General features: G+C 38.4%; 5 protein-coding genes across 14 annotated transcripts; 2 read left to right on the plus strand and 3 right to left on the minus strand.

Annotated features, from left to right (window-relative positions):
- Positions 1 to 322: 322 nt before the first annotated feature.
- On the plus strand, positions 323 to 65,717 carry DNAJB6 (DnaJ heat shock protein family (Hsp40) member B6). 2 transcript variants are annotated; one of them, XM_074831705.1, is made up of 10 exons: positions 323 to 440; positions 10,309 to 10,417; positions 11,789 to 11,898; positions 14,618 to 14,677; positions 15,043 to 15,153; positions 29,297 to 29,428; positions 30,331 to 30,472; positions 32,650 to 32,720; positions 55,906 to 56,112; positions 64,091 to 65,717. In XM_074831705.1, the coding sequence occupies exons 2-10, from the start codon at positions 10,353 to 10,355 to the stop codon at positions 64,171 to 64,173; spliced, it is 981 nt and encodes a 326-aa protein (XP_074687806.1). In that variant the 5' UTR covers positions 323 to 440; positions 10,309 to 10,352; the 3' UTR covers positions 64,174 to 65,717. The 2 variants fall into 2 exon arrangements, with proteins under 2 accessions (XP_074687806.1, XP_074687805.1); XM_074831704.1 differs by lacking the exon at positions 64,091 to 65,717 and having other exon boundaries at positions 55,906 to 58,416.
- A 93,773-nt stretch (positions 65,718 to 159,490) lies between these two features.
- PTPRN2 (protein tyrosine phosphatase receptor type N2) lies at positions 159,491 to 842,880 on the minus strand. 2 transcript variants are annotated; one of them, XM_074831706.1, is made up of 23 exons: positions 842,615 to 842,877; positions 770,618 to 770,668; positions 672,663 to 672,776; positions 608,555 to 608,672; positions 603,473 to 603,635; positions 584,231 to 584,705; positions 576,489 to 576,743; positions 575,892 to 575,932; positions 573,710 to 574,083; positions 551,218 to 551,304; positions 534,617 to 534,696; positions 408,210 to 408,274; positions 267,116 to 267,328; positions 246,337 to 246,531; positions 222,722 to 222,869; positions 214,685 to 214,758; positions 206,535 to 206,612; positions 194,804 to 194,923; positions 193,593 to 193,759; positions 187,919 to 187,972; positions 185,825 to 185,889; positions 169,594 to 169,667; positions 159,491 to 164,199 (listed from the first exon to the last, which is right to left on the minus strand). In XM_074831706.1, the coding sequence occupies exons 1-23, from the start codon at positions 842,730 to 842,732 to the stop codon at positions 164,128 to 164,130; spliced, it is 3,201 nt and encodes a 1,066-aa protein (XP_074687807.1). In that variant the 5' UTR covers positions 842,733 to 842,877; the 3' UTR covers positions 159,491 to 164,127. The 2 variants fall into 2 exon arrangements, with proteins under 2 accessions (XP_074687807.1, XP_074687808.1); XM_074831707.1 differs by lacking the exon at positions 267,116 to 267,328 and having other exon boundaries at positions 842,615 to 842,880.
- An 18,148-nt stretch (positions 842,881 to 861,028) lies between these two features.
- On the minus strand, positions 861,029 to 913,237 carry NCAPG2 (non-SMC condensin II complex subunit G2). The gene is made up of 28 exons (XM_074831709.1): positions 912,988 to 913,237; positions 912,211 to 912,305; positions 908,695 to 908,892; positions 907,561 to 907,675; positions 906,916 to 907,073; positions 905,905 to 906,039; positions 898,394 to 898,488; positions 897,462 to 897,531; positions 896,804 to 896,890; positions 893,934 to 894,029; positions 889,035 to 889,160; positions 887,973 to 888,152; positions 886,763 to 886,915; positions 883,153 to 883,375; positions 881,809 to 881,921; positions 881,141 to 881,314; positions 878,753 to 878,823; positions 878,324 to 878,477; positions 877,978 to 878,151; positions 877,375 to 877,491; positions 877,114 to 877,257; positions 874,366 to 874,465; positions 873,528 to 873,712; positions 872,631 to 872,774; positions 870,639 to 870,739; positions 867,450 to 867,547; positions 866,933 to 867,035; positions 861,029 to 861,252 (listed from the first exon to the last, which is right to left on the minus strand). Exons 2-28 carry the CDS (start codon positions 912,286 to 912,288, stop codon positions 861,201 to 861,203), a joined length of 3,444 nt encoding a protein of 1,147 aa, XP_074687810.1. The 5' UTR covers positions 912,289 to 912,305; positions 912,988 to 913,237; the 3' UTR covers positions 861,029 to 861,200.
- A 10,426-nt stretch (positions 913,238 to 923,663) lies between these two features.
- Positions 923,664 to 1,015,268, minus strand: ESYT2 (extended synaptotagmin 2). Of its 5 annotated transcripts, XM_074831798.1 has the most exons (25): positions 1,010,312 to 1,010,391; positions 986,630 to 986,680; positions 981,497 to 981,538; positions 980,444 to 980,578; positions 978,511 to 978,587; positions 972,075 to 972,147; positions 971,139 to 971,228; positions 954,607 to 954,662; positions 950,294 to 950,414; positions 949,549 to 949,725; positions 949,053 to 949,135; positions 947,720 to 947,768; positions 946,924 to 947,013; positions 946,294 to 946,389; positions 943,292 to 943,393; positions 938,823 to 938,885; positions 936,775 to 936,849; positions 934,942 to 935,028; positions 934,017 to 934,166; positions 932,616 to 933,004; positions 930,251 to 930,349; positions 929,518 to 929,649; positions 928,007 to 928,112; positions 926,975 to 927,024; positions 923,664 to 926,851 (listed from the first exon to the last, which is right to left on the minus strand). In XM_074831798.1, exons 4-25 carry the CDS (start codon positions 980,564 to 980,566, stop codon positions 926,806 to 926,808), a joined length of 2,334 nt encoding a protein of 777 aa, XP_074687899.1. In that variant the 5' UTR covers positions 980,567 to 980,578; positions 981,497 to 981,538; positions 986,630 to 986,680; positions 1,010,312 to 1,010,391; the 3' UTR covers positions 923,664 to 926,805. The 5 variants fall into 5 exon arrangements, with proteins under 5 accessions (XP_074687899.1, XP_074687863.1, XP_074687871.1 ...); XM_074831762.1 differs by lacking the exon at positions 986,630 to 986,680 and having other exon boundaries at positions 1,010,312 to 1,015,268; XM_074831770.1 differs by lacking the exons at positions 938,823 to 938,885; positions 986,630 to 986,680 and having other exon boundaries at positions 1,010,312 to 1,015,267.
- A 978-nt stretch (positions 1,015,269 to 1,016,246) lies between these two features.
- On the plus strand, positions 1,016,247 to 1,062,703 carry DYNC2I1 (dynein 2 intermediate chain 1). 4 transcript variants are annotated; one of them, XM_074831718.1, is made up of 24 exons: positions 1,016,247 to 1,017,274; positions 1,021,522 to 1,021,575; positions 1,023,132 to 1,023,561; positions 1,024,141 to 1,024,193; positions 1,024,806 to 1,025,126; positions 1,026,808 to 1,026,866; positions 1,028,678 to 1,028,735; positions 1,032,343 to 1,032,420; positions 1,033,627 to 1,033,822; positions 1,035,370 to 1,035,472; positions 1,038,215 to 1,038,344; positions 1,038,859 to 1,038,970; positions 1,039,333 to 1,039,427; positions 1,039,750 to 1,039,879; positions 1,040,772 to 1,040,944; positions 1,041,509 to 1,041,671; positions 1,044,429 to 1,044,542; positions 1,045,454 to 1,045,515; positions 1,046,575 to 1,046,626; positions 1,047,897 to 1,047,957; positions 1,048,209 to 1,048,305; positions 1,048,560 to 1,048,691; positions 1,050,246 to 1,050,469; positions 1,062,622 to 1,062,703. In XM_074831718.1, exons 1-24 carry the CDS (start codon positions 1,017,260 to 1,017,262, stop codon positions 1,062,686 to 1,062,688), a joined length of 2,979 nt encoding a protein of 992 aa, XP_074687819.1. In that variant the 5' UTR covers positions 1,016,247 to 1,017,259; the 3' UTR covers positions 1,062,689 to 1,062,703. The 4 variants fall into 4 exon arrangements, with proteins under 4 accessions (XP_074687819.1, XP_074687811.1, XP_074687812.1 ...); XM_074831710.1 differs by lacking the exon at positions 1,062,622 to 1,062,703 and adding an exon at positions 1,051,575 to 1,052,033 and having other exon boundaries at positions 1,016,250 to 1,017,274; XM_074831711.1 differs by lacking the exons at positions 1,021,522 to 1,021,575; positions 1,062,622 to 1,062,703 and adding an exon at positions 1,051,575 to 1,052,033 and having other exon boundaries at positions 1,016,250 to 1,017,274.
- Positions 1,062,704 to 1,102,455: the final 39,752 nt, after the last annotated feature.

Here is a 1,102,455-nt window from a genome sequence, read left to right on the forward strand (position 1 = left end):
AGAGGGCGTTTCCACCCAACTGCCGGCCTCTGGGGGCTGAGAAACTCCGGGATAGGAATAACGACGGTGCAGTGAGCGGCGGCGGGCGCCCGGAAGGCCGAGGCCGGGCCGTGCCGGCGGCAGCCGGGGCCGAAGCAGGCGGCTCTGCGGGGCTGCCTGACGAGGACGGCGACCGGGCCGCGAGGCGCGAAGCCCCGCCCCCGCGGCAGCGCCGCCAGCCGCCGGCAGGGGGCAGGCTCCGCCCGCGCGGCGGGCGGGCGCGCGGCTGGCGGGCGGGCAGCAGCACGCCGTTCGAGAAACTTCCGGAAACAGCCGCGCGGAAGTGACGTCGCGCGCTGACGGCGCTTCCTGTTTGCGGCGGAGGTGAGCTGCCGCCGTTGCCGTTGTCCCGGGCTGCTGGCGGGGAGAGTAGCGGCCGCGCTGCGGAGGCACCGGGGCGGGTGAGTACGGGCGGCGAGGCTGCCCCGGGACGGGCCTCGCCTCCTTCCGCCGTGTGAGGGGAAGGGGGGAGCGAGCGGGAGGGGGCGCCGGTTTCTGGGCCAGGCCGCGGATCTTAGCAACAGTGTTGCTGGTAACGGGGCCTGCCGGCGCGGCTTGGTGGAGGCCTGGGTCCGCGCCGCCATGCTGCGCGCTGGGGAGCGGGCGGCGGGGCGTCCCCGCAGGCAGCCGGCCTGCCGCCCGCCTCGGGGTTCTCTCCTCGGCCGTTGGGGAGGCGCGTGGCGGCGGCCCCGGGGCGGCCGGAGCGGGGTTTGCGTGGGGCGCGCAGGGAAGCGGAGCGGGCGGCGGGGATCTCCGGTACTCGGGGGGGGCGGGGGGAGCGGGCGGGCGGGCGGTGAGGAGCCGCCCCCGGGCGCAGTGGCTGCTTCGGGCTTGTCCCGTAACTCGGAGCGGAGGAGATACAGTTTGGGATCCCCGGGCCGTGCCATCCCCGATGGGATTTGTCTTGTTTGCCGCAAGCAGCGAAGGCCTAGGGAGGAAAAAAATCCGCTTTTCCAATTCTGCTTTCCGTTTCGAAAGGATGAGGGAGAGCCTCAGTTCACCCTCGCTCTTGAATATGTTGAACAGACCTTCATCTTAAGTCCTTTTCTTCACAGCGTACTTTTTTTGGCATGCTTGTAAACTAAACGTGCTTTTTTTCCCCCCGATAGAAGTGGTTTAGTTGAATTCTGCTCTGAGTTTATTAACTCACCGTAGAGTCAGTAGTAAGGTTTATTGTGGGTGAAGGTGGTAGCAGCCAGGTGTTTTGAAGTTGCTGTTACCAAGTTCCAAGCTGGGTTGAAAATTGTCGCTGGCAGGTAAGGAACGTAGTTTGTTGATAGTTTTTGCTGGATTTGGGAGAGGGCAGCCAGTTGGGAAGACATTTATGACCAGCGTTCCTGTTTGTAGCAACACTTCATACTGTGTTACAGTTTTATTGTCAGAGCTCTCCTTGGCTGTTGAAAACCTGTGCTGCAGGCTTGACCCATTCTCATGAAGGCATTAGAAAAGATTATTCAAAATACTGAGCAAATTTGGTTTGAATTCTGATAGTAATAAACTAGTTCGATTCTCATTTGGGCACAATAACTCCATAGAAGCTAAATTTATAACAATGCTAATGAGCAAATGGTCAAGCTTGTGACATTGCATAGTCAATCAGTGATCAAGCCCCGAGTTTTTAGGATATTAAGTGTCAAAACCTGATAAGAACAAGGTGTTGACATGGAGGGAACAGCTGGAATGAAACTAGGCTCTGCCTCTCTGGTCCTCTGAGATGGCAGTTACCGCTGCCTGCTGACCTTAATTTTGTTTACTCTTTGGAGATCCTTGTACTCTAGTTAGGAGGGATTTTACATTCAGCAGATGATCAAGAGCCTGGTGGTTAAAGTACCATTTAGTTTGCTGGATTATGTTGTCAAAGAAGATTTGTTTGGACCAGTGAGTAAATGTATTTACAGATCTTGTCTCTGTGATTTACTTTTTTGTGGTTTTTTATTTTAAGCAACCAGAATGCTAACTAGCGCAGAATACTGATCTGACTTTGTTTCCTCCTCTTGGCTCTCATGCTGCCTTTTCAACGGAGAACAAGAGGCCGTTCGAAATGGAAGATAATTTAGGATTAAATTTTCTTAAATAATCTCAGACATTGGAGGCAGAATTTAAATTGCTACTCTTACTGGCAGTACTGTTTAAATTGCAATGTTACTAATAATTTCTTTATCTGTAAACTGCAGAGTTCTCCCCCTCTTCCATCAGATTTGTCTTTTTATGACTTGTGCTTTCTGACTGCAGCACGTTCTCACCAAAACAGCTTTTCTTTCTGGTATTTTCTTCTATCTTTCCTAGATTGATGCAGTTTGCTAATTTATCTTGGCTGGACTTTGGGAGAAAGCATGCAAGGCTTCACTTTTGCGTAACTCAATTTTTTTAGTAGATATATACATTTCTCTACCTACTGTATTCTTTCTTTCATCCACTAGTAGTTTTGGAATGTACATGGAGAGAGGAAACAATTTACGTTAAATCATCATCGCAGTAACAAGGATATATGAGTTCCTAATAGTATCTGGACTGTACTGAGGAAAGAAATACCTGTGGGGTTTTTTTAAACTGCGAAACTTTCAGGACCCCTGCATTTGCACATCTGTGCTTAACGCATTGGCGCAGTTAGGTCTTTGAGCTGAGGTCGTGCGGGATGAGAGTGATGATTGTGATTACAGTGAGTCCAGAGGCACTGAAGTTCTAGCCTGGAATTGACTGAAATGTCACACCAGGTTGAACAGTAAGTGCAGCCACCTGTGTTAGCCATTTTCTGCTCTTGTGCTGCTGGCTATAGAGCACAGTGCATCTCCATCATGTCAATACTCTGGACTTCCAGACTTGAGCAGACAATCTGTTTCTTACCAAATAAATAGTGATGTTTTGAAGGGAATGTATTGCCTTAATTTTCAGCTGAGTTGTGTGAGGTTTAATATTCTAGTATTTTTCTCCTTAAGTAGGAAGTGCTCCATTTATCTAATAGCATTTATAAAGAACCTCGTCAGTTGTGTCCCAAAAACATTTCTGTCAACAGCTTTCCCTTTGTCTTGATTTATTCAAGGAATGGAAGGATTAGTGAGAAATTACTTAGCTTTGTCAAAACTTGTTGGATCTTATGTATGATGATTGTTTATTTCAAGGTAACTTTAAATTAAAACCGTAGTTGATTATATTAGCAGGTTTAAATTATATTTTCTTTGGTTTTGGATGAAATACTACATTTGAATGGATGTTAGATTTTTTTCTTAAGTTTAGACTTAATGAAAGCATTATTCTGCTCCTGTTTATTTGACTACTAGGGAAGAAATAATGCATATGAATTTCACTTCTGCAGTTACTAGTTGTAGGTTTCATTTATGTTTTCTATTTGTTCTGAGTAGGTATTGAAATCCCCCTGGTATTGGCAAGGGCTCAGCACTTAACAAGGATGTTAAAGCTCATATAATAAGTCTGAAGCCATTCATAGCTAGATTACAGCCAGTTTTTGTTAAAACTTTGTTAATTCTTTTGATTAGGAGAAATTATTTTCTCTTAAAATGTCTGAATCTGACAGCTTGTCATCATTGTTCTGAAAAAGAAATTGTCATTTGTTTTAATGTACCTTTTTTTTTTTTTTTGCTGGTTGGCTTAAGTATGACTCCAAAAACTATTTCAGAGGAAGTACATAGAAACTTCAAACTATTTTCTTTTCCCTGAAGGATCATCTGGTTGCATGTGATTATTTGGCTGAAACTTTCTGGATCTGATCTTTGCCAGTTGAGGCTTTCACTGTTTTTAATCGCTTAATCAAACACAGATCATACATTTTTTAAAATCAGTTAGGAATATTTTTACTTTGCATAAAATAGCCTTTTATGGGTAGTTTTAGGAGGGTGCCAGTGTTCCAGATATTTGTATGACACAATTCCAAATTTGGACACCTGAGTTGTTGTGTTTTGGAAAAATGCCCCTTTGCTTTAAGGAGAGATGATGAATAAGTGCCCCTTGATTTAAGGCATGCTCATAGATCAGATAGATAAGCGGCAGAATATCAGCTAAGGGTGCAAGGATAGCTTATTCACTGATCTACTTCCTTCTCCAGTTTTTGTCAGCTAGTTTATGTTTCTTTCACATATGAAGATTTTCGATTTCTTCTGTTTCCATTTGTGGTAGGTTAATTGTTTTTTAAGGGTCTCTTACTTGTTGTCCTCTACAGGCTCTCCATGTGCCAGGCAGAAATACAGACCAGAAAGTCCTGTGGTTCTTGCCACAGTTGCATCTTGCTCCCCTTGGGGAGGAGAAGAATGGACGGGGTTCTTTGTAACTTCTTGCCTTGAGGGGTGAGGGAGCCTTGTACAGGTGGCTCTTTTTTGGTTGTGTTGGGTTTTTGTTATTCTTGGGTTTTTTTTAAATAGAACTTGAACTGCAAGGTAAAGTAGTCAGCTTAGCTACCTTTCCCCCTATATGAACTGCATCCTCTCATAATAATCACTGTATTCAAATCCAGTCTGTTTTCTAACGTAGAATCAGGATGTTTGGTGTAAACATGAGATTAAGCTAAGCTTTTTGGCATGTTCATTTTATTAGATTCATCTCATGGGGATGCTTGGTAGTATTAATGTAATGAGTATAAACATTGTTATTTAAGTACATTTTATTAACTTTAATTATATGGTAAATTTACATTTTTCCATGAAGCAATAAATTTCAGGAACCTGTGAGGTTAAACTGTGACAGCTTTTCTAAGCTTAGGTAAGTAGAAGTTAAAAGTACAGAGGTTTTTATATACCTTAGTCTGTACCACACTGTGCATGTATCAGTGGCAAGAAAAATTTAATGTTGGTGCATTGTTTAAATGTATTTGTCAGGTTAATCACAAACTTTATACAGGTTTTATTGCTCTGTATTACTGTACTTGTCAGAATTAAAGAAACTTCCTTTCAGTTCCTTAGCATTCTTAAACTTCCTATTAGAAAAAGATTTTCTGATATACAGTGTGGGTGTTTGTTAGCACTTGTACAGTGCTAGTACAGCCAAGAGACTTGGTCATGGTCTCAGCTCAGTTACGTGTGGTGCATCCCAGATATTGTTGCTAGAACTGACAAAGATCTCTAATTTTATTTGGGAATTGGCCAAGGTTTTGAAACTGGTGTGTCTTCCTGTGTTGCTGAGTTGTACTAGGTAAAATGCATTTGATTGTTGCCTGAGTGGTGTTGTGCTCTGAAGAGTTGTGGTGTGAGGTTTGTCTTTTTTTGGTTAGGGCGTAGAATGACACTGGAAGGCAGTTTCTATAACCAGTATCTGTGTGTTAAAGCAGTGACCTCTTCAAGCCAGTGAGAACCCCTTGGGCCACTGGTACAAATGTGTCTTGGCAAACAGTGCTTTATGGTTGATCCTTGTTTACCCTTCTTTTAGATGGGTAACTTGGAAAGGTATAGACAAGTAATTACAATTCATGAATTGCATTTGAAATCCGTAGCTTGTGAACAAATGAAGTGACTGAACTTCTCTGAAGTATGTTACTTTAAGACTGGAAATATTTGTATATGTCTCTGAATTTACTGTAAGTAATAAAAAGCTTAGTAAAGGTGTTTTAGCTATGTAAAAATCAAATGAAGAAATATTAGAAAACTTCGAAAGTGTGTGTGTGTTGCTTGGTGTTCTTTGTATGGCCCTGGATCCATACCAGTATTAACGCTACTTGTAGTTGTTCATACTTTGAAGCAGTGTAAAATTTCATCAGGTCCAGCTGACATACTGCTTTCTAATAAAACTCCTGGAATGCGAAAAATCGTATTTTCTTAGTCAGTTGCAGTTCCCAAAGATCCTTGAAGTGTGTGCATCATCTATTAACATACCAGAGACATCTCTGAATTGCGCAGTTGCTGTTGAGTAGGTCAGAGGCAAGCTCAAGCTGAACTGGTATTTGGAAGAGGGTATTCATTCTTCCTGTGTTAGCAGCCGGATGCACTCCTTCAGGTATGTTCATAGAAAGCAGGCAGGTACTAGGAATTGGATGGCTGTGTGACTTGCACAGGATGGTGATGACTGGCTGCTTCTGTGAATTGCATGAATCAGGAATTTGGAACTCCACGTCCTACCCAGGTGACTGCGATAGTCACTAAGCTTGAGCTATTCTGGCATCTGTCAGGACTCTGTGCTGCCTCACTGCTTCATGGCCAGAAATAGAGAACTTTTTCTGACCAGGCTGACTGCAAAGGTTGCATGCCCCTCACTGTCTGATACAAGAATTTCTTGTTTGGATACCTTCCTCCCTTCTGTATTTAGTTGGGAGTGCTGCTTTGTCATCCCTGCAGGTTGTGCATCTTGATTACTTTTTCTTTCTTTGTCATCTGATCTTATAAAAGTTTGTAGCTCTTTACATATCTATCTTCTGTAATTCTTCTCATGCCTTTTATGTTGCCAAGGACTTTGCTGTAAAGAGAGTTTATGAGCTGGGTTTCAAGATAACTCTAGACTGGTCTAGCTTTGGGCTGTGGTGTAAGAGGGAGGTCTCAAGCCTGGTGATGTACTCCTATCAGTTGCCTTGAGTGAGTATGAGCATTCAGGGCTTCTGCTCTGTAAACCAGAACAAAGCTGACTACTTCTGTGATGACTGAGAAATCTATAAGCTATGGAACCTTTTGGTTCATATAAGCATTTGGATGTTTGATTTATTCATGCTCCAAAGAAGGAATTAGAGTAACTGATAGCATCCTATAATATAAACATAGTGCAATTATGCATGCAAGTAACTGTAGATTTTTGCAAGCAGACGCAAAGGCCGTGAAACAACTTCTTTCATCTGGGGTTTTTTTGCTTGTTTTTCCTTCTGAGACTTTGAAGATTTTTCTGTGGTTGGAGGTGGGAAATTAGCTAATGTGAGCTGGCTTCCTTGTGGCTTTGGGAAAAAAGCTCTTGAGTGCCTAGTTAATGAGCCTTGCTTGTGTATTTGGAGACAAATTGTTTGACAGATTTGAGGGTTGGAAGAAGATTTTTGTCAGTGTCCTTTTGGTTAGGACAGTTGAGTATTCTTGTTTTTAATTTTGCAGGAAGGTATATGGCTTGCTTATTTGAGGCATTTAGGCATTTTCACCATGCAGGTTCCTACTAGCCTTAAAACTACTGATATTTTTTTTTTTTTTGATCAGCTGTTTTCTGTTTTGTTACAAGTTGGTGGTCGTTTTTTTGAGTGAATATTTTGATTACTTTTTTCCTGGAAAGACTGGAGTCTTTTCTAGTTTGTGAGTGTTGGGCTGGGGCTATTGTTTTGGGTTTTTTTGTGTGTGTTGTGGGTTGGTTTTTTTGGTTTTGTTTTTTTATTTATTTTGGTCTTACTGGATGTTGAGCAAAAATCCAAGTATTTTTAAGGGGCTAAATATTAGCTGGCGTGGTTTCTTGTTTTTGCATGTTTTGCTTAAACTGGACAAAAAAAAAGCTGCAGATGATTTTTTTTCATGTAAATATTGCTAAAACCTTTTTGCACACAAGAAAAAAGTTCCTATGATACCTGAAATTGTAGCAATGCAGTTTATCTTTTATGGTAACTAGCCGATAGAAATAATGATTAATTAGAGATGAACCCTTACTGTCACCTGAATGTTTAAGGATAACATCAGCAGTTTATTTTCTTTAGAGATCTGCTGGTTTGTCTTAATTCAGACTTTATATGGCAGGTAAAAACCGAGCAATAACACACTTACAAAAGATAGAATATGAAAGCCCCAGACATTTCTTTGAAACAAATAATTCTTCTGTTCTTGGAGTTGCTTCTTAGGGTCAAAGTAATCTATTAAGAGCCGGTCATGTTGCCTCAGCAGTCATTTTTGGTCCCAACTTCAGGCATCTGTTATTTAGGATATATTGCTGTATGTATTGAGTCTGAACTTAAAACACTGCTGCACTGCTTTTAAACAGCTGAAGTGTTTGAAGAAATACATGTTGAAATCAGTATGACTACCAGTGTGCACAGAGTTCTCTAGGAAGAGATGTGATTTTTTTACATCTAAGTTGGTTTTCCTACCTGCTTATTCTAGCTGGAAGCTAGAGTTTTGAATTTTCCCCTTAAGATATCTGCCTAAATTGAGAGGAGTGCTAAGGTGAGTCTTGTGTTTAAGAAGGAAGAATATGGAAAAAACACTTAGCAGTATGTGTGCGTGTGCTCTTACGTGTTGTGGCTTCCTGCTGTTAGCTCACTGGTTTTAGGCTCTTGTTAGGAGGGGCTCTGACCTCTAGCTTTGAGCTTGACTCGTACTGGATTTCCATCACCGCCCTCCCCCCCCCCCCAATTTCTTTCTGTAAACTATATGTTCCATATATGTTATTACTCATAAGGACTGGCTACAGAATTTGATGATATTCTTAACGCATCTTAACCTTGCTCCTCGCTTGTGTATTCATAGAGCTGCTGTTCTAACCATTGTTTGGGAAACAGCAAAACTAGTAAGGCCTAGTTGATAGCAAATATTCTGGGATATTTTTGGTAACCTGTATGTTTACATATTGAATTCTGCCATTGCTGTATTAGTACTGGCAGTTTTAATGTTCATTTTAATGTATGTCTCCTAGCTTCCCTTGGTGTTGGTCACAGTATTAACTATACCCTTACTATTTTTTTCAGTGTGAAGGTTTCTTCAAAGGGCAAAGTCAATTAGAGGTCTGTTTACCTGCTACACTTTAATTTTGTAAGTGTTTGTGGGACTGTATGGTTAACTAGATTGCTGAAACCACCCAAGTTTTAAAAACATGTAGCTCCTTCAATACATTTGCTTCTGTAAGTAGTTTGGAGGGGGGAGGTAGTGTGGCAGGGTATCTCTTAAACTGGTTTTGCCATTTGAGGAAATGTGTGTGTAACCACGTCCCCAATTAAAGTTAATTAAGCTTTAACCTACAACAGCAGTGTATTTTGAAGATGTACCAATTTATTTTAAAAGGCAGTCTCTCTTTAATGTTTATATCCCAGGATGTTGAAAGATATGTGTAATACTAGCACCATAAATCAATTTCATAATATTTCACCAGGCTATATCATGCTTGATTCTTTCACTTATGTGAAAGAACATGAAAATGAGACTTTTCCTGGGCTGAAATGAAAAACACTGAATGATTTGAGGGGAGGAAAAAAAAAAGTGATTTCAATGAATTTTTGTTCTTGATACATGGGATAGGAAAATGTGACTTAACACATTGCTGTATTGTTATGTTCTAAGTACATTTCGGTGACTTTGCCTGCAACGAGTTGATAACTCATTGGAAAGGTCAGTGTTGCCTTGTTCATAAAATAAAACGAACCAGCAGCAGCAGTAGGATGGTAGGGTGGTTGGAACTTTTGTGAAGAATGGACACTTGTTACAGTGGTGGGGAGAAGAAGGCTTTGCATGAAGAGATGAAATGTTCAGGAAATTTTTAGAAAGATTCTTTAATCTTAGTGGTCATTTAGTTGAACTAATGGTTAGTATAGCTGTTCCGTGTTACTATTCTCTAATACTGACAAGAAACTGTCGGTATTTGAATTGAGTAGGGCAAATGCTTTTCTTCTAACTTGTAGGTTTCTTAGGACTCTTGTGAAAACTTATTCTCTTATACTAAGAAACACGAGGTGCCTCTGTACTTGAGTTGGTTGGTTAACCTTGCAGTTTGAGCAGTCTTGCCTGGCTATGTACTTTATGTTGATAAACATAAAGGAAGTAAATGGAATTCAGTAGCTTTGGCAATATGTGCATTTTCTGTCAAAGTTTGAGTACAAGAAAGTCTTATTGGACCTTATAGCTGTAATATTAGATTTCTAAGACCTGCATACATATTGCTTTTTTGAAGGGAGCATCTCAGTGGAAGTAACGTTCTGAACAGTAGATGTGAAGGATGTGGCCCTTCTGTTTATGCTCCTATGTGTTTAAGTCATGACATAGGTGTCAGAGATGACATAAAGTGCATATGATACGTGGTTTCTTTTGCATTCAGAGTTATTAATGTATATATCAAAATGGTCACATACTGTACATACTCTTTGTAATGTACTGATTAAATCTACCTTTTCAGTCTTTTGTTTCAGGAACCTGCTGTTTACCTATGTCTCTGTGCACTGTGTTCCAGTGGGATTAAAGAACATAAACAAAAATCAGAATCTTAAGTAATTGATCTGTCAACCTAAAATAAAGCATTTTTATTTTGGGGGGTTTGGAACATTCGAATTTCTAAAACCAAGCAGCTTTCTCTGATCAGGTTTGGTACTGGAAGATACTAGGCTCCTGCCTGACTTTTATGAAGTAGCATTACTGGACAAGCTTCATTTACAAGTTCTTGTTGTTACAGGACTTGAAAGACTCAGCTGTTGTTAACAAGACAACTACTGAAACATGGTGGATTACTATGAAGTTCTGGGAGTGCAAAAGCATGCCTCAGCAGAAGATATTAAAAAAGCGTAAGTTTCACTGGTATATATGTCAAAAATAAGTTATATATTTTAAGGAACAAATATAATCGCATGATTTCTGATTTCTCACTGTTGTCAATGCTAGAATGAGTAGTAGCCATCTGAGGTGATACCTTTGTTAACAGATAAATATTCTGACGAAAAGGATTTGCTTATTTTTATGAAATTAGGAAAAGAATCTTGAGTACTGCTAAAGTGAAAATGCCATCGGTCACTGTTTTTTGATCACTGTTAAATACATTTCCGTACAAGTGTGCCTCCAAACTTGATATGGTACAGGCAGTGACAGCCCCTTCTTCTGTGGCTGAATTGCAGTAACTAGTCTTCCCCTCCACTTGCAGAGGTGCTTTTTTGGATACTAGCTCTTTCTTAACATGAGGTCTGGTTTCTGTGCTCAGATTTTGATGGACTGAACATCTGTTACTATTAAAAAGACCCCCACTGTTTCAATTAGGAGTGTTCAAAGGAATTAAATACAGTTCTTAGTTTAGATTTACTGTTTATGTACTGTTTTAAGATGGGTGTTTGTAACATTTTCAGAAGACACCATTTACTTTTTAACAAACAATTGAGAAGAAACATTTCTGTAGTACACAATTCTAGTATACCAAAACTGTTTGACAATAAATTGCAGTTTCAAGAGACCTGGAAATACTGTGTTTCTCTCTTGCCTTCTTCTGGTGCCTGAGCTTAATTAATCAAATTGCACCGATGCATAGAAGTTTGATTTATGTTTTTCTCCTCCCTTGTTCTTTTGCAAATTCCTGCACGTACTATTTTATCAACTCAAATGTTTGAACGGTGATCTTGGATGTCTGTAAAATACTCCAAATCAAGCTAAGCACAGGCTTAGCTTTGCCCCTCTAAGTAGTTATGAGCACTTTGCTTAAAGTATTTCATTTGAGGATAGGAATTGTGTGCAGCTGTAGCAAAGAAGCCACTGATGTTAGGATGCTGCCAATTTGGTATCAGGGTACTCTTGAAGCTCTGTCGTCTTTGTACCAGAATACTCTTAATGCTTCCCATGGTTGGTTATAGTATTGAATAATTATGGAGCTCTAAGGAGAAGCCCATAGCAGAAGTGTTATGGAATGTTTTGATTAGACCTGCCAGATGTTGATCATCAGAAATGAACAGGAATAACCTCAAAATAACTAAAGAACCCGAAACCTACTTTTTTAAAGCAAATCTGAGTAGATGGTTCTTTGTGTATGTGCAGAATCTGTTGGTACTGGTCTAGATGCAAGATACAAAGCACTGGGGAATTTCTAAATATTTTAATCCCTGACAACTTGTTTTAAACATTTAGCATATTCCTTCATTTCAGAGTAAAATATCCTTTGTTTTCCTTCCATTTAGGTACCGTAAATTGGCATTAAAATGGCATCCCGATAAAAATCCGGACAATAAAGAAGAGGCAGAACGGCAATTTAAACAAGTAGCTGAGGCTTATGAAGTTTTGTCAGATGGTAAGTGTATTTTAAAAGGGCTTTTGAAATGCAGGGCTCTAGTCTGGGTGTCAGACTGGAAATGCTGATGTGTATGATGCTTTAAAAGGATATTGTAACTTTGCTTTACCATCCAACTCAACTATTTCCATTTTCAGAAGAAAGGAGAGAAAAAGAAGCTGCAGATAAGACAGAATGAGCAGAAATTTTGAAACTAAAAATTCAGGATCTCTCTAGATGAGTAATCAAACCAGTTTCCTTCTAGAAATTGAAATCCTGTGTTTGCGAGGCCCATTTCTGAAGAGATATCTGTGAATACCAAGATTAATTTTATCTTAGGAGGTAAAGCCAATGTTACCATCGGTATAGGGGAGTTCCTGTGTTTCTCCAACAAAAATCAGGATAGACGAACTATGAACTATCTACTGCTGGGTCTACTGCTTCTAGTTGTAACAGTAAGCTAGTCTTGATAAAGCCCAAGCATACTGTAAACCCTGAAAATTTGGATTGCGTTTGGGTGAATTCCATAAATTCAGTCAACTGTGATACTGAGGAGAGTGTTTATTTTGAATTGTTCTGAAATAGTTGCTTAGCCTGACACATGTGGTACAGGAATTCTGCTTATAGTTCACCCGTATCTTTTTGCTTGAAAATTATCATTAACTTTTGCTAGTGTTCTGGCAAAAGCAGTCTGAATCATAACAAAGTGACTTAAGCTACTTTGATTATTTTCCCCTGTAATTGACTGCAGCTGTCTCTGCTATTTCTGAAGTGTCCTTGATTTCACCTGAGGCCAGTGAGCATGGGAAAGCTATATTTAAAGCACTAGCGGCATCTAGATTACCTTTCAGAATTTGGCCTGGTTTATCAAGCTGCAGTCTTGCACACCCTGTTTCATTGTTCGGTTTTGATACTTAATTGACATGGCAGAAGCAAAGCTTAATTTATGGGCAGTTCATTGTATACTTGTCTTTGAGAATAAATTAACCTTCTTAGGCAAATTTTTTGAGCAAGATAAAAATAGGATACTAGTCTGGTTGTTTTACAGATCTTTTAAGTTCTTCGGAAACAGTACACTGCTAGAATTTTAGAACATCTAAAAATGCTGCCTGATTTTGGATCTAGACCAAATCCTAAGTTACTGGTGTCTTAACAATCATTTGTGCAGCAGGGTTATCTGAATCCTGAGCCCCGTGGTTGAGAGGCAATCAACTGTTCTGCAGACTTAATGAAATTTTCTGACACCATTACAGGCTTGAATGAAGATAGATTTTTGGCAGAAGAATAGTTTTGTAAGGGGTTACATAAGCAAAGAATACTGAAATTGGGTGATCATAGAACACACTTCCCTTGTGGTTTCAAGAACGTTATATTTTTCAAGATGAACTTCGGGCTTTGTGAACCCTCAGGTCTTTCTCGCTGTTTCCTGCTCCTTCTGACAGTTTGTCTGCCTTGCTGCTTTAATCTTTTTACATTGGTGGGTAGGTTAACCTCCTTTCTTTAAAAATTGCTTTCTAGAAAGGCAGTATGGGTAATGTTCCAAGCTTTGTGGGGATGTGTGTGTGGGAACCTATTGCAAGTTTCCATTATTTGGAGATGATGACCGGTATATAAAATTTTAATTCCTGTCAAAAGTATTTTACTTGTCAGCAGCTGTTTGATGTAACTGCATGTTCTTTCAGTGATCTATTTAAATTTCAAAAACATCGTTCTCTGAAGAGATTCCACTGGGAATAGCATGTTAATATTAAGAGTCTAAAATGAGATGCCCTGGCTGGTTTTTGACTGATGCTTTCACACCAGTGTAAGCAAAATAAGCTATCTGCCTCTTGAAGGTCTTTAGGTTCCCTTCCAGTAGCAAAAGTTCAGTCTGATCTTATGTAGTAATGTAAGTTAATTTTTTTTTCCCTTTCTCACAGATACTGGAAGGCTGGTCTGCAATGAAATTAAGAAATAGCCATTCCATGCCTTCTAAAATAATAGAGAGCAAGCAGTTTGAGTAAAATCCTTCCACAGCATTTTTTTTAACATCACTTCATTCCCCTTTATTACACTAGAAGTGGCTGTAATTAAATTGAGAGGTTTTGCAGTCATTCATACAAACATTGTCCTTCCATTCTCATAACTCTGTCACAATGGGCTTGGTCTTGTGCAAGAAAAGGAAAAGAGGCAATGGTTGAGGTTTGCAACAAGGGAAATTCCAGATGGATAGTAGAAAGAGAATGCTTACAATGAGAATGCTTGAGCACTGGGACTGTGTTCCAGAGAGACTGTGGAATCTTCTTTCCTTGGAGATTGATGAGGTCAGGGCTTTATCCAGGCAAGTTTTAACCAACTTTGAGATTAGACTTGTTTGGAGGAGAAGGTTGAATTCTAGAGGACCTTTACAAGCTAAAGCTTTCCATGGTACCTATGTAAAGATGAAGACTGCAGTATTCTTCTTAAAGTCAAACTTCCTTGTGAAGATTTTTTTTCTGCTGCAACAGGACCTGAGCTTCTACAGCTAAATAATGAACTGAACTGTACTAAGTCTACAGTTCAGTACCTGTTCTTTCTGAACCTGAATTGCTTCGTCAGTCCTCAGCAAAAATTTTCACCAGTTACCTGCCAGAACTTCCGTAAATAGACTAGCTTTGAGAAAGATGTTAAGCTGAGAATACCAGTTAGTCTTTTTGTTTGTTTTTTTTTTTCAAATTCAATGTGCCTATTTACTGACGTGATGTACAACTTCTCCTTGTAGCTAAAAAACGTGACATCTATGACAGATATGGAAAAGAAGGTTTAATAAATGGAGGCGGAGGTATGTTGATAACTTAAAATTGCTTTCTCTATTCTGGAAGCTATTTTCTTCAGCTTTCTTTTTAAGACAGGAATCTAAAATACCTATACTAAGGCCTAAAACATAATCTTCTGAAAATTGAAATTACAATTGTTTTGACAATTTTTTTTTTAGTTGTTGTAAAAGGTACTACTGATATCTGGAAACAGAGAAAAGAGAATTAATTATAAAAAGTATTGTGTGTACTTAATGAGTGATAACTGAAAGGGAAAGAAAAATTTTAGAAATGTTTTTATATTTTTAAATGACTTAAATACCACATAAGCCTGAACTTTCTTGTTAGCAGGAATGTGTGACGGTAATGGAAATGTAACTTCTTTTTGCAGGTGGAAATCATCATGATAATCCGTTTGGATTTGGATTTACATTCCGTAACCCAGAAGATGTCTTTAGGGAGTTTTTTGGTGGAAGGGACCCCTTTTCATTTGAGTTCTTTGGTAAGTACTCCACTGATTTTAGTTATGTGTATCTAAAGTGTGGCTAAAACTTTACACTTACAAAAAAAACATAGCTAATGCAGCTTTATTAGAAATAACTCTGAAGACTGGAGGTAAACCTTGGTATTTTGTATTATATTTAAAATGCTTGTTTCCTACCTGTTTCTTCTTGGTTGATTTGATAGTACAGAACAGATATGGCTTGCCAATTCATGTTTTGTTGGAAGACCTGGTTTAAAGAAGTACCCACTATAAAATCATGGTTGCTATGTCTCTGTAGGTTGGAAGGAACTAACATTCAACAGAAAAACTATACACTGGAATTCCCTCTTGAGAATTTGCAATAGGCAAACTTAGTCTTTTGAATTTGATCTCTTTTGATCTGTAAATATTTAATGTAGCTTTGAGAGCTTCTGAACTGGACAGGTTAACTGTAATTGTTACAACATAGCTCTCAGTGTGAACTGGTATCATAGCAGGAATGACTTTCTTGTATCAAAATAAGAACAGCTGCATACATAATCTAGACACTCTCCCAAATTCATGTCATGTTTGCTTGGGGGATAGAGCCCCTAAAGGCTCAGACAACTTAAATAGTTCTTGAAGCCTGGATGCTTCATTTAGTTAAAGGAATCAATTACGTGATGAAGTTGTCTCATCTTTTTACCGTAGTGCTGATAGTCTTTTGGCTTGTGATTTTGGTTGCTCTAGTGGATTGAAGGTCTTTTCAGAGGTGCTGGATTTCTTACTCCACCTCTCTGTGTATGTTCTACTGCATAAAATGGTGACCTATAAAGTGGAGCACATCCTGTGTCCAGTATTTACTTAGAGAAAGTAAAAAGTCCCAAACTGCAAGAAGTGTACTTGAAAAACAAAGCTCTCTTCCTATTCAGTGCATTGATACTGATTAATCTCTATAATAATGTATGTAGATGTTTTAATATTTTTAAAGGTATTTTTTTATCTTTGGCAGCATTAAGAGGCAAATTCAGCTCAGATTTTCATTACATCTTTAGTTTGCTATTCAGGGATCATCAGTTGTTGGATGACTGTAATGAAGGATTAGAAAGGGGTTGCAGGGTTAGAGGTTGACTTCAGTAGAAAGTTAGTTGATGCATTAGATGAGTATCTGATTTATTATTATTAGATGAGAGGAAGAATCTGATAAGAGGATAAACAGCAGAACTTGAGTAATTATATCCAGTGGGAAATCAGCAGAAGTAGTAAAGGGCAGATTGGAGGGAGCATCTAGCAAAGTACTGATGAGTGAAATGAGGACTGAACTGCCCGCAGTAGAAGAAGAAGAATCTTAAGGAATACTAGATGAGGATTTCGGTTTAGTGGAGATGAGTGATCTCAGCACTGGTTAGGCTACATTTGGAGTACTGTGTCCCGTTCTAGGCTCCCCAGTACAAGAAACAGCTACTGGATAGAGTCCAGTGAAGGACCACTAAGACAATTAAGGGACTGGAGCTTCTCTCACATGAGGAGAAGGCTGAGAGAATTGCTGGAATTTTTCAGTATAGAGAAAGCTCAGGGTGAGGGTCTCATCAATGTCTCTGTGAAGGGAGGGTGTAAAGAAGGTGGAGCTCGGCTGTTGTCAGTGGTGCCCAATGGCGGGACAAGAGACAGTGGGCACAAATGGAAGCACATCAGGTTCTGCCTGAAGTTAAGGTAACACTTTTCCACTGTGACGGTGACTGAGTAGTGGAGCAGGTTGCCTGGAGAGATTCTGGAATCTCCATGTTTGGAGATACTCAGAAGCTGTCTGGATGTGGTCCTGGGCAACCAGCTCTAAGTGGCCTTGCCTGAGCAGGGGATTGGACCAGATGATCTTCAGAGATCCCTGCCAACCTCAACCATTTTGTGACTGAGTGGTGGAAAACCTAGGAGAATCTGAGCAAGATGTTGAGTAGAAAGCTAGTGAGGTGGAGCTGGGAGAGAGTGTTTAGCTCTTTTCTTTATTTTTTAATCTAAGATACTTGAAAATAGTTGGTTCTCAGTCAAATATCTTTATAGTAAATTGTATAGGTAAGGCATGTTCTAGCTACTGGGAGACTGACATAAGGTCTGTTTGATTTTGATTGTATTTCATCAGCACTCGCAAAAGATTTAACTTTTGCTGTCTATGAAAATGTCAGTGTTCATGACTAACCTTAAAGCCATGAAGTTAAGTTCTGTATGTTAAATAGTCATGGGCTTAAAAAGAACCTGAGGACCTACCTTTTGGATTCATTAGAGGGAAGGCTGTACAACATAATGCATAGAGCTATCAAGCTTATCAAATGGAGATGCCACTGCTGCCAAAGTTTTCCTTGGATATTGCAGCTACTGTAGCCTCTCCTGTAGAGGAATAGTGATACATTTTACCCTATGGAAACAGTGGATTTATCTCTGCACCAGGGACATCGAGGCATGCTTCCAAAAACATTCTGCCCCTGCTTAATGCCTGAATTTATTTATTCAAAAGCAGGTTATCTACTTCATGCATTGATCACTGTCATTGTCAGCTTTAAGATATGAGTAATGTGGCACAGGCTCCACTTCTTGCAGAGTAAGGTTCTGGCACTGTCAGCAGTGTTATGTCTATTCCAGTTGATGAAAACTAATTGTTTAAAGCTGCCTCCACTTTATATGGATAGTTGCAGTGTCAGTGACCAGAGTTCTAAAACCTGTGTTGAGCTTTGGATTTCGAGTAAAAGCCCTTGTAATATTTTTCTGTCAAAAGGCTTCAAAGTGAGCACTTTTTTTGTTTTGTTTTTGCTTTAAAATGCCCAAGACATTCTCTGTTATGGGGAAGTGCAACTCAAAACCAATTTTTCCACAGCTTTCTATAAAAAGTGTATGCAACAATCTCTGCATTTATGTGAATGTTTAGGATAATACAACTTGAAAATATGGGTGCTTTCAGCTGAATATAGTGCATTTAATAATGCCAAAAGCAAGGAGTAGAATTGTGTGTATAACATGAATATTTATATTGGTGAACTAGGGCCTTTGTAGAATCCGCTGTGTTGAAACACTGGTGGGACAGCTTGTGTCCTGAAGAATAAGGGAATTTGTCTTCTAAAAATGAGGAATTTTCAACTTGTCGATGAATTTTCTGTGGAACTAGTGACTTTTTAAGGACCTATTCAGGTTATAATTGTTTTATAAGCAACTGAATAAGGACTGAGGTCATGCTTTCTAAAAATGTACAGTGGTGGAATCAAAGATGAAAACTTAATAAATAGTTTGAAATGTTTGTACTTTTTATACAGTTTGAAGTGACAGGTAGTGAAGCCCACAGAATGCAGGTGGGGCTCCATATCCTGATTGCCACTGAATATGTAAAGAGCAGCATTCAGATGCATAGTCCCTATAAATTTATGGATGTGAAGAACTTCTAAAATTGTGCTATGAATTGAGTATGTTAAACTCCACTGAGCTATGTTGCACTACTATTGCAGTTACAGAAGGTTTTCTTTATAAACAGAGGCATCTTTATTCATCTGTAGAAATGAGGAGAATGTATGAAGACTTCTGTGGTGATTTTTAACTGATAAGTGCCTTCAGACTTTTAAAATGAAAATTTATAATACTGTTGAAGACAGTTCTGAACACTTCAAGTGAAGCAAAGCTAATGTTACGTGCTGTGTGTTGCACATATTTCTCTTCACTGAATTTCAGGCAAATGCTTTGTAAAAATAAGAGTGCGTGAAGGCTAGTACTTTTTAAAGCTTGATCTGATAACATGACAGGTGGTTAACTCCTAATTTTTGAGCCATGTGGGCTTGCTTTCTGTGACACCTGGTTACAGCAGGATCTGCTTTTTCCTGGTGAGTTCTTCCAGTGGTAGTTTTCAGTCTCTTGGATATATAGATAGATGGTAATCCATGTAACAGGAAGAAAAGAAAAGGTGATGCTTCCCATGCACTACTACTCTTTGTATTGCAAAGTACTGCCCTGGAATATGAACGTCTGTTTAACTGGTATTCAGCGCTCTGTACTATATGTTTCTTCTAGTCTCTGACTGTCCTTTGACATTAGAACTGACTGTTTATTCTTAATATAGAGATTGATTTCTCTTTTCAGTAAGTTTGTTTTATACTTAAACTATATCCTACTCAATTTATATATGGTGCTTGACTTGAGTTGGTTTATTTGTGTTCCATGCAGTGTTTTGTTTGTATTTTACTTGTAAACTTTTCAAGGATGTTCTTCTGCTGTATTTTAACAGTTCATAGTGATGGAAGGATCACAATGTTACCACTGGTAATGGAGGTGTACTGATTAATTTAAAGACTGCTGCTTGAAGCATTGTGAGGAACAGAAACTGATGTGTTTTGGTGTAGGCAAAAATGCTTGACTGATTCTGGTTTGTTAAAGAATTGACTTAGTTTTGGTTTAGAGGCTTTTCAGATTCTCACTTCAAGCACGGGTTATATGTTGGAAGGGATTATCAGTGAGGAATTATATTGAAAGAGGGAGTAGATATTACAAGAGTGTAACGTTACCCATCAGGCAATTTAGTAGTTCAAACAACTCCTTAAGTAGTTAAGTCATCTTTTATATACACTGAGCTTCATATACACATCTGGTGAAATTTGAGATGGTTTAGGGTGTCTGAGATGCCTGAGTAATTTCTGTATGGGCTAGAAAATACAACTCAGGACCTACAGCAGACCACTATCTGCCCAGTATCTAGAAGCTTGACAGGATGTTTCAGGGCATTTCAAACCATTTTAGATGCTTGTATGTCCATTTAACTGAATCCCAGAAAGAACCATGCTTTTCTCTGTGCTAGAATGTGTTAATAATGCAACATGATAAATTGCTCCAGATGGATGCCCTCTCTAGACTTTGATGTCTGAGAGAAGTCTCTTTGTGGAGTCTCTTTCAATATAGATTATAATCTTGACAGTTTTGCTATAGTTCCTTAACACTTTAGTGTTCTCAATGGACCTTCCGGGATGGTATTTTATAAATCTCTCAAATGTTTTTGTGAAGTAGAATTCATGATGTATTTTACCTAAATTTAATACCAGATGGTACATATAAACCCATATCCATTCTGTGGAGTTTTCAGTTGAGAATTCTGGTTACCTGGTGTATGTGGTATTTAAAAATCTATACTCTTGGAAACCAAAGGCAAAATTAAACTTAACACCTTTATATCGCTAGCTAGATGTAAATATTTGTCACAGAGAACGTCAACTAGGCAGTTGTTTGGTTCCATCAAACAACGGAATTACTGTAGATAGACTACTGTGATATCGATTACATAAAATGAAGCATGAGCATTCTGGAAAAGAATAGTGAGTTACTTTGAGCATCCAGGCTAAAAGAGTCTTCAACTGACAAAGAGGAAAATCTATGTGCAATAATCATTGCAGTCTCTATTTTACATGATCTGTTTTAGTGTGTTGTTCAGGAATGGGATAGCTTTATCAACCTTTTTTGTCTCAAGGACAGAAAGTTGTCCTGCTTGGGCAAAAAGTTTGCATAAGAGTCAGATCATGGTTTTAATCCACATGTAATCCCATTTCTGATAAATATGATGTTTAGGTGTTCTAATGCAAAATTACTCAAACGGATTCTTAAAACTGAAAATGGAGGTGGCTTTAAATTAAAGCTGTCTTGTACAACATTGTCCTCTTTAATCTTTTTGTTGACATAAACTTGCAGTTTTTGGTGCAGGTTATGAAAAGTGCTCAGAGATTTCCATGTGCATTCATTGTTTTGGTATGAATGTGCACAGTTGTATTTAGTAAGCACCAGTTTTAGATCATAATTATCCACTGAATGGTCCAAATCTCACTACTGTGATTTTTTCAGAAAGAACTTCATAAGTTCAGAGGAGGTTTTTGAAACACAGGAGTTGTCTCATCCAGACAGCAGTATCAAACATGAACAGGTAATGATGTGGCTCCATGGGTAGCTAAGCTAATATATAGCTTCTGCTGCTGAAGGGGAGGAGCCCTTGCTGCAAATTCCCATGTCTGTCTTAAAACTTCAGTCCCTGAGTGATGTCCGATTAGATACATTGAGAAGCTGTTTGATAGCACACTGGCCAAAGAGGAAGTTTGTCTCAGGCATCCCAAGGCAGTTCAGGTTGTTAGTTCCCAAGAAAATGGTTTGGTTTGGTTTTCTTGGATGGCTAGTTGGTTAAATTGGTCAGAGGACAAATGCTGAACATAGCACAAGGGGAGCAGGTCATACTGGGTAATGTTACGCTCTTGTGATATCCACTTCGTCTTTCAATGCATTTCCTCACTGATAATCCCTTCTACTTCCATAGTGGAAGAAGTGGTGTGCCTGAACATCTGGGCATTAATTTGAGAAACATGACATGCTGATTAGAGTTGGACTTAATGTACTCTAAGATCTTTGTAATTATGGTATAGATGGCATTCAAAGGTAATGTTTTAAGTCTTGTTTTTCAAGAAATTACTAATCCCAGGGTCTCTGCTGTATATCATTAGAAAGGCTTTCAAATGCTTCTGCTGGTAAACTTTCTTAAATAAGTGGGGCAAATGTGTTTGACATCTGATTTGTGGAAGTGAGCAATTACAAAAGACTGTGCTGAAACACTAGGCAGGTGAATCAACAGTGCTTGCAACAGCATCTTAGTGTCTCTTCTGAGTAAGTGGCATCAACAGTATGCTTACTTTGGAGTTAAGGAAGAAAATAAATCCCATGCAGAAGTGCTTACAGGTTACTGTGGCCTGTCGAGTTCCGATGACACTTTTTGTTTCTGGGTACACTCCAGAGCTGTGGTTCTCTGTATTTACTGCAAATGTGCATCTTTGAAACTTCTTTCAAGTAGGAGACAATATAGAAACACCTACTCCAACAATTGTATTTTATTTTATGTATCATATATCGCCCTTTGTGTAATCACATTATTCGGACCCATGTTTCAGACTCTCTTGTGGCATGATCTATGAAGTCACTTACAGTACACTTTTGATATAAAAGATAATGGCAGGCAGCCTTTGCTTACAGAAACACTGCAGACTGTAGTACTCAATGCTGTTGAGTTTGATTGCCTCTTAGGTGGATGCAAACATGGACCCACCATCAGTGAAGGAAGGGTTGGTATGTGAACTGTTACAGGAACTTGACCCCTACAAATCGATGGGCCCTGACATTATCCATTAAGCGAGCTGGCTGATGTTGTTGCAAGGCTGCTCTCCATAATCTTTGAGAAGGTGTGGAGATTGCAGGATATCCCAGAAGACTGGAAGAAGGCTAATGTCACTCCCATCTACAAGGGCTTCAGTCCCTGGGGAAGTTCTGGAACGAATCCTCCTGGGTCTGTCACAAGTCAAATGAGGCACGTGATTGGGAAAAGCCAGCACAGATTCACCAAGGGCAAATCGTACTTGACAAATCTGACTGCCTTCTGTGACAAAGTAACCTGCTCGGTTGATGTGGGGTGAGCAGTGGACATTGTCTACCTGGATTTCTCCAAGGCTCTCGATATGGTTCCCCACAGCCTCCCCCTAGAGAAACTGATGTGTTATGGTCTAGGCAAGTGGTCTGTGTGGTGGGTGGGTAACTGGCTGTCAGGCTGCACCCAGAGGATGGTGGGAAATAGCTCCTTTTCAAACTGGTAACCTGTCACAAGTGGGGTCCCCCAGGGATTGATAATGGGCCCAATGCCTTTTAATATCTTCACAAGTGATCTGGGTGATGGGATCAAGTGTACCCTGATGAAGTTTGCTGGTGATACCAAACTGAGTGGGGAAGTGGACACTTCAGAAGAGAGAGTCACCCTGCAGGGAGACCTGGATAGGCTGGAAGAGTGGGCCAACAGGAACCTTATGAAGTTCAGCAAGGACAGGTGTAAGGTCTTGTACCTGGGAAAACATAATCCAGGAGTGCAGCACAGGCTGTCATCTGCCTGGCTGGGGAGCTGCTCTGTGGAAAGGGACCTGGGGGTCCTGGTGGACAACAAGCTCAATATGAGTGAACAGAATGCTGGGCTGAATCAACAAGGGTATCACCAGCAGAGATAAAGAAGTCATTATCCCACTCTACTTGGTGCTTGTCAGGCCACACCTGGAACACTGTGCTCAGTTTTGGTCCCTGCTTTACAAAAATGATGTGGACAGGCTGGAGAAGGTCCAGAGGAGGGCCACAAAGATGATCAAGGGACTGAGAAGCCTGCCATATGAGGAAAGGCTGAGAGAACTGGGTTTGTTCAGCCTTGAGAAGAGAAGGCTTAGGGGTGACCTTATCACCATGTTCCAGTATTTAAAGGGTGGCTACAAAGAAGGTGGAGACTTCCTTTTTAGAAGGAATCACATGGAGAAGGGGTGATGGGTGCAAGTTACTTCCAGGGAGATTCTGACTGGACACAAGAGGAAAGTTTTCACAATGAGAACAATCAGCCATTGGAACAGGCTTACACCAGGGAAGTGGTGGATTCCTCAACATTGGATGCTTTTAAGATTCATCTGGACAAGGTGCTGGACCCTCTTGTCTAGATCGTGCTTTTGCTAAGAAAGGTGGGACCAGATGATCCTTGAGGTCCCTTCCAACCTGGTATTCTGTGATTCTGTAGGGGCTGAGCAGCCTTCCAACATTATTCTGCTCAGTGCATTGTAGCTACAGTGTCATCCTCCTGCATCTGCAGTAAGGGCATTCAGCTCATGTGTCGTGTTTTGGCAGAGGCAATAGCGTGGCTCTGATTGCAAAGAGTAAAAGAAAGAAAGTTCACGGGTTGGGGAAGTAGTCCAGTGAGTGGTGACTGAGCAGTGATGCTGTTTTTACAGGGTAATGTTCCTTTGCATACTGACCGTATAAGAGTATCAACATTTCTGGCTGCAGCAGTGCATACATGTAAGAACATTTGCTGACAGTGCACAATTTATCTCAACACTTCTGATTTTTCTGGAGGTGAATGATGGCATTGCACTGGAATGTGCTCAACACTTTCATCAGGGATAGCATTGTTCTATAGCTGAAAGCATCTTCCTGAGCTGCTTTTGACTCTTGGGCACTTCTTTCTGCAGTCTTACTTTTAACCAGCACAGTTGCTTTTATGGTAACACTGTGAACTCTATTGTGATTTCAGCTAATGCCTCAGACTGATTTAATGAATTTCGTGAAGTTTAACTGAACTTGAAAGGTGGGCCTGTGCAGACCTCATGAAGTTCAACAAGACCAAGTGCAAGGTCCTGCACACGGGTTAGGGCAATCCTAAGCACAAATACAGGCTGGGCGATGCGTGAATTGAGAGAAGGACTCGAGGGTATTAGTGAATGGAAAACTGACTATGAGCCAGCAGTGTGTGCTTGCAGCCCAGAAAGCCAACTGTATCCTGGGCTGCATCAAGAGAAGTGTGGCCAGCAGGTCGAGGGAGGTGATCCTCCCCCTCTGCTTTGCTCTCCTGAGACCCCACCTGGAGAACTGTGTCCAGCTCTGGGGCCCCCACACAAGAAGGACATGGACCTGCTCTAGCGGGTCCAGAGGAGGCCATGAAGATGATCAGGGGGCTGGAGCACCTCCCGTATGAAGAAAGGCTGAGAGAGTTGGGGTTTTTCAGTCTGGAGAAGAGAAGGCTCTGTGGAGACCTTATAGTGGCCTTCCAGTACTTAAAGGGGCCCTGCAGGAAAGATGGGGAGGGACTCTTTATCAGGGAATGTAGGGATAGGACGAGGGGTAACAGTTTTAAACTGAAAGAGGATAGATTTATATTAGATACAAGGAAGAAATTCTTTACTGTGAGGGTGGTGAGACACTGGCACAGGTTGTCCAGAGAAGTTGTGGCTGCCCCCTCCCTGGCAGTGTTCAAGGCCAGGTTGGACGGGGCTTTGAGCAACCTGGTCTAGTGGAAGGTGTCCCTGCCCATGGCAGGGGCGTTGGGACTAGACGGTCTTTAAGGTCCCTTCCAACCCAAACCATTCCATGATTCTATGAATCATGGACTGCTTCAAATGTAGATATTCTGGGTTTTGCCTCCTTTCCTCCCTTCCCTATAGTATGGTGCTTTCCTGTCCGTTTTCTTTCAGACATGCCAGTCTTTGCCAATACGTCTTGAGTCAGATTAGCTCATGGATGCAACAGAAAGCTAACAATACTAACATTCAGTGTTTTCTTTTGGATCAGTGAATTAATGCAACTTGTCATTTGGTTCCATGATCACAAGGCAGGAAAGGGGAGCAATCACATCTTCTAAGTAGTATCCTGCAATTGGCTTATACTGTTGAAGGGAGAAAATCCTGTTTCTGTGTTACAGCTGAGGACTCCTGAGAGTGGGAGGGATCATGACCTACCTTATTTTGAACTGCAGTGCGATATTTATTATAGTTGTTGTTGTTATCTGACTTGTTTAGAGGTAAAACTCTTTTCCTGTGACCACAGAAAAGCAAGGTAGGATTCTGTGGTTCGCAGTGAGCAGGTTTAATGTTTTACCCAGAGGAGCAAGACAGTTGCTGCATTTGAATAATCAAAGATTTTTCTAAATAAAGTAAGTTCTTTTGGAAACATTAACTCTAATGTAATTATTTTCAGATGGGTTTGTTAGTGTACAATCTTTTATGTTGCTGGGCGCCTTGTGTTCCAACCTTCACGTGAACTTTTTGGCTTCTGTAACTGCAGTCTTCCTACCAAGTAACGGCAAGAGTCCTAAGTCCTTCATTTTGTCTCTTTTTTTTGGTAACAGACTACTATGAGTTCTTTCCTTAAGCATTTTCTTTTTCCCCAAAAAGCTTCATGTCCTCTGCTGTTGTTGATAGAATAGAAGCCTGTCTCGCTGACTTCTTTGAAATTTCTTCTCACCTTTGATCTCTTGATCTTTGCTGTTTTGACAGCACCACAGGTTCTGTGTCAGAAGTATACCCCAACATTTTTATTGAAAGTGAATCTGATACTCCCATAATCTTCTGGTAGTACCCAGATTAGAATAAACTGTAAATTTATCTCCAAGCAGTATTTAGTAATACTGAGGTGACACTAATCTAGCATTTCAATTTTCTGAAGCCTTTAAGTTGTATAGTATTTATATTTTCCCTTTCTTAAAAAGGCCTTCACTTGTGGGGTGTCTTTTACTGCTTAGTTTTGTTGATCTGATATGCCTCTTAACATTCAATAAGAAAATTACATGGATTGTAAGCACCAAAATAACTATCATAAAAAAACCCAACACGCTCATATTGTGATATTCACTGCATTTGAACAGTTTGGAAAAAGCCATCTCTGTGAAAAGGTTATCATGCATGGAAAGGTTCTACTAAATCACAAAAATAGACCTACCAGCCTGAAATATTATTTTGCTGAGCAGTACTATTAATCATCCTGATTTAGGGACAGCATAAACAGGATCTAAGTAGTTGTGAGGTTGCTATATTAATGTGTATTTGGTGGTAGATACAACAAATGATAGTGCAGAAGCCTCCTGCTGCCTTCCCTCCTCAATGTTGTCGGTATTTGTTTTACCTGCGTGCTGTACCTTGATGGCTGTCAGCATAGTAAGAAATACTCCCTCAGAGAAGTCCTACCCATTTTCCTGTCTCTGCACAATCCATCTTGCTGAGATTCCACAGTCTGAGTGTCTTACTGGTTGGTTCGAGTGTCGTGTCTTACTGGTTGGTTTGAATGTCTTACTGGTTCGAGTTACTGGAAGAGCTCTGGAGGATTATTAGCACGGCTGCTAACAGAAATAACTGAGGCTAGAACATTTGCTAATACGGAGTGCTGACCTCTTTCTTTGGTGTGTAGGGTTGCCAAAAGCTAATAAGGCAAGGCTTAGTTAGGCTTCTGTGTGACTAGGAGTAGGCAATAATCCATTTAGAAGCTGGGTCGATAGTAGGAATCTCTGGGAGACTTTGTGATCCTCCCGTAAAAACCTTTGCATTTCTGCTTCTGTTGTGCTGAGGATGAGAGATTCATTTGAAGAACAGCCTGACAGATTGTGGAGGCTTAAAAACTTAAAGCTTACATGATAGGTTGCTTTGTTTTTATTTGAACTCCAGGTAACAAGAAAAATTGAACTATAAATAGAAAGCTTAACAGTGGGAGTAATATGATATAGATCACTTGTACACGTGAGTGAACGACCTTCATGACTAACTTGTGAGTCACTCTAGCGAGAATAAATTGGACTACAAAACAATTAATTGCGGTGGTTTTACTTGCTATCTGATACACTAGTCTGACCAAAAAAAAATCGCCTTTTTTCAAAATGGGCATAGTGCTTGTTTTGGAAATAGTAACTTTGGTGGTAGGTTCCCATGCCTAAACGTTGGTTTAATTTCTGTTGTTTTAAAGGTAATAACAGGTCACTTTGATGTTGAAGAAAAACTTGTTCTACATTAAAAAAAAAAGCACAAAACAAAAACCATCTGAGGTAGAAAAAAAATCTTACCACTTGATTGTCTAGCATATGTAAGGTAAAAGTTTGGTCTTGACTTGTTTTATTCAATAACTGTGGAAGGTAGGGGAAGGATAGGGTTATTTTTTTGTTCTTGACATTTTATGTCTTTGCTTACGGGAGTATGTGCCTGAACCAGTGGCTGCCTTTGAGCATAAATACATTGTGACGTTTCACTTCTGTTAAGTAATTGCACATAAACCAGATGGTAACTAATATTTTTTTTAGTACCATATTGATTGCTTTCTTTAGTACTGTCCCTATTGCATTAACTTGTTGATTTATCATAAATCAGCTTGAATTTTTGTGGGGGTACAGAGGTGGAGTAAATACTGTGTTTCTGACCTTCTCTTTGTCAATTTGTAGTTCTGAACAGTCATGCAGTTATAAGAGTCTTTCCTTGCTTTCATACTTCTACTGCTGCTATCTCCAGTTTCTGCACTTTTCAGTAAGAGCTTATTCTGAGCAGTGTTTCAGACTTATCTTTAACTATTGAGTCTCCGCTTGTAAAACTTAGTAAAGTAGTTGGTACTGTACAGCTCTCATTCTGGGAGAGTTGTGGTTGATGAAAAGAGTAGTTGAAGTTTCTAAACTTTTCTGATTTTAATGCAAGTAATATGTTTATTGAGTATCTGTTACATTGTTACATGGTTGCAATTATATATATTGTTCTTACTTGTAAGAGCACTAGTAAAAAGCAGTTTTCAGATAATTCCAGTAATAACTATTTTTTAGGAAAATGTGATAAAGTAAATAAGGATTGCTTCTATGTGTGTCCAGTTCATGTCCCCCCCTCCCCCCCCCCCTTCTTTTTTTTCCTTTAAAAGAGACTATTGCCTTCCTGATGGGGATGGAACAATTGCTGTTCTGAGTGACATAACAGTTGTACGTGAATTTGAAATATCTTTATCCATGACACCCTTTCTCTATCTCTCTCTCCTGCTTGGTAGGGACCAAATGTCTCTTTGGGACACTGTGTAAACTTTGCTGCCTAAATGTGCATCAGAATATGTGTTTGAAGTACCTAATGTGGCAAGTGCTAAAATAAAAACTTTGACACATTATGAGTCATCAATCCCTGGCTGCTGTTTTTCTATTTCAATAATTGATATAACCTATCTGGAAGTTACTTTCCAGAGACCTCCTCACAGTGATTGACAATAAATCTTGAATAGAAATAAGCTAGAAAGTTCAGGTACCTGTGTGCAGTATTTTAAGATTTGTTGAATTCAAATTCTAAGAGTTTAATTTGTCTGTCGTGCTACTCTTTATTCTACACCTTGGAAGACCTTAGTCTGACAAACAGGGAGTTCTGTAGAACTGAAGGGTTTGCCGTATGGTGACTTGGTGTATAGAGATCATGATTATGCATCTGAAGAGCGTTAGATCTATCAAATGCTAACTGACTGGACATAGCTTCAAATAAATATTCTTTTCATTCTTTATCATACCTCCAGGGTATTGTGCTGTATGAGCACATGCTGGAAATACTATTTCTATAGCTCTTGCCACTTCTATTATACTGAAAAATGTAAGAGCGTTTACTTTTTATGAAGTAATTTTTATAATTACTTTTAGGTTCAAAAGTGAGACAGACTTTAGTCTAGAAGGATCATAGGAATTGCCTTTTTGGTGGACTATTCAGTTTAGGAGCATCCAGTATTTCAAAGGAAGAATCTTACCTGTAACAGGAACTTTTTTTTTTCATGAAGAACCCCTAATGATTACAGACAGAATCACTCAGTAATATTGACCTTTTAAATGTTGTGTTCTGTTTTGTAGAAGACCCTTTTGAGGACTTCTTCGGGGGCAGGCGGGGTCCAAGGGGAAGCAGAAGCAGAGGTGGTGGATCATTTTTCTCTGCCTTTGGTGGATTCCCTGCTTTTGGAAGTGGTTTTTCTTCATTTGACACAGGTAAATATCACAACATTTAACAAAGAATGCAGTTTTGGTTCACAAAAGATCTCTGTAAAAGAAGCTGATAAATACTTTTAAAAAAGTTGCCTTCTTTCAGGAAATTGAGGCTGCTTTTTTTTAAGTTAAGCTGCTCTCTGTAAAGTCTGAAAGTAAATAAAGCTATAGTTACAATATTTGGTGTACCTAAAAGTTCACGAAAAGTAAATAGACCTCCAAGAGGTTGAACTTTTTGTGGTGTTAATTTTGGTTTCTTTATAGCTTTAGAATTGGTTTTGTTCTGTTTGATTTTAGGTGTTGGGGGGGGTCTGATGGCTTTTATTTAAGGTCCTGAAAACACAGTGGAAAAGTGTGTGTCTAAAACCCATGGTACTGCTTAGTGTCAGTTTGAATGCCGATCTCTGTATCTCAGAGGTTGCCAAGGATTGCTGATAGTCCACATCCTTTCAAGTGTTAAGATTCTGGGTATTAGTTGGGATGTTAGCGATACAAAACTTGATCTGTCTGTTAACTCAGGGCATCCCAACATCTACATTAAAGCAAAAAATCAGATTCATTAAAGTTACTAGCTTTACCTTGAGTGAAAAGAATGATATAATGGTTGAGTTCAGCAGACAGGCTTGAATGCCTTTTCTTCAGGGGAGGAGGTGACAAATGGTTTTTGGGCAGTGCTGTGCATTTGGAATTTGAACTCTGGGGGTCTCTATATGGGAGAAGTTGATGGGGCTGGAGCCATGTTTTTATTCTCACACTGGTGTTTAATGCCATCTGATCACTGATGCTGTGTTGATGCTACCAACTAAGGGCATCCTGAAGCTAGGATGTAGACTGAGTGGATGATAAATTTGGATCCCACAGTCATGCAAAAATAAATTTTCAGTCAATACCTTCTTTCCCAATAGGCTTTACTTCATTTGGTTCATTGGGACATGGAGGCCTTACTTCATTCTCCTCTACGTCATTTGGTGGCAGTGGGATGGGTAACTTCAAATCAGTATCAACCTCAACTAAAATAGTTAATGGCAGAAAAATTACTACAAAGAGGTAAGTGATATAAATATATTTGTATGAAACTATGCAGAGACATACATAGCTATAAATACATGCATATAAATATACTATATATATACACACATAAACACATTGATACATCTGTGTATATGTATTTTTACTTTTGGTGTTGTGGTCATCACATTACTTGGATTTCTCTGCTTTAAAAAAAAATTGAAAATATGAAAAACTGACTCTTCTTGGCATTGCTGAGTTACCTAAAGCTGTAGCATGTGAAGATGGTGTTTTTGTCTAAACTCCTGATAGTTGAGGAGGGTTCAGATGTGTAAGACATGCTTTCAGAACTGCCCTGATGAAAAATGAAGGTTGGAACTTGTTTGCTGCTTGGAAGGGACCTGGCAATGGAACTCTTCCAGGCCTTCAGAACCTCCCGTGTAGTGATGCATATTTTATTATGGTCCTTGACTACTGTCTGCCAAGTCAGCTTGAGCTTCTGGAAGGGAAAAGTGTGCTTGGTTTCTATTGATTGTGAAGCTTTTAACTGGGGATTGGGAGGACTTTTAATTTTGCAGACATTATGAAACGTGAAACAGTTTTCCTGAACATCTGCTCTCATTTGCTTTCCTAGGCAGTGTTTGAGTGAAGTTTTTGTGTAAAAAGTAATTTTCTTTTATCTGTTAAGTGAAATAAGCAACTGAAACCTGCTTTGGAGAAAATATTTCCTGTCTGTTGGAAAGTGAATTTTTAAGTACTATATGCAGTGTAACTTCTCGCTATTTCATGCTTGTGATGGGGAAATCACTGCATTTGGGAAACCCAAATATTAGTTAGCTATAGAGTAATCTACATGGAACATTGTGATCAGTAAGTTATAGTAGTACCAAACAAGTAGTTAAATGTAATTTCAGTACTTAATAAAAATCTGCGGAAGAGCAAGGGAGAACAATTTTTTGTCTGGTAACTTGTGTTCCATATTACAAAGTGCAAGGTTCTTCTGTGTCCTGTTGTGCTGGAGAGATCCTGTCATCTTGACCACTTAAATGCAGCCTTTGTCATCACACTCTGGTGTGGTCATGACATTTTTCTGTGAGTGTATTCCAGAAAAATCTGAAAACTGCCCGCTTTTGAGGGAATTGTACCAGGTGAGAGAGGTCAAAGAAGGTGTTTATGCAAAAGAAGATAAGGCACCATGTTTGTTCTAATATTTAAAAATAGGCTAAATCAGGTATGCTGCTGTCATATCTTCTGTTATATTTAGAAAGAGGAGGGGAGAAGCAAGAAATGTGGTTAGCCACATCTTGGAGGTAGCAAACATAACTTCCTAGAAGTCCTGTTATTTTGTAGAATGTCTATCCACAGGGTAGCTAAGTCTAAAGAAGTTTCATATCCCAGCATACCCAATGAAAATCTCCTCTGAGTAATATTTTGCTTCAGGCAGGAAGCTGTGCCCTCTGTTTTTAATATGGATATATTCTCTTCAATAAGTCTGATCTCCAGAAAAATCTGTATTCATCCACGTGGTTTCCTCATTTGAATCATGACAGGAGAATTCCCAGATAGTTAAAATTTAGACATAAATTAAATGTTCTAAAAATAAAGATTCCTTATCTTCCCGTTTCAAAAACAAACAAAAGAAGCCCAAACCCACAAAGTTTTTCAGTCTCCTTCCAGTCAGGGGTGCTTAAATTTTGCAACGTATATGGTGGTCATAAACCTGGTATACAGTAGGTCTCCAAATTAATTGCTTTGATCAAATTAAAAGTGGATTAAAGACTGTCTTGCGTGCCTTACATCATGCAAAATCGTGATTGGGTCTAGATTGTTACGTGTTTTAACAAATGGGTAGGTACTAAATGCAGTGTCAAGATTGTATAGTTGATCTGTCAAAAGACATTTAGTTCTAGATAATAGTGTGTTAGTGTCAGTACAACTGTGACAGTGTATGAGGTGACAGCTGTAACTGTGAACTCTACAAACTGGAGGATTCAAAATCTGAAAGCAATTTTCCTGCTATAAATAAGCAATATCAGTGGGGGAATGCAGATGGTTACTAGTTACAGCTTCTGCGCTGTTAAATGCAAAAGCTTGCCAACTACAGTTGCATTAAACAGACAGTGCTCTGTTATAGTTCATTATCTGAAAGCCTAGGTCTGGTGTGTGTTTTCAAACTGCTTACAGTGCTTTAAAATGGCTGTGTTTTTGTCCTACAGAATTGTTGAGAATGGACAAGAGAGAGTAGAAGTTGAAGAAGATGGCCAGTTAAGGTCGCTAACAATAAATGGTAAGGAGCAGCTGCTACGCTTGGATAACAAGTAATTCAACGCACGCATTTAACAGAAATTTTAAGCTATAACAGCCACCATTTGAGGATTGACAGGAACATTTTTTGAAGATTTCAGATGAACTCAACTTTCTGTATATCCGTACTTAAGTAGTATAAATAGCTCACCGAAGCTCGTATTTGTCATAGACTTTTGAGTTAATTGTTGGGACCACATCAATTGGACCATTTTTTGTCCTTAAAATTGTTGTAAATTTCTGTATGCACTTTTCTTTTTATTATATATGATCAAGGTGAACCATGATCCTTCAGTAGTGCTAGGGCAAGATGTACACTAACACTAGCATGAATCTTGCTTTTTCCAATTTGAAATGTGAGCCAATTAGTAGTTTAAGTCTGCTGTGAAGTTAACATTTCCAGGATAACCTTTTTAATAATTTCAACTTTTTTTAAATGTTTAGTAGTGAACAATGTTAATACATTTCTGGTAATGCATTTCTGGTTTAAATAAATTAAGGATGTTTTCTAGTTGTGCATGAATGCAGACAACTTAGTAAGTTTTGACAAATGTTTAAATGTGTAATGTAAGCAAAAGGTAAACAGAAGTGAAGCCAGTGAGCTGAGTCTTTTGTCATTTGCTAAAAAAAAAAAAAAAAATTCAAAATGAATAAATGCTGATGTTTGTGGTGCATTCTTTCATGAATGGCATTTGTAACCTTCTTGTGTCTGTGTGTGATTTGGGCAACTTGGGAAAACAGTGCTTTTTTTTTTCCTACCACCTCTTTCTTCAGTCTTAAGGATGAGGGCCTGTTTTCTTTGCAGATGTTTTCTTCAGTGTGATTGAAAACATGATATTTAATTGCTTTTCTAAAGCTCTATTTGAAGCACCTATTTTTTAAGAAGCATTCAGAGGCTGACTCTAACTCCATCTTTGCCTTAGTACATATTTTTTTTTGGTCTAGGCCTAAAGTAACACTCTAAAAATAAAAAAAATTTTCTAAAGTTTTAAGTTCAGAGATTGCTTCAAAAAATTAATCTGTAGTGAACATAAATATACAGAAAAACATTTAATAATTTAAAAAAAGCATTCTGAACAAGATTTTTTGCTTATTTTGAGAACAAACATAATTGCTTTCAATAAGATTTGTACAAAGTTATTGATGTTAAAATATCTCTCTCAATTTTAGTCATCAACCAAAAATTGAAAGATGGATTAATGCCTTCTGTTAAATTGAGTTAAGTAAAGTGTTAATTTGTAGCTAAAACCGGATTTTCAAAGTTTAGTGAAAGATGACTTGATTTTTGTATGTCATAGCAAGAGCATGCAAGTAATGATTGGCATATGTTAACACCTGTCAGGCTCTGGGTAATTTCATGCATAAGTCATGGATGTGCATTTTTTTATCTGTGCACCAGCTTTGAACATCTGGCCTTCATAAAAGTCTTTAGGGTGGCTTAGTGTTTTTTTTAAAAAAAAAAAAAGCATGGTGTTTTCAAATGATCACTTAATGCCTTCTTGCTGAACACCATCTGCTTTGTACTAACAAATGCGTTGATTATTAAATAGATTGAGAACATTTGCTCTTGTTTATCATGCAGGAAAACCAATTCAACTTAACCCAAACCAACAATCTAACAAACGGCTACAACAGAATTCATATTTGCAGCAAAGTTAGTGTATCTTACATTTGTCCCTCTACCATTAATGCTAATTTCATAGAACCAAACAAAATAACAGGTAGAAGAAGAAATAAATACGTACTTTGGTTTTGGGACTACAGAAGTTATGTACCTTTTCAAGTTCTTTGCAGAGTTCTTGTTACTTCAGTGTTGTGTTTTTGGTGTAGAAGCACAAATTCAGTTTAGAACTAAGCAGTGTTTTCTTGTTAATGCTGTTTCTTCCTTCCCCATGTATGTTCCTTCTTGATCCAGATAACTAAACAGACAATTTATTTTAAAATCTGGCTTTGTTGTGATGTCTTGAGTTATTAAAAAATGTTGATTTATATTTATAGGACACAGTGTGCTCCTTTAAATTATGTAAACTGTAAAAAAGTGCTTCAAAATTGGTTAACTAAGTCAAATAAAATTAGGACAATCTGGAGTTGAGTTTGAATTCCTTCCTGTGGATACCCATAGGTTTTATGTTGACCTGCCAAACTTCACCTTCTATTTTAATCCCGGGTAATCTTCTTTAACATTTAAATTACCTAGCTCAAGTTAAGAACACAGTTACGATAGCATAGCTGCTAGTGGCAAATCTGTACCCACGTGCTTGCCTTAGATGATCTTACTCGAAAAAGTGTGGTCCTTCTCATGGCGTAATATACAAACAGTTCACTCCAGGGTTCTGTAACGAAATCTTTTAACACTGTAAATTTGCTGAAGATCCAGTGTTTTGGATAGTCTCTCATCTACCTTCAGATCCCTGAAGCTGGATCTTGTCAGAGCTAGACGAAATGCAGTATTAAATGGCAGCGCTGCACTTTTTTCATAGAAAGAGAAACTCAGAACACAAAAACACACAAGAAGAAATGAGTCAGCAGAAAGCAGAATTCATCAGTAAAGTTTTCTATAGTTGTAAGCAGATACCCAGACACCAGTGTTTGAATAGGCTGATGGCTGAACTGGATGGGTACATGGTCTTAGTCCAAGTATACAATTGGATTGGCAGTTCCAGTTCCAGATGTAAAAAATTGTCACCTCCTTACACTTGACCTAAGCCTGATACTTTCCACCTGTTTCAATATGTAGAACATGGGCTTTTTTTGATATAACACTATATCCAGCTTCTTTTTTTAATGCAATTTCTTGCATCCAACTTCATTTTTAATACACAAAATGAATCATCATTCTGTTTACTGTGGATCCAATTTAAGTTCTTCCTATTATGTATTATATATTCAGAATTTCCTCTTATTCGTGCTGCTAAAGTGAGTTTCTTTTCTCTTGAAAAACCACCTATTAGGTAGCTCTGGAAAATTTTACGTCATTCTTTACTAATATGTAATTTGTATCGATGTACAAAACCTACTCACTAGAAGTAATGGATCATCAAGGGCAGCAAATTTCCTTAAACTTCAATTTTGGCCAAAATAGCACAAAACACGTAATAACAGAAAAGGTTATTAATTCTAGCAAATGCTAGGCATCAAATGGGCAATGGAATGAGATGGCTTTCAAAAACAGGTGCTGTTTGATTAAAAGTACCATTTCTTCATACAGAAGGGATTAATTTTGACTGTTTAGGGATGCCATCCAGTTTAAATTAAGCTTCCTCCAGTGGTTTGGAAAAACTAAGATGGAGTTCTTGAACCTTCCAAGTCACTTACTCTTTCATGCACTGCTTCAAAGTTCATTGGTAGAGTACAATAACTTTGTAACGCTTTTTCTTGGTGCAACCTCTTTGTGGTCTCTTGTGCATGGCAGTAATTTCAATGCAGTATGCTGTAACACAAGTTTCTCCTTAGATTGCATGGCACCTACCCTTTTCACTTGGCTTTACTGAAGAAGTTCGGGATTTTGCTTTGGAATGCTTCACATTTCAAAATGGTTGCAGCTATTGCTTTCAGTTCTTACAATACTTTTTCCGTTGAGAATCACAGGCATTGTTTTGTGGTATAAGTGACAAAGTTGCTCTGCAGAGAAAGTGTACATAACATTTGTGAGATGTATACGGTATCAGCTGTGATTAATTGATGGACTGAGTCTTAGAATGCTGAAAACAAGATTGTGAAAGACTTAAACCCATCATCTCTGAGCCCGAGGGTTTTATGTCTCTATGTCAGTGTTTGTGTTCAGCTGTCACGTTCGCTTGCCTCCTGGGGTGTATTGGTGTTAGGTGTAAGTGGAGGTTTGTCTTCTGCATTTAGCTGTGCTGTGTGGTGGTAAAGTTATTTTATTTTTTGTTTTATAAACATGAGTTCTGTTCCTCAATCTACCTCTGCTCTGTTTGAGAAGTGAGCTTGTTTCCTACTTTGCCTTAGTTCAATCTGTGTTTGTAACAGGATAGTATTTACTTCTAAAGATGGTTTCATTGCAAAATGAATGCTACAGCTGTATGATGCTCTTGGGCACAGACCTTTTGAAAAGTGCTCAATATTAGTGCAGGGCTTTAACTTAGTATTAGAATATCATTAACCTTTTTGTGGAAGCATTTCTTGGTACTTTTGGAAAACCTGTCTCTTCGGTTGTGGTTTTTGGATGCCTTAGTATTTAGGCTCATTTTTAAGTCATGGTGTTCTCACAAGGTACTTGCAATACAGACATCAGTAATCTGCCAGTCAGCAGTAACCTGAACTTTGAAACTTTAGGTTTTTTAACATAAGAAAAGGAAGTTCATTTGCACTGTCTGCTCCCTCTGGTCTGGTTTACTTTGGGACTGAATTGTGACCACAGATTTGCTTTATGTAGTACTCAATGTAGACACTTTGGGTTTCCTTGTTATTGCTTGTCCTCAAGTGGTAAGTAAAAAGCTTTTTGTCTTCCACCTGAAATGGTCCCTATGCTGCAATAGTGTTGGAGTGAGACATACTAACTTTTGTTAGTGTTACAAACTATACCTTTTGAATTTATAATTTTAGTGGATTTACTGCTTAATCTGCTTTGGTTTTGGAAAAAGTACGTCAGCTAGAGTTGGTGGTTAAGTGAAGTGCACTACTGAAAAGTTAGAGCAGAAGATGGTTTATACTCTGCTACATAAGTCATGCATTGACAAAACAGTAAGCCTCGCTTTTGAGATGGTGCTGTCAGATTTAAAAAAAAAATAATTAAAAAAAATGCTGTGACCACCTGAGCCTTAATCCCGAACCTATGCAAGCTGACTGCTGATTCACTCATTGAAACTTCTCTGAAAACTATGTTCTGGCAGACTTAGCACTGGGTTAGGTGTTATCTTACTTACAACAGCTGGTAGAAAGTTAATTGAAAACCCACGTGAGTACTGTATCCCCTGTCACGCTTACCATGTCTAAAATACATGCAGTAGTTTGGATGTGATAGTACCCAAATCTGAAAGCTATGAAGTCCTGGTGTGAGGTAGATTGCGCTGGTGGCCTGAGTGCTAATTATCTTCCAGATAAAGGAAGCTGAAGACTTCTGCCTGAGAAGATGTCAGCTTCAAAATGTAATGGTGGGGATTAAAAGTATATTTAATTTGGAAGATAAGTAAAAAGTTTATTAAAAAGATGCTATTAAATACAATTGTCTCTTTAGTTCTTTGGCTTTTAAAATAATGCTAGCTTTTGCAGTATAGTGGGTTCAGTTTAAAATCACTAAAAATAGATAATTTTTGAGCTTGACTTAAAATTGACAATTAAGGAAACAGATTTTTAGAGGCTTATGATAATAACTCTTAAAACTCTGCTTTGTCCTCTAGCTTATCCTTTATACTGAATCACAAATGAGAGCTCTTTCACCTATTCTTTTCAATGCAGCCAATTTCAAATGAGCTTCATAAAAATAGAAGAAAAACCCTGCAGCTGCTAGTTTATCAGTAGTCAAAATAAAACTGAATCATTTCATACAACTGAATGTTAATTCTGAGAGAGATTAAATATTAACACCTAGTTTGTAAAGACTACATTAAAGATGCTGGTCTTTTACATGGTATAACAAAACCATGTAAACCATCTCAACACGGTACGTTGAGAAGGCTTCAGCTCCTCCTTTCTGACTGTTAAAAATCAAATACAAAACCTCCTGCATTGTTTCTTATTTGTTAATTTATTTGAATGAGTTACTGGTATGGGAGAGGAATCCAGCCTGGGTGACTGGTCATAGAATTCAGATTGTGGAACACACATTCCTGATGGCCGGAAGGGAGAATTATTTTGGCTGTGTCTGTGATGGATTAGATTGAAGCAGCTAAAGATGCAGAGCAACAGCTCTGGAATAGGATTATTCTATCTCTGTTGCAGTCATGAGCTCGACTGAATTATGGTTCAGGAGGGGAGTTTACCTGGAAAACAAAACCATAAGCCTGCAGAGGCTTTGACACATCTGGTAGAGAAGCTGGGCAGATCCAGCAGTCTTTCAGTTTCTCTCCAGAAATACATGCCATGTCTGTGTTAATCTTTGTAACTGATACACAGAGTAAGATTTACTTGCCTATTTATCACACATTTGCATAACTGTCACCATAGCCACCTCTGGCAAACTTTTCCTAGGCATATAGTTGGAGGCTACTTTTTACTCTTTACAGAAACTAAATCTGAATTTGTGATTCTGTTGCAATATTTGTCTTAATTCAGCAACGGAGTACTGTGTCTTGCTTTTGTGAAAGGGCATATTCTGTAGTATCAGTCTCTGTCATTTTTCTTCCAAAGGGAGCTAGACTATGGATGTTTTAAAATTGCTTCAGACTTCTCTGTGAAAGTACTTCTGGAGGAAAATGGAGAAAACTCACATGGCCAGGGCTCAGCCTTTCCAGTCTCTCTTAACCAGAGTCGGAGGACTAAGACTTTTGTCTTCAGAGGACTTTGGCCAGACTTTCTGTAATAATACTGTCTCTCATCAGAAGGCACTTTGGTACTTTGATTTATTTGGACATGCCCTATTAAGTAGTCACTCAGACACCTCCCAGAATTAGTCTGCTAATCTTGACGTATACATTTCTTACTACTGGGTCCTTACGGGAAATACGGTCAAGTCCTTATCACCAAGTGTACTGTGCTTCAAAAACGAAAGGGCATTATTCAGCTCTTCCATACAAACTGGGAGCTGGATGTTCAAGAGAGCAGTAGAGAGCTGGAAGTTCACTTAAAGCTGTTTTGGATGTCTGGTATCGCCTGCAAGCATGAGTAATGTTCATGAACCTCCTGCCCTCAGTATTTGTGCTCCTGAATGAGTGCAAAAAGGTGGAAGATTTTTCTGTTGGGGAGATTCACCTTCCAAGTTAGGACAACCACCAAAGTGTTTCTTTCATTAAATACTTCTAGTGCTACTTCCATCTTTTTTGGGCTTGGATGTTTTAGCCCCAAGAAGAAAGGCAAATCTTAACATCCCTGATAAGCATGATGCTGCTTCTCAGTGTAACTTGCATGGCATGAAACCTGTAAGGGAGAAGCAGGAAACCAACGCAGCCTGGTTTTGTGCTGTTGACATAAATTTCAAAGACTTTTTTCCTCATTTGGCCTTGCCTTTCTCATCAGGGAGACCTCATGACCAGTTATCGCTGCAGCAAATGCAGAAGCGGTGGGAATTTGCCAGTGTCTCCTCTTCACTCTGCCCGTTTTCTGCTGGTCCAAGCTCTGTGCTGCTGTGGAAGCTTGTTTCCCTGCCAAGGGAGGTGCTTCTGCAGCCTGAGGATGGTGTGCCAAATTCCAGTTTGATTCTAAAAAAATGTGTACACCACTAAGATAAAACTGTTCATATTAAAGGTCACCTTGTTTGGAAGAAGGGTATAAACATTTGTATAAGGCTAGACAAATTCAAATGAGCATATAAACATACATGGATGATTTAACTGCTGGAAGAACTTGCCAAGAGAAGTAGTTTCTCCAGCTTTCAGTGTCTTAAAAGAATAGCTTTCTGAAAAATAGTTTCAGTGAGGAGTGAGTGTTTGGGCTCTACAGAGAAGTAGCAGAATCCCAGGAGCCTGGGGCACAGATTAAGATGCAACATAGGGTGAAGCGTTCCTTCAGGCCTTCTCTCAGAGTCTTCCCTCCCTCTCCTGATGTGTTAACATTAATGCACATGACATATTCTCTTACTGTGGTTTTGAGGCTGGGGGATGCTTTTGTGATGAAGGAATTTGAGGGGTGGCTGGGGCTGTGTACAGGGGCTGCCTTGCTTCTCGGGAGGTGCTGGGGAAGGAGGGTGGCTGGGAAGAGAGGAGACAACGCGTGCATCTAGGGCACAGATACTACTGCCCAATGACTATTGCCCTAAAGCATCCAGTTTGGGATGTGTAGGTGCTGAGAGTGGACTTCATGTGGGAGAAGACATTCTGGATCTATTAAGGTAAGTAGTTGCCTTATTGTAGTGGACAAATCAGGTGTTTAGTGATGAGGAGGAACCAGGGCGAGGGCTGTGATGACTGTCCCAGGGAATTTGATTTGGAATTTGCATTACAGAGCGCCCTTGTACATCTCCTGTCTTCTCACCAACAACAGACTGCAGAGTTTGAGAGCGCCTAATTTCAGCTCCTGAGATGAAGATTAGGAGGTCTCTTGTTAATGAATATAATGTTATGACAAAGATTCATTTGGCAGAATGAACTATTCCTTTTCTTTGATGTGGGCAACAATTTAATGATGTAAAGTTTTTATTTTTAGTGTGTGTCAAAATACACATATTGCTATCAATGTAAGATTTAAATTTTGAGTGACTATGATGAGAAAAGCTATCTTTTGTTAATTGGATCATCTTTGGTAGCGTGCTAATTGCCTGAGACTGCAATATGTCAGAAAAATATTTTTACAGGGAGCAGTCAGAGAAGTGTCCTCCACAGGGTTTATGCGCGTAAAAAAAACTCTGTGGATGCTTATTTGGGTTTTGTATATACACAGAGCTGCATTTGTTAATCAAGTTTATTTCTAAGAGAAGCTGGAGGAAAGGCAAATTCCTGGAATTATAACTCAGCAGCATTTGGGTCATATAACCATCAAACATAGTTTGGAACAAAAACAAAATGTGAACTCTTGTATGGCAAAGTCCTGGTATCTCTCAGGTCCTTCCTAATTTTCTGGGGAAGGTATCCTGCTTGGAGAGTACTGGAACTCCAGAACTAAGTCTTAGTTCCTCTATGGTCAAATGAACCCAATTCTGAGATCTCAATATTCAGCCTTTAAAATAGCTTTTGTGCAGTCTCCTTTCTGTACAGATAATAAAAACTGTAAGGCTTTCACCTTACAGCAGAGTCAAGGAGTACAGTTTCACCAGCACAGACACAGCCAGCTGTAGTGACAAGGAAACTTGCTAATGGAAAAGCAAACAAGTGTACATGCTGTACTGCTCTGCCCTTTCCTGGCTTAAAAGAAGTCTTGGACAGAAGTCTGTCTGTAGTTGGCGAAGTATATAGCCAGTGTACACCTTGTATGTGTTGACTGTTCACTAACAGCAAACCACTTCAAAACTAGTTATTTTTATATGTGTCAGAACTATAACTTGTGAAAGCAAAAGAATTACATCCATTTGTCCATGTTTTCCAAGTAGCTTCAAAGTTTTTGAGTCACATCCCACATGGAACCTATTTCAGAGTTAGGAAATGCAATTCTGTTCACTGTACAACTCAAGTCCTCTATTACATCGCTGGAAGAGACATTACCAGGTGTTCTTAGGTGAAACACAGCAATTTCTCTAGGGGATCAGGTAGAAAATGACAAAGCAGATGATTGTTTTTACCACTGTTAAGTAAAAAGAAAATTATGTGTACTTCACTATGCATATTCATATTTTTGAGGTGTTCTATCAATGCCAGCTACTACTATACGGTATATAAATTGCAGTATCTATTGCAAGGGGGGCTGTGAAAATAATTTCCAAAGTATTTCTGAAACATTGATATTGACTGACTTTTGATCCATCTTGAAAGCACTAGCCCAAAAGAACTGGAAGATAGTCCTGTTTGAAAGGTTAAAAGAAAATTGTAATTTGTAATTTGCCCTGAGTCCTATCCATAGCAGTTCTGTAGGCATTAATAATTTCTTTATTAACAAATAGTAACTCTGTCTTGAAAAGTGTCATAGAACAGAAGGTGAATTTTAAGTGTTTTCTAATGCAGTGAATAATCTTGTAATCACTCCTTAAAACAAGAAGCTCAACTCAGGAAAGTAAAACATTTTTCTGAGAAGACAGGTATTTAAGCCTCCCTGCTTTTCTTGATGAACAGAATCAAGAACAAAAGTTTAATTGATTACTCTTGTGTGGTTTCCACTCTTCCCTCTCCTCTAGCACTTGCTCTGTGATCACGTGTGTGCTTTGCTCCCAAAATGTTTATAGAAGGAGATGACTACATCCCTGGTAACCCTTTTCATAGAATAAATCATGAAGCCGACTGCATGCCCGTGCTGTGTGCTCTGTTGCAGGGGAGGTGCTTGTTGCCCTGGACAGAATAGTTTCCAACAGTGGAAAGCTGCCTTTTACGAGACCTGTTTGAGGGGGAGATTTTGCCTTACGCTTCCCAGCTTCTTATGAAACAAAAAACCAACCCTTCGTTCATGCCAGGCTCCAAATTCAGCTAACTTGTGTTTTCTGGGTGTGGTGGCAAAATTTCCCAAATTATTGATGTCTCTGGTGTTGAGTATGGACCTGTAAGTGGCCCAGAGCCAAGCTAGCAACTTGAAGTGCAGTGTTAATGTAAGTTAGATGATATATTGATAAGAGAGGTCAAAGTCCAGTTTTCTATTTTTGTGATAGATCTGGCTATTCTTCCCTTAAAATATAGGCCCTCCCAAGTTTTCAGCTGAAATGGACACTCTGAGGTCCTAGCTGAACTGTCATCAATGTCCAGTATATTAGTGTTACAATGGTTTTATTTATCAGTTTATCATCTCAATAGAAATTCAGTGCTTTGAAGGCTTTTGCAAACAGATTCCACCTCCTGGAAGGTGAAATTACTGCCTTCCCTGCTGTAATTTTGTTTTCAGTCCACTATTCTGTCTTGAGTAAGCAACTTTTTCGTTAGAAAAACAATTGTTCTTTTATTTAGTGCTTTAAAAAATTACTGTAAAAGGAGATTGTTTCTGCAGAGATACCAGGCTGTATCCAATACCGGGAGTTCAGGCAAGGTCAGAATTTTAATTGGAAAGTGATGAAATGTTCTCAAAAGTGCAAAGTCTGGGACTTTTTATGTCAGTTGCTGACTTGCATGATAACAAATGTAGGTGAACGTCAGTCTTATCTGTTGTGCATCTGTTCTTGGTTTCCTTTCGATACCACAGTGGTGACTGCAGGACATTTTCAGCCCTGCAAAGGGAGCAATAATGGTATTACAAGGCTGAGGAGAAGTGCTGTAGTGTAAATGAAGTTTGACACCTTCAGACTTAGTAAAACTCTTGGCAAGTGTTTCTGAGAAAATTTTGAGTTTGCTGGTGTTCAGGGGGGAGGTGGAGTAGTTTTGCTGGATCCTGCACTTTGGGCTGCTAGTAGTACAAAATTGTCTTTGTAGTTAAACAGTTCAAACCTCTGCAGTTTTGATGATTTGTGTTTAAAGTTTTTCAAATATTTATACCATGGTATTATGAGTCCACTGACAAATAGTCACTTAAATATTTGGAAAAGCTTTCACTGCCATTACAGAATTACAGGACGTTGTGGGTATGTCTGTACGCTGGGTGATTTTGAGCTGGAGCTCATTACGGCGCCTTCAGGTGTTGAGTTGTCGGGTCACACGGTTTCAGTGGGTGCATCCTTTCCATGGGCACGTCCACCTCTCCACCAGGAGCCAGTGGGTGTTCAGGTGCTCTTTGCTCCTTTATGGAATGTGCTGCTCTCCAATTCCTCTGCCTTTGTGGTAGTTCTTAAATACTGGTGCACTCCGTTTTTGCTTTGGCCCTAGAGATTGTGGTTGGAAACAGTTGTTCTTGTCCTTGGTGCTTCATCCCATGGATCTCAGAGGTGTGTTAAAAGAGGAGAAGGTGGCATGGTGCTGCTGCAGCAGCATAGGATGGGAACAGCCATCACATCTGCATGGGCAGCTCTGGGTTGGCCTTCCCAGGAAATGTGTGGCCATACTGGATACACTGAGCAGGTACTAATGTCACTGTTCAAACTCTCCTGTTTCCAAAACTGACAAAGCTCTCTTGATAAAACGTTCCCTGTTCCCGCTGGATCTCTGCAGAAGGAGCATATAAACTGACTGACGATACTGTTCCCAGGCACAAAAGATAATTGTAAGTATTGTTATTGTTGGATGGTAGTCATGTTTCTGGTTTGGTGTTTGTTTTTTTTTTAATTGAGAAAATCTTAATTTATTGGTTGTTTTGGTCAGAACTTCAGTTTGAGCAGTATACACAAAGCAATTTCTTTTTGTGTGTATAAATATATGTATGTATGTATATGTTTGTGTGTATACATTTGCATGTATAAACAGTTATTGATAGGTCTTGGATTTGAAAAATTACTTGTTGTATTCCTAAACTATGGTGGGTTTTAAGGCACAGGCTGAAAAAAGATTGGAAACTTTGAGAGTTCCCTGATGGATTGGAGATGCCAAACAACAAAAAGTGGTGCAGCTTGGGAGTTACGGCCCCTGTAAGGCCAGTGTACGGGTTCCTAATTAAATACAGTTTTTAGTCAAAATTAGTATTGAATGTCAACTCGAAACACTATTTTTTAAAAATCAGACTTCTCATTAGTGTGTTAGTATCAAACTGAATGCCAACTAATGGCTTAGTGCTCTTGTCAGGAAGATGTCAAAAATAGGATTGGGTTTCGTGGTGAACGTTCATAAACCACGTTGAAACCTATTGAGTTGTCAGAAGAGACATCCTGTTACTATGAGCATGTGTTGTTTTCAGGGTCAATTAACAGATGATGGTCTTTGTATGTCAATTAAAAGATGATGGTCTTTGGAGCTGTGTAAATCAGGGATGTGTGCAGGCACTGGGAGCTGGCATTTACTCGTCCTAGTAATGCAGGGACAGATAAGGAATGAATTACATGTTGAGGGGTATAATTGGAGAGGGCGGGTATCTCTTTTTTTTTTTTTAATAATTAATATGTGAAACCCTTAGTATCATATTTAAGGCTCAGGGTAGAAGGGAGAATATTTTTCAAATGATTAACCTGAAAAGATCAGAGCTTACAAACTGTCTTGTGTCTGTGAGATTTCAACAGCGCTAATAGCCATTTGATGAAATATAAACTTGGTGATTTTGTGCTTTTGCCAAATTACTATGGAAGTGTTGACAAAACAGCTGGGGAAGTCATTCGTTACATTTTTCTGAAGTCACTCATGAGATTCTTTTCTTTTTAACTGCATGGCTTTTTGCTTTTTATATATATATATATTTTCTCTTACGGTAATCTGGATTTGCTGTACATTAAGGTTTTGAAGACTGGTTTAAAGCTGATAATCAATGGGAAGATGTGTAACAAAACTATATAATTTGCAAATTAGGGCTTGCTCAGAACTGCTCTGGAGATGCTCCTTGTAGTGAGGGCCACTAATGGAAATATAAGACATCTTGATACTTAACTTGTTGGTTTTTAAGAGTTATAAAGAGCTTTTCATTGTGAGAGTAGAAGAGCACTTTTCCTCTGCTTGCTGTCTGAAGAGTTTTCTAATTAGAAGCCAATTTTGTTTGACCTGGGGGTGGTAACTCTTAAGAGGGTTGAAGGCAACACGCAAAGTTTTGTCTTTTGGGACAGCGCAGTGGCTGTTTCATCTGGCGCTGGGAGGTTCTGGAGCACGAGTGCGAGAGGCGCGAAGGTCTGCGGGGCTCTGCTCGGGCACAAGGAGAGAGGAAACGCCAGTGGAAGGCACCTTGTGTCTGGGTGCACAGTGGAGGACCTAGGTGGGCTGCATGTAGTTGCACTGTGGATTTTTTGTTTATTTGTTTTCCTCTTGTAGTATTAGGTTGTGTTGCAAGGGCTGGTTCTTTTTTTTCTTAGTAGGATTTTGGTTTGCACTTCAAATCTAATTTCAAAGTGAAATGTGAGCTTCAAGGCTTCTTCATGGTAGAGATGAAACCTGCAGGGATTTTTGCCTGTGGCTGAAACGAAAAAAACCCTCTGAACGTTGAACCCTATCAAGTATTTTTATGTTAGCGATACCAGTTCTGGAGGAAGAGGGGCTGTGTAAGAGGGGGAGACAGTTAAAGTGATCTGAGCCCCATCTCACCTGCGTGTTGTGTAGGGAGTGTGTTGGGGAGAAAAGCCCCGAGAGTAGAAGCCCCTGGTGCAACTTTTGAAGGAGGTCTGGCAGGCAGCACTGCAGCGTAGTGGCATACAATGTGACTTGCAGAAAACTATGGTAGAGATCTGACATGACCCCGAAAAGTGTAGAAAGCATCATCTTTTAAGTAATCTCAATTGCTGTTAAAAAATCAGGTCCATTTGTTCAAACTCTAAGCTTGAAATCTTGCTAATTTGTATTTATGTATGTCAAGCTGTGAAGCTTATTCCTTGTTCTTTGCTTTCTTTCAAAATTCATGCAGAAATGAATAAAAGGCCCCTGTGTGATAAAGTCTTTTGATAAAATTCATTTTGAGCAGCAGCATGCAAATGGGGTCACCTCTCTGCTTGCTGGAAACGTGGGGATTTGTGTTACCTCCTGCCATTTACATTTCCCACATCCCAAACCTTTAAGATGAGAGCAGCTGGCGTAATCTATACAGATGCCCTGGTGTGCTTCGACAAAAGCAAAATAACTGCAAAAGCCTGGATGGGCTCAGCCTGCACTTCTCTCTGGCCTCAAATTTAATGTAGGACCATCCATTGCGCTGTAAAAGATCTTCTGATGAATAAGTTTTGGCAGCAAGGAGGTAAATCCAGGCTCTCTCAGCAACCCCCCTATCTATATGTCAGGCTGCAGAGCTCTGTACCACCCGATATGGTCAAACAGGAGTGGCTTTAGCCATCGATGACCATTAGCCACTCTGGGGAACAGCATCATGATGTTTCCTTTCGAAGTACCCATTTGCAGCGCCGCTGTAGTTAGCGTATGCTGTATACTCATTTAATTTTCCCAATTTGTTGCAGATTGGGGTATCTTTGTGGTGAAACCGTCATCTTGAGTGGCTTGATGTCCTGGGAATGCAGGATTCGTGTTGGTACATGCTGGGCTGAATACAGGATATAATGGGGTTATTGGGCATGTATGGGGGTGGTAGGTAAAATGCAGATGGCTAAAAAAAGAAAGAAAATCAGAAGGCTGAGCTTTCTAAGGGAACTGCTGCGGGGGCGGGAGGAGGGTGAGGGGACATCGTGTGGGGTTTTTCCTGCCCCTGCCCTGCACCACAGGGGTACGGGGTGAGTAGGAACAGTGTGAGCTGGCACTGGAGCAGCTGGATAAGAGGGCAAAAATAAAAGGAGTAAGTCCATTGCCAGCTTTTAAAGCCAGAAGGGCAGAGGATTGCTATGTGTGTTGAGCAAAAAGTATTGAGCCCTGCCCTTTCCCAGATACTGGACGTGCTGCAGCCATGGCTCTCCCGGGACAGAAATAGCACTGTGAGAGTCGCTCCATCAGTCTCTGTCCTTTTTCCCAAATCCCACCCCCTCTTTTTTCCATCACTTTCCAGGACTTCGCCACCACCTCCCTTGCTGTCTCCTGCCACTTGTGGAGTTTTTTTCTCCCTTGCAGGAAATGCCTGGCTCCCATGGCAGAGGAAATAGTAGTGCTGGTCGTGGCCTGGGAAAGCCTGACCCAAATCCCCCAAGTTAAAAACTTAATATGATGTTTTGAGTTGGAGCAGGGAGACATAACGCATGTCTGAGCATGGTGACATTGGAGATGGCAGAGCTGCGCTGTTGGAACCAGCACAGGGTGTGAGATAGGGAGAGGATGGGGTGGGACATGACAGCAGGTTTCTGCAGAGAGCATGGATTGAGAGCTGACAACATCTTTAGTTTCTAACCAGCTGAGCATCCGGGCACCACCTAAACTAAATATTTTCTAGCATTTTGCAGGAGGGATGTCTCAGACAGACATCAGTTTGCTGCACCAGAGGAAACTCAATCTCGTGCTCTCAGTAGCACTGAGGAATGTGCAATTGCTCTGGAAGAAAAATGATTGTTGTTAATTGGTGAAAGCCACTGATTTGTGTGAGATGACTCAAAACGTCGTCCTTCATCCTGTGCTTTAGCTGATAAACTTCAGTGTTGAAATAAACTCCCTTTACGGCTTACAAAAGCTCTGCCCCTAGAAGCTATGGCGCAGTTGGGGCAGCTGCTCTGGCATTCCCCGGATAGTTTCTGAGTGATTTCAGGCTCTTTCGGCTTTCGAGACTACTTGTGGGTTTTTTGTCAGTAGATTTTAAAATGGCTGCTTTGTCTCATAAGCATCACATCAAATAGCAAGAGGGAGATTTTTAAAGGCTGTCACTGTCAAACTCAGCATTTTCCGAAGAGGACTTGATGCAAATTTTAGTTTCTGTCAAGTCTGACAAACCTGAGAGAGCACAGACTGAAAGTGGGTTTTATAACTCCTGCTGTTAAGCGTTGCAGTATTAGTGTTTCCTGGCATTTAGAAACAAGTTTAAGAACAATTAATCAGAAGAACTTGCTCAACATAGCCTCCAGTGATGGTGAGGGAGTATTTTCTTGACTGAGCGTGTTGCCTACAATTTCAGGAGGGGTGGGTGGGGGGTGTGTGTGCGCACATGTGGTTTTGGAAAATACCCTGGGCTTGGTGTCTTATAATGAGCATCCCTCACTCCCAACAGAAATTAAAAGAAACTGTGATGATTTGGCAGCTTTCTGAAACAACTTTCAGGTTTGGTCCCCCAAATTAGACCACTTCTTCTATGTTTTAGTAGAGTTACTTGGTCTCCTGATGTTTTCTCTGTTCTAAGTATAATATATATCTATAATGTATTCTTCTCTTTTAGAGAAGAAACAAAAGAACCAGTTAATCTCCAGGAATTTTTCAGCCCAGGGTAATCCAGGTCTGTAGACAGGTCATTTCCATTAAGTTCTTGGCTCCAATGAGCTCCTCTAAAGTATTAGATTTCACAGCAAATGTCGGACTTGAGTCTCAGAAGAACCCCGGTATCTTCTGCTAAGGTAAGTATTAATACTGGAGCTGCTGTAACAGCAGAAAAGTTTATCAGTACAAAAATCTTACGAACAGATTACAAAGATCATAGTGCTATTGACTTAAGATAAATGTATGTAAATAGAGATTTTTTTTTTTCTTTATCTTTGTGTTGCTCCTTCAGTTGCAGCTCATCTCACGCCAGCAGCAGCGGATGTAGCTGAGTCATCAGAGACTTCGGGGCCCTCCGTAGGCACAGGGTAAATTCCAAGCCCTTGTAATAGGAGGGGGAAAAAAATCAAGCAAAGCTTTTTTCTTTGCTCTCTTGTTTTGTTGTCAGTCAGCATTGGTAGCACTCAGACTAACAAAGAGACTTCCAGCTGAGTCTTCTCTGGAAGCAGCAATACAGTGTCCTGCTCTGAGCTGCAGAAAATATACCACCTCTTAAATTTAAAGTCTTAAAAGTATTAGAAAGACACTTTGCTGGCCCTCATTCAAGGAAGATTTGAATGGAGTCAGTTTCCTGCAAGCCATCCTTGCACAACCAGCTCGCTGGAGCTTTAGCTTGAAGCAGTCTTGTGTCATTAGATAAAGGCAGATGTCCCTCACCAGTTGCATCTTCTGATGCTGGTTACAGGAAGGGCTGTGTGGTGTTCGCGGCCTTGGGGAAGTCTTCCTTTGGACTGAGCAAACTGGTGCGCCTACTTTTTGTTTCTTCATACAGGGGAAGATCCTGATTATATATATTTTTTTTCTTGGTTAGATGTGTAAGAAAATAACATGCAAGCAGTAGGGCTGCCATGTGGGAACCATGAAGGCTCCACTTCCTGTTGTGCGGGAAGTGACATGGTAAATGTAAATAAGTAGTTTGATATCCTCAGGATGTTTACCCTGGTTTGTTTGGCATGTTTCTGTTAATTACTATCTTGCCATTAATTACTGCTGATTCCTGGTAGGATTTCAGTTCAATTCCAGGATGTACACGGATGCTACTTAAACGTAACAGAAAATAATAATGCTAGGCCGTGTAGGGCTGCTTTTGTGTGAAGTGCTCTGTGACTTACCTGTCCCACCTCACCTGGAATATCCTCTGCCTTGGTGGTTTTATTCCTGTGCTTTATCTCAATTTTCCAGGAGCACACGTGGACCCCTTGGTGTAGCTGGTGGCTCCCTAGATGTGCCCACCTAGTCCAAGAATTGTACTCATGGTTTGCCTTAGACATAAAATTGATGCATTACTGAAAAAATACGAGTTGGCGGTGACTTTTCTGATAACGTTGCCCCTCACGATAGGCAATATTGCCCTCTACTGGTTAATTACAGGTTAAAGGATCCATATTTTCCCCTTTCGTACAGCAGCACTTTGCTATGAGAAATTATTTTTCAGCCCAAGGACCTTATAATATTGCTTGGAGCAGGAGGTAGGTTTTGGTCCTAATGCAGCATTTTAGGATGCTGCAGCTCGTGTTTGATTTCTGTTTCTCCAGAAGCTGCTTTTCATTTGGGAGAACCTGGTGCACCAGGAAACAAAACTTTAATTATTGTTTTTAAATGTTGCTAGTAATGCTGAATCCTCATTTTCAGAATTAACCCTTAGAAATGTAACTTCTCCAAACTGGTTTTGCAAGTGAAATAACTGCAAGGTTTTTAATTATTATTTGCATTAGTAGAATAAGACCTTTTGCTTAACACTGTAGTCTGGATGCTGATTCCAGCAGCCCCCAGTAATTGCCCCCTTCCCTGCCCCAGCTAGGGCAGCTGCATGATGAGCTGAATCCAGGCACTGAGCTGGGTTAAAAATAAGATCGCAAGAAGAGTGTTATTTTTAACCTGGGTCAGTCCTCTGCTTGGGTTCATGGTGTGGCTGCCCAGGCTCTCACGTGGGTGTGCTGGCTTGGAGGCGCGGGAGACAGCAAGAAGGAGCTGTGGGGGGAACCGAGGGCTGTTTAAAGCCAGAGCACCCCTGAAAGTTGCTTCTCAAGTGGATATTCCAGCACTGAACTCAGCTATGGACTTCCCCTCCATACAACTAGTCTTCCTAAAAGCCTTTTCCAGGACAAACATCACCACTGACAAAGCTCCAGCAATGTTTAAGCACTTTTTGGTGGTGATGCCCCGTGCGTCTGACCTTTCTCAGAGTAAATTCTTTTCAAGTCTGGTATTTGCAATTGGTACAGCTAGCTTTATTCAGAGTCTGGCTTGAATGTTTCAAATGTGTTTAAGTATGTAGAACAAGAGAAAATAGTTGATGCAAATGACACTTTAGTTTTGCTTTGCAAGGTGTATTAAAGATAGATGATCAAAAATTTAGAGGATCATACCATGCATAGCACCATAGATAACTCAATATTTGGATCACAGTCAATGTGATGTTATGGCATTATCTAATTTGTGGTGCCATCGTGCTCTCCTGCAACTCGTAAAGGGGAAAAAGTTTAGACAATTATTTGTGGTCTACTTTTTGAACTAGAACTTGTCTTTACTTTGGGGGAGATGGAAAACTGAATGACTGTTGGGTGATCAAGGTGGATTTAATCCTTTCAATACTTAATGGGGGCTTATAAGAAAGATGGAGACAGACTTTTTAGTAGGGCCTGTAGCGATAGGACAAGGGGTAGTGGTTTTAAACTAAAAGAGAGTAGATTCAGATTAGATTTAAGGAGGAAATTTTTTAGGATGAGGATGGTGAAATATGGGAACAGGTTGCCCAGAGATGTGGTAGATGCCCCTTCCCTGGAAACGTTCAAGGTCAGGCTGGATGGAGCTCTGCGCAACCTGATCTCGTTGAAGATGTCCCTGCTCATTGCAGGGGAGTTGGACTAGATGACCTTGAAAGGTCCCTTCCAACCCAAACCATTCTATGATTCTATGATTTAGCTTCAAAATGTGCTGCCTGTGTAGTGGTGGGGAGCAGCTCTGTATCCCCCCAGGGCTCTGCCATGGGGCAAAGGACAGATGGGGAGCCCAGAAATAGGAAACACATTTTATTTTTCTGGAGGAAAACCGGGTAACTTTGTAGTCTAATCAAAGTAAGTAAAGTATTTGACTTCAGTTGCCACTGTATTATGTTTTGTGGCATGCAGTGCAGCCCCTCTAGTGTGCTGATGCTTTCACCACAAACAGCAGAGTAATGGTGATGGTGGCTTAAGAGGGAATTTTCTTGCAGTATAACACAGGTCAGGTCAGCTTAGCAAAAATGCTAATTACAGATCCTTGATGACACAAAGTTAAGCAGCTTACAAGGAAAGATTCAAGACAAATTCCAAAGGGATGTGGGTTCCAAGTCCAATACCAAGGAATTGTGCTCTAGGTTTTAGCATAGATTGCCACTTCTTTTGGGGCAAGTGGTGGGTTTGAACAAGCTTGCAAACAGCCCCTTCACCATTTGTATCTCAGTGGACGGTCTCTAAGTGTTTCATACTGATTCCCACCCTCAGCCACATTCCCCTTCCTTGCGCTTCAGCCACAGCTGCGTTGCACAGGTAAACCCCAAGCAGGAGCAGCTTGATCCTGCATCTCAGACTGGTGCTGGCAGAGGAGGCAGCAGGCAGGCAGTGTGCTGGCAGCACCAAGCAGAGACAGGGCTCTCCTGGGTTCATTGGGCTGGTGCAGCACCTTCAGCTTTGTGATGGTGCAGTGCAAGGTCCAGCTTTGGGGGTTAGTTTTGGATCATTTTTGAAGGAAAGAGAAATATGCGTTACAGGAATTGTCTGTGTTGGTTTTTTTTTTTTTTTTTTTCTTGCAACTGAACGGTTCAACTATGAACCCTGCTGGATGAGGGGACAGTCCTTGCTTTGGGCTATTTGCAAAGAGCTGCAGGTGGAGGACACCCCAGGCAAAGCCTTGGAGAAGGCGTATTTGTGACTTTTCATAGACAAAAAGTGGCATAGTTGTAAGGACTTGTCCCAAAACTCACAGGAGGTGTGTAACAGGCAGGTACTATCATCTTCCAGAGTCAGAGCCATGCTCATACTGTCAGAAGCTGAAAGCTAAAACCTGCTCTGGAGAGCAGCTCTCACAAGATTTGACAAAGCAGGACAAGCTCTCCTGCCTCTTCTCTAGATTGCAGTTGGTTTAATTGGAAAGTTTGGAGTATGGAATGTCTTTCACATTTTTATATTTTAAGTTGGACGCAGGCAGCAAGTGCCTGCTGGAAGATCTTTCTGCGACTTCATTAGGTGCTCAGTGTTGTGGCGCTGGTGGCGCATCTCAGCTCCCAGAGCAAGGGAGCTTTGCAGGAGTGTTCACTGCAAGCAAGGAAGCATCAGGGTGCAAGAGGGCCAGCATGCAACAATGCTGCAGGTACATCACCAGGGAGGAGCAAGATTATTTTGAATTCTTCCAGTGTTAAACTGTACCTTTCACACCAGCTGAATTGGACTAAAGGTGTCGACATTGATCTCTAGTGTAGTTAGGAGTTATTTATTGAGGTGTATGTAGAGCATATGGTTTAATACTTAACTGCATTGTTAGTGTATCTTGTCAGGGTGTCTCTGCGATGCACACACACACATGCACACAGATCTTCGAGAATGGCCTCAGCACATTTCTCATTCCTGCATCTGCTTGCCAAAATAAAATTTAAACAGGCATCAAGCAAGATTTTGCACATCAAAAAGCCATGTAGTTAGTGTTTCCATGGGAGGGATCTCCTATTTCTGGTGCACTATAATTTGTTAGGAAGTGAACTCTCTTGACTGGTTTTTGTATGTGCAACTGGTGTACATGGGTTTCCCTATGCTTTTTCTTTTTACTCCTGGCATTTTATAGGCTACATCTTCATAGACCTGGTATCATCAGACAGATACATGCTTCAGTGCTGTTTGTATAGTGTGTAAAATCCTGTAGTGTCTTATGGGAAATGCCAGCAGTTCTGCCTCTGGCATTTTCCTTGCCCACAGCCCCTTGTAGCTGAAGCGCTGTGCCCCATACGAGGGGAAAAAAGCCGTCCTGCCAGCCCTCTCCTACTGTAAGGAGAACTGGACACCCGGAGTTTTACATTGGTATGATGCAGACAAGCAGTGTCTAAATGCGGAAATCCGTGCCGTTATCATCACTTGTGTTTTTGTCTTGTTTGCTTGTGCCTTCGGAAGAGCAGGAGACTCAAGGGTAAAAAAGCGTGAGCGTTGAGGGGCGGGGAATGGGCATTTAATCGCCTGGGAAAAAGGGTCCTCTGCGTAATATCCATGCACATCAGGTGCTCAAACGCACGGTGGGGTGATGTGAGGCATGTCTTGGGGAGTCCCCTTCTCCTGTGAGACCTTGGGTGCTGCACTGCACTGTGAAATGACTTTTTAAACATACCTTGCCTCCTTTTCCTCATGCCCTCAGAAGCATCTCCCAATGTATGATTACAAGGTAAAGACAAAGCAACCTGTTTTGTTTGAAAGTGTCCGTGGTTTGGTGCACACAATGAAGTGGGTATTACTGCTCTTGTTCCTTACTGCATACGTGGTGCTTTTTCCATCTTCAAAGCATTTTCCAGCCATGAACTAAGAGCACACGCATTAGCTGAGAGCACACACCCCTCCCTAAGCAGCTGATGCCGGGCACATCCCAGGAAAAACTTCCAGAATGTGACACACCACTTTTGATGCAAATAAAATGACGCTGTATTTCATCAGCTCTATTAAAAGTACTTAAGTAATTGAATTAATGAAACTTTAAAAAGCCTTTAAGAGACTAATGTGGTACACACCTTTCTTCTCACTCCCCCCCCCCCCCCCCCCCCTTATTTGGCTTTTTTATTTGTTATCTTACTGTTTGCTTTTTGATGTGTAGTTTTGCTGTTTTCTTGGGTTTTTGTTATTTCTTTGTTACGGTAGCTGATTTCTCTACTTTGCAGCATTGGTACTATTACAATTTCTGCAGCAAAGGAAAGTGTCATCTGCAAAACAGCATGAGTATGACTGAAGTACCTCATCTTTCATATTAATTCTTGCAAACACTTCCATTGTGTTCATTTGCCTTTGCTGTGCTTGCCTGCTTTATCCCCCAGACTGTGCTTAACTCTTACATCTTCAACCCAATTTCCCACCTTCATGTGGTCCTTCACATGTCTCTATCATCCTTCTAGCTGTGGATGTCCAACATCTAGCCCCTCTGAACCCACGCTGGCTTTTTCTCCCACCTTTCCTGTAGTCAGCTTGGGTATTCCTCCCTCCTTTCCCTATAGATTTTCCTTGAGCAGGGCCAACCCTTCCTAGGGAGACAGTCCAGGTGAGGTGGGATGAGATGACATGCCATTCAGGGCCATGTGCTCAGCTCGCTCACACTGCCTTTTGGGAAAAAGGAAACAGTGGCCCCACAGCTCTCATATCTAGCTGACTTTTTTGGGTGGCTTCAGTGTGGTGAGAGGCTGTTGATGGAGCTTTCTGCTCCAGACACTCCCTATTCGGCAGATAGACAGGATTACGTGTGAACTAACCACAGCCAAGGCAGTACTTTTGTGACACCCAATTTCCAGCCCAGTTTTGAGGGTTTTTTCAGGCTAAGCTTAAGCATTTTGGGTGCAGCTCACTTTTCTTGCACTCTTTGCTTTTTCAGGTGAGGCAGATGAAGAAGCCTTTGCCGAGGAGTGCAGACGGAGAGGACAACACGCCCTGCCTTTCCAGCCGACCAACCCTCGCCTGCTGAAGTCTCACAAGCCTGCCAGTTCCCCCAGATATACCTATCATTATAATAGTGATGAGGTGGAAGAACAAGATAGAAGCCGGGTTACAAGCAGCTTGGAGACCCCTTTTTATTTATCAGGTGTGCACAAGCATGTTGATGAGAAATGTGCAGAAAAGGATCCATCAGCTAGTAAAAATCCAAAACCAAAAAGCCAAACAAGAGGTTGTTGCTGTGTGTTGACTTAATGTTAGCTCCCTGGTAGATAATAAATGGCAGCTTGTGTGCCTTCATCCTGTATTAGCTCTGCTCTTCAATTTAGTCTAGATTCATAAATGCCCTGGGATATTCAAGGATCCAGGGCAAATATTGCTATGCTGCTGAAGTGCCTGTGCTCTTTGTTCTTAAAAGTGAAGGCCTCTTAGAGATTAACTAATCACAATACTTTGCACATTCATTTACTTAAATTGTGCTTAGCTTCCTTGTCAAAGAAGAGGTTCAGCAGCTTTATACTATTTCTGGAAACTGCAATTTTAGGTGCCTAAATCCTAATAGAGAAGGCTGAGACTGTTCAGATGAACATGGAAGCGCAGCAACTGTCCCAGTTATTTTTGGAAATAATTAGTCCTTTGATATATTTCCTGTCTGTAATGTTTTGGCAATATAGTCCAGAGGCTATCTTGGACAACAAAGTCCTCATAACTACTTGATTTAATTTGAACTTGTGGTCAAAGATCATCCAAGACTGCCAGGACAGGTTTTTCTGAAACATGAAGATGCCTTTCTACTTGGATGCCCAGACCAAGGGCCCTTCTCAGTAGTGCTGAATTAGGTGAAGTTCTGAGAAGTGTGAACATGCAAGGTTCCTCAGGGTAAACACAGTGCATGAAAAATATGTACTGTACCCCAAAACATGTGCTCACGTACTCCCAGTGCTGTACCAAACTTCTGCTGCGTTTATGAGCCTTTAAATCTAACACTGTCTTCTGTAGGGAAAACCTAAAGATATCATGTGGGATGACAGTTTGAAAAAATTGAAACATTCAGATAAATGTCTTACTGATAAGTTGCTGGAAGTTTTGTGTCTTTAGGGATGACTAAGTTGAATCTTTTCTTAAAAAAAAAAAAGCTTAAAATTTCTCTACAGAAGCTTGAATGTAACCTCTGGGCTGACGTCCTGAAATCACCCATGCAAGGGTTACAGGTTTTGTCTCCTATGTCTGTAACTGGCAAAACAAAATCTTGGCTGTGCATTTGGAGACTTGAGGTTCTTTGCAATCATAACCATACTTTGTAATGGTTTCCAAAGAGCATATGAGTTTGACATGCACCTTGCAATTTTTGGAGCAATTTTTAAGATTGTTTAGGACTTTTTGCTGTGAATCTATTTATGCTCCAAGACGCACAAGTTTGCAATTAAAATGAATTTCCAGAAGTATTTGTGCAATCACAAAATCCTCTCTTCTACCAGTAGATTGTGAGTTGCCATAAAAGATTCAGGGTGAAAACTTGATTGCAGTAAGACTAAGATTTTACTGTTGCTTTAAATATTTTTGCCTACTGTTCCTCTGATGGACAGGGCTGCTGAAGGACTGGTCAAGTCAGTCAAAAACCTATGTGAGTGTCTTAATCCCTCACTGGGCAGTGTGCACGAGCCCTGGCCAATAACGCCATTGTCCTTCATGGGTGTTCACCTCTGCCGACTGCCTGGCCCAGCAAGCAGGCTTCACCAGAGCAGCTCTGTAATTATACAGACCACTTACTTGCTCCCACTTGGCTTCTCATTGATCACTGCAACAGCTGCCGTGCTTACACGGGCCAGTGTTGGGAAAGAATAGCATCTTTTTCTGCCTTGGTCCAAAGCCCACTTAATTTGGTGGAAAATAATTAAGGTCACTGGCCTCAAACCGGGCACTGTTCCACCTTGAATCAGACGTTTTTGCTACCACTGGCGTGTGGCCCTTGGCAGCGAGACTGCATGGCAGTTTTAGACATTGTCCCAGTTAGAGCACCTCAAGCAAATCCTCAGTTGTTAATGATTCACCTGCAGTGAAGTGGTTTTCTTTTCCTACTGCTAAGAGTGGGAATGTTTGAGTTTTAATTTTTAAGTCTGTAGCAAACTTAAATGAAGGAAAAGGAGATAGGTTTCATCTTGACTACGTGGTGGGAATCCCTCTGGATGTGGCCATCTCTCTCTAGCACCCAAGGAGAAAGGCTGGCCAACTCATACAGACTGGCAACCAATATCAGAGGTGAGATGAATCCTCTCCGTAGTCAGGATTTCCAGTCATTACAGTGGGTATTTAATAAAAAATTTAAGAGTTTAATTTGATTCTCCATCTAACATTGACACTTTGCATTTTAATTTTAATTGCTCTGGGTTTCATACTATTCCTGGTTTTGTAATGGCCTTTTAGAATAAAACTTCACCTCTTGTGCTCTGAAGTGACTGCATATCTCAAACAGTTCTCTAGCTCCAAACAAATAACTTTTAAATAAGAATTCAGATACTGCAAGTAATGTGCTCCCCAATCATATGATGTATGGCTGACTGGTGGTATCCAAGCTGTGTCAAAGTGGTATTAATGCCAGCAGAGACCTGGGGGTTGCAGCCATTAATGGTAGAGGTAGGGGTAACTACCCCTAAAAAACGACGACTCTGGATTTGAGAGTGTTGACCTTTATCTAGCAAGAATGGTTGAAATGTTTAATTGTTAAAATACTGAAAAGTACATGATACAAAAGATTATTATTTGGAAGATAATATTGCAAGGTTTGCTCTTCTTTTTGAATGAAATAGCTTGCATTAACCTAAATCTTACAACATTAATAATTCATTTTTGCTGCATTTTCATCTGCTGGCATCCCTGAAGAGGAAGCCACTTTAAAAGAACTAGCTTAACTAATCATGTCCTTCTGTGGCATGGATTCCTCTGCTGGAAGGTTGAGCTCTTTGTACTTTATTTCATCTTTAATGCAGTGTCTGTTCTTTTTACTGACATACGGTTTCCTGAATTACACTTTACTAACTAGTAAAATCGATATACTTGGTTATCTGAACTAAGTACGTTATAATTTCCTCACATACTTGTATTTGGGCATGTAATGGAATGAGAAAGGAAAGCAAAGCCACTGTTTTCTGTGGAAATCTAATATTCAAGGAATGCTGGAGGTGCAGAGATGGGAGGGAGTTCACTCTCCCTTTGCTTCACATCCCCTGGCTGTAACCGCGTGTGAGTGGGATGGGGTAACAGCCACACTCTTCTGCAGGCAGAGGGTGGAAAGATTGGCTGGTGGATTTGGAGGCTGTCTGGTTGCTCCCTGCCTTAGCCGGAGCTGCCTTCACGCATGTTTTTTTGCCTGCTAGTATGAGAGCATCCCGTTACCCATTCACTTCCCTTAGAAGGTGTCTGTGTTGCATGTGGAAGGGCCTCCAAGGCTGCAAAGCCTTGCAAGCTTTTGCTTGCCATGTGGGAGTAGAACCTTGGACTCTCTTCAGTAATAGCGTTGCCTTAATTAATAGCAGCAAGCAGGTTGTATCTGGCTTGGTATGTTCTTGTAGCAATTCTAGGCAGAATTGGTAATGAAAATAAGTATGGTGAGAAAGCATGAAGGAGGGCCCCAGTAAGTTGCTAAAGCTTTTCAGTCCCCTAAAACATCAAAGTTGGAATTACATCACTGGGTTGGCCAGTGAAACTGGAAAACTCGCCCCTTGGATTTAACAGTGCAGATAATTAAATAGTGGAGTGGCATACCTAGATGGGGTGGGATGTTTTGTCACCTCAGGTCTTTATGTAAAGGCGGGTTCTCTCTCTGCAATGCTCAGTGGTATGGGCAGGAGTGTGGATGAGGTGAATTAGTAGGTCAAATCGTGGTGTGTGTTGGGCAGTGGCTCGGGCTGAAAGGAGGGAATGTGAAAGTGTAGTGTAAAGCTGTAATTGCAAATTGAGTCACATGCATGAAATTATACCAAAGCTGTGATCTGGGGTGAATTTTTATAATGGTATATGCAAGTGTGGTCAGTCTAAAATAACAGGTGGTGGCTGCAACTCAGAACTAAGCTAGCTACCTTTGAAGTAGCAATTTATTGTTTTGACTAGAGAGATACTTCTAAGAGCAGAAAATTAGAAAGCGCACTACAGAACCCAACTTGCACGTGCTCCACTGCCCTGTTAAAGCTCTCCATCCATGTTGGAACCATGACTGCTTTCATGGTTCGAAGGGCAAAAGAATGGCTGCAGTCTTAGCAAAAAGTTAGTAGATCTTGAAAACTATTTTCTCTGGGACTTCAGCAGAAAGCATGAATCCCTCCCACTCCCAACCTCAGTGCTTCAGAGCCTTAAAGTGGAAGGTGGCCCCTCCAAAGTTTTCACCTTTGCAGGACATCTATAAAAATCAGGCCATGACCTTTCTTACTGACTGATGTGGGTCGAGAAGCAGCAATGGTGCAGGTTAATCATCAGTTGTGACTGAACACTGTGTTTCCTTCTGCTGACTCCTGTGCTCTTCTGTGCTGACAGAAGGAAGGTGAAGCAGACCTGTGGCTTCTCTCTGCACCCTGGTAGAACAGACAGATGTCAGGCAGGGCAGGAAGAAGTAGGATGCCACAAATGGGTTGGGTAGGAGTGTTTTCCCCAGGACGCTTGTCCCTTTAGATCGATCACTCAATATGCACACCTCCCTTTCAGCTGCTGCCCAAGAATGTGATGAGTTTCATAGTCAGTGACTGAACAAACCTGTGACTTTGGGAGGTGCAGAAGGCAGAGAAGTAGAAAGCCAGAAGGAAAGTCAGCCTGGGACACAGCAGAGAGGCTTCCCAATTTGTTTTGGTCCCTGCTGACTGGTTGAGGGAGTTGCTTCTAAGTGTTGTTGGAAGTTGGTTTCAGCTTTCAGCAGCTTTATGAAAGCTGGAATAGCTTCTGTGCTCTTTATGATTCTTCTGGAAGTAGAAGAGAAGGGGATGAAATGGGAAGAGCGGGTCAGCAGATGCTGCTTGTTTTAGACAAAAATTATCCAGGTTGTAAACCAGGTGTAATTCCAAATGGTGTGGATTCTTGCTTCGTCCATTTCTGCTTCTTGCAGCTGACAGACCCTACCAAGTTAGGGTGATAGCTATCTGCATTTGGGTGAATCTGTTTTCCAAATGTCAAAGCTGGGGGAAGCTCTCAGCAACCTATTCTCCCTTCATCCTGTAAAGCATTTCTAGAGCTTAGGTGGCTAACAGTTGCTTTTATGGGTGCAAATTTGCAAAGCCCTTCCAGAACTGTTTGGCTGAAGCCAGTTCAGCCAGGCACTAACTATGGAAAGTTTCTATGACTGCTTTGTGATGCTGGCAACACACCAGGACACAGGTTCACTGCAAATTAATCAAATAGTAATGGGGTTGCTACTTTCTAATTCAGATTTTGTCCTCTTGTAACTTTGGGGCTAGACTTGTAACCAAGGCAGCTAAAATATGTTTTTAATTAGTGCTGGTTGAAGTATTGGAGTGAAATCAGCACCAAAGAGTTACATCTTCAGTGTGCAATTTTAATTTTTATTAGGAGATGCTTCTCTTGTTTGGATCAGGCTTTTGGCTGTTATCACCCAGCATAGCATTACTGGAGCTAACAGACTGGCAAAGTTTGACCTATCTTTTTTTCTTAGCTGGGGGTAGAAAAGAAAATGGTCAAGAGTGAAATTATTTATCACAGCAGGCTTGAAACAGAAAAGACCTGGCAGTTTTCTCTTGAGGAATACTCTGTATTTGTGCGTTATCTCCTACTTTGGCCAATCTGCGTTTCTGTGTGTCAGTGATAACACTTGAAGGATTTCCACTTTTCACCCTTATCATTCCAGAGGCTGGTAGGAGACCATGTTGTCAAATGCCTAAATATCTTCATACCACATTATTGTAACATTTGAGTTGTTTCATTTATAAGACAATGAATTACATTGCATTCATTCCAAGTCATAATTTACATTGATTCATAGTATTTTTAAGGAAGAGTTGCCAGAATTGCTTTCAAAATCTCAAACATTTGAAGAAAATGGACTGTTGCAAAAAACCAAAAAAAGTATTATGATCTAAAATAGCAGTATCAAATGCACTCATGTCTGGATGTGGAAGATTTTCAGAAATACTGACAGTGTTTTGAGAATGAAAAATGAGAAAATTATGAAGCTAATAAACTGTTAGGGTTTAATGATCCTTTCCCAAATATCTGTGTTAATGATTCATAGTTATTACACAAACCGGTTCTGATCAGTTGATATGATGCTGCTTCTGCCTCTAGTAAAGGGAAGAATCCTTTGAATAACACCCCTCGAATGACTGATTCTCGAGTCAGCATGTCTCTTCCACCTCCATTGGCCTCTGTGGGAAAGCAAAGAGATGCTTGAGCCCTTCTGGGATGTGTGCCTTACAGCAGTAAATTAAATGCCAAGGGATCCAATTTTTGACAATGTATAGGTTACCAAGCGGCTGACATTGAAGTAGACTTCATGGATGGAGTTAGGAGATGTTCATGCAGTGTTCCCAGGGACAGCATAGCTCAGGAGGGTGGCAGGGTGCGGGGAAAACACAACGTCATCTCCAATTCTGCAAAGCACTGCCAGTTTTTCTCCTTCTTGAACAATAAAACTGGTTTCCACTCTAACTTTGCGCAGGCTAATCACTCATGGCAGAATTTCTAAATAAATATCCTGCTTCTTGACTCAGATGATTGCAAAAGATGAAGTCATGCTGTTGATACAGCGTAGGAGCTAGAATGATAACCTAGGAACAGTTTCCCTTTGCTACAAGGGAGTGTATTTCCTCTAATGCTCAAGCTTTTGATAATGTCTTAAGTGATTTTGGCCCACAGACTATCTCGTGGTTCTCCCTAGGTCTTAAACTTGAACAGAAGAACTGCAGTTCTGCAGTGGGCACAACCCTAATTGCGCTTGGGAGGAGCTCCAATCAGGAGCAGACTTCAGCCACAGCATGACTTCATACTCCTCTGACCTCCCACTGCTTCCTTTCCCCATCTTAATTTTGCTATTGGTGCGAAATTGGTGGAGAACCAGGTGCAATGGTGACATGGCTTCCTTAGGGTCATCTCTGCCTCCCTGCCACCAGAATGGGGGAAAGAAGGAGACTTCCAGACAGAGAGTGCTGTGTCCTTCCTTGGCTATTCCTCTGACTCCCCGCCCTGTCTCTCAGCTGGCTTGCAGGGGCTCCTCTGCTCCATGCTGGCCCCATTCACTGGACCGTGCTGATTCCCACTGGCAGAGCACCACTGAACTAAAAGATCACTCAAGCTAACTCAAAGCATCACAGAACGATTATCTGAGGGAAATGTTTGCTAGCTTTGAGTGTAGATTTATAAATGCACTTGGGTAGATGTGGTGTTGGTTTTGCACAGTTCACTGTCCATGCAAGTCTGCTAGCAAGTTGCGTTTTACTGCAAGTTTGGAGGAAAGGGTGTGATGCAGAGCAAGAACTGTTTTTCATGCATCTTTGTCGGGGAAAAAAAGCATTGAGATGATGATGACATGGCTGGAAGCTTGTGCCTATGGAATCTGTAGCAAATAGTTCTTGCTTGAACTTAGTGCTTCCATGCACCATTGGAGCTGCAGTAGAATATAACCTATGGTGCATGGTTAAACATGAGCAGGCTGATGACCTGCATAAAAAATGCATATTGGTAAACACGCAGCATCTTATTCACTCAGGATTCTTGGGATTCCCTAGTATTAAAATAGAAATGCAAATATCGTGGTAACCGACTACTGTGAGAAGAAAATGCCAGTACTTAAATAGTTCCTGCTGTATAGTCTTATTTATTGCTTCTGTTTTGAAAATTATTCTGGTTTTGCATGTGCTCTAATTTTGAAGCTTTTCCTGAATGGCTTTGAAGTCTTTTGAAAGTTCTCCAGATCTTTTCAAACTTCAAAGATTGTTAGTGTTTTCTTTCTATCCTATGTAAGGGATATAGTAGAACTGGGGATATAGTAGAAATGATAATTTAAAAAACCACATTAGAACACCAGACCTTTTCTTTAAGATTCCTTAAACCATTCAGAGAACATGTGCTTTTGCTAGAGGGAAAAGTCCATGAATGATGTGAATAGTGTTTTACAAGCCATGTTTCCTCAGGACACAAAGAAGGCAGCAAGAGGAGGAAGCAGAAGCAGAGAGAGGAACAGAAGAAGAAGAAGTCAACCAAAGGGAGTTACTAAAATGGACTTCTCTGCTATGCCAATACCTTTATAATAATGACAACTTAATGTTACATTTGAGCACACCTCTTTTGTGTATATTTTTTTGATTGTTCACACTGCTAGCAAGGAAGTGACTCATGTTTAAAACTGTACTAAAATTGCACTATGTTATTCTTTTTAGTTTCATGGAGTGGCTTTCTTGCCAGTCAGGTTAGGGAATTCAAACGTGGCTGATCTCGGTTAGAAGTGTGTTATTTTTGAAGATTGGAAAGCGTTACAGAATTTCTTACCTCTTCCTTCCCTGGGACTAAAACGACTCTAGTCTAGTGTTTGTTTATTTGTCTTGTACGATATAACGGGTTGTGCAAATGCCTGTTTTGGTCACTCTGGCATCATCATCAGGCCTGTTGAAAGAAGAGTCCTATTCACTCATGTCACTGGGAATGGGATTGAGACATGAGCTCTTACAGGGTAATTTATGCAAGCTTAATAAGTGACTTTTATGGTTGGTTGTTTTTTTAATTTTATTTTCCCCCAAGCTGGGCAGCAAAGGTTTGTCCCTGCTATTGAAATGTTCCTTCATTTTAAATTGTATCATGAAGTTATATCCTCTGATTTTAAGAAACTTAGTGTAATGATGGTCTCCTGTAAGCACTCCTACTGATTTCCTTAAGCATAGTCGACTCCCTATGAATCATTTAGTGAAATCATTCCTTATTTTAAAAGTTTATTTTCAGAACCTAGAGACAAATGATCTAAGTGCTACTTTAAAACCGCTCTTTGTTTCTGCTGAGTAGGTTTTAGATAACAAACATTTTTTTCAGCATCCGTATAAGATTTTATCCAGTTGTTTCTGCAAAGAACTTACACCTTTATGTACGAAAGCTTTTTGCATCGGTTTTATTGCAGGACTAATTTTTTTTAGCTTGAAGAGATGTCTTCAATTTAGAAGAAATACATATTTTCTAGCTATATTACTTCCTTGCTTCCCATACTTGTCTCATGTGCATGACACATTGCTTCTCTTAACCTTTTAGTTTGTACAGAGCCCTTCCGTTGCCTTAAGCATTTACCTGCATGTTTCTTGTCAGTGTGTTGCCTCCTTTTTTTAACCTCCAGGTAGGAGTTAGCAGCTTATGGTTTTGTTTTGTTTCTTTTATCTTCCTCTTGCCAATATGTTGTTGATGTAACAGACTTAAACCTGGCAATATTGAAAGTCCACAGTTCCTGGAGAAACTCACTCATCCTAACATTTAAAAGATGTAGGAATGCACATAATGGTGTAAGGAAGAAGCTAAACAGAAAAATCAAGTCTGCATTCTAGCATGGTTTGATATAACAAATTCTGGTGTCTCTGGTATCTGAACGGTTTAGCTTCGAATACTTATGTTACCCAGTATAACCCTATGCAAACATATAGCCATACATGAACTCTGTTAGGGTATTTTAATTATGGTTAATATGAAATAAGACTGAGTACTGGTTTTCTGTCACTTAAGTACCACTTTTTTTTGTTTTGTGCAGTGTTACTAATATTTAAAAATAAAGAAAATTCTCCTTTATACTTTGTCCTCTTGCACTGTACTGTAGACTACAGCTGATATCAGTTCATGTTTAGTTTCAAGTAAAGTTTAGGCTGTAAGCACAATGGGGAGAATACATGCTCACAGAACACCCACAAGCATACCAAGTTATTCCTTTTCCTAAATCCATGAGCAAGTCTATATAGTCCCTGTGTCAAATGGCTGATACTGGAAAATGAAGGTTTCTTCTGGCTGGAAACATCACTGTAAGGATCATCCTGGATAATACACAACACTTTGAATTGCATCCTATTTAGTGCACTTTCCATAGTCTGGAACAAGCCCTCCCCCCAGTACATATGCCAGTTTGAAGCTATTAGTGCTCCCTATTTGTTGGGAAAATGGTGCATGCTTTGGAAACACAGGAGAGGTGACACCAGCATAGGGCTTGTCTCCCCCAGGCTGTCCCTGTGCTGTGAGCAGCCTCACGTCATAGGACAGAGTGGCTCTGGATCAGGAATGTACCTCGAAGAGTTGGGGCAAACCGGTATTTGATACATAAATATCTTCTTGACTCTGATCCCTGTGTTAGGCTTGAAGGAGGAGGACAGAGCATTAATTAGGAGACCTGAAGGTAGGCTCTAAATCAGTTAGGAAGCCTGTCTCACCAAGGGCATCTATCCACCGGGAAGGTGTTGGTGTGCTTGCAGCTGGGCTCCTACACCCTGTGCCTCCTGCGGGGAGAAACTCCTGGGAAACACAGAGTCCTCAGAGGAGGGAACCATGGGCACAATCTTTCCTATAACTACCTAGAATCTGCCTAAGCTTGCCCAGAAATTAAGAAATGTGGGCCCATGGCCATTGAGCTTAATTTCTTCTTTCTCAGCCTGATTATTTCTGGATTTTAACTGAAGAGTAACTGCCTAACTGAGCACCGTGAAGCAAGGTTGTCATCCTGGGTGTAGCGCTGTGCTCACATGGCTGTGCTACTTGCAGGACAGCCAGGACATGGTGCCATGTCTGCCACGTATGTATGAGCAGGCACATATGTGAGGTCTTGTATCCCAGTGCATCCATCTGCCAGAGGTGAAGGCCGCATGATGGTATGATTACTTAAAGTATGTGTTGGGGCAGGAAAAATGCAGGTGGGTGTGAGACAACACAACTGGTAACAGATGATGCTGTCCCAAGAGTGGCTGTGGATAAACGTATTGTGAAAGTTGGGAAAAGATTCCTGACCATCCTACAGCACTTCTGTGGAAGAGCTGGGGACAGAAACAGAGCTAGTTTAAATACAGTCCTGATGAGATTTCAAAAATGTATTTCAAAATGATTCTTTACAGAGCAGATACCTGGGCTCAAAGACCCAATGTGTTTTCAATCCCCTTAGTATCCCATGAGAAAATTAAATTATCAGGGTAGAGAACACACAGTGAGTTGAGTAACAGCATAATTAAAAGGATACACTGAAAACAGAACAATTTTATCTCAAGATACGGGACACAATCACAAACTAAATACCAACAGATAAGGATTCCTGCTCCTCACTTGGAAGCTGCCACTATGAAAATGGTTTAAATTCAGTTGTTTTTCCACACCTCCTAGAGATGTGCACAGTCTGCTCTTTGAATTAAGGTTTGGCAAGACTTTGATCTTAAATAAATGATCTCAGAGTGTGTAGGTGTCAAAATGATAAAAATGTATTTTTCAAGTTTTTGCCCAGTCTCTCCTCTGTGCTGCTGCCCACCCCCGTGAGCAGCTTGCAGACCTGTAAATCCTACTTCTAGAGGTAACACAACACTCTTTTTCTCTGTCAGCTTGGCTGCTTTTACAGCAACTTGCTTTTCCCCCAAATTTCATAACTATCTCATGAGCCTTTGTATGTATTTATTGAAACAACACACTGAAAACATGCTTCTTTTGAAAAGAAGAGAGCCAGATACCCAGAAAATGTGCAGTAATCATGAGGAAAGCACTAAACTGCCTGTTTTTCCAACCGCATCTGAAATGTGTGACTCGTACCCACTTGTTCTTCAGGAATGTTCCTAGACATGTGCCACCAAGTTGATGCCTATCAAGTGGTGGGATTAAATGTCATTGTTTTATTCTGCCTATACAGAAATGTATCAATTTCTATTTTTTCCCTTTGTTTTCTGTGCCAGTTGCACAGGACTGTTTATTCCTGGGATGCACAGGTTAGTCCTTCCTGCATTTCAGATCTCAGTTATCTTTCTTCATGTGGAGTCCTGCTCCTTTATATGCAAACTTAGATCACATTTTAGTGCTCTCTCACTTTACCTTGCCTGGGAAGCACCTTACTCCCCTGTAACTCACATTTTGATGGGAAAGGAGTGTGGTACAATTGCCCATGATTAGGTATATTTAATTCTCTTCTCAATGAGCAAGTTGGAATCTGGTCCTAAGAGACTTTTTATCACTATTTGCAAAACTTTGCTCATTGCTACCTGTAGCACTGAAAACTCTAGGCAAGGCAAAGCAATTTTCCTCTCCACTGATGAGAATTAAAACAGGGCACTTAAAGTCACATACAGATCTCAATTTTAATAAATGTTCATATTTGAAGCTATGATCAATTCAGCTGCCCTGTGTTAGCACACTTTGACTTCTCACAAGTTTTTCTAGTCAAATAGGATTAGGCAGGGTGTTGGGAAGTGTCAGGTTTGTTAAGTACTTTGTTGGTGCCCTCTTAGCCACCAGCTGTTAACTACTGACAGTGGGAGAAGCACTTCCAAAGTGGCTGAGCTGACCCGAGATGGCATTTCATGTGGGGTAGGTTACGTTGCTGCTCTCATCACAAGTGGAGACTGTTTATCTTATTTTGCACATCTTGAACTAGAGAGTGAAGCATCCCAGACTTTCCTTCTGCCTCTTCCAGAAGGCCTCATGTCACTGCAAAACCATCCCAAAAAGCAAGAAGTGAGTGCAAGAGGAAGATCAAAACACATGCTCTCATAACAAGTCTGAACGCTTTGATTTCAAGAGAATGCCTCCATGTCGCCTGGAAGTGATCACAGATTTCCTAGGGTGTCTCCAAGGAGGGAACAGGACCTCACTGCACTGCCTGGATGTTTAACTGCATCTCTTCAATGCCTGTTTCCATTGGCATGCACACACACCTTTCTACTTAAACAGCATACATAATTTTTACCACCCCTTGGTAAAAATTGATCTGGGAAGTGCTCGTCCTTTGGTCAATACAGACAGAGCAGCTTGCTTGTTCTTTAGGCTGCTGGTGGTTATAATTTAATAAAGTCTTATGATAAGGCAGGTGTTATTTTTACATTATCAATATTGGAGAGTTGCAGTTGGGAAAATTTGTTTAACTTAAAAAGCAAAATTTACTTCTAGGTTTTTAAGATGAATGTTAACAGTATGAAATGGTAGATCATGCCAAAGCCAGTATGCAAATATACCTCTTAAATGTATTAGGTTAAAACTTATGAAATATGTGTTTCTGCCTGATTTTTGGAGTCCCAATGTGTGACGTCTTTGGGTGGTTTAATAGGTTAAGCTGAGCAGTGCTTGTTGCGTATTGCTACATGAAACCAAGAAACAGTTTGAAGCTTCTTTAATAGACTGCATGCTCAGAGCTGAGGAAGGGAAGGAGCTCTAAGGAGGCATTAAGGAGCACTAAGAAAACACTTCCCACAGCACCTGGAAGGGACACTCACCAAAGGTGCATGACTTGATCCTGGCAGCAGATGCAAGTTAAAACCTGCCATACTGGTACTGTTGTGGCAACATGGGTTTTACTGCTTTGGGATTCAAGGTGAGGAGGTAACCAGCACTAGAGCCTTCCCAGTGCTGTGAGTCACGCTTTATACCCATAAAAATGATTTGTCAGCTACCTGGCCCACTGTCCTGTCTTTGATAGTGACTAATGGTGGATGCCTGAGGGAAAGCACAGAAACAGGCTAAGCACGTAATTATACCTCACCAAAATGTTTTCTCAGCTGTGGATCTCTGTGGGTCAGAGGCTTCTGGATTTGGAAATGGTTTTTCTGTTGCCCAGTATTTTTTTCCATTGACTTGTTCAATTGCCTCTTAACCTAGAAAACTGCGCAATACCCACTTTCCTATGGCAAGGGATTCTTCATCTGATTCTGCTGGGTAAAGAGATAGCCCCTGTGTTTTAAGCCTCTCTCCTACAGCTTCCTTTCATTTCCTCCCCTCCTCCATCCTGACATTGGAAGAAACACTGAATACCACATCCTCATTCACCGTTTCCATGCCACTCATGATTTTACACATTTCGGTCATGCTAGCCTTTGGTTAACTCTTTTATCGTTCAAGAGGTCCAGCATATTGAACCATTCCTTGCAGGAAAGCCTTTTTCTACCTTTGATTGCCCTCTCAGTTAGGTTAGGAAAGTTCGTTAAACAGTGGCTGTCACTCATCTCCATGAATTGTGATGACCATCCAGATGAGCATGACTAGCATTTTATCAACTTGCTAATACCCTGCTATCAGTCTGACAGAAAGAGAAAAAGGCCACACAAAGCCTGGGATGCAGGAGGAGCAGACCAACACCTGAGACCCAACTCTGATGCCCTCAGTCTCACCAGGCTCTCACGGGCTCTGGAATGAGAATGCATGAGCTCATGGCAGCGATGGTATCTCCAGAGCATGGTCCCACACACCTTCACCCTCCTTCCCACCCCCTCAGCCAAAATCGCGTCACGGGACATTCCTTGGCGGCTGACAGGACGTGCACCTCCTGACTCAGGCACAGCTCCTGCCACCACTCATCGTTCTTCAGGCTGCAAACATTAACTGTCTGTAAGTCTGCTTGGCTGGCAGGCTGGCAGCACACGGACTGTGGAGTAAGTGCTTTATTATAAGAAGTGCCTGTCTACTGCCAGTTTGCCTGCTCCCACGGAAAAATGTCATTGGCTGTATGATCCCTGTGAACCAGGGAGATGGGTCCAGTAACCTTGGGAAGACACCTTGCTCCTGGTGTGACACATCCCTGCAGGCAACGCCTGGAGACATGGGCAGCGTGACACCATGCCTATGGCAGTGCAACAGCTTTTTCACTTCCAACCCCTTCTTGTCCAATACGCATATGATATTTCCCATCTGTACCATTCTGGTCTGTGATTTTTTCCCTATTCCCCTCAGAATCTTTTGTGCAGGGAAGTGTTCACTTACTGGGTTTTAGGGTCACTGATGTCATTGGGGAAATCTTAAATGTCTGGGGAATTAGTTAGGAGGAAACATCAGTGACTGTAGGAAGGATCCAGAGAGATGGGAGGATGCAGGACATCAAAGAGTGATTCTTAAAGTGCAAAGTCAAAACTGGCCCATTGATCCAACCCCTGAAAAGGTTGTGTCAGGATCTGTCAAAGCTCAGATTGTGTCCGGCTCTGCAGTTCTGGTTCAGATACAGCTTCACTTTAAATACGCTTTTGCCCAACTGGTTTTCGATCTAAGTGCGGACGCAGGCTCGAGTGACAGGTAACCTCTGCTCGCTGTGCCTCTGCCCCAGCAGATGGTCCTGCTGCGGTTTGCAGGAAGGGGTTTTTTGGGTGCACCTGAGCTCATGGCTCTTTCTCAGCAGGATTCAGGTTTGGTGGTGGTGGTTTTTTAATCAACAGAATGACTTCCCTTGGAACCACAGATTCTTCTATCATGAATACTTTGGAAAATATTATTCAGCTCATGTGTAATGCAAGTCTCAGGTTGCATTAGGAGATGGGATGTGATAGAACACGATGGTAATGAGTCACCTCATATCATGTTTTATTGTGATGTGTCAGCTGAGAAAGCTAGAGAGCTATAGGTGTTTCTACCAGCCCAATTATGAAACAACTGCTGGTTCATGCAGAGATTACTAAGTTTTTCCTAGGCTAGTTAGCAGATAGGTTGAGATCTGTGGTTTAGCAATGTTTTGTTTAAGTTGCCAACAATGAGCTGCCTCGGAATCTATTTTCTACCCAGAAAAGTCATCAGTCTCTTGTTAGCAAGGGTTAACCTTGCTCAAAAACTGCAGCCGTCAGGATGAGACTGTCTCTCTTGGCAGAGGGGAAAGTCTGTGAGATTGCCTTTATTTTCTGCTGACATTGACTAGAAGAGGGTGATGATGCCATCGCCTGTCACTGCTGTAGAACTGAGAATATGAAGGCATGATTTGGAAAATCAGGAGGTTAGAGACTGGCCCTATACTTCTCAATTTAATCCAGAGAGTGACAGATGCCTAGACACAGGCAGAAAAACTCAAATGGTTTTCAAGGTAGGCACTTCATTTCCATTACTGCTGGTTGCATTGCTGGTAGTCATTAAGAAGCAGCACACAGTTTCCTTCAGGACATTTGCAGCAGCCCTGGGTATGAAATTGTGTCTATCGGATGTGGGTGATGGAACTGATGGAGACTAGTGCATCTCAGTCCCCTTCCATCACTGGTCTGGTGAGACCTTTGGCCAGTTACTTTGCCTCCTGTTGAAATGCCCATGGATTTGCCAAGGCTGCACAAGCAAACAGCCACCCAGCTGGGCAGTCTGGAAGTACCTGGTGTACATCTGGAAGTGTCTGCTGTGGTGATGGTGGATGAGGGTTTTTTTGTAAAAGTTTGGGTAAACTTTGAGAATAAGCTTTTATATGTTCAACTTTTCTTGCTGTGTTATTTACTTTGACTACAAGTGGACTCAGCAGTGGAGAGGGCTGTAGTTTCCAGCCCCTCACACAGGGGACAGATTCAGGGCAGGTATAAGTGTCTCCTCTCCCACAGGTCTGTGGCTTCTCCTGACTGTGACTCTTCGACAGTCCCCATCCCTTCAAGTCCTATGTCTCTGCAGCAGAAAAAGACAATTCAGTGAAATGCTCTGGAGCTTTTGCTGTGTCAATAAACAGAGACCAGGTTAGGACCTTTTGCTTCACTTTTATACTATCATTTGGATGCCCCTTCTCTAAGTGTCGGTCTCGCACCATTAACCCCTTGCAGCCCCGATTTGAGGAGATTTCCTAGAGGCGTTGTAAATGCTTCAGAGGAGGCATCGGGGGAGGGAAGCTGAATAATGGAGATGTTAACAGACCTTTCATTACACACCCAATACATCATTACTTAATTTCTTTGCTTTTGTCTCCTGTTTTTATAGGGTCTTTTTTTCCCTGATCAATAGCATTCATCCTACTCAGTGAACAGGCTTGATACTGTTTTTATGGTGCGAAAATTACTGTTGCTTTGACTGGCTCCTATTACCAGGTGACACTGCTTGGCAGAAAACAATGAATCTTCCTATTATTTGGAAAATAAATGTGATTTATGGGAGCAGCAATCAATAGTGGTCTGCGTCTTGCTGTCAGAGTGCTTGCTTTCTTGAAATAAAGCTTTTACCTTTGGAGTGTGAAGGCTGTTTGTCTACTTCTGCAGAGCAATTTATAACACATATATTTTAATCTCAGTTTTTATTAAGAATTTTTTTAAAGAAGATGATAATGAAAACATCTGCTGTCTTTTTAAGGGTTTGATGCCTATGTGGAAAGCAGTTGTGTAGGTGTGAAGTTAAGCATGCTGGCAGGGAAGGACATGTTGTGGGTGCTGGAGATGATGGAGGGAGGAGGAAGAAGGGGAAGGCTGACCATTGAGCACCTGCTATCACTTCACTCACTGGAGAGATGATGGTCAGCCTGAGCATTTATCATTAAAATCCCACAATACTGATAGCAAAAAATTGACCAATTTAACTGCAGGGAAGCAGAACTGCTTCACCTGATAGCTGTGCAAGACATTACCTAGAGATGTCTGGGGAGGCCTACGAGGCTGTTCCTGTTTTTTCTGTTCATTCTTGCTCTTTTGCAGCAACGTCTCTGCTGACTACTAGTTGGCCTTAGCTATTGTGGGACAACTCTGCTCCCAGACAGTGCAGGTGCAGGCCCTCTTCCTCTGATGCCTGTGCTGAAAATGTCTTGTGCTTCTTGAAGAACTAGTGAACTAGTAAATAAAGAGCTTGCCTATTTGGGGACAGGTTTTGTGCCTCCCTTAGGGCAAAGGAACTAAGAAAGCTCCTCATTGCTTTGGATTTTTCTTTTTTAATTAAAAATAGACAAGGTCTCCAAGTCCCCTCAACTCTTTGGCTTATTCCAGGCTTAACAGTGATTTAAACTACAGTTCTGGTATATTTACAAAGAGAGAGGACGTTGTCTGGCTAAGTACATATATCAGCACCTCTGCAAGTAATTACAGTTGAAGCCAAACCCTGAGCTCTTCCTTGTAATTGGTCTCCCATGCCAAGGAAGAGCGGACACAGCCCCCAGGGCAGCAGAGCTGTGGGTCACCTCAGCTGGGCACGGGAACCCCACAGCTCCAAGGATGGATGCTCTGGGAGAACTGAAATACCCCAAACCCCCAGATGTTGGAGAGCCACTCAAGTGATTCCAGTCCAGGGGGGAATTTTTCACCTCCTAGGAATCAAATTTAACCTCAGCAAACAATTCTGTCCTACAACACGCTGCATAAGGGGCCATGCTTTTTGCAAAATTACTCATGAAAGAAGTCTTGTATCCAAAAAGGTACATCTGTGTGTTTGAACAGGAAAGGATGAACACTGAATATACACGTGTTACTGCACAAAGGGCCAAAGACACAGGGCCCAAATTATTTCTCTGTATAGAACTGAGCTGCTCAGAAAAATAGTTAACCAAGAGATTTTCATTAAGGTATTTTGACAAAGATGAATGTTCCCTTAGGAAGCAGGTACATCAGATGGGAAGAGGCTGATCATTAATTTCAAAAAGTCAATTTTCTGCCAGGTAAAGTTTTATTCTGGAGATGTTTTACTATCCCTTCCTGCTAGCCTTATCGCTCTGCTTTGGAGTTGATTTCTGGTCAAGATGAAGTGAACACCCAAAAGTTGTTTATTTCTCCACAGAAATAAATATGCATGCATGCATATACATATGTGTATGTACCTTAAGCACCCTTCTGGATATTTTCAACTACTTTTCTTAGTCGAAGAGGATGGATACTGTACTTAGCAGCTAGGAAGCTGAAGCAAACTGGAATTGCCTTTATCAGTCTTAAAACAGTGGAATCAGCAGTTTTCTGAATATCTTTGTGCAGAGCCTTTATTTTTCAGGTCTCTGAGTTCATCTTCAGGTAGTGCCAAACACTGGGGTGATCTAAGTCTGATTTGGGTCTCCTCAGTGGAACTCCTTTGTTTTATGGTCAAGAGGAGAATATTATGAAAATCTGATCTGCTACATTATGTGGGACCATATAATTTCACTTAATGATGCCTGCACTGAAGTTATGATCTCATGGCAAAACCAGAGTGTGTCTCATAGAGAAACACCCAGCCACAACTGGAATAATTAGCTCTTTCAGGCATCATCCCTTACAGAAGGTACTTCAGTTTACTCAGTCCCTCAAACAGCAGCTTCTTCCAAGCAACTACCTGCCTGGCTGCAATGTCTTTACACAGGTAGGACCATCTCTGGCCAGGACTAAACATAGTGTTTGTGCTGAGTTAGCTACAAGGAATGGGTTTCAGTGGGTAAAATAGCATAAATACAGCTGCCAGGGTGGCTATAATTGTATAGATTTTGATAAACATAATTACACTGTTGTTAAAGGGACTTTGGTGTCGTTTATTTCTTCAACTTGGAAGAGCTGGATAGAGAGAGAGCTGTCAAAGGGAGTCCACAGTTTTGTTTCCTTATCTGAAATTAGAGCCCCAGGACACAGCTGTATTCTTATACTTTGAAAATTAATTTAAAATAAATACCATACTTTTTATATCAGACTCTTTCCTTCTGGCTGGGATTTTTGTCACATGGATGTACTTATTGCAGTGCAGCTTTTCCTGCTGTCTCACTTCAGAGAAGATGTATTTGTGCATGTTTACCTGGCTATTGGTGCAGGATTCAGCACTGTGCATTTTAGCAGTGTATTCCTAGTGATAAGTACCTTTACTGGGATAATGACACATGAACTTGAAGAGGTGTTATACATTAATTATACCAACACAGATAGTCTGAGGTAAAATTCTGGATTTATTGAAGTTTTCATATATGTAACATAAATAAGCTATTGCTATTATTACACTGAATCTTACTCTTAAAGGATATTTTATTTTGATCAGGAAACAGGCTAGCCAAGTAACAGAAGTACCATGTTTCTACCTCAGAATCTGGTCATAATTTGATGTCCTCTATAAAAGATCCTGAAAAGGTCTTCCTATTTAAATTAAGCCTTGTGGAGTGCACAATGCTTTTCTGAATGGAGCTAACCATTCTTTAATTTAGACCTGGCAGTTGCTGTGCTATTTGCACTAATATATACTGCTATTCAGTGAACTAAATCACGATGCATCCTTCCATGTGCAGTGGTGAAGAAATCCCATCAACCCACATTACCTTAAAGCAACCTTCGTCAACTAATTTGTATTGTTCAAAACGTGGAGCACTTTACTGTGATGAATTCACTGCAATACTTACATAGTAAACCCCAAATCCTGCTATCATTTATGAGCCTAGAAGGAGCTTTGATCCACAAAGCTTAATGTACTCCCATCGGGTTCCTGACTTCATAAATAAAGCAGTGCTCTGCGTTCCCCCTAGGAAGAGGTTGCTGTGTTCCTGACTCTCGTCAAATTGAAGCTGTTACTAAAACAGCTTTCTGGCATGAGCCAAGAGCTTTCTGCTATGTAAGCTACCTCATCCTCATTTTTGATACAGCTGAATTTCCTAGCACATTAGCCTGATTTATCAGCTTTGTAAAAAAATCTGTTATGATTTCTTCTTTGGAGTCCTTCTGGTTTTCTGCAATTCCTGAGAATTCGGGGCTGCAAAGCGTATTAATCTGGAAGCACAATTTTTGCTGGAGGAATTTGGCCCTTACAGATAGGAAGTTTGGAGTTGGAAATTTGCTGGAGTGAGGGTGGGCTGGAGGCAGAAAGTGGTTTGATGTACAATGTATGGCCACATTACAAACATAAGTCTGTACCTGAGAAGGTGGTTTTCATGCTTAAGGGAGTAGCCTTGGACCTAGAGCATCTGCATGCAGTTCTTGACTCTGTTCCTGTTCCTGAGTCAATTTAAAAATGTTTACCACTCAGCCTAGCTCTCTGTTCCCCGTGCATAAAGTAAAGTAATTTAATCCCTTTCTCTTGTACTTCATTCAATCCATTTAGCTCATTAATTCTTCAGACCAGGAACTCAATCATGCTGTTTCACAAGGCAAGCACACAGAAAAGTAATGTGGAGCAATACAGATTAAATAGTCCTATATCTTATAAAAATGAAATTCAACCCTACAGAGTACCCCCTCTTACTACCAATACAGAGACAACACATTTCTCCCTCTCTCTGAAATCTAGGCACGCCAGAGATGGAGATGGGTGAGGTCTGCTAAGTGCCCTGCTCAACTCTTCTACCAGTGGTTCTCGGTGCATCCCCTCTCCTTCTGCCTAATTGTATTTGCAGTGCAAGTATTTGTACAACCACAGCCATATCCGAGGGCTTTCCCCGAGATAAGGGGTTTTATTTCACTTCCACCCACAGGTATGTGCAAAATAATGTCATTAGTTTATCCTATGTTTGTCAAGAGAAAACAAAGCTAAACAGCTTAAATGGTATTTGGAGGAACAACAAATTCCTGCCCTTTGGCATAATTCAGCCTATAACTCTTTATTCAGCTGTTCCTGTGCTATGATGTCCATCACTCTGAGATATGACACAGAGCAGGGCTATAGGAAGATACCTTCTTGATTTAAAGGAAAATTTCAGCATATCCATCACAGAAAAAGCTATTAAAGTCCTTCAGTTACTTATCTTCTGCATTTGTAACCTGCCCTTTTGTAGGTACTCACATTTTCAGGGCATGGGTTAGTGCAGAAGCAATGTAACGAGTTCTCTTTTGGCTTTCCTTCCGCTCTGCCCCCAGCATGATGAATGTGAGTCCTACTGGACTGGAACAGACCCTGTAACTGCCCTCTGTGAGAGGTTTAAATATATTTTCCCGCTTGTTGGACAAACCTAATGTAACCCTAACTATCCAAGCTAACTAGTATGGTAAAAAGATACCATAAGATCTCAAGAACCCAGAGCAAAAGGAGGAATGTTTAAAAAGGCCCCCAAACCAGCTACCTTTAATGGAATTACATAGCTTAGCTAAATAAATAAGAAGCTATTGCTTGTGTAAAAAAAATCTCAGTGATTTCCCTTGAGGTAAAATCAGTAGAGCAAAAAAAAAAGTCTAAGAAAAAAATCCCTCACCATAAACCCAAAGGGACTTGTCAGTTCTACGGCAGAAATTGGAGAGACCACTCAAGCAAGAAGAGGATTAGGCTATCTCCTATCAAAGCACGCATGGACTGGATTTTTACAGCAACTTAAACAGAAAGTGGTGGGGTTTTGAGTTTGGTTTTTTTCCATTTCCAGCTGTGGCAACAATTGGAAGAAGAAATATACACAATACAATCCCTAAGGTAATGTCTTTCCAGCGGGACCAGTGTCTACGTTCTCCTTCTAGGTCAATCAACTTTAACAATTCTAAAACTGCTCTGCTTTGCATAGTGACCCCAAAGGCAGTGTGAAACACTTATACCTTTAGTTAAATCAATAAAGACCCATGTCCCATGGTGCTAGACATGAGAGTAAGCTGGCCTGGCTGTGAGAAGGAGGGAACATAGTTGGTGACGAAGGGTGCTACCTGATGCAGGAGAGCTGGAAGCAGCTACGCTACAACGAATCATGCCTCTTAATCCCTTCTGATCTGGGCTCCTGATCCCAGACACATCAGCACTCAGCTATTTTGAATCTGCTCAGGCTTCCAAAAATACCAGGCATGCCCAGAGCATACTCACATTAGCACAGCCTCCACCGTGAGAACGTGGTACAAGCTTGTTTGTTCCATGCTAGAGCACTGTGCTCTCCCTGCCGCTGCAAGACAGTGTGACCGCATTTACAAATAGCAGAAATGGGGCAAATTACTACTGGAGTGTAAAGAAATCATTCCTCATTAAAACTCAAAAGGTTTTCACTGAGCCTTCAGCTTTTCAGACTGTGCCTTTGCTCAAGTGTGTAGTTGACTCTAAGCACTGAGGGGAGGGGACAGATTACATTAATGCTCTATAGTCCTCAGCTCTGGCACAAGTCACCTTGTTGCTCTGGTCCTCTTCTTCTTTATAAGATCCTTGCAGGTACCATCTCCTCTAGGCTCAGTCCAGCTCCAGCCCTCTCTTCTTCATTCCTGCAGCTTCTCAGGTTGGGCTGGTGGCAGCTTTCAGGAGGCCACCCTCAGACAAGCTCACTTCCATTTGGTGCATCCCTTGCCTTTCTTATTATATGGCTCCTGCAGTCATTTTATAGTAAATTATGCCAGGACAGCAAAACTGGGCATCTTCACTTGCCCATCTTCAGACCTGCTGGTGTACTGTATGTTCGGTGACTGGTCCTTCACTGTCACACTGTGCTTCAACCCTGCTCCCACCATCTGCTTTGTGCCTTTAACCAGTTTTCCCCTAAAGAGAGAACAGATAATGTTTTTAATTTGGAGTCTACTTCTGGGCTTTCAACTCACTCTTCTAAAAGTTATTCATTCCAGAACAGATACGATTTTCTCTCTTTTTCAGCTTCAGATTCTGGTGCTGTTGAGGTAATGTGTCTCTGTCTGTCTAGCTTTTAGTTATAAAGCCTCTGCCACTGTATAACTGTCTCCCTTTCTTTTTCTATTTTTTTTTTTTTATTTTCCTTGCCAGTCTATTACCGGAGAAAAACTCTTATCTCCTTCCTACGGGCAGGGCACAAAGAGATAAAAAAGCAATTCCAATGCCAAAGCCCAGCCTTCAGCCACCACCCTTCCTTGGCTAAACCTGACAGTGCCCTAAGCCTGGAGCCTTCTCAGGTTCTCCTTGGAGACTTCCCTAAACATCCCCACATGTTCTGTATTCAGAGACACACAACCACCAGGCCCATGCAGCAACCTGCATTCCTGCTGGTAGTCACCAAGGAGGTGCTCTGTGCCCATTTTCACCTTCAGAGCCTACCCTGAAAAGGGCTACATGCCTACAGATGGTCTCAATTTATGCTCAGCAGATGAAACTTTCTGCTGGGACAGAGTAGTTGCAGGTTCACATCCCTCAGCTGCCTGAAGGCTTCACAGCATTATTTTCTGCCCACAAGGCTCATCTCTTGGAAGGAGGAGAATAACTGGGCATCTTTAAAACAGCTCTTCAAGGATTTCATACAGTGTGGGAACGCTTCAGCACAAGAATATACCCCATGTCAGACCTGGTGAGCAAGACTCCTACAGCCCATGAGCACTGTGAGCACCATGTAATGGGACCCATAGGTCTGCAGCAGTAACCTTGCCTCTGAGATGTCACATTTTGTAAAAAACAGTAGACTTGACCTTAATGTCTACCATCAGTAGAGTCCTCTCCATAGGAGAGCTTCACATGGAAGTGGGTTTTCTTAACCCCTTCCCCTACAACACTTTGTGAGGTCAGTTTACCTTATCTTGATGCCGTTCCCTAAGGTGTCTGACTTGCAACAGTGCTCTTTTTAGGTATTAGAGCGTCCAAGTTCTGCTTATAAATCTCACTCACCCAAATTAAAACAGGTAATTTTTTCTGAAGCTAAGATATCAATCCAGTTTGAATTTCCATCACCACTTTTTAACCTCAAGACTTCTAAATATGATTGCCTCAGTATATGAATATTATGTTATCAAATAGTATTCAAGGATGCTGTTGATCTATATATGGCTGTATCAAGGCTAGCTGTAGTTCCATTGCTCAGTATGCGATTAAAATGGATTCCATATCTTTACAAGCTTATACATTTAGCTTCAGGCATTTTATTGTGACTGGCACTAATGATAAGCCTTCAAAATAAACATACATGTATTGTTCTATATTGTTAGTGAAGTGACCATAACCCCTAGTCTGCCTAGTTTTCCTGTTTTAAAAGTTCTTCTAACTGGGATTTTGTAGACCAGTACTGCCTTCCTTGAATTATTTCAGATGAATAATTCTGATGCCAAGGAAATATTTTACTGGTACCTCCCTCACCCCCCTGGAAAATCCATTCATTTTTTAAAACTTAGAAGAAAACCAGAAATTTGCCAGTTCCCAACTGTCATTTGCTCCTTATAACTTACTTTTGGAGCATTTCCAGAAGCTCTCATCAGTCTGCTCATGATGTATACACAGCTCTTTCAGCATAACGTATGGCTGTGGACAAGAAATAGGCACATGAAAATAATGGCTGCTGATTTTGTTATCAATATGCTCTTTGACCTTGACCCCTGGCTGGAAACCACTATATTAGTTATTCAAGTCTCATGTTGTCTCTTCTCTTTACTTGTAATATGTGTTCTGTGTAGGTTTTATTACTAAGTACAGGTTACAGATTTCACAAACTGGGAATAAAATCACACCGTTAGCATGACACCCCCAAATATCAATCTGGCTGCTAGTTTTCTCATGGGAGCTAGTTACTTTTTGCACAATCCCAGCACCTTCCTACCGACCCAGCACAGGAGCAGAACTAATATTAGAAAGCGCTAAACTCACTGTTAGTGTAGAATAATTTTATTTAAAACTGCTAGCCTAAATCCCAATTGAATTTATTTGTCGAAACATGAGCCCTTGGTGTAGCACAGATACCATTTTTTTCTGTGAAAGCACAGATTCTTGCTTAGAAAGATTTATCTGATATTAATGACATAGCTGCATTTAGATTGCATGAATCAGTACGTGCCATAAACTGCTTGAACACTCATTAAACCTGATGAATTAAATAACCCTCCTGGGCTGGAAAGAGATGTTGCTGTTATAGTTTATGACATATCATATATCACATCTGTTTGTTATTGTTCTACCCATGTTATTTTATGCGCAAAAGGGATAACGCCAGCAGGACTAAGTCCTGCTTATTTTGGAAGAAACAGATGTGTCGCAAACAGGAGACAGTGCAAAAAAGCCTGGAAATGAGGAAATCTGCTGCCAAGCTCTCTGATAGCCCAAGGAAGTACTGGAGGACTTGACTATATGAAGAAAGAGCCTGGAGAATATTATTACGGAGTAGTTATTATACTGTGGGTTGCTTTTTTTTACAGTAAAACAACTTGTATTCTGATTTGAATTCCTTTCATTTTGAGTGCTCTCCCTTTGGAAGTGTTGCCATGGGGGCTGCTTATCCACTGCTTGGGTCTCTTAGGTTGGAATCTGGTACTCAATGACACTGATATGCGTCTCTTCTTCTGCTCCCAGGGAGCACTGGACTGGGGCCCAGATCTGCATTTCAGTGGCTCTCTAAACCGTTTAAGGCTTGGGTGAGGGTAAATCCTCTTATAATTGCAGGCCAAACTTAATTTGCTTGTTGTTATCTATATAAGGCCTTTTTTTTTTTTTTTTTTTTTTTTTTTTTTTTTTAATCAGCTGGTATTACAATTCCTCCAGTTCTCAGGTTTACACTTTCGGTCAGTCATGTGTTGGCTGGCTGAGAGCAGCTCCTATCAGCCTGAGCCAATTCCCGATGGAGTCAGTGGGTTCTGAGCCAGGCCAGCTGCCCTTGGCTGTGAACTGTAAAATAAATATTTCTCTTAAACACGGAGCATCTTGAGTATTCCAAGAATGTCTCAAAAGCCAATCTAGGCTATGTCAGCTCTTCTTCATATGCAAAGGGGAAAAATCCTTTCAGAACTGAGGCATGGGAAGTATGTAACGCTGAGATGTGTCATTGTCTAAACTTTGGGCAGGGTGGGATGTTAGGGAGGTTTCCAGGGAACCAGAAAAACTTTCACAAACTTATTGGCTGACATCCATGGCAAATGTCATTCCAGATATGGCAGAGAATTAAGCAGCTCTATAGCAAAGTAAAACCACATCCAAAAATAAAGATCATAACACTTGTAGTTTAATGTTAAATGCCAAAAATCCAAGTGCTGTAAAAGTCAGTGACGCCGGGGAAGAGACTTATGATCTCTGGTAGTATTTAAATGCGTAATTTTCTGTGGTTCTGGTTAAAAACAAGAAGTTAAGTGTTTAGATGCATTTAAGTGTGTGAATTATTTCCTGGCTTTAGGGTGACTAATCTTTAAGCTACATACAATGTGTTTTGCTAAACTGTGGACAAAATTTCTTTTACCTGGGCAGTGATGGGTTATGCTGTGATGAGAACATAGTGTCTCTGCTTAAAGTCTCTGTTTTAAATCCAATACATAGATAAACAAAGAAAAAAGCCACTTTTCAAAGAAGTCTACCTAGGACTCCAAAAATCTTCACTCAGGCTGCAGAAAATTATAAAAGTAAACAAATATTCAATACCTCTGACAGCCAAAGCTCTGCTGACCTAGAACCAACTATTTAAATATTAAATTGGTCCTGCTCCATGCAAGACATTGTCCTCTACTGATTCTCCACTTATACATCCATTTGCTCCTTTCTCAGCTCTCTTTCCATCCCTCTCTGGGACATCATTGGCCTTGATCCCCAGGTCCAGTATTCTCTCAATGCTGACAACTCTCCAAATTACTGGATTCCTTGGGTGGCAACACCCATAGGGAGCTGTCTCCACAGAGCCTGTTGTCTAAACATCTACTGCAGACAATGCAACCCATTGACTCTCAGGAACGTTTGAGCTCATCCTAAAGTACTCACCCACCCTTTGGCCTGCTGACTTGTCCTCTGGGCTCCAGTGGTCAGACTGACATTGACTGTAACAGGTCCCTACACACCAGCCACCCTGGCAGACACCTTGATTTCCATGTCCTAAGCAGAAGCTGAATCCTGCTTTTGCTGTCCAGGCTAAAATACTGTCAGGTCTTAGTTGAGTGCCCAGCTGGTTTTGGTTCAGTTTTGAATCTCTCCTCCTGATGTTTCCTCTTTCTCCATCCTTACCTGACTGCTCTCCTTGTCACTCAGACTCCCAACCCAGCCATCATATTAGCTGGGATTTAACTGAGCTGTGATTACTGAAATCTCAGTGGTTCTTGATTTCTGACTTCTCTAACAGCCAGTTCTTCCCAGTAATGCACACAGGTAAAGCTCTCCTCCAGACACCCACTGTTTCATACCTAGATCCTTCCAGGTTCCTTCCTGTTGTCCTTGAGAAATTCAATCCTGCCCTGCTCCGACCCACAATCAAATGTCATTCTCTAGCCTGGACTGCCTCTCACCTTTCTTTCTCCACATGGACACCTTTTTCTCAAATACATTGAACATAAGCTTCTTGCTTTGGCTCTCCAGGTGCAGCTTGGCTGGTTCCCTGCCTTCTGCATCAGCTTTCATTGCCTGTCAAGGTGGTTACTCCCTGCCAGGGTGCCATCATCCCCTTGTTAAATTTTCCAACAAGAACCTGTATACTTTCTTCCATCAGGCCCTTGGGCTTGGGAGAGACATCTTGCAAACAGCCACAAAGCTACATCATTACCTGCCTTCAAAGCTCTTATTTAAATTCTCCTTTGCCATAAGGCTTAAGAAAAAAAACCCCTTTGACATTACACAGACTACAAGAGTATATTATACTAAATAATACATTTTTTCATGGTTTCCCGTATTTCCTGTATATTTTTTCTTACACTTTGATTATAAGTTCTTTGGGGTAGGAATTACATTCAGGTGTTTGTTATTAGAGAAGACACAAATACATCATAAGAATAAATAAAGGAGAGTAATAACTCTTTTTCATTCAAGAGAAGGACACGCCTAAATTTCCTGTCAGTCAGATGTTGTGAACGCCATTAGAAGCCATGAGTGTTGACATCAGTTTGCCTAATTCACTGCCACTTTTCCTAAGGTAATAAGGCATGTTTAGCTTTGGGAGATGTAAGAGCACCTCATTTCAGTCAGCACTATAAAACGCCAGCTTCTTCTTCAATGCTGCATTTTTTTGAGAAGCCACTGGAGGGACACCTCCACTACAAAACTAAAACCAGCCGCAACCTGCTCCCTCGCTTCCAGCCTCGTCGGCTCCTGTTCCCTCTCGGGTGGAAGACTCCAAACACGAGCGTTATTTTGCTGGTTATAAATTATTCCTGATTTAAAATCAAAGATCTAACGTGACCTAAAGTTATTAGTTCTATAGACATAAGGGCAAAAGAAAGGAAGGAAAAAATGTTCATGTCACTTTGGACCCTTGTTAAAGCCCAAAACTTCATGGGGGGATGTCAGAAGGTCTGCTCCTGCAAAGCCCAACTTGCAGAGCGCCCTGTGCTGAATTGAGGCCGGCTCACACCAGCAAAGGCTGCAAGACCGGGCCAGGAACAGCCACAACACAAGTCTGCAGCCACCGGACACATTTAGGCGGCCAAGTCATCTCTAATGGCCAGGCTCTTCCATTCACTGCTGTGGGTTTTTGGGAGTGATGGTCATAGCAAAGCTGAAATCATCTCATACTGTGTTCCCAGGAGCTGCAGAATTTCCCTTTTCCACAGCAAGTCTGCTCTTGTTATTGCAAGCTGATTCTTGCCGAAACACTATTTTTTCTAAGCTAAATAAACTAATATTTATGGCTATCCACTACTTTTCTGTAAAAAATAATAGTCACCGAGAAAGTGGCAAACTGGGGAAGACATGCCAAATGTGTCTAAAACATATCTCTGTGCAAATATGATTCTATTTTTGTCTGAAACAGAAGGCAGGAAACATTTATGTTTCTGAGTATCTAAATTTATCTTGAAAAGAGTATTTATTAAAGTCACCATAGAAACAGAAATTTAGAAGTATTAGACTTATTCCAGTTGTTACTATTACTATTTCCCCCACAGCATGATCTGTTATATAGCAAATAATGAACAGCTCAAGATCTGTTATAATCTTATTCTAGAGATTTTTGATCTCTGATGGGAAAAACCCCAACTTTTGTGGCATGCAAAACTGCCCCTTCACATCCCTGCTTTAATTTACTGAACAGAAAGAGAAAAAAAACTTGAAATATTTACCTGGAAGTAAACATGGAAGGAAAAAGTTTGAACTTGCAGCGTGTAATTTAAGACCAGTATCCAGGAGCGTTTGTCAGATTAAAAAATGCTTTTTTATTCACTGATTAATAAGCAAGCTCCATGGCTAACTGTACACAGCTAATGAAGAGTCTGCTCTGCCTGGTGGTCCAGTGATGTCTCTAAATCATGTCAATGGTTGTCACAGCTACTGCTTTTAGAAACATTTAAAAAATTACCCCATCACCAATTTTCAGGAGACCACTTTTGCAGTGTGACTTCTTTAACCACAACATCCCCTGGTCGGCCCAGCGATGAGCTGCAGCCCACGCTCTGTCCTTGCCTGCAATGGTTCCCTCTGGTTTACAAAGGGGATTACACACGACACGTTCCTGCCAGACTGCCTCGCACTGACCACTGCAGTGCGGATGTCCTTGATATGGGAACTATTTTGGTTAGAAAACTTTTTATAAAAATGCATTCTACAAATGCCAAACTCTGAAATAACTGGTTTTGTGTGTTAAAAAACAACTTTTACCATGAAAAATATTCTGTAAAGTATTGAGCAGTCTATGCTCCCACCCTTACTTGGTGCAGCCTTTCGTGCTAGCTATTTAGTGCAGTAGCTACTCCAGATTAACAATAAGAGTTTCATCGTTTACATATGGTTGATATGAATGTCCTACCATGGAAGCTTCACCTTTTCTTATTGTATGTATTTTCTAAAAGCGACAGTGTAATCCTGTATGTACAGGTTATATTTATCACAGCTGGCTTAGGCAGGGACACAATTAATTAGCAAGTACCTCAAATGTCAGATCATTAAATGAAATTGTAAAAAGGTAAATTGTAGTCTTCAGCAAGCAGATATCTCACAAAATGATCCTTGAAACAAATTGCAATTGCTGTAAAATATTAATTTCTTCTTCACAGTTGCTTATAGGGACAATGTGTATGGTTCCACACAAACACTAAAACTTTCTAATTTGATGTGAAGGTCAGCATAGAGGTCGTGATGAAGAATTCCTTTTAGTCTCTGAAGAATGACTAAACACTGAACAAATATTTAATTTGCATTTTACATTACTATTGCATAGACTTTTCTTCTTCAGAAAGTCCCCCTAGAGTTTCCTTTTCTTGTAAAAAATTTACAGAAATAAAATGGAAAAAGCAAGATATACATAACAAACAGCTAACTGAATTACATAAATTCTTCCCTTTTTACTATTTTAATACCAAAAAAGTACTGTAATACTGAAAAAAGCAAAAATACAGCACATTTCTCTCTTTCCATCCTAAAGTGCCAACTCTTCTAGCCTGAAATCAATATTTAGACTCAGTAGTAGAAATGCATTTTAGTTGGAGAAACTCTTGTAATATAGCTTTAAAATCATTAATGTGAGGTCTGTTATTTTAAAGCACTATTTGATTCCAGGGATTCGCAGGAGATTTCTGTATCAAGATGCTCCTACCCACATTACAAGAGGTAACAAATTAAGACAGAAAGCAGAATGTGGGGGATAGCATATTATTTTCTTCCTTTCTCCCTCCTTCCTCCCCATATCAATCTGTTTAGACTGAAGCAGTTTTAGCTGTGGCATCAAGGCAACATGTTAGGAAAACAGATGCTTTGAAGGGGCTCCCATCCATTTGCTGGGGTATTTTGTAGGGCATTTCGGGCACATACAGACCTTTGTTGCAGTACTAACAGGATGCAGAACGTGCCAGCGTACATGTGAAAACACAGGCAGGTAAACAAGCCCTTCTTGCTGCACAAGCTAGTGTTACTGAGCTGCAGTGAGGAGGAAAGTCTCACTAAAAACAAGTGTACTCTTTCCTCCCACTGCTTCCAGCGTACAGAGGATGTTTCAGATCCAGAGGCAAAGGACATGAGTGGATAGCAGCAGAGGCAGTTAGTATGTCAGCAGTGTTGAGGTTGTATTATATTAAACATAGCTCCTATAAAGAAGTGGTTCCAAACATGCCAGAATTTATTTAAGGGGCTTGTTTCTTCTTAAGATTCCCCCCAAATCTGCAGCTTTTCTGTGGGCACACAGCTGCCTGGCCATAAAATCTCTGTCTCACACTTCCCACACCGGTAACTGATAAGAGGGACAGGGGGTTGGCCACTTCCACAGGGATCCTTCCCTGGGATTTCTCCCCAGTTGTCTCTAACCCCTCTCCTCTGCAGAACAGTTTGGAGAACCTGTTCCTGAACTTAGTGAGTGCTTGGAAAGCGAAGCCAGCTATGTGGAAGGCCTCCAATATTTTTTCCCTGTAAAACATTTTTGACAGTGCCATTGCTAGTCCCTCCCACAGTCCCAGTAGACTTTGGAGGAACAAGTTTTCAGCAGAAAAGTGACCACAGATTTCTGTGCTGCTGTCTCTGTCTCCTTTGCACAGTGCTGGAGAGGGGGACTAGGCTCTGTCCCATCTGCTCTCCCAGTCCTAAATTGTCCTAAATTCACTAAGCAAGAGGCGATTGTGGCTTGGAGCAAAGACATGCCTCTGCACTTGGCACATCACTCCCTGGGACTGCACTGGAGATGGGAAGGGAAAAAAGCAGCCAGTGTACTGTAGGTGGCTCTGAACTGATGCTCAGATGCCAGCACTTGTAGATATGGGTTTCAATGCTGCCCTTGTGACTCATCTATGTTAGACTGTGTCAGCACATATTGGTACCCACAGGCATACGTACGGTAGCTTCACCTGAGGTATGAGATAATACTCGCTACTTCATAACCTGCTGTAACAGAGAAAGTGTTTCTACCTAGAATTTGGCAAGTATCCATTATGCCATCAAACTCACAGTGCTCAGTGAGACTGGCAGTATATGCCACTAAAATGTCTGTGTGCTTAAAGGAATCCAAAAGGGACTGACCATCAGCCTCTAATCTTCCACCAATCTTGCTGAATTACTTTCATTCAGTCTTCCTTTGTGTTCTTACCTGACATCACTTCATGAACGTTCCTCCTATTGAAAGCGCAAGCCTTAGTCATCTGTTAAGAGGGTGCAGTGAATGTTACATGAGTGTATTCTAGGATTTTTTTTCTTTGTGAACTGTTAAAATTGCTTCTTGAGGACATGAATGCCTTTTCTGGCTGTCTTCACTTCTTCGTCTTTGTCTCTGATGCTGAGGACATTTGAGAAGTACAGGTCATGTTGCATGGGAGCATGGGATGGAGGAAGCTTAATGTATGAACCACAGATGTTCTGGTTTATTCATAAAGAAGAAATAATTGGGGATTTTGTTTTCTCTTAAATGAATCTTTTGATTAACAGGCTGATGCTGGGCAACTTTTTAAAAAGGAGTATTTTTTTTTTTTGAGACAGCAGTAATAATGAAAAGGTCTGTCTGCTTTTTGTTTCATATTATACATTGATTAGCCTGAAAGAGATATCAATTATATTTGTATAAGAACATTTTTCCTCACTGTTTTTAGCCCTGTGTGTTGCACTGATTAAGGGGAATTGATCTTTACTGCCATACAAAAATGGGAAAACAAACATGAACTCAGTGATTGTATAAGATGTGCTTGAGGGCCATAATTTGAGCCAAAAAGCTTTGTGGCTTAGTCAGACCATGCAGACAAGTCTATCAAATGTACAACGTGTCATATACAGATTTCTGTTTAGTAGACCTTTCTGTCCCAGCCTCCACATTTATCATTGTCTTCCTGACAGGAGCTCTGCCCTGTTATCCTGACTTGTATGTCATTTATCAGTGTTAAGTACAACAAAAGAGTATCTCTTTAAGCCCCCTTTACCCTTTCACATGCTTCTACCCTTGAATAATGATATCTCTCTCTGCAGCCACAAATATTCCATTTCATCCTTTCCTTTGTATTATGTTAGTTGCTCAATAAATGATTAGTGCACTTTAAAATGAAAATTATTATGTTACTGTTAAAGTCATGTGTAAGAGAAGAGATAAAGCATTTGGGTGTTTTTGCCCCCTTTTTAGGCCTGTCAAGTAAAAAGAATTTTGTATAAAAAAACCTCATCCACAAAGTTAAAACATGGCAATGCCAACTCAGCCCAAATCACACAGCCCCAGGCCCAAATCTGAATTTTCAGCCATGGGTATAAATCACTGTCTCCAAAGCAAAAAGTGTGAATTATGACATAAACACAGTAATTAAAATAGCATTAATGGTCTTTGAACATACTTTCACATATGACTATTGCATTTTACTCAAGAACAAAGGCTAAGGTGGGGGAAATGGGCCACAGAAACCTTGAAAAGGTTACACAAAAAGTGAAAACAGTTGCTGGAAAAAGGTGTTTCCAAGCAGCATCTCACGACTTTGTCTGCTGCCATGTTTTACAACAATGGACTGTCTTTACAGAAAGTTGGTAACATGCTGGAAATCATAAGCCTCACAGAATTTATGTCTAGCTAGACATTTCATAGAGATGTGTTAGCAACTCTGAATAACAGGTACCGTCTAGGCTCAGATTATTAATTATAGCTTGGAGTTTCAATTTATAATCAATAAAAACCCCAAACCAATTGCCAGTTCAAAACTTTGCTTCTCATTCTCTCATGTGTACATACACATAAATCACTTGGTTCTCACCCCTCTCCTCTTACACCTGCCATTCTATTTTTCAGACCTATTTCTCTGTTCTCTTTCTGAAAACCAGAAAACACCTCATCCTTCATGTTTTGCCCAGCCTCCTCATGCTCCTGCTCTCCTGAGCACTGCACTGGTCGGACCTGGTCCCTGGCACTCCTCACCACTGTGCTGTATCCTTTCAGGCATCACTTAAAGGATGCTGAGACCTGCAGATTTGGGCACAGCAGTAAAGGAGTATCTGCAGGGGGAGAGAGTGCTGCATGGCATGGCTACTGAAAAGTGATTACACGGGCAAGGATGAAAGGATCCCTCTTACTACTCTGGATTTGGGTCCTGAGAGAGTCATCAAGATTGTTTACATTTGTGTAACATCTGACAAAGCCCCTCTGACAAAGATGGGTAAGTGGCTGTATGGGGAAAGATCTTGATGCTGAAGGGATGCCCAGGAAGGGATTACTGGATGAAAACCAGGTCACCAGCTCCTGATGCTGGTACAACACCAGGAATATGAATAGAAATGGAAACGGGGGAGTTATCTGGAAGGCCGGGTGTCTCCGGAGCTCTTGATTCCCAGGTCTGGCAGCTGAAAAGGCTCTTGTGGAGTCTAGGTGCTGGAGGTTGGTTGCCATCCCTGAGTACATTTGCCTTTTGTATTTGTTTCATTGTGACCATTTCCTTTCAATGTGGTAACTAAGAGCCTGGCCATATATCTTGCTAATTGTGTCCTCTCTTGTTTTGCCATTGATCCCCTGTGTACTCTGGTCTTAAATACACTTAGCTGAAAATCAGTAAATTTTTACCAAGTAGAGCAATCGGGTTCTGGACCAGATTTTCAGTAGAAGGAAAAAAACCCCTAATGGCTTACAAAAAGGACCACATAATGGTGTTTGCAGCACTTGCGTGCTGGCATGCTAGACTCTGTGGAGTCTGAGACTTCCCTGGAGGTAGGGCACTGTCTGCTTCTTGTTGACGAGTTGCTATCACAGGCTAGAGATCTACGAATAAGTCTCTCACAGAGGCTGCCACCTGGCAGTATACATTTTTCAACTGGCAAGCAAGTTCCAACCTCTGACCTCCCCAGGAGCATCTCTGGAGGGCAGTGAGATGATCTAAACACCCTTTCTCTGGCTGCTCTGCAAAGATACCACCAAAAGATCCAACACTGTGTGACCACCACAGTGTACACAATGCTTCAGATGAGTCTGACTCAGAAAAAGCCTTACTCAAAGACACTGTGGCACTTTTCCCAAAATGGGATGCAATGACCTAACAGCCACTTCCCAGTAGAAGGACCTACTCCTTTCCCTTTCCCCCATCTCTGCTCCCTGCTACACACTTTTGTCATTTACCATGTGGCAGGTCTGGGTCTCTCTGGATCCCTCCGCAAATGGATGCAGCTCATTAACTCAGCAAATAATTTTTTTTTTTCTTGGCTACCAAAAATTACAGGAGACTGGACTGACAGGCAGCAGAAGACCATGAGAAGGGTCTGAGGAAACTAGAGATGGTGCACATGAGACAGTGGGAGCAGGAGGCTGAGTGTAGGGAAAGGGCACAAGACTCGTGTCTCCATTTTTTAAGGCAGTAGCAAGCCATTAGATCAGCCCAACAAATCACAATACTTAGCTTAATACATCCTTAGCTCTCCTAGAAATACTACTCCTGGTATAACTGAAGACAGCCTTCTCACTCAGAGTGCCCCAGGCTGGTGGCTCACAGCTGCCCTATGATCAACTCATAACCTTTCAGTCATTTTCTAACGATAAGCTCCCATCTTACAGGAGGCATTTTGGGTGTTAATTCCAGATGCATCATTTTGCTTCTTGAATTAATTTCACCCTGTTTCCATTATTTCAGTCCAAAGTGCCAGGCAATTCCTTCTGTACAACATACCAGTTCTTCTCTGTTTGGGAACACCTCCCAGCTTTGTGCCATCAACACACATCATCAACATGCTCCTGACATTTGTGCCAATTTAGCATTTGCATTTAGGCTACATTTTCAACAAACCACATGCTACTTCATATACCCTGACAGAGGATGACTTAACCCCACGTTGCCACTTAATACAGCATTTGATGCTAAACACCCTCCTGGCAAGATTGTTATAACTCCTACTGAAATCAAAAGGGGTCTTTGCACTGATGTTAGTGTGCCAGGCCACCACACTGAATAGGCTGAAAAGTTCAAGATCAGTAAGTGTAAGTTGTGAAGAAAATGGTTTGAATATGCCAGTGTTTTTTCAGGGCAAATTTTGTAGCTTTATATTGATCAATACAATGGGAAAAAACCACCCTGTGTTTAAACAAAATTACAGTGAATTGCTCAAAGGCAAAACAAAATTCTCTGCTCAGCTGTTTGGCTCACATTCATCTCCCTTTTCTCCTATAGAAGTGACATTTTAATTAACTGTGTCAGGTGGATATGTAACATCTCTGCTGAAAAGCCTGTATCTGCTCAGCTGTGTGTCATAGTTTCTATACTGCTAACATCTACAAGAGGTCACACTTTTGTGGCAGAAGGACCCAAATTCTGAACAAATACTCTATGATACATAATCTGTCTAAGCTTTTCTTCTACTTGCACAAATCTATGGAAAGTAGTCATTTCTTGGATTATTTAAATACACATTTTTTTTCTACAAGCAAGCAAAAAAATTTCTATAGCAGGATCAAAAATCAGTTCTTTATGGATAATAAACAGTTTTGCATGGGACTGGCTGGCTAAATGGTAGTGATTTTGTTCCTCGAGTGAGTGCTTTTAGCTATGAATACCTAAGTGTGCAAATGTAAACCGCTGCTTCTGCAAATATATGTGCAGCTCTGAGGTTCACTTTCTGTGAATGTTAATGGACACAGAATTCAATCACATGAATATTCAAAGAAAGTGAACACAAAAGCAGCACAACTGTGGTTGAAGCAAACAGATTTAAAAATGTAAGCCCAGAATCATGGCTTCTCCCTGTCCCGTTGTGCGAGTGCCTTAAACTTTGAGAGCTTTACAGTATTGACCGAACTCTGAATTTTTCAGGTAAATATAATGTGATACAAGCCATGAGACTCCACAGAGTCTTATGAGGAATGTATTGGTTGTGTCACAAAGCCTGATTTGGATCTGAGGCTTTCCTAGTCAAATGTCAGCTTAGACCTAGATGGGAACGCTGTGGTGCGGGAAATACTTCTGCTGGGATGACAAGGAGATGGTCAAAGAAGAGGATCACTAGCTTTATGAGAGTCCCTTGTCAAACCAGGAATGAGGGTGAGCAAGCAGGGAAACAATGTGTGAAATTCTGTGAAAGGTGAGGGATGAAGGTGAGCAATATTTTTTTTTTTTTTTCAAAACAACAATGTATATTGGGGTTTAAATTGCAAGTGTGTGATTTTAACATCAGTGAGTGGGAGGGAGAAACAAAGGAGGAATGGAAATCTATATATACACTTATACATGTACTTGAACATATATTCTCAATCTGTCACCTTAAGACGTGCCCACTTAGCTGCAGCTGTGAGTGGGAACCTCTGAAAGAGTCACTGAAGCAGGAGTGGGCACACAAATATAATTAAACTCCAGGAGGCTGGAGTGCTGCATTTTGTTATTCAGGAACTTTCCTGATGCATTTTAATTTTACTGATAAAGAAATCACACACAGATGCAATCTGCAGGGAAAGAACGTTGGGAGGTTATGAACGAAACCAGTTAAAATTAAAGAGAGGTGATTCAGACCTTTGGAAAAGCTAACGTCATTCTTCCAAGCGCATCATGAGCACACAGTCAGTGGGAGCTCACTGCACAACAGTAATGTGAGTAAATGGCATCTCCCCAGTAATAATGGGGAAACTGAGGCACAAAGCTGACTGGGGCTCTGATTCTGCACTTAAATATATGCTCCAGACACAGACAATTCTCACTGATGGCAAACGCCGCTTTCCTGAACTTAGTAACTGTCTCAAATCCCTCCTCCTTAAAACAGGGATAATGTGATGGCTATGCTTAGAATTATTCTATGGTTAGAAATATATATGTTTACTCTGCTGAGACAAACACTAAGGATATGGCTAAAGACCACAACAGGAGATGGTCGGAGATGGGCTCGGGATAGGAGCCCTGTTGAGAGTATCAGGCACAACTGCCACTGGTTTGATGGCAGTAAGAAGTGAGGAAGAGCAAGGACTGAGGCCGATAGGTGATGGAGAAGATACGAAGGTATGTAGGAAGCCACAGACAGATACACTGTTGTATCTGTATTGCTTCAACGGAAATTAGATGCAGCATGCTTACTTACCATGCAGAATGTGCAATAACAAGCTTGGGGCTTCCTAGGTACCCTTATACTGCATCAACATAAGCAGGGGATGCTGGGGAAAGGCTCATTTTCTCCCCTCATTCACTTTGCAAGATGGGCAAGACATGGCGGGGCAGAAATCGGCCCATTTCTTTTCAGTACATTCCTTTCTAATCCTCTTCTTAAAAACTAAGGCAAAACTGCAGTGATTAGTGCAAGCTCTATGGTCAGAATCTTCATTTCTTCATGCCACCTTCATTTCTGCCACACAGCAACTTGATTCTTCAATAGCTTCAATGGAATATGGATTATATTTATTTATTTAGCTACTAGGAAGGGTTTGGGTAATGCAGTCATTCTATTAGGTCTTGATGCCTGTTCTAGTGGCTTAACAGCTGACGACAGACCCTCAATAATCAAATCTAAATGCATTTTCAAGGAAATTAAACACTACCTTTCATTATACTATCTTATTGGCACTGTCAACTGCTGTTTTACTGATACTCCTCCAGAAAAATGAGATCTGATAAAAATTTGCATTTCAGTTTACATTATTTATCAGATTTTTAATTTTAGTGTTCTGTGGCTGACTTTATAAATGTCTCATAATGATAATAACTGTAACTCTATGAACAGTTGCATTTAGACATACCAAAACTCTAGCACACAAGGTCACTTCCTCTCTGTGTGATTCCAACACGGAACAACTCTCTCTCTATTCCACTGAGTGCCAGCACCTCCTGCCTCTTCTGGAAATGCCACCCAATGACTTGGAGATGCTATAAACACATCACTGACATCAATTTGCTTAAAAGGATTTGTGAACCTTGATATATGGGGATATTTGCTTTGATAATTTATGGAAAATTGCTGGAGAGGCTAGTACTGCCTGGCTGCTTTTCCATTTTTCTTGAATGAGAGGATCTGGTGAAAAAGCAGAATTTGAGTAGGTTTTGTCTCCCCTAACTTGAGTCATCTAGGAAGCAAGCACATAGTCTACACCAGCCACGTGGGGTCCCTCTACATTCAGTGAAGAGGAGAGACACCTTCATCGCCCTTATTGTGGGGTCTCAGAGCTTATGCTGAGGGGCCACTGTGATTTTGGACAGCCCCTCCTCAGGAAGACTTCCTTTTCCTAGGCTGTGGTTTGCCAAAAATGTTGCCTTAAAAAAAAAAAAAACAACCCACAAAACCTAACAAAAAGAATCTCTTTAAGTGTCTTCTTCACAAAAAACCTGTGTTCTTTGAAAATTTTCTGATCCTTCACTTTGAACAGTATCCAAACACTGAAATAAAACCTAAACAATGTCTTGTTGCTAATTTTCTTTTTCCATATTCCAATGCTCCCTACTTTCTCTCAATTTTCCTCTTTATTTTCCTTTGCTTTTCCAACAGAGGGAAAACAGAACAGAAAATACAGAGAGAGGGGAAGATTAAGCCTATTTAACTACACTGTTGAAGGCTCTCTGAACGCAGCCAGGGACCCACTCAGGACTCTCGGGGAAAGTATGGCTTTCACCCATAGGATATTCTCTGCAGAGCTGTATGGGATTAGGTGAGCAGGGTTACCTCTTCACTTTCTACTCAGCCATTAACCCCTAGCAATCTGCTCTTCATACTCCTGGGCTTCTCCGAGTTGAAGGGATAAGAGAGAATTTACGGTAATGGCTCATTTCTGCCAGATTTGGACCCTGGTAGCAGATAGTCTGCTCCTTTCATCAACCTGGTGACTCAAAGCAGGCAGGATGCTGCAAGTCAGACAGAGCAGGGCAGTTGATTATTCTGCAAATATTTTGCTCTTCCAAATTTGCTTACATATCAAAATATGGGTTTAGCTGATAAAAGCCAACAGCTTCATCAGAGTCCATTACAATCTATCAGGCAAATACTCAGTAATTTCCAAATTAGTCCATGGACTACAATACATTCAAGTGATCTTTATAATCTCTCTCGCAAAAAAAAAAAAATCCACCGTTATAAGAATTACCTAAACATGGGTTTACCAGGCAGATAGCTTGCAATGTAAATGACTTGTGTTTGGATAGGTAGAATGCATATCAAAATGCATGCTCAAATGAGAGACTGTATTGACTCTTTCTGAGCTGTTATGGTCTATTAGATAAATATTATCTCAGTTCAGGATTGTGGTAGTTTTCTATATGCACAGTTTCCTGATAAGCCATATGGACTCTCAGATAAAATTCTGTCTTCAGATTTAGAAAGTGATATGGCTGAATAGCTGTAATGAGTATGGGGAAGCTCCTGTTAACCAATTAATCAGAATGTGTCACTGAATGCCCCCTCTCCTTTTTGTGTTAGTATGTGCTACAATATATACCCAGCAAATATGCATTGCTCAGTGGTATTTTGACAAAAAAACACATGCCAAGGGCACGGCAATCAGTCCTTATACCACGGTTGTGGCTGTATTTGTATCCCTACACTACTGTGATCCCAGTCATCTTCTTGATTATTTTCCATCTTATTCACACAAATGCATATATACTTACAACCACAGCTCACCAATATTAACTGAAAGAACTTCACTGATTTCAAAGGCAAGGATTTCGGTCACGCATTGCCTTTTCTCACTTAGTAATAATGTACTAAACACATTTTTCAATTCTCAGTGGCAAAAACTCAGTGGATTTACATTTCATCTATATGGAATCTGAGTTCACATGAACTGACCAAGGCTGGGACACAAACCAAGAGAAGAACCATCAGCTGAAGCCAGGTCCTAGCTTTGTAGGTGACACACCAAGCAACCTCCATCTTTAATAAACATGGGGATTTGTCCAGTGCATTTGTACACCACACTGATGTGGGAAATTAGGTGGTGAATTCCATTTCGTTTAAAGTGACTGTGTATCTTAGAGCTCACTATTTTTTTCCTTCTTTGTACACCTTTCAGAAGAGGTCTCTTGCTACTACCTGAACAACTGCCTGAAGAGGACAAAAAAAGACATGATTTCTGGATAAATCAAATTTTGTCCAGCTTCTCCTCATGGTTAAAGGAGTAGATTTTCTCCTGAAGAGCAACACAAAGGTGTACCTACATAGCATGGTTCAGCACTAGGCAGAGATAACCAAGGTACCCTAGGGTACCACAGGCCTTATAAATGACCCCTGGGGTGCTTTCCCGTAACTGTCACTCAGAAGGGGCAGCATATCAGTGCATAAGTATCTTGTAAAAAGTTTTTGAAAGTATCTAAAATTTTCTCCCAGCGTAAAAAGTGCCACATGGCTGCTGGGTAGAATGGTCCTACATAGCTGGGGAGGGCAAGTCTTGCTATGGGAAAGGGATGGTCCAGATACAGGCAAGGCCATGAGTGCCATTACATTAGACCATTGCTTATTTTACCTCCAGACCTTGGAAGCTGAGGCAACAAATGGCATATTAAGAAAGTAAGTTTAGCAGGTGAGGAATGTAACTTCATTTGGTCCTCTGTTCCATGACTTTGTTGTTATCTTAATGTTATTTAAAAGTAGCTCTGCTTTGAATGGTTATTCTCTGAAGCACGCTGCTGAAATGTAAACATCATACAACTTTGATTTCCTATGAATAGAGAACACATGCTGTTACTGAAAAGAACATACAAGATTGCCACACTTTTCGAAATTAAATGTTAATTATGAGTCGGGACTGGAGGACACAATAAGCTTTTGCTCATTCATTGTGGCCAAAGATCATTTCCAAGCTTCTACAAAAATCATACTTTGCAGGTCTGTTTGCATTTTTGTATTTTATCAGGAGAGCAGTATTTCCAGCTCCTAGTCCTTGAAGAGGGAGCTGTGGCTGCAGGTATTGTCCTGATGCTGTTGCCTACCTTTGCGAAGAGGACATCAGCATCTTGCCTGTGCTCATGGTCACAGCTATCCTCCATGAATCAGTGTGAAGGTGTTCAGCTTTAAACAGCTCTGCCATGTTGTAAATGTGCTGTTGATGCTTTCACAGGCCAAATTACACAATGGTTTGGTGGTTTTTTTTAATGAAAACATACCTTTTCCTGTGTATACTAGTCTGTATGTCAGGCTTGGAAAGTGAAAATAATGCAGTCATGAGCCCGAAGCTTCAAGAGGTATCAAAATAAAACCAACTGCAAACAGCTGCTTTATCCTCCTAAAAATCTGACCAGAGGCAAGTGAAGATGAGGCCTAGTTTTCAGCAGTGACATGTAACTTACCAAAGCAAAGTTGCACACTTAGTAGAAGTTTTGGCTTCCCTTTGCTTTTCCAGGCTCTAATATTTTATGCAGCTTATTTTAAATAATTAAAAAAAAAAAAAAAAAAAAAGGAAAGAGCTGACCATTGATAATAACGTTTCAAAGGTTCTCCTAAAAACCACTGTGACTAAAAATGTTAACCTGTAAAACCCTAGATAAGGGCATAGCCTCCCCCATCTCCAAGATGTAAGTCATCTGGGAGGAACTCTCAGTGCTGGGCAGAGCGTAACTGGCAGGGAATAATGCACACTTTATTCTTTCTGCCACAACACAGGTTATTACAAGAACTCGGCTCCCTTTATTCAAATAACCGTTTTAGAAATAGGCTACATTCCTGCACCTTGTATTTCAGTGCACCTTTGGCACTGTCAGACTCTAAAACCAGCAGAGCACCCTGTGGCCGGCTGTTCTGAAGAGAGCTATCCCTTCCATTCTCCAGGAAATGCTGTTCTCATGAGACTTCCAGCACAGCCCATGCTCTGTTCAAAAGGCTTGGATAGGCTTGAATAAACATCTGACCTTCTTGAGGAAGAGAATGTAAACGTCCCTCCCCTCCCACCCCAGCTGTGATTCTTTTGAGCTTCTTTTCTACTATTTGTCTTTATTTATCAAGCAAAGACAATATGATTGATCCTACATAAGAACAGAAGACTTTCAGACTTAGAGAAGCTTTGAGCTATAATGGAAAAAAGTGAAAACGTTCAGAATTGTGAATAAATATGAAGTTTGTAGGAAGTTTTTATTTTGAGCTTTTTACATTGTGAAGAATACACAGCATAAATAAAACCACTCATGCTTCTAGGTACACAGCATATGACGAGCCCCATCCCCAGCTCTGTGTGACAACTGCTCCTATAACCACATTGCAAGTTTTGTGGAAGAAGTGCAGAACTGTGTGGCTTGATCAGCCAGGATTTGGAAGGTCTTTCTGTTTTTATTTTACTAAAGCATTGCTATTTTCAGCCAATTTTAATGTGTGCCATCAAAACCCAAAAGTAACTTAAATAGATGCGGGTTTTCTTTTTTATTAAATGCATGTCTTTTCACTTGCCTTTTTTCCACTGATCATTTCATGTCCTCCTTCAAGTTGTTCTAGGTTCAGCCTCCAAGAGAGTAGCAAGGGAAAATCAGGCCATTTAAAAATAAAATAGATTACTTCTGCACAGCTTTCTTTAATCAAAACCATTATAACTGATGGCTCAGAGCCTTGATTACACCTCTTCAGAGGGCACCCCTTGATTTTGCATGACATCCCTGATTATTTTATTTACTTATTTATTTATTTATTACCTTTTACTTTCTGCCTTGATTTCTAGGTCACCGAGTTGAGGCTCTTTCTTGCTTTAAATGGACTTGCTTGTTTTTCAGTGGCAGGTTATTTTTCTTACAGGGGCTATGAAGTAAACATGACCCTTTTTCAGAAGAAGACAAAAATTCCTGTGATCACATATTCCTAGAGTTCCTTCTCTTCCCCCCGTCCCAGCCCCTGTGGAGAGCAAGATTGGACCAAGAGTCATTCCTCCCGACCTCTCCCGAGCCCCTGTGGAGCTGAGGGCCAAAAGGTCATTTTCTCAGGTTCCCTCTGGAGGGAGAATCCAAAGGTCATTCCCTCCCTCCCCAACTCACCCCAAGTGCATCTGAGAGACATTTAAAACTCCTTTGAAGAGGGAGGGGAGAAACTGAGTCCATGTGCTTTACCTGCTGCCCATCAACAGCCAAGAGATGTGAACCAGGGCTGTGCATGAAATGTTTACCTTGATTCTCAAACCTACTCAGGCCTGGCCTTGGGTTCAATGTTTGGCATTCTGTGAACTTCAGCAGGAATGGGCAGAGATTGCTCACACAGCTGTGAAGTGGCCCTAACCATTTCTGCTTCCTTTTCTATTCCCCAAATCAACTTTCTTCCCACAGTCCCCAGGATCCTCCTTCTCCTCCCAGATCTGGGTTTCACTAGGAATTAACCAGATGCCATTAGGGAGTGTTGCTCAACAGCTCTGAACCTCCCGATGTTCCTGGTTCTTGGGAACGGAGCTGCAGGGATCATTTTATGAGTCCCCTAAGAAAACAAACCCAGATAAGACTCACAAAGCCTCACCCGGAGCTCCTGCTGCTGCCCACTGCCTGTCATCCAAGAACCTTGTGGACCGGTTTGGGAACTACTCTGCATTTCCCAAGACAGAAGCAAATAGTCAAGGTTAGCACCTCTACACTTCCTCCTCTTCCCTTTCAAGGGAAAAGTCTCTTTTTTTCTTGCTCTCCAAATGATGAAGTAAAAAAGAGAGATTTCTCATCGTTAATTTCTTTGACCTGCCTGAGGAAGGAAGGAAGGAAGAGCAACAGTTATTTCACAAGGTCCCCTGCAGAAGGGGGGCACCAAGGGTCACTTCCTCTCAATCTGTCCCCTCCGAAGGAGGGCAGTTAGGCTGTGTCAATGCCACGGCCCCTTTGTGGTGGTGAGGCAGCCGGAGGTCATCCCCTGCCCCAGCCCTGCTCTCACTGTGGACCCACACGCTCTCCTGCGCGCTTGCTTTCTTTCACACAGGGAGGGGGTGAGTGGGGGGCAGGGGAGATTAGTTCTTTTTTCCTCTCTCTGCTTTGTATAGAGGGACTCACAAGTCACTACCTGGGCCCCTTTCGGAAAGAGACAATAACAAAAGGGTAGTTCCTAGGGTTTTTTTCTGAGGATTTTTCAGGCTGCTGGGGCATAGTAGAAAGCAAAGCTGAGCAAAGCTTTAAAATCCAGATAAAAGTGAAATGCTGAAGTATAGGTTTTAAGCCACTTGGAGGTTTTGATGACACTGCCCAGCGCAGCTGCAAATCCATGGCAAAATTTCTAGACCTTTGGGTACAAGGCCTAAATTTGGGGAAAACACTAAACTGTGAAGCACTGTGAGAAAGCACGGACCTTGTGAAATACACTGGAAAATTCAGGTTCTGTGTTATCAGACAGGAAACAATAAATAAAAACACCTATCCTGCTTGTTATTTGGGGTTTGAACTGTTGCAGGTTGACTCCTTTAGGGCCTAATCTGAATCCTTTGAAATAATGCAAGTGTTCTTGCTGAATTTCATGGACAGGCCAGGCTTCCGTCTTTACATTAGTCTCTGGGAAGATCTTTAAGGAGCTAATGTGGAATTAAGAGTTCTTGTCAAGAGCTACCTTTTCAGATATTTGCTGATTCTTTCAAGTCTTGGGGTCAACTTTTGTTGAGATAGGGGTTTGTAGTTCCCACTGAAGTCAATGAGCTAGTCTTTGCCACCTCCAAAGCAGAGCCAAGGGAAATAAGCATTGTGCAGCTGTAGCTGCTTACCTTGGAACAAGAATTTGGCCCTAAGATTAAAGTAGAAAACACACTTTTACATTGTTAAAGCATCCTACAATTTCAGCCTTCACTATTTTAAATGACAGGAAGAGCAAGCAGCTCAAAAAAGATGGGCAGACTTGGTATGTACTCATAAGACTGGCTGAGTAGAGAAACTAATTTGGTAGCATAAATTAATGTGTACCCAGAACCTCCATGTGAACTCCTTAGCAAGATTCAAATCTCTTTTTGACACACCCCAAGACCATTTACAGGAGAACAAACTGTAGTCAAGACTTCTTTCTCTTCTCCTCCTCCCCACTTCTCTGCAAAGTCAGAATAATTTCTTTTAAGGCAGAAGTTCACCCCTAGTACTGTGATTGCAGTCTGCACATTTCAGCACACTGAAATAATTCAAGACTTTCCCATCCAGCTCTTGAGGTAACATATTGTTTCTATAGAAGCAGCAGCACTTAAATGTGGGACACATAAGTTTTTATGCCCTAGGTGAAATGTATCTCTGTGATGCTGTGAGGCTTGGGCGGTAAATGGTTACAAAATGCTCTGAGACCCCTGTGTCAGTGTGCAATATTGTTATTCTACAGCATCTCACCACTGTGGAGTTCAGGCCTGATGCCATTCATCGCTGCTTCAGACGACCCCCCTTACAAATGAAGGATTTAGCCTCTGCAATAGAAGTGACATATTATTCTATACCCTGGGTTGCACGTAGGTGGGACGCTGGTCCTCTGCACAGCACTGAGCCTTTCTGCCCACGCCCAGAGTCATTCAAGGATGTGAGGGGGAAGAGGATCCGCTCTCCTGCACAGACTCACTTGACTCATTCAAGCGTGAGCTCCTATTTCCACTCGTGCCCGTGGATCCATGGCTCTGCCTTGAAGTATTCCACACTTGAGATTGAGCATGTGAGGATTCTTTATTAGTTGTGATGATTTTGCTATTGCCACACAGTGCTGCTTGTTAAGAAGGACACAATGAATTTAATTCATTGTAGTATCCTTTCCTCCCCTCCCTCCCCAAATGCAAAGTACAAATCCACTTAAAAAGCAGAGATCTTTTGACTTCTAACAGAAACTTTTATCCGCATAAGAGGATAAGAAATTCATTAGCTTAAGTTGTGTGATTGTAACAGCTCATTAGAGAGCACTGTGCCTTTCAGAGTGAGCATGCCTCCAGCCCTACGTGGAATCTGTCAAAGTTAAGGATAAAGGTATGGGACAACTTAACCATCTTGGAAGGCAATTTCTTACTTTTAACTATGCAGACCACAGGGTTCATTAAATGATTTTAATGAACAGTCATCACATGCAAATCTTCATTCGCATCTAATTGCAAGCAAAATATGAAATAGCTAAATTGATCTTTCTTGACAAGAAAAAACCCCACAAATTTTAATTTACGGTCACCAGTTATGTTTTCAGATTAATTTTGACAAATTGTTGTTGTTTTTGTTTTTGTTTTTTTTAAGGTAAAATAAACATTTTGATTTCAGTTTAACTGCTACAGAACACTGCTGTAAAAATCTTAACATGGCTTCTCTTCAAACAAGGGAAAAACTGCCACTTCTAAACAGAAAACATAGTAATTAGTCCTACTAATTTGTTGAAAGCAATGAATGATAAAGCAGAGTTCTCAGACACTTGTCAGATCAAGAAAGTTAGTGATACAGTGTTTTTTCATTTGTGGAATCTCAGAAGGCATGGCCTTGACAAAGCAGGTCGTTTGCAACATTTCATAAAATATATGAAAGGAGATTGGAATGTATTTTTCAATCTTCCCTTGGCAGCCTTCACGGCTTTAGTCAATTTATGCATCATCTGCTAAAGTTCAATACGGGGCGCTGGGTCCCAAAATGTACTTTGAAGCATCCATAGCAAATCTTCTAATCTCCGCTTTCACTATCTGAGCAACATACGTGTTAGAGCGGAATTTGGGATCAGCTTTTAGGTTGAGGGGTGAAACGCTTACTTAGATAACCTACAGTATCTCGGCTTCAAGTGTAATGTTCAGGTTTGGATAAATGATTGCTTTTCATTTTCCCCAAAGATAAATGATAAAAGATATAGTTTTATACTAGGATTTATAGACCTCTGTACCACATATACATGGACATCAAGCATTTCTTTTAAAATGTACATTAAATACAAATATTGCAAAAGCAAGTATTTCCTTATGCCATTCTGAGAAAAATGATACTATTTTACAGAACATGAGGGTTGTAGTAAGCCTCCATAGCGTGCCTTCAGCGATCAACGAGCTTTACTGGCTTCACTATTCTTATTTAATCTAAACAAAGCTCAATACCTCTCCTCCCCCTCAAAGAAAGGAAATTACACATTTTTGTGCGTGTATCAGTACTATGACTTTACAAGAGTTAACAAAACTTCACAAAAGAATTGCATGCAGGAAGGCTCAATGCTTTCTGCACTTTTGTTTCCAAGTACAGCTTCTACTACAGCAGATTTTTGGTTGTTTTTGCAACTATTCTGTTTCCACACTTCCTGCATTTTTGCTCTGTTCCCCTGTATGTCATTTCAGAACAATGACTGTGTCGTATGAGGTAAAACAAGCTATTGGCATGGAAGGGCAAAGTCACAAAACTGTGATTACTGATGTAAGGTGCAACTGAGAAAAAAAATGATCTGATTTTTTAAGCTGATTCTTTCAAAAGTAATCTCTGTTACAGAGTATGGCAGCGAGTTGTAGCAGTTTCTGCTTCATAAAGCCAAAACGGAATACAAAACTATGTTTTTTGAATTATGCAGCTATTTGCAGTTAAGAATCTTTATTAGGAAAAAAAAATTACGTAGGTTTTGTGCTAAGCAGGTACAAAGCGTTTTGCCTCAGAAAAGTCCCCCTCAAGGTACAAGCGTTTTAAAATATATACGCTTGTCTGCCGCCAAAAAAAAAAAAAAATCATGATTTCACTTCCTACTGATCAAAACCCACCGCGTCTTTTCGCGTGAACGCACACTGTTAAGGTCTAGCTGGACAGACTTTCAACATCCCCTGCTTCCTGCAAAACAACTTGGGCCGCCCGCCCCGCCCCGCGCAGCCCGCGCCCGCCGCCCCAACAGCCGTTAACGGCGCCGCCGCGCGCAAGCTCGCGACCAGCCGCACGCCGGGCAGCGCCGCCGGCGCCCCCGTCTCTGCCGCCCCGCCGGATTGGCTAAGCGGCGCCAGAAAGGTGGCCGCCGATTGGCTGGGGCCGGCTGCTGTTGCTATGACTCTGTTGCTAGGGCCTCGGCCGTCTCCAGGCCCTGCAGGAAACATGTAATGAATTATGGATGGTTGATTTTCTCAAAGAGGCCTGATCTGTAATGCAGATGAGCTGCAAGGCCCCCCTTTTCTTCTGGGTTCTTAAAAAAAAAAAAAAAAAGAAAAAAATGAAAAAAAAGAAAAAAAAATAATCTGAGTTTTAAATCAAAATCTGGCATTTGCGTCGTCCCCAGTCACAGCAGTGACTCCTGAATACTGATGTTAATTCTCATGCAAAGACAGGCCCAGAGGTCACTATCTGTTATTTGTTCAGGAAAAGCTTGTAGAATTTTCACTGAACTCTGTGACCCATTGGGGTATTATTTTTTTCCCCCGTTTTTGGTTCAGAGATAAAATAGGATACAAACACCAGAAGTGGTATTTTCTAACAGTTGGAGAGGAAATCGTCCCCTTGGAGCACGATGGAGCAGGAGGAATCCAGCAGCCAGGCTGGCCAGCACGCTGTCTTTTCTTGCCTCGTAAAAGATGTCTTTGCCCAAATATGACCTAAGACCTTCTGTCGGCATAGTTCATGCAGCTCAGGCCTTCATTAATGGTTTCAATAGCCTTTGGCTGAAGAGAGGGTCCCTGTGAGTGTCACATCTGTAACATGCCTGCCTCACACAAATGCAATACTGGATGTTGTTACCCACAGATAACTCCCCAGCTGGAACCCACATGAACAAAGCCTCTGATGCTTCATACCTGAATAAACAAGTTGCTACAATTCATTTAATTTCCCTAATCTTCATCTAGTAAGAAGTATGGTGGATGCTATGATACAGAAATTATAATATTTTCCTATACCTAGTGAATACTGATGTCAGAAGAGACATCTCTCCTGTGCTCATGCAGAGTTTAGTTTTGGGTTTTTTTCATACTGGTGACAAATTATTTCAATCCTTTCTGTGGACAGGTGTAAATTGAAAATTTATTAATTTTAGAGAAAGTAATGAAGCTGATCCTTATTTTGAGTCAGATTATATAATTTTGGCCAGACTCAGCCAACTGTGGTCATCCCCAGCTGTCCAAATACTGACCGCAACGGAGGTCTCTTGGTACCTTGAAGGTTCATGACTGATGTGAGGGACGAAGCAGCCCCGCTCCTCCTCAAAGCCCTGTTTTTAAGGCAACTGCGCACTATGCGATTTACTGAGCAAGGAAATGACTGAGCAATTAGATGATTTTCTACAGATTCTGTATCATAGAATTTATGCTTTTTACACCTCAAATCCTGACTGGTTCATGGTTCTTCCTCAGGGAGAAGTAAATGACTTAAGCAAGAGCTCTGAGATGAAGATGAAATATATCCGACCCTCCTGTGATTCAGAGTAGAATGATACCTTATTTCTAGGATTATTAAACAAAATGTTCTGTTGTGTAAAAGCCAATGAGCACTGAAAAAAAAAAAGAAAAGAAGAAGAAAGTCTGTGAAACATTGTACTCAGGAGTAGAAAACACTTACACTCAACTCTAGCCATCAGACAGTCCCTAAGAGCTTCAGCTGCAATGGCCCTTATGTTTTATTATTTTCTAATATTAAAATATTTTCTATTGAAGAAAATGGTTAAGGCGAAACTGTATTACCTATCCCACCCATTCCTGACAGAGCATTCATCAAACTCCATTAAAAAAAAAATCCAGGCTATAGATGTGTCATTAGAGACCCAATGATGCTTAAAGCTCAGAAATGTCTGAAATGCAGTTTGCTGAAAATACAGTATTAACATTTGTGTATATGGATGTGTTACTTTTTTTTTTGTGGTAGTTCTGTGCAACATACATTAAAATGAGAAATATGTTAACAGTTTGTACGTGCAGGAAATGTAGGTCATGTTTTTGTGAACCAAATAATTGTGTTTTAAACTTGTCATTTAGTGATCTTTATTTTTGTATATAATACTCTGTGCCTAACCTATTGGAAGATGATTATTCCCACACCTGTATAAATACAGCATGCACCATGAGATTTGGAATAGTTTAAATAGTCGCAAAAGAGACAGCAAATGACTTCTTAAGCTCAAATGCAATTTAAACAAATACATATTTCCAGTGCTATAAATGGCTTTAGTATGTCCCCATGCTTTCTATTGAGGAGGCACAAGCAATTCAACCACCAGCAGCCAAGCTCTTTCTATAGCTATGCTGTCGGGTTGTGGAAAAGTCTTAGTAGAGCTGGACGTCGTAACGATGTCTGCAGCATTTGCTTCATGCTTTTTGCCTTCAAGCATTGGTCCTAACTTTACTAAAAGAGTGCTTGAACCTACAGGGCAGAGAGACCTCAACTCCAGCAAGCCTTGTGTCTCCCCCAGGACATTTTGTAGGCAGCTCCTCAGGAGGAACCTTGCTGAGTTTTCCTGATTAAGATTTTATAATTCCCTTTGCTGTGTTTGTGTGTTGAGGGGAGAAGGAGGGGCTGGAGGCCTTTATGGTATGGACCTAACAACCTGACTCAGACGGATACAATACATAGTGGACAATAGTTCAAGTGTGAGAAGGTCTGGAGTCATCAACAGGGAGAAAAATGATGCAGGAAGCTTTGACAAAAGAAGCAGTTCTTAAGAAAAGAGCTGAATGAGGAAAGGGAACTTTTTGGTGCATGATGAGTGAGAGGTTGGTGTGTGGCCAGGGTGGAGCAGGAGGCAATCTTCAGAAAGCAAGAGTGGTTATGAGAAAGGACGGAGAGGAAGTAAATTGTTTTGTATTTTTTTTGGTTTGGTTTGGGTTTTTTGTTTGTTTTTTTGTTTGTTGTTTTTTTGTTTTGTTTTTGTTTTTTTCTTTATATCTGTAGCATCTGATTAAAAAAAAAATCAAATCTATTTCCACAGAAAATATCAAAGTTATATTTTTTTCCCAAATTTTCAATGTTATTGTTTCAGTAGAAGTTTATTTCTTTTAGAAACAAAGAGCTTCTTTCAATTTACTTATAAAGAATAAAAACTTTCTAAGGCTCCTTTTCTATTAAGGACTGTATAAACAAAAAAGCTTTGCATAGTTTTAAAATAGTGTTTTAGCACAAACATATTCTTCACAAATATCCTTCTATAACTTAAAACATTTTCTGCTGAAGTAATTTCAACTGATTTATGCTATCAGTAATCTTCATAGAGTTTACATTAATCCACAAACATTGTATAGTGTGATGAAGCTGATGAGAATCAACAAAGGATAAAGTAGAGTATCGCAGCCCAGATAAAGAAACCCACTGTTTAATGCCAGCTGCTCAGGAAATGTCAAAAGTAAAGTGAGTTTCAGGTCAAGGGCACTGGGAACACTCTGTTAGCAAACCCTGAGATGGGCAGCTCTTGTTATTAGTATGAACAAGGATATGGTGAGTCCTTTTTAATCTATCTCTGGGCCTCCTTCTAGCTTCTCAGACACGAATCTGTCCCATTTGGGCTCACCTCTGTGGGATTGCTGGGAGTTTTTCAAAACATACCCTCTTTGGTCTTTCTAATGTGCCCCATCAGGTTTGATAAAGGCCAGGATTTCAGTGAAAATCCTGCTCCTGGGAGACATGTGGGCTCAGTGCCAGGCCTTGAAATTGCAGAAAACTGGGCAACTGCTCTTTTTTTAACTTTCCACGACAGCAACGGTCTTTCTTCACCCCTTGTTTTTCTGCCACGGCACTTAATAGTGTATGTGTCAAGCCCATTTCCATCTTGCACACCTTTGTCTTTGAGCACTTTGGTGTGCTATTCTGGAGCATTTAGATGGTGGATGGTGAGTGTACCTTGTTTATCACCAGTTAAGGGATTTTTACCTCTTGCTACAATGCTAAATTGGCAGGTGAAACTTCTGAAGAAACAGGACCAGAGTGTGGGCAGGTTAATAGCTTGATGAACCTTTCTATAGGTAGCCCTTTCATGGAGGATGGGACACTATTTTATGTAACTAGGAAGTAGAGGATCTGATTTGGGAGGACTAACATGGTATGTGCTGATACTGCTTGACACAATGTTCCAAGCAAGGTGCTGCAAAATTAGAAGAGTGTTGACATCCACTCTGGAACCAACAGCAAAGCAGCTTTGCCCTGTAACTTCACAGTTACAATAGGCACTTTCTGTACTTGAATCTCCTGTAGATGTCCCATAGATGTGCACCAAGTCTGCTGTGAAATATAAGGAGTTTTGCAATGCTTGTTCAGAATTTTGCAGGTTAACAGCATGGTTTGACTGTTTCCTTACTGATGTTTCTACCATCTCTTTGAATTTTCAGGGATCCCCTAAATGCATATTTAGTCTTTGAACGTTATGTTTTGTACCAGAGGAAAAATCCTAATATAACACTGTGCAATGTGTTTCCTAACATGTGTGCTGTTAACATGCTGTGGGATATGGCTTATACATTTTTATGATAGAGCACTAGCATACCAACATCTTCAATACAAAGTCTGTAAGCTCAGGCAGGGCATTGGTCAAACTGATGAAGCCTACTCATTTAAAAGTTGTCATAATATACAAGTGTGATGTCACATTTGTATTGTTTGAATAGTGGATATTGGAAGATAGAGATGGGGAAGAGACAGCTGAGTGACTCAGAGCATACTGGTGCCACAGAGCTTTTTTGGTTATTAGAGCAAGGCAGTGTTTCAGATTTGGTCTCGTTTGCAGAGTAATTGTCCTGTGTGTTGGCAGCAGAATGAAAGAAGAACAGCTAATATGATGTCATCTACTATGGATCCAAACCTTCCTCTTCATGGTGATGGAATTTATCTCATCATACGTTAGATATTTACAGAAGAAACATCTATAGCAGATCTAGTGAACCAGCCATTGGAGATAAACAGGCCCTTTCGAATATAATTCATTTGATCTATTTAGTTCTGTCTTCCTTAGGTTGAGACAAACCCATGTCCTGGAAGTATGTGTGTTGGGATCACAGAGCCCAAAACAATATGCTGTCATGATGAGTTGTGGTGACCCAGGCTCTTAGGAAACTCTCTTTATGTCTCCTTCAGAAGAGCTCTGTACAGCACAACCAGGCCATCAGGCCCAGTCAACATGGGTTTATGAAAGGAAGGTCCTGTTTGACCAACCTGATCTCCTTCTATGGCAAGGTGACCCACTTAGTGGATGAGGGAAAGGCTGCAGATGTTGTCTACCTAGACTTTAGTAAAGCCTTTGACATTGTTTCTCACAGCATCCTCCTGGAGAAGCTGGCTGTTCATGGCTTGGATAGGTGTACTCTTCACTGGGTAAAAAACTGGCTGGATGGCCAAGCCCAAAGAGTGGTGATGAATGGAGTTAAATCTAGTTGGTGTCCGGTCACAAGTGGTGTTCCCCAGAGCTCAGTATTGGGGCCAGTTCTGTTTAACATCTTTATCAATGATTTGGATGAGGGGATCGAGTGCACCCTTAGTAAATTTGCAGATGACACCAAGTTGGGCGGGAGTGTTGATCTGCTTGAGGGTAGGACGACTCTACAGAGGGATCTGGACAAGCCGGATCAATGGGCTGAGGTCAATTGTATGAGGTTTAACAAGGCTCAGTGCCGGGTCCTGCACATGGGTCACAACAACCCCATGAAACGCTACAGGCTTGGAGAAGAGTGGCTGGAGAGCTGCCTGGTGGGAAAGGACCTGGGGGTGTTGATTAACAGCCAGTTGAATATGAGCTGGCAGTGTTCCCAGGTGGCCAAGAAGGCCAATAGCATCCTGGCTTGTATCAGAAATAGTGTGGCCAGCAGGGACAGGGAAGTGATTGTCCCCCTGTACTTTTGGCACTGGTGAAGCCGCACCTTGAATACTCTGTTCAGTTTTGGGTCCCTTACTACAAGAAAGACATTGAGGGGCTGGAGCGTGTCCAGAGAAGGATAACGAAGCTGGTGAAAGGTCTAGAGCAGAAGTCTTATGAGGGGTGGCTGAGGGAACTGGGGGTCTTTTAGTCGGGAGGAAAGGGGGCTCAGGGGAAACTTTATAACTCTCTACCACCACCTGAAAGGAGGTTGTAGCGAGGTGGGTGTTGGTCTCTTCTCCCAAGTAACAAGTGATAGGACCAGAAGAAATGGCTTCAAGTTGCACCAGGGGAGGTTTAGATTGGATATTAGGAAAAATTTCTTCACTGAAAGGGTTGTCAAGCATTGGAACAGGCTGCCCAGGGAAGTGGTGGAGTCACCATACCCTGGAGGTATTTAAAAGACTTGTAGATGTGACACAGGGACGTGGTTTTAGTGGTGGACTTGGCAGTGTTAGGTTAATGGTTGGACTTGATGATCTTAAAGGTCCTTTCCACTCTAAATGATTCTATGATTCTATGAAATGTGTCAGCCATGCTGGTCTTCGCTGTCTGCTGCACAATCCTCTTCCACACAAAACTTATTTCTGAGCCTGAAAGGACCCTTTTCCTGAATGAGCCAAGAACAGTTACTCCAAACCAACTGGTTACTGTCCTTCCCTTCCCACTCATGCATCATCTGTTGGTAGGATCACTGCAAGTGTACCACAGAAATTGCTTTAAAAGCAGCTTGGTAGCTGCTTCGGCTGGCTTGGAAATATGAAGCCAGCCGACAGTGAGATGTCTAATACATCTCTAGAAACCGCTGTGTATTTGCAGTGATTACGATAGTGACACACCACCCTTTTTTGTCCATGTTTTGTGGTCAAATAGAATTGGTCAAAATGTTGCTATTTAGCCAAAACTGAGATAAACCATTGACATAAGAAGAATAGTGGGACTTTGGATGTGGATCCCATATGCCATAATTCTCCTGGATTACAAATAGCTTCTATTATGTACTTCTGGAAAGAAAAGGTAACATGATAGGTAGGATCTTTCTGGAGAAAGATCCATGATAGCAGAATTATGGGTGTTTCATAAGGAGTAAGTGCCCATGTTGCAGAAACGTTGATATGGTAGCTGGTTGTGTGAATAAAACTAGCATAGATAATTAGTATGTAATAGTTAACATTACTCAGTTTATTTGTAAGCAAAAGCTCCGGTTCCCCTTCAGCAAACCCTGTGCAACTCAGTGGGCTGCTGTGTTGTGTACTGTTTGAACTTTTCAGGGAGGTTTTGAAGTCACAGCTATTAGCAAAGTTGGTATGTTTGAATCTGCCTATGCTAGCTTTGAATTTATAGGAATTTTGTTGACATTGGTATTAAAACTCATATTGTGATCAATGGAAACAACATTGAGCCTTGATTTCTTAAGAGTAATTTCCTGTAAGGTAAGAAAGCGCCATAAGATCATCTAGTTTGATCTCCTGTATAAGACAGTCTATTTGATTTCACATGATTCATGTATATTTTCAGCATGATGATTTTAGTTAGATTAAAGAATTTATGTCTTCAGGGGTAACAGTTACATGCCACAGGCATAGAACAGAAAGAACAAGCTATAGTGCCAAGTATGTGTGAGGCCCCAGTGCTGATGGAGAGTTTATTAAATGGGACATGCCTAATTGATCACAATTATTGAAAGTAATACCTTCTCCCATCTTTTAACTAATTTCTTTTCAATTGGACTTGAGAAATTCTTTCCAATCTTAAATCTGCCAATCAATATGATTCTGTGTATGTAAGCCAGAAATACAAACGTAGTATCTAGGAACATTTGTCTCTATCTGTTCAGCACACAGATCTAGTTTGTTTGGTGCCTTCTTGTCAGATATGGCAAGTCTGTAATTTTGAAAAAAACCACCCTCAACAGGCAAATAAACAAAAAATCCCAGTCTCCAAACCCCCAGTCATCTCCACCTGGCCAGCTGTGCATGAGAGGGAGAGGGAATCCTCTCTATCCTGCCTTGCTCTGAGGTGGTATTAAACCACATCTTTTAGGAAGGTATGTGGTATCGCCTGAAACCTCCAACTAATAGAGAGACCCTCACCTTCACTGATCATCTTTTAGTGTTTAATTACCCTGTCTGCAAGAAAATTACATCTTGTTTCAAGGCTGAATTTGTCTAACTTCAACTTTCAGTTATTCAATCTTGTTCAAGCTCTGTCAACAAGATTGAAAGCCCTTTCTTAGGTATCTTTCCCACCAGGAAATACCTATAGAAACTGATAAGAGTCATTCTATAACTCACCTGAAGTTCTGTCTCTAAAAAGCACTTCCCAACTCTTGCTTTCCCCCCATCTCCCTGACAGAGCTTCCTTTCTTCTATATGCTACATGGTCAGAAACCAACACTGTCTTCTAGTAAGTGATGAGGAAAGACGAAGAAATAATCTAAGGAAGAAAGAGGAGAGGTTCAAAAGGATGATTGATCACTGTTTGTGTATTTGGAAGAGGCATTTTCTCTTGAAAAACAAATCTCTGCTAAACATTCCCAGCTTACCTCTGAACAGGCTGTCAGCTCGTGTCTACAACACTGATACTAAATATTTGCAGATCAATGCCCTGTCCTGGACCATACCTGATGTAAATCAGCCACCCTCCAGTGAGGTCAGTTCCTGCCAGTGGAGCTGTTGCTCTTTATATCATTTGAAGATGTAGGAAGTGCTTTACAAAGAGGCATATGGATGTTAAGGAACACTTGTTAAAGCAGTGATAACCTGTAGCATCCTGTATGGTTCTCTGTGTCCTTAATTCTCCTACCTTCACTAAAAATATAGGGCCCTCCAAACCTTGGGTGGGGAGTGGAGTCACAGTGAAATCATAGAAAACCCCAACACTTATCAAGTCCATATTAAACTTAAAACAACAGTAAAAATTTCACTACCGGTCTTCTGTTGAGAAGTCTAGTTTCTCACCTTACCCATCCAGTTGTTCATATATTTAATTAGCACTTAACTTTTACATTATGAAAACATCAAGATAGACCTGCCAGTCTAGGACATCACTAGATTAGGACAAAAATGTCATGCAGTCCCTATCCCAGCAAGCTTGTGGGACTGTAACATAAGCTATTTATAGCTGACCAGATCAAAGTGCTTAGTGTAGAAGGAATGAGGGCTTCAAAGAAGAAGGTGAGTACAACTCTTCCCCAAGGAGGAACCATAATCAGAATTCAACATTTGCTAGTGGTGTAGTTTCTGTATGTACCCTACAGGGGTAAGTTTTGCAGCAGTGATTTATTTCAAACATCTTCATTTTTTTCTCGCAGAATGAAGCAAATGTTTTAAATTACAGCTATAGCATGGAAAAGAGATTTTAACTAAAGCACAAATATGAGTCATGAAAATATTCGTGCCTTATTTTCAGGGTAATAACTAAACACCTGCTGAATTACATTTTAAAAAATTACCCAGTATTTCACAGTGGGTTTTATCTTTTTGTTTGTTATTTTCTCTCTTAAGCCCCACTCTCAATCCTTGATATGCATGGGAAGATTGTCTCATCCATGCAGAGGTCCCAAAACTCAGCAGAGCTCTGCAGGTACAGATGCTCTGCCCATGTGGGGCTGATTACAGGACAAGGACCGAGGTTTGTGCAAAGGACAGCAATTCTTGGGGTATTTAGGCTGAGTCCTGGCATAGCACTGGGTGCACCAGCACAACATTAGAGAAGAGATCATTATCCCCCAAAAAACATAGACTTTTTTTGAAAGCTTGTGCAACAGAAATAAGAAATTAAAAGTGACTCATCCATGTTGATTGTCTAACCTTTACTTTCCCACATGTTGCTGTTTTCTTCTGTTAGCAACTTTAGTGTAGTAAAAACATCTCGCCGAGGAGGAGAATGCTGTAGATGGACATTATCTCCCCTGAGATGTGGAGTGTATATGCGGTTACTCAGCCTCTTGGGAACATGGTGGAGGGCTCATGCTCAGATGTCTGTTTTGCTTTTTATGTTTTCTTTAGTTGTTTTTCATTTTGGCACTGAGTGGGCAGACAAGACTCTTGAACAATCTGTAATTACATAGTGTCACAGTTGATGAGGTTACAAAGGAGTAAATATGTAGTTGGTACTAGAGAGGATATTTTTAACAATACTCACTCTACATCTAATAGAGTGCATCTGTGTCCTCTGTGGGCACTTTGCCTTAGATAATATAAAAGGAGAGCAATGGGGAAGAGAGCAGCATAATTATATCTGCATAGTCTTCAGTGGAATCAGTTTCTGCAAATACACACTTGACATTTGAACTCTTTCATACCAGTGCTGCTCCTATTGATGCCAGTGGTATCTTTGCCCTTGAATAGGAATAGGATTGAATTCTGACTGTTGAATCTCTTATGACAAGAGAGGTGGAAGTTTCCCAGCGTGATCTGATTGCCGTAGTCACAGAAAAGTTTTATTAGACCATCGTGTCAGAAATTCTTGACCTGAGGTCATGACTGTGTCTCAGGGAGGCACGACAACTCTCCCTTCTTTTTGGCTCACAAGGAGACAACAATCTGATATATTTTTCTGTTGTAACATAGGTCACAGCGCAGAACAGAATAAAATAGTTTCATCAGCCTGCCTCTGCTGGGTTGTTACCTGCTGTGTTTCTACTTCCGCTAGCCAAATTTTCGCATCTTGGTGATACAGAACATCCTGCTCTGGACGTCTAAAGTAATGAAAACATATTGTATTTATACAACTGAGAGCTGAGGGAAACAACCTTTTAAAGAGTCAAAGGCCAATTTTATTTTATGATGGCAATGTGAAAAGATTTGTTTAAAAGGCTTTTGCATATTGATGCTTGATATTCTGTGGCTGAAGCAGTTATTAAAGACACTCTTGGTCATCTTTATTATTTGTACTCCAACAGCATCTGTGAATTCATGTATCTTGTCCATATTAGAGTGACATTACTTGAAAGTCCATCATTTCAAGCTTTCAGGGCAAATGTGAGAACAAGAAGACTGACTTCCATGAAATGGTGTCAGCTCACCTTGGTTGGCCATTGCTCTACTTGTGCAACCTGAGGATGTAACTCAGACTGTTGGGAACATCCCCCCACCTCTCAGCTTCAATATTCAAGGTATTGCAAGCATACTGATCTTCAGCAACAACGTACTTTCCCCTGCATTTTACAATGAAATGTCAGGACTCCCTTGTGTGTAGGGATATTATTCCCTGGCTTATAGGGAAAAACACTTTTAAAATACCTTTAGGAAAATGAGACAAAATTGAGAAAAGGCAACAGTATGCTCAGTTTGCCAAAACCTGGACAGAAACACAGATCTGCACTATCTTCTAGAGTGACTTGCTGAATTCCTGAAGAAATTACTAACAATTTGTTTTCATTTTCCTTGCCTTTCTCTGTCTCTTTCTTCCTCAAATCCTGATGGCTTTCATCATCTGACAATAGCACCACCTACGCAATACAGCAGAAATGATCAAGAAATAAGAGGAGTGGTTAGATGATCTGCTTCTTGAGCAGCCTACTAAGAACCATCTTCTGTATGAATGGGAGAAGTCAGTCATAGCATAGGAGAAATCCATCAGACTTTTCGCCCCCTCTTTTCCTCTAGCCACAGGAGTAGACTGAAGCAATCTCAATCCCTTGGGCCTGTCGTGGTGTAGAGGGCTTATCCCTTCCCCCAGCATGAAGGGTTATTTGTGGCTACTTGTTTTTGCCTGCCATTTACTCTATTTAACCTGTCTTGAGGTTTTCCTTCTCTCATTTAAACAGTGTTGCTCTGTTTTTGGCAGCAAGGTGTGCAGGACACAGCAGAGTCAGGCCTGCCTTCATCTAAAAGGCAGAAAGAAAACAGTCCTTTTCCCTTTGGCTTTAGCATATTATGTGGGTTCTTTGCCTGACCCGCACCATTCCCTTTCTCCGCCTCTGCTCCTCCTTTGGTCTGTCCACTCCAACGTCCCTCTTGCTACTCTTTTCCCCCCTTGTCAAGTAAAACCTCAACATTCAGGTAATGAATGCCATCTCACTTCTTTCTCTCTACTCATATTTCTGAAAGGTGAACGAACCCGCTGACAATGGAAGGAGGAGATAAGAAATCCCCCACGGAAATATCACAGATACTTAAAATAATTTGGAGCAAAAATCCCTGCAGGTTTATTGAAAACACACCCCACCCGCCCCCCCTCGACACACCAGATTTATTTATCTGCTTTACTGCATTTTGCTTACGTCAAAAGCTGGATTGCTCCTGTACAGCCCCCTCGCCAGGCAGATAATTGCTACATATTCTTTTGTATTGCTGCCACCACCTCCACCATCGGGCGCTTTCTCAAACAATCGCCTGCGCAGCCTCGGAGCAATCCATCTCTCTGCAGACAGTAGGATAACAGTGCTTTGATATTAGGGGTCTCCCAGGAGCAGGTGAGAGTCTTGCCTCTTTTCTTGAAAATCAAATGAAGTAAATTCCGTACGTTTCTCCTTCCTTTTCCAGATCATTAGCAAAGATGTTAAATAAAACCAGGCTAGCTCTCTGACAGCTCCAGCCTCTTCTCGATGGTATCTCGTTGGCCGTCACTTCCACGCAGACACACCGACCTGATGCAGTGTCATTTATCATTACCTTTTGTTTACAGCCACTCAGCCAGTTGTCACTCTGTGTGACAATGCCCGTATTGAAGCCAATATGAATTTATTTTTCAAGAAAGACTTTCTGAGAGTGAAGCTTATGCCTCACTATGGATCCAGCTATACTGCGTTACTGGCAAGACCTTTTCCTTCACCATCATCCATTATATTTCTGATTAAACAAATCATAGCATAGCCTGGCCTTTCTCTTCTTGTTATTTACTGCTCAGGGTTTCTTCCACATGCTCATGCTTATCTTTTCAGCTGGATATTCATTACATTCTACTGCTATGCATTTAGGCAATAACAATTTTTAGGCTTTCTTTGATTTCCTCCATCTGTCTCCAGCTTCTGAAGTCTGGTTTCTTTCTCAGCTCCCTAAACATGGGACTGTCAGACTCCATCAGCTGCAGGCAGCTGGAGACACCAGCAGTTCCAGGACTAACCATGGACCCCAATTTTTGTCCTAGGAGGAGGATGCCTCTGACAAACATGACATCAGTATGTGTGAGGCAGGAGATAAACAGCTTTTTGTAGGTCATGGTAGCCAACATCAGTGGATCTTGGTTTTGAGTTTCTTCCTTTTCTACCTCTCCATTGTCCTTCACAGCTCAGTGAAGGTGGGAGGAGAAGAGCCAGATGCAGGGGCAGCATCCCAGGGAGAGCTGGGCCACATTGGGTTATCCCTCCCCTCCCTGCATGGGTGTGGCAGCACAAGTAACACCCTCTTTGCCACGGTCATGGATGGAGGCAGGACAATGCGTTCACCCGCTGGGTTTCCTGAGTTGTCTTCTGGACGGAGGCAAAGCTGAATGGAGAAATCTTGCAGGGACTCGTTGGCTGTGATGCATGTCAGAAGCACATTCAGCAAAAGAGTTTGCTACTGTGGACAAGTAATGACTCCTTTCACTTTTTTCCTATCATTAATACATTCACTGTCAAAATAAATATTTCATTTCCCAGCACTAATGCAGCCCAAGTACCATTTATGACATATGCATTCCCTCTCCTATTGTCTCCTACCTGAACGGCACAAAATATATAATTGCACAAAAAAGATTCGGGAACTAGGGACGTATCTAAAACTTCCTCCAGTCTCTCTACAACTTCAAAATTGCAACAGGAACCAGATGCTGGGCCCAAAAGACAGAACTGGATGCACTATTTTATGTAAGATTTCTGGTGAACCAGGAGGATCCCATGACAGTAAATATTTATTAAAAAAAATTTTATCTTACTGAGAATTTTTTTTTTTAATTTCATAGAAAGTATGCTTGTTTGTAATACTGTCAGGGTGGTATATTCTATTTTTGTATTGGAAAATACATTTCAGCTAGAAATGGCATGAAAATTTATTTTTAAAAGGTTTTAAATTCTTAACATCAAACAGAAAATAAATTATTTTGATATATGAAGCATTTTGTTTTACCTGATACAATGATTTTAAATGTATTTGTCTGTTTACTGATAACTAACAAACCAATTTGGAATGAGACACAGTTATTTCAATGACATTTTTTCAGAGCTACCAGTAAGATAAAAATCCATTATCTGTAAAGCTCAGAGTAGACAGTCTAAGTCATGAATGTTATGTTGGAAGCATCTTATGATCTATAGATAGTAGATTCTGTACACTTTTATATATATATGGCATATATATATGTCTGTGTATGTGTTTATATATATACATATATGAATGTGTGAGTGCGTATCTGTAAACAACAAGTACACCGTGCCATAGCAGTTTTGCCTTCAAATATAGTAGCTCAGTATAGCTTATGGAGAGGCATGCAGTCTGCATTATTACGGATATTATTTCTTTACAGCTTTGGACCCAGTCCAAGATTTAAGCACATACTTATGTTTGAGTATGTCAGTAACTGCACTGAGCTTTGCTTGAAAGTTTTCCTTAAGCCTTTCCTGAAAGTCTTCCCTGAATACTGGGGGATTTTGTTGCTAACCCTTTTAAAAGTACCTGATAGCCCTCATTTTCTTCTGTTTTGGAAACCACCATGGTGTGATGTGTGTGTCTGCAGCTTAGACTTGTGGGCTGTATGTGCTAAGTATTTGGACCCCGGGTTTCCTTTGGTTCCCTCAAACAGGACCTCTTCTAAGAGCAGATGAAACAAGCAGGGCTGTAGCAAGCTGTATAACAGCCACAGTCCAGATGCCTCGAAGAGCAGATCTGCCACTGCTGCTGGCAGTGTATAAGGTGTTGAGGTCTCTTGGAGAAGGTGTGGTTGCTGCCATCCCTGGCAATACCAGGATCGGTAAATTCAGCTCCCAGCCTTCTATGGTGGGCCCTGATCCTTCACCCTCAAGGCCAAATCTCAGTTTTGCCTGCCGCCTGAAGTCAGATTGAGCCACCTTTGTCTTTATATATGGATAGCGTGTGTTGAGCAAGAGGCACAGCAAGAACAGCACAACCTGCTCAGTGGTGCTTAACGTGAGCGTTCCGCCAGGGCGCAGGTGCCACCTCGTTCTGTAGGTGACTGGAAAGCAAGTGAAAACAAGCAGATCAGCCTTTGGCTGCACAGAGCTACAGATCAGGTCCCCAATGCCCAGCTCCCCACTGACGGACAGAAACGCGTTGTGGAGGCAGTGTAGCATAGCTTGTTTAATGCTGCATTATGTTAATGCATACCAGAGAGCCATTAACATGGGAATCTTAGATTTAAAATATAACGAACCACACAATTCAATGTTTTGTAGCAGTGTGTACTCTGGAGTCATAAGCACATAATTTTTTTGATCAAGTGTCAGCCCAAAGCAAATTTTCTCAGCTAAGTAGCTCTCTAATCTATCTATTCACATATATATATATTTGTTTTTAATAAAATTTGTTAATATTTACCAGACACATAATGGTACTGTTATTTTTACCCAGGGTGCATGCTTTAACTATTAAATGTTATACAACCTTTCTAAAACCAAATTAAACAAAAACATTAGCATCAATCCATTGAATGCAGGCTCTATTTAAAAAATGTAGATGTTTTCAAACACTAGAGTGAATGGAAAAATATTGCTGCCTTGATGGTCAGATTACATTTCTTTCCTATTGAAGCTAAGTGGGTTAAATGAAGTGATTAATTAACTATGGATCTGCACAATTAGGAGGGCATTTTTATTCCGTTTAACTTGTATATTTATCTCTAACTTGGGAAGAAAGGAACCGTAACAAGACAAAGGGAAGAACATCTACCAGAATTAGACATTCCCAATAGCACTATTGTAGTATGGATTTTACTATCATTTCCATTGTAGCATTGTTAATTCACTGGGTTTATAACTCAGGCATGAAAATTTGCTCCACGATGAAATTTCTCAGAAGAAATTTTGCTCAGTTTTATTTATTGTTGGTTTTAGACTTGAAAAGCTGTAACAATGTCTAACAAAAGTAACTGCCTTTGTTGCAGGTTTCCTGAGTTTCTTCTTGTTGTGAGCTGACTTGGTGCAGTCTGTTATTGAGGTGCCATTTCCACAACCAGCTCTGAGCTGCCCCCTGGACTTTTTTCTGCGGTGTGCATGAAGGTGAGTAAAGGCGAGTGCTGCTTTGCAACTAGGGAACTGCTCGGATGCCCAAGCCAGTCTGGGACAAAAGCAACCATCGCAAGTTTGGTTTCCTTAATCCCCCTTCCAAAGTGCGTGTGGATGCCCATAAACCTGCTGCTAACATTTAGTGGAAGAAGGGCACCTATGCCTTCTCTTGGGGTAGAACATTCTCCTAGCACCCCTTGCACTGCCCCCCCATAACTTCAGCTGGGTGCAGCCTTGTGCTGGATTTCTTGTCGAATTCCCCCTGCATGGTGAAAACAGAAGTGTTTTTCAACACTGCTGTTAGCCAAACCTCCTCTCCAAGATGGTTTTTATCTCGGTCCCTGCCAGAATCCTGGTCACTGGCTGGTACAAATGCTGTAAATGGACTAATGTGGGCCCAGCAAGCGCTAGGCCTACTGCTTTGAGCTGTGCCTTTGAAAATAATGAGCTGGATTGTCAGAACCCTCAGTCAGCAAGGCGAGAGAATGAGAACCCTGCTGCTCCCCTGCTCAGTTTGCAACTCCAGCTGCCGGCAGTGGCAACTATTCAACTGAAATTCCCTCCAGTGAGAAAGGTCTTTGGCAACATGGAAACGTTGGGATTTTTTTTTCCCTCCCCTGTAACTTTTGTTTTTTGGCATCAGCTGCCTTGTGTCCTCATACAAAAGTTCTTTTATTTTCTTTTTCTTTTTCTTTTTTAAGCTGACATTTTGATTCTGCTTTAATTAAACCACTTTGGAAGCAGCATGACTCTGTTTTGGAATGAGTTGCGCTGGTACAAGCTTTGTGCGGAGGCATCTCTATTTCAGAGTGACTACATCCCTTCTGACAGTCCTCCCACAGCTAGCCCACCTTGCCTTGCTTCAGGCCTCCATCAGTCCAGTTTTATTTACCTGCATGAACCCTACTGCTCTACAAGCATCCTGACCAGATGTCACAGGGCAGTTTTTGTGCTGAGAGGCAAGCACTTCTGCTCCTTTGCTTTTCTGCTTGCCTGACACCCCTCTTGCTCCTTTCTCCCTCCTCCCCTCTTCCACTCAATTACTGACCCAGTGGGGATGCTGTGCCCCAGGATTTCTCAGGGCTTTTTTCTCTCGCGGGAGAAGAGCATGTCCAGTCCTCACTGAATTAGTCAGTGCTTTGCTGTGACCTACCAGTGTCTGGGACAGAGCATGTGGGAGGAAAGCACCTGCAGGAACAAGGGCCAGCACCCTACTACATCCAAGGAACACGGGTCACATTATTGCAATACAAAGGTGCTCTCTTACTGCTCCTTCTACCTAAAGTTCTGCACCTGATTTTGCAAAGTTTTAAGTAGGTATAAATAGTGGTCATTATAAGATCAGTGATTCTTTTTTTTTGCTGTTTCCCTTCAAATCCACCCTCGTCCTAACCTGCTCATATGGTGCTCCTACAGCTTTATACTTTTAACAGCTTTGTTTTGTTTAAAGTGTCTAATTTTGCAATAATTGGCCAAATGTCCCACCTTTTCCACATGTCCATGTGATTTAACTTTGTCTGTCTTGCCTGTTTAACCACTCTTCTCTTTTTACCCTCTCTTCTCTCTTCACACAGCACAGTAGGCAATTAGTATCAGTATTTTGCACGGCATGTTTACCAGGGTAGAAAAACCCTGGTTCAGAAAAAACATGAGTGAACACTCTCTTAGTTTTTCAACTGCATGTATAGAAGAGGAGGTAAATTGCCAAAATTAAACCATGACAACATTACAAAAATCCGTGGAGACGATAAGGCAGAAATTCCCAGACATCCTCTCTTGCAACTCTACTTCCAAGTCCATGAGCTCATCCCCACCAGCATTTCCTGCTTGGGGCGCATGCCTCAGTCTGGGAAGCACCATTACAAGGAATGCTTGGCTATTTTTGGTCAGATCCTTGGAATTTTTAACAATTCAGATTCAAATCTATTATTATAAAGTCTAGTTATTTGGAAGTGCACTTGTATGATTGAAAAGCATATGGGGGAGAATTTAAACAAAGAAAATTAGTAATCAGTTTTGCGCCTGGATTACAGAATAATACACAGCCTCCTTGTGGCTCAGTGTTCATTCAGCGTTTCCTTCCTACCCCAGCAAGGCCTTTCCGAGCACTAGTCTCGTACATGAGCATTGCTTCATTTTCCAGGTCTTTTAGAGTCTTTTAAAGCATGTTTGCAACCAAACATTTCCAGAAAGCATCCACTTACAGAAAGGAAATCCGTGGAGGTTAAGGAATAATTACAAATATGGGCAGAACTATTATAATTACAAATATTTTCACCCTGTGCTGTTGGTTAGTGGACTGAAAATTGAGCCCACTTGGATGAACTAAATGAAATACAGGAAGAAGACTATTGGGAAGTGATAATTGGTCCTTGTGTCCTGGATGTCCTGTAGTGCACTACTAGAAAATTCGTAGTTTCCCCAAAGTCAAATGACTGAACGCTGGATCATAGGATATCTTCCTAAGACACTGCATGGTTATTTTGGAAAAAATTCAGCACTACAATAAACTTGAGAATGCTCTTAAAGTGGGATTAAAAATCTCACTGACTATGGTTAATAAAAATCTTATATCAAATACATTTTCTTAGGGATGGGGCCGAACTGGATAAGATGGCAGACAGAATTATGTAATTTGTGGAGTCCTGGCTCTGTGATCCCTCTCTTATAGGAGAGAGAGAAAAGAAGCACAGTAAATGTTTCTCCTTTGAGCAAGTAAAGAGAGGAGGGAAACTGTGATCATTCCCTGTTCTGTCCCTGCTGCAGGGCAGCTACAAGCCGTCGCCTGTTCAGGGCAGACAGTGAAATGACAAACTAGCATAGCCTAGTGGGTTTGCTCACTGCCATAACAGCTATGTTTAGTGGTGGGTATTTTCAGAATCAGGATTTTGTGTTGTAATCCACGTCACACAGCACCTGACTGGCAGACGTCTGGATATATAGCGAGGCTTGGAGGAATTGTTAGTTTGGAAGCACTGAAGATTTTTTGGGCATGTCTATTTTGATCATATATTCTTTATTCCAAAAGTGAATTTCTAAATGCACCCACAGTTCTGGGTCAGAACTCACATAAAAACAATCTCTTTTTTTAAAGTTGTCAAAATAGCAATATCTTTAAATATATGTCAGCTCATTAATATATAATAATCCCATGCCAACTTGCCTTGAAGTAATTTAGCAGATAAGATCTCATTTTGTTGATAACTAAATGAATTTTAGAACTTTCAAGGTTTTTTTTTTTTTTTTCAAAATCTCGTTTTCATTTATGATTGCTTGTAACTGTTTGTATGCATTTAATAACTTAAAAAGCATGTCCACAATCTGTCCCTGGCTGAATTTCTCTGAATAGTTCACTCGTTCAGAGCAGTATTGGCTTAGCTTGTTGGTTCAGTGATCAGCATGATTTTTGAATCAATGTAACACAGGAGAGGCTTTACATTACTGCTGCCACAAAATGTAATCAACTGCCTAGCATATTTGTCTGAAGAATTATTAAAGCATAGAATGCAAACTGGCAGAAATAGAAGTATAATTCTCGTAAAATCATCAAAGGATGCAATAACTGAGTTAGAAAATGCAGTGACAGATCTAATTAACGAACTAAATTACAATTCAGTCCAAAAATAATTGTCATTAGAAGTAAAATCACATTTCTGTCTGAAGCGTCTCAACATGTTTGCCATAGTGATTGGTAAAACTAGAGAGAAACCCACTCTCATTATTTTTTTAATGCAATTATTACACACAAAAATCAGTCATGAAATTGAATATGCCAGTTTAGCAAACCAGTCTCAACTAAGAGCCTTCCCTCTCACACTGCAACATAGAGGTTTAGGCTAGCGCTGCTGGCTTACAACACTCTCCTTTTGTGCTCATGTTGGAGTCAACATTATTTTTGGATTGACTCCTTCCTCAGAAAGACGTCTTAATTTTCTGAATTAAAATAACAGACCATTTAATTTTAATATTGACCTAATTGCACATCTGAATCAGTTGCAAGCTGTCTAACAAAAGGAAAATACCAACAGGACATGTGCCAACTGCAGTTTAAGTTGGGCTGCTTTAAATATAATCTGAAGAGCTTTTGTATTAAGCTCTAACAATGGGTAATACAGCCGCCAAGCTGATTACTTAAGCAACTTCTGGATATATTCACACAACAAATTTGAATTCTAAGTATTTTGCATACTGTTTCCACCTATATAATTGTCTGCTGGCCCTTATCATTATTTATTATGCGAAACTGAATTTTTTTTGAAGCATGAAGAATGAAGTAATTTAGTATGCAAACAGTTAAAACTCTCATGTGGATTCCGATTTCGTATGTGTTGATAAATTCACTTACGATGACTGACAGTGTGAGATTTTTTGGGGTCATATCGGTCACTCTTTCCATGACACTGATGAAAATGATAAACTAAATGCCAGAAGTGTCCCTGGCGCATCATAGGATGAAATGTGTAAAATGTCAGTGTCTAGCCGGTGTCTATTAATAACTAAATATGATTGCGTGTAATGAGCAGAGATTTTCATGTTGATTGAAGTATGATTTCTTTTGATCTTCCAGATGTTGCTGCTTAGAAATTCATATTGCTCTTTTGCTGCTAAATGCATAATGACCTTTTAAAACCTTTTAACTGTTAAAAACCCTATTATTTTCAACAACAGAGTCAAGCTTCCAGCTTTTTTTATGTTGATTGGAAGTTCCTGTCTCTTCCTGTCCTCACCTTTCCTTTTTGCTCTCTCCATTCTCCTCTTCCTCTCTCAGTTTTCCACCCTTCTTTTCCTCTAATACATTTCTCTAGGAAAGATCCTGACACCACACTGACTGCTATGCTCAGAGGGGCAGACGGCATAAAACGGCTGGACCCTGTTGCCACTTGTGTCACTGCTACTCCCTTAAAGTCCCGAGGAGTTACCCAGCATTGCTGGGAAATTTGGCCCAAGCAGCCAGTTCAATCGAATACCCAGGTCACCCCATTTCTGAGGTAGAAAAGAAACAAAGGCAGGTGTCAGAAATAAAGAATTGTGTAGCTGATGCTGATAGTGGAGTGATCTGCTCTGAGAAAGGAATCGTGGAGCATTGTAAGCTTTCTGCATGAATAATGCATTTGTGTCGCTCATTTTTGGGCTTAGTCACACCCTGCCTTCCACATTTGGCCCCTTTATGGTTGCACCTGTGCATGAATGGTGACTGCCTGAGAGCCTGCAAGAATAAAATGAGTCCCAGAGTAAAGGCAGCAGCAGCAGGGTAAGCTTCTCTTCATTATTCAGCTTTTGTGCCAGTCCTGCGTTAGCGGAAGGCTGTCTCTGGCCTATGTGACTCAGTCATGTTAATGCAGGGAGCTGCTTCTGCATCATGAAGGTGTTTTAAGCTCTTAACTGATTCAGTTAGTGGCTACTGTATGAAGATAGTGAAGAAGGGTGTCTCTACTCCTGGCACTTTTGGCCATATGAGCTTTAGGGTGCTTCAAGACCTCTGAACATGATTCACAGTGCCCAGGTTTCTTCCTCAACACAGCACCGTCCCAGCATCATTCTCACTGAAAAAGGCCTTGGGAGACCACATAGTCCAAACCTCCACTCCAAGCAGGACCAGCATTGGCTTGAGACCTATTTTGTCCAACCCATTTAGAGTATTCTGGATGGGTCTGGAAGGAGAACTGCATCTGGCATGTTATGTTTTGTATGGTATATAATCATGAGTTAAGGGCCAAATCCTCTTCATGGTCTCATTCTGAGCAAATGCGATGTCTTCAAGCAGTATTTACTCCTGTAAGCTAGCATGAGTACAAATCTGCTTGGAACAGTCTGACTGATTTGCTGTAAAAGGCTTGTCCTACCTAGTTACTTCCCAACCATCCTTTGGGCCCACTTCCATCCAGCCTAGGAATCAGTTCAGTGCTTTTTATTGCCTGGATGCTGGTAAACAACTGGAGGTTGCCAAGGGTGAGGCTGAAGTACAGGACCATCCTGAGGAGTTTTGTGGTCACTGAAATGGGAACATGGCTCATGGATCTGTTTTAGCTGTTATGTAACAGCAGGAATATGTACCACTTCTGCACAGGCAGTATGTAGATGGAAAAGAATAAAGAGATAAAACAAAATAAAGCACCTAACAAAATAAATCCCATCTCACAAAGTTTTTTTATACCTAGATCTGTTCCTGGAAATGTTCAATATGAAAGAAATTATTCTGGTTTTAATTGCGGATTCTGTGGCAAATATGCCACACAAAGCCAAACTCAAGAAGATCCTAGACCCTTGGAGGACCAGACCACGTCTACCATGGCACAGGTAAAGAGTGGCTCCAGTGGCTGCTATACCAGATTATGCCAGATTTTTGTGTTTGCAGGTGAAAAATGCTGTCCACCATATGGCATCTTTGCAATGTCTTTGTGAAAATGGCTGCATCTTTTACGTACTTCCCTGTGGATCTGTTTGTCAGTAATGCAATAGTGACAGTCCTGGGGCTCTATTGCTCTCAGCTACTCCTGGTTCCTGTGCAATGTACTGTGTCATTCATTATATATGCTGGTCCCATCTGGTCTGACAAGCCTTCTCCATCCTCAGAAGTGATTACAAATAATAATGATGACAAAACCCAGAGAATTTTTGCTTTATTTTGAAAATGATTGTTTTGTGTTGCATGAGGGCGCTTCCCGCCTATCTCCAGGGTCACCTGGCAACCATTTCATAGCCTCCTGCCATCAGATCCATATCAAGCAAGGGCATCTGGAAGCTCATTTGGGATGGGAGCTGCTCCCTTTCACCATCACTGCTGGTCTTCTATGGACAGAGGTGAGGTGACTGTGCGTATGATGGTTTCATGACCATTACTCTGATAGAGGCTATTTAAACATATTGTAGCAGTTTCATTTGTGTGCTGCCAAAATATTAAAAGAAAAGCTGATGCTAATACAGTATCAACCACCAACACTGAATAATTAAGCCTGCATTATTTGCAGTTGATATTTGTCCATTTAATAGAATTAGGGATAATTAAGAGAAAATAGTGAGAAGATATCACTGTACGATATAACAGAAAGCAAGGGAAACAGTGAAAGCAAAGTTTCTGAATAGGATTGTTCACCCTGTGTGTTGTTTGCTCCTTTGTTTCTTTAATAGGTCCCTTAATAATAAAAATACATATATATATTTATATATGTATATACATGCATATGTGTGTGTGTATATATATAGGGATTAAGTGAAAAAGTGATAAAACATGGTTGGGGCACACTAGGCATTTAAAAGCTCCCTTTAAGGGGAACACTCAAATCTGGAGAGAGTAGAAGCATTTGCCACATGCTAAGATGGACATGTCCCAAATTTCTCTCATCCAGCATTCTTTCTTTTTGTTTACAGTGAAATGCCCTGACTGTTTTTGTCTGATCACATTTCCCACTCTCACCCTGAAGTTAACATCTCTGAATTGACTGGGCTAAGTCCAAAGCACGTTAAATACTCATTTGGCCACTGGGTTTTGCTACAGGAGTGAAAGTGGATGAATGTCTTGTGTCAGTCCATACCTTGGTAAAAACATCTTCTTTTGATGTCCCACCTTGCTAAGCCTTCTCCCTGGCTGTGGTGTTTCAGATATAAATCACCTTTCAGTTGTTGTGTATCTCCTTGCTTCAAAGGTCTGTTTCTTTAATCAAAATCAGTAGGGACAGCAGAGGGAGTGTGGCTAAGGATGTATTTACTTGAAACATCCAGAGCTCTGAATATATCACCAACATGGGCCAGAATGGCCTGGGGAACATCTGTGCTTCAGCTTTGCTCAACAAAGACAAATACGTCTCACTCGGTGACGTATTTGCTCTTATATAAGTTTCCATATCTGTAGAAATAATTCAATGTATCTTGGTAATTCAGTTAAGGTAGGCTCACCAGTTCCCCCACTTCAGATTCAATAGTAATTGGGTTGATATTACCTGCAGGTATCTTTGTAAGAAGATGCTGTTAATGTCACTACTCCAGAAGCTTTATCAATACATTAATTGGTGCTAGAAAGTGGACAGCCTGCCTTATGAGTGTCTGGCTTTAAGCAACCTGAAACTTAAATTATTATTTGAAATTATTTTTGTTTTGGAAGATAATGCACTATACAGGGACAGTAAGAATCAGCATCCTTAGATGGCACCTGGGTTTGATGACTGGATACCTAATCCAATCACTATTTTTATTTGTTCCTGTAGTGAAGGCACACCCAGGGGCTTTGGTGAGGCTTAGGGCCTCTGTGCTCAGAACCATGTACAAACAGCTTGCAATTGAATGTGGATTCATATATAAGAAAATGAAACCAGCCATTCCCTTTCAGAAAAATTGAATTCCCTTCCCAACAGGTCGATAATGTGAGCTCAGATGGTGGTGGCTGAAAGGGATAGCTGCCACGGTGCACAGTGGAGCTTCCTCAGGAAGGTCCCAAATCTCTGTAAGGTTCCATCAAGATGAATCTCTGCACCAACACAGAGCTTTTGGGAAAAGTTGTGCTTCAAGATAGAAACATACCCCTCTGTCTTCATTCCTCCCGGGCTGCCTTTACAGGCAGGCACAGTTGGTGGTTCCCTGCAGTAGCAGGGGCTGGCAGACCGCCTCACTTGGACAAGGCATGTGGCATAGCACTGTCCCAGTCCCCCGTCTGGCCAGTCTCTATTTGCACAGCTGCTGGCAGAAACTGTAGGAGACACCAATTACTATTCTGGGGGTCAGCTCCCCTCTTTCTTCCTCCTCAGCAACAACTAAAGAAGCAAATCCAGTTCTCCTCCCCATGCCTGTCCCTTCCTTCTTTCACCTGATCCAGCATCTCCTGTTCCCCACTCACAAAGCATTCAGGCAGATGGTCCAGTAGCCCAGAGAGAACTAAGAAAAGCAATCTTCCCCCAAACTGGTGTCTCCAAGCTTTTCCTACATCTTTCCTCTAAATCTTCCCTTTGCTTTTGCAGAATTGAATTTTACTTGTAGTAAGGATCAGCCTTGAGCTGGCATTGTGCTCTTGAGATCTGCTGGGAGCTGATCCTAAAATGAATCTTTCTGCCTGGATTTTGCAGAGGTCTCTGAGGTCTGGTCCTCCTGGCACTGCACAGAAAAACCTGATGGGATACCACAAAGGAGTGATGAGGACTATTGCCAGCGAGCTGAACCCAATTGGTCTAATTTGCATGCATGATTGAAATTTTAGGGGTCTGGGAAGAAGGAAAAAGAGACGGGTACAGCTACATACATCTCTTTGCCGGTCAATGCAAAGGCATAAGCAACTGTAAAGACTTGCAGAGGTTACTTCTGTCCCCTGTACTGGGTCTGGCTGAGCCGGAATTGGGTTTCCCCTATAGCAGCCCTCATGGTGCTGTGTTTTATGTTGGGAGCTGGCAGGGTGTTGATAGCACACTGGTGGTGTGGCTACTGCTGAGTAGTGCTTACACAGCACCAAGGCTCTTTCTGACATTTTCCCCCCCACAGTGGGACGGGGTGGGCAAGATCTTGGGAGGGGACACAACCAGGACAGCTGGCCCGAACTGACCAAAGGGATATTCCATACCATATGACGTCTGCTCAGTATAAAGCTGGGAAAAAGGAGGAAGGGGGTGGGGTCACCCTTGGTCCTCCGAGGCAACCACTACACGTATTGGAGCCCTGCTTCCTGAGAAGGCCTCACATCACCTGTTCATGGGAAGTAGAGAATAAATCTGTTTTCTTTTTTTGCTTCCATGCGCGGACCTTTGCTTCGCTTTGCTAATATTAAAACTGCTTTTGTTTTACCCACAAGGGTTGGGGTTTTTTTCCTTTCTTATTTTCTTTCCCCTCTTTGCCCTGTTGAGAAAAAAAGAGGGAAGGGGGGGGAAGTGATAGAGTGACTTGGTGGGTACCTGGCATTTATCCAAGGTCAAACCACCACATTCCCTTATTGTGAGGTGTAAGCAAAGTAGAGGGGAACCACTAGAAAAGTTATTTGTCTTCATGCATTTGAAATGTGCTTCATCACCCTTTCCTAAAGACAGGAATCTAGTACTGGATGGTGCCATTTCTTGTGTTTTGAACTATGTGGCAGTAGTTAGAGCACTGACTTAGGATGGGGAATGTCTAGCTCTCAGCTTTCCTCTGATGGAGGTAGAAATGTTCTCCTATTTCCCAGATCTCCAGAGTGATCAGCAAACCACCCTGTATCCTGGACAAGAGCAGTTGCCAACTCTTCTTTTCAAGCCAAGCTACGGTACAGCCAGGCTGTCAGGATTCACATGGAAGAGACAGCAAGCAGGAGGGAACCAACCAGCAGCCAGAAACCAAGCACTCATTGGGCATGCAAGAGCAGTGCTGTTTTTTGCCATGGCTTTTTTCTGGTTTTTATCCAGTGATGCTGAATTATAATAGCAGAGACGCCCCAGCATGCTGCAGCCATAACAGCAACAGGGAAATGGCTGCACCACCTCGGTGGTACCAGAAGTCCTGACTCATCTGGAAACTGAGGCAGGGTGTAGGTCCCTGTTTGCCTACGCTTGGCTTGCTTTAGGACCAGTACGCCCAACCATGCCACTCACTCTAGCAACTGCAGCAAAGAGCCAGGGCAAGATTCAGACTAAACCTGAATGGATTTAGTTGTCAATGTCCAAATACACGATTGTTGAAAAGAAACAATTTTGATGAACTGGACCAATGTCTGATATTTGTAAACCAGAGTGTGTCAGTGTTCATATTTATTCACACCATTCTCCAGTGTTCTGGTTCCTAGATTTGTGTGAGGATAGTTCCTTGGAAATTAATAACTGTTAGAGCTCTATGGCTCAGTGAATTGTTTACTTCCTTACATCATTAATACTACCCTTGTAGGGAGAAGGAGTGTTGAAAATAATAAACACTCTTTCCTTCATTAATATTCTGAAGACTATGGGAGCAAAGGCAAGACATGACTGCTAGCTACCGTGGGGCCTTGAAATACACAGCTTCCAGCTGGTGCTTCAGTCCACGCTCAGGTCTTTTCTCGCCACCATAATAAAAAAGTGGTGTAATTACACAAGCCCAAGTTTGCATCTTTCTGGCATACTGACTCTTCTGTTGTCTGTTTCTCTCTCTGTATATGTGTTGTATACACATCACTCAGAAAGCACGCTGGATTTCACATGGTGGGCGTGGGGATCACTACTGCGTCTGGCTGGGAAATCACCCCTGAGCGCTGGTCGTTGGTGGGGTGATGGTTCAGTAGGTGGCACTATTTCCTCTTGATTTAGGACCAAACCCGAGTCCCAGAACGATGGGTGGGGAGCGGTAACAGAAGTGCCCTGCTTAAGTCCGTTATCGGGGCTGGTTGTTTCTGAACAAAATGTGAAGCTGCTCTTCCGGCCTCACATGGGAGGAGGACTGGCCTTGGCATCGTAGTTAAAATTTATTTGTGTAATTTCATTCTGATTCTGTAAATCTCTTTTGCACATTCATCTGGGTATTGTATTGTTTTTTATTTTCCAGCCTAAAAACTGCCGTCTGGTATTCAATATGTTGTAGTAACTCTCTTAAACCAGTTATTACTATCTACCCCAGAGATGACTTCATTCCTACAGCGGAAAAGAAATGTGTCCCTATACATTCCACCCCTCACAATGTTGAATCTTAATTAATCGCCACTTATAAAGTGCTTTGAGATCCCCAGAGGGAAAAAAAAAAAAAAGCATGGAAGTGCAAAGTGTTGTTAATTGTTATTTTATCGCTTTAAAAGCATGAATCTGGCCCTGAAAACTAGCCAAACAAATGCACTAATTCCAAATTCTGCATGAGAAAACTCCAGGCCACAAGGGAATTTCAAAGGTTCCTAATTAGGCAGAATTCACAAGGCAGACAAAAACTGGAAGACAAAGGTTAAACAAAAGAGGCAAGAATATATTTCATAGGAATCTTAAAAGACAAGTAGAGAAATGCAGTGACAGACAGATACTTGGTCTAGACCACAGACCAGGTGCAGATCCACCCTGGGAGAAGCCTGTGCCTTAGCACATACTGCACTTGTAAATGTACTGGCCAAACCCATGCCTGAGGTAGCTGAAGCAACTTCCTTGGAGTGACACCAGGGATTTGCTTGGCCCCTTTTGTTTAGCTGATATCACAAGAGCAGAGACAGGGAATTAGACTGACATTGATAACTGCCTGCTGTACAGTCAGTGGAGAGAGTGATCATTTGTGTGCTGCTGGCTCTGCCCCATAGGGTGTTTGGATCTTGTTGTTTTTTTCCCAGTATTATTATTATTATTACTATTTTTAGAAAATCCTGGAAAGAAGGAGAAAGTGGTTAGAAACACTAACTTAGAATAAAAAATGAGCAACAGCCTTAGGCTGGATTTACAATGACAGGTCGGGATACTAACAGCCATTTTATGTTCTAAGTCCAAGTGGAAAATTTCTAACCCTTTCCTCTCCCCTCACAGGAAACATTTAATTCCCTAAATACCAAAGTTTCCACTGGTAGTTTGCCAGGTGCCTGGCACTGGGCTTGCACAGATAGACCTTCACCTGCAATTTGATGACCCTGAGTTGCTTGACATCTGCTTCATTGATAAATTGTTGCTCTTTCCCAGAGGAGGGGATCCTGCGGCCATGCTTGGAGCCTGCTTGCCCCCCACCTTCCTGCATCTTCCCACAAAATGCAGCCAAACACTCCTACAAGCTACACACCCTTCTACCAGTTCTTCTGATAATCCTTGAGATCAAATCCCTGCTTTGTCTGTTTTGGGACAGAAACTCACAGCCAGACCTCCCCTCTTTCTACCAGTGGGGTACGTGAGATAGGATGTAGCTGTCTCAGTCAATCCCATAAGTTATTTCCAATTTCATAGATGCCCATTCCTTTGCATTTGCAATTCAGTATTCACAGACTAAGGGACCCAGACCTGCCTCTCCCCAGTGCAGGTAAGGATCCAGCCCCCGAGGCTGCAGAAACAACTCTTTACGGCTTCTTGTTCCCTGTGACTTAATGAATATTTATGTCTTTATTGCAGCATGGAATAGCTCAGGTCCCATGAGCACAGCAAGCAGGGGAATGTTTGATTTGTGAGCCTGAGATAGGGAGCAGCAGTAGCTGAAATTAAGGTGCCATGCGGATTTCTGTAGAGGAGAGGAGAGCTCTGGTATTTGTGTAATTTAGGTACCGAGGAGGTCTGGAGGATAGTTGTTTTGAAAGTTAGCATATAGAGCAGCACTTAGACACCTCCAACACCCCGCTGAATCTAGTTCCAGAGGCTCCAGCACAATATGCAGTCCATATTTTGATTATCCAAAAAGGTTTTTACCTTCCCTGAAAATTAAGCACAAAGGGCCTAATTCTAGATGCTGCACTGATATAACTCTCGATAAGTATCACTGAAGCCAATCAGCAAAACAGCATTTCACATTTGCCTCTTTGAGAATCGAATTTGTTCCTTACCTAACCAGATAATAGTTTTGTCATCAGACTAATCCATATGCCTGCCTCTTGTTTTACCATTGCCATAACATTTCCTCTTTGGACATTCACTGCATTTCTAAAGTCTCCACAATTTACACAGAAAATAGAGAGCTTCTCTTTCCTTGCTAGTCTTTGGCTGATTTTACCTGTGCTCAGGATGCAGTAGTGAGTGTTCATTTTCTTGACATAAGATACAGCAGATAAGTGTAAGCAGATAAGCAGATAAGTCCTTAACAGAATACCACAAATACTCTATACAACATCTCCCTTTTGGGCTGGATCTTTGCTTAGTACATGCAGGTATTTAATATTAAATGTTCTCAAGAAGATTTAAAAACAGAGTTTATTTTCCTTTGTCCCCAATGAGTGACAGCCCAGGTACTTCTTAGGATAAGGTTTTGTTAGACAGCTCAGCCTTACAGCTCATAGTCTGCAAAAATGTAATGACCTCACTACCGATCCTGCAGTCTGTTTCCCTTGCATTCATTCAGCTCTTTGGACCTCTTAGCAACCCGTCTGTATCATTAAAGAGAAAAAAGATTAATGTGAGGAAAGAAAAGAAGAAATGAATATTTAGATTAGTGAGCTGATCTGTCTCGCTGTATTCCTAGCTGAGCCGGTGCGAGGAACACGATGGGGCAGTGCTGCCAGCAGTGGGGGGATGTGCAGGGATGGGGGCTGCTCTCCAAAGCAGTGAGTTGTGAGCTCGCCCCATCTGCCTGTGAAACTTCACTCTTAGATGTGAATAGATGTCACCCCTCTGTGTGATCCACCCCACAAGCCTTCCATCAGAGCTCCCTATCTAGCATGTATGCAACAAACTAGACCCAAATGTCTTAATTAGAGCATGCTACTATTGCACGTACCACAAAGGAATCTGTGATGGGAGAGAGAGAGGACATAAGAAGCGATGCTAGCTGTGGCAGGAGAAAATAGACTGCTTTCCTTCCGTGTTTGAGCCTAATTATTGTACTGAGAGTCTGGTGTCTTGGAGCTTTAGGCCTCTCTGCTGAAAGCAGGATAAGTGCCAGTAGCAAAGGAACAGGGTACTCAGTACCAGAACAACAAAAACATCTTCATGAAGGCAGTGACCTGCAGGACTCTAATTAGCTCTGGTAGCAGCAGGACCCAGCTGTGATGCTGAACACAGATCTGAAGCTTGAAGAGACTCTGGCCAGCCACAAGCAGGCTCCATAACTGTGCCAGAAGAGAAGGGAACAGAGGAAACTTCTGCCACGGTGACATGAAAGAGTGCTCAAAAGGTATCTCGGGGTCTTGTGCCAGCTGGCTGAGTGGCTGCAGGGCCTTGGTATAGAGACTAATTTCTGGGAAATGTAAAGACATCTATGTTTAATATTAGAGCTTGTGACTCATTTTCTCTATTTGCTACTCCAACTGCACAACCAAACACAGAGACTCCAATCTTCTTCCCTATGACCTTCAATCATCTGTTGGAAAGTCACATCATTAGGATGAAACTGGGAAAGTTTATTTCAGAAATTTCACTAACTGAGATGAAGGAACTCCTGTGCTGCATTTGCCCATCTTTCCTTGAAGACCAAAGATGAGGTGGGTCACCCAAGAGACACATTTTTACATCATTCTGACCTTACAGAACAATGTCCATATTTTCTTCAATGCAAGAAGCCAAATAACCTTACCCTTGTCATATTTTCACAGATCTGGGCCTCTTTTCATCATATTCCTCTAGGCAATTCCAAATCTGTTGTCTTCTTGACCCTGTAGTTTTGGTTTGCATGGCAGGTTCACTATTCCTTTGGTTTTGCACATTTCTTTTGTTTAACAAAGAATTCCATCCTAATCCCTTGAATGTGCCTGTGATTCTGCCATTAATCCCTCAAAAAAAAAAAAAGAAAGAGTACAAAATGTGCAGACTCTCCCAGAACCCAGGGAAACAAGTATCATGAGGAACATCAGTGGTAGATACTGTTGTTTACCCATGCACTCCAAATGCATTAATAGGTTACAAAATGGAGATGAATTTAGGTTAAACAGACAGCTTTGTCACTTTGTAGATGACAAGACCTTTAGACTCACAAGATAAATAAGACAATTCAAGCATGGCTTTACCACTGAACATACTTCTTATGTTCTTACAAAAGCTTGTGCAATTGTGTATTAATGTAAAAAGCACTTTCCTTCCTGTGATTATTTATGTAATCAGTAGGAAAAAAATCATGATGAACTAGACTCTGCGGGTCAGCCTCTGATCACTCTAATTTGAATGTTGGATGAAGAAAAATGTCACAGGCAGCCAATATTCTGAAAAAGAGAAAATCTGCAGGGACACTGACAGGGGACTGGCAGTGAGTTGTCACAGTAGACTTCGCTGGTTATTTGCTGTCTTTCTCTCTGTGTATCATCTGGTCTTTTGCCCCTGAATTACTAGCTTAGGCTCCCCCGTGTGCAAGACAAATGCCTAATTTGTGGATACCAACAGGAGTCATGTCCAAAATAGATGGTGAACTGCTCAGACCTGTTAAAATAGAGAAACTTCTGGGCATGTCTGAAAATACAAAATTAGTTGCCTCAGGAGCACTGGTGCTCAAGACTGTGATGCCCGCAGACTTTTAGGTACCACCAGGTTTCATGAAGGAATTCTTTTGGGGGTATGACCTTCTTGGGTCTTAAATCTTAAGAAGATTTAGCTGTGGTGTGGGCCCATAAATCCTAGATATTTCTGTACAACTCACAGGGAATCACCTCCGCCTTGCCATCTGCAGTTCTGCTGGCTCCCTGGTCGGGGTGGTTGGTGGGTTACAGGGATACAACATTTGGACTCCTGCTGCTCCTGGATGTTGTATGGGGAGCCAAGATGTCTGACTTGGGGGTGGCCATTCCTTTGTCTGGCAGGGTGCTCGGGTGCAAGACTGCACCGGTGCCATACTGAGACAAAGCCCTCTACCCCCTTTCAGTGACAGAAAGCATAAATTACCCTTTGGCTGCCACAGAAGTGGTTCCAAAGTGGCCACAGCAGACTATATACTCATCGTTTGCCCAGTGATAATATACAAAACTTTTCCTAATCCCACCCTTATGTTCCTCTATCATAGAATCATAGAATGGTTTGGGTTGGAAGGGACCTTTAAAGGTGTTCTACTCCAACCCCCCTGCAATGGGCCGGGACATCTTCAACTAGATCAGGTTGCTCACAGTCCTGTCCAACCTGGCCTTGAATGTTTCCAGGGAAATGTTTCCACCTCTCTGGCCAACTTGTTCCTGTGTTTCTCCACCCTCATTGTAAAAAATTTCTTTCTTACGTCTAATCTGAATCTACCCTCTTTTAGTTTAAAACTACTACTCCTTGTCGTATTGCTACAGGTCCTATTAAAAAGTCTGTCTCCACCTTTCTTATAAGCCCCCTTTAAGTATTGAAAGGCTGCAATAAGGCCTCTCCAGAGCCTTCTCTTCTCCATGCTGAACAACCCCAACTCTTTCAGCCTTCACTCATAGGAGAGGTGTTCCATCCCTCTGACCATTTTTGTAACCCTCCTCTGAACACACTCAAGCAGGGTCATGCCTTTCCTGTACTGAGGGCTCCAGATCTGGACTCAGTACTCCAGATGGGGTGTCACCAGAGTGGAGCAGAGGGGAAGAATCACCTCCCTTGACCGGCTGGCCACATTTTTTATGTGGCCCAGGATATGGTTCTATGATAAAACTAACCATGGTGTTGATGCTCTCTGTCCTGAAGCTCTCCCCAGCTAGAGTAGGAGGACTCAGGTACGCCAGTGGCAGATTTTCACAGGATCCTTATTGCAGTTCAGAAAAACAGTTTTATAGACACTTCTCAAAGGGGAGTAATCAATGTCTTGATGTCTGGCTGGTGACCAGCAACGAGCAGAATACTGGGCCTTGGTGAGATCCCATCTGTGATATTGTGTTTGGTTTGGGCCCTCAGCTGAAGAGGAACAAGAAGAAACTGCAGCAGGTCACATGGCTCACAAGGAAAAACTGAGGGATCTGGACCTGTTCTGCCTTTGTGGAGAGAAAGCTAAGAGACAAACTTGTAACTAAAATGGCTTGATGGGCAGCTGCAAAGGTGGAAGACCCAAATCTTTCTTGGTAGTGCCAGGCACTATAAGAAGGGTGAAGACCACAAAATGCGATTTGGGATTTCAATTTGGACATTAAGAAAACATGTTTCAGCAGGGGAATAGCTCAGCAGAAGTGTTGTGCAACCTCCATTTTTTGAGGTTTGCAAGTCTCAGCTACACAAAGCCACAGACCTGGTCCCTTTCGGATGCTAGTTTAGGTGAGTAGGAAGATGGAGACTAGAGACCTCCAGATGTCCATTCCAACCAACATTTCTGTGATTCCATGATTTAGACAATTCTGGGCATTTTTGTAGCTGTTATTTGTAGCAGAAATGCAGTTCCAGGCTTCTGAAATGAGACTGAGTTAGACTAGAATGAAATAGTCTGAGAGCAAAAGTTTTGCTCTAAAAACCAATACACCAGAAACTCTAAGAATTTTATCCATATGCTGGTATAAGACAAAGAGCTGCGTGTTTGCCATTATGTTGAATGGACTGATTGTGGATCTCCTGTCATGGTACAAAGAGCTGAGGATAACTTCAGAAGGAAACCGCTGGAAGAAGACTCTGCATGCTGAAGTGGTGAAAAGCTGCCTCTCAGCTGGCAGCAGAGCAAAGTCTGTTTATGCTCTGAAATGATTCTTATAGAGACCGAGGAGCTATTATGTGTGGGGACCCCCATCCAGCTCTTGACAGTGGTAGTGCTCTGGATTAAAATGTTAGGAAGGGAGAAGGAAATACCCTGAGGAAAGAAGTCAGCATTAATTTTACTGTTACTGGGTTTGGGAGTGAGTAATACCGAAGTCTCTCAGTCATCCATCTAGCAATAGCCCCCAATTTAGTCTGCAAAAAAGAAGTCTGCTGTCAACACACACACACACATCTACACCATCTTTCAAATAACTTCTAGCACCACTCACCAGTTACTTCCTATGTGATTAACACATTCCTGATGAGTGGGCAAAAGTAACATTTCCAGTTTTTGCTGTATGACAAGTCTTTGACCGTATGGGCTGGCTGCTGCACAGAGAGCAAATAGTGCACTGCCATTTCACTTAATCTCATGTGTCAAACCAAAGAAGCAGACTGAAGCTATGGCAGGCACACCTCACTGTGCATGGATATGAAACCTAGAAAAGAAAATAAACTTGTAGATCTCCACAGATCTATTTAAATACAATATTTTATTCAATTCCATGTAGCTTTTTATATAGTTCTCATCACCATAGCAACAGAGGTACAGCTCCTCAAAGGGTATTTAGGTATCCTTCAGCACCCAAATCTACCAGCTGGGTGCTATTGCAGTCACAAAAGTCTTATTAATCTTCCACACACTCCTGTGTGTGTCCAAGGTGCCTGAATACAAATGCTGCCCATAGCTGAGAAGCTGCTAAAGGCTCCAGCTCAAGCTTGAAGTCAGATCTCCAAAGTGAGAATTTCTCCACTTGATTCTCCAGTGCCTTGGAAACACCCTGGGAAGATGGTTGAATGAGCTGTGGCTCACCCAGTGGACAGGTAGGGACAAGCATGGCCATATATTAATTTCTGTACCTGCCAGTCTTGCAATCCTGGCAGCCCCATACAGTTTGGTGGTTAAAGCACTGATGTGTGACAGACAGGTTCAAATTTTACTCTGGATCATTTGAAGCAGAGAAGTACACCTCCTTCTCCCACGTCCTACCATAACCCTACTTCCAGTTCACCCTGTTTGAATGAACAGGCTGAAGCAAAAAAGATTTCCTCTGCAGAACACCTTTGCCCCAGGGGAAAAGTTCGAATTTTGCCTCAAATGAAGCAAGAACAGGGAACTGAGCTAGAGTTTCCTGCAGCACAAGATTAACAATCATCTGTCATGGTTTGGTTCCATTATTTTTTTGTAAAGGGAGATAAGTGTGCAGGGGGATTTTAAAAATATACATATTTCTGTGCATATAAATTGTGTACTTCTTTGCATGCTTCTACTTAGATGAATAGCGTGTGTATATTTAGCAGCATTGTACAGATATTGCATGAATAAAGGTTGTTGTGTACATTTTTTATTTCCCCTCTCTAAATACCTCAATATATGTTGCACACAGTGATGTTTATGTTCAGACAGTGTGCAAGGCTGTGCATGTATGTGCCCTGTTTCATGGGGGAAGGGGATTTCCTTGGTACAATACTTATTAGTATCATCAATCATCGGGGGTGTCATTTCCAAATTCCCTTTCCCTTATCTAATTTGCTAAACCTAATTCTCTATCACACTACAAAACCCAGCATGAGAGATGGAAGTGATAATGGGAGGTGGCTTGCTCATCCATGCTCTACTGTACAGAGGCAATGTTAACCTGGCCTCTTCTAGAGGGATTTCCTATTTTCTTTCTCTTTCCATGTAGGGTCCTCTGTATCTGCTCAACCCACAGCAATTAGCAGCCCATTGCATCCCTGTTGCACTGTGGCTTTATTTACTTCTGGCTCCCAGTGTGCTCTTCAATTGCCGGAGTCCCTAAATCAAGCATCTTGTTTGATCTGTCTGCTGGTGCTTTCTTGGCTTAGATACATTTGCTAATGCATCCAGTTCAGGACACCTCCAAAACGCACTTCATTAATCTCAACAACCTAAGGCTATGTAATTTTTTTCCAAGTCTGGTACTAAATTAGCAAAACACCTTTATCAAAAACTTGCCTTATTGAATTTGCCAGTCCTGTTCTACTTGTGCAAATAATTGCATGTCTTTAAAACTTGGAGGGAGGAAAACAACAAACCCTGAGTGGAATCTAAACTACTGATTCAAAACTCCCATCCTTGACATGGACAGGGCCAGGATTTCATCCTGTATGTGCTGTCACTCCCATCCCACATGCAAGTCCTGTTCTTGTCAATGAATTTAACTCACCAGAAGTCATTGATTTCCCTGGGTTTATTCACAGGATTGTCCTGCACACAGACTCCCAGTGGAATTAATGGATCTGCATCCTGCCCACATAGATTACAGCACTGGATTGGGGCCCAATTATTCATGGACGTGACTCTGTTTCACCAGCAGAGTTTTAAAATACACAGCTTCTTCCCTCCGTTGTTATAAAGAGGATGCCATAGAAAGAAAATAGAAAAATATAAAAACAGTAATAAGGCAGGTCAGGAGCCCTAGCAGGAAATGGCCTTCAAAATCTCATGCATGTTAAGGGAAGAAAAAAATACAAGCTCTGGTTTTCAGAAGATGGGGAAGGTACGTCCAGTGAGTAAAGCTTTTAACACCAACACAAAAAATCAGTGAAGCCTGACTCTTCTATTTGATGAGGAATGAGTAAGACTCAGAATAAAAAGATGTCACTAATTAGCAGCATCTCAGCTAGAAGTGTGAATATTTTTAGAAAACTGGAAGAATGGGAGACATTTTTAAACAAATAAGAGATTTTAATCAGATAGAGAAACAGACATTATGGAAGATGCTTTACAAAAATCCTTTGGGAATTAGTTTGCTTAGTGCCAGGAGGAATGGTACTTATCTCTTTTCTTTTTTTTTTTTTTTTTTTTTTTTATTTTGGACGTCTATGATTCCCCCAGTGACAATACAGTCCCATGAGCTACACCATTTGGGACTCCCTGTTCAGATGCTGTCACAATGGCATCAGTCTTTGTAGGAGCACCGGAAATAACATTGTGGATCAAGGCACACAGTACAGAAGTTTCACTAAAACCAGAATCTTTACACAAGTCCAGTAAAACAGACCACTTTGGAAAGGACCTACTCAAAAGGTGAAAAGTCACATCAGTAACTCAGGCCGACAGCAGTCAGGATTTATCAGAAAATTGGAAGAGAACGTTTCTGACACAGAAGTTGCGATAACAGGAGATGTACAGCAAAGGGTCTACTTTGATAATGGGATTCACAGTAGTGCACCTTACCCACCCTGCGTGTCCCCCTGAGGCAGACAGGCAGATACGCTGCAAAAGCTACATTACTTAAATGCCCCATGTGCAACAGCAAGAATCCCAACCATGAACTCCGCTATTTGCTCAGAGGCTCTGAGACCCCAAGGACTTCTTTTCCTTTACAGAGGAGGTACCTGTTTGCTCAGCTTCCTGACTGAAAGCTGTGTTCAGACAGCTATAGCTAAAAATAAAAGCTTAAACAATGGTATTTGAGATTGTAAAAGCTCTTCTGAGCAGGGGTTGACTACTATACTGACCCAGTGTTCATTACTCTATTCTTGGTTAGCTTTTGGGCACTTCTGTAAAATTTATTCTCCAAGGAAAAGATAAAAATCTTAAAGGCTAGAAAATTGCAATATCCCTGTATGAGAAGTATCAAACATAAGGGAGAACCTATGCTTGCTACAAGCTAGACTTTTATGGTAAATTGTGCTCTGATCTGGTCATTTCACACCCAAAAGGATCATGCTAATGCCAATGTCCAAGGAAAGGTACCATCAAACTCCTTGTGTCCCACTGGATGGCCTGTAAATTAACTCGCCTGATAAAGCCCTCTTTTGTGGGATCTGTAAGTACCTAATGGAAATGGCTTTTAGCACAGGGAGGATACAAGGAATGAAGTAAGACTGCCACTGGAACTGCAAGTTGCTGGTCAATGGCTGTTTGTCTTCCCGGAGCCAGAACTACAACTCTCCTCCACAGTAAATGCTCCAATATTCAGGCTGTCTGAGAAGTATGAGTATTTTGTTAACCTTTTGTAGCAGACCTGTAGAGAAAAGAATCATAAAATAAACTGTAAATGTAAAATTAAATGTGATTAGACACAGGCAGTAAGCCTCAATTCCTGCATATTCCCCACAGGCTGGGAGAAGTCCTTTTCCTCCCTTACACCCTAAAGCTGTCCTGTTGTCTGTGTCCAGCTGCGTGCCTCGCTGACACATGTTGTACAGCTACTCCCTGGAGGAGCTGAAGGACTCACAGCTTGGGCTCACAAGTTTTGGCAACTCATCTTGTCTCCATGTGTGTGTCACTTTATAGTACTCTCCACACAAGAACAACGTAGTAATTTCTCTGATACAAAGTCAGCTGGTTGCTATGACAAAACATGGGTTTTGTTTGAATGGTATTTTGAGGCTAATGTATATGTCTTGCACCAGCATCTAAGGAGGTATCAGTAGAGATTTCTTTTAGGCTCCATATTTGAAAGGACCTTCCCTAATGGGTTGGCCATTCCATTGTATCTAATATTTCTATGGATTCTGTCAGTATGGCATGTGAGTTAGCTCTCCTGAAGTTATCCTACCCACTAGCAACATCAGGAATAACCATGCATATAATCTGCTATGAGAAAACATTTAAGAAGAGTTTACTGGGGCATGTGTCCATTTTCTCTCATATGTCTGTCAGAGGCAAAGGAGCAACCCCTGTACAGATGACCAACTGAAGAGCTACTTAACTTAGACCATAACAACCAACTGCAAAGATGGACAAAGCTCTTACCCCCAGTGGCTGGGTTTCCACTCCACCAAGGCAGGTGGATATTGGCCAGGTCTCAGTTTTTTTCAGTCTGTAGAATTTTAAAGAAACCACCAGATTATTGCAGGAATAAATCTTTCTTGCATACTTTGAAATTGAAAAATATTATACTTCATGGCAGACAGGTAAGTACCTTATGATTCACATTTGACTTTCATCAATCATAGTAAAAGTCAGGTAAGGCCAGTTAATACTGTGCCTGGTAGTTTCTCAATAAGTCTGCAAGGCTAAATGTTTCTACTATTGTATTTAGGTAACTGCCACAGCTACCTACAATTGGATGGTCTGTACTAAGAAAATTACTACTTTTGCAAATCCACCAAGTTATGCACTGAGGTGCTATTCAAGATAGGATGGTTATGAAGGCAGTTGTCACAATCATCCTCCTGCTCAAAGGGCTGTGTAACAACTTTGGTCCAGGAGCCAACTGTACGCTGGGTTAAAACACCAGCAATTTTCACCTTGGTGTAAGGTTTAGTGGAACTCATTGTTTTTAATTTGCAGCTTTGAGAAGTGTAACCATCTATGTTTTATAGATTTTTCTTTTCCTACGAGGGAACTCATCAACTTTGATGTCTGTATCTATTGATTCTCTGTATTAAGGGATTGGTAAAACAGATTAAACACAATAGCATGTTAATTAAGACCATGTTTCAACTTTCCAAAATTACTGTCTTTCTGCAGAAAACTGATTAATTGACTGGTATTAGAGACCATTCAAGCCAAGGAGACAGAAGGTACATATCACAAGGGAAGTCATCCACATACCCAAGAGAAGGTTTGGAGACAACACAGTCCCATTTTCACAATGTCCTATGTGGGGTTGTTGTATCCAAATCTTTAGTGGTGCTAACAAGATACTTCCCATAGACAGAGCCCTGTCAGATCTTCAACCAGGTTGACACTGGATTTGCTGTGTGTGCAAATCCCAGAATGAGGAGTCAAGACTAGGAACAGGACCTTGTCCCACAAAAAGGTGTTCTGTCAAGCAAGCCCAGCCCATCAGACTGGGAACCTGTTCAGGTTTTCTACATTACCTTCAGTTAAATCAATCATTCGGCTCCTTCCATCCTTGACTTTCATCTGTCTCATGCAGTTAGGCGTCAACCTTTGGAGCAGACCCTTGTGGTATCTGGTACAGAGGGTGCTAATATGAGCTGGGGATATTATGGCTACCCTTGGATAAATAACAGTTTTCAACTGAAAAGAAAATGCAAATATCTTGTGTGTTGTGTTCTCCCACTTTGGTGCTTCCAGACCACTGCTCTGGAGGAAGGACCCTTTGCCCGCCTTTCACTTCGGCTTTGCTCTGCCTTTCCCAAGCCCCGTTTCTGACTGCACTGTCACCAATTATTTTTTTTCAGAGGCTGTAAACCTCAGTGTCAGCTCAGCTCGCATTAGTGTCAGAAAAGTATCTCTTGGCAGTTTACAAAAGAGAAAATGGAAAGTCAAGCATTATTTAATGTGAAATGTGGTGGAGTGCCTATGCTGAGCTTCTCTGAGAGGCCTGAGGCTCCAGCTATCTGAAAAAGCTGATAAAAGCTGCTGTCATCCGGTGATTCAGCTCTCCTCTCTACCATGGCTCTGGCCTTGCTCTGTGTGGATGACTCACAACACACATGAACTCTGTTGTTTTTTTTTTTTTTTTCTCAGCCTTCACTGGCAACCTCTCTTCCCAGACCTCTTGAGTAGTGGACAAAACACAAGGCAGGGACTGGGGTGCAAAGACCCTCCCACTGTAAGAGAAGATCAGGTTCGGGACCACCTGACGAACCTGAATATACATAAGTCTATGGGATCTGATGAGATGCATCCCAGAGTCCTGAGAGAATTGTCTGATGTAGTTGCCAAACCACTCTCCATGATATTTGAAAAGTCACGGCAGTCAGGTGAAGTCCCTGGTGTTTGGAAAAATGGAAACATTGCATCCATACTTAAAAAGGGTAGAAAGGAGGACACTGGGAACTACCGACCTGTCAGCCTCACCTCTGTGTGTGGGAAATTATGGAACAGATCCTTCTAGAAGCTATGCTAAGGCACATGGAGAACAGGAAGGTGATTTGAGACAGCCAGCATGGTTTCACCAAGGGCAAGTCCTGCCTGACAAACCTTTTTGATGGAGTGACTACATCAGTGGACAAGGGAAGAGCTATGGATATTGTCTATCTGAGCTTCTGTAAGGCCTTTGACATGGCCTTCACAACATCCTTCTCTATAAATTGGAGAGATATGCATTTGATGTGTGGATTGTTCAGTGAATGGGGAATTGTTTGAATGGTCACATCCAGAGTGTAGTGGTCAAATGGCTCAATGTTCAGATGGAGATTGGCAACAAATGGTGTCCTTTAGGGGTCCATAGTGCTGTTTAATATCTTCATCAGTAACATAGACCACGTGACTGAGTGCACCCTCAGCAAGTTTGCGGACGACACCAACCTAAGTGGTGCAGTTGATATGCCTGAGGGACAGCATGCCATTCAGAGGGACCTGGACAAGCTCATGAGATTCAACAGGGTCAAGTGTAAGGCCCTGCATCAGGGTAGGGGCAACCCAGGGATACCCTGGTATCAATACAGACTGGGAGTTGAAGGGATTGAGAGCAGCCCTCTGGAAAAGGACTTGGGAGTGCTGGTGGATAAAAAGCTGGACATGAGCCAGCAATGTGCTCGCACAGCCCAGAAGGCCAACTGTATCCTGGGCTGCATCAAAGGAAGTGTGGCCAGCAGGTCAGGGGATGTGATTCTGCCCCTCTGCTCCACTCTGGTAACACCCCACCTGGAGTATTGTTGGAGCGGGTCCAGAGGAGGGTTACAAAAATGGTCAGAGGGATGGAACACCTCTCCTGTGAGTGAAGGCTGAAAGAGTTGGGGTTGTTCAGCCTGGAGAAGAGAAGGCTCTGGAGAGGCCTTATTGCAGCCTTTCAATACTTAAAGGGGGCTTATAAGAAAGGTGGAGACAGACTTTTTAATAGGACCTGTAGCAATACGACAAGGAGTAGTAGTTTTAAACTAAAAGAGGGTAGATTCAGATTAGACGTAAGGAAGAAATTTTTTACAATGAGGGTGGAGAAACACAGGAACAAGTTGGCCGGAGAGGTGGAAGCATTTCCCTGGAAACATTCAAGGCCAGGTTGGACAGGACTGTGAGCAACCTGATCTAGTTGAAGATGTCCCGGCCCATTGCAGGGGGGTTGGAGTAGAACACCTTTAAAGGTCCCTTCCAACCCAAACCATTCTATGATTCTATGATTCTAATGCAGACTAGAAGTTAGTGGGGCTATTCACCCAAGTTTCACTTTCACTGAAGTGTTGAATTTTCAACTGCCTAGTGCTCTTTTGAAGACGTATTTAGTCAGGAAAATGATGAGTTTGCTTTTTATGCAGTGATGTGTATTGCTTTTTAGCTATTCCGTCTGGGAGTGAGAAAAATTGGATTGATGCCCAAGGGATGTCTCTGGTGCTAGTTTGGGCTGGTCTGATCCACTCTTAGAAAAAGACAGTACCATGTGGTCTGAGATTCACCTTCTCCAGCAGGCAAAACCCCCTCTCCATTTGTCCACCTACCCCATTACCCATTACAAGGGTATCCAGCAGACTCTTGTCCCTCGTAGCTGGAATGTGGGTTGGATTTCCAGAAGGACATATTGTCAGCTCAGCTCTTCAGGGTCATGTACATGCTTATACCCAGTTAATTTCATTTTAATTTGGGTGTTGAAAAATTGTGGAGCATGAGCTGTACAGCTTTGGAATATAGTTTAAAAATACATTTTTCCTGAGTAGATGGGAGTATGCATAATGTGGATACCTTTATAGAAGAAGCCTCAATTTTATTATTGCTATGATTTCCTGCTTTCAACATTTTCTGGAATGAAGAGGGATATTTGGTTCAGAGGTTATTTTAGCTGGTTCTACCCATTTTGCTGAAATGAATTCCTCCCCCCTCCCCAAAAGGCTTTCTTTTTAATAACAGCTGTTATTTCTTTCCAAGTGATGGGAAGAGGAGTCCAATAAACCTCTCCTTGGGTTCCTTCCAGAAAAAGAAAAAATCGGCTGTCATTCAGGCCTGCCTTTTCATTAATTCTATTTCAATGTATTTTATATGACCGCACGTCTGCCTTTGCAACAGCAAGGAATCTCAGTGGGATGGAGCAGCTTAATCGATCAGCAATCCTGGTCACCCAGAAAGAGTGTTAATTGGCCTTGGTACTTGAAGCATGTGACACTGCCTGACCTAATCATCAGAACTGGAGAAGTCAATAAATTAGAGGAGAAATGCAGATGGATAAAATAAGGACCCAATTCTATACAACATGCTGTGAACATCATTCCTGAAACCAGTAGCGTTATATGGAAAAGTCAAGTCAAGCATTTGCTGGATAAGGCCCAGGGGAGCTAAGAACAAGAATAATTTTGTTTTCAGAGTTTCACCTTTTAGTCTTCCGTCACGTACATTTCATATGTCTTAGCAATTTGTCTGAAAGCTCCTAACTGAATCTGTGAAAATTATTCATTCTCCCACTCTAATAACCCAGCAGTGCAGCTTGCCTTGCCCCTGCACTCCCCAGGGATGGATTGAGGCCAGCAAAGCCAACGTGACCTGGTCAGGGGACTGGCAGGGATGTACCAAAGCTCACCTCCCTCTAAAAGAGGAGCACCATTCACACAAAATTCGGCGTCTTGGTTAAATGTTGCAGGTGAGACCTCAGCTCCCTCTGCGGCAATGGGAGCAGGTTTGCTTAGCCACAGGGTCCAGCATTTACTTCCAACCACTGATGAGCTAATAACTTCAGACTGCTAATTTAGCCCTGTAATTTAGACACATGAAGAAGCTGGTGAGAATACCTCCCATGGTGCCTGTAGTATTAGCTATCAGCAATGGCCGGGTGAGGGCTGAAGGAGAGTGGATTGCCTTCATAGGCAGGGCAGACTCCTTTTAGCCTTATTAAAAGTGCTCCTGTCCCTGTGCTGCAGATGAAGGACTTCAGTCCCTGGAGCTGGCAGGGGTGACTTTCCAAGCATTGACTGTAAAGGAATTAGCATGTGCAAGCACATGCTGTCCTGACAAGCGTGGGGAAGGATTACCCTACATACACAGCCAGGGTTTGAGCACGTGGGCTTTTGGCAGGCAGCTGGGTCAGGCAGAGGCTGGTGAGACAAAAGAGTCCAATATCCCAAACCTGCACAGGAGCAGAGGCCAGCTCTCTTGTGCAGTATGGCTGGGTAGAAATAGAAAACTTAACACCGCTTCTGTGGGACTAGGTGGTGTCAGGGTAATAAAGCTCTTCATCCTGCCTGCTTTGAAGGCAGCGAGTGCTGTAGTGAATATTAAACCTTCTCTTAAACATTCAGAAAAAGCAGACAGTAAACAGTAAATGCATTTGACAGGCAACGTGTTAAATAGAGGATGGTGCAAAGAGTATCCCTCACTGCTCGTTGCGTTCACGGTGAAGCATTAGCACACCAGCAGCACTGGACTGCACAAGCCCCTGCAGAGGAGGAAGTCTGGATGGGGAGACACAGCTCTGGCCTCATCTGACAGGGCTGTGTCTGCCCTGTTGTGTCTGTTGTCAGGGCCAACAACCTGGGACCCTTATGGGAAGGATGCAATGAGAAAAACTCATGCAGACCCTGCTTGGGGTATGGTCCTCCCAGCAGCCAGCTATGGATGTGAGCAACTCGTTGGTTTTTAATGCCCACTGCTGGCCTGTCCTGTTAGGACATGGCAGGTGACACAAGATTCTTAGATGTGGAACAGGAAACCAGGGGACATATGTCAGCCCCAAGGCATGGAACCATTAGGATTGAAGCCCCAAGGATAAGGATGTTTAAAATGACATCTATCACAACATTTGAACACCTATTTGGGTTCTGAATGATCTTCTAGTTTTTGTCTTGAAGGCTAATGGTAGGCAAAGTATTTGTGACTATCTCTGCAGCCATGAAGCTCCTCAAAGGCTGAGGTGATTTTGTGATTAAATGTTTCTGGACATGGTAGGTGGTAGAACCCAGCAGGTGGGAAATGCACAGAATCCAGCCTGAATTTTTATGCAATGAAAACCAAAATAGAGAGTTTCTTACTCAAACCAGAAGCTGTGAGGACTGGGCAAAAGTCTAAGTCTGGGGTAGCCAAATCAGAGGGTCCTGAAGAGCAAATTTTCAGTGACAATTTTTCCAACAATTTTTTATCAAATATTTATCTTTTTCAATAGAAATCTGTTAGTTTTGCAGCTGACTCTCAAGCTAGTTGGAAAGTGGACATCTTCAATTTTTTTTTCAAAAAAATCCAATTTAAAATTTTTCAATTATTTCTTAAATTAGCTCCAGGAATCCTTAAAGCAACTCAGGTATCTTGATTTTGTATTTTGCACCCTGACCCACTCTCTATAGCCACACAAGGGAGGGAGAAAAATCAACTGCAGATTGAGCCACTATCTACATGCACATTGCAGTAGTCAACAAAAATGAACATCACCATCCCTATTTTATATGTGGCACAACGAAAGTATCCTTGAAGTTCCATTATGAAACCAGATTTACTGACCTCCTCTTTAGAACTTTTTTCTCTAGCCACCTCCCTTTTATTAATTTCAACACAACAATAATCATAGCTACAGTGAGAGAGAGCTTACTGGGAGGCTTTCAGGTTTGCAGTTTCCTTCCAGTTAGAACCACCTTGTATTGGTGGAGGGAGCTGGTGGGAGAGACACTGCTGCCAGCCTGGTGCAGGGACACCAGTACAGGCAAAATTATTCCCAGCTCCTAGCAGAGCCAAGATGGTAGAGAAGGGGTGGACATCTCCTACACCTAAAGCTATAGATGCCCAATCATGAGTAAGTGAACATGTGCCTGGTAGGAGTGCTGTGACGCTATTTTATCCAGCACAAATGTCTGGAGGTACACTTATCCATCTGTTGGATATCCACATAGCTGTGCTCTCATTTTTTTTTGGTTGTTGTTTATGTATATATAGATCTGTGATATATATATATCTCACAGCTCCAGAGGTAGTTGCACAGATAAACATCTGTAGGCAAAGTATGGTCCACAGTGGGAAAAAAAATACTGTGTTAGCAGACAAATTAGCATAAATTTGCAGTCAAAAGTCACAGGCACAGTCCTATTAGTTGCAACTGTCCAGCAAAATGCATTTTCAAGAATAAGCAAAGGTTAAAAGAAATAAAATACCAGGAAGAAAGTTAACGAGGCACTACAAACTCATTTTGTTGCCCTTCAAGTGCCAGAAGGTGTTCAGAGACAGCGGAGCTATTGATGTTAAGTCAAATACGGAAGGAAAGTAGACCAGATTATAGTAGCCTGGCAGACAGGAAGGAGAAAAGACATAAGGAATAGGAGCAATAAAGTCTCCAGACCAGCCAGGTGAAAAGTGCAAACCTCTCTTGTCCCCTCCTTTCCACAGCTCACTTTTTCCCAGAGCCAACAAAAGTGATTTTTGTACCACATCCTTTATCTGCTGGCCTTTCAGTGGGGAAGACAGGGGTTTTAAATAACAATAATAAAGCTTTCCATTTGTATTTTAATAAGGAAACATTTCTTTTTATCAGATTACCAAGCCTGTCATGATTCACCTCCAAGCCCTTCATTTGGCTAATGAATTTATGCCCTTCTCTCTAGGGGCAGAAGATCTTGTCATTCACAAAATGATGGAATTATCAGCATATCTCATGCCGAGGTGAGGCAGGAAAAGAAATCCCTGATCAACTTCTTCAGTGATGGTCTCTCCTTCCTCCTGTGCTTGGTGCTGAAGAGGGCAGGTCATCACTTAGGTCTGACGCTGCTCTGCTCAAAGGCTGCTGCCCTGTCTCTGAGCCTTTGAGGTCAGGAGGGACCATGGTATGCTATGGAAAAAACCCACACATTTGTCCTTTCTCAGTCCAGGAGCTGCTTACCCTGTTACAGTGCAAAAAGCTCCTTCATTGATTCAACTTGTGTGCAAACTGAGTGGAATAGGCTCCCCCATCCTCCACCTGATGGTTAAACAAGGGTGAAATTTTGGCCAAAACATGGTCAAAGGAAGGCTGGACTTTGGCTGCAGCTGGGCCAGGAGATGATTCTGTGTTTCTGGTGTGGACAGGGTGCTAACCCATATAGCCACAACATCACTCAGGTGGCTTTGAACTTTGTTAAAGACAGGATGCCTTCCATTGCCATCTCCTTCTGAGGCATTTCACACCACACCAGGGCAGCTTCTCCGCTCTGGTTGAGGACCCCAGAGGTACTGCCCACCAGCTGCACTCCCATCATGAATATCTGGCAAACTTAAGTTTGAAGGTTGAAGAAGAGTAAACCTGTAGCACAGCACATGAGACAGCCCTAAAAGCTGGAACACCACCTGGTATTGTTTTTATAGTCTCTGGCTAAAAAATGCCGTTTCAGAATGTCTATTATTCGTAATCCTCACACAAATTTAGCCTATACATGGGCAATCCTCACTCTCAGCTGTGTGCTGCAGTCCTTCTGGCACATCAGGGAGGGTTTATGGGAGCTGGGTCTAGCAGTTACCTGTTGGCAGTGCAACGCTCCCATAAGAGGTGCAGTTTCCCTGGCCCGAGGCCCGGGCACTGTGGGGAATGGCAACTTTCAGGGGAGACCTAAATCTCATAGCCAGGTGGGGAGTCCTTCCACATCTTGTGATGTTTTCCTTCTGCGAGATAGTCTATTTCAGTAATGTCCTGCCTACCTAATGCCCAGCCTGTATTTTCCACTGGGAACAGTATTTTTCCACTTTCAGCCCCTAAATGATTCTGGGCTAAATAACTCACCATTGCTACTCTCTGCTGATTTGGGAGGAAGCAGAAAGGATTAGTGGAGACTACCACTTAATTTTTAGCTGGCTGGATTAGGGGAAGCAAATCCCACCCTCTACGCCTACGTTACAGACAGAAGGGTTGGAATGGGGAGAAGAAAGAGAGTATGTGTTTGGTGTATATGTGTGTAAGTGAATACTTATTAGAGGGTTTATAAAATTATGTTAGTGGTGCACTGATGTACTGTTATCTGTCATCTGCTGGATGGCCTAACCTGCACAGTGGCACAGTGGCACTAGGCCTTCCCCGATCCTGGAGTATCAAGATCCTAGTGCTTCCTTTCCCTCTTGCCCAACACTCCGTACATTAAACGGAAACTCAGACCACTAATTAAATTACTTTTCTCTGACATAAAAAATGTAATAATATTAAATGAGCTTTCACAGATGCCAAAAGTAAAAGCTATAATGGCATTTTCAGCCAGCATTGAATTGCTAATTAATTGACATACATTAGAAATAGTGTAACACATGCAGCATCAGCCATCTATTCAGAACAAACCTTTAAAATGTGAGGGTCTCAATGCCTCATGCTGGTCAGATCTAGCTAGACTTGTATATATAGTGGCAGGAGTCTGCTTTAGGATGGGGGAAGAGCATTGGTTATGTATGGCAGGACTGTTTATGGCTGCCATTTACATGAGTCCTGCTTTTACAGGACTGAAATTCACCAAGGAAAATGACAAAAGCTTTTACAAGACAGCATTCTGCTAAAGGAGCTTTGTGGACATTTACGTGGTTTTGTACATGTTAAATGTTGTGTTAGCAACTTACAGAAAAGCAGGTTTGCGTTGATGCAGAACAGGAAGAGCTGTGAAGGTCTCCCAGGGTAAATAGCTACCGCACCGACAAAACACGTGTTCTTTTTCTTACTGAGAAGAACAACATTGTCAGAGACTGGAATGTGCCCAGGCAGTGAGATGACAGCACTGGCAGATCACTACAAAGGTGTCCATCCATCCCATTCCTTGTCAAATGTCACAATATGGGGTTACTGCTGTAATGTCTCTCCTATAGGGCAAGGACCCACATTTTTCCTGCAGAGACCATGTTAACAGCAGTCTTACTTTCAAGATAAATATCTTTATGCCTTACAATCTCCTGTCAGAGGGGCACCAGCCTACAAACCATGTCCATCTTCATTTTGCATCTTGGCCATGGTAGATAAAGAAGGTGGAAGTCAAGCAGGGCAGGAATTTGGCACAATTGAGACTCCAAGCAAGACATGGTATAGAGCCTGGTTCAGCAAACACAGCTATAACAAAATCTTTCAGAACAAAATGCCTGACCATGTACAAGCCAGCAGTGCATCAAAAATGTTTTCTTTCCCCAAGTCATCTCATTATCTCATCATGTTGCTATAGTGTCTTTATTCCCTCAACTTCAGAGAAAAATAAAGAAGGTCATTTAACATAACAGACATAACCCAAGGGTTTCTCCAAAAGTCTCAGCATTTAGTGCTGAAACTGTAAGGAAAGCCAAGTTCTATCTAACCACTTAGGAATACAGTTTGGCTTGGTTTCCTGTCTTGTGGGTCTTTGCAATGGAGGTATATAGGATGGCCAGAACTGTAATTCTTTACAGATGAATCCTAATAGATCCCAACTTATTACTTCAGCTTCTGTAATACCTTATAAAAAATAAAATAAAATAAAAATATGGGATCTACTTAGAATGAACAGTAGAACAGATAAGTCAGTGCTAAAGACCTTCTGTTCTGTAAGGAATGGCTCGCTGAGTCAGGTCACTTACCCAGTTCCTTCAACCATGCATGGCTAGACACACCAGATTGTAAATTAATCTCCCTTTTCAAAAAGAGATGTGTATTCCTGCTCATAGAAACATATATAAAAATAATCAAAAGGTAATTCTGGAAAAAGTGGTGATTTGTTTTTCCCCTTCAGCCACTCACAAGAGCACTGGCTTCCTTTCAGCCTTGGCAACGCTTTTATCAGGATTGAAAAGCTGTGGGTCCACTTTGGCTTCTGCCCAACAGGTTAGGTGTAGCATCAGTAACACTGCAAGAACTGGTCTTGCTCATGCTCACTCTCTATCATAATATCCGTATGCAGGAACAAACATTTCTAACTTGGACAACACAAATGAAATCTGCTGGAAAATGGAGCAGATTTCCTGTGTGAAGGAAATGGATGCCACATTTAGAAACAAGTGCTACAAGAACACTGCTGTTCACTAGTTTTTTTATATGAACTCAAAAGTCTAAATGCCATGTTTTTGGCCACTTCTCCCTTTTTTCCCCTCTTGTGCTGGAAAGCTACAGTGTCTATGTTCCCACACAATGCTGTCGCTGTCTGTGAGGTACACAAAGCCATTAAGCACTACCCAACATAAAGGCTACTCTCCAGTTGTGCCCTGCTGTAGTCATTGCAGCACCTGGTGCCAGGGCTTGGTGTACACTCAAGAAATGATGTCTGCTGCTGAAGTCGTAGCCCTACCTTAAATTCAGTACTGATGGACATTCAAACAGGCATACTGAGAGTTTTCAAAAGGTGCTGCCAGTTTGGGAGTGGTGGGTTGTATCTGGGAAATTACTGGTCTGTGAAATTCCCTCCCATACACTGAATTTTGGTAGAAGCTACAGAATCCAACTGGTAGACACATGATGTGGGATTCTGTTCCCTGAATGTAGGCATCCAATGTCATTTGAGGCACCTCAGGAGATTTAAGCCACCAGCACAGGGCTGGCAAACAAAACACAAGACTTCAGACCCTCAGCTGTTTGGCATGAGTGCAGGATACCCACAGCATCTGCAGTGACATCGAACACTTACAAACAAGCACTGAATCCTGCCCAGAGCGTGGGATTCAGCTCATGGATTAAGACACTTAAATATAAATGCTTCCATGTGTGCTACATGCCTGAGTGTCCACTACAGTAAATGACAACCTTGTTGATGAAGCCTAGAGAGGGATTTGTCTGTCCAAGTGTAGGTGTCTCCTTTTGGGGAGCTGATTAGTAATCAATACGCATCAAGGGAAACTTCAGTTAGGACTTGAAAAGAGATTTTTCACAAAAAGGACCCAGAGGAATCTGCATGTCTGGAGATACTCAAAACGTGTCTGGAAATGACCCTGAGCAATGTGGTCCAAGTGCTGCGTTGCGTGGGGATTGCATTAGCTGAGCTGCAGCACTCCATTTTAAAGTTCATTCAGTAGCTCTCTGCCGACTCCAAAAGGATACCAAAACTATTTTAGTAGGTACCTTTCTTACTCTATAAGCTGCATCCAGCCCCTTGTGTCTAGATCCTACATAACTGATAGTGTAAACGGGAGGGAGAAACAACATGGCTTTTGCTGGAGGAAGTCGTGTCTCAAAAGCCTACTAAGAGGCTTTGAAGGTATCAGTGAGTGCGTTGATGAGGGTGATTTACTTGATACCCTGTATTTGGCTTTCCTAAAAGCCTTTGGCAAAAGCTGTGTCATGAAAGGTTCTTACAGAAACTGAGATGCCATTGGATTAGGGGGAAGTTTTTTGTGAGTTAATGAGTGATTAAAAGATAAGAAACAGGTTGTGAAGAAAGGGACAGTGGTGGTGATTCCTCAACATAAACAAGTGGAAAAGGAGGAGGTGATAGTGAGGTGCCAGAGTGTGAATGACACATATTATCCAGGGTTGTAAAAACAAAAGTACTGTGAAGTGTCATGAGGAGACCTTGTGATAATGCGGGACTGTGAAGATGGCAGATGAAGTCACTGATGATAAACATAAAGGAATACACGTCATGAAATCCACATCCCTAACAATAAAGACTTAATGATGACCTCTAGGCAAGCTACTGCCCTGAAGAAAAGCACTTGGTATTGCTGTGAATGAAGGTGGTCTGTGAGCGCCAGCTCAGTGCTCAGCAGTGGAGAAGGGCAATAGAGCATTAGAAATTCCAAAGAAAAGGGAAAAATATGAAAACATCACTACATGACAGTGGACTGCAGCTTGGGTCCTGTGCACCTCAGAGCCAGCATAGTAGAAAAAGAAATGGGCAAGGTAAGGTGAAGCGTAGCAAAGGTGATCAAAGGCACAGGGTAACTTCTGTTAGAGGAGAAATGAGTCTTCAGTGTGGAACAGGAAAAACTGGGGAGGAATAGGATAAGGATGTCTATAAATTCGTGGTCTATAAAATCAGAAATTACTTCCGTTTTTCTCACAAATGATTCAATGCAGTTATTAGGGATTAGGTTTACGATATCAAAAGGAAATGCTTTTCTACCTAACACACAGCTGAATTTTGAAACTCCCTGTTCCAGGGTATGAGGTGAATAGGGTGAATCACCTTGTGGTGAAGTAGACATCCAAACCAGATCAGATAAATCACACCCTGAAAACACTTATTTTCCTTCACTGACTACAAAGGAAGCTTATGAGAAGCTGCTCGTCTGTAGAAGTCCATGTAAAAGCTACTCAGAGGTTGGTTAAGATGAATCCTACCTCTAACATCTGCTGCAAATGATGGAGTAACACATTCCTGTATCTTTGAGAACTGTGGCCAAAGCTCCTGCATGGAAAAATCTGGTGCAGTACATCAGTCATATAGCCCCAAACTTAGTTTAAGTCTGTATGTTCCAGGATCATCATCCATGTAATCTTTTTTTCCTGTCTTGCTGATTTACCTGCATGTGGGGTATAACTGGTGCATTCTCAAGGCGGGGATAATTAATCTTTGGCTTAACTCCACTGCAGCAAGAATTTTCCCAAGGATTCAGTTGTTTCAAGCACACAGTGTGCTGGTCCTATCACTAAACAGAGAATAAACCCAGCCTACCAGTCACCTGTCCCTGTGAGTGCGCAGTTCTCTGTATATGCTCAGAATGCAAAACAGAAATACCACTCCCATCAGCACTGAAGTTTTAAAACAAGTTCTAAAAACCCCAAGGAACTTTGGGCAGCTCGAAAAGTTCCTGGTTTTTACACTGTATGAGGGGCTGCTGTAGTGCAGCTGGGAGCAGAAGCAAGTATGTCCCTTTCGCCCTGGCACCAAGCAGGGCAGCAGACGGGCAGCTCTTTTCTCCTCTCCTCAGTTTGCTGAGTGCTGTGTCCTCCTGCTTTCCCAAAAGCATGAGCAGCTCAGGCTCAGAGGAGGTGCATTATCACAGCACGGGCTGTGCAACAAGAGTATTCAGGTGTGCTGGGGATGCTCCAGGCTGACACTCAAACCCCGCTCTTTCCTGAGCCCTACCACAAGCCAATACACAGGCTGCCATACTGTTAACGAGCTAGAGCCATAAATAGAAAACCAAGGATAACAGCAACAAGGTAACGCCCCTTGGCAGCACCTGAGACACTATCCTACAGTCTGAGAGCACCCGAGAGAGAGAGGCCACATGTATCTGTGTAGCATGAAGCAAAAGAGCACTGGCTGCGTGAACCAATGTATGCACAACTGATGGCTTTTTGTGTTTGCCTAGAAGATACACAATGCTCTAGTAGTTATATAGTTAAATGTATTTCTCTTTTTGTCCTCCATCTGATGTTACCAGAGGCCTCAGAAAGCTATCTAGGAGATGAAAGACCTCCTAAATTACACCACCAGAAAAATAGCTATAATGGTGCATACATTTTGCTTCCAAGATGAAAGTCACCTTCTTACACAGAGAAAGGCATAGATATTAAAACATGCAACTACATAAACAAGGTTAAAGAATGTAAAATGTGATTCTTCTGATGGGAAGGGAGTGAACTGGGACCAGGATGGTTTCTACCTTTCTATTTACATTTTTCTAGTTATTACCAGGTAAGCAGCAAACTTTTTAAGTCTTCTTCAAAACACAAGTGAAATTTTAACACACAATACAGGACCATGAAAATTGCCATACCAGGGCTGTCTAATGCTAGACTGCCTCCAATAACAGCTAACAATAGGTATTTCATGGAAAGATACAAACCTTCATTATAACGGATAGTGCTTATGGGAAAATTACTTCCTATTCCCAAGGGAAAAGACTGGTTATTTTATGCTGTGCTTCTGTGGGAACCTTAGACTTTATCCCTCTTAACCTTATTTAATATAACAGTAAGTATTTTCCATTACCTGTTCAAATCCTTCTGTGAATCCTGCTACCATTTTATGGGCAGCCCATAGCACCCATTATGGATACTCTAATCCACCAGCCTTTCCTCTCCCCAAATTTTCCTGCCTTTAATTTTCCTGAAAGAGGGTATCATTTATTCCATTATTCCATTAACTTGTACGCTCTGTGACACAGACTGTAGGCCAAATTTTTTCACTTCGCAGGTGTACAAGGGGGGTTGCTGTAATTTAGTAATTGTTTTTGCCTGCTTCACTTTCTGGTCCGAACACAAGAGCCTGCCTTGATCAAAATGTTGCAAGCTGCAATATTACAGGCCACACATCCAAGCCAGAAGTGGCTGCAATCTGTTCTGCTCAGGGCAGATTAAACGTGCACGTCTAAGCCGTCACCAGGATGTTTGTGCCCCTGTCAGCCCTGCGTGCCCACCTCAGATATTCAGAATCCAGCTCTCCAGCAATAGATGGAGGTACTACTCCCACCCCCCAAATAAAAGCAAAGCACCAGCTGTTAATGCTGTATTCACAATACCATACTCCACAGACAATGTGACTTTATTCACAAATATGATTTTTACAGAGGTAGAACAAAATACTTTGTATAATTTTTTTTTAAACTATATACATATAAAGAATATAACAGAATGACAAGAAAGGTTGTAAACAAAACAATATTATGCCATCAAATACAGTACAAACAGCATGCAAGAACAGCTTCAAATGAAATCTTGCTGGTGTAACTTTATTTTATTTCTCATGTGGTAAATGTGGTAAATGCGGTAAATGAAGAGTAGTAAAGAGTCATGCTCTAATTGGATTGAGTACGCCACAGCTCTGCAATTTTGTTTCCATTATTTTTTTCTTTTACAATAAACCAACAGGATAGCTTTCTTTTCACTGTGGTGGGGAATGCTTTTGTAATGCCCAATGTAATCTTAACAGAAAAATATAATAATCAAATCTACAAAGTGTAGTCTCATTTAAAAAGCAAAACCATAGAAACTGTACAGTTTTAAAAAGTGAATTATCTGCTTCTTAAGAGAATTTTCTAAACAAAGAATAAAATATGCAGAATAAAAATTAGGAGAGCTATTGTTCTGTAACAAAGCTAATCAAATACTTGTTTTCTAGTTTTTTTAATTAATGACTATTCTGAAAATTATGAAGTGGGCTGGGTTTTATTAATGTTCCACTTGATTAATAAAGCATGAACTCCTTACAGGTACTATAGCTGTCATTCCCCTGGGGATGGATGGAGAATGGTTCTGCGTGCATGCTAGAGACAGGAACAAGGTTTAGTCATTGATGCAGATTTTAAAAATATTTTTACATGTTTTAAACATTTAGTAGCATCTATAAAAATATTCTTGGTTGTTTTGCTACTGGATTGAGATTTGGATATGGGTTTTTTTTACTGAAATTCATTCATGGCCCTCACAATTGCCAAGGTCTTTCACTGGATGTTATCTGGGCTGCACTGGGTCCCACAGATGACAGTCAAGAGCAATGGTTAGAGCTCACACCGGGCACATGTGAAGTCAACAGCAAACCCCACACTGTTTTCCCAGTAGCTAGCACTGAACCTCAAGAATCTGGGCTTTGGTGAACGGTGCTGTCCTGCCCCCCATGCATCCCTCTAAATCCCAGCCCATGCCATGGGAAGGGTGTTGCTGCTACTCATATCAACGCTGGTGACAACCACCTCTTCGTCCCCCCTGTCTGCACACACTGTGACTACGTAAGCGTGGGGTCTGGTCAGGTCACTGCCCTGCTCAGGGCCAGCAGCCATGCTCACTGCTGTCTGTGGGAAAACACGGGTTCTAGCCCTCTGCTGCAGGCTTTGACCAGCAAGGAAGAAAACTGTGAGCACTGGGGTTAAATCGCCCTCCTGCAGCTCCCTCCCTTAAATGTCATTTAAAGATTCAACTATACAAACAGCACCTGTAGATTCAATTTGTCTTTATCAAGAACACGAGGATGGTCAATAGTAAACACACGCTGTTTAGGCTACGTGTCAGGCACCGGCCCAAGCTTCAATCACAATGAGTTTACCAAAGACCAAGCAGAATATTGAACAGGGAAGGACAGTGGGTCTCATTTGACTCTGGGCTCTCCGGTGATCCTGGCTTCCAGGAAGAAGCTTAACTCAACCTGCCAGTGAACACGGGGCAGGTCTCACATCCAATGCAAGTGGCCAGGGGTAGCCTGAAAAACATCCTTTGTCAAATCACAAGGAATAAATTAACTGCAGTGAAAAGGGTAAAAAAATACCTGCTCCACATGAGAAATCCATCTCTGTGGCTTCATCCATGGCTTTGGCATCTTCCTGGGAAATGGACTGTCAAACAAACCCCTCTGGATTGCCCTGGTGCAGCTGAAACCTGAATTTCACTAACAGACCCTGCAGTTGTCACCTGTCACCCCTATCACCCCCAGAAGCAGGGCATTTATGCAGAGGTGTTAACAGTACACTACCTGCACAGATGAAATACTCTGTGTGACAGTTTACAGTCAACAGAATAAGCCTTGCACCTCTTTGTGGAAGAACTGTACAAAACATGGCTAAAATAACAGGATTGTCATTGACATTCAGTGGGATATACTCTAACTTTCTCAGTAAGATGGCATCCTTCTGTTGTGTAAACTGGTCTACAAGTATGAATAAAACAATATATCCCTGCCCCATTAGCCTTGGGGAAGATTAATGCCCTCTAATCTATGCTAAATAAACTCCGAAGCATGAAGAGCAATATTTAAGTCCTACACTCAGCTGCTTGTGAATTAATAGGGATCACCCTGAAATTGCTATTATGAAATGCAAATATTTGAAAAAGAACAATTAAAAAATATTCCTGAAGTGCAAACGAAAGGCGTGTCAGCCATGTTTGTGGTACGCACAGGGACAGTCAGAAGGCGAACACTAATGAATCCCAGGACAGAAATCTGTGCTAAAAACTCATCAGCCCACTCGCAGTAGGTAATGGCACAGCATCTTGCACTGGGAAATAATTCTACCCGATAATCAGAGGGCTTGGCTTAGGATGCCCTGATTTTGGTTCTCTGGACAGTTTGTTTGGATATAACTACCTGTATTTTCAGAAAGCTGCAGTACATGGCTCACAGTAAATCTACTTCAAACACTTGCTGATACTGCTCAAACTGATCTCATCTGCCCTGATCTGCAATTTTGTGTTAGCTAAAGTAATAAAAGAATCCTGTTAAACCTAAATTATCAAATGAAAAAGGCAATTTTCTCATTCATACTCCATTAGTTTTTTTAGTTATTGCTAGGAAAGCTCTAAAATGCTTAGGCCATAAAATAAACATGTGGCTTAATGTACAGTATGTGTACTTAAGAGGATGATGGCATCTGCAGTAACTTCTCTGTACTGCTATAGTAATGTAATGCACAAATTAAGCAACAGCACATACCAAATAAAGCATATAAAAATGTAAGGCAAAAAGTAACAAGCCTTCTGCTTTTTTTTTTTTTTTAAATAACTCTTTAATTGATAAAAAGAAGAAATCACCAATATTCACATCTACAACACAAAATTTCAACATGGTTGATTTTGATAGATACCTGTTACCTCTGTGCCAGCAAAGCTCTTTGATACTATCTTTAACATTTCACTGATTAGATGTTTATAAAAGCTTCCCCTTCCCAAATTAAATTCAGTGATATATTTTCCAGTGCTGAAGTCAAACGATTAGCCTAATATGGTCTCAAGCACACAACACTGTTAAGATTTTGGAAAAAAACCACCCCAGATTCTTAAATCATGGAGATGTAGGATAACATATGAAAAAGCATCCAAGTATTCACTTTTGAAAACGAAATTAAGAGCCTGGATCACTTCAGTACCTTTGATAATTTTACTCTCAGGCCCTTCATTCAAACATATCAGAGTACTTTCTAGCAATAATTTAAATTCCTTCAGAAGAATACCATAACTAAACCTGTGAGTTCACATAAGCAAGATTGCATAACCAAACCATTTACAGACATATTTTAGCGTTACTTTGCAACAGTAGGCATTAGGATTTTGAGAACACAAGAATCTCTGAAATTCAACCTGTGTGCTTCTTTATCCCTTAATGGTTAGTTAAAATAGGTATCATTCAGAACAAGGAGCAAGCAGAGCCTCTGCAGAAAGGTGCAACGAACGTCTGGATCAGACAAACTCAATGAGAATCATAAAATGCAGATTGGAGATTTCTCCTTCAGCCAGGCTTTTACAGAAATATATTTTCCTGGCTAAAAAGGATGGCACAGCACAGTTTCACAGAGGAAAATGCAAAAATATAAAGAAGGGAGTCCCATTTTCTTCCTCAGTAATACCATAAAATCAACAATCTGTCTCTGTAACAGCTCTGGACATTTACCTGACTGCTGACAGTGCCTTTCCCCATCACCTGAGGTGAGCCTATGCTCTCCTTTTTTGCGCTGTCAGTGGTAGGTACACAGTCAGAGTTGTTGTGCTCGTTATCCCCCAGCTTCCCATTAACGTGACCAACTTGTTCTCCCCAGTTGCAACAACTGTGCAGTCTTGTTTACTCATAGTCCATTCATGGCACAAAGCTGAAAAGTAAACAACAGTTAAGAAAACATTTGCTTGCCAAAGCCCAGCATGAGAAGGTGCAAGCTCTCTTTGCCAGAGCCTGGACCCATGTTTACTCACACCGTCATCACTGTTTCGTGCTCTAGCTTGGCATTGTATAGGAACAATCACCATCCTCTTCAGGCCCCCCCTCTTATTCAGCCTTTGAGAAGTTACAAAATATAACAGAACACTGTTTTCTGAGACTATATTGACTGCACTAATTACCCACGGTACTGTATATTTGCTATTAAGAACATGAATGTGTGCTTTCAAAGTGTGACATTCAGGGCTTTGAGGATGTGAAAGGAATTAGATGGATTGTTCTGTCACTTAATCCGAGGCTTCAATGTACTTTTAAAAATTTGTTTAAAACCCCCAAAAACAGAATACACATTTTAACTGTTGAACTTTTACCAGCTAAAGGAGTTTTTAAGGACCCTATCACTATGTGGTTACAACAGAAGATACACAGTTAAGGTCAGGTCAAGGTTTCCAAGAACATTCACAGGGACTGAGGATGAGGAAAACAAGGGGCAGATCCTGCAGGAACCTTCGGGAGACTGAGCCGTTCACTGGGGAAGTGCCTTAAGTATTGCATTCACTTCCTCTGCAACCGCTGTCAAAGCAAACTCAAACTGCTCCTGTGGAGAGAACAAACGCATACTCTGAATAATAAAACAAAACACTTTCCAAAAGCCTGGTGCACTATCCTGCAGCTGAGCATGCTCTAGACATTGTTAAAAATATGAATATGCAGGATGAACTGTACACTGCAACAGAAAGGAACAGAATGTTCTGGGATTATGGATGCCATACAATATGTTTGACAGCATCCTGAAGCCGGAGTCATTTTAATGGAGAAAAATGTTGGTAGCAGAAACTAAGCGATTGGGACACAATGATGTATTGCAATTGTGTGGTCAGAAGGGTTTGGGAGTAGTTGATCACCAGCCATTTCCTTCTGACACAGAGATGGAAACTTGTTAACATAATTGAGGTATGAAATAGGTGAGATGCTGAAAAGCAGAAACTTTGGCTTTTCTCAGGACTGTTTCTAGTTGAAATCCACTAGAATAAATATCTCTTCACCTTACGTCTATTATATAGAACAATATCTGCTTTTTGGTTTACCTGTTATTGTTCTTTTTCAGCCTTCCTATTTGATGACCTTTCTGCACCTACAAATTACCTAACCATCTTTAGACCACTCCTATTTAAGAAATACTTGGGAAAGCTTTTCTCTGCTATTAATTTACTGTAAGAATAAAACCAAAATTACTAACAGGCTTCTGTGCTGTGTTGGCAGAGGTGTGAAGGACACAGGCATGAATGGCCACCTCTTCTAAGTGCAACTCTAACACACTCCTGAACTGTGTAGTACTACAGAAGGACAAAGGAGTTTTACTTCCTCAAGGTTAACAGGTGTTATATTTTCTAAGCAAGTAATTTTTCTCAGAAATTTAGCTTACTGAAATATCTGACAGGATGATTTGGTGTTTGCGACTCTTCAGATGGAAAAAGAAATGTGGGTAGTTTACTCAGAATATAGGCAAATCAAGGACACAGACAAGGACTGTGGAGAAATTTCTGGATTTTCTAGAAGTACTGCAGTGGTTTAAGCCAGACAGGCTCAGGAGCTGCTGAAGAACCAACTTTGAGAATGAAGGTCTGAGATGCACCCTGCAAAGCACCCTGAGATCACTGCTGGGATACTATTTGTGTCTCCAATTAGAAAACTAGTGGTCTGGTAGGTACCTCCAGCCCCTCAGTTTGTGCTGCCAGGGGCTGTGGGGGATGGCTCCAGGTATGTGCACAACAGTGCTGGATGGCTGCAGAACACAGCCAGCCCCCAGAGGTGATTACTGCACTAATAGCATTCATTTTCCACAGTGTTTCACTTTACTGCGGAAATCTGCAGGAAGGATGAAAGTACTACAGATGTGCAACTCATAGTTCAGAAAGACAGCTGACTTCTAATTCCTGCAATTCAGTGTCAGTCTTCTCTGCCTTGTCTTACCCCACTACAGAGTCATCTCCCATGTGGAGATGCCTCAGAGAGAAGCAATGATGGGCACAGTTCCTGAGCAGAAAAAGAAGAACAAAACTCAGAATAATTTCTCAGACGCTGACATTCAAGAATTTTGCTGTCTGCTTGGTGCTGTCAAAGTGGCATCCTTGTACATTTGCTGGACTGCAGCCAATAGCTTTTAATCAGACATCAATTCACCCTAAAGAGTAGGACTCATCCTCATTAGGCACAGAAAATGGTGTATATGCCTGCCTGTGCCTCCCTGCACTCCCCAAGGTCTCTGAAATTAAAGAAGAGATTGAAAATGCTGGTGGCCACCCAGAAACATCAGTTGTATTTTAACCAGAGCACACTGAATGTGGGAGAGGAACTGGAGGGCAGCGGAGGCACAGAGGGCATTCATTTGGACATGCCATTACAGAACCAAACGTAGTACCTGTACCAGCTCAAAAAACGTCAGGAAAGTTGGGCTGATGCATGAGAAGTGCTCGTCTCCGGGAAAAAGAGCCTTGTCAGGAAGAGCCAGCACTTGCTGGACCCCAGGGGTGCAGTCCTGTGAGGTGAGAGACCTGTGGAGCAGCCTGGAGTGGGAGACCCTTGTGCTGGGGCTGGAAGGAGAGGGGCAAAGCAGGGGCTCCCAGGATGCTGGTGCTCAGATGTGAGTGGGACAGCTGGTCCCCGTTGCTGCCAGTCCTTGGAGCACGGGGAGCACAACAGCAGAAGAGGCTGATCTGAGCACTATGGGGTTGATGTGGTGATGCAGCCAAGTTTCAGAGATGTGCAGATGCCTCTTCCAAGATGTGGGCGTCAGTTCGGAAGAAGGGAAGCTGCCCATGGTAATGAGGCTACCTACTTCATCTGAGTATTTTACAGTCAGGAAAAGCTTGTAAGATTGGGGACTACAATACTTTAATATTAGTTCCATTGCTGAAAATATATTACTCTAAAGTTATTCACTGCCCTTTAACCTTGTTGGTCTGAGACATGTTTACCTTATTGTGAAGATGTGTCAGGCTGCAGACCATCTGACCTGCGAGTGCCTTTACCCCTCATGGAGAGGTATCCCTCACATGAGCACAGGGCATCATTGCACCGCCTCAGGAAAAGTGTCTATCTCACCTGGGGACCGTGGACTGATCAACATGAACCCCAAAGTTCAGTAGGGATTTTGGAGACAAGGTCAGTGGAGACCACCAGCTAACATTAGCTGTGACCTTAAATTACTGAGGCAAAACAACTCACAAAGCGAAATCTTTACAGCCACAGATCAAAACTGACTGTGAAACACTGCAATAAAGGGGAAAGTAGAGCAGACACATGGGATGTGTAAGGACGTGGTCTTTCTGGGATGGTGTAGCTGAGCTCTTCCTCCTCCTTCATTTTGCGTAATACGCATAGGAGAAATGCAGCTAATGCAATCTCTATTGATGTGTACCACCACTCTTCAAAGAAAAGCCTTTACACACCTTCCACACCTTTCCATGAGAACAACCACAGTTAGAGCAAATTAATTTCAGTAATTTTTAAAGGAGCTCCGTTTGTTGCTTTGTACAGCTACACTGTCATTCACACATGCTATTTGTGTATACAAGATTGACTTGGGATGAATTTTAACGTCTAGCTTTGCCTAGAAAACAGCTGGACAGGCATTTTGTGGTGTCAGTTCACCTATAATACAGAGATGGAAAGAATGTATTTAGTAAAAAACAATAAGCTATGTTTCATTAAGTCTGCATATAAAAATTGCCAGGAAAAACATGTAGCATATATAACACAACAAAGAACCTTAGCTAAATATTACCGATTGCAAGAGGAAAGATACAGAAGGAGAGACAAAAAAAGGAAATATATTTTTCCCATCACAGAGAATACACTTCCTCCTTCATTACTTTTTCCTCTCACATGTGGCATATCAATTCTACTTTATGATATCCCTGCAAAAAAACCCCACCACCACAAACCGTCTGTTATGCTTCTCAGAAATGCAGAATGTCCTTATGATAATTTCATTACCACTTATTATATATAGTGCTTTTGAATTAAAGAGCTCTTCCAGAAGACAAAATGTTGCAAACAAATCTTTCACATGCTTATTGAAAATGTGGAGCGCTGCCTGCTGGAAACACAATAACATTGCTTAAGTAAGTTGGTGTTTATTTTGCTTAGGGATATTCTGTAATTGGCATTTCTAACCTGACTTTTAATCCATCGTTTTAAATTACTCCAAGAGTCTAATATTCCTCATTTGTATTCAGTTGGGAAAGCACAGGGGTTTGTTTAAATCCATCAGAAAAATTCTCTGGGGATCATGCATTGCTAGCATGTAACCAGATATTTATAATTTGCAAGACATTAGCTTGAATAAGTGATTCGGGTAGTTTTGAGAAAATGACGAAGATGGAAGAAGGAGCAAGAGGAGAAATAAGCAATATCCTGAGAAAATTTTTCATCTTGGATGAAAACACAGGATACATTTCTTTTCTGGAGCTCTTCCAGATAAATGTTTGGAGGGAAAAAACATGTTTTGAGTGAGATTTTCATGGGACTCGGGTAACTATTTCTGAGCTAAGTAAAAGAAGTTGTTTGCATAACCTCATTCTTTGGTTCTGGAGCTATGTTTTTTGTTTTGTTGAAGGCAACAAGCTGTAATTTCTCTGTCCTGAAAGGGAAACTGGAATATGAGCTCTATATTTCTACAGAGCTGCCATATATTTTGGATGCATTTACAGAGCAGTTCAGGACTTGCATCTTCCCTCAGAAGAAATATATGTGACACTGGATACCATGTGCTATATGCACTTTTTTCCCAGTCTGAAGAATCAAAGCAGAAGAAAGATTTGTGCAATTTTATGTCTTACTTGCAGATAAAGATTACTTAGCTTTGACTGGTTTATCTTTATTTTTCATGCACTTAATTGGTAAATAATAATTAATATCCCCACAGCTGTTCTTCAGCACCACTTCTCCTAGTATTAGTGGGAAGATAAAATGATTAGAAAGAGATGCAAGGAAAGTCATGAACCAATGATTCCTGCAATATATATTCATTTCACCTTTGTTCCTCAGCAATTTCAACTCCCTAAATGCTGCAGACTTTCCTACTAGTTCCAGCCTGGCCAAGACAGCACGCTGTCACATTGCTCTTGTTACTCAGTTTGGGGTTGTAACTCTCATTTGACATTTTACAATGTCATATACAAATTTATTTGGTCTCCATGCCATGAACACGTTTCTTTATTAGCATATTTGTAGCTCTTAACTTGCAGCAAAGACCCCAAAATTTCATTCCATCCATCACTGAAATTGTTAATAATAGAAAGTTTCATTTCTAATTTAAGGGACTCCAATCACACCATCAGCTATCTTTAAAAGTTTTACATTGTGGAAAAATGTCAAACTATTACAACTGCCAGGAATTATAGAGCAAGATGTTCACCTCACCAAAGGGTACAAATATAGTTACCATGCTACATCCGTAAAGGACATGGCTTTAGGCACAATGTAAGCTCTTCCATTCAAAGATACTAAAACCGACTCGATTTCCTACAAAACTGTATTTCCTTTAATTCAGAACTTTTTTTTAGAAAAAAAAATCAAATGCAGCAGTTAGATTCTCTTTAATGAGTTGGAGCTTTAAAAAAAAATTACATGCACAGTTAAGCATAGATACTCTAAGAAAATAATCCATATTTCAGGATGAAAGCAAGAACATTCTTTCAAATGCACATTTTCTTTAGTAGGCTATAGATTGTTGTCTTGACTGCCCTTCATATATGGTAATCAAGATAGATGTTGGAGATGTTACAAGAAAGAGCAGTAAACACCAAAGAAAGTAGCATAGATAAATCTTCAGCATAAATAAACCTCAGTTGGTAGGGAGCCAAACAGAGTAATCAGCAAGCGACCTGCGTTAAATTAGGTCATACTCTCTCTCTTCTGTCATGAAAACAACTACTGTGAAAGACCTTTAATGTATTTAAAATCCCAGTGGATTTATTGACAGTACCTTTGTCTGGACCATGCCTGGTCTCTGGTCCCTCAAGTGCTCCAGGGTAGCAGCAATATCAATCTCTTTAGCACCTGCAACAAACCACAAATTGGGCTGAGTTCAGAGCACAAGATAATCCATGCTGCATCTGTCAATCTCTTGCTATCGGGTTCCCTTTGGGCTAACAGTCCAATTGAAAATTATTACATCCATCTCTCAGCAGACTTGGCAGGCAGCTGCAATTTTTGTGCTCATATAGAAAAATAAGAGGTTGGGGCAGCTTTTATTAACATTAATTCAAGAAAAGCCAGAGAAAAACAAATTCTTAAAAATGCCTCTGCACCTAGAGCAGAATATATTTTGCAGAACCTAAGTGTCCATCGTGGCAATGCCACCAAGTGCCCCTTTGCAACTTCTAAGAGTATGCACTGAATTAAGGGCCTGAACCACACAAAGATTTATGCTGTTAAAACAAGATTTAGGTGAACTTTTGTCATCTGCAGCTGAGATCCAGAAAAACTGTGGCTTCCTTGTTCAGGACCTGCCACACCATCTTGCTGTGTGATCACTGTTTCACCTGGCAAATCTATGGCATTGTCTTTACGTTATACTTTGGGTGTCTGGATACTGCTGCTGTGTAGTGATTGGCAGCACCAGGATGCAGAAAATACACATGCACAGCCTAAGGGCTGTGGGGACTGGCTCCCCTCCTCAGTGCAAGTGTAGAGATCAAAGCAAGTCCTTGTGCTTCTCACTTTTCTTACAATAACTCAGAGCCTGGAAAACCAAAGGGGACAGGGAAATGCTGATTTACTCCTCAACTTCGTCCAGCTTGTTTCAAGACCACCCTCTTCATTTTCCTTAAGTGTCTAACCTGATACATGTTTTTTGAAGGGATTGAGAAGAAATCAGGATTTTGGTCCCTCCTGTATGAACTTCAAGAGTAGAAGCCTGGCTGGAAATCCTTCTAGCTGAGTTCAGCTACAGAATTTGGCTCTCTTGCATCTATTCCCTTCTGCATCTTTCAAGAAGATCACACAGTGCCAAAGCATCAGGCAGATGGGCAGAGGGTCATCCTAGCCTAAGAGTAATTGCCCCATCTCTGCTCCCGTATCCCCTACTGCTCTGGTTGTCTATGTATTCTCCTAGGGCAGAGTGGGTCCACAGCTTGTGAAGCTTAGAAAGATGCTGACCTCAGGTCTCTCCTCTTTTGTACACTTTAATCATTAAATGGTTTATTCAGGACAGGGATTGGCTAAAATTCTGAAATCTGCTGTACTTTAAAGGATACTCTGTGACGTGCTCTGAAGACTGTGGCCTATTGATGTGCAATTTGACAACCATTTCCTATTGCAAGGCCCTAGGAATCTCCTGGCCCAGCCTGTAACAATTTGGGACTTCCTTCTGGAGGCATTTAAATCTCCCCAATTATTCACAGGGGTCTCGGTGTCTAACTTGTGGGCCATGCACCTAAAGCATTGCTGCTGCAATAGCAAACTTGTACACATCTAGAACATATACTTGTTTAATTCTCAGGACTGGATTTGGAGGATTAAGCCCAATGCTTACGACTCTTTCCACAACCTCTGTAATTTAAGGGCTTAAGTCTAAGTGTAATTAGGTTCATGTCAATGTAAACGTCACGCACCTCCTCATTTACCCAACTCGACTTTATAACTCAGCACCAGCTTTTAAAAAATTCAGAAAAGCAACTAATAGTGAATGATTTAATTTGGTTTCCTTTGATAAAAGATATGAGAAGATATTTAAAAACATCAGCTCTACAAGAATAATTGATTTGCAATATGTTCTTCATATTAATGAAAATATGTTCTTCAACCGTATCAGAAATTAAATTAATTCATTCAGTAAATATAACAGTGACAACTTAGAAAAGGGATCTGACAGATACTTTTGCTAATTACCATGGGTTGGGGCACTGTATGGATTTTGCTTCCTTCACCATCCCCCTGCATTGTACAGGAACTTACATGGATGAGCTTTGGGAAAAATAGGAAGTTTTATTTTAAAATAAAAAAACCCAAACCTCCTTACAGTGAAGCAAAGCAATGCATACTCACATATGCTGTAAAGTCTGATAACAGTGACAGCAATTATACCTGAAGTCTGTTGCAGGTTTTGCAGTGGCAGTTCATCTGGAAAGCATCAGTAACGGTACACTCTTTGTAAACCCTAGCACTGGTGTAACACAGTAGCTCATTTCAGTGTTTAGTCTCACACAAGAACATGCAATTAGGTGGGATTTTCCTGTTCCACCACAGATGCCCATGGGTGCAGAGTTGTGTGAGTACCACATACACTTTACAGCCTTACTTGTGGCCTCATTAGATTACCAGGAATTAAAATGTCACAGTAGCATCTTGTCTCAATATAAGAGGAATTCTCTCTTTCAGAATTAAGATATGAGAAAAATTTAAGACACCGACATCCAAGGATGAGGTTAACCACAGTCGTGAGCTGGCCTCCAAGGTGTGCTGCAAGGATGAACTTGGAGATCCTCCCAGTGGAGCTGTCAGGCTTGAGCAGCACGTGGGCTTCCCCATGGCTGCAAATGTGTATGTCCCCCCTCCAGTGAGGGATGGTCTTTATTTGAAAATACTCTAGCCTCCAGACAAAAAGGGAAAAGGTTCATGACAAGACCTAATAACACCCTTTAATGGCCAGATGGGCTTCTGAGCTTACCTTTGAAAGAGTTAATTCCTCCATTTCTGTGATGCAGATTACAGGCATTTACTATGAACTGATGCTTGCTTTTTTATCATCATTAACTGAATGACATGCCTAATAGTATGAACAATGCCTGATTATAAAATCCTGATTTAGCAAAACACCAAAGCATATGCTTGCACTGGAACGTAAGAATAGTCCTAGCGGGCCAGTGTGCTTAATGAGAAGCTTGTTTTCAAGTGTTTTGTCAGTAGAAGTCCCTGAAACATCAGTTTTTACTGAGTAGTGTCCCCTAGCCCATAGGTTGTGATCAGCATGTCACCCACAAGCACTCTGATGTCCTCAGCCATAGGTAATTAAAAGGAAAAGGAGAGCAAAGTATGATTTTGCCCAAATCACATGTCTTGTTGAGAGGCCACAGGGTTAGATGCAAGGCGAAGCAGAGGCAGAGATTGGTTTGCCACCCCCTTTTTTCTGTTTCTGAACGCCTCTGATACTATGGTGATTGGAACTACCTAAGTGCCTAGAGAGGCTGATCAACAGAGCTTAGTGCTGCAAAGATGGGCAGCTGTTTTGGAAGAAAAGTATCTTGGAACAAGAAAATTAACAGGAAAAAGGATGAAATAATGACATAGGATAAAGCCAGCACGACTTGTTTTCTCTCTACATGAGCAAATCTCTCTTCCTCTTCCGCATCCATCGCTACATGTTTTGCATCTATTCCCTTACTATGCCTAAACCAAACAAATTCAAGTATATATTACTAGTCCACTATTAAATCTCATTTTGTGATGTGGGGTTTTTTTTGTATTCAAACTTATGCTAGATTGTTGTTATATTATCTAAATTCAGCTCACTTCCACTGATGTAGAAGGTTCTCCGGTGACAGAAACGGACAAAGGAAGAGATTTTCAAGGCAAAAAGGGATGTCTGAACCTAACCTGCCTTCAGAGGTGAGAGGAGCTCAGTTTTTAACTGCAGTGTGAGCTTTCAACTCTCTTTGGCATGATTTTGTTGAAATTTGACACAAATTCAACATCTTCTTTGCCATGCTGAGGCTTTCCCTTTAATCTGAGAGTACAACAGTATGGCATAACATTCTATAGTATTCAATAACAGTTTATTTATGCTTTTGAGCCCTTCAGGTGAAAAAAAATACAACGTATGCTACATGACATTGGGAGAGAGGGATATTGCATCTAAGGACATGAGTGTCAAATCATGCTCTTACTGAGCATGATTTATCCCCACACTGCTAAGGTATTTTAAACATTGCTTATCTGGAAAGCCCACATACAAACTAAATTTGATGCAGAGGTTTAGAGTGAAAGCTGGAAGAACTTGATCCACTGATTCCATGGATGTGTTTTGTTCAGGCTACTAAACTAAGAAGTACAGTAACAGATGAAGATGTCAATTCATTGTCATACAACAAATATCTAGAGGAAGGGTTAAAAATACTAGGCTGGAGAGCACTGAAAATTGGAAAAGGGAATACAAAATATGTCCAAAAGGCAGTATTTTCTATCTTTTCTCCCCACTAATATGTATCTATCTGCTTAACAGTACTACTGGTTTCAGAAAATAAAGAGGGGGATAAAAGAGGAAGCATTTAAAGAATAAAGAACTGCCTTCTCACCTTTTGACTGTATTTTAAGCGGCAGGGAATAAATTTGGCTTGTGTTTGTGACACGTTCCTTTTTCACAATGGATTTCATTGCTTGTTTTAAATGAACGTAGGAATGTAACTTAGTGTGAGACTGAGCTAATGTTGTACCAGCAGTATCGTGAAAAATGACTGTACAATGTGCAATGTGTTTTTTTTTTTAAACAGAACATGCATTTGCAGTAATTCACCGTGAGCCAGATACTAGCCTTCTCCCTGCCCTTAGCAGCTCAGTGAGCTAGCTGAGTAAATACCTCCAAAAGCACTTCCACACCAGTGCAAGCCAGATTTTAACTTCAGTAATTAACTATCATCTTCCTAAAGGCTTGAAGCATTCACAGTAAGCGCACAACAACTCACATCAGGAACATTAACTGGATAAACTAAAAGAAAACAAGAGAAGATGCGAGCTGAATGATATTTTGCCCCCAAGGAGAGAAGCGGTTTCTGAAGTTTACGGTCATAATCTTTGCAACCCCTTCTCTCCCCGCAGGCCACCAATGCAGGATGCACACTGGCACTTAACAGCTGGTGCTCCTGATTAGCAGATCTCAAGGGGTTAAAATGTTTGCCCTTAGATAGTCGCATAAGTGGAGTATTCACCATGTCATAAAAACATGGGTAAAAGTTGAATTCCCTCTTCCTCCTGCAATAAATAATGAGCTAACCAAACCCTTCTCTGCTGCAAAATAGGCTCCATGAGGTGACCAGCAACAGTTCTCAATATTTAAAATCATCATGAATTACCTAATGTTAGTTTTATGACTATAATAATGAAATCTTCCCTCTCTTCTTGTCCCCCTAAACATGGCAGGGGGGACAAGACACATGAGAAACGTTCTGTGGAGGATAATCCCTTCCACACTGTAGTAGCATTGCTGTCACTGTGATGGTACAGGAATATGACAGACAAAAGTTTGTTGAGAGGGGTATTTAATATATCAGCTGGAAGAAAAAATGAAGGCGTATCATTGAAAAGTGGCTTTCAGGTTCAGCTTGTGCACCTGAAAACGCGCTGGGTTCTTTTTTCCCAGTTATAAGAACAATCAGCGTTTGTTACATAAATGTATGAAAAATTTGGCTTAATTAAGGTAAGCTTTGAGATTTTATTTTATGTAATAGGCTTGAACATACTTGCATTGAAAGCAAAGTCAAAAGTCCTATTTTATTCATTACTAAGGAAAACTGCAGAGTAGATTCTGTGAGACAGAATTTTTTATTAAAGCACTGTATTAAAAGGAATATTTTAGATTCTAGATGCTCTGAATTTTCTGTGTATTTATAAAAATAAAATGATCCTTAAATACTTCATCAAAGCAGTTATTTGTGTGTGGGGGTCTTTTTAAATAACCCAAACTGAAGAGTTTTCTTTGTGAATGTTTCACAAATACATATAACTCATAAATATTAAATTAAAAAGGATTTTTCTATCTGGGAACAACTTTCAGATGTACCGGCATATATCCTCAAAAAGATATGATTATAACTCTGCAGAACAGCTATAAATTTGTTACTGTGAGTCCTAAAGGATGGCTTGGTCATTAGGGGGCTATGTTTAGATACACTTGAATTCTGTTCCAAACTGAGACTCTGACTTCCTGCACCACTTTGGTTATATCATTAAAATCACCCTATGTTTCACACCATCATTTACAAAATGAACCATTTTTTTCCTATCTAATAAGTTGTTATGAAGGCAAATCCATTAATGATTACTAGCTACTTGGACACTAGAGAGGTGCGGACCTAGACAGATACTCTATTTTTTTCCAATATCCTTTGCACCTTTCTCAGCCCTCTTTCTGTTCACAAAGCTGAATATATGATGTAGAAGTCATGCTGAGTGGTTGTAAATGTGGAATTATTAGCACTGTTACCACTTCTCCTTAAGGAGATGATGATGATCTGTGTGGGAATAAGCATTTATCCCAACAGAAAAAAATGGAGTACGAAGGGGAATACAAAAATGACCTGTCAAGTGCCTTTCTTTTTGCAGCAGTAAGTATTCAGTTTCATTCTAGTCAGATATTACCTGCTTAATGCATCTTTTTATATTTATTATATTGTATAGATTTTGAATTAGGCCTTGAAGGGCAAAGGGACTTGTTAGGTCAGATTAAAAACTGGCTTGTTAAAATCTCGAAGGAAGAGTTCCTAATACAGTTCTTTCTGCTGCTTTTGCTAGAAGCTGAAAAAGATCCAATTAGTATTTGCAAGATGCTGCTGATCGGCAGCCTTTTAGCCTCAGAGTCATGCACGGCGCAGTATTTGCAGGCTGTCAGGAGGACTGTGGAAGAATCACTTGTAGTATTATGAAATAGCAAAAATACACGTGAGAAAGAAAATAAGGGCAAAAATACAGTGTCAGCAAGGACAATGAGCTGTCTCATCACAGCGTGTCTGTGTTTAGGAAGAATACAAGTGTTTTTCATGTTTGGGTGATGACTGCATGACTCATGCCTAAAAGTGATGCTTCATGGTCAAAACACACTCATGTACAGTGGCTTTATGTTGCCTTTCTTCCCTCCCTGTTTGAGGACTCTGACAAATAGGCTTTCTTGGATTTGTACAACATTTTCTAGCCCTTTTCTGTGTTCAGCTTTGCCTTAGCAAGGAGGTAGACAGCAAACTGCGGAGACCCAAGGACAGAAACCTCCTAAAGAAGGACAGACAGTAACTAGATCCAGATCTGCCAGGAGCCTACTACACAAAAAAGGCCTATCTATACTGCTGGCTGTGATAGTGTATAGAAACAGAAGTGGGTTCTCTGGGGAGTTAGGAGGGTAAATCAGCACTCATGGACTATGACACGGTCATAGCTATGCCACTTCCAATGCCCAAGCTAGCTGGACGTAGCACAGATATGATACAGATTTGCAATGCTCCTGAAGCCCTAGATGCCTCCAGCTTCCCACTGACAACTTCTAAAGGATGGCTCATGTAGCTGCTCCAGCAAGTGTTTGCCCCATTGAGTACTTAATGTTGCAGTGAAACATTTAATCACACCATATGAGGGGCAAACTCAATCTGATTAAAGAAGAAAGGGTCATAACTAGGGGGAGTGTAACACCACTTCTTTACTGACCATTAGTTTTAATGGCATACTGGTAATATTTACTAACTAGCTTAGTCTCAAAGGCCCAGCCTCATCTCATCTACTCCAGCCATCCTTGAAGTTCGAATCGGAGTTAGTCATCTCCTCTCCCAACAGCTAAGAGAGAGAAGTAAAGCTCTGATGGGCAATTCATTTGCCTAAGAATTATCCTCCAGAGGTGCATATCGTTCTCTGTTGGTGACTGAGGAGACCTAGACAACTAGGTTAGACGAGATGCTTAACGCTAGATGCTTTATATGGCTAAAGTTAGCTGGAATGAAGCTGGGTTGAAAAGAGTTGAGTTTCTGCTCTGCAATTTCGGGCTCACAAATGCTAGAATGTGCCAAATCTAACAGTGTTTGAGATCTGTGTTTTGGGTCTGTTGCCTTCACCTCCTCCCTCCCCTCCCCAGTTGTTGGGCAATTTTGATGGAAATGACAAAAGAAAAAGCAACATGGAAACACAATGTAAAGATAAACCAGTTGCAGTACAGTGTAGGGAAGGCCAAAGAAGTGAAAAATGTGTTATAAGAGTAACTGCTGTTTGTATAGGGCTCTGCTGCAAAGAAACAGAGTATTTTCTTCCTTCAACACACATTGTCCCAGTGCCCACTAAATAAACCACTTGTAAATATTAGAGTCAAGAAAGGGAGCTGAACAACAGATAGAAACTACAAAAATAAAAGCAATTTTCATTTGTAGTTATCCAGATGCCTGCTCCTGTAGCTGCTGGAGTTCTGCTACTGGCCAGGAGGATCATTTGATGCTTTTCACGGAAAGAGAAAAGTGTCAGCAAAAACCTAGTGAGGGACACGCTTTTAAAGATAACAAAAAAGATAAATGTATTCAGGCTGGCATTTTCATTAAAAGCTTATTCTCCCTCTGAGATGAACATCATCAGTGTGCATACGTGTATGTAGTTAGGGATAGACCCAACATATACCTGAATTGGTGAACTGTCTGTAATTTCAGACAAAATATGTAACTGCTTCTATACACCTAACAATGACCCAAATTAAAATTTCACTACCTTTGTTAAAAACAAAACAAAACAAAACAAAACAAAACAAAACCAGCACAACAAAAGAACCCAACAGGCAAAGCAAGCATATAAATGGAGAAGTGACTACTTAAAGTAATAAAAATGAAGTAATGAAAATTATTGTGACAGTCATACACACAGAGTATACATAACATAATGTCATTGTTCACACTTTTTATATTAATACTTGAAAACTGCATGTTATAAGTGTATAAATGTAAGTGATATGGCTTAGTCAGTATACAATCCAAAGGAAGGTGATACTGAAGATGAAACACCTAGGAACAGCCCAGTATTTTAAAAACTGCTACATGCTTCTAAGCTCACACTGATTTTAACAGTCTTGCAGGAATAGACATTCACTACTGACATGTCAGCTTTTAAGCTAATATCCTTTGTCAATGCAGAAAAAACCATGCAGAAACCACTCACTGTAACTGAATGCAAAGGGATGTTAATTTGAGGACCAATCCTTCCTCACTTCCACTGTGCACGAGAATATGTCACATCACATTCTATACCATATAGGAATTGTTTCTCTTTTACATCTAGATTTCCTTCACCCTTCTCAGAAGTTAAAAGTAAAAGGAATATGCCTAAATTACTACATGCAAGAAATAGAAGTTAATGAGTTATATTCCATACGGAGTAAGATATCCCATAATCACCTATGGTCACTTCACAAAATACAAGTGAACACATCAAAATTCAACTTAGACACGCACACTCACGCACACAATACGAAGTGTATACATAGTAAGAATTGTATATGTGCTGCTACTGCCTACTTACAGGTGTTTCCCAGTATCAGCTCCCATAGAGTTCTACACTACTTGCTTTAGTACCCCTTCCAGAAACTACCAGTGAATTACCTTAAAGGCACTTTATCTCCACATGCCGAATCAAACATGAGCAAAGTTAAGAGGCTGATTGCAAAAATGACATTTCTGAAAACATGCCCCAGTTGGTCCTAAAAAATCTTGGGAGTCCCCTTTGGAAAATGTGACGTTTCTTTACAGGGGACACAGAAGCTCGCCCACATGAATCTATTAAATTGTAAGAACTACATTTTACATCACTTTCATTTTACGTTGCACGTAGGTGGCAATGCTTTCACAAGACAGTATATAGAGTGACCTGAATAAAAGATGCAACTATTATGGATTCATTCTTTAACAAAGTTTATCCTTAAAAGTGACTAAACTGGTCCGGCTATAGAAGTTGTGGAATAATTACACTTTAGTTAGGTAATATACATTGTACCCTTTACAGCCAGAAGACTACCATCTGGTCAATTAAAACACTTCTCTTCAAATCATTCTATGGACTGCTGCATGAGATTAGCTACAAAAAAAGTAGTTCTTCACTCTGTGTATAAACCTCCTTTTCCAAACATTTGCCCAGCTGCTTCTCAAACTGATAGCACAGTACTTCTATGACCAGCTTTTTCACTTTTCCATATTCTAACCTACCTATTGTGTGAAAAAATGCCATCCAAATTCCTTATCTGCTTGTCTCCTCCTTAGTTTCAGTCAATGACCTCTTGTTTTCAAATTAGTCACTATCTCAAGCTGCTTACTGACATCAATACATTCCTTTCAGGGTCTTCTAACGCTCTATGGGGACCCCCCTTCGTGCTCCCTTTCCCAAGGAATAGCCCATGTCTGATCAGTCTTTCTTCACAATTCATTTGCCCCAAACCCTGAATAATTAGGATTGCTTTCTACCACACTTTCCTAGTCCCAATTCTTTTCCAGTAAAATCACCAAAACAGCAAATTACTCAAGAAATATGGCTCCTGTAATCCCTGACCATTAAACTATATAAAAAAGAAAAAAGCCAATGAAATTACATCAGTAACTTGTTTGCTTTTTGTTTGAAATCTCTATATACCATATATACCATCTAGAAATGCAGTCCATACAACACACACTAAGAAACATTAACCAACACCACCCTCCCTGTGGTCACTAATTCATTTCAGAACAGAAGCTTGTAGAACATGCTACATTTCAATCTTCATTTTATGAACTATTAATTGATGACTATAGAGTGTCAATAATGGGTCAAAAGCTTTAAAGCTTTATATGTTAAAATGTGTCTTGCAAAGAAAATAAACACAGTTTTAAACAGCTTGTTCTAAATAGTGAGTTTGCTGAGCATCACAGGCTGGACCGTGAAAAACTGTCCTATACATTCCCTATACACTTTTGCATGTAGCTGGGGGCCCAGCTCTCATTGTGATTAATTATCTGCTGGGAAAGGCTGCAAGAATGAGCACTATTTGCCTAATTGTGTTTCCAGGGTAACTCATTACATAAAAGTTACAATACATAAACGCAGCTCATTTGAAAAAACGGCCTTATAACATATGATATGTTTACATGGACACTAAGAACTTCCTTCAGAAACTGAAATAGCAACATTTTAGATTTACATGGTTAGCATTATTGTTGCTGAGAACTGGGGCAGTCTTGTGGATAGCACAGTAGTGCACAAAGCAAAACCTAATTTTTTTTGCTTTACCCGCCTGCATTTTTTCCCTTTTTCCTACAGATAATAATCTATCTCACCCAAATCTCAAAGACCAGCAATGCGATTGATTCAAACTTAGAATATGAAAACAATTAGATTTTTAGGTCCTGAATTTTTCTGCTGTAAAGTTTTCTCCAGAATACCACCTATTTCTAATCTTGCTCTCTTACCATTAAATACCACTTAAAAAAAAAGTAATCTCTCTTTTACGCTATATATTCTCTCAGCATGTCACGTAGTATGTTGTTTTATTTTCATGGGAGAAACTGGATCCTGGGCTGAAGAAATATTCCCTTGTTCAGCAAGAGCATGTCAGAAATAGTCTGCTCTAGACTTGTATCAGCACAAATGAACAATAGAATTTTCTCAGACTTTGCATAAGGACTCAAAAATAAGCAGATTGAATCCATTTTAACACGAATATGGGCAAGCATTTTCTTTCATAAAATCCTTTCAGAGAGGAACTAACCCCACAACTTCATTATGATTGTTAAATCCACACAGCAGATAAGCAAAACCTCAGCAAGGGTTCAGATTAGCCAAAATCATTTGATCACGATGAGTCAGAAGGCGAATTAAGGAATCTTTTGTTTTGCTTTAAAATGTCACGGTATAAACTGCATCTGCTCAGGAGCTGACTCACAAGACCCTCAGACAATAGGGTAGCAGGGGCAAGGAAAGGACTTGGGGAGATAACCTTTGCAGCCAGCCCTGGCCAAAGAGTGTGTGCTCATCAATTATAATCCAAGCTTTTGAATGTGAGAGAATAAACCGTTGGTTTGGCTTTGCTAAATCAAACCTTTTTGCTGGGTTTTAGAATTTGGAAATCAATACTTTAAAAGGCTTTTAAAATTCATATTCGCCTTCTCTTTGACTCATCTCATTCCAGCTAGTTCAAACACGAGAAAATGGATGGTCAGCAAACCCCAAGCAGCTGCTGGCTGGATTAATATCTAAAAATCAAACTATTATCTATACTATCCAAGCCTCTCAGTTCAGAAAAATGAAAGTGGGAAGACCCATAATCTCATTCTTTTCTTTTTCGTGCCAGAAACAATAAAAATGTCTTGCAATATATCAAACTTCTAGTCACTACAATAAGCCTGCAGGAAAGACAAGAAATGAGAAAATCCTCAACTTTTCTCTAGATCACACAAAAAGAAAAAACTTGATCAGATCAGTTACTGTGACTTTGGGGTGAGGAAGGAATATCAAGTAGACTAAATCTAAATCAGTTTATCTTCCCTGGTAACAAAGGATAAAACTTGTAAATACATCAAGAACTCTGAAATCCTCAGCAGAAATTAGCCTCAGAAAAACAGTCTCTGTCAAAAATCCAGCATGAATTGTTATCTACAAAAACAATCCATTATCATTTCTGTATTTATTTAAATCGTGGAAGTGCACATAGAGTTGAAATAAATCATTTCTCAACTTCTCACTTAAAACTAGACCTTGTCCTAGCTGTCTGTCAGGGAAATGAGAGGTGACTTGGTAACTGTCTTAAAGTTGTAACACCCATGTAAAAATAGTATCATAGTTAAATAGCTATCATAGTTAAAACACCTTAAATAGTATTTAAATGTTCTACTGTAAGGCCCCATTCACCACCATTTAGTTTTTGTTATTACTTTGATGGGTTTAAGTTCAGGGTCTTGTAACTGCTCTGCATATGAATTTAGCAAGAAAAATAATTATAGTAATAAACTACATGATAAATAGCAGTGTTAAATTACAGGAACAACTAAACAAAAGGATACACTTGCATTTAAAACTTTCCACTGACACAACACAGGAATGGTAGCACTGAATAGACACCGTTGTTCTCTGACTGTTCCAGTATCTAATAAGATTATTTAATGTGGCTGTTTGGAGTGAATACACAGATGCAGTCATTACATTTACTGCACAGAGGACAGTGAAATTCATTAAAAACCCAACCCAACAGGAAATCCTTCCTGACGCTGTGCAGAGCCGGACGGAGTCCCGCAGGCTGGCACTGTGTGGCTCTCAGAGGTAGCTGGGGGCTGGGGAGGTGTTCGCTAAGCGAGGGCTCCTGCGAGCTCTGTGTGAGCTCTTGCATGCCCTCCCACCTGCTCAACCCCCTCTACCAAGTACACCAAGGGGGCATTTCTATCCTTGGTACCGACTTTTACCATCCTGCAGGTGCACTAAAATAGGGTGCTTTGCTTTTTTTATATTTCATTCCTGCCTTCTTGAAGGGATTGGGGCCATCAGACTGACATGGTGGCTGTCAAGCACAAAATCCTCCCCAACCTGATTTCTTTTTCCCTGGTTTAGGCTTTAGGAACAGTTCCTTTGCTGGTGGTTCTCTGCATCTAAAATAATATGAGGGATGGCAACAGGCAAGACAGTAGAAGATATGAATTTATAACGTGTTTAATAGACTAAGTATTAGCCCTAATTCAATGAGCAGTAGGAGAAGAAATTGTAAATGACAAAGGCATTTACAGTCTAAGAGAATGCAGGGAAGTAAATCATTACATGAAAAAGGAGCTCCTTTTCTCAACCTACCCTATTAAAAGCCCCACTAAAGAGCCAAGGCATTTATTGATTGCTTTCTACTTTCCCACTGCCGAAACTAAGTACTCCTCTATTTACTTTGATTTAAAAATGCATTATTGTCTACTTTCTAATAAACCAGACAGTGGAACAAGAAACTCAAATTATTCTAAGTTTATTCTTAAAAGTCCGTTTTTTTTTTTTTTTTTTTTGGAAAGTCTGAAGGCCTTAATCCTTAAAAGCCTTTTTGAAAGAAATGTTACTAGATGCTGGCCTTGCAGCTGGGCCCAGATTGAAAGTGCACTTACATTTTTATGTTTAGTGCTGAAGGACTCTGAAGTTAGCCCTCGCACTCCACATAAAAGCTTTGGAAAGGGCATTCTTTGCCACTCGTGCAATTCATTCTCTAAGAAAAGGAAATGGAAAGAAAGATTTCATGTCCAGGGCTTCAGGCCTTTGATCATTTGATGAACATTGGATCCTCAACCTGGGCCTCCAGCTTCTCAGGCCAGACAAAGAGGGCCCCGGCCGCACAGGCTGGGCCTCGGTTCCCGCCCGAACAAAACCTTTGGCGGCCGCACAGTGTGACAGCCTGGGAAAGGCCCACCTCAGCAGGGCTGAGATGCCCGCTCTGCCCTTTGATCTTTCATTTAAACCCCAGCCAAAGCACCAGGTCAGGGGATTTCGCGTCGCACACCCCCATGGGCAGAGGGGAGCAGGTCAAGAACAAAATGGGGGTGACCGATCTCCAAAAAGCCCTGTGACGCCTTTCTCTGGCCAGTTTCACATGACTTGTCTGGTATTGTGAAGTGCTAAGCCCACACTTAAAATGGAATTTGACATTACATGGTACAATGGAGTCAATAAATGGCATTCTTCAGTGCTTTTACAACAAAGTCAACCCTCCCTTAAGTGGCTGAAAGCCCCAAGCTAGAAAATACTTCTCATTTACTTCTTTATGCAAGTAAACTGCATATACTTTAAATCTAGTTTTCATTATGGCTTCTCATTGCTGATGACTGAAATGAGCTGAACAAATACCTAACAAAGGTCTACATTAATTTTATGACATACCATTGCTTCTATTTTTAAAGACTAGGTTGTCACGTGGCACATAACAAGCATTGGAAATATCTCCATATTCCTTCACAGAGTGAAAACCTATTTTCCAACTAGCATGAAAGACTAATCTCATCCCACTGAAAAATTTATTTTCAGTACAGTGCTCAGGAGAAGGCAAACACACAATTTCTTTTAACATCAGCAGCAAATTTCACATGATGCTCACGGCCAGAAAATTCAGTCCACGTTTGACGAGACATGTTAACAGAATTTAGAGAGGAAAAAATGCTAAACTCTAAATTTCTAAAGGGACAGGATGCCACTATGTCCCACAGAACTGGCATTTGCAGGATGCAATAGCAGATGACTGCAAAGCATGTCATTTTTAAACTACATATAAAAATATGTCTCTGTTAGTGTATTTTTAAACTACATATAAAAATATGTCTGTTAGAAGATTTAGAACAACTGTAAAGTGATTAGAACTCAAAGAACTAAATATTGTTTCTCTATATAAATTAATATATGTTTTTATAATTAATCCTTTTTCTTTAAATACTCATATGTGTATAATGTCAGATTAAGGTGGCTTAAGAACTCAGGTTAAGCATTAAGAAAGGCAAACGACTATTTTTTATTTATTTTTAACCTCACGAGACTTCTCTTCCTCTTAAAATGCAGTTCTATGAAACTGTGACACAAATATAGCCAAAGGCATAAGGAAGGGGTACAATATATAAATAAAGTTGACCATTATGCCTTTTTAACATATGGTCAGGTTTACATGCCCACTTTTACCCTCCTTCCTTTTGAAGACAGTATTAGTATTAAAAATGTGGTTTAGTTCTAACATACAAAGATTATTTCAGGGTATCTCAAGTACTTCCCACCATGAAACACTCACCAGTCAATAAAAAGTAAAGGAATGGTCCGAATCTCTAGAGAATCTATAGACTTCATTTTAAACAAACAACAGTATATATTTATCTTGACAGATGATTTCCCACTTCATAAAATTACATCTCACAGATAAACTAAGGAACAGAAAAGTTAAATAAAATTGTTCAATATTGAGCCGATAGTGGCAGAACTGGGAACAGAGCATTAGTTGATTTATTCTCAGTCCTCTGTCCTGTTCACTACAGTCATTTTCCTCCTAAGAGACAAATCTGTGCAGCACATGAGGCCCTGTCTGGTGCCATCTCTTCAAGGCACTTTGGTGGCAATAGGCAGCTACAAAAAGCAAAGTAATCGCGTTTGACCATCATGGCTGGGTAGGTGACAGAGGAATTGGCAACAGTCATGAAGCAGCTCAGGACCTAACTCACGTAACCACTAAGTAAGGATTGTGCAGCTCCAAGGTATCTTCTTTAAAAATCTGTAATAAGTATTTTAAATGATAAATTTAAAAATTCAAATACTTCTCAACAGCACAAAACCACCTGCTCAGTCACAAAGCATTTATGTTTGTGTCTGTTGTTTGAAATTGCTATGAAAATAAAACTTAAAAACGTTCAGGAAAGAGTACCATTTGCCTTTAATTTATTCTCAGATTTTCTGTGAATATTGCTCCCCACGTTGTCATGGTAACACAAGCACACTTTCAGTACCAAGGAAGTAACAAGCCTTTTGATTCTCACCTTTGGCCATTTTATTGAGAACCATGTCAATTAGAATGTAGGTTCCACTTCTTCCCGCACCATCGCTGCCAACAGAAAGGGAAAAAGAAAAAATGAAGCCCATCAATGTGCATCTAGACTCAACACAAAGGTACCTGCCCTTAATTTTCTGCTGTTACACATGGGGGGAGAGGAAAGAACGAAGGGCTAAGGTAGGGTACTGAGAGAGGAAGCTTGCACTGAATTAACACAAGCTGTTCATGGAAGATTAACTATTAGCCTGAATGGATAACAGGCCTTTGTTTTGATTTTTTAAGCCACGTTGTGTTTATGCAAGAAAAGCATTTTAAACAACAGTGGAAGAATCACTAACCCTAAACCAAGATACCATTCCTGTTCAAAAAGTGTATGTATAACGAATTTATAGTCACTTGTATATGAGATCAAGAATAAGCTAGACCAGAAAATTATCCAGAACAGTCCCAAAATGTTGCAGATAGCATTTGAACACAGTGGTCAGAGGGAATGCATACAGAGACCTGTTAGAGAACCAAAATATTTGATTACTGAGGGACTGTAAACTTTCTTCACTATACGTCATGAGTGGCTTGTTTTTTCTTTTTACCTTTCCCTTTAATTCCTCCTTAGTTGCAATGTCTAGAAAAAATATTATCATGCAATTCCTGAGAAACAGCTTTAACTTTTGTCTATTCCTCAGAGATGTAAGACCAAGCCTTAGGAGGTAGAAAGCTCCCTAATCTGAATGCAGCTTGTGTCCCTTTCAGAGAGCAACGTGTAATTGCCAGCGTGATGCTCTTTTAGAGCTGCTGTTAGCAAACATAATTAAGACTTTAAGTAAAAGCTTTTCTTCTTTCCCTCCCCAAAATTTTTACAAAGGTGCATGTGTGACCAATTAGACTGGTATGTAGTTTTATTAATTAAGCCATTATTTTTATTGATAGCTCAATTTGTGTACAAGAATTAATGAAAGGAAAAATAATAGAACAGCGTGAAGCACGTTATTACATTCTGTTTACAGGCAGGCTATGAAACTCAATTTTTGTTAAGTCTCCGTAGACACAGTTTTTTTTCTTTCAGTTACTAGAAAAGGAGGTAATGGTAATAATTTTTTTTTCTATGTCTATGAAGGGAACAAAGACACAATCTTATTAGTTAAGCTGAATAATGAGAGACAAGGCAGTGATCAGGCCCAATAAAAACAAAAACTACTGAGCCAATGGATCTCCATCCATCACAGTAAGCAAAGGGCAAAAAACTTGAAGGCTCTTCATTCTGCATCAAATATTTCTTTTCTCAGGCTTACAAAACAGCAATGCAAACAAGTCTCCTCCAGAGCATTCACCTCTGCAGAGGGCCTGCTCGCATCCAGTGGAAGGGGACTCTGCTGAGCCACATGTGAGAAACACAACCCCTCCCTCCTCACTCCCACCCAAAGTGGAGTGCCACATGTCAAGCCACCTGCCTCTTAGCAGGGCTGTTTTTCTGTCTTCCTTATCTATGAGAATATCTTTGATAAATAAGTGCAATGTTCTTCTTATATCTTAGAACCTTCAATGGCAAACCCAAACATTAACGTTATTATGGTAAAGTTTTCCATTGACCTGCACGATAGCTTTTCTGTCCATCTGTCGGACTGTCAGGACTAAATATAATTCGTGTTTAAAGGATTACTCAATCTCTGGGTAGGTTTTCACTCCCTGACATTGCCCTCTTCTTACCATCATCACAAAAAGCAGGGAAAGAAAAAATAAAACATAACTGAGTGTTAATAAAATAAAGAAGACTAAATTGGGAGGAACCACTATCACTTTGAAGATTTATGAAATTGAAGTGCTACTTATAATGGAAACGGTAGCCATACATTGTTAAGTCGTGGCACAACAACTACAAAATCATAGGAAAGGATAATTTTATTATGAAAACAGATCCTAAGTATTAATTAGCATTAAAAACCAGTTTAATTATATTTAATACCTTCAGCCTACCTCACTATCTGTTTAGTGATTCATCTAAAGCTTTCATTTCCCCATTTTGTTTATATTAAATTTTTACACACACAAATCTTTCTGAAGCTATTTTAGAAATTGTACTTGCCTGCAATGAACAACTACTGGACAAGAGCGACCCCTGTAGCACTTGTTTACTTTTCTGAAATAAAACAGACACAAAAAATTAATTAAGCATATTACATACTGTTTCTTTAGCCAACTGTCAAAAATAAGCAATAAGAAAAAGAAATATTGCAGTCTTTTAAGAAATGGTCAGGTTGATAATTTCCTAATATAACAAGCAGTTGTTACATACATAATCTTGTTTAAAGTTTGCTTCTGCTTTGCTGCTGTAGAAATCCCAGAAAACATCCCATTATCACTGTTGGCTAGGCATGATCTCCTTTCTCAAATGTCTCATGTCTTAGCTCCAAAACTATGATTATCCTGAGATGCTTTAATTTTAAAGCCAACTTTGAGTTCATGAGCTTGCTCAAAGAAATATCAAGGGGCATCAAACTGAATCCAGAATTAAAAGTGGCTATTTCAGTATACTTTGTACAATGTGTGCTGATTTGTAAAACCAGTTCTCCCCAGAAAGGCAAATACCAAATCTCCTGAAAAGCTTCTCACAATTCTAAAATGTAATCTATTGTGGTTAAAATAACTAAGATGATCAGTAAGCTTTCCTGCTTTAGTTCTAGTGCAGAAGTCTTATATCTTTTAATATTTACACATTATTGTCTTCTACAGCTTCCTGGTTAAACATTCTCAGTGCCAATAGAATATATGTGAAGTCAATCAATAAAAGTACAGCTACAGAGCAGGTCTGCTGATATGTAAACTCAGTGAAGGAATTAACTAGTGCTGAAGCAAACCAAGATACTCAGTCTAAGAATAGAGCCCACAAAATTGGTTTAAATCTATTTAAATTGCCTTACAAAAACCAAAATCCCAAACCCTCTCTTCTGCTCTAGGATATATTTTGCATGTCAAGTATGTTACAGGCCCAAAAAAACATAAAATATGCACACATATGTTAACAAGGCAAGCTGAATAAAGGCTAAAATGGGAAAGCATTGCTTCAAGAAATCAAAACCTTTCATTCAATTTACTTGATGAGATGTTTGAGTTTACTGGAGCTAGGAGGTCTCCTATAAAACCGTTTCATAGGGCCGCTTCCAAGGGGTGCCCAGACCCTCTAATCATCCCCAGCTCAGCGCAAGCATTACATATGATCCTGACTGCTAAACTGAAGTGAGCTGCTGGAATTTGGCAACTGTGGTACGATGTTATTATGAATTTTAAATCATAACTAACCTACTGAATCATTTAGTTTTTGGCTGTTCATCTATTCACTAACATCTGTGCTGTGAAAACATGCATATATCTTTAAACACTGCTTACAGTATAGCCTGAAGATGCCTAAACTTCTAAATCTAACAGGGAGTCAGTATACCTGGAACTCAACCCAAACAGGCCACCAAGATGTTGGTGATGTCCTAGGAAACTGTGTTTTCACATTCTGCTTTTTATTATTTAAGATTTTAACCAAACTTGATAACAATATTAAGTCCTTGTAATGATTCCCTTTAAGCATTACAATTCAGGAATATTTCACAATTCTTACTCTTTTGCTTACTGATGTAAATCATATTTGCAGAGACTTTCTGTCTCTATTTATATTCCTTGGATCTAAGTAATTAATGCAGTAGAACAACGTTCTATGAAATAAGTGGTAATTCATTGAGAAGCACCCAACTTTAAAAGTTAAATGGACCATTTACATGTCCATAAATGCATATATACGCAGGCACTACCAAGCCAAACTTCAATGACGTAAGCTGCAGTAAGAGTTTTCACATGAATGAACCATTCAATTCTTGACGGTCATATCTGAGGCTCTACTCCTTCTATACAATATAAACCCTGATATTTATTTTTTTGATTGTTCAGTAAATTATATTTGAAATGTCTGTAACAACATCTGATACAGTCCACATTCCCCTATGTGCAGATGGTCATCCTCCCCCCACCCCCCATCATGTGCGTTAGTAAAGAGTAGTTTCTGCATTTAAAGTATGAAATAAAAGCTAATCACTACAGAGGGTTATTTACCGTTTTTTTGTTTGTTTTTTTTTTTTTTTTTTCCCCTCTGCTTGTGTGGGTCTTTTGTTCCTTGTATGGCACCACTAATATATTTGCATGTTGTAACTAGCCATTTACCAAAGTCCGAATATAATTTCAGTAACAACCTCGATCTAAACCTATCAGTAAATCAGACCTCTCAGTAAATCAGACAGCCAGAGACACATGTTAGGGAAAGACACCTTATGTTTGTCAGTTTTATTGAAGGCGTTTCAAACATTTTCATTATCACACATTTCAGAAAACACATTAAAACAAAGGGATTCAATCCAGCTGGTTCAAAGCTTTGTCTATATATAGTTTATGAAAATATTTAGAAGTGCAGCAACATCTCATTTCATTCTTAGTTCTGGCTAATGAGAGTGAGCTGAAAATTCATCAGTAAGCAAAGTTCTTGAATGTTGAAGAAAATATATATTATATATATATACATATACAGGAAGAATTAACTTAGAAAGAATGATTAGTAATACAAACCAACCCTTGGCTCATTGAGTGAAAAAGAAAACATCATGCAAACCATCAGCAAGCAAAGGTCAGAGGTCGTTAGAGGCTCAGAAAAGGGGTTTCCCACATTGTCCCTGCAGCAGAGTCACAGTTTCCAATGATCACTTTTGTGACTATGCAACTGGGCTCATATTACTAGCTGCAACATCACAAAAATGACACTGGCAACCGCTAATTAGCTGGCAAAATAAGAATTTGTCCATTTTTAAAGTGAGCAGTGTTAGTAAATGCCATTGCACACAGCGAGAAGTGATAGCATAATAGATATATATTTTAAGCAAAGCCCTCACATGTGATGCTAATTATCTTTTAGCTTAGCAGTCCCTCTTTAAAGTGTAAATGTGCTCCCTCTGGGCTCAAGAAATATTTAATTACACATATCAGTGCATGACTAACAAGCTAGTCCAGAGCAATAATGATTGGTCTATTGTTCAAAATGAAATTAGGACTCCAGAAGCATTTAAAACTGACCAGTGGTTTCTGTAGTAGCCTCACCTCTCAGGGACTGTCTTTTGCACAGAATTTTTAAATATATAGAATAATCTCTTATTGGCAATTTATACCTACATTGTGAAAGTATGATAGATTATTCTGCAAGGTTTAATGTATCTGCTAAATGCAAAATCATCTAAAACACTTTCTGATACATAATAACGAGAAATGTAAGCTTTAAGTTTTCAAAGAGACTTGCAAAATTTACTTCAATAAAAATTTTAAGGTCCATATTTCCACAGACTCTGGGCAAGGTAATTTTGGGAATCCAATTTTTCTTGGTGATGAATTATAAAAAATAGAGGGTTGGTTATGTATATGCTTAATTTCATATATGTATGTGAATATATAAATATACACACATATCCATATATATATATACAAACACACTGAATGCACATAAAACCAGATAGATTAAAAGAAATGAGAGCAGCCCCCTCCTAGCACTACCCTACTACGAGTATGGTAGCACCGTCAGACATTTATTCTGGGGGCTTTATGACTCAGCTGTCATAATCCAGCAGAGTTTGTACTTTAAACAGGAAGCTTCAGGTGCAAAACATGTATTGTATAAATGAATTCCAAAGACATTATTTTAGCAATAGTTCATTAGTTTTTTTGTCATTAAAAAACCAGCAACATCAGATGACCAAGAAAACTGAGATTCATAGACCAGCTATTGTGCATGCCAAAATTCCTTTTCAGGCGGAATTTTACTATGCATTCAGTATTATGAGTTCATTGTACAAAATCTGCACGTAGCAAATGATTACAGTACCCTACACTGGACTGTGAATACATATGAAATGAACACTCAGAATTCAATTAAATCTTAACAGGTTCATTCCCATATTGGCTTTAAATACAAAGAATGGCAGCTCCACTACTTTTCTCATCTAGTTATAATTTTTCTTTTTCAAAGTATTGCACAACAGTTCTTCAACATGGCTATTTAACCCTTACACAGTGTCACTCTAAGAAGTGCTTTCTTGGTGATGTGAACTGTGACTTACTGTAGATCTAATCCTGCAGTTCATGCAGGGACCTCAATTCTTACTGAAGCAAGTCGGAGTCGAGGTGCTCCAAACTTCAGATGTCCTGGCTGTATAGGCTCATTTACAGTCTAGTTAGAATTGCTAGCAGATTTCCCACTAACTTCCAAAGGAGCAAAATCGGATGCTGTGTTGGCTCCGTGCTGCAGCCTCGCATGGCTTAATGGAACCAATTCAGAATTTTCACTACAGAAATTCACTACAGGCAACTTCCTTGGTACCACAAGTAAAGGGAAAACAACCTATAAAAAACACATTAAAGTTTGAACCCAGAGAAGAAAACCTTGAAAATTCAATTACAATTTCAACTCCTACGGCTGTGCTTCCTTCCTCCACTACTGCTTTTGCATTGCGAGTCTGTAGCATATCCTTATATTCTTACCTAGCCATAGCTCCTAGTGACTCAGTACAGCTGTACTCTGTCACTTGACCTGCACCGTGTTAGATGACTCCCTGCTTTGAAAAGCCTTAAAGAATACTGATGGATGTAGGGTGGCATTTAGTCCTAAATTTTTGAGGGTCAAATCTTGCCAACAGACAACTGTGCAACCAGCTCCCGTTGGATATAAGCCAGCTTCTCCCCTCAGGTGCAGATGCGTAATTCCGACTGGCATCAGTCAGAGCTCCCAGCACTTATTGGAAGAAACAAGTTTGGACCTTTTGAGCACTGAGCCCCTTATAATCACTTTGGGGGGGTTGTAGATAATATGGTGGCACAGAGAGGGAAACACGCGATCCCACAAGCCACTTGTGAATTGAGAACCAACTCCCCAAACCTCCCGGAGATTCTTTTCATTAATCGTAAGCGCATCACTGTGGATTAGCTGATACATGCTAACACCTACACATGATGCACTGGGCACGGTTTGCAATCAAATGAAGATTATTTCACTCCAGTATTTATCATGCATGGCTTTAATTTTGAAATTAAAATTTAGATAGACACAGCAAACATTAGAGAAGGTGGCAAGGACTTTCACAGGTTTTGCCTTTGTATATTTGTATTTTAAAGTCATGTTTACTTTCTTTAAAATTCCAGAGGGCGTGCTTTGTCAACATTTTCATCTGCTTTCTCAAATTCCCACCTTCCTGTAGCCAAAGAAGGTCTAAAGACCTCACTGTTTGATCCTTATGAGCAAACGCTCCCAGAGGAATGCTGTTATTGCCATACGTCTCCATTGCGATTTTTTTTTTTTCCAACCGTGCTCATACTACATGATTTATTTGTGAGATTCTTGCAGTAAGGATCATAGGGGAGCCAAACAAAATGCCTGGAAGTTGCAGAATGGATAAATACTTGGAAAACAAAGAAATACAGAAGCACTGAAGAGCTGTACAAAGGGAGGAAAGGTATCGATCTCTAAATGGGAAATGAGTATGTCTCAAAACCAGGCAACATCTACGTGTGAGGCAACACTAAACATCAACCTACTGCAGATTTTTGTGTTAGTTTAGCATTGTGGCATCACAGGCTGAGGAACCCCCTTTCAAACCAGAAATATTTAAAGGACAATTAAAAGGATTAGTTTAGTTCCTCAGTTCTGTATCATCTTAAACAACCTGTCATACTTTGTGCTTTACCTGCGGAAATCCAGAAGTGATCTTGTGGAAGCAGGAACCCTCTGATCGTTCCAGCTGAGGAAGTGGAACTGTGTCACTGTGCGGGTCTCATTTGTCTGCAGGTTCTTCAGGTAGAAGCTCCTCACGAGGAAATCCTCACACCAGATGTGCTCAGAGACAAGGTTTACCTACACCCCACAGGAAGGAACAAACAGAGATCAGCAATTTCAGTTGCAAGCCACATCTTCAGGACTGCAGGTGTAAGACATCTGGGATGAAGGAATTGCATGAGTTTTATTTTTATTAGAAAAGTGGCCATTGCTGGGAATTTTTTTTTTTTAATTTAGCAGTCAGTGTAGTTGTCAGGAAGGGGTTAGCTGCCACTGCTATTTTATTGAAAACGTAAAAAAAATTCTTGACAGTTTTAGTGCAAAAGAAAAAAATCACTAAATTGAAACTTTTTATCGTTACGTGACTACAAAAGACAAACCTGAGTTGAATTCACATGAGAAGTGAAAAGTCAGTTTCTTCTGCTATGTAGAAACATAAGCATTAAAAAAATGCAGCTTATTTGCAGAGTTCATCTTTTCAGAAAATGAGTTTGTTCACATTTTAGTTTAAATAACAATATTTCTTTGTATTTCCCTATTCTTTGTATTTGGCATTGTGGTATTATTTTCTTCCTCTACTCAGCTGAACAACTGGAAAAATCTGACAAACACTGCCAGTGGTATGGTTTGACAAAACGGGGGATACGATATTTTGAGCTAGAAATGTAAAGCAAAAACTACAAATATATATTTATTGTTGTGGCTGAAGCAAAAGGTAAAAATAGATAGCATTAATTAGCTATATAGAGGCTTTTCTACGAAGATATACATATGGTTTTCCTAAGGCAAAATCCACTAGTTCTAAAAATACTATTTTCCTATAAAATATAAAGACACAGTTTCACATTTCAACCACTTGCAAAACCGCTTGAAAAACAAAATTGCCCTTTTTCATTGTAGTGCTTGGCTCATTATTTACTAGATTTTATTCAGCAGAAACTACCTTGCTATTAAAACTGCACTTGATTTTTTTGCAAATCTAAAACTAGTCGAAGGCACATGAAGAGTAAGAGCCCTGAGCAAAACCTCCAGGTTAGATCAGCTTAAACACCATTTTGCCCCCTATGAAATCAAGCCACACACTTACTGTCACGTTTACAACCAGATACTTTGTTTAGGTACCTCATAGATGTGGTAGAGGTTTGACCCTTCGTCTGGCCAATAGTGGTAGCACTGTTTGACTCCGTTTTCTGCGAGGGGTGTCAGCATGACAATAACGACACAGCCGTTCTCCCAGACCATCTGCAGACAAAGAAAGACACCGTGGCCACATTGTGACTGCCTAATTACTGCGTGACATGTATAATTACTGCACTCAGACACACAATCAAAATTTATTCCATTCACAGGAAATTTATTTCATTTTCATTAGACACTTTTACTCTGCAGCTGCTTTCAAATCCCTGAATAAACTGGCACCATATTTTGCAGGCGTCCATGAAATATTAAAGAATTTCCAGCGATTTCAATTCGGGTCTTCCACAAAATCTCTCCTCGTTCCTGGTACCGTGATCAGCTGCTTTTCTGTCAAACTTTTAGATCCACAAAGGGAACACTGAATGATGCTTGCAGAACACGCAGCTATTTGGGGTCTGATATTTAATACTAAAGCAGTATGGACCTACTAAAGTCTCATGCACTGAAACCTGTTTGTGTTCTCAGCCCTCTTACTTTTCACAGTTTGCCATGTAGCAAAAGCTACTAAACTGCTGCATTGCTGAAACAATCATAAAAGTTGCAGCTGAATAACAGTAATGAGTAAGAGACAGGAAAAACCTAACCCAAATCTGTTCTTCCAGAAACATTTCAGATGGAGAAATCGTCCCTCCAAAAGCATATTTATAAAAGATCTGTTACAAACGTGCATGACTTTATTTTCTTCCTTCTCCCTTTTTCTTTCTTTCCTTTAATTTTTCCTTCTTTCCTTTCTTTCTTCCTTTTTCCCTCTCCTTTTTCTTTCCTTTTTCTCTTCATTTTCTTCTCTTTTCCTTTTTCTTTCCTTTTTCTCTTCCTTTTATTTTTCTCTTCCTTATTTTTTTAATTCTTTCTCCCCCCCCCCCCGCTTCTTTCCCCCCTTTACTTTCCTGGGGGTTTTTTTTGGAGGTAGGAGGGAAGTCCAACTCCTGCCGCAGACTGTACACTCACAGAGCACAGGTACAGCAGGAACAGCGGAAAACTGTGTATCTTCACTACCAGAACGATCACTTAATAATTCAGACTAGCTACAGGGTAGGATACAGGAATCCAATGCATCCTCAACTAAAGGATTTGTAGATGTCTCCCACAAACAGCAGAACAAGCAATGATGTTCTGGTCTGGCGTATCTCTGTTCCAAACACAGCCCATGGCTGAATAAAAAGGCTCCTATGAATTAATACCAAGCAGCATAATCACTAAAAACTGTTATTATTATGCTGTACATTGATGTTATATTTGCATACAACTTTCATTGTCTTTTTGCTAGCATATAAAATTACTGAATGAAGAGTAAACTGCTCTTTTTGTGAAGGGTTATGTTTATTTCACAGAAATATTTATAAGCAACTGTATTGACATGTAAATTCTGTAAACAAAAAAGGCCTTTGTCTAAACTGTGCAAAGATGAGATGATACATTCAATTCAAGGATTATTTTTTTTTAATTACATATCAAATAAAAAGGTTTCCCATTCATGGATAATGATGTTGTCTTCTCTTTTAAGAATAGCTTGCCTATAGAGAAACAAATAAGATTTTTCTTCCTTTTTTTTCATTTTGCAACATAATTAAAACAACTTTTAAAACCAGCTTAGAATTATTTAGAGAAATGAATCTAGGGTTTGCACAGAATAGGCTTATTTATAATTTTGAACAGAAGTGGGGAAAAAATTACTATTGAATGGGACAAATAAAAATAATCTTTTTTTTCTCCCTTTAAAATATTTTTTAACTAAAAACATCTGTAATCCACTCATCCTCCTGTCAAAAACTCACAGTGCCACAAAACCAGCAAAAATACTTTAAGCTAATAGATGATTTATTTTATAGACAAATGTAGATTTGTCATTTCTATCTTTTTTGTATTGCATTTGTTTCAGGCCACAGCTGGGCACCTTCTTTGTATGTAAGGAACATGATACAGATTTCATTCATTCTAACGAAGTTTCATGTTTTTCAGTCAGCAGTCAGACTAAGATAAGAATTCAAAACATGTATCTTACTTTAAAACTAGCCTCACTAAATCAGTACTTTCATCACATAACAATTTAATGTGCCTCTAGAAGGTATAGAAGCTCATTGAAGCCATTACGAAAATGAGGAGAAACACAGTTTTTATGAGTGTAATAAAAATACAATGATCTAGACCATAAACTAATCATCTAGCACTCTGCTTGTGCCACCCAAGTGTAACATTATAAAAGCCCACTCGTTTAGAGAGGAATCCTTACAGTTTGGCAACCCTGTTCATTGGTTCAAAGATACAGCATTTCATTAGAGAGAGGCTGTCTGCATCTCTGAAGATTTCATTAAGCATAAATCCAAATGAAAGTTAATTTAAACAAACAATTTCAAAGTTACTCTGGGGTATAATATTTCTTTTAGGTCATTGTGTGAAAATGTAGAAGTCAAATCTACTAAATCAAGAAGGCAATACAATCTAGTGCTGTCATCCCTGTTACAAGAAATTGTCACTGCATCTCCTGTGCTTACCATTGAGACGGGATTTTCACCAAGACTCACAGCCTGTGACTGGAGGACTACAGCATTTTCTCTGTTTCCTTGATAACTTAAGTATTACACCATCAGGTTGTTATCTGGATTTCTTCCAAATAACACAGAAGCAGGAAGATTCAAAGGCAGTTCACAAAGTTTTATACTGTTACCTGTTCACCACCCCATCTTCAATTTGGTGATGGGTTTTTCAGAAGCCACATCTCCCAACACCTAACACTCTGCTGTGCTCAGAGTGTCCAGACATGGCCACAAGCTAGAAAGCGGCCCCAAGGAGTGTGTCTTTGTAATTAATGAAGGAACAGGTAGCATGGACCTGGTCTGCATAATCCCAGTACAGCCTTCGGAGAAGTGCCTCTGGTTACCAAAGAGATATTTCAGGCTGGCTTCAAGAATAAAGTACAAGGTTCAGTTGCAAATCCATAGTAATTCACATAATTCTGAACTTTATATGCTTGCACAATAGAAAGTAAGTCAATGTATGTGATATAAGAACAAAGAGAATATCAGGTCCTCAGGGCAGAGATTTTTCTTTATAGGCAGAGCCCAGCAAAATTAAGCCTTAAGACTCTAAGTGTCTATAAAACCTAAATATATTCTATATATTATATACATACATATATTTATAATATGTAAAACTAAACTTATTTAAATAACTTAGCACAGGCAGTTTCATGTTTTTAATTTACAGTAATACTTTCAGAAGGAGAAGAAATGTTGAATGGAGTCTTCTGAATGAAAGTGATAAAGTCTGAGTTACATATAGGAGTTCACTACAGAATTTGCAATGCATCCTTTGCTGAAAAGCGAAGACAGCATATAATTTTGCGTGACATGTCTACCTTCAGCCTATATGCCTAGAGAGTAACATGTTAATGATCTTTAATGAGGTTCTGTTGTATGCATCATTCTCAAAACGTTTCTTAGACAAGAATAATACCATCCCGTTCTATTTATTGCAAATTAAAGGCCGAATCCTACAACCCAAAGATGAGCAGTGCGTTCGATATCCGCAGGATTCCCTGTTGATGAAATCCACCACGTGTAGAGACCTCATGCTGTGGTTACCCAGCATGTCAGTCCCATACAAAGGACTTCCACACTGGGATAAATTATATTTAGTATGAACTGCAAAGGAGCACAGAATCGGTTTTTCAAGTAAGGAGAAAAATAAAGTCACAAATAGGAGAATCAGTGTTATACCACTGCCACAAATCTGATAAAACACCACTTTTTGACAGCTTATATTTTAAAACGTCCTTGTTTACTAGCTTGTAAATAAAATGGTTACTATGAATCCCCTTATTTTTTTCAGACACTTCATCATTTTGAAGCTTCTTTTTATAATGAATGATCCTCCCCAAGCCCCTTTTTCAGTCATTTTCTTACTTATTTTAGTGATGGGGAAATGACAAGATATGTACTCCTACCAGACACTCTTCTTTTGATGGGGCTGGTGGAGAAGTTTCTAAAATGTGATGATTTAAAAGTAGAAAATAGATGGGATAATCAGTTAAATCCAGCCTGTTCACTAAAAATAACAGGCTAATCACACCAGCTGCTTTCTGGGAGAGATCTCCAGTAAACTAAAGAATTCACCTTTTCAGTCTTTTAGGCTTCCCAAATATTGATAAATGCAACTATTTGGAAAAACAGACAAACAAGCAAACAGAACCCAAATAATTTCTAATATAATCAAAACTCAACATGAATAAACACAGCTCCTAAAACAGTAACAAAGCAAGGTACTAACTCTTGCTGTATCAGACAATATCCATCCCACTACATATCTTGAAAATAATTAACTCAACTGTGAATTCTTTCAAGTTCTCCATGGGAAATCGGAAACATTGTATTGAATGGAGACAGTCAGAAAATGGTATTTTCTGGAATATTTTAAAACCAAATCCCAATTTTTTAATGGGTTAAAAAAAAAAGGTGGGAGCTTTTAACTGAAAATAAAAATAACTGGGGGGAATTTAGCTTTTTGTTATCAACCAGAACTTCACAACATATGCCAGTCAAAAAGCAACCTCTTTTGTGAAACCTTGTGGTTGAAAATGACTTATCATTTTGACATGAAAAGGGTCAAATCTGGCACTCAGAGTTGTCATTTGCAACGTCATAGCTGTGCCAGGCAGCTAACCAAATCTGTAGGTTGAAAAAACAATGATCAACAATCTATGTTTAATTAAAAAAAATATCTGACTCTTGCACTTGAAAAGACAGCTTCAGAGAGGACCATATATAAATACCGTGGTTGTCAGACTGGATCCATGTGTTATGTCCTGTTGTTGCAGCAACACTTGTTTGGAGGTCAATGGGAAATGCAAACTGAAGATGACTGTATGTGTTGCAATAACTTTGCTTTCTCAGAGAGACATAAACTGCTCTTATTCTCAGTAGACTCCTAACTCAAGCCAAATTATTAAATAATTTAAACATGAGCGCTACTTAGTATTGCAGTGTTGACAAAACCACGTTAAGGAGGGACAGTCCACCAAAATCACCAGTAACTAGCTTTTCACTTCAGTATTGGAAAGGTGGAACCTAAGCAATAAAGGGACAGACATTTTAAAGGGACCACTTCTAAGTACCTTCTCCAACCAGAGCCATAATTAGAAGTGAGCATGGTAAACACACACTCCTTTACTGAATGCCTATGGAATTCCTAATGCTATATTTATTTCACATGGTTTGACAAGTTACTAGAGCTCTAGGGGCTACTGTTCTGTGCCTATCTCTCCCTTGCTGTTTTTCTTTTATTAAATTAAAATATGCATATTTTACACGTTGAATTGCTTTGTGTCACGTTTCATCTGTTCTTCTTTCTGAAGGTGAGAACTGATTATATACGCAGGAAGTCCCATTCCAGACAAGGAAAATAAAACTTGGGAATCAAGACTGACTGAAAGCACTGTGTTCTGCACAGAAGAACAAAATGCAGAAAAATAATTTAATCTGTAAATTAATTTCAGCACTCACAAAACATGCTGAACTGGGAGCACAGAAAACAGCAATTAGAGCAGGGGAGGGTTTGGTACAGTTGTTCTTACTCAGCCCATGGGCTTGGAACACCGATTTTGCAGGGAGACTCATTCAGCTACAGAGACATAGTCTTTTGCCCACTGGGATTTGCCCTTGGAGATCAGTGATGACTAATCCTTTTTACACAGGAAACAATCAACTGACAGTATTTTGTATGTCTTTTGTTGAATTCAAAAACTGGAAGAGAAAAGCAAATGCTGCCAAAAAGACATGCAAAGATTTATCATGTTCTGAAGACCGCAACCCAGGAATTGGGTTCTTAACATGCTGGTGTGATCTGGGAGGAAAACAATAGTCAAGTTTTTGAACTGAGTGTGATAATATACTGCTGAATATGGATAGAGAAAAATAATTCTAAGAATAGTTTTAGATTAAGAAATGCAGGATTGACAGCAATGAAAAGCAAATGGCAACCGAACTCCCTGGCTCAGATTAGGGCTCTGGTCTTTACTCTTGGGACTTTTTCTGCACTTTACTTTTAATAGTCTTGCAATAAAAATAGAAAATAATCAAAGGAGCAGAGATGAAGTCTCCCCACTTCCCATAATCACAACAGTGTAAACCTCCACTCCAGTGAGCTTTCTTTTTGTTTGTTGGCAATAGATGCCCAGCTTCTGATCCCTTCCTCTGTTTCACTTAATATGGTAAAATAAAAAAACATGAAAATGCACTTCCCTCCAACAAGGGTGAGGGAAAGAAGGGCAAATGTGGGTAGATTTATGAAAGCAAGGCATAATGTGGGGTATCTTCCAGAGGGAAAAATTATGGCCTCCTACAGAAATCTCTATTCGGATACAACAAACCTTAGCAGACATGCAATTTATAAAAATCCATCCTTTTCAGTGCAAGGACAGTTGGTTCTAAATATCCTAACTCCTAGGGACAGTTTTTTGCATATTATTATCCCTTGCTTCTTAGAATACTTTGCAAGTTAAGACATGTACTTCATGTCAAATACTTCATGGAATTATAACCCAGCACATACGGAAAATAATAAAATTTTATGCCTCCAGAATTATTCACAACATGGAACTCCTGCTGCGAAAACTTGTTATAGATCAGAAATGTTCTGCATCCTCTTTCTTTTGAATTATGTTCAAAGAGATGTTGAATTTTAATAGCGTTATGTGAAAGACCTGAGTGAAATCTCACTGAAGCTGCTGGACAAAATCATCACCTTTCATTCAAGATAAATGTAAGAAACAAGCAAACTCTTTTATGGAGCCTGATAACTGAAATTACAGAAGTTATCATCAAAACCAAGAGAAACGTGAAGCATATGGACCCATGAGTTTCTCTAGAAACTGATATGCTTAATGCAGAGAGGCATTAATCAAGGCAAGATGATTAATCCAGATAAGCAGCAAAAACGTGTAAAAGGAATAAAGAAACCACCAGCACAGCTCGACAAACTAGCATTGTGATCCTGGCAGAAGAAAAGCCGAAAGAGAGGTTGGGGGTAAAAGACTGGGTGAATGAGGTTTCGAAAAAGGAAGTTATTGCCTGTTATTTGATTCTGCCTTTGTTCAAGGAAATAAAACTCTGTACCTTCTTTCTAAATAAAATGGAACTGTATCAAAGCAAAACCTTATCCTAAGGATGAATTCTCTTTCCAGCTGAGAAGAAAACAACTCACAGACCTGGCAAATTGTTTAACCACTCAGGTAAAAATGGATTAATACATGTGAGGAGAGGCATCCAGTTTTCAAGAAAGGGAATCGTGAGGTGGAATTCCCACTGAACCAAAATAGAATCAATGAAGGAGGTATCTCTCAGAAATAGTAATTGGTAAAAAGAGATGAAAACAAGACCAGATGAAATTAAAAGAAGACTTAAATCAGCTGGAGGCTTTTCAAAATTAATTAAAGTAGTAGCTGGAAAATTTCCAGAGCGGTCTAAGAGATGACATGCAGGCAGAGATGAAATCTCTGCTTGAGCTGCAAACACAGAGTATCCAGACAGATTAGGAAGCCCTGTGGCAAAACAGATCAATGAGATGACTGACAACAGAACTTCTGCAGGCTAGAAAGTTTTCAAAGAAATAGGTAAGCCAGGAAAGTTAGAACTAACTTGGCATTTGTTGACTTAGAGGAGCTATGCCAAGTATATAAGGAGCTGGAGAAGTAAACCAGAGGGACACAGACAACTGTGCAAGTTTGATGCCTGGAAGTGGTCTTACACCATTAAGAAAATCCACAGTAAGACTCTTGTCTTTTTTATCATTATTATTTTCACAACATACAGAAATTTGAACACCATTTGAAAATGACCAATATACAGGAGTTTGGACTATCTCCAGCTCAAAGATTGCATCTTTGAAAGAAAAACTTCCATCAAGCTGATCTCTCTCAGGTCAACATGAAAACCCAAATGAATAGAAAGGTGTACAGAAAATGCTGAATCTAGTGGCTCAAGTTAGATCGTACTGACGAACAATACCTGCTCTTCTTCCTCACCTTACCAAAAAGGACGTAATCTTCCAAGAAGTGGTCACTAGTGAGATGATTGAAACTGGTCCCCCTCCAGTCCCATAGTGGTACCAGGCATGGATCTGCTAAACAAGACGAGACTGGACAAAGCATCATCAATATTTTCTGAAAAAGCTTTGCCCAGTTTGGGAAAGATGACACACTGAGCTGACCATGATCCCTGTTCAGATCTGGGCAACTCGGAAACAGTAAATGGGAATTTGATTGCTAAGTGTCTAATAGCACTTGCACAAAAATACTGGGCGGTGGATCAACATAACAGGTTTTAGAGGGGTGTGCCAATAAAACTAGGAAAAAAGATTATCCAAAACTACATTGCCTGTTTGGTCTTAAATAGAGATAATGGATGTGACCACATGATTATGCAGATGACAAACATGAAGAGCAGCAGACACTGCAGAGCAGTGTTAGAGCTCAGGAACTGAGCTCCTTTCGGAAGAAGCTTCCTCCAGATGCATGTGTAGCCCTCTCTTTCGCCAATAGGCATTTGGTCCGTTGGACCACTGAACAGTTGGTCTAAAGTAAAACCTACAAAGTAAGTACTGTGACATTCTACAAATCCATTCCTAGTGGGCCACACTGCTTACTAATGTAGACATAGTCACTGGTGGGTGGAAGAATCTAATGCAAGTTTAAGGGAAACTAAGTTTAGAAACTCTCTCTGGAATTTGAGCATGAAATCTAGACAATCAGAACAAATCAGCAGCAGTTTGGATTTCATTATAGGTATCAGCTGTGTTGTAAATGCCAAGAAAGTTGTCTTACACTTTCAAGTAAAACAAATGCTTTGTAGACGATTTTTTTCTAGAAATCAGCTTGAAATGCCTACAGAAGTGGTTATAGTAGCTTCTTGCTGGGGCAGCCTTTCAGCCAAGATAAAATGGAGTGACTGATGCCCACCATTCAGCTAGGCTCTTGGGAATATTAGCAGCTAAGTCTCTGCAAAAATAGGAAGAAATACATCTATTAAATATTGCCATAGAAGGTGATGCCAAGCTCCAAGAGTTTCTGTTGGACTTGCTAAAGCATGACATTGTGCATTTAGACAAGAAACAGCAGAATAGTCCCAGGTCTCTCTGGAGTCAGTCACTCTTCTCACTATCAGTCAGAAAACTGCTTCACTGAGTACACAGAAGGGGAAAAAAGCAACACAGTTCAGCAACAGCTGGTATTAAGTGGAGGAGGGAGAGGGAGGAGAATCACTGAGAAGATGTACCAGGAATGAATAACTGAATCTTTAAACAATCCCTGGTGGCAGCACCATGGTCTGTATAAACTACAGAAAACTGTATTCAAGTAAACATCAAAGGATTCTGCCCTGACTGGAGTTAATACTCTATTTTCCATAGCAAGTTCAGGATTCCCTGCTTTAACTTAAAATAGGTACTATTAGTTGAAAAATGGATGTAAACTTTGCTTCTGCATCTGGACATAAACCTCAACAACTTCAAGCCATGGCTTTTGACTTGTACAAAGGACTTACTACATTTCAGCAGTTATGGATGCAGTGTTCTCTAAGGAGTTAATCTCTCCTGGCTTGTTTATTATGCCTCATTGATACCCTCGGCCATATAAAAAGCTTGGGACAGGAACCAGCACATCGATATGTGATCTGTAGGAAGTTTAAGAACAGTGGGTGATGGACCAATCTGACACAGGTAGGTTGTTATGTTCAAGTGAGAGACATCATAAAAATAAATGCAAGAAACAAACTTTTCTATGGAACCTAATAGAAGAAACAATAAAACAGTATCACATCAAAAATGGACACATAGCCACACTCGAGCAGAAGCTGAACCATGGTTGCCAAATGGTTTCTGTGGAGATATTTACAGCAAATCTGGTGGGGAGATGGAGTGAACTTTCACTGATGGATAACTGGGAGGAGAAATCGCTAAAAAGAGCAGAAGGAAAGTGAAGGAAAGTGAGGACTCTCCACTCACAAATAGTACAAAGAAAAAAAGTCAAGAAAGAGACCTTCTGAGTATGAAGTTTGAATGAAGAAGGCTGGATCACAGAACAAAGAAGTAACGTTTCAGTTCTAGTCTCTGTGTCTGTGCAAAGAGGTTGCCTAACTGTGCAAACTGGAATGGGAAAAGAACAAAATATATCCTTCATACAATGTCTGTATGATTAATTCTCATTTCTGTGTCAGCAGCAATGCTTAAACTGTGTTTTTTAAAAATGAAAACACACATTTTTTCAACATGTAAACGTACACTTTGGGTAAAAATGTACAAAATGTAAAAATACAAATACGCAAAAATATACCATTAAAAATATGGGCCTTAGGAATCATAAAATGTCATTACAGAATATCTAACATGGTATTTGATTTTGCATGTTTAACTTAAGAAACACAGTTTCAAGTATCATGCCTGTTACAAGGAATCCACTTGCCAAGGGAAGAGATCAGTCTTCTCAACTATGTCTAATTACCAAATAGTGAAGACAAAAATCACAAGTTACTTGAAAATTTAAGCCAGACCAACAGCTCAGCTGACTTCAAGCAGAAATCATTTGCTCTGCACTTCTAAAAACCAGTCTCAAAATATCTCAGACTAAGCATTTAAATATCCAGGCACCCAAAATCAAACAAGCTTTTTTAAAATGTCCCGATTCCTCATCAGAAACAGTAGGAAATTGTGACATGAAAAGCATCTTCCATAGGGATCAGTTAACATTTTCTAATCATAGACCAAGTGATACAGTTGAAGAGAGATGGTGATTTCAACTGATGCAAGCTCCCAAAATACAATGGCACTTCTGAAATTTTTACATAGATATTCTTTATCTTGAGAACAAATGTTTCTAAATTCATAATGCAGAACAAAAAATAAAAACATATGTTCATGTTGATAATAAGCCCCAGTTGGCCTCTTCCCCAAACAGCTTCAGTAAGCTCTCAGGTGCACTTTTACACTTATAAAGGAACATCTAACACAGCATATCCATCACACAATTGCACACACCTAGCCTGGCAGCGTGTGTATCTCCAAATCTGAGAGCTGCACGAGCACATAAAAAAACCTGCATGCAAAGTAAGCTCACATTTGTGCACCAGGAACTACTGCCTTTACCCCCGTCCTGCAAAAAATTATGCACCTACTTAACTTTATGCAGCAGCGTCTTTAACTCAGCCTTTTACTCAGCTACCTGTGGTAGGGAAAATACATAGCAATTCAAGCATTTTGGGGAACTGGGACATGTGAGAAGTAGGTTTCAATGGAAAAATTCATGGCACATAGTGCTAGGTCCTTTTTGATCTGGAGAGTGACAGTGAATTCTGTCTACGCTCTTAAGAAGGTCAGGCCCTCTGAAAATCATCTAGTCCTTGGCAGTAGTTTAATTATAGAGATCTAGCAGTAAAATATGAATACTTTGGCCTGAGGTTTTCAATATAATTTCCAGATCAACAGAGCTTGTCATATACATAAATGGCTTGAATATTCATGTGCTAGATTTTAAAAAGACATTTGAATGTAGGTTTTTCCACCTATTGTGACTCAAGCACAACATATTTTTATACACCTTACATTTCTACAAGCACAGGAAAACGTTTGACTTGTGACATAAATTCAGTTTTCAAAGAGAGATTTAACTTACCTGCCAGAAGTCAGCAACAGTAGCAGGGAGAGGGCCCTGGGTGGCAATATACGCAGGGTTTCGGGGGTCATGGTCCATCTGGAATAAGGAAAGAGAACACAGATTGGATTTATTTAAAAGAAAATCCCTTGCTGTCTTAGAGACAGAAAGTATGTGAGGGCAGAAACAAGGGGCTTCCTAAAGGACTGTCGTGTCCCTCCATTCTTTATTGGCAAGCAAAGAATTTTATTTCTATTTATAAGCTCAGAGAACTTTTTCCACAAAAGACTGATACTACCAGATGAATATCAGGACACATGATGAGCAATGTCTTAAGCCCTCAATATGCAACGTAAGATCATTTATGGTGGTTGACAAAGGCATTTATTTGAGATCAGTACTCATGGTTTCATAGCAACCTAGGAGCCATTTGAAACATTTTTCTACACTGAGTGTTAAGAATGCTCCACACATCTAAATATGTTCTCCATTTCCACCGTGCCAGTCAAGGGCACATGTAACTAAAAAACAGCAAAATTGGGGAACAAATTCAGTTTCTGGCTTTTTCTGGTTAGCTGATTTATCTAAATGCATGGATTTGGCCTCAATAGAGGAAGTTCTGCTTAAAGACCTTAATTATTACATTTAATTCAAGGAGCAGAAAATTCACTGAGCAGAAAAAATAAAGAATCTAAGAAACAAAGCCATCAAGAGTAAATAGGATTAGTGTGTTACAATGAATGTTTTTGAACTGATGGGTGGTTTTCTTGGTTCTAAATCTTAGGACCCATTCTGCTGAAAAAGAAGATCTGCTGATAGGATTAAAAAACTAACAAACTCATTCTAACCCTGAACTGGGCAAGACAAAACTTTGAACCTAAAGAAAAGAGACCTAGTTCAGCTCTCAGATGTGCGGATGTGACTCAGTGACAGTGAAGTCGGCGAGAGTTAACTTATACCCATGTAGCTGAAGGCAGAATTTGTCTCAATACACGAATCTGTTCTATAAGTAAAGATCTGAATAAGAATGAATGTGAGTCACATTTGCATTAACAGGCGTCTACTGAATTTATTCATAGCCTATCAAAATTTTCAGTGATGGTACATGTCAGCGTAAAAGAAGGCACCTCATAATTATGTGCAACATAAAAGAGGGAAGAACCATAAAAGAACAGATGTAAGTTATTCCAACAGAACAACAATATGATGAATGTTGCAAAAAGGAAGAGAACACTTTTATGTTTCTAATTTTCTGATGTATAATTAAGCTGGACTTAATATTAAAATTCTCCATGACAACACAACACAGGTAAAATGAAGTCACTCAATCTATTTAGAATAAAAGCATACTTCTGATTCACCACCCATAGTTATCCTTGACCAGGATGTCTATTATACTATCATTTTATTCTAAGCTTCATTGAGATGCTTCTCTTATCAGCAGAAAACTCTTACAACAAGCAATTGCTCACAAATTTCAACCTTTCTTTCTTTGCCTTTTGCCAAAAGCACTTCCGATAGCAGGATATTTACTACTATAGGTGTTTTGAGATCAGGGAAAAACTAGCTTTCTTCAGAAAGCGTATTAGCAAAAAAACCTTACGAACCATTTAAAATTGGGCAACTTGTTTGTGTAAGAATTGAGACACTGATCTAAACACAGCTGAAAACAACTGCAAATGTGATTAAGCAAAGTCAGGCTTAGAGGATTTTTTTTTCTCCATTATGGCTGAAATAACTTCTGTTGTTTTGCTTTGAATCCCACAGAAATCTATAAGATTTAATCATGTGCCTAAATGTTTTCCTATGCTGGATCTACAACTCTTAGCTTAGAAAACTGCCCTGCACCAAGGAGGACTTGCTACTCCCAGGGGAAAGTGCTGTAGGCTGCATCCACTTGAAAATGGTGTCACTTGTCTAACAAGAGCCTGACTTGGAAATGTGACCAACAGTGAACACACCAAACTTTAGAAAAATAATAATTTACTTTGAATTTCTTCCTAAACTAAATTCTTTTGTATGTAGACATGCCAGAAAACAAAGGCAGAAGAAATCAATGATGATGCAAATAGCTCTGTCATGGAGGAAGTACTTCTCAACATTCAGCTGATAAATCAGGAATAGGCCAATCTTTGCATTTTAGCATTAATCAACCGCTGTCACAAAGGTGCTGTTGGAATGTGGCAAACATTACAATAAGCACAGAGTAGTGAAGTGTATCAGCAGTTTAACAATAATTCAAAAGACAATTATTACATTTCAAGCACATTGTGTTGCACAGAAAACAATTATGAGCAGAAACTCACTTGGAGCAAATAGAAGATGGCAGAAAGCCCTATCACACTATTAAATGATATTTAACTGAACAAAAATAAGAGCAAAGATTAAACTAATTAAATGAAATTCATGGTTTCATCAATTTTCTGTTATATGTACTGTTTTAAAGGGCACATATTTCAAGAAAAGTGTGAAAAATCACTACTCTGGTCACATTAAATTAAACGTGAGTAGGTGCAAGGGACAGTTCTTGAATGTTTGTGCTATGTTTTTTATTCTGTCAAGGTCACCAAGAACACCAAGGGCATGTTAATCTATCACAGTTAACAAAAGTTTGAATAAAGAAATAAAGTCAGCAATGGGTTTTAAACTAACTAATCAAGGAACAACTAAAAGGCTTTTTTTAAATGTCAGTAGTCATTATCTTCTTTTAGGGATCCTTCAGTTTTCTCACTTCATGAAAATAGAACAGAAAATGTATTCTCCAGAGAAGAATAGAGAACAGCAGGCTCCATACTATCAAGTATTAAAACAAAAATTGACTGTTTGCTACATTTTACCTTCCAAAATCACCCTAATAGTAATTGTTCAAAAAGAACAAGATTTTTCCCTCTATGTCCCCATCAAAGCATAAATTTCACAAGACTTACATCAGAACTGGATCAAACAGCCATTTTTGGAAAGAAAAGCTGCAATTATTACAACTATTCTGCTATGGTGGAATCCTCATTTTCTGCTGCAGTACAACAAAGGCAAGTCTGGTGATAATGTTTCAATCTATTTTTCCATGATTTTGTATTAGGGAAAGAAAGGGACCAAGGATTACTATAACTGACCATGCAATTGACTGTGGTGATTTCCATCACTACCAATATCAAAAGCAAATGGAAACAAAAAGGAGGAGCATTCAGATTTCTTGTTGGAAAAGAAAAACTACAGAAAACTTTAGCTGCATGACTTGTGTTTTTCTACAGGCCTTTGTAATATAAGTTGACTTACAATTTCTTAAAGTAGGAAGATATATAAAGAACACGGTATCACAATTAGTTGTACCTTTGTTAAATTAGTACCAGGCCCCAATTTCACCCTTGCTTTACTAGAGAATAAAAGCTACTCCTTTAGTTTTCCTTGAAGAATTCTACTATCCAGTTGCCTTATCCTAGAATTTTGCAAGGATTCCCTGCAGAACTCTGATTATTTTTCAGTTTTTAGATAGAGATTGTGCTGCTGCATGATTTCATCGATAATGCTGACGAAATCATGCAAAATCAATACGTTATGCAAAATCCTGAAATTTATTGTATTTGGACTTGAGACTGGTAGATATTGATTCTTGTTAAGTAGTCTTCTGAAACTGTAAGTAAAAGTGTCAATAGGCATCAATGACCATTCTGAAATCTCATGTAAATGATACAGTGATTCATTCCTGCCCTTTACCTTCCCTCTCAGCTTGTCAGATCCTTACTGTCCACACAGAAAGATGCTGGGTGAGATACAGTCTCAGTCACACCGTATTTGCCTTGATCTAAATCCTCTGAGTCCAGCTGAAATAGTCCTAAATCAGAATGAGATCCAGTGTTTCCAGACTTAATGTGTTTATAATACCAATAAAATCTACTTTGATGCATGTATTTATTACACAGAGTATATAGACAGTCTCTAAAAGTAAAAAAGTATATTTGTTTTTTTAAAAGAAAGCATATCCAGAAAATACAGATGAAATTTGTAATCGCATTCATCTCAGCATTAAAATTAAAACTAGTCCTCATCTTCATGTTTGAATTAAAAATTAAACCAATTTTTAAATCCTTCCTTTAAAACCCCTAATGGAATGAAAAAAGTAAATCTGGTTGTGAATGCCATTATGAATTTCAGAGTCTATTCTTGGTGATGAAATTTGGATGCTGTGTTTGAGCAAACTGTCATGCTAATGACATTCCTCAGTCTGGTGTCTTCAATAATAAGCAAACTGAGTTTTTAAATGTAGTTGATGGGATTTTTTCTCTCTCAGACACCCTATGAGGAAAAACAGAATTCCCATTTACTTTCATGACCTCTGATTTAAAAGCAAAGATTGCACATTATTTACTACTGGATGATTTTCCCGAAATTTAATGAGGACTAAGTACAAATATGACAGATGTAATTATCACAGTTTTATTCTGCACAGTCAGGGTCTTCTTGTGCTGTAATTGCAAGCCTTTCATTCAGCTGCCGATAGCAGAGTTATTATCATAGTACTTTATGTTATTTCAGAGAGGGGGGAAACAGATTTCTACCTCGCTTTTACTCTGCAGATTTATCCTAAGGACTCATTTTGCCTGGCCTCACGCTACAGAAAAATTAAAGACCTATGGGAAGAGTTTGGACAAAATCTTTGCTGATTCTCCTCACCCACTCCCAGCTGTGGTGAGGCCATCAATCTAACCGCAGTTTTCACAACATATTGGAGGGAAAGGAGGTCTTGAGGGGGGTAGCATTTTTTAAAAGGAAGAAACGTGGGCAGGTGGCCAGCTCATTGTCTAGCACAGGGATTTTTTTATGGTGTACTGCTGCACTCATTTAGACTTAAGTTAAGGTTGAGTGAGCCGCAGCTGGAGACTGGACCAGTGACCCAGAAGCTGGAGATACCCAGCGACATGTACACGACTGGAAGCCTCCCCTTCTGAAGCTCAAATATAATTACTTTACTTTACACTCTTCCCCTACCAGACAGCTCACACGTGCAGGGAGGAAAAAGCCTCTTCCAGTCAGTCCAGACCACACTGATCCTGTGCCATTAATGCCCATCTTGCAGCTCACTACAATGCTCACTCCTAACCCAAGCGCTGCAAGGCGCAAATGCACCAGGAACATCACTGTATTGGCATGATAATTACTGAGGTTATTTAAGTTGAAAGGCAGCAGTCAGAAGGAAAGAAATGGCAGAATTTTTGCAAGAGCGAATAAAGGCAGATTTACTGGTACTCCACATCCGTGGTACACTTACAAAGATGTTGATTAAATGTGTGTCTGCTAACAGAAAAGATATCAAATAAACAGCAGTAGTAATAGCATGTATGTCCAGCTCAGGCTGAAATAGCTGTACAGCCACAGTAAATATTGCAGAACCAGGTGCCCAATATTCCAGTAGGCTTCTGAGGTGGGGAGAACAGAGACTGAATGCCTCTGGTACTCCTATATTCTACCTCATTATACAAAAACTATACCAGATTAATAAATACGTTTACACTAACCTGAAGATATTTAATTTCTTTTGATATAAAACAGTTTGCAGGGAATCTCTGCAAACTATGGGCTTGCAAAGTAGTGATTTCCTCCTACCAACCTCCCACAGCATCACCTTCAGGAAACACACATTTTATCTATTGCTTTCAAAATAGCAAAATGACTGTTGACTTAGTGAAACAAACTCACAAAACCATCTGGAGCATCTCTTTCCTTGGAATAACAGGTCATCTACAAAATGTGGGCTGTGGCACTCCTTCCCACACAGTAGGGTCCCTATCCTACCATGAAGAAGAGGAACTCAAGAGTTTATCTTGGCAGTTTTTTCATGGCTATGCAAGATATTGGGTGCTCGTCCCAATCCAATGAAACACTTATGCTCCCACTTATCTCTGGGCATAGAAATATTTCTGTAAGAGATATAGAAACAACCATAGAGAATTTTTGCTTTATCAGTGTGACTTGTTTTATTGAACAAAACTCTTAAGTCTGGGAAAGCTACAAAAAGAAAATACCTTCCAACCTTGCCGAAGAAAATACCCTTATTAAGTGCTGGATAGAAAGGCAAGTTTTACATGACAGTTAAAGCTGTGGCAGCAGAGACCCTCTGCCTGCATTAGCTTTGGGCATCCAGACAGAGCAAATCTCTTCCCCGCTAAATCAATCCTAGTCCTGTCTCTCCACCCCCAACACTACTTAATCTAATACTTTTCTCTTCCATGTAATTAAGGGAATAGATACACTATAATCCAGAATTACAACTGCAACAGGCATATACACACATGCAAGAATTTACCCCCTCCCCAACCAAATTTGTGTACTAAAACTAGTTAAGCTGTGTCTACACAGACTTTTGGGCAGGTTGCAGAAGCCTGTATTAGTTATTTGGTAAAACCACAGCATCTGTACTGCTGCCACCATTGAACCTGGCTTAGTACTGTCTAAAGATGCTGTAATTCCCTTTCTGCACCATGTTGAACTCATGCAAATTACAACCAAGCTCTTACAATAATAAAACATCTCACTTCCGGTTAACACCTCCCACTCCTGTGCTTGCTACAAAACCTCTCAGCTTCTACTATCAAATTAAGGCTTGACCAAACATAACCCACGGACTGTGCCCTGAAGACAGGCAAACAGAGCACTGAAGCCCTGGAGCCGGACCTCTGTGCATGACTTTACAAGCAGGATGCATATTCCCTGGAGTGCCAAGTTACTCTGATCTCCTGATCCTGGGGCCAGCTAGAGCTTGGTCTATCAGAGACATACTTAAAAGTAGTCCAAAACTGGCTCTAATCTGTGAGTGTCTACCCCTGTCCTCTAAAATGGCAGCTGGCAGTCCTTGAAGCGTGCAAGTGGTTTCCCCTCTACCCTAAGCCAAAGACAAAAGCATCCCAAAGATGTTTGTTGGGTTTTGTGTATTTTTTAACTCTTTGAATAAAACATTTTTATATGTTCAAGGAAATGAAGCTTTTGAACTCTGCTGAAAGTAACAGAAACAAAGTTCAGAGAACAGTTTCTATGCAGTTGTGGGATTTTTTAAGGAAAAAAGTATTGTCAACAACATTGGAAGGAAGCAGCCTGTAATTTCATGCTGTTGCAAATTGTCAGCTGCCTTGCCAACACAAAGTGATTTAACTGGGGGAGTGATACTCCCCAGGAAAATGAGCCAGTAATGGCGTACACAGCCCACTGCAGTGGTATCTAATTCTCCATCCTAAGTTCTTTCTCATACTTTCCCTGTAATAACTTTTTAGTGCCTAATTAATGTGAATAAGAACCATGAGCAGAAGTGACTCCAATACTAGCATCTCATAGAGGTCAAGGACACAGTGCCTTTTTCCCCCTTCAAATGGGTATCATGACACTTCCATTAAGATGCTATGACAGGGCAATGCTACTGGCTCTATCATACCTGCTTTGTGTCTAAAAATAAAGACCTTTTCTCCCTATCACCTTTCACAGACAAGAAAGAATTCATGTTCAGCTTACATAGGGTGAGAAAGGGCAGCTGGGCCACACTGGAGTATTTGGAGGCAAAAATTGGATTGACCTATTTTGCAGTTTGAATGAATATGCAAGTGGTAAGGCATTTCTTTCTCGCTTTCAAAACAGCAAGCTCAGAGAAGAACCAGGAGAACTACAGAAACACCAAGCTATGCATTGGTACGGCAACAGAGGAAGAAAGGCAAGAGGAAATGTTGCTTCCTGCTGCAGAAGTTCAGAACCCTGTGGAGCTCAGTTCTCCATGCCTACTGAAACCATTCCTCCTATGACTGTACCTAGTAGGACAAAGCAAAAAAAACCAAGCAGGTTTTAAATCCTCAGAGAAAGAAAAGCTCCACCAAGGGTATATAATTTAATTTTATAATCTGTAAGTTAATAATATCAAGTACAGAAAACCTGACAGTATTACAAGGTAGAACAAAGACTACCTAGTGACTTTGTTTTCTTAGTATATAAACTTTAAGGGTATTGCATGTACACGTAGAAGATTTATTTCTCTTCAATTTGAAAGGACAGTCTGAGACATCAGAGTTGTGAGGAGCTCACAACCTGAGGTTGCACAACCTCAGCAGTCAGGTGCCTCAAGTTAGCATATTTTAACAACAAGGAAAGACAGGGACTCACTATTTGGATTATTTCTCATAGGTTTCTGTACTTACAATTGGGCTAGCATTGATGTAGTCTGAATTGTCGTGGCTATTTTCACCTTTCAGACATATCCTGGAATGATCATCTGCAAAGGAGAAAATAAGAGAAGAAAGTTTCTATACAAGTATTCTATACATTTTAAGTTAAACAATTCAAAGTCAGATTAATGTGAATTTCAAGACTGTAATGGTAAATATCAGAAAGGATATTTTCTTCTGACTCCTAACCTAGCATAGCCTTGATACAGCCACAGCATCACAGCCTGACTCAGGAATGAAGGACAAAGATATTTCAGAGGCTGAGTATCAGAAAGCCTGTCTTCATGAGATGCACCATAATGTGCTACAACTTCTCATAGGAAAAAAGTGGAATCTCTACTGCTCAGGGAGTTTAAGATTTAAACTAGGCAAATCACTAGATAAAAACAGTATTATAAAAAACACTCCTGTGTTTTCAGGGTCATGGAAGAAATAAACTGATGTACTTTGTCCATCTGGCTTCTCTATAAAATGAACAGCAGCAACATTGAAGTACAGTTGAGAGGTGGACAGTAAGTGAATCTGTCCTGATCAAAGACCAGTGCTGTGTGGTGCTACGCTAGTGATGTGGGGAGACAATATGACTTGGAGATGATCATGGGAGAGAGAAAATGCCATTAAAAACTGCACCTGAAAGTACAACTGGAGCACATACAGGTATATTATACTGCTGGTAAGATAGCTACTTCAGACACCACTACTAAAGAAAACAGCAGCTCTGGACAGAGGAGACTTACTCATGTTGTTTGCACATCATCAAGATTCTTTTATCACTTTTTAACTTGTATTTTTACTGGTGCTATCTCAATTATGTTTAGAGCTGGTACACCTCAAACTCTAGTCTATTGTTTTTAGCTCAGGACTATGTAATGGATGGTTTTATTTGTCTGTATTTAGACAGTGACAATGTAGACGTCTGCAGCTCGTCCAGTCATCTAGACTCACTTTCTGCTAAGGGAAAAGAAATATTTTTATGTCATGAATCATCTCATCCTGATTTAGCTGTCTCAAACAGGCCAAATTGCACTCAAGAAGTGCCCATTTCTTTCCATTGACTAAAGAAAGACAGACCAGACCACGTGCAGATAATTTACGCAAGATGTCTAGTCTTTACATATGAAACTCAAACAACTTGTACTTGATACATAACCAGCACAATTTATACTTCTCAGCAAACCTACCCTGCACAGTATATTGTGGTGAGAGGTCATGGAGCTGCCCTTTCTGTAACCCTCTATAGCTGAACATGGATACTGATGTTTTGAGAGGACCTTTCCACCAATTATTCAAATAGACAAAATAGGAGTACAGGAATACACCCTGTTCCCCTTTGTACCTTTTCTACTGGCCCGTGACACCATTCTTAACAGCAGAATTACAAGGTGACTTTTTAAACTACTAAGTACCAAACATTATTTTAATAATGAGGAACAATAAATGAGCTATCAAAGATTGTAAGTACCACACAGGAAAGTAGAGACAGAGGGTTTGGGCTCTGCTTAGGTTTATTCACCAACAATGTCATGGCAGTTCAATGTCTGAGCAAGACAAAGGTGTGCTTATATGAATGTTGTTTATAGTCACTCATCTCATCAGCAGTATTTAAGCCCACCAATATGAGCAACCTTCTCCTGGAATAAGATCAGAGGTGAACAAGTCTTGTCAAATGAAGAGCAATCCTTTACTATTCACATAAAATAATTTCCTCTGGTAAGCTTTCAACACCATAGGAGGATGAAGAAGATGAGAAAGGGAACACGTTCATGCACATTATTCACGTGCACTGTACTTTGACACCACTGCACAAAAATCTGAAACATAAAAATGAACTTGTGACTTCTGAGATTTTGGGGCTACCCAAGCGTTTTTATAGAAGCTTTACATTGAGCATTGTCACAGAGCTTGAAGAACTGCAGCTCTGAAACCTTTTGGCTATGCAGGAGATATGCAGGTTACATGCACCAAATGTGGTCTCTCACATATCTGAAGCTAAGTAAGCACTCAGGATAAGCCCCATTCATTGGATAGCAAAAGTGTTTGAACTAATCACCAAAGAAAATGTGTGAAATGTTTTCAAATGGATGAGGGAGAGAAAGCAGACAGTGATTCATCAGTATTTAGCAAACAGATGTCACTGTGACTGTCCAATACAAGTCAAGTGTCAGATCAGGAACTTCGGGATCTTTGTTGTAACACACAATGTTTTATCCAGACCTTCTGATTTAGTGTGCCATATCATTATCCTGCTGTCTTGGAGGGTGAGACATGTTAAGGCTCTGGTAGTGAAAAGGTGGTGAGACTTTGTATTTGCACTCAGAAAAAAAAAGTGTGCAAAAAAGGTTGTACATGTGTTTTCTGCATATATCAAGAGTTTGCACCCATGTGTGCTTCAGTTACAGCATCAAGCGTTCATATTGACAGTGAACAGATTGTGCTTGTCTATGCCTGTTATCACCTCAAAGCTTCTAGGAACTAGCATAATAGCTCTTCAGAAACAGGCAGAAAAAGAAAAAAAGAAAGAATGCCATGGACTCCAGTTTGTTATGGTAACAATAAGCAACTATGGGGAAAATGCCGAATGTACAAGATTTTTTTTTTGTAAACTGCATATTGATTATGCTAGAAGCAAGGAAAGAAAAGCAGGAGAAGCAGGAAATAAAAGGAAGGAAGGGGATGACAAAAAAGGAAGATATATAAGATCAATCTAAAAAGCAAGAAAGAAAGATGAAAAATAGAGGAGGATAGGGACAGTAATAAGGAAGGAAGTGAGAGAGAAGACAAATGCTGTTACTAGCTACTGCAATCTGACCAAGCTACAGCTAGTCATCATTTCAAACATCTACAATAGCTACTGCTGAATGATGAACTACTTTGCATTTGCTACTGCTCCAGCCAAGCCACAGCTGAAAGAAAAGCAAAACATATAGATGGATATGTGTGGCAGAGAAAGGCTTCCTAAACAAGGCTGGTATTAACCTATAGCTGAAGAGAAATATAGCACAATGTTGTATTTTATATACATATAAAATATAAAGTATAAATTATAAAGTAAAAAGGATAAAGGACAGAATATAAAGCAAACACACATGAGTTTGCAGTTTATAAAAACTCAATTTATAGACTGAAAAACTGAAGTTTTGATGTCTACATATAGATATTTTCATGTGGACTAGGTTATGGTTAATGAAGCTTGATTTAGCTGGCTAAATATGAACATGTCATACTGTTTGAGAAACTGTAGAGTAGATGAGACATAGTACAAGGATAACACATATGATATAAGACCTAAAGACTTGGACCCTACTGGACCAGCATCTGAAGCTCACACAGGGTATATGAGGGCATTCTAGAGCTACTAATTCCACTGTAAACAAAATACCAACTTCCGGCTATTGCACAGCTCTCTTGAAGCCACTGACTAGCTCTTCACTGGTTGTTAACGGGTGCTCTGACACCTGTCTCATATGGAGGTAGCTACATGGAGACACTTAAATTTAGGCATCTTAATCTACAATTTCACAGAATCATGCCCAGAGAACTTGACTCAATGCCTCAGTGTAGGTTTCTAGTGATATCTGAGGTGCCCTAAGGACACTCAGGCTAGCATCTAGGAGGGCACAGGTCTCCCATAGAGCCTGTCTTATATCTACTAGCTCTGCGTGGGTACCCTGAATACTTTAGGCATCTCAAATGGCACTGGATTCAGTTGAGCGCAAAACATCATATCTAGCAGGAGTGACCAATAGTACAGTAGCATGCCATCTCACAGTCTTCTACTTATCTCACAGTGGCCTGGTGATTTAATGATCTATTACCTTTGTTGTTTTACAGGTGGGGATTGAAAGCTTGTAAGACTCACATGTTACCTAATTCCCTCTGTCTTCTGTTTCCTTTTAGTCAGATACTTCTGAAGGAACAGAACCAACAAGGAAAGGCTGGAAACAAGGCATATGGGTGACTTTGGGTTGTCTGAATCTAGGCATCACATTGCAGAGTGAATCTCACAACATTCAACCTTGCACATTCTGCCCGGATCATCATTCTCTACCTTCTAGATTTAGACTGATTTTTTTTTTTCCATACAAACCACTATACAGAACTACACTGAAGTAAGAAAGTGAAGAACTACTGAGGAGCAAAAGAGGAGCAGTCTGAAGACTGTGAAGAATCATAATTTATTGATTGTCACTATTTTGCCCATAGGTTATTTGCACAAAACAGAACTCTTCTTGGGTCTGAACTGAAATCAAGTTCATTTATTCCAGAGTACTATTTGTGCATGCATTACTGACAAGGATAATGAACATGCCCAGAGCAAGTACCCTCTGCTCAGGTGTTCCTGTCCTTAGTGCACATCCCCTGGCTGTGCTTTGACTGCACACAAGCCTCAGAGCTGGGTGCACACTCTGCCCCCAAATGCTTTGCTTTCCTTTGGAGAAAAACCAAAGCACAGAGGTAACCAGGTTGCTCTAATATATACCATAACCCATCAACACAACTGCAGTAGACAGCTTTTGACAGATGTTCACTGCAAAAACTTGTTTGCCAAATGTTTAAATACCTATATGTATCTATGGTATACATAAATAACAACATACAGTATTGACCCTGTTGAGATGGATTTATTTTGCAAAGATGTAAGAAGAGAAAATAAAGTCTGGAAAGCTTTTTTTTTTGGACATCAACAAATTGAGCTGCCCATGTGTTCATACAGAAAAAAAAGTATCCCATTTCCCTAAATTATAGCAGTCTGCTTGTTGGTTGGCTAAAAGGATGCAGTTTTGTTAATCTAGAAGGTGCAAGTTCAATTGTTAGAATTTTTTTAACCAGTAATTAATTAAATACAATGTCAAGGTGTTCTGCTACCAAGTACTTTGAAAGCTGTTTGTAAATAGAGCAGAAAGGTGTAAAAGTAAGCTTTGATAAAATTGTGAGATTAAATATAATGTTAATCTAGAAATTACATCAGTTATGTAATCAGTAAACAATATCATATCATTTTAAGACTGGTTAAGAAAGGAAAATGCAAAGTAAATACAACATGATATTAAAGTTTCCTTGAAGCCTTACTAAAATGAAATCTTTTACATGAATTGGTAATCTTGTTCTACCTTGCCAAGGTGATTATGAATATGAAAAGGGTAAGGAAATGCTAACAAGGCATTACTCCATGAGAATACTTTGAATGTAACATAACAACTTTGTAGCATATCAAAAGCATATCAGCTTTGCATCTTAATTTATTATGAAGCAAATCTGTGACTTCTGCTATAGTTTTAATGTCAAACATAGTCAAAAAAAGGTGGGCAAACTGGGCTCTTTCTCATCTCAGCCTAATCTTAGAGTCTACAATAACCATCACCATATCAAAATTTAACATTGCTTAAACTCTATGCCACACTTTCCATCCATCATCAAAGTAGTTTTAAGGATATAACAGGACAGCTGTTTACTAGTGCACAGTAACTTCAGAAAGTGAGGGCAGGTAATTTTGTTCAATTCAGTCAAAAAGGAAAGTTCCCACTCTGCTAATAGCTGTAACAAAAGTTTCCACGTTGTAACAAAGCCAAAAAATATCATTTTACTCTTGTAAAAGTACTAAGGGATTTTAAATGTGCTAAAATACTTCTAATTAAAGCTTCAGCTAAATTGCAGCCACCCTGTCCGTGTCCAAATACTTTCCCAGGTAGTACTGATTCAGTCTAGACTCAGCAAAGGGAAGAACAGGCATAACAATATGCCATGGAAAAAGCAATGGCACAGACTTGTCAACTGAAGGCTGATCAGTGTTGGCTGATTCATCCACATGGTACAATATGATGAAAAGAGACAGACTATCTTAGCTCTAAAAATAGTTCAGCTCTCTAGTGTGGCATGACACCCAAGCTAGAAATCTCTACTCTTTAGCACTGCTGCAGCTATGTTACTTACGGATTCAGAGCTTGAATGGTCTAGTCTGAGGGTCCATATCTTACTGCTTGTTGTATCATGCAGATGCCTTTCCTACGGTACTGGTAAGGCCGCACCTCGAATACTGTTTCAGTTTTGGGCCCCTCACTACAAAAAGGACATTGAATTACTCGAGCGTGTCCAGAGAAGGGCAACGAAGCTGGTGAAGAGTCTGGAGCACATGTCGTATGAGGAGTGGCTGAGGGAACTGAGGGTGTTTAGTCTGGAGAAGAGGAGGCTGAGGGGAGACCTCATCGCCCTCTACAGCTACCTGAAAGGAGGTTGCAGAGAGCTGGGGATGAGTCTCTTTAACCAAGTAATAAGCGATAAGACAAGAGGTAATGGCCTCAAGTTGCGCCAGGGAAGGTTTAGACTGGATATTAGGAAGTATTTTTTTACAGAACGGGTTGTTAGGCGTTGGAATGGGCTGCCCAGGGAGGTGGTGGAGTCCCCATCCCTGGAGGTGTTTAAGAGTCGGGTCGACATAGTGCTGAGGGATATGGTGTAGTTGAGAACTGTCAGTGTTAGGTTAATGGTTGGACTAGATGATCTTCAAGGTCCTTTCCAACCTAGATGATTCTGTGATTCTGTGAATAACCAGCATCAATTTCTGGCAACACCTGTAGCTCCCATGCTGTCTTCAAGGCAGTAACCAGAAACAATCTGTCTTAATTTATGAGCAGGGACTTGGGATAGCTTAACATGGTCTGACTGTCCATACCAAAAAGAACACTTCAAGCAGGAAGATTAACTTGGATCAATACACATTATCATGGAGCAATTTTCACTTCCTATCGTGTTGGCTGAATGCTATTTTTTCAGGATGTAAAAGAGCACAGAAGTCTTGCACATACTTTCATGATGACTTCTTTAGAACTTTTCAACAGACCTGATCCCAAAACATATGGAAGTCAGCAAATTGTTGCTGTTGCCCCAGAAGACCAGCACCACATTTACACAGGAGAATTCATACTGCCAAACTACTGTACTCCTCTTCTAAGCAGCAAAGTATTGCAAAAAGAGCCACTACATAAACAAGCGAGCCAAACCTTGCTGAAGGAAATATGCAAGGACTCATAGGCTCAGTTAAATTATCATGTACTTTCAAAGAATTTTCACTCTAAATCTGGCTCTGACATTTACTTAACGTGTTACCTGTCATTTCCCCGTTTCCAAAGGAGGAATAGTACTTACTTGAGACTCTCATAGGGAAAATTAATGTTTTCAGGGCACTTTAAAAATTAAAATAGCTATATATGTTTGCCAAACTACCCAGCTGGATTGTGGGCACACTGATTGAGAGCATTTTTGTTGCTGTGGACTGTGCATATATTCTCAGTTTCAGTTTTGTTTCATTGGTTGCTTAATAAAATGTGTGGCCATAGAGTACCAATGTAATCTATGAGATACATATATTTGCATAGGAAAAATATGTTGCTTTTATTTCAAGCTCAGAAAGGTGGCTGCTTACAGGAAAGAGCAGATTCTAGGAATATAAACACTGGGTGATTTTTTTTTTTCTTTTTCTCTTTTTATTCTAAGCATAGCAGAGAGAGAAGCCAGTTTGCAAGCTTATGCACTGAAACCTAAAGGGGCTCATTCAGTACAGCTGAGTATCTGATGAACAGATCATCTAGCTCTGATTATAGACTGCTGGTATTACTGTTGGATGGACATGATACCAACTTGTCTAAACACAAGCCAAACTTCTTTCTGTTGAATGGCTACAGATGCCACTCTTGTACAGAAAGTATATTCCAGCATTGAAAAGCACTCTGGCTATTGAATTTCATGAGACAGCACAGCTGCAGTAGCAGTGTTATGTGACATAGTTGTGCATTTTTGTAACATATATGCAACTTATAAGGAGAGAAACAGTGTCTGATATGACAACAGGACATGCACCCAGCCCATAGTTGCAGCTACAGTTTTATAGTACACATATAAGCTACTCTGGATTCTGTTTGCCTGTCATCCGTAGCTTTCAAACCACTGTGCAAAGGATATTGAGAAAAGTATCAAGAACTTAAAAAAGAATCATCCAAATTAAAGTGTACATACATGGTACCACAGCCTGTAAGCGATTCTTCTGGGTATTTTCCTCCTGCTGTGCAACAGTGGTGGCATTGGGTTCAGCCTGATAAGCACAGAGAGCTTCCCACTCTTTCTCCAGACGATTCTTGTTTTTCAGATGATCTTCCATGTAGGACTGGAATTAAAAGAATACTACATTAAGCACTGACTTAACTAGGCTCAAAGCTAAGCGAAAAGGATGTATCTCAGGATGGCAAGCATGGGAATCCTGAGCTTTGGGGACAAAACACACTCAGTCTTATGGCTAATTCATACACTTAAAAGAGAGTTAACTTCAAGCTTATTTGTGCTATAAAAAATAGAATGCTAACATGTACCAGTGCTAACAAAGAAATGCCTGAAACCCCGAGCTACCGAGCTTCAGGAGAAAACTGTTTCTTCTTCAGTACCTAGAAAATATAAGTCCAAATGTCTCTAACATCAGGTAATGAAAAAGATACAAAAGCCCACTGATAAAAATTACTACAACAGCTCACATCACACCAAAGGCTTTTAAAACTGAAGTTCAAGCACATATGCAAGTCACAACAACAATACAGCTGTTGAGGAGAATTAAAAAATTGCCAAGCTGAAGTGTCATGGCTCAAGTACTGGGGCATTAGGAACTCACCCTGCACATGGACTGGCACAGAGAGTGGCTTGAACTGAGAAGGTGCTGTTAATTAATACATGTTGTTAAAGATTGTACTTGGCATTCAGTGAAGTCAACAATGTTAGGAAAAGCATTGCCAAAGAAAAATTAACTGGCCGTGGCAGGAATCATGGCCCATCAGAGTATATTGGTGCAGGTCTTAAGTTCTGCAGATGTCCCAAGGCTAGAGATTCAGTACAGCAGGGCATCAGGAATTCGGTTCCAAAGGTTTTCCAAAAGTCAACTAAAACCCTATTCCTTCTACCCCATGTACCCGAAAATCGTCCAAGCAGGTGAGGGAACAGAAAGAAGTAACGGTGGTAAACACCAGAAATCTTCCCCTCCCTTTAACATGAAAATTAATAAAGTGAACACTTGGTACTGTAAGCCTACTTATACAGCCAAATTACCTTTCAGACCCTGTCATCTTCTCCCACAGTAAGCAACAGAATAATCTGACATTATACACAGTTCGTACTTGTAACTTAAACTCCATACTACCTTTACAAGGTACGTTGAAGTTAACATCCTTAAACAGATTAAAAAAGGGACAGACTGTTTAGGGGACAGGGTCTGGATGGGGGTCGGAAGCAGAGCTGGGGGTGCCTGTGGCCCAAACATCAGTCAAAGCGGTTCCTGATGGAGTATTCATTAAAACAGCCCAATCTGTAGCAACACTTGTCTAGAAAAAGCTCCTAGAAAGGATTCACTGAAAGTATAAAAAGCAGTTTGCTTAGAAAACCTTTTCCATAGACAATCTCTGCTATGTTGAATAGTTCTTCCCAAACATGCTTTAAAGAAGAAAGACTCTCATGCCCTCTCAGCAGGTTTAACAGAAGGTGCAAAAAGCTTGCAGCTTGTCTTCCGCCAAATGGGAGCTCTGCTAAAGCTGTCGTTCCACCACGCTTCCCACCCGACCAGCGAAGCAGGATACTGCTCTCTCTTGCAGCCTGAATGTTTTTTCAGTTACAAAAGAGCCCCTGACACACAGCTTTGTTTTGTGCAGTGTTTGTCGGGTGTGTGCGTCTTTACACGAGATTTGTAAATCAAACCTGTTACTGAAAAGCAATTCAAGAAGTGACGCTTCCAGAAAGGATATCTTTAGGGACATAGAAATATATTGCATTAGAAGAAAGGTTTCTAAAGAAGGTAAAAAATAGTGGTGGCCTAGATACAATCAAAACACCTACTGTGTGATCTTTTCTATAATGAAGGAAAAAGCAATGCAGTGGACAGAGCTATGACCTGATGGATGGGGATCTGGAAGAGTTGCACAGCCCCATAGTGTGTTAGGGGAGAGGGTCAGCTAACATGTTACTAGTCTTAACCGGAAAGTTAATGGGAGGAAACCATCCTCTGATAGTTTGCTTGTCCTTGCCAAGAGGCTGTTGCTACTGGAGAATGGAGGGAGGCTAAAGATCCTGTTCTTTTCTCCTAGAAAATCTGTGCCTGGATATGCATACTAAAACATAATAAAAAAAAAAATCCCTCCTGAGCAGAGACTAGTTGGTATACAAGAATTTTTATGAGGCAAAGGGAAAAAATAGCAAAATCTTACAATACCACTGAGCCAAGGCTCCTGGCTTCAGAGAAGAAGCTGTTTAGCACACAGCAGGCAGAGATCAGGCAGTCAAGGACCAGCCTGTAGCATCTTCCTATTTTAAACAAGAGTTTTATAATCTGATTCATTTTGACATGCCCATCACCAATGTCCCATAGATTTCAGGGACATTTTATGCAGATATATAGATCTGCCACCACTGAATCTCTCCAAAATACTATGAGATCCACAAACCTGTAGGAAAAGGGCCACAAACATTTGATTCCTAAGGCAGGGCTGTATGTAGCAAGGAGCTTCCTGTTGGCTCCAACTTGGCTATTTGATGATTTCAAGGATTGTATTTCAAAAAGGAATTTTATTTTCTTTTTAAATCATCAAATGTGACACAGTTAAGGTAATCAGATTGGGTTTAGTGCACACGAATTTTTAAGTAACCCATCTCTTTAAAAAGGAATAATCTTTTTACTTTTACCTTCCTTTTCCTGAGTGTAAAGAGAAATAAATGTTCAAATGAAAACACACTGAAATCTTTACTTTAACCAGAAAACCACTTTTTGTGTATTGCATGTATCAGATTCACAGGGCACTTCCTGACAGATCTCAAAAAGGTGTTTGACTATTTGAACAGATCCATGGAAGGCTCTACACAATACGAACATCTGCTTTACACACATTTAAAAAAGCTACTGAGAAAGAAGCTTGCTTTAAAACATTCAGGAGTCAGACAATTCCCTCAGAGTTAAGTAATCTTTCATTTACAGGCCTTCAGAGCCCCTACGCTCATCCCCATTTTGCTAAACAGAAGCTTAGTGGTTTTGAAACACTCTCTTGGGAGCTGCTGGATGTACATTAAATTGAGTGGAACTTCTGATATTTTAGAGATTGTATGTCTACTCAAATCCACTCCTTAATTAGGATGTTTTCAGGAGACATTCTGCAGTGTTTGCCTGGTACAAAAGAAATTCATTACCAACATGTCAAACACGCACATGATTTTCCTTGTCCCAGAACAGCAGGTAAAATAAATAGAGGTTGTCACCACTGTTATTGTAATGCTCCTCAAAGCCTGATCAAAATGGTAGAGGTCTGGTCTCACCAATATGTCCATATCAAGACAAGTCCTGTAATCCCAAGTATATGCTATTATTTAAACAAACACTGTCTGCTTGGACAGAACTCCTGATGTACCCTAAATTTCATTAAGTCTTAATTTTCCTTCACAGGGCCTTACCTGCAAGGACAATTGCTAGCCCAGTTCACACTTTCTCTTGTACACATCGATGAGATACTCTTGCTACCAAACATGTTATGAGGATAAGGAGGATGCATCAATGTTAGGTAGAGAGAGGGGATGTGTTGTAAAATCTATTATTATTGTGTGAGACATGCCAGTTGTAACACAAAAAACAAGCTTTCAGCCAGAGGATGAAAAACTGTCCCAGGGACAATGAATCTCTGGTGAAGAGAACCAGTGCCAGCGGCAAATATTAAGACAGATTCAGCGTGCCTGAACACAGGCACAAAGACAGAGCACAATGGCCTGTCTTGGCTTTGGTAAAACTTCCTGAGCGCTTGGTTGATGTTGTAATATGGTGTCAAACCACTTTGTTTTTCTTTACTTCTTTCTTTACTCAAGGAGTGGCACCCAGTGCGTGCTCTGTGACTAAATTAAGGTTAACAAATATAACAATTAAATTCTAATTGTTTGGTCAATCTCCAAATAACTTCTTCACAGATGGTATGGTTTGCATCTGTCAAGATACTTGTTTTAAAACCACCTATTTTATTAGCTGATGTTCAGCTATTACAGAAAAACCCGTTATTTTTGACAACACACTTCCAATACAGTACTTGATCAGACACTCTTTTCACGACGGAGAATGTCTCTTTTAATGAAAAGACGGGCAACTGTTAAATTGACAGACCTCAACAGGTCTAATCAAATCTCAAATGTCAGCCAAAGAAGTGGATGGGACGTTATCTTAATCCTTGTGAATGGTGACCACTCAAATCCACACCTTTCACCTAACAGTGTGAGAGCCACTGCTTTCAAACTGCTGCTGCTTTTTCCCAAGATGCAGAGGGCCAGGCAGTGCCGTGGTGCTTCACTGGATTCCTCAGAAGGAATTTGGAGAGGAGAAAATTGGCCTTAACTATTATATAGCAAAATGTGAACTAAATGACTACACTTGAAACAATTTGTTTTGTTATTCTCTCCAACTGACTTAAGTAAAGGCTTTTTTTTGCCTGTGTTCCTTGCTAACTTGTAGGCTACATTGTTCTGGCACAGGACACTCCTGCATTTTTGCTATTCTGCTTAAACTTGTCTTCTTCAATACATATTGCATTGACTATATGTAAGAGGAGAACTTTTCTGCACAAATCCAATTTACTTTCAACACAGCACATGATTTTCTCTTTCCTTTTTCTGGCTTAATACCTTATCATTAGTGGCCTCACAGTAAATTTCTCTGTTCCCACTCATATTATGTGCAGTGCTACGGAAGTTAGAGATAGAAGAAGCCTATCTGATTACCTGTTTCCAGGCCTTCAAATAATGTTTTGTTTCTCATACTTCACTAAGAAACTTTCTAACATTTAGGTGCCCTCTATCTAAAGTAGAATTCTAAAACACAGTTCATTACTATTTCCTGGGATACAAACTGCTCTGAACTACACATTGTATTCCTGGAAATACTCAAATTTTTTTCAGTAACAAATAGTAGTCCTCATTTGAGATGGCTTTTTTGTAGGGATGCCAATAGTATTGCTTTTCTATTGCAAACTTAATTTGCTACCCATTGTCACCAATTCATTTATTTCAAGCTGAGTCTGCTTACACAGAATACTGCTGTTCTGTATAATTTCCAGTTGTATTTATTTCAGTGTCTTCACAGATTAATGGATCTATGCAAACTATAGACATCTATTCTTGTGACTCTTTTCTTCAAAAATAATTTAACTTTATTTGTGGTATGTGTTTTCAGGTCTACAGTTTTCAAACTTTTGAATTACTCCTTTGTCATCACTTTTGTGCAGAACTTTACACTGTGATACCACTTGTAAAAGTCATTGTCACTTCCATCCACTTCCAGATCATTATTTAAAAAGTTAAATATAACTGGATCTAACAGCAATTTCTGTACTCTGCCAGACACTCCTGTACATAGCTTTTGATCATTACTTTTTGTATATCATCCTTTAGCCACATTTCAATTCACATAATTGTCTTCTGAAAAATTGACATTAATTTTTCAATTAACTATTCATGAGACAGTTTCAAGGCTTTATTAAAATCTGAATATATTACATCTGTTGTTTTCACTTCATCTACTGGTTTTGTAGTTTTAGTTAAATAAAAAGCAATCAAGTTTGTCCAGGCAAGATTTATTCTTTTTAAAATTATGCACATTCTTACTTATTGTGCAGCTATCCAATGAAAAGGATGGAGGAGATTAACAAACGCACAAAGGAAAGACTCCAGCCTTCCCCATCCTCTTAAATGAGAACCTCACACTTATCTCCTTTTTATGTCCTTGAAAAATCTCTCGCTAGATAATCAGCAATTTCTTTTTTAATATGTGCTCCATTATTTGCTAGGGCTGGAGTCTGGACTCAGGGAATAGCAATAGAAAGGTTCATTTCTCTTCTCCTCTTCCCTTCTCCCCATTCCTCTTCTATAAAATTATGATTACTTTATTTTTCTATTTTGGTGCACCCACACTTGTCCAGATCTGCTCAAAGCTCCCCGAGATAAGTGTCACTATTAGAATCCTGAGCCATGTTCAGACCACGCAGAGCACCAGAATGTTTCTTCACATTTTCTAAGCATTTCTCACACTTTCTAACACCACTTCATAGCAATACTGAAGTTACTTTGGGCTCTTCCTTCTTTACAGAAGGTTGGTCTTTCTCTCTGAGCTGCTGTGGTGTTCTCGCAGACCAAAAGCTGGAAGCTCATCACATGTGTGTCCATGAAGAATGCTCTCAGTGGTGCCCCATGTAGGAGAAAACACGGAAGCAAAGCCAAACTATGCCCATACGCTTTCTACCTTTCTTCCTTAATAAAGCAGACCTTAAATAAAGAGAGGATGCACTATCTCAACCAATTTAAGTCTTTCAATCAACTAACATGTTAAGAAAATCAGTTTTCTCCAATAGTTATAGATCTGTTAAAGAAGTTTCTGATGCTCTGATCCAACCAACCCGCAATAATGCAGAGACTATAGCTGTTACCAAGACCAGCTCCATCTCTGACATGTCACTCCATAGCTTTAGTCCTAACATGGCAAATAAAGTTTACAACATTAACTGTAGAGAAATGTGACTTTATTGGGCTAGTTACATTGAGTTTTTATATATACATATAAAAATAAAAATTCTGTTGTGGCAACTCATTGTCAGTATCTCACAGAACTTGTAGCTGGAAGAAATCTCAGTAAATTAACATCTGGCTATAAAGTCTCACATACTTTTAATCCTGGGGAGCGTTCTGTAACCAGTACTGTCAACAGCAACACTCCTGACTTTACTGAGGCCAGGATTTCACCATCTGATTAGTCAGTCTTTTCAAGCTTAAGGCTCCTTTCTCTTTCCTAACTTGCCCTGTGCCATCCTGGATCTCCTGATCTTATCAGCATCTGTCTAGGGTAACCACAAATGAAAAAAATCTAGGAACTAAAAACCTGGGAATTTGTATTTTGTCTTTATAAAATACACTAAGAAATTATTTTTCCTTAGTGTTTGCAGCCATATTACTACCATAATGTGTTTTGATCTAATTTTTCTTGTATTTTTCAGTACCTGATTACACCACTGAAAAGAGTAGTTTTGAAGCCTTTTCAATTAAGTATTGAAAACTACTGTGAAGCTTTACTAGTAATTTGGCATAAACCACTACTAATATAATACATAATATGGTAGGTGATGAAGGAAAACTAAAAAAAGAGCGAGGCAATTCTCTGACAAAGCAACTATTCAGCCTGGTTGAGAATAATATCCCTAGATTATTTCAAATAGGTTGTATTATTTGGAAATAAATTAACTTCCACAGTGATGTCAGCCAACAATAAAAAGTGACATTCCATAGTTTCAGTTTTATGTTTTTTGATGTAAAGATTATTGTAAACAACTACGCATGTACACAGAAAGCAGTTGTGCTTTAAGTATGCTCTCTAAAATAATTTTAAATCATTGTCCTTGGGTTTCTAGAGAAGTATCATCTTTGTATGAGCAGTGTATGGCATTACCTCCCAGACTAGACTATCGTGCAATTCACGGGATCATTAAATAGCAACCTATGTTCTGTTTACCTAAATTAATATACCCTTGATGTAGCGTATATCACTGCCTCCCCCTCTTTTAATGCTCTGATAATAGAGTTTTGTAACTGGTAAAAGGATTACTTCAATCCAATCAGCAGGTGCTGGGATCAGTGTGTGTCAGACAAACACTTGCTAATCCCTTTTCTTACTGCTCCCAGCTGCCAAAGGTGCTCAATGAAATCCCAATGAAATGGCTGGATACAAACTGGTATGGACCAACGCAGGCTTTCAGCTCTGGAGGAAATCTTGGAACATACACATGATGCTAAACATTGCTTGAATCGAAATGATGGAGGCAGGTATACTTTTGAAAGGAAATACAGCTAAGAAATTAAGCATTAAAAAAAATTAGAATGCTTAATTATGAAATATTTACTCTACCTGGCTCTCTAAATATAGCAGAAGATAAAGAAATTCACTCTACAAAGAATCCCTTCTCAAGGATTATCAGCTACTTAATAGTGTCTTCTAGGTCTTAAAATACAGCCACCCCCATCTCCTCCTCCTTACCCCCTTTCTTGAAATCTAAATTATGCCTATGAAGTTTCACCCCTGCAATTACTTTGCTTTAAATAAACCTCAACAAAAAGGAGAAGATGATTACCATAAAAGGAATATAATTTGCTCCCTTACAATCTCTGCATTTCTATAGCTCCTTCTGTCCAACTGTCTGAAAGTACTCACATTACTTCTGCAGGGGAGGCAAGTATCATTGCCGTTTCACAGATGGGAAATGAAAGGGCAGAAACATCGCAGTGAATTTCCCAGGGTCACAGAATATGCTCCTAAAACACTTATTTTGCAGGGGAATTCAGAACTCTTCTTGACCGCTGTTTTAAGCTTTTCCCATGATGATGTTTATAGAGAGGGTTAAAGGCTGTACAACCTTCATGAATCCATATCTGACAACATTTTCGTAATTCGAGCATACCCAATGTTCTGAACAGGTTTTTGTTTGGGGGTTTTGTTTAGAAGTACAGGGTTTAAGTGGTTGATGACTAGAGGAATTTAACTGATGCACATGTTAGATTCTGTTTATACAACGGCATGCCAAACTAAATAATAAAGATTAAAAGATAAATTAGCCAAAATCAGTTTCCAGGCTTTCTGTACTTCTTATGGTAGATTTCACAATAAAAATCTTAAATAATAAATAGCCTTTAAATAAAGGAAGAATGTTATTTCAAAAAATGGAAGGCTAAATCTCCTAGCCAAATACTGCTATTTCACAGCACGGGATATGTTGTGACATTTCTTTAAAACAAAAATAAATCCAAAACAAAACCCCCCAAACCTCCCCATTAAAGGCAACTCTGCAGTATAGGAACTGATGCCAAGCATCGTGTCAGTTGAATTCGTCAACTGAGACATTTTGGGAAGTGCTTCTGGTAGCTTTGTTAAAAAGTAAAAGTGCAAGCTACATAGCTGTATAAAAAGAAGCAAAAAAACTGCAAAAAAGTATACAGATCAAGTCCTTTGAGTCTTTGTGATAAATATTGACACCCAATGCCATTCTCACAGGAAACTGCTATTTTCTTCTTACATATTGAACCTGTTTTTCAGATGATCCCGTCTCACTTTGTTTTTTAACTAGTGGTCTGAACATCGTACCACAATCCAAGACATATTTGTGATTCATTTATATGCCTGCTAATGATGTTGTATGTCTGAAACAAAAATTTTAAAAATATATTACGACATACTAATTACCTAGCTGAAAACACAAAACCAAATTCTCTGACTTCTTCCTCTCCAAGCCCCACTAACTCAATTAAGCATTTAAATTTGGGTTCCCGGTTGGGTACTATATTTGCAAATTTAGATTTTAATGAATTAAAGTCTGTGTTTCTTTTCAGAGCACTTGTACAGTCATCTTCATTTACTATATATAAAAATTACCAAGAGACAAATATAGAATTCTGAAAAACGTCATGTTTAAAAATAATCTTCTCTTCAAGCGTGGTCAAGTTCTTCAGAGATAATGAGACTAGGAAAACCCAGGCAACCATGACCAAGTACATCAAAGTGATACAGCACATGATGTGATTTATAGATAGTCTGGCAAATTATGCCTCTGCTAGACAGTGGCCATCTTGAGGGTAGAAAGGAAAATATTATTTCTACAGACATAACATCCCTGCTAGAGCAAAAGGATAAGCAGTAATACTCTTACTACTCTTCTTAAAAATGTGAATAAAAGTGAAAAGGTGCTTCTCCAGGAGCAAATTACGACTCATAAAGGAAAACCCCTGTTTCCTGTCTCTGTTACGGGAGTTTTCTAAGGAAAAGGCTGATTATCCAGTCTGTTCTTTCGCTGCTTTTTCTCACAGGTGACCATATGTTCTCTTGTGCTTATGCATATTCTGCCAGTAGGCTGTGGGTATAACATGGATTGCAAGACTTCTTGGATTCTGTATTGCATATTCTCCATTTTTCACAAACCTCTGTGTGTGTTTTTGGACAAACTCTATTAATTTTTATACCTTCCCCCCCCCCCCCAAACCAGTAAGCAGTGAAGAAACTTTTTCCACAGAAGCACTTTTAGGACTTAATGGAGACAACTGTGGGAGAAGATATGCCTGACTTCTGCCCTATCTCTTGCATGCCACATTGAACCAACATGCAGCAGGAGACTGAGCAATGCTGGCCGTAATAAAGATGCAGCTGGCATCTACCGAGCTCCCAAATCTAGAGGAAGTGTCCCATTTTTTTAGGCAACCTTTTATCTATGCTCCATGGGTTTTTCAGCTAAGGTTGGCCTAGCTCAGTGATTCTCAAATTCTCAAATATTTTCCTCACGAAAGCATTCCAAAGGGATTGTGAAGTGATGGTAGAAAAGCTTTAGAAGTTTGTAAGCTGAAGACATCCTACCTACTCCTGGGACTCTTGGGTTTCCATGGAAGCCAGTAAGGGATAACACTTTAAAGAAGTTTGAGGAACACTGGCCTAATCCACAGATGAGAATATTTGAAGTGATAGAGGGCAAAATAAGAACAAGGGAAAGTCAGTGTGAAAGAGGACAGAAAAAGAAACCAAGAAAAGACTGTAGAGATCAACAAAGAAAGGAAAATATGAAAGAAAACACTGTACTGCAAAGAAAGAAAATCAGAAAAACAAAAACCAGAACACAGCAAATGAAGAAAATGCTATGGGAAGAAGCAAATTTTGGTCATAACTGTTAACTGTCAACATTTCCTTGTGTGCTGTTTCTTTTCCTTGGAACACTTCCCCTCACATACTGAACCAAGGAGAAAACATTGAGAGAGTGACAGTAGTAGTTTTGAGTAGACAGTACAAGTACAGCTTACTGCTAAACAGAAGGAAAAAGCAAAATAAAGAACCTAAAATTTCATGCATGTGTGCAAGTGCATGTGTGTGATAGCTAAGGATCTAGCAGACTGGGAAAATAGTCTCAAAGAAAACTGTTACCAATTCAGAAGAGACTCAAAAAATAAGTAGATGTCATCTTTTTCCATCACAGAGGTAACTGACTATAGACTGCACATCCTCAATTTGGTTTTCACAAGCTTTTCTAATGTGTATTTAACATCTTTCAGCCAGCTCTCCAAATATGGAATAGTTTGCTCTTAGAAAATGAGGCCAAAACTAAACTCACAGAATCAAATCTGACAAACCCAGGTACAGAACTCCTTTATACTTTCTTGTCTTAAAGAAGACTAATGAGGGACAAAAAGGGGCAAAAATATTACCCTTTGATACGATCCTCTTTGTATTAAAGCCAGTATGATTAGCTGTGAGAGCAGAGCACTGGGACACCAGAGAATGGAGGTCTACTCCTGGCTCTGCTTCTGACGTTAAGGTTAGTCTTGGTCAAGACAGTTCCTTGTCTGTGCCTGAGCTTCCTGGACTAAAAAGACAGGATAATGATATTGACCTTTAAAAAGAGCTTTGAACCTACTGATCAAAAGTGCTATGTAAGAGTTGGCTTATTATTATTTTGGTTACTGAAGTGAGTTGAAAGTCTCCCAGTGACTTTAATCAAAATTTCTTATATCAGGACCCAGAATCCTAACTGAAGGACAAAGTTTCTCTAAATTCAGTTGTGAAAATACACATATGGTAAGTCAAAGGCTGGTGCATACCCTCAAATACTGCAGAGTTTTCCTGACTCCAGCAGAACTTTAAATGACACAAAAGTAATTTCTGGAATTCCAGAAGAAATAACATATTAAGCACTATTAGTATATTCACTACGTGAACAGTAATTAGACACTACTGTAATGTTTTCAGTCAAACTGGTCTAATGCAAAGACACCAATAGGTGAAAGGAGGCAATGAGGAAAGAGGCAAGCACTTTCTTCAGGCGGGTATCACAGGTGCCCACCTGAGCAGTAGCTGGACATCCCTCTCACTGTGAGTCAGCGCTGCCCTGGGGATTTTATGTTACTGTTTCTGTGTGGTTGCTGTGGTTAATCAAACCAACTCTTCTGGGTGCCTTCCTATGAAAGCAGTAGATAAATACCTGCATGAGAAATACTCTCGCATTTAGAACAGCTTTGCTTTTGGATTCTGCATTAGCTTCATCCTTGACAAATTCTGCCTCTTAACTACACCAGTCTACCAACACTGGCATAGTGACCGTCTCTAACTGTTGTGGTCTACATGGATTGTTATGACTCTTACAGATTAAGAAGAACCCTTGATGTCTTTCACCTAACACACGATTATAATACGTACAAAACTCGATTTTATAATATAAGTGCTTCTTCAGGTATTGTTAGTGCATGCTATTTAACAACTATGTTTAGCTATGTTTAAGCTAAAAACCCTTTGATTCTGTCTGATGAGTGAACATACAGTCTATGGCACTTTCTGCTACAATACCACTCTGTCTGCAAGACTGCTGCAAAGGAACATTTGTAGGACTAGAGATATAAGATTAGTTCAGTAACCTGTAATTTTCTGAGTGAACCCAATGAAGTGCCAACGTGGTCCACACAGAGGTAAAGCTTGGAATAATCTCATGATAGAGCAGGTACATGGGGGTTTGTTGTGTTGATGGTATCTTTACACAAAGTCCATCACGCAAACAATGTCTTAAAGCATTTAAATGATCTCTATCTGCTCTGCTGGCAAGATTTGTCACTGACAAAGTCATGCGACATCTCTTACATTAGCTTTTTTCTGTAATGGGACACAAGCAAATTAATAGTGTTCTTTAACGTACATCTTCTCCAGTACTTATGTGGCTGAGACCACTGCAAATTAAATTTTGTAAATTATCACTGCTTTGCTTTTCACCATTTATGTCACTATATATTCACAATTTCCTCATCCCAAGGAGTGAAAACAGCCTCGTCAGCTTCATTTGTTCACTCCTGTAAGAGATGAAAATTGCAAATACTGCAAGGAAAAGTTTTAAAATTTAAAATGCCAAGTAGTTTTTCATTAACACTTAAAAGATGTGTATATTATACCTCTGCTCACAAATATTTATCTATACTTACATGAGGATACCATTGCTGTACATAGTATTTGTACACAAGCATACATGTGGGTATAAAGCACACATGAGATGAGAATACTCATCTCAAGGCACATGACACTAATAAAAATATATGAAAACTGAAAATACACCACCATTTAAAGGAGTAAGAAGGCCTAGCTAAACATGAAGTAACATTGTTACCAAACATAATTGTAGGCTTTGTCTGTGTCATAAAAATATCAGCAAGATCTAGGGCCCAATTCTGAGCAGGCTCCCACCTGCTAATCAGTCGTGTGCAGATACAGCCTTGGGTGCAATTTCAGTTCTCAGATATTTCTGTAGCTTTCTTCCGTTGTTATCTCAATAGACATCTTCACTTTGGTAAGATGGATATTGAACTACCATCCTGCTACACATTCCAGGAATATGCACACAGCAAGCAGCTCGGCATCAGCTCACACATGAACAGCCTTAGCTCCCATAAAATATTCATTCATTTAAAAAATATTTGCACCCTGCTGTCAAACTTAGACAAATTCATACCGAGCTTCAGAAAATAGCTGTTTTAATGGTAAATGATGTTCCAGAAACCTCTTTCAGGCTAAACACTCTCGTCAAAATTATTTTAATAAGAAAGATTAACAATTTCAACATTAGCTGCTAATCCCCTTTCATTTGAAACTGTGCTGATAAAATTCTTTGCTTGTCATTCAAATAGTAAGTAATAATTATAGATTTGGGGCCTCCATCTCTTGCTTCATTAATAGTAAATTGCATGGAAGTCTGAAGCATAAAGTCAGCTTTGATACATCTCAAAATGCAATTTCCATAGCTTTCCTTAGCTATGTACAATTAATTACAGAGTTAATAAGGGGAATATGTTAATGAAAGGGAAATTATTCACTCAGACCACCTGGTCTTATCAAATTTCTTTAATATGTTTCCTTCTTTCTGTGAATTTGGATGACAGCAAGAACACAAATCATTGCTAGTGCATTGCTAGTCCTTCAGTATTTTTATTTGCAACCACCTAAAGTCCATTTAAATTAAATATGAAAAGAATGTAAGAACAAGACAGTACTAAATAACTGACTGTATTTGTTTTCTCAAGTTCAGTACCTTTTTAATTTTAAAACAAAAATGCTTAAACAACTTTATAATTACCAGACTCTCTTCAGTGCTCAGAGTATAAATATATCCAGTAAAGAGACATTGTCATTTTTTGTTTATTTTCTTTAAAGAAACATGTTGTGTGTGCACATATTTAATAAAAGAAGTACAGAAACATGCTTCAATTCACTACACTCTGACAGCCACTAGACCTTAGTTGCCATGTGCAGTAGCGTTATTGGATGTTCATGGGAATATTTTAGATAGTACAAACAGCCTGGGCAGAAGGAGACAAATCTTCACATAATTAATCTTAAAAATAACATAGTTGTGATACATAGTCAGAGAAATATTTTTTAAAGACACATCAAATCCAGGAACCAACCATCTTCGACAGACATTAATGGATTTACTACTAACCAGACTGAGGACAGAAACATTTTAGGACCTGGATGCCAGTCCTCATAGACATTCCAGAAAACAAAAGGGCAGAGAAAAATTCCCAGAGCAATAGCAGGTCATGTTTGAAGGAGGTGATGCTTGTGAGCAGTTTGTCACACCTTCTGTTCTTAGTTCAGTACAACGGTACAGCAAGCAGTCAGAAATGAAAGGCAACTTGTAATTCTCCCCAGCTATGAACACAGTTTTCTTGGATAGCTGGGCAACCTAAAGCAGCATTAGTACATGAGTTTAGGACAATAGGATGAGGGAGACACAACGGCACTAAAGGAGAGCTACCAGCTTGAAAAAAATTAAAAGATATTACTCTAGTCTAAAATAAAGGAAGAGTTATATAAAAGACAGAAATTCACAGCAAAAGTATGTATTTTATAAAGACATGCTGGAGGGAGGGGGAGTTGGAATATTTGACGGTAGTAGACTTTAACTTTGTCTGGTTTTGACCAAAAAGTAACCTAGTCCTCTTTTATGGAACATCAAATACTATGTCATCCACAAGTGAACTTCACAGATTATTTTAATGTTTATCTCCTTATTTAAAAATGTTTCCACAGCTGCGTCGTGGGTGCATATGTAAAACTTGATCGTCACAGAAGCATTTTGTCTGTGTCCTACACATTAAACTTTCCAAATACCACCCAAATTCTGATACCATACTCAGAGAACACTGCCAAGTTAAGGCCTAATCCCAGAAAGATTGCACAAAGCAAAATATAAATTTTTTTATCTTTCCCTGAAGATGAGAATAAACAGACTTTGTTGAAGCAATGGTGGGATTAAGCTAGCTTAAGGTGCCAGTAGCACCTTAACCAGAACGCTTCCAGTAACTTCTGCTGGTGTAGCTCACACGAAGAGGAGCTCTCCAAAATACCACTGGAGTTCTCCTGGGTATCTTAAACTGCAGTTGGTATCATGGTGCAAAAACACAGTGCCAGTACGATGTCCCTTCTTTGTAAGTACCACGAAGAAAGTCCCAGTTTCATCCTGGACTGATACGTATTTTCAGAAGGTCTGAAACTGTAGTCCCATTTACCACACATCATTTGACCTTAGTGGTGCATCATGTCTTGCAACCTACATGAGACATTTCTTTATCCCACAGTGAGTCAAAGCTCACCTCCTTCCCATGTCTGAACTCTGCCACCAGCTCAGAAATAGATCAGGGGTAACATGTATTATCATCTTGGCCTCCTGCCTAAGAAGTCCTTCTGAACCACCCTCTTTCTAGTGTCCTTCTTCTAAATAGGCACTTCCACCTGTTAGATCCAAAATATGATTAACTGCTACATCAACAACTTAATGCCTGATGTAAGTGTACACAATGAGACAAACACAGAGAAGAGCACTTCATTACTTAGGATGCATTTGGAGCCAAAAGACAAGACCAGTAGCCTCCTGGACAAGAGTTAATTTTTGGTTTCTGCTACTAATGAGACTCTCAGAAGCAGCTGAGGGCACAGTAACATCCATTGTCTTCAACCTGAAGTATCAAACCCCAGATCTTTTTCATTAAATGGCCTCCTAGCATCTTTTGCTGCTTGCTACAGCTGGTACTTATCTTGCCTTGACACTACCTGGATGTTTTCTAGAAATGGAAAAAAGCTGGGAGAAACTGAAGAAAAGTTCAGATAGCCACCAAGTTTTGTTTCAGCCATGGCAATGATCCTTTCTTTTTATTTTGTGCACATAGTTGCATAAGCTAGTTTTGTGTCAAATATCTCTCCCAATGTAACACTTCAAAAATTAGTACTCTAGAATATTAATAGAAATGTTTTCTTCATCTTTCTACTAAAAGCCTTAGGGAATGATATAAGGTGGCTAAAAGTATTCAACCAAAGCATCTTAAACAAAGCTGGAATAAACACCTCACAGTCAAACAGCAGACCAAGATGTAGTCACAAGAATTTGGCAAGTTATTTCTAATCATGAATATATTTGGGGAAACAACTGACAGGCAAGAATTCAGGAAAAGGAAAAGATTTTGAAATTAATTTCATACCATGTTCAAGAAGAATGTTTTTCTTTAATACTGACTGTGTAATTGTTATTTCCTAAGGCCCATTCACCAAGATTAATATAGAAAAAGGGAGGCAACTGAACATGAAACAAACAAAAACGGAAGAATCAAAGGGTAACCTGTTCATTAACATTTTTTTTTGAGTTTTATTGATGAAATAATAAATTGAGATTGAGATTAATAAATTGGATTGAGAGCAGCCCTGAAGAGAAGGACTTGAGGGTACTAATGGATAGAAAACTGAACATGAGCCAGCAATGTGCGTTTGCAGCCCATAAAGCCAACCATATCCTGGGCTGCACCAAGAGAAGTGTGACCAGCAGGTTGAGGGAGGTGATTCTCCCCCTCTGCTTTGCTCTCGTGAGACGCCACCTGGAGAACTGTGTCCAGCTCTGGGGCCCCCAACATAAGAAGGACATGGACCTGCTCTAGCGGGTCCAGAGGAGGCCATGAAGATGATCAGGGGGCTGGAGCACCTCCCCTATGAAGACAGGCTTAGAGAGTTGGGGTTGTTCAGCCTGGAGAAGAGAAGGCTCCAGGGAGACCTTCTAGCAGCCTTCCAGTACTTGAAGGGGGCTACAGGAAAGACGGGGAGGGACTCTTTATCAGGGAGTGTAGGGATAGGATGAGGGGTAACAGTTTTGAACTGAAAGAGAGTAGATTTAGATTAGATACAGGGAAGAAATTCTTTACCGTGCGGGTGGTGAGACACTGGCAAAGGTTGCCCAGAGAAGCTGTGGCTGCCCCCTCCCTGGCAGTGTTCAAGGCCAGGTTGGACGGGACTTTGAGCAACCTGGTCTAGTGGAAGGTGTCCCTGCCCATGGCAGGGGGGTTGGAACTAGATGATTTTTAAGATCCCTTCCAACCCAAACCATTCCATGATTCTATGAAATCTATGTAGCGCATACATCCATTTATTAGATTTATGGCTCTATTAGTAAAGCTGTTTTCATATGCAGTGAGAATTTTGCACTTTTCTTTGCTCCTATGTCTCAAGTCCTGGCTTTAAACAGAGGCAAATGTTTCAAAATAACTTAAACATTTAGGGATGAAAAAAACCCAACTAAAATGTAGAGATAAATGCCATTTCATCAGCAGATCTCTCAGGAGGCAACCAGCTCCACTTGTCCCTAAAAGCATGACAACTCAGGGAGAGAGGGGTAAAGATTTTCCCATTCACCGTATTTATGTCTTTTTGGGATACTGGCTATCTTGCCACTGAGTAATGCAATACACAACAGCCTTTTCCCCTGTGACTCCTCTTGTCTGGCTGTTCCTGATAAAATGTCCTTTAGGGCCAGAGCCTTCATGGGACTTATATTTTGTGAGACTTCTACAACTATTTATACTGGTGCAGTTGAAAGATAAGTTGGGATTTAGATCCACTTAGTACATGTGTAAGGAGTTTATGTTTTTAGCTAAACTTTGCCACTGACTTGTTTCCCTTCCCATGTGAGGGAGAATTTTCTTCTTTGTTTTCTCAGTTGTAAGCTTTTTTTCCTAAACAGAGTATTTCTGCTCTTGAAACTCGTAAAGAGTTAAAGAGAAATTAATGGTGGTAGAAGAAAATGGTGGAAAAAGAAAAAATTTTAAAACCCACTAAATAATCAAACACACTATAATTGTGACAAAGACCTTGTTTTCCGTACCTGCAGTCCTCACCTTTGTCTCTGCTAGCATTAAGTACTTCTGTTGCACGTGTCCCAGGCAGTGCACTGCACTCACATACTGTGCATCACGCTCCTTTGCTCAGGAAATGTTTTGTGTGCACATGGATTAAGCTCAAGGTGGAAAGTACACATGATCTAGCACAGTGCTATCGGTCCTCACATGCTGGAGTTTCTCTATTTATTTAGAAAACTCTGTTTAAATGCCTTTTGCTCATGCTTTTATTGCAGATTTAAGAATAAAAGCAAGGGATCTCAGCAAAATGTGGTGCATGATTTAAAAAGTATTTTTTCTTGTTAGAAAGTGTCTTCTATCACACAATCCCCCACTTTTCCACATTCAATTAAAAGAAAATCTATAGCAGCTATCCCACAGAGTTCTTTTCAAACAGAGCTTATTTTAAAAAATGAGAGTGAGGGAAAATTACTTAGAAACCATCAAAAAGTTACTACGCAGAGACTACAGGATACCAATGTTAACAAAAAACCCAGGCTCAACCTTGGAAACTATTCCTTGCTTGTTACCCTTCTCAAGTCCCACATCAACCCTGCCACTGATTCAGCATTAAAACTAAACTGGATGCAAAATTCAGTATCTTGAGTTTGACTGATTTCTCAGCAGCAGGTCTCCATCCGATTTCCCCCAGTTCAGGTTGCGTCACCTTCTGGGACACCACCTGTCCCATAACCTTCTTTTGACACAAAGTTCTCCTATGAGGCCATCCTTTGCCTCTCTATAGGAAACATCTTTTTGGTTTTGCGGGCATACTGCCAAAGACAAGAGGATCAAGCAGACTTACATCTCCTAGATGCAAGGCCCTAGATTTCAGTCTCTAGCTCATTTGTTCCCACTGACTTGTTCAGCCCAGTTATGAAACTTTCTTCTCCTTCTGAAAAATACAGTACATACAAACTATCACAGACTATTGTTATTTCCAATGCATACAGCAGTTTCATACGCTCAGGGAGAAGACTCCTCAGACTTCCAGCTTCAACAAGGACTGAAGAGGACCTTTTGTATATTCACATGTTCTGAAATGCTAATTTATGTATAATGCTCCAAATTTCGCATGTCTGTCTTTATAAGGATAAAAAACCCAAAACACAGAAAATCACTTCTGCTTCTGCAAATTCCCTCTCATATACAGTATTCAGATAACAACCTCAAAATGTTATCATCAAAAGCATACACTCTCTTCTTGCAGTTCTGTTTTTCATTTAAAAACTCGTCAAAGATTATAATTATTTTAGCCAAACAAGTGTGGTAATGTATGACGCAGATGTGGGATCCAATCTACCTAATTTACGTGCTGAACTTGTGCTTCAGCCTGAACAAAAGAGGCTCCTTTATCTAAGCTTCAGGTGTCAATGGGATGGTGCAGGCACAACAGGAGGCCTCCCAGAAGAAATCCACTCTCTGCCTAATTCTCTGGAGACCTTCATAGCCACCCACTCACTTCACTGACTAGAAGGGGAATTTATGGACTCAAGTCAACATCACCTCTTCATTAAGTGACTAAAATGTAGCTGTAAGCAGCCCAAGTCGGGGAGACTAAAACTCTCCTGGACACCTTCAAACCCTCCTGGTTTTCTTGCTGGACTGCAAAGGGAAGCGTTGCACTTTATTAGGACTTCTCTTGGCACTTGAAATATAGATGTACACATGTGAATAAAGTGGATGAAAATCTAATTGTAAGTTCCTGCTCTTTCCCCTGCTGTAACCTTCTGAAAAATGATTGTTTTCTTGCTAAACCAATGGTGACTGAAATGAGGGCACTTCTTTGTTGTTGCTCATGCTGAAACCAGCCAGTCAGTGCCACAAACATGACTGCATAAAACATGCTCTTCTAATTACACTTTCCAAAGTGCTTGGATCTTTTAGAAAGACAGAATCAAAAAGTGCCATATGGGCCATCCTCCTGCTATAAATGTGAGGAAAAAGAATGTGAAAAGGAAAAAAAAACTCTGAATGTTGTTATCGCTGTCCTTCTGGGCCTCCTGAGTCCTCCCTGCTTCCTCCTGCCAACAGTACAAAGTACCTCATGCTACTGTCAGCAGTGTGGAGACATTGCCTTTGCTGTACAGGAAAGTGGCAGAAATGCAGGATTGCAGTCTAAGTGAGGAGACTGCCCCACAGCCACATGGATTTGGAAGATTCCTGGTTTCTCCAGACCTTGAGTACTATAAATGATGGACTAACCACAAGTAACAAGTCCTCCAAGAAAACAGTACCTGTGGCCAGCCTCAAGCTCCAATAAACCCAAAGCTGAGGTAGCTTGGATATCACTTTAGGTATGACCTGCTAGCATTTTCCCACAAATCAAACAGCTTTACAGAAATGTTTCTGACCAACCCTACCTCTGAGCAAGATTACATGGAGTCATTCAGCAGTGGCAGACACATTTCTTCTGACCTACTTTCACTGAAGATTTATTCTGTTTATAAATCAAAATAAAATATTTCCTGCCACTTTATACAGTAATCCATTGTTTGATTTTCTCTGTGGAGGTTCTGGCACCTATGAAAAATAAAGACTGAGGAGCCTTGGCTCAGCTAACTGCTACTTTGTGGCACACTGTGGAGCTGAAAAACACATTTACAGACCTGTAAGTACATTTACCCTGCAAAGCAGATGGTATTTGCCATTCTTACTAGGCCCCTTGGTAATATTTCTCATTGCTTTCTTAGGCACTGAGACATTTTTCATGGAAAATATCTACAAAATTTAAAAGATAAGAGGACTGTGGCAGCAGGAAATGGGAAGAACTGGAAAACTTCTTGTACTGAATGGTATTAAAAGTTGCAAAGTGGCCCTTCCACTTGTAGCTGCAGGGCAATAGGAGGAAAAGATCACGTCTGGCAAGTCTCTTCTATTGCTGAAGTCCAACAAGCCACAGCATCTCCAGAGCAAGAGAAATCCAGGTAAATAAGATATTACAGATACGTGCATTTATTTTTGAGCAAAACATAAATTGGGTCACCTCTCCGGTTTCAGTGTGACCCAAGGTGACAGAAAACATGAGCATTTCTGATCAAGTCCAATCATCTGCTCCAGTGCTGTAGTTGAGCGATGCTGATCTTCCCATGTAAACCTAACCTAGCTTTGCCTTCAGCACATCTTAAATTTACAGTTTAACTAATTCCCTTAAGTAAACATCCCACTGCCTGCCTGATCCTCCCATTAGGCTTGCCCTGATATCCAGGCTAAATGCTTCCTTTCGATTCTAACCTGTATTTTCTTCCTAATTGTATCATCTGCGTCCATTAAGAACAATTTTTCCCCATCCTGTATTTCAAAGCACATAGGCAGACTCTCCTGAATCACTGATTTTTGTTTGCTTGGTTTAAAGTAAACAAATAAACTATTGTTACTCTCTGTGTGGTTTGAACTCTCAAGACACTACAGCATTTCTTTTACCCTTCTTTGAACCCTCACCATCTAAGATATAACATATGCTGTTCGTTAGCTAACATATGTATGAGTTCATCCAGGGTTAAACAGGATTGACTGAATTATGGACACTGAACACTGTAACAGTGATCCTGACCAATCTGACTATTTTTTAAAATTTATTTATTGCCATACGAAGACAGTTCTTTCTTGCAATTTTGCAGAAATTCCCAGAGTCAGAATAAGTGGTTGCCATATGCAACCTTCTCTCTTTTAAGCTTGATTTTGTGATTTTTTTATTTTTCTCAATAATATAATGAAAACAATTTTGCTCAATTTGAAGTAGTTGAAACTGTTTGCAAATGTCAAATGCATATTTCCATCTACATAGGAAATTATGCTCTTATTTCCATACAAATATATTGCCTTAGAGCCTTATGACAAGAATTTGTACTTATTTTGAGGTTGGGCAAATGGAGACGTTCTTTTTTCCCCCAAGCATTTTAGTTAACTATGAAAGGAAATCAAGTGAATTTTAATTCTGGTTAGGCAAAAGTGGGACAGTAAAAACAACAAATGATTTTCTGTCATGGGAGCAACCCGTCCAAACTGCACTAGTATGCCAGATTTTAACATAATACTTAATTAACTCCTTTTTCGGGGGGCAAATAGGCAGGGGCAGGGGAATGACATACTTTGATAAAGCATCTGGTTTACAATGCTGTCCTGCTTTTGCTCAGTTTTATAGCTGACCTGATCAAGGCTGAAGGAGGTCAGTAACTTGGCTGAGGTCAAATTAGCTTTTGGGTTTTGCCTGCCTTCATTCCTGTCTCCGTTATGTGAGATGGCTTACAAGAACTTGAAGAATATCTGAGATGATAGTACTTTCAAATATAAGTCCAGAAAAAGAGAGAAAGAAGTTGAAAAATTATGACCCAAAAATATGGCATAGTGGAAAGAAGTTTCCTTCTGAGAGACCCCACTGGTGAGTCTTCTCAGTGGTGCATACATAAAACAGGGAAGTTTCCAAAAGCACAGCAACACTACCAACTGGAAATTGTGCTTACTTTAGATCAACCATACTAATAAATAGCAGAAATCAAATATAGAAAGCAAACTCATCACCTTCACCATCACCTAACTTCTCCTGTAATTTCAATGCACTCTACAGAGACTGCAAATATTTAAAGGAGGAAAATAAGGCACAAAAATGGGGGACTACTCTACAGCTCTCCCAGCAGGATGCTAAGAGAGAGACAGAAACAAGCTGCAGCCAATCCCAACCACTGAACTCTAACTCTCACATACACATAGGCATTCACGTGTCCATCTTCCACACTGATACTGGTTGCAACTCGTGTTTGAAGGTAACCCAAGTTTTCCAATACAGACTCCATCAATAGAAATTATATGGATCATTTCAAACATAGAAGACATCCAGCTTGGAAGAAATTCAGCCAAGGACAACAAAATTCAGGCAAGGCTTAAAATTCAGATCCCTTTTCTTTTGTGAGGATAATGGAAAACAAATTGCTCCATATCACTAATACACTGTTGCCTTCTCATCTCAGATACTTCCACGCACTGAAAATACATGAGAAAAAGCAGCAAGCTGATCAGAAATTTAGCAGGTTTTTTTCAGTTGTCCAAGCTGAGGTAAACATAAATTAATAGGACAAAAGGACAACACATGGCTTATCTTTTTTAAAGTAAGCGTGCAAACAATTCATATGTCCAAGATAAAAGAATGTTCCCCAGAGAGAAAAAAACCTGATATAACGGAAAAGAAATGGAAATAAAAATCCGTTTACTTCTAATTATACAAAGCTTAGATTACCAATGAAGCTCAGGAATATTTTTTACCTTCGAAATGACAGCTTTACTTTCTTTAAAAGTTATCTCTTGCCAAAAGCCAAGCAGGTACCCTAAATTCTGACTACGCTTCTCGTGCCGAGAAGACAAAAACGCCTTACCAAGATCATGTGACCGGTGGAGATGTCCATGTTGGACTGGACTGGCTCCTCACACCAGGACGACGTGCTGCTCCGGGCCGAAGGGCTGGGAATGGGCCCATCACTAAATTGTGAAGAAACGCTATTTATTCGAGAAGCATGCAGGGGCTCTGGGTGATCTGATGTTTTCACTGCCATGCGCTGACGGCATAGCTCCTAGAGAGAGAAAGAGGAAGAAACAACCTACGGTTAAGAGTAATTACAGGATACAGTCTACTAAAGACATATGATTTACAATATGTTTCCAGGGCTGGAAGTGTTCTCCCCCTCACTGCAGCGATTTTTGGGAGGCTGTCTGTTCTGTTACGCACATCTACAAAGACATATTCAATGAAATTACTACACGATGACTACCCTAACCTTTCAAAAGTGTAATTATGACTGCATGCACATCTCCTTTTAGATAACCAAAAATAATATTTTAGAGCTTGACTTCTCTAAGATAGCCTTTTTCCCCCCTTACATCGCCCCACATTCTGCGAAGCCACTTTTGAACTGCGCAACCTCCCGAAGTTAATGGGGTTGCGCAGGAGTAATTGAGAGCGCTGCTTGGCCCTGGATATGCAAACTCAGCAAGCTCAAGGCAACTGAATTGATGTGCTCTCCAGTATAAATCCTAGTTGATAGATGCTTCATTTCTCTTCATTAAAATAGCAAACTCACAACACTTCCTCCCTGATGTGGGGCAGAGAGGATGAAGAATGACATTAACAAAGAATAAAAGCAGAAATCTGTCATTGTATTGTTTAAGCAGCTTTGGCGAAGAAAGAAAATTCAAGCTATCACACACGCTAATGCAAGCCATGTTAGAACACCAAAATAGATCACACTGGGAATACATATTTTCAGTTGCTCCCATGCATAGAATTCATGCAAAAATACAGAATTCTGGTTAGGTAACAGAAAATCCTGCTGGTAAAACCAACTCCTTACAGTATAAAATTCTGACTCTAATGGGATAAACAGACCCACAGTTACACTGCCATTGTTATAATGCTTTTAGAATCAGTTATGTGTCGTGAAATCCCAGACAGTATAATAAAATTATCATTTTTTAACATATGTCTATTGTCCATGAGAGATACTTGGCTGCCTGTGGCGCACAGCAAGACCGGCTAGTCCATAGTATCTGGACATATTGCACACGCGGTGTGGTTACACATTTGTCTCAGATTACTCATTCTGCACAGACGGGTACTAAGAGCACAGTCTCTTGCCTCAGGCTAACAAAATAATACAGTCTGAAGAATTCATACTGTTGAAATGCCATGGCTTCTGTTTTCTTATTCATTGATAATATAGTTGCAGCCCAAGTGCCATCAGTAGGATGATCTGAAAACCTCCAAGTATCAAGTGCAATAAAATCTTCAGACACAAATTAGAAATATAACTTTAAGAATATGGTTTTTTTTTTAACCTTGCATACTTTAGGACACTGAAGAGGGATTCTAATCCATGCAGTAGCAAGCATGCAAACCCACTGAAACCATTATATTGAGTCTCCTCTTGCCACCACATGGCAATAATTAAAGATCCATCCAAACATTTTCTTCTACCAAAGCTTTTGTTTGACTTGCCATTAGAGATGCTTATGTGGAATTTTACTATTTTATGGTGTGTAATACATTTTTTATATATATATATATATGCATGTACAAATTAAGATACACTGAGACAAAATTTGTATCTTGTATAAACAGGATATATTTTGTCATCTGTTACAAAAATACAGTCAACAGAACTTTGGGAAGCACAGATTACTCCTTGTGTGTGGTGTCAGCTGTTGAAATAACTGTACAAACTGTCCAAAGTGAAACTGCTACCTGACTCCATCACTGCATTATGTATATTTATTAATTTCATCCATGCCAGGTAAGAATTTTTCAAATTTTTACAAAAAGTACGTTTTTTTCCACACTTGACTAGAATGTTTTCTGTCACTCAGTACCTTCGTTACTTCCTACTGACCTTAACAAGAAAAACAGGAAAAAAAATTAAACTTCAAAAATACTTTGAAATTGAGTCACATGTATTAGTGTTAGATAGGTAGGTTAAACTATCAGTATTAAAACCAAGACTTTTTAATAAAGGAAAAAACATTATTGTATTTTTTTTTTAAATATAGGGACAAAGAAAAAAATCTCTCCTCCTTTTCTCTGAAGGATCACACACATCATAAGAAAAGATAGCAATAGTCCAAAATGGCTATTACTAACCTCAGAATGACCTTGCAGTAGTGTATTTTCAAATCCCTGCTTTTAGCAGATTTTAGGAAAAGTATAACAGTGCAGAAACTTTTTAGACAGAAAAATAAATCTACGGAAAACCAAAAAAGCTGTTCAGATGTTTAGATATCAGCCATTCTCAGAGGGAATGGTTTATTGGACTAGGCAAAAGTATAAGGTACAAAAATATGTAGCCTATCACATAACTGCTAAAAGGATGTGTCTTCTGGCTTAGCATGCCATGTAGATACGAATTTATTATATGCTAATAGACATCCTGCCACTTGACTCACCCCAACTCTGTGCTAACAATAGCATTTGTACTCAAACAGGATCTTTGTTTTTAAGTTGATCTGTTCCTGCTGCTCATATCCTGCCTCAAGTCATAATCCTCTGCTTTCACAAGTGGTTGCTGTGGAAAGGATTATAGACCTCTGCTAACAAAAAAGAATCTGGATCAAGTGAACTCTAAGAAATTAATATACCATTTTTACACAAATGATAGTAACAAAAGAAGCAATATTATAGCTAACTGGTTCTAGAGTAGATTAACCTCCAACTAAAAAGAATGTTTTGAATGTAAAATATTTAATATGTTACTAAGAAATGTTGTTTTTAACTCAGTTTAACATGTTCATGGTCCTCATGGAAGACAGTAAAATTGAGAAACACAATAAATAAGTTTAAAAAAAAAAAGTAACCCAATCTCAAATATTAACATATTTCTTTCCTGACATATATAGAACCAGACAATTATTCCCAGAACTGCTGTAACTGTCAGATACCTTAAACAAAGCAACCACGTCACTGTACACTGCCATAAAAAATGTTTAATGTAAACAGGAAGGTCAAATCGTAGTTGCAGAAAAAATACCACTGAATTTCTTGATTGGTGTTTTAAATCTCCAAGACAATGAGTTTTCCCCTGCCTGTAAACAGAAGTTTTTTGTTTGAATTTATTTCCAGGTTGGTCTAACAGCCCTTGACAGCTCTTCCTTCCCTCACTCCCAGCCAGCCCAGCCCAGGCTGAGGAACATGCCCCATTCCCACATGCATGTCAGCAGTCTCAGGACACCTACAGCTTCTGCTTCTTCAAGGCCACCTCTCTGTTAGCCTAACCATTTCAACTCCTGGTTGAGTTTTTAGCCTAGCACTACAGGGATAACACAGTTGACACCACCATGTATAAAAGTTTTGATGTGTGGGGCGTTTTGGGGAGTCAAATGGATTTCTCTAGGACTTAGGGGTTAGGGAGGTCCAGCTCAGAGCAGGGAAATGCCTAAATGTGATTTGGGTTTGCTTCATCCTTGAGATGGTCAGCAACGTCCCCTTCCCATGAAAGGCATTAGGAATAGCAGGGTCTCAACATGTGGGGTGTTTCACACTGGGTGCTCTCAGGAAAACACCATCCCTGGTCACTTACAGAAGTGGCATCACTTCACAAGTACACCAAGCCCTAGATGGTTAAGACCCTCATTAATATGATTTCTGTTATCTGTACACTTCTCTGCACACTCAGGTATGCTCTTCTCTGCTCTCCAAAATCTTTAGTCTCAAAAGCATTTAGCAAATCAGCCATCTACCAAACCACAATTAGAATTTAAACTTGACTAAAATGTCAAAGCTGCAAACTGTGAGAATGACATGAGCTGTATTTCTGTACTGTCTCAGCACGTACGCCATTAAAAATATTTTCTAAGAATTAATTCAATTTGCTGCTGCACTTCTATATTTAGCCGAGTGGCTGAGGCTATTTCTGCCATACTGCGACTCAGTAATGTCTAGCCCTTGTTTGTGTATAGTTTGAGTGCCATTCTTCATTTAAAAACATCATTTACACCTAAAAAAGCAATCATAATGCATACAGTGAAATATGAAGAAATGATTCTCCTGACCCTTCAGGCTATGATCTAATGGATGGGTTGGACGTAAACATTTATTTAAAAGGTAATTTGAAGTTTATGACATTATTTCCCATCACATGGGAATTGCTATCATACTGAGGCACTTACTCTGTTTTTTATTTCCCAACATTTATTATCAAACTTATGTGGTGGTCACATGCAGTATATAATGGAAAAGTAATATTGCTGTGTGACAAAAACTGCCATAACCGAGATAAATATTCTGTAAATAATGTCCAGTTAAATGAGTTCAAAGTACAGCACAATGATCATCTGTAGAGAGCTTTTTATTTGAGACATAATTGATAACCTTAAACAAACCATAAACAATATTCTCAGAAAACCCCTGGACCTCTTTCAATGAGGTTTTAAAGTGTTCCTAATACTTGGCTGTCCTCACAGAGACAGGGAGAAGCATGAAGTGACAACTATTTCCTCAGGTGCAAAATGGATTTTCAAATCCATACAGTCCACTTGTGAATGAACCACATCATGGCATAAAGGTAGTTTATCCACATTTAAAGACAACCCACATGGATGGAGAGCCAGCCTTACCACTATGTTTTGTTAGATGGGTCTCTGAACTTGAAGAGATAAGAAACTCCTCTCAACCATCAAGGAGGCATCAAGTCTGTTCAGAAATGAACCCCACAGATACCTGTCCAGGTCTGGTTTAGAAATGCAACCTGCTTAGTACCAGAAGTGTTAGGCCACCTCTTCTGGATGGCCCCAGCAAGCGGCAGCAGCGGCATTTGCTGCCACTTGGGTTTCGTGATACACGGCAGCTATCGGCACCACAGGAGGGCAAGACAGCAAATGATAATTTGGAGGAATTTTTATCTTCCATCAAGTTCAACTACTATAGTACGTATCTGGAAAATCCATTAAGACCACATAGTTTACTAAAATGTTTGGTTTTGGAGAGAAATCTATGTATACACCGTGGTAAGGATTAAGAATGTAGGCAAGCATGGAACTAAAATCAGCTGGAACTGAGGACTGAATAGTCAATATTGAATCTCTTCCCTTGTTTTTATTTGCAAAAATATAATTTGAAAACTTCAGGGTGGCACATTACAGGCAGGAGACCTGACCTGAGCGTCCCAGTTAAGAGATGGCCAACATGCACCTCAGCTTTCCACTCATTACTTTTAAAGATGAGCCACTCCACCTCAAAGCTGCCTCCAGTGAGGATCTTACTGTTTATTAAAATATACCTACTTAATGCAAATGCACTATGCAATAGCTTCAGGTAGTCCACGTCCAGCCACTGACCATGGCATGTGAATCGTTGTCATCTAGCTGGTACTAGGCACATTATAAATGAAGTTTTTCAGTCCAAAGCAAATTAAAATAGCTTCATATCTAAAATACTCCTTTTCTTCTCCAGTCACATTCACTTCAGATCTGCTTAATAGGAGCCTGGGATCTGAGTGAAATTCCAACTTTCCAGTTAATTTAGAAAAAAATTTCATTACTATATATTAATGGAAGGAATCTATTTTTGTAACTGATCCCCAAATTTACATAATTCCAAAAATAAAGTCCAGGAAATAGGCCTCACATTTCCGTGCTTTTAAAAATCTTTTGCTTAACAAATTCAAATGGAAATCATCTGAGCTAGCCCAGAAACAAGTGTGGCACAACTATTTTCAGAATTAACAAAATATAAGAGAGAATAAACCCCTCCATGGTATAATGATTAAGAAACTGCAGAGACATTAGACAAAGAAATTATGTTTATTAAAAGTGATAGCTGAGTGTACACCAAGCCATTTCAGCCTGACCTGCCTAATATTCTATCAGAAACAAATCTGCTTAAGCAGGCATGATCACAATAGCACTGTGTTCATTTTACATGCAAAACAAAATTGTTTTGTAGAAATTTTAAATAAAAAATGTTGACTTAATTCTAAAGGATTCAAGGCTGTACTTTATAACAAAATATATAATGAAAACAAAGAATATATGTAACCTTTCATATGCTAGGTATGGAAGAATAAGATCTTTAAAAATACTTTTCTTCTCAGCTTTAATACATTTAATTAAATAGTGGCCTCAGTTTCCTTTAAACTAAGGAGGCATTATTCACAGGATGAGCTGAGGTCTGCAAGTACAGCATGGATTTAACTGTTCTGCTATGGATGCAGTCATAACACAGTGAGATTTTAAAAATGAAAGAATAAGGTAAGCTCATTTTTTTAAACAAATGAATCTAGGACTACAAACATCATTATTCTCTAACTAAATTTGCTTAGTGTTACTACAGGGTGAAGCTAAAGTCATTTGGCTGCCTTTGTTTTGCTTTTGCATACTTAATATGCTTGCAGGTGTTATAAATTTAACTTTAACTTATTTACTGTGTTTGTAGCTTTGGGGATAATTACAGCTTTATTACCATTTATTTTTGAGTTATTGAAACATACTTCCAAGCTTTAGTTTCATTTTAACATACTTTTTGTCCAGGAGTAAAAGAGCTGTTTACATATGTGGAATATTTGTACATATATTTTCTATCCTTGCTAGAAAAGGCAACTACTGAGATCAGTGTGCTTTCAGAAAAGGAACAAAGGGAGACATTGGAAAAATCTTTTGAGAGTAGTATTTTGAGAGATACAGCATCAAATGTATCATTACATAATCCATACTTTGTACAATTCATATTTATCTAGACTTATATGTGATAGATCTTGGAAGAAAAATAATTTTAAAAAACTAGAATGTATTTACTTGATTGTCAAAACAGCCTTAATCTCTCCGGTTCAGTTTACTATCTCCCCTCTCGTACTGCACCACCCTCTGTATATCTGGATGTAACTCTTGAGTCTCAGTGTAGGGGTTTTGCTTTGTTTGGTTTTTAAATGACCCAAAAGGTAGGGCTGCTGCTTCTCTTTGAGAGCACTGTAGCCAAACACAGGCTCCAGCCTCATTTTCCTAACAAAATCCCAATTTTGATTATGGTTTGCGAAATTAAAAATTTCAATTATTTTAGCATTGCAAGTGTTTCCTGGTGATGACTCATGTAATTATGATTCCCCTTGCTTCATGTACATAAAGAAACTAGAGGCCATGCAGGAGGGGAAAGGCAAAGAAAACATGGTTATCTTTATATGGAAAATAAATTTTTCTTTATTTGTATGTATTTGCTTTATTCCCTCTTTTAAATTCAAGCATTTGCACAATCTTATCCTACCAAATCAAGAAAACAAAAAGCCATCACAGTCTTCTACACATCTCTAGAAGTCTAGTAGATGTGAAAATTTCTGGCGTGCACAGAGCCGAAGACTCTGACTATGCAATACAGCTTAAGGAAATGTATTTACTTTAATTCTTTCAGTAACCTCCCATCAATGAAGTAGACATCTAAACAGCCCAGAAGCTCCTGAAGGAGGGAGAGGTCTTTTATGTGGCTCGTGTCGCCAAGGAAGACATGAGAGCACAGGTCTAATGATATTTCCCTGAAGTAATGGTAGTGTGCTTTCCCTGCTATCCATGCCAGCAAAGCACAGGCATCTTTGGGGATAATACTGTTTTCCAAAAGATCAGTGAAATTTGAATACCATGTTTAAGTTACTTTACTAGAGATTTTTTTTCCTATACAAAAATACAAGAGGCCACTCTAACTAGGACTGTGTAAGTAAGTACAACAGTTTATATCCTTGTTCTAAAAGAGGGAAGAGTTTTATGAAACAGATGCCTGACTTAACATGACTGCAGTACACTGGACTTCACAGATAGAAGATATACGAAGAAAGTTAATGTTTCTTTAAACTGATTTGGACTGGTATGTTCCGTGCATAATAACATCATGGTCATAATGACATCACAGTGGTTTCTCTCAAGATTTAAAAAGACTACCTGGATACCTCCACAGAAACCAGGGACTATTTCTAACAGGAAAGGTCTGCAAACCATAGACCTGAAGTCACCTGAGATCTACTGGTATAAAAGCACACAGGTTTTTCTCAGGGTGTCCCTGACAGCGTCTGAGCATTACCGGTCTTGCAATTCAGACAACTGTAATTCTGGAAGCAGCGGGATATGAGACTGACCTACCTGTCACAAAAAACCAAACCAAACCAAACCAAACCAAAAAAACACCACATTTTTTTGGTGGTTTCAACCAGTGCTGGTTTCTAAGTTGCATTTCCCACATTTCAGCTGTGGTTGCATGCGGTGTTTTACAAGTATATAGTAACTATGAAGCTGAGAGAGGAAAGATTTCTTAAGGACTAACTAGACAGAGAAAAATAATGTGTAAAACAAACTTCACCTTTTCCATATTTTGTTCATCTTAACTAACTCAAATACATGCTCATGAGGGCACAGCTGCTTCTTAATATGAATCTGCACAGTAAATTCACCACTAGCACAGCAAGAGCCATACAGCACAGTATGGGCTACAAATAAACTGTCGTAATGATTGAATTAACCTGAAAGGCCATGCAGAACCATGTGCAAATTCCTCATGTATTTTGACTTTGTCTAACCTACCCAAAGCCTGACCAGCTTCCAGCAGATGCCAGCGCTCTAAAAGATAACTGCCACAAATGTTTCCTTTTCGACTCCCAGCGTTTATAGTTGCCTGGGGCCCAAAGTAGACAAAAAATGCAGTCCCAAGCCAGCTGTAGTTTCTCAGGAAAGCTATACATTAAGGCCGTGTAGTCCACTATTTTATTGCCCTGTAGGACTAAAAATGGGAAATCATTTCTGCTAGAAATAGGAATTCCCAGATGCCAGCAGGACTCAGCATGCACTTCCAGCCTGGAAAGAAACAAACACATAGCCGCAAGTTTATGTCTAAAAATGTTATTTTACACCACTGCAAGGATTATTATTGCTTCTCCTTAAGTCTGTGTAACTGCATTCATGGTAACAGAGGTACTAAAACCAGTCAGAGAAATACAAAAAACAAGTCCTAAAAACTTCTAGAAACCTCAAATACTTTTTTTCGTAGAAGGCGGCTATACACATAAGAAGTGATGCTGGGATAAGGAAGTATCTGTCAAGGATGGCCATCAGCGACAATTTTTTTTTCATAACATCATCTATCATGACAGCTGAAATTGTGAGTCCTTACCCTCTCCTGATTTGAAAACTAAAGTCATTGCTTTCCACCCATTCCCCAATGAAAATAAAAATGAAAGCACTCTTTACCTCTGCAAGGAAAAACAAATGCAAATTTTGTGAACAAGGGAACAGTGTAAAAAAAGGCTCTATAAAGCACAACGTTGCTCATAAGTCAGAGCAGGTTATTATGAGCCACATCTTTGGTAACACAGAGAAACTCTACTTAACTATGGGATAAAACAGTATGTATGAGTTCCATTGTGTCTCTGAGAACAGACATTCTTTCTATCACACACCACAGAAGTCTTCAAGGATCAAAAATGTTGGTCAATATACCTACATGTTTGCTTTATTAGCGTTACGGGAGATACTGGAAAATCTATACTTAGTACTGATGGTCAGAGTTGCACGGAGACTTCATATTTTGGAGAAAATGGCAAGAACAGCAAAAACGCACATTTCTCTTGGGCTCTCCCCTGCCTCTTCGTACAACCGCACTCTCAACTGAATCATGGTCATGCCCTGGCACTGCCTGCCCAGAGGAGAGCTGCAGACCTCCACACCATCCCTAACCTGCTTCATGGCACCACTTCCAATAAATATCCTGCAGCAGCAGCAAGGAGTTAATGTGTGTTCAAAGAAAAGAACTTCCTTGGCCATTACTGCAGCTCCTGGGTTTCCCTTTGCCAACTCATGCAAGCACAGGGGTCATCACTCCACCCTGGACCTCTTCACCAGGCACCAGTTTGTCTGCAAGAAGCACCACGGGAACAACACAGGGGAACACATACAAGGCAGGCATATTCCTAAAATGGCCACATCTTAATTTTGGATTATTTTAAAACCTGAGGCATGAAGTTACAGACATGTTCTAAAACATCATCAAGTATTTTATTACCTACAAGATTTTTTTCTCATGTGTTTTTTTGGTTTTTGACATTCCTGCTAACAACTGGTGCATCAACAACATTCTGCACAAATAGCGTTGCACATGGCAGTATGCAGACAGCTTTTCCTCTATTAGACTTCTATGTATCTAATATAACTGAACATCTTTGCCCTTGTGCTAGGCAGAAGACAGAATAAGATTTTCACTCTTTCTTCAGTTCCTCATTTTATATGCTTTTTTCTTTTCTACACTGCCACTTGTTACTGTTTTAGAAGAAATAATCTGTCTTTTCAATCCCTCTTCATACAAGTTTTTCCATGCCCTTAATCAGTCTTGCCACCTTTTCCTCACTCCCTCCATTTCTGCAGCATTCCTTTGGCAATGGAGTGACCAGCACTCACAGAAGCCTCAAGCATCGATTTATACTTAATTAACTTCTAAAGCCCTCAAACAAGCAAACAAAATTATTAGTCGACAGTGCCTGGAGAGCCATTGGGTTGACCCAGACCTTCAAAAAGAAGCTGAAATTTGGAACAGCTTGCTAGGCAACCCTTCTGTATGCTTCAACTTCACACGCGAGAGCTTTTCAGTGAGGTTAATTAGGAATTGCAGCTCTTTATTTCACTCTTGTGGGTGACAGTATATGGAATTTACATGCTCACATTCCCATTTTACTGTACATATTATTTCCCTAGAGTACAGAGGGAGATGCTGTATGACGTAATTTCACTATATAACATGAATTTACATTTGCAGATTGTTCTTGCTCCCAAAACTACATTCAGCTCCATCAGATTTCTCCTCCTATCTTACGTGGACAGCCAGCCACTGGCACGTTTCCCTGTGATCCACTGTAGCAAAACCTCTTCCAGCAAATCACACCATATCACTCCACACGAGGCATTTTTCTTTCCCAGGAAGCCAGGATGAACTCCAGTTGAGAAGTTGTAAAAAAGTAAAATCCAAGGGTTTTTTCCCCACGCTGTCAGAAAAGCAGGAGCATACCAAATTTTTCCTTTTCACCTTTCCCTTGTTCTTCTATTAATAGTTAGTGGGAAAGATCAGTATATCTCTGACGTGAACATTCTCTCCGATACATTTCTGAAGATTAGGGGGATGTTCAGACCAGCAGTACTAGAAAATGTGTAGGGTTGGTAGTTATAGCTCTACTGCAGCCCACTTCAAGCCATATACCTCTGCTGCTGTCAGACAGCATGACCAAGGAAAAGCCACCTCACCTGCATGAAATGCATATATCCCCAAGTTAGGTAACATCCAATGAGGGGAAAGGGAGTGATTTTAATCAGCCGAGGTAAGCATGTAAACCCAATATCAAAAGTGAGTTTTATCACAATCATGATGAGCTGTTCCCACTTTGGAGGGCAAGATCAGCCACTTCTGAGATCTCCCAGATGCTGCCAGAACATGGTTCTGCAAAGCAGCAGCAGTCGAATGTAGAAGGAAAAAGCAGGAATCACCAAGAAGCCTGCAACTATGTTTGCTAGACAGGAAAACAAAAAAAATAAGAACTGCACCAAAACTGAATAGGATTTTATCAGTCTGAAATATTAAGAATTTAACAAACTATTTCCCTGATCAAAATCTGTCCTTGTTCAGAATGCAGTCATCCCAAGCAAACATCAATAAAACACCACTCATTTGTCTTTGGCAAAAAGTCTAGAAACTGGTCAGCAAAGCTTAGAGAAAACCTCATGCATTTTCTCCTCTGGATAAGCTACCTACACTAAATTTCATTGTCTCCAATTCAAAAACTATTCTTTCCCACCCTCCTTCAAATTAATTTTGGTTCTTTGAAGGATTTAACTTCTAGAAGTGTCCTTTTACAGTCTCCCTTCTTCACTGTCTTGGTTTGGTTGTTTGGTAAGAATGCAAGTGACAAAAACTGGATCTGTGTGCTGAAAGCTGAGAACCTGAACTGGAATACGAAGAGCTGCAGGGGTGTCCCAGCTGACTTACACTGCAGTGACACACACTGGTGCCATGAGAGCTTAGAACCTGTAATAGCAAAAATCACAGTACAAAGAAGTCAGGTGAGTTCTCTCAGTCCTTTACCATACCTTGCTGGTGTGCATTAAACCACTCAAATTTTCTTCTACAGTTATTTAAACTGATAGAAAGCATTTAGATCTCTGTTGTGCATGTAAGCATATGAAAAAGAAAATATCCTGGATAGGAGGTCCTCATGCCTGGAGCAGCAGCTTTGTCCCTGTTGAGAGGAATGAAATGAGGCCTCTTGTCCAGTCAACGCAAATCACATCCTCAGCATCCAACTCTTTGTAGCTCTGCACACAGGCCATCCATGGGTCCCCCGGCCCTCATGTGTCATGCATGCTCTCAAGGCTGTTCGAGACAGCACCTCTCACTTGTGCCTTTGTGAAGACTGAAACAATTGAGCAGCATGACCCCAGGCGAGCTCCAGTCTGCTTTACCCAAACTTCTTCTCTTATAGTTTATACTACAATAAAACAAGTGAAAACATCACAGTCCACTCAGAATATTCAACTTTGTGACATCCCTGCAAGAGCTGGGATTTGAAGCCTATTTTGTTTACCTGTCCCACAAAACAGCCGAGTTTGTATGGGTTTACCAGTGTAAAACCTTAGGTGGCTGCGATCAGACTCAAATCCTTCACTAAGGCTAAGCACAAACACAGTGCAGGAAGGACAAAGACCTCTGAAGCTGAGATCTCACTGGCTTTGGGCAGGACGTGAACCTGCTCTGCCAGCACACTGCCAAGCACAACACATCTCTGCCTGCACGGAGAAGGAGAAAGGAAGCGATGCTGCCTCCCCCACTCCTCTCCCCCCTCACTGCCCACTGTGTGAGACCGGTGTGCAGGACGAACAGATGCACCCAGAAGAAAGCAGTAGGAAGAATGCTTTTTATGTACCTTACAGACTTCAGAGAGTAAAGTGAAACCTGTTCCTGTTCGCAGGCATCATGGTCCTACAAGAACTGACAAACATCGTCTACAACAGTTCTTTATGTACACACAATTAACTTCTACTCTCTTCTAGGAAACGTGACCCTGGTACAAGATTCATTCTGCAAATAAGAAAGCTTCCCAGCTAAAAACTTTAAAAAATGTATTTTTTTCTTCTAGTGCAGCACTCTGAAGGAATATGAAAGGCTCAGCAAGCCAGATAGCAGTGTTAGCTGCTGAGCGTTCAGAGAATATACAATAGAAGAATGTGTCAAATCTGAAACAGGATAACAGAGCTGCTCCAAAAGAAAAAGGAAAATCCTAAAACAGAAAAAAGGGCAGAAGTGTGTGGGAAAGACAGGCCTGATTATCCTCTACATTACATCAGAAAAAAAATGCCACTGAAGACAGTATAGTTATTCCAGAAAGAAATCAGGACACTTGAGATGATGTACTGCCTGGGACTGCAGATCAAATACTCTCCAGCCCATTAGGCAAGGCTGTGGTTATCTTTGGCTTCTTTATAACATACAGGCACTGGGACATAATCAATTTACCAGAGGGAGACAATCCATTGTACTTATCCAGAACCAGCCCACGCTCAGCTGGCAAACAGCCCGCAGCACGGCAGGGACGGGTGGAAGGGGCTCTGAAGCAGAAGCAGGATGCGCAGGAGCCAGATGCTTGGGAGCAGGATGCTCGGGAGCAGGAGCCCAGACCTTGGTGGTCCAGGACGGGGAGTTAGGGCAGATAAAGCAACAGTAATTCTCACCCTCTATAGCTGGGTGGCCACAGTCAAATTATTAAGAAAACTGTCTGGTGAATGAATATATGTCTTTTTCTTGGCCTGTGCTAACTGTGCTGAGAAACTGGGAGAAAGTTGGGTGGCTTGGCCTGAAATGGTGCCAGAGCCATTTGAACAATTTACCGGTTTAATTTACCAGGCGAGATGCAGCCTGCAAGTCCAGAGCACCTCCAGCACATTTTCTAAGAAATGCCTGTTTGGGTAGGGACTCTGGATTTCCCAGTAATTAAAAATGAGTCACTAACTGAATTTCCCCTCCTACTGTTTTTTTCTTAGCATTTTCTTACACCCTAAATACACAGAAATTATACTGCAAGATGCTTGGAGCACGTTTGTCCTTGTTCCACAAAACACCAAGCTCAAACACCATATTCTTTAGACAGGGAACAACAAAGTCACGTAAGAGGAAAGGGTCAACATCACCTTCTCTCTGTTACTCTGCACTAGTCCTATGCAGATAAACTGACAACTGATGGAAAAAGATGGTTTATATTACTCAAACCTAAACCCACATGGCACCTTCTCATCCAAACACTCCAGGAGTTGCATGTATACTCATTTTCCTTCCATACCTGCAAAAATCCTCTCTCTCCGCTGCTTGCTCTAATGTAAAGAGTGTTTGACTCAAAGTGTTGCTGCACTGCCACTGCTGCAGCAGCCCAGAACCTGGGCTGCGAAGGTAAAACCCTCTCTGGTCAGGGCAAGTCCATTTCTCCAACACTGAGTAATTTATAAAAGTTATTTTCTCAAATAGGAAAAGCTTGAGTGAGAGCCATTCGTAACAAGCCCAACACGCCTCCCTTGCACAGCCAGCGTGGTTCCCCCAGGGCTGCCCCACTGTGGGGCCGTGCGTGCTGGAGCAGTGGGCAGAGCAGGGGAAGGGGCGATGGGAGAGCACTGCTCCTCGCAGACAGACACAACAAGCTCAAATTCAGATTTCCTGAAGTGCCCTCTGAAATCTGTGCCATTGAGCTTCGGCATTTATGGGCATTTCTCATTAAGCAGTATTTTGAAATTGATTTTAAATGCTAGGGGTTTGTTATTTATACCCCGATTTATCAAACGGGCATGTTTGATACATTTCTGCTGATTTATAAATTCATACAGTATTTTGAAATGCTATTTTGAACATTACTACCATTTAACTCAATTTTATGGCTACCACAGGAAGCAAGGTTAGGGAATTACATAGTCCACTGCACCACAGGAATTGTGGATTGTTCTGAACACTAATCAGATAAAAAACAGATTAAAAGTTAAATCCATATTTGTACACCTCCTGTTTTGCCTCATTCTGCTTTGGACATCTACTGTCTGACTTCAATGAAGTGTTTAAACATAAGGTAAACTCTTTTCTAATCACCTTAAAACACTCCCCCCTTCTTTATCCTCTCCCATTATTGCTATGCATGACTATTGTGTAGAATATATGTTTTGTATATCGTGAAAACTGTCTCACCCTAAATTACAGTGGTTTATGTAACAACATTACACACAATGTATTTGCAGGTTCCTGAGAATTTATTTTAAGACAAAATTCTAATTAAAGATAGAGAAAATTGTTCACATAATACACAATAAGCAGCCTTAAATGGACAAGAACTCTTCTAATACATATACCTCCCCATGTATGTTTTATTACAGACAATTACAGTTTGCCCTGGTGTTTTACATGGTCACATGAGATAATCTTTTTTTTTTCCCTTTTAATAAGGACACAGGAAAAGAAAAGATTAAAAATGCGTTATGTCCTTTGTTTTCCCAGAAGAAAACACAAGCAAGCCCTTCGTAGCATTCAGCCTTAAGGCAAGATTTTCAACTATCCAAAATGCTTACTAAATGTATTCCTTACTGAAAAGCTTACTAAATACTCATGTACTGAATACACTTCGTCCTCAGTGGTATCTTTTTTGCTTAACTGTAGTGAGGGTCCTTGAAAATGAAGCTTTACATAGATAGGAGGTAATACTTTTTGGTACTGATTATCCCCAGTTTACCAGTTTTCTTTGGTCCCAACCCTGATGTTAATTGGAATATTACCGAGAACTTGACAAAAAAGAGCAATTTTTTTTTCTTTTTTCTTTCCATTTCACTTAGTTCACAAAATACCATTTTCTAATGAGTTTATATACAGTATTATTATAACATTAAGGTGTAATACTGTAATAACAAGTTTGCTTATGAAAGTCAGTCTAGAGTGTAAAATATGAAGTCGTATTAAAGGTAACGAATTATCTGTATTTAAACACACAAACTAGGCATGATGGTTAAGTAGAGAGTATGTTTCCAGTGGATTCTTTCAATTCGAGCCTTTTAAAATATTTGCAGCAAAATATTTAATGTAATTGTCATAAATAGTGTTCTTAACATCTCTAATAAAAAATACCAGCAGGATCAAATCTATAAAAGCACAGAGAAGTTCTCAGTGGCTTTGAATTCAGAAGGATCATGTAATTAATAAGACTGCATTTGACAAAGGCATATATAATTTATATATAATATAATACATGTAATAATGTAGAATTTACATATAATTTACAATTATATGCCTGCCAAATCAAGTTATTTGAACAATTTTTTTAAAACAGTTGATGATGTAATCCAGCTGCACTGACAGTGCACAGCTCATGTAACCTTGAATACTTCAGGCAGTTTAAGAAGGAACTTCACTGTAAATTGTTTGGTCTTTGCCCCTTCACTTTTTAAAGAAAGTTCTTTTGGCTGAGATGAGGGAATATTAAAAAGAACATTATTGACATAAAATATTAAAAGGCAGGCTTTCTGAATGCAGCTTCAGTGCATTTTAACTTTTGCCTTTAAATTCCGTTATGGGCAACATTTTGCAGAGCATTATCAGTGATGCAGAAGACCATGCTCATAGGAAAGTTCTGCAGAGCAAAGTATAAAATATGCTGATGATTTAACATCTTGCACAACCCAGCATTCCCTGCACAGGGGTCAAAAGCCAGGGTTCAGCTGGACTCTCAAATACATCACCCTGAATCAAACAGAGCATCCCTAAATAGTAGCAGTCACTAACATACACTCATTACATTAATAAATTGCTCGCTAATGGGAGTAGTGACAAGTACGATGTGCACTTAGTGGCCCTGTTTGCAGCCCGCCCCTGATGTCTGAATGCCCGTTTTTCTCTGGGTTATGTTCTAAAGGCTTCAAAGTGCATGAAGAAAATCTGCTCAGTGTTGTGAAATAAATCAAAGAGCGTCTGCTGAAAATTCCTAAAACGCTTCTGCCCTAATCTCCTGGACCAGAGAGTGGGCTTGCAGAATGCTAAACTTGCTTTTCAAAGAAGATCAAAGCAACACGAGCAACAATTAAAAACACGGGTGCAGGTGCGCGCATGCGCAGGGGCACCGCGGAGGCAGTAAGAACCTCTTTTTAGTCATCCCTGAATGCTAACGCTGACTTATCTAATCATTACACATGTGATTTGAAAGGACAGGAGATGTGTTTAAAAGGTGCACAAAAACTGTCCACCTTTATGTATAAAATGTGTTTTATGCACGTGCAACATTTTATGAGATACGCTATTTCCATTAATTTTGAAGAGCTCCTTAGCTGATGTCTAATTAAACTAGCCTGTAATTTTGTTGTTTACTCAAAGATAAATGAAGTTGCAATTGTGTACCTATCCCTCCTAGTGTTACTTAGTCTTTCAATAAGGTTTAGTCTCCCAGACCTTACTTTAACACTCTGAAGGCCAGCTGCTTGCCGTACCAGCCCCATGAAGAACCAGATACATCTTCAGGAGGTATTGGGCCATTTGGCAGCTTACCAGGGGCACCGCAGAGATTTTATTTGCCTGCTTCAACTTTTAAATGGTATTGGTTGTCCTGCCTAAAACTGGTCACTTCTACATGCATTTACACAAGAAGTACTTGTGTTAGTAGGTAAGTGTGCTCACACAAGAACTGCTCCTGCTAGCAGGTGAGCGCCCGAGGGAGAGTGAGGTTGCATGACAAGTGTCACACCGCCGGTGTGTGTGTGTGGGGGCAGACTTAGCAGCCAGCCTGCTGTTTCTTTGAGAATATGGTTTGTCTGTTTCCCCCTTCCCAAAATGAGAAGGGGGGGGGGGTGGGGGTGGGAAAAAACTCTTCAAAGTTCACAGGATGAGTGAGGAAGGAGTAGAAGCCCAAATGAACTCTCCTGGCTGAACTGGGTTAGGATGAAAAATCCTTCTGCTAAATGTTGAAAATTTAGGTCAGTCTTGTTTATGTGAAGATATAAACCACTGACATTTTGAGAAGCATGTGAATCAAAGTGGTATTTCAGTGCTCTCTCTGATTCACACTGGGCGACCAGGCCCTTTTATACCAACCAATTTCTTCCCCTTCAAATTAAAAAAAAAAAGAATTGTCACTTAAGCTGTAAACAGCAACATATTGGGAGTATGGTGCTTTAAAGTCTAGTGGCAGCAGCTGCTGAAATATTTCATATTTTTAAAATACACTGAGCTAACTGAGCAGATACTTGGGAAATATTTAACAGAAGAGAACAAAGCAGGTACAATTTTGAAAGCTATCTGCTTTTTTCTTCCCCCCGTATTAATACTGATTACATTATTTCCCTATGAGAATCAGAGAAGATGAGGAAAAAGATAATTGATGCTTTTCTGAGACCTAATTCATGTTATCCAAAACATGCATCACACCAGATATCCATTACATTTAACACAGCGCAACATTAAGGCGATTTTGACGATGCGAATAGGGTTCAATCCTATTTCTCTTCAAATCCATGTGAATAGTTTATTATATACAGAACCAGGCTCAGTGATTCATTTTGATAAAACGCTACTTAGCATCATCAAAACTGCCCGAGTATTTTGTCTGCCTATACTGGGGCCTCCTACTGCTGCCATTGAAACAAATGGCAAAATTCCCATTTACTTCCACGGGAGGAGAGCCAAGCCCTTAGAAACCTTTGTATTTAAGGAAAAACATTTTTCCTCCCACTCCTGACTGCAGTTCCCCTGAAAAACCAATGGAAATGTTTAAGAAGTCAGGCGGTTAGGACTGGGCCCAAAGGTCAGAAACAAAGAATATTAATACAGTCTTGCTATTGAAAAACTGAGCAGCATCCCTGAAGCGTTGTTGTTGTTTTTAAACAGAAAATGTCACTCTCAGATCTAACGAGGAAGATTTTAAAATATATATAAATCTGGCAAGAAGAAATGAAGCACACATTTCATTTAGTGTCTGGATTACAGATTCTTATTAAACAAACCAGAGCTCATTATAAAATCAATATCAACTTAACCACTATACTCCCAGGAGAAATGGCAAAAAAGGTCACTCCAAGAAATTCAAACAATTTTCCTGCTGGAAGGGCACGATTTTAATTACAGATACTATTAATTAGAGCTGTCAGTAGGAAGATTGTCCTGTTAATTATCACAAATTCAGTTTCAAGTGTGATTTTGGAACCTGGAGGGCTTTTTTTTAAAATTAAGAATTCTCGTATTCATGTTTCACGGAAGAAAAAGACTACCTAGCGCTTGTGGTTTAAATAAGCCAACAGCGAGTTCCCTGTTAAAACCAAACAAAAATATTTACGGCCACAGTCTATTTGGCCAACAAAACTGATTTGACAAACTGCTGTTTTGTTCACATTTTATCCTGGGGGACTCTCCTTTTTTTCGCTGAAAATGCTCTTGCTCTCGCTCTCTCTTGCTTTGGAAGCCATTAAATTTAAAGATCTAAACTAATTTAAAGATTTTTTTTAAGTAAACATTCCATATAAGCTGAAAACCAAAACCATTCCTGAAGATACTAATTGGTACAGAAACATTCGTATTTATCTTTCTGTACTAAAATCTCCCTGGACCCAGCCTGTGGAGACATACTTAATATATTACATCTTTAACATGTAAGAGGTACAGGCAGACCCAAACTTTGGGAGGAAGCATGAGTTTATTCCCGTATGACTCCCAGCTGCCAATTTGAATCTATCTCAGCTCCAGAATACAGAAGGGCCATAATGTCTGATCCTAAGCAGAACAAGAAGGTGAAATAAAACTTGACAAAAGAGTGCCATTAGCGAGACCCTACGAGTGCACAGCAGACATGGATAGTACAGCAACAATATTTATGCATTTCTGAATTCTTTTTCCTGGTCTCATTCCAAATATTTTGGGATAACAGAGGAAGGTTGTGTGGTATATGACCATAACACACGAATTACCACACCAATAACACACCACAAAATAAGTGCCACGATCTAAAACAAACTTCAGGGAGACGCAGAGTGTCTCTCCACCCAATACTCTTGAAAGAGAAAGCCTGAGGTTTCTGATTTATTTCAGGAAACCTGAGTGCAGTCCTCCCGTATTACTGGGTACACATCTGCTACCATTGTTCTCTCAGAACCAGTCCTGGTTTACCTCCCCATCTATCAGCATTAGATTTCATTTTATCTGAATAATGGCAGAAGGTGGCAACAGATCAGGTCAAAGGCTCTTTTCATATCAGACCCCGAAGAAGTCGATTACTCAAAAAGAGAGACATCTTCAGATAACCGTGCAATCCATTCCTCATAAATGGTAAAGATTTTTCGTTATTAATAGTGGCAGGGGTGACAGATTATGGATATTAATGTTATTTTTCAGAGAATTTCAATGGCAAGGGCTTTTTTTTTTTTAATGTTTCTAATTAAGCACGAATTTACAGCAACTCCCAGAATAGCCAAGATTAATACCCAGCAGTAAAAAGCTGCTACAGTGAATCGGCGGGAACATGAATGGAGCCGGGGGGGGGGGGGAGGGGGGGAGGGCAGCGTCGGAAACAAACCCACCCCCTCGCCTCCCGATAGGAGAAGGGTCCCCCCGGGCTCTGCCGGGCACCCCGGGGGGGCAGGGCCGGAGGAGGAAAGCTTGGTGCTTACCTGATAAGCAGCGGGGGCGTCGGAGCCGGCGTCGGCCCCCAGGGCCGAGAGCTTCTCTTTCAGCCGGCGGCGGGCGCGGTGGCGGAGGCAGTAGGCGACCCCCGACGCCGCCAGGACCCCGGCGATGCAGGCGAGGGAGAGGAGGGTGAGGAGGAGGAATTTGGCGGACTCTGCCTCTTCCCCGCGCTGCGGGAGCGGCGGGACGTTGCTTTTCTGCAGGGAAGGAGAGAGAGGCAGCGCCTGAGTTGCGTGGTCGCGGAGCAGCGCGGAGGAAGGGGAGCCCGTCGGGGGAAGACACCCGGCAGCGCTAACTTTCAGCCAAGGATGGAGGCGAAGGGGCGGGCAGGGACAGCACTGCTGGCATGCCCCCCTCCATCCCCTCCTCTCCCTGCGGTTTGCGTTTAACTACCGAGAGGCGGAGGCGGGCGCGCTCGCTGCGCGCAAACACCGCGGTGCGCCCCGCAGCTCCGCGCACCCCCCGCCGCCCCGCCGGACCGCGGTCAGGGCCAGGGGCTGCGACGGGGGCAGCCAGGGAAAATCCCATTTTTTTTTTCCTTGGAGTGAAAAATAAAACAAGGAACGACGGAGAGAGGAAAAAAAAAAAAAGTAGGTGGCGGTCCTTCCTTTTGTCTGTTGTAGAAGGAAAAGGATAAAAAAAAGCGCGATAGTTCCAAACTCCTCCAGATTACTATTATTTTTGCAGCAATAGGAGAGAATCCTTCTAGTGCATTTCACTTGTCTCCATGTGCTAAAAAGTTGTACAATAATTTCCCCTCATTAGCTTCATTATAAGCTATATTAGCAACAATTAAAAACGCAACATGAAAATGAAAAGACCAGGCGCGCAAATTGCAGCAAGACTCATTTGGCCTGCATTCCCCCTTTCACAATTACCAGGGAAATGAATTGAAAAGCACGCCCCTGCCTCAGTCCTGGTTGCTACAAGATGAGAACAATTAGCAAACTCCTTTCCACCACCTAATTTCGCGTGGTAACAAAATGGATTTTTCCCCATGAATGCCTAGCCGGCCTATTCATTATCTCTCCTCTATTAGTAATTTTCTGCTCCGTATTCAGCTAGCCAGCTCTTAATTTCCTCCTGTCTTGCAGTGTACACAGTGGCTCTTATGTCAGGCCCGGTCCATTTTTATCTTGTAATCATAAAGGCCACCAAAGCAATTATCGCTGGTCTTGACTGTAAAAGCTTGTCATTAATTAGCCTCCTCGCCTTCAGTGCTGCGGATTAGCCGGGGCTGAGGCCGAGTTAATGGAAATGCAGGTTCAGTAAAACTCCCGGATTTTCTTGCCTGGATGCGCCGAGCAGAAGAGGAGGAGGAGGAGGGAGGAGGAGGAGGAGGGAGGAGGAGGATTGCCTTGCCGGGTTTGTAAACCCTGGGCGGCGGGGGGCGGGCGCAGGGCTCGCCCAGGCCAGGCATGTGCCACCGCCTCCGCGCCCGCGCAACCACCGCCGCTCCCGCCAGACCCGCCGCCTCCCCCCTTCCCTCCCCTAAACCGCAGCCGGCCCCTCCTCCAAATCCCAACAGCCACCAGGAGGACAGGGCTGCCAGTCCCCCCCCGCCCGCCCCGGCCCCGGGGGGCTCCGAGGCCGCCTCCCCGCGCCCCCCCCTCCCCTCCACCCCCCCCCCCCCGAGCCGGGCACCTGCCCCGGCCGCCCCTGGGGGAGCGCGGCCGCGGCCCGCCCCGCTGCCCGCCCTGCGCCCCGGGCAGGGGAAGGGAGGGTTTGCGAAGGAGACCCGCGAGGGGCAGCACCGACGGCAGCCGCCGCCTGCTCGCAGCTCCCGCCGCCTCGGCCCTGGGGGCCCGGGGGGGTGGGGGGTAAGGGGCTGCTGCGCTCTGCCATTAGCATCTCCGTGAAAGGCCGCCGTCCCCTCGGGGCCAGAGGTCGCAATCTGCATCTAAATAGGCAGCTCCCGCGAAAGTGCCGGCGCCCCCTCCCCGAGCGCTGCGCCCCGGGACGTTAATCCCCCTCTCCGCGGTGCTGGGCCTCCCATCAGCGAGGCCGGGACAAGCCGCGCCCCGCCCCCCCCTCCCCCCCTCCCCCGGCCGGGACCCCCCGCGGACCGGCCCCGCTCCCCGGGCGGCTCGGGCCGCCCCCCCGCCGTCCCCGGACCCCGGGTGGGCACAGGGGCAGCGCCGCCGCCGGGGAGGCAGGGGCTGGCGGGCGGTTTCGGGCGCTGCTCCTGAATCTCTTGATTCTCGGCTTTCGCAACGCCGGTTTTAAACGCTTTTCTTTCTCCGGTTGCCGCGAGAAAGGGCCGCGCAAGCACCCGGGGAAAGGGCTACACGGGAGAAACGATGAGGACGATGGGAGCAAAGTGCTGTCAAATGCCCCGAGTAAAAGCGGGGGAGAGAAAGAGCGCGCTGGCCTTTCTCCCCGTGTAGTTACAGTGGTTTTAGGTGTCGCTTCCAACTTCGCCAGGCAGTTTTCCCCGCGGAGCCGGAGCTGCCCTTAAGAGAAGTGCTCGCCGAGACACCCCCCACGTCCCCAGCGCGCGGCTGCACCCGAGGACGCGACACCCAGGGAAGAGTTAGAAACCTTCCGTGGGGTGTTTAGCATTGCTTACTGTTCGGTAAGCATCTTCCGTGGGGAGCCGGTGTAGCCGTGTCCCTAGCGATGGGCTTCAGGCAGGCGAGGGCTTGCAGAAGCTCTACACGCGTCTGGGGGGGAACGGGACCAGCCCTGCCCCGACCCTCCGCGCCCGCAAAGGGGGTGGTGGCCCCGCGGGAGGGAAGGGGCCACGGGGCGAAGGGGCCCGGCCGCTGCCCGCCGCTCTCCGCCTGCGCCGCCGCCCGGCCGTGCCCGCCCCGTCGAGGCGGCTGATAGGGAAGGGAGAGGGGCTCCGCCGCGGGGCCGCCGGCCCTTCACCCCGCTCCTCCCCATCCCCCCCCCCCCCCCCCCCTTCACGGGGAGCGCCTCCGGAGCCGCTCCGGTCGGGGTCCCCTCTCCCCTCCCTGCCTCCGGGGGGGTTGGTGCTTAGGGCCACCTCGGCCAGCCCCCACGCCGCCCCCGGGAAACACCGTGGCATCGGCGACTGCTGCCAGCTGCGCCTCCCCGCAGAAACCGCCGAGTAAAGCCGACGGCGAAGTCCCGCCGCCCGGCTCTGGCTCCGCGTCCCGCACCGGCGGTGCTCCCGGGCCCTGGGCTGGGGACACCCGGCGCCGCAGAGAGCAGCGGGACCCGGCCCCCCCGGGCGTGTCCCCTCAGGGGACCTTTAGGAAACAGCCCCCACTGCCCCCAACTCAGCTGGAGAAACCCGCTGCCCTTTCATCCTGCTTGATGTCTGACCGAACATCATATTATGAAACGGGTAAAAATTAATCCAACGAGTTAGTTACCAGCTCCCTCCCTCTTCCCCCCCACCTCCTCCAGCCAGGAGCACAGATTCCCCCGCCTCGCTTAAATCCCTGATTCTTCCCTGCAATAAGGCCCCAGCCTGAAACGAAGCCCAGGGTTAATTAGAGGCGTCCTGTCAGACTTGACTTGAAATTGAAAGAAAAATGTTTAAATATTTATGAATTTGACATTTACAGGCGGATGTCTTTTAAAGCAGAACACCTCTGCCTGTGCTGGTTGGGGCTGCCATGGTGCGTGTGCCTGGGGTGGAAGGGGAACAATAGCTGTTGCATAACAAGAAAAACAAATCACCTTCCCTCCCCCCCCCCCCCCCCCCCAGCTTAACAAATAAATAGACCCCATAAATTACACATAATTAATTATTAAACTCAGCTACATGTAACTATGCATTTTTTAAACTTTACGTAACTGAATATATTGACATTCCTCTGAATGATTTTCTCCTTGGAAAATTGTGTAGTATCACAGAGTCCCAGTGAAGGAAAAACAACTTATTCCTAAATGGATAGCTTAGGAAGTGACTCTAAATACAGAGGCTTTGGAGATGTTCAGCCAGTCTTTACTAGCTTTGAAACGGCCCGGCCTGAGCTTAAATGGAGAAGGCAAAGATTTACCCTGTCTCAGAACAACATCACACCTACCACTTACACTCAACAGTGTTTGCTTGAAGTACAACGCTTCTGTGAGGGTTTGTGGTTGGTTGTTTTTATTTAAGAGGGAAGAAAAAATGCTTAGGATCTGATCTCATGTAGGCTTTCCTGGTCCCCTGACAGAATGTGTTTTATATACACCCAAAAGTGAGTCAGTAACTAGAGCAGCCATAGCGCTGGAGTCACAAATCACTGTTCTAATCAAAGAGCAGCGTCCTGTTCCGCGGTGTCATCCCATGATGCAGCAGAACAGCCGACATTTCAAACGAATTCCAGGCAAATGTCAGTAAATATTTAATGTACGCTTTCATGTAAATAAGTTCTCACACCTATGTTGGAAGTGTGGGAGAAAGTCTTTGTAAGAGCAGAGAGGAGCTCCCCATGCAGTGATGTGAAAGCTCACCTTCCAGATGCCTCAGCAGAATTACACTTCATTATTTTCTTTAGGACACGGGGCCTGATTCTGGTCCTTGCTGAGGCAAAACTCTAGCTGAAGTTGATGTTTTGTTTTGCTTCATAAATTAAAAAAGATATTCCTGAGTTAGAACCCAGTTTGCCAGTTAACTGTAGCCGACCTCTCTTCCAGTTTGCAAAGGAAAAATCACTACAATTCATTTTAAACCAACTTGACACTGTAATTTTTTTGCAATTCTTGCATGCCTTGATTTTTACATTTATACTACACAGATTTGTCTCTAAGCAATAATAAAAAAATGCAGATTTCTTAGTAAACATGGGCAAAAAGAGGAACTTCGGAATATGATTTGTTTCAAAATATTAGAATGTTAAAAAACTCAAGAGGTGCTATTTTTAATTTGGAATTCACTATAGAATCTAATAAATGAGGGAAGTGAGGCGGAAATAATCATGTATTAATTCTGTGCATTACAAAATCTTTTCAGAAGCTATTATCAGAGCAAGAGGCATTGTGGTTTGGATTCAGGGTGGGAGAAATCCTTTGTGCAACTGAAAGCTATTGTTCCTCTGTGCAGATGAAATTGTACTTGCAAATCTGCCATTCAAGGAGGGAAAAAAAGTGCCTAGGCAGAAGAAAAGAATTCTACAAGAAAATCATTATTCTTAAAAATAAACTTCACTAAAAGAAGTTTTAGTTCATTGGGGGATTTTTTTAAGAGGATCCTTTGCTAATAGTCTCAGCCAGTGACATTAAAACAAACCATAAAGGATATGTGTATTATTTCCTTAACAGAAAACATGAAGAGAGAGGTGTGTGGGTGTGTAAGGAGATAGATATATATACAATATGTATTCATATATACATACACACACATCTGTGTATGTCTGCTCGCTTAGATAAATCAAAACTTCAATTCACTTCTAGTCATTTCCCTCTTTAAGGTTTTCTGAGACACAGGTTGAGATACACTGCGCTCGTTAAGTTTTGATAGGTTACTAGAAAACCAGAGAAACGCTTTACATCAGGAGGAGTCTGGCTGCCCTAATCTGTCCCCGGGAAGCCTACAGATAAGATTTTTTGTTTCCTTTAGTAAAATAAGAAAGCAAACACAAGGGAAAGCAGCATCTCCCTTGGTTTTGATTCCTCCTTTTCTTCCCCTGCTTTGCGCTCCCAGTCAGTTTAGGCTGGGGCAGCAGGGCCTGGGGATGTTCACCTTCAGAGCATATAATGTTCCTTGCGTTCACCACGAGCTGCATGGTCCGGGCTACTTGTTGGTGTTTTAAGGTACTATCTTTACAGTTAATAGGAGATTTCTGGGGCTGCTATCCTCTGCCTCCCTCTTCCCCCCTCCGCCCCGGAAAGCTCGCCTGATGCCAGGATCACTTTCAGCAGATGTCAGTTCATCACCTGAAATGAGGTCAATTTAACGCTTTTACTCGGGAGGATGAAATCGGATGGGAAGGTACTTTTTGCTTCTTTTAGGGGTCGGAAAGATTAGACAAATCGACAAACACAAAAGGCAGATGGATTTCTGGGAACTGCAGCTTATTCAAATCACTGAGAAAGGTCACTGCAAGAGCCACAGATCTATTCATCTGTAGGGGTACAATGATCTTTCCGCAACCTTCAACACCACAAAGCACTCTGGAGCGTCTCTATACCTTTTAGTGGGATTAATACCACAAACAATGACTGAATACAATCAAGAATTCAGTGAGTTCAAAGATCCCTTGATCAATGGTAGATATTTTCTTCTGGCTTCCTAAAGGCAAACAGAAGTGAAGTTTCTGGTTAGAGTTACAAGAAATTATAGCTATTATCCTGAATCCCACTACAAGGAGATGCTGAAATGCCAAAATATTCAAGAACCCCGAAGAAGTTTGTGACGTGGAAGGAATGAGGCGGCAAAAGAGGAAATTTAAAGAGCTTCAAGATCTTCCTGAAGATCTGGGGGTTTTTTAAGTCAGCATTTAGTTAAAGAGTACAGCAGAGGCACAAAAGCCTACATACAGCATCACTGAGACGCTGCAGGGATAACACACGACTCGGGAAACCGGACAGCCACATCCATGCCTGTGGAGGAGGTAGGTGAGAGCCGGCGATGGAGGAGCATGGCCCGTCCTGCCCGAAGCTGTGCAGCGCACCTCTGGGGTGGCAGCAAGAAGAGAAGGGCGCAGAGACACCACGGTGAGAAACTTCCATTCCCATCTCTAAGGACTCGGGAGCAATTTGGGGAAAGCAGCAGAACGGGAGCACCAGGAAGCCGGTTTCCTCCTCAGCCCAGGCTTTGTAAGCCAGAGTGAAACAGCTGAACAGAGGGACTCAGCAGGTCCAAGTCACAAAGTGTCAGCACCGAGCCAAGAGGACAGTCAGCGATAGCCGAGCTTAATCAAGTATCTCCAGCAAGCAAGAGAAACACAGGCCGTAGTGCCAGCGCTGATCTAATGCTGATGCTGAAGGCACATAATTTCGGGATTAGATAAAGCGCCCTCAAAACCCAGCGCCAACGAGCGAGCCGTCTCTCGGTAGCACGCCGGCAGAGCCGGAGGCCCCGCCGGCCGAGCAGGGAGCGGGACCGCCGGGGGACGCGGCTCCGGCGGCCGCCTCGGCGCTCCCGCCGCGGGGGGGCCCGTCCTGCGGGCACCAAGCCATGAGCGGGCCGAGGGGGGCGGGGGGGGCACGTCCTCGCCCCGCCGGGCCCGCTGCCCCCTCCCGCCCCGCTCCAGTTTGACGGCCCCGCGCCCAGGGGCACCGCTCGGCCGGGGCCGCCCGGGGCTTTCGGAGCGGCGGGGCCGGGAGGTGGCGAAGTGCCGCTCCCGCCGCCCCGCCCGCCGCTCGCGCTGCTTCGCGGAGACGCGGCCCGGCCTCGACCGACGGGGCGGGCGGCGGCGGCTGCCCCCCATCCCGCTCGCTCCTCCCGCCCCACGCCGCGCACACGCCAGCCCCGGCCGGGCCGCCTCGAAACGCGGCGCTCCCCCCGCAACCCGCTCCTCCGCCGCATTTACCTGCTGCCATGGCGCCGCAGCCGGCCTGCCGGGCCGGGCTCCTCCCGGGGAGGGCTCGGCGCACCTCGGCGGGCTCTAGCAATCCTCCTCCGGTGCCAAAACTTCCCCCTCTCCCCCCCCCCTCCCCTTCCCTCCCCAGCGGAGACAAAGGCGGCGGCGGGCACAAGCGCTCCCGGCAGCCCGCGGCGCAGCCCGGCCCGGCCCGGCGGGGCGGGGGGAGCCGGCGGCCCCGGGCGGTCCCCGCGGGGCGCGGGCGCGGGCGGAGGATGCCGGCGCGCCCCGGCGCTGCCCTCCTTATATCGGGCCGCTGGCAGCCCCTGCCGGCTGCCGCACATGGCCCATCCACCGGTTGCTATAGCGATGCCTCCCCTCCACATGTTGCTGGCAGCAATTGGCTAAGGAGGTCTGGGCTGGCGAGAAACCCTTCGCCGGAGTGAGGCGGTGAATGGACACGGGCTGTGTCACTCATTTGGAAAAGCTGTTTGGGGTTTTCTGTTGTGGATGGGGGGGGGGGGGGGGGGTGTTGGATTTTTTTTTTTGTTATTTTTTTTTACGCGCTCATCCCCATCTTTTTTTCTTTTCCTTTTATTTATTTTTTTTTTGGTGTCACTCTTGCAAGATGGAAGCGCAGGGTAGAACAATGACGGAAAGCCAAAAATAAAATCAAACAAGGACAGCAAGGAAAACCTAAAGATCATTTGCATGACAATACAGCAAAGAAGCCCTCAACGTTCCTTCCTGAAAAAATCTCCCTCCATAAAAAAAACCCCACCACACAGTGCTAAGCAAAGGAGGTTCAAACTTTCCACCCTCCCGTCCTGGTTCTCCAAATAACACACGAAATCAGGAAGAAGCGGTGTGCTGCCACGGGACAGTGGCGGAGCCCGGTTAAATAAATCACGGCAGGGACTGCTAAGAGCGGGTGCAGTGCCGGTGCGGGCGAGCGGGGCCGTGCTGTGCCCGGCGCTGCGCAACCCTAACTCCCAGTTAAAGCCGCTTTTCCACGCAGGTGCCCGGAGCAGCGCCGACCCTTATAACGAAACGGACCCCGCACCCTTCCCCGTCTCCCCCAAATTACAGCACGCCGCCGATAAACACGCTGCGGGGGCACCCCCGAAGCATCTGCCCGCGGAGAGCCCCGGCTGCGGGAGCGGGACAAGAGCAAACGGGAAGCGAGGGGGGGTTGACGGGTGCAGGTGACAGGTCCTTGGGAGGCCCCTTCAGACACCCCCCCCCCCCGAAGTGCCCTCCCGCTTCCTATTCCCCATTGTTTCCCGTTGCCACTATGTCTGGGGATGGCAGGCAGAGCAGAGCCGTCCCTCCTCTGTCCGGGGGGTGAGGCACCCCCCCGCTCCCCTTCCCCTTCCCCTCAGCAGCCCCCACTGGCCGCCGCCGCTGTGCCCCAGCTTCCCCCGGCTCGGGCGGCAGCAGCCCCTGCGCACCCACCCTGGGCAGACAAAACCCTCCTGAGCCGAGAGAGCCGCAAATCAGGGAGGGGGGGGGAACTGCTGCCCCGCGAAGGGACACCCCCCGCCCCCCGCCCGGTCCCCAGCCGTGGGGCGGCCCCGGCGGCGGCGGGACGGTGCGGAGGGGGCGCCGTGCGGGGGGTGGGATGGGATGGGATGGGATGGGATGGACGGGGAGGGCCGGGCCGCCCCCTACCCCACACCCTCGCTGCACCGGCAGCCGTCGGGGGCACGGCCCGCTGCAGCCCGCCCGGCCCCGGCTCGGGCTTTGCCTTCCCGGCGGGAGCGGACGACTCGGGCTCCCCGCGGCTGTCCCGGTGATACTGCAACAACTCCATGTAGCTTCGCCTTTTTTTCCCTCTCCGCCCCCCCCCCTCCGGACAGTGTTGATCCTCCCAGCGCCCCTCTGCAGCCGGCGCCCCAGTGAGCGCACGGGCCTGCCCGGGAAGCCGGGGGAGGGCGAGGGCAGCATGTGTCCCCCAAAGCATCCCCCGCCCCAGAGCGACACTTCACTTAAACCTGTAGGACAGCACCAAAGGTGTCACCACCATCCGCTGTACAGGGGCGTTCTGCCATGTCAGAAAGCGCAGAGGAGTTGTGCCATAGGCTCCCCCCCCAACCATTTCAGAGTGAGGAAGATGCTGTTTACATCAACACCATTTTTGACAATAAGGTCTCCAGGGAGAAGAGGGACTCCTCATGCTCCCACCTGGCTTCTGCTCGTGGAAAATCCTTCACGGTCCCACAGATTAACACAAACTTGGTTTCTCCAAACGTTTAAACAGCTACATTTTTAGTGCACCGTATCAACTTAATACTTTGTCAGTCTGTCAGCCTGATAGCACCCTTCTTCGTCTGATATTATCCTGCCCCGGTAAGAGCCATAGCATACATAATTTGCTCACTAACCTGTATTACTTAAATTGAAAGATAAATGAACCCGCCAAGAGATTTCATTAAAAGACACGTGTGTCTGCATATTGATCCTTCTAATGAACTGTCTGAAACTGATAAATACTTCCATTAGCTTTGTAGTTTGTATTTCTTATTTACAAATATATTCATTATAATTTCCTGAGCAAATACTGCATCTTTTCAGAACTGTCAGATGATGAACGGGTTGAGCACGAAATTGACTGGCCAAGTGACATGAGACAGCAAAGTACTATTTAAAATACATATTTTTTTAACAGTGAAATTTTGAGTAATTTGTAGTGAAATTTAAAAAACTTTTCATTTTTATGTACTTTTCATTACTTTAATCATTGCTACATACAACCTTTGAAGGGATGGCAAATATCTGTGAGGCTTATGTCACACAGATGAAATTATTGAAACACAGATTATTTAATGTGCTGTTCATTAAAAACATAGGATGTGTTGCCAGATGGAAGAAATAATTTTCAATAGTTTACTACTTTAAAACTTAAAACCTGTTTTTAAAGTTTGCATAGTACTGTCACAGCCCTTATTTGTAAATCAACTTACTGGTACTTGCTAAAATGTCATTTTCAATTTAGTAACTCACATATAGGTGATCTAAATACATTTTCTCATATGATTTAGTGCATTTGTAAATGGGAAAACAAAAAAATCTTGCCATGAGCAACATTTCATCATAGCATTTCTAGAAAGTTTCATGTCTTTTTCTTGGAAAATATTTGAAATCGAAAGTAAAATGACTTTGAGACAGTTTCTGTGGTTTTAGCGCATCTAAAATACCAGTATTTTGAAGATTCACATTAACATTCATCCAAATTCAAGAGCTGTATTTGAACTACACTTAAACTCAAAATATCGTGAATCTTGCCATTTCAATGAGAATGACGCTGAAACATAGTTCCAGTTTGCACAGAACAAAACTCTGTCTGGACTCCCCTAAAAAAAACCTGGGTGCTGAAAACCACAGTGACCTTTTTGCCTTGATTTCTGACTACAGATCTGTCTGCAATTTTAAGTTTAGTCACTTCTTTCTACAAATGCATGCACAATGTATAGCATGAAATAGATTTTCATTCTTTTAAAGGATGTATGCTAAAGCTAAAACACCATTTAATCTCATTTGTTGTTTTGCTTAAAAGTTTTATCTAACATCCTTTAGAACCTTCCTCCTTAAATACAAAGCCAAGTATGTTGCAGAGGATTTTCCCTCAAATTTTCTGCCCGTGATGATCTTAAGATCAAAGTTGAATTTCCTTCAGTCCTATGAACAAAAAGTCATTTCCAAATATTCACTTCCTATATACATTTTTTCAAAGTACCTTAACTTTAGGAATACATGTATTAAGAAAGAGACAGAGCCCCCATGTCTTGAAATCACCACGCCTTTCTTATAAATAAAACCAATACCTAGGAACATAATTTGAAAATGGGCTTAGCAGTATTTGAACCACTAGACTCCACTGAGTTTTATGTCTTATCTTATGCTCATCTGCAAACATCAACACCAGACACTTTCTACTTCCAAGTAAATTCTAGAGCTCTTAGCTTTATTAAGAAAATGATTTCATTCTGGCTAAGATTTGAATCTAATTAATCTGTCTTGCATTTTAAAAATGATAACTAAATTCAAGCTGCATACTATTCTTCAGAGACAGCTTAAAATATTAATTAAGTAAAGAGTGCATTTTCCATTTATTTTAATTACATTAATACAGTTTCAATAAATAAAATAGTTCTATGCTTCATCAAATCAAACAAACTCGAATGCAGATTTTTCTAGTGATTAGTTCTCTGTTCACATTGTCCCTTTTGACTGTTTATTTTTAAACAGGAAAGAGATGCAGAAATATTTGGGGGTTCCCATTAGTGAAATGAGGTCCAGCTGTCTGAAAAGGTCAGCTCAGCCTTCTAGGATGCTGATCTAGCCCTGTAAAATTGACATTCTGATAATGTATTGCTTATAAAGATAATCAGTGATATAAAACTGGATGCCTTTATAGCCATTTTTAAACAAATGAAGATTTGCTTTTATTACATTTTCCCAGGTGAGTTCAAAAAACCTACTAGATCACTCTGATCCACTTGCCTGTGATGCTTACTGATCCACAGACAAAATATTACAAGACAACGGGATGAACTGTGTTTTTAATATTCAATTTAATTAAAGCTGACATGTTCTAGATTTGCAGGTGAGCCTCTTTCTTGGGATAAACCACCGGACAAGACAGAGGCGGTCTTGTTAGTAGCTGCGTCAAAAAAAAGTGTCATTCTACCTAATTCAGTAATAATTCTATCCTTCAAGTATTAGAGCATCAGCTGAGGGAAAACTAAATATTGAAGAAAAAGTTTCAAAATGCCTCCGGAGTCACAGCAGGTGTTTTTAAACATGTCCTTTATACATTTCAGAACAGTTTGAGTCTCTTTGCAATTTAGGGCCCAATCCTGCCCACCTCAATCTGAGAAATTAATTGTACATCAACAGAACTAATCAGAATAGCAACCAGAACACAACAGTAAACGTTTTCAGAGTCAGGCTGTATGTAAATCAGTATGTCACAAAAAATACTTGCAATATTGAAACCTTAATTGCATTGTGATTAGGTTTATATTAACAGACTATAGATAAAAATATTAATTTAAGTTTTAACATGAGACTAAATACTGTTATTATGAAAGCCTGATTACAAGGCTTCTATAAAAATGCCAACTCAAAACCTGTTTAATGGCAAAAAATTATAAGAAATGCATGATTTTACACTGTGATCTTGTTATAACAAAACGTGGCTATCATTGAAATGCTGAACTTATTTTACGCATCAGTACTGTACGTGCCAAGAATTCAGAGAACTGTTATCAGTTTTCTCTACTGTAATATCAGCAGATTAGTTTTGTTAAAGTGCTATTTTAATATCGTCGTGAAAAGGGTATTTATTTCTTCTTTCTGAGATGAAAACAAACTAGTACAGTTTACATGTGAAAAAGTATTTTCAGAATAGTAGCTAGTGCTGCAAATCAGTATGAGATCTTAAATCAAGATGTGTTTTTTCCACCTTCGACACAAATATTGCTCTTTCTATCTTATCTTCTGATGCTGGTAGCCTCAGGACAAACAGATTAAGTTAGAAAATTGTCCTTCATTATATTGATCGAAATTCACTTCCAACCTACCTGAATCTGATGTTAGAACATTTTTATTAGTTTTAAATTGTTTGCATTATAAATTTAAAATAACAAAATGCTTTTATAAATAGTTTAAAGTTCTAAAGCAGATGGTTTACAAAGTTCTTATGTGCTTTGTGCAGTCCTATTGAGTTTCTGTTTTCATCAACCTCCCATTTCTGATTGCAGAGAAAGACCGTCTTTGTGAAAAACAGAGCAATGCCTCTTATGAAAGCATATTAAGACAGCATTTAAATTGGTACACAAATTTTTAACAAATGTCAGAATTACAGAGCACAGTCCGACCAACTAAAAGTTCATGCAGTGGTAGTACTCCACTTTAAGATTTCTAGTTGGTGCAATCATTGCTTTTGGGTCCCTGATAAGGGTCTTGCTTTTATGTTGTGATACACAGAAATGGTGGAAGTCTGAACAGCATTAGCAATGTCACCAGTAATATTGGTCCTGGAGCTGGGCTTTAATGGATAATTTGGCAAAGATGGCAGACACCCAGTAAAATCCTTCTTATACTTTCACTCTATTTAATAAAGACGACACTCCCACTCCCACCCCAATTCCTTATTTCAGAAAGCAATTTGTCAGGGTTTTCCTCTTCTTTTTCTACTCCTACTGAAGAAATGACAAAATGCCCCTTGATTGGAAGCAGGCCCTTGGTCAGTAAAGCAAGTAGGCACTATATGTGTGGCATTTTTAATATAACTAGATTCCTGAAAATATGAACACTTACCAAAAACTGAAAGAAGACCCTGACACTTATAGGAAGGAGGGTAGAGGCTAGATAACTTTCAGAAAGTCTCTTTACTTCTCTGAGTCATACAAGCATTCAAGAACATAGAAAAATTTTGCCTTTTCTGACTACAGAAACAGGAAGGTGACTACATCGGTTTATGCAACCACAAGCTATAAAACCTAGACAAATAATCACGTGTGATAGCATGCTAAAATGAATGTGTCACACAGTCATTTTAAAAATACGTGCTTTAAATTTATGCCTTCAGATTACATATGAAATCAGAAAGATTGTTGAAAAAAGTACTTATCCTATGTTTTGCATGTAATGAGGCATGCGCACACACTCATTAGATTTTTTCAATTAATTTCAAAATAAAATTATATAGATTTAAAAATCCATTTAAACCCTTAAGACTTTAGAATCACTAATCACTGCTTTACTGACACAGGTATGTCAATTTACACTAAATGTAGGTATAGTCCCTAAGCTTTTCCCTGAACTCAAGACACTTGGTGTTTGAAGCAATTATCACTGAAGTCTCATTTTTTTAAATGAAAGAAGAAGAGCAATGGTGCTGATTTATATGAACAGAAGCTTTCACCCTTAAACAGTGGTTTTACAAGTGGCACTGGAAGCTATGTCCACATGCCTATCACTGGATTCCCATAACTTTGTCAGAGTTTTGGAAGGGTAAAGAATGAAGGGGTCATGCCAGAGCTTGGTAAGAAGCACACTGGCAAGCCTCTCATGCAAAGCTAATTGCAGAGGGAAAGTCAGAGCTTCTGAAAAGATCTGTTTATCACTTTTTTGTGATTTGCTCGGGCTTTTGAAAGAAAAGGCCTTGACTCTTCCCTCCTTTTAGTCACTCACTGTATGCATGATATCTTTGTTCAAAACATTTGCCAATAAATCTCAAAGATTTCTCTTAAATCAGTATAAATTTTTAAATTGTCAGTAATATTAATGATACAACCCTTTCAAATGCAGAGCTCAGGAAAATTTAGGGATTCTTGCACCATCTCAAACTACATATAAAATTTAGTTTTCTACAATGAATAAGATACTCTCCAACATAGCTGCTCCTAAGTTTTATGTGTTAAATTTCCTTATGAATTCAAGGAAATTAATGAGAAACAGTACTTATGGAAAATTTTCCTCTGGAAGTCCTTCCAGCCTCCCTCTGATCCTGTCCTCAGAGCTCCTGAAGTCACTGGGGGGATCTCAGGATGGACTTTAAGCATACCCAGGGAAGAGCTGCAGGTTTGGCGCTTGGATCAATTGCTTTGTGCATGAAAGTGTAACTCTCACCCGAGCACCTCGGAGGCCAGGAAATGAGTGCCATGATCAAAGCTTACACCTTTTCCTACTACCTAGCCCTGTTTGTAGGACAAAAGCACACTAGCGCCTGACTTCACAGGAAAAAGGAAACTATGCCTTAAAGTATTGCATTGTTTAAAATGTAAACGTGCTGAAAGTTTTTAGAGTTATAACTATGATTAATAGAAACATTCTGCTGTTCAGTTTTTTGAGCAAATGGAGAACATGCTGTTGAGAAAAGGATGTGTGAAGGCATTCTTTAAGGTCTTAATTTTCCTATATCATTATCTCAAATTCACTGTTTTTAACAGTTTTGTTCCTTTAGCTAAATTACACCTTGTGATTGATCACCCTGTCTTCTGTTTCACTAAGCCAAATATTTGACCTGGCACTACTGGGGACTACTTTGCTGTAACCCCACTAACTATGTGCCCTGGTATATGCTTGTGCCTTTCACCCTGCTTTCTTGCTTCCAAAAATCCAAGTCAAATCCATGAACCACAGAAAGTTCTTTAGGCCCCTAGTTAAGGTCTTAAGTGAGGTGTAACTGGTCTCTTGGTCTCCTGCTGATCTGAAAGGGCTCATAACAAATATAATTTCTTTTCTTTTATGCTCAATATATTCATTACTCTACTGTTGATCACAATTAAAAATCAACTGAAACAAACACCATCTCTTTAGAAAAGTTACCATAGAAACAACACCAGAGAATTCCCTTTAAAAATGTCAAGATTTCCCTCACATTTAAATACGGACTCCCAGGCATTACTCATGCACCATTAAAAACTGCAACATATCCAGTGAGTCATTAGTTTAAAAATATATCCATAAACATACACTCTTTCAAAGATAGAGATGTTTTTGTCTCAGTAAATATGTATCACGACATGGCCCAACTTTTGATTTTATCTTGTTCTGTTTTACATCCCCAGAGAAAACTTGAACAGTGTCGTCTCTTGTTAAAACACCTGATTGAGGAAGGAGAGAACAAAAATCAAGAGTGACAAAACACACAGAATGTAAGAAATACCAGCAAAAGCTAGTCAGAGAGGGAGAATAACTTTGAATACATATTTAGGTGGTAGTAGACAAGATGAATGGAAAGAAAAATGTCTGAAATGAGGCACAGTGCAGGTATTCTCCATACACAAAGAGAATTTTAATGTTGTATCATAAAGTAAGAAAATTTTAAATTGAGAAATTTCCTAATTTAAACTAATTGAGGCTATGGTACTGTGCTATATCAGTTAATTTCCATTTCTTTGTGCCAATCTGTAGTATAATATTAATCTCACATACTTTTCTACTCTATCCTCCTTCTGTGGGATAGCTGGCAAATTCTGACAGATTTTGGCAGAGTAAAAGAAGGTCCTTCTGCATAAGACACTTTGATAATATGGAAGCAGAAGAAAATATTCTGGAGTCAAAGTGGAAGGTGCTTCGCAAGTAATAATAATGCAAATTTAAAGAAAATTCAGAACTGGTCACAAAGAAAGCTGATAAATAGTTTATTCATAAACTCTTGCATATTTAGAGAAGATAATAATATAAAGGCATTGTGCCTTCCCTTTGCATTACTGGCTCTGCTGTAGATAAATAGCATGGCTGAATGGAACCAGATTAATGATAATAAAGACAGTTTTGTCATTTTCTTTGTAGTAGAGCCAACCTGAAAATGAGGAAAAACAACAAAATTGAACTAATTTTTGTTCTGCAGGCTCTTATAGAAATGTTTTATTTCTAAGGAGTCTTAGATATTCACTGCTGAATTTTTAGTGGTAGAAGTCCTCCCATTCCTGCTTAGTCCTAGTTCCTCCTTTTTTATCCCCTTCCTCCTCTTTTCCCTCCTGTTTGTCACTTACTCAGAGAGAGAAATAAACACTGAAGGACAAATATAAGAAAAACAATAAATCCAGTTTAAAAAGAAAGCCAAACAAAATTATTTTTTTCTTCCAATAAATTTCTGCTGAGTATTTAAATTTGTCAAAAATGCTGCAAACATTTCCCATATTAAAGAGAAATTTCAAATACAGTATTTTATCAGTTCTTTTTAGCCAGTTATTAATTTATATAATCATCATACTATGGTAGTTAAAATATACTTTTTAGTTTTTTGCTGTCAGAATCGTGTTTTCTGTTCCCACTTCAACTGAATGACATGGAAAAAGAATAAACTCAAGGAATGAAACTGAAATTGTATGAAGGTGGGGAGAGGTGTGGTATCAGGGCAGATGTAGGTAGGAGACACCAACAGAAAAACATATTCTGGAAGTGACAACACATTTTAAATTAACTTAGAGATTTTGATTGTAAATTTCCTGCCAGTCAGAAAGATAAACACTGGTACTATTTTTCCTCCTAAAACCTGTAACTGAGGTATCTTTGATATCTTGCTTCTGATTTAATTTCTTACTATTTCTAAAAAGAAAGAGCAGGTTTTGGAGATATTTAGATATCACTTTCCACCAGCATTGATATCATGAAGAGTCATATTCCCACATTTAGCTGAAATTGTGCCCCAGACACACCAATAAAAGGCTTTGCTCTACAGGCATCTAGCAAGAGGCAGAAGTATACCACTGCCAGCAAGGAGTGCAGAGAAAGGTTTAGATATGAAACACAGGCATATCATGACAAGTTTTCAGCTGGAAGTTGATTTTATTTTGGCAATTATGCTTATATTCAGTGCCACAGAAGGAGTTTCACATAGAAATAGATCTCTCTGTTTCAAACCCAAGTTGTTCAATGTTGTCTGGATCAGCAAAACACATTTATTGGTTTATGGACTCAGTGCCATAACATTACACGTGCTGAACTTTGCATCTGGATAGCAAAGGTAAGTGAGGTATGTTCTGAAGTTGTCCTGGCAGAGAGCTCCCTGCTGACCACACATCTGAGCATGGGTTATTTTTATGTGAAGTGTGAGATTTGCTAAAGGGAGGTGCTAGTTTCTCCAGCAGACCTTCTCACCTTGTTTCTTCAGCAGGATGTATTTACTTTCTGTATTGTGAGAATTTTTCCATGTTCACTTCATCATTCATCTGCCTTTAGATAGGAACAAATATGAAATGGGACAAACACAAAGGCCTGAGATTCAGCCCTGAAGCCCCTTCTGCACTGTCCTGTAGCTTTGCCATGTATGAATAACACAGCTCGCCCTAAAATCATGACAAAAATCTCTATACCACTTTCCCTGTCTTCTCTCTGAAAGGCGAGTTGCTGGAGCTGTAACAGTTTACACCGGGGAAGGTCTGTCCTCATCTATTTTTATTCATACGTATGAATCACACTTCCATACACAACAGCTAGAAATAAAACAGTAGTCCACCTCAAAGCTTTAAATTACTTAGGGCTTAATTAAGAGTATGATAGAACAGATATGAAATTTAAGATGCAGTCAGTGGGTAAATCAATGTAGACAGGCTCATGTGTCTGCTGTGCACCTCAATCTAGTAGTTTCATGCAGAACAAATTTCCCACTCATTTTTCCCCCTAGACATAACATAGAGTAGTGTAATAACTATGATTACCATTATATGAAAATTAAACAATTTTGAAATTGCAGGGTTTGGAAACATAACGATCATACATATGACAAAGAAAAATGATATCTCTCTACATCAGTTTATCTAATACATGGATGAGGGTTGGATCTTGGCCCACTCCAGTTGCTTTGTGACACTCTGCAGTTTTCAAGCAACTGCAGGGCTGCAGTAGGCAGTTCCCCGAGCACTCCCCTGCATCAAAGAGGCAGAAGAGTGCCTGTGTATTGACTCCTCCCAGCCTCTGTAGACAGGCCACTCCTTCAGGATAGGAACACAACATGAGTGCATTAAAACAAGAACATCAAGCTTCTTTTTAGAAAGCCCCCTTTCACTTTTAATTAGGGTGATGCTGCATGAGTGGTCCCTCAAAAGGGGAAATGTCTCACAAAGATGACCAAAGCTGTCCTGTCTTATCCGTGTGGGACAACCTATGAATCCTGTGCACTCTTCACAAGTTTGAGCATTCATTGACATGGAAATGAGAGATGGAATAAGGTTGCAAATTACTTCTCATCCCAGCCATTTGATCTGGCACTTGTTTTCAACAGGACTCTTGGATGAAATTGGGCTATTTTACAAGAAATTTCCCTGTTGCACTTGGTTGCTTGCAATAAATGCACAGCTGGGCTAAAATGCAGCAGGTTATCCAGTTGCCTTGATAGCGCTTTGGTTCTACCAAAGTGTTTACTCTGTATCCCAGGTTGCTTCAGTTGATGGGGCAGTAGAGGGGAAATGCTTAGGAACAGTGTCTCTTTGCCCCAGTATCAGACCAGCTTCTAATTTCTCTTTGCAGTCTCCATTTTGTCTCACCACTTATAATCTTTGAAACAACTTCTCCATACCACTTTGGATTTTAAAAGGCAGTTCATCTGCCTGAAGGATAATGAGCAGAAACCCAAACAAACAGATCGTCAAGATCATTATTTTTAAGCTGCTTCCTTTCTGTGGGTTTCCCACAGAGTCCTGACTTTTGCTCTCTGTTGCTGTGTAGAACAGGGTTTAAGAAGACCATGGATCTGAGATTAAGAAGGCTCTGTTGATTTACACCCTATTACAACACTAAATGAAAAGATCCAAAAGTTTGGCTTTAGTCCTGGTTGTGTAAGTGTCAGTGATGACATGTGGTAAGGAGAGGAAGAGAATTTCTTAAGAGTATATTAACAAAATGCAGTTTTAATTGCAATTTTGTTAACACATTTACCAAAATAAATGTCAAACAAAATAAATTATACATTTGGCCAGAGAGCTGGACCTCATTGTAATCAAGAGCTAGAGAACAAGAATATTATAAATTGCTTTTCAGTGACTGAGAAAGGGAATAAATTCAAAGTCCTTTTTATGGGAGAAGAAATCAGGCGACTGTACTATTTCACAGTTACAGTGTATGGTTTAGGTCTACAATTACAAATCATAGTTTTCGAGGGTGAACTCCCTGAATGGAGAAAACAGGCTGAGTGACCGTGTCCCTCAGCTGCATGCTACGGAAACGTGCCTGGACTGACAGCGACAGTACATCAGCTGCTGTTGCTCCCCTGCATCAGCAGGTCACTGCTAATTGCAGGTTTGAAGAGCAAGCTGCGCTTACCCTCCTGTGTGCTCAGAGCTGGGGGGCACTCCTTCCTTCCCGCTCCCTGAAGGTGTCTGGCTGGGAAAGAGCTCCTTAGATATTTGAGTGTGTTTTTGCAGGAGAGAGAGAAGACTGCTGGAAGCAGACATGATGCTGCTTGGAGGGAGGGGGGTCACGACTTCCAGGAACTCGCACACCTGAGATTAACATGGTGCTGAACACGGGAGGTAGCAGGGCTGAAGGCAGGGTCTTCAGCCTCCAGCCTGCTCCTTCTCCCTGCACATTGAGACCCTGGGAGCAGAGAAGCAAAGAATTGCCTTGGTGCCATCTCTGTGCCTCTAAAAGAGGCTCGCAGCTCATGCTCAGACCTAGAATTGACTTTTAATTGCATGTTAAGGCTTGTGCATTGCAAAACTGTTTAAGGGTGGAGCAGGGAGAGCTTGGGCCTGACTGGTAGCCAACCTGTGCCTTAGCACATCTCCAAGCTCTCACACAAAGAGGTGGCCATGCCTGAGCACTGGAGCCCATCACCACCTCTTTGCAGAAACATTGCATGACCATCACAGGGCAAACAGGCCAGCCAGGCTTACTTGTAGAGAGACCTGATGTGGATGACACAAACCATTGCAGCTGGCAGAGTTATTAAAGTTGATATTTTCTTATAAATGCACAAAATCAGAGTGGGTGCTGTGCTCTCGGCTGCTGCAGACAAGCTTTCCCAAAGCACAGTGTGTCCTGGGGCAAAGCCCAGGCCCCCAGGTTCTGTCTGGAGCCAGGTACCTGGCTGCCCTCACCAGGCTAGGTCTGCGTGTGACCACTGAAGAAACCAAACCCAAGTGCTACAAGACCTTCACAATCAGAGATGTGTGTCATGACAGGCAATGACTACAGGAGAGAGAAGTGAGGGCAGTTGGATTGCAATTTTGGATGTAGGCACTTCTCACTGAAGGCTCCTAAATCCTGCATTGAATTTAGCCCCAGATTGCAGGGGCAGCAGCTGCATTATGCATTTTTCCTCAGAGTGTCAGGTCTCAAGCTTCTAAGAGCAGGGATATTCATCATCTACAGAACAGCTGGATTATTTATCATTCAAGAAAATCAAGCACTCTTACTTATACATTAATTTAAAACATTAATATGAATCTACATCTCAGCAAAACTCTAAATGGTTATGAAATGTGTGGTGCAGCAGATTTTACTTACAGGAACACCAAACCATACCTTAACATCTCTTTTGTTGGAATTCAGCTATAAACTCTGTGATAAGATGTGCTTTGACTTTAACACCTCTCCAGTGGCTTGCTGCTTTTCTTTATTAAAAAGGATCCCAGCAGAGTATTTTCTCTTATTATAGATCACTTTTTGCCCCTCACAGTAGAAAATGTGTGCTCACACTAATTTCTATATACCAGATTATTATTGTTTTTATTTTTTGTGATGATCAGATCTGAACAACTTGTCCTGGCAGAACGATTTATGCATCTCATTTCAATAAGACTCAATTTGATTTTAAAGGAAACACAGGAATTTTTTTTTTAAACAATTGAAGTAAAAGAGGATTACAGAGGCCTCTGGAAAAATAAGATGCAAACATTTGATTTATTTCCTTACATTTGGCTAATAAGATCATCACCACAATAACAGCAACAGGTTCATTTTATGGAGGATTTTTAACACACTGGTATCACAGACTTTTAATGGTAGGTATAAACTAGAGCTGCTAGCTGGGAGGATTTGGGCAGATGGGAGGGGAATTGTGGATTTTATGGACTGATTGGGCCAGTAGGAGGAGAAATTAAGATGTCTGCCTGGGGGCAGGTCAGGACACCTTAATGGAAAGCCCTGTTCATCCTTTTATGCCTGGCCACACAAGGAAAATCAGCATAAAACCATCTCACAAGCTGGACCAATAAATCCACAATTGCGGTTGGTATCAGTGCACTTACTCCAGGTGAGGGAGACAACCAAAAACTGCCTTAACTATAGGGCTTATCAGCCCTCTCTGAATCCTCCAAGGTGCTCATCCCCAAATTAAACAATTTATTTTTAGTACTGTACTGGGTCTGGCTGAGCCGGAATTGGGTTTCCCCTATAGCAGCCCTCATGGTGCTGTGTTTTATGTTGGGAGCTGGCAGGGTGTTGATAGCACACTGGTGGTGTGGCTACTGCTGAGTAGTGCTTACACAGCACCAAGGCTCTTTCCAACATTTTCCCCCCCAGTGGGACGGGGTGGGCAAGATCTTGGGAGGGGACACAACCAGGACAGCTGACCCCAACTGACCAAAGGGATATTCCATACCATATGACGTCTGCTCAGTATAAAGCTGGGAGAAGGGAGGAAGGGGGTGGGGTCACCCTTGGTCCTCCAAGGCAACCACTACGCGTATTGGAGCCCTGCTTCCTGAGAAGGCCTCACATCACCTGTTCATGGGAAGTAGAGAATAAATCTGTTTTATTTTTTTGCTTCCGTGCGCGGACTTTTGCTTCGCTTTGCTTATATTAAAACTGCTTTTGTTTTACCCACAAGGGTTGGTTTTTTTTCCTGTCTTATTTTCATTCCCCTCTTTGACCTGTTGAGAAAAAAGAGGGAAGGGGGGGGAAGTGATAGAGCGACTTGGTGGGTACCTGGCATTTAGCCAAGGTCAAACCACCACAAGTACATAACACTCTCCTTTCCAAACTACTTTTTATTTTTTTCTTTTTTGGGCATACAATGGTACAGACAGAGATAAGACGATGAGTGGGAAGAGGAAAGGGTGATCTCCATCTTCAGACTCATGCCAGATCTCATTGGAGTGGCATACAAAGCCCTCCAGAGCTAACAATGACAGCAAAGTGTTTTGCTCTACAGATTTCCATACATTCTTGGACCTTGGGAAGGTGAAGTGATAGGTGGGCATAGTTTCTAGTTTTCTTCTGATGTCTGTCCATGATACTTGGTATTATCTTTTGCAAGTCATTACATTTATCAGTTCCTGAGTTTTCTTATTTGTAAAATGGACATAGCAGAACTTCAGTCCTTCAGAAAGCTGTTGTAGGGTTCAATTAATTAAACTCTATAAGATGCATTCAAGCTTTTAGCCAAAAGTTGCTGTATAAATTGCAAAACTTGTAACATCTGTTTCCCTACACAGCTGAATACAAACCAGAAGAAAAAAAAAATTATACAGGTTTCCTTGTGCTACCATAGATATTTTCTATCTTTTTCTTTATTGCCCAAGCTGAAATGTTATAACTAGGTATTCACAAGTGGCACATCCATTTTGAATAAGGTGTGACTCCCCTTTGGTACCACGAGAAGAGACCTGCATCCAGATTGTGTGGATTTCTAGCTAACAGAAGTAGCATGAACTCACTGACTGGGGTCAGATCTCCCAGCTTGCTGCAAGACTTTGATACAATACTGCTAACAAGAAGTTGAAAATCAGACAAGGCACTGAAAAAATAAAATTAAATTAAACAAGACGTCCAAGTATTTTTACCCTGGCTTAAAAATAAGCAAGAGGGGCACAATGCAGTTAATTTAAATATCACAGCTGATAGACAGATGTTCAGACAGATTCCTGAAACCAGTGCCATAAAGCAGGAATAAACAAAGGTGGCTTTGTGAAAAATGCCAAAACCAGAATGATAAGGGACAAAAATTAATCTGTTTTTGTGGGGGGAACAAAAATTCTAACTGGTCTTCAGAATGGCTCGAAGTTCACTTACAGTGTATATGTATATATACGTGTAGTGTATATATATGTAGTGTCAACACTGCAATTTCATGATCTTTCTAGGATCTTATAATATGCCGTGGACATGCGAAGTCAGACAATCTATCTCAGCTCCACCCATAAGACATAAAAAAATCTAGAGTTTAATGAGATGGCTGCTAAGGAATAGCTTCATTAAACAACAACAACAGGAACAACCTCTTGTTTCAATGCAGTCTTGGGGAGAAAGAGGAAAAATTAAAAGAGATATGACTTGGTTGGCAAACCCCAAATATATGAATATCTGGACGATGGATTTGTTACCTGCAGGCTGGTCAGAGCTTGCCTGCTCTAGCTAGGACAGCCTGGTATCTAATGAGACACTTACATTCAGATGAGACATTCTAATGAGACTCATATAGTATCATGAAGAAAAACCCAGCCCCAAAGCAGAGGAAACACTGCATACAATCATTTGCAAATTTAAGTAGGGACCAAAACTCCCAGGCTCTATTGCTAGCTCTTGACTTCTCTTGGGCATGCAATTTAACCTCCCTGTGAAAGATTTTTCATGAGCACCAGAGGGATTCAGAAATGTGAGTCTCATTAATTTTCATTAGACTTGTGCAACTCCACCCCTTGGGTCCTTTGAAAATCTCCCTTCCTGTGTTTTGTAGTTGACTTCGCTGTTAAATAGGGATAATAATTACAGCTGATCAACCTGTTTAAATAATACAGTTATAATATCACTATTATCTTCATAGATTATATTCAGCACTGAAATAAATGCATCATAATAAATAATGCAGAACTTTAACATCTGTTCTGGTTAGTAAATAATTCAGAAGTCAATAATTAATTTTCTAGCTGTTCATTTATAATTCATAAATATTTGCCAAATATTCAGAATCTGAAAAAAATTATCTGAACTATTATGTGAACTTTTCCTTTTAATTATTACATACTCACTATTTGTGTCATTTAGTTTGGCATTTAATTAACACAGTATTATTTTCTTTATTCTGACTGAATGAGTGAAGTTTTTCAAATGTTGGAAAGAATGTCACTGTCAACACTGAATCATGAATACTCAATTAGTATGACTTTTTAGTGCCCACAGAAATTCACAGTGCTTTGAGGACTCACCAGCATTTTCACGAACAGCATGATTTGTGGAGTCAATCTCAGTGCATATTCATATTACGTACACTTGTACTATTTGACTTCATCTGCCAACTTGACTACTTTCCAGTTGTTCCATTAGCTGGTTCTCCAGTTTACTCCCAGTGCTTACCTACTTCAACTAATTAATATCTGCATGATAATTTGGAGTTTGATGATCAAAATTTGGGTGGGAATATTTTTTAAACAGTACCAGTATTTACAGAAAAAATATACCTTTAAAGTATTAATTCAATAATTCTCTAAGAACTTAAATGCCTTTTATATCCCTGTCACATTAGAAAATGTGACAAAGGCATCTTTGACACATCAGACTGTGGCTGTATTAACAAAAAAAAAGACCCAAAGCTCAATCACTGCTTTTAATTCTGCAGAACATGTATCACTAAATATTGCAAATAATCATTATCATCAGTGTGCATTTATAATGGAGTTTAGCAGCAAAAGACCTGAAAGACTGAGATTATCCAACCTGAGGCACCTTCCTTGGCTAGTTAAATTGGGTAATGAGTTTCTATAGGCTATTTGGGCTACAGAAAGTAATGAGTCTGATCCACAGGGCAATTCTGTCTGTGGGCTGAAATGTTTTGAGGAGACACATCTTGCTCTTTCTCTGGTGACTACACACATTGCCAGAGAAGCTTTGCTCCTTAAATGTTTCATGGAGAGATCAAGCCCTTAACTACTGAGGGAAGATGTTCCTGTTGTTTTAAAAGCAGGACAAATAAATATTCACTTGCTACTTTCCCCTTGCAAGGGATCTCTGCATTCACCAAATGTTCCTGATTAAACCTCTGAAATAGTCTAGAATCAAAATAGATAGTTTTAGTCTGGTTCTCCAGAGGACTCAAAATATGAAACTAATTTACATCTGGATTGAAATGCTTGGTCAGAGTAACATTCTGCATGCAGACATATCCAAGCTCATGCCTGTGCGGCGCAATGGTAAGGGTACGGAAGTTAAAAATGGGACTGAAAGACAGGCTTGGGGCATAACCTTCTGTCTACAGCACCTACAGCTGCACTTCTTTCACTAATTACACCTTGATCAGATTAATCATGTATGCAGTCCTACTGAATGTAATGGGACTACTGCTGGGGACAAAAATAAAAAAGCAAGTTTAAGTGCTGCAGGTGGTTAGATTGTCAATAACTAGAGCCAGAACCTCAGCAACTCAGATAGGGAGAAGCTATCTTCCACCCAGAATTTCCATACCTATTACTTCACCAGAACCATTAGGATTGTTATACAGTGAATATCCCTGAAACAGCAAAGTATCATTATAATGGATTTTTTGTTAAGAGTTCATAGCATCCATAAGCCTATTCACACAGCAATGTGCAGCCATACAGCTTTGAAGAGTGGGGTTTAGAGAGTGAAAAAGTAGCACAAAGGTAGTTCAATAAGATGTTGGTCTCACAAACAGTATCAAAAGACTAACTTTTACATAGATCGTGTCAGTTACTTTTAAAGATAAGAAGATTTTTCTTGTTCATATTATTTTCATTAGGAAGCTACACTTGTTATGGATTTTTTTCCCACTCAGGAATAGATGAATGAGACAAAAAGCCGGATATTTAAAACATTAATATAATGGCCTGATACCCTGTAAATAAAGCTTTGTCAATTATCCATTTGCTTTAAGTGTCTCTTTTGTTAAGCCACCATTTTTTAGGTCATCTCTGCAGTTTAATCCAAAATAGCTGTAACAGATACTAGCCCTTGAACATAAGCATCACCCACAGATGTAGGAAGCAGACAGCAGGTGTGTTCATTGTACTCTGCCATGAGGATCTTTGCACCTTTTAAAAGGGATTTGGTGCAACCTAGGATAGGGTCTACATTGTCATTAATACTAAAATAAATTAAATTTGCTTTGAAACAACCTAAATATTCAGGGACATCCCACTATAGAGAGTGCCAAAGGCACTGCTCTCCATTTCCTTATACTTTATACTGGTCTAGTCATTTGTACACTTGTTTAGCAATGGACACATACAGATCAGGGGGCTGGAACACCTCTCCTACGAAGAAAGGCTGAGAGAGTTGGGTTTGTTTAGTCTGGAGAATAGAAAGCTTTGGGAAGACTTTATTATGGCCTTTCAATACTTGAAGGGGGCATTTAAGAAAGGTGGATAAAGAAAGAACTTTTACTGTAGTAGGTACTGTAGAATTAGGACAAGGGGTAATGATTTTAAAGTAAAAAAGGGTAGATTTAGATTCGATATAAGGAAGAAATTCTTAATGATGAGGGTGGTCAGATACTGGGACAAGTTGCCCAGAGAAGCTGTGGCTGCCCCCTCCCTGGAAGTGTCGAAGGCCAGGTTGGACGGGGCTTTGAGCAATCTGGTCTAGTGGAAAGTGTCCCTGCCCATGGCAGGGGAGTTGCAACTAGACGATATTTAAAGGTGCCTTCCCAACACAAACCATTCCATGATTCTATGATTTTATGATGTTACCCCCTTCTAGACCAATTATTCCACGTACGATGCAGCAACTTTAATAGAACAGCTTGAAAGAACACATCTGAGAATGTGCTGGTGAGTTACAACCCCTACCAGGAGACTCGACATGTCAGTATAATTCTCAAAGCATGGAAATTGAATCTGGTTGTCCTATGTCCTTGGTGATCTACAGGACAGAAGATAAGGCATTGGCCATTGTCAATGTTTCCAACTACTGCTGTTTTCTTTTTACTGAAAACTGGCTGGTGAATAAAACACTACTAGTAGAAGGTTCAGGGTTTTAATTCCCATCCAGATCTCCTGATTTTCTATATTTCCTGATAGATATATGCCTTAATCCTCTTTGGTCTCCTTAGGCAGTTCCCTGCTCAGCATGCTAGTTTTATGGAGGATCTATTAAATATGCAAACCCTCCTACTCACTGAATGGGTAACCTGCATGGTGGAATTTCTCTGAGACAGTGGACACCCAAACAATACACCCAGAAGAACCTGTCAGAATAGGAGGCTTATGTCATTTTATAGGGTTAGCCTTAACAGAGTTCCCTGAGTCAGAACAACATTTGAATTTCAGACTTGTGACTACTGTCCTACTGTCATAGCCAAAGGACTATTCATGCTTGTCCTTTGGAAACTCCCTACCAACATATATAGGCTTGGTTAATGAACGAGTTGATATAACAGTGTGTTTTTTAACTAATAATGACTAGAAGAAAGTTACTTTCAGAAATAGTGCTTATGAATCATGTTTCCATTATTCTAACCACATTGGTGAGTTAAGGCTAAAACAGGATACACCTCATTAAACCCATGTTGTATCTAAAGGAATAATCTAAGTCACAAATAGGTAACCTACTCCAAGGCCCAAAGTATCAGGACTTTCGGAAAGAATTGATGATAAATTCTGAAAGTATGTAAACATTCATAAAGGTGACTATTTTGGATAAAACTATAGTCAGGCTGATGTTGGGAGCAAAGGAATTCATGACAGTTTGCCCAACCTCTTCCTCTCATTTCTTAAATAATGCATGATTTGAAATGAGAGTAAGTCAACATCTCATTATCTGATGTTGCCTCCTCTCACAAGTCACATCAGCATGCAGATTCCCAAAGATGCAGCAGATTTGTCCAAACTGTTATGAGTATCAAGGAACACTTTATACAACATGCTATTGGAAATAATTTCACACAATGTCAAATTCATCCTAAGCATATTTGGTGGCAAAAGTGCCTAATAAATTATAAGGCTAGAGAAGCCTAAGGAAAAGAGGGCTGTGTAAGTCCTTTGCTGCAAAGGGACTAGGGTTTTCTTTTTCTAAAGTTATGACATTTTGCCTTTGAATGATTTTCTCGGCAAATGCTATAGACCAGTGTCAGAAGGGGAGGAGAAAAAGAGAGACTGTACAATACTTTCTATTATATGCATCACATGGTGTCTTTTGGTTCAGTAGACATAAACAGCTTTAAAGTTCAAGGCTAATTCAAATTGGATTTTAGAAACACAAAGTCTTAAAACATTTGCACCAAACTAAGGGATTACACTCTTATCTCATCCTTAGAAAAGCTTTTGAAAAAAATATGGTGGCTCAGATTTTAAATTGGGTCTTCAAACCCCTCTTGTCTGTAGCTGTGTCATCTGCTTGGTTGCCTATTGTCAAAAGGTAAAATGTCTTATAGAGAGAAGGATTTGCATAAATTGCTATCACCTGCTGGCCATCCCAGGTTAATGAAAGTGGGGGAAAAAAATAAATACATGAAGCCTTTGAGCCTATTCTTTCTTGACTGTTTCTGTGCCAAAATAGATGAGCAAAATATTACTGTGGTTGCCTTCTTAACTTGTAGATCATTTACAATCTGGGCCCAGTCTTGCCCCTTGCTATCACTGAAATCTTTATCTCCACCTACTGAAATAGGTCTCAGAGGGTGGAGGAACCTTTTCATAGTACAGATGTTTTTAGCCTTCTGCTCCACACATACACCAGAAAACATGTAGTACAGGATAGTGTGGGAACAAGCTGTACTGAAAGAAAATTATCCCTTAGTGGTTTGAGTAGAGCAAACACAGCAATTGGACAGTCAGGCTAGAAATAACACATGAACAAACAGCATATTAGGCAAATGCTCATACTCTAAGTTAATTGTACATCTGGTAAAGAAGAGTTGAAGGGGCAATCTATAGCAGTCTACAGCTATCTAAGGGTTAGTTACACAGGTGGCAGAGCCAAACTCTTTGTAGTGGTGTTAGATGACATATCAAGGACAGTGGTCATCAGCTGTGGCCTGGAAGATGAAGATAGCCCAAAGAGGCTGCGGAATCTCCACCTTTGGTGGTTTTCAAGACTCAGAAAGGACTATACCATGACTGACCTGAGAGTGTGTTGGCGATAGTTGCACTTTGAGCTGGAGGCTGGCCTAAACCTGCTCACGTTCCTCCCAGTCACCCTTTCTGTGATCCTATATAATGCTAAGTGTGAAAGTTAACATAGTGAATGTAACTATTTACACAAAAGATAATAAAAAAGTATAGCAATTGTGAAAGCAGTGATTTTGTTCAGAGGGATAAAGAACAGTTCTGGCAATTTACTACAGCATAAGGTCTTTTATCAGTCATGTCAAATGAACTGATTTTTATAGTGTTTGTTCTTTCCTGTTTAAACATTTCACAGGAACCTACCATTAATACTCATGGGGATTTTATATTTACATCAGAAGAACAGATCACAAAATAACAGACAACGCTCACCCACAGTTGAGTCTCATTTCAAAAGGAGTCTCCACACTGCACTCTATTGTCTAACAAAGTTTCCCAAGTATTTAGACTTTCCAAAGTTTACTCTCATTTGTGCAGGAGAAGAAAGGGGAATTTGGCTCATTGTTGAGGACTTTTAAAGAGCTGCAAGAATGACCAAAGCATTGCCTGGAAATCTCAGAGAAAAAGTCATAGCACGTGTGCCAGCTTATTCTGTTTTATGTGCTATAACAAATATATTACCACATATATTAAACCACATTGAACTATGAATTATTATAATAGTGAAACCGTGGATTATGCACTATATAGTTGATCTATCCATGAAAAAGGTGTTTGATGAACATCTGCATTACTGCACAAGGGCAGATCAACTATGCTATGTTGATATTGCTGCTCAGTTCATCCAAAATGCACCCAGATCTCTGCACATGCAGTGCAACGCAATGCACATATTTCTTCCATGGAAATCTTTGATTGATTTGTAGGAGACATATCTGACTGTATGAATGTGCCTAAGAAGCAGTCTTGTTATACATGCAGTGCAAGGGATGCCCACAGAAGGTTAATCCATTCTCAGAAGTTGCTAAGTAACAGTACCCTGAGCTAAAGATCACTAATTACTAGACAGCTCATCTCCAAAGACTTTGACTTGTGTTTTATTGGCTGAACATCACTATTTCTTGATAGTCTATTTGGGCAGTACGGGTCGAGGGGGAAGAGAAAGCACTGAGTTGATTTAAATTGGCAAAGAATCTGACTTGTCTCACAATTCTGAAGTTTGAATTAACACCTCAGTAAAAAGTCCCTAGTCATGAGAAAACTCATTGACTTCTGGACTGGTATATACTAATATGCCAAACGTTATTCAGTCCAGCTACAATAGCACTATCTGTTTAGAACGCTCAAAATTCATTAGAAGGCAAGTGAAGTAAATTTGATTTTGTCAAGCTATCATGTGAGTGCAGAATTACAGAGAGAATGGAGTGCGCTTATGTTTTGCATATCCTAGGTACATAATTTCTGTTTGCTGGGGACTATTTTCTATCTGCCAGGGATTTTCTTTTCCCCCTTTTTAAGCAAGAATCAATCGAGTCCCCTCCCAGCACACAGGTAAATAAATTTGTACCAACAATAGGATTAAGGTCAAAAACATAACCACCATTCTTCTGTAAATACCCAAGATTAAAATAAATGTATTTTTATTAATGCTGTTGGAAACCTTTCCAACATTTGAATGCTGTGACATTTGAACAATAATAATCTTTCTGCCTCACACTGAGATGTGCATTCTTGTCAGCAAATACTGTAAAACATGGCTTTAAAATTCAAAATAAAGTTCTAGCAAACCTTTACATAAATTAAGAACAAGACCAAAGCCAAAGGACCTCATTTGATTCACAGATGCCATTCTAATATTAGGGAGTAATGATGTACAAAAAGGAATATTAGCTAAAGCTTATCTGGTGTAAACATAATAGCTATTTCAAAAGCATTTAAAACCAATAAAAAAATATAACAATTCATGTAAAACATAGTGAACATGCAATTCCTTGTAGCGAAAAACATATTTTACAAGAGTTTGGCAGAGAATGCATCAGTAACTGAAATAAAAATCAATAGAATTTGTTGCATAACTTAGACATAGCTTTATCCTCTTCTATTCAAATTAATATATGGGTTAGCAATTTATATGCCAAGTTTCAGCTCTCAGGGATTAGAAACAGCTGAGATATACTGCAACATTGAGGTTTATGATGTGAAAATGCTGACAGACTCAAATAAAATGGCACTGCTGCTTCATCAGGTGGGAAACTTTGTCCATGAACCATTACTGGTTGGGTGTAAATGTCTGAATCCACAGCTTTAGTCCAAAGGGTTCAAGTTTGCCCAGGGGATGTTGCCTAGCCCAGTGGTACTCAACCTGTGGTGCGCAGACCCCTGGGGGGCCCCCCAGTGTCATCACAGGGGGTCTGCGAAGGCTTAAAGCAGGGGTGGGGAATGTCCAGCCTGGAAACATTTGGTCTGGCCTGCGGCAAGCACTGTGCCTCCTTTTCCCACAGCCCCCTCCCCTCAATGCTTCTCTCACAGTCAAGCCCCGCCCCCCCCCGCCCTGACACACTAGTATATTCGGTGCTAGTATGGTTGGTGGGACCCACTTTAACTAGGCGGTTTTTCTCTTAATGACATTTTCTTAACCCAGCGGCCCTCTTTAGGGCCACAACGGGACTGAAGTCTGTTCCTCCAAGTGGTGGCCCTGGACCCGTAAACAAAAATATATGGTGACTGAACACAAACAAACAAGGGGGGAGGTGAGAAGAATTGTAAAAACTTCTCATCAAATTTTAATGTAAAAATTGGCATCAAATTCAGAATTAGCATGTTAAAATCCATAAAATGGTCCATTTGAGCAAGAAGAGTGTTGATGCTATTATTTTAAGTTCATATGAAATCATTGCAATAAAGATATCATAATAAGACTGTGTGCATTAACAGATTAATTTATTTCCTCTTCTCTCCAAATTTGAAGACCCTTCATGAGAAAATTCAAATAAATATTTGATGCAGTCTAGTGCTTTATATCTTGAATTAAGTCTTGGTGGTCCATGGCCACAAAAGGTATTTAAAGGGGGTCTGTGGTGAAGGAAAGGTCGAGATCCCCTGGCCTAGCCTATATCTCTTTGTTTACAATACTTTTCAAAGTAATATCGTACCTTAAGTGAGCTTCAAATCAGCTACTTCTAGAAAAAGTATGCTGTGTTGGATCACCAGCACAAGGCTTGCATGACAGCTGAGCCTGCTTAACACCTTAAAGAAGGGATTAACAGATGTATTTTCTCAAGTACTGTGTGTGAGCCTCCTTCCTTCTCTTTCATTTTTCTCAGGATTTGCAGCACTGTAGTCCCTGCCCTGTTCTGATACCTTCCGTGCCTGGCACACCTGGTTATGGCAACCAGCTCTCCAGTTCAAAGGCATCCCAATGGAAACAGACATTCTTCCTAAATACAGTTTTTTGCTGTGGCCTTTCCCCAAAGCTGGAATGCCTAGATTATGCAGAAGCTCACACCTAGACTTTAGGCTAATTCCTCTGGATGAGGGTGTTGTGGTTTTCATCCAGTAAAAGCTTGTTGTCAAAGACATTTTACAGTGCAGCGTGTTACTCTCACCAAGAAGCTCTTCTCAGCTAGTCCTGGCCATTCTGGGCAGTTGGAAAGGAAAAAAACCAGCTGCAGTCACTGAATTTGATCCCCACAGAGATCATTACATTTTACTGTTTCCTCAGGCCTCAGCTAAATAGGGCTTGTGGTGCCTTGGGACTATAAAGATGCATTTTTCTTTCATGGCACATCTCTGCTTCCTACAATACTTCCCCAAAGTACAAAAAAGTTGCAAAATAAAAACAAAATATAAGGAATTAGACTCTGAATGCTGTACTAAGCATGAAATTCCCCAAGGTGTGAGGTAATTGCAGCGCCTAGCTGTCATGGTAACAGGCATGACTGCAATTAATAAAATTTAAAGTGTGCTATATGTGGAAGATGTTAGGTAGAAACCTCCACGAGCCTGTTTGTTTAAAGCCACTCCTGCCTTCCTGCTTATCCTATCTGAAAACTCACCTGATGCATCTCAGCCGGGCATCAGATTTTCTTCAGATTTCAAACCTTTGTGCAAAGCCACTGCCAGCCGTTCATAAACAGAATGATGCTACATTTCTTTGCCCTAAGGAATAATACCAAACACTTACAATTTGGAGAACGGAGCCTTCAGTTTTCTTTAACGTGTGCTTTTGAATACCACGAACTAATCTAATATCACGTAAACCTCCTTTCGCCGTTTGGCTTTACAGCTGTCATATCAGCATGGTTTTTTAGCCAATGTCATGCTGCCCTGGAACTGAGAAAATCAATGAAGGTTGAAATCGTACACATGAAGGCATTGCGTTGATCTGCACTGCCATTAATTTAAACCATTTGGGGAGGCTAAAAAGCAACCCAATTATTTTCTCTTTGCAATTCTAGTGTAGGGCTAATACACAGAGCAATACCTAGTATATAAGGAAATGTAAACCTGTCAGTTTACTGCTAAGTGACCCAGCGTATACAGATGTAATTAGAAAGTTATTAAACCAGAGTCCCTTTAGCCATGGCTTCAGCTGTACAGCTCTGCAACTAATACTGTCCATTAAATTGCATCCATTTATAGCTTGAGCACTATCACTTTTTAATAACATTACTCCTAACAATCAACCAGCATATGCTATTTTGAGCATTAATCCTTGCCTGCCATTGACTACTTATAAACACAATATAAATTAAAATTAAAAGAGCTGTAGCACTATCCTTGCAGGTTGTGATTAGGAGGCACACGCTCTCTTTCAGGTGTGCAGGTGCCAAGGGTCAGACCTGCTCTCTCCTGATCCTGAGAGCTGGTGGGACCACATGGCGTGGCTGGACGTGGTAGCTCACCTGGGGTGACATCCCTCCTGGGGTGCAGGACTGTGCCGTGTCACCTGCAAGCAAGCTGGTGAGCACCTTGCCAGCTTGGTGGTAACAGCAATGCCTTCTCCAGATGCCTTCACACCTCCTTTCCAGTCTGTAGCTAAGAGAGGGCAAAGTTTCACAGAAATCAGCCAGGTAACCCTTACATCAACGTGCAGCTCATTTTCTTCTGGGAGATTTTTTGCCCCATACCCATACTGTGAACAGCCCATAGGATCACAGAGGGAACTGGATGCAAAGCGCAAGTTAAACATAGGGATTTGTGCCATGTAACTAGATACTGAGTCTTCTCTGTCTAGTCCTTGAGAAAGGTTGAATCCTGTCCCTAGGAAAGATGTTCTCATTCCACTGACCCCTCCAGACATTTCTGAAATTCACACCTCTACACAGGTCCATACAAGAGTTCATTAGAACCCCAAAAAAATCTTCAAAAGAGGTTCAACTAGAATGCAAAGGAAGGCCTGTGGCAAGAAGACAAATACTCTCTTTTCTGAGTTGACCTTTTCTATTTTCATCCATACTGACTAATCTGTATTAGCATGAGAAACCGTTTAATTTCAGTTGCAGCTCTTTAAAACCAGGTATTTTCCTAACTCCCTGTTCTATCTGTGGAAGGTACATTTACTAGAGATTAAATCTAGAAGCATCCAGGCTTCTGAGGTTGTACTGCATGGAATAGTTTAATTAGGTAATGGTACATCAGTATTTTTAGGAGAACTTTCATTTATTACATGGAAGTGATCATAAAAGTTGAATGAGCTCTGGAAATAACTTGTTCTTTTCTGAGACTATTCAAGACCTCATCTTTATTTTTAGATTTAAAATCTATCTTAATTTTAAACTGTATAGATACAGTGTACTTAGAACATATATAATTAGAAATGAGAAGTTTAAATTGCTCTAGATCAGGAGCGGTAAAATTTTCCTTAAGACTGACAGTTGCATTGAGTGTGGTTTACTATTGGAGACAAAATATTTCTTTATAATAAAATGGCTTGCTTCTCAATTCTTTTAGGGACAATCATTGATCAACTGGGTCTGCTGGTTCTAACCTCAATTCTATAGCTATCAATACAAACAGAAATGGAGGAATTCTCCTCCTTTAATAGCCTCTAGTCTTTTCTCTCAGCCTTCCTTCCTGCATAGGATGTGCTATTGAACTCTAGGCCCAAAGGTTACATCAACTACTTGTGACTGTACCCATAGGTCCAACGCACTGACAGTCCCCCTCTTCCTATACATCTGTGGAATTTCTTTCACTTTGCTAGATACTGTAGAAACTATGTTTCTGATCATGTGGCTTTCTACACAGATTTTATCTGAAAGCTTGCTCATTTAGACCTAGGCGTTTTTAAAATAAAAGTATTCAGCTCCTATACCCCAAAAGTATGAAACACTAAGATACAAAGGGAGAGTCTGTGTTTCTTAAAGCATTTCTAAGAAAAGGCCACAAGTTCCAGCAGGCAAGGCTCCCTGGCATTATGCAGTGGAAGATCTTAGAAGTAACAAATCCAAGAAGTTATGCAGTGCTAAAATACTAATAACTGCACCAGAACCATAGGTTTTGAAGCATTAAGAAGTATATGTGCACTTTCTCATCAGAAACGTTCAAGTGTATACCGAAAATATTAATGTGGAAAGAATCAGTATAGAAAAGCCACAGCGTATGCATGACTTTACTGGAGTAGGCTGTCTTTAACAGTGGGGAGAAGCAATCTTTAAAGACAAAGGTGAGCAATTTTAATTGCCCTGACCTTTGAAATAACAGCAAAACTACAGCATAGACCACAATATGGCATGATTTTAACTAAGCTGCATAAAATTCTTGCACTGTCAGCTCACCATTATGTGCTCTAGATGAGGCATGTATCAGAAAAGAAAATTTTTGTAAGAGAAGTCTCTTTTTCAATTTCTATTTGTTGAATAGTGATTGCATTGGCACTAAAGATGCTAAGTGTCTTGCTGGATTAGATGTTTTATGATTCCTCATTATAACAGTTGACTATATATATAAAAATGTTTTATAAGAAAAGGACACAAAAGGTCCTATCTGAAGAGAACTCCTGAGCCTGCATATTACTCCATTATAATCCATATAACCAGGTCTGACCTAGCGTGGCAGCTTGCTGATATATAGCTGTAACAACTACGTATACACATTGTAATACAGTTCAGGCTATTACCAATAAAAGTCAGTTATCTGGCCTCTGACATTTATACAAGCCATAAATATCCAGAAATAAAAAGCTAGATATTGCTTTCCTACTTTTTGTCTTCCTAATGATGAAGTTTTTTTCAAACTGTTTAACAGTCCTGTGTCCAAGAGCTGTTCATCTCTATGCAGTCACTGTGCACATTTCCATTTGCCTAAAATAAATGCAAAACTTTCACTGAAGTTCTTTAACAACAACTTTTCCCTCTGTGATTTTAACACCTCAGTTATATGCTCTCTATGTTGTAAATTGAAAATTGTTAGATGACCTGACACAAAACAGTCCAGTTTTGATGTTTGCATCAGGATCTGCTTCCCTCCCAGAAATCACTTATATTATAAAGCCAAAAGTGGTACAGGAGATCAAAATTATTTTTTTTTTCATACTGCAGATAAAACGTTGCAAAATAAAAAATAAATGTACAATAAAAATACATTTCATAAAGGTAAGGTGATTTTTAAAAAAACCCCAAATGTCCTCTATATTGGGCACACTGCGACATATTCTGTTTTACATTGACTTCAGCCACTGCAACTGTCTTCCAAAGTCTGCACAGGCATCCATGAAAATTTTAAATACTTCTATTCAGCCTTGGCACAGCAGGTCCTAATAGATGCACTTGGATGGTTTAATACATTTACTAAAACATTTTAAGTCACTTGGTTCAGGTAAAATCTGCATTAACAGAGACAAGCCTCATGTGCCATCCTTAAACTGTTCAATCTCAGCAGTTTGATCTCAGCACCAAAACTCACACAAATGTGCCTGACTATCCTGATTTAAAGAGCTGGTGGGCACATGCAACTCATCCTAACACAAGGGATGGAGTAATGAGCACTTGGAGAATTATACGTATTTTAACACTTAAATACAAGCTGTGCTGCGTAACTTGATTGCCACAGTTACAAATGTGGGCTTGTAGCTGGAAACCCCATTGACTAGGCCTGGCAAAGCCACAGGCCTAAGGACAAAACTTCACTCCAGATCAATGGGGATTTACTTAAACATAAAGCCAGTGTGTAAGGGTGGTGAGCAACAACCTATTGCCCAGCTGGGGCTGACATACCTTTTCAGGTGGCCAGTCACGCTCTACCAAGTTAGGTAGCGTGGATGTCACCCAAACACAATTTTAAACTATCAGACAAACACAAAACAAGTATCTGTATGAAGATCACCCTATGAATTTGTGTCCTGCTTTGAAACCTGATGAGGCCTTGACTGCTAGCTTCAGACCCTAATATTTCCTCTTGCTGGTAGCTCTGTTCATGTGTCACTGGCTTTTACATCTTGTCCTGTCTTCTGTGCTGTCATCCTCATGTTTTTTCCTGCACTGCCTGCATTTGTTCCCAGGCCTCATCCTGCCTTGCTGGTATCTGAAATCTTCAACTCATACTAGTTGAGGTTCAGGTAACTCATACTCAACTCATACTAGGCTCAGTTTAACTCTTTCATGACTTCTCCAGTTCTTGGTCTTGTTTGTCAAGATTTGTCTTGACGTCTTCTTTCACTCTGATTCAACTGAGTTTAACCAACAGGACCACCTGTGTACCAGTCATGACAAACTGAATCAGACTACAGCTTGCTGCATCTGCTTCTACCAAGTTTGAGAGCCCTGACTACTGTAAACATATAATAAAAGAAACTTGTTGAGACTAGAAGGCTCTACACTCTGCTTGGTGTCATCTTTTTTATTGAATGTAACATGATGAATTTTGGGAATGGCACATCTGCTCTCCTCCACAATTTCAAGGGGAATGTTGGAGGCAAGCTGAAGGAAGAAAAATATATCAAAGGCTATTAAACACAAAGATACCATCTGTGGTTCAGGAAGTCCCTGGACTGCAAATCACTGAAAGCGGGGGAAATACATCAGCAAAGTGTCACTACACACTGGCCCTACTCCATCCTGCTGTTGCCTGCAGTTGGACGCAGACTTACATAGTCCAAGAAAGATGCGTTTATGTTGTCAGGTAGCCAGGGGAAAAATCATCATCAACATTTATAATCAACTCTATGTACTGGGGGGGAATCTGGAAAACTGAAGGTGGGACTCCTACCATCTGCTTAGTAGAGTCACTGCTTCAAGTACCTCTGCAATTGCCTGAACACCAAAGAACTGACTGATGGCACTAATGAACATCTTCTAGAACAGCAATATCCCTGTATGAGTGTCTCCCCATAAAGTATAAGGTACTGCCTTTCCAAATGACCTGCCTCCTGGTCAGAGAGAAGATAATGGGCGTGGGAAGAGGGATGTAAGCCCAAGTACTCTGTGAGAGGGAAGGCAACAGGGGACCTGCAGAGCCCGCTGGAGTAACTGAAGCTGGGAGAAAAGGGGACAGCCAGGGTGAAACAACCCCCTCACCTCCAGCCAACAGCATACGTGTCTTTTGTATGGCTCCACAGAGCAAGCAGTGCCCCAGGTGTGGAGAAAAAGCTGAAGTTTTAAGGCCTGCATAAGCAGAGGAGGCCTAAAAGAAGAGTCCCTGAGCTGGGCCTTGAGCTTGGATGACAGATGACCCAACAGAGATGAATCTCCTCATAGATGGCAAAACTCACCAGTGTCAGGAGATGTCACTTAACAGGGGGCGCAGAATTAAATAACATGCTGTGGAGACTTGCTAAAAGGCTAAAGAAGATTGCTCCATTTCTGAACAACTTGTGAAATACTGAGCTGCACTGTAGACTGATGGAGTGGTGGAGCCTGTTTCTGCTTGTAGCAAAGAAGCACAAGATCAGACAGGATTCAGGCTGGGGTAGCACAAACTCTGATCCTTAATCCTGTTATTTCTGAAAGCAGATGTGTTTCTTTTATGCCCTGAATGTGCTTGCTCCTCAGTTCAGGCCCCAAGTACTGAGGAAGGGAGCATGCCAAGGGACCCAGACATGTGAGCAAGAGGTGCTGGCTGCAGGTGAGGAGGCACCACGGCACGGGTGACTGACACATACCCCAGCCTGGAGCTGTCTGGGGATAACCCGAGCATCTGGCAAGTCTATCTGCAGCAATGTTCTACACCATTTGTCCAAGATATTCTCTTTTTTCCCTCCAAGTAACTCTGTGCAGCGACCTAGTGGACCCCTAGGAAGAGTCCAGCTCCAATGCAATTAGCACGAACATCAGAAAACGCCTCTCTGTCACACAACTTCATATAGCCAGGGCACAGCTTGAGCACGTTTTTTCTATGCAAAGCTTATGAAGAATTTGCATTAGAAAACAGAGACAAATGGAAATTTTGGCTTTCGCTGCTGTTTTTAAAGCAAATGTCACCCAAAGAGCTATTTACCTATTATCTAGATTCTGTTGTTGATAATGCTAGCCTCACAATATGAATTTTAAAAATTTATTTTAAAGCAATTTTAGGAAATGCATTTTGCACCATGTAATTATATTAATAAATAAATTTGTTTGATGTTAAATATTTATTCTTCCCTCACTGTAATCATACTTTTGATGCTGCATACATTTACAAAAAATGCATTTTCAAATGTCTTCAACCTGGTTTTATGATGATTTGTTAATCACAATTCATTAAAACCTTAAGGTTTTGAGTGGAGGGTTTGGGGTTCTTTTTTTCTGTTTTTTTTTTTTTTTTGAAGAGTTTGTTTTGCTTTGGTTAGCACAGTGAAAAGAAAAAAAGTAATTTGGGTTTAGCATGTAGAATTTAACTAAGCTTTATTTATTTTATTGTCAGAAGTAATAATAGGGAGTAATTTAAGTACTTTGAAGATGTGCATTTAGTGGTCTTTGAAGCATAATCCCATTAAGATTAATAATGAATTACATCTGAGAAAGACTATGTCCCTTAATGCTAATGTCTTTTGCAAGGTGGATAAATCGCTCAATTTAACAGCAAAGATGAATGTGTTGAGGAGCTGTAGTTGCACTGGCCTATTTGGTGTTGGGAGGTTCTAATTTTGGTGCATTTTGTTTGTTTTGTTTTTGTCTAGAAGATCGAGAGACTCATGGTCATTGAAAAAGTTTGAGTAAAGCCATACCTAGGGATGTCCAGCTCCCTCGAATAATCACCATCCACTTCCCATGACCACAAACCTTGCTGGTAATAGTTCCACCATTGTCAAAGACTTCAGTTTTTCCAGCAGATCTTGGTCATGGTGTGCACAGAAAGCCTGAAACAGCCAAGACGGGCTGAAGGGCTAAATGATGGAGAATGTAGATGGCCTAGTTCTAATTTGGCTCAATAAACTGTGCTCCTAGGTGTCCCATGTGGTCTTTCACAGAAACGACAGTTCAGGATACCAACTTCAAACTTCCCTCAGTGGTGCCACGGTGCTCCAGAGGGGAGAGATTCTGCTTCTTTGCCTGGAATGGCAACATTTTGTGCTGCGTGGATAGTTATGAAGTAAAAGGTAGATAGATGTGAAGCGTGGCCTGGCTCATTCAAGAGCAGGAAGGATGTACCCAAGGACTGAAGCAGAGCCCGCAAAGTAAAGCATGAAGTTATGGCTCAGACTAGCCAGACTATGCTGTGGAAGAAGCAATCTCCCTTTGGTCTCCTTTCAGGTCCAGCCTTGTAGCAGAGACCTGGTGGGATATATCGCTGTTCCCTCTCAGGTATGATAAAAACCACTGGCAGGGCACCAGGCAGAGCATCTTGTACCCTGCCATTACATGTGTGTCAGTCAGCTAAGTCTTCATCCTGCTTAATTTATAAGAGCTAAAGAGATCACATTACACACTGGTACAACCACAAAATCAGCACTGCTTTGCCCAACAAATAATGGTATATGTCACTTCTGATTATAACTGGTTCAAGGGGGCAACAAACCTCACAGTATGTGCAGTCTTCAAAGAACTTATTAAAAATACATTTTTATGTTGTAATTGCTTACTAAGATAGATGCATTGATTTCTTTCCCTCACATCTGAGGAGCAATTGCACAGACTTATATTCAGAAGAATGCACATAATAAACTTGAAAAACTAAGCATGAAGAATCAGTTTAGATTTCACTGAGTGTGAATTTGGGGAGAAAAATTATCCTTCCACCTTCTCACTACTAATGCAGTAGGGTTTATTTTTGAATGAAGGCAATATGAGCTTAAATTAAATGTCAAATATAATTTAACATTAAAGCATGAAGTGGCTGAGCGTGTGCGTGTCAAAACTAGCAGTTCTTCTGAGTGGTTAATTGCTATCTACAAAATAATAACCTATAAAAAGATCTCTCATTTTCAGTAGTGAGGCTTAAATTTACTGTACTGGAATAATTCTAACAAAATAGAGCTTAGAAGCCTTTTTAGTCACCCATGCCTCATGAAGACACACAATGCCAAATAAAAACATCTGCAATCTGGCTGCCTACTTCTCTGGGAGATGTCTAGACTCCTTTTATAATCAGCAATGAGAAATAGACACTTCTAGGCTGCAGTTCATCTTGTCCTAAACTAGATATCTAAAATAGGCCAGAAGAATCACAACTGAAAAGCGCCTATTTCTCTCCACTGACTGTAAAGGAAGCCAGGAGTGATTAATTCAGGGACAGAAAGCTACAAGGCAATGTGTAGTTTTGATCATTTTCTCCCAACAAGATCAACTGACCAATGCTGCAATTATTTTGGTTTGGGGCTGTTTTTTTTTTTTTTCATTGGCACCTGATAGGTAACTACTATTAGTGCTAGAAATTGGTTGTTTTATGCAACATGCTGCCCACTTCAGAAAGTAGTGAAATCCTACTTCAGAATCCTACTTTCAGTAGTGAAATCCTTCAGAAAGTAGTGAAAAGAAACTCCAAGTCTGAGATTTTAGCTCTGGGGCTGAATTCTGGAAAGACATTACAACAACAAAACCAGACAAACCTGAGCAAAACCATCCCAACGGACCTAACCTTCCATGCATATGTACAACTGCTTAATTCTAGACATACAAATAGTCCCATAGGGCAGATCTAGATGGGTTTTTAAATAAGTTGTTGGCTACCATTAGGTAAAGGTCTGCATGCTGTAGTACAGTGGACTGGCTGGAAACCTCCACTGAGGAAAACACCAGCTGAGTTCTACTTGAAGGGACAGTTTCAACAGGGGAAAACAAAACAGAGAAGATAACACAGGCTTTTTATATTGTATACTTCCTTCTCAAGGTTATGACTTAATTTTCCTTTTTTTTTTTTTTTTTTTTTTTTTATGATATTCCTAAATATGTAAGAGCATTAGTAATACAGAAAATCTGGCTCAAATGCATTAGGAACAGCTACACAAAATCCTGATATGTGTGAAGCTAACAGCAAAGCTATCGCTGACTTAAATTGATTCACAACTTCAATCCTTCAGCATTTATAACAACTAAAACTCTAAGGTGGTTTCCAGAATATGAAATAACAATACCTCATTGTAATGTGTCTATACAAATATTTCTGCTAGAAGAATAAGGAGGAGATTTGAAATAAGAGTAAACAGGTAATCAGTTTTGTAAAGGCATTATCATGGGGGTCAATGAACATAAAAACAATAAACTATAATTTTCATCATGATTTCTTGTTTGTCTTCAAAGTTACATTTCAGAAGCATAAAACAGTTGTCCAATTTTTGTGGGGTGACAGGAACTTGCCACATTCATTTGGGCATATCAACTGGTACAGAAATTTTGCTATAAAAGTTCACAAGGGTCATGTAAGTCACATGATGGAGAGTGTTGGAAAGTTAAATTAATAGATTAATCTGAATATTAAATATACCTTAGATAGTAAGAAAAGCATTGACTTAGATTTCTAAATGTTAGGTATAATATGGAGGGAGTGATATGGATGAAAGAAATGGAGGGTAAGCAGCCTGGAATCACAAGGGAAGGAGTAAGCAATTCCTGTCCAAACCTTTCTACGAAAACAGATGCATCTAAGCCCTACGGAGCTGCCTTTTTACTTTAAGATGAAAAACTTTGAAATGTACACAAGGCTTAAGTCTCACTGAAAGTTACTGTTTTGTTTGTTCTCCTATGTCCAAAGTTAGCACTGACAGCAGGCAAGCAGCCCCATATGGGACGAGACCAGAGACGGCTCATGGCTCTGGTAACAGTCACACTCTGCATCGCCATTGCCAAATGTGCGGATCTGCAAGGGTTTTTACACAGTGGCACAAGCCTCAGGCATGGTGCTGACATCCTAGACTGCCTGCCAGCTTGGCCATGGCTTGTCCTCCCTGCGGATTGTCGGGTGCCAGCCATGAACTGTTTTGAGTGGCTCTCAGCTCCTTCTGCCCGCTGTGTCTGAGATGAGGTGCTGCCATGTTGGCAATGGCATCTCAGCATTGTCAGAGCAGTTCTGAAGTACCTCATTTGCAGCAGCGGGAGCAGAGGTCTTCATTTGCCAAAGCAACAGTCTGTCTTTGTAGCTGGGAAGGTTACAGTGGCCATGGAGGAGGTTCATCACCCCTGTGATCTCTGTTACTGATAAAGACAGTGAGAATCAGAGTGTTGTTTCAAGCCTTAGCACAGCGTGCACAGGACACACCTCCTCTGCTTCCATCCCTCCCCTTGACATTCCATGGACAAGAACAGAGGCACTTAGGGTTATATCATGCTCTCAACTGAGGCCCAAGGTACAGGATGTTGCTGTATTCTTGATATCCAGTTTGGCTACAGGTAGGAGCTTGCTGATGTGGCTCCTCCTCCACATGTAGCTTGTCTGAAGCCTTTTACAACCTCAGTGTCTTTCCTGCACTTTGACTTTCGCTTACCCTCCGCTGTCCTGGCAGAGGTCCACACAACAGAAAGGAGAAGCAGAAGTAGACGGCCACGATAATCATATCTTCTTCATTTCAGAGGTATCCTACACATTGATGTGCAACTATTTTGTCAACCCAAGACAGAAAAAGCCAAAGAAAGACTGGTGCTTTGCTGCACTGGGTAGAAAAAACATCTCTTCAGATTACTGAAAAAGATAGTGCAACATCCAAGGGATGCTGGAGCACTATGTGGAGTGACTTGCATTGAACTCACATTGAAAGAGGGGCAAGAACATCCTTGTGCAGTAACTGCAGTGATTACATTGTGAGAACAAAAAGTGGGTCAGAAGAAAAGGCCTGTGTGGAAACAGCAGCAGATGCAGTAAAACTCTGGCATAGGCAAATGTTACTTAATCTGGCATAAGGCCTGCTGACTTCAGCCAGGAATGTCATCTATTTACATGTTAGCGGTGCGGTGTGGTGTAGAGTAATCACTGATTTCTGTCACCTGGTTACTCCTTTTTCAGCAAAGCACCAAGAGCCCTCTTGCTATTGTCCAGCTACAGCCTTTTTTTCTTAGGCTCCTGTAGAGACCTGGAGGTATCTACACCTGCTACGTAAAGTCTGGTAACCTGTTCCCATCAGTGCCATGATGCTTCATTAACATAATCATTCACCAACAACTCTGCATTCTGTACATTTGAAATCATAAAGAATGTTTTAAAATAAGAAATAATCACTTTTCCCACCAAGAGAGGATCTGAATACCTTGTAATACTGGTCATCATATTAAAAACCTACCTGCAGTATTTTTTGTATTTTTCCTATTCTTCTGCAAGCTAAACTCCATCACAAATAATGAAGAGCTTTCTCTGAAACCTCAAGATTTGCTGCTTTAGTAGAAAAGATGGGTTGTAACAGATGAACTGCCGATTTTGCTGAGGTGGTTTAGATGTTACTGCTCTCAGTTATTTTTCCCATACTTCTGCCAAAGTTACTGCCCCCGGGCAGAAGGGCAAACTAAAATGTGGGTCCATAGCTCACACAGCCCCTTCAAAGTGCTGAGATATCAGTCTGCAAAGTCACACCCTTTAAGTACAGATGTCCAGTCTTTTTTTTTATTGACCCTGTTACAGGGCATAGTTGAAATAAATATCTCCATCAAAAGCCTTAAAGACAAAAGATGGCAAAATGAAATTATATCAAAACTGCCTCAGTTTTCTCTCCCACTTGTTCTCTCAATGAATTCAAGTCACAGCCTTGTTTCTCTACAACTATCCTGTCTCTGCTAGCTGCTAATTTTAGCCAGGGTCCTCCATTACACGGCAAGATGAAAAGGAAGTTATGAAAGGATGTGAGCCACAGCTTTCCAGAACGTTTTATATTTCTGACGTTCCTCAGCCAGCTCCCAAATACCTTTTCTGGTTCTATCACAAGTCCAGCATGCAGAATGGAAACACAAAGGGCCAAACAGATGCAGCTATTTGTAAGAAAAAGCCCAAACCTTCTGTCCTCTCTCAACGATCTCTGACTTTCAGAATCTTGCCCGAACATTCATCAAATATTCCCTTTGTCTGTTGTCATCCCTCTTAAATACATAAAGAACTCATTCATGAATGTATAAACTTTTGTCAGTCTCTAAAGTAAACGGAGTTTTCTTTTAAAATGCTTTAAATCTAAATTGCTCAGTGCATGGCGCTCTGTACTCTTATCATCCTTTCTTCAGAGAGTATGTCTGCTTTTGATCCTTTATTCCAGACTTCTCCGCAGCACTGATTTCTCTGTCAATCTGGGAGCTGTGCCCTGTGTTAATGTTTAGATGGTGTATTTTGATGTTTTTCCTGTCTCACTTTTTAAAAATCTCTCTCTTAAAATTTGTGCTGGTAAAGGTTAAAGATGCTCAAGGATAATGTACTTGAGGCTTTTGTTCTTCCTTCCCATTCCCTCACTATTATATGAAGAAATTGCCCAATCACTTTTGATGGGACAGAAATTCCATCTGTATTGCATCAATCTCTGTACCTGCACAGGTAACAGACTTTGGTCCATCCTACTACAGAATAAGGGCTCAAGCTCACCAAGCACTAAAGACCATAGTCCAGGAAAAAGTTCCTCTTCAGGAAGCAGAAATCAATCTCTCCATTTCCTACTTGGACCCCCTGTCCTCATCCCTCATATTGCATGCTGAGGGAATCATGATCTTGCTTTGACAAGCCATTTCTGTCATGCTGTGCAAAGAGACCACCACTTAGGATTCAGGAGTTGTGTCATCTCTTTCCAAACAACATTCAATATTCTTTGGACACTGCTTCATGTAATACCTTTCTACAATAGTTAAATTGTCTTTATTCATCTAGTGAGAAGAGTGGCAACAAGGCGGCAGAGACTGAGTCAACTCTAAGACAGGACGTAGTTGATAGAGCAAAGGAATCTTTCTCTGGTGTATGCATGTGTGTGCGTATATATATATATTTTTTTAATAAACTTTTGCATTACACTCACTTTCAGAGATAGAGAAGTCTCTGTTAAGAAGCAGTGGAGAACTCTGAGATAGAGTAATTGGAAATGTGTCCTTCTGCGGCTCCTATTCACTGCTGGTGTTCAGCAATAAAAAGAGAATTGCAACCATGAATCACAAACACTACCGTGCTGTCTTAATACTGCCTTTCAAGAACTGAAGAGACAAATACCACTTAGTCAAGGAGAAACCCTCATATATCTGATACACCTCGAAATGCTCTGTGATTAATCTTTTTTTCTTAAAAACAAACAAAACAAAACAAACACTGGTTGAACAAAAAAAATCCCATATCCAACAATCTAGATTTTCTAAAGCTTCGATGGAATGAGGCCATTGGTGAGCAACAGTAGAACTTTACATAGAAAAAAACCCCAAACACTTTACTAAAGCTATCAAAAGAGCTATTCTTTTAGGTAGTTTTGGAGTAAATAAAACAACACTTACTCCTTTAAGTGATTTGTTTGCATTAAATGATTCATTTGCATTTATTTGTCTAATCCCAGAGAGGTTATTGTGCTGCAGCATATTCACACATTCAATCAGGCTATTCTTTAAAGACAAGTGTTGTGGCTTCTAAAGTGGGAATGTGGATGCTGGATTTCAGCAGAGTTGGAATCCACTACATAAATTGAAAGAGTTTGCTATTCTGTATTGTCTGTATCACACTTGCTTGTTGAAACATCAACCTTTCAGCAGTGGGAAGCCGGCAGCCTAGGGAGCAGGAGGGATTCCTGACATGTCGCGTGGCCCTTTGGGAATCACTGTGAGATGTGTTTCCAAAAGCACTGGTGGCTGCCACTATTCTCACTGTGAGCACTTTTTGAACAGCTTCCATAAGCCTCTTCAGGATTATGGTTCCATAGTGCTTAACTGGAAGGCAGTGAGAGTTTCAAGTGCAGATCCCTCCCCAAAGTCATGTGCGCCCTTTGTGCTTCAAGGTAGGACTTGAGTTTTTAGTTAGGCTGGCTTTCACTGCCATTTCTGCCTACGTACTCTTGCTGCTTCTCTTGCCCCTGGCCCTCATCTGGATCAGGGAGATGAACAGGTACCAGACTATAAAAAATATGAAAAGATTTTTGTCCACTTAGCATCCTGAATGAGTTCACCATGATTGATCACAGGCAAGAAAGAAAATGGAAGCACATGGCTAGGGTAGGGCAGAAGAAAGTTTTTTTACACCCTCAGTTTATCTATCTATCTATAAATAAATCCTTCCCCATGTGCAATGCTTTAGGAGCTGTGGTTGAAAAAGACACTTACGTAAGCGCTAATGCAATCTGAATAAATGGTGGCATTTAGGCAGGGGCAATGGGGGGGTGAGACAGCCATTACATAATGTAATTGGAGATTTATCCACCAAAGCTTTACATTTTGAGTGGGACAGACTGGATGTCCCAGAAACCAGCAGTTAAACAAACACTGAATTTGTAAACCCATTCAGAATTTGTAAAAAGTATTGTTGTTTTATTACTGTTATTTATCTTGATCGCGTTTGTTCTGCTTAGAAGAAATAAAACACAGGCGCTCTTTGCTTTAATTGCTGGGCCTATTCTTTAGTAAACAATGAAAAGTGATTAGAGATGTTTTTTGGCATGCACAGTCCAAAACCACCTAGTGAGAGTTCAAAGAACAAAGAAAATGCTTATTGGAAGAAATTACTCAGCTAACTAAACTTGTATATCTTTGAGTCAGACATTTTTTCAGCATCTTTACCCCATTTATCAATGCACAATTACTGTCACTATTGTGTTGTGTCATTAGGCGTAAGGTTACAAGTGCCAGTAGGAATAAAAAAATTGCAGTAATGTTGGCATAATTTTTCATTATCATCTTCATTAACCACAGCTAGTGGGAGTAAGAGTTTATCCTTGCTGTTGTCATTGTCATGACAACGCTTCCAAAGCTTGTCTGCCGAGAGTTCACCAGATACAAAAACCTGAATGTCCTCATTATTCCGCTTCTCACACTCTCACCCATGCCAAGGGTGATCCGAGATGCACAGGGCCCTTGATTTATCCCCTGTGATTTCTCTTGACAGCCTGGTATGGTGTCTCAGCTTAAGGCAATCGGTCTGATTTCACAGTTTAATTACTGCTAATCTGAAGGAGCGTGGCCAATGCTAATGAGCCAGCAGCAAGCAAAGCAATAATGGCTAAACTCTCCCTGTTTCATTCTTCTCTTTTTATTAAAACACCCCTGCCCTGAAATAAGCAAGCAATTTCTCCTTCTCTGCACAACTACTTTGAGAGAACAGACAAGCCTCCTGTAGAATTTGGTGTTATTTCAGAAGCAGACCGTAAGATTCCTTTATATTTTGCACTTAAACCCCATTTAATCTTAGTTTCCAAACAGTTTTGATTCAAGAAAAGAATCAATAATTGGAAAAGACTCATTAGCAGATCACTAGCTAGACCGCAGAACATCCACGGTGGCAAACTGGGGCCAAATTTGGGATGGAGGCCTCCTTGATTTTTGCGGCTGGGCATCACCAAATTATGCAGCAAAAGAAAATATCTATGACGGCACTGCAAAAGAGAACCTAGAATATCCAGAAAGAGTTTTATTGTAAAAGGAATTAATTATAAAACAATTGGCCCTGCAAAATGACCAGTGCTCTCAGTTAACACCACCCAACAGCAGTGACTTGCACATTCTCCCTTTTCTTGAGCTTCTCTCCTATTGTTGAAATAGGTGAAGAAAAGCATAAAAAAAAAAATCTTCAGGACTGATTTCTCTCAATCACACTGGCCCAAACACCAGGAGTAACTCCAGGAAAACAAAAATAATCAGGCCCCATATCTGTCTTTCCATACATATGTTGGCTGCATTATGAGTTACTTCAGATAAATTTTCATTGGCTTTTTTATTCCTCAGGGCAGAACCTCTATTTAAAATATTTACCAAACTTTAATGTGATGATTTGATTAATGTACAAAACCTTTTACACTTTAATGACTCTCCAAACAGAAAGTAACATCAGAAGCAAAACCCCCAACATCAGTGTAAATCCTAGATATTTCAGTAACCTTCATACAGCTATTGCATGTTTACTCTGGTGAGCCACAAGCAGACTCTGGCCCATTTTGAATTAAGCAGAAAAACTGTGTTTCAGTGTTACTGTGTGTGATTTATGATATATAAATAGAAGGTTAGGCAATATTTTGCTTGTTAAATGACATGGGAAGAAGAATGATAGAGAAATAAGCCATAAATAAGAGGTTTTAGAGCAAATTTTGAAGAATGTGAACTGCTTGTCTTGTGCTTGTCTCAAGTTTATCTGTCATTACTTCAGATTTGGTGTTGCTCAGTTAACCTGAAGGAAAATACCTTTTTAAGAATTTTGTGGGCACCTAGGAATACCTGACCAGAGTGGAAAATCACATCTTCTTTGCAGATAAAAGTGTTTAATAAAACAGTAAATATTAGAATGTACCATTTGCTTTTTACAGCAGTGTCATTTAAATGTGTAATATAGGAGGACAGTGACACTTTATAGGATTAAGTCTACTATAAATCATTTTATCTCATCCATTCATTAAAGAGCCATTCTATCAATGATTGTTTCACATTCACAATGTCGTATTTGAAAATAGAAAAGTCCAGACTATAATGCTACAGAGAGCTGTTATTTTGCAGTGTTTTAAAATCTATTTTACTTATTTTCTTTTGACTCTGTCTCAATACAAGAAAAATGATATTATGGGTACTCACAAAATATGGCTATTTCTATGAGATATATGAGTGAGAGAGTGTCACAAGAGGGGAACATCATTCTAATAATATTTTGTACTTCATCATAGCACTGTCAGAAGATGCCAATGGAGACTCCAAGTCATTTTAAAGAACCACTTCATTTACAGGGAAGGAGTTCACTCCTAATTAAGTAGGAAAGCCTCTGGGGCTTTTTCCAGCCTTTGCAATTCTGATTTCCTTGGAGAACTCCTGGTAAATCTAAGCGATCCAGAGATTTCAGTGTGATTAAGACCCTATTGACACAGACATTAAAATGGTGCTAGTCAAACTATGCCATAAACCTTACACAAGAAACCCCTGTTCACAACAGCTCGGGTAAACTGGACTAGAAGTCTGCCGGTAATGACAGTAATACGGTGTAACTATGAGGCACAAGTGATAACAAGGAAAAGAAGAAGAAAAATGTAAGTTTAAGATCTTGCTTGTCTCCATTAGTACAACTACTTGATATTCATCTGCCTTAGCTGGCTGAGGAACTGGGAAATCTTACTGTAAAGTGGAAAAAAAAAATGTAGAGCAGTGAACTGCAAAATTCAAACTGTGTATGAAAGAGTTACATTTCCTTTATCTTCTAACTTAGAATGTATCTATATGTCAAGAATGAAATCTGGTGCCACCAAACTGATGTGGTATAGCTACATGGAATATCTGAAGTCCTGTAAATAAAACTGACATTTCTACATCAGGCTAAATTCTCTGATTTGGTTCACTGGAAAACTCCACAAACTCTGTCAGTACAGCAGGCAGAAGAGAAGGAAGAAAGGTGGATCAGTACTTACTTACACTTTTATAATAACAATAATAAAAAAGAATGCATATACAACTATAAGATGAGAATCAAATAACCCAAATGCCACTTAAGCCCCTATATTATCTCATTCTGAGCTAAACTGATTATGTTTAACATAGCACTGGGTTGTCCATATAGATGCACCACATAGAAGGCAAGGAAATACCTACTATCATTTGTAGTTCTGACTTGGTTCTACCCTTTCATTGAATATCCATCGGAAGGTCTAGGCTGATAAGAAGTTGTCAGTCAAGAGTAAGTAGCAGACAGAGGGACTTTGGTAAAATTGAGGCCCTGTAAATTTGGGTCAAAGAGAGCAAGTTGCACTGAAAAGCTGCAATAGAGCAGGGAACTAATTTTATGTCATTCTGGATAATAGAAACTATCACAGCCATTGAATTATCCTTCACTTCCCATAAATGGGAATTGCTAGCACAAATGTAAAGCTTTTTTGTCACTGAAGTGATACAGACATCAAGTAAGAGATGTCATTAATAAATGTAGGGTATTTTAGTAAAGTGTGGTGCGATGGACTCCGTGACAAAAGAAACAATGATGAGCAAAGACTTCTAAAATATAATGCAGGGACATATTAGTCACATGGAGGCAATGCAAACCAAAGAACAGGCTGTCAAGAAATCTGAGTTGATTTCCTTCTGGATGTTGTGAGTTTGGAGGTCATCAGTTTTGGTTAGCTGTAGATCTGGTATCCTGGTACTCTCCCCCAAAAAAGAAATTTCTCAGATAATAATCTACCAAGTGGCCAGATCCAGTGTTGCTGAGACTGCACTTGCACAGTTTGAGCTGGCCCAATTTTTAAGTTATAATAAAGCAACTGCCTTCTATTACACTAAAATAATACTGCTGCCAAGTCTTTTGCAAGACAGGAGTGAGGGACAGCAGTAGCAGGTCACTGCTGTGGAAAAAAGGGATCTGAGGAATCACACAGAAGAATTGGAAGAGAGGGCATCTGACATGAACACAAAGAGAGGAAAACAAAATGAATAAAATTGGAGAGATCTTCAAACAGAAACAAACGTCAGAGGCAAAGGAAAATAAAAGAAAGCAAACTTGGTTTGTTTAGCAACCAAGACTAATTCCCCTCCCTGTTAGAAAAGACCTTCATAGATCAAAGTATTAGAGTGCTCTGAATTCCACTTGGGCAACCAGCGATATCCTGATTAGATTTGTATTTAAACAGAATTCTCATACATTTCAATTATCAGAATCATTGGAGCCAAGTGCTCTTTCAAGTTAGACCTAAATTATCCATTCTCTAACAGAAAGTGAAAAGGCATACAATATTGATACAAAACATTGTTCTGTAGAGCCATATATGCTTTTAGCAGTCATGAGCATAAATGGAAGGATTCTGTATTCATACAGTTCCACTGGTAAGCTGAAAACTTACTACAGCAAACAAAAGCAAGCATACTCTTGGGTTTTAATTGCTTTATATATTCAAAGGATAATCTTTCAGCCTAGTCTTCAAAATTGTTCTTCAGAATAATTACTTCTGTGTGCTCAAAAAGAAAAAAAAAAAAAATATACTACAAAAGGTACTGATTTTTATGTGTTGGGCTAAGCACCTTCTAGAAACAAGTGCCCTTGATGGCATGCCATTTGAGGTTGCAAAGCCAGATATACCCCAAAACAGGAGTCTCTTTAAATGATGACATGATCGATTGATTTGTACATTTGAATATCCCTAGTAGTGAACAGGAAACTAAATACCTATTGAAACAGCGCCAGAAGATAAGCATATTTACTACTACTGAGAAACAGCTTAATGGGTAATACCACCCCAAACACAACAAAGAGGCCTAAAAGGTATCTCTGTTAAGTGGTCTGGGCGTCAGTGGCAATTCCAGATGTTATTAAAGGCACAAGAACATATATGGGGAAAAAACAGTCATCATTCACTTAAAACTCATCAAACCATAAATTCTGTAAATAACTGCTTCTCAGACTTAAACACCTGCATTTTGAATATAGGATTTAAAAATTACAAAGACCCTTATATTTTTTTTGTAACATGGTTCCATTTTTAGGATAATATCACCACTACTTAAAAATGATGATTTTCTAATCTCCTGCTTTGGTTTTCTTACAGTACTGTATGAGGTTTAATGTCTCAACTTTTATTTGTTGCTACTCAGTAGACCCAAGGGGTCATGCTGTTACTATGTCTTATGCTGTCTGTAAAAATATAAAGTGCGTGCAGGATACTGAGGAGAATTCATCAACACAGAAGATTTTCAGTGATTAATCTTCAGATTCAGAGAACCACCTCCCTCCTCCTACCTTCCAGAATTTTACTGCTGAAAGAGATGACTCTGAATCACAGTGCAGCAAAACAAATTTCATCAGTGCTTGTTGCTGTCGTGGATTTTTGAAGGCTTTGTGACTGTTCCCATCCTCTGTACTTTGCCACTGAAAGCAGCCTCTTTGCCCTCACTGTGTTTTCTCACAGGTTCCTTCCACAGTACCTGCACTGTTACTTCTACTCCCAGACACTTTCTTTATTATAGCAATTTTCTCCAAAAGATCATGCTATCTATCTCATCTGCAAGAAACAATAGAAAGCAAAGATGTTTAAAAATGTCGTGTTCATCTGGATATATCCTTCTCATGTATCTCCTCCTCAATATCATCTATGAGTCTCAGTTTCTGTGTTGTACTAAATGCAGTTACCTGGGCAAGAGATCATCTTTTTCCCTGTCTTACAAGAGACCTGATATATCTTTGAAATCCTAAAAATAATAATACACTATAAAAATAACTAAAGAACAGAATGCTTGTAACTTTTCCCTTATCTTGATGAAATGACAAGTGAAACAAACCTACTATTTATCTCTAACACAACACTGCCAACATATCTGAATTATGGTTTCCTGTTGATTGATATTTTAAAAAAATTTAGAAAAAATTCACGTGTACACCTGCTGTTTCCACTGAATAATTTCTCTAGAAAGTAGGATGACCCTACTCACACTTGCAGCTCTCTTGTACAGAAAAATAAACAAGAATTGTAATATGAATTTACCAGACAGGTTCAGGTCTTATTTCAGGTAGACATAATGTCTGGGATGGCAAGTTTAGATGTAATTCATATGTACAGTGGATAAAAAAAGCATTGGTCTGAAAAACATATAAAAATTTAAAAGTTTCATAAAAATGGCAGATTGCTAATCTGTCCCATTGTCTGTCGGTGGAAATTACTGTTTTATTTCTTCAAAGGGCTAGCTCATTTTACTAGCCCATATGCTTAAGTGACACCATTTTTAGCTATCAGTTTAGATATTTATACCACACTGGATTGTGTGTCCTCTTGGGATCCTGTCAAAGCTGGTATGAGTGTCTGTTACCCAGTTTTACCTCACAAGGTAAAACTCCAGAGTCAGGACCCCACTTTGCTTTTCATCAGTGAGAAGGAGAAATGTGAAAGGACCATGCTAGACAGAAATGGGATCATCCTCATCATTAGCAGTGATAACAGCTCCAGATGGATGTACAGAACCTCTGCAGAGTTGGAAATCCGGCACTGACAAGCCCAGATGCAAACCGTTTTGGATTATGCAAAGCTCTTGTGCATAGTACTTTCCCCTTTCAACCCTTCTGTACTGAGCAGCAAGTCTTTAAAAGGATGCCAGCAGTCTTTCTCCCATCCCTGTGGCAATATTCAGTATTCACACTAAGGCACTTTTTAGGGTGTGTTAGAAGCTGCAGCTGTCCCTATTTGTGTGGTCCCAAAAAAACAGGTTTGCATAAGACTTCTACTTCTTATAAGCACTGGTGAGTCTGCCAGCCTGCAGTCCCCAAATTCAGCAGAGGGCCATGTTTAGCCAGCAAGCTATGGGAACGGCAAACAGTAGGAACCCTCTCTCCTAAACCATTAAGAAAGCGCTGAAGCACTATTCTAAGTAGGGGCTCTACATGGGAAGGTGAAAAAAAAAAATCATCCTTAATTCTAAAGAGTTTAATCACTTCAGTTGAAATGATGGACTAAGTCAAGCCATTTTACCTGCCCCTAGTATTTAGTTCTCTCACATCACAGCTACCGTGCCATCCTCTACAATAATCTCTGTAGGACAGGAAGAAAAACAAACACCCACCTTCCATTTCAAATTATTTTTAGTAAGGTATATGAATCATCTTTGTCAACATAACCCAGAGGATATTGGAAGCCTTTAGAAAAACTAACTCAGGTTACTCTTTCCATCACATCGTTAAGCTTGTCTAAAATTCTTTAAATCATGCCCTGTCAAATTTTTTTTTGGAAAATGTTGTTAAGCTTCTTAACCATGTTCCTCAGATAAGAAGAGATCTGATTTTTCTTATATGTGTTATTTACGGACAAGAAAGAGAAGAAATATGCACAAGCAATCTAGTCTCCCTGTTTGGTATCTTCATATGATTCAGTAAATAGCAAGAGATGCAACACATATATTTTAAAATAGCTTTAGTGATACCAGAGAATGATTTTTGTATGGATCTTTCTGCCTTGCTCTTTCTCAGCTATGCTAAAACAGCAGCAGTGGATCATAGCAGGCAGTTGTGCTATATACATTATGTTATACTATATGTATAAAAGATTATATATTAATATTATCTCTCTGCTTTAAAGTCTTCCTTAGCAGTAAAAGAGGCAATATCATCCTAACTGGACATTGAGTAACTCATCACTGCGATGAAGGCAGTCTACTTCTGTCCTGTTTTAGACCATCTTCTCATTCAGACAGTCTCATCTTGTTGGTTTACACCTAATTTGCCTCCTCATCTTTTCAATGATAAACTTCTTTATTACATAAATAGAGACTTTGGATATAACCAATCACTCCCTGCAGACAGAAAACTATAGGTTAAGATGTTTTTAGACTGTCTTTGCCTGGGGAAAAAAAAAAAAAAAAAAAGGCAAAAAAAAGCCAGTCCACACTGCAAGGACATTTCTCCTTTGCCCTAGGGCAAAGGCACCTGGGCTACTGAACAAATAAGTTTTCCCTCACAGATGACCAACTCTAGAGTTGTACCCCTCGGTGTTTGCTACTTGAGCTGGTTCAACTGCCTCAAGTAGTCTTCCAAGAAGCCTTAGCCTAACAGAAAGAGTCCAAGTCCATGATAGAAATAAAATCCAAGCCAGGTGTCTGGGAAGCCAGAAAGATAGGGAGAGGGAAAACAAGTGTGTGTTTCTTAAGGTTTACCAGGAGACCACACACTGAAGCAGGGTGTGGGTGGAGGGAACCTCTTCCCTTCAGAAAGCTAAGAAAGGTATTAAAAAAAATAATAATTATACAGTTTTCCAAGCTTGAGTCTTAGTGGTCCATTCTCAGCAAAGAAAGCATGTAAAATATCCAGAGAACTGAAGAAAGCTGAAAAATAATCCTTTTACTAATTTGTCCTCATTTAGCCCAATGCTGTAAGGTGATATTTCCCTAACGCAATCTTCCAGTTTCTGTCAGTCAAAGACTTTGCTTTTTCCTGAACTTGAAGTTGTATCCAGCCCATTGCATTTAATAACCTTTGATGCATCTTTCTGTCTTGAATTTGTCTAATTATGTCTTAAACCTTTTTAAACATGTGGTATCCAAAACATCTTGTAGCAATGAAATCTTCAATTTATTTTGCATCATGAAGAAAAAGTGCTTTCCTGCTGCCTAGCAATTTCAGGGTACCCCTACTTCTTGTCCTGTGGTAACAGAAGATGATCATCTCCTCTCTGCACCCTCTGGATTGTTATAATTTTGTACATCTTTGTTTTTCACATTATGCACATCACGAGACTCCTATTTCCCCAGGGTGAAGAGATTTGTTGCATTCAGTCCCTGCTTGTATAGAAACCCTTCAATACCTCTGCTCGGGCTGTCACCTTCTCTGCAGCTCTTCCAGTTCCATCACATACCACTGGAGACAGAGTAACAAGAGCTGCACATAGCGTACGCAACACAGGAACGTCACAAGTTAGAGCCAGGAAGACATTTTCTTTTCTATTCCTTTCCTTTTTTGGTAACTCCTTTTTGTTTGATGAAGTTGCATTTTTACAAGCTTCTGGGCTGTGTGCCAGTGTGATGCAAGATGACTTGATGATTTCAGTGTTATTTTTAAAAATCCCAACTTCTCCGCAGTTGGCTGTCCTGTGGGATGGCTTCCCAGGAAAGAAACAAATTGGCCATGACTGAAGAGTCACTGCTACCTGTGTACAAGCCATCCCTGCTATAGATTTCATCTCAAAGCAAGTGTTGCTGTTCTGGAAAGGTCCCTTTGGGAGAAGGCAGGTCCACACCATGGCTGAGCAGCTGCATTAGACACCACAGTATTCTAACGTAATTAGAAAACAGCTGTGAAGGAACAGTCAATTGTTTTTTGGCAGTCACGGCCAATTTTGCACCAATACAAATGATGAATCAAATCCTGCAAGTTTACAATATCTGCTGAGAGAGTAATGGCAGAAGCCATGCTAATGATTTTAAATCCTGTTTATACCATTTTTGGCTGATGGAGTAGTCCCTCATCCCCCAGAAGCCTCCAGTGTGAAGGAATTCCCATACACTGCACCATAACAACTATTGGGAAGGGAAGAGGAGAGCCAATGGTTTGGGTATGGAAATCGGGCAGCTACCTTTCAGTCACAGACTAAATATAGTACAATCTTCTTCCTTTCCAGAGCAGGAACCGTGTCACTGAGCCATGCATTACTCAGCCTCACCAAATGAACACAAAACTGGCAAGAGAGAATAACACGAAGTAAACAGTTACTATCAGGCTTCTCCTCCCTGACTATCAAACCCAGTCCACCCACCATACCTTAATGCATCAGAAATATTCATTCAGAGGAACAGCATTATTCCTTTAAACATGTTCCTCATACCAGTTTTTTTAACAAACATCTAGCTCTGTTAAGGCTATCAAATATCACCCTGTGAACTATCATCTGCTCCTAAAATGTGTGCAACTTTACTGTCTGAATGATGATAATAATCTCTAGGGCCACATTCTCTTGCTGAGCATCCCCTCCAAGATCTTTCAAAATTATTGCATGTGTCAGCTGGGATTGGAAATGCTTCTTAGGAGGATAACTGCTAAAAACATATTTTTGCATTTGTAGCAGTGCCTGTTAACATGAACAAATGGAATCCAGTTGGCAATATGTTCACATAAGTGCAAACTTTGAGATAAAGACGTTAGAAACAACATTTGAAAATGGCCTTTTGCCCTTCTTGTTCTGGCCTGAAAATAGCTGCGTGTCAGTCTTTAGAAGGCAGTGTTTTTGGCCAGATAGTCAATAATTTTAATAGAATTAGCATGGGACAGAAATGCCATCCAAAAATGGATTCATGTTTAATCTGGTAATCTGATCCCATATGGCACTTTAAAGAGTGGGAGGAATTAGTGTTTGCTGCTTAAAGAAATTACCCAGAAAATGACTGCTGAAGACAGACCAAATAGTACCTCATCAGCATTCAATGTGAAAAAGACAAACAGCACAGGAACAAGAGAAGTTAAAAGGTGAGCCAGCAAAGAAAGCCAAAATTTGTTCCTGCATGGCTGGGAAAGGGATAACAATCAGATGATAAAGGCAACCTCACAGAGTACTGGATATAAATAAAGTGGAATTAGAATTTATTGCACAAAAGGGTAGAAGGCATTTTAAAAGCTGAATCTAACAATGAGGCAAACTCCATCCTTAAATACCCATTCACCTTCTCTGCAGTTCTAAGAAGGTGTTAAGAATGCATCAGAAAGCACAGTTTGGTCTCATATTTATCTCTAATCATTCTGATAAGGGAAGTGAAGGTCTCGGGCACAAGGCTTGTAATGACTGTCTTGGTTCTGACACTCGACAGTGCTTCAGGTCACAGTTTCAGGAGACATTTCTGGGAGGCAAAACAGGCCAATGTGGTTCTTTCTTCCTGCCTTCGTCCCTCAGTCCTGCTGATCCATTTGTCTGTGCAGCCTTGTGGTGAACTAGATTCAGAAACTCAACTCACAATTTATCCTGTTAAAGAATTAAAAAAACCACTGAGCATATTTTTAATTCAGCTGAGGTCAACCAGTTCATCTGTAGCCCTGCAAAAAGTGGCAATGGCACAACTGAGGAGCCACCTCTGGAGTGAACAGTTGGAGATAAATGGAATAAACAGATGGAGTTGAAGAGGAGAAGACTGGGAACAGCTTAACCTGCCTTTGATGCCAAGAGCGACGTCCACAGAAACACAGCCTCAGACCTCTCAGTTTGTGCTATCTCTGGAAGTGTGTTAATATCAGCACAAACACAGTAAATAAGGCCTTTGTACTAAAAAAAACCCATAACAATGACCGGAGAGAATAAAAATAACAGAGATGAGATATGACGAACATCCAAAGCACTTCAGATTCTGGGCAGGCAGCTCAATAGTGTCATGATGCCTTTTCTATGTTCTTCTATCAGGGCTGTCAGCTTCCCTGATCTGCTCCACGCTGGAAAACTTCCTTTTGTGACATTGATCTTTCATTTGTCCCACCCCAAAGATCCTACAAAGTATGAGGAGCCCTTCTCTTTCACTGAAATTATGGGAGATGAAGGGCATCAAAACAATGCCCATTGAAGTGGCAGCTAAACCAAAGCAGGGTGTACAGGCTGCAAAACTTTTAGTGATTCCATAACTTGACACAGACATGTAGCACAGGTTAAAAACCAAAGAAAAGCTACTTTCCCCCTTCCTACCTCCTTGGAAAGGAAAGCATTTAGCAGAACAAAGTGTCTATTGTAAAATGAAGTAAGATGTGACTATTGCCATATGGAGATTACATAAAATACACCCTTAAAGAATTATTCTGTTGCTCACTTCTGGGGTAAGAATACAGGATTTATCTGTAAAAGCAGCTCAGACCAGGGCAGTGCAGTGGCTAATGAAACTCATGCCAATATGTGTCCAAATCCTTTCCTTTGTGTCACCCGTTCAAGCACACCAATTTGTGACAGACCTACGAAATGAAAAATCACAGCCCAGTGCACAGAGATAATATAGACAATAACTAAGCTTTTGCTGTGTGCTTATGCACACATGCAACACCCAGCATTCAGCTCAGGCAGAGCTTGGCTCACCAAAGCCAACAGCCCCGAGATAGAGTCCAAGTTAGGGGGAGAAAAAAAGTAATAATCTCAGGTGCGGTCTACAAACACAACAAAACACAATACTTTTTGACTGTTATCCTGTAGTTCTGAACAGGCACAGACCCTGTCTCCTGCACAAATATCCAATGGCAGAATTAGTGCTATGGCATTATGTCCTGAATGGATACACACTTTCCTCTTAATTCTCCCTTTACTGCCACCCCTCTCCTTTCCTTCCTTTAAACTACCTAAGGATGTCCAAAACCTCTGGAAAATGTACTTTCAGAAACAAAATTAATTGCATCTATCAAGCCACTCATTTGAAGAGTAAAATATTTTTTGTTTTGTTTAGGTAGCAACTGAGGCAGAGGGAGGATTATATCCATTTTTCCTCTAAAAAATTTAAAAAATTTTGTGAAATTCCCTAAAATTAAATATAACTTAAGTATCCTCACTTACCAGCTTGGTTTCCACAGCCAGTGGCTATTCTGGGTGTCAGAGCAGCAGTCACCATCTCTCCACATAATGTTAGTATAGGTTACCACTCTAGAATTTCCAAAACCTCTTCAATGAGTAAAATAACCCCAAAGCATTTATGAGAACAGAGCACTATTTACTCACCAATGGTGCACATCATGTCAAGGAGGTAAATACAACAAAGGTGTATATGCAAGTTTCTCCTTATCTAACCCTCCATACAATTTTCTATCTGTGAGATGCAAAACTGTAACAGGCTCTCAGTCTCTCTTTCACTATGGACTGGCCACTTCTGGCAGCTATCCCAGTCTCATGCCATTACCCAGACATTTACGTGGTTTAGAGTTTTATGCGATGATAGGTTTGGACTGGAAAGATTACAATTTACCAGGCTACTTAGAGCCAGGCTGGAGGGCTTCCCCAATTAATAGCAACCCTGTTGTTATCCCCAGTGACCCCTTCCAGGCTGTGCTTGATTTCCCTTGTTCCATTTCCCCTTTTCCTTCTCTAAAGGCCTTGCTTAACTCTTTGCAGAAAAATATCAGATAGGTGAACTGAGGTGAGATAAAAGCAATTTCCCTACACTCACCTTCTTTGTGCTCTGGTCAGGCAGGATTTCCTTATTTCCCCTATGAGAAAGGCAAAGAACGTGTTCCTAAAACCAGAATTTTATTTGCCCAGCAGCCTAGCAGGTTATGCCACTATTATTAACACGTCTAGCTCACTACAGCTTTTACAAAAAAGTATTTATTGACAGGTCAGAAAGCAAAAATGGCAGATTGAATGTACTAGAGCAACTGTAACTGTAAACCTTTACTAAACCTATCCCAGAAGCGTCCTTCATATTCTGCAGTGTGATTAAGATGACAATGTCAGTAAATGATGTTTTTTCTTTAAGGATTTGGCTAAAATAAGGAAGATACCTTGCTTTTTTAAATGCTATATTATTTTATTTATGGTCTTTGCATTGTGTCCCTTGTTTGTGTTGTTTCCAGATTCAAGAGTAACCAGACCTTCCTCACGGGCACACACTACAGTGCATCCTGCAGCAGGTACAGCAAAAGGACTCTTGTTTAAGCTCCATTATCTTACCTAATTACTGAGGCTTCAGGATATATGCCCGAGAAATGTTTAGAAGAGAAATAACAATGCTGGACTCAATACTATTGCCTAGGTGCAAACCAGGATGGGAATCAAGTCACAGATTACAAGAGACTTAATCTGGCAAGGCAATGAGGACCCTGAGCTCAACCCTTCAAAAAGGTTAGGCACAACCTTAAATTTGGCACAAGTTCCAATGGCTTTCTGTGTGTAAATAGAAATATCACTTTGCATCCCTGAAAGGAATCAAATTTAAAAATCAAGATGTTAAGCTATATTATCTAGAAAGACTAAGTTCTGCTTTTATCTCTGCAAGTCAATTGCTTTTTATGCAAGTTCAGACTATTACTTAATATGAAAGGCACAGGCTGGAGATGGGACAGGAGATGTGTAAGATGTGTCATGAAAAAAAGCTGGAATTAATGGATGGGTCTCATCAATCTCAGCTTGTATTTGTGATGAAGACAGTGCAAAGTGAATATACACCTTAAATAAGAAAGGGAATGTCAAAAACATGTCAGTTATAAACCCAAGGTCAACAGTAGCCCTCAAAGAGTTTTCTTAAGTAGTTGTGATGGATTCCCAGTTTGCTGAAAGTTTTACATAAAACAGCTTGACACTTTATTGCCACAAGTTTCACAGCATAAAAATTTCAAGGCTTTCAGCTAACAGCAGATACCTATGAAGAAGATTATAGAACCTTGACCTCATTTTTGGTACCTATGTTAGTTAAGCCATGAAGGGATTCCCAAGTCATACAGAAGTGATAAATTTTGCCAGGCAATGTCACTCATTTCCTTATTTTGCCTACTTTTAAACAACACCTTAGTCCAAGCCCACAGAAGTCTTGACAAATATTACCATTGACTTTCAGATAAAAACCATAATGTCTTTTTCATCTTGAAGACTATGTAAGTATCCCACACATTCATACAGTGTTGGAGTTCAGCAGCTTTCAAACTGATTTAGAGCAACTATTTAACAATTTAGAGCAAACCTACACAATTCTTTGGAAGAAAATGTGAAGTCTACGTTAAAACAGCATTTCCAGGTTTATCTTAGGTAGGTACAATGTAATCACTTTCACAGTTTAACAACATATATTTTGCCTTGAATTTCTATATAGTTCCTCTGAGAACGTAACCATATGTGACTTATTTTTTTTATTACTTTAAAGCTAATCCCTGAACAAGCTTTACCTTGTTTTCCCACAGCTCTCTCAGTGGATCCCAAAGTCTCTAAACCTCAGGTAAGATCTCCAGCCTTCAGGGAATGACACTGAAGTTCAGGACAGGCTTCCCAGGAAAGATGGCACCTTCAGTCTCCTAGCATGCAACAACGTTGTGTGCTTCAGCTCCTATGGTCTTCCCAGTTTCATCTTCCTGCCCCAAAACTGCCATCGCTATCCCTACATTAACACTGCAGTTTATTAGTTGCAGTAGTGGGCAGCCTAGCTCTGTATTTTTGTCCTTCCACCAGCTTTCCATGGTTCAAATTAAGTGGTTTATCATATCTTTGCCTGTCTAACTATATCTATTAATTTGCAGCTCTTCTACAGTATTCCATTCATATCAAATCAGATGTTACACACCAGAGCAGATAGACAGACACACAGATGTACTTATATATGGGATTCCTTCCAATCTCCTTCATGTCTTGATCAAAATGAGAAATTATTTTTTCTTCAGCATATATTGGGAATTAAACTGGGAAAGAAAAAAATATAAACAAATAGTAATGCTGTAGAATTACCAAAACAGAGAATTTACACTTGTACTGTGGCTCATATTGGCATCAGTTATAGAACAGCACATCCAAGAACTGCAAAATGTGTCATGGCTTCATTTCTAGCCATAGATGCTAAATTTTAAATCTAATCTGAAAGATAATTTTCATGAGCAACTCACCTCCCACTTCAGTTGAAGGAGCACAACTTTTGGTGCAACTTGTTTTCCTGGATACCTCCCAGGGGACCTGATCCTTCACTGCTTTGCGTAGATATCAGTATTTTTGCACAAAAGGTATAATGTGCTATAGTTGTTGTTGTAGCACTCACTCCCACTCTCCTCTCCTGCTGAGCAGGTGAAAATAAGCAAAGAAGCTGCAAGGCTGTAGAGTATAAGTCCTTACACCTGCACTTCAATTACCAAATCTTCCCTATTTGAAACATATCATTTAAAATCTTAGCAGAGAAGAGATTATTTTTAAAGACAGTGAACTTAAAATTTTCTGTTAAAGTTGCATAAATGCAAAGGGCCCTATATATTTTGAATATTATTTTATGTTTGATGAAATTCTGAAAATAATTGTTACACCTTTGAAAGCAAACAATATCATTAGTTTTAATAAAGTTTGTCAAGTGTTTCCTTCCTTAGAAACATATTTTAGAGTTTTGGATGAAAAAAAGTATCCCCTCCCAGTTTGACATCTCTCTTGAGCAAATTCAATCCTCATCTCAACCACTGTGTCTCCCACAACTTCTTTGCTTCTCCTTGAACCTCATAAATGAGCTCTGTAGTGATTTTGGGAACAGACTTGCTAGGTAATGGCAGTCACAGGCAGCAGGGGGGGCTCACACATAGGGTTACTTTGTTGGCCTTGCGTATTTTCATGTTCATTTTCATTCTTTAGTGACGGTAATGGCAGAACAGAGAATTTCCATAGCAGCACTAAACTTTGTAACCCAAATTTTCTGATAATTTTCTTTGGAATTTCTGTACATGAATACTTTTGATGATAATTTATATCTATTTCTTGCATCGAGACATTCATCAGTAAATCTCAAAGCACTTTAGAAAAGAGATCAATGTCATTATCATCATTTTGAAATTAGCTTACCAAGAGATTATTATTTCTGGTACAACGTGATTGCTATATAAAAGCAGTATGAGTGCAATGGCATTTGCCTTTGTGCCATAAGCTTAACACTACTATCTCAAGATTTCCTTAACCAAATCAGAATAAGACAGCCTGTCTTTTCTGCTATCTTGAAAAAAACCCCAAAAAACAACAAAGGAAGGATTGAAAGAAATATGAGTCTTTTCAACTAAATTAAGAAAACCAAGTTAACATTACTATATCTTTCACTTAATTCCAAATTTATAATTCCAGAAAGACTGACACACAGAAGAAAAATAGAAACACATACACTAGAGGAAATCTTTGCTGCTTGCAGACTTGTTGAGTTACATGCCCTGTCCTGCACTGAAAGGGCTTCACGGATATTTTGTGGAAACACTAGGCCAATCTTAAATAACACTGTGCTTGCTCTCTCTTAACAGAGAAATAACAGAGGCCTTCAGAGAATTTAATGCTAAAATGCCATGTTGACAATTGTTTACTGTTAGCCATTTTGCTGCAATGCATCCTTGACAGGGCTTAAATGCAATGCAGAGCTCAGGCAATCCATGATAACTCCTTGCAAGAGAGGGAAGATGGAAGGAAAACATTATAAATAAGTAACAGCAGCCAAAGTATTTCTGAGGAGTATGTTCTTTCCTGAACACCTTTAGTACAGCACAGGTCTAAATTGGATTTTTGCATATTTTTGTGTAACTGCATAAGAAAAACCATTAGTTAGTCTGAGAAACAGAAACCAGTAATGGTTAGCCAGAAATAATAATTTTTGCACTGCCAAAAGAAAAAATGTGGACAAATGTGTGTTTTGAAACAAAATTAAAGAGATTTGTATTTTGAATAGAACTGAAAGATGTGGGCTTTAATAACTTGACTGTTTCTACCATTCAGGCATCAGCCTCAAGACAAAAAGCACATAAAGCAAGAGAAAGTTCTGTAACCTTTTCAATATTCTTCATTAGACTTCACCATCCACAGCCCCTAGAGTGAACTGCATCATCAAATCAATTGCACCAAAGCCTCCTCTGATTTATGAAAGGCCTCACCATGGAGTTTTCATATACTAGTTATTTAAGTACTGAAAAGTCTTACCTATAGATCCTCAAGTAATTACACACCGAGAAAGCTCATGCAGAGCAGATTTTCAGCAAAGGGAGGCCACTGTAGGAATAAAATCCTTTTACAGCTGAAATCAGGCATGTATTACAGGTTTGTGTTTTATAGGGCTGCATTAAGAACTGAGCCCTGAGACTAGCACAAAATGAGAGCAAGGGGACTTTCCCAGTGATAAATCCGAGGAAACATCAAGGCATTTCCAGGACCATCACTGTGATGAAAGCCAGGTACAGGTTTTCCCTTTTCAACTGTCTGATTAAGTAATCTTTCTGGTGACCTGTGATGGCATACATACACACACATGCATACGGTAGGTGCTACAAATAGTATCACCTTTCTACCCTTGTTCAGCTTGGAAATTTTTTTTTTTTTAATGATCTCATGACCTTTATCTTCTCATCCCCTACCAGCACAGAAAAAAAGAGAACAGCCAAGTTGCGGCTTGCAGGATCTGCTGCACTCCTGCTTCTGGGATTTAGGAAGTGGATTTGCATGGGAGGTCCCCAGTCTCCACAGTTGTGGACCACTGTGTCGTGATGGTCTGGCTAAAAAGAATGCTCAGACCTTTTCTCTGAAACCTGTCCTTTAAAGACAGTAGAAATGGGGCTTTTTAATGCATTTTGCAGAAGGAATGTTATCTTGGTGGCTTGATTATTTCCAGCTACATAAGTAGTTCTCTGCAATATAGTAAAACCAGCAAAAGCAGCATCAACATCTCCCTCTTTACCAGTGGAAACTATTTTCTCCTTTTCCTTCCCCTTGTCCAAAGTCTCTCTAAAAAACAAACTGGATAAGTGAATCAGCCCTCATCTCTTCACAAAATGGAAAAAGACCACATTTGTATGCTTTATCTTCTTTTAAAAAGATTTATATACACTTTATAAACATTTATACATTTTTACACTCTTTCAGGAAGGAGGCCACACAAAATTTGCAGAGTCTTTGCACCAAACTCAAACAAACTTAACCCCTGTGCTGAACTTCAATCAATTCAGTTGGTAGACTGCACATTCACCAATATTTGGGGAAGATCACTGCATGCTGTGGCTCCCAAAGAAATCTGCCTCCCCCCAATAGAAACAGCTGATCTACTCTGCTTCAGTTAGCTGCTGGTTACTGACAACTAGTTACACATAAGTGATTTATATAGAAATATATTTTATAGGTGTTAAATCCCTACCAAAATGCAACTACAATTTTAATACTGAAGACTGAGCCATTGCAACTCTGTGATGCACCTCACGTGAGCAACTCTTGTGAGCATAGTTACAAGGTATTACAAAGGCATTGGTTTAGTTCTTACCCATGATGCTTATACATAAGGATATATTAATTAGGTTACAATTTCACTGATATCCAAGGAGCTACAACAACTTTTGCTGGGTGTCCTATAGTTTAGAATTTTTTCCAAGTAATTAAATGTCACAGACTGCATTTTGGTGGATTTTAAAATACCTCTTTGACAGTCACTCAGCTGCTGCATCCAAACCGTTATCAAATGAAATCCTAACCTGGACCCTGTTAGTTTAGCTAAAAATAATGCAGCAACTCTTCCTACTTAGAAAGTACTCAGTAATGCATAATGGGGGGATTAGAAGGAACATGAGGTGCTCAACATAGAAAAGCTAAAAGGTCCAAATTACCTGCAGGGGGACTTAATAAGACATCCTTGAGTTATGGCCTGACCTAAGGACAAGAAATAGCATGCAGCCAATTTGAGTGTAGTTAGCAGAATACCTTTTATTTTAAAATACTTTTTGAGCCTAACAAAGCAATTTTAATTAGATTGTTCAGTCAAAAGTTAGAGAAAGACAGAATGAATACTGCTATCCTGAATACAAACCCTTCCTATAAAGTGAAAGGGGCAGGTATTCTGAAATGGTAAACCACATGAATTTGTTCTGTTCTTGTGCTTATACAGACCACTGTCTTCTCTTGCAGATGCTCTGAATGCTTATGATCATACCCTCCTTTGGAAGCTGAAACATCATGTAGGCTTAGGATAGGATTTTCAAAGGATTGAAGCCCTAACTCCATTTAGGATCTTTTCCATAAACCCTAATGCTAATTGCTTGATGGGACATTTCATTTGTTACTGTATTTTTACTATTTTTAAAATACAAAGGCAGCAGAGCTGAGGTTTGAGTTCATCTAATAGAACTCAGAATAAAAATATGGCATCTGGTCACAAAGAGTTTGCTCTCAAAAGTGACTGATGTTCCTGATTTGTCATTGATTGAAGTGCAATTTATCTTCCTTGGGGAAATAAGAATGACACAGTATTTTCCAACAGGTGTGACTCACTAACCGTTTTCTTCCAACGAACTTTTAGAAGTGAATTTATCATCAGATTTGGCAATGGGTGTACTGGCTTTCCTATAACTGCTATTCTTTTGCAATTTTATCAGATCACACTGAACGACCATGCCATGAGGTTCCCTGTATCCCGAGGGATGCTGTAGTTCCTTGGCAGCACATATATTACCCGATGTCAGACAGCACCGTCTCCAACAGCAGCAGCATCCATCAGCTGCCACGAGCTAGGAAAAAAAGCAGCTGCTTCCAAATCTTTTTGAAATGATGTGTAATACACTCAAGCAAACCTCCCTTCCTCTCCCCTGGGATGTATTATAAATATTATGAATTTGTATTATTAATACTGTATGAGTGTTAGAATATTTATTGTAAGTGTGGGGCCTTAACATTTGTACAACTCAAGTGTGTCTAGGGAGTCTCTCACTAAGTGCTCATATGCAACTGTTTCTAGATAAGCATAAATATCACAGGACAAGATTACACAACAATTTGAGACAGAAAGTAAAAAATGTCATATTATCCTACAGGGCTTATGCTGAAAAGTATGCAGATGTATGACAAGCAGCCAAGTGTGAATTTTGACAGGGCATTAAGCAGACAGTCTAGCAAAAGTGTAATAAGATTGTTAACGAACAAGAGATCAATAGCCTTTTAATTTCTCCACCTGAAGTACTGCAAAATTCTCCCTGTAACATGAGGTTTTCCAGGGAAGGATGTCAACTACTCACTAATCAAAGCTACTTTCTGCAGCAGTGGTGCGCCTCACAAATCGCCCTTTAAGAAACTATTCCTGATTTACTTGCGAATCAAATTGCACTTGCAGTCCAATGTGGGATTGCTGTAATAGGAGAAAGCAACAAGGGAGGACACCTACTGATATATTACTTTTCTATTCTATTAGCAGGAACCGTGTTAAAGCCAATTAAATTTCATAGAACAGAGAACAGTTGTGCTCTTCTGCAGATTCCTGTGAAGGTTTAAAGCTAAAATTGAGAGTCTCCCACAGAAACTGTTAATTATAATTGTTCTTAATACAGAGGGAGCACAAATGAAACCAGAATTTGAAACTATTGCTGCTGATTTAGCAGATCTTTTAATACAGCTTTGTTTATAAAAAACGACTCTCAAAACTCACTCTAATATTCCAGCAACACCAAAACTGCTCATCACAAGCAAGGTTATTTTTTTGATTTTCAGTGCACAAAAATGCATGACATTTTTGTTTAACTACAAAATTTCTGTCAAAACTTGGCGTTTCATATCTTCAGGTAACATATGCATTAAGGGGTAAGAAATGCCCGTTGAAATGTACTTTTCTCATTTTGATGCAAAGCAAAGATTTTTCTGCTGAACGTTTCATAATTATTTCTGAAACAGGTACACTTTATATTGCTCACAGTTTTAATGTTCAAGAAGCTGATCTAACAGAGAAAGTTTAACCTAATTGGCTAAATACATAGTTCATTTCTTTAGAAATAACAACCTTTCTGGTTTTATTTTTAATCAAAAAAACAACCTTATTCTGTGTAAAGAATTTTTTCCCCCAAATAATGAAATATTTAATTTTCAACTTTTTAAAAGGCATTCTTAAGAAAATGTGATCAGGTGTTACTCCAGGAAAGGACAGTCATCCCCATAAAGTTGCAAGTGTTTCATGGCTGACTCAAAATATGCACAGAAAGAAAAGCCAAAGCCAGACTACCCTGCTATATAATCATCAAGCTGCCTGAAGTATCAACAGCTCCAAATTCTTCTTTCTGAACTCAGTGAGCCCCAGCTTTTCAGCTTTTGGGAGCTGAAGTCGCCCACCTTCTCACACATACCGTGTCATCACTTCAAACAAACTTTCCTTTAGTTTCAAGAGTCAGTCAAAAAAACCCCTCTCATTCTAAAAATTCTGCAGGAATTTGCATCTACCACCACCACAGACTCCCGCTGTCCCTACATTTGTTTCCAAGTTTGTTCTGATCATTTTGGATCACCAGGTGTCTTTCTGCCCTCTGACACAAGGTGTATGACCTTACACTGGAGCCTCTCACGAGACCCAGACATAACAGCCACATCAGTGGCCTCTTTGGATTTCAGCCACCTAGACCTATCCCGCTCTTCTTTACCATGGCTTCCCATCTCTTCCCTTTGCAGAGACTTTTTGCTTCCTTTATATATATTTATTTTATATGCATGTACATATATAAATAAAAATAGATATATTAAAAATTCTGATTTTATCTTTCCTTCATGTGGAAAAGGATGTTCATACCGTTATAAGTGTTCTGGACAACATTTTGATGCACTTCCCGGTTCAAGCCTAATGATGTGAATGGTGTTGTGTAGAGGTGTAGTTCCTCCTTTCTGCTCTGTTGTAATCTTATTTCCACTACACAAAGTCTTCAAACTGTAGTAGTCTGAGTGTACTATGTAGTAGTATGAGCTTCCCAGCTGCCACCTTCTGGGAGAATAAGTGTAGCAACCCACTTTAAAAATGGGTTCTATTTATTCATGCATTTGGCACTTTAAAGCCATGATATATAATTTAATGCAAAAATATAAAATCAATAATGATTTAGTTCCAACTATAAAAGAAGTCGAGCACAGATCAATTTTCATAACATGCTTATAATCATTTAAACACCAACTGATGCCCGATAAAAAACTCACAGAAACATTTTGCTGGTTTCCGACTTTGGGAAATAGATGAATTCCGAGATAAGGATTCTGTATTCAGTAAAACAGAGCCTTCACTCTAGAGCCCTCTTCCTCCTCCAAAACTGCTCTATTAAGATCATTGTACAAGAAGAACTGGATTAGGACTTCACAAAGAACTATTGTACTCTAGCATGTCGGGCAAGATTAGCAATTTTCAGTCCCTGAAGCTTTCATAGAGCTACAGTCCTGAAGTTAAGTAATCTCAAAAATGCAGGATTAGGTGGACCATGTAAACCTTGCCAATTATGATAGCAAATGCTATGGAAATGTCAATATAAGTCAGCCTTTTCAAGCGCTGCCAAGACTCAATAACTGTAGGCCTTACACTGTTGAGTATGAAGCAATAAAATGGAGAAATCTGTGCTACTTTCTGGACAAATGAGATCCATCTTCATGGGGTTCTCAGTCTGTTCTTGTAAAAGAAATAATTCCAGTACTAAATATGTATACGTTCCATCAGACTTGAGAAAGCCTATTGCGTGCAATATTAAGTTCAGAGTCAGCTCCAGGGTGGACCACCTGGTTCTCCAAGACAAGGCATCAACCTCTAGCTTGCTGTATCTGCTGTTCCTAAAGCCCTGTGACATACGGTTGGACTAGATGATCTTCAAGGTCCCTTCCAACCTAGATGATTCTGTGATTCTGTGACATCCCTGTGCCCTTATAGGCTGGAGCCTCCCTCACATAACCATTCACACAACCAGTCCAACCTGGATGTGGAACCAGAAGTAAGGTCAACAAGACAATATGTGAATGATGCTTCCCAGAGCTAGCTTGTCCCCTTTCACTGCAAAAGAAGACTTTTGCACCTCTGGGCTAGGTAGCTTTGATTTACAACTTCACCCTGAAGGTAAATGCAATGAGATACCTGGACAGCCAGAGCCTTGTCAGGAAAGGGACCACCTTGTTACTGAGATGAGCAGAGCTACCAAAAGGTTTTCATTTTTCAAGACTAATTTCTACAACAGCACAAAATACTAAACCTGAATGCAGTAACTACTCATTATGTAGTGAAAAGCCAGCAATGGTGAAACTAAGATTTTTGGAAAGGGTGACTTTCAGTGCCTTACTGGGTCAAACCAACCCTGACACTCACCTCTGGACACATGGGAAGTCTCTATGCACTGACTGTCCCTGTGGCAGGCAGGCCTCCTGCTCTTCCCAAGCATCTCTCCTTCTCTACCCTTGAAGTGTAGGCCCCTATTTGCAGTCCCTGGCCCCTGCACACTTCACCAAAAGGCTTTCTGAGATTTGGCATCCTCAGTTCTGCCAGGGGAAAGGGAAACGGTCTTCTTCCTTCAAGAGATTAGAGCCAAGAGAAAGCCCCTCCAGCTTGCAATTTGCCTCTTTTTAGTAAAGCACACAACCCAACACGTATAGCCTGCAAAAAATTAAACTCGCTAATTATACCTTTGCCAGAGGGAGAAAACCTTCAGATTCTTTCTCTAGCAGTGTTTCATTTTGAGCTAATATAATAAACGATTAGTTGCCCAAGAAGTTGCTATTCAGTTTTGGATAAATGTGGATAAGTTACAGCTAACTGAAGTCAACAGCTGAACCAGACATTATGATATACAATTAATCAGACATTCTGATAAAAAGTCTTCCATTTCAGACCAATCTGACAAGCTCAGGTCAAGGAAAGGCAAGCTTTTGCATAAATGAAGTCTTTGCTGGAAACTAGCATTCCCCCCTGAGAAGAGTGTAAACTGCATGAAACAGAGCAGCCTACGCTCCTCTTCTCCCACTGTTTTCTGAAGCTTTACGTGCGACTCCCCATACTTTAATTAAAAAATTGGCAAAACTCCCAATACCTTAAATCCATGATATTCATCTTTCCATAGTAAACTGTGTTTTGATTTACTTCAGGGACTGAAACACGATCAACAGTAGTAGTCATTTCTCTATTGCATTTTCTATTTTGATCTTATTTAAGATTAAAAACTGGAACACCTTTTTAAACTCAGAATTTCAATAGAGAAATGTCACTTCTGCAGCGATATCCAGTGACATAGATGTTGCTTTAGATAGACTTATATTTATAGAGCAAAAATGAATATCTCAGTAATACATAGCTGCCCTAAAGAGGCAGCTCAGCAAATTATATTGTTAGTGCTGACAATTTACAAGTTCTTCATATTAACACATGAAATTGTGTGGGATTGTGTGAAAGCATTTTTAGGATCTATTTTGCTTATCTGCATAATAAAACTCACTTTTATATATTTCCTGTCATCTGAAAGATCTTAAAGTCCCTCACAAACTTAAACTAATATGCAAACTAGGGAGACAAACACTAATTCATCACTGAAAGTCAGCACTGGTTCAACAACACACAACACTAAATATGAAATCATCTTGTTCTCTCATACCTACGTCTGCAAAAGGCAATAAATGACTATTGAATAGAAAAAGATGAGTTTGTTAGAGCACAAGGCAAGCATTTAACATGGTCTGTTGAAAAATATGAATGAAATTGAGACATCAATACCGGCAAAAATAAAATAATCCAGTCATTGATACCTTACTAGCATTTACATCCCCTTGTAAGAGTCATATTCTTCTGACTTAGGTGGAAAAGAGATGAAACTTTAACCTTTGGTGGGATGTACATGGAGGCTGTATTCTCCCACTGAAGAATACAACATATGCTTGTAACACGTAGCACTTAGGAAAAGAGTGGCAGCCTTATAGTCCTTTCCAAAGCGAAGACAGCTGTGGCCAGAGAGGGTGAATCAAAGCAAAGCCTGGGCTGGCAGAGGGATATGGCTTATTTTTCTCTTTCAAAGATCAAAATGGGGATTGACCTTTCCTGGGCTTTATGAACAAAGGACAGCCCAGGACATAGATTTGTATCTGAAACCTTGTTCCTCACGGTCTGTAGGCTGCAGGTTCCCAGACCCAGAGTTTTCAGTTTGTACCTTGCTTGTTCCATCCTTTTGGAATTATTTCTGAACTACATAATTATTTTCTCTAAATTTAAACAGATCTGCAGTCTTTATTGTGAGTGCATTTAGATTGTGGGTTTTTTTGAGTAGAAGCATCAATTTCACAGAGGGTGAGTATTTCCTACAGCAAGCTAGATAATTCATGGTAACACTTACATATTTTAAACATTTCCATCCTGAAAGAATTATTTACAAATGTGTCTTGTTCTTTATCAGCTTCGTTATTTTTAACAATATTAAAATCAGGTTTTTCAATGTTTCTTGCACTTTTGCAAAATTAAAAGTTTGGAAAAGAAAGAAAGAGGAAACTCAAGAAAAAGGAAACTTAAGAAAAAGGAAACTCACAAAACTGTATTAAATCTACACCAATCACATTGATGGTATTTGATTAATGCCATAATCATTCTCAGAATGTCTACGTTTCACTTAAAGTGCACCTCACAGAATTTAAACATTTAAATGCAGAGCCAATATTGTCATATAATTTCACTTCCTGAGCATCAGTATGACATTTTTCACCTCTAAATAATAAAAATTAACCCAGAAGCAATCTGCTTATAAATAAGCATGAATCTCTGGAAGCACTGAATGTGAGCTACTACTACAGACAGTGGATATGTTTTCATCCACAACACTAGGGACCTGACCCAGACCCTTGACGAGTATCATAATTCCCTGTGTATACGAAACAAAACAGAAGGCGAGTTAGTGACTGGAATCAAGCTCTGTGTCAGAGGCTGTCTTAGGAAACAATATTTTCCAGTTCCTTGTTCTCTTTTTGGGTGTTCAAGCCACACATCTCTTTTCTTCTTTTTATCTCCCTCTTAAATTTTATTTCAGAATGGGAAATATTCTGCTTGGTCTATTCAAAAATTAGTTGTCTCTTACTCTCCAACAGCTACCAAATCCACATTTGACCTTCACACTGCATTTCGGTAGAGCATTGCTTCATTTTTCACACATAATCTGATTTCATTATACAAGTCAAAATTACTCATAATGAAAAGTTGAACTAATAACATGGGGCACCATTGATGCCTCTTGTCTCCTCATTAAAGGACTAGACTTTAGTTTATAATAAATGGAACCACAACCAAATATGCATGTATAGGAATCATCCTAGATTTTAAGCTTGTTGCTTTTTTTTCCTTTTCCCTTTGTATTCTTATTTTCTGAATAGAAAGTAATCAGGTTGGTTTATTTAGTTTTATTTAGATTGGAAAGACTATCATTAATCTGTTTTGGTAAGATGTTCCGCTCACAATACAACAGCAGCAGCACATTTTTTAATGCACAGCTCTGCATGAAAACAGAACACAAATCCCCAGCTATCCACCCACTGTGCAGTGGAATCTGTGGGTGACAAAGTGCAGTCAGAAAAGCACATTTGCAGGCTGTAACAAAACGAATGTTATGATGGAGAAGAGAGGAAAAAAGGAAGCAATTTTTAGAAAGGGTTTAAACTATCATTTACCCTAGCGGGAGGATGTGACTGACTTGCCACTTTAAGGCTTTATTGATTAATAAGATTTGAGGATACAGCATAGTAAGAAAAGTTTTCTTTTATTTAAAAAAATAAAAATAACTTCAAAAGATGGTACACAGCTATTCAAAGTTGCTCATATTTACTTTGGGATTGAAATGAAGCCTTTGAGCATCAGGAATCCATTCCAGAGGGAATGAATGATGTATTTTGATTTTTAGACTTGCTATTGTACTTTTAACACATCTTTTGGCAACAATTCAAGTTCTTATTAGTTTAAAGTTGGAATGACTTGCTTATCTGTGGTTGAACAGACCAAAGCCAAGGAGCCAGTGTTCCAGTATGCTACTGTGGGAAATGGGATCTTACTGTTTTGAAAATACAAAACAAAGCTCCAGATCTACAACTGACTCCAAGCCTGGAGCCAGCATACGCTGCAAAGTCAGTCGCATGACCAGAGGCTGCGTATCATTTAAAATATATGGTTTTTATTACCCTGAAAATAAAAAATAATTGTAAATGTGTCTAAACTGTAAATTATTTTCACATGAAAACCCTGACCTTTATTGGATCCAGTCAGTGTATATCTGTGTCTGAGAGAAGGTCTGATTAACAAATCTAGGACCTCAGTCTCTAACAAATAAGTCTAAAAGAAAACAAAATAATAGGTGTAGAAGAACATAGTGTAGTTTAATTCTGTACTAGTTGAAGAAACAAGTGTTTTCATAATGGCATTTAGGGAAAGCTAATTCTAATGTGACTGCCACTGTCCAGGCTAGACTAGAGAGTTACACTGATGGAAAACTGAAGCAAGAGAAAGCTAAGAGCAAAACAGTTTTTATTTCTTCTAGCTATTTTCAATTTCACTTACTATTTCTTTTATGTCACATCCTAGAAAGGACTTTCTTTTTTTTTTTTTTTTTCTTTTCCCACAACATTTTAACTAAAAGAGAAATTAAAAAAACCCAACAGCAGTAATTCAAAGCTCAGACAAAAAATAAAGGATGCCAGATTTCAAGAATGAAATATTTTTCTCCCTCTTTCCTTCTTAAAATATCCTGATTAAGTGTTCAAAGCCTTTTTTTCCTTATAGGTTAGGCTGGAATAAAATGAAAAGATTTGAAGAAGTACAGTTTTAAAGTACATGTAGAATTCAAATTGGCAACAGTGGGAGAAACTGGTTACCTAAGAAAAATACCATTTTTTTCAGAGTCCCTGGCAATTGCAAGTTTGCATTTTTCATGGAATGTTGATCAGAAATTAAACCATAGTAACTAAGCTGCATTTTCCACCCATTTAATTTAAAGACTCTGACCTAGACCTGTTGTTTGCACCAAGGATGCAGCCACCATGCAGCTATCCTGTAGTCACAAGCAGGCCAGTAACAGAGCTGGGAAGTGAAAGAAAAGCCTAGTGCCCCAACAGGACATCGCATTCATTAGACAGGACGGCATTCCCATTTGTAAGCAGACCCTTTTAATGCTTCCAGTGTTGCATAAGAAATGAAGGCAACCGAAATATCTAAAAAGTTTGAAGACTCCCCCTCTATTGACATGAAAATGGAAGAAATTATAAAAAAATGTCAAAGAATAGCTACTGACTTGCAGAATTTTCTTTGTGTTAAACTGAAATGACATAAAACCATCATGATGGCTGTCTCTCTGCTATATTGTATCACTTGCAAGGCCTGATCATTTTATACAGAAGTTGATATTTTCTCTGTGAAATTTAAAAATTTATTTACAGCACCTTATTAAGGATCTATGCTAATTTTTAAACAATAATATGTACAAGTGCCACAAGAAAGAAACCTCTAAATGTAGGAATCTCTGAATCAGTAAAACTGTAGTAGCAAGGTTGTTCATTGTACTATGGACCTTACAAGGGCCATTATTTGTAAAAGCCTGCTATGGTCAGCATTCCGATTTCAGCTACTGGTCAGTATTGAGTCCTTAGGGAAACATAATGAACAGCAGAGCTAAGCAGAGTTTTTTAAAAGCATGGGATTTGGGTTATGCTCTAATTATGAAGTTTGGATTTGTTTCTGTGTCTGACTGTGAAAACAAAGCTCCATGCAGGCTATACTATTACAGTCCCCAACAGCAGCAGAATGAGCAATCTGCACATTTGCTGTGATTTTGCAAGTGCTGCATCACTTCATAAAGATCCCTGTCATTTCTCAAAAGATACAAGAGCATCCTAAAAGAAACCTTCACTACTCTAATTCAGATTTTTTTCTCCTCTAGAATGTACTAGGGCTTATGTTTTCCTGTATACAGACATGCTTTAGGTGACAAGACACATTCAAGACTGGTTACTGATTGCACCCCCCCATTGCCATTTCCATAAACAGCTGACCTGCAACATGTGTATGCTTAGAGGTGCAAGCTGATGTTTTAAAAGTACTAAATCTAAACTATATCTTCACTCTTCCCCTTATGCAGTTGTTTCCTATCAAATTAAGTAAAAGCTTTTGTTTCAGCTGTATTCAGTGGTGCCTTGAAAGATGGTGTTTAAGACTCTCTTGGAAAAAAACAAACCTAAAACTCCAAACAATCTTTCTTCTCCCCATACCTACTATCCTTATTCCCCACCAACTTGGGAATCAGTGATTCAAAATCATTTATAGATTCAAAAAGAATTATTTGCACTGTAAATGCTGGTGAGCAGCACAGTATGTAGGACTGCTTTTGTTAAATATTTTCATAACCTCTCTCATTTGTGGGGTTCGTTTTACTCCTTTGGATATTTTGGCTGTTGTGCTATTAGATGTCTGTTAATACATTAAGTAAATTGCTGTTGTGCAGTAAAGCGACCAAATTTGACTATTTGAATGCTAAAATAACTAGCAGTTTCTGTTTATTTCATAGCTGATTAGAAATCTGCCTTTTGCACTGAAGCAGTATTTACAGGGTATTCATGTAGCAGACACACAGTGTAATCTTCTTTCTCTGCAGCTGACAGCACACAGAGATGTTCAATGTAAAACTCAATGATGTACAAAGAATTTGACTGCTATGAGATAACTGGTCCTTTTCTTAACCCTCTCCTGATGGATTGTGGGAGGCAGACAAAATAAGGATCTGCTACTAGGCTGATAAGTCATTTCTGTTCTCTAAAATAGGAAAGCAGGGCCATATTAAAGGTGAAACCATTTATAAATATAGCCCTGTGGAGAAGGAGAGGGACAAAGGGTTATATGTGATGTTTGAGTACCTATTAAAAGAAGCAGGAACACAAAAACTGAGCAGATCAAAATATGTGTTTGTATATGTCTATTAATTCTGAGACAAAATTTTGAAGAATGCTAGCCAATATATTGCAGCATGAGTAACAGAAATTGGGCTAAGTTCACAGCGAAACACTTATGTATATCCCTTGATTTTCAGAGGATATTTGAAACTCAAATACAAAATGTAATTGCCTACCTTTAGGCATCAAATAATGAAACTGCTGACAAAATTACTAACTCTCAGCAGCCATGAATTCAAGGAACATACTGTGTTTCTGCATTTCTCTCATCTTCAGCTAAAAAGTTCACAGAATCACAGAATTGTCTAGGTTGGAAAAGACCTTGAAGATCATCCAGTCCAACCATCAATCTTTCAGTTAATCTAACATATTTTTTATTTAGTCAAATCTAAGCCATCTTGGCTTCCTGGTTCCTTTACTGCTCTGTCTAGGTTGGTAGCATTGAGAAAGAGTCCTCTAAAAAGTTATTTTCCAATGTAAATCTTATTTAAAAAACACAGAAACATTTCTCTGGCTTCGATTTTTATAGAAGCCTGTTCTGACAAACCTATATATTTTAGATCTAACACTTTTTCTTAGGTGCTCTGATTAAAAAGGACAAACTTCCTCGACACATTTTCTTCTCCACAGGAGCCAGGGTTTGTTTCAGTTTCAAACTTCACTTGAAGCATCAGACATCAAACCTTTGCCCTAGAAATTACAGGTTGCACAGACAGTTTCTGAAGGACGTGCAGGAATTTTATTTGCATGTTTTCTGTTTCTAGTACTTTGCCTTTACTACAGCTGAACTAACCATTGTGGAGAGAATATGCAAGCCTGAATAAAGGGAGTTGGAGTGATTAAGAGCTGAGAAGACCTTTATTGGATATTTAAAGCCATTCAGCTTATTAATTAAAATAAACCTGGTGACAGCCATCCCACATTTGTTTTTGAAATGCTTTAGATAGTCCTTTTCAATTCTAACTTCTGAATTCTTAATGTCACTTACATCTTGTGAGATAACTTGCATGCACGTGGAAAGAGACCCAACTCTTTCTGTGAATCATGGGGTAAAAAACCCACAAATTTCTTCCCTTTGCCTTTATCAGGAAGGATTATCCCCATGGACTCCCTGTTGAAGAGACAAAAAGCCACTTCTGACCATTGCCTGGTGCTCAGCAGCCAGGGAAGCCTTGCAGAAGCAGCAGGTTTGGGAGTCAATTGTGCCTTCTGTTGCTCATCCTGGCTGACATGCTACACGCTCAGAAGAAATGTTTTAAATATTAAGATTACAGTGACAAGCACTCAAAAATTAGGAAATACCAGAATCCATCTAGCTCATGAATATGTATTTTGCTACTGTCATTAATTACATGATCACAAACCACTTTTTCACAAAGTCCTCAGCTGCTGTTCCCTGAATGAGCAACCGCTGAATATTTTGTCTTCACTATTTAGTTTTTGCCTTAAGTCTTGGAGACAAAGTGAAGAAGGTAACCTACATTATCCATGAAGTCAAAGTACTTATGGGAATGACTGCTGTGAAGATGCTGAACATGCTTTTTATTCAGTTTGTTCAGTTGTGGTAACTTTTCTCCAACCTACCCATTTAATTGTATTTGAGGAAAGTATCAACCTGTCACAAGTGGGGTCTCCCAGGGATTGATACTGGGCCCCATGCTGTTCAACATCTTCATAAATGATCTGGATGATGGGCTTGAAAGCACCATCATGAAGTTTGCTGATGACACCAAACCAGGTGGTGAGATGAACGTGTCAGATGAGTGAGCCATTTTACAGAGAGACCTGGGCAGGCTGGAAGAGTAGGCAAGCAAGAACAATATGAAGTTTAACAAAGACAAGTGCAAAGTCCTGCACTTTGGGCGAAATAAGCAAAGAGCCTAGCACAGGCTAGGATCTGTGTGGCTGGGGAGCAGCCTTGCTGAAGGGGACCTGGAGGTCCTGTTGGACAACAAGCTGAACGGGAGTCAGTGGGACACCGCTGCAGAAACAAAGGGAGATCATATCCTGGACTGCATCTGCAGGGATATTACTAATGGAGATAGAGATGTGATCATCCCACTCTACTCAGCACTTGACAGGCTGCACCTGGAGTACTGAGTCCAGTTCTGGTCCCAACAATTCAAGAAAGATGCAGACAGACTGGAGGAAAGACTAAAGGAGTTCAGTCTTTTCTACCTGGAGAAGAGAAAGCTCAGGGGCCACTGCATCACAGTATTCCAGTACTTAAAGGGTGGCTACAAAGAGGATGGAGGGTCTGTCTTCAGAAGGGGCCACATGGTGAAGACAAGTGGCAATGGGTACAAGTTGCAGCAGGAGAGGTTTCATCTTGATATAAGAAAGAAATTTTTTACAGCAGGAAAAATCGTTCACTGGAACAACCTTCCCGGTGACATGGTGGAGTCCCTATTGCTGGAGGTTTTCAAGATGTGATTGGACAGGTTGCCAGATAATCTCATCTAGGCTTCCTTTCCTGTGAAAGGTTGGACCAGATGATCTTTCAAGGTCTCTTGCAACCTGGGCTGCTCTATGATTCTATGATCACCCATATAGATTCACTAATTATTGATTAAATCAGCCTGAAATATTCTTTGTAGGGAAGAGTTCAGGTTGAAGAAGTTAAGGATTTTTTATTATAGAAAAATTCAAAGATTATTTTATTCTGGGAGTTTTAGGTGACTGTAATAGTAGATGGTGTTGCCATTTCTCCCTGTTCATTAAATGTCTTGAATTTTTTGGTTTTATTTATTCTCTGCAATTAAATCCAAATGGTACAATACAAGCAGAGACCTATATAGAGACAGTTAGATGAAATTAATTTGGAGAAAAAACAGTAATTAATGAATCTATTTTAATCTTGAATGCTAAGACTTTTCAAATGGAAACGTATTGCTCTTCAATGTTTAATGAACACAGAAAAGAATTTTCATGGGGAGAGATAATTGTATAAAAATAATTCAAAAGTAAAAGATAAAATTAAAATAGCTTCAAACTAGTAAATAAAGACTGCCTGATTTTGAAGGCTTAGAGCTGTCTGTATGAATACAAAAGAATTATCCATATATAATTGACATTATTGTTGCTGAACTAAGCATAAGCTACTGATTATGCCAATGCCTCACTGGCCTGGTTAGTTAGGGTAAAATACTGCTCCCATTAAAGTGGTTAGAAAGGGTCAGATCTCACTTCAACATTACTGAATTTCTAAAGAAAATTTATGAGTAGGGGGACTTGCATGGAGTTCAGTCTTGATTTGCAGCGAAGATGCCATCAGTAAGAAAGAAGATAGAGCCCTAAATTGCTTTAACTCTTTTCAGTACTTGATTCTTTGCTATATCACACACGAAACAGCAGACCTGAGCTGGAAACAGTCTTTCTTGCCTTGTGAAAAATTAAGGGACTTCAGAAATTGAATTTTATTAATTGGATCAAACACAACAATCTGAATTTCACCCTACAGTAAATTTTAATAAATTATTTGAATTATTGTAAACACTTTATTTAAATAATTTACAGTGATTCATTGCCATTTTGGCAATTTTTAAATTCTAAAATAGACTTATTTTTAAATTTCAGGAAAAAAATTATAGTGTAATTGTGAAAGCATGCCCAAGTGTGCATCTTAACATTTCAAAGCTGGTTTAAAAAAAAACAACTTGAATTCAAATAATTCTTCCATTATAAGTTTTCTAAAAACATATTTTAAAACAGTTTAAAAAGAGAATTTTTGACTAGTCCCATAAAATGTACCACTCGTGGTGCTTAAACCTAAGTATTAAATCTAGGTTTTTACTGAGATTGGACAGTAAATTTTTGACTGTTTTATAACTTCATTTATTTTATTTTAATTATTATTTATTTTGGATAAAACATCCAACAGTACCTGGCTGGGACCTCAGCTCGCTTCCCAACATGCCAAGCTATGATGTACTTGTTCTGCAGTATCTCTGCATCCATCTCCTGCCTCCCAGGAAATGGGAAGTCATCTGAAGAAGCCACACCTGACTGCGCATCACCCCTACAAGAATCTTAAGTACCAATAGACGTACTCCTTGCAATAAGTGTATAGTTCCTGACAGCCATTTTTTCACTGCTAAACTGGGTGATATGAAAAGTGACAGAAATTTGGTTGAAGGGGTGAGGGCATAATTCTTGCCAGGGGTCTCTTCTATCCTCCTACTGAGACTACCCGTCTGTGACAGAAGTGGCAGAAAGAAATGTGTCTGCAACTCAGCTGCTTCAAAGCTAAATCCAAAGTTTTAATACCCAGGAGCAGTGGTTCATATTAATCCTCTGGTTTTGCATGGGAGAGATGTGGGTGCACATCTCCTCCTGCCAGTTTCTCTGTGTGTGTCGTACCCTGTGACAGCAGGAAGTAACAGGGAGATGGTGGTTTCCTAAACTGCCCAGAGCATGCTTTCCCAGTGCTCATTTCTTGGGACTCATGGTAAAATTAAGCCGAACAGACATTAAAGAATAATTTCTGTTGTTCATATCATTGAAGCGGTAAGATCTTCATTCTCTGTGTAGCCCTGTTACAGTCCAACTGAAGTACAAAGAAATATATCCAATTTGGGAAAATTATTGAAATCCATAGAAATTGTTCTTCCAACATGAGTAAATGTTAGCAGATTTTGGCTAATCTGAGTTTTCACTGATAAGGGTTAGCAGATTTAGGATGCATTATAACTCAGTATTTTAAACATTGAACTATTTATTGCTATTCTCTTTCTTCTTATTTTTAATTGCAATGTTAGAGTTAATGTAATGAGCAAAAGCATTAGCATACCAAAGACAATGAAGGGGAAACTTCCCTTGTCAATGTGCCCCTGCAGCCTCAAACTAATCTCCTGCCAGCACCAACCGTCCAGATAATGCCAGCTCTCTCTCCCACACATAAACACTTCACAACTTGTTGATATTCAACATAGGAATGAGGGCAGACCATTTTCATTTGTGGCTGCATATTGAAGCTAGTGAAGTAATTAAGAGTGCCCTACAAGTCTGCTTTATTTAAGACTATAGGAATACTCAATAGCCAAAAAATCATCTTGATTAACACAGATCTGTTCCAACAGAGCCCTCCAGCAAGTGTGGATTCATCAGCACCTTTAGCAAGAAGTCTTGCAAAAAAAGTGTGGACTGCCATATATACAGATGATTTTGTATGTTAATTAACCCTGTGTGTAAGACCTGAACTGTGCTAGCCCAGCAAACATAACCCCCCACAAAACCAACAGAAATAATTTTGCACTGTAGCCTTGCAGCTTTGGATGCAGTCTCAGTTTAATTAATAATCCATCCTTACACTTTTGTGGGCCACCTCTTAGCACTGTCACACATTTCCTTCAACACGCTTGCTTGCTTTTGGAGAAACAACCACAAGATTGACAAGTGCCTGAAACAAAATTACCCCCCTCAAACCAGAAAGAAGGTGTCCTCTCAAGGTCATGTTCAGACAAATGGCATGAGTTGTGTGCTAAATCTCCAGCAATTTACCTGGGCTCTGGATAAACAGATCCTTCAGTATCCTCTGAAGCTCTAATGCCAACTCCTCCTCCTTTTCCTTCTCCATCCCCCGTATCAAATTCATTGTGAAGTTTCAAGGGGGAAAAGTACTTACAAAGGTTATTCTAAAGCTCAAATCTAAATACATTTTTAAACGTTGCTGAACTTACTGCAGATGCCATACACTAGACAAAGAGCTGCAGAAGGCCCACAATAATACGCTAATTCCATTGCTAAAAGAAAGGGAGAAGACTTCAATCAATCTTGAAATTAATTTTGCATTTAAAAATGTAACAGCCTCCGCACTGCGTAGAGTGTCAATTCTTTTATCATGATTACTTGTTATGTGTCAAACCATTTAGTCTCACCTCCTATTGTGCCGTGATTGAGTTCATGGCAGCAAACATACTGGTCATAAAAACAATGAAAGCTTGAATGCTGCCCGAAATATTTGTTTCACCGAAGCTGAATAATCAAATGCACATTATGATTTTTTGTCAACAACTTTAATTTAGTTCTGTTTAACTGATTGCCTACGCCTCACCCATTTTTTGCCCCATAAAGGAGGCCTGTAGGACAAACAAGAAGTAAAACTGTTAGCTAAGGCTCATATTCCTGTAAATAAAGGAATGGCTGAGAGCCTTTTTACATATTTGTTTCACAAATCCTCCTTCTTCCTGTATCCCCTTTGCCCATTTTAAGTTTCTGGATCCAACTGGTGGCTTCAAACTTTTCAACCTGAATCTCTAAAACATTTTTGGTGAACTACAAACCCTTTGAAGTTTCAAAGACTTGGATTGCTCATGGCATGTATGAACTTGCTTCTTTTAGACATGTTTCGGTGGTCCAAAGTCTGAAAACGTCTGGACTTTTTGGAGTTTACTGCTTGGTGTGTGTGACAGTATGTGTAGGCGGGGTAAATGTGCTCCTCGCAGGGACTGCAGTAAAAATGGAGGCAAAGCTTCAACTTGCCTGCCATACTAATGAGCAGTGGTGAGAGCGCATGCTTTCCATTAGCAGAGGATGTCAAAATCTACAGTGAGGGCCACTGTGGTGCATGGAGACAGAGAGGTTGTGAGCATCTGAGTCCTTCTGAGATCTGTTGCAGGACTGTCCCTGTCCCCTTCTGCACCTTTATGCATGCAGAAGGTGCAAAAGCATATTACACACAGAGAAGAACGTTTATAACTGAAGTGGCCAAGGAGGCAAAATCAACATCTTTCAGCACACTTCAGCATGATACTAGTCTTCTGATAATTGTCAGGTCCACAACAGCAGTAGACATGGGATCCTATGAACTAAAATTCTCTTGGGCTTATTTGTTTGTTCTACTTTCTCAAAACATTTGTTTTTATTATGTGGAAAGCTCTGAATTTCATGTTGCAACCTTTACAAGAAATCTCTTTATTTGAAGTCTTGTGTGAAAATTGTTAGTTTTGATTTCTTTTTCCATCCACAGCCTCTCTCACAACTAAAGAAATGCTGTGTTCTGTAGCATACCTATTATCAAATTCCAGTTTAAAATATTTTGCTCCTTCTATGAAGTTAGGTGCAAATTTTAACTTCCCCTGTTTATTACAAAGATATTTTCACCTAGAAAATGAAAATGACATTTTAGCCTTGTGGTCCCTGTGTGAATATTTGAATACAATCCCACAAAAAGATGAAGAAATGCAACAAGGTGAATATGTATGGAGAAAAAAATGAGAATGGGCTTTTTTGGCTGTGTTTAAGAGCAGAAAACAGGGCAGCAACACAGAGTGATGGAAGGCATGCATTGTTATTCACTGTGAATTTTGCAGATCGTTTTCTCTGCTTCACAACCTTTAAGTGCTGGTCCACTTTTTAACCTGCTCCATAGATCTGAGGGCATTGCAGATCTGCCCACAATACTACTTTATTAACTGCACATAATGAGGTATGCAACACTTCAAATAACAATACATCAGTCAGCAGAACAGGAAGCCAAAATGCAGGCTTGGTTTGGCTTGCTGTTCACCTTCACTCAAGCAATTATAATGGCTTGAGGCTGAGACTGGAAAACTAAGAGAGATGGTATCATTTCTCTTCTTCTCTTTTTTTTCAAAGAAAACCTTTCTAAAAAAGAAAGGTAATGTTATTTTTAAGTCAAATTTATGTTTCTTATTTATTCTTTATGGGAGTACACATTTTTGTCTTACTTATAGGCAAAGCCAGCAAAGTCAACCCCTGATAGAGGTAATAAAAGTTCTTTGGTTCTTCTGCCCATTTTGACCACAGCAAAGCACTGACCATCCAGGCTGGCTGCCACCACGGCTTTCCAGAGGGAAAAATTTAGGATGTGACTCCTGCTGGGGTGAAGGTTGGAGTACACCATTGCCACTGTGTCCTTATCCGTTCCTCATATCTCAGCAGCAAGGACTTCATCCCCTCTCTCCATTCCCTCTGTTATGCCTTGCCTGTCCTCTGGACTCTGGAATAGCAAAATTTAGTTTTTGACTTAAGTGATTTAACGTTTTGACTAAATGATGGTTCTGTTTTCTCCATATTAACTTCTGAAGCACAGCGTAGAAGGGAGTAGACCATCTAATTTTCACAGAGTTAGACAATCAGACCCCTAACTTGCTATAATAGAGTAAAAAGTGAGAAATAGTGGGGAGTGTGAGAATAGAGGATAACTACATTAAACTTTTTTTTTCTACTTTGAAAAAATATAATGAAAAAATATTTTTGTGCATTTACTGGTTCATTTTGGAAATAAAATACTGAATTAACCCAAGACTCTCCCCAGTCATACTGTCTAAAACTGAAAAACTCATACAACAGGCATTCTAAAAATACAATATTAATGGTATACTGATATCTCTAAGCAATTAGAAACAATGTAAACAAATAACTGTCCTTTAGATAATGCTATATTTCTGATGAAGACAGAGTGTATGCTCAGCAAAAAGCAAAGACAATTAGCTCTTTGAGATGTCACTTATTTTGTGACATTGTTGTTGTCTGTCTGTCTACATTTATAAATATTGTGGGCCAAATTCAAACATGATATAAGTGAGGGGATTATTTTAATCCATTCACAATTTAGCAACAAGAGTCACCTTAAATTGCCTCACTGAAGAAAACTATCCCCCATTGTCTAAAAGCAAAAATGAAAAAAACCCAACAACCCACCTAGCCTATGGCAACAGTTTTCACAGTTTTTGTCCGCATTTTCTGTCTTACTTACAATACCCATGATCAGTGAGAAAAGAATCCTCTGATTTCTTGTGTTTTTCCATTTGGAAACCATGGCATAATTTGAACTGTGTTTGCTTTATAAGCACATGTTGATGGGTGAGAATGTTTCCAAGACCTTGGACGTTTTCAGGGGTAAAGCTGGGGATTAAGTAGAAATGCTCATTACACTATTGGGACTAGTTACAGAACTAGAAAGTTGTTTGCCCTCTAGGAAGATGCTGAAGACCAGCTGTGATCATATTCTTCCACAGAGGGGCTGGAAAGGGGCAGTGGATTACTGTAGGTAATGGGGGATGCTGGTATGTTCCTCACATGACAGCACCAATGCCTGAGTCACTGGTCCCCTTTGTGACTGCAGGACAGGTCTTTCAGTACCCTGGATGCAAAATCCTATAATTGGAAGGACAGAACTTCCCTCCTAAGCTTTTAAACCATTCATTCTGCAACCTAGTCTCAGAGGTCAGATGTGGGGACCATGTAGCTACGTGTCAGTGCAAGGGTGCTGGGATTTACTCTTTACAGCAGCCATTGCATTGCAGCCATGTCTTGATATCAGAAATATTTATTAAATGAAAGCATCCCGACAGTAAAAATCACACCAGTTACAAAAAGTCATGGTACAGAAGTAGAAGCCGAAATTAATGTGTCAAGTTGCCAGTGCTTCTACAAACAATACACTATGAACCAGACTGAGAGGCAACAGCATGTCTGAGAGCTGTCTGTTTGCCACCATATTCATATTATTCTAATACTTATCCAGTAGACACTAGCTGAGCTTGACAGTTTTGTTACAGAAGTGTAGCAGTTTTAGTTTCCAAATCAATTTAAATAGCAACCACAGCATGACTGTCTAGCAATGACATAGGGAATGGTTTAGGAAAGCAAGGTTTGAGGCTAAAAAAAAGTTACTTTCCTGCCTATACTGAAATGGAAAAATCCTTGTTGTATTGGTATGGAAAACTCCTCTTGAAAACCTAAAAGCAGCTAGGGAGTGAACAATAACTACAGATTGTAAATGCCAGGATCAACAGCAAATGAAAAGTATGGTAAAAAGGGATAGTTACAGTCTCCTTTTGAAATATGCTGAGCTTGGGCTAATTTCCACTGAATTGGCTACTATGTTGTGAAGTCAAACTAGGGGATTGCAACTGTCCTTTTTGGCCTTCCCGACTCCTCTATTTCAGTTCCACAGCCTAAGCTCAAACCCAGAGAATGACCTTCTGGCTCATAAGGCTGCTCCAGAGCAAGCAGGGAGAGAGCCAGATACTTATCTGACACTAAAAATCCCTTCCTAGCAATGGACAGGCAAAATAATGTCTGTTTTCCTAAAGAGTGGAAGTATGTAATGGAAATTTTGGACTTTAGAGATGTTTTGTGATTAAATACGAGATCTTTGATATCACTAGAGGAACTAATTTTGCATGGAGCTTTGTCCCAGGTAACTTCAAGACTACGAGACCTAAGGGCAAGGTACATCCAAACGTGTGTATAAATTTAAGCACTCAAATAGCAATCTGATTTTTAGTTTCTGGACAGCTGTAATTCTCATTCACTAACTATTGCTGGCTAACTATTGCTACTTACTTAGGTGTTTTAACTTAAAATTTGAAAATACTTGCCTAAGCACTTAGCAAAAGTCGGAGTCACAAATTTATGTCCATAGAAAGGAGTATTCATTGTGAGTTAATAACGATAAGAGGAAGGGCTAAGACCTTCTTTCTTCCTATAAACACATTATTGCGCTGTGCTTCACCAACCCAGATGTTGGTGACATTTCCAATAAGCTGCCACAAACCTCAAACTAATTATGGAGACAGAAAATACTGACTTGGAAAAAGGACAGATAAGAAAGAAAGCACCGAGGTAAACTTCTCACAAAATCTGTATTTTGCATCATCAAGACCTTTTTTGACAAGCTCCATCTCTGCTCTTTATATACATAGAAAATTAGCATATCATTTGATAATGACCTATCAAAACCTATGCTTTGATTACAAGCAGCTGCTTTTGATTACAATCAATGAATCACTAATTTGTGCTCAACCACAGAACAGTTGGACTCCATCTATTATTCATTCTTGAAGTGGAGATCCTATTTAGAACTGGATTCCAAATTTCACTAAAGCTTTTACCCTTTTGGCTATTAATAATTTTGTTTTGAAGTTAGGTCTCTAAGGTTTCATGATGGCCTCTTTTGTTATGCTTAAACTCTGAAATAATATGCTCAGCTGTTGCCCAGATCTATGCATCTTTCTCCCTGACCGTATGTGTAGAATTTAAGTCTTCTAACAACCACATGACACTCTTTTGATTTTCAAAAGCCCTAGCCTTTATGTCCGGCAGTAACTGAGCTATATTCACAAGGGACTGATTTAGAATGGTCTGTGGTTGTGTGACATGAGATTGGAAGGTCTCTGAATTTCTTTATGACACACATATATATATATACACAAATGACATGACAAAAAGACACACAAATGTCAGATGCCTTCTCAATTCAAGGTATTTAGTTTGAAATCATGAGGTATAATGCATCCCTGTATAATTATGTGTGCATAAGCACACACATTATTCAGATAAATCCAAACCTTTTGAGCTTCAAGAGCTCATGTTCAGCAGCTTTGATTACACTATTGCTAGTTCAAGATAAGGAACCGCATGGTTTTTCTTAGATTATCAATGAGATTGTTCATAAGAGTGTGTGAACGACTTCTACTGTGGAAAAAAACCTCTCTCTTGTGTAAACTGCTTCCAGTGTAAGCCTGTATGGCTCACAAATCTGCATGACTCCATCAACCAACATACAAGTGACACCTCATCTGATAAATGGATGATGACTAGAATCAAAACGAAACTAATGATTGATGTGTGCTGTTTTTTTATCAACAACAAGAAGGAAGCAAGGAAGTTAATTTACAAGCCCAAAATGTCAAAAATTCCCAGCTATTCAATTTGGGTGGTAGGTCTGATAAATGGATGCCTATAATTTAAAAGGTCTACTCTAAAGAACTGTTAAACATGTTCAATGTATGTGGAAACTGTTTCAAAATGTAGCTCACACCTCAGAGCCTGATGCTGTTCTTAGGCTAAATCTGAAGCAGAGACCTCAGGCCTGGGGCTCTGCCTTGTAGAGCATCACCAGCACTTGGTGAGGGGATCACAGCCTTGCTTTCCAGTCATGGATTTTCTCACTCCTCAGACCCCTCATGAAATGTGGCAGAAACTGTGACCCTGAAAGGCAGCTGGAAACCACTACCAAGTACCCTGGGGTGCATTGAGGAAGGAAATGTAGATATCTAGCTGATAGTGGGGTAGTCCAGAGAGAAAACCAGTTTTGACAACAGAATCTGCTTGGAAAACAATATTCTCTCTTAAATTTACTCTTAAATTACATTCTAATTCTGTGAGTGAGATTTACTGCCCACAAGAAAAAGCTGAGAAAGTGGGATACCTTGTCAGTTCAAAACGACAGGCACAATTAGTTGTAAGTATAAACTGGCACCCACAAAACCAAAGATGCAATTTAAAAATCACACCTCAGGCTTGACAAACAGAGGATCCTGAGGATCCCAGTGTAGTCCATGTCTCTAATGAATGCTTCCTGCTCCTCCTATCTTTGCCCATTGACTTTAATACAAATTGTGCCTTGTGATTTTTTAAATAGTCAACAGAATGCTGTAATCTGTAACTCTTACTCATGTTAATAAGTACTTAATCATCTCAACAGGAACTAGATACACATTGGGACTGCTCCTGAGAATAAATTACTTCCCATTGAACATAAGGACTCAGGCCCATTTTTATTTACACATTGTATGTGAGATTCACAAAAATGACTGTGAAAATTCAGCCAGAGGTCTCATTATAAGAGTTGCTGGGAGCTAAGTGCCTTTGAATATCTGGCACATAGTACCAAACATCTGACAATCAATCAATCCATTAGACAAATTTTGCCCTCGGATGTATGTTGCTCCCACTGAAGTCAGCAAGTTACACACACTTCACCAGGGAATTTGACCATAATATAGCTGTTAAGGAAGACTGGCATTTAGAGTTCATTTTTAAGGAAGGTGGTTAATTAGAAAAATAGCCGTGTAACTAAAAGTTTAACCACCAATACATAGATTTGAAATGTCAGGGAGGAATAAGTGTTACATTTGCAAGTCTTTTTATTTCCAAGGGAAAGCTACATAACTCACTAGGCTCTTTACAAACAAACAAACAAACAAAAAAGGAAATGAGATGGCTTCATGCTCTTGAAACACCTCTGGGAAACAGAATGGCTGAGCAGAGCCGCATAGCAATTCAGCTATAATGGCCAGTAGCTTCAAACAGCACAAAGCCTGCATAAATGTTAGATTTCCATTACTGGCAGCCTGAAATCTTTGCAATAGAGTTGTTTCTATTAAGATTTGAAGTCACCATATGCTCTAATTACTGTTAAAATACAGTCTATCATGTCAGAAATCTTTCAGTGTATAAACACATCCGCAGCCCAGGGCACAGGTAGATACACAGTGGCAGTGTACACTGAAACTATTATTGATGACTATCAGCAAAATAAATGAAGGAGGGAAAAAGCCTCACCAAAGTGACAAACACAGGTTTGGTGCTCACTGGTCTCTGCACTGGATCTTATGGGACTGTGGGATCAGACTTCTGGCAGAGTCACAGCTTCTGCTTTATAAGACATCACCTAGAAAGTAAAGTTGAGCCTCTGTGGCCTATTGCATAGATCTAGACTGAGGGAATCAAATTAATGAAATCTTTGTGTTGAAGACCCTTATGGTCTTTTAAATATTTTTTGGTTTATCTGAATTTGTCTGCATGCAAATTGAAACAAACTTGAGACCCTGTAAAACTGAACTCAAGGATCCTAAAATGGCTCATGCTGTTTCAAACATATGGATATAAAAAATCAATGTGACTATAAAACTACTTTCCTATGGAGACAAAGCCTAAGGTAAGCTGAGTTTGTATTGATGTGAGAGAAGTACTATGAATTATCATTATTTGCTACATTGCAGTAATATACACAATGCCAGGAAATGAGTAATCACATAAGAGAGCAAGGATCAATTGAATTCACTTGAAACCAGGTTCCTTTCTGCTTTTAGGGGGCACTAAGGGCCTCTGGAAGGTTGCATAAGTGTGGGGTTCTACTATCGAAATGATGCAATACACAATCCACAGTTGCTGGAACTAATGTATCTCATTATTAGGATTTTGAGTTATGGCGGATCATACCATAAATTTCTAGAAGCCTGGTGTTGGCTAGATGTGGCTGTCTCTTCACGTTTTCTTTTTGATCATTTAGGATTCAATTTGTTATATGAAAGGCAGACAAAATATCTACACACAAGCTGTTTCATTCAACGCTTAAGTTTTTCTTCTTCCTAGTTTTCATGGGCATAAGCAAAGAACTTAAAGACAGGGAAGAAATAATAAAATCATGTAATTAAAAATTTAGTAATTTCTAAGTTTTGAATGCTGCTTGAAAACATGATATTTTAATGCAATTATTAATGAAAGAACTCCTATAACTAGGATGAATATGATATGTAGCACTGAAAGACAGATACTTCCCAGTGGTGGAAATCATCTGACATGAGATTTAAAAAACACTGGTGAAACATATGTGACTTACTTTTCACATGAGAGGTAACTGCAGCTTCCCTAAAGTTCACTGTGAATTTCTGGCATTCTGGTGTTTTCTTCTGAAAAACGAGTTCATCAACGTAACAATATGAAAGACAGAGCTTTTTAAAATAGCTTTCCATTAACTATCATTTTTGTCACCTTAGTATAATCTTTTGTGACATATCTGACCATTTTGCCATGGGAATAAGGAATCATGAATTGGGGGAGGCTACTGAGAGGAGCAAATAATTTCCAGGACCTACAGGTGCCTCCGTATCCTCATCTCTTTTATTTCCCTTATATTAGAATATATATTAGAGCATCTTTATAATACTGCTGGAGATCTAGGGATAAACCAAGCTGTATTTATCATCAGATAATTCATAAACATGAAAAAGAGGACAGGATAAATGCTGTGTACAACTAACTGCATAAAAGCACAAAGCAAAATAGCAGATACCTTAAGAAAACAGAATTATTCCTAGAAAAGTGCTTCCCTGAACCTTAATCCACATTAATCTTTTTACCACCCCTCAGACTAGTGCTGGCTGGATTTCCTAGTCTTGTATTTCTGGGGGCTTCCAGAAGGAGAGGCACTGCCATAGCACAAATAGGATATAATTCTGATTTTGAAAGAAGAAAACTATTGTTCCCTCATATCCAGTTGTATTAGACTGATTGTGAGTAAAAGGATGTAAATTGAAGGTGAATTTTAAAACATTAAGCTTGCAAAGATCTAAAAACCTGGGCAGCAGGTACAAGCAAAATGGACAGACATAAAGTCTTCAGGGGCACTGTTCCCAGGGTGGCATTTTGCTCTTTCTACAGATTTACGTATCTGGGAGCACTTTAAAAACGTGATTAAAAGTTCTTGCTAGTGCCCATCAACACTCACTGCCTATTGCCTGGGGAGAAAAGTGGGTGTAGCTGCACAAACAAAAAGTTGCTTGCGCCCTTCATTCTCCAAAATTTAGACCCACAAAATAAGATAGTCACTGTTTTGTCTCAGCTTTGAGGAAGTGTAGACCAGAAACATCCTTTCAAATCCAGCTATGGTAAAAGTTTAATTAAAACAATGTCAGCATTGCCTTTCCTTTAAAAAATAAGATGCACAAACTAGGAACCTTGAATAAGCTGATACATTTTAAAAATCAGCTTGTACTCTGATGTTTGAACTGCTCTCAGAACCATCTTCCTTTTATTATAATTTTCTTTTGCTGAGGCAAACGAAAAGCAGAGGGCATGATTTTTGAGAGTAAAAACAAACAACAGAGATTAAATTTAGGTCTTTGTATTCCACCTGTGATGCCAAAACAAGCTATCAGATTACTGCATAAAGGGAACTAAAGCCATGACCTATACATTTATTTTTGCTCATGTTTTCCACTGTTCTGTTGGTTTTTATTGCAGGGCTTAATTAAAATTAATAGCAAGTCAGGCTGGCTTCAGATTGTTTGGAAACACTTCAGAACAATTGGATTGTATCTCCACCTACTGTTAGCAGTCAGTTATCTTGAGAAGGGTACATCTAAGGCATTTTAAAGCACTGACATGTATGATGCTCTGGGATACAAGCTGGGCAGGTCATGAGCAAGAAAACAGCAGACTGAATTGATGGGGAAAGTTTAGTTTTGGCTAAAACCCATATTTTATTATTACAATAAAAGGGCTGCAGCTGGGAGCTTTGAGCTTCTTCTGTCTACTGTTTTGTTTCTTGTGTCAAAGTCAGGTGCATTCATGCAAAAGGAGCAAACAGCCTTTCCTCTTATTTCCATATATTACTTTGGAGATTTTCTCCTGCTTTGTATCTATGAGAAAGTTTCTTGTGAAGCCGGGTCTCACAGAAGCACCAGCATGCTTTGAAGTGCATAGTTTAAACACACTTTAGAAAAGGTTTCTCAGGAGCAACCTTGTATTTTACATTAATGAAAATCTGTCCTCTGAGATTATGCAGATTTCCCTGCAGATGCTACCGAACAACATCTGGACTACATCTTGACATCCCTAAATATCCCTTTTTTTTTCCAGTGGGCTAGAGTAACACAAGGGAGTTTGGTAGTATCACTAAAAAACCAACTACCTCTCAGGCACTGTGCTGCTGAGGGCTCTTCTCAACTCTGAATTAGGCATTTTGGGGTAAGAAAAAGGCCAGGCTGAAGGGTTTCACAGCAACCATCTCACTGGATCTGGCGAGCCTAGCCAGTAGAAGATGTCAAATGTCTGGATATGTCTTCAGCCCTGCCTCATTCAGGGACTCATTTGCACAGATGCACTTATTTGCATTTAAGGTTCACATAGCTAAACCCTTTCTTTAGATAAGCAAAGGAGGTCTGGTCTTTTCAAAGGACAAGGGCAAGATGATAGTGTTCCTTTTCAACCAGTAGCTCAGTAATTAGAGCAGCTGTCTATATGATGTGGGCCCCTACCTTGATGAAACAGATCTTCCACCTAAGGGATCAGGACTCATCCCTCCCACCAGACGGCTGAAGTTACCAGAGTTGGGGTTTCCCACTGAGGCCCCTCTTAGCACATTCTGTTGAAACTCTTCCTCTTTGCATGGCCCTATTAAATATTCATTGGGCCAGAGAGCAGTGAGCATCACACTGTAGTTTAGTAGTCCTGGCAGTCCCCAGGGAGAGATTCCCATCTCTGCTCTGATGAATGTTGAAGCATTTTCTATGAAGTGTTTACTGGAACAGAGACATGACAGCATTCAGCTCAGTGCACAGCCCAGAGGGGCCAAGCATGTGGGTCAAGTGCTGCAATGGGGAGGAGGGACTTGACTTTTCATTCTGTGTCTGGGGTGCAAGTTAAGTCAACTTGTATGCCCCAAGGGAAGAGTTTTTCAGTGTCTCGTGGGACTTACCTGCTGCTCTCAGCTGAAGCAAAATGTTCCTGGGAAGCCTTTTTTAATTACTGGATAAGCAAACACTCTAGGTGTCAGGAAAAGCCAGAATTGAGGTTGCCTACTCAACTCAGTCTTGCCCTGTACATGTATTTTGAATTTGTGTTTTTCTAGAAGACTCTTCACTCAGGGCAGAGTGGCCAGTAGTTTTCGTGTCTATATTCGCAATTGGTCATGGCATTATTTACCTCACATTACACAAAGCCTTCTGTGATGAGAGACCTTAGCTGTAAGGATAGATTAATAATTTTCAATATTTTCATTTCCGTCTTTGGAATTCATTATTCCAGTATACAAACACCAAAATTTTAATGAATTTCATATCCTGCCTTAGGACATAATTGGATATTGCTCCCTCTGTAAAAAGCGGATTTGAGGCACAGATTTATGTCAAAAAGTACTCATTAATTTTGGGTACCCAGTTTGAGCTATCTCTGTATTTTGTAGTATTTCATATATTCACATGCAAGCTTCAGTTCATCCATTTGTTGCATAAGTGCTCACCAAACCTATGGGTCAAGGCCCACAGAATGTCTTGTATATGCAAAAAATGAGAAAGAAACGGCAATCTCTGACAAAACTGGTGTAAGAAAATGACCCAACTACATATAAAGACTCTCTGGTAAAGTCAAAGGAAATTTTACTGTTTTAACCAAGGGACTATACTGTCTCACTCTATGCTTTCTGACTTACTTAACAAATGAGGTAGAGGTCTCTTAGTCATTTGCTTTACCACAAAGTCCTAGTTCATTCCCAGACCTGACCCTTCCTGCATACGAATGAAGCAGGATTCTGTAATTAAACATTCTCCCTTGATATACATGGAAAAATGGGACAAATTAAGGGTGCACAAACAGCATAAATCAGGTATCAAATTTTGAGAGTTTAACTTTGCAATTTTTTGCAAACAAAACATTTTTTTCAGAATAAAAAATGATATCCACAAGATTTTGATTTAAAAAAATACCCACCCATCTGTAATTTGAATATGTATCTTCATATTGACACCAATATAACTCATCTCATAACTTTATATCCATCATCCAGACCTCTACCATCTGGATTACTGGAATAAAGTATGAGAAGTGAAAGAGAGTCGAAGTGTTACCATTGGTTCCACATCCCTGTGCTGATGCAGGGGAACTCTTGGACAAAAATCAGTGACTTCAGATCCCACTGTGAAGGAAGGTACTCTACAAGAAGCTTTTGTGACTACTGTCTTCTAAATATGAACCCATCTTTTTCCCAGACTGTTGTTCCTTGCCTACCCAGTCCCAGTATAAAAGTTTCTCTTCATAGTAGTTTTGGCTGCAGCTTCCTCAGCCACTTCTACAGACCCAGGTGTGTATCACCCCTTGCTGGTCCTGAAGGCAGTACTTGTACCAACAAGTCATCCCTGACACCTTCCCGAAATCTTCTTGGTTGCTGTGTCCTGCGGCATTCCTGATGCAGCAAATGTCAGGGAGGTTAAAGCCCCCTCTGTTAACCAGGTCTGTGCTACAGACACTTCCTTAATTTGTTTAGAAAAGATCTCTTCTACTTCTCACCCTGATCATGCAGTCTGTAACAAACTCTCCAGATCATGGTCCACAAGCTTTCAACAAGCTTTTTGTTCATCCTGTACATTCTCATCTGTCCATCCATGGGGATGGATTCCTGGTGAATTCAGATGCTAAAATGCTGTGAGTTTCTTTAGGGCACGTGCAAACCGCACATATACACAGATTTATAATTACTTTGGAAAAGATTTCCTGGATTTCCATAAAAAAGAGCAAAAGATAAATCCTTGTCACGTGGCTCCCACTACCCATCATCACCAAGAAAAGCTAACAGGGATGGATCACTGGGACAGTTGGGAGGAAAAAGTGCCATAACTTTTTAGCACTGACTCAAGTCTAATTTTCTACGGGGTAGTTTCAGAAATGACTGAGTTGTTTGTATTGTAATTTTCCTAAGAAAATTCAGCCAGAGGCAGACAGTAGATGCTAGAAATTTTCAAATTATTAAAGTCTGCAGCTGAAATTTCTAACAGGAAGTGCCAAGAAACTTTAATGGTTGGTAATGCTGTCCAACCTGTCCCTAGGTATAAGCTATAAACAAAATACCTAAGAAAGAAATGTCAGTATGCTTATATGGGTCATCTTTTCACCTTACCTTGAATATTACCATGAATGAAGACAGTCTGTACCTCCATCAAAAGTGCCTTTTATCTTCCAAAGAGAAAACACACAGCATATAAATGTATCCTCTGTTCTGCTTCCAAAAGCAGAAAAACTTAAAAAACAACTTAAAAAAAATGAGCAAATAGTCAATATAAGTGCACAGGCTACAGTTCTGAGCTCATGTGGTGCATTGTTTCATATTCAAGTGAAATCATTTAGGAAGTGCAGTTGCATAATTTTCTGTTAAGCTCTCAGAACTGTCAGAGACTACTAGCTTAAAGGAAGACTAGAGTATGTGTAAGCATCAACCTGTACTTACGTGAGTCCCAAAATAAAAAAGGAAACTGCATGAGTTTTGTGGGGCCCTGATATCAGCCTGGTCTTTAGTATAAATATGATAATGGATTTATGATTTTTGGTTCAAAATGGGTGCAAACCTTGCTTTCTATTTATTGGTTATGCTTTCTGTTTTATCACTTTGAAATTAAAGCTGTGATCAACTTTGTCTATCAACACTAGATCATAGGCTAATTTACCCAGTATTGCTGAAATATTTTAACGACAGTCTAGAAATAAGAAAAACATTAAAAGGAAAAAAAATACTAAGGTCCCAGTAAGATAACATTACATAAAAGCCTTCTTCTGAGGTACCCATGTACACCTCAAACACCTATTCAAAACCAAAGATGAGCCTTAAACATCAATGTTGCTAAATAGTCTGTCAGATATTGAGTACCATTTGTATCATAAGAACGATGTGAATTGAATGACTAATAGTCCCAAATTCTGGATCATTGCTACAAGATAGGGCTGACATAGTGCTTAGGGATATGGTGTAGTTGAGAACTGTCAATGTTAGGTTAATGGTTGTCCTAGGTGATCTTCAAGGTCTTTTCCAACCTAGATGATTCTGTGATTCTGTGAAGATTACTAGATTACAAGAGAATTACTTGATTATGAAGATACAACCCAATTATCACATCACTTAACTTTTTCAGATCTTATCCAAGAAACAATCTATAACTTTAAATTATTTTTGTGAGAAATTCAAAAAAGTATCAATGGATCTATCAAAGTCTGCTGGAACATGTATTCCTGATTGACTGCAGCAAAACATGAACTATACTCACAGAGTTATTGTAATAGCCCTGGCAGTCACTTTTATCTGCAAAACACTTTAAAAAAAACTAAAAAAGCTAATGCCAGTAGGAAAAATTATTTTGTGTCTTGAAAGTGATACAAAGGTAATTATATAATTATTAATGAACAGATTTTGTTTTTAAATTTGTAGTATATCTTGTAATTTAAGGTAGCCTTATGGTATCTCCTGATGTGAGGCAGGACTTCCTCCTCCTGCAGCCTTCTGCTCCAAAGCTGATTCAGATGTATGTACTGGAGCCAGGGTTCTGTGGGAAACTCAAGTCCTTAAGAAAATCAGCCTTGTTCTCGGGAAAAAACTCTGATTTAAAAGAGCCCCTCCCCTGGCATTCTAATTGCAATTTCACATGTGTATGGGCTATTTCCTTTTATGTTTTCGACTGACTGTGCTGATATTAGCACAAGATGCAGAAGAATGTTGTGCTATTGCACTTTAATTTTGATATATATAATGCATTTTTAATAAGGACAACTACATATTTCCCCTTAGAAGTGTATTTAAAAGAGCCTGTAATAAACTGTGTTCCACAAAGCAAGGCTATTTATAGGCAAAAAAACAAAAATCCAACTATGCTCTTTTCAAAGAAATTGCTTAAGCAGGTGCATACTAAAAAGCTGAGTTTGTGCACAAAAGCCTATAGATTTTTACTGGTAGTTCAGAATCTTGGTGTGCATGTAGGTGGGCTTAAAAGCAGCAAGTATACAATATTTCCATATCAAACAAATTTTGATATGAAAGATTGCTCTTGCAAAATGTAAAAAAGCAACAACTATCCCTATAAATAGGGATCCTGTCTTCAGAAACAAGTTTTCAAGATTACTTTATTGAAAATGGAGGTAGGAGACAAAAGATCTCAAATGAGATGCCTGACAAGAGCAACTTAGTGCGGCATTTCAGTCCTGCCACTTTGAAAGCTGTCCCTGTATTTTCCAAAACTGAATGACTTTGCTTTCTGCTCCAGAGTATGTGATGGGAACTGTACTTCTCATGCTCACCACTTCCACAGAGGCTGTATGATACAGTGGTTTATGCCATGCTGATACCAGCAACAAAAACCATCTTTATTTATGCCTCAACAATCAGGCATGGACCAGGGAGTTTAGGTTTGGATGTTAATGCAGATAGAAACCAGGTGTTACTGTACATCTGCCTTAAATCCTGCCCATCAACCCCCTGCTCCTTGGTGCTGGCTAGGAACTCATCCTCTGGCGAGTGTGAAAAATGGAGGAAAACCATTGAGGAAAGCCAGCCCATCTTGGCAAACCCATGTGACTGAGGCTGGGGTGACTTCCTCAGTGGCCCATCCCTTGCAACAAAAGAACATTGCAGCAAAGAGAGAAAGGAGTATGTTGCAAGAGTAAGCAGTCTGGCTAGTTTGCCCTTTTTCATGATCAAGAAATGATAAATTTCATACTGGTATTCTTATTCTGACATTCGCCATTATAACAATTGTATAATATACTCCAGGACTGCCTCCTCTTTGGTTCCTGTCATATATGATGCCTGGACTTGGTCTGCTACATGCCATGCTTGTATGTAATTCATTGATGGAAGGTCAGTATGTAATACATGAGACCAGCAAAAATGCACTAGGTTCCTTGGATGCTTCAAGGGACAGAAGTGGGTGAGACATCTATTGAGGCTTTCAGCACCCATTTAAATTGATATGGCATCAAAAATAGCAGAATAACAGAAATTTAATAGTGAATGATGACTCTTATGGACTAAACTCCACTTTTAAAAACTATGTATTTGACATATCTGGCCTGTACCCTGCTGTGCATTTTTATGTTGTGTTTTCAGAGGTAAGAGGATTTTTCTTTAGGTTGATCAGAGGCAGCTGTACTTTTTGAAATGGCTTATACTGTAGCTGTACTTTACACTACACTAATGGACTGCTCTGATGCAGCAATCCTAATCCATTTGGGTTGCCATGGATAGCTACATTTCTGTAAACTGGAGATAGTTTTGTTCCCAATTTAAACTTGGGTTTGAATTAACATTAGTGATGGGCAAACTGAAATTCTGGAGGTGCACTTCAGTTTGAAAAGGACCCACACATTTGCTTATCCAGACCTCATGGGCTTACACAACGTGCAACTGCAAATGATCTTAGGAAGAGAAAAGCTTCTCATGACACTTGCAGCACTTCATGTATCTCAGTGAAAACTAAACTCACAGATGCAGGAAGTGCAAGAGGATGAAACCACAGTGTTCAAGTGACTATTTGAATATGATTAAACTTTTGTTAAACTTTTGGGTTACATCAGACTGCAAGATGAATATCCGGAATTGTTACTGGTTCATTTATTCATACTTCTATTTAAAATAAGGCTGGAGGCTATCAGAGAGCATGTTGACAACATTTCCATGCTGCTTGTCGGTACTTTCTAGTTTCAAGGATGTGCTATATTGCTCTGAAAGCACCTTCTCTGATATACCAATGAAACTTTGAAAACTCATAGCATTCTCTGAGGGTGGTAACTCATTTTCTCAGCACTAAACACTTTCAGCGCAGTACTATTATTATTGCTTAGCCTATATCTCCCTCCTGATATTGTCCACATATACAGTTGGTTTACTGAGGAAGAGGTACTAAGCAACCTATCCAAGGGCACACATCAGGTCAGTGGCAAAGCCTGAGAAATTGGCTCAGGAGGCTTGTAGGCACGTGTAAACCGGGTAATGGAGTGAGCAAGGGAGAAAGAGGAGGCTGACGGGGTGGTAGTGGCTCTGAGCAGTGGCAGCACAATGCAGGCTCTTGTGTTGCCACAGCATCCCAGCCACGCCGTGGAGCAGCATTTCTGTGTTACATCCGAGTTGCAAACAACTTAGTTTCTTACATGATAAGAACAGGAAATATGTGGATGCACACAGAGATGACTCATAGGTTACAGGTCTTTGGGTAGTCCTTGATGCCTATTGTCACCCAGATGACATCAGTACCATGCAGAACGATTTTCTTTTTTATAATTATTCTTTCTGAAATACACTGTTGCTCTGATTTTAAAACCTGTCACAGGAAAGAATGTATAATATATATTTTTCCTACATTAACCAAACTGGCTATTGATTTGTTTATTAATTGTATTGATTTATTTATTGGGTTTTGGTGTTTGTTTTTTTTGTTGTTTGTTTTTTTTTTTTTTTTTAATTTGGAGATGGTCCTTGATGCCTAGGAACATATCTGCTCACAGTGCTATAAATCTGTAAGAGGGATCACCATTTGATCCTATAATATTTGATTCAGACCATGAGATGCTATAAATAAAGTATGTCTACTGACTTCTAAACACCTTAATTTAGGAATGAAGGCATAAGTTTTTCTCAGAGTGCCAGAGGAGAAGGAGGCATGGTCTGTAAGCATTGTCTCCATAAAGTGAAAGCATGTATTTGTCATGGCTTCAGCCTTCGGAAAGACAAATGATGATGTGGAAGGAAGAAACAGAATTTAAAAAAAAAAAAGTTGTAAATATCTTTTCAGAAAAATGTTAAATGTGTCTTCAAGATAAACCTGTTTGTCTTGTTGCCAATAAAAGCTTTATACAAGAGCAAGCCATAATTATGGCTTTCCCTCCCCTCTGCCTTTCCTCCAAATCTCTCACAATTTTTCTTCAAAAACAACAGCGAAGTAATTTTTGCCAAAGAGAAAGAAACAGGAAAATCTATGCTCCTTCTATTCCTTTTTTTTTTTTTCAAGTCAGCTGCAGCATTTGGTCTTACCTCATTACCTCCTGTATGCATAACTTTTTATGAACAGCTGAAAGCAGAAGAGTGCAATTACAAAAAAAATGTGACTATTAGAAGGAAATATTTCTGCTTTGATTATTGAGTTTGACAAAGCCTAGAAAGCAGACAGAAGTGGCATAAATACACATTCACCTCTTGCGGGACTGAAAAAATATTTCAAATAATTCATATTGGTTATTCCACTCTCATGAGACCCCACCTGGAGTATGTGTCCAGCTCTGGGGCCCGCAACATAAGAAGGACATAAACCTGCTCAAGTGGGTCCAGAGGAGGCCATGAAGATGATCAGGGGGCCTCCCCTATGAAGAAAGGCTGAGATAGTTGAGGTTCTTCAGCCTGGAGAAGAGAAGGCTCCGGGGAGACCTTCTAGTGGCCTTCCAGTACTTAAAGGGGGCCTACAGGAAAGATGGGGAGGGACTCTTTATCAGGGAGTGTAGGGATAGGACGAGGGGTAATGGTTTTAAACTGAAAGAGGATAGATTTAGATTAGATATAAGGAAGAAATTCTTTACTGTGAGGGTGGTGAGACACTGGCACAGGTTGCCCAGAGAAGTTGTAGCTGCCCCCTCCCTGGAAGTGTTCAAGGTCAGGTTGGACGGGGCTTTGAGCAACTTGGTTTAGTGGAAGGTGTCCCTGCCCATGGCAGGGGGGTTGGAACTAGGTGATCTTTAAGGTCCCTTCCAACCTAAACCATTCTATGATTCTATGAATCAATATAAAAGATGAGTGAAATATCCAGATCATGCCTAAAAATTACTTCTAAAGAGATCAAAGAAGAATGCACCTGGTTGGTGAAATATTTAAACTAGTATCAGTTGCAACTAAAGGTGACGGCAAGCTCTGGGCACTCCAAATCCATTCCTAACCTTGTCAGGTCAGTGACAATCAGCGCCTGTACTTCTGAAGTCTTCTGTTTTCTGGACTGACAGACTTTGCTGCTGCCTCATGTATTATTCAATACAAAGCAGGACTGAATGAAATAGATTTAAAAGATCTCTTAAAAACAAAAACCATGACAGAAGAATAAAGGTTAATCAGAGAACCTGATATTTTTTCCTATAACGTATTAAAAAAATTGCAGCTTTCATAGAGCTGGAGGTGTCCTTACTTGGTATTACAGGAACACCTTCAATTTTGCACATTTCTCCATGCTGACTTGCTGTCCGCAGGGTGCTTGTAGAACAGCATATGGTACACCGAAAACATTTTTTTCCTACTAGAGAACCATAGCACATTTTTGGCAAGCAAGCATTTCAAAGATCAACAGAAAACGGGAATTTATTTTCTATGGTGGTCCAATCAGAGTTACCCTGCAACTCCAAGAGTCTTTCTATTCTCTGACCTGACATAGCTGTCAGGAAATAATAAGTGTGTACTCATTTAAATCTATACCATATTGTCTTAAAACACACAATATACTATAGACTGTACTATCCTCTTCAAGAAGGTCTATGAGTCAGTTCCATGTTTCCTTTACATAAAGGCCTTTCTCATTTAATTTCCATTTAGGCATCTTGTCTGGTGTTGATTATTAAATGTAACTGCTTTTACACTACAAAGATGATGCAGAATATGTATATGAATCCTCTGCAAATATTTGATATACCAAGTATACAAATATGTTCACAAAAACCTCATGTACCAAGATACACAGCTGTTGTCCACGTGTGTGCAATACGGAAAGTAAGTAAAAAACATTTTTCGCATCGAGTTTTGTATTTCTGTGTTTTGTGAAATATTCTCATCTATAAGCCTCTAAAAACACCTACATGAGCTCGACCTAATATATACAGGAATTTGCATATTGCCATTGCAGTTGATAGGACTCTCATTTGCTGAAAGTCAAATGTGTATTTAAAAACTTGAGGTTTCTCAGCATCTGAAGGACACAGGCTACAAGATAATTAGGATGCAGTTATAATGGGGATTTGGAAATTCAGTACTATTCAAACTTGTAGTCCCACTGATCAATTTTTTTTTCTGAGTCTTTGAGAACATTGTGCATGTGTATTTGATTTATGATATATGGGATGCTACTTTTATATATATGCATAGACTCAGAGAACTCTATACAAGAAATTACATTAATAGAATTGAAGACCAGCTGGCAATACATGTTGGGCAAAAAAGGAAGATGTGACAACTTCAGCTAAGCCAACAGACAGAATCACTTGATTTGGTCTCTGCACATCTTTAAAATCATGCTCTGTGAACATTGTTATGACAGGGAAAAACAAGATTTTTTTTCCCTGTAAAATTAAATGTCACTCTTGATAGCATAATATCTGAAACATCATCCTTCCAAGTCCACAGCAATACTTTACACAGAAAATTAAACTCTCTCTCTGTTTATTGAGTGGATAATGCAGTCTTCGAATGTGTGAGAACCCCTGCTAGGTGAGAAATTAAAAAAGAAGCACTATAAAGTCTAATGGTATGTATGAAATACAAAAAAGAGAGAAAAAGGTAACTTAATTGGTAATCAGAAGAAATCATAAAACTAATCATGCAATTAATGTCTTAAAAAGCCAGCATATGAGGTGTGTATAATTACCAGAAAACAATGCAGTGATGGTTTCAAGGATTAATGAATTAATGATTGTTGGGGAGAGGAGGCTTTGATCTGCAATTTTATATGTTAGCTTTAAATCCATGCTAAACTATTACTTTGCTTTGTTTACAGGAAATGCCCTCACCGTACACATAGAATTTATCTTTGAAATTAGTGGTTTTTTAATATTACATTTAGAACATTTTCCTTGAGAGAGATGCAGATGTGTTTCCTTTTCCTTTGTATAGCTCCCCATCCACCTCTCTTGTTCATGAAAATAGAAGACTTTGCAAGGGAAAGAGTTTGGACAGCACATACATCAAAATGACACAAAGCCTAGAGAAATTTACCAATTGCAGGTGCCAGAATAAATTATAAAATATGTTAACATATAAAAATATTTTTATTTTCTCTTTAAAATGTAAAGTGCTACACCATATATTATCAATTGTTCTTTGTTTTGTACACACATTAAAAATAAATTTGTGTTCTGGTGCTGATTGCTAATTTAGTGATGATCTTATATATCAAGATGTTAATTTGTTGATAAAAGGAGGTGATAGAAAATTACAAATGATTTAAGACTGCTGTACATCAAAACATAAGCATTCCTTTGATTTAGTTGCCAACTACAAAGATTTCAAACCATCCTATGGTAAACATTGGTCTTCCTTTTTTTTCTTGTATGGTTCAAATGTGTGCATCTGCTGCTAGACGTGATAGCAATGCATGACGGGTGGAAGGATGGATGAAAGAATTGGGGTTTTTTTATGACAGCAGAGTCCCATAATTCAACAACCTTCAAGGAATGGCTGAGGGGATGGCCGAGTGGTGAGGGAGCTGGCTTAGGACTGGGGAGACCTGGGCTACCAAATGCATCCTCAGGGCTAACACAGCGTCTCCATGACTCAGTTCTCCATTTGTAGTTGAAGGATACACATTACTTCCTTGTTGAACTCTCAGAAAAGCAAATGCCTTCAACACTGCCAGGTAGCTGGATGCTATAGTAAGAGCAAGACAGGTGAGTAGCAGAGGTAGAAGCTTTAAAAATTGCATGGCTAGCAAATTGAGATTTTTAAAATAAAAAATGAATGAGTCTTTGTAAAATGTGTCACTATTAGAAATGTAAGCCCTTTCTATGATAAGTTTGGCAGAGGCTGGGTTCCCACAAGGTCTATGAGCCATGGTGCTCTGGGACTTCAGCTGCTTCAGCTCTCAGCGCAACTCCTCTCTTAGCCCCCAGATAATGGTTTCATGTCAGGAAAGAAGAAAAGTAAGGAAAAAGAACAAGAGAACAAAGAAAAGAAGGTACGGAAATGAGGCTGAGAAGAAATGAAGCCAATTCTCAAGTCTGTTGCTGACGTTCCATGTGGGCTTACAGACACTCACAGTTCATTTCTACGCTCCAGCTCCCAGCTGTAAGAGTCATTATAATACTTGGCTGCACCTCAGAGGGGTTCCCAGCATCCCTTCATTAATGGCTGGGAGCACTCACACCGTGGCAGTGATGGTGGCAATAAGATGGGCAGAATTAGTATACACGTGAAAATGGTGTTTGCAGATAGCTGTATGTTAAGAACTGGAGAGAGGCTGGGTAACAATAGCCATTTCATATCAAATAGCCACTTACATCTGATAAGCTCTGGAGTTCCTAAATCCAGCCTGTTTCAGCCACTGGTTGCTGCAGCCTCATTCTCATGTATTGACAGGGTGGCACCAGAGTGAATGGGTCTACCACATCCAGGGGTCGAGGCCCCAAGGCTGCCACTTGCTCCAGAGAATCCAAAATTTTTTCAGAAGAGGAAGAACTGTGATTTTTTGCAGTGCATGTTCTTCCTTCTGTGAGTTTGGGACTGGTTTTGGTGGAAGCTAGAGAGTCTTGCAGTAATTTGGGTATTTCTAGATCATTCATTTTCTGTCTTGCTGTTGCTGGAGGACTGTGTCCTACTGTGTGAGACAGTGACTGCCCTGTCATTCCAGTGAAGTCAGTGGCCCAAGGTTGTTTGGAGGGCTGCAGAGGATCATAATTTGATTTGGCATAGTAACAACTTCACTAAACTTCACCACTGAGATCAAACGTATGCCTTGTCTGATTTTTCATAGAGTTGGACTTCTGCAGTCCTTTGAAATCACAGCTTGGGTCACGTAAATAAGATTTATTGTTGCTCTTTCTGCTGGACACAGACAGAGGTGATTCTTGGAGACAAGAAAGACATAGTTTAAATCATTTAAATCTCCAGCAATTTTCTATCTGGTATTCTGCAAAATTAGTGTTGACTTTCCCTACATTTGCACAGATGATATAAACATTTGTCTACAATAATGGGATCTGATCAGCAATGGAAACTATTCTTTTGTAACTACCGAAGAAAACTTGAGATGTGGATTTCTCAGTCTTTAAAAACATAGGAGTGACCGTACTGAGTTAGACCAAAAATGCATGTAGTTCAAAACTCTGTTTGTGGCAGGAACCATTAGTGGGTACGTGGAAAAGAGTGTAAGAATAGCTGGAGAAGCAGGTCATGACACTTGCACTCACATGATGCGGTGTGATGATTCTCTCCCGTTCTCCATTCTGTAACATGGCGGGATTTATGTTGGAGACTGAAGGATCTTGAGCTCTTCTATGGACACCACCTGATCTGAAACATGCTCTGGCATCCCATGATGTGAGTGTATCTATTCATACCTCTAAGCAGAGGGGTTATGCATATTACCTCACCTCACATTGTAGAGGCACCCCATTTAAACTGCCTTCATATATTGAAGCTTGTGAATCTCTAGACTAGTCAGAATTATTATGTTCCCTTCCTTTTCTGTCAAACTGTCCTTATACCAACCCATGAGTTTTATCTTTTTTCTGATCCTTTTCCCCATCCCACTGCGGGGGGGAGTGAGCGAATGGCTGTGTGGTATTTAGCTGCCTACCAAGTTAAACCACAACAGTCCTTTTTTGGTGCCCAACGTGGGGCATGAAGGGTTGGGATAACGACAGATCTGACCAGAGCATGTTAAAACAAACTTGTTATAAGCATTCATTATATTAGTTTAATAGTCACTGGTCACAATGTTTATTTATTTGCATTTAGAGTTGATGTGCTTGTTCTAGAGTTGTGTTATGTAACACCTTACTTGCAGTATATGTTTCCTGTTGTGCTGTTTATCATCTCTGGGAGCTGGATTAGGTTATCATTTTGCTGTACTGTAACACTGGTTTGTGATATGATAAAATTACTGGTCATGACACTGATCTGGTATTTGTACTCAGCATTGCCATACTTTGGGAATCATCTCTCAGAAACTATTAATAATTACACTGTTTACCTTTTCTCCTTGAAGAGCCAATCTATGAGGGGGTAACTTTCTCCTGCTCCTTCATCTTTCCCTTCTCTTCCAGTCCAGTCACAATAGCTCTTGAGAATTTTTAATATCCCTGAGATGTTCAAACCAGCATGTTCCTATTGGTATGTCTCCTGAATGTGTTTCATGTGTTGTTTAAGGTTAAACAACTATTTAAGAATACCACCCAGAGATCAGCCCTGAGGCTGAATAGTTATGAGTGGCAGGGTGTAGTATGGGCGAGTACCTAGGACAGTGGACACCTCCAATGTTTTGGAAATTCACCCCTGAACAAGTGCAGAATCCTGAAAAATAGTGAAATATTTTAAAAAAGTATGCTGTCACCCTGGCAATTCCAGAGAGACACAAATTACTGCAACATGCTGGGGCTTGGCCCATGCCTACCGAGCCCTGTTCAACACTATTCAGTACCTTCAAGGGAAAGAAGGTCTTCAGATCTGATGACAAAATGACAGGCACTGCAGCCACTCCAGCATTGCAGCTGAACCAGAGAACCAACCTGTGCCAGTATCAGTCACCCCTGTATGTAAGAAGAAATCTTGGAAGCAAAAGTCAGCTCATTTAGTAAGGGAAGAAACTCCTACTAAGAAGGGGAAGGAGGAAGAAGTGGATGAGGCAGGCTACTCTGAAGCAGGGCCATCATGAGAAGAGAGGGAGGAAGAGACAAAACTCATAAATGAGGCAGTAACCACCCAATCCCTATTCCTGAGTGAGCTGCGAGAAATGCAGAAAGATTTCAGCCATCGTCCAGACAAGCACATTGTCACCTGGCTGCTCCAATGCTGGGATAACGGGGCCAGTAGCCTGGAGTTAGAGGGTAGGGAAGCCAAGCAGATGAGATCCCTTTCTAGGCAAGGGGACATTGACAAAATGATTGGAAAAAGGGCACAAGCCCTCAGGCTCTGGAGGCAACTCCTGTCAGACATGAAGGAAAGATATCCCTTCAACGAAGATGTTATATGTCACCCAGGCAAGTGGACCACCATGGAGAGAGGTGTCCAGTACCTGAGGGAATTAGCTGTGCTGGAGGTGATTTATGATAACCTGGACAATGAGCAGTTATCCAAAGATGCAGATGAAATCAAATGTACATGACTCATGTGGTGGAAGTTTGCACCATTGTTGTATGCCAACCCATTGGCAGTAATGACCTGGAAAGATGGAGATGGACAAACAGTGGATGAATTGGCTGGTCAGCTCTGGCAATACAAAGAAAGTCTCTCTTCCTCACTACGGGCCTGCATCTTGGCTGTGGAAAAACTGTCGTGGGAGTTCCAGCAATTCAAAGAGTATATGTCCTACTCTCCACCTGTATGGACTAGTATCTCAGCTGTTAGGAGTAAGCATTCTGCTGCTCAAGAAAGAGGATATAGTGGGTATGCACCATGGGCCACCCTATGGTTTTACCTGTGTGAACATGAAGAGGACATGAGGGCATGGAAAATCTGCCTTGACCCTAGAGGCACAAGTACCCGGGTTGCAAGGAAAAACAATCATGATAGGCAGTTCTTCTGGGAAATTTGCTGCTCCAGTTTCCAGTGGACAGACCCCCAGACAAAGTAGAAGGGCTGGTTTTACTTCTGATCTTAATAAAGAGACTTCTGATTTGTATTTACAAGAAGCGAGTAACAAATACTATGACCAGGGCTAGAGGGGCCCTGCCTACAGCCAGGTGGAGGAAGGAGACAACCAGGTTTAATGGACTGTGTGGATTCAATGGCCTGGCACATCAGACCCACAGGAGTATAAGACTCTAGTGGACACCAGGGCACAGTTTACCCTAGTGCCATCAAGTTATAAAGGGGCAGAACCCATTCGTATTTCTGGAGTGACAAGGGGGATCCCAACTGCTAATTGTATTGGAGGCCGAATTGAGCCTAACTGGGAATAAGTGGCAAAAGCACCACATTGTGACTGGCCCAGAAGCTCTGTGCATCCTTGGCATAGACTGTCTCAGGAGGGGATATTTCAAGGACCTGAAAAGGTACCAGTGGGCTTTTGGTATAGCTGCGTTGGAGATGGAGGAAAATAAACAGCTGTGTACCGTGCCCGCTCTCTCGGAGGACCCTTCAGTTGTGGGGTTACTGAAGTTTCAAAGAACAACATGTGATGATCGCTACCACAACAGTGCACCAGTGGCAATATTGCACCAATCGAGACTTCCTGATTACCATCCATAAACTGATTCATTGACTGGAGAGCCAAGGAGTGATCAGCAAGACTTGCTCACCCTTTAACAGTCCCACATGGTCAGTGCGAAAGTCTAATGGAGAGTAGAGACTAACAGTAGTCTACTGTGGCCTGAATGAAGTCATGCCACCACTGAGTGCTGTTGTGCTGGACATGCTAGCACTTCAATATGAACTGAAGTCAAAGGCAGCCAACTCGTATGCCACAACTGATATCACCATCACATTTTTCTCAATCCCTTTGGAAGCAGACTGCAGGCCATAGCTTGTGTTCACCTGGAGGGGCATCCAATACACCTGGAATCGACTGTCTCAGGGGTGGAAACGCAGCCCTACCATTTGTCATGGACTGATCCAGACTGCACTGGAATAGGGTGAAACTCCAGAACACCTACAATACATTGATGACATCATCATATGGGGCAACAAAGCAGAAGAGGTTTTTGAGAAAGGGAAGAAAATAGTCCAAATCCTTCTAAAAGCTGGTTTTGCCATAAAACAAAGTAAGGTCAAGGCACCTGTACAGGAGATCCAGTTAAAATGGCAAGATGGATGTGGTCAAATCCCAATGGATGTGATCAACAAAATAACAGCTATGTCACCATCAACTTGCAAAAAGGAAATACAAGCTTTCTTAGGCATTGTGGGTTTTTGGAGAATCCATATTCCAAAATACAGTCTGACTGTAAGCCCTGTCTATCAAATGACCCTGAAGAAGAACAATTTCAAATGGGGCTCTAAGCAACAACAAGCCTTTGAACAAATTAAATGGGAGATAGTTCATGCAGGAACCCTTGGGCCAGTCAATGCAGGACAAGATGACAAAAAATATGCTCTACATCACAACCAGGGAGAATGGCCCTATCTGGAGCCTCTGTCAGAAAGCACCAGAGGAGACTTGAGGTTGACCACTAGGGTTTTGGAGCTGGGGATACAGAGGATCCAAGGACCTCTCTACTCCAACTGAAAAACATATTGACAGCATGTGAAGGGGTTTGAGATGCTTTGTGTGGTGGTTTAGTCCCTGCTGGGGTCTGAGACCACGTGGCTGCTGCCCCTCCCCCACAAAGGGACTGAAATACAAAGTCCTGGGGCTGAGATAAGGAGAGGTTTAATACAACAGTGCAACAGTGACAAAACAAACAACAACAATAACAATAACAGTGATAAGAATGAACAGAGCAAAGTATATACCGATACAGCAGTGAGAGGAACGGCTGCACAAACCCACGCACTCACCGATTCTTCCCGCACTATCAGCGCCCGGAGGTGACGTCAGCATGGTATATAAATAACCCGGCTAGAGCTTCCCCCCACTGCTGGGGAAACTTAACCCTATCCTAGCTAAACCAGGACACTTTGGAAGTGGTTGGTAGTGAAGCACAGCTCCTCTTGGCACCCCAACTTCTGGTGCTGGGCTGGATGTTCAAAGGGAGGGTCCCATCTACACATCGTGTAACTGATGCTATGTGGAGTAAGTGAGTAGCACTGATCACACAACTCAAATAGGAAACCCCAGTCACCCAGAAATCTTGGAAGTGATCATGGACTGGCCAGAACTTAAAGATTTTGTAGTATCATCAGACAAGGAGGTGACATGTGCTGAAGAGGTCTCACTGTATAATAAACTACCAGAAAATGAGAAGCAACATGCCCTGTTCACTGATGGGTCCTGCTGAATCGTAGGAAAGCATTGGAGGTGGGAGGCTGCTGTATGGAGTCTTATATGACAAGTCACAGAAACTGCCGAAGAAGAAGGTAAATCGAGCCAATCTGCAGAAGTGAAGGCCATCCAGCTGGCTTTAGACATTGCTGGCTGAGAAACGTGGCCAGTGTTCTATACTTAATCATGGATAGTGGCAAATGCCCTGTGGGACAGTGGAAGCAGAGCAACTGGCAGTGCAGAAGTAAACCCATCTGGACTACTGAATTATGGCAAGATATTGCTGCCCAGATAGAGAACCTGGTTGTAAAAGTACATCACATAGATGCTCATGTACCCAAGAGTCAGGCCACCAAAGAATATCGAAACAACCAACACGTGGATCAGGCTGCTAAGATTGAAGTGGCTTAGCTGGATCTGGACTGGCAACATAAGTTGGTCATCAAGGAAGAGATGCAACATACAGATAGGCTCGTGATTGAGGGGCGAACTTGACCATGGACACTATTGCACAGGTTATCCATGAACGTGAAACATGTGCTGCAATCAAGCAAGTCAAGCTGTTAAAGCCCCTGTGGTATGGAGGATAATGGCTGAAATATAAATATGGGGAGGCCTGGCAGACTGACTATATCACGCTCCCACAAACATGTCAAGGCAAGTGCCATGTGCTTACAATGGTGGAAGCAACCACTGGATGGCTGGAAATATATCCCATGCCCCGTGTCACTGCCTGGAACACTATCCTGGGCCTGGTAAAGCAAGTATTATGGCAACATGGCACCCCAGAAAGAACTGAGTCAGACAATGGGACTCATTTCCAAAACAACCTCATAGACACCTGGGCCAAAGAGCATGGCATTGAGTGGATATATCACATCCGCTATCATGCACCAGCCTCCTGGAAAATTGAATGATACAATGGGCTGTTAAAGACTACACTGAGAGCAATGGGTGCTGGGACATTCAAACATTGGGGTACACATCTAGCAAAAGCCACCTGGTTAGTTAACACTAGGGGATCTGCCAATCAAGCTGTCCCTGTGTGTTGGGTTTGTGTGTGGCGGAAGGTTTTGGTAGCGGGGGAGGGGGATACAGTGGTGACCCTCTGTGAGAAGCTTCTCGAAGCTCCCCTGGCTCCAAGTGAGACCTGCCTCTGGCCAAGGATGAGCCAATTAGTGACAGTGACTGCACCTTTGCGATAACCTATTTAAGAAGGGGGATCTGGGAGGAGGAGTTGGAGTTGTGAGGGAGACACATCTACAAACACTGATGTCAGAGGAAGAAAGGAGTAGGTGGGGGAGGTGTGCCAGAGCAGAGACTCCCCTGGTGAGAGGGCAGGCAGCCCCCCTGCAGCGCATGGATGTGACTGTTGGAGTAGATGTCCACCTGCAGCCCATGGAGGACCCCACACTGGAGCAGGTGGCTGTGCCTGAAGAAGACTGGGACTCTGAGGGAAGCCCTTGATGTTGTAGTTCATTGCTGGGAGGACTGCAACCCATGGCAGGGACCCACACTGGAACAGCTCATGAAGAGCTGCAGCCTGTGGAAAGGACTCATGTCAGAGGAAGTTCATGGAGGACTGTCTCCTGTGAGAGGGACCCCATGCTGGAGCAGGGAAGAGTGTGAAGAGTCCTCCCCCTGAGGAGGAAGGAGTGGCAGACACAATGGGTGATGAACTGACTGCAACCCCAATCCCCTGCCCTCCGTGCTTCTGGCGGGGAGGAGGTAGAGAAATTGGAAGAAAGCTGAGCCCAGGAAGAAAGGAGGAGTGGGGGGAAGGTGTTATAAGATGTGGTAATACTCCTCACTGTCCTACTTCATCTGTTAAGTGCTGTTGGTGGTGGTTTGAATAAAATTGATGTTCTTTTTCTTCCTCTAATGAGTGTGTCTTTTTCCTGTGAACCATAATGGGTGAGTCAACCCTCCCTGTCCTCATCTCAATTCCTGAGGAAGAAGGAGTGAGCAAGAGGCTGCCTAGCACTCAGTTGCCCTCAGCTCAAACCACAACACCCTGCCAAATCAAAACTTTTACATACTGTAGAAGAGATAAAGCCCCTGTAATGTACATAAAAATATCCTGGGGAAGACAGTCTGGGTTATTCCTGCCTGGGGAAAAGGCAAACCCATCCATGGGATTGCTTTTGCTCAAGGACCTAGGTGTATTTGGTGGGTAATGCAGAAGAATGGGGGAGTCTGATGTGTACCTCAAGGGGATTTGATTTTGGGTGAGAAAAGCCAATGAGTTGAATTGTATGATGTTAATTGCTATATTATACTGTATGTCATCATTACTCTGGTTGTTACATGCCATATCAATGGTATTGCAGTAAGAATTATCCAGATTAATGAAGAATGAATTCTGACGAAACCAAGCAAAATGCAGCGATGATAGAACCAGACAAGCACAGCAGTGATGGAACCAGAACTGGCTTCATCATGCAACAATCCAACACCACACACCCTCTCTCTTGCCCTGAAGGACTGTTGTGCCAGAGGGAACCAAAGTCATGGACTAAACTGAACGGACATTTTAGAGGGATGGCCCATAGACTAAGGGAATGAAATCTGTGTGTATACAGGAAAGGCGGTGGTGATTAATTGGAAAGTGAGATCTGGGCGTGATGTAGATGGCATAGAATAACGGGTGTATATTGTCCTGGTTTTGGCTGGGATAGAGCTAATTTTCATCCTAGTAGTTGGTATAGTGCTGTGTTTTGGATTTAGGATGAGAATAATGTTAATAACACACTTTTCGTCTTCTCATACTGCCCTACCAATGAGTAGGCTGGGGGTGCACAAGAAGTTGGGAGAGGACACAGCCAGGACAGCTGACCCTAACTGGCCAAAGGGATATTCCATAACATATGACGTCATGCTGAACAATAAAACTTTGGGAAGTCGGCTGGGGTGTGGCAGCCCACTGCTGGGGGACTGACTGCGCATTGGTCAGTGGGTGGTGAGCAATTGCATTATTATATTATTATTATTTTCCCTTCCTTTTCTGTCCTATTAAACTGTCTTTATCTCAACCCAGGAGTTTTATCCTTTTTCTGATTCTCTCCCCCGTCCCACTGCAGCGATAGTGAGTGAACAGTTGTGTGGTGTTTAGCTGGCTGCTGGGTTAAACCACAACTCCCAGGCATAATAATTGTGCATTCCCTTAAGATGACAAAGTAGTTTACGGAAAGGCTGAACCAACAAAGAAATTACTCCTGCAGTTCTGCAGTGGTTGTCTGTCTCCTTATCCACATCCTGCAACATAACACAAAGGTTTCCAAGAAATTTGAATTATGCTTTGCTCTGATCATCCATAAATTCAACAAGAGCTAACTCACTCATCTTGATAAATTTGCCTTGCCAAACATGCCACACCAAGAAAATTCTGCTTCTAGAACTAAAAGGAAATTTCTCAGCACAAGTCTTTTCCAGGCATTAAAACCATTGACAACACTCAGAAATAGTCAGATTGATTAATTTTCCTTTTCAGAAAATTTATTAAATTCTCAAAATTTCCAATTTGATATAGTCAGAAAAGTTACCATTTAATCTTGAGGTAATGTTTTAAAAACAAAATTAAAATTAATTTAAGCGAATTCATTCTTAAATGGTAAACATGGAAATAAATGTTTTGATTAATAGGTAATGCATGAGATGGAAAAATAGACTACTGAAAATTCTGCCCTAATCTCACAGTTTACTGTTCCAAGAATAAAGCCTAATTTTAAAAAGTGCTTGACATTCCAGGTCTCACCTAATTCAAATTGTAGCTTTCAGTGTTCACCAGCTTTGAAAATCAAATCACAGTGACACATGCTCATCATTGAGCCTAGACCTAAACAATTCAGAATTAAAAAGTACTTTTGAAACTCTAGCTGTAAGACCCTTGGTAAGAGATGAAAATAATGTTTTTAGCACAGCGCAAAAGAATTTCTCAGTCCCCTAACTACAAATGCTCAATCCTGACCACAAGACTAGTCTTACCCCCCTAAGTCATGATCTGCTCCAATGTATGCTAATTTCTTTCACTGGAGTTATTCCTTAAACCCATCTTTCCTGATTGTTTGTATTTTTCAAAGCAATTCAGTGTAATTTAATCTTAAATGATGCTCAGACAGTGACTTAATAATTAATATGCCAAGTAAAGCAGGTAAACTAAATCACCTCTTAAATTAAGAAAACGGATCCTTTCTATTAGAGCATAAACAATTTAAAACATTGGTCTTAATAACTCATGTTCTATTAAGGAAAGAGCAGGTGGCTTAGCATTGCTAATGCTGAATTGATATTACAGAAAAATATGAGAATCTCAGGTTGGTGTATAATGTACTTCAGTTGCTTTCTAGCTGTACCATCAGCATTTAAATAATGAAATTACATTCCTATTCATGAGACACACTTCTGAATTTTAAGATGCATATTATAATTTTTAGAAATTAAGGGATAATGTTTATTCCCAGTGGATACTCTTTTTTTTTTTTTTTTTTTTTTAATTATTATTAAAATAGTGTATTTTTAAACATTAACTACCAAACTGCAGGAAGCAGGGCAAATATCTACTCCCTGAGTTAGTAATTGAACATGATCTTACCGTTAGCAGGTTGGGTGAAAACAGAAGCTGAGCCAGAGTCAGTGTACACTGAAGTGCCCCATCATTAGAAGTTCAGGAAGTGTCACTGCTGAGACTTCAGGCAGCTTCATTTAACTATGTCTTGCAATGGTAATTTAAAGTTTTTATTTTGATCTTTTGTGCTTACACACCTGCACTATAAAGCTCTTGTGCATAGTTTGCCAGCTGCCCAGCATCCCTTCTGGGCAGAAACATTGAGAAGTTTGTCTCCTACCTGCTCCATAGACCAGAATTCAATCTTAGTTTCTGCAGAGTTGTGAGCCAGTAGCTTCCACTCTGTTATCTTCATGGAGCTGAGAATAGAAACACCCTGTCTTTTGCTGGGCTATGTGCCAATTTTGCACTGTTTTTTGCACTTCGATGGTGAAAATGTAGTATTTAAATACATACTGTAGAACAAGACTGAAAGCAAATGCCTAAAAGATGGCACATAGAATCCACTGTCATGTCTTCAGAAAATATGAAAGTAAATTTATCACAATGGACATTCACTCATAGAAATTTCCTGATTACCTGCTGTATATTTTAAACCTTTGGGTATTCATTAATTTTCCCTGTAGTCAAACAAAACCTTTGTTAAAATACTGGTAGTGTTTGCATCTAGCTCTCTTTTTCACATTGGGCATATGTAAATGATGGATTTAGTTACACAACAAAAGAACAAAACTATCAGGGATAATAAATGCCACAGGAAGAAAAATCTTTGTACTGTGACCTGAAAAATAAGATTATTTATTTATGAAAACCTAGTTTAAACTGCCTTATTGTAAGACCTGTAAGAATTCTGTAAGAAATAAACTCCAAACCTGGATGCAAACTTGCTCATCTTTCACTTCAACAGGAATACCAGTTCACACAAATCTCAAAGTTTACTCCTTTTGATTAAAAATAAAGAGAAAGCAAAAGTCAAAACCTAAGGATTCTTTATTTGATAAGTTAATGGTATGGTCCACGGTTGTCTTCTGACTCATCATCACCCATGTCAAGAGAATACTATAAGATTTTTCATTAAACATCATTGCTGATACTGAGGGTTGACAGAAATTGTTAGGAATGTAACACTAGGAAGGAGACAGAGTAAATGATATCACAGATAATTTAACTTGAGACAAGTCCTTTCACACGGAATACAATTTTCAAAAGGGAGACCACAGAGAGCTCACCAGTGAACGTGAGATGTAGATATCAGAGGCAGATGCTGCTCACACCTGCTAGACAAACATTTGTGTCAGGGTGCACGATACAGACTTCAGATAAACCACTCATTATTTATCTGTCATTTGTATCTAGGATGGTTTGGGTTTTGGAGGGATTTGGATATACAGGCTCTGTTCTCAAAATTATCCACTTAGGTGCTCAGGTTGGTAAAACAGGTGTCTAAAAGAAGGGCAGGAAACCTGCTGTTACCCAATGCCAATGGATGCAGAGGCTCTTAGTTCAAAGCTTTTGTTGAGTGAAATGTGGCAAAAAAAGAGAAACAAACATTCAGTAAAATACTCTTCTGAGACCTAAAAAACCCCAATACAGTCAGTGTTAAATAATATACTCACATCAGATTGAAAAATAATATGACCAGTGCCAGAAGTGCCATGGATGTGAAGTTGTCATTTAAATAACAAGGCAGTGTTCCTCCAACACATGGCCCAGGGTTGTGTGCACTCTCCTGAAGATGACAGGGAGGTTCCGTTCAAATGCCATTAGTAACCCCAAATCTGCCTGCTAGGATTTGAAAACCACTTATTAGGAAAGAATAAAAAAAGATATCTGAACAAGGGACTGAGGGACAGGAGTTTTTGGTCCCAGTTTTGGTCTCATCAGCATAATTTAACAAATAACTTCCCATATCTTCATGCTGCCGCTTGAAAGCTGCTTTTGATGAGACCAGAAGCAAACCACCCCCCTGTACTTTCAAGCAGGGCTCACATCCAATACAGTCAGTTAAAAAGCTAATGAGGCAGGGATGTAGCAACAGCTCCTTTCACTGGACTGATCAACCACTTTACAAATGAACATGGTACTTCTTTAAGAGAGACCCAAGCATGCTAAAATGGTCCTTAAATCAATCTCCAGCTACATTTCCCCCTCAAAAGACAAAGAAAGAGATGAATGATTTAAAATTGCTGTGGAGCTGACTGAGGGAAAGAGTCAGCCACATGAAAAATGCTTTTTTTGTGAAGAACAGCAGCTGCCACGGTGTAGCACCACTCTGTGGTCTGGGGTTGCTGTTTAATAAATGACAGCACAAATCCTGCAATCCCTTAGAAAAACTTCTTCTGCAAGACAAAACATCTTGTATGCGTGCAGTGATAACATTACAGATTGAAGCATAAATGGATTGTATGGCAAAATCCATCTGTTGTACCTGCAGTTTATATTTAATACTGTACAATAAAATATCTTGGGAGCCACATAAATCATTATGACATTCTAATCCAACATCTATGATCTCTATTCAGAAATCACAGTAGCTGTCTTTTAAATTGTCCTTCCCAACAGTAACAGAATCTGACCCTATTAATGAGATCAAAGCTTAAAATGACTAGATACTAGTCAATGGTAGTTATTGTTCTGTTACAATTACCAAAATTCAACCCTTGCACACATAAAGCACTTAAAATTTTACTAAACTGTAAATGGATTGTTCTTTAACTAACTTACACATATCGATATTAATTGGGCTTATGTGATACATATATATGTGTAGTGCATAGAATAGGAATTACAGTAGGAGCATAAAGTTTATATAATACTTACAAAAATTTTTATCCTGAGTTCACAGTAGAAATAAATTATTTTGCATGTTTATTTCTTTATGAATTTACATTGTCCTCATCACCATTAGTAGCAGACCAAGTCCCACTGAAAAATACAAACAGAAGAAAGCTCTGCCTTCTCTTCCCTGTGCCTGTAAGAATAGCTTATGAATGTCTGTAAGATACTAACTACAGTTTGTTCCAGCTTTCAGAAAGCCCTGAATCTGAAGCAAGTTATATGGGACATAATCAATGCTTTTAAGACTAGCAAAGGCTGTGTGGTAGGTAATTAAAAGTCAGACTAAGGTTGTATTCAATGAGTCCACACTAGAAAAATCCCAGGGGAATCCCTGTAGAGACCATGGCAATACAATTGACACCTACACCACTGCCTTCCAAAGGGGCCAGCTCTGCTGAGTAGCATGGTGGTGAGCAAGGCTCTGCTCTTCCTTTTGGGAAATTTTCCCGGTGGTGTTTTTGGTATGGGACTAGGCCAGGAAAGGAAACCCAATGGACTGGGGAACTATGGAAAAGCTCCTTGTTTCCCTTGTCTTTCCCCTGTATGCAGGGACAATTGGGTGTAGTAGACTTTTTTATATCTATGCTTTATCTTGCATCCTAATACATTTGTGTGAGACCTAAATCAGAGCAATTCTTCCATTGATTTCACTGCATTTTGAATTAGAACTGTTGTAAGCACATGGTTCTGGAGGCTCTTCAGAGCTGGAAGCAGTCACAGTGGAATAAGGTCTGATAGCAACTGTGTCCAGAACAATTCCAGTCAATTCTAAAAGTTTCTCTAGGGCCAAACAAGACTGCAGCACACCCATCCAAAGCCCCTAGTGATTCACAGAGGGAAAATAGTTGCAGGGAACTTTAAATTTGTTTGTCAAGATAGCTCACACCAGCCAGTCCACAAAGTATAGAGAAAGCCATGAAAATGACGGCATTCCTCACCCTGCACAGGGGTAGGAGGCCACCACCACCCTGGCCTGGTAGGAATAGAAAGGACACTCTATGTGATCATTGGTCATCATCACCCCAAAGACCTCTGTGGCAGGTACATTTATTACATGCAGAGCCTTGGATGAATGGCTTTGAGCAGGTGAGGAAAGACAACAAGAACTCATTATTATTTATCATGTGCCAGATGGCAGCAATGCCAGTATCAGGATGGTTGTCCTAGGGACACTCTAAGATCACCAGCAGTCAGAAAAAGACTAGAATAGAAAACAAGTCCTTGGAAAAGGCATGAGGTCAGATTGCACAAGCAAGTTAGTACTGGGATCATCCAAAGGATGAAATTTTCTTACAGGTAAGGTAGTTAGGTAGTAGTTCCACCCTTTTCCTTCTGCCTTCAAAAATTACTCCTTATTTTCTAACAGTGGAGCTGGAACTGCCAGTACAGAAAGGAAATCTGCCTGATACAGAGTTGGCAACCACCTGCTTAGATTAGGAAATGAGACAAGGAAACTCCAAGCTCCCTTCAGCCAACATTTTCATGATTTTGTGGCTGATTCTCCAGATGCTTCTGGGAGCCAACAGGACTTCAATACGAGGAAACTTGACAACACCTCTCAGAACAACCTTGCAGATCACCAGGGATGGGCATTACAGTCATGGTTATTTGGGCCACAGGAAGAATAATGCATAGCTGACAGTTCACTCCTGTCTCTCCTCTGGGCTGTGGGCTTCATAGAGAACCAAATGCTGCATATCTGATGGATGTCTGGTTCACCTGGGCAGTACAAACGTCTTTTCCTGCTAAGACAGGGAATGCACCCTTCCAAATTTCATAAAGCCATCATACAGAAGAGAGGGAGGATTTGTTAGGTATTAGATGCAAACCTTACGCTCAGAGCTAACAGATCTTTGCAAACAAGAGCACTTATTGTAAAAAAAAGAGAGAAAAGTACATGTTTTTAGCACAAAGTTATAAGGTAAAAATAGGTAAAAAAATAGCCTGAGGAAAAATACTATGCTCAGGATTTCATCAAAACACTCAAGTGCTGCTGAATACTTGAGCTAAGCGTGTGCCAGTCACCTCCCATTTATACGATGTCGTAAAACCTGAAATAGTGGGTCATGAATGTGCCCCTATGACACTTCTGCATCTGAAAGGTCTTTCCTCTTGCCGGGTCCTAGTATGACAGGGGTGATGTGAATAGTCAGTTCTTCATGCAATTCCCAGGTACAATTTAAAATATAAACAAAATTCATGAAAATTGCTCTGATCTCTTTTTGATACTTCATAATTTTCTCTTGGCAACATGCTTAAGTTGTAGCAATTACCCGGAAGAAATAAAATATGATGGGGAAGGTGGAAGAAAGGAGGTACTTACTGCTAACTATATACTGGAGAGATAAACGCCAGTCATGATCTGACCTGATATTAATTTCTGTATGAGAAGGGGTTTTCAGAAGAAATCAAATGCTAAATAGTTGTATATAATTGCAAAAAAAAAGTAAGCTGCGAAGTCATGGACTATTAACTAATCACTATACTTCAACTAATGGCAGCATACAGTTGCTAGGTAACCCCTGATAAGATGTGTGCAGTGGCTGCCTGAGAATTACTAGAGAAAAGTGATTCCCTCCGCCGCCACCACCAGCACCAAAACCATCCCTGAGTCAAACTGATTACATAGGAGTTTCTGTTTTGACTGACTTTATAGGAGATAAATGCTGACTACATTGTGTTTAGACAGATGAAATCTGCACGCTAGCTGATAAAATCCAAAAAAATGCAATCACTGAAGTGCATTTGTTACTTTTTCAATGCGTTCATTTACCCTTGACATCATAACGCTGCATGCTGTAATCCTGAGTTCTCCAACTGATTTATTTTTATATACTGCATTGTATTTCATAACATGTAAAGAGTCAGATGACTGGAAGCTGACTCTGAAAATGAACGAGGAACAGATACCTACTGGCACGTATGAGCAGTGTTGCCCTTCTACCATTTTTTAATATTTTTTACTCTCTATTTCACACTATCACAGTTATGTGTTTGATAGAAACCTGAAATTAAATTCTATTTGAGCATTTTTTTTCTTTATTTTGGTTCACCAAGTTAATAGTAAATAAAAACAAATGCTAACCCAATTCAGTAAACAGTTTTTGAGGAAATATACTGGCTCACTTGTTCTGAATAAAATAGAAACAAAAACAAAACTAAAAGCAAAATAGAGAAGAAAAAGACATCCTCAATATAAAGAACTACATGGAAACTGCTGGCAGAAAATAATAGATTTGATTTTTTTTCACCCAACTGTCTAGCATTCAGTATAGTATATATATTCTGCAAACTATTTTGGCAAAAAGAGTTCCTGTGTTTCTAACAATGAATCTTAATATTATTCCTTGCCCTAGAAAATCAGGTGCTCTCAAGCAAATTATATAAAGGGAATCAAGATAAATTCAAAGCTATTTCACCTTTCTAAAGATGATTTTTACAGTGTGTGTGAGTTGTCTCCCTCTTCTGGCTGATCCAGACAACCCAAGGGACAATTCAAACACATGAGACTTCAGTTCTGGTGTGGGCACAGCACAGTCAGCTTCTCTCACGTGTGTGAGTTTATACAGAGAATGCAGCATCTACCTACAGGTACAGATTTGCAACTGGACAGCTTCTTCATGGTAAGCACTCTGTCCTCTACCATGAGACTACCTATCACCCTAGGAAGGGGTGAGCAAGCAATGAAAGAAAGAACAAAATAAGAGATGACAACATTATTATATTTTTCTTCTGAGTTAGCTTTGAGGTTAGGGGACACACCAGGGGTTTCTACACTACCAGAAGAGAAACACAGTTGTTTGCATACACTCCAAGTGGCATGACTATTTTCGTATCCCAATCACACATCTCCTCTGCTGGCATCAGCCAGGGCTCTTTCCATGGCATACATTGCTCACAGCTTGATGCAAGAAACTGCCCGACAACTAAATTGAGAAACAGCTTGTTTTGTTTTTCTAATTTGGAAAACAAAGGCGCATTGCAAGCTGCGCTGACTGGGAAGTCATACATCTTTAACACAAAGTAAAAAGGAAATAAAAGAAGGAAACATCCTTTAGTTACAGCAGACACCTTCTTCCTTCCTTACAAAGTGCCCTGTCAGGATGGCCGACCTCATGCCACTTTTCAGCACCAGCTGAAAAAGAATGAAATCTTCATTTTCTTTGTGTTCAGAATTCATTGCCTGTGAAGAGAGGGCTTCAGGCTGCTGAAAGAGACTTTCTCTGGTGGAATCAGCTATGGAACTGATGTAGACTACAGACTATTCACTACATAGGCCAGCGAGTCTCAGAGGGTTGCCCTGGAAGATAAGTTAGCCACTGGGCCATCAAGATCCAGCCTGTCCCAGAATAACATGGTACAGCCTGATATGAGCTTTCATCTCCCCTCACACTCAGTCTCTTTCCAGGGAAGTCCTTACAACAGGAGCCCTTGCATCCCATTTCAAGAAATCACCTCAACTAGTCTTGTGGATACAGAGTGTAGGACAGGCCTAATAATGGCCTCATATTGCCTCTTAGAAGTGTACAAGGGCTGGGAGACCTGCTGGGCTCTGATTATCCGATTGCTCAAGCTCGGTGTGCTCACACACTCCATGAACACAGCCTCAGTGCTCAGACAGTAAAGAATGGCCACAAATGGTAGAAGATCACACTTGGGAATCCCTTGGACAGGCTTATCAGACCAACATGGAGTTCAGTGAACATTATTTGTACCATTCACATCTTCAGCCAACTCTACAGATTATGATATCCCAAATGTACCTAGTTATTTATGTGACAGAATCATCTCGACACCTCAGTTCTTGTGGAGATCCAAACTATTCAATCTTAGCTTTTGAACTGAATCCCATTTAACTATGCTGCCCTAGCCTTTGGCTTTCCCTGTAATCAGTGGTGTGAAATAAAAGGCAATTCCAATCATAGCTGGACTCTGCTGATTATAGAGCTCAGTTGACTACACTCCTATCACAGATGATTCAGTTAAGTGTCTGTACAACTAAGTTACGGGTGGATACTGTTAGCTACTAATAGACTTTTCTAATCAGTGGGCTCACATCTCACTGGAGCAGGTAAGGGTGCAAGTAAGTCTTGGAAGCTGTGAGCCAGTCTTTCAAAGCTCTGAAAAAAGCCAGAACCAGTCGTGTAAACAGAGAGCCTGGAAACCGTGTGCCTGCAATTGCCTCCTCCTTCAGTGTTCTGTGAAACAGAGCTGGTGTACAGTTTCTGTAAATGAACAGGATTGCACCAAAGAAATAACTTGCATATATCATTCAACTTCTCAGGAAAATGACCCAGCAAACTTCTGAGTATTTGTTAATCTGTCAGCTATTTAGCATGAGAGAATCCAGCCTGGTGGTTCCCTGTACCTGCTACATCATGGTAATTAATAATAAAGGTATTGGGCATGCATCAAGAAAGAGACCTTGCTCTGAAAACTTTACAGCCTGAATGGGCTGGGCAGGAGTACTGAACTCATACCCTGCAAATAAGTCATTTTACAACAGAGGAGTTCTGTGGTTCCACCTCTCTTGAGCCAGAAAAGCCATAGCTGACACTATTTTTCAGTCTGCTCTCTTGACTTATGGACCGATGGCAGGTTTCTAAGACCATGTTTTAAATTAAGGGCAGGTGCCAATACAATATATTGTTGGGCCACTGTATATAATAAAGATGGCTGCCTTCTTCAGTTTCTTGGAGGTTATTTGCATTCCTAATCAGAGACAGAATTTGGCTGAGCAAATCTGGGAGTCCCCAGGATGAAGCAGAAATTTCAGTAGAAATTTAATTGCTTGAAATGTATCAAGTTGCCATATTTTGTTTATTTCCTGAGATTCAATTACGAAAATTGCCAGTCTGCAACTCCAAATTGCATGACAACTGTTGAACTTACAGTCTCACAAGGATAATCACCCCAGAGCACAACAACACACACATTACTCCACTACCATGAATTAATATAAGCTGCCAGTAATTGAAAAGGGCAGAATAAACTCCACACTTCCTTTATTCTCTGATGGTTATAATGAGGATGTCATTCTATTGTCTCTTGGGCGGGATCTTCTGCCACCTTGGTTGTCATAGGTTTTTTCTAGACATGTTGGGTACAAATATGGTTTCACTTCACAAAATGTCTCTGTGCCCTCACCAGTCTGTTCATCCTTGTCAAATCACGATTTCACACATTGTTTTCTGCACATTCCCTAATCTTAGCAAAAGTTTCATTTCCCCAGCCCATTGCCATTGGCTATTAGTCTGGCACAAAACTCGAGCTCAAAATGAAAAAGATAAAACAGAGAAAAGACAGCAGACACAGCTACTATTGCTTAGCTTTCTCCTGTCGCAGCTAACAAAATGTGCTTAATAGCACCATTGTGTTATTGGTAAGCCAGAGAGACAACCACGTGTATCTTGTCATGCTCTATGAATATTACCTATTCCTGAAATATTCTATATCTGCCCATCGGTGTTTCCAAAATTCACTATGACAATAGGCAGAGGAACATTTTGTTGTCTAATGGATACAAAACTGCAATAACAACATGGTATTAGCCACTGTGGATGTTACTGACCAACAAGGTCACAGACAACACCTGGATCTGCTCCAAGCTTCAACTGTTGAAACTGAAAGACCAAAGTCTTAAAATGACAATTCAAAATTTCACACATTAACATTTTTTTTAATATTATGGCATCCACATAAAATGTTAGTTATCTGACACACTTTTATCATTTTTGCCTCCTTGGTATCAGCAAATTAAAGAAATTTAGCTTGTTTAGAAAAGAGATAAAATTATTTTGCATGACAAGACAAATATGTTTTAAAATGTAATGAAATGCTGTCAATTTGTTTAAAAAATTTTATTGGCAGATTCTGGCTTCTATGGCTGAAAAACTCTCTTCTCTGATTTAGAAAAGAATGATTTTCCCTTTAGCATTCAAATTTGCATGCCAATATAATTTGCATATAATTTACATACCATACTGTATCACAACCATTTTGTCTCTTATTGTAAAATCCATGATCAGCTCCTAGCCTTTCATAGCTAGGATTATTAAAACATTTTGTTAAGTCAAGTCTGAAGATAAGCCTTCATCCTGATGCTCCTGGAATTGCATACTAATGGTCAGGAAAGGTGAGCATCTGGTTCAGGGACTGGATTGGGCTTTGGGTCCAGTCCCAAATTTCTCACAGGCTTGTTTTTAAATTTGAACAATTTTATTTAATATCTTTATAACTCAGATCCTTATTTGTGAAATAAGAAAAATGATAATTTTTATTCCCCTTCTTTTCTAATCTTGTCTTTTTGAGTGATTATCTCTAATCACTCAAAGGCACAGCTTTCCTATTACTCTATGTGTGGGCAGGTACCCAGTGAGATCCCAATCCTGTCTAGAAAGCATTAATGTAATGTTCCTGTTAATCAAAACTACTCAGCCTTTTTCCAATTAAATGATTTATGCAAAGAAATATCAATTTGCTACAGAATTAATTTTTTCATAGATCCACACAAGTTTTAGGGAAACTTTTAACAGGGAATTTCTTCATGTCAAAGACATGATTTTTCGTTAAAATTCAGTTGACAGAAAGCTTTACCACCATCTACAGTTTAGTGTCAGAGCACTCCTGTGGAAAACCAGAGTTCAAGCCTTCACCCGCTTGACTCAGAACAAGGATCTTGGTATGAACCGGAAGCTGTGTTGAACACCTACCTGTCCCAGTTCTCATAAACTATTTGGAATATTAAAATATGTACATAAACTGAAACAATTCCATGAGGATACTACTCAGTGTAGCTGATGAGGTTTAGCCAACATAGAAGAGCAGTGCAGAAAATCAGAGTGTCCCTCCTTTGACATGAGGACTTAAACCTCATTCTATTCTGGGTCTCTGTTGTTGTGTTTCTGTCATAAAAAACTAGGAAAAGACTTGATTTCATCCAAATGGGAAACCAGCAATGCTCTACAACATCAAAAAACTCTGCAGTATACAAAACCGTATCCTGCTGAACACTGCTAGGCCTATACACAGGAGGAAAACCAGAGTGCGCATCCTGAAGCTGCCTGTGATACTTCAGTAGTGTGAAGTAGCAGCTCCCTGAAAGAAGGTGACTGGAAATGGGACCCAAGACCACAGCTGAAGACCATGAAACATCTGAAGCTGCTTCCTTACCCGTGGCAAGAACCCAAGGACATTACATTTATAAGTACCTTAAACAGCTAAAATACGTTGCAGAGGTTAGTGAGTGAGTACTCACACTGTATTGGATCTATTGTTTACGCACTGACATTGCTTATCACCAGATACTAGCTTGAGATGTATTATGGCTTAATGTTTCTCTAATCAATTGATCATCATCATAATCTCTCTCCTTAAGACAAACACAAATCAGCATTTCAGTAGAAGTTACTATAATTGATTTGATCCTTTTTTCCTAAAATATTCATCTATTGTAGCCAAAATTACTTGTTATATATGAAGAATTCCCAATTCTTCCCATGATGAAACAGTTATTATTTATGCTAAAATTAATAGCAAAATGTGTAAGAAGGTGAAGTGAATAAAGAAGAACTTGGATCAAGTAGTGCTGCCTACCCTCAGAGCAGACTGCTGTTGTTCTGCTGCAGAACACAATGGACTTCACAGAGTCAATTCAATGTCTTGGGAAAAGGCAAAGAGAAAAAAGGCAGCTCTGGTCTAAGCACTACTCTGGTCAAATGGGTAACAAGAGGGACCATTAATACTCTCAGGTGTATGTCTTGCTAGTGTAGGTAGAACGAGAAGAATGGGCAACTCATTCTTTTAGGAACAAATAATGGGATTTCCCAGAAAATATCTAACTACCTTACATTATCTGGCACCTGTGTGCCAGACACCTGTATGCTGCTGAACACCCCATCTGCTATATATGCTACATGCATTTCTTTTTTTTTTTTTTTTTTTTTTTTTAAGCTTGGCAAAGGAGTTGATTAGGAAGATAAAGTCTCTGAAAAACATTTTGGACAAAGATGCCAGCACAGATTGTACAGTAAAAGATATCAGGTCTGCCAATACACGCACACCACACTGCATGCTGCTTTTACTTGCCTCTCAATGATTTATTGCACAAATTACTGGAATTCTGAAATAGTACAAGCCATATCTCCATATTTCTATTCGGTAAAGATTTGATAATGAAAGGATGCAACCTCTTCAACAAGCAATATTCATATTCTAGCTATTCTCTTTTCTTGTTCAATAAGAATATCCTTTCTTTCAGAGCAGTCTCTGCTTATCTTTCCTTTCTGCTCTCTTCTGCTACAGGCAATATAGCTGAATGCTGCTGATATGACTTTTGTCCAGTTCCAAACCTAAAAAAGATACCTTTTGTATGACAATTTATCCAGAAATTAAATAAACTCACTGACAGTATTTTGAGTTTTAAAAGGACAGAGCCACATGCTGCTGTGCGTGCACAGAGATCAGTAGCTAGATGAAACTGTCCAGTGTGCAGTAGCACTCACAACTCAGAAAACGCAATACCCTTCCACAAAAGGAGGTGTCCATATATATATTTATGTAGTTATTTGTAAGATCAGGACCTTAATGTTATATTTAATTTTAAAAAAAAAGGTCGTAAAACCCCCAAGAAGTACAAGGAGGGACAAAAGATTATGTATAACTACTGAGTTCAGTAATAATAATTAAAAAAAGTATGTCAAGGCAAACACTTCTTTTACGATGGCCCAGATTTTCATACTAGTGTAGACAAAAAAAGTATCAAGAAATATTTTAAACTGAATATTTGACAAGTATATTAATTGAACATATTATCTGATATAGAAAACATCCTACTCCCACTTTTGGATAAACTATGACACTTTTTATTCACATGATATGTTTTTTATGCTTTGTATGTTCTCCAATTGGTAACTGCCTGACTCTTCCATTCAGTGCACAGAACACAAAATAGAAGTTAGCTCTTCAGGTTGTGCATATGCATGCACAGATACATAGATACACACACAAAACCCTAAAGCAACATACTGCACTTATCTTCTTCCCATTTTTAGATCATACATATTTCATTAAGCTTCATGCAGAGTGTCTTCTGATTTATGGTAATTGTCAACAAAAGCAAAAAATGCCGACAATTTTAACCCTGCAGTACTGAGGATTTAACTGGGATAAAATTAAAATGTTTGGTGGGGGGAGGGAAACACAACACCCTAAGCCACTGGGAGCTTGACCCTTGAGATGTTGTTGATTATTTTTTATTTTATTTTATTTTATTTTATTTTATTTTATTTTATTTTATTTTATTTTATTTTATTTTATTTTATTTTATTTTATTTTATTTTATTTTATTGTGTTTGTTGTCTGTAGAAGCAGATGCCAGCAGCAACATCTGATGTACCGGACACCTCCAGTGTTATCCCAGCATGCTCATGGCCTGGAGGACTTGGAGTGAGACTAATTTCCATATCAAACCCAATTTAGATGAAACATCTTGGTTTAAAAAAAAAAAAAAAAAAAGCCAGTGCATCAATAGCCCCTTGATTAGATTTTCATCTCCTGAGCAGACAAATATGAATATTTATTACCATGAATGCAGATTTCCCTCTTTCCATTGCTCTGATCTTGAATATTACCCACTGCTAATTTTTATGAAAATTTGGGCAACATAATGTTTTCACATAAACTGACAGTTCTTGAGATAATCCCGTTATTGTTTGGTGGGAAATGACAGTTTCCGCTCATTCATGTGTTAACGAGGGATTAAATATTGTTTTTCATCACCGTAATCTAAGATGGACTGGAAATTAAAATTCGAACATTGTGCATTAGCAGAGCTTTGAGGACCAGAATTTGTTTGCATTCACTTAGTAAAGATCTGTAAATTAACAGTTTAACAATCATGTGAAATCTGTATCATTAAACCCAGCACTGACGTTTGTAAAATGTAGTCATTACTCTACTTGCAAAAGGTAAAGAGCCAAAGAGATAAATAGTTTGCAAAATGACACCCCTCTGCAAGAGCAAAGTGCACAGCGAACTGTTGTCAGCCACAATGGTCCTCGGGCATTAATGGACTAGGTCATTTTTCTGCAGCAGAGAATCATGCCCCTTTTCCTTGTCACAGGTTCTGATACTCAAAACACTTGATATGCTCAGATCACATTGAAAAATCACTCTATGATAGTGCTAAAAGCAGTCTTACTGACCCAGGAGCTGTTTTCATGCATGCCAAAGTGCTGTGCTCACGCCCTATCCAGGTCTTGGTGTGACGTACACAGACACATACTGAAATGGGCATTTTGCTGGAGCTGCAGTATATAGCTATAAAGGATCCGTTATCTTCTTGATGCTTGTGCCTAATGCCCAGCAATGCGAACCAGAGACACCCACAGGTACCAAAGTGAAACTAGAGACCTATCAGTGACATTCTGCAGTTCATGAGCCATTACATTGCTGTTTCTACGGAAGCTTTGAGTTACAAATTCAGTTAAGCAGGTTTGCAATTCTATTAAAAAGACCCCAACATTTCCTTTGATACCAGTCAAAGTGCAAACAAAACTAAAACTATGCCTAGTCAAAGTAACTGAAAACTCTGCCTAACTAAATCTTAAAACTATTGCATCAGGATAAATCTTGCCGATTCATGGAAAAAAGAAACAAAACCGAGCTTCATCTAAACTAATTTAATAGAAATCCTCATGCTTAGATTTAGAAACTTGTTAAAAATATTCTGACTAAAATATGATTTTATATGTATAGCATATAAAGCCTTGCATTCTGAAGGATGCTGAAGTGATGAACATGCAGCAGCACTACAGCAATGTTGCTTCTAAGGGTGGAAACTTAGTGATGTGCAACCAAATATTCAGCCTTCCCAGAAAGAAGATCAGATCTTAAGTTTTACAGCCTAGTACTAAAAAACCTACAATACATGGCACAGCAATTCTTGTAACTAAATAGAAAAAAAAGTCACTATCTGCAGTTGAAGCTTTAATTCTACAGAAAACACATGCCTGCTATGAATGGTCCCTGACATGGATCTGGCTTACACTTAGAAGCAAAACAGCCTAGAAGAGTACTAGTTGGCCCAGGACACAATGTGAGTGACCAGGCCAACAATTTAACAGTAAAGACGAATGTGGCACCATGACAGGCTCTGTGCCCTGTTCTTGTTTATTATACTAACACTGACATAGCTATAAGGCCCCTGATGCCAGGGATTCATATAGAAAGGGTGGATATCCCACAGCTTGAATCTTAGCCCAAGGCACTTACTCTCCTACACTTACAGAACAAGAGCAGATGTCCTGATGAGTGGCTTTCCATGTCAACCTGGAGAGGAACATTTGCTGTCCAGGAACTGCTAGAGAGAAGGCTGAGGGACAGTGATCTGCCACCTTTTCCTCTCCTCAAACAGTTAAATCTGTGTTTGAGATCGCTTGAAATCCACATGTTCCTGCCAGGATCAACCTCTTGCCTCTGGAGGTGGAAGAATCTCCCTTCTCACAATTTCTGACCAGCTCTATCACTCAAACTTCAGCCAGTTAAACATAATTTAATCTTAATCAGCTTCCCTAGCCAATCCATTGCACCACTGAAGATTTTGTTTTCCTTTGAGTCATAATGAACTGGCTGCTGGTAGAGGGAGGATGCTGAATTTATGAATCAGTAAGATATCTAGCACAAACAATCACGTTCTCCTATATAAAGATCCTACATATCTTCTTTATGAATATATCAAATGCAGGCTGCCAGACCATAGGGTAGATAATAATATTGATTTTTAAGCAGAATTACTCTGCAGTTTGCTTTATGTAGTCGGTGCTAGTATCTAAATCTCTTTTCTCTACAGATCTATAATGGTTTGTAAGGCAAACTCTCCTTTAAAAGCAATGGCATGACATGGCCTAAAACCAAGGCAAATCCTTAAAACAAACATATGCTACTTTTTTAATGGAACAATGTTAAAAAATACAAAAAGGAACAACACTGGTAGGATGCATAAGTTCCTGAAGCCACAAGGCAAACCGTATCTTGTTTCATTTTACATGATACTGAATAAAAATTGAATTGCTGTAGTTGCCATGGCAACTGCCACATCACTTGGCACTTCTGCTGCTTTAAATCACACAGTACTACTGTAAAGGAATTCATGAACCAACATGACACTTGAATACTTGTGCTTTTTATACTGTTTCAGGAGGAAAACATAAATCAATATACACTGATAGTTGTCTCTGAAAATCAGGTTTGTTGCATTTTTCTTAACATTACAATCTCCGCATTTCCTTGTTGTGTTCTTTAAAAATTTGTAAAGAAGGTAGAGGGCGTCGTCACAATCAGAGCACAAGAAAAGAAATTACTACTGACACCTGATTTCCAAATGGAAGCTGTGACCTGTCATTCAGATGTCAAAATACCTCTGCTATGCAATATTCAAATCAAATACAGGGGATAAACATTGGAACTTTGCCCCTCCACAGCCAGAGATGGTGTGATATGTGACAGAAGACAGTCTCAGTAGCATCCAGGCATCTCTTTAACTCCAAACTTATCAGTAGCTTAAAAGGAAAGTCTAACTATATACTTAAAGCTAAGCATATTCTAAATGTTTGCAGAGTTGGGGCCATGATTTATATTGTTTTAGTATGTTCTGTATATACCATGTAGTCACAGAAGGTATATGACAAAATAATGTGGTAAAATGATATACATATTCATGCTGCATATTTTTTGTTTTTATTTTGCTGTTTATTAACGCTCTGGATGCAATTTATTTGAAAAGCAGCCCTCTAGTGGGCTATGTACTGTAATGAATAGTTAATAAATAGCATTAACATTATCTCTAAATATTAGCTAAAATGCATTTTGCAAAAACATACAAGATCTTAAATAAATGAGCCATAGAGCTCCATCATTCTCTTTGGAGAAATTTAATGTTCTGTTTAGCTTTATTCCTTAAAGCTCTTGAAGCATTACTTCTAAATGCTACTGTATGACTAACTTCTGATTAGCATCACTTTACTATCATGTATACTCACAAACCTGTAAGAGTGAGATATTATTCACTGTCAGTTAAACTCCATAAAAGTAGTATATTACTAGTAGCATTCTATGTAAAATATAATCTACGAATTTTTAAGGGTTACACAGCTTTAGAATCTGTAATTTGCCTGTGTGGGATAAAGTAAATCTTCCTCATCATGCCTTCACCAAGAATATTTCTAGGATTGTACTCCTTAAAGTTTTTAATTTAATAATTATCTTTCTTATTTGTATATATAGCCTTAAAGTTACATGCCTTAAAACAAAGAGCCCATCTATGACCTGACACATGCCTTGCCTGTAGCAATGTATGTTGCTCCAAAACACTGTCCTCCTGGAAATCTCTGTTCAACTGCTAATCAACATAGCCACAGTGATTACCAAAAGCCAACAGCAAGAGCCATCTGCAGGATTTCCAATCCCAGATCTTACATAACAGAACAAAATGAATTTGGTGATGTCTAAGCCATGGGTTTTGTAGGAAAAGGTGCTGAAAGCAGGCTCACAGAAAAAGCGCTCCCTGGTGTCCCCTGGTCTAAGATTGTTTACACTGTAATGCAGTGCTGCATTCCCTCATATGCACTTGTGCTCAGCTTCAGCCTAATTAGTTCTGGTAAGAGGAGGGTGAGTTTCAATGGAAGTTGAAAACTTTTGTGTGGCTTGGGGTAAAACTTGAGTATTTATGCATGCACAGCTGCTGTCCCTATACCATGATCAGTATCAGAGCTACCTTATCTAAGTGATCTTGGGTACAGCATCCCTTCCTATCTCAGTGTACCTCTGGGTGCAATACCTGCTCCAGATCAGGAGTGTTTGCTGATTGCCAAGATGTCACTGTAAGAAAGGCAGCTGGAGCAGATCCCAGGCTGATTTGGTCTTTACAAGCCAAAAGCCAACCCTTAGCATTCTATCTAGTAGTCAGAGAAGATCAGAAAAAAAGCTGACACCTTATTCTTCAGCCGTTGCAAATGATTTTTCAACTTCTGCACTCACTCCAATTTTTTATGGATTTCCAATATCATTCTGGTATAATCTGGATACACAGATATTAATGACAAAATTTGGCAACATTAAGGAAAATAATAAGTTAGAAATCTGATTTCCTTCTCAAAGAGGCTTGCACATCACTGGGAAGTCTGTCTTATGTCCTCTAGCTTCACTAGAATTTTTAAATGCAAATTTCTTTATTGCAGTAACATCACTTCATGCAACATCAACATAATTCTACACCTATCAAAATATCTATAAATGAGAATATCCTGAAACATGTCAAAATATCACTGCTCTATTTTAGAACATCTAGACGTATGGCAAAGTGTTAATTTCACATACATTTTGGGTTATTTCCATTTGGTTTAGAAAACTATTCTGATTCTTATGTCTGCCATATAAGGACCATGATTCAAATCTTACAAACAAAGTTACAGTTCCAGTGATGAGTGTATTTTGTGCAGCCCTACTGGGAAATGGAAAGAGTTAATTTAAAGTAATGTATTCTGGAATGGATGCTGTTTTACCAGTTCAAGACAGAAACAGTGCTGTTTCCTCGGTTTCAGACCTTGATCCACAAAATCATAGAATCATGGAATGGTTTGGGTTGGAAGGGACCTTAAAGGTCATCTAGCTCCAATCCCCCTGTCATGGGCAGGGACACCTTCCACTAGACCAAGTTGCTCAAAGCCCCGTCCAACCTGGCCTTGAACACTGCCAGGGAGGGGGCAGCCACAGCTTCTCTGGGCAACCTGTGCCAGTGTCTCACTACCCTCACAGTAAAGAATTTCTTCCTAATATCTAATCTGAATCTACCCTCTTTCAGTTCAAAACTGTTACCCCTCATCATATCCCTACACTCCCTGACAAAGAGTCCCTCCCCATCTTTCCTGTAGGCCCCCTTTAAGTACTGGAAGGCTGCTATAAGGTCTCCCCAGAACCTTCTCTTCTCCAGGCTGAACAACCCCAACTCAACCTGTCCTCACAGGGAAGGTGCTCCAGCCCCTTGATCATCTTCGTGGCCTCCTCTGGACTCATTTGAGCAGGTCCATGTCTTTCTTATGCTGGGGGCATTCAGATAAGTTATTATTATTCAAATCACAGACTCTTAGCCTACAAAACCTGATATGAATCATTACACTTTCTTGAGCCACTGGAGAGCCTGACCTGTTATTCTGAAATTGGTTTTGGAAATAAATTTCAGCCAAAATTTGGATAAACAGTTATTTTTTCATGCCATAGTAACTGCATTTGAACCATTATTTGAAATTATCTTAAACTGGAGCTGGACTAGAACCAGACAAACTCTGGTCACAGTCAAGCTCAGCATGAAATTGAACTGGAAAATACTGCGCTTTTATAATAATTCAAAATTGTTTATGTGAAGAGAAGGAAGGGGCTAAGTTCCTAAAGTATGTGGAAGAAATCCCAGGTTACTCAGAGACCTCTGTGTAGAATGTGATTCATCGTGCCTGCTAGATCCCTTGGTCTGGAGAGCAGCTCCTGGGTTAATATCCAGTTGGACTAATGTTTGTGTGGGACTGGAGCTCCCAAACTCACTGAATCCTGAAAGCTGCTGCTGCTAAGGAGGCTTTCCCTCCATGTGAGACCAAATGCTGTCCCCAAGATCTCACAGCGGTGCTCAGCCATGCAGAGCAACAAGTTCAACTCTTATTTCTCCAAAATGGAATGGTACACATCAAGTTAGGAGATAGGAGAATGGAGTTATGGGTCCTGCTTAAATGCTGTTTAGTGTTCAGGTTTTTTACCAGTAATATACATCTTATGGCATTATGCAAATATACACATACATAACACAACACTTACATTCATACCCTCATGTACACTTAACTATAGGAGGTTCTTGAGCTTCTGAAGATGACCTTAGGACTTCAGAGGTTTATTTCATGTGTGGGAGATCAAATGAAAATACCTCAAAGACAACAGCAGCTTCACTGTATCTGAATAAACAAGAAGCTGTTAAAAGGCTATGATGAATTTGTGTGGCACAAACATGCATGACAATGACTCAGACAAATATTGGAGGGCTACCATGTAGGAGTTTTAGAGCTGTGATAGGTGCTGGAAAACTCCAAAAAGAAATAAACATCTTAGGAAATATAATTCCAGAGGTAGTTAATACTACAGCAACGTACACATCCTCAGGATTTCAGCAGTTATTTCTGGTCTTCTTACACACAAGATAGGCACAAAAATAATTAGCACTTTAAGAGTGATACGCAGCACATCAAACTCCAATCCAGCTCTCTGGATTGTTGAATATTCTGTCAGCAGATGTTAGATGTTGAGGTGGATATGCTGTGGAAGTACCAGCAAGGGTCTGTTGTTTCACAATGACCTGAAAGAAGCTCTGCTTACCCACAGCTCAGAAAATGCTTTTCATTATATCATCCAAACCTTCCCATGAAACATACAGAACTTTTAAATCAACATCCTGACATGAGTAGCTTTTGATGTAGCTTAGGAACTCATTTTTAATCCTGCTAAAGCAGAGCCTACCCTATGTTAACACAATGCAGCTAACCTCAGCTCTATCAAAAAACTCACTGAAACTGTGGAAAACTTTTACATGACATAGAGATGAACTGTATTGTAGCTGTGGTAGACTCCAGACCTGTCTTGTTAATGACTACATAGCACAAGTTTATGCAGTGACATAAGAGCAATTCATCAGCCCTCCCCGGACTTGACTGAATGTCTCAGTAAGCTTGGTGTGAATTTTATAATCTGTTGTTGAGATGCTTTTGTTGAGATAGAGAGAGAAAGCAAGAGATCGAGGAGCTCTGAGAAGCATTTCTCTTCTCCACAGAGAAAGTTTCCTTCTACCACACCCAAGTCCTGGGTAGTCATTGGTGTCTATACATTTCTTACTGAGGCATAAATCCTGTTATCATAGATCAACACCTAAACCAGATTCCACTGTCCAGAGAAACACATGAATTATTGCTGATCTTAGAACAGTTCCTCCATTTGTTTATACAGCTGCTCCATTTGCCACTAGTATCTCAGCTATATTTCTCTTGAGCTATTTCAGATATGAAACTTGCCATGCAAAATCAATCCTTTTTATTTTACAGTCCTGCAAGTGAAGATTATATATTCATTAACTTTGTCATGAATCTGACCTACTGTTCAAACAAAAAGGCCATTTCTCATTCTGAAACTAAAGAGTTTTTTTCTAAGTACTTTTGATTTGAACATCTTGACTTTGATTTACAGTTACCATTACATATAATTCCATTCCTACAGTGTGAAGAAAAAGAAATCCTTATTCAACAAAAGGCTCCTTCATTATGTTAAAACATGTACTTTCTGTTATTTTAACCCTGTTAAACACCGGGGTGAATCAAAAACAAACTGCAAAACTGGATTAACATAGTTAGATTTAACCTGAAATAGCCAGAATCTGATACCCTATCAACAAAGAAACAGCTTGGTTACAGCACTCCATTATTTTTCACGTAGGTGAGACTGCAGAAAAGTATTCATTATGTATACAATCATATCTGATAAGACTTATAAAGGGGAATATACACAGCTGGGAGAATTCTCATCCAACAAAACATATAAGCAGCTGAATAAATGTGAAATGTTCTTCCATCAACTTAATGTTCCAAACGACTTGGTCCTTTTGCTGCTGATCACCATATCTCAGATGTAACTTGGAATATAATTAGGCTGAAATGTCTGCTTCCCTTCACTTTTTGCCTTCTAAAAATATATATTTGGCAGAGTGTAAAGCAGAACTTTCTGTCAGTCTTTATTAATCCAAGTAGTATCACCAGTTTTTTTAAAAGCTATGATAGCCTAAATATATGGGAGGTGAGTGCTACAGTGACTTTTACTAAACCAAGCACAAGAGCCAGACTGGGGAGATCTCTAGGTGAAAAACTTGAGCATTTTTTCCAGTTCTATTAGCTGGTTAAAAAAACTAGGAAGTCCTTGAGGCTGTAGCTCCAGTACGTCCTTAGACTACCATGGTTAGAACAACCCTATTACTACAATGTGGATTAATGATGCACTTAACAGGTGCCAACTTCTTGCATTTCAAATATCCAAAAGTGCTTTCTTTTTCCATTGACCACATATGAGATAACAATTCATTTAACAGTAAGCATCTGAAGTGAAATGGGCTTTCATTTTCCAGCTGACTTTGAAGCCAGCTGGAATCCATTCAATGGCTGGAATCGGACAAAATACATGGAGGTATTTCATTAGCATGAGGAGTCCCATTGGGTAAAATTGTACTGAATGTGGTTTCCATTGTCTGTGCCATAGACCTGGTTCTCCTGTTATTTAGCAGAAACCAGGGCTTGCAGGTAGCACAAACACAAACTTCACTCTGGCTTGAAGTCAGGACACAGCCTGAGGTGCACAGCCACGTTCCAGGATACACTTCCCAGCTCTTGAGGTTATGGACCCTTGACAACCTCAACTAGTTAAATCAGCTACAGTTAAGAAGAGATGCTGACTTTCATTTTCTGATGATTTCACCTATGTTTGTTTCCAAGTTCTAACTCTTACAGCTTTGACCCTGAACATCTCGGCGGGTCTCAGTATTGGTACCTCTTCAGGACCAAGTCTTTTAATAATGTGAATAAAGTTGCACAAAGAACCTCAGAAATCCTGGCAATTTAAGTTCTTAGGCATGAATAAAAATTAGAAATATAAAAAAGAAAATCAGTAAAAAAAAGAAAAAATAAATTCCTTCAGTATATTACAAGTTAGCAATTCATTATTCTTAATACTGAGAATAATGTAATCACAAGAAAATGACATTTGTCTAGCTCTGTGAGCATTCACCACTAGCAAAATTACTTAAATGAAAAGGAAAAAAATAAAGATAACTGTGTACACAAAATTAGCACGAGAATTAGCAATCAACTGTAGTTCATACAAGGTTCTTAGCAGATAGCATCATCTTTATTAATAAATGATGAACTGCTTAGTGGAGTTTTTGCTTAGTGATATCACCACAATAACAGACACATGTTTTATTTATGTTTCAAGTTACATCCAAAATAAGCAACTCATTCACTGTCAGATTCTCTCTAACATCTGAAGACTCTTTACCCCAGATTTAAACTTTCATTGATTTAGATGAGATAGCACTCCATCAGAACCAAGGGGAATAATACGGTAACTTCAGTTGCTGTGCAAAAATCTTTGGGGATTTTGTCCCTGTGATACAACAAAGCAAAAAAACTGCATTTTTTAAAGCTGGCTGCACTTTTCTCATAAGGATGGTATTTTTTTCTCTGTGGGATACAGCACTATTTGTGCAGCAGATTGTATTTTGACAGATGCAACTGTATCATAAAAAGGCCCTTAGCACTATCGAGTGGTAGCTCACAAACATTCATGAGCTCCAGGATTTCTCAAAAAAACCCAACAATTAAAATATTTTTGAGAGTGTAAAATGCCCCAAGCCACTTACCTCCCCCACACCAGTCTGCAGAATTTTCAGTCCAGTTGTTTTTTCAAGCTTCTCTTTGTTTATGGCTGTAAGGAAAATTAAGATTGAAAGAGTTATGGGAGAGCTGGAATATGCATGATTTTGTAGCATTTACAATATAATCAACCTTCTTTCCTCCATCAGTAAATTCATGACAGTTCCTACCTATGCCACCTGTAGAATATCTGTTCCTGATAACTCTGCTAGTCAGTTTTTTTAATGCATAGGTATGCTAGTAATTGTTCATTATTATGTGAAAAAGAAAGCCAAACTAATTCTAGTTCCCTTGTATACACAGTATCACACACATTTAACACATATACACAATATGTTTGGAAAGTTCTCTTCAGTGGAAACTTCCCACTGTCTTCCTTCCAGTGAAGAGCAGGGCAGCACCTTACCATTACAAGAGCACTGTCACTGTGTAGGACACTTCACAACAAATACAGACTCTTACCTAGCAGGTAAGATAAATAGTTATTTCACAACATTGGCACGCCATGCACAATGTTTTTTGTTTTTTTTTTTAAATTTAGTTTTTTCTTATTTATCAGCTTCTATATCAGTATAAACATTCAAACCAAAAATAATGTAACCCAGTATAAAACAGCTAAATGCAAAACAGAGGTAGTAATCACTAAGATTACATCTATATTTGCAACCCAAACATGCCCAGGGCATGAACTTGAGCACTGTCTTACCATTGCCCATACTTTTAAATCATTACTATTGTCTTCACATGATTTTGGCCTTTGCCCACTAGTATTCTCACAAAACAATGCCCATCCACAGTTCTGGGGACAGCACAAGAATGAGAATATTCCCAGCTGAGGGTATGGGTAAGGTCATCCCATTTTGGATTGGAAGACTTTAACCTTCTAAATGCAAACTGTGTCAGTTGGACTCATGGCCGAAACCCAGGCACCTGGCTTGATTTATTTATGAGTAGAAATGAAGCCTTTCAGCCTTGATAAACTTTCCTCCCTTTAGCAGTCTAGTCATTGACTATGTAATCCAAGTGAGTCATCTATGTTCTCTCTGCAGTCAATGGAAAGGGATGGACATTTAATGTGATGAGTCATTCCACATATTTTACACACATCTGCAGGCACCTATCTCTTTCCTTTGATTAAGGACACAATTTGGATAGACTCAGCTTCTCAATTTAAGTTGTTAAAGGAACCATTCCTGCCAGAAAGGACAAGAAGTGTGGTTGAACATATTGTACACTGTAAATTTACATAAAAATACTGAAAGGAATGAATATATTTTTCTTTCATTTTTGAAAAATACTCTTTAATCATTGCTGTTTGAAACATATTCAAAACAGTTCAGATTGCAGCAGACAATTTTCAGAAGCAATATTATTGTGAACTGATACTTTATTTAGTTTGTCCAAAGTGCAACACAAATGACTCATATTAAGTTTGCCGATGACACCAAGGTGTGTGGTGTGGTTGATACGCTGGAGGGAAGGGATGCCATCCAGAGGGACCTGGACAGGCTGGAGAGTTGGGCCTAGACCAACCTCATGAAGTTTAACAAGGCCAAGTATAAGGTCCTGCACCTGGGCTGGCACGATCCCAAGCACTGATACAGGCTGGGTAATGAGTGGATTGAGAACAGTCCTGGGGAGAAGAACTTGGGCGTGTTGGTGGATGATAAGATCAATATGAGCCAACACTGTGTGTTGGCAGCCCAAAAAGCCAACCAGATTCTGGGCTGCGTCAAAAGAAGTGTGGTCAGTAGGGAGGTGATTCTGCCCCTCTACTCTGCCCTCGTGAGACCCCACCTGGAATACTGTGTCCAGCTCTGGAGCACCAATACAAGAAGGATATAGAACTGTTAGAATGAGTCCAGAGGAGGGCTACCAAGACGATCAGAGGGCTGGAACACCTACCCTATGAGGACAGGCTGAGAGAATTGGGCTTGTTCAGCCTGGAAAAGAGAAGGCTCTAGGGAGACCTCATAGTGGCCTTCCAGTACCTGAAGGGCGCCTATAAGAAGTCTGGGGAGGGACTTTTTACAAGGGACTGTAATGATAGGATGAGGGGTAATGGGTGGAAGCTGAGGGAGGGGAGGTTTAGATTAAATATAAGGAAGAAGTTTTTTACTGTGAGGGTGGTGAGGCACTGGAACAGGTTGCCCAAGGAGGTTGTGGATGATCCATCCCTGGAAGTGTTCAGAACCATGTTGGATGGAGCCTTGAGCAACCTGATCTAGTTGAAGGTGTTCCTGCCATAGAAGGGATGTTGGAACTAGACAATCTTTGAGGTCCCTTCCAACCCAAACCATTCTATGATTCTATCATTTCAGAGGCAAATCATATAATTAGGGCTCAATCTCACCTCATATAGCCAAAATGTGGATATATCTCACCTCATATACCCAAAATGCTGGAGAGCAGCTCTTCTGAAAGGGACCTGGGGGTCCTGGTGGACAACAAGCTCAATATGAGTGAACAGAATGCTGGGCTGCATCAACAAGGGCATCATCAGCAGCGATAAAGAAGTCATTACCCTACTTTACTCAGCTCTTGTCAGGACACACCTGGAATACTGTGTTCAGTTTTGGTCCCTGCTATACAAGAAAGGTGTGGACAGTCTGGAGGGTCCAGAGCAGGGCCACAAAGATGATCAAGGGACTGGGAAGCCTGCCATGTGAGGAAAGGCTGAAAGAATTGGGTTTGTTCAGCCTTGAGAAGAGAAGGCTTAGGGGAGACCTTATCACCATGTTCCAGTATTTAAAGGGAGGCTACAAAGAAGCTGAAGACTTCCTTTTTACAAGGAGTCAGATAGAAAAGACAAGGGGTGATGGGTACAAGTTACTCCTGATGAGATTCCAACTGGATACAAGAGGAAAGTTTTTCACTATGAGAACAATCAGCCACTGGAACAATCTTCCCAGGGAAGTGGTGGATTCCTCAACATTGGACACTTTTAAGAATCAGCTGGACAGGGTGTTGGGCCATCTCATCTAGACCGTGCTTTTGCCAAGAAAGGTTGAACCAGATGAAGCTTGAGGTCCCTCCCAACCTGGTATCCTATGACTCTGTGATTCTATGATTCTGGTAAGAGTTTGTATGTGCAAAGACTCAAGAACTGAAACCTCAAGCAATTCTAATACAGAGAAACTTTTCCAACTGCCTTCAGCAAGGGATAAATATTGCCTGTGATTTAAATGGAGAGGAAAGATCTTTTAGACCTGCACAGCTTTAATTTTGCTTCTTTTTAATATGCTACCAGTTAGGCAGATAGGAACATGGAGTCCCAAGCTAAAAAAGCTTAAAGAAATGTTTTGCTGGATGACAGCCTAAAAACTGCATACAATACTCACACACTTAATACACCATGTTTCACACATTCACAAACATTCCACGCAGAGTCACAGAGACCACATGAGAAGGAGAGCTGCCTGGACCATGTGATTTGAGGCTACATTTTCACCGTGTGGTATATGTTGCACAGTACAAATTTCCAAAAGATAAGTAAATCTTTGCCAACAAGCTCAATTTTCAGCCTTAAGATGGACTCTGGACTATGTTGCTTCACTGATGGTTGATGACCTGCCATGTCACATAGCAACATTCTCCCTTTTGGATGTGCCATTTCACTGCAAAGGTGTATCATGCTACCACACTGACCACCTCACATCCAGCAGAGATATTAAAGGCAGATTTCTGCCAAATGCAAAAATTTAGAAGATTTAAAAAACCAGAAAGCTCCACAGCCTCCTCCAAAGAAACTGAATGGTCCAACATATGATTCTTTTGTAGCTTAGGATAAAGGGAACTGCACAGCAGAGTGTCTGCAAAATAAATGGGTGTAAGTAAACTACAAGGGTTAAATCGCAGTGTGTAATTTCTTACCACATGTACAGGTAACAGAAAATATTTGGTCTGCTGAATCACTGAATTTTATAATTACTATTACATATTTGACCTCCTTTTTATAGCTTTCCTGCAGACCTTAATTATAGATCTTTATATTAAAAAACAACAAAAAAAGTTTACTTAACACTCCCCCTCTCCCCTTTGATATTGGCTAAAACACAAAGGACAGCTTCTGACAGCCATGCTAACATAAACCCTGCCAAAATTAGGCATGACATGTTATTGATTAAATCATAACCTGAAAATGGTCAAGCTCAGGCACTGTTACATTGTGGAGACAGTGGAGAGAAACACAGCAGACAGTCTCCATCATGTTCACTCCAGGTGTGTACAGGAACATATTTTAGCTAACCTTGAGCTCCACAAGCAGTTCAGGAAGGTCAAGAAATCCTGTCAAAAACAGTGGTGCTCAAGCATCAACTACGTATCAAGCAGCTGCTTCAAGCTGCTGAATAGTGAATATAACTACTTAACTTTTTCTATGCATAATTATAACTGAGAATTTAAGACCATAAACCATAGTCAATAGCCTTTAGATAGATGAGGAAGAAGTGGTGGGAAAATAAATTCAGATATTAAGAACAAGCTACTAACCCTTTGAAAATTGGCCTAAATTTTTAAAAAGAATTTTAGTGTACTATATGCAATTTATTCCAATACAAATATACAGCAGATGATGTTTCTGTTGCAAATTTTATGAACAGGAAATGATAATTCTGGGTAACATGGTATACTGCACATTCCATCAAAGTGGATTTTTTTATGGCCACAGTTTAAAGTCCTGAAATACTAATGGAGGCCTGACAAACTCATGAGCAAAGAGGCATAATAAAAACAGCTATTCAAAAAAAAGAAAAAAACCCAACCCACCCCAAACCAGTTAGCAACATATAAATCCCTTTTTTAATCTTCCACCGAAACAAAAAAGGCTTCCAAACACACAAAAAAGGAGGCCTTTAAATTATATTCACTAGATGAAGGATATGCAAATTACCTGAAGAAGCGGAGCCCTATAATGTTCTCAAAATTCTGCAATAGCCTATTTAATTAGTATTTTAATTTATCAGAATAATTCTTTGCACTTGACAATTTATGCAGTATTCCATATAATTAAGCACGTAGCTACAGTGGAATAATTTTGCCTACTCTCTGTATATCAGTTATTTTAACCTGAAAGAATCTGTGGAAGTCTCCTCTGTGATCTAAATTACAATGGGGACAACTTAATGGCTTTGCTCTATTAGAGAGCACGATGAGGGTGTTACTGAGTGTTTAAGGGTAGGGATTGTCACTGTTCATAGCTTCACTAACCTGAGGGAGGTCTGATGTGTTTTCTGAGGGCTAACATTTATTTCCTTCAGCAAAGTTATCTGTCAGTGGCATAGTCAGGAATTTGAGTGTCTAGTGGTGTAGTTGGCAGGTTTAACCTTAGAGTCTACTGGTTATTAGAAGTAAGTTATACAGGGCTTCAAGCAGAACTCTGGTCTCATTATAGCACTTCTGGAAGAAGGAAGCCCTGAGAAATGAGTGGACAAAGGTTTGCTATAAAGCAGATTGCCAAGCACAAATGCACCCTCCAGCTTACTCATGGAAGTGCACAGTGGCACAAGTGAGAAGAGGGAAAGGTTTCTGCAGGAGGCTTCCTTGGTCTGTATCCCATGCTGCTTCAGGATTTACCTGCTCCAGAGAAGAAACCATCCTTAAATATAATAAGCGTTTGTGGGAAACCTTTTTTTTTTTTTTCTGCGAATCTGACTTTGAGAGTGTGCTGTATTTAATTAAATGTAGGAAAAAAAGTACTTAGAGTCATATGATTTCCCTGACCTCTATGACATACCCATTTTAGAATGAGCCAATTCATGCCTTAGACTCACTATAATGACTGGACCTCCAGTCAATAAAGTGGTGGGGGGCAATTAATTCAGATTTACTGTAGGCTGTCAGATGAATTCTACAACAACTTTCTTCTTCCTAACAGCTTGTTGCAAAGCTCCTTTCATAGAGCCACACTCAGAAGAATTTCATTTTTTTTCCCCTCTTTGAGGAAAGAGAAAAGGGGGAAAGGAAATCCAGAGATAAGACAGCTTTTAACTTTTTAACATGTTTCCCAAATCTAAGAGAAGAAGATGTTGCATCTACATCAAGTTAGTCTTTGCATTCTTCTCCCCTACAAAGAACCCCCCAATTATATGGAAAGTTTCTCCATAGGGTGGACCAGAAAGACTGCCTTTATATGTGGCAGACCCACGCACTGTGCCATGCATATACATAACAAATACTAAAACCTTTGTCTCTTGCAATTCAATGAAAATGCATTCCTATAATATTTGGGCTCTCTCCCTGTTGAGAACACAGTCCCAGAGTAAACTTGCCTTTGCACAGTTAATGCACCTCCTGAAACTACTGAGGTATTCAGACCACTAAATGAGAATGGGACAGAGGAAAACCACACTGTCAGTTCAGCACTCTCTAAGTCTTAAACTACAGAACAGCCTGATGTTACATAGGTTTTCCCCACCTCGTTCACTTTCCTTTGTTGGAAGTAATTAAAAAGCACTTTAATGAACTTTGAATTAGGTATATATGTATGACTATGTTCGGAAGAATAGACTTTCTGCAATGTAAGATAAACTCTCCCTGACGTTGGTGTATGTCTACAGGGTGGTGTGTGGAGACCCTGTGCCCAGCCCTGGGTGCTTCTTCCAGGGGCTACAGCCTGTGAATCTGTAACTCCTCTCCCTGGGCAGGAGTAGCATCATGTTGTAAGTAAATAAGTCAAAAACACAACATGAGCATTCAAAATGCTCCAGCTTGAAATAAAAAAAAAAAACCACTCAAGTGGCCAGATACATGGAGAAGAAGGTTCCCTTTACTAAATTTTGCAATTCAATTAGTGAGGGACAAGTAAACAGGCTGCAGGCAAAAGGTATTTTGTCTTCCAATCTTTACTGGTTGATGGCGTGAGATGGTGGTTTCATGTGTAATTTCTAGTTAACTGGTAGCCAGGCCTGGAATGAAAATGGTTGCAGAAAAGTCAAAGCCGCATAGCTGTACTAGCGACAGCCTGCTAAATATTATGTCATATTCAATTTTCAAGTCATTTTTCAAATGATTTTAATTAGATATTGTTTCAATCTCATGTGCATTAATTTAATTTCTGATATCAACATTTCAGCTTTCAATCTGTTCAGATGCAGCACCTCTCAGCCTGGAGTAATTTAAAATATTGTTTTCATCTCCAGCAATTTTGAGGGCACACATCCTTTACAACCTGCTCTAGCCAATAAAATCAGCAGATGGAAATTCAGGCCATGCTCACCACTCCCAGTGCACCTTTGCATTCTACCAGTTTTTGGTACAAGACAGCCAAATCTCCATGCACACACTCGAGGAATTTTCCATCTCTGTTTGTCTTTAATTCTGTTCAAAAAATATACACAAAATTCATTTATCAGGCAATAGCAGCACTGCATGTTGCCATAAGAGAAAAATTGGCCCATACTTGAGTAGCTGGCAAGAGCTGTATATTTCTTTAAATTCATTCACTAAAACAACATAATCTTTCCTCTCCAAACCATCTACCTCCCATGTCCCTCATGTCCCATAGTCAGATAATATTCAAGGATAGAGCAGCAAAGACCTGATACAACAGGACCTCATGTAACTGTCTGTTTGCTTAGATTAGGTATGTTTGGGTATGTTTGGGATATATGCAAAATATTTTTGTATTTCTCTGGAGCTTTTTTGTTAATGGTGGGATCCATCTCTACTAACTTTGCTGTCTCAACTAAGAAATCAGTCAAGGTTCCCTCAGTAGTCAAGAGAAGTAAATAAGTATAACCAGAGATTGACTTATCCCATCCTGAGATAGGTATCATTTATTCATCATATATAAATATAGGCCTGGAAAGGCCTGTTGGGTCAACCAATCTTTTTTTTTTTTTTTTTTTTCCACAGTCATACCCTTGTAAGAAACATGTGTATATAAGCTTCAAAATACTTCAGCAGTAAAACAGTCCTATAGACAATGCCATGGCTACAGAGAGGAATTTTCAAGGTGTGGTGTCAATGTGATGGTTCTGTTCTTGAAGTATGAACAAAACCAGTTTATATGAATTAGAACTGTAGAAATGAAAAACCTTTATCTATTCTAAATATTTTCTTGCAGAACTTCAGAAACCCATTATCAAAAATATTCATCTAAATAATGTAAGGAAGTTGTGTCCCTCAATAGAAGAGTTTTGAGTACTAACAACAAAAAAATAACCATGCTTTGGCTATGTATGTTTTACAAATACAGAATGTATTTTAATGAATTCTTAATAGTGACAATTTTTAATACTATTGACCATTTTAACAGTGAAAATTCAATGCTGCAAGTTACTTGATGGAGCACAGGGCATGTATATGTAACGATTTGCTTGCATACTTAAAACACTTATCCATTATTTATAGCCAAAGGTGTACCAATTCAGCCAGAGTTAGCAGAAAATGAAAAAAAAAAAAGTGTCATTCCACCTTTCACATCAAAATTTGTTCACATAAATACTCTTTGACAAGTTTCAGCTCAGTATGGAAAATTCAGATAAAACAACCTGCAGTATGTTGAGCTGAAGCTAGAGCAGAATACATTCAAGTAGACCGAAGTCTGCCACAGTGCAAGTGCAGACAATTTTTCTCAGCAAGCTTCTTTCTGGGCTTATTGCTAATGTCTAGATCAACTTTTAATTATTCTTTTTAAAGTCCCAGTTAGCTTAACGTTAAAGTTCACCATCGTAGGTTCAATCTTAACATTTACAAATTAGAAGGCAAGATTCGTGATCCCAGGGGATGGCCAGGTAAGAAGGACCACCTGGACCTCTCTCAGCCCTTTTCAGTGCAGACAAGTCTTTGCCTCCTCATCTTCACAGCACTGGGGAAAGTAGCACTTCATAAAATGAGCTTAAGGCCACAGTTTCTTTCCTTTTAAATAGACAGGTTTTTGCAATAGTATTATAAAAGAACAGTTTTGCTGTCTTCTTTTATTTATAGTCAAGAATTCAACATTGCTTTAATTTTCTTGTGATGAAAATACTACCAAAAAATCAAACAGATAATAGCAGGTATTCTGGTTTTGTATTTGCTTTTTGCTTCTATTTGAATATTCTCTTCTTCCATATACCGCATTTTGATCCCTCAGGATATCCACTGCATCTCCTTTCTGTGTTTTATCATTTTTAAGTAAGAACCATCTGTCCTCTTTAAAAATATAAACTTTTATGTAAGATCCATTCCTTGTCCTTTTAATGCTTTAGAAAAAGTAGAAAAATTATAAGGTTCTATGGCCACCTCCATGTAATAGGAACAAAAATATTTACCTACCTAGTATCCAGGAATAGTAGTTTTCTCTCCCATTCTTGCTTTTCTAGCAATATTAACTGTGGTGGTTTATAAGCAGAAAGAACCATCAAAGTGATCCAGAAGTTGCTACTTACAGTTGTAGCTTTGTAGAAACTCAGGAAACCCAGTTAACTGGAATTTAACTGACCTTGTGTGGTTTCTTTAGAATAGATGATGTGTTATTAGGGCAAGGGAGAGGACTAAACCATCTCTCCAGAAGCTTACCAGCTACTTTTTCTACAGCTTCTATTATTTTTTAACATAAAACAAACCAAAGGGCTCAGGAGAAGAAAATCAAGAATAGTCATTGCACTTTTAAAGAAGTGATCCACTCCTCCTGAGGGTCTCCCTAAAAAGTACACTGACCCTCTTTGATATTATAATACATAATATTTAAAAATACACATATTGGCTTCTAATTATTAATCCTCATCTTTGTTATGCTGTACTTTTTTAGTGTTCTTCTGCTTGCACCACTTTGAGTCTTCTCATGTAAGCAGCCCGAAATGTATGCGTTATTCTTGCTCTTATTTAAAATCTGTCAAAATCTTTGGATGGACACTGTAGTGTGTTTGCACCGGTATATGAAAAATTTAAGGGGCACTACCACTAATTCTCAGCATGCCAAACTGTTGTTATTTTTAATAAATACACATTCAAGAGCTGTCATTTTTTTCAGGCATTTCCTCAGTTGATAAAACAGTACCCTGTAGGTTCATTTCTTTAATGATCCAAAGCACAACTTCAAGCCACGTTATTTGTTATTCATCTACAACTACACTTAATGTCATCCTTGTGGCACAAATGTAACAAGACTGAGCTGGGAAAACATTAGCAATATTTCAACTGACTGGCTCACTAAATCATGAATAACACAGCTAATGCACAAGGTCATTCACTAACAAAATCTATTTGCCATGCCTCAGAATAAAATGAAAATATTTATTACCAAGGATGCCACTAGTAACAGGAGTCACAATAAAGCTTTCAGGTGAGAGTGAATAGGGACGATGTTATCTTGCCCATTGTTTCTCACAATAATTTTTCATAATTCTGCCTTAATGAAAACTTTGAAGGCTACTTTGTTACCTTTAAAAGAATTTCTTTCAAATCAGCAAGAAGTGGAAGAATCAGTGAAGTCTGCTTATAGTTCAGAAATATAAGCCAAATATTTTTAAAAGAATATAAACTTTAATCATATAATAAAAAAGCATTATGTTTATCCTTGGATGGGTGAAATGCAAAATAAGGAAGATAAATGCTTGTTTGCAGAGATAGCTGGGTCCTAATGGCATTTACAGAATTCGCATGTGCATGTGTGTGTGCTGGTATGCACATTTGATGGGAATGAGGAGAAGAATTTAGGAGGAAAGATCTATGTGCGTTAAGAATGGCTACTTTGCAGATCCTGAGGATACTCAAAATATTATCATTTCATCACCTACAAATTCTTTTCATGGCCAGGATTGTCATGGTAAAGGCACTGTACAAACACACATCTAGGTGGTTCCTGTGCAGAAGCGCTTATATCTACCAAACAATTGGAGACAGTAAATTGCTACAGAGAGAAGTACAGATAACAAGGATTTGATATTAGGCAACATGACAGCAGAATACCAAAGCAGCATCCATCCACACAACATTCTTTCTCTTACTATTTGGCACAGGAAGTGATGTGATCAGCTAAACCTTATGAATCCTTGGAAAGCTGCAGCACTTTCACCATTACGCTGTTTAAAGAAGCAGAAGAGAATTATTGGCAAGGTTTAAAATATAGGAAAATGGCAGGAAAGGGCACTCTGATCAGCTCTCCCAGAAGCGCTGGAAGCCAAGGCAAAGTTTTTCTTTTCTGTAATTGGAGTGACAGAGAGGTCTCTCTTTTGCAGTAGGCGTAACCCAGTATTTACTGGCATGAGTTTCTGCTGGTACTCTCTCTCCTCTAACAAAATTTTCATTTTTACATTTTTTCAAAAATGAAAACATTTTTTAGGCCTCCCTACAAAGTGTAAAAAAAAGATACCTGGACTGTCCCACTCCCTGTGGTGCCAGTTCAATCTGAGTGGATTATAAATCAGATTATAAACTTCTCATTGGGCAAAATGCTGTTTTGTATCTCAGATCTCTGTGCACTTTGTGGGACAATCCTACATTCAGAAAGAAAAGCATTTCTGTCATGCTGGTTTTTTTTAAAGAAAACATATGCAAGTGCAGAAACATTACAGTGAAAGAATATAGATGAATTGACAGAGTGTGAGTCTGTGGACTAATACTGTGTATCAGGAGCTAGCCCTGCTGGTAAAAGAGTTTACTGTCCACCAAAATGCCAGCTATGCACTCTTGTGAGTAGCCCCTTACTTTTTTTTTTTTTTTTTTTTTTTTTAAATGTGCATCATTAGCAAAAGATCTGCTATTTAAACTGAGTTTACCTGGTAAATTTTGACTGACAGGGTTTAGAGAATGATCACAGGAGCAGTTCCACCAGCAGATACAAGACAGCAGTAACCTCTGTCAAGGGTATGATAACCTCTTTCATTGGCACTGATGCATTCAAAAGAGGACATTGGCCCACAGCCTTTATGAGACTGTCAGACTTGTATGGATTATGCAATTTAACACATAGAAATCATTACTGCATACAATTTACGATAAATGTAAATGAAATGCCTATCCGCTTTATGCATACATGGGCATAGGTCACTATTAGAGTGCCAGCAATTTCAAGCAATTTCTGCATGCAATTTTCTGCAAAAATTAGCACAATAGCTTCCTTATGGGGTGAAAATCTATAGGAGAGTTAAAAGCTTGGTGAAATGTTTTCTGACTTCTCTCTGACTGCTCCATTTGGCAGGCAGACTTTCTCCTACCAAGACAGGCTGTAAAGTACACCTGAGGCTGTGCACAGAGCCATCCCTGCAGCACTCTCCCCCCCGACTGCATGGCCATAGTGCAGGCTTGTTTTGAGAGCTTCCCCTTGATGCAAATATATGGAAAGCAGCCTTAAAAGAAATATTTGCTACTGAAAAAGAAAGGTGGCTATTACAAGGGCAGAACAGATAATGACTTCCTCAGGAAAGAATTTTGTGAGAAAGTGGTTTGCATATTTCCTGACCCCCTTGCTTTTGTAGACTGCTGGATCCGTGACTGATTTCTAAAAGAGAAGATGCTCTTGTGAAAGCATTTTAAAATTCCTTTTTTTAATATATATATATCATATGCTAGAGCCCTTTGCCTTATAAATACTTACAATAACCTACACATACAACATGTATGTCTCAATATAAGATACATACATATAGCTTATTCCACCCACTACTCTTCAAAAATGAATACAGAACAGTAGTATAAACATAAATTAAGTATGAGGTATACATCTCCACCAATCAAGATTAATGTATATTATTATCCCTTGACCCCTTCTTAATGTTCCATTTTACCATGTTTCTAAAATATTTATACCATACAGGGTGTTAAATTATAGCAATTAAGACCATAGTATGGTTTTATTAATATTTCATGAAGAATGTTTCATAATTTGAATTTCCCTGGTGACCTTCTGTTGCTTTGCTGTACACTGTGGGGATGGAGGGCATTTCTGTCTTGTTCTTCTTCATCTTTGCAGAACTTTACCGGCATTTTGCTTTATTTAGTCAGATGCAGTGTTTTGCAGCTACTGATTGCAACTATCTGGTGGCTGACTCATAATATTTTCAGGTTCTTTATGTCCAGTTCTGGATCTCCAGCACAACAAAGACATCAGCAAAACTGAGGGACCAGAGAAGGGCCACCAAAGGGACTGGAGCATGAATTCAAGGAGAAGCTGAGACCGATGGGTTTGTTCAGTCTGGAGAAGAGAAGTCTAAATAGTGATTTAACTGCTGTTGACTGCTACTTGGGTGGGATTATAAAAAAGATGGAACTAGACTATGCAGACTCATACCAAAAGCACTAGGGTAAAGTGCTACAAAGGAAATTCTGGTTAGACAGAAGGAAAAAACTATTTTTTGAGTGAGTATGTGATGATTGAGTGTTGGAACAGGCTGCCCTGAGAGGCTGTAGAATCTTTATTTGTTGAGATTTCCATAATTCAGGTGGAGCAGGGCCCCAGGAAGCCAAATTTCAGATTTGGCACTGCTGTACATTGATTGTTGGACCCAGTAACCTCCAGCGGTCCCTTCTGACTTAAATTTTCTATGATTATAAAATATATATAACATCTTTAAGGACAGCGATTCTCCATAAGAGACTGTGTAATTCCATCCTGACATTTCTGAAATGCTGATAAACCCTTCCCTGATATAGGTACTGCATGATTTTATGAGGAAAGGCTGCTGTCCTCAAGAGTACCATCATCTTTCAGATCTGGGTTCAGCAAAGCATTTTTATTTCTGGTTCAGTTTGTTCTTGCAGCGAAGCACTTTAAGACATGATCAGCTGATGAATCATGGCTCAAAAGCACTGGAGTAAAGTAAAGAAGCGAAGCGCAGAAATTTGGGAAAATTAAAAATAAACTAACATTTGGGCTTTATTGCTTAGTTTTTGTGGCGCACAAATCTGCACGGTCATCACAACAGAGCTGTTTGTTAGATTATGACAGCAAAACTGGAGACTTTGAAAAGATAAAAAAAATGGAACATTATGTGAATAATGAAAAAATAAAAGGAAAGTTTTTTTAGAGAAAACCATAATATTAGAACAGGCAAAAAATAAATAGAATAAAAGGAATAATATGCAATATTGTTCAAGTATGAAAAAAGATCTCTTCCTGAAGCAGTGTAATTTCACTGGATAAATGACAGGTGATTAAAAAGGACGCAACTGAGTTTTACTGTTGCCAAAGCACGAGGCAGCTAGACATAAAGGTAGAGGAGGAAGAGAGATGGACCCATGGAAACAAAGTGAGATGAGGGTAAAGGAAACCCAGAACTTCAGATTAGGTTTGGCTACTCCCTGTATTTTACAATCTGTATTCCAAAGGTGGTTTCAGTTTTAGACATCTAAAAATTAGGCATTTAGTAAAAGATTCTTCCCTACTTTCCCTATAGCTGATAGAGAGAGAGGCACTTCCAGAGAGCACTTCATCCTCTCTCAGAAAGACATCACTCACATGTAAATAAAACATCACCATCCATTTGGTATGTGGCCGTGATACGCCAAAAGCAGTTGAGGGTTTGCAGCAAAGATTCAAGGAACTGATTTGTGTGGTACAGAAATAGGTAGGTGATCTCGGGAAGAAGTGGAATATCAAACTAATAGGTAAAAAATCAAGATGGAAAGATCTCTGGTCTCTGCTAACCAGTCTTAGTCACCCAGACTGTAATGTGAAGAATAAAATTCTACAGTGGTATTTTCCCATAATTCTGAGACTGTAGTTTCAAACTCAGAATTAATTTTGAATTTTCTCCTAAAAAACACCTTGGCATTTTTCCTCTGTCCATATATTTGTATTATTTTATATAACCTAGGATATAACATAGTAGTGAGTAATACTGACATAGAGTGATAAGACTGACTTAATCTAACAAGGGAATACAAGAGTTAAAATGTTAGTTGTAAAATATTTCATTAATTTTAAAACATCAAGGACAGTTTTTACTAGGTACAGACTACAACATCTTTTTGTTTCCGAATCATTAAATTGCTTTTTTGTGCTGCGATTATGTTATATTAAATACTTTAACATTAATTATTTCATTCAGTACTCAGCAGCCTTTCAAAATAATGAAATGTTACATTTGAAAAAAAAAGCTGAATTTTGTGTATTATAAGAAAAAATGTTGATTAATTTCTGATAAGATCTACAAATAACTGCCTTCCCCCCAAAAAAAGTTTCCTGAACAGACAAAGCTGACAAATTATCACCAGGAACAAGTGCCTCCAGGGTTATCCTGAAAGGATTTGGTTGTTGTGGGAATTCATATAAATGGAGGCATCAGCAAAAGAGCACAGCTTTCTATATTACGTTGTCACATAGCAGGAAGAGTTGATGCTCCTTCAGGTAACATTGTGCTACATATATAAAATGAGCAATTTTGAGCAATTAGTTTCACCAAAGGTTGAATGAGAATCTGAATGTCCTGCTGTCTTGCAAGTGAAGCTATGAAGGAGAAAGGGGTCTTGTTTTTTACGTGTAGGATGGGTGAGGAGCTGAATGCAAGATAATTAACAGGTTGCTGCATCTCTTGTTTTTGATGGCCAACTTAATTAGATGTTCTGTAATTTTGTATCTGGACAATTCCTTGGGTCAAGTTAGGAATGCACTTCCTACAAAAACTCATCTATAATGGATAAAAGCACCAAGGTCTTGTAAAATAGAGATATATGTAGGACGTAATTATATGTAAAGTGTATGTTTTGTGTGTGTGATATATGGTGCTGGAATAGGATTTGCATATATTTGAATATTCATTAGATCTTCAATATCTTGTGAAACAAAATGCAATAAAGGAAGGAATAGAAACAGAGATAACAGGGAGAAGATGCATCTCTTTCATTTTCCTAATTTCACACTGTATAATGATCTACCCATCTATTTTCTTATTTAAAAATATCAACAAGATGTTTGATATTATAAATAACATTAAATAATAGACTTTAATAATGCATTATAACCTTGCATTCAATTACAATCTTTAAATTAAATCCAAGTATATGAATACCTAAATAATAATTAATATAAAATTAACTTTTAAATATAACACTGCATTACTTTGGAGATTATATTAGTAGTTAGAATACTTTAAGGACATAAGCCTATCTAAATCAAACTGCAGGCACTGTTGACAATTCATTAAAAGGAATCAAAATATACCACTTATTTGGTAATTACAACATATAAATACAATCGCATTATCATATCGATCATAGTACTCCATCTACCTCATTCTTTTAAACTACTATATTATTACTTGTGCAATTTTACTATGTACTTAAAATACACTATGCCACATCTTTAAATTATTATTTCAGCAGCAGTAGTGTTAAAGGAAAATAGCTTTTTTATAAAGCCTAATACATCTGAAGGGAAAAGCACTCAAGAGTATCTAAATATGTTTTCTATGCACAGTTTGAACTTCAGTTGTTCAAAGTGAAGTGTTGCCTTTGGTGTGGAACATGAAGTACTTGGGAGAGAAGCGCAGAGCAGCATCAAAGGAGGACCAACCATCTGATGCCACAAAATGCATGTATTGATTTCATATTTTGAAAGGCTTCCTTTACATTGAATATTTAACAGACCCAGTGAAAGTCTGAACTGACCGCATTGGGTTTAAATCCTGCTTTAACTAAAATGTAATATTTGAGAAGGACATACAAGTTATTCTATCATTATGCTTGTTATCAGCAAACAGGGTAGTAATTCAGAGACAGATATATGACACATTGGGCTTTTGGACTAGAGAGATTATAAAAAATACAAATATTACTTGTACTTACAATCCTCAGTAGACTATGAAAGAGAATGTACTTTGAAATACCTTTACTAGAGTAGGCAGAGGTTGCTTTTTTAACATCATTTAAGCTAAAATACTTTAACCTATTTCTACTGGTTAATATTATACAACATGTTTTCAGCCTTAGACAAAGCACAAAGCAATTAAATTGACTATTGGACTTAACTTCAGCATTAGGTCTTTTTTCATACTTGCAGCTTTTAATTTTTGTTCACCTTTTATTTTAGTTATTACTTAATATTGACTTTCAAAAGGACCATGTTCATTATTTTACTTGTAGTAAAATAAAGAGTTTTTTTGTCATATTCAAGATGCTGATCCCGTTTTAAACCTAGATGCTAGATAATAACATGTGAAGCTGACAAAAAGGAAAATCAAGAATATTCTCTGAGTCGTATGAGGTATTTGGATTTCTTTCTCCAAACAACATCTGGATATGCAGCCATTAGGACAGCACTTTCCATATAAATGTATATTTCAAATGTTGCATCTAGTTAGGACAAAACCAAGCAGAAGCCAACAAACACAAATCCAAGAAGCCCGGGGAAATGAAGTGGGGTTAGACAGATCTGGCAACATAAATAGTTTTAAAACATTTTCCATTAACAATTTCTCATTATTCAGTGATGAACACTATCCATAACTGATCCAAAGAAGGAGAACTGATCAACTGGAACCGTTACTAAACTAGCAACCTGCAGTCACTTGCACTTGTACACAAGCCCACTATGAGTTATATTACTGAGCCCTCTTGTTCCAGATTAGAGACAGGTTAAGTTTTCCAAATTAAGTCCGGCTAACAATTTTGGTTTAACATAGTGAAAAAACATCCCAAAACAACCCAAACCAAAATGCGTTGTTTGACATGAAAAATATTTTATATTTTTACTTTGATTAACATTTGTTTTGAATTTTTCTAGAACTAAGTGCTCAAAAGGTCAGAACAGAGCTTAAAGTACAATCGAAAACAAATACTTAGTTTAAATAGACATAATGCAAGGAGATGTAGGAAAATAACCCCAAAATTTCTCCATACAAGTCTTTCTAAATATCCAAAGCATGTTTAGGTTTATAATATAGGAAATATAATTTGATTTGGTGATTTTGCTGACTCTGTTTGGAGTAGTCTTTATCTGGAATTGAGACACTGTAAAAAATTGTCTTCCTTTGCATGAGCTGAAGATGCACCAGTATGGGAGGGAACACTGCATATATGTTCAACAAATTTCTTGAGAACCAGAGAATGTGCTTTTATGAAAAGTGAGAACAAAATAAGTAGACAACTATCTTTCTCTTCCATTATTAGCTTTTGCTTCAAATGTATTTGAAAATACCTTTTCCTAATGATTCTTGCCACTGTTCATATAATTAGCATCTGATCTACAGACAGGCAAGCTCCCTGGCAAAGTCTAGAGCACATACTTGGAGGAACTTAAGAAGTTGCTAATAAAAGTTGCAGCTGGTACTCCTTTCACTGAAATTACTACTGTAGAGCAGAATATGTGTTTGTGTCTGAGCTGCCAAGGTGAAACACTTCATCTTGGCATGAGCTGCCCTCCCTGGGCCTGGCAGTGACAGGGGATGCCTGGACACATGCCCCAGTCTGTTGATCTGCCATGGCAATGATAGCCCTTGGCAGAATAAATGAGTAGGAGCCATACATAACATTTCACATTTTGCAGCTAAAGCTATCAGAGCATGTCTGCCTGAGTTCCCTAGCTGAAGCCATCCCTGTGCATTCCTGCATCTAAATACAGCCCAATTAATCTCACTTTATTAAGAATTCAACTCTGAAAAAAGGATATTTTCCCTACTGAGCTTGCATTTTTTCCTGTTTTGCAGTTTTGTTTGAGCACTTGCTAACTAGGCAGTGTCGGTTACCTGGTTGATGAGAGCAAAGCCGTCTGAGCAATTTGTGGTTATAATAATAGTACACAAATATAAATAGGAATTTATATGAAATTCTTTTATGTTTTTGTAAGTTCTCTCCAAACAGCTTGGTGTTATGGCTTTTTTAGGCTTCATTTGAAGAATATTTTTCTGTGCATAATTCTTCGGTCATAATTCAAAATTTGATTCAGGGCTGAATCTTGGTATGAGGTCATAACTGTTTTGTGCCTCAGCAGTTTCACTGTTGTGTTCCATATGGGTGCTGTCAAATGGGAACCTTACCCTGTTGATTTTATATAGTCACATTTTCATAGGCATTCAGTTCAGTTCACTCAAAATACAACTGCTGTGCATCAATTTCAGTTAGACATAAAAGTCAGACAGAGCTGCTTCTGGTTTGTGACTGGGAAGAGATGGCATAATGTAGACACATCCCCTCTATACAGTAATACTTGCATCAGTGAAAGTCTTTGTCTTCCATATGAGATGGGAAAGTTGTGAAACAGTGAGATAAAAGTGATTTGCTGCGAGTCACCCAGCAGCCTACTGCCAGAAATGGAAATTCCTCACTGTCCTGAAGCCAAACTCAGTGACACTACATTTCATCCCATGGTTCAGCAGTGAAAAAGGTAATATTTCTATAAATACTGATAGTTTAACTTTTTCACCCCAGCCTGGAATTTGTAATCAAACACTACCATAGTGGGGGTTCAGGATAAAAAGAAATAAGTAAAAGTAAAATAAAATTATAGTACTAAAGAAAGCAGCTGGACTAAATACCCCCCCCCTTTTTTTTTTTTTACCCTCAGCTAACTGCCTTCTTCTGAAGAAAGGTAAAGGAAATTCTTCTGGGAAAAGGAGAAGTCATTTTTGAGAAAACAGCAGCAATCAGTGCACAACAATAAAATCATAGATTAACTGAAGGGTTCTTTATTACAAATACATCTAATACATCATAAATTCATTATACTTGGTATTTTGGACTCATTTAAAAATGAGCTGATAAAGCAACATTATTTCTTAGACTGATAACTAGCTTACTGGATTTCAGAGAGGTCAGAGGCTTCCTTGTTTATTTAGCTGAAGTAGTCTTTTAGCTCTCTGATCTTCTTCGTCTGTCATTATTAGTCTTCCTTGAGTTCTGCTTTTCAAATACCTTGTCTCAAGCTCACTTTGCATTTCCTATTCAGCAATTTAACCCTACAGACAGTTTATAAAACAAGATAAAAATCCATAAATTAGGCGTCCATGGGTGCTTGTGCCCTATATCTTTGTCAAGGATGATCACAATCAAATTCTTGTTTCACGAGACAGCCTGTCAACGAGCACAATTACAGGTTCTCAACTTGTCCTGCCATAGCACAAGGCAGAAGTAAGACTCTTGTAGCAAGGGAAATAGCTTCATACCCATTCTTAATCTGTTTCTTTTATGTCTATTTTCTTAGTTCTATTTATTTTCTTTACAGATTGCCATTAATACTCTTTTGAAAAAGCAAAACTTTATTAAATATGTAATATTTATATTCCTTTATGGTACGGTTACCTCAGAGACACTCTAAAAAGCTGGAGTGTGGTGCAAACACAGATAAACCAGGGGTAACCCTCAGAGTCTGGCAACTCTGCTGTGTCACCTCAACAGTGTGAAGGCCAATGGTCCAAGGTGCCATAGCTAAACTGCTAACAGCACCCCCAGTAGTTTAAACTATTTGAAACATTGACATCCTCAGGATCTTTTATTTCTAGATTTGAAGGGAAAATCCTGCCATCATTATGTAGAGCAGAAATTCTGCCATGGAATTCACTGAAGGTTTGTTGGGTCGTTTTTTTAACATTTGAGGAAGACGTGTAAGGACTGAGAATGTGACTTACAACAGTGACTCCTGGCCCTTGGACAGTAGGAACAGTGCATTCAGAAACATTATTTCCATAAGTAGTGACAGTTTTTGGATGAATGCTGTGGACCATTTATCATCTGAAACAGGACCTATTACAACAAACTCCAAATTGTGCTCTGTTGAGTAAGGAAAGATGATAATGCTATAATAAAAACCTATATACCACAGATCATTGTGATGGAGTTGAGTGGTGGGAGAGAAAATTTTTAGATTTCTGAGAGGAAATTGATACATATTTAAAAGATTCATCCTAAAGTGAGCCTTAGTACATTGCCAAAAGGAAAAAATAGGATGCTGCTGCACTGGTTTTGTGTCTTTTCCTTTTAAACTTCTCTAGGAACCTTGAAATGTTAGGAAATTCTGCTGTGGTCTGAGGGCTTTCTTATGCCTCAGAGCCTCCTCCAGGATGGCTCTGTCTTGGAGCATACCTGGAGTCCCCACATCACCTCATACACTGCTCCTATCCCTGACATCTCTCCTTCATCATCCTCACCCTAATATGCTCCCTAAGGATTCCTCACAGTACAGGCTTGAAGTCTCCTGTCAGAGTCACTATGCCAAGAGACTCTATTTAAGACCCCTTTACTTCTCTCTCTGCATGCTGCAAAGAATTCAATGTTGCAGCAAGTCTCCTACCTTCATTTTGCATTTCTTAAAGGAAGCAGATTTGTTATCTCAAATATGAGCAAGCATCTAGACAGCCAGGCAGTACGCTGACACAGAGGTACATCTTCGTCATGAATTCCAACACTGTCTCCTGGCTGTCACATTTTCTGCTTTTCTAGCAAATGCTGCCAGTTGCACAGTGTTATTCCACTCATAACAGGCCTTCAGGCAGAGTACAAACCATTAATTAGTTCCCTTTGATTCCAAAAATTCAGGCAGTTTTTCACCCTTGTACTAATCCACTCATTGAGACTGAAATATCTGAACTTGAATTCATGGATACTACAGGGGATCATGTCAAAAGTCTTGTTTAGGTCAAAGTAGATAACAACCACTGTTCTCGGCTTATCCACAGAGCTTGTAATTTCATTGTAGAAGGCAATAAGGTTGGTCAGGTATGATTAGCCCTTGATTAATCCATGCTGGCTAGTCCCAGTCATCATCTTGTCCTTCATGTGCCCAGTAATAGCTTCCAAGAGAACACACTGCATAATTTTCTCAGGGATCAAAGTGAAGATGACCAGCCTCTAGTTTGCTGGAGCATTCCTTCTTGCTTTTTCTGAAGATGGATGCAACACTGACTTTTCTCCAGCATGAGTCCCCAGTCTTCACAACTTTCAGAGAAGATAGAGTGGCCTTTCTGTGGTATCAGCTACCTTTCTGAGTATCCTTCTATGCATCCATCTTGACCCATGGACTTTCCTGTGTCAAGATTTCTTAAGAGATCTTTGACTCAATTGTCTTCTACTATCATAGATCATAGTTTCTCTCCTTGAAAACTATCTCTGCACATAGAGGCTTGGGAGACCTTTTTGCTGCATGTCACAAAGACAATACTGAACAGTTCTGCCTATCTGTATTTGCTGTCAGGTGATTTAACCTGCCCCATTCAGAAGTGGGACCATGTTTTCCTCTTTTTTTTATTCTTTTATTTCTAATGCAGTGGTAGAAGCTCTTGTCGCCCTTGATATCCCTTGCCATTTTGAACTCTAGTGCAGATTGGCTTTCCTAGCACTGTCCCAGGTTCTATATATCTTCTGTGTTCTTCCTTTGTAGCCCCTCCTTCACGTACACACCCTTTTTTCATGGGAAGTCAGTCCTGACTTACCAAGCCAGTTTCTTGGTACATCTCATTTTCCTGAGTACCAGGAAAGAGTGTTCTTGTGCTTTCTGTTCCTTGAGGCCTGACAGCTCTCCTGAGCTGTTTTTTTCTTTAGAGTTGCCTCTCACAGGATCTTACCTACCATTTTCCTGAAAAGTCAAAGTCTGATCTTCTGAAGTCCAGGGCCTGGTACGTGTCGTCTCCATTCCCCTCAAAATCTTGAACTCCCTTATTTCGTGGTCACTAAGTAGCAGATGTTTAGTACAACTATATATGTTGATATGAGTACAGAAACATGATTTAACATTCTATCTGGATTTCCACTGTTCTTTCTAGATTCAAAATAAGTGTATTTGGACTGCATTCAGAGAATCCTGTGCTTAGGAAGAACCATCAGGCTGTAGCAGCAGGTTCTCTATGTAACTTATCTACATTGTACAAGGGTACTGGCCTGGGATAGTCTTCTTTTGCCTTAAAAACACCCTCCTTGTGAACATATTCTTTAATTCTGACTGCAGTCCCTCTTTGGTTCAATGTTCTGGCTCATAAATTGGAATAATCCATACCTTGGCACCATATGGTGTCATTTACAGTTTCTGCAAGGTATATGCTTCTAAGTCATACCAGCTGCACAGCTATAAATTAGATGTGAGGCAGGAGAGAATCAAATCAACGAAACACAATGCCATGATGAGTGGTGTCTAAATTTTGGAAAATCTCTTTCATCCTGGTGAGGCTCAGTACACCCAGAACTGCACCCTAAGTTTCACTGCTTCACAGCATTTTTCCATCTTGCCTTTCTGAAGAGCTTTAAATAAATTTTTGTAATTCACCATATTTTGGGCATCATGGACTTTATTCTTCCAAACTTAAAGATATTTCTTGGGAGGATTTAAAGATTTTTTTAAGTGCAGCATACTCTAAATTAATCCACGCAAATGACCCCAAAAAAGCAAAGGCAATGATGTCTGAGGCCTTAGAGCTCTCGTGGTCTTACAGCATTATCTCATCTCACAGCATTTCAAAGTCTTCAAACAAGCATTCAGTCCATCTAAAAAATCTTTCGGACTTCAGGAACCAAAGCTCCAGGGTTTTTGATCTCAACTCTTTAAGTCTTTCCTTAATCTTAAAGGCTTTAGATTTGGTAACTCCTTCTCTGCTGATAGACCTTATTACTAGAACATGCAGGGTCAGAATCTGAGATGTCTTTTTCTCATTTCAAATAACTCTATCTGCTTATTTATTTATTACAACTACTAATTTTTTCTTCTGAGGACATCAAGTAACTGCAAAAGTATTACTCCTTTGGTCTTTCTTTACTAGAAGTTTGCCAAGAGGTCATTAAACCATTTCTGAGAAATCAGTGCATCATTAAAATTATGAGCATGTGACCCTTGATGTTCTAGCGGTTCCCAAAGACTTTTCATTAGACAGTCAGGACTAAACACTTTGAGAACTGTTGTGTAAGAAGCTGCTCAAAAAGGACGGGTAAATGATCTGTAAGACAAGATAATTTTTTTTTTTTTTTTCCTAAAGGAGCCTGTAAAATAAACAGTTGGGAATTCTGTATATCTCCAGAATGCAAAGCATTGCTGGCCCGAGAGAAAACTATATGGAGCCCTGCTTATGGACCAAGCAGGGATTTGTTCCATGGTGATATTTTGCTCTGACTTTACTTTGTCCCTTCAGACCTTGCCTCCACCCCACAGTCCTCCTGACTGCTGAATCTGTACCTGAATGAATGAGCCAGAGAGGGAAGAAGTAAAAGGATCTATCTCAAGTAGCAAATGAAGGTAACATGAGGTAGGTTTGGGAAAGGACAACCTTTGCTAGTGAATTGAAGTATATAAATAAGTAAGAAGAGGAATTATTTCAGGAAGTCATTAGAGATTTCTACACAGTACTGCAGTGGAATTCAGATAAGAAGCATTAAGATAAGTTCAAGAAAAATATAATTCCTAAAGGTGAGATCTATTAGATTGCGGAACAGTCTCCTGCTGGAAGTAGTGAGAGCAGAATGGTGTGGGTTATATCATTCAAAGGCTTCACATGGAAGTATATTTACACTGTCAACAGAAAGCATTTCAATTTTAAAAAATTGCTGCTATACATGTGTGTCAAGAAGTCTATGTTTAGAAAAGCAAAAGAAAACATTCTCTTTATCATCCATCGTATGTTTCTTGTTATTATTTTGCTTACCAGTGGGAACAGTTTTATTGCTTGCTTTTTTTGTACTGATGGCAAAGAGAAGAATTGGAAAATATTTATAATGTTATAGAGGGTTGGAAGTTTTTTTCAGAGAGTTAAAATCGGAATGAAATTGTCTTCAGCAATTTGAATGTTTTATTTTTCCTGAATGGAAGAACACCTGAAGTGCTGAAGTGTAATTTTGTGCAGAATATGCAATGTTACATTGCAGGGAATATATTTCTCAAGGAACTATTCTCCTCTTATGGCAGCTATGTAACTGCCACTAATGACAATAAAAATTACACATTTGCCACAGGAAACTGACTGCCGTGTCTAGCCCTGATATGGCAATTTGCTACACTAGTATTTCAAACACTTCATATCCTTTTCTAACCACAAGGATATGCCATACACACAATTTTTAGTCAACAAAAATATATACATATAGAAACACAGATATCTATCACTGTTACATACTAATGCCTAAACTTTATTAGCATAATTTCTAAGGGAAAAAATGTCTATATGCATATACAAAAGGATACTTTACATAAAATTGGGCTGAAAATCAGCAGGTGTTTTAAAGCACATATCTGTTTGAACAGGGAATTACCCAGTATGCAACCCCTGGGCAGCTGAGAGGCTTCTGGTCAACCATAAGTGTGCTATAGCCCAGTGTCTCACCATAGTTCAGCTCACTCTGCAAGCCTGGCTCTCCATGGCTGCTCAAGGGTCCCAGCAGGACTTTGTTGGTAGCTGGTAGCCCAGATGACTTCTCGTAGCAAATTTGGCAGCAAGCAGAGATACAAGAGATATCTTTTAACAGGCTACATTGGGTAGCAGAACCATTTAACCTGGCACTTTGCCTGGGCTAATTAGCCCTGCAGAGAAGATGGGTAAATCAGTTCAAAACACCGTAACATAACCAACCTGCCTCTTGTACGTGAGCCAGCCCACTAAGTGTTAGCTTAGGTATCTGTTCAGGGTGCTGCAATTGTGGGATATTACTTAGTGATGTATCCCGAGTAATCAGCACACAGACCAGGGGGCAAAGGAACAGAGCTAATGGGAATGTGCAGAAAGAAGTAAAAAAATAATCCATTATGTTTAGTCTCAAAACCAGCATTCTCTCTGAATAGATAACAAGGACGAACCTCTTGACAGGACAAACCTATTTTCAAATCTTAGGGTTATACGAAGACAAAGTAGTGCAAGAAGCTCTATGAATACATTTCATGGTCATGTAAATTATTTATCCCAGAAAATCACTAGAGCTGTTTTAAAAATATCCATAGGTCAGATATTTTCAGGTACATGACTCTGGCCTTAGCACCATTGCTAGTTTTTCTTGGCTTATGATGCTGCATTTTTCAAATTTACACAAAAAGCTGGCCAACAAATGGAGAAAAATATTATAGAAATGGAATAAAAATCTCGAATTTCTCTTAGCTAATTCACCTTCCAGCAATGTGATTTAATTGTATTACAAGAGAATAGGATGGACATAAATGATTTTGAAGTCACAGTGAGGTAAATTATGAACATACATAAGAGAAAAGTTATCACTAGCTCTGAATAATTCCACTTCAAACTTAAAGATACAGTTAATAAAGTAAATACTAAGTCTAGTTCTAAAAACACAGAAGAAAGAAAGAGGCACTAAAAGTGTGTTTCTAGGAAATAACCTTAGCCATTTAAAACATAAGCATCCTGTCTGATACTCCTGGGAGAGAAACACAAGGTATTGGAGACAGCTGTGAATGGTAAAGTTGTCCTGTTCTGATCTCATGTATAATAAGCCTGGGAATTCCTTGTTTTTTTTCTGCATTTACCATAATCACTTTAGTCCTTTAAAAAAGTGTTGGAGCTTGTAAGGTTATATGATTTAAATTAATGTTAACTACTTTCACAGTCACAGAAAATCATCAACTCAAAACAATGGGTGGCTAAGTACTTTGTCAGATCAAGGTGACTCACATCACAAAATTTGGCCTTATTTCTTATTGGTTATTTTGGTAACTGTTAATTATTTTAGAAATGCCACTAGTCTGCTTACTTGTCCACGTTTTACAGTTATGTGGATGAAACATATCTTGCACAGATGACCTAACACTTCCTAAATGCTTTTGTAATTTTACTGCTACTACTTCACTCAAACTGCAACATTGCTTGGAACAGTATTTAATCTCTATCTGTCCCAGTATTTAATTCTTTGCTTCAAATAATATTCTAGTATCAAAATAAAAATGCTATGGATTTCTAAAAGCTTCCCCAAAGAACAAGCTTTACACCTCAATACAATAAGGTCGCATGCTTTCACTTACTAGTATTAGCATGCATGCACACTTATTAGTACCAATGTATTGTGCTTTTCAAACTCAGAAGAAAATGCAAAGAAAACTGTGAATCATCAGAGTTTAGGGCTCTGTCTCTTTGCTTTCCATGGATCACCTTTGATCCAAGCTTTTGCATGAGTTATGTTTGGCCCTACTCTGACACTGAACAGAGAATGTGTGGAATGGCAGAAGAAGAAAGCTAGCCATGATCAAGGCAAGCACATTTATGTGCAGATTGCAAGTTTCATGCCAAGGAGCAAGACATAAAGAGACCACATGTGAAGACTGGCCCTAACTAATAATTACCTGGATGACATTTTAAACTTGGATGTTTTCTACTGGCTGTTTCATTTCTTTCTTAGAGAAAAGCTATTGCCACCACCATCTATTTCTATTGCATTCAGATACAAAGCCCTGTTGTGTTAAGTGATGCAAAGACAAAAAAATCCATCCCTAACTAGAAAAGCTGCATCATGGATTAATGATAAATCACTGTTAAAAAGTTAGTTGTTCAAGCCCACACTTTATCATCTGTGTAAAGACATATGTAAATCTAGAAGGAAAATCTCTGACATATCCTGAATACTTATCTGAACATAAGGCAGAGGTATCTAAGTTTCTATACTGACTACAAGGGAATATAAAGGGACTAACTCAGATTTACATGTCTAACTTCTGATGTTTAGATTACAGCAGATAAATGCGCTCCATACTGTGAAAGAAAAAAGTGACTTAGAAGGATGGAGCAGAGTACAATCAAATACATGCATCATTATTTTTTATTATTATAAAAGAAGAATTGTAAACACCATCTATATTCATCTGTCCCCAACCTGTCCACTGGTAAGTGATTTATGTTGACACGTATTATGAGACAAGATTTGTAAGAGAAGGCAACAGCTTTTATTCAATGGATTATACAGTTTATTTGCTTTTTTCAGCTAAAATGGTGGGTCCAAAAAAAGTATTTTCATCATTAGACTTCTTCCTTCTCGCACATCCTTAGGGATCAGAACTATAAGAATATTACCATACAGAAAAGATGTGTGATGGCAAAGATAGGTTTTAAACAGTCATTTGAAGAAGAAAATACTGGCTATCAGGTCAGTTCTAGGAGCCTCAAGTCTCAATTTAGCTAAGGAAAAGAGCTATTATTTTCATAAAAAATAGGAAATTATAAAATCAGAGTCATTACATAATGTACTTATTCAAACAACAGGTCAGGATAAACACTGATTATACAACCCTGTGAGAACAATTTGCATTCTAGTACATGCACACAGTAAATTAGAGATCTGGGTGCTATCAAACACAAAATCCTAAGAGGAATCATTGCGTTTGCTGGTCCTCATCAAGTAATTCAATCAGTGCAGAGCTCAAACTGAGTCAAGTCTTAACACAAAAATATATTGCAAATCTGTTACAGTAATGACTCAAGTGAAGGTTGACCTTCTGGGAGTTGCACCTCTAGTCATCATGGCAATCTCAGCTGGCATCAGAGTTAGCCACAGACAAATCATAACATCCACTCCAAATAGTCATGCACTACTTCCCTATCTCTGCAATCAACTGAGCAATCCCTTCTGTATTTCTTCCTATGGGACATGTAAAAAAATGCACTTCTGCATGCCCTTGTAACAACCTACATTTGTTAGAACTTCAGAGTCCAACAAGCTTCAGTGCAGATGAAAAACCCAATAAAAATACTGATTAAAGTGAAAGAAATGGTTTTGCCAGAAAAGCACACTGGAGAACCAGCTCCTCAGTTCTTGTGCGCTGATTGCCACATGTCTGATAGGATCGTGCTTCATCATCAGCTTCTTTATTGTAAAACCATAGAGAAAGGATAAGAGAAAACAGCTGGGACTTTGGTAAGAAATCTAATATGTAAGAAAAACAGGAGCACAAAAAATCATGACACTCAGAACAACCTCTCTGAACCTGCTTTAAATGGAAGATATGAGGTTGTGTGCTTTTCTGGATCCCAGTGGAAAAGCAAAGATAGAGGATAAATTCATCTGTTTGAGAACAGAAAGATGTTTGTGAAAAATGCAGAGGACAACAAAAAGGTTCTTCAGCTTTTCCTGGACAGCGAGCAGTCAACAACCTGGAAGAGTAGTGCTCAGTGATGGTGTGGGAATTGCTTCCAGGGACCACAAGCAGCAGCGGTGGCTGCGTCCTGCTGGTTGCTGGTGGCCCATGGGACACCTCATCACCACCACCTGGCTGCCATCTACCTCTTTTTCAGTGGCATGCACTAAGTGGTGCTGAGGAGCAGTGCTTTCTGTGCTCTCCAGTGGGGTATACATTTTCATTCTTTATCCCCTGACCTCACATCCTAGGGATGACATCCCCCACAGAACACAAAAGCAGATAAATGTGGAAAAAGTTATTATGTAAGGTTTGGGGGAAGATTTTTTTCCTCCTAGTGTCAAGTTAAAAGAGGTTCCAGGTGAGAGGAAGCCAGCTGCAGCTGCCAGGATGAAAAGGCAGCTATTTGAACCTAATTTGATATTTTATTTCCAGCAGCCTAAAAAGCCTTCAGTTAACTAAAGGCCAAGTGATACTCAGCAGAAGAAAATTAAAAAAAACTGTACAGAGAGAAGGATGCTTTTTAGTCCCTCTAAAGTGAAATGCTGTGAACCATACAATTCCAATTTCAACCTCCCGCTTAAGTATTCATGTGGATATCCTTTGCACTGCAGTGGGAGTAAAGGTGCTCCCAAAGTCACAGTAATATAGCCCTTTCTCATGGCAATATACTTCAAAGGAATAGGTTTACAGATCTACTTACAGGTGCTTAGGATCGATTTGAAAGTGTGTGAGGCATCAAGGCCCAGGTGACCTCACAGATTAAACATGATATGTCATTTCTACAATAACTTGCAAAACCTTCCCAGGGATGCTCTCCTCCCTGTAAATCTTGGGTTTAGTTAACCAAACAGTGAATAGGAACTTCTGGCTGTTTGCAAGCGACTCTATAAAATATTTGATCAGAGGACTCAGTCTGCAAAGTATGTCACAAAAACAAAAGTAACAAACATTATAGCAACAGCCAGCAATGCAAAAGAAGAAAATAAACAAATATGGAAACCTAAACTGGGGAAGCAGGGCTTTTTTAATTTTATGAAATCAGATTAATTAAAAATTATATTTTTGATCTAACAGAATGAGGTTGTGAAAGACGGGAGAGAACAGGGAAGAAAGGTTGAGATTCAGCAATGTTGTAGTGAGATGTTCTACAGTTTATGACATTATTTCTCACAGGTAAGTACAATCAAAAATGTTTATACAGTCTTCTGAATTTAAAAATACTCCAAATATTTCTATTAACTAAAGGGGAGTTAGTCTTCCAGTATGAAAAGTATTACACTATAACTGTAATAGTCCTCTTGGAGCATATTTTTAGGCATATGAAGGAGAAGAAAGTACATGGGAACAGTCAGAAGGAATTCACCAAAGGTAAAAAATGCCTGACCAACCTCACTGCATTCTACAATAAAAAAATGGATTTATGGGTGTGCAAAAATGTGTTTCTCCATTTTAAGTGCAGAATCACCAGTAAAGAGAACACTCTAGAAATAATAGGTATCTTCAAACTGTTGATCATGATACACCTTCAGATTTCAGCATCTGTGAGTCAGTATAGCAAGAAGTCCTGCTTCATGGCACCAGTGTAGCAAAAAACACATCAAAAACTTATATAGGTCAGCAGTATGATGCTATTACACAAAAGTACATTTTATTGTGAAACACAAAATCCTATTTCTATTTTTCCTTTCAAGAGCAGTAGTATTGAGGAACTCTGATAACATGTCAAGTGAAACAGCGCAAAGCGGGATTCCAGAGCTCTTTTGATGAGGTTAGATTAAGGATACTTCAGCACATAACTGTTAATGGCCCAAAACTGCAGTGGCTCCAGTTGTTCCTTTCCACCAGAATTGAAAGAGCTCTCCAGGATTGCTTTTCCTTCACCAAAACTCCCCATCTGTCGGAAGCCATACTTTTGCCTCTTCTGCTCCCACCATAGGAAAGATATGCAGAGAATAACTAGCTGGTATTGCTGCCAATTGCAAATTTTCTTCTTTACTAACTATCACCATAATAATACCAGAATGCCAACAAAAATCAACAACAAAATTCAGCTTATGGATAAAAAGCAGCTCTGAAGAGCTAGGGATGTGTTCAGATCTACCCTCCACTGAAGGCAGACCCTCCATTTCCCAGGGCTGTGCAAAACTGTGGGTGTTACCTCATCACTCTCCAAAATGCAATTTTGGATTGCATGAAATATATTTTTAAATAATTTATAGCCTTCAAGGATTGTCACTTCATCCTAGACAAGGTATTAGTCATATATTCTAGCCATTTCTGCTAGCCACCTCTAGGCTTGGTTATTTTGATTTACTAGGTCTGAAACATAATGTGAAGATACTATACTGTTCTTTGAGAATTAGAAAGGCATTCAACCACACATCAGTTTATATAATATTATTTTAAATAGAGAGTAATTATGGGATAAAAAGCACTAATTGGAGTAGTAGGATGGAATCACCAAGAAATGCTGATTACACTGTGAAGGTGAAGGAAAGCATCCATTGGGGCCATTTAAGCCACAAGGTAAACTGAGTTTGCCTCTGCCTTCTACAGAACAATATGGTGCAGCAGTCCTGAGAGAAACTCAAATGATTATTTTACATAAGTGTTAATTTACTCAGCATAGATGGTATTCCTTCTTTTTTAGAGATACATGAGATGACAACACAAATTAGGCAAACCAAATTTTTTTCTATATTTGTCAAAATTCCTCACAATTACTGGAGCACATGCTGACCTTGTAAAGACTGAAAAATATGAAGAGTTGTTTTGCTGAAGTAACAAGAGCTACAACATTATGAAGTAAATAGAAGGTTAAAAAAAAGCCTCAAACCATCACCATGAGAATACACTTTTTCTGGTGATAAGGAAAATAAAATTTAAAAGAACAAATAACTCTGACTTCCTGTCACTATTAATGAAATTTCATTTACCGTTTGTATTTAGCAGCTATCAGTCTTCATATATCAATTTAATTTTGCACAGTTATACATTATTTTTCAGTTGTATCAATAAATTAACCTCATGGATTGTAAAACCAGATGGGACCACTATGATCATCAAATCTGACCTCATAAACCAAAGAACATTTTTCTTGATTAAGTTCAAGCTCAGAGAGAGTGTGTGTGTGTGCTAGCACGCGTATATGTATATATGCATATTTTTTAAATTGAGTGTCTACAATTATAACAACTCTAAACCCAGGTCTGCTAAATCCACTGGATTATGGATTAGAGCCTTAAGGTTGACACTTCCAAAAAATAGAAATGCATTTTCCTTTTTTAAATTATTTGACTTCCAAACTGGAAAGACGGTGGCATCTGCCTTTTAGCATACAGCAAACGTATTTCAGTGTGGGAAAAGAATCAACATTTTAAAATTAAAATTCATCGTTACCTTTTATTTACAGCACCTGAATAATTGTTAAAAACAACTAATTACCTGCATACCAGAAAGCACATTTAATTAGCTGCTCATAAACAGAGTACATTTTGAAAGCCCTCCAGGGGGGATAGGTGCAGAAATTCCATTAACCAAAGTTGTGCATGAATTTGAGCACTTCTTTGAAAATATACACTGGAGACCACTTTCATGCATATTAGTTTTTCTCTTCAAAGTACTTTCCCCTCTTCCACGTGGGCATGAATGAAAAGATCTGTCCACCTACAGGGGTACAGGTTTTATGAATGGAGGAACAGTGGGGTTTTTGCCTTTTGTAACTGAAGTAAATGACAAGGATGTTGGGCATTTTCCTTTAACAGGTTCAGGGAAAAGTTACAGAAATTACATAATAGGGATGATCCCATTCATTAAGAAATGGAAAATTTATATGCAAGAGATCAGCTTCATTCAGAGAGGGACTGAGTTTGCAGTCACTATGTTTCTGGATTTGCCAGGCACCTCTGTCTCTGATCATGAGTGATTCAAACTTTCTCCCCTGTTTTGCTACAATATTAAGACAATAGCATGACAGTGAAAAAACACACAACCCCCCTCTTGCTCTAACAATATTATGACCACTGAGAAACACACACAGAGACACATATACACCACGTCACCCCCCCCCCCCCCCGCCCCCCCCCATGTATTCACTCGATCCAATTTTCTTTTCTCTCCAGCCCAAAATAAAGCTGCAGCCAACTTATTGAAGCAAACAAATGTATGGTCTCTTTCTCTTTTAAAAGGAAGAAGTTATCTGGATTCCCTCTTGACAAAGTAACGTCAATCCTTGTCTACCTTATTCCTTTACTGCAGAAATTGTCACCTTCAAAATTAATGGTCCTTTTCAGAGAAGAGTGCCTATCTCAAAGCATTTATCTGATAGAGCTGGTAACATTTTTCCAAAGAACTATCCTCCATCAGGAAATACCATTTCATTGAAATTGAATGTTTTAAGTGAACATGTTGATTTTTATAGTATTTGACAGAAAAATTTGAATGCTTCAAAGAAAAATGGAACATTGGGCTTTCTTACTTGATTTTGTTCCAATGGTACAATCTTGTTCTATTTCTATTTGCACTTGTTTTAAAACTTAATTTCTAAATAATGCAATACTGTTTCCTATAATTCAATATTATATTCTAATGTGCTGAGATCGTCAGGCTGAACTGTTTTGACATTGCTGAAATTAAATTTTTAGCGACAGTGGTCTAGATGTTTAGAAATATATTTACTTCGAAATTTCTTCTTGGAATTTCTTCTTTAAGTTGCAATTTTTTAATTCAATGCAGATTGAAAGGAAGTTGAAATATTGGTATTTCTCTGAAGAAGAAATTTTATGTTTTGATCAAATGTCTAATAACGTCTAATAAGTAGGCAAGTTCATGTACACAGTTTTCTATATAGAGGTACAGGTAGTTCAATGTCTTCTGGAATGCATACAACACAGGGGAAACTTCCATATACACATGTTCAGATATGAACTACCTGCAGTCTACACACACTACTGGTTTTCTTGCTTAGGAAGAAATTTTTAATGAAACTATTTGTATCTAGTTGTAGTAAATTATTTAAAGCTATAAGATATATATTTGCATTTATGTGTACATCTCTGTATATTACCCATCCCAAGCCCTATTGTTAAAAGAGGTATTCATTATACATTTATTTGCTAAATGTTTCCCTTCAGGTTTATACCTCACGTAATGAGTTGTGAACAGTGACGACTTAAGAAAACTTTACATAAATCCCTTGTAGAAAGTCTCCCAGTTTGACTCTCCAAGTGATATTTTAGAATCTGAAGCCAAATTTCTTCCAGTATTATTGATCTGCTATAGCCAAAGCAGCTGCATTTACTGAATCACAAAGGTATATTGTTTCTTGTGATTTCTTCATTAATATGTAATTTTATGGTAGTCTTAGGCACTGCTTATACTGCAATAACAGTGTCAAATAGCCTAATTATAATGTGGATTGATTCCCTGATCAGGAGAGGCAAGATGTAAATGGATGACATCTCATCATTTGCCTGGAAATACTAAATCTCTCTTGTTTTATCTTAGCTAGCAAACAGCGATAATGTTTGGAGAAAGCTACACATTTCACATGTGCTTTTGCCAAGGTTCAGACACCCACCAACCATGCTGTGGCCCAGTCTCCTGGCTCAGTTGGTACAACATAAACAGAGACAGCTCTGTCACCTCCTTTTCTTTGCCTTTCAAATATAAAACTCCACACACACTTATAAAGCCAAACGCTCTCATCCTTCAGAGGGTCAATTTTTCTTCTGCCTTCATTCAGCCAAAATTCATGTGGCTTATCATTAGAAATTAAATTTTAAAAGAAAAAAAAAAAAAAAAAAAAGGATTGGTCAGGCCCAACATGTCTCGAGCCATGAATTCGAGAAGTTTATCTTTCTGATGCTTCTTAGATAAAGTTGGTGACCATTCACACTCTTCAAACTGAGCAGAAATTTAATTCGAAAAGCTTCACTGTTTTTTTTGCACTAAAGACAAAATACTGCAGAACATAGAATAAACATTTGTTGATATTTTTAAGCATATATAGTAAGGAATAACATGGGGGTTTTTTATAGTGCTTTGACAGTATGAAAATCATTATTAGCTCTCTGGAATTCCTTATGATAACATTAGTCATGACGAAATCTTTTATGGTAGACAAGGAGTTCCTTATGAGTACCTCCATACTATTTCTACCATAATTAAGCATTAAGTGACTGCAAAGTATCAGAATTTTTAGCATCAGCTGAGAGATGATATATTTCACATCTGTATTAAGACACAACCCCCAAATAATTTTTTTTAAAAAAAGTGTTACATCGTTGTAAGAAAGTCTGTGGTGAAACAGAAAGGCTTTTCTTGCCTCAGGCTACAATACCTGCTAGTTTAACTCAATGGTCAGAGCACTCCCTGGGAAAAGAAGCCTTAATTCTACTGCTGGCAGTAACTTTCCTTTTGTTAGCAGCACATGTACAAAATTATTTTTAAAATAACACCACATGTATTAAACACTCACTCCAAGATGACTTATAAAAACAATGTTCCATATGTGCAAATGAGATTTTGGCAAGCACAAAATTATATGCAGAAATTACATTTGGGTATGGAAAAGACTCTTTTCACTAACCCAGATAGATATTTAATTTCTATGGGATAAATTGCATGCTACCTATTCACTAACATAATTTTCCAACTGATGATTGACATTTAGATATCAAAGAGGAAAAAAGATAGCATAACATTAGATTGCACATCTCGAAGGAGTAAAAGGTATTCATTAGACTAGGTATTCCAGCAAATGGCATGCTAAAGTCTTAACAAAAATCATGTCAAAAGTCATGTCAATCTTTTTTTTTTTCTACCTCAAAAGCACATCTGTCTGTGGATGACAATCACTCATACTGGCACCTGAAATATAACAAATAATACCCACACTCAAAAAGATGAAAGCCAGAATCAATGTGCGATACACTGCATTGCTGACCAGTATTCAAGGACATGAAAATGCAAATAAAAAGGGCTTGAGTATTCCCACTGGGACGGTGTGCAGCTGAGGGGCAATATGGAAAGAAGGAAACTGTGGCAGAGGAACTCAGGCCCTTACAGGGCATTTATCCCTCCAGAAGAGGTGTGAGGCACAAACAGCAGCAAAGCCCTGGAGGAGGGGGCAATTGCCACACGCTCCTCGGCAGTGCTTCTTTTAGCCCGTTCAGAAATGGCATATCCTGGCTCCAGATTGAATCCAAGCCTGTGCCTGTAGCTGAAAAGAAGATGGTGTCTTTGATTAAACCTTATCATTTTTTGTGCAAGGGTTAAATCAGAGGGGGCAAAGATAGTTCTAAAAAGAACCCCAGAAGAGCCATTGTAGTGGGTGACTCCATTCTGAGGGGTGTCAAAGGCCCAATATGCAGACCAGACCCGCTTCATAGGGAAGTCTGCTGCCTCCCTGGGGCCCGCGTCAAGGACCTCACGGCAAAACTCCCTGCTCTAGTGAGACCCAAGGAATACTACCCTCCTTTGGTTTTTCAGGTAGGTAGCGACGACATTACCAGGAGAAGTCCTAAAGCAATGAAGAGAGATTTCAGGTATTTGGGGAAACTGATTAAGGGGTCGAGGGCACAAATTGTGTTCTCCTCCATCCCTTCAGTTGGGGAGATGGATGAAGAAGAATACGGGAGAACTCAACAGATGAACTTGTGGCTCCAAGACTGGTGCTACCATCAGGGCTTCAGATTTTTCAATTGTGGGTTGGTATACCGGACACCAGACCTTTTGGCATTAGATGGGATGCACCTGTTCCAGAGGGGGAAAGGGATCTTGGGGCAGGAGTTAGCTGAGCTCATTGACAGAGCTTTAAACGAGATTTGAAGGGGGAAGGGGGCAAAACACCAGCCCATGTATATCAATGCACACAGCATGGGTAACAAACAGGAGGAGATTGAAACCATGATGAAACAGGAAAATTATGATGTAGTGGCTATAACAGAAACATGGTGGGATGTCTCCCATGACTGGAGTGCGCCACTTGATGGCTACAAGCTCTTTAGGAGGGATAGACAAGGAAGAAGAGGTGGTGGGGTGGCACTGTATGTCAGGGACTGTTATGATTGCTTTGAGTACAAGTGTAGTGAAGACCAGGTGGAGTGTCTTTGCATTAGAATCAGGGGGAAGGCCAACAGGGCAGATGTTGTAGTGAGAGTCTACTACAGGCCACCCAACCAGGACAGAGAGGAGGATGAAATATTCTGTAGGCATTTAGAAGAAATCTCACAATTGCTTGCCCTTGTTCTTGTGAGAGACTTCAATTTCCCAGACATCTGCTAGAAATACAACACAACAGAGCGGGACAGTCCCAGAGATTCCTGGAATGTGTGGCAGATAACTTCCTGACACAGCTGGTGAGTGAACCAACCAGAGAAGGTGCCCTGCTGGACCTCCTCTTTGTGAACAGAGAAGGACTGGTGGATGATGTGGTGGCTGGAGGCCGACTAGGGCACAGCGATCATGAAATAACAGAGTTCTCTATTCTTAGGGAGGCCAGGAGAGGGGGCAGCAGAACTGACATCCTGGACTTCCAAAGGGCTGACTTTGTCCTGTTTAAGCACCTGCTTGACAGGATCCCTTGGGAGACGGTCCTGAAGGGTATAGGGGTCCAGGAAGGCTGGACACTTTTTAAGAAGGAAGTGTTAATGGCTCAGGAACAGGCGGTCCCCGGGTACTGTAAGAGAAGCCAGCGACAGAGAAGACCACCCTGGCTAAACAGGGAGCTTTGGCTGCAACTCAGGGAGAAAAGGAGAGTTTACAGCTTTTGGAAGAAGGGGTTAGCCACTCACAATGATTACAAAGATGCTGTGAGGCTATGCAGGGTGGAAATCAGGAGGTCTAAAGCCCAGCTGGAAATTAATCTGGCTTCAGCAATCAAGGACAACAACAAATGTTTCTATAAGTATGTCAGCAGCAAAAGAAAGACCAGAGAGAGCCTCCATCCCCTGCTAGACACAGGAGGAAACATGGTAACAAGAGATGAGGAAAAGGCTGAGGTGCTTAATGCCTTCTTTGCCTCAGTCTTTAATAACAAGACTAGTTGTACTGAGGGAATCCAGCCTCCTCAGCCAGAAGACAGAGACTGGAAGAATGATCCCCCCACAATCCAGGAGGAGACAGTCAGTGACCTACTGCATCACATAGACACACACAAGTCTATGAGACCAGATGGGATACACCCAAGGGTGCTGAGGGAGCTGGCTGCGGTGCTCACCAAGCCGCTTTCCATCATTTACCAGCAGTCCTGGCTGACCAGGGAGGTCCCGACAGATTGGAAATTGGCCAACATGACGCCCATATATAAGGGTTGGAAGGATGATCTGGGAAATTACAGGCCTGTCAGCTTGACTTCAGTGCCCGGGAAGCTGATGGAGCAGCTCATCCTGAGTACCATCATACAGCACATGCGGGACAACCAGATGATCAGGCCCAGTCAGCATGGCTTTATGAAAGGCAGGTCCTGCTTGACAAACCTGATCTCCTTCTACGACAGGGTGACCTGCTTATTGGATGAGGGAAAGGCTGTGGATGTTGTTTACCTTGACTTTAGTAAGGCCTTTGACACCGTTTCCCACAGCATTCTCCTGGCAAAACTGGCTGCTCGTGGCTTGGATGATCGCACACTTCGCTGGGTAAAAAAATGTCTGGATCACCGGACCACTCGTGACCGGCGTCCCCCAGGGCTCGGTTTTGGGGCCACTCCTGTTTAACATCTTTATTGATGACCTAGACGAGGGGATCGAGTGCACCCTCAGTAAGTTTGCAGATGACACCAAGTTGGGTGGGAGTTTTGATCTGCTCGAGGGTAGGGAGGCTCTGCAGAGAGATCTGGACAGGTTGAATCGATGGGCTAAGGCCAACTGTAGGAGTTTCAATAAGACCAAATGCCAGGTGCTGCACTTTGGCCACAACAACCCCCAGCAGTGCTACAGGCTTGGGGAGGAGTGGCTGGAGAGCTGCCAGTCAGAGAGGGACCTGGGGGTGTTGATTGACAGCCGGCTGAACATGAGCCAGCACTGTGCCCAGGTGGCCAAGAAGGCCAATGGCATCCTGGCTTGTATCAGAAATAGCGTGGCCAGCAGGGACAGGGAAGTGATCTTGCCCCTGTACTCGGCACTGGTGAGGCCGCACCTCGATTACTGTGTTCAGTTTTGGGCCCCTCACTACAAAAAGGACATTGAATTACTCGAGCGTGTCCAGAGAAGGGCAACGAAGCTGGTGAAGGGTCTGGAGCACATGTCGTACGAGGAGCGGCTGAGGGAACTGGGGTTGTTTAGTCTGGAGAAGAGGAGGCTGAGGGGAGACCTCATCGCCCTCTACAACTACCTGAAAGGAGGTTGCAGAGAGCTGGGGATGAGTCTCTTTAGCCAAGTAACAAGTGATAGGACAAGAGGGAATGGCCTCAAGTTGCGCCAGGACAGGTTTAGACTAGATATTAGGAAGCATTTCTTTACAGAACGGGTTGTTAGGCGTCGGAATGGGCTGCCCAGGGAGGTGGTGGAGTCCCCATCCCTGGAGGTGTTTAAGAGTAGGGTTGACATAGCACTTAGGGATATGGTGTAGTTGGGAACTGTCAGCATTAGGTTAATGGTTGGACTGGATGATCTTCAAGTTCTTTTCCAGCCTAGATGATTCTGTGATTCTGTGATATTTTAGACCTTTCACAAGGATAGGAGAAAGCCAGGACCTATGTAAAGAGTAACTAGATGACAATTATTTCCTCACATCAAACTGAACTATTCAGAGGATATGCACTACATATGGGAACATGTATCTTGTAGTTACAGTCTAGTTATGCTTCCCTCAAAATGAATAATGCTAACAATATAAAAATAGCAAAATAATAAAGGAAAGGAGGAAGATTTGTGATCATTATCGAAACTATAATGTTTCCCTTTAATATTAAATACTTTTCTATCATTAGAAATACAATGTGAAAGGCTAAAGAAATATATTATGTGATGGATATTTTTAAAGATTTTTTTTCTTAAGAGACAATGAGAAAAGCAACACAGCTCCTTTAATCCTGTAATCTCTCCGGTAGCAATCAGCTTGGGGTACATTTCAGTTTGTTCACTTGTCATCTACATTAAGAGTCCTTCAATGAGCTTTTCTTTTAAAGTAAATACAGAATGACACATTTATAATTAGATCTCCCTGACCATTCCTTTTTAGGATTGAAGGATATGATATGTGGACATGTCATGCAGCCCCTGCTCCTGATCAGTGTGCTAAGGAGCTTAGACTTTCACTGTTGATTAGTGAATTGTAAAACAACCAACAAAATATACTATGGGTGCTGTTGGTTCGGATATTGTGGCTTCAGTTATTCCCTGCATGCAAGAACAGTCAGAAACTCAAGAAATGTTTTGAACTACACTGAAAAATAAAAAGAGTTCAAACCAATCCTGAATTTCAAGCAGATTATTCAATCATTTAAGAACAATATCAGCCCCTGTGAAAACATCAAGAAAAACTCCTGTTTCTGTTGAGCCTAAGAGCACTAAGTATGTTTTAAGATCATTAGAAATACTGTACAGTATTCTAGGTTAGTGTTTGTGACTCCCCTTGATATTCAAATGATTTCTTAACATTCATGGCCATTTAAACTGTCCATAACATTATTTCTCACTAAGGGATAAAATAAGATTTTTTTGTTTGCTCCATCCAGTTCAGATTTGGTTTTAATCATTCATGGTTTTGTTATCTATGAGCAAATTTCTCAACAAATGTATCATATAATTTTCTTTGATAGTCTAGGAATAGCCTAACTATGCTGAATTTTCATGAGCTTTTCAAAATAATAACTATATTCCAATAGAAGGATCTATGTTTGCCTGCTTTCTTTCTTAACATATAGGATAAAAAGCTTTCTTTTTTACTGCCTTAGAACAAAAATCAGAGATGATTGCCCCATATATGTTCCTTGGTTGTATTCACTGGTCGGGGGAAAATATAAGAATCATTCAGTACTTCAGCTGTGCAACTATAACTCTACTAAGGGAAGTCAACTTTGGGGATTTAGTGAATTGGCGATGTTCTTTAGCTTTCTGATTTTCGCCAGTAGTATTCAGCAGTAATGTGGGCTTCTGGGGATCCCAACCCTTCCAATTCCATCAAGACTATAATGAAAAAAAAAAAAAGCCAACATTTGCCACTGTACTGGCCTCCCTTAGTGTACCAGGAAAACAGTCGATAAATTCCCACCATTTTCTTCACAAAGTAAAGCTTTCTATATGAATCTTCTACAGCCAACAAAATCTCCCTTGCCTGTTTTTATTTTTTTTTATATTTATTGCCCTGCAGTCTACACTTCAGCACATTTTTACATTAAGTGGCTCACTTTACCAACTCCCCACCCAGTATCATCTAGCATTTTAACATCTATGCTCTATTTATAACTCAGACTTACTATTTACCCCTCTTGTCCATCAAATCTCTTTTCAAACAACAATACTCTTACAAATCCTAAGAATCCTAATCCTTCAGTTCTTGTAATTATTGCTACTCCAATAGTGCTAAATAAAACATGGCCAGTGACTGAGGTCTAGTTTTGAAGCCCCTTCTACTCTACCCCACACTTGGTCATGGGCCTCCTCTGGGCCTTCACACTACTCTGTGGCCATAAGGCATAATTATTTAATGCAGGGAGGGGTTCAAGATGTCTGAAATAAGGGCTGGTAGCTCACCAGAGAAATCTTTCCATTTCCTGAAAACCATGCATGCTGATTTCCCTTGAGCATGCTATGAGGGCATATACAGGGTATCTGATGCCTTAAAGCCTTCAAGGAAGGTGCTGGAGGGTTATAAAGAAATTAAAATTTGGTGCAGTCTTGCTACCTACAGGTAACAGACCTTCAGGTGTGCCATTCCTTGAGCCATACTCAGGGATTGGGGAAAAATTCTAGTTGGGATGGGCCAGAACTATGCTCTGGATCAGGTTAGCAGGTATGCAATACAGTGACCCCAACAGTCAGTGATCCACTGGTCAAGACTGCTCTCTGTCCATGTCTTATTTAGCAGTATAAAAAATGTGTACCTGGCAGTACAGACAAACATATTTGTTTCCTGTGCAGTAAAGGCAGTTAGAAAATTAGATAATCTATAGGACAAGTAAATTTATAATCAAATACTTAAGTAACTGAACATCAAAGATGGAATCTAAAAGTTTACTTCCAGTATGGGCGTTAAATCTCAGATTAAGACAACCAAAAATAGGTATGTATCTGTAACCTACACATTGATCCAGACAACAAAGCCAAGGGAGTCAAAAGAGGTATTGCATTTATATAAGGCAGATGTCTACACTAAATTCAGCTAATACAAGTGATTGTATTGACTGTAGCAGGAATGTAAATAACAATCTTACATGTAGGCATGTCTAGGGTAAACCCCATCTCCAGTCTAAACTATAGTTTAGACTGTTTACTCACTGATATCTAGTGCTATCTGAGATGCTCTTGGGTACTTTTTCCTCCTGCAGTCACTGCAGAAAGGCATAGATCTTTTGTATGTTCTGTGTCATACCTGACAATTCATGTGCAAGTATCAAGTACCATTTCAAAGGGCATCAGACAGTGATGGGTGGGCAGAGAAATTAAGTCTGAGTTGTTTGGACTCTGTCAGTGAGGAAGACACCTTCAGAGGGCAGTTTAGTCCTTCCTGCAATAGTGGGAACACAATGAGTATTTAAATCAGGTGCTTAATACTTGATAGGAGTAGGATGGCATGAGTCCCCAAACAAGGAGCCTACATAACCTACATAAAGTAGTTACTTCCATTCCATGTATTTTTCTGCAAGGGGTGGCAGATCCTCCAAAAGTTATGCTGAATGTATCATTAGAGAACTGAAAATGGCTGAACTAAAGGATGCAGTCTGAAATCCAGCCTAATGCCACAGAAGTTAAAGATATTCTGATGATTATTTCAACAGTGTAAGAGCTTTAGCTGAAATTTCTTAGCTGGCACCAATTGTCTCTCACACAAACTAGGCCCTGGAAAGAACGATTATACCATCATAATGTAGATTATGCAGCAAATAATGTTCGGGATTCTGAGAATGTTGCAGTCAAGTCATTGTTTACAAGTCATATTGCCAACAATTCTTAATCTAGCATTATGCTGCAAAATTAACTCTCAAGAAAGTAAATTTTACCACAATGAAATATTTTATTTCCAATTAGAAAGAAGCAAGAGAAAATTGTTCACCTGTCTTCTGTAGTCTTGATTTCCTTGGGCACTACAAGTACACAGCTCTTCAGGAGAAAAAGATTTCTTTAGTTGTGGACTTAAATATGGATTTGGAAGCTTAAATTTAGATGTTTAGTTTTACAGTATAAAGACTAGAAATCTTACTTGGAAGGTTACTAAAGTAAAGAAGTAAGAAGTACGACTGCATATAGTCCAAAGAAAGCCAGATCATAAAGATTGTACAGAATACAACATAACATTACCACATGAGAGAAAAAAGAATGCAGTCAGGTAAATAGGGAAGACAAGACCATGAATTATAAATCTGTAATGGAACAAAGGAATCCTGCAGAGGTACTTAAAGAGTGGAGTGAAATGGTCAAATCACAAGCTACAGTAATAAACCTAACAGCTACACTTGGTATGTGTTGGAGTAATGTCTGAGTTGGCCAGGACTGAGAGGAGATGCAAAGAGATAACGTTGGAGAGTCAGCAAAACTTGTGCACAGCCTATAGATGAAAAAAGAACAAGGGAAAAGCACTGAAAAGGACACTGAAGTTGATGGGGAACATGTTGTTATCAGCAGTATGCCTTAGCTACATAGGTCCACTCTCTAGAAGTTAGAGGCCAACATCCAAGAGAAAGAGAAGTTCAATACATTTTTATTTTTGCTGTTTTCTGGGATAGAGTTTGTGTAAATTAAATACAACGATTTAGTCACAAATTTTCCAGCAAATATTGAAGGGTCATCCTTTGGAAAAAGTGTATAAATTAGTTCAAGTGAAATCTAAGGCCATACCAACTGTCAGCAGGACACTGACTGTTTACAACTGGCAAGGCTTTGAGTTAATAGATCTGACAGATCTTTCCAAACCAAAGCAGTGATTGACATTAAAATACAAGAATCAGAAAACAGAAAATGAAAGAGTACAGTGACAATGTATGGCATGTAAAAAACCCCAGCTCTTTTCCCTCCAATGTCTTGTTAATAGTAAAAACAGTAACAAATTTCAAAGAACACTGATTTTCTGAATTAATGGAATTACAGATGAGAAAACTTTAGATTTGATTTTACATTCATAGCATTTAATATGAGATCAGAACACCTCGTACTGGTATAGCTCCATTGATTTCAATTAATTTAACCTTCTGACTAACTATAAATCAGAGAACAGAATCAAGACCAATTAGCCTCAATGAACATGAGTGTTGCAAGGAGCCAGCAAAACTCTCAGGACTGGTTGTCAGAGAAAAGCTTTCAATCTAGGGAATATTTTATACCTCTGTGTGGAAGGAACTAAGCAGTCAGTGTAAGCTTTGCAGGGATTTTTATAAGCCTATGTACTAGAAAAAACACCTTAATTGAGCTAATTTAGAAATGTTCTTTCTGATCAATATATTGATTTAGTTATAATTTGATTCCTGGCCTGGTGATCATCTTCATGTAGCTTTGTAAGTGTATTGAGATTCTGAAATGCACACAAATATGTAATGAAATCCATTAACCAATAAAACAATGATCCGTCATTTCATGAGAAATGGTACAGATTTTAAAAATAAATGTCTAGTTTTCTGGTGGGGATTCTTGCACAAACATTACATAGTTTGTTTCTTCAGCACCATTTTATTTAATAATATGAGAACAGTGGCATTGTAAAGGACGGGAGTTTGCTATTTATCACTATCTCTGGAAGAAAATATGGTTGCAAGGGATTCCTGTCAAAGCCAAAAGGAAAGCTGAAATTGTTCTTTTGTACCAGCCTCTAAGTAGACAGCAAAATATTCTAGTAACACAAAAAATATTTTCAAATAGGGTATTGTCTCTTCATTGAACCCTTCCTCAATAAAGTGCTATTTTGAAGCACTGAATCCATATTCCCATCCACTCATCATTCCTTACATTCCTGTGAATCTAGTTAAAAAAACTTAATTAAAGCTTGATCTTGCACACAGGAGAGTATCTTTATGAGTAGTCCCACAGAAATCCTATTCTTAGGGTGAATAAAGTTACTCAGCTGATGTTTATAGGATGAAAACTACTGCACACCCAAGATGTACATCCTGAATTACATTACTGTAATTTAAATCCCTTGTAGTCTTTTGAATTAATCCAATCTAAATTAGATGATATTGCTGTCTAAGTATTTCTGATTTACTTCTGCATGATGGACAACAGAACGATGTCCTGAGACCACCATAGTTTCTGCAGATTTGACAACAGTTCTTCCCTCTCTGTTGGGAACACTGAGCAAAATTTCTAAACCAACCATTTTTCTGTGACACACTAGAAGCAGAAATACTTCCCTTTTTTTAATAGGCTTCATATTGTATTGTAGTGAACAGTGGTATTTTACTATAATTAGAGAAGTTCTAACTTGACTCTTGCTACTTCCCAGTCTCTCAGGATCATTACTTTCTTGCACTATTTTCCAAAATCTCAGTTCAACTTGAGCTGGAGGCAAAGTTAGGTTTTTGACTTTAGATTTTCATATGGGCTCATCTTTCAAACACTTATTATTTTCTTTGCTGGCATATGTTTGCCCATTGTCAGTTAGGATCTGCATGATTTTACATTTATAAAGAAAAGTTAAGCAATTCAACCAAACCCATAAACTTTTTTTCTAGGGACCAAAGTGGCAGCTTTCTCATTACATATCAATTTACAGCTCAAAATCAGGAATAGATCAATGCAAACCATCTGCACCTTACAAGTTTTAACATATCTCCCTTTCGTCACTCTCAGTAAAGCAGAGGAAGTTATGCAGAGCATGTGGTCTGCTTTCACAAATAATTTCTATGGAAAACAGCAGTCAGACAGTAATACAGGCCCAAGGTGACCTCATTACTGAAATTTGTTCTAGTTGTCATTAGACATATCACACTGTGTCACTCAAATCGGGAAAGGAATAAGAGATACTGACACGCAGCACCAGTGATTAGAGATGAAAAATACTGTTACACCATAAGAATCCCTTGGTGGAAAAGAAATATATATAGTGTTTAAGATTCATTCCCCCCCCCCCCCCCCCCCCCCCCAATCTGTCACTATAGCTTTTATGGCTTTATTCTTTTTCTACTTGTTAATTCTCCTTCACAAGGGACAACACCTTTTCTTGAAGAATAATTCAGAGGCCGATGCTCACTGGCCAGCTATCTTGTGTAAAATATTGCTGAATTTTTGGTAGTGATGCCCTCATGTTGTATAAAGATATTTACTGCAGTTGCAACAGGCCAACTTGGACAATTGGGTTTTTTTGTAGTTATTGGTGCAGACACTTGTCACTGCCTAACTGTAGACATGGCTCCATTCTTCACAATTGTAAGTTGTGGTTAGATCAGCCCAAGTTTTGGCCCGATCTTCTTTAAGTCCAAGGAATAATACTAGCAATTCAGAAGATGGCATCTTCCTAGCCAGAAGCAAAGCACAGTTGGCAAAGACCCTAGTGACAGGAGTTCAAGTGTCCAGCCAACTGTCAGTTCCCCCTCCTGGCTTTTCCCACCTTGGTAACCAAAGATCTGGGTCAATCCAGCCTTTGGGACTTCCTGCCCAAAGGATGCACTTCCACCTTTGATAAATATTCTCCTGCTGTGAGCCCCAACAGAGTCAATGTCCCTCAGTAGTTTCAGGGCACAAATCCTGAAGCACAATAATGTGGTTGAGATTTAGTGCCAGATGCTAAGGCTTAACTGATTTACCTTGAATGAAGAAAAAGGTCTTTAAAGTCAAGTGCTCACCATTTGTTATTATCAAAGATGTCTAGATGCTTTTTACAACAGAGTCCCAGAAAAAGTGCAAAATTATTGGGCATCATCCCAAATGTTATGGCCAAATTCCAGTTTGACTAATTACATTCTGCTTACCAAAATTTTCACTGCTAAACAAAAGGAAGGAGATTTGCTTGTGTTTCTGGCCTGGACTTTTGGACAGTTGCTACTAAGCACTTTAACCCTGTAGCTTTCCACCTGAGAGCTGGTGAGTCAAAGGACATCTTAGACTCATAGAATCACAGAATAGTTTATCTTAACATAAAAAGATTTGGGGAGTCTATAGGATGAAAGGTGTTACATGAAAGCAAGAGGTTATTGTTCCCTTTTTTGTTACAGACTTTTGCAGATGTTTTGCTGCTGAAAATTATTTATTTTTACACTGACATAGATGAGGAAGGAGGAAGAGGGGATCATAAAAGAATTTTGTGAAATGGTTAAAACATAGATGAGACCCACCAAGAAACAAACAAACAAAAAATTAATCTCAATTACTCAAATATAAAGTTCACTTTTAAAAGTTTAATCTTTCATGCCCCAAATCTATATTTTCTATTACGCTGCCCATTTATGTCCTGTCAAATTCTTATTATCTTTCCAATGCACTTTGCACTTTACTAACTATTGCAATGCAGGACTGTGTGAGACTGAGTTATCTATCTCCTTACAGTGACTAAATTATTTGCTTCTTCATTCTCTCTTGAGAATTTTAGTTCCTCTTTTTGCTATTCAGACATCTGTCCGAGTTTCATGTTTTCTTGAAACAAATGTATTTATGTTTAACCCCTTCTCTCTGAATTCTAAGACAATATTTTTGATCACTGCCTTCAGAAGGACCACTATTTGATTTTCAGTCAAATCTAAATATAATCTCTTTTAAGTTTATCATATTTTAGAAATATTCCCTTTCATTAAAATTCCTGTCAGTGCTAACAGTAGCAGAATGTGAAAATATGTATATTCCTACCATCTATAACATTAATAGGTTAATTTTTTCTCAAGACATATACTTTTTATCCATATATTTTTAGATACTACATTTATTAGTCCTATCTGGAATAGTGGCAGTCCTAATATTAACTTTACCAATAAAAAAAATAGGACAATCTAAAAATGAGAAGTCCAGCGTGTGACAGCTCATCATACATTATAAACCAGCCTCAGCACATCTGTGGGTAAATTGTCTCTTGTGAACTGTTCTACAGCTGTTAGGGTTCAAGTTGTTCCCTTATAAACTAGAAATAGGAATTTTCATTACTGCTGACCGTAATTTAAATTGAGCCCAACTCCATGTTGTAGATTAACGTACTGCCATGCAGTTCGGCTTTTATTTTGGCATACTACAATGCAGCTCACACATGAACTCTACCATTAGAAGACATGTGATAGGAAAAGAAAGGATAAACACACAGAGTATTAAAAATGTTAGAACAAAACCTTAGGTCTATAAAGAACTATTACTGTACTTGCACCTATTCTCATAGGTTATATTCTTGGCAGATTTACATCACTAGAGTGAATGGTTCAAGCACTTTGCTCATACTCAGCAAACACTCTAAAGATCAGTGCTGTCACCCTTTCCCTAAACATCAACCAAAAATAGCTACATACCTGTTCTAGGGGCTCTTGCTTTATTTATTAAATAAAATTAGTGCTATAAGGATTTTCCAAGTCTTACAATGCAAAAAAGCAAACCAGATACTTTTAACAATGTTTAAAAGTTAGAATTTTTGTGCAATCTGTGCAAATAAAGAAATCTATTCCAATTCAGTATTTTAAAAAATAAATTTACTTTAAAAAATTTAAAATGTATTGCATCAGGACTAAGAACTGCTTTCTTTACTCTCCATAGAAAATGTCACACACTTCCTCTCCTCCTTACATGCATTTCTTTAACTAGGAAAAGGGGTAATTTAAGAAATATGGAGAGGTCATGAGAGAAATTTAAAAAATACACACCAACATGCAGAGTTAGTTGAGACAAAAAATATAACCCTTTCATAAACACCCCCAACAAGCTGAAGCTCTCTCTGCATAGATTTAACTAGAAATCTGTCATTTCCAACTCAATTGCAAGCAGAAAAATTTATTTGGAGCGTGTATATTTAACCGAAGAAATACATATGTTATACTCCAAATTTTTCCTTAACAGATTATATTAATTACATTCTTCTGTGAAGTCTTACACTTTGATATACCTTACAGTAAGCCTCAATTTATAAACTGCCAGGACACAAAAGAATGTGAATGTTACCCTAAGCCTGTTCCAGCAACTTACTTTAGAAAGTCATAAACATTATGGCTAATTAACAACCTAATGGAACACTGAGAATGAAGGTCTTGATTCTCTGTGCACTTCTGAGCTCGCCTTTAATTGGTAAGAAATTTCCAGGGCTATAAACAGAACACCACATCTAAGCAACATTCAAAATTTACTTCTGGCTTTTCATCTCAAATAAAAATAATAATTATCATTAGCTTCCCGATTAATTTTCATAACTCATCGTGGCTTGAATAAAGAGTTCCTCAAACCCAAGACTTGGATTAAGAGTTTCTGAGTGTCTCATCTTTGATTTCATTCAGTTAGTCATTGTAGGAAACAGTCTCTAAATGAGTAATTATTTCTTCATTTTGATTGCAGGACAAAAGGTATCAAACAATCATGGTATCATATCAAGGAGCAGTGCTAGTCAAAATATGGACCTGGATTCAGAATCTCTCAGGAGTCTCATCCCTGCTCTGCCCCATAACCTTGAGCTAACAGCTCAGTATCTCTACCTTCAATGCTGAATAATAATCATTCCCATCCTTAGACTCTTGACACCATAAGCTCAAGTAAAGTGGTGGTGGCATCAAGCTTGGATTTGCATAGAACCTTGGACAGCCCATCATACTACTAGTTCTACTAAACCATTTCTTACTCTCATCCTCATGAATATTGAATCGTTTCAAAAACTTAGTCCATAAGAAATGTTTCCCACAGTTTTTTAATGGCATATATAACATCTTTCAAGATGTGTGGCATGCAACAGAGAACAGCTATGATTACTTTTGGATCTGAATAAATAGGAATATAGCTCCAAACAATCAAAGGAATTCTTCCACAGTTTGAAAATAAAACCAAAAAGACTGTTTGTTTGTTTGTTTGTTGTTGTTTTTTCCGCAAAGAGTAACATAACTAGCTATTCCAGATGTGAGCTTCACCAATACTTGTTTATTAAGTGTGAGGCCTTGCTCCAGCAATTAAACCCAAAAACCTTTGGGAGTGTATGCAAACCAGAACATTTGCATTTGGCCTTGAGCAATATATCTTCTGCACAATTGTGTGCTCCCCACAGTTTTGAACATGCTGACAGACTAAACTAACCAAACCTCCAGAGAACCAATGACTATAACTTGCAGTAATCCAACAGGAAGGATTACAGGCTTCATAAATAATAGCATGGTGAACTAGCACAAAGTTATGGAAAAAACAGGCTCTGAGGTGACCATTACTGTAAAAGTGGAAAAGTTCTACCATGGATACCAGTCAGACAAAGGTAGAGTAATAAAAACAGGGGAAGACTCATTATTTTGGAGCTGATTAATGCAATTTCAACAGGCTGACCATACAGCTTCTGTCGTCAACTGCATGGGCTCATGCCGATCTAATGATAACATGCTTGTATGACCTGTCTGGCCAACTGCTGTCCCTAGTCTTGTATTTATTAAACTTTTGAAATTAAAATATAATTAAATATCCTTAGAAATTCTCAAGCAATTTCTATGAAAAGTATCTTGTTTCACTCTGTACAGAATCATCACAATGGTTTTAATTTAAAAACAAAAAATAAGCAGAACTTTGAATCTGTAGTTATTCTAACTTACATGTGAAAAAAGTCGTGCATTCTTTTCTTTCTTTTTTGCAATCTGTGCACCTCAGATTGATAAACCCTACTCCTAGATAAGATTAATCTTATTCCTGAAAAATCAACCAGAACATCATCTACGTCTTTTCACAGCATCTTCAGAATAGGATTTGAGTGGACACAAGTGTTGGGGGCCTTGCCAGGGGCTTATTCTCATACCTGTGTTACCTCTTCCCTGGGGTTGGGGCCTGTGCCAGGGGCTTATTCTCATATCCATGTTACCTCTTCCCTGGGGGCAGAATTAATTTCTATGCAAACCATTCATTTTCCTCATGGTTTATAAACATTTTATAGCACATATCCTAAAGTGAAATAAAAAAAAAATTTTAATCAGACAAGAACTGAAACCTGAAAGAGGCTTGAAGCTATGGCATTTTTAAAAAATTAAAGTTTAAAGTAAATTTTTGCTAATTTTATTTCACATTCTAAAATTTTATGTGGGTGGATTACAACCAAAGAAATAGGTGTCAAAAGCAGAGAAGAAATCGAGACCAATGTGGTTTTAATCCTTGAGCATAAATCAGGAGAAACTGTTCAAAAAGGCAATAAGGTTATTAAGAGTTACCAGAAAATGTTAAAGAAATCCTTGTTGCATGTGAGCTACAGCTGCAGTAGTCAAACTGAGAAATCTGGGTAAGTTTGAGGGGAAATATACAATATGCAAACAAGCCAGAGCTTCTTTTGTGATCTGACATGCACTAATAGCTAACGAATGAGAGACTTTTTCAAATGAGCTGGTCCTGCACAGTTGAATTATGATAGGCAAATGGGATAGGAATGAATTATAGAGCAATGCTCCCTGTCACAATACCCTTCAGAAAAGCTACTTGCCTTCAGAAGTTATCGGCACCTGCCAAAGCCACAGGGATTACCCTTCCCTTATGTCAGCATGTTACAGGAGGGGAAATTTTGGCTCCTGAACAAGAAAACAGAAACTAAAAAATGTACTAACAAGTGAAGTGAGAAAGCTAAGCCAAAATTCTTTAAGAATGTAATAGATTTATCCATGCCCAAACCTGCCTCCTCACTGACTTTTAGTCCCCGCACTGCAGCATTAGGACGGCTCATAGAGCACTGTGGAAAATGGCAGACAAATCTGGGTCTAAAGGGATATGCTTTGTCACCCAGCCATGATTCGCTGAAGAACAATAAATTCATAGAGAAATTTGACCCGACAGTATACTTTGTCCCACTGGTAAAAAATTGTCAATATATATGTCATCTGACCCCAGAAAGCCAAGAACCAAAGCATGGAAGCAAGCACTGTGCCTTGGGGAGGACAGGCTTGCAGCGGACTACTGCGTATTTCACCTGGAAATACTGCCTTAAATTGAACTTCAGAATACACTGAGGTAACCTGGGACATTTGCTCAGTGAGTATCTCTGATTTTCATCAAGAAACAGAGACCCTGGATCCCTATGGCAAGAATAATAGCAGGAACGCCTACCTGATCGTCCAATTCCATCTACTTTCCTCTGCAAAAGGAGAGTTTACAGATTTGGAAGAAGGGGCTAGCCACTCACAATGATTACAAAGATGCTGTGAGGCTATGCAGGGTGGAAATCAGGAGGTCTAAAGCCCAGCTGGAAATTAATCTGGCTTCAGCAATCAAGGACAACAACAAAGTATGTCAGCAGCAAAAGAAAGACCAGAGAGAGCCTCCATCCCCTGCTAGACACAGGAGGAAACATGGTAACAAGAGATGAGGAAAAGGCTGAGGTGCTTAATGCCTTCTTTGCCTCAGTCTTTAATAACAAGACTAGTTGTACTGAGGGAATCCAGCCTCCTCAGCCAGAAGACAGAGACTGGAAGAATGATCCCCCCACAATCCAGGAGGAGACAGTCAGTGACCTACTGCATCACATAGACACACACAAGTCTATGAGACCAGATGGGATACACCCAAGGGTGCTGAGGGAGCTGGCTGCGGTGCTCACCAAGCCGCTTTCCATCATTTACCAGCAGTCCTGGCTGACCGGGGAGGTCCCGACAGATTGGAAATTGGCCAACATGACGCCCATATATAAGGGTTGGAAGGATGATCTGGGAAATTACAGGCCTGTCAGCTTGACTTCAGTGCCCGGGAAGCTGATGGAGCAGCTCATCCTGAGTACCATCATACAGCACATGCGGGACAACCAGATGATCAGGCCCAGTCAGCATGGCTTTATGAAAGGCAGGTCCTGCTTGACAAACCAGATCTCCTTCTACGACAGGGCGACCTGCTTATTGGATGAGGGAAAGGCTGTGGATGTTGTTTACCTTGACTTTAGTAAGGCCTTTGACACCGTTTCCCACAGCATTCTCCTGGCAAAACTGGCTGCTCGTGGCTTGGATGATCGCACACTTCGCTGGGTAAAAAAATGTCTGGATCGCCGGGCCCAAAGAGTTGTGGTGAACGGAGTTAAATCCAGTTGGCGGCCGGTCACGAGTGGTGTCCCCCAGGGCTCGGTTTTGGGGCCACTCCTGTTTAACATCTTCATTGATGATCTAGACGAGGGGATCAAGTGCACCCTCAGTAAGTTTGCAGATGACACCAAGTTGGGTGGGAGTTTTGATCTGCTCGAGGGTAGGGAGGCTCTGCAGAGAGATCTGGACAGGTTGAATCGATGGGCTGAGGCCAACTGTAGGAGTTTCAATAAGGCCAAATGCCGGGTGCTGCACTTTGGCCACAACAACCCCCAGCAGTGCTACAGGCTTGGGGAGGAGTGGCTGGAGAGCTGCCAGTCAGAGAGGGACCTGGGGGTGTTGATTGACAGCCGGCTGAACATGAGCCAGCACTGTGCCCAGGTGGCCAAGAAGGCCAATGGCATCCTGGCTTGTATCAGAAATAGCGTGGCCAGCAGGGACAGGGAAGTGATCTTGCCCCTGTACTCGGCACTGGTGAGGCCGCACCTTGATTACCGTGTTCAGTTTTGGGCCCCTCACTACAAAAAGGACATTGAATTACTCGAGCGTGTCCAGAGAAGGGCAACGAAGCTGGTGAAGGGTCTGGAGCACATGTCGTACGAGGAGCGGCTGAGGGAACTGGGGGTGTTTAGTCTGGAGAAGAGGAGGCTGAGGGGAGACCTCATCGCCCTCTACAACTACCTGAAAGGAGGTTGCAGAGAGCTGGGGATGAGTCTCTTTAGCCAAGTAACAAGTGATAGGACAAGAGGGAATGGCCTCAAGTTGCGCCAGGACAGGTTTAGACTAGATATTAGGAAGCATTTCTTTACAGAACGGGTTGTTAGGCATTGGAATGGGCTGCCCAGGGAGGTGGTGGAGTCCCCATCCCTGGAGGTGTTTAAGAGTTGGGTCAACATAGTGCTTAGGGATATGGTGTAGTTGGGAACTGTCAGCATTAGGTTAATGGTTGGACTGGATGATCTTCAAGTTCTTTTCCAGCCTAGATGATTCTGTGATTCTGTCATTCTGTGCATTCCAGCCTTCTGAAGGTCCTCAACAACCTAAAAGCTGTTCAGCTCATTTCAGTGCTTTTTCTATTCTCCAAAGAGGGTTATCACTTGTAGTGTCTAGATAGGGCACTCCTTTTACTGTCTCTCCTTTTATCAGTTCTTTCAACCTGCTAAGCAATAAATATACTCAGCCACAGAAAAATATTCTCTTCTGAAGTGTGTGATGGCAAAAAAATCAGTGCAGAAGGGGTAGAACATGTGGAGAGTAAAGGGAGAAACAGGTACACAAAGAGAGAAAGAGAGCCTGGACATACACGAATTGATAGGTGTCCTGGTTTAACCAGGATAGGGTTAAGTTTCCCCAGCAGTGGGGGGGGGAGCTCTAGCCAGGTTATTCAGATACCATGCGGACGTCACATCCTGGCATGGGAGTGCGGGGCGCGTGGTTTTATACATCTGGTCCTCTCACTGCTGTATTGGTAGATATTTTGCTCTGTTCATTGTTATCACTATTACTGTTATTGTTGTTGTTGTTTGTTGTGTTGCTATTGCACTGTTGTATTAAACCTTTCCTTATTTCAGTCTCGGGGCTTTGTATTTCACTCCCTTTGTGGGGGAGGGGTAGCGGCCGCGTGGTCTCAGACCCCGGCAGGGGCTAAACCATCACAATAGGTCTTCCCTGTATACATCAAAGTCCCCTCTAGATGTCTATGTGAAGGTAGAGATTTAGTACTTTATGGGTTTTTTTGTGAAAAGAAGGTGCACTTTGTTTTCACTCTAGTGATTGATTCTTATAAAAGTTAAGCAGCCATCTATGAATAAGGTTTACTTTAAGATCTCAGGTGCTAGTTGTCTCTACTATAAAGATGAAGATATAATTTCTGATCATCTAAGTTCAAGGTCAGTATTGTTCAACAGAGCAGAAATTCTGTTTTACTATTTCTTTTCAAAGTATCAGAAATAATTACTAAGGGTCCTATTCAAATTTAAGTATTCAAAAGGTAGGAAATGTGAGATTAAAATTACTTATGCAACTCAATTTGGGCCTCTTGAACATATCTGCTATGAAACCACCTTCAATTATGTGATCACAGACTATTTTTCCATGGCATAGATGCAGTTCTTTTTGTGTGCAGTGGAAGGTATTCTGAGAAATGGTATTCCAGGATTGAATCAGGTTTATGCAGTGAATGAGGCTTTCATTTCTGTCTGCCTCATTTGTTTCAGGAACTGGAAGGTATATAATGAACCAGCAAGGGACTACAGAACGAGAAAATAAGATTTAATGGGTAAGGCAGCTGCCACTGAAGAACAGAATTCCATTTCTGGATCTGCCACAGAGTTTCTATGTGATGTTGGACAAATCACTTCACATTTCCCAGAGATGACCATTAATTTGATGCTCCTTATTCTCTGGCCTCTATACAAGACAACTGAGCTGAGCTATTGAACACTTATAGCTGCAATTGATGTAGATTAAAACTGTATTTATATACACATAAAGATTGATTAAAAATATAGAGACTATGAAAAAAAATTATTTAGAAATTAACTGAAACATTCTCAACTATTTTGGTTTACCTGTCTCCATGCCTCTGTTCATCACCTGTGAAGTAGGGATAACAAACCCATGAATGGCCAGGGTATTATGTAGGTAATTTCATTACTGTGTGTGAAGCATTCAGGTATGATAGCCATGAGAACAATGAAGCAACTAATAATTTTGTATTCAGTGCAGGTTTTGAATGATGTGTGGCAAGAAAAGCCCTGGGGCCACACACTACATGAAGAGGATGGAAAGAAACACACGCTAACTGCTGATGAAGCAGGGTCATGTGGAAAAAACAGTATTCATTTTTAAAATAATGTCAAGAGTGCCTGCACTCAAAGGGACCAAATTAAGTTTTGCAGAAGCAACCTTAGTCCTGACACTATGTAGTTTCTGTGCGGGCTTGATTTTGTTCTTTTCACATGGATTTGAAGTTATGTTGTCTGCTTCTATGAAGCATTCCAATTTTTATGTGGAGAAAAGAAGAATCCAGGCACCTACCACCTCTCCCATTTCTAACCTAGGCCACAGATGAAAGGGAATTTGAATCTAAACCCATGTATAACAGGTGTAGAAGAAGTGGAATCTGATAAAGGTTAACGCCTTGGTTTTGGGAATGAATGTCCAGATTGATGCACTTGGAATGAACATTCAGATGGATGTGGCTCCACTGTCAAAAAGCTGTATCCAAGCTTATTCTCAGAAACAGGCCTGCCTCACTTAGCTCTACAAAACCTAGATGTTCCTGGTGGGAGAAAATACCCACTTGGTATCTGGACAGGGCCCCATTGTCTCAGTCATTTATTCAGGAATAACACGGCTGAGCAGCCAATGCCAGAGGCCACCTGTGGACATTCACTTCTCAGTTCATAAGCTCAGAGGATGTTAAACTTTAGCTGGTCCATGAAATGGGCCAGGCAGGCTGAGGTCTGCCCTGGAGCTTGGCTTTTACCTCACGGTTTATCTGAGTTGGTCAACTCCACTACCATGTCTGCCAAGTCCAAGACAGGACATATGACCAGGTGAACCTGAGGTATGACCTGTCTGACTTTTGTACCTTCACTGAGGCTGCCCACCTGTACTCAGATTGAAAAATGGGGAGAATTGCTCTTTCCTATTAACACAAACAGATTCAGCTGGGGTAAGAAAGTAACTGTGGGTACACTGGCAATTCCCTAAAGGTTGGAGTTATGATAAGGAAATCACAGTGCAAAGAAGTCCTGTCTTGTTACTAACTTCCCTATTATATGAAAGCTATGAAAGAAATTAATATTGTGACAGGGTCATGACTTTGATTATAAACCTGCATATTAAGTTGTAGGAAAGATTACTGCTGAATGCCTTGTTTTACTGTTCACCCTGATTTGCAGCCTTCTATTTTCTGATACCTGCTATAGCTAACACACTACCAAAATATATTACAGGCCACATAGAAGATCATATATCAGCAAATAAGGGAATCAAGTTAAAATGGAAGTTTTCTATAATGAACTGAGCCAGCCCATTTCAGCATTAAGTTCAGGTGTTACACTGGGAGTGAAAATAGGCTTTAAGGTATATTTTAAATTTGATTGCCTTCAAGAACACAAACGTAACTTCAAAATTTCAGGACAACATGCCTGCTTTCTAAAGCTTAAAGCAGTTTCATTCATGAGACTTATAATTTGTGAAAGTATTTTCACTAGATTTGTATGCAAATTATGAAATACAAAACCAATTTAGTACAGCAAAGAAAATGATTTCAATCACTAAGGGAAATAAAAGTAACTTTTACTTAGAGCATGAGAAGAAAAGAAAAGCAAACAAGAGATTAAAAATATCCTCTCTTGATGAATTCCAGTGTTTGGCCTAGAGAAGATTAGCCAGAAGAGGAGAAAATATTTAAGGATTTATTCATAAAAATTACCAACCCTAGATCTACATGATGAATAAATTAAACATTCCTAATCTTTCACATCTTCATTGTAAGCTTTCCTGATCAGAGCAGAATAAAAATTGTAACTTGGACCTTAGGACCAACCAGGGGTGCAAGTTGCTCATTCCAAACTCCAGATGGCATAAATTGTTACGCATTCATTGAAGTCATTTGAGTTGTGGTAGTTTACATTATGTGAAGATTCAGCCCCACATTACTTGCCTCTGTATAGCAGTTTGTGACTGTGCTTATTTTGGATCACACCAAACCGAAAGATATATGTTAAATAAGCAGTGAGTATATGTAGATATGATACCCAGATTATCAGGAAGACATTATATAAAGCAATTCAATATTAAAGGAAAAAAATAGTTTAATGGGTCTATATTCTGCTACCTGTATCCAAGCCAATGAAGTCCTTTAATGTTCATGCCTCAATTAAAACAGCATTTTAGTAGTGAGGTTGTATGACAGCAAAGGTGAACAGTGTAACAGTCAACTGAAATACTTCAGCCAAGCAGGTATTTCACCTGACATCTTATTAATATTAAAAAGAAAATACAATTCCCATCTTAAAAGTAGATGGTCTTTCTCTTCTTTCTCATGTAGAGGCACATACATGCACAACTTTGAGCAGAGCAAAACATGGTAAGGAAAGTGAATAACAACTAGGCACCTCCTATCTTAGAGTCTTAGTGACATATTTCAGAAACAACTATTTTTAAATATTCATTGGGTTAATTCCTAAAAAAACTACATAGTTAATAATATTTTGATTGTAAATAAACATTTAAAAGCCTCCTCACTCAATTCTATCTGAGTATCAGGAAATCAGAAGTAATGGGCTACTTTCGTTAATTTGGCTGATCACCTTGCAAGCAATGAATGATCCATGAACAAGAGGTATAATTCCTTCCAGGATTCAAGCTAATGATTTAACTGGCAGAGTCAGATCCAGATAAATAGATTTCTTTGATTTTAGATATAAGAACCAGGGAGCTTCCTTCATCCAAAAATTTTTGTCTGGGGGTAGAACAAAACAATTTTGAAATCCCGGACAGAGTAGAAATATATTTAGATACAAAATTCTAATACCTATATTTTTTTGCTCTCACTAGATCAAAAAGACTCACTTACTTAAATCCTTTTTCATTTTCTGTTACCTGTTTGTGACTACACTCCCCAACAAGCATTATGATTACATTTTGGTGACTGTTGTAGGAATATAGAAAACCTCAAGATTTCTTTGTACCATACTATCAGTATTCTTCCTGATGCACCTGACAGAGTAGAAAAGGAATGATGATGATGATGAGTTGGCAAACACCTTACAAAACACATGGCACAACAAGAGGGTTTTAAGAAAACGCGAGAAAAGGAAAAAAGCAGAGGGTAATCTGAAAAAACTGTACACTTACTTATGGCAGTAAATGCACAGCAAGAGCAGCTTTAATGCAGATGAATAGTTTTGTACGGGTCCATCACAGATATGGTAAGTAAAATAGCATGAAAAAACACTGGTCTTCTACCACCAAATGCTTTGGGAAACAAGAGTAGCATTTAATACAGGAGAGACCCACACCCCCATACTGAATTTGTTTTAAAAAGGAGAGCGCATTTCCATACAACTCATGAGAGCCATTGCTGTGTCATGTTTATGCATTGCACAGCACAGCAGAGCCCTGACACCTGTGCACTACTGCAACACAAATAGGTAACAGTAGTGAAGCCAGAGCTCCCAAGCCTTCACTCTTGTGTTCCTTTCACCACCACTTTCAGCAGGAGCTACTTACTCTTGTGGAGTAAGGAGGGGAAATTGTGGCTCCCCCACAGGTGAGCAGACTGAAGGATGTCACACCTACCTCTGGCTTCAATCTTACCATCAGCAGGACAGAAAGCATTTGGGAAACTTCCATTTCAATCAACAAGGAATGAGATAGTATTTGCAATGAGCAAATATAAAATTCCAGCATATGGACACCAGTCTTAAGAAAGACATATTGTGAACCATTCCTTTAGGCAGCCTCTTGACTTGTGAAACCTTGCAGAGGTACTCACAGACACAGCAAATCATCAACTTATCTCAGTAAAGCAATTAATTTGTGTTTTCACTAAAGTAATTTCTTAAAATATATTTCTTAGAATAGTGCTACAATCTGATAAATACCTGCAGTGATATATAGAAAGTCCTGATGTGCAAGTGTCCAAATCTCCTTAACACAAGCCATCACATTTTAGATACATGTGAAGAGAAAACACTGTGCTGGGGAAATTTGACTTCATTTGATAAAATTACCTATGGTTATTCATCAACCCACAAGGATGTCTTGGTTTCCAAGGGAAGGAAACCCACAAAACTGGTGCAGAAAGGAGCTATCACATATTCTGGCTACAGCTCAGATCTGAAAAACAGGACAATGGGAGCAGTCTGCATAACTTTAAAGTCTAGACACAACCTCTGTATAACTCCATTTCCCAGCAGCACAGTGAGGACTTTTTTTGTTTGTTTGTTTGCTCACTTCTTGTTTCTCTTTTCTAGTTAGATGCAGAAGCTCCTGAATTCAAGAACTACCATCATCCCATATACCTGCACCTCTTGGCCCCATCATGGCTGCAGCCCTGGTCCACTGGAGTACAGAAAGCAGTGCTGTGTATCAAGGTGCAGGTGTAGACAGCATTAGGAGGATCCCAATATGCATACAGTCCCACAATACGAGCAAGCACAGTCATTTTGTGCATGAATTAAGCCTGCATAACAATCAGAAAGTTCAGCTCTTCACATCTTTTAATACTAAATCTGATATTGCAAAATGACAGCAGATTTCCTTTTTTACATGAAGTTTACATAGGAACATTAAGCAGCAATTCTTAATGTGGAGGATGGTGTGAATATATTGAAATATGTTTAAGAGCTCAGTATTACAAATTGGACTTGAAGGAAGAATTTTTTTATTCACTGTTTTGTAATAGCTTTTGTGTATTTTTAATCATTAATATTTAACCAAACTGTTTGAAAATAGGGCTATACTTTACTGAGATGCATTAGGCCAAGGCATTTACCTGCAATTAAAGTGGTAAAACATTAGGAAAAAATAGCAATTCCTACTATGGAACTTTAATATAATTGCAGAATGATTTAATTTGCAATTTATCTTAAATGTACAATAACTATTAGAACCACGAAATTAACACCAAGATGAGCAGTTTACTTCCCTATAGAAAGAAACTGAAAATAGATTTCTTCAGATAAGGCGGAGCTGAAGTAGGACTTGAGTGGTATAACTTAAAGAAAAACATAAAATGTTGCCAAAAATAACAGATAACTGTCCCTGAAGTCAATGCCTCAGGAAGATGCTAATGAAGTGCCATCTTTCAGACAAGGTATGAAAGCTCTTCATCACTGTGTAGTCATGAGTGACCCTGGGTAGTTTTTGCTAATACTGGAGGCCTTGGCCTCTGAATTTCTGCTGAACCAATTTGGTTTAATTGCATTCTGCACACCTAATTCCTCCCCTAAAGTGCTAAACTATTCTGGAGTGCTAACTGTATCTTCTTAAATATCTATTACCCTCCACCAGAGGAATCTTTGAAAATTCTCTGCCTATATTTTTGTGTTTGATTAAGTATATTTCCTATATTTTGGGGAGGAAGGGTTCTTTTGAAACAAAAGGTATTAAAAATGTAAGCTTTTAATTTCAATAAAAGAACTGTGAGAAGTGAGACTATCAAACTGAATATGAACAGAGTGGTCTCATATGACAATATATGTGCAAGGATTTTTAATTCTGGAATTCGTTTAACATTCTCCTTTTGTGTTGGCTGTTTCTTAAAAAGTAAACGGTACCATCTGTATAGACCATCTGAACTGAACTGACCCTGAACAGGAACATGAACAGAATGAACCTACAGATAATCCACAGCACTTTGTCAAGACTGATGATAGCTAATTTACTTCCAGATAATATGGACAGGCAATTATTACCAGAAAACTTTAATGAACAAAAATTGAGAAGAATTATCTTAATTTTGCAAGCATTAATTTCCACAGGAGTTTGTTCTGTGGCAAAGTTTTCAGCAATATGAAATGATAAAGAAACAAGTAACAGGGTCTGGTTCTGAAACCAGCATCTGTTTTCCCACTCCTGTCAAAATCGTTTACCATTATTTAGTGAGAAGTTTGGCTTGCACATTAGCAGAACCTATGATACAGGGTATCAATATATGCCTATGAGAATTGTATATGCTGCACAGATACCTCTGGTGTGCCTGCATGTTCAGTCCCACATATGCTGCTGGTTCCATATACGCTACCAATAGCAGCAAATAACAATCAAAGAATGTCAGGTGAAGAATAATTATGTTTAAGGAATGGGGCAAGAGACTGAAGAAAATTATAACACATTGAGCCATCCTTGAGGACATCTTGGCTTCCCTGCTTTGCTTTCATGGCTGCTTGGTCCTCAAAAGCTCCGTGCCCACCTCTCCTCTTCCAGCATCCTGCCTTTAGGTACTGTCCCCACCAGGGCTGGCGGCACAATGGGAAGTCACTGATACGACTCAACATCCTAATTTGCTCCAAATGCACAGCTGCTGCTGCAAGACCAGCCCGTACACTTCTGGAGCTTGTTTCCCCCACAGGGAAGTCAGGATAACTTGATTTGCTCCTGTCAAGGAGAAGGGTGCCAAACCAAGAGATCTGCTTCTGCTGAGCCCTTGGCACTGAAATCAAGCCTGTGGTTCTGTCATGCCCTTTTTCTTGCTTGGATTCACGAGGAAAGGCTGTAGAACTGCTTCCTCTCCCTGCACAACTAAACTGTGCCACCGTGGGAGGCTTGAACTGTGTTTTTAAACAGGCTCCCTGCTGTTCTGTGTCACATTCTTTCTTCTTCTCCTTCCACAGCAATTTCATATATATTACATTCTAAAACAGAGGGCAAACTTCAAAAATGAGCATCCTGCACACAATTTTCCAATGTTCATGGCCAATTTGCTGTGTTTGGCTGTGAATTTCATGAGAAGGAATGCAAAAAATATTAATATTGCATTTGATCCCTCCTCCTTTTTCCCTTGTACCCATCAATGCTTGTGTACTCACAGTATGTGAAACAAAGGGAGGGGTCTTCAAATTCCAAACTCTTACTACTTATGCATTTTTACATAAATTAAATTAACCCTGACTTCATGAAAATGCCGACTTCAAGAAAAAAACCCACAATTTTACTACTACAGATACTACCACAACAGAAACACCAATTAATGTATTTAGTCATGTCCAGGGATTGATTTAATGCAGAATTTAGATTTATTTATGTTTCACTCCTGGTTTTACTTTTCAATCTTTTTGGTAATGTAAAATAAATGGCATGTTAGATTAGCTTCTTGGCTTACACTAAGTGTTACCATGTATTTTCTTAGAGTGAGGTGCTCTGCAAGAGAGCACTAATGATAATCATTAAAGGTAGGAAAAAGTTAAAATTCAAAGGAATCTCTTTGTCTTTTAGTTCCTCATTCTTTGCCAAATACATATATACCTTTATATATAAATATATATATGTCAGAGGCAGTGAAATAAAGATTTTCTTTGATTTAATTTCAAGAAAAATGTCAAACATAGAGATATATCCACTATCCTTTCCTAGACATCAAAGCTATTTTCAACAGAAGGGTCTCTGCTCAGCCAAAAATATAGTCTGTTTCCATACCGCAGCTGAATTCTGCAAAAGCTCAGAGAGAAAGAGGAGAAAAAAAAAATCAGTTTTCATGGCCATGTACCAATTTCTACAGGATGAAAGATGAAAGCATTTTTGGTTGAATCAGCCAGTATCTTTTAATTAGAGGAAGCATTTCCAAAAGTGTCTAGCTGTCTCTAGGAACACAAGTCTCGGTCACTGACTTCAATTTCGCAACAAAAATTATACTATGACTTAGTGACATCTTTCACAAAAATGGGTCAATTTATCTTTCATAAAAAATGCAAGAAAACCTGACTTTCAAGTCATTTGGCCTTTTATTATAATGTATTACATCCCATGCACTGTCTTGATGACATTTACTGTTTCCTATGCAGGATCCCACAGTATGTATGAGTTGTCCGAAGTTCAAAGAGGGCAATCATTAAAATTTGACATTTATGTCGATGTGTACACAGGGAGTTTACCTTTTCATTAGCTGCATTTTTTTTTTTTTCCTAGTGGAAAAAGCTGAATATGAAGTCATGAAAGACTTTGAGTGATTTTGTGTGATCCTGATTGATTCTAATGGGTAATTCTATACGATCGCAACTGAGATTACTGGGCAAAGGAATTGATTAAAGGTATTTTTTTTGTTGTTATTTGCTGAGTTGTCAGGAGGTGTTGAGTCATGCTGTGAGAAGTTTGAGTGCTGAATCTTCTGCTGTCATATACAAAAATGTCACATTATATTACACAGCACGCAGAACCAAGTTAAAAAAAAAATTCTTTGTACATAACACAGTAGTTTGGTAAACAAAAGCTATCAACTTCACAAATCTGGTTCTGCTTCCAATTGTATGTTGCTTTTCATGCTTGATAAGCTCAGATTTTCTCAGTGCACAAGTCCTAACAGATGTCTTTCTCCAGATGAACAAACTGATTTGAATACTGTAAGGATATGAGTGTTGTCAGCCAAGCTTTAATAGGTCTTTCTTTTGGTTCGGAAGTGTTTCTTAAACTCCTCTTGAAAACAAATTGCATGTGTTGCACCATTTCCTTGTTTGGCCAGAGTAAAACAGTCCAGCAAACTCCTGCCTCTCAACTTAACCCAAAATACTTTTAGTAATTGCATTGTGATTTACTGAGAATACAGAAAGACTGATGCTGATGCGATATCCAGAATCAGCTTACAGACTCAAGGGACCAGTTTTTATGCCCTGGCCATGGTATGAAGTCAGCACGAAGAGGAAGCATGATTTTTTGCCTTGAGTTTTAATTTTAACCAGCTTAGCTGGGTTGCAAACAGTGGAGCCAAAACCCCATGCAGGTGGATTTTGGCTGGCATACAGCTGGGTTCCCAAGCATTTGGGAGGGAAAAGGAGAGCTACTCTGAGAAAAGAACTTGCCTGTGGTTCATAAGGCTGTGAAGGGTGACAATAACACCCCAGGGGCTATGTGGAGTGATCACCTCCTGCAAGAAAGGCATCCTGACCACCTCCCCTCCAAAGCCTGGCTCAAAGGAGGCAGATGAGGGCAAGGTCACCCCCATTCCACTTAGAAACTCTTCTTGCAGGGGTCCAGAGGGAATGGAGGGTGAAGAGATCACCCAGCAATATCAAGACAAACCTTCTGCATAAGTTCTTATTTGGTCTAACTATAATCTTGTTATTCTTTAATCCTGTGATTAAAAGATAGGCCAGGCTCTCCAGGCCCTTAGGAGGAATTTCCTAAAATTATCTCTATGCTCAGTGGAAGCATTGAGCTCATGTATACTCATGTATAATTTTCTCAGCACTGTGAGTACAACCAGCTATCTCATGTTATGTTAAAGGCAAGATCACGCCATGCAAATAGCAGACACGTATTTATGAGGAGTTGTACAGTCAGTGATCTCAGTATGAGTATTCAGGAGCCTGCATCCAGTAGCTCTTATTCTGGCTCATTTAAGAAGTTGAATTTGCATTATACAAGTGTCCCTATGATCAGCAATCAAATAAATAATGTTATATAGCCGGTAATCCATCTGCAGCTCAGTTAGCTGAGACTTAAGACTAGGGGCCACAACCTGCCTCTCCAGAAAAAGTTCTATAAGTAGAAGCTATTTCAGTATGACTTCTTAAGCAGCAAAATACTCCATAATGCCAACAAGAGTGGAAGGAACTGGCTGAATCAGACCAGTAGTTAGTATTAGGAAAAACCTACAAAATGACAGGTTTTTTTATTTTAGATCTTTATGCATATTGTTATTATCTTTATTTAAGAAAGAGAAAATCAATTAGATACATTTCATCTGAGATTTCTGCATTTATTAAATTTGAAACATAATAAAAGACTGTACAAATTACAGAAGAGCTTTAAACCAGCAAACTAGAAGATATAAATAAGACTCTTCATTAATTTTCATCTTTGCGGAAAACATAAGAAGGAAAACTCTACTCAGTCAAGATAGAGGAAATTTCTATCTTCTAAAGTCTTCCAGAAAAGCAGATTTTCCCCAACTATATCTGTACAAATATCTTTTACATATCCATTCTGAATTTCTATATTTCTTAATCATTTGGATGCTTAATTAATTTTTTTTTCTCTACTTTCTTATTAATCTGATTCACCTCAGGAGTGAAAGGCCCTTGATATTTCACTATTTCACTCCACGATGCAATTCCATGAAGGTATAATTTGGGCCAGTGTATTGTGCCCTTACATGTTTTCCCATCTATCTCTTTAGAAATATACAATCTAATTTTAGTTATCATATTTACCTAAAGATCTCTGTAGCATCTATGGTTGATATAGCTATTTTGAAAGTTCTTTTACATTAGTATGTATACATAATTATTACAGTAAATGCTTTAAAATATGCCCAAAATGGGAGGAGTTTTAAAAGGTTTGTGGCTGCAGTAAAGGTTTAATTTTGTTCAGCTTCCCTCTGGTCCTTTTACTAACCAGCCTGCAGCTTCTAATGCTCTGCTGACAGCCACCTTTCAGATTTCTATACATCTCTTAAAGACAATTACCAAATTTACCCAATGAGCTAGACTAGGAGCATCCTAATAGGAGTGTGAAAGGCTAACAAGCTGGAAGCCTTTGAGGTGGCATCAGTGTCTCACATCTCTTGATGTCAGTGAGTTGATAAAATTGTTACTAGTTCAAGGAGGCATGCATCCATGGTTTCTCCTTTCAGGCATTCCCTTCAACTAAGGCTAGATAGTTAAGGTCTTGTATCAGATGTGGTAAGTGGGCTGAAATGTCAGAATTCACTCCCCAGGAACTTCACAAACAAGGGGTTTTGTGTTGCAAGTGGGACTGATCTTTTAGCAGCGGGAAGAAATTGTCTCATTCCCAGCTCATTTATTATTATTTATTTTAATAAAGGGAATGCCATCTCCAGCCTTTATCAATGCATAATCTGAGCAAGGTGTTGATGAAAAGATAAGACTTCTTTTAAAGATTATTCTTTCTTGGAAACACCAAGGACAATGCAGCTGTTACTCTGTCATGTATGGTCTGACAATGCTCAGCTGTGAGGAAAGACTTCCCACTCCTTGTTCAGCCTGGGAAACAGCTCAAGTCTGTGAAAACAGTGCAAGATCCAACTTCTTGGAGCTGACAGCCTCCTAACACTGGAGCAGAGTCAGATATCCTCGCCCCCCACCAGGCTGAACTGTCCTTTCTGAATTACCTCACTGATGTCAACGTGATTATTTCAGGTACAGGTACAACTTGGTGCGAGCCAAAATAGCAGAACTCAACCCAGAGCTCCTGTTAATAATCATAACAACAGTAGTAACTAACCCACCAATTTTTATGTTCAGTAAAACTGTGCGTGTACCCATTATCACAAAAGAAATAATGCAGTAATTAATATCACCACCACCACAGCCATTAAGAGTTTAGGAACGCACAGCAGTACAATGCGATAGTCTAGGACAGTAAGCAGAGATTATAAAGTTGACTCCGAAAGTATAATTTGCATAGAGCCTGCCTACTGAAATTGGATGTAAACAAAGACACCAGTCCTGGTATCTTGTATAGAAAACAACTAGTACTGTATAAAGGCCTGGACTGAAGACTGATGCAGAGCAAAGAGTGCCACCTACAGAATTACTAGAAATATTTACTTCAACACATTAGGTCCCCTTTCCATTTGCAGACCATCTAAGATGATGTTTAGTTAGCACCGTCTGGTGAGATCAAATCCAAGCTGCAGTGCTCTCAGAGCCAGTAAATTAACTGGAAAGCAAAATAATGTAAGAGCAAAGCTGCTAAACAAAAGAGATATCTGAAAAAATTTGTTAATACTACAGCTATAAGAAATAATCTTACCAGCTCAGAACAAGCCTGCTTTGGATGTACAGTCTTCCCACGTGCTTGACATCGTAATATGGCACATTTAATACTTGCACAGAATCCGCAATACACAGCACCACAAGAAAACCTCAAAAATACTGCTGCTGCAATTTTACTTTCATAAGGGCACTCTGGACTACAAGCTCTCAATGAAAAGAAGCACAGAAGTTAAAATCTATGCATTTCTTGCTATTCTGCCTCCACCAGTCGAAGTCCAGAAATACGCTCCTCAGTAACTAGAGGCTAGCTGGCAGTTCAGAAACAGATGGTAGGTTAAATCGTCTCAGCTGGGAGGATTTTTTGCTTTGGCCTTTTCCACTTCCCTTTAGACTAATACATGACCATATTGCAACAGGAAGATTTTAAGTAGTGGTCAAACAGTACAACAGGCATTCCTTATTTCCCTATACAGCCTATAAACTGCTTGTCATCCATATAATGATAATAATGCGACTGGACTGTGAGCTCCAAATTCTGTTAAGAAATATGCTTGTTCTGTGGGTGGTAATACTCAGGTATTGAGTCTACAATAAAAAATGACAGAAGGGTGCTGTTGTGGGGGAGAGAGAGAAAAAAAAGATCTTTCCTTTTGTGGCCGACATTTGTAAAAAGTTTTAAACCCCTTGTTTTTTTGTGTGTCATATGGCTTGCACATCCTGAAAAATCAGACTATTTGGGGCTGAAGTCTGCTCAGCTACCGTGTGTCTGCCAAGGTTTGAGCCAATAACATATTGCAAGAGCCAGTGCAGTAATTATACAATCTGATCTCTGCATGCTATCAAAATAAACTCATAGCTAATGATGGCAGTGCTACCACCATTTAGCAGGTTGAAGAAGTGTGCCATATTTAATGCCTCCTTATGAGATCACTTTTCTAATCTGAAAGAGATTTAAGACACTTAAAAACGTGCAACTACTCTTTTCTGCTGTTTTCAAACCGCTCCTGGTCATATTGCTCTATCCCTCAAATAAACAGAAAAGCTGCTTTCACAGCTCATCTCCAGATATGAAATTACTTTCATGGTGGCTGAGCGCTCTCTCCTATTCAAATTTCTCACAAAAACCATTGCTTTCATTTTCTTGTGCTACTGAGCTGAACAGAGATAAAAGGAGTCAAATGAAGATTATTGATTTAATGTTATAATTTCTCTTTTTTTCTCCTCCTTAGGAGCATTGTTGTGTATTTTATACCAACATATGCAGCAGCAATGCTGCGAACAAGTAAGCTTTGTGACTCTTTGCAGGCTTGAGTTATCAGCAGCCACCTGTGCTGTACACTGTACTGCGGAATTAGTGATTTGGAAAATTATCCAATCCATACTATCAAATCAAGGGAAAGATCTACTGTTTGCAATTACTCTCTCAGAGCTTGCTGTGGCTCCTCCGTGTATTAGATAAAATTCAGCTAGTGGAACTACAGCATTGGCCCTTTACAGTGAGAGCTCATCGGACTTTATAAGTATATTCTCAATACCACAAAATATGATAGAATTATTACTAGGGGGTAAATATAATGATTTTCTTTCTCAGGTTGAAGCTAGGTTGTATAACTGAGAAGTTACAGCTACATTCTCATTCCCACCACGCATACAAACCCAAACAAAAGGAAAGTTTGAACTTTGATGTAGCAAAAGCTAGCATCTTCTGTGATGACAATGATAACAAGAAAATATTTTTTCACATCTCATGTATATGTATCATGAGGCAACTTCTCCAGAACCAGAACATGAGCAGTCATAAGGCCTTACAGATGCATTTCCAAAAGTACCATTAACATGGATTCATTAAATGTTTTTATGAAAGGCAGAAAAGTGAGACCCAGTCCCCAGCTAGAGATTTTAGTTTTGGCCTTTCTAAACACAAAACCTTGAAAAAACCCCTGGCACAGCTGGTGGCTCAGCATCTAAAATCTATGCAATGCAAAATGCTGCAAATGTTTATTTGAAAGAAGCCTCAATAACCGGAGACATTTTTCTTGAAAAAAACCCTGAAATTATCACATAGTCACAAGACTTGAAGAGAGAAAACCCAAAAGAGTGAAAACCACCAGCCGTACTTTATGAATGCAGAATACCTATGAACATTTTGGAAACAATTGGATGCATTTAAGTTTTCAGAACAACAGAGTTTACATTAATATAACTAAGTACACAACTTATGTTTTAGTTATATATTTTATGACTTACGTTTTAGTTGTGTATTTTATGATAGATTTGGAATAGAAACAGGGTAACACAGTTTCCTGGTTAGGACAGACACCTCAGGCTGTGGTGAAACATGACCTTTATAGATATCTAGCAAAAAACCATTTGAGAAACAGGTATAACATTATGACCTTTTTAGATACATAGCATAAAACATCTAAGGGCAAAATCCTGCCCCTCTTCCCTTCTGCCATGGAAGCCACGGACACAGCAGGAACTGCCCAAGCAGCCAGTGGTGGTACCAGGAGTCACAGGTTTTACCGAGTCCCAAAATGACCGTAACAGCAGGACTGATTACACCTAACTTTGCCACCTATGTGTCTGTTATTTAGGCTCCCTCTGTAGTTGCTGGATGCAGGAAGGCAGCTGCAGAATGTCTAAAGCAGAATATATGAATTGTAAAACAGAATTTATAAGTTGTTCTTTGGAGGTACTTCCACTGCTTTAACTACAGAGGACCTACTAATTTCTAACTAGAGTTCACTCATACGAACTGTACCTCAAGGGATGACGTTATTATTACACCTTCTGGTGACAAGGGGCTATTTATATTGCTTCAGTATGCAGAAGAGATTGCATTTTAGTGGAATTGGTGTAGGGGACAGGATTTTCTCAATCAAACAGAAGCCAAGGTTTAGAATTATTGTTCTGTGCTTTTGCTTCTTAATGGAAAATAATCTTGTAAAATTTGAATTACTTCTCTGACAGATTTTTGTTTTATTTTCTCCCATCAAAAAACATAAAAAGCAAAGGAGAGTTAATTTCATTAAGTCTGAGAAATTAAAGATGTAGCATTGCTAATGATAGTGTTTTGCTGCTCCTATGGTCCTACCACAAACAGTCCCATTCCAGATACAGTCTGTAGGGTATTTTTAGCAAAAAAACACCAGAAGTGTTATTGAACTTTCAAAGGAGAAATTTTGGGGGAATGATAGCCCAAAGGCTAATAAGAATTTGAAAACCAGAAATTAAATAAAATCCCCAGGAAGGACTGGTGCTACTCAAAATGCATGACGAAGAAATCAGGAAGACAAGAATAAATTCTTAATGGCAAGATCCAAGAGGACAGTTAAGTTAGATGGAAATTAATTACAATTTGGAACTAAAGTGTTTGGTAGAGCCCCAATGGAAGTATAAGCCACAGCCAACACTCTGAATGAGGAAAATCTGAGAGTCTAAACCTATTTTGAATTGAAAACCAAATAGATACTTCGAGGACATCAGAGTGAGAATGAGAAAGATTTGCTCAAGACCATCAAAGGTTAACGAAGCAGTTAAGGAAGAGAAAGGTCCATCTGAGAAGCCAAACGATCCTTTGCCTCAGTGAAACAGGAGACCCTTGCTCCTTTCTGCTAATTAAGATGAAATACTATCAAAATGGAGGCTGCCAGGCGTTCTGGAACAAATAGCAATTGTCCAAAGCTTCTGAAAAAGCTAATCTACAGATTATCTGAAATGTTTATAAAATACACTCTCTCTGCTGCTTCTGATGCACGCAGCACACTGCAGCTATATTTAAAATCAATCCAGAGCTATAGAATCACTCCAGGGAATTACTGACCAGTGGATGTAAATGACAGTTCAAATCAGAAAAACAAAACACTTGGAAGATGATGATAATAAAGGGGCTAATCAGTGTCATTTCTGTGAAGAAACACCATGTCTTGTCTCTTAAGACTACAGCTCTCTGTGTTATTTTCTAGAAAAGACAGCTTCCATGACCCCCACCCCTGGTTTCCCCTCCCCTCACATATTTTGTAATGCCCTTAAAACAACTGTGTCATTATAATTGTTTGAGAATTATTCTGTAAATTAATTACAAGTAAAATAAATTTCCTTAAAAATTACATTATATAATATATTTAAAAATTTGACTGTATAACCCAGGTCCCATAGTGTTTACTATGGAGGAGGAAGTGATAGTGAGGTAGTAGAAAAACCAAGCAAGATCTTCTTTAAGTTTGTTTTAGTGCTGAAGAAAACATGTCTTAGAGCTACAGTCTTAGAAACCTTGTGGTATGTTGGTAAAATAGTAAATAAAGAAGAATCTTTTGACATACTTTATTCAGATGGCCAAAATTATTTTTCACGGTCCCTTATAAGAGATGAGTATAGGTAAAGAGTTAAAGTAAAGAGGAAAACACTGCCCCAGACCAACAAATAGCCAGAAGAGAAACAACAAAGAATATGATTAAATGGTGCATTTTTATCACGGTGAAAGGTTAATGACAGGGCATCTCATGGCTACTTTCTAGGTCACTGGTTATTTAATAGATTCATTAATAATCTAGAAAGGGATGGTGTGTAGGTAGGCAGTAAAACTGGCACATAGTAATTTTTCAGGTTATTCAGGACAAAGAGGACAGTGAGTCCATTTTTTCCAGAATATAGGTTTGTCTTTTTTTGACAATTTTTTCTTAAGTTATCACCAACTAATATATTCTTAAAGCCACAGGGCTGCTCAATAAGAATACAACAGTTTTATCATCATTTATTTCTTTATGAGCTAGAAATTATTTTGATTTCACCAGATAAGCCCACAAGTTACACATATTATTTTTTATTTTCTGTTCTCTTTTTCTTTAATAAAATCTCCAAGAAAACAATGTAGCGTTTAGCAGCAACACTAATTAAGCTATCAAGATCAGCTATCAAGAAACTCCAGAAATCAAGCATAATCCAATAATATAGGATCATCAACACTGTGCTTACACAAACTTTCTATTTTTCCTTTGGTCTTTAAATACCAATATTCCTCATTTGGCCTGTGCTTCTCCAGGGTAGGGAAAGAAAATAATATTTTTTTAAATTATTTTTCATTCTCTCAAAAATTAAATAACAATAAGCCTATTTTTAAATCAACCAAAACCAATAATGAAAATGATCCTGTTCTTACCAGATTTCTAAGACACCTTCAAACTTTTATACTTAATATCACCTAGAAGTACATTTTTGAGGAAATATTCACAAAAGGTTACTCTTACAATATAAGGTTTGGGAGATTCATGTCATTCCATCCTGTGCAAATGCACAGGTATTATAATGTACCTAATTTCTTTGTCCCTCATAGACCTAAGAAGAGAAAAATTGTCAAATTCTTGAAATCAGCACTGCAGCCTTACCCTGTATACAAGTGTGGAATCATAAGACTGCTTCTTAAGGTCAGTGCAGCTTATGGTAATGAATATGGAAAGGTTACTATTGTTGTCTTTTGTTGATTTCTCCTCAAAAAATGCAAAGAACAAAAAGGTCACTAAGCAATGTTTCTAAGCTACTTTGGAATTTACTAATCTATCACTGAAGAAAATAAAAAAGGGTTAATAAAATATACTCTAGACACAGAAAATCAGATTAGAAGTGGCATTTCACTGTGAAACCTACTTTAGACAGAGAAAAAATAACCCCAAAATCAGAAAGGAAAGCTACTTTCAGACTTTGATCACTAAATAAATATTTACAAACCGAATAAAGCTTTTTAAAGTACGAGGCTGGAACACCGTAACACATCATTGAGGAATACATCTGTGACAGTGGAGTTGACATCTAGTACCGTAATGAATGCTAGATACAACAATTTTATGAAAATTGTACTTATCCAGATCAGTGAAAGAAGTTACTGTATATTGAGTTCTGTAGACCAAGCCTATACTGGAAGTGATTCAAAAAGCAAGAAGGGTGACAATGCAATGGCAAGAAGAAAATAGAGTACATCTAGCACGAGGTACTAAATTACCAATTGAGAGATATCAAAGGATGATACAAACTTGCATTGTCAAGCTTGGATAGTGAAGTGTTCGAATTAGAGGAACGTTGAGATGAGACGAGAAGCCCTGTTGAAGGCAATCTGGATTGGCAAATTGGCAAAGGAACAAAGGGACTAGGACTCTGCAAACCATGTCCAAAGGCACTGCTCATTCTTTGGTCCAGGTTGGGGAAAACTTAGATGCAGTCTAAATTTAATCGTCTAAGATGCTTTTGTCCCGAATAAATTATTAATGGCACTCAAGTCATCATTTGGTTGCTGCCAGTGTCTCCAAGTGGAGGGTTTGCAAATAAGTCAGGTCTACTATGGAAACCCCTGGTGATGTTTAGGAGATTTAGGGTCAGAGGATGATCTGAGAGAAGGATAAACTTGTATTTCAATCTCAATACACACAGCTGGGGATAGAGAACCAGAAATGCACTCTGAGGTGCACTCCAGGGGCTATCAGAAATGGCATGAATAAAAGACAAAATTTTACAAAGAAAAATTAGTAACAAATTAATTGTGTTTCTAAATGGATATTTCCATACATATGCCAACAGAACATGCATATCAGATTCTGAATTATTGTGTATATTTATAGTTCTGTGGCTTTCTCATGTTGTGTGGCTCTTTAGCTTTGCAGTAACTTGTCTACAGTATTTGTGTAGTGTGATGACAGAGTGGAAGCAGCAGCATAATCTTGACATTTTGGCATTACTCTTCATCTATCTTGCCTTATGTGGAGGTTACTCTATTATTTAAAATGCCAAATGTTCAAAATAATATAGATAAGCCAAATTCCATGAATTTTAATGGGAATATTTTATACTTTAAATTCAAAATAGGCTTCTTGTTTGAGTGGAGGATCAGCTTTGAAGATAACTGTGCAAACAGTGACATCGTTGAATTGAGCTGTTTGGTAGAATAAGTTTTGAATGAAGGAAAACATGTAAGTATGTTCATGAAAGCCCTTTCACTGTTAGGGGATAGGTTAATCTATTTTAGAAATTTTGAAGTCATAAAGCAATGGAAGTTTTCTATGTAATGGCTGGTGTTGCTGGATTTATGTGATCATTTGTTCATACTTTTAAAAATAGAGATTACAAAATTAAGGGACATAATTACCCATGTTGCACTGGAAATAAGCACCACTAATTTATCCATTTTCTATTACAGAGAATGATATCTTCAACAAAAAGAAATTTAAATAGAATTTTTAAACGGTAGGACAATTTTCTCATGCTAAGCTTATTCTTTTCTGTATGTATGTGTGTAGTGGCAACGGTTTGAGTCTGAATTTGCTTCTTATGCATGTTGAAACCACACATGATGTTATGTCCAGATGGAGTGTAGTAAGAAGAAAATAATTTCAGGTTTCATCTGCATTTTCATTTAAGTATATATGTCAAATGCTTTGACTTGTTTAGATAAAGGTCAAGAAAACATAAAGATTTTCTCTTTGAGTATTTGTAAAACAAGGAAAATGTAGGTGGAATGATTTAGAAATGAGTTCCATTTGGAATTCTCTACAGCAATCAATTCAAGTCCTGAAAATACAGTTTAAGTGTTGGAAGATGTATCCTACACTGATATAGCCTTACCTACTCCTTTGTATTGCAAAGAGGAATCAGCACAAACTGGAGAATTTAACACAGTCTGACATAAACCATTGCAGAATAATGGAGAAGGTACTGAGCATAGCAGTACTGCATGCGGAGAAAAGTGAAATAAGATAATTATTTGTCCTTTTTTTCTGTAACAGGATTGTCCAAAAGTCCATGTGTGGTCAGCAGTGTGTATGCACTATTTACTTCAACAGTCTGAAGTTAAGCACAGGCTTAAGAGTGAGATTTTAGGGAAATTTAGCCCTCCATGTCACTAAATATTATCCTAAAATACTGGAATCAGATGAGCAATTTTTATTTATCTATTATTTCACAAGCCATTATTTTTGGCAAGGTATTTTCAAAAATTTGGGTAAGTAAATAGAAGACTAAACAAACATGTTAGAACACAGTTGGAGGTCAAACACATTCTTAAGACAGTTAACTTCTGCATCTCTCTCAAATTATTACAAGACATCTCACTTTTTTCTGAAACAATTATGAGGTTGGTACCTGTGGTATTTACCTACTCTGAGGGTGTTGTAATGATTAGCTAACTCACCCTTGTACAGAAAGACATCAGAAAACCCAAGCCTTAGTTGGACAAAATCAGTAAAGCACTCTACAACTGATGATGATAATGACTCAACAGTGATTCACTACCACAGAAGTAGTTATCAAGGTAGTGAGGGATGAAAAAACTGCTCGAGTACTCCTGGACAGAAGCAGTAATAATGTCTTTTCACTCAATATGGGTAAAATAAAAAAGATATGTTATTTTGGGTCTTCTGTGTGAAAAAAAAAAAAAAAGTGTATAAAATACAAAAAAAAAAAAGACCTAATGCCCTTCTACAGATTTTTTTTTTGTCTCTACAGATAAACTGAGTTAAAAGTTAGATATAGAAAGGTTACACTAATTAGATTTCTAGAAATAATTACCATCACTAACCAAAGTGAATGACAAATCAAACAAATGACTCGGTTTCAATGATGGCCATCAACCTAAAAACATAAGAAAAACCAGATTGAATTCTTTATATACTTTTAAGATGATAGGCAATATCCAGCACAGACTATTCAGGTGGACTAGAAAAAAAATTTTTTCTTTCCCTCCCCAGATATTATAGAATTCTATAAAAAATCTGAACTGCTGGCAGAGTGAAATCAGTTGTGTCAACACATACACGCATAAGAATAAGATTAAATGACAAATTTGACATAAATTCTTCCACAGAAATGTTTCTTTATTTTTGTATATCAGACATGAAAGAGGAAAAAAAAGAATTCTGAAATTTGAAATATGACTTTTTTTAATTTATTCTAATCAGCGTGAAAACTGAAAATCATAGAATGGTTTGGGCTGGAAGACCATCTAGTTCCAAACTCCCTCCCCCTGCCATGGACCGGGACACCTTTCACTAGATCAGGTTGCTCCCAAAATGTTGGGAAAGCTCTGTCAAAGCAACTTTAGTAAAATATTTTGTATCAAATGAAAGAGTTAATTATGTTTGCATTCTGATCTACTTTGCCATCTATAAAACTATAAGGCTGGGAAATACGTTTTCAATGCATTTGGATGCAAGCATCCTTATATTTAAAAAATGGTTCAGATGTGGTCTGTTCAGTTAACATCAGCATAAATATGTACAGCAATACAGATACGGTACACAAATTTTAGAGTTGGGAAAGATTTTGTTACTGAGACAAAATATAAACTTTTGCAAATGGTAAAAAGCACTAATACTCACATATATCCTTTTCTAGTTCAGGGTACAAAACTCGGCTTTCTATTTCTGCTCCCTTATCTCTTTTAAAGTGGAAATAATACATTTCCTATACCATGCTTTTCAAGCAGAAAACAGCCAATGGATTGTTTTTTTTAAAACAGGAGCCTTTTCGGAGCAAACCAGGACTAAGAAACGGGACAGTTTAGAACTTTGTCCTGCACTGAAGATTTAAATTGACTTTACTTGCATTGGGATTGGGGCCCTGAAGGAGATGTAGAAATGAGCTTTGAACAGCCTACTAAGCAAGTAGCCCTATCTGCACTCCTTACTCAGATAGAAAGCTGATCATTAATAACCTAGTAATTTAGAGAAAAAATCAGGATTCTCAAGCACCTTTCAGAACCAGACTGGAGGACTGCATTCAAGGCATAATGACAGAAATGAAAGAATAAAATTGCAACTGCCATTCTTCCCATAAAAAAAAAAAAAAAAGAAAATTAATTTCTGGATAAACCAAGGGTCTCAGATACTCTTCACAGAGGAGGAAAGGAAGCATTCTCATTGTTTTTTGAAATATATATGAAGATAAATACCTTAATTGGTGAAAGAGAAGCACCTGACAGTGATTTGAAGTTTTTAATTTTTGTGAACATAAGTCAACTCTTGCAAAGAAGGTCAGTAAAACTTCAAAAGGATAAAAAAAATCAGTCTAGCCTTTACTTTATGCATTTGTCTATCTCATTGAGAGAAGAATCAAACTCTTGCATGAAAATGCCTGTTTTGTTTGAATAACACATAGCAGGGTCTCTTCCTGAAGCCCTTGCACAAATAAACAGCTTTGAATTGCATCCACAGCTAAGTTAGCACACCACTCTGTTAGGCTGAAACAGCTGCAGCCAACAGTTTAAATCAAATTCATAAAATGCAGGGATTGATATTTTCAAAAGAAAATAACATCTAACATAGATGAAAATAAAAGAAGGTTTTATGTTAATCTCCAATTTATTTCATTTTAAAGATCGAACCTTGGAACGGGGAGAGGGTCAAGCCTAGAAACGAAGCATTCTGAGTACAAGGTGATTTGATACCATACCAAATGACCAAATTTTGGCAAGGGGGAATAGGGGGGGAATGACAAGGAGGGATTGAAAGCTCATTCCTGGAAAGGTTTAAAAATAAATTCTCTGCACTAACTCAGTTTGAAGATCTGGCATAAACATATCTGCAGCTTGGCTAAGACACCTGATATCTGTTCGGAGACAGGTTTCATCCCTTTTCCCCAGGAAGCTGGTGTTGCAGCCCCATGGGAGAGCTGCAGCACGAGAAAAGTGCTTGCAGGACCATTAGTTTAAGCTGGTACCGCTTGGTAAATTTTGTAGATTTCAAGACCTAACCACTAGGAAGGTTTGCTGATTTGTGGTGTTTCAGATGTGTCTTAAGCTCTGACAGTAATGATAAAGAAACAGAGGGGATCGTGATAACCGGGATATAGCCTCCAGCATGCTAATTATCTTACTCCCTCATTAATGACAAAGATCAAAACTTTGAAATCAAAGTTCAAATCAAACTTCAAACATCCTGGGAGGAAAAATAATTCAGGTAGTTCCTTATTTGATAACAGTTCCCTTTTAGTCTATCCTGTACTTTTTCCTGTTTCAAGATCTTGCCTTCATTTCTTTTGGTGGCCTTCACTGTTCACACTCACTCGAATGGTGGGGGTGGATGTAGGTAGCTACATCACTTCTGAATTATTGCAGAGTAATTTTTTGTTTCCTAGCTCAGCTTCTTTTCCTTGCCTGTTTTCACCCTCTCTTCTGTCCCTTCACTCTCACTCTTTACTGTGTCTTCACTCCTCAGCTGTTTCTCTGTTGCGTTTCTCTACCTTTGGACCCTCCATCTCCCCCATGGGAAGCCCGGGAGCAGGCAAGGAGCTGCTCTGAATAACTTCTGCCCACAGACCGCTCACAGGGCAGGAGGACAAGTGCGGCAGAAGCTTTCCCACTTCTCTTGTAGGCAAAAAGCAGCAAACCTCAAGGACTGACAATGGCCCGAGGCAGCAGCCAGGCCCTCTCCTGCATCTTGAACTCTCCTGTATGCTCCACACTGTGCAGACCTTGCACCTAGGAGGCAGGAGGTGCACTGCATTAGTGAGGAGCATGCAGCAACTTCCCATTTACTACACCTCAAAACCAAGGATTTTTACTAGTTAATGCTTAATTCATAAAGGCTGAAATTATACCTGGTGGAGGTTGATATTAACAATCTGCGCAAAGCTGAGGTGCCATTTGGTCTGTTGGATTTGAAAACAAACCCACAATCCGTCTCTGTATGAGTCTGACAGTTCCTGTATTAATTGGCTATCGTACGGCATCCATGCATGCAGTGCTGGTAATTAAGGCAGCGTCAACACTCATACACCCCCAGATTTAAAGAAAGATTGCTTGGTTAATTAGGATACGATTTGTTTTTGTATGCTTCTAGAAATTGTTCCAATAATAAGTTTGTGTACTTTTACTACAAAATTAAAGACTGTCAGCAAAGCAGCTATAATTAATGTTTCTGACTTAAAGGCATAACACCTGAATTTTGAGAATTACTTTTTCTAATGGTATCAGAAACAACATTGCTCAGGTTTAAGATTGAGTCTAAATGGGTTTGTTTATCAAGAAGAGGAATATTGTGTTTCCCCTATTTTTCCAGGATAACACATCATATTAAATTTCTCTTTATATTTTTTTTTTTTAGAATCACAGCTAATTTGAATTAACCCATTATTAGAGACAGAAAAGTGACAAATTCCCTCAGCTCAGCAATACAAGAATTTGCCGTTTAAAGATCTCACCATAAAAAACTTTACACACTGTATGTGACACACTGTATATGTTACCAAAGATACACATCTAAGCACTGCAAATTGTCATTTTTGGGGCAATGTATAGCAGGGAACAACAATAACAAGGGAAAAAAACCCCACAACAGTATAAACTACAATAATAGAGTTTAGGATGTAATCACTTAGCTGCTGTCTCTGACCACAGTGGTAGAATACTACTTTCCAGCTGAGTTTAGTCTCTGAAGGTCATTAGAGATGTGTACCAATAAACATACACTCTGCTATCAGATTAGCAGACAAAACAGTTTCCATGGCAACTATTGGACAAGAGAGCTTGCCTGCATTCAGCATTAATTTAAAATATTTTTTTTTCCTCCCTCAGTCTCCTTGGAGTCAGTACTGTGAAACACAAGTGCTTGCAAGCTCTCTAATCTGCGGCTGCCTTTGAAAACCCATCCAATGTGTGTTGAAGCTGAGCCAATTAACGTTACGAGAATTGGGTGAATTGCAGAGAATCTGGCAAGGCTGTGTTTACCAATTAGGGTTTTTTTTATGATGCAAATGTTGCACACCATGCAGCAGGAATAAAAGCCAGCTATGCTGAATATGAAACTGTTAATTGCATTTTTCAGAGACACGGCTACAAGGTGAAACTAATCATACAAATGATAACTGGGTTTTACCACCTACAGTGCTTTGGTATTGCACTTTCACTAATCTGTATTAAAATAGCCCATAAATTTTTACAGCAAAAGAAAATGCAGAGCTTAGTATACCCTTCTGAATTTTGGGGGACATAAGGAACCAGGGAAATTAAATATAGGTAACAAAGAAAGCAATAAAATTATTGTTAATAAATACCAAACAGTGATTTTTTTTTTTTTTTTTTTTTTAAGAAAATATATATTTGCTATAAAACAAAGAGAGGTATAATCTATTCAACTCAAATGAAAATCCTCCTGGTAAAAGAGACTGGTGAAGGTGTCAATGAGTAGGAAGTTTTCTGAGTGAATCAGTCCAAAGGAAAATTGGGAATGAGGATGGAAAATGCTGGGATCAAAAGTCCTAAAGAAAACTGGATAACATATATTTATGGAGGGGTTTACTAGATACTTTACAAACAGCAGGAGAGTCCATTATATAAGAACCCAGATTGCTGACAGGATTCGCGAATACTTTAGCCAAAAGAGAGGCTTGTGAAGAGGTCCTTACATCTAACTGGTCCAAGTGTGTAGTATCTTTTTAAAAAAAATTAAAATATTATTTTCAAGTATCATAATTCAGTATAGGAAAGGGCAGGCAAATGAATTTGTTATCTAGACCTCACCACAAGTTAAGACTTACTTCTCCAAGGGTAAAACTCACCTCAGCTGGGGGAGCTTTTAATAAGAAATATTTAGAAAAGGCAGTTAAAGGAAATCCTTCAATAAAGCTTTTGATGGTATGGCAGTACCTAGAAACAGTAAAATTTTATTTGAATTCTATTTTTTCCTTAAAGATTTCTCATTATGGAAAATGACAAAATAAATGAATTTTCTACCTTTTTCTCCTGTAAATGAGACATTGAAGTTTAATAATTAGATAAAAATATGAGATTACTTTTCTGGTATGCACCTAGTGAATATTTAGACAGAAAGAACAGCTAAAAATGTTGCCACTAACTCTACCACTAAACCACAGACATAGCCTCTAACACCATCACTATCTCATCCACTTGGAAGTACAAAGTACCTTGAGTATACTTAGCTAATTGTTTCCTGTGGCAAATTAAATTAAACAGTGATGACAAATAAAACAAGATCCTAAGGACATTTGAGTAAGTAGGTTCAGTTGTCTTCAGGTGTGATAAAGACCACAGTATTTTGGGGACCTAGAGTCCCAAAGTACTCTAGAAACTTTAATCAATTCTTCATTGAATCTTTATGAGAAAAAGAAGCATAGTCTTTCCCATTCTGTAGATAATTTCTGTGCCTTTCCTTCCTTAATTGTGTCAGTCATGTAGAAATAGAAACAGATAGGAAATGTCCTGTAATCAATTAGTTTGTAATAAAATTACCTCTATGCCTGTACCTTTGTCTTTTAGAAGACAAAGCATGCATCACGACAAACATTTGGAGAGCACAAATATTTGCTAAACTAATGTATTTTGCGGTCAGCAATCCCATGTACATGACACTTAGAAAAAGAAGAAAAGCATCAGGCAGAGAGGGTTTTCAAATGTTGCATTTAGAGAAGATGATCAAAGTAAATGCTGCAAAGAATAACCACAACTAGAGTAATACACTAGACAACTTCAATTGAAAGTGGCATGGCTTAAAGTAACAAGATAATAGGGTTGAATAATGCAAATGACCATATCCCATGTGGGTTTGCACTACAAGAGATCCTAAAACCACAGAAAATTAGGAAAAGGCATTGAAGAGCAGATTCTTGAAGAGATTTTCCTAAAAGAATAGAGAAAATGAGGACAGCTGGGAACCTTGAATGCACAGCAGGATGAGGGGCAAGGGAATGATTTGCTCTATAATAAGAACTGAGGGAAACAGTGACAATTGTAGAAAGTGCATGAAGAAAACTAGCCAGGAATGAATGGCCCATGTGTTTCTGAACTGCACTGGCAATCAATCATCTATTTTCCAGCAAAAGACAAAATACAAATTTGAATCGCAACTGCTGCCAGAGTGTGCTTAGCCCAGATCGGTACAGCATTAAGACAGTGAGAGAAACTCTGTCAGACTTGATAAAATGGTTATTAGAAGGAACGAGTTTTTATGCGCTTTGGAAGACAGATGGGTCATGTCAGAAATGACCTGTGTCTAAATGACATGATTCTCTCCATTCTTTTGTGTATTTATTTACTTGAGCTTTTCATATTCTTGGGTTGATTCATAGGCCGCTAAAGACATCCAATACTACTGGCATATACATCTCTGATAACTAAAGGTTTGAATTCTCTTCAGAGCTTTTTCTAATCAGGAATTTACTACAGGTTCTGTTCACTTCCATTGTCCATAATGTTAAAAGATACAGATTGGTAAAATTTGTTTTGCAAGAACTTAGCAGCTATTCAAAAGTGGACAGAAATAATTTTGATTTCAAATGTTGCAATGTATAAATCTGAAGACCTTGGATCTTGGGCTTAAAGAGAAAGAGAAAAATTAAAGTAATCGAGGTAATGATCAAAGGATAACAAAACACAATTGCTACTGAAGATTATAAAGCACTGAAAATCTGACTGATTATCTCTGCAAACAAGCCATCAGATTGCTGGAAATTGTTGGAAGTGTGGAGGCTATTAGGAAAAAAGATAGCTTTGTAATGAATGACAAAATTATGATCTGCCTTGTATCCCTGAAATTGTAGACAGATGAGCAACAAATCTTTTGGCTCTTGAGAAAGAAACATCACTTTATTTCATGAACAACAGTCCAGTATTATGGTATAAGGAAACTCACCACTTTTGAATAAGACTACTTGGCAACAGAGGGCAACTCCAAGAGTTAGAACATAAAGCAAGTATTACAAATTGTGGGTTTACAGTTATAATAAGTGAGATCCAGGACATTTCGTGAGCCTTAATGGATCAGCTGAGAAGAACTGATATGCTCAGGGTAATAAACTCAAGGAAACAATTTAGGCCAGAAGATCACTGAGATTAAAACTGGAATCTTTCAAACAGATCCTTTTTTCAGACATGTTTTTGTTGATTTTGCTTTTTTTTTTTCCTCAAATATGAAAATGCTGTTTTGCATATCATGCAAGACGCACAGAAATCCAGACACTTAAAATTATAATGTAGAAATAAACAGTTACCACCACATTCAGAACACACCTGTGGTCAACAAACACACAGAAAGATGGATGATCTCTTCCTTGAAGACTGTTTGATATTAAAAAGACAAGAAATGAGGAAAAGGGTAAGAACAAAAATGTAAAAATCATTAAAATGATAACTAGGCAAGGTTTTGTGAAACTGTTGATTATCCTTGAACACACTTGGCTTTTCTACCTGCTGGGGATATACTGCTCCTAGTTCCTGATATGAGTTAGCCCGGCTTTTGCAGGTGTCAGAAAGGATTCAAAACCAGAAAATAATTCACCTTAGTGGCCCAATGTGTGAAGAGACATCCCATCCTCCTAAAGAAGTCCAAGAAAGGTGTCGCTACAATAATATCTAGGACATGAATAAATCGAATAACACTATTATTTTCTATTGCTGGAACTCTGATACTTCTTCATCTTGCTCCACAGTTTGTAATCCCATCATAATAAAGTAGTTTTATACAGTAGAAATGCATTCTGAATATACTGAAAATCTGGATTGTTGATTTTTTTATTATTTTCTACTCAGTGTTGCTACTTTTAAGATGTGATATCACAGATGACAATCCTTACCATGTTAACAGGGAACTTCTCCAAGTTATTATTATACAGAAATGTTTTTTTCCCCTCCCAGGCACCATGGCGACTGCAGCACTAAAAATAAGCACTGTCTACAGAGAGATGAATGAAGATATGAACGTGGCGTTCTGCAAGCCACAGCCAGTAAAATCACTGAAATTTGGATGGAAATGATATGGAAAGAAAACTCACTGTCATTTTGCCAACAAGCATTTGAAACGCAAGTATCACAGAGCTGGAGCCACATCAGCATGAGTCAGTAGTATCCTACCTGTCCTTCTACTAACTGAGACAGTTTCGACAGACTTCTACACACAGTTGACATAATTGATCTTGACTCAAAGTCCAGGTACTGTGGTAGCTCTGGGGGTTGTAGTCTCTTACAAAATATAGCACAATATGATCACGATAAACCTGGTAAATAAAATACCTAGACACTCTGCTGGCCCAAGATGAATCCCATTGCCATGCAGCCTCTGTTTCTCATGAAGTCTGTTTTACAGGGAGTAAAATTTTTATTTTCTGAGTTATAAGATTACGTTCAATATGTGTCAGATTGATCTGATAAATTTATCAGATTCATCATTAAAATGATAACTAGGCAAGGTTTTGTGAAACTGTTGATTATCCTTGAACACACTTGGCTTTTCTACCTGCTGGGGATATACTGCTCCTAGTTCCAGATTCATCTGATAAATTCTGTAACTCCTTCAAAAAACTACCAGACATCAAATTGTAAAGAAGAGCTGAGGACTGTATACCTTGAAAAATATTTTTTGAATTAGGAAGTGTTTGGATTTTTAATCTGACCCATGTTATGGTATGTATGCATGTACTACTTGTATCTCTAAAAAGTTCTCATAATCATAGTGTGAAAAGGAGAAGTCCTTTCTCTGCAGGTCATTGAGACCTCCACAGACAGTAAAATCAAAGTCCAAGATGAGTCTGAACATTATAATTTACAATACGAAGCAGTAAAGGCTTCCAGAAGTAGAGTTTATAACATTCACCCACTGGATTAAAAAGCTTTATTTCTCTCAGAAATGAGAGAAAAAGAACATTTTCACTTGTGGTTTAAAAGTACATTAAAAGTGGGAATGCAAGAACATCACCTAATCTGTGTTCCTAGACCTGAATTACTGTTATGGCTTTAATTACTCCACAAGGTATGGTTATGAAGTCAAAAGTAAGCTGATATGCACATGATACATGAAGACCATGTCATTTATGAAGAGACTGAAAGGCAGAAAAAATTTTCTGTGACATTAATTTCCCATTCTTGGTATACAAAACTGTATACAAAGTGATACAGTGCTGACCAGCACAGAATCACAGAACCACAGAATCAACTAGGTTGGAAAGGACCTTGAAGATCATCTAGTCCAACCATTAACCTAGCACTGACAGTTCCCATCTACACCATATCTCTCAGCGCTATATCGACCCTACTCTTAAACACCTCCAGGGATGGGGATTCCACCACCTCCCTGGGCAATCCATTCCACTGCCTAACAACCCGTTCTGTAAAGAAATACTTCCTGACATCTAGTCTAAACAGTTATGGGATGATTGATGGGAGAAGGGTAGCCACCACAGACATCCCTGCAAACATGAAGATTTAGGAGCAAACCAGCTTTGAGCAGGAGAGGACACACCAAGCCCAACCTGAGGGTCACTACAGGGTCTGCCAGCATATGTGACAAGCCTGATAATTTTGTTGTGTGGATTCACTGCGAACATATGAATTCACTGGGCTTAAACAATCAGGTAAGATAACAAAGGCAAAATAAACCAGGCTTTGCAACAGGGACCAGAGATAAACCCAATAATTAAGTTGGAAATTTATTTGTTCAGGTGTTAGTGTTGAAGGTTTACATTTGCATTGAAAAGCTTTGACCTAATTTTAGAAGCTATCTTTAGATATTTTAATCTAATTTATAATAGATTCAATTAAAATACATTGGTTAAATATAATGGTAGCTATTGAATCTGTGCATATCTTATATAACATCATGTAACACCTTCTGGACTTGGAAGAGCAAAATGTATGACGTATAAAATGGGAATTCTTAGTGTAGATTCAGAACTACTCTGCTTAGCAATGTGTAATGTTAATTATACAAACAAAGAATATTTTTTCATTCTTGTCTCCCCAAAGGTAAAGATTAGTAATGTCACTGGAATGAAAGAATGGAAATGCATAGTGTTTAAATAGCATACTAAAAACAGATGTAGAAAATAAAAAAGAAAGCCAAAAGGACAAACAATTCATTTTTACCATTTTATTGCCTTTTTCTCATTCTTTTTAAAGATACCTTCTAAAATAACAGCACAGTGTACAGTCATGATTGCTACAGTGGTTGCTCAAGAGTTGCAAGTGTATTTTCTAACAATGGTCCTCGGATTTTGAAAGTAGAAACAAAAGAGATGTATCGTACATTTAGTGTATTGATTGACCTTTGTATACGACAAAAAAATACCTTCACTTTGTGAGCACAAATTACAAGAAGAAAGTTTAAGGCAACATTTCTACCTTTGGACTCACAGACCTCAATTTTCTTTTCAAGACTATAATAAAGACTAACCTATAGTTCCACTACCCTAGTGTAAGCACAAATTGACTGAAGTTTGATGTTTCCTAGGGCCTCCCAGAATTTGGGAAGAAATGCATACTGACAAAAGTGCCATCACCTTCCACATGTTCCACTATATCCAGCTCAGGTAGAAATGGGGACCACAGGCCTCCCCAGGGAAATTAGAGCAGAAGAAAACTGTTTGTTCCCAAATCACTGGAGCTGCACATCAGCTGTGGCCAAGGTTGAAAGATGAAACTTGTCCTCTCCAAGACTGAGTCAGAACAGGATACTTTTTGAACAGCCAGGACAGGTTATTCAAAATCTGGATCACAGAAAACAAGTTGTTCTAATTCACTTGTTTGTACGTGGAACCTGAAGTTATATACAAACCCCACATCTTGTGAAAGTAGAGAAATATCAAAACATTTGAGGCATTATTTGAAAAATACTCTGAGATTTAATAGCTACCTGTTAATCCACCCAAGGAAGATTTAGAAAGGAGGAAGCAAACCCATTTCACCTTTTACAAGGCTGCTACCCAGTAACCATTTCATCTCCTGGTGATATAATTATCATATTTTGCCAGAGGGACCATTTTTAGGCTTGTTCTGTCTCCCATACATTTGCAGCCGTGGCTGAAATAAACATAACCACATATCAATTAGGAAACCATCATCGATCCCTGAACTTCAGACACTGGCTAATATTTTTGTTGCAGCATCTTGTAAGATATGTCACCAGTCATTACATTTTTTTTCCCCACTTTTTTCATTTCTAGTAATGAATATAATAATTCAAATTTTCTCACATATTTCCAGAGTGCTGTTGGGTAAAGGAATGGACCCGTACCTATACCTTTAACGATGACGCAAAGTTAAATTGCTGCTGTGTATATGTATATTACTCCAACATATTACCAAAAAAGGAAAAAAACCAAAACACAGCAACAACAAACCCAAACCAACCAAACAAAGAAAACCAAAACCAAAACCCAAGTAATATAATAACTCAGCAGACCAAATCCACTTATTTCTAGAAGGGATGCAGTATGTCATGAAAAAAAATAAATATGATAACAGAGATAAGACCAGAAAAAAATGCAAATAAAGAGAGAAGCATATATTACTAAAGTTAAGCTTTCTGGATTAGTGAAACAGAAAACCTCCTATGGATCCAGAATAAAAATTTCCTTTCAGTTTATTGTCTGTGGTATGGGTTACTTTTCCATTTCAATGACTTCTGTAACGAAGGCAATTGGTTGTTATTGACCATTCGTATGGAGCTTAATTGGCAGTAGCATTTTGAGGGAAAAAGTGACTTTCCAAAAGATCCTATGTTGCTTTAAAGCATGTAACAGTTTCAGTATGCCAAATGCACGTCGTGCTGTGAGCCATCACAGCAGTACACAGATATTGATTTAGATAGAAACCAGAGGGCTGGGGAAGATAGAAAGGGCATAGTGTGCTTTCTGATGCGTATGCATTATTTAGCTTTCCTAGTTTCATCTGAAGTTAGTGCCTATTTAGATAAAATTATAGAATCGGTATCACTGCGTTCAATACAGGTACATCAAATTACTTCTGAACCAAAGAGATATAGATGATATGACTTATTTGTTCTTGTAGCTACCAAGAAAATGGATTTTAGTGATGATCTATTTTTTCCAACTTGAAAAATATATCTGGAAAAAGTACCATGTTGGAAAAAACAAAGAAAAATAGAGTCTTACCTGCTTGGTTCCCAAACAGGTACACTAGAGAAACCTATCATGAAAATTCCACTGATTCTAATACCTAGGAATGTCAAATGATTGATTTGAGACAAGTAATTTGGAATTTCTCTAATAGTGAAACATACTAAAATTTGCAGAGTAAGGGAGGCAAAGGCAAAAGAAGAATGCAAGGAAGACGTATTCAACTAACAAAGGTAGGAAAGAATGGAAATGTCATAGGAGATCATAACATTTACATTAATGGCTTGGATTAAAGTCCCAATGTTTTATTTTTATTTCCACACTTTCCTAATATGTCTTTAATGGACACAAAGAGTAGTTCCTAAACTCAAAAATTAACATCTGAAATTAATGTATTTGTTCTGTATAGCCCCACTTCCTTAAAAAACTACCATAAATCATAAAGATAATATTCTTTTGGGGCCAGATCTTGTACTTAAAAATGAAATTTTTATGAATGACTTTTCATGTGCAGAAGTGAACATGAGAAAAAGTTGAGACCCTCAGATGCCCTGAAAATTATTTTGAATCCACTTTACTGTTTAGAGTACGGTATTTTGCAACTCTTACCAAACTTGTGGACTATTACAGGGCCATGCGGAAATGTCTGATGCTAAAGTTTCAGAAGACAGACATTATCCTTATATTCATCTGTTCATCCTGATTCTGATCTACCAGACATTTGTATGGAAACGTTCTTAATTAACAGTATTAGTATCAAAAGGATTATTGTGTGAATAAGAGCTTGCAGATCAAACTGAAACACCGCACAATCTCTGATAACAAAATGGCAAATAAATGTATTCACATGGAAGCACTTACTTATTTGACTTAGCAGTGTAGAAACACCAAGTTCCAGTCAAACACACACAAGCAGGTGATTCTTACACACTAGCCTATGAGAGCTGAAACCTTCTAATGATGAGCCATTTTCAAATGAACAAATGAAATGTTTCGTGTTGTATTTTTCTACCAAAACATTAGATAAGGATTTAGTAGACTTTAAAAATTAGGTTATGGTTCACCTGACAAGTAAGTTCTTCTTTTAAGGAAAAATAACCCAACTACACCCGTCACAAGCATCATCACCAACTGTATGAAATACATTTATATAAAAATGTAAAATTATATATATTTATTAGAATGTTTAAAAAAAGCACCCCATACTAATTCCACCAAAAATGTATGTAATGGAAAGTATGTTTTTCACTGACAATTATTTATTTGTAAACATGATAACAATAGGAATTATTATTTTCTACTGGATATATTACCCAAATTATGTATGGCATAAGGATAAGCATAATTTAATCAATATCAAAAGTTTCCAGTTATAATTAATACTAGCCATTGCATTTTATAATGCTGATGATACCTTATAAACATGCTAACCTTCTGGGCACATTTAAATTTGTATCTTTAAAGTTAGGATTCTCTCTATATTAGAGATGTTTTTATTTATAACCTCCTAACAGAAGTGCACAAATAGACAGAAAGCTTACATTTTGCTGGGGAATAGCATGCAAAAAATGTTGCTACAGTGGCTTCTTTTCTATTATCTGTTTTTTAATTTAGAAATCCCTTGAAGGCCTTAGCTAAATTAATGAATTTATATCAAGCAAAACTTCAAAATGGCATTTAAAATTTGAAAGAAGATATATATCATTATTCAAATACTATTTAAATCACATCTTGCTTAAAAAGATACCAAACAAACCTCCCCCATGCCACACACACAAATAACCCCAGACCAGATCTTTGCAAAAATTTACTGGGAGAATATTTTTTATAGCAAGTCAAAATCCTGGACATAGTGCTCTAAATAACAGTTAGGTAGGTGAGCAAGTCAGGAATGGAAGAACATCCCTTCCCATCCTTAGACCTTAAAGAAACAACTACAAGAGACAGTCCACCAGCATCTTAATCTGGGGCCCAGGTCCAGCCAGTCTTTTCTGAGCAATTTTCTTGCTGAAAAAATCACAAGAAGAGCTGCTTTCACAGGATTTTTCATGGAGTCTCGGGGGATCTTCTTGTTATGTTACTGCAGTATTTTGAATGACAGTCAGCCAGCAAAAACAAGAAGAACGAGATCCAAAGAGAGGAAAGAGTGAGGATAGGGGTCGTAAAGAGACAGGGAAATAGAAAAAAAGATAAGGAAAAATAGATTACAAATAAAGGAAGGATCAGAAAATATCAGCAAAAATATGGAGTTGGGGAACTAGAAAATTAGACAAAAATAGAAATGAGGTGAAAAAGATTGACAGGAAAGAAGTTTTTAAGATAAGAGAAAGGAAAAAGGAAAATAGAGCATCCATCACAAATGCAGAATATATTAAAATAAAAAAAAAAAAAAGAAGGATAAAGAACCTTAAATTAGAAGAAGAATTAACATGGAAGGGCTGAATAAGGCCTGCATGAAACTTGCAGTAAGATGCAAGAGATGAATACAAAACAGGTGCTGTGTAACTACAGAATAATCAAATTGTGAATAAATGACATTCACAAAGCAAGCCCAGCTTGGAGTACGTGTATTATTTTATTTTCCATTAGTAGTAGAAACATGTGTTGAGTTTGTAGTATCCATTTATATCTTCCCTAAAACATTGCAGGAGCAGGTAGGACTAATAAGAGCTTGCCTGACACAAGTCTGGTAAACAATGATTGATTTTGGTATATTTATACATTACATTTTCAGTATGTGTTTCTTCCATTCTTTGCAGTAATGTTGACATAAAGTTAAAATTCACTGTCTACATGCACATACAAACACAGTCAAGATGCAAAACTGTCTGCTTTTTTGCACAACACAAAACACCCCCAACTTTACAGATATTAATATTGTATAAATTATTGCCATGGGAAAACAGTGAGCCTGTATCAGAAATGGGACTACTGTTGACCCTTAATCTGTATTTAAAATTTGATCCTGCTCCTTTCCAGGCACTGGGGAACCTCCCATTTACATACGTTGGGGCCATAATGCCGTAATGGTGGATATTCATACAGGAGAGGGAAAAGATGAGTCATGATTTGAAAAGAAGACTTAAAAAGGAATTAAAGGTAGCAGCAATCATTGTGTCCTTTAAGCCTGAACTGAGGGCCAGGGATGTCAAAAGGAAAGCTTTCATGAGCTTCAGTGCCCTCTGACTCGAGTTATTTTACATTCTGGAGGGCAGGAAGGATTATGTTTTGGAAAGCTGAGAGATTGAAATCATGCTACACAGGCATTAAAAATGCCTCTTCACTGCCTCAAGTGTGGCACGGTCTCAAGTGTGTGACTGGGGGCAGGAATAAGACTGGAAACTGAGACTCTCAGTCATGAGAACACAACTACATTCACACCACTTCCCAGAGTTGAAAAATATTTTTGTTTTTCCTCATTACCTCACTAGCTATTTTTTCCCTCTTCTTCCTGCTAGTGAACTAAGCACAGAAAAAAATATTAAAATGCCTAGTATTGTGATATTTCTATAAAACAATCACCTCATTTAGACTCATACAACTAAATAATGTTAACTACAAGACGGTATTTTGACTAATTGGCAAAATGACATTTCCTCAATATTACATTCTACCTTTTCTCATCAATGAATATTATAAAGGAAGAACTAAAAAGATACCTTAAGGGAAGAAATTTATTATTTTAATAGGTAAAACTTCTTAAGTCTCCACTGTCAAAAAATAGCTCAACAAAATGCAAAATATTATGTTTTCTCTAGCCTACCTCTCTTCTCTTTCTCCCCCCAAATACGTGTTTTCCAAATCCCCAAAATACATGTGAAAAAATTTAATGAACAAAAAAGTAAGACTCCAAGTATGCAGATGTGTAATTTTCACACATTTTTTTTCTCACACAGTTGTCTAGAATTATCTTTCTAAAGGCAAAAAAGATACATTATAACTTCTAAATCTCTCTTTTCCATCTTAAAATATTAAAATATTGCTAATTCCATCTTAGAATATTAAAATATTGCTAATACATGAACTGAGAGAGTTACATCTCTTTTTACTTTAGAGAATGTAGATAAAAGGCAGGCAAGGCAATTTTTTTTCCTGGACTGCTTCACATGCACATACACCCATTTCCAGTGTTGTTTTAATCTCAACTGGAGGTGACTACTCATTTGTAAAAGAAAAGAGGTTAAGAGGCACTAAATAAAGATGACAGATAGCTTCATAAAATAATTTAAATTACTCTGAAAAAGAACTGGGTAGAAAACAAAGATGACGCTGTTTACAGTAACAATATTTAAAATGTATTAATTAAACCCAGAGCAGAACTACAAAAGAGAGAGGTGCTTTGAAGATGGAAAGCTCTGAATGCCACAGGAAGCTTTGAAGTTTCTCAGTTTCCTTTGTTTCTCACTCATAATACATGAGGACACTCTGCAGTAGCTAAGCTTTAACTTTCAAGGGACCTTTTTCTGTTTGTTCCACCATTAATGAGGAAAAAAAAATAAATCATACCCTGCTCTTGCTATTCGCCTTTAGAATTCATGGCAGAGAGATTCACTGCTGCTGTGAGAGTTTCTGGTTCCTATTTGGGAAGGCTGATTTAATCTATAGAAGGTTACTCTGCAGTCACTTGTGCCAAATATATGCCAGCCTTTAGCATAAATTAATCAAAGCACCTAGTATAGCTTCTGTTATATTATGGAGGCAAAGGTAGCAATGCTAGAGCCAGGGCAGGTTTCAAACCTGCTCTTAAAACTGAAACTAAAAATTTCAGTTTCCTATTTGATTACTTGATGTTCTCTCCAAGTATCCTCTAGCAATCATTTTAGCAGAAAGTTATATCAATATTAGGAAACATTTTCCATTGGTACCTTCTTTATGTGAGAGGACAGAGGAATCCAGAGAAAAGAAAGAGTTTGAGGAGTGTTTTTACTTCTTGATGATGTCCCTGGAAGCCGTTGTTGAGTTCAGTATTTGAATATATTGAATCAAAATGTGAACTCATGCACATTTATAGGTTTCTTGACCTTCCAATTCATCCAAGGGGAAAAAAACCCTTCATTTCTTAGACATGATTCCTTCAGTAAGAGAGGTGATCCCCCTCCCCTTCCTCCATCCCACTTTATAGATTTAAGTAGAGGAGTTCCACTATGTATATTATGTGCATTATCTCCAGAGATAACATGATCACATTGTCATGCAAACATGCAAATCACCACTTCTAGTTGCCATGGTTTCAAACTGAAACGCTAGCATCCTTTTATCATGGCCCAGCATAACTTATTGTAAAAAAAAAAAAAAAAAAAAAGGGAGCAACTACTCGACTAGCCTGCATTACACTAGAGGACTTTAGATAGCTCTAAACCACCTACTATTTAGAGGGCTAAATCCTAGATATATTTTTTAAATTCCACTAGAACTTCTGATGCTGCATCTGGGTCCTGTTAATTAAAACATTTTTACATAAACTGGCTCACATTGCCTCTAATTTAAAACTAAATGAAAGGAAGGAACGTCAGGTTCCCAGCCACAACACAATACCACTGGGAATGTGCAGCCTTCCAGTTTTAACACTCAGGAAATACTGCATTAATGCGGTCAGAGAAGCTTTATGTTAAAAAGGAAGAAAAAAAAGTTTGACAAGTCTATTCATTGATTGCTTTTACAAAGACTTAGGAAAGAAATACCACAGAAGAGGTGAAGTCCATGCAGGGGCAACACAAAATTCTGTGTTGCCCTACTGAGGGGCTCACCCTCACGTATGGGCTAGAAACAGCACGCTCAGGTTAACTGCTCTAACTTTGCCGAGAATTTTATTAATCGTTGGAGGGATATGGACGCATCTGTTGCAAATAATATGAAGACCTCAAATTTTCTTGTACAAAATCAGCCAACAGATGCTAGCAGTTTTGAGTGTCTATTAGTAAAAAACAGGCTCAAGAGAAGAAAGTAACTGCTGTGTTATGTCTCACCAACCTGCACCCACTGCTAGACAACTCATTAATTTCAGGCATCTAATTTGCAGCCTATATGAAGAGGCTAATTTTCCAAAGACCTCTGTAAGACAATGGAAAGAAAGAACGTTCTACACAGGGTGATTTGGAGCTGCATCTTGAATTGGATGCTCCAAACTGTCCTCTGGGGAATCTTCCCTCAGTCTAAGATCTACATAAGGAGACTGTTCTCCTAATTTAGCCATATGAACTAGGTGGCCTGAATTCTGGTGTCTTGAACACTTTCCCAAGAGCCCACTAATCCATGTCTGGACAGGAACCAACACAGAAAATGAACCAACAGAGGAATTAAACATGAAGGGCAGGTTAGACAGGACAATTCTGCCTGTGGTAAGCTTCAAGAATGCAACCTCATTTGCCCCTCCTCAGAATAAGGGAGCCTGGGCATGACCCTCTGCATTAGTTAGCACTGAGGAGCTGTTGCTTCTTGTATGGATGTGACTGTGGAGGGATGATGCCTTATTCCTGCCGTGTCTCCCAGGGCAATGTTTTCTACAGGTGTGTGCCTCAAACACCTAAACTGGGTATTTTGTTTGTATTTCACCTATAAGAAGAAAAAATATAATCAGCCAGATTAAAGTTAATAAAATCCAAATGTTCTACATTTAAAAACAGTAACTGAACTAAGATTTGAAGTATTTACTATCCAAGAATGCTCACTGTTATCTTCTCTCCCCAAAATTAATATTTATCATACTTAATTAAACTCTCTCTTACATCCATGTATACTCCACTTCAAGCCTGAATACTAAATATTATTAATAATTATGGCTAGTACACTGATTCATGCAAACACAAATCCTACATCTCTAGAGTCTAAAGAGGCAGTCAGTTTTCATTACGGGAAGTCCCAAGACATGAGCTTTGGCACTCCTGATTTTATGGAAGATTTTCTACGTGTTTCTGACTTCTTTCAGTAAGTTAAAATAGCATGTAACTTCACATTACCTTGAAGCCTCTGTGGCTTTTCTTCAGTAACTTTAAGGCAACCTTTCCATTGCCTGTGACAACTGTGTTCTGCACCTTTATGTCAGTGCCAAAGAACAGAATTATTTTGAAGTTGTAATTTTTAGTGTCAAGGAAAGATGTGATCTCTTTGTCCACTACTCAGACAACAGAGCATAGTCCAGAAGAAGTGAATATTCCACCAATGATTTCAGGACAAACCTTTCATTTCCAGTGTAAAGGGACCTTCAGTGGTCTTTCTTAACTTTTTAAATTAGGAAAGATCTTAGAAAAAATGCTTTTCAGCCATACTCTCTCATTTGTAGTGGCTATATGCATCAAACAAGAATTTTGACAATTTTACAACAGACTAGATCAAGTGTTATTGTTAACAAAACTATAATTTATAGCTCAAAAATTTATAAATGTATTATAAATCTAAATATTATTTTAAAATAAAATTGCAACAATTAATATCACAGTTTTGGAGTTACAGAACCCTAGCTACACCCTTGGGCTTTTTCTTACTCTCTTTGACTAGTATCCAATTGCTTTCAGTTGTCATCTCTCCTCTCTCTGAACACCTTGGTTGATGGTCCAATTAAACCAAACACTTCATAAGGCCCAGAAGAAGTTTTGATTTATGATCGGGGCTGGTGCACTCAGAAAGCCTTATCATCCTTTTGGATGATAAGGATTAAATGAAATTTTCACACTCAGGAAACATATAAAAAACATATATCCAAACACTAATTCATTCCACTTTTTCTTCAACATATGATACTTTCCCTGGAAAATAGCATATGATTTGTCCTAAGTAGGAAAAGCTGCATGATTTTAATGTCTATTTTTGTATTAAGTCTCCTAAGACAAACATTCTGCCCCATCTGCCAGCACAAACTGAAAGGCTCCAAAATTCCTTCCTCTCCATTTCTCTCTAGTGTTTATCCTCCAATGCGTTCTCTGTACATACTCTTTCTCTGCCACATGTGCTTGTCAGATGATTTGGAAATATATAACTGCCTTGTGGCTACTCTGTTAGATGTAGCTTTGACATTCACATCTCAGTAACATCTTAGTCTTTGAAACCAATGGAGGAAAAAAATGTCCTAAAGCAGACTTTATTACTGTTGTTACTTCATTGATTTCAGATAAATTCAAGTAGAAATAAATCTAGACCAACACTATTGAAGATAGCATTATTGTGTTAGGAGCATTTAAGAATTTACTAATTACTCTAAATTGTTATTATGATATCAAGCTGCAAATGCAAACATCCGTTAAATACAGAGCCCCAAATGCAATAATACAGTGGTAAAAAGCCAAAAAAAGGCAGAATACAGTAAGTCTGCCACCTGATGACACAACTGATGGCACAAATAATTTGCTTAAAACCCTGTCTCCAACAATGCTTAATCCTAAATACTTAGGGAAGCCTATGAAGAAAGGGAGACAGATAGAAATACTGTCCAGAACAGTGCTGCAAAATAAGTCAGGGCATTTCTGAGCCAGAGGTGGTGTTTTGTGTTTTAGCAATTTTGGCAAGGACTTTGTCAGCTTGATACTGCATTGTTTGCAAAGCTACGTCTTTCTGCTTGTTGTCAGCTTGTTTCCCGTTAGTCAGCAATGAGGACATTGTATATGCAATGTTAGAAGGACTGGTTTTTATGTAAAACATTAAAAAATTGATGGTTCCTAGTTCCTGTTCTGAAGACAGAGAAATATTCAAATCCTACACTTCTCCATGCTAGTCATGATTTTACAGACCTCCATCATATCTTTCCATCAGTCATACCACTTTAAATGGACTCCTATTCTATTTAATCTTTCCCGCTACACCAGATGTTCCATACCTTTAATCCTCCTTGTCATCCCTCTCTATATCTTTGCCTGTAATAACATACTTTTTGGAGAGGATGGGGGGCAGAGCTTCATGCATTTAGGGATTCAGGCACAACATGGTTTTGTAACAATGACATAACAATGTTTTCTGTCTTTTTCTGTCTTTTCTTCCCTAACATCTAATTTGCTTTCATTGCCATTATTGAGCACTGAACTGGCATCTTCATAGAACTATATATTATAACCTCAAATGTCATTCCTGAGTACTTACAGTTAGCTCAGTGTCCATCACTGTATATGTAACATTAGGACTGAGATTTTTTCACCCTTAAGTATCACATAACATTTATAAAAATTGAATTTCATGTGCTAATTTATTGCCCAGTCACTCAATGTTCTTCTTCAATGTTACACAGTCAGCCCTTGTCTTGAATATCTTGACTATCTCAAAATCCTCAGCAAGATATTCTGTCCTTTTTACAGATCATTTATGAATCTGTTGAAGAGCACAAACCTCTGTGGAATTCAGCTGGTGACATCTCTGCATGGTGAAAATGGAACATTTATTCTTACCCTCTGCTGCCTCTCTTTTTACTGTTTATCCATGTGAAGACCTCCCTATTATCCCAGAGCAACTTAGCTGCTTTGTTGAGAGATATTGTTGAAAGTCTTTTGGAATTCCATGGGAACCACACCAGTGGTATCTCCCTCCTGTGCGCGCTTGTTACAGAATTCAAGGGCCTGAAGTTGGGAGGCAGGACTTTCCTTTACAAAAGTTGAGCCATTCCTAATATGCCATACACACACATGTGCCCACTAATTTAGTACTTAGAATAATTTATACTAATTTATCCAGTATAGATATTGGGTTTAGTGATTTGTTATTTATGTCAATCTTCTCTGTGGCCTTTTCTACAAACTAGTATTATATTTACCACCTTTGAGTCTGTTAGGATGAGGCTTTCCCATCACACCTACTGCCTCAGATATTTCATTCTGGAGACTTGTTTGAATGATTCTGAGGAAGCATCTTCTGGCCATGGTGACTCAGTACTCTTCATTTTGTCTGTTCAATAGATTCAGTTTCAGACATTGTCTGATGAGTTTCCAATAAAGCAGTATTATTTCATAGAAACCTTAATAAATACTTGAATAGTGAGCATAGCTTTATAATTTTTTTTTTTTTTTTGCTTATAGTGTCCATTTCTCAAAGCTGTTTTTCAACATCTTTGATCCTATGGACTCTGTGAAAAAGCTTCCTGCCCCCAGTTAATTTGAAAATTATTTATTGTTAGTTTTAAAGAATTTTGCAAGTTGCTTGTCCAATCTTTTTTGCCTACTTTACTACATTTTTATACTTTACTTGTCATTACCATCCCTCCTATTTTTCTCCCTTGAACATACCTCAGATTTCTTGACATACCTTCTAGTAACTTCCATTTTCATTCTGTTTTACCATGTTGGCTTGATTTTGGTCTTCCTCAAGTTTTTTTATTACATGGCATGATTTTGGTTGGAGTTCTTAATACGATGTCTTTAAATAACCTCCATAGAACTTGAACATATGTAACATTTTCCACAGTCCCTTTAGTATATTTTTAACTATATTTCTTCACACTTATATTTTCTGGTTTTGAAACTAAGCACAGGAATAGTGGATTTTTGTGCATTTCATGGCACTTTGAATCCAAGGAAAACATGGTTCCTGTTACAGAGCAGTTTATTGAAACATTTTCAATTGAGTCTTTCACTGGTGCTCAGGACCAAGCTGCTACTTCTCAGAGGTTCCCTGATTATCTGGTTCTATCTCAAACAGTTGTTATGGGGTCAAAAACCACAGCTGTGGCAATTCATCCTGACAGGACACAGCCTTTCTAATCTCACTTAGCATGTCACTGCATCCATTTTAAGTCCCTTACATTTCCCTTACTGCATTGCATATTTTATTACTTGTTTTTATCATTATCTTTTTGTTTTTATTCTGTATCCCTTTTCCTTTGTAGAACTGGAATTTCAATCATAACTCACTGTCATGGCTTTGCATGATGTGCTAATCTGATTTAACATATTAAAACTTGAAACTAAAACTCCACAAAATTCGTGAAGGGACTCACACTTTGCACATTTTGTACCCTGATACAGCTTTCCTTCCAAATTTGCCATATGTTCCTTATGTCAATAGTTAGGTAATCTGGCTTCTACTTAAACTGAGGATGAGCCTTAGGATTCCACCTATCCACATTGCTCTTGCAGACAGCCCAGACTAGGAGACCCAAAGCCTTCCTGCTAAGGCCAGCTTCTCATGTGGGCAAATACTAACTGCAAGGAGTCTGAACACAAGACAACTATAGATCTCCTGTAGGCACAGGAAAGGGAACTGGTGATGCATTTTTGGAGCAGCCTGCAATTCAAAGCATTCGATGTGCTCTCTGTCACCTAGCATGGAGGTGTAGCCATTGGGAATCATTACCTTTGGTAAAAGGCTACTGCAGACTCTACAGAAAAATATTTATGGATAACAATAATTGATTTACAGAATAATAACATCAAACATGATTAAAAGATTATGTTACATATCAATGACATTTATATAGACACAACCCACCAATGGAAACATTTAAAATGCTATTTACAGTTCAGAAAACTATAGCACAATATACACAGAGATTTTAATAAGATTGCAGGCAGGCAACAAATATGCAGAAGCCGAAGCAGGGGTGTTGACTACGTAGAAGCCTGAGCAATTTTGTGCTATTACCATGCTGTGGAAATCTCAGTAAGATCCAAATAGTAAAATATATTTTCTATACATTATACATGCACACATGAGGTGTAATTTTCCATACCTTAAACAACCTCACATTTCAAGGGAAAAATTGCACACATCTCCTGCCTTTACCTATGATGAAGGAGATGCAGGATCTTCACCACAAATTATTAAATTGCGCAGTAAACCTTCCCCCCAGTCTGTGGCATGCAGAAGTGATACTTTCCTGCCTCGTAAGAAGGGTGATACACAGGGTGCAGGAGCACCATACAGCCTACTGTGAGTAAAGAAATGTAACTAGTTACTAACAATGCTCACAGACAGTGAGGAATATGAAACAAAAGATATTAAGCAGCTGTGCAACTGGAGATGTGTTTTTCATCACTCCATGTATTATGCAGTTTCTGCTTCAAAATTCCTGAGGATTGCACAGCTCTTTGCAACTTTATCAAAGCTCAAAAAACTTTCTTTCTGTGTTAGGCCTTCTGTTATTTTTCCCACTTGAAGATCTAGGGGACTTCACTAAGGTCACACAAATGGCACTGGTTAAATTAAAGGTGTGTGTCAAACTGATTGAGTTTAAGATGTGGAAGATAGTGAGACCATCATACACTTACTGTCCTCTCAGTTTGTCTGGCCTCATACAAAAAAAAGCAAACAAGTGAGCTACTGTAAACAAAACAATAGTGCCTACAGTGAAACTCACATTAGCTTAACTATGTAACTTTTAAAATACTTCATCTTAACCAATTAAACTGATTACTTCTCTATTTTATATTTCAAATGGGCTTTTATTTTCCTAACACATGTATGGGTAAAGAGTAAATTAAGGCAACAACAAGAAAATTAAAATTTTGTGATGACCAATTACAACGTACACATAAATATTTATTCTTGTATCAGCACAAGATATTAGTGTTATTGCCAGAAAGCACTAAGGTTTCCCTGAACCACAAAAGCACTGATGTACCAAGTCTCTTCCTTCCTCTCTCTTAGTAGTATATAACAGAAAGCTCTTCCTAACATCCCTCTAACTATAACTGGGCCATTACTGCAAAGGCTGCATATACATTCACCTGAACTGAAATATATATTAAAGTCTGAGCCAAAATACACATACATAAATTACTTGCAATATGAATGTAAGACTGAATGCAGGAGGAACATCAAGTACATTCAAATCTCATGTTCCCTCCCAATTTAGTAGTTAGGACACCCAACAATGGAGAATCATAGAATCATGGAATGGTTTGGGTTGGAAGGGACCTTAAAGACCCTCTAGTTCCAACACCCCTGCCACAGGCAGGGACACCTTCCATTAGACTAGGTTGCTCAAAGCCCCGTCCAACCTGGCCTTGAACACTGCCAGGGACGGGGCAGCCACAACTTCTCTGGGTCTCACCACCCTCACAGTGAAGAAAAAAGATCTCTTCCTCTCAGCTTGTCTGTATATTGTTACATTCCATCATCAGTGAAAGGTGAAAAAATAGTACATACAATAATCAAATTTCTTAAGTCTTTCCTATTCTACCCTCAGAGCCTCAACCACAAGGCCAGCATCTGGGTGCCATCAGGCTGGTCACTTCTGGAGCCAGCAGGAAGAAATAATTATGTTTTCTTCCTTCTGCCCTTCAGTTTATCCTGAGAAAGAGCTCTGTTCCCAGGATCCTCAGTAAACCTAATTTTCATCTCTATCCAGCTAGCTAAACTACTGAGACAAGAAAACAGATATTCTGTCCATTTTTCCCCACTGGCTTCCAGGTCATTATTTAAATGTTTTGCGTCATTTTCATTCTTCCCCACTCCCTGCATTGAGTAAATTCAGGGAAAATTTCACCTTTCCCTTCAAAGGTAAATCCCTTAATTTGGAGATCCTATGGCTTTACCTATGTTTGTAAATGTTTCTTGTGCAGTCAAAATCTAAGTAAAATATTAGAAACTAAGATTATTTTTAGTAAAGCCCTGAAATGAGTAGTGAACCAGTCAAGGAACCTAAGTGTGCTAAACTTATTTATACATTGTGGTATGCTAGAAAATATGTAAGTATAGCCATCCACAGAAGAGAAACTAGAATGAGAAGTAGTCCAATGCGATCACCAAAGAACAGATCCCAGAGTTTTTTTTTTTTTTTTTTTAAATGGATAAAGACTATCAGCTTAAAAAACTCATTTACCCATCAAATTCAGGTATCAGTGGTAAATGACCAGCATAGGAATGGGAGAGTGTTGTAGCTTTATACATGAGCATATACAGTAGCTGGTTTACACTGGCATGGTTTGCTTTTGCTTGAGACTGAACCACTTGCACCTGAACAAGTTAGAGATTTGCTTATGAGAATATATATTAAAAAAAAAAAATATTCAAAATACTTCATCAAATCCCCAGGGCAGACAGAGCTAAAGTCTAAATGTCACTGCTCTTTTGGAGACAAGATCAACCTATAACCTTATCAGAACACAAATTATGTCAGTGAACAACATCCAAAACCTGCAGAGGCATTTCCGAGATTTTTGGCGTTCTAATTTATGGATTTCAGTTGCTGTTTTCTAACTTTCAGGCTGCTCCTTCAGACAAAGACTTTTTTTTTCCTTTAGTTTGTATTTTCTTTATTGGTTACAAAAGTCCTGAAAATCTATCACTTTTATCTTTGTGCATTTTGATGGCACATAATACTGATTAGAAAGTGTCTCAGCTGGTAATAAATTCCCTTCATAATTTTTTTTTTCAAATGCTGTTTTTATGCAGTTCATACAGGAATCCAATTAGCATATCATTGAGACTGATTAAATATGCCTCACGTAAATTTACATGTCAAAATACATACTGTACTTAAACAAACAGACAAGGATGCCAGTCTTCTGTAAACAGCTTTGCATGCATAAGCTAACTCAGAAACACAAAAGCTTATATTTAAATTCTCAATGACTACCTGAATAGAGTGAAAGGGAGACAGAAAGGTAATGTTACTCATGCATGAAGTGAGAGAATGAATATAGACATTTGTCTCTCTTTGTCTCTGAAGAAAACTATTAACAAGAGATTACCCATCTGCATATGAGGCTGTCACGTCAGATTAGCTCATCAGGTAATGGAAATTTGGCCTCTGATCCAGAAAAGGTCCCTATGCACTAAGAATCGAGACTGTTTCAAAGAGATTGTATTATCTTAGACAGCAGGATTAAATTAATATGGGAATGACTTCTACTGGAGGAAATTTTTTGTTAAACATGTGCTAATGTTTATTATGCAGAGCATCCACTTCTCATAAGTGATCTTTCTTGACATTTATTCGCTACTTCTTGACCTTCCTTGCAACTGAAAAACAAACAAGCAAAGTGCACCCCCTATGAATCATGGATGATGTGGTTCCAACCAAAACCTTTAAAGATACATTGATGTTAGCACACATTATGAAACAGTGGAAGAAATTATACTATTGTCAGACAGATCAAATTAATCCCCCAAAAGTGCAAAAACTGTTGAGGTCAGTCATAAAGGACTGGACTCACAAAGTTGATGTTGTAGCTCCTGTTCTGAACCAGCAAAGGGAAGACCCCAGTTTCAATTCTTTCTCCAATGAATAGTTCACTAATTTACATTAAATAAACAATGAAGAAAGGACTTGGAGATGAGTCATCAAACTCCTGAGGAGCACCCACATACTGGGCTACAGCACAGTGTTTCCTTTGCTCTTGTGCACTTCAGGTCAGTGAAGGCTCAATTATTCCATGCAAAGTGTAAAAGCTTCTGGAGGAAATCACTAGCATCGTGATTAAGGAGATGGGTTGAAACTCCCTAAGGCAGTGGAAAACAGTGAAATCATATCTTCATCCTGACCAAGTGCATTTCTGAGAGGAGACTGAGGTTTCATCAATAGAAATTAATCAAGAAGACTGATTATACAGATTTGCATTGTGGTTTGTATTACAGGCCACAGGGAATCAACATGTCAGTAAAGTAGCAAGTAATTGTAGATCAAAAAAACAAAAACCCTTGTGTATGACTAGATACATTCGACAGTTGCAAACAATTTCAGGTGAAGTCAAGTCTTTTCATTGACTTCAATGGAAAATTGGATTAGGCTACCAGTGAGCATGACAGAAAAACAAAAGGCCACCTCAGCCTCGATTTTAATGATGTCCCACTTGTAAATAAACATGTGGTTAATTTGATCCATATCATCTGCTTCTGATTTCACACAAACCAGAACAGCAATGAGAGGAAAAATACATAGCATGGAGATATTTTCTGCAGAGCAGTGGTGTGTCTCCTAAGGGTGAGCTAATCTACCAAGTTGCATATGCTTATTACCATTGCGGTGCCTCAATCTTCTGTATAGTCTAGTATAGAAAGATGAACTACATAACTCAAATAAGAGTCTGAAATAAGAAATGTGATTGAGAGGCATTTCAAAATAAATTCGGAATGTTAAAATAGTGAAATAATAGAAATATCAGGTCAACGAAATGTCATCTTGTTATTGATATTACAAAAAGCACAGGTCTCGTTTAATCTAAAATAATTGATATGTATCTGTGGTTGTTATTAAATCCATATACTGGTTCTGTTACTTCATTTAATATATAAAAAAATTAGAACAGATTTCTGCATTTTCCAGTATCTAAAATCAGCAATTTAGAATGTTTCTTTGCCAGATTTAATATTGGCAGAATTAAATGCACTTTAATTTTTATCCCAAAAGTGAAGAAATGTTTTTAACAAGTTTGAATCTACATCACAACCTTCAGTCTATATTAATAGCAATCTGAATTGTGAGTGTTCTAAAAGAAATTGAAAGCAGAAATTTATTGTTATAGCTCTAATTGCTGTCAAAGGGATGATGTTGTAATACTGACAGTGATAAGTGATGTAAAATTTTCAAATGCTACAGCAAGGAGAAAACTGTTATTTTAGTGAATTCAAATCGACTGCCTACCCATTTATTTTATCTTTGCTGGAAGCCAGGTACAGATGCTTAATAAAAGTAAAAAAAATTGTTACCGGACAATCACAGAAAAAAATCACCTGTAGGAAACCTTTTACTTCTTTTTTACTTCCTAAAAATGAAGCATATCCCTTTATGAAAATTTATCACTAGTAACACCAAGCAACTGCTGATGTTTGAATTATTAATGAAAGCTATAGATAAGTTCTTATTTTAACAAAAATAATTACTTTCTTTCCTCAAGTTTTATTTAAGACTAACTTGCAATCTGAAGGGCATCTCACACAGTTTCTGCAGAAAAGTCAAGCAAGACCTACACTTATTAAACATTGCCAGCTCTTTTGGTGCTTAGGACAGAGAAGTATTAAGAATGCTAGGCCATCAAATTCAGTGGAAGCTATGAGTGGAATTCAGCTCTCAAATTAAGACATCTAAACCAAAGTGCCTGAACAGACATGCCTGCATATCAGTTGGTTGCCTAAGCTCCTAACATAGTTAATAAAGGCTGAAGCTAATAGAGTTAGGAGGGCTATTCAGGTCTCCCCGCATTGGCCACATACTCTTGTCCAGCTGAATAGCTCTCTCAGCTCTACTGACTGCAGACTGATGAGAAACCTGGAGCAAGACTTAGACACCTAAGTGCGTGGCCTTGTAAGTGCTGTTCATTATCCCACCTTGCCTCCAGAAAGATGTAGACCCCCATAAGTGAAGTCCCAGCCTAGTATCTTAGATAGCTATAGCACCTCCAATGAATCCCACCATCACTATAATGAGTGCTCACACATGTAGGTCAAATGTAGGCAGTTATATGTATACATGCACATCTAGGTATGTATCTTTCTGACTGAAGTACCTCATGAAATGCCCTGTCCTCTCCTCCTGTAAGATACTTCAGAATCAAGCCCACAGAAGTCTAAAGACAGGAGAACATTCTCAAATCATTAGCCTTTTGGTTGACAGTTGCTTTGAATACAACTAGTTATTCAGACTATATCACACAACAAAAAAATATGTTACATCTAGACACTTCCTTCATCTAATGATAGCCAAACAGTGCTCCAGAGACTATTCACGTACATTATAAATTAGAGAAGATGTGATTACATGGAAAATTCAGAGAAAATAAAGTAACTTGTTCCCTGCAAGTTGTTTGAGAGAAAGTTAGTATTTGATCTTCTCTTAGATTGTATCATCAGGTATTGTAAAAATGGTGGAATATATCAGTAATTATACTTCATAAAAAAAGATTTTGCTCTGGTTTACTGAGAGAAAAAATCCACTATTATACAGAATAAAAGAATAAACATACATGCTGTGAAAAAGAAGAATACATAGAAAATTTTCTAGAGGGGATTTTTTTTTCAAAGCAGTATGAAATTGCATATCCTGTGGCTTAAAAATATATCATTTCAGTTTATCTATAATCAAGATTTAGCTTACAGTATGTAAAAGAGAATGTCCAAAAAGATACCCAAAACTTCATTAGAGAAAAACATCTTTCACTTGTTAATAAAGCTGTATAATTTGTTTCTCTTAACAATCAGTGCCATAAAAGTCATACCGTGTACTTTTCAGAGAATGTATAAATTTTTCAGCTGGTGACTTTCAGACTCTGTTTGTCTGTAATAGGGAAATGATTCAGTCACAATTCAACTAACAATGCATATAATAGTCTCCCTATAAAAGCTGAGAAAAATCACAAGAAGGTACTGAAAAACTGAAAATCACATTGAGTAAAAGTGACAAAACCCAAATCTGTGATTTAGGAGCATATGTCTTTTTCCTTACCTTTAAAAACAATGACATTTAAAGCTGCTAAATAAGATATGTCCAAAATGGGATTTCTTGAAGTTTTTATTCATAACACAACTAAAATTGAAATTATTCTTAAAATAATGAAAAAGATTGTTTAATAACATAACAGATTATTTGATTAGGAATTGGCATAAATAAAAAGGAGATGATGTTGATTGCATGCTTGAGGAGGCTAATGGTGTAAATTTAACAGCTGATAGAATTACATATGCTGAAATATTCTCTTCCAAGTAGAAAATCACTTTCCCTCACTCCCCAAATTTAATGATTTTTTTTCTTTTTTTTTTTTTAACCAAGTCCAAACTGCAGTGAGGTTATGGTTTCAATAAAAGGTGAGGCTAAAACATGTTGGTAATCCTCTAGCAGAGATGAACAAATGAGAGCTATACACTTCCCAAGGAATAAATTAATTAATTAATTAATCACAAGGAAATAATGAACAAATAATGATGATTGTTTCGAGCAGCTCCACTGCTACACATCCTGAATGCAGCTTCAATAGCAAGACTAGAAATCTGTTGATAGATGTGCTGGAAGTTTCCCCATTGCCTAAGCAAATGGTTCCCTTCATTTTGTGCCAAAATACATTTGATCATATATCTAATAATACAAGGTGAAATGGACAGGGTTGTGTGCAGGAAATGTTGAAGCAATTATACCTCCAAGGGTTTTTTAGCCATCATGTGCTTACATGAGACCTCCAGAAGGCCTCCCTGACACAGGCTGGCCTAGACACACTCCTCCAGCATGTTCGTAATGAAATAAGAATGGTTTTCTTTGGCAGCATGAGTTGTGCCCAAATTTTCTTCAATATCCAGGAAAGGGGATAGGCAAATCAAAGTTTCTCCTAAAAGGACAAACAAACATGACTGGAAGGCTATACTACACTGTGATAACAAGCAGAGACTCAAATTACAGTCTAGTTAATCCCTGAAAGGATGTCCTTGCCTTATTGCTATAAATATTGTCAGGAAAGGACAAAATAAGGATTGTTTCTGTTTGAAAACTACAAGAGCCTTTGCCAGCAATCATGAGCAGGTTGAGAGAAGAATTTTAGGAAAGTATGGGGTTTGGATTTCAAGTTTAACTGTTGTGTTTTGCTGTTCTTGTCAGCAAGTTAGACAGAGATTTAGTTATACATGTGCAGTTTGTGTACGAAACAGCATTATTTATCTATATTAGGCAATTTTATAAAACCAGTGGCTTCTGGAAGAACACTCAGGGATGCTCCAGGCCACAATAAAGCAAAGAGCTTCTGCAGAGGTGGAGAGGAAGACAGGGTGGGGGGAAAAAGTAAAAAAAAAAGTGACATTTTATATTAGAACCAAGCTAGCCTTTAAAAGAAATTAATTTCAATATCAATTACAATCTACCAGAAAACATCTTTCAAAAAGGCCTGCTGTTCTCACACATTGAAGTGCAAACTGGTGACTCTACTTCCAACACATACTGTCACTTCTTGCCAAAAAATGGCAGCCTCCTTGGAGTAGAGTCAAAGCCAGTGAAGCACAGAGGCACTGAAACTGCAACAGTCATTTCTGTAAAGATGGCTCAGTATTTGTTTGGGGTTTTCTTAGAATTTGAAAAGAAGAATGTTATTAAGTGTACTACTTAGTTATTTTTAAGTGAATGAAATTTGTTCTTAGCGGAAGCTAGATGTGCACTGATTTAGAATAAACCATTACAAAATGACTTGCATCTCCAACTGAATATCCAGGGTGCTCAGAATTAAAAAGCCAGTAAAACTAAGGAATACTGTAATGATGTAACATAAAAGCAAATGTATGCAGGTGAACACTATGACCTACCTAACCACTAACAGTTATCTCCAGGTATGTACTTATATCTGTTATTTCTACCCTCAGACTGTTTGCTTTAATTTTTAAAGAACTAGAAGAATCCCATATTTCCTTAATAAAGAGTATGGGCTTCCATAAATAAAAACTATATTTAAAATTCAAAACATATGTAACAGTTGTGGTGCTTAGAAGGTCAATGTCTTCCAGGGAATTTGCAATTATGAACTTCATTAACAATTCAGTAACATCCTAGTTGAAAGGAAAGTCACAACTGAAGTATGTAGGGCTGGAAGTCTCCTAAGATTCAAGTAAGCTGAGATCAAGCCCTTTCATATGTTAAGAAATTTGACGTCATAAATAGGGCTACACAGCTATTGAAGAACATTTTCACTGCCTCACAGTCATCCTCGACCTTATGTCATGTGCATAGACAGAAGGTGAAGCAGGTATAACTTTAAAAAGCCACAGCCTACAAAATGTTACCCTTTTCCCCCACTTGTTTATTCTGTTGACTAAATACAGCAGCATATGCCCTTTGAGGTGACCCAAGCACCTATGATATTGGCATGGGGCAGGCAGAGGTGACAGAGGGCCATGAGAAACCAGCACTTTTCTGAAGCAGCATTTGGCAGCCACACAAAGTATTGCTCAGTGCCCAAACTGCTACCAGACCATGCTGTTTAGTGAGCTACAACCCATATTAATTGCACAAGGGAACGCAGAAATACCTTATTCCAAAAAAAATGCTGCCTATCCCTCAGCAATGAATTTCTATGCCCATATTAATTCTGAAATGTGCTCTAAAGGTGCTTGAGAGAGATCTAAGGGATTTGCTTCCATTGGGAGATCTTGGTTGGCCCTAAATTTAAGCAAGACTCCTGTTGTAGTTAATGGAGAATAACAGCATCCTCAAGGGAATGATATATACTTGACCTATCTTAGACACCAATCATAAGTGTGATAGACATGTATGAGATAGATGAGATATAGGAGATACAGATGAGACAGACACCTCTCATGGGATGAAATGAATTACCCTCTGGAAGCACTTATTACTTTCAACTGATTGTAAAGGGAGCCGAGGTTGACTAGCTTACATTTAAAGTACCTAAAGGACAGACACCTGAGTTAGAGGAGATGAAATCCACTCTTACTTTTAAATTTGATTACAAAGAATTGTGTTAGCTGACACAATACTGACCATGACTGATTGGGTCCGTGCACAGAAGGACAACTCCAACATTGAGCTGCAAGGCAGTCAACTAATTAGTTGACATGATGCTAAATACAATTTGTTTTTTTCTAAGACATTCAGTGAACTCATTTTTAACATGAGCAGAAACGTTTAGCCATCAAAGGATGCAGTCTTAAAAATACATATTAATTAATATAAAATATCAATTCCCATTTTAAAATGGTAAATTACATACGTTCTGATGAACAAATGAATTAGTGTTGAAATAAAAATTAGAAATCTGCATTGCTAAACTGAACGCTTTTTTAAAAAAGGATTCAGGACTGCCTGAATTAAAAAATTGACACATTTTGCCAAAGTGAACCAACAATATTTGAAAGGATTTTCTTTAAAATAAAATGTGAAATTAGCCTGTATACTGTCATATACTGTTGCCATAAGGACAGACTAGGGAGTTTATACATGTATTGAAAATTTTAAATTCCAGTACAGCTTATACATATGAAGATGTTTATGCAAAATAACAGGCATAGAATTATAAAGAGAAACAAGTGACAGTATTAATGCATGAATGGCATTTTATGTTTTGCTAAAGATGACTAATGAACTGAATTCCTATGGAAATATAGTATATGCCTGACATTCTCATACCTATCCAATGAGTTCATAATGATTACTGCTATTACAACGAATACAAAATTAATGAATAATAAATTAAATCCTTACACTAAATTGATATTAGGAGACTCTTTAAGTCATTAATTTTTTGTAACAGTCAAGCCACAATCCATAATAACCTTCTGAGAATAACAAGTTATGGATTTAATTACAGATAAAAAGACATATCTTCTATTAAAATGTGGAAAATTATGCCCTAAAAAATTAAAAATGGAGCAGATGTTGGAAAGCAGCAAAGAATGTTCATAAACTAAAATAATAATATTAATAGAAAAGGAAATTACAATGTCATGTTTTTACTTGCAATGTTTTCAAAAGAAATATTCCAGGGTTAGGATAAAAGATGAACTAAACAAACATACTTATGAAAAGTTGGATTGGTTTATGACATGTCAAGTGTAGAGAAACTCTTTAATTTCTCTACACAAAAATCCTGTCACAGGAATTAAGCTAACAATCAAAATAAATGTCATATCTAAATTTCGTAATTCTCACTCAGGATTCTTCAGAAATCTGAAATATTAAAGTGAATTTTTGTTCATATAATTTTCCCAGAAATCCTTCTTATGAAAAGATAACTGTCAGCCCCAGAGATATATGGCTTTCTGAAAGTTTAAACATCCTTGGAAAAAAACCATGGAAGATATCTTAAGCAGGCATGATCCACCTCTGTGTGCTACTACATTTACTGCTAGAGGTTCTGTATGCCAATATTTTTGGCAATTTGGATAACTTTCAGAATTAAAAATAACTATTTCACCATAAATCATAGACATTTTGATTTATCATGTTAAATAGTGATGCTGAAAGAGTCACTACAATAACTTAGGCTCAATGGCATGCTGGTGGAGACTGATGACTTCCATCTCCCTTAACACAAGGGCAGAACCCATCTGCATAGTTTGGAACACATTCAAGAACTCCTTAAGAGCCATGAATAGAAGATGCATTAAAAGTGTAGAATGCACAAAATTGTTAGAAATATAAAAACATTCAATAGCATACCGTTTCAATGGAACTTCTTTGCATTTCTATCAAGTACAACTGTGAATAAAATAGTGAAGAATGGAAATCTAATGGAATTCCTTTTATTTTCTTGACTGAAGTTCAGACATGAAAAAGGAATTTGAGAACTATACAGAGAAAGACATTTAAAATCTGTGAAAAGATATTTTCGTGGAGTTGGTTTCTATATGAACGACCATACCTGGTTCCTTTAGCCATGTATTGTATCTGCTGTAGTGTTCAAAAGGAAAAGACTAGGGAAATCAGATAGAACTAGTTTCTTTTTTTTTCTTTTTTTTTTTTTTTTTCCCTAAAAATATGTACATTGCCTTCTAGGTAATACCTCTTCACTGAAATAAAGGTGTCAAAAGAGTGTAGAGTAACTTTAAATATAAAAGGTTTAAATGGACTATCTAACTTTGGCATGTGTAAGTATCAACAGAGACAACCTCTCCCATGTAACTGCCTGGATGAGGGTTAGGGCTTGACCAGCTTTCACATCTCTGCAGGGATCTACCCCAAACTCAGTTTTACCTCTTGCGATACCAACCACTAACAGTGGTTTAATGAACATGTGTGAATTGCATGTGTTTATACAGAAGAGGAACTAGGGGATGAAGGATGCTCACCAGCAGTAACAGTAAATTCTGTGAAAAGCTTATAGCCATTACAAGATACACTACGAATCAAACTGCGCTTATTCCTAGGGGTACCAGAATTTGAACTTGAAAGCATACATGTGATAGTGAAAACATGCTGTGGACTGTCTGCTGTGTTACTAACCCTTCTGTCTTGATAGCTTCCATTAACACTTTTTTCTTTTTCTCAGTGAAGAAATCTGAGATGTAAACATCTTTTGGAATGAGGAGTCTTAGATACTTATTGCCTTCTGTCTAAAGCAAAGATTTATTTAACTGTATGGCAATATTCCACTAAGTTTGTTTAAAACTCTTAAGGGCAAGTTATAATTCATTTTGATACATACGCCCCTACACATAAATATATGCCATTTATAACATTTATGATTGCTTGCAGTATAACAGATATCAGTAGATAACAGATATCAGTATAACAGTATAACAGAAGACACCATATTAGAGTTCTTAAACTCTCTGATACTCTTTACCTACAAGCAACACACCAAGAAACCAGTGTAGTGTGAAAGATGGATGCACTTATTCACACTGGCAAAGAGTATCAGAGAAACTGAAGCAATATGTAGGAATAAATGTAATAAATATGCAAACTCTGCCATCACCAGTTTCATAACAACAGAAAAGGATCAGCTTCCTCGTCCACACCGTCACTTCTGGAAACAGCTACCTGTACCTCTGATATTCTAGGCTTCCCACATCTCCCAGCTTTCAGCTCTTTTTTGTCCACTCTGCTGATATAAGATGTTTAGTTATCCTATGAAAGCTCTGCTGCCAGTAGGAAAAAGAGCTATATATTAATAATAATTGTTAACATATTTTCCTAAGGCTTATATAAAGCAGAGTACTGGGAGCTGCTAAGTGAAAGATAGCTTATTTGCTTAAAATGTCACCTAATTTTGAAAAACATTATGTTGTAACATAAAAGAATAGGTTCTACAGCAGGTGGATTTCTCAATTTGAAATGCATTAAAAAATTAATGTTAAAATACTTCTAATTGAATATAAAATAATGTAATAACCCGGTCGAATTCTCAGTTCTTAAGCGGAAATAATTCCCATTTGAACATGCCAATCCATTTTACAGCCAAGGGTAGTAACTACACCCAGTGTGGTTGATTTTAGTTGCATATTTCCCATTAAAGTTAATGTGAGTTTCACAGCTATATCACTGCACATGGGTAGAGAATATACCCTCAAGTTGTTAAATGGCAATGAAAGAAGAGAATGCGTATGTGGTGATTCCCCTGAAGAGGAAAAATGCCAAGGAAAGAAATTTCAGAAAGAATAATATAATAGACAAAATCCATTCAGAGAAGGAAGGATTGCGGGGGCGGGGGGGGCAGAAAGGAAGTGCTTTCTGTTCTCTTTCCAAACTCAGTTGTGTACTGGGTTCCCTGCAACGATATAACAATTGAAAAAGACTGTCTCCTATAAAACCCCAATCACGAAATCTAGATGATAAAAAGACATCTTTTTCTCAATTAAAGTCTATGTTTCAGATGGACCTACTGATCTTTAGACCTAGATTTAAAGCTTTATCTCTTTTTTTTTTTTTTTTTTTTTTAACTATTTATCTACATGCTCTGGATTACATGTAAAGTCAAAAAGGATTACAGGAATATTTTCATCCCTGCTGCATCCCTGTGGGTTTTGTTGGTGACAGTTCAACAGTTTGTCTGGCAGACCTGATCAAGGTTAAAAATTACTCAGGAAAAAAATGGTCCTTTTGAACTGCTACTACTATGAGGTTCCAGTCCAGCTCCAACTGCAACCACTAAAACACTGAAACTTTATCTTATTAAGTGTAGGTCTAGGATTAGGCCATCAAAACCTGACCTGCATTTCCATGGTACATACCAGTCTGCCCAAAACCATTACTTTTTGAAGGTTTGCATTCTTCCTCCATGCATGGTAAGAATTTCATGGGCAGCATATAACTATATTAGGTATTTCAGTTCAAGAAGCAAAATCAGAGGGAGTGAACAGTTAAATATGTGTGAAATCTCTGCAGACTTGAGGTCCTAGCTGGGGTTTAGAAGCACAGCTGAACACCTTGAGCCCCTCTGAAAAATTCCCTGTTTATCTCTTTGTGTCTTTTATATATATACACATACTTTCTGTAGCACAAAGAATAGTGTGATAAGGGAGAAAAGTAATTTTTAGTTTAGTCTGATAAAAACAGCAGTACAACACTATAAAAAGGCAGTCAACATTATGAAACAAATTACACTTTTTATAAAAATCTACATTGTTTTCATAATTGTTTTAATATATTTATTCTGGTGTTTTTTTCTTTATTTTCCTATATTTTGTTTAAGTACTTTATCAGTTTAAAATCCATATAGGAATCCAGTCATAGGGTATTGCTGGATGAAGTGATATTGATAACTCTCACAAGAAAAATGAGACTTTTTTACGTGCATTGAATTTTTGCTTGTGAAGTTTCCAGCAAAATTTTGCAGCCTTATCAAGTACAATAAGTACATTTTTTCTTTTCATGATTACGATTTTTTCAGTGTAAATGAAAAGTATTAGCGTTATGCAGCTCTGTGTATACATACAGCCAAACACACATATATAATATACAAATATAATGTATATGTGTATATATAATACCACACATACATATAAGTTAATATAAATGTCTCATTTGTACCACAGTATGTTTTCCCATATTTCTCCAATTTCACATTGTATGCTTACTCCTAAGAATCCATTTAGCCAATTTTGTAAACTATGATAAATGAAATTACTCTGTATTATTAGTTCACTTATGCTCAGCACAAAAGTACAGTGAAAACTGGTTTCCACAACTTCTAATTACAAAACATTAGCTACCTGAGTCTTCTCCAGCTGAGCAGATTAGCATAGATCTTTTCTGCTGACAGCTTTGACCTTCACTCTAGCAAACACTTGTCAAAATGCCAAAAGTAATTACCTGGCTGTTTAGGAAGGAGTAATGGGGTGTAGCTACCTACCTTTTTTTGTTACTGATCTAAAATGTCTATAAAACTTTGCCAAGAGGCACCCTCTGGATTTTGGCATACACATTTTTTTTCTCATCTGTCTGTTTTTTTCAACAGACTATCAAATATTAGCTCTATGATCTCTTGCCAGCCAATCCCATCACAATTCTGGGGGACAGGCTAAATAACCCACTAGACAGATCTTTCAACCAAAATGATTTCATGATTGCTGTCATCCTGATTTTGTTGCACTGATGCAACCAGGAAAAAAAATACAATAAAGCAGCAGAAGCAGCACAGAAACAAATGGATCGTAATTATACTATGGAAGACCATACTGTCTATCCACTGAATTATTTTTAAAAAATCATTATGTTACAGCTTTTTTTTTCATAAAAAGCTTTTTTTTCTATTCATATTTCAGATTTACAATTAAGAAAATAGAGGCACAGAGAATTTACAGCTACTTCTTGAAAATCTATGGCTAGATTAAGTCTAACACTTTTTTTTTTTTTTTTTTTACTTTAGCCAATATAAAGCCATACAATTTCTGTTAATCCAGAATGTTCAAATTTAAAGAAAATATTTTTTAAAGAGAACAAAGGGATTTAACATGTTTTCCTAAAAACTAGATAATACTAGAAAGATTAAGTATTTGCAGATTATTACATTGGTCATTAATCTCTAAATCCTGCATACAATTTTTGTCACACAATAGAAAACATCATCTCCAAATACGAACAAGATCAAAGGTTTATAAATCTGACTCCATCTTATCTTACATGTCAGAATGGATATCTGGATAGTCCAGAAAATAATTAATGAAAATCAAATCACCTGCCTTGTAGCCACAACATTCCCTAATGATTGTGCAGGCTATCAGGTAGCAAGAGCAGGTGCTGAAATAGCCTTCAATCCGTAGGAGAAAGACTGATCAAAATGAAGGCAATGTTAGAATACAGGACTGAATACTGCTGAGAAGTGTTCCCTTGTGAGTACTGCCAACAAACTTCTCTTATCTTCAAAAACTCTCAAATAATTCCTTGTCCCACTGTCAAGAGCTCATTATTTCCCCTCTCAGATACATTCATCCATGAGCTACCAGCAGTAGAAGATCATGCAAGCGGCTATTTTCAAGTTGGATGATACGTGAATCCTCTGGGCCTCCCAACCAAGCCTTTTTCAGCCAGAAACCCTCCACCTGCCCTTTAATCTCAGGTCATGTTTGTGCCTCCTTCCCAAGATGTCATCCCATAAATTGTGTTCTACCAAGAGAACAGACTGCTACCAGGTTCGGGTCAGCCACCCCTGCACACTGTTACCAAAACACCATACTCCTCGAGAAGTGCCTTTCCATGTTATTACTTTTCTCCAGCAACAAGGAATGACAGCCTGATTCTAGGATGATTCTGTGTGTAATTGAGTTTGTGTTTTTTCTTGTGCTTTAAATAACAGCTATTTTTCATAGAGCCCTGAAGTAGCATCGCTCTCCCTCACAACTTTTTATTGTTTGACTGATATGAAAGCTATCACTTACAATCACAAGATTGCTAATCATCCAATTTCATATATTAAAAATAGGATGTTTAGTTACATCAGACAAAGAACATTTTCCTGTTTGAAACAGCTAAAATAGAACATTATCCCCTGTTCCACATGGTGCCTAGAATTTATTTGCATGCATAGTTCAAAATCGTTAGGTTTATCTTATGTTCCACATTTTTAAAAGTTATAATCAATCTATCTAATGAGTAGAAGACAATGTAGACTGTTCTTTTCCAGGTAAAGGTTAGGTTACAATAGTATCTGACCTAAATTAGGGTTTCTTTAATTCCCTTATTTATGCTTACATATTCACAAAAAAAAAAAAAATCAGATGAGCCTATTATTTCCATTTTCCCAGAAAATGTGTTATCATAAAAATGCTAAACAGAAGCAATTTTGCTAAATAATATGATGAAATATGACATTAAACAGGTTGCCTTGGGTTTGTGGATTTCTGCTTGCTTTGCTTTAAATTAGAATGAAATTTAGTTGTCACATATTTTAGTATAGGGACTTTTTGATACTGTGCTGTCAGTGGGATTCTATAGTACTTCTGCTATACACAAAATAATACCGTTTTGTTTCATTCACACATTCTCAATGCTATGGACTATCTGTTGATTTACATCAGCTGAAAACAGTCCTTTTAAAATCTACAGGTCAGTTTGAAACACCTATGTAAGGAAATATTTAGCAAGTTTAATATGAAAAAAAGACTTTTCACTTCCATAGTCAAAAATGTATCAGGAGATTTCCTGGACTTGAAAGAAAACCGCTTTGCATTTCAACTACATGGCAGTTTCATCTTGTATTACCAGCTATAGATATGAACAACTGACTGCAGGAATTTGGTTGTTTAATAATATTACACATGATAATATTTAGCAAACTTGAAATCTTTGTAAATTTACCAAATCTTAAATTAATTAAAGAGCTTTGAATATGTTTCCAAAGGACAATGTGATTGAAGGAGGCTTAAGAAGAAGAAATCAGGATTTGCACCAGAAGATTTTAAGAGATCTAGGAACAGAAAAAATATTCTTGAATATGTTACCAAACAGGGCTTACAGGAAGATCCTGAAAGCTTTTCACTACACTAAATTCTACAATCCTGACTTTAACCAATCTCCCTGGATTAATCTGCAGTGTTTATGTATGGCAGTCCTATCATCAACAATATCTATACATTTCTGTGGATATTAGTGATGGCTTTCTCTCACCTACCTTTAGCCACCTGTGATAAGTGCCAGTTCATACAATCTATCTTTTTTTTTTGAATGTAGAGGCAATCTAGACAACTAGTTTTGGATAAATGCTCAATATTTAGACAGCTGCAACCAGGTTAGATGAATTCTACCCTCACTATTATAATGCATTTAGTTTTATCACCAGAGGACTCTTTAAAAAAGCCAACTTTAAAATTACTATTAACCTTTAAACCACACCAGTGGTGTGTTTACTTTAGTTTAACACCTATCTGATGTTTCTTTATGCATAGGTGTTTAATAAGAGGCATCAGATGTAATGACATGAACCATCATTGCTTTAGTTAAAGAACACTGACTACATAATGCTATTTAGCTCTTGTTTTTCTCCCCAATTCTATAAAACGGTCAACTAGCTTTAGAGTTCCCAATAGTTAAGAAGCTTGATTTAGGGGTTTATGCTGGAATAGTTTACATCACTTTATAAGGCGAACAGAAGGAAGTTCTGAAGTTTTCTGTTACAACAGAAAGTGGTTTTAAAGCAAAAGGTTTCTTTCTAAAATCAGATACCTCACAGTTATTCTTAGGGGAGAGAGGGGTATGTTAAAAAAAATCCATCCTTACTAATCACAACAATGAATATCATAATTATAAGGAAGTCATTGGAGAAGAGTCATAACCAAAGATACTTGCTATTCTTTCGTATTGAGGCACATTTACCGAATGGTAACACCTATCACTGCTAAAACTCTTTCAATTTTTCAACAGAAGAACAAGATGGGAAGGAAATGGGATCTCAAAAACTCATTAATCATTGTATCAGATATGTGGTAGTGCAGAAGACAGTTCAGATTCTGAATAATACTTAAAAATATAATGACATCCTTTATTCAGCAATGGAAGGATTTGAGGAAAATACTTCAGATAGATTTGGCAATACAGTAAGTGAAAGGGAATTGATCCACTACAGAGGGGTCAAGAGGTGAAAAAGGACGGTGTGAACTAAGGAGGCTTGAGTAGAAGAAACCAGGATTTGCACCAAAAGACTTAAGAGAGCGAGCAACAGAAAAAGAGCTGTCAAACTTTTACATTTCACATTATAGACTGAAGAACTGTAATCCTCCTTAAACCAGGGCAGATGGACCTCATAGCCTCCTGGCTATGTTGTTCAAAGTTTCTGACACAGAAGTTGTCAGTTCACTTCAAAGATGAGCTTCAAATTATTCACAGACACACTCTTTGTTACCGTCTCAGAGAACAAGACATCTAATTGTATGGTCTACAAAAATCTAGATAGAGGGAAGGAATTCAGCCGCAGACTTTCATCTTGTTCTGTTCACTTCATCACAGCTGAATTATGAATCTGACAATGGCTGGCCAATGAATACTTTCAAAATAACCATTATTGCTCATGGCTGTGGGGTAGAAAAAGGAAACTAAGACAGTATGCCAGCAAGGATGTATTTGTGACTGAAGCAACAGAGTTCATCTTTCTGAGACTCCTTGCAAGATATGCAAAGCTTATGCCCAAAATCAGTCAGACAGACAAGGCTGGTTATACCCCTTTAGAAAGAACAAGGACTTCTTACAGAAGAGGAAGACTTTTTTATCCAGCAATTGAAGTTTCCTGCTTTCAATGGTACAGAATTCGTATCTCCTGCACTGACAGTCACCACAAAGATGGATGTTGCCATTACCAAAACAACACAACGGACATTGCCAAGTTTCATTATGTCAGCAACAGAATTACAAAGAATAATAAATCCCTAGATTACACTTAGTTAAGTGAAATATATTATGCAAATAATTTCTAATAACTAACCAAGAATGGTCTAAAAAGCATCAAAGGCCAGACAGTGTTTAATCACAAGCTGAAATAATCAGAGAAAGAAAATCACAGTATTCTGAACTCATTGCATTAAATGATGTTTCTCAGGTTTTGTTCAAATTCCTCCATCAGACCATGATGTTTTAAAGACATAAGTCAGTAATGTCTAATCTAAATATGCTTTTAACTAAATACATGGATAGCTAAATAAAACTTTGAATAATCTTACTCTTGCAGTTGATGATTTATTCCTCATTGTTCTGTTGTTCCTTCTCCTAATGTCCCTTCTCTATATCTATACATTCTTTACAGAATACACATTACACGTAGCTTTACTATTTGAAGATTCAAAGTTATATTATATGAAGATAAATCTGAAGACAGTTCTCTCTCTTTTGTTCTCCTGAGAACCTCCCAGAAAACTTTTCTTGCTAATAATGGATAATAACATAGAGTCATCATGTTTCTGTCAACAATGCTGGTATGGTCAATACTTATTGGCTAGAGAGCAGAGTGAGCCTCTGCAGTGTTCCTAGAAATGAACAGTCAATTTAAGTTGCGTACTAGATCCTCATCAATTGACTTTCTAATGTTGAGTAAATGATCTTCCCTCTGTGCCTTGTTTTGTCAAATTTCAGACCATGAAATTAAAAGGTGTGCAAGCTTTACAGAGGTATTCCATAAATGTGCTTTTTATTATACTTATTTCTATTATGAAGCAAACTGGAAAGATAACCCTCCTTGACCAATAAAAAGAGGACTATATTTCATGACTAGAATGAATGCAAGAGAAGAGTCATATAAATAATTTGCAGTATTTTAGACTTACATCTGATTTGCTAAAAGCTGAAATATATATATTTCAGTTATACTGAAGGCTAATACGAACAACTGCTGCAAACAGCTAAAAAATGCATCTAAGCATTATAGCTTTAACTGACCGTTTGTACTTTCATAGTTAAGTCTTTTCAAATATATTTATAATGGGTATTTGTAACACTGAATTTATAAGGAAATCAAAATACATTCATGTCATAGTCTTCAGCCCTTTTTAACAGTGCCCAGAATGGATGTGTGACAAAACTGCAATTTCGCTGAATGTGCTTAAGAAACAGATTTCTGCAGTGTGTAAGGCAGGTTCCTCACAAGTATTTTCGAGTTGAAAAAGAACCTGGAATAATTTTTTTTAATGCATGTAGGTTGTTTCACTGTCTGACATGGCTTTGAATTTAAAATTTCTTGGTCATCAGAAAATTCTGTATTTCAATCCTGATAGCTATTCAAGGTCATTAAATGTTTGTAGGGTGTGATGGGAACTAAGAGCCTTTGAGATTATACCACTGATTTGAATACTTAAGCCTACATATTTAAAAGAGCAAGTTTTGACACCTATAAATACAGCTCAGACCTGCCAAGCAAAACAAATATATTGGAGGCAGAATAAAGCATAAATACCTTCTTCACCAACTGAATCCAGGGTCACTAATATGACCAGCCATTAATCACCCTAATTAAGATTAAAACTATGACATCTTGGACCACTCCAAATCAGTAAGACACCATCAGCTTAAATCACCAAACAGGGTAAAGTAACACTAGGGGTTTTGGAGTACCCTTTTTATCCCAAAAGGACTGTTTAACGCTAAAAGCAAAGGATCATGTCTGTTTAGAGTTGCCAATTTTAGCAAAAATATTCAGTTTTCAATGTCAAAAAGTTCTATTGCAATATTTGTTGCCATGGATATTTCATCACAGCTGGAACATGACCAAAATTTGTAGGTGTCAAATCTCAAAATCTGTAAGTTTACAAATTTAATCATTTGCAGTTGTTTAAAACTGCTGAAGAATTCTATATGTATTTTTAAATCTATTCCAACACTTTTGAGGCAGTATCTTTATTTAAATTAGCTTATTATACAGTTAAATTTTAATGATAATATAGTATTTTTGCATTTGTGGCTGTTTTTCAGCGGAATTAACTTTTCAATGCATTTTTTGCAGAATTATAAAGCTGGCAGAGAAATAATTTTTAGATAAGAAGGTTATATGATTCAACACCCTACTCTGTATGTCAGGATTAATGGTCCCTATCAAACCATGCACATTGTGAAAATATATGTTTCACCAGCAGGGCAACAGAAAAGTAAAAGGAACCCAACAAACAAAACTGAAAAAACAAAACCAAAATCAAATCAATAGCTTAGTTAAAAGTTAGGGGAATTAAAAAAAAAAAAAAAAAAAAAAAGAAGAAGAAAAAATTTCTTGATATTCTAATAAATATTTTTAGAAAGTAAATCGAGATTTCTGACATTCCATAATAGTGCATATCACAATATATCCTAGACACAGAACCTTCACACAAGACCTATTAACTCCCTAATATCTGGTCATGCATTGCCTTTAGTGCTGTCCCCTATCACTAATATGCCTACGCTAAGCATACATGCCTTTGCTTTTCAGTCCCCATTTTTTATAAAACCTAATATGTTTCATTTTAATACAATACCAAAAAAAAGGAAGCATGATCCTAACTAGTAAAAGGCTGCAGCTACACATAAGTAAATGCTTTTATTTCATTTCGGCAATGCCGAGTGTCTGTGTACAAGACATGGTGTCTTTTTCATGGGTGCAGTATTTACGATTGTTACAGCCATATGATGCTGAAATTCTATGCTTAGAAACTTCAGAATATTCCTCTTTTCTAATTATCACTGTTACTATACATGTCTTTACATAAATAGTGGGATTCTGGAATACCTATAATGCAAACTCATTGCTCATTACTATATTGACTCTATTGCAATTTTATATAAATAACGTTTATCTTACTGATAATTGTTCTCTGATAAATTTCTCCTAACCTTTAAACTGAAGAGAAATTAAATCCACATTCATTTGTCTAAATGATGTCATGTACCAAGTGTAATTACTTCTAGAGCAGGTCATCTATGCCTCAAGAAATTTTATGTCTTCAAGATGTTGAGATAAAATTACACTGGACCATTAAGCCTGATTTTTTAAACAGAAATAGACCAGAGGACAGCTACTTGATGCAAGATATGTTCTATATTATGAGCATCAAAGTACACAACACTGGCAAAATGTTGGCTGTCCTTCTGCTCTGTAGTCAAAGAGTGAATAAAGGTATTGTTAATGTGAGAAAGCAAGTTATTCCCAATTTTAAATTACTCTGTTGTCAGCTTTCTTATATAATTTTGGGGCCCTAGAAACTGCAAAAACAAAAGTAATCAAAACATTGACACAGAATTGTAGTAAATTACTGGGAAAAAAGTTTTATCAGCAAGAATGTGGCTGAAGGGTTTTAGAGAGCTTTATCTCTCCTCAGGCTGGGTCTCATGTACACCAAGAAGAACAGATCTCAAACTCCAAGAAAACATAGGAAACTATTTTTATTATCATACTTCCACATCTCTATTTTTTTAGTAGATATTGTAAGTCATTCATCTGTTTGCATAGTTGCCAAAGAGTCCCATGCCTTCTCTAACCCGCACATTCGTCAAACTCCACAGGGGAGGATAGAAATCTTTAAATATAGTTCCCTATATTTAAACTTAAATAATACAAGGAAAATATGCAGTTTATCCATTTTGGTTACAAAAATATATACTAATGAATAATAAGATCAAACTGCTGCACAGAAACTGTTCCTGTGAATATCAGTGAGATGTGCATGTACATAGCATCTGCACAAATAGATTCCTTTTTGCAAATCTGGATAATTTTCATTCCCATAATTACTATAGCATCTGATTACCTCAATTTCTAAATTATTTTTGTTTCTAAGGATGTGACGGACAGTGAAATTCTGTCAGTTTCGTCTATTTGTTTTCTGTAAACAAGATCTGCTTTCAGAGTTCCTGGATGGGTGTCAAGTTACCTAATGGCAGTACAGCATGGAGTACATGCATGTACCTGTGCCTGCCCTGGAAATATGCTTTGATTTGTTCTGCTTTGGTTTCCTTCAGTAAATTAAGTTTTTAGAATGCTTTTTTTCAAGACACTGTTGACTTTTAAAATTTCTAATTACAACTAAAGCCTGAAAAAACTTCTTATGTAAGTATATACTGCTGTTGATCTTTCAACTGAATTTATTTTTGGCTTTAGAGATCTGCAAGTAAGAAGTCTGCTTAAAATAAATGAACTGATTAGCGAGTACATTGGCAAGCTACTGCAACCTTACTTATGGGTTAGAAAAATTAGATACTTTTAAAATTGAAAATGTTTGACAGCTGGATAGAACTGTGAGTGATTTTTTTGTAAATGGCAAACGCAAGGTTTGGTAAACAATACTATGGCCATGGTGATATACTGAAAGGAGCTGATGCAAGACTCCTACAAACCCCTTTCTGCAGCCATCAAAACCTGAAAATTTTAATGTACTAAAGAAACAGAAGTTAGGAAATCCCTGGGATATGTATACATGGACTAGATAAAATTACAATATAAAAGATTATTTTACGTTGGGGAACCTATAGAACTTCCTCTGGGGTGACATTTTTTTGTCCTCAGAACCTCCCTATTTTGTCAGCAATATTTAAGTTAAGGAATTTGAAGACAACTACTTTGATCCCAGCGGTAAAGAAAAAAGTAATGTTACTTCTCAAGTTTTGCTGAAATAAACTAGTCACAACATCTATACGTTTGAGAGTAGCTTGCTAGGAACAGGTCAAGGCACATCAGGAACCTCCTGAACTTGACAAGGTTTCTATGGACTTGCTAAATTTCACTGGATGTCTATTCCATGAATCTGTTTGCATGTAAATTTTTGAACACATGTAAACTTCGTTATTCACAATAGGCAAAGCTACAAACTGCATTCTGATTCATTCTGAACCTGCCTTCTGCCAGTTTCATCTGTTATTGCACTGTGAGATCCACTGCACAATCCTGTCCACACTCACTGTGCCACTCTGGACTTGACAGACTCTTCTCATACCATACTCATCTTTTTTTTTTTTTTCCAAAATAAAGATTCCTGCCTTATTTCACCATTTGTTATATGGAAGATATTCCATACTTACAGCCTTCTGCCTTTCTCTGAATCTTTCCATTTCAACCAGAGTTTCCAACCTCTCTGAGGTACGAGAAGCAGAACTGTATGTCGTGTTAAATACAGGCAAGGGATAGTTTTATGTAAAAACAAATTATATTGTTCTGTTTTCTGTTCCTTTCCAAATAATTCTTAGAAACACTTTCCTTGTTCAACTGATAATGAAGACTGAATTGTTATTTTCATTAGATTACCTATTACTACACTAAGTTCTTACTCAAGAGCAGTAATGGTTATTTAGACCTAGAACTTCTATTTTTTTCTCCATATGCATTTTTTTAACACTAATCTACAAGTAATTTCATCTGCCAGTTTGAGTCCAGTCATGCAGTCTGGTAATGTTTTTAATACTGTGAATAATTTAGTATTATTAGCAGGATTTCTCATCACACTCTTTTCCAACTCATTTATAAGTATGTTGAATGCCACAGTCCCAGCAGAAATCCTTCCACTTTTCTGCTATCTATAGCCTTTTAGAAAACTAATAATTTATTCCTAATCTCTGTTTTTTGCTTCTTAACTAATTACTGACCAACCATTTTCATGTTCCATATTTCATATTCTAAGAAACAATTAATTTCCTTAGAAACTTCTAGTGAAAGATCTTGTCAAAAGTCTTTGGCAATCCAGGCAGGCTCTACCAGCTACATCATATTTGTTGATCCCTTCAGAGAGATTCCATAGGTTTACAAAGCAGGGCATTGCTATAAAAAAGCCATATGAATTTTTACCAGGTAAATCATACACATTCAGGTGCTCCATAATTCAATAATTACTTTATTTTAGTTCCCTACTTTTGACAGTACACATCTATGGCTTTTTGGCATGTTAAACCCTTTCAAGAAAAATGGTATCCCATTTGATACTCTCTAAGCACCAGTTAATAAGACCCTTCTCCAATGGGTCCTGCAAAGGAAAGTTCTGGCATGGAAACTACCCCTGTTCTTTCTGTAACTAAAACTCATGGTGAAGAAGTTAATGGACAGGTTTGGGCTCCCAGTGTTTATTTAAACAACCATTTCATTTCTATTTTCAAGCAACACTGCAACTTGTTTATTTATAATTTTTAAAACCTATCAATTGGGTAATTTGGAAGCAAATCAGTTATCAATTCAGTTACTTTGCAGAAATTATTTCTTGCAGTCAACAACTTCCATAATACAGTTAGTAGTCAAGTTGACAAGAAGCCAACAGGAGTCCTTAGAACAGTGGTACTTATTCAGAAGCAGCTTAGCTCCAGAAATACGTTTACTTCCAAGATTAACTTGTCATTGAAACTGCCTAAACAGCACACCAACAAAGGTATATTTCTACCATCTTTTGATCCAGAAATTAAGATTAAGATGTGAAAAAAGTATCAGAAAAGCAAAGGTATTACATCCTCATTTACAAATAACCAATCTGTGCTTATGAGTTCAACACAACACTGAAGAGTTTTTCACCATCCTAGGCCTTGACCACAAGTCTCTATTTAATCCATTTTCTTGACAATCAAGGAAGTCTCAGGCAGTTTTATTTGACTCAGATGTTACACTTCAATTTCCCATATGTGCCACTCACCTCTCGACTACTTCCCTCTTTAAATGTCAATATTCTGGGAGAATGGGATGTCTCTGTGCTGCTTGTAGTGCTACTGTCCGCTAAACAGACACATGGGAGGTCACCGTTTGGGAATGGAGAACAAGGGCTTACCTGCTGCTTTGGCAACATCTGCAGTTGAAATGTTTTGGAGGTTTGAGTGCACTCTGAAGGTCACAGCTGGTCCCAGCACGCTGGAAGAGATTATTAAAAAATGTAAGATTCATAATCAAGAGACATGGTATAATATTCCTTATCAAAATAGGTTTTTAAAGAGAACCTATTAAGACACCATTTAGCCCTCTTCCTTTTGCTTCATTAGCTACATTTGCATACATTTTTATACCTCTTGTGGTTTCTTGTGTGTATCTTGTGCTTGTCTGAAAGAATTTGAACAACATTAACTGAACTTCAGAATACTCCTGTAAATACTATTCTTATTATGAAATGGAGGCATTGAAATTGTTATTCACCAAAGTACAGCACAGATCATCACTGGAATTCAGCATCCAAAGAAGATGACATGCAGTTTCAAATTTTATATGCCTAACATCAATGCAAGCTTAGTCCTGTTGTCACGACTGTAAGTCAGATGGACAATAAAGAAACTCAGAATATTTATCTTGATCATGTTCTGCAAGAACATGTGTGGAGAAAAGATTTTGGACATATCTGATCCAGTGGCTGATTCTGACCAGAATGATACCACAAAGTATTTATCTTTTAACAACAGAGGTAATCACTTATTTGAATAACTTATCAGGGAAAATGATTTGATTCTGTGGTGACCTTTTTGGGTGTAGCCTAATGGTCCTTTATGGCATTAAAATCTATAAGGCATTTACAGAGGAAGGTGTTGATTAGCCAAAAGAAGAATGGCAGAGTGCAGTATTCAGGGTTTCACAAAAAAATTTCATTGTGCATTTTTAAAGAAAAAGAAATCTGTATATGTAATGTTGCATTCATTCTCCAACAATATCCAACTTATGTGCACATCTGACGAAAAGAATAAAGAAATTTCAGTTCTAACATCCTTAAAAGTATACTAAAGTACGTATATATGAAAAAACATAAGAAAAATACACACACACACAAATACAGTAAATGTATTTTTGAAGAAAATTTCTGGGTAACAAGAGACTATAGAAACTATAATGTAATAATTTACAGAGGAGAAGAGTGCATGGGATCAAACACAAAATTTGACACAATTATAAAAGTTTACTTACATGCTAAGTATTATGTAAGTTCCTAAGTTTTTCTTATTCATATAATCAGTGCAAAGAATTACATTTATACTATGAATAAAAACCCTGCTTCAAAGGTGAAGTACATTGGTTGGAAACGCACATGTAATGAGATTTGACCTCCTATCACTGTGGCTTATGAGAGAATGAAGTCTGAAGAATTTCTGCATAAAAGAAATAACCTGAAAAATATTTTTGTTGCAGGGCTTGAAATGAAGTATTAAATTATTCTTTTACTAACATGTTAATATTTTGTATTCATACAACAGAGAGCACTTGAAGTGTTCTTAATTGCATCACATATATCCTGGACAGAAATACCTTTAAACTTTTCAGGAAGAAACACCTATTATTAACCATAAGACTTTCCTTTGAGGTCACCAAGGGAATGGGAGTAAAACAAAGAAGCATCCTTTCAATCTTTTACTAGCAAAGCATGCACTATGCACATTTTAATCTGGAGTTAATAACAACTGTCATTAATCAATCATTTTTCTCTAAATAGTCTTCAGGGGTGGGGGGAGGAGAAAAAGTAAAGAGAGATTTTATTGCTAAAGGACACTCTGGATGCCAAGTCATTAATGTACAAGAAATGTATTTTAATAATGTTAGGTAACTATAAAGCATTTATCAGCATCATTTAAATAATATTTTAGGTTATAATACTCAACAATTGCAAAGTATATTTTATTTGAGATAGCTGCTTTACAGAAATTCAGACCATTCCCTGATTCTGTCACTAACACTGAGATAATCAACCGTAAAAGGCACCTGGGAGTTTCATGATACCATACACTGAATATAACTCAGTTTGCACTGTCCTTCTTTCTGCATTGCCAGCCTAAGAGAAATGATGATTCCTCTCTGGCTGCTCAGACATTTACAGTGTAATTAGCAGCCTGCTTTAAATAAAAGCAGGCACCAACCCAGTACACGGCTGTCCCACGACAAGGAGAGTGAAAAAACAACTTTAGATATTCCCCCCAAATCTACACTGCATGTTCCATTATAGCTGAGAACCTGGAACCAACACAAACTTTCAAGCACAGTGTAGTTACACTTTGGTTTTATCAGCAGAGACATACCAAGTTTCCTCCCCTCCTGCCCTTGCCTGAGTTTTTTGCTTCTGTCTCTGGCTCAGACCTCACTCCTACCTCAGTTGTCCTCCTGCCCCATTCACTGCAGCTATGCACTTCATGTCATCATTAAAACCATATAGATTAAAACTGGATCATTTCAGTGATCCAACCCAGGCAGTGAGAGGCAGGGATTTCAGAGGTGTGAAGCCTGTCAGGGACTATCGCACTATTCTCAAGTGACTCCACCTGGATAATCCAGGAACATGACAGGATCTGAGTCGTGTCCATGTACGCACTGCCACAAGCACTGTCAATTCTCGTCACTGTTGATAAGAAAATGTAGGGAAATAAAGACCCAAAAATGGGGTGGGGAAATTCCTTAAACAAGTGGGATGATATTGGATTAATACCATTCTTTGTCAGGAAAGAAGAAATCTCAGAATTATTTAAAATAGCCACTCATATATTGCTGTGAGGGATATTGCTCTCTACAGTAGCAACTGAATGCTTGAACATAAGGAATTACCTGAGCACCACACAAGCGTGGCTTCACTAGGAGTATTTACAAAATCAGAAAATAAAGCAGCTCATCACAACTTTTTGCACATTGGTATTCTGCTGTTTATTTAAAAGCAAACAAAAGACCTTGAGATTAGTTGGTCAAAATTGCATTTCTGCTCGACGTTTTGGGAACTGACTGCTTGAGGAGCTCATAAAATGAGATTTTTCTCATGGGGGGCTTCTGGCAAAAGCACTCGATAAATAAACATTTCAATAACAATAGATGCCCTTTGGGGAATTCCTCGCTGTTCATTATGTGTTGGATGAGAACATTTAAACAAAACCAGTAATTACTTGACTGCAAAATATTTTTTAAAAGACTTTTTAATAAGAGGGCAGCCAGCCTGAGAAAAGGTTCTAAGATGTATACAATGCACCCCCGATGCTTCTTAACCAGGAACTTTAAATTAGATAGATGAGGTTGCTTTTTCATGTGGCTGTCAAACCCTCTGAAGCCTAGCTAATATTAATGGCAATTGTCTTTATATCACTCTAAATACAGAGGCTTGCTGGAGTGCACACGATTGTTTATGACCTGATGAATTGCAAACAAACCATTCCTAGAGATCACGGAGGGTGCTGACGGTTAGCAGAGGCATCCTTCCTGGCTGGCAGGTTACATCACACCAGCACTCAGCCAGCTGCGTAGGTGAAAGCAATCAGAAATGTAAACCACAATGTCCAGGCTAAAGTGCAACCTACATCTAAGACATGCATCTGCTGCAACCAAGATGAAAAAAGTTAGGTAGTAGCACTTTTAATCTAGAATGACAATATTTTATATCAGATTTTTTCTCTAATTTTTCCCCTCAAGGTGTATGCTACTACAATTACACCTGTGTAAATTTGTAGTTGACTCTTCTGACATAAGTGAACTTACACCTACCTCAATGACAGAGGATTGTGAGCTTTAGAAGGCATCTGGACTATACTATTATAATCACACTTATCATTTTTTTCTAGTACTTTGTTATGATGGTTTTTTAAATAAAGGTAAGTAGGTCTGGCTTCAAGGCTAATAAACAGTGACTTCTCCCCACACAAAATGTAATGTCTGTTGCAATGACCTGCTGAATTTATTACTTGAAATTTACTGACTAATTACCCCCCTCTGTTGGCTGTCACAACTTCTGCTTTTTTTTTTTTAATTTCAATAATGTTGCCTTCAGCCATAATAGTTTTTTTCTTTTTAACAAAGACATTCAAAGCATATTGCAAATTGTCACCCTTATGTGCTGTTGCCTTATATTCTGTTTACTAGAGATGAAATAATTATAGTGTTTATACCAAAATGACTTGAAGGTTGATTGCTGATTTAATAATATCCCCTCCCCTTGGGTTTATATTTCCCCTCTGAAGGTGGGAGGGTGCACAACATTCATAGAAACAAACAATATTCTTTGTGTAAAATAGAAGTATTTCCTTTCATTAATTGTTTTACTGGCTAACAACATTCTTATTATATTTTGCCTGTCAACAAATGAACAATCTGAATAAACAGAGTTGGAGCATGATCAATATGGCAAGGTCCATATCACTTTCAAGCCGGAGGTTATAATTATATTTATGAATGACAGGATTTAAATCTCCATAAATTATGTACCAAGCTTTGTATGCCTGTTCTTCTCCCTCATGTGTGTATACTTTAGTATTACAATATCATACAGAAGGTTTACTGTGAAACACAGTCACAGTCTATCATACCCCCTAGTGGAAAAGGATTTGAGAAACAAGTGCCAACATGGTTATGTGTATTCTTGAAGATGAGACACAGAGCTGATGCCAGATGGAAATGAGTTGAGGTTGCACTGCATTTTTAAAAAAATACAGGCAGAGTGCAATTTCTCAAGACTGGAGGAAGATGAGGAGATTAGGATTGGATATTTCCAACATTAAACATTCTCTTAATGACCCTATTTCGTAAAACAGAGGTTGCCTTAATAAAGCTTAGATTTGAAATTAGAGTCACTACTTGTCTATATGTTCATTTCAAAATCCTTTAATCTCTGGAGGTTAAGAAAAGCAATTAGTAACGCTCCAGAGGATTGTGCAAAGTAAATTTTATAGCAGCGAAGGTAATTGTCTCAGGAAATGTTTGGTGGGCTTGAACTAATGACTTGCAATGTGTACACATTTCTGCGCTTACTGTGTTTAGGAATTTGAAGCTTATGTCCATTGTTTATATTGCACTGAAGCCTCCTTTTCACCTTCTCTATTTTGGAAAAATTAAAATGCTCATACTGCTGTAAATGTGTTATATATTTTATATATAAAGGTATATAAATATACTTATGTCAAACCAAATTCATGGGAAAAAGCACATGATTAAAAGAGGCATTTTTGTAATACACTATGTTTACACCACATGATTTACAGAGCAAAGCAAGGGCAGAAAATGCAGTTGGTCATTGTCTTATAATACATAAACGGATTAAGAAGTGTACAGTGGTTACTCTGTTCTCCTTCTGTGACTCAGTTGTAAATCTGTTGACCACTTAACTCAGGTTTCACCAACATTTTGACCAGAAATGTTGACCAAAATTTATTTTGTGAAACACTGTGTCATACTCTATTTATATTACATAAGCAGGTACCTGACTGAACTTCAAAGATTCAGATCTGTGAAGGATGTATTGTGCTGACGTACTACAGAATAAATTCCCTGAACTGTTGAGTAGAGGATATTGATCATCATCCATACTTAATACTAAAAAGGCACACATCCTTCACCTTAATTTCTTTACTGTTCAGAGATTTGCTTCATTTTACACCTGAACTGAACAAATGCCACTGTACAGCTGTATGTATTCTCGCATTTCTATTGACATGTATGTACTTACAGCCAGTGATCAATTAAAAAAAATCTTTCTGTTTTAGCAAATTGAGTTTCTTGAGCCCTTTTCTGGAAACTCTTAACATGCTCCTTAAACTGCAGATTGACAGACAGTGTTTCACAACATGCTTCAATACAGCCAAAAATATATTATCTATTCATATTTATATCCTTTATACACACTAAGCATGAACTAACAGTTTGCACTATTATCTACAGAAATGTGGTCCTGTACTAAACATATAGCTAGTATGGAGAGAGAAAGTTAAAGATTCGTTGTTTATGTCTGACAATGACCAAGTACTAAAGATGAAAAATCAAAATCCCTGCTAAGGAAAAGACATTAACTGCAGTGCTCACCAGTTAGTGGTTGATTTTCTATAACGACTTGCATTTCATTAGACTAGTTTACACCATGAAACTGGGTGAGGTGTAACAGATAGACCACAAAGATTAGGTAGATTGACAGTTTCAGAGCAATGACATCTTTTAAATCTAACCACATGGAAACAAAACTTAGGTCTGGATTTGATGGTTGCTGCTCAGACTCACCGCTGCAAGCTACATCGATAGCCTTCACAAATCAGGTAATTATTTGTACTGCCCTCTTCTCTCCCCCTGCAATAATCAGTGCTGTGGAGTGACTTCATGGAGCGTCATTTCAGGGGAAGAGAAGAGGGTACTACAAGGTGTCCAAATAATGAACTGTATTGACTGACACACTACTGTCATTAGAATAATTTCAAGAGTAAATTCACAGAAAAGGGATGACTGGTCCAGAAAGGGATGTTTTCCAACAACAGCAGACCATGTTTGGTGGGTCTCTGATACCAACCAATACTAAATGATGGACTTTTAATTATTTTGCTTTAATCATTAATTTTATTTTAATCATTGAATCTACATGCATCAAAATTGTGCTAAGTACACTGATAATAATTTAAGTGCAAAAGACAATGAAAGAGTATTTTAAAGATTTTACAACTTGCTTCATCTCAGGTGAAGATTCTTTTGCTAAGCCTACAATTTAAATGATTTCAAAAAGAGACAATGCTTAATTTGGAGATTGATGCTACAGTCAGTTTGTCCTATTTTTATTCTTCATAAAATGCAACTTCTGATGATTACTCAATATCTATGAATAATTTGCAGAGTTTTAAAATAATTTTTCTATTAATCTGTCACAAGCCATGAAACTTGACATTTTCACCACGCTGAGTACATGAAAGTTGCCAGCATTGCCTGCCATGCAGATAAGGTTCTTAATTACAGTATTTAAAAGAACAAACCATACAAGTGTAATAATTTTTTACAGCAAAAGAGTGTCTGGACCCTGAGAGAGTAGGAAAATGGCCTTAAAGTGCTGCTTAAATGTACAGTGATTTTTCATTCACTTCCCAAAGATTAAACTAAAGGATAAAAAAGTTAAGTAATTTTTTTTTTTAAAAAAGAAGATAATTGTATTCTTTGTATATTTCCATTAGTCTTCTTTATACCTTTTAGTAGTCTGCCTGGTACACAACAATAGACAGTTTTAATTTTTAGCCAGTAAGCATTCAATGAATTTTACTGACTTCAGGTCTACTTAACCTCTGCGCACCTGTGTTGTTAATGGAGTCTGTCGAAATCACATGTAAAATGTGTCTGCTGGGATGATAGTCACTTATGCTCAGTTTGCCCAAGTGACTTTTAATAACTAAGGAAGAGCATGACTCATGTGTTAGGATCTTTGCAGAAGTGAAGGTTCAACATGCTCGTAGCTTTGTTAGGAGCCAGATAGGACACAAATATCTTTGACGAGGACTAGGCAGCACAACCAAAGACCAAAAAACTCGAACTTCACTACAGTCTCAATTCAAAAAGCTACAAAACTTGGATCACTGCAACCACAGCCCTCCTGCTTGCCCTCTTGAGAAACTGTTGGCTTCTCCTTTAGCTCTGAGGAGACCAACTAGAAGATTTGTTCTTGAGCTTCCCCTGTCAGATGTGAGGTAGAGACATCTGCTTTGCAAAGGAGGCACTGCAAGTGGAATTTATCAGGCTCTTTCCATTGCACCTACAGATGTATATTTGCTCCAACTGCCTTTATGGCTCCTTGGGAATACAAACCCTTCCATAGGCAGGTCCTGGTGCAGCTCATAGGCCTGGATATGTAATATTTACTGGATAGGTTGCAAAATAAATGCAGAAAAAATATTTATCTTTTTCAGCTGGGTAAGCAGGTCTGTAATATTCCTACAATCCATTCATCCATCAATCCATCCATCCATCCATCCATCCATCCATGCATGCATGCATGTGACAAAGAGAGGAAAAAACTATGTGGTTGTGTCTGCAGGAGAATCAGGTAACCAAGGGCAGGAGGATCAAGAAAGACATAGACATAAGATTAATTTTGTATATTTCTTATAAGGGACTAGTCTTTTAAATAAATCTCTACATGATTATCTTCTTCCATTTCTAATATTAGTTATTCTATTTGTGGACCAAGCTTTAGTTCAAGAGTGAGAATCACAGTTCTCTGTTTCTATTCTCATATCTGTCACCAAGTTCTGTACCATCCTAGGGAAAATCAAGCAAACTGTCTTGAGTTTCAATTTACCCATCTGTAGAATGGAAATGATTACCTGTTAATAATACGTGAAATGTTATATAAATGAAATGCAATGGCACATATTCAGTGACTTGCTTGAAACAAAGGAGTATATCCTGCCTACGCTATAATGTTATGGACTTTAATTTTATTAAAAAAAGGAATATGATGGCACTCAGTCACACAGAGGGATGAGTAGTAAAGAAATATGAAGTTAAAAAAAAAGACAGATAAACTTCAGAAGCTCACTTATCTGTAAAATCCTTCTCTTGAAAAGGCACTTATGAGCACATGGAAATGTATCTATAACACTGGATTTCATTTTCCTTTTGATTACAAAGGTGCAAATCCTCTGATTTAATGAGATGAAATGTTGTAATGGAAAGCCAAACTTCATACATTTTTATTTATAAGAGTCTCCCTAGATTTTATGGTCTTTCTGTTTTGTCACCTAGAATTCATAAAATGCTGCAGGCCAAAATCCTTCTTGTTATTTTAATGTATTTTTATATTTTTCTAGCGGGAAAGTTACAGTAGAGAAGGCAAAATGATCTTGGTTATATGCACATTTATTAAAGAAAAGCACACAAAATATATTGTACCTCAGGGGAAAAAGCCACAAGACTAATGTAATGCTAAGGTTGAGAAATCACTCATTGTTAAGTAAAGGAATGCATGGTTGAAACTTCCACCTTATTTTTGCTTCCTTATCCTCATTCCTTTAAAAATTGATATATCTTTATATTATAAATTAGTTGTCAAATAAGACAATATGTACCAGAAAACACAATATAATTTCTTATAAAAGCCTGCATGCAATGAGTTACAGCAATACATTTTTCAGACAATTTGTTTTCCAGACTCATTAAATCTGTGGAAGAAGTCAAGTTTGAATAAAAGTGGTTCCATTATTTCTGAGTTATGCTTTTATAACATTTTAAACAAGATTATGCCAAATAGCCTTAGTCTGTTGGTTTGCTATTTAAAATCAAAGAAAAGATGACAAATATTGTTCAACATTTTTGAAAGGTATCTCTTTTTATTGAGACCAAGCATAGCACAGTTCAAACGGAAATGAAAATGTTGCTTAATTTCTGAAAATAAATGGAATACAAATAAAAATTCAGTCTATTGCTAGTTTATACTACAGCACCTTAAGGAGAGCAGGATGGACTATATGTTTTTTCATAAGCACAATATTAGAACATTCTTCTCAGTAAATCTAAATGGCATAAATGCCAGAATCTGACAACCTAGAAAAAAACTTTTCAAGAATATTAATCCACAGGTGTTCAACATACAACACAAGAAAACATTAATCACAGTGAATCAAGGAGAAAGGAATCATGGAGAATCTGTACAGTAGAGTGAAATTTGCAGATACAAACCTAACAAGACACCGTGCTACTTTTTCCACTCTGAGCAGCAGGTTGAATAATCCTCCCTCACACTATCTTGTCTCCCAAGCTACCAATAATTTCCTGAGATGTTCACATTTATACCATACATATACCACATGTCATAATCCATCAGCATGATGAAGTGAAAATACCAAGTACTGTTCCAGTGTTTAGGTTCTGGATGACTGAATATGATTAACTGGCTGATTGAGTTTTTCAGGTGTTAGAAAAATAACATGACAAACAATGAACAAAACCTATATAGCATGATTAGGACACTACAGCCAATGCACATGTTCATAATAGGTGAGGCTGGGAGCTCCACTCATCATTCTGCATGCCCAACACTTCCGATTTGAACGCATTTAAAGCTTCTCCAAACTTTCACCACTTGGTTTGATTTTCAGACATCTTCCTCAGTTCAAGTTTTTCACTGGGATGGCTTTTCAAATTGCATTTATTCCAGCCCGACTGTTTCAGCCCTTCCTCGGAACAAGGATAATGATAGGTATTGTTTGGTCCTGTAAGGCCTTTTATTTGAAAAGGAGGTGGAAAGTGTCCATAACCCCACTACTTGAAAACATAGTTGAAGTATAGCAAGAATGTGCTTGTAGTTGTCCTCATGATAAGCCTTCCTAACTCAAGCTTTTGTTAGATCACTGTTTACATAAAAATATGTAAAAAACCATAGTTGACACTAAGGACATAGTACAGTATAATAGGAAAAATCATTCATGACTTCCCTTGATATGCAATCTTTTCAAAGTGTTTTTTCTATAGGATCCCTGATGTTGAAGGATGAATGGTGGTCAAGTAGTAGAAAAGACCAATTTAATTGAGGGCCTCAACTTCATTTTTATCAGACTTCAGGAAGTATGTTGCAAACAAGGTATGGAACTATAAAGATGTTAAAGTCCTAGTGTTACTTTGAATTCTGCTGGTACCATGCAGTTCTGCCTCAGATTAAGACTCAGTTCATTTGAAGCCAAGTCATTTCAGGCAATTTTTTTTACAGACCAAGTAGCACTGTCTAAACTGAGAGCTGACTTTGGGGACTGCTGAACGCTAAGAATGGTCATTGAAGTCTATGGGATCTCTGTCTCAGTAAGTGGAGCTCTTTACAGAAAAGGCTGAACAAGCTATACTCTTAAGACGTCAGACAGGACACCTCATATTAGCAAATGCTTTGACATTAATCTCCACGCATCACTCCAGCTCTGTACGGTTCTAATAATACCCCATATCTCATGTGAGCTAAGTGTATCAATTCATGTTTGTCAAGCATTTTGATAGTGTAGTGAAGAGCACCACAGGGAAGAAAAAAACAAAACAAAACAAGAGGAAATGGGTTTTCTGACCTCAAAGCAGGATTTGAATAATGTGCAATAAATAAAGCCTGAAGCCACACATTGAACAATGAGAATAAAATGAAGCACTGAAGAGCTGCTCATTAACTGAGCATTTTATTTCCTGCATATGGAATAAGACAGAGAGCTGTAGAAAAATACACAGATATGATCAAATATTTCAAGACTATATAATAATTAGTCTTTATCAAAAGATTGATATTTTTGGTCAGCTGAACAAAAAAAAATATTGAAATAATGACTTGAGTTCAGTCCAAAATAATTTTTTATAATTTTTTTGTTTATTCTTATCACCAAAAGAAAAGCATTTTCCTTCTAAGCCAAGCTTAGTTAAATTTTGAAACTAGTCATTAATTTGAATTTAAAAATTATAGTATTTTATTTGCAAAATGTCAAACCACACTGCTGTGGCTACTACAAATTTTGAAAGGTATTTTTCAGCTGAAGCCTCCATACAGTTTCCATACATACCTTCAGTTAATATGAATTTTCATTTTTCATATAACCACTGTTCAAGTAACATCCTGAATTTACCTCTAGTCTCAGTGTGGGTAGGGAGAGCCCTCAGGTGAAAGCTGAACAACCAACCTAAGACCTGTGAGTTTGAGCCTTAGACTCTGAAAGATCAGTGATTTGGTCTTTTAACTTAGCTTTGGATGTACAATATAGATGCAACCAACTGTATATGATAAGGTGTCACAAATTGTTCCTAAACAAGAAACTGTTCGTAAAGGGGATGTCTCAAACAACTCAAGTGGGACACCCTGAGGGGGAGAAGCGGAGTGAGCTCTGTGGAGGTGGGACAGTGGGCTGTTTCTCTCTCCCTCCTTCCTGTTGTTGCCCAGAGACAGATCTTACCTAACTGTGCAGGTACAAGCCAAAGAAAATGAAAACCTTCTGGAACAACCTATTGTGCATGCATAAGAAAGACTATATAAAGACAACACCCCACGTGTGTCTTTGTCGACCCACCACCTATGGACCAGCTTGCTACTCTATGACAATGTGGGATCCAAGGGTGATTCCCCTTTTCCTATCCCCTCCTCTTCTCTTTTCTCTTTCCTCTTTCTGCTCTCTCTCTCTTCCTTACATATATTCACGCATATAAATTTTGTATGAATTGAATTGTGATCAGTTGGTCATTGACGGGTTGTTAGGAAAACAGTCTCATGGCCAAAGTGCCTTTATTCACTCAAGGAAGGTTATCAGTTGATCATCACCAAATTGTCTCCATTCACTCACTAAAGTTGTCAGTAAATAAAGTTACCAACTAAATTGTTCCTCTGACTCGATCTGCCTTGCGGCTCTGCCGAGCAGAGACGGGCTCTTCCACTGGCATGCAGGCTCTCAGGGAATTTAAAAGATACACACCCCTCATAATCCACCACGTGGGATGAGACATATAGGAATACTGGTTAAGTTTTATGGCTTTGCAATCCAGGACTTTATATTAGATAATAAGAACCAGCTTTTTCAACCTTAAAAATCTATTTATATTAGCATTTGAAATTTAGCATAAGTATCCTGTTCATCCCCAACATTTTTTATATATATATATATTATGTGCTTATACAGGCAACTATTGTTACACTTCAAAACAAAAGCAGAAGATAGAGATTAATGTCATTTTATGTAATGAATACAGAGTGCTCTGCTACAGGTTTTCCACTGAAAAATTAGATTCGAAAATAAGCATGTGTGTTGGTCTAGTTATCATGTCTCCTGAAAGGACAGTTCTTTGAGTGTTAAGTTTAGGTATATTACAAGGCAAAAATGACAAAGATGCCAAATTACAATGAACGGGTGAACAAAGCCAAAGCAGTAGGAAATAATAGGAAAAAAGAGACACCTAGAGCGAGAGATCTTCAAGGGCAATAGGGAAAATCATATAAGGCTAAAGAGAGAAATAAGAAGGAAAAGAAAAAAATCAGTGCAACCACAGCATCCACCGGTGAATGTAATATTCAGCTGGAAATCTCACTCTTAACTGGAGGCTGAGAATGATAGGATATGCAGTCTGAAATACTATGAAATCAGAATAATCTGTTTTCTCTCCATACAAAGGTATTCAGCTAAGTTTAGAGCTGAAAACCCCCCTTAGCAATGTTTTCAGTAAATACCCCAAGTATGAGAACATTAAATAAAAATTCAGAAATAATTCCTATTCTCATCAGAAACCAAGTAAGTCAGGTATGTTCTAATTCAGTGGCTTTAACTACAGATTCTGAGTGTCCTTTCCACTACCCTCACAGTTTACAGATTTTAGTATTTTTACTGTGTTTGGATGTTTCTTGATAATTTCTTGTATTTGTAAGTTTACACTATAATGTGTGAAGAACTTTAATTACATGAAGAAGGTCAATGTTGCAGATTTCAGAGTGGTAAAATTACTTTTTTTTTTTAAATAAATACAAACTCTCCTAACACTACTACCCATCTGACTTCAATCCATGATACCAGTCCAACAATCAATCACCAGGGGCATTGGACACCCATAATTAGATTATAAAATCATAACTACAGCCATTTTACGTCTGCTTGCATAATTACATCAGCATGCTAATATCCTTTTAATGGTCTCTAATGATGTAATAAGAAATAATGGAATTTATTTGACAGCTACATAACCATTAACAAAACATATTAAGCATAACTATTACTTTCATAAAGATTCAGGCTGTATCCAAAAGTGACAGCTAACATGCTGGATCTTTTCTTCAATGTTGAAATATTTCTAATTATGAATTCCCCAAATCTATTCCCACTCATCTGCTTCACAGGGCAACAAAGTTTATGTCAATGCAAAATTGACAACAAACCAACTGTAGAAGTGGACTGAATGCTCTGAGAGCCAAGCCTGAGGCTATACTGTGAATTGCAGCCATAGGTTAAAGTTGGCAGGATTGTGAAGGAGAGAAGATAAGCTGATTACTACCATGCATCAACTAATCAAAAACTAACACACGAATTCGTAGGAATCCATGGCAAAAACAATTCTTTACTGTCCAAACTCCAAAGCACAGAAAAAATATAAAAATACAGGGAAGAACGAAAGATATTTGCAAAGAAAACTGACTGAAGTTACTAATGTACATGTGAAGCAGCTCCTTTAAAATTATTTTTTTCAGAGAAAGGAATAGAAACTCTTAATTGAGAATTTAAGAAACTTTAGAAGAATTCACCACTCACCCTCTCTCTTCAGTTCTTACACTATTCCTATTGAATGCGATGGCTTTGTCTATACACTCAAATTAACCCTGTGATTCTCATTAACATGTCTTTACTCTGAAATCTTTGCAATAGTCTAAAAAATTCAGGGCCACACTGTTACTTTCTTACCATTCAGAATTCTTGGAGGGAAAAAAGAGAATTTTACAGCAAGCTAATACTCTGGTTCAAAGTTCAAAGTAGACTTTTTAAAAAACTGAATCCCTAAGAAAAAGAGTACTTTTAGTTGCCAGTAAAATGAAATAATTTAAATCATCCATGATTTAAAAATTATGGCCAAGTAAAAAGCATATTTCCTGAGAGACCTCATTCTTGCACTTTGATATGTCACAAAGGTGGATTAGGAATAATCATGACATCGAGTCTTTCCTCAAACCCCTCTCCATGATGCCACTCAGAAGCTAACCAGAGCCTTCAAATTCATACAGTTTTCCAATGATGGCTGTGCAGTGATGACAAAAGAACAAATTCAAAAAGTGTTAATTCTTTGCTTGGTGAGGCCTTTTTCTATAGTCTCTATTACTGCTACATCTACTCCATATCTATATATCTATCTGGCCAGCTCCACATTTCTTTAGCATTTCATGGGTTTAACCTGAGTCAAAGCATCTCATTTTCTTAAGTAATGAAAATTCAGTATGGAAGAACTCTTTACTAACTTGAGATCTGGGATAATCTTCACAGATTTATCGATCTTTTAAAAAGTCGAAGACTGTGTTTGTGTTGATAGACAGAATACTTGTCCTGTTTGGAGTTGCTAGCATTCCAAACGCACTTTTAATATACTGACCATACAATACAAGTACTTTTGGTACCATCATAGGACTGCATATTAATGGACACAAAATAACCAGCTTCCCTAATATCGCACATTAAAAAAAAAAAAAAAAGAAAAGGTTGTTCATAGTTAGCTATATCACTGGAAAGATACTTTTCATTAGAGATTGAATCTACAGCCTGACAATTGCAATGCTGTTGTGATTTATCAAATGATAAAAAATAACCAAAAGGCTTTATGCTAACAATTAGAAAGGTAGGTGAAACTGCTCTTGTACTGTAAATGAATGGAGTTAATGAAGCAGAACCCGTTGAGCAGGCTTTCTCCAGCAGAGAAATTGTTCCATGGGATTACTCCTTTAAATGTGCAGCAGACTTTATCTGCTAGTATTCAAAGTCAAAGTTGGAAATTCTCTTTACAAGGAAGAAGATACAATATTGTCATTTCTGTAATTTCAAAACTTGGTTTTCATAAAAAATAAATTTTGTAAAATACAAGCAAAAAGACTTTCAGCAATACAATAATTGTTCTAGTAAACAAAATATGGAAATATTTTCCTTCTTAACAACTAAAGCCAATATGCCTGGTATTTGTCAGATTTCTAAAAAGATTTTCTTACCAATAGACTATTTCTCCCTACATACACAGTAATAGAAGGGATAGAATTTTTTTTCCAAATGATAATAAATACTTCCACTAAAGATGAAACATCTTCAGATTATGGCTTAAAACACAGCATTAAACAATGAATTACATTCACTGGAACTGAAAGTTAAACAAAAGCTGATGGCAGCACAGGTAAGGTTGAGAAAGATGCTGCAATTCAGCAACTTGACTCATGGGCCAAAACAAGCAGTCTCAACCCTCTGAAACACAGGCAGGAACTGGATGCTACCCAGATGTCAGTTATTTCCTATGCGCCAAGACATGAATTCTTTCCAGAAAGACGTCCAAACCCTCCCACAGCTGACCCTTCTCTTCCATTAGTTTTCCATCAAACTATTTTTATTTTTTGTTTTACAAAGGAAGAATTAAGTTTTCTGAAGAAAATATTTCTACCAAAATGATTTCAGAAAATCCCCAATATAAAAATTTTTAGCAGACATGGCAAATTATAGTTCAGGAGATTAAAATGCAGAGCATTCATCAGTATAAACCATATAAAGAAAAACAGTAGCTCAACATAGCTGAACTCCCTGTGACTTGTTAAATGAGTAGCTGACCAAGCGGCACGACCTACTGTGCTGCATGCCAGACTCAAAGCCAGGAACCCAAGTTCTTATCTATCTCTGGATGCCATTTTCCTCCTCAGCAACACTGGGTATAATGACCCTTCACAAGACTTTTCTTACCCAGAAACTGTTAAATAAGGTTGGTAATATTTTTACAGCACTTTGAACAGACTATTTTTCCCTACAGAAGCATAGGAAAATTTCAATCTTTATAATTTTTTCAAAATAATTTGTTCCTGTGTGTAGGGGACATTACAAAGATTATCACATTATTTTTTGTCTCATGCACACTCTCACTAATTTTGGCATTAAAGAGTAGATATTTTCTTGTAAGACAACTATTAAAAAATAATGAGAAATCCAATAAAATAAAAAGAGGCAAACTCCATGTACGTACTTGACATCATCAAAGGCACTCATCTGCAGCTTCAGAAGATCTGCCACTTCCTTTATTAACTCCAAGCCCTTTTCCACACTCAGGGGGCTGTTGAAAGGGAGCAAGAAAACAGAGCATTACAAAAATGGAACTCATCAATACTTGAGAGGCTAAAAGTCCCAAAAGAGTTATCACCTTGGCCTCTTAGAGTCTGAAAGCCACCACTAACTGTATTCCTGTCACATAGTGATCGTGATATCAAGGGAATTGGGATCAGGTGCTTCTTCAGGCATGATGAATCACCTGAATTTTCCAGCAATAAGACAAACAATAAGGTGTAAATGGAATTGTTAGGAAGTGTAATGGGCCCATGATGCAGCAACCAGTTCATCTCAGTCCTCAATAAAAAATGTAATAAAGTAAAAGGACAGAAAGAGAGAAAAGGATTGACGAGACAAGGAGGGAAACAAACAATGAAAGTCAAATTGTAGGCTTGGTATCAAATGGACAAGGGAAAAGCATATTTTTAAATTCATTAGTTTTTAAAATGAATCTTCGCCCAGTGAAAGGATACAAAATTATTATGGATCTGAAAGTAAACAATGGAGCAAGGCACACAGTCCAGAGACACTGATTAGATACATAGGATTTAGTTTGGTGTGTGCATGCACTGCTGACAGAATCCGCTTCAAATCTTTTTAACCTTTGTCAATGCCACATTTACATTTTTTAATTTAGAAAACAGGTTGCAATCAAGCCTAACACAAGACTGCTAGCATCTGAAAAAGCGCTTTTCTAGACTCAAAATTTATATTTGCAAAAATTTCAGGTTCTCAGAGTTGTTAACACTCTCAAGATGCATTAAGAACATTCTGTCCCTAATATACAAATCATACCTTGTTTAGTTTTTGGTCAGTACTGTGGAACCAAATACAAAAGTATTAAGAAAGTAAAAAGATAAGAAAATGATATAACAATGTCCAGTGATACAACATTTTGTCTAAATTGTGATTATAGATTATTCTCAACATTGTTAAAGCCCCAAAGATCATAAAATTAAATCTTAGGAGCTTGATACTTACACGACTTATGCCACAGTAAATCAGAAACAACTTTGATGAGACTAACTCAGGGGAAAAAAGGTTCTGTGTCTTTTCCTTCAAGGATTTATAACAAGTAGGAGAAGGAGGTGTCAAAAAAAGTATGTACTATTAGACATGATCTTTTCAATGGGACTAAGGGGAAAAAAAGATTTTTTCAAACCTCTGTACCTAGGTTATTATTTCTGCTTCACAGTGAGATTTTTTGAATCTGATTTTATATCACGGTAATCATTGCCACAGTTTTATTTATTGTCTGCAATGAGCACTTCTTATTTATTTATTTATTGCACTGGGTTCTGCATACACTGCCCTAAGGGCACCTCGATTTAAATAATGGGATGTCTCATGTGGATCTCAGTTAGGATGGAATTGCTCAGCCTCCCTTCATGCTACTAACCCAAAATGCTCAAGAGACCTCCTGTCACACAAGCAGAGGTAGCCCCTCAAGGCAGCAGATAAATTTAGAGTTTTTCTAGATGTCTAAGACAGAAATGTTCTTGTGTGAAAGTAACAAAAGAATCTGATTGTTTCTGTAAGGAAAAAAATGTACTATAGATTATTCATAAAACCCCTATATTTCAAGGACTGACAGTGGGTAGAAATGTGATTATTCCCATCACTATGAAAGCAGATTGTCATAGTGACTCAGGGGCTTATGTGTTAATTAAATCTTTTCTCCCAAAGATGTTGGCTTAAATTTTATGGAAATGATTGGTGTCAGCAAGTGGGCTTTTACTGTAATAGCAAGTCTACGTAGCAATGCAGGCAAAGTCTGCTGCGTACATTGGTGTCATTTTTTACCAAGGGAGTTTAATTTGTAAAAGCTCAACCTCCTACTCCCTGCTTACCCCTCCTCCCCTGAAAAAGTATTCCCCAGCTGCTGCTACAAGACAATGTAGCAACAGTAATGGAGGACGTAATCAGAGCATTTGAATGTTACAACCCACCAAGAATGCTAGGCAGAAAATGGGACAGAAAATGGTGCTGTAAGGCCATTCTTTTGCAAGCCTGAGCATCCATGAGTAGTCTTAGTAACTCTCATCCAATACCAAATTAAAACACACAGGTTCACAAACTCACATGCAGTTTGTTAGGTTAAGAAATTGTCATTTGTAACAGCGCAGGAAAGCTGCAGAATGAGTACTCTTTGGTACCAGCGCTGTTATTGATCACACTATCATTTTTGAGGATTCACATTAAGAATGATTAATTTATATCATGATATTTTCCAATTAAAATTTTTCAACCTCTTAACACTGATACATACCAGTACTGTTTATTACAGTTCTGTGAAAGTTGTATTGTAGGAGAGCTGAATATTAAAAACCTTTCTCTAATAATGCCAGAACATCATTCTCCACACTATTTCTGCTTTGCTTTTGTTTAGTGTTGCATTTTGCTCAGTGTTGCATGGTTTGTACAGCAACTGCCTTTAGCATTGTTTACACAAAGAGAATATACCATTCCCACCAGCACAGTGTTAAGCAAACTAGCCTACCTTGCAACAGCACTGAACACCAACATCATCCATCTGATTTCAGGTTTATACAAGGACTGTTACCAGAAGAAAACTTGCAAACATCACCTATCCTGCCCATGGTCCTCCCACACATCCCCAGTGCAAGCACACAGTACTCATGTAACAGCTGCTATTTGTGATCCTTCAAGTACTGTGCTTGGTTTTCAGCTTGCTTGATTCAGTCCTACATGGGAGAAAGTTTCTATATTATGGAGTAGGGTTTTTCTTATGAATATGATTCATCTATTGATTACAAAGGTTCAAAAACTATGGACTTATTTCAAAGGAAAGTGTTACATAAACCAAGAAAGAAAGACAAAAAATAGTTACTCAGATAAAGAACAAATAGCGAGATACTCCAGACAGAAATTGTAATAGCAGGAAGAAGACTCTTTAGACAACCCTGACGATGAAACTATTTTATCAAGGCCAAAGACTTGGAGGAAAGCTAAGGGTCGGGGTAGGGTTCACACTACTTTGTCTAAACTGTCATGATGGTCATTTCAGTTCCATACAGTAGGGGAGGAGGAGAGAGGGAAACCTCTTTTTGGTGATGGGCCTTGCTAGCACTTGGATCAGCATGGCACAGAGTGAGTCTTTGGGCTATGGCCCCTCAGTTTCCAGACATGCTACAACACAGCTCCAACTCATATGCATTTTCTTTTGTGAGTCTGTGATAACACATTTCAGTACACCAGTAACCTTGAACCCTTAAAAGGGAAATCACATAGGCCTCAGAGATACAAAGCATGTACCCAAAAAAACAAAAGCTGCAAAAGGCCTACCCATGGATGCTATTTATCCTTTGCAAGTTCTCTCAAGGCTGGCTAACCCTTTCTACGTCAAAGAAAATTAATGGCTCCTGCAGTGTCTTTAACAGCCCTTGATTTCACCACTACCTCTTTTGATGGCCTTGAAGTTTTCTGATCACCTTCGATCTACATTTTGGCCTTAGGAAGAATAAACTATTGGATAGCATAGCACCTTTTTGCAGAGTACATAGCTGTTGCCAGCGGAAATCTTGAGATAGAGGTTACTTTGGTTTTCCTAACTCTGCTCTCATTTCACCTGCTGTAGATTTCTCTTTTGGATCCTTTTTCAAGTTAACAGTGCTAAGATATGATAATAGCAGGTAAAACAAAATGTGATACATCTCACAGATCAAAATAATTCTTTTGAGTTAATTTTTAGGTTACCTTCTCCAGTTCTCTACAGCTTGGAAGGTGAAAAGAGAGTCATAAAGTGTAAGAAATTCATGTACAACTAACTTCTTTCCATTGTTTTATATTCTAATACCATCTCTATCAGAGTGCTAGCCTAAATATTATTTTTCATTTGACAGATTCAGACCCTACTGAACCAGTAGCAGAATTCTGTCTCACTCAGATGCTAACCCCTTTCTCACATTATTTGTAGAATATACTTTGTTTGACAGGTTAATGACAGTGAAGAAATAAATGGGGAATGAAATATAAATATTTCCTTTGGGGTTTATGTAGATATATATAGTTTTAAAGTCTAGCAGAGTGCCATCTGCAAAACATTTCACTTCTGCTTTTGTTTAATCTCGCTTTTCAGGACACAGCTCTTACACTTGTTATACCTGCTGGAGCATATGTCTTATACCTCTACAAAAAATAGCTAATGTTATATGGTAGTACTACATTATCCCTGCAGCTCAGTGCAAGACTGATGTAATGATTTAACATCATGACACAACCATGAAAATTTCCCTATCCCTTTTAACCATGTGAAAAATAAATAATCCAATCCATACCTACTTGTCTGAGCTAAAATAATGATGACCCAATAAGCTCCTATAAATTCATCAGGAGTCTTGTTTAACAAAAAAACAAAAACCAAAACAACCAAAAAGCAGCAGATCTAGGCTATAAAGCTATTTTATTTAGATATTAATCTGAAATGAAAGGACAGGAATAAATGTCTTAACTTTAATGTGAGCTACTGAGCACTTCCGAAAATGAGTGTAATCCATTTAAATGCTCAGGAGCGGATTTTGGAGCCCAAATTTATGCAATTTTTGTTAAAACGTTTCCACAAAGTGTACTGGACATTGAATACAGGAAAATTAGATTGCCTGGTGAAAATAATATTCAGTATCTTCAAATATCTAAATCCCTCCCAGTGAGACAGCACGAAACAGAAATGTTTTAAGGAACAATCCACTTAGAGAGGTAATTTAAATAATAGAACATTGGATTATAATCTTCCTCTGCTATTGTCTATTAAAGATTTCACTTTTCATTTGCTCAATTTACAAGAAAAATGCAGTAATGAGGAGTCATTTCTAAAATCTGGTCCCAGAAAGTTGTCACAGCTTAGAACAATCCCATTAAGTGATATTATTCTCAGTTACTGCTACAAAATGTATAGAATTTGCTAACCAATTTTTTTTTAATCTGTCTATACAACCCCACTGTCTTCAGTGGTTTTATACAGAAGGGAAGAATATCTATTACTGAATGAATTATGAATGAGGAACAGAATATGTCTTCATCGGGAAGAGGCCTATCAAGTTACCCAGGTCAAGACATTTTCCTGATCCTCAAATTCACTATCCATAAAATGAAGGCAATGACACCAACTTTCTTTGTCAGATGCCTAGTATTGTTATATAAAAGTCTGTTATTATTTGACTTGCATCTCTTCTGGATCTCAGAACAGAAAGAGCAGCACTATTGGCTGTCCCTAAAGGCTATACATATTTCTCCCTACCAAATATGGAGAAGATGTTGTAGTAGTGAATACCACTTTAACTTTTAGTTAAAATAAAAACGTCTCTCATTCCCCTACCAAAAATTTTGTTCCAAACTTTTTCAGCACAGGGGATCTGACTGGTTTTAGAGCACATCTGGCTGATTTTAGAGCATATTTAGAGCACCTGGATCCAGGTGAAAATAACTTCACTCTCACTGGTGAGTTAGTAGTCTTTCTAAATGTCTGCTGTGGGCAAATGGAGTAGGAGGCAAGAGTCTTATGCACCAGATGTGCCATACAAATGGCCAATTAGAGCACTCCAACAAAAGAGTAGTGCTGAATATTGGATGCTGATCTCAAGACCAGTTCATCTTCATGCTACAATTATTTGAACAATGCTACAAATGGATGCCACATTTCCAAGAAATTCCCAAGATAAACAACAAATCTGATCAGTGAGAACAACCACTTTGAATAATGGACCGTCTATTTTTGACCTGGACCTAATGATTATGCATTCAAGGTACAAAGCTTCCCCTTCTGGTTAAAGAACAAGAAGGAAACATGTAAATGAAGGAACAGGAGTTCTGCAGGGAGCAGCACTGGCAGCATGGCCAGCTCTGCATGCTGAGCTAAATGAAGCTCAAACTCTAATAAAAGCCAGTGGGCAATGTCAGAGGGAACAAGAGGAAAAACAGAAGTAAACAATGATGAAAACTATATGTTCTGTATTTCCCAACATGCCTGTCAAAACAACCTCATAAACTGATCCAGTTTGGTAGTGAAAAATCTGATCCAGTTATACAGATGGCTTGATTGCTAGCTTTTGCCAAGCCTGCTCCCAGCCCAAGAAGAGCAACATGTAGCTCAATGTTACGCTGAGGTTATGTCAGTCTTGCAAACAGTTGCTCTCATTTGCTTTTTCTCCTCCCAATTGCCAAGTGTCTTCGGAAACCCACTTACAGAACTCTGAAATGCTCCCTTAGTGCCATCATTCAAATTATGTATTGTCTTTACCAGACTGTACCTAGTGTCCTTCCAATACTCTGTTTAGCAATTGTAATGCAGCACTATAATGGACATCCAGTCAGCCCTGTCAGATTAGTTCAATTGAATCATTTTCTGCAAAAATGAAGAATAATCTACAGTACAGAAATAGGACTGGCATTGGGAATTGCACTCCTTAAACATAAATGTCAGTCTAATCCCCAGTGAAATCTTAAGTAAGGTAGGGTTCAATCCACCTGAAATTTGCTTAAATCGGGACACAGGCAATGAAGGCCTGTTTGTCCATTTTTAAGAGTGCTGAGCACTTCACTAAAACTGCAAGTCATTTCTCTACGACCTGAAAGTTGCCTGAGTGCTCACAGAATCACTCAGGTTGGAAAAGACCCTTGGGATCATCGAGTCCAACCATCAGCCCTGCTGTACAAAGTTCTCCCCTACACCATATCCCCCAACATCACATCCAAACGACCCTTAAACACATCCAGGGATGGTGACTCCACCACCTCCCTGGGTAGCCTATTCCACTGTCTGACCACTCTTTCTGTGAAAATTTTTTTCCTAATGTCCAGTCTAATCCTCCCCTGTTGGAGTTTAAAGCCATTCCCCCTTATTCTGTCACTAATCACCTGTGAGAAGAGACCAGCACCAACCTCTCTACAATGTCCTTTCAGGTAGTTGTAGAGAGTGATGAGGTCTCCCCTCAGCCTCTTCCTCAAACTGAACAGTCCCAGCTCCTTCAATCGCTCCTCATAGGATTTATTCTCCAGGCCCTTCACCAGCTTTGTTGCCCTCCTCTGCACTCACTCCAGCACCTCGATATCCCTCTCATATTGAGGTGCCCAAAACTGGACACAATACTCAAGGTGTGGCCTCACCAGTGCAGAGTACAGGGGGACTATCACCTTCCTACTTCTGCTGGTCACACTATTTCTAATAGAAGCCAGGATCCCGCTGGCTTTCTTGGCCACCTGGGCACACTGCTGGCTCATGTTCAGCTGCTTGTCAATTAGAGCCCCCAGATCCTTTTCTTCCAGACAGCTCTCCAGCCACACCTCCCCAAGCCTGTAGCGATGCATGGGGTTGTTGTGGCCCAAGTGCAGGACCTGGCACTTGGCCCTGTCGAAGCTCATCCCATTAACGTTGGCCCACCCACCAATCCAATCTATCCAAGTCTCTCTGTAGTGCCTCCCTATCTTCATGCAGATCGACACTCCCGCTTAACTTGGTGTCATCTGCGAACTTACTGATGATGCATTCTATGTCCTTATCAAGATCATCAATAAAGATGTTAAACAGAAATGGTCCCAACACTGAGCCCTGAGGAACACCACTTGTGACCGGCCGCCAGCTGGATTTAGCTCCATTGACCACCACTCTCTGGGACCATCCATCCAGCCAGTGCTTGACCCAGCAGACTGTTCGCTCATCCAGGCCATGAGCAGCCAGTTTTTCTATGAGAATTCTACGGGGAACTGTGTCGAATGCTTTTCGAAAATCCAGGTAGACAATATCCACAGCTTTTCCCTGATCCAATAGTCGGGTCATTTTGTCATAGAAGGAGATCAGGTTTGTCAGGCAGGACCTGCCTTTCATAAACCCATGCTGACTAGGCCTGATCCCCTAGTTGTCTATTATATGACTTGTAATGGCACTCAGGATGATCTGCTCCATGACCTTCCCTGGCACCGAGGTCAGACTGACAGGCCTGTAGTTTCCCTGATCCTCCTTTCTGCCTCTCTTGTAGATGGGTGTCATATTTGCCACCCTCCAGTCCAATGGGACCTCCCCAGTTAGCCATGACTTCAGGTAAGTCATGGAAAGCGGCTTGGCGAGCACATCTGCCAACTCTTTCAGCACCCTTGGGTGTAACCCATCTGGTCCCACCGACTTGTGTGCATCCAAGTGGTGTAGCAGGTCTCTGACCACTTCCTCTTTAATAGTGCTGACCTCATTCTGCTTCCCCTTCCCATCTCTCATCTCATGAGGCTGGGTGTCAGGGAGCAGCCAGTTCCACTGCTAAAGACTGAGGCAAAGTAGGCGTTGAGCACCTCAGCCTTTTCCTCATCCTTTGTTACTATGTTTCCCTCTGCATCCAATAAAGGAGGGAGATTTTCCCTAATCCTCCTTTTGTTGTTAATGAATTTATAGAAACATTTTTTATTATCCTTAACAGCTGTATCCAGGTTGAGCTCTAGCTGCGCTTTGTCTCTCCTAATGTTCTCCCTGCATAGCTTCACTACATCTTCATAGTCTTCATGAGAGACCTGCCCCCTCTTCCAATGGTCATAGATTCTCCTTTTGTTCTTGAGATCCAGCCAAAGGTCCCTGTTTAGCCAGGCCGGTCTCCTTCCCCACCTGCTTGGTTTTTGGCACATGGGAACAGACTGCTCCTGTGCCTTTAAGACTTCTCTCTTGAAGTATGTCCAGCCTTCCTGGACTCCCATATCCTTCAGGGCAGCCTCCCAAGCAATTTTGTTAATCAGTCTTTTGAACAGGTCAAAGTTTGCCGTCTGGAAGTCTAAGGTGGCAGTTTTAATAACTCCTCTCTTTGTTTCTTCAAGGATTGAAAACTCAATCATCTCATGATCACTGCACCCTAGATGACCTCCAACCTTTACTTCCCGCACAAGCTCTTCCCTGTTCACAAGAAGCAGATCCAGGAGGGCACCTTCTCTAGTTGGCTCACTCACCAGCTGTATGAGGAAGTTATCCTCCACACATTCCAGGAACCTCCTGGATTGTTCCCCCTCTGCTGTGTTGTGATCCCAGCAGATACCCAGGAGGTTAAAGTCCCCCACAAGAACAATGGCAAGTGAACATGAGATTTCTCCCAACTGTTTATAGAAAGCTTCATCCACCTCACTGCTTTGCTTGAGAGTTCTATAGCAGACTCCCACAGCAAGATCCACTTTATTGGCCCTTAACCTCAACTACAGTTGTCCCAGCAGTATCAGAAAGTGCATTTTCTGGGGAGGTGAATGCCACTTTCACACACAGCTTCCCTTTTGCTATCCAAACTCAAGCACAGGGGCTTCTCCACTCCACCTATTTCCCCTGGAGAAGGTTGAAAAGTTTGGCTACACCTGTGTCCAGCCTGAATAGTATTGAATCCACATCTCAACCAGAGGAAGGCAGAACCTGAACTTAGCACCTAGAACTTTTGGGGAGGAGACTTTTTTTATTTAGACTAATGTTTAACTTTAAAAACACTTTCAATATTTACTAATGTAAAATGTACATGTGCTTGAAAACTAAGTTTGGACCAGTAGTCTTGCTTCCTCCTGAGTGCTGCAAGAGTCATGTTCTCTATTACATGTTGTCTATCTTCTGCTGTTGCTTTTATGCCTGAAGATGAACTTCTGGGCCATCAAGAGGATGATGCACAGTGTTATCGCTCAGGGCTGGTACACAGAGCACTCCCCTAGAATGTGGGAGTTAAAACTGTTCAGACTAACTTCAGTAAGACTCTTCCATCTCTTGTTTCTAACCCTTGCAGTAATAAGCAAAAGACAGGCAGAAGATACTACCTGGTACCTTTCAGCAGAGGATCACTAGACACACTGGATCCCAGAATATCCTATTTGTTTGTCATGTCTCAGTGAACCAGGGACATACCCTGCAGTCTGGGCTGTCTTCTGGAATCTCAAAAAGTCCCTTCTAATCAGTGGAGGAAAGGAGGTGCCTAACCTTCCCGTGTGGGTATGTCTTCATTTGTCTCTCAGGTAGCTCAATTATGTCAAATGGGATGACAACCCCATCCTTGAGGAAAATGTGCAACATCCAGCAGCTCTAAGTTTGTCACCTAAATGAGGCAGTCTGGCTTTCACCCTAAATTCTGAAATAACTGCATTTAAGCTTTAAACCTAGAAATGTGCCTTAAAGGGAAAAGGTATTAACCACATGGGTAGCAAGACAGATACCCAACGCACTTGGAAATAGAAGCTGAATGGACTAAATCTGTTGAAGAATTTAATTTCAGTAATCAACTTTATTAAACAATGAGAGGTACATGCAGATTATGCCCTGCAGTCGAAAGCATTGAGTTAGAACTGTGAGATTCTTTTTCAGTTGGGTCTTTACCCCACAGATTCACATGTTAACAAAAATAATCTACCAGAAGACCTAGTCTGACAATTGCCTGGATGGGTTTACCAAAGATCAGTGTCTTCTAGTGGTGATACTTTAGAAGGTAAACTGAGGCTTGAGTTGACAAACATAATTTTGTTGGTCCTGCCTACCTCTGTATTTATTTTGAGTGTTTATATCTAAGATTTTTTAACAGTTCACTTAGTAGGCACACACAGGAGCTTCTTTCATGTTGAAGATTTTCTTTCTTTAGTACTGATCTTTGATACATTTTTTTTTCTAGTCTTTTTAAATACTGAATTTTAAGAAAGATGCATTCCATAGTTTAAAATAATTATTTAAGAAAGTTCCACCTGGCCATTTTTCAGTAATGTCTCTGTGCATTGACATTAAACTGGCTTCCCCTCATTGACAGGGCAACAGTCTATAACAGTATCACTTTCTTAACATGCAGCACAGTCTCCTTAGTACTGCAGATAAAAAGCTAGACCTAAAAGAAACCCCAAAGTTCAGAAATATGGGTCTGGAATACCATATGGAATGATTTAGATAGTCAAATAAAAGAGGCCACCTTTAGGATGAATAATGTTGAGCACTAATTTTCTCTGGCCGCTAAAACCATTTGGCAGCAGCATGGGCATTGACTAGGCTGCAGGCAAACTCCCTGATGATGGGAAGCTGAGAGAAGCAGCCTGGCCAGCTCCAGCACAAGCTGCCATTCTCCCTCTATGCCTGGAGAAGAGCAGGTATATTTGTCACAAGGCTCTGGCTGAGCGATGAGAGTCTGAGGTCTATGGAGGTATTTCAGAGGTTCTCTAAAATGACTTACAGATATGCCATGAACTGTCTGCTTATTATTTGTTCTAACAAATACAAAAGATTAAATCCAGTAGAGGGGATCTATTTGAACAGGTGACAGTAGCTTCATCACTTTTAACCACCCACGTTCATGGGCCAGTATCAGGCCTAATTCCTTTCACACTGTATCTCCACTCTCAGTGCACTGCTTGGTAAAGAGAAGTGGAGGAGCCTGAATGCCAGGACTCGAGCACTTCCCCTACATGGGCAAGGGGCTGGTACATACCATCTATGACTGCTTTGCCTGCTAAAAGCTGTCAAGAGAAAAGGGTGAAGAGCTGGAAAGCAATTTCTAGTTCCTGTTGCTGGGATCAAGAAGGAGTGAGAAGTGCAATTGCTGAAGGGAGCACATCCCCAGCAGAACATACTATCCCCAGACCTTGAGTCAGTTCTCAGCAGCGGCCACCAGCACAACTGGAGGTTATTTAAAACCACCTCAGACATGTTACTGCCTGATTTGTTTAAACCAGCAGTAAATGGAGGAGAGAATAAAATAAGGCTGACGAAATAAAATAAAGTCCAAGATAATTCTGGAAAAGTTCTGAAGGATGGCAAGAGAAGTGGTCAGCTGAGATACATCTCTATAAGGACTTCCTAAGGAGCAGTCTACCCTGGGAAAAACAATGCTGTATCAGACAGAAACCATTAGTTATTTTTTTTTCCTCTTGGGCACTGTTGTGTTCACACTGTTAAAAATCAAGAAAGAAAGATGTTAAAAAAGTTGTCCAGTAACAGTATTCAACATTGGCCTCAATTCCCTGAGGTAAAACTTAAAAGGTGTGAGGGTTGCTATGAAATTGCCAGTACTCAGGCAGTTGCCCAAAGCCCAGTTGAAAAGCAGCAAAACACTTATAATTTATCCCAGGAGTACTAGAGACACCTGACCAAATAAATGAAAATATTATACATTAAAAGACCAGATTCCAACTGATTCAGTATCTGGCTCCAGTAGTCAGATACAAAAATGGTACCATTTTATCCTTACATGAACATCACGAAACACATGAACCTCGTGTTTCCAGACTGGGATGATATTCTCAGCCATGCACTCTGTTTCCATGTGAACTCACTGCACTGCAGCCTCGGAAAAGAACAGATATCAGAGATCAGAAATCAATCCCTCTTGCCTTATACCCTGCAGCAAGAGTATTCCTTCTGAAAAGAAATAAAGATTATGGTATAATTCTACAATTAGTTAATGTGATTATGTATATACTCATTATGTATAAAAATCTCTCTTTTTTAAAAATCTCCTGTTGAACTCTTGACCTCAATGATATGTATTAGACTAGTTTGTGTTTTAGAAATACGCAGCAGGGAAATGGGCCACCAACGTCAGGATTTGCATGTCACCTTTTAAATTTTCAAGTCTGAAAATATGTGCCACCATACCAAGGGCAGAATTCATGTATCTAAACACAGCAAATCTTTTCTTCAAAATTTTCCACAGCCTCAGAGCCCAGACTATGGTTAGTTTTAAGAACACCTTTTATTTTTTTTAAATTTTTTTCCAAAAAGGACTATTTTTTTTAATGTCTATTATTCTGTCACACTTATTCCAGTCCACATATTCATCTACCATTGTGCTCCTTAATCCCTCCATGCATTTAAATCCATCTGGAATTTTTTTAAATCCTCCATAGTTCTTCCTAACAGAGACAATTTGCCCATGGGATACCACTAATCTCTACATGCTGAGAAGCAGCAGTTCAGGATGAATCTTTCCTCCTATCGCATAACCAGTCCTTAATCTGCAGTGACACCCTGGCCCTTGCTCTGTGACTCACTCTCCTTAAAGTCAGTATGAAGAGCATCTCATTTATCTCCTGTTGATTTGAAGGGTAGGTACAACTTGCGGTTTTGCTGCAACAGCATCTTTTCTCCAGGAGAGTCTGATGTATATCAGAAGGTGCTTCACTCCTGAGGGTCTTCCAGGTTGGTGCTGCCACAAAGTAGAAGAGAGGGTCCCTGGCACTGCCTCCTGTAGGTTGAGGCTCGGTGGCCTTCAGATATAAATAGCCAAGACTTAAAATGTGAACAGTAGCTTAGCACTGATGTGGCTGGTCACAGCACTTCTCCATCTCAGAGAAGTTGAAAACAATACTAGGAAAGGTTTTATTTTAAGGACACAGTTTATTTTTTAGTTGCTTTTCTCTTTTTATTCCTCTTTTTTTTTTTTTTCCTGCTAAGATTAGTAAATATTTTAACAAGCAACATAATGGGAAACTCAGCTACTGAAGTATGAAATAGAAGGATGTGAACCATTTTGTGTGCAAATTTCAGTAGTAACTGAACTATGGAAGAGCTGCTGATGCCATCACAATAAACAGATTTAGCTTTACCAAGGTTCCTCAAGAGATTTTTCATTCCTCTCTTCCACTGACTCTTATCTCCTGGGAACTGGCTTCATGGCACTTTCTAGCACACCACTATTCTCTGACCTGAAAGGTCACTTACCAAACCTGGCTGATTTACCTGCTAGCTACCAATATCTGAGCCACACACCCTGCAATGCAGAGAAATTATGTCACATTTGTCTGAGGAGGCAATAAATGGTGTATGGTGTCATCAACACATGTCCCATGGAAGGAGTGCTTCTGCCACCTTAGGTAACACACAGCATGTCAGAGAAGACATGGCAACACAGTGACATGACTCTCCCATTCTCATCAGGTTGGCAACCACCAGTATAAAGCTATTGAATCCAGCCTTCTTCAACTCCTACTTCTCTTTTTCTAGATGCAAAGGAAGTCTCCCTCATCACAAGAAAGATGCATATTATCCATACAATGGAGAAGAAACTGAGACATTAGAGGGGTTTCCTCCAGGTCACAGAGGAGGTAAGTGGCATAGCAAGGACTGCTGGGAGCGTTCTAACATCAAAGTAATTTATAGTGTTGCCATTAAATTCTTTCTGAGTCTACCAAGCCTAAAAAAACATTTAGACACCAAAATTGTATTTATTTCTCTTGTCTGGAAGTGCCCCTGAGAGTAACTCATCTGATAATCTATAATGAAAGTCCTGGGCACTGATGCTTCAAGTCCATGGTGTTAAAACAGCCTTCCTTGTCTGCCTGAGTTTGAGTCTTTTGTCCGTGTTACAGTGTAGTTTCATATATCTTGAAACACATCTCCGGTAGAGACTTAGAGAAGGAATGTATTTCAGCACTAAATGGATTCAATTTGGTTTGAATGCATTCTGTGCCTTAAATTTAGTTAAATAATGATTAATTTTGTAAATGGTTCACATTTATTCAGGATTCATGAAAGCAACAAAGTAACTTCTGAGCACAGAACTACACACTGGATTGTTTGAGAGCTGCCTGACTTCACAGCACTGTATCGTAATCATTTTAAGGACACTGCAATTTTATTGCATTGGGCAGCAGTTCTGTTTTACTATGCTTGTTTCCTCAAAGGTTTTATTAGCCATAAAACCTTTTTAAGCTTATTTCTGTTTTGACAGCTCAGCAAATTCCCACTTTCTGTAATTTTTTCCCTCTTTTCCCACCACAAGTAAGTGTGAATTTAAACCTCTTACTACAGACAGATTCAAGTCCAGGCCAATTTGTAACACAAATGACACTTGCTAAAAATCAATGGCAGTGGTCAGGCTATGAAGGTCAGAGGAGATAACGGCATCACGGAAACATGAGAGTGATAGAGAAGTCGAGAAGGATCAACTCTCTAGAGTTATAATGGAAGCGTGACACCGTGCCAGCCTGTACTTGCATTACTTCAAACACGCACTACCTCCAGCTGTGTTAATAGCAAGAAATTCATACAGGTGCTTTGTTGCTGGCAGAGCATGGAATATAATGGCAATAATCTGTGCCATAATTGTGATGTCCTCCTTTCTAAGGCTGAAATGGACCCCACCAAAGTACTCCCTAATGCATTTTAAGCTGTTAGAAACAGTGCTGGAGTTCACTTGTCATGAACCCTGAATCTCTGATGCAAAAAAGACGTGAAAATGCAAAATTGTTCTTTCATATTAAATTACTCCTTCATAGAAGTAATTAATAAATGACATTGAGGACAACTGATGATACACATTTTAATGCACTTCCAACTTTTCATTCTTTCCCTTCCTTCATATCTTCCCTCTGCCTTCAAAGGCAGCTTAAAGCCCAGACCAATTTATAATGCAAATGGTTTAAATTAAAAATGGCAAAGAATATCCAACAATGGAGTGTCCAAAAACAGAAGTTAAAGAAATATGAAAATTTCTGTAAGAGATGCAAACTTTAAAGATTTTAAAACTGATTTTTTATAAAAATCTTTGCCACATTATTAAGAAATTAACTCTAACTTTACTTCTACAGCAGATATACCTAGTCTTTTGATTGTGTCATACCTTCTTCAAACAAGGGTCAGTGGAAAGCAGAATATCTACTTGAAAGAAAAATTCAATTATTTTCTCTGTTTTGATTTATTTTCTGTATTCTGAATTAGACCTAACTGATTTTATACTTATCAAACTTCATTTTCATGAAATAAAAATGATTTAGATTGAGATTAAAATTACTTCATTCTAATTCTTGGTTGTCAGGTGTTTGCATTTTGTACACAGTATCTGAGATAAGAAATTAAAAAAAAAATTTCAGGCATGAAAATTAAATTATTGCATTTTTACATCTGAGCTTCCCAGGATTGAGCACAACAGCACTAATGAAAAAGTACTGGTAAGTAATAGACTGCATTATGATTCAATTTGCTGCATTCCCAAGAATCCTGATCTTTGGCTTTCTACTTCTCACTTATTTCAAAAGCTTTTATAATGAAGTACATGATAATTACCCAAAAAACTCTGTGATACACTAAAAGTATTGACCATATGGTGTTGTGAGATACTGCAGCATCTCAGGGTTTCAGTGTTTATAAAAACAAAGCACAGCTCACAGCCTCATCCCTAGTTCGGGGATATGTAACGTGCTGCCACAGTGATTAAAGGTCTATAGCCTGAGGTCAGCAGAGTAACCTGAACCTGCTCACAGAGAGGTTGGGGAGTACCTGCACCGGCTCCCCTTCCGAAAGAGAGGATGTGTGACAACCGAACAAGGGATGCTAATGCGGCACAGAAGGCATAGAAAGACAGAAGTGGGAGTGTCTGGGAATGTCTGTTCTGGGAAACTAGGCCAACAGCCATATCTGTTCAGCTAAGCGGAGAGATAAAAATGTGAGCTGGTCCTTGTAGCACTGCTGGGGATTCCAGGCGCACTCCTACAGTTACCTGTTACATTTCATTGACTCAAGAGACCAGAGTGATTCCTTGCCATTATTGTTGTTAGTGGTCACCAGCTACATCAATTCAAAATTTTGCTCTGGATGTTCCTCTACAGGTAAAAATGCAGAACTGGTCCCACTAGAAAGCAGAGGAAAATATCTGCAGAAGTAAAGCCCTAAGAGGAGGGAAAGATGGACCTCTGGAAGCACTCCTCTTATAAAGTGATCTACATCATCAGGTGAGAATCATGTTCCAGGGTAATACATTTCAACAAATTCTGGAAGCACTAGCTTTTGCTAAGGGCAACAGAAGTAGAACAGACTATCATCTTATCTCTGCACGTACAACAGATAAGAAATTAAAAATATTCAAAGCTGAACTCATATTGAAAAAAAAAAAAAGTCGGTATTTATTGCTCTCTATAGCAAAGCTACAGTAACTACTGTTTTTCTATTATTTTCTTGTGCACGAATAAGAAGCATTCTCCTATGGGAATATATGATATCAGAATTAAGGCGGTGAAGCAGTAATGGGGGGGGTATGATCTCTGTCACTTTCTAAGTATCACAAGGAAACTGGAAGATTAAAGAGGGAAAAAATTATTTTATGTCTAGATAACTCTAGGAGTATGAATAATTACATGTGAAGAGTTAGCCAAGAAAGATTCTAGATTTACGTCTTTCCACCAGTTATGGTGCTGAGACACAATGACAGAATTGTCTCTACTGGATAAATTCATAGGCAAGTATTTTCCATCTGTATTATTTAGGTAAGGGCTCAAGCTATGTTATCAGAAGCAAAACTTTTGGCTTTAAAATCAATGATGGACATTTATGGAACTTATTTATACAAGGGTAGAGACTGCTAGGGAAAGTGACAAAGTGAGGGATAAAAATTTTACATTTAACTTCCTTTTCAATGTGAGCAATGCTGTCCCTTGCTGATTTTAACAGACTTAAGAAGCAAGAGTTTTCTGGTTTACGTATATTTATGATTTTTTCTGATTTTTAAAGCTAGATGTAGAAGTTAAGTGAAGAATATGGACAAATCTTTTTCCCTTGATAAAGTGCACTCGCAGGTAGAATAACAACTTCAAGGAGAACATTGAGATATGCAGAGAAGGTCAAATCAGTGTTTCTGTTTGTATATATATATTAAAGAACAAGAACATTTTGTTATTATTTTCTAAAAAGGAGATGAAAAACCTCATGGAATAAAAAAGCTCAGCTTCTAAGAAACATCAAGACCTTCCAGTAACAAAGAACAGCAAAACCTATCAGCCCTGTTTCTTTGCTGTAGACATCGTGATTAATTTCCTCCTATTTATTTTAAATTTCATTTTAAATGCAATTAAAATGCACTAAATATTTTAACCTGGTAAGGGAAACAAATAAGGAAGATCATAAAAATACAATTCTTTAATGACTTGTCTAGGAAAACAGAAAGCTTGGGGAATAAACCGAGAGTTCTGTACAACCCAGCTTCAGGGTCCTAACCCGAACACCATCCCGCAGAAAGTAATCATTATACGCAAAGCACTATCATTTATCACCTTTGTAAAGGTGGAGAAATAATATCAAGCACTTGGAATTAACCTAACCCTTCAGCACGTTAAACGGGTCAGACTAATCATATTCCATAGCAATTTTATACTATGAACACAAGATCCATTTTCAGCTTTTTCACAGGATCTGAGTAGAATACCAGCTACCTCAAATTAAATACGTAGAAATGCATGTATGATCCAAGTAACTTAACATGTTGTGAACAGATTTACAGCCTATATAATTTTACATAGACAGTCTGGAATGGAGAGTTAACATATGACAAAACACGAAATATCCAGGAATTGATTAATACAACAATGCCAGAAGTTGCCTCACAAGCTAACTGAGCTGCCATGAGTTGCCTGTGATCTCATATTTATATGAAAAACTTCAAGCACATGCATTCTGACAAATCACAAAACAGGACAGGTTCCTCTGCATTGGGTGTCCAAGCACAGCTTCAGAGAAGCATGACTTGACTTTGAAGCTTGGAAGACTGTGATAAGCAGTGAAAAGAGATGAACTTTCTACTCTCATATTAGGATTTTTCTTAGTGCATTTAAGCCTAACTACTCAATCTCATATTTAAGAAATCGCACACCAGCTTGACTATTTAAACTGCTGAGCATGCAGCAGCTTGCATTTAGTTTTACTGGAGGTGATAAGAACTACACGTTCTGGAAAGTCAGGCTTGGGTTTCCTTATGAGAGACTCAGGAGGCTAAACATTGTTTAAATGTTTTGATTGTGGGATCCTGGCCCTCAGTTTACAGCATATCCTGCCAGACAAATGGGAGTGCTGGTATTTTTTCCAACCCCCAAAAAAGTTTTCCATACTCAAAGAACTAGAATTTCAGAAAATATGAAGAGTTCTTTTGTCCAAAGGCAAAGACTTCTCTGATTTGAGAGCTCACACTGATGTAGCCCCACTAAAATGGAGAGGTATTTTGTAACTATGGCCAAAGTAGCATACGAATGAAAATAACATCCTGTAGATAACTTTGTTTTATAAGATTACTTCAGAATTTCAGAGCTACAATTAGTAGAAACAGTTCAAAGCAGTTACACTGAGAAAGAAACAAACCTGTTCAAACAAATCCTAGTGACAGAATGCCAATTTTTTGAAGGAGAACGGAGTAAACAAAGTAAATCAGCCAATTTGATTGGTTTCTCAGCATAATAAAAAGCTGAAGCAGCACAGTGGAGGATTTGCTGGACAATTTTCTACACTGAAACTGTCAATTCATTCCGAAGCTTAGCACTGATGGATATTATGGATTGGTATGGATTGCACTGCTCCAACCATCTGAAAGGTCACTCAACAAACACAGCAGGAGTGACCTATTGTTCTTGCCATTGACAATCAGACTGCCGCTTTGACAAGTCTTTAAACTATCACAAATCTTTTCTTCAAGTATTACATGGAAATGTTTATCTTTGCTTTGTGGCAAAATTAAAAGCTGGCATTTTAGGAGTTCACCGAAGCAGTCTTAATATCTCCTTGGATCACACTTGCAAAGCCATGGAAGCCTGAGAATCTAACAGTGAATGGATCACCCCTGACATCTGTCAACTATACCACCGAGTATAATCTTTTCAGTTTCATTTTCAGATCAGAAGGTGAAAAGAACTTAAGCTATTATCTGCAGTGTACAAATATGTTGGACTACTTCCCTTTCTCACCAAAAGACCACTGTTTCAGCTGTAAAAATAAAGTTTCGCTGTTCAAAAAAAATCATAGCCAGTAAAAATCGATGGATTGAAACTATGACCTATTGTTTTATGGAGGAAGAAGAAAACCATACAAAGATGTAGTATTGGAAAACAAATAAGTGCCTCTCATTATATTTTGGCATTTCATTTTGTGTGCACAAGTTAAGAGTGCATTAAAAAAACCCCACCTAAATCATAATTTTAGGTTTATAATCTTAAATTAATTGCTGCAAGAAAGATACCTCACATACAAATTTGTCTAATGCTCAGGCTGTTAGGAAGATATATTTCATGACTACTGCTAGCTCCAGCTTTGTCTCTATTTAAAATAGAGAACTTTAAAAAAGCATAAATATCTAGACAGAAAATCATAGAATCATAGAATGATAGAATCATTTAGGTTGGAAAAAATCTTCAAGATCATTGATTCCAAACATAAAATATCAAAGATCAGTTGTGAAATCAATTTCCTGAATACTTACAGACTACAATCACCTCTCAAACAGGAATAATTTTAGACTGACATAGATTAAAGATCTGACTAGGAGTAGTTCCAGCCCCTTTACTTCACTATATGAATACAACATGCAAGTACACTTCTAAATAAATGTGTAGCAGACACCTAAGCCATTTATTAACACTATTTATTTACTGCAATAAGAGTTACTATTTATTTACAGCCAATAAGATTTTCAGTACAAAAACTTAATGATACAGGAAGCTTACTAAAGTAATGTTCCTTAAAAGGACATTAAAATTTCTCTTCTTTGCAGTGATAGTTAACAAACATCCCTTTCTCTACCCTCTTTCACCCAAGAAAAAGTACAATTACAGCAACATCATAAAAACAAGTCCTTACTGAAACTGATCCAGTTGTTCTCTAAGGCCACTAAAGAAAGGCTACGTACTAAAGAAATGTTTGTGGGAAATACTAGTACATAACAGATCTCTCAACTGCTGTAGAAGGTACTTCACTGTTCCTGCAGAGTGGACAAGTCCATTTTTAGCATATGGAATTTTCTGTACAGGTTTTGTTATTCTTATAAAATTCCAGAATATATAAATTTTGTTTTGCAAAATATGGGGTTTTCATTCTACTCTTACATTTCAGATAGACTTATTCAAAACAAACAAGTTTAACAACAAGAACCAAAATAAAACCAGCATATTTTGGAGTTGAAATGCTGAGTATGATCAAATCACTGATGAGTTATAAGTCACTGCCTAAGAACCCTGAATCAAAATCTGTTTGATGCAGATTGAATGCAACATAATCCTGGTACAAAAGGAATTTTTCTTTAGTTCAACTCAATCAGCTAATTCTCTTTAATAATTAACTCCTTCTAGACTAGGAACTGAAAAAAAAAAGCATGAAAGCTTATTCTCTTTTCCTCTATGTTGACTTTAGAGATGATGACATCTAGTTGTACTCAAAGTTCTAAGAATGTAGTGAAGAGTTATCAGTTTTCTGAATACAGATAGTACTTGCTTTGTGTAATGAGCTAGTTACCATTAAAAACTAAAATTGTTTTGATAAACATATTTTTTATTCAAACCATCTGAAGTAGTTTCATTTAACTCATTGCATTTTAAGTAACTTATTTTCTGCAGGGTAACCTCTGAATCCTTGTGAAATATATTCCTTCCATTATCTCCAAGGAATGAGTTTTTTCCCTACTTTTTGAGAAGTCTCTCTCTCTGACGTTTGCAGGCTGTCGAGCCTCAGCTTTCACTCTCCTCTCTTCTGCCTGTCCTTCCATGCACTGTATAAAATCTCTTCCCCCCAAATGGTATCCTTTCTTCATGATTCCAGTCTTTCTCAAGCGTAGTCCCTGGGAGAAGGCAAACAAGCAGCTGCCTCTGATACCCAGTCACATGCATTTCAAAGCAACACAGTGTGGTAAAAACAAGAATCCTCCACAATCCTATTGCCTTCGATCCCATTAATAAGTTTGAGACAGTCAAAAGTATTAATCCATGTTACAGAAGTTTCTGTCTCGGTTTCTCTTTAATACTGGGCAGAGAGTTGTAAGCCCATCCTAGAAATTTTTAATTTCTCACAGAAGGTGAGTTGGGATCACTAACCAAATATAAAATTGTTCTCACAGTGGGGAAAAGGATGTAAAAGTGCCCACATCATTCTAAACTCCAAAATGTTCCTGTAATAAACTATGTATCACTAGGGGGAAAAAGCTGTCTGTTGAAAGTATAGTATTAAATGTCAAATTCATTAGTGACATGACCTAAAATCATTAGGTCTTTCTTCCTAAATTAGCTGTATATATGAAGTTTGGATTCCTATATGTGTTATTTTCAGATCAAAATGAAACCACAGAGAACATATTGTGCTTTATTTTTATGTGTCATTTTTTGAAAGAATGACTCAGGCATTGATATTTAGGCTACTTTCAAGTCAAATATTCAAAGCCCACATGCTAACCATAAGCACACTTACTGACATATTGGAAGGTCACTAGAACATGAGAAGATAGAAAGAGGTCTAAGCAAAAGACCTCAAACTACATATCTTCCACACTGGACGAAAGGCAACTGTAAGAGAATGGAACTGTTTTCTTGTATTTTCATCAAAGTACTGAACAGGTTCCAAACAGTCTCAGATGTATTAAAAATCAAGCCTGTGGCATTTTCCTCTTGTACATTCATATTTCATTAGGTGCAATTACTTTATCTTTTCTTCAGTCAAAAATGCCATTCAAATTAGTTGCTATACTTACTCTTTCACTGTTACAATATAGCCGTATTCTTTCTCCTCGGAAGACTTCACTTCAAGTTGTAAGCCTTGCCCCATATTTTTCTGAGACTCTTCATAGGAGTTTCCATCCTGCATTAAAGCATTCTTAATCCAGTAGCGGGTCTCACTCGGGTCTTTGGAGTCAGATTCACTGTTCTTTGCAGTTGTCAGTTCCCTTGAGAAAGTCTCACTTTTTACATTTTCCATACCAGCATTTATTTCTTCTGAGGAAGAAGAGTCAGAGTCTTCAAATTTCTTGGTTTCTGTCTTAGTAGATTCTTCAGGTAGAAGGTCTTTAGGCATATTTTCAGGTAATGTATCCTCATTCAAGAAGTTAACTAGTTTTGCAGCATCCTCCTGTATTAAAAGAACATTAGTATTTTTAAAACTAAACACAGGAATGTTATACTGAACCAAACCTGGATATAATCCTTCAAACTCTTATTGATATGGTAGCGTCTATTCATACAAATGTCACATGGTCATTTTCTTAATTTCTATATGCTGCCAGACTATGTAAGAACATAATGTTTATTGATTGCTAATAAAAGAATATTAAATTATGCCACTGCATTTTTCAATAGTTTTAATAAGGGCAAAGAAATTCTATAGTTAACAGTTACATTCTTCAAATATCACAGAATCTATATAGCCTTTTCTGTCTTGAACACCTAGAAGAAAATGCTGATGATATTTTCATAGTGTTCATTTTTATGTGTCTATGTGTTTAAGTACTGATGAGGATAAAACTGTTATCAAATAAATTAATGAAAAGGAGAAATAATAGAAATATCCATCAATATGCCTAAGTGTCGGGACTGGAAACATGCATACCTCTTGGGTCTCGCAAGTCATAACACAGGAAAGGGAACAGAATTATATTATATTCATCTCTGGAAATTGTCACGAACTTTGAGTGATCTATTAAGCTAAACTTATGATCACAGAAAAAACCCTGTCTAATAAATCAAAAAATAAGCAAATGAGCAAAAGTCAAAACACATGCCTGGAACAATTTGTTAGTTCCATTATACAAGTTTATTGCAGCCAAGCATTTGGGAGGAAATAATGGCTAATGGGCACTTTGTGCTCTGTGCCACTCTATATTCTTTTCTATCACATCCCCTATGCAGACTGTCACTAAGAAATCTATACATGGGATCTTCTGTGATTCTGTATTGTGAATTCAGCACTTCATTCCTTGAAGAATTTCATGTGGGTGGTTAAAGTTCCTGCCATATTGTCTACTTTGTGTTTTCTTTGCTTGGTAGAAGTGCAAGAGGTTTTACTGAGAACACAACAAGGTTTGCCCATTTATGAGTTTTGCAGTGTTAGCTTTTGATAGAGTATATAGTAGAAGTTTCATGGCAGTTTTAAAAAATATTTCTTTGAGATTTTTCTGCTCCATGCAACACAGAAAAAGAAAGATTAACAAACGTCAGAAATGGCTGAATATTGAACATAAATCTAAAGGATATGATTCAAAGCTCATGAGGAATATTGTAAAAGTAACCTGGATTAAAATCTCAAATTTGATTTTACCACCTAGTGTACAAGATGTGATGCCTAGAGCTATTGAAATATCTCCAATACTCAACAATTTGGAAGAATTAATGGTAAAATGAAGGAAGAAGCAGAAGAGTGAAGGATGACAGATCCCATGAAAGAAGAGGGAATTTTGAACCCTCCCACAAACACACGCCCTCAGCAGGAATATGTTTACCCATCTGCTTCTGAAAACCAGAGAAATTATCTGAGCAAGGATGCTTACATACCCCAGAACTAAGAGCCAAAGGACAGGTGAAAGAAGGATGTATTCAAGAACACCTCAATATTCAAAATTTACTAACCTGAGGAAAAGCCTGAATTTGTCTGAACTTTGGGATCTGTTATGAATTCTGTCTATTTACGAATGAAAGAAAAGCAAAACAGGACTTGATTTTGGTTTTTTGAACTGCAAAACTCTTTTTGGTTAAGGTTTAAATATAATATTCATTCAATATTTCAGTGCATCAACAACAATATGCCTATGCTGCGATACTGAATTATATCCACACAAGACACAAACCAAGTCTTATATTTCAGAAGTGGTTTTGACCTTCACTGCATATAAATCTGATATTCTGAGATGGAATATTTGTTTTGTTAAAATACTGGTACTCTACCTGTTTATCAGTTCTCGCACTGGCTTCATGCACTCCGTTGTCTGTAGGATATGAAAAGCACAAATATAGTTTTGAAGGGAAAGCATCATATATGAAACAAACACTGCTTATAGGCTGCTTTGTTGTGGTGGCTTTTTCATGCAACTTAAACATTAAGACATCAAAGCTGAAAGGGCAGAAGAAAGGGCACTGTATAATTCAGTATTGTTATTCTAACCCCACTTCGATAGCAAATTAACGCAAGATCAATAGACAGAGTACTTCAAGAGCCAATGTAATAGCATTATTTTGCTAATTAAGTGTCCAATCTTCATATCAATTTATCAATATCTAAGAAAAAAACAATAAAAAGCTCTAGCTAGTTGAATGGACATTTACATTAAATAAATGGAAACATATACATCCCTCATACACATTTTGGTGGAAGAAGAAAAGAAAACAACAAAGCTATAATTCTGCAGACTTCGAGGGAAAATACAGAAAGTTTCCCTCCTGTATTCTTTAAAACTGATTTTAAAAAATCTAGCACTAATGTGAAACAGTAAAGGAAAATCAGGGTGGCTATATTTTGCTGTACTTAATTCTTAGAATTAATACCTGGTATATTAATACTGTTTTCCATTAATCCAGCCTGAACCTCTGCCCTTCCTTGAGCATCTCCTTTCTTCATTTGTGCTTCTGTTCTGTCTTCTTCAGTTTTTCTAGCACCCTCTTCTGTTTCTTCCTGAATGCCAACAGTTTGAATTGCATTGGCAATAGTATCAGCAATCTCATTCAGTTCTGTTGAGCTGAGATTCTCCACATTCACTTGGTGTTTCTCTAGGTCCTTCAATACATCTTTAATAAGTGTCTCTGGATCACAAAACAATATAAGCACAAGATTTAGCTGCATACATGAAGCACAGGTACTTGTATCAGCAAGGATCTTTCACTTTTCCTAAAAGATATTTTTTCCTTCATGGAAGTCTGTTTTCCAAAAGAGTGCATACACATTTATGATGCCATCTTTACAAAAACCACAGAATTATAAATGGATGTTTGAGTTTATGACAAGGTGAATCCATCTCAGGCAGTAGAAGATGTATGCCACTACAATTTGGCAAGTTGTCCTAGAGAGAGTGGTATAAAATTGTCATTTTTTCTTTACAAGAGCCAATTCCTAGTCTAAACTGACTCAAAATACTGAAGACAAGTGTTAAGATAGCTTAACTTTTTTTTAGCTGCACTAAGATAGTGCAAACATCACTGCTGTTTATTAAACATCAGGTTTCTTTGGTGATTTGCTTTTTGCAAGGTAAATAGCTATACAGAGTTCTGGAAAAAAGAGTCAGATATTTTATCTTTCAATCAAAAAGCTCCTCTTCAATTAGAAGTGCATATGGATATACGTCCGTTACATACGTGGGTATGTAGTGGACAAACCTTCTAAATTATATTGATTTATCTTGGAAAATATATATTTAGTAAAAAGTGAACTTTAGTGTTTTGGTTTGCCAGCTATGAATGTTTTACCAGTCACACTGAGGAAAAAAAATGTTAAAATGACATTCCAGGCCAGGAAAAGCAAATGGACTTACATTTAGGGGAAAAAAAAAAAAAAAACAAAACCCAACAAACAACAACCAAAAAACAGAACAGCACAATCTTGATGTGAAAAAAGTTTTGATGATGAAATTCAAGGACAATGGATATTAAAGGTGAGTTAGAAGATGTAGCATAACAGCTCTTCAGGAAAGGTACTTTTCTGACAGCATATATCTTTCAGTACCATTCTGTATAACTCTGCAAAACTCAGCCTAATGTCCCTTGGCGTATGAGTTACTAAATATAGGGCTTACTCTAGTGTACCAAAACCATTTTCAATCATGCCTCTATTCTGTTTATTCATGCTGATCAAGTATTTAGCATGCATATGTATATGCATACAAGCAAGAAAACTTCACATAGGTAGAATTGTGTAAGAAGGGGAAGATATGGACTGCTTTTAGATCTCTGTTGAATGTATGAATTTATACATAACTAGTTTGAAGACAATTTCCAACCTTTTTTCCTATGGTAACACTCTCCCTGTTAAACCCTGTGGTTGGACTTGTTCATCATCATCTGTAAACAAGACTTTGGGATCATGCTGGCAGCTTTCAGGCTTACATAAAAGTGAATTAAAAAGTAGGTGTGCAAAGGGGAAGACACTACTGGAAAAAGGGCTGAAGAGAAGGTTCTGCTTTTCACAGCAAAGGAGGAAGAAGTAGTGACTAGGAAAGAAGAAGTAGAGAATCTTCTGTTCCAAGGAGGAGGAAGCAGAACATCTGTGATTTTGCAGGGAGACAAGAATCAAGGATTATTTGTCATTTGGAAAAAAAAGCCAAGACCTGGATCACATCTTCATTTTTTGGACCTGACATTGTTAGCTGAAGAGGTTAAAGCCTGAAGCTGACCATCAGCTTCTCAATGCCATCTCAAGGAAGAAATTAATTTCCTCTGACCTGATCCGTAATTCACCAACTAAACTAATGCCATTTTTCCTAAACTAGTCAATATAAACCAAGAAAACTTAAGCATCTTAAATAGTAGATTTACTATGAGTCAAAGAGGGTTTTGACACATGGAGAAGGTGGTTCTTTGACATACTTTCTTTTCCAGGTTAAAAGGATACATCTTTCCAAAAATCCACCATGATGATATTACAAAATTCTACTGATTTCATTATAAAATTCAGCTAAGATTGTATGCTGTGAACTTTTGAAATTTACTTTAAAAAGGATAGTTTAAACACACTTAAGTGTGACTATCAATAAAAAGATAAGTTAAATCTATGATGCTGCTTCAAACTGTGGCAACCAACAAGGATTATGGTACCATACTGACATAGCAGAGTGTTTTGTACAGGAAAGCAAGTGTTCAGTAATGAGAGTCAAATAATTAATCTCAGAATCTATGCCAAACTCTCTGGGCCAAGATATCTGGAGGCAGCAAAATTAGGACTGAAATTTGATGGAAGCTGAGTAACACCGAACAGAAAACTTCGAATACTTTCCACATTTCTTTGTACTGTATCTATCCCATTATGAATGTAATAATATAGTAAAAACATAATGTCCAACAGTTTTTGTTTAGGAAGGCAATCTACAAGAGCAAATTGATCCAAACTGCAATAAAATTTTTCACTAGACTTGATCAAACTGAATTCAAGAAACTTTTTCAAGAAGCACAACAGCTACCTGGAAGATGGCCACTTGGAGATGTTACACATAGCAGCAATGCAAGAAATTAAACTGTAGGAAATACCAGAACTGCCAGATTACCACAGAAGCCCTGTTGTCTGCTTAGGTATCATTTCTGTTCTTATATTTTATAGAACTATTGGACAATAAACTGATAGAAAAACCTAAATTATTAAAGCAGAGCTAATAAAGTCAGAAAAGAAAAGACAGAATATATGTCAGTTCGAAATCAAAACTAAAACTTTTCAACTAAATGCATAAAGACACATTGCAAGGCACATCACAGTAGGAAAAATGTTCTTGGAACACTGATTACCTGACATTAGTGCATCTACAAAAGAATGAAAACTGTGATGACTTCAGTGACTTTCTTCTTCAAGAGTTTTTGTCATTTGTCTATTGATACGAACAACCCATGATGTGCAGCAGCTAAAAATCTATGAATGGGATTGTGAAGGTTTTTGCAATCATCTGGAATAATATTTACAAGTGTTCATAATAATTTTTAGTGCAGATCAAGAATCCACCTCTGTGTTACTAAACCCCTTGCAAATGTGGAATGGTCTTAGAAAAATCTATGTCAATAATTAAATTGGCTTCTAAGTCACACAAACATCATTTATTAACATTCAATTTTAGGCAAAAGAAGAGAGAACATGCCCCAAACAGCCAACTGATTAGAGCCTTGAACATGAGTTTCCTATAACTCAGATTACTTTCCTAACTATTAAATGATACAGACTGCTTTAGGGTCACTTGCTCTTTCCTACAATATTTTTTAAGCATTTTTGATTTGTTCAACTTCAGAACAGACATCACTTTTCTTTTCCCTTGACCTAGAACCCCTTCTTTCTAGCCATAACATGTTGAGAAGAATGTCACTCAGTTAATGTGATTTTTCAAGCTATTAGGAAAGTTTTTACTAAGAAATTGGATTTATGAAAAAAAAATCAAACACACTTAACATGCCTAGTAGAACTATTTTTTCAAAATTTAGACTCAGATTCTCAAGTTTACTCAGTGCTAATATTAGAGTTCTGAAAGTTTATCTATTTTCTGAAAATGGGACCAAGATTCCTAAAATACTCCAAAAGAGTGGTTAGTAACACTATGAAGATTTTAGCAAAATGCATAGAGAGGTGTTTCAAGCAAATTCCACCAAATGAAACAGCATAAAAGCAATTGCATCACTGAGTAAAAGTTCTACAATATTCATTCATTTATGACAAAAAGCTAGTTCAAATTACGTGAATTTAGCAGCATTTTCAAGTCAAAAGTAGCGCAAAAATTTAATTTGAAAAACCAGCAACCCAAAGTTTCCAAGTTGAAAGCAAGCTTTGAGCCTCAGAAAAGGAATCTGTGTCTGCATTTGCCTGTTAAATTTTATTTAAGCTAGGCCCATTACATCAATATTTGAAGACAAATCTTAAAAGTTAATTATATTTCAGGATATATATAATTAAAAGAGATATATTAATGTAGCGCTACTAGATTTTTGTTTATTTCATCTGTTTCACAACAAACTGTCAAGACCAACTACTGAGCTACTCAACAACATGCAGTCAATATAGCCTTGTCATTTCCATTCCATTTCATTTTTTCCAAACTAACTTTTCTTTGCGCCTATTATCTTAGCCAAGTCTTATCTCTCCAGTCCACTTCCACAGATTCGTAGTTAACAACAAAGCGGTCTCAATCTCAAACAAAATGGAAATGGGGGAATGGGGTGGGGAAACACACAAGAAAATGAATGGCCACAGACCGTACTCCAAATAATTCCAACAGGCTCACTGCAGGTCCTCCTGGTTCATTAAATAAATCTGTTATAGATGAGCCTCCTCCTCCTCTGATGTTGCTACTCCTGCCCTGGTCCATTCCACCTGAGCACAGTTCATCAAATACACTCCTAAATACTTGTGTCAGCATTAGTAAAACTTCGGCGTTATATGCTACCTTTACGGAACAACTACAAGTATGACTTAAAATGTGTAGGATCAAAGGCGATAACCAAAGATAGTAAGTACAAGGAACATCACGTTTTCAGTATACTAGGAGGAACAGCCACCAAAATCTCTGTAACAGCCTGGTGAAATGGAGGGCTACATAAAGAGTCTAGCTAACTTCATGAGGTTACTGATACAATGTTGATACATGTCCATGTTAAATATGGATGTTTCCACTTCTTGTTACAGCACTTGTCCATGTTTGTATATCATTTGCATATTATTGGATAAAGCTGATACACAAATAAATATCAGTGCATCTATTCACAAACACCTCTGGGTAATTTAAGGAAATTATAATGAATTTATTAAAATAAGAAAATATTGTTGGAGAAAGACCAAAAAGCAGATGAATACTGCAGTGGCACAACACTTAAGCAGCACATGTACTCGAACATGCAGGTACCTGTGTACAGCCTTCATACTCTCCCACTGACCCCTTCTAAATAGAATCAGCAACACTTAGCCATGTTTCACAGGGCTTATACTGCAAACTGATTTCTCCCTTATCTCTAGCCTCTGAGCTGAGGAAGACAAGTTTTTTTCATAGTTGCCTTGGAACCATGATGACAATAAAGGCACATATATCTTAGATGATGTAATTTTTAACATCAGCTTCACCAGTATAATTACCCTAGTAGGTAACAATAGCAGCTTAGCAAGGGAAAACAGCTTTATATCATACAGAGTATAAATCATGCTCCATACTCTGTTGACACAACTGCCAAAGCCAGCTTGCTTGACAACCGAATGGTATGGCAGCAGTCACTTTGCTAGCAGTCCCACAGGGTGGTCTGTCTTCTGTACCCCATCACCCTACTGACCACATATTAGCTGTCCTCAGCAGCTGAGCACCCTACAGATTGGTGACTACAGCTTTGCACGACAGAGGATGTACAAAAATATCTTTGCTCTATAAACCCTGAATTTTGTTATTTTTTGAAAAAAAAGACATCTGAATTACTAATTTTGTGACTTTTCCAAAGCAATGGAGAGAGGTATTATGTAATATTTAATATACCAGATATGAGTAGACTAGAACAAATCACTTAAACCTGAGCCAAATTCTAAATATGGCTGGTGCAGAAGACAGATTAATGATTCCACTATTGCACAGTGATTACAAAGGCACTACCCACACACATCACGCTACTCCCAAAGGTAACAGTTTCCAAATCTGATAGGAAAATAGCTCCACATTTCCTTCTCTTGTATTTCTCCCTCAGGGTGCCTTGTTAGCTAATTTACCTGCCACTGTTTTGGAGCAATTCTCAGTGCTTAGTTGCTCAGTACCTTCTGGATTGTTCTCCTGGTCAAGTTCCTTTGTCTAATCCTGTATCAGATGCAGCAGAGAACTGAGCTCATATGACTGCACCCCATGATTTCCAGTTTTTGAACAGTCCTGTGGTTTAGAGTGTGAGAGAGGATCAACTTGCAAGCATACAAAAATTCTGAAGCACCAGAGAGATTGGAGAAAGATTAAAAGCAGGAAGAGATGGTCTGGTCAGTCTGGCAAATCTGAATCCAAACCATCATCATTCCAATGGACAGCATTTTAAACAGTGAATATGCTGGGTTCCATCCTCACCACTTCCTTATGACACTATTAAGTGGTTCAAAAATACAAAGGAAACTACATTATTTCCTACTCAGACAATTCATAAATTTATGTCTATGCAACATTTAAAAGCTAATGCAATGGAAGAAGTTCCTATAGGGCACATTATGTATGTGAAGTCAAAGTAGTACAACCCAATGAATTGTGAAACATGTTATTCCCTCTAAGTGTTAAGCATTTTTTTCCCACTTGGCTCCTACCAGGAAAGGTGAAGTGGAACAGCTGGAGGATAATGAAAGCAGCATGTGCCTAGTTTGTTTTGAGTCTAGCAACAAAATTGTCTAACCTGTGCAAGAGACTTACAGTGCCACCTGGATTTGATTTTACATTATAGTTCGTTCCTTGAAACCTATTATCTCTGGGCACCATACCAAGAATGCTTTCACTTCTGAGCATCCTTTAGATTGCAAGCATTATCTTCCCTCTGCTGCAACTTTGACATTTCTGTGTGTTCTGTTTTTCAAAGAAAAACAAAACAAATCAAAGAACATTAAACTTTATGGATGATAATAACTACAAAAGGGATTCAAAGGAACCCTCTTACATATCACCAAAATCTACTGGGACAGTGGTGACTACAGTGTAACAGATGTAACTGCTTGGCAATGGCTGAGGATCAATTCTTTAATTTTTCAGGCATTCTGAACCACTAGAACATCAATAGTTAGATTAGTTTAAAGCAACAATAAAGTGAGTGAGAGTTATTTTCTAAACTCTGTCTGATCCCCAGCCATGATGTGAAGACCCACCTTGTTTTACAAAGCAGCGCTTAAAGTGTATCACAGCATCCCGTGAGATGTTACACTCCATCTTCATTCAAATATTTGTAAAACTATCATGTACAAAAGAAATCAGGATCTGGTCATTGTTAAACAGCATTAGCAAAAAAAAGATTAAAATCCAGCAAATGGGTTGTTTGTTGTAGAATGTCCAGCCAAAACTAGATGTAACCCCACCTTCTTGTATTATTCTGTGTCCACCTGTCCACATAATTGACAGACTCCTCCCTTCTCTGTGTTCTGCACCAGAATTTATCTCAGTGTTAATTTCTGTGTCTAACTCTGAATTTTACCCATGGTCCTTGAATTTCTAGCTAAATACAGAGAAATGGAACTAACCCAGGCATTTCTATATTACCTATATATAGTGTGAGATGCATGCATAAAAAGAGATTTGATGGCAAAGATATGCCCATAATTACATGCTGTTTGTAAAATGCTTTGAAAATATAACAAGTTACATAAATGCTATGTCTTACTGAGTGCCATATATTTCTGCATGCATATGGAAGGTGGGTTGAAGAACGTGGGTAGATGTTTGCAGGGAAAAAGTAGTTAGAATGGTGAACATTATTACTGTGAGTATTGTGGTAGATATAAATATGCCAATAGTAAGAGATATATCACAATGTCTAATATTTTTTCTTTTTTCTCAGAAATGCTCAGTAAACATGAGGGAAACTTCAGATAAGTTAAAATAAGTAAATATCAGCTTTACCATCCACTACACTCAGAGGGTCCTTTGGATCATCCTGGGGGGCAGATTTATGATTCAGCATCTCAGGGGTTGGCCCCAGCACTCCAGATGCAGGTCTTGGCTGGAACAGCTTCTTCATTTCAAAATCTTCTGCTTTTCCTTTGGCAAAATTTCCATCAAAAGGATTGACTTGCGAAGAGTAGAATCTATCAGAATAAATGTGAGACCCTTTAGTTCTGGTGTGAGAGCTTTTGTCATTGCTTTGTGCTGACAAGTTCTGAGTGATGTATGTATGCAGTGCAGCCATCAGAGTTTTCTGGTCAAGACCAATTTCTGACTCTGCCGAGAACTTGTCTGGTTGAGGCTGGTTGAAGGTTCTCCCGTGCAGATTTTCAGCGTGCTGTTGATGGGATGTTGATGCATGGGCCAAAGGAGGTGCTCTTTCTTGGGGCTTTTGCATCATGTAGTACCCAATAGGATCATTATAGAAGTAGCTCTAGAGAGAGTAGAAGGTGGAAAAAAGGACTGGGTCAGTATTACTTTGTAATGATTATTGTTTTCCAGGAATCACAGGCATAAATAACCCTTAGTGTTTTATCAACGAGGAAAACAATAATTAGAATTTGTAATGTGTATGTAGACTGCAAACCTCAAACCATTAAGTTTGTTTTAAAGGGGCACTATCAATTTGGTAGTCATTTTGTAAAACAGTTTATTAAATTATTAAAAAGCAAGAGAAAGACGTTATAGCTCAAACTTGATGTTAACTACATATGCACTATTTGTATTCAGTCAGACAAAGAAAATTTAGTAAAGCCACCTTCCCTTTGGTTTCTACTAGACTTGTGAGGATAACTTTTTTTTCAGGTTACTTACCAAAAACTAGCAAGTCAAATCAAAAATGTCATTTTTTTAAAGAACACCAATAAAGCAAAACAATTCTTTTGTATATATGAAATACTTTGTTCTATATTTAAATGAAATGTATTTTTTCACTATATTAAATGTCTACTCAATATGTCCTCTGACAGTGTAAAGAAATGCAGAAATGGCCTTTAAATTGGTTTTTAATTTGTTTAGTATTTTCAAGTAAAACAACTCAGCAAATTAAATGAGAATTTAAAAAATGTTTCAATCAAGATAAAACCACATTTTCATTGAAAAAGTGCTGGGAAAAACAGTGGAAAGGTGAGCTGGCACTAGAGTTTTCTATTTTCAGTTTCAGATTTTCAAGGATGCATCAGATGGGAATCTAGCATTGCAAGACAACATCTATTGTTTCCATCGACCTTTGGTTTTTGTTGTTGTTGATGATGAAATTTAGTTTTGAGGACAAATTCTAAATTCCCCTTAAGTACTTCAAGCCGCTATCCAGCACATGAAACAAACTCATTAATTAGCATTACATTTACTATAATTAATCCTAGAGACATTTTTGTTATGATCTCAGCCTAAAGGCAGTTCCACCCTCCTAAATGATTTCAAAAATAATTTTCCTTCACTCCCTGCTAAATACAAATTTGAACTGAAATGTTTACTTATATTCAGGATTATTCCAACTAGGTTTTTTGTCTATAATTCCTTCAGGACACTTTGCTGAAGTTGAATCCCATACCGTATGTGTGTTGAAGAATGGGTCCTGCTTCTCAGCTGTGGTTTCTTGGTTAAACTGTCATACAAACTACATTACAATGTGGGAAATTTAGGACAGGGATTATTTCAGCTCTCACTGCTATAAATTATAGTGGATCACTGGTGTCTCTGTGCACTGATAGCATAATGGTTTAGAAAAGAAATAGCTGCAAAATACATACAGAGTGCAGAGACTATACACCCCAGAGGAAATCAATTAGTAGAATTTGGCCAGAATAACCATTGTTTATATATTTCCTATTGGACTTTGTAAAGGCAAAATAAGTAAGGCTGATAAGCCATTCCAGAGATGAATAAAAACTTTTAGATTTTATCTAGTTCTTTATTTATGGACAATAATTTTGCTCTCCATACAAACAATTTTATTTCTTCTGATAACAGTCAATTGATTTTATAATATATATTCATAACCCTTGCTTTCCAAGAGGGCTATTCTCCCCCTGAGAAATGACTGAAGAGTTTCATTCCATGATTCCATATCATGATTTGTAGATTTATGGCTTATGCAACTTTATCACAGAAAAAAAAGGCGCTTTCGCTTCTTTGGCTTGTGATCTACCAACACAAGGCTTTTAACTTCTGCAGGTGGTCTTTAACATAGAAACGGGTTTTGTTAATGACAAGAAATTGGGCTAGAGTAAGACAGTGTCAAAGAACACAGAGCTAGAGATCAAGCAGCTTTGTGTATGAAATATTTTAATGTCCGCTGTGAACTGTATCAAACAACAGCAATGTAGCTTCAGTTCAGTGCATCAGCCGCAGGATATGCACTGCTCTGATCAACACCAAGAGGGAAGCCAGTTGTCAAAATGTATGTTGAACGCTGTTTACATACTTAATAGCAAATTCTAAATGTGAAAAACTAAGTCATATGTATTTATCTCTCAATTTCAATGGATCTTTGCATGGGGTAATTAACTATCTAATGATACTCACTCACTAGAAGGAACTGCAGAAGATGACACAAAGCAGTCCTAGACACACCAAGTAGTTTACAGAGAATTCACATAAACTGTTGTCTGTCTTTCCCACCCCTGTACTCCCTACCTTGCCACCTTTTGGAGGACCTTCTGGGGACAAGGGAAGGAAGAACAGGGAGCTGGGAAACAGAGAAATATGACGGGGGGAAGAGGACATTCCCTGTTCAGCCATGGAAAGACATTAAGTCAGCTCAATCCAGTTTGTGTAGCTATACCCTAATCTGGATCTCTGTCCTATATCCAGCTGCCTCTTTTGCCTCTAAAGCTTTACTAATAAATCATGTCTTATGGGGAGCAAAACTGCTAGACACTCTCAAACCACTTGTGAAAGATTAGGGTCAGGATACATGGGCTGGCTTTTGATGAGCTATTTAACAAGTCCAAATATCTTTTAACGTCAACAGATCTGTGATTTCCTGCTCTTGCAGACAACAAGCACATCAAGAAAGAAAACACAACAAAAACACCAAGTGATTGTACACAAGTTGGATATAAGAGCCAGTCCTGAGCTCAGAGCTGCACCTCTACCAAGAAGGGGCAGCCTCTCAGCAGCTTGACAGGTCACACTTTGGGTAGTAAGGGATGAAATATTAAAAGTTCTTATTAAAATACAGCACCGACAGCTCAGCTGTCTTCACAGTGCACTCAGACACCAGCCCATCTGATGTAGCTTAGTCTGACTTAATTAGAGGGGTCTCACGGCTGTATGACAATCCTCAACTTGGATGGGAAAAAATCGCCTTTCTTGCCACCCCCATCTCAAAGAAAACACAGCACCAAAAGTGTATGTGCCAACTGAAATATGCAAGGTGAAATCCAAGTAAAACTGCAGTACAGATAAATACAACACTAGACTACGGGTTTGTCTAAGTGGAATGGGAAAAAAACACCTATTTTTTTACAGAAAAAGATAGGAGAAAAGTATCTGTTATATGTAGTTTAGAATCCAGTCACAATTTACATCTTAAGTTATTAATAACAATTGCAGAGCACTGTGATAATCTTATCTGAAGTGCTTTTGCAATCTAACCTCCTGAACATGGACGTTGCTACTCTGACTTACTTCAAAGTTAAATGGCATAATCCATGGTCAGTGAAAAGAAGAATCTGTAAATTCCATTGTTGGTGCCTTTGGAGAAGCTGCTAACATTATGGAGAAGCAGAGGGAAACAGGGAGCAGGGAAATTTTAAAAAGAAAAAAGAGTTTCTGCATTGATTAAACTGGGTTTTTATAAACTACTGCTAGTAATAGCAAAAAAAAAGACATTAAATTAAATGTGCAGAACTAAGAAAGAATACTCTAGTTACCATATAGATGGTTTATACTAAATACAGTTAGCATACAAGTCCCTATTACTATCAGGAACAAGGTTTTTTTTTAGTAGGTAAGGTACTGTTCAATTATCTCATGTCACTGATACAACTTCTTTAAAAAATACTCTGAATTGCTAAAAACCTCTTATTTAATTGCTAAAAAAATCTTATTTCTTCATCTGCACAGGATTTTTCTCTCCTTCACCACCTTTCAAATAAGCTATCTCAATAATTCACACATTATCAAAAAAAACCCCCACTAACCTTTCTGAAGATGGAATTGTTAGGGCAATGTCTTGTATGGTTTAGGTATGTAAGTAACTGACATTTTCTGCATGAAAGTTCACAGAAGGGCACATTAAATTACACCATGCAGATGCATTGTGCAATGGTCTATAGACTACAGGTTTTCTTAAAAAAGAATAAAAAAATAAAAAAGGAGGCAGGATTAGATACATACAACTAAAGGCACAGATAAATGCTGTTCAGTTTATCCACTAAGGGGTAGATTGATTTGAATGTTTTGTCCATGTGCAGAAAGAATGGAATTAAATTTATGACAAAATACTTCCTTTCTTGAGGATATATTTGCTAAATCTTGAAGGCATATAGAGCTAACAAAAAACCCCTTAGGAATGCATAAAGAAGAAATCTTCTTCCCTCAATTTCATTTAGCTTTTTCTGTTTGATGCATTTTCAGATATTAATTCATGTTTGCTACCGCCTAAATTTGGTTGGGCCATGATTCTAGCTACAATACTTAATTTACTGTGCCTATTTGAGATAGTGGCAGTATGCTCTCTGAAATTAGAAAAGAAAAACACAACAAACACTGGAAGCAGGCCCTCCCTCACCAATGGTGGGATAAAATAAAAGTTTCCAAAGGCTAACAAAAATGAAATGATCTCATACTTTAACTCACTGTGTGAAGTGAAGGAAGTTTAGCTTTTTCTACCAGAAGCAGACCCACACACGCTTGACTCATGTAAACGCACTACATGGGAAATACACATATTCATGTGAATCCTAACTAAACAGGACCACAAGTGGCACTGCCTGATTGCTAGATTGAAGTGTGGGCTATGAATTTGTACACCACAATTCAACTTTACTTTGAGACAAATCCAGCCAGCAATGAAACCTGAGGGCCAAATGGGTGTTGTGGAGTGGATTACAGTGCAAAAGTCCCTGGGATGGAGCTGAATAAGCAGTACAGCTGTGTCCTTACAGCATCACAGCTAAAGCAGCCCATTCTATGCTAACAAAGCCTTAAATCTTTCAGCTGGTGAGCTGCTGTTCCCATACAGTGCTGCACTGTCAGGAGGATATCTTAGCAGGCTTCCAGCTAGGTTCAAGCTAGCTGAAAGGGGAGAACTCTGCTTTACAAGCTTCTATGTGCTGTAGACATGTTACACACTCTGCACCAAATTCAGTGTTAGGTTTGTCTGAAAATAATAGGTAAAGCCAATGAAAGAATCCCATTTTCTGAGCAGTAGTGAAGCAAAAGCCTTTTCTACCAGCTGATAATGACCTTTTCACTTCTATAGATAATGATATTATACCATGCAAGAAATCACTGCATAGAAAACAAGAACCTGGAAGACTAATTCAGAATCCAGAAACTGGTAAAGAGGACAAAACAGTTCCTTGTGTAGCAATTCGATAGCATCAGGCCATGGTCTTTTGACAGCTTCACAGGCTTAAGGCAACAAGCACCATTACAGTCATCTCATCTGACCTAGTATTTCACTAATAATTTTCTGTTAAGTATCTCTTATTTTATTTCTGAGAATTACAACGCCTTTGAAACCATTTAAGAACTACATCAGAGAAGTAAAGTTGGCAAAGACTGTTAATTAACACCCTGTAGTTTGCAGTGTCAAAAGCTTGATCAAGCAAAAGGGGTCCTCAGAGTCTCCTTTGATCAAAACTAGTGATGACTTGCTTCCTAATTCTGGTTGTGAAACTGCAGCATAACAGGATTGTCTGGGGTCTGACTGTATACCATTCAATAACCTACACTGCTGTAATTTCTATTGACAGAGATTTGATAGTGAGAAACATATTTTACCACTCTTAAGCTAAACAACTCTCCAAAACAAAAGAAGAGAGAGGATAAATACATTGGCTTCTTTCATGTAAAAGTTACTATTTAAGAATCACAGAATTGTCTAGGTTGGAAAAGACCTTGAAGATCATCCAGTCCAACCATCAACCTAACATTGACAGTTCCCAATTATACCATATCCCTCAGCGCTATGTCAACCCAACTCTTAAACACCTCCAGGGATGGGGACTCCACCACCTCCCTGGGCAGCCCATTCCGATGCCTAACAACCCGTTCTGTAAAGAAATACTTCCTAATATCCAGTCTAAACCTTCTCTGGCGCAACTTGAGGCCATTCCCTCTTGTCCTATCACTTGTTACTTGGTTAAAGAGACTCATCCCCAGCTCTCTGCAACCTCCTTTAGGTAGTTGTAGAGGGCGATGAGGTCTCCCCTCAGCCTCCTCCTCTCCAGACTAAACACCCCCAGTTCCCTCAGCCGCTCCTCGTACGACATGTGCTCCAGACCCTTCACCAGCTTCGTTGCCCTTCTCTGGACACGCTCGAGTAATTCAATGTCCTTTTTGTAGTGAGGGGCCCAAAACTGAACACAGTAATCGAGGTGCGGCCTCACTAGTGCCGAGTACAGGGGTAAGATCACTTCCCTGTCCCTGCTGGCCACGCTATTTCTGATACAAGCCAGGATGCCATTGACCTTCTTGGCACCTGGGCACAGTGCTGGCTCATGTTCAGCCAGCTGTCAGTCAACACCCCCAGGTCCCTCTCTGACTGGCAGCTCTCCAGCCACTCCTCCCCAAGCCTGTAGCGCTGCTGGGGGTTGTTGTGGTCAAAGTGGAGCACCCGGCATCTGGCCTTATTGAAGCTCATATAGTTGGCCTCAGCCCATCGCTCCAGCCTGTCCAGGTCTCTCTGCAGAGCCTCCCTACCCTCGAGCAGATCAACACTCCCACCCAACTTGGTGTCATCTGCAAACTTACTGAGGGTGCACTTGATCCCCTCGTCTAGATCATCAATAAAGTTTTTAAACAGGAGTGGCCCCAAAACCGAGCCCTGGGGGACACCACTCGTGACCGGCCGCCAACTGGATTTAACTCCGTACACCACCACTCTTTGGGCCCGGCCATCCAGACAGTTTTCTACCCAGCAAAGCGTGTGCCCATCCAAGCTGCGAGTAGTCAGTTTTGCCAGGAGAATGCTGTGGGAAACAGTGTCAAAGGCCTTACTAAAGTCAAGGTAAACAACATCCACAGCCTTTCCCTGATCCAATAAGCAGGTCGCCCTGTCGTAGAAGGAGATCAGGTTTGTCAAGCAGGACCTGCCTTTCATAAACCCATGCTGACTAGGCCTGAGCCCCTGGTTGTCCATTATATGAATTTTAATGGCACTCGAGATGACCTGCTCCATGACCTTCCCTGGCACCGAGGTCAGACTGACAGGCCTGTAGTTTCCCTGATCCTCCTTTCTGCCTCTCTTGTAGATGGGTGTCACATTTGCCACCCTCCAGTCCAATGGGACCTCCCCAGTTAGCCATGATTTCCGGTAAATCATGGACAGCAGCTTGGTGAGCACATCTGCCAACTCTTTCAGCACCCCTGGGTGTAACCCCTCTGGTCCCACCGACTTGTGTGCATCCAAGTGGTGTAGCAGGTCTCTGACCACCTCCTCTTCAACTGTGCTGACCTCAATCTGCTTCCCCTCCCCATCTCCCAGCTCATGAGGCTGGGTGTCCAGGGAACAGCCAGTTCCACTGCTAAAGACTGAGGCAAAGTAGGCATTGAGCACCTCAGCCTTTTCCTCATCCTTTGTTACCATGTTTCCTTCTGCATCCAGTAAAGGAGGGACATCTTCCCTAATCCTCCTTTTGTTGTTAACGAATTTATAGAAACACTTTTAAGTTTGTAGATTCATATATATTTATAGATTCACTTTTAAGTCTCAGATGTTCCCAGCCATTCTAGATCTCCTTTGGGATGATCTTAGCTGCATGCATACCCTTCAACCTTCTCCACCAGACTCTACTGTATGAATAATTTTTATCATTGCCGTTTCTTATACTGCTGAGGAACTCACTAACTTTAGTCTTCATAATTAATCCCTGGTTGTTCTCTGTTTCTGACAAATTTCCATCTTATGGGTTAAAACAAAGTTTCCTTTAGTGTAGGAGTGCTGGATGATCTTTCCTCAGCACTCATCATTAGCTCATAAAAAAAAAAAGTTAGTTTTACACATCAGGTTACATGATAACCTGGCTTGTCTCCACACAATGAAATGTGCAGAGAGAAAAATGATGTGTGGATAAACCCCAATAACATGATCGATTCCAAGAGGCCCCTGCCCCAGCTCCTCCCCAGGCCATCATGGCAAGCCATCAGCCACAATGTCCAGGAGTGCCATTCACCACATGGGTTGGTGGAAGAAGCTTTCCAGATCACCCTGCAGATTGAGGGGGTTACTGCCTGCAGGGGTATGGGACTCCTTATGGGATGCCAAGAAGAGCATCTTGTCATTGTACAAGGCATATTATGGGATGTTTAGAGAAAGGACCAGAGAGGGAGGATCAAGGTGGATTGGGAAACAGCTGTGGTAAAATAGCAGGAAAAGGGAGTAAAAGGGACCAGTAGCATCTAAGCAGGGTGGCCAGTATACTTGTCTGATCACGCCTTGTGTCTGATCATCACAGTCTGTTCTGTCTTCTCAATAAACTCAATTTCTAACTGTACTTCTGCGTGAGAAGCTCTATTTGCGTGTGTGTGTATGGTAGTCTGAATGCCAGTAACTCGAGTCAGCTCATGGGTGCCATGGTACCTATTGGCAGCACCTGCTCCATGTGGCTACTGGCTAGATGTGGAGACACAGACCTGAGGCAGCTTTATGTGTCAGGCTACTGCGTTCAGAAGCTCCCTAACATTACCAACAGGAACCAAAAAGTAAGTCAGCCCCCAGTGGATGGTAGAAATTGTGCAGCATGGCAATCAGTGCTGATAGATCTACCAGGGTATCTCAGCTTCCCTTGGCTGAGAACAGTTTGCTCATATGTCAATAAGTCTGTTACTTAAGGTTTCAGTGAATGATGTTTAAACACATTTTCTGTAGGCATATGCTGGTATATTGAGCTAACTCATTATCTAAAGATGATTTACATAGAAACATGAAGATCTTCATCTGCCAAAAGTTGAGCACATTAGCACCAATTCAATATATTTATAACTCTAACATACGAATCTATAGAATAGCTTTACCCAAAGGAATGCAAGTGAATAGAGATCTGCAGGATCCAGTCTAAAACACAGCTTTACAACCCCACTGAAAGCAACCAACCAACCGCTTCAAGTAAGGTGAGGTTTTTTCCCCTCATAAAAACAGTTGTTTCACTGTCCTGAAATGTATACACACCAGCACACTCACACAGAGGTTAGATAAAATAAGTTTGAACTTTTGTGAACTCTACCCTAAACATAGATATGGAACACACTTTAAAATTTGTACCAGCTCCATCATCTTCTATTTACTGAGCCCAGTGTACAGAAGTACAGTGCATAAATATTTGCAAGACAAATAGCAAGCTTGCAGGAGAAATGACAGAAACAAAAACTCCAAACACATCGTATTTGCAAAAAACAGTTGACTTTGAAGGGGTGGGATCTAAAAAAGAAGGAAATCTTTTTGTCCAGTCAGTATTTGAGATTTTAAAACTATCAATCTATGTTTCATCTGGGAATTACTAGAAATTAATTAATTGCCCTTTGAAATAAGCCTCCAGACTTGACACACATCATTTATAATACCATTTCTACAGCACTTGTATTTTCAAATCATTATACAAATAATTAGTCTCTGTAAGATAGCTGTGTGATAAGGGAAACAGTGATTTCTATGTTAAATGTGGGAATTCTGTCACTACATCGTACATAAATTGATAAGTTATAAGTAAAGGTAGGTGTTAGGTCTAAGACCTGAAGCATGATACTGGCACTAGAATCTTCACTTTCCAAGTTATTAATTCAAAAATTAAATCACAGGTTACATTAGATCACCAGACTGTGTATTTATGCTGCAAACAACCTGACTGTAATTTTACTAAGCTTTGTAGCCACAATTCTGTTAGATCTGCAAATGTATGGGTACCAGTCCTCCCAGAAAAAATCCCAATCTATACCAGATCCATGCAGGATGGCCAACAGGATACAATTTACAATGTCATATTTTATATATTTAAATTAGAATGGATGGATCATAACTTGGAAATTCCTTTTTTCTCTTCACTTATCATAAAATGAGTTTAGCCTGACAAGCACCAATACAAACATCTGTATTTGGCCAAATGAATTCTATTCCAGTGCCTACAGGGTTTTGTTTGGTGGGGTTTGGGGTTGTTTTGTTTTTTTCTTTTTAAGAGGACTTTCATGTTTCTATTTTACTGAAAAGAGCCATGGAGGGGAGAATGATCCAAAAGATTAAATATTTTCTGGGATTTGAGGCTTAACATTTAGTCTCTAACCAAAAAATTATTTTCTCTACCAAAAAATATTGCATGACCTCAGAAAAGCTATCTAACCTGTCTGTGGAGTAGGAGTATTAGTTCTTCCCTACTTTGTAATGGCATTAGGTGAATAAATACATCAACGCTTCTGAGATGTTCCGATATTACTCTAATGGTTGTTGTAGATATGCTGATAGGCAATTCTGTAGCTTCAGGGAGACACTCCTTTATCAATTATTCCTGATATTTTTATGAAAGTGTTTACGCACAGGGTGAATTACATTTTTCTTATTTATATATAATCCCACATATATGAAATATTATATTTTACATTTATATAAGCAGAGTTTAAATATATACATTGCAGAAAGGTTTTTGACTTTTCAGCAGTCAGCCATCAAATCAATTTCTGATGATCTTCATTCAGTACTGTATTTTAATCAGTGTTAGATAAATGTGTCCCACTTTTTTGAATTAAAGCTCCAGATTAAAATGAGCAATGACTGAATAATTTCTTACTAGCTAATCACAGTAATTATTATTTGCAGATAAATTCAGAGTATGTCTTTGAGCACTTATGCACTCAGATCGTCTAAAATAAATAATAATATTTTTAATAATTATCACACATCCAAGTTCTTCCAGGAGATTGATTAAAAAGCACTGAACAATTGATTTTCAACCCAGCAAAGCTATGAGTACTCTTCCCTGAATATGAAAGGGGAAAATAGGTGCAAGGTTCCCTTTTGTACCGAGGACTAAAATTTAAGCTTTACCAAATGCCTTGTCTAACCTTGGTACCTTTCTAAACTCCAGCAAACTGACACAACATTTTTTCTTTGCACCTCCTCCCCTTTCAGCGCCACCGTACTGTGGATCTAACAACAACAAGCTGTACGACTATCGTTAACCAGTCATCTTATCTGTTTCTTTTCCCTTCATGATTCTGCAATACAGAATCACCGAATCATCAAGGTTGGAAAAGACCTTGAAGATCATTCAGTCCAACCATTAACCTAACACTGACAGTTCCCAACTACACCATATCACTCAGCGCTATGTCAACTTGACTCTTAAACACCTCCAGGGATGGGGACTCCACCACCTCCCTGGGCAGCCCATTCCAACGCCTAACAACCCGTTCTGTAAAGAAATGCTTCCTAATATCCAGTCTAAACCTTCCCTGGTGCAACTTGAGGCCATTCCCTCTTGTCCTATCGCTCATTACTTGGTTAAAGAGACTCATCCCCAGCTCTCTGCAACCTCCTTTCAGGTAGTTGTAGAGGGCGATGAGGTCTCCCCTCAGCCTCCTCTTCTCCAGACTAAACAACCCCAGTTCCCTCAGCCGCTCCTCGTACGACATGTGCTCCCGACCCTTCACCAGCTTCGTTGTCCTTCTCTGGACACGCTCGAGTAATTCAATGTCCTTTTTGTAGTGAGGGGCCCAAAACTGAACACAGTAATCAAGGTGTGGCCTCACTAGTGCCGAGTACAGGGGTAAGATCACTTCCCTGTCCCTGCTGGCCATGCTATTTCTGATACAAGCCAGGATGCCATTGGCTTTCTTGGCCACCTGGGCACACTGCTGGCTCATGTTCAGCCAGCTGTCAATCAACACCCCCAGGTCCCTCTCTGACTGGCAGCTCTCCAGCCACTCCTCCCCAAGCCTGTAGCACTGCTGGGGGTTGTTGTGGCCAAAGTGCAGCACCCGGCATTTGGCCTTATTGAAGCTCCTACAGTTGGCCTCAGCCCATCGCTCCAGCCTGTCCAGATCTCTCTGCAGAGCCTCCCTACCCTCGAGCAGATCAACACTCCCACCCAACTTGGTGTCATCTGCAAACTTACTGAGGGTGCACTTGATCCCCTCGTCTAGATCATCAATGAAGATGTTAAACAGGAGTGGCCCCAAAACCAAGCCCTGGGGGACACCATTTGTGACCGGCTGCCAACTGGATTTAACTCCATCCACCACAACTCTTTGGGCCCGGCCATCCAGCGAGTTTTCTACCCAGCAAAGCGTGTGCCCATCCAAGCCTTGAGCAGCCATTTTCACCAGGAGAATGCTGTGGGAAACAGTGTCAAAGGCCTTACTAAAGTCAAGGCAAACAACATCCACAGCCTTTCCCTCATCCAATAAGCAGGTTGCCCTGTCGTAGAAGGAGATCAGGTTTGTCAAGCAGGACCTGCCTTTCATAAACCCATGCTGACTGGGCCTGATCATCTGGTTGTCCCGCATGTGCTGTATGATGGTACTCAGGATGAGCTGCTCCATCAGCTTCCCAGGCACTGAAGTCAAGCTGACATGCCTATAATTTCCTGGATCATCCTTCCAACCCTTCTTCTATATGGGCATCACATTGGCCAATTTCTAATCTGTCGGGACCTCCCTGGTCAGCCAGGACTGCTGGTAAATGATGGAAAGCAGCTTGGCAAGCACCCCAGCCACCTCCTTCAGCACTCTTGGGTTTATCCCATCTGGTCCCATAGACTTGTGTATGTCTACGTGATGCAGCAGGTCACTGACTATCTCCTCCTGGAATGCGGGGGGTCGTTCTCCCAGTCTCTGTCTTCTGGCTGAGGAGGCTGGATTCCCTCAGTACAACTAGTCTTGTTATTAAAGACTGAGGCAAAGAAGGCATTAAGCACCTCAGCCTTTTCCTCATCACTTGTTACCATGTTTCCTCCTGTTTCTATCAGGGGATGGAGGCTCTCCCTGGTCTTTCTTTTGCTGCTGACATACTTATAGAAACATTTGTTGGTATCCTTGACTGCTGAAGCCAGATTAATTTCTAACTGGGCTTTAGACCTCCTGATTTCCACCCTGCATAGCCTCACAGCATCTTTGTAATCATTGTGAGGCACTAGCCCCTTCTTCCAAAGGCCGTAAACTCTCCCTTTCTCCCTGAGTTGCAGCCAAAGCTCCCTGTTTAGCCAGGGTGGTCTTCTTTGCCACTGGCTTCTCTTACAGCACCTGGGGACCACCTGCTCCTGTGCCATTAACACTTCTTTCTTAAAGAGTGCCCAGCCTTCCTGGACCCCTATACCCTTCAGGACTGTCAAGCAGGTGCCTAAACAAGACAAAGTCAGCCCTTTGGAAGTCCAGGATGGCAGTTCTGCTGCCCCCTCTCCTGGCCTCTCTACGAATAGAGAACTCTGTTATTTCATGATCACTGTGCCCTAGTCGGCCTCCAACTGCCACATCATCCACCAGTCCTTCTCTGTTCACAAAGAGGAGATCCAGCAGGGCACCTTCTCTGGTCGGTTCACTCACCAGCTGTGTCAGGAAGTTATCTGCCACACATTCCAGGAATCTCTGGGACTGTCCCGCTCTGTTGTGTTGTATTTCCAGCAGATGTCTGGGAAATTGAAGTCTCTCACAAGAACAAGGGCAAGCGATTGTGAGATTTCTCCTAAGTACCTATAGAATATTTCATCCACCTCTCTGTCCTGGGTGGGTGGCCTATAGTAGACTCCTACTACAACATCTGCCCTGTTGGCCTTCCCCCGATTCTAATGCAAAGACATTCCACCCTGTCTTTACTTGTGCTTGAAGCAATCATAACAGTCCCTAACATACAGCACCACCCCACCGCCTCTCCTCCCTTGTCTATCCCTCCTAAAGAGCTTGTAGCCATCAACTGGTGCACTCCAGTCATGGGAGACATCCCACCATGTTTCTGTAATAATCACTACATCATAATTTTCCTGTTTCATCATGGCTTCAAGCTCCTCCTGTTTGTTACCCATTGGTAACACACATGCACTTCAGTTGGGCTGATGTCCCCAGCACCTTTTCACATTTAGAGGTCCTAACTCCAGCCTGACCTTTCACAGGTGTTACCGCAGTTACTGATCCATCAATATCCCTCGCATCTTTGTTGTGCTGCATGTCTCCATCCCTTGCCTCCACTGGGATAGCAGGGTGAGGGTCATCGCTGGCACAACAGCCCACAAACTCTGGTAATCTACCCTGGGGCTTATGTCTGGAAGTTCCAGTTTTGTCCCTTTCCCCCTTCAAATCTAGTTTAAAACTCTCTCAATGAGCCCAGCTAACTCCTGCCCCAAGGTCCCTTTCCCCCTCTGGGACAGGTGCATCCCATCTGATGCCAAAAGGTCTGGCGTCCTGTATACTAACCCATGACTGAAAAATCCAAAGCCCTGACAGTAACACCAGTCTCAGAGCCACAAGTTCATCTGTTGAGTTCTCCTGTAATCTTCTTCATCCATCCCTGTAACTGAAGGGATGGAGGAGAACACTACTTGTATCCCTAACCCGTTAACCAGTTTCCCCAACTATAACCTTTAGCTATATTAGTGACTTCTTTGATGTAAAGATTCTTTTTTTTCCCAAACTCTTTGCTTTAAAATTTATAATACCTAAGACTCGGAGATTTCTGCAATCACAATATTTATACATAAAGTCTACCTTGAAAATGTAAGCAATGTAAGTAATTAAAAACTAAAGAAACAGAAGCAGCAAAAAATGGATTAATCTTCCTGAGGACTCAGATAATTTTCTCTTTCTCCCTATACTACATACTATCACCTGAATGGCACACCAGCCTGAGGAAGACCTTAGCAGCAGGTAGGACCCATATCTGAAGACCTCAGAGGCCAAGTCAGGGGGAAAGAATAAGAGCAATTACACAAATCTTCTAGCCATAAAACCTAAACTGTAAAACAGAGACCCCTGCTACAAGAAATGCAGCACTAACACAAGTGTAGTGGGCAACTTTCTTATTCCTGTAGTTTGTCCAGAAGGGTTCCCGGAGGAGCTAATGGAGTGTCCAGTCCCAGCATGGAGCTGGGAGATCAGAAGGGTGAGGAAGAGAGTGCCTGACCATGAGGTGTGCTGTATGCGATTGCTGTGTGCTATAGCCACTGTGTCTGAAATGAGCCCAGTGCAGTGTTATATTACAAAAGCAGTGCAATTTTGCCAGCCTGAGGCATTAAAAAATTCACAAGTCAGGCTACCAGAAGGCAAGAGAATAGGTGAAAATGATAGCTAGTTCAAGGAAAAATAAAGCAGTTCCAGGTGAGTTATTTGTATTTTCTTCTGATTTTGAAACTTTTAAGTACTTTTGGATGACATTTCAAATCTTTTCTCTTTCTGTGATGAGTAAAAAATTACTTTTGGTCAGATGAAAACAGTATAATTGAAATCTCCTGTAACTATTCAACTATAGGCATTTGGACTTAAAATACTATAATGTAAGGTCATTCCTCAATGCCTCGGCTAATGGCTGGTGAGAAGTAGACAACAGGAGTACTTGTTTCCATACCGATCATTTTTGCTGTCTCTCCTTTTTTGCTTTGTTGTAACAGCCACTGTGGACATAGCTATTTTTTTCTTTTTCCACCTCCTTTATTTAAACATTTCCTCAAGGCTTCCCACATGCCCCTGCTATGCAAACGCTCACACAGAGCTCACCAGCAGGGCTCCCATCAGCAGCAAAGCAAGGGAGCTCTCCTTTTACAGCTGACTAGCTTTAGTAACATCAGCTATGCGCTGTCCCTTCAAACCCAACAAAACTCTGCTTCTCAGTTTCTGCAGGAATGTCAACAGTGCAGTGGTTTTTTCAGGGTTTTGCTTTTTTTTTCTATGACAGGGGTTTGTTCTAACTGGAAGGGAGAAGAGCAGGGGAATTCACACATGATCTGAAGTCTCTGTATTTCTTGCCTCAGTAGATAAGATAAACCAATTTTTCTCATTATGTGTATGAGCCTGGCTACATGTTATTTTCCATATTAAGTCCAGGTTTGCTAGAAAGGAATTACAAAAGCTGATAATGCAGCATTTTGTGAATGGTAAAACCTTCATTAAGCCCAAGTGGGGGACAAAAAAGCCAAACCCAACACCCACTAGCTAATGCTTAAGTAACAAATGCCACCAAGTGCCCATTTTCTGAACAACTCTTTCCAGCTGAACTACAGTGAAATATTCTTTACAACTGTAATCCTCAGCAAACAGACCCACCAAATCTTCTGATTTACTGCTATTTATTATCCACTGGCAGCATCATTATCGACTGGCTAGATTACAGCCTGCAGTAGATACTGTCTAAATACTGAGAAAAAATTCTAAGTTAGTGATGAACATCAAGTGCTTCAAAAATCTCTCAAAGAAGCTCTCGCAATAAATGGCAGACATTACAGGAATTTTGGACCATCATATGATTTAAGTTTAATAGTGTTATTTTTGTCACTGTTGTATCAAGCCTCAAGCTGACAGTTGTTTGAGCAAGGGAAATAGGAAAAGAGTTACTGTTTTAGGTTTTGCCATGTCTTAATTTACAACTTTATGCATAACTGTATGTGTGCTGTCTACTTGGTAATGTTGAAGCTCTGTAGTTTTATTCTGATAATACATGTGGAAGATAGTAAGAAAATAAAGACCAAAAGTTTGCAAAGTAGTTTGATTAAAAATGTTTATGTTAAAATACTAAATAACACTTTTGGAGTATAACAAATATTTTAAAGCCTCTTTGTCTTTTTTCTTTCTTTGTCTTACTCTTGGACAGAGTCCTCTGATGACAGTTTTGGAACAAATCAGAATCCACCCAGGAAGTCTGCCTAGAAGCACTATATTTCTGCACGATTCAGCTATACTTCATAGCAGGTCAGGTATCAAAGCAACCATAGTCATGTTGCATCTCCTGCTCCCCGACAGCAAGAATGAAGTGACAGAGGTAAATATATACTTGAAAGAAAATTATTTTTAAGAAGGGTGAAGGCTCAAAAGCTTTAATTCTGTTTAAGTAGGGTAAAGTACCTCTATCTTATCCTTTTTTATCAGAAAAGTGCAAGAAAGTTAGAAAGGTAAGATCTTGCTACAATTATTTAATGTAGCTTGTAATTTATCCATATATGAAATACAAAAGCATGCAATTAAAGTGCATAAGATAGCCATTTTCAATTTCAAGTGGTATGACCACATCACATGCAGCTCTTGCAGTTACTTTCCTTCCTACTCTTTTCAAATTGTTAAATTTTACATTTTTTCTGCCTCCTGGAGTAATAAAAATCCTGGTTTCTCTTTTGTTTAAATGTTATTCCATTACTGACCCAATGAATCAAGGTACAAATACAGTGTCCCTCTTCTTTCTTTTTAAAGAATAGCAGTTGCATTTGATATGTAGAGGATAGGGAAATGTCTCCAGGATAATTTAAAATTCATGACTGATTACTAATTTTTAAGATAATTTTTCTATTTTTTAATTTATTTTAAATTATAGGTAAATCTGACTCAATATCTGTTGTTTCAAAATGCTCCTTAGTAAACAGAAGTGTACAGTTTGCTCCTATACGTGCTTCATTTCCAGATTTTCTCTTCTTTACCCCACTCCCCCAGGCTTCAGAGTACCCATCTCCATGGCAACACTTGATAAGGTTGGTGGGTGGTGTTATCACAGCAGGCTTCCCCACAGAAGGTCTCAGCCATATGGATTATTTATGAACTTGCGTGACAGCACCAGACCCACTGAAATACTTCTTGAGCAAGTTTTCTTGTCTCTGAAAGCCAGTGATTCAAAGCAGGGCATCCTCATTGCAGTCAGCACCCATGAGTAGAGAGTGGAGGAAAAGTACCATGAAGGTGGTCATTCATCCATCTCCAAAGCTGCCTTGCCTCTGCCTGCAAGTTTCTCTTACCCCAGATGAACACCTAATGACATTCACCATAAATCATAAGTGTTATGTATGCCAATCAGTGAAATAAGAAACTTGTAGCTTCTGACAAGAATATTAACATTTCAGTAATACCGTGACTAAATAGTTGATACATCTGATACTGCTGTTGGGAGTTGCTGCTGCAGATACACTGCAGCAGTTCTGTGTCTCTGAGTTAGTTCCTGGAAAAAACTAGTAGTTTGGATTTGATACTACTTTCCTCACCTGATTTTTTAACTAAAACTTCAGTATATTTTTTAGCTAAGGTTGTTGCATTCCCACTGTATTCATGCAAATAGCACATACAGATTTTTTGAAAGGATCATTATAATAGCAGCCTATTTAAAATAATAGAGCATTTTGGATAGACACATTTTTTGAGCAAAAGATATAGGGTTATAAGGGCCTGTCATATGCAACCCCTTCATCCAATTATTTTTATAAATTTATTAAATTTAGAGCGAGACAGATTTTCTCTAGGAAAGAAGAAAATTTAGTTCTCAAATAGGCATTTGTGGGTTTTTTTAACATAGCCAGTACTCAAGATTCAATGACTCTGATTTACCTTCCTATTTATCCGTATATTTATAATGTATACATATGAACCTTAACTGGTCACAACAGGCTTCCTTTATGATCAATAAGAAGTAGGAAACATTGAGGCACAATTCATAAGATCCGTTATCAAAATCTGGTCAAAGATTATATTAATTGTACTCTGAGCACCATAAAGACCAGCAAGAATTCACAGCATAGTTCAGCCAGCTTTTTGGAGAGGAGCAGTTTCAGATGGTGTAAGAAAGCTTTCAGATCTGCCAGTGAAGATGTTACTACCTTTATCTCACTCTTCCTCCTTCCTCACATACAATCCATCCTTAATTAAGTAAAATGCTCTAGATTAGAAGAACTATACCATTTACAATGCTGAATCTGACTCAACTCATTTGGAGAGAACTTGGTTAGTGCAGTTATGATAATCAATTGGAGGAGGCAGTAAGAAACAATGGCTGGTCTTGAGACAGAAGGGAAAATTGAGAAATAAGGAGAATTAAAAGAAGGAAGCCAAAATCACAGAATGTAGGAACCACATTAAAAATACCACCTTGACAGAAGCTTTGTCATTCATCTTCCTTGGATACAAATTTGTAGCTGCAGACTGGGAGAGAATACCAAGATATTTAAGATATTGCTGAAGAGACTTGGCCAAGTTCACATCATTTTCCAGATCGTAATTTCTTTCATTATCTGCATTCTGTCCCAAAGTCCTGCACATCAAAAGCAAGGAAAAGAAAGTTACCAGCCTGTACAAAGTGCCCAACTAAAAAGGCACAGCAAACCACTGAAGTTAGTTCCATACATAACAAAAAAGTCACTCAAAAGGTTAGCAACCACAAAAGTATAGAAAATTCAATGTTTCAGCAAAAGCAGAAAATCCTGCGCTATTAACAATTTATTGCATGAATCAAAGTTAATGATCCAACAGTAAATCAAATAAAATGCATACATCAAGGCAAAGCCATATTCGGAAGAAAGGAAAGCACTTGTAAAAAGAAAATATGCATGATTAAATTGCACTCCAAAGAAATATGAGCTGGTTCTAGGATTTAAAAAATTGCCGGGTGATGATGAGATTCAACATCAATTTGGTCCTGCACCAATTTACAAAATTCAGTAAGACTACGGGATGTGCAGAAATAACTGGGCAAGTCAGCTCCAGCAAAACGCTTAAAAAAGGAATAACAAGATGGGACAACTATCTCTTCTGATCTTCTCATGTGCCTGGGATCCACAGAATAGTGGCATTTCCTGAGTGGTTTAGTCAGATCTTGGTGATGTTTGCGAAGAAAAGCTAAAAATGTGATTGAACAACAGCAGCATAGAGTTGTTTATATGGGATTCAGAGCACTGTGTGCAGTGAATCTGAATTATTACCAGCTCTCCTCATCTCTATCAAAAATATGTCAATGATGATGATAATTTAAATGTCAACACCAGCAACTATTTCATTCCTTGTGCAAGAAAGCAGAGAGAGGGTCCCCAGTCTGCTTCCTTCCCTGTGAGTGACATATTGTTTTGAGGGAAATCACCTTTTTGGTGTCACCATTTCCTATCCACATACCCACACACTTCTTTAGTGAAGAACAATTCCAGGTGGAAGAGCTTTCCAGCTCAGGGAGATGAGGCATCATTTGACTTTCAAAATCTTCATGCCACTGTAAGCAAAACTCTATTCTACCAGTCTGTATCATAGTGCTTATGTAGGGGCACAGCTTGAGAGAGTACCATTATGTCATTTTCCAAATCTTGGGTTTAATTATATTACTTTATACAGAAAGTAACAGATTTCCTTCCATGCTCAAAGTTGTATCAAATGCATGTCCTGACTAATTTAATACCAATAAATGTAATTAATAATCTAATTTACCATGGTGGCATTGCAACCAATAGTACTCACAGGGTTGCTCACTTTGAAGTACCAGAAGAACGCTCCACTTCTCCCCAGTGTAAAACAACCAGCTACCAATCAGGCACACAAACTCAAGGAAAACAAAGGTTTACTGCACAGATCACTACAGCAATCTTGGTATAATTTACTGTAAGTCTTGCTTCCTCCTCATGCTGTTCCTATTTCTCTCTTATTCCAGAGCTCTAAATTCTGCCTTATGATAGTAGGTGGACATGCAGGTAACATTATCCACTTCCTTTTCAACTTAAAGCCAGACTAAAACCATTCTGCAGTTTCAGAAAGAGATGGGCAGTAAACTTTCTGCTTCAACAGAGAGGAACTAATCCAAAGAGGCTCTCATCATAGAATGTATCCCAGTTTCAAACACTCATCTTTCATTCATCAATTAATTCCAACACCTATCTTCTCCTTTCTTTGCTAACTTTGAAAAAAAGGGAAAATGAAAATACCAGAACAAATTCTGCCCCAAGGACTTCCACTGCAGCTAACATGAGCTAAATGCACAGATAAAAGACAGTATTTAGTTTAGCTTTTCAAGTCACTATTTATGCTATATAATCACTCACACTGGTGGTGGAAGCAAAATCTGGGGTCTAAGATTTCTCATTTTTCTTGTGGAGACAGTAATTGCACTCAAATTGTGTTTAAATTCCACATTAGATGTAATATTTTATGCTATAATCTTTTAAACAATTAAAATGTAAAAGTCTAATAAAGCATTAAATTTGGTGAGAACTTTAATAAAATCCTATGAATACATCTGAAAGATTTTTAAACATTTTTTTAGTTCACCAGTATATGGCTGTTGTTCACCTTGTTAACACAGAAAGTAAAATGCATTAAATGAACTATTATTGCAACTGAATTAAAATATTTCTTTTAAATTTGACAAAGTGATATTGGAAAATGGATGAAAGGCAAATATATAAAAGCACCTGGTGGGTAGGAGAAATGACTGTCAGCTGAGTTCTTGTGCACTTATTTGGAAGTATTTTCAGTTTTAGTGTGTTCTGAAAAAGGACTTTGCATATGATGAACTTTAGGGTATAAAGACAGTAACATATATAATTATTTATCCACAGAAATAATTATATATTTCCTACAAAAACCAGTGCTTTAGAAGCATTTGTGTGGAAATATCTAAATCATTGCACTTCAGGTATTTCTAGAATGTTCTTAGTGAATAGATACCCTACTTTTTAGAATAGTTTATCCCTTTTAAAAGCCGTGAGAATCTTATTACTGACTTAATGATGGTTTTATTATAGAAATAATGCTATATCAAATTTCATACATTAAAGTTTGCTGGAAACGTTTGTGGTTTTGCCTAATTGCACCAATGAACACAACTGACATTTATTCCCTGTGTGCAGAATGGTCTTTTTTCCTTTATCTTGGATCCTCTTTCAAGAGTGGGGTTTTTTTGAAATTTAATAAGGGCCCAGGAAATACAACGTACACTCCAGTTAGCCACCAAAAAAAGAACTTTCATCTTGAAATCAAGCTCCCAGTTTCAGCATTTTTTTTTAAGATGAGATCCATGTCTTCTGTTTCATCAGATTTCATACACAGTAATTTAGCCTAAGTCAATTTACCTTTCAAGTGTCTGAGTCTATTTTCTTGTTCTCACTAGCTCTGTGGGGATTAATGACTTATTAGTATGACTTCATATTGTCTTATTTCACACATTACCCTTAATAAAAGGTCTTCCTGCCATAATGTTTCTTTGATAATTAGATACCTACAGTAAGTTGCTTTTTTAGTTATTTCATTATTATCTGATAAGATTTTAGCAAGTGTATTGAGCACACTGAGCATATAGCAAACTTGATCAGAATCTACAAGGTGCCAGAGAAAATGTTCCTACTGTTCTCCAACCTACAGAATATATTGCAAATGGACAACCAGAAAAATCAATTAATGCTTTAAACTGTTGGCACATAAGATAACACTTTCAGAAGCACAGCTTGGTAACTTCAGAAAATCTATCCACAATAGGAACTGCTATAAGTGGAACACATTTGAAATTCTGATGTTCCTGAATTGTCAATACACAAAATGTGGGGTTTTTTTTAACGTATAGTTCTAGTTAAGAATGCAAAAGTGCCCAAACCTGATAACAACAGGAACTCCTAAAAGTGATCATCTGTTCTCAGTCTAAAAACTAAATAATTTCCTATATCTTCTTATACATTTTATTTTTATATAACTATGACTCTGGAACACTGCAGAATACATTTTTGATCTTGTGGAAATCTGGCCTAGTTTATGTTACTTTCATGAATAAAAGTTTCAGATACATTCTAAAAAAAATCCCCCAGAAGACATTCAAAATCATTTCTGATACCATGTACAGAGAGTAATCCATACAGTAATGACATTTTGTGTACCTAAGCAGTGAAAACATGTTTATGGATTCAACCACATGTTGTTGTCACCTTTATCATAATAATCAGCATCTTTAGAAATTAAGTTCTCCTGAAATGTATGGTGCTGTGATTTTAAGGAATGCTTTTGAATCAGCAAATATGTGAAATACAGGGACAAATTCTATTAACTAAATCAAAACAAACTGAGGCAAACACAGCTGAAGCCACTGGGCAGTATCAATTACATAGAATTTTTATTTCCATAAAAAAGCAATCTAGAAAAGAAATGGTTCTGCAGTATATGCAAACTGCATACTGTGGTATATGAAGATCTGAAGTCCAACATTCAATATTTTTTCCATCAAGGCTAGAAGATCAATCTTTGTCCCACTATGAAGAAAGTTTTCTAACAAAAAGTACTTTATTTTGATTTCACTAATTTTGAGATTGCATTTCTTAAAATCATGTAGAAGAAAGAAAAATATACCATTTTTAACGTTCCTAAAATCTTATGCATTTTAAAATTTCCTTCTGGGGTTTGTGTGGTTGAGTTGCACTTAAAAGCCTGTAGGTCAGAACAGACCGGGTAAAAGAGTATGTTTGTATGTGTATCTGTATATGAAGATAATATAATTGCAGGTCTTACATCCATATCACTCTACAAAATTATCGATGTTACGTCTCTTGCCACCAATAACTGCTAAGTCACCCCTCAATATCCTTCAAACCCTGAGGAAAATATCTTCTATAATGCAAAGAACAGATAGAAATGTCCTAATATTGCTTTCTGTCATGGGACCTTGCAGGAATCTCTCCTTCCCGGACAAATTTTGCAACAAAAGCTGAGAACCTATGGGCTTCGAATCAATTACAGCTATGTTTTGGAAGAATATGAGTTTGAAAATATAATTACTTGCTCAGAATGTCATTCAATATTTATTTTTGTTTCTTTTTGTTGGCTTATTCCAGAATAAAATGTCTCCTGTGGATGTGCTACTGTGTAAGTCTGCCTTTTTAAGCCAGTCATAAGTAGAGCTGGCTGAACTGACACTAGACACTACATAAACTGGATAAAAGACCTGATGTTTTGAATTCTGACACCTAAATTAACAACAGAAGGCATATATTCTGAACTTGATAATCAGAAGAACAGGGCTGAGAGTTTTCATTCATTCTGTCTGTTGTTTTCTTACTGGTGTTTTCAGTGCTGTTGTATGACTGGTTTCCCTTTATCACATAGATAGTGGGTTTTGTGATGTGTTTAAGTCAGCTTCAGTGCCAATCTATTTCTGATCATGTGCAAACCCTCCCAAAAACCTACCAGGCAAAAACCCCATTGAAGACTTACCTTCCTGTGTCAGATCCTTCAGATGCAAATATATCAGGGTGCCTGTTGTGGATTTTGTGAATGGTTGAGAGTTCCTGACCAATAACATGCTGTGTATAATCATCTTGCCAGGTAAAACCTGATAAATAATAAAAAACAAACAAACAAACAAGCAAAACCACTATTTAATAACTTGAAAGTCTGGCAAAAATGTCTCCTAAATAAACAATATTAATAGAAAAGAAAAAAGTTTTGTTCAATTGGAACCCAAGAGTGAACTACAGTTTCTTCTCTTCTGTATGAAACTTCATTAATCAAAATTTCCTTACAATGGAAGGAAGATGGTAGATGATGTGAGGAGATTTTGAAAGACTTTACTCCTAGCAGAATTTTAGATAGTTACAAACTAGCTTTAATAGATAAAGAAGGGTTACTTTGGACAGCTATGGAAAAGAGTTATCTCACTGACTGGTATCTTTTGAAAGATTGCTTCACTTCTTCCCCATTCATAGCACAATGTCTCTTCTCTGTTTTCTCCATTAGAATATTAAGGAGCTAGTACTGCAGTGGAAATAAGTATTTTGAGTTTTAGTATAACGCATGTGGAGGTCAATTTATGTTATCTTTATACTTAAATGTTGTGACAAAGAACTTTACAGGGGGGAAGTGCAAGTGTGAAGGCAAATTCCAGTGATTACTCATTAATTACATGCACTGCCAATCTCATGGTAATTATACTTGAAATAATGATATAACTCCAAACATAATTGTTACCCAATCTGTAGATTTTAGATGTTACGGCAACACTTTAGTTCATAGAATTTGCCCATGCAATTATCTGTAATTATCTAATAACTAAATATCCCATAATTGAAGAGAATTTCTACTTTTATGCCATGTGCAGTAAAACACCACAAAACCCTCAAATGAATATTGATAGAAGTTCCAGATATGGTTATCCTGCTAATATCTTCCTGCAAGAAATCAACTAAAGAAAAATCCTCTCTAGCACCAGATGGAAGGGGATGTATCTGGTTGTCAGAATCAGTCTCAGAAGGGGGATTTCTGGTTCAGTCCCTATTTCATACATATGTTATAAACTTCATCACCATTTGCAGTCAACATCAGATTTGTTGGTATAGTCAGTCTCTTGGGATGCAGCTAAAGCATCATCAGTCTCAGCAGAATCCATAACTTGGCCACCTCACTCCTTGGATAAGTGCTTTATCCAGTGGACTATTAAGAAAAGGGCTGTATTCTTCAGATTTTTCCACTGTACTGAGGTGGAGATCATTTTTTATTTAAACCCAGAATTAAAAAAGAAGTCTAAATAGAAGATTTGTTCATTCTGCCAATGCAGAGAATTCTGAGCATGCAGAAGTAAAAATTAGTTTAATAATTATCAAATTTTCAGCCTAAGGAGGAGATACCTAAAGAAGTTGAGTATAAGATTAAACAGGCCTAGGAAGTATTCAAACTGTGCTGCTGTTCAGGATTTAGACAAGGTTTAGGAAATAAAGTCCCCATTTGAGCAAGGTTTATATGTGGACTGCATCCCAAACTTCATTTTTTTGGTTTTATTAATGGAAATAATAATAAACAATCTAGAACCAATGTAATTACACCTGAAGGCTTTAACAAACAAAAAAGCTCTCTGCCACCTCTCTGACACTCTGCTTTTGCTCCTTCTTTCTTCTTTTCTTAAATAAAAAACGTTACTCAAGTTTATTGAGGAAACAATTCACCTGAAATCATGTTAAAGTTAATGGCTACAGTAAATGACTACAGACCCTTGGGAGGGGGAAGAATCTCTATCTCCATCTAATCTATTTTTAGTTCTGATTCATCCTTTTCAAATGCAAATCTCACCTTTTCAAATGTGCCGTGTAAGTAGATGGATTCAAATAATTTCACAAATCTCGATGTAAGGCTGCTCAGAGCATGTTCTTATGTGAATACACAAAAATGAGTCACAATTCAGCTATGATTATTTTGGTATAGTATTATTAAAATGATTTTTACATGAAAGTTTTTATATACATAGGTATGTTAGAGTTTATTCTCTGTTGCCTAGCACTACACATTTCTGTTTATTTTAAAAATTCATGCAGGACAAAAAACTAAGATAAAATTCAAGTTTAGAAGAATGTGCAACAAAAAATTTTCCTAAAATACATATATATTAAAATCATTAACATAGCCATAAAACTACTAATTTAAGAACTATGTGTTCAAAATCACTACAGTTTCACTTTGTAACTCTAAGCCAATTCTAGCCCTATTAAAGGCTAAAGAATACACAATAAGTAACATAAGCTTTGAAGAAAAATACAGAGTTACTCTGAAGAGTTTTGTTCAAATTAAAGCAAGAGTTCATCTGTGGTACCTGCATACAGACAGGAAATTCATCTCCCTCAATCCTGAGCAATATATACGGCTGCAGACAGAGGGCTCAATAGTTAGTTAGATTTTTATGCCTCCAGAAAACAATGTTTTTGGTAAAAGAGCATAAGAAAACATTCTAATCCCAGTTCTCACTGGTCAGGTAACAGTGTATTTTTTGCTAACTTCAGTATATTTTCCTTCTCCTGCAGCAGTATTTTAACATTTTCTCCTAATGCATTTCAAACCAGTACACCATCCTTAATACTGTAAAAGAACACAACAGTGGCATTAAAGTAGAGTAAACAGATGAAAGAAAAACAGTACTTACAGAGGTTAAGAAACTAGAGTTAAGGGAATATGCCCTCTCAACTGTATCTGCTAGCATTTTTAACTCACATATAGAACAAGATGTAGATGAAAAAACGCAAATTTTAACTAATTCAAAAATCCCCTTGTCAATAACTTAGTATTGCTGTCTCTTATGCAACTATCTCAGGAACAGCAATGTTTCTAAAGCTAACCTTATGCCAATCATTTTCCAGCATTGTTTCAGTTTCAGAAAATCTCTCCCACACACTGAGCTCAATAAAACAGCACATTCAAGAACCATAATGCCACGCTGACAGCTGCAATCAAAATTAAGGTTGAGAAGGAGCATATGACGCCGTATGGCAATTTCCTGTTCCCTTTGTCTCTGCCGTCACACCTAGTGCCAGCTCCTGCCTCACCACCCAATTACTACAATTTATCTCCACTGGCTGAGCAGGATCACAGCAGTGCTCTTGTACACACATTACTTCCATGTCACTAACAGGGAACGGTATGGGGGGACGCCCAATCCCTGATTAACCATCCCCCCTGCTGCAGGTGTGCCCAGGACCTGCGTCTCCCAACTGTGAATTCTCACAGACAGACAATGCCAAGGAAAGAGAGAAGGAGCCCAGTAGACACTGGAGTGATGCAAATACTATGACAACAACAGGAGGAGCAGACATAAAATAGCTCTCAGTTGAAGAGCCCTGATAGTAGTGAAACCCCATGAAAAACAGCCATTGGTACAAACTTTCCCCACAAAAAGTAATACTTTTCACTGGTGTCAGAGCCCAAGGTTTATTTTTTTTTTTATTTTAACTGAAACTCAATAACCTAAATGTATGTGAAAAGGGAATGCTAGTGTAGAGACAGTGAAGACAAGACAATAATACCTTTAGTAAACCCAACCTGTACATCAAAATCAATGGAAGTGCTCCAGATAGGATGCGGTCTTTCCTTATTATCATCAGGTATCTCCCTAGATCTTTTCTTTCCACAGCACAATTTATTATTATTTCCCACAACTACAAAAATAATAATGAAATTATTATTGTCTAGGTCCCCATTATGTTCAACACTTAGCAATGACTATGTCAACAGAGAGTATATGTCTAAGAATTATTTTATTAATTGAAATCAAACCAAAAGCAAGCAGTGTAAATAGCGAAAAAAAAAGTTTTCACAGATTCACACTGGGAAAGATAATATTAGCTTCTGTCTCCAAAATTAAAGTCACAATTGTTTTCACATTTATCACACAATTTCACTTTTAACTTAATTGGCTTTGCAGCTATATCAACTACATAGAATTATTGAAAAATAATCAAAATTCGGGTACATATTTCCTTCTCTCGGCTGTTCAATTTTTGTAAGCAATGGCATTCTTTCCTGTGGTTTTGACTCTATTTTTAATCTTAGAGGAACTTGATGCCTCTCCAAATATACCTGACTACATCTTTAATGCATGTAAATTGTATTAGCAACTGTTGAAAACATTAATCTGTTACTTCTCTGTCTCAACTTACTCTAATTCAGAATTATTCATTCAAATAATCTTTATGCCCTCTGAAGGCTTACGCAAGAAAAACAACAGACTTTTAACTTCGCAAAAGAGCTCTGGTACAAATCAGTAGAGCACAATTTAAGTCCTTTAAAGAAACAACAGTTCTCACCGCCCAAAGATTTGGCTGGGCCAATCTTCCTGTTCATACTCCCAACCCTTTTCCTGACAAGGCTGCACAGGATTCTGCAGACAAGTCCAGCAAAACCTGTGTCTGACAGGATAATGCTGGGAGACTCTTACAGCTCTTGTGCCAATTGAAATCCAAAGTGATTAGTTCTGCATCAGTATATTAGCAACAAAATTATTTTTACATACCAAGTCCATTCAAAGCTACGGGAGATTATCATATAGTGACAAAAACCTATATATAAACTTGATCCTTCTTTGCCAGGAAAATCCCATATAAAGGCCAAAAGGCCTCAGAAGTATTCAGACTTGAATACAGAACATGTTAATATTTTTGAGTTGCGACATTATTTTTTCCTCAGTTTTTGGTAATGTTATCCATTTTGTCCCTACACGGTAGATGATAAAATAGGTTTTTCTCTGAGTTACCTTCAACTGCTGCTTCATTTCAGACAGGAAACTATCAGTTGTAGAGCTCAGAGACTTTCATCCCCCATGCCATGTGTTGCAAATTGTTAATGCCTACTTTAGCTGTCAGAATGTCTGCAGAATTAGGAATGATTGGCTTTCTTCCCTATTTTCACAACAGACAGGTCAACGTATAGACATGCCTTTCTGCAGGCTGCCTTTCTACATTCTCCAGAGGAGCTGCACTTGTTCTCATTCCAGACCTCTGTTTTCAGAGCTCAAGGACATACCCAATAATGTTCACATATTTCACTACTAAGTCAAAATTGCAGCTTTAATGCTGAGGTTGCTGTGTGTATAATTATTTCTTTTAGTTGCTATATTTTCTACCTAAGAAGGCAGTCGAAAGATAAAATCCTGACATCTCCTCTTACAATAAAAGAAAACTAGAACTTCTTCCAGAAGCAATTTTGCAATACAACTCTCAATGGCATGTTAATGGCAAAAATAGTAATAGAGAAGTTAAACCCACCTCTTAAACCACAACCTTTTAATCCCCCTGTATCTTTGGCTGGGAATATTCATTTGTGCTGAAAATTATGACTAAAGATGTTTTCTACAAAATCGGAAGAAAATCTGCCAAGACAGTTTTGCACAACACTTCCATGAAAACTTACTCTAATTAAGTTTGTTTGCTCTGGTCAAATATTGTATTATCTTCAAGATGAAAAGAAAATCTAGTACAGACTATATTTGAAGAAACAACTGGGAATTATAAGCAGTCATTACCCCTCTTGTTCAATCCATTTCAGCAGGAACTGTAGTCATCCTGTCCTGGAAGTCCTCAGGAGCTTTTGTTGTTTCCTTCCCTTTTCCACTGCATTCCCTGGCAGCAGTGCTGACTACCAGATTTGCACTGGTGTTTGCTGCCTTCGTTTGGAGCTTCTAGTGGGATCTTTATAATATGCAAGAATTTCAGTCACTGCATTCAGCAACGATTCACTCACATTCACAGGCAAAGAGCTTCCATTTGAATGAACAGATGAAAGGGCTGCCTAAGGATTATAGTTTCAAATTTTTATATATTGTTTTATTATACATAAAAATGATAATCTCCATAGAATTAAATTACCAGCATGATCTTCTTATAGGTCTGATTGTAATTTACTCAAAGTAACTATCCCAGAGAAGGTGGAGGGAAGGATCTTCTCTTCTGTTTTTTGGAATTTCTATTATTTGAAAAAGCCAAAGGAGTGCTTCATTTGCCAAGGTGATTATAAAATGCTCTTACAGGACTCAGTATGCAATGTTTCCTTACCTTTATTTCAGCTCTTGTAGACAGCTACAAATAATTGGTTTATACAAGAGGAAGTTTCTAAGCATTACATAAGATTTTTTCTGCCACTGGAGCTGATAGTAATAAAAGAATAATATGATAATGCAAAATATATCATCTAACTTCCAACTAGAATAGGCTACTTTCCAAAGACTAGAACAGAAAGGATACACAAAACGGACTTCCCAAATCCTTGAGATAAATCCCATGTTATTCACCATGTCATATAATCCTTTTCACAAATTATTGACCCTCAACATGAAAGCAGATGATTCCATTCACAGAAATGTTTTTTAGGAAGGAAGATATGCAAAAGGGGCTTCTTGTGTGACTACAACTTTATATTAATGTTCAACCTTAATTTACCTCATGGTCAGTTACATCTTTAACTAGAATGGTGCTCTGTAGTGTCTAGGCTGTGACATATTTATAAAAAAACAATCAAATCTAATCCATGGTCAGTAAAGGTGCACCTTTGATTCCTCCATTTCCTTCTGACCCTGGACTATGCACAAACATTTCCTTAGTGCTGTCAGCCCAAGGAGTTTTCATGAACATGAAGAAATATTCACATGCACCCAAAATAGTGATACTAAAATAAAGATGAGACTGCTTTGCTTGTTTCACCGAGCGTTGAACCCACCTGTGTTAGCTGACAATCACATCAAAGTGCATGTGACTATTCCAGATTTAACCCAAACAGCCTAATGCTAGTTCTACACTGCAAAACAGCATTCTCTACTACATTAATCTTCTGCAATTGCCTTTTAGAATAAGTGGCGACCTTTATTTTCTGTCAAAATATCTTTAATTTTTCTGTTCCCTTCTCCTTCCTTTTCTATTTTATTCATTTCTGAGATGTGTTACACCACTCCAAAATTTCATTCATTCATCTCATAATGCAGGATCTCTTTAGTATGCAGAAAGTGGTTGTAATGCTAGACTGCACAATGCTAAGAATGGAGATATTGTCCAAATAGTAATTAACAATGCATATAAAATCAGCAGGTCTTCCTTCTCATTTTATTTTATCCATTTCATTTTATGCTAACAGTAGGCTGACAGCCTTATTGTCATGAAAAATATAGTTCTTGGGAAAGGTCTTCGGAAGTGCCTTCAGTCTGGGAATTAAAACATCACCTGTAACAAGGCAGAATTGGTCAGAAATGTCCTGGCACTTAAATAACTACAGAAAATTAGGTGGATATATAGGTTACGCATATTCTAAAATATTCATCTCAGATCTACAGTTCTTCATGTATTTTTAAATGCCTATGAGCAGAACTGTTCTTTAAGCTCCACATAGTGGTTCTCACCCCCATTTTATGTAACTGCTGAGCTCTCACTGATGTTTGTGAAAAATCAATTTTCAGCTGTCAGAAGAGTTCTTTCAGTTGCACATGCAAAGTCAATATACAAGAGTGCCAAACCAGGCAGTACAGTAAAGGTTGCAGATGCAAATGCATCTTCACATTTGGTTCTGAATCAAAGTCCTCAAGACCAAGGTACAGACCATTGTATCAGCAGTATGGGGGGAATTTTAGAATGAGCCATAGCAAAGGCTGCTGCAGGACATTCACAGTGTATCACACAGGGAAATCCAACATACTTGAAACACTTTCTCTAGCAAGGGCCTTTGGTCTCCTACTCACAATGCTCTGTCCTGCATCAACACCAATGCCAATTAAAGCAGAAAAGTAATTATTTTATTTTAAATGATAGGCAGAAAGTCTATATATAGTTTGTGTGGAACCATATCCTCCATTTTCCACTTTTAAGCCACTTCTCTTGGACTGTAAATTCCTCCAGGAAGAGGCCAGATATTGCATGCATTTGTACAGTCTCTTTCTACACCAATAACAACAACAATAACAATAATTGTTATTGTTGCTATTATTATTAATAAAAACACAGCAGTTGCAGAAGTTAGGGTTCCCTTAGGAACCTCATAAAGATCTTGGTGGCTGAAAGCTGGGAGTTTTCCAGGGAAGTACGTTAGCCAAGTCAGTTTGCCTGAAGCAAAGGTGAACAATCTGCAGGTTACACTGCTTCCCCCAAAACCTGATTAGTGTTCCTCAGGTTTCATTTTGAATTCACCCCGTGTACAGAAAAGACACACTGTGAATTTGTGCAACCCTGAAAGGCAACGCAGCATTTTCAGCTGGAGGAGTATTTGAATTATCTATTTTTTCTATTCTCTTGTGTGCCTAAACTTTTGGGGTTTTGACCTTCCAACAATTGCAGTGGAGGATGCAATGCACTTTACTGTACATTGCACGACAGATATTTTTTCATTTAAGCATTTTTAGTCTTTGCACCTCAGAGCTCTGATTTACAAGCCAATTACAATTAACAAATTACTGTACCACATGTCAGCTAAGGTACAGCGTCTGGCCCTGTATTTACCTGGAGTCCATGGGTAAAAATGAGATTATTTTACTTATTTTAGCCAACAATGAAAAGGATTTAGCAAGAGAAGCACTGACTGACATGATTTCCCACCTGGTATCCATTTTCCCTCCCTTGTTTCATGGAGTTAATACCTCAGTGAGCTTTAATAACATTTTTGGACAATTCATGTAATGCTGATTCGCGGATTCACACTGATGCTTTGTCAGCTGCACACACTCTGATTTCTAGTGCTTTCTAGCTTCTTTACTGCCTTCTGGGGTTGATCCCTCTGAATATTTAAAATATGCCATGCTATGAGCTGTGATTCAATTTTACCACAATGTATCACAATGGTACTAAAAAGCAGATTTTTTTTGAATCTCTGAATGAGTTCTTGAGCGAGATTGTCAATGAATTAAAATGTTTACACTGGAAGAGCTGGAACAATCAGATATGAACTGAAAGCCCCTAAAATGTGAGCCTTTCTGAGCACAGTTCTAGCTGATGTCCATTCATAACACATCACTTCATTCAAAAAACTCCATCACTTTTTGCTCATAACCACCAAGAGATGCTAGGTTTAAATGTCATTTACTGAAAACTCTGACATTAACAAAATGCCTTAAAACATATCATGATGACATAACACTGAAATAAAACATATAGAGGGACTATAAAATTCCTATCATTCTTGGGAGCTAAAATCTGAATATTCTGAAATAGCTCCACTGACTTCATGTCACCAAGGCCTAACATTAACTGGGCAGACCTGCTATACCCACTGTGCTCGATATGAACTAGAGAAAAACGTCCTTTGGGCCAAAACCATGGTTTGAGGTGTAGTCTGGACCTCCAGGCTGAGCCACAGGGGAGCAAGCACTGGGAGGGGGGACTGAAAGCACATTTGCCTTCTTTTAAATCTGCCCTTCAATTTGCAATGTGACACAAACTGATTCACTTCCTATTTGCAACAAGTATATAATAAAACACAATTTCAGGGGTTAAAGTTGCACTGCATTTTGTGAGGCATTCAAATATTGTAGAAGTGGACTGGCATAAACAAGAAATAGTGACAAAAACAGAGTCCACCAGGAGCTACTGCAGTGTGTCATTAACTAGTGGCAGGTAGTTGCTTTTTTTTCTTAACTTCAGTATATTTCTACTATTTAAGGATTAGCAACTAATATCAAGAAAGTGAATGTATTTTAAAAAATACCATTTATTCCAGAAATTTGTCCATCAGCAGTTTTGAATGGTATACAAAGCAGCAGATCTCCTTTAGAGCAAACACTGAAGTGAACCAGCCCTAATGTTAAAGCATTTCAAAAACATTGGTGGCATAGCTCATATTTCGCTCTTTCACTTAATGTTGTTAAAGAAGATAAGTTTTCTGATCAGTGGCTGCCAGCTTTAAGAAATAGTGATATATTTCTAGATATTTGACTGCTACCTATTACCATATTTTTGATATGGTGGAATATTCATGTGCCTTATTTTGCACTTCCTCAGGGTATCCTGGTTAAATGTCACATGCATTTTTCTCCCATGTTAAGAAAACAAAACCTGCATATTAATTCCTTTAAAAGAGGCATAAATGTAATAAGAAGGGAACACTGATTATTCTATTCATCTATAAACTACTCCAATAGACATATAAATAATACTGGAAAATGTAATGCAGCCTTAATTATCAGCAGTGTCACCCCTCTGTTTATAACAGTCATAGTAGATTAAACCTGCAGCAATCAATCTGATTGCTCTGACAGCAGTTAAAGCTAATTCACAACAAAAGACACAAAGTTAAAAAGCCAGACTATCATGTGAATTTTACAAGTATATTGTTATTTAGTGTAAGATCTCTGTTTCATTGACCAGATTTATGCTCCTTAGTAATGAAAATATGAGCAAATGTCCCTGTAAACGTATTCAAGAGCTAAGGTGTCCAAAAGCACCACCCACTCCTCCTTAGTTGTTCCTAACATCAGAATGAAAACACAGAGAATTGCCTGTTTCTCACTCCAAAATGCTCATGATTCAGTTCCCCAAATCTGTAGCTCAGCAAGGCAATATACCTAGAAAATGTTTGCTATCACGGCCCCAAAAGGCACAAATCTTGGAAAGGAAAGAGTGATGAGTGAATAAACTATTGAAAATGTCCTTCTTCACCCATTTACATATGACAAATCTGGCCTTCATCTGGTATTCACAGTACCTCACACAGTGTTAACACTTTCAAGCAGAAAAAAATACTCTCTTCCAGAGAAACAATGATTTTATTTTACACTTTAGGACTATTTGTTGCAAGGAGTAAACTAGAACCTAGGATTACTTTGTTTTATTTACTACAACAAATAGAAACATGGGGCATTGCAAATTCAATGATTTATTGTTAATTTGCTATACCTACTCACCATTTACTTCTATGTCTATATATAAGATAAACTATATTTACAGATATAGTTTTTAATTTACTTACATTATATGACATATGAAAGAAAATACTTCCTTCTATTAATTACTTAACTAAATGCCAAAGGCTCAAATGTACTAACTGAAGAAGTCTGTCCTGACATCCAAATAAGACTGTAGCTTTTGTACTTTACATTATATTTAGCAGTTAGTCAGATTTGATTCATTTCGCTATATGCAGTACCAAGGCATGCCCTTGAATCTTTTAGATTTTTAAAAGCTAAATGTATTCAATGTTTCTCAGAAATATAATTTTTGTTCATTCTGTTTGCTTGAAAGTACATTAGAATTGGTCAAGATTTCCAAGGTTACAGCAAAGATATCCTATTGATATGTCATCAAAAACAATGAAATCTCTCTTTCCCCATCCATTCTGTATTTAGAAAAAAAATGTGTCTTGTTGACTGTGATGTTTATATACTTTGTGTGCATGTGATGTTTTGTATTTGTGATCCTGCATTACAGTTGAGGCTAAATAAGATTGTCTCAACGCACCAGATTTCAGCTCCCCGAGCACCAAGGCTGCAGTCACCAGGCATCCCTGCTGCCAAAGTGCCTCTCCCACACACTCAAATGCCACCCAGGATTCCCTCAGCGGTACATGACACCAAAGCAGAGCCACTTATTTTCTGCGTCTCTCCTAGAGACTGAGCAGGTTATTTTGTGGGTTATTCTGTGTGGATAAACACACTACAATAAACCTTTCTCTCCATCAGTACTGGGGAAGTTTAGTTAGACAGTTGCCCAGCACAGGTTTTGCCCCAATTCTTTGTGTAGCCTTTGATGGCGTGGGATCTGCAGAAAGTGGTTGGATGAAAGGGTGCAAAAAATGCTCCTGAACGGGAACTCACATAACTGATGTACTGACAAAGCTAAAATAGACCCTTTCCCACTCTCCCCACACTACCTGGCCATGCATTGATAACAGGAATAGGAAGCAGTTCATAATTTTTTTATTAATCCTGTTATCATTCACATTAATGTCATGTCACACAAATCTGACAGTCCAAATGAGGATCCTAATGGTTGTAAATCTTATTTACTTTTAGTGTAAGTTCTTCAAATTCCACCTGAGCAATGCAAAGCACTTTTGTAAAAACAAAGTTGGGCCATGAAAGAATACCTTCTAGTCAGGTATTATGATTCAGTTATCTCTAGCTATTATACCAAATACCCTCATGTATACAGCCAAGATACATCCCTTCTCCTATTAATCTTTGCATTATTTTTTTTTAGCCAGGGAAAGTTTCCCTGACATAGTTTTGACAATTCCACAATTAATTTGTCTTCATTTCATTGTGTCCTTAATAACACTATGTAGGCAACAGATGTCAAGTCTTTCCAAGTGGAATGAAGCAGAAGTGAACTCACATCCCTAATAAATTGTTTATTGAATATTTATTTTTACTTGGATGACAAAGTGCTAGTGAATCCACTGGTGGTAAAGCCCATGCTTACATGCTACAGCACAACATTTATTGAAGCAGCTATTCTTGCCAAATCTATATTGCATTTATAAATCTTCAAAACAAGCCCTGGTAAATGTCACTTCTTCTTAAATGCTTGGCAGAATCAATGACAAGTGATGCTGCCTTTGCCCTTGAAAAATTCACGTGTTTGGATCCGAGTCCAAATTCTAAAAACCTGTTCAGAAGCACACGCAGTGTAAACACATATGCAATGTACCAGAAGCACTGAGGAAAGAAAGGAAAAGTTACTCTAAATGCAAAAGTTAAATACAAATAGGAAAGCTTGTCTATTGTTTTTCCAGACTTTCATTGCAAGCTCTGTGAAGTATGCTACTACAAAGCCTTACTTCCATTCTGCATTGGAATATTCTGCCGTGGTCCTTCATATGTTATGCAAAAGCAATCAGTTACTTTTGACACATTTTTATTATTCCATAAAGCACCTTTTGAAATAAATATCAATATAAAAAAAAGTAAAAATACAGACATATGATACCTAATTCTATCTAACAAAATTCTGAAACTGTTCTAGCATAACATCAGGCGATATCATGTGCTATATATTTATTTATTTGTGTTTCCTATGTATGCATCCTTCATTTACTGAACAATAATTCTGAATTTTTGTTATATCTTCAACTTCAGAGAGAAAGTAAATACAAATACTGAGCAGCACAGTAAAGAAATTTCTTATCTCTAACTTCTTGAATGCCACCAGTGGTGTCTACCCTGTGGAAGAGTCTGTTTGGTGTCAGTGGGATGCCCATCTCTAAAGAGCAGAGCTGCTCTGCTAAGCAGAGTAGCCCAGATTTGCTACCATGCCTGACATGGCACAACCCAAATGCTTTTCCAAGGAAAGCATTGCAACATCCTCATTTTCCAGCTGGTTTTGTAACAGCCATGGTTTAAAAGAATGTGGGGTAGTCTGTTCAGGGCTCTGAATTATACAGCAAATATTTTTCAAGAGCATGTCAACTGGCTTACTATAATGACATGTTTCTACGGCAGAGCTGCAGCTATATCATCTTTTCGCCCATGGTGGATTTCTCAGAGTTAGGGGAATTTCCCCAAGGAGAAATGCTGTGAGCACATTGCAAGGAAAGAGATGAGATCAAGAGAATCCATGTAGATCCAGCAATGAAGAGTCTGTCTCCTTCAGAGTTATAATCCCCACAGCATGTTATACCCTCCCAGACAGAGAGGGTCAGGGATGCAGCAGTCATTGCTCACTTCTTTTTTGAGGATCTTTTCTTCAGGGGAGAAACTGGATGTGTGGTTCTCCTGACTTGACCCATGCCTATCTTCAGTGCACCTCCCTCATTAACCAGAATGAGCATTTCTTTTCTTTTCAGCAAAACCTACACTTGTTTCACTCCCAACTGGTGCTGAGCATGTTAATTAAACAGAAAATTATTGGCAGAGCTTGTTGTAGAAATGACATCTTAATGGTAGATGAAATCTTGGGGCAATATTCATCGGTAAAATATAAAGTGAAATAGAAAAAAACATGGACTCAAACCATGACCTTCTGTTTATTGCTAGAAGTCATCATCACAGTAAAAAAAAAAAATTAGTCTCCATCTATTGATGGCTGCCAAGTTGCTAATTGCCTCAGAATGGAAAACTGGCTTTGAAATGGGAATAGTTCAAAAACAAACAAAAAACCACAGCCTAGATAGTGATGATGAGCAAAAAATGACTTCTCAAGCACACATCCAGGAGAATGGAGGACAAAAAGGTTAAAAGATAAAAAAAAATGTAGCTCTAATCCTTTCCCATTCTTTATAGTAATATTTGATAGACACACAGGTAGGATGAATAACCTAAGTCAGCAATTTTACTCTATTTAGTAACACCCCTGGGGACAGTATGTTGTAGTTGGTATGAAGAGGTTTATTGTGATCCACGAGACTTCAGAAAATGTGATTATTACATTACTGCATTGTTTTATTCTAAATAAAAGATAAACCCTCTGCTCTTACAATTTAGATTTGGGTTTGCTGTCTGCATGCAGTGATTTGTAAAGCTTATAAAAAATGCTTAAGCACATACCACTTCTTTTTTTCTAATTTCTGTATGCTCTGTTAAATAGTTATCTTAATGCAACAATAGCAGGTTATTTTGGATCTTTGCAGGAGAGGTGGATTACATGGCAGATACTAAATATTGGCAAAAGCATCACACATTGTACAAAGTTTCCAAATGTGTAATGCAAAGAGTCTTTCATTTCATCCAACAACCCTGAGGATTTCTCAACTGATAAAAGGAAAGATTCCAGCCCCCCTGTTTGAAAATTACTGAAAGCCAGGTGTCAAGATGCTGGAAAGCTGTCCTTTCCCCAACTCTCTTTGTTTATGAGACAATGAAGTGAGAACCTGTTGGAAGGAAGAAATGAATCTCTGTATCTTCTCAGGCTTTTTGGCTCTGATTCTAAACAGCTATAACAGGCAGCCTTGATTTGGAATAATTTGGGGAAATTTTTAATGTTCCCTAAGTGCAATGAATTAAGGGGTTAGAATAAGGCTTGAGCAAAGAAACGCAACCTGTTCATGGTATGGTTTGCAATGAAATCTAAATAAGATACAATTTCCTATTACATAAGAATGTGTTTAGTCATCTCATATTCTTCACTCTCCTCCCTGTATCTCCCTACAAAATGTTTAGGGTTGTATGATGGAGATGAAGTATGACAGGTTCCTAATCTGCAAAACAATTGAAAAATGTTATTTTTTGCAGAGGCAATCCCACATTCATCTGCTGCCTGATTTAGAGTTTTCACCTGGACAGTTGGCAGTCACTCACTACAGTTCAAACTACCTCGAAACACAGCACAGAGGCTTTGGGTGAACTCTGATTTAGATACTCAGTAAGGGAAGAACAGGTTCTCACTAAAATCACTTCCATTTTCAGATATATCAATCAAATGAACAGTAGTTTCATTTCCATTCTTCCAAAACCAGAAAGGTAGAAAACCACTTGAAAGCTGAAATTATCATCATGGGAAGTTTGTTTTGCCCAGAATCTCTAGATATAGCTTAAAACAGACTTGACAGGTTTAGTCCATTCATTAGTCCTCTATCGCTTCTCCATCTAGAAAGATCCAATTAAGAAGGGGTTTTTTTTTTAAAAAAAAAAAAAAAATCCATTTAATGAAGAGGAAAAAGCCAGTATTTCTAGAAACATCATTATTTCATTAGGGACATTCTCTGAACATCACTGTTCTCTGAATTACACACACACACAAAAAGGAACTGCAGTCACCTTCTCCTCTTCCTCTTTCTGTTACCATGTAGTTAATTCCAACTGCGAAGCCACTGACCCTTGAAATTATCTTCATATGCCTGGAAAACACATGTGGCTTTTCCTTACCTTTATCTTTCCAGAATTGTTCTTTCAAAATTCTGTGTGCCCCCTGGAAAATATTAATTCACACAGGATTCTGTTAACAAATATCAAAACTTAGCCTTATTCTTAGCCTTGGAGACTTAAATCTCTAATGAGGGAATTCAGAGTTCAGCTTGCATTATTCCTCGCTAGTAACATAAAAACGGGTTCAGCATATGTAACACTGCTGCAGCTTAAGCACAGCAAGATATACCCTGAACTTTCAAATCCCTGCTTTTTATTTGTACAAGCCAGGCTATGAAAACAGACACTTCTAATGAATTCACTGAGAAATCCTTAGTAGAAGTAGCAATGGCAGACTTAGAGCTATAGTATTTAAAGCAACTGTAAAATTGTGCTTTCATCAGGAAAGGAACAAAAGCTTTGTTAGTTTTGAAGCTTACATTTATATTCAGCATAATAATTCAAAGTATCATTGCCTGCCACTATTAGGGGACAGAGGTCAAATATGGCAAGTAAAAAAAAAATTACATTCACAAGCTATAGAAAAGAGAAAATAGGCTCAAATTGTATGAAGTGCAGTGACATTATTTAAATGTCTTTGTTAATCAGGGTCCTGACATAAGAGATGGTGCTGAGAAGAATTTGCTCTTCAGACTCTTCTCAGCATGGGTCAAATCTGCTTAATATTCCAAACACCGAGTCTAGCTGAACCGCGTTACCCCTTTATGATCTCTCATCTATTTTTTTTCTCCTTTGAATTCAAGATGCACTGGTATTTTCAGTTTTCATCACTGCTAAAGGGCAGGAAAGCTATAGTATAAACAGTGAAGTTCCTTTCAAGCCTTGTTTATAATGATTTATACATTATACAGCTGTTAGACCCGAAGAAATTTTTGCAGCAAGTCAGAACACAAAAAGGAAGTTTGGGAATGTTTACTTTCTACCTTATTTATTTTTTCCAGTTGCTCAATGAGAGACAAATAATAGGACTAACTGATGATTCATACAGGAGAAAATTAGAGCAGTCTAATTTCCACTCCATATAGCCACAATGGTGTGAAGACCACACAAAGCAAAGAATGATGAGGCCCACAGAGCATTCAGTGTACAGATGCTGCTGCTTACCTATCTGCAACAACATCCGACTTGAAGTACACCCATGAGGACTGTGAAGGATGTTTCAGATGGTCAGTTGCCACTCTTTGGATGAATAGAAGACAAATCAAAAGACTAAAGTCATGCAGGTTGTAAATCTTAGCCAGTTCTCTGGTGATGTTTGTGGAGAGCAAAAAGGGTTCCTCAAAAAGAAAGGTAGCTCTGGCCCTCCTGTTGGCATCATACTGTAGAGGCTGCAGTCACAAGATCAAGAATTTGTGTTCCTCTATGGTTCCTTCTTCCCCCAGCACTTGTGTAGCTCCCCCAGCCATCCACAGGCTTAGTCCCTGCCAGCTGCTTTCCCATCACCTACCTGAGGGGTCTGGAGGGTATTTTTGTTTCCCTGACAAAATATTCAACCCATAAAAGACTTTCTCCCATTTCAAACAAGACATACAGCATAACGAGAGGACATGAAAGAGCAGCTGGCCAGTTTATTTTGATTTATTGGAAACATTATGTGATTGCCCAAAGGCCTTGATCAGGGTCCAGTTGTGCTCAGAGCTGTTCCACCCTGTCTGCAGCAGTGCAAAGCACTAAGATAGATGAGGGTGCTCTAGACAAGATGAGATCCAGTCCACCTGAGGACAATTGTTTTCACAGTGGGGATTTAGGAAGGGTGTATTACTATGACCAACTGCACAGTTGTTGAAGATTTTGATAGCCTGATGTAACTGAAAGATTTGGGAAACCACAATGACATAAATCAGTCTGATATGATTCCCTTTGAGGCATTCAAATAAATGTAATAGTTTGCAGACTACTGACCAGCATTTGTTAAAAGCTAGTTTCCACAATGTTCCTGCTCAGAATCGAAACCAATCCAATCCTAACTACTCACTTCACAGAATGTCCTATTCTGTATTTACACTTAATGTGTTTTTTATTTTAATTGCGGGTAGAGTGGGGAATGCCACATTTTCTTCAGAAGGGACAAAGCCGTTGAATTCAGCTTTGAGACAAGTCATCACCAAAACAGTGTATGTCACAAGGGGTTTCATCCATAATGTTAAAATAGGGTGGCATACTGATCAGGTAGCTAGGGTTATACTACAGAATATTTTCCACGTTTCAATGAGTTTAACATACATTTCATTATTTCTTGTCCATGCCTCTGATCCCTCTATGTTCATCCCAGCAAGAGTTTAAGGGCTATAATTTGAGCTTTGCAAGTTAGGAGGAGACACCAAAAGTGTTGGAAAGGCTGAAAATGTTTTGATACCTTCTTTCATAATCAGCATGGGCAGCAACAACCAGGTGCTGTAGCTGTGACACTTCCGGGAAGGAAGGGCACTACACGGTGTATATAAAACATAGTATAAATGCACTGTGCTTTACTGGAGATGGGATTCTTGCACTACATTCATTTAAAAAGCCCTCTGAAGAACAAAGTGAAATAACAAAGAATAGATCACAAGGAGAAGTATGAGATAACAAGAAGAAGGATTTTGGAGAAGAAAGGGGGGAAAGGAGGTTTAAACATTTCTTCCTCTCCATCTTACAATTTTCTTCACGGTGTTTGGGGTTTTTTTCAGGATCAGCTTCAGAAAGAGAGTATTTAAGCATTAAAAGAGAACTCTTCCCTTCAGAGAACCAGCTTCACCAAATGTAATGTTGACAGGCACTGTACAGCTACGGTGTGTATTTGGGAAGACATAATAAATACGAACTGAAAAGGTCACATCTCACACAGGCACCTTTGACGACTCATGCAGACTCTCTCTCAAAATATAGCTCAGAAGTAGATACAGTAACACATTCCTTCCCTCCAGCATTCACAGTAGCTAGGGTTTCAAAACCACTTAAATTTCCTATTAAAAATCTTGATTCAGGAATATACCTCACTTTGATTTAACATGTTCTCAGAAAGGCAGCTGTGCTCCTATATTCCATGTGGCAGTCCAAGTTTGACATGGAATTATTTCTTTTTCATAACAATAAATAAAAAATACAGTTTTCAGAGGAAACAGACAGCAATCCATTTATGACATCTCACTTATTCATGCTCACATCCTACTGCCAATAAATATCTAAGAGATCAATGAGACTTAAAATTGTAGAAAAATAGTAAATATCTGCAATGCTTTTAAATAAAAATCATGTGTGACTTAATTTCTCCTCTTTTTCATGGTTAGCTACTGGGGTTGAATGGGTTAACTTCTTTCCTGAGACAGAAGACCTTAGATAAGCTTGGTGGTTATGTAGGCATGTCTGGGTTGCTAGGAGTTTAAACTATCAGCTTGCAAATGGAGCTATTTCAGATCCCAGGTGATCCAAAGAATAGGTTCTCCTCTGCACTAAACAATGCAGGGATTATATGGAAAAAAATAGTATGCGATCGTACAATCAGACGCTGCACTGTAACACACAAGCACAAAGATGCTGAATTAAGGCAGTGCAGGAAATGCCAGAAATACATTTGTCTACCTTCTGAACATTTGATTTGCAGTCCTCAGAGGGGTTTTTTAATTATTATTTTTATTAATCATAACTATTGTGTATAACACACACACAGAGTATGATAGAGTACTGGGTAATAATGAGACCTCTTGTGTACAGCTCCTGCTCTTTAATTGCCCTGGTATTTTTCTTACGTGGACATGGATATTCCAGTGGTTCATGATATTATATCTTCTGTATATCAGCTCACTCATGCATATAACCACTTGATTGCCTCACATACACTGTTTAACCTAATTATCATAAACACTGATGTCCCAAGAATTTTCTGTGACTCCAAGATCTGTGCTATTGAAAATAGGCGTAACTCTCTAAGCAATTTCTGAGCTTGGTCACAATACAGTAAACCTGTGCCACTTCGCTAAGTCAGATGCATCATTGATAAACACTGCTGAACCGGTTTCAACAATATTCTGTACCTTATGCTATTGTTTGTGTTAAAGCAAAGGCTAAAACACCTATAGAAGGAGGGCAGGAGCTCTGGGGGAAGGGGAATTGCTTTTGTGTTTTTTCCTAATAGTTTATATAAGCATGAGAAACACCACAAAGTACTTAGTAAGGGGAAAAGAAATGCAGGCTTGAGTTTATCCAACAATGAAAGGAATCAGAACCCATCACACAGTATATAAAATATGTTCAAACACATACTTGACTTTAATTTATTGGTGCTAAAGCTCCCACTGAATTAAACTGGAGTTCAGGGTGCTAAGCACCCCTGTAAATCAGAAGCTTCATGCACGTGCGATTGCAGTCCTGGGCTGCCTGTTTAACAGGAAATCACTTTTATCACCGCAGCAAGTTGAGGAAAGAAGCCCATGACCAGAATGTTATTTTTATCTACCAAATCTGTGACTCTGTGTAAACTATTTCTACAGGAAATAAATATGTAAAGGTAGCATCAATTATTGCAGTTTCAATTAAGGTACTGAATGGCAGGAGATGCCATGCATACCAGAAATGACTAATTTGAAAGGGAATAAAGTACATTTTTCAGATAAAGCTGAAGTAATTTTATTTTTTTTAAGAATTTAGTCAGGATATTTATTCTGTTTTTAACAAAGGAGATGACAGTATCCATGCATGATAAAAATCTTTTCACTTCCTCTTCTAGACAAAGGTGAAGACACAAGGCTAGTTTTCATATTCAAGCCCTTCAATTATTAGTTTTGCTACCTTCCCAGCCCTTGCCAAAAGCCTCAGCTTTCCTTTTTTCTTAAAGATCAAAGTAAAAATCCTAAATATGCGATCCTGAACTGAGAAACAACACAGAGATTAAACACATACGTGTGTGCGCATGTGTGTTTAGATATCCAGAAATTACTAGCTTGTGTATCATCATGCTAAAACACCTTCATGATTGCCTATATGACATGATTGTTGATTTTTACATGAAGCACAACGACAAAGAATCTGATTTATAACGTTTGGGGTTAGTTCAAGTGTTTGATAAAACAACAACAACAACAAAATGAATTTGCAAAAATTACACATGAACTCATCCAGTTTCCACTGAATTCAGTCAAACTGTTCCATGTGCTATATGCACTCCATTTAACCCACCTGCTAAAATCATCAGCAAAATGGTCGAGGATGGCAGGGCGATGCCTGCAAACAAGTAATTGAAGTGATACTGCTGCTAATAATACAGTACCCTACATTTATATAGTGCCTGCCACGCCCAAGGATGCTAAAGCCTCTAAAACCTCCTGCATAAGGAGTAAAAGTCATACAAACAGGGTGAGGTCCAAGCTGTCAGTGTCCCTGGCACTGACTTTGGTCCAGGACAGAAGATCATTTCTCTCCAAAACTTGCATGAAATTTTCCACTCAGACAAAAAGGGAATCTCTCTGATCTCTCAAGATACGAAAGAGCAGCCCACGTTTAACTTCACACAACTCAGACTCCTCTCATGCCCAAGTCTTTTGCCTGACTATATTTCTCTGCTTTAACTTTTCTCTCCCTCCAGTCAACTGTGAACATATATATGAAGATTTGATTTTTAGGAAGCACCTTCAGCTCGATTCAGTGAAGCTGAATCTTCAAACGCTCAGCCTCTCTGACTATCAGGCCATAAATATAAGAGAAGTAAATATCTGTACCCTACAACCTCTCCCCCTCTCTTTGTGACAGTGCTGCTCACAGCTTCCCCAGGGACTGATTTATCCACAAGAACTGGCATTTTAAATTCAACAATATGCAATTCATTTTCACAATCCTCAAAGATAACAAATACTCAGTTTTAAATTATTGAATCATTCATTTAACTTAGGATGCCTGAAAATTATAATTTTTATGGAAAGTAATAAATTGTAATTGCAAGTAATAAAAATATAAGTAAAGAGAACACCCGGACATGCCACAAAGAAAATACTTCATTCTGTAAATGAGTGTGTTTAATTAATGATGATTTCTAATTGCAACACATTACTTACAGAATTAAAACTTTTTATATCTATCTGTTATCTCAGTTTTAAAAGTTATTTCAGCTACAAATGATTCGTGACTTTTTTTTTAATAATAGTTCCTCTGAGTTCAGTCTTCCTAGAAGCAGCAGGAAGCGATGACAGGCTTTGGCTGCTCAAGCCCCGGCACTGCTGAACATTACACATTAACCAAATGTTTTTATTAATTTGGCAGTCCAAGTTACACTAATGTTAACCTTAGGTTCAGTGTCTTGCAGATATTGCAGTAACCATTACTTTCTTGCTTACCTGGATGAAGCTGTAGTGCTGGACTCAAGCTGAAGCACTAGCCCCATTGCAAGAATACAGACACTTTTTCTGGACAATATAAGCTTTCCCAAACAGTCCCGAGTGGTTAAATCCAAAGGCCATCTCCTGCTTAAGAGGAGAGCAAAGCTCCAATAGTATGGAATAAACTGTTCATTCTGGTGTTTATAATACTGCTTCTACAAAACAATAAAGTATCATATTTATCCATGCTAGTGGCTGCTAGTCTGGTATTATGACTGATTACCGCGAGATTCAAAATTTGAGTCTAAATCTTCTCAAAATTTACTGGTGATGTTATTCGGTCAACACAAAATCCTTTGCACTGTTCTTCTGAATTTATCTGCCAAGTTTGACAATAGTGAGACTGTGATGAGGGTTGCCTTATTTGAGATGGAAAAAATTAGTATCTTGACTTTCATTTTTCATGAAGTATTACTCTGTGATTAAAGTTGCTTCTTTTGTTGTTTGTTTATTTGTTTCTACTTTACTATTTGAATTCATCTGGATTCATCTTCCAGCCTACTTCAGCCAAATCTTGTCTTTCTCTGCTAGATTATAGAGGTAACCAATATTTTCAACACATTAAGGCCCTTTTGCACTGTAAACAAGTCATCTCTCTTTCTTTGAGAAAAGCAGAACAGATGGAGCTCTCAGTTTCTCACTATAAGGCACTCTCTCAAAATTATTTTTCTGGCCCGTTCATTTACATTCTTCAATTTGCCAACATAATTTAAACAAATGTGGACACAAAACCAAACACGACATTCCAGTAGATGCCCGACTAACGTAATATATATAGTGAAAATCACTTCTCTCTCCCTAAGTCACTATTCTAATCTGTATATCCATGATCCACATTCGCCTTCTTTGCCCCAGCTCTCATAGAAAGCCCCAATTAGCTACTTGTCTGGTGTGACCTAACACCTTTGTCAAGTACAAGCCCTCAACAGAACAGATAACCTCATTGCAACTCCCAGCCTGCATTCTCCTTATATTTTTTTTTTTTTTGAATGGCCCATGTTGGCCACCATCCTAAATTCTCTTGTAGGACTTAATTACTATTCACAATTCCAATAGTCTCTAAGTCATCTGGAAGTTTTTGTACTGGCAGTTAGTATATATGTATCTCCAACTTATTGACAAAGCTGTGGATGAGAATTGAGCTAGCATCTATCCCTAAAGCATTTCACTAAAAACAATTAAGTGTCATTATTATTTTGGGAGTGGAAAGCATCCTTCTAGTCAAATAAGGAGCAGTATTCATATACTAAAAAATATGCAAAGTCAGACTTTCCAAGGCATAGCAAATGATGGTCTGGACCACATTTGGACCACAAAGACAAGAATTAACAAAAAATTTCAAATAACTGTAATACATTATGGAGAGTGCACTAGATGGAAGTACATTAAAGCTTCCATAAAGGTGATAATTTATTCAACATGGGCTCTGTTAAGGATATAAATCCTTTCTGCCTGTCCCCAGAGTCCCCAGGCCCGAAATAACGTAAGATTAACTTTCATGACAGACTTTTTTCCTTCGAGGAGGGGAGGAAGGCAGAGGGAAAAATGCTTTGTCAGTGTGAAGGAGGAAGTCTGAAAGCAGATACAAGTTCATAGTAGAACAAAAAAAATGTTATTATTTTTCAAATTACAGGAACCACAGAATTCAGAAAAGCACCAGAACATGAAGCCCATTCATTAATCCAGAAGCAGAAAATGCAATTTACAGCAATGATAAAATATTTCTTGGGATAGGAAAGCTTCTAAGGGGCGTCTGCATTACTACTCCTGACTTGTCCTCAGTTTACTCCTCCTTTGCTCTATGTTCACCAAGAGAGATGGCCAAGGCTGCACATCTCAGGGTGAAATTTGTAACATAATCAATAAAATGCTACAAAGCTGAATATTCGATGCTAGTTTATTATTCTCATTTTGCTTCCCCAGGTTCAGTCTCCCTCCCCCCAACCTGCTCTCCTCCCTCTCTTCTGCAAGCCCCCTCCAGAGGCACAAACAATTCTAGCTCAAATGTCGCATTACCTCTCATTTTATGAAATTTCTGCAAGGAATAACCTTTAACCCATACTTTGCCTCCTCCCCTTCCCTGCCAAAAGCTTTATTCATTCAATTCTTTTTCAACCTCAATTACTTCCCATTTAACAAATGGTTGGTATAGCAGTGAAGCACTACAGTAAGAACAAAGGTTGGTGCTCCATTGCAATCTCTTCAGGGTAGAATTAAAGGCAAATTCTCTATCAGAGAAAGCCACCTCTCCTCGATTTTTCTGTCACTGCATTATTATTATACAGCTTGTCTCTGAAAGGAAGGCTCTCAGGGTGTCATGAACTCTCAGAGAATTTCTAGTCTACAATGCCTTTCAGTAAAAAAGGGAATGCTCCAGAGAGAAAATAACCTTTGTGTAAGGAAAGGTTTGTTCTGCAATATTGTCTGAGCATTGGCTTTACAGGGAAGAAATGAGTCTTTGCATTTGCATTACCAGAGCATGGAAAGTGGTCCAAAAGAATATCACTCTGCACAGCCCAAGCTATACTACTCTCTTCCCTCTCACTGAGAGACAGAGAGACTTGAGCAGGATTAGGCAGTATATACAATTCCTCCTCTATTGATACATGTCCACAGCAGAACACACAATTGAATTCAGAAAACATGAATCCTGTTCATTTCAAATGGTATTCTTTAATTTAATAAAAGCCATGTCACTTCCGACATCTCTTTTCTGATCTCATTTGAAGGACAAAGGAAGAATATATTCCTAATTGCTTTTTCCCTCAATCCTCAATTGTTCTCTCATATTTTTTTGCCCAATTTTAAATACTTTAAATGCAGGCATAAATTCCTGCCTTTTGCTGGCATATCTATACCAGCCGTTCATGTCAGCAAAGGACAGCAACATCCTCATGGAGACAAATTAGGGATATTCCAGAAGAATCTCAAACTGTCTTGTCTAGGAAAAATAAAGACTGCTTATAGCAAGCATCATTTATACATATATAAACATACACAGAAACACACACGTTCTGGCACAGGAAAGAACAGAGGACAGACAAAAGTGACAGATACTCTTAAAGAAGGGAGGAAATGAAGAGACAAGATTCCAAGCTGTGTGACTTGTTAAATGCCCATTGAAATAAATGGAACTCTGACAATTAATTTCAGCTAAGGATCTGCCCCTGAGAAATGAAAAGTGCCTCTCAACCTGCTCACATCCTGCTTTCCTGAATTATTTTAATTACACAAAAAAGTTAGAGGCTTATTATTTTTACTTCATATAATTTTATGTACTCCACCGGTAATTTTAAATTTTTTTTTCTATTTTGTGTTAAAGTGGAATGTTTTCTTTAACCAAAGAAGACTAGAGAAACAGAATGCTGAAATGTAAAAGGAAGTGAAATGGTTAATGGAAGATATTACTTATAAATACATAGGAGAAAAAAATAACAGCAAAAGTAAATTTTGTAGTATTCAGATTCAGGTTCAAGCTCAACAAGAAGCAAGATCAAAATGTATCCTCCCTTGAGAGTTACAGATTATTGAAGACAGTGGCACTTCATATGCTTTTCTTAATACTGTTTACAAATTACATCCTTCTGGGAGTTGTAGAAAAAAAAATTGTACTTTAAAGGCATGCATGTGGGTTATTAGCTAAAGCTAATGACCACCATTCCCACATATCTGAAAGATATTTTTTTTCCCCTGAAAGAAAAATAAACCTAAGAAAAATGGTATCCTACTTGATGTTCTGGAAATATTTTAATAATACATAAAGTCTGAGTTAGAAAGGAAGACAACTCAAATCCAAATCAATAAAGTCTGTAATACTAAGAAATTTCAATTTAGCCTCCAGTTACTCTATGTCAGTGTTTACTGCACGTCGTACAGGCTACTTCACATACCTGCATGCCTAGGATATTCTTAGTGCTGTGAATCCTTTAGATGTATCCCAAATGCTGAGATAACGTTATTTAATTCTCTGGAATAATAAACAATTAAAAAAAACCCACTACTGCTGTCATTCAGTTATACTTTAAAAATAGCACAGCTAAGCAGGTGGTGAGTAGTGATTACTGCACTTGCTGTCACCAATTGACTGCAGATTGTGCACACAGCAAATCTATGCCAAGATATCCAGTTATTTTTGTTACTCATCTTCTCCCTTCCTACTCATCAACTTTACCTAAATATGTTTTTCAGCTGTAACATGCTGAGTTTTAAACTATAGACTCCTAAAGGTAGGGATTATCACTCTAAACTTAGTTACTACCTGTAGAACAGGTCTTAGACTGCAAACTACATTTTCAGCCTAAGGCTTTGGAAATCACTCAGTGTCATCTTCGGAGAACGACTTGATGCCATAATGCTAAATATGAGCAATAAATGGTTAAGTCTTTTGGTTCCTGAAGACTTTTTGACAGTGTTAAATGCTGGAAAAAAAAAAAGGGAAACCAGGATTTGGTATGCTAGTGGAAGTAGCAAGCTGCAGGTTCTAAAATTTTAGGTTACCCATTTGTAAAATTACCATCTATTTGTAAAATTATTTCAAGTTTGAATGATATGAAAGATGAAGATAGACGTGAATTAAGTATACTGCAGTTACGTGCAGCATTTCACAGTTCATTTCCAGAATATTTTGGGTCTGGTACTCTATGGTTTTTTTGTATAAACGGTTAGTACACCTGGCCAGCTCATCATGACAGTACTTCTTCAGTATGATGCAGGAGAAATCATAAGAGGCTTTTAAAAAGGGGAAAAAAAAAGAGAAAAGGTTTTCAAAACCATTGTCAAAATGAGGGTCCAGAAATCAATTTGTAATTATCTGCCAACACAAATCTAAAGGCTTTTCTGTGATAAGGGTGGTAATACATAGGGCTGTAATGTGAATTATTTCAAAGAATAAAAGACTGATTGTCTTCATGACCTATATAGCTTTTAGTGAGCTTTAAAACAAAATTACATTTTATACTTCTCATGAATGGCTTTCTCCCCCCTCTTTCCCCCTTTAAAAATGCAGGGTTTTTGTCCCACCTAGTAGGCTTTCAGCTTTAAATAGGACTAGGTTTCTTCCAATGTTGATACATTTCGTTCCACTGAAAGTGAAGGCTCTGGTTTTGCGAAAGAGCTGAAGCTTCCCCTGTACAAAGGCAACCCTTTCCAACATATTTAAAAGTAAACTACAAACCATATGATCATGCTATTTTTTACGCAGAAGCTCAGCACTAGAATTATTTATGTTCTATTTCCTGGAAAAAATTTAGCATAAAAATATGATAAATAAATATTTCATGAGGTGTAAAAATATCAGGGAATAGCTTATCTTAGATTAAAATAAAGTCAAATGAATATAAGGAAAAAAATACAGGGTTGAGTATTTGCAACAAATTGAAAAAAAAAGAGTGCAACATTTTCAAAGAGTGTGTGGGCCATATTCAGATCACTCAATCACCTCAGCTCCTGTGGCCTGATGCCAACAGAGTGATTCTGGATGTAGGTGACTACAGGCCTAGTTTTTGATTGTTCAGTGGCACCGAACATACACTATAGTCTTGCAGATCCAAATCCATGAAAGCTTCTGCATGAGATATCAGTCGCAACTTTCTAATGCCCCTACATGCTTTTACTTATGGTTATTGCCTGCTTGAAAATTGATTTCCAGGAAGACATATTAGTTTCAGTGAACTATTATGTTAAAAATATTAAACATATTATACCATTAATATTGTAGAGAGTATATCTCTACAGAACCATTTAATTTTTGGAAAGAATATTTGGTTTTATTCTGTTGGCTTTATCCAGAGATTCAGAAGAATCAAGTATTACTTAAGTGTATCAGTACAAAAGCATTTTGGATCTTGGTAAGAGCGAGCTCCCTGGGATAAATAGGTATATCCCACTCTTGTTAACAATAAACCAGGTTATTAATTGAAGTACCTGCTGTTGTGTACGTTGGGATTCCTTTGCACTAGCAGCTAGATCATACATTGGAAATGTGATTAATTTCTTTACCAATCTAAGATTATTAAAATTGTTCCAAAATTAACTTAATTATTCTGGATTTTTAGGACAACTGTTCCTAAGAAAATAAAAAGTTGCCCGTTTGTTTGTTTTTCTTCCTGCTAATCAACCAATTTTATATAGTAACTACCATGAAAAATAAGGAATGCTCTCTGCTTTGCCTTCAGAAAAGGTTAGACAAGTAGTTCTTTCCTTGTACATAGTTTTAATCATTAAAAAAAGGGTTTCTAATCTATTAAGGTGAGATCTTTTCATTACTAAAGCTACCAATTTTTGAGAGGTTTTTTTGTAGCCTCATATTCTTCCTGCTCATAACACAACACCTAATTTGTGTATTGACCCTGTATGTTCATAGACTGCCTAGCATTTTAAGGCCATATTCAGAAGTCCTGCATGAGGCCTTTTAAATAATAAATTAAAAAATACAGTGCCAACATATCCCTGCCAACTCTTCTGCAATTGGCAGGCACTGCTCATTTAATAACTTTACTTTTCACTAGAGAGTAAACCTGTCCCCATAAGCCATATGTCTTTTTCCAACATTTGTTTCACTTGAACTTAATTTCTGAAGGGACAGTAAAGTACATAACGTCACAACAACTTGCTGATATATTTGCTAATGCTGCAAGCAAGGTTACCCAGTCTGTTCTCAAACTCCAAATGGTTTCTATTGGGTAAAAAAGGTTGAAAGGAAGCAAGGTGGAGATCAAAACTGTTGGTTCCTTCTTATTTCCCATCTTAGTAAATTGATGGTGGGTTAACAAGATAATATAAGCACAGACTGGATGGTTCTCCAATATGATGCAAAACTAAGAGTCTCTGACAAATCCTCTTCTGTGTCATGACTCCTTTCAGTTGGCAGAAATTTCTCAGATAGCATACTTTAAGGAAAAAGATACAAAACCAGTGTTGGGAGTGCCCTTATATGACTCAGCTGACACCCAGTCCCTTGGGAAATGTCACCTCCTGAACACAAGTAGGCGCAGCTCTGAGGCTACTCTAAGCTACACCACAGATGAAGGAAGATGTAAATACCCAGCCAGCACAAACATAAGGACACAGAATTACCTTCAGCACTTTATCCTTCTCCCTGTTGTTCAATCTGAACCTGGCCTTTGAACCAGCCAAACATGGCTGAAGAGGCAAGTCCATAAAACTTACAGAACAAATTTTGGTAAGAAGACAGAAGTAAAACTGCACTGTTAATCAACTCTTATCTTTTAGGGGAAAAAAAAATGCAAATGTAACATCATTAAAAAAATTAAAACTTTTAATGAAAACAAGAATTACTCTTACTGCTCCACAGAGGATAAAAGATCTCTCTTTGGATTCCACTCTAATCTAGTTTCAGGGTAATTGTTAAAGTGTTTGAAATATCTTATCTCTTCCTCCTCCCTGTTTATATTCTTGACTTCTTTAATGTACAGATTGCCTTTAATTTGGTTGGTTGGCATCTTGGTTCTGTACAAGGCTCTCATTTAACTCCCAGTTAAATGAGCATTTCCCAAGCAATAACTTTCTGTCCTCTCCCTTCCCCAACACCTTTAGCCCAAAATGACCATCACAGTTCCCATGCCAAAGGAAATTTTATTGTCTTCTCCTCACCCCATCTTGCAAGGTTCCGTCCCACAGATGTGCAAGAGAGTGCTGTCCTCAGATCCTGCTTGCTTCTCTGCTTATGGTGTGACATTCTGCTCCAAATCAGTGTTACAACTTTTAGATCCTGTTTTGTTTCTCCATTTTCCTGATTCTCAATGACTTTTCTGTGCTAAGTATCTCAGATTTTCTCAGTGCTTACCCTGCAGAGTAAATCTTATGGCATTTATGTAACTGTCTAGTATGCACACACTAAACTGTGTATACTATAAGGACTTATCGCTATGAAATCTAGACTATATTCTTGTTCACTTCAGTTACTTTTCTGAAGTTGTCACCCCTCTGTGCCTTTGAATAGCGCTACATCTTTTCATTATTTTCCTGACTGCCTTGAACCAGAGCGATCAGGGGAACTGAACCTTATGTGTCCCAGCAAGAGACCAGTAAAAGTTTTTCAACTTATCAACAATTTCCTCCAAGCAGTCACCTCAATGCATAGTAGAAGCAATAAAGGCTGTGTAACATATTTGAAAATATTTGTTCTCTTCTCTGGCTGTATCTGCCTCAGTAGGAAATGATCCCAACAATACAAGAACAGAAAAGCCTGGGTAGGTCTGAAAATGTATCTTACAGTTTAGGGTCAAAGCCTTTTTGGCTTTCTTTTCCTTCACCTAGGTAATGGACAGTGTGTGGTAGCTCAGCATGCTTGTCACTAACTTCTCACCTCCAACTCTCCAGTTCATAGTAAGATCAAAGCAGAGGAACACAAAGGAGGATTCTATCACATGGATCATGCAGAAAGACCTATTTTTCATCCCCTTTGTATACAACAACCCTTCTGATTACTGGCATTATATTCAGTTCCTCTTCCCTTTTTTTAAGTCTCCACAGTATTGATTGGTACAATGGCTACAAAGAAGTTCATTCAAACAGGAAACAGACAACAGAAGAAAACTACTGATAATCAGAAGAGGAGCTGTAATAATCACCAACGTTTGACTGAAACTCAAGTACGTAGCAATACTTGAAAAGTCCATTGATTCCATAGTGATTGCAAAAAGGGAAAGTATCCAACAACACCTAGTCAGCCTCAGGTTCAGCAGCATCTTCTGCACATTGACAGTACAAAGCAATCCACCTTAGCCACATAAACAGTAAACTCACAGTGATTCAGACCACTGTAATCCTAATTCTTTCCAATGAACTATTTAAAAGCAGTGTTCCTCTCCAAGTCCCATTTGCAGGTAAGAAGCTCTGTCTTCCTATGTTTTTATTATTCTTGACCCACACCAAGTAGTTCCTTCTGTCAGTTGCTCACTGTAATCCAGCCTGACTCTCCACTGCACTGAAGTCACCCACAGTACACAGCAACAGCTGAGAGGAGTTACAAGATCAGAGGTCATTATGTGCTAAAATGACTCACAGTGTCCTTAGAATGGGGCATATAGCAAACAGCCTTACTCAAGTGTCCTGTCTTACTGTTCTCCTTCACCATCTCTCACCTTCTGCACTAAAACAGGTCTCTCCATGTACATATCTTTGCCAGCTTCACATAATGATTATTCAAAGCTTTATATTCTTCTTCCAACAATCCTAATAATATGTTTTGACAACCTGAACTCCATGACAATTACCCTTTCGGGAATCAAAAGAACATCCTATTATTAGCTGGGAACATAACCCTGCAGAAAGTACAAAACTAGGATTGTCATCAGGCTGTTTTTTCAAGAAAATCTGATTGAGATCTCAAATAGGGACTAACAGGAATGACACTGCTGTTCACTGAGCAGGTATTAGTGACCTGGCTAGTGTGTCTGATAGCACCACTGAGTATCTGTAGGCTTTTGGAATATCACTGTTACGGCTTCTACCGTTATTTGTTATATAGTTTTCTTAGATTCAGTCAATGGAGAAGGAATAATCTCATGTGTATGTATCATGTTTAACACAAGGGGCTCCCATCTTCATGCAAAAATTAACACTATTTACAGTAGCAGCTAAACCACTGATGTAAAAGAAGCTACTACTTCCTTCGTCATCTAGTGAGCTTATTTTATCTTATTCTTTGCAAAGTTATGAACATTATCTTGTCTGAATAGGAAAATAGGTAACACTGGTAAGAATCACTGTAAATTAATGGGAAGTTTTAATTTTATTTAGTCTTCTTGTTCTCTTGACTTTCAAAAAAGTAATAAACTCAGTCACACATTTTCCAGCGATGTACCTGCACGACAACTTTACATAATGAAAAATGACAGCTGATTTTTCATTTTTTCATTTTAAATATCTTAAATTCTGAAACAAAACTTTTGGATCAGTATTGTTTCAATGGGGATTATGAAATCTTTTTAGTGGTGAAAAATATCACCATAAAATGCTAGATTTCAGGTAGATATCTGAATATTGTCACAGGAAAACATTCCTCCTGCTAATCAAAGGCAGAGGGTAATCACAGTGGTTCACGGCACCAGCTTAACTGTTGTCAAATACTGTCATGTAAGAGTAACTCTATGCAAATAATCACAGAGACATGACCCACACCCAGCACACTGAAAATCTAATTGCACTGCATCAAATTTACTGTAAAATCACAAGGGCAATCACCAGATGATTACTGGCCATACTAGAGTATGATCATTCTTTCGAATGACATCCCCAAGCCATACAGGACGTTATCTGTTTTGCTCAATTTCCAGACAAAATACTTTAACCAATATTAATGCAATTTAGAGTTTAATGCTCCCTCACCCAAATGCTTTCTCTCCCCACTCTAACAATCGACAATTTCTTCTTTCCATCTCATTTGAAGCAGTGATTTTCTATCAGAGACGTATAACATACCTGGAGTAATTCCTCAGCGCTATTGGAGAATATTTCAGCTCTAGGTCTGTAAGATGCCTAATGAGACAATTCCACATACTGCAGAAAATAAAGTTGGAAAAGTAAAGCCCATAGCTTTATTGTACTGCTGTTAGTTTTGAGTAGACAACTGTGACTACTCAAAATGAGGCATGATTTGAATCTTGTATTAGCTTAGAACTTTTCAGAGACAAGGGCTCTGTTTAGAAAACGTTCTGGAAAATATTTCACAGCAACCTGCTTTCCTACCCATTCACCTAGGAAGAAAAGCTATACAAGAAGCCCTGGTAGCTCCAGCCTGCCAGCAGAGAGCCGGGCAATCCTGGCAATTCTTCAATCCACAGAAGCTGAAACTCTGAGGACTTCAAATAGATGGTGCTTCTCAAGCCTCTGGGGGTTCTAAAATAACGAGTTATATACAATTTATTTAGGAATGATCAAAACTTCCCTCCATACATTAATCCATATCCCACAAAATGTCATATTTCAAATGTTAGAATCTCTCACAGATGAGAAATTCCAATATTTGCTTAGTTCTACTCTAAATCCATTGTCCTGCAATTTGCTCTGGCTTAATACTGCTATTATGACACTCCTTAATTAATTTATTCCAAGTTAAGATAAAAGAAGTGTCACATTTCAACACGTTACTCAAAATTTAAGAAAACAGCCAAACATATTAATGGCATTGTAACAGCCATTCCAGTGCCTCACAATGTAAATGCACGAAATATGATAGTCACACAATCTATTTCAGGGAAAATACTTTTAATTTTAAACAGTGACCAATATGAAGCTCCAATCCCTATCAGACACTTATGTTTCTCTGGATTTCTTCCCTTCCTTCCCATGTGCTTAGCCCTCAACAATTTGCCTCAGTTAAAAAAAGTTAGTAGGAAACAGAACCACATACACTCATTTCTCTTATATAATAATTTCTATTCTGGGTTTTTACCCTATCCCTATTTCACAGAATACGAGTACCTTTTGGAATAATGTTTTCTATGTTTGGGGTTCTAAGATTATTCTTTTTTTTCTTCTTAAAAAGAATTTCAGCACCCTAATTGGCATTTCAAGACAAAGTCAAAAACCCACCTTTCATTTTATATGCATGCTTCACTCTTTGGAACAGTACTAGAGTTGAAAAATTGAGGTCTGAAAATAGAAAATAAGCCAGAAAATGATCCATCAGACTATCTTGTACTGAAAGCAATTTGGTTTTGGATTTGATCTTACTAGTAAATCTTTGAAAAAAACCTGGCATTGAGCTGTTCTTTCATCTAACAATGTATGATCTTGCAGAAAAGTCTGTGGAATGTTTCAAAGAACTTGTTTAGATATATTTACTTTATTGCCATGCCCATGGGAGAAGAGAGTCTTTTTTCCTGACACAGATTTCTATAATTCAGTGTAAGGCATTGAGGCTCCCTTCTGCAAAATGACAAGCTGCTTCTAAAGGGAGCTGGCATTCTTCACTCTGACTGGAGTTACCCTGTGCCTTTCAGAAACAAGGTCTTCCTCAATCCCAGGCACCTGAATCAGCCATACATTCTCAGCTGAGGAAATAAATGTCTAGTTTGGAATTAAGACTGTAAAATAGTAAAATTTTATATGTGTTCATGCAGTTAGAGACATTATCATGCATGCATTTTAACATACATGGGTGTAGAAGTAAAATTTGAACGTGACATCCATGTTGGCAGTGCCTGATTGCTTGCACAGCTGTTGAACGAATGCAATGTTTTGCAGCTAATGCAATGTTCATTTGTTACTTCTTGTGAAGCCAATCGGTTTTCCCACAGTACTTTTTTTTCCTTCAAATGTATTTATAAATAGCTGTGGAGAAATAATGTATATTGTACAATCATTTATCTGAGAGTACCTTGACAAAATTCACTTGTGTCCCTTAAGGCAGATTAGATGAACTACCATTTAATGGTATTGATGATGGATGTTGTAAACAGCTTTAGGCCTGGGAATATAATCTATGACTCTTAGAAACTGTTAGTGTAGCAAGAAGCTCATTTGCAGCATTTAGATAGCACTAACTATCAGTCTATGCCATGTAAATGGGAGGAAAGAGGTTGTGTTTTGGGATGCAGAACATTCTGTGAAAAGTAAAAGGGCTATGCCTCTAATCAGAGCATCTCCCTGGTGAGTACTTCAGATCCACTATGGGCAGTGCAAAGGCTTGGATCAATTATCTAGTAATAACGTTATAATCCTTGGAGATATGGAGAGAAGAACACTTACCAGTAGCAAAACTTTTTCATCACTCTCCTAAAAAACAAAAAAAAACTTTTTCTTTTCCTCTCAGTTTGATTCCTCCCAGATCTACTAGGTAAAATTCCTCCTTGGGCACAGGGTGATATAAGGCTAACTCACCCCTCATTTCCCATTTAAAGGGAGTTCATGGGGAAGCACCGATGCTAGCCTGTTCATTTATAGCTGGAAGTAGCAAAAAGAGGTGTTTTAAAGGGCATCTAAACTTTGAATTATCTACTTACCAAAGATGGAAGAGGAAGATTATGAACTTCAGCCAAAATACAAAAGCATTGATTCACTAATTTGGAAAACATTGAATTCAACTGTTCATCACTCAGTCTCAGGCCTGTTCATGCACTAGCTTCTCTACTGAAAGCAGCTGCAGACATTTTGGTAGGCAGGTTTTTGTAAACTAGACAGTCCATATGGAACTGGATCACAGATCTTAAAGCCTACAAAACTGCTAGTAAATAAAAGGCAAATAAAGTTTTGTATGTAAACTCACTATCACACCAAACAAAAAAAATCACAGGGAGAAGTACCAGACAACTGATGCATATGGTGAATTTGAAGATATTGGCCTTGTAAGGGTTCCTTGCATACAGACTAAATTTTACCATTATTGGTAGATCATCATGGTAAATTATCAATAAACTCAAAATATTTCCTTTGTGAAAAGAGAAGAAAAACAGCAAACTTGATAAGCTTTTCAAATTGTAAGCTAGTTTATAGCAGGAAGTCCATACATGTAGGACTTGTTCAGAAATCTATTTAAGCAGTAATACAGAACCCTCTCTACTTCTAATGATGAACATGATGAAATCAATAAAATTAAGCAAAGCTTAAGTAAATGTAATAAACAGGGTAAGCATAAAGCTGATACCTGAAAAATCTGATAGGAGTGTAAGGTAAGGATTTAGCATTTTTGATGTCAAAAAAAAGCCCCAAAATTTTTAAAATTGACCATAAATAGTATATCTACACCGCAAATGGACTAACATGAAGAGATAAAATTGGCACTGGAAAAGCTATAATGTGCACAAAACAAAGCACTCTAGAGCTTAGTAGGGCTAATTAACCCAGGAAGAGCACTATGCTGACGCAGTTATATTGAATCCTATCTAAGCTATCTTGTTCCGTGTTAACCGGGATGCGAAGATGTAAAAGCATACTCTACCTCCCTAACAAAGACAAAAACATCTTGGAAATTTTTACTAATTATTTTAACATTACAGTTACTACCTGGATTCACTCACTTTAAGTGGTTGGGCATGCTGAAAGCTGAACCTGGTGACCTGTTAATAAAAATATTTGTGTATTCATCTCTGCGCCAGTAAGGGGAAGGAAAATCAGGGATGAGATATAGGAGGAGCCCAGAGCACTGTTTTTACTTAGATGGTATTTACAGTTTATAGCAAGTACAAGTGGGCACTGGATTTTCTCTTTCCTGCACTAATCTCACTTTTTCCAAAACCCAGATAAACAGCAGGAGGGAAAAGAAATAGATTAAAACTCTGAACTGGGTCTTTCTTCATAGGAGCAACAAAAAAGGGAAGGTAAATTGGAATACTCTTAATGACAGCTATTTACTTTATTGTGCTGTTTTATTTGCTATTTATACTATTAAGTAATTTCTTACTATGCTGTTTCTGCTTGCCATAGATGGTTTGATCTCTGACAGGCTCTAAATGGAGGCCATCATGCAGGTCAGTTTTCCATGAAGTTGCCCAGCTTTAAGCCAGCACCCTAATCTGCTTTGAGCAGGATAACCAGGAGTACGTGCAAGAGCAGAATTCATCCGATAAATCTTGAAGTCCAATTGCCTACCGCAGTCACAGTGAGATTTCATACAGCTCCCCACTGTTTCTCATCTGGCCCTTCTTAGTCACTGCTCCAGGCAGAGCATCCTGTCCAGGTGAGCCTGCCTCGACCTGAGGTTTATTTAAGAAGGGTATTGGGTGCTTTCCAGCTCTCATTTTCAGTTTATCATATTTCCCTTTCCTTGTTAAAAGCAGAGTATGACACTTTCTCCCCTTCATGTATCTCTGTCTCCATTCAGCCAGTACCAGTCTTGGCTTTCAAAGAACATGCGCTTTGATAGAACTGCAATATGAGTTTGTTGCAAAAGCAACCAGAGTGCCAATGAAGCCTTGGGAAGAAGCTTTGTTCATTAACTCCGTTAACAATTATAACTTCTTTGTAGAGCTACATGATTACCTCTTTGCCTGCAGTAACAAGGTTAGTGCCCTCAGTGCCAAATCCCTGGGCCCCATCTCAACTGACAGCTGACATGCCTGTATAATGCAGACATCCTTCCTTACACAAGACAGGTTTTGTTCTCTGTTTAATATTTGATTTCTGTAACAGAGTGTGGAAGGACTTTTAAAAGTAAAATCCAGGTTGGGAGTTTTATGTAACAACCACAGCATTAATTTTATTTGTAAAAATTATTCTACATTCAAAATAAAATTCACAATTCCATTTAAAAATTTTCTAGAGGTGCATTTTTTTCCCCCATTTTTCCATACAGCAGCTCTTATAGTCTTTAGCACTGGCAGGTTTCTTTCAAAGCAGCATAACGTGCTTTACTACTTCCCTCTCGCAATGACAAGTCATTTTGAACACTTGCCCATCCCTGCCTGCGTCTGATGCTCTTGACACTAGACACACGCATTTTAACAGAATTTCTAAAAGGGCTGTTTGAAAGAAACAGTAACCTGACAGAAAATGTTACTAAAAGTCTTTCAAAGTACTTTTCATGTGAAAATCTGCTGTGTAGCCACACCGAAGCTACGCATACTGTTATATCTTCCAGTAAAAATGAAAAACAGAAGAGGAAAAAAAAAGAGAAATCTTTTGGAGAGGAAGTTTACAGAAGCCTGGAAGATAATATAACATTTATCTAAGAAAATAATCACATTCTCTGTTATTAAATATGTTATTGTACATCATGGAAATAGCTTACAGTGAAAATATCAGAAATAACAAATATGCTGTTTGGTTTCACTTCATATATATTTTAGTGTTAAGAAAACAAAAGGGATACAGCAATTTCTATGGATAATGTGGGAATGAAAAATAAGGTGTTAGCTGGACTTTCAAAATATTACTAAATCAAAAAGTATTAAGCATAAAATAATTTTTAGTACCGTTACCAACAACATTTAGTATGAAAGCACTGGAAAATTATAGCTTTTTTTTCAGATGAGATTACTATGTTGCCTGTCATGGGCTTGAATACAGTGCCTGTCTGATAGCATAAAGCAAAACTGAACAGCTGATAAGGACAACGATTAAATACGTATAATGGATTTTATACGGGTGTGGGAGGAATTTAGGAAAGAAAATTGTCCAAATTAAGTTTGTGTCAGTCACTGAAATTTATATTCTTCTTCTTGCAAAAGGTGTCTATCATCTTTAAAATCCAGAGGGGATCAAGGCATTATACTCCACAGTGGCATCTGTGCCTGAAACAGCATACACCTCTTTAGAGCCATGCCAGATTATTGCTTTAATGTTAAATAGACTCAGAAACAAGGAAAAAGATAAAAAGGAACAACAAAACAACTGCTTTCTATAGCATCTTCAGTTTATCACTGGTGGTCTCCCATTCAAGAATTGACTGAACACAGCTTCAGTAATTAACTCTTACATTTTTATTGGTCTGACATGTTAGAATTATATCAAACCTCCAACCCACCAGAACAATTATATTTCCTTTTCCATATAGAAAAAAAAAATAGCCAATGCTGTTAAATCTCTTCATATCGATGCAGGCAATTTTTAGTATTCTATACTATTTTGGGATTTCTCCTTTTCGTCCCTTTAAGAAATCATGACACTTTTTGGTTTTGACATATTGCTCAATACTTAACAAGAATCTCACCAGAAAATAAATCCATAGTTGTTTTCATGACAGCAAATTACATGCCAAAGTGTGACATTTAAATGTTGAATTTTAATGGCTTGTCAGCAGAAGTGAAATGCATTTAAAAAAATTAATATGTGAGAGAACAATGTGTCTGTCTATAAAATAATTCTGTTCATAGTAGACATGAATGGTAAATACAGTGTCAAACGTATTCTATTTCTCAAAGCACATCTTCATTTAGTAAGAAAGGAGTTAGAATAGGGGTTAAATTATCCTCTCCCGCTGGCACAGTGGATCTCTGCTGCAGTCATACTGGTCGGGAAACTCCTACTAATATCCCTTTCCAGGAGGTTTCCACGTGCAGGACAATTTTAGCAAAGGCAATAAAAGGCAAACTGGGCAGCTTGGGGAGAGGGAGGGGTGTCCACCACCTCCTACAAGCACTCAGTTATAACTGCCACACGCTTGCTGCCTATCTTTTTCGTTGGAATATAGGTAGTGACAACACGGATTTTCAGAAAGTAGATTCAATAAATGATTGATCAAAAAAATATTCTAATCACATTTAGTCACATGCAAGCATTTCCTTCCTGCTGTTTATCTTAAACATTTCCATCAACAAATTTTTCACTTGCTATCAATAAACACTTGTGTTATGTAAAATGTTATTTAACTTTAAAATAGCAGCAAGGAAAATTCCTTTTTCCTCCTGCAATTACAATGATATAAACAATGATTCTATTTCAGTGCTGTTGCTTACATATAAGGTCCCTTAGCATTTTTGGATTATTTATTAATTGTCTATGAAGGAGGTGTGACAGGTGGTATGGACATATTCACAGGCTAATATATATCCTCAGATAAAAAAACCTGAGAATATTGTGAAGAATCATGTTCTTGACAACATGTGGGAATCTGAGAAAACAGAAAGTTAACTGCTGAAAAATGCAAATTTATATACATAGGACAATATAATCTATGTCTGTATTTTGCTGGGAAGCAATTTAATCCTCTTCTTTTTGGGGGGGGGGGGGGGAATAAACGGAAAGCTTCTCTATGTGCAACTATGGACAATAAAAAAATTCTGAGGAGCACAGGAAGGCTGTTATTAGTCCTAAAACGTTGAAACGTCTGAATGCCCTCACTAAAATACACTGAGCAGTTTTGCCCTGCTTACCTAAAAACAAAGGAAGAACAGGCTCAACACCAGACAATGAGAATGATTAGTGGTAGAGAAAGCAGGTTTATGAAGAAAGATTGGAATGGCTCTTCTTAGTCATTTATTCCTTTATTCTTGAAGCATTTATTCCTTTAAATCTGAAGCCTTTAATCCTTCAGGTACATGTTCCACCTCCACAGAAATACTAATTCCCTTCAAGAATTCTCTGCTGCTTTCTCCTGCAGTTCTGTCCCATTCTCCTTATGTCACCACAGGTCCTACCAGATTATCTGTATTTCTCACCTTTATTTTCTCTTCTCATTTTTCTAAAAATGTTCATTCTCTCTGAGGTGCCTCCCTGCATCTTGTGGCTGGTTTCAAAATACCTGTGCATCGCCCAGCCAAACACATCACCCAAACCACTGAGTGATTTCTCCCTTTGTAGGGGTATTCACTTGAGAGTTCACTTGACCCAGCCACCAATTTCCACAAAGTTCACAGATACTGAATGTATTTGAGACATTGCCTTTCTGTCAAATTGGCTAATAAATTCAGAAATTATTGAAGGACTGAGATGAACTAAGACAATGGGCAGGCAGTGCCCATCCTTACAATACTACATTAAAAAAACCAATAAAATCACATCAGGGAAATAAATAATTGAGAGGGACTCACTGGTACCTGACTTCACGGAGATCCTGGTAGGAGACTAACATTAGGTATTCATTTGTGTAAATACAAAGATGTCCAAAGTTCTATCAGACAAGAGCCACAGAATTCCTTTGTAACATAGGAGAGCTGCCCTGCAGCACTGTTCAACTGCTAGTTAACACAGGAGGGGAAAAATTTCCAAATGATAGAATCTACAGAATCTCCAATGTCTCCTTCACATATCTTGTCCTAGCACTGCCAGAAATAAGATACAGACTTAGACGAACCCATAAGGAATAGGAATTTTCACACATTCCTTGACAATCAGAGTACACAGATTTACATGAACCAGGACATTTTTTTCTGATCCATTTGCAATTTGCATTATCATTCCATGTACAGAAACTTTTTTTCCTAACACATACACAAAGTCATTCCTTCTCCCCCAGAAAGACTCATGTGACTCCTACCAGATTGTCACCATTAGAGGCTAAAATTTCCTTCACCCAGAAAATTAGTGCATGGAAAATAGCAAAACATAATTCCTTAAATACCTTGACAATATGCCTCCCTCTAGGGGCACACCAGTTCAGCTCCTATGCCTGTTCAATCCCTTTCCTTTATACTTTAGAAGAAAGGCTGACATAGCAGAAACTTCTCCATTTTTTCCCAAGTATATCAGCTATTACAAAAATTACCTCTTCCTCCAAAGCACACATCACTCAAACTGATATTAATCTAACTTTAATTTCTTTCATACTGTCCAAATCATATGACAGTAAGTAACTTCAGATCACCTGCAGTAAATTTAAGTTGGTTAGTCCAGAGATGAAAGAGCTGCATTCTTACCATCATCACTCTAAAACATTTGTTCTTCTGATAGATGTTATCTTGATATTCACCCTTATGATGATGGTAACTTTTATTTAGTTAGTTTCAAGGTGTATTTTGAAGGACACCACCATTAAGCTGTCTTATTCTTCAACTTTTGTCATTGATCTTTGTGGGTGAGCCACTAAAGTTTTGTACTCACAAGACCATATACCTGTCTGTCTCCCTTCAGGACTACAGGCTTCACTTTCACTGCTGGCCTTGAAAAGTCAGCTAAAAAATGGGTGGCACTAAGATCATATCCATTGCGTGGCAATGAAATGAAATGCCTTTAATCAATCAAGCTTCTTTAGAACAGATGAAATGAGATTTAAATTAGATTTAGGATTTGCAGTTTAAAATGTTTTGGTCTGTCAATCAAGTCTCAGCCAATTAGTTAGCAACATATATATATTATTTCTAAAAAAATATGTGCAAACACGTTATAAAATTAGGCAAACCAAAACTCTTTATACTGCCAGTTTTATAACTGAAAAGGAGTCTTTTAAAATCATTCTGAATATCTATAGACCGAATTTTTAAAAATACTCAGACTGGAGACCATGTTCCACAAGTCATAACATACACAAGTCATTGTAAAGCCTGTTATTTAAAGAATACAACTATTGGGCAGCATTGTTGAAAGCAACATTGTCTAATTAAGCAGCAGCAACCTGACAGAAATGTCTTCACTACTGCTTCAGCCTCAAACATTTAGAGAACCTCCCGTTGAATGGTAACATAAATAAAGGCAGTGCAGTGGCAAGGATGAAGGGTTGTCAATACACTGACATTAGCATGCACTTTTGATCTTCTCCAACTAAACATTATTAAACACTTAGTTTAATAAACTGAACAAATTTTACTGCTATAAGTGGTAATATTAAGATACCAGATGAAGGGAATCCATAACGGAACGGTAATGAGGCTGCAGTATTGAATTTTCACCATTAAAATCTCCAGATAAGTTCTCAGTTTTCTCCTGGACTTTCAATGGAAGGAAAAATCAGCCAGAAGGCATAAGCTACTGATTTCCCTTCACCAATCATTTGGAAAGTACAGGAATGATTGAACTGGGAAAAATGCCTTTGTATGTATCAGACTTGAGGTATCTAATATTCTTGCCTAAAGCTGTATGTTCAAGCCTTAACAGAGTGAATTGTTCATGCAAAGACGTATCACCTTTTCCCCATCTCCGTAGGGCTCCTGCCATCGCAAAATTACTGTCTATATACTGACCCATATTGTTTCATAGTTTCCATATGCTGTGCTGGTGCTCTTTAAGGGTCCATCTGTTGTCTCAACTTGCAGGTTCTCCAGAAGCTGTCTGTACAGATTCTATACTGTAGTAACCAAAACAAAGTCCACAACTATGATAAAACCACAGAGTTTGGTTAAAAGAATGACAATTCTGTGTTTTGGAATTTATTTACTTAGTTTTGCACTCACAGGTTTGGGGGATTTTTAAAAAAAAGATTCTGCTTAATCTGCATGTACACAAGAAGTCTGCTTCAGTTTTTAGAATTGTGTTCACCACAGAAATGGAAGTACTATAAAGATATAGATACTTAATAAGTAATTAATTTTATCCATCCTTGAAGATAAAAAGGACTTAAAAAATGCTGTTCTTAGGAGCAAGCCAACCTCAGTCTAAATCAGTAGCCCTGCATCATGTATTACCTTGTGAAACTCAGAGATCATCTATTTGATGGCAGACAGCTTTTTACATTTTTTTCCACTGTTTTTTCTATATTGTTTTTTAAACAGCCTTTCCTTTATTCTTTTTTTTTTTTTTTTTTATATTTAACACAGAAAAGCCTATTTTGTTTCATGCAGAGGAAGAAAATACCCTTACTGTAGCAATCAATGTAATTATCCTGTTATCCTACATTTGGGTATTTACATTCCTCTCCAGAATTAATTCAAGTAACCTTTGTTACCGTATCAACAGCCCTTACATCAAAGTGGAAGAAAGAGACCTATTTATTTATTTATTTCAAAATCAGATCTGTAGTCCCAGTTGGTGAAACTGAAGAGCAGAGTAACAGTTCTTCATCACATTTTGGAATGTGTTTTGACCTGCAAGTTATTGCCAATACTGTGAGTGTCAGCACTCAAGTGACAAAAATAGCAGCAATATCTTTTTATTGATACTGTATTCACTTTATACCCCAATGTTAAATTTACAGTTTTCCCTAGGGAACTGATATCATATTCACATCCCCATCATTACAGCTGTATGAGGACCGCTCTTTAGAGCCAGTATCAATCACACCATATGTTGTCCTGAAAAGCAGATAGAGCAAACAGGTCACTTTACCTTCTGACCTGGAGAATTAGAGTTTAATTATGAAAACAGGCTCCACCTCCTTTATTTTCAATTCTGCAATAGCACAAAAGAAGTCATAAATATTAATAAATTACCACTTTTACCTACTCTGTGCTTTCTCCTCACCCTCCCTCCAATTCTTTTGATACTGATTCTTTCAACAGTACAGAGAGATCTTACTTCTGTCCTGAAGCCATACCTCCTCTAGCTTTTGATCCAATGGTGGCCATCTCCCAGCAAGCACTAGGTCACTTGTAAATGCCTTTTTAAAGTCAATTCTGTTTTATAATGCCCAAGGCAAACAGCTATCAAAGCAGCTTTCTTCACCTCTGTCCCATTATGCTAAAACCAGCTTGGTGAGAATGGAAGGCTTAGACTTCACATAATCCCAGCAAGCACACAACAAAAAAGACGAACTCAAAGAACACTAAAGGGTTCAGATCCCTGTGCCACTACTGATTTCCTGTAAAATCTCAGCTAATCACCAAGTTCCATGACCAAAAACATATTTAAGTATCTTATATAGGTAGGAGACTTGCCATTGAAATCAATGGAAATATAAACATTTACATATCTCTGAACCTGACCCTTTAGTCCTTCCATGTCCCATCTGTAAAATGAGGATAACATTAATTCTTTATCTCCCATAGATAGAGAACACAAATACTGAAAATTAAAAGGTGCTCAGATTTCACTCTAATAGAAAAACAAACAAAACTCCATTTTAAATAGGAGAAAGTCTTAAAATCGGAGGAGGGGGGGAAACATAGATGGATTCGGTGATGTGTTAGTCTTAAGCATAAACCTTCTCAGATATAAAGGAAGGATTCTAACTTCAGTAGTGCCTTTATTTTACTGTTGCCTTTCTGGAATATGCTGCCCTGAATCCTTGTTGCAGAGGCAGGCAGTATATGATACAGCAGATACTGAACCTTTTAAGTCTTTGACAGTTATGATTTTTTCGTAAATTGTAACATTAAACCCAACCACTCTGTTTCATGTTTATGCTGCCTCATTTAGATGAACCTGCTTCTTCAAAGGAACACAGAAGCAAAATAGTCAAACTAATGCAGTTTCACATTATTTGCCTGGCAACGATTTTAGGAGATCCTGGAACATTTTTTAAGTCTCTGAGAATAAGGGAGAGAGACCCTTAACATTTCTCTTCAACCCAAAGATATACCTAGGTGTCTTCCATCACGATGTGCATGCTCTGCTGTGGACAGCATCAAGTGAATTGATGCCACCCTCTCTATCATTTCTCTTAGCAGAGTTGACAGAATATGCCAGCAGTGAGTCCTGTTCTTCAGTGAGCTTGACTTCTTCAAAAATTCATAGGGCAAAAATCTGATGAAAATACTTTAGAAGAGCACCTATTACAATTTATGCTTACAACAGGTAGCCAGCTTTTTAGGGAGTTAGTGGATAACCCAAAACTGTCTTAAAAAGGCATCTTGTCCAAAATCACACCGCATAGCAATGATTGTAAATGGAATACAGGTAGAGAAGACACAGGAAGCCCGGATCCTGCTAAACTGTTTTGGGACATAATCTAGAGTACGCTGGCACACCTTTTCTGGCGGGATCACAACACGGCTTTCTGCTAATATTAGACTTCTAACAAAATTCTCCCTAAGCACCAGCCTGTTCACTGCTTCTAAACAGAAAGAAAAATAAAACCCAAACATATAGAAAAAGGGAAAAAGAATCCTTTTTTGTGTGTGTGTGTGGTAAAAAACCTTTTCTTTTCTGTAGTAATGAAAATTCACTATAGAACGTTAAAAATGAAACTTGACCCCAGAGATAGCAATGGGAGATGGGGCCAACAGCAGTATTTCAATGCAGCCAGAATTTGATACTAATTAACAGCAATGTAAGAAATTAAAGGGTAAATGGACCTATTAGATTATCTACTAACTGTACTGTCCATAAAGAAACAGTTTGTCTAACAGTCAAATGATGTGTCATATGGCATAGTCACTCTGAGTCCCAAAATTGTCCATCTTTAGAGGCTGTGGCATTTCTTAGTGAAAAATAAGCCAAGACACAGATTTCAAGGCAGATGGAATGCAGCTTCCAGGAACTCAGTTTGCAAAAGATTAAGGGACAAATAATTGGGTACTTTCCACAGCCGGGTCAAAGTTAATCTTGTGGTTCCAAAACAGGATTTGAAATGGATCCATGGAAGATTTGGTTTTGCTCTTAAACTTTCCTGTACTCTTCCAAAATGTCATCATTTCAGCAAAACCGGTTCATCTGTTTCCCTCCCCAAACAAGAAGGTGTTGATAGTTTCCATTTCCATTAAAAGCATAAACACATGATATATGAAAAATTCATAATAAGAATCAGTGGTGATACAGCCAGAGTAAGAAAACAGATGATACCATGGAATTCTCTATGTGATATCCTGAAAAGCAAGGACGGGACAGTGGCCCAATGGCCTGTTATTGTGAAAACCTAAAGCAAGCCTCATATGAAACTATTACTAGCATGCATATCATCACTTACAAATCTGACTTTGAGAAACCAGTTAGCTTCATTTATTAAGAAAACAAACCTTTACTACTGGTAGGCCAAAAAAAAAAAAAAATTAACATAAAAATACTAGCTCCAGGTTTCATTTATGCCATACTGCAGTAACTAGAATTAAGGAGAAAGTGTTCTCTGGTGGAGCAGGCAGGGAAGTAGTGTGCTCTGCCTGGACTCTGGCACCAGTTCAATGTTGGTCCTTGAAAATGCAGAACTTTAACTGTGGCTCTACTTCAGAGTAACTCAGGCTCCTCTGAAGGATGCCAAGGGGTGTTCACAAAGAGCTTTGGAAGCCCTGGCCAAAAGAAGTATTAACTATTGTAGAAGTTATTTTAATGAAAAACAGGACAGCCATCTCAGAAATGTGCTATATCATTTTCTTGAGAGAACTTAAGAGTCATTACGAATAATAAGAATTTTTTTGCTTGAGGAAAGACAATATTAAAAAAAAAGTTTCTAATATTCATAGAAAATTTCAGAAACAGACTGAATCTCACTGATCTACAAGGACTTTTCAGGGAACACTGTCTGTGCTGACTACCTGCAATTATTGCTCATCTTTCCTCCTATTTCATCATAGGTGATGGCTTCTTTGCTTTAACGTTAGTATTTTAGTTGCTTCTACATATTACAAATAGTTTTTCCTTAGTAATAGTGAAGTCCCTAAACCATTGAGTGTCAGAAGTCATACAAATGAAAAGCTTATTCCATACTTGCTCAGTATCTTACACTCTTCCTTATATCCCTAAATATCTGCTACCAATCACTGTCAGAGGAGGACGTTCAGCTAGATGAATTATCTGGGTGAGCTAATACTGTACTACTTCATCATTTACCAGCCCAGAGCAATGGGTTTTTAGACATACCCAGACTTGCTAGCTGGTTAAAACACACAATTGCTTCTGGATTTTTTCTTTCAGTCTACAGACATATATGTTAGCAGACCTAATGGCTTAAAGGGGAGGGCAGGAACAAATGTAAAAATTAAAAATGGTGTTTTGCTGCCATGGGGTAATAACAATAAAAGCTTATTTCAGACAAAGCTCATTTGTAACAAAAAAAAAAAAAACAACCAACAAACAGCTACATGATGGGACTGTGCTTTTTGCATCTTCCAAGTATCTTCTGACAAAGTTTTCACTCCACTTTGCCAATACATGAAACCAAGTTGGATTCTATTCTGCACCCCGTGTGAAGTACGGAAGAAAACCAGAAATTAGTCATTCAAGCACGTCAAAGACTCTTTGAATAGTCCTACTGCAGGTCAAGTTCACAATGCTCAATATTAGAAACACTGGATATAATGGTGGACAAGTGAAGCAAACAGCCAAGGTCCCAATGACCTTTCATCTTCAACTTGTAAACAAAGCAAATAGATACAGAGGTTAATGAAAATGATTACTGAAGTTGAGTTGAGAATGTAATTTTCACAATTCTAAAGCTATGAGTTACAAAAGAATTACTGGCACAAAGAGCCATGTAACCTTAACTGGTGGTGTATAAAGCTAATCCTGAATGGAATGAATACATATAACTCACTCACTGTATGTGGCCCAACTACAGTAAACCCACTGATAAAAGTTAGCTTCCTTCCAGCACTGCAGCCTATAAACATACACACACTGCAATGACTGACTTTTTATTGCATAACTCAGCAAAAGAAACCTGAGTAATTCTGCAGCCTGGAGATGAAGGATCCACTTTAATTTGATCTAAAATTCCTTAAATATTTATAGGAGCTGCAAAGATAAGATTTCACAAATCTTAGAGAATGTAAGCATCACTTGTGCAACAACAGACTGTGCTTAATATGAGAACTAAACCTAGGAATACTGAACATAAATCCATTAATCGGTGTCCTAGCAAAGCAGGTAAGGAGACTGTTGATTATTCTCTATATAGCTGTGATTCAACCACAGATCAATAATTTTTCTTTCAAAATTAGACACAGACACCTGATGAATCCTCCAAAAATTGAAAGAGCACATGGAAAATATAAGATTCATTATTCAAAGTATTAAGTAATAATACAGCAAGCACCACCAGGAAAATTCTAAGTTCATATTGCCATTTATAACAGGGATAATAGCCTCAGGATATTTTCTCCCATCTCAGGACTGGTGACACTACTCTCAGGGTTCCTGTATTTTGTTTAAATTCTGCTTTGTGGGATTCAATGTCCTGCAGTGCGAAAATCAATATGCATGCTCTACCTGCTGCTCACTCTTTATGGCACTGCTAAAGTTGCAGCACCTATGCAGGGTGATGCTGGATGTTTTGGAAAGTCTTATAAAAGGTTTCACCTGGTTTCTGACATCATGCCTTATTTTTACACCTAGAATTACCTATAAAAGCAACTCACCAACTTAGCTAAGTACATTGTCAGAGGACATACAGTCAGCTAATCAGATCTTTATGTAGATACATTTATGAAATAATTTATCAGGTAAAACACTTAAAAGAGAAATCAGGTTAAAACCTTAAAAAATAGATAAAATAATATCCATGAAAATAAATAAAGAAAAGCTATTACACTTATACCTTGTTCTTAATGCACACACTGTGCCATTAGTCTTTGGTAGCATAATAACAAAAAATCATATTGATTTGATAATATGCTGCTTCCCAGAACAAATATTGTAACATTTCTGCAATTAGTTTCATTGTAAAGGAAGACCTTGTTGGCCTATTGCTCAGTCATCCATGTGGGAAATCAAGAGACTCTTAATTCTTGCCCCTTGATCTCTCAAGCCCTAGATGGTTGTACCGTTGTAAAACTCAGTCTGGAAAAGCTAGTTCACCCAAGCTTTTCAATGTGTTAGCACAAATCCTCTGGAAATTAAGTACATTTGTGGGTTTTTTTCAGGCATGCTTTGATTTCACAATCCTAGACTTGTCCTTAGCATTTTTCTTACATTTTTTTTGAATCCTTGAAGAAGAAAAATGAAAATAAAGAGAAACATCTCAAAATGCTCCTGTATGACAAAATGTAGAAAATCAATGCCATTTCCTTCTCAGCATCACGCACCCTCAGCTGCAGCTTGCTCAGTAAAACAGCAGGGCGGTGAAAGCCTCTAAAACGGCAGGTTGTATTATAAAAATTGATGCTTTCAGTAGCCTTAGCAAAGAGTGACTAACATAGAAACAGAGATTGGTGCTTTATTTTGAAATTAATGAAATAGTATCAAATAAGGACATTACAGACCTACTTTCTTTGTAAGAGGGAAAATATTGCCATTTGACTATTCCAACAGATCTGTTACCACAACGTTTATGAAATTTATAAAGTAACAACAGCTTTTCTCCCCCCCCACCCCCCCAAGGCAAATATTCTGAAAGATCCAAGTCAATCTACTGCATAAAGTATAGTTTAAAGGAAAATGGAAAATAATACAGGGTGACATGGAGTCGCTAGAAAATAAGAAACATGTACACAGGTTTATTTTGTCCCTAGTATAAAGAAAAGTGGTGAAGTATAAAATAACAGAAATTTTAAGATCACAAAAATATTCTCAAGGCTAAAAGCTGAACTACCTTCCAGTGAAGATAAGTTCACACCCTCAGTTGTCAGGCAAGGACCTGCCAAACTAAAGTTTAAGATAAATCCAGGATCTATTCTAGCATGAGTTGCACAAAAAAGTTTATGCCAAAATAACACAGCAGGATTAGAAACTGCCTGAGTGCCTGCTATTCAACAAAGGTCAGAATTTAAGCACTGATTAGTTTATGCTGCTACACGGATAACTGATGAGTACCCAGAGGATTTCAGAAAAATAATTAAAATGTTGCAAGAGTATGAGCCAGGGCAAACTGCAGCGAAGTTGATTTTTTTTTTTTTTTTTTTTCCCCCCAGTGACCTTGGCACTGGGAATGTGAAATTGTTTCTCAAGTTCTGTCCAGTCTGTATAGGACTATTAAAGCTATACCAGAAGCTACTTATCCTTAAAGTACAACTCAATTCCTCTAGACACCTCTCCACAGAGCCTGGAACATGGCTAAACTTAAATATTGCATTCAGTGAGACACCAAGGACAAAATTCTTGTGACTAAATGAAACAGCAGAGGTAATCAGCCATGGACTCCCTAGTCAATGGAGAGCTAAGCAATACGGTCAGTGAAATCTAGGATATGATTCGCTTCATCCTACAGTTCTCTGAAATTACACAGATGAATCACACCCTAAAATCACCTGTTCCTCTACCATTTATAAAGACAGCATCAAGTAGACAGAGGCTGTAGAGTCACGGCTGTGTGAGACGGATGCCATCTACACAATCGGAGCACACATTTTCAGTTCAGCAACAGCAGAGTCAACCCAGGGTGGCAAAGGGCTTGAAGCACCATCCTGGGACTCACTGTCATTAAGAATAGGATGGGACGGGACAGGATGTGGGGGTAAATGAAGGGGTGGAGGATTAGCAGTTTTGCAAATGTGCAGCCCCTTAAATATTTCTTTGAGTCAAGATGTCCCCCCACAGAGCAAATTTAATCCTGCTGTCAACAAAGTTGTTAAGAGCAACTGAAATAACATTTCCATCCATATAATATGTGCTGGCATTACCAGAATGTGGATCACCTGCCTACACATTAAGCAAATGCATGAGGAAAAAGATCTGCTTCCTCGAGAGAAGATAGTAAACTTGTGCTAGAGCTTTGATTAGCTGCTGGCCTAAGAACAAGACATGAATGTCATCGCTTCCCAAAATTCAAAGGAGAAAAATTAGTCACAAGGAACCTGGGATGAGGTGAAGGGCAGAGTCCCAGACAGAAGAGTGAAGAACAGACCAACAGAGAGAAGGGTAAGGTCACGTGCAAGAATTAACAGAGAGATATTTGCATGTGTTGTTAGGTTACCAGTCTCTAGGGAGAAAAATAGAGTGGATTTTATAAACAATAAGCCACTACTTTTAGGACCAATGTTTGTATGTTCACATATTTTTATATACTAATTTTGATACTGAAGCTATGTCTTTAAGACAACCCAGTATGATGCCAGTAATGCTTTACTATCAATGCTTGGTTAAGCCTTCACACACATTTGTTAGCATAATGCAGGAAGGAAATGTCTTGGTTCCTAAAGCAGATGAATGCAGTAGTAAAGATGAAACAATGAAATTATTCAGAAATATCTCAGCAGAACACATAAGTGATCAATTTTATTTAAAATCTCACCAAAACATGAAGTGGGATTTCTTATATACTAAGTGCTAAAGTTGAGCACTTAATTAGACTGTCAAATCTAGGAGGACCAGAAGTAGATTAAACTTTGGATACTTATACATAGAGATCAGACACGGCAGTGCAAAGGAAAGATTAGATGATCATAACTAATCTAAGTTTTAATTAAAATTTAAAAGCAGACAGGTTTTGCACGGCCCACAAGGGAGAAAAAGCTGAGTTCCACTGAGATGGGTTCAAGGCTATTTTTCTCATTTCTGAATTGAATTTGGTATCCAGTCTTTCTAATATTATTCTCAGTTTAAAAAAAATTTCACATTTTAAGCAACTCACACTGAGGGCCACATTCCATTTTTATTTATTGACTGGTGGAATTACCTCACAGGTTAATAAGATGGTTGTAAGAAGTTTTCAGCGTCATTGAACACTTTCATTTTAAATTTAAATTCAGTGTATTGCTCTCTGAGCATTCACTGCCCTCTGCTCAAGCCTGTAGGCAACGTCCGAACAAAGTTTACTTCGATGGAAGGAAAGAGAAGAATATTTTTTCATCATCTCTCCCACACATGTGTAAACACATGCTAATGCCCAAACTTGCAGAGAGTTTCCAATGAAGATTGGTGGTAATCTTGGACCTATAACTCAAAACATAAAATAATGCATTTTCCTTCCTATATAGGGCTGATTGACTTATTCATAATGATTTCATCAGGCGGTGAGTTTAACCCTTCTTCTATTTATAAATTGTTTCCAATTCATTTCTGACTTCTGTAGAAGTATTCATTATTCATAAATATTTTATGAAGTGTTTAGGTGAACAATTTTAAACTTAATGAATTTTTTAATCTATGTTTCCTTTTCCACTGGGAGTGACTGGCCCAAGTCACATAGAACTGACCTTAGCAAATACTTTCAGTGTATGGTGATACTTATTAAAATTAGTATATGTAGAGATTTTTTCTGAAATGAGGATAAATATAATAATCCTATCAGGTTAGAAATTTATGGATGATGAATATCAAATATTGTTTGAAGAGCCTAAGTATTATTCTTCAGACAGGAAAAGTCCAAACCTTTCAAATTTTGCTTTTTTTAGAAGAGAAACTACAGGAGATACAAGGAGGAGATAGAGGGGAAGAGGCCCAAGGCATCACTTACCACAAGCATATTTCACCAACCCTCCTCCTAGATAAGAAGAGTTTGCTGGCACTCCACAAATGTGCTGTATGGAAAAAGAGCTTGTAGGAGCAGCAAGCAAGCTGGAGGAGATGGAGGGGTTGGGAGTTTGACAGTGGAGATGCTGTCTAGCAACTACGCCAGCAAAAAGTGAAGCCAAGGTTCAGGAGGGTTCCGTATGCCGAGCGACCAGCTCGGGTCTCTGCACAGGAATGAACTGCCAGTGTGCTGGTTCTGTGCAGGGGCAAGGACAAGTGGGTAACAGCAGGAAGGCCCCATGGAGGCACTTCCAGCTAACATTTGGGGGGCACAAAAAGTAGGAGATGAAAGAATATGTCTTTTTGGTTTGGAATTATATCTTGCTTATATATTTACACTGCTGCTCAAATGGGAAAGCAGGAATTTTACAGAGAACAGACCTATCTCATGAAAAGTTGCAAAGAGAAAAGGTATGTGGCTGAAAAAAATAACTGACATTTTGATCATCTAGAGTTTTATTTTAGGAGGGTTTTTTTTACACTGTTTTGCAGTATTGGCTAGTATTAAATCCCTCTAACATCATGAATGGGACTAGTAGCTGGATGCCTGCTAAAATCTAGTAACTATAAACAGAATGAAAAGCTCAGTGACACTATATTGAATGTCATGAACAATAACATTATCAGAAATGAACGTAGTTCAGTTAGAGTCTACCTGGAAAGACCTAATACTCATCAAACTATTTGAAAAAGCTGAGCTGGAATGCTGAAGTATTTTCATTTGCTTACTCCCCTGCTACTAAGGAAGTGATAGAGGGGGGAAGAAAGCATCTGTACCAAATGCATAAGCAACTCTCAGAACAATGGAGAAAAATAATGCTCCCTAATTTAGTACTTACTGAAATTCAGAGTAGTTTATTAAAGAGTTAATGTGGCCTAAGGAGTGCCTCTTGGCTTGCTTTCCTAACATACTAAAAAATAATAAAATAGAAGTGATTCTAATAGCCCATGTTTGGCTACATTAGGAGAATAGGCAGCAATTCAAAGGAGAGAGTATCACCCTCCTCTACTCAGCAGCAGCGTGGCCACATCTAGATTACTGTGTCCATATTTTGACCCAATTTCTTGAACTGGGGTTTAGTAAAGAAATTGAGACACTGGAGAATGTCTAACAGAGAGTTACCAAGCTGAGTCATATGACCAGTATGAAGAGATGGCACATGAACATGCTTTTGTATTGTGAAGAAGTAGTTATGGGTGGACCTTAGACACCACCAATGCAGCCTACAGCAGCATGGACAGTAGTTGAAAAGACAACAGAGTCAAATTCTTCCTACTTTTGGCTGATAATAAAACAAGGGGCAAAATCCACAAGTTGTAGTTTAGAAGGATTAAGTTGGATGTGGCAAGAACGTCTTCTCTCAGGGCCTGGCCAAACAGGTCAAAATTTGGGTAAAACACAAAAGGGTTTTGGGTAAAATGAAAAGGGTTTTAAAATTCCATTCCTTGGAGGTTTTCAAGATTCAAGCAGGCAATCTGATATAGTTTCCAGTTGTCCTGCTGTTAGCCAGAGACTGAACTAGATAACCTCCAGAGGTCCATATAACCAGCACTTCCATGATTCCTCTAAGCACTTGTACATTAATTATTTGACTTGCAGTTGTTAAACCTTTCACGTAAGGACAACACCAAAGGAAATTATACAGTAACATACACTAGTAATTTATCAGAAAGTTTTTCACTATGGACAGACACATAATATTGCATATTGGTCATCTACCATGAAGGACACAAACTAACAGCTCTCAATGAGCACCAATGTTGAACTTAAAGTTTGTGGAAAAATACCCTGCCAAAAGAACTCACCTTGCAAATATACCAATAAATGGCAACATAATAGTTCCTTGGAAGACAGAGGGGAAAAAAATCTTTTGCAAAGTACATTTTGGTTGGAATATCCCAGCAAATGCACACTTACTGGAAACTCAGAAAGTTGAGTAGCCAAGACATCATACAAGCTGCAGTCAGTTTCAAGTTGTGTGATTGGGCTTGTATAGAAACAGGTATGGGTCTCATCTGTGACTATGTGTGACCTTCCTTCCATTCCTTTACTCCCACAACTAACATAAACTTTTGTTCACCATGGTTGTTTCTTAACATTCAAGTACAGCAAAGATATTCTAATGTGTTACCATCCAGGCACTTACTGTGAGGAAAAAAAACCCACAGAACATGGTTAAATAAAGCTCAGTGATTATGGAATTAAATTCTTGGCTAAGGCTAACTCATCTTTATAATTTTTAGATAATTTTATATTTTTAACATTTTAATTGTGCCATCCCTTAAGTCAACCAGTGTGATGCTATAAGTATAAGTAGCCCTCTCAAGGGCCAGATCTGGGATGATGACTCAAATCAGTTGCTGCTTGGCAGCTGGCTGGAGCTTGATGGAGAAAAAAGTCTACAGTCCCTCTCCCTCCCTCCATTGCCTTTTTAGTCAATTCCTTTCGTTATAAAAAAAGGTTTGTCAGCACCCTGAGCCCATGTCTAAGTACAATCTTCTCAGCTCAGAATAGCATCTATGCTATCCCCTTGTACCATAAGCTATCCCCCTGCCTGACATCACACCCCCTGCACTTCTCTTCAGTACCTGTGGCTCCTCTCCATGTGTCTCAGATAGTCTTTTTGGACTGTCAGCCGGGTAAAACACAGGCTGGGTATGACCAGCTCCAAAATACAGAAATTATGCATTGGCTGTAACATATGTATGCAAGAGCCAGCTGCTTCTCAACAAATGGGTAACAGCTGATTTTACCCCAGCAGTGACACTAATGCCCTTTTGCTCCTCTACATAGCTAGTGATTTTCCAGACAAGCTTTTCATTTATTGCACATTAAAAGCTCAAGTCTGGTCAAATAGCGTTTAAACGGGACAGATTAAAAACTACTAAAAGGGAGAGTGATAGATGGACAGAGAGTACTTTCATCTCTAACAGCACCTTTTTATAAGACAAAGTAATAGAAGAATGAATATGAAGGAGCATCTAAACACTCAACACAGCTTTCTAGGAATGTATCAAAATAGAGGATGCTCAGGCAGGAATTTTGCCTCTTCACAAAAGTAAGTGGAGCTACAAAAAACTAAAAGGAACTAAAAGGCAAGTTTCTAAAATCTTGCAGACTCAGCAGCCTTACATTTTCTTTCCAAGTCAGAGGTTTTGCGTTTTGGGGTAGCTCACTGGTAAAATAAGGAAAAGAAAATCTATTATCTGATCACGCTAAAGAAATGCGAAAATACTGCATTCAAAAAAACCACACAAACCCCAAAATGGGCTAAATTTAAAAAAAAAAAAAAAAGTAAAAAAAAAGTAGTTTAATAGCTATATGTTTGACATATGCTACGTCAAACAGAGGAAGAATATTCAAAGCCTTCCTAAAAGATTGGAGACACTTTAGTTAAATATGCAGTGCAGGTCTGTGCAATGCTTAATTAGAAACCAGACTTCAATAGAAATAAAAGACTAAAAATGGAGGGAAAGTCCTTTTTGCAATTTTAAGACTGTGAGAAGCTGCAAAAGAGAAACTGAGCAATGGACAAGTGTTGGAGCGAAAGTACAATTTTATTATCACAAACTGCACTGTCTATCCATTACCATACTCATATGTACAGGCAAAATAAAACAGAAGGAGCAACTAGTGAGTATATGCTAAGAATCAGCATGAAAGAAAACACAAGTGGAATTAAAAAGATTTAATGTCATCCAGCCTTTGCAGGAAACTGCTACATTTGTCAGAAGCATTCTGCCAAAGCCGTGACATAAAGAATGAAAACATCTTAAGCGAAAAAAGTGTGTGTGTATATGTATATTTTCTGTATAGCAAAGGGAAAAAAGAACTTTTGTGGGAATTCATAGTGATTACTAAAACAAAGTAAATCTTCAATCATACCATGGTGTACTGTGAGGGACACAATCTACCTATTGAGGTTTTGTATGAATAAGATTAAAATCATGATTTTGAAAGGTAAGCCTAAATGTTTCAGAATTTAGAGTACCTATTATAAAACTAAAAACATGTCAAACACTAAGTGTCATTAAGAGTTGATATCTTAAAAGAACATGAGGTCATGTAGATAGAGATAAAAGCTGTAGATAAGGAAATGCAATGAATATAGAAAAGGAAAACACAACCTCTAGTAATAAACAAATAAGGAAGAAAACACTAGTAATGCAATGATAAAAACCAGTCTTGAATATGTAAATGTACTGTAATTATAGATTAATGGTACAAAATGGCATAATTAGTTTCGATATGCAATATTGTTATTCACAGTTTCCAAAAGTAGCTTTATTAGAGAATACAGCAGCTAAAGAAGTAATCTTATGCTTGAATTGATATTTGCTGACACTCCAAGTGTAGGAACAACTGATAATGAACTGCAATTTGAGTGCTGCATGGTTAAGTGTTTTAAAAACATATTATGTACCCATATCAGTTCAAGCCCACTGTATGACCAATCCAATGGTCCTGTGGAAGGTATTAATTTTTTTAAAGAATGATCTAAGAGAATAAGAATGAAGTTCAGAGCCACATGTGACATCATTAACAGGGCAGCATGTTAATGAATAACCCAAATACAGACTTTCTGCTGTTGAGCTGTTGCTCAGTCTAATGCTGAAAGGGCGGTGGCCACCCAGAGAGCATGCTCACTCAGTGAAGTCCAGTGGAAACAAGAAGAGACATCTTTAGCTTCTTCCACAGAAGGAGGAAACAGAGGCAGTCTCCAAATTTCAAAGATCATAAAAGAGAACAAACTGTGGAAGAGCCAGCACAGAGAGAGCTTCACGGAAAAGACCAAGCATTAATATAGACATTAAAATCCATGAGGTGCCAGAGATCTTCAAAACAAAGGAGGCAAGGCAGGAATTGATTGACAGCCTTTGATATTTGCATTATATTATCACTAATTTCTATGTTTCCTTTAGAAGAAAAGCTGTAAAGATATGTGGGCCACAAAGAATTTGATACATCCTGATCCCAGTCAGCAATTGTCACTGCTAGTTGACAGAAACATGACACAAAGGAGACACGCAGACCTTTTCTCCTTTCTATCAAACATATTAGTTAATGTGTTATTTTATCAAAAACACAAGTAAAAGCTCTGATTGATCATTCTTTGTAAACAAAAGAAATATGATGCTATTGGGATGACATACATGTCTTCCAAAAAAGCAATATTCAAATGATGTAAAATCAAAAAGCTTTACACAACAGTGTTATGGATGCAGATAAAACTAAATATATATCAAAAAGTTTTCTTCTGTACTTTCTAATATCTTTTCCACAATACACAGAATCTGCTTTGTTCCTATAATAAATTTTTATAATGCCAATACATTCTTCATAAATACCAATTTCCTGAAAAGAACATTTTTCACAAATGTCTTATATGGCAAAGAGCAAGCCAATGCCATATCAGATTATGTCTGGTAAGCAGAGCAGCCATACAAGGAACCAAATAGAAAAAAAAAATCTATATTTTTTTGTTCTGTGCTGTGCAACATACGGGTGTTCAAAAAAGGATTTCAAAGTGTATTCTTTCTGCCGCTTTAAAAATAAAATTTTCTGCTTTTTCTGAAACTCATTCTTAGCTTTCTGAAGTTCTATTTAGATCTTTGAATATGAAAAAACATCAGTGGTGCTTTAGCACTTAACAAAGGCAAGAATTTTTTGCAACCTGTTCAGTGCATTGTTGTCCATCAAGTCAAAAAGTTAAGGCAGCGTGACAGTGATACCAGGAGAAGGTAAATATGTCCATTCCCGGCTGACTTCCTCCAGTGTAGCATGTCATGGGGTTTATGCTTCAATTCCTGGCTTCAGCAGCCGTCCAGGAGAAGAATTTGTTCCATACACAGATGTCTGGAGCAAGCTGATGCCTGGTAAAATTGATGTAAATGCACTGTTCTTTTCAAGTCAAACTTTTTTTTTTTTTTTTTTCCTGGAGGCCAAAAGAAGAGTTTGCCTTCCTTTATATCAATATTTGAATTTAAGGAAAAATCTTTCACCTACCTCTCCTGGTTTCAGCCTTCTATATACCTCCATAATGATGTGATAATCACCTTGCAAATATGTGCAAGAACTGCATTATTCCTTTTATTTCAAAACTGAGCTTATAAAGGTTCACTTTCAAGTCCGTTAGCTTCATTGCAGTAATGAATGATACTTTGCCTTGAAAAATAGTCTGACTGAAATATTTAGCAACTCTTTCAAAACTCACAAGCTGCATGTGGCAAGTCACATTCATTTCAATTTTCAACTTAACTGATTGTAAATCAGTTTAGTTTTTAAAAGAAATTTGATGTAAGAGTATAAAATTATTTCTAGCAAAGTTATATTAATCACCTTATGCTTAAAGTGGTTAGAATTAATTTAACACAAATATTGTTTTCTCCCTGTCAAGAGCTTCCTGAGTTGCAAGGAAAACAACCAAGAGGAAAAAATGGTATTTTTTTCAAATAGTCTGTAAATCTGTTGCCTATTTCCACAGCCCATGAGCTTATCCAGAATATCTTGCTGACTTGAGCTAAATGAACTGAAAAGTGTATCCTCCTCTTTTTGGTTCTCTTAATAACTGTTGATATTTTAATATCTTAAGCAAGACTTTCTTTGTAACAGTGTGAAAGAAATTGCTTTTCTTAAAAGTAACGTTTTGAACAAGGTGTTATAGCAAAAGTTAAGTAGGAACAAGCATACTCAGGAATCAGTAATAACTCCAAATTACATAAACAACAAAAAAAAATTTATCTGTTTTTTTTCCAAATGGTCATGCTGCACGGTTCCTGCCGTAAAGTGACAACAGCTGTAATTTAGTTAAAATTTAAGTAAAACGGAAGACAGAACCTCAATTACCGATTATTGGTCTAACATGCTTTGTTTCTAATACACAGTGTCCTGTCAAACTGTGCTGGAAACAGTGTCCACAGGACATACAGCAAACACAAAAACATGACTTCTGGCTCAGGAGAACCATCGCCACCAAGCACATAACGCTGAGAAGGTACGAACGCTGTGAAATGCTTCTGTATGCTTGAACTTTCCTTACATTTTTTCCCTCAACAGGCACAGTGGCCACTCCCAGAGGCAGAATCCTAAGTAAGGTGGGCATTTGTTGTGTCCCTGAGACAATACCCTTCTCCTGATGTTTTTAAGGAAGTATGACCTGCAGGCTCCATCTCTGAGGTCTTTCGTCAAGTAATGCTCATTGCTATGGCAGCTGCACTTCCACAGAGTTAGTACCATGTTATCAGCTACTGTGAATCACTGGTTAGAAACTATTCTGTGAAACAAATGTAAATCCCTCTTGGAGTAAGCCAGTCGAGAAATACTACTGTTCTCTTTTATTACTCCTTATACTGATATTTCAAGTAACTAGTTATGCATTCATGTTTGAATTATCATGTACCATGATTAGTCCTTCCGTCTCACTTTCCATGCTTCTAGTCTTATAGATCAACCATCAGTGTGAAACTGTTTCCAGAATCTTGCTAAGAAACTTAGTGATGCAGTCACTTTGCCTTCATGATAATATTGCTGGGACAAGAAGAAAACAAAATATTTTATAATCTATTTAATCCATTTAAGTAAAAAAAGTATTTTGTACATTTTAGCTCAAACAGGGAAGTGCATAGATGATTTATCATTCTTGGTGTATTCCAAGAAGTATCTTCTCTCAAGTTGGACAAGAGGATGCAGTAGACCATCCACAGGGATAAGTATTTGCATTTCCTCAAGGCACTACTCATTACATAATCACCGAATCATCTAGGTTGGAAAAGACCTTGAAGATCATCTAGTCCAACCATTAACCTAACACTGACAGTTCCCAACTACACCATATCCCTAAGCGCTATGTCGACCCTACTCTTAAACACCTCCAGGGATGGGGACTCTACCAGTGCCCTGGGCAGCCCATTCCAACGCCTAACAACCCGTTCTGTAAAGAAATGTTTCCTAATATCCAGTCTAAACCTTCCCTGGCGCAACTTGAGGCCATTACCTCTTGTCCTATTGCTTGTTACTTCATTAAAGAGACTCATCCTCATCTCTCTGCAGCTTCCTTTCAGGTAGTTGTAGAGGGCAATGAGGTCTCCCCTCAGTCTCCTCTTCTCCAGACATTCACTCCTCTATGCTGATATTTCCTTCATTTTTCTTTTCCAATTATTTAGTTCTATCTAAACAGCATCCTTTTGATTGTCCTGTTTATCAGACAATACGAAATGTTTAAACTCCTCACAAATTATAAATTATAGTGCTACCAACTTCAGAAAGTGATTCATCATGTTTCAACAACTGTAAGAAGTGCTTTTCCCATATAGTCACATTTATAGAAACTGAATCTTCAGAAAATCTTCTTCATGAAGGGTATTTTGAAAGAATTGATTGACTCAAGGACAGTGTGAGTGAAAATGCCATGAACAATGGTATTTGAATGCTAACAGATCATTTCTTTGTAGGAAACTATCTAATATTCCAAGGTATTCCTTTCTATAATCAATCTACTAGTAGATAGTGTAGACAAAGATAGACTCAGTGTGTAAAGGAGACATAAAAACTTTATCATTCTGCAACCTGAATTCAATTTTAGTCAAAGTTCTTTATTAAACAGATTATCATCAGGTGTGTCACTCATCTAAGCCTCTGTCGTATGCTTCCCTACCGTAGTCAACATTTTTTGCTGGCAGAATCACAAATGATATTTGCTATTCATATCATGTTGTCCTTTGTTTCATAGCACCTGACCATAAAATGTTCCACTTTGACCATGATTCAAATATAGGCATCACTTAGAAGTGATCAGCAAACAGGAAAGAAACAGGACATAAATTTTACAAGGCTTTCTATGGATATATATTTTTTTTAATTCTATGGAAATAGATGTCAAGAGACTATTGCTAGAAGAAAGAGAGATTAGTAATACTGCAAGAAGACATCAGAAAGGAAACAAAAAAACCCCAAGTCACATTACAAAAAGTAAATAAGAACCTAGAAAACCACTCAAGTTAATAACCTCCAAAATATCTGGTCCTTAAACGTATATCCATCTAATAAAAACAGAAAGTGTTCAATATAGACATTACTAAAAGTTTTGCTTGTCATGGGACCTACTGTATAGTCTTCCAATAGAAAATTGTCCTGCTGTTTACAAAAAGGAGATGCTGTCTCCTATCCTTTTCAGGGAAGGCTGGCCTCACCAAGTGGGGCTAGCCAGTACTCTTTTGGAGAGGACAAGAACAGGGTATTACATAGATGAAGGAAATAAGACCTCTGAAAAAATGAAGCCCTTTCTTGAGGTTACCTGACACATTTCTGTGGTCTTGACAATGTCTTGTTTATCTATACTGTAGAAATGGTCATGATGTTTTGCACACAATTTGCAGGAGAACACAATTAACTGTGCAAATGACCATCACAGCCAGAAAACATGACCTAAGGGCTGGATGTATTATATCTAATAGCACTAGCAAACATCAGAGTCTTCTCTGAGAAACCAGATGTCAGTAATCCATTAATCTGATAGTCTGTATTGATTCTACTCTTTCCATATTTCTGTCCTAACTAAACACTTCAGAATTTGCCAAGGATACTAAGAGTAAAGAAAAAAAAAAAAAAAGATAAAAATGTTATTCCATCAATCATTTGAACATGAGCATTCTAGCATTCTCTTTTACAGATATATTTAAGATGCTCTTCACTAGGATACCCACAGGCCACAGAAACTGCTTGCAAAAGTTTTACATCAGTTCAAAGCATATACACATTCGTGTATACACCTCTAAATGTGATTAGTAACAAAAGATAAAAGCAAAAGTGCTTTCATTCTCCACCACGGTTTCAATCTATGTTCCTTGTCATTCTCTTACTATGAAAAAGTATGAGACAAGTACAAATTTCAATACCCAAGTTTCCTTAAAAGAAGCATACTGTCATTTACTGCAACAGATATATCCAGGGAGGTGGGCTGCTGATAACAGAGATCCTAGGAAGGGTTGGTTTATTGATCAGAGAAGCACTTAGTAGGGGGAGGTCACATTAACTCAGTTGAACTAACCTAAAATCTTATGGTAGTCAGGGAGATGGAGACAGGTAAGCATCTTTTCAGATGGCCTGGAGTATCCCATCAGCCTCTACATGTGTCCCTCCAGAAGGGCATGGGTCTCCTGCAGGTCTCTCACCTCTGACATCCCCGTGGAGAAAGCTTTACACAGGACTCATCACCGATATTCAGGCAATGTAAATGAGTGCTGGCTGTCCGTGCAAACATGATCAGTTTAGATAATTTAGGTGTCTTACTGTGATGAATTTCCCCCCCTCTTCGCTAGAGCAGATACTAGCTTTTCCACTCATACAATGTTGCCTTGATAAAACAGTACTTTCATAAATTTGCTTGCATAACCTAGCCTTCAGCAAATGACAAGAGCCACAAGTACTATTCACATGTAACTGTTAATCAGTTGGGAGTTACTACAATCAAGTTTTGCTGAGTTTGCTTCATTTGGATGGACTGCTGGACAGGAAATAAATCCCTGGAAATTTTTTGAATCCTCCTAAATCAGCACTTTCCAAACTAGAAGTTCAGCGTCTAAGTATACTCATGAACTTCCAAGTAATCAATTTTTTTCTCATAATTAAACCCATGCTAATACAATATTACTTGTTTTTGTAATTGAGGTTTTGTAACTGGAAAATATTTAGGAATACACACACACAGATGATGCAAGTGCAAAATTAAACATTTCAACAATCTTATTGGAACAATTTAGACTACAAAAATCCCTTGGTCCTGTGGCTGTCTACAACAGAGGTTTATTTCATGTATTAGTACCTATAAAGTTTGTTCACCTTATTGGCTTTCACTGTTCCCATGTTTCGATTTGTTAGTTCAAGTTATGCCATTCAGAAGCTAGACCATCCTTTCCAGCTTTGGAAAGAGCACAGAGACTAACTTCAGAAAGCTGAATAAAAATTAAAAGGAACAGTATTGATGCAGCTTGTAGTGAAATAAAAGCAGTTCTACTTATCTGAATTCATGAGAAAGTTAAGAACTGTTTCTACCTAACTGGAAGTTGTGTGTTTTCTGCCTATGCACCCTGCAATATGCTGTGGTGCAAAAGTATACATGGCAAATTATTTTTCTTTCCAGCTGATGTATGTATATGACACCAGCATTTATAGATGCTAGAATTTTATTGTATAGTGTGTCAGTCACAGACATGCACTATGTAGGGAGGAAGCATCTCTCCTGAAATTGCTTCACCAACTCCTTATTGCAGATTCAGTGAGTCAGAAGGCTTTTTACTTTTATAAAGTCTGCACTACCAGGCCTGAGACACACCGTGTTTGAAAACTTCTGAAGACATCACCTCAGAGGGAGAACAAAATAATTGTAACCCCCAGTGCAACTAACCCTACTCCAGAGTTTTACTCTACCTCTGTGTGAGAGCTTCTCCAGGATGATCCTTAGGCGCTGAAGAACAGGGGGTGAAATGTCATATTTATAGATGTCTGTGACTGGTACTCGCTGACATCTCCCAAATATTCCATCTGCAGGAGACAGAAAAAGAAAAGGAAAAATACACATTTCATTTTCTGAGAGGAAGAAATGTGTGATGAGATGCACATTTCCAGTGTATCCTAATTATATACTGAAGGAACCTTTTAAAAGACACTTAAAAAAGCTATCAAAGGACTACTGAAGTCATGAGACAGGGTATTTTCTATAAAAATAAATAAATACTGGAAAGAATATTAGTTGGAGGAAGATTCTATTGTACAAGTTATGCATACAGTTTATTTTATAAAGTAATTTCAGACTTCTGCCTCCGAAATCTTTTGATGTAAGACTTCTTTACTGACAATTCTGTGGGAAAAAAACCCTAATGTTCAGCGCCTACTATGTTGCAGATGAAAAGTGCAGCATCCAGAAATATAAATATTAATTTGCAGAAACTATGAGGATTTGCTGAAACATTTTTAATGCAGGAGCTGTGTGTTAGACATTGGTAAATGAGAACTGAATCCATAATGGCTAGCAAAGGCTCATTTCAAGAAGTACCCTCTAATGAATGCAATAAAAGAAAGCTGCTCACAGAACAATGAGATATTAATGTGGCCTAATTTATTTAGCTCCATTCCATTTGTCTAAAATGACAGACTCTTCTCATCAATGTCTTTTCAAATCACACCTTCTAATTAATTTAGCTTCTTATTAGTCTTTATTTAGAGAATTGTTCATTTTGAGACAAGCTTCCTGTGTATGTGTGGGAGGAACAGGGAGTTCAAACATTCAAATTACCTTTCTCTCTTTCACACAAAAGACTAATTCAGGGCCTAGGTGCTTCACATACAATCTGACCATCTGCAATTCTAGGCCTCTGAGAAAGAAAGTGGTTTCATTTATTGTTCAAAACAGTTCTCTTCTATATAGTGATCCAAAGGAAGCAATTTAAATGCAACAAGTTTAATTAGCAAAATATTCTACTACAGTACTAGTTTTAACGCAGTAATTACTTCTCCTCTGATATTACATCTATACTCAAAAAGGATAGCTACATCAGATTAGCAAAAAATAACTGCAAGTATTAATTTGCAAATGTCCATTACTTTCTCTGCTACTTTACAGGGCTAAAAGACTACAAATGGGAACTACTGGCCCAGCTGTTCACTAAACACAAATAATGGCATAAAAGAAAATAAACCAATCCAGGATGCAAAAAAGGGCATCATTAGCCTTCACTGTTAAACACAAATACCTCATTGAAATTAGCCAACTTTTTCTTTCTTTGCCTTTCCAATCCTCCTGTCACTTACAACTGCCAAATTAAGTTAATCCAAATTAAAAACTTACCTCCAAGTCTAATTTTGTTATTGAAAACTAGGTTTAATTTAGAAATTTCTTACAGAGATCTGGTTTGGTTTTCTGACATATAATGTATAAAGCAGCCTAACAGCAGATTAAAATATTCATCTCTTGTTTAAAGAACTGTTGCAGTTGGAAATAAGCAAAGTATATAAATATTAGTCACTTGTAAATGGATGGATAACAGGAATAAATAAGGTCCTGATTCAGAAAGGAATAGAAGAATATTTCAGTGTTTAAGAACAAGATGGTTCAAAATGAAACATAACTTGAAATAGCCAGCTCTGCTTTGGAATACCACCATTACCAGCTACAATTAGGACAAAATCTATGTTTATATAAACAAGCAATATTCCATGATTTTTTTAAAGATAATGTACCTTAAAAATAATTATAATCTTATTTTAGAGTCCAAAAAAGCATACACATTTAGCAAGAATTAGTTTTTTATATTATCATTTAACAATACCTCGAAGGATGCAAAAGCTAATTCACTCAGACTCTGAAAGAGACCTAACCTTTTTTCCTAAACCCAGAGTTTTCAGAAATCTTTAGCCTACTGCCTTTGAATAGAACAAAACCTATTTAAATTCTAAAATTAACAATTAGCACATGAGTCTGAGCTGCATTATGCAATCTATCCAAAAACACAGACTGCTTAGGGAGAAACTGCTAGTTACTTTGGCTTTTATACTTGAAATATGGGCATAATAAGCTTTGAAGAGGTTGCAATCACAAATAGCGCTCTGCTCTGTTAAATGCAGTACTAGGAGAGTGGAAAAGCAGTATGCCCCAAGGAGCGGTTGGCAAATACCATCTCTAAAATACAGAGGGTCTTTATAGTGGGGATTACAGTCGGACTGGAGTTGTGCAAATAGTAGATTTCATAGTTCAGTTCAGTAGCTTTTTTCAAAAAAAGTAGGAATTTTCCTAGGTTTCTCTATTTGTTTGGGGGTTTTTTTTGGTTAGGATTGGTTTGTTTGGGGTTCTTTTTATTTTTTATTTGATTACAAGGTTTCTATGGCAAGATTTAAAACCTAAAAAAATTAATTAAGTTTGAGCATTCAATTTTCAGGGCACTTTTTAATTAAAAACCTTCTTAAAATTGCATAGATTGTGGGGAAAAAAAGGTAAGGAAGAGCCATTCTACCAAAAAAAAAAAAAAGTTACCTCTCTTTTCCTTTCCAAGAAATCTCTGGCAGATGTGGCCCAAATTCAGAAATGGCTTTGGTCCAGCACAAACCTCATTTTCACTTAAATTACAGCTAATGTTTAAAACTGTCCAGCTTATTCTGCCATGAACTATCTGAAAACACTGTGATCTTTACAGTAAGTAAATACATGGTGTGTCTTTTCAGACCAGCTTTATCCACCTCTGGCACAGGGAGATGTGGGGTTGTTGCAGTGCGTTGGTGTCTGAGCACCCAATTGTCCTCTAACAGCCTCCAACGAGCGGATTGCTCAAAGTTGTCATGAAGCAAAAAGGAAAATGGAAAAGCTCCCAGATTTTACAGTAAATGTCATACGGCAGAGGAAGTTCAAAGCATGAGTGATGCTTTAATAACCGCCATACACTGTATGCCTATAGCCCTTAAGAGCGTGTTCATACTGAACTTTGATTAAAATTGTATTCTGAGAAGGAACGTAATATGCAGAAGACATCTGCTCTTTACACATGCCCAGAGTGAGGGAAGGCTGAGACAACTGATCAATATACACATATGGTTGCTATTAAAGTGCTATCATTTGCTAACCGTTAGCAAAAAGTAGTATCTGAAATTTCCATAGTAATATCCTACAAGTTATACTTAGACCTGGAAACATCTGCATTAACAGCATGGTAATGTTGACTTTTAGATGGCTTCTACATTTGTTTCCAAAGAAGAGACTAAAACAGAAGAATAATATACCCAAGGAGACAGTGAGATGCTTCTTTATGTATTTGGCTGTTTTGCTAATAGGTTTAATATTTGAGGAAAAATTCAAGCCTAAATTTTTACAAGCTGTTATTTAAATTCTTGAATTTTGACACATATATATTATGAAATTAGATGCTAAGATTTAAAGACACAAATTTAATGTAATCCAGGTGCCCAATAAGATCTCAAATAGTGGCAGAAGAACATCTTTTATTAAAGACAATATCCTGGAGCATGTTATGTGTATTTAGACTGAATATTTATCAACGTCTAGCAAAAAAATTACAACTGATAGATTAAACTGTAAACAAATCAAAACACAAGTTCTGGAAGGGTCATTTCTGAGAGACGTTTAGAAGCAAATGGAAAACTCCATGAATTGGTGGATATTTATGACCTCTATTACTTACTAAGGAAGGAAGCACCATGTTACATGCATGACATTGAGGTACTGAATTATGTAAAAGGGGAGCACAAAGAACTATCGTTTTGAAACAGTTTTGAAGAGCTGATTGCACCAGCATGTTCACTTGGTAAGTAAGGCAGACGCATCATGTGCTTATAAGAGGTACTAAAAAGTCTTTGGAAACTTGCACTGAGTGACCACCTTCACCTTGAAGGCAAGACTACTTATGCGCAGCTGATTCATTCAATTCTTTTTAAGTAGTGTTTCCTAGGGAAAAAAAAGAACGGTACATAATAAGCTGTCCTTGGCTAGAGAAATATATCCCATGCTGGAACCACTAAGTATGGCTAATCTGACAATTGAAACTAAAACATGTACAAGACTTGGCACAGCTTTGAATAATACCAGCAAAAATAGAATGAGTTCTTGTTGAGTGCATTCTGCTACTGAGCAAAGCTATGAGGACTGGTAGAGACACTGGAGTTTGTCTGCAGGCTGATGGAAGCTTGATAACTGTAAATTAAAAGATGATGTTCTGCAGTAATTATTTAGGTCTACATGAAGTGAAATTTTCACACGGTGCTGACAAGTGACCTTTGGAAAGTAGCCTTCAAGCAGATGCTTTGAAGCACCCAGTTCTTCTGCTCTTCAAACTTCCTGCAGCAGCTGGAAAGCAAGTGGCTCTCAAGACAGTGACAGTATTTGCATACTGTTGACTAATGCGTCAGCTTCCTTGACCTAATTACCTGGCAATTGTTAAAAAATTATAACGTAGAGCTTTGTATAAAACGTTAAGTTTTGCCACACATTGCATGCACTGTGCTTAGTTCCTGTGTTGTAACGTAAACAAGAAAGTTCATAACTCAATGGTGCGCCAAATCGCATCTGCTGCCACCTTTGACTGTATCGTGTGCTACTGCAGTTAATCAGAGAACTTCCTCTAATGTTCCTGCATCATTCTTCAGCAACTTAACCTTCTGTAAGAAAAGGATTCTTTCTTCTCACTGAATACAGACATTACTTCACACTCCTTCCCCCAGCTATTGGTTTAAGGTGCTGTAAGGTCCAAGAGTAGTCCAGGACTAATGAAAAGGCCAGTGCTTGATGTCTTATAACCCAAGGTTAGAGCCTGAGTTGCCTGCTGGAAAGATTAAATAATTTTCCAATGGGAAGCATAATATTTGCATCTCAAAAGTCTCATGACACTAGACCCTCAAGGTCACAGATGTTAAATGTTTTAGGAAGTATGAGGAGGTTGTTAAACTATTGTACTCTTCTCTTCCTGCTATTTCTCTCCAGTAAGGTGTTTGTTTTCAAAATCCTTTTACTACCAAAAAAAAAAAAAAATAAAAAAAAAAATTAAATGTTACACTTCCTTGAAGAGGACATTAAGTTGCATACCAGGAGACTTATCTCAGAAGACACAGTCCACAAACGCACATTCAACATTTACAAGCAAGCTCTTCAGCAAACAGCATATTTTTAATATTCCATTTATTAAAAAAGATTTGTTCATAATTTATACCTCTACTTTTAAATTCTCTTTACAAGCGAGATGGAGATCATACAGATAGAGCAACAGTGGCTTCTACAGTGTCATTTCTCATTCAATGTTTTGAAAATATTGCTCCAACGCTTTCAAACAGCACACGCTTACAAGTCTCACTGCAGCAGTTCGTCAGAGAAGCTGCTGCTCGCAACCACGGTTAACCGCACTGCAAACCGGCAGCGCTCCGCGGACAACGCTGCCTTCCGAGGAGGCAACCTGCCCACGTTAAACTTCAAAAACCCTTTTACCGTGTTATTTTGCTCCTCCCTGGGCAGCCTCCGCGGCCCGCGCTCACTTCCGCGTCGGAGCAGTCACAGCGCCATCTCGTGGCCAGCTGCGCGCGCGGGGCCGCTCCCGCCGCCTCGGCCTGTCCCTCCGGGCCGTGCGACCTCACCCGGAACACACAGCTAGGCCGTGACAGCCAGCGCGGTCCACCCCAGCCTTCCCTGTCCTCGTGGCTGCCAGGCATGTGGAAATTTTCAAGGCAGTAACGTAAAAATAAGAAATTAAAAAAACAAAAAGGCTAGGATACGTCTTTCTAGAAGTAATGGATTATTAAGAGTATGTGCTTTTGCTAACATGTGAGGCAGAAAACTTTATGCAACAAAAGTAAATCCTCAACTGTAAATAAAAGACAAAGTATTTTTTTGTAGATTTATGCTGCAGATTTAATAGGAACACCATAAGAAGCAAAAAACTAAGATGTTCTAAACTTGAAAAAAAAAAAAATTATCCAACAAGAAAGTACCATGCAGTGGATACTTTTCCTAACAGTCCAGTAAATACATTCTTCCTCAGCTACTAAATAAACTGCTGCCTGGAAGGCAAAGGTAACTGCTGAAAGCCAGACCACCTAACAGTCCTATAAAAGGACTCTAACAAGATTTAATGCCTTTCCTCACCTCTTTGGACACAGATATTTAAGGAAAAAATTAGATGGCTGGTCTGCTTTCAACCAAAAAACACCCAGACCCTAAAACCCAGGAATATTTCTGCTGATTGAAAGAACTGGATGGCATGTTAGTGATTATGAAAGTGCTCATATTAAAACGTAAAAGTTCACATTAACAGCAGCATTAGCTAGCTGTTGTGCAAACATTGTGATAGGGCTGGGATTTGCAAAGCTCCAAATCACCCTGAGGCACATCTGAGAGCAAATAGCTTCTCTGGGGTTTACAGTCCCCTTGTTTCAAGGAGTAATGCTGAGAACAAGTTCTGAAAGACTATGTTCTTCCTTCATCAGAAAAAGATACAACCTTCAACAGAGGGGAAATATCATTTCAGGAAATATTTCCGTGCTAACCTGCTAATTTAAGTGGTGGATTGTACGGTCCCAAAATATTATGCACACTTTCACTTGAGAGGTGTTTTTTAAGTTACAACAGAAATATGTAAATTGTAGAGAAAGTAACTAAAAAATCCAGCTCTCTCTTAAGTACAGCAAAAGGAGGGAAGGAAAGGACCGTGAAAAAGCTAGCTACAGTTTAACAAAGGAAGAGGAGAGCAGGCTCACCATGAAAAGAAGTGCTGCCTCCTTCCAAAAAGCCCCTAAGTTATTCAGATAACAGAATGAGAGGTCCAGATTTCAATGCCTACTTTCTGCAATGCAGAGCACAGAAATGAACCTCAATCTTAACAGGTCATACGTAGGCCTCCCAACCACAGAAATAATAGCCATGCCTTGGGAGGAAAGGGCAGAAGGGAGTTTAAAGAAAGTAAAAAGTAGAGATGAAAAAAACCCCAAGTCTTAAATTTTTGCTGCTAGAGCTAATGTTCAAGTTGAATAATGCTTGAATTACTTGGTACTTCTTAGAGAACCAAACTTGAATTTTCCACAACCCTGGTAACTATGTGGAATGAATCCTATGTTTTTGGCAACATGATGAGGAAAAGAAAGGATGACAAAGCAGTGACTGAATAAATATCTTTCACATCCAGGTGACCACTACAGTCTGTAACCCACAGAAACCATCTACCTCTAATTTTGATCAGAGATCAATCCAGACTTGAGAAAACCTTTGAGAAAAAAATCAAGAAGCTCTAATTGTAATACATTAAGAGGACTTTTATAAGCAAAACTACATATTCAATATTAGCTATGATGTCTCTCAGAAAAAAGAGCTTGCAATCAAAATCATCTGAACATCCTTTTTTGTCAATACTGGTACTAAAGAGAAAAGGGAGGAAAGACTTAAAAGATATAAATCCTCCTCCAAGAGGAAAAATACTTTAAATTCAAGTATAAGTAAGTTATTAGTAGGCTTATAATAAAACCATCTCTTTAGCATATTTAGTCATTGGACTGCAAGATTAACATGTAAGTTTATTCTTTACATTGCTATCTCATTAGTGGGAAATCTGAGCCATGTACCACCCCCCATCTAGAAAAAGCTATTTTTTTCCAGAAGACAGACATAATACCGCACCAAATTCTGACCACATCATTACCGGAAACATATGAATAAACTAGAGAAGTTCAAAGAAAAAGACAAGAAAGGAGGTAGCCACTAGATCCTTAAGCACTGAACTATCTCGTTCTTTATGGGAAAAGACTAAAAGTTTATGCAACCTGGTTATCAATTATTTATGACATTACTGGGAGAAATGGAGTGAAAAGCAAAAATGAACACTCTGAATCAGAACAAGGTTCAAGCAGGCAGAAACTATTCTGAACCTGTTCAACTCTGTCCCGGAAGAGTAATGGAGCTCCTATTGCTTTCACTGTTTAAAATTAAGCCAGAGCAATGAGGAATGATGAAACATGAACAATTCTTTTTTTTTTTTTTACTCAATATGCATTCATGAACAGAGGTTACTGGAGGGACTAAGAATTTATTTATGGAAGCAATGAGATGCAAATATACTAATGCTTATTTATGCACACTAATTTTCCAAGTATCACTGAGATGTACTTCAGTCACTTCAAGGATCCCCATTACATTTTCGGTCGGTGCCAAGAACCACTTTGGTGCTGGCAATGTCTTCACTGTGTGATCAGACTGTAGCTGCTCTTGCATCTGTATTCCCAAGGCAAAAATAATTCTGCAAGGAAACATGTTCAACAAAATGGATTTCTGCATTAATTTTCATTTTGTATTAAAAACAAAGTAGTGAAAGTTTTAACTTGTGCTAAGTGCCAAGCGCTTATATTTTAAGAGCTAGTTATAACGGGTTTGCAGGAGACGGTGTTCTTGTGAAAACATGACTAATGACCATTCCATTCATATTCATCAGATGCAGTATCTAGTAGTTAGAGCAAACTTGGTTTATTTCTGACCTTTGCCAAACTTGAAGCTTTCTAGATCTTTGTAGGACAATATTTATTGAGACAGCAGATTACTTTTGTAATCTCAGCTACTGAATTTATTCCTAAATGGAATTGACTTCAGACATGCATGAAATTATAGTAATAAAGATCTCGATCTTGTTCCCTTGCTACAAAGTATTACAAAAATTATGGAAAATTATGTTATGCTGACCTGAACACATCAGCAGAAATTTTAAATGCATTCCTTTGTGAAGGGGAGGGGGAGCTCTTAGTAACTAGGATAACTTCACAGAGCGCTGCACCCTGTGGACTGATTAAAACTGGAACTCTCAGAAATTTCTGCACCTTGCTTGAGTATGAAATACCAGCACACCTATAGAAGCCACGGCACATCAAGCTGCCTCTGGCAGCTTATGCATGGGCACTGGAACAGCCAAGAACTTCACCTCAAACTCTGACAGAGGGATGCTAACAGTTTCTGCTGAACAGTCTGGAGAGTGTGAAAAATCTGACAGTGCTTTAAACCGTGCTTTAAAATAGCTAAATACAACGTTACATACCTAGGACCACCAATCAGAACCTGCATTTGGAAAAGTTATTTCTATCACAATGAATTAGAGGTCCAGACGCAGCTGTCCCCCCACCGTGTGACAGAGCTTTGCTAATGGCAATTGGTGAAGGGCATGAGACATTACAATCCTTGCTTGGTTCATACCCCAGCGTTCAGTCTGAGACAATTCCAGGGCAACAGCACTAATAAGGTTTGTGGATATATGAACATGACAGCAATAACGTAGAACAAGGAGGTGATGTCATTCAGTATGCAACATTGATGAGGTCAGTGTGGGAATACAGAGTTCTGGTGTCCAAATTTTAAATTGAGTGATAAATTTTGGAAAGGACATTGAGAGAAGCAAAAGGGATTATCTACAGGCTGGAAAAAGCCCTACAGTGAAATGCCTTTTCCAGCATAGAAGTCTTCAGAATACAGGATGATCTTTTGTCTGTATAAGTAAGCCTGCAGACAGATGAAATGATACAGGAACAGAGATCTAGAAGAGGACTGGGAGCTGTTTCAGAAGTATTTAATTCTCCTCAGTTTTGTGTGTTACAGTTCATAACAACTTTTAAGATTTGCAGCATCTGAAATTATGGTCAGAATGAATCTGAAAAGCAGGAAGTTTCTGCTTTTGCAATGGGCACAGATGCTCCTCAATGCTTCTGCTGAATTATTAAAAATAACAACAAACATTTACATAATATTGCTGAATTTATGACACTTATCAGATGACTAACTATTCACTCTGTGCAAAGGCTACTTTTCTCAAGCATGTCATCTCAGAGTTTCACTCTCCTGTCAGAGCTTTGCCATTCCCCCATTATTCAATGAGCTCAGCCTATGGTCCCGTTCTGGCCAACAGAAAGGTTTGCAAAGACCTCTCCAAAGGCAAAAATGTAAACAGAATTGTACAGTCACTAATGAAAGCAAAAGGATAAAGCAGCATTTTAAAAATGTGAGAGCAAAAAGAAATGACAAACCTGAAAAAGCCACCACCTTCTATCCCTAGCCATATCTCAGCTGAATTTGCCAGTCAACAAAATCCTTCTCTGATGAAATGTAATTTGGATATACCAAATCTAGAAAGATTTCCAAGCCATGTAAAGATATAAACAGTTTTTGATGCATCTACAATAGCATTTTCTCTCAAAGATATCAACCAAAATAGTAAATTTTTATCTTTTAATCCAACTTCTGCATATCTAGTAACTGCAGTAATTTTACAGTGTATTTCATTTATTTCTTCAGTGTCACTAAGAACAGGAGCCAGAGACATCTGTTAAGAATATTTGCTCCTACTTTCAATGTTTATGAATGGCAAATGTAGTAGAACATCCCATTTCTCTCTCATCTGGAGCATCATCCTTTCAAATAAAAATGTTCACCCTGAAGTTAAGAAAGGACAATCCAGAAAACAACCTGAAAATTTTAATAAATTCAAGATTTTAAAGGCTGCACCTTAAGTCTTTTGCACAAACTTCATTTGCCGCAAAGTTCATATTCTGCCTAAACCACTGACTGCTGTCATATTTGGTGCAACTTGTTATGGGTGGAAAGATAAGCAGCAGGGCAGCAAAAAGAGGAGGTTTATCTATGGCAGCTAATCTTCTCAATCAACAGCACTCAGCTCTGCTTAACAGCCGTTGCCAAGTAACGGGGACCAGCTTTTCTTATCGGCTTCATAATGTTTCATTGACTATTCAGACTAGAATAGAAAGCTGTGACACTCAGGGTTATAAGCAGCACGAAATGAAAATGGCATATTATGTGGTATGAAGAAGAGAAATCTTTTAGCCCTCACCTTATCTGGACAGTGACTGTTACTCAAAAAAAAAAAAAAAATCATCTATCATTTTCTGCTCTGCTTATTTTAATATCGCAAAACAAACAGAAAAATATATCTACATAAACAAGATTTTTCTTTTAACATTGTTGGCAGGTCCTCAGCAATTCACTGACATTACTGATACCTCTTATACAGAGAGGCAAGGGTTGCACAGATCCCTATTACATTACTGAAAAGCAAGCGTTTGCTGCTTATTCCAAAGCTATTGCAATAGCTTCAATGCATTGAGGGATGTCTTCTCACAGCAGGTGGATATTTCTCAAACCTTGATAACCATGACCAGAATAAGACAATCTATGGAAAACTGACAACATTACATTTCTTTAACAGTATTACTACTTCTGTCTTCCGTCTTCATCTCTGCACAGATTCTGATTTTCTGTTTGAATATTGATACTGTTCATGTACTGGAACAGGAATAGCAAAGCCTTACTGAACCTCTTCCAATTATGACTTTTAGTATAATCACCTTTTCTTATTGGTTACTAAAATTTAAATTTGGGGCCATCCAGAATTATGATGAATTGTAACTGTCATTGTATTTGCATGTTATAATCAGCATATACAGAATGACATCATTACCCACCACAGGAAAAGTGATAAATAAGAGAATATACTTAGAGACATTCACTGTATCAGAGAACATAATGATGTACTGTCCAAATTAGAAAATAAATTTGTTTACCTTCATTCCACCCCAAAGAATGACTAACCATCCCCAAGTCACTATATCCAGAGAGCTATGACCCCTCAAAGTTTTCTCTTTGATATATTTACACATGCCCAGAAAATGGAAGGAATATCCTGCAACAAATTTTACACTCATGGAATTCTCTGTCTTTCACACAAAGTTCAGGTTTGGATTTAAGGCAAATATTTATCAGCATTTGAGGTTGCAAGTACTTCTGAAGGATGTCATGTTACCCAGTCTCTCTCCACACAAACTCCTAGGAATATTTCCATGCTTAAAAATAACTATTTGCTTAAGCAACTCTTTCCACTGCAGCCTCAGTGTTCCATGGCTGTCTTGCTTTTCCAAAATTTTAGAAAAACCTGAAAAAAATCAAAAGCAGTTGCAAAATTCTGCAATTATCACATCATAAGCTTCAGGATATTTTAAAGCTTTGCTGTAATATGGAGCCCCTAGGATGAATATCATCTACTGAAGCAGAAACACACCTTTCTTTGGCACTGAAGTTTCCTATGCAGATGTGATTCCAAAGTACTGATTGTGCTTAGGTTGAGATGTCTTACATGATTGTGATGCAGTGTGATATGGCTACAGGCTCTCTTACATTTAGAACAGGATTGATGAACTCATTTCACAAAGGTGTAATTGTTGGTTTTCTTTCAGTGAAAAATAACTTCTGAGATACATTCCCAAAGCTGACCACGCTATCACTAGTAAACCTGCAGTTTTATCTAGACAATGTATTTAGATGACCTAGAGCAGTGATCAACTTCTCCGTTTACTCATCTCCTTCCATTTTTCACCATTAATGAGAATAGAGAAATTTCAAATAAGAGGAAGTATTATTTCTAACAACAAATAAAGGCAATGCTTCTTTTCACACTAAATGACCTGAGTTTTAGGAAAAATTGTTTTTAAATCTGATTCAGCCCACCACACCTTGTGTATGAGATTGGACAGGTAAGTTAGAAGTGTAGTTGCTACAGGTTTCCTCCAGAGCTGACAGAGAGGGGGGGCACATGCTGAAGGTGATTTGGCTAAACTAAAATCTACATCACTAAATTGAACAGATACATGCCTGGATATGAATTAAGTCACAAGGCTTTGATGATTAGCCATAAGAAAAGAAGAAACTCTAAAAAATCTGTGGATTCAACCTTAGCTGAGATGTTACTACCAGTTTTCACCCAGTTTAGCTTTGCAGCTAATGAGCACTAAGAGGAGGTGTTACACCTATTTCAACTTGCTTGAGTACAATAATGAAGTAAGAGAAGGTTCAAACAGAGAAGTGTTGAGGTTTCTTCTATTGCTCAAATAAGTAAATTTATAAGTTTATTACTAATTTGAATCGATTTATCATTAATCTATTTGAAACTATTACTATTTGAATAATTTATTGGAGCATTATTTTAACCAGTGTGACAACACCAAAACAAAAAAGGGTAGTTCCAAATATATTCACTACACTTTTGTATTTCCAAATATTCTCCCTTAACTACACTTCCATGAAGTTATATAAACTGTAGAAAAAAACTGGAAACATCAGTAATTTTTTTCTTAAGACCTTTGCTTTTTGCTCAGAGCCAGAGAGAGAGTGTTAAGATCTTAGTTATGGAGAGGTGACAAGGTTCATTAGGAGCAAATGATGGCATAGACTGAAAGAAGCAGAATGTATTTCATCTTTTCATCTCAGAAGCAAATGCAGCCTGATATAAACGAGAGGCCTCTTCAGCCATGACCACATAGTGCAACACAGAAGCACTGCGGGTGATTGCAAGGCTAAAGTTTCAAGTCCCATCAAGAAGAGTGCACCAACTCTTGGTGCCAAGCACTGTTATGTTAGGATGCACATCACCTGAAGTTGCTTCTTAAAATATTAGTACAAGAAAAACAATTAATTCTCTGGCAGTTCATAAAGAGTATCATATCTCAAAAATCCATTTAAATCTTTCTTTGAATAATGTATAATTGTTCCTTTACTCCTGTGCCATATCAGTAGTGACATTACTTTTGAACATTCACATCAGGATCCCTAAGGGCCAGATTTTTAAAGCTGAGCACATACACTTAAGGAGCAAAGGAATAAAATATCAGATAGGCACAGGTATAGAGATCCACAATTTTGTGTGTATATAAAATCAGTCATACAGACTGTATCACAGGCCAGCAAATACTAACTGCAAGTGCAGATACAGGAAACCTTTCCATATTATGATGTACAACCTCTGAAAGATGCCTAGGCCAAAATCAGGGCAGAGGTTACTGCTACTGTTTTGGCTTCTGTCCCATGGGGATTCTGTTCCAAAATTGTAACTTTAAAATCCCTGTCATGTTGTTTCAGTCCCTTCATATTTTTGGTATCTGGAGTGGAAAAAAGGGGGAGGGAATTGGCTGAATACTAACTAAAAATTCTAAGGAGACACTGGAATAAAAATTTTGCAAAGCAATATAAAAAAATCTTACTTTCTATTGAATGTAAAATCTTATACTCAAAAACAACAGGCCTGTCAGTAATTACAGAGAAATATAGTTTTCATACAGATCCATCATTAGGCATCATTCTGGTAGAACCATTAGAAGTGCCCTCTTTTTAACTACAGGCAAAGCCTTATGATCAGCTGCTTCCATACATTTAAGGAATTGATTTTAACAGCACTTTGGGTTTCCTTTTTTTTTTTTTTTTTTTTGTAAGAAGGCTTCAGAATAATTTCTACAAAACCAACATGGATCATCTTTAATTACTGCACTGCAACCATGGCTATTTAAAAACCCGGTCTCAGCAAAGTAGATGACAAACATTAATGAGCAGTAATGCACACATGGTATTGTAAATGAAAGGATAATGAAAGCAATTTATTTGAAAATTAAAATATGATTAAGAATGGCAGTCTGTACTAGGACCCAGATGCCAACAGAAAGCAACCAATGTGCAAGCAGACTGTCATTAATTTGGGAACAGTATGAAATTGCTTTCCTTTCTTTGACAGTTTTTAATATAAAGTATCTTAACTAATAGATAGCACGTATATACTGGAACCCACAAGATCTATGGAGATTTTTAGAAGAAATGAAGAACACTACAGGGAAAGTCTCCAAGAGGAGAATCTCCAAGAGAGAGTACATTTAGCAGATATTTCAAATTTTAGGAAGGATGAATTACACTCTGCAGAAGTGCCTCTCTACGTTGACTCTGGAGAGACTGTCCGTTCTTAACTCACACTCAACAGAGTGCCAAAACTGAGGTTAGGTGAACCTAGAGCATATCCCCAACAGCAGGTGCTCAAACCAGCACCTAAGTAGGAACAGGAGACTTGGGGAAAGCCCAAATGGCAGGTGCACTGGAGCTAGCTAAATGCATGAAGAGGAGGTCTAGAAGTAATTTAACTACAATAGTGTCCTCCTTCATATATATTAATAAGCCTTCCTGAGACTGTGGAAATATGTTTAGGATCTAAAATGGTTCCATTTGAACAGTGTGGGATGCTAGTTCAAGTCTTCATCATTTCAAGGACCTCTGAACTTTGGTCCGAATCAGAGTATAGCATACCTTGAAAACCTGTATTAGTATTAGGCACTAAAATAAAAATGCTCTTTTTTTTTTTTTTTTAAAGTGTCTTCTTATCTCAGGTTGCCATTGACACAACAGCAAACCATATTCAGCTGATTGCTATTGTCATATATACTCCTATTTAAGCATTCAAGTTTGAAAATTTCAACCTAAATAACTTCATCAGAGGCAATATGTCAGAGGTGTTTGAGCTCCATGCAAATTACTAGACCATATGTCTCCAAGACCTACAAATATGTCAGGTTGTAGAAAAAAATTATTGAGAAAGGTTTCTCTTTTTTTTAAAAAAAATGATTACAACACAAGAGGGAGCTATGCTGAACAAAGCCAAAGGACCGCTGTCTTGATGGAACTAAGCCCACTTGTTTTGTTCCAGCTGCAGCAGGTCAGGGTCAGGTATCAAACATTTTTCAGTCTGATTTCAGAAATTAAACATAGTTGTTTCAATAGCTGTTCTCAGGGAGATAAAGTTCCTTTTAAGGCATATCTTCTGTTATAAAAATCCACTTCATTAAACATATTAACTTGGACCTAACACAGCCTAACCAGCTGGTCAAAAGAGCTGTATTCAGCATTGGTGCAGCCTCACTTGAATACCGTGTGCAGTTCTGGGCCCCACAATTTCAGAAGGATGTGAAGCTCCTTGAATGCATCCAGAGGAGAACAACAAAGCTGGTGAAGGGACTGGAAGGTGTGTCCTGTGAGGAGCGGCTGAGGGCTTCGGGCTTGTCTAGTTTGGAGAAAAGGAGGCTGAGCGGAGACTTCATTGCTCTCTACAGCTTCCTGAGGAGGGAACGTGGAGAGGGTGGTGCTGATCTCTTCTCCCCGGTATCCACTGATAGGATGCGTGGGAATGGTGCATTTCTTTACCGAGTGGTTGGTCAAGCACTGGAACAGGCTTCCTAGAGAGGTGGTTGATGCCCCAAGCCCGTCAGTGTTTAAGAGGCATTTGGACAATGCCCTTAATAACATGCTCTAACTTTTGGTCAGCCCTGAAGTGGTCAGGCAGTTGGACTAGATGATCATTGTAGGTCCCTTCCAACTGAAATACCCCATTCTAAGGATCAGCTTCAAAACAAACCAGAATACTATGCTACTATGAACAGAATTTTGTTGTATATTTACTAAAATGTTTGTACAGTGTTTACAAGTTATGTACACTAAGGAAACTCAAGGTAATCAATCAATAACTTCTTTCACCATACTTTCTTGAATAAATTTATACTTTATGTATATAAATCACTTATCCTCCTATCAAAAGACAGTCCAGAAAAACAAATTTCATCAGTATGGCTCCCCAAAACCAGTATTTTTCACTGTATCTAAGGTCTGAGGAGAACTTTTTACTCAATACTTGGCTGTGCAGTAAACACAAATCCTTCTAGCAAGGATGTACACTGTTGAATACTGTAGACATCTTCCATACATTTTTGTTTTGATTTAATATAATAATTTCTGTATATATTACAACTGTAGAAGTAAATATCTAATTATCTAAAACAAAATTGGCAAGTTTTTAGGGGTAACAGCTGTACTCCAGCTGAGCTGAACTGGTACCTTATCACTATTAACAACAAAGACAAAGAAAACAGCTTTATCTGTCAAACTCCACACCTTAACAAAAGGCTATTCCCTGGCCAGAATACATTTTTTCCCCACCCCTTTTTTTTCCCCTACTGTTGCATTGCTTTAGTTATTACTAAATTTTACAAATATTCTTAGAATTTTCAGCTTCTAATTATATTTTTCTGTCAGTCAAGCCAATCACTCGACATATCTTCTTAAAAACTGCATCGATCTTTGAACAATGCCATTTTTGGGCAGGTGACAAGGGCTAATCATCAATGAAAAAATACAAATAGAACTACTGGCTGCTTAAAAATATATTTTAATCCTTAAGAAATCCACTGGGATATTAACAAAAGGTGGTTTTGTCTGCAAAAAGGCATTAACATAGCCATTTATAAAACTAATAGGAAAGCGAGCACTGCTCCAGTAATAATGAAAGTACACTGCAGAATAACATTATGGAAATAGGATACCAAATTGAAGAATTGACCTTGGGGCCCTGGCTTATTCTGGATGAAGATGACTTGTGAAATGAAAATTTGGCTGTAATTTGCTCTTGCTTTCCCTAAAAGGTTGAAGGCATTTCTATTCCAAATGAATAAAACGACTGTTAATTTCCTAGCATTAAGCAGGGTGTTCTTAAATATAGTTATTTAAGTGTATTCAAATACATTTTCAAGTCTTATTTTTATTCTTAGAAAAACAGAACTGGTTTTCTGTGATTTGTACATAGTCAATTTCTAACAGTTAGTTTTTAAATCACTTCAGAGAGAAGTACCTGCTACAGCTGGATCAGTTGGATGCACTAATGTATCAAGTGTTTATTCTTGATTTAACAGGATCCATTCGTCTGAGCATTTGATACTATAAATGATCATGAAATACAGAACATGAGGACATTCCTTCAACTAATTGTATCGCTTTCAAATAATGGTAAAAATTTATAATCTGTTAATATTAAAAATAACAGCTAAAAATGAGCTTCACAGTTTTGTTTAACATGAGACTTATTTAATAATGGCCATCAGTGCATCCATTTCAGAGAATGGGTAAATGTTATATTATGGTGGTTAAATTCAGAATTAAAATAAATCAAAACAAACAGAAGTCACAGATGGATATATGCAAATTCAAAAATCTGCGTACAGTACTGTCCTTGAAGGTACCAGGCATATATTAAAAATTGCATCAAGAACCAAAGGAAATGAACATGTGCTATAGGATCCACAAGTCTTCCAGCATGACTTTTACACCAGTAGTTTTAATTATTGATATCACAGTAGCGCCTAGCATCCTCAATAATTTTTCATGGACTATGTCTGAAATGCAAACACACAACACAAAATCCATCCCTATCTATAAATTCACATATAACTATATTTAATATATGTGTATATGTATTATACTTTAATATTATATACATATACAAAATAAAATAACAATTTAAAAAACTCTCCCCCAAGGAGATTACATTCGTAAAAGAGTATTTATGGCATTCAGATATGGATACACAAAGTAAGAGCTTGGCAATACCAGGCAGAATGAGAAGCAATACTAAACACAGTCCAGTTCCCTGAACATACTTTGTATGCTTCACGGAGGAGAATTTCAAGAAGGAATCTGAAGGACAGCTTTAAGTTGGCTTATGAATGGTTACAAACAGCTTCTGACAAACATAGGGGATATAAGGGAGAAGGTCAAAGGTGCTTATTTGAAAATGAATACAAAGAAGATAAAGCCTGAGGTAACTGGTAAAACAGAAAAAGGAATTAAAACCTGTATTATTTGTAAGAAATAAGCCTAATACTTTCTGAGCCTGTATTCAAGATGAGAAAAATTCTCAAATTACATGTCTAAACACAGAGATTCTAAATTTGCTATGTATTTTACCAAAATTCAACTTAAAAAGCCATGTTTTTTTAAATAAGCGACCTCTTAAAAAAATCTTAGTTCAGTATGTTATTGCTTTTCTTTTGTTTAGTAAAGTGGAATCAAGCACAAACAGTAAAACCTTTCAGAAATCCACAATTTCTAAGAAAATATTATTCAGTAGCAGTTTACCAAGCTTTTTAAAAAAAAAATTGTTTCTTTCTACAGTAGATTAATATTTGATCTATTGCTTTACATCAGAGATAACACAGAGTAATACAATTTGTATTTCATGTGCTCATCAAGCCATAGTCACAGTCTAAGAGAGCGCCCAACAGCTTTGTATGACCTGGTAAACTAAACCACTCTACCGAACCCTTCTGGCACAGGCATTTGGCCTGCATCAGGAACACATTAGAAAGATCTTTGGCATGGTTTTGTCCCAACCAATACTGTTCCACACTAACTATGGATAGTTCATGAGCTATAACATTTCAAGGTGCACTTACAGGAGACTGCATATCTGTCCACCAGGCGACCATAGATGGACCACTCTATGCTGCTCAGATGCAGGGCCAGACAGTGGGCCCTGGTCATTTTTATAGCCCATATAGCCACGTATTTTTAAGCACACAGCATAAACATCAGTGCATATTGATTCTCTTATGATTTTTTTTCTTGAAACACCTATGCATCTCACAAGCATCTGAGACCATTAACAGAAGTGCAATTTTGTGTAATGGACAACGTAGGAAGTGAGTTTAAAGCCAAGTATAGGATAAGAAAAATGAAATGAACTTCCTCTAATATATGTTGCACACCACACAATTCCTCTGATAAAAATATATCAAACTTAATCTTCAAGATGTTTTGCGCTTTTTCCTTCAAAGTTCCTGCCTGAAAGGTGGGCTCCAGAGCCCAAAGTCCTGGAAGGATCCTCTAAGTCTGATTCTGAACCTACCCATGACTCATTAGTACCTATCGGTTCTCATGCTCATACTAGCCTTTATCTTAAACAGCTCTTTTCTCTCCCTGATATTTTATCAATAACATACTTACAGATATCAGCTGCATCATCAGGTATCATCTACATATCTGGTATCATCCCTCTGGCTTAATCTGCAAGGCTAAACAGGGTGTCCTCCTCTAGTTTCCTCACTGATGAGAGACTTCATTCTCTAATCTTATCACCAGCGTTTTTTCTGCACACGCTCTAGTTTCAACTAAATCTTCTTCAATACATTTGAAAGAAAATGTCCATATGAATATTCCAGGTGATCTCTTGTCAAGGCTATATAAACTGCTACTTGTTTATCTGCCTCCATGTGTCCTAGGTAGATGCATGCTAAAATTGTCCATGGTCTTCCATGGTAACATCATAGTAAGGATGCGCAGTCATCCCACAGTTGAAAAATACATTCAGGTCCTTCTCTTCCTTTGCCATTTCCAACTGAGAATGTTCTAATAGTTGAGTTTGTAGTCCTCAACTCTATGACCTTTCACTTTGTACTGTACATATGACTCTGTATCATTCTACGTCTCAGAGCTACATGTTCTTTTCAGTGTAATATTCCTCTCTTCTTTTTATCAAGAAAGTAGCTCAGCTTTCTGTCAGAACTACCTTAATATTTGTCCTAAAATCAGTAATAAAAATATAAAGCGAGATCTTTTACAAAATCAATTCTTCAGAAATTCTTTACAAAGCTTAGTCCAAGTACTTCTTTCTTCAATACTACCCGTTGCCATATTCTATTAAGACATTGTATTCACTTCACAAATCTTTTCATAGTCTCTGTACTCTGAAATTTAAATAAAAGTTTCTTATACAGACCGAGTGCTTTACTGAACTCCAGTTGATGCCACTGTCACCAGTTCCTGTCTAAAAAGTTAATTCTTCAAAAACACAACAGGACAAAACAAAGAAAACTTTTTCAGGCCACTGGTATGATGCATCTTGGGTAGATTGATACAGTCTTCTTCCCGTTTAAGTCAGATCAGATTTACAGGCTTGCATTTGCCTGACTCACACTCTCTGTCTCTTAAATATAAGCAATACCATCTTTTCTCCACTCTCTGTTGCTGTGTTTACAATACTTGCTGCCAGACCCACCATTTTGTGAGCCAGTTCTTTCAGGAAACTGTGATGGAGACTATTCAGCATCAAGTCCCTTAAATGGGTTTTATTTTAGTTATAGTAATTTCTCTTCTTGCTAGTGATTACTCATCTTGGTTAACATCAGCCTTATAAAAATCAAGGCAAAGTATTAACAGAGCCATAGGATTGTCTCCTTTGAAAACTTTCATCTGCATGAAAGTGGTTCAGCTGGTAAATCTGTTGCTACTTTATTACTTGGAATATTAACTGGTAAGGGGTAATTTTATGAACTGAAGCTTTGTTAGTATATCTCCTGTCCACTTACAAGGCCACATTTTGAAGCACTACTTCCAGATGGATATTTTGGTAACACATGGTCTGAGCAGCCACAGCTGTTAACTGGGCAAAAGAAAAAATATACACAAATATATAGATATATTCTGATAATTATATTAAGTTTCTTGGCTCTTATTTAGAAAATTATTCAGAAAAGCATTAAGTGAGAAGAATCGGAAGACGTCTGATGCAGTAACAACAGTGTCTCTCAACAGATTTCACAGGCTAAAAGAAAAGTCTGATACATAGATGACCCTAAGAACATTCCATGCTTCTAACACAGGCACTCCTTCCTACTCATTCAGCAACCACCTCTTAGTCTCTTCCAAATTACAGCAACTGAGTGGTTGGCAAGACACGCAAGAGCTTGCAGCTCTGTACACTCACAAGTAGGCATCTCCTTTCCAGTACTTGCATACCTACTAGATTTTCTGGAAACCACAACAGCAAAGCTTAATTTCTGTGCCTTTCCTATATGGTTGCACTTAACAATATTTTAATACTTTCTTTAGAAAACAGATGTAACTATTACAAAACAACAGAATACTTGTAGAGACATACAAATACAGGTATTTCTCACACCAGTTTCTATAATTTGCTACCAAATAATGGTATTATGTGAAAGAGTTCTTAAAGAATTGTTTCAGATTTGATACATGCAAGTACAGAACATGTAAATTCCTAAATAGGATTAAAATATATGAAGTTTATCATGTTTCATGGTAAAGACAAGCTACATGGTCAGGAAGAAATTTCTGCACTGGAATTTGCATGTGGACTGACAATTGTATTGTTTGTTGAACCTCAAAGTGTTCCTTTTTTGTTCTAGCAGGAAGAGAATTGTTAATGATAAAAGCATACATTCATTCTTTGCTGGCTTGCTATTTCAAAGATAACAAACAAATAAAGAAAAGATCCCAGAGTTTGTTAAAAATCTGAGATAGAGAGTATTTCCTCTCTACTTAAATTTAACAGCATTTTTGTTACTAGACTTAAGCGGGAAGTCTAACTAAAACCAAAAACCCATGAAAAACAGAAGTGACAAAAATAAATGACACAAAAAGCTCTCAACTCTCTTCAGTGTTCAGAAAAGTGAATTAACATATTTATTGAATTACATTGGCAATGAAGACAGCAATATATTGAAATTCATTGATTTTTTTTTTCTTGACTTAAAAGCAACACAGATGCTTATTACAAAACAGCGGTTCCTCTTCTCATTTTTATCAACCCTTTTTTAACAGCCACTGACATTGACAGTTTCAAGCTTAATTGTACATTCAGCATGTACTGTTAATGACATTAGATAAATGGATCACATCAGAATGCAGTATCGTCAAAAGAGACCACGTGCCAATCTTACAAATTTAAAATCAAACAAGCTACTCTGTAGACCCTGACTCTTCAAGTTGTTTATCAACTGAGTACTAGAGAATATTTTGAATGTCATTATACATCAAAAGATGAAAGATGTGCCTACCACAGCCCATGTTCCATTTATACAATGAAATTTAATTACATGTTATAACTATGCTGTCTTAGAACTATGGTAATTAAAGGGGTACAGTACATTGGTGTTTTATTCATTGTAAGCCCTTATTTTCAGAGAGCTTAACTCAGCCATGCAAATTTACTCCCTTATCAAAGGGAGGAGTCTGTCACAAACACAGCAATGCTTGCTGCAACTATGCTAAAATGTAGTTGAAACTTATTTGCAGCATCACTTGGAATGTTGTGAGAATGAGCCTAAAAAAACTTTCCCATTGCAATATATAAGGCCTCAGAATAATAGCTGTTTAAAATATCAGTGTATGTTTAGAGGAATGTTTTGTTTGTATACCTTTCTAATCAGATCTCTGAGCAAAATACTCTCAACCACAAGCAAAATGTTTTTCTGCAAGCCCACTATTAACACAAGTATTGAGCTTCCCAAATAATTAAGAACCTTTTTGGAAGCATGAAATCTATGTCCTTAAGCAGCAGGGTGTTTGGATAAAATTTTCAACTGTATAGACACTTGCAAATTACAATCCTCTACATCTACATGGGCGTCCAAGCAAGACCTGGTGGCTGAGCGGAGGCAGTTTAATTGGCTGGCCATACTCCACAGAAGCAGTGAAGACTATCTTGGAGATGTGCTGAATTAGCACATCTCACAGATTTCCCAGTCCTCACTCATTCTCTGCTTTGTAAAACCACCCCTGCCCCCACAACTCTTCCAGACACCCTAGATTATGCTGGCTGCCTTCATATATGTGCAGTAGCATAGAATATGCAGGTCTATCTTCCAAGATGTATACAGATATACAGTGAAATAAGCACTACATTTCCTTTCCAGACAAACTCCCTTTTCATGGTCTCACACATTCTTGGATTTCCAGTGTAAAATGAAACAAATCCATAATATCAATTCCCCATAAACTATTCAAGACTCATGTTACCTTCATTAGCCAATTTGGATATTTTACCTGTTCTTAATGCAAGGCTGCTTAAAACGTGTCAGTGACAAGTTTTCAGGGAGTCTAATCTCACTAGATTCATTGCTTCCACTCAAGTGTAAGGTACATGGCGTTTCTTTGGGTAGGATGTTGGGGAAATACTTCTTTCTCCAAACATATATACGAAACATAGTTGCAGAAAGCATCAATAAAAATAACTTTACCCTCAATCCACTGAAGGATGCTTATGATTTCCAATAAGCAGTCATCCAGTGGAGCAAAATGCTGTGACAACCAACAAAAGGGGCAATTTAAAGATGGAGCATTGCCTTGCTTCTGCAGATCTAAGACTTATTTTAAGCTTTTTTTTGTGCGCGATCAAATCAGCATCAACCCAATTATGCCTAAGGTCTATCTTCTTGTTAGATGGCAGGGTCAGTCACAAATGAGCAGCCTCTTGCAATTTTCCATCGAATCAGCTCTGTAATTTGAGAGCTAATGCAGACATCTCATGAAAACAAATCATCAGACAGTGTCGGTTCTCCCCCTCCCTCCCAAAATGAAGCATTCGGAGGGATTTGGGTTTCTCTTTTAAAAGCCAATTCTTGTCTCCATGAAAGCCAATGCAATCTATAGTAAACAAAAGTCAGTAGTCATTTTTAGACCTTCATGAATATTTCAAAACTCTGTGTACGTTTTTTTCAAAAGCATTCTCGCTTTGTTCAGTAAAAGACAAGATTATTAATTTTAAGTACAAAATACACCCTGTAAGTAAAGGTATTTTGCAAAAAATGAGACATTTGAATGAAACTGCAAAATGCAAATCTATAGTCATAAACTTACTTGCCTAGAGCTCAGCACCATTACAATAAACACATTCAGAAAAAAAAAAAAACAAAAAAAAACCAGCCAAACTTTAAGTGCTCTTCATAATTCTTAAATACCTAAAATCTTCAGAAGAAGCTTTTTATTTCCAACAGGGGGAGAAAAAGGCTGTGCATAATGAACTACAGACAAAACCAAACTTGAGCTGTTTCATTCACCCAACCTCTGCCTTCTCTCTCACAAACTAAGCCACTGAATCTGTACATGTAAACTGCCAACGAAAACAGTAGGATGATAAGAAAGATCCCTAAATTATTCAAAGTGGTTTCTGGACTTCAAAAGACTCCTTCACTTTGTTCCTTTATGTATCTACAGCTACTTAAGTTTGCCTCTGGCTCTGACACAGGCAGCATTGTGCCTGTGATGTTGAAAGAGAGAAGCAATTCTGTAAGATTGGGCAGACGCTTCTCCGGCCGGCTGGAGCCCACGAAGAGCAAGATGGCCACTTCAGCAGGTCTTGGAATGCAAGGACTGTAACTCCAAAGAAGTCATTCCCTTCCCCCTGCCTTTCTATTTCTAATTTCTCCCACACTATAGCACTTCTGCGTATGCCAGATGGAACTTGTCAATCTCGCTGAGGATCAAAAAGTAAGATGCTATTAACATATGCTTTTACTGCTTAATAGCATATAGACAGCGCTCCCAAAGGTGGCCTGAGGCTTCAAAAGAGGAAAAAGAAAAAGATACCTGAGTCAACATCTTGCCCTAATTCACAGGTCGACCGCTGGTAGAGCCCACAAGTGTTATGCTTCTTTTTTGTGCTTCTCTAATGCCAGCAGCCTCATTCTTAACAGCAGACAATAGGCTGACAGAGACATGGAGCTTAGGAAGATGTAGAGATTTCTAGCGCATTGCCTCTTGGATACAGATATCTTTTTATTCTCATATCTGCAGAAAAGACTGGAGGAAATACCCTTCTAAGCTCTGCCAGCTGCTGGCAAAAGGCTCCTGAGCGTACAGCCTTTCATACAGACTCCCACTAAAGTCAATGGGATCACTCACATGAATGCAAAGTTGCTAAATCAGGCGCTCCAGAGGAATTGAAAAGCCATCTGCTAATTAACTTAAAAATCTATTTTCATCAGATATGTGAATATACCGTATGCACTTCTGTGTGTGCACCTCAGATTTAGATCCCAAAATGCAGAAAAGGACTGGGACCTGAAAACTGGCAGTCGGGGAGAGGATTGGGACCTCATACCAAGAAAGGAAAATATTAAAGCAAGAGCTTATAAAAACTTTTTTTCTCCAGCTAACTACACACAATGCAATGCAACCAGTGTAGTCTAGTTTAATAAGGAGTTTGCAATTTGACCCTAAATTCATTATGTGCACAGCACTGCTGCCAAGGGGCCAGTGAAAGCGGAACAGCAGTGCTGCGGGGAATTCAGACTTCATTGCCCTTGGAAAGGAAAGATCTTGGAAAACTAGCTGCAGCTCAAGACCAGATCACAATTACAGTCGACCAGATCACAAAGTCAAGCAAAGGACACGGTGCCCTGAACAGCAACACATGCATTCACCTCAACTACCATCTAGTCCCAAAAAATTTCCATACCTACAAACAAAATGGAAATGGGCAACAGAAAAAGAAAAAACTCCATCGCCCCCCTGGAAGATAAGCATTTTATTTTCTTCCTGTTAGAGTGAGTCCTTTAAATCCATTTTTCAACAGCGGCCCATCTCCGTCTCTGATTCCACTAGAAGTAATGTCAGTGAGCTAAGACTTGTAAGAATCAAAGGGTGCTTTCTTGGATAAAAGGGATTTTCTAATGTCTGGCCTTCTGGATGTTTCTTGTGTAGTTGTTTGGCATTCAGAAATAGTGACTGGTTATTTCAGTTCCAGAAATCTCAAGAAGCAATTTGAGACTTTAGCAGGGATACCGCCATACTCCATACACTCGTCGGATCCCTGTATGCTCTCCCTATAATGCTATGATATATCCAGAATCAAAATATTTATATGTAAGCCTTACAAGCAGGCTTAACCTTTCCAACACATCTGCCACAGTAATGTTCACATACAATATTTTATGTATGTATTAATGAGATAGAATATTTTCTATACAAACATACATAATGTATTGCATATATACAGAATAGCGTAGCTATAAATACTAAGTACCTTTACCATAATGCAGGCTAACATTCAACTGACAGCAGTTTTGGAAATATCAGTTCAGCATCAGCAGCTACTGTCTACATGTAAATATGAAAAGCTTTTAAATCAGCTTATTGGTGGGCCTGCTAAACTGGACACTGCAAATATCCACCAGGCAAAAGAGATACTGACCTATAAAGATGACAGATATCAGATCTTCATGTTGTATATTTTTAAACATAGATTTGAGGTGCTTGTGAAGATTTTAATGAGCCTGAGCCCATCACTGTAAAATATATAGTAACTAAATATTTATCATTCAACTTCTAATAACTTTAAGGCCCACAACAACAGTGAATTCCTTAGCAACATTTTGCAACATATTTTCTTAGCTTGTGGTGTAACACATAGGTTAGCAACATTCATTTAGCATTTGCAGATTTCTGTCTGCATCCCAGAATTACTCAGTAGTAGCCAAAAGAGGACAAATCACCCAAATGAATATGTAGCTGTGGCACAATTTCTATCATGACTTTATTCATGGGAAAGAAGGGCAGGGGGAGAAAAAAAGCAGCAGGAGTTGATATAGCCTTTATGGCCAGGGGCTGTGCCTGCGCCTGCATTAAAAGTCATGTCTCTATTTCTAGCGCCCTGGATTAAAAGAGATACCATCTGACTTGCCATTTATTTATTCACACTGGGTTTCAGTCTACAGGGTGCAATAGGAACAGAGTACTGGAGGGTTATTTAACGTGGAAGCTGACAAGGTTGCCAGCAAAAAACCCAAAAAGTTTTCAGTAACTAAACCAATAAGAAGTCTGCTTAAAATTACTCCAATCATAGTTCCTTTTCTTGGGTATTTTCTTTCTATGTCAGACTTCTGACTTTTCTTCTTATGTCCTAAATCTTCTAATTAGATTGTGCTGATAAACTCCTGCATTTGTGCAAAGGCCCTTTAAAACCAACAAAACATCATACAGATTCCTACTTGTAGTTGCTGAATCAAGGCTTTCAGGGAGGCACTGACTAATTCCAAATTGGTGAGCAGCAAACCGTAACTAAGGGATGACAATAAGGAATATTGCTACATACGGCAAGAAATGCCAAGGTCCTGCCACAAAACTCATTTATTGTACACCTCTTGAAGCAATAGCTGTACCCCAGGAAAATATATGCTTTGACCGCATTGCTCTAATATTGCAAACCACCAAGTAATTATGATCAAAACAATATGTGCATTTTATTACACAAATGTATAAGTTCTCAACACACAGAGATTCTGAATGAGAAATAAACTGTATTGACCAAATGACAAATGCACAGGACTGAGACCTTTTGATATAATGTTTGAAATGGAGAGAAATATTCTCATGAAAATTCAAAGATCTCACCTAATTGAATATGGAGTAAATGATTCTTCTTTTGCATGTGCTTTGTCTATCTTCTAGAGAATGAATCTCTAAATATAAGAAATATTCACATACGGGATCTAGAATCTAGTCAGGTTATAGGGTGAGGAAATCCAAAATAACAGCAATTACATGCAATATAAAAATATATTTCCAGTTGCTCTGGCAGTACCTTACAGAAAATTTGCAAAGATACGCAATTTCTAGTCTGTAACAACTGAAAGAAAAATAACATTAATCTAACAAAAAACCAACCCTGCCATTGTCAGAGCCACGATATAACTGTAATTCCAGCAGGTTAAGATGAAGATATAATACAAAGCAAAGCACTAATATTATTTGCTTTTTCTCAGATCCTTTTTTCTTCTCAGTGGCTTCTGCCACTATGGTTGCAATATCAGTTATTTTCCAATCTTTTGCAAACGGAAAGGGGGGAAGGGGAAATAAAACATCTCTTATTTGCTCATGTTTGGATTTTCAATATTTTTTCCCTTGATAGCTTCTCCTTTGAGCAGTAGCAGTGTCAATTCCCCAAGGGCAGAATTCAGGTCTCAGAAATATGTACACAGCATACAAATCCTCCATAATGCTCTTTCTAATAGTTTGTTAAACTCTGAGAAATGTTATCTATGGAAATACATATATGCATTTCATAAGCCCAAAATCAGGTATTGATGCCATCTGCATTGAGCCATAACAACCATTTATTAGCTTTATAGATAATGCTTGTAGTTTATACAAATAGCTAAGTTTGAATAGCTCCTGCCAAGATGAATACAACATCTATCAACACTCAGGCTTCTCTGTGCAGTCCCCAGAAACCATCTTCCAAGTCTGCATGGCACTGTGCGCAAGCTGCAACTTCGTGAAGTGTTTCAGAAATTATTGGGCATACTGACTACAAACTTCCAGCTTTCTATAGAGTGAAGAAAGCCCTCTTTGTACAACTATCCACCAGCCTGCCTCGAGCCTGAATTTATTCCTGGTGTCACTGAAGGGCACTTCTGCTTCCATAACCTGTGAAGCTCTGGATCATTTTGCCAATTAGTATAAAAGGTTGTGCTGAATTTGTGATGTGGAGTGTAAGAACAGAGCAGTCACTACAGTGGACACAAAACACCCAATAATGGAAAAAACTTCTAAGTGCTCCTGATTATAGATTAATCTGCTGATGCACAAGAAATAGCCTGTTGAGGTCATAGAATTAAACACAGCAGACTTTTTCTTAGTACATGCTAAAGTTACACCATCCAGAGCGAAGCTAATTTTCTGGGCAGGCTGATATTAAATCAAATCTGAAGGTTTGCAGTGGCAAAAGCACCCTGCTGACAAAAACTTCATCTGCATGTATTGTTCTCAATTTTTAAAATAACATGCAACTTTTTTAGGAAGATAGCTTCCACTAGCTAAAATGCAAACATTAAGCAAAATCCCAGCACCTACACTGGTACAAGTTCAGCTTACCTCTGAAAAATATTTAATTCTAAATATTTTGGTCTTTAAAACTGCTTCAACAACTGTTCCAAGCTTTTTTTTTCTTTTATAGATATACTTCTAACAAGGATTGAACCCTACTTCTCCCAGATCTTAACCCTCTAATTCATTAGTTCAATTTGAAGTCTCAACCTGCAGATGAGCAACGTTAGCCTTTTATCAGCTAAAAATTATTCCAGTATTTTCTGAGTGAGGTTTTACATAAGTTGAAACACTTTATTGAAATTATTTAATGGGTATAATTTATCACTAGCAATGAATATTAGGATTCCCATATTCTCATCCTTTACAAGTCATTAGCTAGAGACAGCAAAACATGCATGTGTCAATGCTCTTAGCTTGGCTCACCTGCAGAAAGAGTCCTTAGGAACTACATATCTAAAAGCATTTTCTTATCCTAGAGTCTAATTCATTTTCAAGGCACTCGTTTAGAGCCAGAACTGACAAATTTAATGAAGCAGTTCTCTATGCAACACTGTCTCAGAGGGATCTCTGAACACCACCCCACCAGAGAAAAAGTTCACAGCACAAATGAGAGTTACATAGCTGACACACAAAGCACAGTGCCACTAACAGCAGTAAAAGTTCAAAATAGCAATTAATCCTGTAATTCTAAGCTCTGGATATTTGAAAATAGTATATATACTCAGAGAGTAAATACTGTTTGAATGCCTTCCTGGTTCTTTGGCCTTTATATATAAAAGCTTGACTGACAAAACACTTTTCAATTTTATTAACATACGATATGCAAATTAGATAGAGACAGACATGCTGGGTGTGGAGCACTATAATTTATCTGGTAAAAATCTATCGCCAGGTACTAGAAATACCAATAGGATTTTTTTTTTTTTTTTTAAATTGGCTACTTTCAGACAAAGCATAGACAGTGATTACCAGAGCTACAGCTTAGACTGAGATGTTGCAGAGAGTGATTATGGCTATCAACATGGAGTGATCAGAATAGCGTGTTCCCAGGTGCGCTTTCCAATTCAGAGAGGCGCTTGAATATTTAATGGAAATTTGGTTGAAGCACAAGACAACAAATCCTAAAACACTGTGAAAGATTATGCTTTTGATTAAAGATCAAAACTTCTAAATGGAAAAAAGATTATGGGTATTTTATATTGGTTTCATGAAAATAGCCACACTGAAGGAGTTATGAGAGCCAACCATGCATACCAAAACAACAGGATCAGTTGAGGAACAAAGCCCATGTTGCTGTCACAACACACTAGCCTGAGCCACCATGCTAAAAAACCACATGACTTAAACTGATGTGCTAAATAAAGTAGGCATTCATTATGTATTTTCTGGAGATATTATCTTCCTTTACCTCAATTTTACATACAGTGTTGGCACTGGAAAAAACTGGCCAAGTCACATGGTTTAAATGAAATCAGGGTTGAAGTGGTTTATTGATTTATTAATGGTACATAATTAACTGGCAATCAGCGAGCTATACATTCAGGATCAATATCCACAAAAACAACAGATAAATCACAATACCAAGCGCATACAAAATGATAGCAAATGCTTACAACTTTCTAAACACTCTTCCGCTGCTAACTCCAAAAATTTCTAAACACCATGGCCTCGTTCACACAGTTGCCTACACACGCACAACCTACTCACAGGCAGTGTACAAGGATCTCCTGGGGTGCAGGTTCCCATTTACAAGCACTTCCTCTGGGAGATGTGGTGGCTCCAGCTCTGTGCGTACCTGTCCCTGCTTTATTCAGTTGAATAATTTGCAGGCAGTGAACAAGATCTTCCAGAACCAGGTATGAATCCCCAAGGTGGGCCCCAGCAGTGCTGGATACCCACAGCCTCCGTCAGAGAAGGATGCACCATCCTGGACACAGACTGTGATGCCGATGGGGCAGCCTCCAGCACTGGTAAACCTCATTTTGATGCTGCTCTGTTCCCATTTCTCTCCCCACTGCAGTAAGTTCTCATGTTTCTCTTACACTTTTTTTCAAGCTACTTCTTTTTTTCTTTCTTTTTTTAAGCTCCCAAAAGTCTCTGGGTAACTCCCTGGTTACCATTTAAACCAGCTGATAGTCCTGTTAAGCAAACTTTGTTCTTTTTAGTTTCTGCTTTAGCACTACCATTTTTTTGGGAAACATCCTCTCAGGCACTTTTGGGTATTCCATTCACACATGGTGTTTGCTCTTGCATTCCTCTCTGTGGTTATTCAGGCCATGTTACTAAGAGGAGGAGCCATGCTGACTCAATCATAAGTGTTACCAATACGTGATTATACATAGTAAAACTATTTTTGCTGGACATAGGACAGGAGATGTGATAAATGAGCTAAAGTTTAATGGTTGAGTTCAACCAGATTGCAGCAATGTTTATGGCTAGACATATAACTGTTAACACTCAAAAAAAAATTAGTAAGAATTAATATCAGAATGAGAAAGCTTTTAGAGCTGGGCACTAGTTCATAATAATGCTGTTAAGTTACAGCACAGTATGAATTAAGCATGGATTCATCACCCAGTGACATTTTATTCAACAGCAGAAAATGAGAAGGAATACTTGCAGTAACACTGATGTCAGAAAAATTGGCAAAACATAGATGTATAAGAGACAACACAGAAGGAAAAACAATGTTTTCAGGATCTAGGAATTATCAAAACTTCAAGCAATTGAGACAATGTGTATGTGTAATAAAAATAAAAGTCACTTGCCACAGATGACTTTCTAAGAGGTTGCAACAGTCCTGCAGTGTTAGTATACTTTATGAATACATGCAACATTTGAAGAAAATATTGCCTGTTCTTCAGGATAAAGGACATTGAATCTGTTATTTTCCCTGAAAACATCTCAGATAAGTATCAGTAATAAGAATGATGAAAATGATGATGCACATCGTTTGCACAATGGATAAATGAACTCCTGACACTTCAAAGATATCTCAAAAAGTAATCAGCAGGGCAAAGAAAGGACCTCAATAGAATTGCAAAGCTCAGTCATGAGGTTAGTTACATGCATTTCAAAATTATGTTATATATTTTGTGTCATAAGTGGGTACAGTTCAAACTGAAAAGTTTACTAGTAAGGAAAAAATGTGGAATTTGTTTTCAAAGGTCTCATATAACATAGAGGTCCAGGTTATTAACAGAGAGGGAGCGAACAGAGACACTGAATGAAGCGGATCTGTCAAGTGACCTGTCTGAGGATGACTCTTGACCACACCTTTTCCATTTGCTAAAGCAGCGTTTCTTCTCTAACAACACAGCCCTCACCAGCAAGGCAGGAGCAAGAATGCAAAGTTTCAAACTCAAGTGAAGACAGACTATTAGCCCCCTGCAGACTGCACACAGCCTGTGGGGTGTCCCAGAACCACACTCACTGAACCACACTTTGAGCATCCTAGAGATGACAAGAAGGGATTCATTTCCTATTGGTGCCTTTAAGTGGTTCAGGCTCAGCTGATGTCTCCCCAGAGGGAACTGATTCCCCTTCACCTGTTACCATAGCCCTATACCTATTCTGTAAGGGCCTCTGCAAATAGATAAAGAGCCTCCCTCCTCATGGAAATCACAGGTTTCTACAGAATTTCACAGAATCATTAAGGTTGGAAAAGACCTTGAAGATCATCTAGTTCAACCATTAATTCCAAGCTTCCCCATCGTAATGAGTGGAGGCTGGAAACTCCTAAGGTGCAGCCATCCCTCTAACTATCCCTCCTTCCCTGCAATGTAGGGTTTGGGCTTTTGCCCTACACAGTCTCTGCAAAAACTCTGCTCATCTCCATAGGCCGCACACTGTCTCCTAGAGCTCCTTTGCATGGTGGCTATGCAGCTCAGCGTCTCAAGCAGAGCACATCTCTCACCAGGGAGGCCGACATCACTGCCAGCCCCAGCCGAGGCACCAGGCAGTCTGTACAACCTGAGACCTGGATGGCCAAATCCTCCATCTGGAGCTCCCTTCTGATGTGACAGGGTTGCTGGTCCAGCACACGCTGGGGAATGCTCCCTACAGCACATCACTGTCATTGCTGTTCAGTCCAGTATCATCCTCGGCAGTACTACTAGGTCCACTTGCAGCCCTTACAGGGAAACTGTCACATAAGCAGCTGATTTAGCAGTTCAGTTCCCTGTGCATCTCATAAATACCTTTAAAAACCACATAAAACAAATACAATAATTCTACACTTTGTAGAGAGATTAGAATACGGCAGATGATCATTCTCAACTCCAAGAGTTGCTTTTGTGGAAACCCATTCTCATGTAATGTACCTAATAAGCCTCAGGGACTGCAAAAAAAAATTGTTTGTACGTGCTTAGTGTTGACAGTTTCAGCCTTATTCTCCCTGGTCTCCAGTTTCCCAATTGGTGAAATATCACTTTTCCCCATTGAGTGAACTCATTAATCTTGTTGAAAAATGTAAATAGTACAGTAGTGATTGACATTGAAACACTTAAGAGTAAATGAATAATTATGTATTCAGCATAGGGTGTGGATATGGTGTGCAGTGTACACAGACTGATGAAAATAAAAATAAATATGGAATAGGTACTATTCACTGAACACAAAGAGACACCCGCAGATGCTTATGTTCAAAATAGCTGTTTAAATGTAGACTTGCATAATCACAGGTCTGGTCACATGAATAAGTGCTTTTAGGGATCTGGTCCACTGATTCTCAACAACTTTCAGGTATGAAGCCACAGGGCAGAAAACTGCAATTCTCTCTCCCACTCATGCCCAAAATAAGTCACTTCCAAATGTTAGATAATAAATATCACTCGTGACATCATCCTAAAGGGTAAGAAGCAATTTGTATTTATATGAATAGACATGGAGAACAAATATGACCTATGGGAATATGTTAAATGTCTTCATGTGAAAACCAGAACTCTAATATTAACAGAAAAATTCTCTGTCTAAAAGATATTTTCTTGCAGCCCAACTGGTATCAACATACACATCTGCTAACATTTGTGTTAGGTAACTGGATTTACACACCTGATCATCTTTCAAAAGGGCAAATGCCTTGGTTTCATCAACAATATACAAATATTTGAAAGAAAAAAAAAAAAAAAAGAAAAAGTAGGTTTTAAATTTAAGATTATAGATCTGCTAAACTGGTTTGGAAGCCAGCAATATAACAAATCAATTTCTAAAACTCTCTGTGGTTTTGAAACAAAGAAATATCATTATTGTTACCTATTTAATTTAAATAGACTTTGCAGCTTTATTTATGTTGGCAGCGAAATTAATTCAGACCATGGTGTATGCCTAGTAAGTAAACATCTTGGAGGAAGAAAGCAGGTCACCAGTGCATAAAGTGGATTTGGGAACTGTTTAACTATGTTTCTTCTCGATATTCATTACAGCAAAGCACCCAGGGCATCTATTTGACTTTACATTGTTTACTGCAATTTCCTCTCCTGAGAATTTTAGACGTTGACAACTAGCAGTTATAGTACCAGCCCTCAAACCAAACTCACTCACAGAAGAGTAGTGTTCACATTCAATGTGACTGTGGGATCTGAGAGTTGAACAATACTCGGTACTGAGATGCTTCTGGGTTTTGGTCTTGACACTAAACAGTCACAGTAGCACAGCATACAAAAACCGCTTTGATAGAGACTGGCTTTTTAGTTAGTTTAATAAGGGAATTGTTATGCTATTCACCCCAAACCACCCCAAACTATATTATCAGGGAGAAAGCACGGAGGAAACGTTATCAACTTTTGTAACACTGTATATGGGTATGCAATAGAAGAATTTTAGAAACTAAATTTTGGAGTTTAAGCAGCAGAATATTCAGTTGCATTTTTTCTTCCCCCCCCCCCCCCCCAGTTTTTTTTGTGTTAATGAGTTTGACCTTAATTATTAGAATTAAGCTCTGGTAATTAGGACATCTCTGTGAGGATCAAAATAATTCTCCTAGATTTAAACCACTCTTAATGAAAGGCATAGTAGCTAGGAGAAAAGTGTCAGTATTGTAACTTGATGAAAATAAATCCAAACGCTCTTCTTTTTCTGTGCATTCTTCATCTCACTTGTGTTTACTACGTTGTCAGTGAATCAGTGAATCACTTCACTTTCCAATAGGCAGTGTTAGGCAATTGCTAATTTCCAATAATTAAATAATTTTATAAACTAGAAAATAAAAAAAAATGCACAGAGTTTTGTAATTTCTGTTTTTTCCCAATGAGCAGTAAGGGTGAGAAAAAGGAATGGGAAGACAAACAACAAAAAATAAGAGTAAAGAACTGGTACACACAGGCACTGTGTGATTAATATGCACAAAAATCATGAAATATTTCCAACAAGAAGCAGCACTTTTCATCATGCCAGCCTAACTACCTTGAGCCACCCCAGGAATCATGAAAAAGACAGAAGAAATAGAAAAGTTTTCAGATCACGGAAACTAAATTAAGAAAGAAAATGGAAATGGTAAGAGAAAAGATCTGAACAGAAGTTTTATATTTTGCCCTTGACTTTTCTTGCCCATGAAGTTACATCTTGCTTTTGACTTTTCTTTATCGATAGTAAACTGGTGTGGTGCTACTGAGATCCCCACCCCACCCGCCCCCAGCCCTGAAAATAACCCTGCATTTTCTGCAATGCTAGATATGAATGTTCACCTGAATTAATCCTCCTGCTCCCCTCTGACTATTCTTTAAATTGCTATTTGGAAACTGTATTAAGGTTGGGGGCTTCTTAGCTGTTAATGGTTTCATGAAGCATATGGAAGCATCTACATTTCTTCAGCTACTCAGAGTAGACAACCCTATGCAGTCTTTTTCTTGCAGAGTATTTTCACTGAGGGAATATAGAGAGAATGTGGGCAGGATTGAGCAGGATATGCTCCCAAAACTCTAAATCTGTATTAAGATTCGGATGAAAATCAGGATGCTATAACTCATTCCTCTATAGACACAATAAAATGTTCAGGAAAAATCCTAGCTTTTTAAAACCAAATACAGCTGTGCAGCTATGTACTTCCACTGTCAAGAATTCACCAAGAATTTAGCATACACTTAGAGTGTTGCTGAATATTTAATAGGTTTCCATCACTTTTCTTTCATCCTCCTCTATCCCAAATAAAATACTAAATTTGGCACAGTTTTATTCATTTCACATAATGCCATAAAAAAACCCTTTGAGGACACAAGTGTAAAATCTAATGGGTCTCTTTCTTGCACAAATTAAATTTGCGATTTCACTACTTGAATTCAAGTGGGGATATAGCTTCCAGTAGGCATCAGCAGTGAAACAACACAGTTTTTGAATCATAAATGGAATTTTTTGACTGTTGGCATTCAAAGGACTTTGGCATAAAAGTGCCATATTTTATATTTAAAAAGCAGTAATTAATTCCATACAAAGCCAACAGCTCACTAGTGATACAGTTATCTTTCTCTATTTTCCTCAAAATCCTTATGGTAAGAAAACAAGCTGGTTTCATTCAGTAGCTGCAAACATTTTCATATAACTACATAGTGTTAGTCAAACTGATGACAACTGACTCAAGTATGGCCAGTAATTTATGACATCTGCTATTCACAGAAAAGAAGAAAAAAAACCACTGATCATGTCTGCCTGGGATGCTTTATTTCAAAACATGTCTAAACTTTACAGGTAAAAATGCTAGAACCACCCTTTCTGAGGGGGGGGGAAAAAAAAAAAAGCCTGAGACTGAATATTTGTTGTGAGTGTACATAAAATACCACTTGAAGAAGAAAGGAAATTAATTCTTGTTGGAATTCTACTAGCCAACCATTCTGCCAAAGATTTGCTCTACTGCCTTGCAGTTTTTTATGTACTCCTGCACGCAGCTCAAAGATTGGCATGGCATAGTTATCCTTGTGATCTATACATATATGATACTATATGCAAAATATCAACTTTAAAAGAAGTGGCTGCAACAGAATACTAGTGAATTCATTGCCAAGATGAAGTCAAACCTAACTTGTATTAAAACTGCTTATAGCTTTTGGTCTAAGCTTCAGACATGTAGGTTCATTAGAAAAAGATTTATAATGCTTTCCTCATACCTTGTCAGTTCAATTAATTCTCTGGTTGAAAAATGGAGAACACCAGACTGTGGAACTTTTTAAATTTTTAAGATATTAAGTAATGTGACAAATTTGAGCTGAATTATGACATGTTCCTTCATCCCACCATGAGACCACCCTTCTGGCTATATACTTTATAAAATTACCTATTTTTATATCTATGTAATACATATATTATTTATAAAAGTATTCCTGTAGACCAAATCAAAGTAAGAATATACAGTGTTAAAAGTGCTCCTCAAAGAACCTATGCTAGTTTTCAATTTCTTTAGCTGAGGTTTAAGACTAGATACCAAAACTACTGAAGATCTGAAAGATTAATTTAGATTACCATTTAGAATTTCATCATTAAAAATTTGCAGCATACACTGACTGACATAAAGAATGGGCTTTCTCCATATGATTACTCTTCTGTGTTTACTACTTATTTACAAAAATTTTCCAGGGTAAAATGAAACTTACATTGAAGAAATCATTAACTTAGTTCAAAATCCAAAAGCACTGGGCAAGGCTCAAAAGGTATGGCTGGTATTTTTTTTCTTGGTTTCTGAAGTTTTGTTACTATGTCCAGAACGGAAGTAGTTCAAAATGTTTGGCAAGATGCAAGTTTTGGGGAACAGCTTCTCTTCAGCTGGCTGAGATACTCCAGACCAGTGTTGCCATGAGTTTGACACATTTCCTTTGAGCCTGCTCCAAAAGCAAAAAGCACAAAGAAAATGAGAAAAGACAAAGGAGAAAGCAGGGGAGATCAAACTATAATCATTTAGTTGAATTTTGAAGTTGATCACTATACTTCTTAATCTATTTCCATGATTCCCACGTCCTGGCTGACTCCCTTTTCTCTTCCAATTACCAAATACATATGTGATTTTCTAAGTAAAACTTTCACTGTAGGACTAACCTTAGAGCTACATCCAGTTTAGTCTTAGCTTGGTGAAAGTATCCACAATGCATGTCTACACTCTGCTCATATCCACTCCAGTTCTACACATAACTGTCCAAATTGCAAAGGCTTTCATGAATTATTCTGAGGCTACTGCCACCAGCTACCTAACTCAGTGAACTACTGGGAATCTCATTTCATCTTCACTAGAATTCAGAAGTTTTCTCCACCAATTCAGTTAACAACTTCCACCTTAAAATCATCTAGAAACAGTCTCTGGCTACTGTGTTTCTCTGAGCTGAATTTTAGCTTGTCACCAAGAATTATGATCTTTTGCAGAAAATAATGTTAATACAAGCATCCCTTTGAAAGGAAGCAGTGCTAGGTTTGGACGCACAAGAACCACATGGCAACGGCATACCTTCATACCCTATCTGAGAATGGGACAGTGTATTCTGCTGAAGACAACCTATGGTGATTTGACAGAGTGGGCCTGTAGAAGAATAACGTCCTGTACAGCCTGGAAGTTTTGGAGCACGACCACAAATGCCCAATGTCTGCAGTTGATTGAGAACTTCTGTGTGAGCAAAGTGCCTACAAGTATTTGTATGAGGAGCCTGTCCCTGTTTCTTGGTGACAGAATTACAGATGAGCGCAATCAGGTCACACACAATTTGTTATTATTATATTTTTATCTGGAACTTACCTACCTCAGATTTCTACAGCTCAGTAGATCCTTGTTTCAGTAAAGACAGTTCTTTGCATGGCACTCTGCTGGGTAAATTTCTTCTCCCAGTTAACTGATACACACCCATGTCATTCCCAGTTACTGTTCTCACTGAGCTCTCATGGAACCTCAGCACCAAACCTTTCATCACCTGGTAGGACATCAAAGCAATATAACATTTCTGTTCAGGTGCTGGGAGATATAGTCGGAATGCGGTTATGTGCAGACTCACTACATATTGTACGCTGCAATCTAAGCCCTTTACCTGCCATGTGAACACTAGCCTGCATCCTCCCAGCAAGACTAAACTTTACATTTTAAAAACCATCAAACTCAATATAGATGTTTCAGTACCTGGACAATGAAGATGCTGGGACACTCGGTGAATAAAAGTCCACATTAACCTTGCAATGCAGTTGAAGGGATACTGTGTATCAATTAGGTTGCTTTTACTTAAAACGTAAATGTGTTTTTTCCATAGGATAAGTGTCAGCACTGCCATAGTCTTCAGTTATGTATTCTGCTTAGAAATAGAAATGTTTAGGGGGTTATTTTGTTTCTGTTAAAAGTCAAGGCATCAACAACACCAGAAACGACCAAAATGCTATGACAAAAATGTCTGAAGCCTTTGAAGCAGATCAAAAGTATAGTGATTTGTTTGATCTAATTTGCTTTTGAAATATTTAACATGCATGGTTCTCACATAAGATAATTACTGTGCAGTTCCCCTCTTTCCCCCAACCTTGAAATGTCTCCCCAATACCTTCTCCAGATTTTTTCCTGTAAAAAGGTTCCTTCTAGATCTAAGTATGTTAATCAACAGAAACAAAATTACAATTGCAGAGCAATATTCCATTTTGCAGTAAGCTGAATTCGCTTAAATTCATGATCAAAATGTACAGTACATCTCACTATTCACTCTCATGTTTGTAGGAAATTAATATTCTGGCAAGGTGCACTCAGTCTGTGACTGAATTCACAAATTATATTATCAACAATAAAATAAATAAATCATGTTTCATACTAAGACACCATGGCTTTTTTAGATGAAAATTATCCTTGAAAACAGACATAAAACATAATCAAATAGACCAAGAAAAGAATGAAAGAAAATCTCAGAAGGGTTTAAGTATTTGAGATAAAAGACATATAAAAAAACTTTGGATGTAAGGAAAGAAACCACACTTGAATAAGAATAGAGAGCCATATTGAACAGAAGCAATGTTTTTTGTGCTTCAGAGTCCACATTTCTTCCTATCAGTGATCCCCAGTGAAACCAGTAAAAATTTATACAAATATGCAATGGAAGAACAACATCAAAATATGCAATAAGTGTAATAGGAGAAACCCAAAGATTGCAACTATGCTCACTATGTGATGAGGTATTTCACGCCTTCCATATGATATCTAGGCACAAAGGATTATAATATTTTATACCAGTATTTTATAAAATTCCTTCAGCATTAAAGCAAGAATTACAGTGGAGAACAAGGAATCAATTTTTCCTACTAATAAACATTTTCGTGCACCACCAAAGAGATTGTATCATTCAGCATAAGTAGTACTGTACATTGGAGTACTATATTCTTTAAAAGCCAGTCTCACAGCATAAGTCTGCCTTCAGTATTTGTATTTCAGTCATGGAATATGCAGTCACAGTGAGTTTCCATTTTACTGTCTAAAACTTTAGCTTATAAAATTCTTCTCAGATGACCTTACAAAAAATTATTCAGGGAAAGAAATATTCCATTTGACAAACCAGTGCATTCCTAATTGATAAACTCAAAATTCCTAAGTTGAGCCACAAAGTCAGGACAAGGCTTATTTCATGATCACTTCCACTTTGTGCTTTACTTTCCCATCACTCATCAATTCTTCATTGCAAACACTGCATGATTCTATTTGCAGTGCCCTATTATAAAATCAGCCCCCACATCTCAGACTCTGCCATGTTGAGGCATTGTCACATTATTTTCTTAATGGCCTCCTAGCTGCCCTCCCCTCACATAAAATCCAAGCTCATTCTTTATACAAGACCAACTTTTGTAGGGATGCAACTACTCTCTGCATGCAATGAAAGGAGTTACTTTTTACAGCAGTCAAAAAAGACCCCCAGGTTCTCCTAGCCTGCAGCAGTGGGGCCAGCAGCAGTGTCACTTCCACACTTGTGAGAGAAGGTGACTGGACTGGCCCAGTGCAATCAGCACTTCAGTGGAAGTCACAGGTTTTATGAAATTGTCCATGAAGTGAATTCAGAGCTTGACAAAGGTACAGAAAAGTATTACCTTCCTCCCTACCCTTCTGAAGTCATTTTGCTGGCGTTATTCTCAGAGTCAATTATCTGAGTGGCAATTGCTAGACAGCTTGGTGGGAAACTAAGCACCCACAACCTGGACAGTGCCCAGCGCTCAGGCTGGTGCTGTGCCTGTGCTGTTCGCAGCTCAGGAAGCTTTCAGCCTTAGGGCATAGCAGCATTCCAGTACCAAATGTCTCACTTTGCCCAATTAAAGCTTTAGAAATTCACAAGGTAAATATCTGGGGATTACTTGGGTCATCACATCTTTCAGGGCACTTCATTTCACATGCTTTGGGACTACTTTTAAATATTTTAGACACATGTATTAGCAACAGAGGGAAAAAAAATTACGAAATCAAAGTTGAAACTGAATCAGCCTTGACAATGCTGAAAAAGAAGCACAAATTAATCCCATAATTGGTAGGCACTTAAGCAGACATATTTTCTACAAGTTTGTGCCAGAAAGTTATGGAGAACAGGAGGACTCCACAGGACTAAAACTGAAAACAATGATAAAAGACAGGCTGCACTGAGAGTAGGTCAGCAGCAATACTTTTCAACTTGGCACAAGAAAAAATAATGGAAGTTTCTTAATTGGCTAAACCACATCTGTCTAACATTTTGACAGAATTAACAAAGAGAAGTAAAGTCTGTTGCTGTCACTGAGGTATGTTAATAGAGATCTGATAACTTACATGATTATAAGCCAGTCATTTTTATAAATGTTTCTACAATAAATAACATTTTCATAAGTCTAAAAAGATCTTGAATGACACAGCTCTTTTCTGAGTGAATTCTGAGCAAGTGGTTTCAGTAGGATGCTCCTAGTTGAGCAAGGATGACAGAATAGTACCCCACAGATACACATACAATACCCTTGCAAATGATAAACAACCAAAAAAAAAAGGAAAAAGTTCTTTCTGGACTCTCATTTATCCTTTCAAATGCATGTTTACCCAGGGTGATGCAACACTGTGTCAGAACTAGCCAAACTAGCCCATTTATACAGCACCATGCAGGGATATTAGCTGGGGTCTCAAAGAGAATATAACCTTGTTAGAACAACACTGTGCATGGGCTAATTAGGCCTGCCTCTCAAGCAAGGCTAATTATTCCCAGTACAGCACCATACTGATACCACTCTGCTATTTCTGGGTTCTGGAGCTAGATTATTCAGCAGTAGCTCAGGGATCTCTGCCCCACACAGTATTGAAGATTGTAAACAAAATCATGAGAAATGGATGTATTATTCTGAGATAGCGACATGATGCACTGCACTGTCTCACTTCATCTATCAAGGACATCAAAATGAAGGATTAACATGTCTATGCACCAAGACCTTAGCTTAAATGGGAAATTCCACCACTAGACCAACAGTTGTGCTGCAGAGAGAAGTTGGACTGAGGGGAACAAATATCCCAGGACAGGGTAGCTACAATCATATCACTAGGCACATGCCACACTCAGTAGACCCTAAAGAAATAAAAAAAGGTAAGTAAAGGCTAGAGAGAAGGTCTGGACTTCTGCTGTTTTTCTTAAAGCCCAGCTTTGAGTAAAAGCTAGTGCAAAACAAAAGGTTTCTTATTCTGTTGGCAAGGCGGCTCTCAAAACTGTTAAAGTGTAAATTGATGGAATATTGAGCACAGTTAACTGAGAAACCTTGGATATCTTACCACAAGTTTCAAGGCTTAGGAGTTTGTTGTTTCAGATGCAAAAGCTGATAGCAAAACTGTGTCAACAAGAGGCCTTACAGAGCCCAAATAGAAATGAGAATTCAGCTGGGACCAGAGCCAGCTGCCCTGGAAGCATGCTAAGTCCCAAGTCCAGGCACAGTTGCAGACAAGACTTGTGAAACTGGTGGATTTAACCAGGCAATAGTGGTCTGCATTGGATAGGGAAGAAGGAACTCTTTGACATTCAGTATAAAAGGAAAACCAATGCTTTTACATAAAATATACAGAGGAGTCAACAAAATTTTTGTCAGTTGTCCATAAAGCTTCACATTTATTCAACGGAGATGTTTTCTTTGTATCTTTAATTCAGCTATCTATGGAAAAAAATATCTTGGAAGTAAAAAGGCACTTGAGGTCTCTTGCATCACCACAGAACTGAATGCATCTTGTTTCAATGCATTTCTAACAAGCAGACTAATGTATAAGAATGAAGACTTAATAAACTGCTAGTATTTGAGCCCTGCGTTGCTGGCACTCCTGTGGTAAGATTGAATTTCCAAGAGTCTTCCGTTAAGGACAGGGGTTTTGTCCAGTTCTTGTTGTGATGCCTAATAAAAATAAATCTAGTTTTCAGAAGAAACTCTAACAGGAAATGTGAAATAACAGAAAAGTGAGCTAACATTTTAAGCCATTAGCATACTGTATCCACTTTCTTTTCTAACTGGCAGTTGTTACCAGTATAAAGATTTGAAAGTACAAATAGTAGCTTCTAATGAAAAAAAAAAAAAAAAAACAACCCAAAACACCCCAACCAAAACAAAAAAACCCCAAAAAAACAGAGCTGCAATGACAGCTTGTTCCCTAGAATTCCAATAGAATTAAACAGTCAGTTTTGATGAGGGGAGCACAGGGACAAAGCAGAAAGATTGTGGTTACTAAGCTGTAAATGAACACCTCTTCTGTAATAGCATAAGCAAAGAGTTCTTTTGGGTTTTTACTTAATACCTGCCTTGTACAAAAGATACTGGTCCAAAATTTGAAATCCTGGACAACGTGGTAATAAGTCACAAGAATATTGGGATTAATTTGGTCCCACTCCTTCCTGTTGCTCATCCTGTTCACTGTAAATCTTTTTAAAATTTTTTTGGTTTTAACCATGAATGGAAGAATATTCAGAGCATTGCCCACATCTCTCACTGCATTTAGACCTCCTACCAATGCTCAAAATACAGCATTCTAACTCCAGCAGAAGAGTGGCAAGTGCCATAAAGTTCACTAGGTATTGGACTATTACAAATTTACACACAGAGTCATAAAATTCATAAAGAGCATAAAACCTTAGACATTAGGAAATACTGATTTAGGGAAGAGAAAGAGGAGAAATCTTGTTCAAAACTAACTAATTCATAAAGAACATTTAAAAATCCCAGTCTATAGAAAAGATAAATACTGATAGTAGCTGAAAATTTCATCTTTAACATGCACATCCATTTTCCACTCCATTTTCAGAAATATTCAGAAATATCTATTCTGTACAAGCTGACAAAATGAAAGGTTTTAGTAACTCAAGGCTTATCCCATCCAACCTCTGCACTTGTATACTGTTTAACATGCTAGTGCCTGATTGTTTCTGATAAAAAGATATAGTATATCTTGCTAAAGCTGGTGATGTGCCAAGTACTCAGTGACAGTGACAAATAGCCTTCTCGATTCCTGACAAAATACTCCCTCTGCTGTACAATACACACTGTTACATAAAGCCCAATGCACATATATACATATTTAAACTATGAACAGGTCGTGGGTTACATAAACTAGAGACACAATTCACTCTTCCAGAATGGCCTTGCTGAAAATAGAAATATTATTTGTATCCACCAAATAGTTACTTGTGACTCACCTCAAACAAACAGGATGAATATACTAAGGTATAAACATATATAGGTGCCTAGGCCTCAAATACTATAACGTTCCTAAATGATTTAGTTTTGTAGTGAATGTTAAAAAACAGAGGGTCAAATGCCCAGTTAAGACATAGATAGATAGGTCAGAAAGCAAATGTCTAAATATAAGTAATACAGAATGAAGGAATAAATTTAACCATAGTTTTGTTTTGTTTGTATTTTACTGCTTCTATTATACACCCAGAATTTGCATTGATTCAAAATTGCTCTGTCTCTATAGTTTCATCATGCCTCTGTAGTAAATAGGTAATAAGGTTAACAAGACTTCAAAGCTTAGTATTTCTTATGGACTGGAAAACCCTTTTGAGATAAATTTTCCATTTAGAAATGATGTAATACAAGTGACATAAAGAGACTCAGAAAACCAAAGGCATTCAGGAAACCACACCTGGAACAAACTGAAATGGCTGTGCCGAGTACACCAGAATGAAGACCTGTTCGTGCCACATAAAACCAGACCAACCTGCAGTATATGAACTCCTGGAGTAGCATCCATGTATCATACATGTCACAGAGTTTCTGTGCCAAAGAACATGGAACGACCTCTCTACATTTATATCATAAATCTATTTTAATATTTAGTGTGTGCAACCTCACCCTTTCCCTCAGAAAGCTGAACACTTCTCCTGGGAGAGCACCAAAGTATATGCACAGCCACAGAATAAAACATCATTATCAATAAACAGAGGTATAATTATCAGCTTTTTTAAAAGGTAAAATTAGTTTTTAAGGATGGAGATAAACTTTTTTTGTATTCAGATTGTTCACTAATCTACTTCAATTTATATTAGTAGTGCCTGACACAAACACTTTCTCTCTGCTCCAGCTCTTCCATTCATACCATTTCAACTCATAGAAATCTGTTTAAGAAAACAGTAACTGAGGAACAAAATCATATGCATCTCATGTTTTCATTATATATGTTTTGGGTTTATTCCACAGAGATGTTAAGAAATTTAAGTTCTGAGGTCTAATTTAAGGCATATTGTCATTAAAAATTCAAATGTTATCTAGCTGTCATGAAGATAATTTACAGAAGTTAGCCATTCCAGGAGACAAAGATGAAAACACTTTAATAACAATAACGCTGACTTATCTAGGAATACAAAACCAAAGAAAATTTCTTTCCAGAAATTCCATTAAAATTATTCTTTTTTAAGTAAAAGCTAAAAAGTAATTACTTCTAAGCGTATTAAATAGTAACCAGTTGTGGGTTTTTTTTTTTTTTAATTTAACATTAATAGTTGATATAACTTGGTTTTATTCAAGAAATATGTCAAGAGTATATAATCTTCCAAAGAGAAGTTTTCAGAAGAAATTCCCTTTGCATTTTTCTCATAGGAAGCACAATAAAGATCACTGTTTGCTCACTAACAAGTAACAATTGCAGCTAGCTGCAGTGTATGCTAAATTGCATATCTGGGGGAAAAACAGAAATCAAACTGTGTTGTTCATATCACACCTTTGAGTACACGTGTCATATAGATATACACCAGGAACAACAAGAAGTCCATTCAAAACATGGATCAAGGCAGGATTCGTTACAGCCCCAGCATCACACTATAGTCCATGTTTAAGCACAATTTGACAAGATCAGCCCTTTGCAGTATATCAATACTGCCACAGGATGGCAGAAAGAACACCCGATAATTTCACTGGCTTTGCAAATTCCCAAGATACTGGTGAAAGCCTATAACCAGCTGAATCCTCTGCTGCCAGCTTTCAGTTGCATTTGCAGAACAAGTGCCAATTACATGCAGGGTCTCACTGGCAGAAGCTTACACAACATTGTGAAAAGCCTTAAATGCTATAAAAATTATGGGTAGTTTTAGTGCTACTCATTTCCACATTAAAATCTCTTAAAAGCTACAAAAAATAGTTGCAGTTTATATCTTGTTGGGGAAAAAAAAAAAAAAAAGAATCAGCTGAATTTTTAAAATATATCATCAGCCAGTTCATGGCAGGTGGGACATCCCCATGTGCCAGTCTTACAGCAAAATTACAGTGTGATGCACCTTTGAGCATGCAGTCCCACAGATGGAAAGCTCTGTCAGACAAATCTTCAGGCCTCCTGTTCAAGGAACGTGTTGTCTGTACACAACACAGAGGAAAAGCAGGATGCTACAAAGAACAAACCAGGATGCTATTGAGAACAAACCACTAGTGCACTCCCATCAAAGAGCATTTCTTGCCCTCAGGCACAAAGTCATCTCAGGAAGTATTTTATTTTTCCTTTTCTTTTAAAGTTGTTTATTACCACTAACAGGTGTTCAAGAGATGCAGAGTAACTTGGAGACAGTCACTTGATAAATGATTGAACTAAGACAACATGCTCCCTTAAAAAATCTTGCTTACATGGGACATTTGCCTTCTTTGGTCCCATAGCCTTGTGTGTGTATGTTATTCCTGAAGTCAAAGGATTAGCAACAGCTTTGGAGTGAGCAGAAATGGCTGCTCACCAGTTTACCCAGCTCTTTACTTATAGCACACTTCTGCTTACCTACAGCCCGGTAATAGGGAGACTCCAGGATGCTGCAGCTTGTGTCTCCATCCCTCCCTTTTTGCTCCTGCCACAGCAACCTGATGTTCCACATGGGGGAAATTTGGGAAGGAAGTCTGTGGGAAATTTCTGAACTTCTGAAGTTCAGAAAAATTAACGACAACTTTGTTTCTTTAAGCAAAGATTACTGGATCATACTTAAATCTTTTTGGTGTAGCAAGCTGAGGACAGTCTTCATCACAGACCCTATGGGAGATTTTAGACACATTTTTTTCCCCTAGGAAAGGAATATTACAAGATTTCATTTTGATGCTTTTGATCCTCACTGAAATCATGAACTCTACTTCTTTTTATTAGGCCAGGTAATTTAACATGTCTGTTGAAACAACAGTTGAGACACACCTCTTTCTTGCTGCGTCAAGTAATAGCCTGAATTTGGTTTAATTTCTGCCTTTTTCCCTTGTTCTCTACTTACAAAATTGAAGACTTCACATTGAAATTGCTATATCTCTTTCCTGCCGAAAGAAAAGATGAAGAAACTGGTATTGCAGACAAGATGTCTTTGCTTTGGCTGAGAAAAAACTGCTACTCATTGAAAAAAAGAACTTATATTAGTTTCAGAATAATGATAAGAACAAAGAATAGCTTTTTTCTAGGTTTTGGACAAGGATAAGGATTCAGCAAGTTCAGTCAGTTGAACAATTCTTGAATTTTAGCTAAGCCAAAGAAAAGAAAGTGCTGTTTCTACTACTGAACTTGAGAAAAATGTTAACCATACCCTTGGTCCAGTCCTTTCTGCAGTATCTGTAATGTAACATATTTCCAGTCATTTAGAGACAGACTTGCTAGATATGTTTGGCTGGTAGTAAGAATCTTTTTCCCAGCAGAAAATCCATTTCTGGATTTACCCAAATGGAATTAATGGAACACAACAGCCTCTAGAGCAGCTTTTATTTTTCCAGACTACTACTTGGTTTCTCTTGTTTCTTCTTTGGAAAGCACCATGCACTGCTCTCTGCTTTAATAAGGCACTGGCTTAACCAATTTGAAGCAGCCCAACAGTAGTCTTAAATTAATTACAATGTCATCCATCCCTTCCCCTGACATCTGAAGATGACACCTTGTGGCAGCTTCTCCTTTAGCTTTAGCATTGTCTTTAAGAGTGATACACGATTGCAATTTTCTTCCATGTGCTAGGACTGCCAGCATAACAGCAAGCCTGAGGATTTTTTTGTTTTGATAGTACATTTGATGATAACAGATTTGCACCTTTAATGCATACAGCAATATCTGATGGTGTGGTAGGAAAGTACCCAATTTCAACTTTTTCTGTGTTGGTGTCTATAATTGTGTCTTTTTATGCAGCATCAAGCTACTGATCTTTTCAGCACTGCAAGCCCTAGTTTTCTTATCTAACTAGGCTTGAAAGTTGCTATGTTTGGATAAACAAACACATCCTGGATTTCACCTGGCTTGTTGGGATCTGCAGCTACACAGTAACATGCAGACCTTCAATGGTAGAGTCTTTTCTAGAACACAAACCACACGGGATATTAATTTCCCTGTTTGGGGTTTGTTTGGGGGGTTTTTTTGTTAATAAAGGATAGTGCATTTTACTTGACTTTCTCAAAGTCGTCTATTTTGCTTTGCTGGATTAGGGATGTACACAAATTTGCATTGTGAACTGTTTTCTCCATCTTTCTTTTCATTGAGCTTCAGCAACTGCACCGATTACCCTGAGAACAACTGTAGAGTCTATATACTAGCTCTAGAAACAGTATCTTTTCTCACTGGTTTTTAGTTATGTTTTATTCATAATTCAGTGATCAGTTTAAATTTGCATGTGAGCAGTCTCACATGCTTCCTAATGGTTTCACAATTGAAATGCCTTCCTTTTCTGTTACTTGCTGTTGATTGCTTCAAGCAGGTTTAATTTATTTAATGATTGAGAATACAGACCATAATATTAAATATGTTTTCACATTGAGACTAATGTACATTTGTGCTAAAAATAAACATGAAAGGCTTTACATAATAAGCAAAGTGCCATAATAGTACATCATACACTGGAGCAGCTCTGTTAAAATTATAACTGTATCATGAGCATGGATAAATCAAGAACAATTCCAACACCTCTTCACTATCACATTTATTTTCTTTTTTCCTCATACATGAATCAAAAATAATTCAGAGTCCTTACGTATTGGTGGGTGGAGAAAATATCACTTTGAAATGAATTTCCAAATATCACTTTGAGTTTCATTTCAGAAAGATAGGCAGTAGATATGTCAGCAAAGTTTTGCTTAACTCACTCTGTAAAGAGACTGGGAAAATATACTACTATTATAAAGAAGAACAAGGCAAATCAATTTTGATGTCTGCAAAAAACCAAAACCTTCCTGTTCACATCAACTTTCAAAAGTCCAGCTCCAAATTTCTTTTTTTTATATACGAGACACTGAAAATTTCCCCAAACATTTTCCCTGATGTTAAAACTGCTCTGAACGTAACTCACTTCATGTTATAAATTAAACCAGACTGCTCATCACCTTTACCACTAAATGGCAGAAGATACAAATCTACTTCATTCTTACATCTGGGGCCTCATTATGGTTCCCCCATGACCCTCAAAGCTCTGAAAGATCCGACTTTGATAATCTACTAGTAAAAGTGAGATAACCTTTGTGTTTGCTTATTCAACTTTTCACACAAGAAAATATTCCAGAAGACAATATTAACCAAAAATTAGAAGCAAGTCTGAAATGATAAAATAGAAGACCCTTAGTGAAATTTGAATTTTTAGTTTTAATTTAAAATATTTTAAAGGCAATTTAATGAAGCGAGTTAGAAGAGGTAGCCCCAAAATATGTTCTTTAATAACAAATCCAGCATACCTTACTCTTAGCTTATCTCTAAGAACTTTACAAGAAAAATATTGCTAGCAATCTCATGTAAAATCTACAAGAAAATGATCTTTCAGTATCAAAACAGTCTGCTGAAAAGCTCTTCATACCAGTTGTCTTCTCAATAACCAGCAATGGGTTTCAGAGTAAAAATCTTTCAAAGATTATTAGGATCACATTGCTTTAAGACAAAAGAATGACTATATATTAGTATATCTGACTATCTACACATTAGCGTAAATACTGCAGCATTTATCCACAATGTGTTCACAATTTAAAAGCCATTTTCATTACTACAGGGGCTAGTGAGAGAGATAATGGTAATGGAAATTTTGATTTCAGAACACAAGATGGCAGCCTTCAAAAGGGAATAGGAAGTTGTCCCAAATCACTTCCAACAGTTACAGACATTTTTCATAGTGGCGTCAGGTCTTGGACTGCAAGAGTCCAAACTCTACCATCCTTTTCATATGGATTCATCACAGAAATTGTTAATAAAAGACAAAAAGTAAATATGAAGCTAAGATGTATTTCATTAAGAGAAAAGCATATTAAAAGTGTCTTATGAGAAATATTTTGCATATTTCCAGCTATGACTTCTCAAACAGATTTACTTCCAAAGGCAAAAATGCAAACTACTATTCCACAACCAAAATTTATAAATAAAACTTACTAAGACATATATGTAAGATAATCCAAGAACTAGTAATATCTTTACCATGCAAAAATGAATTAAATAAATGTTTCTTCCCATAGACAATCAAATTTTATACATATATGACTATGCTGTGATTTACAGGGGAGCAGCTAAAAGCCAGATTTCAGTTACAAAGCTGGATCACGCTAATTCCCAGTAAACTTCATCGACATTGCTGACTACCTGAGACTATGGTAAGTACATTATAGACTATGCAAAGTAAAGACCTAGCATAGTTTAGTTTCCTCCTTAAATAATATGCAAAATATTTGCATGCAAATAGAAACATAACTCCATGGATGGGCTTCATCTTCTGCAACTTCTACATACAGAAGTCAGACGAGCTCTTCCAGACTCTCATGTAGCAGAGAAAAAGATTAAACTGCAGATGTCATAAGGAAACATGGGGGAAAGAGAACCTAAAAAGCTATTTTTTGACATTACTTTAACCTCGGGCTGGCTTCTTTACACAGTAATGACTCAGTCATATGTTGTATACATGATTCCACAACAAAATACAACTATTCAATACAGTTCCATTTGCATTCACATCATAGTAATAATAATGACTTAATTATGTCTTAATAAGTCATAATATCTTTAAAATATATGTATGACTAAGTCAAAACAAAATTGCATTACAAAAGTTCCTCAGTTGTTTTTCATCTTTTTAAACAAAACATATTCCAAAACTAACAAACCAAAACACCACAAAATTTATTACCTAATGGCTAGTTAATAAAAAATAGACACTTTCCACATCAAAGACAAGTCACACTTTCCCATTCTTTTGTAATCAAAGCTTTTACTCCCCTTTCTTTCCAGACGCAAAGTCCTTTCTTTCCACATTAACCGCTAAATCCTTATCTAAAGGCACCTATTGCCATGCACCACCCAGGGGAGAAGCTAGAGCTGTTTAGGCTAAATACCTAAGCCTCTAAATTACTAAAATTAGGAAACATTAATCCCATATTCATAAATGTCAATGATTAGAAAATTACATTTACAGTACATACCTGAGACATCAGTTTAGAACGGAGAAGGAAGACATTGCAACAACAGGCATCTTACAAGAACCATTTTATCTGGAAGGTTTGTATACTATCCAAATACTTCCCCACAAGCCATATGATATCTCAAATGATTTGCAGTATAAAAGACCAAAGTGACAAAAAACTTTCATGTCTCAAAGTTTAAAGACAATTTAAAGCTTGAGGCTGGCATACAAGACGAGTGTGTAGGCAGGCAAAATCCTTTGCAAGAGCAAGGCCTGAAGGATGCTGCAATGAGAATCGTAACTAATATAACAGATGGTAGAGCGCAGCATTCCCTTGTATTCTGGCACATTTCAGTTACTGCCTATCATTTGGTTGCACCTGTGTCTTTCTCTACTCAAAGATTAAAGTCCTGGGAAGCTGCACATATTTCGCTTCCATTTTTTGTCTCTTCCACACAATTCCTCTGGCTCTCGATTCTCTGAGGTCTCCACCCAGGCAAGCTGGTATCTCAGGAAAAGTAGGATATACGTTCAGAGCTCGTGAGATCAGAGAGCCCTTCACCCACTGCCAGGCAGGAAAAAACTACTCCTATAGCTATCTCTCACTAGGAATCTATTTCCATGCTCGTTGTCTGTACGGTTTGAACATTTTTCCTCATGCTTTTTCCTGATATCCTGTGATATAGCTTAAACTACAAGGTTTTGTTCTCAGTACAGGGAGACTTTTTTCTTCCCTCTCAGGCTTTCCTTTTTCAGAACACCAATTCTTTCATCAGTCTTTCTTCACATCATTCCTACATTGCTACAAATGGACCCCTTCTAGCACCAAAACTGGGCATTTCTCCAGAATAAGCCTCACAGAAGTGCTGACTGGAGTAGAAGGATTACCTCCCATACATTTGACATTCCCCCTTAAACATACCAGTAGGATGCTTGATATTTGTGCAATATGACGATGGGACCGACTCAAGCACAGCCTAAAGTGCACTTTCTATCCCAGAGCATTTTCTGCTTCTTAGGTTGCCTTGCCCCTTCCACATGTGGTACTCCACATTTTACTGGATTGCACTACATTAATTTCAGGCCATTTCTCCAATTTTTTTCTAAGTCATTATGGATTTCAAGCATGTTGTTGAACATGTTGACAGGATCTCCTGGCTTGTATATCACCAGATATTTCATAGCACACTCTCAGCTGTATCATGTAAATCATTATGAAAACATTGAAAAGCACCAGATAAGCATCTCCAATCAAGCAGATGAAGTTGGCCAGTAACTGACCCCATGGAGGCATTTACTGAAGTCACAAGGTGAAAGGACTCAGTGCAGGCAAAACCAGGCAATACTGCTGCACACAGGGTATTCCACCAGTACCAGGTTCCATCCTGGAGTGGGTTTTGCTCCATTACTGATGCATGCACCAGTTAGGGGCTTTCATATGGACAATATCTGTACAACTTGCATGTGAAAACGTGTCAAAAATCTCCTTAAAGTCAGTATTTTAATCATGTTTACTATGTATACTTAGCCCTGTGGCTTGTTACCCTGTCAAAGGATGAAATTAGGTCATATGAAATCCTTTTGGGGTTTTCTTTTGGACAAATCCATGTTATTTCTTTGTTACCACTTTTTTTTTTTTTTTTTTTTAAATTAGGTAGAAGCTTATAAACAGGCAGGTGAATAATACATACTTCAGCCTTTTCCCAGAAATCTAAGTTAAGCTAGGAATGCATCCTCCCCCTGTCTTGCATCCTCCCTTTTTGAGTTAGCTCTATGTTAAACTTTATTTTTCCTGGAACACCAGATCTCAAATCATGTCATTTAAACGGTTTCTGACTTTTGCTTCTTTCCTGTTCCATCAGAGTTGTTACTCCACTGCTGCTTGTGTCAACTACGCAGAGCTAATCCTTTTTGCAGACACAGTATTGAAGGAGGGAGAACAAAACACAAAACACCTTCACCTTCCCAGTAATCTTCTGTTGTTATTTTTTCATGGGGTTGTGGAACAACTTTGGTCTTTTCTTATGTAGCAACAGATGAAGTAAGAAGACGACATAAATATTCTCATTTAATCTAATTTTTCCTCAGATCATTCATGATTTTATTGCATTGGAAAGTTTTATTTGTCTGTTTAGTTTTGCTTTTACTCTTAATGAGAAAGAATGCCCTTAAACAAGTTGGAAAAATTTTTTTTTAAAAAAGCTCTAGATGATCTACCAGAATCTCAGGTCCCTGCTACTGCAGTGCCTGCACAGGCCGTTCACAGAAGAAAATAAAGGTTGTACATGAACAGTCTGATTTCACTTCAAACCTGCAGAAAAAAAGCAGGCAGAATCAGAAGCTGAAGACAGTGTTGCAGAAAGCAGCGCAGCTCCAACTGCAGGAACCAAATCAATAATCCTGAGAAGGTGGAATACTGCTGAAAAATGTATCAGTAACAAAAAAAATCCCAGGAACTGATGAACGTATCAGTGACCACCAATAATAACTTGGTTTTGAGAGCATCTATGCAGACAAATGGATAGATAGGACTGCTCTATTTTACAGGAGATTGTCAGCACTGCTCACTATGTAAGAATCATTAAAAAAAAACCCAACAAATAAACAAACTAGACTTTACCTCTTCTGCCCTCCTTTTCTACAAAATACTCTTGTATTAATTTATATATTTCAGAGTTTTGTGAGCATTTCAGCAACAGAAGATGCTGTTAGTATAGTGCTACCAGCTTCACTGCTTTTCTCTCTAGGAAAATCCTGTGATTTCATACTAGGAAAGACAATTCAGACAAAATCTGAGTTTGGAAAGGGTTTCCATATGAAATTTCACATGTCAAGCGATCTTTAGCATGAAGACTTACAAAAATAGAAGGAGGAAGGTATATTTACATTAGTGTTTTATTTCACAAGTCATATGTTTTTGCAGCAAATCTCTGCTTCACCCTCACTGAACACACTTCGGTTTCCACAGTGAAGCACACGCATTCACCTTTTTGATGGAAATGAGCACTAGTGGTATTCAAGTCCTGGAATAGGATTGGACTAGTGGTCTTCCAAGGGAAAGCACCTCCTGAAATCGGTGCAAGCCTGGAAGTCAGGTTTGCAAATCAAGTGTTTTGCTTGGTAGGTCTGCTCCAATTGCACCACATTATGTGCGAACATAAACACAGCCAGAATTTAGCTGAGAAACATTTTGCCTTCCTTCAAAACCTATAATCACATTTACACAGTCTCTTTCTCTCTCCTCTACAAGAAAACATTCTGTCATACCAAATGTTCCCACACTATTGATATTTATTCGTTCTGTGAGTTTCATTCCCTCAGGAACGGCTAAGTTGCTTGCTAATTAGGGTCTCCTCATACCAGATGCTTTCTTCCTTTGATCTAATCATATTTTATGTCTCCCTCTTGTGGGGGAAGGACTTAGATTATACAAGAGAGTGGAAGATAATGTTTGAACCATTTCACAATGTATGATTTGAGGCATATGCAATACACCATACATGACTCCAGAGAACAATAAACTAAGCATTATAGTAATTTTTGTTTGTTCACATTTCATCGAAGGAACTGACCAGCACTATGACCACTAAGATGTAATGCATCCATCACCATTTCACACCAGGACAGTAGGTTTACAGTCAAGGAGCAAGTAGGATACATGGAGGAACAACTGAGCAAAACTGTTTGAAACACACTGTTTCCACAGCATTCACTCCAGTCTGCACAGACTTATCCTCAGGGGTAATGGCATGGACCAGATGGCTTTCCATTCACATTTCCTACTGTTCTTATCATAAAGCTATCCTTACAAAGATTTCTTGTAGAGTAACAAATGCACCTATTTTCCTGAATAAACTCCCCAAGAAACATATTTTAACATTCCTGCTAAACACAGCCCCACATTAGAAACTTGAGACTTTGCAAAGAAACAGAGAGCAAGAGGTGAAAGTGAGAATAACGAGGTATTAGACAGATGCTAACAGATTTCCTTCCATCAGTGTGAACTGTGGATGACAACAGGGATGTACCTACTCTTGACCTACTTTTGTCAGAAAATAAGAATGAAATTCTGTCACATACTTTGGTGTACAGAGAGGCAGTGCTAGAACAAACACATAGGATGAGAAGCAATAAGCCATCAGCCTGCTCACATTATCATCAGAACCAGGACTCAAAAAGACAACAATGTTTGAGGTGTCACAGCCAAGCATGACAGGCACTAGAGTAAGAGAGACAGCAGGTGATAGTTTGACTTTGTTGAAATCAGTAGGATTTATGCATCATTTTGATTCAAGGTGCTGTGCTCCAGCATTTCCACAGAGTAATTCTCATGGACTAAAATATATTGTTTGCTATTTTATGACAGATCACCAACTCAACTTAGTATGGGAGACTTAAATACTTTGTATTATAAAGCTTCTGTGCTAGTATTTGAAAACTTATTTTGCAAATAAATTGAGGTCAAGCCCACAAGAACCATAAAATGTGGTACATGTTAAAGCCTGAATATCATAGCATCTCTTATGTGATATATATGCCCGTTAAAGTGAATTACAAATATTTGCAGAAATCACACATCTGCTCTAAAAACATCAGATCTTGCTGACATTAGGAAAAACACAGGAAGAATTATGGAAGCAGTATATACTATAGATGAAAATTCTCTAATGAGTACCTTTTGATTAACGTTGCTGCTGCATTCATAAACAAATGACAGGCAAGGTCACAAATAATTTCAGTGGTCCTGTATACTACAACTCCATGGCTGTAGAAAGCAAGACCCATATTTTACAGGAGCACTTCCCTAAGATGAACTAAAATACTTTGGAAACGGTAGTAACATACATAAAGCTGTGAAATTCACCTCAGATATCTATATATATATAAAGTCATAAAACATTATACCTCATATTTTCTTATGAAAGATCAAGATATCTTAAAAACCTTAAACTTGTTATTCTCATTTTTCTTTCTACAGTACATTGCCTTATTTGCAAAATCTTAAGAGCTAAAAGGCAATCTGCAACTTTAACCCAATGAAGCAAAAGGGTCTGAGTATATGGACTACCTGGCAAAGCTGGAACATTATGTGACTTTGCCTACCGAGACAAGCTTAATTGAAGTGTCTGCAAAAATGCTCTCCTATGTTTTATTTAAGAACTACATTATAAAACACCAGAAACCCATATGTTACTGATACCTACCTGCCATTCAGACACACCCTATTTATACAAGACTTAACTCTGGGTATTAGATAAGATGAGCAGTGAGGAGTTAGTAGTTTTATCTGCATTTCACAAGGTTTTTAAATCAGTATAAGGGAATAACAGTTTCTTACTGTAGCCATACTATGTCAAGTCCACAACAACATGGTTAACTATGAACTCCCTACATATTATTCACTGTTTTGCTAAAATTTAGCACAACTCATTAACAGTTGAGCATGACTTCTATCACACAACTATCACATTGAGTTTGAAACACCCCAGCTTGTTCATAACAGATGTTATTACCAAAAGAAGAGCTCTTCCTCCAAACTCCCCTCTCCCTGCAGTCAGCATAAAACATGCAATGAATAAATAGTCTCTTCAGCCAACAATTTTATTTAACATTACTCTAAGCATCTTAAGAATGCTTAAAGTTGCTTACTTTTCAGACATATTCAATGCCACCTGATTTTATTGCGGTTTATATCAACTGCAACTCCTGCTTTTAATCTCAACCACTCCTATTTGCATAGCTAAACAGAAACAGACTGCTGCAAAGGGGGGAAGAAGGAAATAATGCACTTCATGCATTTAATACCTGGCCATCTGGTACCTCAGAAATGAGTTCAACTTCAAACAGCAAGAAAATAAAATGAGGGAGCCAAAAGAGGCTTTGATGCAGCAAAAATGCATTTATTCTATACAAAGAGGGCAATTGGCAGCTGATGCAGAGGATATACACATAAATCCAAATGCTAATACACAGGGATTATATGAATAGAAATACCATAAGTAAGCAGTATCAATGGAAAGTAGAATAAAGTCTCTGTCCCTGACATCCTTATTTAAATGAATTTTTTTCTAATTTTCTCTTCTGTATGTCACTAAACGAATGGGAAAAATATTGAATACTTAAGGCATTTCTCTTCACCTAGAGAAGAAAAAACAAGAAATGCAGCAATGTTTAGCACCTTCAGCATCCTAAACAACATTTGCTAGTTGTCTTGGGAGAAACATATAGATAGTAGGTGGAATTTCTCATTAGCATGCTACACGAGTGCAGTACTGAAGGGGGGGAGTCATTCTACTTTGAATAAAAGCCTTAAGACAGGTACAGATACATAGGTTTATCTGATAAAGAAAGGTGGTGATTGCACAGCAGGAAGGAATCAAATTGGAGAAGGCCTTTTACAGCTTCCAGGAAACTCCCTCTCTTTTTTGCCACCTGAAGGATGCACAGGAAAAAAGCACTGAGCTGTGTTTGGCAGAAATCTAAGACAGCAAATTACTGAAGGATGAGCTTTCCACCACTTCGACATGGTAAATGCTAATTCCTCTAAGTGTTAACAAAAGCCTGGTACACATAACTGATTTGCCCACCGCCAGTAACCTTACTGGGGTATACACTCTGGGGCACAAAAACTAAAAACTGTACACATGGAAGGTCATGCAAGTTCTGCAAAAACAACTCTTTCCTAAAGATCATTATGTTTAGACATATTTTATTATTTCAAACACTGACCATACATCTGGAAGCTTAGATTTTTGAAAAATGACAACTAGGAATCTTCTTTACAGTAGTATCGTTTCTGTCTGATATTCAATCCACCAGTTCTTAGAGGCCTCATGATAGCTGCCAGAGAGCTATAACTATCCAATTTCCCTATATTAAGAATTTTTCAAATGCAGATGGCTTTAAATTTTTTTTTAAGTTATCTGCACTAGTCAACTACTGACATTGTTATTCTTGCCACAAAAACTAACAACAGATAATGTCAAAATAGAGTATTGCTGTTGTACCTGGTTGGGGCAGAAACGAGGAAGAAGCACAGGGTGATTCTGGAGATAAAGGTAAAATTTGTCTGTATAATGTAACCCTGGATGAGTTACTGCTTTTATCTAAAAAAATAATATATTTTTTAATGTGAGTTTGTCTAGATTAAGAAGTTGTTTGAAAACTATAATGTTTACTAGAAATCCCAAAATATTTTGGTGCTGTCAAAACCTAAAACCCTGTAACATTTCAAGATCAGAATCTCAGTTTTTGCTGTAAAACAATAAGTTTATACATCACTCATCTGTATAGAAATTGTATTGAAAATGCAAACCAAAATAGAGGAAGGTAAAGTGTCGGCATACAACTTTTTTTACCAAAAAAAGTTTAAAAAGACATTGGCTTAGTGTTTAACTTATTAAATTCATTGTAAATTATGAAACTTGGCTAGACATCACGAAAATAGAGAATATCGTGTTGTGAAGCAGGTAACTACCTTTGCCAATTCTGAAAGCAAAACAAAACTAAATCAACATTCTCATTGCTGTTCATTGGCAGTTTGTATAGACATATACATTTCTGTAGGCATATACTTGTATGTTTCTGTACACTACTGAAGTGTTTTATAGGTCTCTAGTATGTTTTATCATCAACTACAACAAAAAACAAATAAACAAAAAAAGACACCACCACTTAAGTACCAAGTAGGAGAGAACTACCAAGTGCTTGCTGGAAGCAGAATGCATCAGGACACCCTGGGCTATTTATTTCTATAAAAGCATGTGAAAACAATAGAGGAATACCCTCAGCACCTTGTTCTGGCAGAAAAGAAGGGCTTTCAAGACCTGTCAAAGGAGCTATGGGTGCAAAAGATGGTAAAAATGGCAAAGGCTGTAAATTCTTCATATGAGAAAAAGGATGAAGAGAAGACTGCTTTCTGGGGAGATCAATTTCACTGTGCCTAGAGATCTGGTAGGTAGATAAATCACAAGCTCTTCAAAATAACTAACTTGACTTCCAAAGTGATTAGGTAAGAGTATAAAAATAGCAAGAGCATGGTGGGACAAATGTCAGAAAGATCAAAGTATAGCATATAACATAAAGAAACAGGTAAAAAGGACATGCTATAGAGACAGAACTAGTATAAAAACAGTCACAAAATAGATGGTTCAGTCCTCCCCAGTTTCTCTGTCTATGGTTGGTAGATCACCAGTGGTCTCTCACGTGATGGTTCATATACAATAGTAGAGAAAGTCACAAGGGGTAATGGTTTGAAACTAAAAGAGGGTAGATTTAGATTAGATATAAGGAAGACATTTTTTACAATGAGGGTGATGAAACACGGGAACAGGTTGCCCAGAGAGGTGGTAGATACCCCATCCCTGGAAAAATTCAAGGTCAGGTTGGACAGGGCTCTGAGCAACCTGATGTAGTTGAAGATGTCTCTGCTCATTACAGGGCAGGTAGGACTAGATTACTTCTAAGGTACCTTCCAACCCAAACTATTCAACAATTCTATGACAAAGATGACCCACATACACTTTGAAAATATTTGTAGAATTTTCTGTAGGATTTAGCAGGAAAAAAAATGGAGTAAAGAAGAAGTTATAAAATCCTGCAGTTGGTTCACAAACAAAAGCCATCAGAGTTACATTCTATGAAAAATACGTGGATTGTTTTAAAATGATTAGGCAATGCATGGATTTCTCTGGGGCTTTTTTCCCCACCAAATAAGCATACTGAAAATATGAACTGCATGTTACTCAGGAGAATTATCAATAGATGACCATGAGAAAACATTCAAATTACTTTAGCTTCATTTTTCATTAGAAAGAGAACTGTGATCAGGCAATTAATCACAACATATTAGTAAAAAGAAGAAAATGGAAGCTAAAATTAGGTGAGCATTTAACCAAAGTCTACATTTTCTAATCACAGGCCTGATGAAATTCATTCTCAGAAAGCACACTAGAGGAAATTTAGAGCACTTAGTACTTAAGAGGACTCACGGGAAAGAAGTACAGCTCAAGAAGGCTGGAAGAACTAAACCAAAATACCTATCTTCAGAATGAGAGAAAATTGAAAGGTTTGGGAAATGTGGACTACGCCATTGAAACTGAAGTCCCAGAAAAACACTAGAGCAAATGAAAAGCACCTAGAAGACAGGACAGATTGCACAAGTATTGTCAACACGGATTTCTAAAGAACAGACTGCTAAATCAAGTTGATTTTTATTCATGACAGGATAAAAGCCCTTGCATGAAGGGAAAAGTCAGTAGATGTCTTACATTTACCTTAGCAGGACTTTTGGTACTGTCTCACGTGACATTTTCATTGGCAAGTCTGGATGAACCCTCTTTAAAATGGGTAAAACTGTTTTGAAAACCATATTTAGACCTATCAATGGATAACTGTCAAAACAAGATGTCAGAAAAGGATGTATCAAGTATGATTCTGCAGAGGGTCTGTCCTAGGTCTAGTAACATTTATTCAGTAACTTAATTAATTATTTAGATGATGGAACCCAGTGAAAGCTTATTAAATGCAACATTTGTCTGCACACAACACAGGGCCTGCAGCTTCTTTCAAGCCCCTAGAGAACAAGATTAGAATCAAAATAATCTTGACAAGTTGGGAAAACAGCATTAAAAAAAAGACATGATTCAGTAGGAAGAAATGCGAGATATTATACTTATACCTAGGTAGAAATAATCACCTGTACAAGGTAAAGAATAGTTGTCTTGGATAACACTTCCTGATGAGAAATTTTGGGATTGTAATGGGTTGCCTACATGAATCAACATTATCATACCTGTACAAAACGTGAGCTTTAGTAAAATAATACATACAGTTTCTTAGGCTCCATAGGGTCTAAATAGACGCTTACATTCCAGTTCAACAGCAGACAGCAGATGGAGTGGAAATCTGGCTGAGCTTTCTGCTCCCCTTACACTAGCATCAAATTCCTGAAGCATCTCAGTCACATGTTATTAGACTGGGAGACAGCACTCAAAGACTTACGGTACATAGAAGGTATTCTTTTAGGAAATAATGGAGTGCTTAGAAGGGCAGCTCTTCTCACCTGGGAATCCTTTTCAGCAAAGGGAATAACTATATTCTTTATAACTGGGTTGAAGCTAGCCACACCAGTGGGACAGGTCAAGTAAGTGAAGACAACTTCAATTTCATTTGGAGTTACGATGTGGAAAAATACATTAACAGTAAGGTAAGGAATTTAAATAACTTAGTAGGCTTTAGAATAAATTCACAGGTAGGTGTCAGCAAACTTGGGTGTTTTAATAAGTTTTGCATCAAAACCAGACCTTGTCTTTAGTGGAAAGATAATAGGCATTCTAATACTAAAGTCATACAAACAGCTTTGAATTCTCTTACCACAAAATGGTCATTTAAAAAAAAAAAAAAAAAAAAGTCTATATTTGAAGAATCGAAGAAGTTACATAAGAAAGTGCTGGGTGCACTATATTTTCCTCGAGATCCTTAGAAGAAGAGTCTCCTATGAGCCCCATATGCAGGCAATGAAACAAAAAAACAAACGAGGTAAATATGAAAGTCAAAGTTGGTAGGATTAAAAGTTTGTTCCAAATATAAGGCAGGATTGAACACTTCAAGTGAAGGCTCAAACTGCAGGAGACTATTGAGTTTCCACAACAGGAATGTGACTTGTGCAATACTTACTACACACTCTTCATTTCAATTTGAGCAAATTGAGGATTTCACTCTAGATTTACTGCTGTGCCACATTTAAGATTTGGTAGGTACTGCCAAGACTGGTTTTGTATAATACACATTCTTAGGAGGCAGCTTTATCATGGTGTGTCTTTTGTGGAGGGTGGGGTGGAAGAGCAATAGTAAATGTCAACAGATACTTGGATTGTGTTTGCACTATGACAACTCTCAGAATAACTGATAACTTGGTATCTTGCAATTAAAATAAGTTTATGCACAACATATATTATTTCCAGAAAAACAGAAGTGTGTGTGTCCCCTAAAAAAAAAAAAAAAAACACACACATTTCACTGCATGTCGCCACCCTACAAAATGGCTAAGGAACACTGAACAGCAAGAATCTCATTCTGCTTTGACATTGCTTAAATGGGGATCTGTCAGATTATTACAACAGAACTATCAAATGACAGATTTTAGGCCTGACATGCTAGTTGAATCTAGCCATTGGAACTCAGATAGGTCCACTTACAGGATTAAGACTATATTGGTGTGAGAAGGAATCTATGCCTCTCTTATGGCAGGCAAACAAATTTTTAACCCTCTTTTTTTTTTATATACATAAAACTGATCATTAGAAGTGAAAGTTCTATTAATTCACTTCATAGCAAGTTTATTTTGTCCATTAGTTTTCCAGATTTTTTGGTTTGTGTTTCTTTAATTGCTACATTTTCTGTGTATCGCTGTACAAGTGCATATCAGGAATCAACAGATTTTCAAAATTCATGGTTTCAAAATTCATTTCAAAATGTATGGTTGATTTAGACTCTTACCAGCCTTAGATGGATTATCTAAGGTCTAATTTATTTTGCTTAAAAGAGATATTGTTACAAGTCTTATTGTATTTAAGCTCGTAAAATGTTTGGAAATCCTTGGATGGAAATTAAACTGCAATTTTATAACAACTATGTTTTTTTCATTAAAGATGTGTTTATTCCACAACACAAAAATATCAGGTTCCTTTTAGGCAGAGATTCATATAATTATGTAAAACTATCAGTCAGGGATGAATCATCACCAAAACAAGGTCTGAAAATCTCTTTTCACAAGTAGATGGAGAAGGAGCTACTAGCCATCTGGATGTAGAAATTTCAGATACTCAGTTGATAACTTAAACCAAATACAAAACTTAGTTTCCCACCTTCATCGCAGCAACACCATCCTCAGATCCGTAACAGAAACAGAACATGACCATACTTCTTGCAGGAAGCTTTTTAAATGATAAGAAATGCTTCCAGTCGGTTAGCTGCTTTAAAAATTTTAACAAAACCCAAGAAATTTAAATAATCTTCTGTATGAGAAACAAGTCAAAGTGGATCCCTCTTGTTACAGTTACCATGCTTATAAATACATTTCTCTGACTTTCATGAAATGACCCTTAGCCAAATTATTTTCTCTACAGTAAATTTGCATTATTTCTGTAAAGGAGCTAATGATTACCCTTCATATATATACCTGTGAAGTAAGTTTGCTTTTGAATTATGACAGACCACAGGGAGTGGCAAAAGAGATAAAATTAGTCCTTCTCATGTCAGTAGTTTCCACAACCAATATTCCTTTCAGCTGTCTACTGATAAAATAATAATGCAGAGGATTCTTTAAGAGTAAGGCTTTTGCAGGGGATATTTTAGTCCATTATTAAACCTGGGGATATAAGATGAAAAAAGCTTAATAAATGTGCTAAATTTCCTATTACAGCAAAATGTCAAAACACAAGCATATATCTAGACTTTTAAAAGCACCTTTTGGTTATTTAATGACCATAGTTACACGGGAAATCCCTATACCTTTTATAACTTCTGGACTTTGGTGACTTTTAATCAAACACAGACATACATATATATTAGCCACCTCCGCCAGACACACACAGAGCAATCTGAAGCAAAGGCAAATGATAGATGAACCATGAGGGCATATTGATTCCCTCTGCTGTAATGCAACTCAGGAGTGAAGTACAGCATCGTTATTAGAGATGCTGTCCATTAATTTTTTCGTGCTCTACAAGTCCTTAATTATAACATATTAGCAGTGCATGCCTGAGTGAACACTGCTCTAATTTGAAACTGAAACAATGCTTGTGTCCCACTGTGAGCAATATTAATTAAAATCTCTCTTCTGTTTTCCCTGAACTCTCCTCCTGACATTTCCAGGTAAAGTTAAATAAAAATGTGTGTCAATATGTAAAAGCTTGCTATCAGCAAATACGCCATGTAACTGAAGTAGTGGATGTTGAACGTCAATTTAAACGGTTTCCCTCTGGAAAATGTGTGTGTTTGTTCATGCAATTTCATATTATGGTCTTTATTAATGAGTAATCAGGCAGTCTTTGCACATTTGACAAGTTGATACTATCACAAAAGTTATATGCATGCTTTCTGGGATATTAAGTGTAATACCAAGTAATAACTTATTTGTGCATTTATTGATATTCCAGGAAGGAAAAAAAAAAAAGTGAAAACAGTAAAAAACAAAGTTTTAAGAAGAATTAAAACATATAAAATGAAAGCTTAATATACAAGATAAAGTAACACATACAGCAGAACAGAAGTAATAAACAAAATAATCCTTGTGCAAAAATTCAGTATCTGAAAAAAATTCAATATTTCCCATTTAGGTCTTTCAAGCCAAGTTAGTTGCTGGTTGATATCAGGTTGTTTAGCTAATTTTAAATAAGCATATAGTTTATAAAAGCTCTTTGGGTGTAGTATACTTCACATACCCTGCTGTGCAACCAGCCCTTTTCTCAGGGAAGTAACTTGGTCATCAAGGTTTGTATAACTACATTTAAGACCATTCATTCTCAAGATAAAATATGTAACAGAAAATATACATAATATTCATCAGTACACAAGTATTTTTCACCAACAGCATCTTAAACATATCTGACATGCACACAAACCTATGTTCGAATTACTGCTATTTGGTACCTGAATAGTAGTGCCCGTGATGTCCATTCCTGGTGAAAAGAACTACCTCACCTGAAACGCTGGCTGTGCTAAGCATGAGAAACTATCCCAACAGAAAAGCCCAACTTCCCAGCAAGAATAATACCAAAAAATGTTCTTAACAAAGCTCCTACTGTTGCAGCCAGGAAGCATCCAAATTGCAGTGGTCCATTACTGTTCTGACATCAACCAGATTAAGACGAGTCTGACTTTGAGATGCTAAATTCAAATCATGCTAAACTAAAATTTTTCTAGAAATGCTCCACATCTGACAGAATACATCAGTTGACCTAGAAGTTTTTCATTCTTTCTTCTGGATCTTCATTTTTTTCAGCTAGCTGGATAAAAGTTCTCATAAATGTAAACAGGCCATACTGAACACTTTTTTCATCAGAAGTATTATATTCCTATGTATCATATTTCAAATAGAAGCATATCAGTCAACAGCAGCCCCCACTTCTGGCTTTTTTTTTTTTTTTCCCAACTGAAACTTATTCTGTTGTCTGACAACCTAGCCAGTTATTTTTTTAACAGAACACCCTTCTCTAGCAAACAGGTTCTTCATAATATAACTAATCTAGTTGAAAAAATATAGGGGGCAGGAGGTGTCAGAAGAGATGTTCTGATCACCTTTAACAAGATGAACTCAACTTGTAATTTAACTGCCCCCAGTGTAACTTAATATAACTTGGCAATACATTTTCTATTAATTTGTAAGTACATTAAGCTCATGTAAAATTTAAAGAGCAAGAAATTGAATTAATGCATAAGTATAGCTCAGATCTGAGACACATTCCCATGGTATGTAGAAACAGAGCCTTGTGTGTTCCCTGCTATTGAGCACATGCTTCAATTCCTTGCCGTAATTTAGTAAACTAAAGGAAGTTTTCCCTCATTTCTTGTGTAAAATATCTGCAAAAAGATGCAAATTTATTACAGCCAGCCACACACACTGGCTCATCAATCCCAGCTGCAGGGTGTCACACAAACAGTTCCCAGTTCTACTGTTGGCTAAAATAACAACCGTCACTGCACTGCAGTGCAACTATCTTACCTTAGGAGATGAATATAACCCATGACTACTTACACTCACCTTCCTAAGGGGTGTAGGGATACAGTCACCTGCAATCCCTGAGATACAAGAGCTGGCCCTATCTTAGCCTGGTACGATTACAGCTTTTGTGGCCTCACCTGGCCTTGCACTCAAGTCCCAAGCGCAAGAATCATAGAATCATTCAGGTTGGAAAAGACCCTTGGGATCATCGAGTCCAACCATCAGCCCTACTCTACAAAGTTCTCCCCTACACCATATCCCCCAAGATCTCATCTAAGCGACCCTTAAACACATCCAGGGATGGTGACTCCACCACCTCCCTGGGCAGCCTATTCCACTGTCTGACCACTCTTTCTGTGAAAATATTTTTCCTAATGTCCAGTCTGAACCTCCCCTGTTGCAGTTTAAGATTGTGGTTCTGTGTTCAGTGGCTTCAAAACAGCCACATCCTCAGGTGGTTTGCAAGCAAATGAAGGAGGAAATGCAATGCCTAAAGATTCACTGGAAGTGATTTTTTTAAAAAATGTGATCTGGCAGCGGTTTCTGAACAGATCCCAGTACAGCGCCAACCAAATTTTAATGGAACTGTTCCAGTAACAGGGCTGAGGTTTTTCTCATTGTCAGGACTATTTTTGCTTTACTTCTCTATTTCACAGGCAAGAAAATTCTTCTGTTTACATGACAGAGAAGCAGATTCTTGGCAGAAGACAACAAGTGGCAGAGCTCAGTTTTCTCCTGCTTGGACTTACCCCAGAAAGCTTGCTGAACTTCTAGGGGAGTGGCTAGCAATGATTTGGACCTTCATGTAATAGTTTCTTTGGTGTTTTCAGACCACTGATGGAAGAGCACTACTAATATACAAAGTATTGTGAAAAAATCAAACTGAAACTAAAGTCAAACCTTAAAATGCAAAGTAGACCTCATTCATTTAAATGAATAAACCCAGAGCTTAATGGAGTCTGACATTCTATTAATTACTGATGGTAAGGCAAAAGGAAATGTTTTATAGAGTAGCATTTTATGAACCACAGCAACAGTACTAGAATAGTAATTTATAGCCTTTGAAAAAGGGTGGGAGATTGTAGTTGAGGGATGGAAAATATCAAAAATAAACAGAAGCTTTGGTTAATGCTGTGGTAAACACCTATGGAGAGTTATGACAGCAAGTTCTACATGTAATTGTTGCAGTACTTAAGGTTAAATCCAAACACTTTCAAAATACAAAATTATTTAGGCCATTCAGAAATATCAAACAGCTTTCCACAAAATACTTTATTTGCATAATAAGTTTTCAACAAACCACTTACAAGTAGCTGTAATTCCCACAATACTGATGCCAGTGTATTTAGTGATGATAAAGCCCTATGATTCATAAACAAATGTGCTACTATATGTCTTAATTGCTGCCCTTTAACTAAAACAAAGAGAAGACATTTGAATCAGCTATATACCTTCACCAATACCCAAATCAGCCTGCTGAGCAATCCCAAAATAAGGCACTGCTCTACTCAGGAATATATTTTAGCATGGTATGTGGAACAGAGCTCGTTTCATCATCAAATGTTCTTAGACTTACTCACTGATCAGTAACAGTCACCTGGGAACAAATGAAAACTTTATCATAGAAGCATTCTGTGTTGTCACTAAAAGGAATATATATTTATTTTCTAGCTTTACATAGTTCATTTAAAGAGTATTACCTGATGCATTATGGACTTGTGTGTGAGGCAGGACAGAGTAGCAGAAAAAGATAATCTAGTTGTATTTATGTTAAAACGTAAAATGCATTGTAAAAGATATAGATAATCTCGGGATAAATAAAGCCTACCACCACACAGTCTAAGCTGTTCCTTCTTAGGGTGACTGTTTTAATTGTTAAATTGTTCTTAACCTCTATTTCATACAAAAAAAATCAGTAATACACATCAGAATATCACTACTTACAACATTCTCACTATAGATCTGAAACCATGCACTCCAGTCCAAATCTGGGATACAAACCCAAACCTTTCAAAATGCTGCAGAATGCTTAAGATCCCAAAATACAATAGTGACTTGCAGTGTACCAGCAATGCTCAAACCAAACAGGCACGACCCACGGGCATGCTCAGAAAAAGACATACAATTTCTTTCTGTATCTTGGCAGGAAGGGAACCACAGCATACTCCAACAGGAATAACCAGATAATCAAACCCACAACATACATCCTTACATAGACACAGCACAAATATCACCCCAATTGAGCTGAAGACTCTATGAGTGCTTGCACTTCTGCTTCTGTGTGCTAGCATAAATCCTCAATACTATGTCATTGGGAGCCAGACTGCAACTGAAAGTCCAGCCAATGCTCAGAAAACACCAGTAAAGCCCTGTATTTTTCTGCTTCAAAAAATATGATGCCCATTCCCTTTGTTCTTGGTAACAACCCAGAACTGCCTCTGAACAAGCCAGGAGCCCGGTGTACTCAGTGTGTCGAGAGCACCAAGTGGATCCAAATACTCAAACTGAGTGTATACTCAGTATCCTTCTAAAAAGCGGTTCTTGGCTAGTCAGAACTGTGAGGGAGTTACATTTATGCATATATATATGTATACATAAATATACACACATATATAGCCTACTGACTAGCACTTCTGCTCAGGAAATGAGAAATCCAAGTTCTTCAGTCTGAAGAGGGTTCACTCCCTTTTCTGCCGTATCACAGGAGAATCCCTAACTATTAGGCTTTAAGAGTGGCTGGGACAACTCTCCCTTTTGCTGAAGCCATGCCAATGAATAGAAAAGCTGCATGGAGCCAGAAAGAAACCAAAAGGAAAAGCATGACTCTGCACCCTGATAGGATATTTGACTGGAGAGAGTGCAATTATAATTTCCAGCTTCTTCTCCCAAGATTGTTAATGCATTGTACATTAAGTTGCTATTCAGTGAAAATTTGACATAATCTTTGGAGCAGGACTCAGTCACAGCATAACCACAAGGATACAGTCCTGTACTCTCTTGTCCTCTTTTTCCAGATCTGCAAATCTTGTCATCTGTTCTGTACAATGGCTTCAGCAAAAGGGAAAGTGTCTTCACTCTGGGCAGTCTGTAGCTTAGTAATTATTGTGCTGTCCATAGGAGTTAATAAGGTCTTAGACTGTACTTGTGGGTGTTCCTGCTGACACTTTTTAAACTGTTGGCATGTCTAATCAACCATGGTTTGAGAAGAAGGGAAGGTTACAAGGTGACAGCTACTACTGCCAGCAAAGGTCTATCCTCCCTGGTTTCTTGTGGTATCACATTCCTTGGCCAAGGCAACACTGTGTTTTGTCGTTCACCTGCCCAACATGATTGGTACTTGCTTTACCTAATTAGAGCAACTTTCCTTCACAGGGGGCACGTTTTCGATTTCCCTTTCAGACAATCAGCGGAAGAGGACAGCAGTTATCCTGGAGAGTGCTGACTGCACTAGGTACTTTATACCTGCCAGTTCTTTTGTTTTGCCTGCCAGTACCAGAAACTGGCCATTATCCAAGACAGCATGAATGGGATTCACATGGTTAAAAGTAGATCTCACGTACAGAGCAGACCTAGTCATCCTATCCACTTCTTTTGCAGAGCTGTAGTCAAGGGAACAATTTATCTCCTCTTACAGAAAAGATCTAAAGCATGTTAGATCAGCTGTCACCTAAAAATACCTATTTTACTCTCGGGTATATGGGAACCTTTGGGCAACCAGCTCAAAGACTGACATTTAAACTGCAGATATCTAAGGTTAAGCCTGATGAATCCCCCTCCACATGTCTCTGAAGCAAGGCTTTCTCTGACTTCATCCTTTGGCCTCCCATACACTGACACGAACATACTCACCACAATCCTGCTTTGGGCCAAGGGGGCAAGCCAATCCCCAAAAGACGCTGGGTTATTTCACAGTACTTTTGTAGGTTTCAACTTCAGTAAGCATTGGGTCAAAGCTTAGAGGTTCTCTTTCTGTATGTCACTCCCTACTCAACTCTCATTAATTTAAATAGTAAATTGAAGAAAATATCATCAGAACAGTCTGAGTACTTATCACAAATTTGCAGTACAACCATAAATTTAAATCTATATGTAGTACTCGGAGAAAGAGAGCACAGTTCACCCATTAGATCTAATGAAAAATTTCAAAAGCCAATCACTAGTTTTGCAAAGGAAATTAAACACACAGACACCTACTTTGTTAACTGTTAGAGAAGATGTTTTTCAAATTTGAATGTCAGATTGGACCTTGCTGATACCATAGATGTTCTGGAAGAACATTCTCTTCAGGGCCAATTTTTTTTCCAAAAGAAGTGTAATTGGATGGACTAGGCTAGGAATGGCTATCATAGATAACATACACAGTAAAAGGTCTAAGAAAGCTGAAATAAACCTGTAAATTATTCTGAGACAAAATTAAAGCAGAAAAGATTAATTAAGAAACCTGACTAGAATGCCTCCAAAAGTGAGGCACTAGACTGTTGGCCATGAAAGAAATGTTCCCTACAAAGCAAGCAGTGAACCAGGAATTAATTTAGAAAGTGACCCAGGATTAAATTCTCTCAGTTTATCAAACCTTCCCTGCTCAGGACATTTTAATGAAAATCCTACCCCACCCCCATTATTATAAAGTGCAGCTCTGCTAGTAATGGCAAGGCTGTGATTAATACAACAGTTCCTGCCATAGGAATCGGGTTATTTAGATCTGAGGTGGTCAGATCTGATTAAGGCCATGTTGAAAATGTTAGTGATGGCTCAAACTCCATCATGACAAACTGTGTCCCCACCGTAGCATGCAGTTCAGAAACAGGCCAGAAACAGGAAAGAGGATGATTTGTCTGGTTGCCAAATTATATGCCAAATGTCCTTTAGTGGATTTACAGAAACATTTATTCCTGAATTGCAGTCTGTGTGCTCCTATGCACTGATATAGCAAGTGACCCAAACTGCTCCACTCCTTTATAAAAATTGAACAGCCAGAGTTCAGGCCAGAAGAGATCATTTGGCCATTTAACTAAACTGTTCATGTGCCTCAGCCTTCAGCATCATTCGTCTGTTCATATCAACTAGCCAATGCTGCAGAGAAACACATTCAACTAAAAATATACTTTAAAAGACAATGAGGCTTATTTGAAGACAAGTGACAAATAATGTATTTACTACTTTCAGTTTTTGCCCACTAGTTCATATTAAGACTGCCTTCTTGCTTTTAAGAGGTCCTAGTGCATGGTATTTGCTGAGCATTAAAATACTATCATGCTGTAGTCATGCAGTCTCACAATATTCTTTGAGGAATTGAACAAATTAAGTCTCACGTGCCTGAACATCTTCTCAAACCTACAATCATTTCAGCTACTCTCTTCTGCCTCCATTCCAATTTTTGAAAATAATTTTAAACACTGGCATGACAGTTTTATACAACGATTTCGTAGTGGCCTTACCATTAGACTTGATGAAAGTTAAATCAAAGCCATACCTCTATGTCCCGAGTTACTCTTTGTTCTCACATCATTACTTATATTAAACTCTTTTTGCCATGATACTAGAATAAAAACTATATCAAGTTGTTTTCCACCTATATCCATTACTGAGGAACTGCTTGGGAGACTGTCCTCCCCTGTTTTGCACAGCACGCATTCCCCACCTTCATAAAGTACATCTTTATATTTGGGTGTACCAAAACTATTTGTGCTTGAAAGCACAAAAGCACCCATGCGCTCATCAAAAACCATTCTGTCCACTCCTTGTGTCATTTGCAATTATTTATTTTTAGGAAAGAAATTATGTATTTTTTCCTTATCATTTGTAAGACTGAATAAAGCTTTAAGATCCAGTTCATGATTAATTTGACATTGGTCAACTCTGGCTAAGAACAATGTCAAATCAACCAAGCCATGTTCCTACTTTCTTTGTTAGCTCTACTTCAAAATCTTTTGGCTTTATGACATTATTTAAAAAAACAGAAGTCCATATCTGCCTGTTAAGTGAACTTACGCCATGGTTAGTTTTTTTTCCCCCAGTAGTTATACCAGATTCATGCCCTTAAATCTCTTAAGGAATTATGATTCCCTTAATAATAACAGTGACATTACAGATGTTTGGATTTTTTTCCTTCACAGTAGATCTTGGAAGGCAAGACAGAGCACAGAGCATGAGAGGATAATTCCATTCTGCATAACTGAAAAAATATATTTAACTTCATTAATATATTCAAATATTGTAATTAGTATTTTAATCTAAAATAATTCAATTGACATATTTAATTTAAATATAGTAAAGAAGCAGAAACTAAGAAAAAAATCAGCAAAAGCTGTGTAGACACGCATTCTGGTTTTAATAATTGTATACTCACATCAATGCATTCAGTATCCTGGATTATTACTGTTTAGTTTCGTTTATACTTTCCACACCCCCACAGTCCCTGTCTGCCTCCTTTTGTTTTCTATGTCCAGTGGAAGCAGGCAAGGAAGCTCTTTGCTCTTTTGCTTGTATTGCATCTACTATGTGACTGGAGCTGCTTGCTACTGTAGCAATACAAATAGTGAAAACATGCAAGTGTGCAAGACTTGCAAAATACATTGATTATTCATCTACATAAACACATACTATACCTGCAAATTATCATGTTTACAATTGCTTATTATTGAATTAAAAAACTAAATGAATTCCCAAGTCCAGCTTTGTGTTCATTACAATCTCTGTTGCAATTACAGATCTAGTTAGCTTCCTAATTTGCTTCCTGAGAACTTAAACTTAATGCTTAACTTTAATTTAGGTGCCAATTTCATTGCAGATGTTCAGCATGCTGCTTGGTTAAAGGATTTGTGATTACATTTTGTAGATTTGTTCTTAACTGTCAGCTCTATTATCAATAAAGCAGAACTAAGCTCTGGCTCAGTGTCATCCCTGCCCTGCTGAGTTACGCATGAATCTGAGCTTTTTGCTGTGTCTTTGGGAAAAAGAAAAAAAAGCTATAATATGGGAGCTTAATTCATTGAAAATGGAAGGACAAATTAAGAAGTTAAGGAGAATTTTTCTAATCTGAGCTTCATGAAAATTTCTTCTTTTTTATATATACATATGTATGTATTTATATATATATATTTTTTGGTTGTTTGCTTTTTTGGGTGGAGGGGTGGGTGGGGTGGGAGATGGTGTTTCCCACACCTGGTCATTCAGTATGCAAAGCTTGCTAAATGTAATCATAATACTGCACATCTGCACTTCTTTCTGTTGCTAGAAGGCACAATCCTGGAAAAAAAAAATAAAATAAAAAAAGAAATCAAGGAGAGAAAAAGCTAACCCTGTACTCCAGAAAGGTTGTGCCTTGGCATTGCTGCCCCCTGCATTACAGAAAGATTTTTATTTATTACATTATTATAGAGTTAATTTCAGAAAAGCACAAGTAATTCCAAAGAAGCCTAATGACTGCCAACCTGTCAATACTTTTCAAGATTTCATATTTATTTTTTACCAGTGGTATCTTATACTATTATGAAGTGATTCAGGGGCTACCAAAGGAAGGCATCAAGAGTTTAAGACACTGCACAGCTGGGCACTTCCCACACCAGGACACCTGGACTTTGAATTTTTCATTATATCATTGTATTGAAGCTTAAAGACCTTTAACATTAAGACTTCTGGTTTATGGCAAAGCAATCTGATGAGCCCTGTCCAACCTTTAAGGGACAGAAACAATCACTTCCACATATGGCATGTAAAAATCCCAACTGGAATAGAGTTGTGGGTAGCAGTGAGATCAGCAAAAGTCTGGACAGAGACTGGTTTATCCTTCCATTCTCAGTACAAGGCACTTGGCTGAACCCAACTCTAAAAAGTAGCCTAAACACTTTCTGCTGAGCTGCCCTGGAAACCTTCTTATGAATTTAAATGAAGCCATAAAATCCAGTTTAAAAATACACATTTACCTATTCCAACACTACTGAAGTTTCACTTGAAGTTTGGCCAAAGTTTCAGGGCCATTTTGTTGCCCTGGACAAACTGCAATTCATACATGTTCCAATTCTGAACTAGAACTCACACCTTTACAAGTCTATTCATTGCAAGATAAAAGTATTCAGCTAAGTAGCTGTATACCTCCTACACAGCACACCTTACAGTGAGTCGACCACACCAAAATGGTTATATAATTTAATTACACCTTTGGATAATCTGTTTAAAAACAGGATGCACTTTTAGAAATTGGAAGCCCCATAAAGCCTTGAAAGCAGTGCCATGAGTCCAACACTCATTACATAGATAGGACACATTGTTTTGTCTTCTTCTAGGAATAACATAACTTATGAGGTGAAGAATTTCAAGTATCTTCCATTTTGCATACTTAACTCCAAATCTTAACACCCCATCCCCTGAAAAATCTATTTCTAGCAAATATTAAATATCTGCATTCTCTCAAAACGACATTTAACCCAATACCTTGTTTGTAAACAAAAAACACAACTCTTGCATAACAGGGCTTATTTTTATGCATGCTTCCTGTTTCAATTTATAAAAATCAGTTTTAGGAGAATGCACCTTTTATTGGACATAGCTAGATTTTAATTTTTTTTAATAGTACAACTACTTATTCCCTACTGCTGTCATTAAAAGGACAAGCTTACTCTGTGAAGAATGCAATCCAGTTAAGATACGTCATTATTACGATAAGGGTGAGCTCTTCCACGTGTTCCCAACTAAAACTGTGTTTCAGATTGCCGACTCAAACGCATTTAATAAAGGATGGCAAAGACTTGATGTATTGCTCAAGTCTCTCTTAATTGTACCCTCTGAAGAAAACAGAATTTGATTTTGACCCTCCATTTATATTATTTAGTTTTGAAAACAAAAAAACAGACCATTTCAAAAACCACACTTTCTGTAGCAACATATGAACCACAATGCAGACGGTAAGTTAGTTCATTAAACTCCATTATTTCAAATTAGGTTGCAGAATTGTAGAAGTAGAGGCTATGGCACAAAGACCCATGCAGCAAGAGCCAGACAGACTGAAATGCCCACAAAGTGTGGAAAAAGTAATTCTAGTTCTGGAACTGAGCTAATATGGAAGGTGCTCTGCATCACAGGTAAGGCAAAATTGCTGACAGCAAACACAGTAGTTCCCTCTCCCCCAAACAGTCTGCTATGGGTTCCAGCCTTCCTCCCTCACCTAATTATGCAGGCATGTTACTTATCCACCAGGAAGATTTACTGAAACCCAAGCAGATCTGAAACAAGCGCTCTGAAACCAGAAGAACCCCCAGATCTGGCACAAGGAAAGCAGCGGATGCTTGCAGCTGGGGAGGGAGAAGAGCCAGCAGTTGCCCCAGTGGTGATATGGTTGTCTTAACCATAGCAAACTGCCCCCTAAAGTTCACCTCCGAGAAGACCTACTTAGGTTAAGGTCAACACTATGACATTATGCAGCTGCACAGGTTCCAGTTTCAAGACCTGTATGGTCAGCTTCATTCTACCATAAAACAAATTAAAATAAAAAGTTTCATGTGTTGCGGACATAATTTGGTGTGTTCACTTTGCAAAGGTAAACAGTAAATTTAAAGGAAACTCAAATTAGTGGGTGTTGCCTGAGTTCTGGGAATACTGTGCTAAGTGCTTAATCTGAGTCTTTGCTGAAATTTCTTTCACACAAGGCTTTCCCGCTCACACATGCACTGTGTATTATGTCCACAGGTCAATTTTTGTGCCACTCATAAAATAAAATGGACAGGGAATTAATCAGTTACATGCTTCTGTAGAAACCATTACTCTAACTTTCCTGTTAAGGAAAAAAAAAATTAACATCTAAATTTGTCATAAAAGTAGCTGTATCCTTAGCAAAATCATTTCTTCATTTTAATTTAAGATTAATGGATTCAGATAAATTGATCTAAGATATTTATTTCAGCTAAGGTATCTATCAGACTTCATAAAGATATATTATTCACGCTAAAAGTACAACCCACCTCCTCACTTCTGCTTTACAGTTTTCTTCTTCATATGCAATACAATAATCCCATGCCATATCAACTTCCAACACTGTACACTATTTCTCATCAAAAATTTACAACAGGACACACTTTTACAGTTGTTTTTGCTTCACACTGTGAACCTCTCTGAACATTCAGAGAAGCATTCAGCAATTATTAGTACCATACTTCTCATTAAGGTCTAAATAGTAGGAGAACAATGAGAAGAAAAGCATTGCCAAATCACTGCAGAAGAGGCCTAATTTTTACAATTACTACTGCAGATTTGTTCCAAATCAGAACAGCCATTATACTGCCAAGGAGATTGAAGTTTCAGAAAGGAAATTGTATCACTAGTTGAATGCAAGGAAGTCCAAATAAAAGTAAAGCATTTAATGTGTATAAATTTATGCTCATCTGTTCGAATCTCTGCCACGTCCAAGAGATCGTGTTGTATTTTTGTACATATGGATCCACTTTGTTTCATTATGTGAGATCACCTGAAAGATATTTGCATAGAAATCTTTCAAAATACATAATCAATGGCATTGGATAGTACAAATCTACAACATAATACAGATAAAAGGCATATTTCCACAGCTACTGTATCACTTTTTTATTGTGAACCAGTAACAGCTACAAATCAAACTAATATTTAAAACATCTCCAATTTTAGACACACCTTGCAGCTGTGACAACTGCCTTCCCAACAGGTGTTTTCAGCAGCAATCTAAGGAATTTTGAGATCTGCACAGCTCTGTTTTCATTTATTAATATGCCCCTTCCCATCCTCTCCAGTAAACAGAAGCCACATACTTGGGTGATTAACAGATTTATAATCCTCAGAGGTATGGACATTTATGAAGCAAGTCAGGAACTTGGAAGATGGAAACAATACCTGTGAGGCATTTATATTTAGTTCAAAAGTGTTATTCTTCTAAAAGAACAAGCACTGCAAATTAAAGCATTTACTATATAGATGGTAATATGACTTCTGTTGCTTTTCAAAGCATCTCTCAGAAACACAACACTGTGCCTAAAAATTCTATGTGCAAGGTCGAGCACCTAAAAAACAATAACATTTATATAGGTTACACTCCTTAAGCCAGTCCTTTGTACCTATTTGTTATGACACAGGGTATTTTATCCCTATAGAGCTCTTTCCCCGTTCATAGTATAGTTGAAGGCTCATCACTAGGCATCTCAACCTGTAGATGTAGAGCATGTGAACTGATTTTTTGCTCAACAAAAATATTTGTGAATTCAGAAGTATTATTTCCTTGTGGATTTCCACTATAGCATCTAAGATAAAGAGCAAGATACAGCCATAAATGAGCATGTATAAGCAGGGATTACAATTCCCATAGCCTTAGAAGTAAATACTCTCCTGCAGTTCTACGTGCGACTTGAATTGGGTTTCTAATGATTATGACACACTCTATATTTCTGCTGATTTATATGATATATACTTGGTATAACTTTGTGCTGACATACACCTGAACAATTTTTTGATAAACATATGCAGGCACTCCAGAAACCTGTCCCATTACACACTTGTCATAGTATGAATTAAATTACACATTTCTGTATTACATTTGTGCTCTCCTAGCAGCTGACTGCTAGTCAGAGAACTGCATTTTGATCTCTAGCATTGCACACTGCTAACAAAAAGCAACAACTTGAATCCTCACCTCAAAACCTGAAAACCCAATTACCACATCAGGGCATCAAGATGAACAAACACTCCTGGATCAGCAGCACATCCCCTGGCTTTCCCAAATCCAACTGTATGCAGTCAAAATTAAAATAGTGGTAAAAAAGGGCAAACCTAAAATGACCCGTAACCCTCCCGAATCCACTCCTCCTTTTGCACTGGTGACTGACTGATGGGGAGGTAATTAACAGCGTCCTCACACTATTACATACCAGTCTCAGCTCACTGTCAGTTTTTCCAACTCTTTTGGCAAGGCAGTTCCTTGCCCATAAGCCAGTGCCTTCTGCAGAATTTGTTGCTCCTGAGGAAAGGTGCTGCACAGTCATGATGCACGGGCTGTTCTCCTGCCAGCTCATCCAGGGATGTTAACAGTGAGCTCATCATGCCCAAGACTTTCAGCCTAAGGTTTACTTTTCAGTCTCGTAGCCTTTCTCTGGCATAAGTACAAAATGTTTTCCATACCATCTGCTCATCTATGATATAAGCAGGGTCAGCACAATGTTAAATCAAAGTAATTTACACCTATTTGTGCTGACTTACCAATAAATAACACATCAGTACTCAGACGAAACTATCTACAGACTTCCTAAGGTGTACAAGCATTACTGAGAGGCTTCCCTAGCTATACTGCACGTGTAACTGCCAACCACATCATATAATAAAAGGATTTACCAGCTACCATTTGGTCCCACTATCACTGAAACATAACACTTTAGGCTAGTTACACTGTTGTCATGCTGTAGGAATCCTAGTTTTAAGAACTCAGCTCCACAGTCTAACGGGTTGCTTTTCTATTAAAATAAGAAACAAAACAAAAACTACCAAAAATGTAGACGTTTTCAGTCTTCTCTTGAATAACTGAACCAAAATGCTGTATTAGTTATGGGGAGAGTGGACTGGTTTGTTGTGTTGTTAAAACTTGAGTTTCAAAATTCCCTTTCCTTGTGAAATTTCAGGACTTACCACAATGGCCCAGACTCTGAATTCTTCTTTCTGATCAGCCCTACCTGTCATCACCCTTCAATGACATCCACAGGGAATATCTAGATCCTTAGCTGTGGGTTCTGTATGATCCACTCTTGCACTTGCTTCTGAGGGATGTCTGCCTCAGCAGGGTACAAGAGGGAGAGGTTGATGAGGAATCAAGAGACAGTGCTGCATTAATGCAGGAAAAGGTCAGAACTCAAGGAAGGACTAATGAAAGGGAACAGGAGAGAGCAATTCATTTTGGGGAAGAACAGACTGTTCATTATTTTAAATTTCATAACAAGTTAAGAATTTTCTCTCAAAATTAAACATTTTCTTCCCAATATGACAGTACTACTGCACCAATTCTCTTTCAACAAAAATATTGTATTATAATAAAAATATGAAATAAAACCCCACTAAATAATTATGTCATAATGCAAAACATTGCATTTTGCTGAAACATTTACTTTCCCCTCTACTACTACCCATAAAATATTATAAACTCTAAAATTATGCATAATTGAAAAGTACAATCTTTTAATTATGGGTAAAACGTATGTATTTTAGCACTTCTAGATTTTCCCTACTTTTATTTGCAACTATTTCTCATATAAAAATCACAAAAATATAACATATCATTTTGATCATATAAGGCTGTATTCTGCCTATTACTGACCAAGAATGAGCAGCTGCTTACAATACAGTTTGCATATATTCGTAAAACATTTAAAAGTGCTGACAGACCCTTAACAACAACAGTCCCCCTAAACACCTCTCATATAAATTCATCTGTTTAATAAGAATGTTGTCTAATAAGCAGGTCAGAGAACTGCAAAGCAAACAGGGTAGCTCTGCTGCTGCAACTACTCCCCAGACAATATTCTCATCACATAGAAGATAACCATTATGCTAGATATGTTTATTATCAAATAAGTCATTTTAGCTGTACATTTTCCAGATAGCAAGTACTGCTATAATTTCTCCTTTAAAAACAAATTAGTTTGCAAAAGCCATACTCTTGAACATGAGCTCCACATATCCCTGGACTGTCTGAAAACAGAACCTTCCTTATTTCTGCATCTGTGATTATTACAGCAAAATAAACCTGTGTATGTATGGGAGAAGGGAAGAAGGATCAGAACTGTCCCCCAAAAGGGACATGATTGACTGACTATCAGTTGTTAGAGTTGTGGTCCAAATTATGCTCCCAAAGCACATTCAGCAAAAATATTTGAGGTTTTCAGTTTTGGGTTTAAAAAAAACAACAACAACAACAACAAACAAACAAACAAAAAACCCAAACACAGCCAAAAACAAAACCATGAAAAATACCACTTCTGCTCTGTTCTTAACTGAAAGGGCCTGGGGAAATATCCATGCTGCAATGACCTCATCCCATGGCCACAGGAGGATTTCACAAAGCCACATCACCGTCCTGACAGGGATCTCCCACAGCTGTGAGACACCTCCCACCAGCAACACAGCCTCAGGCACAACCCGGAGGAACTTTACCAGGCAAATTCATGCCTCCAGCCACAAGACCCCCAAAAAAATTCTGGCCCACCTGGCAAATGGACTACCATACGCACTGATGGGCTGTGAGTCTGGGCCTACTGCTGTCAGGAGGAGAGAAGGACCTTCCCCGGAGCAAAAATGGGGTTTGTGTTTCTGCTTATGGATTTTCTGATCATTTGGGAAGAGACCCTTAGTGGGGTATGGAACTGTGTGAAGGACAGGACACAGTCCTTAAGCAGAGTTTAAATCCTAGTATCACCTTAGCATCTGTGCTCACAGATTTTTGATGTTAGAATGTAGTACATTACAACACGACCTCTGGCAGACCCCTTCTATTTGCACAAAGGTCATGTGCAAACTATGTCTGGCCAACATAACGTGCCTCTGGCCAAGCAGAAGACACAACCCAGCTTAATAATCAATCTTATTCCACCTTCTCTCCATACAAACCAAAGGCTGAAAGCCTGTGGGAACATCTTGCTCCCTCCTGCCACCTGTTTAGAGTGGCAGAAGGGACACTGTTTCTGGCATATATCCAGGTCTTCCCAAATGCACCAAGATTACTTCAGCTGGACCCAGGGTATTCCTGGGATGAAAGCAATATGCACACACCAAGGGCCAGACATGTCTTCATAAGGTGTGCCTAGCCAAACTCCAGCCCAACAGGCAACCCTCTCCATCCTAACAGCCACTGGACTGCACAGCCCACACAGGACACGACCCTTGTGGGGTACAAGGTAGAAAGAAGAAACCACATCATCCTTGCCAGCATCAGCCAGAGACACTCTGAAAGATGATCCAGCCACAACAGTTGGGGAACAGAAACAAGCAAGTGCTATTTTCACATTAGCAATATTTCTGACCAGGGAAGGGAAAGGAAAAGGCAGAACCAGGCTGCCTGCTTCTGCTCGTGAAGACACCAGGAAGGATGGGGAAGGAGCATCTGGAAGCTGGAGAGAGCAGCCAAAGGAGGCTTAGGATTTGGAAGGGACATCCTGGCCACAACAGCACAAACAAGCAGACTTGAGAGTCATATCTGCTGAGGCCATGCCCAAGACCATAATATTTTATTATTTAGGTAACAGCTTCTTTTACACAATTTTCAAAATCTGTAGAAACTATACGACAGGTATGCATAACACAAACATAATTTTAACTTTTCTTTCATATAGTAAGAGAACATCTTGATACCAATTTTCTTTAAGACTTTTTCCACATCATATTTGACCATGTTTATGTTGCTTACAGGTACACATAAACACTGTTGTAAGACAGGTAGCATGCCACAAAGAAAAAATAATTGCATTTCAACAAGTTAATTCTAAAACATTAGAGAACTTACAAAATTTTTCCTGACATAACAGTGACCTTACTAAGGGAACCCAAATACTTTTAAACAAACTATAAAGTATCAGTCAGTGCTGCCACTCATGGCTGATGCTGAATCATTCTAAACAGCAAAGATTTGCAAAGTTGCAAGTGTTCACATAAATACTACAAAACTTTTCCATCTTGAATTAGTTTTCTAAGTCTTGATACTTTTATTTTTTCTTCTCTTTGGTATCTGCCAGCTCTATTAGGGACCAACTCTGTAAATTATTTTTCATAAGACCATTGTTCTTTTCCCCCATCAAAAAGACAAGTTTCCCATTTAAAAAGTAAATATTCTTTTAAAAAGATGAAAATAATTCAAGTTCTCTGAATCTTCTGCAGCTATGAAATTCTATGCTACCTTTACTGCCTATTACCAAAACCATTCCTGAATCCATCAGCTTTCCACATCCCATTATGTTATTACTCCTTGTTACTGCACACCAATTTCACTGATTCTCTTCCATTCTCTGACAATTAATTTTAGCAGGAAAAGGTACATGGCTGGATATATGGCAAATTAACTAGTATTCCTAGCTCGCTCAGACTAATCTCACACAAGACAATTTCTTTGGATTTCCTTTCGATCATACATAATGCCACTACATCTGATAATTCAATTCTCACAGAAACAAAAATAGAACGTACATCAAGTATTGGAAATCCAGTACTAAAAATTACTTTCTAGGCCATGTTATTGTTACTTAAGCTCACTTCAGAGAAAGCAAGTATTTTTGAGAGTGAAACTTGTTAGAGTAGTGAATTCACCTCTGTAATGTTCTCGCTTACCAGTTTCACATTGTCTGTCACTGAAATAACAGTGAACACACAAAGAAGGCTATTAGGTAATTCTGGAGTAGAACTTGGCATCTGGCTTTATCTATTCATTCAGAATTTCCCATAACATTGATGAAGCTGCCTTTATGGCACCCATCCACAACCCCACATACCACATTGGCACCAACCCCTGACAGATCACATTGCTACTTAAGTAATGGTATTTTTGCGGAATCACAGGTTATGTTGCTCCAGTTATGCTTCCCTTTGCAGTAGTTTCAACCACAACCCTGACACTGTGGACTGTCAATCAAGCCTGTCTGACTAACAGCTCTACACTGCTAGCAGCTTTCATCCTAACTTAGCAACCTTGCAAATGCATCAGGCAAAACAAATAGCAGTGGGATTCAGAGATTAGGTAATTCATCTAGTTACTGTTGAACCACTGCTGGTTAGGGCAAGACAACAATAACAGACTAAACCTGTTTAAACAGGCATAATGATTAATAGAGATAGCCAGACTTCTTAACCTGCTATGCCTACCTACTGGCTTTATTCAGCACTGGTGACAAATAGACTCTCGACTGCTCAGAAATAGCAGATGAGTTATTAAACAATTGCATCAGGTCATCACAGAATTTTTGCTTTTTTGACTGACTAGGGAAAACAAATAAACAAATAACTGAACTCTCAAAATACCTACAGAACAAGAGGGATGTCCATGCAAGTGCTGTGTCTTGTGGCCCTTTCTGACATGTTCTTTCATAAGCTCTCACTTTAGACAAAAGATTTAATTTACTATTTTTTCATACTGTATATTCACTGAGAATAAGGCCTCAAAAGGATGTGGAAGATGCAGGAAAAAAAAAAAAAAAAACAAACAAACACCAAAAAAACCCTTTCTCCTCATTATGTGTCTCCATCTTGGATAAGATCTTCCAGATCTCTGGCACTGAAGTTAACTCACCCTTCAAGTAAACTAAGACTTTTAGCTTTTTCCTCACACAAGCACTCTTAATGCAAGTAAGGAAAGAGTGACAGTTGTTTTTCCCAAAAATCATACTTTTCCCCCCCAAAGAAAAAGGCAAGTTTCCCTTTTAAAAGTAAATATTCTTTTAAAAAGGTGAAAATAAAATAATATTTGTTATATTTTTGAACTATACTAAATTATGGATTGATTCAAATATAAGATAATATAAGAGTCAAAACATGCCTACAGCAAATATTATTTACATGCTATTTCTGAATATATACAATAACCCTCATTAAGTACTGCTTTTTACTGTTTTCTCTTCAAAATTGCTGGCGAGGTGTAGCTTTACCAAAACATTACATATATCTCAGGTTCATATAGGCTTTTAGAAACTCCTAAGCTACTAATATAACCTGACATTTGACTTGGAAGTCAAGACCTAGCACAGTAAGATGTGTGGAGGGCTCCTTTGAATCTAAAGAGCAAATATTCGAGATTAACATTAATTTGGTTTAGTAACAGATTTGGGGATGGAAGTGGAGGTATAAAGGAGTGTCAACAGAAACAATGTCCAATGTTTCTCTGTAGGGATCTGGTAGGCTAAACAATTTCTGTGCTTTTGACCTAACTGGCTGCTGCAGAAGACAATGCAAGTTAATCTGAGAGCCTAGCCCAACAGAAATGGCTTCTTTACCCCAGTCTTGAGAACGCAAAAATAAAAGTTATTTGCACTGGCTCGACACCTCTCCACCATCATGCTTTCTCCATAGGTGTCCTTTTCAGAAAAGTATCCAGAGTTACATCTTCTCCTTACCCAACTCTGAGGCTCCTTTCACTGCCTAGAAAATCCCTCATCCATGGAGGCAAAACTGTTTGGTGACACCCAGGGAAGGAAGGGGGAGGGTGTGAAGAGGAAGGAGTGCTGGGGGGAGCCACAGTGTCCCCAGCCTTTTACTACCTTTGGGATCCCCTCACTTCTTCCTCCCTCTCTTACATGCCTCCAGGGTCCCTCCACAGTCCTGAACCATCTTTTTCCCCCCTTTCAGCATTCCCACACTCAGTTTGCAAAAAAATCAGCTTCCCTTCCCTCGAGCAGCAAATGCAGCTTGCACAGGGCATCCCAGGCTATGGCAAGAAGAAAAGGTGTCAGATGACAGTCACACTCTGCTCTGATACGGCAAGGACAGCATGGCCAGATGTGGAAAAAAACCACTGAGCTGAGGAGCTCCACAGAACAGAGCTTACTGGGGCCCAGCTAAAAGAAAAGCAAACCACTACTTTTGCTGACCCTGTCCACCTCACCAAAGCAGCTGTAAGGAGCAGTTGAAGTCAGAATATCTCATCATCTTCTCAACCTTCCAGAAAAAGCTATATTCTTCAGCTGAGTCTGAAGTTGATTCAGATACTGTTAACAGCCAAAGATGAAATTATGAGTTGTTAAAGCCCTACTCAGATTCTCTTCAACCTTCCATAAAAACAGCCTCTAATCAGTACTCTTCACAGTTTCTTCAAGTGCGATTGTGTAAGACGTTTCCGAGATGCTGCTCACGGGGGGAGAGTTAGCCACTTGGTGCGCAATACTCACAGACCTCTGCAGAGCACAGATCCAGCCATGCAGACAGCACGGCTCACAGGCACAGACAGTAAACAAGTAGAAATAAATCAATCTGCTCCTCCATAAAATTGTTGCCACTTGAACTGCAGTATCTCCCACACTGATATTGTACATAATTCTGTTTCATCTTGATTACGACCAGTATTAACACCCAAAGCAATAAAATCTTTCACATTCTCATTTTATTCAAGCCAAAGGACAACCCTGCTGCAGTGACATATGGCTCTGCTCCTCTGCAAGTATGTTAGGCCACCTACAAAATATCCTTGTCTAGCAATGGATAATGCTTTTTAAAAATCAATGACCTGCATTAATTTGTATTTTCCACTAAGAAAACCTCACATATCATCATAATTATCTTTCTATACAACAGACAGATGAGTTTTCTCACATTGTTTGCATTTTTTTTCTCCTTTAATGGAGTGGTTTTAGACTATGCCATTGATCATATAGCTGTAATGGGCTATTTTTTCTAGCAAGAGAGTTAGCTCGGGGTTCAATGATTGGAAACAAACATAAAGAACAGTCTAGGGGATATGAACTGAGGATGGGACTAAGTTTTGCAGCACTTTGAGAACAAGAGGCAGTTCACAGCCAATTACTTATTTACAATTTTCAACTTCAGGGGATTTGTTATTATCTCTGGTTTTTATTTTTTTTTTTTTATCCAAAAGCTTTCTCTGTAGTATATGTACTAACATCCAAGCAAGCATCCCAAATTCCATGCAATAGGATTAAACCCCCTCCTCGTCTTCTCCTGGCTGCATGATTCCTCTCCATGTTACTGAAAGATGATCAGCTGCCATGGGGAGGGCAGAGATTATCCCAGGATGCTGTCTGGGAGCAAGAACTAACATTTCCAACTCTGTGAGGCTGACAGGGACTCAAAAAATCGTGGTCCCAAATGTCCTGCAGGAGATCTCTATAAAAAGCCTTCCTTGCAAGGATGTAACAGATTTGTATTTTCATGTGGTTAGAAAGCATTTCTCTGCTTGAAGATGCAGGTTCACATAATAAGGAGAGCTGCAGCTCCATAAAAATCACAACACCCAATGTACAAGAACCAGCTCATAAAAAAAGATGGCCTGAAAAGTAGGAAGAAAAATATTTACGCCTCCTCTTCTTTTTCCATCTAAAACTATACTTCTGCAAACACCTGATTTCAGACCAAGAAAATTCTGTTTATTTATTGTTTTTAACAAAACATCTTGTGCCTGTGCCAACAACTTCTTAATAGTAAACAGGAGGCAAACTGCATGACATGCAGGAGCAGATTTTGTTTAGCAAATGCTTAATGTCATTGTCATAGTTTCTAAAAAGGCAGCTTGTAATGGCACTGAAATTTGCACTTACTGCAGCTTAATTAACAAATGCCCATTTCCCGTTTATATCTAATGTAGAGACATTCAGATTAAAAAATGAAAATATTTACTCATGTACTACTGTAGGTGAATGAAATGTATGATGAAAACCCCTTAGCCCTAGACTTTTGAACTATCATTTCCTTTGTTCTATCATGAAATAATGTAGCCATTCTCCTCATATCTGGGGAGAAATCATAAGATATTATTTGAGCAAGCTGATCTGCATTTGTGGGATACGTGTTTAACCAAAGCAAGAAGGAACCGTGCATTAACTTCACATGCCATTGCAGCCCTGAGAAAGTATTTGTCATGGTTTAACCCCAGAGGGCAACTAAGCACCACACAGCTGCTTGCTCACTGTCCCACCAGAAGGACAGGGAGTGAAGAGAATTGGAAGGGTAAAAGCGAGAAAACTCATAGGTTGAGATAAGAACAGTTTAATAATTGAAATATAACAATAAATTGTAATGAAAAGGAAAACAACAAAAGAGAGAGAAATAAAACTGAAGACAGACAAGTGATGCAAATCAAAACAGTTGCTCACCACCAACCGGCCAATGCCCAGCCAGTCCTTGAGCAGCGGCCCCCACACCAGCCTTCCCCCTACTTTATTGCTGAGCATGATGTCATACAGTGTGGGATGTCCCTTCGGTCAGCTGGGGTCAGCTGTCCCGGCTGTGTCTCCTCCCAACTCCTTGTGCACCCCCAGCCTACTCGCTGGTGGAGTGGGGTGAGAAGCAGAATAGGCCTTGACTCTTGTGTAAGCACTGCTCAGCAGTAACATCCCTGTGTTATCAACACTGTTTTCAGCACAAATCCAAAACATAGCCCCACCCTAGCTACTGTGAAGAAAATTAACTCTACCCCAGCCAAAACCAGTACACTATGGCATCTTCAGAACTTAGTTTCAGTTAACGTGTGCTGGTCAAGAGATGTCTGGGGATAGAAAAAGGATTCTTTGTGGTAGACTGATTCTTTCTACAGATTTTTGCAGACGAATAACCTGTTTGAAGCTGAAGCTGCCTTCCATTCTAAAATGTTGTTAACCTTTATTCCTGTCATAACTTATTTTCAATTACCATGCCAACAAAATACATTGAAACCTAAAAATCTTCTTTTGGCATCATTTGTGGAGGGTAATATTTCATGATATAACAAAATAATTTTACCCAGTGACCTAATTCCTTAAATAAAAAACCCAAACACAGACACTTTTTGGAGCTAGTATAAATCTCTTTTTAGATAAATTGAAATAAAGCCCAGCAAGAAAGTGACTTCTAAAGGACTAAGATTAAACAGACTAAATTATGCACACATTTTCAACCTTATCACAATATTTCAAATTCAATATTAACACAAGTGTTTGCTGTATTACATTAAAAACTAAAACAATTTTCCTTTTGACAGACATCCTTCCTTGAAGAGTTTAGAGTCCAAGCATTAGATGTTGTATTCCCTTATTCTCCCTTAACATCCTCTGCTGCTATCAACCTTCTTAAATCATGCTGATCCTGCCTTCGGGCCAATAGAGGAACATGCTGACACATCAGAAAGAGCAACCAAATATTTCTCAACTTACACAGAGCAGCAGCCAGAGTTATTTAAGTAAAGGACTAAATTACAATAGTTTGGGACCATAAAATATATTTATTGTTCTGTCTACTTCTAGAGCAACTTTTGTTGCTGTTGCCATGGAGGTTGTAGGGCATGAGAAAAAACTCTCTTTAAATTAAAGGCTTCAAATGGCTTATAATGGAGAATGACTTTTCATTAACTGGTCTTTTACCTGTTAATCAACAGTACTATGAAAGTTCACTTTCAGATTGTTCTTATTAAATGAGGTCATCGAACAAAAAAGGCTCTCACTGTTCTTTATTACAGAGCATTTTTTCTAAGCAGTAAAATAAAGAGAAGGTATATACTTTCTAGCTCTTTTCAGACAAATGTTCTACTTTGGACCCAATCCAGTCCAAATTAAGGACTTCCAGTAAGAGGTACACAACTTGGGATAAAACATTCTTTATTTAAAAATAAAAAAAGAAAAGAAAATGTTGTATCTGTTTAGTTCATCTGTTCAGAACAATCGTAGTCATTGGAAGTTATTTTCATATATATTAAATATTTATGTTTTTCATGTGCATACAAACTTGCATCTCATATTTAGAATATTATAAAGTAGTTCACTCCTTAGCTTCTTACATGACATCATGGATGTTAATTATTATTGAATAGATTTTCACATACAAGCTATCTGCAGACAAAAAAGTCACTATGTTTTGCAGAAACTGTAATCAGAGTTTTGCTCTGCTGAGGCAGATATGCTTTTAGGTGATCCAAGTCATAAGGTTTTGATACTCATTTGTCTCTTATTCTTTGAGAAGTTACTTAACCAGGATCACAACATTCTCCCCTGTAAACCATAAATAATTTTTTTTCCTATTATGTTTACAGTCTAAAGGCAGATTGAAAGTCAAAAATGGATTAGTGCTTGTCAAATACTGAAGTCAGCAACAAAAAGTTGTTCATTAAATGATTATTGTAATGCAACAGCAGACAGCTGATGCACAGTCTGGCCAGCAAACAGGGAGAAGGATTTTTAACAGAACTTTTGAAGAAACAAACAAATAAAAAAAAAAGGCATCTTTAGCACAGAGAAACTTGTAACTGCAAAGAAACGTCCAAAAGTATGTTATTCAGGAGACGTTTAAGAAATCTACAGCTTTGCCTCCCACACACCCATGAAAATGCAGAGAGTGAATAGTCAAGAGTCATTCATTAATGGCTTTGTAGAATTGGCACATTTTGAAAATACATAGTCTGATTCATGATCCCATATTTTAAGCATATGTAGTATTAGACAGGATTACTGAAGTTTTCAAAGAGAAAGATACAAACAGCATGATTATTAAAAAGCTGTACGATTTTCTCAGGCAGGAAATATGTTCAAAGTTTTCTAATCTATCCTTTTTTAGACGCTACCATCAACGCCTCTGTTAATTATCAAAGTACCTTGATAATTAATTATAATAATTAATCCTATTGACCCAGTTAACTACTGCTTCACTGAGACAGTATTTACTTACTGATATTCAGGTGGACAAAGGCAAATATCACATCTAACAGAGACTAGTTGAAGTTCAAAATAAGTAAGTAGATCCAAAGTTCTGCACTTCATTTTGGGAATTACACATCTGTAAGTAATCAACACACTAAGCAGAAGATATCCTTTTAACACAAGAAAAAAAATGCATATCATTGAAATCTAGAGTTGCCCAATAATCACGCTATGGCTGTGTAGCTGTCACTGCCAACTCACCAATTTCACAGCTTTCGTTTTGACAATTTTTATTACTACTCTTTGTTCATAAATATGTTTATGGAGGTGTTTTGTTGTGGGTTTGGTTCTTTTTAATAGAAGTGAACAATTTAAAGAAAAAAAACTTCCTATTATTCTACTTTTTCAAAAGCCACAACCCAAACATCTTATGAAGTAAGCCATAACACTTCTGAATGACCCTTTACACAGGAAGGGGAGAAAGTGTGCTAGATTTTCAGTAGAGGCACACTGCTGCATTGTCACTCCAAACTAGGATTCATTTGCTTTCCACCTCATTGCCAGAACATTATCCCTTGGTGCTCTCTTCTCTACAGACCACACTGTCCTTTTCATGCTCTTGTGTTTCATGATTCATCAGGCACAAATTTTACTGAGACTCCCTAATGCCTTTTTTCTAAACAGGCTGTACTTTTCCATGGTCTCCCAAATGTTACTTTTTTTTTTTTTAGTGTAATAAATTAATGAAATAGGGAACATCTCTGAACATGTCCAACAAATGTGCCAATAGCTGCTACATAACTTACCCAAGAAGAGTTAACTAAGGGGTCCACCACACACCAATAAGATACATGATACAGGCAATATCTCAAATACCCAAATATATTTTCATGAAACATTTAACATGCCACTGTAACAAACATTTTCAAAGTTACCCTAAATTGTATGCATCCTGCCTAGTACAAGTTCCAAAAAGCAGCAGACAAATAGAATTTGGTTGTTTTTTTCTAATAAATGCATACACACATCTTGTAAGAGTGAAGACTTCATATCAACTTAAATATTCAATGGAAAAATACTGAATATTTAAAAAATAAAAAAGGGCAAATCCAAAAGTTCCAGAACTGCAATCCTACTTAATATCAGATTACTACATGAGATTTTGGAGGCTCCTCCGCCTTATCACCACAAATATATAATCTGGGTAAAAGAGAGATATACTAGATAAGTTTACCTTCCAACGGTCTAGGTCCCTCCTGTGCCCCCTGCTTAAAGGTGGGGAGGTGGAGTCATTTAACCAAGCTTCTTGAATCAAACATCAAAATCCCCCCCAAATCACTCAAACATACGCTGGTTAAGCAATTTTACTTGCAGTGCTTGCCCTGGTTCTGCAAAACCCAATGCTGGTATTTGCAGCAAGTAAATAAATACACTACTGCAAGTCACAATAGTAAGATAGAAATGAAAGTTACCATATGACAACACAGCAGCATTCTTATCTGAGCTGTAAGAAAAAGAAGGTCTGTCCACATGAAATAACACTGCAACACTCAGCAGCTCCAAGACTTATTTACTAGCACAGGACACAGGAATATAAAGGATTACCTATGGCTGGTGGTAGATTTACGGTTGTTCATACTTGCCTCTCACTTGGTGCTAAACAGCAGGCTGCCAGTGAAGTCTGAGTGATGGCTTTGTGCCCTGCAGGAGCTAAAACTTGAGATTCTCAAAAAAAAAAAAAATCTACCAAAAAAAACAACCCCAAACCAAAAACCAACACAATAAAGTTTTTACTGGCAGCTGGGACAGTGGATAATCGTAGTTGCATTATCATGCTAAGCATCTTTTCCTAATGAGAAGATTGTAACTTCAGCTTTGATCACTCCTCCAGTTTTAATGCCAATTATGCTAGACACTTCTACCCCACTATCACACAGGTAGCTATTTTAACACCACATTGAAATACAAGACACAAATAGATAGTTTGAAAAACTGATGGGCCTTTTCTTCAAAGAGAAAAAAAGCACCATGCACTATTGAAAGGTAAGACAGATTAAGTCATCATTGCACTGGCATTTTTAACCTCATGGTAAAACTAAAATGATATTTCTTCACAGTGCTTTTACCTCAATAGCTCAGAAACATTCAGCATTAATGTTGAAAGTGTTCCTGTTAGTGAACACTGTGTATACTCAATATACAGTGTACAGTCAAGTAGCAAACCAGACCCCCTAGTTTAGAAACTGAGCTAGTACAATTTATTTGCAAAGCAGCAGCATGGTGGGGTGGTGTAGAGCTGAGAAATCCTCAAATTCCTCCAGTCACCATCTCTTGCTCCCTTTCATTGTGTTATCACCATTCATAACAGAAGTTGTGTTGCAACATCTCTTCCACTCATTAATCCTGAGGAGCTCTGACACTGTCAATAACACAGATGTCTTTAGAGCATCATAAGGCAAGTGGAAGCAAGATCTAACTTAAGGGAGTACACAGGCTAATGGGAAACCAGAGTCTTCATCCCAAACTCTGTATCATTTACTGGCTCCTATTACATGACTGTCACATAACATAATGGAGAAAAAGTGAAGTGGAAAAAGTGAGCAAATTTTAATCTTGGTGTTCATTCCCACACAATTACTTCAAAAGTTGTGTATGAACTCCAAGAAATGTAAAATATTCCTAATAACTAAGGCACTATCCTCATAACTGCAGATTCTCAGGAATATTTAGGTGTTAACTCACCCTTGATTTCAGTTGAATGAAGTGTGTAAACACTTCTGAGGATGTGGGTTTTCAGAATACCATTATACAATGGTAGATTTTTAAAGTTTATTCCTTGAGTATCACACCAGATTCTGACATTCTTCTGACATACTTATTCAAAGCATATTTTTAAAAATTAAGTCTCTGAAAAAAAAAATCCTGTGATCTCCTTGAACTGGTGTGAAGGACAACTGAAAGTAAATCCCTATATTTAAATAATTGGTCAGGTTTTTACTCCAAAAATACATGTATTTCTATTCACCTCAGAATTGAAGTTGGAAACTACAACATCAGTTTTACCTCATAGGGTGGTATTAGGACTTCAGTTATTTGTGAAGAATTCCCACATCCTTGGAAAGAACAGAATTTCTCTATACACACAATAAAGCTACAGTATGTAGAGGTACCACTTAGCGTTACTTCTCAGAAGTCTGGATTTAGTTATAACAAGCACTGATGCTTACTGAAGAGCTTCAGGCACAGATTTATAGTATTATATGACAAAAATTTGATAGCTTTTGTAAGAGCAGTGCCTTGCAAACACAGATGTAGCTGCAGACATCTGTTAACTAAACAATGCTGAGGTGCATCTCCCTCTGTAATTCCATCCTACTGCGCAATGATCTGGAAAACCTCAAAGCGTAACACATTAAGTTCAAGAAACCATTTCAGGGATCCTGACTCTTCTCCCTTATCATCTGTAGCACACGTTTACCATTTATGGCTCATCACCAGCACATGCAATCACTTATATTCCAAATGTTCAAGGAGCTCTGTAACTGAGGAAGAAAGTACATTAATATTCTGAACTATCTAGAGACATCCAAACTTGGAAAGGTTCATGACTTTGTACTGCAATGCTTGGACGCCTCTGACACACCATGCTAACCTAAGTCCCTCCTAACAAGTGCAGCTTGCATACATAAAGCAATATTGATTCAGCTGTGCATAGCTGTTTATACAGCCTTTCAGAAGCACAGCATCTTCAAACACTACTGTAGACATTAGACCATGTCTTCCTAAGAGAAGTTTAGTCGTTGTCAGTGAGGCTTGACTTAACGATGCACACTGTGCCAACGACTGTATTTAATTAACTTTTTTGGTTGGCCTCACAGAGCTGTTTTCTACAATCTGATCTTGTCTGCATGAACCCTGTTATGATTTCATGCGGGAACGAGGCTTGCAGCTACATCATCTTTCATAAATAAAAGTGCCCTGATTTATAAAGGCTCTGTTGATAAGGAGCAAAGATATGGTATCCACACATGGATAAAACACAGCACAAAGCTTCTTTCCAAAGCAAAATATCTGGAGATTAAACCTAAAGGAGAGAATGTCATCCTCCTAAATGAGCATTTCAAACAGTTTAATAAAGGGAGGAACGAGGACAATAAGGGATGGTTATTTTGAAATGAATGCTTTTATCTATACCAAATGGTGTCTTTCCCGGTGGCACTACCAGAATTCAATAGCATGGTTTCATAAGAAAGGATAAGAACTAGTCTTTGCTTTGCTGCTTTCAGGAGTCAGTTTGCTTAAACCTTCCAACAAGGAAGCTATGTGAGCTCAGGTTTTAAATGAACTGCTTTACCTAGCACTTAAAATGCAAAACAGAACATGACATATTCCCACTTATCCAACTGTACTAGGTTTAATATATAAATACAAGGAGTGTTCAAGAATAAATGAAGGATCTCTGTCTCAGATCATCTAAAAATTCCTGCTTGATGCTTCTTTTTCTTTCCTTCTCATACAAACACATTCTAGGCATAATAGTTAAGAAAATAAAAATACACACAGGCAAACTTGTTTGTTTAAACATCTACTTCTAACCCAGACAGCAAAACATATGTGAACACGTGAATACCCTATCCCTCTCTACCCACAGCTGTGTCACTATGCATACATTTCAAATCCTATTTCTTATATTATCCTTTTCCCTTCTATATATCTTGTTTAATTAAGACGTCGTTATTTGCTTCCTTTGGCATCTATAGCAGCTTATCAGCACTTATTGGGGAGCAAGCATTTCCAAGCTTATAGCATACCAGATTATTTTCTATTAGGGTCTGCAGCTCACAAGCATATCCACCTTTTGTATTGAGTTTTTAGCTGCAAGCTTTCAAGCAATGGGTGAAAATATCAGTTCCTCCAACTGTAAAACAGAGGTAATGATGTACTAGAAGTGAAATAAGTGGCACCTAAGCCACTTTACCCTGCAAAGTTCTAACTTTACAAAGGAAGAGTCCAGGAAAACTAACTCAGTCTTTTTGCCTGGCTTATCCTTAAGCCATTAAAATAAACATGAAACAGTATGTTCTTTTTTAACCACTTGATGAGTCAGTGCAGCTCAGGAAACTGATAAAAGGTTTATGGAAATAAATTAATATTGCATGAATGCTGCTGGAGCTATTAAACAAACATAAGTGAGAACCCATCACTGAAGCCAGAATAGACCTTTATATGATGAGGGAAAGCAGCAGGAAAGTCAACAATCATTATTACAGCAGGTTCTTTGCCCTGCAAAAATAGCATATGTCCTAAACAGATGTAAGCTCTGCAACCAATACAGCTATGCTGTCTATATCAGATCTTACAATTGGATTACATTTCTTTTAACAATAAAAGAAATTTCTTTCAACACCTCTTTTTTATTCATTCAAATGAACATTTATCACAATATTTCAGTCACTTAATCTCTTCTTCAAAATAAATAAGAATAGTATTTTTTAAAAGTTATGAAACAGCTCAGTTATTGGTGTTTTGGTTATCCATTTACAAGTCTGATGCATGACAAGTACTCGAAGTCTCCAGTTGATGACATGAGATAGCAAATGCTGTGACTTATGTCTTCAATAGTCAAACCTAGTTTCATTTTTGAAAAAGCGGTCAGTTCAGTTATCTTTGCTGAGAGAAAGATCAAAATTATCAGCCTTCCTGCAGGAGTCAGACTCAGATCTGCAGATCACAGATGCTTCAAAGATGCTACCCAAAAGTAGCTGCTGTTTCTTACCCACATTCACACTGTACTTCAAAAACATGCACTTATGTGACAACAAAGGAGGCAGACCTTTCCATGACCTTGCAACACACAAAGTAAGATCTGCTCCTGAGCATAGTGACCTCCACAGACTTAAGTTACTGAGCTTTCAATCCAGCAAAGCACTCACATTTTAATATATCAGGATTTTTGAAGAAATTCAGAGATACTGTTTAACCAGAAGCAGTTTGGACAGGAAAAATGAGAAGAACTGCTCAGAAGCAAGTGGCCCTCTTCTCTGGTACATATCAAAAGTAAAATCTGATGGGTTTTTAGTACTTCAAAATATGATCTTCCAAAGATTCTGTTAGTTTTCTCAAGAATGGTGTATTTTTACTTGCATCCAGAACAGCATTTAAAATCCTCTCTAGACAACGTTTGCCCAGTTAGGGCAAAAAAATGAAATACTTCACAGGGACCTTAAACACATTAACAGAATCCCCACGTGTATTTTTTTCATTAATATCAGCCATTAGGAAATATCATTGATCATCTGGTTTATTCATTAATGACTTTAAGTTACAGTTACGCTAAAATAAGAGTAGATCTACAGAAGAGGTCCATTCTGAATTCAGATACAGTTTCCATAGTTTTATTTTGCATGCTAATGAAAGTCATGTCGATTTTTTAGAAACTGCGTCTTCGATTTGGAAAATGAGTAGAGCAAGAATCTATGAATTAACCTTTACAGCAACATCTCTATTGAAGACTTGTTGCTATTAAAGTACATACATTTCTTTACTATCATCTGTTGCATAAATTTCCCATTATACACTGTCTGCCAGATATAACAACAGTGGCCTATCATAAAACCCAATTAAATATACTTACACTGAGGAAGACTACAGCTAGGCACTGAATATCACTGGTAGTCAGCAAAATGTACCACTGTAGAAAACTGCCACTATCCTTCTCGGCGTCAATCATGGAAATTGTCAATGGAGAATTTTTACATATCATTGGAAAAACTTCAAATGACACTTTTGCACAAGAACTACCTTTGGAGATGTTAAGAAATGCACTGTTTCTAACCTTCTGCCTATTTTAATTCCTCCAAACTCCTCAACTATATTTCTGTCTTTTTATCCCATTCCTGCATCATTTGTCTGACACTCAATAATACTGGAAATTTAATCTCATTTCATCTTAAGTGTTTGTTAATTTAGGATATTAATAAAGTTTATCTATTTATAGACCCATATTATTGGCTCCTGCATTTGATGGAAAACAAAACTTCTTTATGTTATATATTCACAAATAGAAATTTCATATACAGTACTTAATTTTTTAAAAAATCCCTAATTATGGATCTATATATTTTACAACAGTAATTGCTTCAAGAGATCTCTCTCTAAACATGGTACATGCTTGATCAGGACTTAAATGATTTCATATAATACCTTAACAATCTTCGACTATTGTCAGAAAAAGTCTTTCCTAATATTCCATTAGATTCATTCATACATTTGTGTTGGCTTTGACTTACTGAAAAGAAATCGTGAAGGAAAACAGAAAGCTGCTTCTGCTTAGTTCAAGTAATATCACAGAAAAAGTTAGCAGCATAATCAAGAACAACGGTGGTCTTCCTTTGAGACCTTCTTTCTTATTACAATAATTAACAACCTTTTGAAGAGAAGGACACTGATAGTTACTCAACATCATCTTCTAAAACCATGAACAACCTGAAGATAAACAAAACAGTTATTTTCACCCTGTATTAAGACAAATTAGGTGTTAGCATATTTCAATGAGTTTAACTAAATTACAACCTGTTTCTCATGAAAGGATATGATGGTGTTCAAGGTTGAGAGAATATTTATGTATTTTTTAAATCTATTAAATTTCTCATAACTGCTGACCAGAATAGTCATACCTGGCACTTCTTTTTTTCCCCTTTTTCTCTCCTGCTCATTCATATACAGATTTGACTTATTGAATAGACCACATAACAGTTACACAGCAGAGGACAGAGTAGACAGCAAACCAAATATTGAAGACTTACCATTTACACAGATTTCAAAAGATTTGCAAAGGTCATCCTCAAACAGGCAGCCTAAAAACACAATAGAAAGATAAAAATTAATACAGGTTTCAAACTGTGGATAATTAGCGCAGACTGAAGACCTCTCCGGCTATTAAATGCTCAGCAAGAGTCAGACATTGGGTTGGCCTTAGGAGGCTAAATAGGACCATACAGAAAGTCAAGAATGTGGAAACAGGTCTGGTTAGACAGCACATCTTACTAACTGGTTATGTCCAGAATAACCTTCAATGCTTTTCTTCTCTCATTCCTCTACTGAGGGTTCAGTTTTCTCTGTGCATGTCTCTCTCATTTAGTAATTTAAGGAACTTTATTCTCAATTTTGAATACATTATGATACCACAGCACAGTAATGCTGCAATACACTACAATAATATACACCAAGCAATTAGGAGTTTCCTAAAGATATTTGTACTGCAATAAGACAAGCCTAGGAATTGGGTGTAAATTGTTCAAATTAGGCTTGAATTTAGTAACTGCAACCATAGACCATGCCTAGATCCTCAGGAGCACTAACTCTTTGGAGAAAGGCCTAAAAATTAAGCTATCCATACCAAAACCATGATACCTTCACAGACAGCTCTGACAAATTGGTACAGGTCTATGACAAATATCCTAGATTTTTTTCCATATAAAGCAGGAAATTTGTTCCAAAGTACGCTACTTTATTGGCCCCCAATACCCCTTTATCTTCAAATAAAATGTACTCCTGCTGATATTTGTGAGGGCAGCAGAGAAGTGGGCAAGATACACCTCTGCTCTGGTCACTCCACACTGGAGGATGGGGACAAGGACCAAGTGCAGAAGCAGCATGAAATACTGTACTACCGTTAAGGGCATGCACTCTGTTAACCCAGCAAGTAGTTTCTTTACTTTTTTTTTCTGAAAAAGAGCTAGGACTGGATAAAATCCAAGGAATGAGGCTGTATTTTGAACACAGAAACTGCCCTAGAGAACACATTTTCACAATTAAGCCTTTTAACTTCTCTAGGAAATACCTTAAGTCTATAGATGGACACAGGGAGTTATAGAAATTAATCTTGAACAGTTTCACACTAGGCATCTAAAAGAGCCAGGAACTTTACCACCTCTAAACACAGGAGCAAGTCCTCTCTCCCCAGCCATGCCCACCTTCACAGAGTACAAGCATCTCTGTTCATTAGAAAGGCAAATGGATTAAGTAGTCTGTTCTTATCAAAAAACCTGAAAGGCTCAAGACTCTACCTATGAATTACCTGAGTCCTAACCCTGCTAAAAGAAAAGTTCAAGGGGATAGAGTAACTTATGGATGCCTACATAGCCTTTCCGCAGGTAACTGTATTAGTACATCATTAAGCCTGAAATAATATATTGTGTTTCTCAGCAGAATTTATTAGCACAGTGCTAGGTATGAGCTAGGCAAGCAGATCTACAAGAATTTAGATTCAGGGGGAAGGCCAACAGGGCAGATTCTGTGCCCGGGAAGCTGATGGAGCAGCTCATCCTGAGTACCAACATACAACACATGCGGGACAACCAGATGATCAGGCCCAGTCAGCATGGGTTTATGAAAGGCAGGTCCTGCTTGACAAACCTGATCTCCTTCTACGACAGGGCGATCTGCTTATTGGATGAGGGAAAGGCTGTGGATGTTGTTTACCTTGACTTTAGTAAGGCCTTTGACAGCATTTCCCACAGCATTCTCCTGGCAAAACTGGCTGCTCGTGGCTTGGATGGGCACACGCTTCGCTGGGTAAAAAACTGTCTGGATGGCCGGGCCCAAAGAGTTGTGGTGAACGGAGTTAAATCCAGTTGGAGGTCGGTCATGAGTGGTGTCCCCCAGGGCTCAGTTTTGGGGCCACTCCTGTTTAACATCTTTACTGATGATCTAGACGAGGGGATCGAGTGTACCCTCAGTAAGTTTGCAGATGACACCAAGTTGGGTGGGAGTGTTGATCTGCTCGAGGGTAGGGAGGCTCTGCAGAGAGACCTGGACAGGCTGGAGCGATGGGCTGAGGCCAGCTGTAGGAGTTTCAATAAGGCCAAATGCCAGGTGCTGCACTTTGGCCACAACAACCCCCAGCAGTGCTACAGGCTTGGGGAGGAGTGGCTGGAGAGCTGCCAGTCAGAGAGGGACCTGGGGGTGTTGATTGACAGCCGGCTAAATATGAGCCAGGAGCATGCCCAGGTGGCCAAGAAAGCCAATGGCATCCTGGCTTGTATCAGAAATAGCATGGCCAGCAGGGACAGGGAAGGGATCTTACCCCTGTACTCGGCACTGGTGAGGCTGCACCTCGATTACTGTGTTCAGTTTTGGGCCCCTCACTACAAAAAGGACATTGAATTACTCGAGCGTGTCCAGAGAAGGGCAACGAAGCTGGTGAAGGGTCTGGAGCACATGTCGTACGAGGAGCGGCTGAGGGAACTGGGGTTGTTTAGTCTGGAGAAGAAAAGGCTGAGGGGAGACCTCATCGCCCTCTACAACTACCTGAAAGGAGGTTGCAGAGAGCTGGGGATGAGTCTCTTTAACCAAGTAACAAGCGATAGGACAAGAGGGAATGGCCTCAAGTTGAGCCAGGGAAGGTTTAGACTGGATATTAGGAAGTATTTCTTTACAGAATGGGTTGTTAGGCGTTGAAATGTGCTGCCCAGGGCAGTGGTGGAGTCCCCATCCCTGGAGGTGTTTAAGAGTAGGGTTGACATAGCACTTAGGGATATGGTGTAGTTGGGAACTGTCAGTGTTAGGTTAACGGTTGGACTAGATGATCTTCAAGGTCTTTTCCAACCCAGATGATTCTGTGAACGAGACATATTGGAGCACCAGCAGAGTCCCTTACATCTACCCCACACCTGCCTACAAAGACCACATATACATCACCTTAAGCACATATTGAAAGCCTACAATATACATAATGATAAAAGTGTTCTCTCATCATTTTACCTATGCACCAATAAACTGTGGATATACATTTGGTAGCTTTTAAAAGGCAGAGAATGTTTCAGCCCAGGAAAGCTGCAAGCAGACTGTGGTAGAACAGCACGTGTGTACACAATCCACAAACTGTGGTTCGTGATATATTTTTGAGATGCATATATTTTGCTCCAGACAAATCTACTGTGACAGCTGTTTGACCCGAAACAGTTTTTGAAAACTCACTGAAGATATCTGATTGCAGCCTTGGTACTGATCCAGCAAAGCAGAAGGATACTTTAACTATATATTGACTCATGAAGAATGCAAGACAAGAATCATGACAGGCAGTGACCAAAACACATCAGCACAGAGTATACAGCACAAGAAGAGCTCTAACTAAAAGCATAGTAATGATCATTTAAAAAAAAAAAAAAAAAGAGTGCTTGCAGAAAAAAAGAAAAAGAAGGTAAAAGGCTTTAAATGCTAATATAAACTAGACAAATGAAAGGTATACTTCAATATTCACATTTTCAGAAATCTGAAGTTACCTCTTCTAAAAGGTTTTATGGTTAAGAAAAATCCTTAGTTAAATCTCTTGGCCTTGTTTTCCTGAGAAATCACGAAAGAGTTATAACCAGAAGCCTAGAACATTCATGTCTAGTGAAGAGCTGCAGAAGGTGTTCTGTGATGGAGGGAAAATAGGCAGTTTTGTAGTTGATTTCCCATCCTGCAGTGACTGTGCTGTAGATCCAAAAGGTGTCAGATGACAAGTTTCAACCAGAAACATTTCTAGAAGTGACACATTAAAACAGTGACTGGTTCACCCAGACCCTGCTGATTCTGAAGCACCTGGGAGCTGTGATCACAGCCACCTGCTGCCCATGGCCAGCTGCTAGAGGCAGGCCATCCTCTAATATACTGATATTCTCAGAAGCAGAAAAATCCATATACAAGATGAACAAAATTATTATGTTCAGGTACAAAGAAATAAACAGCCAGGCTACCTATGTACAGAACTCTGATTGAAACGCATTCTGATTTTGCTTGATATGTTTTGCTTTATCACCTAATTTATTTTCCAGGAAAAACACAAAAGAAAACTTATCATGTTTTAGTTTCTCTTTTAATAATAGTTGGTTATTTGATGCTCACTGCAGCAAAGCATCTGATGCAATTATCCTGGGAAAGTTATGTCTTGGAGCGCAAATTAATCAAGTCAACGCATGGCAAACTATATCCATCTATGGTACTCTAAAATAGACAAGGAACTCCAAAACTGCTTGAAAAACATTTTGTTTCAAGCCATTTATTCCTAGAGTTGATTCTTATGTATATTTCACCTAGCCAGTCAATATGCTAATTTAACTGCTAATTTATCTTTTGTTGTTATTTGCTGTGACATTAAGAAGCATCATATTTCATTTTAAATATCATCTACCTACTAAAAGTAATGGTGATAATAAGTCACCACTGAAGAGTGGAGTGATATTGTCTCCTAGAGGCACTTAATTCAGTTCATGCCTTATGGGATCAAATTTACATTTCATTTTCTATCAAACAACACCCCTACCAGAGATCATCTCCCAAAACGCATAAACCATTGATGCAATAACTTCAAACCCCACCAAAAAAAACCAAACCACCACACAAAAAAACCCCACCAAAATACCCAAACTCCCAATCTTTCTTCATACAGCAGCCCTGAAATAACAAATTCTTCATGTAACTATTGAACTAGCTGACAGAGACTAAAACCAAACAGGTACACATATATTGCTTTGCTTAATCTAGAATTTAAACACAACTTCTTGACTTGCATTAAAGAGTCTCCTCTCTGCTACTTATCTACTTATATGATCCCCACATCTCAGTAGTGACAAGTCTGGAGCAATGACTTTTGAACAGGTGCACCAGCAGCCACAAGAAGGTCAGTTGATCATCCTCTCCCCATTTAACCAAGGCACACGAGTCCATGCTGTGCATCCTGTAATTTAGGGAGAGTAGTTTCCTGACATACATTGGAGCTATTTAAAAAAACAGCACAGCAGTAAGGATTATCCCATATACTTGGATAACTATGTTTTTTCATTCTTAAACATAAGGGTTTGCAAAGGTGTGGTATATGCCCATTAACTTCTACTAACGTAAATCATGCGCTTATAAACTATCTTCTTAATCACCTACCATAGTGAATTCCAGAAGAGTTTATATGAGTAAAGCTCACTACTGGTCAGAAAAGCCCAGGCTGACTGTGTAATAATATAGTGAACTTCCATACACCAAGGTAAGTATGTCTCTCAGACAGAAGTCAAGAATAATAAATAAATACCTAACTTCAGCCTTGCCTCCAAACACAGGCTTTAGTAGTCTTCAATTCTACTAAGCTGTGTCAGGTACAGGGACCATTTGTACTGAACCTACTACATATATACACACATTTTTTCAATGTTTTTTAACTTTATGACTGCTTAAAATGAGGGTGGGTAGGTATCTATGCTATATATTACAATACACTGACATGGTGCCTTCTTTGTTAACCAGTCAGAAAAGGAGATTCCATAGGGCCTCACAAAATCTACTTCCCTTCCCTCTCCTCCACCCTCCATCTCTAGTACTGTTTCTCAGTCAGCACAACATAATCACAAAATACTGTTGCAAGTACGGGACCTAAAAGTTTAAATCTCTTTGTCAAGAAAGTCTTCTCATGAGACACTAATAAAACTCTGCTTCCTCCTTTCATCAGGTATACAGCAGTTCTGCTTTTCTAAAGACAAAAAAAGAAACATTTAAACCACACTAGAATATACTGTTTGGATTTATACAAGATGCCTCTAAAGGTTGCAACAGTCAAGGCACCAGCTGAAATCCCTCAAGCCTCATCTAGAAAAAGCTGTAGTAATTCACTTATCAGGAAAATAATTCTTAAAAATGCACTCATCAAATAGATTATACTATGCTTATTTCTCTGTCCTTTCCCCCCACTTAACCAAGTCATGATGATCTTACATTAAACACCTCTTCTAAGAATGCCCAAAATCTGTAAACATTGTTATTAACCAATATAAAAAATGGGCCATAGCCCCCTTTATCAAAAATAGTCTTATAATCATCAAAATAAGAAAACAATAAGCAAAAACAACTAAGTTCCGTCTATATTTAGCAATCAGAAACTGGGAAAATACAAACCTCCTAAATCCTTTCTGTTGTTGAAGGTTCTCTGTCTCTTTCTTTCATACTCTTCTTTCAACCTAACATCTCTCCACATTTGCAGACCATCACAACCTCACCTCATCATGAGGTTTTAGCCAGTATGTGCTTCTTTAATCAAAATATGCTGATGATTATTAGCATTTTTAATAGTCTAAGAAAAAAAGCTCACTCCACATTTATCTGCTTCTTTAGATTTAGTTGCTACCTGGTAAGGAGACTTTGAAGGGTAAGTACTGCTAAACACTGCTAATGAGAGAAATAAAAAAGGAAACACCTGGGCATGCCAACACTGGGCATGCCTGATGGGCCTCTCTGGGTCTTTACTAGCAGCTGTGAATGACTCTAAATAGAGAGCACATGTTTATTTTCCTATCAGAGGATTAAGAAATATGGTCCAAGAATGATATTTTAAGAGTGCTCAGCTCACACAACTGGGATAGCTCTAACTGAAAAAAATCAAGATAGTGCATAACAACAATAAGGAATGATAACATGAACTGATTGGTAGGAAGAGTCAAACATGGGGTTTGTGCAGAAAACTGAATGGAGAATTCTCAGTTATAGAGGTGAGAGAAAATTTTGCTCAGTCTGCTAAAGCTATGGTCTATCCAACACATCCCCATCTGTTCCAAACTCTTTCGTTCTCTTTCTGAGAGTATTTTTTTCTAACTCCTACCTATTCTCTTCTGCTCCCCAAGAAAGCATTGTTCCACCACCAGAATACAGCGGCCCCTTTCTGTCCCTCCCAAGCACATGCATGCTGTACTCATGCGTTACCCTTCCTACCTGCGCCCTCTCCTTTCACTCATGTAGGTAAACAGCATGCCTGATTGTTGGAAATTTCTGGATCCCCAGTCTCACCTTTTTCCATGGGCACCCTCCACTTCCCTTCTAGCATACTCAGGCATTCCTTATCTACCTCCTTTCTGATGTGTTGATTAGGAGAGAAGTAAAGAGACAGGAGGTAAGAGAGGGGTGGGATTTGCTCTATCTTGCTTCCTCTATTCAGAGATTTTCAGGAATGGAATAGGTTCAGTCACATTCTCCCTTTTTCCTCAGGTTCTCTGAATATCCAGAATATTCTTCATTGAGAAGGGCACTTTATCAAGACATCAGAACCTGTGATGGTTTATCAACAACTGCTTGGAATATTAGCTTAACTGTGAAAGAAAAGTAAATCGATGTGGTCAAAAATAATATTAAAGGAGCACTTAATACTAAAGGGGCTCTTTCTCCCCAGAGAGAAAAATATATGACAACATAATGAGCTTTGATCTTCTTCCTTTATATCACCTTTTAAGTTTTTTTAAGGTAATAGGTGCCTGATGTTTTTGTAATACTGTAAACTCTTGAGAGCAGATTTATTATTTTTTTTTTAATTGTGTGCATGTACAAAGCCTAGTACAACGAAACACTGATCCCTGGCGAGGAATCCAGGCCTTACAGTAATCCAAATTAACAGTCATAAAGATGACAAAAGAAATCCCTGCAGTGGTTAACTGAAGAACTGTGCAATCTCTTACATGAAAAGTTTCGAAAGTCATGTAAGGAAAGATTTCCCATAAGTGTTACCATATGGTGTTAACACTTCCTTATCTCAGAATTACTCCTTCTTTCAATCATTTTTATACACACTGATTTTATATATTGAAATATGACCCTAGCCAGAATAATTCACCATGGAATTGAGTTTTCAGTCAAAAAGGAAAAATGTCAGTTCTAAACTTACAGCCAAGATTTGCCCCTGAAACCTCAATGATAGTACATATTAGTGCTTCAATTACCTTCTTTATAACACTTGCCCTTCAACATGTATGGATTGATGCACTAAAAAGGCAAAATAGTATAAAAATGCTGTGATGTATGATACTATTTCTCTCGATGTAAGAGCTGTACTTTGTCCTTTCTGCATTATAGAAAAAAAAACAAAACAAAACAAAAAACGATTACATCTTTTCTTTTGCATGTAATTAGTCCCGAGCCTGTCCACCACTACAGAAAGGAATTGCTTTCTGGTGAAAATACTATTAACTTATCTGATTACTAATGCCATGATTGCAATGATATAGGGCTTTTCTTCTGGGGAGCACTGTGGAAAGGTCACTACTAAGAATAATTGAAGACGCAAGCAGTAATAATAGTTCATGAGGCAAAGATACAAGGAAAGGCCATCACTGGGAAAGTTCCAGAACAGCATTTGCATTTGCCCCAGGCTCAGAAAGAACATGGCTGATACAGGCAATGTGTATTTTGGTGTGCCTTTTTGTCATTTTTTCACAGTAAGTATGAAAAGAACTTGCATTGTCTCCTCTGAAAAATTACAGTTCTTTCAATGCTATATTTTCCAACTCTGTTTCTTTAACAGAGAGCATCACTAGCTCATATGGCAAACAGGGAGCACAGGTATAACCTGGCAAAAAAGTAGCTCCACTAATAGTTAATTACATTGAACACTAACATGCTCTACATTTAAATAAAAAATTTGCAGATAAACCCATTGTTGGAGAACAAACAGAATATCATTTAAAAACTAACATTACAATTATTACTTCTTAGGATCAAGACCTAAACCTTTTACCCACACCCATTACCTGTGGCAGGAGGAATAAAATGTGATTTTGCTCAAGTAACACAGCCCCAAACAAAAGATCTTTGCCATGATGGTAGTTCATACTGGGACAAAATTAGCATCTCAACAATATAAAATGTATGATCCATTCATTCAAAATTAGAAAATGTTAATTGAAGTGCTGTACAAGCTGTACACAGAATGTCATAAAGATCCAGACCAGGCCTTCAATAACTGTGATTCAATACCTTCTTCTGGCTACCAGTTGCTAAAACTAATTTCCTTACGGGGCAGTAAACTGAAATCACCCAACACCCACTGAAATCACACCTGTGACTAAGCAAAACATTTTTTGCACTTAGCAGAGAATCTGGGGGCTGAACATCACTGACTCTAAATTAATAAATCCACTTTGCTGTTTAAATACATCAACTGCACGATAACCCTCCCCACAAAATCTGTGGGCAGTAAAGCCTTCTAGTATTATTCATAGCCATAAGATATTAAAAGGTAACACTGAGGTTTACATACAGCAGAGTATGATGTTACCAGAAAAGTCTTCCTCAATGTTATTGCACATAGGTCAGCAAGCACTACAGTTCAGTGGCCTCTGTCATATTCATTCTGTGAAAGAACTACTGTCATCATTATATCTGTCAACTTCATTTTACCCATCAGTAACTGTCAGTCTATTCCTGTATACTTGTTTTACAAAATTGCAGAATGGAAGTGAATTCTAAGTCCTAATTATAACATAATTCTAGCCTTCTTCCACAGTGAGGGTTAAGATAAGCTGGGTCAAAGAGGTAATGAACTAGAGGAAATAGGAACTATGACTGGGGGTCGTGTGCTTTGGAAGATAGTTCTTTCAGATAAAATTTTACATGGTAAAGAAGCTATGTCCCATCATCTGAAGTCAATCAGACTCCAGGAGCCATGTTCAGCTGCCTCATGTTTTGGGGAAACTCCCATTATTCAGGTAATCAAAGGAAGGAAAAGAGATACATTTATCATTTTCCTCTAACAAGCACCAAAATTTTCTCTTCATTATTTGTCAGAGATTCTTAATGAGTATCTCCTTGGTACTTAAAAAACATAACCGGAATTCACAGCAATTCTCATCCAGTTGTATTGCCTCTAAAAATAACAAACTACCCAGTATTTAAGGCTAATATGTCTCTCCCAACACTCTCTTGAGCAGAGTTCAAAGGCAGAATAAAATTTTTGCAGAAGACCCCTTTGGAATGATTGGCTTTTTTGTTCTGTTTTATTTAGAAAACAGTACAGCATCTTTTAACCAATGATGACTATACAAACAGCTGCAGTATGACCAATACCTATCACATAGGATCCCTTCTTTTTCCCTTCCTCACTCTTAGAAAATCCCTCACCTTTTTGTTCCATCTCTATTTCACGCTTAATTTGAGCTGGGTAAATTATCATGTGGACTTGGCAAAAACAACTTGGCCAGGCTGGATGGGGCTTTGAACAACCTGATCTAGTGGAAGGTGCCCCTGCCCATGGCAGTGGGGTTGGAACTAGATGATCTTTAAGGTCCTTTCCAACCCAAACCATTCTATGATTCTATGAACTTGGAAAAGGAAAAAAGGATCATACAGCTCAATGGAGTCTGAAGCGCAAGGGGATAGTCGACAGTCATTTATTGCAGGAAAGTATTTCTAATCTGGACAACAGCACACATGAGTTTGGGAGCTACACTTAACAGATAAGCTCCAAATAGGCAGACAGGACCCAACCAGTACTCTAAATCTGTGTATCCATATTGAGGCCTGCTAGATATTGAAAACACTTTAAATTGCTATTGTTGCTATTATTGGGAGTGTGTTTGGAAAAACAGCTTCATACTTTTATCATGCAATTTTGAATCACATTATAATGTTTATTTAGAGTGCCAAAATCACCTGAGTTCATCTTATGAAAGAGACACTATTTTATACACTTGGTAATTTCTTTAATAAAGAGTTTAAATGGTCCAGAGTAATCCACATTAATTATTCATGTGTTGGAGAAAAATAATGAAAGTCAATGCAGTAACTCATAGTTTCTTAAAGTTCTTGAAGGAAAAAGAATAATATTAGGTAAAATTCAATGGACTGTTGCAGCAAGATTTATCTATATAATTTACCCTGGGAATTTGAATTGCGAATGAAGCTGCAGCATCCTCTAGTATGGGACAGAGTTATGAGAAATAGGTTATACAAGGATACTAATAGCACACCAAAGTTAACAGTACTCCGTGAAGATGCCTAAAGCTTTTCTCTTTCCACAGAAAAATGAAAGAATTTTATAAATGTTTATGTACTAGAAATTTTTGTAAAGCTACCAAGAACTCAGCTGTTCCAATCAATACAAATTATCTCTTGACATATAATCAATGTATAGGACCTCATGGCTTTATTCAAGTCCTGTTAGACTTGTAGCATATGTAACCATGTACATGCATCACAACAACAAAGGGGCAATACTTTGTTATGTCGATAAAGAATTAAATCTATCCTGTATTGATTCAAAACTCGTTCCAGACAGTACTTTAAATTCATTACAGAGTAAAATGATCAGCTTCTACTTACTGTTGTGAAATTACACTGATTTCAAAGAAAATCTGGAACTGAGAGTGAATGGTCCTGATTTTGACCAGTAATTGTGCTTTAATTACTCCCGACTCACCCTGATGTATCCGAGGCTGGCATTAGAGCCAGCTGTTGCAGAATACATCATGTCTTTGTCTCTGTGAAGTAGCTCTGCCTATCCTGTGATGCCAGTGAGATGTTTTTTTTCCCCAGGCTAGCTGTCGAGAGGCAGCCACCATAATGACACATATCAGAGAAGTAGTGAAGAAAAAGACTAATGATTAAAGCAATTTGGGGAGGAAGCCAAGAAAATGAGAGATAATTCTGAAACAGGACAAATATGATGCATGCAGAGTAGCATCAGAATTCAGATTCTGGTTCTTTCCTAAAAAGTACACAAAAACCAATTTTTCTCTCTCTAGAAAAAAAACCCTCCCTTTAAACCTCCCAGATTCTAGAAGTTCATCTAACTGTTAATCTCCTTTAAACAACAAGGAAAAACTGCCCTTGAGAAAATTCATTTATTTAGAAAAAATAATCTGAAGCCTGAATGCCTTCAGGAGTTTATATAGGGGCTTTTCACCATTAAGAGTAGCCAAAAGTCGTTACTATATTATAGGCCCACACTCACCAGCTCTCATTAACTTACCTTCTAACACCTATTGATTTTGATGGAATTGAAGTACCGAACAGCTTCGTGAATTAGGGCCCAAATACCGACTTTTTTATCTCATGTTTATTACCTTTGTTATTTTTCCTCTGTAAATAATAATCTCCAAAGCATTTGTGTGAAACTTGTACAGTAGGAAGAAAAATTTTAGAACTTTTATTGAACAGGCAAGAAAACAATGTTAACAAACAGTTGATGTTTCATGTCCCCTGAATATCTGAATATCATAAAGGGGAGACGATATCAAGCTGCTTATAAACCAGACCTACGAGCAAGATTACCAGACTACAATCCAGCAGACAGGAATTCTAGCCTTGGTCTTGATTTTTGCTGCTGGCCTGGGCAAATCATTTCATCACGACTTTCCCTCTGTATTTTGTGTGTCTTGTCTAGTTAAATGCTAAAATTTATGATTGTTATCATGTGTTTATAAGTGGCTGGCAAAATGGAGATCTGGTTAAGTGTGGAATGCTAATGATCATTTTAATATGAATAATAACCTTTGTATGCCTTTATTTAACTTCACATCTCACAGAAATGTTTTGAACCTTAAAGAAAAGGAAGTAGCTGCATAAAGGTACTGGGAAACATTCAGTACAATGCAAGCAAGTATTTCTTGAAGAGTATGGTTTTTAATGTGATTTAAGTAAAGCAAATGCCCTCTACCTTTTCTCAAAAAGTGAAGGGATTTCAACAGAGGATGCGAAAGAGCTCCTTGCCTGCCACTGAACAAAGTATGTACTACAGTACATGAACTTTTGAGTTTATATTCCCTGTAAGAGGGGTGGGGTGGTGGCAGGGTACTGAAAAGTATGGCAGGGGACAAGAATTCTAGTTAGGGCCCTGAAGTGGCCAAGTATCAGACAGGCAAGGAGACTTCCAAGCCTCAGGTGACTAGTTGTACAAATTTCTGTATGGCTTCAGGAACACCATCTGTCATTCTTTCTTGACTTGTTATACAGATACTTCTAATGAAGTAGTAGATTGTTCTTCATGTCTCAGCTCAGATTGCTTCTTTCTGGTGTGAATTTGACTTATCTAACAGTTTGATTTTAATGAAAGGGAAAATAAGGCATATATAAAGTAAAGTATGTCTGAATCTTGTGTCCATCCTCTATCATATTCCTTTTGGATGAGCAGTAGCTGCAGTCAGAGTGATTACACTGCAGTTACAATTCATGAAACCTGTACTATGTCATGTGTAGCACACTGGTGTTGTACAGTGTCATGATCCACCTGAGGATAACAATCCATTTCTGAGAACAAGTGAATGCCAGTGTTGCATATTTTTCACATTCCCATCTAAACTTAAGCTGAAGACTAAAGTCAAGGACATTTGCATTTCTTTAGTATCACTCAAAGTCTCTAAATCATGTTTGCTGAAAATAAATTTCATACAGAAGGTAACATATCCCACAAAAATAGGCAGGTACTTCACTGAATTTCTACACATCTCATCGTAACATCATTTCTTATAACAAGCCAAATACTTTTTACTGCTTGCATTTATGCAGCAATCTTTATTCCCATCATTACAGCCTACCCTGTGCTCATTCCCTATCCCATTGTGGATGTTCTTTGCTTCTGAGAGTTACCAGGTAGAAGGCACATAATGAAAAAGAGAAGGGAACAGGGATTTTCACATCGCTATTCACGCCCAGCTTCCTTCACCACAGAGCTGCTCTGAACTCCAGAACTGGCTGTGCCTGCTGAATCCATCCTCTCACTAGTAACAATAATTTGCCCAGAGCCTATACAACAAAAAACGAATGAGGTATATTATCTTCATAAAGGGATTACCAAAATTTACTTCAGAGGCTTCTTTTTTTAAGAAAAAAAAAAATTAAAATAGAGAGAATGAAGATGGATGAGGAAACTTAGAAACTTGGAAACAATAAAAAGTAGAAATGTAGAAGAAAACACTGGAGAGAGGGAGAGAGAACCATGGTTTTATGGAGGAAATAGTAAACACTTCACTATGCAATAAGTGAAGAAAAAGAATGTACAAGAAAAGAGGAAACAGGTGAAAATAAGAGAGTGAAAAAAGCAGTGAAGGAGAATAACCTTCACAGAAATGTCTGTAATGCATGATAATTTAAAAGTGATAAAAAGTCCAAAGTACAGAGATAAGACAGTGGCAGAGATAAGAACAGACCTGAGTTTCTTTGATAGCATGTTACACTGACTACAAGGAGTGCTGCCTTGGGATTTCAGAGAGTTTAGCAGAAATGAGCTTTCTCATTTCTTGCAGGCATCCTGAGAACAGATGTTGTTTTACAATAATCCCATTGATGGTTTGCAAGCCTATTTCAAAGTTTCATTAATTCAAGACTGGATTTTATTTTTTTTCCTCCAGAAATGCTTGGTGATAATATTTCATGAAGTTCCAGACATGAATCTTTAGTCTACAGTTGACTGTAAGTTGACTGGCATTTGCATAATTCTGTGAGACATGATATTCAATGAGGTTTAGAATCAGTCTGGCACCTCATATGGGAGCCTTCTTAAGAATTCTTAAATTATTTTAATGAACCAGTATTATTCAAAAAAATATTTTTTTCCTTCAGGATTTGAACTTGAGCCAAAACCACTAAACCATAGTCTTTAGAAGTATACTTGGAGACTTTCAATTTGATTAATATCTTACAAATCTAATCTCATGATGTTTCTGAATTTAATACTCTGCAGATAGCAAAGAACGATGTGTATGCAATGTTTTGTACAACAACATAGTGTTTACAAAAAATCCTAATTATAAGACCCCTAAAAAACCCCACAAAACCCAACAAATAAATCACCCAAACAAAACAAAGCTTTGGGACCTTTACCCTCTATTCTACAAACTATACACCATGCAGCAGAAGTACAGGAACAAGAATATTAAAATTATGCCCAAATGAGTAAATGAATTTTTTTTTTTACAGTGCAACCTCATTTGAATCGTTCTTTCAAACCAACATGAGATTGTGACAAGAATGTCTGAAAGCTCTGAAATTGTTTCATTAAAGGTATGTCAAAAAATGCAAAACATGGAAGAGTGATGTGTTATTACACACTAGTCTGTGAAGGAAACAATACACAGCTACTATTCTTCATTCAGCTTTGCTGAGAACAAAGCTTAACTATTAAATTCACATCAAGTACTAGCCTTTTTGAGAAGGTGGCTTCAGTTTCCAGCAGGCAGTTGAAGAGTATCAGGTCAAGGACCAGAACAACAATCACTGTATCTATAATTCTCTTCCTTTTGTATAATTTCCTGGAATGTTTTCTCTGAGGGGCACATGGAAAAAAAAAATGGAATTCACAGAATATGAGCTGTATTACTATTCTGCTGTTTAAAATCATGCACTGGCAGACTCTTGTCTGGAACTTGGCTGGTTCAGGATAGTCTCAGGATTTTTACAACTAAGAGTTTTTGTCTATCAATTCAACTTCCCTTTAGATATTAATGTAATGTCAGAACAACTAAAACAAAGAATATTTTGCACCACTTTCTTTGTAATCACCACAAACAGTTTTAACAATTTTACATAGCTAAAAACATGAAGTTATTGTGTGTATGTTCAATGAAAAAACAGTCCTCAGAGTGGCCCAAGTCTGATGGAGTATTACCTCAGAGTAACCCAGCTCTTCATCTTCTCAATTTAAACAGAGTATAAGGACAGAGGCAACTGTGATGGAATGGGAGAGGGCTGCTCATGGCTGACAGCACGTGAACATACCTGCATCCTCCCTACCTCCCAGAAAATCCTTTCTTTCCTTATACTCAGCATCTCTGTCCATTGACATGTGATGGTACAATAGCATGCGATTTATGTAATTCTGGGTTAAAGGTAGAACACACATATAAAATGTAATTACTACACATTTACTCTTGCTTTTAGTTGCAATGCTTTATTTACAAAGAGATATGAAAGTTTCTGCACACTTTCAAAACAACAGCTGGATACTAGAGCCTTTTATCAGTCCAGAACTCCCAAGCCTTTACCTGCGCTGTCGATAAAACCTTCTCTAGGGATGCAATTCCCCTTTCATTGTTCTTTGACAGCACAATAACTTTGCTCTAATCTGTTCTTTTCTGAGATCTCCACCACACCTCCATAGCCTGCCTAATCTCACAAACCGTACCGTTTACCAATAAGGATCTTACGAGTACAACAGTAAGTTTAGGCCATAGGTTATCCCCCCCCAGCCACTACCTTTCCAGATGTGTAAACACCTTTATTGCTACTACTAGTCTAGTGAGTAACTACAGAATGCTAACAGCCAGCCTCACAAAAGATTAATTGGTCTTCTTTCCTTTCACAATCTACATAGCTCACTTCACAACATCTGCATTCCCAGATGGATAACTGATTCTATATCCTGAAGAAGTTTAAAAAAAAAAATGAAATATATCAGAAGGAAAAACTTACTATTTCATTACTTCATAGAAGTTTTTTTAATATAATTTTTACTAAAATATCCTAAGAGATTTAAGGTGACTCACAACTGCCTAACAATATGGAAGCTATTTTCCACTATGTGTGTTTTCTCCTTTATGATGAAGGGAACATAGAAGTACTTTGCTTTTGTTTCTTGTTATTTTCTGTTTAGTTTCTATCTTCCTTTTTTGTAAAATAATAACGTACATTATGTTTTTACTTGAGAAGCTCCTGAATGTGTACCACCTGTATCAGCAGGAGGCATGGCAAATGAAAAGCACTAACCACACAGCTGCAATTACAGATCAAAGATGACTGCTAATCTTACTAACTGCTACATGTTAGTTCTCCCACTTTCAGTCAGTGTTATCCACTTTGCAAAACAGAATCAATGTTTGTCTTTGAAAACTACAGGTATATATCTGTATTACACGTGTATGAATATACATGTATTAAAAATGTGTATATTATAAATGTATTCTATATGTAGGAATTATTGTTGTTGTTGTTGTTATATTATTAATAATATTATTATTAATATTATTATGAAATAAGGATGAAATTTGTTGCTGAAATACTGGTATCTAGTGCCATCTGAGATACCACAGACTAAGATACCCACACAGCACTGAGAGATATGGTACAAGACTTGTGGGAGATCCAATCCTTCCTGGAGTGTCAGGGAGATTAGGCAGAATACCCACATACCCACAACACCTGAACCAACACAAGGTGCCTTTCTTTAAGCAACTGAATCCAGCCTCGTTTTCTAAAATAATTTAGGTGAGCCATATCATGGAAGTCCTATTTCTGTCACTGGGTCTTGCAGGTTTCTCTGTAGTGATCTTAGAGGTAAGTGTCAACTCTCTAAGTACTACAATGACCTGAGATGAGACCCCTCTACTGTCTTCTTTGAGATGTTAAAAACCAAAAGTCTAGTTCTTCAAAACTGGTAATTTTGTTGAGACTCAATTATCTGAATACTTCTGAAAAAAACAGATTCAGAGGATACAAGGACTCAAGAGGAAGGAAGAACTAAAAAGGAGGCATTGTACATTGAATTTAATTTCTTCATGAGGTTTTAAGATTTGTTGAATGTCTCTACTTGATACTAGTTCTGTTTGCAATCTAACCTTGGCTTGCCTGCTCCTACGTGCCTCATTTGCCAGTGTTGCAGGTGGTCATATTTCCACAATATAGAGTGCAACAGCCACCAAGGGAATATCTTGTTCCTGGTGTAGGCACTGACAAGCCTTCACTGATTTTTGAAATAACAAGTCTGGATCTTAAATGTTCAGGACAGCAATAGGAGTGAAAACATACTGGAAAAGTGCTCTTGCTACATTACAGAAAAGATACTGTTCCTCAACTAAACTAGGAACAGACAAGCAAACTAACCTTTCTTCCTACTTGAAAAAAAGAGAAATATGCTTTCCCTTCCCTATATTTCAATTTAGTCACATCGAATGCCTTCTGTTATTTATAAGCAACTCTGAATCAGAAATAACTCCACACTGAAAAGCACACAATTTTGTCTGAAAGTATTATGGTAGAGATGGAGGCCTAGCACAAAAGAAAGTAGGCCCACCTTGGCTTTTAAAGGAGACGGTGGGAAACAGCTGAATAACTTTGCATTATATTTTTAGGATCCATTCCTAAAAATATTTGAAATTATCTAAATATTGTTGAATATTCTTAGAAAAAGAAGTCTAAAACATGAAGATTTTCCATGGAGACCTAAGACTCAGAGATGCAGTCACCATGCCAGGTCACTGGCACATAGTGAAAGACAAGTTTGTGTGATGAAAACAAATCTAATGGGTTTATTTTTAAATACAAGCATTTCATAATGAATATTCAGCAAGACAGCTGCAGCCCAAAAATCACACTGAACATAGCCGGGAATGGTTTCAAATAATCATTGCATACATGAAAAAATCCAGAACGTTCCTCACAGGTCTGCCTCTAGCCTATGTATTTGGGATTATATTTTTTTGCTGTGTGGTTTAAAGGCAGTTTAGAATACTAACAAAACAGCGCTTCTGGAAGCACTGAAATTTTTATTTCTAGAAATGTTCATCTGACAACTTAAAAATGTTCATCTGTGCAAGTAAGGCAATGATTTAGAAACTTTAGCTTGTTTTTTTTCTCCTTTCAACTCAATGGGAAGGTAGAATCTCTTTCTATACTTCTGCAGTCAATATTAGAGCTGAAATTATTTTAAGAGGGCTTACCCTACTTTATGCTGGCTGTTTAAAGAGTAGGATAAAGGAAATTAACCCTTCAGTCTTCCTTGCATTACTATTTAATCACTGTGAAGTCATGGGGTAATAAACCAGTCTGTAGAGAAGACTCATCAAACACACACACACATATATATACACACAAAAGGTAAAATAATTACACTACAAAATTCAAGCAGGACAGCGCCCACCATCCTCAAACCAGGATGGATAGCTTCATAATTGTTTATGATAAGGCACTGATATTCAGTATTTCTCCCATCTCTAAAGTTGTTTTAACTGTACACATAGCAGTGAAATTTTGTCACCTTAGAATTAATTACAAGATCCCACTTGTTGCAACTGGCTCCAAGAATGTTATTTTGCAGATTTATACTACTGATCAGAACATAAAATTTCATTGCTGGATACACTGAATAGGTATGATAGGAATAACAAATACCATATTTTTAGATCATCATCTATGCTGGTAGTAATCAAGCTTATAAAATGACGAGATCTCATTCATACAAAATTTCTAGATATTTCTCTTTTCAAAACATAAACTTGGGCATCACTTATTGAATTATGCATTCTGCACAGAACAATAAGAAACTCTAATACTGTGTAACACAGAAAGTAGGCATGAAACTAGAGATTCTACTTGTCTAAAACTACCTTAGTTCAGAAGGTTAATTTTTAGTTCCACAAATGAGAGATTCATTCTCTATTTCTGTGCCCCACTGCATCTGAATCCCTGAATGATCTCTACAGAAAAAGTGCAAAGGACCAAAAATGTAAGGCTATTTCAAGTCTATTTCAAGTACTGTGGGAGTTTGACAGTATTTCATTTTTCAACATATGCTAAAACACCGTGGGATGACTTTATAGCTTCAGCAGCTTCTTGCAGATAAATATGACCAGATAGGATCTGGATGTTTCAGGCAGTCAGAAAGATGTAAGGAATAGCACCAGCAGGTTACTTTCTGCAGTAAGGTCCTAACAGAGAACAGCAGCGTATGAGCCCTCCATAACTAGTTACAGCAGCTGGAATCCAAGCACAAAGAAATGGAGACCATATCCAAACTCAATCACAAAGAAAGGCTACGCAGGATCTGAATTGTACTTTACTGTAGGCTAGTTCACCTGGGGCCAATACCTCAAACATTGCTGGATGACTAATTTATCATGACTAACTGAAGAAGTTTCATTTTTAATGGAAATGATTCAAAGCCAGGAGAAATAATGAGAAAGGAAAAAATAATAAATTCCTATTATGTGACCCAGTTCAAGCTTAACTCTGTATATGCTATTCCTGCACAGTGAAATTTTGCTCCCATTTTGTTTCCTCTTCTGCTCTGTAGAAGGCAGCAGTCAACCATTTCCAGCCAAGACCTTTTCAATTTCCATACTCCAAGGGCTCTTTTATACCTCCTCATCTCAGAAGAAGGAAACACAGGCAACAGAAGATGAAATGTTTTTCTTCCACTTTTACGACAACTGCTATTTGGTCAACTGAGGTGGCACCAATAGCACAGTAAAATCATCAGCATGAAACTTAATGTGTCCCACAATAGCATGCAAATTTTAAGAACATCAGACAGGCCATTTGCATCAGGGGAGCTCTGTCCAGACCTGGATTCTGGCTCTGAAATTGGCCATCAGCAGATGTTCAGGGAGAGAGCATCAGAAAATTTTTCCAGTGAGAGGCAACACACTGTTTAAAAACCTAGAGTTAGAGGCTGTATCTGGACTGTGATGTCTGAGAAGTATCAATTCCCTTTCAGAGCTCATTTATTCTTTTGGCTTCCATGAGACTCTTCAAAACCCTAGTGACAGGCAGGTAAATAAATATTATCTACTTTTATCAGGCAGAAGAAAATGTGTTATATCATGTGTGCCAGATGTTGTGAAAAGTAAGCAATTAACAGTCCTAGCAGTGGTCTATGTGCCACTTGTGTATCTCTTTTTGCCTTAAAGATCTTAAGAGTCTAGACAGATGACAAAATACTCCAGCAGAACAGAAAAAGTGTCTAGTCTGACACTTGGTAGTTTGTTTTGTTTTGTTTTGTTTTTAAATATAAGAGTGGGGGACTGGTTTTTTCTTCTTCTGTTTTAACGTATTAGGCCTTCTGGTTCCTAGTATCTGATACAATGCTGTTAGACCAGAATGCGTCCCTGCTTTTCTCTTAGTTTCTCAGTACATTACCTTTCTCACATATAACAGTTAAACCATTTTTAAGCCATCAGCAGAAGATAAACTGCTTTACAGGCCAGAAAGCATTACCATCTTCATTACAATCCAATTAGATCATCAGTAAAGTGAAGATAATATTATTTTCCTATTTTTCAGTCATAAAATAAGTTCTAAGGTATAAAAGATTCAAATAGTAGAATTTAGACTAAGCTGGAAACCAGGTTTCAGTTTATTTAATCTTTCTAACTTTGAACAGCAGTATTTACTTTCAATAAATTCAGAGATAGACTTCTGGGATCTAAATGCCAAGGAGATTTAGGTAGGGTAGGGTATTTTGTGTTCATATGAGGAAAGTTATGCAAACATGCAGAGATTATATCCAACTAACAGCATTTTTTATGCTAATGAAATTTTCTTCCTTTATGCACTGAACAATATTTTCAACTTGAATGTTTTAAAAAAAGAATTTTATTATTTCATTTATTCAAGCAGTAATGTGTAACCAAAGGAAAACACAAAATCTATGGTTCTTATATTGGAGTTTTACTGCTCTTTGAACTACCATAAAATTTCTGACTCTTCCTTTCCAGTGGGCAAATACATTAACATATACAGCTAATTAAAACATTTGAAAGGACCTGCCACAGTTTTCCCAAGCACATGAATCTTCTGGAAGGAGCAAAACTTGCAAAGTTTAAGCTCCAAAGATGAAACTTTTGGAAATGTATTAGCATGTGATAAAAGGTGTCAAGAAGAGAAACTTTTTATATTCGCTACATAACCTGTGCCACCTGCTCTCCTATAAAAGTGCTCAGTTTTCTTCTGCATTGCTTCACAAGTTTTATGTGAGTAGAATCTTTTCAATACATCAGAGGATTAATTAATACTGCCAGTTTACATCTAAAGCATAACATGTAATATTTATAATTCTGCACTAGGGGTCTGTCACTTTTTGGAAAGACAGTTTATCCTACAAAAGAGCACAGTGCACCTAACTGTTGTAGTACTGAAGAAAAATGTCAAGGAGCATGAGACTTGCCTGCAGTTGCCTGTATTTGGTTTTTCACATGACAGTTAATGACAGCCATAACTGTAAACTTCATTGCAAGAATAATTATAACTTACATATGGATTTAGAAAAAAATAAATAAGTATCAGAATGTATATTTCCAGCTAAGCAACAAAATAATGACTGGTGTCTTCATTAGACATACATTTGCTCAGTAGAATTCAGATTTGCAAATGAAACCAAAACTCATTATATTTTTTAGACAAGAAGGTAAGTCTCCCACCTTGGAAAGGAATAAAAGATGTTTGCAACTGGCGCTCTTCATAATACTCACAACAGCCTCCCTCAGTAGGAGCCTCTCACTGATGGCAGAAAAATAACAGTAGATAACATTTAAACTGATTAACATGTTTGTGCCTTCCCTGTTACACACACAAGAAATTTTCATTCTGCAGAGGATGACTTTAAGAAAATGATACAAAAATTTGTTCATTTTGTGAGTATAAGTGGTCATTTTGTCACCTGATTAGAATTATGTTTGAGAACACTGGATAAAAGGCATAAAAATTTATTATCAGCAAATGCAGCCTACTCGAACTCCACCTATTTTTAGCCACTTGTGCTATTAATCAGCAGCGCAGATCCCCACTAGGATAACAAGACAAGTTCCTGACACTTGACAAACAAGAAAATGGAACAGAAAACACAGCATGAGCAACCTAAAGGTGTCAGCCATAATACAGAAAAGAAAATGGACCGTAAGAGAACCTTGCTTTACGGAAAGAGCAGAGCACAAACTTTTGATGTTTAACTTCCCTGTAATAACTCTGTACAAGTGATCAGAAGCCAAAGTCAAAAAGATTGTACTAAAGTAAAAATTAGTAAATCAAAAAAAGGAGTCTGGAAGAGTGCTAAATTAAAGCAAGTGTATTATTCAGTGCTTCAGAAGAAAGCATAAGAACCCAGAAATTTGAAACCAAGAATCAAACTGTCAATGGGTAAGAAGTCCAAGTGCTACAACAGATTATTTTATGATTTTTAAGAAATGTTTCCAAAATGAATTTGGTTTTAGTTCTTAGTGAATGAAAAATAAAAAAAGACAAAACTCAGTTTACTATCAATTAAAAAACTGTGTTGAAGATCTTGTCTCCATGCTACAGCTATATTACCTTCAGACTTTCCTGCACAACAGTTGCATTTCATGGCACATATCATCTATGCAAACAGAGGTAAACACACAATAGAAAAATGGAAGATTTTATCTGAACTCATATTTCTAGTAATTTTTTTCTTCATAAATACATAACCAATATGCAAACAATTTTGTATTGGGCATTCCTTGCACCTTATATTTTTTCTCATGCAAAGGTTGATTTCTAAAATAAAAATTAAGAGATTTGCATTGCCTTGTACAGTTTGCTCCTAAACAAGTCCTCCCAATGTATTACTTGAGTGAAACAAAGACACGTGCTAAGAACAGCAGAAACAAAACATTGAGGATGATGATAAATAATACACATACTTTGAGCACAAGTCAGAAAGCATCTTATCATAGGCTTCCTCCATTCCTCAGGGGTTGGTATTGGGAGCGGCGCTGTTTAGCAACTTTGCCAGTGACATGGACAGTGGCATTGAGTGCACCCTCAGCCAAATCTGCACAACAACACCAAGCTGTGTGCTGCGGTTGACATGCTGGAGGGAAGGGATGGGCTGGGACAGAGGGACCTGGACAGGCTTGAGAGGTGGGTCTGTGAAAGCCTCATGAAGTTCAACAAGGCCACGTGCAAGGTCCTGCACATGGGTTAGGGCAATCCCAAACACAAATACAGGCTGCGCGATGAGTGGGCTGAGAGCAGCCCTGCAGAGAAGAACTTGGGGGTATCAGTGGATGGAAAACTGGACATGAGCCAGCAATGTGTGCTCGCAGCCCAGAAAGACAACTGTATCCTGGGCTGCATCAAGAGAAATGTGGCCAGCAGGTCGAGGGAGGTGATTCTCCCCCTCTACTCTGCCCTCATGAGACCCCACCTGGAGTACTGCATTCAGCTAAGGGGCCCTCAACATAAGAAGGACACAGATCTGCTTGAGCAAGCCCAGAGGGGGCCACGAAGATGATCAGGGGGCTGGACCACCTCCCCTGTGAGGGCAGGCTGAGAGAGTTGGGATTGTTCAGATGAGAGAAGAGAAGGTTCTGGGCAAACATTTTAGCTGCCTTCCAGTCCCTAAAGGGGGCCTATAGGAAAGGTGCAGAGGGACTGTTTATCAGGGAGTGTAGGGATAGGACAGCATGTAATGGCTTTAAACTGAAAGAGGGTAGATTTAGAATAGATGCAAGGAAGAAATTCTTTACTGTGAAGGTGGTGAGACACTGGCACAGGTTGCCCAGAGAAGTTGTGGCTGCCCCCTCCCTGGAAGTGTCCAAGGCCAGGTTGGACGGGGCTTTGAGCAACCTGGTCTAGTGGAAGGTGTCCCTGCCCATGGCAGGGGGGTTGAAACTAGATGATCTTTAAGGTCCCTTCCAACCCAAACTGTTCTATCATTCTATGTTTAAACTGAATTTCCATTATACATTTTCCAGTCATCTTGGCATGAGGAGAATTTTGAAAGAAAAAATTTCCTAGTGTTGACTTTTTTGTAAATTAAATGTTTACAGCTCACCTTGATTTAATTAATCTCTGTAGTTTTCTAGCGTGCAAGAAGTTAGATAGATAGATTCAATTAATTTTCCACACCAAGAGCAAAAATTAATATATAAATAAAGACATAAGTTCTCTGCTCTGGTAGAGAAATAAATGCTTAATGAATTCAAGTCTATTTAAAACATTTACACCCTAAATAAACCTTCACCAGTCACCCTAGTAAGTTCTTAAATTGCCAGGTGGCAGTGCATCTGGTTGCACACATCTTTTCCTCTAGAAGAAAGGATGTAGAGGGCATGTTTGCCGTATGCCATTTAACACCACCATCTTAATTTGCTAGGAATGTCTTTATGGGTTCTTTGGTGCTAGACTGTGTACTGGAACCCTGATAAATTACCCCAGCCAGTGCACTTTATTAGCATGTAGCTGTACTGCTCCCAAATCCCAAGCTGGTAAATAATATATGCATTTGATTATAGCACTCTTTATCCATAAAGAGAGTAGGGTAAACATGTCATCTGAAAGAGGTAACAGGACATCCAAGAGTTGGAGACATCTTCTGAGTCCTCAGATGCTATATGCTTAAACTGAATTTCTGGTTCCCACTCTGCTCACTGCAAAGAGTGGAGAACAATATTTAAAGCATTTAAATTACCACAGGAGGTTAACTCCCAAAAAGACAGAGCACAAGGAAAAAGAGTACGTACGGACTGAATACATTATAGACAGCCTGGTTGCCTTAGGAAGGAAATTTTGTCTACCAGCAAGCCCCAGAGTTGTCACGGCACCGTTCAAATTAACCAGAACAATAACCTATAACTCTTACGCTTGCGTTTCTTGGATGATACATGATGGTAGACTGTATACCAATGTCTCCTGCAAAGACTATCCACTGTTCTTTTAGGACAGAAAACATCTATATTTGTATAAATATGTATGAGTCAGCAGTAAGGACAATTTTGTTCAATAATAAAGACCTCATGAATAACAGCTCAGTTTTTAGTGACTCTTTTACAAAAGAAGAGTAATTAAGACATTAACAAAAAAGCACCATCTCCTAGTCAGCTGCCACAATTGTGCAACCACCAGGCTTCAGGCCAGGGCAGTTTTGAGACAGCATCCATTGCTCTGATAAATAACCTCCTCTGCTCCACTGAAAAGGAAAATGCATCCAGGCTCATCCCATTGGGCTACTCTGCAGTATAGGAAAGGGTAATCTCCTCAGACATTCGTGGTTACGGGGATAAATAGAAGTACCTGAAATGGTGCTTCCTCTCAGAATGAACCCAAAGGGTTGTCATAGGCCCTCCAGAGCCCACACGTCTCAGCCCTCAGCATTATATTACTGAACACTGATCAGGGAAAGCCAGAGAGGTAAATTGCACTGAATTATCAGCAATGCAGATAACTGCAACTGTTTCAGTTCAGATATGAATGGCATCTTCTCCTACAGTTCTCACAGCCTGACTGAAGTCAGCACTTGACTGAAGACCAGATGGCTAATCCCAAAACCAGAAAAGAATGAGGAAGCCTTTTGAAGAACATGTAATTATTTCCATTAAGGTAACATTTAGGAGTTCAAATACAGAAAAGAACCCAGTAACAGTAAGCCCCTTCCAAGCATGCTTCAGAGAATATACACCTTAATTATACATTAGCATTTCTGTAAATTTAAGTTCCAGGTATTCATTAAATCAAACTTCTGAAAGCTAAGGAGTGGTAGATGTGACCATGTAACATTAAATAAAGACTTATTAGCTGAACAGGGGTTGATTGAGAGAGAGAGCTTTGTGGGAAAATGGTCTCTGTGTACATGATTAAAAAACTATTACAGTGTATGTATGCAAAGGGAATAATTTAAAACAGGTGATTTCCAGATTAAAGTGCCAAATGCTGCAGCCAAAGGCTTGGCCACATATTATAACCTTCCCACAAAGTCAGCTAATGGTATCCTGAGTTTCATTCAAGGAGTGTTAACAGTAGGTTGAAGGGGTGATCCTTCCCCTCTACCCAGCAATGGTGAGGCCACACCTGGAGTACTGGGTCCAGTTCTGGGCTCCTCAGCATATGGACATACTGGAGAGAGTCCAACAAAGATGATTAAGGGACTGGAGCATCTCTCCTATGAGGAAAGCTGAGAGACCTGGGGCTGTTTAGCCTGCACGAGAAGGCTCGGGGGAGATCTCATTAATATGTACAAATATCTGAAGGGAGAGTGCAAAGAAGATGGAACCAAGCTCTTCTCAGTGGTGAGAAGAAATTTCACCGTGACAGGACCAGAGGCAATAGGCACAAACTGAAACACAGGAGGTTCCTTCTGAACATCAGGAAACACTTTTTTACTGTGAGGATGACAGCACTGGCACAGGTTGCCCAGAGAGTTTGTGGCTCTCTTAGAGGTACTCAAAAGCCATCTGGACTTGGTCCTGGGCTCTAGGTGGCCCTGCTTGAGCTGGTGCATTGGACATGATGACCTCCAGAGGTCCCTGCCAACCTCAGCCATTCCGTGATTCTGTGAAAAAAGCTAACTCACCAGTTAAACTGAACTCAAAGAAAATCACTTTACTTCTGAGTGCCCACACAGAGTGGGTGTGTAACAAATGTGGCACAACAAATCCCCTTTAAATTCACACTTTCAGTAATTCAGATTATCTTGTTTATGTGTGCACATGCTGAAAAACTCTAAGAAGCAATATTCTCATATTTTGGGGATGTGTTTTCTTTACTCTTTTGTTTTAAAGGAAAAAAAAATTCTAAGTAACTGCAACTGTAGCAAATCCTGTGCATCAGCAGCTGTCTGCTCTGTAGAAGAGGCCTTTACCACTTAACCTATAGGACTATACCCTTTGCTAAAAGCAGTAGAAGATTGCAAGACTGGCACTGCATCAAGCTGACCTTGTGCTGGGAATTAATTTCCAGGAGTCCATTTTTTCCCCTCATACCACTTTAACAGATTTCAGGCTTTCTTCTGCAAGGCCTGTTATTTCTGCAAAGGTGGTGTGCAGTTACACTTGGGTGATTCATTGTGTTATTCCATTTTGGAGATAAAAGTGCAAAGAACACTTTCAGATCAAAACATAAAAACCCATTTCCTTCTATCTGAAAGTTTAATTAGATTTCTAACTACATCGGAATATTTATTTGACAAATTGGGGTAGCAGAGCAGTTTAGTACTTTCATTTTAAAATACCAAGTAGCACATGATCATATGTATTTCTTAAGAACATTTTCTACCTGAAGTTATAAGCTCCATACAAGAATTTAAGCTAAAGCAACATGAAAGGCATGTGCCAGGAAGTGCAAGAGATCATCAGCAAAGACATCAACCTGGTTTGTCACAAAATGTTGCAACAAGAACCAAAGAAAATCACAGTAAATACTCCTTATTTGCTATCCTCTTTTATTTAAAGTGGGTATACATGTAAATAAAATACCTTCATTATGTAAAAATGGAAACATAATTTTCAAGTTTGAAAGCATTCCTTCAGCTTTTCCTTGTATAAGTTAGTAAAATTTTCCCTAACTTATTTTCAATAACGAGAAGACAAATGCACATAACTGAAAGCATATCACTATTTCAATTTTAAGACTACTCAGGGAGAAGGGACATCACACTTACGGGGATTCCAAGTTGTCAACAGTGTCTTATTTTTCACAGCTAGGTCTTTGCCAAACCATTCAAAAGCAAGCTTGCTATTTTGCACATCACTAACGCCTACCCATCCTTCACATTTCACTCCACTAGTGCCCTTTTGTATTATACATCAAAGCACAGACCTCTTAAATAGCATGTTGGAAAAAAAAGAGACGCTCTAATGTTACTTACATTCCATCACACTGTTACTCCTTGCTTTTACTTGTCATTCTCTTTGAATCCCCTATTGATGTGACACATTGGGACGTGGATATACTACAGATGCAGCATGATTCATCAGGAGTGTATAGCTCCACTTTCAACACAAAAATGCTTTTAGAAGATATCCAAGTTCATTGACTCAATGTTTCTCACTAGGAGGCTGTTTTAACACTGGTTCTCTTAGTTTTCTCATGCCAGAGTAGTGTTGCCATTTTCCCTGCATCCCTGCTTCTCAAGTTGAGTAGCATGCTGTTAAAACCCCTTAGGTCTAGGCACTGGGCTAAAGTGAAATAAGCCTCTGCTAAAATCTTAGTGCTGCATGCTAGATTGTTCTCTTCGTTCTGCCTTCTTGTAGTCAAAAATAGTGTTTGAATTAGTTTTACAAATGTTATGAGTTAATTTTAACAAATCCTAGCAATTTGTTGATCTGACAAATAACTGAAAACAGCCTTATAGATGTGAGAAACCACAGCAACCTAACCAGGATAAAGAAGTAAAAAGAGATTAAAGGACAGAGAGCAAAATAAGAATAATCCTGATAGTTTTAGACAATAAGAATATGTAATCAGGGATTTTAAAAACACACTGTTGGCAGAAAATCCTCATAGCTGGTAGAAATTTCACTGTGACTGGATCTGAGAACCATTTTGAACTTCTGACACCTGGCAAGTTAATTGAGTCATTTGCAACCCATTACTGGCTCCAGCTACTTTCACTTTCTATGAAAAAATACCTGTCCTGGAGCAAATCTTTCTATGACACTAGAATATAGTAGCTCGTTGATGATGAGTAGCCTTGAGGAGATTTTACTGTGGCTCTGTCTCAGGAAGAAGAGGACATAATTATCTGCAGAGACAGAGAGAAGGAAAGAATCTCTGGAAAATAACAGTTCCATGAGCACTTAATACTGGATAGAGTGGCATGATCACAGTCCTGAGTATTCATTCCTGCCTCTTGCACCTCCGGCTAGTTCTAGCTGGGATTAGTTCTACCAACCTGCAGAGGAAAGGGGCAGCATGAGGGCAGCATAGTGGGAGCAGGAAATGCTTGCCAGCTCAGTTGAAGGCAGATGAGCTGGACAGCTTGTTTGGCAGCAGGGTAACTTTGTGCTACTTTAAAATGCGCATGGAACTACGCAGTTAATACTCATTATATTGTTGCCAGAACTGAAAAGTGCTATTTTGTTCTGTAGTCCACTTCCTATAAAAACGTTGGAATTCTTCAAGAAGAGTATTCAGATGTACTATTCCAAATCCTTGACTGGAGGTTGTGGCCAAACCTAAACTGGAGCCCAACTCAGCACCTCTATTCTTTCCAAATTACTTTATCTCTACTGAAGGCCCTGTGCCTTCCTGCTGCTTGCCACAGGCTGATCTTAGCTCCCACGGAAAGATCCCTTATTCCAGACCAGTTCTTGTGCTTAATTATTGCTGGCAAGCAATGCTGAATGAACTATCATTTCCAAATCAAGGTCATTCTTTGCAGCAGATATATTTGTCTAGAATAATTTTAGCTGCTATTGTTACTCTTTCAAGACAGTGACAGTCCAAAAGGATGATCAAATAACCCTTTTCTTGAGCATTTTCATTACTTTGTGTTTTGTGAAGTTTGCTACTGCATATAAAGGACATAGGCATTCACATTAAAGCAAACACACATATAATCTGTAAAGTAATATTAACTTAACTTTTCTTCTTCAAATAACTAAGGACAAATCTGGCTTCCAGTTTCTTAAAAGGATTGTCTAGCACTCCCTGCGCACTCCCTGCACACTCCCTGGCTCAAACAGTAACGTCAAAAATTTCACAACTGAAAACTTTTTTAGAGATAAAATTCTTCTAAGTTACACTAGCTTGTAGCCCTCCTGTGCAAATGAACATATCTGATGTAAAACAGACATTTGTTCCAAAATATTAAAATAATTCTTTCTAATTTTTAGTTGTTGTTGTTGTAGGATGTGATCTATGCCTTCTTTCAGTTTCTGGAAACACCTATATACATCATAGAAATCAGGCAAAAATCAGTTATCCAAAGGGGTTTAGGTTGAATCAGGACAAACAAATGATTACTAGTGCAGCCAACCCATTAGATTTTATTGCCAGAAATAAAATAAAATAAAATAAAATAAAATAAAATAAAATAAAATAAAATAAAATAAAATAAAATAAAATAAAATAGTTTTGGCAATAAATTTCCACCACTCAAGATTATGGAAGAAAGCTGTAAAATATGATCTAAAGTACATAAAAAATGAATCCAGATTTTAGGAAGCATCTCATAATATTTCCATTTTTTACAATAGTCTGTTGCTATGACTATTCAAATCTTTTAAGATATTACATCATTTCTACTTTTGTACATTTCTACTTTCTACTTTTGTATTTATTAGAAAATTTATTGTATTTCTAAATTCCTAACATATTATGCCACGTCTCTATGCCCATTTCTGTTTGGAAATTATTATTAAAAATTATTTCACAGAAAAGTAGATAATGTTTTACAAAAATGCATTTGACTGGCATTCTAAAATGTAAAGACTAAAAGGTGTATGAGGAACCAGAAAAGTAACTGGACATGGAAAAAATACAGCAACATAAAAAGAATTCAAGATTAGAGGAACAAGAATTTTATGAACTAGAACGACAGAATGAATTACAACCTAGATTTGACTAAAATGTTAATTTAAATTTTAAAATAGTCACATAGTTTCCATCAAAATGAAACACTATTCCAAATCTAGAAATCTGAGTAATCAAGTTAGAGTGGCCGTATTAGCACATTTATAAACCTCTAGAATTCCGGGGTGTAGATAGAAGAAATTACTTTTTGTCCACTCTGATTCATATCAGTGAAGAATCCAGAGCAGTTTGCTTTAAAAGCAGTTCAATAACCAAACATGACATTCACAAAACTGCAAGATGAATGATAACTGTTTGCTGCAGGAGGTCAGTGGCTTAACTCATCTCTGGGTTTCCATTAAATTCAACAACTAAATTTAACACATCCACAGGACATATTTAAAAGGAAACAGAAACATGTCACCTTATTTGTGATATAGCTGAACAGAAGACAAAGATGTCTTAAAGCTGTGGATTTTGAGAGATACTAAATAGCACTGTATCATAATACCTTTAGTAAGTGATAATACAAGCCACAGAAAATATGTACAGAGAATGAAGAATACATTTTTCTCCTGGGCTGCTTGTAAATATTTAAAGTTAGGGAAAAGACACAGTCATTTATTGGTGATTGTCAGAGGAACAGAGGAGGAATTTTTTTCACCAGTTAATCACTGCTCTGTCTGACAATAAGTAATCGGTTATTCCACACTACTACATCTCAGCTGTTCTTATTTGTCACTGTGATGTATTTCCACTTTGAAAAAAAGTCTCTAAATACAAAATGTATACTACTTTGTAATTAAGGTGGGTTTTTTCCTTATGCTCTAATGCAGAGTTACTATTGTAGCTCAGTGGGAACAAGTATTATTGGCCAAATTTTATCACAACACACTTACGCAGAATGAAAATCAAAGTAGTCACTCAGGCTCTGTGATGATGAAAGGTAACAGTGCAGTGGCAGAAAGCTGAATCCTTGGGGATGGAACAGGTAAGAGGGACAGAGAGCATCTGGTATCCTGCCACAGTGATGCTCTCTGGGGTGATCGAACTTCATCCAGAGCTCAAAATGAGAGGTAAAAAATCCCAGATGACCTCACTTCAGAAGAAACTGGTATATAACATCACAGTTAAAACCTTTCTTTTCAAAGCTGCCAGTCCTGCTCCAGGCTATGTGCAAAATTATCTACTTAGGCAAAAAGAAGAAGAAATAAGATTAATTAAGCCTAACATACAGTGGAAAGAGAAGAAAAAAATCTGGCAGATCAATCAAAAGAAGAAAGGATTGACATTTTTAGTCTGAAACTTTTTTAGATTTTGTCACATTTTTAAAATATAAACATAAAATTATAGTCAAGTTTCAATTAATATTCTTGAGAATTTATTATTCATACTAATAACTATAATCATAAGCATAATGAAACAAAGAAAATTAGCATCTCCAAAGAAAAATACAATTTTCATGCTGATACTGTTTCTTTACACTAGTTTGTTTATGATCAAAATTTTGCCAAAGCCATATTTCCATTCACTTCCATCCAAAAGCCTTACAAGTTATAGGAGCTTTTTTACCTCAACCATTCTGTCTGTGTCAGACTTTTCCAAGATACAGTGATTAATATAATTCTACTCAAATAGCACACACTTACTGTTTCCTTATTTTTCCAATTATCAGCATAATTTGGAGACTTAGAACCACACTAGTTGAGGCAACAGCATCTTCTCATTTCATTAATCTCTAATTTAATTTTTCAAAGTATATCGCATTCATCACTTTTTAGTTAGGATTAGTATCTATGTGTAATTTTATGAACAACTGCTCTTTTGTTATTATTCCAATATAGAAATTAAGCAAAAAACAAAACTAAACTATAGAGTAGCATTCTTAATTTGTATAAATAGTCTTAAAAGGAAAAATACATAGTGGAGTATATATTGCTATAGGACAAATAAACTGTAGGTTTCTTGTTACTATTGAAACAAGTTGAAATTTTCCACTCCTCTTGATGCCTATAAAATTGTACTTGGGTAGAACTGCCCTCCAAACTCAGGCAGTTCATCGAAATACTATGCCCACAGTACTATTTATTTTAGAGCTGATTTACTTTAACGTTGTGAACAAAATAGTAAAGAAGTCTGAAGGCGAGAGTCTTCTAGGGAACCACATCTGTTTCCTATTGATTTAGAAAACCTTTGTTAACCTTGATTTTCTTCCCCCTTGTAAAGGTATCATTACAAAATATTTCTCAATTTTAACAAAGTCCAAAAAGTAGAACCACAATTATTGTGAAAAAATGCTTTTATTAAGCTGCTTCCTATGAAGTTTATTTGACATTACTACAAACTAAGATTAGATTAACAACACTTAGGGTGTAAATGGTGTTTGCCAACATAGAGGTTAGATGAAGAGGAACTCATTTCTCCTTCTAACTATTATGACTAGGGAACAAGATCTTAGACCTGTGATACACAGTTCCATGAAAACATCATCTCTGTCCTCAGTTATGGTCAAATAACTAAATCCAGAAAAAACAGTGAAAGGATTCATCTTGTTCCTCAGCTGAGGGAGGGGGTAAGCGAGGAAAAAGTAAATAGGAAGAACTAAGTTCACCATCCCTTCAACCACAATAAGCACTTTAAAAAAAAAATTACTCTTACAAAACTCTAGAAATTAATGACCAAGAATATGATATAATCTGGACATTTCTGAAGGCTGGCAAAGTATACCAGAGAAATATAACTATATGCTTGTCCTATTCTTTTGTACTCTCTTAGGTAAATGCTATAGGCAATGGGCAAAGAGAGTGTTATGGGGCTGTATGGATACTGAGTGTGGCCTAGAACAGCTCTTATCAGGTTCACTGGCAGGTAGCGATGTTCCACAGCTAAAAATAGGGCCAAGGTTACGCAGAAGTAAATAGAAGCCAAAAATAGATACAGAAGTTCCACGTGATATTCAGTTCCAGGTTTTATTTCTCTGTAGCATATGGTTATGGATGTTCATCTGGATATAGATATTGCAGTGAAGGGATATATTTTTTAATCTGAAAAAAGACAATCGGGTGACCTAGGTATTTTGGTCATATCCTAAATTCTTGTTTGTAAACAATGCAAACATTGCACAGTTTCCTGTGATGAATTTGACTAAAGGCATATTCCTTATAAAGAATGAAGTAGCTGTGATAGGTAACCAGTAGACAGAAAAGCCAACAGCTATTCAGTTCACTCTAACTTAACTACCCAGATTTGATCAGCTGAAAAACTCTCTAAATTTAACAGATTATATTGACTGTAATGGGAGCATAGATATCTAATTCATGTATAGACACCTACATGGAGACATCTAAACATAGGTGTCTCAATCTGTAGTTGAATCCTGCCACACATGATTCAAATGTTCCTTGACTATTCATATTTAAGCAATGCATATTATAATGCTTTTTTGATTTTATTATCTTCCAGCCAGGCTTTGACTGCTGATCCCATTTAGCTTTCCAGTTAATAGCTGTTTGATGATTTGCCAAAACCAAAATCATATGTACAGATTGTTCTTTGCTGAATTGATTGATTCAGGACTTATTTTCAAGATCATGTCTGCCCCATTTGCAGATGTTCTGTTCTTCTTAATAAGGACAGGAAAACTGACAAGTCTTGTTAGAAAATTCATATCACTTCTCTTCTGTTATTTCAGTCTACAGCTTGTCTGAAACCTTGCTGCTACTATTCATTTTTTTAGTCAGAACCAATAAATCCCACACTTCATCCAATTTTTATTTTCAGATAGGATTCTCAAAGAGATCTAAAGGATTAGACTTCTCAGTGCTCATTTGCAGTCACTGGGAACTGGGCTTTTAACTCTTTGAAACTCCTTATCTTACTCCTATAAGCTTTCACATTCTGCAACTCTGACTCAATAGAGACAGCAGGTAATCACCGACACAAAGCATGGTTTAAAAGACTGTTTTTAAATCAAGGAACTATTTACCTGACCACAATGACACCTGATGCCTGTACCATTAGAGGCTTGCTAGCCAGTCTTACAATTACTTAAGTCTTAAGACAACTTCAAATGTCAAGATAACTCTGGGATGCTGGTACTTGTTCTTTCAGGATGCTTCTGAAAATAAATGAAATAGGCCAGCAACAGTTCTTTGACCCTGGTATTGATTAGCACAGCATGGCTCACATCCATTTGGCTGACTTCTCTCACTCTAATCCTATCTCTTTGCCCTCCAAAACTGAACCGCTGCATCCTATGTGACTCTTTGCAGTGATCTTTGGCCCATAATATATCATAGAATCATCATAGAATCATAGAATGGTCTGGGTTGGAAGGGACCTTAAAGATCTTCTAGTCCCAATGCCCCTGCCATGGGCAGGGACACCTTCCACTAGACCAGGTTGCTCAAAGTCCCATCCAACCTGGCCTTGGACACTTCCAGGGAGGGGGCAGCCACAACTTCTCTGGGCAACCTGTGCCAGTGCCTCACCACCCTCACCATAAAGAATTTCTTCCTTATATCTAATCTAAATCTATCCTCTTTCAGTTTAAAACCGTTACCCCTCATCCTATCCCTACACTCCCTGATAAACAGTCCCTCCCCATCTTTCCTGGAAGGCCACTAGAAGGTCTCCTCAGAGCCTTCTCTTCTCCTGGCTGAACAACCCCAACTCTCTCAGCCTGTCCTCACAGGGGAGGTGCTCCAGCCCCCTGGTCATCTTCATGACCTCCTCTGGACCCACTATGTCCTTCTTATACTGGGGGCCCCAGAGCTTTCCCCAGTCCTTGCCTGGGTATTGTCTGGAAAGGTGCTTATTTCACACTCCAAACTCCACCATGGACATCATCATGCCAACAGTTCAGCAGTATGGACAGTCATATATCCATGCTCAGGCCCAAATTCTGTCCGTGGTTAGGTTATTAACGAAGACATAACCTCATGCTCCTAGAATATGATGCAGTTTGGGTGACAGTTGGGTTTTTTTAGTCTGGAACTGTAAAGAGAAGTAGACCTCTTGATGGGTACATTTCACTGAAGATTTCTTTTTTCCCAAAGCAATTATATTCTTCCCTGGGGATATAGCTTTCTGTGTCCTTTCTTAGCCTGAAGACGTAATGACATTCTCTGGAAATGGAGAAATCACTCAAAAATCACTTAGTCATCTCTTTAGTGTGGCGGGCTCTCTCTGCTGAGGGTTGGCAGTGTGAGTTTCAGAAGACAGCATTAGCAAACCCTTTCACAAAAATATTTTGAGAGATGTCTATTTAATTCACCTTCACAGTATAAGTGTCAAAGTAAAAAGGTGAAAACCTACACTCTCAACTACATGGAAGTTTAACTACAACTTTGAGACTGGTGCCCAAATCCAGACAAGAGAGAGTTTAGACTGTTGTTTCTCCACTCCCAATTACGGCTGTGTATTTCCAGCCCTGGTGCCTTGCATGCTCTGAAAAGCCCCATTCCTATCACATGCCTAACTCTTCCTGTTCCTCATTCAGAAAACTCTGCTGCATAAACCAAAATTGCTTGGCCAAACACTTATTTTATATGTATTACTGGCACAGGTGGTCCTAACAGTGACTAAGTTCATCTTTGGATCTGGTCCTCATTTTTGCTGCCTTTTCTTGCCTAATTCAGGTATCACTTCCACATTTCCTATGCTATTCTTATTCTCAGTCCCTTCATATTTCTCTAGTTTCCATTTTCTCATTTTGAAAACAACAACTGTGCCTTAAGCAACATGCTTCTTTATCTCATGTCCTCCCTTTTGCCTCTCTTCTATAACTTTTTTTGGGGGAAAGGTCTTCCTTGTCCTAGGTCTGTTATTTGTCTCTTCTGCCACACATTAAAAAAATCACCTGTTGCCTTATTATATTCTGATTTTATCCTTCAGCCAATCCTCTTCTAGATACCCAAATCATGGGAGCTCTTCCTTATGCAAACCACCTGTGACACTTTCAGGGCTGAATTCTCTTCTCTTCCCCTAGAAGCAAGGCAGCTCAAGGCCAGCCCACTGATAGGAGCTGTTATGAAAAAATAGCTGGAAGTGGAGGCTCCCCACTCTATCTCTTGGGAGCTGCTGTTAAGCTGAGACCCTCTACCCTAGCCTGAACTGCACTGCAGCTGTGTTGCCCCCATAACAATGCCTGGGCATGCACCCTACTGATCCAGACCCTGACCCAGACCTTCAGACTTAATATCCCAGCCTGATCTCAGGCCTTTCTCATCACTGTGGGCTTGCTCAGTGGCCTGGTGTGGCAGCATGCTCACCCCACCCCCCAACCCGCCTGCTCAAGTGATAACCACCCCTGGCAGTTGTAATGGATGCATCTGGTTGTGATGGCTGCACCTGGCTCAAAGTGGATTTGAGGGAGACAGGTAACAACACAGTAGCCAAGGGCTGATTTGAACAATGCACCCACCTAACCACAGTGCTGGTCAATGTCTGACTCGAGCCAAATTTGGAAGAAACTAACACCTGTAGTCAGTATGTAAATATGATTATAAGTCAATTATCTCACTCCATAAACAGTGGACAGCCCAAGGCTTGCTGAGCTCTCCTGCATGGCAGTGGGCTGCACACCAGGATCTCCCCTTGAGTAGGGACACCTCTCAAGGTTACTCCTTGAGGTTGAGACAGTTCTTGCAGCAACAGATTCTCAGTGATTAATAACATGCTAAACTTTGAAATCCTAAGTGAAATCCTAAGTGTGCACATATAATCCTTTAGACATAAACTGTTGACCAAGTCTGGGACTAAGTATGGAATTATCCACACCTAAACTCTCCTCTGAGGAGTTTAGATTGCAAAGGGGTTCTTTCTGAACCTCATGACTCAATGGAAGGATCTCCCTGATGGTTTTGTCTGACCCCGTCCTCTATGCAGTAAATAATCAAGTGTACCTTGCCATCAAATCTTGTTAAACCACTGTCACATTTACTATCAAACTTTGTTAAATCGCTGTTTTGTATCAATAAACATATTGCTGCTTCTCTCTTACAAGTCAAGTGTGTCACTCCATCTGTGACACCTGGATTTTCAGCTAAACCCATCTAAGGTCACCAGATCTGTCCTGCTTGCCTTGCTCAGGTGTAGTGGGTACTGGGTCCCTGTTGGTGAGGCTACTGCCGCTGCCAGCCTTGTTACCATCCTCAGCTTCTGGCTCACTTTCCTTTAGGGAGCAGACTGCCTTTGCTGTTCCCTGGCAGATTCTTCCTGAGCCATTTTTCATTCAGACTTTTACTTCTGCTGAAATAGCACTTGGCTTTTACCATCTGAGAGACAAATACATTCAAAAAGCTCTTGCTTCTTTCGTTATTGTTCTTACCTATTTAGATAGTGTGTATCAATTTTACCTTTTACGATAGAAGTAGGTTTGATTTTTGAAATCATACAATCAAATATTTTTTTCTCTTTGCTCTCTTAGCAACCTTTCAGGAAATACAGAGATTATAATCTCTTTCCTTTATTAATAGGCATTTCCCAAGAGTCTAGCAATTTCCTTTTTAGTACTTTCTAGTGCTTTCCTTCTTTCACATGCTTTTTCTAAAGAGGCTTTCTTCTTCAAAGCTACAGTTTCTATTCTTAAATTGAAAACATGAGTTTCCAGTTTTCCTCCAGTATCTTTACTACTTCTTTCTGGTTAGTTCTGTTGACTCCATGGAGACAAATAATTGAACACAAATATAAACTAGGAAAATCTTAGTCTTTTTCAGTTGTCACCTTTATTTACTACTACTTAAAAGTTACTTTCTATCCACCTGCACTCCTCATAATTCAAATGTGAAGATGAGAACTGGACTTGGTATGAACTGTTCAGTCTTTTAATACTTTTAGAAATACTGTTTTGTCTCTTACTTTCTACATTTTCCATATTGTCCCCATTTCAGTTCTATTTCAACATCTCCTATTTCCTTTTAACATCCCTTCAAAAGACTGAACAGTCACCAACTTGTTTCATTGCAAAAGCTATTTCATAGTCACGCCCTTGTGTTCTTATCTAATTTTTTATCAAAGGCATTACAAATAAAAATGGAAACATTAGATGCAAGCATCTAATTGTTTACTCCACCTGAAAGCTTCAATGGTTCTCTAAAGTCCATCCTGTCCTTTCATGTACGGTAACATGTTATTCTTCTCCATAAATTTATTATGGAGAATGCAGAATATTTATGCAAAAATTATATTAAATTAGAAAGTACATGTAATTTTATCTTTTAATACAAGTTCTTTCTTTCATAACACAAAGGTTGCATTAAAAAAGACTGTTAATTGGGCCCTTGGAATTTGTCTTTATTGAGAACATTTACTGTCAATGATTCAATCTTTTTATGAAAGAATTTATACTGTTATGATCTGCATTTGTGTAAAACCCTTTGCTCTGAGTCATTCAGCTGATGGCTACTTTCCAAAATACTGAAATTACTCACCACAAATCTACTGCAGTGACAGAAATGTAAGTTTTGAATAATGGATTTAAGAAGCCTATATTGGCTCATGAGATGTATTACCATAAAATAGACATTAAATATATGTGCGCAGTGCAGCAAACTTCCACAGCTCAACAATAGGGTGACACATGACATAAGGAATTTAAGGTTTTCTTGAGTTTCTGAAATCAATTGGGATCTAGTTAAGAAAAAGTTAGTCTTATGATCACAGAAGTCTAGTCTTTAACACCAGAATTATTATTACATTCAAAGGGGATGTTAATTGAAAGCCTTCATCTATTTTTCAGAGTAATGAATAAACCTGGTGATAAATTAGAGGTTTTCTTGATGAGCAAAAGTAACAGAGGTTGGAATATCTTCCTTTCATCTTCTACCTTCTTCTTTCTCCTTCTTCTGTTATTTCAATTTTCTACCAGGTTCTGCATATTAAATAAAGGTCAAAGGAAGGCAAGGGAGGGCAACTCTTAATATCCCCACCCAAAGGGGTTCCTCATCTTTCTCAGCTCCAAGAAGAAATTATATATATTTTCCAAATACAGTAAGGGGAGAAGGAACTGGGAGAAATTTTGATAGACCAGCAGCAAAATTTTGAGGGTCTCATTAGCAGGAGCAGGCCTGGGGGAGTGGAACAGGGTTAGTTAATATTCTTATTGCTTTTTGTGTTCTTCAGAATTCAGCAGGGCAGAACTAGGCAGCATTCCTAACTTCCCCTAATTTTGTCAATAATTCACAGCAAAGCACAGAGCCAAGTTCATCATGAGACTTATTGGCCTTACTGCTATGATGGATTAGCCTCTCAAACTTTTTAATACTAGAGAATTGTACTGACTCTGGGTAGGGGCTGAGAGAGAGAACAGAAACCAGAACAATAAGTAATTTTTTTCCAAGGGCAGAGAAAAAAAAATAAAACCCATTGGTAAACCATTCATATTTTCAATAAATAGCCATGGACCTCACCTGCAAATCATATGGTGACAATCATGAAGAGAATCATGGTTAATGCTGTCATCTTCACAAAATTTTATTTCACTAGCATAATGGCAGATGTGCATTTCTGGCAACATGACTGGTGAAAGATATTCTGAATCAGAACTGTACTGACAATCTGACCGGTACAATTAGTATTATGTCCTTTTTTCATTATGTTCTTTGCATTTGGGCAGTAAATAACTAGACACTTATCTAGCTAGACTCCCCATTCTAGAATGAAATCTAGACACCATAGATTTAGTGGGAGGAGGAGGTACTTCTGCTTATATTGGGATTTTTTTAGGATTTCATAAAGTTTCCATTTAAACAGTCTTTTTCAATCTATATATGCCAATAACAATAGGAAACCACCTGAAATACCATTGGTCTTAGTCAAGCATTATGATAAAATCAGTAAAAAAATCACAGGAATGTTGTAAAAAAGATAGGGATTCAGCAATTTTGTATTTAAAAAAGTAATTTCTGTGATTTCAAGTCGTGAATAGTCTCTCACTATAAACTGAAGAACCTGTCCACACTGCAGAAATAAGACAAATATAAACTCATTACTTTTCTCTGGCCTTTAGAAGACATATATTTGAGGAGTTTTTTAATATAGGCTTACAAGTACTGTCATAAATTATTCAGAGTTTGATTTTATATTGGATTTGTTCCACAATGCAGTGATCAATCTGTGCTGCTTTCAGAAATGAGAATGGCAGTTTGTGTGAAATAATTGTCTATAGTCTGTTACTGTGGGTCAGACAATGGGTCAGACATTTGGTTTATTAGTGCAGACTGTAATCACTATGTTTTGCTGCATATTCAAGAACCAGTTTCTCAGTTCATTTTTAGTTTTTTATTTAATGAGCTACCAAAGACCTTTCATGTGTATTGATGATTTTGTAACTCCATTCACTTGCAGCTTTTGCACAGGATTTCATCATTAGCAGATAATTACCACTAACCCTTATTTTCTGCCATATTGTTCTTCTGTTCTTACTGCAGTCATAGAAAGGCACTTCTTTTGACATCTGCTTCACTTCCACAACTGTTTTAATATTAAATACCTTGCTAATTTTTAGTGGATTAAGAATAGTCTGTTTTGCTCAGGAGATAGCTTGCTTATAGAGCAGTATGGTCAAAGAAAATAAATGACTATGCCCTGCAGCTAAGAAAAAATGGCATCTCATGTAGCTGAAGAAAATGTGTCAGTAATACTATTGTTGCTAAAAAGAACAAAGGAAAACTTTTTTCAGGAAGTAACACGTAGACAAAAATATTCCTTATCAATTTTAATGAGATGTGGTAATATACATCAACATTTCTCTTCTTAAATACTTCTAGATTTTTCTATTTGTTTTCCAGTATTGTTATAGTATTATTTTTTTTAACAGATTCTTTTAAATCCTACTATTCTCCCTCTACCTTCATTCTCCTTATTGTACTGTTGCTCTTCTGAGCTTGCCCTTTCTCACCATTTTCTGACCAGTCCTTCCAAAACTTGCATTACTTAAAGTTGATTATAGCATTCTGGAAATAGACATTCAGCAGTTGATAATAGTAGAATAGAAAGGAATACAACAGAATACAATAGAATATTTCAGTTGAAAGGGACTGACAAAGATCATCTAGTCCAACTGCCAATAGTATGCAACTATATCATACAACTTAACAGAAAGTTGCCAGTTGACCATCTAATATCTCTAAATATGGAGATTACTCTAAATCACAGCTAATATTCACATTAAAAACTGCAGGTAGAAACTTCTTTTTTCCTTTAGTGTAAATTAAGCTTCTAAAGGAAATAGAGCAACATATGAGAACAATATAACTTTCAGCTTCGGGAACAAATGGAGCCCATCTGAATGAGAAAGCTGCATATCTGCACATGGGTATCATGTGAAAGTGGCTGGATTTAGCAGAGGGTATAGACTCTTTGATCTCTTTAAGTAAATCTGTACCTTATAACATTGCTGAAATCCTGAACAGAAAAACAAATGTAATGTAATAGAAGCAACACAATGACAGCATCTGGAAAGCAAGCAAAAATGCTCTTAAAAATAATAAAGGAGTATGATGGAAGTTCCTTTGGGAATTTGTAGTTTAGGTATTGCTGTGTTTGTACTAGCATAATCCTCACATACATTTATTTTGTAGAAATCTCAGAATTTACCATGTAGCATTTATTGGCTTTGAACCTCTGTAAGCTGAAGGAATTTTGTAGAGCTCTGTTTACTGATAGTGGATAGCAACTAATTTAAATAGAATATAAATATATTCAAGAGATTTCTGTGGCAGCTGGGTGAAAATAAATGAAACTTCAAACCAGTCCAGTTTTACAGGAGGGATGGAACTCATTTCATCCACCTTGAATCATCTATAAGTTAAATTAGTGGTATATGACCTCCCTGTTGTACAGAAGCAATTTAGAGAAGTATTCATCAAGACAGCTAGCAACAAAATTCTTTTCATGAGCTGCTTTCCATCCAACATTCACATGTAACCATTTTGCACAGATCATTTAAATGACCTGTGCAACTTTAGGGCATATAAAAGCTATAAATCTTATCTTTTTCCAGGCTGCCAGGAAGAGGTGTGGGATTCCAAAGATATTCACATGAGTTTTGGTCACTAACTTGGTTACTTTAGCAGATTTTTTTTTTTTTTTTAAGTGGAAAATTACTGACAAAACCCTACAGCCACTTGCATTCTATTACAGATACAACCTTTACCTGCCCTTCCTCAAGTCTTATTTACCTTGAACTACAACAAAAATATTGACCAAGTTGGGGATATGTCTGTGATATAGTTGTCTTTTATTTTTATTTCAGATCGATTTTTATACAACCATTCAAACATGCTTAAAAGTTCTCATCTATTTTTAAAGTATAAATATATAGTTATGGGCCCAATCCTATGCTGTCTTATTTTAAAAGTCAGAACCTCTCAGAAAAAAAGCTGCTGAACTTCTATCTGATGCTCTAGCCTTTTGCTCAAGTCCTGCTATGTAAGATAAGTAGTATCATTAACCTTCTTATTTTCCAGTAAGCTTCCTCATATTCCTGAGCCAACAGGATCTTGTCTTCTGCCTTGGATATCATCCAAAGCATTAACAATGATTGCTGAAGTTTGCTTAATACCTCAGTAAATAAAACAGTTTTACTTTCTATTTTATATTGGCTGTCAGTCGTCTCCTGTGTTCCCAGACAACACTGAACCAATGTATCAGCAATAATATTTAGCTGATACTTTGGAAGAGTTGAAACTGTGAATATCTCTTCAGATAAACAGTTAAGCAGGGTGTCCTTACTTGTGTGACAGTCTTAGAACTGGTTTTATTCTGGTGTTTCACTGTGAGCTATTTCATGAGAAAAATAGACTATATTTGTTCTAATAAATTATTTTGACTGTCTTGTATTCTCTTACTGTACCATATAAATGAACTCACATACACAATTTTTTCCTGTTAGCAGCAGTGGGTAAGAAAGGCAGACCGATTTAGATTGCAAAGGAGAACCACAGGAAGATTTGTTCATGGTGATGAAATAAAAACCTGAATTTGAGTGTCTCTTTTACCATTAACTACATGATTTATCCAGACTGGTCTGTCAGGTTCTTCATTTTTACTGTATACACTTTTTTTACATGTATATGCTTTAGGTCCAACATAACGTGTACATTTTAACTGATCAGATATGCTTGATGGCTATTTGTGGTTTAGTTTTTCATTTTAAATTGTGTGGTTTTTCCCAGTTGCCATGTGATGTTTTAAAATGTACATTTTTCTCATGCAACTGCTTTATATTTGACTGGATTTATTTGAAGGTTTTTTTCAGCTGAACAGTAATGTGGTTCCACAGCAAGGAAGGTAGAAGTGGCTTCCAGATTGGAATCATGGACACATCATGTGTGTCAATGTTGATCTTTTCAACTCATTTCTAATAAAGCCTGAAAAGAAAAAGCATGTAAAGATAAGAGATGGAAAAACATACATCTGTGGAAAAATAAACCTCTTCTATCTGTCCAGCCAGATCTGCATCTTCATTACTACTGCATCACTGAGAACAGACTTTAAATCATAAATTGGCTCTAGTAAGATGCTCAGTACTCTCTGTTGAAAGAAGAATGTAATTTCCCAGTAATTTTAGAAAAGGTGGAAACTGTAAGTACTATGATCTAGTTGGATGAGGAGAAATAGAGAAGGCTGAAGCAGAGCCAGTAGTCTTGATATTTTTAATATAATCACTGAAGACATATTTTTCATTAAAATCCTCAATAAGGATGGGCATTTAACTCTCTTAGGTTCCTAAGAGAACCAGTGCAATCTTACTATTGTCCTAATCCATTTTACAGGTAATAAAGAAAGACTGACAAATCCCCTATTACAGAGATTATAAACAGTCAGTCTGCTACATATTTACTATGGAGCAGCAACAAAGACACTTGCTGAGATCATTCAACATCTGCCAACTAGTTAAAAGTAAATCACAGGAGACTTTTTTGGGATTTTAGCCAGTCAAGTAAGAATCTAAAATCTATGCAAAACAGTCTGTCTCACATTGCTTTTGTATTAGGTCTCACACCTCAACAGACTGTATTTTCCATTTTTTCCTACTTTTAAAAAAACCCACAAAAAACACAAAAAAACACAAAAAAACCCAACACAAAGCTATATCAAAATCCATCTAATAAATTCCTTCCTTGAGCAAAAGAGAATGGATAGACCAAACTGCTAATTCTGGTTTTCTACATTTTATCACTGTGACTCACTCCAAGAAGACAGGAAATATTTGAATTAAGAGAATGTTTCCTGCAGGAAGAGGAAGGCAGAGTAAACCACATTGCACATGGATACTTGAAATTTTAACCAAATCAGAATAACTGACAAGTACATACTGTCTGAACAAAGATAGGCAGCAGAAGGAAAACATAGCCTGTAGTTGACATTTATAATAACACTTTCAGATGGTCAGAAACACTGTGTTCAGTGTACTAAGCTAGTAAAGGTGTTTCTGGCTACATCTGTTATTTCTTACAAGTCACTGATTCAGTCTGCTACATATTAAATTCTTTCAGTATTTGTCCGTGAATCAGTCAACCTGTTATATCTCCTCCAGCCAAGCACTGTACATCTATTTGCCTCCTTTCTTTGTATCTCTTTCTGCACTGTTTACGCTTGGAAAACTGACATCTGTTTTCCAGGTAAATCACTGTTAGTATTGCAACTAAGCATGAGTGTATATCTGTAAGAGTAGCAAAATCTTGTTCAGAAGCTAAGAGACCCATACTTACTGGAAAAAAATGTATATACTACTTTCATACAATTAAATTCCTGTTCTTTAATACAAAGCAAATCTACTTAAACATCAAGCCTGGGCATCACACTCAAGTTGATATGTCCATGCTGCCAGCTCATCGAAGAACAGCGTGTATTTGCGGAAGATGGAATTTGTTCTGAAAGGCCAACTCAAATAATCCATTATTGAGTTTCTGCCTTTATCATGTAAAGCTTTGGAAAAAGAAAAAAAACAAACCCAAAACAAAACCTCAGATATTTACTATTCCAGCCTGTAAAATATTTAGATACAGAGTTTTCAGCTAAGTGTATAAAAATCTCATTCAGCCTTTTTCTTGCTGTCCTAGAGTTCAGCCAGTGGAGCTCAATGTCTCTCTTAATCTTCTCTTTCTTCATCCTGTTCTGCAGGTAGATTCCAACTCATTATATAAACTCAACAATAGTCTGTGAAAAATGGTATTTGACAGCTCATTCAAATCTATGCCTCTAGGACTGTGTAAAGCAGCAATTCTCAAACTTTTTGGAAATATAACCCTACTTTGGTTGACTGTCTTGGGCATGATATCTCCCCTTCCTGACAGCTACTTAGGTTTAACCTAATATGCAGCATGGTCCAGGAATGCCAGATTTTGTAATTGTTAGCAGGGACTAGAATCCTCCAGGGCTGAAGGGTGAGAAGAGTCTGTAATTACTGGCTATATGTGTTTCCATTTTCCAGGGAATTGTTAACTGTCAGCAATTAAAAATAGTTACTACTACTGTGACAAATGGAAATATCTGCCTCTAGTAATGATAGCTGCTTGTAATGCTCCGTCCTGGACAAAATGAACTGTTACTGTCTTATCTGAGAAATACTCCTAGGCTGTACTCCTAGAATCTTATCCTAGCGCTGCATGGCATAAATATTGTTTGTATGAAAAGCATGGATTTCTTACTTGATTTAAAAGTGAAAAAAAACCAAACCAAAACAAAACAAACTTGTTCTTAAATACTAGATCTACTGAATTGTTTCACTGATGGTTAATTTACTGAAGTTATAATAACTTCAAGGCAATCTCAGCTTCATAAATCCAACTCTAGATAAGTAATTTGAGCTGAATTTTGCTAATAGTCTTGATGGAAAAAACACAATGTTGTTGGTGTTTTCTGCTATGCTGCACCTTAGCAATTAGATCAAAGACAATGCGGGGAATTTGAGTAAAAATGTCCTTCCAGCCTTACTGAAACAAAATACCTGCACCCCAGTTTCCGTGGACACCTCAAACCACCAACTGTTCCTATGGCCAACTCAATACCTAACTACTTTTATACAGAATGGGACAGCTTTAACAAGACCAGCTAACCTTTGAGTATGTTTAGAGCTTAGAGTAAAATGGACTAGCTGAATACCCTGGTGAGACAGGCAGAAGGCACCATCTCTACCATTTTGTAAATTATGTCTAAAGGCCCTTGGTAGTCCAGCTCTTCATTTCCACCTTTCTTTTGTTATTATTTATGAAATGTTTGTATTTGTTCCTAAAAATGAATCTAACAGAGCATCTTTAAAAATCAAACAATTTAATATAAGGTCAACATAAATTTGTTACAATTCAGTCACCAATAATTTATGTTGTTCCACCCACACTGCCTTTTATTATGCTTCAGTTAAAGCAGTTTTATATCTCAAATTTACGTAGAGGATTCTAGTCTAACAATGTCCCACCTTTAAATCTTAGTTTTGCATCTCCAGTAATCCTGTGTTCTACATAAAGTGATACCCCCTTGAGTGATGTTAAATTACACATTTTTTTGACTAACAGAACCAGAAGCCTTTCCTCTAGAAATGAGTGGCACCCCTGTCAAGAACGTGGACTTTCCATCACAAGTAGATGCATCGCCAGGGTAGTTCTATTCTGGATATAGGTAATCACATCACATGATAAAACTACCCCATGATTCTGAGGGTAAATCTCCCAACTCTTGAATCACCTCACTCCTAGCAAGACAATTCCCTCACTATTTCAGTAATTCTCAGATCCAGAATCAACACATGGTTGCTAGTGAAGCTGGCTTTGTAAGTCTGTATTGCACAAAGTACTCTGAGATGTGTGTGTCCATCAGGTTTCTAAAACATAAGATCTTTTAAAAGGCATACAATAAGTTCTAAATATTGAAATTTCTTATATTGCTGGTAAAATTTAATAAAACAAGTATTTAGAAAGAAAAGAATCAGTCTTACTAGATGAAATAAAAAAAAAATCCTTCCCAGAAAACAACAAGCAAGTTTTCTGACAAAGAACAACAGAGGTGGGTCAGTATTTGGATGACAGTTACAAAGTGGGTCATCACCAATGGCTATACTATATGTCACCAGACACATAATAGCATTCTCTGTAGCTTCTTCAGTGATGCACTTATAGATATTAGGTAACAGCCTTCATTAGTGATCACTGAATATATTCTTTCTTTGCTGCTTTCACTGCCTAAACATTTTCTGGCTTGCTTTCAATGTTTCCTGTCATTTAGCAAAACAGCTGAGACATTTATGCACCATTATCTCAAATAAACTGAAGTTGGCCATATATTAAGACTCTCAGTGCATAAGGCCACGCCTTTCTTTAGGACAAAGTGCTATTTTGAAGTACCCTCTAACTATTGCAGCTATCTCTTAATAATTTTGAAAGGACAGAAATATTTCAGTAGCTTCAATAGCTAGAAAAAAATCTGTAACATTTCAATAGCTAGAAAAAATATGTGCAAGAATATGGAATAAAAGAAACCTTTCCTGCTTCAAAAATAGCTGTTCTTGTCTTATTTTTTCAGATACCTGCTGTATCTGTTGCCATGAGAAAATCATACTATTATTTTTTCACTGTGAAAGCCATTAATTTATCTCCTTATTGACATTTTCAGTTACACAAATTCCTGCATTATAAAATGGAAGCAAAATATGGTGAAATTATTTTATATTGCCAGTTTTATTATGCAAACCACAATTGCTCCTGCTGTCAACAAGAAAAGTTTAGCGCTACTGAAAAGCATTTAATCTATTCTTGCAAAACATGACATGAGCTGAATGTAAATTAGACCACACCTCCTAATGACTCATATCCCATTTGTCTTGACAGCACAGATATTTTCAAGGAAAATGTCTTTAAAAACACATTTTTGTTTCTAGGTATACTTTTGTTGTTACATATAAAATTCTACTTCAAACAAACTAAGGGAAGGTGGGATCCTTTCATGTTTCTATGGTCACAGCTGGTTTTTTTACTAATACTGTATTGTCTACCAGTTATTTTTCCTGTCATTTGTATGAAACTTAAACAGAACAGCAGGGGTTGAGTCTTTAGGAGCCATTTCTAAAATAAGAAAATTCTATTGTTTAATCATAAAAAATAGTAGAGGGGTAATGGACAAAGTAGTGTTTGAATAAACTTTCTGTTTATTTTTGAAAGATGACTGTATTTCAGCCTCTGCTTGTTCCCTAAAAATCTCTGCAGCAGTTGCAGAATGCTGAAAGACAGAAGTTCAATACATTTCTCTCCATGCTATATGTGGAACACCTGCTGTCTTCTTTTCCTTTGATGTAGATTTTGGCAATAAATAAGAAGACTAAACAGTCTATATGAGCTGGTGTGGGGTGTGATCCTGCCCTGAAGTCACAGGACTCATTCTATTTCTTCAGTGGGAAACACACCAGAAAAAGCTGCAGAAGAAGGCACAGAAATCTGCACTGCAGCAAAATACCAGGCCAAAAAGAATAATGATCTCTTTTCCATCAAAAGACTAAAAATGCATTCAATGCTTCGGGGTCAAAAGATATTATTGCTGTATTTTAAATTCAGATTAGTCAGATTTTTCTATGTGTAACTTCATTCCCAGTCTCCATAAAATCAGCCAGCCATGTTTGAATTATCCAACTGCAAACACTGGAGAGGGAACTAAAGAGGCAAATGCAGAAGAATCCAGTGGCGGCTTTAATGCCTTCTAGTACTGGTGGTGAATCACACAGAGAACTGTGAAGAAGGCTTCAGTGTGCATGTGTCTGCAACGCAGTGAGTATTTAAGAAAACAGTGAGTAGCGGTGAGCACTGCTGAACCAGTACATGAATTCATGAGAACCCTAGACTTGATTTCAGTATTAATAACATATACATATATAAACACACACACATACATGGAAAATTGTTACATGTTGAGGATTTCACTGTCTATCCCAAAATGTAGCAACTTAGACTGAGCACAACTTAGAATGAGCACTACAAGTGACATGTAGAAGAGTGCTACAAGGTAATGCTCATTCTTTCTGTTTTTCAACATAAAACAACTAGATGCTCTCATCTTAGTACTATCTTAATAGTACTAGTATCTTAATAGTAAATAACTCACTGGTTTTGTTCTGTTGCAACTCTGCTTGGAATGCCACTACATTACTAAGACAGTACAACAATGAAAGATTTTAGCAAAGTGTATAAAGTTCTGTACTTTATACACCACTGTCTTCAAGGGAAAAGCTGTCCTTGGAAGAATCCACTCTTCTCCAAGACTTGCCCAGATGAAAAGCAAGAACTGGGAAGAAGTCTGATGACAGATTATTTAAGAAATTATTTCTCTGTTTTACTACTTCAGGATTTGATCTTGTTCCTATGGACTTGAGTGTTTCAGAAGCAAGCCCTCGAACATCAATTTAAAAACAGTACAAAGGAGAAAAAAAAAGAAAAAAATATTTTCTGTTTAGCACTTGTTATTATAGAATAAGGACCTCCACCCTTTTCTTCTGCAATTTGTACAGAAATGGTAAGTAACATTTAGATATGCTTACTTATATGACTGCAAGCAGTCAATGTAAAAATTATGAATACAAAATAGTCATCCATACCCAATTTCCTACAGGTCAACCCATTACAAAATACATTAAAATAAAACAACACTTTGCAATCAAATAAGATTTTAACTGAAGCTGAGAAGAATTTTTGTCTTTGTATGCTGGTAAAATTGGCCAGATTTTCTTAGGCCCCGTTATTTAGAATAAGTAAAAATTGCTTTGTTTTAATCATAAAACTACTATAAAATCATTTTACTCTGGAATTAATAGGTACCACCATTCACATTGCGTGAACAGTGAAGAAGGAAAAATCTATACAGAATATATTTCACAGCAATGTAATGCACTCTAATGTAAGAGATAAACAGAAGTGTGATTGATAAATTTCAAGGTCAGAAAAGACCATGGTGAGCGCATTCTACATTAAAAACATCAGAGAATGTCATCAAGTATAATCAGGTGGTTGCTGCAATCACTCCACAATTTCTGCTTGAGTAAAAGTATTGCATCATATGCCTCATTTGAATCCATTCAATGGCTTATCATCCCAGTGATTAAAAAATACTCATCTTGTAGCATGAAATTATTCAGCTTCAGGTTTCACTTTCCATCACTCATTATGGCTTTTTTCTTGACAAATTTAATAACTTCTTTCTTTTACCAGAACTCCAAAGCTGACATCAAGGAAACTCTCCAAATTCTCCTCAGTCCAAACCTCCATGTTTCAAAATCTACTTTTTGCACAAAATTTTGCATTGGATCATATAAATAGGTTTTGGGTCATAATCAGTAGTAAGTATAATTTTAATAAAAATACCAGGAATATTAACAGCAAGTAGTTTATTACAGATGAGAGAAACAATGAAATATGAACAGAAGGAAAAACTATTTTCATTTTAATTTACCTAAGCCACCAACACACCCACAAACTGACTCATTCAGATATAGGTTTTCCCCAGAGCTCTCACTCATTTTGTATAAAATGGTATATTTAGAAAAGATAAAGTCAGTTATTTTCAAATGTCAATAAAATTATTACCATCTTCAAATGTGAGCTCCATCCTATTTTTATGAAGAACTTTGTATCATTATGTGGTTTTGGGTTGCTGTCATGTCCAAGTGTTTTCCAGTGCATGTCAAGTGACGTGACTACTATGTAACTTTTGGAAATGGTTTTCTCTCTGTTTCTCTCTTTCTTTGTGAATTTCTCCTGGCTTTGCTCGTTCAGTTCCAGTGGTATTTGTTTTGGAGGAGGGTTGCTTATTTGTGTTTTACGAATTACGAGCATATGTACTGTGTATCTGTATTAACGGAGAGAATATAAAAGAGTTAAGCCTACATAATGAGTATACGTGACACAGCTTCCAGACTGTTCTCAGTATTGCTTCAGGTTTTTTGTGTAAGTCTCAAACTACTCAAAAGCCCCTCTCCACTGTGCAGACAAGGTTTGACTTTGAGAAGCAGAGTATTTATCAGCAGTCCTCATCCTACACCTCTGGTGGAAACATTAGATAACTTGGACTATTAGAGGATCAGGAATCTGGCTAGTGAGTGTCTTGTAAACAAGGGCATAGGCTTTGAGCTTGACCTGTAAGGGATTAGTGTGCAGAACAGAAAACAACTCAAATGTACTTACCCCTGACTGTGTTGCTGAATACATACAGTGCTATGTTCTGTATTACCTACTCTTTATCAAGAAAAAATAACTTTAAACCACAGTGTGTTACCCCACTGAAATCCAGATGAGAGGCAGCGAAAATGTGTAAAATCCAGGCCTGTTATCATATACCAGCATGAGATATAATACTTTAGCCAGCTGGACATGGTAAACAGGAATCCTTAGAGATAGCACTGTGTGAAATCATCAGGGACCTCACAACTATTCTTGAACTTCAAACAGATTTAATTCTTTGCAATTTTTCACCTTCACAAAAGGAACATCAATCTCTTGCTGAAACTCCTAAATGCATCTCCAAATTATGGGCTCTGTGGTACAAATTAGAATTTCATGTAACTGTGAGCATATCTTCCAAATAAATTCAAAAAGTGTACCTAAGAGCACTGCAAAATGGCACATGAGAAACAGATAAGAAGGGCGTTGGTAGAATTCATTGTTTTCCTAAACTGTTTGAATATTTTCCTCTTTGCAAGACTGTATTCTGGATGTTGACCAACCATATGTAAACTATTGTGTTTATGCAGTTTATCAAGAAAGCAGTTGATTTTCTCCTGCTTTTGGCAAACCTGAATCATTACAAATTCCTCATTTGACATAAAAATGGTCTACATAAAACCAGGCATTCCCTCCAGAACAATGTCGTTTCTCTGCTGTACTGTATTTTGCTTTTACAAAAAGTACCACTATAAGCATATCTTATGTGGCAAGATCTTAACTGGAAAATAAAATCAATACATCAATTGATGCAAGGATTGCTCCCGTGGTTGACAATATTATTTCACATGTTTCTCTTATGTAATGAATACGGACACTAAATGTAACAGTTAGTGATACAGTATAATCTCCTATCTATGTATTTTAAGAAAAAACTTAGAATCATGAGGTCCAAAAAGAAATATTCTTCCGCATTAACTATTCAATATGGCTACTGATTAGAAAGAAAATCACCTTGCAGAAACTTGCTTTCCATAAATAAAAAGCTTTGTATACAGAAATCGAGCTCTGCAGAAATTTTGATTGCAGCAAATTATGTTAATGGATACTACTAAAAAATATGGTGTAAGGTCAAGGAAACTGCAGATCTAATGCTTTTACATCACCATGTTCATTCAAGAATTTTTAAAATTAGTATAAATATCTCATTTACATTGCACCAAGACCAGAGTTGTCATCACAGTTCTCTACTTGATATGCAAGTATTATCCACATTTTCTGCTTACAAAAAATAGAGAAATGTCATGATTTGCCTAATGTCACATAGCAGGAAACAGAAATCAAATCCAGTTCTATGACCACTTGACATTCAAAGCCCTTCATAATCTGCTTCCTAACATTCCTCTGCTCTCCTGTCACCCCCTCCTCTTTCAACACTTGAGTCCTCCAACTTCTTTTATTCTTGTTCACTGTTTCCTTTCATGCCGCTAATACATTTGGAGTTCCCTTTCTGAACCAAGATACAGCTTCTCCTTTATTTATTAATGCTCATTTTAAAATGCAGTCCTTCATAACTGTCATGAACCGTCACAAAAGACATCCCTGTGTGTAACTGTTTCTCGGTCCTTATCCATATCTACTGACAAATTTTCAGCCTAGTGCAATTGGGTTTCCAGCACACTATAACTACATATTGCTCTTACTTCAATGACCTAAAAAATTTTTCTTCTCACTACAGAAAAGCATTCACTGTCAAAATAAGTTAATGTAAACAGCATATTGTTAATCATCTTTATATTACTATTCATTTATGCAACTTCTAAATCCTTGCATTTATTATATTGTCTACCTAATTCATCAACCCCTCAGGCTGGAAGTGCATCTTTTCAAAGGTCTTTAAAATTCCCAACACACTTGGTGGCAACATAAAATAAATAAGCACTATATAGTTCATTATAGAAATTTGAAAAACCAGCAGGATTTCTATATATAAAACAGTCTACATCAGTTGGAAAGACAAGGTTTGTTTTCTAATGAACACAGGTGAAAGAAAAATCCCTGAAAAGTATCTCTTCACTTTTCACAGTACGAAGACAAGTTAGTACTCTGAGACAATAAAAGACTATGCTGAATATGAGCAAAGCATCATGAAGTAAATAATCATCAGAAATCCTGAAGTCTGTTATAGTGTAGAACAAGAAGGAAGAAATGTATTTTCAGTCAAGTGTGTCTGTGCCGGTACATTTGCATGAATATTTTTCATGGCCAACAATTTTCTGAGATTAGAAACAAACTGGAATTTAACTGCATCTTTTCAGTTTAGAGTTAACAATTACTTAGAATTTACTTGGGAAATTCTTACTGCTTATTTCAAACAAAGAATTCATCTATAAACAAATCAAGAAGATTACTAAAAAAATTAAAAACAATTGATTTTTCAAAAATATCATTTTATTCAAAACTATAATATACTCCATTGCTGTGGAGATAAAATGTACTTCAAGAGAAGGAAGATCATGCTGTCATTCTACAGAGTTCCTATTACTATGGTTCTCTAAGTTTTAAAAACTTTGCAGGAGAATATATTTGACTTTTAGGCAATACGGTTTTTAGGTACAACAAAGCCAGTGCTAAAGATGGTAAACTTTGGCATCAGAAAGTACTCTTAAGAGAGAGGGTTTGGAAACTATCCCATTTGAAGGTAAGATGCAGATCTCAAGTTTAAAAAGTTCATGGAGTTACATTAGAAAGTTTGGATGGGAGTTATAGTCCTCTACACTCGTCTGTTTGTAATGCAGCCTCTGTTCACACCATGCTGCTTCTGCAGTTGGAAATCTAGTCAGTTTAGCCAAATGTTCTTGGAGTACCATTCGTCTTATCCTGAAGCAGACATGTAAAATAGGTCAGATCAATTATGTACCATAAGTACCTCTTTCTCTTCAATGACTATAAATGAGCCACAGAGTGGCTGACTCAACTACAGACATCTGAAGCGAGATGAATCCCACACCCCACAACTAACTATGCTGCAAAAGTTTTCTCAATAAAATAACATTGAACTGTTTCTTACCAAAAAGATATTTAAACAAAAGAAAATAAGGACAGAATTTCAAATATCTAATCTAATACAGTCTAAATTCTGAGAAAGCACTAAATTGCTAGAGCTGAAAAAGAATTTGTTGTATGTTGTTATTTCTCATAGTGTTTGTCAATAGGTGTAATTTCCAGTCTGTCTGGGATTAGGAAATAATTGAAAAAAATGAGCAGAATCCATTTTTGCCGTGATTCCCTCTGGAGGACAGATATCTACACATTTGTGATCTTTTGAAAGTACATAAAAACACACCAATTTTATTGAAACCAGCATGTTCTCTGAAGATAGTTGGAAACCAGGCTTTTTTTCCTGCTATAATAAACCAGACCAGGTAGCTGATACCTCAAGAAGGAGAAGTAAAAGCTTAGAAATATCACTTCCATGACAATTCAACTCACATTCTGCTCTTATGTAAGCAAAATTAAAAGAGTGATTTATTTTGGGTTTTTTTAAGCAAAATCAACTAACTTCTCTGAACATTCTGATCCTTATATAAACTAAAGCTGTTTGGAGACTGTCAACAGGTCTTTCAATTAAAAATGTAGTTTTCAGAAAATTGAGCTTCTACAGGATACTTCTAATGAAACACTTCACTGGATAAACCGCAAAAAAGTATTTGAGTTAATTGAAACAAAATATTTAATGTGGGGTCAATTTAACACTGCAATGCATCTGATCCAGATTTGATTTCAGGTGTTTCAAATCCCCCTTCTAAAGTGTGGCAATGCCTCATGGATGAGTTGAACAAGGAAGCCTGACCCAGTGACAAGACTGGGGCCTCTGTTGCACAGCAGTAGCTCAGCAATTTCCCTCCTGCCCATCATGGGCATTCGAGGATCTGAGGATACAACTTCTAACATCAGGAGTAGCAAAGCCTTCTCTCTGCCCTCAGGCTGACAAACCTGGCAGTTCAGGCTGACAAAGTTCAGTGTTACCCTAACATTTTTTTCTTTAATGTTTCAGTATTTTTGCCTACTCCCAAAATAATCTTTTCAAAAATGTTTTATTCCATTAAAACATCCTCATCTTTCATTTTTGTTCTGGTATGGAGCAAAACCAAATGTTGAAATACAAGAAGCTCCCATAAGAAAAAAATTCCAAATGTTGAACAGATAAAATTAAAACCTCTTCAAGGAGCACTCTCTGCTGCAATTAATGAGTGAAAGAAAAAAAATATATAGAGGCAGAACCATCACAAAATATTATTTCCTTGTTCTGTTGGCTCCTGTAAAACATAACTTTAGTATCTCTACTTCACTGAGAGTTTTAATCCAATGATCACACAAAACTAATGGCTCAAGAAGGTAAAAATAGCAGCTATATGGTATCTAATAGCCATATTGCACTTGGGAGCAATTTGAGATCTCTTGCTCTTCACACAAAAACTCACTGCTGTTGCTCAAATAACCTATATACAACAGCCAAAGATGAGAAAAACAACAGCCACTTTCTGTCACTGTAGTAATTTTTGATGAAGAGTTAAATGTATTTATTCTGCATTACCTTTATTTTAAAGAAAGTCCTAAATACATATTTATAGGCTTATTTTAGAAAAACAAACCTGTTCTGATAGCTAGAAGATTCAAGGAACTGTTCTGTTTTAAACTGCATATTCAGATAACTAGAAGTACTCTTAAAAGGAACAAAGATTCTTCATTTTAGTTAAAATCTCTCACCTTGTTCCTTTGAAGAAGCCTTCAAAAGTTACCCTTCTTTAAACTGTGTGACTTCAAGGTGACAAAACAATAACGGATCTTCCTGAAGCTGTATTGCCTTTCTCATCAATATTACCATCTTTTGTTTGCTTGTCTCCATGCCTGACTATTTTTTAAGACTTTGTTAATTTGTGAAAGTAAATGAAAAAATGGGTTCAGCTGAGTTTACAATATCCACCAATCTGAGAAATCAGTAAAATACACACCTACTGTACCTCTTTCTACTTTATTCAATTACATATTTTCTGAACACACTGTAGAGCTATTTTCTCCTTAAATTCATCTTCCTTTCAATTTAATCTTCCCTCTCACACAGATGTCATGCACGATGGTGCACTTTTATTATTTCACAACCATTTGAGGGAAAAAACCCAACATTTTCTTCTGTTAATTATATATGTATACTTCTCTTTGTGCAAAATACAGTATTCCAGATTAGTAGCTCACAAATTCTAATAAACTGAATAGGAATGGATCTCACCAGTGCTCACGTAAAACTTCCACATTACACAAGTGTTGCAGACATCATAACTCTATGAATGGCACACATCCTTCTAGAACAGTACTGGACCACTTTTCCAAACTGAGACAGAAGAGTAACTGATTACTGAAAAACAAATCTTTAAAACAAGAAGTAAACCAAATCCTTGTCCTGTTCCTTCCTAATGCCAAGAGCAAAGAACTAGCTGAAGGGCATACCCAAATCCTACTTACATTCACTTACAGAAAAGTCCATGTAGCTTGATTTCAGTAGCTTTCACATGTTACCATACAGAACTGCCATGCAGTCTTAAATTGCTGCCTTCTGCAACAGGCAGATGGCTAAAGTGATGGTATTGCTTAGGTGGGTAGAATGATCCAGCACAACAGGCAATAATACTCGAAATGGGCTTTCTGTCTTGATGTAACATCTTTCCCTCCACACTTTCTCATCTGTACTGAAATGCAAAGTATAATGCAAAGGCATGGAGTTTTTCTGCTACCAAAGTTAGTGATATACTGTCCATGGCTATCAGAACCCAGCGGGAGCACTTTAAGATAGACTAGAGACTTCTGGCCAGAGCACAGTTCTAAAAAAAAAAAAAATTAACCTACTGTATTTTCTGTCTACACTAGCAAGAAATACTTAGCACTGTATTAACAGTTTACTAGCAAAAATCCGCTTAATTTTGTTTCTTATAAAATGCTACTTTCAGGGCCTAATGAGCAAATATTAGCATAATTTTTGATTCATAATTACTGTGAATATATTTTTTTTCTTTTAAGGAAAGTCTGTGTATATCTGCATCTAGAATATTTGTCCACTTCAGAATTGTTCTATCATTAGTCAGAATACCCTCTGGACTGCGAGTCTCTTGTGCCCATCGGTCTATAGGGGAACACAGGCATTATTCAGGGGGATGCTATTTGTGCTTACTCAGTTTGCTCTAGTCAAAAGTTTCTTAGGAGCAAACCATACTAAGTGCCACCAGATTTTGGTGTAATCTGTCTTTAACAGTGATCAGCAGCAGTTGCTGAGGGAAAAAGAGTAAGAAAGGGGCAGTACACCGTGACACTCACCTTGGTATGACCTTCCCATCTGCCAACCATCCGCCACTGTCAGACAACGCTCAGATCTATCAGGCCTCATACCAGCCTGGAGAGCTGATCCACCAACAGAGATGTGTCCCCCAGCAGATGCACAGAAAAAGGGAATCATCACTCTATTAATATTTTTAAGTGTCATATAATGGAATGGCAAAATATTACTGCAGGTAAGATTCTTAAAAACAAAAGTTACTATCTGAAATCATCCTTTTCTTCTTTGCACCACTTGACTATTTTTTGATAATTCATTCCACAAATACCATATATGACACTGAAAAAAATTCTTACTGTGAAATCTGGAAAAGATTCAGTCAAGAAAGATACTAAAGCGTTTTATCAAATCTGAAAAATATGACTTTACTGTTGCTACAGTAACATCTTCCTAATAAGCCCTTCAAATTTAAACACTGTCTTAAGAGAGTTCTAGGTCAAGTTAAAAAAGCACAGACAAGCTCTTCAGAGAAATCAAGTTTATATTCAGCATGGATAAGAATGCAATGGAAAAGGTGAACTAAAGTTTTTAGCTATTTTCATAATGACTTCTCACTTGCTGTGGTCTGTCCTACTTTCTTTCCCCTTAGCCACCCAGCAGTCTCTCTTCTGAGGAGAGAATTCTCAATTGCCTCTAAGGGAAAATTCCTAATAATTTTTTATCTTATAGCAACATATCATCTTCATTAAAAAAAAAAAAAAAGCAGCTTAAATTTGCAAAAAGAAATATTTGCAGATATAAGTTTGCACCTCCTGAGATGAAACCAAGAATAAAAAGCTATTTCCAGTTTCTCGCATATGGAGAATAACTACACATAGATAATATATGAACTGAGAAACTGCAGAGTGAATACAAAAATCATTCATGAGGCACCTGGGGATTATAACAGGAATTTATATTTATTTGCTCTATAACTACATGATAACTGGTGTTCTCTCACTGATCTTTAAGGTCCAGAGTTAAAGTCATTCTTCTGGGGCATCTACTGGGGATCATCTTTGGAAAAGGAAGAACAACCTCTTTCAGTTTTCATGCAGTTGTAAAGCATCAGTTAGTAGATTTTTGGCACCAATCCGGTTTCAGAGAAATGTTCAGTTAATTTGCATCTTCTCAAATGTAGGTTTTTACAGTACTTCTCAGATGTCACCAGATACCTACTCATTGGAGAGGAATGAAAACCAAAGCTTCTAATTCATCTGGAAGTGGTGTGCCATATCAATTTTTTAAAAGTAAATGAAACACACAAAGTATTATTATTGCAGGAGACACTCCAATAGCAGATTTAAAGTAATCTGAGGAATTCCTATCTAGTTTCATTTTAAAAAAAAAAATGTTCTAATTATCTTATTTGGAAATGCCAAACTCTAAGTAACCCTAAAAATATACACAGGTGACAGTACTATGAAGTTAGTTATTACACTTTTCTAGTGTATGAAAATTTGATGTCATTGAAGTGCTCAATTACCAAAGAAATGAGTGAAATAAAAGTCCCGATTCTACAAAAAATTCAAGGTAAAATCAAAACTGCTGTGACCTATTTTTTCCCATGCTGAAAGCAAGAGGGGTGAACAGTCCTGTTTACTAAGTGACAATAGCACTTACCAATATTTAGGCACATGCCTAAGTATCTCCATTGGTAATCAGAACCAAAATTAAACAGACAGACTTAATCATGCTTTCGGGTAATAAAATATTATAGAAACAGTTCTGCTGTGATTTATGACATGAAAAAACTGTCATCATAATACCTGACATACGTTATTCACAAATGAAATGTGACTACAAATAGATTATGAATAAATATAACATAAAATACTGTGAAATGAACTAGTGTTAAGAAACTACATAATGAAATTAATCTATTTCCAACAAAGCTGTCAGTTCACTGATTTTTTTACTTACAAAGACAAGGAAAAAGAGATGTTGTATACTGACACCAACATAACAGATATTATTATAGTACACCAACTTCCAGCTTGCCACATTTAAAGAGTATTTACTCCTAACACTCTCCCCTTTTTTTTCTGTTTTTGTGTTGGTCATCATAGCTGGTCTCTATCAGCGTTCATTGCTTTCATTTACACACATTTGTATAGTTAATTTCTGAAGCTTTACTTTACAAGAAAGTTATGTATTTTATCTAATGTGTATTCAGGAAGTGTAGTATCTGCAGTCTGTAAATGTTTTTTTTACAAACTGGTTGGGTTGGTTTTTTTTTTTACAAACTGGTATTTAGTTGACATCTGCACAACTGGAAAGGACTTTCCAAATGTTACGTGGCAATGGTGAAGCTGGTCAAACTGAATTCTGTTAGCACAGCTGACAGGAGCTGAAGGGACTGGAAGGTGGAAAAAAATCGCAGGTATGAATGAGTCTTTACTCAACAGAAACCACAGTAGAAAGGTAGATTCTTCACCTCAAATCAGCACCTGTTTTGGAGGATGAAAGCTGACCAAAAATAATGTGTCTTTGAGAAATTTCATTAAGCATTCTGATAATTAGGTAAATCTGACAGTCTGGTGAAGCCAAACCAGGATTACAGGTACAAGAATGTTATCTTTTTCTGCACCTATTTATAGAATAGTTGTTTTACTTAACTCTGCACAGAGTAGAATACTTGCTTTCTTTTCATTGGTACATGAACATTGTCTAACACTGAGGAGTGACTCAGCTATGGCTGACAAACTACAGAACACTATACCCTCTGTTGTTCAGGGAGTGGCAATCCCAAATAGGGTAACGCTCATATCCCAGTCTACGGGATCAAGGCTGCAAGATGATACACCATCAAACCACCAAAGCCCATCCTTTGGCAAGAAGAATTCTCTCAACTAAGAACAGTTAAGCAGAGTATCTTTGTCAAGCAGCAGGGAAACATGGGTGCTCCCAGGCCAAGGCCATCTTCCAGACTGCAACAGAGACAATAGAAAGTTGACTAGAAAGAAAACGTTAAAATATTTATTTGGTAATACTGTGTCTTAAATAGAGCTAAACCTATTCTATAAACACAGCTCTAGCAAGCCCCAGTCAAATATTTGGTGCCTTAAATCATCTTACCAAGAATCCTGGACTAATATGAGTGACATCAGAAGGAACTGAACCTGCAATCGTTCTTATTTACACCAAACACAAAAACAACTTCAGGAAAACTAGATAAGCTCTTCATAAAAGGCTGTATTTTATATACTTCTGTTGGTAACAGAGTGTCCTTGTGCAGTGATGAACTTTCATCTGAAAGCAAATTAGTATTATTCTAATACTGGATGAACAAGAAGATAATGAATGACAAGAAGCTCACCCTGTTAAAGGAGCATTAGGTGGCCAAACATATGTACACACAGTTTCAGATTCTGGCAGCTTCATGCAGAGGCTTTGGTGAGGCTCATCCTCCCTTTATATGCAATGCTGTTTAATATAGTCTCTCTGGCATGAACTTCCCTAAACTGCAAGTTGAGAAAAAGAAGCACAACCATGCTCCTTTCAACAACCTGCATAGCCACCCCATCACTGGGTAACTAATCATGTCAGAGGTCTTCCCTATCTGCTAAACTATGAAAATAGTTCCATAAACTGAAGATGATAAAGTATTGTTCTAGACTTCTCCCAAGTAATTCTTTAATTAGGAATGTTTGACAATCGGGTGTGATCAGTTCCTTCATTCAAGCTGAATCAGATCCTTCATAAAAGCTGTGTGTTCTACTTTCTAAAATGTCAGCCATTTGACAGCTGTTTATTCTCAAGCCTGTGTGCTGTGTCCATTTCCTCCTCCCTTCTCAGTTATTTACTTTCAGATTATAAACTCGTTAGAGCAGGTGTTACTCAGAGAAACGAAAGCAAATGGACAGGAAAAAATAAGCCCTCAACTGTAGATCTTTGTCTTGTTGGGTGGCATAAAACCAACCAGACATAGTACTAAAACAACCTTCCCATTCTGCTTTTTAAATGATATTTTTTTATAGCATTATAAATTTTATACTGTCTAAAAGTGTGAGTGATTGCTCCCAAAGAACATGATTGTTTTATTTTTCTGCAGCTCTTAAGATGGAAATTCACCAGATACCATCAGTTAACTTTGGTTTCTCCTTCAAAATTCCTGTTTTCACTATTATTACATTTATTTTGAATATGCAATATTTATAGCTGCCTTTTGTCCTTGGAATCCATCCCCTGCATGTAACGTATGTTGGTAAACTGTAATTATGAGCTGACATAGTTAACCAAAATAAACCTCCAGATAGGTAGTACTAACAAGTATATTTTAACAACTTTTAAATTTCACTTCATAATTAGGAAAGGGAAAATTGCAGGATCTGACCCCAAATTTCAAGGGTAGGAAAAAACCCAGACATTTCTTAAATATAGCTCAACTAAAAATCAAAAATCTAAAAGGAATACCTTGTGCTGAAGAATTTGGTGGGGGGTTATCTCTGCCAATTGTGTCACTAACTCCAAGATGGGTTCATCTACCTAAATGCTTGAAAATATTTACCTTGGTATATTGTCTTCATTAATATCCAGCTATTTCCAGACAGTCATGACAGATGTATAATTCCCAAATTTCCCTTTTCTCCTCCTTTTTTTTTTCCTTTAAGACATAAGTGAGAAGTGGGATGATCAGCAGTGACTACAGCCTTCTCCAACAAATGGAAGGAGTTGCTATAATCATACCATGAAAGTAAGAAACACTGTTTAGTTGAGAAGCTGGGATGAGAGGTGAGGCCAGGTCACAGAAGAAGTTGGGCATACATTTTATCAGTGTAAGTAAGGCATTGCACTGACTACATATTGAGAATACTGAGCTGTGCTAAAACCTAGAAAAGGAAAGAAGATTTAATGATTAATAGCTTACTGAAGATATTTGATAGCTTAGCATCTATCATATCAGATATCAAATAAAGCTGGAATATAAACAGCAAGTATATAAAGTATTCCACAATCTAAACTAAAATTAGAACAAATCATTTTACCAAGAGAAACACACCATAATGTATACAGTCTTTAAAAAAATAGAATGGACATTCACATTCTTTGATGGTGATTTATCTGCATTAATCAAGGGTTATAATCTTTGATGCCACATTTTTAATTCAATTCTGTAAGAGTAAATAGAATTTAACGTCTAACTTACAAATCAATTCTGTAAGAGAGGTTAGGTTAATAGGAGACTATCTTTTATAAGAACACAAGTCAAACTTTCATGCCATGGAGAGCTCAGGGGCAATAGTTGCATAAACTAATCCTATCCCCAAACCCATGTCACTGTTGCCATTTCATGAATAACAGCACTAATACCAGCCCTGTTTTCACTGCTGTGAGCAGGGCTGTGATTTAGATCCATTTTTTCTGTTTCAATCAAACCTTTACAAAGGCAAGATGAAGCAGTCACTGGCAGGAATACCATAAACTTTTGTTATTGCCAAACACTCTGTACTGCAGAGCTGAAGCCTGATAATAGTTGGAAAAACATAGATAATTTCTTAACACACAAACTCTTTCTCAGGCCTGAAGATGAGGTATGCCCCTGCAGGTGAAGTACAGCGGGTGTCTGAAACAACTGCTCTGAGTTTAACACAACTGTATTAACCAACTAAAAAAGTTGTAGAGAAAAGATAGTCCTCCTCGTGCAGAGCAGAACATTAACAAGAGGTTATAATATCCTTAGCCCTTTTAGGACAGCAACAGATAGACAGATGACTATCTCCTGCAGAATAATGAGAACAGAAGATTCCTGTGTGCCAGAAATCAAAAATATCTATCAGTCTTTCAGCATCCAAGATTGATTTCCGTAAGGTATTTTGTAGAATTTGTTGAGGTTCAAACTTGAGAGAACAAAGGTTAATTGGGGAGAGAGGGAGTAAAAATGGGGTTTTTACATGTATTTGGATATTTCCTGACTTTTGTTGAATTTTGTAAGTTTATTATAATATGTAGTGTGTGCTTGGTCTCAGCTGCATTGTTTTCTATGAGGGCATCTAGAAGTATATTACATTTTGGGAGGCACATATATCTCTGTGCGTTGCCTTGTCCTTGCTGGCTATGATTTCAAGCTTATGTAACCATCATTGCATGCTGTTAAGCTATGACTGAAAGAAAAGACCTTACACCCACTACAACCAGCTGTACTTCCCATAAAACTTCCAGTTACTGATTTTTACAAGTTAAAATAGCTTGTTTTATCAACGTATTAGTTTGAAGCAAAATAGGTATGCAATGTTAAGTGCTAAATCTCCATTCAGAGAGACAGTGCATCAAAAACTATGTTTAATATTTAAGTATGTTTCACTGAAAGAAACTATAGGGGAAAACGCAGTAAGATGCAGTAATTTACTAAGCTACTTTACTTCTCAAAAAATTCCTTCTCAAAAGGAATAAATTCTATAAAGTTAAGCCCCACTAATCTTTTCAGAAAAAAGTTCCCTAATTTTTTGATGAGCACAGCTGTTCTGAATGGCAATTGAGGATAGTATATTGACACTGTGAAATGGCTGAGCTAAAAATAAAGCCCTTCCACCCCCCCCTCACAACTAAAGCCCCTAAAACTCACAGAAGTCAGTAATCCTATGTACACATGAACCTCCATGTCCTTCATGCTTTCTCCTGACTGTCCAAAAGTAGTAAGTCTTCATGGCCCCCTTCCTTCAGCTCTCCAATACCAGACTCTCCTACCATTTGTCTCTCTTACCTGCAGACCTCCTCTCTATTTACCCGCTTTTTTTTTTCCCTTTGCTTGCTCATTCTATTATGTCTGTTTCTTCTCCGTCTCATTCAGAGGTCACCTTCATTTGTTTGCAATTACCACAGGGTGATTTTCTCAGAGAAATTTTTTTCCAGGACTACTAATATCCTTCAGTCACCTCACTTGTTTCAGTCCCTTCTGAGACAAATCTACCTGCCTGACTACTCACAGGACCTTCCTAAACAGCTTTTTTGCAAGACCTATATATCTCAAAGTCATGCCTATGGTTTGCAGTAATATAGTAGGTGGTCCTCAACCAACCTAACTTTAGTTTAAGCTACTTCATTACTCTCACCTCAATGGGGAGAGACAGGTAAATCACTCTCCAAATGTTCTTACCTCTCCCCAAGTTTAACCTGAGCATCTGATTTTTGAAAAGCTAAGGTGCAGTACATACCATGTAGATATTTACAGCCAGATACTCAGTCTAGCCTGGGAAATATATTAAGACAATACTAAGTGGAAAGCAATAGTTGCAGTCAGGGAGACGTTTATCTGACCTATGTTAGATATGTAGAGTTGGGTAAAATTAATTGAAATTTATAAACCAGATATAGGTTAAAAGGAGCCTAGAGTGATTAGCTCAAATAATTACATTTAGTTAGATGAATCCCACCCCTTACATTAAGAGAAATAAATCTTTTCTATTCCCAGAACAGTTTCTCATAGTCTACAAGCATTTCCTCAAACTGGTCCATTTAACATCTCAGTTTTGCTGCTACATTTTGACCGTCTCTTCCATGAGAAAAAGTAACTCCACCCAATCTTAAGTTTACATCTTTACAGGTCATATACAACTCACAAATCTCCAATTCCAATAATTTTATTTCTACTAAACATTTCATTTCTCATTCCCTCTTTTAAACATCCACATTTCCAACATATCTCTATTCCTTTGCATCTCTTCTGATTGTTTCCCTGCAAACATGCTCTTCTTCATCTGCATCTTTACCTGCTTATTCTTCATTTGCAAACATGAAACTGTTTGACCAGCAACAATATTACTTTCTGCCTTCCTAGACTTATTAATAATGACCATGCAGAGCCTAATCAAATATACATCCACCTCAGCATCCTGTCTTTGACAAAGACTAGCAGTGGATTTTGCCTCTTGGATACTTTCCCTCCTTTGCCAATTTTATCATCAAAACCAAATTGATCCTTCCTCCAATCTTTATTGAATGCCTTCCTAAATCTGCCTGTAAACACCAACACAGACTTTAGCAAGACATTATATATAGTGATTTTGTAAGAATAACTTCAGAGATTTTATGTAAATTTTAGGCTACAGTGTAAGTGGGATGAGGCCAAAATATATATTGTTTTCAGAAAGTTGGAATATACACTGCCTTTTGGCTTCCACAGGTCTTCTTATGGATTTGTATACATATGACCAATGGTAATCCCCTACATCTAAGATTACGCTTTCTTTCCAGCCAATGGAAATCTGATCAACTCCCTGCTTATCAGGGGGCTCCGCTGCCTTCAGGGACTGTGGTTGCCCTTTTCTCACTAATGGCAGTCTCTCCACACTGATGTTTGTAAGCATTGCTGTTCATTGTAACAAAGTACACAGGCAACTGCCTATTTATCATTGCTGGATCAACATTAACTAGCCTTTGTTATTTTAGCAGTATTGCCCAAATATTCCAGGATCTAACAACTAGGAGTAACCTAATTTCTTCTCAGTAGGCTGACTGACAGCATGGTATGATGACAGTGTGGTATGATGAAGCTTTTGGGACTAGTATGATTTGTTAGCAGCAAATAAAAAGAAGGAAGACAAATAAAAATATTCTCTTTTATTTCACAAAATATGGAGAAATGTTGGGGTACACTCAGGTAGGAAGCAGAAAGGAGCTTATATTTCCAAAATCTTGTCTGTTTTCTCTGAGTCAGTAAACTGAACAAAAAGAAAAAAATCTCCCTAGAAATCCCATCCTATGAATAACCTTTAGAGCACCGTGCAATGACTTCCTTTAACTGACAGAGAAATAATTCACTTCCTGTCCATTTGAAACTTTCAAAAAAATAATTTAGATAGTAAAAAGATATTGCAGAACAGTCACGTCATGATACCAAAAGCATTAATGCTTATTCTTACTTTTAATTCAACAGAACTAGCAGATAGACGTACCTTGATATCAACCTACTTTCAAGTTGCTTTCTAACATAACTAATTACTTAAGAAACATTTCTAGAATATCCAAAAAGCTTTTGACAAAGGGAAGCATACAACTTCCTACACTGAACCTTTCATGTTCTGAGGACATAGCATGGTCTTAATGAAATTATTCTGTTGATATTTTTATTTGCTAGCATAGTATATATAGGCTCCATCATCAATAATTACATCAAATCAAGATGATATCAAAAGACCTGAGTGCCTGTAAGAAGATCCAAATTAATGTAACTGGGAAGTCAGGAAATTTTATCTACTGAACAGATGGGAACATTATAATTCCCCTACTTTCTCAGCCAGTCTGCTACAAGCCTCAACCAGATTTTGATCCAAACGCTACTGAAGTCAATGGAAAGGTTGACACTGACTTCAGTGAGCTCCAGCTCAGCTCAAAATTGCTGCAAGAAGCAAAATTTCAGTCCTCGTGGGTTTTCAAAACACCTGACAATGATGGCTGAGAAGTTATGTTAATTTTGTTATAGTAACGTCTATCCAACAAGAACTAAACCAAGATATACTTTTTTCTATTCCCCATGAAACAGCCATAGACAAAAGCTCTCTGTCACTGCTTCCTTTGGATTGTATTTGAAGCACTGACTGAAAAGCCAAAAAAAAAAAAATGTATTTTTTCATCTTTATTCCATTCTCTTGTAATTTAAGAATCAACACCAATGGTAAATGAGGTCCCCACTCTTGTAATTTCTTACTTCTGATCAACTTTAATCTCTTGAAATTCCCAATCCATGTCTAAAACATTTTTTTCAGCTCTTAAACATGCACACCGTACTTTGTGAAAGTCCTACAATTAACATGCAACAATGTTTAAAAGTCTTTGCGTAAAGTTTCTATCCTCAATTATATTTAAACCCTAGTGAAATGTAAGACACAGTCTTTGCTCACGGTGTGTGTCAGGAACTCACAGCTACGGGTTTAGAAGAATATTTCATAAATTGAAATGTGACCAACTTGTCTTTTTGTTAGTTAAAAAATTCACAAGCATTTCACTTGCAAAACTTTTGCATATGATGATTTGAATACAACTTTGAAGGAAATTTTACATGGTGTATGGAACAACTGTTTCCAGAAATTTCCACAGGATATTAATGTACTCATTTAAGAAGAAAACGCAGATTGAAAAATGGGATTGCATGCAGCACAAAAGATCAAATTATATTGCAAAATTATACTCGTATTCACTGAAGGTTATAAGCATCACTTTACAGATTAGAGGTCAACGTAAAGGCACTGCAGCAAGCACACACTCTCTTTTCTAATACATATGAGGATGACTTTTGCTGTAAAGTATCAGCATTTTAGGTCTAATGAAATAACATGATTAAGAATCTTCAGAGTTTACTTTGTTCCCAAGTTTCTACCTCAAACAGCCTATTTAATATGAAAATAAAATACCACTGCAACTTTCTGAATAGATTAGTCTACGTAAAAAGCTGTACAACTGCGTGAAAATACTTTAATTGTTGGAGCTGCAATTTTTACTGAAGTAACTGCTTAGTGTTTCTTGGAAGGCATTTTAACTGCTTCCTCAGCATAATTATTGCTAACAAGAAAATGTCTAATTGAAAAAAATTCCATACAACCATCGCTACAGGAGCAGAATAACCCAAATCTGTGGAATTTAGCAAACATGATCGGGATATATTGTTCACAGATGATTACTTTGTAAAACACTGAAAAAGAAGTTCTGTAATCTTAAATGGACTGTGTCTTATAAACAAATAAAGATTTATTTAGGATATTAAATTCCCAGCCCCAGTGTTTCATCAAAGACTAATGAACACTACTATGTACTCAGCTCAATTTTTTCTGCAGAAAAGACAAGAATCTCTCTCCTGGGCTAAACCTGGGCAAGAGACAGAGAGAGGGGAAGGGCTATAATTTTCCTCATTTGTTCACATTTAAAATGCTACTATATATGTCAAGAAATGGAAGAATAGGTGCTTTTGTTGATAACAGCATCTCATAAAAACACCTTCCCACGGGAACAATCTACAAAGCCTCATGAATTATACAGGCAGAAGAAGCACAAATCCAAATCTTTTATCTTATTTACCAGTAATTTTAAAACTTCCAATTTCTTAAACAAGTTTATAAGTATGTTACAAAACAAATAGATCACCATTTGGAGATGATCACTATATTGGAAAGCATAGATGAAAGTCGACACAAAAACAGAGGAAAAGAATGAAATTGGATGAAAACATCCTATGAAATGGTAAAGGTCATGAACTTCTACTTCTGAACCAGCTTTTAGGAAGACTTTCTGAAACACTTAATAGGAACAAATTAATAAAAAAACCTGTTTCTATAATTACATGGCTTTTAAGACAGTTTCCAGCACATATTATAGAGGTTTCATAATGCATCTGTGTTCAATTTTCAATTAAAGAAGATGTGACTGTGCACAAGAAGAAACCAAATGAGTATCTTCCACCTATAACCACAAATAATCCCCAAACTCAGATATCTTGTAAATTTGCAGTTGCATCTCCTGATTGTGTCTAAAAATTGCAGTCTAAAATTGAACAGAATCTATTGTAATAAATAGTTTCAACTCAAGATTAATGAGATCTGAAACACTGATCAATAAAAGAAATAAAGGAACTGTAAGAGAAGAGACAGCTAAAACTGTTTCACTTCCAGCAATGCAAACATTTTCCTGCATCTCGTCAAACACAATAAATCCTTTCCCATCTTTCACAGAGATCTGTGAGATATCAGTTAGTTCCCTATCCCAGCAAGAAGTAGAAATGCTCAACTTCTTTTACTGCAATTGAAATATGTCTGAATTATACCTCCCAGACCACTGGATTCACTATGTAAATTCAAGCCTCCTCTTCCACCATTCCCTTCCATGGAAGGACAGCCTTAACTGTCAGGCAGGCATCCTTGCCGAGGCAGAAGCACAGGGAAGCTACAGGGAAGTGACAAACACAGATTTTTTTTAGCTACAACATGCTGAAAAATATTTCGTGACCCAGACTGAATTGCAGTTTATGTTTAGGGAGAGAGAATCAAAATCTGACTAGTTAGAACGCACAATACATAGTCTATTGCATTATTAAAGGTAAAAATTACACCTATTGCTTTCAATATTTTTACGCAATCTTTCTCCTCAGCAGATTAGGAGAAACAGTCTATATCTATAGCAACCAGGAGAGAGGAGGGAGGGATATATCCAGTCCAAACCATTTCTCCTTAAAACCTTGCATCACTACCCTCACTATAGCAAGCATTTAATAGCTCATTTTTATTGCCACTTGACTGAAACCTCATTAAAAGCATGGTCAGCTGATTTTAATCCCTTCTTAATAAACAGAAGGTACATGAGGAAGACTGCACTAATATTTCTGTGGGAGGCTTCCTTTGTTTCTTAATTTTATTTTTTGTCTTAGAAAAAAGATTTCTTAAGGACAGCTAGTTTAGCTTTCACTCTCTGATCTCCATAACCACTCTAGGTGGGTATTAAACTGAGAAAAAATACAAAATACTCCAAGTTACGACCTTCTTGACTTAAAGTGAGTTTTGGAAAGATACTGTAAGTGAAATGAGACTGACTGTATTAGTAGATATGATTGGAGATAATTCTGGTGAGCATACAGTCATGAGTGTCTCAGTGCAAGGAAAGGACTGCCAGGGAGAGTGGCACAGGAGAAGAGTATTGATCTTAAACGCGGAGAGTTTGTTTTCAGGATCCTTTTGTGTTAGTGTGCGTCGGTTTAGCCTGCGGGGATGTTTAGTGCAGACAGTATCTTCTAAAAGAGGAGAATACCTCAACAGAAAGAAGCTGTTTAATGGTCTTCACTGGGCAGCACTGGGTACTTTTAGACACCTCTAAATCAGTCTTAATCAGGAGCCAGCGCTGACTTCTACCTCCAGCAGAATGAGTTAGGGGTGGACATCAGCAAAGGCTGGGCTGCATCTGGGGGGTTGTGGCCTGGGGATTTCTTGTGTTTTCCAAATATGAGGGCAATTTAGTGGGCTGAATGCACTAAAATGGGAGGAGGGTTAAATATGTGGAGGCTGGATGCATTTTTGGTGACTTGCCACGCGTGTACCTCGACTTCAGGGGCCTCGTGATTGTCCCAGTGGAAGTTTTCAGCATGTGGGGACACTCGGCGAGACCGGCTCCTCAGAGGTGTTCCCAGACATCCCGCCGGGACACGGCGCTGGGGCAGCTGCGGCCCTGGACCGGCCTCGGGGTGACCAGGGACCGGCGGGGAGAGGCGCGACCCAGGAGGTGTGAGGGGCCGGTCGCCGGTCGCCGGAGGCCGGCGGATGGGCACCCTCAGCGGTCAGCCGCGCCGCAAGGAGCCGGAGGACGGGGCCCCTTAGCGGGAGCCGGTTGCGAGGGGCCGGAGGACGGGGCCCCTTAGCGGGAACCGGTCGTGACGGACCGGAGGACGGGCCCCTCATCAGGAGCCGGTCGTGAGAGACCGGAGGACGGGCCCCTCACCGGCAGCCGTGGAGGCGCGGCCGCCGGGGGCCTGTCGAGCCGCCTCCGAGGAAGCTCCCGGGCAGCAGCGGAGGGAGCGAGGGGACGGCGCGGCCCCGCTCCCCGTCAGCCCCACGCCTCCCGCCCCTCGCCCCACTCACCGATCCGCGCCTCGGCGGCGGCTCCGGCGGAGGGCGGTTGGCTGCGCGGGGCGGCGGCGAGGACCTGCAGCAGCGGCGGCAGCAGCAGCGGGAGGACGGAGCCGAGCGCCCCCATCATGCCTGGCCCATCGCAGGCGGCCGCTGTCCCGCTCCCCTGCCCGCCGCCGCCAGCCCTCACTCCATGCCGCCCGCCCGCCCTTCGCCTCCCGCAACCGCTCCCGGCTCCGGCGAGCGGCAGCCGCAGCAGATTCAACACCCAGGACAGCGACCAGCGCCGCCGGCCCGCCCCCGAGCCGGCCCCGCCCCGGCCCGCCCGCCCGGCAGGCGCGGAGGCGGGGGGGTGGGGGGGCAGCTCGCTCCAGCTCCGCGGCGCCGCCTCCCCGCTCCCCGGCCGCGGGGCAGGGCCCTGCGCTCCCTGCCGGGGTCTCGGGGCAGCAGCGGGCCCCCTCCGGCAAGGCGCGGGCAGGAGCTGGCCCCCGGCCCCTAAACCGGCCCTGGCCCTGGCGGAGGCTCCGCCTCAGGCGGGCCGCGAGCCCCCGGGCACGGCCGCAGCCCTGCGCCGCCGGGCGAGGGGCAGGGGCTCCTTCCCGCCGGAGGGGCCGTTCGCTTGAATCCCCCGCAAAAATGGCTGAGCATGGGGAGGGAGTTATTAAGTGTGCTTGTTCCACACACCTGGATGTAAAACCAATTCAGCCCCTGTAAAGTTTTGTCCTCAAAAACGCACTAACTGCGTGGATTTTCCCTGCGGCCTCCTCAGTAGTGGTTTATTTACCACCGTTTTTTCCACAGAAAATTATTTGCCATCCTGGAGGATTTTAAGAGCCCTCAGGTAGGTACCTCCCGCAGCTGAGGCGTGGGTGTTTGCCTGGGAGACGTCCGCACGGGTGACATGTTTATCTTCCACATCCTGTCCCCGATTCTCTCCACGTGAGTGGGAGCGCTCGGCCTGGGCTGCCAGGAAGGAGCTGGAGTCTCAGGCACAAACCCATTGACTCCCTCCTCGTTCGCAGGCTCTCATTTTCTCACAAACCCAGTGTAATAATATTTAGCCTTTAATGCAGCAGTCACAGTCACCGAGGTGAAACAGCGCAGCTGCCGTGCCTCCTGGCAGGGGATGTGTTTTTGGCTGGGACAGCCAGCTCCATGCCATGGCGAGTGATGGCTGGTCCCAGCCCCTGCCATCACCCTGACATCTGCTTTATTCTTCCCTGAAGCTTCAGATTCTCCTGATCGTCTTCATACTTGAGGTAAACAGCTCTAACTGTACTCCCTAACATGCTTCATCCCTGGCTTTAACCAGGTACAGTCATGACAAGCTCGCACTCAAGGTATGTAAAAGGAGTTAAAATTGTAATACATAGAGCTGCTTTGCTATAGACCAGAAAACTAAATAATAAAAGCCCCCAGAACAAACTAACCGTAGAAGAGCACCTCTGTTCCTCCTCGCTCACCTCAAAGCTGGAAGAGAAAACAACACTCACACATCCAGTCCAGGGTGAGCACAAGAAGTCCAGACACCATGCTGGGACCAGCAAGGACCTGCCATGGGGTGGTCAGCCAACCCCGGGGGCCCAGGTCGGAGCTGTGCCCCAGGCTTTGGGCAGGGGGCTGGGGGGGCCTCAGGGTGTCACGCAAAGTACTTATGGTTCCTGGTGCCCTTGACAGACAGTTGTGGACTTCCCTTATTCTCTCAGTGTTGCTCTGTGGGAAAAGTGTGAGCCTCTGTGCTGGGGAAAAGGAGTCTAGAGCTGCTGCAAAGTCACCTCCTTTATGGTTAAGGTTGGTGACTCAGATACATAAAAGGGCAATATTTGATTCAGAAAACAGAAATTAAAAAAAAAAAAAAGATACAGGATGGTGTTTGTTGACCCAGGGTTTGCAAAAGGGTTAGATGGTCTTTTCAAGCATTTCTGGCCTTGAGGTCTGTTGCATGGCTGCTTAAGTCTGCAGGGAGTGGTTTCACTAACCCAAAAGGTCCCTTTACCTCAGGAAAATCAATTTCAGAGACTCTGAAAGAATTCTGAGCACTGAAAGGGGAGAAACAAAAAAGGAGGGAAAAACGTTCTATGGAAAGGACAAGATGAGAAATGAAAGTGCTGAAACATAAATTAGTATATTCTCATGGGTTATGCAAACCATCTGGCTTTAAAAGCTAGTAGTAGGAACAAGGAAAAAGGTCATCTGAATTAGCAGAGAACTGCAAAACAACTGAAGGTAAGAAAGGAGCAAATGGCAGGCACAGTGAGAGAACAAGTTTTCTTCAAAATACAAAATAGCAGTCATATTACTGGAAGTCATTGCAGCTCTGCAATGAATGATTTGCATAGGTCCTGTGAATTTATGATCAAATACTGTGCAGATTTTAAAATTAAATTAAAATTCTCATAGTCACTCTGTGCAGAGGATTAGCAAAATAATGACATTTGTTCAAATGCGTGTGAAACTATGAAAAATCAAGCGAGAAGGGGCATTCGTCAAAGACAGGAAGAAATCCTTGGGTACACAAGGTTAGTAAAGACAGGAGTAAGGTGTCAAGGAAAGAGTAAAGGGTCAGTTGGTAGGTGAATTGGACATTTGGAAATAACTCAAATATCAGTTCTCAGGACTGGAAAGTGTAAAGCATTCCCTACCTGGTTGTATTTTATGGTTTTATAGTAGGCTGCAACCTAGCAAAGATACACAGATCTGTCTTAGAGCCCCAGGAACAGACAGATTGAAGCCAGTGGTATTAGGTATAATGAATTTTGTTAATGACGTGTAAAAACTGCAAGACTTGAGTCTGTGTGTAAATTAGATGAATAACAGAATCACAGTGTAAATAACGTGTTATGACACATGCAGGTTACTTGCTGGTTCAGTCATTTTCTCAAGACATTTCTCAGTGCCAAGGTTTTTAATAGTTTGTATAGTAAATTAAGCATCCATGTTTAGGTCTACCAACCTCTTGAGGTTGTTTTGATTGTGGTTTTTATTACCATGTTTTCAATAAGTTTCTGAACTGTGGAAAAAGAAATCCTAAAGGGTATAAGCTGTTTGGGAAAATTACTAGAAAGACAAGAAAAATGAAACTCCATTCCTGAAGTCAGAGATGTTGCGGGGCTGTAACAAAACTGTAGGACTTGATAGTTTTGAGAATGGAAGAGGGTATCACTAAGTATCACTGTAAGGGCATATTTAAATCTTTCTGGTAAGTGATTCTAAACTAGTAAAGATACTGAATGGAGGCTGAGAGGGTAGAATATCAGCTCTCCGTTGCTAATGTGTCTGAAGGTGTATGCGAGGCTATATGGAAGAATGACATTGGGAATTATAGATATGAAGATTTCAGCACAGTGACTAACATATTGAAGTTCAGCATGTCCTTAATTGCTGGAGCTGAGTCTTTATATGATACCCATATATGTGTGAAAAACATGCTAGGCAAAGTGAAAGAAGAGCTGGGTAATCTATATGATTTTATATGTATGAAAGATTTACATTCTTATCCATGGTAACCACAGCTGAATGGCAGTTTTTCAAGGAAACACTTTTCTGTTTGAAAATGCTGTGTTGTCTGACTAAGGTTTTTCATGAGAAATATACGTGTTTTAATCAAAAATCCCTTAGTAAGGGCCAGAAAAAGATCCAGAAAGGACCAGAAATAATCCCAGAATGGCTAATTGCCCAGCAGCCTGGACACCTGTGTGGGCTGAGATTTTAAACATTCAAATTTTTGCTCTAGTTCATTCACAGACGTGATCTAACCATTGTTCAATAAGGTCAGCCTTCCTCTCTCAATTTCACTGGGCCATTCAAAATTATATTAAAAGCAAACAGCTCTGCTAGAAAAGACATTGGTAGGCAGAAATAGTTTACTGTGGAAGAGGCAAGAAGGTGACTATAGGTTTATTTTGTAAATTTAATACTGTCCAGAATGAAATAGTAGAAGGAAGGAATTAATAAGAGCGGAAGTTGAGTTAATGATAGAATTTTTAGAGATGTAAGAAGAAAAGGAGTCAAAATTACATGAACCAAAAATTGAGTGGGGGTAAAAAATAAGATAAACACAGGATTCAGTTAAAGTAGAACATTGCCAGAGAATAATTTAGACATAAAAATACACAAAGGGAAAATACTGTTAATAGTTACATACTTATAAGTAATGAAGTGATATGAGTAAAATGTTGTAAACAGGATTAAAATAATGTGTGACAGTTAAAGGCTAAGTGTAAGGAGTATAAAACACAAAACCAGCATCTGAGTTTTACTGTGTACTTAGTCACTGAGGTCATGTTTGTAAGTCTTTGCAGGTCTGTGTTTTAATTGCAAATGGGAATTATGTATACAAGCATAGGTACACCTGCAGGACTGTAGAAATTGTATAGGTATATTTGTACAGGATAGAACTGCATGTTTCATCTAAGGATCACAGAGCTATTTGTCAGTTTATCCAAGTATAAAGAAGAGCCTGAACAAAATGTCAGGTCCAGCTATACAAAATACAGTCTACCTGCATAAGCAAACGCACTCTTAAAAAAAAAAAAAAGTTTTAAAATTACCTTCTTCATTTTCTTTCTTCCTTTCGTCCCTCTGTCCCCCCCCCATCCCCCCCCCCCCCCCCCAAATCAAGGCTTCTGAGCATGTTAATTGCAGATCATTTGTCCTGTTAATGGGTCCAAAATCCGCAGGGAACAATATCTATCAGGCAGTTTATCTAAGATTCAATAACCTAGATATCTTGGCAGAGCTTTAAGATGGGGGAGGTGGAGGGGGATGTGTATCAGGGCAAAAGAGAAGAGAAAGAGAGGTTTGTGCTATATCCATGCCCAGAGAAGACAGAATTTAGACTATTTTACTATTTACATTTTCTGGCTCTAGAGGACATAGTTAAAATATTCAAAGCCTGTAGATTTATATACAGACACAAAGGGAGTCTTTTGGAGGTTCAGTGCTGCACATGTAACGTTCACCACACTTTTTTGAGAGCAGAAAGAGCTGGCTGAGCTGCAGTAATCCCCCTGCACCTTGCTTGTGATTTGAGGACTTATTTCAGAAGACTGAAAAATAAGGCTAGAAAAACCATCTCTAGAGCCACATTGTGGAGTACCATGGTTACAGGAGGAGCAGTACTGATTGCCGCTTTGCATATTGTTGGAGTGAGCAGTCATAAACTCTGTTTTAGGAGGCTGATGAACACTGGACCCTCTTCGAACAGCAACTGCAGAACTCTTCACACATTCATATCTTAGAATATTTTGATTCTATTTATTCACTATTGTTGAGGGAGAGTTTAAAGTGACAAGATTTCTTTTTAAATTACAGGGGGGGATGTTACTGCAACTGTATTGTAGAGGCTGTAATAGCTCTTGGGATTAAAAACCATCAAAAAAGTTAACAGAGATTTTGCACTGTGCACTTACAAGTAGTTTCTTTCATATATGTTGAAAAAGTACATGCGTGGTTATATAGCTCTGTATATTCGACCCTTTCATTGAGAGGAAACATATCACTTGTCCATGTACACGTTTTTTAAATATAGAATTAAAATATTTAATATTTTAAAGCAGTTAAGAGTGCAAGAGTGATAAGCAGTGTCTAAAAAGCCATCCAGTGCCTGAGACACTAAGAATGTTTAGAAGATGAGAAGCTATACAGAAGCCTGGATTATTGAGTGCTAAAGTCATGTAACCCTCTCCATAGCAGTACAAATACTCAGTTAAATTGCAATTTGGTGGTTGTATTCTACATTCAGGGACTAAGTTTATTAAAGGAATAACGAGTTCCTAAAGGGAGAAATCTTTAACTGGTGTAAAAATGTGTAGCCCCAGGTCATATCAGCAGTCATTGTAGTCTTTCTCAATTATTGAACATTTCATAGTATAACTAAAAGTACTTGAAAGGATTTTAGCATCCAATACAGAAATTACTGAATTTCAGTATTTGTTATTTCATATCTATAAAACTAACAGACTCTTTGAGATTTTAAAATTAATTCATACTGAATTCGGTTTTGCATGAAATCAAATATTTGCAGGGTCTGGAGGATGTCAGATTGCTTGATGGAAGAGTGTGGTAGGATTCATTTTATGAATATGAATATGAGAAAAATAATGTTTTAACGTACTGTTGATTTCAGCTATTTTAAAGCTTTTCTTCTTGTTTCCAAAATTGTTTTAGAAAATGTCTTTACTCTGGAGCATGCTAAAAGCTTTACATATTTCTGCATCACTGAGGAACAGGAGTTCAACATGGAGTCAGAAGGAAAAATCCGTGGGCGCTGTGCAACTGTATGGCTGACTGATAGAGTTTAAAAAAGGAAAGGAAAAAAGAAGTAGGTTGATTTTAGTTATGACTGGTAAGCTGTGACCTGGTCTTTTATTCCCCATGCTGTAACTGAATGATAATGGTTTTTATGTGTTGCTGGAAAGAACAACTGGAAACGAGCCTAAAATGGAGTGTTCAGGGCCTAAGAGATGAAATGCAGCTAGAGGAAATTACCTGTGAGAATAGCAGGAGATGTGACTCACATTAACTGAAAACTATAAATGTGACTTACATTAACTGAAGACCTAAACATCTGTGTATATGAGTGCTTAGGGTAGCATGTTTTGAGCTGACTTCTGAAGCTGTAGGAACCCTTGGTACCAGATCAGCCACTCCAGTGTGCATGGTAATTTGGGTTTGTGAGGAAAATTTCCGTAATCTCTTCTGCTGGTTTGCTAGGGATGCTGAAGAGAGCAGCTCCTGTAAACGTAGACATTTTCAGGTCTGGATTGAACCCAAATTTATTTGAGGTTCATTTAAAATTCTAGCTGACTTGTTCAAATACCACTTGTGGTGATACCTACATTAAACAAGGTGCTGAAGCTGTGTTTGATATAAAACTGGTTGAAGAGAAGGAAAAGAAGGAAAAGGTGGCATGAGGCAACCTGTGAGTAACAACATATGGATGTTCAGGACCTGTGAAGAACAGACCTCTGTGTCTCAAGATGGGGATACAGTAACTGATGAATCCAAACTCTGAGGCCACTTCTGACATCTTTATATCTAGTGTCAGGCTATGAAAGGGAATTTGGGATTCACTGGGAGGGGGATGGCCTCTATGAGAACAAGTATTGCTGACGTGCACTAGAGCTGGCCCCTTTAACTGAGAAAGGCTTAACTTCTTGCTAATGCCCACGATCATCTCAGATCAACAGAGGCTAAACTGTGACTTGCCTGTCTTGAAGTCACTGGAGACAGATGTCAAAATCAAACCCACCTGAATTCCTACTGATTTTCATGAGTTCTCAGCACAGCTGAAAAACTTACTGTCTGAGCATACCAAAATGGTATATCCAGATTAGATGATTAGACACTATTATATGTTTTTTGCGAATGGGTTCTTGTTCTTCGAAAACCAGGTTGAAACCCCTAAGTGTGCAATGAATAGTTTGCTTGCCATTGATCAAAATTGATTTGAAATCATAGAAACGTAGATTCATAGAATCATAGAATACCAGGTTGGAAAGGGACCTCAGGGATCATCTGGTCCAACCTTTCTGGCAAAAGCACGGTCTAGACAAGAGGGCCCAGCACGCTGTCCAGCTGAATCTTAAAAGTGGCCCATGTTGGGGAATCCACCACTTCCCTGGGGACATTGTTCCAGTGGCAGATTGTTCTCATGTCAATAGGGAGCCAAATTTTTAAATTAATTAAGTGCTTTTAATGGGAGGCAGTTCAGAAACAGTTAAAATATTCTTTGCTAATCTGTAAGATTTGATACTTGGTGAATGGATTTTACAACCGATAACTAATCCCCTGAGATATCCCCTCCTCTTGTGCTAAATTAAAGGATGAATGAGATTACTGCACTTTTGTCATTCTGAAAGAATAGGCCTGTAGTTGATTAAAGGCGCTGGGGAGCTCTGGTTACGTGTCCCTCACTTTTCTGTGTCTGACTTGGGAACCTGAAGCCTGATTCAAGTTCTAAGCACCCACAACTGCAGCTGGAGACAGGGGCTTTGAGGTGACACGTACTATACAATGTGACATCTCATACTGAGTTCCCAAAATTCATAGAAATTTTTTAACTTAGTCTTACTGTGTATTTGTAAAATGGCGATAAGTAAACCTACAGGGAGTTGGAAAGATACATGAATCACTGAAATTCTGGGACTGCAGTGAATAGTACAATAGTAACGCCATTGCCAAAGTTAACAGTTTTGTCCTCAGACCTGGGTATGAACAGCATGCAGCAGATTAAGGGTAGAGCTACATGTTGAATAACAAGTGGAGAAAAAGCACTGAATATTTGCTGTGTCTTCAACAGCAAGGAGTTTGAATCATCCTCCGAGCAGATACAGACTGAGCACTGAGTAGGGAACAGTTTGTGTGGAATAAGTAACTTGTTTTAATGTAATTAAAGAGATCATGTCATTTGACACATAATCAAAGGTGACGTTAAAGCTGTGCACATCTTCATTTTGATACCTCCTGACTTCTGAGTGCCTGACTTTTCAGCTCCGGTAGTGTTCTTAAACCATGCTTTCATGTGTTACATACAAGGGAAGATCTAGCTTCACAAAGCACACAGTGCAGATGTTTGCATTTTCCAGCCCATTGCTGTGGTGGTGAGAGGCAGTGCAGGACAGCAAACAGTCAACAAGCCACTTGTGCTCTTGTCTATCTTTTTCTCCAGCGTGTTTGTCTTGCTTTGGCTGCTTATTGCTGATGACATAATATGCTTTTGGGTTGAGCTCATCCTCTCTCTATGTTCTGTCTGGGAAACATTGTTGTCTTGCTTACTGTAATAGACAGAAGCAAACCTGGTGGTGACCTAGAGGCTAGAATATTTGCCATAGCTGTTGTATGACTATAAACTTGGAGTATCGTTGAGAAATATACTGGGAGGAAATCTAGAATTGAACATGATGTTTGATAGCAACTCAGAATGGAGCAAGAACGAATGAGCTCAGATCATTTTCACTTCAGTTTTATGGCTTAATGCTTATTGATGGGTTATTTTGAATAGCAAAAAGATAAAAAAGAAATTAAGTACATGGTTTCTAGTGTAAAAAAAATTAGAAAATCTTGCTGTCTCAGAGTACAAGACTGCTTGGACCATTGCCTATGTTGTGTTTCTTTTTGAGGAAGGTTACTGAGGGTATGCTGTGGAAAAAGAAAAGTAAGGAAAGTTCATGGTAATGAGAGCTGAGGAAGGGAACATTGTCTGGACTACACTGAAATTACATTATGTGTCTTCTTAAGTATGAGATTATTTTAAGAATAGTCATAGGTTTTAGTGAAATTATTAAAAGTTGAATAATAGAAGAGACAGGATGCTCTTTTTCTGTTCTGAATCACTAGTTTAAAAAGCCTTCCCTTTGCTCTCTGTTGTAGTTCTGGATGTTCCAATAGAGCACCAAAGACCAAACAAAAACACTTGACTTCTTAATGGAATCTTCCTCCTAGGCTGAGCATTTTCCATTAACTTTTCTGCTCTGTATAATAGAGCTTCTACTGTATGTGACTAAGTGGGTTGAGTCATGCAGATTTAGGTTCTTATGCAATAGTATTAATAGATGTGGATGCACTGCTCTTGGTAAAGCCAAGGAGTGACTACCAACTTCGAAAAAGCAGGCCACCATTGCAAAAATCTTACTGTTTAAAAATTCATATTTCCTTATGCTATCCCAACCTACAGTTAGCCTCTTTAAGTGTGAGAAAATTATGAGGTTGGCAGCCTCTAGCTTGTAAAAAATAAAAAAAGGGAATGGGGGGGAAAGCAAAGTTACTACACCAGGGTCCCACCCATTGAATGAAGGGATGAGGGTGACGAGCAATAGCAGTCACACAGAAGTAGGCTAGTGAGAACTCGGGAGGGCAGCCAGACCTGGGACTGTCCAGGCAAGTTCCTTCCCTCACAGGCCCCCTGCATGCTTCACTAGGAACTCGAAAGAAATCCACTGACAGGAGTGGGCGTTTCACCTTGTGAAAGGGGAATTTCTCCAGCTGATTCATGAGACAGATGAAGGTTCTGGCTTTGAGGTTTATAGTGGATATTTAGTATTCTATCATTAAATCTCCTATATTACCAATGAAAAAAAGGAATGTCATGGTGAAAAAGTGGCAAAGGTACAAAATTCTACTGGCAAGAATTACATTAAACACAGTTAGAATAAGACAAAAATAAACTTGTAACTGGCATTTTCTTTCATTAGCAGCTGAATAAAATTAGAGATAAAAGAACTGTCCTAAACTGGAACTGCAACAGGAAGGTTGAGAGCTAAAGAGATGAAAATGGTCTTCACAATAGGTTTGTGAAAAAAGAATTCTCCTCCTCCCCTTCACCATCATTTCAAAAAACTAAAAGTGTTTCCATATATAAATTTTTCCACAAAATCAATGTATTTCCAGACCCAAAAGCATCACACCTGTTCAGATGTGCTAATTGCACAGGAGAGTCTTTCATCAGATAGCACAGAGTGCTTTCTAATATTAGATCACATTGAAACAAGTCTGCTTTTAAGCATTCAATCAATGGATCATGATACACTGATAAATTAAAAACTGCAAGCTAGATTCCCTGCTCTCTGTGTGCTGCTCAGGCAGTTTAAGGCTCTATGATCTTAACTGGGAAGATAAGAATTCCCCAGGGGCTGGCTGACCTGTGATGGATGGCTCAGGAGCCAAATATTGCTGTTGATTCCAGTGTAGATCAAATCAGGGAATCAGGAGGCTGTAATCAGATCCCTTGATCTCATTTTCTTGCATCAAACAGTTCTCAATTTCATTGCAGATGGACTAGTTTTACGTTTCTTCTTTTTCAGTCTTAACATAACCTTAACTTTTTAAATTCTGACAATAGCAGACATCTGAAAAAGTAAAACAAAAGTAATAATCTGATACACTCTGAAAGTTAGTAACCACACCTTTAATTTTTTTCATTTAAAAATCAGATTCTTAGGTCACAGATGTATAGTACACCATGCAGTATAAGTCTCAGACATTTTTGCTACTGTCCTTGAGTTTGAATATTTTTGAGTTTGAATAGTTGGAGTCCAGTGTAGATTGAAACATCTGAAGAAGGTAGGCTGTTGTGGTCATCAGACTGTGCATTCCCCAAGCAGCTCTTGTACATGGGCAAATTCATCTGCTAAGCCCAGTGACTGGCTAAGGCACTTGATAGAAACAGCTTTCCCTGTAAAACAAGTATTTTATTTTGGTCCACATGAAAACAGCCATCCTGCAGATCGAGAGTAGTGGTTCACAAGAGGGACTCGGGACAGGATGAGAGAAAAGTGACTATTTTTGTCATGAAGGATGGTCACTTTTAATAAAGGACCACTTTTAAATAAAGAAAAAGCCTTAGAACTTCTCTTTGTGTGGAACTGAAAAAATAGTGAGAGTAAAATCTTTTCCTTTATACTGTGTATTAGTAGTGTCCAATCTTAGACGAGTGTAAGAAAAGGCACTGCTTTTGCCATTGTGACCAGCAAAATGAGCTCCCTCAGTACAAGGAGCTTTTCCTTCAGTGCAGTGGTGGGAGAGCTTCAGTGATGCTGTCATTAAATAGCCTAGAGCAGGAACTAGATTCACCTTTTTTGGGGGGCGTGGTTTTTTTTTTAAGTACTCTCTTGGATTTGGCTAATTGGATTTGTAGCCTCTTACAGATGCTGTATTTTTCCTTTAAATGTTATTCTGAGAAAATAAAGTTGCTAATACTTGCCTTTTTTAATAATCATGGTAAGTTTTCAGGAAGGTCAGTGCACAAAGCTACATTTCTTGCTATTAAATCGGTACTCGGGTACCATTTCAGGCAACTGATAAGTAAGGATTGCTACATTAAGAAACAAAAGAAGAAAAATGCCAAATCAATATTCTTTATTTACATGAAAGTTGAGCTAGCACAAACTGTTTATATAAGTGTTTAATAATTACCCCAAAAGGCAGGAAGCATGTGTCATTACACATTACAAAGACCCAAAAGGAGTCTGGGCTGGCTCTATCCTGTATCTCCTTTGATGTTGGCATATGGATGCACAGGATTCACGTACCTTTCCATCAAGAACTGATAAAATATACCTACTTAAAATCTAAGGCTTTACAGCAAAGCATCTGTTACTGCAGCATATAAAAAAATTATTAACCAAAGACAGGGATTATTATAGGAATAGTAAGATGGGTAAGGAACTAATTGAACGGAAGAGGGAAATAGATTAGCTGAAAAGGAATTACTAATGATGTTTTGGAATGGCACCTTATTTAATATTTTCATTAGTGACAGCACAAAAAATAAGCATAAACTAATGAAATTTGAACATATATTTGAAACTGGAACGAAGTTGACAGCAACATCAAACAAAGGACCAGAATTTTACATAGGAAAAATTTAGTAATGTGAAGTCTGAAGTAATATAAGCACCATGAAATAAGTAAGTGTAAAGTTATGTGTTTGAGAACCAAGTTGTTTTGCTGAAAACAAGGTGTTCCTATGGTTAAAAAAAAAAAGATACAGGAGAAAAAGGTTGGTAACAGCTTCTACTTCCTAGAGTCATAAGCAGTAAGAAAATAATAGTAACAGAACTCCTACCACAATACTGTTTTCAAAAAATGCTAACAGATAGAAAGTGAATTTCCACTGCTAAAGTTTCCTCAGCACTAATGCATATCATTTCTGCAGCTTTTCTAGAACCATGATGTGGAACTGGACAGAGGCAAATGACCCACTGTTATTAGAGAAGACTAAGGACACATCTATGCCGAACAATCTAACGCAGTCCCAATAATTGCTGAGTAAATTAAACCTACAATTTTGTAGCTTTTTGAAGCCTAGGGCTGTGCTTAGGGTCCTGCTCAGACAAGCAGCAATACAGCGACACAGAGCCCAGGACTAAGAAGTCTTATCTGAAGTAGATTAGGCAAGATTTGTGCCTATTTGCAATGGCTTAATCAAACTGAAGGGCTGCTGGCTGCCTGTGGAAAGTTTTGCAGCTGCGTGTGAAAGCTGCCCTTGACCAGCTAATTGTCAAGATGTAAGTACTTAAGCCACGCTCTTCCGTCTGAAATGGGCAGCCACCGCTGTAGGTACTCCTAGCCCAGGCATGGCAGGGCACTGTACAGTGGTCTTGGTTCACGAGACACTGGAGCAGGTCAGCAAATACTAGTACAAGGCAGCTGGTGTGTCTCGTGATTTCACATTGCAGGCATTATCCTAAGTATTCTGCACTAAGCATTTATCAAGTGAGGTGAAAGATTCTATCAAAATTAGTCTCTGATTTCCTTCCGTAAGTTAGAAGACCTCAGAGCACTTGACAGCAGCAGCACATGTGAGTTTAAGTGCAAAGTAAGTTGCAGCCATCATGAGAGTAAACAGCAGGTGCAAGGTGGAATTTTTTTTTCTTGGCAAATCTGAAAGTCTGTGTGCTTGGCTCTGTACCTGAAGACATTTATTTGCTACAGAAGAAGCTTGAGAGCTTCTCCTGGCTTTTCTTTAGCTCATAATTTGAAGCTGTGATAGATGGAAGACTGCTGGACTTTGTTTCCCAGCCAAACAACAGAGCAAATTAACATTGTCATCAAAAAAGGGACCAAGCCCCTACAAATAAAGTTAAAACACAGACAATTACTGCGAATAGTTTAAAGCTAATGCTTTCTTCAGTAATATATATACTGAATATATATGCATGAAGGGGAGAGCTATAGGCATGCCACTTACATGTACCACTGTGAGTAGAAAATGTATTCTTCAGGCAGCTGTACTCTAACAGTGACTGCCAATGCAAGTTGCTCAAAGGAGTATCTTAGAATGGTGTCATCTTGTTCATATTTCAAGAAATTTTATTAATCAAAGTCAAGTTCAACTTCTTGAAAAAGCTGAACATATCTCAAAGGGTTTGTCTTAAAATTATGGGAGGTTCTCAGACAGACAGTTAGGATAGTGCAGCTGACTGAAGACCAAGATTATTCCATAACAAAACCCAAAGACCAAGCCCTGTCCCCCAGTAGCACTTCGACAGCACTTTCAATTGATAAGACGAAACAAATCTGGTTTACAGATTTCCAAAAGATAACTCAGCTTAAGGAACATACTGTTTATTTATATCTTTGAAACAGAAGGAAAATGTAAGGATTTAACATTTTGGCAAGACTTGCAATGAGAACAGCAAGTAAAACCTAGAACTCATGATATTTTTGTGAAACTTGCCACAAAAACCCAAGGAGAAAGCACTGAGAGACCTTGGCTCAAGGAATGCTAACATCATTATTTGTGTTGCAGAAAGCCAATGTTTTTTCATCTGTCAGAGCAGTTACAGTAGAGCTGGACTAAAAATTGAGCTGAAATCTATACACCAGCTGCACGACTAACGCAAAACAATTTCAACACTCTTGAGAACCACTTGAGTACCAGCCACCAGGAGGACAAAGGTTTATCTTTACATTTTCTTACCCTTCCCAGCAATATCACCTTGGAGTTCTTCAGAAGAAATCTGCATATTTCTGATGTTGGTATTACCTTTACTTTTTTCGGGCTCAGGGATGTTATATCTGTAACAAGTATTCCATGAAAAGTGAAAACTGAAAAAGCAATATTATGCACTGAGGACAAACAGGCAGTAAATCTGGATTCTCTTCTAATCTCATAATATGAGCAAATACTGAAAGACTGAGAAGCAGAAGAAAGAAACTGTGATTTACATATTCATTAAGTAATTTGTATAATCAGAAGATTTAAAAGGTCATTACTGGAACAACTGCCTGTTAGCAGATGTAGAAGGCTGAAGGCCAAAGAACACAGTTTTTATAAAGGTTGATAGATAAACAGTTGGCAGATCTACAGATACCTGCTGTGGCAGCATTAGTCTTTTTGGTGAGGCTACTGTTGGGAATAAAGGTAAATCTCCCAGAATTCATGAATCCATACACATAGTGACTTTCCTGTTGCAAAGCCTGACAGTTGTTTATTAAGGATTTGATTGCTTTTAAATATCACGATTCAAGCTAAATAAGCTTTTATCCATTAGGGAAGTTTTATGCACTAAGGTCAAGTATGAACTTGATGTAAAGCAGGATGAAGGTAGTTCATTGCACTTGATAGAGCAGATACTAGAAAAAAATCTTACAGTCTCTTACCACAGAAAGAAAAACAGCACAGCAGATGGCTGTTTAGATAGCTGGAGGTACAGCACTATGCACAAATCTTAATCAAGAATGAGGAGTCTGTCTTAATTTGGCTAAATTTGTTAATTTCCGTTTCAGCGCCGCTCAGCAACATTGGAGACCTCAGTAAGCCATTTGCATAGACACATAGTGAGAATCATCTCACTTAATTGTAGATAACTGTTAGATATCCAGATCTAAGCTGGTCACTATAAAATGCTTTTAGTTTGTGGCTGAATCGTTTTCGGGGACTCCTGTTCAATTTTCTAAAACAGACAAAAATATATCACCATGAGCTGTACTCATTTTGGCTGTGATAAAGTTCTTCACAGTAGCTTGTATGGGGCTGTGTTTTGGATTTGTGCTGAAAACAGTGTTGATGATAGCACAGGGATGTTTTAGCTATCGATGAGCAGTGCTTACACAGCATCAAGGCCTTTTCTGCTCCTGACGCTGCCTCACCAGCAAGGAGGCTGGGGGTGGGCAAGAGGTTGGGAGGGGACACAGACGGGACATCTGACCCCAACTGACCAAAGGGACATCCCATACCGTATGACATCATGCTCAGCAATAAAACTGGGGGTAGGTTGGCAGGGGGGCTGCTGCTAAGGGACTGGCTGGGCATCAGTGAGCAACTTTCATTTGCATCACTTGTCTTCCTTGGGTTTTATTTTCCTCTCTGTTATTTCTTTTCTCGTTTTCTTCCATTTTTTAAAAATTAATACTATTTCTTTTTAATTATTAAACTGTTTTTATCTCAACCCATGAGTTTCTTTCTCACTTTTACCCTTACACTTCTTCCCCCATGTGGTGGGTTGACCCTTGCTGGACACCAGGTGCCCACCAAAGTTGCTCTAACATTCCCCTCCACAGCTGGACAGGGGAGAGAAAATATAAGGCTCATGGGTCAAGATAAGGACAGGGATTGATCACTCAGCAATTACTGTCACTGGCAAAACAGACTCGACTTGGGGAAATTAGTTTAATTTATTACCAATCAAATCAGAGTAGGATAGTGAGAAATAAAACCAAATCTTCAAAAACACCTTCTCCCCACCCCTTCTTCCAAGGCTCAACTTTGCTCCCAATTTCTCTACCTCCTCTCCCTCAGCAGCACAGGGGGATGGGGGTTGTGGTCAGTTCATCACACGTTTTTTCTGCTGCTCCTTTCTCCTCAGGGGAAGGACTACTCACACTCTTCCCCTGCTCCAGTGTGGGGTCCCACCCATGGCAGACAGTCCTCCACAAACTTCTCCAACGTGAGTCCTTCCCATGGGCTGCAGTTCTTCACGAACTGCTCCAGTGTGGGTCCCTTCCACGGGGTCACAAGTCCTGCCAGCAAACCTGCTCCATCATGGGCTCCTCTCCACGGGTCCACAGGTCCTGCCAGGAGCCTGCTCCAGCCTGGGCTTCCTACAGGATCACAGCATCCTTTGGGCACACCCACCTGCTCCGGCCTGGGCTCCCCCACAGGCTGCAGGTGGATCTCTGCCCCACCACGGACCTCCAAGGGCTGCAGGGGCACAGCCTGCCTCACCATGGGCTGCACCACGGGCTGCAGGGGAATCTCTGCTCCAGAGCCTGGAGCACCTCCTCCCCCTCCTTCCTCACTGACCTTGGTGTCTGCAGAGTTGTTGCTCTCACACATTCTCTCTCCTCTCTCTCCCAACTGCTGCTGGAGTTGCGCAGGTTTTTCCCCCCTTCTTAAATACGTTATCCCAGAGGTGCTACCACCATCGCCGATGGGCTCGGCCTTGGCCAATGGTGGGTCTGTCTTGGAGCCAACTGGCATTGGCTCTGTCGGACACAGGGGAAGCTTCTGGCAGCCTCTTACAGAAGCCTGTAGGTCCCTTGCTACCACAACCTTGCCACATAAACCCAATACACCCCATCCCACCAGGGGTGGGGGGAGTCAGTGAGCAGCTGTGTGGTGCTTAGTTGCTGGTTGGGGTTAAACCACAGGAGATTAGACATCTAATTTACAGATAGCTCAGTTAAGGCAAAATAACATTCTACAGTCAGCATTCTATTAGAAGTCTTGGGAGAACATCTGGCTGCATTAAGAAAATTAAATAAGTGGCTTACATGTCTGTATTATCTGCATCATTAGTATTAATTTACAAAAATAGCTAAATATAAAACAATTTAATTTATGTACTGATCAAGTATATGTTTAATAGCTAGGGCATTTCCCCTCCAGTACACTTGTCACTGAATCACATGAATATCAAAGCTGGGAGGAAGCTCAGGAGATAATCTGGTTGAATCCCCGGCTCAAGCAGGGCTAACTTGAAAATTGTGACATGATGGTCAGGGCTTTGTCAGTCAAGTTCTGCACATCTCCAAGAACGGATGTTCCACAGCCTTTCTGAGCAACCTCTTCATGTTCCATTTTCAGCTTCAATTCACTGTCATAATGAAATGTTTTTTTATGTCCAAGAAGAACTCCTTTTGCTGCAAGTTGTTTCTGTGCCCTCAAATTCTCCTCACATGTGCCTCTGAGAAAAGTCTTTTCTTAACCCTCATGCAGTAGGTGAAGACAGCAATAAGCTTGTCCTTCTGCACTTGCCTACGTTGGTACACAGGCTTAGTCCATTATGGGTAGAAGAGCACGTGTCTTTGTTGAACATCATGAGAGTGGTTGGTCCTTAAGTCCAGCTTGTCAGGATGCCATTGAACAGGAGAACCTTAACCCTTGGTGTATCCACCACTGCTCCCCAAGTGTTGTCATCTGCTAACAGACTGTGGCTGCATTTCATCCCACCACCCAAGCTTTTAATAAAAATGTTAAACATATTGGCAACAGTATCTGCCCTGAGGAATGTCTAGTAACCGGCTGTCACTGTAGCATCATTATTCTTCAGGACCGATGATCCAGTCAATTTCCCACACACCTTCTAAGTCAACCCATCCAGTCCACCTCTCTTCAGTTTGGCTGCAAGGATACCATGTAAGCCTGTGTAAAAGTCCTGGCTAAGGACAGGAAAGATGACATTCTCTGCTCTCCTTCCACAAAAGGGAGGTAAATCAGTTTGTTAGGCAGAGTTTGCCCGGATGAAGTAATGATGGCTCTTCTCAATTGCCATTTTGTCCTTCACGTGTCTCAAAATGAAATTCATTTCCATAACCTCTAGGAATATGCTCTAGAGTTTTCCCAGGGACTGAGGTCATGTGCCACCTCAATCTCAAAGAATATAAGATACAATTTTCATTTGTTTTATAAACGCAAAGATGCTGATTTTACATCCCCCCAAAATAAGACATTTTTATATAGAATAACCTTTTACAGCTGTCTGAAAAATCTTTACTATTACATGATTTATATATACACTTTTATACATTTTGTCAGCTTTAAATATACAGAATAACAGAAAGCAAACTTTATTAATAAGTTTACAAGATAATCTTTTTTTAAAAACAATATATCTTCCTTCCTTTAATTTTAATGACAAAAGCTTCCGCGTGGTCAAGGATTCAAAAATGCATCCAAAATTTTCAGAGATGATTCATACAGGATTCTGAAATGGCATAAACCAGTGCATAACAGGATTAGATATGCTAAATGCTAAATCAATCCTGAGTATTTGATTCTCAGAGTACAGCTACCGCATGATTTCTGTGACCAGTTACTCCATATTAGTTTAAGTATTATATATGCCTTTACAAATTACTTTTGAAATAGCTGAGGTTTTTTCTTTCAACTTTCCCATTTTTCTGCTGATCATCTGTAGCTATAGGGTAGTCTGCAGCAAGCCAGTTTAAATTACTATGTCAATTCAAGCACATTTTCTAATATTTCATCATCTATTTAAAGAACCTACTAATTTTCTTCACAGTATTTTTACTTTTCTTTCAAACATAAACAGTCAAATCCTTTACCAATAATTCATATTCAGGCCATTTGTCATTCTTTTACTTTCTTCCTTTCTCCCTCCTTCTTCAGTCTTCATCATTTTTGCCCTCACCTGTGGCAACTTTTTTCCAAGCCTGAGCTTTCTATCTTATTCTTATTAGCAGCAGCCTCCTTGAGCTGCATATACAGCCCTTAGTCCCTTTCTGACTCTCTTTTGTCTCACATTACTCCCTAAACAATCCCAAAGGTCAGCTCTGAAATTTCCATTTGGCAGGCCTTTTTTATTTTCCTGCATTCCCTGACATAGTCACTCTCTAGCCTTCGTAGTTGCATTCTCACGCAACTTCTAACACTGCCCTAAAATATCCTCAAAAGACAAAAGTGGGTACTTTGGTCTTCTGTCAAAACATTATTTCACTGTTAACCACTACATCCTTCACATTACTTTTGTAAAAGATTCTGTCACCTGCATTTCTCAAGCATTTTTTTCTCCATATTTTTATTATTATACTCCTAGACTGATGCCCCAAACAGGCAAAGTTAGTCAGTCATTAATCATGATGAGTTAGGGCATTCATCATGAGACACCAGGACCTGAAATACAAGAGGCACCTCTGCATTTTCATAGCAGTATACTGGATGTTAGGGCTCCCCAAATTCAGACCACCATGGGGGTGTCACATGCTCCTCTTTATAGTGCAAGATGCTTTAAGCCATGATGGATCTCAACTGTCAAAATAAGCTAGTGTTATAATGTACTATAAAACTAATATAATTGGTTAAGTACTGTTGTTTTAGATACAATGCTACTTTGTATAAATTTTATTTTGTTACAATTTAAGACTAATAAAACGATAGATCTGTAATGTGGGACCATGTACCTGCAGCACACTGGACAATGAGCCATCATTCAGAATAACTGTATGCCTCCCCAAACACATTTAAGTCAGTTTTACCAGGTACCTTTCTACTGAACTTTTAGACAGGTGGCAGACAAATCATACACAAATTTATATTACAAAACAATTCAAAAATCATTATTTACAGATGCAATGAGAATGCAATAGAGTTTAGGAAGCTAGCTAAACGATAATACCAAAGAAATATCTTTCAGCACAGCCATTAGCTAAATTTAAATTCTACTGCCCACATATCAAAATGCTAATTAAAGTAAATACAAAATATTAAGTAAAAGGTATTATTATATGGCACATTTGGTTTTATAGAGCATGGAACATTTTTCTCTAGCCTCCAAATCACTGCATTGACAGCTTTATTCGCATTTTTTTGTTAGGCATAAATATCTGCATTATATAAACTAAACTAACGCATGTGTCATTACTCTTGAGGAAATTCTCTCAATATACAATATGTTGTCCAGAATTATTAAGTGCACTGAACAGCATTTTTAAAATAATGGACCCGCAGGGCCATCTTAAACTGCTAACTCAGCTGAAGAGGGAAGACTAAATTACAATGAAAAGTTTTGCTTCTAAAACAGTGCAACAATTCCTTGTTTAAGGGCACCACTTTAATTACTACACAAGACAGTATTTTTACTTTTTTCTTTCTTTGCTAATATGTAATAGATTACTTCTAAGTCTAAATTTAAGATGCTGGCACAGAATGCCAAGTCTCTTGGGAAATTAAAGAATGTCACTGTTTCCTGGTATACCTGGGTATTAAATAAAATAATCCCTCAAGGAGTAATTATGCAATAATGCATTCAGAAGCAAAAAGTAATAATACTATTAAGTATGAGTTAAAAAACCAGTAACATATTTTAGCACGCATCAGTGCAGCACTGTGCGTTATAAGATTGTGCTCAAAGTAATGATCAGAGATCTAGCTTGCAGCGTACCACAACTAAAATTCTAGTGTTTGGCAAGTAGAGCAGGATGATAAAATAGTTTACAAAGAACAGGGCACATTTCAGACTGTTAGTTATACATCAGCACACTAGCACTGGAGCGTGACACGTGGCACGTCAGAAACACTAGAGGCCCAGCCCGGTCCAACATTATGTCTATCTGAGAAAGCACAAACACACTTTAAATTAGTCAAGCAAAACATGATCAGTGAAGAACTTCCTCCTAACATTTTTTCAGCATTAATTCTTTTAACCTTCTGGAGAGGAAAAGTCCCCAACAGACCTGTACAAATATGAATCCTCCCAAATTCTGCAAAGCTGTGTGATAGCTTCTGAATTTTGTTATCATTTTGCAATTCTGATTCTTGTTAAAAATACTTCCCATCATCATGTTCATATTCATAATTTTTAATTTCATCTGCAACTATCTCTTAGTTTTATATTACACAAAGGTAGCCTTTCATATATCACAAAATCAAAACACTGTGTAGCATCTTATGCTCTTCATCTGCCCCATCTTCTAGGTTGATTTGTCCCTGTTCACTGGGCAGAGATGATCATATAGATTCATAAAGCAATTATCTGTGTTCTTACTGAAATTTATAGTCAGTAGTGCACTCAAGTGGCAGCAATTATTCATTTTAATGTGCCTATTTATTTAATCATGTTAAGAATTGCTTTAATTTCTCAGCCTTTTCTACTGTCTTGATTATAAGAAGTGTAAACTGAATCATGATACTCTGCTGCTCACCTTTCTTTTCCAGATCATTATTATTATTTTTAAAAATATTCTAGTGGAACACTTGCCAACCCAACATTAAATGATTTCATGCCAAAAAAAAAAAAAAGTTCTTTGTTTATTTTTCTTTGTTTCTAAGCTAGGTCCCAACTAAAAGAAATTTGTTCACAGCCGAGCAACTAAAACAATCTACCCAGGAAGCAGAGTCACTCTGAGTTTTAGAAGTCCAATTATGTAGTGAAGTATTTTTTTAAAATAAGATATTTTTTGGTTCTTTACCAATTTTATGTTACATAAGCACAATTCCCTCTGTGGAAACCACTCAAAATCTTGACAGCAAAATTTCTGTTTTCTGTTTGCTCATTGCAGGGAGGAAATGGAACTGAAGGGTGCACTGGTTTTGATTCCCTCCCCCCCCCCTTTTTTTTTTTTTAAAATTAAATCTCATAACTGAAGTGGCTCATATATACCATAAAACTTTCTGGTCTAGTTCTTAAGATTATTTATCTCTTTAAATAATAGTAACATAATACCCTTTTGGCTCTGATTTAATAGCAGATTTAAATGAATAAATGCATATTTTGATAGCAACAACCCAGCTACTCTATTGTATTGTCCTGAATATCAGGCGTTTTTTTTCCCCTGGAAAAATCCAATTTACCTTCTGCATTTCTGAACCACTTCCAATCGGATATTTACTGTACAGCCTTCTAAAGTTGTACCACTGCCAGAACACTTAGTGTAGCTGTTGGGCTTCTCGATACAACTCAAGTGCAAACTCTAAGGATTCAAAGTATCATAACAGGAAAGTGATATAGCCCATGTGGCCTCCTTGATAAACTGTGTTATTTTTCATACAGTAGCATCTCATTACTTTAGTATTGGCTTTAAATTTGTGACAGCAATTCAGTCACAGCACAGTGCCAAAGGTCTATGTCTAGTCACTACACTGATGGAGAAAAACATGCCTGAAGCTAGTGATCCACAGGAAGAGTGTGCTGTGGAAGTGTGCTTAGGTCTGAAGGGCCATGCAAGAAACTCTTGAGTAAAGTGAAGTGGGTTTGTTTTGGTTTGGTTTTTAATTTAAAGTCTGTCTACTCTACACCCATTGAAGAATTAGAGACTGCAAAGGCCTCAATGTTCAGGCCACTGTGATGCATTACTAACCTTTCTCAGTATTTTTGGATAAATGTCCATAACCATAGTCTGTTTTCTTCATATTCTATGTTTGTGCTTTTTAATGTCTACTTTGCATGTTTTCTAACCCCAAGGGCAGTTCAATAACTAGGCTGAAATCAAATGTTAACAAATTTTTAGACTTAAGCAAGTTAGAGACACTTAAGGCTAAAGCATTCATCATGGTTGTCTATCTTAGGCAGGTCTGAAATAAATGATTGCAAATACAATGTAGTCAATCACTTTCAAGATACTTATCCCAAAAGATCTGAAAGTCAACCAGATATGACACCTAAATCCCAAAAAAGAGCAAAATAAAATCACCTGTGGAAAGATCTTAAAGTCATTGTTATATTCAGTTAAATTTCTACCATCTGCATAGGTATGGATTCATATGCTTAATAGCAAAACGTGGGAGAAAAACCTAGTAATAAGAAATAATGAATTCAGAGTACTTGCTTTGTTCTACACCTGCTGCTACCAGAACTGTTTTTCAGAAATGAATCCTGCAATATACTGGACCAGGTCATAACACATTCAAATTAAATGGAAAAAACGTCCCCTGCCCTGAGTTTCAATAAGGCCAAATGCCGGGTGCTGCCCTTGGGCCACAACAAACCCCAGCAGCACTACAGGCTTGGGGAGGAGTGGCTGGAGAGCTGCCAGTCAGAGAGGGACCTGGGGGTGTTGATTGACAGCCGGCTAAATATCAACCAGGAGCATGCCCAGGTGGCCAAGAAGGCCAATGGCATCCTGGCTTGTATCAGAAATAGCGTGGCCAGCAGGGACAGGGAAGTGATCTTACCCCTGTACTCGGCACTGGTGAGGCCGCACCTCGATTACTGTGTTCAGTTTTGGGCCCCTCACTACAAAAAGGACATTGAATTACTGGAGCGTGTCCAGAGAAGGGCAGTGAAGCTGGTGAAGGGTCTGGAGCACATGTCGTATGAGGAGCGGCTGAGGGAACTGGGGGTGTTTAGTCTGGAGAAGAGGAGGCTGAGGGGAGACCTCATCGCCCTCTACAACTACCTGAAAGGAGGTTGCAGAGAGCTGGGGATGAGTCTCTTTAACCAAGTTACAAGTGACAGGACAAGAGGTAATGGCCTCAAGTTGCACCAGGGAAGGTTTAGACTGGATATTAGGAAGCATTTCTTTACAGAACGGGTTGTTAGGTGTTGGAATGGGCTGCCCAGGGAGGTGGTGGAGTCCCCATCCCTGGAGGTGTTTAAGAGTAGAGTCAACATAGCGCTGAGTGATATGGTGTAGTTGAGAACTGTCAGTGTTAGGTTAATGGTTGGACCGGATGATCTTCAAGGTCTTTTCCAACCTAGATGATTCTGTGATTCTGTAAATATGTAAAGATTGCAATCACAGCAAACATATGGGCAGGAAATTTAATACTGGGCTGGGCTCGATACCTCACATTTTTTTTTTACCCACTATTTTAAACCTTGCAATCAATCAGAACACTCTAACTGCATTATGTAAGTACAAAACACAGCCAATTATTGCAGAGAGGGTATAGGAGGGGTTAGTGTTCATGTCGCACAGCACATTTACCTTTCAGTGCTGCTAGATTCTTGTGTGGCAGCATCCTTGCATGTTATCAGTTTCCTCTGAATGGCAGGTGCAATATCCTTTAGAAGTGAAGTTCTGTGCCTACCTATTTGAAACAAGATTATGATGAAAAGTTGGACAAAAATAATGATTTATCAAAAAAACCCCTGCGTATTTTCATAGTATATTTTTTAACAAAAGATTGTTTAATGAAAGATTAGATATTAGATTTTCACTGTCCTGGATTAATTACTGTGTATTTCAGCAAATCAGAATACAGAGATGAACCCTATGAGTTAGCAGACAGTTGTGTTTTTAAACTCACTACACAAAGATTGAAAATCCAAAGCTTAACAACATAATTTACAGATGATATAATCTTAAATTCTGTAGAAAAATGGTAACTTAACAGGATGAAGAAAAGTGCCTGTTGAATTGTATAAGAACTCAGCTTTCAAAATGTAGCACATAAAAAAGGAAGGAAAGAAAAAAAAAAAAGGACAAAAATGGTTTGACTGACCTTTAATTATAATCACAATGGAGAGAGTAGCTGTTAGACTAAAAATCCCTTCAATTTCTTCCGAGAGAATGCATTCCATTAATTCATTTAAGAATGACCTAACGAAAAAACAAAGCAAAAATACGTTATACATCATGTTTCTTTCAAAACAGAGCTGAAGAAGTTTGTGACTATGCTACCCAGCCACCATAGCTTCAAAGATACCATGCAGGACAAAGCAGTGGTTATTGGGTAATTGAAGACTACATGCTGCTTCTGGAACTGAGAATATCTGAGTTAGCAGAATGGTAAACTGCTTGGGAAGAAAATAAAAAAGTTTGTACACAGAATCAGTAGCTGTTAAGAAAGAGCTCGTGGACTATTCTGAGAAAGTCAATCCATGAAAAACACTACTTGTGGAATTTAACTCTCATGAACTGTAGTGAAATTTCTAACTAAAATGTCTACAGAAGTTTAAAAAACCCCAACATTCTATGACTCCTATAGTTTGTTAGTAATTACTCATGCCCTTAAAACTATTACTACTTCTAGCCTGATTAGAAACTGGAGTTTAATTAACACTTTGGTCTAAAATGCTTATCTTTTAAAAATTCAAATAGATGGGTTTCTAATTACAAAACAGTGAAGAACGTTTACAACTAAATATAGCCCCGAAACACTTCCAAACTACATTTTAGATGTTGAAAGTATGGACGGACTAACAGAATCAAAACAACTGTTCATTGCAAAGTCTGAGATAAATACTAGCTCAATATGTGTCTCAAGAGATTCACTTTTAGCAAAAGATGATAGTATTACCAGGAAACTGTAGAGGTGTTTTGGGACATGTATCAAGTCAAAAAGAATGAAACAAGGGAGGCAAGGAAGAGGTCCAGCAACCAAACTAAACTGCAGTATGGAATAAGGCAATACTACAGAATGAAACCACTAATTGCTCATTATAGTTTTTATGGTAAAAATAACAAATTTAACTCAACAGCAATTTTCAAACACAGAGAAAAATAAAAGAACAAGAGGGATAAAGCAGGAAATGGACAAGATCTGTAATCCTCATACTCCTCAGAGCACAAAACTAAATGTTCTGTGAAGAACTAAAGAGGAAACTGAGAGCAGTAGATGTTACAATAACCTCCTGTAAAATATTTCAAAATACCTTTGGTAATATTTTTATCTGTTACCAAAACTGAACACCATAAATACCCAGTTAATTGTTCATTAGGCTTTTATTGTGTGAAGATCTCAGAACAAAATATGCAGTTAAGAACTAACCTCCACTAGTGATTCAGTAAATGAGCTTTGTAGAAGCTCAAATATTGCTTCGAAGAGCTGAGAAAGATGAAACCTCTTTAGATTCTGAAATAAGTATTATGAAGTTGCTCATGCATTGCATTAATTTTATTATATCATTGTGGACTAATCTGACCAAGTATTGATTCCATTTCATATTGCTCTTAGAATGCTGATAGTATTCAAATCAGAGTTTGACTTTATTGTTATCACTGTTTAGGTCAGTAAGCACACTCTTTAGTTCCATGAAGGAACACTGTAATTTTATTAACCTGTAATAAGACTCAATGCAGCTGCCTTTCCCCACCTCCCTCTCAACAAGGGTCACATGAGCCTGCAGGCAAAGATAAACTAGAAGAGAACAATAAGTTATTTACAAAGTCATTTGAGAGAGAAGTAATTTGTTCCTATATAGATAGTTCCCTACTAAAGGAAAGGATACTCACACAATTGGTCAGATAGTGCCAAGTCACTCAGTATTATCACTGATACGGGAACTGAAATTCAGTGCTAGAGATTGACTAATTAGTAACTGAAAACATAACAGAAATTGCAGAACCTGGTGCAAGATGATTGTGTGTTCACAGAACAGAAGCCTGCATCAAATTCTGTAATGTCAAAGGCTTTCACAGTGGCATGGAAAGATGATAATTTCTGAGATACTGAATGATTTACTACTGGACTCTGATTATGGCCTATCAATACAGATTAAGAAAGGAAAACAGCCTTAAAAGTAGTCTCAGTCCTGAGGCACCAGTGGAACCAGATGTAAATTATCTCCCGACTTAGATCTTTGCACCAAAAAGATAAATACCAGAAGATAGATACATGTTTATCAAAGTATTCATAGAAACAATCTGGTCCAAACCAGCAGTTTTCTCTGTCAAGAACTGACAAGATTCTCCTTGACTAATACAAGAAAAAGTTTCAGAGGAATTCATTGAATTTCTGCATCTCTTTTCAAAAGAGATGTGTAAAATAATTGTGTTACACTAAAAGAGAGTGCCTTGATGGACAGCTAGCTGCTGCCTCACAGAAGAACAAGTTTTGAATTAGGAAACCTATTGCTGGACTCTCTGGAGCCCTTTGGTTTGCAAGTTCAACTAGAACTTGAGAAGGATTGAGAAGAAAAAAAACAACTCATGACAGCAGAGACAGGAATATTCAGTGCCTGTCAGATGAGAAAGTTAAGAATAGGAGCTAGTTGCGATAAGTCATGGAGAATGACAGTACTTCTAAGGAATACACATTAGCCCCTTGATCATTTAAAAAAGTCTGGGGTGTATAGTCATGTAAATAAAAATTGAATATGAACAAACTAAGCAAAATGAAATTCACTTGTGACAATTTTACAAGATATTCAGGCTACCCACTAAATACAGCAAATTAAAAAAACAGTTAATTTTTAAAAAAGATAATGACATAACCCCACTTTTGGGAGCTTTTAGGATTCAGATGATTTAAAACTATTTTGAATTTTGTGATTTTAATACAGCTATAGTACATTCATCACCTCATTGCAGACATTCTATTAAAGAATTAATGCTATTAATTGTAAATATTTTATCTCATCTAATTACTTTTATATCGAGGGGACTAATATTTATAAGTATCTTATGAAAGAAACAAGGCAAGATGTATGATTAAGGAACTCATTTAGATGAACAGTCTTGTAAATAAGAAGCACTCTTAGAAGCAGTCAAAAACATGGAACGAATCCCTCTAACAAATACCTACAAGTAATATGACCAGAGAAAGGGATTATGAAGTAGTGCAAGTAAATTTAGTAAGCATCTAATTCCTCAAAATTTGTTTGAATTTAGAAATTAAAACTTTATTGACAACATGTAAACTGTTCTGCATTAGCAACAACCTTGGACAAATTAATGTAGAAACATTTACCTGACAACATTAACTGACTTCATAATTATGGCCATTAAACTGCTTGAAAGAGGAGGAAGGTCTGACATAGTCTTTGGTATAGTTAAGCCTTCACTGGAAGCCTAAAAAACGAAAAAAGTCAACAACTGTTGTAGATCAAGAAATATATGTATGCAGAAAACATTGAAGGAAATCTGTATTTCAATAATTAGACTATCCAAGACCTATTCTTAAATAATTAGAAGAAATATTCATGTGTGTTCTTTGAACAGCCTTAATCCAATTGTCTTGTATCCAAATAAACAAAACATATTTAAATTAGAAAGGCTAAAACTAAAACAAATAAACAGTATTTGTATCAAGGCAAATATTCTCCACAGTTGTTCCGAACAGAAGTTTCATTTTTCTACACTGTTGGTCACTATTTATAAAGATACACCCCACTAAACACAAATGAGTATCCCTTGTGTCTCCAAGTTTAAGTGTGCATAAGTAATTTCTAAAAATAACTTGGGTGACAGTGATTTCCTGATTCCCTGCGTCAGCTCTTTTTGGTATCAAGTTCTAGCTAAATACCTGGCTTGCTATTCAGAACTGAATTTTGATTTACTAGCACAGTAACCTGAGGGCAGGGAAAACCCCAGCTCAGATGACTTTCTGGCAATGAACATTCATAATCTATGAGTATGAATCTGCAGTATCATTGAAGACCATAAACTTCTACTCTGTGGCATCTGTAAAGAGCATGCTTTCATCTCAGAGCCCCTCAGCTGATACATTAATATTTGCAGGTAGATCTCTGGTATTGTTTCCATTCCTTCTGTAACACAGAATCTTAGAAGCAGCTCTGTTGTACTCGGTACTTTCTGGCAACCGCTTATTTCTGACATATCTGGCAACCACAGTAAGAGTACAGCCTCTGCTAAAGAACCTCTGCTCTTCTTTTTTAGTTCTCAAAGCTTCCAATCTTGCTAGCCATATTTGCTCCTAACACTACATGCATTTGGAACATGCATTGGGAATGCTATCCTCCTCCTCCAAAGACAGTAATGGTTCCTTGGACTTTTAGCGCATACAATAACCTCTACCTATATATTCTTTTCAGTATTAGCTTCTTTCTTTACTTTCCAAAGAAACTCAGATCAGATATTTGGAAACCCTCTAGACAAAAACCAGAGGAACCAAAAAAGATGCAGTATGAGAAATGGATCTGTGTAGAAGCAAAGAATGCGTAAGTGATCAGTGCCAAGCAAGACATCAACTTGCTTTGGAACAGGATTACAGAACCTTATGGGACAGTTCCAGAATAGGGCACTGGAATTTTTCAGAGACCAGTGGTTCACTTCTGAAGTTCCCTAATGCTGGGTGAGAGAAAGTGAGGTAGGTTTAGGACAAGCTCTATTCCTCCTCATTTCCCTGAGTTGTTATTGCTGAGCACAACATCGTATAATATGGAATATGCCTTTGGTCATTTTGCGTCAGCTGCCTCAGCCGCAGCCCCTCTCAGTCTCTTGCCTGCTTACTGTTTCTTAGGTCAGGGTGTGAAGGGAAGAGGAAAAGCCTTGACACTCTGTAAGCACTGTTCAGCAGCAGCCAAAACTAACTGGTGTGTCCTCAACAATGTTTTAACCACAAATTCAAACCACAGGGACTGCTGTGAAGAAAGTTAACTCCTTCCCAACCAGACCCAGCACAAAACCACATAGAGATGATATCTGAAAAACCATGTTGTTAGCCTCCAACACTGCCTAGTTTCTAAATTCTTCTGTCCGGGGCAGATAGTGAACTAGGTATCAGGACAACTCTGTTCTTACACGGCTGTATTCATAAATCTGAGAGATGCACAGTAATATCAAATTATGGCAAATAACATTCCCTGTTTGTTCCATGCCAACACACACAAAATCTTCATCTGGAGTACAAAGATCACACTTTCTGAACATAGCTCCATTGTTCCAACATGACATTTAAAAAGCAATAACTGTTAAAAAAAAAAGTCAGCATTAACTTTACCTTCTGTAGCACATAATTTATCTCTGCTACTATTGCAGCCAGGAGAGTAGAGAGTACACCTTGGTGAACTGCTGGACAAGATGAATGCCAGCGCTCGACTGCGTGTATAAATTCTCCAAGAGGCATTTGAATAGAGTGAATCAACTAAAACCAAAGAAAAACAGATCAGTTTTTTCAGATTGCTTGAGTATAACTGAGATATTTCAGCATGCTTCTCTGTGAAGAAGTGCAGATCACACCTTGAAAGCTATTGAGGTACTCTATTCACCTGGGATCAGAGGAGGAATCAGCAACACATTTAGAAAGTCTACTCATAAATTTGGGAGAAACAAACAAAACAATGGTTGTAACAAAAAAGAAATTAATGTTTTTCAGAAGTCCTGAAAAGCCGACCATCAAAGTTTCCAGAGTGATCCACCTGTCTCACTACTATCTAGTCTCTGCACAAGAAGCTAACTTCTGTGAAGACAGGAGGTTCTGAAGAACTTTAGGACATCATACATATTTTGAAGCTGATATAATTCAGGCTGAAAGAAATAAATGAAATAACGACAATTTTTCCTCCCTCTGAAGATCATAATATATATAATCGAATTTTTTGCTCTGGATTGAGAAAGTTCATTTCATTGCAGATAAGTTTCATAACTTATGAGTACAAGGGTAATTCAGGATCATTGGTAACAGAATGCATTGTTCTCCAATTTACTAGTTTTTCTGTCATGATGAGACTAACAATGAATTAAAAAAAAACATTGGTAACAAGGAAATGTAGAAAATTTAACAGAAAATCTAATCAGATGTCAACTTGAATAACAACCTCAAAGTGACTAACATATTTGCGTAAAAAGTACGGATTCATCTACACATTAGGTAGCAATTTCAAGTGTAATACGATACCTGAATCCCTTCTTCCTGTTGTTTCTTGAGTCTATGTGCCACACATTCTAAAACTTTCTGGAAGATGGTCTGTACATCATGGAAGAGATTTGGCACTTCATCTGTCTCAGTATTCTGAGTTATAGAAGCTTCAATAATTTCTTTTAGAACATACAGTAACACTGGAGCACAAAAGCCACCTCTCTCTAGAGAAAGAGATAAATACCACAATATAAAAAATTGTAATGAGATATTCTTCAGGTACAAGCTTAGAATGAAACTCAGTTATGTACCATAAATAGGTATAGTTTACAAGTGTAGATGATCTATTTAGTTTCTGAGCATCCTTAGCTGTATAAATGCAGTGTTCCTTCCAGCCCTTGAAGTATAGGGATTAAAATCGCAGATTTCTTCAGGAATGGAGCTCTAATTCTGTCTGTACTTTCCAAATATGAGTCAAATTTAAAGAGTGCTACAATGTTGTCTCCTAAGGCATATATACATATATCAATATACATGTCAACATACACATATTACTTTATATATATATATATATATTAAACCCCACTTTTTTATATATAGAGAGAGAAAACCCCTGAATTACATAGTAATAACTGGAATCTAGGAGCAAGGAAGAAACATTAGTTATCAACAGTGACATGGTTCCAGGTTGGTTCTCTGCTTGTTTTCAGTTTTCTGAAAAGCTGCTGTGACTTTTGACCATATTATTGGTACTAGTTAGCATAAGTTATAAATATTTTTTGAGAAACAGACTCCAAAAAGCTAAAAGCAACAGTTCTGCTAAGAAAAGTCAGCTAAGTATCTATGGAGATGCTGACGTTAGTACAAAATATCATACCTGTTTGTATAACTGAAAGAGCCATATCTAAAAGGTGTGCTTGAAACGTGAGATTTCCAAAGCCAACCATTATGACATCTTTACATACTGTCAGGTAGGTCTAGAAAAGAGATGCAAAAGTATATGAGAAACAAAATTTATGTAAAATAACCATTCAGTAAAACTTAGACATAATAAAACCCACGAAATCTTAGCCAAGTTGCCCTGAAAGCTGGTGCATCTCCTTGGAGTTAGTTGGTTCGCAACCTCTGAAAAACCAGACTTCCAAACAGTTCTCCAAATACTTCCATTGACCTCTCCTCCAGTGAACAGTTTCTCAAAAGGCAGTAAATCCCCTATCTTTTTTACTCAGGCTCAGATCAGAGGCATTGTTACTTAACATTTACCAAGGCAGAATATGACATCTGTACCTATCTTGATTAGCAAAATTAAAAACAGCATACAAAAAGAGCTTTTCCCTACAGACACACACGGTACATACTAAACAGATTATATTACTAATGTATAGACAGAGTAGAGAATTTATGTATATAAAGTATACATATATATGTATATAAGTCTATGTATACATGAGCTGGGTTGTTCAAGGCCACTGATGGTGACTAAAGTTAGTCCAAATCTTTCCTTTGACCAAAATCTGAAAGGACCCATAGCTCAATGCTAAAATCCACCTTAGGTTAAGTGATATGTCAGGGGAATGTAACAGAAGACAATTCAAAACTAGGTAAAACAACCCCCCCCATTATACAATGAAATGCTTTCTGTGAGGGGCAAATGAAGATACGGGGTAAGGGGCACTGTCAGTGATGACACTGGGGTTTGTGTCTGAGGCCTACCAGCCCCACTCAACAAATCAGTGGCCTAAAGAGAACGGCCCCCCAGTGAATCCCAGTGCCCATGACAGCAAGTGCAAAATTGAGTAACAGAGCAAAGCAGAGAAGGAAGGGTGAAATGGGAAGAATGGGATGTATCATGGGGAAAGTGCTAAAGAAATGTAAGCAAAAAAAGAAGAGACACCCCAGTTCCCTCTCATATACAACAGTATTAAAGAAGCAACTGTAATTGTTGTGTTATTATGGATATTTTGGGACAAACTAGATCCACTTTTAATGCCAGCATTGTTACCAAATATACACTCCAAAGAATTAAAAAGCACAATCAATCTCATTCCAATAAAAAACAGTATATAAGGTGAGAAGCATACAGGAGCTGCTTAACAAGCATGTGGCTTATTAGAGGAGATGCAAGAGGCCTGGATTCAATTCTTGACTTCCAGACAAGTCACATCAGTCTTTACACCTCAGTTTCTTCTCTGGAAATAATGAGGCAAATGGACTTTAAGATCTAGTAGTAAAGATCATTGTGTTTCATTATTGGCTAGTAAAGTATTATGTCAGATGGGTCTACAGTGACAAATACCTATCTTAATTGCTTATCAATAAAGTTTCATTTTCATTTTGTATTCAAAACTAGGAAATTGATCATAAACATTCTGGTAATACTCATAAAGATTCCTTATTTTCTGTATTGTCTTTCTATAAGGTTTAGTTTTGTACCTCCACGCTTTTGAAAAATAGCCACAGAAGAGTTATGATATGCATACTAAATTTTTTATTCAGAGAGAAGAGACAATAGCATATAAAACACACCAGAAACCTGTACCAGGAACAACTACAACACTTGTTTGAGTTTACTGTCTCTTTAGACTTTTCAAAAAGCCATTTGGCTGCAGCAGTGAGGTTTAGTATAAGACTGACCTCCTCATTATTAAATTCCCAGGTAACTCACACCCTACGTCTCTGCTGACTTCCAAACATAGGTTCTATGGGACTCAGCACTAGAATGAAGCATACTGAATTCCTCAAGGTATAATTTCAACTATTTCTTTTGGGAAAGCAGGAAAGAAAGAAAGGAAGGAAGAAAGCAAGCAAGCAAACATGATTAGATCTAAATCCTCTCTCATAATCAGACCATCTTCCTGATCCTCTAAGTCATCCTCTATTGTGCTATTCAACACAATGTATGCAGCTGCAGTCATTCTGTCATTTCCCGGATCTTCTACGCTACAGAACAGGCTACTAAGTGCTAGCATACCACGCAAGTATACCCTTGTCTTCAGCAACTAATTTTCTTCTCATTTTCAGAACTGAGATTCAGCGACAATCTTAACTCTATGCTAAGGCACTTTTCATAAAGCAGCATAAACATTACCTTTATTTAATATGGGGGATGAGAGACTGAGGACAAGAATTACTTGTTAGAAACCTAAAATTTGGGAGAGCCAGGTTACATCACCTGCTGTGCTAGAAATTTCTTGAGTGGGCATTTTCACACGTGTGAAACATAAAACGTGTTCCATCCTCTCACTTCAACAGATATAATGAGAATATATATTATGCACTGGTAGTTGAAAAAATTCTAGATAAAAACAAGGTATTGTTGACTCCAACTACTTCATTTAATTGCTAGGATATGTGCAATTACATTTATATATTTTTGCATTTATAAAATATAAAGGTTACAAGTAAACTCAAAGTGATTTTAAAAAGAGTATGTGATTTTAAGCAGTCAAAAGAATAGCAAAAGCAAAAACTGTAACCTCAAAACAGTCAGGACTGTGTTTCATTAGCTCATTCGCTTGCTGCGCTCCAAAAACACCACTGCACTATGTTTGTCAGTATACAGTTCCTACATATACGGCTTTTCAGATTAGCAGTAGTTTGACTTGTATTATAAGAAACCTCTAACCTGGGTAATTAATTCAGAAACACTACTGTTTTTTGAAATGCCATCCTCTTGATCACTTGCTAGCATAAAAGGTAAAACTTGACTTTCTATCCAAGCACCTGTCTCCTTCAGAAGTGAGAGATAATCTTTTCCTTCTTCAGAAAACTGGAAGAAAAAAAAAAAAGTAGTTTACCAATTGTCTTTCCAATTCTTTTAGAATTTCCTTATACTGTCAGCTGGTTTATACTGAAAAAAGTTCATGCTGAAAAGATATAACCATACCTTGTTCTGAAGATGAATACTCAACCTGCAAAAGAGGCTGAAGGCTCTTAGGCCAGTTGCTTGATTGCAGCTACCAGAACCTGCATCAGTTGCTTTCAGAATTGAGACAAGAACTTCCTGAAATATCAAGGTTTACATTTATATTTTCCAGAAAATCCTTTCAAATGTTTCTTTTCTCAACAGCTTTAAACAAAAGATTTAAAGAAAAAATAAAATAAAAAATCCTCAAACCGAAGAAACCAGCAGGCATAGTTTCATTTACTTTCATTTTGCAATGCCATAACTTATTTTTAGACTACTCCTTATATGTACATTGTTAAATCAGGTCACCTAAAACTGCTCAACACTAGATCACAAAAATTTTGAGACACCTAAAAATGACAAGCTGGTTAAAATCTGCCATCTATAAACAATTCTGAACTAATATACTTCTACTTTAGAACATTTGTTAGAAGTACAACTCAAAAGAAAAACTTTTTTATAGAGGGGAAGAGGGGATCATGAATCTTATTTATTTATTCTTGCAGGCCTTTAATTTGACTCAGGCAATATATGATGTTATGCACTCTTTCATAAGACTGTTTATGACGAGGAAAATACTACCTTTGCAGCACTGAGAATTTTCAAAAGCTTCTCCAGTTTCTTTTTAGGAACAGAAAGTAGGCAATCACGATTAACAGGATGAGTCAATAAATATTCAATGTAATCAACTGCTAATTCTGGCTTCGATTCCTGTGTTACACGGACACGTACTCTTCGTTCAGACGTTTGAATACTCTAACCAAGAAGAAAGCACAAAACCAGTACAATAGTGTTAGTATCTTACTTTACAACTAATTCCAAAGCAGAATAATATGGCATTAAACAGGCTTCTTCTATTAAAAAAAAAGGCATGATGCCTTTATGTAATTAGAAATTCCTTAATTCTTTGATCTATGCAAATGCACACCTTTCTTGGGGTTAGCGTGTCAGACAACCAATCACAGGCTAATTCCATAATATGTCCCACTTGACCCCAGCGACACATGCAGTCTATCAGGGATGAATATTTGTTTTGGTCAGCTCCACTGTCAATATTTCTGAGTCTGGAGATCACACCACAGCTTAAAAGAGAACAAACAAACACACAAAGAGATGCATTACCTTTACATCCATAAGTGCAGAAATAATTCAAAGAAAGTCAACAGGTATAATACCAAAAAAGATCCACCAGTGGCTCAAAGACATATTTGCACCTCACAAATTTTACTAACTTATCAAATTTGTTGAGTGGATTAATTTATCTAAATGGGCATTTAATACATCAAGTTGTGGAAAAATTAACAAATACAGTCAAGAAGAGATATTTGTCATTCATATTTTGATTTTAAAATAGTACCTGAATGTAGGAATAGCAGCAGGGGGCATAAAGGATGCCAGAATAACCAATGGAGCCATGCAACGCTCATCCTAGGATAAAAAAAGTATAATACGTAATCATAGAATCACAGAATCATCTAGGTTGGAAAAGACCTTGAAGATCATCCGGTCCAACCATTAACCTAACACTGACAGTTTCCAACTACACCATATCACTCAGCGCTATGTCGACTCTACTCTTAAACACCTCCAGGGATGGGGACTCCACCACTGCCCTGGGCAGCCTATTCCAACACCTAACAACCCGTTCTGTAAAGAAATGCTTCCTAATATCCAGTCTAAACCTTCCCTGGTGCAACTTGAGGCCATTACCTCTTGTCCTGTCACTTGTAACTTGGTTAAAGAGACTCATCCCCAGCTCTCTGCAACCTCCTTTCAGGTAGTTGTAGAGGGCGATGAGGTCTCCCCTCAGCCTCCTCTTCTCCAGACTAAACACCCCCAGTTCCCTCAGCCGCTCCTCGTACGACATGTGCTCCAGACCCTTCACCAGCTTCGTTGCCCTTCTCTGGACACGCTCCAGTAATTCAATGTCCTTTTTGTAGTGAGGGGCCCAAAACTGAACACGGTAATCGAAGTGCAGCCTCACCAGGGCCGAGTACAGGGGTAAGATGTACACGTACAGGTACACACATGCACAGAAAACTAAAGAAAGTACTGGAAAAGTATGAGTAAATTATTGCAAATTAAGGATTTCCCTTTTTTCACTAGAAATGGAACTGAAAGAAGCTCATAACATGTGGCTTGCAATCTGAAACTTCTGATTTCTATTCTCCGAGGTCAATTATCAATTACCTTATCATTCAGCTTTCTGACAAACTGTCAGAACAACTACCATGAATAATTAAGGCTCCATTAGATTAATAACCATTGCAAAGGAAGTAAGAGCTCTAGCTTACATTTTCTTTCTAGTAGTGGCTAATATTTAATTGCACAATCATGACACCATCTCACTTCTCTCAAGTAACTGGTGCCTTAAATGAATATTCATTCACATCAGAAATTTATAAAAAAAACTCTAAAGGAAAGGGTGCTCATATAACAATGGTAATGTAAAATGCACTATAAATCGTTACAACACATCATAATACAAGGTCTAGACCATGACATAGTCTCACTCAGGTTATACAGAAACCAATCTATATGAAAGACTCTTCAAAAATGTATGTCCAAGCTTCATGAATACAATCAAGTGAAATTACTTACTTAGACATTTGAAGATCTAAAACCTTTTAAACATGATTTTTAAAAAAACACTTAAAAATACATTTCTAGCTTTTCAAGAAAGAGACATGCTGCTTCAATCTGTAGTCTTTTAGAAACTAAGCCTCTGATGACAGGTGTTTTTAGATCCAAGCTGCTTACTCACTGTAAGAATATCAAAGTCAAAGAGGTTGCTCACTAAAGCTGAATATCTTGTCTGCTCACCAGAATCTGGTACATCCTCTACCAAAAAAGATTTGGAGTGTCTGACAACTTTCAAATGCTTTCAGGGTAGAGAAAGCACTTGGTATATCTGTGCTGCAGAATATTATGTAGCAAGGAATTACTTTCCACTTCCTGATTACTCAAGCAAACCTGAATGTGGTTAAGTATAACAGCCAGCATAACTCAGTATACTGCAGCATAAAAGCCATAAACAAAAAAATGACATCCAGTAGATAATCCTTCCAAATGCACTACAGGGTGCAGCAGATACTATTAGCCACTATCAAAAGATAGCATCCTGAAAAATAACACTAGAACAATTAAACAGATCAAGGAGACTGAAAATATGAAAATTACTGGTTTTAATTAATTGCTTATATCAAACCCAAACAATAAATAAGCGCATCAAAAGATCATTAGAGAGTAGAATCAAATTAGCAGAAACCAATCACAAGAAAGTGAAAAAGGAGCCTCAGCTGCTTCAGCTGTCTGCTCCAGCAGCTGGATCATAATAAGAAGCAGTGGGGGTGGAAGAGTTTGGGCGGGGGGGAGTGGGTAGGAAAACATGTGGACTGTCATGTACACTGTGTATTTATTCTGCAATGGCACATATTCAGTTACAGATTTCCAAAAGTTCCAAAAACATTCAAAAGAATGGAATCCTCTAAAAACTTTACAAAGAGAGCAATTTATTGCACAAGCATTTCTGTGTTGACTATTTAGATAATGGTTCATCAGTCAGATATTGCAATTGACAGCTTCTACCCATTTGTGGAATTCCAAGAAACTTGCTATTGTTTATGGTTTACAGCAACAATGAAAAAGAATGCTTAATGCCATGAAAATAGATAAAAGACATAACACATGAAAGCAGCTGAAGAAAATACTAAGCACTTAACAGGAAAATCTAGGCTTTCTTTACCTTAAATACTTTAAAATATTCAGGAAGTACAGAAGCAAATTTTCTGATAGCATAATCTTTGGCATCTTGATTGTGATCTAGTGCTTTGTGGATACTTCTCCAGAGTATTACAGTAATCTCCAATAAACTTGCCATGCTGGCCACATCATTTATTGACAACACATTATTCAACACCTGAAACACAAACACTTAGATGATATTACGTATTATACTCTCAAATATAAATTTAGGTTACAATAAGGTTTAAAAAAACCCTGAAAATCCTTCTATTCATTTCAAAAAGGCATTGTGCTTGTTGCAGAACATGAATTCCATGATTCAGTCTTAGTGTGTGTATATATATATATGTATATATAACAAGTCATTTTGCAACATTAATTTTTTGAATAATGTAATTGCAAAACCAAACATTTATAATTAGTACTGGAATTAGGGAAGTATTCATTTAAAATATGCTTTATATTCCTCCTATCTTATTCTAGCTACTTTACCAAATTTCTCCTATTGCAGGGTGTGAAAACACCATAATGGCAGTTCTTCCCTTCTAATTCCACAGATGCCCAAGTGCTTTCCTTTAGATTTCTGTCGTATCATTAACTGCCTATGTCTCAAATTAAGCACCACAGAAAAAGCGTTACCAGAACTTATCATAAAGTGGACTTTCTTACACTTGTATTCTCCTTTTCACTTTCATCATCATCATTGCTATCATGAAGACTCTCTTTCACTGCTTTCTGGATGCAGGCATTCAAGCAGCGCCGAATAGTAAGCATCAATTTAGCTACATTTAAATATAATAAGAATAAATTAGACATTTACTATTTGTTAAGAATGTTGCTAGTAAATACTTCTAATGTAATGCTGGAAAGCCAGTCTGAAAAAGCAGGCAACAGAACCAGAAATAACTAGGAAAAAAGGAAAAAATTTCCTGGTAAAAGGAAATGGAAAAATGTAAAAATGTTTTATATCCTCAAGTATGAAGAAGTAATGGCAACATTATCATCAGGTTCTGTGATTTTACTGTTAAAAAAGTCTCCTAAAAAAACCCGCAACAACCACCACCTTATCAAACCAGGAACAGAGGAAGCTCCCACAACTCCTACATTCATCTGGCATAGCTATCCATTTAATGACCTATGTTCAATAACACATCCCCTCCAAAGTTAATTCCAATTATTTATAAAAGATGTAGTAGGCTAACCATTGCACTCCTTAATGAGGAGCTCATCTCTAGATAAAAATGAAAGGGTTATGTCCACTCTGGTGAAAGGATGACTAGCTGAAATACACTAGTACAGGTTACTTCAAAACTACCTTACCAAGGTAATCAGTCAAGGCTCAATGGCTTGGGCATTTTACCCAAGTCATTCCATGCTGACTACTTTGTTTTTATAATAGCAGAACTCCTCTGAAACAAAATTTTCCTGATTTTACTTGCTTCTTGGTTACTTTTATAAAAAGCAGCGATACCCTCTGCATACACTTTTCACTGAAAGTTTCTGAAGCTTTTAATAGGAAGGACAGCTTTTTAGATTTTCTCTGAGCAACTTGAAAATACTGCTATCCACAAATCCCAGATAATCAGATTATCAGACATAAATATTTTTCACCTTCTATAGAATCTTCCACATAAAGATCTCAACTCACTTGAGGAACCAGAGTATTTCATTTCCCTATTTCTGCATGATAAATAAATATCAACTTAGATAGTTAGTACATGTGAGGAGAAAGAGGAAAAAAGAGTCCAGATAACAACGCTGGCTAGAGAGTTGTTATCTCTACCTACAGCATCTAAGAGCAGAAACAAAAAGCTTTGGTCTCTTCGTTTTTGAAAAAGCTTACGACTCTTGTCAGCAGGGTTCATTGCTGGTGTCAAGAATTTCAAAAACTACAAACTAACACTATATTAAAAACAAAAGATCTAGCAACCACTGTTAGAGAAAAAAAATAAAAAGCTATTACATGGTGTGATACTAGTTATTTCCAAAGATTCATAAGGTTTTATACTTTACCTATATTGGTGGGGGCAGTATATTCATAAGCATATTGATAGAACTTTCTAGCTGCTGCTGAATTCATCTGGATTAGAGTAACACAGCGCTCACACCACACATCCTCAGTTTGGTTAATGGGAAAGAAAGAGTTGAATAAGAGATTCACTATGCGTCGTGACACAGGCCGTGAATCAACTTCCAGGCGAGTCAGAAGATGCTCCATGGGACAGATTTTCCAGAACTTTTTAAAATGAGAAAAAGATATTAAAGGAGTTAAAAAAAGAGGAAAACCCAATTACCTTTATTAAATGTTGCCCACATCAAAAGTATCAACAAATATAAATCGCATTTACCAGAAAAGCATGAGCATTTTTAATTTTTACCAAAATATGAGCATTTACTTGAGGTCACATATTGCTGCAACAACACCACTTTTACTGTTCTGATGCACCTCTAAATCTCCCAGTATCTCTGATAGACTGGTAAAATTCTGGTTCTAGCAATTCTAGCTCAATATACCTGCAATGCTAATGCAATTAGGGCAATTGCAGGGAAGAATTGTTTACTCTACAAGGATAGCACCACAAAATATAATTAATTGTCATTATATGCCATGTTTCATATTCTTGTCATAGCACAAAGTAGGACCAAACTATCTACAAGTACAGTATAGGCCCTAAAAATCTGTATAGAACAAGACCCTTTCCAAAATCATCCCAAAAGAGAAATGCATCCCGTTGTCAGCAGAGCTCTAGCTTATTTGCAACACAGTAATCAAAGGCTGTGAAATTCAGAAAGAAGAAACAGCTTGTTATGCCAGCAGTAATACTACTCGCATCTTGAATTAATTATGCTGTGCACTTTCAGATAAAAAAAAAGAAAAAACCCACATCCAAAAAAAAAAAGGGTTTCTTGGCATTGAAAAATATTATTTTATTCCTCAGCAGAAAATATTTGAGGCAGCTAATTACTCTGTGATTTCAAACTATGGGCATCCCTGCTAGAATTGTCATAAAAAGAAGGTCCTTCAAGTAAGCATTACAGTAACCCCAGGACTTACCAGAGATACTTATCACAGTTTTTAAATAAAAAGGAATTTACTGACAAAATATCTAACACTTACTAGGATTTTTTTTTCTTTTTAGTAAAGCTGATCTTTCCTTTAAAAGATCTGAATCTTTTACATAAAAATAAAGGACAGAGTAGATGGAAGATATCCATTATGCCTAAAGAATAAATTTATACCTAAAAAAAATCCTGACGTTCAGAATTATCATTCTCCTGTCTTTAATGGCAGGACATTCAGAACAATTCAAGAAAGCCAAAAAGATTGTTTGCTTGAACTTTCATACTGAATGACAAATAACTTTCAAACAAGAATTTTTACATTTAACAGCAGCATGAATACTTTGTTTTTAAAAGACTGTACACAAAGTAGCAACATTAAAAAAATCAACTTAAAGCATTTTTGATATTGAATACAAGTTAAAAAAAGCTTTGTTGTATTTTACTATACAGATAACTGATATTAATGGATCAAATCATGACTGTAGGTACCAGTTCTTTAAATCATACTTGTATATCATATCTTATGAGGAGTTAAAACTCAGCACGAGAGGTGCTGAGTGCCTGTGAGGTTACAGAATGATGTAGAAATTAATACTAAAAAATACATAAGATTATAAAAATGACATGTAATCAGATTATCAGAGGAATATGCTTTTTGAGTATTTTAAAAATAATAAATAATAATATAAGAATATGACCGAAATCCTGATTAAGATTTCAGAGTCCAACACTTTCAGCAACAGTTCTGTGATCTGTTGTTTCTGCTGATTCTATGAACCAAGTGATACATCTCCTAACACACAGGCACCATCAGTTGAGGTCCAGTGTCACAGTGATACTTCTGCTGTTTTACCTCAGATTTACCTGGCTTTAGAACCTGCTGAACCAGAAACTTCAGGAAAAAAAGCTATCTTTTAGATTCTGAAGCTATCTTTTTAACTCTGAATTGCCTCCTACAGTTATCTCCAATAATCTTAACAGCCAGAACCAAATGTCTAAGTAAAGGTACAGCTGCACATTGTTAATCTCAGGAAATCTGTAAACATTACAGGATCCTGCTGGAAATTTTTCATGCTGACAGCCTGAGTGATAATACCTTGTACTTGCAGTGTTTGTCTTCATTTCACATATTCTGTGGACTTTGCCTATCAATGCATTGAGGTATGTATTATGGAATTACCAAACTTGCTGTTGCGTTATTATAATCCTTATCCTGAACCTATGTACAAGAAGCCGAAAGCTCTCAATTCTAATATCACCTCCCGTTTATCTTCTCTTCTGAGCATATTCTGGGGAATTTGGAAGGTACTGAAGTCGTCTAATCTCAACATATATGTCTTTGAGGTCCTGTCATCAAAGCTGGAATGCACACATTTGGCAAGTAGGTAGTTCTTGTGTTAGGGATAGTTATGTTCCTTGAGCACTGAAGCGTTAAAAACCTGACAAACCAAGTATTTATTTAATCCTCTCCTGAAGAAGAGACACATACCTCTGACTTCACACAGTCCATGTGCCTAGCACAAGATAAGCATGTCCTGATAATTAGGCTTAGCAAGAGACAAAAACATGATTAATATAAAATATAAAATTGAAATTAGGAAACCATTAACAGCAGAGAGTGGAGAAAGAGCTCAAAGATGCTATAATGCCTAAGACTGGACAGTATCACCCTAAGTAAGAGTCCACAGCAGGACAGAAATGCAAAAATCACTATAAAAAGATACAAAATCCCGAAGGACATGCCCACAAAAGGCAAGTAGAAATTATAAAACTAGGTAAATAAAAGTAAAAAAGCAATTCGATAAAGGCGTTAAGCATTTAGAAGGTAAGAGACACCTGATTTGAGCTAGCCAGCTGGAAGGGTGGCTGTACCTGCCGCTCTGCCCTGGCATGGCCACGAGAGGGCAGGGAAGACAGAAACATGCTGACGAAAGGTCTGCTGAGCGCCTGTGACACCAGCAGCAACCAGAGGAAAAAGCAGATAAGTACAGAAAGGCCACTGGACCTACTAATCATCCCAAACTAGTCAAAAAGGTGGGGGAGAGGAGAAACGTGTACTTGGCTCAACTAAAAAGCAAACTTTCCAGCATGCCTAGAAACCCTCTGCTGTAGTAATATCCAGCCACAGTACTAACGCCTATGGTTAATTTTTCTGTGAAGAACAGCTATATGGAAAGGTTGAAAGCTCACCAGGACTAGTCACAATTTCTTTGTTTATTTATTTATTTTAAAAGATTTTTCATGGACACCATGATTTCAGCAGAATTCATAAAATCACTGGAAAAAAATATTTTTATACTACTACCTATATTGGGATAAAAACCTTTCAAATAAACAGAAGTGACTAACAGCAACAGAATCTACAAGTCTTAGAAATAAACTCAGTTATATGCTTAAATATATGAAGAAGGGAAAATCTGAAATTAAGAGTATTACTACATTAAGCATGCTTTTTTTTTCCTTTTAGGAATCCTGCAGTAGTATCAAAAGGTATTTTTTTAAAAAAAATAAATGTCTTGATTTTATCTCCTTGCTACTTACTAAGTGTCACTTATCCTACCTTAGCAGCCTTGGTAGCCTTAATTTTCAGCAGCATATCAACAAAAGCCACTCGCACTTTCTCTGAATTGTCATGAAGACTGTGTTTCACTGCTGGCAGGAGCTGTTCCAGTAATGGATGACTTAGTTTGTTGTCCAAAATTATTGGTAGGCACTGCAAGAAAAAAAAAAAAATTATACTAAAAAGAAAATAATTTAAAGAGTAGATTTGAGAAAAGATGTAGCTAAAAATTGATGAACTGGACCATGACACTTCTAAAGTTAAATTAAGTAAGGACACTGAACATGCATATTTTTTCTTGTAATATTCTTTATTAAACATTGCTACGGTTATTTCAGATTTCCAGTGAACTGTGTTCAGTGAGTTCATTTCAGCTGAAGTAGCTTCAGAACTACACTGAGGTCTTGCCTTCTACCTGAGGGCACAGCGTCAAGTACTTTTTGTGATAGCAATACCAGCTCCCTAAAACTCTGCTGATTTCAGATTAAACAGACGTCTTTTTTGACACGTTATTTTTAAGCCAGCACTTTCTGCTTATCCAGTATAGACCCCCAAGCAGCTGCAGTGAGTGGAGCAAGTGAGGATTAACATGAAGATAGCTCCAGTTTAAGGCTGAATTGACGCATACACAAAATCTTTAAGTGAAAATACTGCTTAGGGAGTTCATTTTTCTGTCCAAGCTATTAGTTATTTACCAGATCCCAGAAAGATGTAGATGAACTAATCCTAACATACTGAACAATGCACAGGAGGCCGGCATTCCCAGAGAAACAGTATGTAATTTCATTCACCCAGACCTCAGAAACAAAGTGGGGTTACAAAATCATAATGGAATCGTGCATGTCTTGGGATAGTTTAAAACCAGTGACATAGAAACATACTGAAACCTGCCTGTGTACATTTTCAAGTCTAAGCATAATTTCTAATAGCTAAAATAACTAAATTATCAGGTCCAAACCATGTATATAAGACTGGAAATGTAAAGTGGTTGAGAATCACAAAGTCAGTCACTATTTTAAAAGGCATTTGTTCATTCCAAATGTGTGGCTTTTATAATATGTGTGCAAAACTTGGTGTATTAGGAACTTTATTGCCCAAGTCATTTTGCACAGTAATTTCCTTGACTTAAAGTGGCCTATCCTAGAAACCTCTGCATTAGCTAAAATATGAAAATACAATAATGATTTTAAATTCAGAAAAAAAGATTTACTTTAAAAACAGAGCATCGAACATCAGCAGATGTTACATCATATGCCAGCTCTCCAGTTAGTTTTTGTAAAAGATCAGCAAGAACTGTTGGAGGAATCATCTCCCAGTATTTGGATGTTATCTGAGTAACTCCAAGTATCCCTGTAGAGCGGACAACTGGATGAGGATCTTCTAAGAGACTCTAAAAGAAACAGAAGAATAATAATATGAGTATATGCAATATTGTGCTGTTTGACATTAACCTATCATAAACAAATAACATTCCGTTACCTTTTAATCATTACGCAAATTGTCATACTATGAAAGAACTGTCACAATAAGATTCCCTCAAGGCATTTTATTATACAGCAAACTAGGAAATTTAAATCAGAAGCAAAATTAAGACAAATATTGGCCTTTTTTTTAATTGGACTTTTGAAATATTTTTTTTTTAAATAGCTCACATTAAGTCTTGCATCTGTGACTTAATTAAGAATAATTAAGAATATTTAGACTTCTATTTACATACTTCTATGTAACACTGTTCCTATGCAACAATATAAAGACTTTGAAATTCAATTATGTGATGTTTACATTTTTAAAGACCATACATAGAATTTCCCAAACATTTTCTTAATGAAAATACTATTTTCACCCACCTGCCCCTTCTCACCCACCTAGACTGGTAAAGAGGTTTTTGGGTTTTAGTAATACAGTACTAAACTTCCATGGAAAGCTTGCATATTAAATGTAAAGTTCTCTTCACCAACCCTAGGTTAAGTAAGGATCAAGATCCATTACTCACGTGTCTAGTCTTTCAAAAGCATCTTTCATTCATTAATGAGTAACAATTCCAAATACTTCCTTTTCAGAGTTGAAAATGGTGCATGTCATCTGTTGTCAACTAACATACCACAGGAATTTAAAATATTAGTTTATTTTTGTATTTTTGGCATCACAGGCCTGTATTTCCCTATGAATACTACCCAGAAATTCCATAAATTTTAATTGCATCAACAGCTTATTTCTGAGTTAGCTTTGACATAAATTTCATTTTTAACATTTTAGTTTCACTAAAACTTACAAAAAGTTCTTCAAACTGTTTCTGAATTTCATTGTCCATCTCTTCAGTGTTAAAACTGGGATCACGAACAGGAAAAGCATCAACAAACAAAAATGCTGCATTTGATCGAACTTCTGAGTTTCTGGCCTGTTACAACGAAGGAAAAAGTATTTATTAAGTTACTACTGTTAATATCAAAAGGCATATCCTGTCAAACACTGCTCTCCAATCACTTCTAACAAGTTAGTGTTTTCAATTAAGTAGATGGAAGAGATGAATTTTTAAATGGAAGAACTTACAGTAACATATGATTTCTATTTTTTTTTACCTTACACTTCTGCCCATTCAGTAAAACCAGAGTTATAACTACAAAGAGCTTTCAAAGCATATCAGCTTCAGTGACCCTGCTTTCTGTAATGCTGAATATATTAAAAGCAGTTGGGATTTCTCTTGGTCACCTTAAAGCTCTTGTCAAAAGACGGGTGATTTAATTGAAAAGCTCAAGCTTATTTCTTCAAGAAAACAGTATTTAGAAACTAAGTACCAGCAAGCCTGGAGAGTAACTTATCCAACAGAAACATACTCAGTTCTGCATCTATGCACAGAAGTATCAGAACCATGTTCTGAGCTCCAGGCAGCTCATCAAAAATCTAAGGCAAGCCTCATAACCCTCAAACATTTTACCATTTGTAATAGTTTTCAGTGTGTTATGCTATAAATTTTGCTGGTTGTAGAGTCCCAAATGGAAAGAAAAATGGAAAAAAATGTATATTTAGACACTCAGTGAAAAATAATTGGCCCTGTGGACTCTTAAAGGATAGAAAAAGAGAGCAGGCAATGAAATGAAGAAAAGATGAAATTCAAGGCATCTCAGGGAGAAACCTGAAATCTAACCATCAGACTACATTTTATTTATCAAAGACAGCAGTGCAATGATAAAAGCCTGTGTTGACTTCTCTTGGAAGGAAGAAGGAAGGAAGAATTTTGTTTAGATTTTGTGTCCAAGTTAAAACAAACAAATGGGTGTGTATATATATATATAAGACTATATATATGCAGTGTAATAAAACAATTAAGGTAGGCTTAATTTTAACAGCAAGATAACAGACAGTTCAGGGAAAATCCTGGCTATTCTATTCATCCAATTTTCTTCTTCCCTTGTCATAAGAGACATTCAGATCAAAGGCAGGAAAAAGAAAAACAAGGATAACCATGTAATATTTAGAACTAAATAAACTAATGGCAAATAAAGCCAGAAAAACACAAAAGAAATGAGCATCAATTACTTCATTTACAATTTATTTTGTATTTCCCTTCTAGACCAATCCTCATATGGTAGATCACATCTCTAGGTAGAACCAAATAATTTCAAATTCTTCAGGCCAACAAAATTCATCGCAATTCTAAATTTAATACTATGAAGGCAAATAAAGCCCATATATATATTCTTTAGCTATGGACTTGTGTTTTACTTTATTTATCATGTATAATACAAACAGTCTAAAAGTGAAAAGACTGTAACTCCTAATTCAATCCTATAAAGCTGTAGAAAATCCTTTAATTTTGAGCTTGTCTATATTGAAGAATTAATGCATAACAAGCTAAAATGTGAATTCACAGTGAAATAGCTCTTCTGCACTAATATTTCAAGAAAATTAATTCAAGTATGGTTTTGTGCAGTAACCTAGACCTTGTCTACCATGGCCATTCCAGAAAGTTAATTTTCATAAACTTTCTAAGTGCATTACACTGAATACCATTAAGTTCACTTAAATTCTGAACTGAGTACTCACAGTTTAAATTCCCGCCTTTAATTAATTGGAATTTATCCCAAATGTGCTTACCTATTCAAGCTCATAATAGAGTGAATGTCTTCACAGAGGTAGAACCTAGGACTTTAAATTCTTATCCTATTTTATTCCACATTGACGTTTCCATGCAAGAGGATTCTGTAGTTATTTAAATGATTAATGTTTCTTTACCTTTATGTACTATTCTGAGGAACTTTCAGAACCTTTTTAAACAATATTTTAATTTTTTTGTTCAGTTAATTTTCAGAGCTTTCTTTTAAGTTTCATCTGGTCTTACACGTCCTGAAATTCACTTCCAGTTATTATAAACACTGTTTTTCCCCAGTAAAAGTTAGTTTAGAAGTGCGGAACATTAAAAAACGAAAAACAACCAAACACACAACTTTAAATGAATCACTTCCTTCAACAGCTTGAATTACTGGAGGAGTGGTTCTTGACTTTTTGAGCTTGATAAGAAATAGCTTCATCACTACTTATCTCACAATAAATATCGGTATTTTTATATTTATATAGCTTCTTATACTAATAACCAATCACAGCACAACTCTTTCTGCTATGTTTGCATGAGACTTACTTTTCATAATAAAGACATGAAATAAGATGAAATTACATAAGGGCTTATATTATAAAAACTTAAAGTTGCATAAAGGCTTATAAAATACGTGTTGGTAAAAGCCACAAAGGGAGCTTCTGTGATCTAAGTATTTGCAAAAAAAGAGAACTATGGATTACAAATATGCATTCTCAGTTTAAAGATTTCAGAGGTGAAATCAAGTAGTTTCAACATGAACAGTTCTGGAATCCTTTGTATTCTTACCACTGAAGTAGCTTTCCTTTCTGCAAGAAGGAGGGGTAAAGAGGTCCTTCTATGAGTCCCCTTTCTGTTTTGCAACCAATGTTCTAGAACAAGATTTGTTCTTCACTGTATTAAATTAGGGATTTGTACACTGAGTAAAATAGGAGCATTAAACTGGTTATCTAAAATTAAACTGACATTTCAAGCTTTGGAGCTGAATCCATACCAGTAAGGACAATTATAAGCTTCCCTTCTTCTGTATCTTAAACTACTGGTGATTCTGAATCACAGCAACAGTTATCTTAAAAATGCCAAATACTGCATCAGTACTATATGGAAAAGAAAAATTAACTATACAAAAGTCACACAGCAAGACAGCAGCCTATCCAAAAATAAATTGCCAAATTTTGACATTCAGTCACATATTTCCTTTCACCTATCATAAATATGGTACTGAGTCATTTGAAATTCAGAATCTTTCCTTGCACTGAATCATACATGATTCATATAATTGCTGCATTCAATTTTTTACAATCCTCCTTTTAACATTCTGAAATCTATGTTCACAACAGTTGGACTATTTTGCTGTATTAAAACAAATTCTCCATGACCTATTTGATAAGCCTGTTAACGTCTAAGCTTAAAGTGCTTAACTACATATGTAGAAGCTGTCAAGATAAAAATGAAACAAACAAAAAAACCCACAACAAAAACACCCTTGACCAACCAACCAACCAAAAAACCACACCCAAAAACTTCCTAAAATTCAGATTTGTTCTAGCAATGGAACCATTAGTGATGTGAAAATTATGAACAGGAGCTGCTAAAAATCTGAACCACTTCTGGAATCAGGAACTTCTCCCACTGTCTTGCTGCAAATCAATAATTAACGGTTTTTCCTCAAGCCAAACGTTTCTGTTGCATTTCTCCAAGCAAAACTATGCAGATTTAACATGGTTTGACAGAATGTTCCTCCAAAGTATTCTAATCATATATTTGAGTTGAGTCCTGGACTTTGGAAAGTTAACTACTAGCCTCCACTTACAGACAGCAACTCCCTTAAGAATGGAATACCATGTTTTTCTAACCACTCTGAAATTTCCAAGTTTCCGAGACACTAGTTGGAAATTTTGCAGTGCTATCAAAAATCAATTAAAACCCTTATTCTTTTTAGAGACTGAAAGTTAGAAATTAAAGAAAGCCATGCTTTGCAGCTATTATTCTCTTGCACTGAAAACATATATGTTTCATCCAGAAGGATCCTTGTTTATATTACTTCTAAAGGGATGGGATCCAACCCTTAATGTAAGGCCAAACAAGATACTGGTCTAGCGACCAGTCTGTCCATCTCACTTCTACCACAGGGTTCTGCCGAAACCAAACAGCTCTCAACTTCTTACTGTAACTCATAAAATCCATTTTAAACAACTTTTAAGTTGTTTTAAATACTTTCAAAGACTTTTTAAATACTTCTCTTATGGCTAGAGAAGATGCTGTGTGACCAATCAGTAAATGAAACTTCAGTATATGTTAAACAGCACCTAAGTTGGCTGTAACAACAGTATGTGTATGCTCTCGCTGAAGGAATTTCATAACCTCAGACAAAATAAAAGCTGTCCACAAAGAAGGAAGACTGGCTCATCTTAATCACAGAGTGCAACTGAGAAGGTAAACTGAAGCAGGTAAACTGAAGTAAACTTCAGTCTGTGCATGCAATCCACAGGAAGAGATACACACTTACCTTAAAAGTATTAGAGGTCAGAAATTTCATCCTGAATGCTTGGATAAAAGCACATCCATAGCATGAAAATCTGTACATTCACTCAAACTAGAATAAAAGGTTTTCTAAAATAATACTCTAATAAATTAATTGAGCTGTATTCTAAGGCTGGTAATTAATCAGAAGCTGAGACTAAATCATCCTCTGAACATTTCTGGCTTTGATCAATATAGTACTGAGCATTCCATAAAGATCCTGGAAAACAGAATACAAGATTATACAACTGAGAAGATGATGTGAATACCAAACCTAGTGTTAGTCCCACTGTCTACTGCAATCCTAGAAAGCGCGCTGTGTACCTGTAAACAGAACTGAACTATAGAAGTAAATTATATTAACAAATTAGAATATTGTTGTGCAAACTATGCCTAATTACAACTTGCAAAGTTACTCTGCTACAGCTGAGATGCTAAATACACTGATTTTTTTTTCCACAGCCATTTTATTTCAAAAGCAGTTACAGAACATGTGGGAGGAACCCAAAATTTAGTAGTTGGAGAAAGACAGTCCTATTTTCTGAAAAGGATCATTACCTTCAGTGCTCTCCAAAGGAGAGGTTGATACAATCTATAAAGCATTTCTTCAACTCCTTGACGAACTTTACTTTGTTTATGAAAATAAGACAGCATCTGAGAAAAACAAACAAACCAATCATGAAAAACATTTTTAACAGTACTTTCTACATTCAAAAAGTAGACAGGAGTTGTCTCATTTCATCATTTATGTAAGACCAAATAATTTCCCATACTATGGAAAATGATAAAACTAGACATATTAATTGACCTTTTATTTTATTAATAAGTCTCAAAAATAATAAAAAGATAGATCTAATAAATACCACATTTAATAGCTTTATAGATTTAATAAATCTATAGAAAGGTCTAAAACTGAGAAATAAAATCATGGCTAGAGAGTCAGTTTCACAGCAACCACGCATGTCTTTTTACAGTAAAAAGCTCTATTTTTAAAGTAACTGGTAGAAATACTTTGAAATCATTTAATTATCAACTACAGATAAATAAGCCATTTCTCTGTTAAGAACAAAGGAACATTATTTGGTAACTGGAGTTATCCAAATACAAATCTATAAACTTAATACATTTTGTATGCGTTGATGAAAAGCAAGTACCACAGAATCACAGAATGGTTTGGGTTGCAAGGGACTTTAAAGCTCATCTAGTCCCAACCCTCCTGCCATAGGCAGGGACACCTTCCACTAGACCAGGTTGCTCAAAGCCCCGTCCAACCTGGCCTTGAACATCCAGGGAGAGAGCAGTCACAACTTCTCTGGGCAACCCGTGCCAGTGTCTCACCACCCTCACAGTAAAGAATTTCTTCCTTATATCTAATCTAAATCTACTCTCTTTCAGTTTTCACAAGCACTCTTTGTGACTCAGGTCCGTGCTTAGTCAGCTAAAGCACCTTTTATTTTTGTATCTGAATTATGCAGACAAAAGAGGAAAGTAGAAGACCAGAGCAGAGTATGAAAAAGGACATCATGGAACTTGACATGAAGTAATTCCTCCACCTGAAACACTGATCAGTTTGACAAGGAGTTGACCCTCTAGTGGTCAGTACTTCAGGTATTCACAGCTACAGCTAGACAGAGAAGCCTGTGAATAGCATCTACAGAAACAATGCTATAGCGGAAGAATCCCTTTTCTACAGTTTTGAAATATACTGAAGACATGGTATAGAAACTATGTAGCTCTTATTTCTACATGAGAACGATGGCTCTAACCCAAGATTAATGTCAAATCAGTACTGTTTTGTAATAGATTTCATTAGAACAGTGAGTACCAGATATCTGCAAAACGGACATAGGTTTTATAATCAGAAATCTGAATTCAGAAGGGAGAGTTGTACATGTTGCTTTACCCTCCCTCCCCACTCAATAACTCAAGTGAATTACTGTGGTTGATTATTGTCCTATTTGCTACACAAACTTCTGGATTCTAAAGGACCATTTTAAATCAAATTCTTGCATACTGAAAAAGAATGCATCATTCAAATTTATTCCGAGACCCACTCCCCTCACAACTCAAAGAGAGATTTATTTACATCAATGCCCTCTTTCAAGATCATAAGCTTCCGAATCTGAAAAACATGAAATGCCCTGTCAAAAGCCTACTCCATCAATCAGGAATCAGAGGACAAGGGAATTCACTATAGATATGAGAATCTATTTACATTTGATTAAAAACAAAACCCAGAAAACCAAAGCAAGCAAAAAAAATAGGATAGGATTGTATATTGGTATATCAAGCTATGTATTGCACATACTATACACTTCAGCATCTATATATTTGGGGGAAAGCATGGGAGGTGAAGGGACACAGATCAAATACAAATGCTTTGTCTTAAAAAGCTTTGTGCACTTCTCATTCTGCTTCAGATGTTTTGCTCATGAATTAAAGACAGACAACTAGAATCTGTAACTGAATCAAGGCTTGTCCCTAGAAACATATATACCACACCCCCCCCCCCCCCATATATAACAAAAATAAAAAATAAGTTTAGTTCCAGACCCATCTACTAAATTTGCCTCAAGGAGCTTACAACTTTTCATGCCTGTGATCAGCTGTGGAAAGGTCAATTCTGTAGGTAAAGAAAAGCTTAGACAACAGACAGCAAAAACTATTTCTGGCACTCTGAAAAATCCCCTTATATTTCTACTTTTGAGCACCAAAGACAAATCTCATGCAAAACTATAAGATTCCTCCTAAAATTTGTTCCAATATTGCTTCTCAGAATATGCTATTTTTTTAAGTATTTGTGGTGGGTTGTCCCTAGTCACCAGCTAAACACCACACAGCCACTCACTCCCTGCCTGGTGGGGTAGAGGAGAGAACTGGAATAGAAAAGGAAGAAAACTCATGAGTCAAGATAAAGACAGTTTAGCAAGTGAAGGAAAAGGGTCAAAAAAACCCCAAAACAAGTGATGCAAATGCAATCACCCACCACCTCTACCACAAGTAAACCAATACCCAGCCAGTGTCCAAGCAATGGCTACCTCCCCAAAATCCACTTTCCCTCAGTTTTTATTGCTGAGCATGCTGTTATGTGGCATATAATATCCCTTTGGTTAGTTTGGGTCAGCTGACTTGGCTGTGAGCCTCCCAACTTCTTCCTCATCCCCAGACTTGCTCATTCCCAGACTGGGAAGAGAAAGCCTTGACACCATGCAAGTCCTGCTCAGCAACAGCCAAAACATTGGTGTTATCAACACTGTTTCAGTCAACAAATCCAAAACATGGCACCATACAGGCTGCTATGAAGAAAAGTAGTTCCATTCTAGCCAGACCTAGTATAGTATTCTAGTATGAAATAGAAATTTTCTGCTTTATAGTAACTGATCTGATTTTGATGATACTAGTTCATGTCATGCTTTACAGGAACTTACCTCTCTAACTTTAGAATGAACAGAAGAACTTCTGGGGAGATGAATTCCATGATGCATGAAATCCTGAATGCAGTTATGTTCAAGTGTCTATAGTAAAAACACATACATGCTACTCTTAACACAGTAATACAATAATAAATACTGTAGGGCTTCTTGTACTTGGCTTGGCCCAAGTTTTTCCACGCTAGGGGCCTCTGTCTGCTTAAATTGATTTTCAAAATTTCAGAATATACAAATAATCTGATTCTCAGCACCAAGTTTGGAATTCAAAAGCACCTCCACATGGTAAATAAGAATTATTTGGTATCTGAAATTTGGCTGTAGCATTGTTGTGATGCTATAATTATGCTTTTGACCATCTCCATGGAAATCCATAAAAACTAGATAAGCTATCAAATACACAGACTTGCACATGCTGAATAAAAGCTTCAATAACCTAGATAAATAGTGTGCTTATGAAAAACACTGTGTATATGAATAGTTGATCACAGTGGGCAAACATTCAAAGTATGCCATGCTCTTATTCCTTGGCAACATTTTCCTTAGGGAAATAATTCCTTAAGGCTTGCTTAGGAACTTTTCTGAGGTTGAAAAGTCATGTATCTTCTCCACCTTGAAATTTGAAACTATCCAAATAAAATTTCAAGCATAGTATTACCTCTAGGAATTCTCCTGACACCTTCTTCCAGGCCCTGAAGTAAACTTCTGAAACGTATTCCATCAAGGATCTGTATTAAGACATGGGAAACACTTTCAAGCAAGCAGCCTAACCATCTTGATGCGCAATTCATAAAGGTAACAATGTGAAGTTTTTGATAGGTACCAATATTATTCTTAATTCTGTGCATCAACATTATTTTTAGAAGAAGAAATTATCTTGAAAGTCTGCACCGATAACTACGGAAAAACAAAGTTAACTGTTAATTAATGAACCCAAGCACTATTGAAAAACACAGAAAATATCTCTCATGGTGAAAAAATCAAAACATCAGCACATGTATTTTATCATTTATTTCACAATGAATGCCTTAAATTCTTTATAAAGATGTACAGGCATATATTATTCTAACTGAAACCATTAGAAAGCCTCTGATCATAATAAGAAGAATTACTTCTGTAACATTGCACTGAATAATCAAAGGAAAAAAAAATCTACATTTTCCATCCATCAGTCCAGTTCTCGGGCTATGACCCTGCAAGTCACTTCTTATTAGAATGTCTCTATATAGAATCTTACTGAATTAAATTAGAGGTTGCTGATAGGAAAAAATAAAAATACCTTACAGAAGCAGAAATGGACCTGCAATTCTCAGACAAACACTGCAAGTAATACAGCAGTTTATATGAAAGTCATTTGCTTTAGCTAACGCTAAAGAAGCATTTTACTACACCTATAATTGTACACATAGGCATGTGCAGAGCAACTATTAAATGAAGTTGTGAAACAATACAGTAGTTATATTGAGCAGATTTGAAGGTCTCTGGATTCTGATATATTTTATCAATATACTAGGTATTTTAAAGTGTGAGACAAACAAGATTTTAGCTAACCTCTTAACGACCATTAAGAACTCTAACTGTGATGCATACCTTGGAAAGAATTGTAATTGGTTTTTAACAGTTCCATGTATCATTTTAATGAAGTTTACATTCCAGCTGAACAAAAAGCTCAAGAATCTTCTTCCCTGTTGGGAGGGGAAAAGAGGAAAAAAAAGAAGTCAAACCCCAGAGCAATACCCAATTTAAAAGCCACCTCAAAAATCAGTAAATACAGAGCTTAAAGATCAAAAGAAGATTCTTAATTTTTAGACAGAATTCAAGCATTACTGTAGTTATACTGCAGAGAAAATGCAAAACAAATTAACATGTGGATTACACGTCTGCCTGCATTTTTTTCAACATCCATTCTGTTTTGGTGTACTTCAGGTAGTATTCTATAATGATAAGGGACTGTGCAACTCAGGACCCTCATTAAGGCCACATCATGGGAGCTCTGTCAAGTGCAATATCATTCCAGGATGACACTGTAATGACAGTGAAGGTACAAATAAAATAGCAAGACAACTCTGCCAGCACTGGATACAGAAACAGTTTTGAACAAAGCCACAGAGAACAGCTGGGCCACTGAGGAAAAGAAATGTTCTGATTAACAAGGACAATTTCTTTCTTATTGCCTCATATTGCAAACCTCCTGGAGATACTTTAATTCATGAAAAAAGAAAAAAGCTATTCTAGTTTTTTCCTTAATTAGTTTTTTTCCATCTTAGCAAGTGAGAAATTGTGATGACAAATCTGATGAGCAACAGAATTTTTGCAAGAAAAGGCAGTGGAAGGCTGTGGATGGAGGAAATAAGCCCTTGCTCTGCCAAAATGAGCAAGATCTGCCCATGAAATTAGAGCCTTACACAGTATCTGTACAGACAACCTCACTCTGGCTCATCTCCACATGAAGTGAAGGCATCCAGCTTCTGAGACTTTGAAAAGTTTGATCAGACATAGTGAGTCAGCAAATTGTAAGGCTCCTTTGTACCTGTCAGCTTTCTAACCAAAAATAAATCAGGAAAATTAATAAGGAAGTGCAATAGTAAAGAGCACATTGACAGAAGTTCAAAAAGTGCATTGAACAATTTGCAGAGGTTCAACGGCACTTCCATCAGAAGCTAGACCAACAATTATGTTCAGACATAGGACAAAACAGAGAAAACAAGGCTGAGAATGCCAGACACACTTTGAGCTAGAAAATCATAGAGTAGGGATAGAGAGAAGGAAGCCTATAGGCAGAAACTGGCCTTTAGTGGAACTGATAGCTTAAATTCCTTCAGGTCAAGAAGTAATTCAGAAGATAATAAAAATCAAGACCTAAAGATTAAATATAATGTCAAGATCCTTGTCTACAGGTCTGATGGAATCCTTCCTGTTGTCAGTGAGAGCTTCTTCTACCAAGAAAGAAAAAGACTGAATGAAAAAAAAAAATCACTTATCTCCAACTTTGGCGGTATAATACATATATTGGAGTCCCAGTGGTGCACTCTTCCATCAACATTCCTGACAAACCAAAAGGTCAAGGGGGTCTCCAGCTGTTTGATTGGAAACCCCACCTGAACAAGAATGTTTTCATAGATCATAGAGAGATACAAATTCAGAGGATCACTCCACTAATGCAGCCTGAAAATAAGCCTCTAAGAAATATTGCTCTGTGTTAAATAGCACAGTCTGGGAAGGCAGAAAACCTGAACTCCCTGATCTTGCAACAAGGCATCAATGTGCAATTCTGTATCAGTTTAATCTGATCTAGAACCAGGATACCGCATTTCTGACACACGATAAACTACTTCAGGCAGTTAATCTGGCTGAAAAAAATCTTACCAGAAAAAAACCTGCTCAGCTACCTCCTTCAATCAACCCATGACGTAGCTGCTTGACAATTCATACTGTGGAGAGGAAAATAGGAATGCTAGCCTATGGCAACACACGCTCATTGCATCCTGGAGTTATAACAGCTTAAGCTGCTATAGAGCTATGCTCTGGGATGTGTACTCTAAAAAGAATTAGGTAAACTTTTCTTAGGAACTGTAGAATAAGCCTGCAGGCACTAAAGGAAATATTAACCCTTATATATAGGAGTCAAGTTACATCTCAAGGCAATTAATGCATCATGTTGATATTTGGTATAACTATTAGCATGTTAGAAATAGACACAGAATGTAAGATAAAGGTCCAGCAGAGATACTGGGGAAATGTTGGACATGTTGCTACAAGAAATCTACCGTTAGCAATATAAGCCAGGCAGGGAAACCAGAGAACACACTGAGGTGGATTGTCACTAAAACTAAACTCCCTCAGGATGCAAAATCCCAAGCAGAAGGACTTGCAACAGAAGTACAACAGTTTTATAGCAACAGGTTGGAATACTTTGAATTTCAGGAGACTTAATCTCCTGTGTGCAGAGCTAGAAAAATCCCAGACAGTTACCATTCTGGGTCTGTACTGGCAGTTCACATATTGAAGTTGGATTTCAGCTCACAAACTGAGACATCTAGATTTGGATGTAAGTCCCTAGAATGTTAATTGCCTGGAGTGTGATTCAGCTGTTTAGTAACTGCTTTATGAAGCCAAGTTGTTCTGTTGACTAGGGCAGTATGCCACTACCTAAACCCAGAGCAATTTTAAACACTCAAATGGTTTTCCAGAAGGCAGAGATCTATGACAGATCCTGTGTCAGGCCCAAGGGGGTGTCTGAGCCAAGGTCATTTAACACAGCACAGGTCATTCACTTAAAGTTAAGCAATTAAATCCTTCCCCAGACCTATAGTCTTTAGGCTCCTGTGTAGATCTCTAAATTGGTTTCAGACACCTAATTTAACAGAACACTATCTTGCAGTCTTTCCAGAATGGGTTGTGGTTCCCCTTTTATTTTGAACTAGTTTCCTCAAGGATGGAAAGTGATTTGTGTATTGGGTTTATGTGGCAAGGTTGTGGTAGCAAGGGACCTACAGGCTTCTGTAAGAGGCTGCCAGAAGCTTCCCCTGTGTCCGACAGAGCCAATGCCAGTTGGCTCCAAGACAGACCCACCATTGGCCAAGGCCGAGCCCATCGGCGATGGTGGTAGCACCTCTGGGATAACGTATTTAAGAAGGGGGGAAAAACCTGCGCAACTCCAGCAGCAGTTGGGAGAGAGAGGAGAGAGAATGTGTGAGAGCAACAACTCTGCAGACACCAAGGTCAGTGAGGAAGGAGGGGGAGGAGGTGCTCCAGGCTCTGGAGCAGAGATTCCCCTGCAGCCCGTGGTGCAGCCCATGGTGAGGCAGGCTGTGCCCCTGCAGCCCTTGGAGGTCCGTGGTGGGGCAGAGATCCACCTGCAGCCTGTGGGGGAGCCCAGGCCGGAGCAGGTGGGTGTGCCCAAAGGATGCTGTGATCCTGTAGGAAGCCCAGGCTGGAGCAGGCTCCTGGCAGGACCTGTGGACCCGTGGGGACCCACACTGGAGCAGTTCATGAAGAACTCATGTTGGAGAAGTTCATGGCGGACTGTCTGCCATGGGTGGGACCCCACACTGGAGCAGTGGAAGAGTGTGAGGAGGAAGGCAGAGACAATGAATAATGAACTGACCGCAACCCCCATTCTCTATCCCCATGTGCTGCTCAGGGAGGGGGGAAGCAGAGAACGCCAGAGTGAAGTTGAGCCTGGGAAGAGGGGAGGGGTGGGGGGAAGGTGTTTTTAAATTTGTTCTTATTTCTCATTATCCTACTCCACTGTTAATTGGCAATAAATTAATTTCCCCAAGTCAAGTGTTTTGCCTGTGACAGTAATTGCTGAGTGATCTTGGTTTGTACAGCTTAGAGAAGGCTGAGTGAGAGGTGACCTCATTGCAGTCTACAGCTTCCTCAAGGGGGGCCACAGAGGGGGAGACGTTGATCTCCTCTCTCTGGTGACCAGCGATAGGACACATACAAATGTAATGAAGCTGCATCAGGGGAAGTTCAGATTGGCCATTAGGAAAATGCTCTTGAGAGGGTGGTCAGTCACTGGAACAGGCTCCCCAGGGAAGTGGTCACAGCCCCAGCCTGTTCAAGAAGCATCTGGATGATGCTTAGTCACATGATTTAGTTTTAGGTAGTCCTGTGAGGAGCTGGGAGTTGGACTTGATGATCCTTATGGGTCCCTTCCAACTCAAGATATTCTATGATCTCCTTGTCCTTACCTCAACCCACGAGCCTTCTGTCATTTTTACTCCCCTGTGCAGTTGAGAAGGGGGAGTGATAGAACAGCTTGGTGGGCACCTGGCAGCTAGCCAAGGTAAACCCACTACAACTTGCCAGGTAAACAGAGGCATAAGAGTTCACTTCCTACCAAAATAAACTCCCATTAACAGATCACTGAAGAAATTGCAAGGGTGAACTAAGTGATATCAGAACATTGCACTGACTGAAAAAGCCTTGTTGGATGATACAATAAGCTTCCTTGACTGTAGCAATACTCAAACGTAGCACTAAGGTTAGCAAGACATTTTCCAAATAAAAGAGGAGGACAGAAAAAAACCCATGACTTGCAGTAGCATTTTCAGAAGTTGACACACACGTTCTTCTGCACATTTGTGCATTAGGTCAGAACATGAAGGCAAGCTGGCAACAAGTCAGTAGTGGCGTACCCTAGAGGTAAATACTGGAGCCAACGCTGTTTAACATCTTCCTTAACGACCTAGATGATGAGACAAGAGTACATGCAATTTTGCAGCCATATCAGGGAGATGTTGATACACCAGATTGGGTGTTCTGCTGTTCAGAGGCACCTTGACAAGCTGGAGAAGTGTGCCAACAGGAATGTCCTGGAGTTCAAAGGGAAATGCAAAGTCCTGCACCTGGAAAAGAACAACTCCATGCTCCAGGACAGGCTGGGGGATGATCAGCTGGAGAGCAGCTTTGCAGAAAAGGTCCTGGGGTTGACAAGTTGAACAGAAATCAGCAATGTGCCCTTATAGCAAAGGAGGTCAACTGCATCCTGGGCTGCACTAGGAAAAGCGTTGCCAGCAGGTCGAGGGAGGTGATCCTTCCCCTCTGCTCAGCACTGGTAAGGCACATCTGGAGTCACGAGTCCAGTGTGGGGCTCCCCAGAGACTCGAACATGATGGAGTAAGTCCCATGAAGGGCCACAAAGCTGATTAAGGGATTGGAGCTTCTTTCATACGAGGAAAGGCTGCAAGAGCTGGGCTTGTTTAGCCTGGAGAAGAGAAGGCCCAGGGAGATCTTATCAATGTATATAAATGCCTGACAGGGGATGTAAAGATGATAGTGATACTATTCTCAGTGGTGGCAGTGATTGGAAAAAAGGCAATGGGCACAAATTGGAATACAAGAAATTCCTCTTAAACATAAGGAATATTTTTTTCGAATTTTATTTTAATGTTTTAAAAATTATTTTCACTGAAAGGGTGACTGAACACTGGAGTAGTTTGCCCAGAGACATTGTGGAATGTCCATCCTTGGAGATATTTAGTACCCAACCAGACACAGCCCTGAGCAACCTGATCTAGCTGACTGCTTTGAGCAAGGGTGTTGGACTGGGTGATCATCAAAAGTCCCTTCCAAGCTCAAACTCTGTAATTCTAACATTAATGCTCAGCAACATTACTTGCTTAGGAATAATCAGAAGAAGAATTAAGAAAAGCAAATATTATTTCCCCTCCTTCCCATGTTAAACCCAGAGCAGCATTCCTCAGTAGGTATAGACTTTTTCCTAATTTTAGTCTGAGAATGGCCAAAGCATCCCTGATTATATGTCAGAACTTTTCAGGCTTGGAGATGAAGAGCCTGAAGTTCTTTCAGGGCCTAGAAGCCCTGAAAAGAGAGATACCCTATCAAGTTCTACCCACTATCATAATCTAATAAGCAGGTCAGGTTCAGAACTGGATCTGGCAACAGTGACTATGGACGTGTCAGCTGTGCCGACAGTCTTTGAAGCTTTTTGTAAAGAGGTTTAGGCAATAAACAGACCTCAATAATATTAAAAAGATCCATGAAATTAAGAAAGCTCCCCAAGTCCACTCAAAGTTTTCAGCACTCTGAATTGATGCCTGGCAGGCAATACTAGTAATGCAGTGAAAAGAACTGTTGAGAAGGTTGGACATAATCAACAAGAATCTGCATTTGTGAACAGTGGTTTAGAACTTTCACCTTTATCAGAAAAGAATGGATGGACTTACAGAATGCAAATTCAGCTCCCAGCTGGGAGCTGCTACTTTCAGTCAATCCTTCTGGCCATAAAGCTAAGGATTCAGGATTAAGGATTTAAACCACTAAATCATATGCCAGAGTAAAGAGTGCAGTAAGGAGCTCTCTTTATCTAACTAGAAAGAGACAGGCATATGAAAATGTGACAAAATGTCAAGAGAGCAGAAATCACTGGGAGGAGGGAAGAGCAAAAGCTGCACAAAGTGTGACCAAACTTGGATGTTCTTGTGGAGCAACAGGGATGTGTTTTGATAAGCCAGGAGAAAGATTCAGTACAAGTCTGATTATTACCACTTTCTTCCCCAAAATTAAAAAAAAAAACCAAAACCCACAGCCTTTTATACTGAAGGTTGTGTTTCACCCAAAGATTCAAGGTACAAACTTTCTTTAGAAAAATCTATGTAGTAATTAATGTGTGTCATATTAACAAACCTCACAAGATGTGGAAGAAAAAAAAACCTACAAGTTGCTCTGAAGCCTAGATAGCAGTTTCATTTTACATATGTAATTTCCAAATATTTACTGTGCCTATATGAATATGAAATATTAAAGTGATGCAGTGGATTCAAATAAAACAGAAGAAAATAATGAATACAGAATTAAATATATCTAAGGCATTTTAAGTACTGTGACAAACACCACATACAGGTACACACTTTTTCAAGAGGACAAAAAAATGACCTAAAATGAAAGCTATCTCAGAGCTCCTTTTATGACAGAGTCCATATATTTAATGAAAGAGTGTAAATATATATATTCGAAATAAGAAAGGAAGAGTTAGAACTTCAGAGTCAATGTTAAGTTGTCTTGTCACCTAACCAGAAAAAAAAGCTTGGATACTACTATCTTGGTGCACAGGCACAAACTAAAAATAACAATAGAGCAATTCTTCACTAAGTCTAGGTAGTCAAATAAAATAATTCTCATTTTGCTGTAAAGTTGTGTTGTTCTTATGCTACTTTTAAAAACAGACTACAGCAATGCAATCTTCCAAATGGCATCATTTAGAAGGCAAATCATTTTGCTACAGTTATCCCATCTCCAATAAAACTGCTATAAAAAGAGAAATATACCAGGGAATAGTTTTAAGTATTGAGGGACTTGCACTAGAAGCAAAGCACTTGGTTCTTATTACCTCAGGATACAAGAACTTGAGTGATGATTTAGACATATACTTTTACACTTTAATCTGGAATAGGAATAAATGGCTTTCCAAACAAAACAGAATATCAACCATTTATAGCTTGGAGTCAGAGCTGATTTGTCTCGTATTGCTACCTACTGCACTGTAAAAAAAAAAAAGGCTTAGTGCAAAACCACTAAAAGTAACCAAAGCCCACTCACATAAAATCACAGTACGATAAGAGTTTACTTACCTCTTCTTTTTTAATGTGTTTTACACTCATAAAACACTGAAGCAACAAGTCCTTGACTTCATTACTCTCCTCTGAATCATAATCAAAACAAAGTAATGTCTGATGTAGATTCCACATACGAACTACATCTGCGCCCTGACAGGAAAAAAAAGTCCACATTATAGTGAAGTAGGTATAGCTTTAATGTGAAGAAGCATTCAAAGGATTTTGAATTATGAATCTGAAATGCATTGTTACAGACAGAAGATTTTCAGATTGTAAAATTATGAACATTGACTTTCACCACACCATTGGGAAAAATTACAAAAATATGTGTAACTGCAGAAATACTGACTTCCAACAACTGAAGCCATGCTCAAGTACAGAAAGAAAGATGCTATTTCATGCAAAATAGATGAAAACTGTATTATTCTTCTTTGAAACTTTATACAATGAAAGGAGTTACCAGGGAAAAATGAAAGAAATAAGGAGATATTTACTGGGTTAGCACAAAAGATGTATGCCACAATACTCTTAAGTAACACACACATTTTAAAAATAATTTCAGTCCATTAATAGAGAAAAAAAGAGACATTATTTGTAGAAAGATACAGAGTAACAGAAGTTTAAGCTTCCCATACATAAGTCTCTAGGAATAGCTGAACATAGTACTTAAAGCCTGAATTAGCCCAAAAGAGTTAACTGCTTTTGAAACCTTGGACTTCACAGATGAGTGAAGAAATAAAAAACACAACAAAAACCCCACATGAACACAAAAAACCCCAGTTTACTTGTGAAACTGATGCCAAAAAATCTTTAAAGTTTGTTCTAGAGAAGGCAACAGTTTATTATGTTGCTTATGAAAGCAACACCAAAAAGACACTTGGTAACCAACATGTTTCCTAGGTTTCATTAATCAAGAAGGACTAGAACATGGAAAACAAGTTAACTTGAAATGAAAGGTACTTTGGAAGGATAATCTTTCTTGGAATATTCAATAATAATCTAAAAATCAATATAGCTTCAGCATACCGAGGCATCTTTATTCAGGCTTTTTCTTAGCAGAATGATAAATAGAGTCTTCCCTAACTGCTCCTTCCCTTCCAGTCCTTTTTCCCACCACATTTCACATACACGTTGGATAGCACCCCACAGCATTTTTTCAGATTCAGGTAATGCAGGAAGAATACCTACAAGAATAATAAAATAATTATTTACTGCAATGAATCAAGTTATTCCCATAAAACACTAGTCTGTTAGTACACTAACCATGCCTCACAACGTCAACCAGCTCTTGCCACATTTACACATCTTAACATCTTATTCTCACTGTGAGTATCTAGGCAGCTTTGTAACGCTCAGGTTTTGGCCAAATTTTTGGATCAGTAACAATGGAATAAGTTTTGCCTTAAAAATAATATAAGCCACAGAATAAGGAAAGTTATCTATCATTGGGTGAACAGTTGGGAGAAAGAAAACTAAGTTCCAGCTTCTAGATTGTGTGACTGATTAAGTAATGTTTCCTTAATTCTGTCTCATAAATAAGAGCTCATATCAGTACCAACTTTTCCCCTGTAAATTCTGTTCCATAGGCCAGTCAGGTCAAACAAAAAGCCTAGTGTACTCATCTGCTAAAAACCAGTAGAATGCTGTATTCTATAACAGATAAGTACGCACCGTTTAATATTAAAACGCATTCTAGAAGAGCTTTGTAGTTTACAGTTTCATCCACTGCAGGTATGGAAGCAATAACTACAGCTGTCACTCCTTGGATCACAGCTACAGTTTGTTTCTGAAAGAAAGCAATGTTGAGGAAACAATTCTGCAGTTTATTTTATACTTAGAAGATAATTATGACAAGAAATAAACCTTAGCAACAGAAAGCAAAGCTGAAGTGTTCCCATGTTTCCATTTCGAAAAAAGAGAACACTGGCACCCAAAACCTGTCAAATAAGATGAGGGAAAAGCACAGATTTTTTAAAAATACATCCATTCCAAAGAGTTTGAAAAGGGCTTTCAGCTCCAGCTAGTAGATAACTCTGTGACTGTACATGTGTATCCATTCCTCCATTAAAAGCTTAATCTGCAACAAAACCACTCAAACACACATCCATTTCAGAGCTAAAAAGACCCTAACTAGCAGGGTCTTGTGCAACTCAAAAACGTGTAGATCTGTTGACTTTACATCCAGGTACATGATTCTGTAGGCCTCTCTATGTATGACTGATTTTCTACAAGCCTCTCGGTCTCCCTAATGATTTCCCCATAGCATTTCTTTTTCCCTTCTGAAATCAAATAACCTTTTTCCCCAATATTCTCAAGACTATGTGGACTACAGCGCAGAAGGTAGCATATGAGTGTCTGAGTCAGAAGAATTTTGTATAAACTAAATTTGTGCAAGGGGTGTTCAAATCTAGATTTCACAATCTTCATTCAATGAAACAACATAATAAAACAGGTATTGAATTTCTTACAGTATATGCCAGATACATAATGAACATCTGAAATATCAACATTTATTTACTGAAATAAGACATACAAAAAGCCCACTCTAGTGAAAAAACTAAGTCACACCTTTCATAATTAAAATTATCAGCAGGTCTAACCTTTTATAGTGCAGACTAATCATAAGACCAGCTTAACCCAAGCATAACAGCTAAGAAGTCAGTTATGAATGGGGCAGGGAAGTGATGTTCGAAACTGATCTTGTTTGATAACCCTTGCATGTTTTCAGATGCTATGGAAATAGTCCCTTTTATTTCCTGGAAAATATGAAATACTCATCATATTTTTATTTTACAAGATTTTTACCATTTCTGGAACTATCTCAACTTCCATGTCATCATTACTTTCATCATCTTTCATCCTCTGCCATGTTTCCACAGGATTCTCCATCAAGCTCTCTGTCAATAGCCGCGTCAGTCTCTCCCACAGTACTTCTTTTTGCTTCCTTGACAATTCTTCAAGTAGTTCATTCAAGTCGAAAGGATCAAATGTATTTTTCTGTGACTAATCAGAAGATATTACACAATTCCACATCATTGAAGTGGTTTATATTTCATCATCATATTTTCTAAAATTAATGTTTTTTACATTAAGGATAAACTTCCATTCCTCTGCAGTTACATAGATAAAATACCTTCTGGAAGTTGTATTTCTTTAAAAAATAGCATAAGAAATTCCTGCTGCTTAACTCTATCATGCAACAAGAGTGCTTCTTTTAAGACTAATGTCTTTAGCCCTTGGTAGCAACACTACTGAACATAAATCACATCCCCATAACATCAACTTCTGTCTCTCATGTGTTTTAAATACTTCATTCCCAATGGAGACAATTCCATACCATTAGCTAAGAAGCTCACAACTGCACAGAATTAAAGTCCCTGATCATATCTTTGCTATCTTAAATACAGATTGATGATGGCTGTTGAAAGAAAATCCTTACGCAGGGATTAGAAATGTAACAGTCAGTAGAAGCATAGGGACAACACTACAGGTTTTGGATTACAATCTGCATAGAACAGTGCTCTGTATACTGCGCTATTTGAAAGCTCCACCTTATCAAACCGAACTCCTGAGCTCAGTAACCCCATACTTCCCTCTTAAGCTCTACTGAATAAGAAACCACTACCAGTCTCTGTAAGACTTCACTAAGAGACCAATCTGAACTGCTTCCTCAGAAGAATCTTGCTAGAAGAATTTACCTCAGCGATGCAAAGAGCCAGTTTGCATCAAAGAAGGGTAGGCAACCTGCTAGGAAAGGGAATATGCAGAGAAAAAAAAAAAAACAAGAAGAAAAAACAGACACAGCCAAGAGGAAGTACAGATAATTTTTGAGATGTAATTTGCAATACTGCAGTGAAGGCTTACCAGATCAAAAACACTTTGGAGGAAAGAGGGAGAATGTCCATGATCTTGAAATAAAAATATTTTTAGATTGCAGATACACTAAAAAACAGGAATCAAAAAGAAAACAAAGAGTTGAAGGGAAAAAAGAAAAATAGGAAATAACGAAAGAAGCTGCAGTATTAGAAGGTTCCCAGAAGGGTATGAGAAAAAAGATCCTGTTACATATTTATAACAGAATTTCTATCCTATTCTACAGCTGGAAACAAATACAATAAACGAGAGGCCACACAGGGAGCTCTGCAGCCCTCGACTTCAAACAAACCCAAAAGACAGGATATTAAGATTGTACTGTTTTGAACAAAAAGAATGAATTAATAGTAAGACTAGAGCTTTCTGATCTTTCTTTGGGATGATACGATAGAATTATTCCAAAACCTGTAAGGGAAAAGGGTGTCATTGAATGATAGTCACATCCGTGATTCCTATTTTCCTGTCTAAGAAATAATGTATTTCCTTGAATTGGAACAGGATTTAGTGGAAAAAATTAACAGCACCTGATAAACACCTCAATGAACAGCACCACAATTTGGTGATATTTTAAAAAAGATTACAAAGAAAGCAAAGTGAGAAGCCCAAGACAAACCCTGAAAGAAAATTAGCAAACCCCTGGGATTTTAGATGATGCAAATGAAACAAAACATTGACAAGAGGGAAAAGGAAATTAAAGGGGAGTGGGGGAGGTGTAGAAATGAGAGACATTGAAAGAAGTAGTGATGCTAAGAACAGAACTTGAAAAAAAAGTTAAGAGAGGCAAATTCTGAGGCTAGAACACAAAATAGGTAGAAAAAGCAGGACATAAATATAATACAAAAACTAAGGAAAGCAGTAAGACTTTAACCACGCTTTTCTTTCTACATTTATATATTCACTTCTAAAGGACAGAATACAACAGCCTCTTCCAGAAAAGTGGTCAAGAATTATTCAAGGGAGATCCTAAAATGAGGATCCTCATCCTAAGATAACATGTGGTCAAACACCCTCCATTACTGAAGGTTTCAAGAGGAAATTAATAAAATAACTCAGGTCTCTTAGGCAATCAGAAAATAATCTGGATATTCATGTTCCCTTATCCTATGAAGTCATGAAGACAATTTTAATCAATATACTCATGATAGCTGGTGACATATACTTTCCAAAGACATAGGTAACAGCTGAAAACTGTTGCAAGACAATTCTTGTATATTGGTGATGAAAAATAAAAGGATGAAAAACCAATTTTTAATCCAAATAGACCAAGATATGTTAAGATAGATTACTGAATGAAGATGGCAGAAGCAACACGACCAAATTAATCAAAAAGGAAATGCTGCAAGTACCATATGTTATCCTAAACAGAATAGTTTCTTGTCAAAGTGTTTATATTTGGGGAAAAATGGGAAGGAAACTTCAAGCAAAGGCAATCTGGTAATAAAGTTGTCACCTATAATTACATACTGGAGTGCAAATGAAAAAACTAGCAAATTTCTTGGAAAAAGAAATTTGGTGATGTTTGGGAGACAAATATTTCTAAGCTTATTACATAGAACGTGATCCTTATCATAGAAATCACAGGTTTAATACATTTGCTACATTAGTAAATTAGTTCTTGCCTCTGTGGACATAGAGGTCAAATGATCAACTTACTTTATCCTGAAACAGGTAATATTAGGAAAACAGTGATCAGAAAGCTTAAGAAATTAACCTAACAATACCATTTATTAAGGCTAGCAAAAGATGCTTGGGAGAAATCATGTATACCTTAATACCAGACAGACTGAAGCTTAGTGAAAAACACCACATTGCAAATTATTATTTCTGATTACTATGCAATATCATATACACAACGTGATAATGGACTTTTAATTAGTAGATTTCAGTGGATTTCTTTTGCTGTTCCTCCCACTTCTCTCCACATTACATTTAGAGAGAACAATCTATCCCATCTCTAAAACATCCAGTGATAAAAATAACTACCAAGTACACACAGACTAAAAAATAAGCAGACAGCCTAAACTATCAAATGAATGAACAAATATTAATGAAACATGCCTCTGCTATGTTTGCATATTAGCTTATATTCATTACACAGAAATACTCTTTCATAGGTTGAAATTTAAGAAAACAATACTTGGTCAATATCAAATGCATTGGTTTTTTTAGTATTATGCAGTACTAATCATTTATTTTTAAAAAATGTAAACTGTATATGCAATAATCAATGTTAAAAATCAGTTTGTTTATAAGTAGCAAAATTTCCGATTCTACAACTTTTTCATCTATGTTCCCTTAAGTGCCATTTGAACTTATTTTCTACATCAACTCTTCTAGCACATCTGCCGGTACTAGAGAAATAGTTTCTGTCCCTATGCCACAAAATTTCTGCACTAATAACAGATTTATGACTTTATTAGTCGTGCATATGCATCATGGCTTACTTACAGGATTCTGCGTATAACGCAAGAAGTCTTCAATTGATTCTTTAGACACAACTTGTAAAAACGCTTCACGTTTCATCATGGTCTTGTTATTCCTTGCTTTATAAATAAAACAATATGTTAGAGAAAGTACTGTATCTCAAAATAAGATCATTTTTGGTCTCAGTGAAGAATGTAGGAACTACATAGTTATAAATAAAAGATGCTTCACGCTCCAAAATACTTTACAGTTATCTGACTCAGCATTTAGATTCATTAGGCTGCAGTATTTACATACTTTCTTTTTAAATCTTTTTTTACTAAACAGGTCTTAAACCAGAACCTTTTAGTGGATACTTTTATCTTTAGAAACAACAGGGTATCCGGCATATAACCTCTATTTAGCTAGCCATCATTCCTGACGACAGCATTTACATGTATGAAAAGTAGTGATGGGCAACAAAATATTCTCTCCTTTTCTCTTGTCAAGTGAGAGCTATGAGAAACGGACAAGGCCACTTTTTACACCAAGAGCTCAATCTACGCACCTAAGCGTTCCTTCCATCCTAGGCAATTCCTGACATGCTTTTGCCATCCCTACCAGTTGGGAGACTGCCTTGTATAGCCTTTACTGTGTGTGGAGCCATACCCCAGACCGGGCAGGCGCCGACCCAGGGCACTGTCCCGGGGCCAGTCAGGGGCTGGCCGCTTGCCGGGCTACCGCCGGGTCCACGGCCCGGCCCCACAGGCCGCCTTTCGCCCCCCGCAAAAGAGGAGGTGGGAAGACAGACGGGCCGCTTACCTACCGCTCCCTCAGAAGGAAATCCTCCTCGATCTGCGGGTTACGTTTCTAACAGCGCGGAGCTGCCTGCGCAGGCGGGAAACAGAGACGGCGATGGCGCGGGCTGACCCACGCAGGAGAGGAGCCCGCGCCTCTCAGCGGCGCTGCCCACCCACAAAACCCTCCATCGAGCGCCCCGCCGCCGGCTGCTCCCCAGGGCCGGGACAGCGCGACCCTCCGCCCCGCTCCCAGGGGGCGTGCGTGCGGTCGGTCGGTCGGTCGTTCCTCCCTCTCTCCCTCCCTCTCTCAGCCCTGAAGGGAGGCCAAGGCCCAGCAGCGCGCGCTGCCGACCTTTTCGAACTCTCCCGCGGCAGCCGTTGAGCGCGGGCGGGCGCGCGGGCAGAACTCCCGTCTCGCGAGAGCTCGGCCGCGGCCCCTCCCCGCGCGCAGCCGCACTGAGGGCGGGCCGCCGTGCGGCGTTGCTTTTCTGCAGCCGCCAGCCCGGCGCAGGGCTGGGTTCAAAATCCACATTCTCGCCTTTTTGCGCTTGCCTGGGTGGGGTGTTCGTGTTTGTTCGAAGGGGAGAGTTGTTTTCAGCCAGGGGCTGCCGGTACGCCTGGGTGACTTTCGGTTGCTCGCTGCTGCCTGCAGGTGAGGCTACCGCTGTCCCCATCCCCCAGGCCGCCTTTTATGGAGGAGGGGGCTGTCGAACACGCTGTTGCTGCCGGCAGTGCAGGAGGAGCAGGGGCGTTGGGGTGGAGAAGGCGCGCTAGGTACTAAATCTGCCTGGAGAGGGCAGGCCCAGTAGTGGGCACGTCTGGGCAGCGGCAGCCTAGGCGTTAGTAGGGAGTTCAGTGCGGGCTGTGCCGCTCGGTTTTAAATACGGCTACACTGAAGTGCTGCTTTCAGTTTATAATGAAGGCTGGCTTGCTTACACATCTTTCCCTAGAGGAGCACCTGATAAGTTACCCAGATACCCAAGGAGTAAATTTGCATACCAGTTTACTGTTACTTCCCTGTAGCTGGCTCTTAAGTCACAGTGCCTTCGAACGGGTATAAAATGTTTAATTAAATTTATGTACAGACTTAAGAAACAGCATGCCACCTTCCGTGGATCTCAGGTAACATGGAGACATACTATTCTTATAAAACCATACCTGCTGGCTCACAAAGCCTGCATCGTCCATTGGATGGGTGACACTGGTGACTTTTTTCTCCAAGAACGTTTTTGTTGCTAGTGTTGATAGCTACACATTTAATCTTAGTCACAGTGAACAGTACATGTATTATGCACTCTTCGTCCAAAGTGATGAAGAGCTAAACAGGCTACTCACCAGAATTTATAGGAGACTATGCAGGCCAGATTATATTTATGCTTTGATAACTAAGAATTTTTTTTTAATATATCAGGAAATGCTGCTTTCTGTTTCTTCTCAAACTTAATTTGCAGTGTTCAGAAATAGTTGGACTCAGTTCCTTGAATTAAACATAATCAGCTTTCAAATTGTGTAATACTCCCCATCACATTTGTTTGAGCTCTTCTGCAAACCAAAACCAGTCAGTATGCCTTGTTAAGGGCTTAATTTGTATCTTTCAATTTTACATTTGCAGTAGCATAATATTTCTCAGTGTTTCTCAGTGTTGTTGGCTGTTGGGAAGAGGTAGGTGCTTGACTGAAATAATTTCCTTCCAGTCTGTGATAGCAGTACAGCATATGCTGCTTTACTATGCAAACAAACAGAAAACCAACAGTAATTTCCATAAAAGTTCTCACATCTGATTGGACTTTTCTGGATTGTAATTTTTAAAAACATGATATAATTCAGATTTTATTTAATCTTATATGTAAAAATTCACTGCTTTTTAAAGTATTATGTCTTCTGCTATTATTTTAAACAGAGAATCTTATGTAATCATCATACCTCTCACGGTATTGGTTTATATTAAAAGTTAAGATTTGTCATGTTTTCTGCCATATATATTTGACTTACAGACTTTTCCTGGTTTATTTTTTAAAGTTTTTGAGTAAACTACCTGGTTTTTATACAGTTTGAAGACTATAGGATAGACTATTATATGCTTATCCCATATAAATAATGCTGTTCTGCATTGCTTAAAAAATGTACATAACACGACAGACATTACTGAAAACAAAGATAAAAACTGTTTCAATTCCTGAGTCATCAACTGAGTCCACATGAAACTTCTGAAATAACTAGATTTTAAAACAAATATGCAACACATAGAAAGTACTGTAGGCGCTGTAGGAGGATGGTTGATTACTTACAAATTGTAATTGAGATGGTCATGTACACAAGGCAGGGACAATCTGGCAGAAGGAGCGAGTGGCCGAAAACTCATCTTCTTGAGCAACATAACCGTGCACTGGCAGTCCAGTGCCACTCCTTGTCTCCACCTGAAGCCAAATACACGCATACCTCCTCACATTGTATTTCCATCGACACAAAGGACTGTCTCCTTTGAACTGTGAAAAAGGCAATCTGGCGAATTACCACCATCCACCTACCGGCAACCCCAGAGGAAGGTCCCAGGAGAGACAGATCCCTGGACAATCACTTGAAATAGCATCTGCCCTCCAACCCTCAACCTCACACTGTGACAGCCGGCAGGCATTGACTTCCAGAGGCAGAGTACCAAAAGAAGGGAACATTCTTCTGCTCTAAAGGAAAGAAGTAGCAAGAATTAGGGGTTGTTTCAGATCCTGTGGGCTTGACTTTATTTCTTGTTAGGTATTCAGCTAAGTGCAAGAAGCCTATGAAACAGATTGCTTGAAATAAGTTGTATAAGCAATCATCGTACCTCTAGAATTAGTAAAAGCAAATTAAAAAGTATGAAAACTGACATTTATACATAGTCCTAATGTCTATTCTTTCTGCATATATTAAAAATCTTTACCATTTTAGGTCCAAACCGATGGATTTATTTATCGTGCCTTGTGTGGACTGAATATGTCATTAATACCTTGATTAGTCTTTTAATTAGATGCTACATTAGTCACCTGGTTACTGTTTATTTAGTCGGGCACATATTCATTTAGCAAACGAACGAAAACATATTTTAGCTTGTAATTTGTGTTGCGTAGCAACCGCAGAATGATTTTTTTCATAGTATTGAAACTAAAAGTTGACACAGATAACAACAGACTGGGTAGCAGCAAATGATTCATTCTAAAGGGCCGCATAAAGAAACCAGAGAGGCAGAGTAGCATTTTGTAGGTTTTTTCAAGAATTGTGCATGAACTGCAAGCCAGTAATGAAGCTACAACTCTATTTTCAGTTTCTCTAATGTTCTCCCTTTCAAGAGTACCAAATTACATGCCTCTTTTTGACATATCTGTTCATCTGTTCAAAATAATCTATACCCTGTGATAATAATCTCATATTTATTATCATTTTGCTGTCAAGTCAAGTTAAGGCAAAAATGAAAAATGGTCCTTCCACATACGGTTGCTGAGCAACAGCAAATAAAGATTTGCTTTTGTGCTACCGCTCCTTTAGTCTTTATTCTTGCTGGTGGCCTGCATAAGAGATCTCAATTACAAGTGTGTCTCACAAGAACATCGTAGTTTGGACTATACAAAGTATTCTCTTTTAACCTATATGACTCGACATTATAAATACTTGTAAAAAAATAAACAAGTAATTCCCTGAAAATCAGATGCTTTCTTGGCATGTTTTTTTTTTCATATTTGCAATGTTATTTTCTAGATAATAGTTTCCAATAAGATTATTGTACACATTATCTACTAACATGTTAGAATTGTTACTCCTTTTCATCTGAATATGTAATAAAATTTGTTATAGTTAATGCACTATCCACAAAATCTGCTCATCCTCTGAGGCGGGCTGTTAATAATTTACATGCATTCATTTCCCTTGATTCTTTTTTGATCTTCACATACTTTGATAAATAATCCGAACAGCATGGGAGAGAGATGAAGTTTCACACTATTCCACTTCTCCAGATCTCCCCTTGCCTGAAGGTAATAGTGCCAATCATGCCATCCTTTATGCAGAGGCAACTGTCAGTTTTCAATGGTGGTGTGATTAGACCGTGAAACTGCTTATTTCCCTTAAATTATTAACACGAAACAATTTTAGAGTTTAAGAGATTAAGTAGAAAAAACCCCATTCACTACAGAAGAAAAAATGATCCTTGTTAACTCGAACAAAAATAAGGAAATGAAATGCGCCGAGGCAATGCAAAAGCTTTTCTGAAGAGCCACTCCCTTGAGCAGCTGCAGATGCTGTTGAAGTCCTGAACTGCCGCCCCGTGGGAGCGGGCCGGTACTGCTGGCTGTCGTGCGGGTTATTCACGCCAAGGGGAATTTAAGGCGTGAAAACAGTGCAACTTTATTTATTTTGCTTTATTATATTTATTATTATGCTCTTACTGTTATCCCTCTTTCCTTATTGGCAGTGCTATAAATCACAGTAATTTTACTCTGCTATTAGTACCATGAAAATTGAAAGATTTTTGAAATGCTATTGTGGGAATACAGCGGAAGATTGGTGAGGAGGATTGTAAACACGCTCAAGTGACTTGCAGCTGGGGTGCCCAGAAACACATGTATCACACTAATTGTTGCTTAGCTCTGTGTGCTTGATGGGTTTTGGAATGTCTGCACTTAGATAACATAGGCCTGTGAGAAACCCTGAGGCACCCTATCGAACATCCTTGAGATTCCTGCCCTGCTGTGGGAAAGATCAAAGCACAGTGGAAAAGTACGCCTGTGAAAATCCCTGATATATAGGGATAGGCAAAAGCAGCAGGCCTGAGATCTTTTCTTCTTCCTTCTCCTTTTCCTGACTAGCAAGGACCAAGCTCCCTGGTGCCTGCATCCCCACTTGCGTGCCTCTGCCTGGCTGTTGCTGCGGAGATCCCACGAGTTGTGAAGTAATGGGAATAAATTTACTCTTTGCCTTTCATCCGTGGTTTTGTGGTTGTTCCTGTGTCCTGCCTGTGCTGGCTCACACAGCTATAAAATGCTCACAAAAAGAAATTACAATATTTGCATAGCTAAATCCATCCCACTGTAAATATGCGGAGTATCACTTTTCGTGATAACTACAGCAAACATTTTCTAGTATAAAGTCATTAACATCTTTCAGAATATTAGGTATCAATGAATAAATCTATAATACTAGTTTGTCACTTAATTTGTTTCAGATATAAAACTCACCAGCTACATGTGCTAGGTCTAGATTACTTTAACCCTATTAAAATCAACATTCTGAATTATTAGAGATTTACAGCTCTTGTAAGTGTTCTGTCTCCTTTCAGCTCTCATTCTATTTTAATCTTTATGGATAAAGAGAAGAATTGTTTCTAAAGTACAAAAGTACTGTTACTCTTGATTCTACAAGTGCTTTTAGAGGTTTTATTGTGATAGACGGGCATCATCTAGATATGACACCGTCTCTGTTCTGTCTAGTATGATCATGAAAATAATGTATAAATACCAGAGTAGACATGATTTGCTCATCCGTATTAGTTTTTATATATATACATAAATACACACATATAGATATGTGTGTGTATATGTATGTACACAAATACACAAGCAGACAACAAACTGCTTTACACTGTTTGGAGAATATACCATCATTTACTTGTCTCTCACATCAATGTTGGCTTTGTCAAGGTTGGGACATGGGTGTTCCCCATGTTCCTGATCCAGACCAGGTACCTAACCAAAGGCCATCCTGCTTTTCTTACAGCCTACATGTCCAGCTTCCTTCATGCAAAACTAACAAACAGGGAACTGAATGAGTGTTGTACTTACTCCGTGCAATATCAGGCTGGGGGGATATGTTTGGAGTCAGGCACTTGAAAGTGGTCACACGTTCACTAGTTCAGACATACCTGTCAATTTTTCCTGTTCTGTGCATCAGTTTTAGTATCACAAGACCTTGTGACTTGGCAAATATTTTCTGATAATTTCTTTAAACAAAGGAAAATTGTTTTGTAAGCTATTTTTTCTAGGATAGTTTGATCTTTGCCCCTTTTCACCCCCTGTGTTTATTGTACTGCTCCATGATAGAATTCATTGTTACAGTTATCCTCAGTTTCTAGCCTACAGTACTTTCTACCAACAGTAGAAATATAAAGCATGATGATGTTTCAAATGTGCTGGTCAAGGCCCTTTTCCATGTCTTAAACTCTAATTTCACTTCTGTTTAATTTCAAGTTTTTTCACTTAATCTTATTAAAGTTGTGTCAGCAACTCGGAGGAGTTCTATAATCAAATCTAACTGTCTAGGCCAGGTTTCTAAGGCACAAAACACCCATGGCGAATTGCTGACAGAGACATGCTAAATTTATGGTGAACTTAGAACCGTAATCTTCCAGGAGAAGTTTCTGTTTCCTCAAATCATGAACCAGTTGTTTTATTTCCCAGGGCCTCATGACTAAATGCTTTTACAAAAAAATTTTGGCAAATTGAATCCCAATGTTATTAACCCGCATTATGAAACTCAGGTTTTTTAGTATCACCCGTGCCTCAGAGCAAAGGGGGAGAGCAGAGTGCAGTGGGGACCATGCCTGGTTTTCACTGCTTCTAAGCTAGGATGACTTCAGGCTCCATTCCCAAAGATGCCTGAATGCAGACCACTTCATTATTGTACAAGAAACGGGAGTGCACAGGCAGCAAAAAAGGCTTTTCAGAATAGAGTCTGCACTACCATCTAGTGGAATATAATGGTGTCTTCAGAAAACAAAATTGTGCAGTAATGAGTATAAATCCAAAAACTTTAAAGTCTCATTGTGAAAGATGATAAGCAAAACTAAAATGCTGTATAATTTGTAAATGAAGCATTTTTTACATTTCCAATAATCTGAACTTGAAAAAGCATATTAAACAAAAAAGACCTAGAACAAAGTTGCCTAAAACTGTAAGATTTGCACTTTTTAGAAAGCCTTAGTATTTTAAACCTTCAATTCCAATTTATTTTATATACAAATTAAGTAATGATTTACTGAATAAAACACAAAGAACCACATTGCTACAAATATCATACTACAAGTCATGAGCAGCCATTTTCATTAACTTTCATTTCATTTTCATCACCTGTATGAATGACAAGTCTAGAGTCCAAGTTCTTAATTTGGATGCTGTTGTCACTGTCAAATGTATCCAGCTGGGCTCTGAGCTGAAAGTTACAACAGAGCACTTGTTCAGTGCTTATCATACTTTAGCTCAAAGAACATTTCATGATTCATGCAAAACCTGGTAAAGGTTCCTATAAATTCTAGGTTGAAAACATTGCAACACAGTAGCTTCAACTAAACTTCCAGCTAGCAATGAAAAAACACACAAAATCTGTCAGGGATTTCAGCCTATTACTTGAAGTATTTCTCCCATGTTGAAGTCTGCATGGAACTGCTGGCAGAATATTCTTTGTTAAATTATTAATTTTTGTGAAATGCTTGGTAAGCTCCAGTTGTCAGTCTCTGAGAGTTTGTAGAATAACACATTAGCTTGCAAATCCCACTGAAGAATAAAAAAAGTATTTGAAATTCTGTGCTGGAAACAAACACCATCAAATGTATGCATCATTTTTTGTTTTAAGGATCTTATCCCAATTATACAGTAAAAATTAATGGCCTTCAATCAGTAACTACAGACAATTATCACTTTGCTGCCATTGTCTATGTTGCAACTCAAGTTCTATGCATAGATTAATGTGTTTTTATTTAGTACACAATTTTTGCATCGTGACTTCAGAAGGCTTGCATCTTCCTGCTACATGCCTGCTTTTTTGACTTGGCCAGGGTTGCTACATGCCCATTTCTGAGAGCTTGGGCTCAGGCAGCAAAACTCGCCCAAAGACCTACTGCACAGCACATTTACTGATCTTACTTTAACATTTAAAAAAATATACTTGAGAGTCATAAAATAATTCAGGTTGGAAGGGAGCTCAGCAGGTCATCTAATTCAAACTCCTGCTGAAAGGAACTACTTTTCTTAGATAGTAAATAAATCAAATTGATCATTGGTTACACAGCAGATTTCTACCACGCACCTGATGAATGAAATCACAGGACAGCTGGGGTGCTGGGAGACATCACGACTTTCTTCTCTATGTCATTTCTTGCACTGAGGCTGAGGTGCTGCACGCCTGGCTCTGAGGGCAGTTGGATCAAGTCCTGGCAGGAATGGACCCCACTGTCCCCAAACCAAGAACCACCTCAAGCCACCAACCACCCCTACTACAGCCTGGGTGTGAAAGGTTGGAATCTTGCCTAAGTTTGTCTGTCTTGAACCTGTTTGTATATGGATCTTAAAGGGAAGAATTATCACTATTAGCCCTTAATTCCTTAGTAATAAAGTTTATGGCTACTGAGGACTCAAAGAAACAACAGGGGAAGACAGGCTGACTTCACTTTGGTAGCATCTGAGGAAACAGACATGCAGTAGTCTGCTCAAATTGGATTCCACTGTAGGTGACTGGCAAGAAATATTCTTTACAGACGGTAAGAACAGAGAGCACCACCTCTATCACATGAATACAGATTAGAGAGCTTTCCTCCCAGAGCTCCCATCTAATCTGGCAGCTAAATTCACTGCATAACACTGAAAGAAATACGAGGGGATTTTTTTACTTCAGCCGCTTTGCGTTTTTCAAATAACATATTTCAGAAGATGGCCCAGAATATTGTTTGAGAACCTGACAGCCTTAGAAATACAGTAGGAGAGCATACAATGATGAAGTTAGACACTTTGTTAAGATGTATAAAAACGCCATTTGTGATTAAATAGCCTGACTCCTTCAGCAACCAGCTACAGCCACAAATAGGTCTGGGACTGTTCAAAGTTCTGGTTCTTTCTATGAAATATCAAAGGTACCATCCGACATTCAGAGTTTCTCTGAGGGAGAATATAAATAAACTGATTAAAAACAGAAACCTCATAGGAAACCAATTTTGTATTCAGCTCTTAAAATACCTAAAATAACCATATTGTTAACTGTATTGGCAAACACTGCTCTTAGATGGAGACTGGATGAACTAAATGATGGCCCAAAACATTTTAAACTGTACAGCAAATATTAAGAAAAAGTCTAGGCTTGGCTGAGCCCACCAAATTAATACCAAATCCATCTGGAGGAGGTCTTGCACAATTATTTCTGCTGTGGAACAAGATCTTGTGAATACATAGACAGCGTTCTTTTGCAGGTGCAGATCCAGTTACCACCTGTCTTGCAGGACTGAATGGAAGGGTTGACTTTGATCCAAGTCTGGAAAATGCAGACAACTGATCAGTACTGGCACTGCCAGCAAGTGCACCATCCAGAAACACCTTGCCATGAGAGAGTTAGGAAGATGGGCATGCTTTTACTTGGCTTTATCTGCCTTCCCATTGATTAGCAGAAGCCCTTAATTCTGCTAAAAAAAAAAGAGGATATCTCCTCCCCTAGGAAAAAAAAAACACTGAACATAATTTTGTAGTGAGTATCAATAAAGATTGTCCAGTGGGGTCCCTTCTAAATGCAATAGTGACTGCATTGATAAACTTCTGCATCTTTTATTTATGGCTGATGAAAACCAACTGATTATTAGGAATTCAGACAAGTTATAGATGTTTAAGGGAAGAAGTATCATAGTTATGGTATTATAATTAATTATAAACTAATGTTTAATGCAAACAGTGTAATTTCTAGGGCTGTTTTCCTGTAATAGATCGAGATCCAATACTCCTTTTCTTATTTATGCAGTACGTAGTTGCATTTTCTATCAATATCTGCCTTACCAAGCAGGTGGAAGGACAGGAAAGAATGCCGCACGTAGAAATCTGCTGGTTCTAAAGCTAAGGCAATTACATGTAGTTCTAGGTCCTTTTGAAAATTTAATTAATGACAATTGATTAGTAAGTGCTAGAATTTGTGACAATTTGTTCAACTGATCCTTTTAAGAGAAAAAAATTTAGACACTTAAGTTAAACAAAGGACCTACTAATTCTTATGTGTGAATCTGCTCTAGACCAACAAGCATGGAATTCCCCGGTGAAGTACCCTGTACTTCTCATTCCCCTTTCTCTCATGTAAAACCCAAAAATCATAGAATCATGGAATGGTTTGGGTTGGGGGGGGGGACGACACACACACCTTAAAGATCATCTAGTCCATCTCCCCTGCCATGGGCAGGGACACCTTCCACTAGACCAGGTTGCTCAAAGCCCCGTCCAACCTGGCCTTGGACACTTCCAGGGAGGGGGCAGCCACAACTTCTCTGGGCAACCTGTGCCAGTGTCTCACCACCCTCACACTAAAGAATTCTTTCTTATATATAATCTGAATCTACCCTCTTTCAGTTTAAAGCCATTGCCCCTCGTCCTATCCCTACACTCCCTGACAAAGAGTCCCTCCCCATCTTTCCTGTAGCCCCCTTTAAGTACTGGAAGGCCGCTATAAGGTCTCCCCAGAACCTTCTCTTCTCCAGGCTGAACAACCCCAACTCTCTCAGCCTGTCCACACAGGGGAGGTGCTCCAGCCTCCTGATCATCTTCGTGGCCTCCTCTGGACCCGCTGCCTGCACACCTTAGCAAGGCTGCCTAGGTTAGAGTAGTCGGTATGCATGACTAATGTAAAAATTCACCTCATCATATTACCAATTAGGACAGGGATATGCAAAAGACAGGAAAAGAGAGTGTGTGTAGAGGGAAGCAACACACTGACTTCCATATGAACCATTTATTGAATAAATACATGCATCATAATGTAGAATTACATGAGCAAAAAAGGCAATCTGTACAAAATTGATTACCCTTTGTTCTCATTTCAACTCTCACCATTTGCTGCAGCTCTGATAAAGGATTCAAGACAGAAAATTAAAACTCTCTTAATCCAAATCCAAGCGATATGCATGCTGATTTGAGTTCGGGTTATACCACTCCTATAATTAAGAAAGCTGGTTTTCTTGTCAGTGAAGCAGAATAATTCTAAAAACAGTTTCAATAGTAGAACACATGTGTTGGTACATACAAGTAACAAAGCTTATTTTTAGCCATTTCTTAAACATCTTCATATGTTCATATTTTAAGGCACAGGATAAACAAGAACTACATGAAAAGCTTTCAGTTGATATTGAATACATTGACTTGATAATGAGGTGCAATTTTTGCCCAGAGGAAAAATTACGTTCATCCTTCCTACTTCCATATAAACAGAACAATCAGAATTTGGTAACTATGATACAGAGGTTTGTTTCCACTATCAAAAGAAGCAATCTCATCTAGGCAGTCATATCCTGATCCAAATTCACTCAGAACATTTCTAAAGAGTCTGGCATCCAGGACTGGTAACTGTCAATGGGAATTACTGTTGCTGAATTACAATGACAATTCAATCTCTTCATTTTAGATTCCTAAATGGGAACTGGTCTCTCTTAAGAACCTATCCCTAATTTTAGATTGTGAGCTATTTTGGAAACCTGTCCTATATACTTTATCCAGCTACTCACTTTGTGCTGTCATCTCACATTTACCCAAACACAGCATTATTTTTCCCCTCAAGACTTCAGAAGACAGAATGTGCACTGTCTTTGGTTAAGTGCAGAGTCTTCTAACATCTCTCCCCAGACTTCACTTAAGACTTGAAACACCAGATCAGTTTAACAGCCCATTTGTTGACTATGGATCAAACTCTGGGGAGTCACTGGCCAAGATGTACAACAGAAGTCCTTCTACCTCAGACTGAACCAAGACAAAAAGACAATTATGCTGAACTGGTGCTCTTAGACTCCTTTATTTAGATCAGCTTTCTCTTTCTGCATTTTCATTGCATTAACAATAATTCTTTGTCTTTCCATTCTTAACATTTTGATGGACAACTAGCAAAGAAAATATGTATTTCATAATATATTACATTTGCTATGAATAGATGAGTGTGTGTATATATATATAGATATTCATACATTCCAATATAGAGTGAAGCCTTCAAATGGAAATGTTTTCTTATAAAGACCCTCTCTCTATTGCCCAGTCCATCAGAAAGTAACAGCAGCAAAATTTACAATGTAAGTTTGTTTGCTAAAATTGTCTTGTATAAAATGTGGCAATAAGAAGGCCATCACTGTATAGAGATGTATGCGTGCATGTCACACACATCCACGACAAATGTTCATGTTAAACTGAATTTAGACAAACTGAGTCAATTCTTAAACTTGAAAAAGACAGAAAGCTACATCTATGGTAGGCACTTTGGTACATCTAGTAATGTAGGCATATTCTACATCTAGAATTAAGGTTCTGTCAGTAATCTTACAATAAAGCTAATTTCAGGAGTTCATTATTCTGCTTTGAAATTCTTTCTTGGCTGAGAGATCATTCTAGAATCTTAGCTAAATAATTGCATATTTATCCAAGAATGAGGGTGTTGGCTCTGAAAGAGCTGAACTGGTCTCTTGGATTCTTAATGCACATTTTTATAACAGTCTGAGAAAAACTTACCAGAAAAAGAAAAATCAGTTCTGAATACAAAAACAATTTCCCATTATTCATAAAATTAGAGTCATGAGCTCAGCTGTTTAGGCTGATACTCTCCCCTTCAATTTTCAGCTGTCTACTTTCATCAGTTTGTGCTAATTGTATCACTGCTGTAGTCTTGCAGCAGACTATGGCAATGCTTCAGTAGAATGCCATTATTTCTCAAGAAACCTGTGTGGACCCCTGACGTGCATTTTTTTTCCATGCACCAAACACACTAAGTAGCAATGAAGCAACTGTAAAGACAGTTTCAACTCAGTTTCACACTTACTTACCTACTGGTGTTCCATATTAGTATTACAGAAGGTATAGCATAATATACTATTTAGCACAGTATTGTATAATAAAAATAACGTATGTCTTGTATGTATGCCTACTATATGAACTTACATTGCAAGCTGATTTGTATACCTTATAAATCAGAGAAACATGGCAGTATGGACAGTTCTAAGTGGTTATTTGTTTATAATACAGAAAAATCCATGTCCTCATACCTTCAAAAGGTCACATGTCTAGTACTATAGAGTACAGGAATAAATAACAAAATCCAAGTGAACCTGTGTAGTAAAACTGTACTGTTTGTTATGTTTACTCCATTAAAACTCAGATTTAGAAACTGTGATTCATGGACCTCATCCTCTATTTATACAATATTTATAGAATTCCCCTTTTTGTTTATAATATTCTATAGCATGATTTTCCAATAATACATTTATATATAAATATTAAAATGTTAAGGTTTTGTACATTTTAAGCTAGCCACACTGGGCCAGATACACAATAAAATAAAAATGTTTTTCTGCAGTTTGTTTTTGAAGAATATCACAAAATGATTAAGACCATTGTGCTGCAAAGACAAAAGAGATTCATCTGAAGAAATTAACATGCATTTAGAAGAAAATATCTATATCCTTTATCTATTTTTCTTCTGAATTCAAACCAGCATGAAAGAATTATAAAAAAATAGTATATATTTACATGGTACAGTATACGTTGGTGAGATATAAAACAAGGCAGGAAAACAGCAGAACATAATTTCTTCACTTTCTAATAAGTACAGCCGTCAAAGATCAATTTAAACACAAAAGGTTACTTTACTATTGCACATTACAGTAACACATAAAATTGTTTAGCAAATTAAAATACAAAGTTTAACAATGAGAAAGGCTATGTCTACATAAAATGACCAAGTGTTATAAAATTATTGGGGATGTGTCTAAGAACTAAATCAGTAAAGCTATAAAAATAATATCGGTACATCTGTGAGAACAACGCTTTAAAAATATATAAAGGTTGGCAAAATTATGCATGGGGAATTCCCAGTATCCATGGGCCTAACTCGCACCATGTGGCCTTGTACCATCTTCTGTTAAATCATACCTGAAAATGGAAAAAAAAAAAAGAAGAATTTTTTTTTTTTTACATTTAGCAGGTATTATTAAAACTGTTAACACACTAGTTATTAGTATGTATTATTATTAATAAAGGAAATATTATACTTACCACTGGGTCCAGCCTTTAGCAAGTTCTTCAGATGCCAGAGGTATTAATAACTGTGGAAAGTTAAATTAGCAATCAATGCATTATGTGTGCCTTTCATTCTATGTCTTTTAAAGACCAAATCTGACAATCCTGTAAACTACAGTATAAGTAATGCCATTAGTAAAAAAAATATATTTTACATCCTTGTCATCATAGCTATCTGCTGTCTGGCTGACTTGCAGTAGATTCAAATTGTTGGTTTTGACCTAAAAATCTATACTCTTCAGTGATATGGTCCCAGAGCACCTCACAGGCTTAAATTCTGAACATGGCATATCTTGGCAATGGCAATCAGCTGATATGTTTATGCTAACAGCCTTCCTGGTAAACAGGAAAATTAAGAGCACCATTCACCATGAACGGACCACAATTCTGATATCTCTAATCCTCTTTGCATAGCTTGAACATGGCAATTCGCAAGGGTGTAGGAATTTACGATTCCTTTTTGCATGCTCCAAATCACACGTGTAGGAAATAGAGCAATTTATTGAGTGCCTATAGAACAGTGAAGTTGTAAGCACAATAGCTGGTTTTAGCATTGGGAATGTCTCCAGCAGCAGTTCTCTCTCATGGATTTTACAATCTAGGATTTTAATTACTAAACATACACTTGTTCTGTGTGCTTCTCGAAGTACTCTTGCTTGTCTTTCCAGTTTTGTCTGGACATTTTCTGAGATATCACCTGTTTTCTACAGGTTATGTTCTTTCTCTGATGGTATGATTAGTAAGTCTGACATGCAGGTTTCCTTTGTTACTGCCAGCTTCAAAACTTACTGTTCTCTAGAAGAGATTACTGCCTCATCTTTTTATGTCTGTCTCTGCAGTTTGTTCCCTCCCTTACTGAAGCTTGATATCTAAGCAATCTATAGTTTTGAAATGCTTTGTACCTGAATCAGGTGCTTCAGTCAATACTAACAAGCTCATATCACATGAGGATTTTAGTCTTATACAATAACATGCTGTATTAACAGAATTTGCTTGTTGTCGACTTACTTTGCCAAGCAGCCCTTTATCTTTGGACAAGAAACCACCACTGTTCTTCACCGCTACATCTAGTGTTCTTCTCTGTACTTCAGGCAGGGAAACACTGAAATCAAATCTGACAGGCAAAGTGATGCTTTAGAGAGAATTTTGTACCTGAAGTGCAAGTTCAGCTCCTACAGTGAAGCTGTAGTGATTCAAATCATAACCGAATCATCCCTCGCCCCAAACAAAAAATAAAGTCCAAGATAAATGAAGAAAAAATCCCAGTGTTTTGCCTAAAATTTTTCTTCAATACTACGATCAATATCAACATCAAACGTTTGAGACTTCTGTTACTTTTGGTCTCTAGAAGCCAATGGTAAAACAAAACAAACACACACCAAACAAACCAAGGAAGGGTCATTCTCTTCTCTGTAGAGTCAGTGGTTGAAGAATCCTGCTACACTGACAGCTCAGTATCACTATTCCCCAAAGAAAGGGAAAGACTGGTCAGTCTTACTGATCCTCAGTCCTCAACAACCAGAGCTCCTTTTTCTTTCCTGGCACACTAAGGAAACCTATCAACTTTTAAGGAAGAATGCATTTTGTTTTCTCAATCTGAAACTTACAGAAAGTGAGGGCAAGATTATACCACAATCTACATCTATTTGTCACTACAGTTCTTAAACAGCTTTATTGCTTTACAATACATTTTACTTGGAAAGGCACAGTAAAATAAATCTATTACCTGGAATAAACAGGAGAGTGCTGCACTCCCAGGGAAACCTACCAGAGCCCCTAACTAATGATTTACAGATTTCCCTTGGACAGAATGAAGTGCTGTTTTCCCCAAATTAACTTTCTGTCTGTAGAGAAAGGTCTTCTTTATGGAAAAGTGATGGGTGGGGGAGTAAGGGGTACATGTGTGAGAGAAACTACCATCAAAAAACCAAGTGCAAAAGATAAGGATTTTTATGCAATATAATGTTGCACAAGCTTGCACAACTTCCAGTCTGTGGGCCGGGATATAACCTATGAGGTAAATGACTCCCTGGATGCTGAGAAGTGCAACCAAGTAGATTGACTGAGCAATGTGATCATGCATAGACACTGGCTGGCCAGTCCCAGCAAGGAGGCAGCACCTATCAGCCAGGCAATCAGCCAGGCAGAATCAACATGCTCCTGGCAGGAAGAGATACCAACAGCATTGGCCACCTAAATGGTGGCCACTCACGATCATGAGTGCATGATTGTCAAAGCGCGCACTGCTTCTTAGCTACCCGCACAAAGGGGAGGTAACTGACATAGGATAAAGCAGAAAAAGAGAGGAGTGGCTGGTAACAGAGTAAGAAGGGCTGTGGTGATAACAGGGAATAGAAGTATGGGAAGAGCTCTTAAAGCAGAAGAGAAAGGTATGATCAAGTCTGGTGGTGACATCTAGGAGTTTCAACAGCTCATCCATTCAGGTAAGCTGAGAAGCCTTTGTTTGACAGCTTTGTAATTACATGATATAAAACTACTACACATAGTTTAGAACGTACATTTGATCAAACACTGGGTTTAATGTCTTCTTTGATACATGTGTTTTTCTTCTTCCCGATCGTCTCTTATCAGGCAGTAAATACATCCGCACATATGGATCAGATCCTTCTTCTGAAAATGCTATTAAATTTCTGTGACCAGTGAAAAACAAGGAAAAACACTTAGAAAATAAATGAGACATTGCTGAATATAAGTGTCTACGCTACTATCACTTAATGAATCAGTTGTGGGATGTCCTGCACAAAGTATGATGCACAGGATACAGCACACAGGTAACAGCAGTGGAAAAGAAAAACTAAAAAAATGCCAAGCAGTGACTTGTACAAGATCAGATAAATGGTGAGCAGATAGCAGAGGTGGGAATACAATGTTTCTTAAATTCCAATTCAAAGTTTATATATGGCTTTCCAAAAATCATGCATTTTTGTCATTCCATGAAAAATTCAGTCTCTCGGAGATAGCCTTCAGACACTGCTGATAAAAAATCTACATGCCATTTTCATTTAAAATATGACAGAGGAATAATAGACAAATACAAAATCACAGCAAAATCTTCAACAAAGTTTTTACTGAGTATAGCTCTTTATGGTTTCGTATTAATACATAAGTGCAATCAGTTATTTAAAAAATAACAAAGATCATCCAGACAACCAATTTATAATGATAAGTCAAGATATGACAAAGTTTACAAAGAAATATGCACAGAAATGAAATTTGGTATTTTATGCTTACCTGCAGGAATGCACTACCACAATCAGTTTGTTTCTTTGTGAACTATGACGAATTGTTAGCTGAATCTGTCCTAAGGGAGACTGCCCCAGAGTTGTTCCACTGCAGGAAAAAGTAGAACATTATGCTTAGTTTTTAAAATGGATATTTAAAGGAACACCTAGCTGAAATATATGCTGAGTAGTTTTCCCAGACATCATGTATTATACATTTAACTTTTCATTAGACCAATGTGCACGTTAGCATTTAGGCATATCTTCATCAGTTCCTTGTACTTCAGTTCCTTGGTCCAACAGCTCTACTCTCCAAAAGCTAGGTATTCCTGTCAGTTTAGAGGCTAGCTGCTCTTCAGTACTTTGAAAACAATTATCAGTAAAGAACTTGCTTACCCTAAAATAAACATTAAAGCAGTATCTAGGAAATTGGAAAGAATAATGGTGCAAACTGCAATGAAAACCTCAGTGATGGGCCACTCTTACCTACGGCCAGGACCCAACTAGTTCATTCTTTTCTAAATTCTCTAATGTAGAAATATAAATATTCTTGGGATTAAAATAGTTAATGCTTAAACACACTTACTGTTTTAAAAGTTCAAATCACAGTATGAACACAGTCATTTTACTTTTCTGCAGCTCATGCCACATTGAAAATAAGATTAGAATCAATTTACACGTACAAATACAGGTCATGCTTAAATAAAAAGCAAGCACCATGTTTAATAATTTCTGTTTTAAAGAATGGCCAATATTTGAAGTTTCCTCATCTCTATGAAATGCTTACTTTAGTTTGTGTAAACTGACTATGAGTATTTTCCATTTCACACAGGACAGTATATGGCATACTTGGCATTTCTCAACCACTTGAAGGATTATCTTAACTTCAAAGGAGAGGCGTGTCTCTTGTGAATAGCTACTACAAAGTGGTTGCTCCATTAAAATGCCCAAGTCATTCACTTTAAAAACTAGAATGAAGCATTTCAGTTCAGTATTTTCTTAGTTAAAATTTAAAAAAAAAAAAAAAAAAAAAAAAATCGGAGCACCTAAAAACATGGGATCTACAATAAAGGACCTCCTTAGCCATAGCTTTAGCACTCTTATCAAATGAGAAATTATGGAATTTATGTATTAAATAAGGAGTAGTATTTCAGCTTTTATCATAATTAACAAAGCCTAACACCAGGAACAAAGTCTAACAGTTTTGGGCCAGAAGAGAGACTGACAAACTGAAGACAAGACAGCAGAGGACCATAAAGATAAATGAGGGCCTGGAGCACATAAGCAGTTGGTGAAGGAAATGAGTTTGTATAAACTGAAGAGACAGCCAACAGCAGATTCAATTGCAGTCTTTCACTACTTAAAACAAACATTATAGGGAAGACTTAAGTCAGACTCCTTGTGCCTGTGCACAGTAAAAGAACAAGAGGCTGCAGTCTAGTTGCAGCAAGATAAATTCCAATTGGAAATAAGGAAAAAACATATTCACAGTGGAGTGGTTAAGCACTGGAATTGCTGAGGAAGGTTATGAAACCTCCATCCTAGGAGATATTCAAAACTTGTTTGGATAAGGCCCAAGAAACCTGATCTAACTTTGAAGTGAGATTTGCTTTGAGCAGAGGGCTGACCGACCTCCAGAGGTTCCTTCCAACCTATGTTACTCTATTGATTCTATAAACACTGATAGAGAAAAAGATTAATCGGTTCAGTCTGTTACAAATAAAAAAATTAAAATCTTTCTACTTAGATTCACAGAGAAGCTACGTGAATAGGGAATTAATGGTTTCCATTCTCCTATTCAGAGCAGAATGACTGCTCAGCTGTCTTTACTGGCAAGTATAGCTGCCTGTTGAGGCATGTAAAAAAAAATTAGAGAATTTAAGAAAGTGTGGCTGCAGCAATCCTCATTAACTGAATTATAACTGACTATTCATTTAACATTGTTTATAGTCAACTCCAAGTAATCTAAAAAGACCAACTACCTTCAGCTTAATTGGTTTAATATTAATGCTAATAGGATTCAGTGGTGAAACAGGCAACTATTGCCATGGAAGTGATTAATGTTGTATCGAAAAATATCCTTCCCTCTTGCTATCCCACTCTTTTTAGCACGACACAGTGTAGCTATGAGAACAAGGTAGACTTTATCTTGCAGATCATCGAATGGTAAGGTAACTTCTAATTGAAGAATCTGTCTAACTGAGGTACCGTGAGGAAGCAGAAAATCACAATGGCTGATTTTCAATTGGCAGGCTCAAACTGCAACAGGAAAAAATATTACTGAAATGCAAACTAAGCACTCTTTCTTTGGCTGCACTGACATTTTTTATAAATCAGCTTAGACGCATTGCAAAACCAAGTAATTAACACCATACTTTTCAAGCTGTCGTAGTCTTTGCCGTAGCTCCTGTGTGGCAATAGGCAGAGATATGTCTGAGGCTATGCTAGGAGTGGGTTCTTTGACCGAGAGGTGGCTGGGAGAATAAGAGAAGTTAGAGGCATGAAGACTGGAGGAACTTCGGCTGAGATCTGTTGGCCACTGAGGGCTGGCATTGGGAGGCTGACTTTTTTCAGCTGTATCAGTCTTTTTATCACTGTCAGTCACTGGGGAAGCTGGAACAGGTTTGTTTGAATCAGGTGTTGGTGAGACAGGAACCTGAGGCTTAAAAGATGATTTTCTTGCATCTTTGGAAAGAGATGGCCTTTTTACTTGGGCTGAATGTTGATGATCTGGAGATCTTGCTTGCTTTTCAAGAGAAAGGACCTAGATACAGTAATAATACATATAATATTACTATCTTCCAGTATAAAAACCAGGAACAAACTTGTTTCTACAAGAGTACTGCTTGGTGACACTAAAGCAGGGCTAAAAATATTCACAGTTATTCACTCTACAATAGGAAGCCTTTTGCACAGCAAAACACAGCTCCATCTTCTTTGTGGCAACTATAAACCAATGTGAAATTCTTCATTCATTTAGAGTTATTCTCCTCATTATTTCCTTCCCATACTCTAAGCACTTCTGGTGCAAGTGCTATTTACTTTGCAGCTCTAGCCACCTGCAAAGCTATTCTATAATTGTTTTCTTTTGATCTTTTGAAGTTTATTCCTGCATCACAGGTTCTTCTCACTCATTGTCCTTGCTTACTCTTTTATAGGTTACTTTCATTTATTAATGACAAGTAAGCAAGAAAGTGCTTTAGAAAAGAACAAATAACAGAAGTTAACAGAAGTTTGACTGTTTGCAAAGAGATATACTACCTCATTAAACCAAGCAATTTAGCTGGGAAAAAGTCAAACCAACTTTCAGGTATGCAAGTTTTGTCTTTAAAACTCCAATGTGCTTGAGTTAGTTTGAATTTTTCTAGTACTATGAAGGCACTTCCTTTCCCTATAAGGTATTCTTTTTAAACCATCATGCCCTCAGTTCCATTTCTGTAAGATAAAGGTGATTTCATTGATCTATAGCCTGCTGAGTCATAAAAAACTTTAAGGAATTTAGATTCCAAACATGATTTCTGAACCTAAAATCACAGGGAACCTCAATCTTAATGCAGCTGATTACTGTTTCGTTCAGAGAATTTTCTATTTTTGAAATAGAATGTATTTAAATTAGAGATTATCTTTGTGTACTTGATAGCATTGCCACACTAAGGATACTTGGCACTGTGACACCCACGGAAACGTACTATCTTCTTCATAAAGCAGAAGAACAGAAGTCACAGTAGTCTTAAATATGCTTTCGGTTATTTACAACGGGAGAAGTTTTAGAGTACCCTGAGTGCAATCTTCATGTTTATAGTGCTGTTTGGACCGGAGTTGCTCAGGTGGAACCGCTGATGCATAGTTAAATCTTCACTCTCTAGCAACTGGCTTAGAGGCAGTTTGAAGTTCCCCAAAGAACACTGGTGCTGTTCATCCCTCACCTGAAGGAACACAGAAGCTAAGTCATTTTGTATCATCTGCTTTGTAAGAATTCAGAGAAAGAAAATGACACAACAGTTTCATTTAAAAACAAAAAATCCAAACAATATCAAATGTTGTTTGTTCTTAAACCAGATTTCCCTGATCATGATTACATTGAAGGAGAAAATAGAAAATATACTCAATGCCTAGTTTCTTCATCCCTATCTTCTACAGCAAAAGCAAGACAGAAAACTAATCATCACATCTATGTTGATCTGACCCTTGATCAAAGCAACTACATGGTTTCCAGTCTGTGTGAAAATTAATTCCCACAACTGTTAGAGGAATAGTAACTAGGGCTGTCCTCATTTACACTACAGTCTCTTTGAACTATGTAAATGACATGTCAGTAGTGTAAAGGGACACAGTATTTGGATAAAGCAAAAACTTCCTTATGATGAGAGAGGAAACAAATCAGCCATACATAACAGCAATTTCTGCTAGCAGTTAAGAATGTTAAGATTTGAAACAGGTATCAAAATTTACTTTTGTTCCCTTTTTTTTAAGTAAGACAACCATCAACTATGTTCTGGTGAGAGTGGTTATAGTATCTCTTCCTTTTAGTAGTAAATGCAAACAAACATTTCATAGCCTGGTCTTAAAAAACACTTTAAGTATAATTTTAATGGTGATCACAATATATTCAGTCTCATTTCATAACAGCCCTGTAATGTCTGAATGTCACTACTGCAATGTCTTAGGAAAGAAAGGTATGTAAAGAATGAGACAACATACCTCAACTTCAAGATCTTGTCTTTTGGGATTATGTACAAAGAAAGTAAAGTTTTCCTCCCATACTGGTTCATTGGTCTTGTATCGAATCTAAAGTTAGAGAACAGGAAGCATACAAATTGTAAAATATTTCTGTCTAATAAAGCTGGTGTCAAGACTTGAGTACATTTTTCATTTTGGCTTTGCAAAATTTATGTCTGAAACCTAACATATTTAAACAAAGTCCAAGTGGGACCTACCCAAGGTATGTATATAAGATCACATATAAAATTATACACAGGACATAAAGTATGTTTTGCATGAAAGTTGCTGTAAAGTAAAACTGCTAAAGAACCTTTACTTCACACCAGTCTAAGAACAAATGCAAGGTCTTCAGACTGTCATATTCCCTCTCTCCTCATACATCTCTATAAGGGATGAACTAACTCAATAAAACTCCTAGAAACTGGTATTTTTCCTTCTAATCTCCAAACAGCCATGTGGAAGATTTCACTTGGAAATCTCACTACTTTCAGCAACTGATTAACTGGGGGGGGGGACACACAGAAGTGTTCATAAAAAAAGCAATCTACAGGAATGAAGGACTTGAACTTCTACCTCCATTCTCTAAAAGGTATCAAAATTAAAACTGTATATGACATCTGGTTTAGTCTTTGTGAGAATTTTTAACAGGCTATGAAGAAGCCAAATTAGATGTCCTCTCCTTTTGCCTCACTGACACTTTTATTTAAACAAACCCACAAACACACCCATATTACATACATCTACCTATCTAGGTATCACTTCACTGATGCTATTTTATTTTAAAGAGCTGTTTGAATGACAGGCATCTGTTACAGACCACCCGATTAGGAAAAAAAGAGATGGATGACACGTTCTTCAGATAACTCAAAGCTGTCTCAGGTCTGCAGAACCAGGTTTTTACTGAGAGCTTCAACTACTCTAATGTCCTCTAGGAAAGCAGCACAATGGTGCACAAGCAATTTAAGAGTTTGTGGTAGGAAAACATACACTGTCACAACAGTTATGGCTGTTCTCAATCATTGGATATGTTGACTAGGAGTGGTGGTGTTCTGAATCTACCATTTAGAAACGAGGAATATTAGTTTGCAGATGTGACTCAACAGCAACCTTGGCTACAGTGACCTTAAGATCACAGAGCTTAAAGATCCTAAGGGGACATGAGAAAAACAAATAGAAGAATAAAAGCCTTGGACTTCAGAAAAGCAGATTTCAATTTGCTCTGGGAACTGTTAGAAAGGATTCCATCAGTGTCTACCTTGGAGTGCAACGGAGCTCAGGAGTGCTACAGGACAGCTGTCTCAAAGCACAAAAGTGGTCCATACCTCAAAGCAGAAAAAGCAGCAGACAACAAAGTAGTCTGGCTAAACTATGAGCTCCAAAGAGCTACACAGCATGTTGGCTAATCTGAGGCCCTACTTCAATGACAAGGCTCAAGAAGATGATCTTCAGTGGTTCTTTGGGACCTGGACATTTCTCTAACTCTCTGATTCTCTAAATTTTCACTTGATCAGTATTTTGAAGCCTGCTGTTTGCCCATGCTGTTATTTATATAATCACTGCTGTAGGAATCCCAGTTGCAGATCAGAACCTACTGTGGAAGGACATCTACAAATAGTTAAAAAACTGGTCTAACTCATAGACAGTTTAAACTGAGTAAGCACCCATTCAATCCTTGGCTTCTTGTTGGCAATTTCAGTTCTGATGGCGACTTTCAGTGCAGTGTATATGCTCAACAGCTTGATAGCCAATGCCAAGTACACAGAGCCATCAAGTGTTTGTAGACAGAGCCAAGTATAAAGAGTAGGAACTTACCTTACTTTCCTGTGCCTTATGTCCAACTGACAGCAAAACAAGTGGGTTGGGATTGCTGTTTATTTTCTTTCCTGACTGGTAAAGAAAAAGCAAAACCTTTGCCTTCAGAATAAAGCAAAACCTCTCTCTTCTGAAACTTGCATCTTAAAAATACAAATCGTATGCATACTACTATATGCTTATCTATTATTCTCAGTATTTTATTCAACAGCCCGGAATGGCAGACTGGCTAGTAACTGTTGAACACATTAACATGAAGGCATACAACTACCCTAAATACGCTGAAGCAAAACCCTACAAATAAGCAGGAGTTTTAGACTTCTTTCTGCTTTCTTTGAATGAAACTGGTAAGGTGCAAATTCTTATCCTTTAATGAGCATTACACCCCCCAAAGCTAATGAAACATAGTTAAAACTGCAAAAAGAATATTGCATGCACATGGGAGATATGGGCAAAGCACAAGCTTACTTTATTTACAGTGCAGTAGTATTATAAATTTGATGTAATATCAGAACATTGATATTCCCCCCTTTTCAGTTTGAGGAGAAAGAAGATGCCCTATAAAGTACCTGATGTATATTTCTACAGTTTACCAAATACTCTTTATTAGAGAATCAACCATCTGCCATATCTGAGCCTTGCTCACCAGCTGTATAGCATTACATCAAACTGTGAAAATAAACATCAGTTTAGAAACAAATTGTATATATACACAGGAACATTCCAAGCTACATGTTTGTTTCGCAAATTTTAAATTAGCCTAACAAAAATTTAAGTTAGAAAGAAAAGTTAGACATGAAAGTTAATCATCTCAAACAGGTGTTAATGCAGTTTAAAAGGCCTAGAAAATATAGTATACGTGGTTAATAATATACTTTGAATTCTACCATGTAGGAAATTGTACAGATCAGCTTTGTAAACAAAAAGTTAGTTAAAATCTACTTAATGCATGTAAGGTCACAATTACAACTGATTTAAAATATTTTATACTTTTAAATTAAGAATGTGCATATTTTACATGTTTTGGGATCTGAACTTACATTTTGGACACCATATTTCCACTAATATTACTTGACTTTAATGTGACACACTTCTAATAACCATACTTTCCTTTAGAAAAAAAGCTGTTAAGAAAGCACTCCTTTCTTGGATGAATGCCGCATTTCTTTTTCTCATGACTTCTAACTGAAAATATTTAACTCTCAAAGACAACAGAATACAAAAGTTTAAGGAACAGAAAGTCAGATTACACTCCAGCTGATGGCGTTTAAAATGGCAGGTGACATATGTTTAGTTTTTTCTTTGTAAAAAGGTGCCTGAAACTCCCTTTTCTTTATAAAATGATGAAACTACACAAGTTGACAAAAAGACTGTGTTGCTTATGCTGATATATAAATACAAATAATTTAAATTCATGCTAAACAGGTAGCAATATGTACACACACATATAATGCACCTCTAACACCTGCTACTGAATTGCTATTGACAGTCTATTAGAGACTGCCTCTTGTCCAAGTTCCTCCAGCTGAGAACTTGGCTTATGCCTTCCACGTTTGCCTCTCAACTCTATGTCTTCCATATCAAAAAGCTGGGCTAAATTTATTTACCATTTATATAAAAGATGTAAAGCCTTCTAAAAACAACTAGCAGAAACAAGATTATTTCAAAATATGTCAGAGATTTGTTTTATCGGTTAGTCATTCAGAGCTGACCAATAAAGTATCGCTCAGTATGTGAAAGATGTCTTAGCTTTCATGTCAGCTTTGTTCTTTAGTTACTACTTCAAATTAGTTCTCAGGACTATTTTTTTCCTCAGTCTTCTAAAGCACTCTATACTCCACTTGACTAATCTAAAATTCAAATTTCGAGACCATAGTATTTTAGCAATGTCTTGACAGCTTCTTGAAACCAAATTTAAGTAAAACAGTATTGCACTAAATATATATCTGGCAACAGAAATTCCATACACTGTTGGAAGAGAAGTGTTGCAGGCATTTGTGCATTTCATTACTTTCGTGACCTTAAATGGACAACTATATTAGTTTTACCTTTAGGGCTTTCTGAACAGCAGCCTTCTTCAAGCCATCAGGGTTAAATTCTAATGGATTATGCTTTTAAGTCAGGAGAGAATGAACATAGGAAGGGTTAATAAGTCATGCAATGAAGCAATTTTACTAGGTTAATTAATTATGAAATGACAACATAGGACAAAGCGGGAGGGAAAAAAAAAAAACCTCAACCTAAAAAACCCCAAAAAAATCTTTCAAGCAAAACAATGAAGGAACCACAACAACAACAAAAAGTCTGATAAAACTTTTTTTCCATATCCTCTCTGAATGTTTGTATTCTGCTTTAAAACTAATGTACTCTCAGTCCAGCCATATTTCCCTTACCAGTTTGTTTTTTTTTTTAACCATAATAAAGAAACTTCACTAAATAGGTTTTACTGAATGCCTGATGTCCTATGGACTGCCTTCTGAACGAATCTTTTTTAAATTTAGTTAGGTATATTTTCACAACATAGAAGCTTCCCTGATGATAAGTCAAGTAATTATGTGAAGGAGTCCTTTTATGTGAGAAATTACAATGCTAAAAGTATTGATAGGACTTAGATCATTATAAAAATCTAAGTCATTTGAGCAGATGAACATTACAACCACTGCATGCTAACTAGAATGAAGGTCTACTCGTTTTTGCAGTTGATTGAAGACATACAAACACACTAATAATAGGAATTTGAACTGATTTAGCAGGACAAAACCTCTGACTATAATTAAGCAAAGTTTAAAATTTTATTTTAATAATAATATATTGTTCTTCAAGTGACACATGTAAAGTACAAAAATGTTACAGAAAACTTGCATTCAGCTCATAAGAAATAATTTCAGGAAATACTATTTTGAAATAAAACAGACTTCAAGTTAGTATACTTATGGCTGGCTTTTTCTTTAAGCACAAATTTTTGTTTCAAGGGAAAATTCTGCTTTAAAAGCTTTAGTGTGTGGCAACAGAAAAAATTGTATAATGGCTTTTTTAAACATGCTGGTTTATGAACAAGAACTGATATTATTAATGCTCTGCCAAAAGAAATGCCTTCCTGAAATTCAAATCCAGAAGTGACTCAAATTTGAAGAGAGATTTAACCTTTATACAGAAATTTTTTTTACATTTTATTTTGGAATGTCATATGCTGAAGTTGGCCAATATATATGATAAGATTCCTGGCATTCAGCTTTAAATTTTTGTTTCAGAATGAACATAGAATATGGTGAAACTGGAAAAAAATCAGAAATAAAGTTTGGCTGGTTTTGTGGGATTTTTTTATTATTTTTCTTAAAATAAAATTAAGGAATCTTCCGCAGCTGTTTATCTGATATGTTAGGAACTACTATTGTACTTAAAGACCTTCAAAGATTGAGACTGCACAATATCCCTAGACATATCAATCCTAATGTTTAACTATCCTTTTTCATAAAATTTTTTTATGCCTAACAGTTATGTTCCTTGCTAGAGTTTAAGCACTGTTTCTTGTTTTCTGACAAACATGAAAAAGTCACTTTGTTTGCAGCAGCCTCGTATCATTTCCATCCCCATCTTTACTTCTTAAGGCTAAACACTCTTCCTCAGCTGGTCATGTTTACTGACTTTCTAAACATTATCATCACTGCTGTCCTCCAGACCTTAAATGGCTGTAGCCAAAATCAAGGCCTTGGTAATGGCTAAGTAGAACAGAAGGGCTAGTCCATACATCTTACAGGCTACTTTCCTCTTTTCTATATACAGTATGGTGTTTGTCTTTCAAAACAATATGATAGAGCACAACTATAGATCCATTTCTGTAGGGCTATCCATCAGACAACTATTTCCATCTCATATTTATATGGGTGCAATAACCATCCTCTATGGAAAAGTATCTTATTTTTTCAGATCATATCTACAATTCATCAAGATCATTTTAAATCCTAAACTGCCCCTCAACTTACTGGCCATCTTCCCTTCACATTTGCACCTGCAGTACACATCTTTCTTTTTTCCCCTATATTATTATTTCAAAGAATTTTAAAAGTCAAAAACAAACCTATGTGATCAATTATAAAGGCGGGCAACCAATGATTCCTGGATATTGAACATGTCTCAATTCCTCTGGAATCATAGCAAGGATAGGCCAAGAGGGACATCAGCTGGGGCAAATATGTTTAAGCCAGACTTCAGGTTTCAAGGGAAGGAGCTGCAGGTCCATGAGGATGGTGGCTGAAAGGCTGGGCGGGAGGAGACTAGGAGAAGAAAAGGGAGTATTCAATATAAAAAGCCAAGAAAAGGTCTTGCCTTGGGTGACAAAATTGTCTTGCTATGGTTCTGAGTGCCTATGCAGTTATAGGAAAAGGAGATGGGTATCCAAGAACGATAATGATAACTGGCACAGTGGAATTCAGGCTAGCATTTTGTAACAGCCAGTGACATTTGCAGAAAATCCTAATAACAAAGCCATAAATTACAATGCAAATAACAAGCTGGTTTTTTATTAAGCCAGATACTAATTCAATATGATCTGGAGTATGACTCATTACTTCTGTGACTCACTAAGTCTTGCTTGGGTTAAAATGGAGCTTTAGAAATTTCTAAATCTGTGAGCATATCCTCAGCTGATAAGCAGAAGACAGTCACTGATCTGTAAGAGCTGATTTAAAATATGGATAATTTATATGTCATATAGACACCAAATTAAAAGAAAAATTGTTATGAACTAATGATAACGTATCATAAAGCTAGTGTTACTCACTTTCAGAAATTATACTAAGAATACTATTCATACTCCTTCAAATAAATCAGATTTAGATGGGTAAATGTCTGAATTAGGTGTCATGAATCTAAGTTCTCAGCAGTCAATAAAACTGCGTAGAAAGGAACAGACAGTACTCAGGGCATTGAATTTTCCTCTCCCTATATAAAGTGAGCCTGCTTTTTAAACACTCCCTCCTCCGCGAAGTAACTCATGTTGCATATCAATGTAACCATACATCTGAACTTGCAGGTGTGAATGTTTGCATAATACCTTCCGTTTAAAGATGCCCTGAAAACAAGATGCAGTTTAATGACTGCTGAAGATGTTATTATTTCTGTGGTACTATAGTCCTCTCCTCTCTCCTGGCCTCCAGCCATAAATCTCCTTTGCTTGCTGCAAGACTAGGACCCATGCAACTGCAGAACAAGGCAGTCAACAGTGCTGTTGAAGGAAATCCAGATCTGGCTATCTTAAAATGGCTGCTGTCCACTCTGACTCACAAATCATTTCAGGTATTTGGAAAGTTTTGTCCAATGTCTAAATAGATGTTGATATATGTAGATGACATGTCTTAATGCAAAGGCCCTAAGATCAACAAAAAGATCAGGGCTATACTTTTTATCAAGCGTTTTGATTCTTTAAAATTATTTTTAGGATGTATCTAGTATTTTTATAACTAAAAGAAACAGCAACTACTTATCAGTTTTAATACCAAGGTAACCGAATCATAGCTTATGAACTGCATTTCTTATTTGTTAAATTTTAATAAAATTTGGTAATGGATGCACCTTTTTTGATACTTTAAAATTAATTTCTACACAGAAACTAACTTAAAGGACCACAGAAAATGGTTTTGTTGGGATTGGGGGTGGCAGGAGAGAAGGTGTTTTTAAACCAAAGTTTATGATATGAGCCCAAAGTAGCCAGCCAGCAACAAGTTTATCTGCACAATCTACAGTGGCATACCCACCTCTCTCCGGCAAGAGAGTTCTTATTCTGAACAGATTCTTATTCTTTTTGAAGATACCAAGGTTGTGTTTGCAGATTTAAGTGTAAGATATTCAGAGACTCATTAGTTTGTGGTAATCTTGTTATGTTAAAAAAAAAGCAAAAAATATTAATTGGTGGCTCTCCCTAGCCTGCGTTTCCCTGACTACAGAATAATTTGAAAAAAAGAAAAGGAGCTTGGGAGTTTGCAAAACAAGGAGCATCATGGAGTGAAATAGAATTTACAAGGGAATATATAGTTTGGGGAGCACAAAGAACCACACCCATTTTTAAAGCAATACTTGAACCAATGTGGAGAGGTTGCAAGTTCTTACAAACATTGAGTGCATCACCTTTTAAAGAAACTACAGGGATGTTGGCTGTAATATTTATTAGTTTAATTTCTTTGCAATAAAAGCCAACAATTCACCAGCACACAGTGTGCTAGTATAGGATGCATTTTATTTCTCAGTGAATCAGCAATTTAAGTTAAATGTAAGAGCTTTTACAACAAACTTGGGTTTTTATCATAAAAAGTTAATTACTTACCCAATGATATGCTGATCAATGAAATTTAAGTAGCCTTTAAAATGCAATAAAAATAGCACAAAAACAATGCACACTTGTTGAAACCATGCAGCAAAACAAATTGCATGCTCTCATTCTACTAGAGTGAGTGGCTTTAGTAGCACTAATCCACACTCTGGCAGATAAAAGGTACAATATAAATAATACCAGAGAACTCACAAATAGTGCTCTATAGAGTGAGGTAGTGTTTTCACAAAAGACTAGTCCCGATGCTCTCCTCTCTTTTAAGTATCCACACCCAAAGTTTCCCTCGTAGATACTCTTAGGAAGATGGAAATGGAAGGAGAAAGCAGAGTGATGGGATTGTGGCAGAATGAATGCATAAGCAGCTTTACTACACAAAAAAGTTAAGGAAAACAGTCAAAGGATTCCAGAGAGAACAGCAGATAACAAAAAGTAAGTAAATGTTTGTCATTACAAATAGTTTCATCTAGTAAATGACTTTCTGTAGTGCAGCAAGGTGAAAAGTTTTTGATTCTTATTTTTTATTAATTATTCAAATATATTAACCCACTTTCCAAGTTTACTCTTGGTAGTTCATATTTATACGGCGGATCCAACTAAGTAAATTTAGAGGCCAGCATTCTACACCTTCTCTATTTCACTTGAAACATACTTCAGCTAAGTCATCCCAGTGTCTCAGAAATACACAACTCTCATGCATTTGTGCAAAAGAAATGCCTGTGCTGGGGATTATCCACTGTAACTCAAACAAAACGAGGCTAAAGACAAGATCTAAAATGTACCAGTGATAAGCATTAACTTAAGAAATCCATTTTGAAGGTAATAAAACATACTTATTCATCTAGAAAATATTTTAGCTGCAACATTAAAGTTGTGGGCAAAATTCTTCAAAACTATTAATAAGGATCAGTGTAATTTTAACACATCATTCCCTTTGAACTTTTTGTTCCCCATAAGTACAAGCAATCCAAAAGAGCGATTAATTTTGCTATTATACTACATGACCCCTACCACTGAATATGAACACAACACAAGAACTGCCAGCAGACTTTCATGTTTAGTCTTGTAAATGTTGTTCCATATTAGAATCAAATGGACATAAAGCTGTATTCACAATAATTCATTGTGGCTTGTCTAGCAGATCCATGATATTATCTAAGCATTGTCTTTATAGAATCTGTAGGAATCTTTTCATTTCCCCGCATGAATAAGTCTTCCCATGATATTTTTCCCCCCACCTAACTGTGAAGCCTTTTTGTATCTGGTTTTGGACAACTTAAATTTAACACAGTATTGGATTACTTCATTGTTGTAAATAGAATTTTCAAGTGTTCAATGATACTTTCTATCATATTCTTTATAACACATTTCTGGAAAGAAAATGACTCAAAGTTCAATACTGAGTCATTTGGAGCAACTGCTTTTCTGTGCTGGTAGAGCAAGAAAAAAAAAAAAAAAAAAAAAAGAGTGTTAAACAGGTCCCACGCTATGACCATCCTTATTCTCAATCCACCCAGGCAATCTTGTATTGTAGACAGAACATCAGACACAGCAATAAATTTGGGATCCTGCTCCCAAATTTCCTAACCCATCAGCTTTGTGCAATGAACTTGCCCTTTCTGTGCCCTACAGTTTAGAGGTCAGGTTAGAAGTACTGATTAAGACATTGAAATTAAAATACTGTCCTCAAAAGTAGGCAGAACTCAAGACTTGCAGCCTAACCTTTCTGAAAGAGGGAGACAATGTTACAGAATGTTTGTTTAAAACAGGAAGGGAAAAAACTAAACTTGTGACAATGCCTCTGAGTATTTGCTGGAGAAGCTAATCTAATCTAAGGAAGCACAGCTGTATGGAAAAAAAATTGGAAATTGTGGGTGAGGGAACTTTGAACTATTTAAGTAAGAGACTTAAATGTATTTTAACAAATATATTACACTTATAACAGTTTCGGTAAAATACGGTAGTCAAACAACAAAATACAGAAATGTCATCTAGTGCACAAAACAGATGGCGGATGGACTTTTTCTGTGTGCTGCAGTATTCTGAAACTGATGCTAGGCACACCATAATTCTATTCTATTTTTGTTTACTCTGTACTAGAGTAATTCTACTCTTTTTCTGTGAAGTTACAGAGTTCCCCTGAATGCAATATAGTGAGGTTAAAAAGATAATGCAGAACTCTATTCCAAATGAGCTCCATCTTTTCACTTTCAAAATAACCTATAAATACTACTTCCAAACACTGCTCTATACACCCTGGAGCAGACACAAAATCACTAGTCAGTGATGTAAATTGTTTAAGCTACTAAGGTTTCATTTGTTAACACTCTGATGCAGCATTTTAACTTAAATTTGAGTGGACAAATTTACAAAATGCATGCAAAAAAAAAATCTGAGCTTTGAAAACTTTATTCTCTGACTAGTATTTTAGTCATCACTTCCAGAATTTCTCATCTAATGGCAATGCTAAAAACCAGAAAAACTCAGTGTTATGCTTTACATATCTATTTATGGTAGGGTTTACTTCATTACTGCTATCACTTGCAACCAGGAACAGTACTTTACTAACCTGAAATAAACTACAAAACAGTCTGTGCTTGTCATAAACAAGCTGCTTCACAGTCCCATAGTATAATCCATATAATGACAGAACCATTAATTTTTTTTGTTTTGTTTTGCACAAGCAAATAAACAATACTCCAAATTACAACCTGACAGAAATCTTGTACAAGTATTCTGCCACTGTAACATCAACTGCACAGTATTAATTTCATGATGAGGACTTCAGTACCTTCAAATCTACCACAGATACCCTAAACCAAAGCAAGTAAGTTTACCTGAACTCAAGAAAGTAGGCCTTTTCCCAGTTAGTACCTTAAAATATCTCATGCTAATCCCATACTATTTATGGAAAACACTGTGCAATAAAACCATGCAGCCTTTCAAGTCCAGGAAAGGAGCATTCTTTAAAGAAAAATCACACTGATTAAAGAGTGATGTTTTATTAAATATATATCTATAATGCTATACTATCAGAAATGTGGACCTTACATTACACGTTTTGAAAGGAGAGAAAGTATAGAAAACATGGCATAATGTGCGTTAGTAAAGCAGTGTGCCATACTACCAAGCAAGACATGCTGGAAGTACGCAAGAGATACCCATGACAAAAGGGTATCCATCTGAATATAACTTACGGGCAGGTTTCTTGCTGAGTCCAAATAGAGAATAAGCAATGCAGAAGAAAGCCCATCATTGGCTTGGTCTTTATCAGCTCTAATGCTTGTTAGCACCTAAACCAAAAACATACTGTAAGCCTTTCTGAAAAATCAAATAATATTATTTCTGTCTCATTCCTGGAAAATATTTTAAAAACATCTCCCAAAATGCAAACATTCACACATGTATGCTATAACACATAAGAAATAAGTTTAAGACTCATATAGGTATTTCAAACCCATTTTTTATGGAAATTTCCACCCCCTTTCCTTATTTTTTTTATTTTAGATGGGACAAATTATAATATCCTATCCAGCTTTATCTCCCAAGCTAATGAAATGTTAGCTGATATTCTCAAACCGTAACATTAACAGAAAAGAAGAGGACACAAAACCATTTTAAAATCCCATGCCACAAGAGTAGATTGACAGTTATGACTGGTTTGAGATTTCTAAAGACAAACAACTTGGAATGAAGTTACAGGTTTATCCAAATTCACAACAGCCAAAAAATTAAATTACTTGCATACTTTAAAAAAACCACACATCAAAAAACACCCCACAACAATCAAGATTAGGATATAAGTAAGTAATGTGTTCCTTTAATACCTTGTCTAGATTTTCAGCAGTTGGCATCAATGTGAGCCATTCCAGTTTTAAATGCAATTTTCCTTTGGACACTTCATCCAAAGTAAACCACTAAAAGTTAAGCAAAGTAACATGAAATAAATCTGACACCAACCAAATATATGATTGCAATTGGCTCTTCAGGACATTTAGGAAATGCTAAGATCTACCAGAAATCTCACAGAGCCAAAGTCTGCAAAACCTGAAAAAATCTGATTCACTGTTTAAAATGTCCTATTTTACGCTAAATATTACAACACAGAGTAACAAAAACAGCCATGCAAACCTCTATGTTGTATAGTAAAAGCATTTTTAAAATATCAAGAGAATTCTTTAAGTTCTATAAAGATGTTCTGGAAATACAGACCCTGTGTAACAGTACTATAAAATCTCTCTTACATATAGGACAAAAAATAGTCTGCTAAGTCTAATAATAGTTAAACTGGGTACTTAACTATTCCCCTGCAAGAAAAAGCTCTCACCAAATAGAAGAAGTACTGGTTTTTGCATTAACATACTAGTAATCTTAAAACCCCAAGACAGAAGAAAAATGGCATAATTCTTCAAATTTCACCATTGGTGAAATATATCCCTTAATATATCATATTAATATATCATATATCCCTTAAACCACTGTATCATCAGGGGATTTATTTCTATAGCATTACGGATATTAATGCACATACAGGAACTATCTCCAGGAAAAAAATAATAATACTACAACAACAACTACTTACACAACATGGTGTTTTTAACCCAAAACTTACTGAACACTTACCTCATCTAGAAGACGCTCCTTCTCAACTTCAATTAAATCTATCATCAGACTAGAAAGAAGAAAAAGAAAAAAAAATAAAAATCAGTGTTTTAGCCAAGAAGGAAACAATCTAATACAGAGCTCAAACCCCACCCTGTGCTTGCTGAGTATCGAGGCTTCCACTGAGATCAAAAGAACAGAATACTATTCTTTTAGCCCCTAAGAGAGGAAGAAGTGGGGAATGAAATGGCTGAACAAAGATGAATGGCAGGATAACAAAAAATATGCCTATATTAGAGCCCATTTTGTAGCTACGAGGGCAACTGGCACAATATGGCTCACATACATATGACCAAACTCTCAAAACAGTGACCACATCCAAACTACCCACTGGAAATAGCCCCTGGACGTATGCTATGACCAAATTCACACTCTGGCATTGTCTGGGAGAGTGCTAGTTTACACAAGCTAAAAACGCACCAAGTAATCTGCTAAAAATTAAACAGGGCAGACACCTGCATGCCAGTGCATGAACGTTTGTCGTGGCTTTTTATTTTATTAGTACTGATGTACACATTATGCCACTTTCCCCCCCACCACTTCAGTGTAAGATTAGGGAAGTGCAAAGAAAAGAAGCCTTTGTACTACCTACTTCTTTATTTTACTGAGAAGAGAAGTAGGTACTGTTGCTCCTGTAAAGAGAGAAGGAGCTGGAAAGATAAGGGAGTTCTACTCTGTATGGAAAGCAACAATGGGAAGCTCCAAAACTCTGCAAGAAATAAAGGTGACAAATTACTGGAGAAAGAAGCTGACTAAAACCCTGAAATGTTTATGGGTAAACACTAAAGGTAGGCCTATGGAATCTAAAAGTGAGTAATGTTTGCGAAAGCATTACAGCCAAATTTTTTCTTTAATCAAATAGTTAAGAACAGCTCTTAGAGAAAAATAAACTGTGAGATACCCATTTAAAAACTATGAAGATGAAGATACAGAGTGATAAAGCTATATTAACTTTGCCTGATGAAATAATTAAGACTTAATGCTAGCTTACAAACATTAAAGCAGGTAGGGTACAATTTTTTCTGGATACCCACAATACTTACCTTATTTTTTAAAAAAATATGTAAACATATAGATGTGTATATATACACACAAGCATATTTTTATATGCATATATTTACATATATGAAGTAATTTGGGAACTACTTACTACCATAATTTTTGAAAGATAAGTAATTCATAATTACAGTAACATAGAACTACAAGTGCAATAAAATGAAAATAAAAAAAAAAAAGACTACATCAAAATATGTCATCTCTTTTCAATACCTACAAATGTATTTTCCATATTTACCTTCCCAGGAAGTCATCTTTATCTGGATCTTCATCAAAGAGCTCAATCTCTAGCTCCTGTCCTGGATGTTCATAAACTAAGGCCTGGAAGTACAGTAAGATGGCCCTGTCAATGGTAAAACTAACTAGCTTTGTTAAATGGCATAGTAACAGTAAAACATTGAACTGCAGTGCCTCTGTGTATTAAAACATATCAATAAGCAAACGTTTTAAAAAATATGTAATTTAATGAGTAGAGCAAGTATAAGACCTTTTCAGATACAATTTGCTAATGCTGGCTTTAAGAGACTAGACTACTTTTCAGAATTACTGATGCTAAGTCTAGACAAAAAAAGTATATACATCAATGGAGAATTTCTGCTTTGTTACATAACTTTGGGCTTTTAGAGGGAGGCATCTAGAAGCTCCTCGAGGAAGGCCCCAGAATATCATCTTTAACAAAAGAAACTTTAGAAGACAACTTTACAGAATGCACAAGGTATTTTTATCGGTTATACCTCATAAACTTCATTCCATTTTGGATTGAGATTTTCTTTGATGACCTTGCTTTGGAAAATCTGGTTGCCCACACGGATAATTCCGTAAGGATCTGACTTTCCTTTGACAATCCCTTTTAGGTAAGTATCTTTCCCCTCCAGGTCCTGAGCTTCAATAAAGTGTATCCTTAGAACGCCCTGAAAAAAGAAAAGATGAGTTAATGTAGTAATCTGAAAGCTTCCATGTCATCACAATTTATGCAACATATGTTTTATAATTTCCATTGTGATTTTCTTAACATGAAACTTTGGACACACTGTAAATGGAAGGATATCAATGATTATCCACACACACAGCAGACTTAGCACTCAAGAGATTCCTGAAAAGAAAAACTGTCAACAATGCCAGTTATATCAAGAAATGCCATGCTACTGGAAGTGAGTAGCAATAAATAGTAACAACTTTCAAGTGAAGAGCACTAAAGATAACTTACAGTGATAATATATAACATATGATACTTAATTTTTTTGTCTATACAGCTGAACTGTATTTTAGCAAGTAATATGTTTAAGATTCTAGCAAAACAAAACTATCCTCTACAGAAATTGTTTATAAATTAAATCAATTAAGTGACTGGATTCACAATAACTTGTACTACTGCAGTAACTGTATTTAGAAATTCACATAGACGTGCACATCTTTAACAGTTACTACTACAGAAAAAATTAAATGCCAAATTATTAGTATTAACAGAAACATGCTTACCTTTGGTATAGGAAATCGTAACTGAGCAATCTGCACTTCACTGACAAGGGGGACTGTAATTCTATTTGGAAGGACCAGGTAGTTGGATATTATATCCAATATTATTGTATCTGATAAGCCACTGTTGAAGAAAATAATGCTCAGTTACTTCATGAGAATTAAACATATTATGTCACAGTAATATACTCCTTTTACTGCTTAACAACGTAAATACAGTAAAAATTTGCTTTTTTGGGGGCTTGTAGAAGACACATCTGGTTTTTTAAACACACTTTTTCAAATAAAGGCTTCTTGCCAAAACGGCCACCAGGTGGAAGCAGCTGACACTGAATAGCAGAAACCACAGAAATGAATATAAAGTTCTCATTTCCCTGTCACCAACTTCCCCCCTCACCCCCGCCTTTTAAAGCCACCCAGGGTAAAAGGCTATTTCCTAAATCTTCTTGCTTTCATTGCATATAACCAAGCATATGTTAACCGTTAATCTACTTTTGTATTTCAATAATGATTTAACTGTCCCTGAGAGTTTGGCTAACCATTCCTGTACTGTTATGAAACAAGTTGTCCTCTTGATCTGGGAGGACCATCATTTAAAACAGAAACAAACATGCTCATGGCTGAGTAAAATATAGCCTAGGGAAGCAAAACAGGTTTTCTTCTGTCAAAAAGGGAGTGGCAGTACAATCACACTGGTAATGAATCATTTAAAAAACCCAACCCCATACCCCTCCACAAACACAGAAAAGAAATATTTCCTAAGCTACAAGTTTGCCCAGTTTGGGTCTGAACTGACAAGAAATCGGTATGTTCTCAGACCAACACTACTGGTTACACACATTGCCTACACTGGCAAAAAAGGCAGAACTGGAGTGGTGCAATTCACCATATAAGTCAAGTATCCAGGAAAAATTTAGAGGTATGTACAAAAGTTCAGAGAGAAAATTATAAAAATACTTGAGATATTCTGAACTGCAGGTGCACTCTTGCTAAAGCTGGTGGAACTGCTTCAGGGATGAATGATTTCTCCTCCTAGATACACTTACGATTCTTTTACAGTCGTTATGAAATTAAGATGCAGAGAATGTTTGATTACTTAGAATATTTTCACTTGAGTGTAATCACCTTCTAATGTTTTTTTAAGACTGAACCTGAACCTGCAGTTGGGAGTAGCTCTGACTCAGCAGCTAGTGTATTTATAAAAACACAAAAGCTGCAGTGAAATGTAATATATATTACATTTTCATTTGGGAAGAAAATTTCATGGTGCGCAATAAACATATGGGTAACAGAATTAATCCATTAAATACAATCTGGCCCATTTCAAATTCACTCTGATCTTGTATGCCAGAGACTTGCAACGTGTACAGCCTGCATCCCCTTGGCTGCCCATTTCCACTGTAAATCTAGATGAACTATGATACAGGATAGAACATGGCTGACTTTTTAATAGCATCCAGTATAATCGGAACAGAAGAAACAAGATTGCATTAAGATCAATGGACAGGTCTGTGCAGACCCCTGCTTATTCTCTGAAATAAGCAGCAGTGGAAAACATTAAGATATTTTTCAGAGGAAGTTTCTTCTCCACTTCTGTGAGTTAATTCACATCTGTCCTAAAGACAAGTCTTCACTCCCCTTCCTTCCTTGCAGAGCTTATCCAATCACATGTACAAAGATTTTCATTCTACATTATACTGAATCCTACAAAAATTTATAGTTTCAGTAATTCTTAAGACAATTCCTTTGAGAAGAAAATCATGTTATTTGAAAATAAGTAGCTTCCTTTAGTCATCATTGTAACACGTTGCTTTTCAAACTTTCAGTTCCATTTTGCTAAACATCAAGTTTTCAACTTATGTATGCTAAGCTTTCTCTAAAATGAGACAAGAAAATAGAACTGATTAGTTTGTTAGGGTTGACTTTAAAAATTAAGAGAAAAACGTCTCAACATCTTAATATTCAAAAGAAAAAAAACAAAAAGGCATGGTGAGATGATGGTATCAAAATACAAGTCTGATGACAAATTTCCAGTAGAGAGATCAGATAAATTTAGTTTGTTCCTGCTTCGGTTAGTGTCCCTACCTGGCAAGAAGAGAAAGCTCTGCCTATATGTTCAATTAAGTGCATGCCTTAAGAACAGATGATTAATGGAGAAAACTAACTGATCCAGGTCAGAGAAAGCAAATGAGCAGTGCAAGATAGGCAATGGTACCAGAGCTGCCTTCTCAGGTGTTTAGTTAAGATCACATACATTATGAAATAAGCTATAGGCATAAATAAAACCATCCTGGACTAGCAAAAGGTTCAGAGATTGACTAATGATCAAATGGAGCTACAGCAGATCTCCTTAAATAAGAAAGAAACAGCCTGAAGCACAACACAGCCCAGTCACTGGGAGGATTTGTAATCCTTCATGCTAGGACCAAACCCCAACTCTGTGATTCCAAAGGTCAGTCTCACAATTTTATCCTAACATAAATGCTTGAATTTCCCTAAAACATTTGAGAAATGAATATGAAAAATGAGTCAGCAGTAACAGAATTTCACTGAACTTTACACAGAGAAACTGGACTCAGTGGAGGTAGCAGATATCCTGTCTTTAAAAACAGGGAGATGAAAAAGAATACCAAAGATCATAAGTAATAAATTAAACGAATTCTGGAACAACATGACACTTTCAAGCTGTTTAAAACTTACCTAATCAAATACTAGCCAACTGGGATGCTCCCAGATGGAAAGTATTTTTCATGAATACAAGGCAAAAATTACAATCTTTTTCATTATTTTATTACTTAAACTAAGCGACCTGATCTATGGAAAACAGACAACTCACTGATCAAGCAACAGAGAAGGAACTATCAACTGAAACCCTTATGTTGATGCACCATCAATAGAAAGCTTCTTAAGACTGTAAAACTCTTAAGTCATTGATTCCAAGTATAATTATTTTTCTAGTTCACAAAAATCAGAAAAGTGTGAAATCCTTCATATAGTTTATCATAGTAAGGGTTTCAAAAGCTCAATTTCATGGGAGAAAAATAATTGGCAGTCACCTACTGTTTTGTATTCCTCTCTGTTTAGCTCTACTTAATTTTTAGTGACAGAATAACCAGCTATGTATTTTTCCTGCATCATCTTTATTCATATTGCAGACACAGCACATCTCTGACTGCATAGAGTATTTTTAGTGTATCTCAAGCAACCATAACATAATTCATCTTCCCATCATCCACATCTCCTCCTGAGAGCACTTTGAGTATTCTCAGAATGTGGCTCCTCCTTACATAGAGATTTTAATTTCACTCCTCTGTAAGCTACACTAATGATGGAATATGAATTACTTTTGTGTCCTTCTCCTTGTGGAGTCATATATGAAGAGCAATGGAAATTGTTAACAGCTGACAGAGAAGCTTCCAGCAGCAAATGCACAAGTTCATTTAGTAAAAGACATCTGCAAATAGAGTACAAAAAGTAGCTTAGGGTGCAGCCAACAGCCACAGGATGAAAAAAGTACCTGTGGCATCAGCAATCTCTTGTTCATCATTGTTTATAACAACTACAATATGTCAAGCTGTCGTACCAATCTATCTATACAGATAAGAAAAACAAATACAGCACTGAAGAAATTTCTTGGCAAGGCAGAACATGAGTCACCTCAGCTACTGTTACTATGGAAACTATACCACATCTAGATGGCACCATTTTATGCATATGTGGCCAAGCTTGGTTGCTCTGGAAACCACAAACTTGAGATATTTAGCAAGACTTTGTTTACATCTGAGGTTTTGTGTTTGCAGACAGGAAAATATGTAGCATAGGAATCTCAGGAGCCTAGTAAGCTGAAGTACTAAATGTAAATTTATTAGTGTTATGTCAAAAGAGCAAATTATTACTCAGGAGCTGTATTTTGGAAGCCATTTTCCCACTCATCAACCTCACTCTCCTCAGAGGCAGTCTTAAGCGGGCTTGACACATAAGCAATTTTTGCAGCCATTAACCTACTTAGTGCAAGGTCTAATTTCAAACTGTTCAGCTGGGATTCCATGCAAAGGCTTCACAGGCTTAAGTAAAGCAAAAACTGTTTCAGTCACACAATTGAGCACTGAAGGTTTAATTTAATACCCAAATTCAAACTCTTGTTTTTAAACAATAAAATATAATTCTGGAGTCAGCCAACTCTTGAGACTATGGGATGCAATAAAAGGACTAGTCACAAATCCAAGTGCGTATCAGATCCTCCATTATCCCCTTAGCCATTGTCTCAATATTAAAATGCCCCTGGGAATATCAAACACTGCCTTACATATACTCACTTCAGTCCTGGAACATCCAGAAGATTGGTCAGTCCAGTCCAGTTAATTTCCAAAAGCTGTGAATTACAGAGAAAAAAGAAGAAAAAGAAAAAAAAAAAAAAAAAGCTACTTAGAATTCACAACACTGAAGAAATAAACCTGATCACTATAGATTCTGATCAGTGGAGGGTTAATAACCAGTTTCCAGGATTTTCTTAAACAGAAAATCAAAACCTCTTCCATTCTAAACAATTTTTAGCCACGGTTTTTAAAACAGAGTTATAAAAACAACTTGCCATCCTCTTATCCACCCTTTCACACATACGTATAAATACACACATACACACTCCAATATACACGTATACACAGTATGTACTACATAAACCCAGTATCAAATCATGAAAAGCAGTCCTATTTTCTGAAGAAATATTTTCATATTCACCATAGACCTGTTATAGATGAACAGTCACCAACATGAATTTGCAAAGTATAACAAGCTGATATCCCATTTAAGACCAGGAAAATAAGAGATCTAGAAGACATGACCAATGAAAAGAAAGAAGGATTTGGATTAAGAAGGTGGAAGAAGGATGTGACAACAGCTTGCAAACACAGAGGAGGCTGTTTTCAGTGACAAAGAGAAAAACTCGTTCTACCACTGATCTAAGTAAAGAAGAAAGGTATCAACAGGATTAAGTATTGAAGTAAGAAAAATTGCCAGAAATAATTAATAGGGATAAATCATTGCTAGATCATATGTACTTTCTTCGCTAAAAATCTTTACAGAATATTAGACATACAAATGCTATAAAAGGTGCTTATTCTGCTTCAGGGATGCTGGTATTAACAACTAATTTCTAACGTCCTTTTCAATCCTATAGTCTTCTAATTCTAGATAACAAAACTAACAGAAGCAAGTTTCCTTATCTCCCTTCTCACTGAAAACTTTCTATTAACTGTGTAGAAGTTAATTGAATATAAGCAACAAACAAATCCAAACCCACCCAAATACCACCATGTTTCCAAATCCAACTAACTCAATCTAAGAATAACAGCATGAAAAATGTTAAAGAATTTTGAGATTCCTGTTAAGAAACTAATTGTGGTGGTTCAGTTAAATGCTGAAACAAAACAAATCTCTGCAAGAACATATATTGCATCTTTCCACAAACAGGCAAGAATAATCACCCTACATTCATTTTCTATTAAAAAACCCCAGCGCATACCATTCTTTTATAAAGGATCTATTAATAGTTTAATTAGTGATTTCCTTTGTGAATACTTTGACTAAAGATAACATATTGTCATGGTTTAAACCCGGCCGGCAGCCAAACAGCATGCAGCTGCTCGCTCACCCTCCCCCACCCAGGGGACAGGGACAGAATTGGAGGTGTGAAGGGAGACTCGGAGGTTGAGATAAAACCAGTTTAATAATTGAAATAAAACAATAATAGAGAGTACAAACACGTAATGGACAATGCGACTGCTCATCACCTGCCGAATTATACCAAGTCCATTCCCAGCTATCAATTCTGAAAAACCATGATCCCAAAACCAAACCTGAAAGTGAGAGAAACGCCCCCCTTCCCAGGCAACCCTCCTTTATATATGGAGCATGACATTACATTGTAGATATGGAATATTTCATTGGCCAGTTTGGGTCCAGTGCTCTAGCTCTGCTCCATCCCTTGTACACCTGCACAAAGGCAGGACATGGGAGTTGGGAAGTCCCTGATCTCTTAGCAACAACTGTAAACATCAGTGTATTATTAGCATTCTTCTCACAGGAAATCCCATACTGAATCCAAAACACAGTTACTAAGAAAAATTAACTCTATCCCAGTCGAAACAAGGACACACATAATACATTTACTTATATAAGGAACACGGTTACTTAATTTGCTTTTGTAGTGGTGGCAAAATAGTTCAACAATGTTATGTATGAAGCACCTAGCCTACTTGTAACAAAAAACTAAGCAGAAAAAAAATCATTATCCTTTCAGCTGAAAAGGCAGTAAGATTTCATAACTGAATATTCCAAAACAAAAGGCAAGACATATCATGGGATGTACCGCAAGAATCTATATGAGCCAGCAACATGCCCTTGTCACAAAAAAGGCTAACGCTATCCTGGACTGCATTAGGAAAACCACTGCCAGCAGGCTGAGGGAGGTGATCTTTCCCTTCTACTCGGCATTGATGAGGGCACACCTGGAGTGCTTTATCCAGTTCTGGGCTTCTCAGTACATTAACATTCTGGAGAGAGTCCTACAAAGGACCATGAGGATGATTAAGGGACTGGAGCATCTCTATGAGGAAGGCTGAGAAAGCTGAGACTGTTTAGCACAGAGAAGAGAAGGCTCAGGATGTTGTTATTAGTGTCTATAAATACCTGAAGGGAGGGTGCAAAGACAACAGAGCCAGGCTCTTCGCAGTGGTGCCCAGTGACAGGACCAAAGGCAATGGGCACAAACTGAAACAAAGGACCTTCTCTCTGAACATCCGGAAACACCTTTTTACTGTGAGGGTGACTGAGCACTGCCACAGGTTGCCCAGAGAGGTTGTGGAGTCTCCATCTTTGGAGATATTCAAAAGCCATCCAGACATAGACCTGGCCAACCTGCTCTAGGTGGCCCTGCTTGAGCAAGGGGGTTGGAGTAAATGACCTCCAGAGGTTGCTGACAACATCAACTATTCTACGTATCTGTTAATAAAATACAACAGAAAACAAACATTTGGCCCCATCCAGTGAATAAGATTAGTGTCTTCCTAACTATGCCATTCAGAAGGGGGAATAAACCCACAGGCTTCAACAAAATGCTTAAAATTTAGTACTTTCCCTGCTGATATCCCTTCAGAAAATTGCTGCAAGATTTTTCTTAGCCTCCTTCTTTTACTGTGTTACACTCCTGTGTCTCTGTATAGGCAGGAGAGAAACAGAGACTCCTCTAATATAGGCATCTAATTTGAACTCCAGTGGATGATTGAAAGAAGCTTTCTCTAGACCTCCATCAACCAAAAGGTATACAATGGAGATCTGCTGTATTTCAACAATTAGAAACTAATGCACTTAGAACAAAATAATTATAAATTTATACAAATCATTACAGGTTATCTGTTTGTTTCTTCTGAATACAATTTTCTAAACCCTTCAGGATATTCATGTTTCCCAGACTCTGAAAAAATGAATCAAAGTCAGAAGATATTTTGTCTTTATAACTCGTATGTTCTAAAGACATCATCTCACTTAGTCATTTATTTATTTGATTCTGTGTATTACAATTATCTTGCAGGACAAAATGAAACATAGCATCAGATACTATTTAATACAAATCTGAATTTCCAAGTTCATCTTTCCAGATGCACACAACATTGGAGGCAAACAAAATAACATTATAAGGAAAGATATTTGCCAAATCTAATAGTAGTTCTAGTGACCTAATTGCATGAACAGGTGGAAATAGATAGCTTTAAAAAAATAAGTTCTGTGATATGATAATTGATTTTTGGACTCTAGAAATTTTAATGAAAGTGTCCTTACCCAGAGGTTGGAATACTTCTAAAATCCTTTTAGAAACACAAGGTAAACAGTTATGATCTCTTTGACCTTTTACATGATATAAACAATTAATGCTAGATGGCTACTCTGCAATCTGTCTGTGAAGTTGATATTTGCTCTCATTATAAAATAACTGCAAAACACAGAATGTGTCATTATCTCAGAATGGGATTTTTTTTCTGAAATGTACAGGGACTTTTACAACACTCAAAAGTGTTAAGTGAACAACATACTAGAAATTAATAATTAAAGCACATTTTACAATAATGAAGCAGATCATATTCTTGCTACTTGTAACAATAGTCATTCTAAACATGAAATAAGTAGACAGACTTGGACTTAGTTTTCCACTTATGAATTGATATAAACACTGGATGAATGTGCAATAAATTAACTAAATAATTTGTACACACCACCAACTAAATGAATGCAATGGTAAAATGTGAGACAATGCTATAGATGTGAGCATCTTCAGAAAACTTTTCAAATTGAGTTTACTTTTCCCTTAAAGTCATGTAAAGGCACATTTGATTTCTGCATAAGTGAAAATTTCCCTCAACTGGGAAATTGAACACTTTAGAGACAGGCGTTGGTTTCCATCACACAAAATAGCCCAAAGCACTTTTATTCTCTGCCTGAGAAATACATGATTTTGGTTTTGAGATAGGAATATCCTATCCTTCCATTAGGAGACACATGCAAAGAACTGTCTTTGCCAGTCTGTACTACTGGCTCTGTACTACTTCACTCAGTTTTCTTCTTCACCATCCATAAAACGATTACAGGCTCCCATATCCTGAGCACATGGTTACTTTCAACAAATGGTTATACAATGTGAATCCAATTTTTTTCTTTTAAAACTTAGTGGTATATCAAGAGGTTTTTTTAAAAACTTTTATTAATTTTTTGGAAGTTTTGAAGTCAACAAAATTGGGATGAATGCTGGGAGTAAAAATTAAAATCTGAGTAAAAAATAGTGGTTTAACTGACCATACACAGGCATCTAGTTCCATCTGAGATCCATTAGGATACAAAACAGAATACTTGAAGCTGGAAAAACTCTCTGGAGATCATCCAGTCCAACACCCTTGCTCAAAGCAGAGTCAGCTAGAGCAGGTTGCTCAGGGCTGTCAGCAGTTGGGTTTTGGATATCTCCAAGGATGAAGACTCCACAATCTCTCTGGGCAACCTGCTCCAGTGTTCAATCACTACTACAGTTAAAAAATAAAACTTAACAATTTCTTATTATTTAAAAGTAATTTATTGTTTTTCAATGTGTGCCCATTGCCTCTTATGTTGTCACTGGAAAGCACTGAGAAGAGTCTGTCTCCATGGTCTTTACTTAACCCTTCAGGTGTTTATATACATTGATAAGATCCCACTGAGCCTTCTCTTCTCCAGGCTAAACAAGCCCAGCTCTTGCAGCCTCTCCTCCTATGAAAAATGTTCAGTACCTTAATCATCTTTGTGGTACTTCACGGGACTTAACTCTAGCATGTTCATGTCTCTGTTGCACTAGGAGCCCCACACTGGACTCAGGACTCCAGATGTGCCTCACCAGTGCTGTATAGAGAGGAAAGATCATGTCCCTCAACCAGCTGGCAATGCTCTTCCTAATGCAGCCCAGGGTGCTGTTGGCCTTCTTTGCAATAAGTGCAAATTGCTGACTTCTGTTCACCTTTTTGTCCAACAAGACTCCCCAGACCTTTCCAGCCAGTCAGCACCCAGTCTGTCCTGGTACATGGGGTTATTCCTTCCCAGGCACAAGACTTGGCATTTCCGTTTGTTGAACTTCATGAGATTCCTGTTGGCACATTTCTCCAGCCTGTCATGGTCCCTCTGAATAGCAGTACAACTATCTTGTTCCTCGACCACTCCTTCCAGTTTTAAGCAAGAAAACTTGCTGAGGGAGCACTCTGTCCCACCATCCAGGACAGCCATGAAGATGTGTTGGCTCCAATATTTTCCCCTAGAGTATACCACTACTGAGTGTCCTCTAGCTAAACTTCATGTCACTGACTACAACCTATTTAGAGTTCAGCCACTCTTCAGTCAAGCTCATCATTCACTTCTCTAGTCTGTACTTCACCAGTTTACCTATAAGGATGTTGTGGAAGACAGCATCAAAAGCTTTACTGAAGTCAAGATAAGCAGCATATATTGCTTTCCCCTCATCCACCAAGCCAGCCGTCTTATCACAGAGGGCTATTAGCTTGGTTGACAATGATTTCCTGTTCATAAATCCATTCTGACTATTCCCAATCACTTCCTTGTCCCTTCTCCCTTATCAGCAGGACGGAGATCTCTGCTTGGGCCCCTGTGCCCTTGAATTGCCCCCAGAACCATGCAGTCACACTTGATGTCTTCCAGATCTCCCGTGGAAGTAGTGTTGGTGCCCACATGAAAAAATCAGCAGTGGGTAATAGTCTGAGGGCCAGACAAGCTTTAACAGTCAACAACATCCTGAATCTGAGGCTCAGGCAAATAGCAAACCTCCTGAGACAGTAGGTCAGGATGGCGGATGGGGGCCTCTGTCCCCTGCAGCATGGAATCACTGAGTACTATCACCTGTCACTTCCTCCTGGTGCTTCAGTGTGGCTCAGGCTCTGCTAGCTCAGATGCTCCTAGGACCTCCTCTGTTACACTGGCACTGAATCTATTCCACACTTGCAAATCTGCAGGCAGGGTAGGAAGACTCCTTGTGCCAGAAAATTTCCAGCTTTTCCCATCATGGGAGAATCCCATCTAGTAGTGTCTCCAGAAGATCAGAGGTCTTGTTTCACAAGTCCCCTGTCTACAGAGAATCACACTAGATGCATATATGAGGGTAACTAAATTCAGCCTAAGCCATCTACTTGTTCATATACGTTTGTCATATCTGAAACCCCATTGTTGGAATCTAAAGTGAAAAATACTATCATTAGTAGCTATACAGAGACTGTACAGAGCCAGGCACATAGACTGCTGTATTTCATCATTCTTCCAGTGAAAGCATGAAGGTATCATTAGCCCCAGTACCATTTTGTATTCAATGTCTTTTTAAAGATAACTAATTTAAAAGCAGTTTTGCCCACTAGAGTCCTAGCAGGATTATTTTTAGTGAGAAAAGGCTAACCTACTGTGTAACATTTTCAGCAAGGGAATCCACAATTAACAACTGAATTGGAAAGACCATCTTCAGGTACGTGGGAGGCTCAGTTTCACAGAATCACAGAACCATCTAGGTTGGAAAAGACCTTGAAGATCATCTAGTCCAACCATTAACCTAACACTGACAGTTCCCAACTACACCATATCCCTAAGCGCTATGTCAACCCGACTCTTAAACACCTCCAGGGATGGGGACTCCACCACCTCCCTGGGCAGCCCATTCCAATGCCTAACAACCTGTTCTGTAAAGAAATGCTTCCTAATATCCAGTCTAAACCTTCCCTAGCACAAGTTGAGACCATTACCTCTTGTCCTATCACTTGTTAAGGCACATCTATTTATGGAATTCTAGCAAGGCTAAGTGGCAGTAATACCTTCCAGAAGAGGATGAGATCTTACCTAAAACTCAGACAGTACACTAAACAGTCTTTTTCTTCTTTTTTTTTTTTTTTTTAAGGTGTTATGATTTCTTTTCTACATGAATAGCAACTTAAAGCTATCAGGGTTTAATTTCCAAATGCAAAGAAAAACTGTTAGAAATAATTTGTTGTAAAATGGGTTATTTTACCTCGGTATGTAAGATTTACTCATACAGTTCTATAATAACTAAGAGCTAGAACACACAGAACAGTTATATTTAAGAAAACTGAAGGTAATTTCAGTGTATTCTTTGAAAATTAATGGTGCAAACTATTAGTATATGTTCTCAAATCTCATGCTCATCTTAACTCTAAAAAAAGTTAAGAAATAAATAATTGAAGCAGGATGAAAAGTCCAATTTAGCAGGAATAACTTCAGTTTTGTACTACTTCCTCAATCCTGCAAACCCACAAATGTTTAAGTAATATAACAGACAAGTAGCTTGGTAGTACCTGATAAGACTAACCACAATTTGTGTTTTCAGACTGGTTCTCCTGTTCTAATCACAAGTTTTGACATTCCATTATGTCACACTTAAAAAATTTGTGGAGGCTACCAAAGCTCTGGAAGAAGTAATTTTATACTGGTTTAAAACAAAGAATCCAGTTTATTACATGATTTATTCCTTTTTTCATTATTCATAGGTGAATTAGAAGGTAAATACACACCATAAATACCTCACAAAAATGGTCTCTGTTCTAAGGTATTCATACCTGCATCCCATATTTAAGTTTTATATACTGATGTTTTCAGAATAAATAGAAAATGAGAAAATATTTGCATTTCCTTTTGATTTTTTCATATTTTGTTTAGTATATTGCATACAGCAGTTAACACAAAGTCCTTAGAGACCAAAATTAAATGACTTGAGCAACATAATGCATGTCGAAATTCAGCACTGAGAAACATCTCCTGCAGCAGACTGAAACATATATCATAGTGGTTTCTGTATTAACTGGCACAACCCAAAACAAAACAAAGATACCACTGAGAACTGAAAGATTTTCAACCAAAAAGCATTTCAAAAGGTTGCAACACAGCATATGAAAGATATACAGTGCCTACAGTACAACCTCACTGTTAATAATTTGATTATTATACACCTCTTCTAAAAGACAAGGCTACCAATTCATTCTCTCATCAGTCCTTAGACCACGAAGCATGTCAAAAATAATTATGCAAAGAAACTGAAAAAATAGTGCTACAAAGAGTGGCCATTTAAACAAGAAATGCAATTAGTACATATAATATCAGAAACTTTTGTTCATCCACTTGTTGTACAGGAATAAGTAAAAAGACAGAGCTCAATTTCAGAAACGTTAAAGACAAATCCTTTTCCATTCAAACTTGGAGCTAAGAAGTTAAAAAACATTACTAAGGCTAAGCACTTTACAGGATTATTAGAAAAGCTTTGCAAATAAATCTTAAGCCATAAAATGTTTTGAAAGGAATACGAGTCTTCAAACTCCTGGCATAAATCAAGCTTTCACTATTTGGGCTTTGAAGGTAAGTTCTCCTTGCAGACAAGATTTGCTATATTCGCCCACCATAGTGCTTCCTTTCCAGTTCTACCAGAAGAGCCCAGCAGTACTGAAGCACACTGATATCACTACAGTAACACACACTCTCTAATCTTAGTCTACAGATATTAGTGACAAATGCTTTTTTCTTTTCTTTTTTCCCCATTTTGGTATTCTCCCCACCACCCCCATGTTCGTCTCAATAAGGCTGTTTAAAGCCTGCACATTTGGCTTCAGCGTAAGATACACCTTTTGTAACGTAAGAAGAGAAGTTTTCCAAAAAAGTAACATCAAGCTCAGGCAAAAAAAGCTTATACCTGCAATAGTATGGAAATAGCACTGACAGCAGACAAACTCACACAGTAGAAAGAGAAGAAAGTAGTCAAATCTACAGTATTGCTTGAAACGCAAGAGGGAGCTGTTCCAGCCATAGTCCAGCCAAATAACAAGGATTTTCATTCTACATTTACAGCATTACCATGCCATGACTTGCTGGAGAAGACGACAACCCCCTAACTTCTGGTTCTGACAGTAAGTTAAAGCAACGTCACCACCCTAACAAACTGAAGAGCCCTGTGGAGAAAAAGGGAGCAAGCAAAAGACTGCCAGCTGATGAATCATTCTATGAAGCACTGAATATAAAAAAACTCCATACTTAAAGGTTTTGGTCTATAAACCTCCAAAATAGCTTAACAATATCATATCCTTCTCTGTTACCACTTTGAGCAATGCATAATTCTCTTTAGCTAAATTCAGGGAATGCCAGCTGCTTCTCTGCGGCAGAACTAACAGGGCACTGGAAAGACTGCACTCAGAATTTGACACAAAGTGAAACTCTGCCAGGAACCAGAAACGATGTGGTGTCTTTCCACAACACATTGCAACTGAGAGAGGTGATATGCATTGCAGAGACTCTTAACCAGCCAGCTCACTGGCCTAGAGCAGGATTTCAGACACCAGTTACACTTTCTGATGAAGTAGAACGTGTGTCATGTTACTCAGAGCTCTTTCAATTTTTCCTCTGCTCAGAGCAGTGAAACCAAATTATGTTTCCTCCCCAAACCCCACGAATTTTCTGCCTTATCAAGGCTCTGTACTGAGAACTAATGCAACACATACATTGAAAGAGTTTTAAAAAAATATATATACCCCTGCAGCCTATAAGAAAAGGTAGGCTAAAAACTGATGAGCATTTTTACATATCTGGTGTTCTCAATACCCTAAGATGCCTTTACAAAGTGAAAAGAATGTACTGGAATGTAGAATATACAGGGCCATAACTTAAGTTCACAACAGCACAAGAGGGAGCCTTTAAACACTACCAACTTTGTGGCTTGATTTGGCTGCCATAAGCACTACTAATTCTCAGAAGAGAGGCCACAAAGTATTTTAAAGTGCTGATGAACAACTTCCTGCTCATCAAGTTACAGAAGTATAAGTTTTCCACAGGACAAATTTAAGCTCTGCTACAGGGCACTATGATACAATTCCATGGGATAAGTTGTGTTTCTTCTCAGAAATTTATCATCAGAAGAGGGTATGTTAGTCCCCTTCTTTTACTTGTGAATGACCATGCAGAAATACAGTACAATTTGTCTGTTAGTAGAGCACAGCCCATTACCACTACAATGCTAAAGTGCTAACATTACTGTAATAATTTAATAAGTAACATTATCCACTGTATTTCCCCAGTAAACATATAATAAACTCAGCCTCTCAAACAAGGCTTGACTATACAACACCATAGAAAGTAGAAATCACACTGATTTTCATCATTGCTATAAGAAACACAGCATATCTCTGCACAGGAACTGTTTAACAGTAGTAAGTTTTTCAGTTGTAACAGTCTGAAGATTTAAGTGAGACAATTGCTACAGAGATAAGATGTATACTTGTGGGGGTAAGAGACAGAGCAGGCAAGTTCTTGCTGTGCTTTTCTGCTGTGCTTTTCTGCCAGCTTACATCCCTTAAACAGCTTCCTTCAGGAGCAGAAGTTTCAACACTGGTATAAAGAGAGACAATAACACTGAATGGGTGGGCACAGGGAAAGAAGAATATGATACTGTGGAAGCACCAACTGTGATGGCCCTTAAAACATCCCATAAACTATCAAAATTAAAAATTAAATTTATGCAAATTATAACTATACAAAGTAACAGAGCAAATCACTCTCACTTTATAAGCAACAAGACTAATTCTTAAGTATTATAATATATATATAATAGTACCTATGCTTCTTGGATTTTATCCACGTGTTCCACAAACTCCTTTCAAAGAGGTTAAAAAGTTCTGAAGGAAAGACATCAGCAGTCTTATATGTTCTGAAGGCATTTTTAATCAACTAAAAGCAAACCAAAACAACACTGTTCTCCATTCTATATAACCACTTCATCTTTTTTTCCAGCCATTTCACTAGGACTCATATTTGGTGTAAGCAAGCCTTTTGAGTCTAATTTTCATCAGTACTGATAATTTTGAAAGTCACATCCAGCATTGACTTTTCCAAAGGCAGCCAATATTAAATGAAACTAAACCAATATTAAATAAATCAAAACTACAGGACAAAACCAATCTGTAAAGTGAGTAGAGGGAGAGCAGTCAGCAAGTGGAGGACAAAACTGGGAATAGAAAAATGAGAATTTTGGAAGAGTTGCCCACTTTTCCTGGAAGGCATCCTGTTTTCCTGCCATTGTTTTTTTAGAACAATAGTATTGGTATTTTTTCATGTGTCAGTTTTGTTGAGTTTTTTTTAAAAAAGAGAGAAAAGGGTTGAGTTAGGACACACCTTCAATACAAGTATGCCCCTAAACAATCTTTTGAAAATTACCAATTTGTAGTAGTTATAAGCCACACACACTGCTATAACTGAACCAAAAATCAAAATAAACTATTTAATATTTTGTTCTAAAAGTAAAAGTTAACTACACTTAGAGAAGCAGACTACATGGTAAATACCCGTAAGGTTAATGTAATGAGAAATAATGCAAAAAACCTTACAAATCCCAACTATTTACACAGTGCTAACTTTTCTCTAGCATTGAAGCTCAGAGATTTAAGATTACTTCAAAACATTAGAATGAACATATTTCTCTCTCTTGAAAACTCTTACATATTTGGACATATTATAAGCTGATGAAACTTTTAGTACCTTCTTCATAATAACAACAACAAAATACAGTATTTAAAAAGTTTCATATAAAGTAAGAACCCTTGCAGCATCAAAAGCTTCATGCATTACTCAGAAATATGAGACTGGTAAACTCATTTTAAAAGTATGTTCGGAACTATTAATTTAGGCAGTGTTGCCTTATATAGTCATTAAGGCCAGCAAACAGAGCAAGAGGAATTGTTGCCAGTTACTTTAGACTGGAAAATATGAGAACAAAATCTAATACTAGCTGCCAACTAATTCCTCTTCTCTTCTAACAAAAATATTGAAAAAAGCTTTCCTTGGCTACAGCCACTTGCTCTCTAGTAAGGGGACAGAATTTGGTTATTGCTATAATAAGCATTATTTTACATTTTTCTACAGAAGTTAGAAAAATAAACACCAAGAAGACAAACTGCAGTGGGGAGAGAAGTCTGCTTGCAAAAAAATAAATATCCATGTAAAACCATTAAAATTGTGGAATAACTTGATTCAAAGATATATTTTTTTGAACAATCCACCCTTAAGTTTGCTCAGACCTTGACCACTAGCTTAGTTTTTAAATGAAAGGAGGGTGAAAAACACTTTTAATATTTTTTAACTGAATACTTTTGGGGAGGGGTTGACTTTTTAATTTTCATACTCCAGTCTACTTCCCATCCTTTGTCAACCAGACTCCTAATGAAGTGGCATGGGGGTAGGAGAAAAGACAAAGTTACTCTGGACAGAGTCCTTCCCAAAGTTCAGAAAGCCACTGACCACAAATGAGAGGTGTTTCATGTGATATATTTTCAGTTTTCTATCTCAGGTGCAAGTTGTCCAAGTTAAGCACTTTGCAAATGCATGGCACAGTGGATCAGGGACAGAAAGGACTGGGCACAGGTACTAGAGCTAAAAGCTGACTGGAGAGGTATCTGGGAGTACCAGAAATGAAAGGTTCAGACAAATGCTACCAAAGCATGATGCTGGGAAACAGAGAAAGTGTCAGGGACTGCTTACGAGCATTCCTGTTGCTGATCTCTCCCTCCCTATCCCCTGCCAGCTTTCCCACCTCTCCCCTAGAAAGCAACAAAAAGCAGTAGCTGCAGGAGGTACCCCAGGACAGCACCAGACTGTTGGCTCATGGCTCCGGCACCAAGTGTGTCCAAATGGCTTCTGCAGAAGAAGCATACACTGCTTTCTTTCTGAGTGAGTACAAAACAGAACTGAGAGACAACAAGAACCACATCTACAACACAAAGAAAAGCCATTCCTGTAGGAAAAAAAAAAAAAAAAAGTCAAGTCTGTGTCCATACAGCTAAACTCTTCTCCCTGCTCCTCTAAAATAGAGTGTTTGCATTTAACTTATTTATTGGATGGTCCCTGTAATGAGTTGGGCACTGTACTGAGTCTGGAAATCATTTGGGAGAGCACTAAATAGCAAAATAATATCAGAGAGTACGCTAACAATTACACAGCACAGACCACCATAAGGCAGTGTTTAATCCTTGTCATGGCCCTGCTCAGTTTATTAGTATAAACAAGAACATTAACAGATGCCCTACACTCATACTGCTCAGCCAGAGGGTAAAAATGAGGCAAAATTTAAGCAGATGTCTCCTAATGTTTAGACTCACTTCAAAGAAGTGTGTGGAAATCCAAATTTGGTTCACCCCAACGTACTCCCCCAACCCTTTCCAAATAAGAGCAATGATGTTTTATAAGTTTTGTATAAACTATTTTACTTTTACAAAAACCCCTGGTAAATTATCCACAAAACATTTACAAATTCCTGCATGTTTTACTAAGATTTAAGTCTACATTCTTTCTACCCAAGCACACATGTTTTCTCTAGACAGATGAAACAAGCCACATAAATGATGCAAGCAACATCATAAGTTTTTCCTAGGCCATACATGAACACCCATACAAACCTCTCTTTTCAACAAAAATTTATCATAGGACATTTGTTCAAAAGAATTGTGTTATAAGAATATGATTTAATTGAACAAAATAACAACATACCTTCTAAAGCTGTTGAAGTAAAGAATTCACTCACACCCCCCAAACCTTGAAAGCTAGATCAACTTTTAAGAGTTATAGACTGCTGAGGAAACCAAAATGATCAGAGACTGTTTCAAAGTGCCTAAACCCATATACTTGTAATTTGTGATCCAGCATAGTCTGAAATGGTTAAATCTTGACATCACAAGTTTTACTGTTTAATTAGAATATGTCCAAGAAACAAAACCTTCCAATGGAAAATATATTTCCAAGTAAGAAGTGGAAACAATTAATTTCTTTTAAAAGTCTATGTAGCACAAGAATTTCCATGATGTTCACACTTTCTATTAAGCTTAGTGATACTTATAAAAAGTGGTATCAAACTTCAGATCACTGAAGCTGCCTTACACACACATATACATCAAAGAATTTTCCAGCAGCAAGTGTGCAATGCATATTATGTTCTCCTTTATATTTCTCTAAAATAAGACTGTTGGATGGATTTTGCAACATCCGTGAACATTTCTTGACACATCTGTAGCTTAAAAAAGAAGTTTCCTGAAGTAATAAAACCTCAACTAGAATTACTGTCATATTTTATAAGATTTAATACAGTTAAAACTGTAGAGTATTTGTTAGTCATTTTCAGACACTGAAAGTTATGGTTGCTGTCTATCCTCTCTTCTTATACCAATGCTGCACCAAGTTACCAACACACATACTGGTGCTTGTCAGCCAATCTTACCTGCGAGACTCAAACTACAGCTTCTGAAGTGAAACAATCACTCCAAGGTGCAACAATCCACTATCTATAGTGCCTTATAATAGCACAAACTTCAATGACATACACCTATCATTTTAATGTAAAGTGTTGAACTGAAATTGTATGACCACACGACCCAGGTTCCCAGCTTTCAAAAACTGTAAACTTCACGCTTACTGTATTTTAAAAAGATCATATGTTCAACATGAAAAGCCAAGATGGCCACAGCTTCTCGTGAAAGCAACTATCGTGAAAAGTAACTATCAGGTAATTTGCAATAGGCCAGAATTCAGAAAAGTTTGTGGCCTCAGAAAACTTTCTTTAACTAATTTTCTTTGAATTAACTCAGATGTAGCTTTCTTCCTCTTCAGTGAGCTAAGAATAATTCTTTTTAATTCTCTTAATTCAAGAGAATTTAAATATGCCCAGCACGACTACAATGTTACTGAATCCTGCAAGAATGCACACCGTTTTGGTGCCAGACTCCATGATACAAATTGGTATTGGCTAAGCCAAAAAATCCCCAGCCACCTTCATTGTTGTTTGGGTAGTAAAGAGGAAGGAACCCTAGGAATGATTTCTAAAAAGTATATCACAGTTTCATTTAGATTAAGAAATCAATTACTTCTACAAAAAAGGTAGTAAAACACAGTAGAATCCTATACAAATGCTGTAATACCTTGAAAGTAATTTCAGTTTGTACATAATGATATCAGTTAAAATTAAAACCTTTTCTAATTACTAAGAAGTATTTTGACTCTTATTAAAGTCATGGTGAACCCTTCTAGGTAATGCCAATTAGAATGCCCAGGATCTCACCTTCTACAAGACTCACTAGGTTGGATACAACCTCAAGAGCCCATCTGTGTGAATGGTTCTGGAAGAGCTATATTTATGTCAATCCTAATGGATGCCGGTCCAATCTCTTCTTAAGAGACATCAGTGACAGATTCACAGTGTCTCCAGGAAGCCTACTGCAGTGCTTCACTACCATTTCCATTCAGGCCTTCCTCATCCCTCTTTGTCCAGCTTGAATCTTCCTTGCTGCTATTATTTGTTATCCCATCTGCCATTGATATGCAGAACAGAATGGATGTTTTTCTGCAAGAGCCTTTCACATTTTTGAAAAACATGTTCTCCTTGGTCTTCTCTAAACTAAACAATTCACATTCTTTTGGTCTGTTCTTGAGGGTCAAGTTTATTCTCATCTCCCTACTTTGAACACTCTCCAACTAGTCAGTATGTTTGTTGAAGTGCTGTGTCTAAAACTGAAAGCATCTGTGGGTTATCCTCTTGTTTACACATGCCAGTCTAGCTATATCACATTCATAACAGCAAGACCTTGCTGGCTTACCTTTGTTTCGCCATTATTCCTGCCCAAACATGCACTTTGGCCTCCCACATATTCCAAATGAATTACGCGACACTCTCACTCCCTTCAACTTCTACTACTGTCATGATCGTTTTGAATTCCAATTCCATTTCACTCTGTGCTTCATCTGTTCTCATACTTGGGTCATTGGTAAATGTAATGGAAATTGCCACCTGCTATCTAGGATAAAAACTTCAATCACCACAGCGGGTAATCTCAAAACACACATTCTGATTTTCATTTGTAGTAACACCAGCACAGTTTTGAAAACAGATCTTGTGGAATTTTAACTTTGACCATGCTCACCTGCAGACTGTCATGAGAAACAGCAACAAAACCTTTTTTACAAAACAAACTAGATGGTATCTATTCATCTTCCCTTATCCAGAAGGCTTGTAAGAAAAATTTGACAGCTTTGACAAAACACACTTCATAATTCCAAGGTAATTATTATTCATCTTGGTTTCTTCTAGTATTCATAAAATTTGTCCACTATTTTTCTGGCAAAGTTCAACCAAATGGTAGCGATTTTCCAAATTCTTTCCTTTTACTGCTCAATTCGAGTAAGTAATTCACTGTTTTCTGACTACTGTCATCAGCACTTTAAAATGTGTAGAAAAAGAGATAAAAGTACTTACAGGTTTCCTAAGGAAAAAGAGGGATAGTGCTCCAATTAGGGGCATGTCTCCAATTAGTGGTTCCAGGATAACCCTCATAGTGCCATGTATCTGTGGAAGGGGAGGAAAAAAAAAGACAATGGAAGTGAGTTTAGTTCAAGTTCTAAATAAAATTTATTCACTGGCAATTTTCACACTTTAATTCATTAAATTCTTGATTATGGAAGAATTTTATATATATAGCTTTACATGTCATCCAAACCCAAAAACTTCAATACAGGCAACTAAATAGTTGAGCTTACAAATTCATTACATTCATCTACATGATGCTGTGTCATGTTAGTGGTAATTTTACTAAAAATATGAAGATTATTTATACAGCTCAATGTAAACAAATGTGACACAAACCAATACAATGGCATCAACAGATACAGGAACAAAAGCAGGTAAATGCTTATAGGTATGTCAATACACATACCAAAAAAAAGCATACTATTTTTCCTCATTAGAGAGGAAGATCTGTTATCAGAAAGTCAAGGAAAGTTAAGGAAAATTGAGAAACAGTATCAGAAGGCAAGGCTACTAATAATAATTGCATCTAAACAAGTAATTGCATCTAACACTGAAATATTGAAGGAAACAAAATTTTAGGCTCCTTGGTCCCTTTATGAACCTATACATCACATGAAAATTTCACATCAAGCCAATGATCTCCATGTTTTCTGGTAGAAAATGTTATATATTTAAAACAGTTCTACATCTGAAAGGAATTTACCCTTACAGTAAAGCCATGTTACTGAAGTTATTATGCAATATCGATATTATGCAACTGAGAAAAAAATAGCAAGCAACAAAAGTACACAATTACTGTTTCTTTCTTATAAACTATTTAATCAGAAAATAACGATTCAATGATGACTCTGTATCAAAATCAAAAGAAAAAAAATTGAATTTCACCTGTATACTTTTCACACCAGCTCTGCAGAAGTATCTCTTGATCTCCAAATCAATTTCACAGTTTCCAACAAAACTAAAAGAGAAGGTATACATTTCATTTTTATGGACTAAACTGCAATACACTGTTAGTTCTGTTTCGCACTGTCATGACAGTATATTTTGTATCTCAGTCTATACACAAAAAAAATGCATGTTAAAACATTACAACATACAACAAAGTCAAGGTTGTTAAAAAAATTACATGCCCTTCAAGACATCACCACTGTCATCAAAATCACTCAAATTAATACATAGGCATGTTATCATCTCCAGAACCATACGTAAGAGAAAACACGCAAGTAGGCCTACTTTTGGGAAATAACGGACACAGAATTCATACTCCATTTCAGGAAAACTCTACATAGGTCTCATTGATACTATGTGTACCCAAATCAACTCTCATCTAATACAATCATGAGAAGCACTAGACAGAGAGAGATATTTTGCTAAAAATCAATGTTGTCAAAAACATTCAGAGACTTGCAAAAACAGTCATATTTCAAAATTCAATAAGCTGGGTATGCTAGGCTGGATGATCCACTAAGCAAGGTTTAAGACCAAACCAGTTGAGCCCTTTCTGAAGGGAGAGAGGAGGCAGGAAGCAAATTAGAAAATAATATATTAAAACCCATGCAAGTTTTTCCCTGAACAGTCCTTGCATCCCATTTTTGGGGATGCAAGGTCAAGGGCTTGAAATTTTGCAGATGCTGACCTGCATCTCAGAGATAGATTTGTAGAAGATGGTAAAAAAAGTCTATTTTGTCCATGCCACAAGGCTAAAAGATTATTTGCACGAGCTCAGACTCAGACTTCAGCAGCTGCTTTTCATGAAGCTCCATGAGGGTCAAGCATGTACCAGCAGAGCTGAGCAGATCTTTTCCAAGAACTGCTGCTGCTGTGAGCCACATTGGGTCTGAAAACAAACTAATTCTGGGACTCAACAAGGAATTTAGGAAGAAAGCTTGAGACTGATTTAGCAAGGGAATTGATCAATAATTCTACAGAATGAGAGCTAAAACCAAAACCCAACAGATGGAATACCAAGCTACAGCTAGGGAGAGACTGGCTGGACAAGAAGACAGACTAAAAAGATATGGGTTATAACAAAAAGAAAATGAAATCTGAAGAGCTTTCTGAACAGACTGCCCAGTTAAAGAAAATGCAAGAAGGAACTAAGTGGGGAGTAGATAAGGCAGATTAAACAAAGTCAGACACTGCCAGGAGAGGGCGAAAATTTGTTTCGTCTATAGGGTATCTTGATCCAGATCCTGCAGTAAAGCCCAGGTTTTCTCACATTAGGTTCCTCAGACCTAGCCTTTACAGAGAAAAACTGTTCAGCCATGTTTAGGAGTCTGATGGAATCTTATTACAGAAATTTCTGCGAAATTATGAACAAAATGGAGTTGCTCTCCTCATGGGGCCATTTTAGAATCATGCCAAGATAAAATTAAGTACTCTCACAGTAAGAACAGAACAGCAGGACCCCTTCCCCCTCCCAACTGATGCCTATGAGGTACTAGCAAAAGAAAACAAAGGTGAGAGTTGCTGTATTCAGGTTATCTATTCTTCAAATTATCTGTAGCCTCCTGTGCTCTATGTGTGATGGTGCTGTCTACGGTATTTCAAGCAAATGTGAATCTTATCAATCCCTTAAACAGAAATAAACAATAGTACCGAGACATTTCTGTAAACACAGAATTATAAAATGAGTTGGGTTGCAAGGGACGTTAAAGATCACCTAGTTCCAACCCCCCTGCCATGGGCAGGGACACCTTCCACTAGACCAGGTTGCTCAAAGCCCCGTCCAACCTGGCCTTGGACACTTCCAGGGAGGGGGCATCCACAACCTCTCTGGGCAACCTGTTCAAGTGTCTCACCATTCTCACAGAAAAGAGTTTCTTCCTTATATCTAATCTAAATCTACCCTCTTTCAGTTTAAAACTGTTACCCCTCGTCCTATCCCTACCCTCCCTGAAAAAGAGTCCTTCTCTTTCCTGTAGGCTCCCTTTAAGTACTGGAAGGCCACTATAAGGTCTCCCTGGACCCTTCTCTTCTCCAGGTTGAACAACTCCAACTGTCTCAACCTGTCCTCATAGGGAAGGTGTTCCAGCCTCCTGATGGTCTTCGTGGCATCCTCTGGACTGGCTCCATCAGGTCCATGTCCTTCTTATGTTGGGGGTCACAGCACTGAACACAGTACTCCAGGTTAGGTCTCACAAGAGGACTGGAATTTGGACTATTCAAAAGATAAGACTATGCAGAATCATTTTGGTACAATGATTAGTTTGGAAAACAACAACATAACAGGGGTCTATGTGATAGGAAGGTGACCATGGCTTTCCCTGGAAAGAATGTAGTGTGAATGTTCTGTTTAAAAATAGGTATATAATTTTTAACACACAATTTAAAATGATGTAATTTCTATTTTTAATCTATCTAACTATATATAGAGATAGTAGGTATATATAAAAATACACACACACATAATTGCATAACAACATGACACAGAAACAAGGTCAATTAAAACCTGCAACTGAAACCTCAATCTTGGCACTTTGTAGCATCAGAACTATTTGTGTTATGAAGACTGGGAAGCAATATGGTCGTTTGAAAATCCATAATAACATGATGACAAATTGAAGTAAAAATAGTAACAAACTGCATTTGAGGGTAATAAGTCAACAACTTTCAACCTTACAATAAAGTTAAACAAGGTTTTATGCCCCGAGACATTTGGCTGGGTCCATTAACAGTCAATGTCATAGAGGATTCCACTGTAACATACACGCAACTTGAAGGCTCATTTAGTAAGCAAATTCTATACATTCAGATCATAATATCCCAGAAATATTTATGACCCCTCTAATGCACAGATCACAGAGAGATTAAAATTTAATGAGGATAGTCTTGTAAGAATATAACAGCTGTACTGAATGAGCCGAGAAGCACAGCATACTACATGTGGTCATTGTAGCCCAAAGAAGATACCCAGAAGAAAAACAAAGAAAGAATAGGACAAACATATCTCCCAGATTATAATGATCTGTGATTCTGTACTTTGGACTATCTTAATTATTTTTAGAATGTCTTTAGAAGGTCTTTTGACTCCATTTTCACACCCATCTTCTGCCAATACCACAGTAGCAAGTTTCTCCATTCAAGTATGCCACATGGAAAAAAAAAAATTTCCACGTGTTTAAATCTGCAGCCTAAAACTTTATTTTACTGCCTCTATTTTTTGTGTCATGAGAAGGTGAAAAAGCTCAGTTGTACACTATCAACAACTATTTCCTCAGTCTCTCAATATTTTTTGGCTTTCCTCACTACAGTTCACATTTAATTTGACAGAGTTTATTTTGTTTTCTGTTGATCCATAACCTTTAATTTTCCCCAAGTGCTTATGACATTCACGCGCTTTAGCAAATGTAATATTTTTATTTATTAACAATTTAGACTTTATCTTCATTTGCTCAAGTAGTTAAAATTTTTCTCTTGCATATCTGTGTCACCAGAAACTAGACTTTTAAGTTGTAATATGAGTTTTGACAATTTTTTAACATAAAGCTCACAATAAGAGAAAGGTAAAAAGCGTTCCCTTCACAAATGTGGTCCGCTCCTGAAATTGAATCTTTAAAGACATTTTCCAGTGACTGCTTTGTGGATTAGCCAGTCAAGCTGCTTATAAGAGTAAAGTTCTTAATTGGGTCCTGAGTGATGTGTAGGACCTTTTTCAAAAGGTTCTGAAAAACACTCTGAAGCAATGGTCATAATGCACTCAATATCCTTGCAGAAACAATAAAAACTAAACCAAAACACACTCCTTTTGCAATTAAACTTAAAAGCAAAACCAAAAAAACCTCAAGGAATGAATATGCAAAAAATGCTGAAGAACTGTTTTGGAGACACACTGGAACTACTTAAATGTACCGTATGGAAGGTCCAAAGCAAATGCATATACTCCATCACAAACAACTGACAATAGAGAGGGCTAAAGGAAGCCATAATGGTGAAACAGCAGGATAAAAGGAGATTAGTAAAAGAATGAATGTACTTTAAAAAAAATTAAAAATATAAATAAAATAAAATAAAATCTTTCCTTCCCCCCCCTTGTCACACCCCCAGCGTGAGGGTGGGCCTCATACAGCTACTCTTATGAATGCTTAGAGAGACTGATTTCCTTCTCAACTATATTTAGGGAATGAAGGGTTTATAGAAAGCTCCTAACTTAAAAATGTGTTGAAATTAGAATAAACTAATTCAACTGGAGATTAAAATCTACAAGGATAAATACTCCAAACGACAGACTTTTCTCCAGAAGTAAGGCGGTTCTTTCTAATCTTGCAAAAATGAACTAAAGTTGATTCCCTAAGAAACAGTTTAGGGTTGATATCTGTACATAACTCTGTATCTAAACAGGCCAAGAACATTTATTACAGAGACTCTTATTCTTCTTTCCTGTTACTACTGAAACAATTCCAGTGATGGACCCTTAGAGAACATATTAAAAAAAATAAATCAACAGTAACAATTGGTACTGGGGTGTCATCTGTCTTAAACTTGCATAAGTAAAAGCCTTTGAAAAAGAGCCCTTTCCCAATGAGAAGGTGTCAAGGACAAGTCTTAGATATGAAACAGGACTTCCTTTGATGGTGGTTTTGTCTAGGCCTTAATTGCTAGAAGCTATGATAGTCACTCCATAGCTCTCTTGTTTCCATTTTCTTCCTGGAAGCCTATACCACTGGCAGTAGGGACAGGCTGTTGGGGCAAATAGGCACCTAACTGACTCAGCACTATTATTGTTATTTAAATCACTCCAAGGAATTTATTTCAGCCTTTCAGGTTGGATTCAGCTCCAGCTGTTATCACTTCTCTAACTAGGTTGCAATGTAATACAATGAGACATATGGGGTAAAGATTTCCTTCAGGTCTAGTTAACATGACATTATTCGTGAAATTTTTGTACAAACGTATTGTCCTTTGTATGTTTATCTGTCCCAATCTACTTCATGAAGATGAGCAGGAGAGAAAAAAAAGGAAAAAACCAGAAACACTAGATTTACCCTCTCCTCCTGTGGGAATAATTCTGCTTTAAAGGGGAAAAGTGGTCTTGGGAGACTTGGCCCCTCAAATGTCTCAAAAATAGCTCCTCAAAAACAGTTTCTTTGCACTGTGTCCATAGTGGTCAGACAAGTCTCTTCCTGAGGGCTTAAGTGTGAAGAGCTGAGGCTGTTCTCACAGCTTCTATCAAAAGTGGCAACAAAGAGAAAACTGAAGGAAATTTCTCCATCAGGGCTAAAAGCATCCATCCAACAAAACAAGTTCTCAAGAGACAATCTTTTTGTATTTTGTCCAGCAACACCAATCCCCGATTTGGATAGCTACCTTTTTCCTACAGAAATGAAGTGATTCAATTCAATAAAGATTGGGCCCTGCTCACAGACATAGCCCCCACCCCCTTCTGAAACCCAGGAAAGGATGCAGCATCTTCTCTTATCACTCTGCAGCCCAAGCTCTAACAAAAGAGGCAGAGTCTTCAACAAAGTTGAGATTTATATAAGTAATTCAAAATTAGTAATAACCAAGTTCAAACTTTGTAAGTGAATCTGAAAAAGAGCTGAGAGGCCTGATTACCCTTCTGGTTACCGCCAGGGAAGCAGCAAGAAACACAGAAGGCTGCTCTTTGCTGGATTGTCAGTGACTGACAAATCTGGCCTTTCCACAACCTACAAAAAGGTGAAAGTAGTCACTGTAACACACATCTATGATGGTCAAATACAAAACCATTGCTGGGTTCACTGACTGAACTTTCAAAAAACTCTGTAACTGCAGACTGCGTTGAGAAATACTTTGGCAAATGTTGGGTAGATCTATTTATAAACCTATATAAAAGGGGTCATGATGAAAGGTCAAAGAAATGTGAAGCAGCGGAGTACAGTCGCTCTAGCATTATATAATGCCTGATTTACTTGGTGGTATGAGCACAAGTACTTCGGGAACTATCATTCTGTTTTCCTAATACTGTGTTTATAAAAAAAACCAAGTAACCGAGAAAAGTTAAAAAACCCCAAACATCTTATATCCTAAATTTTAGACTAGACTAAACGTCATGGCAAAGTTTTAATACATTAGAAAAAAGATAATGCTTTAGCTTTAGAAAGTATTTTTTTATTAACCAACATTAAAGTAATGATGCAGTCATACTGAGTTGATACACTATTTCCCTCTGATAAATGCTATTTACAGCATACAGTTCCTTCCTCCATTCATGTACAATTAGAACTAACTACATTTGCGTAATGAAGCAATTCTTCTCCTTTCAGGCTAACGTAACTGCCAAATCAAACAAAGCACATATTATGAAGCATGGGCACCATCGTAATATGATACTAAAGTTTACCTGATTTGAAGATCCAAAATGATCTGCCTTTTGTCCACATTTTCAGTGTACACTTTTACACCGTTTATCCGCAGAGGCTGAAAAAATAGAGAAAGTAAAAGTTGGATCCTTCTACTGAACTGTACCATATTAAACTCTTAACTTTGAAATAAAGATGAATATATGCACATTCATGCCTGAAGTTAAGAATTTACTATGAGCATCACTAAAAGGTGTGAAACACACCTATCATTTTAGCTCAAAATGTTATTTTGAGGGTGCAAATTACCCTGCTAGGATCCACTCAACCACAGCCTTTCTGGCAATTACCCTGGATTTAGACCACTAGATTTCAAGATTTACAAAAGACTTTCCCTCTCCCCACAACAAACATCTCATTTCTCTGTACTAGTATATGTCTAACACTTCCAGAACAAAGTATTCTTTTCTGTGCAACTAAAACAACAAGCTAAATTTAATTCACAAAAATGTAGTTGCCTTAAATGGAATTTAGTCAGAATGGATGGAAAATAATCCATAATCCCCACAAAAAGTTGTGTCAACCACTCTACGCTCTCTCTAAACCGCTGTGCTCATGCTCTCCCTCCCCCTCTCTCTCTCTCTCATACAGAAACAACACATATCAATCAAACATCCCCAAGACTCAGAAGTTCATCAAATACTAGGTGGGAGAGGATGACCAATGACCTTTCTTAGTACCACCTCCTGTCACGCTTTGAGTTTTTCCTTTCTGGGAAAACTGCCATATTTCTATTTATACCTTTTTAGTAATGTAAGAAAAATGGAAATCTCACTGCTTTCAGATTCCCACTGTGTTTAGGGCTGTGCAGCTCAAAGGATACAACTCAATCAAGGCTGCAGTATACAGGAAGAATACCTGTTTCTCATGTCTGAGATAACTCAGTTCAGCTGCAGAAGCACACAGATGTGTGGAAGCTAATTTAGACCCTACTTAAAATTAGTATGGCTTAAAAGGAATGCTACTCTACTATCTGCAATACAGGTAGTAGAATAGCAGGACAGAGCCTCTGCATAAAAGGATTTACAACTTTAAAACAAACAAAAACACACCACACAAAAGGTGCAGTGAAGTATAATGAACTGTAATATACATTAGAGTCACAAACAGAAAAATAGTTCCCCTCCATCACACCTGAAACCTAACTTCAGTTTTCCTAACATTCAGAAGGGAAAAAAAAATTTTTAATCCCCATTTATGACAAGCAAGAGGAACACAAAAGACAACTTCAGAAAAAAGCTGTTAAGCTACATCTCAACAGAAGTAAAGTCTTGGTTAATGCAGGCAAGAGCAGGTAGTGCTGAATTTATTGCAAGCATAGGTAACTTATTCTCAGTTTGGGCTGGTCAAACAGGCTCTTCTACAGGCATGTAGGAGCTATATATTATGACCTCTTCTTTCTTGGGACTGAACAGAACATAAACATCTATCTGCTCCTTTGATACTTTGTTATGTGCAGTCCTTGGAAGCTGAGCCAGCAGCCTTGTCATTGAACTCCATACATAACATGATTAAAAGTTCATCTGTTACAAGAAAGATAATTGCACTTGAATCATCTGGCAAGAAAATGATAATGGTCCCTGCTCACTTGATGTAAAGCATTACACAAACAGTATTAAAATCATGTTGTTATAAGCTTTTCACACGACTAGGGGTTACTATACTTTGAGTCTTCTCCCATTTCCCAGGCAAATTTCTGAAGCAGAGACCCCAGGAATAAAAAAAAAAAAAAAAGAAAAAAAAGAAAGAAATGAAGCCTCTGCTGAAAAAGCACACACATTTTTATTTTAATGTTACAATAAAAACCAGAATCAGGGTTACCACAAAGTGTCACTGAGAAATATTTTTGCATAGATTTGAACAGGCTAAATGACAATGGTATGTAAGACAGAGCCTCTTAGAAAAGACACTGACCTGATGACCAATATCAATCTTTGTAAAACTGAAGGTACTGAGATGGTTGTTTGCTCCTCTTACTGCTGGTTCTATGGTCTCCCGGAATAGTTTCTCAATAAACTGGCAAATAAAAGGCCACATCTGTTTTACAGTCTAAGGAGAGAAAAAAAAAATCTACATGGAACACAACTTCACACATAAATAAAAAGTATTTTTTGAGGTATATGTAAAAAATTTTGTACAAAGTTTCAAACATACAAGTTTTCTATACAGTTCATTACAGACATAAGAACTGGTTCCTTTTTATATACAGGAAAGCTTTCTGGAATTCTCAGTTTGTGTGTTGTACACATTTGCACAAATCTGAAGCACTGCAGGAGGAGAAAAACAATACTAAGAATTTTCTTCTTTTATCCCACAAATGCATATGCATTCAGCACTGGCTCTGAATGTTGGGGAGAAGGGTGAAGGGGGTTAAGTTTATTTGCATGTCAAGAGAGCAATAAGAAAAAATGGGTCAAGTCCACAAAGTTTATAAATGTAAAAAATACAGTCTCTTACTGTCATATCTGAAAACTCTATAGTGTTTATTTTTTCTCACTATTTTCTAATTAACTCATGTTCTATGCTCTTTGAATGAAAGATATTTAAAAAAAAAAATCAAGCTACATAGATCTATTATCTTAGATTATCACACATACAAATCAAAACTGCAAAACTGATTTATTTTTAGATTGTAGGTCAGGAACCTACAGTAACTGGAAAGCATCCCAGACAAGTAGAACATAAAAGACTGTGTTTACAAGCTGCTAAGAGTTCCACACAATTATAGCTGTCATTATTTTAATGCCACTTAAAGTCATTCTCCAAAACATACAATTTCAAGACCATGAAAATAGATTTAATCTTTCTTGTGACTAATTGGATCAACGACCAGAAGCTTCCGGTGTATAAAGAACACAGAAAGTTAGAACTACTCTGTTTTCAGATTCTTGCCTCACTGGTTTTTTTAATCTCAGATTTCCCTTCTCCCCCTTCCCATTTGGAAGCGATGCTAATGACTACCCTTACCTTATTGAGCCATTCTGCCCTCTCCGTGTCTGGAAAATGGACCTAAAAAAAGCAACCACCAAACAAAAAAATTAATACAAATACAAAATGCTTTCTAGTTAATCAAGTCCAGTCATTTATAGTACAGGAAAGCTTAGGGATCTCCCTATGAGCAATGTATACAGTGAACAACATTGAGCAGTTAACATACTTGACAAGAACATCAGAATTCAAGCCGATAAAATATGAACTCATTTCTGAACTATATAGATACAAGTCCAAGCATATATTTAATAGTAGCATCTGGAATAAAGTATTGCTTTAACACTATAAATGAACTACAAAAAAAAAGCATAGCTGACACAGCTAGTGTCAACCAAATTTACCTCCTATGTTTCAGGGGTTTTTAACACGACACACATGACTGCCAAAGTTCTGATTGCACTTCTACTTCCGTTCACTCATGCCAGATCTTTTTCAATATCAAAAATCATGGCTAGAAATATTTAATCAGTAAAGCTGAAGCTCAAGAATACGGATTTAAGTTCTGTCAAAAGCTCTTCAAAAGGCATTTTTAGTGATTTCTTAAAAAACTGCAGAAATCAGTATGAGACAGAAGTATGACGGTATATACATAAGATAGAAAGTGCCTATTCACAACAGGAAAACACCAATTAAATGTTGGAAGAACAGACACAATTTTCCAGACACAGGAGGAGAGCATACTTAGTACGCAAAAAGAGAGAAAAACCTGAAGCAGTTCAGTAGAAGCAGAGTTAACAAGCATTTCTTTAGAAACGAACAGCTTCTACACCGAGATGCAGATCACACTTCTGAAACACAAAGAGCCTTTGAACACACTAAAAAACTGTGACCTACATATACTGACTTTCATGAAGCAATGTCTCAGCTGAATTGCCAAGTCTTAAATCTCTTCATAGCACAACAGATTGTACCCCTGGTTTTAACATCAGTGCCTACTGGTTATTTTTATTATGCATATATCCCAAATGTGAACAGTCAGTTAAATACACACTCTTAAAACTGTATTTTCAAGAAGTTGGATTTGAAAGCAAGCCCCATTAATGATTTCTTTGTTTAGTTTTTATTAAATTCTTGCATTAACAATCAGCACTGACATATTCTTGAATATACTCAATTTACCTTCAGAGCAGTCCTTAATTTCATCTAAGCATCCATATTTTAGCTATGCTGGAGGATTGGCCCTGCACCATAATCAATATGGTGAGTTACTTCTCTGTTCTGTTTCTTTCTCTGTATTCCCAGGTCCATAACTAAGGCAAGCCATATGTTTCTATGGATTCTTAAAGAATTACAAATACTGCTGTCTTCCACTGTCAAAAGAGAGGCTCTTGGCATCTTTTTCAAATTACTTTTTTCAAGTGTATCACATATCTATCAAAACCATTACAAGTGACACAAGAATGACTGATTATCTGCTTGACTATAACAAAAACACTCACACTCAATAGGATTTATTTTAGTTAGTGAATTCAAAGAATAGAGTTAATAATAATGTATGGGGCTGTTTTGGAACCATATTATTATGTTTTATCTATACAGAATTCATTTCCTAGAAAATTATGGTGGGTAGAATGTCATAAGTCTCAATTTAGAGGGTTGGGTGGGGGGGGGGTTTCTTTCTTTAAAACAAAAAATACTGAATTCTTTTGCCTTTGCAACAGAAGCATTTAATGCATGTACAAGAATTGATAGCTGAACAGAGCTTACACTCAATTTTTGTCTTGCAGGGTTCACAAGTTGCTTCCAGTGGTCAAAAAGTTAAAGAAACAAATAGAACAAATACTATGCTAACCCTCGTGCTAATAAGTAACATTTAGATCTCTCTCCTCAAATATTTGCCTTCTGAATCTGCAGACAGAAAGTGTGCTAATTCTCAATTACTTATTTCTTAAGCATGATGCTAGATCAACGGGAATATTTCATTCTGGTTTGCTTAGGAGAGCCATCAGTGACAGTCACAGGGTGGGAACGCAGGAGATGTTCCACACAGGGGAGAACATGAACTACAGCTGTTGTAAAGAACAGCAACAAAATAAATTAAGAAGAAACAACAAATTAAACACAACAGATGAGGAAAGGAAAAGAAAATTCATGGAAATACCAAAAGCAAACCTGTCTGCTGTGAATAATGCAAGATATAACAGAATTATAATGTTCACAATTGTACAAGTCTATTTACAATTGTATGTCTTTTGTATAAGTATCCAGTTGACATCAACAGGAGAGCCACACTGGACTGAGAAAGACTTCCCATCCTAAATACAACCTCAGCCCAGATGAAATTCATCTTCCTCCAGAAAGCGATCCAACTTCCCAGATTTAGGGTATAAAATCCCCAGGGCGTAGGCCCCATTCCCTGCGCTATGCACACAGCTGACATTCAATACATCCGACTGTAGCATCTCTCTCTTGCACCCATCAAGAACCCTTCACATCCACTCCCGAATTATGCAGAATCGTTTGAGATAGGTTGGGAAACAAGCAAGAGGCCACATACATTAATATCTAGCCATAAACACTAATTTATTAGTTTTGAATTTTATCTACTGTACAGTCTTTACTAAGACTTTGCTTAACAGGACATGGTTCTTAATTTTTCCACAGATTTAATAATTACTTGTCCCTTAGTGTTCCACACCTATCATGCTCCTAACATTTGAGTTAGTACTAAGCCAACTCCTTAATTATATAAGCCTAGTTTACTTCTACAATTGCACATGAGAATAGGCAATAAATAATCAATTCCATCTTCCATTCCTGTTTCTCATCCCTTTTTCATCCTTGCTTTTCTACTCACTACACTTTTAACATAACGCAGATGTATTCAGTGTCTATTCTGACACCCAAAACAGAGAGTAGAGTACACAATCTTTCATTTTCAAGACTGAAAGTTTTAATCCTGCCAACCTTGAATCAAAAGTTGAGCTTTATTTAATCTTTAGATGCTCCACAACCAAGTAGGCTGAAAATAAGGCATAAACATTTATCAATCTACCAATTCCATACATTTTTAGCCTATGTAAGACTGCAATATTAATGGCAAAATTGTATTTTGCTTTAAGTTTTTGATATCAAACACAATCTCATGCAAAGACAACTGGGGAAAGCCTGAGGGATGGAAGTTGGTACTCTGGATCAGTCAGGATTGACACAAGAGCACAGAGGCAACTGCACAAACATTTTATGGCAGAAACAAGCAGGAATCAGACTAACTGATCTGCAAAATCTGTTAATTCCTGTATAAAATCTATTAGACAAGCATGAGAGAAAGAGACAGAAGACAAGATTTCAGCAAAGACAGTCAAACTCTACAAGTACTTTCCACTTGGTTTCTGTTGTTAAATTGCTCATGCAGGTTTGGTAATTACTGTCTCATCTCAACCACTTGGCGTAGCTAGTTATTATTCAAAGGGAAGTATAACTAGAGAGAACTGTTGCAAGAAATACCCTAATGACCATGTTCAACACCAAAAGCATTTTAATATTACATTTTCCAGGAATGTTCTGACATTAACAGTCATATTGAAAAATACTTGGAAGTGCTCAAAAGATGCATTTCTGCACATTAAAAATACACGATTTAGCTTTCTCACACAACTGCTTGTGCTCAGCCCTAAACAACTCTCATGTTTATTTCCTATTTCTGATGTGCTCATATCCAACACTGTCAAAACCTCAATTCAGAACACATTATTTTTTGTAACAATCAATAAAATACCAGAAAGAGCCCAAGGAATGCAGTTCCTTGTTCTGTCCTGGAAGACAATAAAACAAAACAGGGACAAAAGAAAACTAACAAGCTCCTATTTCCATAATAATAGCTGAAACATTTCTTACCCACAATTATTTTAATATTCAAACTCTCCATATATGCTCTTCATATTGGCTAAATTAACTAAGTTTTCTGCTCAGATGATCATCTGCATCTTTCTAAGGAAACAGGGCTAGACAAAGAGTAATAACCATTAAACACAAACCCCACTGACTAAGGATTGGTCGGAAATTTTGAAAAGTCAAACAGTAATCAGCAAATTATATCAAGTGAGTTTCGTCCTGCAATTAATAACAAGATTGCTGCCTTAAACATAATTCTTCATTCACATAAGGGAGGTTTCATGTATCTACATAAATGTCACCAGAAGCAATGATTGACAAGAAAATCAGAAAGAATGAAATTACAACACCCTTCTGGCAGTAATGGTGAATTGCTTTCACCACAAGTTACAGGTATTAATTTACTTCAAAATATAAATTGTACAGTAGTTGTTGTTATTCACTTATCCACTCACTGTAAAACACTTCTTTTTAAAATTATCTTTGTAGCCTTCTCCATCCTTAACTTTTATTAATTTAACTTCTTGATTTTAATGTAACTTCTATTTAACTTCCTTTTAATGATTAATACATAGATCCTAAGTAATATTTACATGTACTGAAACAACAAAAATGGCATCTACATTAAAAGTATGAAACTACTGCTATTGACCAGAGTATTCCATAAAGTGAAAACTTTTTTTGTTACAAATCAATCACTTTCTCATGAATTGTGTATTACGGCAAGCTAAGAAAAGGAAGCAATAAAAGCAGTTTAGATTAAAAAAAAAAAATCAAACCAACAAACAAAAAATCAAACAAAATAAAACCCCCACACCATTGTATATTATTGGCTTTTTTTCCCTTCTATTCACCCACACCCCTCCCCCCGATTAAAGGATAGAATTCAATTTTAGACTACTTTTAAAATAATGTGTTGTAACAGCTATGGTTAACAGATACTCATCTGAGCCAGCATTACTTATCTTATGTCTAATTCCTTCCATTTGCACTGCTTAATTACTTGTTGCTCCAGACGAAAATGTTAAAGAAACTATACCAGTAACTGTTTAATTAATTAATTACAAGGTCACACAATATAACCAAGTTTCTTGATACAGTTACAATGTAACTAAGTATACTTCAACAGTTTTCCAGTTATTTCACAAATATCTCTTACATTAGATATCAATCCCTTCTGCTTACTCTGGAAAGCTAAAATTACATATAAAATTCCTCCTCTCTATCAAAAGCACATTTGTCCATCTTAAAGGTAAAATTATAAAAGGGTCTCACAGTTAGTCTTCATAGTCTCTTCACGCAACATCAGTGGAGAGGGAGAGCATCCTACAGAAGGAAATTCAGAACAGAAGCCCAATTTAAGTGCTCTAAATCACCTTCTGAACGCACAGCATAAACAGTTATTTAACCACTAAGCCTAAAGCTAGGTGGTGTGGCAAAAAAGAAACATGCTAAAATTAAATTATCCTTTGAAGTATAACTGCCAGATTAATTTTTCTAAACACACTGCACTTGTAACTCAAAAAGGCCAAAGAAATTTAGTAAAAAGTAAGAAGAATCCCAGCATGAATAGAATAAAGAGTGTTGTATAGTGATATTCAAGCTCAATTTAACTGCTATTCACTCCACTACTTTCCAGTCGGTAAAGCAGGCTGGCCTAAGGACATTTTAGGTATAACAGAGCTGAGCAGCACTAATGGCTTAATCCCATGTACTTCAGCCAGCAACTCGCTCCCTCCCTCCCTCTCTGGAGAAACAAGGAGCAGCAGTAGGTGAAGTATTTGTTCCTTTCCACAGAGGAATACATGCAGAGTCTTCTGCTACTCAACACAACCTGAAGAGGCTTATCCTCAAACACAGACTGGGGGGACAACTGCTCCTTTCTAATGGGAGGTAAAGAAGCAGGGGCTGGAAAGGAAAGCAGAGCAGCCAGGCTGTCTTTTATTACTGCAGTAATCCACCTCCAGGGTTATTTTAATAATCTTCCTAACTTCTGTTAACCCCTGAAATACTGTAGCTCCCCTATCTTCTGAATTACAAAGAAAAACAAACTAAATATTTACTGTTGCAGAGCTGCAGGATTCAGTATTCCTGAAAGAGAAGGTTAAATTGTTAATAATGAGAGTTCCTCAAAAATGCTGCAATTAACCACAGGCCCTTTGATACTAAATCAACAGACAACTGCTATTTCCATTATTTCTTCATAATCTGATTCTGTTTCTATTTAGCATGCTTCGGCATGGATTTTGTGTTTGCAGTCTTAAATATATTAAAATGATTAGCCTTTGCACAGCAACATGCACATTCAATATTACAAACGCTGTATGCTTTCAGTATGGGGATTAAGCAAGGACTCTTGAAACAGTTTCACTGAGAATCATTAGGGGTATGTTGCATATGTAATGTATTTCAGCAGAAACATCTGGAAGATCGAGAAGCAGGCTGAATATAGAAAGTCAGTTTTGTTGAACACACTAAAAGCCCACAGGGTACTTCACCAAACAGCAGTTACAAGGACCCATGTAAATCAGTATAACTAACCTAAAATTAAAAGCTATATAAAATAAGCAGTACAGGTTTTGATAGTAACTGTCCATAAACAAAACAAAACCAACAAACAAAAAAACCCAAACATCAGAAAATTAAGGGGAGGGGAAAAAAAATGTAAGAAAAACACACACACACAGTAAGATACAGAGATAAAGGAGGTGGGGAAGGGCCCTACAGTCATTGCCATGGCTCTCTGATCAGTATAAAACCTGGAAGTAAAATGGAAATATTGGAAAAAGTGGAAATGTATCTTGTCAAGAACTGCATTACTTTTCAGCAATTTGAATCACTGGTACAAAAACTAGGTAAAATTTGCTTAAGTGATGCTATTTTTGCAGAGATGGAGCAAGCATGCCGCAATACAAAGCTACCCAGAAACCTCCTACTTAGCAGCAGCTTGCCATAACAAAACCCTCCGGGATAGGCACTATAGCAGCTGCTCTGGAAGAATGACAGAACAGTAGTCTGCTAGTAAGGGAACTGGGAAATCCTGCTTCTAGCCTGACACTCAACCTTTGCAACACCAATTTGAGGAAAGCTGTTCAGCCTAGAAACTGAAGACAGCGTCGATAACTTCCAGAAGCATCCTGGCTTAATCACCTGAAGAACAACACATAAAACAGAAATCCCTTGCTTTACCACTGGTAGTTACAAAATTTCATTCAAAACATCTGGAAATACATTGGCCTGGGTTTCTGTCATATCTGGATGCAGAATCTACCCTAAGCACAGTATATTATGTCTGCTAGAAGGAACCACATAGCTTTCCTTTGCTCATCTGTTACCTCATTCTAAACAGAAAACTTTAAGCCTTCAGTCCTCTACCACAGATTCATCTTCTAGTGCAGCCTAATTTCAGAATTATCTTCAAGTACCAGTATACTAGTACTATATATCGTAAATCAGGCTTCAATACAGAGATGAAGTCAACTCTGTAACCAAACTGCTTTATTCTCACTGCAGTTTAAGAACTCATAATTTTTCCTGAATTGCTATGTTCACACTTCTTTTCTACTTTCCAGCTGGAAAAGGATTGTAAGTTTTCAAAGATCAATTTGGACTGGGACAGAACAGTTAAGAAAAAAAAAATAGATGGTGTATGAGGGCAGTAAGGTGCAGGAAACTTGTAATGGCTTCCATTTTCTGAAGGATCCACATGCACAACCTCTGACATAAGCTTGATATCATGACACAGAAAGAGATGTATTTTTCACACCTAGCTACTATTTTTCTCTAGAAGTTAATGAAGGTTTCTGGACCATGTCTGAAACAAGATCTCTGCTTCCTACGGTGGGAGACTTCCAACAAGTAATTTCAGCAATGTGGCACGATATGTCAAATCTGACAGGAAGCGTTCCTGAGAATCTGTCGTGGTTTAACACTGGCTGGCAACTAAGCCCCAACACAGCCACTCGTTCACCCACCCCCCCCACCCCCGCAGTGGGATGGGGGAGAGAATCAGAAAAGTAAAAATGGAAAAACTTCTGGGTTGAGATAAAGACAGTTTAACAGGTAAAGCAAAAGCCATGTGTGCAAGATAAAGCCATCTCCAGGGAAGCAGGGCTCCATCACGTAACAGTGACTTAGGAAGACAAATGCTATAACTCTGAACATCCCTCCCTTCCTCCTTCTTCCCCCAGCTTTATCTGATGAGCATGACACCATACAGTGTGGGATATCCCTTTGGTCAGTTGGGGTCAGCTGTCCCAGCTGTGTCCCCTCCCAACTCCTTTTGCACCCCCAGCCTCCTCACTGGTGGGGTGGGTGAGAAGCAGAAAAGGCCTTGACTCTTGTGTAAGCACTGCTCAGCAGTAACTACAACATCCCTGAATCAATAAAATTGTTTCCAGCACAAATCCAAAACATAGCCCCATTACTAGCTACTATGAAGAAAATTAACTCTATCCCACCCAAAATGAGCACAGACTCAAAACAAGTTATTGCAAACAAGAAATAGAGCCTTTTGAACTTGATTCGTTAAATAAAAAGGTTAATCTTGCCTTAATCTTTCTCTACAAGAGAAAAATTCATCACAATAAATACATGGACTGAGGAAATTACATTATGCTTTTCACAGTTTGATGTCTAGGCTTTTTATTTTAATTTTAAAAATCTCTTTTAATATAATAATAAAAATCCTATATATTTCATATAAAGGGATTTAAACTTAAAAGTACTCATGAAATCACTAGATATACTAGCAATGCAAGGACTAAAACCATGATTATGTTCAGGAGGCCCACCAAGACCTAGCAAGTCACCTTTATATACATTTTCCCAACATCTGACTGGTGTCTGCTGCCTGGCAGACCTGCCAAAAGCCAGTCCTTCAATTACACTGTTGAAGTTCATATCCATCATCCAGAACCCATCAAGAATAAAGACTCAATGAAAGATAGCAATATTGAAATTTACAGGGAGTGGAAGACTCCTAACAAAAATATTTCAAAATATTCTTCATCTAACCCTTCACCATTCTTCTAAATTGTCAGCTGGAACAGAAGTGATGTTAAGCACTTCTTAAAGTGAAGCAACATAAGAACTTTGGTTTAACATTTTGATCACCCACATTTACAATAGTGCTTTTAGCTACACTACTTCCTTATTCAGAAGACCAGAACTCACTATCAACTGTTATGACAGCAGGATGCCCTCTTCCAATCTCACCTTCAGTGGGCATTCACAGCAATAACAATTATATTTTAAATGCCGATGTCCAATGAAAGGCTGGGACAAGCAGAGTTAAAAAATAAATAAATAAATAAAATTAAAAAACTAAATATCATAACACTCTACACAAGGAAAATATCAAGAACTGCATTTATACTGATTAAAGTCTTGCTGTCACACCAGGTTATAGACACCTAGTGCAACCAATGTTTACGAAATAAAACATTTCATGACAGCCCACATTAGCACATCTCCAAATTCCCACAAGCATTGTAATCATTACCAAAAGCAGAGACCCAGATTTTAAATCTTTAAACTGCTGAAAGGCATAGCATTAACCACAGCTGTAAGGACTCACTGAATTTTACCACTCGAAAAATCTTGCACAGTACTACTTTTTGACATGTTATCAACTCTACCCTTTTATTCTCAAAAGTAATTTCATTCCTTCTCCTCCTTTCCCAAATAAAGTCTTAATACCTTGAAATTTGAGCTTCTGGGGTTTAAAAAATTTATAAAGGCATTAGCACCTAATTTTCACTTTGTCACGTTTCAAAAATATGACATCTTTTGTACTTTTAAGCTTGTATAACAAATTCCTTTTCAGTTCCCTCGAGAATCCAGACATGTTGCCACTCCACTGCATGCCAGAGCGTCTTACGCTCTTGATGGTCAACAGAAGAAAAATTTTCCTCTCTGGACCACTAAATATTAGCTTTCTAAATAGCTTATACAACCAGTGTTGCAGCACAACTTACTACCCTTCAAATTGTCTACAGCTATGAAAAATAGTGCTGGGCTCTGCATCAAATTGTCAGCCATTCTTGATGCTGTTATGTAAAATGTTGAAGGTTTCTTCTTTTACTCCACTGACTCACTACCCACTTTACTAACCCCTGTACTCAGGAGCTCTGCTTCACTAAGACTAAGGTTCCTTCACCAAGGAGATCTTACTTCTGTTAACACTTGCTAGATTACATAGCTAATCTCTCTAAGGTAACCACGCAGGTGTTCTGTGAGGACTAAAATGGACATCAACTTTCAGGAAAGTGCTCAGAAAGTACTGACCACCTTCTGCAAGACTGCCTGTCCTCTTTCTCAGGCAGATTAAATGTCCTTTCCTGTCTTTAACTGACTTACCAGCAGCTAGTTACTGAAAAGCAGAATGATCTCCTATGACTCAATGTGCACATTTTAGCATGAAACATCTCCATGTACTGAACTCCAAACTTTGTAAGTTAAACCTTTTCTTTTTTTTTTTTTTTAAATGTAATCTATAACTCACAATACATTTAAAACAAGTCTACAAGAACTCTGACAAGACAAAATATCATTGGTTTGGGGGTGAGCAAACTGCAAATTTATATTTGAAAATAAAGAGCAAAATGGAGAACTGGGGTTTTTTTGTGGTATTCAAGCTAAAATACAGTATCGGAGCCTGCAAATTCAAGATGAGTTAATCTTCATCCAAAAAAAAAATCAAGCAAGTCTGTAGAATATGGTCATTATTTAGCTCTTATATGCTTATTATTTAGTTCTGACACTAAAAGAAAATATACGCACACTCATGTTTTGATTGAACCTGCCTCCCAACATCAGCAAAAGTGTTTAACTTCTAGGTACTGCACTGCATCCAGTACTATCCATCCATCTTAGTATTAAAACATTTTTTAAACATAATCAGAAACCATTTGAGATATAACAGGCATTCTAAAATCCCCCTGTAGGATTTTTAGCTGAAAAACTAGAAATTTACCATATAAAATCCAGAAAGCATAAAGGGTATAGACAGACTCTGGCAGTTTTGTTGAACCTGTAAATATTCAGTGATAAACTCTCTCTGAAACTATAAAACTCTGCTGAGAGAGTAACAAAAAAGCAAAACATTCTGATAATGTAAAACCGAAAAGAGCAGTAATATTTAATTTGGGTCTCAGTTAACACAGTGACAACAAATGAAGGGGAGAAAAGCCCCGGTTAGCCTGATACCATCAGGTATCAGATGACGAACAGATTACATGTGTAACTCTTTGTTGCTATTCCACTCAAGCATTTAACAAGATTCTTATACCACGTTCTTATACAAAGCTCAATATTCTTAATGATCAGGTGCACACCAAAATTTCTAAGATTTATAATATTTGTTCCCTATTCTCTCCAAAACAATTTTGTCCCTCTCAGTGGCCTGTATTTCAGCACAGAAGACAGTATGGTGTTATTTGTTAGAAAAAGATACGCAAAATGTATCACACATTTCATTGGCAACACATAATATAGGAACTTCTGCACTGGGTGAGATCAAAGGTGCAGCTAACACAGCAACCAGAGGTGGTGTCTAAGGAAAAAGAAAAAACAAAGTAGTACTATGGAGTTATCCTTCCCTGAATATCCTCTCAGCTTCTGAAAAGGCTGGCTGTAACCCTTAGTAGCTACTGATATCCTCTTTCACCCCTTCTACCTCAAAAATGCTCAGACTCTTGAGGAAAAAAAAATCCATTTTAGGAATTCCCTTGTATCAGATAAGTTTACTTAAGGAAAAACTGATGCTCTAGATTTTTAGGGCAGCCCTTATCCTCATGCAGGATCATACTGGAAATACAAGACCAAGGAAATACATAACTGGAAAACACTCTGACCACTGAATTCCAATCCCCTGCAATTGCTGGCATCATTATCCTATTTCTGTTTATAAACTCCACCTTAAAACCATAGAATTTGCTACCATTCCTCAGTACAGACCAGGAAGGGCAGCTCTAGTGTGTTTTTGGTGGGATGGGTTGCTAAGGAAAGGCACTGAAGCACTCCCTGCTAAACCAAGTTTCTAAACTTAGGTATGCTACACCATATGTTTGAGTTACAAGGTGGAACCAAAACCCAGACTACTCCCAACTAAATTAACTATTAATCTCCTCCTTAAATATCAGTCTTACTATTTTGACTTTACATGTTATCAACAAAAGATCCTTTAGAGGAAAAACATCTTCATCAAATGACAGAAAATAATGTTCAACGTCAATAAAAATCCCCACCAAATCCCCACCCAGTAATATCACTTGGTTTTGAAGTAGAAAAGCTATTTTCATTATATATTGAAAAGGTTTTTCAATCTATGCCCATAGCTTGTAATTTCTGTATTCATACAAATCATGGATCTGTTTCAATAGCCTATCTTTCAGCTGGAATATCTGTCCCATGACTGATCTTAGCACCCCTTATCCAAGGAGCTATTTTCGAAAAAGCAGAATAAGTGTACTTATATCAAACCTGCAGAAGGAAAGGATACTACTGAAACCGCATCCTCTGAGGAAAACATGCATGCTGAAGCTACTGGACTGACACATATGGCATCTGTACAGCAGAACATCCAGCAAGTTGCAAATCTCCTGCAAGACCAATGCTTTCTGTCAGCCACACAGTCACCAACAGAAAAATATTGTGTGAAGGTCAGAAGCAGTAGGTTTTCATACACAAATGCAAAGTTTTAATTTTTTATTCTGGAATTAGAAAGGTGGGTAAAATCCTGGTCCAAGTAAAGTCAGCTGCCAAACTCCTATGAATTCAGTAGGGCCAGAGGAAGAATACTTCAGCAGGTGGGCACAACATATACAATTTTGCCCTGGAATGTGGATACAGTGCCCAAGACAAATACAATGCTAAAAAACAAAATTGACAGCCCAGTCTTGAGACTTAACATTGACGCTGAAGAACCAATTTTTTACTATTTTTAATGAAAATTGAAAATAAATAGAATTTTACACTTACAGAAGTTGCTGTTCTAGCCTACATACAGAACAATGTGAGGACAAAATGTGCTTGCAGTGTGTCTCTAGAACTGTACAATGGTTTTCATCAGAAAGTGAATTCAATACCAAAATACACCATCCAGAGCACTACAAGTTTACGATCATCCACAAACAGATGAATACTGCCTGGCTGACACATCTGAGTTTGCAACATAATAAAGTCCACATTAGCAAAAAGGAAGATGAGGGCCCTCAAGTGGAATTGAAGTAAAATGAGTAAATTTACATGCCTAAATATTTGATGGTCCTGTTGATCCTTTGACTTGCATACACAGCAACATTTGTTCAGTCACTTGTCCTTCCATGCAAGTCTTTACACATCAGCAAAGCCAAGGGAAAAAAAATACTGCTATAAGGAGGAAATCTGGAGCTTAAAACTAATATTTGACCTTTATTCTTTTAAATTAGTAACGAGGTTTCAAGAAGATGACATCTTTTAAGTGATCACTAGTAAATACAAAAATACAAATGACTAAATAGAGATTAAAAGCCCAGTCATGAGCTTGCAATGCTCCCCTTCACCCTACCAAAATTCCTGCAGGCCCTGGTTCCAGGAAACATCTCCTGAGATTCTAACTTCCTGCAGACACAGATACTTTCATGTTATAACTGCAAACCATCACTGATAACCTCTTTCAAAATAGTTGTCTTACAATGCTCTGCATCGAAACCTTCTCCAGCCTCTGTTAAAGTTTTCCATCTTAAAAAAACAGGGAAAGAAAGTGATCATAAACTCTAAAATATATAAATCTTCTTTTTGAACTGAGGTAATTTTCAAACATTACTGGGAACTAAAGAATCTGCCTTCCCCTGTTGTTTGGGAAGTTTAACATTTGGCCATATATATCTTAAATGATACTCCATTTTAATTTCTCTGCTTTTAATGTAAATTCACTTATTTTATTTACATATGTTTAAAGGGGAGTTCCTATGTGTTGTGAAAGAATATACTCTAGTTTTTACATAAGCAGTTACAAAACCAGCCCTTCAGGGAAACCAGAAACCGTGGAAAAAAACTACTATCTTGAGTATATATACCAAAGATTTCCAATAATACCATCAATTTATTTCAAGGTAGCATGCCCAATCAAGCGTGCATAGCTGCTCACCATTTCTGCATTTTAATCCACACCTATTGTCCCACTTTGGATATTTGTGCAGTATATAGCTGGAACAGAGATAATCAGACCATACCCACTAGATCTTGGTTGCAGTTTACAACAACAGGAAGACTCTTTTTACATCTCAGCAAGCCTTTTTACCTATATGTGGCTTCACAGCAATTTCAAAGGTTTCCAATTTTAAAGATTCGAATACTGGTAACCAGTATGCAATTGCTGAATTATTCGTCTTGAATTTTAAAAATTCTACTTTTTACATGCCCAAGAACAATCTAGTCACTCTACACCTGCTTTATCATTACTAGAGAGAAATAAGGGCCTCTGGAGAGATACATGTGGTATCTTGAAACATCTCTCCTATGGTCTGATAGAGTCTTCTGGAGATTCTTGTACTGACCATAAACAAAAGCTCCAATCAGTTCAGACTTATATGTCTAAATTTAGTTTCAGCAAATTCTAGATCCAAGTGGAAACTGAACACCTTGTGCCTAAAAACAAACTGAGTATTCTACAAGTGAAAAGAAATTTCTGTCAATTATAAGATAACTGCCTGAACTGCAAATAATCAATGACCTATTCGATGAGTTCTCTAAAATCTAGCTGGAAGAAATCTTGTCCATGGCAATGCCAGAATAACTGTGCCACTTTATTTGATTGCTCCTAGGCAGAATGTTCCTTAGCCCGTACTTCTCTTGAAGAAGAAGTTAATGTCTGTGCACATGCAGAAAGTAACATATGCAGCCAAGTCACTGTCGGCTCCTAAACTCTCAGCAGATTTTACAGCAGATGCTGCTGCCCGGTGCTAATATTTTTTTAGAAGTTCTACAACAGAGTATTTACTACACATATTAATTAAAATCTATCAGCTGTGGCCCACATTATTCCTCGCTAAACTTAGCCATGTAAAAAGTAGCAGTGAAGTTATGACCTCATTACTCTAGGTTCTTATTATACAGAGAAAAGGGATGTCCTGCAAAAAATTCATCTCATCCCTTCCCACTGACTAAAGACAGATGGCAGAAGGAGACTTACATCTCTGAAACGAGGTGCCCAAGTTCAGTAGGATGAATCTACATTTTGGTTCATATAGCAAACTTAATTGTGTGTGCTAATTGGCAATAGACTTTTTTATGGCTTTTAGTGTTGACTGTGTTGGTTTAGGCCTGAATTCCAGCCCAGTAAAACTACCAGATATTTTCAGCAGTCTAAGATCTGTACACAGCTCTTAATCACATGTAATAGCTTTCTTGCAAAAGACATCACTTGAGTTTTAGAAGAATGAAGTGATGACAGTTAAAATGAAATCAAACCCCGTGAGTAAAATGCCAGAGTTATTTTCAGAAGTCTGCATAAATAGCAGATAATTTGCAACTATATCATTCCAGCTGAAGAAAGTATTTTCAAGAATTTGATAAAGGCTTTTCTATGTACAACTAGCCTCTGAGGAAAAGAAGGCAAAGATTTTATTCCTTTTCAACATCAAAGGGATGTTGAAATCAAATCCACCATTCTTGTTGCTGTATATGATTTGCTGCATCTGATACAGTCCTGACTGCTCAATGTATCTGAAAAATTGTTAGGACATCAAATAGTCAGCAAGCTTAACATTCATCTACCACACACATCTTTCTAACTAAATAAATGGAAGGCTTTTGTCTTAACAGTTGAAGATCTATCTGCCTATGGAAATGTCTGCAATCAAAACTAACTTGTAAACTATGTTGGAAAAAATGAAAACAGTCTTTAAGATATGTATTTCAATGTTTCTTTCTCAATGTTCTCTTTAATCCTCAGGAGCTCATATGGTTACTCTTTGTTAAAATAGTGACATCTCAAATCCCATGTCATTGACTGATCTGAGCTGCTCCAAACCACAGGTTTTTTCCATTCCACTTACTCAGTGGGAGATCGCAATGTAATAACAGCTTTACTTATACATTGTGTTCTTCACTAAAGTATGACAGACAGGAATGCTATTTCCATGTGCCTGGCAATGCAAACAATCACAGCAGCAGAAAGCAGAGCTGGAGTTCATCACTTTGATTGCTGGAAGAAGAAACCAGAACAAACAGAAACCTGCAGGACAAGTGGGGTTGACAAGAAAAACCATCTCCCCAAGCACTGCGAGTCTCAAGCAAAGAAGCAAATGACCTCATAAGTTCTTACAGGTTACATCTAAACTAGAAACTTATGCGTTACATGGGAATCAAGAATCATAACTTTACAGTAGATGAAATTCTTAAGTGATCTGTCAGAGCTTAAAACCTATTAATTTTAGGAACACTGATGCACTAATCCCCTCTCTCTGGCACGTGGATACATTTGTACTGCTTTACAATAAATTGAACCTTAAATGATATTCTACGGTTTTTCTGCTTGCACCCTGAGGACATAGATGTAAATCAGTGTTATTACAGCCAAGGATAAATGCTTTAAAGCAACTGTAATTAAAAGCTACAATCACTTCCATCCCTTTAGCAGAGTTTCACTTCAAGCACAAATGCCTCCACTTCTTACGCTAAAAAAAGTTTTACAAAGTATCTGCCAAATATTCTACATCCTAAATACCAAACTCACTTCAAGTGAAGATGAAAATTTGGATGTCTTCAGCCAGAACCACCACAGACTGTCCCCCAGTATCCCATAGAGTTTTCCCATTACCCATTTCCTAGGTAAATGTTTTAACATCTTCAAAAATTGTCCATTAGGCCTTAATGGTCCTGTCTACACCTATGTCCAAACAAGAACTGCCCACTACAATTCTCTCCCACTCCTGCATAATATCCAGAATAACACTGTGCAGACCCTCTCCCCAAACCCAACAGAGGCTTAAGCACTAGTGAAAAAAAAATCCACCAAAAATTTGAAAAAGGGCAAAATTACTTCATTTCAGGTATATACACTTGTACTTCTATTGACAGCTTTGTCAGAAGTATTGCAATGGTGATATTAGTATAACAAACTTCCTTCCTAGCTGTGCCAGAAAACTGAAAAATTCAGTATAAAGGAAGCAGGTACACCAGTAACAACATGCATGTACTAGAAGCAAATCACTTAACCCTAAATTACTGTTTTAAAATAACACATTTCTAGTTCCTCATCTCTCATATAGTAAAATTAAAGTTTGCATTCTTACATGAGAAATTGAATTGTAAAAAGTTACTTCCAAATCAAATCTATTTTCAGGCTGGTACTATGGTTCTGTGTGTAATGGACTACTCTAATAAACTAAAAAGGAAAAAAAAAAGCCCCAAACTTCATTGGGGGGTTTTTTTGGTAAATCAAAGTAACAAAGTGAACAGATTGGTAACATTTTTGTTACTCACTTTAGAGAACTCATGAAAGATAGAACACCTACTGGAAAGAAACTTCAGACTATAATTGCAAAACTTTCAAAACACAAGAAACTGGAAAAAACCAATTGTTGGCAAATAAGTTTTCTGTTATAATAAATCTATGTTAAGACCTCAAAACAAGACAAGCACATATCATATGTGACTTTTTAGAAAGATTTATACATAGCCAAATTTAGTAGAAAATTCTCATTATAAAGACAAAAATAAGAAAACTGATTTTATCTAAGGAATGTGGACAGTGTAGGCACATTCATATCAACACAGTACTCATACCTAACACACCCTAAAAAGAAAAAACAAAAAACAAAACACACTTTCAAAACACCAAATACTTTTCCCTAGAATATAAACCAAAATAAAGACTACCATGAACAGATAGAGAACAAGAAATTACTACAAATGAATATATCAATCACTATTGTATATTCTTATATCACATACAAGTCAAATGACTGAACGCTGTTTTTTTGTTCCCCCCATGAAACACTCTCTTATCATTTTGGCTGTTATTTGACATTTAACTGGCAGGGGGTGGGTGGGTGGATGGAAAAGTGTTCTTTTTCTAGTTCAAGTATTTTAGGAGAAAGTCACTGGGTGAGGAACACAGCATTTTAAAATATAAATTCAGTCTGCATCATAAAATTGATTACTAGACTAAGACAACTTCCTAGCCACACATACAAGAGAATTTAGCATTCTAGTTCAACAATTAACAAGATGAATCAATAGACTGGGGGAGAAGGGAAGAGACTTGCCCCAACACAAATTATAATTTTTCAAAATTTTGGACAAGCAAGCTTACTGTACTAGGAAATATTAACAAATTAAGAAAAGACATTTCCTCATCTGAAGCATCATACATTCATTACATTAACAGTCTGCTTGAAACATGCAGACAGATCAACTTGCAAACTACCAACAAGTCCTGAGAGTTTTTTTTCTATAAGCCTGCACAAAAACTCACAGCTCAGCACATGTCTTGTAATATGTTTCCCTGCAGAAGAATGCCACAAGAGTTCTTGTCAAGTTTTTGGATATAAAGTTGTAACTTATTCACTATTGCTTTTCAAAGCTGATAAGGTTAACAGTCTACAGAATACACTATATGAAGAAGGGAATCTGAGAAAGCACAGATACATTTTCTTACATCAAGCAATGCAGATCTGAAATAAGGCATGAAGAACCATGTATTACAAAGAAGCAGTAATAAAGCTTAAATATAAAGCAAACTATGAGCTTCCTGAGCAGATAAATTCCATTTGAGCTTCTCCCCGCAACATCTTCCTCTCCACGATCCATTTTTTTAGTAAGCTATTTTAAAAATGAACACTCACAAATTTTAAGAGCAAAGTGTTGATCTTAATACTGCACAATTAATTCAAATCGGAACAATTAAGGTTTCATAGCTACCTTCATGCTTCAACATATCTTGTGGTTACTTTTAAAAATTAAACAGAAAGACACTGCATTTTTAGAGATTCACCCTCTTTCTTCCCACCTTCCTTTTAAGGTAGGCAGCCATGGGATACAAGACAATGGCTTGTCAATACATTTAATTCCACATTAGGTGTTACCTCTTTCAAAATCTTCCCATGGAAACTACTTCAGGCCATTTGGATAATTCATGTGAGCCAGTATCTAACCAAAGGAATGAAAGCAAAGTTTATGAAAAACAACAGTGCTAGAGTCTGTACTACACCCTCTCAATTAAAGTCTTCATTAAAACAGATGCAAAAAGGTATGCAATTTACATCACAAATGTAAATCTCTTAGGTGAAAGTGCCTGTAATTGAACTAATGTAAACTTGACCCATGCTGCTATATGATAAGGACAGCCAAATGACAATGTAATGCTTGCCTGTCATATGACAGTTATTTTCAGCCAAGTAAAACTAGTTTCGTATTTCTAGTAACAACTTCATGGTACATAATTCTAGACTGCTTCAGCTGAAAACAGTTAGCCCTGTTTCAAATTTTCAACTCCTAGGGAGAATTTTGTAGTCACATCAGGGTGTAGCAGACAAAACTTTGTGCAGTGACTCATTACACAGGAACACTCCTCTTCCAAAGGTTATTTATATAACAGGAGTTCCATTTGAAAAAAAAAAATGTATGTTTTAGCAATTTGCTGCACAGAATTTTAATACTAGCTATTTAGCTGACAAGCATCTGAATGACTTAAAATGTCTCACTACCTCCCACAAAACACCTCTCTGAAGATAGCCTTTTTTTTTTTTTTTGCTAGTACACTTAATAGTTAAGCAAATACTGGTATTTTATGCAGAAAATATTTCTTACCACTTGTAAGCCACAACTGGAGACTGAAAGCCAATTTAAATGGCAGCTTAAAACAAAACCAAAAATCATAAAATAATTCAGGTTGGGAGAGACCTTTGGAGCTCATCTGACCCAACCATGCACGAAAAACAGGGCCAACTTTTAAATTGGATCATAGTACTGAGAGTTTATATGTTTGAAGATTAAGTATGTTACCAGGTCTGTTGAAATGTTATAAAAGAACTTGAATGTGCAACTCGACATTATAAACTGTTCAAGTTCAAACTTTGCTTCCCCGCAAAGACACCTCAGCAGTGCTATTTGCCACTTCTTTCTAAGAAGGTCCTCTTCATGCAGGCTATTGCTCCATTTCACTTTAAGCCTGACCGCAGGCTTCCACAACCTCCTTTTTGTAGGCATTAGCACTTGTGTAGTTGCACAGTAAACCAACTCAAGGAACTGATCCAGCTGAACACTAGACCTGGCAAAAAACTTACAAGTAGGTGGCCAAGCAAATTCTAGTGCTGGCACAAGAAGGCAGTGGGAAAATGCAACTGGATGCAGAAAACCCTTTTTGTCAGGAGTGCACATTTACATATTTTTTTTTTTGAAACTACAGAATCATTCTCTTTAACTATGTAACTCCCTGATTCTCTCTGCAATAAGCATATTTGAATGCAGAGAAAAGCCTACAAAGCTGACAAATAAAGTTTAGGGATGCCGTTTATACATACTGTCATGAATAAGGAACTGATAGTAGGAAGAAATTTTACAATTCTCACTGCTTCACTAACTTTTAAAAATATCACAGGTCACAGAGAACAAAAGAAAAAAAAAAAAGCTGTACCATTTCAATGGCAGAGAAAATAAGAACTCCACCAGTCTAACAAAGACTGGTACATGAAGCTTGGTAGAAGCTAATGGGAATAAAAATTAGAAGTAGTTTGGGGATGGGATCAAATGACTCTGCAAGAAGGCTGAGGATAACCTCTCTTCCTACCACTCCCATGCACCATATCAATGGGATGCAAGAGGATGTGGAACACAGCTCCTCACCTGAACCCTGACGTAAAGACAGGGACTCAAGAGAAATACAGGACTGTGTTAAGGAACAAGGGATCAAAACAAAGTATCTTGAGAAGCTGAGGTAAATGAAATGGACTTAGCAAGGCCAGCGTACTTGCTGAACACATGCCCCCCAAAGTCAGGAAAGTATTCAGGATTCTTGAACCTCACTTTTGTAATGAAACTTCCTTATAAAACAAGTTTAATCTGGGCTAATTCTAGCCAGTGGAGAATAAAACTTACTATTGCTGTCAGTTACTCCATTAGCCTATGTGGCAAGTTTGTATAAACTTACTTTCCAGGCCTGACAATGATCCATTTTGGGACATTTCTTGATTGCCAGCTAAGAAAAGACACAAAGCTTACATTAAAAACATAATAAAAGGAACAACACCTGTAAAATCAAAACACAGAGAAGGTGGCAAGTGCCAGAAAGAAAACAAATTTAAGTCGGCTCTTTATTTTCAAAACACACACACACACATCTTTAATTGCACTAGCATCTTTCCCTACTTGCCCCAACAGAACTAGTCTCATCCAGGCAGAAGACAAGGCTTCCTCAAAAAAAGGTAGTAAGATTGTTTAAGAAATGCAAGTGCTGTCCAGATCCTCTCTTTCTTTTGCTGCAAAATGAGCAAAGCATTTAGTGCATGGCACATGGAACTGCAGAAGGGTCCTGGGTCAGTTCATGATATCTCAGACAACTACAAACTCTGTCAAACACATCAGGCTGGCAACTGCCTTCCACCATTTCACATGTGGTTACTTTTAGCAAATTCGTGATTTTATTCTTCCCTCTTATTCCCCATCCAAAATTTTCTTTGTAAACTTTACAGAACTCTCTCCTCATTCAACTGAAACAAATCTTACCCAGAAATATTGAAGTGCCATGTGATCCAAATTGTAAAATGACAGACCTCTCTAAATAGTTGTTTCGTAATGTACTTATTTCAAACAGTTATTTAAAATAAAACCACTCTCCCTTCTTCTTATCAAAATACTGTTTCCCTACTGTTCTTATTCACATCCAATTCTATGTTGAATACTCCATCCCTGTATATCTCGTTTTCATTAACTGTTCACAAACACCAGCCACAGATAAGGATTTCATTTTCTTCTTTGAAGTGGTGCAGTATTTCCCCTGAACACGCAAAAGGAGTTCTACATATACTACATTTGAAATTCTCCTGGCCCGTCAAGCTTGGTACATAAAACTTAGAAGCTGGCCCCTGCTAGGCCACAGAAAAGCTCTAAAGCTACTGGTGGGGTGTCCATTCTAAGCTTCATTAGGAAAGGGTAATATCAGATTTAATTTATATTATCCAACAGTAAAAAAAAAAAAAAAAAACAAAGATAAAGATGAGACTTCGGAGGTCAAAAAATCTCTGTATCTAAACTGCCACTGTCTAATACAAACATCTCTTATTTCTGCAATCCTTCCAGAAGAATCACACTTTTTATTGATTCCTTTGTATCTACATGTTGAAACGTAACAAATCAATGGCATAGATTAATTTATAATCATTAACTGCTGCTTTCAGAATCTGATATACTACTATAAGGCTCTGACAAACTGGTTTCAGACACTAAGGAGCATAATAAAAAAAATCAGCATTCTTTAAAAATTTCATATTTTAAAATAAGTTTTAAAACAGCTTCCACAAATCCACACCCCAGATTGAGTAGAGGCATATGGTCAGCATAAAATTGTTGCAAAGCTCAAAGGAAGTTATGCTAAAGGCAATTTCAGCAATTAGAGAACCTTTTCAGTACTATAATTAGTGACGATTTGATAAACAGGAGATAAACTGCAATATAAATCAAATTATTTAAGTCAAAGATTTTTATCTCACCAGAAACAAAATGCTGCCTCTTCTTTCATTTTAAAAAAGAACAGGACACCAAAGAATTGTTTTGAATACTCGAAATTTTTAAAACAGGCTTTCATTACTAAAAACTACAATGAAAATGTTTTGACAATAACCCTGACTCATCTTCCTATTTCCCAGCAAGCTCTCATGGAAAAAAAAAAAAAAAGTCTTAGAATGCATATCCAACCACACTCTGTGATGTGCCAACAATCACAAAAAGTAATTTAAAACTAGAAGAATCTTGTAGAAGAGGCAGAAAAGGTTGACTGCTACTCTAGACTCTTTTTCTTCCATAAAAACACAGTCTTTATTGACAAGATCTTTATTACTCCTACATTTTCAACTATGGCTAAAGCTGGGCCAGCCCTTATATGCCAAACTATTTAGGCATGGAAACAACACTAGCAGACTAAAATGCAAATTAAAAACAACAACAAAAAAGAAAACCACACTAGAGAGACTTGTACACATCTTCCTTAGTTATTCAAAGAAAGAGCACACTTAAAGAACACATTACCACTAGTCCCAAAACTCAGTAATAACCATTATGTAATATCAATTTGTTATATGAAAAAAGAACGTATTATACATGCATATTTAGAAGACCTGTGGCACCTAACAACAGTTCAGGAAGCATACTAACACTTTCAGGTTAATATTTTTCTTTAGCAGTTTGATGTCATATTCATAAACATCAGTTCATCATGTGGCTTTCTACCATAAATATCCTGGAAAAGGATCTTTAAGTATGAATCACATAAGTGATGCTTACCACATTCCTGAGAGAACGTGTTATGTGACAGACATCATCTCAGCAAGGTTTTAACACACTAAATTTAAAAACTTTATTTGAGAAACAGGAAGATCAATTGTTCAACATAAATGCTTTTTTTGCCTCTGGTTCTCCATTCCTAAAACCATCATTCACATGTCTCTTAACTATGGGGTACTCTTAGAAAGTCACCCAGGTTACCTTCTTAACTACAAGAAGTAATACTGAACCAAATTAAACTTCTTTTAAAAAATAACAAACAAAAACACTAAAAAAATAATTCACACAACCCACAAGACACATAAGTAAGTATACATATACTATGAGGCACCTAGAACAGAAAGCAGGTTTGTAAGAAAATAATCGGGCGGAAGAAGGATGTGGACTTCAGTTGTTAAGTACTCACAAATTATTATTCTATTCTTACTGATACCCCTTCATACTTTCCAGAGGCAGGCTGGCAGCCTAAAGTATATGGCCACCTGCAGTACTAACCATATAAACTGATTAGATCCAGCTTTGCATTAAGTGGCCATACATGGAAGTCATTTTTCTTATAAATCACTCCTTGGAAAATTCAATCTAACATGCTCAACTAACATTTGGAGAAAGGATCAGAAGCATGTGTCACAATGCCTCACAGTCTTCCTTTCGTATTTTAGTATACTGTATAAAAAAAACCACCTACAATTCCTACAGCTACAGTAATAACAGCATTAACCAAAGGTATAATTAGAAGTTAAGAAGATGACCTTTCCATTCTATGGCAATTAAAAACACACACTGAATTGCAGAAGTCCACTTGTTTATCAGATTTATTGAGTATATACTTAACACCTATCAGCAATGATTCCTTGGAGATTCCCATCCTGAACTATCAATCTAAGATCCAGTTAGCAAGTTTGATTCTACATCATTAAGAAATCTTCATGTCAGATACATGTAAGAACCTAACCACCTCAACCTTCTCTACAAATGCCACTCAGTACATGGTATGACCCTGCAGTTAGAGCTACCTAACCATTTTTCTTCCACAAACACTGGATCTACCTTCCCAATATCAGTAAAAACCAAAGTGTTTATTGCTCTAACCACGTAATTGGAGTATTTGACAAGAAGCTCATGCAAGGGCTTGGGGAAAAGAAAACAAGTATGTATGCATATTTTATTATAAACACGAGACTAAATACAAACAATCTACAAACAATCTCATAGCTATAAATCACAATTTCCTTTTTCAGACACGTGTTCTGAAGTCTGCTTTTACTCAGAATGGTTCCTCATCCCTTAAACACTAGCAGTTTGTTCAACATTCAACACAACATTCAACTAAGAAATACACAGCTACCCTTGAAGTCATGCTTTACTGAACATTGCCATTGCAAAAACACTCAACAAAACATGGGTTGATAATTATTTTATTGATTATTGTAGCTATACATCAGCATCTAGTAAAAAGGGTACATGCTGACATTATCTCCTCCCTATAGGTGCAGCAGTAATTCATAATACTCAGTCTGCAAGAATTTCATACAGCTTCCCAAGAGAAAGAAGACCTACCAGATTTCTTTACAATAGGACTGTAGATCAGTTTAGTTAAAAAGGTGACTAGACAGCTTCTTAAGTTTTAGGCAGATTTTTCTTTTTACCTTAAGTTGATGAGAAAACAAAACAACAAAAACAAAACTCTACAAATCACTCCAAACTAGAACAGAAACTGAAGTGAGTCTGAAGGACCCAAAATGCTACATGAGACTTGCAATTAATGTTTTAATATGACATTATTTTTACTACATGATGTACAGAATTTCAGTTTATGTATAATACATGGTTAGGGATATGAAGAAAATTGCCTACATCTGTTTTCAGAATCAATTATTCAAAAATGCTAAGATTTGTTCCTATTTTGGTCTCCTGCTGATTGCTGACAGACTGCACACAGACACAGCTCCTGGTATCAGGCCAAACTTACAATTAATCTGGGGAAAAAAAAAAATCAGCGTGGCTTTTAATCTGTACGTTGAAGAAAACAGGAGTCAAAGTTTCAGTTATCCAAAAAGATGTCAAACATGGTATGTTGCATGTTATAAAAGTCATATTAAGCAACCAAAAACACCTACAGTGGAAAAATTACATTAACTTTTTTGGTTGTTCTGAGAAAGAACAAAGTAAATTTGTTATACCACTTAGATTACGAAATTCCATTACTGTTTAAAAAATAAAAGGCTACATGATACCTGGCCTTTAAAAATTGAGAGTCCTGGTTTCCTACCTTCTATCCTCTAAGTAGTGATACTTAAATTGCCACTTTCCTTATATATGTTTGCATCTTAATGACATTCATTCCAATATACATTGCATCTAGCGTATAAAAATGTTGCTAAGAAAGGGGAAATGTCGACTTTATTTAAAGACCATTTTGATCTCCAACCCTTTTCTCATTGTAAATTCTGCTGCCTAGTTTTAAATGACTTGGAAAAGCACCCACCTCTGCTCCCTCCCACCCCATATAATCAGTGACATCTTCCAAACATGCAGCAAAGCTATAACTATGTGTTAGCAAGTCTATGAGTACAGATCTTAATCTTTTAAGACAGTAAAGGAAATATTTTTTAGCATATACATATTTCTTTTAAATAATTCAGTGTTGACATTTTAAGTAACATAACTTGTATTCATGTTGAATTAATTCATTTCACATGCACAGTACAGAATATTCTATTATATAACCACCTGCTTATGGAAGAAGTAAAGCTAATCTAGGAAACTAATAATTAACATTACCAACTCTAGTGTGATAGCACAGCAGTATCACTTTCAAATCATAATTGAGCATACTGTCAGCAGAGAAATCTTAATTCATTACTCCTGCAATTACCACTTTCTTAAAACTTAGTAACCTGATGCAGTATTACTGAATACTGAAAATGAATTGCTAAAGCAGCAATCGATTTCAAGGTAGGTGGAGGGGAAGAAAAATCACACCTTACATACACTGCTGCTCAGCTAAAGTTCTTTTCCAATCAAGAGCCCAGGAAGATGCCACATGTCAAATAAATGCTTGAGATGTTACATAATTTTAGTTGAAAAATGGTTTATTACATCTCAGTTTCAGTCCCCAAGAGTAAAGAATTTCCTCTATTTAAAACGCAGCATTGTCCTACTCAAGCTTATTTCCCTGGCCAGAAACCAAGGGAACTCCAGTTTGGACTTCACATTGAAATGGATAAACTCAATACCTAAGAGATGTCAGGCTCCATATACCACCCAGTAGCTCTTATTTGAAATATGACTGAAATCCAGGAATCTCCAAGACAACATACATAACGCAGAAGGAAGGAGAATAGCAGTTTTTCCAAGAAACATTACAGAGGCAGCACAAAGACTCACATAAAGCTTAATGACTATGCAAGCAGACATTGAAGACCACTTTTGATTTAAGTGGGCCTTCAGTTCTCAGACCTCTGTTTTCCAGATTGCATTTCATCTGGAAGCTACATTTATTATGAAGCGTGATACTTCCAGAACACAGCATATGTCAGAAGAAAGAAAAGAACCAAGACCTTTAAAGAACATGAAAAAACCAAACCAAAAAACCCCACAAAAAAACCCCAACAGTGATTTACAATATATCTGTCAACTGGTATATCAGAAGGTCACGCTTTTGTGGGAGCTCTGCGTATGATCAGTTGCTTTCTCATAATACCATGGGATATATGCAGGTGTTTGCAGCCAGCACTCATTCCTCTCTATGAATTTTTGCCATGACTTGAGTCAAGAGGCCTCTTTCTAAATCTTTAGTTATTTGGACAACTCCACACAGGAATTAATTGCCATTTTATCAAAGGTAATAAATTGTGACTTAAAATGAAATTTACACACAGCACTAAGCTTGAATATCTACTGCTTAGTTACCAGCAGATAGTTACTATATACACTGCTCCATAACAAATCTAGCTTCAATTAATTAATTTTAAATGCATCAAATCAGAACACTTCCATTATATTGCTGCATGATTACAGCGGGAAAAAAACCCCAAGAACACAGAGCTAACATAAGAGCTATTAATCACATTATTTAAGACTCACACCTCAGCTTCAAGCAGTAAAACCACTTCACCTCTCCTCAACATTGTCCTCATTTTTACCATGATCTTCCGCTAGAAGAGCGGGTAAAAGATGCAAAGAAACAGGAGTAAGAAAGACTCCCATCTCACACCTCAACACTACATTCTCTCCAGATGAGTAGAACTCCTATAACTTCCTTAGTAGATCTAGGACAGGTGACATCAGGTATAGCAATTTGATCCCATGAAAATAGCTACTTGGATATTTATCATCTCAACACTGCTCAATGCACAGTCACTGCAAACAGCACCCAGCAGAGATGTGGATGGCTATTACTGAGGAGTGGAGAGCAGTCAACAAAGAAATCACATAGAAAGATGTAGCAGAAACCTTCAAGACTTCAGATATGGGGACTAAGAGAGCAGTAAGCTCTGCACAGCAGATCACGGGGGCAGACCAGGACATACAGAGGCCTGGATGAGCACTGACAGCTACCAGCTGTATTTAAAAAATTGTTAATCCTCCAAAGTAAAAATTACAAAGAAGCAGCATTCAACTTTGAAGCTGAGGTTCAGCTAAAAAAAAAATAATAACGGCAGTTCTAAGGACTTATTAGAAAGCCTGAAACTTTCAAAGGAAGACTCCACTTTCGAAGAATGCATTTTAAAACCCATCACAGCAATGCACAAATAAGGTCATCACAGCCCCTTTACCTTAGTCCTCACGTCACAACCCTGAAACCTGCCAGAACAACCTCATTTTTATGTCACTCCCTATTCAGTAACGCTTTTCTGAAAACCGTTAAGATACCGATTTTGTCTACCTCTAATCTCAACTTTCCATGAAAAGGTTCCAACCCGAGTCACCAGACCTGTGCACCGCAGAGACCTCGCCACATCCAAGACGTGTGCGTCACTGGCATCGGGGGGGGGGGGGTGGGGGGAACGGGACGGGGGACGACCACGACCAAACCCTGAGGTAAAGTTTATTTCTGCGAGGGAAACCCGTCCATGCCAGGTTCAGTGTCGCCCGGCAGCGCCGCGGGGCTGTCACCACACGGCTGCCGCGGGTGCTAACGGGCGGCAGGGACAGGCCACCCCGCCTGCCCACGACCGGCAACAGCGCTCCCGCCGCTGGACGCCGAGTCTCCAAAGAGGCTGGCAAACCGGTCCGAGCAGCCTAGGGGCGCGGGAGATGCCGCCCCTTCGCCCCCTCCTCCCTCCCGTCGGGCCGGCTCCGGGGCTCCGGCCTCCGGCCTGTAGCGAGCCTCTTCCCCCGCAGCCCCGGGGTGGGGTCACGCAGCCCCGGGGCGGGGAGGTGACAGGCCCCGGCCCGCCCGGCGGCTGGGCTGCCCGCCGGGCGCGGGTGCTCCCTCGGCAGCGCCGGAGGGTGGTGGCCACTCACCCACGCAGGCAGATCCGCGGAGGAGACGCTGAGCCGCACCGCCTCCTCCTCATCCTCCAGGAAGGCGAGCGCCCGGCCCAGGCGGGAGGTCTTGCCGCCGCGGTGCCTGCGGATCCAGAAGAGCCCGCACAGGGCGATGAGGACCCAGCTGAAGCTCAGCCCCAGGTAGCCCAGCACGTACACAGGGAAGATCAGCACGAAGCTCCTCGCAAACTGCGACACCAAGCCCGTCACGTCCACGCTCAGCAGCGGCGGCGGCGGTTCCGGCACCGAGTCCTCAGTCGCCGCCTTCTCCGCGGCGGCGGGATCCGTGGCGGACCCCGCGCCGGGGGACTGCTTCGCCGCGGCCCCGCTCATGCTATCGCAGCGGCGGTTCCTACTGCTGCTGCCGCTCCTCCCGCTGCTGCCGCTGCTCCTCCTCCTCCTCCTCGGGCGCTGGCTGCGAGCGGGCAGGGGGGCAGGGCGGCGGCGGCGCCTCGCATCCTGCGCCCGGCCCCGCTCCCCGCGTACCGACACCAACCGCCGCCCGCTTCCGGGTTCGGGGCGGCCCGGCCCAAACGGCCGCCGCCGTGGGGGGGGGTGGGGTGCGCCGCCGCGGGGAGGCGCCCGGGCCCCCGCCACCGCTATTGGCGTCCGGCGCGTCGCACGAACGCCCCCTCCGCGCTGCCGCCTCCCCCCGCCCCCCTGCCGGCCCCGCTCTCGCTCGTCCTTCCCTCCCAGGCCTGCCCCAGGAAGCGCGGGCTCGTCCTGCGCGACGGGACCTGGGCCGGGAGGCGACGGTCGCCGCCTCTCACCGAGCTCTCCTCACGGCTGCCGGGACCCCCGTCGCCTCGGAGCCTCCCGCCCAGCCTCGCCAGGGCCTCGGGGACCGCGAAGGCGGTAGCGTGGGCTCCCCCGGGGGCAGACCGCAGCGCGGCCCCTTTCTCGTCAGCCGAGTGCACGGCTGAGCGGCGCGTACCAGTTACACCCCCCAGAAACGAGCTTCGTATTTTTCTCTGTTCCCTCCTGAGGGATGTTACTGAAGGACCCACTGCTCAGGGGACCAGCGACCCGTCGCTCCGCTCCGCGGTTCCAGCGGGGGTTCCCGGAGCTCTGCTCACGCACCCTCAGACAAAGCCGGCTCCTCTGTCAGTTTGTTAATACACAGGAGCACCGGGGGTAGCACCCACGGCTTTGGGATTACGCAACCCCCAATCTGTGGAACTAGAAAAACCGATTTTCTACACGCTTGTGTCCTGTATCCCCTTAACATAGTAGCACCTGCTTCCCACATCATTCCTCCTACCATTCCCTTATCTTTTAAATAACTTTCATGTAACCACCCGTTTCGTGAGGGGCAGCTGTTGCTCGGCCTTAGCCGTGTGCTAATCAGTTTGCTGGTGCGCACCTACTGCTTAAACTCAGCATTCACCAGGAGGTTTTTTTCTTTTGGCTTTAAATAGCTAACCTTTCGCTTAGTGGGAACGAGGGTCCTCTCGTTTCCCCTCTCTTGGGCTGCCAATTTTCACAAAATTTGTAGGACTTTATGAGACTAATATTGCAGGCAGGGAAGAGGGGAGAATGAATTTAGCCAATAGGCTGAGAAGTTATAAATCTCATACAAACGGACAAATAGGAAAGCTGCATAAGATTCATTTCCTTAAGTAGTGAAAGCAACCTCATCTCCGTTATCCAGAGAAAAGGAAGGTCAGGAAGGCAACGGCACAAAAGGAAAAGTTGTTTGCTCAGTGCTGCAGAGCAGAATTGGAAAAAGAATCCACATCTCGACAACTGAATGTGCTGTCCTGTTCTGTCATCTTTCCAAATTCCCTCCATGCCTGCAATCAGGCACAATGGACCACTTTAAGCAAAAACAATTTCTGGCCATAGACTCGTGTTGCTCTTCTTTACTCCCTCTTTACCGTTGACAGTGAGTGCTCCCACCTATGTAATTAGGTTAGGATGAAAATTCTGAATGACTAAATGATACAAAAAGGAGTAACGAAATCAGTTATTTACAAGTATGTGGTAATCCGAGCTTTGAAATGACTACTTACTTTGGGTCTTCTAGAAAACTCAAAACACCTCAGGCTGTAACAGTGAGGGGACCAAAGGGCAGCATTAGACCCTGTAAAAGCTTGTTACCTTAAATTGGAGCTATCAAGTACGACTCCATGGCCACTTTGGATACCAATAATATCAAACTACAGTAAATGCAGGTGATCTTTTGCATTTACTGTATTCCTCTTCTAATTACTTAATTTGCTTAAATAGACTTCCTTGTGAACTCCTCAGTCCTGAGTTTCAGTAACACCTAGTACAAATGGCCATATTGTATGTGCGCTCCCTCCATTACAACCAATATTTCTAATATTTTCTTATTTTTTCAAGCCCTTTGTTCTTGGTCTTGGACTCAATTGCTCCATTTTACCTCCCTGTCTGGCTTCACGGTATCTGAAGCAGAAGACAACTGTACCACAAACCAAAATGAAAATTCAAAACAAGGAAAAAAAAAAAAGTGAATGAATTAACATGACATTTACCAACTAACACTTTACCATATGCTGCATCTTATTTTGCTCTCCTTTATGTGTATTGTGCAAATGAACTGGATATAGAATTTGTAGAGGAGTACCCTCTACACTCAGTATTAATACACTGGAGAAGCACATCAGAAAAAAGATTAATCTTGTAGCAGCATTTAGGATGACAAACACGTAAGTGTAGGCCTGACAGCCTAGCATTGATCCTGGACAGAGTAATTCCTCAGTTGACAGGGAAGCTTGATTAATCCAAACGAAAGGTGGATGATACTGTGCCAATCAAATAGGCAAACAGAAGCAAGATCTTGTAGCATTAATTTGATAGCATTTATCTGTAACATCAATAGAAAATTCTGATTACTGCTGATTTCTTAGAATGTCTGTAGGTAACTGACTTGGCCCCACACAGTATTTTGATGAAGAAACTGGTGGTATGAAATTAGCATACCTGTTATTATAATAGGGACAAAAGAGTCTTGTTAAAATCAAGATATAAACCCTGCTGCTAGGGGATAAATTAGGGTCAGTTACTCTACTATAACGTTTTTCTTAAAATGTTCTGGATAAACACAAGTTATTTGTTTATTCCAATCTTTTTGGTGCTGATAAATTGTTTAAAAACTTGCTTGAGAATCTTGGAATTGTTAATTTGTGTATTTTCTGATCCTATTTTTTAATACTTACGATAGCAATCTTCAGTGCTTCAGGAACTCTTGAAGATACTCACTTATGGCACAGAGATTACTCTGGCTTTTCCTTAAGTATCCTATAGTGAATTGTATCAGCTACAGAGCTGATTATATTTATCTCATTTAAATAATATTTATTCTTTAATATTTATCCTGCTTTGTAGGTCTGTTGCCTTCTTAGAATTTTAATTAACACATTTTGCTTGCAGTATTCCTTTATACCCATTCTTAGCCATATGTGCTTGTTCCTCCTTTTTATTGGATTCCTTTTTTGCTTTTTCAAACTCAAGAGCTTCCATTGGAGTAAAAGTAGTGTTGTCCTATGTTTATGTTTATCTTTACCTTGCATCACATCAGTTTGCCATGGAGCTTTTTTTCCAGTAAGTACCAGCACTATTTTTCAGAATAACTTCCAAAAAGATCTTATTTATACATCTGGGGTTTTGAGGATGAGAAAAATTGGGAAAAATTCCATTTATATGGTGAAAAAGAAAATCCAAGTTTCCCTGACTTTTTTTGGAATTCACACAAAAAATCACATTTTGGAAGCAATTTTAATTGCTGCTTCTTGACCATTTTCAGTAATAGTTAATCTTTCTGAAAACCAGTATTTGATATTACACCTTATTTTTCCTTAAAATTTTGGAATTATTAATGGAAACATAATTTACATGAAGTTTCATCCTAATAAATTCTCATGATGATTTTATCCAGCTGTGTCAACCTGCTTCAGATTATCTAGTATATAGCACAGATATTTTCTGCTTGCTTCAAATTATCTAATATATAGCACAAAGAAGAGTCAGAAGACTCTACCATACCTGTTCAGTATACAGAACTTCTGTTGTGTGGAACAAAACCATATGTGACTGATCCCTGGTATCACCCAATCTGGTTTCAGTTTCACTGAATGCATAAATTGTACTCTCATTATTAGATCCTCAAATATTTATTGTTCCTGAAGACAGAAATACTTTCCACTAAAATATGTTTCTTAATAAGTTTTCACAAGAATCATTTCCCTAATGGGAGTTTACAAGTTATAGTTCAACACTAAAGGAACAAATTTACTTCAGAGATCCACACTTTTGCAGTTTCTGTTTATGAAGCTGGAGGACTGACTAACATAAACATTTTGAACACTTTGCAAGAGGTCATATATGCACCTCCATTGATAGTAATATTAACATTTTCTTCGCATCTTCATAAGGCCTCAGCAGAAATTGGTTTAAAAAAGGGAAAAAATATAGCTACAAAGCCTAGATCCTAACAAGTCTCTTCATACAAAAAAGGTATTATTTTATTTTTTAATTTTTATTAATAATAAAAGAATCATAATTTTTAAGCATGGTGGAGGGTTGCCATATTGTCCTAGGGAGGGTTGATATTTCCAGTAATTTTTTTGTGTAATGCTGTGGTGTGTCATTCCATACAGTGGTGAAGAAAAATGAAATATTGCTTCACAGGATTAGAAGAACATCCAAAGACAAAAATAGCTTATTACCACAGAATGTAAAAAGTTGAGTTATTTTATATCCCTGTTTTTCAGATAACAGTGTAGGTAAAGAAGATATGTGTACCAAGCCAGACAATAGAAAAGCATGTAGAAGCTAAAATCGTGTTAAAATTCCCAGGGCTACCAAGCGCCTTGTTTACAACACTTTTCTTTCCAAGAAAAGCTAGGGCATCCTTTCAGGCTGTCTAGTAATACAGCAGATATTTGCTGTTTAATTGCCTGTGTTCACATGATTGTAACACCTATTTTTATAAAAACAATAAAACTACTGATGTATTCATTTTTTCCACTACATTGGTGAGAAACTGTAGTTTATTTGTAATACATGGTGGACACACTTAAACGTGCACTTGTTTTAGTTCTGTTATTCCACAGGTGTTCTTCCAGCTTGTGTTCTCATGCAGCAGTTAAACTTCAGCTTGATCCCTGGCTTAAGGTTTGAAAAGTTCTTTCCAAACCCTCTAGTGGTGCCTTCCCACATCCATATTTTTTCTCTTGACATAAAGCTGCCTGAGTAGTATACTCTAATAGTGGTAAGAAAAAGCTATTGGCAGCCAAAACTGATTTTTTTTTTTTTTTTTTTTTTTTTGGTAACAAGTACATATGCATATTCTAAAGAGTAGATGGTACAACCAGAACTTGAAAAAAACCCAAATGTGACAGTCTTTGGTAACACTGTCACATTTGCTAGTTTTAGTTACGTGTATTTGCTATAGTGTTAAAACTAAAGTTCAATTAGAGTACTTGAAGGCAGTGTTTGTCCTGCAGCCTCTACCTGTAGGACAGCATTTCTGCAGAGCATCCTTTACTAGGCAGATGTCTTGTTCCATGTGTTTGGCTCTTTGGCTAAAGAGCTCTTTAAGTTAAGCCAAGAGGACTTGGAAGTGCATTTTTATTTGTTCAGGGAAGAAGATATAAAATGCTTATAGCTTATTATTGCTCTGCCAAAGACAGCTAAATAATTCATAAGAATATTTATAAATAGTTTAGTATCCATAGATGCTTACTTAATTTGCCTTTGCTTTTCTGCTGCACGATAAAGAAAAATATTTCATAGTCTGGACAGTGAGGCAACTTTCACAACATTTTTAGTTTATTCTGAAAACATGAATAAGGGCAAGGGTATCAATGCTTCATATGTATTTGTCAGCTGACCATTTAAGGCCAAGGGGTTACATTTTATCTCTTTGAGGTCAGTGTGACAAACTCCCGTTGAGCTATGGCAAGAATGTTTCTCAGGTGCAACAAGACCTCTTCTTTTGCTTTCCCCCCTTCCCCCGTAGTCAGTTTTCTACAACCATTAATAATTAATATTATCAGTAAGTTACATATTAACTTTTTCTTTACTCTTAAGAAGAAAAAAAATAGACAACAAAGTTAAAAGTGCCTACAGGAATTTTCACTTGGTCTTTTAAATTGCACCTTAATAGATTGTAAATACTTGCTGTGAAAAAAGCACACACCTTTCCTGCAGGCGATCATCGTTTACGTCGTTTGTTTCACGTGTGTTTGGTAAGCTACCACTTGCCCTTTGTTTCAGAAATACAGCTCCGGTATTTGTTACTGTGGGAATATTATTAACATTTTTATTTCTACGGGTATTCTTCATACCTACCTCTACCTAATATCTGGGTAAACGGCAGATTACAGTAAGCATATCACCCTTAATATTATTTTCCACAGTAATCGTGCATAACTTTACCAAGAGTGCACCAGCTACCATTAGGAATGATTTTATACTACACTTAGCCTACAAAAAGCCAGCAGCGAACAGGAGCGCGGCAGTGCTTTAACGGCTGCCGAGGTGAGCGGCCCGTCCCCACCTCACAGGATGGCGCTGGGCGGGTCCGAGCCCTCCCCCCGAGGAACCCCAGCTCGAAGAGGAAAACCCTCCTGCAGGCACACGGGCCTCCCAGCGTGCCGCTGCTCGCTAGCAAAGGCCTAGAGATGGTCGGGCGCCGTCCTGCCGCGCCGTAGCGAGCGACCTGCGCCCCGCCCTTCCCCTCACCGCCGGGCGCCCTCGCCCTTTCCCACAATCCCGTGCGGCAGCAGCACCCACCCGTTCAGGCGGCGGCCCCCGGCGCTCATCCATCGCTCGGCCGATCGGCTGCTGTCCCCTCGCCGCCTGTTGCTAGGCAGGCCCGGACGCACCCGGCCCTGGTTTCCTGCCCGCTCGGAGGCGGCCGGTAGCGGCGGGACGCGGCGCCCGCCCGCCCCCGCCATGGAGGGTGAGAAGGTGAGGGGCCGCTGGGAAGCGGCAGGGGCTCCGGGGAGCCGGGCCGGCCTGCCGGCGCTGCCCAGGCCCGAATCCTGCGGACGCGGCGCGAGAGGCCGCCCCGCCTCGCCCCTTCCCCCGCTCCAGGAGGGCCCTGAGGAGGCGCCGGAGGCGGTAGCAGCGCGGCCCAGCCGCCGCCCGACCCGTCTTGTTCTTCTTGCTCGGCCTCCCCCTGCTCCCGGCCCTTTATGCTTTAGGTGCCTTGGCGCCTCCCAAAGCCTTGCTTTAGGCGCCTTGGCGGCCTCAGCCGGCCGCGTCTCACTGCCGCCGCGCGTGTCCCTTGGCGTTGAATAAGCCAGGGCTTCTGTGGGGCCAAGGGCAGGACACAGCCCTAGTGTTTGTTCTGCTGGCCCTGAGAACCCTCATAGCACTCCCTGGACATTTCAGGTCTCCTTGTTTTGTCAGCACGCCGATAGAACTCGCACCCAAGTAGCGGTAGTAAGGAAGTCCTTATTCCTCTAGCCGACTGATGAGGCCGTATCAGCCACAGATGTTTCTGCAGAAGAGGATAGGTGCTTTATATAAATATCCAAAGCTGTTAATGTTTCAGGTTGTAGGTAAGGTATATTTAATAACTGATACTCCTGTAACTGCTGATTGTTGGGTTTCAGTTCATTAGGAACCCACATAACATGATAGTGTTAAATTATGAAAAGTTTGTAGAGCTCCAAAATAAAGCAAACAAAACCACATGGAGATGCTAACATCAACTATTGTCTTACTTTTGCTTTTTCAAGTGAATATGTATCAAATCACCTTTATTACTGTTGTATGAATCTGGATTTTAACAGCTAGTTAATTTGTGGTCATGCTGAATAGAAATGGAGTAGGAAATAGAGTGACTGTGCAGGGTATGTGAAGTAGTATGTTAGAACCACTCTAAAAACTTCCATTTGTGTATCATTTCAGTAACTGTGGTACATCAATAACCTCTTTACTGAAAAGAAGTGAATTAGTGAATTGTGATGGAAAGTTAAACTTAGATCTAAAATTTTTCAGGTGTTAGTATAAATCTGCCAAGGACCCAGAGGCAGTCATACTAACAGCCACATTGTATGAGAAAGCCTCCTTTTGCTGTTTCTGTTCTACCAAATCAAGTTTATCACTCGTGATGTTTACCTATTTGAGGGCTCTCAGATAGACAACTCATATTGGAAATAAGCAAGATAAATTTTTATATGTAAAAAATAAAGTACTTTGGTTTAAAAGCTACAGACGGTTTACTATTTTTCTGTTTCTTTTTCTTTAGAATCATAGTTAACCAAGTTCTTAACTTAGTTAAAATCATAATATTAAGTTCTGAAAAACTTCCTGTCTTTCTCGGTAGTGCATGAAGAAACCCCTTTTGATATCTCTTGAAGAGTCCTTTAAACTAAAGAATAGATTCTTAAATGTAAAAATTTTCATAGCATTTCTTGAGTTCAATAAATCTCTGGCATTTTAAGTCAGCTGATGAGCTCCCCATGCTCTCAGGTGGATTAATTAAGTTAAACACCAGTGTGGTTTAAATAACCTTAATCTGGATTTACGTGAGTATATAAGGACTTCTAAAGTAGTAAACAGGTGAGAAACTTCAGTAAATCCTTTTAAAGTTTGTTTTAAATATGTCTTTGTGTGTGTACAATGATTCCTCTACCTACAGAGCAACAGTGGTCTCAAAGGTGTTAAGTTTCTTTAAGCTTTGTAAAAGATCTCTCATTTTCTATTTGTTAGTCTCCTGCAAAAGCAGAGAATTAAGTGGAAGATCATCCTATATAAAAGCAATAGATTCTAGTGGTGGGGAGAGGATGAGAACTGCAGACGCCAGAAAAGTGGCAGATGCACCTTTTTGGGCACTAGAGAATCATCTCTAAAGGTTTGCTGCATGCCTTTTGCCTCAGCTTTGAAATAAATCTCAGACTACCTTACCTAATATTGTCTATATGCTATACAGGTTTTAGGCTATTAACACCATTAGCATTCTTTTTTTGATTGCTGATATGTACCTAAATACCATCTAAAACCAAAACATAATCATATATATTAAGGATTTTAAACAGGTTACTATTTGAGACTGTAACAGCACTCCTCTTCCCATCCATATACTTCCTTCCAGCTTACCCTCACACAAGTTCTGTCAAGTTTCTTAGGCTTTGTTAAAACTTCATTCTAGAAAATTTTCAACTTTGTTTTTACTTTCTCATTTGACTTTCTGCAGTAGTAAATATTTGTACTTTTTGCCTTTTTTAAGGATCAGAAGAAAATAAAACGCAAAGGGTGCTTTCATTTTGTAACAAAGGCTGCCTTTTTGGTACTTCTGATTGACTTAAGATGAAGTTTACCAGTCCACTACAATCTTCTATGAAATTTAAGTGTGAAAAGACAAGAATTTTTTCATGTAGAATAAATAAAAAAACCCTCCAACTACTAAAATGCTGCTTGCATATAATAAATGGGCACCATGTGTTTTATTTTCTTCCACCAGTGCAGCTCATCATTTAAATATTTATCAGCAATTATTTTGTTAATCTTTAGTAACTTTACCAAGTCTAAATTTGAGAATAATTGTAGGCTGGCCGTGTCACTTTGAATATAGTCATCATCCTTCAACGAACTAGTTAAACATATTCAATAGATTAAAATTCCTCATTTGCTATAGTGATCTCCAACAATATGGTTTCTTTTAGTTTATTTAGCAGCAGCCAGGCAGTTAAGGGCAGTAACTCAGCAAATGAGGATAGAAGAAATATAACCTGTTTAACTAGGGAGAAGTCTAGTGAAAATGTCCATGTATACTCTGAATATTTTCATTACCTTTTTGCTTTTTTCTTCAGTGCTACATACAAATATTTCATATGGCAGTCAACTTACGCATACAGTCTGAACCATTTTAAAATGTGAAGTGACAGTTGATTGAAAAATAGTGCCAGCATTTTTTGAGATGCGTGCAATTACTAAACCAGAAGATTCTCTGGTTCACTTGAAATGCACAGTAATCTAACTTTTTTTAACTTTCAGTTTTTAACAGTCTAACAAAAATGTATCATGGCTATGTCAGATCCCTGCTGATTTAAAAAAAAAAAAAAAAAAAAAGGAGTACATATGTCATGGTATTTTTAGATTCACTGCTGGGCCATGTTATTTATTCCCTGAAATGTTCTTACAGCTGAGTTTGGGGTGGCTCAAATGATATGTCTTAAGGGGAAAATACTGTATTTACTGTTTGCCATGTGAATGGGTTCTGTGAGTGATTCTGCAGAAAAAGATCTGAGGGTCCTGGTGGACAGAAACTGGAACGTAAGTCATCAGGGTGCTCTTCAGGTGGTTACGTTTCACCGCACACTGGTTATGTGTGTCACGAAGACCACAGCTAGCAGGTGTAGGGAAGACAGTTCTCTACTCAACACTTGTGAGGCCCTGTCTGCAGTACTATGTCTGGTTTTAAGGTCACTGATAGTAAAGAGATTCTAGAGTCAGGTGCTGAGATGGCTGTGGGGCTGGAGCCCTGGTGTATGTGGGAAGGAGGCTAAGGAGCTGTTCAGGCTAGAGATAAGAAAACCAAGAGGGGATCTTAACTGCTGTCTTCAAGTATCTAAAGAGGATCTGTGGAAAAGATGGAGCCAAATTCTTCTTTGAGATGTACAGTGAGAGGACAGAAGGTAGTGGCCCTAACTATCAGCAAGCGAAATTATGACTTGGTATGAGGAAAACGTTTTTAATTGAGAGTGGTCAAACCCAAGAACCAGGTTGCCCAGAAAAACTTCAACCTCAGAGATATTAAAACCTCACCTAAATAAGTCCCTGACCGGGACTTTTAAGTTAGATCTAACAGAGCAGGAGGTTGGACATTGAATCATTGATTACTTTGCGAAAGTGGCCTGACTGTGTGTACCCATTTGGTCTATCACTGGAAGACCAATTTAAGTCTTTCTTGAAGGCTGCACTGTTATCCACCATAAGCACTGACCTCAGGATTGGTTACCATGTGTATACAGAGCTGGATAACCCAGTAGAAGTCTGAGCTTCAGGCCTCTTCCAGGTCCAGTTAGATCAGGTACACTGTAAGTGTACACATTAGGGCTAAATCAAATTAATGTTTACATTACAAAATTCAGTGGTACTTGCCATATATACCTTGATCCTTTCCTTTGAAAAACTTTTCATTGTTAAATGATTTACTTCTCCCTGCAGATTGATTACTCAGTCTTTTGCTGTCTTTTCTGTTCTAGAGAAGAACCAAAGAAGATACTTGGAAATCAGAAGAACTTAGGAAATATCTTAGGGTGATTTTATTTTATTTCTGCTAGTTTTGATGTTGTTACCTTACAGCAATGGAATTTTTTGGCAGTCTAAATGTAGAGTGTTGACTGGTTATTCTACTAGCCACTCTGCCTGGTGGGATCCATAATAGCTCTTTAAGGCTCTTGGGTACACCAGACACTTCAAATCTGCATCATTGAATACAAACAGGACAGATCCTTAATCTGTAGCTGCTAAATTCCTTGTCACAACTGACCGTTCTGGAATCTGTCTAGTCCAAGTGTGTCCAGAAGCTGCCCCACTCAACTGTTTCTAGCTACACAAGTCATATAAGATTATTCTACAGATTTCTTAATTAGGTAAATGGAAAAAATACCATTGTTATGGTAATCACACAGTACACAATGGGATCTGCTTTGCTGGCCACCCAAATCCAAGTTACAGCTCTGCTTTAAGTATACTTATTCATTTTTCTACATGTATATTATGTATTGTATTTGTTATCATCATCTATCATGTTTGTCATGCACTCTTAAACTGGTTAATTACTTAATCTGCTAGTCAAATAAGCATTCAGGCTCCAGTCAGTCAGCCATTGATATTCATATTAGTTTTGTGCTATATATTTTTAAAAGCTGTTTTCCAATATGTATCTTCTTTTCTATGTCTTGTGCAGATCTTCATTAGTCCTTTGATAAACTAAAGCATCCTACTTGTTAATCTAGCTAGCTTTCTAGCAATTATATTTCAAAGCTCCCCATTATTTCAGTGCCAGTTCTACAGTATAAGTACTTTGTATTTTTTAGGCATTCAGTAACATTTCCACTACTTCCATGTGGGCTAAAGCAAACAAATGTGAGTTGTTAGTTCCAGCAGAACTGGTGTGGTTGGACTTTCATTTCTGTGGAACAGATGGATAAAGTTTAATTCAGTTTACTCATTGACTATAATAAAAGCAAGTTCTGTTTGTTCTGCATTGAGTAAATAGCTGAAATTGTGGATGTAGTGAAATCAGTGGGAGTTGTGCTGCTTGCTTCAGTATTAAAATATAATCTCTTATGACTTTAGAAAAATATAAGAATAGTTGCATCCTTAAGGGATCTAGGCCCAAAAACTTTCTTTCACAGTTTTTATATGCTGCCTTCTGTTCAAGTAAAAGCCAATCTTCTGAAGGCAGCTGCAGGATGCACAGTTATCTATCATTATTGTTTATATCTGTAACATGTTTTACAAGATGGTGCAGTTTCTGTCTACATGAGCTAACTTAGTTAATTTTTCAACCTAGCTCTAAACAGAATGCACAGTTCCACAGTAAATTTTCTTTTTTTTCCCTAATTATTTTCATATACATTGAAAATGCAGTTTATTATTTATTTATTTTATTAGTTCTTTTTACAATAAGTACAGACATGTGTTAGTAATTTTAAAAAGTAAGCCTAGAAATATATCAGCATTTTAATACAGTTTGGGAAATTAAATCCATAGTTAGCAATCCACTGTTTTTTTTTCACATGAATATACTATATCAAAACAGATTGCTGAGTTATAATAATAGATTTTTTTTTTTTTTAAATTTCAGGCATCACAATCAGATAGTCAAAATGAAGACCAAAAGCACAGAGAAAAGAAACTGCAGAAAGAGAAGTCTGTTCATGACACAGACACTCATAAACATGAACGCAAAGACAGAGGGAAGAGCAAGGAAAGAACGAGAGAGAGAGAGAGATTTAAATCTGGTGAAAGAGACAGGGATAAAATGAGAGATAGAGAAAGGGGAAAAGAGCACCAGAGAGGAGACCGAGAGAGATATAGAGATAAGCTTCAGGAGTCAAGTATGGAGAAGGAAAGATACAGTGTACCAAAAGATAAAGATAGGGAGAGCGATAGAGAACGAGACAGAAAGCATAAAAGACATGAGATAAAGCAAACAGATACACAAAAGAATCTGAAATCATTTGAAGGAAGAGATAAAGAACACCACAGAAGAAGAGAAAGCAGGCATCATTTAGGTAAGTTGCTTTGGGTTGCTGTTATACTTTGAAATATTTGATATTTAGATAGAAATACTCTGAAACCATACCCCATCTGTACAGAGAGGATAAAGAGAGGGAGGCAATAGTACCTACTGAAATGTATATCTTTATGGAATCTTGTGGTAACCTAGTTTTATTTCGGTGCTTTTAAAATTTTTGGTGCTCGTTTTCCTTCCTCTGGAGAGAGGGTGAACGTCACTGTTTTAGTTGGTCAGCTGACTTGAAGAGAATAAGTACCTTCCTGCCTAAACATTCTCTACTGAGTGATCCATTTGAATCCCCAAATTGCAGAGTGATTGCTGAAGTTATTAGCACGTGTCATTACTCTTATCATTACACAAGACAATTGAGAACAGAGGGATTCAATAGGAAAGACAAAGGAGTAACCAGCTTTGAAGAGAGAGAATTTCAACAGAATATAAGTTATTTTTAGAAAGCTCTTATTTTTTAGAAAACCATGTCACTGAAATACTATTTTCTACTTGCTAGAGTTAATTATGTATGGAGGTTGAGTATAATAACATTTGTTCATTAATTTATAAATATATTTTCTAGAGGAGGAGAAAACAAGAAGTGAAGAACGAGAAGTAAGACATACAGAAAAGAAGGTAAAGGAAAAGAATGAAGTGTTTCATAATAGAATAAGATAAAATTGTAGAATAATGAAGAAAATGGATCAGACTGCAGTTCCCAAGAAATCCAAGAGATGCATAGATAACAAGGTCCTCACGAGTGTACAAAACACACAACAGCAAAATATATCTGAGCCATTCCATTTTAAGGACATACTTCATTCTTTTTTTTAAAGTAAAATAAAATTTGCATAGCAAATGCTGCTTTATTTTTATACAGCTACATCAAAATTTTCCGTCCGCTATTTATGGCTTTATTACAAGGATATTAGTAAGTATAGATCCCATTTTATGTTAGACCACCTAGTAAACAAAGAAATTTTTGCGTGAAGAATACATAAGCCAAAGAATATTCTGTAGCAAAATATGTGATGTCTCAGAAGAAATAACAGAATCTCAAGTGATACAATAATTTGAAACTTGCCATCATAGGAGATTAAAAAAAAAATGGCTGGAAGATCCATGTGGCAGAAAGAGATTAGGTACTTAGAAATCCATCATTCTAATGGTCAAAAATGGATAGATTTATGAAGCTAAAACAGTGTTGGAGAACTTTCTAACTCTTTAATGTTATTTTTCTCTTTTCAGGTTAATGACACCAAAATGAGCATTGACAAATTTTTAGCTTACAAAGTTGAAGAAGGTGAACGTGTACACAAGTTACAGAAAGATCAAGAGTTGGATAAAGAGAGAGAAAGAAGACACAGAGAAAAAAAAGAACATTCTGTTGGGCCAGGAAAAGAGAGGCTTTCAAAAGAGAGAAGTCATAAACATTATGAAAAGGAAGAAAAACATAAGTCAAAGAGATCTGAAGAGGGATCTTCCCATGGAGACAGAGAATGGCAACCAGCAGAAGCCAATGAGAGAGTAAAAAGTAGAGAAAATGAAAGAAAGAAGCGTGATCTAAGGGTTAGTTTTGTTAAGACTACAAAATATTACCTAATAACTTCCTTTAATTGTTCATATATCATCACTGATAAGGTGAATAATAAAAATACTAGGATTGTAAGTCAACATTTTTTAAAATTTGAGGCTAAAGAGTTGGATAAAATACTACATCTGCATTTAAGTATCCTAACCCAGAGCTGATTCCTTCCGTGTGAAAGCCAACTGCCATGTCTTTTATTCATAACATTCTTTATTGCTATGACTTTTGAAATTTTTACTAACACTTCGAAGTGGAGATGAAATTAGGCTAGAGGTCCATTAAAATATATTGGCTGCATTTGTAGAAAAAAAATATGACTTTAATAGAAGCTATTGTTGGTGTTGCCTATAAAGGGACCGTGAATATCTAACTCATGAGTAGGCACGTGAATATAGATCACTTGTATTTGTGGGGTTTGCCTCTACTTCTGAAGCCATAGAATATCTTTTATGGTTCTAATACAGAGCATGATGGTATATCCTAGAGACTTAATCAAAACTTTGATGTTTTTTACTGGTTTTTATAATACAAGTACTCATTCTACAAGAATAAAAGAAGAAATATATAGTAATTTGTAACTCTTAAAGTGAGATAAGTTATATGGAACATAGAACCATTCAGATGGTCTAGGGTAGTTTCTTCTGCTGCTTAATGAGTGAATATGTACAAGCTTCCCAAAGAAAAGTTCAGAAATGTATTTTCTAGTGAAAATACTAGGCGTATTCAGTGTAGGGACCCACCACAAGTAAGTCCTGTAACTGACCTTCTGCAGCAGAATTCAAAAGTCTACCAGGAGCTTGCTCAATGTTTGACTTCCTTGGAAATTTACTCAAGTAGCTGTTACAGAATATATGCACTGAAGCTCATGCTTCAATCTCAGAGTTATGTTTCTTTTTCTGATGTTCATGGATAGAGAAAAGCACCTTTATCTTAAACAACCTGTTGAATACATTTCCAAACTTAGGCAAACCTTCATAATACAGAATTTAAGAGTGAAGTCCGTATACTGGGCATTGAAAGTGCCTGAGACTCTTCTCTGTTCCTGGGTCCAACTGGTGTGAATTGTTGCAGTCCATACTGTTAAAATCTCATTCTTTGAAACAGGTTTGTCACAGCCTATTTAGTTCCTATCAGTCTTTCAGCCATGCCTAGGGGTTATTCAGGAAAGTGCTCTGGGCTCAGAATTCAAGCGGTATACACTGGGCCCAGAGCTTTTTTTAACCATTTTTACTGATATACTATGTGAACGTGTGCTGTAAAAAAGCTGGCATTTACTCTGGTAAAGCATTATAAAGTTTTAAGCAAAGAAGGCTCAAGATCCCTTCTTGTTTCCTTTCTGAAATGCATGCAGAAGGGGAGGTAGCCAAACTTCACTCCCGAGTATTTAATATTTTTGGAAGAAGCTCATTTTATATGTATAGCATATCTTTTATGGGTGTTTATTTTCTTTGCTTACCATATCTGTAAGGAGGAGATTATTCTGATGTTAGTTCATACACAGAACTTCTTACAAGCAATGACTGATAAAAAAATAGTATGTGTCATTGAAATAATTAATTGGAAACCTTTCTTACTGTTTAATATCACTCCTACTAATACAGGTTCATATACATATTTCCTCCCAGAATTTCTCACACATGAATATTGTAACTTCTTTTACAGAACAGTGGATACAAAAAAGAGGAGAGGATTGAAGAAGAAATGAGCCATCAGCGTGTAAGGTAAATTCAGAGATTTAAAATAAGTATGTACTGTATGGTATCTACTAAGATTCAGTCACCACTAAAACAATAAACATGAATTCTTGATCTCAAATATCTAGAGTGAATATAATTTTTTTTATAGGCCCTTTGTACAATACTATAGCACTTAAAAAAAAAAAAAAAATCTGTGTTTTGCCTCTAAGAGGATTAATATAAAATGTATGTATTTGTATTCCTTTTTTTTTTCCTACCCCAGGATGGCAAGAGGTATTTTGGAGTCCTTGCAAACTACATATATATTAATCTGGCACTTAGTTTGGGGGACAGAAATGCTATATTGTACCACCTGGAAATTCACTATGCAGTTATGTGGACACATGTAAAGTTCATGATGAACTACATAGGACTCTCTTATATTGTTTATTTTAATTTTAATATCTTCTTAGTTCCTACTCTGAGTGGCATCTAAACAATTATATATATATATATAGCAAGTTTAGTGTCGTATGTGAAAGAGAAAGTCCAGGTCATCCTCAGTAGGATCAGTAAAATTTCAGGATGATATTTCTAAGTTTTATTGCTAGCAAATATAAAATGTTACAGAAGTTCTGTATATACTGTAGTTCTCTCTGCATTCCTTAATGCTTTAGCATTGTGAAATTCCAGTACAACTTTCTGAAGTATAACTCTCTGGGTTTGTTGACAGTCATGATTCTCATTCTTAAACCCTAGTTTAGCTTCCTAGCTAAATAAAAGACTAGCATGCTGGCTTCTAGGGACACTGACAGAGATAGTGAAGTCACTACCACTATTGGCTAAGTATTACTATTGTTTCTTAAGCACGGGACAGATCACTTTAGTTGTAGTGAATTTGTCATTGTGGAAATGTGTCCTGTACTAAAGAAGAAAATGAAATATTTCAGAATACATATGTTGGGATGCTTCCTAGCAGCAGCACTCAGCTGTGTCAAGCAGTGCCGAATATACAGGTTATATTTTGAAGCTGTTGCTGATGGGGTGTTGTGGGGGAGTCATTGCTTGTGCATAGCTGGGAAAAAGGAGTTAGCCATCTCTGAATGGCAAGGAAGGCAATATGGTTTATTGGGATGTCCCAAAACCTTGGTTCGGCCTCAAGCACTGTGAATGTTGAAACACTCTGGTTTGTTATGAGAGGATCCAGCCAAATTTTAATTTTTGTTACCTTTTCTTATGTTCATCAGTCCCAACAGCAGTATATATGAATACCCTCTTACTTAAGAAGTTGGAACATTCTCTTCTTGAAGTCCGATACTCTACTTATAAAATAATCAAATAGGTTGTTAAGGAGCAAAGCTGTTGTTGATTTTCTCCTGCTCTCTGACCCTGATTGTACTGTCCGCATAAATAAACCTCCTGAATGAAAGACCAGGTTGGAATGTCAGTCTGTGATTTATAGCTTTAGAGCACATTACACCAACCTGATCTTGATCTCCAGTTTGCTGCAGATATTAATGCAACAGATGTGTGGATTTAATAGGTTTTTTCTTCCTTACTTTTTCTTCCGTTTTGATGCAATTATAGGCATTAAATTTGGACAAGGTTTTTGAAGTTCTTAGCTGATTAATCACTTGGCTGTTTCACTATCATTTCATATCATAAATAGAAATCTATAAAAGCATTTGTAGAAATATTTCAGTTTATTGGAAATTTTCAACTATTTTTTCCTTTTCAGGAAAAAAGACCTATTTTTTCTGAACCAAACAAACACCCACCCTACAAAACAAAACCAAAACCAAACTAGTGCTTTCTTCTGAGTTAACCAATAAAACTGATGTTGTCTTTTTCAATAGGACTGTAAAAGATAAAGGAAGACTCAGTGAAAAAGAGGAGAGGGACATGAGACAAGAGGTAAAACTATTTGGTTTTAGAACTTAGAATGTTGTGTTTTTCTTGGGATTACTAACAATTACAATATGTATTTCAGTATAATGCCATTCTAAGGTAAGATCTATGTATATTGGTCTTCAGGTATCTCCTAACCTCTCTTTCTGGATACAGCATTAGAAAATTGATTTATTCTGTATAAATATGCTAAGCATTGGAGGTAGCCATCTATTCAACTGTATTTCAGTATCTTCTATGCTTGAAAAAATAATTCTCAATGAGTGGGAAGAGTTTAGTTGTATAATACAAATCATCTACATACCTAAAGTATATTATTTCTTTCTATAAACAGCTGACATAGGCAAATAATATGTAATGGAAGCCAAGTAAAGTGCAGCTAGCAATGTAATTCATATGTATCTCTTAAAACAGTTGCTATAAGAGAGAGGAAGGCATTTTTATATGTTTAAATGGACAGGTGCAGACAGAACCAAGTTTTCAGCAAGTCTGAAGTGCAAGCTGTATAGACTTGGGTTTATCTGGACCAGTCTGTGCAGATACAGCCTAACTTTACCACAAAAAGTTTTAGCATATTTTGTCATATTTTCAACCATTCGTAACCATCCCCCAAAATCCAAATTCTGTTTTGGAATGTTGTCGGATTATGGTCCTGATCTAGGAGAAAGTAGTAGTACCTAATGAAGGCATCCTTTTCCATATCCTCATGTTATGGGCAGCCATATATCTTTCAGCCATGTATCTTTCAAAACCATACTAACTTCTATTAAAACCTGGCCGTTTTTATTCCAGAAATACTTTTTTTTCAAGTATGTTCTAAGACCTCTGTTATTCTTCTAATTTCCAATATATTTCCATTATTCTTGCTTTAGTGCTAGCATTTAGCTCAAATACTTTTTTAGGGTTTTCTTCCCCTAATGAGGTTATAGAATGCATGTTTGTCTCTGACTTAATTTTGCTGACCTATACAAGCCAAATTCATCATTCCTCTCATCATTCTAGCAGTTGTCTGTCTGTTTCAATTTGCATTAATTTTTCTTGAGTATGGGTGACCAGAGTTGAACACAGTACTGAATGTGAATTTTCATCAGTGCCTTTTGTAATACTGTACATGACATAAATACTTATCTGTTCCTGAAAGAAGTAGCTTTCTGACATATTCTTAGATTTAGTCTGCACAGCTTTTACCACTGTAGCCAACAGTCATCCTGGATCAACTAGTACGTTCAAACTGTTCTCTTCCTCTATTGTTTCCAACAGCTGAGGTTCCAGGTAGCAGCTGGCATTGATGGCCCGGGTTCAGGTCACCTTTAGGTGTGAATTGTCTGTAGTGAGGACCTAAATCTCCTTTGTAGTTTATGGAGAGAAATAGGCAGTTCTGTCCTTTTATATTTGATCTCCTTTTCTATTATCTTCTCTGTCTTGATTGGCAATAGGAGGCAACCTAGGAGGGCGAGATCCTTACTTAAGACCTGCCTCTACAGGGATAATTAAATCAAATTCCATGGGCATCACGGTTTTGCCCCACCAGCAATTAAACACCACACAGCTACTCGCTCACTCTTCCCACCCCACAGTAGGATGGGGGAGCAAATTGGGGAAAAAAGTAAGACTCATGGGTTGAGTTAAAAACAGTTTAATAGAACAGAAGAGGAAGGGAGAATAATAATAATAGAATATACAAAACAAATCATGCACAATACAATTACTCACCACCCACTGACCCATGCCCAGCCAATCCCTGAGCCGCAGTGCCCCCTGGCTAACTTCCCCCCAGTTTATATATTGGACATGATGTCATATGGTGGGAAATATTTCTTTGGCTCATTTGGGTCAGCTGTCCCAGCTGTATCCCCTCCCACTTTCTTGTGCACTCCCAGCCTTCGGTGTCAGGGCAGCATGAGAAGCTGAAAAGTCAGTTTATCAACATTATTCTCATCCTAAATCCAAAACACAGCACTATACCAGCTACTAGGAAGAAAATTAACTTTATTCCAGCTAAAACCATGCTGTTGAATTTCTTCATTTCGTTGCTCCAAATGCCACAGTCATCCAGGTATTTCAGCATGATTTCCTAATCCTGCTTTGTATTGACAGTGTATTCTCCATATATTCTTTAAAGTAGGAACCTATCTGTGATAGGGTGATTCTGATTTCCTGTGAGAATGTAGGAGGTTCTTACGAGGATGGTAAAATTTGGACAACTACCGACTGGTGGAGGTTTTTAGTGTATGAAACTACACGTGTGACAGATAATTTATGTATTATTAATAAAAATGACAGGTCTATAGGCATATTCAGGGATAATTAGAGAAAGGTAATAAAGGCTATAACCATCTTTATGGGTGTATTACTACGTGTGTCTTTCACTAAATGGAATAAGGATTTTAAAAAAAATGCTATATGAATTAGTTACTGCTGGGTACTTGCAACCTTGCAGGCAGAACAAATTGGGGAAGTTTTGCCCAGTTTTGGCCAGTTCTGCCTGGATGGACAGCTTGACTACTATAATTTATTTTTGATCCAAAGATTGATCTGATAAATGACAAAAAGCGTCAACCAGAAAGACCAAAATACTGTAGTCCTAGTTCTAGGAGTCTGATGACTCTGAAAAGTAAGATATCCACAGAAGCTGTATACTGCTATATAATGTCTCTAATACTTTTGAAAGTACTACATTCTGTGAAAAGTAGGTGGCTCTAGCTCTTGAAGAGTTGTGAAAGGATCGAAAGTGTGCCTCATTTGGCATTTGACTACTAGCTGCTATCCTTTGTAAATGTAGAAGCAGGTAATAGATATACTGTTATGCTGGGTAATTTTCATAAAACATCATATTTATTTCCATCTTGAAATCTTTTGAAATTCATTACACATGAATAATTTAGTCTATGACTTTGAAGAGGCTACTGAAGGAAAAGGCTGACTAAAAATTGGATAGACCGGTGTGTGTCGTTTTAAGCTTTATGGTTTTTTGGGGTACATGTTGGGGGATTAAATGGCATTATTTTAATCAAGTTCAATAAGGTAAAGAAAGGCAATTTCTTTGAAGGTATTTCAAGGATGCCATAAATCTTATTCCATGAAAACAGAGTAGAGGACTCAATGTTAATTAAACTATTTATATATAAAAATACCTATTTTCCTGTTGTACCCATGTCTCTGTGTTCCTGGTTCCAACATCTGCACTATTTTATTAACAGACTGAGTCCCCTAGTATAATTTAGGTGTAGGGATAATTTTGTCTAATCCTGGAAAAAGTAGAACAGTCTTATTCTGTTGTTATACCATCATAAGAGTATACTATTGAAATTATAGGCAACACAGCAGTTTTTGTCTTTCCCAGTAAAAATACTGGTGGGAAAACAGTTGGTCTTCCCAAGATAGGGTTGAGTTCTGTTTTGTCTTCCTGTATTATTATTTTAAGTCAGTAATTATCACTTGTTAATACACTTTTATTTATATTTCTAAACTGAATTTGTTGTATGTTTGCTTGAAAATGTAGAAATATCTGAGAAGAACAACTGTTCATCTATATTTATGCTAAGATCTGGCAGATAAAGATTTAATTTTTTTGTAAGATTATTCAACAGTTTCATTTATTTTTCTCATTTAGGAAATGAAAGATGTGCACACCTATAACTCAAACATGGGATTTGATAACTTTTCAGCAAATTATGAAGATGATTTTGAAGTAAGTAAATGCATACAATTATCCTTTTGAAGTAATTCTCAAGTATCAAAATAGTGGTTAACTTTATTCACAGAAATAAAAATTACAGGATGTTACATGGTTTTTACTTATTCTTTTTTGTGACAGTGACCTTCACTTGGGTAACAGTAGATAATCAGTAACTAAAATGTTATGTAGAAACTCTCTGCTGTATATTTCCATAGTTTACATCAGCAGCTGGGAACCAACTTTTGCTTTTGAGTTGAAATGTTCACAAGATGTTCTTTCTGTCTTCCTGGATTTCAATTATTTCAATGATTTTCTGTGAAAAATGGTGAATTTTTTAAATAATGGGAGCAAATAATCAATTCCAGGAGGAAATAAAAAGCCTCTTTGCTTTTCATTGCAAAAATATCATAGAAAAAAGTATTGACACATAGCAGTGTGTCTTTCACTGCTTTCACTAGCTTTCACTGATAATTGAACTTTCTTACTTTTAGCTCTCTTTTGTTTACTTTAAAGTTATTAAGATAGAAGAGTGCGTTGAATGTGCTTTCATTGCTAGCTGAACCATCTACATCTTTGTTCAGCAAAACTAGAATTCCTCTCCGCTTAGGTGAGGCGTAATGTCTGCTGTTGAACTGTTCACTATAGTAGCCCTTTGCCATTCAGTGGAGAGAAATGAGCATGATTAAGACTTGTTTGTACCATTTCTGTTAGGTGATTATTTTAGCATGAGATTAATTGTCTTAGTTAAGAGAATTATTAAAATATGAACCTTATGCATGGACTCGGAAACAGATAGTGGTAGTTTAGTAAATTTGAGCCTGCTATTGAAGGGCTGCTTGATTTAAAACTATCAAACAACTTTATGCATCTATGAAGCATTTATGCCACTGAACACTGTCATTTTATTTCTTTAAAGAACACATAATTCACCTAAATAATAATTCCTACTTTAGGATATTAAAAAAAAAAATCTATTTTGGGCCCTAAAGAACATCACAGTGGGATTATCTTCTCATTATTAAAATTGCTGCACAATCAACACATGCCATTTTCTTTCTATCAAACGTTTATTTTAAAATGCATTTCAGTCAGAGGATTTATAGCCATCTGTATGAGAATTTTATTTTGACAGCATTTTATAATTTCCTTACAAAGATCTTGAAAAATGCATATATAATTCATGTTTATTAGTTATTGAAAGTCCTGTTACTTTTAAAGGATTATGAAGATGATTTTGAAGATGATGAAGATAAAAGTGATGAAGGAAGAGATGTAGAAGAAAACCTAAGAGAGATTCCATTTTCCAGAACATCAGAAATTGAAGAAATTCAAAGAGCAATTAGTGCAGAAAATGATAGAATTTGTACTTCACTGCCAAAGAAAATTGAAAGTGAAAAAAAGGAACCAATCATGGGTATGTGACTAGATACCAGTCTTTTTTTATTAAATTGATGAGTAACACATACAACTTATGAGTAAACAGGCCACTTTTTCTAGAAGCCTGCCTAGAGGCAGAATTCTGGTTCTCTGGATGAGTCACTTAGGCTTGTGGGTAAGTACTGTAACTTCCACATTGCTAAAGAATGATTCAGAGGCATTACTAATCATTTAAAATGTGAAGCATAAAAATTTACAGACTGACATTTAGTATGTCTTATTTTGGGTAAGAAGAGGATATGACAGTCTGGATTTTGAAAACTGGAGGAGTGCTAGAACAGTTTGGGGCTTTTGCTGACATTAATTCGCCTTTTAAGCAAAGTTGAAGCCACTGCTCTGAGTGGGAAGGCGAGAGAAATCCAGATAATACTTAAATATATAGTTCTATATTACTTTTAAAATGCAGGGTTTTTTTCTGAAATGTGACTATGAAATTGTTGTCTTGTATTCAGTTGATCTGATACCTGTGAGTGTCAGATCTACTTACTTAACTAACTGCAGTTGTGGTTCCCCTTTGCACTTTCCACTCATGTGAATGGCAGTATAGAATCATTGCTCAAAAGAATCTTAAACAGCTTTTAATTCTGGTTAGTACAGTCATGGAAGAACAGCAAGGAGTTTCTGTAAGTCTTTACAGTATCAATAGATTTTTGGTTAAGGAGTCATTGCAAGTCAGAACCAGTATACTTAAGAAGAATTATGCAATTATCATTATTTTTCTGACAGAATTCCATTAATGCTATAGATGTAATGAACAGAGGGAATTCCAATAGATTTTTAAATTCTGAATTGTAACAATTAATTCTTTATTGTAAATTATACAACACTTTTTTGATGAAGTTTTGATCTCATTTGGTTAAAATGGTTGTTGATAATTCTAGTAATGACTTTTAGAAGTTTAAAAGCAGTTTACAAGTATTATCTAAAAAGGCAGTGAGGAAGGTCAATTATCTATCACCTAGCCAGGAAAGGGAGTAAAATCAGCATGACATCAGATATAGTTGTTCCATTAACTGTGGCTTTTAAAGCAACAGTTTTCAATGTTTTGCTTATTCATTCAAGGGCATCAGTTAAGCCTGTGTTGATGAGGTTCTCCACTAGCTGTAGTGATGAATTCTTATTTAGAGGTATAGCACACTCGTGGTGTCATCTGCGTGAATTTTCTATGATTTTTAGAATTGATCACAAAGCATTTTACTCTACAGAGGGGAACAAGGGACCTGCTAATGGAAGGAGAAAGAAAGAGGCACTGTCTGCATCAGTCTTCTAAAATAAAAATAACAATGGTCAGTCATTTTGAATTGATTGGTAAAGGACTATAATAAGGGAAAAATGCTGGCCTGTAACTGAAGTTAAGAAGCTTATTTTACTGATAACCGTGCTAAAGCACATTGTGTAATGTGCAAACTAGTAACTTAGTAGCTGTGTCGTAATAAATCTGTTGCTTTTTAGACTTACTGCTTTACATTTTAAGGTGCTGTAAAATGTGAATTATAACACTAACAATGTTTTATAATATCACAGAAAGGCAATACCCTTCTGTCAGAAACTCTTTTTGTGGAATATTCATGGATTTTCAAATGGCAAACCAGCGCCAAAGTAGCCGAAGTATGGCTAGTAAGCAGAAGTAAGTGTATTTTAAATAATCCACACAAAATGATAACTTGCTATGTGAGATAACATTTTTTTCATTATATTTGAAATATGTGAAGCTTATAAATTTGAGGCTTTTAGAGTCAAATATTATTTTGTAAGCTAACAGTAACTAGTTCTTAAGTAAATATTTACAGGCTTTGCTATGTGTCGTTTTATAACAGAAATTTATCTATATATCAGTTTATGTATATAATTTTATTACAGAATGAGTTGCCAGCATTGTCATTTCTTTGTATGATTCTTTAGTCACTTAATTAGATATTGACTTATAGTACTAAAGGACAAGCCTTTTAGCTGCTCTCAAGGCTCTGCAGAACTGTAATTTCTCAAAATAATTAATACTCTATGTGGTATATACTGTTGCCAAAATAGCATGTTCCCTTTCAGGGATAACACCAGTTGGTGTAAAAACATGTTATTACTGATCTAAAATTTTATCTAAATTTGAGATATCTAAGACAGCTCTGTATTAAAGAAACAAATTGATGCCTGTTTCTTGTGGAACTTGCCAGGAGCTCCAGATTTATCTGAAGCACTGTATATATCTCCAATTTTCTGTTACATTGATTTGATACATAAAGCAAGAATATTAAATTTTATTGATAATACTGGATTCTAGGCTGTCAAATTCACCTTGCCTAAATTTGTATGCCCAAATTTCATCTGAGTTCATTGTTTAGGCTTCCTCTCTAGACTGTGGAGAGATCAAGAAATTCACAAAGGTGTCTCTGAAGAATTGCCTTCTGAAATGTTTGTCAGCCTCTACTGATTATGTACTATCACTGATTATGACTATGTATATAGCTTTGTGTACATGCTAACAACATATATAGCCTGTGAAGATAACTAGCATTTTCATGGAAAGAGAAAGGGTTTGTGAAATTTAATGCTGTGATAATATATTGCTATCAGTAAATAGACTGAAAGCATTCCATAAATAAGCTGTGACACTTTGGAGTTGTAAGTATTAATATGAGGCTTATTAGTTTATTTTAAGGATTTCTCTGCATGTATCATTAAGATTTGTAAGTAGGAAGCAACTTTCATTCGTTTGACTTAAATCTTAGCAATTTGTGCCCACAATGTTTATGAAGAGGTGGTGTATTAGGAAGTAGAAGTAAAAATAAAAGAAAATGCAGTAGATGTCATCAGGTAGCAAAAAGCAGATGTGAAAATTGTCCTTATGCATAAAAAATATCCAGCCTAAAATATTGGAGGAGAAATTCCACCTCATGTTGCTCTAGTCTTTTCCCTTTTCAAATACTGTCTTACTGAGAAGCAACTGCAACTAGAATATGCATCTGTAAGACTGTTTAGATATGGAATTGCTACAGATCCACAATTGTATCTGCGTTGTATTTGTTTTAAGTATATTAAAAAAGACCTGAAAGTTCAAGAGAGAGAAAGAGAGACTACAAAAATTTTCTTGTCAACAAATCTGTACTATAGCAAGAGCAGGGAATCAACTTGTAACAGACATCTGTATGTAATTCAAGAAGTTAACTCTTGAATAAAATATCTTAACAGTTTTATGACATTAAAGTAGATAGATAGTTGTGTGAATTTTGACCAGGATCGACTGTCTTTTCGTTATTCATACATCCACACAAGTGGAGTGGTAAGAATCTCTTTGTAGTTGATAATAAATAATATCACATAAATATTTTAATATCACATAAATGCTTTTTACTTGTCAGAGTAAAATACAGTATATGAAGGTAGATTTATTTTCCAATTAAGAATCAAAATTTAGTTTTATTTGTGAGCAAATATGAAAAAAATTAAGAATTGAGGTAGGCAGAAAGTAAAAGGATTGAGGGAAGCTGGATAGGGCAACTGAGTTATTTTTTTATCATTCCAGCAAGGGAATCTAGGAAGATGGAAAGATTTGGCATTTCATAGGACAAACACATTCGGATATCTCAAATACTGTACAATGTGCTAATCTTATTCAAGACAAAACATACAAGTGCAAAAATACATAGCCTACCTCAATTTCGAGTACTCATTAGATCAAGTCCAACAGTCCAGTAACTGATAGTTTTTGGGGGCCTGCTTTTTAGGGAAGAACTCATATCCATGTCCACAGGTTGTGAATCGACAATAAATTAATTTCATGTATATATTTAAAATATAGTTTAGGATTGCTGCTATTGTTATTTGTTTCCCTAGCAATGTAAAGAGGTGCACATCCAGGCAGTCTATTCCCAGTGGAGGTCATTCAAAATACATTTGTGTAAGTCTAACAAGACCAGGACGTTACAGATGATCCTTATAAAGCATGTACACATATAAGTGATGTAAGTTAATGAAATGAGTTTAGGAGAATTAGCCACTATCCTAGGAAGAAAGAGACATTCATCTGTTACCTCACAGAACAGCTTTGGAATGCTTGGGCAAGATGATTGTGCTAGGCTTTGACAGTTTGGGTTTAATAATAAACCATGTAAGTTTGCCATTTGCAATCAGTATTGAATTTTCAAATATGATAATTATCTCAGCATAACATTAAATGAGAACTCATAACAATATTATATGTACTTCTATTGATATATTTTTATCTGTCAATTAATTTCAGTACAGCTTCAATTCACATAGATCAATGGGTTGTTAGATCTCTGGTATTATACAAAATCAGGTTGTTTTTCTTTTGGAATACCAAATATTTGGTCTTAACCATTTTTGTGTTTCTCTCTTGTAATTCATTCTAAAGAAAACGGAGTTCAGAACTTCTCCCACTAATTGATCTGGACTTCTCAGTTAGTTTTTCTTTGTTGGATCTTCCTCCTGTAAATGAGTACGACATGTATATCAGGAATTTTGGTAAAATGAACACTAAACAGGTAGGTAGCAAATACACAGTAATATTTAAATCCTGAAAATGCTGATTGTTCTGGAAAATATTTTTTCTTACAAAAGAAAGTTACTAAAGCTAAGAGGACAATAAAGTAATAAATTAATTAAGCCTTAATTACCATAAAGCAACGATATCAAAACTTTTGGCCAGACAGGCCATTTCCTTTCTGTGTTAGGGCTCTCTCGTGTTCCTTCCCCATTTTCTAAAGGACTTTCTGTATGTCTGTGGCTCACTGTCCCACGTATACTGGGTTTAGAGTTTGTGCATCATGTAAGACATTTCTGTATTTTTGCAGTAGGTCTAGCACTCTTGTGTGAAATGTGGTTAAAAAGTGCATGTACAAAATAGTGACACTGTGTCAGTATGCTTAGGTCTGAATTTACAAATAGAAGAGATTGCATGCATCGGTTTTTAAATGACTGTTTAAGTTCTATTCAGTTATGTGCTGTCATTCTTAGCTGTGTCACCCATATATGGATCACTTTATCTTTCTACTTCAGGCATATGTTCAGTGTAACGAGGACAATCTTGAGAGAGACATTCAGACTGAGGAAGTTGAGACATTGGAGAAATGGACACAGCATCCAGGAGAAAGTGCCCTTGTATCTGGAGGTGAAGAACATTTTAATCTTATTTATGGACGTATGCATGTAAACTTTCTCTTTTGTACCCATTAATTGTCAGAATTTGTAACGTGGCAGGCTGCATTGATAGCAAACTGCTATAGGCACTCTGAATCCCCTTGTGGAGGGGGTGGAGAATAAGCAGCAGAAATAGTTTCTTCCTTCTGGATTGCTGTTTCTGTTGGCAGCAGATACAATTCCCCAACAGATCTTGTTCTTCAGTACTGTTATTTCTGCTGAAGAGAAGTTGATTCCTGCCACTCTTGCTTAAAAATTTCATTGTTCTTATGGTTTTCTTAAATAATTCCTTTTTGAAGTGTCAAGTTTGGTTTTGGTTTTGTTTTTTCTTAGGTCCCATAAACAACCAGGATATGTCAGTGAATGGAGCTCTAACACCTAAAATTGATTCACAAAGATTAGCAAATTTCCTCCGGTCTGCTTGCCAGGTACACTTACATACTTAATATCCCTTGAGTTGTGTGCATAAGTATGCAGTGTGATAGATCATTTACAGTACTTGTTCTGACTAATTTAAATAAATTACTTAAATAATACTCATTATCAGTGAGATTCATCTCCCTGCAAAGGAATGGAACCAGAGATGTGCAACTTGTATGTCTGTAAAGCTCTATTTGCAAAGATATAAAATTAGCAAGAGAGTTGATAAAGGTTTATTAAAATAATCCACATGCCTTAGAAAGCTACAAATAGCAAAGCTGAAAGATAAGATGACCCTTTTATTTCTATAAATGTAATTATGTTTGAAAGGTGATTGCTGTTTTGCTAGAGGAAGATCAAGTTGCAGCACAACCCAGGTGGAAACTAAGATCTCGACAAACCAGTCTGTCTATTAGTGATAGCTGTTTCCAGTTAAATACTAACCAGCCATTCCTTCATGGTAAGGGAATTTTATTCTACACCTTTTAGTATACAGTGTGAACTCTTCTTCCTTATGCAAAATACCATGCTCTTTGTCTTGACTGAAGTGCAAACAGCACATATCAGGATATACAGATGATGTAAAGCCCACTTTTCTTTTAATTGCACTAATCTTGCTATAACTCTGTGCAGACTGGTTTCACATAGGGAACATCAGAGCATCCTAGCTGCTGTGAAACCAGGAATATAGCCAGTGATTAGCATGATATAGGGGTGTCCTGGATGTAATTTCTTGCCCCTCTTGTTGAAGGGCCATCCCAAGGGGTGTAATTTCATTTAGGGTCTTTATGCTGACAGTAGGGCCAAAGTTGCAAGTACAGCAAGGTTGCTGAACAGGGAGAATATAGCCTGATATATTTGAACTGCAGCTATATCTTCCCCATATAAGCAGTTGATATTCAGAGGAAAAGCAAAATTAAAAATAAAGTATCTGTAATTATGTTAGGAAGACCTATTATAACACAAAACCATATGTATTCTAACACGAACACACGAGATGAACCAGAAAAAGCCTGGCCTGTGCTGTTTCCTGTTTGAGACTTAGCTTAATTTTCAGTATATATACTGACATCAGATCAGATTGGCTTGCTTATGCCCAGAATAATTATTCTATTAACTTCCTGGGTCTTTTTTTGCTTTCTACTTAGTTCCAATCTTTTGGATTCCTTCTCTAGTCCCTCTGTTTTTCTTGTATAGCATCAAAAGCATCCCACTGTTAATAGAAATATTCTTTATAATTATGTTTTAGCTTCTTTGGTTGTTGCTATAGCAGCTAAATATGCTTTTTCATCTGCAGTTGAGTTTACTCTTTTATTTATTGTTTTTCTTTCTTGATTTTTTTAATGGTTTAGACCGAAAAATATCCTGCCTATACGTCTCTCAAGTTCACAGGCAGACACTACTTTCTGTTCATGGATTACCTAAAAAAGCAGGTGTTGGTTTACTGAACAGAAAGAGCATCATATGCGTTTGGAACATCTGGCAGCCATCCAGTCCTCAGAAAGTTTTAATATGTGACTCAGAGGTATGTTTTAATAACATTGTATATTTGCCCATTGGCTTTATTATGTGTATTTGTTTTCTTGTCTTGCTGCAAGATACGTCATCTTTTGAGAAACACATTTGAGCCTAGTGAGTAAAGCACTATTCTCATTCCATTTTGTGCTCCAGTACTAGAATGTAGTGATGATCATGGTGGGTTTTTGTGGTGGGTTTTTTTGGGGTTTTTTGGGGTTTTTTTTTTGTTTGTTTGTTTTTTTTAATTTTGACTCAATTTCGTGGTTGAAAAGGAGAGGGAAGTAAAATGGCTTGTTCAGATGGTGTTAGGACTTCTCTCTACCCATCAGTATCATACAGTTTAATCAACCCCTTCAGCTTTGTGGCAGTAGATGCAGATTACACAACAATTGTCTTGACAAGGGAAGGCGTACTGAAAGTCTTGTATCCTACTTCCATTTTAAATACCGCAAACACCTGTAATCTGTCTTTTGTGGATTTGCATGCCTAGGAAGAACAAACGTTTTTCAGGCTTAACAAATCATTGGCCTTTATCATAATATCAACCATGCATATTTTTACTGCTTAACAGGTGATATGTTGCTGCTTTAGTCCCAGTAAAACAACATTAGTTTTTGCTGGAACAATAGATGGTTCATTGCTGGTGTGGGATCTTCAAGAAGACTCAAGAATGCACCCTCATATGATGATCAGTGAAACTGACTGGACGTTTAGAGTTCCAACATTTTCCACTGGTTAGTATCTGTGTATTCTGATCAGTCATTTTGTGGGCAGTGAAACAATTCCAGTACTTATTCTTCTAAGAACACTCTTTCTTAGTAGCCTAGTTTAGCCATTTCAGAGATGATATTTAGTCTAGTAAAAATTGCCAGTAAAAATAGCTGTAAAGAAAAGTGAGCCAGCTCGATATGCAGCAAGCAGTGAGAATAGAGAGGTGAACCAGATGTAGAACCTAAGGACCACTGTAAAATTAAAATGGACTACTCAGCTACTACCTCATCTGAAATCATTAGCATAGTCAATTTTCATCATTTTATCTCATTTATATAATTTATATTTATTTAATATAACTTACAATTCTTTTTTATCTACATATCAACACACATATTAAGATGTAATTAAAAAAAATGAAAGCAATTTAAGACTGTAAAACAGTTTCTCAAATGTCATTTAAAGGTCACAGTCTGTACAAATTGTCACCCAAGTCTTGATGTTTCTATAAGATTGCATGCAAGATACAAGCATAACTTAGAAGCAGTGCAGTGCTACTCTTGTGGGTTCTAGAGAGCTATTAATCTCCTCCTAATGTAGATATCTGTATATGGTTAGCTGGATTGATTGTATTGATTAGATTTAATTCATTACAGATATTATACAGCTGTCTTATATGTAGATACATTTTAAGTGTCTTAATCTTTGATCTGAATCTCACCCTTCTGCAGTTCTAAAATTCCACTTATGTAACTTTATGACTTCTGGATTCTATCTAGATACACTAAAAGTTGAGTCAGGATTGTGGGGTTTTTATTGCCAATTTATCAATTATTGTAGTAATGTAAGATCTAGGAATTTCTCATATTTTCATTGCATATACAACTGTCTTTTTACAATACTATTGGTTCAACACGTATGGGGATCACATCATTAGAGACAAGAAGTGTATGAAGGCTAAATGTCAGAGGTGATCTATATAATGGAGTAAGTTGAATTCTGACTTCCATAGTCAGAAGTCAGTTACTTTTAGTCTTTTGTTGAAGGGATTCTGAAGCTCTGACCACACTTTGGGACCCAAAAGTTCTCTGGTTCGATATCTCTAGAAATGTATCAACTGCATGTTGGAGCAAAACCTGGACATACAGTTTCCTGTCATCCAGCTTGTCACATGAGCAAAATCTCTAGCACTGGGGCCAGTTGGGAGCTGTAGCATGCTCTTTGCAGGTTCTTAATGGCGGAGAAGCACAGCAACAAAAAATAATGTGGAATTCATTTGTTGCATTGTTTAGCTATGGCCTGAATTAGTGTTGCATACATATTGGGAAGCCAGAAGAAAGTTTACGTTTCAAAAGTGCTTGTGGGTGACCTCCTTTCATCCTTTGACATTTACTTGTCATTGCATTTCTCTTTTTTTCTACATTTCTGATCCCTTAATGTAAGATCAATATAACATAGGCTTTTATATCTTTTCTTACAATACAGGGATGAAAAATTCAAAAGTTACAGAGGTTTATTTAGGGCATATAGCTGACATACTAGAAGATGCAATCCAAAGTACTTCACTCTGCATTTGAAATGGTGTATGAGATCCATAAAATTTTATGAATCTGATGGAAATGAATGGATCTTCATGCCTCTTTCCAATGTTTGTCATTGCAAATTTAAAGGGAGAAGCAAGTCATTAATCTTATTGATGTTTTCATTGTATGTAGTTGTACGTTGAGAGACTGGGAATGAGATGTACATACCAGCATTTGTCTCAATCTTAATTATAAATTAGTGCCATTTTTCCTGACACTGTGCTGTACCCTAGACTGAAAAATAACATATAGCAATATTTTTGTAAATAATTTTATTACTGCAAAATAAGTCCTGGATTTTTTTTGTGTACAGGTGCTACCATTTAACTTACACTGAAGTATTATTATTTTTCTAAATGTCTAAATTTTTCACCACATGCAGAAAATCCTCTTTTGTTCACAAGTGTATCTAATTGCAGTAGCCATGTAAACGTAAACGTTAGTTGGCTGTTGATAGACTTTTAATTTTTTTAGTAGATCAAAGATGCTTGGTCTTGCGTTGCACGGTGAGCTGGTAGTCAAATGTATGTATACAGTTTCATGTAGTTGCTTATATAAGCAAGTGTTTTTTATGCTGTATACTTAGGAAGCTTTATGCCTTTAGTCTTAAATGAGATTAAGTTCAGCACACAGAGCAAGTCCAGAAATCAAGAGTATCTGACAAAGAATGCATATTGGAATACCTCTAAATATACATTTACTTTAAAATGTTATTAAAGGGTAAATACATATTTTCTTTTGGTGAATTATTTGTTTCAGCATAGTTACATTCTATTAAATAATACTATGTAAGAGTAATTTTTCTTCAATTTTGTCTTTTCTATAGTAAGCAGTGATTTATTTCTACCTCTATTATTTATGGAGCTTGAAATGAACATAATTCCTTTCATGGTAACCCTGCAATGGCAGATTTTAATGAAATGTCTGGTACAGTGGCATAAATGGTGCAGCAGTCATTTGGAAAATGAGAAGTAAATACAAATGGTGAAACATCAATTTATCTAGTAGTATTTTGTTAATTTAGGAAACAGTTTGCAGTATTTTATTTGAGACTTTTACAAAGTAATTCTTTGTGAAGTTATTATTTGCCATTCTTTATAATCGTCATTTTCCCATAAGCCAAAAAGTGATTAGGGTTTTGTTGTTGTTTGTGTTAAAAATAATAGAGTGTTTACCTCTCACTGCCCTTAACTACAGATGGTGTTCTAAACTCGGTAAACCACAGCTCTCCTATATTAGCAGTGGAACCTATCTCAACCTCTCTCTACACTGATCAGAGATACGGGCTCTCAAGCCTCTCTTCTCAGGAGGGTATGTAAGCTGCTCTTCAAAGCATCAGTACGTCCGAGTCTTTCTTTAGGTATCTAGTGAAACAAATATATCATGGCCAAAATCCAGTTTATAATTCTATTCTGCCACTTGTCTGTAGTATTAGTTGCATACAATATTCATGTTTATTTTCTGCTCTCTTTTTTATGTAATGTTCATTCAGTTTCACATCAGATGTGGGTGCATGCTTGTTATAATGTCTATTTTCAAGACAATATTTTGTTCTTCCATGATAAAACAAGTTATCTCTCAAAAACTGCCTTTAGAGAAGTCATTGTGCTTCTGTAATGTCTTTGAAGAAATCAGAATGCCTTTAGAGACGTCTTAGTGCTCCTATAATGTCAACCCCCCCCCCCCATCTAAAAAGGTGAAACAACTTGCTTATATCTGAAAGCATTTACAATATGTGACTGTACTTGGTGGTTCTTCCTGTGCCTTTTGCCTAATTTTTTTATGACCAACCTCTGCAAAGAAACTTTAATCCTTATATTCCCAATTCTCAGTCAGTGTGCTAGAGGAGACATTATTTATTTCCATTGCAGATTTTCACATTGAAATCCTTAGTAGTCCAAAGAACTGTGCTGCATATTGCAGGTTTTACAAGATTTCATCTATTGCACTTTATGTTCTGTTCCAAAGTCCATGCAGAATCCAGACATTTTAAAAGATGAAGACAGAGAACATCTGCTTATCTGATAGGACAAACTGAACATACTAGTTTCATGCTTTTTTTTTTCCCTTAGTAGAATTAGGGCACTTTCCTTTTTTATGCAGCTGAAAGGATCATAAAAGTTTCAGAGAATGTATTAACCTAGGAAATGTTTCAAATTCTTTGATATCGTTCAGGATGAAGGTCAGTGTATGAATATAAATTGTTATGATTTCTTCCATAGAAATGTCAGGCCCTCCATTTCAGATAGCTTCAATGGATGAAAATGGAATCCTCAATATGTGGGTGAGTAATATATGTATGAAAAGAGAGAGTATCATGTTGGAATAATAAAATGCTTCTTCAAATACAGCAACCCATCCAGAATTTCTGATGAGAATTTCCTCCCTGAAAAGTACAGCAACACTAGCTATTCTGTTGAAATTTTCCTCAAAATTTTTGACCTGACTCCCTACTGCCATGATGTTATCCTTAGGCAAAACTATTAACAGGTACATGAATTCATGAGAACAGGCAATCAGTAGTTCTGCTTCATAGGAATATGTCACATATTTCTATTAATTAAATAACAGACCTCGGTCCTCTTTCACCCACCCACTTTATATTATTTGAATCACAGTGGTGTCAGAGACTGTACTGAATGTATGTGAGCAATGAAATTCATAATTTATGTAAAATAAATGTTTAAGAGGCAAAATGTGAAAATCTGTGGGTAAGATTACCCTGCCTAAACTATAATGGGCAGGTAAGCACCAGTTCTGTTGCTCTTAATTACCGTTCTGACAACTTTTCTTTCTAGTGGACATTTTCAGTATTTTTCTGATGCAGCTTTGGCCCAGGTGCCGAACCTGTTGTTTGCACCTGAATTGATCTTGCTTGAGGAACTGAATGGCTCAGTGAATAATAAGGGGATAAAAGTATTTCCTTTCTGTATCACCAGCTAAGTCCCTTAAAGCTCTAAGTGACTTTAGTAGCAACAGATTCAGGTCAGATGATCTACCTTTTCTATGTGAAAAGCACAGGACACAAGTTACAATTCCTTATTTTGGGGTTTAGGGTGGTTTTTTTGTGACCGACCAAACCGACAAGATGCCAACTAGCAATTAAGTGTAGAATGTAACTTCCCATATTCTGCTTTTCAGCAGGGAACATCCAGCAGGCATGTGAAGCTATTTTTAACATTGCAAACATTGACAGTGGATAGAAAATCTATCTGTAATCATTATAACATTAGACCTATCTAAATGTTTCTTTAGAGTTATGTTATACATTATTACAACTAGTTAAAAAACTAAAGTCTGGTAAATATTTATTGCTTATTAATGTTAAATATTGACTTTTCAGGTAGTTGTTGAATTACAAAAAGTGGATTTAGCTGGTTCACAAACTGATTTAGGTGAGTACTCTTCATTAGAGGTAGAATAAAGTGCTTGAGTGTTGAGATTATGAAGTCAGAAGAGAGAGGAAGAGTCAGTAAGGAAAAGATTCATTCTGAATAGGTTATATATCTGATATTTGGGGTTATGGGTTAGGTATCATGAGAGTTATTTTCACTGCTATCTGAATCTCATCTGCTAAATCTGTATTGGTAATTGCCACCAGACAACCACATTTCTTATAATGTCATAGCAGATTTCTGTGTCCTCAACAGCTTTTTTTCAAAGAATATGAGACTTTATGTCTTTCTTAGTCCTCCTGTTCTTTCTTTAGTTTCAACCAAATCTGTTAGAATGCTTTTGTTGCTTCCTATATCTCCATTTTGCTAATTGTCCTGGAAGTTCTCTTTTGGGTAAGGTACCACTTTTTTGTGAGAAAAAAGTTCCATTGAAAAGTTTCACTCTGTTGTGAGAAAAAAGTTTCCATGAAAAAAGTAAAGAACAAAGTCCAATTAGCCCTTTTTGAGTTATATGAATGAAGAAAATTACATTGTTCTTTGAACAAATTTAGACTCAAGTATTTACCTAAATGGACAAGGCTGTGATTAAAATCCTGATAGTTTTAAAATACATATATAAACAATGAAGTAATACTAACAAACTAGAATGTTTGATCAATTTTCTAATTTATAAGCTCGTGTGCAATGTCTGGCCCTATTAAGCCACTAAAGCTGGGTATTATGTCTGTGGAGAAGTACATTTTAAATCTATGGTCATATTTTTACAGTTTTACTGCCACCAGGATTCATGTTTTTCCCCTTCAAAAAATTCGTGTGTTTGAAGGATTTGAATTATTTATTTTTTTCTCTACTAACAAGTAAAACAGACCAACTTTATGGAAGCATTATTACAGTCTCTCATTCCTATAATTAATTGTCAAAGATCCAAGTGACATAAATGTGCATTTTCACCATTGATAGAATTGGGTTTTACAGAGTGATATTACAGGATGTTATATACATACTGTAAAACTAAAACAAACATATAGTCATGTTCCCCTTTCTCTGTTCTCTTTCTTTGATTTCTGTCAAAGATTACAACTTTTCAGATTTGATTTCTGAAGTAAGCAGTTCCAAATTATGTGAAATTCTTACATATCAAAAGCTGTATTTACAATAAACAATTATGAAATATCCTTTCACTTATTAGCTTGGGTTTTAATTTGATGATAGCACTTTCTTAATGCAAAGTGCTTAAATTAGTTTGAATAATTATTTTATATAATTTTAGGTTTAATTCCTGGAGGGAAAGTGAAGTTAGTACATAGCTCTACTATGGAATTGAATAACAGGTAAGAAAACAGGGTCGTTTAGATTTTACATGTGTATCTCACAAAGCTGATTTTTCCTGTACTTTAGTAATTTGCTGTTATGTAAAATATATTTAACAATATCTTCATTAGTTGTTTAGGGGTTTTTTAATATAGATTTCTTTCTAGAGCTAGTCATAGACATTTTAGATTGAGTTTCTGTATGTACTTGCACAGCTTTAGGAGACAACTTCCTGTATTTATGTCATCTTCTACCTTAATGTTTTTCCTAGCCTTTTCCCGAAGGATGTGCACCAGAGAATGCCCCAGACACTGACTATTAAATTTCTGTCTTCTAATCCTAATCATTTCATTGTTGGAACAAACATTGTGAGTAATGTGATGAAATTAATCTGATTGTTATTTTTTGTTTTGGAAGCTGCCCCATTTACTTGAAATTTTACCAGTAGACTGTATATAAAATGTATAATTTGAGACTATTATTAAAATTTGTTAGCTATTAAAATTTGTTATGTGTAAAGGATCTTTAATGTAGCAGCTCTGTGAATTATTTAACTTTTTCTTGTAGTACTGATAATGCAAATTTTGTTGTGTTTAATTAATTATATTTATATTTTTCACAGGGGCTGGTAGGCCATAGTACAAGACACGATTTAAAAGTTCTTCCAAAGCTATTCAGACCCCAGGAGAGCAGAGTGAGATCAATAAGCATCAACGCAATTGATTTCTTCCCTTTTGGAAAGCCACTATTTTTGGTATGAAAACATTTTAATATAATGCAAGTTTCTTTTTTTTTTTTTTTTATTACTTGCTGAGGGAGGATTTATAATTTGACGTATTTAACTAGACGTGATAGTTGATTTACCTCACTAATTCCAATCTGCCATGAAGGGTGACAGCAAATCCTGTGTCCTGGCATTTAAACTTTGCTTATGTAAAAGGTGGACCATCTAGCTCACAGGAACAAATTACAATCTCACTTCAGCCTTATAACTTATTCTTGTTTTTACTGAAATTCAGAATTGCAAGCAGGTCTTCTGCTGTTAATGAAGCCTCAGCTGTTTCTCACTGTTATCATACATGTCTTAGTGACATAATCATTTTTGAGACAAAATATCTATATTGCTGTGAAATAAAGGTCTGTGGGGCAGCTGTGGGCACTCCCTGTCTTCCATTCCTCTCCACACTGGGCATACCCTTGGGGTATGCCTGGCAGTGTACCATGTGGTCAGGTGTGTTCAAATCTAACCTCAGTAGTTCATATTGACACACCCACTTTATTTGTCGCCCATGTGAAAATTTATTCAATGCAAGTTGAATCTAACTCTGGTAGGATTTTCCATCTGCTTATCTTTGCATATATTTGTACTTGATCCTCTCTTAAAAAGGCTTTCTTTCTAAAATTGCCATGATTTACATGGCTTCATTGGGATTGCCTAAGGTATAAAATGAATGTGTTTGACTACAGTATATGTATTTTATGTCACCACTGTGCAGTCAGAACTTTCTTTTACCAGTAAGGATGTTCTTACCTGTTGCCCAAACACATTTATTTAGAGTGATACTGACTTCTATAAGTTTGTATCTGAAGAGTCCTTTTAAATGTAAGAGCAATTTGCAAAATCACTGTAAAAAGTCATCGTAATTTGAAAATTCTAGCAAGTCTTCCTGATGTAGAGGTAGCCCATGGTAGTAAGAGTAAGTTATTTTCTGTTTGCAAAGAATAGTTTCTTTTCTACCTGGATTAGAGCAAACTTGTAAATTATATACTAGGCAAGACATAGGTTATAAGAAAATATCTGGAAACAGTGATATCTGCCTGTCTTTGGATTTAGTTGTTCATTAAGAATCAGTTCAATACCATTATACTGTTAAGCACAGCCTGTCCTCCTGAAAGCTATTCTTGGTTTTACAGATTACATGTGTCACTAAGTAGCCATCTGAATTGGTCTCTAGGCTCTGACCTCGCCCCAGTTCAGACTACTGTCAAGTTCTGCTGGGTCATAGTATCACTGAAGTTGATAGTTTGAGAACTTTTTTTAAAATAGGAAATTAGGACTTCAACCCAGGATTAGTGGATTAGATTGCTCTAGTACGCTCAGTAGAGAGTTACTGCTTTTGAACAGAAAATTACATTAAAAGTTAAAATCCAGATAGTCCATATAGTGAGATACAAGATATATGTGCCATTCGAGTCAGATAACTAATTTTATTTAAATGTTTGAGATTCCCAAGAATTGAATTGCAGTTTTTATCTTGCTTAGTTTGTTTTGTTCCCAGGAAGTATTTTCTTTTTGACTATGATATAGGTCGGCTGTTCAGATGGAAGTATTAGATTACACCAAATGACATCAGAGTATCCCCTCATGCAGTGGAATGACAGCACAAATGGGCAGCCAATTATTGCCCTGCAGTGGGCTTTAACAAGACCCGCTGTGTTTTTTGTCCTGGATGCATCATCTAGTATTTATATTTGGGATCTTCTGGAAAATGATTTGTTGCCTGTGGCAAAGGAGGCTATTCCATCAGAGAAGTAAGTACATTACATTGCTCTCTTTTTAACAAAAAATTAGTATTATTATCATCTACATTTTGATTAGAGTTTGGATGGGTTTTTTTGCTTGACATTAAATGTTCATTATCATTTGCTTTTCTAACTGTATTTTTAAACTGTTGGAGTTGTGAAAAGAGACTCTAACGAGCTAAATTTCAGTTTATCCTTATTTATTATTTTATACAGTCTGATAAAGGAAAAATAATGTTCTTATAAATCAAAATTAGGTATAGTGTTATCAGTTGGGATGGATGTCTGTACATAAAGCAGTTGCTGTTATATGAAGAGAAAAATTTTATTCCCACTAGAATCACTGGACTGTTTAAGTTCAAAGATGGCTTTGCTGGATCGGGATCAACCACTAAAATAGGCAAGATGTTGGACATTTTAAAATGCCTATATATAGTATGGCTACCAATATAAAGAAATATATTGTGTTCATTGTCACAAGTAAACAGGAATATTTTTGGCTAGCATGTATTCACCAGGACTAACATCAGGGTAGTCTCACAGTACTGCCCCTGTAGTCAGTGCAGAGACCTGGCTATCCTGTAGATTGATGCAGAAAAGCAGTTTAATTTAGCCTTTCTGAATTATAGTCTTGATGATTCTTTTTCCTCCTTGCTGGGAGCCCTGCTGGGAGACTCTGTCTTCCCTAGGTTTAAATTAGTCTTGGTGAATATCCCTGTAACTGAAAGGTTTTCTCGTAGCCTTGTAAACTGTAGCAAAGTGCTTCTAGTTTTGGGAGAAATTTTTAAACTTGTTACACTGTGCTGGAAAATACCATAAAACATAGTTCATTTTTATGGCTTGAAAAAGTTTGTAAGTCATGATTAGAAATTGATGATGGAATCTGTGAACAGGGGAAGAATTGCCTGTTATATTTGCATTAAATGACTGCAACTGGTAAAAAGCTAAAGAACATGCTGGGACTTGAAATAGTGAGGAATATTACACTGTGATGAGCAGAAAAAATGAATCATTTAGTTAACTATAAGTAACCTGCTAAAAACATGTTTGAAAACACCAATTTCTATTAGTTTTGCCTCAATTAAAAAACATTCTCCTGTTCTTTTGGTTTCAGTATTGTGACTATGGCTTTACTGGGAGAACCAGAAAAAACAAATGGATTGTTAGGCATTGCACTGGCCAAAGAATCTGGGCAGATAGATGTTCAGTGTGTAAAGAAGAAGTGGGCATTACCTCAGCCTGACGAATCTGAAAAACTACAGTTGATTTTATTGCAGTCTTTTTAGAAACAGTATACCTGTCTGGGTGTACAAATTGTTGCAAAATACTTAGATTATTTTGGCTTCAGTTAAAAGATTTGTAATGTAATTTTGTATTTGTATATAACTTGTATACATTTTAAAGAATATCAATACAACAGTTCAGCTGAAATGATATATTTTATCATAAAAATGACAGAAACAAATTTAGCATTATTGTACTCAAAAAGATGATGAACTATATTTCATTATTGAAAGAACTCTAGTTGTACATATTTTTTTTTTAAATACTGAAAATATATTCCTATAAATTACACTGTTGTTTCTCATTATTCTGCTTTGAAGTAAAAAGTCCTTTGGTGAGCATAAAGTTGTGCCTCTGTGTAAGCAACCTGAATGTATGGAGCTTTCTACCTCTGGACCTTTTACACACTTACACTTGCTAAAACTTATATCCACCTAAAAACATTACGCAAACAGGTCAGAATACAAATTTACATCGCATGATATCTTACTTCTGATTTTGACCCTGAAACTTTGCAAAAGGAATATCTGACCAACTCAGGTTGTCCTGATATGTATGCTACCTGTTTGGATCAAGCTGTGTTAACAGTATGCTTGTGAGATTTACTGAAATTCTAAATTCTTTGGGGTTTCTGATGTAAAACAGAAGATACTGACCTGAATACTGAAAATGTCTTTAACTTCTGTAGCCTAACAACTTCTGATTTAAAGATTATGAGGAAAACCATGATTAAATGAGCATGGATTCAGGGAAAAAAAGGACAATTGAAAGATAATGTGTTCAGAATTTAGTGAACATATATTTTAGGTACCCTCTCCTTCTAAAATAGACTGAAATAATTTGTAAATTCTAATTAGTTCATTGCAAATGTTTTTTATGTAAATTGTTACTTAAATTGAGAAAACTCAAAGTGACCACATGATGGTGCCAAGTCACAGCAGTAAAACAGGAGTGCCTTATATAAACAGCATACACCACTTCGGGAGTGAATCTGTTGTAGTCCATTGTATGTTCCTCTTTCCTGAAAAGCAGCAGCTGCAATCCAGAGAGCCTGATGTCGGAGAGATGCGTATTTCACAGACCATTTTCACTATCCTAGTTCCATGGTCAGTGACAGATTTTTTTTTTTATGTGCATAAACACAAATGACTCTCCTCATCTTCATTGTTGGGTTTATACTGTAATAATATACATTATAAGTTAAATTAGAAAAGCAGCAACATGATCAATTAAAAATGAGACCCTATATATGAAAGAAAAAAAGTTCACTGTTAATTCCAAAGTATTTTCATATCCATATCATTTTACTGGTAGCTCTGATATGTGTGCATATGCACACACATTCTATTGTATGATCTTTATATAGGATGTAAACACTACCATCATGATACATTTAAAATAGCCCCAATAAATATATTTCTATCTCACCTGTGGGCAATTTTCTTAACAGTATGAACTGTAGTTAAAACAACTGACCCATATAATAGAGACTTACCATTCAAATGATATAAAAGTTAAATCACCATCCACCCATATTAATAACTTTTATAAAATGTAACATCTTGCTCTTAAGCCAAAAAATCCTGGCAGCAAGGCTGAAAAATTTTAAATATGCAAAATAACAGAAAGTTTTGGATAAACGTCTGCTTTTATTTGCCACTTTATGAATGTGCTTTGAAAGCCTTTTCTATTTAGAACATAAATATTAATATTGTTTTTATTGGATTTTGTCATCTCACAGATGGGAATATGAAGTTTTCAGTAGCTGAGTAATAAGTTAACTGAGGAACAGAATTCTTGAATCAGATGGCTGATTTCTTACAACTGTTTAGAAATGCTTTTATTAACCTGTCAGCCTATATTTGCAGTAGAGCTTGGGAAAACAGGAATAGCATGACTGTTGTTCTGTACCAGAACACTTCTTTTTAATTGTACTGAAGGTGACCATCCTACCCAATGCAATTTTGTCTTAATTAATCATAGCTGTCATTTAGTTAAGATGTGTTGAAGGATACAGGAGCATTGTAGCTTCCGTAGCAATGAGGGAATATTCTGCTAGCTGGAATATTTTTAAAAGAACACATTTAAATCATAAAAATAGTTATTCTTTTTAAAGGCAGTTGCTTTTTTTCTGAGGAGTTGGAAAGTCTATCTAGGTCTGTTCTAGGTGCAGAAATTGGCTGGACTAAAGCAAATACTAAAGTATCATTGAATTACACAGACTGTTGGAATAGGACTACGTAAAATTCACTCATGAAGTAACCAGAATTTGACCATCAGTGGCATGCTTGGTGGCATGCAAACTAAAAAAAGTTATGAAGATACTGGGACAGAAAATTGGCTAATGAGCCATATTTTCATTGCTAGTTTAATTTCCAATCGGGCTTACCAGGATTCTGTTTATAGACAAATATGCGTTTATCTGTGTGTTTCTGAGCCTCCTTGGCTGTGAGAAGGCAGACAGCAATTCCCTTTACAGTTCCCCTTAAAAAAATCAGCTAACTTATCTTTTGCTAGCAGTTCCTGAAGGTTTCAGAAAGTATATCAACAGAAAATCTCTTACCCTAATTCCTGATGTAGGCCTCTTCTTGCATTATTCAAACTGCTATAGCAGTCTTGATGTTACAATATATGAAGTGGTGATTTAGGTGCAGCTCTGTGAAAGCTGAGTAGCATGTGGAATTATTTATACTTTTCTTTTTTTAATGTTACATGAAATATCCCCCAGTGCTGGAAGCTCAACATTATTCAGACCGTACTGAAATTGAATAAATAAGATATCTGCTTGCTGCTGTGGAGAGAAACTGAAGACATCCTCACAGTGTCACCCAGGCCTTCCAGTTGCCAATCATGTCCTCTTTATGAAGGGAAAAAAAATACATTGTCAGTGTCTGATGCTTCAGCAATTGCAGTGTAGTTCACAGCATTTACCATTCTTTAAGCTGTTAAACCAAAGCAAAGTTCACTTGACACAGTAATAGTTACATCCCACAGGATTTTATAGGTGGAAATAGAGTACCAGCAAAAGACAATCATATCAATTATAGAAATTGTACTCCTGATTATGTTTTGCAAAAGCTTAGCATGAAGGAGGAAGTGTTTACATATACTCTTAGTGGTAAAAATAATATTTTTCTTATTTAGATCAGCCATGCCTAGCATTAGCTATTTTTAAAGAAGTAGGCAAATGCAGTTATGCAAATAGTTGTTGACTGTGGCTGGGAGGAAGGAGATGCTTCTTTCCCTCCTTGCAGTATTTTCCACAGCCTTTCCCTACACACCCTGTGATTCATTCAGCCTTTCCTCTTCATGTTCTGCAGCCACTGGTACCAAGCCCACTATACTGTGGATGAAAAGATGTCCCTTAATCAGATCACCTGAGATCTTGAACGGTTTTAAAGTGTTTTTATAGCTGGCACTGGAAGCTGGAGATTTTTGCCTCCACAGCAGATACTGCATTGGCAGTAGCAATGCAGTCTTTCTCTGTGTCTGACAATGTGCAGTAGTGAACCAGTCTGTAATGAAATAATTTCTTTATACTTCTTTATGGACCGAATTGAAGCCAGCCGAAATCAATGGAAATATTCCCATGTATATCTTGCCTATACAGGTTTCTCCTATACCAGCTGTGAAAAGTAACAGTAAATTTCTCACTGCAGGTCTTTATTTTTTCTGTATTTATATACATGTATTTGTAGGCACTGATTGTCTCCCTGCTGCCCTCCCTACCCCGCAACACACATGCTTTTCTCTCAGTTTGCTTTCAGAAACTATATTGTTTTCTCTTGGATGGTCAACATTAATATTGGTTTGATGCCAACAACTGTCACCTGAGAGAGGTAAAAGCAGTCAATCTATTTTCAGTAGTTTAAGGTGGTTTAAGTGGAAAAAAATCTCTGAATAAGTGTTGAAAAAAGTAATTTGTAAATCCAGTAAAATGCTCAGAATGAATTGAATGGCACAAAACAAGGAGAGTTCAGGTGTGTGCGAGACCAATTTCCAGCTGCTAACAGTGTCCAGGCCTGGCCGCCCCGCCTCCTTACTGAGGTGGATTATGCTAAATCCTGAAAACTATTGCATACCTGTGCTGTTAGGATATTACATGAGTATGAGGCATGAGGAAGTCTAGTGTCTACAAGATCTAGATTCAATTTCCATCCCTTTCAAAATTTCCCATGTTCCGGGGAGCACTGTCTCTCCCTGGCCAGGCAAGGGAAGAGTTTATCCACCGCTGCTCTTGCATGGCTGCCGTTTGGTACGACTGTGGTGCACCTGAGCATTTGCAGCAAGACAAGGCCAGCTCAGAGCGTCCTGCTTTCCATCAAATCTGCTTTTGGGACAAGAAGGGAACATGTGAAATACATGTTTAATTGTCCCTTCTTGTCCTCTGTGATGATGCTAGTTCAGACACTCCAGGGGCTAATTACAAATTTTCCATTTATAATCAGAAACACATTTTCTTCACAAAATATGGTTTATCAGTTTCAGTGGCTTAGTGCAATGTGGTCCTGAGTTAAACTGACAGACTGCCTGAGGGCATCAGACCAGATTTATGGTGGTAGACTAGAGTCCAATTGGTAGAATTGATGGGCTTGATTTGGAGCACAAGGAAATCTGTGCTTTTTTCTTCATATTGGTTATTGACGCAGTGTCAAATACAGACTTGAATAAAAGCAGTAACACTTGTACATAGTTAGGAGAATCTGTATTTTTCATGGATGTAGCTTAAACTTTTTGACACTGTGCCATTAAACTGATGGAATTTCAGCTCCAAATAAATCATATCCTATTATAAATTAAAGCAGCCTAAGTGCTCTGTTTTCCAGTTTTACAGTGGTGCAAGCCAATTGAAAACACTGGTGATACCCTAGTAAAAGCAGGAGTAAAGTAATATTGTAATAGCCTATACTACCCATTGACATTTGTAACATGATTATTTTTCACCTTTAGTTGAACCCTTACTTCTACTGGTTTCATTAAATTTGGTGATATATTTGTTGCCCTTTACTCCCAGATGTCAAGTGGTTCTTGCTTTTAGGAGTCTGAAATATAACAGCTTCATTGGAAACTAATCCCATGCACAGGTCAGACAATCTGTTGCTGATGAATAGGTTTAATACAATAAATGAAAAGCAGTTAGAATATATTATTAGTCTTTTTAGTCAAGCCTTGAGGTGGCTACAATGTTCTTTAAGAGGTATTTTCTCTTAGCCAAAACTTCTGCTTCACCAGCTGATAATTTCCCTGCATTTCCTCTTTTATGTTGTCTGTCTTGTGACCAGGCAAAACCGTTCGACTCATCTAGACCACAGTTGTTTCACATCAGGGATTTCATAACTTGCCCCTAACTCAAACTGCAATGTTTTTTATCCCTGTTAAAAAAAAAAAAAAAGACATAACAGCAGCTGATTAGACACATATTTTGAAAGCCGCGTTTTTAATCCACTTGGTTCTTTTTGGAGACAGACGAAGAGAGAGCTGGGTAAAATACCTGTGTTGTTTAGAACATGGAGAAACTCTTCCAGAGGCTTAGGGAATGGATAGTCCATGATAAGATATTTGCTGTCATATTTAAATAGCAGACTCAAACAGTGGACACTTACAATGAGTTACATAAAGATTTGAATTACTGTGACTGCACTTGGTAGTGCAGATTTCAAATGCCATATCTTAACGGCAGAGAATTAAGAGAAAAATTTAATAAACTTTCCTCATCTAGAATAATCTTTGACAACCAGTTGAGAGTCAAGTTCTATTGTGCTGTTGAAAAGAGTAACCAAGAAAGTCTTTGTCTCACAGAGCTTATATGAGGTAGGTGGAAAAGATTTTTTTTTGATTGCTACATTTATTTGCAGTGCAACATGATACTTTTAATGCCCATGCAGTTGAGCCAAAGGACAGACTGATTAATACCAGAAAAGTAGGATAAAGAAAAAAATGGATCTGAAACTGCCCTTCTAACCTTCATTTAGAAAATTAATGATTACTGGGGTTACTTTAGATATCCAACTATTTTTCACGTTATAAGACAGTGTCAAAGGGCCTCATTTAAAGATTAATTAATCCAAAATGGTGAAATTCACATTGAGTATAACGAAATTCCTTCACTAGGATTATTGGGGTTGGAACGCAGGACCTAGGTTACAGAAAGCCAGTGCATTACTGTAGATTCCCTAAATTTCCTTAGGCTTTTAGTTTACTTGCTCAATACTTAGCATTTTGGTAGTTCAGCAAGGTCAATTCATTAAGCAAATACATCATTAATTATGTTGTGGCTGCATGGGATCCATGCTGTACAGATATAGCTGAAACTACCTATCCACAATCTTCAAGGACATTAAGAGTAGTTTACATTTAAGCTCCAATTTGCATTCTTTTCATATTTTATGTATATAAGCATTTCACAGCATACTACATTTCATATCCTTGTATCCATGTCTTTGAAAACAAAACACTTCACTTTGATGTCTTTACTGATCCATGAAGTTTAAGGTCTTTCTAAAAAATCTGTCTATACATGAAAATAGCCATATTCAGACATCAGGTGGATCGTATACCATCCACATGGACCAACAGCAAATGCTGAAGAAAGAAATACAGAATAACACAGGAAGCATACAATGATACTTTTCTTCCAAGTATGGTATGTCTTCCAAGCTTCTGGCAATCTGTGGCATAGGAATTTTCTGACTCAGATGGCAGCAGATCACAGTGTTTAAGAGAAAGAGGGGCATTTTTTTTCCATTAATTCATGCAATAACTTTAAAAGCTATTTTTATTTTTGCCTTCAAAAATGTTGTGGCAATATATTCCATACCAAAACCACATAATTACACTGTGTAAATAAATGCTTCTGTTATAAGCCTACTGGCTGATCAGTTTCATTAACTATGTCCTAGATCTTGTATTATGTGAAAAGGGAAACTTTAGCTGAGAAACAAATAGGGAAATTATTCTTTCCCATACTATCTCTATTAATGACTTCTCACAGGGAAACTCTTCCAAATATTCATCATTCATCTCTATGTTGAGATAGATTGCATTTAGAGCACGATTTAGGCTCAAATGTTGTCTCACTTTCAACTACAAAGGTGTGTTCTGTAATAGTCACACCTGGGAATACCAGTAAATTTTGTCAGACCTTGCTCTGAGGACACTTGCTTAGATAGGGAAATTAGATGTGTGTTGAAATTAGCCTCCAGCAGAGACTGGGAGCTTCAGCTCTTGTGCAGTGTAGATGTAGCCTATTTGACTCCAGTAAAGATCCATTAATGGAATATGTCATTACTCTTAAAGTGATCACTCACTTTTTAAAATAAGGAATCCGTATTTTGGCATAGAATAAGGCTAGTGATGTGGTAGGTCGACCAGTTTGATCTCCCCCGAGAAATGAGAAAGCTAGCTTTCATTTAGAGATTGAAGATTTCCAAAGCAGAGCAGAAAGGAAGGAGCATTGCAACTGGAGCAGAACAAGTGACCACTGATGTGAGTGGAGGGGTTACCTTCCTTAGACAAAGAACCTGGCAAAGAACAAATGCCCTGTGATCCAGTGAGCTTGTGAACTCTAAGTTACAGAATCCAAATCTGCACACATCTCAGGGACAGACAAACTCTAGGTTCCCGTGAGTCCTAATGCTCCTTTGGCATAGCTGTACGTGTATCCAATAAGAATCACCTATTAAAGGATGGACTGTCTTTGTCTTAGGTGCTGCTTGACTGATGGTTAGAAAGATTTATCGTTTTGACAACTATAAGTGTGTGTGTCCTTCTAGTGTTTTGGTTCTCAGTGTCTCCAGAGAGACGTTCCATTTCAAAGTGCAAAAATAAAACCAAATGAGTATTCAAGGCTGAGCTAGTTATAGGAGGCTTGGTAGAGTACTTGGGGGAAATGAGTCCTCTGCATAATACAGTGGAAAAGCTGTGACTGTTTAGAAAAGAACAGATTATCTTTGACTTTATAGAAGACAGTAATTCTCCTTTTCTTAATCACGCCTCCATAGGCATCTTTTTAATGTAAGTAATATTTGTTTGATCCATAATATTACCATTTTGAATCTTTTCAGGTTGAAATTAGACTATCAGAATGAGTCAAGGTGTAACACATCAGCAGCTGACAGGTATTGGATTAAACTGGCTCTTAACCACTTTGTAGGAAGTTGTAGAAAAAACCACAATTTGTTGATCAGTATTGACCAATATTGATCTTTGAAGTCAAAGGTCATGGAGAACAGTGACATCATTCAGTTCCTAAGAAAGAACCAAAGACAAAGTATAGTTATCTTGTTTTTAAAACACATTTTCAAATACATTATTAAAATATTGACATGGGAAAGGAATATAGGAAATATTAATCAATGGAAGTTTTAAATATAAATGCTAATTAAATAATATAAGCGTGTATATATATATATATTTATTTCTCTGTATCTAAAACTTAAATACCTGATATCTACATTTAGGTAATTTAGAGATCTAATTTAGATTACAAAAATGCTTAGATTTAGATTAAAAAGCTACTTTGTAAACAGGCACCACCTGCTGTGTAGCCATTACTTCCTCTCAAAGTCAAGCTTGTCCTTACCCGGGGGACCTCAGTCTTGGGTCAGGAAGAGGCACTACTGGTGTCTCTGCCAGGCAAGAGGTGTCACTTATGCATAACAGCAAAACAAGCCAGATTTAGGATTCAGCATTCCCTTAGGTTCCTGGAATGTCCCAGGATAATGGACTTCAGGGTGATGTATTTCAAAGAAGGAGAAAATGTTCCTCCATGACATTGCTTGGAGCTTTTTGTGGCACACTACGATTGACATGTTTCAAATGAACTGACGAGAGACTGAGGCAACATCAGTCACTGTAAATCTCATAAATGTCTTTATCTGTGTCATGGCAGATCTGAAATCTACTCTCCTCAACCCATCACGAGTCTGACAGACTAGAGGTTTCATTATGACAATATAATTTACCTCCAGCTCTCAAATGACAGAGGCAAGACACCAGTTCCATGGTAAAAATTTAATCATGGAAAGCTGCTGAAACTGAAGTTTCTGAAACATTGTTTTAGAAGTTTCTCTGTAACACATTTCTTCGAGATGAAATATGTAATATTGCAGTGTAGAGCAATCTGCACTGCCTTAGAAAGGGCTACACAACTGTTCACTGCTCTGCCTTTCAGCCAGCTTGCACTGAAGCTGACACCATCCCCATGGGCAGGCACTATAGGTATATATAGCAAATGGGCCACAGGGAATCTAAAAGGCTGACAGCTGACATAAGGAAAATCTGCGATGTCAGGCTTATCTAGCTCTGGCTGTTGATATTAGAGTCATTTGCAATATTTCTATAACTTGCATCATTCAGCAGCTGAGTGAGACTTAGAGCATGATTTCCTGGGGGATCTTAGTGTCTGATCTCCAAGAATGGTTATGAAAAGTTTCTAGTAAAAGCAGCATGATTCAAGTGAAATGTAATGGTGAGGCAAGATTAGTAGGTACATATATTTCATAAATGTCTTCCTTTGTGTGAATGAAGATTTGAAATCTTTTCCTCACTCCCATCACTAGTCTGACAGACTGCATTAAAATACACGGATTCTGCAGGGCATGACAGTGAAGGGAAGTGGTACTGCTGTGTCCCAGAAGCAGAATAAAAAATGGGCACAGATTTGGGGTGTTTGCATTAGAATCACTCTGGAAAACACTTGAATTGGTGACCTGTGGACTGCACCTTGGGGGTGCTGAGACTGAGCACCTCTGTTCAGACATCCAGCAAAGCTCTCCTCTGAAAGTGCTACCTGAAATACCTCTACTTTTTTGAGGGGAATCTCAGGACACCAGTTTGGCTGCTGGGGCCACTGATGTATGTGATATAATTATGATAGAAGAACCCTGGGGAGCTGCCAGTGAAGGGAAAGGGCATGAAGTTGGGAAGCTCACCCCCGTGGTGGTGAGGAGGAAGGAGCAGGAAGGCAAGCAAGTGCTATATGGACAGGATATGTTCAAGCTACACATTCCCTCCTCTTACATCAGACATTTCTGCATCTTGCACATATGCTCTTAACTGCCCAGACTAGGACCCACAAGTTGTTCACTGATGAAGCTTTCCAAATTTCTGATTTGTTCCTTCCAATATTGCCCAATCAGATCCTTCAGAGGAGAAATCAAAATATAATTAAAGAAACAAATCTTGCTGTTGAATGACTTACTTATAATATCAGGCTGAGAGATCAAACAAACAAGTCCCATTTACTTGAAACACTGTTGAATGCTTCAACATCTTGTGATGCATAATCACACTATCTTCCAGCATTTGCCTTTACTAGAGTAAAGGGGAAAAAAACCAACTCACAACCAAAGTGCCTTGTAATTGGCTTCAGAGCAACAAATACACAAGTTCAGGTCTGAAGAGCTAAGGCTTGGACAATAAGCCCAAGCCAGAGTTGACCTATAGATGAATCCTGTACATTTTATAACTGATAACCATTGTGCTAATAGGTATTATACTAAGTTATAGCAAACCAACTATTCTGATGTAAAAGGTGGGAATACTGAAGCCTGAGCAACAGGCCCTGAACTGAAACTGCTAACTCCGTGTGTAGTCATTAGTGAAATATGCATAGAAGATGTAGCTTAAACATCATAAAACATGTCTATCTTGAATGTATCCTTATATTTCTTTATGTGTGAGCAAGATAACAAGGCCACAGAAACAGTTGTCTGGCCTTGTGACCTTGCTCATAAATTAACTAGATAAGCAGGGAAACTCCCTTAGCTTCTCCCTTAAGCCCTGGCCAGGCTCTGGGGGGAACCTAACGTGAGATGAAAACCAGATATTTCCGCTTAAAACAAAGGTGCCAGCTATTCTGGCTTACTGATTTTTAGGTATATAAGGCTGGACCTGCTCACAGCGACTTTGGATGCCTCACCTACGGGTGGACGCACTGCGTAGGATTTCCCACTTGCAGGGAAAGGTTCTCCAAATCCTCGCTGTAACCGGGGCTCCCCACCGACTGCGGATCTGGATGATGGTAACGTATGCAAGTGGTGATGTATCTTTCTTAATCACTATTCTCTCTCTCAAGTAGTAATGATTTGATGCATTACCCTGTATTTTCCTATTTGTTTAAGTGCACTGTTCTGTCTTTTCTTACTGTATGTTTTCTGTATTATTCTGTTATATTATTTAGTTATTTCTAGTAAAATACGCCTGCTCTTTTCACTCTGGTGTCTGAGTTTAATTGATATCCCTGATCAGCAAAACAAGGTCTAGTGGAAGAATTCAGGAGGAGGAGATGGATCACAAAGTCCAGTTGTAGTAGCTGGAGCATTTAGAGATACTGAATTAGAAAAAAAAATAAATGCACCAAACAACTAGATGTACCCACAGTTCTTAGACTTAGAGTGAGATTTTTTTTATATTATGTTTATTAGTCTCTTTTTGTTGTCAGTTTGTAACTAGAAATTCGATTGCTCATCTAATCAAGATGAATCGTTGTTTTGCCCTTGCCTAGTGTTTGTTAATGGTGACTCTAAAGGAGAAACTCACAAATTACAAAAACCACTGTCACACTCTGTAACAGTCCCCAAGGGATCTACACGCCCCATCAAGTATCTAGGAGTCCTTAGGGCCAAGAAGGTTTGAGAAGGAGTCTCCTTATGGATATACAGCAGTGGTACCACTGCCCCAAGCTCCAGGTAAGCCTTGAGCAATTACCATGTGCCTTTATAATCCTGGGTTTTTACCCTCTGATTTTAAGGCAGGTACAGTACTTCACTTGGTATATACAGAAAAGGCTCACTGCTCCTTTAACACAAGCTCTCCAGTACTTTCCCACAACCTCACCCATTTCCATTTAGGTACATGCAGACTATCAAAGCATCTTTCGGGTACAGAAGTCCATGTTTGGTAAGTTATTTTTGGTTATTCTATCTACTGAAATTAATCCAGAATCTAATCTACTATACCAGCAATGTAAGACATGATGGGGGAGGTGCCTAAGCATTGCATTTCTGTTCAGCTTGTATTTCAGTGCCTCATATTAAATTCTGCTACAGTTGGGGTTTTTTTGTAAAACCATTATTTCTTTGTGCATATTCAAAAATTCCAAGGTATCTGTAACTCCTTTAGAGACAATGGATCTCTGTCTCTCAAAATTAAGACGCTTCTAAGAGCTTAGCTCTTGCTGATATCCAAATCATAGTTGTTCACTTTCTATCACAAAAGCATTCACGTCTTTGAAAAGTGCTTCCATATTTTGGTTAACAAGTGTCTTCACTCATTATTTTGTAAGTCTGTCACATCCATTGCATTCAGGGCATAGCAATACCCAACAAACCAGGTTAGTGGGCAAAATCCATCAGAAAGTTTGATGCTTGACTTAAAGAAGCCTATGGCTCATAAAGCTCTGCTACTCTAAAAGCATTATCGGCTGCTGAAATCACTTCAACGTAATTTTCTTTTCCAAATTAGAGTGTATCTTTGCAGCACAATCAAGTAATTTAATTTACAGCCATAGTTATTATTTATGGCTTATCATTCATATATTATAAGTAGTTTGCTGCAAACTACATTTGTAACATTGATAGGTGCATTAACATACATAATTTAAATCAATACATTTTAAAAACTTGAACATCCATAATGGCCTATTTAACAATTACTGTGACGCCTTTAAAATGCAGTCAGAATCACAGTAATTGTCCCACAGGCTGTTTACATCATAGCTCATATATCAATTTGCAATAGTAGCAATAATATCACTTAACATTTTGTTTAAAAATGCTTCTAACATAGAATAAAATCATCAACAGAAGGAAGGAAAGAAAGGGAAAATATTTTATGCAGGTTGTTTAAAGTATAGGCAAATATATCCAAATGTAAAAAGTTGCCTACAGAGAGTTTTGGAGTTTAGTGAAATGTGTCCTGACATATGCATAGACTAAACAGACTGTAGTGCTGGATCATGCATAAAAACATCATGGATTTACTAGCATTTGTTTTCCATTTGCTTTATAAAGTTTTGAGTGTCATCTCGATGAAAATCCTTAGATGTTTTCAACCCCTAACAGCAGTGACTGCCCAACAGCCTTGCAAGGAGCTGCTGAAATCTCACTTACTGTATTTAATGCTTAAACACCATGGAAACAACTGTCTTAAAAACACTTTCTATAGAACAGCACAGTTATTCCTGCTGGTCGAATACAGTTTTCCACAATGACCATCCAGTTGTGAGCCTGTGAAAATAATTAAGTACAGATGTTAGAGAAATACTGCTGTGCTGCCGCAATGATGTACACCAGAGGAGTAAGTACTGCATCTGTGGAAAATATGTATAAAATACCTACAAATAAGCAGAAAATAAGTAAAAAATTTTACCAGTTTCTCTTCCTCTAGTGCTGCCTCAATGCCAGGGACAAGACAAGGTGTGAGGTGCTGACAGATCAGGACCTATTATTCCTGGTGGCCTTGAGAGAGCACAGACTCTGAGAGGCGCTAGGCACTGGGCTTGGCAGGATTCAGCTCTTCTGTCTAATTCCTCAGCGTATCATTATGGGCTGGTATCTATTATTCTCTCAGCTGTACAGCAGTTTCCTTTGTTCACACTCACAGTTTTGCCTCCTTTTTTGGCTTCCTCCCACTTTTCACCCTCTTGGCCACCTCCTTGCACCAACATGTTGTGTACCACCATCCTGCCTGTCACCCCTTCCCCAAACCTGGCAGCTGTCTTTCTGCAGCATCCTCCAAGCACCCTCACAATCAGTCTGTCTAAATGGGGCCAACAACCCTCTAAGATATGGTCTGTCTTCTTCCATACAGCTACAGTGACAATAATCTATCCTCTCACTATTTCAGATCTTGGTTATTTCAATGCCCATTACATTGACCTCAATAAAAATAAATAGATGAATAAATTAAGTTGTCCAAAAAGAGGCAGAAGCATTCCTCAGAATTTGGATGGTGTCACATTTGTGAGGTAAATACTTTTTGACAATATGAAAAGGGAGAAATAAAGCAACCCTGCTCTGAACTTGCCATTCTGATTTGCTAGTGGCACATGGACAATTTCTGGATTTTTTTCAGCCTAATCAAAAGCTGATGCTTTCGGCCTTCTGCTGAATTCCATAACAGATGATTAGTATTTTTAAATACCCAACTGTAAAAATACCACATTCATGTTTCACTATGAATCACTAGCAAACCCAGAATTTTATAAATATTAGAGTGACGATGGCAGTACTTTTTTAGATTTTCAGTTTTCTGTCACTTTCTCATCCCCAAACACTGTATCTCACAATCTTACACTGATAAGATGTAACTGATAATACATGCCAGCCACAGAGACACTAGCAATTGCTGCAACATACACTGTAATACAAACACCCTTTATTCCAGTAAGAAGAAGGTGGTGGATGCTCACATCTGCCTGAAATTAGGCGATAAAATACATTTTTACTTTGAAAGAGAGTCAATTTCTAAACAAACTCAACAATCTCTGGCAGAAACAGTGTTTGCAAAACCTTGAGATCTCCAGCATTTTATCAGAGGTCTGTCTGAAAGCATTGGCTACAAAGATTTATGCTGAAAGTGCAGACAAAAAAGCTTGAGAGAAGAATAATAGTACCATAAATGATAGCACTTTAACAGTCTGTCTGATACATTCAGTTGGCAGTGGTTAGAAAAGTAATGAAGATAAGGATTGTGTTCTTCACCAAAGTGTCACTTGTTTATCTTGAAATAAGTGCTGATGATAGAGGGATGAATGATGGGGTACGATCCTTGTGTAATGGGCTGGTGTGGAAAGCAGGCAGGTTGGAGCAGAAACCAGGAGCTTTTTTGCTGTACAAAGCACACACGATGTTTCAATTCTCTGAGTTTTAACTGTGACACTGATTTACTTTGCAAAGAATTAGAAACCAGAGACAGAACCAGTCCTAGTAAATGTTAGGAGTAAAAAAGATTTGGAATCTCTGTCCCACCTTCATCACACCTGGGGTTTGATATCACTTAGTCTCTGATGACATTTTAGGGCCCTAAGTACCTTTTTGCTTTGCCCTGAGGTTACAGGTATCTAACTTTTAGGCACCCACACAAGCTCACAAGCACTTGGCTCTGGAGTGAGAGCTATGTCCCACCTCAGGTCTGCTACGATTTAGCTGTGCCTCACACCTGAAACTTTAGCTATGGGCTAGCAACGGTGTTAACCTTTTGCATCTGGGCCATTGAACAAAGCTTGAAGATGACTTTTATTTGAAGTGCACAATATATTCCTGTTCATTTTCTTCTAAATAATGCCTAGCAGCACAGAATGAAGGCTGACATGGGCTGCTGCTCTACCACAGAAAAGCTCCTGATGATACTTCTAGCTCTAGTAAGCAATAGGTTCCTCACGCAAAAGACTGTTGCCAGCTCAGTCTTACAACATTGGGAGATACATACCTTATGGATATCACATAGATATCATCAGGATTAAAGGATAGTTCTATAAAAGAGTGCAGATCTCTGTTCGTATCATTTCCATTTATTAAAATGCTAATAAAAGATCAAAAGCACTGGAATAGCTGTAAAAATGTAATGAAGTGCCACAATCCAATGGCTTACCAGTACTGCAGATCTTACTCACCTTTTCCCACTCAATCTGCATAGAAGTACCCTCTGGTATTACATTACCCAGCTGGGCATCTTTGGGTGATGGACTGTGCTAGCTCTGTCTGCATGTCTGTGCTGCTGGAAAGGATGCGAGGCTTTCCAGGGTAGTGCCCTTTCTGAGGAGGTGGTGGAAATACCTTTTGTATTAACTAGATGCCAATTCCCTTGCCATCCTTTCTTCTGTATCCCTGCAGGCTTTTCAGGGATAACAGATAGTCACAGGCATTTTCATTGACCAGGCTTTTTTGGGCAAAGAGAACGGCCAAACTGAGGTAATCACTTCAGCTGTGAGAGGGGAAAAGCCATAATCAAAGAACAAATGCATAGCCTTTATGAGGAGATGGACACTTACTGATGATGGGAGCATTCAAAGAAAGCTGACATGAGTTGAAGAAGATAAATATTCCAGTTAAAAACATAAGGAACAAGTTCAGTGTGGGGGGAACATAAAACTTCACAGGAAAACTTGAGTCCTGACAGGCACTAAAGAAATTGCAATCAAAACTGACACATGGGTGTGTGCTTGGATCCAATTCATTTCTTGTGATATCAAGAGTAAAGAAAGCCTAATTAACAATCCTTCATAAAAATAGTTTGTGATTGTATGTCCCAGCTATTAAGGTTCCTGGAAAGATGAATTGTAAGTATGCAGTGCAGGGAACGCCGGAGTTGTGGGAAAAGGGCATAGCATGGTGTGTAAGTGTGTCCTTACAGGGGGAGGGTAGTTTCTCAGGCTCAGCTATTGCAAAGGTGTAAAAGACTGTGCCCAGCGAGTGCCTGGAAAGGAGGCAAGAAGGGACAAAGGGAGGCAGCTCAGAGGAAGCTGAAGAGCACTGCTTCCCTGCACACAGGTGGGCATGTCAGAAGGGAGAGATCAGCAAAGAAATGGACATCATCTATTCAGCGCATCAGGTCTGGCTTATCTTGGTACTCTTGTGACCTGCTTTTAGCTTCAAGATTGCAAAACAATGCTTTTATCCCTTATCTGCTGTCACAGCAAACTTGTCCTTAGTTTCTGGGGCCAGCAACAGTTCAACCATCAGAGAACACACAGGAAAAGAGCAGTGTTCAGGAAAACTCCCCTCGCACAGGTGCCTTCCCCCTCCCAGCTTCTGCGGGTTGAGCACTGCAGGAGAAGCAGCACGCACAGGTGGAGAGGGGCTATTTCATGGTCAGATACGGTGCCTGTATTTCATACATGTGACTTGCTTCATTTGCATTCCCAGACGGGCAGCCTTTGTGCTTCATTCCTTCTGATGACAGCTGCTCTTTGATTGCACTTGCCTACTTAATAAGCTGTGATTGAGAACCTTTTATCTTCAAAAATTGTGTCACTGTCATGAGTAACTGGAATAATGGAGAACAACTAATTGTGCTGAAACTGACACACCAAAATGGCTGAACTAATTAAACATGTTGTTATGGTGAAATTACTTCAAAATATTTTTCAAACTATATAAAATGATCTTGAGGCAGAAGGATGCTGGTTGACCATACCTACACATTAATGTTTATTATGTGTTTTTCAAATGCTCGAGAATGGAGGTGTTTCGAAGGGATGAAGGGCACTGGGGCCACCATGATGCCTGCTGGCAGAGGAGCCATGCTTGGGGAGCGGATGGGTAGCAGCTCCTAGGGTGCCTCCTGCAGTGACTTTGATCAGATTGTTGCCATCTATTTCTGTTTTAGCAAGAGCACTGAATGCCACTCTGGAGCAGCAGCTGACAACAGAGCCAGCAGAACAGGTTTATAATTCAACATTTAGGACAACTATCTTTCATTTAATGATCTTGGAACTGAAAAGATTTGTGATAAATTGGAGAGGAGCAGAGAAAGCATTTTCTCTGAGCATGGGTAAGCACAAGAAGTGGGCAGGTGAAAGCAGGTAGGAGTTTCAAAAGCATTTCAGTGAGTTTTGTTTCATTTTAAAAGTGCCATCAGTGCTTAGAAGATCAGGAAAGGCGTGCAGACTTGTCAAGGTACGAAGAGACACCTAACAGTATTTTCTGCTGGACCTATGCAACTCAATCCCTCTGGTTTCTCTTCAAGTGTCACTTTTAAAGCTTTTAATTAAACTTTCTTTTGCACCTAAAATGCTGCTGTGTCATGTCTTGGCTGCACCTACCTCATGGTGAAAGCAGTCTGGCATTTGAAACGAGGAGTTTATAGCTGTAGGTTTGCTAAGAGAAGGATTCACAGTGATCGTGGTGTCCACTGGCATCAGCAAAACACCAGTGCCTGCAGTCACTTTGGCCCAAAGCTTGGTGGGGGGACCTTCACCCTTCTGCAAACCCAAGCAGTGCTAAAATATGAAAAAACCAGTATCTGATTCATGGTATCACTTAGGAGAGCTGAATCCTGAGATGTCTCCTTTATCCATGTCACCTCTGCACCAGCCTTTTATACTTATATATCAAAGACTGAGGTGTACAGGATTTCACACCAAGGTTAACCAAAATAACACAAAGAAGAATGAAGATGAGGTCCTAAATTTCCAGAATGCTACTTAACACTTTGAACAGGCAGAAAAATGGAGGTGATAATAGTCTCATTAAGTGAACATCAACACAGAGAGAAACTAAACATTAGGACTAACACATGGTTGCTGCACTGAGGTTAACGTACCCCCTATTTCACAAAGCTCCAGTAAGTAGGAGTCACCCCAAATTCAGACCAATTTGGGCACAAGATTCCTGAGACATGGCCAAAAAGGATGGGTTTTATTTTCAGTTTTGCTACAAGTGAGGTAAACCAGGAGACGGTAGTGTTGGAAAGACCTCTGAAATCCATAGGTACAATTTGACGTCAATTCCAGAGATTTCCATCAGTGAAATTGTGGTTTGTTTTATTTCTCTGGAACTTCTGCCCAAGGGACAGAGGATGGTGTTTGGCAGGACCTGACTTGGTGACTGGTCATGGGGGAGCAACTCTGGAGTTAAGCCCAGGAAAGGAGGTTGCTTTTAGAGTGTGGTGACTAAAGTCAGCTAATCACGCTTCTCACATGCAAATCCTGGTCATCTAGACTACTCATTTGTGGCTCTGAATTCAGGTCCATTGAAACTCAGAAGTGTATTTTCCTTTGGGGATGTGAGGTTAAGTGGAGTGACTATGTGTGTACACAATTTGCTGGCAGCGACTGTGCCATTTGCTCATCTCTGGGAACAGCACTTGCTGATAGACTGAAGTCATAAATGTTTTTTGCTCATGTCATCACCATCCCTCTTGGCCATGGTTGTGCTGCACCCACCTATCATGCAGAACCATTGCATGATACACTAGTGAGTGCTAAAATTCTTCCTTCTGCAAAAAATAACGCCTAGGTCAGCCCACTCCTTTTCAGCTCATTGCTTTTCAACACCCTGCGGTCCAAGCTGGAATGAAGTATCCTTCTAAATGTCTTTTGACACTTGTTATTAAGAACACAGTATAGTGCTTCTGCTTCTTGCTGGTGTTCGAACTTCTGTCCATCTTCTTCCAGCTCACAGACTCCCAGGAGTGGGTAACTGGCACATGATGCTCTGTGCTCCTGTGGCAGAACAGAAATAGCCTAAATACATAAGCAAAGTTCAAAAACCCATCAGCTGCTTTTGGAGGCTGATGATATTATAGGAGAAAGAAAAAAAAAAGCTCAACACAAGCTATTAAGGATGAAATCATTGCAGAGTCAGGGAGTTAAGCCTCATTTGCTTTGGCTGTCAGTTCTGTGTACAGTTTGCGCATAACGCACACACACAGATACACAATGGTGTTCACTGTGCAGATGCCAAGCTGGGCATAAATACCATTTCAGGTGTGGTTTTTTTTTTTTATTGATCATTGTTACAATTTGAAAAATAGCTAAATCCTGAATGTCTGCACATTAGTGTTAGGTTGTCACAATCAATGCCTGGTTAGGATTGCAACGCCTCTATCACGTTTTTATAGTGCAGTGCATTATTGTGCACAAAAATTGGTTTGGGTAGAAGGAAGGGAGAACACATTTTTCTCCAACTCCTTCTGAGACCTCAGGAGCAAGTTGTCTCTCTTTGATGTTAATTCAGGTAAGGATTCACCAAACCATTGCTAAACTTTAACTTTGTTGGCTAAGGGTGGATTTAAGCATTCACTTGAAAGCAAGTATGTGCTGCAGTGCATGGCTGAATCATTGCTTTTTCTCCACTATTAAGAACCAAATCTCTGCCACATCTCTGAACCTCTGCCAGGTGGCTTTGGTCCTTTTCTCTGCTCAAGAGAGTATAGTCACCTCTGTACATTGGTCATATCCATCCTACATGTGGAGTAAAAATCTCTGAAAGTTCCAGTCTCTAGTTCCAGCTGCCTTGAGCTAGCTGACCTGTGTCAGAAAGGAGCCTGAAAGTGAACCACCATATACTTTACAATGACAATAAGGAGACCACAGTCTTGGTGTAAAACTGGTTGTGTTTCAGCATGACAGAACAGACCAGTTAACTGTGCATAATTTTGCCCGTGCTAAAGTCTTCTGATAAGCTTCCTCTCATTATCTTACTGTTGGCAGTCATGGTGGCACTTTATGTGGACTGTTCCAAGGAGAAACAATACTGCTCAACTCTCATTGATGGGCCATCCTCAGGGTTAAAAACATGAGCTCACATACAAAAAATGGACTAAGCATACGCCTCTTTTCAAAAAAATATGAGAAGTCATAAATGCTAAGCATGTGGAGAGTCCTTGCATCAGAGGAACTATTCACATTACATCCTCAGCTGCAAGCAGCAAAGCAAATTTCATCTTCTCTAACTGTTTACTGACTTTTGGACTGTCCCAAAGGTGCTGAGACAAGTCAGGTGGTTTAAGCTAACTCATTTCACTTTGCAGTTAAGGTAAGTAAATAACAAGTGCTGACTCAGCAGCTCTGTGGAGATGGAGCAGCACCAAACAGTAGTAGCTCAGTTCCCAATGATTACAGGACATCCCAGAGGAAAATGCAGTAAGGTCAAGCAGAGAAATATGAGAGAGTGAAGTGTGCAAATTCAATAACTTTTCCTCTTATTGATTCAATTATGTTTTTCTTGTTATGGCAAAGGGATGGAAAGGCTAGCTTAAATTTTTTGGTGGGGGTTTTATCTTTTCTGGGCTTCTCAGTTTTGGGTTAAGAACCAGGTGACCTCATAACTTACATGTGTCCTGCAAGATATTTCTTTAGGACTTTTTTTTCCATTCTTTTATAATTCAAAAGTGCAGTAACCACTTCTAAAATGAAAAAAACTTTCTATATTATTTTATTGTGTCTGACTATTTTCAAAATACCTTTATCAAGGTGTCTTACATCTGTTGTTGCTAACCAGCATCAGCAGCAATACTCTCCTACTAACTTGGCTCAGTTTCTGCTCCTCCTACTTTGTTCTACCCTTGACATATCTACTAGAGCCCTGGATGGTATTTTTATCCATCAAACTGCTGTTTACAGCTTTATCTTAACTTGCTTCACTTGTTATCATATATTTCTGTATAGTAATTTCCATCATCAAGCCACTACTTTGCCAAGCTGACTTTTGAAGATTTATTATATTTAATTATAAAAATATCATCTCATACCTCATAAACAATGTCTGTACCTCAAATTATTAGAACAGCAATTTATAAATAACATATGGTGACTCCATCTATATAACTCTTGTGTAAATTATCTACAGTAATCATAGTGGAGATAGACCTTAAGGAGGGCTATTCAAGAGAATAATGCAATGGCTATGAACATCTTAATATGCAATGGTAAGTAATAGGAAAGGAAATTTAGAGTGATTAAGGTTTACATCACAGCATGCAGGTATATTAGTTTAGGCAGAAGTCAGGAGCTCAAACAGCATAGAAGAGATTATGGTTAGGATAGGTATAGACCATAGAAAGCTTAAATGTGAAAATGAGTCAGTAAAATATTTCTGAGAATGTTGCAAGAAAAATAGTGTTAGTCTACCTTCTGAGCATCTCACAGCATCTTGGGGAGTCTTAGAGTAAGGATTAATCTTTTCAAATATTCCCTTTTATACCATGCCGGGGAGGACTGTCGAAGAAAAGTTTGTAGGTGCTTACTGATCTGACAGTGATTACTATCTGTCTGAATGCAACTGAATGGAACAGATGTCTTCTGATGCCAGATCCTTAGAAAGGTTTAAGAAAGTCAGAATGTCAGTGAGATGAATACCATGGTATTTCTCCAGTCTCAGAAGTGGTTTGATTAAGCTGCACATTTTAGAAATCACTCTTGTTTCCAAGCTCTGGGACATCTGGAATTGGTAAAAAAGGAAAAAGCTGGATGAAATCCTGAAAAGACTGCCAAGTAAAGAACGAAAGGTCAGTGGCATACTTAGTGCTAGGCAGCATGTTTTGTATTGAGGATCGATCAAACAAATCGATATCCAATGAAGGAAACTACCTTTGTCTCATGCATGAATCATTAGTTCATATGTGTAAGGAAGATAAGTGTGTGGTGGTGGCAATAGGTGCGGTACATCACGTTACTATTTTCGTGGACGCATCTTTGCAGTATATGGGGTGGATGAGACCCAGGTTGGGTCATCTGTCAGGGGTGATTCCACAGTGGAGAGCTGCAGGTACTAGGAAATGAAAGGGGATGAGAGAAGTATATAAACCTGCATAGAGCTGCTGTGTAATTTTAATGAGCAAGTTAGGGGACAGTAAGGGAGCTAAGGAGGATCTTCAGGGCTTTTTAGCTCCCGCTGACTTTCTGAAGTTATTCCAAATGAAGTGACTCCCTACAAAAGTTGGCTTGGTTACATTTAAAGCAAGAACCTGGTGGTACAGCGTACGGGCCTGGTATTCCCTATCTCAAGCAGTGAAAGCACTTCACAGCTGTCATGTTTGGTCAGATGAGCTTTTACAGACTCCAGAGATTCAGAGTATCCATTTAGTTTAAAGCAAGGCTGTGTTCCCACAGTTGAAAGTGATGGAGTCTTTGCAGACAGTTCACAGCTAAACATCCTCCATTCTGGAAGGTATTCAACCCAGATGTGAGAGGAAAACCTTGGTTCTCTTGAAGCTAGTGGAAAAATTCCCATCAAATTCAATGGTGGTAAGATTTCAGTTTTATCTTTCTGAGATAACTTGGCACAATTTAGAGAGAAGATGCTACTCCAGGGGTTGTTTTCTACTCTACGACATGCCCATTGCTGTCCCAAATGATAGCTGGGAAACCAAGGGATGAGTCAGTCCTTTCAGTTTAGGAAAAGCAACCTGCCCTTCTTAACTTTTCCATCAGATCTAATTAGAGCAATTAGATTGGAGTGAATGTTATAGAAGGTGCAGCATAGACCTTTTCATACCTTTATGTTGCTTAAAAAACCATCAAGCTGATTTCTTGGTCACTCAGCATCTGCCTAGACATTGACACTGTTAGAGAGTGAAAGCTAGAAATCTCCCCTAGAACATTTATTAGGATTTATGTGCCTTTCTAACTGCTAGGTGGGCTGGATTCTGTTTTGAGATTCCCTGTTATAAATTCAAATAAATCATGGAAAGAAGGACTGGGAAAGGCCTGCTGTTTCATTACCCCATTTTGCAGCACATCATTAGCAGGTATATGTATAAAACATGCACACATAGTGTATAATCCAAGACATAAATCTTAATATATATTTACATCTTGGAGATTCTTTCATCTCCCTTGGTGAACTACTGTAGGATTTATCAGTTCCTACAGCACACATACTCTCCTATCCCAGACCCCTCTGACTGCAAATGAAGTTGAGTCTGTCTTGGTTTACATTGATGGAAATGGAAAAACATGAATTATCATATCTGTAACAATCCTTGCATGTATATGAAGACTATTATCATGTTTCTGTGACCTCTATTTTAGAATGAATAAAGATAATTTTTCCAACTTCTTCTAAGAGGCTGAGGGTTTTAAAGGTTTTGTTATTTCATTTCTCTCCTCTAAAGTTTCTCATTTGTCTAGAATATTAAGTGAAATGTCCAGAGAAAAATGCTGTACTACAGCAACAACTCTTCTTAAATAAATTAAGCTGTATAAAGGGAATGAAAATGTACAATGACTTGCACTGAAAAGAAAATTATTTCAAAATGCCATTAACTATTCCTATCAGAACTGCCACTGAGTACAGAACAAAACAAATCTGTCATGGACTGACCCACTGCCAGTAATAGAGCACCACTTAATATATTATTATTTAAAAGACAATTCATAAAATAATTATCCTGGTTTTTCTCTGTCTTCTTACTGTTCCCTTCCAGCAAGAAACTTTCATGGCATCAGTTTGGGTGGTGTTATTTGTGCCTGTTGTGGAAAAAGGACCAGTCTTTCAGTTATTCTGGCTACCATTAAATCCTGATTTATTTTCTGCCCTAAGTACTCACAGTATCTTTCAGGTATCACAGCCTTGCAAAGACAGACTGAAATGCAACATGTCTGCATTTAATCTGAATGTCTTCCACTGAGTGATCAGGCTCACAGCTGTACTAGCATCTCTGAGCAGCAAAGAAGGGTTACACATACCACAGCTGGGGGCTGAAGTGACAGCCGTTATAGCAGAGCAATGAGGAAAATCAGATGCCCATGTCCTCCCAAAGATTAATTGCTGTTGAAGATGAGGGCAGAATTTCTCTGATTTTTTGATTTTGTACCTGGTACAAGAAGTATATCCTTCCCTTTCTGGGCTAGCAATTATACTCTGCAACTGCCTGAAAAAGAAAAGATGTTTAGCTTGAGATTGCTGATAGCTTGAAGGAAATTTTTATTTTTCTTTAAGTAATGAAAATCTACTGTAGGACTAAGACTTTGAAATATGCAAAGGAGGCTTATGTGCAATGGGACAGAAGCCTTCTCCAGCTGTGGAATTGGCTGAAGTCATGAAATAGGAAGTGCTTGGTTTAGAGTGTGCAAGACACTGTGCTGGCTCGCAGGATAAATTATGCATCTTCCCCTTCCTGCAGGCCTGCACTGTGTGTTCATGGCTGAACACACAGTTCTTGGCCACAGTGGAAAGAAGCTGTATGAATAACAAAGGAAATGGAAGATTTGCTACTAGGCAGAACAGTCATTTCTCAGTGAGCGGTTGTCCTTAATGACACTGGAGTGTGCTGTTAGGATGGATGCAGCTACATTCCAGAGAAAGGAGCACTGTCTAAAAAAATCGGTGTTCAACTTCTGATAGCCATCCCAAGTAATTATCACCTCAGTAGATGAAGGGGAAACAAAATTTAAAACTTATGAGGGAAATGAGGATAAGTACATCTCTGGAAAAGATTTCTTTAATGCTTTCTCATTCCAAACTGCACTAATCTTGTTGACATCATGTTCAAACTTACTCAGACCAGACTGTTCCTCATCCTCTCCAATATGCTCACACCATTGGTTAAACGTATGTGCAGACCTAGTCTAAAGCCCAGCTCATTTACTATTCACACAATTAGCATTCAAACACACTCAGGTTCAGATTTAGTCTGAGCCCTAGGGCACTCACAAGGATACTTCTACATGTGCTAAGTTTGTCAGGTTGGGCTTGGGCTTTTGCATTCAGAGCTGGGAGGAAATGCTCATGGCTGAGTTTACCCCAACTACAGAGAGTGACCCTGAGCATGAAGCGTGGTAGTTCTAGCCCAGACCCTTCATCAGAGGGAGCAGCAGTGCGTGCGGTCAGTGGCTGGAGACAGAGCCAGCTGAAATCAACTCTGCTCTCACCAGTAATGCAGATGTGTCTTTGTGCTCTCTCTGGTAGGCAAAATACACAAATGTAAATTTCTCTTTGCTTTCTGTTGTCAGCCATGAAAAATGTTGGAAGCTGTCATCTCCCCAAGTGAGCGCTATTTCTTGTATCATCTCTTTAAATAAGTATATGACAGAAAAACAGAGGAAAAGCACAATGCAGAAATTAGTATTTAATATTACTTGAAATTATAGTAAATGCTACCCAGTGGAGCAATTTTTCCCAGCATAAACTGCTGACTTGATAATCAGTGTGAAATGCAAACATTATCTCTACACGGGCATGAGACAGCAAATGTCTGGAGCATCTTTGGTGCAGAGGAGAAGCCAGTGGGTGAATTGGTGGTACTGACTAGCTGAGCTCTAACTCTGAAGGGAAATCCTCAAAACTGAGTGAAGTAAGCAAAAAGATAAAATGTGTCCTCAGCTTGTGGCTACAGAGTTGCGTATTCTGGAAGACTGCATGGGAAGTGTGGTGTTTCTTCAAGTGCTCTGGGAGATATATGATATATTTGTTACATCCAAGAGCAAGCTATAAAGTATAACAAACAGAGAACAGTCATTAAGAAGGCACTGACTAGTTTAGTTTAAATTAGAGAACAGTCAAGCTATGGCAGTGATACAGAACATATTCCTGCAAAACATGAGGATATCTCTGACTGTAATAGGGCTGTTCTTTTATATTTCGCTGTCAGAAAAGCATACTAACTGCAAGATACTGCTCAGCCCTCATAAAACTGTACTCAGCTTTTGAGTGCTTTACTTACGGGATGAGCAGTGTGATGACATTTTAAATTCCTTCTCTTTGAATGCCAGTAATGATCTAATGATTATTTAAGTTATTTTCTCAGACAGTCATGTATTTAGGAAACTGGAATATATGAAAAGATTGTCATGTAAATGCCAGTGACAGTAATTAATCAGTGAGAAATTTAAGATTATATCATTTGTTCTCTTTTCCCCTCTTCTACTGAGGTTTTAAAAAGCGAGCAGAACTACAATGTCCTGGGAAATATTGTGGGATGCCAATATGGCATGATTTATGAAAGGGTTTCCATCTCCTCTACTGCAGTTGCCACATGGTATTTCTATAAAAATTCAGAATGAAGTAGAAATGAACTGTACACTGGACTCCCTAAATGTAATTTAATGACAAACAGTAATTTTTGAGTGTAAACTCCTATCTCCATTATAGCAGAAAATAGTTTATCGGGGGACTAATAGCCTGAAAAATATTGAACACTTCAGAATAAAAAGAAAAAAGCTGCTAAGCATGCTGCCCAGTGACTCTATGGATTTCTGTTAATGAAAGGTTTTTGTACAGATGAGGAAATATGCTTCAGAAATTGTTTAGCAAGGTTTATCAGGAAAGACCCTTCAGTATTCATGCCAGTGCAATGCTGAAGTAATGGTTTAGATTGAGCTGATCCTTGAGGACAGAGGTTGCAAGTCAGCTGATTTCCTGAGGTTTCTTACAGAAGGTTCGGCATTCCATGATTCTATGATCTATTTACAAAACCAGTCAAATTAAGTAGCACAAATTAAAAGTAAAAAAAAAATGACAAGGCAGAACTCTCTAGAACTGGAAAAAATTTCCTAATCGTCCTTCTGGGATATTTTTTTTAAAGTTCAGCGTGGATATCACTGAGAAATTCTTTCTTTTCTCATATATTTATGCTAATGCTTATATCATGGTATTGATGTATCAGTATGCTGACTCATTTTTATATATGGCATGTTCTCAGTGAATTCACTCACTTGTTAATTTTCTGTACAGCAGCATATATTTCATTAGATGTTTTTCCTTCCTGCAGAGATAGATATCTCTGAAGAAACATTTATCACTGATTACTGCAGAAAACATTCTTGACTTGTGAGCTGTGTACTGAATTTCTCTTGATTTCTTGACTTCATCTGTTTTCTGCGTAAAAGTGTTTTCCAAGACAAAATCTCCTATGTGGCCCTTCATTTAATTACAACTGATTATTAGGTTCAATTCTTTTCTGTTGTCAAAGATGCTGCATTATTAATATTTCCATTAATTATTAGAGACTGTGCTGCAACCTGTTTTTTTATCTTGAAGAAATTATAACTCGAAAGGCTTTACTATTTATTTAAACAGATTTTTTACGAAACATAAAGGAATTAAGAACCATCTGTTGCATGTAGGTGGTGTTTTTCTATTGTTAAAGAGAGTGTATGTATGTATATTGTGAATATACAGTAATATATACATATGTATAATTAAAACTAGAACAGCATTCTGCATTAGGAGCTTAAAGGCTGGTATTTCTGTAGATTTTTATGGAAATTATATTTGAGATATTGATATTTTACTTCAATGCACAGAAATTTGGATGGCCTTGATGGATAATAGACTTTATCCCATCACTATAGGGTATGTGCTAACATCCTTGTTAAGCATGGAGTGTCCTGATTCAGGTAGAGCACAAGTTGGCTGTTGGGTGTTCTGGGGAAAAGAGGTGGCAGGGTGTGGAGAGGTGCAGGTTGGATTCCACTGCAACACAGTTGATCGTATGTTGCAAGTTTAACATTCCATCAGAACTTTTTTCTGATTTAATACACATCTCAGCTACGATCTTCTGTTCCTATCATCAGTGGTACCTATGTATCTGGAAGGATGAGTTTTATCTCTGGGGTCCCAGTCATCCACTGGCATCTGATAACATATTTATGTCTCTCCAGTATCAATATCAGACTCCTTGCCAAATGGCTTAATCAACAAAGTTGCTGAGAAGCCACAACTTCTAACCAGGAGATGTGACTTGCCTGGTAGTGACCAAACTAAATTTTTATTTTCAGGTTATTAAGAACCATAAGGATTTCTGCAGTTAAAAAACAAACAAACAAACAAACAAAACCAACAAAAGAACATGGTGAAACAGCGATTTTGAAAGCTGACCACTGCCTAGACAGCCTCAGAGTCAGCAACAGATAAAAGGTCTTCAGAAAAAAGATCCCTATGAAAGGCTGTAATGAAAAGCATTCCCATGGCCAGTATCTTATAGTTACAGTCACAGTGTTTTGATTCCATACATCCAGTATGGACAAAATGGAGAAAAATCTGTTTTGTCACTCTGGTCTACAACAAGCCTTGGCTCATTGGGCAGCACCTTTTGGTGATCTCTCACTCCTTTGGGACCTGCCATGTCTCAGTCTGCAATTGTATATGGGCAGAGAGTGACCTCTCAGTCCTCAGCTGGACACAATAGGCAAAATTTTGCTCTGGACTTCATTAATGGAAAACCTTTATGAATATCTACATCTTCACAAAGGACCTGGTGCATAATGAACTGCTCAGGAACAGTGAGAAGTGTTATGGGCTGCAGAAAAAAACAATTATTCACTTCCTCATCTTCTCCTTGCTCTATACCCTAGACATGACTCTGGACAGCCCACTCCTATACTAGCGAAATGTTTGCCTTCTGCCCTTGGTACAGTGGGAGTGTCCCTCACCTCACATTTCATTTGGACTGCCAAACAAACTATAAGGCCAAGAACAAAAGGTTTTCTTTCTGTCTGATTTTCTGTGAGCATATTTTATTCAGTTGTTTCAAAACTCTACATATTTTATAAACATTAGCTGGATTTATCGCCTGTGACTTCATGCTCTTCTTCCAGGAATTATCTCTTTGAAGTGCTTTCCCAGAGAATATTACAACTAAGATATGTCTGTTCCATTGTAAACTTACTGACAGTACTCTATCTTTTCAGATAGATAACACGACCAGTTCCCAGGCTGCTAGAATTTAAACTACTCTCTTAAGCATGCACCAGATCAATATAGTGAAAATATATATATAGTGAAGATATCTTCCCATGCTTTGGAGACTCCACATGTCCAAGCTAGAACCTGCTCTAAACCCTGTGATGTGTTCTATCCAACTGCAAATGTCATTGCTCAAGACATGGTGGTCCTGTGTGTAAAAGAACCCAGTAAAACTGGAGGATGGAAATGAGTCCAATGCATATCGATAAACACAGAATTTCTTTGAAGATCTATAATGCCCCATGAAAAAAAATATAAGTCCAGGGATTCCTGTTTTCATGAGGACAACAGAATGGAGACAGTCCTAGAGTCATAGTCTTACTGTCATTCCTGTCCCTGGCCAACTACAGAAGAGACTGTAATTGTGCAACACTAGGAATCTATTTTGTACAGCACAGACTTGATTTTAATTGAACAATTATTTAAATGATTCAGTCACATACATAATTGCTATCATTCTCTTGCTTAAAGACTAAGACCAGGTCAGAAAATGTGGCAGCCCTTCATCCCTCTTAGTGAAGCTAAGCCATTAGACTGAAATGAAAAGGGAGAGTCACAAAATAGGAACTGAAGTGCTGCTTGTTGATGAGTAGTCTTTCTGGGAGAAGGGGCTTGGGATATTGTGACACCCAATCACCTACATATTTTAGTCAATGGTCTAAAACCATGAGCAGCAGTGGGAGTCAGGACTGGAGCCCCAATAACTTCTAAAACATAAATATCCATCTTACTTTCTCTATTAGCCTTTGTGCCTTTCAAATGGAAATGAGAAAATTCTCTTGTAGAGAATAAGAAAAGAAGACTCCCTCTCTCTAGATGGCTATTTGAAAGCAGCTTTTCAGAAGGTGATTCACATCCCAGTCTTCAGTTTAGGTTAAAGAGTAAGGGAGCATCTTCATGATTCCAACCTAAATAACTAAATTAACAACCTGCATTCTTGCACTAAAAGTTACTGTTTTGGTATAGCTTCTGCCGCTTCTCTAAGAGCCCATGGTTTCTGTGTGTTTGGTCTGCCATTGTGAAAATAGAACACTCTATCTGATTGAAAGGAGTAATAAAAAGACAAAACCAAAAGACACATTAACAGTATGGAATTGAAATGTTTCTAGGACTGAACAGCTGAGTAAAGTGGCAAGATGAATAAGATCATTTGAACATCGTGACTTTGCAGGGTAAACCCGCTCTTTTAAAGAGGGAATAAATATAAATAAAAATGTTTGGAATTTTTGTTTCAGAGGTGGTAGAAGATGTTCTTTGTACCTCAAGATACTTACACAGAAGTTAGAAAACTGTAAAACATTAACAGATTTGAAAACTGTTAGGAATTCAGTCTTTATTTTTATCCCAAAAGCCATAATCCCCAACATTGTTTAACATGGATTTGTTACTTGTGTAGGTGCCCTTTGTGTTGCTCTTACTGATAACATCACTGTTCCCACAAACTATATTACACTTTGTTCTTTAATGATTAATCATTCCACTTTCCTATTAACAAAAGCAGCAAGTGGGATACTAGATTCTTTCCTCCCTGCTGAGCAGAACATTTTATGCAGTTTCCTTACAATAGACAGTAAGTAGAAATAGAGACTGGTTTCTGTGAATTGCTGCTATGGATACAAGTTTCTTATCTCTGTCACTGTTCTAAGACTGCATGGAGTGCTTGTTAGCATATTAACCCAAAGGCATTTAATACTGAGTATAACTATATTGCATTAAACTATACTTCTCATCTTATTTGATTATAGTCCATTCTGCAGAAACAAATGTCAAAGGTCCATTTTCCCTGTAAATTATAAAACTTCAAAACTAGGAAATACAAAACCTTTAGAGTAGATGTTAATAAGAGCTGACAGACAGCCTCACAGGGTGCATAAAAAAGACCAGCACTGACTAAAGAAGCATTTCACATACACATAAGCCTTTACCGACAATATAGCAAACATTTTGATACCTGGACTCGTGCAAAGTATTTGATACTGTCCCGCATAACATCCTTGTCTTTAAATTGGATTTGGTGGATGGACCCCTTTGTGAATAAGGAATTGGCTGGATGGGCACACTAAAAATGTTGTGGTTAATGGCTTAATGTCCCAGTGGAGACCAGTAATGAGTGGCATTCTTCAGGGGTCAGTATTGGAACTGGTGTTGTTTAACATCTTTGTGGGTGACATGGACAGTGGGATTGAGGGCACCCTTAGCAAGTTTGTCAACAACACCAAGGTGTGTGGTGCAGTTGACATGCTGGAGGGAGGGATGGGCCATCCAGAGGGACCTGGACAGGCTTGAGAGGTGGGCCTGTGCGAAACTCATGAAGTTCAACAAGGCCAAGTACAAGGTCCTGCACATGAGTTGAGGCAATCCCAAGCACAAATACAGGCTGGGCAACGAGTGGGTTGAGAGCAGCCCTGAGGAGAAGGACTTGGGGGTGTGGGTGGATGGAAAACTGACTATGAGCCAGTAATGTGCACTCACAGCCCAGAAAGCCAACTAGGCTGCACCAAGAGAAGTGTGGCCAGCAGATCGAGGGAGGTGATTCTCCCCCTCTACTCTGCTCTCATGAGACCCCACCTGGAGGACTGTATCCAGCTCTGGGTTGGAGCACCTCCCCTGTGAGGACAGGCTGAGAGAGTTGGGGTTGTTCAGCCTGGAGAAGAGAAGGCTCTGGGGAGACATTATAGCATTCTTCCAGTACTTAAAGGAGATCTATAGGAAAGCTGGAGAGGGACTTTTTAAAAGGGCATGAACAAGGTGTAATGGATTTAAACTAAAAGAGATTTAAATTAGATATAAGGGAGAAATTCTTTACTGTGGGGGTGGTGAGACACTGGAATGGGTTGCCCAGAGAAACTGTGAATGCCCCCTCCCTGGAAGTGTTCAAGGCCAGGTTGGATGGGACTTTGAGCAACCTGGTCTAGTGGAAGGTGTCCCTGCCCATGGCAGGGGGGATGGACTAGATGATCTTTAAGGTCCCTTACAACCCAAACCATTCTATGATTCTATGATTTCCAAATAACTCATTAAACAAAATTTGGAGGAAATTAACTTCTGATGTTCTTTGTATAGTGTTCCTTATGCTATTGCTGACATATATGTAGGTCAGTGCTATTCCACTACAGAATACTAAATGGCGCACCTTGCCTGAAGACATCCATTTCTGTGGATGTCAAAAATCTCAAACATAAAAGCAGCAAGATGAACAGACAAATGAAATCAATTGAATTCAGCAGCATAAGGATGTGGGTTTTACTTCTTACCAAGATTAAATAAATGGACTCTTAAATGACTGCTGTGTGTGAAATGACTTGTCACACATGCACTCAGTATTGTGTCAGCAACATATCTCATGTGAAGGGTAACAAAGGAAATAACTTTCATTTGTTATCTGAATGTGGTAGAAATGCAATACCACAATTACCATTAGTGAAAAGCTCTTGATGTCATTCTGCAACTCTCTGATTCTTCTTTCATTTTAGGCTCTATGAAGGTGGCATTTTCAAAGGCCTTCAACCTTGAGTCATGTAAGCTATACAAGTGGCTATTTGCATATGCAAACCATGCACTAGCACACACAGAAGTGTGTATTATAACTATGAGCTGACTTCTACAGTCTGCTTGAAAAAAATCCCAGTTTGAGTGACATCTACACTGAGTATTTGTGGCCAAAGAACACTTCAGCCTGTTCTTGAGTGTTATTTTTAGTACTGAATCATGAGTACAAAAATTGGAAAATAAAACCAATGAAAGATAATATTTTTAGCAATATATTGTAATATTTTGCAGGACCAGGAAGAAGCACACTAATATTTAACCTTATGGAGTGTCGTATGCCCTCTCTTCACTCTGTTATGTAGCTCTTACAAAACAAAATTTCAGGACCCTTTCAAGTTCTTATAACTTAAGAGAGTGTTGTAAGGAACTAGACCACTGCAGTCTGGGACTTGATCCAAAGTCTATTTAAATCTCGAAAAAAAAAGTGATGACTGGTCATACTGTATATCAGGCACATGCTTCATGTGTATGGGATTCTTAATCAAATATAAATGTTTTGCCAGGGAAGCAGGCATATAAGTGATTTGCTTAGTCAAGGTCTATGAAGAAAATGAGATTATTCTGTCACCACATAATGGTAATTATCTTATGCTGCTTGGCTTCTGAGGCACTTCCTTGTAATTTGAACTAATTCAATACTAATTCACTGAATACTGAACCAGGGATATTGTGACATTAAACTAATTTAAATAGCTTTGTAGCAACCCGGCAGCAACTCAGCTGGCATTGCATAGATCTTCATCATCAGTTATCCATGGTGTCCCGACAAACTGATGTGTTTTACTGGGACTTTTATTTCTGGGATGCATCAGTTTATGTATGAGCTACTGAATGTGAGATTAACAATCCATATATTCCACTTGTTTTCTTTGGGTAGATAATGAAATAATTTCAAAATTTAATTATGTTTTTTCTTCCTTTGATGTTTCCTCTAACAGTAATCTTATTAATGCTGAGATATGAAATGATCATAAAAACAAGCTTTGTTTTAAGCTCATTGAGTGAATTTTGAGCCCATCCATGAAGCAATTTAATTACCAGCTCTACAAATGGCACATGCCAAACACAACTGCAGACTGCAAGACACTGCACAAATACAGACTTTTTTTAAAAACTGTCAGAGCAGGCAGATTTGGATTTATCTGAATGGATTTATTTACTTTGACAATTTATGCCCTGACTTAGTTCACTGAAGTACTCAGCAGATGAGGCATTTCATAGATCTCTTTTGGAGTAATCATGTGCTAATATTCATAGATAAACATCTGCTGAGAATATGTTCACAAACTTGTTGCATTTTGATGGAAACCTTCATCAAGCAAACCCATGCACAGGGACTCTTGCTATGTGCATAATACGTGATTAATGGGCAACTGAGAATGGTCCTTGAATGCTGTGAGTGGTTCTTAATGAAGAACGCTACAAATAATTTATATTAAGAGGGAAATTTATTATCTGGCATTGTTGAAGAATAATCCTTACTAAATCCAGAAAAAACTGGCTGTCATGGCTCTGAGAGCAGCCCTGTGTCAGGGGTTTTGCTACTGCTGCTGCTGCCCGGGGCTGTGGGCGTCCTTGTCCCTGGGCTGTGGGAAGAGGCTCCTGGCTGTCCCCATCCCCAGGGAGGTGCCCAATGCCTGGGGCTGGGGCTGACCCTGCTGTGCCCCCAGCTTTCCTGACAGAGGGTGGTGGGCCCTGACTGCCAGGCCCTGCCTGCCCTGCCTTTCCCTGTGGCCCCCAGATCCCCTCCACAGGGAGCTGTCAGACTGCAGGGCCCCGATCCTCTGCCTGGAGACAAGGACTTCAGGGGCAGGTAGGAAGAAACAGTGTTTTTCAGTGATATTTTTCAAGATTTAAAGACTTTATTTAAAAATTAAATATGAAAAAGACTAAGAGCACCAGGGGATTTCCAGATAACCACAAAAAGACATCAATATAGCATTCAGATTTGTTTCACGAATAACTCAGGCACTGCTAAACCCCACAGAAATGAAAGAAGTACCTCAGAGAGTCAAGTGACTAAAGGATAAATTAAAACTGCCAGTTGAAAGTTGCTTTGAGGGTTGTCATCACACTGGCAAGGGCATTATAAAATCATACAGTGCAGAGAAAATCAAAACCCTGCTTCACCAACAGCATCAAATCATTTATGTCTGAGATGAACCCAATGACAAAACGCTTCCATGCCCACAGTGTGGTATGAAGTGAGGTCCTTCAGGGACTGCAAGCAAGACAGACTTCCTCTGAGAAATGCTGACCTGAGTGCCATGCTTCTTATCCCTGGGCTGGGGAATACTCTAGAGAAAAATAACCCATTATCTCCTTAAAATGTGGGTTTTGAAAGAAATATTTACTGCAAAAGCAAAGAAGAAATAGAATGTTTTGTGTCAGAGAATTTAAAGTCACTTGAGTGTACAGTACTAAAATCTCACCTTGCTAAAAGTTGAATTGTTGCAGGTGCAATGACAAAATATGCAACAAACAGTTAAATAACAGCAACAAATGACTGAAGTGTCCCCAAATAAAATTCTATGAACTGTTATGCTAACTTTATAAAAAGGTGAAATGAAAGTCTGTATTCCTCCCTCTCAATGCTCCTGCAGAAAAATGACCTTTTCATCATTGCAGGTTTGTTTTCACAAGTTCTGAAATTATGAAGTATCATAATTATACATGCACTGCAATTATGAAAAAGCCAAAATCAGAGAAGCTATAGGAATTGTGTGTTGGAATGACAATCAAATCAGTATTAAATAGAGGAAGAACAAAAAGCAATGAAAGAATCTGTAACATGGAAGAAAGGATGAAGACGAAAAGACTGGAAAAAACACGATTTTCATTATTAAACGAGACTTTGGGAGGATTTGGCAAGATGGATACTGTCTAGTCAAAATAACAGTCATTAAAGAAGTATCTCCTTATCCGCATCAGTGCTGGCTCTTGCAGTTCAGTGACTCCAAAGGTAGCTGTTTGCTCAAGACACATCAGGACTTGGCAGAGAGGGGAAGAAACCACAGACACACATGTACCATAATATTTCTCAGACTGATCATGTCATTCAGTTAAACCGAATTTGGGAAGACTTGCTTTAGGCTCTCAGATGTTTCTGAAGATAAGACATAGCCTTACCTTATTACCTATTATTAATAACTATATAATTGTAAAGAGAAAAGTAGCAGGATTTCTGTTAGGTTTAAAACACCTAACAACCGTTTAATCTGTGTGTCTCTAGAAAAATACTTCATTAGATTATTTTTATTCACCTGATTTAATTAACGTAAATTCCATGAGGTTATTCACCTGTTCATATTTTCCCATTTTATAAACTGTTCTGATATCTAATATCTAAAAAGAATTACTTGCTTTTAACTGAAATTCCTCTCCATCTCTCAGCCATTTCCAATCATGACTGTTAGTGGAAAGGACTTACAGCTAATATGTGAGAATTAGGATTTCTCTTTTTTTAAATTAATTTGGATAAAAACATTTCTATTGAAGGAAGAGGAATTCCATTATAAGGTCTCCAAATATAGTCACACCAAAAATCTGTAGCTGAAGTAACTGTTTTTAGTTATTGGTTTGGGAGGTTTTTTGGTGTTTTTTTTTTTTTTTTTTTCCATTTCCTTAGGAATTAAATTATTCCAGTTAAGGCCTGAATTGATTTTACTTGACTGTAATTGCGGTGTTTCCTAAGACAGGGCAAAACCACATGAGAAAAAAGGTGAGAGGCTCATTGGGAGATGGATGTGAAAAGAAATGGATATTAAATTCAGCTTCTGTTTTCCACTGATTATAAATTATTTTTCAATCAACTAGAAATACTCCTGCTATGCCATATAATAAAAAGAGAGACCAAATGTTACAGAAAAGAATATCTGGCTGATAAAAGGATTCAGATTCATGTTCAACAATTCTTTTTTGCTCACATATTTCATGCAAATCCATAGGACTTCTGTGCTGCAAAGCTTTCAAGGTAGGGCGTTCTGAAAAAAAAATAAAGTAATACATTATGGATGGGGTTCATAAATTTCTGATGTATCCTTTTCTGAGGTTCATTTTGCTTTAAGTCAGTTTTAGTCTGGAAGTTACTCCTGACAGAAGACTGCAGATGCGAAATAAAACCCCTAGCTGTATGTATGTGTGGCTATAGCCACATACGCATGAACCATAGCTACTCAGGTGCCTTTAGTGAATTGCATGAAAATGCTGTCTTGGTGCTCAGTGTTACTCAAAAGTCAAAGAGAATATTAAGTAAGGATCTTTAATTAACTTTCTTTAAGATATATTTCTTAACAAACAGAAATCATCACTAAATTGTAGAAATCAATGGTGTATCCACTTTATTGCTGTGTGCAGCTCTGATTCCTATTGGAAGAAGGATGCAGCAAAGATAGAGATAATACAAAGAGGGAAGAAGAACATGATCAGAGGGACAGAGCATCTACTGTATTGGGACAGATTAAATAGATGTTGTGCGTTAACCCCGACAGACAGCTCAGCCCCACACAGCTGCTCACTCACTCTCCTGTAGTGGGAAGGGGAAGAGAAACAGAAAGGTAAAAGTGAGAAAGCTCCTCGATTAAAATAAAGACAGCTTAATTGGTAAAGCCAAACCTGTGCACACAAGCAAAGCAAAACAAGGAATTCATTCACTGCTTCCCATCGGCAGGCAGGTGTTCAGCCATCTCCAGGAAAGCAGGGCTCCATCACATGTAACAGTTACTTGGGAATACAAATGCCATCACTCCAAATGTCCCCCCCTTCCTTCTTCTTCCCTCAGCTGCTATTACTGAGCATGATGCCATATGGTCTGGGATGTCCCTTTGGTCAGCTGGGGTCAGCGGTCCCAGCTGTGTCCCCTCCCAACTTCTTGTGCTCCCCCAGCCTCCTCGCTGGCAGGGTGCTGTGAGAAGCAGAGGCCTTGACTCTGTGTAAGTACCGCTCAGCAATAGGTAAACATTGGTCTGTTATCAACACTGTTTTGGTCACAAATCCAAAGCAGCACCTACAGGCTTCTATGAAGAAAAATTAACTTTGTCCCAGACAAAACCAGGACAATATCCTAACACCTCCTGATTTAGAAGAGGAGTGATGACTGCAGAGAGGTACCCTAGAGTCAACTCACAAATGGGGCAACAAGGAAAGCATTATTCACAACTTCTCATAATACAAAACTTAAGCAACACTCAATTAAATTATTAGGTTACAATGTTAAAATAAAACTATTTACTTTTTCAGACAATGCGTAGTGAAATTGTAGTACTCAGACTCTGAGGATGCTATGTCAGTCAAAAAGATATAATTGTGTTCAGTCCAATTCATGGAGGACAAATCTAACAGTCAATATTAAGTAGTAAGCAGTCGTTGGATGAAACTTTGACTCAAGATATTCCCAGACTACTGTAAGCTCCTACATGCATGAAAGAATAATTTTATCAGAATAATTTTATCCATCGTTTTCTTCACATCACTTTTCTCCCTGCATCCACCACAAATTCCTGGCAGAGGCAGACTAATCACCTGGTCTTATATCTGGATTGATATAATATTTATGTTCTTATTGTCAAAGAAGTTATTCACAGGTAAACACAAACCAAGACAGGAAGTGAAAATCATCATGCCTAATGTGAGCCAGAATGGCTGCAACAATCTCTAAACATTGTGGTTCAGGACATTAAGAAGTTCAGTTCACAACTGCACGTAAATAACGTCTTTATGAAAAGACTAAAAACGCATCTTTAAAAATAAAGGTCTTTGGAGATGTGAATTAAACAGTGTCACCTCGGCAAGCAAATATTTAGAAGAATGGAGAAAACCTTCAATGTTATCCATATATTTATATAAGCAGTAAATGCAATTTATGGGCGGATGTTATCATAACCTATGCTCACAATCACTTTGCTGTTCTCTGCAATTGCCAGGGCAAAATATTTCTGCAAGAACATAAAGATAATGGTACAGTTAAATTTAGTTGACTATTTTAATCTTAAAATTCAGCCTCTAAACACGTATAATTGGTAGTATATGAATGAGTCATGGAAACTTGCTTTTTATGAAGAAAATTACTAATGTTCAGTTCTGGCTTTCCTCATTACTTTTTATAACACCAGTTTCCTTCCAGTGTGCAGTTTAGTGATCATTGATCCACAACATTTATAGTAATTTAAATGTATTTCAGATGCCAGGTAACATGGCTCCTGCCATTTCAAAATGCTCATGAGTTTCCAAGCTATTCTACTTCCATTTATATTCTTTATGAGCAGGACATTATTTACCAAGTCTTTAACGATGAACTCCTGCTTTCCTCAGTCTGGAACACATCCCTTTCACAGACAGCTTGCCAAGTCCTCTGCACTGTTCTTCTAGTTCAAGTTGACAAGTTGACATTCAAATCTTATTTTAATTAACTTTTAAAATGATAACCTGAACTTTCAAAAATTATGATGACCGTTCTCAAGCTGCACTCAGCCAGCAAATCATTTGAGTGTGCTTGCATGCTAGGACAGCCCACTGGGACTGCCACGAGGACTGGTAGATAAACTGAGTGACTTTTGGGTGGAAATGTGGGACTAGTCATGATGTTGCCACAGGACCCTGAAAAGCCTCAAACTGGATGGAAATAAGGGAAGCCATGGAAGATGTTACAGGATCACAGGGTCAGAAGCATTGCAACACAAGTATTCCAGCAAAATGCTCCCATTGCCATAGCTGCATAGGAACTTGTAAACTAGCTCTGCCCTCATTTACAACAGTACGCATTTCAGGCACATGTCCACAGGTTTCTATAAACAAGAATTTGGAGCTATAGACTTAAAAAATGGCCTGTTTCTGGCCAGAAAAGAAACACAAATATGTTTCTAGTCATTGAAATAGTTACCAGCATGTAGCCATACACGTTTCTGAGAAACAGATTTGAATAACTGCATTAAATTGATTGAATTAATTAATCAGCACAAGAGTCAGCCCATGGACAGAATGTCACTTGCCATTAAAAGTGCCAACTACAAACTCATATCATCAACTGGCACACAATATAGTCCAAAGCACCAAACTTGTATCACATGTCCAGAGAATAGCAGGCATTGTAACTATATGTATGGAAGAAAAGGACATCAGACAAACAGCTACAAGATTACTGTAACTTAAATGGGATGCAAAGCTTTTAAAACACCTTTTTTTTTTTTTTTTAAGGAAAAAGTAACTTAAGGAATGGAATAAATAGAAAATGGAAGGAAACCAAATATGAGTTTGCCACGGCTAACTGTGCTGGAAAATCCAATATCCTTGTTCAATAACAGCTGATCTCTTAGGCAAAGAGAGTGCTATATGTACTTGAATTAGTGCAAAAGATTTGGCATGTGACTGTCTAAAAATGTCAGTTAGGCAGAGAGGATGGAGATTAGTATATGTAGTGCAGAAAAAAAGCTGAAATGGCCATCAATCCTATTTAGGGTGGAGGGAGAGATCAGAGGAATTCCTCAGGAATCAGTCTTGAGACTAACCTCGTTTAACAGTAATCATGAATTAAAGTCACAAGGCCTTGGTCCAGAAATGTAGGAATTTACTAATGAAACCTGCTGATGACACAAAGTCAAGAAAAATCATCCTTACAGAGGGATTTGTTGTGTAAAGAAAATGCAGTTACATGGCACCTGAGGATCAAAATGTTAGAAATGGGATTAAACATAACATGAGATGGAAGCCCACTGAGCAGAGGGCTACTACTACAGACTTTGGCTATGAACTGAACTGCTGTCCTTGGAGCTTCCAAGGCTTGGTTAGGCAAAGCTAAAGCTGTCATCATCCGGGGTGGCAACAGTTTTCCTCTGAGAGGAGGACTGGGGATCCAGAGATTTTTTCTAACAACATTTCTATGTTTCTATGAGAAAGAATGGAAGAATGAAAGACTGGTGTATTAGTCACATCGACTATGAACTGCCACTACTACTCTGAGGAAGAATTTGCAGTCCCAGAAGGTGTTTGGTAAGGTATTTCTTGTAGAAATAAGAAGTGATTGGGGAAAATGCAGGTTTCCAAGTGGAACGCTTTATACATCTGTAGTAACCTGCACCCAGGAAATATTAATTTTAACTTAAAATAGGTGCTAAAAAAGCAGGATAGGACTATGAGTCAGCAAGGATTTGGGATGCATCTGCCTAGATCTTTTAATTCTAAGAAGCATGTCATAAAACTCAAAACATTTGTGGAGTTTTTAAACACAAACATAAGCTTTAGTGGAAAATAATCTAGATTAATTAACATTTGAAAAAATAAGATAGAATTAGAAGTAAAAGATCAAGAAGCCTAATATAGAAGGGATTCTGGGGTGGCTGCAGTCTGGACTGCAGGATACATTGCAATGTTACAGTCTTGTTTTCCAAAGCTCTGAATAATGTGAGATTGGAGAGACTCCACCATGCTGATACTGGGATAGCAGTTAAGGAGGGAATAGAGAGTGAGAATTTTCAGCTCTCAAGAAAATCACATTTCACAGACTATCTATCACCTCCAGAATGATTTCACAAGAATAGCCCAGAGCAGTTTACAAGGGTTTTAGTAAACTTGCACATATTTCTTGAAAAGGAGAAAACTGGCAGACAAATGGCTGATTTGACCTTGTTGTCATCCAGAAAAGGAGTAGATGGTGTTAATGACAGCATGTTTCATCTTAATACACTTTACATGCAACCCTGCAACATGTCAAATTAAGTTTCAAAAATGTTTATTCTTGAATTTCCCATGTTGTCTCTTCCTTATCGTTGTCAAGCCAGCCTGTCTGCTGGTAAATTTGAGGCTTGTCTCCATGCATATTTTCACTAAAAGTTCCTAAATCCACCCCAAAAACATACCTTTAACCCTTTTTGAATTAAAACTTTGGTGGGGTAGAAGGCTATTTCAGAGTATGAGATGTGGCTCAAAAAAAGTCAAGTCTAAGGAAAGCTGAATTCATAGCTAAATATCAGGGCTGGGATTCAGAAGGTCTGGATTATATCCTGGACTGTGGCAAACTTCCTGTATGAACTAAGCATATCTGAAATATTCAGTTTTCCTCCTGGAAAAAAACCATGATTAGTTCTATCAAGCTAATAAACTGGGAGAATTTATTAGCTGATATTTTTCAAGCACTTTGACATGCTTGTTTGAGACAGTATAGAGCTGCAAAAGATTAATATAAATTATATTTCATCACTGCGCATTACAGGGTGTCTACACCTGGAACTTATTCTGTTTCTTGGTAGGAGTCTAAATTATTAATGCACTGCAGATTTTAAACATGAAATATTGGCATAATCTTATCTTTCATTCTTCGGTCCCTTCTCTTCAAGCTACTAAAATTTCATTACATTCATACTTTGCCAATTGCTCCTGCTCTAAGAGAACTCAACTTGTAGTTCCTCTGAAAGGCCACAGGTAGGTTCTTATACTAACCCCACACATGGACACAGTGTGGTAAGTCTTTCTGGTTCAAGCAGCCTCTTACCCCCTTTTCCCACCCCCATTCCTTTGTCTATACCAACTCAGAGTGGGCCAAATTAACCATTTGATGGGCAGCATGGTGAAACACAGCTGGGAACTGCTCTATGCTAAAAATAACCATATTTTGCAGGGTGATATTCTGTTTGGGATAGATATGCACAGAGACAGAATCATGCCTTTGCCACGGTATCAGAGACAGAAAGTCAGATTGATTAGCAGCACACTGCATGTCTTTGCTTGTGGTGGTGCAATTCCTCCCCCCGACTCTCCTTGCTGGGCCGCTCAGTGCTTGGTGTGATTCCAATCCCAATCCCCCTCCTGGGCCACATACCAACCTGGGGAGGTAAGGACTGCTAATGGCAGTAAACCAGAGCGTTAAGGTAACCCTTTGATGAGCCCGGCTTCTGCTCTTCCTATCGCTTGGGAACTGTTATAACAGCCCATCACCTCCTGACAGCGTGGTACACCTGTACCTGGGATGTGGTCGAGGGAGAACAGTAACAGAACTGCACCTGCATCAAGTTCTTGTGCAACTGGTGGAAGACACCAGAATACATAATTGTATTGAGCTGGGCTGGTGTGAAAATTATATAACAAAAGTCAATTATCTTGGACCCTATAAATAGCGACCCCAAGTGAGACCCTTTGAGCTCTCCTGGATCATAACGGGCCTGTGACCAGCATCTCCCCTGAGCTGGGACACCTCTCAGCTACGAAAAAAAGGTATCATCCACCATTAAAGCTGACAGGAGGCCAGAGCAAAGTCGACCCACTCGAGTCTCAGTTATCACCCATTGAGAAATGCTGATGCATTGTGAATATTTACTCTATACTCGAGAAGAGGGAAATTTTAACTTTGAGTTAGCTTCTCTTTCACCCGCTCTCTCTCTGCTTACTGATATGTTTGGGTATAGACAGTTACTTTCACGACTGTGGGCACATACTTATTCTACTGGATCCAAATACTTACTTTTGTCTGTCTGTGTGTTTGTACATCTTGGGTTTGTGAATGTGCATGTATATACGTTTTAATTTAAGGTACCATATAGTAAGTTAGTGTGAATCTTGTCACCTTTGAATCTGTAGTTTAGTCGCTATTTTAATTATAACATATTTTACTGAACTATTTTGTAAATCTTTAAATTGGTTAATGATTATGTGCTGCTAGTTATTAATAAATCTTGATTTGCTGCTAAGTCATAACCATGTTAATACTTTCATCTGTGACAGTGCTGAGATACTGCAATTCCTGGCCTTTGCCCGCTGGACCAGGATCTTGAAGATTGCTCTGCACCAGCGATCGCTGCTGGTTTCCAGGAGAGAGACAGAAAACAACCCCTTAGCACTCAGCTCCACTCCAGTGAAACTAAACTAACAAATAATGTGAATTGACAGCCCCTGCAGTATCATAAACAAAACATTCTGATTGCTTAATTAACTGCCTGATCACAGTCTCGCTCCTTTCCAACAAAACCAGTTCAATTGCTCTTACCAGCTCCATAGAGAAGTAAGCTGCACTTCCTTACACAAAATGACTCAGAGCTGGCAATACATGGGGTTTGCTGCATTATTTAAATTCTGGATGTCACCCTCAGAAATAAATACTGTGAACTGAAACCCACAAATACTGCCAATATACCCATGATTTATTCAGGAATGGAATAGGATATGAATGGAATGGGGCCCTAAACACTATGTATTAGGGAAAGGGATATTAGTCAAATTAAGTAGCTTTGTTCCTGTTTCACCACCTGTGTTATCATCTTTAGATCTTTTTACAGCCTCACAGAGAGAAAACAGCTTTGAATCTGGCAAAAATGTGCTTAGAAGATTATTCATATGATGCAAAAGGTTTTACTAGAGCATTTTCAAAAGGACATGACAGATGAAAGCAGAAATATGTGAATAAAAGTATAAAATGGGCAATATTACAAAATTTCAAGGAGAAAATTTTCCTTATGGGAAAAAGAAGTATCATAAGGTGTTCCCTTGCAACAGCAAGAAACAAAGAAGCAAAGATTTATAACAGACAAATGGGCACAATAATGCTTTCTAGTTTGTGTGAGCAGACGAAAATTCTGGTTTTTGAGCCCTGTGCTTACAGGGTGAGAAAGGCAAGGGAACACAGGAAGAAGTTGCTGCTTTGGACAGTCTTAAAACTTCATCTTAACATCACAGAGTTAGTTCCACCTTCGTTGAAATTGGGATGAAAGCAACTAAGGAAGGATTTTATTATTAAATACAATCTACTGATATTTTACAATTTTATCTCTTCTTTCAAATCTTTAAGGGTTTTGAAACAGTAGAGTCTGACAAATCTGATATGTGATGAATTTTCTATTCCTCTGGGAGTAGAAATCCTGAAAAAAAGCGTTGGCACATCACAGTGTTTTCATCTGCGTAAGCAGCCTGGAAATTGTTACCTTAAGGGCTGGGCAAGGAATATCTTCCAGTCATCAGCAATAGAAGAAATTGTCTTGGTGTGCAGTAAAGCAGCATGGAGCAACACAGAGCAATACTTGAGCCCAGAGGCTAGAAGCCAATAAGGAAATGCAATGTCTTAGTTTGGAAACGTTAGACTACTGCAAGTATTATATTGTATAGCACAGAAAATGCCCTGGTCAGCTCAACAACCATAGCCAAAAAGAAAGTTACCCTTTAGAAACGACAGTCTACAGTGGGGTAAGAGTGGGGGGGGGAAAAAAAATCAGACCTAAGGGAGTCTTATGGAATAGTTAAAATGCAACACAGGGAGCTGAGTGTTACATGTGTCTGGTTGTAAGTCATGAACTCTTTGGGTTAGAATGAAACCAAGCAGAGATTGTTCAGTAACAATGTTTAGATGTGTTTTTCCTAAAGCATTTGGTATAGGTGACTGTAAGATCATTGATTTGATCTGGTATGCCACAATCTACTATCTATGAAATAGCAAGCATTCAGAAATGTTTCTAAATAGGTAAACAACAAACTAAAAATCCCTCCTGAAAACTAACAGACGTGTACACAATATTCAGTTTATAATAGATAGTTGTGGTCTTTATCACCAATTTTACACCAATTATTTCCTTTGCAGGGACATCTCGTAAAATCCAGTTGAATGATTCTTGGAGTAAAATGGTATTTGAAGTAAATTTATGAGAAACTGACACTATGAAGACAAATAGAAAGACCTCACTTATTAGTCCACATAGTTGTCTATGCCTGGAACATTAATTTTATCTGCAGGCAAACCTCTGTTTTTCAGTCACTGATACTGCTGCTGACTTGGGAGAGTCACAAGTTCTAATTTTCTTACTTTTCCCCATCAAAGACATGACTTTAACAACAATTATCTCATTTGGATGGTGTGAGACTTACTGGAGATCCTTAAGTACTTTAAATACACTGTACCATTCTCAAGTACAATCGTTAATTTCACAGAAACTTCTGCAGTAATTCAGTGTCCTGTGTCAGTGATTTACATCTTATTTTTTTCAGTGTCTGGTCATCACCTCTGGGGTTTGTTAATTTGGTACTAAAGCAGCATGTGATAAATAACAAACAATACTGCTGTGTGGGAGAGAAAAAATGAAAGAATCTATGTGTGAGAAACAGGGCTGTAGGAAGAAGCAGGAATTACTGTAAATGTCACTCAGACTTACTCAGCTGTACAAGACTGCTATCCTTATTATCCATCCAGAACATACAACTGTTTTTCAAATAGGAATGCATTGAAGGTTAGAAGGAAAACCTAGTGGGCTCATGTCTCCACTTGTTTAAATTCCTCATCTACATTACAATGACTGATTTTTAAAGAATGCTAAGTGATGCTGAGACCTAGATGGAATTGCATAAGTGTTTACTTGTTTAACGTTAGTTGAAATTCAGTTAGAAACTAGCTCCGAGTTACTATTCACCAAGAGAAGAAGAAACAAAATTCGGCCTAATGGCCCGCTGCATCTTGGCTGGTCATTCTTATGTCTCATGAACAGCACAGTGCATCCTATATCTTCAAAATCTGAAACTGTTTTTAAATTACTCAAGCTCTCTCCTTCCAGTGTAACATAGTTATAGGCCTGGTAGAATCTATTCCAAGTAGTGCTACATCAAATCTCTCAAGTTCTTAGTAATTAACTATGATAAAAGCCATCTTGATTTAAGTAACTGCCATGATATTCTCAAACCATACATCAGATCTATAATTAAGTCAACTCATGTTAGGAGTTAAAACAAACATTTACAAGAAGATATCTGAAATAATAAACAGAAATCATGAGTAGTGACAGCGAGACTTTCTGATGTGTGAGCCAGAGATCCTGCTGGAACCCACAACTGGGAGGTCATACTGTGAGTTTGGAGCTGTCAGCACTGCTGTCCAATGGCCCCGGATGAGATTGCTGTCCCTTAAAATCACCTGCTGAAATAAGTAAACTGAAGCCTTCAAAAGAGCTCCCTTAGCACTGGTGCAGCTGATTCAAGCCCTCCCCTTATGCTCTTCTAGTGGGGTGTCAATTTATGTCAACACCACGACCACTAGGAAAGGGTTTCAGACCCCGCTGTGGGACGCTCTGGTTGTATCTCCTTGGCTCTGCCCATGACAGTATGGATGCTCAAGGCTCTTTCCTGCCGCATGTTGACATGCTCTGGTCTTCCAGCTCTCTGCCTTGGCACTCACCCTTTTAGCTTAATGTTTCAGTCTCAGTTTCCTGCCCTGAGGGGTCTCATGACTGTCTCCCCTCTGCTGAAGCTCTGATCTTGTTTTCCTCCTTCCATAACAATTCAGAAAATGTATCCAGAGACAATAATAAGGTGCAGACCAATGACAGCAAACAAGTAATGTCTATATAAATTAAAGGGAAATACATACAACTTCATAAAATATTCACAGTATTGCAAAAGAAGAAACTGCATCCTGGAGAACTGCGAAAGATGAGTTACAAACAGGTGCTATAAAATAGGTAAGTACTGGTAAAGAATTCTCAAGATCATATATAATTTACATAATTGGAACCATGAAGCATAAGCAAGGGAAGAACAAGCACTGTTGCTCTAAACCGTGTTTATGATCAGCAAAATCCCAGAACAGCTCCTTAAGATCCATTGATGTTTTGGGACTTAAATATAGGTTTAAAACTCAAAATGTACTCATATTTGAATGGGCCTGAGAAAATGTTCCTTTGTAGGAAATGGGCACATATTCCTAGCTGGTACCATACTGTCACCTGTATGTCCCCAGCAGATACAGTAGAGCAGTAGTTGAACATTTCAATATTTAAAGCAATAGATTTTTATGGCAAACAGATAGCCAGATTTTTGGGGTTTTTTTTTGGTTTTGTTCATTGCAGAAGCTGAACTAAAACATATTACAGAAGACTTATTTTAAAGCAGCAATTATTTTCCTGCAAAGAACTACTGTGATACCAGGACATCCCACTTGAGGAAGGGCTGTACACAAAGCATAGATCTTTCACCAGCCACAGCTGACAAAAACCTTCCCTGATGGGATTTCTGCCTTGGGAAGGTTGTTTAGTCCCTATTGCTGAGGAACATGAAGAACAGATTGAATGAATATGTCAGGAAGAGCAGAGACATAGTTGAGGTTGGGTTAGGCAGTAGGTTACCTTGCAAGAATTAGACTCTGCATCTGAAATTTATGGCTTTATAAAGGCAGATGGCGAACTAAGTTGTATTAATAAAGAAACAAAATGTTAAATATACACAAGTAGAAAAATGAAGGGCAACTTAATGAGTCATCTTTGAAAACTGGCATTCTGCTTAGCTGGTTTTGAGCTATACTTTGATGGTTAGGAGCCTGATGTCTACTGGGATTGTACCATTAGTGAATCATTTGCAATTAAACACGTACAACCTGGATGCTAGTGAAAGAGTCAAAGCCAAAATTACTGTGTTTTGGTTTGGGAGAATGGAAGAATAAAACCATGCTGGGTCCAGAAAAAAATCTCTGATACAGTGGAAATACTTCAAGCCATATGAAAGTCTAGAGAATTTTATTTTTCAGTTACCAATTTTGGCTTTGGGAATCACAGCAAACATAATCCATCAGGTGACATAGTTAATACCACAGTGTTTCAGTTTGGTAATGAGACCAAGAATCATGATTTATATTAAATCCCTCCCAAATGTATTACCTAATTTGCTTATTGGTGTAAAAATGCTTTCTTGGTCTGGTGGTATGAAAGGCTTTTGTCTTTTCTATCTTAGCAGATGAATTGGTGTTTCCGAATTACATTCTTTGTTCAGAAATGTTTTCATTTTGTCATATGTAGAGAGCCAAAATATGGCCTTCACGTCACTTAAAGTATGTAAAATTTCTATTTAGGAGGACAGAAATGTAGACCATCAGTTGATAGGTAGATTGTACCTGAATACCTGAACTTTTCAGTCTGCATAACTTAGTGACAAACTGGAGCAAAACTACAGAGTTTTTATATGCAGTGCATGTTTCTGAAAATTTAGCTTCTAGTTTAGCTTCATACATACACAATGGAAAGTTTTTTGGAAGACCATGAAAATGGTCCCATAGTAGTGATTGACTCAAACGGTGTCTTCAGCAAAGCTCTTGACTTCCTATCACAACCTTTTTTCCACGCACCTTGTACTATATGTGCCCCCCCAAACCAAGCTTCCCTTCACACTTTCATCTGTCAAGAGTATAATCTTATTTCCTCAAAGTAAGACCCTAGTTTTGAGCTCATTTTATTGCCAACTTTGTAACATTTTTCTGTATGTTTTTCTTTTAATTTATCATTTTGAATTAATCTGAATTTTTAAAATGTACAAAAGCAGAATACTGCAAGTTGTGAAGGTCAGAAGTCACTTTCCACCCTATGAGCCAACAAAATACTTCAGTATCCAGACTGTCCAAAGAAATCACTATTTTTTAAACCTGATGACACATTGCATGAGGAAAGTTAAAAACACTCAAAAACATTGCCAAATGCTGAGATGAATAATTACAACTCAGAGGAAATAAACTATTCAGCCCAGACATTTGGAGAACATATATAGAAGTACAGTTGTACTATTCATGGATCAGTATATGAATATGTAATTGGAAGAACTTTTCTAGGCTAGGGATGAATGCAGAGCACAATAGAGGCAGAAGATGAACTCAGACTAAAAATCTCTTTATAGTACTCACATTTTCCTTCAAAGTATCTACGTCAACAGCAGTTTCTGTTCATCCAGGCACAATGGAACCATGTCAGACTGATCTACAGCTGGAAGAAGTGACTGAAACAGCATTAATAGAGAGTTTTTTGATACCAATCGACAACAGATCAAAACCTATTTATTTTTGTGATTGATTAATTTACATGTTTAAACTCTCAGATTTCGAAAAGTTTACAACTTCTTTTTAACTTTTCCTATTTCTTTCCAAAACTTTCAACATATTAATCCAGTTAAGATCCCATAGTCTTATGGGAGTCTAGGAAGTGCAAGTGCATGGGTCATGAGGCCTAATCCCCTCCTGTTTTAGACTCATACCATATTATTTCCTCTAAACCATATAAACAGGAATCTAAAATTGAAATTTTCCTTAGATGCCATAAGGCTTTCTCAGAACCTCACTCTGGTGATTACAAACAGCTTTGTAACTTTCAGCCTCAGTTTATGCAGTGCCAGTCAATATTTGACTTTTGTCTGGAAATTTGCATAGGTAGCAGAACCATAAAAAACTCCTTCTGCTAACATTTGTGCATCCAAGAACAGTTGTTACTCAACGTTAATCCTTTTAAATAAAACCCTCTCCCTCCTCATTAAGCTATTTTAAAGCATTGCTATAAACTCAATATTTCACTGCAGTGAAGCTAGAGAAGGTTGTAAAGTAAATATCTTCCCACTGAATGTCATGGAAGTGGGACAATAAAACTAGTGATCACTTGGTTTGAATTAAGATTCAGATTTCCTAAGCAGCTGAAATAATGGGAACACCTCAGCATATCTATAGCACAACCCTGTCAGACTGTCAATGAGAGGGAAATGCGTACGTGAGGGCAGCAGCACTGTCAGGGCTTGCTGAACCCACTGTGGGGCCACGGGTCCCCCGCTGCAGCTCCTCGCGGGCGTCAGGCAGGTCTTTAGTGCAGCCCTCCCTTCGGGCAGGATGTGAGATAGATAACCCAGAGGCAGGATCAGTGCTCAGGCTGGATTTTTGGCTTTGCATTCAGACAGAAAGTGAATTTATAAATAGAACACTTAACTGAGATGTTTAAAGTTAGGTAGAAATGAACTGGGCCTAAATGACAAAAACCCAGTATTGCCTGTGTCTTCCAAGCTGGAGTCAGCTCATATTTGGGGCATCAGGATGAGTAACCAGAGCTGTACCCTGAGTAAGGTATATGCTGGGCTTTTAAAGGATTTTTAAAAAACTTATTAACAATATTAATTCCATATGTTACAAGACAAAATGGTACTTTCAAGTGTCTAAACTGATAAATTATTGCCTTAATCCAAGAAACAGGATGTTATGGTCTTTATAGGCAAAATGAAAATGATTCTTTAAAGATGTTGTGTATTTGAGGGAAACAGTATTTTTCTTCATGTTTT

The sequence above is a fragment of the Strix aluco genome, chromosome 1, assembly GCF_031877795.1.
Source record: "Strix aluco isolate bStrAlu1 chromosome 1, bStrAlu1.hap1, whole genome shotgun sequence".
In the NCBI taxonomy this organism is placed as follows: Eukaryota; Metazoa; Chordata; class Aves; order Strigiformes; family Strigidae; genus Strix; species Strix aluco.

Coding starts and splice junctions, on each gene's coding strand:
- NCAPG2 (XM_074831709.1), bottom strand. CDS start 912,288: ATGATGAAACGTGAAGCGTTTTTACAAGTTGTGTCTAAAGAATCAATT. Junction 897,532..898,393: donor CAATTACAATTCTTTCCAAG/GTATGCATCACA, acceptor GTCTTAATACAG/ATCCTTGATGGAATACGTTT. Junction 877,258..877,374: donor GTATTCATCTTCAGAACAAG/GTATGGTTATAT, acceptor TTTTTCTTCCAG/TTTTCTGAAGAAGGAAAAGA.
- DNAJB6 (XM_074831704.1), top strand. CDS start 10,353: ATGGTGGATTACTATGAAGTTCTGGGAGTGCAAAAGCATGCCTCAGCA. Junction 11,899..14,617: donor TTATGAAGTTTTGTCAGATG/GTAAGTGTATTT, acceptor TTCTCCTTGTAG/CTAAAAAACGTGACATCTAT. Junction 30,473..32,649: donor AGAAAAATTACTACAAAGAG/GTAAGTGATATA, acceptor TTTGTCCTACAG/AATTGTTGAGAATGGACAAG.
- ESYT2 (XM_074831762.1), bottom strand. CDS start 1,010,668: ATGAGCGGGGCCGCGGCGAAGCAGTCCCCCGGCGCGGGGTCCGCCACG. Junction 933,005..934,016: donor ACATGAAGATTGCACTCAGG/GTACTCTAAAAC, acceptor TACTGTATCTAG/GTCCTTTCTCTTGAAAAGCA. Junction 929,650..930,250: donor GTGGTAGTGCATTCCTGCAG/GTAAGCATAAAA, acceptor CACTGGTCACAG/AAATTTAATAGCATTTTCAG.
- DYNC2I1 (XM_074831710.1), top strand. Junction 1,045,516..1,046,574: donor ATGGAATCCTCAATATGTGG/GTGAGTAATATA, acceptor TTGACTTTTCAG/GTAGTTGTTGAATTACAAAA. Junction 1,047,958..1,048,208: donor ACTATGGAATTGAATAACAG/GTAAGAAAACAG, acceptor TGTTTTTCCTAG/CCTTTTCCCGAAGGATGTGC.
- PTPRN2 (XM_074831706.1), bottom strand. CDS start 842,732: ATGATGGGGGCGCTCGGCTCCGTCCTCCCGCTGCTGCTGCCGCCGCTG. Junction 575,933..576,488: donor AAACAGTATTAATATACCAG/GTATTAATTCTA, acceptor CATATCCTACAG/ACAACGGAGTGCATGAAGCC. Junction 206,613..214,684: donor ACATCAATGCTAGCCCAATT/GTAAGTACAGAA, acceptor TCCTTATTCCAG/ATGGACCATGACCCCCGAAA.